The sequence below is a fragment of the Lissotriton helveticus genome, chromosome 7 (genome assembly GCF_964261635.1).
Source record: "Lissotriton helveticus chromosome 7, aLisHel1.1, whole genome shotgun sequence".
NCBI classification, from domain to species: Eukaryota; Metazoa; Chordata; class Amphibia; order Caudata; family Salamandridae; genus Lissotriton; species Lissotriton helveticus.
Window position 1 is genome coordinate 381740797 of NC_136068.1, and position 1030828 is coordinate 382771624.

At 45.5% G+C, this 1030828-nt stretch overlaps 2 protein-coding genes across 6 annotated transcripts; one reads left to right on the top strand and one right to left on the bottom strand.

Moving 5' to 3' along the window:
- The first annotated feature begins 2250 nt into the window (after positions 1–2250).
- LOC144768495 (protein MTSS 1-like) lies at positions 2251–566158 on the top strand. 4 transcript variants are annotated; one of them, XM_078652201.1, is made up of 14 exons: positions 2251–2666; positions 114028–114089; positions 165614–165687; positions 266155–266239; positions 308959–309050; positions 347579–347653; positions 418870–419027; positions 423395–423502; positions 424752–424849; positions 459908–460022; positions 499261–499386; positions 520109–520259; positions 533914–533940; positions 562654–566158. In XM_078652201.1, the coding sequence occupies exons 1-14, from the start codon at positions 2595–2597 to the stop codon at positions 563418–563420; spliced, it is 2010 nt and encodes a 669-aa protein (XP_078508327.1). In that variant the 5' UTR covers positions 2251–2594; the 3' UTR covers positions 563421–566158. The 4 variants fall into 4 exon arrangements, with proteins under 4 accessions (XP_078508327.1, XP_078508328.1, XP_078508329.1 ...); XM_078652202.1 differs by lacking the exon at positions 533914–533940 and having other exon boundaries at positions 2295–2666; XM_078652203.1 differs by lacking the exon at positions 499261–499386 and having other exon boundaries at positions 2295–2666.
- On the bottom strand, positions 467519–943903 carry ERGIC3 (ERGIC and golgi 3). 2 transcript variants are annotated; one of them, XM_078652206.1, is made up of 13 exons: positions 943753–943903; positions 885011–885081; positions 879954–880041; positions 867169–867288; positions 864040–864133; positions 850258–850423; positions 821568–821625; positions 738486–738517; positions 702673–702769; positions 702081–702145; positions 682906–683042; positions 662865–662920; positions 467519–467746 (listed from the first exon to the last, which is right to left on the bottom strand). In XM_078652206.1, exons 1-13 carry the CDS (start codon positions 943838–943840, stop codon positions 467712–467714), a joined length of 1107 nt encoding a protein of 368 aa, XP_078508332.1. In that variant the 5' UTR covers positions 943841–943903; the 3' UTR covers positions 467519–467711. The 2 variants fall into 2 exon arrangements, with proteins under 2 accessions (XP_078508332.1, XP_078508331.1); XM_078652205.1 differs by lacking the exon at positions 467519–467746 and adding an exon at positions 656543–657529 and having other exon boundaries at positions 943753–943902.
- Positions 943904–1030828: the final 86925 nt, after the last annotated feature.

Here is a 1030828-nt window from a genome sequence, read left to right on the forward strand (position 1 = left end):
TACAGGATGAACACTATGAAAGGACTAATGAAGTGGACTGTTTTGATTTTCCCTGTTGTCATGGGAAATGTAGATTTTTGTTTTAGTATTAATGGCTGCTGTTTGGAATTTGATCATTAAAACGAAGAAAGATAAAGTGTAATCCTCGCCTTCGGTCCTGACATAAAATTCAAGAGCACCCCTTATTTTGAAAACTACATGAATTATCTCGACCCTCCATTCACAAAAGCTCTTCATATAAGTTTCAGGTTAGGTTAATTACCACTTGCTTCCTTTACCGCTAAATTGAATAGTTAACCAGGTAAAAACAAAATATGTCCTGTCTGCAGAAGTGCTGAAGAAACTGATGATCACCTCCTCTTTTTCTGCCCAAGGTATTATAAGCAGTGTAGACGTTGGATTGCTCCTATGTGTCTCCTTTTAGGTGTCATCCAATGCAGGGTAGCGATTAGGATATGTAGAGCAGACAATTCCCCAGGCATTGTTTTCTCCATTGCTCAACTTTTGGATAGCATATGGCCAATTTGACAAAAGTTGCCCCTTTTACCCTTTCTTCGCATTCTGTCTAATGTATATCCCCCTCCTTCTTTTGTATCATGGTCTTACCGATTGTAGAATTTGTTTTAAATTACAATGCATGCTGAAGCACTTGCACTTTACCCAGATTTGATTGTTTGTGTGACCGGGAAGGGTACGTAATCCTAGTTGTATTCCGGTATCCATATCATCTTGTTCCACCATGGATAAATCCCTGTGCTCTATGTGTTAAATGAAGTATGCACACATCTAGCACTGATTTTTATCAGAGTACCCACTTTTTAAAGTGTATTATTGTGGTCCAAAATTTCCCAACACCCTTATAATAGCAAGATATGTATTAAACTTCTACGTTTTAAGAAATGGTTGTACCGTGGCACTCTAAAATTATGCGATTTGGAATTTGGTCATTAAATATTGACTAAATGGCCAGTACTAAGGATCCTGCAACAGTGATGTACTTCATCAAAACATGAACATTACAAATGTTTCTAAGGGAAGAGAACATCAAAAAATCAAATGTTTTTCTTATCAAATGTAATAGCAAGTAGAAATGACTTTTATACATGGTACTTAAGTACCTAAAAAAATCAGACATAAGTACATGTAATACATAAATTGCAAGTCAGTTGAGCACTTTTAGAGTGCCGAGGTACAACCATTTCTTAAAATGTGTAACAACAGGTATATTTTTTATCTGTTGACTTGGTATCCTTGGTAGTGGGATGCCTCTGTTACCTTGAATGGCACCGTAATCTATATATATATATATAGACACATTGGAAATAGATAACGCCAAGTTACATATAGAATTTGATGTGCAACTGTTTAAGCCATCACTACCGCCCTTTGATATTGTAATGTATTAAACTTACTTTTAGGCATGACGGACCATAATAGGTTTTGTGTATGCTGAAGTATTTGTCGTCTTGCTTTTGTGTTTTTAGGCCAATAGTGGATACTTTTATGAATATTCTATGCCTGGTAATTGTATAATTTCCAGTTGTATTGCATTGTGCTTCCTTGTACAATAATTTTAATTGATCGCTTTTACGGCCATTGGCCGAAAAAAAAAGATAAAAGATAGCTTTAGAGACTCTCACAGGTTTCAAGTTTTCCAGGTTGCATGTGCGGGTAGCTCTCTAATCCAGATTGTCTCTATTGCTTGTTGTGTTTATTACATTGTAATGTTAGGTCTACAAGTACATACATGTCAATAGACCCGATTCAGGTGGGTGACTCCTGACTTTTTTAAAGAATAAATGACTTTATTTTGGCTGTCTCCCACCTGAAATTGTCTTTTCTTCTATGGAAGACAAGAGGGTAGATACATTCTCCGAATGTTTTTTATTTGGATCTCCAACGTTCCTCTTCTAAAATATTGGCATGAATGCAAGTAGCAGAAGGCACACAAAAACACATGGATTGGGAGAGTTATTCACTCGAATCGAGGACAAGTCTGTCTGTTACTCCTTGATTTCACTCTCTAGACAGGGTTTACTGTTCACCCTTGCCCCCCGCAGGCTTTATTACTCCGTTCGGCTTTCCATTGTTCAGTGTGATCCCACTGGGTTTGTTATTAGCAGACTAACCGCCCACCTTCCTTCCCTGCCAAGGTGATGCAGAAGGTCCAGTGCCCCCCTCTCAGCCGCACTCGCTTCTCCCAAAGGATCACTGTTGACTCCTCTTCAATCCCCTCCGGGCTCGGCCCTCAGCCGAAACTCTTCGGCAGTTTCCGGCCGCAGAGGCTCCTCCCTCTGGAGAGAGCGAGGATTCGTCAACATCGGGAGCGGTGTCAGCCTGTGCAGCTGGAGAGGTGAAGCCTCGAGCCGGGAAACGGTGGCGCGCGAGCCCGGTGGGAGCGGAGTCCGGAGCAGGGGGAGGCGGGCCCGGCGGACAGGGGATACCTGGGGCGGGCGGGAGACTGAGGCAGAGCGGAGCAGAGAGCAGGAGTGGAGGTGAAGGGATCAGAGCAGCATGCTCAGGGCTGCGGGGAGCTGCATTGGAGTTTTGCACCGGCTCTGAGTCACTGTGTTGTGCACCGAGAGCGCCGAAATATGGATGCCGGCATGGAGAAGGAGTGCAGCGCCCTCGGGGGGCTCTTCCAGACCATCATCAGCGACATGAAGGTAGGAGAGGCTCCTGCGCGCATCGAGAGGGGCCGGTGGGGGGAAGGGCGCCTCTCCGGGGACGGGATGCAAGGAAGTTCTCTCTGGAAGTGGCCCGCTCCGTGTCAGGACGAACACCCCCTCTGCACTTCCCCACACACACTGCGGCATTTGCAAAGGTCCCTTCTTGATGCGGGGCCCGTGGGCGGTGTGGTTTAGAGAAAGTCTGTCTGTCCTCGGTGGGTGGTGTGTTTGATTAGTTTCTTGAGGTGTGTGAGGTCAGGCCGCCTCTCCGGGGTTCAGGGTCTCCTGTGAGTGTTTCTAGAGAATGGTGTCCTGGGCAGAGGGACCCTTGTGTGGTAGTTGTAGGCGGTAGATGGTTCCTGGAGGCTGATCTCTTGAGTTAGTGTAATTGGAGTATAGGGTGTGACTGAGTGGAGTCTCCTGGGGCAGTTTTTGGGAGTACTTATTTCTGGGCGAGTGTGTTGCTGGTAAGAGTCCATGGGGTGTCTGTAGGACGAGATCCCCGGATGAGATCACCTGGGGCATAGTTCCACGGGGGAGTATGTATGGTGGTAGATTATCTCCCACGGGGACAGTGTGGGGGGTTGGAGAAAGCTACCTGGGATTAGTGTTCCTGTGTTAACATGGTGCTTGTGTGACCCTGGGCTCATCAGCGGCGAGAGTGCTGCAGGTCAGGGAGACATGGTTCTCTGGGTGACAGTTTGTGTGGTGTAATGTTTCTAGAAGACTGCTTTAGACCGCTGACCCAGACGTCTCGGGTGGCAGAGTTTGCTACCAGAGAGGTGTGGTCTCTGGGGCATAGTCTACTGGAAGAAAGTATGTATGGGCAGAGGGCTCCAGAGGAAGGCTTGGCCTAGCATGGGTCTTTCAACTCTTGGGGGGGGGGGGGGGGGGGAGACTCCAGGAAGAGAGTATCTGTGGGGAGAGAGGGTTCCGGGATGAGGGTTTGGCGATGTGTGGGAACAGGAAATCCATATTGGTAGTTACCTGTAGGAAGGGGTAAGAGGGAGAGGCCTCCTTAGGGAGAGTTTAGGATGGAAGGTTCGTCTCCTGTGCATCTATAGAGGAGAGTTTGGGGTTTGAAGGCCCATGTGTTTCCAGTGAGAGTCCCTTACTTCCCAGCTCCCTGTTCATGTCAACCCTATCCCCGCGACACCAAATGACGTGCTCCCTCTGTCATCCGCGCTGCCCCCCCGTGCAGTTTTCATCTGTCATTCGCCCAGCTGTAAGGAGCCCCCTAGCTCCAACTCCTCTCCGGCCCCACTTGCTCGCATTTATATCCCTCTGGTGTGCAGCGCTTCCTTGCCTTGTAGCTAGGATACCACTTCATAAGCCCCGTGCGTACGAGAGTACGGGGGAGTACGGAGGAGCCTTGAAGGGGCGCACCTGGGCGGAGGGCGCTTGACGAGTGGATCTTTTTCGGGGAGACGTGGGTGGCAGGGGTTAGAATTTCTCTGGAGTTGTTGGGGGTCCTTTTGGAACTCTCTGGATATTGTGATCAGTTTATAATCTCGGGGCTGGGATAGGTTTGTGTGAGTGACAGGGCGGTCTGACGTGGTGGGAGGGGTACTGACAAGTGCTGGTTTAGAGTCGGTAGGTTAGAATTTCTCTGGAGTTGTTGGGGGTCCTTTTGGAACTCTGGATATTGTGATCAGTTTATAATCTCGGGGCTGGGATAGGTTTGTGTGAGTGACAGGGCGGTCTGACGTGGTGGGAGGGGTGCTGACAAGTACTGGTTTAGAGTCGGTAGGTTAGAATTTCTCTGGAGTTGTTGGGGGTCCTTTTGGAACTCTGGATATTGTGATCAGTTTATAATCTCGTGGCTGGGATAGGCTTGTGTGAGTGACAGGCCGGTCTGACATGGTGGGAGAGGTACTGAGACAAGTCCTGGTTTAGATTCGGAGGGTCATGTATCTCCTTGGGGCACGTCCGTCCTCGTGGGTAGAGAGGCCCTTGTTAGAATGGGCGGTTCAAAAGCCTTATCAGTGAAATCCACTATTTCTTTTGCATTTATATGTATGGACTGAGCCAGTTAGTGTTGTCTCCATAGATTTCGGAGGTTATGTAATTGTTTGTGCCAAATCACGTGCTAGTTTTCGTGCTGTGCACTTGTTGAACAGCGCTGCCCGCAGAGTGTACCCTCTCCAGCTGCGAGAAGGGGGTCCTTGCTGTTGTGGCTGCACTGAGAGCACAGGCAAGGACACTGCCACTCGGGCTGTCCTCGCCCCCTCCTCGCTGTGCCAGTTCTCTGTCGGAGCTTCCCCGGATTCCAGGGCGAGATTTCAGCCTGCCTCCCCCTCTCCAGGCTCAAGTTACACACATGCACACTAGCACAGCTGCTCGGGGCTGTGGCCGGGAGCGGCTGTGTGTGAACACAGAACCCGCCTGTTGCCCAACCCCTCCCGCGTGGGAGTGGCACCGAATAACCAGCCATCTTGGGGTGTCACTCGCTCTGTGCGGTTAGAGCGTCATGGTGTAATAAATCAGTCTGGGGGAAACCCTTTGCTAGCGTAAAAGTTTGCCTCATACTAGGTGGGCCTCCGGAGGGCCATTAAATCATGCAACCCTGTCTCAAAAATATAGCCCCAGTTCAATCACAGTAACTTACCCAGGTACACTGACTGGCACACTGTCGAAAACCCTCGTGTTTCAGTGGACATGGATTGAAGGATGAGTGTGTGCTTATCTTTACTGCAGCACTCTGGCGAGCAGTATTTTCCAGGAAAGGATGTCTGTAACAACTGCAGAGTTCAACGTCTCACTCTGAGGCATCGTGCAACTTTTTCAAAAAGCGCGTCCAGATTTACTCCATTTGCATTTCCGACAGACCGCTCAGCTGCAATAATCCACTTACCCATGTATTTATTTTAATGCTGGCGTTAAAACAAACTAAAGTCTGTACAGCATCAAATGTAAAATAGGTAAATATTCTTTCTCCTACTATAATGCCTTTACGTTGCCCTGCTAGATCCTGAGCAATAACACCTCAATCTATGATCTGCTTTACTCCCACTGTATGCACTTTGAAATTACTGTATGGAACTTACTAAGAGATTTCTGGTTGATCGAATATCATTACAGTCAATCAGTAAAATAGCTTGTCTGGTCCATAACGAACTTACATGCACATTGCCAACATATTATCATACCACGTTTCTTTCAAGGTATTTTTAAGAGTATTTATGGCCTCTTTTATGTGATTATCCCGTCAGATACTTTTTTGTGCTTTCAGACTTGTCTTGATTACGCTTGACAGCGAGTGAGGTGATTATGCTATATTATTGCGACCGCAGACCTCTGGTGCCAGTGCATTGGTAGACAGACCCTCTGAGATTCACCCACTTGAACTTGTAGGCTCGCTTTATAATTCCATACCCGCTGGCTGCACCAGCCTTAGTATCACTGTTAAAGATTTGATCAATATGAATTCTAACCCAGTGATAAATTCTCAGAAGTGCAATTATTGCCATCAAGCGTGTGCAGTAAAGACCTTTAACAACCATGTATATAGTGTGACAGTACATTCCGAGGTATAGGACTAGAGCCTTGGATGCTTAGTTATTCCATACCCTGTGGCCTTTGGAGAGGGTTCTTTTAGTAGAGTGACGTGTCCTGGTCCCCCCACTTACTAAAAAGTGATGCCACACTGAGTCAGTTTGCCAATACGGTTTTAAGTTTTGTGGCCGCAGACGTATCAGTGCTGCTCTTGAACCATACCGAGCACAAGCTATTGCAGCTGTCACCTATGGGGCGGAGTTATGGGATCACAAGAAGGCCATGGGCATGATCAGATCAGATAACTAGTTTCTACATCGTCTCCACCTTGGCCCAGGGACCCCTTTTGGATGCACTCAGGTTTGAGCCGGGTCTTAACTCTGTTGACCAGCACATAGCACTCCAGCCCCTTTTATATTTGATAACAATATGGACCAAGCCAGAGGTGAGTACCTGAAAATCGGGTGCAAACTATGGTCATATGCAGAGTCAGCCAAGTTACCTTGGTTCAACTGTCTAGCCTTTACGCTGAATTCTATAGGCTGCTCAAATCTCTGGTTCAACCCTGAGAGCCTGACTTCAGGGAGTAGGCATCTGCTATAAGAAGTTCTGCGACTACAGCAATACTCACCTTAATGGGAAATTGAAAACGCACCTTCAAGGTTTTAAAATGCTTTGTGGTTTTTAACCCTACCTAGACAGTCTATCCAGAAATAAAGAGAGCTCTATACGTTAGATTTGGAATAGGAACTTTGCCATTGAAATTATGTACTAGCTCTTGGACTGGAGAAGTGTGGCTCACCGATTAGAGCGGCAGACCCTGAGGCAGAGGTCTGGCCCGGGACCAGGGTTCAATTCCCAACGCGGCAGGGTCTTGGGCTCAATGTCCACGGACTCGATAATTCTCGCCTAGGTGCCTACTCTAATCATGAGTCCCACACTGCAACTCTGGGCAATAGCTTGCTTAATCTCCACAACGGCCCGAAAGCGCTAGGATGCCTGGCCTCAACTTGGGGGTGCCCAGTAAGGGGCATCTCACAGGGAAAGCCAGGAAGGGTTCCACAGCGGTATACAGCGCCAGGATGCCTGTAAGGTGATAGTGCGCTTTATAAGTATACATACATACATACTAATGGGGAAAGCAGACCATCCACATGCAGCTTCGAGTTGGAGGGGGTGACAAACCAATCACGCATTTTATGTTGCTTTGTTCATTTACTTTGCAGATCAGAAGCCATTATCTCTGCCTCCTCTTCATTACCCACAATACCGTATATTGTGAGAATGTGTTGGCCTTATGTCTGCATACTGACCTCCGAAATTAATCTTTAACTATGTATGTATGTATGTGTGTGTGTGTATTTATGTATGTGTGTGTGTATGTGTATTTATATTTGTGTGTGTGTGTGTATGTATATATATATATTACCTACTGGCGGTCGCCAGTAGGTATATATAGTTAGGATTTTTTCTCTATGGGTTTTTTGAAAATTCTATGTCTAATAACTTTGGCGTTTGTGGACGGAATCGGCTGAAATTTTCAGGAAAATGGCACATTTTGTTTCTGAGCAGCCCTTGAAAATTTGGGGGGGGTTCGTCCAGTGGGGGCCGAGAAAAAAGGGGGGTCCCAAAACGTGTTTTTAACATTGAGTTTTCCATAGGGCGGTTGGCCTCACTTTTAGCCCGAACGGCTGAATGGATTTGCACGAAACTTGGCAAAATTGTAGGGACTGGTAGCCCGATGTGCCTTTTGTAGGTCTCAATATATGTGCTCCAGTGGATTTTGAGAAATTAACGTTTAAAAAAAGATATATATCTGTAACAGCGGACCGGTTAGCGCTCTGGTTCGCGGACTTTTCGCGCAACGGAGCTTTGTGAAGCGAAGCTGATTGGTTCTCCGGCGTCTGTCAACATTCCAAACAGTCCGTAGCGGCCGCCATCTTGTCTCTCGGTAGGATCGAGAGACAAGAGGAGGCTTAAAACAAAGGGGGAAATAACTATAAGGGGGCATAGTAGATCCTCGCTGACCCCCTAGGTTTGATGTGGAGGTTTTAAAAGGGCCCCGCGGGGCAAAAAAAAAAAAATAATAATAATAATCGAACGGCTGAATGGATTTGCACGAAACTTGGCAAAATTGTAGGGACTGGTAGCCCGATGTGCCTTTGCTAGGTCTCAATATATGTGCTTCAGTGGATTTTGAGAAATTAACGTTCAAAAAAAGATATATATCTGTAACAGCGCACCGCTTCGCGTACTTTTCGCGTTACGGAGCTTTGCGAAGCGAAGCTGATTGGCTCTCCGGTGTCTGTAAACATTCCAAACAGTACGTAGCGGCCGCCATCTTGTCTCTCGGTAGGATCGAGAGACAAGAGGAGGCCAAAGCGAAGGGGCAAATGACCATAAGGGGGCATAGTAGATCCTCGCTGACCCCCTAGGTTTGATGTGGAGGTTTTAAAAGGGCCCCGCGGGGCAAAAAAAAAAAATAATAATAATAATCGAACGGCTGATGACCATAAGGGGGCATAGTAGATCCTCGCTGACCCCCTAGGTTTGATGTGGAGGTTTTAAAAGGGCCCCGCGGGGCAAAAAAAAATAATAATAATAATAATCGAACGGCTGAATGGATTTGCACGAAACTTGGTAAAATATTAGGGACTGGTAGCCCGATGTGCCTTTGCTATGTCTCAATATATGTGCTTCAGTGCATTTTGAGAAATTAACGTTCAAAAACAAGATATATATCTGTAACAGCGCTCCGCTTCGCGGAGATAAAATTATATGTGTATTACCTAGCTGTTGCTAACACCAGTTAGCGACGGCTAGTAGGAGATAGCGACCATCTTGGGCCCCACTTTGCATGTGAGTGATATTTATCACTAATGACATGCAAAGTGGGCATGCCAAGATGTTAGCGACTGGAAACAGTCGCTAACATCGCTATCTCCTATTATCAACTTTTGGAAATATTCGAGATAAGCGCGAATATCTCCAAAAAGTAACAGCTGCCCTGAGCAGTTCTTAGCCATGTTATCCAATGGGAGGTGGATAACATGGCTAAGAGCATTAGCTCGGTAATGCATGAATATCGCGGAGTTTTCAGCGATATTAATGCATTGCGCTCGTTTTTTATCGTATTTGCGATAAACCTTGATAATAGCAAGGTTTATCTGCGATAATTTCTGACGGTAAAAAAATCTTTGCAATGCATCGTTAGGGATAAATATCGCTTAACTTTGGTAATATGCCCCAACGTCTGTTAACGTTCGATTCGAAGGAAATCAGGAATTGTTGAAAAACATTGTGTGCGCCATCTTGTCTTTTTTCAAATGCCACACTTTTGTCGTGCACGGCAGCCATTTTAGATGCCTTGACCAGATCCACTCTGTGCACGCTGTCGATCCTTAGCATGGCTCCCCACCCTCGCAAGCATCTCCCCAGGCAGTGGTCACCCCCGCTCTCTGTTTTATGCATGGGTAATAAACCTCCCCCCATCTGCGCTGTTCTTCCCTGAGAATCACACCCTGTGCCCGCCCGACACCTCCCTTTCGCCCTATTCACTACCGCACCCTCTGACACTCCTTTTCCTCTGTGTCCGATTGTCCAGGCCGGTCCTAGGCTATCAGCTAGCCCTGCAGATGTAGTTTATGGCCACAGCTGTAAAGAATCACCCGTCTTCAAAGGAGTTATAGTAGATCAAGGCCCACACTTGATGAGATCCGTCACAGCAGAAGCGTTGCTATTATCTGAAAACCATCCTGTATTGTGATTGGGGAGGGGACCGAGCGTGAAGCGGAAGATTCCAGGGATGACTCTTTGTACATCAAAGTTTTTACAATTATGTGTCACATTAAAAATATATAGCACTCCGACAAAGTAGTAAGATTATAAAACTTTAATAATTTATAAATATATACAAGAAAACAAAAATAGTAATAACATATAAACATTTTTAGAGAAAAACAACGAAGTAGCGGTCGGCTGTGCGAATAGTCCCAACGCAGCACAACGTCCAGATTTCCGGCGGGGGGCGTCGCGGGGGGTGGGTGATCAGTAGCAAACTGTTGTGCGAATAGTTCCAAGGCAGCAGAACGCGCCGAAATCTAGATGACACGAAAGTGATGTCTAGTAAGTTGCCACCCAGCAAATAACGGCGTGGGGCGTCGCGGGGGGTGGGTCATCAGTAGCAAACTGTTGTGCGAATAGTTCCAAGGCAGCAGAACGATGGCACCAAGGTGATGTCCAGTAAGTTGCCGCACTGGTTTTGGTATCCTACAATGCTGCTCCGAATAACGGCGTGGAGCGCCCCGGGGGAGGCGGCGTGAACGGGCCTCTCCAGGTGGAGTCTCATCTGTTTTAGTGGGGCGCCCCTTTACCGTTTCAGTTGCCATTCCGTCCGCTTTTGGTCCACTGTGTCAAAAACCGCCATTCAGCTGAGTTGCGCCCACTCTTGCGGTGCAGCGATAGGCGGCTGTCACAGGACTCTCAAAATGGCGGCAGGCTGTTTCCTTTTTGGGCCTGGTCCACTGAAATGGCCCTGGGACACCTTGGAAATCGGACGCTTGTCTGCTAGGTCTTGGACCCCATTCTCGAAAGCGTCCCCTCCGCCTTGAGAATTCATCAAAAGTTTTGGGGGCTCCGACTCCTGCAGGCTTCTGGTGGGGAGCGGCTGCCATGATTGCTCGCGGAATGACCACGACTGAGCTACGAGATGGTGGTGCTTTCATGCTGACGCCAGCTTCAGTCTGAAACATCCAGAAACAAGGTGGGGCTTTCATCGTTTGGGGGAAAAAAAAAGTTTTCATCCAATGAAAAGTGTTGTTTTTAGGTCATATGATCAAGCCTTCCATCATTAGGAAACCAAAAGTAAAATGAACCAATGAAAAGTTTTATAAACAAGTCACATGACCTGTTATGCGGCATAGGGTATAAAATGCGGAGAAAATACGTTGGCACGTGAGGCGGCGTCAGTAGCGGACCGATGTGCGAATAGGCCGAAGGCAATACAACGCGCCAAGATCCGGATGGCACCGAGGTGGTGTCATAGTTGAGAGTTCTGAGCAGCGGTTGTAACACTGTCTGAAGCTTATTTGCAGCTGCTGCAGCTTCACTACGCGCCAAGATCCGGATGGCACCGAGGTGGTGTGTAGGAAGTTGCCGCACTGGTGTGGCCATCCTACAATGCTGAAAGTCGGCGTGGGGCGCCCCGTTGGCCTGTGAGTTTGCGTCAGTAGCGGACCGATGTGCGAATAGGCCGAAGGCAGCACAACGCGCCAAGATCCGGATGGCACCGAGGTGGTGTCTAGTAAGTTGTCGCACTTCTGTGGCCATCCTACAATGTTGAAAGTCGGCGTGGGGCGCCCCGTTGGCCTGTGAGATGGTGTCAGTAGCGGACTGATGTGTGAATGGGGCCAAAGGCAGCGCAACAATATTTTCTACTATATTTCCGGTGTAGAAGACACCACAAGGCGCTGAGATGCCAAGATCCGGATGGCACCGAGGTGGTGTGTAGCAAGTTGCCGCACTGGTGTGGCCATCCTACAATGCTGAAAGTCGGCGTGGGGCGCCCCGTTGGCCTGTGAGATGGCGTCAGTAGCGGACCGATGTGCGAATAGGCCGAAGGCAGCACAACAATATTTTCTGACTGACACCACAAGGCGCTGAGATGCCAAGATCCGGATGGCACCGAGGTGATGTCTAAGTTGCGGACTGATGTGCGAATGGGGCCAAAGGCAGCGTAACAATATTTTTTGTATGGAAGATACCACTAGGCGTTGAGATGCCAAGATTCGGATGGCACTGAGGTGATGTCTAGCAAGTTGGTGTGGTCATCCTACAATGCTGAAACTCGGCGTGGGTCACCCCATTAGCCTGTGAGATGGCGTCAGTAGCGGACCGATGTGCGAATAGGCCGAAGGCAGCACAACGCGCCAAGATCCGGATGTCACCGTGGTGGTTTCATAGTTGAGAGGCACTTCATCTGCAGTGGGGCGCCGAGATCCGGATGGCACCGAGGTGATGTCTAGCAAGTTGCTGTACTGGTGTGGTCATCCTACAATGCTGAAACTCGGCGTGGGTCGCCCCATTAGCCTGTGAGATGGCGTCAGTAGCGGACCGATGTGCGAATAGGCCGAAGGCAGCACAACGCGCCAAGATCCGGATGTCACCGTGGTGGTTTCATAGTTGAGAGGCACTTCATCTGCAGTGGGGCGCCGAGATCCGGATGGCACCGAGGTGATGTCTAGCAAGTTGCTGTACTGGTGTGGTCATCCTACAATGCTGAAACTCGGCGTGGGTCGCCCCATTAGCCTGTGAGATGGCGTCAGTAGCGGACCGATGTGCGAATAGGCCGAAGGCAGCACAACGCGCCAAGATCCGGATGTCACCGTGGTGGTTTCATAGTTGAGAGGCACTTCATCTGCAGTGGGGCGCCGAGATCCGGATGGCACCGAGGTGATGTCTAGCAAGTTGCTGTACTTGTGTGGTCATCCTACAATGCTGAAACTCGGCGTGGGTCGCCCCATTAGCCTGTGAGATAGCTGTTCTTTGGATTTGGGCCTGGCTCGTCTGCTGTAGTGGGGCGCCCCTTTACCGTTTCAGTTGCCATTCAGCTGAGTTTCGGCTGCTCTTGATGCTACAGCGACAGGCGGCTGCAACAGGACTCTCAAAATGGCGGCCTGTTCTTTGGATTTGGGCCTGGTCCACTAAAATGGCCCTGGGACACCTTAGAACTCGGACGCTCGATTTTTTTTCCCTTTCCTGTACATGCAAAAAAAGGTAAATGCCCGGTACGTTACACGCTTCATCTGCCACGATGAACTCTCCAGAGGAACCGAAAAAAAATATAGTTGTGGTAACTATACCATGCATCGTCATATGGAGAGGTGGCACCAATTAATTATAGTGCTGCATAAAAGAGAGATTTGGAGGAGAACCCGTGACCTGCTAGTACATTCATCAAAGAAGTGGCACTGAGAGCTTCAGAGGCAAGGGAAACGGTCCCAAATATTTAGAAGAACTTTGGAAAGATTAAAATGACATGTTTAGATTGTGGCAAATTAATTTCATGTGGACAGATGAGTGTTACTCTAATAAATACAGCATATGAAAATCATCATAGTCGATGGTTGGTAGAGACATTTTGACTATATCCTGGACCTGCCCGTCCTCGCCCAAAATGGCGCCAGAATAAATGGGACTCGTAACTCCTTGTTGTGTACTGGTTGCAGAACCTTGAAATCACGAGATACGTATGCAGTTTTGAAGCACATGGCGGGCGGGGACGAGAATTGATTGAATATTTCGACATCCCTATTGATATTAAGTTCTGATGTGTTATTGATTACTGTACTGTTGAAAGTTCGAATTAACGTCACCCATGGTACTTGCCCGCAAATGTATATCTAGATAATTTTATTGTAACTGGCCCTGTCGTATTTTAATTATAAAATGTACGTCCACCGATTCCGTAACTGTTAGACACCTTAGTTCTTGCAACCTAATGGCCCGCCCGTTACGTTCCTCTACAGTGTAAATGTCTATTCATCATATACGATTACAGTTTGCTCCGTGGCCGGCCCACGTGGTTATAGGCTCGTATTTGTATAATGAAATTTTCACAATAAAGGTTTTTAAAAGAAAACATGGTAGTAGTATATACATTGGTAAAGTTTTTAATAATAGTCACTGTTTTAGAATCATTAAAAGGCAAGTGAAATAAAGCAGACCAATTACATGAAGGGTAAAAGGTATAATACGAAGGAACGCAGTAAAGATAAATGGTCAAGGGCTGTTGTGTTTTCTATTCCTGCAACATAAAGTGATCGATAAGAATCTCATATTCAGGCGTATCGGCGACTAAGACAGCAGGTCGACCCTCTTTTGCTCAACGGCTCCGTCATGGGACGAAGAAACGCTCTTTTTCTCGAAAAAAGAATATATTTTACTTGCAGGACAGTTGTAAAATTTCCGGGAAAGTACATTAGCCTGGAACATTATAACATATATTTAAGAAAAAATAATGTTCGGAAGTAATGAAAAGCGTAATTTTTAGGTCATATGACCAAGCCTTTCATCATTACAATAAGAAAAGTAAAATGAACCAATGAAAAGTTTTATTAACAAGTCACATGACTTGTTATGCTTACGTTACGCGCTGCGCGCCCCGGATGACTTCCGGATGCGCTAACGCGGCGCGTCATATGACGCATTACGCGACAACGCAGGTACAGAATATAGTCAAAATGTCTCCACCAACCAGCAGTCGGAACACAACCCCTTTCAGCAGGCTAAATAGTTCTGTTAAATGACAACAGAAGGGACAGGCAACAAGAACCATCAGTCAAAGAGGGGAGGGCTAGTTCTTCTCTACCGGGTTACATTGGGGCGCTACCGGAACTGATCGAATTGGTAGTCTACAGTGTTTCTGGATGTTTCAGACTGAAGCTGGGGTTAGCATGAGAGCAGCACCATTTCGTAGCTCCGTCGTGGTCATTCCGCAACCAATCATGGCAGCCGTTCTTTATCGTTATTTTGGGCGGGGTGGGTGGCGGAGCCGAGCTGTTTTGCAGCCATCATTGTGTGGAGTTCAGTTCATCTCACTAGTTTTGTATTTGTCATGAGGGGTTGTTCCTAATGTTTCTATTTTAGCGAGGTCAAAAAGAGATCCTATTAGTGGCCTACTGATTTTGCTCGATTCCTTTTCTTTTTTTTTACACGATTTTTCGTTATCTGCAAAGACTAAACAGAGTATTGCGACTCTGTGTTTGTTTGTAAATAGAGAATGAACCAAAGAGAACTAATTCTATAACAGTAAATACTTGGATAACAATGAATCAAATGGAGAGAGAAGCAGGCACGACGGATTACAATGGGGGCAAAGACCTGCGTTAACTACCTTTCACTATCTGCAAAGAGAGAGTACTCCTAATAGAAATGAGGGGGGGGGGGCACCATTCAAAGCAGATCAGTGTGCATAAACACGAAAATGTTTTCACTTACCACGTACTTGACATTCGACAGCTTATGATATTTGCTATTAAAAAACCATTGAAATTCACTGAAAAAACCATAGGTTATAGACCATATATAGTTAGGAATTAGCATTTACAAAACCTTGAAAACTCACTGAAAAAACCATAGGTTATAGACCATATATAGTTAGGAATTAGCATTTAAAAAACCTTATTTTACTCACACAAAACCATTGAAATTCCATATATAGTTAGTTGCACTAACTATATATCGTGCACCTGCAATCCACTGCTGATGATGTCACATATTACATCATTCATGACATGGTCAGTGACATCACTGATGACATCACTGATGACATCTCAAATGACATCACTGATGACATCACTGATGACAACATCCAGTGACTGTATGTTTCTGTAAAGTTAAAATGTGTCTTACATATTGAAGAATGAGTGGAAGTATAAGTGTCTGGACAAAGGATTTAGTAGGTGCATGACTGAATGCATGAGTGAGTGATTAAATGTGTCTCACTGAGTGCATGGGTTAGTGACTAAAGTGTCTTAATTTGTGCATCATTATGTCTGTTGTTCTGTAAACTGCTGCATGTTTTGATCAGTAGCTATATAATTAACTATATGGGTTACTGATTGATTGTCCAAGTATTTGTATGGGAGACTGAGTGTGTGTGTGGCTGGCTGGGAGGTGTGTGACTCTGTGCAGATCAATGTGTACTTGTATCAATGATTGTATAACAAGGTAAGTATGTGTTAGTATATGTTTGAAAATGTAAGGTGCTCTATGTTTAACTGTATAGACAAGAAAATTGAAGTGTCATTGATTCTTTACAGGACTGACTAGGTGTGTGAGTAACTCCATGGATGAGTGGCAGACTGTGAGTGTCTGTATAGGTGTATGAGTGCATATGATAGTGTTGTAAAGATGAGTGATTGTATGTATGAATGATAGTATGGGTGAATGAGTGAAGGTGTGTGTAGACGTAGGAATCAGTGAGTGCGTATGTAGTAACTAGTATTGGTGTGTCAATGGTTTCAAAAATTATATTCTGTATTTAACACTGGGTGAAACAGAGGTTATATTAAAATGTGAGGAGATGCATTGTATTGTCACATGAATGATATCATCAGTGATGTGGTCATTGATGTCAAATGAGATGTCATCAGTGATGTCATCAGTGATGTCATTTGAGATGTCATCAGTGATGTCATCAGTGATGTCACTGACCATGTCATGAATGATGTAATATGTGACATCATCAGCAGTGGATTGCAGGTGCACGATATATAGTTAGTGCAACTAACTATATATGGAATTTCAATGGTTTTGTGTGAGTAAAATAAGGTTTTTTAAATGCTAATTCCTAACTATATATGGTCTATAACCTATGGTTTTTCAGTGAATTTTCAAGGTTTTGTAAATGCTAATTCCTAACTATATATGGTCTATAACCTATGGTTTTTTCAGTGAATATATATATATATATATATATATATATATATATATATATATATATATATATATATATATATATATATATATATATATATATATATATATATATATATATATATATATATATATATATATATATATATATATATATATATCCAAAAATCCTGTTCCGCCAATGGAAGACGGAATCACTCCAGATGCGGACCTCCAACCAACCTCATTTTTACAGCGCGTGAATCATCCAAAAGAAGGTACAACTCCTCAAATAGGTAGCAGAGAAAAGTTCTTTATTTATATATATATATATCCAACGCAAAAAGTTGCCTGCTAATAGAAGACGCACACACCACAGGTCAGAATTCGCCAACTTCGTTTAATGATGGGAACAGCAGCGTGAAAGCACCCTTTGTCCACAAATTCAAAGTCCTGTCCCGACGCGTTTCGTGTATCACTTCCTCAGGGGCATAGGACGTGAAGGCAACAGTAAAACACTTTTGGGCAGCTCCTTTTACTATTAACTTCACCCCACCCTGTGGGCGTGGCCTTCTCAGAGGCCTGCTGGTACTCGTAGTGCCTCCCGTATTGCCTCAAGTGAGTGGCATGCTGTTGTCTCACAAATTAAAGTCTGTAATATCCCAGTGGATCGTGGCATCAGATTACAATTCACCGCCACAGCTTTTTTTCCCTTCAAAAACGGCACCCGTGCCTTATGCAAATCTGCCGCTTGACAGATCTGCGGTAATGCTCAAACAGCATCAGGTCGTCTTCTGTGGCTCAGGCAAGCCGCTCAACATCCAACGCAAAAAGTGGCCTGCTAATAGAAGAAGCACACACCACAGGTCGGAATTCGCCAACTTCGTTCTATAAGCAGGCAACTTTTTGCGTTGGATAGATATATATATATATATATATATATATATATATATATATATATATATTCACTGAAAAAACCATAGGTTATAGACCATATATAGTTAGGAATTAGCATTTACAAAACCTTGAAAATTCACTGAAAAAACCATAGGTTATAGACCATATATAGTTAGGAATTAGCATTTAAAAAACCTTATTTTACTCACACAAAACCATTGAAATTCCATATATAGTTAGTTGCACTAACTATATATCGCGCACCCGCAATCCACTGCTGATCATGTCACATATTACATCATTCATGACATGGTCAGTGACATCACTGATGACATCACTGATGACATCTCAAATGACATCACTGATGACATCACTGATGACAACATCCAGTGACTGTATGTTTCTGTAAAGTTAAAATATGTCTTAGATATTGAAGAATGAGTGGATGTATAAGTGTCTGGATGAAGGATTTAGTAGGTGCGTGACTGACTGTATGAGTGAGTGATTAAATGTGTCTCACTGAATGCATGGGTTAGTGACTAAACTGTCTTAATTTGTGCATCATTATGTCTGTTGTGATGTAAACTGCTGCATGTGTTGATCATTAGCTATACGAGAGGCTATATGTGTTATTAATTGGTTGCCCAAGTATTTCTATGGGAGATTGAGTTTGTGTGGGGGTGGCTGGAAGGTGTGTGACTCTGTGCATAGATGTGTGAGCAGTTTATTCACTAGGTGTATGAGTTCAAGAGTGCATGTGGAAACAGCTACATGGGCAGTTGACTGTGTGCATGAGTGTATTGATGAGTGAATGGATATCTCAATGCTACATGTCATAGTAAGTACATATGTAAAACACAGTACATGTGAGAGTTGGCATATATAAATAACTGTGCATGAGAGCCACTGAATGAGTGAGTGGTTGTATCGATCATTGTGAACTTGTATCAGGGATTGTATAAGAGAGTAAATATGTGTTAGTATATGTTTCAATAAGTAAGGTGTGTTTAACTGTATAGTTGAAGAAATGGAGGTGAGATTGTTTCTTTGCATGACTGACTGGGTGTGTGAGTAACTCCATGGATGAGTGGCAGTGTGTGAGTGTCTGTATACACTGAGTGTATCTAAGGTTATATTAGAGTCTGAAGAGGTTTATCGTATTAGCACAAGAATGATGTCAAATGAGATGTCATCAGTGATGTCATCAGTGATGTCATTTGAGATGTCATCAGTGATGTCATCAGTGATGTCACTGACCATGTCATGAATGATGTAATATGTGACATGATCAGCAGTGGATTGCGGGTGCGCGATATATAGTTAGTGCAACTAACTATATATGGAATTTCAATGGTTTTGTGTGAGTAAAATAAGGTTTTTTAAATGCTAATTCCTAACTATATATGGTCTATAACCTATGGTTTTTTCAGTGAATATATATATGTGTACATGTGTGTATGTAAAATCTATCTCATTGAAGTCCACCAGACCGTTAATAGTAGGTATATAGGCAAACCACCATAACTTAACTTTCTTCCAGTCGCGATTTTGCACTTTATGAACTGTTGAATCTGGCGACTAGTACTTCTTGTTTATATCCTGCATTACTGCCCCTATGCCGTGGGACTCTTTCCCGAAACAGCATTTCCGCCTTATTATTACTCTATTTTATATAAGGAGTCATAGTAGTGTATGACAATCAACATTGTTTGATCTCCTATAGCAATAGCACTTGCACTTTACTATCACTGATTCTCAATGTCAGATGGCCCGGTGCTCCAATCTGGCAAAGTATTAACTAAGAGCTTTCTCTATTGGCAGTCAGCATGTTAGGGTGGTTGACATATGGGAAGGATATTCTTATGCACCTGGGTTTAATATTAGCACTTTATTATACATCTTTATATTAGGAATCCTATTTTTTTTTTATAATAATGAGCAGATTTATGGGTGTTTAGTATTCTTATGAAATTTCCTTTGTGTACAATGATGTAATTATTTTTATATGCTGCTTCTGTGTAATTTTAAACCTGAATTTCTGATGTCTGTTGTATGGCCCGCATTTGTTGGCTGAAACAATAATGATTGATAACAATTGATTGATTGTTTGACTTTTAATCTCTTGATTCCTTTAGGGTATGCTGTGCCATACCATTACTTTTTAGCTCTCTCCTAGGCAGCCCTTGCGCGCTCTCTGCGAGACATGCTGTATTCAGGATGTGGACTTTAAAAGCTCTGCCCATTTTAAAGGACTGCCCCTGTTACATGTGTTGTTACTCGGAGCTTGTGAGCACTATTTCTTTCTATAACCTGGAGCAGTGGAGGCCAGTGCTCGTGGTTTACAGAGGTCTCATGTAAACGGGTCTGTAAATCTTGCTGTTATCTTGCCACATTTTTGGGTATTTAAAGACCGAGATCTGTCTTGGCTGCATCTGCCGCCTCCTCACTCCTGCTTCTGAAACGTGTGGCCTGGCGTCACGTCCCTGCCTTCCTATGGCTGCTGCCACTTCAGTCTCAGACATCAACAAGCATTTGTAATGCAATAGGTTTCGCATTTGCGAGAGTTTCAGTTTTTGGCATTGTAAATGACAATGTCTTTTATTTATGTGTTATGAAAACCTGCAAACGGTGTATAAACACACACTTTGTACTTTTAGCCCTTGCTTACAAGAAGCACGGGTGGCAATAATTGCGCCTCTTTTACTGCCAGCTTTGCTTCTTGTAAGCAAGGACTAGAAGTACAAGTGCATGTTTAGGAACCACTTGCAGGTTTTCAAAACACATGAATAAAAGGCATTGTCATTTACAATGCCAATAGCTCAAAGTTTCGTAAATGCGGGACCTATTGTATTGTACATTCTTGTTTAGGTCTGGCATTAGCAATAAGCAATAACAATCTAAAATGACATGGTTTAAATACAGCTCCTTGATGCTGATAAATAGATCACTGTGCTATTATAGAAGAATTGCAACTTATGAACTGGAAGTAACAAAATGATCTCCGTGTCAAAAGCAGTTGCCCACTTACCTCTCTAAATAAATACCAACATGTGATCTGCATGTTCTGTGATGTGCAGGCACATCAGTCCTCCATACTACTTTGAGTCAAACTGTGACTGGGCAAAACACAGAACTCTCCCAGATCTGTGTTACCCACTAGAGTTATCTTACTGCTGTTATAACCCCTTCAAAACTACTAGGCACACAATGATCTCCGTCACAGGTGTCTTAAGCCTGTAAGATATTTTAAAATGCAGTGTCTTTGTGACAAGTAAGTAATCTAGAACAGATTTACTGTCACACATGTCCTTGTTGCAAATTTCTTTGCAGAAGATTAAAAACATGTCTAAATTGAATGTCAGACTCTTTTTCACTCTCTGCTCCTTGTGACTCCATCACCTTTCCTCTGACACACCTTGACCCCCCCCCCCCGTCTTATGGGTTCCTGGAGTAAATGTTTTTCAATTCCAGCAGTGCCTGCAACGCTACGTCACCCAAGCTGTGCTTTGTTTAGTTTAATTTCTATTGTGTAGATGAAATCCCGATTGCAGTGTGTTTTTGTACGCTGTACCCGCTGTGCAGTTATTGGATCTGCCGGGAATTGTTTGAACTCAATTCAACCCTCACACTGAATACAACCGGGCCAAACTGGCCTGCTTACCCAGTGCTGCTTTGATACTGATTTAGCTCCACGTTGTTGATTTGTCCTTCTCTGGTATTTTTTTTACTCTTTTCATTCTTGGTGGATGCAATTGCTTACTTTAAGAATCTGTCCATTTCTTATCAGGCACATCAGACTTACTTGTAGGGTGTGAAATGCCTCTTTAGTGACGACAGGACACTCACTGAATACATTAAACCTAGCATATCGCCTTAAAAATAAAAACCCAGCCTCACTAATACAACAGCCTACTCCTCACCCTTAAGCTTTCACATTACCCACTATTCCTGTAACTGACCAGACATAACAATTCCCCTTTCTTAACCATATGTCCTTTTTCTTTCCCGTGACCATCCTCCACCTAGCATTTTTCAGCACCTCTTGGCTCAGTGTTCCCCACTGCCCACACTCTGTTCCCCCAGGCTAGGCTAGTTTGCACATTCAGGAGCCTGGCCAACCCTCCTATCACCCTCCTACCTTTCCCTAAACACATCACCTGCGACCATATCAATTTTTGAGACCAGACCTGCCACCCTCCCCGCAGTCATAGCACCCCTCCCACCCTAATCAAAGCCAGCCATCACTGTATGGAAAACAATCATCCCCTTTAAACCAAGTCCTTAAAGGGCGGACATTGACACAGCAAGTCTCACATGTGTGAAATGGAAGGCACAAAAGAGGAAAGCCCACACCCTATCATTCCCCCCCCCAACCCAGTTGGCCACTTAGTAACGGCCCATGCCAAGCTGCCCGAGAGCCGGGGTAGGGGGTGTAGGTGGCATAGGAGTACGGGGTGAAGCCATCTCCCCAGGTGCTGCATGGAACGAACTTAAAGACAAGTTGAACATTTCAGAGGGTGAGACAGGTGGTGTAAGTTGAATGTACTTCTCAGGGCACAAGTTGGGGGTACACGTGGTAGATGACATCTGCTCACTAGTTTCGCAGGGTGGATGCTGTCCGCCCTGCCAAGAAGCTGGGCCCTATAAAATATGCTGAACTTGTCCCAGTGTAATTTTCAGACACTGGGACACGTTCATCACCAGACTGGGAACCCATAGCAGCCCTTGCAATTTTCTCAGACCAGTCGCTGTGGAAGAACTGCTTACCCTGGTGGGCTGGAAATGATTGCTTGCTGCTTTTGTTACTGGAGGCCGATATTGTAGTTCTTTTGCAAAACCGGCCCCCAGTAACAGAACTGGTCCGGACCCCTGCAAAACTGACCCTAGGACTTCCGGGGAAATGCCCGATGTCCAGTAGGGCGAGTCAGGCCCTGGACACATTCAGCAGCGCCTGCACGTTGCCTGCATTCCATTCCCAGCAGCAACTTGCAGGCAGGAAAGTTTTATTTTTTATTTTCTCCTGCTGGACCAGAGATAAAGGCTGAAGTTAGAGGGCCATCAGGTCTCCTTTTGTTCCAATATCTTCCTGACTGGGCACGGTCTGGAGCTTCACACTTAAATGAAACAGAGGGGAAAGGAAGGCACACAGCTTGTTATCAATTCACAGGTATTTGAGGGAGACATGTTTTTTACCTTATTTAGTCCCTGAATATAAGACATAAGCATGCACTGTAAGAATGTCCGATGTGTTGTTCTGTCCCGGTATTTACACAAATAACTATTTTAAATACCACTATTTTATCTCTTTTATAGCTCTTCTCATCTAAGTGAAGGGCGTCGGAGTGCTTTCCTTAACACACACATTAATATTATTATTCCCTGAGATATGCTGGGCACACAAAGATGCAGCAGGTTCCTTAACCCCATAATATATTTTAAAATGCATACTTTGCAACCAATTAAGCAGAACAGATCTACTGCCATGTTTCTCCTTGTTGCTAATTTATTTGTGGCAGTTATAAAAAAATATATATATATATATGTATTAGTTGAGACCTAGATTTTGTGTTGGGATTGTGCCATTTTTTTGGCATAACCTGATACAATTTCTCGATGTTAAATCTAGTAATGTGCCGGAATGTACTCATGATAGACCTCTAATCCCAAGGGACCATATTATGTATTAGGACACACTTTCCCTGTTTGTGCCTGGTGCACCTTAAAACAAGTGCGCTGGGGTAAATAGAGAAAGTGCACACTATTACATAGATTGTATTCCCCCCAGGGCAGCTGCAAACTCGTACTGCCCTGGGAGCAGCGCATTCAAGTGAAATATGGAACAGCTTTAAAGCAGCCACTCCTTGTTTCACTGTGCAGGCAGCAACCTGCCTGCACCTTGAAGGGGGATTAAAGATCCCCTTAGAGGTGGGTGCAGTCAGTGATTGCACCCGCCTGCAAGTGGATGCCTGGGGGGGGTCCATAGGACACCCTTTACCCCCGGCAAAGAGCTGTTGTCAGGGGGCGCACTGACAGTGCGCCCCCTGACAGCTTTGTTGCCTCTGCGTCTGTAATACGGTGCAGAGGCAAAGCTTTAGTCATCCCTAGAATAGACTACGGAATTGCGGCCCTCAGCGGTCTCCCACTAGCCACAACAGCACCCTTAAGAGCCTCCCTGAACGCTGCCGCGAGACTCATTACTGGCTCTAGAAAGCATTCGCACATATCCCCAGACTTAAAGACTCTAAAATGGCTGCCTTTTGAGGCCAGAATACATCTAAAAATTGCAGTTATGACACACGCGGCCGTGCACCACAAGGCACCCAACTACCTCGCTCAAAAGCTGTCTATATCAGGAGGTTCGAGATCCAATAGGAGTACAAAAAATCTACTCCTGAAACCTCGTAGATTCCGGAAAGTGAAAACCTACAAGCGCTCCTTCTCAGGAATGGCACCCAGGATCTGGAATGCGCTCCCTCCTGAAATCAGGCTGATCCCCTCCACTTCACTCTTCAAGAAAGAGGTGAAAACCATCCTTCTGGCCAAGATCTCCTGATCGTTATAGATGCTGGTTCAGAGACTCTTCATTGCTTGTATCACTGCGCAATATCCCCTGGCACTATACTCTACTTGCTGGGGGCACCACTACGCTACTCTCTTACTACCGACCAAGATGTGATACACGTTGGTTTACTGATTCACCTGTACACCTCTGTAGTGGGATCAATGACCTGTGCTGTCCTATATTACTTCCTTACCTGACTGTATATGGATTGGTTTTATGTATGTTTTTATTAACCTTGTTATTACCATGCTATTGACTATTATGCTGTTCCCATTATCTCTGTTGACTCCTACTGCCCCTACCCTGTCTTTGTAAAGCGCTCTGATATCTGTAAGGATCCTGTTCGCGCTATATAAAACTTTGAATAAATAAAATAAATAAATAAAGGCATTTCCTCTTTTTTTGTTGTTGCATACTTTATATAGCGCAAACTCGACCCAAAGGTATTGGAGCACTTTACATGAGCACCGTATTTACATTACACATTCAGGCACAGGGAGATTAAGTGATTTCCCAGAATCACAGGATGTGGACGCGACCTTGAGGCTCGAACCCTGGTTTCCAGCACCACCGTCGGGCGTTTATGCCGCCTGCAGATAGTGCTGGAAGTTTATGTATGCTATTGGTATTACAGAAGGGGCTGCACAAGCGCTTGCGGCATATTCTGTAATACAAAGTGCCCCAGGGGTAGGCAAAGCGAGCTCAACCCCCGAAGCACTCTCAGTAATAGGGACCCATAAGTTTTAATATGTGATGTCAAGCGCCATGATGCCACTTGCATACTGCCTAACTTGGTTAGTCCCCCCCCCCCCCCCCCCCCCCTCACACTTCTTTTTTTTATGACGTGTGCCCTGCCTGGTACTTCTGCTATATTACATGAATGCCATGCCTCTCGGGGCCTCCTTCACAGCGGATTCTTCAGACTTGGAGAAAGGAACCAGCCCTGTCTAATGAACCGCGGGAGCAATTCCTGGGTTTGTTCGTTTCAGGAAATGGGCGCTGCACGTTGTGTACAGCCAGGAAGGCCAAGCGAGGAGCACACTGCGAGCTGGTGGATGCGCTGGTCAGGTGACCACGGAGGACCCCCCACGTACAGACGAAGTCCAGGGAAGGGAGCAGCGGGCTGCTGGCAAGGGGAAGGCGACCTGGGCGCAGGGCTGATTTACGAAGAGATTAGCCGTCGAGGTCTAAAGTTCACATACCTGGGAGCCATCGAAGCATAACCATCGCAGGCAGCAGGCCCAACGCAGGCAAGCTTGCAAAAGATGCCAGAGTGGAGGATTATCTCTATGGGTTGTAGGAACATGTGTTCACGTTTAATTTGTGTGAGGTGGGTTATAACACGCTCTGCAAGAGTGTAGCCTCTGTGATCACGACTTTGTCAGCTTATATAAAATCCGTGGAAACTATGCATATTTCTTTTCTGTACGCCTGTGGTATCGGAGTGTTCCTTACATATTCATAATAATAATGCAATGCTTCTGCTGCAGCCTCATCACAGCATCCCTGTCGTTTCTAAGCGCTGTTTACAACAGGTACTAACCGTACCGATTTAATGGTGCATCGTTACCCACCTTGGAAGAGTGAAGGCTGAGTTATTCTTGGGTTTAAACCTCCGACCTCTAGATAGAATCTGATATCATTAACGAGCGTTTAACTCGCTGAGGTAACTTGACTGCTCAAAACTGACCTGTTCATAAAGGTTAAAATATTGCCAGCAATAATGATGACTATACATAAAAACCCTGCAGGCTAAGGAGGAGCGAATAGGTCTCGAGCCTGCTCCGACCTTTGAAAAAAAGCAGTGACAACAAGACCCTCCCCCCTATTACCCTATGGGGCCGGATGAATACATCGTGGTGCTCATAGCGCATTGAGTCTTGCAACCCATTGGTTCGTATGTGTGGCATGCTTGAATGAGTGAATGTCGTGCCTCTTTGAGCTCACACAATGGTGGCATGCGTCTCAGGATTTTAACCTATTCAGATCTGTTCGGGATCTTACTGACGAAAGCCAATTGTTGACCGTTGAAACATGTTGACGTCTGGGTGGAGCCAGAAATAATGCCACTTTTCAATTGAGTCGCCACCTGTTTTTTTTAAACCTAGTCTGGGGTCCCTGTAATTAAACTAATATTGGGGTGCCACTAGGCAACTTTTTTCCTCGATCCATTGAGAACAAGTAGAGCTCCCTTGACAATCGCGGTTGAGCCTGTTCCACTAGGTATCGAGACGAGGACTCCAGGATGAAGGGCGGCACTGGTAACCCTAGTGGGTGAGAGTCATTTAAAAACACCTAAACGATGCCGTTCTAGCTTAGGGTAAGGGAGGTTGGTCATTGTAGGATTCCTTCTCTGTTGATTAATTGATTTTTTTGTAATGGGGAGGTGGGAGTGACCCACTTTAAGTCTCCTTCTTCCTTCCATTGATTACGGTTGTTCATAAATACACCACAGGTTGAAATATCTACATGCATTTGACTAAGTTGTGTAATGAATATGTTACCGATTAATAGTCATTTCAGCTCTCACTGAAGGATGAATGACTGATTTGGCGATGTCTGCAGCCAAACATATGACCTGCAGGTCTTCATTTTGGGAAGAACCCATTGAGCTGTAGTCCATATGGTGAAGTACATGCAGTATTGTACACATGTCTACAGCACAGATCCGTTACTTGCCTCCAGTGGTGAAGCCCCATAGTGCTAGAAGGTAGAACCATCGACTATTGCTTTTTTTGCACTGGTTGAAAAGCTTGGTTTTCCATAATTAAGCAAGCCCGTCTCCTGAATAAAGACGTTTTTAAAACTCAGGAAAAAGCATTAATTTCCCAACCACGCCCACCTTTTGCGGTACCAGGATGGTCTCCACAATATTCTTGAACCTTTTTTTCATTTTAAATGGTAAAAATATGGAATACTTGTAAACCTACACCGTTTTTCTATCAGTACAAAATTATCTTGGGCTAATATTTGGAGGGGAAATCTTGCATCTTCTCGAGACGTGCTTGTAAACAATACTACATTTGACTTAATCAGCTTAAAAGGAACAACATAATGGTTCCACTGTTAGCCCATTCCTGTCTGCCATCTATGCTTCATTTTGTCAATTGTTTTGGTGCACTTACTCAGATGGTGGCACAGTGCGAATCTGGGTTGGAAGCCCTCAATAATTGGGGATTGATTGTTTAATCCCAATTATTGTGGGTTGGGTAGCCCTCTATTTAGCCGTTCCCCTATCATTGGGGAATTGTGGACATATGTGCTTGAGCAACAGTAGTGTGTTAGGTGTTAGGCTTTCTATTAGATAGCCGAACAGCACTGCAAACAAGTTGTAGCTGTTTTCTGTTCAATGTGTGTGCCTTTTTTTGTTTGATAAAAATACTTATAAAAATAGACTGTACAGAAGAGACTTTCAGCTAGCCCTCTTCATTCATTGGTCTGTTTAGTTGTCATTACATTTTAAGACCCACCACCACAGCTTACAAGATGCCAGTGGTTCAGTCCATTTGAATCCTTGGCTCGTTTCTCTTTGCCATAGTGCTTTAAAGGAGGGGAGGGGGTTAATGCAGGTACTCACCAAGTTGAGCTGTGACCCAAGGGGCGGGGCGAGGAGGCGGTTTAGAGGTATGGCCTGGGGCGGGCCTACTGGCAAACATTTACGGAAATCAGTGTGGTATGTAAGTGGTGGTGCGTAGTATGGTAGCATACTGTCATTCAGAGACAACACATTTTCTATTGTCATTATCACCAAATTTGCACAGACTTAGTTTTCCTGGCAAAAACTATGTAGCGCACCAAGTATAATGCGTGCACAAATTGAGTGCCAGCCAGTGGCATAGCCAGTGTGTCATGGGCCTGAGTGCAAGGAAGAAAATGGGCCACTTACCTTTGTTTGATCTGTGAAATACAGCAATAAGCTGGTTTCAATGGACCCCAGGCCTCTGTGCCACTGCACCTGCTGCGCCAATGGAAGCTAGAGCCCTGGCTCTAGAGAATATTAATCTTTTGCGCTTCATCCAATAAAGTATCCTATTAAATTCTTCCATGAAACTTCAGAATAGCAAAAGAGCTGCATCATTTATCCTTTCTTATTTTAAATCTTTGTACTGTTCATTCGCAAGTATTTATGTTTGCAAACTTTCAAAAGTGCTCTCATCTTGCAGTCAGGGAAAGAAAAGTAAACCTAAATCTCCATGTTAAAAGAATACGCAGCAATTTGTCGGATAGTATCACCTCACATCCTTTTTGGTAAGAGAAAAAAACTACATTTAAAGGCATCTTTTTGCTCTCTCATCTTCACTCCAGCGCGGGTATTTTTACAGCTAGAAACAAATGTAAAAAAAAAAAATCTACCCAACAATAATAAATTGTGCTCACTGAGCATCAGCAGTGGCATCGCTGAAAGTGGCGAGTCTAGTTTACCCTTTTTCTATCCCCCTTTGCAGCAGGCTGAGTCGTATTGGGATCAGAAGGACCCACAGCCTAGGAGCTCCTAGTAACAGAGAGAATGAGCACTGCCAGGTCCTGGGCATATCCAGCATCTCCACCAGGGTTGAGCCTTCCTCTAATCTCACCTGGGCTCCAAGGAGGCCGCTCAGGCCATCTCCCCCACCTCCTACCAGCACATTATGGGCTCAATGTCCGAGCTCGGCAGGGGGCAATTGAGTCAGGTGAAAGACCCCGTCAGACCCCAGTGGCAGGCAGGCTAAGAGGGGAAAATGACCCATCTCGTGTCCTGGGTCCTCAGCGTGGCTGCATTATTAATCCACATTTGTAAAGCGCGAACCATCACCTGTTAGGGTCTCTAGGTGCTGGGGGACTTAGTGAAGATTAAGCAAGCTATTGCCCAGAGTCACATGGTGCTGGGCTAATCTTCCGCCTGCTCCGGGGATCGAACCGTCATCCCCAGATTCCGGAGTCAGTCACCCTGGCCGCTGCGCCACACCTCTCCCGGCTGCATGGATGGGAGGCCCAACTGCAGGAATCTGATTCTGGCTTCCTGGGTCCCGGATGGCGCTGGATGCGGGAATCCAGTCCTGGGAGGGAGGGAAACCTGCTACTCAGGTGCTGCTCCTGGCTGGCTCCTTTTAGACGATCCTTGCTGTATGGCAAAGAAGGAAGGCCAATCCATTGTAAACTGTATATTTAAAGGGCTTCCATTCCTTCTTGCCACAGAGCTACGGGGTAGTGACTTTGCACGTTTTTCTGATGGCAAGACGATGTTCAGCGCGAGATGCTAATAAATAATGTGAGCATGCACTGCAGATAGAAACGCTGTCCGTGCTCTCATTATAACCATTTCGTTGGGAAATCCCAACATGCTGCAGTGAGTACCGGTACTCTCCCTGGGCACAGATAAGTCCCGGTACTCTGAGAGGGAGGGAAAGTGCTGGTACTCATTACCGGTGAGTACTGGCCCATTTAAAGCACTGCTTTGCCAGCATTCTGCTCGTGCACAATGTCATGACACGCCGAGAAATTATTCACGTTTAGAGCCAGGATCTTGTGGGCCAGTGTGGCTTTTTGTATTTTTTTCCTTTTAACTTATTTTGATCTTTCTGGTGGCCCAGCAGCACTCAAGCCACTGTTACCGGACCCTTGCTGCTGTTTTCAGTGTGTTGAATCTCTTGCACACTGTTTGCTGTTGTGTTTTAAAAGAGGTTTTTGACTCATTCCAACATGCCCACTCTTATGTTCTCATGCGTGTGCACACACACACACACACACGTGCGGTCTGCCAACTTTGCATGTTTTTGTTCAACTTTATTAATAGAAACATTCAAAGACATCAGCCTGCGTGTGTACATGGAGGCGCAGGCGGCTGTCTTATTACTGTTTTTGTACACTTTCAAACAAAGACTTTAAAACATAACCACAGTTTCACGCATGTGTATTTGCACACACATGCTTCTGATTTTTGTAGGTCGAGCCTATTAGACAGCACATGTTCTGTCTGTTGAGAGGCTTATTGTGTGTTAACATGAATATAGAGGGGCTTTGAGCCCACTTATTGATTGCCATTGGTTGGCTTTCCTTGTCATTCTCATTTGCCTGCTTCTCATTTGTGTCTCAGCTTGTCACTCTTGTGTTTGCAATGCCTCTTTAACATGTGTTTTTGCCTTGTGCCTGTGCACAATGTCGGAACTACTTTATTTTTGTGTAAGCACTCACAGAGAGTGCATGTATTTTTAAAACATCTCCCTCATGCATTTTCTCTCACATTCAACTCGATGGATATACAGTGAAAAATATTAGAAAAACGTGTGAACTATGAAAACATAAAACATAACGCAAAATTTATACACGAGCTAGGCTAAAATTGCATCTTCATCAATCCAAGATTTTACAAGGCCAGAACATTGCATTCATAGTAAGTGCTCTTAGTACTGGAACGTATAAAGGGTCCATAGGTATCAAATATGGGCTTCCAATAGTTTCCTTAGACAAATTAATTTATACGTCCATATTGATACTGGTTGACCTAGGATCCCCTATTGATCCCGGTCTACGCGTTTCGAACCCACACTTTCTTTAGGGGTTCTCTTCAGGACAAAGGTTTGGTGAAGCCTTAGGGGGCAGACAAAAGGTTTTGATTCCTACTAATCCGTTGTCAAGGTTATTTGGGATTTGTACTAGTGCTCCAAATCAAAGGAGCAGGACAGGCATTTCTGGATTGCTCATGTTCTGTGAGTCTCTGTAATGTTTGTGTTTAGAAGTGTATTCTGGAGCCCAGTGTGATTCCTTTACAAAAGCTTGTTAGGGCTCCTTCTGGATCACATCGTCCTCCTGACACATGAATAATGTAATGTGCCTGTCCTCCAGCACTTCTCCCCACCTCCCTCCTTGTTGTGCTCTATTTGCTTCTCTGTATTGCCTCCGCCCCTTCGCTTCCCCCATGTTGTTTTCATATCCTCCTACCCTGCCAGTGCTGTTTCCTTGTTTCCCTCCCCATTATTGCTTACATTCCCTCTGTCTTCCCATTGTTACTTCTGTGATACCCCCACCCTGTCCGTGCTGCTTTCATGACCCCCGCTATCCCTCTGTCTATTCAGCTGTACTGTAGGAGAAGCCAAGAAATGATAGGGGGATTCTAAAGGAGAACATTGAAAACGAAAGGACCCAGCGAACCAGCACGGACCCTGAGCCAAACTAATTTTCAGGTGAATGTACACGTGATCAGAAAATGTCATAATTCCCAGGACTTAAGTGTCAGTGACTGATGTGGACTGTCCCACTGCCCGCATGATTGAATGAACTTGGAATTTGTAAAGTGCAACAATCGCCTCGAGAGGCATCTCAACGCTAACAAAACTGAAACAAAAGAAAGAAACCTGTCCCTCCAGAAAGTAAACACTTAAGATTAAGTGAACAGCTATGTTTTCAGAAGCTTTCTGAAAGTAGCCTGGTTGGCAGCTTGCTTAGTTTGCCCCAAGAACAGATATAGATCTGCCCTCTCCCACACCCCCAAACCTCCCCCCCCCCCCCCCCACCTCCCATGTGTAACCTGAACTTTCGGGATGGCGAGAAGAATATTACAGGCAGATCTCAACATTCTTGCTGGCTGGTAGGGAACGAAACGTTCAGAGAGGAATTTGGGACCAGTTTGATAATTGGCCCTGTACACAACAGTTAAAACTTTTAAAATAATCCGTTTACCTGCTGGTAACCAATGGAGCTACTGCAAACCCTCGGTGATGGAGCTAGCTTTGGTGAGAGTGTTGAAGTGCTTGTCTCGCTGCAGCATTTTGTACCACCTGATGCTTCTGGATCAGATAATTAGGCAGATCTAAGGCGAGACTATTGCAAAAGTCAAGCCTTGAGGTGATCAGGGCATAAATGAAAACTTCCTTGCTGAAAAAAGTAGAAAGTCAACAAACCGTTTTGAGAGACTTAGTCACAGCAGAATGTACCCCAGAAACAGTATTTACCTGGGGATAAAAAGACAAATAATTATCGAACATGACTAGCAAGTGCAGTATGCTGTCATGGATGGTAGCCGAGTGTAAATGAATCTGCCTTTATCGTAATGCACCATAATAAACAGGACTGCATCCTTTATCATGCTGTGTTAGGTATACGCTTTCCCACAACACAACCATCAGGAATATAGCAATATGATATAGTAATAACATAACAATATGTACTAAATTACAATTTTAAAACAACATCAAATCTGTGCTAATAGAACCAAGAAGGATTACCAAATTGTATATCTTCGGTCCTAATGGCTTGTTCGGATTGGTCACCTGCACCAAAACTCTTGCCTACTAAGGTAATCAGTGAGATTCAATTTAACAAACTACATACCTACAGGCTTTAGCACAGTGTAAAAACAATCCATCCATAAAACCTATCACCTTCAACTTATGCTTTTCACAATAAGTAAGTATACAAAAGTGGGACGGGTATGTCCAGATGTGGGTCCCGTACACAACGTGTCACTGGAACCAACCTATATCCTGCTGATGAGCCCGTAACAAGGGCGAAACCGGTCCTAGGTTGCTTGTGTTCTGGTTTAGGGAGTGCCTGGCTTGGCAGTTCGGGCTGGACTGTTCTCATTGGAGCAGGTTCATGGCTGATTTGCATATAGCTGGGTCCAAGCTAAGGTAGCATGGTGTGCAAAGTAACGATAAACTGGGATGTGGCCCAGAGTAACTACCAAGAGTAATTACCAGTGGCTGAGATTTATTCAAGCATTCCATTCATCACTTATTGTATACTTTCACAACAAAAAGGCCAGGCCTACTTGCTTTTCCATAATGTTTCACAATATACAGACAAAATTAAGGAATAGTTCATGACTTTTCACAATGAGCTGACATGGCCTATATCATTTATCGTTGCCTTAACACCTTAACCAACCTAGGCCTACAACACCGCACATAAGCTGGCAACCATCATGCATAACGTTATAAAATTACAAATAATGTAGAAAAATACAGTTTGGCAAAGGATAGACAACCCATCCCAATAAAGCCTAACAAGAATCACAGTGAAAACCTCCATGGTTTCCAAAGTGGGTGGCCAACACCAATACTCTTGCCTACTATGGTTATCTGTGAGATTACATGTATCAAAGTACTTGTCTGTGCCCAATGTGATAGCAACCGACTGCTAAAGGCGTACTTGCTTTAACAAATGATATTCACAATAAATAAGCTAGACCAACTGCTTTGTCATTATGTTTCATAATAAGCAGACTAGATTTATGGTATCGGACATAGCATTTCCTAGTGCACCAATTGGTCCTATAGCTTCTCTCCCTAACCAACTCAGGCATACAAGTTTGAGCGTACGTTTTTGCACAAAGCTGCGATGAGGCACATAGTCATATTAGAAAGGTATTCAGAAGTACAGGTGGCTTAGCAAAATACTATCAGTCTAAAGAATGTACTTTTTTATGTTTCTGTTTTGTGTAACTTTCTGCTTCAGGCGAGAAATCTGTTAACAATGGCACATAACATGAATAATGCATAACTAAATAATTGCCATGGTTCTCACCAGATAGACCTAGTTTTAAGAAGATTTGACATACTTTTGTCAGCACAAATAGTCCTTTCGACTCCCCCCCCACCCGGCAACTTTCACAACATTCTCACCCACTTTCTATTCAGTTAATAACTCATAGGTTATGTGGTAGGTATGTGCCTCTACTTTATCAGTCTGTCAGTGTGATAAAGGATTTTATTGTGACTCCAGACGTCAATAGGAACTAGCCTTTGTCAGGTAGAGCACTTGCAAGTACCTGGGGCAGGTGAGTTCACTATATTTCTGGTATAGAACCTCAAACTCAATATAGGGTCCCCAGGCCACCTCAAGGTGTGTTTCTCGTTTCTCTAAGGTGGTAGCGAGTCTCTCCATTCCCAGCAAAGCGTTAAAGCCATTTCCTCTGATTGGGCATGTATGCAGTGTTCCACCGTGCTGTTAGTCTGTCTAGCAGTGTACAATGTCCTAGTCATGGCTTTGCCTTTACTTGATTGCGAGAGAAATTGTCAGCAGGGTGGGCAGGCCCAATAGGGTATATATGCGGGAAACTGTGGTAGTTGAACATCCCATTAATGCTGTTGAGTATCTTCTCCCAGTACTGGTGAAACCCAGGGAATCCCACAATAGATGGGACAAGGGACCCACACTGAAACAGTTCGTCAGGTCTATAATCCCAGTAGTGTGCCATTTTTGTGACGGTTTCTTTACCTGTGCTACATACTGCTGAAGTTTGTGGCCTTGTTTATATTTCTTCCCATTTCTTGCCAAATATGGGACTCCCCAGTTCAGCCTTCTACCTCTGCACATGTGAGGTAGTAGGGGTAGCCTGGGTCCTCGGTAGGATGTAGACATCAAATAGAATGTGTTTGTCGTCCTGTTTTGTGATTAACCATTTTTCAAATGGCAGCAGTCGGGGCCGGACTAGGAACCACTACCGGCCCTGGCAAAGTGCCCGGCCGGCCCCGCCCCTCCCCACTTAGGAGGGGTTTGGAGGTGCCGCCGAGCTCTTTGCCGGGGCCGGTTTTCGGCCGATTTTGGTACAGGGCTTATTTTGCAAAAATGGCCCCCACCCATGCGGCGCACCGGGGGATTGCCCGGTGCCCGCTATGGCCAGTCCAGCCCTGGCAGCAGTGTCCTGCTAGCAGCTTTTTAAATCATAGCTTGACTCGTAGGTTGAATGACACAGTGTCTCATTTGTATGTTGTGTAACCACTCTGTTCGGGACTATGCAAGTCCTGTTTAAATTGAAAGGAAGCTATACCAAGGGTTTACCTCTTTTTAAAGGTTTTTAATTTAATAGATCATTTCTGAAGGCCTTTTTAGAAGCCTGGTCAGTTCATCCTGAAGGGCGCTTCAGGCAGGAGGCTGGTTTTTCACATGGCAGTAGCTTCAGTGGCTTTAAAGACATTTGCTGTTGGTGTCCTCCCTCACATTTTCTTCTTTTTCAAGGGTTTAAGTAGACTAACAGTCTCCCAGTACAACTTGAATGTCTTTCCAGTGGGCCCTTAAACATTGGCTAGTTTTATCCCGAAGAGGTTTAAAAAGTTTATCTGGGATAGGATCTAATCTTCAGATATGGAATGGTATCCTGCTTAAAGAAATTGAACTTGTGAAATCATTGCTGTTCTATTGTTCCTGAGCCTTCGGAGGAGGCAAGAAAATTCCCTATTTACTTCTGGAGCATTTACGAAGTGTGGTTAAAAAACTGTCCATTGGAACATTTCTGCGAGTCAGATTAAGTAATAGTTGAGTAATAGACGGTGACTGTGTGCCATGTGGAAGTAGGGGATGATATCCACTGCGTGGAAGTACTTTAAATGTGGAATGCATGTGTACCTGTTCTGGCACCACTAGCATACCCAGAGAGCGAGAGAGTTTCATGAGCCTGTCGATAGAAAGGAAATTAAACTGTATTATCATAAAATTTAGGATGGGCATGTGTTCACTGTTTGACCTTGTATCTGCCTGCTAAGTACTACCTGTGTTAAAAAAAAAAAAGAAAATTTAAACTGTCTACGCAAAAGTCCTCTATATCTATTTTGATGGCTTGACATGTTATGCATGGCGAATTTTCATCATCCTAATACTAGAATCTAGCAAATTACCCTAACATGCAGAAATTTAAAAAAAATACAAACGATCGAATACACTATTAAATTAGTCTGCGACTTAAACACAATGGCGCAATTGTCTCTGCAAATAAGTAGCAAAAAAGAATATGTCTGGCTTGAGTTTGATTAGAGTAGGTTGTGATGTCAATTTCAACTTGTTTTGCTAGTGTTATCGTTTCTGGCTGCTGTATTTTCACCATAAAGGTTGATAAAAATTAAACAACTCATTCTTGCACTCATTATGGATATAGGTTTTAAACGAGACCCAATGAATGTTGAAATCATGTAGTCAGAGTGATCGGTCAAGACTTCCACCAATCACCCATTTGAATTACAATAAAAAACGTTTACCTAGTAATCCTGTTCTTTCTGGCTGTGCACTGTAACTACAGCAAAATATGTGATCCAAGCTATCATTTCAGCCAAATTAATACTAGCAACTTGATGTGCAGTTTTAAGTTTTTGCTTACTAACAGTTCATTGACAACACAAGGTGAGACAATATTATAATGCCTTAAAATCCACATTATGTTCTGTAACAATAAGTTATGCAATAAGCGCAATAGCAAGGACACAATGTACAGAGTTATTCTCATCCTACTTTTATAACTCGTGTTCTTCTCTGGTGTAGAGTGTAGTTTTAAATCGGAGCAGTGTTTGAAAAGATTTCTCTTCGCCTACAGCGCTTTGCCACTCAGTGGAATTAGGTATTATTAGTTCGACCAGTTTATCAATAGTTGACTTGTGGATCTGGTTGAGCTCGGCCTGTCAACTCTTCGAGATTTAAAAAACGCAATTTTTGCACTTATTATGCGCAAATAGAATATTAGTACTACAGGGTTCTAAAATGGTCCAGACTTTGATCCCTACAAACACATTCGAGACATAGGATTGAACGGATGGTTTATAGACATTAGATTGCGTTTAAAAATTGCTCAGAACAAGGTGAAATAACAAAAAAATCAAGGTTCACTGAAACACTGCAGTAAAGGTTTCCCCCAAGACAACCAGGTGAGTGGTGGCATACATATTGTGCTGACCTTTTCCATGCACAAGTCTCCCATAAGGTGGGTGGCAGAAAAACACCTCCGCTCAAGCCATGTGACCTCTTCCTTTACCCTGCTTTGGGCCAAAGACACACGAGAGCCGAGGCATGGTATGGACACACTGGACCCAGGGCCTAGCGCCGCCCTCCCCCCTCCCCCTCCTCTCCCCCCCACCCAACTGGGCTAGTGGTTTGTTCAGATGCAGTGGGGACTCATGAGCCTATTAGTCATCAGTGTGAACTGGGGTGATGTGTCTAATAGTCATCAGTGTGAGCTGGAGTGATGTGTCTACAGCAGAAACAGCAGATGTGCCTGAGGGTACCATGGAGAGGGATAAGGAGTGTTACTAGTCTGCAGGTGATCAGGATTCAGACCAGTCTGGTCCCGCAGAGGCAGATCAGAGGGTACATAAAAGGAAAATAATTATCATTCCTAATAAAAGTAGGAATTAAGTAATAATATTGAGGGACCATGGCGTTTCTAAAACACTGATATGACATGACGGTCTCAGAAAGGCTAAGGAGGCTTCTACACTTATGAGTGAGAATGGAAGATTGGGCATAGGAAGAAGGTGTTTTAAGGCTAACAAAAATGTTTTTTAAACTTTTTTGTTTTTTAAAAGTGTTTGTAGGGGAGTGTTAACACAGTCCTTGCCAGAATGCGCTTGCTGCATGCTACTAAAATGTCTATCTTTTGTATTCTTGCTGTTTTTAGGGCTCGGACTCCTCCCCCTGAAGGGGAGGAGTTAGAGAACTAATGTTAAAGGAGAAAAAAAAGAAGAAGAGGGCCTTGGAGAGAGAAATTCCAGACATTCCTTAGCGTTTTCTGTCATCTGGTCAGTGATTCGTCTTCCTTGTGTTTTCTTTTTAATAGGCTTGAAGTGATAGGGTAAATGTAGTTTTGTTCCGCCATTTTGAGGCATATTTCGTGCGTACTCGCGCAAAGAAGTACATTAATTATAATTAGGAGCTGTCAGGGTGCCTCCGTTAGTGAATACAGATGGCCGGGCGCGTTCACAATTCTGCAGCGCTCAGCGCGCAGCTTCCTTGTTTTGTTAGGCACGGTGAGATTAAGTGATTCACAGTCGTCTCTCCGGCTGCGGGTCCCACAGCCGACAGGAACGTCTTGCAGCACCTCCTCAGTCTGCAACGGGGTCTGCTCTCTCGGTGCAAGAGCCAGCGGGTCTCATAAATCGGAAGGCAAGCAGCGTACCAGCAATTCCCCGCACGTCTTCCAGCAACGAAGCTCAGCACAGCCCCGCCTCCATGTTTTGCTCCGAGAACTCAGGGGGGGGGCGAAGGCGATTTTCTCCGGCAATCCAGCATATAGCCGCGATGTAACTAGCTGATCCTAACCCCGCTGCGTCCTGACTTTCATGAAAGGTCAGTTTCAGTTTTTAGAATTGCTTGCCACTTGTTTTATTGTATATCGTACTTCAGTACTGAGCTGCTCTACAAGCCCTCTGGGTATAGGTTTTGATTTTTATAGAACAAAATACGTGCTGCAATAGTGATGTCGTCCAGGGGTGTCTTCTCCTACTACCCTCTAGCCCCAAGTTTCCAGGAGCGTGTATATGTTCCGAGTTTCGTCTCGATCTAATCGCTGGAGGTGAGGAGCTTCATAGTATCACTAGTCGCCTCTGGATTTGTAAACCGGCATGCGTGCAGTGGGTCCTACGCGGGTCCCACAGCCGACAGGAACGTCTTGCAGCACCTCCTCAGTCTGCAACGGGGTCTGCTCTCTCGGTGCAAGAGCCAGCGGGTCTCATAAATCGGAAGGCAAGCAGCGTACCAGCAATTCCCCGCACGTCTTCCAGCAACGAAGCTCAGCACAGCCCCGCCTCCATGTTTTGCTCCGAGAACTCAGGGGGGGGGGGGCGAAGGCGATTTTCTCCGGCAATCCAGCATATAGCCGCGATGTAACTAGCTGATCCTAACCCCGCTGCGTCCTGACTTTCATCAAAGGTCAGTTTCAGTTTTTAGAATTGCTTGCCACTTGTTTTATTGTATATCGTACTTCAGTACTGAGCTGCTCTACAAGCCCTCTGGGTATAGGTTTTGATTTTTATAGAACAAAATACGTGCTGCAATAGTGATGTCGTCCAGGGGTGTCTTCTCCTACTACCCTCTAGCCCCAAGTTTCCAGGAGCGTGTATATGTTCCGAGTTTCGTCTCGATCTAATCGCTGGAGGTGAGGAGCTTCATAGTATCACTAGTCGCCTCTGGATTTGTAAACCGGCATGCGTGCAGTGGGTCCTACGCGGGTCCCACAGCCGACAGGAACGTCTTGCAGCACCTCCTCAGTCTGCAACGGGGTCTGCTCTCTCGGTGCAAGAGCCAGCGGGTCTCATAAATCGGAAGGCAAGCAGCGTACCAGCAATTCCCCGCATGTCTTCCAGCAACGAAGCTCAGCACAGCCCCGCCTCCATGTTTTGCTCCGAGAACTCAGGGGGGGGGGGGCGAAGGCGATTTTCTCCGGCAATCCAGCATATAGCCGCGATGTAACTAGCTGATCCTAACCCCGCTGCGTCCTGACTTTCATCAAAGGTCAGTTTCAGTTTTTAGAATTGCTTGCCACTTGTTTTATTGTATATCGTACTTCAGTACTGAGCTGCTCTACAAGCCCTCTGGGTATAGGTTTTGATTTTTATAGAACAAAATACGTGCTGCAATAGTGATGTCGTCCAGGGGTGTCTTCTCCTACTACCCTCTAGCCCCAAGTTTCCAGGAGCGTGTATATGTTCCGAGTTTCGTCTCGATCTAATCGCTGGAGGTGAGGAGCTTCATAGTATCACTAGTCGCCTCTGGATTTGTAAACCGGCATGCGTGCAGTGGGTCCTAATATCTCTTGGCCTCGACCTGTGGGCAGTAGTTCTGCATATATCAATATCTGTTCTTGCCATAGGAGGAGATCTCCGATCCAAACTTCACATTTGGGCGCCCTCCCTCCGTCCCACCTGCATTCTGCACCCCACCCTCCGCTTAGCTAATAAAAGGCTCAGTGCCGTGAATCTTTGGCATGTTGAGGGTATATCTGCCGTGTAGCCCATGAGTGCAACTACAGGAGTTTGTGTGATATCTGTCATGATCATGTGCAGAGTGAGAGTGACAGCAGAGTGAGAGTGACAGCAGAGTGAGAGTGATAGCAGAGTAAGAGTGACAGCAGAGTGAGAGTGACTGCAGAGTGACAGCAGAGTGAGAGTGACAGCAGAGTGAGAGTGACAGCATGAGTGAGTGTGACTGCAGAGTGAGTGTGACTGCAGAGTGAGTGTGACTGCATGAGTGAGTGTGACTGCATGAGTGAGTGTGACTGCATGAGTGAGAGTGACTGCATGAGTGAGAGTGACTGCATGAGTGCGAGTGACTGCATGAGTGCGAGTGACTGCATGAGTGAGAGTGACTGCATGAGTGAGAGTGACTGCATGAGTGAGAGTGACTCAGCAGTGTGAGTGTTCCAGAGAGAGCAGTGTATGCTTGTGCGCTTACACTGTGTGTGTGAGCGTGCAGGTTGAACATTGTGTGAGTGTGTAGGGTGAGCAGTGTGTGAGTGTGCAGGGTGAACATTATGTGAGTTTGTAGGGTGAGCAGTGTGTGAGTGTGTAGGGTGAGCAGTGTGTGAGTGCGTAGGGTGAGCAGTATGAGAGTGTGTAGGGTGAGCAGTGTGTGTGTGTAGAGTGAGCAGTGTGTGAGTGTGCAGGGTGAACATTGTGTTAGTGTGCTGGGTGGACAGTGAGTGAGTGTGCTGGGTGGACAGTGAGTGAGTGTGCAGGGTGAGCAGTGTGTGAGTGTGCAGGGTGAACATTGTGTGAGTGTGTAGGGTGAGCAGTGTGTGAGTGTGTAGGGGCAGTGTGTGAGTGTGCAGGGTACGAAAACTCGAACTAAGTCCACCACACACACACACACACATAAGACCACACACATAAGATCACACACACCCACACACACACCACACACACACACACACACACTCACACCACACTCTCACCACCACACACTCACCACCACACACTCACCATTACACACTCACCACCACACACGCAATCACACACACAACCACACACACACACCACCAGCCGTCAGTGCACGCTTTCACCGGGCACAAACACCACCAGCTGTCAGTGCACGCTTTCACCAGGCGCAAACACCACCAGTTGTCAGTGCAGGCTTCCACCAGGCACACACCACCAGACGTCAGTGCACGCTTTCACCAAACACACACACACCACCAGCCATCAGTGCACACTTTCACCATGCACACACAACACCACCCGTCAGTGCACGCTTTCACCAGGCACACACACCACCAGCCAGCAGTGCACGCTTCCACCAGGCACACACACCACCAGCCATCAGTGCACAATTTCTACAGGCACACACACCACCAGCCATCAGTCCACACATCAATTGTAAACGCATCCACAATTAACTATTGTAGCAATCGCAGTATGGTGCAATTTACTTTTAAACTTATTCATCTAAAGTGCAGCATTCCACCATTGCTACAATTCCAACCCAACCCACATAATTCCACTACACACCACATGCATACACTCCATAACACATTGCTAAAAGACATTGCCATTTACAATGCCTTTAGCTCTAACTCAAATAAATCCGAGACCTATTGCATTTCCAATGACTGCCACTTCAAGTACTTGGATGGCAGTGCTTAATAATCACTGAAAGGCAGAGTGCTGTTGGGGGCAGAGTACTGTTGGGGGCAGAGTGCTGTTGGGGGCAGAGTGCTGTTGAGTGCTGTGTGCTGTTGAGTGCTGTGTGCTGTTGAGTGCTGTGTGCTGTTGAGTGCTGTGTGCTGTGAGTGCTGTGTGCTGTTGAGTGCTGTGTGCTGTTGAGTGCTGCAGAGTGCTGTTGGGGGCAGAGTGCTGTTGGGGGCAGAGTGCTGTTGGGGGCAGAGTGCTGTTGGGGGCAGAGTGCTGTTGGGGGCAGAGTGCTGTTGGGGGCAGAGTGCTGTTGGGGGCAGAGTGCTGTTGAGTGCTGTGTGCTGTTGAGTGCTGTGTGCTGTTGAGTGCTGTGTGCTGTTGAGTGCTGTGTGCTGTTGAGTGCTGTGTGCTGTTGAGTGCTGTGTGCTGTTGAGTGCTGTGTGCTGTTGAGTGCTGTGTGCTGTTGAGTGCTGTGTGCTGTGTGCTGTTGAGTGCTGTGTGCTGTTGAGTGCTGTGTGCTGTTGAGTGCTGTGTGCTGTTGAGTGCTGTGTGCTGTGAGTGCTGTGTGCTGTTGAGTGCTGTGTGCTGTTGAGTGCTGTGTGCTGTTGAGTGCTGTGTGCTGTTGAGTGCTGTGTGCTGTGAGTGCTGTGTGCTGTTGAGTGCTGTGTGCTGTTGAGTGCTGATGAGTGCTGTGTGCTGTTGAGGGCAGAGTGCTGTTGGGGGCAGAGTGCTGTTGGGGGCAGAGTGCTGTTGGGGGCAGAGTGCTGTTGGGGGCAGAGTGCTGTTGGGGGCAGAGTGCTGTTGGGGGCAGAGTGCTGTTGGGGGCAGAGTGCTGTTGGGGGCAGAGTGCTGTTGGGGGCAGAGTGCTGTTGGGGGCAGAGTGCTGTTGGGGGCAGAGTGCTGTTGAGTGCAGAGTGCTGTTGAGTGCAGAGTGCAGAGTGCTGTTGAGTGCAGAGTGCAGAGTGCTGTTGAGTGCAGAGTGCAGAGTGCTGTTGAGTGCAGAGTGCAGAGTGCTGTTGAGTGCAGAGTGCTGTTGAGTGCAGAGTGCTGTTGAGTGCAGAGTGCTGTTGAGTGCAGAGTGCTGTTGAGTGCAGAGTGCTGTTGAGTGCAGAGTGCTGTTGAGTGCAGAGTGCTGTTGAGTGCAGAGTGCTGTTGAGTGCAGAGTGCAGAATGCTGTTGAGTGCAGAATGCTGTTGAGTGCAGAATGCTGTTGAGTGCAGAATGCTGTTGAGTGCAGAATGCTGTTGAGTGCAGAATGCTGTTGAGTGCAGAGTGCTGTTGAGTGCAGAGTGCTGTTGGGAGCAGAGTGCAGTTGGGGGCAGAGCGCTGTTGAGTGCAGAGTGCAGTTGGGGGCAGAGTGCTGTTGAGTGCAGAGTGCAGAGTGCTGTTGAGTGCAGAGTGCTGTTGAGTGCAGAGTGCTGTTGAGTGCAGAGTGCTGTTGAGTGCAGAGTGCTGTTGAGTGCAGAGTGCTGTTGAGTGCAGAGTGCTGTTGAGTGCAGAGTGCTGTTGAGTGCAGAGTGCTGTTGAGTGCAGAGTGCTGTTGAGTGCAGAGTGCTGTTGAGTGCAGAGTGCTGTTGAGTGCAGAGTGCTGTTGAGTGCAGAGTGCTGTTGGGAGCAGAGTGTTTCTGGGGGCAGAGTGCTGTTGAGTGCAGAGTGCTGTTGGGAGCAGAGTGTTTTTGGGGGCAGAGTGTTTTTGGGGGCAGAGTGCTGTTGAGTGCAGAGTGCTGTTGAGTGCAGAGTGCTGTTGAGTGCAGAGTGCTGTTGAGTGCAGAGTGCTGTTGAGTGCAGAGTGCTGTTGAGTGCAGAGTGCTGTTGAGTGCAGAGTGCTGTTGAGTGCAGAATGCTGTTGAGTGCAGAGTGCTGTTGAGTGCAGAGTGCAGAATGCTGTTGAGGGCAGAGTGCTGTTGCGGACAGAGTGCTGTTGAGGGCAGAGTGCTGTTGAGTGCAGTGCTGTGTGTTGTTGAGTGCTGTGTGCTGTTGAGGGCAGAGTGATGTGTGCTGTTGAGGGCAGAGTGATGTGTGCTGTTGAGGGCAGAGTGCTGTGTGCTTTTGAGGGCAGAGTGATGTGTGCTGTTGAGGGCAGAGTGCTGTGTACTGTTGAGGGCAGAGTGCTGTTGAGTGCTGTTGAGGGCAGAGTGCTGTTGAGGGCAGAGTGCTGTTGAGGGCAGAGTGCTGTTGAGGGCAGAGTGCTGTTGAGGGCAGAGTGCTGTTGAGGGCAGAGTGCTGTTGAGTGCTGAGTGTGTGACTATGTGACAGTGTGTGACTATGCAGGGTGACATTGGGAGTGTGCGGGTGAGCAGTGTGTGAATGTTACGGGGCAGTGTGTGAGTGTGCAGAAAACACCACACACACATACACCACACACACATAATGCACACACAAACCACACACCTCAGTCTCTCAACACCACACACTTGTCACCACTCAACACAACACACTCACCACCACACTCACTCCCCAGGCTCACCCCCACAGACTCACCAGCACACACTCACCAGCACACAGAAAACAACACACACAACAACACACCCCCAGTCGTCAATGAATGCTTTCACCATGCACAAACACCAACAGCCATCATCCATCTGTGCACGCTTTTACCAAGCACACACCCACCAGCCGTCAGTGCACCCTTCCACCAGGCACACACACCTCCAGCCAGCAGTGCACTTTTCCACCAAGCAATCGCAGTATGGTACACTTTACTTTTAAACATATTCATATAAAGCACAGCATGCCACCATTGGTAAAATTACAATTCAACTAACATACTTCCACTACACACCACATGCACACACTCCATAACACATGGCAAAAAGACATTGGCATTTACAATGCCATTAGCTCAAACTCAAATAAATCCGAGCCCGATTGCATTTCTAATGCTTGTTTTTAACGGGCGATACCTTAAATTTCTACTCGACAACTACTTCAATACTCGCACAAGCTGTTCTGCGTTTAATACTGCATTGTTCAACGATGACTCTTCTGAATCCGTCATGCATTTTTTGTAAACGTCCTCACATAACATGTAAAGCTCTCCGATACTTTCGGGTCTAATTAGTGCTATATAAAACTCAAAATAATTATTCTATCTAATCCTTTAAAGTGGCCTAGTAACGTTTTCAATTCTCAGCCATCAATGGCTTTTGATTATAGCTGGGTGCTTGCGAGTGCATAAACAAGATTTACGGGGGTTTATTTTTTAACTACAATCACATTTCCAAGTAAGAACTCGACACACTTACCCTCGCAATGCTGATCTACATTTCAATTTTAAAAAATATAGGTTACAAGCAGACAAATATTGAGAAGTAAACTACATATTTTTTACCAATAGCTCAGCTTCTTTGTGTTTTTTTTTATTTAATTTTTATTTTTTTTGCAGATAGATTCTCTCTGAATAATGTTTTGTATGATCTCATCAAATGTTCTTTTCTTTGTTAATTAAAATGCCTAAAGCTCAGAGGTATTCTTGGTTCTAATTTCAGGTACTTTCTGTTTTTTTTTCTCGGTAGCTCAGCGTACATTGAATGTTCTATCTATCCCTAACTGCAAATATGGATTGTGTTTCTGTCTACGTGGTGCTTTTGGCATCTGCTTCCTAGAGGTAGAAGATGTAGCCTTGCCTGGGCATAGAAATGCGAGTGTTCTGGGCAGCACTTTGCTTTGAAATATTCTACCATCTTAGTTGATTTCACATTGTTTTGGTAGGTCTCAAAGCAAGTCTCCAGGTCTACAATCCGTGTAACTGCATGCTTGTTAAATTCATTCAACATCTGTTGTAGAACAACCTTTTCACTGTGCTTTTCATTTATTCTCGCAACGCTCAGTCCTTTTGTTCTTACAGTGGATAGTGTGTTGTGCTTGGCCATTTCGATCCTTGTTTTTTTTTACCAATGAAAAAAGGCAAGATTTACTGTTTTTGCCAATGGAATGTTCAGTGATTGTGTTGTGTGTGCACATAGGCGCACTCAATATGTGTTTTACAAATCTGCGTTCTGTTGTATGTTCTTACAAACCCTTATTTTTAGGTCTCGCGACCTATCAATGCGCGCATGCGCATCGAGCGGAGCGAGAATTCAAGCGGCGAAAACATCATGAAACCACCAGCTTTTTGCTGGCGTTTTCGTGAAGTTCATGTGAACCACGTGTTCAAACATGAACGCGCATCAGCCTCTCTCCATTTGCCGCACAGCACATCAAAGGGCTTCGCCCAGCGTGCGCTCTGCGGCTTCTCCTCCCCTAATTACGCCGCACACAGCCTTCCTTTCATTTCTCCTCCCCCTCCCCAGCCAGCTTCCCCCAGGCCGTGTTCCCTCATCCCTCGCACCCCCTCCTCCTTCAGGCCCCCACCATTTGCACCATACAGCAGACCCCTGAAGACTGCAGCTCTTCCACGCTCTATAGCCCTGCAGTTCCCCACTCTCAGTTTCCTTTTACGCTTCACTCACACCCCACCTTCTCTGCAACCTCGCCTTCAGCTACAGAACTTTCAATAACGCCTGCAACCTTCCTAACTAACCCAGGAACCTCTCTCGCCGAATGTCAACCCTGCTTCACACACCCACGCCATTACCATTCTTAACCCCTACATCCTTCGAGCTGTGCGCCCTGCACCCCCTAGTTTTGTAATCCCTTCTCTTGAACCGAGCCCTGCTGCGTTGTAGTTAGGTGTACCTGCGATATATAAAACGCACAATAGCACGTACAAGGATTCATTAAGGCGCATTAAACATTGGTGTGAATACGGTCTTGCTCTTGATTGGTCTTGCTTTGCCAGATATAATGCGCTTTGGCTGGACTGCAGTGCCCCCCACACACTCACACAGACGAGACAACTCAGAAGGCTCGGCACAACTACGCCACTACTACCCCCCAGGGTGGGATAGGTGACAAGAGTTTCAAGCCTGCATCATTTACACGTTTTCCAAGCGCTATGCGGTGAACTGGTACAATTTCTGCGGCGAGGAAGCTTCCAAGAGCGAGGCGCTGTGCAGAAAGCAAAGCACCGACTCGATAGTGCTGCAGGTCAGGATGCCATACATATGTAGGGTGGACCAATTCAGAGAAAACAAGTGCCTTACATTGCCAAAGCAGGCTTTAGATTTACAAAGCACTTTAAAGGAATCGGGCTTCAGATTAATTAAGCTCTTTAAAAGAATCGCTTTTCAAATTAATCAACCACAATACATGTGTCACATTTCAGGGTAAATCGCCCTAGATTCAGAAATCAAGTTTAACGCCAACTACGCACTTTAGAGGAATCAGGCTTCAGGTTAACGGAGCACTTTAAAGGAATCAGGCTTCAGAATAATTAAGCACTTCAAATGAATTGGACTTCAGATTAATAAAGTGCCGTGAACGTGTCACACTGCAGAGAAGCTAATTTAGTGGTGGTAAACACATTATATTCTGAAATTAGGTTTCAGATGAACTAAGCGCTATAAAAAATATTGGACTGCAGAGTTGGCAGCAGTCTTTCCCTGCACCCAGAGCCTCCCCAGTGCAAGGCTCTATTATCATCCCTGCTCGGTGCTATCGGCACTCGACTCATCAGCCTTGAATGGGTAGAAGTAACCAGTACAGAGGTCAGTGGCGGGAGGGGTCAGTCCCGGGCACTTGGGTACTGACTTTAGGGTCTTAGATACAGCTGACACCCCCAAACACTGGTCGTGTCCTTTCTGGGGTGCTGCGCCCCTGTTCTCAACTTCCGGTGCATCCCCAGAGCCCGAGCTCCCGGCAGTCCTACTCTGTCGCCTGCCGAGGGCCGATCTAAAGAGTTAATGCCCGCGCCTGTCAGGACACTGCTGGCAACAAATCAAAACCGTTTCTACCTCAAAACTTCTGGTGAAGGAATTGGGGTCTATTACGGTGCACATTAATGGCGGCAAAGACAGCAATACTAGGAACTCTGAAAGGACATTTTAACAGAAGTACGAATGTAATTGTCATTATTATTAAGATTATTACTGGCATTATTATAATAATCATCACAATAATAATTCGTAGATTGATTTGTACTATTTTAGTTTGTATCATTGTTATTTTTATTACTTCTGTAACCCTACTGTTTTTATTTAATTGTTCACGTGGGCAGTAAGAGGTCACGAGCTGCGCTTTGCCCACTTTGAAGTGACCCCTTGTACCCCCCAGGTAGATGGCGCTTTACGACCCCCTCGGGGTGTCACCAACACCGGGGTGCAGCGGGGCGAGGCGTCTGTGTCTCGCTACCCGTCAGAACACTTACTTCATAAAGGTATATTTTGGGTGGATTGGAACACCGGGATGTCAAATGTAGAAATACGAACTCGGAAAATGCTGTTTTTAAAAAAAAAAAAAAAAAAAAACGGGGGAGTTGAAGTTGGAAAACAAAAATGAGCATAATAAGGGGGTCTCCCAGCCTCCCGTTTGAGAGACATTTCATTTCAAGCGCTTAGAAGCGCCGCGACTATGAACTGACGATGTGCACAAGAAGAATGCAACAAGCATTGGCATTGCCAATAGGTCTCGCTTGTGGGACCTTATAAGTATTTAGTTTTGCAGCACAATATCCGATTATGCAACAAGGATATTGTGCTGCAAAACTAAATACTTATAAGGTCCCACAAGCGAGACCTATTGGCAATGCCAATGCTTGTTTATTCCTGTCTCGTCATATTTAATAATGATTGTACCAGTTTTAGCATTGGACTTTTCATGGATTTGCTGAGATTGGCCCCTTCGCCCCAGGGCCAAGGCCGGAGTGGCCATAGCGTGCACCAGGTGTTTTTGCCTGGTGGGCCGGAAGGGTTAGGGCCAGTTTTGGACCGGTGAAGGCAGCTCTGCTGCAATATCTTCCACCTGTCACAAAAGCGCAGTAGCAGTGCTTCAATGCTTTCCACCAGCATCCCACCTCCACCAACCCCCTCCCCTGGGGCCAGGCCGACGTATTGCCAGGGCTGGTTTGCGTTCCCAGTCCTGCCCTTTCCTGGCTGGACTGGGAACCCAAAGCAGCCCTGGCAAATGATGTCAGACCATCCCCCATGTGGTGCATAGTGCGTGAGCCTGACTACCACAAGGTGGGTGGGGCGGTTAGCCCCCAAGAAAATTTTGGGGAAAATGGTAAATTGTGCATTCTACAACACATTTTTTTTTACAATATATTCAAATGTATTAGCATTTAAAGCACGTAAGTAATGACCGTACAGTGCACCAGGATATGACCATCTTTATTGGGCCTCTTCAATTATTCCCTCACTATCACCGTCCAATAGTGCCTCTCCTCTCTCCATAGCTTCTGTCTCGCATGTAGTTCATTTTTTTATAGCGCCTCTCATGCCAGTGTAGGGTGCCAGAGCATTAAAAAAAACTTGCCTTCACCCCCCTACAAGATGTAGGCTTCACATGTGCATAGAAGTAGGCATTTGTTAACAGTACTTGATCTGGGGAAGCACAACGTCAGGATTCAGAACATAACACAGTGGTTAGGGTTGACTTTACTAATAATAATTAACTTCTACCCAAAACAAACCTTTTTAGCAAAATTAGGATAATGAAAGACTGGGGGAAAATGTAACTTTCTAACCTACATTACGATTGTATCTTATGTACAGCACAGTAACAAAATGATCTCTGTGATAAAAGCAGTAACCCACTGTTGAGTCCAAAAACTTTCTTTCGGACGCAAATGTGACCATAAAAGTATACGGGATAAACACCACGATCCAACCCTTTACAAAAAATTTTTTTTAAAGCGAATAAAAAATATAATACTTCAAAACCGAGATACAAATGGAACTCCATAAATACAGCAATGGATCACAAAACAAGCATTACATCACGCAGAAGCAATAGTCTAACATTGCAGAAAAGTACAAATAAAGTGCCTAAATCACATATGGAAGCATATAGCTTTCATTCAAGAGTTAGACAATCAATCTAAAACATTAATGATTTTCTTATGCTAACAGCAAACTTAAAAAACTTGCATTTTCAATGCAATCGGTCTCACCTTTGGGACCTTGTATGTATTTAGCTATGCAGCACATTATCCTGGGTGCTGAAACATCTACTGGTCTTTGACATGGAGGGACAGGAAGCCCCAAACTGCGTGACATGCCAGGTATGGGTACACATGGAGAGAAATATTGCCTTTCAGCGAGAAATGGTACAGTCCAAAGCTCTGTTTTAATATATAATCAGGGCCTTTGGTGGTCATATTCACTGAAAATACAAGATTTGAAAAAAATATTATTGTCTAAGGGTGCTCGTGAAAGACCATCTCTATGGACTGGAATCTAGTGAATGCTAAAGTGATTCTAGTATTTTACTGACCTTTGCTGGTCGTTTTTATCAAGAAAGTCAAATAGAGGCAGTTGCCACAAAAAGAAAAAAAAGTCCCTCAGCAGAAAGCAATTCTGGTATTTTACTGACTTCTACTATTCGTTTTCTGTCATGACAGTTAAATAGAGGCAGTTGAACAGGAAAAAAACTCCCTAAGCGGAAGAAGACAAGTCCTAGTGCAGATAACCAGAGCTTACAAAGTACATACACATATATGTATATGCTAAAGTACATACAAGAGGTCTCGAATGCTCAACCTAAAAAGAGCAGATATTTATGCAATAAGATGGGGAATCGTGTTGTAAGTATACATGGGTTAGTCCTGAGGTTATGATCCCCCTTCTTCATATTATCAGGATTAAAACTTTTTGTAAGATTGAAATTTTTTTTTGCAGAAGAGGATGAAATGTAAACGTCTTTGCAAGGAAGATTTTTCACATGGACTTGGCAAGACTTTTGTGGGATCAATTTGGCCAAGAGGGAAGCCAAGATACCACCTCACGATTCTTCGCCTGACCCTAGTAAGCAGACACCTATCCCATGAATTATCAATCCACTCAAGGTTTGGCTCCAGGGAGGGGGAAAGGAGGACTTCCGCATAGTCTCTCACAGAACATTTGTTAAATTTGTGGTGCTCCCTCAGTGTTCTTGACCTGGCTTTGAAAGAAGATTTGACCCACACAATAGCGGTCTTCCATATGGAGGAGGGGTAGCTAGGATGCGGGGGGAGACCGGGCTGCTTCCTGGCCCCTATATTGTTCCTTCTGTATATAAATGGTCTAGGTGCAGCCCTCTTTAGTGCAGTCTCTAGTGTTGCTTCAGACGCCCCTTTAAATGACAGGAAAAAGGTCCCATTTTTATTATACACAGATGATGCAGTTTTATTATCCAGACCTCCCTTAACATTTTATGTGAGGAATATGTATTTTTTATTGGGATATTCGGTTTGGTTAGCAGTCAAGCAAATACTTTTATCATGGTATGTAAGCCAAGAAACAATAGAATGCCTGGCTTGTTCTGAATAGTCAACCTGTCTCACAGATTACAAAGTTTTCATATTTAGGAGTAGTCATGGATGCTAGGTCTAATTGGGGACTGAGCATTGCTAAGGTGAGACATAAATGTGTTAGCTTGGTGGGCTGCATCTTCTGCCTGGCTTAAAGTATTAGTGAAAAGCCTGTAGCCCCTTTATTGGAACATTATAAGAGGAAATGCCTCCCGATCCTTACTTATGGTTCCGGAATCTGGGGTGATGCGAACACCAGCCCCCTCCAGGTGGAACATAATTGGGCGCTCAGGATACTCTTGAAAGTCCCACCCACATGTTCCACCTTAATAGTCCATCAGGAGCTTGGGATGGTGTATGCTGAGGATGCTGTCAAGGTCGCCCCCTTGCTCCTAGGGTGCTCCGTCTGGGTTGATCCCCCATGCTTCATTAAATAGAGACATTATTGACTGCCTCACGAATGAGAGAGGCTTGAAATTCCCCTGGTTTGATTATATCCAAACCGAATAAACAAAGTTGGATAGGCCGTTTTCAGCAACCCCTCTTCCATACAGGAGACCAATATTGTATGGGTCAGTAACCCACTGAACTATGCACATAAAATACTGTTCTGTGATCTGTATAGTACATGCTCCTTGCAGCAGGAATATCCCCCCCCCCCCCCCAACATCCTGGGCTACCTCAGAGGAGTCAAAGTTGCCACTAGACAAAACTCCGATCAGCAGGTACATTACGCACCAGAGTTATCTTGGCACTTTCATTGTTGCCTGAAAACTGTTGGACACACAAGGAACTCTGCAGTGCTTTTAAAAATGCTGCACCGCTACAAAAGCGCCCCCCAGTAACAAAAGCGCCCCCCCCACGCTTCCCGGCTCCCGGGGAAATACCGGATGCCCGGTCCGGCCAGTCCGGCCTTGCCTTTGCTGAGCTGTCTAATTCTCTCTAATGCCAAGAGTAGGCGGCTTGCCACAGCGCAGGTGCGTTTATCCCAGCTAAGGTTCACCGAGCAGGTAATCCCCTGGTGTTTATACATGCTATTACTTGATTGTCAGAAATACTGACAGTTGGTTGGAAGCCTGAATCTGTCATGTACATATTGTCATGCGTCACGGATGGAGACTTCTTTGCTGCTGAAAGTGATATACATGTAGGTTTATAGGTTGGGTCTTTAAATTGATTGTTTTCCCTAAGTTAACGACCCCAATATTTCATCTACGCAGACCTGCCTTTCATATGTTTGTCTATTGGGTGTTGAAGCATCATTCAGGGGAAGTTGGCACATTTTACTGGGAAATGAATCTTTGTGTTTATGCCATTTGGATGGTATTTTCTTTTCTTTTACCTGTTGTATTTTTGTAGCGTTTTTATTACATTCCTTTTGAACCTAGCATGCTTCCTTTTCTTCAAAGCCCATCGGCTCCTTTCATCATACTGATAACCACGCAGGTACATAGCCCCTGTAATTGTTCCATCTATTTGAGAGATGTTTGTCACTAGTCCTTTATTTGAGAAAAAAAAAGAAAAAAAGTAAATCCGGCCCTTAAAATTAAGTAGGCCTTCGGTTCCTCTCTTGATCTGGTGATCAGCAGCCTGGCTGGAGCTCTATTTCACTGTCAACCCCACCACCAGGGCGATGGCTTTGCAGTCCGCCTAGGCGTAGTGCTATGTATATGGCTGTGAGTGTCAAAAACAGCCATTCTTTTATCAACATTCTGGTTTGTGAAAAAAGATTGGTTGCAGATACAGTCCCTGGTGAATGTTTTTGCTGTTCTTCACCAGTTTGATGTCATAAGTGGAAATACAAGATCTGCTGTCTCCTGCTACTCTAAAGACTTCACTTTATGTTTCACGAGCACTATTGTGCACAAGTGTTCACAGGTTACATGGACATTGAATGTAACGGAGTGCTGTTATTTTGCTTTTTGCCTAATATATACTATAACACATGCATTAATTGATCCTAAGGATGTTTTTGTCTCCCGTTTTCCCCTCCCCTTATTCTTCTGTGTGCATACTTAATTAAAAGAGAAATTGTCCCCGAAATAATACCTGTTGGGACAGTGTTTGCTTCATACTCTGCAGACTGGGGCAGTGCAGAAGGTGGCAAGATGTGCTGATACTCTGAAATTGTTGCCAGTGGGGCTGAGGTCTGCAGTGCACCTATATCTAAGTCTCCTTCAAAGTTTTCTCCTGTTTGCTCGCTCCTGATTGATTGATTGATTGTTTCCTCTCGCTTCATAACTAAAGTTACAAATGGGGGTGGGGTCGCACACTACTCACACACCGGCGGTGTCGCCCCTAAGGACTCTGGTCAATGTAGTAAAGTGTTTGCGATGCATCATCTTTCGATCTTCTGCTATCTTCGCTGTCTTCGCCATCCCTGGACACGTGTTTCGGGGTATTACCCCTCATCAGCAGGGATAGGCCGTGTACTGGGGTTGCCGATGGCTGCCAATATCTGCCAGGTATAGTACCACTCAGGAGCTTAGGTGCGGGATCCCAGGCTCGTCAGCCCGCTGCTCAAGGGAGCTTTAAAGTTACAAATGGGGGTGGGGTCGCACGCTGCTCACACACCGGCGGTGTCGCCCCTAAGGACTCTGGTCAATGTAGTAAAGTGTTTGCGATGCATCATCTTTCGATCTTCTGCTATCTTCGCTGTCTTCGCCATCCCTGGACACGTGTTTCGGGGTATTACCCCTCATCAGCAGGGATAGGCCGTGTACTGGGGTTGCCGATGGCTGCCAATATCTGCCAGGTATAGTACCACTCAGGCCGTAGGTGCGGGATCCCAGGCTCGTCAGCCCGCTGCTCAAGGGAGCTTTAAAGTTACAAATGGGGGTGGGGTCGCACAACAACTCACACACCGGCGGTGTCGACCCTAAGGACTCTGGTCAATGTATATACCTGGCAGATATTGGCAGCCATCGGCAACCCCAGTACACGGCCTATCCTTGCTGATGAGGGGTAATAACCCGAAACACGTGTCCATGGATGGCGAAGACAGCGAAGATAGCAGAAGATCGAAAGATGATGCATCGCGAACACTTTACTACATTGACCAGAGTCCTTAGGGGCGACACCGCCGGTGTGTGAGTAGTGTGCGACCCCACCCCCATTTGTAACTTTAAAGCTCCCTTGAGCAGCGGGCTGACGAGCCTGGGATCCCGCACCTACGCGCCGGAGTGGTACTATACCTGGCAGATATTGGCAGCCATCGGCAACCCCAGAACACTGCCTATCCCTGCTGACGAGGGGTGAAACCCTGAAACACGTGTCCAGGGATGGCGAAGACAGCGAAGATAGCAGAAGATCGAAAGATGATGCATCGCGAACACTTTACTACATTGACCAGAGTCCTTAGGGGCGACACCGCCGGTGTGTGAGTAGTGTGCGACCCCACCCCCATTTGTAACTTTAAAGCTCCCTTGAGCAGCGGGCTGACGAGCCTGGGATCCCGCACCTACGCGCCTGAGTGGTACTATAGCTGGCAGATATTGGCAGCCATCGGCAACCCCAGTACACGGCCTATCCCTGCTGATGAGGGGTAATACCCCGAAACACGTGTCCAGGGATGGCGAAGACAGCGAAGATAGCAGAAGATCGAAAGATGATGCATCGCGAACACTTTACTACATTGACCAGAGTCCTTAGGGGCGGCACCGCCGGTGTGTGAGTAGTGTGCGACCCCACCCCCATTTGTAACTTTAAAGCTCCCTTGAGCAGCGGGCTGACGAGCCTGGGATCCCGCACCTACGCGCCTGAGTGGTACTATACCTGGCAGATATTGGCAGCCATCGGCAACCCCAGTACACGGCCTATCCCTGCTGATGAGGGGTAATACCCCGAAACACGTGTCCAGGGATGGCGAAGACAGCGATGATAGCAGAAGATCGAAAGATGATGCATCGCGAACACTTTACTACATTGACCAGAGTCCTTAGGGGCGACACCGCCGGTGTGTGAGTAGTGTGCGACCCCACCCCCATTCATAACTAAAGTTCTTTGTGGTTTTGATCGTTCAGTTTTGGTGGTAGACTTGTGGATCACTGTCTATGTTCAATGGAGCAGCAAACCTTAATCAGATGGCCACTCGGATCACAAGGCTTGTGCAGTTTTGTTTTGCTTTTTTCATGATTCTTTTGTTAGAATCATCACTTTGAGATTGTCCAGGAGCAGCCGTATCCATTTCAACCAGTTTGCTTGCTGGCGTTTTGTCTTTTTCTGTTACTCATTTATTATGTTGTTACCTGTTATCTTGTCATTAATATTTCTCTTGTTTATTACTTGAGCACCGATCAATAAGTCCACATATCTGCATGGTTGTGATACTGGGTGTCTGGAGAGTCTTTAATACTGACACAACCACTGCTTGGGGTTTCTTTAATGGCCCAAAGGGTACAGCAGGGTCTTCAGCTTTGGAAAAACCTCTGCCATATAAAAGATAACCATGATGCAGTGGGAGGTATAACCAGAGAGGGCCAATGCAAGGCTTCACTTTGGTTAGTCAGGTGAGGAACTTGTCTTGCAAGCGTCCTTTAGGCTGCTGCTGCTTTATACCAGGGACTAGCAGACATACAGCGGTGGAGAAATGATGTCTTCCCAAAACAGATAGTACTGGAGGGTCATTTCCTGCAATTCAGTTCAACAATGTGAGTTTACATTTGCATGAGATCTGGCCTGTTGTCAGAAATAGAAAAAATGATTGTACTTTCCTTTACATTCCAGGTGTTTTATTGTGGTTCTCATTTTCAAGCTTATACTACTTACCGTTTTAACTACCAATAATTTTAATAGTATTGTTGATCAAAGATCATATTATTCAGGATCTACTTTTTGGGTGGCTTGACATTGCATTGATGCAACTTTACTTCCAGTGATGCAGGAGGGAGCCTCCAGTGAAATGATCTGCTACGGAAAGCAGAAGCAAATTTTATTTGATGATCTAGTCAGCAAGGAGGCCCTGAGGCCGGTACTTATTAGTCCATATTTGTACCACTGCAAGAGCTCTTTGGCTACAGCTTCCAAAGTACCAACATGTTTTAATTCCTGTTGTGCGTCCTTTGTCTCTTTAGTGGACTGATTGAAGAGTAAAGCTGTGCAAACAAATGATGGATGGAATACTGAACAAATCAAACATTCCCCACCAGATAATAGATCTGGGTTAAATACATTGCTCTTTTACTCACCATGCCACCCCAGTTTTGACCCAGCAATATGCAAATCAGTCTTGACTCTTCTCCTCTTGGGAACAGTCCAGCCAGGTCCTACCTAGACTGGAAACAAGAATCCTGGGCCGGTTTTGGGATATCACCCCTCATCAGCCAAGCTAGCTTAAATCCAGAGGTGCAGCGAGCGAGAGCCCCACGTCTGGGCATACCCATCCCACTTAGGCCGAAAAAGCTGCGCAAACACATGATGGACTGAATGGTCCGTTTCCACATGTCACATCTTTATTTAAAAGAACCCAATGCATTTCGGGATACTTCCCTTCATCAGGGGTGTCGTGACATGTGTAGGTCTTCACTCATAAGCACCCGATTTCGCCAAATGATTACATCATTCACTAGAATTTATAGAATGTCAATCCACTTTTTAAACAATTTCATAATGTGCACATCTCTACTTTATCGGTGCTGATTTTCACGGCTAAAGGAGAGATGTTCGGGAAGGCATTATGAAAACGGACCTTGTTCCTGTGTTTTATGGAGAACTTTGCACAAGAATGGGAATTAGTAAAATAAATCTATTATATTGAAATGGAAAACAGGGGAAAAGTTTAAAGAGTAAGCAGTGAAATACGTGAATTAAGCATAAAAATTTAGATATATTGGATTTATTCAGCGATAAACTTGAATGTGCAGATTGAACAGGGATTAAATGTGGTTCCTTCGCATTTTCGTTCATACGTTTAGCGCTATTTGGGTGGAGCGCGGAGCAAGCATGCACGCTGTTACAATTTTGAAACAGTTGAGTATGATTATATATGGAGTACACCGGTGTGCATCACACCACCCTTTATATGTATTGAATTAAGGGAGTCCCATCCATGGGAAGAGGCTGGCTCTTATTTGCATAGTTTGGTTGAATAACTGCACAAATTCTCCTATCACGTGTTTTGTTAGATTTTCAAGTTTCGAGAAGTCGCTGGATTCCTATAACCAAATTTAACCCACAACAAACATTGTCTGGTTTACAAAAATGGAAATATCTTTACACCCCACACCCTCTCCTTCCTCCTATCCCTCTCTTACCAATACCTCAGTTTGATCAGTCATCCCTGTATACATGCCATCAGTGTTACAATGGCACATCATCTAACACCTCACAAGTGCTTTACTTTCTTGTAGTTGCTAAAATATAGGCCGTTTAGGATTCCTGGACAAACACTTGCCAGTTGAGCCAAGAACTTTTGAGTGAATGAAAGCAAATTACTCTTTCGGGCAACTTGTTATCAGGGGCATAGCTTAGTCAGTGAGATTCGGGTGGTGTGAATCTCAAATTTCCCAACTAAAAAGATAGTGGGCTGCAGGGTTGAGGGGTGAGATGACCGAGATGGACAGTTTCCATGAGGGACAGGGTCAGTACCGATTTGCATTAGGTGGGCCTCTGTCTAGAGTGGTACAGTGGGTGCAGCACTATGGGTTGCAATGCTACCCAGAGCAATTGCAGCTGGTTAGACTATTTGCAAGCATCCATTCCATCACCTTTTGGGTGTTTGGCATTAATATGCCGGGATACCTGAGACTGGTACAGCTTTCTAACTCTATTACTGCCAATGTTTGTGAATTCCAAAAAGTGTTGAATTTGACCCATCTGGACATTACTTCTAGTGGTGCTAATCTTTTTTTTTTTGGGGGGGTGCATACCAGTCACTATGTATGTCTAAGTTTCTGCTCTAGAAACATGAACAAGTTAAAAGTTCTTAGTGTAATGAGAAAGACAAGAGAAAAAAACTACACAGATATCGCAAACCTGGCTCAGGGCACCCAGACCCAACTACCAAGACAAGAATGCATTTGGGGAGTGTTGCCTCCTAAACACCCCCTGAGTGTATGCCCCTGTGCGTTCCATAGGGGCCTGGTAGTTCTTCCTGAGAACTCATGACTACGGTCATCTACAACATGATGGCCTGAAGTCCCTGCTTATTTTAAATTTATTTTCATTGAATGCACTCACTTTCTCTGCTACGAAAAACCTTGATAGAGTTGTCAAATTGGTGCATCTAGGCAGGATGCCACGTTTCCAATCCTAGCCTTTGACAGATAATTTTATCAAGTGACTGACAGCCTCTTTTACTAATCTCAACTTGCATGCAGAGGTGGGTGTGCCACAAATGTATAGATTAGCCAAGTCAGGGCTGAGTCAAGAGTCTGGCTTCGCTGTAAGAGTTCAAGTACTAGCCAAGCCATTAAAGATTTTGGCATGTAATTGTGTAACAGACATAATGTGACTCAGGGCCGTCAGACCCAACTACCAAGCCAATAATACATTTATTTGGGGTGTCACACCCCAACACCCCTTCCTAGAGGTACTGGCAGCTACAATTTTGAAAAACACTTGGGCCTGAGACTTCTAAAAACTCGCCCCTTCTCCTTGGAAAAGCATACAAACTGTACAGTGACCATAGAGCCAAGTTCCCTAGTGCAGCTCTTCACAGTCTAAATATATTTCCAACGAGTTCTGCTGGTCAGATAGGGGCTGCCATGTTCTCTTATTGTTCTGCAGAAAGGCAGATAGATGCTCTGCAAAATCTCAGCCACTTCCATACTTGGCCTAGGTGATAATCACGTATTCTGTCTATCCCATACTCTCAAGAAAACCCCTCGAGCTGAGAGAACCTCTCCCAAATCATGCCCTTGATGTCTAGTTTGGGTTTCTGATTGTGTATTTTCCCCGAAATACCTATTGCCCTATTATTATGTTACAACAAGCGAGATTACCTTGATGCCAAAAAAAAGAACGTGGGCCCCAAAGCAAAGTGCAAAAATACTGCTGCAGCACTACATTCGCTCTTCTTTCAGTGAAGGCTTATTTATGACCGATGTATTTCTCCTTTGAGCTTGCCTGCTGCCAAACAGTGAGATCCAACTGGCCTTTTGCAAACATGTTCTAAAGTATAGTGTGGCATTGGTACTGAAATATACTCTGTGCTTATTTCTAAATCATCTGCGAGATTAGACGCATACCGATCTCTTTATTTGTTTCCAGGCTGTGTTTATAAGAGGGGAAGAGTTTACAGTGCCCGCATTGTTTGCGCGCCATCTTTTCAGTAAGATTCACATTTTGTTCTCGGTCCGTAGCTCCTCCACTCTCACAAGCGGTGCTCAACGCGCTGGTTTTTCCTCACCCGCTCCAGCGCTTTCAGTAATCCAGTTACTTCGCTTCTTTACGCGCCTTACCGAGGGTTTGCCTTAAGAGCGCGGGCTGAGCCGCAGCTTCTCCTCTCTAAGCCGTCCTCGCCGAGGGATGAAAGAAGTGTGTGGGAAGCGGACCCTTCCCGCCGCGCTGCCCGGACCGGTTTCCCATCCCACGCCTGGAACAGCTGGGCTCCGCCAAACACGCTCGGGGAGCCTCGTGTCTGGACTCGTGAGGAATGAGGCTGGAATGGAAGCGAGGCTGTGTCCTGAAGACGTGGTGGAGTTCATTGTGTTTTTTACGAGCCTTTACTTTCAAAGGTAAGGATGAAACCGGACCTCTAAAGGGACGACAAAAAACGGCGTTTGCGGTCGACGGTTAAGGGGATCAAGAGAAATGCCTTCGCCCCGAGGTGAGGTCCCTCTGTGCGCTTTTGCACCTGCTTTGTTGAGTTCCCACCTGGCGAGCCACCACACTCTGTAACACCAGTCAACCAAAGCACAGATTGGTGACCGCTTCCTGCACTCCTCTGGAGCTGAACTGGAACACTGCAACTTACTTCCTACAAGACCATCAAATAAACAAACTGCGTAGCTCCAAAATGTCCACCTAGGCTTTCCATCAAATGTCTGGTGCCATAAAACCCTCTGCATATTAGAGGTCGACCATCCGATCCCCAATGTGGTTCATTCATTCATTCAATCACCCCAAAGGCTCTCTACACCCAATGCAGACCATTAAGACGTCCGCAAACCTCTGTCCTGCTGGATTTCAGTCCTCGAGGCCTCGAAAGCTCGTACCATTGAAGCACTAGGCTATTCAGTAGAGTTCTAGTGCTGTGTAACTGCACATATGGAAATAAACATCTGTTAATCAGCGCCAAGATGACCCTTTGGGGGTGAACGTGCGCTTTACAAATACACTTTATGTTATATCGACCCCTGGCGTGATGGCTCCTTTTTGAGACAGAAAATACAACGTTTATATTGGCGCCTGTGTCAGTGAGGCAGCCCGTCCAGACCCGAAGGTGTGTGTCACACAGTGTGAGCAAAGATCAGAAATGGAGGGAAAGACCAAAGGCAAAGAAATACATCTACCCAACTATCGCAAAAGGATTGCGACCAGACTGCTGGGGGAGGTTTATTTCAACTTTTCTTTAACACCACATGGTTAAATTGACAAAAAGCAGCAAGGTTAAAAGACCTACACAGAGCAAGGATAAAAACACGATTTTAATTACTTTTAGAAAGACAGAAGGTTAAAATTAAACAAAAAGGTGAAGTGGATATGGTTCTACAAAAAAGGGACCGGCACACAGAAGACTTTCCCCTCGTTATCCCATTGCTGCACTGGGCAACTGTTGCAAAACTGATTTTTCTCCACAATTGTCTCTCTGCAGCTGATAAGCCTTATTTCAGAGATTGACTACTAAAGCTTGCTCTGACTGCAAGCCTAGTGCAAGGTAGCAGGTTAGGAGGGATCATGGTTAAACTTGCGAGCACTCAAGATCAGCATTCCGAAAGTGCGTCCATATTAGAACGAGCAATAGTAGACTGTTAGACTTGGCATCTTTTGGCGTGTTTCCCCTGAGTTTGTGCTTTCTTACCTTCTGGTTTTGACTGTTTTTGCTGGCGTAGTGTTCTGTGCACTTTTCTCACTGCTGATTAGTGGTAAAGTGCAAGTGCTCCTGTGGTAAATTGTGTTATGGATTGGTGTTTCCATGATTGGATATTTGATTTCCTTGTTAGTCCTTAGTAAAGTGCGCTGAGTGTGCCAGGACCTGTGAATCAAATGCTACTAGTGGGCCTGCGGCACTGATTGTGCCACCCACGTGAGTAGCCCTGAAAAGGTAACTCAGACCCGCCACTGTGGAGTCTGCGCGCAGTTTGTAGCTGCCCTGTCGACATGGCCAGTGCACACACTTGCCAGTCTCTCATCTTCCCTTTTCTTACATGTCAGCCACCCCTAAGGTAGGCACAAGGTATCCCTGTGGGCGGGGTGCAGAGTATGTGAAAGGTAGGACATGTCATGATGTGTGTGTCCTGAAAGCGAATTACGGCAAATTTTGTTTTTCACTATTGCAAGGCTACCTGTTCCCCATAGGGCAGAATAGGGAATTTGTTTATAACATCTTATAAACATAACTGGCCCGGGGAATAAGGTAGGAACATAAAGTTTAGCATGCCTGAACTCAGAAGCTAAAGATGCATCATTTAGTGAAGGTGATTTTTACATTCTGTGTTTGAAAATTCAGCTTTTAGGACTTTTAGAACTTAGGTGTTTTTTTGCTTAGTCACCTGTGTGCCTCTGCTGGAATGTGGATTGCCTGTCTGGGTTTTGGATGACTGAAGGCTGGGGAGCAGGAGTGGCTCCCGATTGTCTAGTTGGATCGGGAAAGGCTGATTTTCCCTGGCCTGCAATTGGGGAGGGGGAGGAGATTTCCTTGCACCTCCAAGGGCCTAGTCTGCCTCTGACCATGCCGTCTCCAGCCCCTGCCAGGAAGTCGCACCAGAGAAGGGAGAACTGGCTCCGGCTGGGCACAGACACTCTGCCTAAGAGATCAAAAGATTTGGGGATATAAATATTGGGGCCCAGACCCCTGAACTTTAGAACTCTTTTGGACCAAGAAGACTGCCAAGAAAAAGAGCTGGAGAAGCTGTGAGGAGGAGCTACCATATTGATGTGTGCTTTGCGTTGTTGGCCTGCAGTGTCTTCTTCTGTCTTGGGCAGTGAAAGGACTGGACTGAACTTTCTGCAATCTACTTTTGTGAGTTTCTCCAAGGGCTTGAGGTAGAGCTTGCCCCCTATTCAAGAAGTCTCAGGAATAGCAAAGACTTCAAGCTCTTCTGCCCTTAGCACTGGGGACTGTGTGTTTTGTGCTGCAACAGAAGAAGAAGCAGCCCGTAGACGACACCGCTGCCGACTCCGTGGCCTGAAGGCACTGCAGAGGGCAACGCCGCAACGCGTCCCTGGTCTCACCGGTGACGCCAGTTGATGCCGCCACTTCGCTGCTCGCACCGCGACCTGTGGGCACTGCACTCTGCACCACTTCGCTTCACGACAACGCCTTGGTATCCCCGATGACTCCGCTCCACGCTGAAATCTATGCCGCTGCTTGCACCGTGGTTCGAGGGCAATGCTCGTGAAGTTACACGACACACTGCCCTCAACCCACACCGCCGGCGCCATCGACTCCCATTCGTCAGCCGACGACAGCGCTTTAGCAATGACGGCGCCACCGTTTGCACCGCGACCTGCCAGCACCGCGACAAGCACCACTTTCTCTTCGCACCGTGACCCTGGTCTCACCGACAACGCCATCTGACGCCGCCACCGAGCTGCTGCCCGCACCCCGACCTGAGGGCACCGCACCGCTACATTTCGCACCGCTACACTTCACATCGTATCACACGACACCTACCGATGCCAGCGCTCCTGACTTCAGCAGAGAGGAGTTCGATCTGCAACACGTGTGACTTCAAGGGCTCCGACGACTCCTGCCCTGACCTCCGAAACTGACGCCTGCGGACGCCGTGCTTTCGAAAACTCAATGAGAGGTCTCCGGCACCCTGCATTTCTAAGAGGTACTGTTTGCGGGTCTTCCCGACACTGTAGCTGGCCCGCGATGCCGCGGTCAGCCAGAACTGTTTGGATTTGTTTGTTCACGACGCCGTGAAAGCCCCGGACGGAGGTATCGACATCAAGGAACTGTTATTAAAGTATATTTTCCTAACTGAAGATTTTTAAGTACTGTATTGTGGATTTTTTATCTTTTTTGATCTTGTCTTAAGTATATTAAAATATTGGATATTTTTCTAAACTGCTGTAGTGTCCTTATGTAGTGCTTACACTGTATTACTGTTGGCTATGTGCAAATGCTTTACACACTGCCTCTAAGATAAGCCTGACTGCTCGTGCCAAGCTACCAAGGGGTGAGCAGGGTTTATTTTAGGATTGTAACGCCCTTATCCTGACTAGAGTGGTGGTTTCTGCCTGGCTCTGGCACATGCCCTAGCCTACCAAAAATCAAATTTCTAACATTGGTGGCAGCGGTGCGATAGGACTTGCGTTTGCACTTGACTTAGTGTGATTAGTGTGCACTACTACCATATCGCAGACCATGGCGTGCCACATACTGGTTCTTTTTGGCCTATTTTTGATCTTGCCAGTTTGAACTTGCTACTTCATCATGCCTGAATCAAGAGCATCATCTGTTGCATCCCTGGAAATTGCCTTTGAGGAGGATAGTTTGGAATCCTACTATGTTAGGGAATTGAAATCAATTTGCAAAAACCTAAAAGTCCAAGTCAGAGGCCTCACTATAAAGGAGGAGCTACAAAAGGCGCTGAAGGCCTGGGTAGTAGCCAGATATGCCAGCGAGCAGTCTGGTGATCGCAGTGGAGAGGCGGAGGAGCCTATTCCTAGGGTGGATGTGCTGTTGGGAGGGGGGGGAACCCTCCAGGCCAGGCAGTAGGGGCATGCCCCAGGAGACCTGGGAAGCAAGGAGAGTTGCAGTAGAACTAGAGAAGCTTAAGTTAGCCATGGAGGAGAAAAGGATGATGTTAGAGCATGAGTTTAGGATAAAGGAGCTGGATAAGAGGAGTAGAGCCAGCTCAGATGGTGGCAGCAACCCGTCCAGACAGGCAGACAGGATTGTGCACATCCCTAAGAATGTAGGCAAATAATTCAAGAAGGGGGATGACATACAAAGGTGGGTTCAGGGTTACGAGGCCATGAAACACATGAATGGGGTCCCTGAGGATAATTGGGGAGCAGGATTTGGCCCCTCTTCCCAGAAGAAGCAAGGGATACTTAAATAGCTTGGGTAAGGGGTATCACCTCACCTATCCAAATGTATATTTCCATTATTTTACTATTCTGTATTTCATGAACTAAATTCAATTTAGACCTGCATTTTCCTTACTTTGCTTGATTCTGTTCTCCTGGAAAGGCTTTGTAAACTCACAATGTGAAGTGACTCTATGTTTCACAGAGAAAGTTCCCAGGCGCATACTAGGACTGCTTGAAACAACTTTGGGAACATCTTCCGTTAGAATCTGTCTTCTTGAACTCACTCATGTGTCTTTGTTAAAAGTCTATTGTTTAGAAGTTGTGCATACTAAATGATTTGACAACTTACGTAATGTTCACCATCTTTTTGCTATAATGTGTGTATTCTTTATACTGCATGACAATCGCCCCATATGAGCTGACCAATGGACTGAGTGGTCTGACCAGATGAGGTGGCCCAGGAGGTGTCACCACTGAACTTGAGGATTATATTATATGCTGTGCGAAGGAGAGATGGGGGAGATCTAGCTCTTTTGTGGACTGAGAGACCCATCATTGATTTCCTAGCAGACTCTATTGGCTTTTCTTTGTCTGACACATACACCATGTGCACTTTTCCTGGATTTATTTTCCTCTTGGGAGACCACCTTTTAGCTGATATGGTTTACATCCTTTCCCGAGTTCTTCTAGAGCTGGGGTGATTGAGGGCCCACAAGAGATACATTTGATTATTCTGCACGCCTAAATTTAGATGCCTGATATTGATGTATTTACTTTTCTTAATTTACTAATAAAATCTAACTTTAACTAAATCCTGTTTCTCCATGACTTGTTTCCAATTGTTGATTATGCCCATCAATTGAATATTAATGATGGATAGAAATTATAATCAAGAGATCTCTGGACAGCAGATTCTAATGTTACTAATCTGCATAGCTCTAACTGAATTATTGATCGGAATGATTCTAGTGCGACTGAATTTCTTTAGGAGATTTGGTCTAGCTGTGATAATTCTGTACTTGTATACCTTAGTTCTGATTGATATATATATATATTTGTGTATATATGTATATATATATGTGTGTATATATGTATATATGATGTATGTTTGTAGGATAGTTACCCAATTCCTGTTCCTCATTGGATAACTGGATTGGATCCCCTATATCTGGCCCACCTGGCACCATTCAAGATCCATCGGAGAACCTAGTAAATGAATCTGAGGTGTAGTGTTACGAGATAAAGAGAGACAAAGTATATGGGCCCAGTGGGCCTACAACAGCAGGAATAAGATCTACTCTTCAAGAAGACAAAAAACACAAAAGTTGGTTGGCCACAAATGATGTAACAAACTACGCTGATGGGCTCAAACATAGCAAGCAGTCCCATTGTGGGGAAACTTAACACAGACACGTAAAGACAAAGCGAAGCTGGGACTAGAAGAGTGAAAGGGTTTGAGCAAGTGACCTAGGCTCCATGGAACAAAGGATAGTATTAAAAATCTACAGCCATCCTCTTGTATTGGGAAATTTTACGGCACGGTCACCATTCATCAAATCCTTGGTTGAAGTAAAAAAGCAGGTAATCAAGGCCATGGCCAACAAATGTTTGGAAAAAGTCGAGTTGGAAACCTAGAGCTTCAGTAAACATGACCTGGTTAACTGTGACCTGGACTAAATCAATGGTGGAGCTGCCAGTGTATTTGTGGCCCATTGCTCTGGCTGGGTTTAACAAGCCAGAGGGCTTCAAATTGTGGTGTACCATACCCCACCTATAAGATGGTTTGGCACCCTCACTTATAATTTACATTTAATTGCATATGCTGGTTGATTTGTAAGAGAAAAAGCAACACAGAATATAGATTTTGAAATTTCCTGTCAACGTGCCTCCTTTGTTCAAACTTGAAATGTTTTATTTTGCATACATTCACTAAGCTAAATAAAAAGGCCATAGCAGGGCAGTTTTCTACGTTTCACAAAATGCTCTCAAGCCTCACTGTAGTGTTGTAGTTTTCTTGCAACTGTTAATATTTCGATGATAAGTGTGAAAAATGATTATATAGATTAGTGTGCCCAACAAAAATATTTGGTTGAAGAGGAGGCTTGGCATGTAAAATGTTGAAGACTTCGGAATTGCGTGGAGTCATTTGCAACTTGTAGTTTTAACCAGCGCTTGAGCCAATCAAAGTGTGCTAAGTTCTAAGAGACCTCCCCCATGGTTTGACATGCTGTGCAAAGACTCGTTTCAGGGTTGGCATATCCTGATACATTTCAACCTAAATGTTGAGCTGGGAGGTCAAGGAGCAGACCAGAAGACCTAGGTTAACTTTTTTTAGTGATTCTCCGCAAATGACTTTGTGAGAAAGGTGAGGTGGATAATAGGACTCTAATCAGATATGCTGTCATATAATGGAATACAAAAAGTGATGGATGGAATGCTTGAATTAATCTCAGCCGCTGATTATTACTAGGACCCTCCTCCCAGTCCATCCTTATTTTGCACCTCTTGCCACCTTCGTTTGGACCAAGCCATGTGCAATTCTCTCTTAACACTGCAACGATGAAAAGCGTCCATTGTAAACTTTGGAACTGTTTACTACAAAATGCCAATTAAAAGAGTTGACAAAAAACAAAAAAACACTGCAACAATGAAAACAGTCCAGCCCGACCTGCCATATATTTTTGTACATTAGTATATTATATAAAGGTGGCCTGTGTTCAGGGAGAACGAGGGGATGCCAGTCTCTTGTGAGAGGTTACCTTCATACTTACCTGACAACAGGAAAGGAATCGATGTGTGACGGCTGGGACCTCTTCCCCTAATGTGACAATGTAACTTCAATGGGTATTTGTGTACAGAGAGGCATGTGGGATGGCACTTAGTTGTGGCCATGTGCTAAACAAACAACAGCAGGATATAAGGTTGCCTCTTTCAGAATAGATTTTTTTTTTATTCTAATGAAAAATAAATATGCAAGGCAGCAACATGTACACCAAACCGTAACTGATGTAAACAAGGTGAAATGAAGAAAAGGCAGAATTGTATCAATGAGAAGAGAGTTAAAGAAAAATACTTATTAGATAGTAAGATATTTGACTAAGTGTACCCTTTTGAAACTAAAAGCATAAGATAAGCATCCCTGTTGTATCGTCTATCTATCTATCTATCTATCTATCTATCTATCTATCTATCTAGCGATTCCTAGATTTAGGAGTAGCTAGTGTTTCCAGGGAATCCAAACAGGAGATGCACTGCTACTTTAATGCTACCTGTTAGTAAATGATGCATATTGATAAAAAACAGCTTGTGATATTTGTGGCGTCATTATTGTTGAAGAATTAGCTTTTTAATTAGTACAGTATTATGCAACACGCGTGGGAGTGTATATACCACCCTCCTCTCAAAGTGGAAGAGTACAAAATAATGTTAGTAGATTTCTTCTTACTTTTAAGGGGTCTAACCGCAAAGATATCTAAGTCTTAAATATGGGTAACAGCACTCAGTCATATTTATTGTACAGTTAATAAAAACCTTTACAAAAAAATCAGGTGTTTAAAAATATTAAGTACTGTTAAAAGAATAGCAGACCTTTCTCTGATTTGGTGAAATCTCGAGCACCTCCTCGCCCAATCACCACAGAAACCACATACAAAACCTTGGACGGTTAATGAAATTGCTTTGTGATCCAATGCTAAGGGAAAGGAGAAGGTAAGTAATAGAATGATCGCGAAGTTAATTGTTGCATTCAGCACAAATTGTATGCTGTCTGATTTTAACTGTATAGCCAGGCACAGAAACTGGGTTTAGAAACGCAGCTGCAAGGGCTGGAATTACATCATACGTTAGGTGGCCTCAGGCGTACCTTAAGAGACTTAAGAAAAGTTGGAGGGGAACTGGAACAGCTACTGATGAAAGATGTAGCTAGAAAACTCTTGCATATCAAACATGTTGAAACAATAATTAGACCCATGTACACAAGATGACTATCTTGCCGATGAGAATCCATTTACACACCAGAAACATTTTTAATCTCTTGAAGATTAAATTTCTTTAGAGGTCGGAGCGTCTATAAAAAGAATATATAGAGGGAAGGGACCGAGAGTAGACGGTTTTTCGGTATCCATCTTACATTGATATAATGGCTGACCTTCTCTCAAAGCTTTTCAATCACATCTTAAGCAGTGGCATAGTGACCAACACTAAGCTTGAATCTCACTTAAGTCTTGATATTGAAACCAGACCTAGACCAAATGTCCTGTAGTTTTTAAAGGCGCATTGTGATATTTTACTATGAAGTCAAACTTGCTGTTTGCCCTAAACGGATATAATTTCAATAATCGTGATTCATAAAAGGTAGCCACACAGGTGACTGCATGAGACTGGTGTCTGCACCAATAGAGACGGTAGAGAGGAGAAAATAAGACCATGGTCCCTCTCTCTCTTGCTCTCTCTCTCTCGATGCTGAGAATACCGTTGCGGCATTGACTGGCAATATTTAATTAAGGTTCTAATTAAAGCCCGACTAGGCCCATTGATGAAAACATTTATCCCGTCCAGCTATTCAATAAAGTAAGGCAAATGAGGATTATTCCACTAACGTTTCAATAACAAGAGGCCCAAGACAGGGCTGCCCTCTTTCACCCTTGGGATTCACACTATCTATGGTTCCCTGGTCCAAACCATACTGCACAACCCGACTATAAAATGCATACATATAGGCAATAACAAACGCAAGTTAGTATTATTTGCTAATCACATTCTTTGCTTATAAAAAAAAAAAATCAAGAAGAAACAAAAAATGCTTTACCAATTGAAAAAGGACCTTATTGTATCTTGTCCAAACACCCTAGTAGTATAATCCTACTCTGTTACCTAGAGTTATTGATGAATGCAAAATATGCTTGAAATGATGAAATCACTAAGATGTGGTATGACATGTATTACTGTAACCTTGTTTAAAAATATATATTAAAGTTATTAAAGAGTACAATGGGTTCCATCAATACCAGGGGTAGTAGGCTTATGAATAGTTTTACTTTTTTTAAGAAGCTTCTGCACTTTTTTAGGAGAAAAGCGAAAGCATATCTTCTGTAAAAACATTTTTTATGTTTTTGTTTTGGTGTTGTAAGAAGACTATGTGCTGCACTTCTAGAAGGCCCATAAAACTGCACAAGTAACATTGGAATTCTGCTGTTTTGCACTTGATGTCCGGTCTGGTGAAATAGTGATACCCCATGGTTTGTTCAGGTGTGCTTATTCTCAAAGCAGGAAATAATGGGATGTGGCTCTGTACATTTGGTAGAAGTATATGAATTAACACACAAGTGGATATGATGTGACCTCTGTGCTTTGATGTTTTGTTATTACTTTTGGATATGTGCATAGATCTCAAATCATTGCTGGCTCTCCCGAACAAGATGTACTTTCAATAATGCATAGACTTTAGAAGCCTAAGGTAGTGATGATCTGAGTCCTCCCACTGAGATGTCCACGTCTGCTACCTAAGGTGGGCCAATACAAGCCTCCAAACTTCAACTGAGGGGTTGATCTGAACATAATTCGAATGATTTGGCTTAACTATTTTCCAGCTACATGTGTAAGGCACAATCTGCGAGGCCTCAGTTTGAGAAACAGTTGAACTTGTTAATCGCAAGAAACATTTCTGACACCTGCAGTGATCATTTAAGTGTTGTTGCCTTTTAAACACCACAGAACACAAAAACTTCTAGAAGAGAGCCAGTCCTCTGCTGAATGAGCTATCGTAGACCACAAACCAATAAAATCACAAGTAAGTTTCATCACACATGTGCACTAGAAAAAGGTAGACCAGGAAGTCTTGTAAATAATCAGAATTTGAGTTGTTGGCAGTTGTGGAAGAAAAGGGAGGGTGATGAAACTCAAGACTACACAAGCTAGCTTTTAGAAGATATGTTCCCTGCGTTATCCACATGTGTCTTTGGCTGAACTGGATTTATTTTTAGGTCTCGCCTACGCAGTGCGCATGCACTGCATAGGAGACCTTTAGCCGTCATGCAGCTCTTTTTCCAAGCACATACTCATGCTTGTGGTGGCATACGCCTCTCACTTCACTCCTGTTTAAACTACTTTTAATCATCTGTTAGATACTGGGAGGCACTGTTTTAACACCACTTAAATACCGGTCATTTTCCTCCCATCTCCCTCTATCTTCATGCACCAACAATCCATTCTCCCCACCAATGAGTTGGCCCCAGCATGATAAAGCTGAACTGTGGGTGAGTTGGAGGAGGAGAGGAAATGTTTGGGTTTAGAGGCCAGTCTCTGCTGTCAGGTAATTAGCCTGGGACTAACCTGTGAACCAAAAAAGGAGCCTACTGTTTTTTTTAAAATATATTTTTTGAAGTTTTATTAAAGGCATGTTAAATACATAGCAAATTTGCGGTCAGGTCGGCACACAGTGGACATTGCAACTCAGCCCGAAAATACATGTGACAATAATCAGACAGCCCACTTGTTTAAACAACAACAAGATACTCTGTGACATTGTCTCTGGTCCGTGGTGGTGCACAGATCTCCCCTCTATAGGTGTTCCACAGACCCCAAACATGTGTCCGCTTGTTCGGGCATCCCCTGGCTTCGTAGATGGATTTATCAGTTACCATGCACCAGTCCATGTCATTGGACCAGTCCACGATTGTCGGCGGATTTGGAGTCCTCCAAAGCTGTACGATGTTCCGTTTTGCAATCATGAACCCAAGCGTCACCCAAATTCGCTCCCTAGAGTTCAGGTCGGTTGGGTCCCAGATGTTTAACAACGCCAGCTTGATGTTGAAGTGAATCCCCTGCCCCAAAAAGCGGCCTGTTGCCTTGTTTTCTCCACCAACAGAGGTTTTTTTTGTTTGGGACTTTTAACAATAGACCTGAATGGGGTGTTAAAAAGGGGTTCTGATGTAATAAAGATGTGTGAATAGTGCTTTGTAGATGTTGACATGTATAGGTTTTAGCAGTGGGGCTCTGGGTGGTAAAAAGCAGAGGAAATGAAGTAGATTGCAGAGGGTCTGGATGTGGCTTCGTAGAGGTTTCTAGGTGGGGGGGTTTTCACTTTGAATGTGGGTGGAAGTTGATTCTCAGTACAGGACTTTGTACAGAAGGGTGAGAACAGCACTTCGCAAATGCATTCTGGTTGACAAGGCGGCCTGTGTGGTGCTTCTCCCCTAGAGCATTTCCCAATGCTGATGATTTCCTAAACCTCCTAACCATCGGCTTCCTCCACCCCCTTAGAGTAGGAGGGGGCCCACCTCCTGAATATTTGGCTCAGGTGGGCATGGCATACCCGAGTTTGAAAGCAACTGAGTGGTGTAGAGAGAAGCTTTGCTTTGTCAAATATATGACTTTGATGCTCTGCTGTGAGAGTGTGATAAATACCAGAGTGTTCCCTCTTCCCTCAGAGCTGTTGCTGAGAGATGGTTGTAGTTGTAGTTGTATACTGTTGGATCTTTGATCTGTCAACTCTATATATAGCGTTCACAGCATGTTACCAATAGTAGACCAGCTTCTCGTAAAAATATTTAACAATCCAAAGAAATTCCGTCTCAAGTGATGGGGATTGTCCTGGAGATCGTTTCTTACTGTGTGCCCGGAAGGAAGATGGGAGCAAGAGAGGAAAGGCAGGATGGGAGAAATGAATGTGTGATAAGAGAGGTAAGGTGGTGGAAATGTATGTTGGTCTAAAGAATCCAGGTGTAAAAGAATTACAAATCATCCTACCATCTTCATGTCTATCCAGTCCATTATAAAGGTGCCCAATGCATTGTGGGAAACAAACATTCCCTCACCACAATGCTAGAGGGGGCTTCTTGCAGACGGAATATCACCTTATCACCCCCTTCCAACAACGTCGCAGTCAGCATCTCCTACAAGCCTTTACCTCTATTCACCGGTGGCTCACAGCGGAGTTGGGAGTTTGAGGCTTAGAGCTGGGGGGCTGCTTGTTCCCATATGTACTATGGCTTGTGAAGGGAAATGGGCATTGGCTTGTTGAGGAAATCTTATAGAGAACTGATGGTACAGCCCCATCACTCGCTAAGTGTGGTTTCACGTAGGATGGGATGTCAGTTCCCTAGCCCTCAATTTAGGCTGACAAGCGGACTGTCTGACTACTTCGAGGAGGCCAGTGTTGTTGTAGCCCTCTGTGTATTTTACGTCCAGGTGTTGCACAATCGTGTTTTCTTCAAACTCTTACTACAGTATATTGCTGTTAAGATTATACGTATCCGATTAATCGGTTATAATATAAGTGCAACCTTCATTGTGACCAAGCGCATGGGCTGGTGCACTCAGTGGCATAGGGTGCAATACCCTCTGCCACCTACCAGGTTAGACGATAACTAGCATCAGGGTGCCTCGAGACTCTGTGCAAGAGAAACAGATGGTGTTTTGTTGTTGCTTCATGTTTTACCCTGTATTAGTTCTGCTTCTGTGTATTCTCTTTCTCATTATTCCTGATTAGCACTGGTATATTACTAAATTACAGACCCAGCATAAACGCTACTTAAAAGAAAAACTGAGTGACATACACATCTCCTTTACCCAATTTTAGCGCATTCCTCCAAGAGGGAAGGAGAGGATAATTTTTCCGTCCGTATTTCATATCCCATCAGCTGTGACACAAGAGCCTCAAACTCTTTGCGGCTGGACTATTCCGAAAGGGGAAAATTGCTGAACAATATGGAAAACGTCAAATTATACAGCACATCTTAAGGGTATGAAGACAAACCTCAGTGGAAAAGTATTTTGTGCAGATTAGAATTCATGAGAAAAAAAGATTAGCAAATGGAAAAAGATGCGTCAGAAATGTAAGGCTTCCAGATGAGCTATTGACGGTGTAGTTGGGGAAATCCAAGAGCAAAATACTTTCTTTTCCCTATCCGGTGGGCTTGCGCTGTGGGTATTGACCTACATGCCTTAACCAGTTGTGGAAAGGCCATTTTCTGTACTTTCTTTTCTTGATTTCTGTGACAAAGTAATTGCAATACCCCCAATACAGCCTAAAATGTACATCACTGTATATAAATAGTAATGTAAGTAAGTAGTTACAGTGTCTGTCTTTAGTCATTTATTTTGTCAAGAAAGATGCAGAATGTACTCCTTGTCTTCAGGGTCTTGAGCAGGGTGTGGTGTAGAATTGGCCAACTCTTTTCATTTGGGTCATTGCAGTATGAGATAGTAGCCACTCCTGTCTAAATGGTGAGCAGACTACCACCCTCCCTAAACTATACTACTTTTTGTAGCTGCCGTTGCGAAACGAGGAATATGCACCCGAGTCTGGAGTTTATTTGGCCATTCTCGATAGACGGGGAGCAGACAGAGTGCTATGGTTTTAGAGTTCTTTCATAAAACTCTGTATGCTGTACTCCAGAACTCTGCTGTGGGTGACAATTCATATGAAATCCAGTGTAAGCCGGTTATTTTACCAGGGTGGGGGGCAACCCCCCACTTACACCTCACTCGCATCCATGCATTCACACACCCGCGCACACACCCATTAACAACACTCACCAACAAATACACATACATTCATTCATTCATACATGCATGCACCGAACATAAAAAACACATACAGCTTAACTGCATCTCTCCAAAATGAAAGCCTCGGAGGTCCAAGGAGGGTTTGGACTGCTGCCTTCCCTCATTGGCTGACCCAGTCCCAACCTCATCACAGAGTGAGATGGAGTCAAGTGAGAGTGCTGACTCCACCACACAACGATGTGTCACTGATTGACACTCGGCCCTGGGCACTTCAAGGCTTAAAATTGAAGTGCCAAGGTCCGAGGCAGTTGGCGACGCTCCCCCTCGTCGCGAGGTATCACGAGGGAGCGGGCCTTGAGGCACTTTTGTCAGGCTGAGGAGGTCACGCCCACAGGGCTGTGAAATCTCAGCATGGCAAAGTTCAGCTCAGGCATTCAGTGCACATCTAGCTCCTGGCTGTCTGGCCTGAACAAGAAGAGTGTCTGTCAGGCTGACCTTTGCTCAGCCTGACAGACAGACACTCTTCTTGCGTGGAAAAAGGTGGGGCGAATGGCCCCTCATCCCGTATAAACGGGCTGCTGCTGCAGGAATCTGCTCTCAAGCTTCTGAAGAGCTGACTTTCACCCACAGTTTAGCTCTGGAGATCTGCTCGCTGAGAGATTCCTTCAGTGTGCACATTGTTTACAATTGCACTTTCACATCTGGGTTTTGACAGCCCAGTTGTCAAACAGACCTATTCCTAACTACATAAATGAAGTTGACTTGGGGTCAATTTTTTACAACGATTGTCTTTCATCAACAAGCTCTTTTTTCAGCCATTGTCTTGGGACTTTGTCGGCCATCTCTCACCTCATGCTATTCATTGGCTCTATCCTTGCACCTCGACTCAGGTGCATGAATAGAACCCCATGAGGGACTGCTTAACACTATAGCGCCTTCTTTATGCTCCTACTGGCTCCCTCCTGTGCGCCTTGCTCTAATGAGCTAGTTCAGCCTGTGTTAGCTCTTTAAACACAGACTTACTGGCTTTGTCAGTTCTTGTTTCCAGTGTGTGCTGCTGTTTTACTGTACAGGACGAATACAAAACGATTGCATTAGTCGGGTTTTGCTGGATAAATAGAAGTTTCAGCCTGTTGCTTAACAGCACAGCCAAAATATCGGAGTATTCTTTTTTTATTAGAATGATGCATGTCTTTACATACCCGACTTCTTACATTTGTAAAACTATTTTATAGCTTATAGAATTCCACCATTGTAAAGGAGTCCCCAGGATGTTTTTAGTCATACCCTGCAACAAGGCCGAATTCACGTTTCTAGGAATCCACCTAACTCGCGCAGGTTGTTTATTGTGAAAGGTAAGTTTTTTCAATGCCCTTTGGGAGACCCAGTCAATAGTCAGAGTATTGTCCACCAACTTCCTGTGTTCAGTTTGAACAAGCATTTGCAATGCAGTAGGTCTCGCATTTACAAGAGTTTAAGGTATTGGCATTGTAAATGACAATGCCTTTTATTTATCTGTTTTAAAAATTAATACATAAATTTTATTTTAATTTTATTTATTTTACAGATTTGTAGAGCGCATGGCTGCCCATAGGCGTCCCAGCGCTGACAGACAAAAACCTAGTGAGAGATGTTTTATGGGAACAGCCATGTTTTGAGTGCTCTACGGAATGCAAGAAGGTTAGATTGGGCTCTGAGGCTAGAGGGGAGCGAGTTCCAAAGTTTGGCAGCGTTGAGGGAGAACAGTCGGCCGCCTGAGCGGGCCTTTCTGATCCTGGGGATTGAGGCTAGATAACAGTTGGAGGAGCGGAGAGGTCTAGAGGTGATGTGGGGTGAAATGAGATTTTGAAGTATGGGAGGGGCCTTGCCGTGCATAATCTTGTGGGTCGTACAGAGAGCCTTGAATTGAATTCTCTCTTGAATGGGGAGCCAATGGAGGGCCTTCAATGATGGTTTGGCAGAGCAGCGACGATGGGTGCCTGTGAGCATGCGGGCTGCCGCATTCTGGGCCGTTTGGAGTTTAGCTAGAACTTTTTTGGGGGCCCCTAGGTATAGGGCATTGCCATAGTCCAAACGAGATAGTACAAGGCCGTGGATGAGGAGTTTGCGGGATTGAGTCGGAAGCAAGGGTAGTATTTTTCTTGCCGATCTTAGTAGACCGTGACAGGTTCCAGCGATTTTCCGTGCTTGGGCTGAGAAGTTAAGTTCTTCATCTAACCAGATGCCCAGGCTTTTAATTTCTGGTTTAGACGCAAGGGGAGGGCCCATAGCTGACGGCCATATGGAGATGGAGCTGTATAAAGATTTGTTACCTAAAAACATGATCTCAGTTTTTTCGTTATTCAGCTTGAGGTGGGAGCTACTCATCCATTTTGTAATTTCGGTCAAGCAAGTGTGCAGGTTGGGAATGGAGAGATCTTGCTGGTTAAGAGAGACCACAAGTTGAGTGTCGTCGGCATATGTCAGGAGTTTGATGCCATATGGGGCGACGACCTTCTCGAGGGGGGACATATAAACATTAAAAAGGGTTGGGCTCAGAGACGAGCCCTGTGGTACCCCGCAGTTGATGGCTGTAGGTCTGGACGTGAAGGTGCCCTCTGTCACCTGGAAGAGTCGGTTTTTGAGGAAGGATTCTAACCAGGCCAAGGCCATTCCTGTGACTCCAAGGTGTTTGAGTCTTTGGATAAGGATAGAGTGATTAACGGTGTCGAAAGCGGCACTAAGATCCAGGAGGATCACTGCCACTGATCCTCCTGAGTCTATGATCTTCCTTGCCTCTTCGACTACCGCCAATATAGCTGTCTCGGTGCTCTGGCCTGGCCTGAATCCTGTTTGGGAGGGTTCCAATAGTTTGTTGGACTCGAGGTATTGGGAGAGATTTAGGTTAGCATGTTTCTCAGCTATTTTGCTGACACCTGGAAGTAAGGAAATTGGCCTGTAGTTGCCAAGTTCTAGTGGATCGAGGTGGGGTTTTTTGAGCAGTGCTCTCACCATGGCTCTTTTCCAGGTGGGGGGGACAATACCTAGGGAAAGTGAGTCGTTGATGAGTTTTGTCAGCTTTGGTAGAATAGTGGGTCCGACTAATTTCAGGATATTCAATGGAGCGGGGTCGGAGGGGCTACCACTTTTAATAGAGCTGAGTATGCGGAGAGTGATGTCAGTTGTGAGCGGAGTAAATGCTGACAGCTGGTAGCTGTGTGGGTTGACGTCAGAGGGAGGACTGAGGGCATTGAAGGAGGTAGGGGGGAGTGAATTGATGATTTTAGTAATTTTGGAGTTAAATAATTCTGCAAGTTCGTTGCAGCGGGTGACTGAAGGTTCCACCAGAGGGGGAGGGTCTGGTGTTTTGAGTAATTTCTTCGCTATTTGATAAGTTTCTCGGGCTGAGTTGTGAGACGCTTTAATTTTCTCCTCTAAGTAGTTGATTTGTGCAACTTTGATTGCTTTTTTGTAGATGAGAAGAGTAGTTTTATATTTAGTTTTAGTGGTATGGTCGAAATGTTTTCTCCAATCTCTTTCAGATCTTTTGCAGGCTTTTTTTAGCAGTCGCAATTCATCAGTGAACCAGGGGGAGGTGGGTTTATTCCGTGGATTACAGGAGATTTTTCGGGGGAGAGTTTTGTCTAGGGAGTTGGCAATCCATGCTGAGAATTCTGCATCAGCGCTGATGGGGTTATCGTTGGGTGCAGGTGGGGAGCTCTCTAGGTGATGTGTCCAGGTTTCTACGTTAAGTTTAGACCAAGATCTTGAAGGTTTACTGGGGGGGGCGGTAGTACGGGGGGCGCGGGTGATCTGCCAATATAGAGGAACGAGGTGATGGTCAGACCACGGGACTGGAATAGGATCACGTATAGTCAGGTCGTGAATGTTGGTGAATACTGGGTCTAGCAAATGTCCCAAGATGTGGGTGGGTAGATGGCCCAGTAGTTTCAATTGGAGGGTTTCAAGGTCTGTTGCCAAGTCGGCGGTCTGTTTAATTTCCTTTTTATCGAAGTGGATGTTTAGGTCACCCAGGATCAAGCATGAAGAGTTGGTTGCGGTCAGAGTGTACGAGTGTTCCGTTAGGGATTCGCAGAACTGACCTAATGGTCCTGGGGGGCGGTAAATAAGGAAGCCTGAAATGGATTGGCAGGGGGAGACCTGGATAGCATACATGACGTTTTCGCAGTCAGCAAGGGGGCTGCCTTGGAGACGGCATGACAGCTGTTCTTTGTGAATTATGGCAATGCCACCGCCTCTTCCTTTAGGTCGGTCTATGCGCTGTATGAGGAAACCCTGGGGAAGGGAGTTGACAATGTCGGGATCTGAGTCCGGTCCCAGCCATGTTTCCGTTAGGAAAAGCACTTCTAAGTTATGATTTTCCAATAGCAGATGGATTTCTGTCGAGTGTTTAGGGAGAGATCTGCAGTTGATAAGGGCCATACGTATCGGGATAGGGGGGGGCGATATGGATACAGAGGGATTACAGCTGTATGAACAGTGGGCGCATCGAGTAGGAGGGTGGTCAGCGGAAATGCCATGTAAGCATGAGCTATGTACCTTTTTGTTAAGGCGTAGCAGGTAGTCTTTATCGTATCTCCAAGTATGGGTACTGGATTTAGTAGTGTGGCTTGGCTCAGCGCTCTGCCTAGCGCGGACGAGCGCAGACGAGCTTGCCTTAAGCGCGCCTTCGGCGTGCCATCGTCGCGCCCGCTGCGCTCGTCCGCTGCGCTGCCTGGCCTGACACATATTTTATAGGTGGTGTTGGGAGGGTGGGCGTGGCCAACAGGAGTGGGCGTGTCCCGTGGCTCCTCGAGGCAAGTGATGGCGTCTAGCGATCGTTTTCTGCCCCTGAACAGCGTTTATGTCGTCGAGAGAGACTTCAAAATCAATAAGAGTCGTCAGTGCCTTCACTTTATGCTCAATGGCCTGATCTCAGTAGAAGTGCACGGTGAAGAACACCGGAGGAGCCACCGGATCTTTCAGAGTAAATGTAGACGATTGCCTCACGTCTTTTTTGCCTTTATGGTCAAACAGCTTTTTTCACATTAGCGCTGTATTCTTTGGTTTTTGATAAAACCAGTATCTTGTAAATCGGCCTCCCTGCTCCTCCGTGCTCCGCGTCATCCGGGTAAATAAGACATTGTCATTTACAATGCCAAAAGCTCAAACTTTTGTAAAGTCAAGACCTATTTCATTTCAAAGAAGCGTCCGCCATTGTCCCGGGCGGCTTGGAAAGCCAAAGCGTGCATGGCGCGCTCAATGTTGCTTTTATAAATATGAATACAGCTTGCATGCCAATAATTTGGCTGAGAAACTGCTGGATCGCAGTTATCCCAAGAAATTGGTTAAATCGGCGATGAAACGCGCTTGGTGGACACCGAGGGAGACACTTTTCGAGAAGTGTGAAAAGCCGCAAATGCGATGCCAAGTTTGTTTTAATTTGGGCAAAATGTCGTAACACAATCTCAAAAAAGTGATCAATCATAATTGGCATTTTATCAAAAATTTAGATCCGGATTTTTCAACTGCCCCACTGTTTGCCTTCAAAAAAGAAATCAGCATATCAAATCATATAGTTAGGGCAGCAGTCAAAAAAAAAAAAAAAACCTTTCCTAAGGGAACTAATGGGACTTGCACCAGTTACTGGACATCATAAGTGTGGCACTTGTGTCTGTTGTGATCAAACGGTGGAGGGAGCTCTATTTACACATAAGGGCGTACATTGGAAACACGAGGCATTCACAAACTGTAAAACGAAATGTCATTTATGGAATAACATGCCCTTGTGGGATGTTGTACATTGGGAAGACAAACCAAGAAGCACGCCAAAGGATTTCACAACACAAGTCTCGCATCAGGAAGAATGTGGAAACTGCACAGTTGGTGAACCACTGGAACAAAAAGTCACATACGGAAAGAGACTTAAGCTGGACAGTAATTTCCAAGGTTGAACAAGACCCCTGAGGGGGTGACACTGAACTAAAATTATCTCAAAGAGAGGCTATGTTGATTGTGAAATTCGACACGGCGGTGTCGGGTTTAAATGAGATCTCAGAATTGTACAAATTATGAACAAATTTCAACTTTGAACTGTTTATTTATCTGTATAAAGCACGGGTAAACCATTGCAGTCGGGAAGGTGCCTCCATAAAGAGAAGATAGGGTTCCTAGCTTTAGAACTACGCTTCCCATGACTTCTCTGTGGAACTTGAGAAAGTGTGAGCCATGCATTAGAATCCACACAAGATATGGAAACATGAATACCGCCGCCTTTTTGTGCCAGCATGCTTTTTACGGCTTGAGAATGAAACTTTTGCCCTTGCAAGCGTTCGACGGTTTGAGGATGCAACTGTAGTTGAAATAAGAACGACGCGTGTTGGAGTTATGCGTGCGTTGCAAATTCGGACTTCAAAGCCCAGAATGCCTGAAAAACGTGGTCGTATTAAGTGCAGTAGCATCGTACGCTACTCATACTCGAAAAATCAACTGTTAGAGCCATAAAGAGGAGGACGCCGCCAGCGAAATCGGTAAGCCCCGAGGCGTGTTCAAGCGGTGAATACACCTTACGATCTGCGAAAGCAGCCCGCTAATTGCAACATTATTTCTTCTTCAGCAGCACCGTTGAGCAGTGGTTCCAATCGGAGGACAAATTTTACGTTGCCTGATTCCACACAGCGTCTGTAGGTGCTAGAGGCATCCCGCTTGTCATACACACATGGAAAAGAGAGTGGCAGCTATTTTTAAATATGACCAGCCCGGTAAATCTTACTATCTTGTTCAAAGCCAGGAACGCCACAGGGTTCCCATGATATTTGGATGGATTAGACCAGCAGCGGCAGCTGCACATATATCACTACTTTTGGGACCACCAAGTAAGTACAAACTGGCTTCTTGATCGCAATTTTCTACTTAGTTTAACTTAAGGGAGTGACAAGACGAACTTTTGTTTCCTTTTTTTTTCTTCCCCGACCCCTGCTCCCCCACCCCCCACTGCCCTTAGAGTTGCATCAAAGAAATCTTGACCTTCCGACTATAGTTGAATAGGTAAGAGGAGGCTGTAGTTGGTTAATGACGTTGGAGTGCACGCTTATTGGATTTGGTAATGTTTTTAAAAAATTATTTCTTTCCTTTTACAGTGTTGTTCGGTCCTGATGAGAACCCCGGGAACAAGGCAAAGGGGACAAAGTTGCTAAATTGGGAGGGGCGGATTCTGCTAGCTTGGGAACCCGTGGCAGGTAACCACATGGAGTTTGTGGTAGAAGTCTGCCATGGGAATAGCATAGGTGGGCAGCAGGGTAACAACAGCATAGCAGTCTGTAAGTGTAGTGGCAGGTTGTTACATAGCCGGGCGGCAAAGTTCTCTTGTTTATAACAAAATGAAGAAAGCACCTCCCATTCGCTGACATAGTGAATCCCAGCGCTCTGCAACCTATGTAAGAAGGAAACTGTTTTCTGCACTTTTTATAGTGCGAACTCGACCTGAAGGTTGAGGTGCTTTACATGATATCAAAATTCCTGAGACAGAAGAAGTGGCATAAAAAACACTTTACTGCTGATGTCATTACAGGATTTATCCCTTTGTCTCACACTAAGCACCTTAGTAAACATCAGTTGGCTTTAAATGGTTAGTGGAAAGAAAAGGAAGTAGTGGACATTACTGAAAAGAACCAGGGACACTAAAGAGCGAGATGGGATAGCACCCTCCATCACTGCAATATTAACATTGGTCTGCATGAACAGAAGCCACAGCAGCGATTGCTACGTAAAACCGCACACTGGAAGCAATCGATATAGGGAGCGGAATGGAGTTTAAAAGTCGATTGAAATTCTATGTTTAACACTTGGGATGCACGGGGCGCTGGAGGAGGGCAGAGGTAGTTGTCTGTCATACTGTGTATTTAGCAGTGTGTGCATTATAATGCATTTGAGAAAGTCAATGCCTGATTCTAAGCAATTGCAAGATATCCCTGAAGCCAAACTGTCTCTCCCAGGGCCACAGCTCGTGCGGCATCTCCCAGCACGTGCCTCATCTGAGGGAAGGCATGAGGTGTCCTCGCATACGCACATGATGACTCCAGTCATGTGCTTGTTGTCCTGCCTCCGAGATGAGGAATTCATCATATCAAACGCGAGTCCGTGAATGAAAGTAATGGCCGCAAATTAAAGTAATGGCATTGGTTGCCAATTTGCCCTATGAGCAATACTGGCCTGATAAATGGAGCATGGATGCAAAGCGACTGACGACAGCATTCTGTCATTTAGTCTTCAAGCATCGCCCTGCAGTCAGTGTCCATTGCAGGTCACAGGAACTTCTCAGCATCATACTGGCTCCCGCCGGGCGCCTGCTCTCCCCTTCCTGACATCTGAGCTGCCGAGTAAATTAGTGCTGAGCGGATAATTAAGAGACTCTGTGCGCGACCAAAAGAGACGCTGTTCGCAAGCAAAAGATCCAGTCCGGGTGGGTGGGGCCAAAAGGAGACAGGGCGGGAACAAATAAGCCTCACTTTCAATCAGAGGTTAGCGTTCAGCATAAAGGATGATGGCAGCCAATGAGCATCATGGGTGGAGCTTGCACCCAATTCCGAAATCGCCTCGATGACAATAGATCTCGCAGAGTGCGCAGCGCATGCACTGCAACGCTAGGCGAGACCTAATAACCACTTTATCCCTTTTGGGACCTTTCTTTGTAACCGCTGCGACAATCCTTTGCCCAGTCTTTCGTCTTCTGTGTCCTTTCTCAGCATCACATTCCTGCCCATGAATTTAACTTTTAAAGCATCTCTCTGCTGGTATTGCTCAATGCGATTTCGTAGGGCAGCCAATAGTTTTGTGTGTTTGTTTGGTTGTATGTGATTTTGATGAAAATCAAACATGAATAAAATGGTGTTGACAATTTAATGTTGTCGAAGCACACAAATTTTATTGCAGAATGGCTTTCACCAGGTTAATCAAAAGCCATTTTTGAAGAACCTTTTCTTTCTTCGTATCTGATTTTCATTCTGTGTGTTTTGGGAGGGGGTGGAGGGGTCCCCCTTTAACCCTGATCCTTTTTTTTTATGTCCAAACCCCTCTTTCTTGTCTTCCATTCCCCTTGAGATCTTGCTCTCCCACTTAACAATTTTTTTCATAAATACCTTACTCCATTTTCCACCTTTAACTCCCTTTTACAAGCCCTTATTCCCATTTTCCTTCTTTTTCAACCCTCTTACCCCCCTTTGCTTTACCCCCTTTTTTACAACCCCTTACTCCTACTTTACTCTGTTCAAACCCACTGCTGCACCTCGAGCTTTACTCCAAGGTTTTTTTTTAACAAACTCCTTATTCCCTCTCCTACTTTACTCTTGTTTTTTTCAAACCACTTTCCGCCGCTTTACGCCATTTTTTATAATGAATTACTCCCCTTCCCACCGTACTCCCTTTTCTTTATAGCCCCCTATTCCCCCTCATGCCTTACTTCTTTTTTCAAAATCCCTTACTCCCTATCACACTTTACTCCTTTTTCACGAAACCATTACTCCTGCATTACTGTATTTTTAAACCCCTTTCTCTCCCACTTTACAGACCACTTACTATCTCTCCCACTTAACTCCTTATGTTTTTAGGGCTCACCTGCTGTGCGCACAGCTGGCGAAGCTCTATAGGGGCTTAAACAGCGTTTAAACAAGCACGATTCCACTGGCGATTTCTTGGAGTGCATGTGCTTTTTAGGTCATTGCGCAAGCCCTAAAAAGCGCGTGCACAATGCCACCAGCCGCCTGCCTGCCTGCCTCGCATTACCACATCAAAGGCAGCTTCTCAGCGTGCGCTCCTCCCCTAATTATTCACGGCCGGCCGTACTTTCAGTTTCACGGCCGCCGGCCGTGTCTCCTTTTATGCATCTACTTTAGATTGCATTTCTCTTCTCGTGACTTCTCGTGACTTGTTTTAGTATGCACGCGTTACTTTTTGTTTACTGTTGGTAGTGGATTTAATAGTCTCTGCAGGAGAGAGCTGGATCATCAACAGAAGCAACAGGTTTTACGTTTTTCAGTGCGACCCCCCCATGCACTCCCGTTAGCAGCAAAATCAAGCACAACTCGTATTTAAAACATGAATGACAAATGTGTCACACAACACAAGCCCTTTCATGCGCTCTTGACAGTCGGACTCCTACATTAACTGGGAGGGCACTGGCAAAGACTATGAAAAACTATCAGGTTAGTGAACAATCTGGCATATGTAGACCGTGATTAGCATAATTTCAACCTTGTAGGTGCATTCGAAAAGTAAACACACATTTTTCACCAAATCCATAATTAGCCTCTTACTTCTAAGTAAAAACAAAACCTCAAAAGTTGAACTCAAACAGGATCAGCTAAATCCAACCTATCGATTATGGTATGTCCTTCAAGAAATATAAAAATGAAACAAGGTGCACTGGGTTGTAAGCACTTGCACATCTCGTCAATTGCCATACAATCAGGAGAAATACTTTTTTTTTTTTTTTTTTTAATACGATCATTCTCTCGTGATGAAATAAGAGACCCGACCACCCTCGATGCCTTGCAATTATATTACATATGTGCTCAGGAGCCAATATAAACATTTCCATTTGTAAAGGAAGGTTATAATCTTCCTTCGAATCGGTCATATGTGTACTTGCAGGCATGGAAGCAATTTTTACATGATATAAAAATAAAATCAATGCCCCATCAGTCTATCAGCAAGGAATATGCAATTATTAAGAAATGCTGCATTTTGTTTATATTTTTAGCCCTAGGAGCGAGATACGTCAAAAAACAGAAAACATAAGCAGGTGCAGTTTCATGTAAAAAAAAAAAAAAATTCATAAAAAAAAAAAAGCTTCGACAAAGTCAATATTAGGTATGGCATTGGTTAGCATCCTTTTGGCTTGCCAATGTTGGATTTGCCACGTTTGTTTTGATAAAACGTTATTGTTGAGGAAGCTGCGAACCCTCGTTAACATAGAATAAAACAAATTGTTCACAAGCAAAAAAACATTTGTATCTCAAAAAGCACACATAGCTATAGCAGTCCCTTGCACGAGGAAACAAGTCATTGAACGTTTTTAGCTGCAACACTTATTACAAGGGTTGAATGTTTACTGACATCGGATTACTTTCAATCAAATTTATAGAAACTGGTAGATTAGATACATCCAAGTCACGTAAATACAAAACATGTTGCATTACAAATGCTATAGGTGTCACATTTGCGAAAGTTATCACTATTGGCATTGTAAATGACAAAGCTGTTAATTTAACAAATTGAAAAAATAACACATAAATAAAAAAAAAACATTTATAAGACCAATAGCTCAAACTTTCCTAATGCGAGCCCTATTGCATTTATAATGCTTGTTTTTTGTACAAACCTCTATTCCCTAATCTCCCACCCATGCCTCCCTCTCCATCCCGTACCGTACACACGTTTCCCTGCTTACCTCTTCATAAGGGTGTCCTTTAAAATAATATTTATCTTTTCTGTGGAAAAGGCATCTCGTCCTTTTAACTTTAGTCTAAAATGAGGTTTCGGTAGCCTGACTTATTATTAGAAATTTGTCAAAATTATAGATTACTGTCACTGCATGATGTTTCTCATCCTCTTTACTCCGTTTCCAGTTTTAGCAATGTTTTTTCCGAGTGATTCAAAATGCTGCTTTCTCTAGGCGCTACTGACTTGAATTGTGTTGATTTCCCAAGTGGTTGTTTTACTTCGTAACCTATAAGATTTATTTTAACAGGTTGAGTCTATGTTTAATCTTCCTGTGGCCTACCGTCACAGGTAAACACAAAGATGGGCAGGCCTGCGTGAGTACCGGTTATAGTCTGCTGTCTTCCAGGCATGATCACTCTCTTCTGGAAGACAATCCATTCTGGTGAGCTGATGTGCCCTTTAGAGGAGTATCCCTACTCCCTAGCTTTGGTGCATTTGAACTTGGAGGGTTTATAGTAGTGGAAGTTAATTGGTAAGCATTGGAAGGAGGTTGATCTTATTTAATGCATTGGACATTTGGAAGTCAAGTTCTACATGTGTGGAGGCCTGGTCGCAAGAGTACTAGTACTTGTTCGTTCTGCTTACTAGTTCAGGAATCCTGTCTTTTAGGGTTCTGTAGGGTGTCTGGCTCTTCTTGTGAGAGCCTGGCGAGCTGCCACCTGGCTCTCAAAGCTGCTGTGCAGGGACAGCCTGGTGATGTGCAGGCGTTGCTTTGAGTCTGTTGGCCATTAATACTCTGCCTGAATGTACTCTAGCCTGCACCCTCATTGAGTCACCCACCTTATTTTTCTGAATTCATTTTCCTTAATCTCACATGCATTCATCGGGTCTCGCTAGCGCTATATAAAACTCGAAATAATAATAATGTTGAACATGTGTTGAGCGATTCTTGGGTTGGAGTAGTCCTAGCTTCAGATCGCCATTTTGGTTAATGTTGGAATGCTTCCTCCGACCCAGTGACATAGAGGTTTTCGTCTTTTATTTTAATAATAGTGTTTACTCTCTTTAATGTGGCACTTTCATGGGCGGTTTTGAGCCTCTAAGTGCCATAATCGCCAGTGCTCCTTGTACCCCGCGCGGCGTTACTCACCTTAAACTTCAAAGACTGGTGTACAAATTATAGGCCAGCCTCCGGCCTTCACACCTGTCCTGTTTTTCAGGTAGTGTTTGTTTGGTCATCTGCAGGAGATGGGGCAGAGCATATTGACAGAATTTTTTTTAATTTGAAGTCCATACATTTGAAGTGTAATCTTCACTTTGCATTTTCTAAAAATAGTCTCCACTTCTAGAGTTCGTGCTGTGCTGACAATGCCTTACAGTATCCATGTTAGGAAAGCGTGGTCATTGCACTGCGGAGGTCAGGGCAGGGGGTTCATTTATGGTTTTCAATCGGTTTTGAACATTTCAGTTCAGGAAGTTGGAGAAAACTGTTTTCATCATAGATCTGTTTTCGAAACCACAAGTTTGCGAAGTTCTCGGCTTCGGTGTGCGGCTCCGATGGGCGCTCAACCACGCACTCGAATTGTGGTGTCTTGAATTGCGTTGTGCAGGAGGCCAGAGTGAAGGGCCAGCCTTTGGTTAAAAAACACGAACGTAGAATTGGTTCATGCAATCGAATGACAGCCTTGTGTGTTGTGGGTGTCGGGGGGGAAAGGCTTTCTATATCCAGTCTTGGGCTGTCCAGTGAAAGACCCCGACTGCCATTACTGAAATGAAGGTGGCTGGGACTTGCAGTTATCAGCCCTTTCTAATATAGCCTTATAGCCTACCGTAGAGGGCTATACCGGCTATTAAAGGCCCTCTCCAGCGTTAAAGGCCCCGAGCCGAAGGCGAGGGCCTTTAACAAGGGAGAGGGACTTTAATAGCCGGTATAGCCCATCTACAAAGGGCTATAAGGCTATTAGAACATTCTGTCACTAGAGGACAGAATGTTCTAACAAAACAAAGCCTTTTGGGAGCGTGAGGGGATTGGAATCCCCTCAGGTTCCCTGAAGCCTTTGTTCACAGCCAGAGCTGTGAACAATATAGAAATATTGGAATGTTGGAGCTCCATGCTTATACCAGCCATTATAAGCCCGGAGCACTCCATTGTTTTCAATGAAGCTCCCAGCATTCCAATGTTCTAATAGAAGGTATGAAATTGAACAGTTTCTTCCTTGTCACTGTTCACCAGAATATGCTGCATTTTTCAGTGGCATTAGACATACATGCACCTAAATGTTTTTGTGTCTCGGAAAATGCGGGTGTGTGCTCCAAGCAATGGTGGCCTTGTGAAATAAGCACACGGTTTTATGATTTTACTTTAAAGAATTAGGGATTCTGCGTGTTCATTCTGCAACACAGTTACATTGCCACAGAAAGAGGCAATTTAATCCTTTTGCACCCAACAGCAGAGCCATGCTCATGATTCATAAGTACAGGAGCAGTGTGGGTTTGGGAAGGATGTGTTGGATCCGAGAATACATCTGTGAAGGCAATCTGTAGAGAAAGGGAGAAAGTTTCTGTAATTCATTTTACACACGACTGAACTTTACGGCCCTTAAGTACTCTCATGGCGGACATTTTGAAAACAGACAAGGCAAAGAAGTAAGGCACTTGGCTGCAGGTTGTGGAGTGGGTTATAGACCTGAAGCAGGGTAGTGATATAGGAGTAGTGAAGGATGCCCATATTAATTAACAGGATTAGATGCCCACAAAGAAAAATCTAAATAAGGAATACTTCCTGACCCTAGCCAGTAGTAGATGTGTTTGAATCAGTCAAAAATGCAGTTGCCACCATGCTGGTAGTTCCATCAAACCAAATGCTTCTTCCTTCATTGCATTAAGGCTTGGATAACTGTGTCATTGGGACACAAACATTCTGCTACTCTGTCCAGCAGGGCTTGGTTCTTCCAGCCTCTGGGATTGTAGGCCCTTTTGGCATATATCTGCGGTGTCTTTGGCCACTCCTGCTGTGGCAGCGCATGCGTACTCACTCGTACTCACTCGTAATTCGGTGGTTTTCCTCACAGCTGCACCAGCCTCTCAGAGCCTATGCAAAGTCTGCTGTGGTCCTTCCTACAAGTGTAGCCGCTCACGTTAGAACCCTTCCAGGAATAATGTATGCACAGAAAGGAATTTCCTTGTTGCTTGGTTCTTGTATAGTGCTCGTAGTACTCCTGTTTGGTTTGTCGTCGTCTTCTCAATTGAGGCAGTTTATGATAGACTAAAGTCCGAATAACATTGTTGAATTTTACGAACAAACTTGTCATTTCCTGATCCCTCCCAAACATACAGAGTGGCTCTGCCTGTGACCTAAACATCAGTAGAGTTGAATGACATGCTGTATCGTTCAAAGAAGACCGTACAGCATTACTAAATATGAGACAGAGTTATTTTCTTTTGCTCTCTTGTCTCATTGGACCCCCACATGAAAATTCATATCTATAGTCGCTCTAAAAAGTCTTGCACCACAGTTGGTACTGAAAGCCCAATGAGGCTCATCTATGATCACTCGATGTGTCTATTTGTTAGGTGTGGGCTGTGGAGAGGTGGTGTGCAGCGGCCAGGGCAGCTGGCTTCGGAGCACAGGGCTCACGGTTCAATCCCCGGCTCCGGCGGCAGCGCAGCTCAGCACCATGTGACTCTGGGCAATAGCTCACTTAATTTCCACAACGGCCCCCAGCGCCTTGAGACCCGTAAGGGTGAGTTGTTTGCGCTATACAAATACGGATTTATTTATATTGACAAAGATGTCCTGCTTGTATCCCGTCCTGGCAGCCTTCCCCTTTGCCCAGGCCTTAAAAATCCTGCGAGTACAGTGTTCTACAAATGAATAAAAACTTTACGTTTGAATGTGAAATATTTTAGAGGTTCAACGATATTGATGCAAAACAATCCTTCCAACAAGTAAGTCGCTGTGGCCAAGTGGTCAAGAGCGATCAATAACAGACACACAACCTTTGATTTCGGCGACACTGTGAACATTTGACAATTTTAAAGTTGCAGTCTCCGAGGAATTGGACTTCATTGCACCTCTGCATAAGGTAAATAAAGTCTCTGCTAAAAACGAAATGCATGGTTCTCTGAACGTTTCCAAACAAGGAAGAATCTTTGGAACTTCGAGAGAATCAATGTTCAAAGAAGTCCCCTTACTCCTAACAAACCTCAAGAATAGCAAATAAAACAAGTATTGTTAATGCATTAGGTTTCGACTTTGTGATTAATTACATATTTTTTAAGTTTTAGTTTGTTGAGCAGTTGTGCAAGATAATTAAAAGGAGCTATCAGATTATATGATTGAGGAGGAAGATGGAAATGTAGGTTTGAGAGTAAAGAGATGCAGTCTATGTTACAGGTTCTAGGTACTAGGAAGAGGGTATTGCGTCATCATTCGCTACTAATGCACGCGAGTCACCGGTTGGGTAAAAATTAGTCCGAGTCGAGACGAAAGACCACTATTGGTGTTGTGTTTATTTAAATTTTAACACTGCTGAAAAGAGGAGGGAGAGAAAGTCAGACAAAAATGAGGAATAAAGGAGAAATAAAAATGTAGAAAGAATGAAATAGTCAGAAAAAGGGGACATTAGGGAGAGAAACAGCGGAAGCGAAAGAAGGACGTTGAGCACGAAAATGAGACACACAGGGAAGAGGAAAGCGCACGAGAAAGAGGACAAGAGTAAGAAATATGGAGAAAATTACAACAAAACTGACAGAATGAGAATGAAAGAAAAAATAGGAATTGGTAAAATTGGAGTGAAAGGTACAGTGGTGAAATTGAACGAGAGAAAACTAGTCTACGACTTCTGGTCAGAAATATAGATGGAGCACAATCGAGAATGTTTGACAGACAGAGTGATATAATGAGAAGAAGCTAGGAAAAGGGAGTGAATGAGAATGGGTGAGATTTGGCAAGGAGGAAAACAAAGCCCGCTCAGACGGGGAGGACAGCTGAGGGATAATCAGTTAAAAGAGCTTTCATTTGAATTCATTTTGTCTTCTTAGCATTACACAGGTAAGTAAGAAATATGGCCAGGCACATTTATTAAAAAACCATAATAAATCTGGGGATCATTTATTTAGAATCCTGCTGATTATTGCATTTTTGACAGTAGCATTTGAGCTCACGCTGTTTGAAAAGATATGCATAAAAATTGTTCTACTGAAGGCCAGTATGTTAAGGCAGTAAGAAGGTTGAAAAATACCCTCCAACTTGTATTTACATTTAGTTAATCTTTCCCTCAGTGGGTGTCTTTCCTGATTCTCAATAATGCAAGGTTACCCCACTCTTAAAAACAAATAGCATGCAAATCCAACGAGCCTAGTTAATTTCCAACCTATGAGACTAACCTTCCCTAGTTTGGATTGATTTTGAGAAATGTGCAGTTATCCAGCCTAATAAATATATTGAAGAAAATGCTCTTCTTGCTTCTTATCAGTCTGGTTGCAGGAACAAGTGCTGGACTAAGACTGCGATTGGGGAGAGGATGTTGCGTAAGGGCTGGGGCGGTTGGCCTCAAATCTGGGGAACCGGGTTTGAGTCTCGGCAACGACGCTCGACAACCTGTTGTTGTGGGCAAATCACTTAACCCCCCCCCCCGTGCCTACGTGTCCTTGTGTAACGCAACTGGTGCTCATGTAAAGCGCTCGGATACCTTCCGGGTCAAGTTTGAGCTATATAAAACTATGGAGAAAAAAAAAGACTGCCACTCTTTAAACAAAATCCTAGATGACATCCACTCTTTGCATTCTATACTTACCTTTTAAGGCCTATCAACAGCATTTGATACAATCAGTCAACCTAGGTTTTTGTAGATCCTAGAGACTTTCATGTGTATCTGAGTTGTGGTATTGAAACGGTTTGCTTTATTGTCGGGAAATCGAGGACAATTGTTTTGACTTGGTAGATACATAGAAAACTGCACTAGTGACCTGGGGAGACACTCCACACAAGATCCAAGCTCCTGCATTATTTAACCTTTACTTGAAGCCACCTACAATCCCAATAAGGGAGGCAGATGTGACCATTCACCAGTACACCGAGGATACCCTGATCTCTCTTAAGATCTTTTTTTATTCAAGATATGGCCCCCTGAAATCCTGTTGACAAAAGATAACAAAACTAGATGTCTGCTAATGTCTTGAAGGTAAGCCAGAGAAACAGAGTTACTCATAATCACAATTGCAGAATAAATATGGAGAGGGTCAATTACATTTTCCCTTGTTAGCACCACTGAGGTGAAATCCGTGGGACTCTGGATTGACTCTAATCTCTGCATGGCCTTTCCTGCAGTACAAACTGCTGCCATAGTCCAGACCACATTGTATCACATCAAAAATCGTCTTTTGTCAAATAGTTTTCAGAATCTATTATGGTAACACTATTGCCTGGTGTGCCTACCTCTCATTTAACCCCAATTAACAAAGTAACTCTCTGCTGCCAGACTCGCTTCTGGCAGTAAAACGTTTGATCATATCACCCCTGTGTTAAAAGAACTTCAGTGGCTCGAAGCCTAAAATATAACTTAGCTTGCATTACGTACGAGTGGTCTTGCATCTCAGCAGAACAGCAAATCAGCTCTTTCGCATCAAAAGATATGTAGGCATAAAAAAGTGACGAGTATGCATAATCTCACTCTAGAAACCAAGAGGCCATGGTATAGAACGTGTGTCCAAGTGGGCTTAGACTGTCTCAATCCTTACTGATCTGTGGGATAATCTGAAAACATTCCTATTTAACCTAATTCTTACTTGCCCTGCTTCTCTTCCCACTACTAGTGCCTCTTCTCTTGAAGTACTTTTCCTGTATCCATCCCTTAGTTGCCAGTTTTTCCGTGTTTCGGATCTCCCGCCTTTCATCAACTCCTTTGGGGCCCTGATCAGCACATATTTTTGTAATAACCCTAATTAGAATTGTGTATTTTATCCCGCTTAGTAGCAAATTTCTCTCCTCACATGAGTTTTCCAGCCGTTTTTCCCAGCGTGAATCTCGCATCTCAATCTGACGTGGTCATCGACATCAGGCCATGCTTTAGAAAACTTTAAATTCTCAAATTGAGGGAGCACGATGATTCACAACTACTTTCCCCTCACAATTAGTGTTCCCAGTAAAGTCTCTAAGCTCCACAGCTTGCTTCCTTTATCAGTTCAGCCCCACGGGGGTTCGGTTCTTTCAGTGTGCGACGAAGGTTACCTCCTTCCACACTGCACCCAGGATCAGCTTTGTCCCGTAACTAGTTGGCAGACACCCCTTAATTCAGGACCAGGCTCACCTCCAGTGCACGCCACAGGCAGGTCTCCAGGCCTCAGGTGCTGGCCCTCAGTGCACATTGCTCCCAGCCGGTACAACTTTCAGGCACTGCAGCCGGAAGGGGGTGCACGTGCCCTTCCGGGCACTGTATTGCTAGTGCCGTACTGAGTCAGGCCAAACTCTGTATATATCCTAGAAGGCGCAATGTTAAAGTCCCGCCGCCGCCCTCACAAACGCCTTACTTCGTCTGCCCCCTTTTTCTTGACGCCCTGCCTTACCATCTGTCACTCGCATATTAGGGGGCATCCATGCTCATCGAGGTGCCAGGATGCACGGGGATTATGAACAGAGAGCTCACAGCTGCAGCCATCTTCCTGCCCAGCAGGACACGCCCCTCTTCTGCTGGTACCTTCTCACTCAATCTCTAACAGCCATCTCTTGCCCTCCGAGTGTCTGCCCTCTAGTTGAGATAAAGAAGTTCTTTTTATAGCACTATCCCCACAACAAGCTTACAGGATTTGAGAGTAAAATAAGTGCCCCTACTTAACATTGCAATAGGGTGTTCAGCAAAAGACATGGTAGACACTATAAATCGCAGCATTGCGAACAAAGACCAATCATTATTCTTTGAGATAGGCTCCAGGTACAAACTTTATTTACCCCTTGTTTCAGTCTTTAAAGAAATGTCTCAAAACGTAGGAGACAGGGTCCGAGAGGGGGCACATTCTACACTTTTGAGCTATAAAATACTCTGGAAGGTGCATCAAGGAGTATATGCTGTTCCAGGACATCTTGACAGAGCAGGAAGAAGAGGGCTCAGATCAGGTTCTGCTCCTTATTTCAAAGTTAATAAGGCCACTGTTGAGACTTCAGGAATGGTTGAAAGTAATCAGTGTATGGGCACCCTAATATTATTCAGGCTATCCCCAAGAAATAGATATTGTGCCAACATTTCAACAAGCATTGGCATGGCCAATAGGTCTCGCTTTTGGGACCTTATAAGTATTTAGTTATCCAGCACAATATCCTTGGTGCAACAACATCAACTGTTGCATGGCTAAACACTTATAAGGTCCAAAAGCGAGACCGATTGGCTATGCCAATGCTTGTTAACCAGTGCGGCACGCCTGTGAAATTTGAGTGCAACTGACAAAACAATTCAGTTATTTCAGTAATTACTTGAATACACCACTTAGCCTCATGATTTATAAATTAAAATAATGGAGTTGGACTCTACTTCGATGTTTAGTAAAAAAAAAAAACACTGCAGCGATATGACCATCTATGTCGTTACGTAGAGAAGGGTTAACATGTAGGCCCTTTTCTACAGGCAAATCTTGCCACTCCAAAATGCAAAGACATGGAATAGCAGTTGCTGGGTTGAAGGTCTGTTTTCACTAAATTATTCATTAGATAGTAAAATTACAGCTTTCGGTACAGGTTGAAACACCGTTGCATATATGTAAACCTCTCATGTCATGCAGTAGCATTTCGTCCCACAGCGTAGTTTAACATGCTCGAGGAAATAGAGTTAGTGCTTATGTGGAAATGTGGGCAGTGCGGGATTTGGGCTGGCAAGCACCTTTTGGCATTTACCTCTCATTTACAGAAAGCATCTGTCTGGTGCCCTCCCCCCCTCTCTCTCCTTGTAGTGTAAATAATATGGTACATCACAGTTCCATTCCCTCTTAGTGACCTCTTCTTACATCACAAGTCTCCGGGTGGCCACCGCTGCCGCTCATTTACAGGAAACAAACTACAAAAAACTAAACCCAAATAAAAGAAAAAATGACAACGTCAAAAACTCACTTTCACAAATGCGAGACCGATTGTATTGTGTGTTGCGTGCAGTTTATTTGTTACGTGCTCACTGCACCCGGACCAAAACATGTTAATAAGAAATATAAGAATTTATATCGCCTAAAGCTTTGACTGTTACAAATGCGAGAGCTATTGCATTTCAATTGCTTGTTTCAGTTCTTTGCTGTAATGTACATTGACTTTTCTAATGTTCTGTGTAACGTTAAAGGGCTTTTTACTTCCGCACACTGGGATCCTCAGGTCGAGCACGCTTTACAAGAAAGCATAACTAAACTGCTTTTCATTTTCAAATGTCCTCATTAATGAGTTTTGTAGAGTCACAGCATTTGCTCTCAGAAACACTTCGAGGCTTCTTTGAAGTACAACCATTAAAGCCCAGTTATACCCTACGAGGCCCAAATCCATAATTTCAGAAATAGTATGAAGTCCACTCTGGAAGCCATCTGACTTTGATGCTATAGTAGTGTTGCTATTGTTGTCGATAATGCTCTGACGTCCCATTTAGTGTGACGAAGGAGGCTCCAACTAGTGCAGAATGCACTCGCCTCCTGCACTAAAAAGTTTGAACATATCTCCCGGGTGCCCGGCGATCTTGACTGAACCCGAGATCAGGGCACTAGAGCCCGCGGCCCTCCACTTCCGGCGAGTGGGGGGACGAGGACCAGCCCAACGGAGAAGGATCCCGGAGGTTGGCACCAAGAACATGGCTCTCCTTCAAGAACAAGTCTGTCCTTCGGCCACTAATGCACGCCGAGTCGCTTTTAAGTCCAGCGTTTTTTTAAAGTATTCTGTTTGAGAAGGAGCCGCTTCTTAATTATAAAAAACAAACACAATGACGTTATTCAAGTTGAAACCATGAAATGCAGCGAGCATCTTTCAAGTTAATTCTGTCTGCAGATGCTGGGACGACCACGCGCGCGTACACGCACGTCGAGAGCTCGTGCAGCCGTCCCCTGGCTCGCAGCTGTGTGTTGTAGTGGAAGCTCGCGCTGTTTCACAACTCTTGGAGAGCTGGCGTCGTACCACAGGCTGCGGGTGCTCGCGCCATCTGGTCTCCAAGAGGCAGCAGAAGAAGAGTCTTCGTGTCAGGGGCCGGGTTCTGCTGAGAAAGCGGAAAGCATGTTCAAGAAACATGTCTTGTTTTACGGATTATCCGAGTTCAGGCCTGAACTTGGCTCCAGCGGGCCTAACCCCGTCATGTGCCCGGCTCGCATGTGAGACGATGAGGGGATGGGACGAGAGGCGAGCCTCTTAATCATGTCTGACAACCATATGGTCATGTTTTTTTTTCTTCCAGCCTGGAGGCATAAACTCACCCTCTTTGTTTTATAAAGCCATAATTATCTGCTTGCCGTACTTGAAAATGACTCGGGTTGCTCTGACATCTAGGCACATCCCAGCAGCTAAATTAGGTATTCCATGCCAGCTGAGTCAGGCATCCTTCGGAAATGCTGGGGAATAGGTTTTTATTCTCGCTTGCTTGCCGTGGCTTATCTCGAGCTTGCAAACAGCCCGCCACACGCCCCTTAACGATTCACATTTGTTGCGCTGCTCGGGCTCTTTTGAGGTAACCGTCGGCTTCGCCGATGCTTGTTTTTGTTGGATTGTTTGCTGCAGGAAATCGCTGCGATTTGGCGCGATGCAGTCACTGTGCGTGGTGGAGCCAGCGGTCCTTGCCAAGCGTCGTTCTGCACAGCTACCTCCTCTTCGGCCTTCCGTTAGCAGGCACCCTCTCCGGCCTTCCGTTAGCAGGCACCCTCTGTGTTGTCTGTACATGACTAAACACCAGAGAAGCTATGAATGAACATACGCTGTTCGTTCGCAATGAGGTAGTTTTACCTTTTTCTTTGAAAATTACTTAGCGGGTTTACCTGCACTAACCCAGGACACCTTACCAGTTGAAGGGTCATGTGCTCACAGATGGGTGTGCCCACCTTTCAGCGGGTTGAAGTACTCTTCAGTACACACTCACCTTTGAATAGGCCGTCTCATTGTTTGAGGACCGAAATGGCAAGTTGTGGAAATGTAGGAGACTTTTTTTTATTTTATTTTTTTACTTTTTTCAATTCAGTTCATTGCGTTTACAAATTTATATTGTAATCCTCAAGAGAGTGACAAATATACATAAGTAAACCACCTCAACAATTAATTCGTAAGGATAAACCTAGAAAAGCTTTTAAAAAAAATGTAAATCTTTTAAACATCCGTTGCTACAGGAGGCTGTATATAAAAGACTTGATAAGCCATTCTTATATTGTAACATTGTAGCAGCTGCTGGAAATATAAATGGCTGGGCGCTAACAATATTGAACACGCTATATGAACAGGCTGTTTCTGTAATTGCACTTTGACATAAATCTATTGGCTGTGCGGATCTAGTAAGCATGGCATGAGGGTTCAAACCACTTTGTCTCCTTGGAGTTACCCTTGTAAATCGCAGTCTTGTTTCAATGTAAAAATATTCTTACTGCAAAGTTTGTTTTAAGAGTCGCTGTCATGCCTACCGCTGCATACACACAGAAATGAGAAAGATAGAAAGCGCAAGGTATTATATCACCATTCAGCTATTCGAGTAGTTCATTAGAGTTTGTTCCACAGGCACCATAACGAAGCAATGGAGTCAGCCGAGCAGGACAGTATTTGCACATGGCTACATAAAAGGAATAGTTTAGTGGAGGAAACCTAGCATAGATGGAAGTGTGGTAAGTTATGAGTAGGCCCAAAAGTTCTATGGATGTGCAACACTCGACCAGCCATGAACAGTGAGTGACTCCGAATAAGGAGTGGTAACAAAGATAATATGTAGAAATAAAGCTCCTTCATCGCTGTGTGAGGTTTACAGCTACTACCCAGTTCGTTCGCTGGATGGAACAGCCAGGGGAGATGATATACTCGGATCAGCAAAGCGAAAGAACAAGGCAAAATACTTGCAGGAGAAAACAAATTTCCCCTGAAAAGAGGCTACCACTCTAAAAGAGAATCACATGGAACTAGAAGTATACAGTGCCCATTGAGCACAAAAACAGCCAAACTGGTGGTGCCCTCTTGGCACGGGAAACTAGCAGTGAAGGCACAGAAACTCTGCCATTTCATAATTCTAGCTATAAAGGCATCTCATGATTGGTTCGCTGCAATGGGAATTGCTGGCTACTAAGGAGACGCAGGAGCAGGGGCTGGCTTTCTTATACGATGGGGAAACAGAGTGACAAGGGAACACCATGTTTCTTGACGGAAGAGCTTTGAGTGTAAAGATTTTTTTTTAATCTAATCAGAACATAGGTAGTGTTCAGAGTTCTTCCCTCAAGGTGTGGAGAATGGGCCACGCCTGTCCAAGATCTGAAAGTGAACGGACAAAACCTGGCCCATGGTGATTTCCGGTATTTGTATTTCTTCTCAGAACACGTTAGAAACGATTGGTTCTGACCTACTTACAATTTCAGTAGCAATTTTAGAAAAATCACACTGTATTCCAGTAAGACCACAGGTTGCGCTATCCTCAACCCGATTCTCGATGGTAGCCGGATTAATCATGGTGTCAAGTTGACCTAATCCATTGTCTGAGGTTGTTTCCTGCTCCCTCTGTCTGTGTTTACTCTCGCACCAGTCAGCTGTCTCTCCCTGATTAATACATTTTCCTGTTGGGCTCACAAGACGAAGATAGATGTGGTGGGAGTGAGATTTAAAGCTTGTAGTCTCACTCCCCTTTTTTCCCCTAGGTGCAATGACTTATAGGAGAGAAGTGTGCCGGAGTTCGATGAGGCGCGCTCCTCCAGAGCCTATAGGCCTGGCTTAGCAGCCACCTAGCTTATTGTGCTTTGGCCTGTGCTACCAAAGCATAGGTATCGCCTCTTTGTGGGTTATCTCGCTTACTGCTATGGTGGGGTCCTACTGCCCTTTGACTCCAGAAGGGAATTTGCAAGTGTTTCGTCACGTTACGGTCACATTGAAGAATTCAGGATGTAGACATTCAGGATCTTAAGCTGCTAAAGCAGACCAATCCGAGTGAAGTGCTATAGTACAGAGCTATTGTAGGCTGAGGAAAAGCAGGTAGGCATACCTACAGGCAAGAGTTCAGAAGAGCATTTCACAGTGCAAAGTACCACCCCTGCTGCATTGTTTCCAGACGCGCCAAAGCTGACCACAGTTCTGTACTTGCCTCTTTGAAGTTTGAGAAATTGGTTAGTTGGGAGATGAAAGCTGAGATGTGAAAAATATCCGGCATTATCTTTCAGTGTATGAGTTGGAGATTTTCACAGCCTCGCTCCCTTATGTTAAGCAAAAGCAAAAATGACTTGGATCGGACTAGAGCAGGGCCACTGGAAGAATGTGATTTTTAAGTCTGTGACGCTTTCAGCACAATTATGGACTAGCATATTCACCGCAAAATCCATCATCAACTGCATAATCTGCAGATTTTAATAAAAATGCTTTTCCAGCAAATGGATGATATGTTACAAAAATGTGATGATAAGCGTTGCCTTGCAGTGGAGGGGCCCTTGAAAAGACTGACTGGTCCCATTTGTGTTGCATATTGCTGTATTTGGATATTAACCTGGGACTAATAAGGCAAAACGTTTGCCCAGACAGTGTTAATTTACGTATACATTGCAAATTAAGGAACTAATACTATTACAAAATATGTCTCATTACTCTGCATAATTTGCCCTTTCTTGCTGCATAATTTAGTCAACTGCCGCAGCAATTGGCCATCCTCTGGCACATAATTCTGATGGCGCTGGCGTAGAGGCGGTGAACATCACTGGCTCTAGGAGGTTGTACATCTTGTCGTTTTTGGTAAGAACGGTTACTTGTTTCAAAGCTTGAGATGTAATATTAGTTGTTTCCTTTACTAATAGGATTCCCAGTTTTCCATCTTTACTGTTTTTACTGACAAATACGGACAGAAAACAAGGTGTTTCCTTTCTATATTTATTTTGAAAAGCAGAAAAATACAAAAAATGGGGCTTTTGAGTGACTTTACATGCTGTCTGTTAATGTCTGGCAAGCAGCTGAGCAGATTGCCAGGTTGGGGATTTAAAAGAAACTGGTTGAGGTTTCCTTAAATCACTGCAGCTCTCCATATATATTTGTTTCATACTGCAAAGATTTTCATAGAGCTGTGTTATTTAATTATATTTGGCTATTTAGGGTGTTAAAATGTGACAGGCATCAAAGTATAACTTATTTATTAGTTAAATAAATGTGGAAATATACACGTTCCGACTTCATTCACAAGAAACAAAATAAATATGGATAAATATCGATAAGATTGCCCCAAAAAACATATGGATAAATACAGACAAATGTTAAAAAAATAAATGACATAAAACTAGGAGCACTACCAATAAGTAACTTTCAATGTTGGGGTTAATACTCTAAGCTTCTGTCCACTCGCTTCTTAAAACTCCCTAAAAGGCTTTGGGTTCTGCTTACTCGCTCCTTAATGTATTTGAGATCACCAAACTGCTAGGTCTAGCAAAAGTGACATTACCCACCCTTTGTTTCCTGATGACATCACACAGTTAACACCTTGTCCCCTCCATAAACACTCAACGACACCTATTTGCTGAGAAGGGTCTGGACAAGAGCTAGAATCTACAGAAAGTAAACCGTGCTCTGAGATTCCTCTTTATATTCTGTTTCTGCTTCTGTCATCTCGACTCTCTGAAAGGTTAATGCCTGGAGTACCAAAGGGGGAGCCTTTGGTTGCAGCTACCACTCAAACTGAAGTTTGTGGTCTCTTTTCTCCTCTTCCTTAGATGTAAGATTTCTAATTTCTTCGTCATGAAGTAAAATAGGCCTATCAATAGGCAAAGAGTTCCATCCTGCTTTTGGCGGCGGGGCCCAAGTTGGAGCAGCCTCAGCAGCACAGTTAAGAGCTGTGCTTCCTTATACGTGCAGCTGGCAGTCTCAGAACCTCTCTCTGCAGAGCGCCTCAGGAAGAATGAACAAGACCAGGCTTGAGGATGAGGTAGCGTCTTCCAAGGGCGGATGCCACCTTGGACTGCAAAATAAATATTGCAGTGAACGTTTCCGTTGGCATATTCTCCGCCTTTTTTAATTCCAAACACCCTGGAGCGAGACTCCAACAAATCTCCAGTCCCAGCCTAGCCAAGGCACCGTTGGCTCTGGACGGCCGCCAGGGTGCGCCGCGGCCGAGACCCTGGTCGCCACATCCTGTGCCCTCGGTGTCTTCTGTCGGAGCTTCCGGGTCGTGGCTTCGGTCAGGTTTATGAAAATGCCAGCAATGTAGAGGTCTCAGTCTCTTCTGAACCAATCGGCTGTTCTTTAAAAACTAATAATCAGGGGAGGGAAAGCTGTGAAACACTCCAGAACACACATTATTATACATCTAAAAATATTAAACTGTTTATCGCACCTTCGAGTTACTTCATAAAGAAGATTCAGGAAGAACACAGGTTGTACCCATGCACCCTAAGCACATGCCAAGGGAACACATTATGGAGCTGTGGTGGTACTTGAACTGGTTTTATTTATTGTATATTTATTTTAATGTGCCGCTGTAAAATAAAAAGGGGTTTTAGTTGGAATAACTTGATTGTCTATCTGGTCACCATGCAGGGGCGTAGCTTAGTCAGTTAGATTCGGGGGTTATGTAACAGGGATTTCCCAACCTTCACTGACATTGAAATGGCAAAATTAATGAAAATAGTTTTACATTTTAAAGGCTTTTCTGCACCACGTAAGAGATATCCAGTCCTTTGTTTATTCTTTACCTGTTTTGTGTTTGGGGGAAGAGGAGGGGTTGCTGTTTTCAAGCTTTGCAAAGTTTCATAGAGGCCTGTGTCTGTGCTATGACGGATGCTAATGTGAGTAAAAACCAGACCACAGACCCTGCTAGCTCAACTGGAGCTCCCTAGACCCAACCTACCACAACAGATTCCATTTATTTTGGGGTGTGTCACACCTCCAATACCCCCTCAATCCCCAGGACGACCCAATCCTGGTATAGGCTAACTGCACTCCTCCTATGGTCTATGCGAACAAATCTAGTGACAATCCCCTCTAATGGCCCCACTAATAATTCAAAAGCTTTGCTGAAGCCTAAATAACGCATATCTCAAATCCCGTATGAACAACAAACTCCTGATTAGTCAGCCAGACACCTAAACTATCCACCTTCCATTACCTATCAAGCGACGTAAGGAGCATGCTGGATAGAAAGTTATTTAAGGCATCACCTACTCGTACATTAAGCAGTCATTCTTCGGTCTGCATGGCGGATCCACCCACAACTGATTGACTGTCCTCCTTTTCTTCGTTTACTGTTTCTCCACAAGGACCAAGGGGCTGATGGAAAGCAGCAAGTACCTCCTCACAAAAACTGAAAACAAAGAATACACGCCACTCTCGCTGTTAATAGAAATCAGTTGTTTATCACATTTGGCTTGTGCCTGGTCATCTTGTAGCCACGGAGGATGGTACACTGCATGTTTTCCTATACAAAAATGAGCTGATTCCTAAAGTCTTGTGGTGAAACTTCAACAGATCAGTCTATCTAATCTGCCTTTCCTCCCTACGCGGCATCCTGACCACATCAGAGAGAATAGTGATTGGCAACAGCATGTGTCTTTGATGTGGTAGTTAAGCTGGTAAAATTCCTGTTTGCCTTTGCTACCCTTTTTTTGATCCTGTTGATCCCTCAATTGTATTCTTGTTTCGTGAGCAATTTCCTATGGCCATCATTTTTGGCACTGGGATTTCCTGATCATGTGCAGGTCAGGACTCTGCCTTTGAAAACACAAGGAGATGATGGACGGAGCGCCAAAACTTTTCAGACACTCACCCCCAGTCACAGATCTGGGTTGAATCCATCATCGTTCTTTAGCTCACTTCGCCACCCCAGTTCAGACTCCGCTATATGCAAATCAGTCTTGACCCTGTGCCTCACGGGAACAGTCCAGCCCGAACTGCCAAGCCATGTCTTCCCAGGATCGGAAACAAGCATCCTGAGACCAGTTTCAGGCTAATAGCCCTCATCAGCCAGGCTAGTTTGAATCCAGTGGCAAAGTGAGCAAGGGACCCATGTCTGGGCATACCTTGCCAACTTAGGGCGAACAAAGCAAACACAAGAAGATGATGGATAGAGCGCTGAAACTTTTCAGACACTCACCCCCCAGTCACAGATCTGGGTTGAATCCATCATTGTTCTTTAGCTTACTTCGCCACCCCAGGTTAGACACAGCTATATGCAAATCAGTCTAGACCCTGTGCTTCATGGGAACAGTCCAGCCCGAACTGCCAAGCCATGTCTTCCCTGGACCAGAAACAAGCACCTTGGGACCGGGTTCGGGCTAACAGCCCTCATCAGCCAGGCATCTGCCTTTCTCAGCCATCTGCAGGAGGCTCTTTTTTGACATCTTCACTCTTCCAGTTCAGTGATGAACAGAATGTATTTTCATTAAAAACAAAAACGTTTACACCTTTCTGAAAACACCCTACTCCTGGCCTTTGATCAACTAGCTTTCTTGTCCTCTTGAGCCATATGGGTAGTACCGCTCTTAAGAGGTCTTCTGAAAACCACAATTTATATGTTGCATAGAAACGTAAAGTGCAATTTGGACAGTGCATCTATGTTACCTCGAAGTAGAGTATGGCAGGGGAATTCCAGTACTGCCGATTCCACGCAGTCTCGTAATCTGCATCCTTCTAAAAGCAGCTCATAGAGGAACAATACTTTTGCATGTCTGTGCATAGTACCCAACTAGACCGAAGACTAGCCAGTGAAGAATGTATCTTAAGGGTCTCTTTTGAGTCCCTCTGTGATGTAGATATTTGAATTAGAAGAAGTCTCCTACACTTCATTGAGATAGATTGGAGAACAATCCAGGTTGCAACAGGAAATTGCTATCCAATGCCTTGATCTCAGCTACACCCTTGAGTGCAGTGCTTCCGAGAGAGAACTACTGATTGCCTATAGGGAGCACGTTTCACTATGCAATCACAGCAGCATTGCGAAATCATGTAGCTTCTGGATTGGAACCCTCAAATATAAGCTGTTCTTCATTCATGATATGCATAGGAACCCAGGTGGAACAAATTGTTTAAACTAGAAGTCCATTGGAACGGGACTCTGAACACAAAACCATCAAACAGCTCGTCCACAGGTGGAAATATCTCACTTGACTACTAGTTCAGATTTGCTTTCACTTCAAGGCATTCTGCATCATCTCTCAGACCTAGCAATGTCCTACCTGACGGAGAAAAAAATCAATACCCTATCCCAAACTAGCAACAATGCATTTTTTTGTTGCTTTGACCCTGCCAATGAATTCCAGAATGCACCCAGCATCTAGGAATAGTCGCCTGTCATTCGTTTATAGCCCAAGAGAGTAGCTGCATTTGCCATTTTTATTAGGCCCTGTCTACATCCTTTGTTTTGGAAACTTTTAAAACGACCACCATTTTGGTAATATGGAAAGCAGTGTGCATTTAATATCCAAGTCATTTTATGAATTGAAAACCAAGTTATCGGTGAGGATGTACTTTCTAGCCCAGTGGCTCTTAACTTGTGGTCCGGGGATCCCTGGTTGTCCATGAAGCCTACTTAGGGGATCAGCGACTGCTTAGCCAATTAAATAATAGATTAATAAAGTGTTTATAAATAAAAAAGGAAAATGTGAAATTGAAGGCAAAAAATATCCTAAAATTGATATGTGGGCCTAAAATTGATTTGTGGGAACAGTAAAACTGCATCAAGCAAGATCTAGTATCGATGCTGAGTGGCCTCAACTAAATTTAAAAAAGCTCCAAGCTTCCCAATAAAATTAAAATGTTGGAATTTTTTTGTATTTGTGAATTAAATTGTTTGATGAATGCTTGTTTCTGTATTTTTGTGTTTATTATTTTGTGGTTTAAGTCTTCGGAAATGCTTAGGCTTCAGTCGCCAGCTTCCAGTAAGGACTCCATGGGCAGTTCCTGGATTCTAATAATCATTCAGTAGTGGTCTCGTTTTCCAGTAGTGATTAAGTGGGGGTCCACAGAAATCAAAAAGTTTACTTTTGTACCCTGTATCGTTTTTTTTGTTTCTTCAGATTAGTGAGCCAGTAGATACACCCTAGCCTTAGAAATATTCCCATAGAGCTATTCTGAGGCCAGTGGAGAAGGCTTATGTTTCAGATGTACAAAAAGTTCTGTTGCTGAAGTTGTGCAAGAGCTGCATGCAGAATGAGGCGCAGGGGCACTAGTCAAGATGTGCGAGCTGTCTGTAGAGCGATTTCTCTGTTAAGACATAATCTTATCATCCACTCACGTATTCAAGGAAGGGCCAACAGCCGCAACCAGTTTAGGGCAAGCGCTATTCAGTGTTGAAACAAATTAATCAGGTTATGTCCTGCTACTGTTCACTCTAAAATTGATGTAGGCAGACTTTTCATTTATAAAAATATATCATTAAAAGATTGTGTTAAATGATCAGGATGTTTCATTTGGCAATTTAAAATGCCTTGTGCCTGGTCCCTATCTTTTCTCCTCTTTGATGTTTCTTCTTGTTTGTATTGTAATGAACATGCTTTGTAAGGAATAAAGACACACAATTGATGGACGGAATGCAGAACAAATCAAAACAATCACCCCCAGTCAAGAGATCTGGGTTAAATCCTCATTCTTTTGCTTACCATGCCACCCCAGTTTAGACCTGGCCATATGCAAATCAGTCTTGACCCTGTGCCTCATGGGAACAGTCCAGCCCGAACTGCCAAGCCAGGTCCTATCCTGGCTGAAGAGGGGTGAAACCCCAAAACTGGTCCTAGGATGCTTGTTTCCAGTCCAGTGAGGACCTGGCTTGGCAGTTTGGGCTGGACTGTTCCCATGAGGCACAGGGTCAAGACTTATTTGCATATGGCTGGTTTCAAACTGGAATGGCATGGTGAGCAAACAAATTATGGATTTAGGCCCAGATCTCTGTACTGGGGTGAAAGTATGACATTGTTCTGAATTCTGTCCATCAACTGTTGTTTTTGCATTTTTAAGGGAGTTAAGCATTAATGACCTGCAAAGTAGTTCATATCAAGCTACAGTTTTACTGGAATTATATTTTATCATCAGATAGCACAGCAGTTTAATGCAAGGTTTGTGGAAAGGGGTGTTAAACCTGCAAGAAACTGTTGTGAGCTGAAGCGAGCCTTGGACAACTCTGAGTTTCATCCTTATACGCAGTGGTTGAACTGGGCGGGGTTTGTTTTTGAGGGTTGTGCATTACATTTTGTGCACAGTTACTTATACTACAAAAATATAGTAACAATGTTTTTTTCCTATTTAGTAACGATTCTGACCACACTCGTTGGCCCTGCCTCCATTGTATTTAGGATCACCTTTCCAATACCTATCTTATGCCCTTCGACTGCTGCTTTTAAGCCTAATGAAATGGTTACACTGGTGTGACATAATAGTAACACATATGGTAGACCTTTGAGGCTTAGATGTGTTGGCACAACATAACTCAAGCATCCAAGCCGGCGACTAGCCGGTTACCGATTGAAGGCTGCATCACTGGCGCAGTAGTTTGCCTTTATCAGGGAAAATCAGATTTAAAAACGCAGAGAAACTCCGTTCCGAGATTTTAGGCGACGGCCAAGCTGACTGCAGGAGCTTAAAAGCTTCACTTATCTTTTCAGCTGGAATCGATGAGGCTGTTTAAGATTATGTTCTAAATCCAAGCACATGTCATTTCTAAAAGGGGCACTTGGGTACTGAACGGATCTTATTTTTTTAATAGTGATAAGTTCCTTTTTCACGATGGTCACCAATTTTGTGTTTTGAGAATAACTTTGCTCACATTTTCCAATGTTTTCTGCTATTTGACACACACTTTGCATGTAAAGTCAGCCTTGGTGGGCTTAAAGTAAATCCAATGTCCTTGCATAAATCAGCAGATGACGATTCAGAGCACATTACGTTTACAGTGGGGCTTCGCTTCTAAGTGCATCTGCTCCTCCCGCTAGTAACATCTCACTGGCATTCCAACCAGTAGTGTACTTGCATGTACTGTCACCATATTTATTAACATATGCTCATTAATTGATAGGTACCAGGTACGCATTAAGCAAATAGGTATTTTAGGTCAATCCTACCAGACAGTGCACACGCTGTCCATTGCAAGACATATTGTGACTTACTATGAACACAGAGGGGCTTGGCACCCACCCATTGCTGACCATTGGTTGACTTTCATTGTCACTCTCATTTGCCTGCTTCTTATTTGTGTCCCAGCTTGTCAAACTTGTGTTTGTCCCTTCCATGGCTCAAGCAGTTCCTCTTTACCATGTGAGTTTTTGCCTTGTGTCTGTTCTTGATGTCAGGAGACTACTACTTCATCTTGTGAAAACACTCAAAGAGAGTGCATGCTTTTTAAAGCTATCTCCCTCATGTAATTCTCCCCCCTCTTGCTGATGCTTATCCCCTTGTGTTTCTCTCCACCCCCAACTCCCTGTGGTGCTTGTTTTGGCACTTCAGTGTTGCATATGCCCCCAACCCCTGTGTTTATTCCTGGTCTCTCTGCCCTCCCTGTGTTGCTTCTGTCTCCCCCTCCCTCCCTACCATAGTTTTTCAACTGTCCCCCACGCACCCCCGAAATACTCTGTGTTGCTTACGTGATTCCTGTGTTGCTTCTGACACCTTGCTGCTTCTGCTGCACCGCCTACTTAAAAAAAAACTCACTTTTTAATGGTTTGTTTTGTTTTTCGTTATTGATCCAACTTGAATCGGTAGCTAAAAACAAACAAAAAAAAGCGGTGTACCATTTTGTAGGTGTGCGCATACTCCTTCAAAATGGCACGAGTGGCTGCATAAAGATTTTTTCTACTTGTTTTACTTTAGCCATGTTCCACATCCTAGAGTGTGATGCGTAGCGTGGCTAACAACCATTGTCAAAGCCAACTGGTCACAAAAGCAAGACCTATTGGTTTTATCAACATATAGGAAAGCAGCGGGGTTATAGATAACTGCACCACCCAGGTTAGTCACGTGGTATATATGTATTGCCTGCCTCAAATGGTCAGCTGCCACATGACCACAAATAAAAACATAAGCTGTAGAAATATGAGAGGCAATAGACCCGAGTAGCAAGTAACACGATGAAAGGCGTACAGATTGATAAACAATCTGTAGTCGTTGGTTGATCTCTTGGTATCTCTTTCTTATTTCAAACACGCTTGGTATATATCTTTTTGTGTCAGCCAATGCGTTTCTCCCAAACCTGGGTTTCTTCAGGGCAAAAAGCTATAATGCAGAGTACGTGAGCCAAGGAAGTAAGGTCCGGTATATCGTAGTCCGCGTGGACCATCTGCAAATAGGGACATCTATGAATTGGAATGGCCTCAGGCCTGTGTCCTTATTAAAGAGATCTCAGGCTAGGTTGTAAGGTCAAAGGCCAAAGTGCCTCCAAAGTTCTTGAGGTGATTTTAGTATGCCGCAGTGTAGCGATTCCTGACCCGTGTCCGGCTGGTGTGTGCAACGAGGCGAGACGTCCAACGATCGTTTGGGATGGGGAGGGGTGGGGGAAGCAACGGATAAAGCTGTGCTGGGCATGTGAAGGAGAACCACCACACGTGGAGGGGAAAGCACAAAACTCATACACTCCCAAGGTGTACTGGAATCAACAGGAACATGTAGTTTCATTATGTGGAGACTTAGAAGCCTTCTAGTCATCTAGCCAAAAGGATGGTAAAGAATCTGTGCTCCAGGGGAGGGACAGACACAAGTAGAGGAAGGAAAACCATCCAGTAAGACTTAAGCCAATTAAATTGACAAGAAAGCCAACAACTGCTAAGCAATGGTCCAGCCCAAACCCCACATAATTATTGGTATTGCCCACAATATTTTTAAAATGTATTTATTGAGTTTTATATAGCTCAAACGTGACCCTATGGCATCAGAGCGCTTCACAGTTAGCAACATATACTTCAAATATATTTGGAGTAAATGCAGATACATAGTGACAGAGTGTTGAGGTATAAGAGGTATGAAATTGCATACGCCTTAATATGTAAGATACATTTGGGGTACAAATAGATACTTGGTGACATTATGTGACAAGGTGTACAAGGACATTTTGGGAAGATTGTTGATACAATTGTGAGGTAGGTACGGTATACAAAATACTTATTGATTTGCAGAGCACAGCTGCCATTGTACAAAATTACCGGTGCAGCAAAACCCATATTAGCAATAAATACGACAAAACAGGCTGAACAAAAGTAACGACCGGCATTGTAGGTCTGAGGTAGCTTGCAGGTGGGGGGAAACTATAGATACATATTTACCCGGGGTAGTGGTACTCAGATTTATTTTGAGAGAGCTGTGAGGGAGCCCGCAGGCTAGCAGGAGCTTTAAGGTGGGTTTAGGTATTTGTTGAAGAGGACAAGCAATGGGTCTTGGACAACAGATAGCAAAAGTCTGTTTGCAGGTGAGACCTAAAAAAATATTCAAAGGCTAACTGACTCTTTTGAGCAATGAATTATGTGTCTAACTTGAGCTTAGAACATAGGTGTTGCATGGACTGGCACACAAGAACCGATTAATTTATACCACCAAAGCATTGAAACAAACCTCTCTCCCAACTAGATGCAGTGGGCCACTGAGTACTCCTTTCAGTAATGGAACCGCCCGGAATCCTCTGCCCACATGATGCGTTATGAGTTGTATGCTAGAGTAGCAAGAATACTCCATGGAGATGTATCAGTCTTAAAGGAGAAACCCAGATAAGTCCAGGGACTGTTCATTGGTCAAAGATAAAACGTTTAAGTGACTTTCTAAATTGAACCCTAAAAAAATCCATGCAAAGTTAATTCGCAAATTAAGCCACCAACCAGTGGTTGGTTGGCCCCAGGTGCTGAGCTTTGTCTTCTGGGACCCGTTGAGGAAAACTTGCCCTGCCTGCCGCTTTGATTCCAGCTACTCCGTGGCTCCATGGCGTGGCGCTCGGCAATGCTGCTGGAAGGCAGGATATGGCAGGATGAGGGTGTGCAGGCGACAGGATATAACAGGATGAGGGTTTGCAAGTAGCAGGAGGAGTAGGCATGTAGCGTTGGGCTCAAAGCTGTCTTTCCCAGCCTCCCGCCCTCTCGGCGGTCTCTCCCAGACTCTTGATTGGGCCCTGCACACTGCACTGCTCAGCTCCTCAGTAGCTCCGCTCGGCATAGCGTTGCTCAGTTCTGCCTCCTGTGATGCCTCTCGGCTTGATTGGCATCAACTTGCACAAAAAAAAGGTATGTCGGTCACACCGCAAGCTGGTTCAGGTCTGGGTACTTTCTCACTCATGCTATCTACCAGCAGGATATTCAAGGTTTCAAGTTTAACAGGAAAAGGAGGGCATCACACTTGAAATCTGCAGAAAAACAAGACTTTTGCCGGTATGTGAAAAGACTTCAGGCACGTATACTAAAATCCCATTGGGTTTTATTCCAAAACCCCCAGAAATAGTGTTTTGTGGTATGCCTGCGTTATCTGTGCTTTGTTATGTCATGTTATGTTAATTCCACTTCATATAGCACACAAATCACCCAGGGGCATCTCAGTGCTGATGCAGATGCATGATCAGGGAATGGGCATGATGGTTCAAAATAGATAAGCTTTGAGTTGTTTCCTGAATGTACAATAGTTGGGGGAGGAACGCAAGTCCGGAGGAAGCTTGTTCCAGTACATAAGATCAAGATAGGAGAAGGTCTTACCACCGCTGCACATTAGACGGATGCCTGGAACACACAGTAAGGCTTTATCGCAGGATCTTAGATTGCGGCTAGGAGAGTATGCTTTTATTTTTTTCTGGAGATATTGGTGGCCTTTGCCTTTTAAGGCAATATACGTAAGGCAACAGATCTTAAAGTAGGAGCACTTCTTTACTGGCAACCAGTGTAGTTCCTTCAGCAGGGGAGCCGAGGAAGTGCCAGAAGGGCGATTCAGAATATGCTTGGCAGCAAACCGTGTTTTGAACCACCTGGAGCTTGGAGAACTATGATTTGCTAACCTCTGCCAAAAGGGCATTGCCATAGTCCAGTATGCTTCTCACCATGGCCTGGACCAATGTTCTATGGGCCGTGGTAGGGAGGAAGGGGAAAATCTGCGCAAAAGGCGTAGATTGTAGTAGCATGAGCTTTAATTTTGCTCCTGGATCCAGTCTGATCATAATTGAATTAGATGGCTTCACCCAATGCTGGGTCGCTTTAGTATCTTAAACAGTCTTCTTGGGAAAGCTTGAAGTAAAAAACATTGGTGCTGTAGCTGGTATGTTAATGCTGGCCAGGCTGCTTGGTATTGCCCAGAGCATCTCTCCACTAGAGGTTTGGGAACCCATATGTCCCAGTTCAGTATGTTTGTTATTCCAAATGAAGTGTTTTTTAAAAATGTATTTTATTTATATAAGTTTTATGTAGCGCGAACATGATCCCGAAGGATATCAGAGCGCTTTACAATTTATTCTCTAAAGGGGCTGCACATTATATATTTAACTTAGGATTCCCTCCACCACCACTTCCACTGCACAGGATCTACTGAAGGCTTCATGCAGTCCTGCACGGAAGTATTAATGTCCCCTGTACCAACCAGGTGTTTACAATCCTAACCGAAGCAGCGCAGGATTGCGGGGAAAGACTTCGGTTTGGAAGTTTGGCCCATGAAGCATTTGCCTTAGGTTGGGATGACCGATGTGAGGGCAGTAAAGGGTGGAGTTTTTCAGGGATCAGAGAAATCCTGGAAAGGCGTCTGTGTAGCTGTGGCAGTCTGTGGGCCTCTCATTGTATCTGGTAGCTGATACATGGAGGTTTAATTCTCATTCTATCTGAGTTTTAAAAATAGCATCTCAGATTATGCCAAGGGTCATATTATATTATGGTTTCTGTTCTAAAAGGCTTTGATTATGCTATATTTCAGATGATACCGGACAATGACCATACCAGGACTCTAGTTTATGTCAAATCTTTGAATATTCACAGCTTCTGTATATGAAGATGCAGTGTTTATGAAATAGCTCTGTTTATACAGACCACAAGGCATTACCACAAGCTAAAACAACAGGTGATGGACAGAATGCAGAACATTGTCATACATTCACCCCAGTACAGAGATCTGGGCCTAAATCCATCGTTTTTTTGCACTCCACACCACCCCAGGTCAGACATGGCCATATGCAAATCAGCCTTGACCCTGTGCCTCATGGGAACAGTCCAGCCCGAGCTGCCAAGCCATGTCTTTCCTGGACCGGAATCAAGCATCCAAGGACCGGTTTCTGGCTATCAGCCTGGATAGCTTGACTCCAGTGGTGTGGAGAGCATGGGACTCACGTCTGAGCATACGCATCCCACTCGGGGCGACAAAGGCAAAAACAACAGGTGCAAAAAAACTATGGATTTAGGCCCAGATCTCTGTACTGGGGTGAATGTATGACAATGTTCTGCATTCTGTCCATCACCTGTTGTTTTTGCCTTTGTCGCCCGAGTGGGATGGGTATGCTCAAACGTGAGTCCCATGCTCTCCATACCACTGGAGTCAAGCTATCCAGGCTGATGATGGCTGATAGCCAGAAACCGGTCCTTGGATGCTTGATTCCGGTCCAGGAAAGACATGGCTTGGCAGTTCGGCTGGACTGTTCCCATGAGGCACAGGGTCAAGGCTGATTTGCATATGGCCATGTCTGACCTGGGGTGGTGTGGAGTGCAAAAAAACGATGGATTTAGGCCCAGATCTCTGTACTGGGGTGAATGTATGACATTGTTCTGCATTCTGTCCAGCACCTGTTGTTTTTGCCTTTGTCGCCCCGAGTGGGATGGGTATGCTCAGACGTGAGTCCCATGCTCTCCACACCACTGGAGTCAAGCTATCCAGGCTGATGAAGGCTGATAGCCAGAAACCGGTCCTTGGATGCTTGATTCCGGTCCAGGAAAGACATGGCTTGGCAGTTCGGGCTGGACTGTTCCCATGAGGCACAGGGTCAAGGCTGATTTGCATATGGCCATGTCTGACCTGGGGTGGTGTGGAGTGCAAAAAAACGATGGATTTAGGCCCAGATCTCTGTACTGGGGTGAATGTATGACAATGTTCTGCATTCTGTCCATCACCTGTTGTTATTACCACAAGCTATACATATATCGCAGCACTTTTATTATGCTGGAGTTCTGATTACAGCAAAGTTGAGGTATATAATTACCATTACTCTCCTCCTTACTTTCATTTTCAGAGGAGGTGTCTTGTGAATTGCAAATTTTATTTTACGCATTCCGTTAATTTCGCTAAATGTTACGTAAATAAACCCAGATTGAACTTGCTCTTCGACTCATAGGTTTCCACCAGAGGATCACTGAATCTAACCTTCTCCACTTGAGCACATTGTGCTAATTATTGTGCAGATCACTTCACCCCCTGTTCTTTTGTTCCCCTGTTTGCCATAAGCATGAGCATATAACAATACTATATCCATAACTGTACATTTGCATTTCACAAGTAGAGAAGCTCTGCAAAGTCTTATGAGGATCAAGAAGTTAAGAGCCTGATTCTCAAAGCTATTAGGCATGTAAATTTGACTTTTATGTTCGAAAGTTGATTAAGTACTCATGAAAGGATTTACTTGCATGAAGATTTTCCTGTGAGCAAATGTAGTCATGGGCTGGAAGTAGGTGGTAGATGGTAGTTCTGTAGCTGAAATGCCCCGTGATTTTGTGCAATCTCCCCCATGCTTAATTCAGCATCTTCTCTACAGCTCCTTGCCGCCCTGGAAAAGTTCGAAAATGTACTCCTTTCAAGAAAAGGAGTAAAACTTTTTACACAGTGAAATGAAACCCCTTTCCACAAAAGCAATAGTGGTGTAGGAAAATCAGTGTTTCCGACACGGAAAATATTTTCGCTCTGTAGGAAAAAGAAATAAAAGTTATACTAAGTGAATTTACACTTGCTCAGCAGATTTTCACATGACCAAAGCTACACTTCTTGAAGTATATGTGGATTTGCAGCTGTCTATGGTTTCCAGGCCCTCTTCTGTAAACTTGTGTAAATTCCTCATACATCTGCATTCATGCATGCTCGTAGACTTGTGGGTGCACGTTTGTGATTTTCTTTAAATGTGGAGACCCGAATTTATTGTTTTCATATATATATCACGTATGGCTTTCAAACTTGTAAGATGGTTTATTAAATGAACCCTGGAAATGCCATTTCAACTTGTGCTTAAAAATTGCATGACACTTCGGAAAAAAGTCTGTAGAAACCGTGATCTTTTAAGTTTGCAGCTATATTTTGGGTACATTTTGAGAAGAAATTGCACAACAGTTTAACAAAACTGTCAACATATTTCGTTTTTTTAACTTTAAAATGTTTTATGTGTAAATTTTATTTTGAAAGTAATCAGTTGCTAAGAGTCTTCTGTTTGTATTTGCATACCAAGTGTGTTCTAGGAGTATTACGAATAGGCACAAATTGTTACATTTTATCCGAACACGTGTAGTTTGTAAATTGACACCACTGACATTAATTCAAGCTGAAGTTACAATTCTGTGAATCTGCTTAAAAGGGTTTCCCTAACTAATCTTTGCATTAGTTAATCAAATATATAATTTTGAACACTTTGGACACGTGGATGCAAATCTTGCTTTGCAGCAAACAATCTTCTTTCTCACAGCCATACTGCGGCATCTCAGCTGGTAACCAAAGAACCTGTACTGTAAGAGTTGAGTAGATTTGTAAAGTGAACAAAATAAATCTCAAGAATTGTTGCCCTTTCACCCCAAACAATACACCCCGGGCATTGTGCTACAGGAATTGCCCCCCTACCTTCGGACGAGGCTACATTCCATAGAATGTGTTAGAAATCCACTCTTGTGCAAATAGCTTAGAATAATCACAACACGGAGGTTTAAAAAATAGGATCCTGTGTAAGAAGAGCCATCTCGCTTCTATCATTCATGACAACCTGAATTTGCTTTAACTGTATATTACAGACTTTTACAAATTGTTTTGTTTCCACTAACAATTGAAGATAGTTGGTGTTTGCTTACTTGAGGTAAATTTTACATTTCTAAAACTTGTGTTTTTTCAAAGAATGTGAAAAATGTATGCCACCTGAATTATCACTGATTTAACAAAGTATTCTGTGTAAATCAGATATTTATAATCATAGTTGTTGCGTGTTGCTTCCAATGTTATACCTTGTTTCTTTCTCTTTTGTTTAGTCAAGCTACCCCACGTGGGAGGATTTCATCAGCAAGACGATAAAATTGCAATCACAGTTAAGGTAAGTCAGTAAAATAAAATCATAGTATATTAAGGAAAACATGTTTCCATGCGTTTTAAAAATTAAATCTAGTACTTAGTTTAAGAAACCCCAGCCACTCATGCTGAAAAATCGAATTGCATGTTTATACATATGCATTTACGTACAAACAAAAAGTCACACACACATTCACTCACTCACACTCTCTCTCCCACACACACACTCACATTCAATTGAAAAGTCCAACTGTGTGGAGTCCCATCTCAGGGGCCGGGGATTGTGCTGCCGATGCCCTAGTACTCCGCATATAAATCCCAATGCCCTTACCACACTCCATCTCTGGGACAGGAAGCGCACAAGCCACTCCAGAACCAGTTTTGCAGCAATTAGTTTATATCATACGGCAAAAAACACAACTCGTTTCAACCCTAATGGATTTCAATCACTTGTGAATTATCTTGTGTGTTCCCCGTTCCAGAGAAGGATTGAGGGAAGTGCGTTTGGATGTCTGCCTGTCAGTCTGTCTGTCTGTCTGTCTATCACATCTTTACTGAAAGAAAAGATTAAAGTAACATATTTGGGTATAGTAATAAGATCTTAACTTACAATAAAAACACTGGAAATTCACTGGAAGAAAGTTATGGTGACGTTATAGTTAGGTGTGAAATAGCACAGAAATTAATATTTAGAAACCAAAAAACACTGACATTCACGATTTTCTGAGCTAACTATAACTTGCACCCCTGTCATGCAGTGCTTATTATCTCGCATATTACTTCACTCACATAATTTTAAATGATATTATTGATGACATCTCTGATAAACACTAAAGTGTTATATACAGCATAAAGTTGCTGTGTGAACTCATGTGGGGGTATAGCATGGAAATAGCACAAGTCCTGGAGACCGGTGTGATTGTGCATGGTGAAAGTTATATGGTGCACCATTTACAGTCTGAGGTGCAAGTATTACTCTGTGTTAAACAAGGTGATGGCAGAGGACATGGGAAGAGGATTTCAGAGGCATGTTTTGAGGTATGTTGTTTTTAAAGCCAAAGCCTGTTCAAAAAAGGTTTGTTACAGCCAAAGTTTCTGTTAACAAAAGATTATCCACCAGTGGAAATCGAGGCATGTGGCCATTTACAAACTTGTAATACAGTGCTATAGACAATTCTCCTATGTAGCAATGACATTTATAAGGAGTGGATGTTTATTTACAGAACTTTAAAGAAGATTTTGTGGCATTGCAGGATTGTTGAATAATGTACAATGTAGTGATGTCCCACTTAGAGGTGACTTATCAAACACTGGTGTTGTGCGTATGGCTCTAATGTTGTATGCTATTGTGCCCATCTCGGGTATGTTTGTAGTACATTTTACCAAACTACAGAGTGTTGTCCATAGGGCCTGGTGGCAAAATGTGCATTTTCGGCTGCAAACGCATACTATCTGTCAACCTCTTGACTCAAAATTGCAAGTCATGTGAAATCTTTGAAGGTAGAAACGCACTTCCTATGGAAACTGTGACCTAACTAGAACTACACAGTGGTGATGGCCACTGTGTAATTAATATATCTATGCTACTTTTCAGCATCGATGGATAGGGTATTGTGAGTTGGCCGATAAGACCAAACGGTTTTGAACAGTAATCCTAAACAACATATTAGCAGTGGAAGCACGCCGCTGTGTCCAATTACTGTTTTGTCACATGAAAGGATGCCTATTGTATAATCTGAAACTGAACAGCACTTGAAGCATGTGGTTATAATTTTCCTAATGGCAGGACAGATAATTCTTTTCAGTCCACCAGAGCAGGCGTATTATTTTATTACATCAGAACAGCTATCACATGTTTAGTCACTTCATGGACTGTTTTCAAAGCATTAGTCAAGACTTTGGCTTCTTGAGTAAAGTGGTAAATAATTGTCCATTGAAGTGGTGTAGTAGGTAAGGTGATATGTTTTTTAATTTATTGTAGAATGATAATTATGTATGTCCTCTGTTTATATATTGGAGAATGGAGTTGTCATCCAGATTTATGCTAGTGAGAACAAGTGGACAACAAGTAGTAGAAAGTGTCACTCAACATAGATGGATTACTGTAAACAAAATAAAGTCTCCTGGTCTATGATACGTTTGGCGAGAGGTTGCTCATTAATCAAAACAAACAACAGTTTTTGTAGCAAGGTGTCTCAACGGTTAACTCTTCCCTTTATTCTTGAGACTTCATAGACTAAGTATTCTGACAAACATATACCACTTGTTGTGGATATGCAAATAACACGTTCTACACCATTACAAGTGTTCTAATAATCCGAAGTAAGACATGTTGACTGTCTTATGCTTATTGCAAAAAGCTTTTGAGCTGAATAATTGTTGGAAAGGAAGCCAAGGTAGGACCTTCCGGCCAGTGAAATGCAATTTGAGTGTCTCAGGCTCAAACTTAAGGCTCTCAACAGTGAACGTTTGGATACATACCGAGGGATGGCATTCCCAAATATTTCTCTGTGGTAGCAGCTGCCCATTAAAGAAAGGCAGTGGAGTTTCCCAGAGGAGTGGACCACTGGAAGTAAACCACCTGATGGAGTACTGTACAGTTTCCATGTACCCATGTTGGTCTTAATTGCTAGGGATATGCTCCGTGCAAATCAGTTGGGCTCCCTTCTGATGCAGTTTGTAGTATAATTCCGGCAGACACTAGGTAAAAGTGCAGAATTACAGCAACCTCTTGTCAGTCTTTATTTTTATTTTATTTTTTAGGTGGAAGCCTGCCCTGGTTTGCAAAGCCTTCTGGGTGGACATTTGGAAATCTTCAATGGGAATGCATTCCTTCTTTTGCTTACGAGTGGCTTTGTGTTGAATAACTCACAGTTGTTTGCTTTCTATTTGCTCGCTTTATTTGTTTTAGGCTCTCCAATATGTCTTTGTCCCTCCTGTGGAGCATAGCCTGTTTTTAGTATTCTTCTATGAGTGCTCGCTTTCTGTAAACGGGCCTCTAAATTTTGTTCTGATTTTGTCACATTTGCTGTGCATTCGATGACAGAAGACAAATGCTGGCCTCTGTTTTCCGAGGGAGCTTCGTGTTTACTTTTCTTTGTCGGACTTCTAAATTAGAGGGTTTATGTTGCAATCATGCTGGGTACTGGGGGTGTGCTGGAGGAAGGCTGTACGATATTATATATCATTTTCTAGCACACAACAACATTTAAATATCTGTAAATTTGCTGGGCAAGTATTTCAGTATATATCAGAATTAGGAAAGCACCAATGAAGCACATCTTTTTGTAATTCTGGAGTGTGAGGTAACGGGTTTTTAGGAACCCGCTGGTGCCAGGGGATAACACCCGAAGACCTCTGAGTTCTCCCTTGTTCCGGACCACAGAAACACGGAGTCTTCTAGTTACCGTCAGAGATCAAGTTTTATTGGCAGCTACCAAGTAACAGGTGTCCTAAAAACACGACCGCACGGGTTGTGTGTTATCAGGAGACTGTTCGTTTTTACAGAACCAGCCGTCTCCTTATATACAAAAATAATAGCTGCAAGCAAGAATTCCTGAGTTTATGATATGGCTATACACATATTTCTACAATAATACAAAAGAGCGAAGTCATGTAGGCAAGCCCCTATTTTAGACGTCCAATTCGTGATAGATTACCCGGCCAGGCCCGGAACTCCCATCAGATATCGACGAAACCCCAATAAAGAAAGGCACCTCCTAGTCATAAAACTGGCCATAAACAGGGTGCGTGGACAGGTGTGTGTGTGTGTAAAAACATGATCTGGATGTAGTGAATGGTTTGTGGTATGTTGTGCATCGATGCTATCGTATTCGGCCACTGGGCGAGGAGCTGCCCAAACAGGTTTGGCTAGAGGCAATGGAGTCAGTTGGGACAGGTCAGGGGGAAGTCAAGGAAAGGTGGACGTGTCCTTTTAGATCAGACTCTGCCTTACGTAATTGACTTATCATGAGGGCAAGACACAAGATGGATGCCGTTCACAAAATAGAGTCTAAGGGTTCGGAACGGAAACTATGATTTAAGGGTGTTGGCATCCCCCAATCATGACGCAAATGCATAGGGATGATGTCCTAATCATTATCGGTCTGTTAACACCAAGTTCGTCATGGGATATTGATATTTTGTGGCACGGGTATTGGATCTCGATATCGTGATAACAGTAGGGTCCAGAATTTCAGAACCACAAGTGTGGTGGGAACAAATATTTCAATACGATCAAAACAAAACATTACTCTACTACACTGCACGATGCTCCACTCGGACATACTGCTCCATTACACTCTACAGCACTCCACTCTGCACCTCTCTACTCCCCTCTGCGCCACTTCACTTTAGGCCACTCTACTCCACTCTACCTCACTCCATCCTACAACACTCCACTCTAGGCCACTCCTCTCTAAGACACTCTATGCCACTTTACGACACGCCTCTCTACGGCACTGCATTTCTCTCTAGGGCACTCCATTTCACTCTAGGGCACACAATTTCACTCTAGGGCACTCCATTCCTCTCTAGGGCACTCCATTTCACTCTACGGCACTCCATTCCACTCTACGGCACTCAATTTCACTCTACGGCACTCTGACCCTTTACTCCACTCTGACACTTTACTCCACTCCGACACTTTACTCCATTCTAGGCTGTGCCACTCCACTTGTCGTCACTCCACTATATGATACACTACGCTATATGCCATATATGCCACACCACTTCATGGCACATCACTCTGTGACACTCTACTTCACTCTGCTCTGCCCCCCCACTTGACGCCCCCCCCACTTGACGCCCCCCCCACTTGACGCCCCCCCCCACTTGACGCCCCCCCACTTGACGCCCCCCCCACTTGATGCCCCCCCACTTGATGCCCCCCCCACTTGATGCCCCCCCACTTGACGCCCCCCCACTTGACGCCCCCCCACTTGACGCCCCCCCACTTGACGCCCCCCCACTTGACGCCCCCACTCGATGCCCCCCCACCCGACCACCCCTCCACTCGACAGTCTCCCACTTGATTGAAGATTGGGAAGAAGCATTAGCAACGAAAAGTATTCCCTCTTCAGACCTGGCACTGAAATGCCCTTCTTGATAAGCAATTATCTGACCTGTCAAAGTGTAAGAAAGCCAGTGGCTGAAGTGCGCTAACCTGTCACCACGGGTTGTACGCTGTAGTAGTTGAAAGCTAATAAGAATGACAATTGAACATCCCAATGGATGAAGATGGCTGACCCAAAGCCCCCTTATGTATATTTTTTATTATAAATTGTTATTATTTACATTCCATTCATTTCATTATGAGGCTGCCCCAAGGCCAAACTTTAAAATGAAAATGTAATTTACAATTTCATGTGGAGCATCATGTATATAGGCACGGTATAAGCAATGCGCCTTTCCATTCCACAGGATGATGGACTACTGCGCCTTAAGGTTGCGCCCATGCTAGGCCCTCATTTGTGTGTCGCTCGTCCGTGGTCAGGGATTTCCCTTTAGGGGTGCATTTCGCAAACTCCTATAGAATCGTTTTCCTTGAACATTGTTGCTTCCAGTGCTCTAAGGTCTGTTTGCCCGCTCAGTGTGGCTCACTGCAGTGTTTTATATAGCAGAACACAAAACTCCATCAGTCCTATCTACAAGGTTGCGGTGAATGGGTTTTCTCTCCCCGAATCCCTCCCAGCGCCTATCTCAAGCAGTAATGTGGGCAGCAGAATTGGTCGTGTTACAGCGTATGCACTAACACAGTATAACGTGCTGATTTAGGTGTCGACGGTGTTTGTGTAACTAAGTTTCATTGACTGATGGGTCTTGTGAGACCATCTTTGAAATTAACCTTTACGGTGGTGTACCCGGCTTAAATAGACCTCTAAGAAGGGTCTACTCTTTGACCCTCATTCCGGGTGCCAAAGGAATACCAGGTGGTAACACAGTTCAGGGAAAAACAGTACTGTGACTTGAGTTTATTCCATGGGCGGTCTTACATCCTAATTCTGAGTTCCGCAGGCCAGAATCGAGGATATCTTGCTTATTTGGTTGCACCACAAGGTAAAAACACGTTTTCTCTTGTCTGTAGCGTCCAAACTCAGAATCGTTCCTTTTTTAGGTCTCGGCTAAGCGCGCGGAAGCGCGTTCTCACCGAGAACCTTTTGTCGCCGTGTCTGCTTTCCGGGAGACAACCCTGGCCGCCCGCATCTCTTTGGAGGCGATTTGAAACTTGCACGCGCACAAGTACGAGCGCTGTTGCAAGTTTCTTGCAATGCGCGCAGCTCCAATACAACACACGCATGCGCATACACAGAAACACACACACAAGGGCACACTCACGCACATACATACAGAGCCCCCCCCACACATACACACACGCGCACACACACACACACACACAAGTGCACCGAGGCGCCCCCCCACCACCGTCACCGTCGCACACATACATACACACACGAGAATACACACACACACACACACACGAGTGCACCAAGCCCCCCCAGCCCTTTTGAACTTACCGGGCCAATCTCGGGGGACTCCGCTCTCAGCACGCGGCGCGCAACCTCCTGCTGGCGGCCCCGGGGCTCTCCACCGCTCACAGGAGTCCCGGGCCGCGAGACGCATTGACTCCGCCTGCCTCCTCTTCCGGTCCGGACGTGGCCCCGCCCCCGTCACAGGCGACCCTGCCTGACTTCCGGTGCGGCCGCGGCGGGATTCCGGGGGCATTTTCTGCACAAACCTTGTTTAATGATTGCAATTGTACTTGCGATTGACGTAGCTTGGAGAATTCTCACTGATGTAGGGGCACAAACGGACACGCTGGTAAAGTAATTTGCCCGTCATTCAATGAAGCCTCCTGTAGCTACGAAGCCATCTCTCGATTAACCCTTTCTGAGCTATAGGAAATTGTGCCGCATCCGTTGGTGGCTACCTGCGCAGTGCTGAGCATTAGACATTGACCTCCCGTGATGACTCTCCTTGGGCGAGATTTCAACATGTTTTAAGTTGAAGTTTTTTTCATGAGACGGTCACTCCAAGGTTCCACTGCCGCTGTTAGACTAGAATTGATCTCGAATGCTACTTCATGCTAACCGGAAACCAGTCTTTATTGGGTAATTATGAAGAGCATTGTTCACCAATAATCTGTCCTGTGTTTTCGGAACACATGGATTTGATTGTGATATTTGCCAACTTACTAGCCATTGGGTGAATTGTTCCCAAAACCACATTTGGGTCTAGGCATCAACTGGTTTGTTTCCTTGTGGAAAAAAGTGGTTTGGGCTGGTGGTGTGACTTGTTTTTCTTGCCTCTGTGTGGCTCGTGGTGGCTCTGTGTGGCTCGTGGTGGCTCTGTGTGTGTGGCTCTGTGTGTGTGTGGCTCTGTGTGAGGGTGGCTCTGTGTGTGTGAGGGTGGCTCTGTGTGTGTGTGTGTGTGTGTGTGTGTGTGTGTGTGTGTGTGGGTGGCTCTATGTGAACGACTGTGGGTGGCTCTGTATGTGTGTGTGGGTGGCTTTGTGTGTGGCTCTGTGTGTGGGTGCAAATGCAATAGGTCTCACATTTGCGAGAGATTAAGCTATTGGCATTGTAAATGACAATGCCATTTATTTATATGTTTTTAAAAAGAAAAACAGAAATAAAAAATGTCATGAGCAATGCCAATAGCTCTAACTTTAACAATGCCGAGAACATTGCATTGTAAATGCTTGTTTTCCTTTGCACCTAGTGTAAGCTGGCAGAATTAGCTTGGGGAAGAATTGTGTATTTAATTGTTGTTTATGCAGGACTTGGAATATCAAATTCAGTGCAAACATACATTTGCATCAAGTTTGGTATTTACCTGCCAACTCAGAATAGGGAGCTTACTATTCTTTAAAAAAGTATAATGGGATATTCCACAACCTCACAATAATTAAATTAATGTGTCCAGATCCTTGTATAAGGATACTTGTCACCCATTTAACCACTTTTGGGTAACCCCTTAACATCACCAAAAGGGTTCACCTTGCCATGCCAACATTGTTTTTTCCACATATGAAACAGGCATCAAAAGTGTAAATGCCGTAACAATTCTAAATTATGTTGTTAAAAAGTGGTGTGCTATGTTTGCAAAAAATAGTTTAAAAAATGACTCCTCACAAAAAGACATACTTTTGAACTATTTTTAGGCAGGCGTGCCAAAGAAAATGCTGTCACTCACAAGAAAGAGAGCCAGTGAATTAAGTGGGGGGGGCCATTGCACCATTCTGCATGCTGTGGTAGGCAGAAAGACAATGAAAATAAAATTATTATTTGTATAATAAATTTTATTAGAAAACATGAGGCTTGCAAGGCAGCTAAACCTTGTCTCTAGGCCAGACCTTAAAAGTGGAATGGTAATCCATGAAAAGCGTGTTAGTGACTGCCTGATTGTCTTTGCGTCATGCTCTGACATGTTTGCCCTTGGAATCTGCTCATGTAAATACCCTACTATCGCACCTTTTAAGATGAGAACCTTGTGTGAGACGCAATAAACGTTTCCAGCTCGTTACCAATATGAAGTCCAAGTCCTTTGGACTTATGATGAAATCGCTGACACAGAGAATTACAGGTGTTTCTTGATGAACATTCCCTAGCTGAAGTTCATCCACAATCCTTGGGCAGCTAGGGAGTTTAGTTCATTGTCATTTCTGTTTCAAGCTGGACTGCTTCCTGTACTGCCCTTTATTCCTCATGACTTAAGTTGGGCTCTGGTAGGGTGGCACCTCTGTGGCAGTTTGCTCTGCAGAAGTGTTCTCTACACAAGAATTGCAGCATGAGGCTGCAAAGCTTTCACGTTTGTGTTGGTTACCTGGCTATCTGAGATAATACAAAGGGACATGGGGGATATGTTTTTCAGTGCTTACACATCACATCAGTCTGTACTAGAATTATTTATAGGGTGCTGCACATTATGTGTGAATGCCTGCTACCTCTATCAGAAGACATTGCTCCAGGTATTGTGGGAGTGTTCAGCTCCATTAGACTTCTTGTTTTGAAGATCCCGACGTAACAATTTGTCGAAATGGAAGATTGATATTTTGGGATTCACGGCACCATAAGTTGAACAACAGCGTCATTTGGCCATTTATTTGCGTCTCTTCATAGCCTTCACAATGAAGGCTTTGAAATCCTGCTTGTTTGCACAAGGGTTTAGATTATGTTTTAGATTGTGCCATGTTTCATTCTCGTGAACGCTTTGTATTATTGTGGTGCCTTCTAATCGCAATTGGGTTTAATGCCTGCACTTTACATCACATGTGAAATCACCTTGGAGCAGCATTTAACTTTGCTGCAAGTGTTAGCTTTTGTGAAGTAGTAAGAGTCCGGCATGATTTTTTTCAGACAAGATTGACTCTTTTCTGTCAAGATTTGACACCGTCTTAAGCTCTCTTAAGCTCAATTCTTTTGCAAAATGAACCACTTTTTGCTGGCGTCGTACCGGTATCGGTTGCTTCTGTCACTCTGTATCTCTAGTGAAAATTTGTGACTGGGCTCAGTTGTTTCTAATATTAGCTGCTTCCATTCTGGTAACATAAACTTGGATTTCATTTGCTGTGCTGGATGTTTGTGCATATATACGTCTTATCTAAGAGGGTGATAGAGTAAATGTTTAGACATGTAGCCTGCAATTGTTTGCTTACCATTTTGCAATTGCAGCTAATGGTTAATAGGATGCCAGTTCTACAACTGCTGCTTAACCATTGTAACCAAGGAGGACACATTTGTATGGGAGAGATCTTTGTGAAAGTAGTGACATCCTGGGGGCTAAGTGAATAAATAGTGTTAGAATCTCTAACATGGTGGCAGTTCAAACTGATAGTTCATTAAGAAAAATGAATATTTTAGTCTAGACCTTTCAGAGGCTTTTTGATCAAGATCCACAGTCGCTACTGAGAGGCCGTGGGCAGTAAAACTCAATAGTCCTGGCTCCATGAGAACCCACATTGACAGACGCAACATTTGAGACTTTATTAAACAGAACACATGTTCTTATTTGTCTTTTTTTGTTTTATCTTCTTCCTGTTAGTATTGCATTTTGAAGATGCATATTTGGAGGAATACGCAGGAGGCAGGTGGATACAGAAATAAGTACTTAAGAAACAAGTTACAAGTAAAGGAGCCCCATCAAGGATACAACACTCACACTAATGATATCACACGTCCCACGAGACTCGCAGCATTTCACACCAGGCTAGAACCGAAGGCAGGATACCACACATCTTCCCTCTCACAATGAACAGCAGCATAATAATGTGCAAAAATAAAAACATAAAAACTGAAAACATAAGGACCATACTAAAAGAGCAGATCTCATTTTTACTTGCATTGCATGAATAACGATGAAACATGAAAGTATAATAGACCCATGTGAGCCACACACAGTAGAAGAAATAAGCTCAAAACTAAGCTTCAGCCTACATAACTTCACAAAGAGCAAATGCCAACTCACACAAGCTCAAGTACCCCCGCCCACAGGGAACTCAACTGCATACCCATGGAGGGCACACACAACCAGAAATAAAAAGCGTAACAACGATCTGTATGGTTATCACTCCCAGCGGAGTATATATTCTCCACACAAACAGCACACAGCTGTACAACCCAGAGGAATACGCACACTCAACGCAACAAGCAAGTGGACCTTCAACCCAGGGGAGTACACAACCTCCATGCAAACAGCACATGGGATTAAAACCAAAAGTGGACGCACACAGCAGCACTCGGCCATCACCACCAGTGCAGTCCATACCCTCCACTCAAACAACACAAAGGGATTCTACCGAGTGGAGTAGTGGCATCGAATCCAGTGGAGTTTGCACCCTCCACGACGCAAGTTACAAGTAAGGGAGCTCCACAAGGGTGTAACCACCTCAGCCCCTAGCTGTAGAAAAAGAACTCCAAGTGGGTATGATAAAATATCCACCTAGAACAGAAGACCTGATTCCACAGTTAGGCTACCCTTATAAAATCCTTGGCTAAAGGCTGTCTATTTTGAAAGTCAGTTTTTAAAGAATTAATCTGCTGTAGCCTTTTGTTTAGGAAGCTTCCTGGGTGTTTGTCTGTGCCAACAAATCATACATTTTAAATGCCTTTCACACAGTTCTGATGCATATTTATCTGTTTGCCAAATCGAAACCAAATCTTTGTTTTTAAAAATGGAACCGGTGCCCAGTCACCACCTTCTTCATGACAAAGTTTTATATTATAAAAACGTTATAAAAAACGAAGAAATACATGCAATCACTCCACATTTTAATTTATACAAGGTCATTTCCTATTGTCCATTTTCTTTAAACACCAAGTGTCCCAAATTAATGTCTTTAACCAAACAAATTGATATGTTGTAATATCTTCCCATGTAGAGTGATGTATTTCCATTGTTAAGAGGGGAGGCCTAATGCTAGAAGGTTACTATGGGAATTTCACCACTGCTTACTTATGAGTTAATATAGTATGCATATATACCTGTGTGTGCTTTACTTCCACAGGAAATCCGTGATACAATTAGCGGATCAAAATAGATTGACCTTGCAGTTTCTTTCAAATGCCCAATCCTTTTGTGATCAAGGTATGCTGTTTAGGGCACACGAATGGAAGATAGAAAATTTCCAATTTCGTGAGCAAGACTTTCCTATTAGCTATGGTTACATTGTCCGAACCTGAAGGCTTTCTTTGTTGTCAAAAGCGGTTGGGTGTAATGATTCAGGTTATAATAAACCCTTCAGGAGCAAAATGAATTTGTATCCTGAAAATAATGATATAGGATGTATTTAGGATTTATTCGGAATTATTAAATATGGTTTTGGTAACAAGGGACTATCCCCTGAGGGCAAACGACAATCGCTCACCTCTTACTTTCATTAAAGAGCGCACCATCTAGGTTGCTGATATGAAAATATACCCTCCTCGTTATACTTGTGTTAGTAGGGGCTGCTTTTATTAAAAAGTGGTTCCTGGTACTTTTAATGTCCAGAAATCAATAATGAAAAAACATATTTTAAAAATATAACTAATACTGAAATGGTGACCTCTGCTCTGCTTGTCTTCTCGTATTTATTATGTAAATTTTTGGTGAGCGCATGAAAGAGCTCAGACTCTTATCTAAATGGCAACCTCGTACTACCACGGGTTGTGATGGTACGATTCATGGGCGGTAATATATATAGTTTTTTACCAGTCCCTTTTGTCCTTATATGGTATAATTAACCTATGTATCACATAGAGTCTAAAAGGTAGCAATCGAGCCGGTGTCATTGACTCGCGAAAGTATGGTTACTTTCCAAGAGACCTGTGTTATCCCCGAGCCATCCAAAACCACATCCATTTCTGCTCAAACCTTACAGACCGTGTCACAGCATGCTAAAAGACTTCTAAATCATTTGGGCATTAATTCCAAAGGACTAAAAATAAAACTTTTGTTTTTAAAGAAAGTGCCCATTTTTTATCGTTTGCAGACACACAAAAGGGAAAAAAACCTTTTTTTCTAGTCTTGAATTACCCTGTCCCTTTTGGCAAGTAAGGGTGACTCTTCTTTTGGGGGCCTGCCAGCCATAGGGAGGCCTGCCTCCCGGCTACTTAGGGGAAGTGGAGCAGGCAGATGACTGCTCGGGGTTTGGGTGGGGTTTGGGCTACTTAGTAGCGCATGGGATGTATATATGGCCATTTAAGTTACCAGCCACCATTTTGTATGGTGACTCGCTGACTGGTATCTGGTAGCTATATTTGGTGCCGTTGGTCAGGTAGATTTTGTAGGAGAGTAGGATCTGCTTACTATGGTTACCCCCACTTTTTGCTGGTGTTTCAGTGATTTATCGACTTTAGTCTGGCTGGTACCCAGCCTAGTTGCTTCCTCTCTACATTGATTGCATGTACTTTAGGTACACTCCAGATTGGTTACTGGGTTACCCTTATGAGTCGCTAGTATATGGTACCTTAGGTACTAAGGGCATAGGTACCCCAGAGGCCTACCAGGGGATGAAGCATGTATTATGCTACCCCTGGAAAGCCTTCCAAATGGCACCACAGGTCTGCTACTGCAGCCTGAGTAAGGTGGTGCTTCCACCCCTTACTAAGATTTAGGCTACCTATATCTACCTTTAAATACAGACACATATAAGCCTATAAGTCACTCCTATGGCAGGCCTTTACAATCCTGATGGCAGAGTGCTTGGTTTTGTGTGAGCACGAGCTGAGCCTCTCTGCAGCTTTCATAATCACTTCTCTGTAGCTGTTCTGTGACACAGCCATACCATATACTCTTTAAGTGCATTATAACCTTGCGGTAAATGCTAACTTTGGAATGGCTGCATCAAAATATGTCGTGTTTGGTGTCAAACACTTTGGAATCCTACCTGCCCCCCCGCCAGTCCTGGCGACGGGGGTAGAATTCCATCCTTCTAGAGGGAGAAGACATGTACACCTTTACTTAATCGGTAATAGTTTAAAAGAGCCCCAGCATCACAAAATGGATGCTGCTGCCACAGACACGAGTCTGACCTCCTGCTGCTGGACGAAACTCCGGCAGGGGAGGCCTGGACAATAGGTTTCCTGTCACAGAGAGGTGTAACCACAACCACCTCCCCAGACAGGTTTTAGTGTATTGGGGCAGGGTGGGTGCGTTCAGTGAATGCTTTTCAGACCGTGCCTGGGGCACACTTGGTGTCTCTGTGCATACCCCAGTTCAAACCGGTTGCATGGGCACTCAGCCCCTGCTCTGGCGAGAAACTGGACAAAGGGGAAGGGGTGTAACCACCCCCTCCCCAGGTCCTCCCAAAGGTGTGACCTTAGAGTTAGTCCAACCCCTAAACTTAGTATAATTATAGGAACTCAGTCCTTAGGACTTTAGATTAACCTGGACGAAACTCTGCAACATATATCCTGGAACTTAGACATTCTATTTCGACTAGAAGAGTTAAGGATCTCCCTTGGGGTCAAAGAGTGACTCCCCTTTTCAAACAGGCACCAAAGAAGCATCTTGCCGGTCTGCATTTCCAAGGCTCCCGCCGGATCCCGTAGGATTTGCGACACAGGACACGAACTTCCAGACATCTCCGAGGCCGACACGAGATCACAGCAAAGCTGAGACCTGTAGCCATCACGAGAGACATGGGACCGGAATTTCTGGACACCATGCACATTTGGTAGTGCATCTACTTCCAGAGCTTTCCCGAAGTTGTGCATTGGGCTACTCGTAGTCCAAGCCCTGGGCACCATCTGCACTGAAGAATGTGGGCCTACACTCCACAAGTTGTCCCTGGACCCGCTTCTAGCATTTCTGCTCGAGGCCCCTTTGCGATCCCTGGTCCAATGACTGGTGGGTCCCCACGAAGGTAACTCATTTGTTTTTTGGGCTTTTTTGGTTGCTCCAGACGTGCCCTGACACCCCTCCAAAGGGTGAGTCCCTCAGACCTTGCTGGTCTGCTCCGAAGCCAATCTTTGCAAACTGCGTGGGTTGCTGTTGCCAAGGCTTGTTGGGTCCAATCCGGATACCGACACCGCAGCACTCAACATCCGACGTGGGACAGCTCGAATCCAGCTCCTGGTTGTCGTCAACACCTCCTGGTCCTCGTGGCTGAAGAGTCAAGCTTCACCTCCTGCACCTTAAATCACCCAACATCAGTGGGCATGTTCTTCTTGCCTTCCTGGTCACTGGCAAGTGACTCAGACTCTGTCCCCTCTGCTTTCAGGTTCTTCAGATCTTCGATCTACCCTTGGATCCATCCGGACACTTTTCTGCTGGTCGCCTGCAGCACTTCTTTGCAGCTCTCCATAGGAAACGATGACGAAACCCGGCACGAAAAGACACCTATGTACCCGGCTTCCATGGGTGAAGTAACACGAGTACTTCAGTGCTCCCGTGGGTCTTGAGTCTCGAACTGTCCAGTTCTCAAGGGGTTTGCTCCTAGTCCACTCCTAAATGTCCCTATTCTTTAAATTTCTAATCGCAACTTTCTCCATAGAAGTCAATGGTGATTCGCGGCTGTGTTTAGACACTGCATGCATCCCCCGTGGGTCTCCTGCGTCCATACCTTGGGTGTTTCCATGTTGCCCCAGCGGTTCTACAGGCCCTAGGCCTTGTCTCTATGACTGAAGTGGTACTTATACCACTTTTATAGTATGTGGTTTGTGACACCCCTAGGGCTAAACGTATACTGTGCTAATTTACTGTGTGCTAAATAAGTTTCCTGTATGTACTTTTGCCTCTAGCCTCATAAAGGGACTAGAGGGATGTGTTTAGACTAAATACATATTATTCATCTTTCCTAAAGACTTCACGAGCCTCTCTTGCCAGCCCGCAATGACTTTGTGCTACCCAGTCATTTCCCTGCACAGTGGGTCCAAACATCATTCATGCTGCATTCTGGGACCTGCAGTTCCGAGCCACACTTGAAACTGCTCACAGGTGTGGGGACTTTCAGCAGAAGGGCGGAGCGGACATGCATCAATTAGCATATCCGAGAGGAATTCACACACAGCATGTTGCTTCATTCACGGGACGCTTTGGGCGCTGAGGAAGGCAGTTAAGCTGCCGAAATGCATTCGCAAAGTTAACAATAAAGAGGCGTCTCCTACCTGGTCCTCCTGGGAATCTGTTTCTTCTTTTCTTGTGGAAGGAGTTTTGTGCGCATCAATTCAGCGCCACCCAGGGGCGCTTTACAGAGACCCCCGTCGCGCTACAGGGAAACCAGCCTCACTGGGACTTTGGACTTTTCGAGTTCGTGTATTTGGCCAGCGTTGGCTGGACAGGCTGGTAACCCGCCATGGAAGCCAAGGAGGATTGCGAGCAGTTTTGGGATTATTAATCCCATGCTGGGTAGGGCTCACTGCAGCTCGTCCCCTGCTTCAAAGACTCTCAGGTCGACGTGGTTGCGGTGGTCAAAGGGGGACCGGAGGAGGCACCTACTAGTTGGAAAACTCCAAAGTAAGACGAACTTTCATCTTTCCTAAAGACTTCACGAGCCTCTCTTGCCAGCCCGCAATGACTTTGTGCTACCCAGTCATTTCCCTGCACAGTGGGTCCAAACATCATTCATGCTGCATTCTGGGACCTGCAGTTCCGAGCCACACTTGAAACTGCTCACAGGTGTGGGGACTTTCAGCAGAAGGGCGGAGCGGACATGCATCAATTAGCATATCCGAGAGGAATTCACACACAGCGTGTTGCTTCATTCACGGGACGCTTTGGGCGCTGAGGAAGGCAGTTAAGCTGCCGAAATGCATTCGCAAAGTTAACAATAAAGAGGCGTCTCCTACCTGGTCCTCCTGGGAATCTGTTTCTTCTTTTCTTGTGGAAGGAGTTTTGTGCGCATATATATATATATATATATATATATATATATATATATATATATATATATATATATATTATTTTTTTTTTGTGGTCATTACATGAGATTATAGACTGGTAAAACAAGCCGCTTTACATTCCTTCAAGACTTAGCCTGAAGGCTGCTCTCCACAGCTAACACTAGGATAGCTTTCTATATAGGTCGTCTTTAAACCTACCATCTATAAGGGTCATTTGGACTGGTGCAAGGTGCCCACTACAATAGTGGACAGCATATGCCAGGCCAACTTCTCACAGATTTAGTTTAGGGTAATGTGACGCGGACGGTGTAGCGTACTTCGCAACCCCCTTTACCTGGCTGTCTCCTTATTTAGGAATTATGGCGATGTCTGGCGGGTTCAGTGATGGCATATGGCCCCAGACGATGAGGCTGCAGGCTGTGCCTCAACTCGTTGGTAGAGGGGGCGCAGCAGCATGGCAGTCGCCCCATACGGAGAACATAAAAAGGGGTCACTGCTTGGGCAAGTTTTTCGCTGTGCTGGACCCCGGGAGCTAGAGCATGACAGGTAGGCAGTGCTGCTCTTGGAAGTGGCCCCTGGGGAGTCTGTGATGGAGTGAGGGGGCTTGGCTGCGTCTCAGGCCCCTTTTCGGCTTTAGTAATCCGGCAGGGCTTGCGCGGAGCTGCATGCTATTATCTGACACAGCCTGGTTGAGCGCAAGTCTGCTCAGCGAGCATAGAGGTATTGTAGCTCCAGAATGTGGGTAGGGCCGCAGGGTTGTCCTTGGCGTGCGCAAGGCCTTTTAAGTAATTGGTAGAGGTCTTGGAGATTTAGTTATATGTTTTATATAGTGTGTACACTAGCGTGACAATAGCCCACGCAGCCCCATGGTGCGGGGAGCCAAGCTCTAAGTGGCCCCCTCCAGTGTTGTTCATGGGCGTCCCTAACAGCTCATGACTGGTTTCAGAGTGTGTGGGGGGGGGGGCTCTGTGTAGTTTTCAAGTGTCCCCCCTCAAGTTTTGTTACGTCACTGGGTACATACAGTACCCAGAGGTGTTGGAGCACTTATAATAGAGCAAAGTTAAATTACATAAGGAATTTAGAGTAAATGGGGGTCGGTGACAATGCTTACCCTACTACTGTTACTCATGTGGACAGTTTTGGCAGCAATGGACCCCAAGATCACCAACTCAAGAAGGTCTGGTGTGGTCTCGGTGGTGCAACACATGGAAGGGTAAGTGGGCACTCTCCAGTGGAGGATCATATGGGATAGCTCGTCCGGCATCCGTGGAGCATGGGGGAGGCCCAGCGTAAGTTGGTTTCTGAGAAACTGCACAATCTGATACCCTTATGCAAAGTTGGGTGGACAGAGGTGCCCGGACGGGGATTGGAGTGAATGAGGGCCAGGCCAAAGATTAGATATGGTTTAAGGGTCAAATCCTGCCAATGCTGAGAAGCTCTGGTGGTGGCGGGGGTGAGGGAGGGACCCTCATCTAACCACTACGCTGCTAGTATTTTGCAGGATACAGATACCCAGGAATATCTCGGAGAATGAGGTGTAACCATACGGAAAAAAAAGGTGAATCAGCAGGCTACTATGCGGGCACCAGTCTTGGTGCCAGGTAAGAGGCGGCACGTATGTCACATGTTAATTTGTGGCTGTCAAGGCATAGGAGCCTCCAGTGAGTGGGCAGGCCTGTCTTCAGAAAGGTCCGTAGGTGGCGTTCCCTAACGTTGGTATGAAGGAGCTTAAGGAGAGTGGGGAGTGTTGTCTCCAACAAGGTCTATGGCAAAACAGGAGAGTGGGAGGCCCGTGTACGAAAACGTCTATGGCAAAACAGGAGAGCAGGGAGGCCGTCTCCAAAAATGTCTATGGCAAAACAGGAGAGCGGGGAGGCCCATCTCCAAAACGTATATGGCAAAACCAGAGCACGGGTAGGCCCGTCTCCAAAAAGGTTCATCGGAAGGACTCTGGTGTTGGTACAGATGAATGCATTCCGGGCAAAACCTTTTCACTCAGAGGGTCAAAACATCACTCAAAAGAGGATGTGGTGACAAAGTCCCAAAAGCAGGGACAATTAGAGTGAGGAAACGAAAATCAAAGAGATGCTTTACAAGGGGACATTGACACAGTTAAATAATCATTTCATGCTAGCTACCAAGGAGAGGGTTTTTAAAAGGAGGCATATGTACAATGCTGACACTGCTGCATAGGGGGCTTAAGTCCATAGAGGGTTCCAAGGACAGACCAGATGGTACAGGGGTAGCTATTAAGGGATACGAATATGGTGGCTATCATGGGATACAAGTGTTGTTGGATGCAAACCCCACCTGGGGAATTTGTTTCATGAAGGGGACAGTATAGTTACAGACTTAGGCAGCTATCTTTCTTATAGGTGGGGGTGTACTGTTGAAAGTAGACATATTTAGAAAAGCCCAGTTAAATTACAGAGGTTGCACCTCGGGCCCTATGATGAAAAATTCCGGGCCCAGATAGACCCCTACGCTCAATGGGGCACGCTTGACACTGGCTTATTGCCACACACTATGCCCCTTACTTAGTTATGCAATACAAAATTTGACTGCTGGCGGCTTTTCGAGGGTATACCGGACTTTGCAGGGGCGCCCCTCCCAGGAAAGAGCTATGGTCTCAAACAAAGGATGGGGGGGTCACTTGGGGGCTTGCTGGGACTACAGCAAGGGACTCTACACAAGGAAACATTGTAAGTTACTTTGTACATGTCCCAAGTGTACAACTGCTTTGAGGCGGATAGGTCATCAAGCTCAGCAGGGCACGGAAACCAACAGGGGGCCACAGTCACAGCAGGGGCAGCAACACAAGCTGTTGTGCAACAGTTACGAGTGGGAGCCTAGATGGGTGTATGAAGACCTGAAAGTATGCAGCAGGATGGCTAATTTGAATTTCAGTCAACAAATGCAGGTAGGTTGTAAGAGACCATTTGCTCAGATGGATTCAGGAGAGTAGAATAGAGGCCCGTTTGATGCTTGACCTAATAGTGTCTCTGAATGGATTAGCTCCCAAAAACGAGCAGGGAGAGTTCAGGGGAAGGCAGCATCTCTCCTGCCCAGAAGGGTGGTCAGGCAAGAATTTCATACCCGTAGAACAAGCCTCAGTGTATACTCATCAGTGGATGTGGCAGTAGCCTTAGTTGGAAGAGTGGGTCCGGGGGGGTTTATAGCCAAGTGTGACTAAATCAGCGGTTTGTTGCCAGTATACCCTGCCAACGTTTGTTGGCAGTATACCCTGCCAACGTTCGCTTGCTGGGCATACAGTTTGAGAACAGATGGTAGATAGACAAAGCGCTGCCAAGGGGCCAACCTTTTCTCTTGTACCTCTTTGAGTGATTGAGCATGTTCTGCAATGGAGTCTCACATGGCGCAATGGGCCTAGGCACATAACGCCTTACTTAGATTACTTTTTCTTTCTGAGAAACCCGGTTCCGTGGACTGCCAGCATACGCTGGTCAGTTCAAGGAGCTCATGGGTGCCTAGGCGGGACTTTGGTACCACAGAAGTCGGTGGGTCCCAGCACAGCTCGATTGGTTCTGGTATCATGATTGATTCAAGGGTTATTGAAATCCATTTGACTGAGGAGGAGGAGGAGAAATCTATGATGCAGTAGCTTATGGGTAATGTTTGGAAAAGTAAAGTCAGAACAAAGGAGTTACAGGTCCTGTTGGGTCATTGGGGCTTGGTATGCAGTGTGGGAGAGAGGGGAGGACATTTTTTCTGAGGTTGGGCTTTTCACTCTCAGGTTTGCCTTGTGTTACATCATCAGACCAGGTTATCTACAGGTGTCAAAAGAGGACTTGCAGATGTGGCGAGCCTTAGTTACAGTCTTTTTATAGGATTCCTATAGCAGTTATGATATAACAGATTGGGAGGCTCATTTGTTTTCAGACCCAGCAGGGGGTTCAAGTTTTGGGGGCTTTATTGACCAGGCCAGTGGTGGACCAAAGAACGGCTACCAGAGTGGAAGCACGAGTGACCGCAGCATTGTATTGCTAGGGTTCTTTCCCCAGTTGGTAACATTGATGCTGTGGGTTAGTGGTTGTCCCACAAGAGAGTGCTCCTCAGAGTTGTCAACTTGTCAGTTGGGTAAGTGGTTAGCAGGCAGTCAGCAGGGGAAGCTCAGCTGTGGAAGCTGTTGAGGTTGTAGTTATACAATGCTTGCATTTTAGTTTAGTTGCAGAGCCATGCATACAGGTGTGGATAATGACATTGATGATACCTGTCTTGTCACAGTGGGAAAGGTTAAATTGGTCGGCAATGGGGGCAGTTGGAGGTGGCTAGAGAGGGGTTTCTTCTGTTGGTAACAAATTATGTAGCAGTCTTGACAGAGACAACTTATTCGCAGGCCTGATTGAATTCTTATAGGGTGGCGTCAGGAGGTGGTCAGAGGTTTGGGTGAGGATGGAAGAGTTTGTTCAATTTGTGATGTCCCGCAGGGTAATAGGCCAGACAAGGATGACTATGCAAAATGGGCAGGTGTCATTCAGGGGTAAAATATTCTGAGACTACCTCCCTCAGCTGGGGATTTAAGAAGAAGGGTTTTAGAAGGCTAGGCCTAGGTAATAGGTAACCGTGGTCCAATAAGGAGACATTTGATTTTGGACATGTTAGTGACGTCTTGAGGGCAAGGGGGGGGGGGGGGTAGGGAAGTTATTTAGAAGTAGGTTAGTGAACAAGAGGGCAGACTGCAAATCTGGCTAAACAAGGTTAAAGTGGATCAGTGGTGTCAGGGCAGGGGCATTCGCCTTCGGGTATATCCCTTTGCCAGGTTCTGCACAGTCTACTGGGGGAGGGGGGCCTAGGGGGGCAGCCATTCGGCCTTGTTTAGTGTCCAGAGGGGAATGGGTCTTCCAGCATGACCAAAGTCAACCAGTTCTGTCTTTTCAATTGCTGGTTTTCATGCGCTGGATATATGTGTGCGGGTGCTTATGGTTAGGGTACTCAACTCTTTTCGAATAGGTATGGCTACAGGAGGAGCAGGTGGGGGATGGGAGTCTGGGGTCCTTAATGGAGGGTAGGTGGTTGTCCACTGATTCCTGGCGGTATACTAATGGGAGGGAAGGGCATTGATAACTAATCATGCATGTCACCAATTTTTGTTTCTGTTCAGGTTCTGTTCCCAGACCACTGGCTGAAGGTTGAAGATATGGATTGTGGGCCACTCCCTCGTTCAGTGGGCTGTGCGTTGCACGAGATCCAGCGGCCATGGGGGCAATTTATATTTAAATTTTACACTTACTCCACCAGTGGGTATGGTAACACTGAAATGGGTGGCGAGAACTTTTACCCTATTTGCACAAGCTTTTAGTAAGGGTTTCAGTGCTCTGATATACTACTGTTGCTCTTAAGGGGGAACAACTTTGTGGGACAGAAAGGCTTCGCATGGTTGGAATGCATATGCATAAAGGCAGAACCACAGACTGTGGGCTGGCAGCCTTGTGACAGGGACTGAGTTTATACCACAAAGGGTTGGGTGGGGGACCGCCATCACAGTTGCTATAGACCAAGATAGGAGTTAGCTAACAAGGTCTGTGTTTTGGTTGTAGGGACCTCGGTTTAGGTGTTGCACATTCGGTTCTTGCTTTCGGGGAGATCAGATGCATTCAGCATTCATGAGCATTGAACGTTACTGGTGCGCATAACACTAGTGTTGGCCAATGAGCTCTACATCAGTTAATCAAGAAGTTTATAACCCTAGCGGAACGGTAGGGACACTTCAGCCCGTGGCCTTTTTTTCTGGGTGGTGATTGGCAGAGAAGTTGCCTTGGTTTACTGAAGTTTATTGTTATCAGCGACAGTTGAACCTGAAAGGGAACTGGTAGGTAAGTTCATGCCTGGACGAGCCAGGTAGTTTAAGGTTCTGTAGAAAATGTAATGGGCTAAGAGATTAATACAGGTAACAAAGAGGAAAGGGACTTTCGATGTCTCAGTTGCAGTTGACCAGCCCTGGAGCATATGCAATATTGATGTATTGAGTTGTTATGAAGGGGCGAGATATCTATGGGGTGGGGGTATCTTAACATAGGTGAATCGTTTTGTATAGTGAGGTTGTAGTCTTGTAAGGCGAAGGCCAAGGTTGTTTTATGTGAAATGTGCACCTGTTTTAATAACTTTTTCATACAAACCTGGTGTCTGTGTTCTGTGCTGCTCCCCTCTTACCCCAATTTACATAATTACATTGCTGCCATCTATCTGTGGCAATTTAACTGAGTGCCTTAACACTATCTAATCAGTGACGCTGTTACCACTGGGTTCCACCATCAGTGGCTGCAGCAAAATGACATTATTCAGGTCACTCAGGTAACAAAGAATCACAGGTTATACAGTATGTTAATAGATTTTAAGACGTTCCTTAAGAAAAGTTGTACGAATTAAAAACGAAGTTCAAGAGAATGAATGAGGGCGCAGAGCTTCACTGTAAATAGAAAGCTTGCCAACCAAAGTCAATTAATACGACCAGGTGCAGAGCATGAAGTTTACAAAAAAAAAGTCAAAATACCTACATTCTCTTTTTGGCACACTGGGCCCACATCCGGGTAACGGCATGATCTGGGCATTGAAACTTCCTAACACTCTTAATTTGTTACAGGACAAAGGGGTTTGGTGGCCCCTGTGTTAGACCTCCTCTGTTTGGTCTTACATGTAAACATTGGAAAGAAAAGGTGGGAAATGAACAAAGATTACCACGCTTGTGGTCAAATCTAATGTTAAAGAGTACAATTTGCTTTCGAAAGGTAGGGAGGATGTCGTCACTGTCCCCATTCGGTTAAACGTCTCTCAATAAATGCAGGCGTTTAGGATTATTTGCCATATGCTTTCGAACTCTGTGCAGTGCATAATGCGGAACAAGGCAGCACCTCAGAGCCCAAGTCAGACTGGTCGGAAGACTGACTGGCAGGGGTAGCTAGCTCCATTGTGAACTTTGCACCAGAACCGTAGCCTGTGCGTAGAGCGGTGGGTGTGCACGACGCATTCCGAATGTCAGTTGTGGTCCCAGGCGCCACGCGCGCGTTAGTCAGCCTTGGGAGCAATGACGCAGGAAGCGCCGGTTTCTATGGAGCCCTGAATCTGCCCGGGCTGCGGTGATTCAACCTCTTACCGCGTGCTAGAAATCGAAAACTGAGCACGAGGCGGGCAGCACTGCTTACCTTTGCGCGCAGTGCTGCCCAAACCACGAAGCTTATCCTTCAGGGTCTCGCGCTCCGGCAGTCGTAATACAACACTCAGCCTCGCTTTGCTGTGGAGCTAGTTGTGGCTTTAGCAGCCCCAAGGATGTCTACAGCTACTGCTATCGCTGTCGTAAAGGCACGCACTTTACCCTTCAGTCCAACTGATTACGCGATTTGTATTGTTTTCAGTCTCCTTCTGACTTAGTTGTTTCATAACCCCGTCGCGAAGCAATCTTGTTGTTTAAAGACTTTTTTTATTTTTCAAATTATTATAGTCTTGTTTTTTTGATGGTACTTTATCAGGCCCTTTTAAATGCGATCACCAGCCTAAACATTAAAACAAAAAATTACATTATTTTTTGTTCCTCGTGCTGCAGCTTTGTAAAAACCTTGTCTTTTTAAAGCGTCATCCTATCTTGTGACATTCTTAGGGTTCGTTTGCGTGTTACAGTCGGCTTCTCCTTAGGTTTCACGTGATTCCTCGTCATTCCTCCTTGTTTTTCTGAAATGTGTGACAGCACATTCTTTGATCGTCCCGTCTGCTTTCTTTTTCTTGTACCCGCGCCTATCTTGCACTGCCCTGACTTGCTCTTTCTTGGCTTCAGAGATCTCCAGCCATTTAATCTAAAAACACTTTAAGATGAATCTGTCCCTTGCATTTTGGAATTGGTTGCCTTTTGATTATTAATAAACAACAAGAGATGCCAGTGCCGCTACTCAATTGGACAACAGAACCTTTTTCTCCACAAGCATTGGAATCAAACCATATGCTTTGTATTTTTATTTTCTTTCAATTGGTTTATTTTATTCAATGTTTCTTTTTGCACATATTTTTACTTTTAATTATTCAAACTTTACAATTTTTTAAGACCTTATGTACACAACGAAAACATTAATATTTACAAACATATTTCAACATATCAAAAAAAGATAATTCAGACTGTCAATCATACCTCACTCGTACCATTACAGACACCATAAATTAACTAAATAACAGCTGGAATTACAATGTTCACAGCAAAGCCATATGAATGTTTTTGTCTCAAAAAGGAATTCTAATCTGTTTGGTAATCCTTTGATTTTTTCAGTCTTTTTTTGGCTTTATACAGTGACTGTATAAAGCCAAAAAAAGACCAAAAAAAAAAGACTGAAAAAATCACACTATCCTTTTATGCGTCACCCAGCGCACCTTTGAGCAGATGCGCCAGGAGCAAAACAGGAACATTGCGCCCAATTACAATGAATGCGCTGCTCCTAGGGCAGCCACAAACTTGCGCTGCCTTGGGAGCAGTGCATTCAGTGAAATACAGAGCAGCTGCTTCAAAACCCCTCCATTTTACCCGCCTGCACTATAAGGAGGGTGTTGGAGATCCCTTGCAGACTTCACCCACCTGTAGGGGGATGTCTGGGGGCAGTCAAAGGGACCCATTTTCCCCTCAAAAGAGAGCAGCCCTTAGGCGCCTCACTGAAAGTGCAACATCTTTTTTGTGGTGCACTGTCAGATCTCCTAAAAGCATGTTTGCATCTCTGCCCATGTTGGTAATATGGAGCGGATGCAGATGCAAAGTGATGCCCTCTTTTTCATGGGGCCATGTCCCCATGTAAATGAGGGTACGCGTTTTTAGGATAGTGCTGGTGCTACAAGTGCACCAGCTCTATCAGTATTACAGAAGAGGCTGCACCAGCGTCTGCCGCCTCTTCTGTTATGGATACTGAGTGGCGAGTTGCACACCTTTGTAATCTTCAATTTAAACTTTATTTCGTGTACTCCTTTGATTAACCTTCTCGGCGTGCTAGCAGTCTTCGCGCTCTGTCCTCTTGCGCTGCAAATAAGATACGAACACACGGGAACCGCATTTCGGTTCCCAACTAGCTGCACAACCTATTTTGAAACAAATCCAATGAATTAAATCCATGTATTGCCTCTTCTGTTATGCCATAGTACACCTGAGGTGCAAAAAGCAGGTGCACACATCAGTTGCACCCCTGGGATACAGTCTAATATGACCCCAAGTACTCTCCTCTTTCAGTCTCTTTAGAAATGAGCTAGCACACCTCTGGTCACGGGAGAAGGTATTGAAGTGGACACCACCACTCTTAGCACTGATTTCTTCCTTGCTTCTGTGATGCCTCAGCTGGAAGCTTCTTCTGCTTAGTAGTTGAAAGCAAGCTACCTGGTGCTAGGAATGTTTGCTCCCTGTCGAGATATGTATATTCCAAGGCCTACCTTTGGCCCCTCCCTCACCATGCAAAAGTGTTGGTCCCAGAGCAGCTCTTTTAGTGGTTTCAACAGTCGCAGCACCAGATGTCAGCTGAAATAATAAGCTTTGTTCTATCAACACAGCTTGTTTGTGCATTGTCACCTGAAGATCTGACATTTTCATTTATGGCCCTTATGAACAACCCCAAGATATTTGATTTTACTTAACTAGCTATTAATGAAAGTAATACACGTATCCCCACCACGAGTAGAGCATTCTAGATCGTTGGTGCTACCATCTTATTTGTCAGCACTCATCTTAAGAAAGAAACTCAAGCCCCTATGACCTCCCGCCAGTTAAAAATGTCTTCCTCCAGCACTTCTAAAGCAAGTGATCACCAAAGTCTGGGGTGAAGATATTGATGCTCTGCAAATCAGCAGTCTTACAATTGGGCACAGAATTGTGATGGGCGGATTTCCGACTGTCCTGCGGTCAAGAAGACCTAACAACAAGTACCAAGTCACTCCGAGCTTCCATCCATAAATTTCCTCTCACTGGTTCACGTGTTCATTGGTACAGTAGCCCCCCAATGCAGACAAGAACCATTATCTTCATATTAATTCGTAGCAGCAATCAAGCTCTGCAATGTAGTGTTGTAGAATATTTACTAAAATATTCCACTTTCTATTCAGCAGAATGACACAATCCGCTGGATATGCAATCTTCAAAGGTCGAAGTAGATTGACTGTTCCCAGGAAGGGCTGCCTTTCAGTTTATGGGAAGAGGTATGAAGCTGACTAGCATTAAGGGGAAGATGCATGGCACAGACTGGCAAATGGTATTCTGTATCAAAGGCTGGACAGTTATCATTCTTAGATTGACCTGGCTGCTCTTCTCCTTTGACCCAAAATGCGCAAGAATATCCTTGGGCTTTGAAAGGCTTTCTTTTACCATTGTCCAAGAGTCCTTGAAACACACAAACCCATTTGGATGTCTTTATAAGACCATTTTTTGTGATGCTCACACTTGTGGGTTATTCAGCAAAAGCGAGAATGGGGTGGCTCTGCATCTGCTTCCATCTCCATGAGTGGGGTTAGATCACATTGGCTCTGTAGATCTTTTGTTGGCCAAGGAATTTGATCTCCCTGTTTCTCCCTTTCGCCTATCATTCCAATCCGTTCCCTATTCTGTTGAGCAGGTACTGCTCTTAAAGATAGTAAGACTCCTGGCCTTATGCGATACAAGTGCTGTTTGTACCCCTGGAGGAGGTGAATGAGGGCTTTGAGTTCAGATTCTGTGTTCTGAAAACTAGGTATGGTCTGCATACCGGTCTCCTATACCTTCAGAGGTTCTGTATCTAGTAATGGGTTTGAGATGGAACCCTTTCTGCAGATTGTTTCTCTACATATTGGAGACTCCTTTTGTGCAATCAATTTGAATGAGTCCTTTCCTCTCCTACTCATCTGAGAAACTTGTTGCAAGTGCCTGATTTGTATAGCCTGATGGATACACTAGCGGTATTAAGGGCTAACTCCCTTTTGGGGTACATCCATTGATGTGCAGAGCAGTCCTAGACTAGCTTCTACCCATCCGTTGATGGTTCAAGCTTCTTCACCACTGCTGCAGCACACTGTCTGCACCAAGTTACTGCCCTGTTGCATGTTCTGGGATTACATTCAAATCTCTTCTAGCCCTTTTTAGGTCTCGCGTGGCGTAGGCTGCACACATGCGCAGTCTCGCACGCAAGATTTAATGACTCTGAGTAGCTAGGGTTAACCCCGCCCCTCTTCTCCATTGGCTGGATTCCTAAACGGCGGCCAGCCATTGGAGAAGAGGTCTCAGTGTCGTCATACTCTCCATCTAAGCCCCGTCCTTTTCGGATTGGGGGGGCGTGTTTTTTAGTTTGTTCTACTAGTGACGTTCTCAGTGAAAAACACGCCCCCAATCGCAAAAGGACGGGGCTTAGATGGAGAGAAGAACCATTTGTCTCTAAGCCCCGTCCTTTTCAGACTGGGGGGTGCGTGTTTTTGACTGTTGTTTACATCCTAGGAAACACGCCCCCCAGTCTGAAAAGGACGGGGCTTAGACCATTGTTTTGAAATCCTAGCAGGTGCCCACCCCGCATCATGGCCGCCTCTAATTTACTTTATTATTGCTAGCGGGTGCCACCCCGCGTCATGGCCGCCATCCTGATCTATTTCTTTAGCGGGTGCCCACCTCGCATGCCAGCTTATTTGTAAACTCGAGGGAGCCTACCCCTCATTGTCCTGCATGGCACTGTCGCAGCCTGGGAGGAGCACCGGAATCCTAAGTACGGCCCGCCGCCTGACTGTGGGTGGGGCCGGCAACGCAAGCCGGAGCCTCACGGGCTGCTCTTCCGCTTCTCCCCGGTAGGGAGAAGCCGCGCCGAGCCTCGCGGGCTCCATTCTCTAAGTCCCGGTCCCGAGATGGGGGACCGGGTGAAGCAGGCGAGGCGGGGCTCCCAGGAGTAGGGAGAGCCCCGCGTCATGCTGGGCGAGGCCGCTCCAGAGCCTACCTTCCGCCACGGAGCCGCGACTGGTAGAAGCCCCGCCTAAGAGCCGGTGCATAAAAGCCGGCTGGGGGGAGTTGGGCCAAGGCACCCTGCTGGTGCCTCGCTCTAGAGCAGCCCGGCTGAGCAGAGGGCTGCTCCGACGCGGCCGCAATGTTTACTCGGGCCCCGAGGGGCATATGCTGTATTGTGTAGGGGGTAGTGCAGGGGCAAATTGTTGGTGCCCGCCCCCCAGGCCCACACCGCTGTTGGGGGCCCCCATCATTATTACTAGAGCCGGAGGGCTCCAACGAAGCCCCAACTATTTCCCGAGCCTAGATGGCTCCCAACATTTGGCGATCAGGCATTGCCCAGGCCCAGAGGCTTACTCCAGGTAGAAGGTTTGAAACTTACTTATTGAGTGACACAAGTGGTCACATCCAATAAATTGAATGAGAAGTTAGAGTAGGAGGCTGTAGAAATAATGTTTTTTAACGTACGCAATGGAACATGGCCGCAGTTCAATGAAGGAGCTCTTCAAAAAAGCAGAAGAAAGCACAAGGGAAAATATATGAATCCCATGGGCACTCTCAACCTGCGTTTTAGGGTTCATCTCTACCCATCATTCTTCAGGAACCCTTGAGCCACTAATCTGGGAATGGTGCCAGACAAAGCCCTACAATGTACCAGGTTAGATATGATGCCGAAGCCTTGGTTTCTCGGAGATCACAGATACAAGGGTACAAGGAGAGATAACTCAGTGGGTTAGAGCCCAGACCGATGAGAGTCCAAAATATCTCAAAGATTTGAAGGCTCGAAACCCACCACCTAAAACACACAGGGAACCTCATATATGGGTTCGATGTGTGAGGGTACTTCTCTCAGAAGCTCTGATGACTGTTTCAATGAGGCCTTCATGTCTCCAGTGGTCAGTGCGCAGTGGAATGAGTTACTCTCCGAAAAATCCCCGGGTGTTCTAAGTTTCATGACGTGTGTGTGTGTGTGTGTGTCTCTGTGTGTGTCTCTGTGTGTGTGTGTGGCTCTGTGTGTGTGTGGCTCTGTGTGTGTGTGGCTCTGTGTGTGTGGCTCTGTGTGTGTGTGGCTCTGTGTGTGTGGCTCTGTGTGTGTGGCTCTGTGTGTGTGGCTCTGTGTGTGTGGCTCTGTGTGTGTGGCTCTGTGTGTGGCTCTGTGTGTGTGGCTCTGTGTGTGTGGCTCTGTGTGTGTGGCTCTGTGTGTGTGGCTCTGTGTGTGGCTCTGTGTGTGTGTGTGGCGCTCTGTGTGTGTGTGTGTGTGGCGCTCTGTGTGTGTGTGTGGCGCTCTGTGTGTGGCTCTGTGTGTGTGTGTGTGTGTGGCTCTGTGTCTCTGTGTGTGTGTGGGTGCCAATGCAATAGGTCTCGCATTTGCGAGAGATTAAGCTATTGGCATTGTAAATAACAATGCCATTTATTTATATGTTTTCAAGACCAACACATAAATAAAAATGTTGTCAATTACAATGCCAATAGCTCTAACTTTTCCAAAGGCGAGACCGTTGCATTGTAAATCCTTGTTTCTCTGGTGCCATGTCAAACATTGCATTCATACAGCTACAACCCCGGATTCTTGAAAGGGCTCAATATTGGTACCCAGTTTCAAAAAAGGGGATTGACTCAAGCCAGCAAACTACAGGCTGATAGCTCTGCTTGACCTGGAAGCAAAGGCATATGCTCGCCTACTATTGAAGGATCTGGAGAAGTGGGCAGAAGAGAAAAGCATAATACCCTTCTACCAGACCGGTTTTAGATCACAGTCATCAACCTTGGACAAAGTACTGGCACAGACTTATTTATCATCTCAGGCAACCTTGAAGAATCATCCCCCACTTTTCTGCTGTTTTGTTGACTAAAGTACTACCTTCGATAAAGGGGTCCGCAAACGAATATGGTGAAAGTTAGAAAACTGGGGCATTCCACCAAACCTGTTGAAGGCAATCAGATCACTCTGTGAAGTCACTTGGGTGCGGGTTAAAACCAGTGGCCGCACAGTGTCCCCTAAAATACACACAGAGAATGGGTTGAAGCAAGGATGTGTGCTGGCCCCCATCCTTTCAAATCTATATACGGCAGACTTGGGGGAGGCCCTAAAAGGAGCAAGTTTAGTAGCTCCCAGACTAGGAAGCGTGAGGTTGCCAGTGCTACAATACGCCGACGATATAGCTCTACTGGATCACACAAGGGTGGGCCTACAAAGAGCACTAAATGCATTAAATTGTTTCAATAACACCAACAACTTGACAGTCAACCAAGGAAAGACCAAGGTGGTCCTTATTGGGACATATAATCGGAAGAACACACAATGGTTAAAGGGAAACTTGCAAATTAACACAGTGGATTCATATAATTATTTAGGAGTTTGGCTGACGGAGCGGGCCAAGGAGAAGGCCCACCTGAAACAGCTGAGCTCCAAGGCCAGCAAGGTCATACACTTATTAAAACAAGTAAGCCACCACCTGATCAGCCCGTCTGCTGGGCCAATATTAACTGTCCTGAAAGCAAAACTATTACCAGCTATTAGCTACGGCCACCAGGCTTTCCCCGGGCTACTGGATGCCTCCCTTAACTCAGCTCAAGTAAAGGCATACAAATCTGTGCTCCATATTCCAAGGTCAGCTAGGAACGCAAGGCTAAGACTGGAGCTAGACTTAGCAAGGCCTGATCTGACAAGCCAGGGGGAGATTATTAAGTTATATTTAAGGACACTTAGGGCCCCGGCCCACTCCCTTAAACATCATCGTAGAATAATCGTTGAGGGGTCAGGCACGGCCGGGCACATCAGCCTAGGAAAAGCGCTTAAAACATGGAAGATCAAGGAAGATAGCATACCACGGCCGGACATCCCTCTGAATGCTTGGAATAGATCATAAACCAGCAAGTTCGTGAAATCTCCTTTGATCTGGACAATAAATCTCTTCGTCCAAGTCCACCAAGACCCCCTGTGCAACTCCTACAAAGCAGGCAAAGCACAACCGTACCTAAGTGAGGCTCACTCCACTGGCCCGAAGCAAAATCCTTTACATGAGGCTAACCATATTAGGAATTGCCGACTTTAACCCTGCATGGGCCCGTAAGGGGAATCCACAAACTGCAGACTATGCCCCTATATGAGGGAATCCTGGCTGCATCTCCTATGCTGCTGCCCGCATATTAACAACGACCACTGGCGACTCTTGCGTCCAGTCTGCATTGCGAATGGATTAGATTCCTGCAGTGAAGCGTCAGCCTTGTGTCTATCCACCACCGACACAACACCACTAGCAAGTCTGGCAAAATTCATCCACCAAATCAGCAATGCCCTAAAAGCTGCTAATGAAAGCAATAAAACTCTGGTGAAGGGTACAGCACATCTGGCGGAAATAAGCTTAGCGGCCTCAAACATCCCTAACCCGCCAGCCTCCGGCAGCGCTATCAGCGAGGGCCAATAAGAATGCAAGAGGCATTGTCCACAATTCAGTCCAGCTGTTTACCTAGCGAGGCTCAAAGGAGACTTCATGAAAGCGCCATGCAAGGCCACACAGCACTCACTATAAACTCGGGGGAGGGACGTTTGTGTTGGCACAAGGGTGGGGTGCTCAATTTTATGTAAGCTAAATAGAAGTTTTTAGTATCATTGTTTTTGTTTTTTATTCGCTGATTGTTTTTACTGTAATGATTTTAATTAATTGAACAGTTAATAAATGCATACATACACACCTACATTGCATTCATATGTGCTGCTTTGTTAAACAGGACTCAGTCACTGCTCTTACATTTCAGTCTGGTGGGTCCAAAGCAGAATGACTTTCTGGCCTTCTTGCATCACAGAGCTTTGTACCCATCTTGGCACATGGTACACTTATTTCTGACATCCTATTTGGATGTTATGTTATATTGATTTATATAGTGTACAAATCACTCGAGAGGGTATCCAGGTGCTTGGGCAGGTATGTAGGTGTGAGGTGCCCAAGGTGCTTATATGAAGAGCCAGGTCTTTAGTTTCTTGCAAACTCAAGAAATGAGAATGAGGCTGGGATGTGTTGAGAGAGGTAACCAAAGGTTCTTCTTCATTACCCTGTACTCCTTCTCAGGAAGATTCCTCAGTACCTGGATTGTGGTCCATTGAGGCTTCCTCAGTCTTGTTCTTAGGTCGAGCCTAGCGTTGCAGCGCACATGCGCTGCTCGCTCTGCGAAGCATGTTGTAATAGGGTATGTTGTGGAAGCCTCGCCCACTCTCCCCCCATATTTGTAATTGGCTGGTGTCAATGTCCTTGGTAAATGCTGGCTTCCGATTCATTATGAGACTTGTTAGTCCCGCCTCGGTAACGCCCTTTCTCCCATTACTGCAGCCCATAAGGACTGGACCTTTTACTTCGCTCCTAACACAACATGCTTTATCTAGTGGGTGAGCACAATTTACTTTATTGCCATTGCGGCTGTCCTACTGCAGGCACGACTTGCTTTGGTGCCTCTTTACTCCCCCCTCACATTGTTCATACCTCCCCCCCCCTCCTGTTGTCCATGCCTTCAAATAAACCCTCCCCGCAGTCTCTCCTGTTGTCGTCATGCCTAGCGTGCCTTCGCACTCACGTTGTCTGTGCTGCAAACCCCCGTTGTCCAGGTCTGGTGGCTCTGTGGACTTATGCATCCACTGCAGGGGCTTGTGTTCGACCTCATGGTCACAGGTTCAAATCCCGGTGGGTCCACTCAGCCTTTCATCCATTTGAGGTCGATAAAATGAGTACCATTGAGTATGGGTAACAATAAACATCTGTTATTCAGCGCCAAGATACCTCGTTAGGGTGAACGTGCACTTTACAAATACACATGAAATGTCACTACAATTTGCAAAGCAATTTTTGCAAATGCTTGTTTTTTTCTTTTGATAAGATTCGAAGATGCCCATAAAATCTTTCACATCAAAAGTAAGGATGTCTGGGAGCAGCAGGAGCGCAAGCTGCTTTGTCTTTGGTTTCTCAAGGACTGCCCTCCATATGTGCATCCTTCAGCTGAATGCTCAGATACTATGCTTTCTTGTGAGCAAGTTGTACCCCGTTATATATGCTTCCAACACATGTCCATGTAAGTACATGAAAACCGACACCTGGTCCCTGTGTGCATACCAGGAATATTGGCTGTAGGTGTCAGATGAGGGTATTCATTTGTTGACCGCAGTCCAACCTAAACTAATGAACATGTTGAATAGATTGAGCTATCCTTATGAGAGGAACATCACCCGGACTCATGAACATTTGCTTTTTCTCTGGTCTTCACACTGAGACATCCTTAACACACTTGCAAATTTAGGGTGTATGGCCTTCATTTCAAGAATAAGGTTGGGCAATTCCACTTTTTGGGACACATTCTAGCTGCAGAGGTTAAATCCTATTGAGTTCCACTCTAGACGGGTACACTAGTTTTGTAGGATATGACATAACAGAAGGCTGATGGCTGCCAAAGGACCCCAACATATTTGGTTATCAAACCTTTTGGACGTTGTGAAAGGGGCCCTCCATTCTTAGTTCAAATGGTGTGGTATCCAAGAGAAATGTGAGCGCTCCCATTGGGTGCTTGGCTTTGTATTATGACCCCCAAAATATTCTCCTCAAGGTTGTGCACACTTTTACTAGGAGACCATTATTTACCACAAGGTGTGCCACAATTCCATTTGGTCTTTACATGCACAAACCAATAGTTCTGGTTTGGTCATTGGTCTCTTGACTCCTGTGTTTTCAGATGAGCAATGTTTTTTACTTCAAATAAAGTTACGTCATGTTTGTGTCATTAAGTTCGATGTCCTGGCATGGCTTGTTACATATTTTTTGTACTCCCAGTTCTCCAACAAGTGGAGTATTACCATCACAGCTCATAATAGGACTCTTTAGTGCACACCCTCCGCCTTCCAGGAGATGCTTCTATTGAATTGCATGATGGAATGTTTTACGACTGACAAATGTAGTCACTATTCACTCTGTCATAGTTCATTCTTTATCCCCTACATGCATTTTATACACAAAACAATCTTTTTGTTTATTTTTCACAGCATTGGATAGACAGTAGGGCAGTCTTTAACATGATAAACAGTACTTTTGCACGCAAAGCATATCGGTAGCATTTGTGAATGTCCGTGACTTAAAGCGTTGGCATATTACACCAAACCCTATTTGCTTTTCCAATGCTTATTTGTCTGTGCTATGCCAGCTGCTCTGCTTACTTTATTTCCGTTGCTTTCTGCCCATAATTTACTGTAATCCCTTAGTAATACTTAACAAATTTGACCATTTTGTTCTCCCATTTGGGTTAGAATCCTTAAATATTCTGCTTTTTACCGGCAAGATGCCTTCTTATAGCACTGAATGTGTTCTGTCTTGCATATTAATCTACTGTGAATAAGTTGGTCTTTTAGTTTTTAACATTTTACTAGTTGATGTGCTGCTCCATAGGGCAAGCACAGTATTTTGGTTAATTTACTATTATCATATGTTGTGCCATGAAGAGAGGTTTGTACTTGCTCACTTAAGGATACCCTTGTGGGATTTTATTGTATCCTATCAATAGCTATAGCAGATGGTGCTGTGTGGATGACGTTTACTGGCATTGCTTTATTCTAGAAGCCTGCTGTGGCATCCCTCTGACCGAGGGTTTCTGCTTTTTTTTCCTGTTATGGTGTTGCATTTCTTTCTTTGCGTGGGAAAGTTTGGCATTTGTAACATGTATTTAGACTGTAGCAGTGGCATTTGTGTTTGGGGATTTTGCCGTTATTTAAGAAGTGGTACATTTGAAGGATGAGATTGGGTTGTTACAACTAGTGTTTATTTTTTGTTTGATTGTGTGTTGTGCTCAATAGTGTGGGGTGTGGTGTTTGCTCCTCCGCCCATTCCCAACTCTTGTGGACATTGTCATAAACTGCTCAGTGTGGATTTGTGAAATGAGCTGGTAGTTAAACCCGTATGCATGTGTGGCTAAGCTGATGAAACACTTTCTCTAAGTGTACTGTTTATAATGTCACGAGGCTGTTTATAGGTTGGCATTGAAAGCTGCTTTTTATCATCACAGGTATTTCACTTCGTTGGTTTTTCCAATGTTTGTTGACAGTCGGTTTAATTTCAACAGCCATTATTTTCGTTATACACAAATGACAGCCCAGCTGAGTTTAATGACCTCACTGGAGGGACCTCATTAATATGCCATCTCCTATTTGCTGATGGTGGAATTAATGATGATTCCAAGTCATATTAATCCCAGAGCCCGAAGACCAAGCCTGGCCAATAACTGAAGTGCGTTGATGCACATAGCTAGCTGGATTTGACTGAATGGTTTTGCCTGTGGTGATCTGTGGCAGGTCGACTGGGCACAGAAAAAGTAAACGCTCTCCACTCAGATAATCTAGAAGTAGGGTAATTGTAGTGTACACTGGTTACTGCTGGGGCCTCTGCTCTGGGGGCTCGGGTAGATGAAGGCTAATGCCTGCACCAAAGTGTGCTGAGGTGTGCTCTGTGATATCTCAGGGGACGTTGACTGACTGCATGACATGACCACAGAGGCTGCATCTGCACCCGAGTCCACTGGCAAAGGGCCATGCCTAGTGGAACTGCCATAAGGTCAAACCCTGCTCCCGAGGCCATCTCCTGTGGGCAAAGATCATGCCCAGCATGATCTGTGACATGGACACAAGGCGCATGGTGCACTTCAAAGACAAACGTTATGTGAACACCCTGTGGCATGTAACTGCTCCCTCATCGCAGCAAGTTGTGCACTATAGGTTCTCTGAGCAGGCACTACAAAAATATTTAAAAAACCCAAGAAATTCACTCAAAATCTGCTCTGTGGAGAAAAGCAAGCCCGCTGAGTGATAAATTTTTTCTGAAGGATACTTCTCACTGCAGTTTTGTCACCTCCTCACGAGGAGTTCAGTTGTTTTTTTTTTATTTCTCCACAGCTTCCGAAGCGGATCCAGAGATCCCTCCCTCGAGATTTTGTCCGAACCAGACAGGTTAAGTTGTGTGACAGATGCATGAAGATGTACCCAAAAGCCTCCTGAGACCAAGAAGCCAATTTGTATGTTGCGGAACATCATCAGAAATGAAGAATACCTAACTGGTCCTGGTCGAAGTCAAGCTATTCCCAAGGCTGATCTTGTGATCACTCAGCTTTGTGGTGAAAATCTTCAAGTAAGTTTAAGAAGAAGAAACACTGGAAGGCGAAGCATGGCTATCCTTTGTCGCACCCTTCTCATCTCAAGGTATTGCGCAATGTTCCAGGTGCCTACAGGCTGTGAACTTGGTCTCCATCTTCAGAACCAATTCTGACTCTTCTCCCGACGCGCCCCGACTTTCCGGGTCAGTCAGCACCATCGCAACTATTCAGAGTAGGAAGAGGCCATGGATAGGATCTTTGAAATCCGACCGGATCCTTCTGAAGTGCCTACGGACCCTTAGGGTCTGAAGTGGACCTAAGGCGGTTTACCATCAGTGCATTTGTTCCTGATGCTGATTGTGCCACTTGACCTTACACTGAGGTCTGCGCCGACCTGGGGCGCAGCCCCAAGTCTGATGCCATTTATGGCATCACAACCGATGCTGCAACCCCAAATGTTGACACGGATGCTGCAGAGGGGGAGCCGATTCGTCTTTTTGGTATCGGAGATAAAACCAATGCAGTGTCTGTCTACATTGCACCTGCCTCAGCTATTCGTCCACTATGACTTTGAGGCAGTTTTCAACAGTGCAATATTCCTTTCCGTGTGGATGATAATGAAAGCCAACTATATGATGACGGCTACTGAGGAATCTGTCTCCTTTACCACAGCTATAACAAGGGCAGAAGAGGTTTAGTTCTTGTATTATCATCCATTAAGGTTAATACAAAATTCCTCACAAAGTCCTACATCTAGGGCAGATTTTGCAACAAGAGCCTCCGCTTCTGTTCAGCAAGGCCCTCACTGACATGCTGCCAGGCTCCTGACCCAAACCTGGAATTTGCCCTCAGATAATAGGCAGATCACAAGGTAACATAGGCCTGCGTCTGGGACATCGCTTTTCTTATGCAACATCCTATGCTAGAGAGCCTGGCACTACAGGCTCCAACAATCAGGCTCAAACCAAAAGCATCCCCGACCACACTGGCAGACAAAGTCAACCTATGGCTTCCTCAGCTAGCCTTGCCCCCAGATCCATAAACACCATTTACCTTATAGGGAAATACTGGAATGCGCTATGGGTTGGGGAGCTGAGGTATTTCCCAACTGTCCCAGAAGACACTATGGCACCCCCACGTACCTCATCCAGGATGGCCTGAGTGCAGTAAAATACTACATCCTCTCCGGTCTGGACAGTACCAACTGTCTGGGTAGGGCAGTATGGATCACTGTGGTGGTTTGGTGCCATGCTTAGATCCGTTCATTCGGATTCTCAAGTGACATCCAACAGTTCCTTATGAACATGCCGTTTGCTGGTACGTCTCATCAGATACAAGGTGGTCTTAGTCCTGGAGCACTTTCAGGAAAAAAAGCTCTCCCTTGGATTAGCACTGCCTGTACAGCCGTTTCCCCAACATATGTGCACCTTTTGGGGCTTAGGAAGGGGATTCCAGCAATGACAGCAGCAGACCTTGCCTCTACAGTAGCAGACCTCCCAAGATGTTTGAGGCAGAGTGCGGGGTTCTGGACATTAGTGTCCAGGCCCCCAGGCACAACAAAGTATCTAAATCCCTGCCTCTTCTTCACCTTTCTGCAGCTACCACAAAACCACTTAAACTTACCCTCAACCATGCACAATGGCCCAGTGGGAGGTCATATCACCTTTTCCCTCCCCAAGAGGAGGAGAAGTACTTCAGACTAGTGGGTGCTCAGAATCGTTCAGAATGATTACTCTCTCCCCTTTTTGTCCAAATCCCACACAGGCATGCATCCTACACCACAACGCCTCTGGGAGGACCACTTGCCCATACTTTGTGAGAGGTAAGGCTCTCTTGGCCAAAGGAGCCATAGAGATGGTGCCAGCATCAAAAGTCTGGACTGGTTGCTCTTCGCTTTACTTTTTAATGTCAAAGAAAAAAGTGGTGGCTTTTGCCCTTTCCTTAATCTTAACCCTGTTTCCTGTAGTCCCAAAGGTGCTAACTATGATTTCAGGTAAGCTGCAAGCACTTTGTTTTCAGTGCTCGCCTTTGGCCTTACCAGTTTATCTCCTGTGTTAATAAAAGTGATGATGGTGGTCACTGCCCACCTGTGGAGGTTGGGAATACCAGTTATCCCATACTTTGACAACGGTTTGCTGAATGCGGGCTTGCCTCAAAGAGTCATAACCACCGCCAGATAATGTGCTGGAGTTTTCAACAGCTCCCCTTCATTGGAGCCATCCTGGATACGGTGCTCTTCCAGGCCTTCCTTCTTCGTCAAAGAGTCCAGGATATTTGGGCTGTGATCCTGATGTTTCAACCGTTGGCCTGGATCTCTGTGAGAGCGGCTCTGAGGCCTCTTGGATCCTGCTTGTGGACCTCACCAGGTGGCACATGTAGACTCTGCAGTGGAATATGAAGTCTCTGTGGGCTCAGCACAAAGGGGAAACTTTTGCATTCCCTCCAGGTGTCGGAGGAGACTGTGAAAGACCTTTAGTGGTGGCTCCTAGACAGCAGTTGGACTGGTAGCAGACCCCTCTCCATACCCCACCCATAGTTAACAATTGTGATTGCTGCATCGGTGGAGATCATAGGACTCTGGTCGCCATCAGAAGCTTGTCTCCGCATCAGCCTGTTGCAATTGTGGGCGATTCGCTTGAAACTTAGTGTTTAGTGTTCATCCCATCAAATCAAGGGTGGCGAGTGCAGGTATTCCCACACAACTCTACTTCCATGTGGTACTGCATCAAACAGGGCGTAGTGGGGTCATGGGGCCTGTTCAAAGAGACTCTGTGCCTCTTAAAGTGCCTGAATTGTCAGGGCATCTCCGTCAGCGGGAAGCAGCTAGCATGATCTTTAAACGGCATGGCGGACGAACTCTGGCGACATTGCCTAGCAGATCTCGAATGGTGGCTGCACTCAGAGGTGGCACATGGCATCTTATATCAGTGGGGAGAATCCTAGCTAGATATTTTTTCCACCATAGAGAATTTGCAGTTCAAGCTTCTGCGCTTTTGAGTTCCTAAAGCAACTGCCTCTCTGAACCTGCTTTTCTCTCGGATTGGAGCTTGTTGCTCCTGTTCTCCTTTCCCTCCGCTACCTCTCCTGCCCAGAGTTCTGACGAAGATCAAGAATGACGATACTCGAGTAATCCTAGTGGCTCTGGACGGGGAAAGGGGAGTAAGGTACCAGTAACTCCAGGTCATAAGCATCTGACTCTGATCCGACAGTCCCTTCTAGAGGATCTCCTGCTGCGACAGCATTGCTGGATCCTGCACCAGATTCTTCACAACTTCCGTCTCCATGTGAGGAGTTAGAGCGGCGACCATTAATATGTTTCATTCTTCCTCCTGAAGTAGTTGGGGGTCATCTTGGCAGCCAAGCTCCCCTCCACCAAAATGTTTATGCTGGACGCTGGGAATAGTTTGTTTGCTGTTATTTTCGTAACATACCGACTCTACAAGTGCAGTTAGTTGACATAGTTATTCTGTCTTTCTTTAGCCTAGCATGGCCTTGATGTGGCACATTTAAAGATTCATTACGAGCCCTCACAGCCTTATTGCACCTACTTGATCAGCCATCTCTCTTAAATCATCTGCTGTGATGCGCTTCTTGAAAGGTCTGTTTCATTACCTTAATTTGGTTCTCATTTTCCTTATGTGTGCTCAGTTTGAACTTGTGCACAGCTGTTCCTTACGTCTACTGACATTGAAAGCTACATTCCTTATAGCGATCACGTCAGTATGAGCGAAATTCAAAACCTGTTTGTCTAGCAGCAGTGTGCAAACTTTTTTCCAGACATGCTGGTTCTGAAAACAAAAGCTGCATTCCTCACGACCGTCATCATGCCCTTCCATATAGGACAGATTATCCCTCTAACAGTTTTCTTCACCCTTTTTTATCCCTCCAAAGAGGAAGAGAGGCTCCATCAATGTGATCCCAGGGAGTCCTGAGCTTCTACATCGATTGCACCAGGGAACATCGGGTGGACGGCGAGCACTTAGTGTTTTCCCTGGGATGAAAAAGGGGAAAGAGATGCGGAAAATAACCATCTTCAGATAACTTGTCTTGTGCATCAAGATCTTTTATGCCCTCACCAAGAAAGAAACTCCAAAAGGCTTACCCTAACATTCCTTCAGAGGCAAGGCTGATACCTCAGTTGGCGCACAGTGTAACTCTTGGACATCTGCCAGACTACTTCTTGGGTGTCAGTACACACTTTCGTGAAGCACTATTACCTGGATAGCCAGGTCTGGTGGGAAGAGCCTCTTTGCTCAATCACATCTACTGGATTTCCTGGTCTGCGCCATTCCGCAGGACCATCACCTGCGGATGTACTGCCTTGATATATATCCACAACGTGGGGTTTCTGCAGTTAGAAATATCCATCAGAAGAACAAGTAACTTACCTTTGATTAAAAAATCTCTGTGGCAAATACTCTTATCTAACTGCAGAATTCCTCCGTGTTCTGTGGAATGGACTCATCTAGTCCATACTAATAAGATTTCATAACAAAGATTAGGAAGAAACTGACTTCATACCGCTGAGGTGACATCTATATAGGAGCCCCGACCTCGCATCTGCAGTGGGACGGACCCGACTAGGAACTAAGCAATGCGACTTTTCGATGCCTGAGGGCATTGCTGAGAAAATTCTCCAGATCTAGTCTTCCACCTGGGGATATTCATACGGTAAGGAATCTGTGGTTAGCTACAGTATCCACCAGAAAGATTATTACCAAAGGTAAGCAACTTGCTCTTCTAAATTCCTACAAGGGATGGTATGTTAACTTCTACTCATCCACCTACTCAAAACAGAAGAATTAACTCTATGGTCCCTGCTCTGGCCTTAAGAGCTTGAAATTGAAATGAAACACTAATGGTGACCATGATCTCCATGAGCATTTACAAAAACATAAATAAAAATGCTGGACTAAAGCATAACAGCAGTTGTTCTTGAGCTGCAGGTCTACTTATTCGTCATTGTGATAAACTTAAAATGGCAGCAGATCTCAAACCATTTCACAAAGCAGAACCGCTTGAAGTTTATCATGAATACCTTACTTAACATGACGAAAGCTACTGAATTGCATGTTGATACAAGAACTGCAATTGTCATTAATTAAGAAGCTTAAGAAAATGCTGCTTAAAATACATGTTTGGCTGTAGGGCAAAAAAATATTATTTAAAAAACAAACAATCAAAGACCTCAATCGGGTAGACTATGCTCTAGATTTATATCTATTCAATCAATTCAGATGGATTAAATCGTGGTTCAGTGAAAGTGATTTCTGTAACTGCGAGAAGAAAATAGCTCAATTTGACACATTATGCTAATATTAAATTACTCACATAAATATTCCATCTTTGCCACCTGTCTTTGACTACTATCACTAGTTGTTTGGTATTTTTGGTGGAGACATGAATATACACATACTTAAGTAGAGAATTGAAAGATATACTTCTGATTTTCATGGGAGCGTGCAGGGTTGTCCCTTTTACCCTGACTGAGTTGTGTTCATCAAATGCAAATTAACACCTGGTAGTCCGATATTAATATGCAAGATGTTTGAAAACGTAGCACGCAAAAATACCAGTTCTTGTGTCTTTCGGGATGTGCATGTTCATCTGAGAAAACGCAATACATTTACTGTTAACTTCGGTCTATTTTTCCCCAGGCATGGACGGCTTCCCCCTCGAGTATTACCAGACGTTTGTAGCTCACCTCGCCCCGCGCCTAACGACTATGTTCGATGACGCATTCAAGACGGGAATCCTCCCACGCTCCCTCAGAGAATCGTTAATAGTGTCGTTCCTAAAACCACACAGGAACCCCCAACTTCCATCGTCCTACAGGCCGATCACATTACTTAACTCAGACTGTAAAATCCTGGGGAAACTGTTAGCGACAAGATATGCCCAAGTCGTACCCCAACTGGTCCACCCCGACCAAAACTGATTCGTACCAAACCGCAACACATCTCAAAATCTACGTAGACTTTTCCACATCCAGGACATGACTCGAGCCCAGTTCCCGAATGCAGCTTGCCTCATACTAGACCTCGAGAAGGCATTTGACACCCTCCTATGGCCATATTTGTTCACAGTCATCACCAAGAACAACTTTGGCTCCCGCCTCATCGCATACACTAAGCTCCTGTACACAAAACTTAGATCCAGGGTCCGGATCGGCACCTATATCTCCCCGGAATTCACCGTAAACAGAGGAACTAGACAAGGGTGCCCGTTGTCGCCCCTCTTGTTTGCTCTGGCGGTTGAACCTTTGGCGATACGCCTGAGACGAGAGGGTGAAGGCTGGGGTTTCCCCCTAGCACATATGTGGCACTGCGTATCACTATACGCAGATGACCTCCTGATCTATGTTAGGGATGCCACGAGCGACCTGACGTGCATCTGGCGAACGTTAGAGGAGTTTGCGACAGTATCAGGCCTAAGGGTCAACTGGGGGAAATCATCTATATACCCGTTGAGTCCCCATATGGCCCCCTTCGAAATCCGAATGGGTACCCAATCACTCAACTGGAACGCCGACGCACCCCGATACCTGGGAATACGGTTGTACCACACCCCGGAGGACCTATACACAGGGAATCATCGTAGGACACTAGCTGGTCTTCGATCAGCGGTCAACTTCTGGAAGACACTCCCGCTGGCGCCCATAGGCCGAGTGGCACTGGCAAAAATGATCATGCTCCCCCGCCTACTATATAGCTTCGCGAATCTCCCAGTGATCCCACCCCGATCATTCTTCGGACAACTAAACACTCTTCTGATAGATTTGATATGGGAAGGGGGCCGAAAACGAGTGGCGCTCACCACACTCTACCTGCCTACCACGGAGGGGGGACTGGGAGCGCCGGCCTTTGAGGCATACTTCCTAGCGGCCCAACTCCAGTGGCTGTCCTACTGGACGGCGGGACGCCACACAGAAGAGACCAACACAACTACTGGTCCTCTCTCGCAGGCCGCGATCGTCAGACTCTTGTTACCGGGCACTAAACCCCTGCGGACTCGTCCCCTGCAGGTGTCCGTTGCCCGAACGTGCATGATGCGGATACACCGCATGTCCAAAACACAACCACCGTATTCGCCTTTGCTGCCACTGGTGGGTTTCTCTCGCAGAGAATCGTATTACTCCTCGAGCACGCTTCGAGTTTGGACAGCACGGGAGATCACGGAGATCGGGTCTCTGTTCGACGACGGGCAGTTGCTGACGTTTGAGCAGCTGATGGACCGTTATGACATTCCCCCTGGACAGTTTTTGCTACACAGGCAAATACTGGATAGCAGCGGTACGCACTGGAACCTAGGGGCCGGCGAACCAGCGACACATCCAGTGATTCATTCGATCCTACACATGGGGGTGGGGAGACACTTAGTAACATGGCTCTACAAGGCGGTGCGCTCGTTAATCCTCCCATCCCTCCAATCCCTACGCCAGAAGTGGGAGACGGAATTCGGCAGAGTGGTTCATGACGGGGAATTGGAAGTCAGCCCTGGAATATCCCAAAAAAGTCTCCAGGAACGCAAGGTTCCGCAACATACAATTTAACGTCCTCCACAGGGCCTATCTTACACCGGGCCGCCTCCAACGATTCTTCCCGGACACTCACTTTGAATGTCCCCGATGTCGAACCCCGGGTGCAGACTTCAAACACATGTTTTGGGATTGCCCCACTCTCCGCCAGTACTGGGACACGATCCACCGAACCTTAGAAGAGGCCACGACCATTGCCATCATGAACACATGGGAGGCATGCGCACTCGGAATTTTCCGCAAACGGAAAACTGAGAAAACACAATACCGATTCCTATCACTAGCAATTCTCTTGGCAAAACGCGGTATCGCCATGCACTGGAGAGCCCCTGCGGGACCACCGGAGGCAGCATGGGTAGGTGCGGTACTTAAATGGGGTAAGGCGGAGGAAGAGATACTACGGGAGGAGGAGGTACGGGGACATTGCAAACATCCCATATCCCAGGAGTGGGCCCAACTGCTATACACCTTCACACAGACGACACGCCCCCAGGAGCCCCCTACTGCCACACAATCCCAGACACGACCGACGACGCCGGCCCCCTTGCCTACATAAACATATTATGGAATCTACACACCAGCTGTGAGTGACCACGAGCGATGGCCCTCCGAAACCCAGACACAAACCACTGACGCTCACGATAGGCCTATACCTAACGACTTGACAATATACATACTGTGCTTGGACGCGGTGACCTAGAAACCCCCCCCTCCCGTCCTTCCCTCACTCCCACCCCACCCCCAAGTTCATCAGTTCACCCCCCATAGTTTCTGGGAAAGAAGGCAAGCTTGTGATAGACAGAATGTTACTCGTACATATTACTAGCAGATTGACTTCACACATAGAGACACCACGATGTCACAAGTTATCACGTATCACACCCACACTCCTGATGCCCATAGCGTCACCCTCACAATACATGACACGACATGAGCTCACCCCCCCACGGGTGCAGTCGATAGTCTAGCATGTTCAGGATGGTCCCGCTTATGGAGGATACGGACGTTATGGTGGGAAGCCACGTGATACGTGCCACCAAGGCACACAGATAAGGACGATAGTTTGACAATGACCCTGAACTGTGAAATGCCTAACAGGATCCGCAACCGTAATTGTATCTATATGACTTCAATTTTTGTAATGCTCGTTTAACCTTGAATGAACACTGTCGTATTATTCATGTAAGTGCAACCTAAAACCCAATAAACAAATTAAAAAAAAACCAAAAAAAACTTCGGTCTATTTTTATTTGTTTTTGTGTTCTATAATCTCCACGCTTTACATAAGTACTTGCAGGCACTTAATAGGGAACTCATATGCTGCCATTCTGTTGCAAAATCAAAGTATAGTTGCTGAATAACTAACAGTTGACCTCCTCATATCAGTTGATATAAAACATAGTCACAACTTTTGTTCCAGACACAAAACATTCTTTCAGTGTCTCCGATTAGAAGGCTTCTCTGATAAGACCTCCAGTAGTTCTGATTATCCTATGCTGAATCCCAGAAGTTGGTTTCAACATACACTGACTGGAGTTGGTTCACATGTTCAATACAGCCTTTCCTCTAAGTGTATCAAAGGGGAATTCTTTTCACTCTGCTAAACCCGTAATGCCACTAATCCGTGCTGCATCTTGTCGTCCTGTGGAGCCTTTAGATTTTTCCACCTCTATATTTTTACCCGCATAAGTTAAGCTCCACGCTACAGCAGAACCGTGCTGCTGCTAAGAAAGTGATTTATCCAGCAGGACTTTTTCCCGGAACCTCCGTTAATTTGAACGTTGTCTAATCAACCCTTCTTGGAAAAATACCTGCTGCCCGAGAGCAGAATGGACTTAGTTTAAAAATGTCACTTGTCCAGAGCCCACCGGTGCCAGGCTGAGCAGGTGTGGGGAGCAGTTGAGCACTGAAATGTGCGGACTCATGGCGCTGCCTGGAGACTCCTATAGATGTGCAAGGTCTGGGGTGAACTACTGTGGTGACATGATTGTCTGGAAATGGATATCACAGTGGCGTTTCCCCCACCTTTCTATTCATAGAATATTGCGATAATAGTGTGTTCCTTACACTGCATTAGTATTAAAGCACCCCCCTACATAGGCCTGGCCAGCTGTCATATGCACCCTGCTTGTGATTGTGGAAAATCTTTGAGGGATCTCTGCCTGTGGTTAACTTTTCTAAAGAAACTAGCTGTAGTCTAGGGCAGTGTTTTGAGACTTTACTTTCAGTCATGGAAGCCTGAGTGATTTCCTCCATAGCATGTTGCCACCAAGAATGTCTCTTCATGTGCCAACTCGAAGTGGCAAGATTGCTGGGTAAGAGGTCGCTCTGTGATTGAATTATCTCTTCTGCCCAGAACAGAACTAACTTTTGAAAGATTAAATACATGGTTAAGATAGGAATGCCATTGTAAAGTTGGTATTGTTGTCGTGGCAATCTCAACAGTCAAAACTATACAACCCATGGGCTACTGATTCAGGCATACACGTTGTGGACTTTTTTTTTTCTGTGCCTACTTGTGACATCAGCAGTAACCTGTCAGGAATGTATTGCCTTCCCGTTCTGATGCAAACATGCTCTCGATCGCAGTGGGTGCAAAGGCTTTTTATGGCTCTCCCCGAGAACTAAAATAATTGCCACTTGGATTTAATAAAGCAAGGTGGGAGTCTCTTTGGATCCCTTTCACGCGCAGCTTCTCTCTACCAGTTAATTCAGTAGCTCAGCAGGAAGCATTTATAGTCCGCTGCTCAATTAGGCAACACTGAACTGTATGACGGGAGAACTGGAATCTTCCATGCATTTATTTCGCGTTCCTCTGCGATGTTTTCTTTATTTCATATACCCCCAGATGCATCAAGCATCCATTTTGCGATTCCTTATTAGCGGAAAAAAAGGAATCGCTAATAAGGAATAGCAAAATGCTATGCAAGAAGAAATCCCTTTAAAAATATTGATTTCTTAAAATTCCTTAATTGCGACTCACAAATTGCGAGTCGCAATTAAGGAATACCTCCCCATTCATTCCTACGGGCCTAGAGGCCCATAGGAAGGAATGGGAAGACATTCTCAATTTGCGAATCGAAATTAGCGAATCGCAAAATGAGAATGCGATTTCAAGGGTGCAGGGGTGTCCAAAGGACACCCTGTGCACCCCTGAAATTGATCTGTACACATATGTTGCGCACACACATGCCCTTAGGGCATGTGTGTGCGCAACATGTAACTTTGAAAAATGCACTTTAGTGCGAACCCTATTGGCGAAATCGCTATTTTTGGGTTTCGCCTGCCGAAGGCTGCGCTCTGCGCAGCTCTTCAGCGCAGGTGAAATCCTATGTCGTCAATAAGGACTCCTGGAACGTCCCCCGGCTCTCATTGGTTAGCTCCATAAATGGAGGCTAGCCATTGAGTGCCGGATCTGTCCATCAAGGCTGGACCAGATTCGGGGGCGTTCCGGAGATTTTTTCCCAGGGCGGAGTTACGTTTTTTCCCGTTCCCTCCCCTTTCACTGAAAGTGAATTCAGATGCGCTGTCCATTCCCGCCCCCTCCGTGTGCCTTTCCGCCGCCCTTGCTGTCCTGTGCACGTTTCCCGCCGTCCGTGTCCTCTCCCGCCCCCTCCCGCCGTCCGTGTCCTCTCCCGCCCCCCTCCCGCCGTTCGTGTCCTCTCCCGCCCCCCTCCCGCCGTTCGTGTCCTCTCCCGCCCCCCTCCCGCCGTTCGTGTCCTCTCCCGCCCCCTCCCGCCGTCCGTGTCCTCTCACGCCACCAGCGAGTGCCCACCTCACGATTTCTGCCCGCCTGCCTGCCTAGCGAGGGCCGCCGCGCTGCCCGCGGCGACCCGGAAGTACCTGGCCGGCCGGCCAATCCCTTCGCGGCCGGCCGGAAGTCCCGCACCCGCAGCCCGGGGGAGGGAAAGGGAAGCCTTGCTGTTTGCCGCTTCCCCCTGCCTGGGGGAAGCCTTTGTCGGTGTTGCCGGTCTCCCATGCCTGGAGGGAGACCGGAGAGGAGCCTGACGACGGTGGAGCGGAGGGGGCGCGGGGCACATTGTGGTGCCCGCCCCCACCGCAAATCCGTACCGGTTTGAAAGGGCTGCCGGCGTCGGATGCCAAAGTCTACACCCCATCCATCAGCCGGCCGCTGGCGAAAGGAGCGGTCTCTGGTTTAACGGAGGTAGGCGACATTTGTTTTGCTTTAACGTGAAAGCCGTCCCGCAGCTGCCCCGGCCTAATGACTGCAGCCCGTGTTTGTGTTTTCATTTATAGTTCCCGCTTCGGCCATGTGGAAGGCGTTATCTTTCCAGCACGTTATAAAACCCTGAATTAAAACGCGGCCTGCGCTGATGTCTGCGGCTCTCTTGTTCGACTCCCCGAAAAGTGATGAATGTGTTCTTAATTGAAGCGGATTGTTTCAGCTCAGGCGAGGGGATGGGGGAGGGGGTGAAATAAATGCCAGGGCAACGGGTTACGGTCAGCCAGCCGTTAGAAAACGACGTTTGTGAATTTCCATCACCGTACATAAAACATATTCCTAATAAAAAAATGCTGAAATTAAAAAAAAAAACATATTCCTGTCTGCAGGTTTTCAAGGTTACAGTATACATTGACTGAGGCGGCCATATGTACAAAAGTAAATTTACTATCCAATACAGCTTATGGAGGCTCTAATAGCCAATGGCATGTTCCCCCTTAAATAGTCTTAGTGTTACTTGCATAAGCCACGGGCATGCTGCTTTTTTCATAGATACCTCTTTAAATGAAGTATTGTGGAGTGGGTGCTTTTGAGGCACGAAGTATATACTTGGATTGCTTGTTCTGGTGTTTGTGTGGCAGACTAGTCTTGCCTACATTTTCCATACGCTGTATATGATTTTGTTCACAAAAAACAATGATATGTAAGAATCCAAAATGACTGCACAGAGTAATTGAACAACTGCACTGCAGAATCAAGCACTTCTTCAAGTGGCTCTCACCTGTAGAGCCAGAGGCCGTGGATGCCCCAGACTTTTGACATGATAGGTGTTTAGCTCGACCACCCTGGTCATCATATAGTCTATATAGAAAGTGTGTTGTTGGCGGCCATTTCAGTTTTGTTTCTGCTCACCTTGAAAAGGGCAGAGCCTTTTTTCATCTGAGATGATCTAGGTGGTTGGGTTGCCGATCTCTTGGTCATGCACTCAATTGACTGCGGAGTCCTGAGTGCCTATCTTCCTTTTCCATTGGACGAGCCCTGATGTCAAAGTGGGAGTGGTCAGTATATATTGCAGGCAAAGAGAGATGTTAAATTGGTTATTACATTTTACGAGGCTTAGTAGTTGCCTGCAAGTCATCTTTGGACTATGTTAACGATGGCACATGGCTATGACAAATGACTTGCTCATAATCCTGCTTTCTGCTGAGGATCCTTAAGGAGTTGGGGCTGAGCATGTCATTGTGGTTGGCAGCTCCATGGAACAGTGTGCATTAAAATGCGTACATGGTACCTAGCATGGCATTAGAACAAAATGTCACCAAATGTTATGGTTCTGATGCTCACATCGCTGTGTTTGGCATGGAACAGACTTGGGTGTGCAACATGTTGCCCTGAGTTTCACGTCATGACATCATGTGGCGCATTATGGACTTTTAGGGAGCATTTTAACTAGGCAAGGAGGAAATGTGCCAGGTGTGTCACAGGTGTGAGCTACGTATTAAAGGTAATGTCGAGTCCTTCTCTGACGCTGGTACAAAGGTGGGATGACGAACTGAGTCAATCAGTCAAATAACTTTATTCGCATTTAGTAAATGCATAAAAGTACAAGTAGTTATCACAGTACGAATTGATCAAGGAATAATTCAAAACAGTTAAAAATTAATTGTATACATTTTTCCTTTTAAAAGATATCAACATTTATATGCATCCACATTACTGGAGCTAGCAGCTATACATTTATGAGAGGAATATTTGCAGTAATCAATTTATGATGGTAACACCCTCACGTGTGGTTTGTTCAGAATAGCCATGCACTGGAACATGGCTGTGCTTGCTTCCCTGCCCCCTGGCTGTGCTTTCTTCCCTGCCCCCTGGCTGTGCTTTCTTCCCTGCCCCCTGGCTGTGCTTTCTTCCCTGCCCCCTGGCTGTGCTTTCTTCCCTGCCCCCTGGCTGTGCTTTCTTCCCTGCCCCCTGGCTGTGCTTTCTTCCCTGCCCCCTGGCTGTGCTTTCTCCCCCGCCCCCTGGCTGTGCTTGCTGCCCCGCCCCCTGGCTGTGCTTGCTTCCCCGCCCCCTGGCTCTGCTTGCTCTCCTGAGTGTGTGTGTGTGACTCTGGGTGGGTGTGTGTGGCTCTCGGTGGGTGTGTGTGGCTCTCGGTGGGTTGCTCCCCCGCCCCCTGGTTCCCCTTACCCTGGTTCCCCTTCCCCTGGTTCCCCTTCCCCTGGTTGTGCTTGCTTCCCTGCCACCTGGTTGTGCTTGCTTCCCTGCCACCTGGCTGTGCTTGCTTCCCTGCCCCCTCGCTGTGCTTGCTTCCCTGCCCCCTCGCTGTGCTTGCTTCCCTGCCCCCTCGCTGTGCTTGCTCTCCTGAGTGTGGGTGAGTGTGGCTCTGGGTGGGTGTGTGTGTGTGTGGCTCTGGGTGGGTGTGTGTGTGTGTGTGTGGCTCTGGGTGTGTGTGTGGCTGGCTCTGGGTGTGTGTGTGTGTGTGGCTGGCCCTGGGTGTGTGTGTGTGGCTCTGGGTGTGTGTGTCTGGCTGTCTCTGGGTGTGTGTGGCTCTGGGTGTGTGTGTGTGGTAGTAATTGCTGTCTGCTGAGCTCGTCCGTAGGGTACAATAGGTCTCACATTTGCGAGAGATTAAGCTAATGGCAATGTAAATGACAATGCCATTTATTTATTTGTTTTCAAAACCAACACATAAATACAAATTTTGTCATTTACAATGCCAAAAGCTCTAACTTTTCCAAAGGCGAAACCATTGCATTGTAAATGCTTGTTTAAACTTTCATCCATTGCATTTAAGGAATCTCAATTTGAGATTCCTTAAATGCAAGTAATCGCAATTTAGCGAATTCTTAATTTGCGATTTTTGCATTTGGGATGATGCATCCCAAATGCAAAAATACGGTCGCAAAGGGGCAGATTCTGAGAATCTGCCCCTTTGCGAGCTGTTTTTAGCTTAATGCATCTGGGCCATAGTCCTTTTGCACCACCGTTATTACATTCCATAACGGTCTGCCGGCTTTGAAAGTTACCCACGAATTCTGGATCGTGGAGCATTTAAAGTGCCTTCCATTATATAAACCTGCTTGAGATATGTGCCTGTCGCACATTGTGAGTGGATGTTGAGTCGGTTTAGATTGGACATTTATAATACATTATTGTTGCTGGAGCACCCCTTTCACCAGAAAAATGGCGAATGGCAGAACCCTTTAAGAGGCAGGGCCAAGGATTGGAATGCGTAGGGAGGATAGTAAAGTAAAGTGCTACGGTACTCCCTGCAGCATGTATTAGTGGTCTTGCAAATTACTTTAGACTTCCCTGGACCAACCTTTGCCTTCCTTCTACATTGTTACGGAGTTACTTAGTGACTTGCAGTTGCTTTACAATGTATGACTGTTGTATCCAGTGAATATCATGCATATATACAAAATATTGTACATTAGTGGTTTTTGAATTACTGTATTTTCTCCTTTAGGACGACAACAATGGTGACCGGTTCCTTTTTGGATGCTTTCCAGAAAATTGCCGATATGGCCATCAACACCAGAGGTAAAATGCGCAAGAATTAATGGGTATATGAATTACAACTGCTTAATGAAAACTCGAACAGCAGAGAGTCATCCTTTCACTTTCTTTCTAATAATTTGGGCTATCAAGATTGTCTTGAAATTGGAATATAATTATTGAAGCGGGTGCAGAGTTTTCATTAATATTATGCAGCAGTTTGCATATGTCAAGTGTGGCTGCTCAAATGTTTGTTGGCAGTTTTAGATGTCACAAGTGATACCATAGCAAGTGCAATGCATATTTACAGATGTTATTTCCGAAATGACCACATTGAACCATGTACATCATGCACTCTTTTTAACATTTGTACAACTTTTTATTTGACATCTGTTATACTCTTGAAATTCGTAAGAATTTCTAAAATACTTAAAGATTAAAAATGTCCCTAGGAGCATAAATGTTTGTTTTGTTTATCCATGAGATGAAAAAAAACATGCCTTAAAAAGTTGCATAGTTAAACAGGTCATTAATTCAGTAATGTAACAGCAGCTATTTTTCCATCTTGTTAGTATACTATTTCTATACATTTCAACAATTCGACTAACAACTAGATTCAAGATTATCTAAAGCCATTAAATGTTAATGATAGCAGAGTGGATGTCCACAGACTGGGTATGATTGCAGGTATCCTTTCCAAATGTATTCCCTGAAAAAAACGGAATGTTACAGGGACGTTATAGTTAGGAAAGGGAATAAAACAAGCATTGAAAATGCAATAGGTCTCGCATTAGGAAAGTTTTTAAATTTTTTTATTTATGTGTTGGTTTTGAAAATAGCAAAATTAATACCTTTGTCAGGTGGATGTGGTGGTGGATGCGATGGTGGTGGATGCGATGGTGGTGGATGCGGTGGTGCAAGCGATGGTGGTGGATGTCATGGTGGATGTCATGGTGGATGTGATGGTGGATGCGGTGGATGTGGTGGTGGTGGATGCGGTGGTGGTGGATGCGGTGGTGGATGTAGTGGTGGTGGATGCGGTGGTGGTGGATGTGGTGGTGGTGGATGTAGTGGTGGTGGTGGTGGTGGTGGGTGTGGTGGATGTGGTGGTGGTGGTGGATGTGGTGGTGGTGGTGGATGTGGTGGTGGTGGTGGATGGTGGATGTGGTGGTACAAATAAAATGATAACAGTAGAACCTGTGATTGATAGAACTTAGAAACGGCAAAACTATGATAAGAAGTGTTATAAAGCAAAGCAAGCAGATATCGTTATTATCAACACCATCGACACCATGGCATGCATTAATATCTCTACACTAAATAATATTCCACGCACACACATTAATAGTCAAAGTCATTAATATGAACGCATCAAATATTTAATTGTCACATAAGATAGATAAACAGGGGCAGGTAAGCAGAAAAAAATACTGCATTATTAATATCGCATATCTGTCAGTTTAAAGTAATACATAAAGTATACATTGAATTGCATTATTTAATGGAGTGCAGCAATGGATGTCAGACGGTTAACACAATTTAGCAATCAATGGCAGTCACCGCAAACAGAGGAGATAAAACATTTGACAACATGCAGCGGATTAAAAAAAGAAAGAAAAGGAGACCTATTGGCTTTGCCAGTGCTGGTTTTCTCTTGCATATGTGCACATCTACCTAGAAAGCAGTCCACTCCAATGCCATTGCTGGTAGGCCAACCTTACTTTCATTGTTGTGTGCATTTTCTTTTTTCTGCAAACAAGGCATTTAAGCAGCTGCATGTTTCCTGGTCTGTTATCTTTACACGTTTCCGGGTTTTGAAAGATGTTTACCAAAAAAAAAAAAAAAAAAAAAACAACCTGCAGGCTTCCAAGGCCAGGCCCGTTGGATTTGCCAATGCTCGTTTTATATCTTTCCCAGGCAGTCCTTGCCACTGCTAATGCGGTCAGACAGCATAACGCAGGTCTGCTTTTGGGCCTTCTTTTGTCGATGTGGTGGTTCTTAAGGTCATGCCCCAGAGCAGGGCATACCCTCGAGGCCAGCGGAGGAGCAGTTCACCCACCAGGGAGTCCCAGTGGATGCAGATGAGGGGGGCAGTGATGGCTTCGTGAAATGGAACAGTGTGAAGACCTGGGGCGATTATTTGTTGAAGGTTAATTTCAAAGCAGGGTTTGCAAACAGGGGGTGGGTGTGGCTCATGGGCGATGGCTGCGGGGGAGAAATTCGTCGAGCGGAGGAAGCATTGTGGAAGGCTAATGAGGTTATTGTCAGCATCAGGTTGACTCGATGGGCTAACACTGGCTAAGGATTTGGCCTTGGAGATCCAGACCTTGCAAATGCTGCAGAGAGGTGGCGTTGGAGTGGATGAATGAGGCAGCCACATGCGACTACCAAAGCAGACCCAGGGGCGAAGGCTGCAGGTGAAAGGAAGAGGGCAGCCCACGGTGACGTCATCAAAGACTAGATAGCAGCAGTAAGGCTTTGCACGAATACAAGAAACGACATGGGTTCTGTTTGCAAAAAGGCGGCAGTAATCCCCAACGGGGTAACTGTGGCCTTGCAGGCAGGCAGGCGGAAGGGTGAAACTGCGAGGAAGCCTAGGAACTTAGGGGACACAGCAAAGTAGGAGGTCACCTGGTATACACTCAAAAAATAGTAGCCGATATTTAAAATAATAAAAAAAGAAAAGTGCGTGCAGAACATCGAGGCAGGGTTGGATGGAGTGAGTTGTGGTTTGTTTCTGTCGGCCACTTAGATGTATGGGAGGCTCGTGCTTGTGTTGTGTGATGAGAACAAGTACATGGAACAAGGCCGGCTTTTCTTGCTGCAACAAGTGATTTGACTGGGCCTTTATTCACGGACAGCTGCACGGTATGAGGCCAGGTAGGAGAAGTGCTTGAGGTTAACTGAAGCGTTGTTTAGGCAGGGTGACCAAAGTATACATTGAATTGCATTATTTAATGGAGTGCAGCAATGGATGTCGGACGGTTAACACAATTTAGCAATCAATGGCAGTCACCGCAAACAGAGAAGATAAAACATTTGACAACATGCAGCGGATTAAAAAAAGAAAGAAAAGGAGACACGGCCGGCCAGCCGTGAAACTGAAAGCACGGCCGGCCGGCCGTGAAAAAGCCTTTGATGCAGCAGGGGGTAATTAGGGGAGGAGAATGGCTGGGCTGAGGCAGAGCACCAAGCCTTTGATGCAGCAGGGGGCGGAGCGGGAAGAGCTGCTGGCGGCACTAAGCTGACGATTTGATGCTGTGCACGCGCATTTTAACTAATTGCGCTTGCGCATTGAGTTAAAAGTGCACATGCACTTCATCAAATCGCCAGTGAATCGCCAGTGTAGGTAAGCTCTGTTTAAGCCCCCATAGTCTCGCTCTGCTCAATGCGCATGCGCATTGACAGGCGAGACCTAAAAACGTTAGTTCACTGAAAAAACCAAAGGTTACAGGGATGTTCTAGTGAGGCTCAGGTTTCACTCGTTCAAAACCAGTGAAATTCAGCAGTTCTAGTTAGCTGAGCTAACTATAACTCACGCCCCCACAATGTACTGCTTATAACCTCACTAATTACTTTCAGTTTTTTCAGTTAATTTCCAAGGTTTTTTAAATGCTAATTCCCAACTATATCGTCCTTGTAACCTTTGTTTTTTTAAGTTAATTCCTATGGTTTTTTATATAGTAATGAGGTTTGCAGAGTGATGGAGAAAAGGGGCAGGGCCTATGAACAGCTCTCAGAAATCCCACTGTGTAGGACTTACACCAGGAGGGGGGCATGGGACCCCCCCTCCTGTGGCTGAATATTGCCCCGAGAACCACCACCTCCTAAGGGCTTCTTTAGCAATGAATGCAGGGTTTTGCGAATTTGAATTCGGGGGAGGAGTTGGCCTCCAACGACATCCTTGGAAGCCAACTACCCCTCCTACTACCTTGAGTAAGTCCCACACTGCGGCATTGCTTAGAGTTCTTCGTGGCCCCACCCCCTTTCTCCACCACTCTGTAGACACACCTCCTGAATTACTACTACTCGTTGGGGGATGAAGTCCCCTTGGCTGCTGACGGTTCCTGGGGCGAACAACCCCGCCTTCTATCTCCAGTAAGTCCCACACAGCGGGATTGCTAAGAGAGCTGGTCACAGGCCGCCCACTTTCTCCACCACTCTGCAAACATGCCTCCTGGTGCACTATTGTTGGTGAATGAAGTCCTCTTGGATACTGAGGGACCTTTGTGGCCAAGAAGTCCTCCTGGTACCTGCTGTAAGTCCTACACAGCAGAATTCATGAGAACTGTTCGGAAGCCCTGCCCCCTTTGTCCACTACTCTGGGAGTGGGTATTTGAGTGAGTGGGTCTATACGTGATTGCATGTGTCTGAATGGGTCTGTGAGTGGGTGCATGAATCTGAGTGGGTCTGCGAAGGGTGTATAATTGTCTGAATGGGTCAGTGAGTGGGTGCATGAGTCTCTGAGTATGTTTCTGGGTGGATATATGAATGGGTCTGTGCACGAGTGCGTGAGTGTCTGAGTGGGTCTGCCATCGGATGCATGTCTCTTTGAGTGGGTGCATGAGTGTCTGAGTTGATCTGTGAATGGATTTGTGAGTGTCTGAGTGGGTTTGAGTTGGTACATGAGTGACTGAATGGGTGTGTGAGTGGGTGCATGAGTCTGTGAATGGGTGCATGACTGAGTGGGTTAGTGATTGAGTGCATGAGTCTGAGTGGGTGCGTGAGTATCTGAGTGGGTGTAAGAGTATGAATGGGTCTGTGAGTGAGTGCATTACTGTTTGAGTGAGTGTGTGAATGTATTTTTTAAAATAATTTATCGGTGATATTCGTGAATTCGACGCAACGGTACATGGTGGGCGCCTTGAGTGTCACAATGAATTTGCAAATATCACTCAAGGTAGGGGACACTTTCTGACGTCTTGTACTGATTAAAGGGTCCCTCAAAAATCCCTGTCTTGCACTCATGGGGTCGCCATAACCTCTTCTGTAGCTTTCAGTATTTATTTTATCTCTGTTGTGGTTAAGGATCTAATGTTTGTAATCGTATTTCAAACTTCCACATAAACCAATGTAACCCTATTATTATAATAAACCCTTTGCTGCGATCAATAAAGACTGCATGAACTTGTAAAAAAACAATACTAAAACAAACAGGAATTACGGGCATTCACCCATGTGCCCTGGAGCTCTTTAAACATCGCCATCCACTTAAAAGTGTGAGGCCGGAGGAACGTAGGCTTGGTATAAAAAAATACAGCGATCTCATATAAAGCAGTCGCCCCAGAGTGGGGCTGTTTGTGTTTGTAGGGATACTTCAGGTCCCTAGCCTGATCCGCAGGTCTCGGTACGAAGTGCAGCCCTCCCGGACGATGAAAGAGCGAAAGATAAAACATTGCCAGCAAACCGAGTAAGGGGTTCCAACCCCCATCGTTGGGTGGACGCTGACAGTAAACTCTCAAGAAGGGGTAAACCCTCGCCCCCTGTTGGTGCAGGTCATTGCAGCCCTGTGAATTTTAAGAAGCTGCAGTGCCCAGGGCCGGACTGGCCATAGCGGCCACCGGGCATTTCCCCGGTTGGCTGCAGGGTGGGGGCCGGTTTTGGGCCCCTGGGGGCCATTTTTTTGTTACAGGGGGTCAGCAATATGCCCACTGTAACAAAATCGGCCGAAACCTTGTGACTTAAATGCACATATTTTGTAATGGAACATTTTGAACAACAAGTACCAGCTTAATTAACGCTGTTGGCTAATGAATCCGGACTGCCTGAGGTGGAGGCACTAGACAAACATACGCTCTCCACTCCGCCCCTTACCCTTCAAACTCGCCCAGTACCAGGAGTCTGCCATGTCATTCTGTCAATAGCAGGGCCGGACTGGCCGTAGTAGGCACCGGGCAATCCCCCTGGTGCGCCGCAAGGTTGGGGGGCTGGTTTGGGGCCCCTGGGGGACGTTTTTGTTACACACCAAGTAAACAAAACACGAACACTTAACAGGCGCAGAGGCTCTCAAAGTATCCTAAATAACCTGAAGAGTAAGAGCACATGTAACGGGTAGTCCTCATGGGAGGATACAAAAGTCCAAAAGGAGAGACTATTAAGCATATTCACGAAACAAAAGCCGGCATTTGTAAAGGGCAGTTAGAGGAACAAATTAAAAAGAACGGTAGCGCTTGAAGCCCATATTGTAGATACAGCTGCCTAGGGGAGACATAAAAAGGGCTCTTTCTATACTAAGAGCTACCTTTCTGCCAAATTTGGTGTAAATTTGTCCAGCGGCCCAGACTGTAGTCTTGTCTAAATTCTCTATGGTAAATTGCATGGCGATAACACATTTTGGGACCCTTCTTTTTCTCGGCCCCCACTTGAAGAATCGCCCCAAAACTTTCAAGGCAGCAGCAGCAGAGGCCAAAACAAATAACGCTTTTGCTCAACCTTAAACCGCACAAATTACTAATGTTGTAAACTATTTTACAGATTTTTACACCACCCATATAACTTTAACAGAGATGATGAATGTAGTGTAGTTAATTGGTATGATTGTGCTTCATTACATTTTGGTTTTACATGTCACTCATTGGTATAAATATTGTGAGGTTATAACCATTGCCTGTGGTGGCTGTGCTATAGTTTTCATGACGAATTATGGACTGGGTTTCAAATCATATCTTTGTTTTAATTTGTAACTATAACTGCACTTTAACTGTGGTAGGTTTTTAGTTGAATTTCCCATTTTTTTTCTAAAACACATGTTGAGGTGTCATAACCAACGTTAACCATAACTTTAATTTATCGTTCATTTTATTTCTTAGATTTTTTTTTTTACCATATACAACAGCCAAACATTCGTTGCACTCAACCCTCCGTGAGCTTTTAGCTGTGAGCAGCGGGCAGTTGGCTGCCAGGCCTTGCGCCCAACCTTCCACTGATGTCCGGTACCCAAAACGTGAAGACTGTGCTCATTGGGTGTAGGCCAGAATGCCTGGCACTCAACACTTCATGGACAGCCAGTCCCTGTTAGGAATTGCGCACAGTCTTCAGCAGTTGAGATTGCTGCAGGGCATGGAGTTTATCCAGTTTTTTTACTTTTCAGTATTTGCGAATCCCATGCTGGATTTACAAATCCTGAGGGGCAGATATGTGGGAGCCAGTGAAAGTCAGAACCGCAAATTCGGCATAGGATTTGCAAATCATATGATGATGATTTTTTTCAGTTTTATTTTAATTACCCGGGGGATCATTTTAGGGCACATCCATGTTGCACCGAGGGACAGGATAGGATCACCCGTCCCCCTCCCCATTATGCCCTCTTTCTATTTATTTATGTCTTCCCACCTTCAGTTTGACTGACCTTCACAAAAACTGCCACAAGGAATCCCCAAAGCGGTGGATGGACTTTTTTTTTGTAAAGTTTTGTGCCGATTCGTCAAACAGCACTAGAGTTATTAAGAACATAAAGTATACTACTTCTATGGAAACTATGACCTATTACCCTTGTTGACAATGAAGAGAGGCCCTGCCTCAAACGAGGTGAAGCTTTCAGTGGCGCATAATGCACTTCTATCTTAACAGTGGGATTGTAGAGTATTTTTACTCTTTGCAACTTTGCATATGTGTATTGTGCCTTGCTTTATTTCACGTGTTATGTATAGACGTATTTAACCAGAATTAAGAACCATTGGCTTTATTTAGATCGGCGAGATAAACTCATTCAATGTGCCTTAATAGCAGAGTTGTTTTACTCTTTTAAGTAATTAATACTAGCAATCTGTGATAACAATAAGCAGTGTTTACACACATTAGTTTGGCAGTACTAAGGTAAAACATGCCATTTGGCTTCGTATTGTAGTAATAAATGATCCCTGTACTATTAGAGCACTTGTTCTAAAAGTTGGGCTATATTTATTTTCAGTGGCATGGCTTATGTTTGAATATAACACAAAGGTGGCAGACTCACTGCTATTATCCAGTTCGCCAAAACATGTTCAGAAGAACAGTGTAAATATACCCACGTTGGTGCTGACTGAATAAAGGGAATCAGAGTCCTCAAAATATAATTTGGATGTTGGCAGTGACATTTTACATATGAAACTTTCTCTATGGAAAAACTAAAAACAAAAATGATGAACAGCCAACAAAATTAAAAGGATAGAGTTCAGGTCCTTTTTGACGAGATGTGCGAGTTGGGTGAATTTTGGTAATGTAGTTGTCCAATATGTATGTATTAGGATTATTGGAAACATCAGTAAACATTTTAAAACAATACGAAGACGCCCTCGTATTGTCTGTATTTTCTGAATGTACTTGCCATGAGTCTGATTGGGTGGAATGTCTCTGAATTTGTTTTCAGAGTGCTGTCTTTTTATCCTTTACAAACATTAAAGATGTTCACTAACAGAAGAAGGAAAAAAAGCAATGAGTAGCTTTCCATAATAAAACATGCAACACCTGCCAACAAAAGGTAAGTTGTGTGGCAGGCTCATTTAATGTGGGGAAATTGACTCAATAAAAAAGCCTTTCTGGTGTTCGCGAGCATCAGGAGAAATAAATAAGAGTGCAGAAGTAGAGTCGATGCGGCTTCATGCAAGTGGACGGGCCCCAGGCTCTCTGGCTTTTCTTAGGGGCCAGAAAGAGTTTACCTTGGCTCCACATGGTCCAAGGTGGTTTCAAAACTGATGTTGGTCTTGTGTGTCCTAGATCATCCTCTGCAGACTTGCCAGTTGTCCGGGGAGGAATGTAGCGCCAACTTTGCCCCTCTCCTCCATGGCTTTGCTGAAGGGCCATGTATTGCTCTGTCTGCCCGCACACCTTTTTTAAATCCCACCACCCTGGTCTTTCTAAGCATCTTTTGCATCAGCCCTGAAGTGCACGATGCACTTTTTTAAGTATAAAGATCCCTGCCTTTGAAGTGGTGGCCGCCATAAATAACGGGTGGTGGGGCAGGTGGGGGGAATGCAGGAGGGAGAGCGCTATGGAGGGGGAGGGGCGTGTTGGAAATAATAGATTTAAAAAACATACCTTTAACCTGGGGCCGCCTCTAGCGTTGTGTCTTCTCTTCCTGGGTCCCAGCAGCCCCTGGGACAGACTCCCATCCAATCCCTCTGCTGCAGAGTAGCGCAGGGAATGGCCTGAGCAGGCTAGAAAGACGCGCTGCTCAGGCCAGGGAGTCTGTGGGGGTTTCTCCAGCCAGGCTGCTCAATGCATCCGGGCTGGAGAAACCTATGTGTGCATGTGTGTTTTGTTCTTACAAAAAACAGGGGTCCCTAGTAGTTCAGGGATCTTTCGCAAAAATGATAGACATACGCTCAATAGTATGTATGACCTTTGTCCAGCCGGACAGGAATTTTAATTAAAGTGATAAGCAAGAATAAAGAGGATTTTTTACACAGTGGGTGCAGCCAGCAACCCACAGGGGACAAGACAAAACAAGGGGATGGGGTTAGAACGAACAAGGCGGTCTGTATACTAGTAGTTCAGTGAACAGACAAAAATACATTTTAGAAGCATCATTGTATACAATTTATACTTTTCATTTTACATATGACGCTAAAATGTCGACGACGTTTCGCTGCCTATTGTGAAATGAGTGGCATCATCTTCAGGACAGAGAATAAAAAAGCTTGTCTTGAAAATCTTTAGGCAATTTTTGGCCAGATTTAAGTCCAAACATTGTTTATTTCCAGGGGCGGTGCCCAATATCAAGGGACATATGGTGGGGTACTCAATTATCTGAGCATTTTCCAAACCAGGGCAAGAAAGCCTTTTCATAGGAGACCGGACCGATCGTGTCTCATTCCTGGTTGGGTTGCTCGATGGCAATTCTGGGCTCAGATGGGCGGTCCCCCCCCATCTGTCCTGAAGATGATGCCACTCATTTCACAACAGGCATCGAAACGTCGTCGACATTTTAGCGTCATATGTAAAATGAAAAGTATAAATTGTATACAATGATGCTTCTAAAATGTATTTTGTCTGTTCACTGAACTACTAGTATACAGACCGCCTTGTTCGTTCTAACCCCATCCCCTTGTTTTGTCTTGTCCCCTGTGGGTTGCTGGCTGCACCCACTGTGTAAAAAATCCTCTTTATTCTTGCTTATCACTTTAATTAAAATTCCTGTCCGGCTGGACAAAAGTCATACATACTATTGAGCGTATGTCTATCATTTTTGCGAAAGATCCCTGAACTACTAGGGACCCCTGTTTTTTGTAATACGTTACTGCCCAAGGTCCCTAGTGTTATACCTTTGGGTTCCCTTGTTTTGTGTAAAAAAAATTGTGTTTTGTTCGGCATGAGACGTCCGGCCAAACACACATGAGCACTTAGGGATTGCACATAGCACTCCTCCTCCCCCCTCCCATGCCTCGGCCCGTCCCACCCCTCCCTAAAGCGCTCGCTAAGAGACGACAAATGCAAAATAAAACGATGCAAGAATATTGTTTTATTTCACATTTGCTGGCTCTGAGCCAAGCAGTGGGGCAAGGCTCCTCCGCCATTGCAGAGGAGCCGCCGCTGTGCCTTTGCCTAATAGCCAGATATTTTTGTGGGGGCTCAAGTTTCCATACACCATTTGGCCCAAATCACCACCCACTGTTTAATCCTGCTGTCAACTTAGTGTAAGTGTTGGCAGGATACTTACAGACTCACGCCTCACATACAATCCTCGTAGCCTTTCCCCAGAGATGGTGTTGAATGTCCTCTCCCGCCTCCCTTCCTTGCATTTCCCCACCCGCAATGATTGATTCATTCTTTCCATATATATACCACTCACTATCTGCAGCTCCTTTGTCCCTTCCCCAAGGGCTCAGGAGGCAGCCCCCATGGCCTCTGACAGGCGACCGGGTGTCACTGCCACAGTTGCAGTGGTGGAACCGGGACTTCTGTCACGTGGCCCAGGCCTCCATTCCTTTGCAGGCGCGAGGGGATTGGGGTAGCCGGCAGTTGACCCTTTAGCAAATTAGGACTTGTGAACATCATGCAATAGCACCTGCCCATAGCTCAGATGATGGAATTGTATACGTAACACTGGGGCAGCTCTTAGATTCGCCGGAGATGGACAACTGGGTGACTAATGTCTTCCCCTGTGACCTTTTGCTCCTCTGCTGGAGCAGGAGCACTGGGTAGCTCGACAGGTGCTCCTGTGAGCAGCTCTCCCCTACAAGAGCAGGCAGAGGGAAGAGGCTGTGGAAGCGACAGGTGCCCTGGTGTTTTGTTAGCAATGAGGCAGCGATACCGGGGCGGTGTGCAGCTGTCCTGGAGGGGAGGGTGGAGTGGGGTGTTTATTTACACTACAATGAGGCGACCACGCACTGTTACTGACATAACGCATTTATTTTACATTTGATCATGACGTTATTACATCTGCACTTTGCTGTAACTCCTGCTCCTTTGCCATTAACAAAAGGCTGAAGATTAAAAAATACTCCAAAGTAATCAAAACACGTCTACTGCTTCGGAGTTAGCATCTCCTATTGCTTTCGTAAATTCCAAATCAAGAACTCATTGTGAAATTAATATATTGTCTTTGGGCAAATATAGTTTTAATCATTGGTAACTGCGGTCCACCAAGTTACGGGACTGGCAAACGCACTGGTCTTTATTTTTCACACCAGTGCTACAATGTTCTGTGCACAGAAGGGTAATTAAAAGGGCACACGCGTTGCACTAGAACTCCTAGTTATGTAAAACTCCCACAAATACCATAACCAAGTTGCTGTTTTCAGATTTATTCAAGTCTCGTAGGCCTTTAACCCCACGGTTATTGTTAATCCTTCTGTCTGCTGCTAAGATGAACCGTTGGGTTTGTTCTGTGCCGCTTACAATAGATATGGCCCTTCTGTAGCTTCCATAAGTCAGTAGTGATTGCCACATAAAGGGGAGGAATTACCAAACACTAGCACTTTAATGGAAGAAGCCAACGCCGTAGTCGATAAATGAAGCCCAGCCGCCTACTTGAGTACTGCCAACACACATTGAGACAGCCAACTGGCGAAGGCATCCCTGAGGGGTATAAGCCCTTGCCACTTCGAACAACCGGGGCAGCCATTATGGGGATTAACACCAAGTGTGGCTCTATTGTATCTGAGCCCTACAGGAGATTGCCAACCCCTTCATAAAATACCCAGTGCAATAATTCAGCAATCCCCAGGGAGTATCCGCTGCGGGAATATTTTATTTGTTTCTTTAAAATGACATTTCTGGCCCTTCCAGACCACACTACTAAAGTAAGTACTTCCTTTTGTTGGTATCTAGCGACCCACACCGATAGGTTGAGGGCTTTTCACCAAGGGATGCATTTTTGCACTTGCACTTTATCTGGATTTCTTTAAATTGACCACCCTGCAATAGGACTTATTTTCGATACCCTCAAGTACCAAGCTAGGTAGTTCTCTTTGTGCGGCAGACATTTTAAAAAATATTAAATTTTGCGGGCCATCCACACTTTTTAATGAGTTAACTGCACATTTTATTGTAACTATTGGGTTTTAACTTGCACTGCTATTGTTATGACCTGATATGGCTGAAGCAATAAAGATTTGATTTGATTTGTTACTTACATAACGCATTAATTTTACATTTGATATTGACATTATTACATCTGCACTTTGCTGTAAGTCCTGCTCCATTACCAGTAACAAAAGCCTGATGAAAAAAAGAACACCAGCCAAAGCAATACAAAAAAAACCTTGTTCTAGCAAGTTATTCTCCTTGTTTGGCCAGTATCAAAATGCAGTGGTATTGCCTTGGTCTGTAGTACTCTTTCTGAGGGCATGCATTGTCTGGAGAGTCGAATTTGTTGCGGGTGGACTAGTGTTCAGGCTGTATTAAAAATGGTGGCTGTGCACTTCAATGCTTTTGGAATTGCTCTCACATATTTTATTTATTTGTTTTGTGCTCCCAAGTTGAACTTGAGTGTGCAGAGGTATTAATTTCAGGTTTTTCTTTCTGTTGTGATATGAGAAATATTTTATTAGTCATAACTGAATTGGCTAGCCTCCAGAGTGATACGTTACCTTATTCAATGAAGGGATGTGATGGAGAAAACAGACTAGGTGGAAATGTAGTTATTTTGTATCTAGTAATATGTTACTAAACGCTGACGATGCTGAACAGATCAGCAAAAAGAAGAATAAAAATGGCCAAACACAGTGTAAGGATGTATACAGTTATACATCTTGCAATTGAACATTGATTTCAATATTTTCAATCTTTACAAATGGCATTGTTTATTTTTCACATATTTTAATGCAGGAAAATCTGGAAAGACTCCTAAAAAGCTATTAGGTGTGCTTGTAAACCTAAAAATAACTCAGAGGACGAGTTGCGGGTCCTTAAAAGTACATACAAGCTATCTCAGACTGTGAATAAGGAGGTATCAGAATTTGACATGGTCCAATGTAGTGATGGAATAAATGCTCTGGCTATTTGATGATCTTCGGCAGTCCAAGGACTAAGTACACCTCCTCCTCAAAAGCCTGCTGATTAAGTGCAGCAGCCTGTTTTCACACAATCCCATAAGTGCACCTTTGTGTTCCAAGGCCTGGACTTTCATGCAACATGTTGAAAGGAGGAGAAAAAAAAACTGACCTATTGAAATGTGCCCTTTAGCCAAACCTCTGCAAAAATATACCTGTTGCTGTGCTTTTACAGAGGTGCTAGAAGGGGCGAGGTGCACCGGTGAGAGTGTCGGCAGGGGGTGATGGGGAAGCATCTTGTGGGGCAGAGAATAAGAAAACGCATGCGCTCACATGGAGTGCTCGAAGAAAGAAGTCCTTCTGTGATGTGAGCTGTGGAAGGATACAAGTTATCTAATCAAAAGGATGGTAAAGAAACTATGCTCCAGCAGAAAGATAAACACAAAAAGAGGAAGGCAAGCCATCTAATAATAAGTAAAAAGAGGAAGGCAAGCCATCTAATAATAAGTAAAAAGAGGAAGGCAAGTCATCTAATAATAAGTAAATGAGATTGACAGGAAAGCTGACAATGATGAACAGTAGGCTGAATCAAACTTCACTGTGTAAGTATTGGTATGGTACACAATAGGTCTTTGACAACCGACAGCTAAAGGCTGTCTATCAGCAAGGAGCTACCTGAATGTAAGCATTTGAAAGATACAGATCATCCAGTCATAAGGATTGTAAATTGGCTTATGCTTCAGGGAAGGACCAAACACAGGAAGAGGAAGGGAAGGCAAGCCATTGAACAAGAAGCAAACAGAGGAGATTGATAGTTTTTTAAAAAGCCAGCAATTGGCTGACCCAAAACCACTAGATGTATTAGTACTGCATGCAATAGGTCTTAACAGCTGCTGCCCCTAGACTCACTGTACAGGACAAGAATGTGATCAGTAGAGGCAAAAAAAAGTACATTTTTCACATTCTAAAGTGTTGCTTATTTATAGACTGCATATGTGGTCATATTTCTTGGTAGCTATGCTTGTTAAAATCCCATCAGTGAGTCAGAGCACGGGGCGGCCAGAAACGTAGATGTGGACTGCAAGGGAAGCGCTGGAGAAAAAGCAGGATTTCAGTAAGATATTAATTCTCAGGGAGGCCCTCTCAAGAGACAGGCGAGTCAGTGTTTCCTTTGCCAGCTGCCGAGCCTAAAAATAGCCGCAGCAAAATCGCGATGCAGAACGACTGCTCATTCATCTCTATATGAGAGAAACGAATACGAACTGTACAAAGGCTCTCTTCCAGGAATAGACAAGAAGAGGTTTTCACTCTGCCACGTTAATCATCATTGCGCCGCAGAGCAAGGTTTTAGGATTGCCAGTCGGCCATCTCTTTCTCAGAATATCTGTCAAATCCTGTCAGGAGCATCTTACCCCATGCTCTGTAATTGCACACTGTGTGAGCACTCCAGGCTGGGGAAGGTCTCTGGATAGTAGTTTTGTTCTTAATATATGCCCACATAGAACGTTCACGCATATCTCTCTAAAATCATCATTAATGTTGCAATGTGGAAACTGCTGTGGCCCCCATATTTCTGATATTCTCAGAACTGTACTAGTAAGATGACAGATTAACTTTAACCCGGTTCTTGTAATAGGACTCATCCATCCTCCACACCCCCCTCCCCTCCCCACATCCCACGTCCCACCACCGTGAGCTGTATTCAGGGCTACTGGAATGATGCAACAGAAGAGGACCAAATAATGTGGTTGGGGTGACTACATTATACAGCAAGAAAATGAAAATTGTGGCATAATGTGACACGTTTTGTGATAGTAACATATCATTACTTTGGCATTTTTACATTGGGTAAAAGTTGCGCCTACTTAGTACCAGTTTAACACCCAAGTACAGAAATAAGCAAACGAAATGTTACCAAGCAAACTTTGCAAAGGGTCCTCCAGTGCATGCCAAAATCTGTCAACATGTTTTTTGTAACTTTTGATCCATTTGGTCTAGTAACCATTTTTTGTTAAAATCTTAAAATTACACAGCAGATGATGGATTGTGTGAGGACACATAATTCCAGTGGTCCTGGCTATATTCTGCCTAGAATGCAAATATTTTTCTTTTTTCAGTAGAAGACCTACAAAGATGAACCAATGGGTCTGTACTGTCTCGGGTGACCAAGGTCAGACTTTGTGATCGGGTGTGCTGTGAGTGCACGTTGTCTTGTTTATTCAAGAGGCAAACTCAGTCTTTGAGTCTACGTAAAAATGAAGTTCCCAACGTTCTCATATAACCACATCCTAACCCTGTATACCCTCTTGTCTTCTATTTTAGTGGAAATGTGTGGATGCCCTGTTTAAAGCAGGTGCCCATTTTATTTGATCGAACACTACACATGAATAACTAACATTTATTTTAGGATTTTTTCGCCCCACGTATTGGGGACGCTTCCAATGTGCACACTTAGGCTCCTCTGGCTAGGGGTACACAAGCAAGAACGCATCATCTCATCACAAGTGATTTTAAGAGAATAACGTAAAATACTTGAAAAAAGCATTTGTGTTTTTCGTTGGACAGCCATTTTAGCATTACTGTATAACATTTGCATATATTTAGGAAATATGGAAATTATACTGAAAGGCAATGCTTTAAACTAATTAATCTCTTAAAGTCTAATTGCCCAAAACACAATGAGATTTGCCATCCCTTCCATCGCACCCTTTGTGCATAACGGTAAATGCGTCTGTATCCGTATCCTTTTTATATGCATTGTTGCTGTCTGTTTCAGGTCGTTCAGTATGGTTTCCAATGAATACATGCACAGGTATACATAGTGCTATATGACCTAGAGTGTGTAGTAGACGTCTGGTGCTGATGGCTATTTCTGATTGCAAATTCTTCACATTTAGACTTTTCCACAGGCGGCAGGCTGGATCTGGACGTTTTCACATCAATGCTTGTGTGCCACTGGGTGGCATTGTGTGGCTCCGCATTGACCTTTGTCCGCCTCGGAAGTGACAGAGCAGCATATAGTCGCCACCCCTGCGCTCTGATGTCCGTTCCTCTGTTTCCATGCCTTAAAATCATTGATCCGGACTCCATTTCCTTATCATTGATGACATGTTTGTTATAAAATCTTTTGCAATGTGCAAGGTAACAATGTTCCCACTGGAGTCAGCCAGGTTCAAACAGTCCTATGACTGTCGGAAACAGATGTCTGTAACAGACCTGCACAAGATGTGCTTCTGGAGTTTGGGACATGAGTCAAAGTCATGTGTGCAAAGGCAATCCAGGACCACAAAGCAATGCTGTGCTTCACACAACACAGAAAGAAGTCACACACCCTGCGTAAGTCCAGCTCCTGTGCCAAGTCGAGTGTGCAAACTTGTTTCCACTATTGTGACAGGTCCTCTTTGCTGCTGAAGTAGTCTGTTAAGTCGAAGTCCAAATCGAAGTCCAAATCTAAAAAGAAGCATAAGAAGTCGAAGTGGGCCTTGACCGCATCCCATTAATCTGTCCAGAAAGAAGTTGGTAGGATGTCAAGGTACCAGTTGCTTCCCTTTGGCTCACCTTCGGGCACCAAGAATCCACAGGAGCCTTATGTCTGGTTACTGCTGGCAGATCCATCCTCTCCACAATCTGTGCACCTAGAACCTAAATTGGGATCCGCATGGACTCCAAAGCCAACTTTCATTCCAGCTACAAGATTTGTACCAGTCTCTTGTCCACTGACACCAGTCCTAACATTGCCTGAGATCGAGCCTCTGCTGACTCCAGTGTCCAGCCTTGAGCCGAATCCACTTGGAACCTGACTGACGTTGTGCCGTGACTCCACTCCAGCACCTGCTCCGAGTACTCTATGATTTAGACAAAACACTTCCTCTTCCACAAGGTCTTCCTCTGAGGCTTCATCATCTTTTTGATTGATTCTGATCAACCTTACAATGAGGATTATGGAGATGAATTACCCACACACCATGATAATGATATGGACTTTGAGGACGCTAGTGATGAGTGAGCTGGATACCTCCCCTGACACTGGGTAGGTGTTTCCCCTTCGACCCTCAATGGAGGAGAGTACATCATTTGCCTTTGTGATTAAATGTGAAGGTGAGTTCCTGGACCTGCAGCTGCTTTCAGTGGAAGTCTAGACAGATGTCCTTCCTGAGACTTTACACCCTGGATGAGTCTCATCTGATCTCCTACTTCTGTTTAATGAAGCCCTGACTGACACTCTTATGAGTACTTAGGCGAAGTCTTGCTCTAGCACACCAGTAAAAAGGCAGGTGGGCAGGCGCCACAGACCGGTATGAGCGACCTGGACTTTCTTATGCAGCAGCCGACTCCTGAGAGTTTGGTTGTTTAAGCGTCCACCAGCGAAGTCAAACCTAATGTGTTCCCCATGGTTACTCCAGCGAGGGAGTCAAAAACAATTGAGGGGTTCAGGAAGTGCATGTTCTCTGCTGCCAGCTTGGCTTTAAGGTTAGTCAATGCGGTCTGCCTATTGGGCTGTTTTACGCACACCCTCTGGGACATGGCCGGCCAGATCTTACTATCACATATTGGAATTTCAAGCTCTTTTGGCTCAACCCATTTAGGACGGACCGGATGCAGCAAAATATGTCATTAGGACTGGACTTGATACTACTGACTGCTTGGGGCATACAGTGGAGAATATTGTGATGCTCTGCTGCCATGTGTGGATGCGAACCAAACGCTTTTCTTAGGATGTGCTGGTGTCTCAAATGGATATATCTTTTGATGGGTCCTGCCTTTTGGGGTGAAAGGCTGATTCTGCTCCTAAATGCTTTAAAGAAAGAAGAGCCACGTTGTGTTCCTTGGGCTTTTCAGCCCCTGTTAAACAGTTTCCTTAGCAGTCCCCATCCGTTCAATTCCAAAGGGCTACCATATAGGCACTACCAGCTCCACCCAACCATCACCGCAGCAGTTACCTGTACTTTTGTGGCTAGGCATGGGGTTTGAGTAGACATTGTGCAGCTCTCTAGGGACACCGTTTCACTCAATCTCTACCCTTACTGCACCAGCCTCCAAGCTGCTTTAGTTTGCCTTGTGGGAGGCAGGATCGGACATTTTCCTTCCAGGGTGACAAACATTGCATCCTACAGTTGGACCCTCCAGATCCTGCAGCGGGGCTATACCCTTCAGTACCTTTTTAACCGATCTCTGCTTCCTCCCACAGTAGATTGGCTTTCAGAGGATCACCTATCCATCTTGCTGCAAGACGTGCAGGAACTACTGGCTAAGGGGGCCATGGGTGACCTTGGATGCAGGGAAGTGTTGTTACGCCTGTTACTGCCCCATGCTGTGGAAGGATGCAGATCTTTGTCCTATTTTAGATCTTTGCCATCTGAGTCCCTCACTACGGAAGTCCAAATTCAGAATGCTTACTCTGGCCCAAGTTTTGTCAGCCCTGGTTCCGTACAAGTGGATTGTTGTCTTGGGCCTGCACAACGTATTCTTTCCTGTGCTCATCCTGTCATCCATCCCACAAAGCCGCTGTTCAAGCGTGGTCAGGAGCAATTTCAGTCAAGATCAATTTCCATCCTCTCATCCGGCCTAAATAGCACACTGTGAGTGTTCACAAAAGTGATGGTGGTGGTCTCCGCACATCTTCAGAGGTTGCGAATACCATTTCTCCCCTACCTCGCCGACTGGCTGTTAAAGACGGGCTCACCACAGTCAATTGTAGACCACCTCGAGTGGACATCAAACCTTCAAACATCATTGGGGTTCCCGATCAAAGAACACCTGAATTCTGGACATTTGAGCTATGACCGGATTTTTCAGCCTTGTTCCTGAATCTTGATGAGAGCAGGCCTGGGGCTTCTTAGTTTGCTGGCCTCATGCATCCTGTTTGTTCACGTCACCAGGTGGCATATACAGGTCATGCATTGTGATCTGAAGTCTCAGTAGGTCCAGAACCAGGAAAACCTTTGGGATGTCATCCAGGTTTCAGAGGAGATTCCATAAGATATGCGGTGGTGGCTGCTAGACCACAACCTGACCAGCAGCAGACCCCTCTCCCTTACCCACCCAGATCTGATGTTGGTGATGGATGTGTCCCTTCTGGCCTTCGGGTGGAGTCCTATGGGAGAGGTGAAAGTCAGAGGACTTTGGTCTCTGGCGGACACCAGGCTCTACCTACATTTGTTGGAGCTGCAGGTTATCCACCCAATGTTGAAGAACTTCCTGCTGTTCAACTAGGAAGGTTGGTGCAGGTTCTCACACTGGCCACCACCACCCAGTGGACCTGCAATAAGCAGGACAGCGTGGAGTCCTTTGCCAAAAGGTGTTGCGTTCTGGAGTTGTCTGCGGCCTCTAGGCATCACCCTGATTGTAATCCACTTAGCAGGATCTTTTAGCACCAGGGCACATGAGGTGAGCCAGTGATGTGTGGTAAATCATGTATGGTGTGTACACGGCACATGCATGAACTGTACTGCATAACAAAGCTATCAAGAAACTTTGTAAATTTCTTTCCTATTGTGCCAGTGATAATAGTGAAGATTAATTAAATTATCAGATAGCTGAACCTTATCATTTACAATAAAAACACGAAATTTAAGTCGTTTCCAGGAGATCAAAAACAACAGTACTGTTATCCTCAGATGTTCGTTTAGAGGGCTTTTGTTTCCATATTAACATAACTTATTAATCTCCTTTTCTACAACCCTCTCGATTTGCACTCTTATTTCGACAAGAGGTATACAATATAATCCAAATTACTTACTGATAACAAACACTGTATGTGCCTCACTGTATCGGAGGATTCTGTTATCAATTTTTAATTACATTTACATTATCTGGTTAGTGAGGCCACTAGCAGTGACAGGAGAACCATTGTATTTGATCTTGTGATAGTAATTTGCCACTTACTCTTGACATATGAGCTTAATAGCCTTACAAATATTTTAGTAGTGTGCAAGAGTATATTGCCAAAAAAGTATTATGCGCCCTGTAAACAGCTGCTATTGGGCTGCCTACCTCTTTACAGTTAGTATGTGGATTAATAGAACCAATAAACTAAAGCTTAATAGATCATGTAAATTATCCATGGTGTACCAATAATCCTCAAGCTCATATATTTGCTGATGGGGAGAGTAGCTGAATCCCAGTTGCCTATTGTGTTCTACCAGATACTCTAATGTAAATACACTATGTACATCTCTAGTTAAAATTTAAAATCAAGTGGAGCACATGGTTAATCTTGCGTTTTCTAATTAAAAGTTATATATGTTAGACTCCCTTCCTTGATCAGACCACCATTTAATTCAATTCAGATGGCCCATTACCTAGCGGGATAGTTTAGAGCTCAGACAAGTTCCCTTTTCATTTAGACCTTATAATAAGGTAACTCAGAATGTGCTAGAAAGTTCCTTGAAAGCATCTGCTCCTTTACTCAACGTATCTGTCAAGGCAGATGCTAATGTGGTCGACACCTCGATTCACAGTAGAAAGGTTGGCATCCATTTTGGTCGCAGTTCTCGCAGAAATTGACCCTCTGGGCCTTGGTTCAAGGAAAGCTTAACAATTGAGAATAAATTCTGTTAAAACGCGGGAAGAAAATGGCGCAACGACTAAAAGGAGAATAAAGCTACCTACAAATCGGCTGTCAAAAAATATCTGGCCTCGTCAAAATGGCTTAAAAACACTACTCTGAAGGTAGGATAGAAGAAGCAGGCAATAAACCAAGAGGAATTTTCAAAATAGTGAAAAAATTTCATTTCAGCAAAGGCTTGTGAGAGAAGAAAGGATTCTTCGGTTGAAAGGTGCAAACAACTGGCCTCCTCCATCCAGAAAAAAATTCAGGAATTCAAGCTCGCCTGAATATTGCACCTCTACATGGTTCAAGCCTTACCATCCCCACTGGAGCAGCAAAAGTAGTAGAAGGTTCTCTACTTTCCTTCGACCCAATTTCTGTGTAAGACACGGTCAGCCATACTCAGCCTTAAATCCGAATCACCTTCAGATCCATGTCCCCCCCCCAACCTCCTAGCTATGGGGGCTGAAGCGATAAACTTGATGATTTACAAACTAACAAATAACTCTTTCCACTGTAGTTGTTCCAACAACCTGGAAGCAGGCAAAAATGTATTTTAAAGAAACGACTACTGATCCCAACTTGCCAGCGAATTATAGGCCCCTCTCTCTGCTGCCTGCGTTGTCCAAGCTGCTGAAGAAATTTGTTAACCAACAACTTTCACACTATATAGAGATTAACAAATTTCTACAACCCAGACAGTCGGGCTTCTGTCGCAGGTTTAGTACTGAGACTGCCCTGCTTGAAGTTTCAGAGCTTATTAGGGAAAACCTTGATGCAGGAGGCAATGCTGTGCTGATTTTATGAGATCTATCAGTATTCTTCTACACGGTTCCTCGCGTTAGGCTCCTTTCCCGCCTACAGAGCATTGGAACCGATGGCCTTGCACTGCAATGACTGAAGTCCTTTTTTGAGGACAGAAGTCAGGAAAATGGACTATCCCTTCTCTTCTGGCACCAAAGAACATACAACCGGGGTACCTCAGGGCTCAGCTTTGATTCCCAACATCTACTTGACCCGACTGGCTCCTTTGTTGCCAAAATAATCTTCTATGCAGATGATACACAGCTCCTCTTCCCCTTTAGTAAAGGAGAAGATGTAACATCAGAATCTATAAAACCTTGTCTAGCTGCTGTCTTCCAATGGATGTGCATTAACCAGTTGAAGTGTAATATATGGATAACGCTGATGTTGTCTGCTTCAGCTGCAATTGTTTGTTAGACCGGCAGACTTTCTGGGCGGGCAAAGCCCCCCGCTAGGCCCGCAATCAGAGGGGATCCAAAATAAATCTTGCAGTGAAGTTTGACAATCATTTGACTTTTCAGCAACAAGTTAATGCCATGGTTGGGGCCTGCCTTGGCCTGCTAAGTACTGCAGAAAAGTCCCTGAACTTCATTTCCCTACCATCCAGGAAAACAGGTATTCTAGCCCTCATCGTGTCCAGATTAGACTATGCAAATGCACTATATCTTGGCCTCCCCCAGTGCATAGTAAACAAGCTACAGGTAGTGCAAAACACAGCTGCTCGGCTGCTTCTTAAGCCTCTGCTGAAAGCACAGATTTCCTCTCATTCCCACTCCTTCCATTGGCTTCCAGAGAATAATCGCATCTTGTTTTAAACTCTAGTACTTACCTACTGAGCTCTACACCTCACCGGTCACAGTAACCTCTCGTCGAGGATACAGTCTTATCTCCCAAACAGGAAGTTGCTCTCATCTAACACTGCTCTGGCTCTAGTAGCTAGGATCCGCCGCTCTAGAGTGGGCAGTCGTTGTTCTTTTTATTTGGGTCATTCGACCTGGAACAAAATCCCCAGCTGAAAATGTGTTTTTTCTCTCTCAAAGCTAATCACTTTTTGCCTTGCTTCCGTGCCGGGACTCTCTTCAGAGTGGCTGGCTGTGCACTCTACAAATATCAGTTCATCATCAACATTCTGATCTTTCACATGAAATACAACCACACACACGGTAAATCCGTCGGTGCTAGGGACTACTTTAGAAGTGTGTAATTTTAGAGATTAAAAAATGCTAATGCGTTTTACCCAATGTTTTTTCATTTTTTAAGTTTATATTTTCATGGCCCAGCATCTCCCCGAACAATACGTGTTGCAGAAACCATGACAGAACAAAATAAGCATTTAGGACGCCCAAAGACCTGCAGCAAACGGCAGACCTGCTGGGTCTTTAAATACTTTAGTCAAGACTCACAATGGAAGACAGACCTATTGGCTATGCCAGTGCTTGTTTGGCCTTTGCGGTCTGTGTTTCACGTGTGACTCCTTCTTTCATAGTTTGCATTGACCACAAACTGGGGCTTGTGTTTGCAAAGACATGTAGCCATGGCTACCCCGATAAGAGCACGTCTGTGCTCGGTGCGCCCGGGGTGACGCAGCTGCCTCCCTTTGACAGCGGAGCCGTGAGTCAGGCGTTGCGTTTCCGGTCTCCCCTCGGCTGCAGGGTCCTCGTGCCCCGGAGCCTCGCGCCGAGGGGCGAGGTGTCGTTGCTCAACCGGATGTGGAGCTGGGGGAGTGCCCGGCCTTCTCGGTCAGTGACAGCTGGACGCATTCCCTTCCTCCTCTCCATCAACGAGACTGTGACGCCTTCTTCACCTGCTGTACTTCTGCTTAAAATCACTCCCTGACCTCTTCAGTGGGCGTTCCTGTGTGTAGCAGGACTTGGATAGCGCACAGGGAGTGGGGTGAAAAACTAGAAGAGGGGGGTGTAGAGAGCCATCCGGGCTCTCACATACATTGTATCCTTACACGCACGCACGCACACGCAACCTTGGGGCGGGCTCGCCCCTCGGTATAAATAAACAAGCGGAAGACCGCTCGGGGTCTTTCCGGCTGAGTGCAAGCAAGTGTTGGTGTAGTTATTCAGTGCATATACATACACGTGGTAGGCCCAGCCTCACCACTCTACATTGGCGACGAGGCCGGTGTACCTGGACCCGCGTGTGTCTGCCTCGCGCGGCGGTGCCTGCCGCTGTGCTGCTCTGGCCCCGTGCGCCTGAGACCCGCCCACGCGTCTCCCGTGAGGGTGCGCCTTCGGCTGGCGGGACTCGGGACCGGCGGAAGCTGACGTGCGGCTGGGTGAAGGTCCTGCGGGTGAGTGCTCATCTGCCCCGCTTGCGCGGCCCCTGCCTTCCGCACTCCGCCTGCCACCGCGGAGGAGGCGCGCCTGCTGACTGCAGGCCCGGCGAGCGCCACGTGACGACCCGCCCTGGGCCCGCCCTCGCTCTTCGGAGCTGCCGCGCATGAGGCGCCCTTGCAGAGGCGCGCGCTAGGCACGACGCCAGGCCCCTCCTGCTGTGCTCCTGCCCTCGTGGGGCGAAGGGACGTTCTCACGGACTGTGAGTCAATTAATGGGAACATTTGAAGGTGTCAACACGCTCAAAAAAAAAAAAAATCAAATAAGGAAAAAGGCAACAAGCATTGGCACATGCAACAAGGCATCTCCATTCACATTGGCTCCCACAAGGCCGTGCATCATTGTCCTTGCCGCCACAGCTGGTCCCTGGGGTCCTATCCATCGCCACTGCTGACTCTTCCCGCGTCACGCCCTAAGGCGCCTCGAAACGCTGCGTGGCCTGCGCCCCTGCCCTGCGCCTCACGCCGCCGCCATCCCGGAAAGCACCAGCAAGGCCAGAGTGACGCCTCGCCATGAACAACGGCGCTCCAGGAGCGGTCCAAGACGGGGCTGGCCAGCCCCCCCAGCAGCAGCCAGCTGCGCCCGCCGCTCAACCACAGGCTCAAGCACAGGCCGGAGCAGGCGCCCCTGCAGGTCCTCACGCACCCGCGCCCCATGCGCATCAGCACGCCGGCGTAGCACCCATACCGCCATTCAGCGAATCAGCAGACCCGGCAACGGCGGCCGTCCGCTGGAGAGCATGGGTCGGACGCCTCAATCTGTACTTCAGGGGCACAAGAGAAACCGACGGTACGGTGAAGAGGTCGCTCCTCATTCTCTATGGGGGTCAAGAGATCTATGACTTATTTGAATCGCTCCCGAACACTGGAGCCGAGGACAACTATGACGCCGCAGTCGCGGCCCTCAACGCGCACTTTGACCCTCAGTTGAACAATGATTTTGAAAAATTCAAATTCAAGCGCGCATGGCAGCTGGACTCCGAGTCAGTCGACATGTACTACACTCGACTCCGACGGCTCGCGAGCACGTGTCCCTTCATCAACCCTCGCGACGAAATCAGGGACCAGATCATCGTCGGCTGCAAATCTAAGTTGCTGAGAAAGCTGATCCTCCGACAGCCGGGGATCACCTTAGACGAGATCCTCATCCTGGCAAGGTCGCACGAGTTGTCGGATGCCCGGGCGGAGGAGATGGAGGTCGCGCTGCGCACCCCGGTGATCGCCCCGTCTGGGGCAAGGGCCCCGGCCATCAAGGAAGAGCGAGTGGAGGTGATCCGAAGAAGATTCCCGCCAGCAAGGCTGCGGGGTGGCCCGCCAAGGGACAGCCAGTGCGGGTACTGTGGTGTGGACCATCCTTCCACGGCCACGTGTGGTGCCAAAGGCAAGACGTGCCTCAAGTGTGGGCGCATGAATCACTTCGCTGCTGTCTGCCGGGGAGGGAAGTTCCGGGCAGCAGGCCCGCGCGCCAGAACAGTGACCCAACGAGTCCGACAGCTGTCTCTTGACCAGGAGAGACCCCCTCCCGACACGGAGGCTCAAGACCGCCGGCCCAGATATGAGGACGACGAAGACGATGAGGTGTATGTCATCTCCTACGTGAGCAGGGCATCCACGAAAAGGCGACCGCCTCCAATGTGTTCCGTCTCAGTGGACGGGACGAGTGTCAACGCGCTGATAGACACCGGGGCGTCCGTGAACGTCATGGACTCGGACCAGTATGAGCGCATGTCCCCAAAGCCGACGCTAGCACCGTCCGCGGCACGCATCTACACCTATGGCGGGACAGAGCCCATGCCTCTTCGTGGAGTGATTCAAACCACAGTAGTCAACGGAGAATATTCGACTGTGACCAGATTCCACATCACCGAGGGCAAGAAAGGCACCCTCCTGAGCTGCCACACAGCAGAGGATCTGGGACTGGTGTTTTTCGCCAACCAAGTACACCAGGCTCACGCTGACTTCATGTTAAAGGACTTCCCAGAACTGTTCAAAGGCCTCGGCAAGCTCAAGGGTAAAAAGTTTAAGCTACACATTGATGCGACGGTGAAACCTGTCGCTCTCAGACACCGGCGAGTACCGTTTAACCTCAGGCCCCAAGTTGAGGAAGAGCTTCGCAAGCTTGAGGAGTTGGGAGTGATCGAGAAAGTGTCGGGCCCGACACCCTGGGTCTCGCCCCTGGTGGTTGCCCCAAAACCGAAGCAGCCGGGAGCCATACGTCTGTGCGTGGACATGAGGCTCCCCAACACCGCTGTCAAGCGCGAACGACACATCACCCCCACTATGGACGATATTATAGCTGACCTCAACGGGGCGAAATGGTTTTCCAAATTAGACCTCAACTCCGGATATCACCAGCTGGAGCTAGAGCCGGCTAGCAGGTACATCACCACGTTTTCGACGCACGTGGGGCTGCGTCGCTACACTCGGCTCAGTTTTGGCGTCTCGTCGGCCGCCGAGGTCTTCCAGAACGCCATTCGCGAGGTGCTCTCCGGACTAAAAGGGGTGATCAACCTGAGTGATGACATCCTAGTTTACTCAACGACCCTAGAGGAGCATCACGCCAACTTGAGGGCGACTCTGCAGAGACTCGCCGATAGCGGCCTCACCCTCCACCGCGCTAAATGTGCCTTCTATCAGGAGTCAGTGGACTTCTTTGGATATATCTTTACGAGGGAAGGCCTTAAAGTCGACCCTAAGAAGGCCGAAGCCATCAAAGCGGCCAGCACGCCTAGAAGTCAAACAGAAGTCCGCAGTTTTCTGGGCATGGCCACGTACTGTGGCCGGTTTATCCCGAACCTGGCCGACTTAGCGGAGCCTCTCCGTGCCCTCACCCGTGCTGATCAGAAATGGGACTGGACTGCTGCTGCACACAAGGCGTTCCAGGCCGTCAAGGCCAGTCTGCTTGACAATACCGTCATGGCCTACTTCCAGCCACGGAGACGGACCGAGTTGATAGTCGATGCCAGCCCAGTGGGATTGGGAGCCGTGCTGCTGCAGGAGTATGGGCCGGAAGAGTGGAAGCCTGTCGCCTATGCCAGCAAGGCCCTGTCCGACACGGAGACCAGGTATGCCCAAATTGAAAGGGAGGCGCTGGCCATCAAGTGGGCATGCCAGCACTTTCACCTCTATCTCTGTGGACAGGACTTCACGGTGGTCACAGACCATAAACCCCTGTTGCCCCTCTTTGCGGGGACATCCCGGCTTGCTCCCCCACGCATCGAGAGGTGGGCTGTCCAGCTGCAGGGTTACCGGTTCAAGGTGGTGTTCAGGCCAGGAGCACACAACCCTGCCGACTACTTGTCGCGTCATCCGGATGTCACACCCCCACCGGCCCTCGATGCTGAAGGAGATGAAGTGGAGGAGATAGTGCACATGGTCACCCTAGCGGCGTGCCCCGAGAACATGTCGCTCCAGGAAATTAGCGACGCCACTGCGACGGACGAGACCCTGGCGAAGGTTAGGGAGGCACTCGAAGGAAATCGTTGGGCCCATTTCCTTGATGGCGCTTCGTGCCTCCGGCCGGAGGTGCGTCATGCCAGGCAGCAGCTGTGGCAGATACGGAGTGAACTTAGCGTCGGAGATGAGGGGGTGGTGCTGCGTGGGCACCTCATCGTCATGCCCGAAAGCCTCCAGCAACGAGCCCTGAGCCTGGCTCACGTGGGACACCAAGGGATGGCAAAGACCAAGGCCCGCCTGAGGAGCAAGGTGTGGTTTCCCGCGATGGACAGCCAGGTGGAAGCCATGATACAGGCCTGCCACGCATGCACGATCACGGGCGGAGACCCTGCCCCAGCGCCCGTGCTCACGGAAGAAGCGCCCCAGGCCCCGTGGGCTCAACTCAGCATAGACTTTGGCAGTTTTCCAGACGGGCGGCACATGCTAGTGCTGGTAGACTCTTTTTCCAAATTCCCAGTTGTGGAAGTCATCGCATCCACTGCGTTCCCGCAGGTCAAGAAAGTCCTAAACCGAGTGTTTGCTACGATGGGGCTTCCTGAAGAAATCAAGTCCGATAATGGGCCCCCCTTTCAAGGGAGAGAGTTTCAGGCTTACTTGGAGGCTCTCCGGATCAAACATCGGAAAATCACACCCCTGTGGCCTCAAGCCAACGGGGAAGTCGAGAGGTTGATGCGGACATTAAACAGAGCGCTGCGGATTGCGGTGGATAATGGCGAAGACCCGGAGGCCGCCCTGGACGACTTCCTTGGAGCCTATCGGCAGACACCCCACTCAACGACAAAGTGTGCTCCCTCTCATGTTCTGTTCAAGCGAGCTCCAAGGGATGGCATTCCCACTGTCAACACGTGGGTGCCGGGAGAAAGGGACGCTGAGGCCATACAGGCCCGGCGACAGGCCACCAACATCAAAGCAAGCGCACATCGGCATGCCAAAGAACCAGCCCTCCGGCAGGGGGACACTGTCGTTGTCAAGGATCGCCATCCTGGGTGGAAGTTTCGGACTCCTTTTGAGCCAGAAGTGTGGACAGTGGAGCGAGTGCAAGGGACTATGATTACAGCTAGGAGGAATGGCCAAACCGTGACGAGGAATGCCTCATGTTTCAAGAAGGTACTGGACAATGTCAATGTGCGTCAACGGACCGAGGGAATGGAACATGGAGACCAAGAAAACATGGACTTTGATAATTGTTCTGATCCAACTCCTACTCTGCCGCGAATGGCCACCCCACCAAGGCCAGTGTCACCAGGCCCTGCGGCCGGGAGGAGTCAGCCAAGGGTCGAGGATGCGAGCGAGGGTCCGAGGACAACCCCGGCTGGGGTTGTCGAACTACCTCGGACCCAGGATCGTCGCTACAACCTGCGGCCCAATCCTAGGCCGAGTCAACGGTTGTTGGACTTTGCTTGTTCGTCTCCATGAGTAAGAGACTATGAATGTGCCTGCAGAAAGAGACTAAAATAAAGGAGGGATGTAGAGAGCCATCCGGGCTCTCACATACATTGTATCCTTACACGCACGCACGCACACGCAACCTTGGGGCGGGCTCGCCCCTCGGTATAAATAAACAAGCGGAAGACCGCTCGGGGTCTTTCCGGCTGAGTGCAAGCAAGTGTTGGTGTAGTTATTCAGTGCATATACATACACGTGGTAGGCCCAGCCTCACCACTCTACAGGGGGGGTCTTCGAGGGGCGTGGCCTATGTAAATAGGGTGTGGCTTGAAAACGGAACCTACAAATCTGTGTTTAGCATAGCGTGCTGCACGATTGGTAATTTTCTGCTTCTGACATTGCAGCCGGATATATAATACAACTAGTGGCATTACACCTATAACGAGCCGGGACTGTTGGCGTTGCCAATGGTTGTTAGTTGCATAAAACAAATAAGCTATAACTATGGCTTCGTTGTATAGGATATTGAAAATGCTTCCGTTCTGAAATTATGAGGCTGAAAGAACTGTAGCGAGTCTTTGAAGTTGCATCAAATCAGTGATGTGCGGCACTGCCTGCAGGGTTAAGATTTTTTCCATTCTGCTGCTGAGGGCAAAAATGGCGAGTCTGATATGGGGCCCGTCTCAGCACCTGCTTTTTAGAATTGCCGGTGCTGAGCACCGTCCGGCCCCGGCCCAATTAAAGCCCTATAGCGCCGCACACCTATTTAGGAAGCTTTGGTTGTTGTCTTCCGAGTGAGCGCAGACGGGCCCCAACCCGCAATCCAATGGCTGGTGGCTCGTCGACAAACGACGACGCAAAGCTACACACAAGCAGTGTTGTGATCGGGGAGGCTTGAAAATCCCCCCTGCACGTGGGAATTCTTGTGCGCTTCTCGCAGTTTGCACTGGCAAATAGAGCCGCACTCCCAAACGTGCGTGCAGAAATAAACATTCGGACGGAGTTATTTAATGTTATAAAAGGTTCAAGCAAGCCAAGTCACTGGGTTGTGCCGCAGTGATTGACAACTTAGGGCTTGTTGTAGGCAGATGCCTTTGATATGCTCGACAAATGAAATGCACGGGAAATAACCTCCAGTACAAGTTACCACCGCCCACCGCCCCAGAAGCCCTTCGTGGGCAGCCACGGCGACGAACTCACTTTGTCACACATACTATAGTGCGTGTGAGGAGGCACACACAACGCTTGAGTGGCTGGACTTTCACTTTATACCTTCCAAAACCGCAGACTAGGAATCCGTGCCTCCCAGTGAGCGGGCTGTAGAGTCAGAGGCTCTGACTCAGAGCTGCACCTTCAAACCCCTCCAGAAATACACTTAAAGATGGGCTGCCGCCTGCTGGCAAGCCCTTCTTGAGTATATGTCAAGAAGGGCTTGACTCGGCTCTGACTAAACCTTGAGATGCTTACAGTAGGGGAAGTGACTCACCGTCATAGATGCAGTAGGTCCAGGTTGGATATCCCAGTAATGCAGAAACCTCCATGAAGACACAGACTCACCTCCAGAGAGCTCTGCCCTTCCTGAAGTGTAAAATGTCTCCATCAATTAGACACAGGCTCACCTTCAGAGAGCTCTACCCTTCCTGAAGTGTAAAATGTCTCCGTCAATTAGACACAGGCTCACCTTCAGAGAGCTCTACCCTTCCTGAAGTGTAAAATGTCTCCGTCAATTAGACACAGGCTCACCTTCAGAGAGCTCTACCCTTCCTGAAGTGTAAAATGTCTCCGTCAATTAGACACAGGCTCACCTTCAGAGAGCTCTACCCTTCCTGAAGTGTAAAATGTCTCCGTCAATTAGACACAGGCTCACCTTCAGAGAGCTCTACCCTTCCTGAAGTGTAAAATGTCTCCGTCAATTAGACACGGGCTCACCTTCAGAGAGCTCTACCCTTCCTGAAGTTTAAACTGTCTCCATCAGATGGACACAGGCTCGCCTCGTGAGCGCTCTACCCTTCCCGAAGTGTAAAATGTCTCCATCGGATGGACACTGGCTCGCCTTCAGAGAGTTCTACCCTTCCTGAAGTGTAAACTGTTTCCATTAGATGGACAGGGGCTGGATTCCAGAGAGCGCTCTACCCTTCCCGCAGTGTAAAATGTCTCCTTCAGATGGACACGGGCTCGCCTCCAGAGCGCTCTACCCTTCCCGAAGTGTAAAATGTCTCCTTCAGATGGACACGGGCTCGCCTCCAGAGCGCTCTACCCTTCCTGAAGTGTAAAATGTCTCCTTCAGATGGACACGGGCTCGCCTCCAGAGCGCTCTACCCTTCCCGAAGTGTAAAATGTCTCCTTCAGATGGACACGGGCTCGCCTCCAGAGCGCTCTACCCTTCCCGAAGTGTAAAATGTCTCCATCAGATGGACACGGGCTCACCTCCAGAGCGCTCTACCCTTCCTGAAGTGTAAAATGTCTCCGTCAATTAGACACGGGCTCACCTTCAGAGAGCTCTACCCTTCCTGAAGTTTAAACTGTCTCCATCAGATGGACACAGGCTCGCCTCGTGAGCGCTCTACCCTTCCCGAAGTGTAAAATGTCTCCATCGGATGGACACTGGCTCGCCTTCAGAGAGTTCTACCCTTCCTGAAGTGTAAACTGTCTCCATTAGATGGACAGGGGCTGGATTCCAGAGAGCGCTCTACCCTTCCCGAAGTGTAAAATGTCTCCATCAGATGGACACTGGCTCGCCTCCAGCGCGCTCTACCCTTCCCGAAGTGTAAAATGTCTCCATCAGATGGACACTGGCTCGCCTCCAGCGCGCTCTACCCTTCCCGAAGTGTAAAATGTCTCCATCAGATGGACACTGGCTCGCCTCCAGCGCGCTCTACCCTTCCCGAAGTGTAAAATGTCTCCATCAGATGGACACTGGCTCGCCTCCAGCGCGCTCTACCCTTCCCGAAGTGTAAAATGTCTCCATCAGAAGGACACTGGCTCGCCTCCAGCGCGCTCTACCCTTCCCGAAGTGTAAAATGTTTCCATCAGATGGACACAGGCTCGCCTGCAGCGCGCTCTACCCTTCCCGAAGTGTAAAATGCCTCCATCAGATGAACACGGGCTGGTTTCCAGAGAGCTCTACCCTTCCTTAAGTGTAAAATGTCTCTATCAGAGAGCTTTCCATGCCATCCTTTTAAGCCTGCTGAAAACTCAACTCTCAACTCTGCCCTGTTCTCTGCCTTAGAGCTGTTTCTCTCCCCTACTTTCGCTGTTGATTTAGAAATGGTTTGTGGGGGCAGGGAGTTCTCTTTACCTATCAGTTTCGCATGTGTCAAAAGTAGCCCTGGGGCAGCCTGCTCTGCCAGTGCAGTGCATGGAATGACAGTTCCGAAGAAAGATGCGGATTCTTTGTTTTTTATTTGAATCCTTCAGGTCGAAGGCTTATTTTGTGAATAACTATTTTTGGGAGTTTCTCTCCGGCTTAAGTTTACTATGAATGTGTGCTGTTTTTTCTCGATTCTGTTTTGGTTTTTTCTGTACAGCAGCTTGCAAAATCTCTTTAAATAATAAGTAAATACAATGGGCTTAGAACCCACCTTTTACTTACCATTACTCAACAATTGGTTGGCTTGGATGCCATTCTCTGTTTCCTTGCATCTTATTGGTCAGTGCTTCCTTCTTCCTCCTGAGGGCTTTAAGCGTTTGTCCTGCCGTGGAGCATGGACCAAGCACAGCTTCCTTTCTGTGGCCAATGGCCTTCCACCGTCCGCTGGTTTCTGTAGGTATCTTTTTATCCATTTACTTCATGCACTCTAAGGTGGATGCATTGGTCGATGTTCCCCAAGGCAGGACCGTAATAGATGCATCACTGTGTGTCTGGTACCTTACTATACCAACATTTGTGTTGTTTTTTTACAGTTTTAATATATCACGAACTCCGCATCAGCGCACTTACATGAGCTGTAGCACCAGATACCAATACACAAGGTCAGATTCATTGAAAAAACTTTTAGGCAAGGGGAGATTAAATGCTTGGCTCAGAATCACAGGATGTTGTGCCAACGTCAAGATCAAAGCTGGTTCCCCAGTTGTCGGCGGCTCTGGCATAGCACCACCTCCTCTTGCCCAGAAATGTCTAAACAAACAATGATAAAGCCAATAGCTTTGCCAATGCTTGTTGAACCTGTAAATGCTTAACTGTGTTAGAGGGGTGTTAAGAGCGCTTCTACTCGGAAGCCCAGACGTGCACGCATTTCTTCAACGGAGTCCCACCTGACCTGGAGAATGGTTGCTGTATACAGTGGTTCTGTAGTAGGGGATCTCTGTGTATAGTCATAATCTAGTGAATTGTCCCGCCCATGTGCGTGGACCCCGGAGCAATCAAATATAATCTCTTACAGTGTCAAACAAATGCAGAAATGCATAGACACTTAAGAGAGCATTTAAAGACAGATAATGCAGCCTAAACAGGCTACACTGTCCAGTACTTCAACTAGAAATTCCACCATAAAATCCACAAAACAGCAAAGCCTGTACAGATTTCCCTTGCTTTACCAGCAAAATCCCTCAGGAATGATAGAGAGAAGAACCTGGACAGACAAGCCCCATAGGCTGCCATTATGTGGCTCAGAACAGGATACTGTGCCTTTAAGAGAACTTTCCAGAACTTCACAGTATCCCAGAATGCCCTGCAGGTCCCAGTTACTTTCAGTTCTTTTTTCCGGCTCCTGCAAGCAGGACCCTGGAGCATTGAGCTCTCCCTTTTCAAGGGTTTTGTTGGTGTTTTTTCACTAAATTCGATTCTGTGTACTTTTAAAGTACTTTGGTAACTTTCTTCTTGGTTTTTGCACCCTTTTGTTGTCCATAATGCCTGCATTATTTGACAAATGCCCGGAGTGCTCCAGGAAGAAGGCCAAGTCAGATCCCCATGAGGTGTGCATCCTCTGCCTTCCCTCTTCCCACATCCCAGAGGAGTGTGAGATCTGTCAAGGCTTCTCTGGCAGGACCCTGAAGGACAGAATGAAGATCAGGCTTCAGGGCCTCAAAGAAAGGAGACTGAAGGCGCAAGGTGGGTCTGGAGGGGCTTCATCTGCCCATGCTGAGGCCTCTGGGGGGCTCCCCAGGGGCAGGAAGTCCAGCAAACGTCCCCATTCTCCGTCTGGGTCGGTGGCACCCACTACGACGTCGAGAGGAAGGTCCAAGGCCGTCTCCCCGTCTCCCCAGGGCTCTGGGTCGAGAAAACGTCGCCCGTCGAAGGGATTGCATAGGCCGCCGTCGAACCCCGTGACGGTTTCTTCGTCGTTGTCTTCGCCGTCGAGTGATCGGCGTCGACGGGTCCGGCGTCGGCGCTCGCCGTCGAGGCGACACCGTCGATCGCCGTCGAGGGACAGGACATCATCGTCGTTGAGGGGATCCTCGTCGTCGAGACCGTCGTCGAAGCAAAAGAGGTCGCCGGCGAGATGGAAGCGTTCGCCGTCGAGGCGTAAGAGGTCGCCGTCAAGGCGGAAGAGGTCGCCGTCGGGGCGGTCGAGGTCGACGTCGAGGCATACGAAGTCGACGTCGAGACATTCGAAGGCGACGTCGAGGCGGTCGCGGTCGCCGTCGAGGCGCAAGAGATCGCCGTCGAGACACAGAGGATCGTCGTCGAGATGGTCCGGGTCGACGTCGAGACATGGCAGGCGTTCGCCGCCGAAGCCGAGGAGACGGTCGACGCCGAAGGGGCGATCGCCGTCGAGGGACCTACGTTCGACGTCTGGTCACCGTTCGTCGGCGTCGAGGGATCGTGCTGCGCGGCCTAGGACTGTGGGGGGCTCCCCTCAGTCCGGGAAGGATGGTGACTCACCGGGATCGGGGTACTCGGAGGTGTATACTCCGAAGAAGTCTGTTACACCTCCTCCGTTGCCAAGAGGTCCGCATCCGAGGGCTCCAACCCCTCCTCCGTTGCCTCCGCTGCCTGCGCTTCCGACAGGACCACGGACCCCTGGGCCTGAGAAGCCTCCACCGGTTCCACCGAGGTCGGTCTCTTTACCCAGACTACCGACCCCTCCCAAGAAGACTCCTAAGTCTAAGGAGGAAACCGGATGAACGTCCGAGGCCCAGGAGATCTAGATCGCGCTCCAGATGGAGAGAAAGGTCGAGGAGCAGACACAGGTCCTCCACCTGTTCTAGACGTCGCCATAGGAGGCATAGATCCAGGTCCCGTACGACCTCGGGGACCCGCTCCTATTCACCGACTTTGTCCGATTCCCCGGAGACTAGGGTGTCTCCAATCGACGACATCGGTACATTCCAGGAGGTTCTCCTGAGGGGGGCTGCGAAAGTTGGGTAACACGGTGACGGCTCCTACACCTACGACGTCCGTGATATTCGAGACTTTGCACAAGAAGCACCTTTCTCGCCCTCTGTTGCCTTTCGTGCCAGGACTGGTTGAACCTGCACAAGAGCTGTTTCTTACGCCTGCGGTGGTGAAGGCTGCCCCGTCCAGACTTCTGAAGAAATACAGGGCGCCTGACTCGGACCCTGCCTTCTTGAGGGTGGACCCAGTGCCCGACTCAGTGATAGTGACGGCGGCCAGGAAACAACTTTCTACCTCCCCGTCCTCCACCGTGCCTCCGGATAAGGAGAGCCGCTGGATTGATTCGGCAGGTAGGAAGGCGTGTGGGACTTCTTCCACCACGATGAAGGCGTCCAGCGACTCGGCATTACTGGGACGGTATGACCGTGCGCTGTGGGATTCCATGGAACAGTTCGCGGACCTTGTGCCGCGTGACAGGAAGGAGGACTTCATGGAAATCGTCCAGGAGGGGATGCTGGTTTCGAACCAGGCCATAAGTGCCGCGGCGGATATCTCCTTGTTGGCTGCACATGGCTACTGCCACGGTATCAACCAACGACGCCATGCGTGGCTCAGGCTTACGTCTCTCAAGCCTGAGGCGCAACAACGAGTGGCCAATCTGCCGTTTTCCGGGGACACGCTCTTCGGGAAACACGCAGATGACGAAATGGCCCGGATGAATGCCGAGGCAGAAACCCTGACGGCTGTGGGCTTGGAGAAGCCCAAGGACAAGAAACCCTACCGCCAGTTCCAACGGCGGTTCGGCTCGCAGGGGAAAGGCAGAGGACAGTCTTCGGGACAACGGCAGCAGCAACAACAGCAGCAGTTCCGAAGACCCTTCCAGAAACGCCAGAGGGGTAGAGGTGGACCGCAATCCTCTACCGCGAACAAGGGCCCGGCCGGGTCTCGACCCTGAGCGGTTACTTCCCCTTCGTCTGTTACCCGCTCCGGTGGGAGGAAGGGTTCAATTTTTTCTGGCAGAGTGGAGAAAAATTACTCGGGACAAGTGGGTGCTGAATATTGTTTGCAATGGATACAGTCTTCGGTTCATCAGCCCTCCTCCATCGATTCCTCCGGTCAGCTCGCAGTACCAGCTGCGAGAGCTGCAGGCGGAGGCCGATATCCTGTTAAGGAAAAGGGCGATAGAGAACGTACCTCTGTCTCAAAGAGGAAGAGGTCTGTACTCCCGGTTCTTTCTGGTCCGCAAGAAGGACAAGAACGAGTTCAGGCCCATTCTGGACTTGCGACAGGCAAACAAGTGGATTCGCAGAGAAAAGTTTTGCATGCTGTCGTTGCATCAGATCTACTCTCAGTTGCAACGAGGAGATTGGATGTGTGCCATAGACCTTCAGGATGCATACTTCCATGTACCCATTGCATGCAAACACAGGAAGTTTCTGCGATTTCAAGTCGGCACCAATCACTATCAGTACACGGTACTTCCATTCGGGCTGAAGTCTGCGCCCAGGACATTCTCGAAGTGCATGGCAGTGGTTGCGGCACACCTGAGGAAGAACAAGGTGTTTGTCTACCCGTACCTGGACGATTGGTTGATCAAGGCCTCCTCCTTCTCGGAAGCTCAAGCACACTTCCAGAAGACGTGCGTTCTGTTGAACAAGCTGGGGTTGCACATCAACATGTCCAAGTCTGTCCCGACTCCGGTCCAGTGCATCCAGTACTTGGGAGCCTCCATCGATACGCTGTCAGCAAGCGTGTCTCCTTCGGAGGAGAGACGTTTATCACTCCTTCGGAAGGCTCAGGCTCTTATGGCCGCCCATCTACAATAGTGAGGACGGTGTCGTCTCTACTGGGATCGATGGCCTCTTGTATCTTCCTGACGCCGCATGCACGGCTGCACATGAGACCGCTGCAAGAGTGCTTAGAAGATCAATGGGACCAGAGGAGAGGGTCTTGGGACGACAAGATACGACTGTCTCTACATGCTCTTCAGTCTCTGAAGTGGTGGTGTTCAGCGGAGAATCTCCTCAGAGGGGTTCCCTTCCACAAGGACATTCCCACTCAGACTATCGTGACGGATGCTTCTCTCCAGGGCTGGGGAGCGCACTCCGGAGACCTACAGATTCAAGGGACGTGGTCCCCGACGGAGTCCACGTACCACATCAATTTCCTGGAACTCAGAGCTGTTCACTTGGCACTGAAGGCCTTTCATCCGTCCTTTCAGACCAACTCTCTGCTTGTTCAGACGGACAACACGACAACGATGTATTACCTCAACAAGCAGGGGGGTTCGAGATCACGCACTCTGTCACAGGAGGCGCAGGCGATCTGGCACTGGCTTCTGTCTCGAGGACTGTCGATAACGGCCACGCATCTGCCAGGTGTACAGAATGTTCAGGCAGACGAACTGAGCAGACTGATTCAGGAAAACCACGAATGGGTCATAAACGACAAAGTACTAGGAGAAGTCTTCGCAAGGTGGGGAACGCCAGACGTAGATCTGTTCGCCACCGCCAAAAACAGCAAATGCCGAGACTTCGCCTCCAGGTACTACCAGCCAGGGACGCTGGGGAACGCGTTATGGATCAACTGGTCGAGCAGCTTTCTGTACGCTTTTCCACCCATTCCCCTGATTCCGACGGTGCTCATCAAGCTGTCCCAGTCCGGGGCGCGGATGATACTGATTGCCCCGGAATGGCCCAGACAGTGGTGGTTCACGGACCTGCTTCAACGGTCTCTCCTTCCTCACATGAAGCTGCCGTACAGGCCGGACCTTCTCTCGAAGTTCGGGGGCGGATGGTGCACCCCAACCTCTCTTCTTTGAGTTTGGCGGCATGGCTCCTGAAATAGTGCAATATGGCCATCTGAATCTCCCTGAGGATTGTATGGACATACTGAAGGAGGCTAAGCGACCTTCCACTAGGACTTCTTATGCTTACAAGTGGAAGAGGTTTTGCATCTGGTGCAAGTCTAAGAACTATGACCCGACTACGTGCAAGGAGGATGTCACCCTTCCATACCTGCTGCACCTGGCGCAGTCTGGCCTTAATGTTCAATCCATTAAGGTTCATCTGGCTGCTTTGACTGCCTACAGGAAATGCCCTTCACAGACTTCCTTTTTCCAGATCCCTGTGATCAAAGATTTTTTGGAAGGCTTGAAGAAAGTGTTCCCTCCGGTCAGACTCCCTTCGCCTTCGTGGGACTTGAATGTGGTGCTGTCCAGATTGATGAAGGAGCCTTTTGAGCCTATTCATAAGGCTTCGTTGCAGCACCTGTCCTGGAAGGCGGCGTTCCTCGTGGCCATTACATCGGCCCGCAGGGTGAGTGAAATTCAGGCGTTGTGTTGCCAAGAACCTTATACTGTATTTCATGCTGCTAAGGTTGTTATGCGTACTCACCCTAAGTTTCTTCCCAAGGTTGTTTCTGATTTTCATATCAACCAGACTATAACTTTACCTACGTTCTTTCAGAATCCTTCATCTCCAGCGGAAAGGTCTTTGCATTCCCTGGATGTTAGGAGGGTGCTGAAATTTTATCTGGACAAAACCAAAGATATTCGTAGGTCAGACCAATTGTTAATCAATTATGGATCGGTCAGGACAGGTCTTGCTACCTCTAAACAGTCCATCTCTAGGTGGATTGTGTCCTGCATACAATTGTGTTACTACGAAGCTAATAAGACCTTAGGGGGCAAACCTAAGGCTCATTCCACCAGGGGCAAGGCTGCCACGACAGCATTGCTCCGTAATGTTCCCATTGCAGAGATCTGCAAGGCGGCCACTTGGAAGTCGGTCCATACCTTTGCTAAGCATTACTGCCTGGACTCTGATGCCAGGGCAGACGCTCAGGTTGGGCAGGCTTCGCTGCGGAATCTGTTCGCACAATAGTGGTGTGATTTTTTATTCTCCACCGCCGCTTGGTGTGGGGATGGGCTTGCCATTCTATTCACTAGATTATGACTATACACAGAGATCCCCTACTACAGAAGGAGTAGTTTCTGTCCTGTAACTCCAGTTCTGTAGTAGGGGTATCTCTGTTATAGTCATAAGCGCCCGCCCTCCTCCCCGGTGGAGAGAAATATTCATGTAAGGAATGCTACAGGTCTGGCGTGTTACGCCTTCAAAAAGAACTGAAAGTAACTGTGACCTGCAGGGCATTCTGGGATACTGTGAAGTTCTGGAAAGTTCTCTTAAAGGCACAGTATCCTGTTCTGAGCCACATAATGGCAGCCTATGGGGCTTGTCTGTCCAGGTTCTTCTCTCTATCATTCCTGAGGGATTTTGCTGGTAAAGCAAGGGAAATCTGTACAGGCTTTGCTGTTTTGTGGATTTTATGGTGGAATTTCTAGTTGAAGTACTGGACAGTGTAGCCTGTTTAGGCTGCATTATCTGTCTTTAAATGCTCTCTTAAGTGTCTATGCATTTCTGCATTTGTTTGACACTGTAAGAGATTATATTTGATTGCTCCGGGGTCCACGCACATGGGCGGGACTATTCACTAGATTATGACTATAACAGAGATACCCCTACTACAGAACTGGAGTTACAGGACAGAAACTACTCCTTTCCATGCTGTTTCCTGGCACTCTAAGGTTGCATTGAAGTTAACCTTCTGCAACACGAGCATGAATCCTGCTGCTGTCTCCATTGTGATTTCCATGGTCGTCTTTGTAGAATGGCGTGATTGCTCTTTGCTTGTGTTTAGCTCTTGTTCAAATGTGCGCCACAAAGCCGTAGCCACTGAATCGTGTCATTCGGTTCAACTTTGTAACAACCTACCACCATTTCCTTGGAATACGCAGAGGCTTTCGGTTGGGAATAAGAGGCCATGGTGTATTATATGCAAGTCATTAAGCCACACATCCCTCTGCGCTCGCAGGTGGGAAACTAATCTGTCGCTTAACATTCGACTGTACACTGGAGACGAAAGGTTCAATGGGTTGAGCCTTGACTTTTCCTTGGTAACACCGTCTGCTCTGGTTAGGCCGTTTAGACTGTGTCGGATTGCAAGGCCAGTGTCAACTTTGGGGGCGTCCCATCAACTCCTCTGATGTTCTCCATTATGTCCCTGGCGTTAGGCATCCCAAGACCCACTCCTATGGCAACCTTACCCTTCCTCCGGCCTTCCAGCTGACCTGTGGGGGTTCTGGTTGCAGCTTGTTGCTGCCGCCTCTGCCCCCCTGCCGAGGGTTTCACATCCGTTGTCAGGTCCCCCTACTCCCATTCCCTGGTGGGCAAAGAGTATTACAGACGAGGCAAGGCTTGTCCATGGGTAGCCTGAATGGGCGTCTCTCTAAGCAGCCAAGATTAGTCTTTACCGTGTCAGAGGGATCTATTTAAATTTCATTCCTATTCTGTTGCATGCAGTCAGCCTGCAGGATGTTTCAGTGAGCAGAACGCTTGTCGCTGTCTGTTGCTGACTGACGTTCATAAGTGCTAACTCGGTAAGGCATTCTCAGTCTTCCATCCTCTGGAGATTGGAGAAGCATGTAAAGTGGCGCTATATTAAAGACAAGTTACTATGCTATGATTGTCATGTTGTCCTGATATCTTCTCTCGCAGTTGTGTCTCCCTGGACTGGTGCTTATGCCGCTCAGGAGCAAAAAGTGGATAGCAGGAGAAATGAAAAGCACTGTGAATATAATAGAGGGAAAATCAAAATAATTTTGTCAATGAGGCAATATAAAGCACACTTCTAGTGAGTTGTGGTAAAGTGAAATTACAATTAAAAGAAATATAATGTTTGTGATAACTTTGTTAATCAAATCAAACTCTCTGGCACTTTTCTAGTTACTGAGAGCAGGATACTGATGTGATATTTTGACCCAATGCGTAATCAAGAGAGAGAGAGAGGACCAGGTAGCTAGTCCTTATCCCCGGGGTTATATATGATTTAATCAAAAAGAGACTAGCTCACGATTTACGAAAATTACAAGGAGTAAAAGATTCGAGTATGTTTCGTCATGGGGTGGGAACACCTGGTGAGTGTGTTCATAAAGCCCTCACCCACCAACCTAGTTGGTGGCATGCTTCATCATCGGGCCCACCCAGTGACACCTAGCGTGTCCCGGGTGTGCTTCGACGCCTGATTACAGCGGAGCAGGTATATTGCTGAGTGTGCAGTGAAGGGTGTTATGAGAGTGAGGTTAAAACGGCTTGGCGGGGGTCCCAGTACCCGAGGGTAAATTAGACTTTAATATCTGGGCCTCCGTCAGCGGTTAAAAATAAGGCGGTTGGATGTCAGAGGCGAGTTACGACCTCCCTCATCCGATGGGTCAACATGTTTCAGCCAGTGCCTTATGTATATGCTGGCTTTCTTCAGGACCTAGATAAAAAGGTGAGTGTAATTAAACTAGTGGGTGTGTAATTCAGACTTTGGGGCTCATTAGGATGGCGGACGGACTTGCGTCCGTCCGTCCGCCACCCTTGAGGAGGAGGGAACGTCCGCAGGGGCTGCGGCGTTCCCTCCGTGCTGATTAGGATGTGACCGCCAGGGTGGCGGTCACATCCTCTATTTTTAACATTGCGGCGGGTGCAGCTTCAAGCTGCACCCGCCGCAATGTTAAAAATGCATGTGTTGCATTTACATGCACAAAGCGGCAGGCACCGCACGGTGCCTGCTGCTTTGTGTACGCAAATGCAGGGGGGTACCATAGGTACCCCCCATGTGCACCCCCATTCACCCAGGGGGCCCGCAACGGGCCCCCAAAGTGAATGTCCGTATGCTTTTCCATGGCGGAAAAGCCGCCGTGGAAAAGCATATTTACACCAACATCATAATATGGCGGACGGTGTCTCATAGACACCGCCTGCCATGTTATAGCTTTTCCGCCGCGGTCGGAAGCCGACCGCGGCGGAAAAGCGGCGGACGGAATTCCAGACCCACCAGCCATCCTAATTTGGCGGTGGGTCTTTGGAGTCTCCGACGCGGTTTTTCCGCATCCTCCAGGCCGGCGGACACTTCCGCCGGCCCGGAGGATGCGGAAAAACCGCCATCCTAATGAGGCCCTATGTGTCTACACGCCCTAAAGTGTTTATCTATGTGTGAGAGGGGGATTCCCTTCTCAAAAACACCTGTACATGTAACATATATGGACAGAGACAAAACATACAGGGAAAAAGAGAGTCACTCGGATGTATGGCATTAAACACATCTGGTTGCCGTCACTAAAGCGGGTGGGGTGTTGGCTATAGGCGGCTATGGTGTAATGGTATTGGTGGTACCATTAAGTGAGAAATCGCACATATAGTTCGGGAGTGGGGTGGCTAAAACACGAATATCACATACAAAGCAGTGAGTTCCTCGCAGTTGGCTTGTAATAGGTTGTAGTGACCAGGGTGCCATCCTTAACTGTGATGTCCAGGTCTAGGAAGGGTAGTTGGCTATTGCTGGACGTGCTGGTAAATTTAAGGTATGGGTCCCTGAAACTCTCAGGCGTCGAAACACACCCGGGACACGCTAGGTGTCACTGGGTGGGCCCGATGATGAAGCATGCCACCAACTAGGTTGGTGGGTGAGGGCTTTATGAACACACTCACCAGGTGTTCCCACCCCATGACGAAACATACTCGAGTCTTTTACTCCTTGTAATTTTCGTAAATCGTGAGCTAGTCTCTTTTTGATTAAATCATATATTTTGACCCAAGCCATTGTTTAAATGCCCATGTTATGGGACGAACTACAGAGCAAGATAAGGGGGTACTACTGTTATATTCCATATAGGCACTATAATATAGGCCTCTAAACTAGTTACCCTTCACCTATATTCTCTCCCTACATTACACTTGTCACGGTTTACAGGGACTAGCCTTTTACCTAGATATTACACTGCATTCCGAACACGAGTTTTCCCTAGTCTGAATTCTCATACATTATGCATGAGGGTTCTTGGACGCACAGCAGGACTGCCATCTCCTGTATAAAATCTATGTACAAAGTTCATGCCCAACGTCATCCTTAGGCCGACACAGTAATATAGCAAGGTAGGACCCCTGGGGAGACCTATGGGTATATATACACCACATCTTGCTAAGACAGCTAGAGGAGATTGAGACTTCCCGGCCGACACACTGAACAGAGACGCTGAGGTTCTTGCATGCAGACACTCCAGCTCACAGTGGTCTGACATCCCTCGCAGGGTGTCCAGCTCGAGACCAGTACGGGGTCCCACAGTTTCACTTAAGGTAATGGGGCTGACTAGATCCTAGAGGACTTCTTGGCTTAACACCTACACCCATGCTAGGTACACTTGGGTACATCTAGATAGGGAGGCACCGTAGGAGTATGCATCTTTTATCATGTGTTTTATATACTTGAATGTATTCATGATTTTAGTAAGATGGTAGAACATACCATCCTTTTACCTTCATAGTACTTTAATCATTTATATCTTATACTGTCTAACGTTTGTTGCAGCACATCTATTCTACACCAGAATAACAACTGTTCAATAAATGATTATTGAAAACGCCCAGCTTGTTTTATTCGGTGTATCTCTCTGAGACAGACTAAGTAAACACGAGTGACTGAGCGAAAGGTAGTACATTGTTTCCACGGTCCAGAGAGATCAGGGTTGTCATGCTCGATGGTTGCCAAGAACTATTCCCTCCTTGGTAAGAGGAGAGTATAGTGGCACTGTGAGCTAGTTGGTACAAGAAGGCCAACATACCAGGTGGGGGTGATCAGAGTTCGTCTAACACCAATCCTACAGTGTATGTTGTCTAAACCCGCAGATCCTGTATACTTTTTATATGAACTACAGCTATGCCACACAGTACCACATAAAAAGTCTTTGGGTGCTGCCGCTGTCACTCTACCATGCAGTGCTGTCTCTATAAATGATCATTAGTTGGGGGGAAGGCATCCAAAAGGCCATAGTTATAACTGGTGGGGGTCGCTTGCAATGGGCAATCCAGAAGATTGTGTGTACCTGTGTAGTAAATGCATACATACATTTATATAAACGCACACACACACACACAAATATATAAATATATATATAATATGCATTTTAAGCAGACTGACTAAAATATTACTATGATCAGTGGAAGGGATAGTGGCCTTCAGAGTGTCTCAATCACCTCCATTCCCCTTCTCCCCAGTCGCTTCTGCAGTCCCTGGGTTAGGTACTTGTGCTCTTTTTCACCCCATATCTTTCTAAAACACTCCATCTGCATATCTCACTCCTCATCTCTTTCCTCTTCAGCATCCCTTTTTTTTCTCTCCCCTGTACCGCCGTCACCTCACCTCACCTCACCACTCCCCGCACCAAAACACACAATGTACCCACTCACCAATTAGAGCTGCATTTTCTTTAACTTTTACCCTGTCAATATTTTGACAGCTGTGTACCTCTTTCACATGCTTTTGCCTAGTATTACAATTGGCACACACAACCTTGGCTCTGTTCACTTTTCGGAGAGGCCAAAGATTGGATGAACATGTAGTCAGAATTCCTTTGTGACCTACCGACAAGAACTGTGAGAAATGTGCACTGCATTCAGCCTGAACTCCACACCTTTCAATCCCGGCCTGTTATAAACACCCACCCACAACCTGAACTCAGACAGGTTCATAGAGGCGACTCATTTCACAGTACGAGCTATGCATGAGTAATGTGCTGCATGAAAAGAACTACAGAAACACACAATCCCGGAAAAAGCAAATACCACTAGGAATGCAAGAGTACATAAAACATGAAATGTAATCCGCAACCAAATAACTGTTCCCAGGCCTGAGTGGGCAGTGTCTTCTTTCTTTGGCTGTAGCTGTCCCCAGTGGTGGGGCAGAAGGTGTGGCGAAGGTGGGCAGGTCAGTTACATATACCTCCCCATGATAGTGACACCACTGCTGCCATTTTTGTGCGCAACATCAGATTTGAGTTGGTGACTGAATGATGCCCAAGAGGTGCTGAAGTCCAGGAGGTGCAAAAGCTCCAGGTCTTGACTGCCTTGTAGGAGCAACATTCCCAGATTGTGTAACTCGGTGACTGCTCCAGTGTCCAGCCAGTGACCCGAATACCTCGGATGGAGTGACGTGCCATTGTGGCGAGATGGAGGGGGAGTTATGAGCGCAGGTGAATCTGCTGGAAATCCATGCTAGATGTGGACTCCGAGAGAGACACCTCAGTCCACACATGACCGTCATGTGTAGCCTTGTAGTTGTAGATGTCAAACTCATTGAACGAGTGAACTGAAGCGGTTAACTTCTGAACAATAGTGTTTTGGGGGTAATTTCTGTCCGCCATCTGAATGTTTTTTCCCTGAGGATTAATGGCAAAGAGTTCCAAGTCCTTGGGGTTTATGACTGAAACTCTTTTGTCTCTCTATTATTGGACTTTGGTTCTAGGATCCTGTAGGAAACCTTAATTGTTTGATCAAACTTTGTGAGTAGCCAAATAAGCAACAGTTTTACCTGTAATCAGACAAATGGTTTTGGGACCCATTCTGAAATCCCAAGAGTACTGTGGTTGTAAAAATCCAGTTCTTAAGTCCTTTCCTGAATTTCTGCTTTCTGGATTCTTTAAGCGGCTCGATAAACTGTTTGCTTCTAGTATAGACAGTATAGTTAGCTATTCAAAGCAGCTATGGGGCTTTGGGGGATCGGGTCCTTATGAAGTGGTTATGCTGCTGCATCCATCAGAAGTTTCCGGAGCAACAGTTGTGCATACCATTTCAATGTGAGAAGATTGGAATTTGAAACGTAACCTTTTTGTTCTCCGGTTACTCAATATTCTCTAATATCTGGCTTCGCAAAGTGTCTTAGTTTGGGCTCTCCAAATCTTTGGTTTGGGAAAATGTTGTACACTGGTCCAATGGGTCTCATAATTGCACTTTTTCCTCAAAGTAGAGTAGATATATGAAGCATGGCAGTATCTACCCCAATTTAGAAAATGTTTCCTAAGCTTCAAGTGTTGTGCATGAGGTATATTTTGTACTGCAAGAATTGTGGCTAACGCTAGTGGTGGCAGAGGACTAATGGTCCATAACGGAAAGGAAGGGATTGAGTCAGGCTGCGGCTTGGCACACTAGAAGGTTCTGTCATGGAGGCAGTCTAATAAGGCAGAGCAGGGAGCTCTGCAACTAGTGTGTGTACACATGAGCATGAGACCAGAGTTGGCCACATGATGGAGGCTTGATTGGCCTTTTGGCAACCTTGGAAGCTCTCAGTGGACTGCGTCATCCTGAGGTTGTGCAGCATCAAATGAGCAATAAGGCTGTAGGAATGGAAGGATGTTGAGTTCATGAACTTTATTTAGTGAAGGACTTTCTGGCCACATTGGCAGGTCCTCACTTTCAAAGGAAGGAGATGCTACCTTCATAAGGGAAGACAGACTTGTCTCTTTGTCGTAGAACTAGTTCAGAACCAGAACAGCGACTAGGCCACAGAAATAAACTGAGATATGATGCATGGTTCTTCTATTGCCCCAGTCTTCTATGGTCCCTTTTAGGTCTAGCCCGGGCAGCCCATGTGCTGCTCTACAAGGCATGCTGTATTAGAGTATGGACTTGAAGCTCCACCTACTCCCTGCCCATATTTGTCATTGGCCTGTGTCATTGTCCTTCCTAAATGCTGGCTTTGGATTCATTAATAGGCTTGTAAGTCCCTCCTCAGTACCGCCTTGTCTTCATTTGTAACCTCCCATGAGGACTGGTCCTTTTACCTCTGTTACACGGTTTGTCTTATTTAGACTGTAATCACTATTTTCTTTAATGAGTTTCTCCTACTGCAGGCACAACATGCTTTCCTGCAACATTCAGCCAGCCATGCACGCTTTCTCTTTCCAAGCAACCCAGGACAATGGTGCCCATTTCTTTGAAGTGAAATAGGTCTCACATTTGCAAGAGTTTGAGCTATTGGCATTGTAAATTATGTGTTAATTATCAAAACAGATAAATAAAAGGCATTGTCATTTACAGTGTCAATAGCTTAAACTCTCGATGCGAGACCTAATGCATTGCAGTGGCTTGTTAACTTTTCTGTAAAGGACCTTTTAGAACGTTGAAAACCTGATTCACAGAACACTGCGGCATCCAGCTGGCTTGACAAAATCTAGCGTGGACGGGCAGGTTGCCACAAGTAACATTTTAGAAGCAAATGACTCGCATTAAGTACGCCCACTTAGTGCGCCCAATGTTCAGCCACAAGAATCCTGTCTGAAGGACAACTGTAGCCGGTGGCTAAATCTTCCCTCGCATTCACATCAAACCCACAGTGACACAAGCCCCGCCCCAGGACACCGTATTTGCTACAAGGGGGGGAAACTATTGCAGGGGTTCCCTTGAGATAAACATTCCGTAGAGGAGGTCATGGTTTGCTGTCCTTTTGTGCAATATAAAGGGCTTGTTTCTCAACAGTCTTTTGCACTAGAAATGTGTGGAAACATTGTCTCCTCTTTAGATCCTCCTTGCACTTATAAAAATAATTTCTAATCATCTCATTTTAAGTGAAAATAAGACTCTTTATTAGCTAGGATTCAAGCAAATTTACAGAGGAGCAATGTCTTAATTTACCTTTTAGAAATGCTTTGACAAAGCCAGTTGTATGGTTAAGTATCTCTGCGATACTTTAGACATACACCAGAACTCAAGCTGCAGTTCAAGCTTCCTTCTCATACAGAACAGGTCCTGCAATGGAAGCAGCGCTGTGATCAGGCCCGGACTGGCCGTTGCGGGCACCGGGCAATCCCCCGGTGCGCCACAAGGGTGGGGGCCGGTTTTGGGCCCTGGGGGCCGTTTTTGTTACAGGACCGTTTTCGCAGCATTGCGGCAAAATCGCCCCTGTAACAAAATTATCCGAAAACCGACCCCGGCAAAGAGCTCGGTCGCACCCCCAGGGGGCCGGCCGAGCACTTTGCCAGGGCCGGTTTTGGTTCTCAGTCCGGCCCTGGCTGTGATCTTCCTTCAGCCAGATTATGCAGTGTAAGCTTCACTTGCACATGCAGAACAGGGTGACCAGGGACAGCAGCCGCGCAAGCTTTCTCCTCAAGCACACTCTGTACTGACAGCAGCCTTGCATGTTTCCCTCACTCAATGTTGTTGTTTAAACTATTATTGTATTCTGGGAGCTGCAGGCTTCATTCGCTCCAAGTGACCAAATTTGACTAAGACACCCAGGGCTTTAAGTGGGATGAAAAACTGGGGTGTCCCTCAAAGGGGCGTGGCCGATGAAATTAGAGCATGGCTTAAAAACACCTATGCTAAAATATCTGTGCTTAGCAAAGTGTGTCGCCTGACTTGTATTTTGCTGTTTCCGTCATTGCATCCAGACAAATAATACAACAAGCAATCATGATTCCACCTAGATGGAGCCAGGACTATTGGGGTTGTCAATGGTTGTTAGTTGCATGAGGTGAATAAGCAACAACTATGGCTTCGTGCTGTAGAATATTGAAAATGCATCAGTTCTGAAATGATGAGACTGTGAAAGAACTATAATGAGTGTCTTTGAAGTTACGTCAAAGGCAGTGAAGGGTGGCACTGCTGTTAGAGGTAAGATTTGTTTTTTTCACCCTGAGGGTGAGAGCCCGATAGGGACCCTTCTCAACACCTGCTTTTTGGAACTGCCGGTGCTGGGCACCCTCAAGACCCGGCCCATTTAAAGCCCTCAAGACACCTAATACTGACATATAAAAAGTGTAAAACGGCAAACCAGTGTAAATTATTGAATCTAAACAAGCATTGTCAAATCCAATAGTTTTCGCACACGACAAATGTTGACGTTGTCAATGTATTTTAGCCATGTTGTACAGCGCTTGCCGCATCATAGCACTTTAATTGCTGGCAGGGAGGGAGAGCAAGGCATGAGACAAGAGGGCAACACAGAGTGAAAAAAAAAGTGCTGCGACATTGCCAGCGCTGGCTGCTTTCCACTATTTTCTTTTTTTTAATTGCTGCCAATGAGGGAGGGCAGGGAATGAGGCAAGGCGGAGGGAGGGTGTGTGGGCAGGGGGATGAGGGGCCAAGTTAAAAAAAGCTCTGTTACACAATCAGCGCTGCCCTCGTCATAGCTTTTTTCCCTTTTTTTTGTTACTCGAATCTGTCCATTTTTTAAATTTTTTATATTTTTTGTTGTGGAGCATACACCGTATAAATGAATCGTATTGCATTCATTAAAATGCTGCCAGCAGCGACTAAGCAAACAATTTTGAAATTTTGGCAGCTGATCTTAATATAATACATTTCCCAATAAAGAGATAACTTTTTGAATACATCCCCTAAATTTGGCCATTAGTGCATTTTTCCTTCCGAACTCATACATTCCGATTTAGTCGATCTGGGCTTTATGGTTGCTAAAACAACTTATAAAGTGTTCTACCTTAAACATTGGATGACTTTCTAACCAATGTATTCAGGCCATACTACGAGATTCAGTCCCTGATTCCATATTTGCACTCTGCCCAGTCTGCTAATGGCAGCCAGATCAGGGCTCCGCGTCTCCTTGCTACCCGTACAACGAGGCGAGAGAGACACTGCTGAGCTGTAGGGGGCTCTGGAGTCAACTAAGCTACTGCTATAGTCAGTTGTGCTACTGCCATGGCTAAAAATATAAAGTGGAGCATACCCTTACTACCCTGGAAGCGTTGATTGATTCCAAATAACACGGGGCTAAAAATATAAAGTAGAGCATACCCTTACTACCCTGGAAGCGTTGATTGATTCCAAATAACACCGGGGGGGGGGGGGGGGTAAATTTCCAGTTTCTCGTTGAGTGCCTCTTCTGCAAAAAAAAGCCTCAATTCCAGCTCGTAGCAGCTGTAATCTTGCGCATGAGCAAAACGTGCGTCATGTCTGCTGGTGCCTCCTCACAGAGCGACACTTATCATCAGGCCTCTTACTCCAGCTGAACGTCATGGCCGGTGTAAAGTACAGATTCAACACTGTCATATAATGTTGACTCTTCAGAGCTGCGGTTAGCATCACTTCAGAGCTCCACGCCAATGTCTTCTGCGGATCTATATTTGTAACATCCCGTCTGCTCTCCCATCTTTCTTTATGGCCCTGCATATCACCTGGCACTGTATTGATCAGAACTTTATATATTTCCCTAATCCTGCCTACCTTAGTGCCCTTTATAAGTTGCAGGAGCAAGATCTTGGCCACCGATAGTTGGCCATTACCAGGCTTCATAATGAAATCTCTGATCTGCATATATAAAAATAAATATTGCAGTGACCAACCAAATTTCATTTGATGGTCAACGAATGAGTAGAGTTTGTCATGGTTAAAGAGGTCCCCCAGCTGTGCAACCCCAGCCAGCTGCTCCCATGCTCTACAGAATGCATTGCGAAATATAGATGGAAAAATGAATGGTTTCCATAGTGGGGCACATTTATCATACTTAGTAAAACCCAATTTTAACCCGGCATGATTTAGATTTTAACACTACTGTACTGTATTGTATTATACTTGTAAAATCTTCTTTTTCAATAAAATAATTTTGAAGAAAAAAAAAAGCTGCCATGATGGTTTTAAATGTAACTTCCTTACAGTAAGTCTACTCTGTTTCTGGCAAAACATCTGCTGGCCTCTCCCCTTAGGGTCGCCTGATATATCGACGGTAGTTATGGTAGAACTGCAGCAGGATCCCCTCTATCGGGAATAATGATCCCCATAAGCGGTAAGAGGGATGCCCAATATTATCTAAAATTAGGCATTGCCAGCCACCTCTGTTTCTGGGGAGCACCAGATACAGTGGCAATCACAGCACTTTTTTGTATCGCCAGATAAAAAATAAATAAAATTGTCTCCATTTTTTTAAGCCAGCGTGTTTCTACCTCAAGTGGTATTGCCCTGAATAGGTGCAAGATTTCGGGGAGTATGATCATTCTTTACTTCATTGCACCTGCCGACTAATGTTAAATGTTGGTTGTTTATTCTTCTTAGGTCTTGCCTGGGTTTTGTCAGTATTGGCCTGTGATTTTATCCTTTCCAGCCATGATCTTAACCTCTACATATGGGCCATTTTCCACTTGCCTTCCGTTCACTAAAGACAATGTCGTTCGTACAGACTATCTGAGTTTTCCCTTTCATGAGAAGTTAACCTGAAAAAGCGCCAAATAATGTGTCTTCCTTTCTAGTTCCATCAGGGTGTTTGCCGGCTCTGGGGTAAGCACCACGGTGTCATCGGCATATGCCAAGATTTTAGTATCTAGCCCCCTTATGCTATATGCAAGCAGTGAAAAGACACAAGTACGCTCCAGGGGAAGCAGGGGCAGGACCCCACTGTAACAAAATGTCTTGCAAGAGAAAACTCGTGCTGTCTCAGATGAGTCCTAAAAAATACATACTATGACTTCAAAAATCTCACTAATTAACAGATGAGAAAGGGACACAAGAATTTAGGAAACAAGCATTGGAAATGTGATAGGTCTTGCATTTCCTTGACTTAGAGCTATTGGCTCTGTAAGTGACAATGTTTTAACCATGTGTTTTGGGTTGTACTTATGTGGTGTGTAGTGGAATTATGTTGTTTGTATTTTAATTCTTAGTTGTGGAATTGTGTGGAGTGGATTTGTATAGTGGAATTACGTGGCATGGTGTGCAGTGGACTTATGTGGATAGTAATTATGTTGTATTGAGTGTACTGGAATTAGTGTGAGTGGGATTGTGTCTTTTGGAGTGTAATTATGTGGAATGGTAGGGATATGATGAATTGAAGATTGTCAGAGGCAGCTACTTCCTGATCGCGGACTGATCAACACCCCTTGAATGCACTGCTTTAGAAGCTCAGATAAGAACATACCTCAGCCTGGGGTGGACTCATTATATACCTCTGAACCAAGGATCTGTCTTGAGAAGAAAGAATTTGCTGTTTTTCTCACTGTGACCTTTAAAGAAAATGCATTTTGCAGAAGCCACTGGTGCATACACCTTTTTAAACAATTTTTTTTCCAGTTTAGATCTAGTTGTTTCCACCTGGCAACCAACCCCCTTGATGTGAAATTCCCTGTCTATATATAAACAAAGGAAGGAGTACCACCACAGGACCTGTCAAGGTCTCAATGGAATATAGGGAGAGGGAGTGTACAAAAGAAAGATGTTCTTTTGTTAGAAGACCCCTCACTCACCAACCTGGTTGGTGACATGCTTCATCATCGGGGTCCCACCCGGACAGCCGAATGCCATCCGGGTGTGCTGCGACACCTGATAACAGTGGAGCGGGTAGTTTTGTGTGAATGTGAGGTGAAACAAAGTGGGTTAAACATTGGCCAGGTATAACTTTATGGAAAAAACGTTATTCTAAAGCTACTGGACAATGTTAAAAACAATGATTCGATACTTGTGTTGGTTAGGTTGACCGACAGTATCTGTGTAGGTGTAAAAGGCTAAAAATGTCTACATGTTTCAACCTGTGTTGGAAAATACCAGGTTTTCGTCAGGACCAAGTGTTGGGTGACCTGGACGGTATACACACTAAGGTGTATCCAGGCCCTCGGCCACAGTGACCTAACAGCGTACTTACAGTTGGTGTCCTTTCGTCCAAATTAGTGAAAGGAAAAAGGAAAAACCCTGTGGAGACAAGAACACAATCACAAACATACATTTTACGTGCCTGCAAAGTGGTTTCTCAGTAGTTTGGTGCTCCATGCTCTCCCCGTCATGCGTGCTGAATGAGCAAATTGAATGCATACTATGGTGGTGGTGGCTACCTATGCTAGCGAGAGTCAGGGTCAAGCCGCTATTCCTGAAACTCTATCTGAATTAAAGGCGTTTTTGCCCACACGCAAATTCCCTGTCTAACCAGCTTGTTTCTCCCATTGGAGGAAAAAAATGCCAGGAGTGAATTGGTAGATATTTATTCGACTGTTGCACAGTATTACAGTATGACATACGCATGCCCTTAGTGAGTGAAATTGCAGCTTTAGTTGCTGAATGTGTTCTCCCAACGACATCCTCCTTCACTCCTGGCGTCCATGCTTTAAGAGTGAAAATCAAAGTGCTCCTCTGAACATTTTCAACATTCTGTTGGATAAAATGTTATAACTTTTCTGTAGGTCTTCTCATTATGACAGTTAATTTAAACTTGCTTAGTAAGGGAAATTGGACATGGCACAATACAGGAAATAGAGACAGAGTGAAGTGGAGACAGATGGGGTTAGATGCGCAAGGTGGGGAGAGCAGTACATTAAATTAATGTTATGGAATGGCAGGAAGATGTGGGAAGAGAAACCGGTATGATTTTAGACTGTTATTATTTAGTTAGAGTGAAAAGGAAATGTAGAGGTCGAGGAGCACAGTACTGCAAGCGATGAGGTAGGGCGCTACTGCAGAAACAGGCGATTTAAAGATGTACGAACAGTCTACTAAGTAAGTTTGGAAAACGGAATTGTACTGGGCTTGTTTTTCTTCTGAACAAATGATTTAGTCGCTACTCTATAGCGTTAGTATATATGATGCCTTCAGCGACATTGTTATGCGGGTAATATACATATGCCCGCTAGCGCTCTCCTCGATAGTGGCCATCTCTTAGCTGTATTTTGTGTTGAAGTGCTCCAAGATGTTTCCCAAAAAGCATTTTGCACCGTGGCAAAGGTATTGCTGTGCGCTACAGAATCGCCTTCATCACAGCTTACCAGAAAGAAGATGGAACTTGGAGCAGCCTGGTCCTTGGTGCAGTCCAGATCATAAGGTTGTGGAGATGAACCTTGAATCACTAGACCTTTGCCCATTTGTCCCATTTACCTCGAGTGGCAGTAGTCCAATCTGTGTCAAACTTCTTTAGTTGAAAGATCTTCAAAGCATAACTTGTTTTACCCCTATCTAGATTTGATATTCACTACCACGTCAAGGAAGTTTAACCCCTTCGCTGTTGCCGCCGGCCGTTGGACGTCGGCCGTTGGACGTCGCGCGAGCTACCTCCCTGGTGCTGCGCACGTCCAACGGCCGACGCGGCCGCACCCGTTTCTTCTAACATTCAGCACTGGCTCTGAACGTTCGAAGCAGCAAACGGGTTAATCAGCCCACCACCAAAGTCCTTTGCATATTCATTGGAACTGATTGGGGACTGAGATTCATGGAGCTATCCATTTGCTTCTAAAGTCCTTCAAACTGATGATCTAATGGAAAGTAGTTCTTGCCTACACTGATGTGGGGCCTTACTGGGGTGGTGCACTGTATTGTGACGGTCACATAGTTTGGATGCCTTTCTGCAACACTAGTGCATTTGCCCAGTGTTGGTTGCGGGTGTGGAATCTGGGGGATCAGCAAGGCATGGGGGCGGGGCGTCCCTGAAATCTTGACTTCTGTGGAAAGTTTAGGTTGGCAGGAGGTTAACTAAAATCCGGGACACTGAAATGTGCACTTCAAGGAAGAAGTGTTCAGAATGTCTCACCCCAAGGGGACACCTTCTGCAATCTCTACATGCCTCGGTGCACAGGGTTTTTTAGTGATATTCCTCCTAGGACAGCATGGCAACAGGCATAAACTGTGGTTGTTGCTTTTGGTCTTTGCATGCATTTGCTTAATGCACACACAACCTTGGCTGTGTGGGGCACCTTTCTTGTTTTGTTTTTGTGTCTTTTTTTGAATCCCTGTTTGAACACTTACTAGCGACTTCTTGGAACACACCTTTTCAGAAGCCAGTTTTTGTGGTCTGAAGCTGGTTCCTCTTCCAACCTCTGCCAGTTGCATGCTGCAATTTTTCGCATTCAGGTCTACTGCTCTTTTGGACAAGAGTATTGTTCCAGATAATGCTTCCCTGTTTTACTGCAGTATTGCCTCTGTTTTACAAGATCCTGTCTGTCCCTTGTTACAATCTCTGTGCCTCTGCACCATGGAGTCTGATATAACCTGTACCCAGTGACACAACCTTAAAATTAGAAACCTAGGCTAGCCGCAATCCTAGTCACTAATCTGCGATCACCTTCATGATTTGACCTTGGCTTGACACCAGAAAAGGGTCTGGACTCTTGTTTTTTTTTTCCACTGCTCTGGCTAACCGTGGACATCTTGAGCCTCGTTGTTCTCTTCTTGCAGTTCATCTTCCGTATGTAGGCAGATGTGCACGCAAAACAAGACCAAACTGGACCAGGCTGGGGGAGGTAGAGGAGAGGGACTGAACCTTACTGAAGTCTTCATCGGTAGATGGAGTGCCTGTTGTTGGGTCTGTGTCCTCTGCAGTAAAGCACTAATTTACAGTAGGCCGGCTTTTCAGGTTTACAATTGAAGAGTTTCATGAGTGACCCGAGTACTGTCCCAGAAGGGTTGAGGCATTATTAAGGCCCCACTATTTGCAAGAACCCAACAACCTGCTTTACTCCTCTCATAAGCAATTTTCGCCCTCCAAGATTGAGCAAGCCAAATTATTCCAACGCCTTCCAGATTTCTTGTGCTTCATTCACAGAGCAGGGTCCAGTAAGCATTCGGCCTCACCAATAGCTTCAAAAAGAGTAGGAGGGTGCTGGGGCCATGGGCGGCCGGAAGGGGTGCCCAACATTGCTGCCAATGGGGTGGGCTCGAATTTAAAAGCTAGAAAAATATGTGTGAAAAAACTAAGCGAGTGATCACCTCAGTTGGAGAGAGGGCAGGAGAAGTGCCCTGTTGTGGACTGTCGGTGGGTGGAGTCAGGCTTGGGGTTGGGCAGCTATCAGTTAGTGCTAGGCTGTGCTTTTGGCTGCGGTGAGGCTGAATGAGGGAGGAGGCGCAAGGGCCACTTGATGATGTGGTAAAGTGTATGTACCTAACACAATGTGACATTGAGGTCTGCTCCCTGCTTGTGTGATAGGCGCAGAAGCCCCTCTTCCTGCCTACAAAGGACAGTCATTGCAGGGGCGGCTCTAGGCTCATGGCGGCCCTGGGCAGGGAGAGTAGGTAGGGGGCCCCGGAAGAGGGGTTCCGGGCGGGGCGGAGCACGGAGGCCAGTGAATGGGGGGGGGGGGTCAGGGTGTTTGGAAGTGGAACAGAGCTGGAGGCCACCAAATCCCTGCCAGGGGCCGCCACACAAATATGTATCCATCCTCAGAGGATTATTATATTAAGGATATATATTGGCATGTTGGCCCCTGGGGTTTGGTGGCCCTGTGCAGGTGCACAGCTTGCACATCCCTGAGGCCGCCCCTGGTCATTGGGCCACTTGACTATGTGGTAAAGTGTATGTACCTAGCGGAATGTGACATTGAGGTCTGCTCCCTGCTTGTGTGATAGGCGCAGAAGCCCCTCTTCCTGCCTACAAAGGACAGTCATTTTTCGAGGGTAGGTGGAAAAGATGTGAAAGTGTCCACGTCTCGGCGCTCAGCATCATCTAGGCCATCATGAGGGTAGGGTAGGGTTAAGCAGTCAGCTGTCATCCCTGTGCTAGACCATTGCTACGTCCACCTTTCGGGCTCCTACACGCAGATCCCTCTGTCTGGCTTTATTTCTCTTAAGCCCTTTCTTTTCTGTTCCCCGAGCTCCGTGCCTCCATCTTTTATTGGTGCGCATACTAACCAGGCCCAGAACAAGTTGCACCGGCTCGACGAGCTCGGGACCGGCCCTGTTAGCTGAGATGACGCACCCTCGGCACACCACAGACGTCCCTTTCTCATGGTGGTTCACTTGTTTTCGATCATGTGAAACCACGCACATGCTAGGCAGCAGTTTGTTTTCAGACGCGACTCCTTTGTTCGAGCTCGGCATCTGTGTTTTTTTTTCTTTTCACTCCAGTTCCTGCAGTAGACTACAGACTTCGGCCTTAAATACTCCACTTTTAAAATGAAACCCTTCTGTTTTACAGAAGTTGCTTAGTTGGTGGTGAACTAATGCTGAAAGGGCTCGGTGCCTCTTGCGTGCTACTGGAAGCGTCTCAACCCTCTGCTCCAAATTCACTGGTCTTTTATTTGCCTTTAGCTTTTGATGAGGACTGCGAGACATCCTGCCTGCCCAGCGCTCCCTTCTTACTCTCGACGCCACAAGCAGTCCTTTGTCTCCAGTTAAAGAGTTGACCTCGCATTGCTATTGTCCCAGGCTTTTTTTGATCCATTACATTATTTTGAACTCTGAGTGCTTGCTACACTCCTTTACTTCCTCTCTTTTAAAGAATATTTTGCTAGGCTATTTCTTTATTTTTATTTTTTTTTAAATATCTTTTTATTGAGAAAATAACATAATAATAATAACGTTTATAGAGCGCCTGAATACACTAAAGCCAGTGTGTCCCCGCGCTATAGTGCGGCTAGAAACAGTTAGGCGGACAGGTCCCTCTCTCCAAATCCTCAGAAACGGTCCTCCTCCCCCTCAACCTGAGGGGGAAGAGATGGGTTTTCAATTGTTTCCGAAACATATGTTCAGAGGTCTCCAGTCGCATTCTTGGTGGGAGTCTGTTCCAATGTTGAGCTGCCTGGACCCGGAAAGAGCGTCCACCCATCCGGGCTCTTCTGATCTTGGGGACCTTAACCAGCCCCGTCCCCGTGGATCTCAGTTGGCGCGCAGGGGCATAAGGGGTCAGCAGGTCAAGAAGATAGGCGGGCCCTTTCCCCTGCATAATACGGTGACTGATCAGCACGGTTTTAAAGATCACCCGTTCTTTGATAGGGAGCCAATGTAGTGACTCAAGGGCCTTCTTAGATGGCGCTCTTTTGGGCAACATCAAGACCATACGGGCAGCCGCATTTTGTATGCGCTGAAGCTGAGTGATACACCTGACATTAGCTCCCAGGTATAGGGCATTCCCATAGTCCAGCCTAGATGTGATGAGGGCATGGACAAGGGTTTTATTGGGAGACCTCGGCAGGAAATCAAGTGTCTTTCGCATACTTCTCAGAATACCAAAGCACTGTCCTGCCACGCGCCTTGTGTGATACTCAAAGGAGATTTTGTTGTCTAGCCAGATACCCAGATTTCTAATTTGTTCACTGGGAGAAGGTTGAGGCTCCAGCATCTGTGTCCACACAGACGGTGCTTTCCCCACAACCAGCACCTCCGTCTTACTTCCGTTTAATTTCAAACAGTTGTTAGCCATCCAGGCCACTACTTCCTGTAGGCACGTTGAAAAATTACTGGCTGCTGTCTCATTAGATTGAGTGAGAGACACAACAAGTTGGGTGTCGTCCGCATAGGATACCACTTGCACCCCAAACCTTTCCGTAATCTCTGCCACTGGAGTTACGTAGAGATTGAAAAGGGTGATATTTCAGTAGAACAGTGCTTCTACCACATGATAAAATACCGATATTGAAATTAGGCGTATGTGAGTAAGGCAGGTCAATGGCTCGGACTCAAGGGGAAAGTGCCTCATCTTCTGCTGGTATCTCAGGTGCTACACAAATATCCCCCCTATATGTATTCCATGCTCCGAGCCCTTTCTGATCATCCATTATGGCAAGACTGCTGCAATCCCTTCTTTCTCATATTACCTCTTCGAGGGTGGATGCAGTCTTCCCCTCTCCACCCAGGATTTATATTCTATTAATTTCGATTCTTTTACTTCATGATTTATATTCTTTACATGTACTCCTTCCTAAGCATTACCTACAGCAACATTTGAGCTTGGAGTATTTTACTCCTATTTTTATTTTATAGCTTTGCATTAATGCAGGTTCAAAGGCTTTAAAAATGCCTAATGTTGAACGCTGTCAATGCTTAAAACTAATTCCACCATGTACAGTATTACGCATTATGCACTTTAAATCTGTTTAGTTATGCACTTTAAATCTGTTTAGCACTGTTAATAACGATTTTAAACTGGAACTGAATACTTGTGTACATACTTAAAATTGTAAGGAACGGTATAGTTACATAAATGACAGGCAAGTAAATTAAACCAATGCCCGTTTGAATGTGTAAAAAGTCCCACACTCCAATAATCTAGTTGGCTAGTTATCTAGTGATAACTGCAGCAATCGGCTGTTGAAGGCGACCCGTTAACGTGTGTAGAGTGTCTAGCGTGGCATTGCACCGCGGGTGTAGCAATTTTCATAACTTTCAATTTGTTTTAGCTAAAAACAAACAAACAAAAAAAATCTGCAATGTGTACAACAGATGATGTATTTTTGGACAAATTCATGTTCATGCAGAAAATACTGCAGCCACACAACTGTGTTTTCTCTTGTAGCCTGGGATTTTGCTTGCTGTCGTCCATAGATTTTTTGCTATCATCCCATACTTTCAACAGTATTTGCTTGTGCGCAGTCCGTGATATCTTTGCATCCCATCGTTTGACTCTTAGTTACTAGTGCCAGCCACTCTTCTTGCTTTAAGCCACTGCTCCTCATTTTCACTCTCTCAGGAGGCGTCCATTTCAAATCATGCAGCGACTCTATGCCAGATACACTTGCATTGACGGCACTCTTCATTGGTTTAAAGATCGATCCCTCTGCCCACCCTTGGTCCTTTGTTCGTGGGGACTCTCTATTCCTCAGCAGCCCTTTGCGGTCTGGCACCAAGCCGGTTCTGTGTATGCTAAACTATTTACGTTACCGTGTTTTTAGGTCGAGCCTGGGCAGCGCATGAGGTAATCTGCGTGCATGCTGTATTGGAGTAGGGACTTGAAGCCCCGCCCACTCTCCCCCATATTTGTCATTGGCTTGTGTCATTGTCCTTCTTAAATTCTGGCTTCTGATTAGTTAATATGCTTGTTAGTCCCTCCGTAGTACCACCTTGTCTTCATTTGTAACCTCCTAGAAGGATGGACCTTTTTCTTCAGTTGTTAGACGGTATGTCATATGTAGTCTGTAAGCACTATTTTCATTGATGAGTTTCTCCGACTGCAGGCACCACATGCTTTCCTGCAACATTCATAGACGCGGCTCGTCTAAAGAAAGGGTGTGGCCTCTATTAACGTGAAAGCACAGCATAGGGCGCTTGTAAACAAAAAGCATTTGCAATGCAATAGGTCTCTTATTTTTGAAACTTTGACCTATTGCTATTGTAAATGACAAGGCCTTTTATTATTGCAGGTTTTTTTTTTAAACGCATACATAAAAGGCATTGTCAGTTACAATGCCAATAGCTCAAAATTTCGGAATTGTAAGACCTATTGCGTTGCAAATCCTTGTTCCTTATGGAATCGTGTGTCTCATCAGCTTCCTAATCAAGTGCATTACTTTTCTTTCATTCAAAACGAAGTATCCGTGTGGCATAAAGTTTGCCCTTGCACTACCAGGCTACAGCAGATCCTTTGACCTACTGATTACACCATATTCAGCAATTCTGTTGTGTGCCAGCACGTTCATGGAGGTCAGATTGGAGAGGCCTGTATTTGCTTGCAAACATCAACCTGCTCCCTCCTTTTAGTAGTGTGACCAGGGCTGACTTTTGGCATGGGCGAGCTGGGCCCCTGCCCGGGGCGCCAGTCTTAGGAGGGGCGCACAGAGCTGTCTGCATTAAGATTCTGCATATAGCAGCGCCCCTCTTATTTGGCTCCAGTGGTTCTGTGTAAAGTAGATTTAATCATGTATAAACTTGCTGCATGCCCTGCTTTCAACACTTACTCCTTTGTTGCCCTCTCACCTCCTGCCAGCACACACCGCCAACTGCCCTCCCCCAATAAACAACTTGGCATCAGAATGACAAAACTAATCTGTGGATGATTCAGGTGAATGAAAGGGGGGTGAAGGTGTTCGTGTTCAGAGGCCAGTCACCTCTGTGTGTTACCAGGATCTGAATTGTGACCACAGCAGGGGTCCCTGCTGCCTCGTTTCACAGCAGTGACAGGGAGGGCACTGCCACGTATCCGTCCGCCGTGGGCACTAACCCAGCAAGGGCCGGCTCTGACAGTGACGTCTCACTTTCTCCAGTCAACCAAAACATCTACGTTTCTAGTGCCTTGTTATGGAACTTGACTGGAAGAGTTTCTGGTACATTCTGCCTGTCCAGAGGGTAATATGGACTGTGGTATAAGAAGTGCCTTTCCAAGCTTTGCGAATGGTCCAACTGCCAGTCTCATTCTTTGTGAATGTAGTTTAGCCTGTTCACTATATCGCGTCTGTATCATCTGATGTTTATATTTGTGTACCCTGGGCACAACATCCTGTCTTAACAGATATTGTTTGAGGCAGTGCATCTCCTGAGCGGGGTCCGGCGAGTCCAATCTTTCCGACAGGGCCTCAGGAACTGAGAAGAAAAACTCAGCAACACATATGTGATGGTAGGAACTCTACTCTTTAACGAGAGAATACCCAGAAAAGAACCACGGGCTTGCATGTAAACATACAATGTAGGCCTTTCAGTGGATGTAATTGGGCCCCAAGGGGGTGAATATGCGGTACCTGAAAGTGTATTCATAGGATCCAGTGTTCGAGGAGGGAATCTCTCAAGAACTTTCAGGAGGAAAGAGGCATGGTAAAAAGCTATCCAAACTCAAACCAGAAAATTGCCCTGTGTAATGGTTGGTGGCAATGATGCAGACAGCCTTACATGAACGCACAATTTACAATCTTCAGGGCCAAGCTGACCTCTTTCTTCAAACTTGGTCCCCCTTTTTGGAAACCACATTGGATGACGATTCTAACCCAACTCCCTCTTCTAATATGCATCCTTTACCTACTTAATTTTATTATCTCATATGCTTTTCCTGTACTATTTCATTCTCTTTATCCTTTATCTTTCCTTCCATCTCCCTCCTCCCCCCCGCCCCCCGTTACTCTGGCACCCTTTTTTTTTCTTTCTTCTATTTTTTTTTCTTCTTTCTTTTTAATCTTGATTATATTTATTTAGTCATTCCGTTACTTACATATAAGATACATTCATACCTTTTATATTGTTATTTTATAACAGATTGTAGAGTATGTACTGTTAACTTTTTCCTTATCTCTATTACTAGGAGTAAATTTCATAATTATTCTTTTCAAATATTTTGCAAATAAGGTTTTCTTATTTACCTTATTCACGTTGATATTTACTACGTATTTTATTGCATTCAATAAAAAAAATTCAACACAAAAAAAAATTGCCCTGTGTCTTCTAGGAGAGGCACATACATTTCGAAGAGGCTCTGATGCCGATAGGAACTGATTGCCCCCCTTTCCTTTCCACGCCTGCCTTCGCCAGCTGTCACTGTCCTGATCATACTCCACTCCAGCAAATTCAGCACATATCCTCACAATCATTGTGTGGCCAGGTCCAAACCTGCTAACTTTGTTTCATGCTTTGATTCAAAACTTTACAGTAACCATATTTCTAATCCTAAATGCCTTTTCTAGCTCAAAGTAATGTCCAGTGTTCCTCGTTTGGGAAGCTTAAAGTCTCTCCAGTGCTAAAAGATTGTATGTATTTCATCTGTTGTACAATTGGCGTCTCTGTTCCGCTTTTCACTATTTTTTGTACCTGAAAAGGCCAAGGGATTGACTGAAGCGTCTTGGACACCTTAGTATCTGGCTTTACGTAATGACATGAACAATGTGTACCCCTCCAAACCCCCCACCCACAACCTCCAATTGTCTGTAGCACTGGAACACCTTTTACACTTTGGTGAATCCTAGTTGTAGTAGTAAAATTACATTAGATCTCTTGCCAGCTTCTACTGTTGTTCATGAGTTTCAGACAGGAACAGGCTACGAGTACCCATTGAGTTTGATGATCTCTCGATTAAAACTGCTCCAGTCTGTCCCATACGTTACTCTGTCTCAGCCGATACCTTTTCCATATTTCCCTGCTTTATATATTTATTCGTCAGTGGAATCTATTTTTATGTCGATATGACTTTCTTGTCAAATTTATATTCTTGCTTAATTTTCTAGGGATTTTCTTGCACTTTGCACTTTTTGTGCTTGTCCCTCCCATGGACCATGGCTTCTTTGCCATCCTTTTGATTGGATGACTTTCATCTGTCCACTGCTTACTTTTGGGGAACTAATATTATTTTTCTTTTAGCACACCATGCAGGCACGTGTTTTTTTCTTCTCTCTACCTATATGCTGCTTACCTACTCATATCCCTGGCCACCCCCACGTACTCTCCCCCTCCTCGTACTCTTCCCCCTCCCTCGTACTCTTCCCCCTCCCTCGTACTCTTCCCCCTCGTACTCTCTCTCCCCCCCCCAACTCCCCTCATTCCAGTTTCCACTGACCGTCCCCCTTGTTTTTTGTATTTTTTTTTCTTTTCATTTTTCTCCCCCTCACCCAGCTGGGTAACGCTCGAGCTGTTGTGACCTTATGCTTATATGTGTGTATGTCTGATGACGCAATCATGCATTTGCATCATCGTGCATTTTTCAATATGTATTTTTCCCTTTAGATGTGGCTGTTCAACATCGATAGTAACCTTTTTATTTTTACTTTGCTGAAGCTTTACTGCGTCAGCACAAAAATTCAAGACGTTTGCTTTGCTAATCCTTTTCTTACGATCATTGATTGAGTAGCACGGATCTCAGTGCTGAAGCACAAAATTGCTTGTCTGTTTTTAGAGTAGAGCCTGTGAGAGCATGCGCTAGCGGGCTAGTGTTGTTAACAAAAAGGACTTGGATCCTGCCCGTTGCTTACAATGTGCCCCACTCCAATCTAAAACAATCTGCCCCACTCCAACAATCTGCCCCACTCCGACAATCTGTCCCACTCCAATCCAAAACAATCTCCCCCACTCAATACAAAACAATCTGCCTCACCCCAATCTGCCCCGCTCCAATCCACCCGGCTCCAAACCAAAACAGTCTTCCCACTCTAATCCGCCCACTCCAATGTGCCCCACTCATATCCAAAACAATCGCCCCCACTCCAATCCATCCCACTCCAGTCTTCCCCACTCAAATCCAAAACAATCTGCCCTACCCCAGTCCAAAACAGACCGACCACTCCAATCTGCTCCACTTCAATCCAGTCCACCCAAATCCTATCCGCCCCACTCCAGTCCACCCACTCAATTCCAATTCACACCAGTCCAGTCCACCCCACACCAGTCCAAATCACCCGAAGCCAATCTAACCCACTCCAATCCAATCCACCCCACTCCCTCCGCAATGCACACCACTCCAAAACAATCTGCCCCATTCCAAGCTGCATCCAGTCCACCCACTCCAATCCATTCCACATCACCTCAATTCACCCCACTCCATTCCAGTTCACCCCGCCCAATCCAATCCACCCCACACCAACCAAACTCACTCCAGTCCACCCCACTCCAACCCAATTCACCCCACTCCCTCCCCAATGCCCACCACTCCAGAACAATCTGCTGACTCTAAACTGCCCGCACTAAACTGCCCCTCCACAATCCAGAACAAGGTACCCCATTCCAATCCAAAACCATCTGCTCCAATCCAAACAATCTGCAACACTTCAGTCCAAATCAATTTGCTCCACTCCAGTCCATGCCACTCCACCCCAATCCAGCCAAATTCAATGTATCCCACCCTACTCCAATCCACCCCACCCCATCCCAATCCAGTCCACCTCCGTCCAATCCACGCCACCCCATTGCAATCCAATCTACTCCACTCCAATCCACACCTCACCAATCAAATTCACCCCACTCCATTCCACCCTACTCCAGTCCAATCTAATTCACCCCAATCCAATCTAATCCACTCCATCCAGTCCACTCCACTGTAGTCGAATCCACCCCACTGTACTCGAACCTACCCCACTCAACCCAATCCACTCCACCCCAGTTTATTTGGGCCCACTCAATCCAAGTAGCCCACCACACTCGAATCCACCTCACTCCACTCCAATCCACCCTACTCCAATCCAATCCACCCTACTCCAATCCAATCCACCCTACTCCAGTCCAATCCACCCCACTCCAGTCCAATCCACCCCACTCCAATTCAACCCCTCCAGTCCAGTTGAATCCAATCAGCCCACCACACTCGAATCCACCTCACTCCACTCCACCCCTCCCTACTCCAATCCAATCCACCCTACTCCAGTCCAATCCAATCCACCCTAATCCAATCCAACCTACCTGACTCCAATCTACCCCCACTCCAGGCCAATCCACCCCACTCCAATTCAACCCCACCAGTCCAGTTGAATCCAATCCACCCCCTCCACTCCGCCTTACTTCAAACCACCGTACTCTAATTCTATCCAATTCATCTCACCCTAAACAATCTAATCCACCCCAATCCAATCTAATTCATCCCACTCGAATCCAGTCCACACACTATAATTCACCCCACTCCTGCACCCAACCCACTGTACCTCAGCCCAATCCACCCCATCACCTCAATTGTTCGGAACCCACTCCACCCTATTCCACTCTGCCACTCCTCTCTACCCCACACCACTCCACTCTACCCCACACCACTCCTTTCTACGACGTCACTCTACCACTCTCTGCCACTGACCCACTGAACTCTACTCTACTCCACTATACTCCCCTCCTTTCCCATTCCATTCTTGGACACTCTACACCACTAAGTTTAATCCATTCCAATGCTTGTTTTTTTTTACGTTTGACCATCTGCCTGCTATCAAATAGATGGCATCTTGCCACCTTTCCTTGCTAGAGAAGCACTCTGGTATGGCCAGAATTTGTGCAGACATGTTTGTAAAAGCGACTTTGAGACTGCTGATTTGCAAGCAGGCCAGTCTAGCTTCACCTTCAGTTCCATAGTTGTCAGTTTCTCTGAGTTTTGCTGTGGCCATTGTCTCAGTCACAGGTGTGGGCAACTTCCGATCACACTTCATTGCCTGTTGTAAGAGTTGGCTTCCAATAATTCAACTGTTTATGAGAGCATTGCAGTTTGCGTTGAAAGGCATCTCATGCAATCAGTGAGACTCAGAGGTCTTGGCACCTGTACAGCAGTGCCACAAATATGTCAACGGATGTTAGATGTTTGCAGGGGCCTCATTGCAGAAATGTATCCATTGATACATTCCTCTGCTGTCTTGCTGAATTGTGAACCATTCGGGGGAAAGTTGGGTAACCACCAAAACGCACAGATGAAAGGTTTTGGCCAGAGTCCATCAACACCATCAACTTTTACAAAGTTTTCGATCTCAGTCGTGAGTTATTGCAAACGTATGGAAACCAGCAGACTTTTAATGAATGAGAAGAGGGAATCGAATCAGTCAACACTTTATAGCGCCGGTTATTATGTTACAGCTACTTGTCTAGCGCTTTATTGCCATTAGTATGTCTTGTCTTCACAGTGCTGCCTGAGTTCGGATACCTACTCTCCCTTTTTCGGAGGAGACTGTCTCAGATCAGAGTTGTTTTGCATTTTTTTAAGTCTGATATAATGTTCAAGATACAGTTGAAGAGAACAGTTCCACTGTATTGGAAGTATTGTATGCACTCTCAACCTGTGTATGTCATGAGCGTAATGATCGTGACTACACCTTTAAAGCAATCTCAGGGTAAGACGATGTGCTCTGTCGGTGTGTGTGTGTGTGTGTGTGTGTGTGTGTGTGTGTGTGTGTGTGTGTGTGCGTGTGTGTGTGTGTGTATATATATATATATATATATCAGTCCCGATTCCGTCAAGTGACGTCGGAATAAAGTAGATCTCTCACAGTGCAGCGAAATGTAGCCAGCAAAATAATCACTACTCGAGATGAGTTAGCAGGAAGACGGTTTATTCCATAGAAGATAAATATATATATACTTTTCATGTATTTTACTCACTAAAAATTGGTGGTTGGTAAGTGGTTGTACTCCATGTTGGCTGAGAGAGAGAGACACACATACACGTTCTCTCTTTTTCTCTCTTCCTCTCCTTTTCTCTCTTTCTCTCTTGTTCCATCTTCCTCTCTCTTCGTGTATTTTGCCCATTAGAAATTGGTGGTTGGTAAGTGGTTGTACTCCATGTTGGCTGAGAGAGAGAGACACTTTATTTTTCTCTTTTTCTCTCTTTCTCTCTCTCTCTTCGTGTATTTTGCTCATTAGAAGTTGGTGGTTGGTAAGTGGTTGTAGTCCATGTTGACTGAGAGAGAAATTTTCTTTTTCTCTTTCTCTCTCTCTCTCTTTTTCTCTCTCTCTTCGTGTATTTTGCTCATTAGAACTTGGTGGTTGGTAAGTGGTTGTAGTCCATGTTGGCTGAGAGAAAGAGACACACAAACACTTTCTCTCTTCCTCTTTTTTTCTCTCGACCTCTCTTTTTCTCTCTCTCTCTTCGTGTATTTTGCTCATTAGAAATTGGTGGTTGGTAAGTGGTTGTATTCCATGTTGGCTTAGAGAAAGAGACATACACTTTCTCTCTTTTTCTTTCTTCCTCCATTTCTTTCTTTTTCTCTCGCTTTCTCTCTTCGTGTATTTTGCTCATTAGAAGTTGCTGGTTGGTAAGTGGTTGTACTCCATGTTGACTGAGAGAGACACTTTCTTTTTCTGTTTCTCTTTTTCTCTCTCTCTCTTCGTGTATTTTGCTCATTAGAAGTTGCTGGTTGGTAAGTGGTTGTACTCCATGCTGGCTTCGGTCTGCTACTGCCCTGTTACTCATCAGCAGTATCTGCAGTGGAAAGCCCTGCTAATAAAACTAGCATGCCCCCGTGCCCGGCGGGGCCAGTGTTAGTCACAGGGCTTTCTCCAGTCAGCCTGCAGACAGAAGCCGGGTCACATGCCGTGTGTTGCCGGCGGTGCTGAACTGCTGACTGGGTGCCCGACCTTATCATGTTGTGAAATGCAAGGAAGAAAACCTGCACAAACACGAATACTGGATGCATAGCAACAGGGTGTCGGCTCGGGAGTCTTAACCAAGAACAAACATGAAATGACTTGAAATTTTGTTCAGTTTAGTGACTCAGAGCACAGTTATAATCGGGGAAAGCCCTGTAACATGAACAGATATTGTCATTTTGATATCCGAACAAAACTAAAAGCAATCTTTTTCATAAATGTGAAGGCAGAATGTAAGTGATGAGGTCTGCAGGTCATACAAGGTTTGTAGAAATCCACTTTGGTGAAGAGGGGGAGCACCACAGACCATTGACACTAGTTTTGTAAGAAAAAGGTGATTGAAACAGGTAAGTGCCCATCACAAATACACACTGGGCCTTCGCCTTACAAAATGAATGCATCACTATACAAATATGTTACCTATGTTAAACTAAGCCTCATCCCTAAATGTCCCTACCCCCCACAAAACTTAAACCTGCAAGTCTCTACATCCTCCCGGGCTGATCCTCGGCACTTGAGACTTTTGACCTCTCATACCGTTTTAATGCAACTATTAACCTCGAACGTTCTTAACTTCCTAACTTACTTTAAACCTTCTGCCTCGTCCAGTCATGAGCTTGTATACTTGTTCAGCCTGGATTACTGCTGTCCGCAAAAATAAACTTTGCTAACCCATGCCAACTTCTCGGCCCACCACTCCTGCTTCAAAGCGACAACCATACAGAATTATCTCCCCAGTTCCAATCTAAAGCCTGCCCAGACTAAGACCAACCTCAATATAAGCAAACCCGAAAGCACAACATTAGGAGTGGGCAGGTGGGAAAAACGCTACCGGGACCTAATACCAGTCACTGAGTTACCAAAATATATAATGGTGACTGGTATAGCAAAATGTCTCTTTTTATACCCTTTCCCCCATGACTACCTCCTAGCCCAAAATAACCCAACCCGCCGCTGTACTGCTCCAATACCAAGTCTCTCCCGGGAGGGCAGACCTCTCTGTAGTCAGCTGCACCCCTCCCCCTCTATACTTCATTTGGGAAGAGGGGAAGCAGCACAGACCACTGACACTGGTTTTGTGTGATAAAGGCTGCTTTTATTGAAACACTTGAAAATCACATATACACCATGGAATCCCCTCAGACATTTTCAAACACGACAAGGCCCAGTGGGTAAAATACGCGACCTTGTTGGGAAATGGTCTAGCGAAAGGGGCAAAAATCCCAAATATATGGAAGGGGGCAATAATAATACCGATCTTTAAGAAAGGCGATCGGTCACTCCCGGCAAATTATAGACCAATAAGTTTGTTGGCCACCATGCAAAAAGTGGTGGGGAAGATGTTGGTTGACAAACTTATGGCCTGGGTAGATGACAACAATGCTCTATCCCCCTTCCAGGCAGGATTCAGACGTGCAACTAGTACGGTCGACCAAATTTTCCGCTTCACCATGCTGCGGTGGGGGACTGTACTCCTGGGCAAAGGCAGGCTCTATGTAGCATTTGTAGATCTAAGGGCCGCCTTTGATCTGGTGCCCAGGCGCACGCTGTGGGAGGTTCTGTACAAAATAGGGGTCCCACCTGATTTGCTCACGCTGATAATGCGTCTGCATGAAAGCAACTATGCAAAGGTTCAGTGGGGGAGGAATGGGGAATCCACCACCAACTTCCCAGTCGAGCGGGGGGTCCGGCAGGGATGTGCTATGGCACCCCTGCTGTTCTCCCTGTTCATTAATGGCATTGTAGATAGGATATTGGACGCAATGGTTGACGCACCTTCGTTAGCGGGCATCAGAGTTCCAATTCTGATGTTCGCTGACGACACCTTGATTGTGTCTAAAACCCCGTCGGGTCTCCAGCGAGCCTTAAACATTTTTGACTCATTCTGTAAAGAACGGGGTCTTGAGGTTAATGTAAATAAAACCAAGTTGATGGCCTTTGGGCAAAAGCGTCAATCTCGACCCAATGTGTCTTTGAACAATATCAAACTAGAGTTGGTAAATGTTTTTACATACCTCGGGGTCGAGATATCAAGTAAACTTGGTTGGTCAAGACACATAGAGAAGGCGGTGTTGAAACACCAGCAGATTTCTGGAGCACTCAGGGTCGAGCAAGTAAAATCCAAAACCAGGCCTATAAAACCTGTTCTCATGGTTTATGACGCAAAAGCCCTGGGCGCAACCCTTTATGGGGCTGAAGTCTGGGGCTTTGAGAGTCTTACCACCCTTCAAAGATCTGAGAACAGGTTTGTGAGAGGGATAACTAGTCTCCCTCAAAGTACCCCACTGATACCGCTTGGTTTAGATTTAGGTAGAAGATCGCTTAGTGACCGTGCCCGACTGAGACCTATCCTTTATTGGAGACGGCTATGGACAACCGTGGAAATAAGACACTATGCTGAGGGGTTCTTAGCATTAGCCAAACTAGATGTTTTCCATAAAATCACTTGGCTAAAAACGTTAAGGGATGTCCTTGCAGAGCTTGGGCTCTCCAAATTGTGGGAAAACCCCCTCGGGGAAGTATTCCCTAGTAAATCCAGTATTAAAGAACTATATTGGAACCACATTGATCAAAAACTTTGGAGGAGCGTAACCTTGGAATCCATGGGGGGTAGATTCATGGAAATTAAACAAAAAACATCCTTAGAAAAGTATTGGGACAGTATAACTGTCCCAATAGATAGGAAATTATTTTTCCAGTTAAGGGCAGGCTCTCTCCCCTTGAGGTGTATGACGTCCAGGTGGAAAACTGGAGGTAGCGCGTGTTGTCCGTCATGTGGGGCCCCCAATGAAAGCATCGCACACTTTCTTTTTTTATGTGTGGCTTATGTAACTCCAAGAAAATCTTGGTTGGCTCCAGTTTGTAGGAACCTTGGTGTCCTAAGTGGTGTTGAGGGGCTGAGAATTATTTGTTCCTCCACTGAAATGTCCATCGTAGTCGGAACTGCCAAATATCTGGGGTGGGCATGGTCAATAAGGAGGAGGGCTCTATCCACTAAAGTGTTCTGAATTTTACATATTCCTATGTATGATTTATCTTTGCAGATAGCAACTGGGAGACATATATGAATTTTAACTTTAAAATGCGGCTAACACGTATGGTATGAGTTTTTATTGTATAAACTCGGGAATGGTCCGTAACGCGGAGGTTTCTATATTGTAACATGCATCTAGTTTCCGCATATTATGAAAAAGCTTATTTTAATTCCAATTGATAAATGATTTTTTTATTAGGTATTTTTAAACACAAATTAATTGTTATAGAATGTTTGATGTTTTTAAGAAATGTATGAATTTATATGTGTGTGCTTTTATGAGTGTATAACTCGAATAAAGCTTTTTCTACTACTACATATACACCATGGGCCTTACAAAACTAAAACCTCACTGTACAAACATGTTACCTATGTTAAACTACCCCACCCCTAAATGGCTTCCCCCCCCTCCAAAAAAAACTTCAACCTGCAAGTCTCTACGTCCTTCTGGGCTGATCCTCCGCAATTGACATCCTTAACCTCCCATACGGTTTTACTGTAGCTATTAACCTCTAACTAACTGCCTCATCCAGGTGTGAGCTTGTCTATCCGTTCTCTTTTAGCCTGGATTGCCGCTGTCAACAACAACAAACTTCACTAACCCTTGCTAACTTGTCCTCCAACTTCCATCTAGAAGAAGACCCTGACTCACCTTTTTCAGCCCCCCTTCCCACCTTCTTCATCGCTCTCTCATCAAAGTCACCCCTTTCTCCTCCAGCAGCTCATTCGCGCCTAAATACACTAACAACACATAAGAGCACATTCCTCCTTCCAATAACCTATTCGGACAGGTTAACATCTCCCTCCATCGCATGCCCCCTCTGCCTTGCCAGCACATTTGAACCATGTTGAGGTAGAGTCCCATATTTGTGCTGTGGCTGCTCTGCCTTACCTACCTTTCAGTCCACGTAAAAAGCAAGTGCCCTACAATCCATAGCAATAATCCAACGACCTCCAGGCCTGGAACCGAACCTGGAAAACAATAATTGAAAAACTGATAACGATTCAACAAACCCCCGAACAGAATGCTGGAAATATTCAGAGGATCATCCACCTAGTCCCATGATGTTCTTCTTACTCTTCTAGCCACCTCGGTCACCATCCCGATGCGGAACAAATGTGTTCCATAACCTCTTCCATCAACTTCTACGTGGGTCAGCCCATATCGCAATACAGCCGATAGCTGAGAGGCCGACACCGGCCTGTCATCTACATGATGGAAAAACCTACCTACCCCAATGGGAGACTGCGCCCGCAGACAGGTGCCCATTTTTATGGGCAAAACCTGTCCCCTGGGTAACTACTCAGCAGGATGGACCTACCCTGAACCCTCTGGGCTCAGACACCCGAAGTGCACCAGAAACATCCAGGTCATCAATGCTGTGAACAAAACCAGTTCATCCTCGCTTAGATAGAACCCAGGCAGACTCTTGATCACTTTTCAAAATAATCTCCAAGTCAGAGGCCTTCTCTATAGCCCTTCGCGACCAGCCTCCCTGGCCCACCCCTCCAACATACTTTTTCCCAGATCCCCTGCCGATGGGGTGTAGCCCCAGAGAAGTTTATCCCCTAAAGGCGATGCCCACTAACTTGGCTGTGATCATGACTGTGGTCTGCCCTTTCACAATCAATGTCAACATGAATTGAACTACATCTTCTGTCCGGGCCCAAGCATCCAGCCTCCTCTGTGCCCCACTATCTAACAACTCCACCCAAGCTTAACTTTAAGCCCATCTCGTCGACACAGCCATCAACTCTACCACCAACTGGAGCATCCTCTGTTGCCTACTGTCCAAAGCTTCTGTGGCATCCTGGTCCTGACTCTGCCTCCGTGGCCAGCCAATGGAATCTCTCCCGCTGCAAATGAGACAAAACATCCGCAATGTCATTGTCAACTCCTGGCACATGTCGCGCTCTAAACAAAATGTCAAACTTGAGCACAAAAGCCTAGCGCAGTTTCAACACTTGAACGTCTCTTGCTGATTTCTGGTTGACTAATTGAGTCACAGCCATATTGTCAATGCAAAAGTGAACCTTCCAGTGTGCTAACTGCTCTCCACTAAGGGACAACATTCTAGAAAACCGATACTCTGCCTACCTTTCTTCTATTCGTGTGGCCATTCCTCAGCATACCATTTGCCCTGCCAGTATAATCTGAAGCCAATCCCTTTCGCAGTGTCTGAGTGGGCCTGTGAAACCCTACTCAACCTCTATCCGTTCCACCAGCGGCACCCTATTGAAAGATTCTAAGAAGCGCCACATTGTCACATTCTCCTTAGTCCTGGCTGACATGGTGATGTAGCAACGGCGAGCTAAACAATTACATCCCAACCATCTACAGAATGTCCTCCCTGCTCTCGCCACCCTACAGGCAAAATTCAAATGTCAATTGTTTGTGCGTGCACCACCTAATGTTTAGACTTAGTTTTTCATTTTTGTGTGCTCCTGGGGTAACGTGCTCCGTATAAGGACATCTGATCAAAGAGTTATTGGTTGTGCTTCCATGTAATTGGAAGCGTCCCCCTAGGCACTACTTTGCCCACAATCGGGTTAATATTTTATTCAACACAAAGAATTCTTGCTGTTTTTAATCTGTATTCTTCTTCAAACGTGCATTTTCTTCGTGTCAAATTCAAATTAGAGTATATCCCAATGATAATCCATACATTTCACATTAGCGGTCCAGTGCATTTTGGGCCATTCTCCCTTCATCAGGGAACCACGTGAAAGATTTATCAATTCTCACGAATTTCCACAGACGCGGTAGTCAATAACTGGTGTTGTCCCAACAGCACCTGCACTTCTTTAACAGTGGCTTTATTTTTTGCCAACATGGCATCCACCAGCAATAGCATTGTTCATTTTTAGGTCTCGCCTGTCAATGCGCTTGCGCATTGAGCTTGCAAGAGATATTGGGGCTTAACCAGAGCTTAACCATCGGGCGATTTCATGCAGTTCACGTGAACACAAGGACGCGCATTCTCGCCACATGCACTTTTTTTAAGTTCTTTCATTGGTTCTTCACTTTAAGTCCTCCCACCCTCTCCCTGTCCAGCGCGCGCCTTCCCCAGCATGCGCTCGGCCTCAGGAAGGCATTTCTCCTCCCCTAATTATTCACTTCACTTCGCGTTTCTCCTCCCCCCTCCCAACTTTCACTTTCACGGCCGCCAGGCCGTGTCTCGCGTTTCTCCTTTTATTTTTTTTTAACTTTTTCCTATTAACCTGGCTGTTGACATGGGGGTGATCCGGTTTGCTTGTCGATTCGCTTGTGTGCTCATAGTGAAGCCCATCCACGAAACATGCAATTTGGCAGCGGACAAGGATCACAATTCTGTCCATTCCCTTAACCTTTCAAGACAAACATACTTCACTTGGGCTTGCTTTCTTACTTCTATTCCTCCCATTTGTATGTCCCGTGTGTATTTAATTCATATACTCTATTTGCTTTCATCAAAGTGGTTGGGTGCTTTTTCTCTACTTTTGTATCTCATTCGTGCCATATTGTGAGTTCTTGTCCCTGGAACCCTTTTGTGTTTCTGTGTGCTGTACTTATGAGTCCATATGCCACCTGGAAAGTCCTCATTGAATTTCCATGCCCTCTGTTAGACTCGTTTTTTGTGCCTTTCTGCCCCCTGTTAGACTCGTTTTTTGTGCCCTTCTGCCCTCTGTTACTCTTGTTTTTCCCTTGTTTTTCTGCCCTTCTGCCCTCTGTTAGACTCGTTTTTTGTGCCTTTCTGCCCTCTGCATCACCACATCATCACTCAGCGCAACCACAGCATCACTCAGCACAACCACAGCATCACTCAGCACAACCACAGCATCACTCAGCACCCACAGCATCACTCGGCGCCACCACAGCACCACTCAGCACCACCACAGCATCACTCAGCGCAACCCCAGCATCACTCAGCGCAACCCCAGCATCACTCAGCGCAACCCCAGCATCACTCAGCACCACCACAGCACCACTCAGCACCACCACATTATCACTCAGCACCACCACATTATCACTCCGCACCACCACATTATCACTCAGCACCACCACAGCATCACTCAGCACCACCACAGCATCACTCAGCACCACCACAGCACCACTCAGCACCACTCAGCACCACCACAGCACCACTCAGCAGCACCACTCGGCACCACCACAGCACCACCACAGCACCACTCAGCACCACCTCAGCACCACCACAGCATCACTCAGCACCACCACATTATCACTCAGCACCACTTGTTCAAATATGTTCTCTCAATGTTTCAAGCTTTATTACAAATGTCACAAAAAGATGTTAAATAATGCTATAGGTGTCACATTTGCAAATTCTATAAATATTGGCATTTACAATAACAAAATTAATACATTTGCTATTATAAAAACATAAACATAACTTAAACAAGCATTGGCATTGCCAATAGGTCTCGCTTGTGGGACCTTATAAGTATTTAGTTTTGCAGCACAATATCCGATTATGCAACAAGGATATTGTGCTGCAAAACTAAATACTTATAAGGTCCCACAAGCGAGACCTATTGGCAATTCCAATGCTTGTTTTTTTTTCTGGAACTACCGACAAACGCAGCTATATAGAGGATTGTTGGATATTTTACTACATTTTATTAAGAAGAACATTACTAATGTTCACATATTCAATTACCCGAAGGGATACGACTAATACCGAAGACAAAACCAACAGAAAATACGAAGAAATATTCAAATGTCTGAAATATAACACGAAAAGGATCAACTGCCAACTAAAGAGAAGCGTTTATGGAGTTAGCGTGGATTACATCTACCCGGTCGCATTTGATGCATTTAAAAGATGAAGCCTCTGTGCATTCTGTTGTAATTTGTCCAACAACGTCAGGGGAATTAATTAACCGAGTTCCGCGGATTTTGAGCATGTAGCAAAAACGTGCAATAAAATGTATTAATAAAGACAACGTGGGCGGACACTGAATTTTGCGAGCACTAGAAGAATGACAATCCTCCCTCCGAGTCTACCCCGAGAAGAGGGTTAGGTAACTGATGCTGGTCACGACCCAAAATTGCCTAGTGCGATTTTATTGTTGCAGTTCGAGTCTACAAACGGTTTGCGCGCCAATTAAACCTGCAGGTACCTTTCCACAGTTCCCACGCGTATAATTAAACCTGGTAATAGCCTCGTCTGCTATTTAAAGCCTTTAGCAAGGCAGCGCCAGCCATTGTCAACATTAAAATAATTTAGGTCGGTTGACGGGCGTATATACCGTTGTGCTCCGTGGAACTGAAGTCTTAAATGTATCCCACGGGTTTGGAACCCCGGAGGTGCACGGCCAGTGTACACCCCTCTGCACAGCCGGCGGGACTCGGGTAAATTGGATCAGTGTTTCAGCCTGAGATTGTTTCAGTTCTTATTATAGAGCCCACATTTTGATTAGACTCAGTGCGCGAGTTCATTCCTGGTCCTGAAGTGTACGAATACCTCAAGGGTTGTGCGTGTTCGATAGGACATTGCCCTCAATGCCGAAAATTCGTTTTGGGTATGATCCGTGCCACTGGAATTATGCGGCTTGGGGAAGCATCTAATTATGCGTCAGGGTGAACTAAATTAAGCGGCAAGAAAAGACAAATTATGCTCATTCTGTGACATTCTCAACCAGTATAACTTTATTTTACATGGTAGCAGTCTCTGCGTAAATGTTTCACCGCATTAACACCAATTTAACACCCAAATAAAACAAATGAGCAACTGAAAGCTGACCAGAGCCGAGAGCCTCCCCTTGCATTGCAACACGAGTCCTTGCAATTTAGCAACTTGTGATTAATTTGAGTCAGAAACATTTTGGGGGTGAATTCTGGAGGTTATGCTGAAAATAAAGGATTATGTGGCATATGGGCAACCCCACAATTATACCTAAAACGACGCGGCCGCAGAAGCGCACAATTGCTGTGACCCCGGATGATACAGGAAACTTTAAAGAGTTCTGTAAACTGGTGGTCTTGCGATGGCGTGGGGGGTCCTTGCAAACATGCACCATGCCATGTTTTGTTGTCACCACCACTACGAAGTGTATTAATGGTGTTTTTCTACCCACGCCAACCTGGTTATGTTGTATGGTCGTTTCGCTGTGTCCGAGCCAGGTATTATGTACTTAAAGGGGTGGCTGATTACAGACAGAGTGAGGGATTGATGGTGCCCTGCACTTCATGTGCGCCGTAACCCTACCCCCATGTCCTCATTACAGTGCATTCAAAAAGCACAAGTCTTAAATGAGAAGTGCACATACTAGTCGGAATGCTGCTGGTAGGCAATGCTAAGTTAAAAGTTGATATTACTGTGCGAGGCGACCTGTGAGCCAGCAGGTGTTACTAGCACAGAACACGATTGTTTTTTGCGAGTTGTAAAAGGTCCACAAAATCAACACAATCACAAAAATAGACTTCAAAAATGTGGATTATATGCAAGTCCCTCTGTCGAATGACACCCTGATGTTCAAAGTAAACCGTGGCACGTTCTGAAAATATCGGAGTATCACGCCCGCCGTGAATTTCACTCAGGTGCCAAAAATGGAATATGCGCCAAGTTTTGATTAAGACTACAGAGGTGTGTGGTGTCCCTCGTATACGACGCTGAAATAAGATGGCTGAAATCTGAAAACGAAGAGGGTGCAATTACACACTTTGAACAATGGCACATGCGAGGGGCCTGTCACACCTCTGCCTTTCAGTAGCGACGAATACATGCAACATGGAAATAAATTCCAACATCATGAGACCTCAGAGGAGAAAGAAGAGGGAGGAACTTGTGTGAAAGAGGAAGAGGCAGAGACGGGAAAGAATGTAAACGGCAAAAAAGGTCATGTTAATGCGTGCGCCGGGAAAGGAAGGCAGAGAAGGGGAGGGGGAGGAGAAATGAGAAAATGACTAATTAGGGGAGGAGAAGCCGAGAAGCCGCAGAGCGCACGCTGGGCGAAGCCCTTTGATGTGCTGTGTGGCAAATGGGAGGGAGGCTGATGCGCGTTCGTGTTTGATCACGTGGTTCACGTGAACTTCATGAAAACGCCAGCAAAAAGCTGGTGGTTTCATGATGTTTTCGCTACTTGAATTCTCGCTCCGCTCGATGCGCATGCGCGCATCGATAGGTCGCGAGACCTAAAAATTAATACATTTACAAGACCAATAGCTCCAACTTTTCTAATGCGAGACCTATTGCATTTCCAATGCTTGTTTCTCTTCTGGTTTGCCGGGTTTCATTGCCCCAGAGTTAATTTCAATGCCCAAGAAGGACAGTACTGTACTGGGTCCGACTGTCTTCTCTGTTCCAACGGCTCCCCCAAGATCTCCTAAAAACTTACCAGCAGCTGTTGGCTGTCCATGGAGCCGGACTTCCCACAAAAAGAAGAAGCCATTGAGATAATGTGTGATGTGCTCTTGTCCCGGTACACCATGAAAACACCCATTGAAGAAAGGCTTCCGTTACAAAAAGTCTTTATTTTGCAGCGTGAATCTTTCTGGATTCACTATGCTGTGCATTATTCCGCGGTCTTGTGGTTGGGTCCGGATTCGTAGTCTTTTCTTTGTTTTTTTTTCTCTGCCCAGGTGGGCGTCGGCGTCACACCCCCTTTGGGTGTATTTCCGGTGACGTCGGCATGCTTCCTGCGGAAGCTCCCACTCTTGGGCGCCATCTTCAGATTCTTTTTTTCCGCGGTCGGGTCTGGATCGTTCCCGTTTGGGCTCCAGACATTTTTGGAGAAAGAAGAAAGAAAATACAGAAAAGACGAGGAGAAGTCATCTGAAGACTCCAGGGGACTTCACCGACGAAAGACAAGCAAAGATAAGGCGTTTTCCATCCAGATCTTCGACGAACGTCGACGAACACGCGACCAGAGAGGCCCTGGACGCTCGAGGATGGACAACACGCCGTTCAAGTTCTGCCGGAACTGCCACCACAAGTACGCGCAGAAAGACCAGCACCCGGTATGCAACCTTTGCCTACCGGTGGACCACGAAAGCGGAGACTGCAACGCCTGTTCCGCCTTCACCCCGAAGACCCTTCGTGTGAGAGAGAGGCAGAGGGTAGCACACGCCACCCTGCAGGGGAAGGCCCCGACCCCGTCGCTCTACGAGCTGGGGATGTCCTCCGAGGAAGAAGACAACGCTGCCGCCGAAGACGACTGCTACACGGTCGTAGAGACCGATTACACGAAGACTTCTGACAAGGTAGGAGACTCTTCGGCCCCCAAGAACCCGAGAGACTCTGAGTCTCGAAAAATCGAGGGCAAGACCCCGAAAGCGCCGACGCCAAAAAAGGCGGCGTCCGCGACTACTCCCAGGCCCAGCGGATCCTCAGAGAAGGAGTCCCCGGCGCCGAGAGCTGCTGATCAGCAGAAGACGTCGAAAATCGTCCCCGAAAAGGATCGATCGACGAGGGAGAAAGACCCGAAACTGTCGACGACGACCAGAGACCCGATATCCGGTTCGACGTCGAAAACTTCGACTCCGAGAGGCACGGCGACGAGCCATCCGTCGAAGAGACCGGCGGAACCATCCGACGCGGAACACGCGGCCGAGATGGAAAAGAAAAGAAGGCGCCTCGAGGCAGAAATGGAGAACTTCATGCAGCGGAAAAAAGATTTCGACGCAAGGATGAAGGCCTTCACGATCCCTCAGAAGACCAAGCCACCAGTGCTGGAGGCGGTCGAGGAGGAAGAAGAGGAGGTCGCCGAAGTCACCGAGCAAGACCGGGACGTCGAGGTGTTCGACGACCAGGAGGAGTACGAGAATCCCCACGAGAGCTACAGCTATGGGGAGGAAGATGAGGGCAGGACAGACACAGAGTCGGCGCCCTATGACCTTCAGGATGTGGATTACATCGATGTCGAGACCGACAGCCCGGAGGAGGTGGTCGACACCTACCCCTCGAGGCCCTCGCCGCCGGACGACATCGGGGCCTACAACGCGGTGATACAATCTGCCGCAGCAGCTTTCAAGCTCAAGCTCGACGAAGAGAAGCAGAAAGCAGACTTTCTTCTGGAAACATTGCTCCCAACACAAACGAGGAGCCAGTTCCTCCCGATGCTCGAGAGCGTCTTGGCTCAGGGGAAGGAAGCTTTCAGGGAGCCCGCAACATGCAAGGCAGTGACTCCCAGAACTGAGAAGAAGTACAAGCATGCCGCAAAGGACCCGGCCTACATTCAGGGCACGGTCTCCGCAGACTCCATTATCACGGCCACAGCAAGGAGGAGGGCTAACGTACCCACTACCTCGGGCCCGCCACCGGATAAGGAGAGCAAAAGGATGGATCTGGTGGGCAGAAGGATCGAACGGAATGCCGCGACCCACTGGCGCATGGCTAATTCCAACGCCCTGGTGAACAGACACATGTACCAAATCATGGAGGGACTGGGACAGTTGGTGAAGGACTTGCCCCAGGATGCCAAGCAGAAAGCCGAAAAGCTAATTGAAGAGGGGAAGAATGCTGCAAATTCTTGCCTTAAGACGGCTCTGGATGGGGCAGACACGGCCAGCAGGCTCATGATGATGGGCGTCACGGAAAGGAGACACGCCTGGCTCAGGATATCCGGTTTCAAACCGGAGGTGCAACACAGCATCCTGAACACCCCGTTCAACGGCAGTACGCTTTTCGGACAAACAGTTGATGAGCAACTCAGCCAACTTAAGAAGGATAACGAAACAGCAAGATCCATGGGAGCATTGCAGTTCAGAGGGAACAAGAGGGGCACCCCGTCACGGAGGCCTGGCGGGAGAGGTGGAAACCAGCCAGGTACTTCACACCAGGCTTTCCAGCAAACGCACCAGGCAGACTCGCAGGGTCAGCAGGGCCATCAGAAACAGCCCTGGCAGTACCAACAAAGAGGCCAGTCCTTTCGAGGGAGAAATGGACGAGGACAAAATAGAAGAGGGGGCCAGCAGCCCACCTCCAAGTGACTTCGAAAAAACCCGTGTGCCCACCCACAAAAAAGATCCCAGGGGGCAGCACGTACAGATGGGTCAAGACAAACTAGACACCCACGACCACAGGACACCAGTGGGAGGGAGATTAAGATTCCACCTCCAGGAGTGGAGAGGAATCACATCAGACAAATGGATCCTCAACATTATCCAATTCGGATACTGCATAGAGTTGGAGGCGAGGCCAACAAGCAGAAAACCAAGAAGAAAGCCGCTAGCAAGCAAGCAGCTGCAGTGCCTTCAGGAAGAAGCAAAAGAACTCCTGCGGAAGCAGGCCATAGAAAGGGTACCCTTCAAAGAAAGAAACACAGGAGTATACTCAACATACTTCCTGGTACCAAAAGTAGACGAGACAATGAGGCCCATTCTCGATTTACGGTTCGTGAACCGATTCATAAGAACGCAAAAATTCAAAATGACCTCCCTGCAAGAGGTGCTCCCACAGTTGCAGACCGGGGACTTCATGGTCACTATAGACCTCAAAGACGCATACCTGCACATCCCAATGAACAGGAAGCACAAGCACATGCTCAGGTTCACCGTCGGAGAAAGCCACTACCAGTTCACGACACTGGCCTTCGGTCTAAAATCGGCACCAAGAGTTTTCACAAAGTGCCTCGCAGCAGTTGCGGCGCACCTAAGAAGGCAGGGGATACATGTATACCCTTACCTGGACGACTGGCTGGTGAAAGCAAACTCATACCAGAAATGCAAGCTGCACGCACATACAGTGACCAGCACGCTCATAAACCTGGGGTTCTCCATCCATTGGAAGAAATCATCAATGGAGCCGGAACAAGTGAAGATCTTCCTGGGAGCACAGATCAACACCTTACAGGGCAAGGTGTTCCCCAGCGAGAAGAGGGCGAGGGCGCTGGTGAAGGAAACTCGCCTCTACCGGAAGGGACAAGCTCGGACAGTGAGGACGGCGAGCAAGATCATGGGGATGATGGCATCATGCATCCACCTGGTACCGAATGTACGACTCCACATGAGACCCATTCAAGAATGGCTACAGGAGCAATGGTCACAAGCTACAGGCAGTTGGGAGGATCTAGTGGTTGTAACGCACGCAGTGCAGAAGGAGATGACATGGTGGACCATGGAGAACATAGCAAGGGGAAAGCCTCTAACGCCCCCAACGCCAACAGTGACCATCACCACAGACGCATCCCTGAAGGGATGGGGCGCTCACATGGAGGAGCTCAAGGTGAGGGGACTGTGGACACCGACGGATGCCACAAAGCGCCTCAATTACTTAGAATTGAAGACAATCTTCCTTGCACTGAAGGCCTTTCAAACAAGACTGTACAAGCACAAGGTATTGATACAAACAGACAACACCACTGCGATGTTCTACATCAACAAGCAGGGGGGCACACAGTCCGCACCGCTTTCAACGCTGGCGCAGGAGATATGGAGATGGGCCATCCCTCTCAAGATAGACCTGCTAGCCATACACCTACCAGGGAAGGACAACATACAAGCCGATTGGCTCAGCAGGCAGACATCGGCATCCCACGAGTGGGAGCTCAATGCTCAGGAGACAAGATACCTGTTCGACAGGTGGGGGACACCATCGGTGGACCTGTTTGCCACACGCCAGAATGCAAAATGCCAAAACTTCGCATCCAGGCAGCCCGAGGAGGGGACACTGGGGAATGCCCTATGGATAGATTGGTCAAGGACATTTGCCTACGCCTTTCCCCCGATACCACTGATGCACAGAGTACTGAGCAAATGCAGAGCGAGCAACATGACACTGATACTGGTCGCACCGCAGTGGGCGAGGCAGACCTGGTACTCGCAGATCATGGAGATGACACAGTGTGCACCCCACAGATTCAGCAGGAGGAAAGATCTACTGTCCATGCAGAAAGGAGAGGTACTGCATCCAGAGCCAGAGAGCATGAGCCTAGTAGCGTGGCTCCTGAGGACATAGAGTTCGCACATTTGAGACTACCAGAAAGCACCCTGAGGGTACTTCGGGAGGCACGAAGGCCCAGCACTCGAAAGTGCTACGTTGCGAAATGGAAAAGATTCACAATATGGTGCAGACAGGAAAGACTCCACAATAAGATGAAGAGGGACTCCACAGTGCTAAGGTACCTGACGCACTTACTGGAGAAGAACCTTAGCTCATCCTCGTTAAGAGTTCACTTGGCAGCGATAGTAGCCTACACAAGGGGAGAAACGTGCAGGAGCTTCTTCACATCACAGGTGGTGAAGAGATTCCTAGAAGGAGCGAAAAGGATCGCACCACCCAAGCGGGTGCCGCCACCTGCATGGAACTTGAACACAGTCCTAACGGAACTCATGAAAGAGCCCTTTGAACCACTTCACAAGGCCTCCCTAAAGATGCTAACTATGAAAACAGCCTTCCTGGTTGCGATAACGTCCTTACGCAGAGTAAGCGAGCTTCAAGCGCTGACGCTACAAGAACCATACATACAAATACACAACGATAGAGTTGTGATGAGGACTGACCCACACTTCATGCCGAAGGTGGTATCCAATTTTCACATGAACCAGTCGATACAGATACCGAGTTTTTTCCAAAAACCCACAACCAGCGCAGAGAGAGCTCTGCACACCCTGGACGCCAGAAGGGCAGTCATGCACTACATTGAAAGGACAAAGGGGCACAGGAAAACGAAACAGTTTTTTGTGTCCTTCGCAAACAGCTTCATGGGCAAAGCAGTAACCAAAAGGACCATTGCACGATGGATCGCACAAACAATCCAACTCTGCCACAAACGGGCAGGACAGGAACTGGCTGAGGGGACGCGTGCCCACTCCACCAGGAAGAAGGGCGCTACAATAGCCTTCCTGGCTAACACACCCATAGAGGACATATGCCTGGCGGCAACATGGGCTTCGGTGCACACGTTCACGAAGCACTACTGTGTGGACATACAAATGAACAAGGAAGCTCAAGTGGGACAGAAGGTGCTACGGCACATATTCAACACCCAACGCTCATCTTCCACCCAGCCGCCACAGAGATGAGAAACCGCTACAAAATCTATGCACAGCATAGTGAATCCAGAAAGATTCACGCTGCAAAACGAATAGTTTTCTTACCTGTCGGTGTAGTTTTGCAGCTTGAAGATCTTTCTGGATTCACTAGCGAACCCACCCACCTCCGCCAGAAAGATGAGGCTGGAGAGAGAAGAGGTGGTTAACTAAAGAATAGACTTTGAAAGTACAAAGCGGTAAATACAAACTAAGATGAACATTGCCATTACTTCGGAAACGAAAGAAACACGGAAAAAAAGAACCCGAAGATGGCGCCCAAGAGTGGGAGCTTCCGCAGGAAGCATGCCGACGTCACCGGAAATACACCCAAAGGGGGTGTGACGCCGACGCCCACCTGGGCAGAGAAAAAAAAAAAAAAAAAAACAAAGAAAAGACTACGAATCCGGACCCAACCACAAGACCGCGGAATAATGCACAGCATAGTGAATCCAGAAAGATCTTCAAGCTGCAAAACTACACCGACAGGTAAGAAAACTATTCGTTTCGGTATAGTTAACCATAAAAGACATCACAATATAAAAGATACATTTAAAAACACACAATAAAACAATAAGGCCATTATGATACATAATTTGCATAATTCATAATACTTCACAGACATATACTTAGAAATAATAACAATGAATTATCGGACTAACTAATACTGTGCAAAAATTTCCCTCTAATTACCCAGGACCATCCTAGAAATTTGGCTACAGATATGGCCACAGGGAGAGTTGTTACCGTCCCCACCAACCTCAGAGCTTCCCCAGCCCTTCTCGTTTTCAACAGCTGGCAAATCGGTTTAAGCCATTTTTTTCGTGGGCTAGCGTATATGGGGCAAACGAAGAAAAAGTGGCTCACAGTTTCCCTCTGTTCTTTGCACCGTGGGCATGAGTCCCCTGTGCCCCCCTCCATTTCTGAGTGAACGACCTTAGGGGTAGAGTTCCTACTCTAAATTGATTAAAGAGTTTCCTGTCGCTACTCTTTAATATGGCATCCCAATAGTTCTCTAGACTTGTATCCACTTTATGGCTCAAGAATATGCCTGAGAGGGTTGATGAGCTATATTCTATAATCAACCTATTTCTATAGGCAGCCCAGAACTGATCTTTAAATTCCTTTTTTCCGGGAAAAACACTGTTCCTGGGATCGGACCATAACTGGACAAGACCCATATCTACCAAAGTGGATCTGACTGCTCTGAACCAAGGGAGATTGCCACTGCCTACTAGACGTCTAAGGTCTTCAATACCCTCAACAAAAGAGGCCAATTCAGGGGTTACCCAAATTCTCCTCCATAGGAGGATTATTCTCAATTTAGCTATTTCCTTTATTGGATAGCAGCCCAAATCCAACATAAGTGGTAGCATAGGAGTTGATTGGGGAAGACCCACCAAGTTGCGTAGGAATTTATTTTGCAATTTCTCAAGTTGGGACAGATTAGCGTAACCCCATAGATCCGCTCCATATGTGATAGCCGATCTAATCTTGATGTTGTAAATTTTTAATGCTGGGCTTACCCTTTTTATTAGCGATGATCTTTGCTCCTTTATCAGTGTCCCGCTCAGCTGTGAAAATTTTAAGGACAAAACATCCAGCTGAGCAGACCATCTTAATTTGTGGTCCAAAACCACCCCCAGATAGGTCATCTCATGTACCTGTTCTAAATTTTCTCCATCAAGACTAACTTGTCCCAATCTTGGTCTGTCTTTTGTGAATACCATAAACTTGGTTTTGTTAGTATTTATTTGTAGGTCATTGGCAACACCGAATTCCAAAAATTTGTTTAGGGCCAATTGTAACCCCTTTTGAGTTTTTGAGATTAGAAGTGTATCATCCGCAAAAATCAATAGCGGGATCTTCATACCTCCCAAACTAGGTGCATCTGTAGGGGTATGTGAGAAATAGTCAACAACTCTGTTAATAAAGAGAAGGAAAAGGGTCGGGGTAAGGACACAACCTTGGCGGACTCCTCGGGTCACTGGAAACTTTTTGGTAACTTGGCCCTGCATACCCCAACGGACCTGAGCATAGTTCTTCTCGTGGAGTCTAACAATTAAAGCCAACAGGCCCAAGGGCATGCCCATTTGTGCCAAGGCCGCCCACAATTTGGTTCTAGGTACCAAATCGAAGGCGGACTTGAGATCAACAAAGGCCGCGTAGATCACTCCTTCATTTAGGACCACCACCTTCCAATAGATTAATAAAAATCTAAGGATCTGGTCTATTGTGCTTACGCAAGGCCTGAATCCAACCTGCAGTGGTGACAGTATAGACTTTTCGTCCATCCACGCTATGATCTTAAATAACACCATCCGAGAGATGATTTTTTGGATGGCGTCTATAAGGCTGATTGGACGATAATTTGTGGGCAGGGAGCGGTCCCCTCTTTTAAAGATTGGAATAATTTCCGCCCCCTGCCAAGAGTCTGGTATCGGTGCTCCGCCTGCCACTGCATTGGCAATCTTCAATATATATGGAGCCCAGACTGCATGATCCGATTTAAAGAGATCAGAGGGGATGCAATCTATGCCGGGTGCTTTCCCACCTTTGGTCTGATTTAAGGCCAGCTCCACATCTAAAAGGTCGAAGAGGGGAACATTACTCGAGGAATTTATATAGACCTCCCGTAAGCTTACAGCATGGTCCGCTAGAGGGCCTGAGTCGCCAAATTGCGCTCCAAAATGTGCGACCCATCCATCTTCGGCTACGTGGTTTGAAGGGAGCTGGGTTTCATATGAGTTCCCCCATTTAAGGACATACCAGAACCTTGATTGGTTGGAAGACAAACTTGCCTCATATAGATCCTGCCAGTGTTTCGCATTCCAGGCCGACTTGGCCTCTTTCAGACGACTTTTATAGTCCTGCCTTGATTTTTGTATGCCAGCACTGTCTCGTGATTTGAGTGCAGTAAGTAAATCGTTATGGGCTTTACGGCAGGATTGGTTATACCACTTGACCCTTTTCCCAGCTTGATGATTTTTTACAAAGTTAATATTTGTTTTAGTAAAAAAGGATTTCAAAGAGACAAAGAAGATATCATGTAGCCTGCAAATTTCGGCTATCTCTGCCGTTGGTGCCATGAAATTCAATACCTCCTCTATTTTCCGTGAGATCAAACTTAGGTTTTCAGGATCCTCGGCAACTCTACTCCACTGTACCCTTCTACTGTTATTCTCCAACATCACATCTGCTGTACTGCAGTTGTTGGGGGCTCTCAGGCGACAGTTACCATCTAGGGCTAGCCTAAGGACTAGGGGATTGTGGTCACTTTCTGGGCGGTCCTCCACCAACATATCTACCAGAGAGGACCAATACTCTACCTTGATAAAGAGGTAGTCAATTCGGCTTGTCCTGCGCCCATTGTCAAAGGTGTGCTTCCCTTGTTTGTCAGAGGTAGTTCGCCCATTTACGGCTCTCAAACCTCGTTCAAGGCAAAAACCCAACCAATGAAGGGCGGCCTCTGTCCCTTTTTTGATGGGAGCTAATTCTAGGGACGGGATCTTCCATCGCTTGTCCTCTTCTTCTTGGAAGTCCAGCTCTCTACCCAAGAAGGGCTCAAAAGTACAGTTAAGGTCGCCTGCCAAGATGACAAAATATTCCTTATCACATTGATTTAATATCAACTCCAGGTCATTAAAGGTGCCTATTGGACTACGACCTCCTGGAATGCCCCTCACGTAAACATTTATAATAACTATTGTCTGGGAGCCTGGGTTAGTAAGCCTAAGTACAAGGATATCAGGATTAGACGAGGGTAACTCTGTAGTATGATAGACCAGAGACTGCCTTATCCAAACACATAATCCCCCTGAGGGTCTACCCACTCCACCCCTACAGGCAGGTTTGTGAAAGTTGAGAAACCCGGGAAGTAAGATAGCTTCAACTGCCCAGGTCTCTTGAAATAGCAGTATATCCTGATTGTTCACCAGCTCTACCCACTCCTCAATATGAAGCCTGCCCCGTAAGCCAGCTATATTCCACGAAATAAGCCTCAAAGAGGATGGATGGTTAGCCAGGCCCGACCCAACAAGACCTTTAGAACCCGATGATAACGGATTTCCCCCCCTGGGGCTTAAGGGCACCTGCGACTGGGCATCATCTATCGTGAAGGGGGAACTGATCTTATTGATTATATCCATTCCACCCACTATTGGCACATCAACTTTCTTTGTACTAGCTTGGGTCCCTCTATGTGTACTATGCTCCTTCTGTTCATCTACTAATGCCAACACATCCTGGCTCTCAGCCACATCTAACACAGAACCCTCACCCCTTTCCCCTCCAGAGAAATCAAACATCTCACTCCCAGTATAGTAAAGTATTGCCTCCTGAGCTTCTACAAAGCATGGAACTTGATCTGGATCTGAGATGTCAATAATACCCGTACAATCTCGTATGGACTCTAATTCTATAGGTGGTAGGTCCAGTCATTCATTTAGGTCCAACCCTGAACATAGTTCATAAAGATTGTACAACGGGATATTCCAGTACTCATTATGGTTGGAGTATTTAGAGTGATGATTATTAGGTAAAGGGAAGCGTCTAGGAGGAAATTGGCCAACAGGAAAAAAGGAGGGAGTGATTGGATGATTGGAGGGACGTGAAAAGGGTGAAGGGCAATAGTCCAGAGTCTGGGAATTAGGGTGTCTATTAGTCCTGGCATAAGTAGGGGGTCTGAAAAGGGCCTCTGGGTAAAAGTAACTCAGGTTTCTTGTTGATATTCCACCCTCGTTTTTACCTGGATACCAGTCACTTAAGAAAGTAACAACTCTGTGATCTTTAAAATTAACAATCACGACATCACCTTCAATATCTTTTGGTCGGGGACCCACCCAGTTGCATCTTCTTACGGAGATAATATCTCCGTTAAGATGAGCTGGTAGGGGCCTGTTGGAACTCAACCAGAAAATGATTTTATTTTTCAGATTGTCGTTTTGTTTGAAGGTTCCATTAAGAATAGGGGGGACGCCTGTTAGAAGGATCACAAAGTTGGCTGACTCTGGTGGTAAGTCTACTATAGTCCTATGTTTTGTAGTGGGCCTTTTGGTGTTAGGTGCCCCCAAGGAAAAAGTAGTTTTAGTCGTCGTGGCTGGAGGTTTGTTTGGGACCAACAAATTCTTATCCTTTAGTGACTTATGTCCATCCGCCAGCTTGCTAGGAATAGTAGGGGCAATTTTTTTATTAGCTGTTGGAATTCCTTTTGATATAGTTAAGCTACTTGGTTTTGCTGTAGCAGAACCTGTCTGGCAATTTAATCGAAATTGATCACTGGGTTTCTTGGGGTCAGAAATTGTACTCAGGTGTGCAGCTGACAAAAGGCGATCCACTTTATCCCCCAGGATGTTCACCCTTTCCATTAGGGGAAGCATATAGGCTTTGAAGAGCTGTTCACATATTTCTATTGGCTCTTTCTTGGACGTGCTAGGCAATTCCCCAGTCGAAGATGTTGAAATGTGAGTGCCTGGTAGTACATCACTCACTAAGGGACTAGCTGATTTATTTGTGGAACCTAATGAAAGAGGTGTTGGGGGTGATGGATTTCCCCCTTTTCTTTTAACACCTCCTTTTTATCTCCTTTTCCTTGGCGGGGATTGGGGAAACCACTGTGGTTTCTTGTTATCAGTAGTGACCTTGCTAACAATAGGATGTGATGTGATCTCAGTGGGTTCAACAGATACAATTGTGAGATTAGATGGAGTGGAATTCAAATGTGTAACAAGAGTCGGAGGAACAGGGGAGTTTAAATCAATTAAACTATTAGAAATAATAGGGGGAAAGCCCGAATTATTTTGACTAGTATTAGCAAAGAGATCTAAGATTATGCTATGCTCCTGGAAGATGCTAGGTATAGGTATGGAGTCAGCGCTGAGCGACTCTACGTCTGCCTCCACCCCTCCAATAGTAACTGGGTCTTGTATAAGAGTTACATTTGGGAGAGTGTTCAATGGTTTCTTTTTTAGCGATTCTATGGAGCGACGACGCTCTGCGCGTTTCTCCTCTAACAGGAGTTCTTTGTCAATATCTTTGTTGGCCCTCACAAAAAATTTGTCCAAGGGTCCAAGAATAGAAACTCCAACACTAGAGGGCAGGGAACTAAGCAAATCAAGGGACATCTTTTACACTTGTGGAGACCCACCAATATCAAAGTCAAAGTACCTTTGGCGGTGATGAGCAAACTATAGATGATAGGGACCCGGCCCGGCCTCCCTCGGACCCTGACGGCCACAGACTGTCCCGCCCTTGTCCCGGGCTTCTCCCGGTCGCTCCCGCGCAGCGGGCCACAATAGAACTTTTAAAGGGTGGAGTTAATGGGAGGGCGTAGGCAGGGAGAGCGGCCCAGGTGCTGGCGATTTGGGCTGGCTCGCAGCCCTGCCTGCAGTTCTTCCTCCTCAAAGCAAGATTCCACCAGCTCCAGATACAGGGTCTTAAGTACGTCTGCTAGCACCCCTGCAAAGCGGGACCCGCGGAGCGGGTAGCGCGAGCAGTTGCAGGGAAATGAAAAGACCCACGAAAAAAAGCACACCCACAGCATCACTCAGCGCCACCACAGCACCACTCAGCACCACCACAGCATCACTCAGCGCAACCCCAGCATCACTCAGCACCACCACAGCACCACCACATTATCACTCAGCACCACCACATTATCACTCAGCACCACCTCAGCACCACCACAGCATCACTCAGCACCACCACAGCACCACTCAGCACCACCACAGCACCACTCAGCAGCACCACTCGGCACCACCACAGCACCACTCGGCACCACTCGGCACCACCACAGCACCACTCAGCACCACCACAGCATCACTCAGCACCACCACATTATCACTCAGTACCACCACAGCACCACTTGTTCAAATATGTTCTCTCAATGTTTCAAGCTTTATTACAAATGTCACAAAAAGATGTTAAATAATGCTATAGGTGTCACATTTGCAAATTCTATAAATATTGGCATTTACAATAACAAAATTAATACATTTGCTATTATAAAAACATAAACATAACTTAAAAAATTAATACATTTACAAGACCAATAGCTCCAACTTTTCTAATGCGAGACCTATTGCATTTCCAATGCTTGTTTCTCTTCTGGTTTGCCGGGTTTCATTGCCCCAGAGTTAATTTCAATGCCCAAGAAGGACAGTACTGTACTGGGTCCGACTGTCTTCTCTGTTCCAACGGCTCCCCCAAGATCTCCTAAAAACTTACCAGCAGCTGTTGGCTGTCCATGGAGCCGGACTTCCCACAAAAAGAAGAAGCCATTGAGATAATGTGTCATGTGCTCTTGTCCCGGTACACCATGAAAACACCCATTGAAGAAAGGCACTAAAACTATCAAATAGCGCACATGGGATTGATCACACCATTTGGTGACCCTTGTCAACATACCATTGGCCTTCAAACTGAAAGCCCAACAGTTGAAAGTCATCTGTCTGCAAGCGGAAAGCTAACTTGATGTCGCTCTTAGCCATTTGCGCCCCTCCACCTACTCTCTCTACTAATGATAGTGCCATGTCCACTGAGGAATATTTTGCTGAGACCTGATCCTCAGGGATGAAATTGTTAACAGAGGTGCCTTCTAGCCACAAAAGGTACTGAAATAGCCTTAGTTACCCTTTTTTCGGATTCACTCTGACATGTGACAAATCAGATTCACCATGGGCCAATCATCAAATGGGCTGGCGATTCTGCCCTCCTGTATTTCTATCCATAGTCTATCTTTCACGATTGTTCGCCCACCTGCGCATCCTCAGGCCTTCTTACCCCAGTTGGAGACCCCTCCCTCAACAATCTGGCATCCTCCGTCTGATCTAAGTGTGCTAGCCAGAAATCCAGTTGATCTAATTCAATTGGTGAACAAGCCCTTACCACCAGGTCCTTGTGCCCCTGCCCTCTTCTAAATCCTGATTCCTGACTGTGCTGATCCCAACGGGCGCCTGTTGCGGTTGCCATTTCCAGATGAAGTATTGGTGTGTCCGCCCGCCTGATAGCAATGTATAAGTGCTTGTGTGGCAGAACACTTTGAAGATGTGCTCCGGAACTTGCAATATTCCCTGTTGCATAAAACTTTATTAAAGTCCCAACAGGCGCCTGTCCGCCCACTCTTTCATTTGCCTGTCGCCCTCTTCCCTTCCCGGTTGGGTGCCCTTTAAAAGGCTGATATACTATAGGTAATCCGCTTGGTGTAAAGCTTGTCTTTCCAACCTTGGAGGGGCCCATTGTATGGTGCCAAAGGTCTGAGTCCACCTCCCCCATTGTGCATCAGGATCCAGTGCCATGAGAGCCCGAAGCTCATCAAATTGGGTCCAAGCATTGCACCTAGAATTTAACTGTGCCTTTTGTATCACATCTATATACTTGAAGAATGCCGAAAAACTCCCAGGATAGTTTTCGCAATAGATGCTTGCATAAATTAGAAAAGCCGCTGTCCAATTTTCTATTGTCAAGGGGTCTTTAGTGTGCTTGGCTAGCTCATATTCTTCCTTGGAGCCCTCCTTAGCCCTCAACTCCCTATGTATCAATTTCAACATTGCTATTACATGTGCACACTGTTGGTCCACAGGTTTCTTTTACTTGGGCATTGACCACAATCGGGCGCTCGCTCTCGCAGCCTAAACCAACTCACAAGATGTTTTTTTTATAGCCAGAGCAAAAAGCACATACTTGCCTCTTGCTTTCTTGGCCCATCCGGAGACCTGTAAGAAACATTATAATTTGGCTTTTACGCTGACCAGATCTGGTGTCATCTCTGGGTGCATCTCCGATTTATTATGTGTTGTGTACCACACCAAATGAACGTTCTGAGAAAACAGAGCTTAGCTTGACTTTGATGGTTGCCCTCTGTGTACAGATACATGTCGGATCCTCCACTGCTCGCTGCCACTGCTGAGTCCAGTCTTACTGGAGTTTCCGTCCGCCCTGAGGATTGTGTCCCTAGTACTTTTCGATCCACTCTCTAGACGCTGAGCGGCAGACTAAGGTTAGTTCTACGTCCGTTAAATGCTTACACTGGCCTGAGGGGACAATAGTCACTACTTCATCCCTTTCCATCAGATCCTTGTTATCACTCAAAACAGAAATTGAGAGGATTTCAGGGCCCTGCTGACCTGCATTAAAAGCTGTACCTGGTGATCTTTGACCCTGTCACAGCTAGATAAGGGATTTCCAAGATGAGCTCCTACAAAAACCAAAAGAAATGGAAGATGAAGATGGACCTCCTCGACTATGGGTGCATGATAGAAAATAAGAGCAACTCTGCATACATTTCCCTCTCCTGCATGGCTTTTGTGGTTTTTTTTAAGTTCTGTTTATAGCATTTGTTGTTAAGACATAACCAATTAGTCAAAAGCGCAAAACAGACTGGGAAGAAAATGGGGAAAACAAAATACAGCATAGTTAACCCCAGACCCACCCTCCCATTGGCTGACCCGATCAAGCAAATTATATTGACACTTCTTCCTGCCTGGTTTACTCCTTGTATGACTTTTGTGATGCATCCGGGCTCTATGACTGGGAGTTTTGAACCCCAAGTATACTTTATGCGTACTCTGCTCTTCTGAACCTTTGACTGAAGATGTTTTTTTGTACACTGTAGTTACACTGCTCACTCCCTGTGGTCGGTTCTGTCTTGGATGGGAAACACATTGGTCCTTACCTTTGCTTACCGATTAGTAAAAAAATAAAATTTTAAAAAAAGTGCTTCAGTTGTCCTTGAGAAGACTGATGTTATATCATTTAAAAATGGATGCTGTAATGCGTACTCATCCTTGAGGGGTAGGCTTTTTTCTTGTTCCCTACCTGTGTTCACAAGACCGGTTCTCATGGATCGCTTTCCTGCGGCATGAGTCAAAGGTGGAGCGTGGAGATCGGTCCTGGTGCAAATCGCTCACAACACTGTCCTCTTTGTCGTCTCATGTTTTCTGTTTATTTGTGGTTTGTTTACTTTTGTGCAGTTTGGAATTGTGCTCTTGACCACAACTCTCATGTGTGACAGGAGGCTGATTAACCGTGGGGAACCAGAAACAGTTGCTATGGTAATGCCATTGAGGGGTTGGTTTGGTACTCCAAAGTGTCACTGCTATGGAACGGCACCAACCAGTTTTGCTGTGCCATGTTGCAACAATTTCTTTGGGAGAAGGCTTGACAGAATGCCCCATTTTAAGTTTGTTTGTGACGGTAGATAGATGCCTTTTTGTTTAAACACTGAATATTGGCATCTCACTGCATGACGATGATCTTTCCTTTCTCCAGGCCTCTTGCATACTCTTTGTCTCCTGCATTTCACCGTCAGGGAATGGCTGACCACTTGCTATCTATTGTATGGTTACCTTTGCTGGCCATCGAGATCCTTCTGCATGGGGCATGATGTTAGTAGCTGTGTTACTATCATTGCAGCGGCAATATGTGGTGCATACTTAAGTGGGATCCTGACGAGAGACCTGGCACGTATTTTTTTTACAAATTAAGCATTGGTACAAAGTAGCAAACCGGTCTGGCTCTGAGGAAATGCTCACATGCTATTATTCTATCCTTCTGTAAGATACTCGTATAGAGTGACTTACATCAAGGGTGAGGAGGAGAAAATCAGGTTCCCACACAATGCCTTCAATCCTTTTGAGGAAGTGTTTTGTGTCTTCTATTTGGGAGGACAGCCACCAAAGGTAGTAGGAAATGGTCCATGTACCTGGAGGTATTCTCCAGGAGGCCTTTCCTGGATGACAATGTCGGTCATCCGGGAGTTTTGGTGGAGGATTTGTGTATTTTCGATGGAAAGTACAATGCAGGTAATCTGGGGAGTAAATTGTTAAGAAATTGATATTCCTCAGTCTCTATAAGGTCTTTTCCCTTCCACGTACTACATTTATTCCAAAATAGGACACTAGTGCTCTTATAGTCAGACTGACTGATAGTGATGTAACAGCTTTTGTCATGGAGTTGTCTGTTGGCCTCAGTGAGGTACGTCAGTAGGCAAGAGCACAATGTTCTTTCCTTTCTCGGCGGAATGCACTACGATGCAGGTGTCGTTGGCAAGGGACTCAATGGCTTTCCTCGCTCACAATGTGATGTTTTTACTGGCTCTATTGCCCTTCAACTTAAGTTTCCTAAGATCTTTCACTACCTTCTCGTGGAAGGCATCTATCATATTGAAACCCAAAATCGATGTCTATTTGGACTCAGGCTTGAAGTCAGTATGTACACTATATTAATATGCAACGCCCTGGTCACGTAGCATCTGTTCAGCATCACTAGTGTCCTCATTACAATCTTTCATCTCTATCAGTATGGTTAAAAAATCGACATCTCCCACATTCAGTTTATCAAGAGCAGGTGGGCCCAATCTAGGTGTACTATTAGTTGTGGGCGCAGTGTTGGTCTTGAAAAATGTCATTAATTTAAGGTGCCTAGTAAATTTGAAAAGGTCAGTCCTGGTCTGCACAAAGTCACCTCTGGGGTAAAAAGAAAGTCCAATACCCAAGACACTCTTTAATTTTCCAGCCATAATTACTTTTCCAGCCACATTACATATCCACTACGGGTTCTTGTGCAGTTACCTGTTGCGCTTACTCTTAACGCCCAGATATATGTGATGCATCTCTCTGAAGTCTAGTGGCACTATGCCACTATCCTCTGACCTTTGTCTTCACACGTGGTAAGTAATGACATTGGCATATGCAAATTCATCCATGACACCATAGTAAGGCCCCGCATAGCCTGAGTGCCATTAATACATGATTTGCAAGTGCAATTTTTGATGGCACATTATTTGAATCCCGTTTGGTCCTCGCTCCCACAGACACAACCCGGCAAAGCCAAAAGAAAACATTGTAAAGTCAGCCCTAGCCCTGGCCCTGACGATCCATTACGCAGGCCCCATCAAGTACGACCAGGCCGCCACGATTCTTCATGCGAGTCCCGACCATTCGAACCGCCATCACCATAAGAACAACCAAAGACAGAAACGGCTCAAAGTCGCCACAGAAGGAGTGATACCAGGATAAACGCTGACAAAGTCCGAAAGTCAAACCAGGTCTACTGCCCACCACCGATAAGTCAGCAAAGCGTTTTTGAGTATTCTCTGAAAGTGGCGAGGTAGGAATCCGATAGTCCGTGGAGAAGACACACTGAAGTACAGAAATAGTCACATCCATCTCGGGCGGTAGCGACAGAGGGCAGAGCACACAGCCAGTACTTTCGGGCTCGCTCGCCGCCATCTTAGGGTCGCAAGAAATTTCCAGGGCCAACGTCCGCACAGGGTTCTCGGTAGCAATCGGAGCGTGCACCACGGGTAAGGCATCTCGGCTTACGACGAACAAAGGGTCAGAATCCGGTCTCCGGCAGATGTGAACAACCGTTAAGTCCATCCTCTGGAAAGTGGCGGTGACTCGTTCGTGGAGCTCCCAAATGGCGGCCATTACAGCGCGCAGCGACGGTGTAGTTTCGGCCCGCTCCATCGCCCCTCAGTGAGCGACCGGGCGGGTATCTGAACCCCGGAGGTCGACTTCTCCGGGGCGCCAGGCAGAAACAAAGTAGATGACAGCTGTGGGCGTTACCGAAGCACGATCAAAGCGCCGTCGCCGCCAACAAGGAACCAAGCCCATCGACCCCGGGAGCTCAACGGGGCGTCCGGGCAGCGGATCCCCGGTCAAAGCAGTCGATATGAAAGCTGCCGTAGTTGCAAGAGAAAGCTGCCACCAAGTCACCCTCCAGAACGGAAAAGAAAGATGCCACTTCGGGAGACCGGAACCACCCACGTCCCGCGTCCGATGTGGTTCAACTCCAACCCGGCCGGGTTATAACTCGAGGCCCCGGCTGCAACTCGGAGTTAGGCCAAGAATGGCGCACGACGTATCTTCGTCATCCGAGCAGATAGAAATTCCGGGATTGCACCTTTAGAATCAGGCGCACTTCAGCTGCACGGGAGTCCGGTGGGAAATCAGGATGGGAGTCAGGATTCATGAGCCTCCGGCGGAGGTCGGCGGAGACGGGAGCTTATGCGGCCATCTTGGTTGCTAGCGTAGCTCCTCCTCGATTGCTCCATTTCTGACCGTATATTCGAATGGCTGATATTGTGTACATTTTTTTGCCAGTACTTATGAACATTGATGTGCCTCTCATGTTATGTTATCATCCCGTGTGATTCGTAAAACAAATTGTTAGTCTCAAATGCATACAAAACCATCATCTGTCTTACATGTTCTCAAATATAGACCAATGCAGGTGCATTTGTTTACACATTCAATTGGGGATGTATGTTGATTATGTATGATATCTCACTCATAGCGCACAGCATTTTGAGCATAGTAACTGTACAATACGCACAAGTGGATACTTATGTTGTTCTACGTTACTATTCGTGTACTCCACGATTGGCTAAAGTTTTCTGTGTATCTGAGCACAGTGCACTGCTAGTCCTTCGTTTATGTTTACTGTTTTGAAACTGAGCACCTGATGTACTTGTATATATGCGATCAGTATCGCCACAGCCCCCAGGCGTGATCAAGGCCTCAGGCCCAAACACATTGGAGAGGCTAGAGTATCTTTATTAAAACTCTTAAGGGTTGGCATTAACTGTTGAGGAACCGTTATATTTTACAAAAAGTATTGAAACTGTTTCTGTTAAATTAAAGACTTTGAACATTGTTCCCATTAGATCCCACCCACTCTAACCACTGAACAGTCGCTGTTGTTGCTTCATGCTCGGCGTGATATTTCTAGTCTCAAAGCTTCTAATACTCCTTCACAGAGGCTGGACCTATATCATTCTTTACCCTTTTCCAGTTTAGAAATGGAAATACTCGTTTCAGGTGAACATTTTTTTTACTTCCTTGACTCACTTCAAACCCTTTGTGTAGCTCGGGTTAGCGATCAGGAAGAACTTCACAAGACACAGGACCCTCTGGGTGAGGTTTTGTCAGGGGGTTCTGGACCATTGTGTGGATACATTCTTAGCAAGGCTACCAGGCAGTAATCTGAATAGGATATCCAGGAAAAGAAATGCAGTAATGATGTTGCCACTCTAGGGTTATTTATAAAAGACTTGATGATTGTCACCATGTACAATGTCACTTCCACTGTCCTTCCACTATATTGCCATTGCATAATTTGCACGCTTTTTTAATTCTGTTCCTTCCTTTATGGTCAATGTCTTTACATGAAATACTTGTAAAATTAGGTATATTTTATGACAGTTCACAAGTTGTCCATGTCAAAATGGGTGATATAAATGTAATGTTGTACATGTTTGGCAATGTACATGTGATAAGAATGCCCCTTTCCGTGTTCCTCCTTGGGGAAATCCTCAGCATAATGCTGTAACTTGTGCAGAACCCATTTTGCCTGCTTCCATCAGAGACTGGTTTCCTTGCATTTTGACAGGCAGGACAGGGGGAACTCTACCGCTTGCATGAATGCAGGATCACCTTTGTTTGTGACAAGCTGGTGATTATTACCAAGCTCCCCATTGACGTTCACACCTTTAACTTGATGCCTAATGGTGTGCCCAGCTTCAAGGAAGTGTCTGACTGTTGGATGGAGGAGTTGTTGAGTAATCTTGTCAATCATTGGGGTTAGTCAATTCCTGACTTCCATAGCATGTGCTTGTCCTTTGGTTGATAAGCTGATTGAAACAACATTTTTCTCATATCCAATACACAGATCTGCAGATTTACGTGATGTTTGCTATGCCACACGTGTCCTTCATTCATCTTTATACTGCAAAGTTTAGAGAAAGATCATCTGGGTGCACTGTGTATTGATTTAATGTCACAGTGCGTCTTTTCAATGACTTTGAGTTACTGTGTCATGGCTTAATTCTCCCTCTTTTAAACTTTAAGAACAATATTTATGGATTATCAGTTTGTGCCTGCAGATGATGAAATGAAAATGCTTTGCTATTTTGTTCTCGTGTTAAGTTAGAATTTGCGGCACTATTTTAGGTTTAGCCGCCATTTTTAGTCATGCCGTCAGCTATGTATTCCCTGACTCGAGAAAGCAGGCTGTGGAAATTTTCGTTTCTCCAAGGTTAGGCCTTGCTCACTATCTAGTACACTGTTCATATTAATGCATTCATTTCCCCATAGATAGAGGGTTTCTCACACTAGCCTAGCAGTAGACATGAACAGAATGACCTTGGTATGACGCTAATGTATGCCCAGGCCCAAAGTCGAAACTCATCTTACTGTACTTCTTTGTTTAAGCTGCACCTGCTAGTAGATTTCCATTAGGGGCGGGGCATTCTTTGTTCAGGAAACATACAAAATGTATCTCTGTTTGCTGAAGTCAGTCCCTCTGCAGCAATCCTAGGAGGCTGGTCAGACCGGACTCCGCTCGAGTGTACCTGAATGAAATATACTTGGTTTGTATTCTCTCCTGTCTGACCGACTCTTCATTTGTGTGGAAGGCTGAGAGGTGGTCACGAGTGACCCGGGTGGACCTAATCGGGTCACTTCCGTCACAGATGAAGAATGCATTTCTTTAGAAACACAGAAAAACGATTTGTCTCAAACCTATTCTGCGCACTTGAAACACTCTTAACCACCTTGATGCCTCTGGTCCACAGTCTTTCTGCCAGTGTGCCCAAGAAAATCATAATCTTCTTCAAGAAGTCCAGCATTAAGACTGTACTAAGAAATAAGTACAATTATTTTTTCTACTTTCTTTTTGACCAATGTTACCACTCCTCTGTACTTCAAAATAGTCAGATTGTCTTCCCATTTCAAAAACATGCGCCAGTTTACGCCTACAGCCACCTGAAATGTTTTAATAAACCCCGTGCGTTATTAAACAGCATTACTAAAACAGCATGATTCACAAATTACCTGTCATGTTTGTTTTTGGGGGGGGGGGTGGCCCATGTAAAGTTAATCAATGCTACTCTTCTAGTGCGCCTTAACATGCACCATATGTCACAGGTTTTCCTTAAAATGTCCCCAAAGGGTATTAAATGAAATGCTATAGTGTTAATCCTAATTCGCAAATGTGGACCACTTTTCATCATATATTTACTGAGACAGAGCTTTAAAGCTCAGGCGTCTTCCCAATGGTTAGAACTTACAGCAGACTCTCCATTTATCGGGAGAAGGGAGCTTCATTTGTACACAATAACTTCACCACTGTGAGTAGTTATTCAGATGTTGTTCGTCCATTTTTAGAAAACTCTCTGTTAAAACTAGAGAGGCTGGATGCTGGTTGTTTCATAACTTCTTTATTCCCCCACAGTAGTAGAGCTCACCGGTCCCCTCGGCTCCATCCTCCAGTAGAGTCGCAACCGCCACAGCTTCCGGCGGTGCCATAGTACCCCCCTCCCCCCAGTCACTGAGGTGAATGCTTCAGCCATGCATGTTCTTTTTATTGTATTGTTTATCTTTTGCTGACTGCGAGACTTACTCATGCGGGTGTGCAATGGTCAAAATGAGCTTGGGCCAAAATGTTCATTTTTTTATGTATCTTGTACTTTCATGATCTATGTTTCAAGTGGATCGAATACGTGATTGAATAATTGACTGATTAGAATGTACAGGTTCAGTGACTACTTAAAGGGAAGACTACAACACTCTTTTTCGACTAGCTTTTGTATCAGTATTGCGGTTTTTGTTTGGAGCGGTAAAACAACAATATGTGTAGTTGAGGATTGCTGTGGTTACATTTCAAAGTTATAAGTTACCGTACATCTTTCTCAGCCGTACTTGCTATCAAAGATTTACTGAAAAAACACTGATGCCTTTTTAATAGAATGTTAACTATTCCTTTCTAAGTGGCGTTATTTCATACATCTCTGAAACATGCTGTTTCTTCCAGGTGCTACAAAAGAAATTGGATCTGCACTGACCAGGATGTGCATGAGGCACAGAAACATCGAATCCAGGTTGAAACAGTTGACAGTGTAAGTTTTTTTTTAATTGTTTATTGTCCTTCATAATTTGAAAAAAAAATGAAAAAACGAAGTATATATATATATATATATATATATATATATATATATATATATATATATATATATATATATATATATATGTATGTATATGTGTATATATATATATATATATATATATTTATATATACACGCTCCTGCTTCAAAGAAGACACTGCACTCGTGGGGTCCATTCAGGTAACTTTATTTCAATACGCTAGGACGCGTTTCGGCGTAGGCCTTCTTCCTGCTTGCTTTGTATTAAAAACGGCACTGGCATGTCCATACTTAATTTTCTTGCATCCTGGGTCGTCATTGGTTGCCTTTTATGGTAGGTGGAAGGGGATTGGTTGCCTTGGGAGAAATGGCATTGCCCCATCAGTTCGATATTCAGAGTTTCTTCTGTATGAAAGCGCACCATACAAACATTACTTATTGTTCCATGTATAGGCTTTTGATGTAGTGCGCCAGCAAACAAAGGATCTTCTTCTCCTCCCCATTAATATGAAGTCGATGTCGCGCTGTTACCTCAATCGGACCCCTCGTCCAACCGCTGGAGGCGATGACACACAACACAGGGATCGGTCGAAGGGCCGGTTTCCCAACAGTCTGAATGGCTGTCGACTTGGTCGGTGGAGGTGTCACAGATATCCATGCGGTGGTGCAAGGCGCCTTGTACCTCGTACTTCGCTCCATATCCACCAAGGGCGCAACTGCACTCTTGTTGACGGGTGCCGCGGCATGGTGGTAGGTCCATGTTAAAAATGCACGCTCCTGCTTCAAAGAAGACACTGCACTCGTGGGGTCCGTTCAGGTAACTTTATTTCAATACGCAAGGACGCGTTTCGGCGTAGGCCTTCTTCCTGCTTGCTTTGTATTAAAAACCGCACTGGCATATCCATACTTAATTTTCTTTGGTCCGTTCAGGTAACTTTATTTCAATACGCAAGGACGCGTTTCGGCGTAGGCCTTCTTCCTGCTTGCTTTGTATTAAAAACGGCACTGGCATATCCATACTTAATTTTCTTGCATCCTGGGTCGTCATTGGTTGCCTTTTATGGTAGGTGGAAGGGGATTGGTTGCCTTGGGGCCAATGGCATTGCCCCATCAGTTCGATATTCAGAGTTTCTTCTGTATGAAAGCGCACCATACAAACATTACTTATTGTTCCATGTATAGGCTTTTGATGTAGTGCGCCAGCAAACAAAGGATCTTCTTCTCCTCCCCATTAATATGAAGTCGATGTCGCGCTGTTACCTCAATCGGACCCCTCGTCCAACCGCTGGAGGCGATGACACACAACACAGGGATCGGTCGAAGGGCCGGTTTCCCAACAGTCTGAATGGCTGTCGACTTGTTCGGTGGAGGTGTCACAGATATCCATGCGGTGGTGCAAGGCGCCTTGTACCTCGTATTTCGCTCCATATCCACCAAGGGCGCAACTGCACTCTTGTTGACGGGTGCCGCGGCATGGTGGTGGGTCCATGTTAAAAATGCACGCTCCTGCTTCAAAGAAGACACTGCACTCGTGGGGTCCGTTCAGGTAACTTTATTTCAATACGCAAGGACGCGTTTCGGCGTAGGCCTTCTTCCTGCTTGCTTTGTATTAAAAACGGCACTAGCATGTCCATACTTAATTTTCTTGCATCCTGGGTCGTATATATATTTCATTTGTATAATATAAATTCAATTGACTTGATTACCTGTGGCATATTGACCAGATCTGCAGAATGTGTATCCTTGTGCCACATGTAGAAGTACTTGAGCATGTACGGGGCGAATAGGAGTGAGAGGCAGAATTGACATAGCCTTGATAGCTATGGTTGGAAGGACATGGGTTCCAGAAGATTTGTGACATGCGTATAGTCAGAGGTTTGCTGTAAGCATGCCACTGCGATTGTGTAGCTGCATTTAAAGCATGAAGTGAAGAGGAGAGATAGCTATGTGTATGTTTGCTCTTAGCATGTTGTGCGATTGTGTAGGTGTATTTAAGTGTGTATTTATGCCACTCTACTCCAAGCTACCCTACTTTAAGCCTCTTCACTCTATGCTACATTACACTAAGCCACTCTACACTAATCCAGTCTAAAATAATCTTTTCTCTTTGCCACACAATGTTACTCTATGCCCTTTACTGCATTCCTCCCTACGCCACTCCATGCCACTCTAATCTACGCCACTCCACTGTATGCTCTTAGCATGTTGTGTGATTGTGTAGCTGTATTTAAGTGTATATTTATGCTACTCAACTCCAAACCACCCCATCCCGCTATGCCACTTCACTCTATATACTACTTTACTCTAAGCCACTCTATGCTACGCCACTCTAAAACAATCTTCTCTACGTCACTATGTGCTACTCAACTCCAGTCTACGCCACTCACACCACTCCACACAATGCTACTCTATGCCACTCTACTCCACTCTACCCTACGGCACTCCATGCCACTCTAATCTATGCCACAATGGCACTCCACTGTATGCCATTCCACTGTATGCCACTCCACTCTGCACCACTCCACTGAATACCACTCCACTACATTCTACCCCAGTCCACAAAATGCTAATCTACGACACTCTGTGCCACTCTACTCCACTCCATATAACTTCACTCTACACCACTCTATATAACTTCACTCTACACCACTCTACTCCACACCACTCTACTCTACACCACTTTACTCCACTGTGCTCTACTCCACCTCACTATGCCACTCTACTCTATGCCACTCTACTCTATACCACTCCAATCTATGCCACGCCGCTTGACACCACTGCACGCAACTCGACTCTACGCCACTCTTACTCAACACCACTTTACCCTGCTCCACTCTATGCCACTCTACTCCACTCTATGCCACTCCTCTCCACGCCACTCTACTCCAGGCCACCCCATTCTACTTGATGCTGCTCTCCTCTAAGCCACTCTATACAAATCTACTCTACGCCACTTTGTGCTATTCCACTCTAGTCTACGCCCCTCCACACAGTGCTACTCTAAAGCACTCTACTCTACCCTGTGCCACTCTATTCCATTCTGTGCCAATCTACATCACTATGCCAATCTACGCTACTCTATTCTGCGCCACTCTACTTCCTACCACTTCTCTCTATTCCACTCCGCTCTCTGCCAATTCTAACACTGCGATGAATGTACCTTCGAAACGCGTCAACGCTTATAGTACAGCCACACATTGAATTGTTCATCTATCACCTTAGATGCATGAAATGTGGTAGGCAACAAGGTGTATAGATCAGAATTTTGGTTGTGGCACCTAAAGACAGAGGATATTGTCTGCGTATACTCTCGTACAATAGATTTTTATGATTTTCATGTGTTTTTAACGGGAAAGGAGAAAATATGTTTTTATATATTGTATGTATTGCAATTAATTTAGTGTGATTTTGTTGATTAAGTGAATTTCTTTCATTGAATATCCTTTTGAAAAATTCAGTTTTAATAAATTTCCATTATTTTTCATACATAACATAGGTATTTTGTGCCAATACTTGGGGGACTCTAAGATTCAAATGAGATTGGTATGAATGAGTATGCAGAAGGATGACGGAAAGTGAGAGAGTGATTATAAACTGAGATCAATATTTAGAGATCTCCCAGAGGACGCCATTTTAAAATAATTTGAACACTGCTACTGTACGTCACTCCATGCTATGCCACCCCTGTCTATGCCGCTCTGCTGTATGCTATTCTACTGTACGTCACTACACTCTATGTAAATGTAAATGTACATGTATTTCGATTTATATAGCGCACGAATCACCCAGGGGTCTCAAGGCGCTTGCTTAGGAAACCCGTCCTGGTATTCCCCTGTGAGATATCCCGGCAGGGTATTCACAAGGTGAAAGCCAGGCATCCCGCCGCGAGGGGCCGTAGTGGAGATTAAGCAAGCTATTGCCCAGAGTCGCAGAGTGTGACCCCGTGAGTCGAGTAGGCACCGGAGCGAGAATTGTCGAGTCCGTGGAATTTTTGAGCCCGAGACCCGCCAAGGCGGGGAATCAAACCCTGGTCCACGGCTGATCTCAGCTTCCGGGTCTGCTGCCTCTAACCACTGAGCCACGCTTCTCCACACGCTTCTCTATGGGGCTCAACTCTATGCCGCTCTACCCTACACCACTCCACTCTCCTCTGTGCCACTTCCCTATGCCACTATCCTTTATGCAAATCCACTGCACTCTATGCCACTATACTCCACTTCAAGTTCTACAGTTTCATTTGTCAAATGACCGTGAGACTGACCTACCGACTTTCTGTGTACTCGCGTTCTTGATTTCTGAGAAAAAGTCCCATCTTTGCAGAATGCCCGAGGTTGTGCTGCTTCCCTTATCTCCTGTCGAGAGCAGACACGATGTGCTCTGGCTGTTTTGCCTAAACAAACTGAGCTCGTGTTCTGGACTGTGAAAGTTGGCTGCACGGCGTTTCTAAATAAACACGGACTCTATCACGCGGCTCCTTTGCATCAGAGGTTGCCAGGCTGCCTCTGAAACCCTGTTTGTGTGTACGCTCAGCCATTAGGAAAGGTAGTTTTCGGGCTGTTGATTATGAGTAAAGTATACTTTTTTGTTCACCATAAGAAGGTGGACTTGAGAGCGAAATACTACTGGGGCATTTCTGTGGCCAATGCAGGACTCTTGGACATCTCTACGGCCTCCAAACTTAGATCTCAGATTCCCCAGCTCTTCCACGGGTCTGCAGCTTTCTTGCTAAGGCCGTTGCCTTGCCGACCCATTGTACTATGTTTATATAGGCCAAGGGCGTCAGGCTACCTTTTTCTATTCTCCGATTTTAGCGGTGCATTTCGAACGTATTTAATTTTCAATTATAGGGCCATTCACTCATACTTGCAGACTTAATGTTAGATTTTTAGAACATTTGCGACTGCATAGGGCTAAAGAAATCCGAGAACAGCTGGGTAGAGAGTTACTGTACAGGCCTGGTAACCTATTGGTTGGTGGAACTTTAATACTGTGACCCTGTGACATTTCTAACAAATGAATCTGCATGGTTTTGAGCAAAGTCAGTTATTTCACCGTAGGTTTGAAGAATATTATTTATATTCCTGTCACCAGTCACACAAAAATATTTCTAAATTATGTTTAAACATTTATACATGCAACAGTCAAACATGTATAATCCATCCTTTCTTTAGTCCGTCAGTATCACACCAAAGTCAAAAGAATACCCCTAGTTATTTGCAGTCTATGTTTACATATGTTGGGTTGAGCACCCAGAAGAATTTACAATTGGCAGTAAGTATATTTTACATTTTGATTTCTCACATGTGAAGATTGTTTTCCTAGGGTACTGTTTTATCCATGCTAGACTTTTTCAGAAGTGAAAATTATATGGAATTGACTTGGAGCTTCTGGATATCTTCAGGGCTCGAGTCGGGGTACCACGCGGGTGGACGGCGTCCCCCCACTTATTTAACCGGGGGGGGGGACGCCATCCCCCCCCTGCCAAACAGCTGGACTTCACTCTTTGGCCTCTCTGGAACGAGGAGCTCGGCACCTTTCGTGACGTCACTTCCTGTCGTGACGTCACTTCCGGTGACAGCGTCCCCCCACTTCTTTTTTTTTACGACTTGTGCCCTGGATATCTTCTTTAGTGAGGTTTTACAAGCGAATCTCGTGATGTGAGATGGGATTTGAAGAGATGGCCATGTTTTCTGGATTTTGGTAACCTGCCTTTTGGAGTAGACTACCCGAAATTTGTTCCTGACATTAATGAGGCTCCGCGGTTTTGATTGCATTCTGTATTTGCATTTCTCCATACCTTTCTTTACAGTACTTTTCAAGTATAATACATTATCATCGGTTTAGTTGTAATTCCAGGGCAGACTAACAGACGCGATATAAGAAGTGGTTTATTGTGGACATTTACAGAAGCAGAGACAGTGATAGCCTATGAGGAATCAAAGGATCTAATTTGCATGCATCCTCTTTTGAAATATGTTCCCTGATGTCCTGACCCGAACCCTAATTCTAACCATCCAACGGACCATTCTGTGCCGAAACAGTTAAATTGTAGTAGATTTTACCAGCACCTTACGCAGAGCGCATAGTTTTGAAATTGGTTGAATGCTGATAGAGATATATGTTTTACTTCTGGAAATGCCAAATTCAGAAGTTCACATGCCTCAAACCCGTCCTTCCGTAGCGCAGCAAATATTTAGAACTCGATCGTGCATCACTAAGATCTCAAGCAAACCTCTTGAAACCTCTTGCCTTCGGTATGGTTTTGAAAACGAATCCATTCCCCCTCCATCTAAACTAGCTGCTCAAATGTTTTGTGTACCCAGCAGGAGTTCTGAAGGATTTCTTAAAGATTCCACAATGACTAGTTTTCAGAAAGAAGGGTTTACTTTGGTTCGGATCTAAAGGGTCTTAAATTCTATCAAGAGTTTTATATGAAAAGAGTACACATCTCCCAAGTCAAAGATTGTCTTTGTATTAGTAGGATACTTGTACTAATGCTTTCCGTGGTCAATGATTTGAGTAAAAAACTTTATTTAAGGAAATCTGTTTAGGTATGGTTTTTGTCTGGTAATAGATTAGTTCTCGCCTTGCAATTTGCCTTGAACATTTGGTGTTTTTTTATTGAAACCTTTTCTGCTAGTGATTAAAGACTCAGATTTTAGGTGGTGGTATTTGTTGCTTCATTAATATTTTGAAAATTGCTTCAATGAAAGCGACAGTGTTGGGATGGGAAAGCCCTCTGCATGGTAAATGGGCAGGTACCCCTGCACTGATTGCCTATCTGTGTCAAACTGGTATTGTTTGGCTCTGGCACCAAGCAAATCTGGCCTGCGTGCAGAGACATAGACCGACTGTCGCTGGTAGGGCGTGGTTCAGAACCTGTTTCAGGGCACAGAATATGTGTGCTCATGCCCCCTATGTAAGTACCGTGAATTGGTGGTGGTGGCAGCAGCATAACGAGTTTTCGTGCCCCATCAGTGTGAGCAGACCTTTTTCCGCTTTTTTGAGGAGACCGCAGTCTACTGATCGTCTGTGGTGTAAAGTTCTGCTGTTATGTGAGCCTGAGATACTTGCTCTAACATTTAGTTTGCGTGTTGAGTGCATACATGTGAAGTGAATGTTGGCACGTGTTTGCTAGTAGGACTTTTTGTGTGGTGAGAGTATACATACAGGTATCAGTGGGACCCATTTTGGATGTCGCCAGGTGTAGTAGAAAGGCACAAGATGGAGGCTGGATACAGCTTCCCCAGATAGTGCAAGTGTATTGACTGCGTCCCTGTAGCAAGAGGGTGGAGATCCAAACACTGAAATGAAGAATGATGGAGATGGGGCTAACATTAGAGATTCAGTGAGGACCTTGCCAGCAAAGGGCTGCTCTTTAGCTATTCTTGAGCACTGCCGTTTAGTAGACAGTCTGGGTGCTCGTGTGACTGAAGCTACTTTTGCACAAGGTGAGGCTTTTTTCTCTATCTGATTACTGCTTTAGGAAGGCTGATGACGGCCAGGTGCAGAGATCTCACACTTAGTTATACTCTTGTTTTGGATACTTTACTTGGAGCTGCAGCTCCATTGCTACCTGCTGTGAGAGCCATGACTTTGCACAAAGGCTGTGTCTGAGGCATAGCCAGACAATGACATTTAAATGAGGATCACCCCAAGCTGGTTCTTACACTTTGGTTAGTGGCTCCAAATCCCCCTTCTGGAAAATGTACATAAAAGGGCAATCCAACCCACCCCACTTTGGTCTAGTTCCAAAGAAGAAAGTGCTCTGCAGAGTATGTGAAGGACTGCTGTGTGACTAGGGGTGGTGTTTGCATAATAGCCAGTATTCCAGAGGTGAGTGATCATCTGAAGTCTGCACTTTCTGCTGGCGGATCTGATGACCTGCTAGAGCCTAGAAGACTGGCTGCTGAGAGAGGGAAGGAATGTGGCTGGCCTTGTAGGAAGAGACTGTCCAGAAGGAGATTACCACAGTGTTCATTGCATGAGGAACAACTAGAGGAAGTAAGAGACTAAAAGAGTGAGCAAAGCCAGGAGCGACCTGTGTGAAGGCGCTCCCTAGTCTCCCCAGACCTGTGCCAAGACGGGCTCGAAAAATCATAAACATTTCACTAGACCTGCAGGTCTAGTAACTTAAAACATCTACTCAACCTAACTGTAATGCACTTAACCTCTGTCTCTAAAAGCCAAGCAAATGTGACAGGTTAACAAGATTTCAAGGCATTTTTATTGCTCAATCACTTTGTGAGCAATAAAGATGCCTTTAAATCTTGCTATCTAGGCACATTTGCTCTGCTTTCAGAGGCAGAGGTCAAAAGTCAGTTTGCCTTCCTACTCACTAGAAAGGGTGAGTAGGACCTAAAAATAGCTAATCCTAATTAAATCTGGCTACCAAATGCGAGCGTGGGAGTGGATTTTTCGAGCCCTGGAAGATTTTGGATTGGAAAGCATCATTGTATCAACAGCATTCCTGGCGCTGATGGCATCGTAATTGGGTATCCCTTGTTGCTACCGATTCCAAAGCCCTGATTGGACTGGATGCCGCAACTGCAGATGACACCCATTTGCTGATAGCTGGCCCACAGGCTACACTTGCCATCCAGTGGCCTCTTCTGCACCCATTGAAATGGCAGAAGAACCATCAGATTAAGCGCAGGAGACCGACTAACAGCTGTCCTAGATCGGTTACACAAGCATAGTCCATTGATAGGACATTTGGAATCCTAATGAATTATGACTTCCAAATGACGTGGCCACAGGGTCACCCGGTCAAATATATGACCTTTTCTATTTTAACACCTCACAGCCCATGTAGGCCATTTCATGCAGACAATTAGAACCTTGGTCCTGATTAAACCCCACAGCACCTTGGAGTAGGACAATCTAGGGGCTGAAACATGTTGACTGTTTATTAGGGTTGGGTGGTTCCCCTTCATTATGATTCCATACTGGGGCGTGAATAAAGTGCTTTGGTCCACACTAAGGTATTTTTAACTGTATCGTATCTCTGTATTAGAGGTGGCAGTGACACCATGTATTTTACCCCCACTGCATCGACTCATCTTAAGACCTCTGCTGTTAAACACCATAAGAGCTCCCCTTTTATGTAGGGTTGTAGTCTACTCCAGGGACTGCTGTTACTGGCGTGAGAAGGTGCCGTATGATGTGCCAAACCACCAAATGGTGGGTGAGGGCTACTGCCCTGAAAGGAAGCGATTCCCTGTCAAAATGTCCTATGACAATAAAGCTGTGTCACTAGGTACTCATTGTTGATATATTATTTGATACTCTTCTGCACCCAGCCTCGGAAGACCATCCGCAGAAGATGTGTGCCGCTGTGTGAGACTGTGCACTGAGCCTGCCTAGCAGTCAGGTTCTGAGCGAGGTCACCAATGCGATGGCTGCAGTACAAGAGCTGCTGCCGTAGGAGTGGATCTCTGACTGCACATGTCCTGCACTGTAAAAGCTGCATCAACAGTAATGCAGGGAACTGCCGGGTCCAAACTGTTAGTGGAACAAGAGACTCTGGAAGCAGAATTATGCTGCTACACATACTTCAGACTTGTACCAGGTTTACCTGAAGCGGTGAACGCATACGGAACTGTGGAGCTCATCTAAACTTTCAGCTACTTTTGAAGTGAACTCATCTGTGTCTAATACTGCGTTACACAAAGAGGTTTTGTAGACTCTGGGAAACTCTTATTGTCAAGAATGGTACCAAGGAGGTGTAGCGCTTTGCTAAGGAATGAAAACAAAATCCTAATCCTGTAGCTGAGAACCCTACTTTGGCTGTATAGGATTTCACTTAATTGTGTGAGGAAAGTATTTTCTTTGAACTCTGAGAATAGCACTAGGCTGGACAATACTTCAATGTGTCTGCTGGTTGATTGTTGAGGTCTGAGCTCTTGCCCACTGCTCTACTTCCTTGAGAAGCCTTTGAGTGCTAAGCAAACAATGTACTTGGCCGAAGGTGCAGATCTATGGTCATATGAACTCCAGAAGACTACTGAAAAACGAACTCATCCTCCACATTTGGGGGCAGTAGCCTTGTCTGCCCTGTGGCCCCACAGACGAGGTTTGACCTGCATTGTTGGGATTTTTGCAGTGACATCATTTTTAGTTAGACCGTTGACTAGTGTGTTTATCTTTTGTGCGTTTATGATTTTGTCACTTAAATGCGTTTTAATTTATACACTGTAAAATCCCACACAGCATATATGTAGGTTGTTAAAGTCCCATTGCATACCACAGAGGAATACATAGAGTAGGCCAGCCCCCTGTTCATAATTAAATAGTTTGATTGCCTATGTCAGTTTGCTACGCCTGATTGGTTAGCTTTCTTCCCCATTCTTGATTTTTGTCCTGCTCCTGGAGCTTACCTTCTTAACTATTGTTTTGATTGTAGGAGTTGTATTATTTCATCGCTGACCTCAGAAAACAAATCTTTCTTTCTATTTGACTTTTAGCACTGCATGGGAGCTGCTACCGGGCTTCTCAGTTTTATTGTTTTGCATGACATCACACTTTATATTTTTTTTACTTTTTCAATTTTGCTTTTAAAATGATTATTAGCCATCTTAGAACAGTGCAATAAACTGTATTTGAAGGTATTTAAAAATGGCCACCAGTGCGCCATAATGCATGTGCACAAATTGATGGCCATCTTGGAATGCTTTTTGTCATAAAAGAAAGCATTTCCAAAACAGCTGTCAATAAGTCATGACACATGCGCATGCATTGGCTGCAATCTTGGAAAGCTTTTTTTTTTATTAAATCATAGTTTTTGTAATCCTCTGGCCAGCTCCACTGGGTTATGCTCATTGCAGATATGAAATGTGTAGGGATGGATATTGGATAGTTAGGGAATTTTATCCACAATGTGTTCAGTTAGATAGAGGGAAAGACAAAGATATTCTTATTTATTTTAATTCTCATAGTTTTTATATTGCGAACATGACCCTCACGGGTTTCAGAGCGCTTTACAAATTAACAGAGAGCAGAGTAGTAATAACAGTAATATGAAATTCAAATAAAGAGCAGGAGAAAGGTAGTACACAGAAAAGGGAGGGGTACGCTTTACCATGATCAGAGAGCAGGCGAGCTAAACTAATAAAAACAGAATATCATAGTTCAGACAACTGCCAATACCAGGCATTGTTGAGAAGCAGGAGGGTAATGTTGGTATTGATAAGACAAATGGATTAAGGTATCCAGTGATAAATAGTCATGCGTGTGACTGAGGAAAATAGAATCTTGGGATCTAGGGAAGAAATTTGTTCATAAGGAGTACTGTGCCTTCTTTCTTTAAGGATATGATTGAGGGATTCATTCTGGCTTCAGAAGGTAGTGTTTTCCAGATTCTTGGGGCAATCCCAAAGAAACATCGTTTGTAGGTAAAGGAGTTGAAGCTTCTGGGTGATCTGGAGCCACCATTGTGTTGGAGTTTCTGGACGAGATATCTAGGGGTATTGTAAGGGAGGGCTTTATGCGTCTTGCAGGTGATTTTTTGCTGGATTCTTGCTTCGTAAGGAACCCAGTTGAGGGATTTGAGATCAGGGGTGACGTGATTCATCTTTTTGAGCCAGTGATGAGCCTACCAGCAGAGTTGAGCGAGGCCCTTGGAGGTGACAGTTTTGATCTGGGCAGTCCAGAGAGGGTTGCACTACCATAGTCCAACCTGGGAATCACTAGAGCGTGTACTCTATGCTTAAACTTGTGGGGAGAGGAAAGGTTTTTATTTTATTGGAATATTCATTTGGTGATTTGCTGTTTTTGTTGCAGCACTGATGTGCTTCTGCATGTTGAGATTCTTGTCAAGAGTTATGCCCATTGAGTTTTCAGAGTCAATGACTTGCGGAATGCAGTCGAGGGCTGCTAGCTGTTTCAACCATTGTTCGATACCAGGAAGCATGTGAAGTAGGCTTACTCACTCCTGTTCGCACTGTTCAGTTAGCTTATGCAGTTACAGTGTCTGCTCTTAGCTGTCTGTAGGTAGCATAGTGAAGTAATACTAGGCTGGCTCTCTAAGGCTTGGCCTGAAGTTGGTGCAGACCAATCTTCAGGACTATCCTTCATCAGAAGTGTAGACAACACAGGGCTCATTGACAGGTTTATCTCCCAAAATGTCCTACATTCACTTTATTTAGATCACTATTCGTTCCATTCGAGAAATTAGAAGTAGCAGTAGCCTTGTTCCGGAAGAAATGCAGGCCAGCGTTTGTCTGAAAATGTCTAAGTCTCAAGAATTTCTTTATCTCTTGTTGTTCCTGTCTTTGATTTAGCTTGTTTTGGACCGTATGCCTTCATGATCTAGCTGTGGATTGTTTAATTTCGATTAGTGTGAAATGTATTTTTCCATTACAGATTTAGAACTTTCATAAATATTTATAGCTGTTGTTGTTCGCAAGGATCAAGTCCATCAAATTATCCAAACTAGTCTAAGAAAAATTATTTTACTTAAAGTGAGGGAGTGTGTATTATTTTGAGCTAGCATGGCTATCTGTAAGAAATATATATATGTAACTTATGTAAAAACTGCGATTTTGAGCCCACTTTTACGTCTCCATCTAATTTTCTGTTGGTTCACCGCCCTTCAGTATTTTAAATTGGAATATTTTACCTCTCAACTTTCAGCAACTTTTTCACCACAGTCCCAGGAAACAACTCATTGCTCACCCTCCAGGGTTTAACTTGTTCAGATAGTATGTAATTGCTTAAATGTGATGTTGTGTTGTGCATCTTCTAAATTAATGTGATTACTCGCATTCTTTCACATTGCCTGAAGTTGTCTGGAATGATTTCCTATAATACAATACCAATTTGTGTTCATTTGTTTTGTTTATCCATCTTTGATAAACCTACTGCATTAAGGACTATTATCTCATTCTTGCATCCAAGATTGTGTCGACCATATGGTTTTTGTCTCACTCTTCCTTTAATATTGCTCTTTAATACAACTAAGATGAACCTGCCAGTGAGATGTTATGATATTGGCAGGGCATGTAGAATCACGTTTCACCGCCCGGTTCTGTTCTACTTTAATTATTATGAAAGGCTGTCACCATGCCCAAGGCATTGCATCGTTTTAATTTCCTGAGGATGGATCTGGGCCTTGTCTTCCGGGCTTCTCTACCCGGCTCCCTCCTCATTTCTGAGGACTCCAACACCAGGTGTAAATATCTAGCTGCAGTTAACATTCTCTATACCCCCGTTAAAGAAAAAACTGCAGCAAGCGGCAAAGGGAGCAGGAGGAAGACTTGAAAAAATAGAGAGGTACATTGACTAAACACATTCCGTCACTGTTAACTCTGTTTCAAATGAGGGTCTGATTGCCAAACATTAATTAAGAAGCCATTTGCAAATCCATGAGGTCTGTCCTTAGCTGCCAGCATTTTGGCTTGGCAAGTGCTTGTATTTTTTGTGGGGTTTTTTCTTCTTCAAATCTCGATTGTTGGGGATGTTGCTGGCCTTTTGGGTTTATCAGTGCTTGTTTTGTCATGGTTTCTTCAAAATACCTTTGTTGGGGAAGCTGATGTGCCCTAATCAATCAAAAAAAATAAAAACAATGGCTAAAAGTAAACATTTTTGGGGGGCTTACAAAACACAACACTGCCATTGTAGTCCCTAGCACTGACACAAACTCTTCTGTTTATGGATTTGTTATTTGTGAAAGAGCAGAATGCCATCTCTCACAGTAAAGTTAGCCAATGGTTGAAGTGGACCGCCTACGGCCCCATGTAGTATGCTTAAGATGTACATTTTCAGTGTTTTGTGGGGATTTCAGCTGTGTTTTATCAGCATTTTCCAAACCCTGTGAAATCAATGTGTATTTGACCGCCTAACCCCCAAATATTTAATTTAAAGGCAGGGTATGTAGTGTTTTCCCATTTGTTCTGTGTATAATGGACTTATTTTTGAGTGTATTAAGCCCACAAAGCCTGTGTATTGCACTCTCACTGACACTCACAGCGAATTACCCTCTCTCACTACTCATCATCTCTCAAACTCACTGTCAGTGGTCTGTCTGGTTTACAGGACTATTAATGAATTAAAAAAGTAGGAATGCTATGTTCAAATCTTTTAATAAACAAATTCATGGACAAAGGTGGAGGTCATTTACTTATTTCTTACTGAATTTTATGACATTGAAGGGGTGGTCAACCAGAATGACAGCTTAGTACCTTGTAAAACCTTTAAAATTAACAATAAAATCCAGATTTGTTTGTATCCCTGCATTCTGAGGCACCAGAAACTTGATGCTTTAAGCATGCTCGCCACTGCTGTTCTGCAGTCTTTGCCTGATTACATTAAGGTGATGCTGCTATTGTGTAGGCATTCATAGCTGCCAAATGTACCCATGGCAAATGTCTCACTTTAAGGCAGTCCTGAGCCTTTAACTGACATAACATTGTATTCTGATTCTTTAGATTTTGCTGTTAACATTGTAACTAATGGCTCAAAAACACCAGCAGTAAAGTGCAGTTGAGCATAAAGTCAGGATTAGCAGGCTAAACGGGGATCCAAGACAGCCAAGGTCTAGCACCATGAGGATGTGCAGCCAACATCCTTCCCTCTCCACATTAATACGCTGGGACCAAGAGATCCCTTTCTGCCATGCAGAGTAAGTTACCGCCCTTGGGAAGCACAGCCACCCCCTGAGAATGTCCACACCACAGCACCATGGTGTTCCAGTACAGTAGGTGATAAGAGGTGTGATTGTTATTCAGGGGACACGTGTAGGGTAGGACCCAGCTCTACCAGGTACCACTGAGAAAGCTCACAAAAGAGAAGTTTCCTTGCAGAGGGCAACCTCCCTACAACTGAGCATGACAGCAAGTGTCTCTTAGTATGGCTTCATATTCAAGACTGTTTGCAATAAAAGGATGGCCTCTTTCATGACCAGTTGCGTAAACAGTAGTTGCAACCAGGACGACTGGCGAGTTAACTGAATCCCAACCTACCTGGAGCTAAGGCGAGAGACGCCACACCAACCCACCGCAGATGAGGAGAAGGAAGCCATCTCAAATCACCTGCCAGGAGGAGAAGAAACCGACCGGTTGGGAGTTAGTTCAGGCCATGCTCCTGGAGGAGCGTGGCTCTTGCAGGTGCGTGCCGGGGTACAAGCCTGGGGAGGGGAATCCGAGCGAGTTCTGAGAAGATTAAATATTCGAAGGACTAGATACCAGTAAACAGTTTGATTTTTGACGCCACCACACCAGAAACCCATTGTGGGTTGGAAATATCGCCACAGACAAAAACAGTTCACACACTGGCAATAACCTTGAGAAAGTTGCGGGATGACCTCCCGGTAGCGACGAAACACGTGTTGGCTGTTGGGAACAATTTGTGAAGATTTGCACGTATTAAACAGAACAACAAAGAAGAAAGAAGAAAATGTTGCCTATTATTTATGTCTGCACTTACTTTATACAATTTGTACTTGTAGTACTCCGACCATTGATACACGTGTGCTTAGGAGTGCTGTATGTTCTTGAGGGCTGAGGCCCGTCCTGGGGAGTTTGGTGGTTCTCCTCACCTTTTAGCGTTGTTAAATAATTTGTTCAGTTATGATATTGTGTGCGATTCTTCCACGTGGCGCCAACATACCTATACCTAATACCACTGTCAGGGTTTATTGGCCATATCAACATGAGCAGCTCCGCATTCCAAGCCATACTTATTAAAGACGTTGCATACTCCTTTTACTTTTATATAGTGAATATTTACAATAATAGTTTCACTGACTCCTTTCTCCACGTCTTCAAGGGACTGTTCCAATTTATAGCTGGACTTAAACCGATTGATTCTAGTTTTACCTTACAACCTAGATTCTTACTCTTTTGAGATTTCAATGCCAAACTGGGCTATCAGCAAGAGGATTTATCCCCATGAGTTCTAAAATTGACAATTCTCTTGACCATCAGGGAAGTAAGCTTTTCTTTGCCTCAATTGAACCTCTTGATTTAGTCAATTTTTCTTTGGATGCCGGTTGAAGTGTACCCACTTTTAGGGGGTGGGGACAGTTTTCCATTATTGACTATGTCTTTGCTCCAAGTAGCCCCCTTGAGTAGTTCTACAAGTGTACCATCCTACAATCACATTGGGAGTACCATAACCCACTATGTTTAGAAGGGGTCTTTCCCATGAGAAAGGATAAACCGTCTGCAACTAGTTTTGAAATAAATCATCATTCAAGGGATGGGCTTAGGTTGATTTGGTTAATTAATGACCCTAAGCAGGCGCTCTGTCTCCTCTAAAAAACACTTGCCTGTATTAATGGATTGTCTCACTGAGAACACAGGAGATGTTCCCTTTGGAGCCTTCAGCTCTTATGATCAAGTAGTAAACGTTAGTTAATGACACCCTTCCGTCCAGGCTCAGACTGCCCACATTGGTTCGATGGAGCTTGTTCCGCCGCTAACCCCTGTCTAAGGAAAGCTCTCTCTGAGCATCCAAGAGACGAGGAGAAGGTGTGGGAGGCTTGGTGAGTATACTATTGTACCTTCAAGAACAAGAAAAAGTATTTAAAAATAGGGACTGGGAGCTGCTGGGACTGGCTGCCTCATGTAATAAGAGTAAAACAAAAATTGGGAGATTGTAAATAGGTTCAGCCAGAGGGATGCATCGCCCAACCACCTTTTGATCTCTAACATATCCGGTGCGAAGTGAGTCGAGCACTTTTCAGCAATCTATCGGTCAGTTGAGGTTAAGACTCAGAACGACCTTTTGAGGGTTCGTTTGGGGAATCCACCCCCCCCCCCCTTCATGTCTCCCAGGATGACGTAGATTCAGCCTTCAGGCAGAGTTTGGCAGGTAAAGCCCCTGGGCCAGATAAGATGCCCATGGACCTCATTTAGTGTAGCACTGAGATATGGGGACCTTTGCTCACTGATCTGTTTAACAATTCTTTTTGTACTAAGTGACCAAGTTCATGGTCTCTTCTAACTATTGTTCCCATCTTCAAAAAAGGGGACCGTGGGTCACCGAAGTGTTATTGGCCAATTTTACTTATTGACAGTTCAGTAAAAGTTTTCGGGAGGGTAAATCCTAATCGTTTGCTGACCTGGATTAGTATTAACGATGTCCTGTCCCCATGTCAGTATGATTTTTGTTCAGGGCTTGGTATGGTGGACCAGTGTCGGAACCTGCAGTTGATGGTGGGGAAGTGCACCATCTCCAGGCGCTGCCCACTGTACCTGGACTATATGGACCTGTCCACTGCTTTCAACGGGGTCAACTGGGCAAAATTATGGCTGATTTTATTGGACCTGGGAATGGAGTGTCCCCTTGGGGAATTCCTTGAATACCCTGCATGAGAATTTGGGGGCCAGGGTACGATATGGCCGTGTAGAGGAAACAACAGAGGTTTGTTCTCTATCCAGCGTGGTTCGCCAGGGGTGTATTTTAGCCCCTTTACTCTTTATCATTTATATTGATGAGTTAAGCAGCTATTTGTCTGTAGCCCCCAGAGATGTCCCAAAAATAGCTAATGTTTTGCCCCATGTTGTTGTATTTGAACAATGCTGGTTTAGTGGCACGCATCCCAGGCGTACTACGATTTTTGTTGCATTGTTTGTTGCTTTCATAGGGAATTTAGATATGTCAACCAATTTTGGGAACTCCATATGGGAACTCCATGCGGCTCTATGAACAAGAACATCGGTTTCCTATGGATTGCAGATCAGTCTTTGAGCTCTCTGCAGAACTTTAGCTACCTGCTTTCAGTACATCAGGCTCCTGGCAGCCACAGGCAAACAGCGCCCATTTGAAACTGAGCAAGGCAGCAGGTTCTTAATTTAACCCTGTGTGGAAAAGCAGGCCTTGGCCATAACCTTTCCTATTTCAAGATCTATAATTTGCAGTGAATCCCCACAGCTACGTATGGAACAGGGGTGTCGGGGTTTCATAATACCTTCCCTATTCAAGTTGAGGAAAATCTGATATGCATACGGATACTGAATCTCCCACCTACTAGCTCCAATTTTATTCTGCACCACTTGTGTTGTGTGTTTGGGTATGGGTTGGGTATGTACAAACCCTATTTTGTGAGTTAGTAACCTATTACCCGACTTACAAATTTGGGTTTGGGGGTTGCTATTAGGAAGGGGCGAGCCAAGGGCGTCCCTCCCTAATAGCGAGTCACACTGGTGTGCACAATTGTTTTTCGACTGCAAACACAGTTGCAGAACAATCACAGTTACCACCTACTGCTGAACTCATAACTTTTGATCTGTTTATTGATTTACAGCTAACTCCCCAGGCGATCTTAGCCTGGAAAAACCTGATTCAATATTTTGATCTGTTCTTGAAAGTGGATCAATTGAAACTTTTTGTCTGTAATCCTTGATTTGACTGTAAATCAGAGTAGTTTCTTGAGTTTAATGTCTCTGTAAACACTAAAGTTAGGCAGGCGCACACCTCGTCTTCAAAATCTTTGTTTATATACAACCTCAATAAAATGAAAAAGATATCTCCTGCAATTATCCAGCAATCATCTCTCCAGGTCTTGCCAAGGCCGTTAAACACTGTTTGAACTGACCTGCATTATGGGAATGCCCGGGTCCAAAATGCTGCAGGTTGAATTATCAACTGAATTGGTGCCTGTGCTGTGGTTGCTCTTCCAATGTCCTGTGAACAGTGTGTAAGTGAGGAACTAACAGAAGACTGCTGTCCTCATTCCATAGAGTTGTAGTAAACATCTTTTGATGTTGAGGGGTTTGCCTTCGTGGAGAAGTGTGGCTCAATGATTAGAGCGGCAGACCCTGATGCAGAGGTCTGGCCCGGGACCAGGGTTCAATTCCCGCCTAGGCAGGTCTTGGGCTTAATTTCCTCGGACCTGATAATTCTCGCCTCGTTGCCTATTCTAATCATGGGTCCCACTCTGGGCAATAGTTTGCTTAATCTCCACAACGGCCCCAACAGCGCTGGGATGCCTGGCTTCACCTTGGGTGTGCCCAGGAGTGGACATTTCACAGGGAAGCCAGGAAGGGTTCCTAAGCGTTAAACGGACAGCGCCGGGACACCTCCGGCGGAGGTAGCTGTGCGCTTTACAAATGTCGGCATTTGCATTTTATTCATAGGCACTGTGTAAAAGATGTGAGCGGTTTGTTTAGCTTCTGCTTCACGTCTTTCTTCTTCACTGCCCTGACGTCTACATGCTGCGTGCTCTGCGATGTGCAGTAAGTTGCAGAGGGGTGGACAGTTAATTTTATCCTCCATCCTCTACATTGTTAGAATTGCAGATGGCTCTGGCTTGCCTGCATTCTCTGTTTTAAAAACTTGCTTGAACCCCTGTTTTATAATTACTGTAGTCATTGGTTCAGTCCCTGAAAGTTGTTTGTTGTGCACTGTTAGCTTCCACTCTCCTGTTGTTTGCTTCTAGTGCTTTTACTTGCATTGAAGTTACAAGTGTTTTTAGCTTAAGCAGCACGTGCGCTGTCTCTGCCAGACATGCTGTATTATGGGTATGGGCTTTAAAACCTACACCCATTTTCAAAGACTGCCCCTGTTACTTGTGTTGTTACTCAGAGCTTCTGAGCACAATTTCTTTCTTTAAGCTGGAGCACTTGAGACCAGTGCTCCTGGTTTACAGAGCTCTGTTGTAAACAGGGCTGTAAATCTTGCTCTTATCTTACCACATTTGCTGTGCATTTAATGTCCGAGGTCTGTTTTGGCTGCAGCTGCCTCTTCCTCCCTCCTGCGTTTGAAACGCATGGCCTGGCGTCACGGGTCCCTGCCTTCCTATGGCTGCTGCTGCCTCCGTCTCAGAGCTCAACAAGCATTTGCAATGCATTAGGTCTCGCATTTGCGAGAGTTTGAGTTATTGGCATTGTAAATTACAATGCCTTTTATTTATGTGTTTTGAAAACCTGCAAGCGGTGCATAAACACACACTTTGTACTTATAGTCATTGCTTACGAGAATAGAGGCTGGCAGTAACTGCACCTTTTTTACTGCCAGGCTTGCTTCTCTTAAGCAAGGTCTATAAGTACAAAGTGCTTGTTTACACACTGCTTGCAAGTTTTCAAAACATATTTTTTTTAAAGACATTGTCATTACCAATGCCAAAAGCTCAAACTCACAAATGCGAGACCTATTACATTGCAAATGCTTGTTCTGAAAGTTGTCTGTCTCAACTCTCTTTAGCTCTACTCTGTGGCCGTGCTGTATGCTGTGATCCTAACAATAACCGCTGGAAGGGTTAGACATTCATCAATGAAGCTTTAATTTTTAATTTCTTCTCAACTTTAAATGAACACCCCACTGGAATAAAGTAGCAGTTCTTTGCTGCCTTCCTTTTTTGAAGAGGGAAACTGCTCTTGATGTTGAACCCCTGGCTATAAAGCCTTAAATATTTAGCTCACCTGTGCAGAGGTGCATCATCCTTTGCCTTTTGAACAGCACATTTCTGTCTTAAATTACAGATTTTTACAAGGATGCTTAATCAACCCTGGACCAGGACATTGCGTCCTTCCCTTTCTAGTTGCAAAAGACTTACTGGGAACTTGCCCATAGCTTTCTTGGAAAGCAACCCTGCCTAGTGCTTTCCCTCTGCTTTTTGTCTTGTCTTGCTTTCTATTCTTTGATTTATTTTTTTGTAACCCGTCCATCTATTTATTCATTTTATGGATCACAGCCTGTTTGTAATTTCTCTGATTGGCTCTTTTTATCCTTCCATAAAAGTTTGCTTTTTGGGGTCTTTTTTTTCTTTTTCTAAAAGCACTCCATGAGAGTGCATGCATTTCCCTGTTCCCTGGGTTTTCCAACCTCTCCCAGCAAAGTTCTTTGTATAACAGTATGAATATATAATTTCCACAACGTTGTCTTTCGAGCCGCTCTTATGTACGCTTTCACTTTTATATAACTTTAGCTCTTCTGTGTGCTTTAACTCAATTTTGCGCGTTCTCTTGTTCGTTGACCCCCCATATTGCTCTCTATTTGCTTCTCTCAGACACCTTCCGTGTTCCTACCCCACCCCTGCCCTCCATGTTTCTTCTCCCTGGGCACCCCATTGTTGCGTCCGACTGCCCTCTGTTTTGCTTCCTCTGTATTGCTTCCTCCCTACTCAGTATTTCTTCTCCATCCTGTTTTTGTCCTCACCAGCTTTCTTTCTGCCCACACTCTTTTTAGGTCTCGCCTGTCGATGCGCATGCGCATCGAGCTTGAGAGACTATTGGGGCTTAAACAGTCTTTAACCAAGTTGCAAGGAATCGTGGCGATTCCTTGCAGTGCCCGTGAAATACAAGCTTAATGCGCATGTGCATTGAGCTTAAAAGCGCGTGCACATGCCCCCAGCCGCCTGCTTGCATGTATTTTCCCTCAGCCGCACTCCTCCCACACCCCCGCTCCGCCCCCTCCCCTGCCTGCCGTGTCGCGTTTCTTCAGTTATCTTAGCCGCACTCCAGGCCCCTGCTGCTTTCACACCCTCATGCCGCTCACCCCCTCCCCTGCCCGCCGTTTCGCATTCATCCCCCCTCCCCTTCTCTGCCTTCCCTCCATTCACCCCAGCGCGACTTCTCCTCCCCCCTAATTACATGCCTGCTGTTTACTTCTTTCACAAACAACAAGTGATGGACTGAATGTGGATCAATGTCACACACTCCCCCAGTCAAAAGATCTGGGCCCAAATCCATCGTTTTTTTGCACTCCACACCACCCTGGGTTAGACAATGGCGATATGCAAATCAGCTCTGACCCTGTTGCCCCATGGGAACAGTCCAGTCCGAACTACAAAAGCCATGTCCTTCCCAGAACGGAATCAAGCATCCGAGGACCGGACCGGTTTCGAGGTAACACCTCTCTTCAGCCCGGCTAGCTTGACTCCAAGTGGTGTGGAGTGCCTGGGACCCACGTCTGGGCATCCCCAGCGCACTTAGGGCGGCAATTGCAAAAACAACAAGTGATGGACTGAATGTGGATCAATGTCACACACTCCCCCAGTCAAAAGATCTGGGCCCAAATCCATCGTTTTTTTGCACTCCACACCACCCTGGGTTAGACAATGGCGATATGCAAATCAGCTCTGACCCTGTTGCCCCATGGGAACAGTCCAGTCCGAACTACAAAAGCCATGTCCTTCCCAGAACGGAATCAAGCATCCGAGGACCGGACCGGTTTCGAGGTAACACCTCTCTTCAGCCAGTGTGGAGTGGAAAAACGATGGATTTGGGCCCAGATCTTTGGACTGGGGTGAATGTGTGACATTGATCCACATTCTGTCCATCACTGTTGTGTTTGCGTTTACTTCTTTCACGGCAGCTCTCTCGCACATCAAAGGCTGCCCCCCACGCCTCGCAACAGACTTCGTTGGCCCCGAGGCAACCAGTTCTGACACACACCAACTTAGAGCTTGACTTGTACTGACCCTGCACCCCAGCAGACATGCAAGCATCAGACATCCACAAGCATCAGACATATATATTCACCCACTCTGCTTCAGTCACCCACTTACACAAATCGCGCCGATACCCCGAGCAGCAGTGCCCGCAATACCGAGCGTTCTGTTATGCCACATCTCTCAGCTTACAGATACCTTCGCTCTTTCTTTTCTTTTCCTCTCAACGTTTCTGCCTCTTTCACTCTCTCCTCCAACTCTCTCCCCCTCTCCATTTACTTAAACAAATCTCGCAGATACCCCAAGCAGCAGTGCCCGCACTACCAAGCGTTCTGTTATGCCACATCTCTCAGATTACAGATCCCTTCGCTCTTTCTTTTCCTCTCCACGTTTCTGCAAATCGTTCTGTTATGCCACATCTCTCAGCTTACAGATCCCTTCGCTCTTTCTTTTCCTCTCAACGTTTCTGCCTCTTTCACTCTCTCTTACAACTCTCTCCCCCCTCTCCATTTACTTACACAAATCTCGCAGATACCACAAGCAGCAGTGCCCGCACTACCAAGCCTTCTGTTATGCCACATCTCTCAGCTTACATATTCCTTCGCTCTTTCTTTTCCTCTCCACGTTTCTGCAAATCGTTCTGTTATGCCACATCTCTCAGCTTACAGATCCCTTCGCTCTTTCTTTTCCTCTCAACGTTTCTGCCTCTTTCACTCTCTCTTACAACTCTCTCCCCCCTCTCCATTTACTTACACAAATCTCGCAGATACCACAAGCAGCAGTGCCCGCACTACCAAGCCTTCTGTTATGCCACATCTCTCAGCTTACATATTCCTTCGCTCTTTCTTTTCCTCTCCACGTTTCTGCAAATCGTTCTGTTATGCCACATCTCTCAGCTTACAGATCCCTTCGCTCTTTCTTTTCCTCTCAACGTTTCTGCCTCTTTCACTCTCTCTTACAACTCTCTCCCCCTCTCCATTTACTTACACAAATCTCGCAGATACCACAAGCAGCAGTGCCCGCACTACCAAGCCTTCTGTTATGCCACATCTCTCAGCTTACATATTCCTTCGCTCTTTCTTTTCCTCTCCACGTTTCTGCAAATTGTTCTGTTATGCCACATCTCTCAGCTTACATATTCCTTCACTCTTTCTTTTCCTCTCCACGTTTCTGCAAATCGTTCTGTTATGCCACATCTCTCAGCTTACAGATCCCTTCGCTCTTTCTTTTCCTCTCAACGTTTCTGCCTCTTTCACTCTCTTACAACTCTCTCCCCCCTCTCCATTTACTTACACAAATCTCGCAGATACCACAAGCAGCAGTGCCCGCACTACCAAGCCTTCTGTTATGCCACATCTCTCAGCTTACATATTCCTTCGCTCTTTCTTTTCCTCTCCACGTTTCTGCAAATTGTTCTGTTATGCCACATCTCTCAGCTTACATATTCCTTCGCTCTTTCTTTTCCTCTCCACGTTTCTGCAAATCGTTCTGTTATGCCACATCTCTCAGCTTACAGATCCCTTTGCTCTTTCTTTTCCTCTCAACGTTTCTGCCTCTTTCACTCTCTCTTACAACTCTCTCCCCCCTCTCCATTTACTTACACAAATCTCGCAGATACCACAAGCAGCAGTGCCCGCACTACCAAGCCTTCTGTTATGCCACATCTCTCAGCTTACATATTCCTTCGCTCTTTCTTTTCCTCTCCACGTTTCTGCAAATCGTTCTGTTATGCCACATCTCTCAGCTTACAGATTCCTTCGCTCTTTCTTTTACTCTCCACGTTTCTGCCTCTTTCACTCTCTCTTCCAACTCTCTCCCTCCATCTCCATTTACTTACACAAATCTTGGTGAGGCACAGGCAGCAACAGTGCAAGCTTCCCTCACACACAGAGCAGGTACAGCACAGGCAGCAACAGTGCAAGCTTCCATCACACACGGAGCAGGTACAGCACAGGCAACAGCAATGCAAGCTTCCCTCAAACACGGAGCAGGTACAGCACAGGCAGCAACAGTGCAAGCTTCCCTCACACACAGAGCAGGTACAGCACAGGCAGCAACAGTGCAAGCTTCCCTCACACACAGAGCAGGTACAGCACAGGCAGCAACAGTGCAAGCTTCCATCACACACGGAGCAGGTACAGCACAGGCAACAGCAATGCAAGCTTCCATCAAACACGGAGCAGGTACAGCACAGGCAACTGCAGTGCAAGCTTCCCTTACACATGGAACAGGTACAGCACCGACAGCAGCAGTGCAAGCTTCCCTCACACACGGAGCAGGTACAGCACAGGCAGCAGCAGTGCAAGCTTCCCTCACACATAGATCAGTTACAGCACAGGCGGCAGCAGTGCAAGCTTCCCTCACACACCGTCACACACCCTCAGCTTCACACACCCTCACTTACCCTCACACACACACACACACACACACACACACACACACACACACACATACAACAACAAAAGGAAGAATAGAAATAAACTATCCTAATCCACACGGTAACTCCAAGATAGAAATCCTGAGTCCTAATTCACCCTAATAAACTAACAGCCTAATTCACCCTACAAATACACCCTCAAGATACGCAACAGAAAGACATCCTAGAAAATAAAAACGAAAGGAAAAATACGCCATCCTAATGCACCAGCCAAATAAACAATCAAATAAAACTAAACAAAACACAATATAAGTAAAGACTCAAATAATAGCCTCCTATTCCACCCTATTCAAAGAAATTATTGTGCATTTAACAGATAGATAAGTTTTATGCCATTTTCTGAGACAAAAACAAATTTTTGCACGCAATTAAAAACAAAGGGGGGCAACGGAGTCGTGCATCAGATACGTTACACACAAAATCTACTTCCCAAATGTGAGCTACAGCATTCAATGATGTTTATCAGGCTTCAGGTCACCAAACAAAAATTATTCGGACAAAATAACACCAACAAAAGAACGAAGAAATATCTGGCTGGAAGCGAGGACGAGGATGTACAAACACAAAAGTGAAACAGCCTATTTTTAACTGGCGTAATAAACAAGCACTATTCATCCGGGAAATGGGACGGATTAAACACAATTGTCACGAGTTACACAAAAAGCCGTACGCATATAACAATAGCAGTTCATCACACGGAATTACATCAAATATAAAAAACATATTACGCAACTTGGATTCAGCGCTAACATCATCAATAAACATTACATATGTCTCTTAGCTTCACAAAACAACGCGTAATACAATTAATACTTTTTAAGTGTACAATATTCATGGCGAAAAGAGTACTTAGAAACTCAAAGAACAGCTCTTGTACGTCAAATAACACAACTGGTAATAATACATTACATAACACTTTAAGAAAATAAATACATTACATATCGAAGAATAAAAACAAGACTTTAATTACATTACATTATATTCATTTCGAAATATTACAAACAAAAAAAAAAAATTTCAACATTATTAAAAATACTCTCCTATTCATTCGTTAACTTAAATATACTCTAGGTAGTAAATAAAAACACTTACTTACATATAAATTAAATAAATAACTAAAATAATTACAATCGCTAACAAAATATGTCACTATTTTATTAAATACACTCATAATTATTAACTAATTTATGCATACTATCAATACTACTTTAAATTAGATTAAAAAAACACTTAGAGGAAATCTCTTACCTATCATACGACGCACCCACAGCACACGAACAGGAACACGCCTTCTGCATCCCGCTATTCTCCATGTTCTGGAGAATTCCACCGATTACGTATGCAAATCGGAACGCGACGTCAAAAACGTAGCGCTCCGATTGGCTAAAAAATATGTCAATCAAAAAAAAGACGTTACGGTAGGAAAAATAAAAAAAAACTAGAACGCTAACCTGTAAAATGTAGGTAGCGTTAAGGTGGCGCTTTGCGTCCGACATTTAAATAAAAAAAAAAAAATTTCAACATCAACCCCTCACCCTCAACCCCTCACCCTCAATCACACTCAATCACCCTCAACACATCACCCTCACTCACCCTCACTCAACCTCAATCACCCTCACTCACCCTCACCCTCACTCACCCTCACCCTCACTCACCCTCACCCTCACCCTCACTCACCCTCAATCACCCTCACCCTCACTCACCCTCACCCTCACTCACCCTCATTCACCCTCACTCACCCTCACCCTCACTCACCCTCAACCCCTCACCCTCACTCACCCTCACCCTCACTCACCCTCACCCACCCTCACCCTCCCTCAACCCCTCACCCTCCCTCAACCCCTCACCCTCACTCACCCTCAACCCCTCAGCCTCCCCCTCACTCACCCTCAACCCCTCACCCTCAACACATCACTCACCCTCACTCTCACTCACCCTCAGTCACCCTCACTCACCCTCAACCCCTCACCCTCACCCTCACTCACCCTCAATCACCCTCACCCTCACTCACCCTCACCCTCACTCACCCTCAATCCCTCACCCTCAATCACCCTCACCCTCACTCACACTCAACCCCTCACCCTCACCCTCACTCACCCTCACCTTCACCCTCTCACCCTCAACCCCTCACCCTCACTCACCCTCAACCCCTCAACCACCCTCAACCCCTCACCCTCACTCACCCTCACTCACACTCACTCACCCTCACTCACCCCCCCACCCTCACTCACCCTCACTCACCCTCACTCACCCTCACCCTCACTCACCCTCACCCACACCCTCACTCACCCTCAACACCTCACCCTCACTCACCCTCAACCCCTCACCCTCACCCTCATCCTCACTCACCCTCAACCCCTTACCCTCAATCACCCTCACCCTCACTCAGCCTCAACACCTCACCCTCACTCACCCTCAACGCCTCACCCTCACTCACCCTCAACCCCTCACCCTCACTCACCCTCAACCCCTCACCCTCACTCACCTTCACCCTCACTCACCCTCACTCACTCACCCTCACTCACCCTCACCCACACTCACCCTCACCCTCACTCACCTTCAACGCCTCACCCTCACTCACTCTCAACCCCTCACCCTCACTCAACCTCAACACCTCACCCTCACCCTCACTCACCCTCAACCGTTCACCCTCAACCCCTCACTCACCCTCACTCTCACTCACCCTCACTCACCCTCACCCACACTCACCCTCACCCTCACTCACCTTCAACGCCTCACCCTCACTCACTCTCAACCCCTCACCCTCACTCAACCTCAACACCTCACCCTCACCCTCACTCACCCTCAACCGTTCACCCTCAACCCCTCACTCACCCTCACTCTCACTCACCCTCAACCCCTCAGCCTCACCCACCCTCACACTCACTCACCCTCAACCCCTCACCCTCACTCACCCTCACCCTCACTCACCCTCAAGCCCTCACACTCACTCACCCTCAACACCTCACCCTCAACACCTCACCCTCACCCTCACTCACCCTCAACCGTTCACCCTCAACCCCTCACTCACCCTCACTCTCACTCACCCTCACTCTCACTCACCCTCACTTACCCTCAACCCCTCACCCTCACTCACCCTCACTCACCCTCACTCACCCCCACTCACCCTCGCCCTCACTCACTCACCCTCACCCACCCTCACCCTCACTCACCCTCACCCTGACTCACCCTCAATCACCCTCACCCTCACTCACTCACCCTCACTCACCCTCACTCACCCTCACTCACCCTCACTCACCCTCACTCACCCTCAATCACCCTCACCCTCAATCACCCTCACACTCACTCACCCTCACTCACCCTCACCCTCACTCACCCTCACCCTCACTCACCCTCACTCACCCTCACCCTCACTCACCCTCACTCACCCTCACTCACCCTCAGCCTCACTCACCCTCAACCCCTCACCCTCACTCACCCTCACCCTCACTCACCCTCACCCTCCCTCAACCCCTCACCCTCACTCACCCTCATCCCCTCAGCCTCCCCCTCACTCACCCTTAACCCCTCACCCTCAACACCTCACTCACCCTCACTCTCACTCACCCTCAGTCACCCTCACTCACCCTCAACCCCTCACCCTCACCCGCCCTCAATCACCCTCACACACCCTCACCCTCACTCACCCTCAACTCCTCACCCTCAATCACCCTCACCCTCACTCACCCTCAACCCCTCACCCTCACCCACCCTCACCCACCCTCCCTCACTCACCCTCACTCACCCTCCCTCACCCTCACTCACCCTCAACCCCTCACCCTCCCTCAACCCCTCACCCTCACTCACCCTCACCCTCACTCACCCTCACCCTCCCTCAACTCCTCACCCTCACTCACCCTCATCCCCTCAGCCTCCCCCTCACTCACCCTCAACCCCTCACCCTCAACACCTCACTCACCCTCACTCTCACTAAATGACAAAGCCACCAATATAGCAATTTTAACATCGCAAAAATAAATAAATTATGTCATTTACAAGAACAATAACTACAACTTTTCTAATGCGATACGCCACTCACACACGCTACGCCACTCACATACGCAACGCCACTCACACACGCTACGCCACTCACACACGCTACGCCACTCACATACGCAACGCCACTCACACACGCAACGCCACTCACACACGCAACGCCACTCACACACGCCACTCATCCACGCAACGCCACTCATCCACGCAACGCCACTCATCCATGCAACACCACTCTTCCATTTGCAAAAAGAAAAATGTCTAACTATTCTATTGCGAGACCTATTGCATTTCCAATGCTTGTTACTTTTTTGTTCGTTTTCGTATACAAATCAGCTCTATCAACAAAAAAACCACTTGCGTCTTTTTGTAGACATGCATATGCTTGGTGCAGGTGCCTAAAAAAATACGCAGCTGGCCATGTAGGCTTTTTTTCCCCTCCTGCTTATTAGCCATCCTGCCCATCATAAGGGATACTGTGCAGCATGACTAAAAACCACTGGCAAAGCCAGTAGGGCCCAAAGGCTAGACCTAATGACTTTGCCAATGCTTGTCTTGTCAGGTTACTTCCTGGACCCCTCACTTGTAACAAAGCATTTCTTCAAGGCAGAAGAGTCTCTGTTAGGGGAATGGAATTGGTGGATTTTCTTTCCCTGGAATAATATGAAAATCCTATAGAATTCTGCGAAGGGGCAGAGTGGGCACCGCAATGTGCAGTGCATACACTTAGATTGCCCTTACGAAAGTATGTAAGGGCACTGACGGGTAGTCACTTGAGGCCATACACCTTGGTGCCCCTGCATACTATGAGCCTAGAGGTACAGCAGTTTTTTTTACCAGTAGAAAAAATTTCCTTTACTGTCTGCAATCACATTAAGGTAAGTTGTGGTGAGAATGCCTTCCTTTTTTGATCTCTGATACTTGTCAGGTTTTCATCTTAGGGGTCGATTCCGATGTAGTTTAGAAGGGCTCATAATCTGATTCGGGTTTGCTGAATCTGATCCTGAGCCCTTGTTTCTGACCGAATCTGACACACTTCCGAACGACCAAGTACAATGCCTGGAAACCGGAAAGGCTGTCCGAATCTGTTCCGAAAGGCATTTGGAGAGGTCGCGTCTAACGGAGCCAAATCGTAGATCTCTTTGGACTCGGTTTCCGAACGAGCGAGTACGATGACCGATTCGGACAGCCATTCCCAATCGGTTTCTATGGAACAAATCGGCTGCCGGAATCTGTCTTTGGGGGCCCGTAGTAGGCCCCGCTTCACCCGGGACCTTCCGTATCCATCCTGCCGGGGTACCCAAGGGACCCCCCCTTTCCAACGATGCACAGTGTGGCAGGCACCATGGGATTTTCCCCACCCACCCCTTTCTTCAATGGGAGCCTATAGTCTAGTTCGGAACACAGGCTCCCGTTGAAGTGAATGGGGACTCAACCGAATCAAATCTGGATGTATCGTACTCGCTCGGTCGGACTCCTCCGATCAGAGTCGTCCGGAAGGCATTCCGGAACCGATTCCATCGGAATGCTTTCCGAACAAGATCAAATTGGGCCCTGAGTGAGGAAAAGGTTATTTCTGTCTTCTTTCCCCACCCTCAGCCTTAGCCCTCATCTAAGACCGTCTCTGTGGTTGCTGAGGGTGGATTTGCAGTGTCTGGGTTTACTTTTTCCTACTCCCCATCTATTGTAACATATGGGAGGTCAGAGGCGAACAAGTTTTCTATCTAAGTTATCGGGCTAAGGCTGGTGGTGTCTTGTTTAGCATGCTCCTTTAAACCTTGTGGTTCATAACCTTCCTGGAAGGTAAGGCACATTCTACAGGAGCTAAAGTGCTATAAATGGTCTTTTCTCCACACACGCCCACTACAAACCTATGTATTGCAGCTACAATTGACATAATTTGTGCAAGTCTTTACAGTAAGTTGAATAAAGGTACTTTTAGTGGAGAAGTGTGGCTCACTGGTTAGAAGCGGAGGTCGGCCCGAGACCAGGGTTCAATTCCCGTCGCGGCAGGTTCTTGGGTCAATGTCCGCAGACTCGATAATTCTCGCCTAGGTGCCTAAGCTAACCATGGGTCCCACTCTGCAACTCTGGGCAATAGCTTGCTTAATCTCCACAACGGCCCTATCAGCGCCGGGGATGCCTGGCTTCACCTTGGGGGTGCCCAGGAGGGACCATCTCACAGGGAAAGCCAGGACGGGTTCCCCAGCGGTATACAGCGCCAGGACACTCTGAGATGGAGTAACAGTGCGCTTTACAAGTATACATTTACATACAACACCCAAGGCATCTTGAGCTGTGCTGGCTTTGACGCTACCTAGCGGTGGATTTGATGTGATTTTTATGAAATGTACTAGTTATGTTTCCTAAACATTGACCAAGATAGATGTGAATAAATGCCATCCTGGATTGGATTCGAACCTGAGGGGATGGGGCTGGTAGCATCCTGCTGATGCTTTCAACTCAGCTCGAACACATAGTAAAGGCCTCTTCAGTCATCCCATGTCAGTTCAGTAGAGCATAGTGCCAAGTTCCACTGTTTCAGAGATAGATGCGTATTGTCCAACCCATAAGCCACGTTTACAAAATGGAAATAAATAAGGATGATGTCTCCATTTCAACCAAGATTAGTTTTAAAACGCAGTACCTTTTGAACTGTAATGTTTGGCTGTAAAAACACCCGTGAAGAGGGTTTCGGCAGGGGCGGCTCTAGGCTCATGGCGGCCCTGGGCAGGGAGCGTAGGTAGGGGGCCCCGGAAGAGCGGGTCCTGGCGGGGCGGAGCGCGGAGGCCAGTGAAGATGGCGGGGGGGGGGTGGTCAGTGTGTTTGGAAGTGGAACAGAGCAGGAGGCCACCAAATCCCTTCCAGGGGCCGCCACACAAATATGTATCCATCCTCAGAGGATTATTATATTAAGATATATATTGGCGTGGTGGCCCTTGGGGTTTGGTGGCCCTGTGCAGGTGCACAGCTTGCACATTCCTAAGGCCGCCCCTGGTTTCGGTGTTTGGCCACTTTCGGCATCCGACCGTCTAAGCCGCAGTGTATGAGGAATAAAGCTAGCCAGGACCAGGGACTTTCAAGTAAAAATACTCATGCCCCAGACTAGACACGCTTTGTTTCCACCCGCTGCGAGCAACGGCATGCCTTCTTTAAAATTAATTTTCATTCTGTGATTCAAAGCTTCCCTTAACTCTGCCAACTTTCAGAGTATAAAACTTGCTGTGTTCTAGTAAAATCGGCTTCTATTTAAGGGAATGAAACTTTGAGTCCTTCAGCGTGTAATTATATTTGTATTATTGTTTCAAGTCATTAGGCCAACGCACACCATCTGGATTTTTCATAAATTCAGCGATATCTCGGAGTGCTAATTTAAGGAATAAGGTTGGGTGCAGTTTTTTAAAATTTATTTGCAGCCTTTCTGAAGTGCGGTACAATGTGCCCTATTTCCAGAAGACTGCAATTTTTTATTCCTACTTTTGCCTGGAAAATGCGACTCTTTCGACAGTTTGCCGCACACATACTTATTTAACATTATCAAAATGCTTCTGCAGAAGAAGTCTGTGTTTTTTTCGTGCTCGACGCCGTTGTTTATAGAAAACTCTGCAAAAGGTGAACTCGCATAGACGGGTTCTGCTAACATTTTCAATGTTGCATAGTAAAGTTTCGCATAAGGTAACGCTGAAGAGTGTTTTGCACACATTTTCTATCTTGGTTGGGGTCGATTAGCATGAAAATGTTTTACGATGCTGAAAAAAATGAGCTCGGGCGAAGGTAAACCAGGAAACCTCTAAGTACTACTCTTGCAACTTTCGTTGATGGCAAACTCTGGAACTTTGTTAAACTTTGCTTGCAACAAAATAAACGCTGCACATCCCTTCGAAGAACCCCACTACTGATCCAGCCAATCATGGAGTTTTATTTTTTAACATTCAGATGTTTACAATGTTTTTACTCTACAGTATGTGTCTCCCTTTTGATACTGTGCAGAAGAGATGGTGCTTGCTTCCTCTTAACACCTGCCAGCAGCGATCTGAGGTTATGCAAACCACATTTTGACTGTGTATTCCACTGTTAATATTTATAAGAAGAGCTGGCTTCCATGGGGGTGAAACCTTTTTTATTATTTACAAAAATGGGTAGCATTTCGAAATCCCTTCAGTCTAAGTTAGTAGGTTGGTGATCGGATGGTTGGTTTGTATGCTATTGGAGTAGTTTACGTATACATATTTAGAAGTTAAGGTAATGCTTTTGCTCCGATCCTCACCATCCTTTTCAACTTTTAAGTTATCCCAATACACATTCTCTTTATGATCTGAATGTCATCTTTAATCAAGACATTTCCCCTTTAAGGGAGCAGCAGCATTGACAAAGCAATGCAGCTGACAATAATGTGATAATCAGCCCTATAAGGAGCAGCCTCTACCCTACTGCTGACGTTCTCATTCTCAGACCCTTTCACAAAATGACAGCAGGAGAGCCACACAGAAAAGAATCCCTTCGGACCCACTGCAACTAATTAAGCACACAATAAAACAAAGCATTATAGGCCCGTTCTTATTCAGCTTCTTATTCGCCTTACTTTTGCATCTTCCACAAGCGTTTGCAGGGGTGGGAGCTAAGGTTGAGTCAGAATTTCTGACAAGGAGTCCCTTAAGTGTTGAGTTGGTTTAAAAAGAGTATAGCGCCTACAAAATAATTATTTAGGGGTGTTCCACTTCTGGCGCAATTTGGATTTCCTCTGAGTGCATTACTTTGAGTCAGGAGTGTACACTGTGATAGTCTATTCCTATTAAGGGTATATTTCTTTTGAATATATTATTTGATTTTTGTATGTATTTTTGTATATGTTGTGTATATGATGTATTATGTATTGTAATATAGATATGAATGTGATTTAAATGTGATTAAGAGTGTTCTGTCTTTCGTCAATATTTATGAAGTGTATATATATATATTTATGTTTATTTGTGCCCTACCCCGTCCTTTGACACATATATAAGTTTCTTTGACCTATGGATATACAGGATATGTAAATAAGATTGAGAACATCAGGGTAATTAGTTGTACCTTGTATGTAAACAAATGTTGAATTGATCCCTCTGTACTTCTTTGTTTTTTTATATACATCTTTGATGTCCCTTGCTCATGTATAGGAGGGTGATTTGGGCATAACCCCTTATTGAGTTGCTCAGGATTTCTGGGGTGGGCACTAAGGATAAGGTACCTTTAACTTATAAATGTCATTTCTTCTGATGATTTGTATTTTGGCCTTCCTTACACCAATATGGTCCTTAACTCTCTTCGAACAGTCTTTATAGGGGCAATATTTTTTCCAGATCCCAGAAAAGTGAACAGGTTAGGTGTTTGTAGATGTTTTTGGATTGTGAAAACATTGCTGCATAGTTCGAGTGCCCCCTGAGGATGCTTGTTGAATGGAAAAGCCTTTGCCGAAGACTAGAAATGGTGTCTGCAGTCCAAGTAGGTGTAGTACAGTGTCCGACTGCCTCAGGAGAGAGCAGCTATAATATACGTGTTTCTCATTTTTTTCCTACTCCCTAAGAGTTTGTCGGAAGCTTTGTGGAGTAAGGGACCTCGCAGTTGTATAGCGTCATCTTTCTTCTTCTGTTTTCCAGGGACAAGCCGGGGATTGTTTTTCCATAATATTTGAGAAACTCGCTCATAATATATATTTGCTTTTTCTGTTTTCCCCAGAGTGTTTGAGAAAATCACTTATATTATCTAATTTTCTTATTTTGGTGATACATGTGGCCCGGGTCCTAAGATCGCTTTGGCGTACAGCACAGAATTTTTCACCTACATGTTAGTTGAAACTGGCAGCCTGTCCAGGGTGGTGATGACGTAGCTGAATATCACTGTGTGATGTTACTTGGCAGTGAACATGGAGGCCCTGCTCAACCCCAGTTGCAGTTTCTTAAGCGTCCTTGGTGGGAGGTCAGCCTAAGAGCTGTATCCTTCACCTACTTGAATTAATATAGGCTGTTAAAGAGGCAGGGTTCACTTTTGCAGAGCGGTAGATGTGATGGTTCTGGTGCTTGTAGTTCCTTACTGATCGGTACTTAATAAAAAAACAATCCTTTTGGATAAAAAAACACAGAGAGCAAAAGGAAAGAGTTGGGGTGGGCGGATAGCTTTATGTAGTTGGCCTCAGTAAGCACATTCTTTTGCATTGAACAATTAGAGTGCTACCATTTTGGTGTCGCCCAACATTGAACGACTCTGGATGTCACTGAAGAGAATGCCACCGGCTTTTGATGGTGGTTCTAGATCTCATTGAGAGACACTCTAGAGAACCCATCTCATTAAAAGGCAGAACCTTGTCATTTAATAGCCATACCTCATCCCCGATTGCAGAAACCCAATGACCGGAATCCGCTTCTGTGCCCAAGGGCTTCGTTTCTCAGGGAGGATTGCTTGATGCATTGACATGTGTTAATGGCAACCCTGAAAGTGTTTTCCTTTGTTTCTGTTAATCCCATCTATACTTGCAGTAGTTAATGAGACTTTCCAGTTTTAGGGAAATAGGGGAAAATGTATAAGAAAGTCTGCCTAATATCCTCCAAATTGTCTGAAGCGAGCACTTGCTATTAAACATGCCCTATCGCTAGTAAATAATCTCATAGAAGTGAAGGGATGTTTGTGACTCTTGACCAGTTGTGCCTCGCCCAGGCAGAAAACCACTCGAATCAGATGCAGCGCAGTGCTATTGAACAGATGAGCAGCGCGGTGTTGTTGAATCAGATGAGGAGCGCGGTGTTGTTGAATCAGATGAGGAGCGCGGTGTTGTTGAATCAGATGAGGAGCGCGGTGTTGTTGAATCAGATGAGGAGCGCAGTGTTGTTGAATCAGATGAGGAGCGCGGTGTTGTTGAATCAGATGAGCAGCGCGGTGTTATCAAATCAGATAAACAGAGAAGTGTTATCCAATCCCATGAGCAGCACAGTGTTATTGAATCAGATGAACCGTGCGATGTTATCACTTGGTGTAGTACCTTAGCAGATAAGGCGCTCTCTCATGCAGGTCCGCCCGCCATCATTCATCACTCACAAATGTGTCGTTAAGTAAAGGACGCTGTTCTCAACAGTACACTGTACATGGCCTTCAGTGTAAATTGTATGAAGAAACGTTTGATAGTAGTGATCAAGTACCGTGGCTCAGCACGTTTAGCACTCGCTGCTGACATCGGATGGTAACCTGCAGGTCGAGGCTGAACCCCAGGCAGATGAGTCTCAGACCTTTTCACCATTCTGTGGCTGATTGCGCAACATAGGCTAGCGTAATGATAACACCAGTTCTTTGCAGTGCTACAGAATTGTAAAAGAAGCACTATATAAAAGTCCATATTGTATATAATGGTTTGAATGTTGCTAATAGGCTTCATACATAATTGCGCTTTAAATGGTACATACTTCATTCTGCCCTTATATAATATGCACATTAACCATAGCCTCCAGCAGTCCAGGGACTGACAGGAAGCTCAATTCTAAAGACACCAGCATTTTTTCAAACCCAGCAACGCTGTCCTTGTGATCTTGCTCAAACCAGCAGACTGTCACCGCCTCTGGTAACCAGTGCAAGGACTACAAGAGAAGGAGTGTAAACAGTGGCACACTGTCCTGAATGGCCAATGTCAGACATGTCATGCCTCATTATAACCGCACGTTGTGGTCTTCCTTGTGTAAACTCGCAAGACATACCTGCTCATCTGAAGGGCCATGGTGACAGGATTGCTCAGCAAGGCTTAGAGCTGTCACAATAATGTGTACAGCAAAGGTCATAGCTCTCTGAGCAGCAGGGAGGATGAAGGTGTGAGAAGAGAAGAAATCCTTGACTAGGTGTGATCTGGCTTAGACCTCGAGGCTTTGCATTGCCGCAAGATATCTGTGCCTTGTACATCTTAGAAGTGGCCGATGGTAATTTTGAGCTGTAACCCACCGGTGCTAAGTGCTCCAAAGGTGCTGCTTTAATCTGTCTGTATTTTGTAAGGCTTTTCTCAATATAAATTCATTTCACGTAATTTAACAATTTACTAGGATCCTTTCTGCTATTAAGATGCTGCAATCCAAGACTCAAGGAGATTTGAGAAATTGAAAATGCCACTTGATTGTGTCCCAGATTTTCCATCTTTTAGAGAATGGAGACTGGGAACGGGCTTTACACATGTGCCAGAGGCCTGCTTTTCGATTCTTGACAGAGCAGGTCAATTCAACTCAATTCAAAATCTTTATTCCGTTTAATTGGAAATAGACCATAAAAGTGCATATAATACAATGCAAATCCATGATCTCGCAAAGAATTTAAAAACAATTTTACATGAGGTTCAAAATGTTATAAGTTTATAAACATTAACGTGCTTTAAGGCTCCACATTTCAACAAATAACCACATTTGTAGGGAATCAAAGGCGCAAATCACGTTAAAAATTTGAGGCGTTAGTTCACTCAGTCGTATCACAATTGGCCAAAGCTAAAAAAAGAGAAAAGGAGGAGAACAAGAACCTCAAATAGCGTCGGCTATGTAGTCCTACTGGCACAAGAGTTAAAAGAAGTGGCTCAACCTAGTTCCACCTGTAAATGGCAGGCTCAACGATAGTCATGACTACCTAAATGCGAGTGCATGAACAGGGGATGAAAGCAGCTAACACGTAAAAAAAAAACCTCTCCTCCCATGAAGAACAAGTGCATGTTGGAGAAGCAGGTGCTTATTCAATGTACTAATTTGTATATCAATAGACCACCTAGATATTTCACCAAATGTTATACAAGAGTGGCTTTGATACGCTGGGAATCAGAATGCCTGCCATACCTCGGAGTCTACATTTATCACACCCACTCGCATATGAAGGGAATGTGGGCAGAGCCCTGAGGGGCATTAGAGGCAGTGTGGGGTTTTGGCGCACTCTCCCGTTGTCTGTGGCAGGGCGAATAGCGCTGCTGAAGATGGTGGCCCTTCCGCTCCTGCTTTATTTTTTTCGCACGCTGCCGGTGTGGATCCCGCTCTCTTTTTTCCGGAAGCTGCGGTCGATGGTGATAGGGTTTATCTGGGGCTCTGGCAGGAGGCGTGTAGCTTTGAACACCTTACTTAGATCCCGGGAGGAAGGCGGCCTAGCGGTACCGGATTTTGAGTGGTATTACCTGGCGGCGCAGCTACAGTGGCTCACGCAGGCTGTGGCGCGGGAGTTTAGAGGCCCAGACGGCCCGCAGGGTCGGATTATACAGCGACATGTCCTGTCCTTCATCCTGCTCCAGCAGGGGCTTCGGTTGGATCAGCTGACTTTGGAGGAGCGCACCCTTCGCCAATGCTGGCTTTGTAGCCAAAAGCGGGCGGGATGTCATATTCCTTATGCGCCGGAGATCCCCTTGGGCATGTGTACTGCCCTCCCACATGGTGGGGACTGGTCGGCACTGGCCACCTGGGAGGATCGCGGGGTCCACATGATAGGGGACTTGTATAGGGATGGTGCCCTGCTGTCGTTTCACGACCTGCAAGAGGCCTTCGATCTGCCGAGGGGTGACTTTTTGCTCCATGCGGCTCTAGTGACTGGGATTCAGAAACGCTGGAAGATGGGGCTGGTAGAACCTCCCACGTCGTTGGGCTGCCAGTACGTTGTGATGGCGGCTGGCCCTTATAAGGCTATCACCTGCCTATACCGGAGACTGGCACTAGATGGACCACCCCCCCTGGATAGGTTGCGGGAGCGCTGGGAGGGAGACATCGGTCGGCGGATACCGGAGACGACCTGGCCCCAGCTTGTACGTAGGGCCTGGAAGGGCTCGCGCAATGTTAGGTTCCAACTGGTTCAATACTTCACTTTACATAGGGCGTATTGGACACCGGCCACAATCCAATGGGTCTTTGGAGGCGCGCATTCGGTAGGTCCTCGCTGCGATACGGAGGGAGCTGATTTTGGGCACATGTTCTGGTCATGCGCGGGGCTTGGCACATACTGGGCTGAAGTTATGTTTTGCTTGAATGAGGTTACGGGACGCCAGATCGACACGGACATGGGGGCCTGCCTCTTACTCTGGTTTCCACATACTCCAGCCACGAAGATTACCAGTAAATTTTCCGACCTGGGGTTAATCCTGGCCAAGAGGGAGCTCACACTGCATTGGAAATCTAGGGGGGGTCCCAGCTTCCTGAGGTGGCGGGGGTGTTTCCAGCAATGGGCTACTAGTGAAGGGACTCTTCGATTACAATTAGCTAGGCGCGCCGCTAATGATAAAGCGCTAGATGCGGCCAGGGCATGGAGCGCGCCAGTGGCGGACCTACAGTCACTGTCAGAAGTTGCTGGGGATGGTGAGGTCGACGTGCTGGCGAGCCAGGAGGGGACCATAGGGGTGGAGAGCACGGGGGCACTGGTCGAGGATGTGATATGCGAGGCCGCATAGCCAGCAGCCGGCGAGGATTGAATGCATGTGCCAAATATGATGGAGGATGGAATGGGTACCATACACTGTTTCGGGCAGCGCCTGGACTCCCCCCTGGCTGGGGAGCCGAGACTGGAAAAGCTCAGGAGGAGCCGCCGCTCTTAGGGCTTCACTAGTTGGGGATGTTAAGACGCTACATTAATGAGCATCATGGTGATGGGAGATACATGTGAAGCGTGACTGTAAGATGTTTGCACAAAATCAATAAAAATTTGTTTAAAAAAAAAATACAAGAGTGGCTTTGAAACAGACTATATATTGTGTATGTGTGCTTCAGATGTGGTGCAGCTTTGCAGTTATGTCAAATCCCCGAAGTCTTGAAATACAGGCGTTTGCTAATCAGGAGCTGTCTGCCCTTTCCTCCATTCACCCTCTGTCTTGTCTTGGTCCTGTTCCAAACTCTTTCACTGCTCCCCTGTCCGCCACATCTTTCTCTTTTCACTCCCTGAATGTTTCCTCCCTCGGCACAACCTTTCTCAGCTCGCTCTGCGTATTGCTTTCCCTCGTTATTTTTCTTTGCCTCCTTTCCTCCTGCATGCATGTGGGAGACTGCAGGCACTATAGGCAAAGTGGGGGAAGCATTTCCAGTAGGTGGTCCACTTCATAACGTGGTGGGGCGAGGGGTGCTGGAGTTGTGGGGGCTAGGAGGTATATAATACATTTTTTAAAGAACACTTACCTGCTGCTGCACTGCTGGACACATTTTCATGGCTCTTCTGTTCCGGTCCTTTGTCTCTGTGTAGACTCCTAGCTGCCAATCAATATGCCCTGGTACTTGCCTAAAGTCCCCCTCCTCTTCACCCGCAACCCTTGGGGTGGGCAGTCACCTAGCTCCCCTAGGGCATCCCCACCCCCTTTTACCCACAAGGCAAACAATTCAAGCACCACACTTCTTTGGATACGGGGTAGTAAACCCCAGCCGTATTTTATTACATAATATAAACAAACATAACATTTTTTATTATTATTTCATTATACACAAAATACGCAGAAAGTCCAATACACTGATAGGCACAAGCTGTTATTTGGCTAACCTTAACATGTTTCTAATACATATTGGTTCCTATTGTAAGCTAAGCAATGAAGATATTCTCTTTCTGCGTATCCTAGTTAGAGCCTAAGGCAAGGCCAATGACTGGTGGCCCTAGGTCAAGTTCAACCTAGATCCCAACCTCCAACCACCAACCAGAGTGGCCTTGTACATGGGGTCCAGCTTACCGGATGGATACCTCCACCGGGCCCCCTGTACGCCCTTAATGATTCAACTCCATAAAAGGGGACCACTGCAGTTATGCGTCCTTGAGCACATGCAGCGCTGGGATGCCTCCGGGTAACCACGCGCTATAGAAATGAGTATTCATTCATTCATTCATTCACTCGTGCGGGGTGGCCAACCAGCCTACTGGAAGCGTGACCTCCCTACCCCTGCACCCTTCCAGCCTACGTGCTGTAACTGCTCCTGGAGTTCCATGAGAGACCCTCTATCTCCCTCTCGGGCGTCCCCATTTTGACCATGGTTATGCCGGTTAAGGACCGTAAACTATGCTCACCAATCATGACCTTACCGCCTGACCAAGGGAACATTCACAAAATACGACAAAATATAACACCTGAAATTTGAAAACAGATTAGATACAAAATACAACAAAACATAACACCTGAAATTTGAAAACAGATTAGATAAGAAAAAATACTTTAATTTTGATACTACAACCATTCCTTCGAATAGAAAGTACTCCTGAAAACTGACAAAGATTAATCAAGAAAAACACTTTCTTTCAACACTACGACAATTCTATACAATAGACAGTATTCCTCCTGAAATGGAAAAAACATATAAATCACCCCAAATGTCTGCCTTAGGGGATGGTGGGTGGGGAAAAAGTATAGTTAAGGGCCTCCGATGGAGGCCCGGACCCATTGAGGGTGGTTCCCAAGCTGGGAAGCGGCAAAAAAGAGAGGCCTTCCTCTCTGCTCCCCAGCCTTCTTATACCTAGTGTAGGGTAGAGCAACACCGGTCACGACCAGCTTGCCTGAGCAGGCGAACAGGAAGCACTAATACGTGCTTCCGGTTCCCGCGGGCCGCCAACGAATCAAGGGGAGGCCGAGGGCGCCGCGTCACTGTTGTGCGTGGCACACCTGCATCCCACCGATGCGGGGGATCGGCGCGACCGCCATAATGGTTGCTTGCACGAGTCCATGCCCTGCCTTCCAAGATGCTGCTCTGATGAGAGCAGCGCTGTGTTTGGACTAAACGGGCTTGTTTAACACTCACTTTCCCCGCTCCTTTCCTATGCCTCTTTCAGCGGTGGGTTTCCTATCCATATTTAGAGTATCCCAACCTGCACATCTTTGAGGGGCCCCCTCCCTTTTACATGTCACACTCCACTGTATGACGCTGGTCCTTGATTTTCCACAAACAAAACCTGTAGACGTGCACTTTGTTCAGATTTGCGAGTTTGACAAAAAAAGATCTTTCACACATCTCCTTAGCTGGCCACAACACGTAAGAAATGACCTGCAGAACAGGAGACGACTCGTTAGAGACAGCAGTCAGGAGTGGACACACAATGGCTGAGGATGCCTTTAATACTGGACACAGCACTGCCGACGAGGCCACGAGAGCTGGAACCTGGAGGACAATCCAGGCGAAGGCCAGAGGTGGCGGGCGCTCGGACCGGGTCTCCAGAGGAGGCCGTGCCTGTGATATGTGCACAGGCACACACAGTGTCTTTGCTAAAAATTGTGTTTGTCCCTCCGCACCGCACCATCCATCTTTCCTATAGCCTCCGTACATTGTTTATTCACTTTACATTCATTCATGAGAACCCCAAGATGCTTAAGGACAAGAGAGTGTTTCACTGATGCTGCTGCTGAGCTTGGGGAGAAGGAGGGGGTCCGCAGGTTTGTTTTTTCCTTTCCCGAGCTGACATCCTCTTTCTCTCTGTGACTTAAATTTGGTGCTGCCGTGGTCCTGCAGAAATCCTTCAGCCTCTCTGGCCTGCTTCCTTAGCAGGTACGTTTCCTTACTTTCTAGGGAAAGCTTCAGAGCTGGACACAACACTGCTGCGCCACCGTGAGAGCACAATACTCGGGGCGAGGCCTTCCCAGTAATGTTTACACAATCCCCATATCCTGATTATTATGTTTCTCCCTTTGAAGCCCTACACTCTTCTCCCCTCAGCCCTCGTCATAGTGTTACTCCTCATTAAAGACCTCGTGATGCTGGGCACGAGGGCTGCTGTCATGCTGCCTGCGCCGTTCACGGAGCTGGAGGACATGGGCGCCAAGAGGCAACATCAATATTGTTCATGCCCAGCTCAGTCACGGATGAAATTTACAAAAGTCCTCAAATTTCTGGGACAATGTTGCGTCTCTTAACTGTCCGATTGCTGTTCAAGTTCTACCTAATCTGCTTGCTTCTGTTTGTGGGTGATTATGTATGAACGTGCTTAAAGAAGTCTTATTTTTTTGTTTTTCAGTGCCTTAGCAGACAATTTAATAAATCCCTTGGAGATTAAAATTGAAGAATGGAAGAAAGTAGCAAACCAGCTGGACAAGGATCACGCTAAAGGTAACGTGCTACTTTTTACAACTCCCAAGTTCCTAAAAGGTGTCTTAATAAATATTTCCTGAGTTGGATTCTGCTTGGCTCGCCTGTTTTTTCAGATGCCTCAACTGGGCGTATGTTGCTGGTGCAATGTTCTAGTTTGGGGGAAGACATTTTCAGGAGAGCAAAATGGTGGATGCCACACTCTTTGTTTCAAATTAGCCTCGGAAAGACGACACATTTCACCAAAGATGCCCCTTTTATAAATGCACATGCCCCACTCAAACCTCCTTCACCACTTGGGTGTTTTTTAAAATGCAATGTTGATGATAATGGTATGGCAGTGTACGCGTTTGGGTTGACCCACTTGTCACAAATATCAAAATGGACAGTTTTTTCCTTTCTCCAAAACACAGTGAGCGTTCTTTACATGTCCAACATCCGTCTGTTCGGAGGTTAGGAATAGGGCAGTCTTCATATTTCCTGTTTGGGTGTTTTATCCCCCCAATCTCCCTCCTCATTGCGTCTTTTCCCCCTCCTTTGAATTCTTACTCATGATCTGCTTTTATGGAGAACTGGCTTGTAGTCAAGGCCAGATTGGGAACAGCAACCAGCGGTTGCAGATTGCTTCTCAACTGGCCCTCGGGGGAGGGGAGGGGGGTGCTAGCAAGATGCACCGCTCCGCTTTTGTCACAGGGGGCCGATATTGCACCTGTGCTGCAAAACCTGCCCCCACCCCTCTGGCCCACTCGGGAAATGCCCGGTGTTCACTACGGCCAGTCCGGCCCTGCTTGGAGTTGGATTGTGGGATTGTTTTTTCTTTACTTTGTTGATATGTCTGCCCTGTGTGGCGATTGGTTTGTGGATCTTTATTGTGCCACTCTTGTTAACGTAATGAGAAAAACTCAATATAGAATTGAAACACCAACATCAGTCTGTTTTAGGATTTCCAAAACCACTGTACCTAAATAAAAAATACTCAGGTTAGTTGCCATGTGTTGCAGGTATTGGTTTTCTTAATTTGGCTGTTTGTAAATGTCAGCCCTTACTTTATTGAAAACTGTGAATTATGGAAACCTCTACATCTGTCCATTTCCAAACACTATGTTAGTGTGTGCATTTCTTTTTCTTTTTTTTTGATTTCAAAGTATTTTATTGATATTTTTTAATTAACAGATACTATAGCATTTCTGTCACGGGGTTAGCCAAACGTAGTATGTGACCCGCAGTTTATGCCCCGAAAACAGAGCTAATTTGATAGGACGATAGTACTTTCAGATGATTAAATAAACATGGGTAGTAATGCAGTTATAAGTGCATATGTAATGTAACGTTTATAGTGTGAGTTTCTATATAGCATGTTTTTATTCAGCACTGATTCAGTCACGGAGTGCAGCAGACAAAATTACAAAAGACGGATATCGTGGACCTGTTTTTCCCAAAGTCTGCTTCACATGTCATGGGCTTGTTTAAACCCGATTATATAGATACAGTTTGCACATTTAGCATGTGTAACTTTAACTCGCCAGTTTATTTCTATATCAGTAATTCTTCTGTGCATTTCCTGACTCCTCTGCTAACCATGTGCAGCCACTCCAAAAAGCCCACAAAAACCCCACAGCCAAACTAGACCTTGGAATTGTTTTTCAAGGACACACGTTATTTGATATGTAAAATATTTCTGATACTTAAGAAAGCAATACTTCCCTGAAAATAATATGCAGTTGTGAGTTTAGGGCGTGATCACCTAAACGCAATGGTGGCTGTAAGGTCCATTTGCATGACTAAACTTTGGATGAATTAACAAAGCAAGCATTTTTAGAGTGCGCATGATTTCTTTTTGACGCCAGAAAAGGAGTACTTTTCGATTTGAATATGAAGCCCATGTTCGTATGTGCACTGCTGCCACCAGGGTGAGAGGTCTCGTGATTTAGATATATATGGTATGTGATCAAGGCCAGGACTGGCTGAAACATGTCATACCAGCATTTTTTAAATGCATTATGGTGAGCAGTAAAATTAGTTTCCGCACCTGATCTTTGGGTTGGGAGAATAGGAGGGAATTGTACATATGTATGTTTATATAAATATTTTCACAGAAAAAACAAAGATTACAGAGATGTTATAGTTCGGGCCAGGTTTCACTCGTATAAAACCTGAGAAATTGAGCAGTTCTAGTTAGCAGAGATAATTAGAACTCCTGCTACGGCAGTGCACTGCTTATGACCTCATATATTACATCACTCATGATATGGTCAGTGACATCACTGATTACATCATCCGGTGACCGAGCGTTTCCAAAAAGTTTGAGTGTTAAATATATATACACACCAAGGTGTATTGATGAATCAGGTGGTGTATGAGTTCCTGTATGGATGATTCAGTGGATGTGTGACTGACTGTATAAGTGAGTGATTATAGGTGTCTCAGTTAATGTATGGGTAAGTTACTAGGTTGTGTTAATGTCTGTATCAGTCTTTCAGTTGGTGTCTAAAAGGCTGTATGGGTACGTGAGTGGCTGTATGGGTGATGGATTGGTAGTCGTAAGTACCTGTATGGGTGCATGAGTGTCTGTGTGGGTGGGCGAGGGGTGTCAGACTGCCTGCATGGACGAGTCAGTGGCTGTATGGGTTTGTGAGAGCATCTATAAGAGGCTGTATGGGTGAGTGAATGTTCATAAGGCTGTGTCACTGAGTGAATGGATGTGTCAGGGGTATATGGGTGAGTAACAACATATGTGAAAGGCACTATAGGTGAGTGTTGGAGTATATGAGTGACTGTATGTGTGAGTGATTGTGAGTGGCTGTATGGGTAAGTGTGTGCTTGTGTTAGTGACTTTATATGTGAGTATGTGTTAGTATTTGTATGAATAATTGAGTGGGTGTGTGTATAACTTTGTAGGTGAGTAAGGGGCTGTGTGATTGACTATGGGTGAGTGAGTTGGTGTGTGAGTAGCTCTAAGGCCGACTGGCAATGTGTGAGTGGCTGTATGGGTGTATAAGTGGATATATCAGGGGCTGTATTAGTTAGTGAGTTGGTGTATGTGTGGCTGTATGGGTAACTGAGTGGATGTGTGTGAAGACCTATGAATCAGTGAGTGGTGTGTATGTACTGGTATGGGTGTGTCAATGGTTTTGAGAATGGTAGTGTGGAAGTTGGAGTAGGTGTATGAAAGGTTATATTGGGGTGTGAGTGGGTGCGTCAAATTCTGTGGATGATGTAATCAGGGATGTCATTTGAGATGTCATCAGTGATGTCACTGACCATGTCACGAGTGATTTAATATGTTAGGTCATACAACGTAATTAACAATGACCCCCTGCAGAAACTTGAAAGTCCTAGGGCAGGGCAAATATGCAAATAGAAGAAAAATCCCTTGGCATTTGAAGGTCTATAACGATCAACAGACCATATTAACTAACATGATATAATGCACTCAGTGTAAGCATAAATAGAGTTAAAAATTAATCTCTTTAATTCAATGTAATTAAAAAATTCGTCAAGGCATAATTCAAAAAGATAATTGGGAAACTTGTCCTCTATGCACACAGACATCGGCCAGGGGCTATCCCACCCTCTGTTAAATGAAAGGTTAATACCATGTTCTCATCATGAGACAAAACAAACATTGATTAATGAAATAGTTAAACAAAACACAATATACACATTTGTTCTACAGACATAAAATGCAGACAAGACATTTTATGATAAACACAGATATCAAAGGACAATCATGATCGTGATAAACAAACAGTGGCTGTGTGATGGATCTTCTACGCGAGTTTCGGTGCACTCTGCGCCTTCATCAGGAAAGCCACAACATTTCCTAAAAAGGAATTTAAAAGCCAAATAAAATACACTGAGATTCAGGATAAACAATTAGAGATGATCAACTACTTACCTTCACCAAAGGAGAAACATATATTTAAATGATACAGCACAAGAATCAGGATGAAAGATGGGAGTAAAAGAAAAGAAAAATACGTATTGCTAATACCATCACCCCAAGATCAGAGACCAAATATAAGAAGTGGTAATAGGATATTAAAAAAAACAGAGGAAGGGAGGGAGAGTATCACAGATGGATTCGTACTCCCTATACAAGTTACATAAACAAAGAGAATCCACCTAGTAATGTATGGAAGTGTTCCTCACAGTGGTGTGGAACACTTAGTGTTTCTTAAAATACCCCTCACACACCAAAAGGCCCCTTGGTGTCATGCTTCATTATACGGGATGCGGCGTGCTGCGACCTACGACTACGCGGGAGCACTTATAATGGACTATGTATGGTGCATGTGAGGGTATTATATGTGAGTGAGTGGTGGGATGAGTGAAAAGTTAAAAAGTACCTGGCTCGTAGGACTCTGACATTTTTTTTTATTAGGTCCACGGGCTGGTGCTGTTAAAAGAAGTGGAGTGCGAGGTGTTACTGTAGTGATTATGTACATCACCTCATGTGTGCGTCGACATGTTTCGGAGACAGAGCTCCTTCTTCAGGACGGGGTGCACAACTTCCCCACCTTACTCACGTCACTACACAAAAGAACAATGTGTCTTTAGAAAAAAGTGAAAAAATATATATAATGTGTATAATCTATAGGTTACAAAGTCCCTACAGTGGTAATGCTCAAGAAAATACAAATTGCAGTATTTGTCTTTATAATGTTGTTAGCATCATGAGCCTCGTGAACGTCTGGGGTGATAATTGCCAATCTGCAAGGAAATCAATGGGAGTTCTGATCCATGTTTCCCCATACGCGGCTCCGATCAGAACTCCCATTGAGTTCATTGCAGATTGGCAATTATCACCCCAGACGTTCACGAGGCTCATGATGCTCACAACATTATAAAGACAAATACTGCAATTCGCATTTTCTTGAGCATTACCGCTGTAGGTACATTGTAACCTATAGATTATACACATATATATATATATATATTTTCACTTTTTTGTAAAGACACATTGTTCTTTTGTGTAGTGAAACGTGAGTAAGGTGGGGAAGTTGTGCACCAAATCCTGAAGAAAAAGCTCTGTCTCCGAAACATGTTGACGCACACATGAGGTGATGTACATAATCACTACAGTAGCACCTCGCACTCCACTTCTTTTAACAGCACCAGCCTGGGGACCTAAAAAAAAAAAAAATTCAGAGTCCTACGAGCCAGGTACTTTTTAACTTTTCACTCATCCCACCACTCACTCACATATAATACCCTCACATGCACCATACATAGTCCATTATAAGTGCTCCCACGTAGTCGTAGGTCGCAGCACGCCACATCCGGTAGAGGGGTGCGAAGACCCCTATAATGAAGCATGACACCAAGGGGCCTTTTGGTGTGTGAGGGGTATTTTAAGAAACACTAAGTGCTCCACACCACTGTGAGGAACACTTCCATACATTACTAGGTGGATTCTCTTTGTTTATGTAATAGGATAATAGACATACTTGGTTTAGTTCTCCTATAGATGGAAAAAGGAGAGATGAGGTTCAGGAGTGCACCTACTAGTACCGTGCAGATAATGGTTTTAACTATACTCAAGTGCTATTTGAATAGCCATGCTAATATACATGCTTACTGCGCAATGGTCATGAGGCAATCTGAATGGAAAATGATAAATAAGGCAACCAAAACCGAAAGGATGCACACCAGAGTTAATGAATAAAACACAAGTTATTTAATAAATTGATAACATAAGGTAGGGCATATTCCTTGTCATATTTATTGATGGAAATAATTACCCTCTCCGAGGAATACGGATATGTGTGCCTCAAAGGATGTCCTGTCAACGTGAGCAGGCTTATACGTAAGTTGATCTGATCTAGGAAGACGAAAAAAGCTACAGAAATGAGAATAATACAAAATTGACTGAAATGGATATGGTTACCTTTGGTGAATAGGTGAAAAAAGTGTGCATACCTGATAACAATTGATTGTTGTCGAGTTCAGGTAATTCCTGACGAAAGGTGATTAATTTGAACTCCAAAAGGTGATTTCTCACGTCATGTTCTTCACATTGTGGGTGTGTCGTTAAACATGGCCCTGAAAGGTGCAAACATTATTGGGATGTTGTTAAAATATAGCCCAAAAGCAAAGTAGTTATTCCTTTAGAGGGGCGCTGCCGAGGCCTCTTTGGTGAGGATACAATAGTGGAAATCAAATGGAACCTGAACCTAAACGAGCCTTACCTGCTATCTGTTGCCAAGGCGGACTAAAGTCGGACTGCTCGCGTGTGCCAACGAACCGAATAAAAACGGAAAAAGCAAAGGTCCTGAATCTAAATGGGCATGACTTGTGACGTATATAAGTCACATGATGTAGTTTGCGATAGAACGTCAGAACAACCCGTGACTAATGAATCAGTCACGTAAGATGTGCATGACGTATTCGGTCATCTGCAAGCAGATGTCAGTTGGGCGTCAGTGCATCTAGACCGCGACTACCTGACAAGTCTTGTAAGATGTAACAATATTGATAACTGATGAAAACTGAAAGAGGACTTAAAAGCAAATGGAGGAACAGATCAGCAATCAAAGCGATGCTCTACAACATAAAAAACAAACTAATGAGGGGGAAAGATGAGAAAGGAAACTAGACCGTGACTACGGGGTCATACATGAACAGTGCAGTAAGAGGACTACCAATGCAAAGATAAATCTGAAAAATAAATAGTATCAGGCAAAACATAATGACTGATATGATAAATGTAAAAATACAGTAAAAGAGAGCAAAATGAGCAGAGGATCATCAATGGTAATTATTAAACTGTATTGCATTTTACCAAGGCAGTTCATTGTTTAAACCACATTTGTATGTGTTTAAAGTAAAAATCCAAAAAGACTTCTCTTTTTTTGCGTATTTCGTAACCTCCAATCTCATCTGCAATCTCAATTTTTTCCAAAATGAGCCACTTCGTGTCATCAGCTGTGTGGCCAAAGTTAAGATAATGTTTGACTAGAGGAGCGGTTAATTTGAAAGTTCGAATGGCGAAGCAGTGTTCTGTAAGTCGGGTGGTAACTGGGTGGGAAGTCTCTCCTACGTAGCCCAGGTTACAAGGGCAAAGGATCAAGTAAGTGAAATTTTTTGTCTTACAGTTCCATAATTTTTTGGCACGTATTGTCTATCTATTATGGACAAAAGTGTCTCCCTCAATCGCTGTGTCGCAAGATTTACAAGTAGAACATTTAAACGTTCCTCGTACTGGTGCAATCCCATCAAGGGATTTCTGAACGAAGATAGCACCTGTAGTGAATCGCGAATGGACAATAATGTCCTTGATATTTTTGTTGCGACGATGGGCAAACAGAGGTTTTGTGAGTTTAATGTCTTGTCCTGGGTCACTATTTAATGTGCCAATTCTAATGAATGATTTGTCTAATCCTCTCGCTCATGGTGGAATGTTTCGTGACGCACACAAATTGCGTCAATTTAGGACAGTTCCTAGATGGCAATAAGTGATCTCTGTCATAAAACCTAGCCCTTTTAAAAGATTCTCTGACTAGGCGATGAGGGTATCCTCTAGCTATGAATATAGCTTTCATAGCTTTTGCTTGCTTTATCAAATTCGGACACGTTGGTGCAATTGTGCCGCAATTGCAGAAATTGTCTGAAAGGGATACTCTGCTTTTGGGCTCGTGGGTGGTAGCTTTTAAAATGTAGGAGTGTTTTCCGAATCAGAATGTCAACTTGCTGCTGGCTAGTGTTTGCAGTTAATCTTAAATTTGTATCTGCCAAGTTTAGCCATTTAAAAAATTCCTGAATATGTTCTTCAATATCTGTCCATTTAAAGAAGAAATCATCTATGTATCTGGACCAATGTAAGACTGACTCTAAAAAAGGAGTGATCTCATTATGGATACATTTAGTTTAAAAAAGAGCCATATAGATCTTTGCTATAGGTGGTGCCACTGATGCTCCCATACTTGCACACTTAAACTGTTTGAAAACGTGTTACCGAATTCAATCATGTTTTCAGTCAAAACAATTTCGAGACAGTCAAGAAGAAAAGATTTAGGACGTGGAACATTAAATGTGTTGATGAACCAAGAGACTGCCTCAATTGCTTCCCTCTGCTGAATATTGCTGTATAGTGATTCGATATCCAGAGTCACTAAAATGTTGGTATGCTGATTAAAAGGGAGGTTCTCGACTTTGTTACTCATGCCTCTAATATCTTTAATGTAAGATGAATTTTAGAGATATGTGGTCAAATCAAGTTGTTAATGTATTTAGAGAGGGGTTCCGGAACAGATCCAATGGTTGATACCATAGGGCGAGATGGGGGTCCTACATATTTTTATGAAGCTTTGGGACACCATAAAGGCATGGCATTTTCCCTTTTGAACTATTGAGATATTCCTGTTCTTTTTTTTTAATATCCCCTGAATTGAATGCTAATGTAGCAAGAGATTTGATTTTGAAAGCTACTTTACGAGTAGGATTCATAGTTAATTTAGCATAAAAGGTTTGATAATTTAACAGGTTCAGTATATTTTGTTCATACATGCCTGTATCTATAACTACACTGCCTCCCCCTTTGTCACAATTCTTGATAGTGACAGTTTTATCGTGAGCTAAAGATTGGAGAGACAGGAATTTTCTTTAAGATTATAGATGGGTTTAGGGATGAAATGCAAGGCTTGGTCAAGACGATTAATGACAGTGTGTTCAAATACTGGCACTACAGGACCTACCTGATCAAGTGAGGGCGTAAATGTAGATTAAATAGATAGTTCTGTCCTATTAGGCAACACATTCGAAGATTGTTCCTCAGTCCCAAAGAACCCTATGCAACCTGATCTAATGAAAAAAAGACAACATCTCTTGATAAAGTTTGAATGTGTTGACATAAGTATGAGGTACATATGATAAACCCTTCAAAAGCAAAGTCATTCAAGAAGTATCTAAGGTGGTGGATGATAGATTAAAAATAGGGATGACATCCCTTACCTCCAATATTGTCTGTTTTGGGTTTCCAACATGTGCTGGTTGTCTGGTTGATAATATTGGTTCTGATAGTTTCCTCTGGTCTGTGTTTGAAACCACACTCTGTCTGCCTCTGCGAGTCCCTCGTTGGGCTATAAAAGGCTGTCGCATATTGTGGTTAGGGTTAAGAGTTGTGTGGTCCTTGTTGCTCATAATAGTGTGAGCTGCTTTCACCCTCAGAGTCTGAAGTATCAGAGAAGGTCCGAACTTTCTGATTTCTAGAGTTATATTCATTCGAATATTGATTTTGTTTATAAAAGTTCTCACTTAGGTAGGGATATGTTTTTCCCAGAGAGTTATAACATTTGTCCATATTAAGTTTCTCTGTTTTATGCTTGATCAAATATTCAGTAAAGGAAGCTACTTCTTTATCTGCTTCTTCTTATTTCGTCTTTGCTTCCTCCAAGGCATTGGATTTTCGATTTTTGTCTTTTAGCTCGGCTAAATCATTTTTCAATGTAGTAACCAATTCTTTCGCGGTTTCAATAATGAGTATCATAAGGGCTCTGGAGCATCTATTTGCTATCATGCTCCATTTCTCTAGGAATTGTCTAAATTGTACAAATAGTCCTGGAATATTATGGACACTAAGCCCCTGCGGTATGACTCCCGCTTTCAAGTACTCTAACATGAATTCGCCATGCACTAGAATTCTTTTTATTTTATTTTTGAGAGTAGCTACTTTAGTTGTGTCATCATTATCTGTAATGTTAGTTTTACAGATGTCACTAAATGAGTTACTGGTAGCTACAAAGATGGCACATTCTTTGTCAGAGAAGCCAAACGTTTTTAGCTGAACCATGATGATACTCACCAGGAGAAATAGACGTAGAAGACAAACCATGAACCGGAGAGCAAAATATAGGAAAAATAGGAGCGTCTGAAATCAGGTAAAAATAAAGGAAGTAAAACGCTGAAGGTAGTGTGATCAAAAAACAATTACATTCACAATATATGTACACAACACGAACAGTCCTGCACAGACAAGCTGTGGGTTTATCAATGTAATTAACAAGGACCCCCTGCAGAAACTTTAAATTCCTGTATAGGTGAGTATGAGTTAGTGTCTGTATGAATAAGTGAGCGGGTTTGTGTATAACTGTATAGGTGAGTAAGTGGCTGTGTGATTGACTATGGGTGAGTGAGTAGTTGTGTGAGTAGCTCCAAGGCTGACTGGCAATGTGTGAGGGGCTGTATGGGTGTATGAGTGGATATATCAGGGGCTGTATTAGTGAGTGAGTTATTGCATATGCGGCTGTCTGGGTGACTGAGTGGATGTGTCTGTAGACCTATGAATCAGTGAGTGGTGTTTATGTACTGGTATGGGTGTGTCAATGGTTTTGAGAATGGTAGTGTGGAAGTTGGAGTAGGGGTATGAAAGGTTATATTGGGGTGTGAGTGGGTGCGTCAGATTCTGTGGATGATGTAATTAGTGATGTGGTTTGAGATGTCATCAGTGATGTCACTGACCATGTCATGAGTGATATAATATGTGAGGTCATAAGCAGTGCATTGCGGGTCGCAACTTATAGTTAGGTAAGCTAGCTATAACTGTTAAATTTCTCTGGTTTTGTTTGAGTGAAACCTGAGCCTAACTATAACGTCTCTGTAACTTTTCTTTTTCACTGAATTTCTAGGTTTTTTAAAATACCATTTCCTAACTATAAAGTCCATGTAACCTTTGTTTCTTTTAGTGAATTTCTATGGATTTTAAAGTAGTAGTCACGTTTGCAGAGTGGTGAAGAAAGGGGGAGGGGCCTCCGACCAGCACTCAGGAGTTCCGCTGTGTAGGACTTACAGGAGATACCAGGAGGGTTTATTTGCCCCCAGAAGTGAAGTGGACTTAATCCCCGATCCAGTAGTGCGGCAAGAGCTACGTTTGGAAAGAGGATTTTTTTCTTTTTATTGTTGTTAATGATATTGCTCACTTTCTTGAGGGATTTTAGTCTTTTTTATACAATCACAAACAATTTGTGTATTTTTTTTAATATAAATATAAGTTTTTTACAGGGGCTTTCTGGTTTTTCCACCAGTTTTTAGGTCTGCATGAAGTAACAAGGGCTGCATACAGACAGTGTTGTTGCTTAAGTGATAACTCCCACTCATTTGGCAGTGTTTAGGTTTTAATTACTCCGATTTGGGAAACACCCATCGCATCGGGCTCAAAACATCGCGATGCGATAGCACCGCGACTTTGACATCGCATCGTCGTTCACATCGCATGCTTTTAGTACGCATGCTACGACGGCGCGATGTCATTAACATCTCATGCAATTACAACGCATGCGATGTAAATGGCATATTACAACACTGTGTTAATGGCAAACTTCGGCAAAGCTTCGCTGATTCTAATAAAAGAGGCTTGTGAAAATGATCGTAACCCCATTCAAAACGGGATTTTCAAAAATCGAAATGCAGACTGTCACTTTTTACAACGCTGTGTTAATGGAAAACTGACAGGGCTGATTCTAATAAAAGAGACTTGTGAAAATGATCGTAACACCATTCAAAACGGGATGGTGGGTGGATGGCTTTGACTAAAATAAGCATGCAAATCAAACGCTTTAATAAAACGGACGATCCTCTTGGTCACATATGTACAGGGCTTCGGCAAAGCTTCGCGGCTATGTAGTTATTATTTTATATAGATGGATGAATGGAATGATGCATGTATGAGTGCTGGGTGGGTGGGTGTGTGTCTGCTGGGTGGGTGGATGGATGGATGGATGAATGGATGGCAGATGCATGCATGGATGGATGGATGGGTGTATGGGTGGATGGATGCATGAGTGAATAATGGATGGATGCATGTATGGGGGCTGTGGGATGGATGGATGCATGTATGGGTGCTGGGGGGTGGATGAATGGATGGCGGATGGATGAATGGATGGATGGGTGATATGTGTGTGCTGGGTGGGTGGATGGATGGATGTATGGATGGCGGATGGATTACTGGATGGCTGTCTGGATGGATGGATGCATGTATGGGTGATCGGGTGGATGAATGGATGACGGATGGATTAATGGATGGCTATCTGGATGGATGGGTGTATGGGTGATATGTGTGTGCTGAGTGGGTGGATGGATGGATGAATGGATGACGGATGTATTAATGGATGGCTGTCTGGATGGATGGATGGATGGATGGATGGGTGTATGGGTGGATGGATGCATGTATGAGTGCTGGGTGGGGGTGGATGGATGGGTGCTGGGGGATGGGTGGATGAATGGGTCGGTGGATGGGTGGATGGATGCATGTATGCGTGCTGGGTGGACGGATGTGTGTGTGGTGAGTGGGTGGAGCTCTGCTGCAGCTCTCCTCCGTCGTGCTCTGCCGCTCGTCGTGCTCTGACTTTCTCGTAGTTTTGGAAAATAATTCGTGATTTGATATTCCGCGTTTATAGTGAGAAGCTGTCACTTCTAGTGATGTACTTTTAGGGGATAGTAACTGGGCGTATTTGTGACACCCTCCCATCAATATTTGGGGCATATCAGAGGACCTACGTATTTATTAGGCACATCACCATTAGCAACCACGAGTTGTCGTTTGGTGGCAGCGTCAGCTTTAGTATACAGTGGGTAATATTTTATAAATTGCGATTGTTCCTTACAGAAGAATCGTCTATCCAGGAGTGGCGCGTGAGCCTCTCTTATGCTGCGAGAGATTTGCCCTCCTCTGCCTCTCGCATAGTGGGTGGAGGACTTGGTCCTCCAGTTCTATAATAATGCCATTACTGACTGCAATGACGTAATCGGAAGGCATGCAGATATGCAGCAGGGTTGTGTAAGCCCTGCTACTGCTATAATGTTAAGTAGTCCAATTTCTCCAGGTACCCATACATCATCAATCTACATACCAGTGAGGAATGCCACACTTTGTGTCGCACGTTTCTTCTTGACATCCGTACCTCAATGCATAATATATAGCACATGGAAAATCCAGTAGAACAATGCATTGCAATTGTGAGAATTCCACTGTTTGATTCCCACCTTTTGATACCGAAGCTTAAGCACGGCCCATATGAATTAGCAACATCCATTAATACGTGTGCATGCGCCCCACAGTGGCGTTAATTTTATGAGCCTGAGAAGGATGAAAAGCTCTGTGCTGGCTTCACCATGAGTTGAAAGCAGTGACCTTCACATCGCCTAGATATATCGGCAGTAGGAACGCTAATCCCCGGAGGTGTCTTAATGGTTATATCTGAATGCCCAATACATCAGGTGGTAATATAGCTGAGAGGGTTAGGACACTTGCAGTAGAGTTGTTTATTCAGCAGGTGACAGCTTCCAATCATAGTAAAATAGCTGTGCTGCAGTGTGCTCTGTTCAATCTGCTGGGTACAGGTTTGAATCCTTGAAGGTTGCTCGGTGGGTTGTTGCAGAGATACGGGTGTAACCTACAGGTCACAAATTCGAATGCTGGGAAGTTTGCTGAGTTAAGTGTGCAGATGTTTCCAAGAGCTGAATGTAAAGCTGGTGGCATAAGCTTGACACCCTAGAAAACTACCTCTAGCTTTCAGTCATCTGAGCCATTGATTATGAGTTATGGGCAGTGGTAATTACTGCAGGTTAGGCCAGGGCAAATAGCGCATGATTTAAGCGACTTACCTGATCATAACATAACATGTGCATTTGTAAATTACACGTTCAGCCCCAAAGGGGCATCTTGATGCTGAATAACAGATGTTTATTGTTAGCCAACTATAAGAGGCTATTACATTGATTACCCAGACAGGCAGGCGTTTGACTGCACACTCTCCCAGATGCCTTTGTATGTGGGGGATTGTTTAGTGCGCAGGTTTAACGATTCCCCTCAAGGCTCATATGCTGCATTTACTCTCGGTGTGCCTGAAAGGTGACCGATTGGGAACACTGGAATCTGAAGTCTTGTGCAGCAACATAAGCTCTCTGACTGCGCACTTCAAATCGGCACACAAAAGTGAGCAGGGTCATGCTCCTACAATTATAGGCCGCTTAGTAAGGGCTGTTGCTAAACGATGACATGTTTTGTGCCATAGAGGTGCACCTCTCGGGAGGCATACAGGGACATGCGGTGAAAATTATTGCTCAGCACACTGGGCTGGTATTGTCATAACAGCATTTGGGCCTTTATCGTAGCTTCAGAGTGAAAGGCATATATTAAGCATTTAGATGAAAATCATCTTCTGGATGAATAAGAAACTAAAAGTGCTGCATTTAAGTGGCTTCTGCGTGCGTGAGCTCCTCACCCCACTCCCCCCCTCGTTGCTTGTGTGCGTGAGCTCCTCAACCCCTCCCCCCTCGTTGCTTGTGTGTGCGTGAGCTCCTCCCCCTCCCCCTCGTTGCTTTTGTGCATGAGCTCCTCACCCCCTCCCCTCCGCGTTGCTTGTGTGCGTGCGCTCCTCCCCCCCTCCCCCCCCCTCGTTGCTTGTGTGCGTGAGCTCCTCACCCCCTCGTGGCTTCTGCGTGCGTGAGCTCCTCAACCCCCTCTGCCCTCTCGTTGCTTATGTGCGTGAGCTCCTCACCCCCTTCCCCCTCGTTGCTTGTGTACGTAAGCTCCTCACCTCCCTCCCCCCTCGTGGCTTCTGCGTGCGTGAGCTCCTCACCCCCCTCGTGGCTTCTGCGTGCGTGAGCTCCTCCACCCCCCCCTCGTTGCTTGTGTGTGCGTGAACTCCTCACCCCCCCCCCGTTGCCTTTTCCTTTTGATAAGGTGGTGTAATGATAGTTAGTGCTTGTGCTGCGTTACAACGCCTGGCTGTGCTTGCTCCCCTGCCCCTGGCTGTGCTTGCTCCCCTGGCTGTGCTTGCTCCCCTGCCCCCTGGCTGTGCTTGCTCCCCTGCCCCCTGGCTGTGCTTGCTCCCCTGCCCCCTGGCTGTGCTTGCTCCAATGCCCCCTGGCTGTGCTTGCTCCCCTGCCGCCTGGCTGTGCTTGCTCCCCTGCCCCCTCGCTGTGCTTGCTTCCCTGCCCCCTCGCTGTGCTTCCTCTCCTGTATGAGTATGTGGCTCTGTGTGTGTATGTGGCTCTGTGTGTGTATGTGGCTCTGTGTGTGTGTGGGGCTCTGGGTGTGTGTGTGGGGCTCTGGGTGTGTGTGTGGGACTCTGGGTGTGTGTGTGGGGCTCTGGGTGTGTGTGTGGGGCTCTGGGTGTGTGTGTGGGGCTCTGGGTGTGTGTGTGTGTGTGGGGCTCTGGGCGTGTGTGTGTGGGGCTCTGGGTGTGTGTGTGGGGCTCTGGGTGTGTGTGTGGGGCTCTGGGTGTGTGTGTGGGGCTCTGGGTGTGTGTGTGGGGCTCTGGGTGTGTGTGTGGGGCTCTGGGTGTGTGTGTGGGGCTCTGGGTGTGTGTGTGGGGCTCTGGGTGTGTGTGTGGGGCTCTGGGTGTGTGTAGGGCTCTGTGTGTGGGGCTCTGTGTGTGGGGCTCTGTGTGTGTGTGTGTGGCTCTGTGTGGATAGCTTTTTCTGTAGGTGGCTCTATGTGTGGGTGGCTCTGTCTGTGTGAGGGTATCTCTGTGTAGGGGGCTCTATGTGAATGACTCTGTGTGAGTGGCTCTGTGTGGGTGGCTCTGTATGTGTGTGTGGGTGGCTTTGTGTGTGTGGCTCTGTGTGGGTGTAAATGCAATAGGTCATGCATTTGTGAGCGATTAAGCTATTGGCATTGTAAATGACAATGCCATTTATATAACGATTAAGCTATTGGCAATGTAAATGGCAATGCCAATAGCTCTACCTTTAATGATGCCGAGACCATTGCATTGTAAATGCTTGTTTGTGATGTAACCCTTGTTTGCAAGTTGCCCTTTTAATGTGCTTTTTAACCTCACCCCTGAACACAGCGCGCAGTGTTTTGAATCTAAATAACCTAAGGACGGCGTTTCTCAATCACACTGCAGCCTTGAATAGTTCATTGCGTGATCAGGTACAGCAGGGGCATCTCCTCTCGGTGTGATTCACCTGCTGTGGCTGCAGCCGAGCAATGGAGGCAGCTGTCATGGCAGAACAAGGGGAGACAGGTGTGCTCAGCACAAGGAGACACAGGTGTGCTCAGGAGAAGGATACACAGGTGTGCTCAGGACAAGGCCACACAGGTGTGCTCAGGACAAGGCGACACAGGTGTGCTCAGAACATGGCGACACAGGTGTGCTCAGGACAAGGCGACACAGGTGTGCTTAGGACAAGGAGACACAGGTGTGCTCAGGAGAAGGAGACACAGGTGTGCTCAGGGCAACGAGACACAGGTGTGCTCAGGACAAGGCAACACAGGTGTGCTCGGGACAAGGCAACACAGGTGTGCTCGGGACAAGGAGACGCAGGTGTGCTCGGGACAAGGAGACGCAGGTGTGCTCGGGGCAAGGAGACGCAGGTGTGCTCGGGACAAGGAGAGGCAGGTGTGCTCGGGACAAGGCGACGCAGGTGTGCTCTGGACAAGGAGACGCAGGTGTGCTCAGGACAAGGAGACGCCGGTGTGCTCAGGACAAGGAGACGCAGGTGTGCTCAGGACAAGGAGACGCAGGTGTGCTCAGGACAAGGAGACGCGGGTGCCCTCAGGGCAAGGAGACGCGGGTGCCCTCAGGGCAAGGAGACGCGGGTGCACTCAGGGCAAGGAGACGCGGGTGCCCTCAGGGCAAGGAGACGCGGGTGCCCTCAGGGCAAGGAGACGCGGGTGCCCTCAGGGCAAGGAGACGCGGGTGCCCTCAGGGCAAGGAGACGCGGGTGCGCTCAGGACAAGGAGACGCAGGTGCGCTCAGGACAAGGAGACGCAGGTGCGCTCAGGACAAGGAGACGCAGGTGCGCTCAGGACAAGGCGACGCAGGTGCGCTCAGGACAAGGCGACGCAGGTGCGCTCAGGACAAGGCGACGCAGGTGCGCTCAGGACAAGGCGACGCAGGTGCGCTCAGGACAAGGCGACGCAGGTGCGCTCAGGACAAGGCGACGCAGGTGCGCTCAGGACAAGGCGACGCAGGTGCGCTCAGGACAAGGCGCGCAGGTGCGCTCAGGACAAGGCGACGCAGGTGCGCTCAGGACAAGGCGACGCAGGTGCGCTCAGGACAAGGCGACGCAGGTGCGCTCAGGACAAGGCGACGCAGGTGCGCTCAGGACAAGGCGACACAGGTGCGCTCAGGACAAGGCGACACAGGTGCGCTCAGGACAAGGCGACACAGGTGCGCTCAGGACAAGGCGACACAGGTGTGCTCAGGACAAGGCGACACAGGTGTGCTCAGGACAAGGCGACACAGGTGTGCTCAGGACAAGGCGACACAGGTGTGCTCAGGACAAGGCGACACAGGTGTGCTCAGGAGAAGGCGACACAGGTGTGCTCAAGAGAAGGCGACACAGGTGTGCTCAGGGCAAGGAGACACAAGTGTGCTCAGGGCAAGGAGACACAAGTGTGCTCAGGGCAAGGAGACACAAGTGTGCTCAGGGCAAGGAGACACAAGTGTGCTCAGGGCAAGGAGACACAAGTGTGCTCAGGGCAAGGAGACACAAGTGTGCTCAGGGCAAGGAGACACAAGTGTGCTCAGGGCAAGGAGACACAGGTGTGCTCCGGGCAAGGAGACACAGGTGTGCTCCGGGCAAGGAGACACAAGTGTGCTCAGGGCAAGGAGAAACGGGTGTGCTCCGGGCCAGGAGACACGGGTGTGCTCCGGGCAAGGAGACACGGGTGTGCTTGGGGCAAGGAGACACGGGTGTGCTCGGGGCAAGGAGACACGGGTGCGCTCAGGGCAAGGAGACGCGGGTGCGCTCAGGGCAAGGAGACGCGGGTGCGCTCAGGGCAAGGAGACGCGGGTGCGCTCAGGGCAAGGAGACGCGGGTGCCCTCAGGGCAAGGAGACGCGGGTGCCCTCAGGGCAAGGAGACGCGGGTTCCCTCAGGGCAAGGAGACGCGGGTGCCCTCAGGGCAAGGAGATGCAGGTGCGCTCAGGACAAGGAGACGCAGGTGCGCTCAGGACAAGGAGACGCAGGTGCCCTCAGGGCAAGGAGACGCGGGTGCCCTCAGGGCAAGGAGACGCGGGTGTGCTCAGGACAAGGCGACGCATGTGTGCTCAGGGCAAGGCGACGCGGGTGTGCTCAGGACAAGGAGACGCGGGTGCGCTCAGGACAAGGAGACGCAGGTGCCCTCAGGGCAAGGAGATGCGGGTGCCCTCAGGGCAAGGAGACGCGGGTGTGCTCAGGACAAGGCGACGCATGTGTGCTCAGGACAAGGCGACGCGGGTGCCCTCAGGGCAAGGAGACACGGGTGCCCTCAGGGCAAGGAGACACGGGTGCCCTCAGGGCAAGGAGACACGGGTGCCCTCAGGGCAAGGAGACACGGGTGCCCTCAGGGCAAGGAGACGCAGGGGTGCTCAGGCCCAGGTCTAGAACAGCAGCTCCACACACCATGCTACTCGTTCTCCGATTTGCTCACGGATTAGTTTATGATTCAGTCATTCATTTCTGGGGATTGCTGTGAGTGGGGAGCAACCAGGATGCCTGTATATAGTAGCAGCCAAGAATATGAGCGATATAGTACTTTGGAATTTGGTGATCTCAAGTGTACATTGATGCACCATGATTCCAATGGAAGGAAAGCTTGCAGATCCCTCACGTGGAAACAGAATAGGGATTCGAGGCAGTGATGTCGGCGGACTGTGGCGGACATAAAGGCGCAGTAGTAGTAGTCTTTATTTGACCAAATAATGATCATTCACAAAAATATACACAACAATCTTCCTCATAAAATACATTACACATTAATAATAATAATAATAGACTTAACCAAATAGGATCACAATTTTAGAGGACCATCGTGGTAAAATAATTTACAAATATAGTCATCAGCGTTAAAGACTGTGCCAGTAAAATCAAGATGTCAGTTGGCGTATGGACCCTTATCCTCAACCAATGAAGGCACTGTATGAGTACTCGAAAGCGAATACCAGGCATGCCTCTGGGGTCATGTGCTAGAGATGAACTGATCCTTAAATATCGTGATGGCCCAAAGGGGGAGAAAACCAGGCGAAGAGCCCAAACCTTTCCAAGTCTGGAGGTGATATACCGAGCTCTAGTACAAAGAGAACAATGGTATTCATGGCATTAAGAAGAGACGCTTCATAGAGGGATATATTTTTTCACTTGGCTACGTATTGCAACGTTTTGTAAGTACTTGTTTGTAGTTACTGTTTTCTTTACTTTTATTTGTGTTTTTGAAGGTGTGCTTCACGCTCGTTTTGCATATTGAACCAGTTTATACATCCTTGCTTTATACATTTACTAATTAGTAGTGCTTTTTTCCTGTCTTCACTTAATAATATTACATGAGTAGTGTTGTAGAATCCACCAGTTCTCTGACCCACTGTTACCATGATAAAAACACAGCATTCTGGCAACAAAGTCGTTTGTCGAGTAGTCTACAATTTGTTGTGTTTGTGGAAACGTTTGATGCAAGTGGGTTAGGATGAATCACTGTAAGAAAAAAAAACGACCAGTATAACTGGTTCTTATGAAATGTTTACATCAATCCACTCACTCCTATTTTCTTACCACTGACATACCAAAATGTGAAATCCATCTTTGTGAATGTCCTTTACATGAAAAGAAACGTAGAGATCTGTTTTGCCTGGGTGGCACAGATCAGAACTGCCCCTCTCCTCTTACTCTCACTGTTTGCTTTCCTCTTGTGTTTTTCATCTCCTTGATCAGTTTGCCCATTCTCTGTGCACATCCACTGCACCTGTTAAGGCGAGACTCTCAACCTACCCTTTTGACTCGCTGCCTTCCGTCACCCTTCCTCGTCTTGCAACTTCTTCTTCCCCCTCGTTTTCATTTTGTGGGGTGTCTATTCAAGCAATGACCCCGAGTTGATGCTGGCACCCTGTAAAGAAAGAATCACCCCCTTAGTAATGATACGTATACAGACATTCCTTACCAGACGCCACAAATGAATTAAAAAAACAACAGAAAAAAAGATAAATGAAAGGCACTTACTGATCTCTGGAGATCAGATATTTGTCTAATCAACTGAGTTTTAGGTGCTGTCTACCAAATTCCGCAAGCTGTCTGGTTGCAAAAGTGCTTACAGGGTGAGCTTACAGTGCTTACCATTGGTTGGCTTCAGTGTCACTCATTTGTTGCTAGCTTATTTGATGGCTTCCTTCCCTTTCTTGTGTTATTCACTCCCTTAGAGCTTAGCCTCTTTACAGTCCTTTTGTTTGGCTGACCTGTGTCCTTCCCTGCTCACATTTAAGGTACTACTTTTTTCCGTCCCAGCCTGTAGGCAACTGCAAAGCAACAGGGCTATTTTTACTGGGATATGGCTGCTAAGAAGATTTCTGCAAAGCTCAAGCTTTGGTACACAAAGACTTTCATAGTGCTGGGGATGGGGGGGTCATCTGCTGCCCTCACTGTGATGGCGTATAAGGCAGAGGTTGTACTTTTCATTAAACGTATCCTGGAGGTCCACAAAACTACTCCCCGGGCCAGGACAGAGAGGCAAATGGCTTATCCTGTGGAAAATAAATTAGGCCTTTGAAAGCCCTTTACGTTCCAATACTTCCTTATAATTCTGTTTAGAGTTTCTTGAGGGAAAAGTATTTGAAAAATATACCATGGGATTTATAAAAATTGAAAACAGGAATTTGATGTACAGTTTTGAGATACTATAAGATTTGTTTGCTTTTCCTCCATCATTTGATATTTTTGTAAAACTTTTTTGTTGTTGTTGTCAAATCTTTTTTATTTCACCCCCAAAACAGGGAGGAGCAATGGGATGACTAGTACAAAGCGTTAAGCCTAGAACCCAACAGGGCCGGTCGCGTCATACTCAGTCAACAGGCTCTGCGTAGTCTCCGCCTAAAATGACCCGGTCCCAAGAACATCTGGAACCATTAAACCCAAAGGGTTAGAACTATAAGACCAAGAGGGTCAAAACTTCAGTAGAGTGACAGGAAAGAGGACAGCAGAGTAGAGAGGACTGTAGGAGTAAGCGAGAAGAGAGGACCAGGAAAGAGAGGGGTCGCAAAGGGCCAGGAGGGGGGGCAGTGGGGGAAGGTGAAAGGGCATCGCGTCCGCTATCTGAGCAGTTAGTGTCAGTGATAGTATTCAAGGCCTCACACACCAAGACCTCACGCCAGCAACCTGCCTGGGTCAGGGGGAACCACTGCATCCTCCACTAATCTTAGCGCCCGGAGCTTAGGGGGCATCGTAAAACTTTTTTTAAACCTTACAGTTCAACATTAGAAAATCCAAGAGCTTGGCACTCACATTATAAAGGCGAGACTTACTGGCTTTTCCAATGCTTGTTAAGAGGTATTGGGCCGATTTTTGATGTGGTCTCACCTGACCGAACTTTTGTCATGATTTTGACACAGTTCATACACTTGTACTACCTTTTGTGCAGCTAATTATGCCACTATCTTTGCTGTGTTGTTGCACCCCTGAGAAATGTATCTACAACATTGTTTAATGTGGTGTTGATAGTGTTCTCATCCTTGTTACAGGGTCATATATGTGTTACACAATTACTCTCTCCTGATGAATGGTGTGCACGTGTGTGACAAATGGACCGAAACATCAACAGTGTAATTAGAGCTGACTTTGAGATTGATCATTTGTTTGATGCATGGTTTGTATGCAGATTAAAGCCTGACATGACCTGTGCACTTAGCCAGTCAACCAGTCCGTATGTTCTTGTAAATTACCATTTTCTAAATGTGTTTAAATTGTAGTTTCATTAGTTTAAGATTCTGCATTTGCCACTGCTTCAGTGGAAGATTCCAGATAGATTGATGAAATAACATTATGCAGTAGCTAGATTAATGCAAAGAAGCTGGTTATGAAATGAATATTGAAATGTAAATACCTGTTGTGGATTGCATTGCCTTAAACTCAAGTAGTATTTTTAAATGATAATCCCTAAGAACCACTTGTAGTTTATCTGTATCCAATTTACTGACTGCCTTGTCGTCGGCCCCTGTGAAGAGTCTGTAGAATAGTTGCCTAGAGTGATTTAACTTCAGTGGATGTTGAATTTAGCATCTCCTTTGTGAGAGGGCAGGCATGCACTAACATAGCAGTGGTGTCTTGAATGCATAGACTTCTGCATGATATGAGCTCCAGGATGTTTTTTTATTCAGGCATTGATGTTCTCAGCATGTTTGTAGGATTTTAACTATCCTAATGACTCAGTCCCTAGGAACACTCTGTATGTGTTCCTGGCTGCATATGTATATATGTTGGAAGTGTTTCTATTACTAATTGGTTTTGCTTTTGTGCCTTTTTCGGTCGAGCCGGGGTAGCGCATGCGCTGCTCTGTGGCATGCTGTATTGGAGTATGGAATAGAAGCCCCGCTCACTCTCCAATCATGTTTGTCATTGGCTTGTGTCATTGTCCTTCGTAAATGCTGGCTTCTGATTCATTAATAGGCTTGTCAGTCCCTCCTTAGTACCGCCTTGTCTTCATTTGTAAACTCCCATGAGGACTTGCCCTTTTACTTCAGTTGTTACGCAGTGTGTCTTTTTTAGTCTGTAAGGACTATTTTCCTTAATGAGTTTCTCCTACTGCAGGCACAACATGCTTTCCTGCATCATTCAGTGTGCCATGCCTGCTTACCACTCAGTTGTAATTATCATGTTATGGGATGCAACCTGTAGCAATGTGTTAGATGATGAAGTGTAAGAGAGTGGCACCAGTTTTATGAGTTTCCATATGCTAGTAGCTTTGAACAGCTCTGTATGCCCCTTGTTGTATTTCATATGATATAATCTGCATAGTTTGTTACTGCACTGGGTTGTCCAATCTGAGATTTTGTGTATAATTGTGGGCCTGAGCTGGCATGGCAGTAGAGAGAGAAAAGCGGCAAGATCCGTGAGGATGGACATTATTTGACTGTCTATGTGAGCTGTAAAGAAGCGGTCAGATTGTATAGATATTTGGGACCTGCAGTGAAAGGACTATATGAAGGTCCTCCAAAATTGCCCAGCAATGTGTGACAAATTTCTTCAGTTATTCCATGCCTGTTAATTTGGTGGTGTTTGAGGCTTTGGCTGTACAGTGCTGGTGATGGACAGTCCTCATAGCAGACATGTATTATGTAAATTGAATACTAATAAGTTACAATTTGTTGCTGACCGCTGCATATTATGGTTTTAGTATTAATGTGGGCCATACCAGTTATATATGGAAGTACATAACTATATAATGCCACGCAAACCTCCGGTCAGCCCTTTTTGCTTTCTTGCATAATGAAAGGTTTTATAACAAATTTCGTGAAAACTTTGTACTCAAAGAATTGAGAACAGGACATATCTATGCACAAACAGACATATGGACACATAAGGTGAAGTGAAAAATAAATAAACCTATTTACAGATCACAACACAATATATACATAACAAATGAACATATATTCTAGACTAAACATTTAGACACTGTGAGAAAAATGAAAATCTGATTCAACAGCTTCCTGAGATTCATTTCCAGTCACACGAAGGGAGAGAGAACACTAAGGCATTAATTAGCCTGGAGTCCGTCATGAAAGCTTTGCCTGGAGGCGATCGGCCCCGGCAATCTTTGCTCATTTGAGAAGCATTGAATTATTACAGAAGACCCCGAGCGCCAGACGCCGGAGAGTTGCAGGCACGCTGTGCCACTGAACCTCAATACAACCATCTGATAAGGAGAGCTGCTTTTTGATTCAGGTCAATCATATACATCCTGTTCAAGCTGCGGTGCTGACAGTACCTATACTCTGATATCCAGGTGGAATCTTAATTCAAGGCCACAAACAGACTCTACATAAAGTCCTGAGGAAGATAGATGATCAAATTATCGCAATAATATCTGGGGTTGAAACGTCGACGCATACTTTCAAGTGTTATTGATCACCGATAACAATCGAGAATAACCAGATCGATTACAAGTACGGTTGAATCAGATTTTCATTTTTCTCACACTGTTTGTCTAGAATATATGTTCATTCGTTATGTATATATTGTGTTGTGATATGTAAATAGATTTCTTTATCTTCACTTCACGTTATGTGTCAATAAGTGTAAATGCACATCATATGTCTGTGTGTACATATATATGTCCTGTTCTCAATTTTTTTTAGTACAAAGTTTTCAGCAAATTTGTTATAAAATCACATAATAATTCAAAAGTAAATGAGTTTCTGTATCTTGGGCTTTATTTTTATTTCTTGCATTAAATGTTAGTCTCATCCGAGAAGAGGGACAAATTGAGTAAATACGTTGGACGCTTTCTATAAGCTGATTGGTGGCAGAACCACTGTTCGCTTAATGTACTAATCCCCAGCTTCTGCACATAACTGGGTCACCCCATTGTTTTATACTACCTGCATAATGAAAACAGTTTACTGGTTGAGTTGTTTGCAGTTCGTGGGTTAAAAGTGGAGTACTGGATTGCCCATGAGGGTGTGACTGTTTTCTGGGCTCTATTGCCTGGATGCAGGAGGTGCAGATATTTATTAAATAGCCAAGTTTGCATCTGTCTTCGAAAGTGTATATGCTCCTGAGTGTTTCTAATGCTGGCTGGTAGTGAGTTCCAGACGTGGCAGCTTGTGCTGAGAATGCAGTGCCTCTTAAGAATTTTTATGGTAAGGTGGTATGTAAGTTGTACAGTAAGGTGGTATGGTAAGTGATGCAGGCCTGGAGCGCAGTGTTCTGTTTGGTTTGTGTTGCTTGAATTTAACTTGTAGGTATAGTGTTGCTTTTCTTTGGGAAACTCTCTGGACAATGCAGAGCGCCTCGAACATTGCCCTTCTAGTTGTAGGTAGCCAGTGGAGTGATTGCTGGACTGTGGTCATGTGTTCTTGTGAGTGAAGGCGAAGGAGCCCCGCAGCAGTATTTTGGATTGCGATTTATTTTGCATATAATGAATGCAGTTGCGCCAAGGTATAGGCTGTTGGCATAGTCAAGCTTGGAGACCATGAGGATGGCTTGCAGTTTATTTGGTATGCAAGGTATGGATAGGTGTGATTGAGTGTTTTAATTGTCGAGAAGGCACCCTTTGTGATGTTGTTAGCATGAGGCATCACAAATAAGTCTGAATCCATGGTTTCTTCTAGGTTTCTAATTTCTCTCAATGTTGTTGGAGGGGCTTGAAGCTCCTTTGACCGTTTGGTGGTTGGCTGGTAGTTTTGTGATTGTTCGCATATCATAATCTATTTTGGCTGTATTGAGATTTAGATTCTCATTCATTATCTGTGTGTTCATGGCACAAAGGCAGTAGTTGAGTTTTAAACTGTAGAGGCCTTTGTGGCTATCTATTTTCAAAATGATTTGGGTGTCATCTGCATAGTTGTAATAGGTGACTTCATCTGATTTGGTAAGGAGTTTAGGTATATGATAATACAGATGATATGATGGACCCCTGAGTAATCCCACAGTGTTGTGTGTGAGGAGATTATCTGATAGGGGTAGGTAGGCTACATTTTGTCTATGAGATATAGAGCAATCAATTTGAAAGAATTGTCATGGATTCCGATATTGTGCCGTCTTTGCGGTAGCAAGTGGTGGTGGACAGGATAAATGCAGCCAATAAATCCAGAAGTAATAAGGCAGCTACTCCATTGTTGCCCCTGCGAGTTATATGGCGGCTGACTCTCTGACACCGAACTGTTGGTCTGGAAGTATTCCATAATGTCACTATGTAGTCGTCAACAATAATTCTTTAAGTGTTGTTGTCAGATTTGTCACTTTTAAATCAGTTGACCTGCGTGTAGGGGATGTTGTCATCAACGTGTGCTTCGTGGACTGTTCTCCAGAAGTTACTTTCTTTAATGAGGAAGAGTCCTCTATTAACTAAACTGCTCCTGTTGACTGAACGGTTGTCAAAAAGTGTTTAGACGGTGATAAAGCTATGTCCCTCAGAGACTGATTTCCAGTTGCCATTGTCGTTAAAAAAAAATTCAAACGGGTGACTTACCTTAACTTTGTCTACCTTCTCTTCTAAAATGCTACAGCCAACCTACTTTTCTGGCTTTAAGAAAGAAGGTAAGGGGGATGTGATATGTTTAGGATTATGACTGGGATGGAGGCAGTAAAGGCACTTAGACTGAGGCTCATCCATATAAATCTTTTTCTTTCCACATGCCTTACATGCTTCAATGAGGGATTTATTTTGTCCCTGCTCAGACATTTTGTAGAAAAATGTTGTTGTTGAAAAATCCTGAAGAAAAGTCTTCCAAATAGAAATTTTCTTATGGGGTTCCTCACTGTGACGTGGGGAATAAAAATTTGACAGTTGGAACCCCCTGGCAGGGGAATACCAGAGGGTGCTGGTCTCTGGCTGACTAATTTGAATCATGCATAATGATGTCTATTGTAAAATTCCAGTGTTATTGAATGTAGAGGCTTCACTGCTATGTTACCATAGTTTTACTGAGGGTTCTCAGTCTGGCAACGGGGAATTATGCAAGCATGTGAATCTATGCAAGATCTATTGCTGGAGAACTCGCTCACTCTTGACTCGCTGATATTTACAAATCTCATTCACACGTACCTATTCTCACACAATCTAATTTATTCTCATTCACTCTGACTCACTCATCCATCCATCCACACTCACTCACTCTTGGTCTTGGATCTTTCAGACTTTGAATCAGAAACTTCAAGGATTTAGATAACTTTCGGCTAGAGCAACTGCCAATGCCCCTAAAAGATCTCATATTAACCAATATTAGGGGTTGCCCTGGATTCCAGTAGCAACCAGAATAACATGTAAAGCTTTAATCCTGATTCATGAGGCATTACATTGTAATGTGCAGGTCTGCCTGAAGGTCAGGTTTAAATGATACACTCCATCTAGTGGCAGGCTTATTCTTGTGATCTCAAAGCAACGGTGGGCATGTGTTGTTAAATATTATTTTGCATTTTAATGAGTCTCATATTGAGCTGTCTTCTCGAGTCTGTAGACCGACAGAGAAATTGCTTTCTTATGAAAAAGGGCAAAGGATTACCAATTTTAATCTGATTATGTAATGGAGCTTTGCACATTGCTTATGCCCCAGTGGAAAGGAGTTCTTATAGAGTAACTATTCATATCTTTTGGCAATAATGATTTCAAGCTAGGACTAGGTTGAGAAAACCATAAACAAGGTTCATTTTATACTTCAACCTTAACACAAACAAGCATTTTCAATGCTGGTCGGTCTGGTTTACACGTGAAAGTGCCTATTCAGTCATTGCTAAGTTTTGGCACTAAATAAATGATCATACATGCACTTTGGCACTCATTCATGAACTCATGCATTCATTGACTCATTCTTACATTCATCCACCACACAATCCATAAATAAACAGACACACAAACATTTGTAAGTTAAAAGAAAAGAATAAAAGTACAAAAACGAAAACATACTGCCACCTAAATTTGGTGGGCAGATGCTTGCAATAAAATAATAAAATTAAACATCGTAACGGACATCATATTGCAATGGTATTGTTTATCGAATTCTATAGTTTCACTGTTGATATGGTTCAAGGCTATGCTTCAAAATATGATCACCATATTGGAGCAGTTAAACAATGAAATACTGCAAGGAATTGCTTATTTCTGCATGATCACCCCCAAACTTTTGGACTAATGCTGTTGGTTTTTCAACTCTGAGATCTGCTAATCAGACTTCCGTGCCGGCGTTCTAACCCCTTACAAAATGTAAGGTGAATTGGCTACCCCAATTGGCATAAGTTGACTTACTTATAAGTCCCTTGTATATGGTACCAAAGGTACCCAGAGCATGTAAGTTAGAGAATCCACCTATGGCTGTGGCACTGGCACTGGCTGTGCATTCCTGGTTGAGACAAGGTACAAAAACCTTTTTCAAATGAGACCTCAAAGCTCTACTACTTAATACTACCTCCTCAATTGGCATAGGTGGATCCACTTTCCCTCAGACCCTACCCTCTTTGACTAGACCTGCAGAGGCAGTTGTTTTACCATTCAGCCTCTATTCTGTCTCCAACACTAGAACACATAAATTATGTTTTGTTATATACTTTTTGTGACTATTTAAACACTACCTCAATTCTGTATTTTATGTACTTTCTTTACAATATTGTGTGAAAACTATTCTGTCCTATATGAATCCCCACATGTATTTCGAGTAAAGGGACTCCCATAATATGTAAAGCGCTCTGAAACCTTTGGGTCTTGCCAGAACTATAAAACACTCAAAAAGAAATAAAATGGCTCCCAGCCTACTACTGCAACCTGGAAGAGCGGTTTAAAACTGATAGTTTGACTTTGCCATTTACACCAAACGCAAAGCCCCGCTTCTCTTAACAATATGTATATACCTTCACTAATGAAAGCCTATCAAGCCTTAAGGCAAGGAAGCAGTATATTTTTAAGTGGGACTTGTACTTTAGAATGTCTTAACAGTAAAACTTACATAGTGTTGTTTTACAGTGGAAAAGCTAGTAGCCTCATTGACTACTATAGAGTTACAGGCTGACACCTCAGTCCTGCTAACTTCTGAAGGGGACTACTAAAATGAGTACTTCAAGGTATCAAATTAACCACGGCATTAAACACAACTTGATGCCCATGTAGAATTTAATGTCACTTTTAAGGAAAAGCAACTTTTAGAAAGTTGCCACTTTGTTTCCCACTTTATCCAGTGGCCTCTCGCAGTTGCTGCCACCAGACAGCCTTCTGCCCTCCTGGGGAGTGTTCTAAATGACTCCCAAACTTAGGATGATAAAGGCCTGTCACAGATGGAAGAGTTACCTCGCCCTTGCAGAAAGCAACACAGCTTGTTGGTCTAAAGGAGAGCTTCGAAATAGAAACTGCCTTTGGTGGACAAATGCCGATCACACTAGAGAATGTTGTCTCTTTGTTCAAGTAGATGTGCTGGTGGTGGGAACAGAGAGTGGAAACCAGATGCCAGACTGTTTTTTCCATGGATATGTAGCCCACAGGTACTCACGCCTCTAGGTTGGCCTGCCAAGCTCCTAACAACGACGAAGGAAGAGTTCAGGCATCTTGACAATGAACAGACAAATGCCCTCTGTGGTTGCTATATATCACACATAGCTGGAAGTTGTCACAAGATGCAGGGCTGTGGAATTCCTATAACCCGATGCCCAGGACACGTTGTTTGGGGTTAAGAGCAGCAAGTTTTCAAGTTTATTTTGTCTTTGGGACAAGTAGGCCCACCCCCCTGCAGCACAAACCCTTTGGCTGCCAGATTACACCACCTCATTATAATGGAGGGAAGGGCATTGTCTGCAGTTAAGGTAATATTTGTGCCTATATATTAATGCTCCTCAAACTTGTATTTATGGTTCATTATTACAAAGCATTATCATCATAAAACTTTATTTTGGTCTCAAGACCATAAAAGTGCGAATATAATATAGTTCACACAAAAGCTAAAAACACAAACAAGGTACAATAATAGCCAAATATAAAAGGTAGCAATTAATCCATCATCAAAAATTTATTAGATAATAAAGTAATGATTTTAAGCACAATGTAGACCAGAGCAACAAAAACCCATGCCTTCTCTAAGATGGACGTCATGGTCCGCTATGTTGACTTTGGTCATACAATGCATTACACTCAAAACCTTTATGGTACTCATTAAGTTTCAGGAACCTATTTAAAAATCAAGAACTTGAGAATTAAAATATGCATCAAACTTACTCTTTCATAAGATTCCTTCTGATTGTCCACATACAGCCCAAAAGCTTTGCAACTGAGTAGACAATCGCTGGGCTGGAATCCGATTTAAGGATGCAGAGAGCTTCACCACTACTGCGTGTACCCATTAGCTTACAGATCAGTTTAAGCCATTTAGCTCTTGGACATGAGTACCTCGGACAAACAAAGAATACATGGGCGATTGACTCTGTTGCAGAAGGGCAGTGGAGCACAATGGGGAAAATGTAGACGGCTTCTGCAAAGAAGAACACCTAAAAGAGTTCAGAAGAACTGAGCCAAACTGGAACTGCATAAAATGTTTCCTGTCCTGGGGTATCATAATAGTATCTAAATATTGTTTGTATGAACTGGTAAGTTTAAAATCCATGAACTCCATAGTTAAGCTCCCCCGGGATGAGTTGGAAAGTGTTGCCTGCATTACCCAATCCCAGTACTGCTTCTTAACTAAATCCTTGCTGGGGAGCAATGTAGGGTCCTTTATATCCAAATAGCCCTATTGCGGACAGCAGGGAATTAACTTTACTAATCCAACCCATCTTCTTAAAATGATCAAGTACGCTAACTTCCATAAGGGCAGCAGCACACGGAAGCAACACCTGGAGTGGACCTGATGCGTAACCAAAATAGTAAGGGGCGTAACTGAGCGTTCTCTACAATAGGAGACCTACCCAAGTCCAGCCTTAATTGGTGGAGTGGCGTACACTGGGGTAACAAAAGCAGGGACCTTTAAAAAATATTCTCAGAATTCACAAAGGCATCCATTCCTTTGAAGCCCCAAATTTCAACTCCATAAAGAGCTGAGCCTACTGCTTTAGAATCGTAAATCTGAAGTGGGGCTATCACAGGTTTGCTGAAGGAAGTGCCCTATTCTTTTATCAAGGCCACTGCTATTTACCTATGCTTTAGGGACAGCTTGGCTATGTGGGGCTTCCAAGACAAATCTTCAGAGAGGGTGATAACCAGATATTCAAAGGTACTCACCCTTTCAAGTGAAACCCCTCCTAGTGAAAGTTTACTTCTAAAAAATGTATGGGGGTTAAGCAATAGAAGTTTCTTCTTTGCAGTGGTAACCCCTAGTCCTCGAGAATTGCAGAAGACTTTGAAGCGATTTAATAGCAGCTGTAGTCCCCCAGGGGTTTTAGATACTAACAGTGTATCATCAGTGAATAATAATGTTACCACTGTTGGCCCCTTCCCCTCCCCTCAGAGTAGGGGTGTCTGCTGGGATTTCAGAAAGAAACTTGACAATGCCATTCACGAAGAGGGAGAAGAGTGCAGGTGCCAGTACACAACCCTAGCGAACCCCCCTATTAACTTTTATTGGGTTGGTTTGTTGGTCTGGGAGCCCCATCGGGCCCTCGCAAAGTTATCCTCAGTTAAGCGAATAATTAATTATAGAATCTCCATGGGAAGACTCGCATCTTTTTACGACCTTCCAGAGCTTATTTCCTGGGACAAGATCAAATGCGGTCTTTAGACCTATAAAGGCTACATAAAGGCTCCCCTGACCAATAGCCACAGTCTTCCACGGCAAAGGAAGAAAACGAAAGACCTGGTGCTTGTTTTTTGTCTAAAGCCTGCTTGATAGGGATTCAGAATGATGTGCTCGCTAATCAAGTCCTGTAGCTTTGCAAGGACTGCACGAGCAAACACCTTACGAACACAATCTATAAGACTGATGGGTCTATAGTTGCCAGGTAAAGGTCTATCACCTTTCTTGTACACAGGGATCACCACGACTGCCTTCCATGAATTTGGTATTGGAGCTCCCCCAGCTATCTTGTTGGATAAGGCCAATATGGAATTTGTCAAAAAAGAGGGGGGGGACCAGGAGCTAGTTAAAGGTACAGTGCCCTTGCGCCAAACTAACCATGAAGTCAACAAAAGGGGGACACTGTTCCAAGGTGAGTAGTGCAAGCAGTCATAATCTCACTCCAGAGAGAGAGAGGAAAAAAGAGGAAAAGGAAGTATCCTAGGTCTGGGACTCAGTGGGGAAGAACAAGTCTTGTCTCTTGTTGCCCTCACAAACCCCGACGGATGTCATGCTTCATCATCGGGCAGTTGCTCCTCGTCAGGCCGGCACTGCAATGCCCTATGAGTCCCCCAAAGGGTCACTTTTTCGGAGATCTTTTGAGAACTGCTGTTTGGTGCATGTTGGTGAATGAGTCCTATGTGGAGGATGACAGAGTGCGTGCAAAGCGTTAAAACTGTCTACGGGTTGTCAGAAGAGATACTGTAATGTGGTGGTACCCTTGAAAGAGTAAAAAACCCGTAGGTTTAGAGTTACCCCTGTAGGCGTAATGTGCCCAGGTAACTATGAGCTGTCCTCTACACCTGCTAGGTGTTGTAAGAAAGGCAAAGGAGACATGAATTAAATAATGAAATGGAGAAAGTTCTGGAGACAAGAAGGTTTTGCTGCCAATATGTGCACAAAAGCTCCCAGAGGCCTCTGCACACAGTACCATTTTTTGCAGTCTGAGGGCTGAGAGCAGTGAGTGTGTAAGTGATGGAGAGGCTGCGTGTTCGGTTTTTCCAACTACAATAGATTAAATGGTGATCAGCTGTTGGCATCGGCTATAACCATATTAGCATTGATATTAAAACGCATTGCTAAACATTTCAGTTTTTTTGTTTTATTTGCACATAGATCTGTAGGTGTTGGTGTGATGCAGGGGTCAGTAGTGCAGCTCCTACTAGGATTTCCACTCGCAAAGAGGTTAAGCACAAGGGAGGACTGGTCTGGACTGGCTCCACAGCTGAGTGTTTTGATGGCTCTTTGGTTCGTTTACTCTTCCCCAGTCTTTGGTAGGAAAATGCTTGTTTACTCCTCCTCTGGCGTTGGTGGAAAAATAGCGATTTGATGCAGACTCGCCACATTTTGCTTGATGGTTGTAGACCTCTGCAGACTGGGACCAATACCAGGGTCATCTTTTCCTCCATTCCCCATTCACCCGCAACAAAAAACACAGTGCCCCAGGTGCATGGGGGGGAATTGTGCTCCAGCTACTTCGTGGCATAATTGTTGGGGTTGTGTGCTAGGTATACATAGGTCTGGTTCTCATATCACTGGATGTCGAGCCTAGAACTTGAGAGATGTGTATTTCCTGACTGATTCCATATTCGAGCTCAGGAGAAGAGCATTCCCTACAGTCTCAAGAAAAAGTTGCATTATCGACTATAATGGCTCTGCCCCTTTGCGAGAACTTTTTCCTATTTTGCACTTGAATGATAAACAAACAGCTCACCTATTAGTGAAACCTTATGTGACAAGTATGACAGTTCCACATTTTGCTTCATTAGGCACGGTTGACTTGGAATTCTCTATTAAAGTTGGACATAATTGTAAATTGCTACCATTAGGTAGAGAATTCAAATTACAGTTTTACTCCTCTCAGTCCAGATGTCTAAAACGCTTTGGTGAGGCTTGCTCACACGTTGGACATTTTTTGAATGGAGTCCTTTCCATGGACTCCGGGCTGGACTACGTCGAGCTGGTCTTCTCGTAGTCGTCGTTCTTCGAAACGCGTCGAGATGGAATTGAAGTCGCGTTCGATAACAATACCGTCGAATTGGAAAGGGTTACGCGCCGAATATAACCTTCTTTATTGAAGTCGGTCCGGAGCGCTTCGATCCTCATCCGAACCCGATGGCGGAAAAAAACAATCTAAGGATGGAGCCGATGCCCATGCGCACTAACACCAAGAGGAGGAGTCATCTATGACGACAAAGACTTCTCCAGAAGGAAAAACAAGTGCAATCATCCGAGCCCAACACCAGATGGCGATCTATTCATAAATGTACCACTCTGCAGCCCTCTATGCCAAGAACAGATGCATACTGGTAAGTAGCATATTCCATACCGAATAACTGAGAGTCACAATTGAAGGGGCTGACACTAATTTGCTAGTTTCTGCATCCATTTTATTTGATTTTCCTGACTTGGAGATACAAGGTTGTTATTGAACATGTGTAGCACACTATTGTGTAGTGTAAACAATATTCATATGTGGGAATCATGTCATGATCCAAATTTTGCTCATTTTGTAAAGTATTTAAACTGTAGTAAGATCAACAATCAAAATGGAAAAATCACTGAAAAGTGAGAAGCGTAAGTCTGACCGTTGCATACAAAAAAAGTTGCACAGTCCAGCCAGTAAAAAAAAAAAAAAATACAGGTAGAAAACTTAGTTTAAAAGCATTGATGTTAAATTGGTTTACATGTGTATGTTACCTGATTTGGTAAGTGTGTAATTTACATGCACATTAATCTTAACTAATTTATGCATTGGTGAATAGGATAATAAAAACTTGTTTCTGATTCAAAGAGATTTTGACACTTATGCGGCGAGTTCCTGAAATGCCTAGTGTTAAGTCACCTAGTTTTAAATAAATAAAATGGCCTTTATATGTAATGCAGTTTATTTACTGGGGGTTTTAAATAAAGTATTTAGTTTTAGATTTCTCTTGTGGAAACTGTTGGCTAGTAAAGAATTGAAACAGGGAGAAATACTTGTAAATATAATTATGAACTCTAAATTGATTTTAATTCCAGTGATACAGCTAAACTCTAGACGGATACAGAGTCTATTTATTTGGAAAATCTCATTAAAAGAGGTCTCTTCAGACTCCCCACAAGTAGACCATTGTTTGAGTAATAGAATGATATGAAAACGAGTGAATAACAAAGTGGCAACGTTTCAGGAGGGATCGGGTGAGCCACATTGTTCTCCTCATAATAAATGTCACCGTAGTTTGAGATTAAAACCTCTACCTCTTAATATTTTTTCCAACAATGTGGCCAATTAGTGTAGAAATGCAATTGATTTAGACACTTAATTTATAGAACGTTGATACAAAGCCCTTTCTTGAAAATTGATATTCATCTTTGGATAATTTTTATTGTAAACTTGGGCAAGATTGGTAGAAATAGGTTGCTCCAAATTTTTTAGATAAGATTTTTTTGTTATGCTTACTGATCAGGAGCTTGTAGTTAGATTATTGTTTCTAATATTTTGAAATGCATAACTAGCTCCTGACTTAAAGAAATGTTTCTGCGTTGGAACCTAGAATAATTCAAATGTGTGCCATCCCTTTTGATACTGTTGTACTTACGGGGACTTTAACTCCCATATGGGCAGGGTGGTGAATTACAATGTAGATATAAAGCTGATTGTAATGTATTCAATTCCTCTTACTTCGTAGTTGATGCTTTGGAATTTCTGGGCTAAGTGAATGGTCGTCTGTCTTTAAGCAGACCAACCAAATTAGCTCATCATGTCTTTAACAACGTCTTTTCTATTAATTATATATTTTCAATGTAAGAACACTGACCATTGGTTAAAAGTTTAATGACCTTGTGTTGTGAAAATTGACATCCCATGAAGAAGGTAAACATAGACTTTACTTAGATGTCTAGCCTACAACTAACATGCTCAAAGCACAATTACTGTTCAGGTTGCCCAAGTATGATTTGGAATCCCTGTAAATGATGGTTCAGAAGGCAGTGTTGCTGCAGATCATGTCACTGGATAAAAAAAGTAAATACTGGTTCCTAATAAGGGTAGTTTTTAGGTCTCGGCTTGACTGCTCATGAGCTGTCTCGAAGAGACACGTTTAGAATTCAGTGGGCTTCAGCCCGCCCATAGGCTTACCATTTGTTCCCTCCAACGTCGGGCTTGTGTCTTTCTTTTGTCCATAGCATTAATGCGTCATGCCTCTTCCTGTGTTTGGCCCTCCTCAAGAGTATGGACCAAGTACTTGTGTCCATCCACTGCTTCCGTTTTTGGAGCGACTTTCTTCTTTGTCTTTTGAGCACGCCACATGAGTGCTCGTGTTTTCACTAGCTTCGTCTGCTGGCAGGACCGGCCCCTCCTAAAGACTTCTTCAAAGCATTTTGATTAATATGGTAATCCCTTCTGCTTTCTGTGTGGCGTTCCACTTCTGAGGTGCTAATGTCACAATACATATTGCTGGATGTACAATTCTCTGTGGCACATTGGTAGTCGCTTGCTTTATAAAATTCAAAAATATTTTTCTTTTCTGCTCTACTGGTATTAAGCTAATTGTATGTCAGTCTTACAACAGTAGAGAGGTTGTGGCGTAACAGCGAGAGCTGCAGACTTTAAAGCTGGGGAACCAAGTTCGAGTCTCGGCAGGTGGCTCGACATCCTGTGATTCTGGGCTAATCACTCAATCTCTCTGTGCCTAAAAACGAATGTGTCCGTCTATAATGCAACTGGTTCTCATGTAAAGCACTCTGATACTTTAAGGGTCGGGTTGGCGCTATCAAGCTGAGTTCCAGTGCGCTGCAGTAACTAGATAAGTCTACATTGTTGTGAACATGTTTTGACTGTAGCGGAAGCAGTTTGTCCCCATTTTCTTCCTTTATCTGGGTAAAGATGGTGGCGCAGGACAGTGATGCCGAAGAAGAGGACTTTGTTACTTAAGGGAAACCTGTTGAGCCTCTCGAAGAAGGTCATTTTCACTAACTCAAGATGATCATTTACTTCCCTCCCTAGCTGTGGACATTTGTTCTAGTGAACGCTGTGAGGCTGCGTAGCATTGACTGACTTTATATCTCTCAATTCAACCTCCTGATGGCGTTGACATCTTAACTTTTCCAATATACCAAACTTTCTCATTGACGTTAATGGGAGTCATTCTCTGTAATAAACATCTAAAGCAGTGTTCACCAAACTGTCTGTATTCACCCTACAGACACACTCTTTCACTCCCTTTCAAAACTCTGCAAGCCAGAGCAATATCTTTCTGCATACATTACTGTTTACACAAGTTTACACGGCTCAGCACAGTCACATTGCACAATTGCTGTGCACTGTGTGGTTTGACGCACTATGTACAGCTGGCTAAAATACATTGACATCAACAACGCTGATGGCTCTGATTGCTGAGACCTGTTGGCTTTGCCAATGCTCGTTTGATTAACTATGAATTTCAGTTGATTGACCCATCCAGAATCTGTTGGACTTTGTCCTCTGGTACTTGTTATGGCACACACTGCTTGAAGTGGATCTCTCATTTGAGTCATTTTAGGCAGGGGCTTGATTATCAACATTCAAGATGTTCTTTTGATGGTTAACAAAAGGGTTAACAGTCCATGAAATCGGAGGTCTGATGGCTAAGAATGGTCTCATTTCATCACTCTGGATAATTTATATTGCAGGAAAGTTTAGTAATTAACATTTCAAGTCTGTTTTTGGAAAAACATAAGTTATCCAATAAATCGTAGCCAAATAAAACTGCTTTTGTGAATAGAGATGGGGCAGGTATACTACTGCTTATTTTACACCATCTTCAGCTGCTGTTTATATTTGAGTCTTGAATTGATGTGTGAATGGTTGCTTTTCATAAGATTCCATTAAAGACACTGTTGTTGCAATCATGAAGGCATTTGCTAGTTGTCCAGGAAAGATTATTTCTGGGACATTTGCAGTTTGCCAAATTCCTGGGCGGAGAGCCTGGCAATTCTAATCTTATCAAATGTCCCACTGAGCACCTAGTGAAGAATGTACTTGGATGATCCTACCAGTGAATCTTTTACGATGATTTCTGCATTGTCTTTGAAGAGTGGTCAGTAGTAACTAAAATAATAACTAATTGCCTGGCTGCGTTTTACTGAAAATTGTTCCATTTCAAGCTTTCTGGTTGTATTAAACTCTTTAAGACACAGTGCACAAGGTATAGCCCCTTAAATATCTGGGATTGCACTTTGTCAGAAGTGAATCTTTAGAACAGCATTTAGACCCAGTGATAAACTGGGGTTTCGTAATAATTTAAAGCCCTTATGGACGTAAATTTAGCACAAGGAAGTTGGGTGTGAACCTAGTTCTGCCCATTCGTGGAGTAATTGCAAGTTTGGCAGAGGACTGGGTCCCACTTGTGTTGCCTATTAGCAGCTGGTGTGGAAATCCTCAGATGGTTCATGCAGGCACAATGCTTAGCGTGCAGGCGCTGATTGCTGTTTTTTCATGCATTCTAGGCCCATTGACAGGGACACGAAGCAGGCAGTGAGCCTGCTTTTTTGCCTGCTTATCTGCTGTTGATGGGCGAGATCTTCCTGATAGTTTTTTGCCCATATTTTGTCGCCCTTCTCTTTATTGTGATTCATTGACTCCGGCCCATAGATGCATGAAGATCAATGGTCAGTGATGTTTAAGTCCTTCACAAAAGGCAGTGATGCTGAATTCTAGGTTATTCTACTGAAATACCCTTGGGTGATACCAAGAAAGAAGTTCAAATTCCTCCCACTAATACTAGAAAGTTGAATAAGAAATTCATGGCAACATTTTGTAGGTAAATATTGGGATGATAAATTTACATTATAAACTTATCATTCTTAGTTGTAAACAAGCATAATTAGAGGAGTTAAAAATATTTCACATATGTCACAGAGAATATTTAAAGGTAAGTTTGGGAGTTCTATAAAGTTAGAATTGACAGGGATGGAAAAGCCTGACTCCGTAGGGGTAGATTGTGCCATGGTGGTATGAGCTGCGTGGAATTTGTGTCTCATGTCTTGCCACAATTCCCTCTGTATCCGTCCTTGAGGGAATGCATTTTATTGAATGATATTCACGATCCAATATTGCCTTCAATGAGTCCAGCTTGGAAATGGTGTGGTGAGAAAAACCGAACAGCCCTGTTTTAAACGTATGAAGTTGACCACAATGCAGTTTCATTTGAATTTAAATATAGAAATTAGCTGGTTTGCCTTCTTTTCTGTAGTTGCTATTTTAATCCATGTGCTGTTTTTTTGTGTGACTTCTATACTAATCAAATTGGAATTTGTATGAATACATCGAAGTAACCGTTTATTCCAGAGCTTTCATGCTTAAAAAATATATTAAATAGAATCCTTCTTATTTTGGCCATTTTGCTAATAAATGTAATTGCATTTTTATTTTCAGACTATAAAAAGGCCCGTGCAGAAATAAAGAAAAAGTCTTCTGATACAATTAAGCTTCAGAAGAAAGTGAGAAAAGGTAAGACTGCTTGCTTATTTCAAATTTGATGCTCTTTCTGTTGTTTACTTCTGCCAAGGTAATGGTTCTGTTCATTGTATGAAAATATATATTTGTTTTAAAAATCTATGTGGGTCTCTGCTAATATTTTTATGATTTAAAAAGAGAAGAAACGCTGGGTCCATCTAGTTACTCCATTTCAGCACCAGTTGCAGCAGTCAGAGACCCAACTATTTATTTTCGCTGTCCCAACTCTTATACCATTTGGTAAATTGTAGGTGCTTTAAAATGTGGTCCGTTTGCTGCCTGCCACCTGTATAGATACTACATTTTGTCTCTTGTCGTCCAAATTTCCACTCGAGTCCTAAATACAGATAATCTAACCCTAATGTAAAGTCTTGGTTGAACATGCTATCTCCAAGAGAATGGTACAAAAGGGGGTGGCGATGTGTGGTAAATAAATAATACCTCTATTTTTGACTGGATATAACAATAACAGATAGATCAATAAATAAGAGTCAAGATTCGAGGTAGTAGGAGTTTGCAGGTTTAATACAGCATAAAGGACAGGAACAGGACAACCTGCACGGGCAAGATCTGGGATGGCTAGCCAACAGGGGGGCCCCGACAGCTGTCGGGCAGGAGCTGGATTGAGCGCGCTGGCTTTTAATAACAGTACACAAGTATATATAGTTAAAACAATTGCATTACAATACATACAGTAGGCGTAACAGTGGGCAGGGCCTGTAGCAGTCGCGAAAGATAAGGCAGAAAGTAGGTGTAACAAGAGGCGTGAACATAGACATGTGATGTAAACGTAACAGAATATGTCTTAAATGGGGCGGAAACATGGAGGGGGCTACCTAAGGAGCCGGGACCTCTAACCTAGTGGTGCGCGCAAACTGACAATGACGTGTTACCAGGGAGAAGCTGGGGGCTATGACTTCTGCGCTAGAAGAAGAGACTGAAGTCTGGAGAGTCAGAGCGACATGTACCTAAACACTATCTAGTATCTGGTGTTTAGAGAACATATTGATAGAATCCAAAAGTTATCAGGGTAAAGGCTAACAGACACTAAGACTGATGCATGCATTATTCTACATGTAGTGTGTGTTGAGGAATATTAAATGACCATAAATACAGTATTTCTCTTACATGGAGACGTAAAGGCTAGACGATGACTGAAACTATTGATGCGATTCAGTAGCTTAGGAATGCAGAGAAGGAGGGCTGGACTGATAACTAGAATCATAACATACTCTTGGCAGACTGGAGGCAGAGCCAGGCCGAGCCGGGCACTGTGAGGCAGGAAGTAAGTGAAGGGTCAGGGATACAGGTGGGGGCTGTATCGCTCCTCAGCGAGGGTTCAGGAGACAGGAGCTGAATCTGAGTCCGGGCCCTTTTGAGGCCTAGAAACGGGGACTTTACAATGAAATAACGTGCACACTGAGAAACGTGGCAACGTAGCTTTACATAGGCCTAATATTCGTTGTATTCACGAGGGCTGGAAACTGGCATACTAGAGATGGACACAACTATAATTGCGTCTTTAATCGATCATAGGGAATACATGCATATCGATCATGCACATACAACATAGGATGGAGGATACGTAGGGACACAGAACATGGCAAAATTTACTTTTCCACATTCCCTCCTTGTCACTACGTTTCCATCAGGAAACATCAATATTCATGATACCATCTATCATTTCATACAGTATCATTTGCTCGTCTCGAATTTTCTTGGAACGGGATCTAGGACGGGACTTGGGACTAGGAATACAAGAGGTAGCACAAATGCCGCAAATCGCAGGGCCACATTGTATACAGAGGCAGCAACTGAATATGATTGCTACTGCAATACCTAGAAATGTCAATACTTTCCATCCCCAGGCAGAAATTATACTCCAAAACCAACCGGACCATGTCCAGGTGCCTGGATTCTGGTGTAACTGATTGGCAATTTTATGAAGTCTGGTTATAGCTGAATAAACAGACGGCGCGTTATTAGGAATGAAAATGCAGCAACTAGATCCGATGACTCTACATGCTCCTCCTCTATCGGCCAGTATGACGTCAAGAACGAGACGATTTTGGAGCACGACAAATCTCATAGCAGATTGCTCTTCGGTTAAGTTACCTAGAGCAGAGGTAGTCTCATTCACTACTGCTTCAAGGGTTCTGGTTAATCTACGAATTAACTTACTATTCTGGATAGGTCCTATAAAGAAAAAGAATCCTTTATTGAAATCTGTATACTGTTCTAGAGCAGTTTCAGTTTGATCGACAATCGGGGATTCAATCTCCCTTCTATGTCTAATGTGTACTAGATGTGTGTTTCTATGATAATCAGATGGGGCTAGAAAAACTGGTGGCAGTAGGAAGGCAATGTAACAGGTTCCATCCCAATCGAGGGGCAGACGAACATATGCGGTCTGACCACAAACAAAATAAGAATGACGTGAAGCTTTGAAAATAGATTTCCCACTGTCACTATACTCGACAATAGTAGTACAATCACTATGTCCTACATGTACGGAACCATTATTTCTGACACATAATTCGCCTTTGACTGGTAGTACTGAAATAGCAGGTAAGTCTGGAGTAGGATCAGACTGAACATTCAGGACCATGAATTTCGAAGAATAATTACCTAAATTATAAACTTCATTTTCTAGATCTAACCCTGTTCTGTGGGGAAGACCTTGCTTGTCTGGAAAACATGTACTATTCAGAAGGGACATATCATTTGAAGATGACGTTAACATGGACCAGGCTCCACATGAACCGTTATGTGAGAACGGATAAGGAAACAGTGGCAGAACTCCCTTCGGTGTCTGGAAAGGGGAGAGTCGACCACACACCCAACAATTAGTGGCATTGCTGGTCTGGTGTGAATAATGTAACATACGGATGAATGAATTGTTGCGCATAGCAAGACGATAGGATAGTTCGTGAGGAGGCAGATCACTAAACGTGTGCTCTACTGTAGCATTAGAATACTTATTTACATGAGAAATTGGAAAACATAAATGAAATGCATAGCTCGTGCAGGTAACCATCAAGCTGAGAAACAATATAAAACTTAGAAAAACGATACATCGGATTGAGTTTTGACTAACTCTCTCACTATGGGGGTCTATTTCATACATGTCAGATACCTGTCTAACCGTTTCACCTAGGGGAGGACTTAGACAATTAAACTGGCTGACTTATTTTACTAGACCGGAGCTTACTTTTATACTCCTGCTGTGGAGTTTTCTCTAACAGGGGGGGCTTGATATCAATGTCATTTGCGGGACAGTCCTTAAGAATAGTTTCTTGGCAGTCTTTAAAATCTTGACAATCCTTGGAAATGTTCTTGGAAACAGTTTTTAGTCCGTGAAATTTCTTGACGTGTGACAGGTGCACCCACCCCTTCCTGCCTTCCAACTTGACGGCAGTACGGGTGGTCAGGAGGACTAACTTCGGCTCCTTCCAGCGAGGCTCCAGCGGACTCGAACGATCAAAATTCCGGACGAGAACCAAGCTTCCTGGAACAATTTCATGCGGTTTCACCTCGGTATTGTCTGGAAATGCGGCGGCAACCTGTGAACGACAAGAGTGTAGGGCAGACATCAAGGAAGCTAGGTAATCTGTCAACATATTGCTGGAAACATCTGTAATACTGCGGGGTCTAGGTGTACCCCACATGTTTGGGGGGCGGCCGAATACGACCTCATAAGGGGACAGACCTGATCTGGAATGTGCGACCATTCTCATGTAGAATAAAGCAACTGGCAGGGCAACTAGCCAGTCTACACCTTTCTCTTTACATGTCTTAGCAATACGGATTTTCAGGGTTTGATTATGTCTCTCTACGAGACCGGCTGCTTCAGGATGGCGCACACAATGGAACTTCCACTGGTACCCTAACAGAAGGGAAACATGTTTCATTAACTCGGATGAGAATGGCTGGCCGTTATCAGAATACACGACCCTAGGGAGTCCATAACGGGGAAAAAATTCACGAACCAATTGCTTGGCAGTGGTCGCTGCTGTGTAATCTGGAACTGGATATGCTTCTGTCCACCTGGACAAAGCGCATACAACTACAAGGACATACTTGAAACCTCGACATCGCTCCATCTGAATATAATCCATCTGGAGGACTTCAAAAGGGTGGTCAGGAGGTTGGAATCCACCTTGTTCCACCGGGACACTTTTACCTGGATTGAATTGACAACATATCATACAGGTACGGACTTTCTGCTTGGCTGCAGCTCGTAAGTGCTTATTGAACCAGAGGTTCTGTATACTGTCTAACATGGCTTTTTCTCCTAGGTGTGCTGGACTATGTGCGGTATTGATAATAACTTGAACCATGGAGTCGGGGAGAAACCATGTGGCTCTACCCTTCGTCACCCATCCCTGATCTGTCTGGACCCCTCCTTGTTCGGACCATTTCTTGATTTCTGCGGGAGTAGCATGTAACTGGATATCTATGACATCTTGAGTAGGGTCCTTAACTGTCATACAAGTAGTCTGTTCTAGAGTGGATGTCGGTGTCTTGTTAACTGGTATGTCTGGTGTCTGTGCTGTAAGCTTGGCTGTTCGATCTGCTAGATCATTACCTTGAGAAATAATGTCAGTAACTTTCGTATGTGCTTTGCATTTCATGATAGCGATAGCTGTCGGTAAATGTATTGCATCTAACAGAGCTTGAATAAGGAGACCATGCTGAATCTTGGTTCCATGAGAAGTCATGAAACCTCTCTCCTGCCAGAGCACTCCGAAGTCGTGTACGACTCCGAATGCGTAGCGTGAATCTGTGTAAATATTAACTTTCAGGTTCTTGGCACGTATGCAGGCTTGTGTCAGAGCAACTAGCTCTGCTGCCTGAGCAGACAGGGTGTCAATACGGTGTGTTTCAATAACTTCAGTGTCAGTGGTCACTGCATACGCGGCTACTAGTTCTCCTGTACTCGTTCTCATACATGAACCATCCACATAAAGTGTCAGGTCGGGATCTGGTAATGGAATATCTGTCAGATCTTGTCTTGGCTTAGTCATAGTGTTAACAACTTCCACACAGTCATGTGTGGCAGGATTTGAAGTAACTGACGGTAACAGTGTAGCAGGATTCAGAACGTTGCAGCGTCTGATTTCTATGTGTGGCTGGAACAGTGTCAGTTCATAACCTGTCAAACGTGCAATTGTCAAGTGCTGAGTCTGTGTTCGGTTTAAAAGAACTTCCACGGAGTGTGGAACTTGTACTGTCAGGGAGTGTCCTAATACTATGGAATCACTTTGTCTGATAGCTAGTGCTGTGGCTGCAACTGACTTGAGGCACGCAGGCAGAGCCTGGGCTACTGGATCTAGTGTGCTCGAAAAATAAGCACAGGGCTTGTATTGTCCTGCTTGATCTTGTGTGAGAACAGATAATGCTGTACCATTACGTTCTGTGACAAAAAGTGTAAAAGGCTTACTGTAGTTCGGTGTAGCTAGAACGGGAGCTTGGCATAAAGCTTTCTTTAACTCATTAAAACTAAGTGTATGTTCAGATGTCCAAGGGAGAACAGTCGATACGGCTGCCTCCTGTGTCGTTAACTGTATCAGTGGTTTAGCTAGAAATGCATACTGAGGAATCCATTGTCGACAATAAGAAGTGAGGCCGATAAAAGCACGTACCTCCTTCTGGGTCTTGGGCTGAGGAAGACTCGCTATTAACTGGATACGATCGGGTGTCAACTGCCTACCCCACTTGGACAGTAAGTGGCCTAAGTAGATCACTTGCTGGACACAGAATTGAAGCTTCGAAGGGGACACCTTGTGCCCCATCTCGGCTAGAAAATACAGGACTGTAAGTGATGCTCGCTCGCAAGCACGTTCAGAACGGGCTGTGATCAGTAGATCCATCGACATACTGGAGCAGGGCAGTGTCAGTTGGCATGTGAATGTTGTCTAGTTGTCTCTTAAGTGCTTGACTGTAGATGCTAGGACTTTCTGTGAAACCTTGAGGAGCTCGTGTGAATTTATAGCTCCTTCCATTTAAACAAAATCCGAAAAGGTACTGGCTGTCTGGATGAATGGGGACACTGAAAAATGCGTTTTTGAGGTCTATGACTGTGAAAAATGTAGCCTCAGAATCAATGGCTGTCAATAGAGATGAGATATCTGGAACAACTGGGTACTGGGGAATGATACATTTATTGAGTTCTCGAAGGTCAATCACTAATCGATATACTGGGGGTGCATTTGGATCAGTACGTTTCATGACTGGAATGATAGGAGAATTACATACATTGGAGTCAGTTTCTACAACTACTCCTTGAACAATGAGTTCATCAATAATTTTGGATAAGGCTGCTACAGCCTCAGGTGGCAATCTGTACTGTCTGATTCGTGGCAAGACTACACCTTGCTTGAGAGTCACACGATGGGGTGTGATTTGCATACAACCAACATCAGTTGGACCTTGCGCCCATAGATGCTGCGGAACATTAGACAATCTCGGATCAAAATCTCGTAAAACATAGTGACCCTTGAAGTCACGTAAAAACAAACGTATCCCCTCTGGGGAACAGCAAATAACTGCACCTAATTCTTTCAGTGTCTTAATACCTAACAAATTTTCTGGACATGACTTCGTAAGCAATAGATCAGTAGTTCGGGACAATGGACCTACTTCCAGAGTAACTGGCTTTGATATCTCGTTTACAATAGGCTTTCCTGAAAATCCAAGGGAAACATTTCTAGAGCCTGAGAGCGGAGCCCCTGGAACCTCGTCGTGACTAATAGTCGTCCTACTTGCCCCTGTATCAATCAGAAACTTTCTGTCTTTCCCTAATACTTGACTATGAACATAGGGACCTTCTTGATCTACAGGAATCTCGATGAGAGGCAAGCCTACCTCCCTCTCTAGGCTGTTTCATGAATACGCTTGATACTCTGGATACTCTGTCTGTGCATACTGGTACATTTGCTGTGTAACATGCTGCGCTGCAGCGATAGGCTGCGGTGCTGGAACTGTCTGTTGTGCATTCTGTGGCTGAGAAGTCTGTGAAACTTGTTCTTGTCTAGGCGGACGTGGTCTTTCTTTAGTTTTACCAGTGGCTATATTGTGTTTCAGAACTGCACACTCGTTTATAAAATGACCTGGCTGTTTACAATAATTGCATTTCCCTTTAACGGGAGCTGCAGGATGACTGGCTTGATTCGGACCCCTCTTCTGACTGTCTTGTGGAACAGATTGTGCAACTAGTACTTTCATTTTCGTGTCTTTCATACGTCTTCTCTCGTGTTCTTGCTCTTCGCTGATTCTATTCTGGTGGTACTGGAGCATCTGGAGCATTTGGGACGGAGTATTAGCTTGCCAGGTACTCTCGACTTTCAAAACTCTATTCTTAACTTGTGGACTTGAATTCTCGACTAATTTAGTAACAAAAAGATGAGGGTATGACTCACTACTCGTCTTCAAACCACTGTTTATTATAAAACATTTCTCAAATCTAGAATAAAAATCACTAGTATCTTCGTCTTGTTTCTGTTTACAGGCTGAGATTGCATCCCAGTCTTCCTTTTTAGTGGCTAATAATCTAGGTAAAACTTGTATTAATAATTCTGGTAATTCTTTACATTTGCCTCCAAGACCGGTACCTGGTACTCGTATCTTATCTTCAGCTTCTAGAGCTGTCCAATCGATCTTTTTCTCTCCCACCTCCCAATCTTTTTCCTTGAGTTTTTCGTATATGCCCGCAGGCAACAGGACTTTTAACATTTTAATAATATCTGGATACGTGTATTCTCCCATACGGAGCATGTCTTTTAATTCTCGGTGGAACCCTGCTGGATCTTTGTCGTGACAGGGAATTAATTTCTTCATCTCTAAGAGTTCCATCTTTGTAATCGGGGTGTAAACAAATACTCGTTGCATTTCACCACCCGCTGTCCTAACTGGGTGTACTTCTCGTAACGGATGCTGTCTATCTATATAAAACGGTTTATTTTCTGGAGGTGAGACATGAACAAAATGCGGATTCAGAAACGTTCTATATTTGTGGCGCTGTTCTAGAATGACACTAATTAAATCGGTACCTAAACCTTTCCATCTATACTGGAGTAGCTCGTTCAGGATATCATGTAACGGACCTGGATCAGAATGTTGATCCTCATACAGTGTAATGAGGTGTTGGATCATATACATACCCACCAGTCGCTGCTCGGCTGGGGGCAGTTTCAGAAACATTTGTGCCACTATTTCGTCTGGAAAAGTGGTAGAATCAGTAATCCATCGGACTGCTGATCGGGCTAGTTCTTGTTCATGCATAGTACCTAATTCACTATAACCGATTCGTGATTTCAGAATTTGATCGGTAGCTTGAAATACTTGTTCTAGAGAACCTTGTTCCTGTGCTGGAAGATGAAAGACTTTCTTGTGTTCTAGGCGTAAATGTCGGTCTGGAATTCTAGATTTACCCACATACGCTATTCTGGCGGGATTCTCGTCGTCTACCTCTTCAGTAGAAGAGTCATTTTCTTTCTCGCTTCCTAGAGCTTCTTTGCGTTGTTCGTGTAACCTTATTATTTCTTTACGTATTTTCTTGTACATACTCTCTATACTATTGAGTGTCTTGTGCTTACCCTCGGCTATATTATCACTCCACTTTGTCAGAATTTTCATTTCGGTCGGATCTTTAGTCGGGGAATCTTGTTCCCTAATTAAACAATTGATCAGAAACTTTAATAACATGAACTGGATCTCAGCTTTCCTGAGAGACATGACTTCAGCAATACTTTCTGGATCTTGTCCTGTACGAATGAAACGATACATTCTGTCTAGATCTTCTTTCATATTTGGTAGGGTGACCAAATACTCGGACACCTGCCTTATACGTACGGAATATATAACCATACTATCCTCGCCTGGGACTGGATCATAACAGCATTCAGTAAGAAGTCGCCTGATTTCTGCAATGGACTTATATTTGGGCGTACGCTGTAACGCACGTTCATGTAACTCGACTGCTCCTAAACGTCTACTTGGCGGCGGGGTACCAGGAGGACCTCCTCCCGCGGCCCCTATACTGGAATCGTCGACTGATACTCTTCGTGCTGGCAGAGTGACTGATGTGGCGGGAATTTGTACTACGGGCTGGACCGGGGGTACCGTAACAGGTGTTGTAACAGGTGCCCCGGTGGCTGGAGGACCATGAATTACATTATTTACAGGAGCTGGTGGAACAGGATTTGCATATTCTGGGACTGTGTCGTCCAAATAGGACGAGAGAAAAATATCAGCTGCGGTCGGTTTGTGACGTAGCTTGGTCGGAACTAAGGGTGGCGGAAAATTACTGGATGCCTCCGGGGTTGCTTTTGGCAAGCCCTCGGCAAGAAGAGGATACATACCCTTAATGAGGGCATTCCTCTGTCTGTCTGACTGTTCGGTTTTAACTCGTTCACCTATTTCGATTAGTTCCCTTTCTTGGGCTCTTTCTGAGGTTTCTCTACTTAATTCTGACTTTCTGATTTCTTTTTCGGTTCTTTTATGAGATTCTTTGCGCCATAACTCGATGGCATCTTTCTGTGACTGTCTGGCTTTCTTTTTCCATAATACTTCTTCTACTCGCATGATGCACTCGGCATCCCATGTACCCGATACGGGCCATCTGTACTTTTCTTCTAACTGTTTGGTGTACTCCACCCATAAATCTAGATATAATATGGCACTTATGCCATGCTTTTGATACATAAAATGACCTGGACTGTCCCTAGGCGGGACAGGAACTGCTTCTTCTAACAGACCTTTTCTAGTTTTTAACTGACGTAACTTGGAAAACAAAGGCATGACTGGGCTGGAGTCTAGACACAATACAATACACAATGAACACAATAATTACACCACTTTCATACCACGACATTGAAATACATGAATGACATTTAAAATAACAGTTTTGACAAAATACTTGACAAAATACTACCTGGAATACTGAAAACAGAATACATGAATTTCTCGAGAACAGAACGGACTAGAACAGAAACTAGATGCACTGCTAAAACAGTACGAAACTTACCGGTCTCATAAAGAGACACGTCAGGACCCGCATCCACCTAAGTGGACACTTCGTGTTGGATCTGTGTACCCAAACCCACGGACCAGAGACAATGCAATTGACCCTGTCTAGATACTACCCCAGCAACGGTACTCACCGGGCAGCAAGAACGGAAGGCCTCGGACTGGACTGGACTGCTACGACGCCGGACGGACGAACTTCGGACTTCTGTTACGGGTGGGCCTCCGGATACCTCGGACCTTGGACTCTCGGCTTGGGCTCTGGTCGGGACTCGCCGCGTTCCTCCACCGCCTCGTCTGGATGCTGGACCGCAACCTCCGTCTCCTCCGTGGGCCTGAGGGATACTTGAAGCAGAAATATCTGCACGTGCACGGTATGGTTCCGTCACGGCTGCAGAGGATCAGGGGGCTTGCATGGCTTCACCGGCGCGTGGGGAAAGGGCAAGTCCCTGTTCGGGCGCCATTATGTGGTAAATAAATAAATAATACCTCTATTTTTGACTGGATATAACAATAACAGATAGCTCAATAAATAAGAGTCAAGATTCGAGGTAGTAGGAGTTTGCAGGTTTAATACAGCATAAAGGACAGGAACAGGACAACCTGCACGGGCAAGATCTGGGATGGCTAGCCAACAGGGGGCCCCCGACAGCTGTCGGGCAGGAGCTGGAATGAGCGCGCTGGCTTTTAATAACAGTACACAAGTATATATAGTTAAAACAATTGCATTACAATACATACAGTAGGCGTAACAGTGGGCAGGGCCTGTAGCAGTCGCGAAAGATAAGGCAGAAAGTAGGTGTAACAAGAGGCGTGAACATAGACATGTGATGTAAACGTAACAGAATATGTCTTAAATGGGGCGGAAACATGGAGGGGGCTACCTAAGGAGCCGGGACCTCTAACCTAGTGGTGCGCGCAAACTGACAATGACGTGTTACCAGGGAGAAGCTGGGGGCTATGACTTCTGCGCTAGAAGAAGAGACTGAAGTCTGGAGAGTCAGAGCGACATGTACCTAAACACTATCTAGTATCTGGTGTTTAGAGAACATATTGATAGAATCCAAAAGTTATCAGGGTAAAGGCTAACAGACACTAAGACTGATGCATGCATTATTCTACATGTAGTGTGTGTTGAGGAATATTAAATGATCATAAATACAGTATTTCTCTTACATGGAGACGTAAAGGCTAGACGATGACTGAAACTATTGATGCGATTCAGTAGCTTAGGAATGCAGAGAAGGAGGGCTGCACTGATAACTAGAATCATAACATACTCTTGGCAGACTGGAGGCAGAGCCAGGCCGAGCCGGGCACTGTGAGGCAGGAAGTAAGTGAAGGGTCAGGGATACAGGTGGGGGCTGTATCGCTCCTCAGCGAGGGTTCAGGAGACAGGAGCTGAATCTGAGTCCGGGCCCTTTTGAGGCCTAGAAACGGGGACTTTACAATGAAATAACGTGCACACTGAGAAACGTGGCAACGTAGCTTTACATAGGCCTAATATTCGTTGTATTCACGAGGGCTGGAAACTGGCATACTAGAGATGGACACAACTATAATTGCGTCTTTAATCGATCATAGGGAATACATGCATATCGATCATGCACATACAACATAGGATGGAGGATACGTAGGGACACAGAACATGGCAAAATTTACTTTTCCACAGATGGACGGAGCATCTGAACCAATCAAACACTCACACCCAGTCAACAGATCTGGGTTTAATCCATCACCGTTCTTTAGCCCACTCTTGCCATCCCTTGCTCACTTTGCCACTGGATTCAAGCAAGCCGGGCTGAAGACGGCTGAAATGCCAGAAACCGGTCCTCGGAAGCTTGTTTCCTGTCCAGGGAAGGCATGGCTTGGCAGTTCGGGCTGGACTGTTCCCATGAGGCACAGGGTCAGACTGATTTGCTTATGGCCATGTCTGAACTGGGGAGGCTGAGTGGGCTAAATAACGGTGATGGATTAAACCCAGATCTTTTGACTGGGTGTGAGTGTTTGATTGGTTCAGATGCTCCGTCCATCACCACCCCCTTTTGTATCTCCAAGAGAATAACATGGCCACTTGTGAGGCAATGGTTTACTATTCAAGTACTGAATAAAATTGCGTTTTCCCAGCTTTTTTGCCAAATCCCTGGGTTCCTGCTGTTCAGCTACCCGATGCTAAACCCATTCAGTGGTTGTTGTGGTGGATTTCTCAGAATTGGCTGCATCCTGTTCTAAATCGGAGATGCCCCCTGCTTTCCTGGCCTATGTGGCATATGGTTCCAGTATTCAACCCATTCATGAATAGACTTGCGCACCAGTGGGAGCCCTCGGACCTAGGGAAATAGCACAAATATGCGTCTGTTGCACAGTATGATTTGCATACTAATGTTCTTTTTTTATTGATAACCCACTAGTGGGTGCTCTCGGACCCTGAGAAATTACAAAAATATGCGCCTATTTCACGGTATGAATTCTATACTGATGTTGTACTTTTTTTAGGTTTCGACTGCAAAAAGCTGCGCAAGCAGCTTTTGCGCAGGAGAAATCTAATGAGAACTGTAGTGTGGCTTTGGGTCGGCCCTCGTCATTCATTGGCTGGCTCCATAAATGGAGCCTAGCCATTGGACGAGGGGCCTGTCCGTCAATGCCGGACCATATTCGGGGGCGTTCCCGAGATTCTTTGGCTTTTGCCGACGTCACGCGACGTCAGCCGAAAGCCGGGAACGCCCCCGAATCTGGTCCGGCATTGCCGGCACTTCTGCGTCTCTCAGTAGTGTCTGCCTAAGTTTCTTGATAAATGCCAACCTGCTGTTACTTTATTGAAAATAAGGTTGATATTATTGCCGTCAGTTTCTTGTAAAGTGTCTTAAATAAAACTATCAAAAATTACTCGCTAGGGATATAGTACCTTTTTAAGATGGCCGTCTTTGTGACCTAATCCTAGCTTCGAAGAAGCTCCTCTTCCATGACGGCAGCCACTATTGCCCGGTCCGTATATAGTACAGGTAAATACACATTTCAATGTGTGTATATAACATCTGCCATGGTTACGGTAACCCTTCTCGCCAAGCTTCTGCTTCAAGATAATTACTCCGATGCTGATCTACGAACTATGGCCAGACCTTCCCAATCCAAGATGGCCGCCTCCGGAGGGTGGTAGTACGGATGCCGAGAGGTCCACATCCCTTGTTGGCAGTTCCCTATTTGAGTGAAGCTTCTTCCGGGTTCTTTTTTTCTTTCAATAACTTTATTGAGCGTCGCCCCGTCACACTGCGGGTCGGAAAGGGTGTGTGTTGGTTGCAGTATGTAGACGGTGGAGCAGGGATAGCAGCGTTCTCGCCCCTCCGCCAGCGCCATGGGGCAGTAGCACAGCTCTGCGGCCAGCATGAAGTACAACGAGAAGGAGCTGCTGTCCTTGTCCAAGCAGCCGGCAGAAAAGGCTGATGAACTACTCATGAAGGGGCCCAAGAAGGGCAGCGGTAGGTCAGACGGCATAGCCCACTCTAGCAGCTTCTGCTTGCGTGACACACTTCAGGAGGGGTACTTTAAGATGTCATCAACACCTAATGAGTTATATGTGGTGGCTTATAGTGTTGGAACTATTTGGGCATAGCTGTCAAGTTTCCCCAGCTCCATAAGTGATGTGCTGCTTCAATCCAGCTTGTTTTCCTTTCAATGATGGGATTTGTAGTCCTATTTTATCATGGAATAAACAAGACAAGTCCCAATATGCAAAGAAAAAACCTGGACCTGGGAAACTTGGCTGAGCTTTTTGGGGTACTGATGAATAAGTGACCAAGTGTGCACCAGATGACAAGTACCACTGTGGGCCACAGGGGATAATGAGTTCCGTCGCTTATCCTGCTTTGAGGGAAAAATCAGGTGACAATTGATGCAGTGGCATTGAAGGGGAGGGTTTATGAAATGATTGTGTGGGGTGGAAGTGCCGGCACCACAAAAGAGACAGCAGTGTAAAAATGTCAAATGAGAAGCGGGCAGCGTGATGTACAAAGGGATGGCGAGCATGCTACTGTGGCGGTACCAGATGCCGAGGCTGCACTGTATGAGTCCGAAAGATGATAGCCACTGATGGAATATCACATTAAGAGGAGGGTGTCCTATGGTGAGGGGCTCTGACGAACAATTTTGTAGAAACACTGTTTAGGAGAAGGGAAGCATGTCTAGGGATTTCTGCGGAGGATTGTATAATTAAGGGTTTCACTGATTTGTTGATAATGGGCACAGCCAGCAAAAAATGTGATGGTACTGTGGGTTACTGGATTTTTGGATCGTTTTGGATTACCTAGTGACCAGTCAGCACTGTGGGTGTCTAACAATGAGAGATGGCACTGAGTGAACCAGATGAAGTAAAGAATTGACAGTAGTGTTCATTACAAAGTTATGAGAGGCATTGATTGCTTCGGTTCTTCATGAGTGGTTATCCATGCCCCTAAGTAAGGGTGACGCCACCGGGGCATGAAATGATTATTGAGCAGTATGAGTTGCCAGAGAATGAGAGGGGTTTGTGATTAAGGACAGTGGGGTATTTGTCGGGTGACATTGTGAAGGGGCACTCTTGAGTAAAAATAGGCAGGAGGTGGCTAAAATAGAGGCAGGACTGCAAATACAAATGGGTACAAAATGACGAAAGGGCACTCGAGGGTACCAAATAATTAGGGTGTTGAATATTTGCTAAATGTATTTTGTAGAAAATAATCTCCGGGTCAAGTAGGTCCCAAATGATGAATGTGCCAGAAGGCTGTTTTATGATGTGTGCACCAGTGAGGGTGAGCTGCCAGGTGCTGATGTGGCACTGTAAAATATTTAAAAATGCTGACGCCCTAGGATGCAAAATTAGGAGGTATTACTGCCAAGTGCCAAATATTGTCTATGGCTGGCACTGTGGAAATAATTGAAGGTGGTCTGCTGGTATGAATTATATTGTGATTTGATTTTTAATTTAGAATTGAGGGAAAATAAACTAATTGTTCCCCCTACACCACACTACAATGATGTGCTAGTAGCCCAATTACTAGGAGACACAGATTCCATGTTATTTTTATGTGTATGTTATAACTTGCGAAAATCTAGGCAGTTGTAGTGACATCTGCATTAATCCGTTCCTTGTGACATATCCCCGGAAATTCATTTTATGAACCACAAAAGGAACCCTGAACTCTGTTTCAGCACTTTGGTAAACATCACACACATTAACGACCTGTAACTGGCCTAGCGAAAGGGACCAGTACCTGTAAAACAAGTTGAACTGAAGACAAATTGGATGTGGTGTACTGTTTGATGAAGAGCACTGGTTATTAAATCTACAGGGGCACGGTCCCTCAGTCAGGTTGCTTGGTAGTATACGAAGTGATGTGGGTAGTACTATGTGACATGCGACTTTAACCGTGAGCTAAGCGAAAGGGTCTTATAGTGAACTAAATTAAAGGGCATTGTAATTTATTAAATCAGGAGTTGCTGTGTTCAACTAAAGTTACAAAGGCCAATTTTGTGTGCTAAATTATGGATGACACTGTATTGTATAAACTGATGGAGAGTGTAATACATGAAGGATGCAGAGTCCACTTGATAGGTTAAGATCCTTTATTGCAGGTTCCTTCCAGGTTAGACAGACAAGTTAAGATTATAGGTAGACTGTAGATAGACCCCACCAGGAGCTCGCTGTTGATAGCTCAACCTCAGATGACCAACTGCCTCAATAGGGAATAGAAAGGTACAGTCAGCTAGAGAGACTCCTTGGCATTCTATGATGTCATAAGTATAATAGTATTGTCTAGCCAGAGAGGAACAGTGAAGATAGTATTTACTACACATCCTCTCTCTTTATGGAGTAATAGCAGAACAAAGGAATAATCAGCAACAATCTCTCTGTGTGTGGGTCTGTGTGTGTGGGTCTGTGTGTTTGTGTGTGGCTCTGTGTGTGTGTGTGGGGGGGGCTCTGTTGGTGTGTGTGTGGGTCTGTGTGTGTCTGTATGTGTGTTTTTGTGTGGCATTTGCCAGAGATTAAACTATTGGCATTGTAAATGACAATGCCATTTATTTATCTGTTTTGAAGACCAACACATAAATACAAATTTTGTCATTTACAGTGCCAATAGCTCAAACTTTTCAAAAGGCGAAACCATTGCATTGTAAATGCTTGTTCTTTTATTGAAGCTAGATTCTCACGTTTCTCTTTAAGGGGCTCTTTGTGTAGGTTTTACAAAACAAAAGTGCTCATTCGACAGCCAGCGCCTCTGTTTAACTTGATCAAACACTTGGTTACGTCTGGCTCGACGTGTAAAACACAGTTTATATTTTGTCTTGGCTTTTCAGGTTTGTGGCATCGTGCTTCTGTTTGTTTGATAGGTGTGATCATTCTGGTGTGGCTGGGAGTGCCTGACGCGTTCTCTGTAACCCTTCTTTTGCAACAAAATACCGACTTGCAGTACCTTAGCCGAAGGCTTGTGTTTGATCACCAAATGCAGCCCTGGCTGTAAAAAGCAGCAAAGTGACTTGTTTTCATGCGAAGAACAATACTCTTTACCGGGAGATGAAAAATCATATGGCGAGGGGTGAGCCGCCTTGCTCTGGGGCCATCCATCAACCTGTGTGCAGCATCAATGAATCCAGCGTTTCATTCATAAATCTGCGAGTGGTTCTCATTCATAAACCCAGGAGTAGGCGGGCGCCTTCCTGCCAGGTATATTGTCAGCCGCTCTCTGCATCACCCTGTGTTGCGCTGCAATACCGTAACCATGGCAACAGATGCAGCAAACACGTAAAATCGTGACGGTTTTATGAATCGCATAATGAACACCCATGTCGCATTCCGTACAGTGGCCCTTAAGCTGGACATTTGTGATTTTGCTGAGAAGAATGGGAGATGTCATCTGGAGTTTACGATTCTGACTCGATCAGGCGGCATTCATTGTAAGATGCTGTGCGAGTGGTTTTTCCGTTTCCCTTGAACTCTGTGTAAAAAAAAAACTCTGTATTGATACATTTATAATTTTAAAGTGAGAATACATATTTGACCATCGTTAAAGGACCGCTTGAGCGTTTTTTTCAAAATTGAAAAATGTTGTTCAAAGCCAAACGTTCCCTACTGTGCCTGCCTTCAGCTTTATTTAGTGTGCTTGCTATTGTACACGTCGTGAACTTCCTGCCTTTCTGAGAGGTGAATACTTCCTTCGTTTCTTTCTCTTCGCTGAAGGAAGTCTAAGACCGGAAATGGTCACTCCGTTTCATCAACAGGAAGCTGGCTGTAAAAGCTTGCAAAGGGGCTCTTAGTTTACCACTCTTTCCAACGTACTGTCTGCAGAATCAATGTTCCGCCGTTTAAGCCCCCCCACCCTGTAATGTACATGGAGGAGCCCCCCTCTGGATTTTATCCGAGCGCTCTGACCTGAGTACTGTGCTGAGGGGGGCCCTGCAGCTGGGGTCCCCCTCCCGAACCGCGGGGGATTTGGGGGCCTGTGTTACGCCCTAGGCTCCCTGAAGCCCTTCTCTAAACGCTGCGCGAGGCCCTGTGCCTTGTACTTACCCAGCTATTAGTTTAAGAACTTGCGGTTTTTCTGCGGGCAGGTGTGAACATATCATATCAGCATATTATTGACTGTGAATCCACATACTGACGGGGATGGCTCGGTGAGTCAAACGCTGGCCTCAGAGGTGGTGATCTGCAGGTCAAGAGTTCGAATCCTGGCAGGGACCCACTCGCCCGCCATCCTTTCCAGGTTGGAAAATAGACTACCATTGAGTAATAATAACACACATGATAGTTACTGCACTTCAAAGCAATGGAAAGGTAGAATGAATCTCTATATATTTACCCCCTTGTGGGGAAATCACTTTCGGCCTGATTCATGCACCCTAAGTTTCAAAATTGGAAATGTACTCCTGTGAGTTTCTTCCTTTGTTTGGAGAATCACCAACAATATCAGGAGTAGCCTCGAACATTTTCAACAGTTGTAGATTTCTGGGGTACTCCCACTTCTCAAAATGTACCCCTGAGTAAGTCATGCCATGATGTGCATATGTGTTTAGATCACTTTTCCTACCTCCTCCACAAAGAAATTATCTTTCACTTTGATGAAACCTCTTCCCCCACACTATCATTTAATGTGGAGGTGTCCATTCCACTTTTCCACCACTGGAAAAGGAAGGACAACTAACTCCTAACATTCATAGGCGTCATGTTACATGCTATTCCATGTTGGAAAATGACCTGCAAAATTTTTGTGAAATCTGGCAAACATTTGTGACTCTTTACTGCACTTTTCTGGTTTATCACCCCAACATCACACACTTTCCTGCCTCTAGGCCTAAACTTATACTAGTGGAAAATAAACATACCATCAGATTGTCTGGTGTTTTTGCCGTGAATATTCATCTAAGCACTCTAAAAATGACCTGAAATTGACGTTAATAGGCATTTCACTCAAAACTAAAATCAAAATGGATACAAATCGACTTCCTTTTTCACACACATAGCAGAGACTCACAACTATTGATCTTGTTTGGCATTTGGACTTGTTTTACAGTTCGGTTTTCAGTGCTATCGAAGAGGCCACTTTCATGAGTGCTAAAACAAATCTCTTATTTTTGAACATCCACCTTTATTGTGTCTTAAAAACATGTGATTGTTGCTATCTTTTGGAAAAATGCAACTGACGCTTTGTTAGATATCACTTGAACATTCTGCCTCTCTCTTCTTTTCACAGCACCTATTCACCGTCAACATTTTATAATCATCATTGACTTCTAAGTATCGTCTACTCCCAAAGAAACTGTCCCTTGACCGGTATTTCTTCTCTAGGCTGTGAAGCATTCCTGTACCTCTTCCTGGGCATCAACTCCTGCCTCTTGTAAATAAAGCTGCAGAACTCTAGCCACGGTCGCCATATTTCCTTGCACTTCATGGGACATCCATGTCCTGCATAGCCCACTACTTCTGCTACTACACACCAAACAAAGTTCCTAATCCTCCTATGTACTGATAGCAATGTATGGCAACTCCACAGCTGAAATATGTCACCACCCACCACCAATATTGCAATGTCACAGAAGAATTTATGGCACTTTGGGAAGTCTGTGCGCCTCGATTTCAAAATATTTATTACATTTTTTACAGGCAAGTACAAACGCTTTACCGTTACAGGGTACCAGTATGGATTCCCGATCATTCTAGAAATGTGGTCCCTTGTCTTGTTGCAGAAAGTTGTGGACACTCCCACAGCGTATGAATGAAACAGCCACCCATTGTTGAGCTGGTTTATTCTGTAGACGAAACTGTTGTCTCTTTTGGAATGTCTGCATTTTCTTCTTATGTGTATGGGGATGAACTGTTTTGCTTTTTTGCAGAGGCACATAAACTGATGGTTGAGGGTTTTCAAGCACTTAATTGTGTTTTTTAAATAGCAGATAAGGTAGCTGGGCATATTGTTTGACCTTCACAATTACTACATGTACACCTCTGCCAATAATCTCAATCTTATGTCTTTGGTTTGAGTGACAGTGTGTAGTAGCAGATAATTTATCAGAACCTCAACAACCAAACTCATGAAGCAAAATTTTTAATAGTATTCTATAGTACATTGATTCAGGAGTGTTTATCGCGCACGTTGATGGAGTATCTTAACAATTTACAGAATGGATTAGAAACAAATTCAGACTACATAATACAACAATCAAGTTTTTGTGTGTTTGTTTTTTTCAGCACTTTTCTTTTATTGTGGCAGTTTGAGGTGTGTGAGTAACAGTAGTAATCACAGATGATGCCTACTGGTGAGCAGGGTAGAGATGTCATGTCCTGGTAAACATTGCTGTTGGGATGTGAGATTTAGTTTGAAAAGATGAATTTTTAGCTTCCAGAGTAATGCCTGGCCGCATTGGTGTGTTTCGATATATAGATAATTCGAGTAATGTGGCCTCCCGTTGTAAGAATGCGTGTCAGTATTTTATTTCTGGTGAGACAAATGCCTAGGCCTTGATGGATAATAAGCCTCTAGATATGCCAGCTTTGTTTGCTGAATGAGCATGTGGGAAAGCTAGCTAACTTTGTGCCAATAGAACACCATTTTGTAGCATGTATGCGGTGGGAGATCAGGAGGGGTGGGTCTTAAACCGATTTTTGCACTTGTAATGATATTTGCTACACATTTTCAGGTGGTCAATAGTAGACCCAAGAGTTAAGCAATTACAGCTTCATACCTTGCAAGATTTAGACCTTCAGGCAGTGAGTCAGTAGTCCTCCTCTCAGGTGAAAATCTTGGAATTCCTTAGAAGGTGGAACTGGTGTTGGGCAGACTTGTCAGTAATTTGAATTTAGGAAGCAGGAGTCAAATTTGAGAATTTGCTTGTGAGGCGAGTGTGGTGGTGACGCTGTTTCATGAGAGACTTGTGAACTAGGGTTATATGAGGAGAGTGCAGAGTTTTCAGAGTTTTATTTGGGTCTTGGGCAACAATCTGGGCTGGGTTTTATGGTGTAGCAAGTCTTAAAGATGTGATTTGTAGGTCTCACCTACGAGAACACACAAGCTATCTGGCTGCAAAAGACCTATTGCACATGTAGTCATTTTGGAGCCTGCCAGTTCCTTACCATCGGTTGACTTTGTCACTCTCATTGGCTTGCTTTTTAATTGTTTCCTTTTGTAGGCTTGCCTTCTCTTCTGTGTTGACCATCCTCTGGAGCATAGCTTTTTTGTCCTTCCACTGCTTACTTTTTGAGAACTAAATTTTTTTCTCTTTGGTTAAGGACTCCATGAAGTTGCAAGTGTTTTCCAGTTGTCTCCTTCATGTACTCTTTATATCCTCTTCCACACGCCGTGTTGCTCACTCTCATCTGTGTACTTATCCCCCAACTCCCTCCTTGTCATGCTCAGCCTTGTGTGCTTCTCCGCTGCTTCCCTCTCCCACTCTCCCGCTCCCTGTTTCTTCACCCTCATACCCCAGCCTCTGTTGCTGCCCCCACCCACCCGAGCAGTGCACAGACAGAATTTCGATGTTGGAATTTCGAAGTGGCAGAATATTGAGTTGTTAATATCGAAGTGGTACAATATCGACTGCAAGAATATCTTTGACCAGAATATGAACTTGAAGGTAGGAAATATTGTTTACTTTAATATCGAAGTCCGTAATATCGTTAGTAAAAATATCGCTGTTAATAATATCGATATTTATATTGGTGTTCTGTGTTTTAGTATGTGTTAAAAGTATGTGACATAATATTTTCTATCAGTATAGCTTTTATTGTGTATGTGTGAAAATGTTAGTAGTAATTAATTTTATGTTCATTTTTGCGTATTTTAATTCTGTAGTAGGTTGTGGGTTTAAAGGGTAATAGGGTGGGAAGTAATTTCATTATCTTGAAGTAATTATACATTTTTATTTGTTAGTATTTATAAAAAAATAATTATTGATTGGTTAATATGTTTATTAATTGATAATTATATTAATTGTAAAAAAAAATTAGGAGCAGGTTGTGGGTTTATAGGGGAATAGGGTGGGAAGTAATTTAATTATATTAAAGTAATTATATGTTTTCATTTATTAGTATTTATAATGTATTAATTATTAAGTGGTTGAAATTTTAATTAATTAATTTATAATTAATAATTATATTCATTGGTTTTTTTTTAGGAGCGGGTGTTGGGTTTATAGGGGAAGAGGGTGGGAAGTAATTTAATTATAATAATTATTAATTTGTATTTATTCGTAATTATAGTTCATGTATTATTAATTAATTATTAATTGGTTATTAATTGTTAATTACTTACTTGATCATTATATTTGTTTTTTAAGGGGGCGGTTGTGGGGTTATAGGGGAATAGGGTGGGAAGTAATTTAATTAGAAGAAAGTAATGTTTTTCATTAGTTTTTTATAACTAATTTGATATTAATTAATACACTGGTGATTCATTTTTAATAATTATTTAATTGATAATTATGTTAATAGTGTTATTTTTTTTAGCGGGTTGTAGGTTTATAGGGGAATAGGGTGGGAAGTAATTTAATTAGAATAAAGTAATATTTTTTATTTATTAGTATTTATTTTATATTTCCATTTTATAGTGTTTGTGGTAATTGATTTATAAAATAATTAATTGTTAATTGTTTGTAAATTATAAATAATTGGCAAATATGTTAATTGTGTCAAATCTGTAGGAGTTTGTGCGTTTGTAGGGGAATATGCTGTGAAGTATTTTTTTTTTTTTAAATTAATAAATATTTTTGGGATTATAATTTATTTATTTTAAAGATAGTGATTTGTTTGTAAATTGTTGTTTTTAAACTTTTATAAATTAATGTTTGTAGTTAATTTTTAGTATTTTTTAACATTAAATTGTTTCTATATTTTGTAATTTTTTATATGGTTTTTATTTTTGTGTTAAACATTTTTGTATTATAGTTGCTATTTTGTTTCTTTTTTATTTGTCTTTGAATTTTTGGGATCTATTAATTTTAACCCTCTGCTATCCAACACGTTCCCTACTGTTGCACTCACTGGAGTGGGAAAAGTAATTTTTACTCCTACGCTATCCAACACATTCCCTACTCTTGCACTCTCTTGAGTAGGATTAGTAATTTTTACCCCTTCGCTATCCAACACTTTCCCTACTGTTGCATTAGTTGGAGTGGGAATAGTAATTGTATTCCCTCCACTATCCAACATTTTCTCTACTGTTTCTGTTAATGTAGTGTAAAATGTATTTAAAAAAGATAAAAATTATTTTAATATTTTAATTTATGATATATATATTTTATTTTTATGTTATTGGTGTATGTCTATATATATATATGTATTTATAATTTTTAACCGACGCATTTTGCTAATTACGGCTTGGTTACGGTGACCGTGACCAAGCCGTAATTGGCGAAATGCGTTGGTAGGAGGCTTTCGAAAATGCATTAAAAAAGCATCAAGCATTTTGGAGTGTCCTACACTGTCTTTTCTACAATTGGAAAGTACGTTGTTTGCAATTATATTTTATGTATGTATGTTTAATTTATTTTTACATTATATGTATTACTTATAATTTTAAACATTTTTTAATAATTCTAACTATTTTTTAAACATTTTAAAAAAATGATATTTTTAAAAACGATATTTTTAAAATATATTTTTGTACTTACCATTTTGTAGATAGGACTTCGATATTCTGGACAACAATATTTTTGTACCTTGATATTTTCGTACCTTGATATTTTCGTAGTCGATATTTTGTCAGTGATCCCAGCTGCTGCCCCGCCCACCCAACCCCTGTTGCTGTGTACACCCATCCCACCCTCTGATGTTGCCCCCTCCTACTCCACCCCACTCCACTCCCTGATGCTGCCCCATCCCATCCCACCCTTAATGCTGCCCCCCTCCCATCCCTCCCCCTGATGCTGCCCCCCTCCCATCCCTCCCCCTGATGCTGCCCCCCTCCCATCCCTCCCCCTGATGCTGCCCCCCTCCCATCCCACCCCCTGATGCTGCCCCCCCTCCCATCCCACCCCCTGATGCTGCCCCCCCTACCATCCCACCCCCTGATGCTGCCCCCCTCCCATCCCACCCCCTGATGCTGCCCCCCTCCCATCCCACCCCCTGATGCTGCCCCCCTCCCATCCCACCCCCTGATGCTGCCCCCCTCCCATCCCACCCCCTGATGCTGCCCCCCTCCCATACCACCCCCTGATGCTGCCCCCTCCTATCCCAACCCCTGATGCTGCCCCCTCCTATCCCACCCCCTGATGCTGCCCCCTCCCATCCCACCCCCTGATGCTGCCCCCTCCCATCCCACCCCCTGATGCTGCCCCCTCCCATTCCACCCCCTGATGCTGCCCCCCTCACACCCCGCCCCCCGATGCTGCCCCCCTCCCACACCGCCCCTGATGCTGCCAAACCCCTCCCACCCCGCCCCTGATGCTGCCCCCTCCCATCCCGCCACCTGTTGCTGCCCCCACATACCCCCTTTTGCTGGGCCTCTCCTACCCCCCTGTTGCTCGCCCCTCCAACCCCTCTTTTTTTACGTATTTAAGGTCAGTTAGTTAAAAAAGGGCATCTGTAAATAATTTACATTTATTTTCTTAGATTTCCCCTTTCAAATTGCTTTTTAAGTTCTTATAATTAATTTTAACTTAAAATATTGAGCATATGGAGAGGGAGTCCAAGCAAGGGCAAAACTCGACAATGTACGTTACGTGTTTGGGCGCAAAACTTCTTAATGCATGCCACCAAACCCGACCCCTCCCACTGTTGTGAAGATCTGCGCGTAGATCTGCAGCAGGTGCTGGTGGGGCAGAAGCTTTCAAGGATGATCAAGTGCTTTTATTCTGGTAGTTACATTATTTATGGTGTAACTGACTTGATTGATAATGCCATTTGATACAACTGCTCAAGTGTTCAATCCTGGCAACCTTTTGTTTAGTCCGCTAGAGAGGCCAGTTCACACTTTGTTCAGCTGGGTCAGTTATTTTCCTCTTCAATTCTTGATTTTGTCACAGGACTGGAAGTTCCCAAGTGTTTTGTTCTCTGCTTCACCCCCTCTCGGCTCTGGGTATGAACTATTGGTGTCTTGTCTCTTGCATCAGTATTGTACCTCTGACGTGTTTTGAATTGTGGCCACCTAGTAGGTGGGGCTGGCCTGGTATTTGATTCTTTTTTTTCACAACATAATTTTATTGTTGACATCCGATATAACACCAGGGTCTCAGAGAGCACCCCGTATACATTTATAAAATGGAAAGCATATGGAGCAACATTTTCAGCGTCAATAGCTGATGTACTACATGAGAGAGGCTGCTAGAAAGAATAATATCCAAAGAAAGAAAAGACAGAAGAAGAGAGAGAAAAGATACAAGAGAAGAAAAGAAAATAAGAAATAACTAAAGGGATCTTTGGGCCACATTGCCCACTCTTTACGAACCCAATAACATCAGGTAAAGAGATACGTTTTGCCATCTACACTCAGGGTGAATACAATTTCTACGTATATGCCAATCGATGAGTATCATAGAAGTAGTTTTTAAGTATTGGATTGGGGGAAGGAGGCTCTAGATAGAGGCCTGTAAAGTCGGCCTATCTTTTCCATATTTTGTAATGTTTATGGGGGCAACCCCTTGCCTTAAAAACTGGAGCTCCAATCCCATGAAAAAATCTAGACCTTTCTTCCATATTCCAAGTTACAGTGGGGATTCATCTTTCCAGACTCTGGCGATATCCCATTTGGCAAGTGTAAGACCCAGAAATAAGAGATGACGCTTATATCTGTTCCCACCTATATCTTCTGTGATATGTAGTATGGTAAGCATCGGGGAGGAGGTGATGGTCCATCCCAGGACCTCCGATAAGCATGTAAACACCCCCTTCCAGAACTTAGATAATGTGGGGCAAGACCACACGATATGGAGGAATGTACCCTCTGAGGATTTGCATTTCAGGCAAGGTGGAGATGTGATGAGTCCAGCACGCCACGGCTGGTGTCTGGTATAATATGCTCTATGTAAGTATTTGAACTGGATAAGGTGCAGACGAGCCACAATTGCCGCGCTGCTTGGGGACTCCAGAGACTCTACCCAATCATCTTCCTCCAGGGGACCCAGATCTGCCTGCCATGTCTCCCTAGTTTTAGACAGTGTGGTGGGGGTGTTGTTAATAGGTGTGCGATATATTTGAGTAATCTTGTGATCACCGAGATCGCCCATAAAAACCTTTGCTTCAATGGGATTAAAGGTATTTGATTCTTTGATATGGAAAGATGTGCTGATAGGTACACGTCTTCCTTTGAAGGAATAGCTACACAGAACAAGTAATCGCTCCGGGACAACACACCTTGCTAACATTATAGGTTAAAACGGCCTGATAAGAATGGGGCCCGTATGAGGAAAGAACTTGTGGGTCTTCAGGAATTTCCGTTATTGATATTTTCTTAGTTGGACCTGAGGTGAGACTGCTCTCCATGTGTGGTGTTGCGAATGTGAAGGTACATGTGCCTCGGGCATTTATTTTGGAAAGTATGAATGTTTGTTTTGTGATGTATTCCTATAGGTTCTGTATCGATCCCCCTATTCCTGACCCTATTCTGGTTAACAAGTTAACTAGCAGCCATCCCATGATGCAGAAACCGTTATCTGATTACGCCAGACCACGGCACAGGAGCGCGTTATCTGATTAGGTCATAACGCTTGCCATCTAATTAGACAAGCAATATTCCTCCAGCCCCTGATAAGGCATACGGAGTTCTCAAAACAAATCAAACCTATGACAACCTGGGAAAATCCCTGCGGCCATTGTTTTGATTTCTCAAAGAACTTCAGCATAAGAATGTGCTAACGACCAGCTCGTATGACATCCTTATTGACGTATCTATGTCCATCCTTACGTCAATCTCGGCACCTTACAGGTATAAATATTACCGATATTGCCTTAAGCAAACACACGCGGTGGTGACGAGATCGGAGCAGCGAGACTTGCCGAAGCCCAGCAGAGAGCGAAGCCCACTAGCTGCCCCGCCTTCCTGACGCGCTGAGAACGAGACGCTGCCTTTCTCCTGCCGAGAAATCCAGCTCCGGCGCTTCCGAGCAGCCCTTGCAGGCAGCCTGGAATATCGAGACCTCAGACGAGAGATACCATCCCTCAACCATCCTAGATTCCAGGTACAGAACTGAATCACCCCTTGCAGAGAATTCTTGAGTCAGTCACTTGGCAAAACAAACTTAACTTAAACTGCTACTTTCTATCCCCGCCCACGTATTAGGCTTAGGTCAGGTACACTGGGGTAGGCGTAGTTAGAAGCACCAGTTGAGTACGATTAGTCAAATGTTTATATGTATGTATCTATTTTATCCATTTTAAACCACCATATGGCTTAGAAACCTTATAAATGTTTTTACAGTATTATTTTATACTTCTGCTTTTATTGTATGCACTTTACTTAACCATAAGTATTGCGATAATATCGATCCATTTCTCTTGTACGAGAAAAGAGACTGATCAATAAATACCATCTTTTATTGAACACGCCCGTCTCTTCCTTTTCTCTACAAACTGGTGAAACTAAGAATGCACGTACTGACTGAGTAAAATAAGTTGTCTTTTGTTTTCACACGACTCTAGAGATACACTCTTGATTAGGGGAGAGCAAAGTTGTCATGTTCTATGGTTGTCAGAAACTAAATCCCTTCTTGTCTATCCAGGGAGGTTCAACTCCTCCTTGCCTATTCGAGAAAGTTTCTAGTGAACTCTGAGCTAGCTGGCAAACCCAAAACTTTAAGTCTAATATCGACAGTAGACGACCTAGTTAACGTCTGGTCTAGGTCTATACTATTGGAGGTATTATTCCAATGCGCAGAGCCTATTGGGATAATAGGAACTACACTACAGTTTTTGCTCAGTGTTGTGGACGAGGGAGAGGTATTGGTAGCAGGAGAGTTGCCGGATGGGCTATGGAAACTTCTCATTCTCCCAGCTTCAGTGATCAGTCAAGTTTCCTACTTTTGTACTAATTGTGGGTTGTATGCACCTGCCTTTTGTTTAACTTCCCCCTACAGGAAATTGTTGTAGTCAAGTGTGGAAAAAATGAGGGCTTGAGTGGCTGGGAGGGTGAAGTTGATCTGCGTGAGGATGTGAGTTATAGCTGGTAGAGTAGCATAAGAATTCCAAAGCCTGTGTTTGTGCTTTTCCTTGTGTGCGACCTGAGAGAAAGGGAGCGGGAAAATAGAGCGTTACAGGATATGATGGTAGTGCTGAAGTATGGGATGAATTAAATGGACATGGCTTTAATTGTGGAGTAGGGTTTTTTTGTCGAGAGTAGTTGCGTTTTTTCTGATCTCTGTCATTGGTTTGGTGACTGTTGAAATCTCCAATACCTATGGAGTTTATTCATACAGGACACTCACTGCTGACTTCTGAAGGCTTTCAGTTAATTTCCTGTGCTTTCGGGTACAGCTGGTCTCTTACTGTGGTACTGGGAGGCTGCAGAACACTAGAAGGTGGTGAGAGCAGGGGACACAGGCATTGAAAGGTATTTACCAGAGGAGAAGAGATCCTTGCGTGAGTGCTGCACACTGGAGACTGTTTTTGTCACATTGCTCTTCAGTCAGGATCACTCTGTGTGAGTGGGGCCTATCAGGAACGATTAGACACACTTGGGGGTGCCTCGTCGAGCTGTGTTGGATCATCTTGCTGATGGGTGCTGAGATGGTAGGTGTCCTGGTAGGTTTTGAAAGCTTCTGCTGCTGCGCAGCCTTCTTCTCTGAGTTTTAATGCTGGAGCGGGCCTTTAATGACCTGTAGAGTCCGCTACAGCGGGCCCTAAGGCTATATTAAACCATTCATGGCGACACCAAACAGCAGCAAGAAGACTGTGATGAAGTCACATGGGCAGCGGGTGAGTATTTGCTATTATGAAGGTAAATTGTGGGTAAGGTTTGTACTGTTTTTGCCCTGGGGATTCCCCGGGAGTGGTAGGTGTGGAGTCCGTCTGTAGCTAGCCGAGTGTGTTGTCTTGTCCTGTATCAATTAATTCTTCTGTGGATCTCAAGAAGCATTCCACTAGTGAACACCGCAACATGTTTCTTAGACACCTTCAGGCTTTGGCATCGACTGTCACGGTTTCCCCATGTGTGATGTGCGCTCTCAACCTGCAGTCTTCGGTTGGCTCGGTTTGTACCTGTATTTGTGTGGCGGCAGGCCTGATCCACAACCCTTCAATCTCCAGCTAGATTAATGCGCCGCAAGCACCACAGCAAGGCTGCGTCATAAAATCCTGGCTAAGATAGCTGGACTGTTTTCCATTTCTATGAAGTAAATGTTCCTTGCCTCTTTCTCCATGGAAAGCCCAACAAACGGGATTCTTGTCTTCCTTCGTGTTGGCCGTTTGTTTCCGCGGCAGTTTGCAGCAGTGACCTCAGTATGTTGAAAGAACTTTTGTACCCCGAGTGGATTTTCTTTGGCCTTGCCGCATGAGCACATCTACCTGTACAAAGATGTCTTTTAGGCACATAATGCGGCCTGTGTTCCCCCTGTGGAAAGAGTTAGGCTGTCTCTGCTGTTAGTCTGGAGTCAGGGCACACCTCTTCTAAACCCACATTCTAGGGTTTACCGTTTCTTCATTCAGGTTTCCAGACCCATGAATGTGTGGACTGTTGAATTATATTTTTTTAATAGAGCCACAGAGTTCCGATGCATCGCTTTATCTAAAACGGGGCAGGGGCTCCGGGTGGGGAATGCTAAGATAAATATGAATGGAGTCGATAAAAAACATATTATCCCTGTACTGGGAGGTTTATAGAGGAGCGTGTGTTCACCTTCGTCCTAAGCGGGCGCACCTTTCCAGGGGCATCTTTTGTGTTCGTGTTCAGGCGGCAGAACGTTTCCAAAGCACAAGACGTTATCGTCGTGTAGAGCAGTGTTTATCAAATCCTTTGCTCTTTGACTGAGGTAATCTGTTTGCTGTGCTTATAGTAGGTGTGCCCCCCCTCCCCGTCCACTGTGTTTTTGATTCTCACGCTTTTTACCTATTGAGCAAGTACCATTGCCTTTTGACAAAAGCTTCAATGGTAAGTTCTGTCCTTGGCCTTTCAGTTTCCCCGTGGACCTCTGGCCCTGTACCATTGGAGCGTGACGTGCACGGTGGCACGCCATTTGCTGCATCCATTGACCATTGTCACGTTTTAGTCAGTCTGTTCCCTTATCCACCTGCTACTCCACCAGAGAAAAGTTAATCGGAGCAAGTCAATAATTAAGTAGCACTTTTCAAAGCAGCAATGGTATTTTAGTGCACGTTTAGCACGTTTAGCAAAACTGGTGCAATGAAAAACAACTGAAGCCTCATCAGCTGGACACTCAGTATGCACAAATCGGACAAACAAACCAGAGCAAGTCAGCTGGACAACCACAGGCCTAACGAAACTAAAGAAGCCAGTACCTTAAGGTGCCATATCAGGGAGGACAACGTTTGCAGAACAGCACAAGCTCTTGTCGAGCACAGACTTACTTATTTCACATTGGCCAGGTCGAGGCAGTATCCCGTAGGGCCGTGTTACCAAGGGAACGGATGCAGGCGGTTGGAGAAGCAGGGGGAGTGACACCTACTAAGCAGTAGCGCAGGACGTCTGCGCATGCGCACTACGGAACGCATGGCAGAGTGGCTTATGCTTACTTTGCAATTCTAAACTCCGAGGCCTAAAGGAGGTGCGCCATCGGCGGCATCTTCCAGAAATCCCCCCGACAGATGCAGCGTTCGCAGCCTTGACGGTTTCTGTGAGCCCGGGGCTTCCTAGCGATACAGTAATAATCCCAGAGTCCAGACCAGAGTGTGCTGCTCGCCTTTAGATCCTGGTACTGTGGTCACACAGTGACCATGTACCCAGCTGTGGTCTTCCCATGTTGTACTTTGGTCTTACAAGAACCACTGGTATCGGACTCTACAGTGGACACGTTTGGAAGGTCAGACCCTAGACTACCAAAAGGGTTTACAATGCAACAGTAAAGGTAAATTGTGCTCTATGGAAGTGCTAATTAATAATAATTTTGTGAGGGTTAATGCAATGAATGTATGGCATGTGTTTGTTACTGTTGTCTCCCAGAAAATATTTGCTTCACCTTACGGTGGAATGGTCTTCGCCTGTTCACTTTTGACAATCCCTATATACTATGATAATGTGTATTTTCAGGAACAGCACAGCTGTTTGTTCTCGTGTTGTGAGCTTCAAGGCACTTTGTGGCTTAATTGTAGCGTCCTGTTTTTTTTGTTTTGGGCTTCATGATATTTACGAAACACTGTCCTTTTTAGGTCGAGCAGCGTAGTCTGCTCGAGACCTTATGTTGCCCGTATATGGGAATGTGGACAGCAATGTGCCACGCGCTTTTCCTTTCCAGTTTTTACCGCGGGAGCGTGCCTCTCAGACGCGCTTGCGCAGACACGCACACACAGCCCCTGCTTTCACTTGGCTTGCATGCAAACACGGCGCACACACACACACACACACACACACACACAGCCAGCCCACACCCCCTGCACACACACACAGGCGCGCACATACACACGCTGCCGCCCCCCCTGCACACACACAGACACGCACGCATACACACGCACGCATACACCCGCCCCAGCCCCCCCCCGGCCGCCGCCATACAAGCGCACCCCCCCCAAGCCCCCAAGCCCCACTTACCGCCATTCTAAACTTCTGCAGCCTCCGCGGGGCTCTCCCTCGGGCATGGGAGCCCCGCGTCACCAGCACTGCTTCTCTCCGTGGGCGCGTGCGCGGGCTTCCGAAGACGGAAGTCCCGCCCCATGGAAGGTTTCGGTTTTGCGCACGTCGCCCTGCCGGACTAACCATGCTAGCACGGTCAGATTGCGCTGTAGCCTAATGCGACCCAGATCAGCCCCGAGGATTAAAGGGGTGCCTTTTGGATGCTGGCCGACGAGGCAGCGCCTTGTTTTCTTTGGTGCAAGGGACTGCGGGGTTTGGTTTTTAACTGTGTCGGAGCTGGTTTTGCTGGGAGGAGGGGGAAGGAGCCAGGTGCTGGTCCCGCGTTGGTACACTTGTTGCTGCTGCTGTTGTCGGGCAGGATGGCGGGCTGCTGCCTTTCGGCGGAGGAGAAGGAGCAGCACAGGATCAACACGGAGATCGAGCGGCGGATCAAGAAGGACAAGCAGAACGCTCGCCGCGAGCTCAAGCTGCTGCTGCTCGGCAAGTGGCCTCGGGCTTCGAGGCGCTGCTCTGTTACTTTTCGCGTGTCTCGCTGATCCAAGTAAACTCTCTGGAAACACCGAGGCTGCGCCTCCGGCCCTATTTAAATTGTTTATTTCTCTTCCTACTCCATGAGAGTTCTTGTATTCTATTTAACTTCCCCAAGGCAATTCGTTTTTTTTCTCCCTCTCCTCTTCTACATGGCACTCGTCCTTTTTTAATGTCCTCTTCCCCATGGCACTTCTGTTCTTTATGTATTTATTTGTTTGCCTCAGCCACTCTGTAATACACTCGGTAGCTCTGTCTTTTTATTCTGCTCCAAGGCGGCTTTCTCCTACCCCATTGCACTTTTGTTCTTTCTTTCTGCCCTCTAACTCCATGCTGAGAATGTGAGGCCGGACACAGACGGGGCAGTGGCTGCGGACTTTGCACAGAAAGGATCCGTTGTTCCAGTGGCTGGAACCGGTCGGGCAGGGCTGCCCTTGTCACTTCGTGGAGGGCAGCTCAGAGGTGCCTGTAATTGCCCCGGGGCGACAGTGGAACCCGATCCCCGCCTTCGCGGAGCCTCTCACTGGCTCGGCAGAGCTGCTGTGCTGCCTTCCAGGATATTGTAGACGTTGCTGTCGGGGGCTCTTTTACACGGAGTGTTTGTTTCTTTTGCTGCAGTCCAATGCTCTGATTTAATTTTAGTTATTAAATGGCTTTGCACGGTCCGACGAAGTCCAGAAGCTAGTGTACCCCAAACCTGCAGTCACACTGTCTGGGTGCGGTGGGGCAGGTGTCTTTCAGTCTGCACAAGTGTCTGTGTATATTGTTTATTCGATCTGCTCGCCTCTGCCATCTTTCCTTGCCTTTTTTATCTCCACTTTCGTTCTCTTGCTGTACTTCTTTCTATTGGCCAACTTACAACATTCTCTTGTTCATCTGTCACTAACTTTGTAGGTGCGTTTGACTAGCATGTACCTTTCAGTTCGTAATGATTCTTTATTTGTTTCCCAGCTTTGGATGACCTTTTCCTCTTTTTGTTTGGTGCTTGTCTATCTGTGTTTCATTCTGTGTGTTTATTTTGTTCCTTGTGTCGCTGTCTAATCATGTCTGTGTCACCTTTCACGCTGGTCCTGTGTGGCTCTCTCCTTTTCTTTCCTGGTGTTCTCCCTTTCCAGGGCATAGGCCCTGCACGTGCCAGGGCTGTTTATATGATCTGCTAATGAGCCATCCAGTATAACTTTCAAAGCTATCTATCTATCACCCTCACTCTATCTATCTATTGCCCTCACTCTATCTATCTATCTATCGCCCTCACTCTATATCTAACTATCTATCTAGCGCCAATCAAATACACTGAACATAATCTTCACAAAAGTTATTTGCATAAGTTTAAGCTATTGCCATTATAAATTACAATAACTTTTATTTAAGTATTAATTATTAAAAAAAAATAAGTCATTGTTATTTGTAATATCAATATATCTAAGTCACGTGAATACAACACATATTGCATTACAAATGCTATAGGCGTCACATTTGCGAAAGTTAGAACTATTGGCATTGTAAATGACAAAGCTATTAATTTCGCTATTTTCAAAACCAACACATAAATAAAAAATGTGTAATTTACAATAACAATAGCTCAAACTTTCCTAATGCGAGACCTATTGCATTGCAAATGCTTGTTTTTCCTTGGAGTTCCGTAGTCTTTCCAGGGCCACAGTTGTATTTGCCTTACATTTACCTTTCGGAACCATATTGTTCACTTTAATTGTTTTCAATATCCACTTAGCTCCGTAGTTGCATAGTTAAAAAAAAAAACTGAATCCCTTCCAGGTGTGTGCTACATAGTCGCATACTCCTGTCCATCTGCTTAATGGTATTCTAATTGCTATCTGGATGCTGACGTTGGTATTTTTATTATGTACTTTTCCTAACGTCGCTGTGCCCACAGTATTGCACTCTTTCAATAGCTACTTAACCTTTGTTTATTTTACTCTCGTCTTCAGTGAGTTGTCCTGCTTTTCGTATTCTACAGTTGTCTTCTACATATTGTGAGGAAAGTGGTTTATTATATGGTGTGGTTTTGTGCAACATCACCATGTAATAAAGACACAATGCTGCATCAGGTCCAGCCAGGGTCTTTTGGAAAGCCTTAGCTCAGTACTGGGTAGCTGTAGGTCAGAGCAGTCGGCCTGTATCAAAGGAACAAGTGTAAAGCATTAACAGGCAGACAAGGAAACCTTGGTCAGACCCAGAGCGTACCTTGCATGCGCATGTTTGGGCGCAAAAAAAATCCACTCCCATCTCTTCTGCCACCAAAAGCCAAACAGCAACGAAGAGGCCTCGGTGGTGAATGCCTTGCTGCAGCTGCAGCAGGTGTGTTGCATGATCCTCTTTCATGGGAAAAGTCCCCACAGGAGAGAGTTTCACGGCTGCTTTGGAAAATCCTCTTGCAAATAGTTAGTTTTGCTTAGAACAAGATGCTACCTCTGCTGACTCCTCTGCTTCTATCGCTTTACTTTTCTCTCCTTTTCGTTGTGAAACTAGATTTTTTTCCAGAAGATGTTGAACATTGTGAGTAAATAGATAAATATAATGATTTCAATGAGCCTTTTGCCTTCCACTCGGAGACCTTCGAGGGTTTCTTATTGACGTTACTTTTACTGTAGATATGTAAAGTTGAACTCCTAAAAAGGCCCATTTTCGGGGGTCAGTGAACCCACTGATTAAAGATTGTATTACAGAGTTAAAAAAATCTTCCCTTAAATCTTCCCTTACTAGAGGATTCACTCGACAGATGCGACTGGTTTGCATTGAATGTCTTCCATGCACAACGTTGTCTGGTTTTGGGAACCAAGATGCGTTCTGATAATAGGACTGAGCCAATGTATCCGTGGATGGAATGAGCTCTTGTTCGAGGATTTGCGTAAAAGTGAACGTGAATATTTGTCTTCTAAACTGCAGCAACACCACTTCACTCGCTTCTGCGTGAACCCAGTCATCACGAACCCCAGACCGAATGATACACCTTGAACTGAACGCCTGTATCCACCACGAGTCGCGGCAGTCCTTTCTGCAGGGGTTGCAGCGTGGAGTTGAGTAGGCCTCCTGGATGTCTGTATTGCCGAAGAATTTAACCTTGCAAGAAGAATTGCATTTAGGGAGCCACGACTTCACTTTGCTCTAAAACAGAGCGTAGCCCTCGACGAATGGGTCTAAAAATCCTCTTCAGATCCAGAAATTGCCTGCACCGGAAGCCTTGAGGCATTATGATTTCTGTCAAGCTTTCTTTGTGGCAGCCTTTGTGACCGGAAGATAATGTCTTTGTGTCCTCCCTCCAGTGTCTTCAATGGACAGGGGATGGCTTAAAGCATTGGTTTTAAGGGGGACACCCAGGTTGGTACCGGATACTGATGGGGCCTGTGCACCACTCTGTGATGCTGCTCTATTGCCGGTGATGTATTAACGTACACTGAGAGCACCCCACAGTTTGAGTAAAAGATGCCTTTTGCTCCTAGTTGGTGATAAAGTATTTTTCCAGTGTTTTGTGTGTGGGATACATATCTTTGCAGTCAGCGGTATATACCGAAGAAAAGTGATACCATTTTTTTCAGTTGTGCGGCTCTGTGTGAAATGGATTGTGTCAGCGAGGTCAGTTAAACGCTCGCCATCTGTACTGTATGACCTGCAGGTTGTGCGTTCACGTTCCAGAAAAGCCAACTCAGCCTCCCATCCTTCAAGGCGGCTAATTGATTATCATTAATTTTCGTCATTACATCTGTTATTTACAGGGCTTACAGAAGACGAACACTGAGGTATGAAGCGCTAAATCAAAAACAAGTTGATATTAATGGAAAGAACGTCCATTAGCCGGAGGGTTGTGGCTAGTCTGTAGGCTACTGCATCAGTTTTGATCTGGAGCAGATGGCAGCGCTCAGAGGGAATGCCTTGGCTGAGAGCAGCAGGCACTGGGAGGCAGATACCAGTTGTCAGGAGCTGCTACAATCCAGACACGACAACAGTCACCACCAGGGATTCCAGAGAGTGGAATTTTAAACAGGTCACTGGAACAATTTAAAAACTATGTGTATGTCCGTGTGTGCATTCGAAAGCACACTATTATTGAATGTGCTGTATTCACCACAGCGCGTTGGCACTCCGGATTTTTTGTTTTCGCCAGCAAACGGCGAATGTTCCTTGACATCTTGTCTATTGAGCTTTACATTTAAGATCTGAGAAATAAACTGCAACTATGTTTAAATATCTGAAAATACAAAAATTACAAACATTTTTCTGCAAGAGAAAGGACTTTTCAAGGTATAGGGACAATTTTCATGCATGGTCTGTAAATGTCTAATTTTCCAGCCATGCTATATTTCGTGTACGCTCAGGAGTCACTTTCAGAGCTGCTCTGTCGTCTATCTGATCGGCCGAGCCTGTGCTATTCACAGCCCCCACAGTCCTTCAGGACGTTTTCTGAGCCCAGGTCAGAAACAGCTCTCGGATCCTGGTCCCAAATTTCTTGCGGGGTCCAAGCTCCCCTTATCTACAAAGGAACAGGCTTCCTTGAATACTGTCACCGATGAAGGATTATCGCTTTTAACAAGTAGTATTTTGTTCATTTTGATCTGGCGATTGTCTCCTTTTTCTCCAAAATACTCTCACCCAGAAGAGAATTGGCAAATTTCAAAATGTACCGTTATTTGTTACTTAGTATTTAATTACATTAGTGTCTTAACAGAGGACTAGTTTTGAGAAGGGGTTCAAATTAGACTTCGCTATATGGAGACCTGACGTCAGTGCATGGACACCACATCCCATTTTGTAGCGCTTCGAAGCCTGCGCTTCACAGTGCTGAAGAGAGCCAATAGGAGGCCTCGCTTCTCCAAGAGCGTTCATTTGTGCTGCTGGTGCTAACAGCAGGTACAAAGCATCGGCGCGAGAAACAAGGCAACGATGGTGCTTGACTTCTGTCACAAGAACACACAAGGCCAGTTACAGACACGGAAACGGTAGGGGCGTGGCCATTTGTGTATGGCTCCCATAGACCGCCTCCAATCAATCAGTCAATCAGTTCATTTGTAGAGCGCACTACTCACCCGTAGGGTCTCAAGGCGCTGGGAGGGGGGGGGGGTGCCGCTACTGCTCGAACAGCCAGGTCTTGAGCTTCTTCCTGAAGGAGAGGTGGTCTTGGGTCAGGCGCAGATTGGTCGGAAGTGAGTTCCAGGTCTTGGCGGCCAGGTAGGAGAAGGATCTTCCTCCTGTTGTCGCTCTTCGGATGCGGGGGACGGCGGCGAGGGCGTGGTTGGTTGATCTGAGGAGGCGCTTGGGGGTGTAGAAGGTGATCCGGTTGTTGAGGTAGCTCGGGCCTTGGTCGTGTAGGGCTTTGTGCGCGTGGGTGAGGAGCCGGAAGGTGATTCTCTTGTTGACCGGGAGCCAGTGCAGATCTCTCAGGTGTCCGGAGATGTGGCTGCGTCGGGGGATGTCGAGGATGAGTCTCGCCGAGGCGTTCTGGATCCGCTGGAGTCTCTTCTGGAGTTTGGCAGTGGTTCCGGCGTAGAGGGCGTTGCCGTAGTCCAGTCGGCTGGTGACGAGGGCTTGGGTGACCGTCTTCCTCGTCTCGGTGGGGATCCACCGGAAGATCTTACGTAGCATGCGCAGGATGTTGAAGCATGACGAGGAGACGGCGTTGACTTGTCTGGTCATGGAGAGGGAGGAGTCCAGGATGAAGCCCAGGTTGCGTGCGTGGTCCGTCGGTTTGGGTGCGGTGCCCAGGGCGGGGGGCCACCAGGAGTCGTCCCAGGCGGAGGGCGTGGAGCCCAGGATGAGGACCTCCGTCTTGTCTGAGTTCAGTTTCAGGCGGCTGGTCGTCATCCATTCGGCTACGTCTCTCATCCCTTCGTGCAGGTTGGCTCTGGCGGTGGCGGGGTCGTTGGTCAGGGAGAGGATCAGCTGGGTGTCGTCAGCGTAGGAGATGATGTTGAGGTTGTGTTGGCGTGCGATGGTCGCGAGGGGGCTCATGTAGACGTTGAAGAGGGTGGGGCTCAGTGAGGATCCTTGAGGGACGCCGCAGATGACTTTGGTGGCCTCTGACTTGTACGGTGGTAGGCGGACTCTTTGTGTTCTTCCGTCGAGGAAGGAGGTGATCCATTCCAGTGCCTTCTCCTGGATTCCGATGTTGCTGAGGCGCTGTACTAGGGTGCGGTGGCAGACAGTGTCGAAAGCCGCGGAGAGGTCTAGGAGGATGAGGGCCGCTGTTTCTCCGTTGTCCATCAGAGTTCGAAGGTCGTCGGTGGCGGCGATGAGGGCGGTCTCGGTGCTGTGGTTCGCTCGGAAGCCGGACTGTGAGGGGTCGAGGGATCCATTCGTCTCGAGGAAGGCGGCCAGCTGTTTGTTGACGGTCTTCTCGATGACTTTGGCCGGGAACGGGAGGAGCGAGATGGGACGGTAGTTCTTGAGGTCGGTGGGGTCTGCTGTAGGTTTCTTGAGGAGAGCGCTGAGTTCGGCGTGTTTCCAGCTCTCAGGGAAGGTGGCGGAGTCGAAGGAGGTGTTGATGATGTCCCGCAGGTGGGGTGCGAGGACCGCGTCGGCTTTGTTGAAGACGTGGTGAGGGCAGGGGTCAGTCGGAGATCCGGAATGGATGGAGTTCATGGTGCGGATGGTGTCTTCCTTTATTTCGGTATCTAAAGCTCATAACTCACTGCTATGATGTAGCACTAGTAGCAGTTGATAATAAAACTCGTTACCCTCTGCTGCTGCGTCGTAAGGGCCTACCTGGCTAGGCTGACAGGACTCCCTGAGTGCCTGTCTGCAGTGCTGCTTGTTTGCTTTGATTTAAAGCAGAAAGCACAGCTGCAGGAGGCAGGGAAGAAAGCACGGAAGGTGGCGGGGCAGGTTAAGGATGGCAGGTAAGGTATTTACTTTTCAAATATGGGTCAGGGAGGAAAGGCGGCAGGTAAGGTATTTACTTTTCAAATATTTGTCAGGGAGGAAAGGCCAGGTCATGTATTGATCCCTCATTACTCGTCTGCCCTATTGAAAATAGGGGCAGATGACTTTGGGGGCCATACATAACATAACATTATGAATGGATAAAAATTGAATTACTGGAAACTTTTTCACCTCTGGTTTTGAGTGACATCATAGACACTTCGCTCTTGTCTATTTGATGTCACTCAAAACCCCTCCCAGTAATTCGCTGTTAACCATCTATTAATTGTTCACCACAGTCATGTCGGGTGGATGTCGGTACAGCTAGATTGCAATTTATGCCCCTCTGCAGGCCAGTAAGAGGGAGAGGGCAGCGACAGTCAAGGGGGCCTTCATTTTGATATCTGAGCTCAAAAACTGTAGGAGAACAATGCCCCCCCCCATTCTTTGGAGAATGGCCGCCCCAGCTGTAGAGCCCATTGCTTGTGGAAGACGTATATTCATGTGAGAGTCCTATGACCCTCCTCGAGATCTGCTATTCTAAATCTGGCGCCATTATTATATCTGCCCAGGTGCCATTCCCTTTTCCTCGCTTGTATTAGGATGCCTGCAACCCTCAGACAGCCAAGCTCCTGTGAGAGATGCAGCTGGCCCAGGCCAGATGTAAAGGAGCTATTCAGGTCCGCACGGAGCAGGTGGGTGCTCGAAAAAAATGAATGGAAGGAGCCAGACACCTGGGCTCTGGGGGAGAGCCAAGTTCTAAATATATATCAACTCATCCTGAATGAGGTAACTGGGGCACCTCAAATCCTCCGAGAGCGAAACATTCATCATGAGCAGACGGAACCAGCTCTACTGGGGATACGAACACACCGCCCTCTGTTCAATTTGATAGTATTGTACGTTCGCAAACAGTCCCCTGACATAGGAGGGGGCCATGTGAAAAACTGTGAGTGCTGACCAGTCTTTGCTTAGTTACTAGAATCACACCTTTTATGCTGCCTACTAGAGCTTGCATGCAACCTGGATGCAGAAGACCTGTTGTCAGCTTCACAAGAATCTACAGTGGGCTTAGTCTATCCACTGCTCACCACTGGTTGGGTTTATTTTCAGTCTCACTTGCTTCTTATTCAATGGCTTGCCTTCCTTTTCTTGTGTTTGTTCCTTCCCTGGAGCATAAGCCAATTTACAATCCTTTTAATTGTCTGAGTTGCATCCTCTACTGCTCACCTAAAAGGAACTACTTCTTTCTTTAGCATCTAGTGGGACTTCATGTGTTTTTTTTCTACATCTCTCTCTGCCTCTTGAGCTTCTCCACTCTAACCAAATGTTTGGCCTACCCCACACTTCATGGTGCTTTCTGCCTTGTGTGCCTTTTGCTCCCTCTTGAATGCTTCCTCCTGCGCAATTCCCCCACGCCCTGTGTTTCTCTCACTCTCGTCTGTTTCTCTCGTGCCCCTGTATTGCTCTCTTCTTCATGTGCTGCTTTTCCCCATATCACCCTAAGGCTTAGTTTATTATTTTATCCCTCCCCAATTCCCCTTCACTTTCCTCCCACTCACTCCATTGCCCCCCACCCCATGCACAACAGTCCTTTTTAGGTCTCGTCTGAGAAAGCACATGCCATGCGTGGCCGTATGCAAGACCCTGTTTACTTACAGGAGGCTTAGAGCCCGCCCATTGTCTTCAGCTTTACTATCATTTCCCTGCTTCCCTTTGGTCCGTGCATGCCATCTTTGCTTCCACTTGATGTGCTTGTCTCTCGCCTGGAGCATGGCCCAAGTACTGCTTCATTTCCCAGTGACCCCAGACTGCTCAAAGTTTCGGGGCTACTTTTCAATTTCTCTAACCCATCCCCCTCCCCAACCCCCCTTCGGCTCCTCCACGCACCTTGTCCCACTCTGTTTGATATTTTTTTATATATAGTACAAAGCAGCCCAAGGGCATTTGAGTGCTTTACACGAGCACCAAATTATGATCCAGGAATCTGAATGATGCCTGTGGTGAACTGAACCTCTGAAATGGGGCTTTTGCCACTCTGCCTCCTTCCATAGGACTGCCAGAGGCATAAGTGAACTGTCCTCATATGTTACTGTACGATGATACTTTCTCTTGCCTGCACACATTCCATGCATTCTGTCACTATGTTTGAGGGGTTTGTGGGGACCTGGAAGTTGGTGGGGAACAAAAACATTGATGTATAAATGAAAGCCATCAGTCAGTGAAATGTTTACATACATATACTGTCCTGCTCTCGCTGGTAGCTGCACCGCTAATGGCCTTACTCTACATGGTGGCAAATGTCTAGATGTTGTTTTAACTACAATCGGAGTTTATAATGGAAGCTGATCCCACAGCTCCCTGCATTTTCTTAGAGGCCAAATCCTAATACTCTAGGCTATGAGTTAAAAAATCATATGTACAAGTTTGAATAACTTGTAAATATGGGTGTAAATGTTGCATTTGTGGCAGAAAATCATCTTTCAAATACAGCGATTGTGGGATTGTAAACTGGAAGCTAAATGTTTTGTGCTGACGTGTCCAGTGGACAAAATAAACATAAAACCTCCTTGTACTTCACCCCAAACAATATGCCTTAGGCTTCAGGCAATAGGAATTCCACACCTTTTGAAAGGTAATTACTATGCAGCACTCGGAAGGCTTTCCTTTGATTTGTTTACTAGCTTGTTAACATATGACAGCTACCATATGTTTAGCAGCATCAATTCTAGCTTGTAGTAGCTTTTAATATAAGGACGAGCTATTGCTTATCAGCTAATATGGCCTAAATAGTTTGCTGCGGAGTTAAAAGCACAAGTATTCCTAGCAAGCTGTAGATCCATCCTTCGGCTGGCACTAATCAAGGAAATTTGCCCCACATTAAGTCTCTACCTTGAGATAACTTAGTCCTTGCCATCAGAATGGTACCATAATCCTGTTACTGTGGGTTTGTTTGCATATCATGTCACACTTGGAAGTTGGCAGCGGCTAGGTACTTTTAGCAACAACACTATAATGCGACCATCTTTGCCGGTGTATAGCATAAGCAGATTAGATTACATAAAGACATTAGCCACCCTCAGCAAAAGGTCGCTGATAAACACTCCATATATCAAATTACATTTACATGGAGAGATCTGGGAGTTTCTAATCCTGATGGGCCCTGAAATTGGAGATTACGAAGTGTAAACAGTTTCCCACCTGTTCTGCATTCATTATCATTTAATTGCTGGTGCTTTTACACGGTTTTGCAGCCAGATTTAAATTGGTGACACAAAAAGCTACCTGAAAACACAAGGGGGTATTATTATTTCCCATTTCATAATTTGCATAGTTTAAAGAATCTGCGTGAATACAGTTCTATGACCACATCTTTATCCAACAATAGAACATTTGCAGCGAGCCCAATGAAAAGCACCTCCCCTTTGTCCACTGGAAGTAGTTTACAAAGAAAAGTTGTGCACTCACTATAAACATCCACTGCTCAAGGGTGCGACCTGAGGCCGCAATATAGAAAAATACATATAGTGGTGCACCAACAAGTAAATAATAACGTGAAAGAGATTTGGAGACAGTCTTATTTACTGTTGGTTCACCACTATGTGTATTTTTCTACATTTGTATCCAATTTAATACTAAAATGTGCTCAGGATTCTAAAGGGCTTTCCCTTCAGGTACTGTTTGGTCTTCTGATACCTCCTCAGCATAGAATACTGTTTGGGCTAATCCGCACAATTTAAGGGGTCGATAGTGTAGCTTAATAAAGGAAGCATGAATTAATGAGCATAACTACCCAGTCTTCTTTCACAGCCTGGATTTATAGAATGTTCAATAGTGCATTCAATTTGTCGCTGTGTAAAATCAGCCAAAATTATAGTATTTTCTGCAGTCGTCGTTTCAGTAGAGTGATGGGAAAATGTGTGTTTCGCGAGAGAGTGGCCATTCAGAATACTGCTTATGCCCACAGTAGTATGCGCACCTCCCGCCATGTCATTCTGGACACTGCTTCCAGTCTGGGACTTTTTTGTGATTGTCTGAAGCATTCTGTGTGTTATAGATTTGTTTCGCTGCTATTGATCTAATTAAAGTAGTACACAATGAAATCAGTGATTTGGAGATGAGTAGTTGAGGATTGGAGAGTGTCCGTAGTGACCTAAAGTTAAGTGGTGACTGTAAACCGCAAAGTCATAACACTGTGTGATCAAAAACATAGCCGATTCGTTTTTCAACCCTATTTGCATTTGACTTTGGAGTAAGGATAGGTTGGGAACGTGCTCCAAGCGTCCCCATATTTTAGGGGACATGGGGAGGTCTGTCCCCTCCTGGTAAATGTTAACTGTTGGGAAAGAGCGGAAACCATACATTATTGTGTACTTCTGTGGCTTGTCATCACTGTGTAGAGAAGGCTTGCATTAGGCGTAAGTGCTAGAAGTTGGAGCGCACCGAGTGTGAGTCCGAAAATCTGTTTTCCATAGACTTCGTTCTGAGATGTACTTCCTGCATTGTGTGTCACGCCAAAAATGAAAGAAATCTAGCAGACCGTAGGCGATCATTTCTGATGCCTCTCTTTTTTTCTTGACCCCTGGATCACTTGCCCTGCGCTCCCGTCCCTTCTAGCCGATCGTCTGAAAAGCGCCAGTGATTGCACGCGCCTCTGCGCTGCCTATGTGGCACTCACGTCTGGGCCGCGCTTGGCGAGTTGCACGTCTCGGGCACGTGGCCAGGAGCGTGAGTCCCGGATTCTCATCTGTCAGTGGGTTCGACGCAACCCCTGCCGTGGTGGCTGTTTATACTCACTTTTTTGTGTAATTCAATATGTGTCCTTTCTGAGGCGAGTGTGCCGTACACGTGGAGCTTCAGCGTACGCGGTGTTTATAGTGGATATTTTCCATTGCTGTTGTCCTCGTTTTGCAGCTGAGACGGAAGAAAGACATTCCTGGGAGTCTGCAGCCTCCTGCGGGGGCCAGAGTGGCTAAAAATAGAATCTTTCTCACTTTTTGTTATGGTCCTAGCGGTGAACTGACGAGAGGACTTATAAACTACGCAGCGCACTTCTGGGACTCTTAATGCGCAGCAGACTTCTGTAATGGCCGCGGAGCAGGCGCGCGGCAGCTGTGCTTTGGAGCAGAGGCCTTCCAGAGAGGCCTTTTGCTGATAGGGATTCCTTTCCAAGCAGGGGCACGGTCGCGTGACGTCTTTTACTGAATAAGTGTGAAAGGCTCAGTTAGATTTAGTAACCTGGTCCTGAAGCGTTTCTTCTGGCAAACATACATTTTGAATATAGATACTCAAGGCATACCAGTGGCGTAACGCAGCCCCCCCCGCAGCCCCCGTCTCAATCCTTTGAATTTCAGTGGAGGGGAAAATTGAGTGGTTTTATAGGAAGGGCCCATTACGAATATATATATATGTATGTGTGCTATTTATATAGAGCCAACCTAGACCGAGGCAGAAAAAAATATAAACATAACACTTAATCTACGGAGGGTCAGCGGCTACTGCGTTAAGAGAAGGAAAGGGGACGGTCTAAGGCATGTGATGCAGTGTCTGTGAAGAAGTGTGTCTTCAGCTGTTTTCTACATTGAAAGAGGGTTGGGGTGGTTTGATGGAGACAGATTTTTAGGTCGAGCCTGGGCAGCGCATGCGCAGCTCTGCGAGGCACGCTGTATTCAGGTAGGGACTTGAAGCTCCGCCATTCTCCGCCCATATTTGTCATTGGCTTGTGTCACTGTCCACAGTAAGCTGTGGCTGTTCATTGGTCAAAAGGCTTCGTAGTCCCTCCTTAGAACCGCCTTGTCTCATTTTGTAACTTCCCATGGGAACACTCCTTGTTACTTGTGTTATTACTTGGCAGCCTTTAATTACAGCCTCCGAGCACTATTTTCTCAAATTGCTTTGTCCTGCCTTCTGTTGCAGGCAGTACTCGCTACAGAAGGCAGGACTCGCTCTCTCCTAAAGCTTGTTAAAGTTCTTTATAGCACAAACGCATTTGCAATGCAATAGGTCACTCATTTGCGAGAGTTTAAGCTATTGGCATTGTAAATGACAATGCCTTTTATTTATCTGTTTTAAAACACATACAGAAAAGGCATTGTCATTTACAGTGCCAATAGCTCAAACTCCCGTAATAGCGAGACCTATTGCATTGCAAATGCTTGTTTTTATTCTAGGTAAGTAGATGGAGATGGCCTGGTTCTGTTTTTTTTCATTTATGCTTTTCTTTGTCTCCAATCTGGTGGAGTACTGGCTGCCAAAAGCCACTGGAGATGGAGAGTTTGCCAGCCAGAAAATACATACTGGGATGCCTCTTAATATGGCTTTTAGTAAATGCAGCTGGTCTGCAATATTGTACCAACTGGTAGGGGACAGCCAGTGGAATTCAACGTGGTGGGGCATTAATCTGCTTACATGCCTTCAGACCCTGGATGAGAAGTGTTTTAGTGTGTAGCACGCCTTTCATGAGGGGCAATGCAGTATGTTGGAGGCAGCGGAGCGATGATTTCCACCATTCAAATCAATGGATATATTTTGAAGGCCTGGGAAGCTTTTTGAGGCAACTGATCCCAGTGACGTCTGTGGAGGATATTTTGGAGGTTTGGAATATGACTGTGCACCAAATAGGGTGACACCTTCTACATCTGCATAAGTAGAGGGCTATGCATAAAGCACCAGATTTTTGTCTGCCTTTAAAAACGAGACTAAGAGCATGCCTAGTATCCAGTTTGCAAGTTTTGTAGGTGTTTGAACGTGAAGCACCCCAATTTAAAACATGTAAAATGTAAGTTATTGAGAAAATGCAGAGAATGAGTTGGAACATCAAAATCACCTTGCGTTAAACGAAGTTCTAAGGACTCTCGCAGTGACCTCACTTGGGATAGAAAAGCAGCCTTTAAAAAAAAAAGTTAGATCCCGGCGGGGAATGAATGATCCAATGGCAACCAGCATTGGTACGAGGCCCATAACCTTTTTGACAGTAAAGTCATTAAAAGTTTTAGGAATGGTCAACAACTTGTCAGTGCGAATCCCAATACTGCACAAGGCGAACACTGCACATAAATATGCAGTGGACTGTGCAACAGAAGACCGCAGGCGCCTAGTGTTGCAGATCTTATGTCATGAGGCTGTTCACATGGTTTTGAGTTACAAGAGCTGCACATCTGACTCGGCTCTTGTAACAAGGATCGCATGCATGCCTGACTTCACCAAAAGGACTTAACCTCAGATAGGCATTCACTATTGGAAGTTCTCTTATGAGAGTTGAGATGGGGCTAAATCCCACTGTAAAATTGCTACAACCTTAGTTGATAGTCTGTGAACATCTAGATTCTAGTTTTAACCTAAACCAACATTTTTCTAACTTCAAAACTGCAGCTGCCAGTGCTGTTTACATATTTATGCATCTCGTATACACTTATAGGCAGTTGACTGTGGTAGTTACATATTATTCCTAGGCAATGGAACCACCCGAAAAGGCATTCCGTTAATTTCTTTGATTGAAATCTTGTCCCTGAATGGAATGCACACTTGTGGCTCTGCCGCATGCATGGGCACAAGTGCATCGTGACATCGGCTCGGCAGCTGCACAGATGGAAGTTCATGCCTGTGGGTCGTCTGTTCTGAGCAGAAGGGGAGAGGACGCCGCGCCAGCGCCCACAAGATGGAGAACCCTCATTCTAAGCACAGTGGAAGAGGAGGCCACGCCAGCGCCCACAAGATGGAGAACCCCTCATTCTAAGCACAGTGGAAGAGGAGGCCGTGCCAGTGCTCCCAAGATGGAGAACCTCTAATTCTAAGCACAGAGGAAGAGGGGGCCGCTCCAGCACCCACAAGATGGAGAACCCCTCATTCTGAGACCTCGCCAGCGCCCACAAGATGGAGAACCCCTCATTCTGAGCACAGTGGAAGAGGAGGCTGCATCAGCGCCCACAAAATGGAGAACCCCTCATGCTGGGCACAGTGGAAGAGGAGGCCGCGCCAGCGCTCCCAAGATGGAGAACCCCTCATTCTTAGCACAGTGGAAGAGGAGGCCGCGCCAGCGCCCACAAGATGGAGAACTCCTCATTCTGAGACCTCGACCAGCGCCCACAAGATGGAGAACCCCTCATTCTTAGCACAGTAGAAGAGGAGACAGCATCAGCGCCCATAAGATGGAGAACCCCTCATTCTGAGCACAGTGGAAGAGGAGGCCGCGCCAGCGCCCACAAGATGGAGAACCCCTCATTCTGAGCACAGTGGAAGAGGAGGCCACGCCAGCGCCCACAAGATGGAGAACCCCTCATTCTGAGACCTCACCAGCGCCCACAAGATGGAGAACCCCTCATTCTGAGCACAGTGGGAGAGGAGGCCACACCAGCACCCCCAAATGGAATGGAGAACCCCTCATTCTGAGCACAGTGGAAGAGGAGGCCGCACCAGCGCCCACAAGATGGAGAACCCCTCATTCTGAGACCTCGTCAGCGCCCACAAGATGGAGAACCCCTCATTCTGAGCACAGTGGAAGAGGAGGCCGCGCCAGCGCCCAAAAGATGGAAAGCCCCTAATTCTGAGCACAGTGGAAGAGGAGGCCACGCCAGCACTTCCAAGATGGAGAACCCCTAATTCTAAGCACAGAGGAAGAGGGGGCAGCTCCAGCACCCACAAGATGGAGAACACCTCATTCTGAGACCTCACCAGCGCCCACAAGATGGAGAACCCCTCATTCTGAGCACAGTGGAGGAGGCCGCATCAGCGCCCACAAAATGGAGAACCCTCATTCTAAGCACAGTGGAAGAGGAGGCCGCGCCAGCGCCCCCAAGATGGAGAACCCCTCATTCTAAGCACAGTAGAAGAGGAGGCCACGCCAGCGCCCACAAGATGGAGAATCCCTCATTCTAAGCACAGTGGAAGAGGAGGCCACGCCAGCGCCCACAAGATGGAGAACTCCTCATTCTGAGACCTCGACCAGCGCCCACAAGATGGAGAACCCCTCATTCTTAGCACAGTAGAAGAGGAGACAGCATCAGCGCCCATAAGATGGAGAACCCCTCATTCTGAGCACAGTGGAAGAGGAGGCCGCGCCAGCGCCCACAAGATGGAGAACCCCTCATTCTGAGCACAGTGGAAGAGGAGGCCACGCCAGCGCCCACAAGATGGAGAACCCCTCATTCTGAGACCTCACCAGCGCCCACAAGATGGAGAACCCCTCATTCTGAGCACAGTGGGAGAGGAGGCCACACCAGCACCCCCAAATGGAATGGAGAACCCCTCATTCTGAGCACAGTGGAAGAGGAGGCCGCACCAGCGCCCACAAGATGGAGAACCCCTCATTCTGAGACCTCGTCAGCGCCCACAAGATGGAGAACCCCTCATTCTGAGCACAGTGGAAGAGGAGGCCGCGCCAGCGCCCACAAGATGGAGAACCCCTCATTCTGAGACCTCGTCAGCGCCCACAAGATGGAGAACCCCTCATGCTGGGCACAGTGGAAGAGGAGGCCGCGTCAGCACTCCCAAGATGTAGAACCCCTCATTCTTCGCACAGTGGAAGAGGAGGCCGCACCAGCGCCCACAAGATGGAGAACCCCTCATTCTGAGCACAGTGGAAGAGGAGGCCGCGCCAGCACCCCAAGATGGAGAACCCCTCATTCTGAGCACAGTGGAAGAGGAGGCCGCGCCAGCGCCCACAAGATGGAGAATCCCTCATTCGAAGCACAGTGGAAGAGGAGGCCACGCCAGCGCCCACAAAATGGAGAACCCCTCATTCTGAGACCTCGCCAGCGCCCACAAGATGTAGAACCCCTCATGCTGGGCACAGTGGAAGAGGAGGTTGCGCCAGCGCCCACAAGATGGAGAACCCCTCATTCTGAGCTCAGTGGAAGAGGAGGCCACGCCAGCGCTCCCAAGATGGAGAACCCCTCATTCTTAGCACAGTGGAAGAGGAGGCAACGCCAGTGCCCACAAGATGGAGAACCCCTCATTCTGAGACCTAGACCAGCGCCCACAAGATGGAGAACCCCTCATTCTTAGCACAGTGGAAGAGGAGACCGCATCAGCGCCCATAAGATGGAGAACTCCTCATGCTGGGCACAGTGGAAGAGGAGGCCGCGCCAGCGCTCCCAAGATGGAGAACCCCTCATTCTTAGCACAGTGGAAGAGGAGGCCGCGCCAGCGCCCACAAGATGGAGAACCCCTCATTCTGAGACCTCGTCAGCGCCCACAAGATGGAGAACCCCTCATTCTGAGCACAGTGGAAGAGGAGGCCGCGCCAGCGCCCACAAGATGGAGAACCCCTCATTCTGAGACCTCGTCAGCGCCCACAAGATGGAGAACCCCTCATGCTGGGCACAGTGGAAGAGGAGGCCGCATCAGCACTCCCAAGATGTAGAACCCCTCAGTCTTCGCACAGTGGAAGAGGAGGCCGCACCAGCGCCCACAAGATGGAGAACCCCTCATTCTGAGCACAGTGGAAGAGGAGGCCGCGCCAGCACCCCAAGATGGAGAACCCCTCATTCTGAGCACAGTGGAAGAGGAGGCCGCGCCAGCGCCCACAAGATGGAGAATCCCTCATTCGAAGCACAGTGGAAGAGGAGGCCACGCCAGCGCCCACAAAATGGAGAACCCCTCATTCTGAGACCTCGCCAGCGCCCACAAGATGTAGAACCCCTCATGCTGGGCACAGTGGAAGAGGAGGTTGCGCCAGCGCCCACAAGATAGAGAACCCCTCATTCTGAGCTCAGTGGAAGAGGAGGCCACGCCAGCGCTCCCAAGATGGAGAACCCCTCATTCTTAGCACAGTGGAAGAGGAGGCCGTGCCAGCGCCCAAAAGATGGAAAACCCCTAATTCTGAGCACAGTGGAAGAGGAGGCCACGCCAGCACTTCCAAGATGGAGAACCCCTAATTCTAAGCACAGAGGAAGAGGGGGCAGCTCCAGCACCCACAAGATGGAGAACCCCTCATTCTGAGCACAGTGGAGGAGGCCGCATCAGCGCCCACAAAATGGAGAACCCTCATTCTAAGCACAGTGGAAGAGGAGGCCGCGCCAGCGCCCCCAAGATGGAGAACCCCTCATTCTAAGCACAGTAGAAGAGGAGGCCACGCCAGCGCCCACAAGATGGAGAATCCCTCATTCTAAGCACAGTGGAAGAGGAGGCCACGCCAGCGCCCACAAGAAGGAGAACCCCTCATTCTAAGCACAGTGGAAGAGGAGGCCGTGCTAGTGCTCCCAAGATGGAGAACCCTTAATTCTAAGCACAGAGGAAGAGGGGGCTGCTCCAGCACCCACAAGATGGAGAACCCCTCATTCTGAGACCTCGCCAGCGCCCACAAGATGGAGAACCCCTCATTCTGAGCACAGTGGAAGAGGAGGCCGCATCGGTGCCCAAAAAATGGAGAACCCCTCATGCTGGGCACAGTAGAAGAGGAGGCCGTGCCAGCGCTCCCAAGATGGAGAACCCCTCATTCTTAGCACAGTGGAAGAGGAGGCAACGCCAGTGCCCACAAGATGGAGAACCCCTCATTCTGAGACCTAGACCAGCGCCCACAAGATGGAGAACCCCTCATTCTTAGCACAGTGGAAGAGGAGACCGCATCAGCGCCCATAAGATGGAGAACCCCTCATGCTGGGCACAGTGGAAGAGGAGGCCGCGCCAGCGCTCCCAAGATGGAGAACCCCTCATTCTTAGCACAGTGGAAGAGGAGGCCGCGCCAGCGCTCCCAAGATAGAGAACCCCTCATTCTTAGCACAGTGGAAGAGGAGGCCGCGCCAGCGCCCACAAGATGGAGAACCCCTCATTCTGAGACCTCGTCAGCGCCCACAAGATGGAGAACCCCTCATGCTGGGCACAGTGGAAGAGGAGGCCGCGTCAGCACTCCCAAGATGTAGAACCCCTCATTCTTCGCACAGTGGAAGAGGAGGCCGCGCCAGCACCCCAAGATGGAGAACCCCTCATTCTGAGCACAGTGGAAGAGGAGGCCGCGCCAGCGCCCACAAGATGGAGAATCCCTCATTCTAAGCACAGTGGAAGAGGAGGCCACCCAGCGCCCACAAAATGGAGAACCCCTCATTCTGAGACCTCGCCAGCGCCCACAAGATGTAGAACCCCTCATGCTGGGCACAGTGGAAGAGGAGGTTGCGCCAGCGCCCACAAGATGGAGAACCCCTCATTCTGAGCTCAGTGGAAGAGGAGGCCACGCCAGCGCCCACAAGATGGAGAACCCCTCATTCTGAGCTCAGTGGAAGAGGAGGCCACGCCAGCGCCCACAAGATGGAGAACCCCTCATTCTGAGACCTCGCAGCGCCCACAAGATGTAGAACCCCTCATGCTGGGCACAGTGGAAGAGGAGGCCGCGCCAGCACTCCCAAGATGGAGAACCCCTCATTCTTAGCACAGTGGAAGAGGAGGCTGCGCCAGTGCCCAAAAGATGGAGAACCCCTCATTCTGAGCTCAGTGAAAGAGGAGGCCGCGCCAGCGCCCACAAGATGGAGAACCCCTTATGCTGGGCACAGTGGAAGAGGAGGCCGCGCCATGCCCACAAGATGGACAACCCCTCATTATGAGCACAGTGGAAGAGGAGGCGACGCCAGCGCGCCCAAGATGGAGAACCCCTCACAGTGACCAGCAGCAAAGGGGTCTCGAGTTACCGCTCCCCAGCACACTGGTGCACACTCAATTTTAGCTTTTGCTAATTTCTAAAACTTTTTTATCTTCTAGGTGGCGCAGACTTTGTGTCCCAGGTTTTATTTTTTGTTTTCTAAGATTTAATAGCAGACAGGCCAATATTACGTTGCAACTCATGTATGTGATGTAATTGCCCTCCAAGTCCGTTATTTATATAGTGTCTTATATCGGCACAAAGCCGGTGTCTGAGCGCTTAGTATTTTGAAAAGTGTAAGAACTGAATAAACCCGCCTAGCATCGCAGTCCTTCCTCATTGGGAAAACGGGGATTTGAAGCAATGTTTTATGGATGCACAGTTGATGCCTTAACCATATACTGTCCCTAAAAAGGTCAATAAGTGCACATTTTGGCCTCGAACTTTCCACTCCTTCAAAGGCAGTAAAGGGGTTCATCAAACGCCTAAAGCAATGTATTCTACAGTGCACGTAGCTCTTTCTAGAGGGTGTTCTATATCCTGTTCTTACAATTTACTCATGAACATTTGTTGTTTGGATTTCTATGTGTCTGCAACACATTTAACTGCGTAGAAACAGCAAACTGTCTCCTGAGTGTCTTGCTTCTCTTAAGTAATTAGTTTGGATTGTATCCCTTTATAAATGTGTGTTTCAAGGGGAAACCTTTCTGCTTGCCAACCTATCTGAAGTCTGGGTTGCCTTTTCTGACTCCGCTTACTGCCTGGGGTGTATTGCGACATCCGTGGACTCTCCACCGCTTGTCTCCCGCCGCCCTTCGCTCTCCTGTCATCAGAGCGGGGCCGCCGAGTGGAGACTAGCAAGGACCGAACCACAGCCCCCAGAAGCCCCAGCGCTCTGCTGCGTCACCTGCTAGCGCCAGGAGGCGCTCAAAAGCAGCATCACCGCGACCGAGTGGGGGAAACCTTTCTGCTTGCCAACCTATCTGAAGTCTGGGTTGCCTTTTCTGACTCCGCTTACTGCCTGGGGTGTATTGCGACATCCGTGGACTCTCCACCGCTTGTATCCCGCCGCCCTTCGCTCTCCTGTCATCAGAGCGGGGCCGCCGAGTGGAGACGAGCAAGGACCGAACCACAGCCCCCAGAAGCCCCAGCGCTCTGCTGCATCACCTGCTAGCGCCAGGAGGCGCTCAAAAGCAGCATCACCGCGACCGAGTGGGGGAAACCTTTCTGCTTGCCAACCTATCTGAAGTCTGGGTTGCCTTTTCTGACTCCGCTTACTGCCTGGGGTGTATTGCGACATCCGTGGACTCTCCACCGCTTGTCTCCCGCCGCCCTTCGCTCTCCTGTCATCAGAGCGGGGCCGCCGAGTGGAGACGAGCAAGGACCGAACCACAGCCCCCAGAAGCCCCAGCGCTCTGCTGCGTCACCTGCTAGCGCCAGGAGGCGCTCAAAAGCAGCATCACCGCTGCCTCGCGGGACGCCGGGCAAAGCCCGGGCCAAGGGCGGGCCCGTTCAAGACCGGGTAAGACTGGACTGGGCCACCCCATTGACATTTCATGTACTCTCGTTTCATGTGTTATATATTACTTGTTAATCGGACATTAGATCTTTGTTCAAATTTACTACAAGTATGTCACCTAGAACCACCAGAAGCAGCAAACCATCTCACGCTGCCCAAAAAATAGGCCCTATTGACCAGTTCATTGCAAAAGCAAACGACGCCATAAATCAAGGCGTCTTTTTGCTCGAAAGGAGGGTTTCCCAAGATCTAGCCACTGCTAAGCGCTCCTCTTTGGGACTTCTGGCAGCTGCTAAAACCCCCCTACGCAATTCAGAACCTGGCGTATCATTAGTTACCAACATGGCCCTGGGCACCGTGGATCTATCAGTATCCATTGATCTGTCAACTACGCAATTATCACATCCTTCCCCACTCCCTTCACCCCTATCAATTGAGAGAACTCCGTCTCTTTTTACAAATCCAACTCAGGAGGATTTTCTCTCTCCCAACACCAGGGGCCAGAGGGAAGGAGCTATACCAAAAAACAGAAATGAGTATAACGGTAAAGAGAAACCACCTGAAATTATTTCCCAGACCCAATTTAGTGTTCAGTCTTCAATCGCTGAACAAGGTACAAGTCAACCATCGTTAGCCCAGCAACCGGCCACTGCTATACCGACAGATATTATAAATCTGTCATTTGACGCCCTTAATCCCACCTCCAGTGGTATCGTGGCCAACGGGCAAGACCCTTGCACTCATGATACTCAAATATTGGTTTCCTTAGAGACATTAATTAAATTATACATGAAACCTATTGAGCTATCGTTGCTCAAAATAGAAAAAACATTAGCATCATTAGTATCTGATTTAAATAACAAGAAGAGTTTAATTCCAGCTTCTACTCTTCCAGTGGCCCAATCATTAAATACAAAAGCAAACAAAGTAGGGCCAATAACAACTCAACAAACTCTCCAAGCACACAAATCTGTAACTACCACAGTGGAAGTTCACCAAAAACCACCAAGCCCACCTGTGCAACAAACGTTACCTCCTACCATTGCAAAAGGGAGTCTTGCTATTCCATCTTCCTTAGCTCAGCCCTCGCCACTAGTGCCAACTAAAAAGCTGTCACATGCAACGAATCCAATAAAAACACCCGCAATCAAAAACGCTGCTTATAACACCAAAAATGCTGCTTACAACACCAAACGAAGCGGTCCTCGCTCTGCCCATCTCCCGCCAGAAGCAACCCCATTCGTCATTGTTATGACTGGGGTTCCTGAGCTACATCCAAACTCAGATGAACCAGGATGGTCCTTAAAAAACAAAGTGCTACACTGGCTTTCAATCAACAGGCCCCTTCCCCCATACGCCAATAACAGAGTCACATCAGTTCGCAGGGCTCCCTGGGTGGGGAAAGAGTTAAAATCTATTCCCGGGGATTGTGTAATAATAACTTTTGAAGATCCCCAAACGGTCGAATATATTTCCCCTCCTGAGGGTTCATTAATATCCTTAGAAGGAATAGGCACCAAAAGACTGTCCTTTTTTTTATACTCCAGCTAAACGCTACGTTCCAGGTCCTGAGTGGAATTGGACTCAGGTAGGAAATTGGAATAGGAAACCAGATTGGGCCGGCTGGACGGGTCAGGGAGATAGAGATACTAGGTCATCTTATGATTGGAGGGGTATTCCCACGTACAACAGATTTGACTGTTTAGAGATGGTGGATTGACCACGATCGGCCAACAATCAGGATAATAGGAATTCTCCTATTTTAGGTCTTTCACCACCACCACCTCCACCATCTACATCTTTACTATCTTTGAGTCCAGTGACCCGACTAGAGTTACCATCTCCCATCATAGAGTTAACGGCTTTAACAGATGTACACTTACAACAATGTGTTGAGATTCTGCCCTATTCCGTTAACACAGATAATACAGACAACCAGTCTTCCCTTCATACTGCATCTCAAACAGGAAGACTGGTACCGAATACTAAAACACCATCGACCCTGCAAATATCTGTACTATTCTGGAATGTAGCAGGTCTTCGACCAAAGATCTTACTTGAACCATGGCTGAAATTTGTATCTACTCATCAGATAATCTGTTTGCAAGAGACTTGGACAGTTAACCCGCTACACATACAAGGCTATAAAACATTTCATTGCCCAGCGAGCCCATCCACCCACGGTAGACCCAAGGGCGGCTTAGCAATATATGTTTCAAATAACCTGGCAGTAAGAAATATCTCCATTCTCCATATTACTTTGTACTACCAAATATTATTGGTTACTTTTAACAATGGTACGTCATATTGTTTTATTAATTTTTATAATAATTTATCACCAGTAGAATGTGTAAAAATTGTTTCTGCACTCTGTTTGTTTAAAAAAGAACAACGCCTCAAGAAAATATCATCTGCCTGTAATATAGTATGGGGAGGAGACTTCAATGTCCCATTGTGTTCAACCTATAAAAATGGTAATTGTGGGCTTTTAGATGAAGGGGACTGCCCAATGACCCATTTTACTCATTCCCCTATAGGTGATTCGTTGAACGATAGTATTATGTCATTAGAACTGATGTATGCTAATGAACTCGCAGACCCTCCCGTGGAATTTAAACCCACTTTCCACGGTAGAGATTGCTCTAGCACTATTGATTTTATACTATGTTCCTACTTCTTAAAGGGTATACTTCTCCAGTTTACCACAGGCTCAGAAATCTCAGGCGATCATTTCCCCAACAGCATTACCTTTAAGCTGACCCTTACCGACTCCTATCCTATTAGGACGAGCCAACTGACTCAGAAATCCTTGTCCATGGACAGAACTAATGGTTTTTCTGTCAAATGGTCAAAGATTAACCCTACAACAATTACCAACAAAGTTGTATTAAAGGCCTCCTCATGGATCAATAACTGTCTGGCGGAGGATTCTCCCCCTGAACTGATTATATCCAGCCTTAGGGAGATCCTAAAAGTAATTCAGGCCGAATTATTTTGTAATCGCAAACTAGGTAACCAGCCAGTACCCAGATGGTTTATTAGTACATGTCGAAAAGCGCTAAACGCTCTAAAAAAGGCTCTACTTAATCAACCCAGAGACAAAAACGAAGTAGCTAAACTTAGATCAGAGTACAAACAGGCCCAAATTAACTGTAAAAAGATCACAAGAAAAAATTGTGGGCCCAATTACACGAGAGCACCCGCACTAAGGATAGCTCTCAATTTTGGCAGGTAGTTAAATCCCCTTTTCTTGCCGAAGAGAACTCACATCAGCATTTGGATGTGGCTGTTACTGCAGACGAGTGGGTGATTCACTTTTCAAAGATCTTTAGTGATCCCCCCTCGGACTGCCCTGCTCAGGTTGAATCGATAGTTGACACCCCTAAAACAGAGATATATCCAATAGATCTCCATTTTACTCTCAGTGAGATCACGCATGCTCTATCCTCCTCAAAAACCGGAAAGGCTCCTGGCCCTGACGGAGTCCCTCTTGATATATTTCTCGCTAACATTGACTTATGGTCCCCAATAGTCACCCAGGCGATGGCGGCAGTTTTAAAAACTGGCCTTTTGGATTCCTGGTCTTCCTCCATACTCCTCCCAATTTTTAAAAAGGGCGATAGAAATAACCCAGCCTGCTACAGGCCCATTTCCCTCCTGGATTCACTGGGGAAGGTTGCGGGTCGCCTAATCCTGGAACGTCTCCAGGATTGGGCAACGGAGAAGAACATCATCACTGATCTCCAGTATGGTTTCCGGGAGGGATTGGGTACTGTCGAACAGGCTTTAAATTTAACCCTTTTAATTGGAAAGTACGTGAAAGTAAAACGGAGCAATTTATATCTGGTCTACGTCGATCTTAGCGCGGCGTTTGACTGTGTGATTCATGCCAGGTTGTGGTCCATTTTGGAAGGGATGGGTGTTGATCCTCCGCTCATCAAGTTCCTGCGCGAGCTTTATTCTGATGCTTCAGCTTGCGTGAGGTACGGGATGGGAGGAGAATTGTCATCCTCATTCCCTATCACACGAGGAGTCAGACAGGGTTGTGTCCTGGCCCCCTTCTTGTTTAATCTTTACACTAACGGGCTGGAAACAGCCATGTTAGAAGGGAGCCAGGACCTTCCTACCATCAACCACCGCCCTATCCCAGCACTACTATATGCTGATGACTCTGTTATACTTGCCAGAACCCTAGTACAGCTCCAAAGACAACTGGATAAATATTGTAAGTACATGCTTTCACTGGGCCTAAAAGTGAATAAAAGTAAGACCTTCGTCATGTACACGGGCCCCAAGGTAAAAAGTTCTAAACATCTTGTCATCGAACAAACCAAACTGGAACGAACCAGGGAATATCCCTATCTGAGTATTTTAATAGACGACCAGTTAACCTGGAAAAGGGCGATGGCGAGCAGGAAATTACTTTTTCAGAGAGCGACCTCGGCTCTCGTTTCCTTCTCCAGAAAACTGGGCAAACCTGATCCATCTGAACTGCTTAAAATCTATCAAGCAAAGTGCCACAGCATCGCAACTTATGGAGCGGGTGTCTGGGGTTATATAAATACTGAAGACCTGCAAAAAATACAAAATGGCTTCACAAAATATTTACTGGCACTCCCACAGAGCGCGCCAATATGCGGTTGCCATGTGGAGCTTGGTATTGACTATCTTTCGGATAACATCAAATGTCAACCAATTCTCCTATGGCACCGTATTTGGACTAAGCCACAATGTCACTTAACCCGTGCACTGATCTCTGATTGTCTAAAAATGCCATCTTGGAAGCAAATCCCATGGTTAATGTACGTTGTCAATTTCTTGAAGGATCTGAACCTCATCCATTACTTTACTGATCCACCTTCTCTTGTTGAAATAACTAGAAAAGAACTAAAAAATCAATGTCTTAACCATTTGCGAGAATTGCGTCTCTCCTGTGAAATACATAAGCCAGCAAACGTCCAAGTATTGATGGTCCAGGTGTCCTCAGGTATCCAGCCCTACCTTACTTTTTTATATCGAATCATGAAAAATACCTACTAACAAGGTTTCGTTTTAATTTGTTTTTTCCTCTTGTTACCTTTCCAACAGTATCAAATTGGTCTTATGATCTAATCAATTGCCCGTGCGATCATGTCTCCCCTCAAACGACTATTCACGTTGTTTTATTTTGTCGTTACTACGATCAAGCACGCAAACGTTGGATCATTCCACTGTTGCGACAAATGGGGTTGAGGACATGCCGTCCGGCTATGCTAGCACTTCAACAGCTTGACTCTCAATATGTGGCAAAGAATGTAGCGCTGTTTTTGAAATCATGTTTAATGGTTGGTAAAACTATGGTGATAATGTCTAACTGAATCCCTGTTTTTTCGATCCAATTTTGCACATACTCTTCTGCACATACTCTTTTAATCTTGTAATATAATAATGTGTTTTTATGCAAATGTATTTAATTTTCTATGATGTACTTTTTATGATTATCAAAATGATTAATCGAATAAAAGATTTTGAAAGTGTAAAAGTGTGTTTCATGGCACTGAATTTGTGTAGTTGTAGCCCCCCCCCCCGTTGTTTGAAGTACATTTATTCTCAGAAATGAGCGCCTGTATTAAAGCAATTTCATATGATACAATTAGAAAATATAACTGCACAAATCGGTACTTTTTTCACATTTGTCTTGGGGTTGCAGGCCCGTAAACTTGGGACCCTTTTAAGCTTTACATCATGTTTTTATTTGTCATGTCTAGTTTAGTAGCTGTATGTTGTAGCGACTTTCCACTGTGCCTAGATGGTTGTAAAGTAGTGGTGACTGGTGACCAGCTTTGGCCCTGGCGATCTGGAGCTTTGCCAGGTTTTCGTGATATCCACTTGGGAAATCTTCATACAGTTAAACTAACTGGGAATCACTGAGCACCGTTAAATTGATAGTTGTAACAGTTGCTTTTTATATTGCTTAGAAACGGTACAAATACAATATCTGAAAGAGACCGTAGTTATAGATTCCTTACCTTAGAATTACCCCCAGGCATCAGACTGGATCCAGATTATTTTTTTCTTAGCACTACCCCTGGGCATCGGTAAGTGGCATTGGTCGACTCCACGTTTGGCATTGTGGTCGCCGGGATGATGTTGCGGTGTCTACTTAGACGCCGTCCCTGCGCGCTGACGTCCGTTCTTTATTTTTCCGCGCCAGCCAGCGCAGATCCGGAGAGAGCTTGCCCTTTAGTCACTTTTTGACCAAAACTTTTTCGACTTTTGTTGTTTTTTTTTGTCCTTCGACTCCTCGTGCACGCAGGTATGTCCCATCGACGGGCCGGCTTCAAGCCTTGTGACTCCTGTCACAAGCTGATGTCTGTCACTGATCCGCACCTTGGGTGCCTCTGGTGCCTATAGCGCAACCACGACCCGAAGTCGTGCTCTGACTGTCGGGCCATGAACCAGAAGTCTTTGTGGAAGCTTCTGGAGGCCCGGCAGTTGGCTCTGCGCCACTCGAGGTCCCAGTCGAGAGGAAGGTCTCGGGACTGGTCGTGGAGCCATCACCACTCATCATCGAAGGCTTCGGACTCCACGGGTAAGTCGAAGCACAAGAAGAAGGCGAAGAAGCATCGTCGCTTTTCACCTTCTCCCCGTCTTTCGGCCTACGCGATGTGGGAACCAGAGCGTTGTCGCTCTCCGGGTCTGCCTTCGGAGCCTGCTTCTGGGACCACTACTCATTTCCCTCCCTTTCCAGGAGCCGGAGCGTCCCCTTCCCAGCTTTGAGCTCTCTACGAAGCGCTGCATAGCATCTTTGGGCAGCCCGACTCCGCTGGCGCACCATCGGGCCCCGCAGACTCGTCTCGGGCCCTGGGCCTTAAGGGCTGGCGACTTGGGCGCCGGAGGACCCCGAGGATCCAGGCCTGGATCCGGATCGGAGCCGGTTGACCTCATGGTACCTTCCCGGTGCCGATTCCATTGGCGACACCTCCGATGCCGGTTGCACCCCCAACCGGCGTCGACTCTATCCTTGCCCCCCGACTTGGACACTGAGCCAGACCGGCATCAACCGGCGCCGGTATAGGCACCAACCGGTAATTTTGTACCACTGTTCTTTCCTGGCGTTCCCTACCGCCATCACTGGCAGCCAGAGGAGGGTGAGGATGACTGGGAGGGGTCTGGTGACCCTCTAGCTGACAAGCTTGAGGAGCAGGACTGGCGAGAGGAGTTGGGTGAAGCCAGTGGTCTGGATACCTCACCAGACCTTGGTATGCTTTCTCCCCCTACCGTGGCTACGGAGGGGGGGGGCTCCTACGCTGTGGTGTTGCGTAGGGTGGCTGAGGCCTTGGGCCTTGAGCTTCCTACGGTGGCAGTCACGACTAACCTCCTGACTGAGGTGCTTCAGCCAGCAGCGGCCTCTTCGGAGCCCCTACTGCCTTTCAATGAGGCCCTCACTGACATGCTTCTGGGCACTTGGTCCAAGCCCAGCACAGGGGCTCCTGTGAATAGGATGATTGCCAGGCGCCACTGCTCGGCCCCGGGCAACCCACTTTTCCTCTCCCAACCCCATGCCCTCAAGAGCTTGGTGGTCCAAGCCTCAACATTTAGAGGCCCGTTCCCTACTGCTCCCCCAGACAGGGAATCCAAGAAGCTGGACCATCTTGGGAAGAAGACGTTTTCTTCTGCCAGCTTAGGACTGTGGTCGATGAAAACCACATGTCTCTTGGGCAGTTAACCACACTCTGTGCGGGACACAGTTGCTCAAGTGCTGCCACAGTGCCTAGAGGAGGTCCGGGCCATGCTCACCCGTGCAGTTGCAGAAGGTCGAGATGCAGCAAAGTTCGCCATCAGGTGTGAACTGGATATAGCCAACTCGCTGGGTAGAACGATTTATATGTCAGTAGCTCTGAGGCGCTACGCCTGACTGAGGTCCACTGGCTTCTCTGGGGATGTTCAATCAACCCTTTTGGGCATGCCCTTTGATGACTGTTGCCTGTTTGGCGACAAGACAGACAACGCATTCAAGCGTTTCAAGGACTCTAAGGCTACAGCCAGAGCCATGGGCCCCACTGCCACCTCTCGCCCCATGCAGTCTGCCTTTCACCCTTTTCGTGGCTACGGAAGGGGTGCCCCACCACGTTCCACCAGAGCCACAGGCCTGTGCTAGCTACCCAGCCTCTGCGCGGCTGAAGACGTGGGACCCAACGTCGTGGGGCCAGCGGGCTAGGGGGCACAACCACCCCTCCCAGCAGGATCACATCGATATAAACAGGTCTGATGAGTTAAGTATGGGGCTTTTGTAAATCAGTGAGTTCACCTTAACTTCTATAGGACTCATGAGGATTCAAGATTCTAAGGGGTTGTATTTCGAAACTGCATCAAGAGAGTCACAATGTTGCTCAAGGGCATGGCGCAGTTGTAGATATATAAAGAATTGGGATTTATGGAGTGTGTATTTAGCTTGAAGGGATAGGAATGGTTTTATAAGTGACCCCTGCCACATGTCTCCCACGGGTAGATCCCAAAATTATCCCAATCTCCAAACCCATCCAAGGACTACAAGGGATGCAGTCATTGTCCCTTCAATAGTGGGGTCTCCAGCATGATCAGTTTATCCCAGCAAGTTTGTCTTTGCCCCGATAACCAATTTATGAGAACCCCTCGAGTTGGCTCAGGAAGGTGTGAGGGAATGGGGCTTCCATAAAGCATACCTATGACGTCTAGACCCATGGTTGCCACCTCTAGACATCACGCTGGGTCTTCCCGTCTGCCGTTTAGCCATTTGTTGACCACTAACTCGTGGGCCATCCAGTAATGGAGACAGACATCTGCCTTGCCCATATCTCCATCATAGGGTGATTAGGCATGTTTACCGAATGCGATTCCGGAGGGATGATTCAGCCATTCAGAAGGCAGGTTATTTGGCCATTAGGGTGGAGAACCAGACATGCAATATCAGCAATGGGTAATTGTATAAGGTGTGCAGCATGGCGGTATCGCAATCATTTTTAACAAGGCTATATGGCCTAGGTCTTGCGAGGGCGTCGCACCCAACTGTTCATGTATGAATGGCGAACATCCTGGTGTGTGAAATAGCAACAACTTAAAAATTGTTTAACATGTGTGTGTCCCCCACCCCGCCGTCCAGAATCATCTGTTGCCCCACCCCTCCAAACATACTAAAGCAAACAGGTGTAAGTCTAGAGGACTTTTGTCCCTGTGTCTGTAATTTGTGATTTGGGGGGGGCTGCAGGGGAGGTTTTTGCTCGAAGGACCTATGAGCTGTCTTCACCACAAAGCAGTTAGATAGTTGATACATGGGCATTCAGGTGGCGATTCAGTCTTCCAGAAAGATTTATGGGGTTAGGATTTCGATAACTTGCATTAAACCCACAAAGTGAAGGTTACAGCGTCTGATCCTGTTTTCAGCATTCTCTACTCTCTCTTTCAGGAGCTTAGATGTTAACAATATAGAAACCGTACACTGAAGTTATCGAAGGGTATCTTCCAGCGCGGCCATTCAGGCGTCTACCTTGGTGACTGTCTGCCACACCATTGCAATTTGGGGGCGGGGTTACAGAGACCACAGATCTCTGGGCTCTAGACGAGGGGCATGCATTTGTTGATTTGGCGTTGTCGCAGTAGGTTTGTTGCAGCCCATGGTGTAGAGCTGGTGCAGTCTGACGTGAATTATGAGTTAAGAAGCCAAGGCAATGCTGGTAACACTACTAGTATGGTTCATAGGCATCCATCTATAGAAGTGGGGTGCATCAGCTTGTTCCACCAAGCTTAGGTGGTCAGCACGAGCAGCTGTAGCTGGGCCCTCACACCCCACTCCAGTTAGCACTACTATTAAGTCTAGACCTGCCCCAGATACGAGGCCAGTAAATGGTGAAAGTAGAGAGTGGCCACTGTGGTCCTGCAGTCTTCACCAGCACTCCCGGTCCAACCCCACTGTTGGCTGGTCGCCCCAGTCCAGACGATCAGCCAGGCAGAGTGTAGTATCGTGAGATGCAGCTGGTAGAAACAACAACAGTTGATTTGCCCCTGTTTCTGGCAAACAGCACCCCTCTGCAGCCCCATATGACCCTTACCCCCACGCACACCATGGGTCTACACTCTTCAAGGTTCCCCCCTCCATGTTAAAGAGCAATGCCCTCGCACACAACAAACAAGGTATGTCAACAGTGGTTATAAAATAAACAACATTCTATGTATAGAGCCAATCGTAGAGAATAATACTCCTGTCTGTCTCAGCTGGGCACGTGTGTTGAGGGAAAGGAGAAGAGCAAATGCTTGAAACTTCTAAGGAGGTTCCAGGTGTGGTGGCAACTTCCGTCAATCGGAGTAGTGATTGAAGAAGGGTTATTTGGATCTTCACGTGGTGGTATTCTCACGTATTTAGCAATCATCAGCACAGGGAATCAGAGTGCTGTATCGGCCGTGCTTAATACGTTTGCAGATTAAGCCCAAAACCGGGAGGGGATGCACTGGCAGGTTCCGCTTCGCGTGGGTGCACCTTGAATCAGGAAGTATCAAAACCGTGGCATCCCTCCTCCTTTAGTTCCCGGTCGCCGTTTTCCAACTACGGACTAACCCTTCTTCAATTGGCTGGTTGTGGAACTAATAAACTTATATCCATCTTCCAAGACGAAATTGCAACTGTCTCAACGATTGGCTCTATACATAGAATGTTGTTTATTTTATAACCACTGTTGACATACCTTGTTTGTTGTGTGTGAGGGCATTGCTGTTTTACATTGTTTCGTAGGTTTGGTGACAGACCGACTTGTGAACGGTTAAGGGGTCTTATCCGCTCGCCCTTCCGCACCACGCCATATACATAGCTATTTATACACACTAGACGTCCACACTAGGTAGAGCGCCCTTCCTTATCTGAAACACTAAAAACCCCGCCTGCTGTATTCCCCCCCTCCATGTTCTCCAGTTGGGGGGGCATGGCTAAATCATTAGGGAGTGGGTGCCAATTGCCCTGCCGCTCCACAGCGGGAGCCCCAGGCACAACAGCAAGAAGCTGGTGGCCTGCGCTGTCATCTTTTCGCGCCTGGAAGAGTCTCACCTGCCACTCCCACACCAGCAGTATGCCTACGAATCATTCGGCACCACGAAGATGCGGAGAAGTACTGTTTATAGGGCCGAGGGCCCAGTGCTTTCCAAGGTGTATTGTTTTTGGCACGCGGCTCCCGGAACCCCAGTGGGGGCTGTGCGACTGCCACATTTTTTAGCGCAGTCTTGGGGCCGAGGGCCTGGTATTTCCTCGTTCTTAGTGCATGTGGTTTCTAGTGCCTATGTGGAGCTGCGCAGCTTCACCCAGCGCCAGCCACAGGTGACGAAAGGGGGCTTTTAGGCTGCAGCGTGGCCCTCACTGCTTGCCACAGGTGTCCTGGAGGCTGGCGGGAGTCGTTTGTGGTGTCATCACCCTGTCAGCACCACCTTGTTAGAGCAGTGGCGGGCCCAGCCAGCCGGGAGCTCTAGCAAAGAGTAACCACCATCGTGACCCCTCAGGCCATGCCCCCGTTTTTAAATATTTTAAAGTAGGGCTCTTTCATGTCAAAGGTTACTTTGCTAATTTTTCCTGCAATTTTAAAACCTGAATTGGTTAGTCAACACAGACCAGCATGAAGCTATGGTTCTTTTCTCATCCTAGTGGAAGGCCCGGAATGTGCTGCAGTCCAAAGGTGACATTTAACTTCCCATGCCATTGGTGTATTTTCCTGACCCATATACAATAGCTTTAGTGGAAAGTTAAATGTTCCTGTTGGTGATTAGCCAATTTGACCATGTTTTAGGAGTCCGAGAATATACCTTTGACACTTGATAGGAGTACCCTGGTATGTAGAGTTTGATAATAGTAATGCTTGTCAGGATTAAAGGGGGTGATCATGCAAAACCAAGGATTTTCTCACAGCTTTTGAAAAGTCACTTAAGAAGGTTTATCTTCAATTAAATACATATTGTATAAGATCCTTGTTAAAGGCCATGACCACGTGGAGCACAGTGGAACCCCTGTAAACATTGTTCCACCAACACCTTCCATGCAGTCTAAAGATTTCTGAGCGGCAGTGCTCTGACTTCTCTGGTGCTTGTTGTTTCTGGACGCCAAAAATGTTTTTTTGGTGACTGAGGAAGGGATCTGTTCGAAAAAGTACATAGTGTTCACCAAGCTTTCCAACCTAGCTGAAGTGAGATGGAGGAGCCTGTTAAAAACACACTGATTTAACAGTCTCCATACTCATTACCTGGTACAACATACATGTAGCTTATAGATGTATGACCATTAGTTAGAAGGGCTGTAAGAATATCCGTGACTTGGGTGTCTTTGTTGTCACCCACCACCATTAAAGGTCCTACTGGCGCAGATTCTGTAGGCAGGGACCCAACCATTCTGCTGAGAACTGTTCTTATTACATGGTCATGTTAACTGTTCTATTCAATTCAAAGCAACCTTGCGTTCAGGGTTTTGTCGGTGATGCCTCCTACAGAAAGGCCTCAACTCTGCTAGGAGAGGAAGATGTGGGCCTCTATTGCAGTGTTGGACCCACTCTGCCATAACACTGGATAAACACTCCCAGGACATCATTGGCTCATAACTTCACAGGACTACCTATCTGGACTACAAGGACTTCACCTCTGAGCTACTGAGACTGCCAGTGTACAATACCATTCGGTTATGATGAATGGGTGGGTGAATGCCCTCAAGACTGACTGATGCCATCAAGTAGGGTATAACATGGTACCTCAAAGCCCATTGACAAGACCTGTCCAGTCAGATAGAAGACATTGCAGATCCAATGGGTAACCGAGTAGTGCAATGTGATTCTCTCCTTGATAATCTTGCTTCACTACGCAGGGACACACCCAGGCCTTTAAGAACTTGATATTCCAGGCTGCTCAGGCCATCGTCTTCTGCGAGGATCTGAAAAATTGTTCCTTGAGGGTGAGCATGCGCATCACAATAACCTACTTTCGTGTGTAGTGATATTTATATTGTGTTTTCGCTATAGCACTATACCTAAAACATTTTTATATGCAATTCCCCCAAACAAAATGTGTATTCACTTTATCTATCTTGGAAGAATGAAAGGTGAAGTCAAGTTTGCTGGGATACAGACCGGCGACTTTCAGGTCACACACACAATCCAGACCTAAGGAGTGAGTAAATACGTCACTATTTCTGGTCTGTATGAGCAAAACAGTGTAGTTTTTTTTTAAAACAAGACCACTGCAGTCCTTGCCGCAATTGTGGGATAACAAAACATCCCCGGGCTGATGCCTGTTATCTTCACAGCCTGCGGGAAGTGCCCCTACCATACAGTATGTATATCTAACCCCGGCACAGGACGAGGTAACCCCAGCAGGCAAATCATTTTATATTAGTTTGTTTTCTGAAAGTGCCCTTAGTCTGTCCAGAGCCTTCTGTTGTTTTATATCAGAGGTGCCAGGGTGCATATGTTCCTTGTATTGTCCGCTGCATTTTACCCAGACCATTGAAACAAGCTATGGAAAGAACCTAATATTTATGACACAACCTTTAGAAAGGACTTTTTTCAGTATTTACTCGCTTCTCAGAGCATGTGCGCTGTTATTACTAAGACCAAATATATTCAAAACCACAAAGGTGGGAGCGGCACACCCAGTGTTTTGTTTGTGCCTTATGCAGTCATGTCTACATGTCCTCACCAGTTCAAATAGAAGTAGGCTCCTCAGATATGCGAAGCCTCAGAGAAGGCGTCGCTTAGGTTTAAGTATATTTATACTAATACTGAGTAAGCAGTTCATCTTTGAATTATTCATGTCCTGCTGAAAGTACATTCCACATTCTGAAGGTAAACTATCTATGCACTCTGAGCCAGGCCCCCTGCTTCAGTGCTCGGTGATTTGTACATCGAATCCAAAGTTTTCTCTTGGGCTTAGACTTGTCATGTGTCTGGCCATCTTTAGAGATAATGTATTTTTCATATTTTATTTGTATTTATTATTTTTACTAAGCATGACCAATATTATTCACCAATAACATGCCTCATGAGCAGGAGTATTATCTGTGAAACAGTTTGCATGTAAAGAGGGATGCTTATTTACCCATTCCTATGAATTCAAGGCACAAGAGATTTCTCAGATTTGTGGTAGACAGGAAACGCTATCCAAAGACATTGGGGTAGATGCCTCACTCACTTATCGTGACATGCTTCATTATCGGTGCCTATCCACTCCCTGGTAAGATGATACTACCAGGGCGGTCTCAACCGTGGATGGAAATGGGAGTTCTTAGCTAAAGTAAACTGGATAAGCAGGGACCCAGAAAAGTTATATATTAAAAATATCTTCGATGTACCCAAAGGTTTTACTTTATCAGGAGGGTACCTGGGGTATGGGTAGAAACGTGAAAGTGGAGGGTTCTATTCAATTGTACCCTCGTCTTGATGCCAACATGTTTCAGCTCTAGAGTATTCAAATACCAAGTTTCTTTCAGAAGCCAAAAACAGAGACATCATTACACATTCTGGACCAAGACATGCAGTCATGTATTACATATGTAGGACAAAAGCAGACAGAAAAACAAAACAACTTTTTGTGCCCTTTGCAAATAGTTTTCTAGGAATACCAGCTACAAAGAACACAATTGCAAGATGGATAGCTCACACAATTCAGTTGTATCACAAGAATGCTGGAGACTCATTACAAAAGACTCCAGGAGCACATTCAGCAAGAAAGAAGTGATCAGCCATTGCTTTTTTCCAGTAAATACTCCATTACAAGACATCTGTATGGCAGCAACTTGGTCATCAGTACGCACGTTCACAAAACTTTGTGTAGATACATAGATGAACAAGGAAGCACAAGTAGGACAAAAGTTCTTACAACATCGGTTTTAAAGTTAGTGCTAATCTTCAACTGCTACAAAATCGATGAACAGCATCTGAATCCAGAAATGATTTACGCTGCAAAATATGTAGTTTACCTGTCGGTGTAGTTTTGTACCTTGAAGAACTTTCTGGATTTACAAGTGAACCCACTCACCTCCAGCAAGAAGATGATAGGAGGAAACCGCACACAAAAAATAAAAAATCTGAACATGGTGGCCAAAGGTGGCAGCTTCCGGATGAAGCATGCCGACGTCGCAAGGGAACACCAACAGAAAAACAAGCACTGGCGTTGCCAATAGGTTTCGCATTTGGAAAGTTGGAGCTATTGGTTTTGTAAATGACATTTTATATTTATATATTGTTATTGACAATGCCAATAACGATATATAAATATAAAATGTCATTTACAAAACCAATAGCTCCAACTTTCCTACTGCGAGACCTATTGGCAACGCCAGTGCTTGTTCTTTTTAAGCACTCTTCTAGAGTACATGTATTACCCAGTGCATTCTTGTCTACTTCTCCTCCTCTGTCATGCTGGCTTCTGTTGCTCTTTCACCACCCATGTGCGCCTCCTCCACCAGCGCCAAATGTTTATCTTTTGCTTCCCACTACCCACTCTCACATGTTGCTTCCTTCACACCCTCAGTGTTGCTTCCCTCCACACACATCCTGTGTTGCTTTCACCACCGCCCACCCCCATGATGTTGCTTCTGCACACCCATGTTTCTTCCACTCCCCACCAGCTCTCTGTGTTGCTTCCAACACTTTTTACCTCGTGTTGTTTCCGAAAATAATAAATAAAAATAGGATTTTCCGCATTTTTTCTTTTCACTAACCACGCCTACAAAATGATGTGGCTTTTAAAAAATTGTTTAAACATGCTGCATAGCATCAGGGATACTGTGCAACATGACAAAAAAATGGTAGCCAGTAAGTCTCAAAGGTGATACATATCGGCTTTACCAATGCTTATTTTTATTCTCAAGTTTCTCGTGTATAGCCAAAGCCTCATCATTTCACTTTAATGAGGGTATATGTAAAGGAAAAGCCTCAAAGATCAAGCTACAGATAATGGTGTCAAATAAACACTCACCAATCATCGGTAGCAAATAACAAAGATACATATTTGCATATTCGGCTTCTAGGCTAGGTTAAGTGCCCTTGCACCAGAGCACAGTTTCCTTAATAAGAGTATTAAAAATGTTAATAAAGCTCCAGAATATGTTGGTAGATGAATTTGTTTTTGAAAGAGTAACTATACTTCAGTAGTAGCACACCTGTCATGTTTGCAGTGTTACGAGAAATAAAGACATACAAACGTAAACAGAAACAAGCCCATAATAAAACTAAAAACATGACTAATTCCAGATTGGGTTTAAGTATATCATGGAGTCTCGTGTGTGTGGTTTTTTTTTTAAAACTTGCAGTATTTTCTAAAAGGAAATGCAAATATCCTAAGAATTAAAAGTTAAAACGCATGGAAAACTCAAAACTGGAAGTGCTGCTCATACGAAGGAGCAAGTTCATATCACTACATTATACACATAAAAATATCAAGCCACAAATACTAAAGAGTGGGATCTGACATGGGATAATCCCAGAGGTATTCGCTTGTCCCGTATCAGATGTGCTTAGTTTACCTAGCCATATGTTTTTGCTGCATTCTCTTATTGCAGCCTTGTTATTGTCATTATGGACAGAACACTACTTTATTCAAAGATTAACTGAGGTAGATACCCCAGTTTTCTTAGCGTTTTATTAAGTGTCACTAGTGGTGTCCTATGAGGGATCCAAATGTCACAGACATAGATATATTAATGTAAACGTGTACAGTAGCACATTGGAAATATAGCTCTCTTAAAAGGCGTGAAGGTCTAAACATGCTCTTAAAGTTCGAGCTCTGCTCTGCTGCTTCTCACGTACCAAACCTGGCAGGCGTGCACACCTCCACCTGGCTCTGGCTGTCGATGTGCTCAGAGAGGATGCTCATCCGTTTGGCCGACTCGTTGTACTTAACCTCGAGGTCCTTGATGTCCAGCCCCTGCGGCAGAGGCCGGGGCGCCCCGCTGACCGTGACGAATACCCTGTCCCCGTCTGGGTAGGTGACAGGGTCCAGAGCCCGCACCCGCACGTGGCAAGGCAGCTCCACCAGCAGGCGGCCGACGGGACTGACCACCAGTGTCCACTGTTTCAGGGGCAGGTTCTTGGGGGAGCTGGCATGCAGCCTGCAGGGCACAGCCCAGAGCGGGCGAGGGTAGGTGGGCGACGGCCGGTAGACCGTGGCACTGCCTAGCAGTATGTGCACGGAGCGCTGCAGGGGGCCATTCAGCGCCGGTATTAGGGGCGCCCTGGGGAAGGCAAGAGCCATACCTGCGACCTGAAACTATAACAGACGAGTCAGGGTTATATTTCTTCTAAGTGTGCAAAAATGTTGCCACTCTTGGGAAGAGCAGCATTCCTAGGAAACACTTCCGTAAATCGAAACTTCGGGTCGGAAGTACTAACCAATCCCGTGAGCCTGCCAAGTTTGTCATCCAATGACGAGCAGCTTCAGCGACTGTCCTATCAAAAACTGGTTAGTAAGCGACATATGCCCGTGTGCGCCTGGATATGGAAAGAAGCGCAACCAACCTTAAAACAAGGTTTAATTTGTCATGGGAGTGCGTTCTATTGAAGCAATTGCTCCCACTCTGATCTTGACAAGTGTTTATATGTACCTTTTTTTATCACTCCCAAGCGTGTCATGCTTGCCTCTAAAAACAATTTGAAAATGTTTATTAGTACACAAAGACGACTTCTTGTTTGAACCGGGTTTTGTACATTATTAATTAGTCTAATGACGCCGAGGGCCGCTACGAAAAACACGAGCATTTGATTTCTGCATGCTTTCAAAACAAGTCAGGCCCGGGCCGCGCTGTGATTGGCTGACGTCACGGGGGTTTCCCGGCCGGCAGCCAATCACAGCGCGGCCCGGGAATGACGTCACGGGGGTGTCCCGGGCCGGCAGCCAATCGCAGCGCGGCCCGGGACAAAGGGGCGGGGCTTAAAAAAAGCACCAGAAACGCCCCCGAATCGCGTTTTCGAGAGAAAACGCGATTGACAGCCTCTGCCTCCCAATGGCTAGCCTCCATTTATGGAGCTAGCCAATTGGAAACAGAGGCTGTCCTAACCTCACTATTAGAAACAACAGATTTCGATCTGGGAGTGGCTTCGCCCCTCGCCAGGTTACGAAACCTAAAAAGCGTAAAAGGACTAATGTTTAAAAAAAAAAATGTAAGCGAATTCCGGACCCAACCACTTGATGGTGGAATAATGCACAGCATGTGAATCCAGAAAATTCTTCAAGCTGCAGAACTACACTGGCCTGTAAACTATACATTCATGACCCTTATATATATTTAGTAACCTAAAGTAAATACATTATCTTACGTCGTTGGTATACCTTATGTATTACTGTAATGCTGAGAGAGTTTAAAAACTGTTCCTGTGTGCTAATTGTGTGGTGTCAAACATTCTTCATGTATAAGCTTAAGAAATGGCCTGTAGGTTTCAAATAGGTGTTTTATTGCGAGATCCATTTTATTGTTAATTTTATAATGTTTGTTTTGATATGCTTTTTTTTCCCCTTTTTTTAACTACAGGAAAGGATGATGCCCGTATGCAGCTCGACACTGTCCTCCAGGATGTTAATGATAAATATGTGGTGTTGGAGGAAACTGAAAAAAAGGCTGTCCATCGAGCACTGATTGAGGAGCGAGGGCGGTTCTGCAGCTTTGTTTTGCTCTTAAGACCTGTGTTGGTAGGTGTCATGCTTGACAAGGACATGTGAATCTGGTCTGGGATGTGGCATATCTTTTCACAACTCTCCTGTGTCTGCAATATTTTCAGTAGATCACTCCCTCTGAGATGACCTCTCTTTTTGTTACAAAGCCCAGGGTGAGCGGCTGTGCGTTAGGACCGACGAAGCACTACAGTGTGTTGTCAGCCTCCTGCATGTCAACATTTTACTACAGAAATAATCATACACTAGTAAAATATTCAAAAATGTAAACTGCTTGGAGAATACAAGTTGAATGTAAATGCCACAGTAAGTTTTCGATAGTTCTTTGTTAGATTCCAAAATGTCTGTCCCTTTTTTACCACTATAGAGTGCTAGTGGTTCATATACAATTCATAACCTAGATCTACAACCCTGTGCCCATAGTGTGTGGCTCAGAGACGAAAGAGGGGGCGGATAACAGAATGTGAAGCCTGAATTCTCTAGAAGGCCCCATGGCCTATATTGGCTAATTCATATGCTCCTGCTTTTCATCAAAATGTTGCAGCTCTTGATTCAGATTTTAATTTTGTTTGGAATTATAATAGTATTTACAAGACCTACAAATGTCCAATTTATGCATTTTACTTAACTTCTGTTTTTGTACTCCAGGGCATCTTGCAGTGCGGGTTCTCTTAGGTGTCAAGGCCCCAGGTTCTCCTCGGAATCAGGCCGAAGCTCAATGGGGTCCACCCCTCGACAGTCCCAAGTCCGGATAGAATAAATCCTCATTGACAGGAAGGAATATAGTTTATGGAATATATTCCAGATGTATGGGCCAACATGCAGGGTATAAAGTTCAGACGGAACCTTAGTAAGATAAATCTATGGCGTGGGTTTGGCACAGTGAGTAAATATGGGGCTATGCCTTCCTGGTCAATCTAGATAAGATTTTACAAAAAAATGTTGACAGCTTTTTTTAAATCTCTCAGTTGCACTTTGTTTAAAGAATCTGGTCTTAATTTCTTTTTTTTAGATGGTAGAGCAATTTGAAGGTGAAGTGAATAAGTGCTCTAGACTAAGGGAAGAGAGGCTATTTTTAATATATGTAATCCACTGGATCCTAAGACCATATTCAAGAGAGAGGCAGTCTTCTATTAGCTTCTGTGTAAGGTTAACAGAGTCTCTTCGCCAAATAGAATGCCATAGTATAATTTAAGCCAGGCTAACTATGTCATTAATATATGGAACATCCAATTCTGTGTAACAAATTAAGTTAAAGTAACTTGCAGGGAGGCCAACTAACTCAATGGTTTGGAGAGCTGAGGAAATAGAAACTCCCCAAATGCCTGCACCGTAGGTTACTACTGAGACAGCTTTTGCAGTATAAACTTTTTTAACCATATCAAGTGGTTTCGATCCCAGTTTTTTTGTAAAAGATTTCAGGGCAACAATACTTTTTTCCATCGATAAACCCCTTGTGGCAATCATGTTGGACCAATTTACTTGACTATCGAATTTTACCCCAAGATAAGAAAAGCTATCAATTTAGGCTAATTTCGGGCCGGCTATATAAAAATGTTGAACCTTCCTATCTTTACGGCCAGTGATTAAAAGAAAGGACTTCCACCAGTCATTTAAGGTGTGTGAATCATGGGCAGCTTCCGAAATCTCAAATATGGGGCGTAAGATGGTCAGCTCGTCACAGCTGATCTGGTGCCCAGCTTCATGGTTCAGTCAGCTAACCAAGCTTCTATATTGCTACCCACTATGTGTTTTCATTGTCTCAAGAACCACTGAACTAATTAACACCAAGCCCAAAAAGCAACTCCCGTGGACAAACTCTATCTTCGTGCCCAGTTTGGCGTCATTCAATCAAAGAATTTTTTAACAAATTTCCTAGATCAAATAAGAAGTCGAGATGTTGAGGCATCCACAGAGCTATTATCACTGTACTATTCCTTCTGCAAAAATACCGTCCACGTACTAACGGTTTCAAGCATAAACTTGCAGTGCTAATGCCCCGTGCTGCAGGCTGTTCCTTCAGGAACCCCTTTAGCTAGGGGACATGGATCTAAGCCCCATGTATCCTCACCATTCAGGTGAGAGTACAGAAGTGGTGAATAGGACCAGAGCATATGGGCGATCACCAGTCTGCTTGTATATGTTCTTTTGTGACTAATGGTTTTATCCCCCAGAAAAGGATCTCTGTGAGTCGGCGCTGGTAGTGTGTTGTGTAGGGCATTCTTTGTCCCTAAATATAGGGGAGGGGGTGTATTAAGCTCAAGCCTTTCCTCTTAGGAGACTGGGATGTCAGCACTTAATGGATAATATCTAAACCGTCGGCGGGTCGCGAGCAGCCATCTTTTGCAGCACCCGGACGAACATCCCCGCATTACCCGACTGGATCAATCGATTCCGATCGAAGCGGATTCCGCTTTTTTAACCACGAAGGGAACCTGGGAATCGGTCATTGAACCGTTAGAATACCGCAGCAGACAAAGTTAGCGATTAAAACGGAGAAACTAGCTCGCATCAGGAGCAGGCGGTATCTACCCAAGTGACTGTAGGACGTAAGCAGCTATCGTTTGCATCGCTTAGCCAAACCCAGACGCAGTACCATTTATTTTATCGAATAAGAATCTCTTTGAATGGATTATTAGCTGCAAAGGGTAGTTGGAACCCGGCCATTGAAGCACCGGAACGCAGTTATAACCAGCCTACAAATATCCATCGGACGGAAATTGTGGCTCCTGAAGAAGGCGTTTTCTGTAACGCCGAAACGCGCGTCGAACTATAATCACTGCCACCTAATTTTTATATTTTTTGTCAATTTATATGAATGTAGTACATTGTAATTGTTTTATCTGTCTTTTTTCATTAATTACTATTTTTATGCATATGTAAGCAGGACAGGTTATGGCTGCTTTTTAATACGATTTTTATTAAATGAATCAGATTTCTTCAAAATGTGTTGTTTTCTCCATGAATGTACTTTTCCCTTTCATTTATAGTTGTCAATATTGGGTTGCGATCTTCACACATGTCAGCACTTAATCCCATGCTGTAACACTAAAAAAGACACCCCCCACAAACAGGAAACTGTCTTCTGTTTGCACCGAAATTTGCACAACCCATGGTCGTGATGCAAACGATGCCCTCCATGTGGTGGGCTTTGTCGTACAGTGGGAACTAGCAAGTGGAATTGGTTCTTTTTAATCTCCAGGGACTAGCTGCAAGCCCTCCATCCCTCTTTTGGGACTTGGACATTTTTTTGTAAGTGCTTTTCTGAGACCATTGAGAGGGTTTACAATGCACTTGCACCCATTGAAGGATGTTGTAGGTTCTTAAAGTTGGGACACGTTTGGTGGTGGCACTTATGTAAAACGAGACCTAGATGTTTTGTTTTTCTGGGATTTGTAAAAGAGCTCTAGGAGTGACTTCCAGCTTGTGAAGATATGCCTCTCAGTATCCTGTGTGGGGTCATTCATCTTCTCTCTTGCATGCAGGCTCACACTTTAGTGTCAGGGCTTTAAGGCTGGCGGGCATGGGTTATTAGAGGGGCTGTGTATTGTTAGTCTGTGGGATCTAAATAGAGTATTGCGAAGGACTGAGTAGAATACAACAAATGGCTGGAGGGTAAAGTCCTCACTTATTGCCCATCCGTAAGATCTATACAAGCCTGCTGTTGCGCTTCTCACTGGGGTTGACCTCAGTGCCCAGTGATGCATGTTGAAGAGTCGATTGGATAGACCCTTGTCCCTTTAATTCAATATCCATATAAGTAAAGAGGTAATTTCCATTTGTAAGTAGAACAGAGGGAAATTTTATTGAAGAGGACAGTTTTGAAAGTTATATATTGAATATTCCTTTGAGTTTGATTGTTGATTTACTTGTATACCACATTATGGGTTTTGCCAACACGTGTTACTCCATTCTGCGATTTGCACATGGGCAAAGGGAGCTTATTACCTCGCGTCCTGACTTCGAGAAAGTGTTAAAAGGTAGATGAGTCTCAATGCTGTTCGAGTATAAGCAGTCCAGACTGATGTGAAGCCAGCCTCCTTCTGAAATGAATTGGTGTATTTCCTTATATGGATATTGAATTCAAGAAAATATGAAAGCTTCAAGTTCCATCCAGAAAACACACTGTTAACAATCTTTGGAGCGCAGAAGAAATGTCACTCTTCGCCTCTGGAACGTATTGAGTGCGATTTCATCAACAGATGTTTCCCTCTGCATCTGGAGCACTGTTACACAACTGTTCTGACGGTAGAAAGTGTACTATATGTGGACGTTCTGTTTTCCATCAGCTGTAGCAACTAAAATTGTAACTTACCAGACTTTCTTTGTTGAGTAAAATAACCAGCTGCATGAATTAACTGTTTTCCTCCTGTGTTTCCTTACAGGACGAAGAGATAGGAATGTTGGGAGAAATAACTCATTTACAAACTCTTCTCGAGGACCTCACAAATTTGACCTCTGAACCAAATAAGCTCCCTCCAATGAGTGAACAGGTTAGTTCAGAGTTGTGCTTGCCTGGGCTATTTTTTAAGCTTAAAAATGTAAGAAATTGTGAATTTATTGTAAACGAAAATTTAGGAATGTCTATATCGTGCAAGATTAATGTGCACTCGCGCTCATTAATTCAGCGCACTTGTGTGCTGTGCGGGGTACCCAGTCACTCAGGTTCTGAAGCACTGATCGGGTTGGAAGTCCCCTCCACTTGCACTAGTAAGCATTACAAGGGCCTCTTGCAACAAGTGTAAGGTGTGCAAATACCCCACATCAACCAAATCATGTTTGTGTAATCACCCACCCCAGAAACTGACAAAATACCCCCGAACAACTCCTATCAGTTTAGGCAATGCGCCAATGCGCAGAGCCACAGAAATGAGTGGGGTGTCATTGCCACAGTCTATACTGGAGAATCGACCCAACTGCATATTTATTTGTGACATGTGTAGTAAGTTAATACACCTGTAGGCTTAATTAAATAAACTGATTATTTATTATAAGATCGCAGAATAGAATAACGTGGCTGTCCCTCTGGCCAGTCAACAGCAACTGACTAGAAGTAGAACGGCCAGTGTACACAGGAATGTAGAATGCACAGTGTTCAATGCTCCACACTCTATAAGAAACATAGAAGATTACTACAAAATGCTTGGCTAAGATATGTTTGGAAGGACATGCAGTAATGGGTGTAGGGAATACCACCAGGTTCATCTTTGTCTCAACGTTCAGGCTGTGTGTGAAAAACACTTAATGAAAGCAGACGTTCTTGTGAATTTCACCACCTGTCTACCTTTGTGTTTGAGCAGCAGAGGTATATTGTGATGCCTTGGAGAAGTGAATGCTGAGCTGCACTGGAATGATTTTTTTTTAATTCTACAACTTGGTTGCGCCCGGTGAGGGGATTGCCCTTCTGCATTATTGGCTGCATCTCTAGTTAATTCAGGAACATGTCCGTCAGCTGCGTGTTATTGGGCCTCTGTCCCAGGCACAAAGGGTGCTTTATGGGAGAAACAGCCAGAGCAGTTTAGCACGATGGTTGACATTGTCATTAATGTGAAAGCAGAAATCTCTGGTGCCAGATTGTGCCCAGTGCTGCAGCATTCCCGGGGCTCGTGCTACGGGGCTTTGATGTGGCTCATCGCTGCTTTTTCCACTGCCCGCGCATGCTTTCCTGCCTAAGCCTTATTGTGAATTCTTATTGCATAACCCACCTATCTCTTTATGCGTTTCTTTCGCCCTCTCCTGCAGGTGATCAATGACCTGAAGAGCTCGGATTACAACTTCATTTATCAGACCCCCCCATCCTCGCCGAGCGGGACGCTCTCACGCAAAGCAAGCACCAGCAGGTAACTAGCAGGCACCAGAGCCCAGCGGATGAGCACGAACAGAGAGCGGCTGATAAAGCCCCGCACTGTCCCCTCCTCGTGTGCATAGTCCCGATCACATGCTGCGCCCATGGAATGTGCACGCGGCCAGCATGTGCTCCTGACGGCCTTTTTGTGTATTCATAGAACCGACCCAATCGGGGGAATACGTGATGTGGCTGTTTGATCTCGCTGGTTAGTTCTTCGAAGCACAACAAAGGCTGTTTCTGTGAGCAGTGCGCTCGCCATGCAAGTGACTGACAAGCTTGAGCCATATTCTTTTTTCCTGTTTTTCTCGCAGATGTTGGTGTTACACTTTGGACTCTTTGTTAGTGTTTTCTAAATGTATGGTAGTGGAGTGTGGGTTTGTGTTTGTTCGCTGAGGGGGTCTGGGTGCATGCTTGGGGTGATGATGGGGGATCACAGCTGTTTCCGTACTGTTGAATTGTGGTTGATTGAGGACTGTATCATAAAGAGCAGAGAGCCAAGTCTTGGTGGTTTGAGCATTGAATGTTGCCTGGTGCTGTGTCGGAGCACTGCAATGCTGGCGTAGATGGGATAAAAAGGGTGATGCCTTGAAGTAGGGTGACTAGGATTTGTAAACCAACAGTCCACAAACATAGAAGTAGAGCTATAATTTGGCATCAATTTAAGGGTACAGAAATACTTAATTTACAGTACATACAAACATACGAAAGACAGACAATAGGTACTATAAGGAATTAAAAGCAGCTATTACACACAGTATTATCTGGGCTAACTACATTGCTTTCTGATAAGGGCTAGTTCTTGGTACTGTGACCTCCTTATGGGTCTCCATCGGAGCTCTTCAGTTTCTAGAGACCTCTGGAGTTGTTCTGAGCCACAACCTGGCAGCTTTGGTGGTGTGCCACTTCAGGTATTGGACAACTCCAGTAAGCACAGCTCTTGTGCATCTTCCTGGGTCTCCTCGCCAGGTGCTGAGGTCGTAGAGCTCCACGTATGAAGGCTCCTGGAAGTGCAATAACAGTATGCTGCCTTGTTAATTTTTTCGTCAGCCAGCGCTTGATATATTTCATTCGTATTTGACTACTGCAGTCTTTAGCTCTTCTGTTATGTAGCTGTGCGTGTCTGCCTTTGACAATAACGCTCCATATAGCGTATGACTTTATCTTGTGTGGCAGTGCGTTACCTTTATGTCTGGCCTGACCAGCAGGTACACGGCTAGCGACGTGTAGATTCTCTGCAATGCTTTTCTTGTCTTCAACTGCTTCACAGTGGCAGAATCTGCCCTTTGACTCCACATGCATTAAGCGTTGATTCCGTACTTCAATGCTAGCACACGTGGTACGCACAAGCAGTTTGCTAGGACACAGCAAACTCTCTGGGAAAGCACTGTTGATCTTTGGGCTACTTATCCCCTAACTCATCTCCAATTGTAGCGTCTTCCCCAGCCTGCATTCCTGCCAATGACTACACCACACATAGAGCTTAGTATTACACGTCTTTATTCTTCTGCTTGTAACCGCACCCAACATTCTAAATCAGTCTTCATCGCATCCTGCTCTAATACTTGCGTCACACCGCTGTAGAGTCCATCAGGAGTTAAAAGGTTTCAGTTATTGCTAACTCGCAAGACACTCCACATCTCACTGAAGAAGCCGAACTAGGCCAAAACCAGTCTCACATTGCTTGTTTTCCTTTTCAGAGAGTACCTGGCTTTGGATGTTTGGGCTGGACTGTTCCTATTAGATCAGGATCAAGACTAATTTGCATAAGGCTGACTTGGCATAATGGGCAAAACAACTATGGGCTGGAATTCTACTCCAAGCTGTTGCCAGTGGTTAGAATATTCACAATAATTCCTCCAATCACCTTTTGTTTGTTTGCTGTACAAAGTGTGTACATAAAGCAAAAGGCTCTGAGGTCTCCGCTTGCACATAGTGCAGAACTGAAGAGAGCGGCTGACTGTCCCTGCCATTCTGCCTCTTTGAACCAACTGCTGGGGTTTGAAAGCACCATTGAGCCACCGGAATAAAGTTTAAAGGCTGAATGTGGCCAGTACGCCTTACTTTAAGGATCAGTGATTTACAAGGGAAAACCGCCTACAGAGGAATACATAAATGGCTGACTGGTATTTGAAAAACAGCTGTGTATTGGAGATGAGGCCCTGACTAGAATGCAGTCTCTTGGACGTTTGTCTGCTAGAACCGAGTGTGTGATGTGTGTGTGGAAATAGGTAAATATGTGTGGAAATAGGTAAATAGCACTGAATGGGGACTGAGGCTTCTTGTGTACAGATAGGTGAATACTGAATTTCAAAACGGCCAGGAAATGTTAGGTAGAATCGAAAAAAGAGTCTGAGAAATGTATATGTTACAGACAGGAAAAGGCTGATGTGTGGGGAAACTCAGTAATGGGTGTTGCATGAGGGTTTGAGAAACTGGCAGTGTACGGGTGTACCTCAGCCACTGCAAAATCTTTTGCTGACGTAGTAAATGGCACTTGACACACTCACGTCCAATCAGCCACTTGTTTGTGCTAGCGTTATACATTGTAGTGGAGGGAATGCAAGGAGAGTGGAGTCAGTGATTTTCCTCAAGAAAAGTTGTACAAGAGGATCGGCTTGTTGAGATGCTTCCCTTAGGCCCTGGGTGATTTTCTGATGGGTCAGGTTGGTCCTCATTAAGACTCGTTACTATAATTAATATAACAGATAGTGTATTAGGTTTGAGAAATTTCATTCGTATTAACGAGTAATGGTGGAATGTCAGCGCAGATTGTCCTTTTTGAGAAGAAACAAGCCAGCTGATATTGGAAGGACTCAGGATTGCAGATGTAAGACAGAAAGTAACACGTTTAAGGGATGTATTACACTATTAGATTGTTATATTGAAGTCTGTGACAAAATGTAACAATTAGTGTAGCTAAATAATTAACTTGAATTAGCGGCCTACACAAGCCCATGAAAAAACACAATTCTTGAACAGCTTCAAAACAAAGTGGATAGATCCTGAACATGGAAAATGAAACAGGGTGGGCAGGATTGATTCTTCTCAAATTCTACATATGAGACAGATGATAGGTTTTCTGTGCTCAACATGTTCTTTATTTTACAATAACGAAAAAAAGTCCGTTCACAGGTAGTAGCGCATGTAAAAATATGGCTAAACAGTTTGCTATTACACCAAGCCTTAAACTTTGCCACAGTTTCTGATCAACCATTTATAATCCGGCTCTTCCTCTGCTCCAACAGGCAAGCTGTCCCACAGTATAGGTTATTCCACAAATTCCTTACACTATTTTTCAAGTTTTCCCTGTATCTGAGGCATGACAATCACCTGCTGTATCCCTCTAAGCCCAAACATGATACTTCAGCCAAATAACCTGGCACCGCCTCGCTATTTAAAATCAGTACAGTGGCACATATCAATTCTGTTTTTCTCTCATGCAACTTGTATCGCTCTCCAACGTTTGAACAGTTTTTAAACAAGCATTTTCAATGCAATAGATCTCACATTTGCGAGCATTTAAGCTATTGGGATTGTAATCGACAATGCCTTTTATTTGTATTTAAAAGCAACACATATATATTGGCATTGTGATTTTTAATGCCAGTTGCTCAAACTTTGGCAAATGTGAGAGCATTTTTATGGTGGCAGCAGCCCCTTTCTGTAGATGCTGCTCGTGTATTCAGGATACAGTGAGCAGTGTCTAAAAAAAGGGGCGCGGCCAATATTAAAGTGAAAGCGCGTATGGGGTGCTTTCCCCCAAAGTCAAAAAAATTAATTCATTTAGAAAGGTTCTGTAGCATGGCCGCTAAAGTGAAAGCGACCTGCGCTATTAATGAAATAAATAAATAAGCTCAGCAACTAATGTGAAAGCGCACCGCACCTAAATTAAATAATTAAATAAGCACGCCCATTATAGTCAAAGTGAACCGCGCTGTAATTTAAATATATACATTAGTAAAAGTGCGCAGCGTGCTGCAGTGTCATAGGTGAAATAGGGGAAGATCATTAAAGAAAATAAGGCTCACCAACTTATAAAGCAGACTGTGGAACAACACAAGTAAAACGTCCAGTCGTTATGGAAAGGTTACAATTGCAGACAAGCCAGTACCAAGGAGGGACTATTAAGCCTATTCAGAAATGAAAAGCAACAATTTTGCAAGGACAGTAACAGGAGCCAATTGAAAAGATGAGTGGGACAAAGGCACAGCTTCTATGCCATACCTCAATACAGAATACCTCGTATAGCAGCGCATGCGCTGCCCAGGCTTGACCCAAAACCTTGGCTTTTTGCTCGGACTTAAGTTCCTATCTGTGAGGACTAGCGCCAGGACGCTCCTTGGAGCATCTGTGCGCTTTATAAATATCAGTTCATCATCATCATTGGTTCATACCTTCAGTGTAGGAAATAACTAATCTGAAATTAAAGGCTTGGTCCTAGAACTATCGTTAATCACAGGTTATAGAGACTGGAAATAGGTCATCCAAATAGAATATCTGTTTATGGAATCTACTTTGTATTTTCAGTAGCAGGTGCTCAGAAGAGTCCTGAACCAAAGCCATATATTTCTCACTTGCTCACCAACAATTTTTACATCTGCTCCTTTAGTTTGCATTTAAGACTTGTATTGCTGATACAAGAATATATACAAATGTACATCAATTGGAAGATAAAGAGAAAAAACGAACTGGGAAAAAACGATTATTGCACTCCCCAATTCACGTTGTCAGATTGGAGCTGACTGAAGTTTAGAATGTGGAGTCCTTGTAGGGAGCACACTATTCAACAGCCAAGCTCGCGTTTGTTTCACACATCTAGGAAAAGAGAGACCACGTCACTGCGAATGTGGTTGAAAGGAGACTAAGAAGTTCTATATCAAATAGAGGCTTAAGGTGCGAACAGTAACTGACGAATCTTGCTTTTTGTTCCTTAAGTTTTGTCAACCCTTCGCTGTCAAAAACTGCAGGAACATTGAAACTGCGCTGCATGGAAGGGCCCACGTGAGGTGGTGAAGGAGGTGTGCTGATGCAGAGTTTTCTCCTGGTCCTGTTTGGCCTTCACTATCAGCTCATGTGAATTATAGCAGTATGAGCTTTGCACCGGTGGCTCGGCAATACTGGCAGTCAAGGTGTGTGGCAGCTTGTGGCAGGTATGAGTGACTTAAGTGGGATTGGGTGCAATGCAGGCCCTTGCAGCCCCCGAGCACAGAGGTGCCTCCACGCTTCAGGAGTCCTACCATCATACGCCACTGGGGTAGATAACGGGCCTCCAAGATTTTGTGTAATTAGAGCTGATTATGCTTAGTGAAAATCACTGTGCACTACTATTAGTGTTGTGAAAGTGATTGTAGGAGAGTAGGGTCTGCAATCCTATGATCACCCAGATTTTTGCTTTTTGCTGCACTGGTTTACGACTTTCCCTGGCTGTGGGCCTGCTAATCAGACCCCCAGCCTAGCTGTTCTCTCTATCCAAATTGTACCCAGGTACTGAATTGGCACTGGGCCCTCTCCAAGTCCCTGTACCCAGGGCTGAGGTGCACCCAGAAGTCTCCCAGGGGCTGAAGCATGTATTGTGCCACCCCTGGATTGACTAACTAAAACTGACACAACTGGCTGCACGACAGCTGGGGCAAGGTGGTGTACTCACCCTTTGCTTTAGATATAGTATACCTATATCTAACCCTAAAAATGGACACACAGATCTCCTATCAGTCACTCCTGTAGCAGGCCTTAACCATCCTGAAGGCAGAGTGCTTGGAATCGTGTGAGATGGTGCTCTGGCATGAGCTGAGCCTGTCTGCGGCTTTCGGGATCCATCCCTTAGCCGTTTCCATGATATCGCATACCATATACTCTTAAGTGCATTATAATCCTCGCGGTTATGTGCCAACTCTGGTATCGCTTTATCAAAACATGTCGAGTAAGGTGTCATACGAATTGGAATACTAACCCCTCGCCAATTCTGGCGACGGGGTTAGCATTCCACCCTTCTAGAGGGACACGACATGCCTGTAACCTATAACCCGGTTAAAAGTCAGACAGAGCCTTAGCATCCACAAAATGGATGCTGCCACCGAGACACAAGTCTGCCCTCCTGCTGCTGGGAGTCCTCCCAGAGCAGGAGATAAGGACAAAGGGTTTCCTGCCAGGGGCGGTGCCAGCACCGTCCTAGACAGGGTTTTGTGTATTGTAGGTAGGCAGGGCTTTAGAGGAAGGTGACTGCACGTGGCACCCCGGTGCTCACTGTGCATAGGCTGGCTGGAACCAGTTCCAGGGTCACTCCAGACCCTGTGCTGGGGAAAAGCCCGCCAAGGAAGTGGGTGTAACCACCCCCCTCCTAGTCCCACCCATAGGGCAGGACTTAGTCGCGTGCCAGCCCCTTTTTACAGGATAAAGGTAGAGACTGGCCCCCTTCCAAATCAGATCATCTTTGGAATCAAGATACCACTTTCCACGAAAGGACTTCACGATTTCTTCCTCAAGATTCTCCCTTGTGGCTAAGGAGTAGTCACCCTGCATCCGCAGGCACCATCTAAGAACACTGCGGTCTGCTGCACGTCCTTCCTCCGGAATCCGACTGCCCAGCTCGACGAGACCCGGCTTCCCTGGCACCTCTGACCTCTACCCACCTCTACAGCACAGCTGAGAACCGTGGGTGCGACGAGACCTCGAGGGACCGGCCATCGCCAAGACTGCACGACTTCTGCACAGCAAGCCCACCGAGTAATTTCCTGGTGAGTGCTTTGGGGTCCGAGAAGCCCCCACCCTGAGCAGCTCCAGCACCGAAGAGCAGCCCCCCAGCATCTCCACGATCGGCGTGGGGCCCTTCTGCCTTCTGCTGCTCACCGCGTTGTTTGGCTACTAGCCCGTTGGCTTGTGGCCTTCCTGACGACGCCCGACGACATTTCTGCTGCTGGTCTGGTTGCTCCAGACTGGCCCTTGCTCCCTCCCAGAAGAGGAGCACCCTGGACCCTCCTGGTCCACTCAAGACGCCATTTTGAGTCCACCGCGTGGGCTTGAATTAGCCAAGGCTTGTTGCCCAATCCTGGGTAACTTCGACGCCAACGACTTCATCCTTCGTGGGACAGCTCGCACCTCCATCCTGGTCGCCGACAACGCCTCCTGGTCCGAGAGACTGCAGAGCCCAGCAGCGCCCACTCACCTGACTGCGGTGACTTCGCCCGGTGCCATCCTGGTGCCCACTTAATCACTGGCTAGTGATTCAAGAACTTGGTCCCCTCTGCTTTCAGGTTTTCTTCTTCCTTGATCCAGGCTTGGATCCATCGAACTTTCCTTCACTGGTCGCCTGCCAGCAACTTCTTCCTTCCAGGCTCCTGGTCCGGCAACGAGATCCCCGACGTCTTTTCAGACCTATGCAGCTGCAGCCCCTGGGCTAGGTAACTTCGGCACTTCGGTGTCCCAGCATAGCCTCACTATCCTAGGGTCAGGATCCACTGTCGTTTTCTTCCTACCAGGTCGGGTTCGCCCGTGAACACTAACTTTGCCTTTACTAGCCTCCATAGACTTTGTCCCGCATCCCGCGTGAGAGTGCACACTCTGCACCCGAGTCCCCTGGGCCTCCTAGTAGTAATCTAACGATTCCCTAGTCCAGTCCTAGCGATTCCAAAGCCTATTAGAACTGTTACTTACCTGCTAGTAATTCGCATTCCACTTTTAGTGTATATGGTTTTTCGTGCCCCTCGGGCATTGGCGTAACGTGCTAACTTAAAAGTATTTTCGTAAGAGTTTTGTTGTGTGCCTAGCACCCTGTCCTCATAAAGAGTACAGGGTTGTTGTGATTCTAATAAATACACTGTTTATTTTCATAACACTTGTGTGGTGTCCTTTCACTGGGTGTTCAAGGGGTAATGTGATGGTAAAACAGCTGGCTTAACACGCCCTCTAGAGTCTTAGCCTTAGACTGCTCGTATCCATGCTACTAGGATAGCTGGTCTATAAGGTTGACTTACAACCAATCATCAATAAGGGTTGTTTGGACTGATATATAGTGATCACTAGAATAGTGAACACTGCACATCAGGCCAACTTCTCACATTGGTGAGCAGCGGTTGGGATTTGAGCTTGCTGTTGTTTTACCACACATGCCCTAAGAATATCTTGTGAAAGATCACATAAGTACTAAAGGTACATATAACTTAGCTTAGAATACTCTGAGTTCTACTGAACCAGCTGTTGTAGCTCCTAGGGCCTAGCACACCCTAAACTACAACTCTAGCAAGGGATCAGTAGGCAAACATATAGTGTAGGTAAGTGCACCACTTACACCTCACTAGAAAAGCATGTCGACTCAGGGGGACTCTACTGAGACTCCCCTGGTCAGTGTTGACCCTCCACAGGTCACTTCAAGATATGCAGCTCTCAATTTTCAGGAGATGAGGCAACTCTGTGTCTCCAGGAAACTGAAGCAGGGGTCTAACCCCACCATTCCCTTTCTGATAGGTCTCTTAGAGACATATGATGCCAGAAAGCTCTCTCAGTTACATGAGAGCATGCCAGCCTTAGAGGGAACCTCTGGGGATCCAGACCTCCCCAACACTGATTCAGCAGTTGAGGAGGAGGATCAGGAGGTACTCTCTGGGGATGAGGTAGACAAAGGTCTTGAGGTAGTCAGAAGGCTAACTAGGACCAACTTAGACTTACTTGGGCTAGGATCTGGGGGCCCCCCAGTACTAACCCGAAGTGGGCCTAACCTTGGAGTTAGGAGAGATAGATCTCTTTCTAGGGACTCCAATAGATCTCTGCACTCTAATGCCTCTTCTCAGGGGAGAAGGAATCCTCCACAGAGGAGATTTACTTCCCCTCAGAGAAAGGAGCATGAAGCTAGGATGAGACAAGCTGAACTGAGGATTGAAAGGGAAGAAATTGCCCTGGCCAAAGAGAAGCTTGCCCTGGCAAGAGAGCAGCAGATGAGTGGGCTAGCTCCCACTGGTGGCAGCAATCTCCCAAGAGATAGAGAGAAGGGTTTAGATACTAAACACCTGACTAAAATAGTGCCCCCCTTTAAGCAAGGGGATGATATCCAGAAATGGATGGCTGCTCTGGAGAGGGCCTGCACTGTGCAGAACATTCCCCAGAGTCAGTGGGCAGCTATACTGTGGCTCTCCTTTGATGGTAAAGGTAGAGATAAGCTCCTCACTACAAGAGTGGAGGATGCTAACAATTACCAGGTCCTGAAGAATACACTGGTTGATGGGTTTGGTTTAACCACTGAGCAGTACAGGTTGCTGTTCAGAGACACCCAGAAAACTCAGTCTCAGGACTGGTCTGATTTTGTGGATTGTGCCACTAAGGCTTTGGAGGGCTGGTTGCTGGGTAGCAAGGTTACAGATTACACAGGATTGTATAATCTAATGATGAGAGAACAAATTTTGAACAATTGTCAGAACCAGTTGCTGCACCAGCACCTTGTTGATTCAGATCTGACCTCTCCCCAAGAATTGGGAAAGAAGGCAGACAAATGGGTCAGGACAAGGATCAAGCAGAACCAGAACCAGAACCAGGGTGGTCAGAAGAAAGCAGACCAGAAGGGTAATGTTAAGAATGAGCAAAATGACCAGAAGTCTTCACCAGGTCCCCAACAAACCAAAGAGGGTGGGGGTCAGGCTTCCCAGAAGAAGAAGACTCAAGAAGGCCAGTCAAAAAGGTGGTGCCAGTACTGCAAAAGTAAATCTCACTGGTTTAGTGAGTGCACCAAAAGAGGAGGAGGACAAACTCCTGCCACTACAGCTCCTAAAGCAACTGCACCCCCTAGTACAGTCAGTAGTGGTAGTGTCACTCCCAAGGCATTAGTTGGGTTAACCTTGGGTACTGAGGGGTCTGACAACTTAGTTGGCACACTCACTCAGGCTGTCCTTGTCTGTACAGGGGATATGGATATGTCCCCTGAAATAAGTCCCAATACTTTGGGCAAATACAGGCAGACACCTTTGATTAATGGCAAAATGGCTCAGGCCTATAGGGACACTTGTGCCAGTGTCACCATGGTGACACCTAACTTTGTGGACCCTGGACAGATCATGCCAGGTACTGATTTCCTGGTGACCAATGCCAGCAATGTCACTACTAGTCATAGTGTGGCAATTGTAGCCTTCTCCTGGGGTGGAGTGAAGGGACAAAAGAAAGTTGTAGTCAGTTCAGACCTCCCAGTTGATTGTTTGTTGGGCAATGATTTGGAGTCATCACAATGGTCAGAAGTGGAGCAGAGGACTCACATGGAGATGTTAGGCTTGCCAGCACATGTGCTTGCTGTGACTAGGTCACAGGCCAGAAAATGCCCCACTGAACAGGTGCTGGATCCTGAAATGATGGACCAGACACCTCCCAAGAAGAAGAGCAGTAAGGGTAAGGCTTTGCCTTCCCCCTTGCCCCAGGTTGAGGATCAAGTCTCTGAGGAGGCTGATCTAGAAGAGCTGAGGGAAACTGAGCCTAAAGAGCTTGAACTTGATCAAGTTGAGTTTCTGGGCTCAGGGGGACCCTCCAGAGCAGACCTGGGGAAGGAACAGTTGAGCTGCCCTTCCCTTGAACCCCTCAGACAGCAGGCTGCTGCTGAGGCTGCAGGGAATGCCACAGGTGCCCACAGGGTATACTGGGAAGATGGACTCCTGTACTCTGAGTCAAGAGACCCCAAGCCTGGTGCAACCAGGAGGCTGGTCATCCCCTTGTCTCTGAGAGGTTTCCTTCTCACCTTGGCCCATGAGATTCCCCTTGCAGGTCATTTAGGTCAGACAAAGACTTGGGACAGGCTTGTCTCACACTTTCACTGGCCCCATATGAATGAGAATACCAAGGAGTTTTGTCGCTCATGTGTCACTTGCCAAGCCAGTGGTAAGTCAGGTGGCACAACAAAGGCCCCCCTCATACCACTACCTGTGGTGGGGGTTCCCTTTGAAAGAGTGGGGATTGACATTGTTGGTCCAATGGAACCCCAGACAGCATCAGGACACAAGTTTATACTGGTGGTGGTGGACCATGCCACCAGGTATCCTGAGGCTATTCCCCTTAGGACCACTACAGCCCCTGTAGTGGCAAGAGCCCTAGTTGGAGTGTTCTCCAGAGTGGGTTTCCCTAAGGAGGTCGTTTCTGACAGAGGTACAAACTTCATGTCAGGATATCTGACTGCCATGTGGAAAGAGTGTGGTGTGAACTACAAGTTCACCACACCCTATCATCCACAATGCAATGGGCTTGTTGAGAGATTCAACAGGACCCTGAAAGGGATGATTCATGGACTACCTGAACCTCTTAGGAGAAGATGGGATGTCCTGATCCCCTGCCTCTTGTTTGCTTACAGAGAGGTCCCACAGAAGGGGGTTGGCTACAGCCCTTTTGAGCTTCTGTATGGGCATCCTGTAAGAGGACCCCTGTGTTTGGTGAAGGAAGGATGGGAGAGACCTCTCAAAAAGCCTGCAACCAACATAGTGGACTATGTACTTGGTCTCCGCTCCAGGATGGCTGAGTATATGGAAAAGGCATCCAAAAACCTTGAGGCCAGCCAGGAACTTCAAAAAGCTTGGCATGACCAAAAGGCTGTACTGACTGTGTACCAGCCAGGACAGAAGGTGTGGGTGCTGGAGCCAGTGGCCCCAGCAGCTCTGAAAGACAAATGGTCTGGGCCCCACACCATCATTGAGCAAAAGGGAGAGGTTACCTACTTGGTGGACCTTGGAACTCCCAGGAGCCCTCTCAGAGTGCTCCATGTTAACAGGCTCAAGGCATATGTTGACAGGAAGGACATGAGCTTGCTCATGGCCACAGATGAGGGACAGGAGGAAGAGAGTGACCCTCTCCCAGACCTGCTCACTCAGAATCCTGATGATGGGTCAGTTGATGGTGTTGTCTTTTGTGGCAGCCTCACTGAACATCAGCAACAGGATTGCAGGCAAGTTCTGCAATCCTTTCGACATATGTTCTCTCTGACACCCAGCCAAACTGATTGGTGTACCCATGATGTTGACACTGGAGACAGTCTGCCTGTCAAGAGTAAAATCTACAGGCAGCCTGATCATGTTAGAGACTGCATCAAAACTGAAGTGCAGAAAATGTTGGAACTGGGAGTCATTGAGCCCTCAGATAGCCCTTGGGCTAGCCCAGTAGTTCTAGTGCCAAAGCCTCACACCCAGGGTGGTAAGAGAGAGATGAGGTTTTGCGTAGACTACAGAGGCCTCAATGCAGTCACTAAGACTGATGCCCACCCAATACCAAGAGCAGATGAGCTTATAGATAGATTGGCTTCTGCCAACTTCTTAAGCACGTTTGATTTGACAGCTGGGTATTGGCAAATCAGGTTAGCTGAGGAAGCCAAACCTAAGACAGCATTTTCTACCCCTGGAGGGCATTATCAATTTGTGGTAATGCCCTTTGGACTGAAAAATGCACCTGCCACCTTCCAAAGGTTGGTGAATCAAGTCCTCACTGGGCTGGATGACTTCTGTGCAGCTTATCTTGACGATATTGCTGTCTTTAGCTCCACCTGGGAGGATCACCTGGTCCACCTGAGGAAAGTGTTAGAGGCCCTGCAAAAGGCAGGCCTCACTATCAAGGCCACAAAGTGCCAGATAGGGCAGTCACAGGTTGTATACCTGGGCCACCTTGTAGGTGGAGGCCAGGTTCAGCCACTGGAGAGTAAGATACAGGCCATCAAGGACTGGACTCCTCCAATCACCCAGACTCAGGTTCGAGCTTTCTTGGGCCTGACTGGGTACTATAGGAAGTTTGTCAGAAATTATGGGTCCATAGTGACCCCTCTTAATGACCTGACAAGCAAAAAGATGCCAAAGAAAGTTCAGTGGACAGCAAGCTGTCAGAAAGCATTCAATGACCTAAAGCAGGCCATGTGCACAGCACCTATCCTCAAGAGTCCAGATTACTCCAAGCCATTCATTGTCCAAACAGATGCTTCTGAGTTGGGTGTGGGAGCTGTTCTGTCTCAACTGAATTTTGATGGTAATGATCAGCCTATTGCTTTCATTAGTAGGAGGTTGACACCCAGAGAGAAAAATTGGTCAGCTATTGAGAGGGAGGCCTTTGCTGTGGTCTGGGCCCTGAAGAAGCTGAGGGCCTACTTGTTTGGCACTCACTTCACCATTCAGACAGACCATAAGCCCCTCTTGTGGCTAAATCAGATGAAGGGTGAAAACCCCAAACTGCTTAGGTGGTCCATTTCCCTACAGGGGATGGATTTTACAGTGGAGCATAGACCTGGGACTGATCACAGCAATGCTGATGGGCTCTCCAGGTATTTCCACTTAGAGCAAGAAGACTCACCTGGTCAAGGTTAGCTTATTGTCCCAAAGTTTGGGGGGGGGTCATGTAGGAGAGTAGGGTCTGCAATCCTATGATCACCCAGATTTTTGCTTTTTGCTGCACTGGTTTACGACTTTCCCTGGCTGTGGGCCTGCTAATCAGACCCCCAGCCTAGCTGTTCTCTCTATCCAAATTGTACCCAGGTACTGAATTGGCACTGGGCCCTCTCCAAGTCCCTGTACCCAGGGCTGAGGTGCACCCAGAAGTCTCCCAGGGGCTGAAGCATGTATTGTGCCACCCCTGGATTGACTAACTAAAACTGACACAACTGGCTGCACGACAGCTGGGGCAAGGTGGTGTACTCACCCTTTGCTTTAGATATAGTATACCTATATCTAACCCTAAAAATGGACACACAGATCTCCTATCAGTCACTCCTGTAGCAGGCCTTAACCATCCTGAAGGCAGAGTGCTTGGAATCGTGTGAGATGGTGCTCTGGCATGAGCTGAGCCTGTCTGCGGCTTTCGGGATCCATCCCTTAGCCGTTTCCATGATATCGCATACCATATACTCTTAAGTGCATTATAATCCTCGCGGTTATGTGCCAACTCTGGTATCGCTTTATCAAAACATGTCGAGTAAGGTGTCATACGAATTGGAATACTAACCCCTCGCCAATTCTGGCGACGGGGTTAGCATTCCACCCTTCTAGAGGGACACGACATGCCTGTAACCTATAACCCGGTTAAAAGTCAGACAGAGCCTTAGCATCCACAAAATGGATGCTGCCACCGAGACACAAGTCTGCCCTCCTGCTGCTGGGAGTCCTCCCAGAGCAGGAGATAAGGACAAAGGGTTTCCTGCCAGGGGCGGTGCCAGCACCGTCCCAGACAGGGTTTTGTGTATTGTAGGTAGGCAGGGCTTTAGAGGAAGGTGACTGCACGTGGCACCCCGGTGCTCACTGTGCATAGGCTGGCTGGAACCAGTTCCAGGGTCACTCCAGACCCTGTGCTGGGGAAAAGCCCGCCAAGGAAGTGGGTGTAACCACCCCCCTCCTAGTCCCACCCATAGGGCAGGACTTAGTCGCGTGCCAGCCCCTTTTTACAGGATAAAGGTAGAGACTGGCCCCCTTCCAAATCAGATCATCTTTGGAATCAAGATACCACTTTCCACGAAAGGACTTCACGATTTCTTCCTCAAGATTCTCCCTTGTGGCTAAGGAGTAGTCACCCTGCATCCGCAGGCACCATCTAAGAACACTGCGGTCTGCTGCACGTCCTTCCTCCGGAATCCGACTGCCCAGCTCGACGAGACCCGGCTTCCCTGGCACCTCTGACCTCTACCCACCTCTACAGCACAGCTGAGAACCGTGGGTGCGACGAGACCTCGAGGGACCGGCCATCGCCAAGACTGCACGACTTCTGCACAGCAAGCCCACCGAGTAATTTCCTGGTGAGTGCTTTGGGGTCCGAGAAGCCCCCACCCTGAGCAGCTCCAGCACCGAAGAGCAGCCCCCCAGCATCTCCACGATCGGCGTGGGGCCCTTCTGCCTTCTGCTGCTCACCGCGTTGTTTGGCTACTAGCCCGTTGGCTTGTGGCCTTCCTGACGACGCCCGACGACATTTCTGCTGCTGGTCTGGTTGCTCCAGACTGGCCCTTGCTCCCTCCCAGAAGAGGAGCACCCTGGACCCTCCTGGTCCACTCAAGACGCCATTTTGAGTCCACCGCGTGGGCTTGAATTAGCCAAGGCTTGTTGCCCAATCCTGGGTAACTTCGACGCCAACGACTTCATCCTTCGTGGGACAGCTCGCACCTCCATCCTGGTCGCCGACAACGCCTCCTGGTCCGAGAGACTGCAGAGCCCAGCAGCGCCCACTCACCTGACTGCGGTGACTTCGCCCGGTGCCATCCTGGTGCCCACTTAATCACTGGCTAGTGATTCAAGAACTTGGTCCCCTCTGCTTTCAGGTTTTCTTCTTCCTTGATCCAGGCTTGGATCCATCGAACTTTCCTTCACTGGTCGCCTGCCAGCAACTTCTTCCTTCCAGGCTCCTGGTCCGGCAACGAGATCCCCGACGTCTTTTCAGACCTATGCAGCTGCAGCCCCTGGGCTAGGTAACTTCGGCACTTCGGTGTCCCAGCATAGCCTCACTATCCTAGGGTCAGGATCCACTGTCGTTTTCTTCCTACCAGGTCGGGTTCGCCCGTGAACACTAACTTTGCCTTTACTAGCCTCCATAGACTTTGTCCCGCATCCCGCGTGAGAGTGCACACTCTGCACCCGAGTCCCCTGGGCCTCCTAGTAGTAATCTAACGATTCCCTAGTCCAGTCCTAGCGATTCCAAAGCCTATTAGAACTGTTACTTACCTGCTAGTAATTCGCATTCCACTTTTAGTGTATATGGTTTTTCGTGCCCCTCGGGCATTGGCGTAACGTGCTAACTTAAAAGTATTTTCGTAAGAGTTTTGTTGTGTGCCTAGCACCCTGTCCTCATAAAGAGTACAGGGTTGTTGTGATTCTAATAAATACACTGTTTATTTTCATAACACTTGTGTGGTGTCCTTTCACTGGGTGTTCAAGGGGTAATGTGATGGTAAAACAGCTGGCTTAACACGCCCTCTAGAGTCTTAGCCTTAGACTGCTCGTATCCATGCTACTAGGATAGCTGGTCTATAAGGTTGACTTACAACCAATCATCAATAAGGGTTGTTTGGACTGATATATAGTGATCACTAGAATAGTGAACACTGCACATCAGGCCAACTTCTCACAGTGATCACATCAGACAAGAGGTGCACGCTCAGCCTGTCGTGGAGATGCGCCAGGCCAGAGGAAACCCGCGCAGCAGCGAGGATGCCCAGGAGTGAGAGGTGAGCTTTCTCTGGCTGCGGGAAGCGCGCACCCTTGTAAGACGCTGTGCATAGGCGCACAAAAGTACATCAGGACAGGAGATGTGTACGCGTGACAGGAGAGGTGCATGCCTACACACGCTGTGCATAGGCGCGCGAAACCTACATCGGGAGAGGAGATGTGCACGTGTACACGTGACCCATACGCGTGCACATCTCCTGTCCTTACGCGTGCACCTCTCCTGTCTCCCTTTGCAAGAAAAACCGACGACAATAGGTCTCGCAAACGAAAACTCCCAAAATAGCTTTTAGCACAGACCCTATGGTAGCAGCTCAAAGAGCCATGTGATCATTCCTACAATTTGTGTTTCAAATGTACAGCTAATAAGCAATAATTGTACTGTGGTACTGGGTACAATCTGATTGTTTACTCAATCCTGCTTTTTTTTCTCCACTTCCTTGTGTTACTCTCTGGTTGATCCTGCATATAGAGTCTATGATAAGTGCATTTTGTTTGCCTTATTGACGTTTGCAGGCAAGTAACATTTAAAAAGACCTCTAATCCAACTGTGAGTGGCATTACCCATTTGTCCATCGTTCTCACTCACTCTCGCAGACACCCCTCGTATCTGCAAAAGGAGAACAGGAGGCCTAGCCTTCCCCTACCTCACACCCAAAATTTGGAACAACCTCCTTCTATACATAAAAGCCTCCTCCTTGCTTCCAGAAATCCGCAAGAAGCTGAAGACCTGACTCTTAAACTAACACCCAGCAGACGACCTACACACCTGCTCTAGCGCCTGGATCCCTTTTGGGTCATAAGCTGCGCTTTGCAAATCCAAAAAACTTCGCATTCTGGATAACCCTGCAAGTGGGCAAGTCCTGCTTTACAAATCCAAAGAACGTTCTAGATGGTCTATTGGAACAAACGGTAACCCCTGCCTGTAACGATTCCCCGCAATGTCTGAGTTCCTTGGCAGGGAGCTTCTTTGGCTTATTTTCCACCTCTTACTTTATTATTCACTTACTTTGTTTATCCTCTTTTAACGGCAGACCTAACATTCTCTTTCGAGGTGTACCATCAGCTTAAGGCAGTAGTGGTGCTATGATTTGCCTTCTGCAAAACTGCTAACCAATGGTTAGCAAACAGCTAACCATGTGAGACAACACCCAGGGATGCTGCAGTGATAACTCGTGCAAAGTATTCTATGCACACAGTAAGGACAGCGTGGGGAAAGAACTGGGGAGCTGATGGAAGGGTCAGGATATGGCGCTTGTGTCTTGGAATGGTTCAAGCACTTAGGAGGAAACCTGTGTAGGCGTTGATGGAAAAGAGCCCACTGTTAGAAGAAAGTGTCCGGCATATTAACTACCTCGATTTCAGATTGGCCTCTTGGTCTGGCAGCAGACAGTACCCGTGCTTCGATTGAAACTGGGAAGTTTGTTAAATCCTCCTTCGTGGCAGCTTCTCTCAGTGCTGAATGCTCGAAAGGTTTTTTCTTCTCGACAGCAATTAAGAAGCATCATTTGAAGAAGCTCATAGGTTGCAGATACTTAAAGGGTGAGGGGGAGAAGAGGACTCCGGATTCGAAAGACAGCTGTGAAGTGTCATGATTCTGTGAGAGGGAGGAAGTGAGAGAGAGAAAAATAGCATGTAATATGAGGGCAGTGTACCGCCCCCCACCAAAAAATGAAAACTCTGTATAAGGGAAGGACACGTTATTTTTCGGTAGTAAAAAATACATGTTTGTGTGTGTACATTCTTATGGAAATATCTTGTGATGCTCTTACCTCAGGATGTGTTAGTGATTGGCCCTCCTTATTGTATATTTATTGCATGAGTGCCTGCAGTATGACGCAAGCTTGATCTTGTTTTCCAATCTTTCGGTTCCAGAAGCCATTTCATGATCTGTTTATCTGTCAGAATCGTGACAATGATATTGCGTGTCTGGGTTTCCGCGTTTTGTTTCCCTTACATCTTTGTCTCATGGTTGTTTTTCATACTGTTCATCTCCGTAGTCATCAGTCGTGTATTTCCTGTAGTGCTTACCTTGCTCCAGGTTGCAGCACAGCATGTTACAGAGACAACTTTAGCGCTGGTGGCACCCAGTGCGACAATGTCCGTTGGCACCCTCTCCACCATGCATGGTGGAGGTGGTGACCACCTCCACCTTGGATTCCCTCACCACCAACTTTTAACAGTGCCCCTCAAGTCTCCGTAACCACTCTCTTTCAGATGCATTTAATTAGTTATATAGCACCACTCATACTAGTGTAGGGTGTCAGAACACTTTGCATCACACACACATTACACAGAGACAATCAATCATACGTGTGTAAATCAGCGTACAGGAAATGTTACATAAGCCAGAGGACTACAAGGTGTAGGAGAGACATGTCATCCATATCAGTAGGCAGTATAGAGTGTTTGGTCTGGAGATGCACAAACCCAGAATTGAAAACGGAACACCATAGTTGGGGGTTCTCTTTAATTATAAGAATCGATTTGTACCCAAACTAACCCTTTTTGGAACATTAATCTATGCTCTAATCTATACTTTGCAGTTTGCATGCAGTTCTTTGATGACAGCCAATAATTCACTGTTCTGTATTAGAATTTTTACTTATAAACTGCAAGTAACAAAAGGATGTTTCTTAGAAAAGCAGTAACACACTGCCCTATTTACATGATATGCACTTTGTGATCTGCATGGTACATTTTCTTTGCAGCCCTCTGTGCCATTTTATGATCAGTCAAAACCTCAACTAAACTAAACTCCAATCTCTTTCCAGCAGTAGAACATTCATCACTGGAGTTATTTTGATATTTTTATTGTTGCTTGAAAATTGCTGGAGGCAAGGAACGCAGCCACAGGTGCTTTTAAAACCAAAATTAACTTGCAAACTCTGCGCCCCCTGAAGTCTGCGCCCGGTGCAGTGGCACCGGTCGCACTGCCCTAGAACGTGCCCTGTACAGAGATGTATATTCCTACAGCAGCACCTCAAACTTAAAGTCCTGCACACACAACAACATAGTGTGTGGTATCAAGTTGAGGCAGGATTGTGAAACCACAATATGAAGGGAGAGGGGCATGTTGCTGTAGAAACATTGGAGTATATTGTACAAGACTTTTTCATACTTGGTTGTACATGCTTTTTAGCTTTACAAAGATGTACAGTTTGAGGAATAGTATTAAATAATTTGCCCAGAATTCCACCCTTTTCTGAGCGCCAAAGTCTCACGTCTCTGGTACCCAAGTCATTCATGTTTTTTCACTAGATTAGACCATATCTGCTGTGGACCAAAATCCCAATGGTCTTTGATATAGGGGAAATGGTATCTGATCCTATAGCATCCTCTCTCTCTCTCTCTCTCTCTCTCTCTCTCTCTCTCTCTCTCTCTCTCTCTCTCTCTCTCTCTCTCTCTCTCTCTCTCTCTCTCTCTCTCTCGCACTTTCTCTCTCTCGCACTCTCTCTCTCTCGCACTCTCTCTCTCTCGCACTCTCTCTCTCTCGCACTCTCTCTCTCTCGCACTCTCTCTCGCATTCTCTCCCTCGCGTGCTCGCTCTCCCTCGCACTCTCTCCCTCACTCTCCCTCGCTCGCTCTCTTCCTCGCTCTCTCTCTCTCTCTTCCTCGCGCTCTCTCTCTCTTCCTCGCGCTCTCTCTTCCTCGCTCTCTCTTCCTTGCTCTCTTCCCCCTCCCTCCCCCCCCTTTTGTGGGGGCTTTTAGACTACCACGTGCTTCTGCCCAGGTCCTTAACCCCTTAGCTGCGGCGGCTATTCCGCCGCAGCGCTAAGGGGGAGGCGGGGCCGCGCGGCGCTCCCGTAGTCATTACGGAACCGCTCCGTCACGGCCCTCGGGTGAGCTGTGCTTGTGACGGAACGGTTCCGTCACGGCCCCGCCCACTCATCAGAACGCTCAGCGCAGGCGCGGAATTTGCGCCGCGCAGGCACGGAGAGTGGGCCGTGACGGAACCGTTCCGTCACCAGCACAGCCCACCCGAGGCTCGTGACGGAACGGTTCCGTCACGAGCATACAACGGGTTAATCACCAGTGGTTGCATCCCCTGCACACTGCCTTCGGGTGTGCCTGTACGATTTGTGTACACTGTTGTGTCCTCCAGATATGGCCAGTTTAGGAGACAGAACCACTGGGAGATAACGTGATCTACCGAGCATAACCAATTTGAGGTCGAGGTGAAAACCGGGATGAGAACTGTGGTTCCATGTTCAGTGATGGGTCACTTCTACAGTAGCTAAGTGCAAGGCTATATGGCTCGGAGAGATGCTTGGGTGACAGGTGAAGCAGAAAATAGTTTAATGTACCTGTTTACTTTTCCTTTTATACCACCGTGACCGTAGGCCTATAAAAGCGTAGGCCAGCTGCTTTCTTTTTTTAATTGGAAGGCTTTTTTTTTAACGTTTCTGCTGCCAGTGTTTCCGTGAAAATGTCATCGCGTCGGCAGACTCACAATGAGAAGTTCTGAGTAACGGGGAACACAGTGGGAGTACCGCCACCGCAAAGGAGAGAAGAAAACCCACACACAGGATTACGCAAACCAGACTGATCAAGCAGCAGACGAGATGGTGCATGTTTGCACGATGGGCAGTTTGAAAGCCTGGGATTTTAATGTTCTAATTTTGAACTAAGTGGGTATCTGGAAAAGTTGGATTTCCCTGAATCATTCTTTTTGTATGTGCTCCTTTCCTACCTTTATACTCCTAATATATGCTACTAATGAACCTCGAAATAATGATAGATTGACAACTTTTGAATATTGACAACGTTTTGATAAATCTGCTCGAGGGTCAATAACACCAATGATACTTTACAGAAAGTTAAATCAACAATGTCTTTTATTTATACTTTAGACTAGTAGCAATATGCATTTCCCCTGGTGCCATTGTAGTTCAGCACAAACTGGGAATCGTTAATGACTTTGTTTCCTATTGTAGTTGCAGAATTTTCGATCAACTATAGCTGGGTCAGAAGACCATCAGGCTCCCCAATTGAAATGAGCACGGCTTCCAGAAATTAAGCTGTGGGATTCTGAGAGCAAGGCTTCCGAAATTAATCTTTGCTTTTAGTGATCAGACCTTTGAAAGTAGGTGGTCTTCGATGTAGCCTCAGTCCACATGAATCATGATGATTGTAAATGCAAAGTGATTGCAGAGCTCTTACAGAGGATGCGGCGAAGAGGAGGAACACATAAATTGGACAAATATGAATCAGTCAGGTGCTCCAGTGATCAGGATTTTAGTTTGTTTTATGTTATAAAATGATGTTCTGCCTCAGCTCCTTTTGGACAGGGAAAAACAGAGGCAAGAGGATTTAAACTGAGTGCATCGTAGAAATGGGATTGTGGTATCTAATTTCTGCCTTTTCGACAACTTAATGCCATCCAAACAGTCATTGTGGGCACTTGAGTGGGCAAACCACTTCAACCCTGCCCTGCTCCGTGAGTAGAACAGCCCCAACGACCCTCCCGCCCACAAAAGAAACATAACATGATAATAACTCGAAGTTTTTATGTTTCCTCTTCTCGCACTGCTTGAAAGTAGTGGGGTGACGCTCCTCCGCCATAGTGGAGGAGCTGCCACTGTGTGGGGTACTTGTTAAATGCACAATGACCATTGTCATGCTGTACTCCGGTTTCTGCAAAGCTCTTGCCTGGGTGTGGTTTCGCTAGCATGCCGCAGCCCATCCTCTGTTCCATGGACTGGCAGCTGCAGCCATTGACACTCGGGCTGAGCATGGAACCTGTCCCATTCCAGATGGTCCTGACAATAGGCTTTCCCTTGGGCCAGTCTCTAGAACTATAATGGAACCTGCAGTTGTGCGTAATAGACCGGTACATGGGAAGTATATGGAGCCCAGTCTCCATCTCTGCGTGCTGTTGGACTCACCTTGCAGCATTGTTTTTACAGTAGTGCAATTCCCAGCTTCCCATAGTGAATGTATGGAGTATACCGGGACACAAAAGTCGATCTCCATATGCTGGAACTAAACTTCTCCAAAGTAGATTAAAATAAGTAGTTTGATGGATGCAGCGTGGCACACATCTGTCCTAGTAGATCATCGGCAGGCAACTGACTCGCTGGGCAGAATGCAAACCGTGATCCACATTGGAATGTGGAATACAACATGAACATACACAGCGCATGCTGAAAGGATGCATCTATAATTAAAGTCACAGTGAACACAATACTAATGACGGAATAAATATGAGATGTAACCTACAGTTGTGCGTAATAGACTGGTAATGTGAAGTATATGGAGTCCAGTCTCCATCTCTGTGCGCTGTCGGACTCACCTTGCAGCATTGTTTTTACAGTAGTGCAATTCCCTGCTTCCAATGTGGAAATGCTTTCAAATGTGATATATATTTATGTGATAAATTACACAGAAAACAGACAAAGTGTGCATGGACAGCTCCATCTTCCTTAGGCTCAATAATGGGCAAAGTGGCATGTTACTTGTATGGGGTCGGAGTCTCCTTTTACCAGCGGTGGATTCTAAATATTAAATGTCCTTAGATTCTTTCAGTAATCAAACATGGTCTGTAACATCCTATTCAGTCCTGAAGCTGGTACTGAAAACATCATTTGAACGCCAGCTTTTTGCTCTGTCTATTGTGTTTCCTCTAACGTCGAGTAGTTACAAATGGCAAGAATGGCAGCAAATGAAGAAAGAAAGTCTTTATTCAGCATAAGGGAGAGCAACATCAAATGATCTTTAACCACAGCTGTGCCCGTGAGCTGCTGACATAGGCCAGCCTATTCATTCCAAACTTGAATTCTGTCTTCTTCATGACATAGCCAACAACCCCAATTAGAATGTAGAGGTGCATGCAGACCTGCCGCACAGTAGATACAACTGTGTTCTTCACCCTTAAAAGAATGGGTGTCTGTGCATCTACTACTATAAGCCAGCACATAGATTTGCATCATAAAACAGAATGCCAGTCATTTCTCAGAAATGAAGGGCTGCCTTTATTGGATGCAATACCATGAACGTTCAGTGCTATCACTCAAAATTAAAAAAACATTGCTATTCACAGCACCATTGCAAATTAAGCAGTTAAGCATCAACCATTTTGCTCAGTCAGAGATCCTGCTCGGAGCATCACTCCCATTTAGGACACTGGAATGCTAGCTTCCCTCTGTCTCTATCACTGTCTGCACATGATGTGTGTAAGTCCTCTTGGGTTCAGTCTCTGTACCTTTGTAATTTGACCTGCTGTATGCACTGTGACAAGTTAAGCGTTGTGCAAAAATCCTACGCAAAAATATATACAAAAGATGTTCTTCCACCCCTTAACTTGAACAGCGACTTATTGGGACTGGATTCTGACACTTGAATCCATCGATGTTCTTTTTGGAATTTTATGGTTAGAACTGACAACAGTTGCCGCTGTCGGTCATTCGTTTTCCTTGTACGTGCCTGGACCTGAATTAATGAATCGTACCTCGTTTTGTCTGCTATTTCTCTTTCCTTTAATGGTGACAATTGGGAGAAGCAGGACTGAACGAGGCACTGACTTAGGCACAGAGACCCAGTGGTGTTGGTACTTGTGTGGGGATTTCGGCCACCTGGGACCCTGGTGTGTTGACATGCATATTTGTGAATTCATCAGGTGATTATGAAGGTATTTTCTGTACTGCCCCTTACTTAGTAGCGAGTCACTGTGATTTGCACACCTTGTGAGCTGGTGAGACGTTAGAACATTTGCATCCACAGTTCACAGTGGGTTGCACACCTTAAAGTGGATATGCATATGTATAAAAAATGTACAGGTATAGTTTTGTGAGGCATTTATTGCATCAGTGGTGTTTCGAGCAGCAACAGAGCATAATTCCTCCTTCGGCCTTTTTGGCAACCCCAGGTTCTTCCAAAATTTTATAGATACAGTGGAAGGAGGGTTTTCAGGCCTATTCGGAGGCCATAGAAGGGGACTTTTTTACGCAATTGAAGAATTATGTTATTTTAACCCCTCCCATGCTGATGACTAGCTCAGCTCGTCACTAGCCACTGTGCTAGTGTGCTGATGACGAGCTGAGTTCGTCATGGCCGTTAGAACGCTCACACGCGGGGATAATTCCCCTGCTGTGCTGAGCGTTCCAAGGAAACGGGCGTGGCCGTGACGAGCTCAGCTCGTCATGAGCACATGAGCACTGTAGCTCATGACGAGCTGAGCTTGTCATCAGCACCGGGGCGCTGTGGGTGCCCCCGCCCCCCAGCACAGCGGGGGAATAACCCCCGCAGCCAAAGGGTTAAGACATTCTTTGGGCACTGGAGGCAGGAAAGTGTTAAAACCCCTTCCTAGTGTTAGAGTGTTAGGAGAGGGGGATGTTTTGGAGTATATGCTATGGCCGTCAAAACTTTGGATGCCCCGTTCAAGAAAAAGAAAAATATTATTATAGAAGGCACACATTTTCTGATGGACAGCAGTTGTTTGGTGAGTTCTTTGAATCTTATGTCGGCGCATTAACCTCATGCGTGCGGCGCATTTTCCCGCCGTGCGCTGAGTTTTTTAAAAAACCCGCGGTTCATGACAAGCTCAGCTCGTCATGAGCGTACGACAGGCGTACCTCATGACGAGCTGAGCTCGTCATGAGCGTCGAAGGGGTTAAGAATCTTAGCTGCTACCTGTAGTTATGGAACGTTTGAGGAAGAGATGATCAGTGGAAAAACTAAGAATAAAAAGATTCAAGAAAAATTCTTACCCATGGATGCCCTAACCTTGGATAAAGCTATTGAAATTGCTGGTAGTATTGAAGCTACTACGATTTACATGGAACAGATGTCTCATGGATCACATGTACATGCTATTCAGGGAGGAGACTCCGTGAATCTTAAGGAAAATAAATGGGACACTAAAAAAGTCACAAAATGTTAGAGATGTGAGAATAGGAATAATTTAGGGAATTCTCCGGTGTGTCTTGCTGTGGATAAAAAGTGTGTGAAATGCAAGAAAAAGGGGCATTTTTCTAAGGTAAGCAAATCTGGTAACGAGAAGGGTGTTGCCAAACAGATTGTGACTGAAAACATCCGCAAGGATGACATTTCTGAATCTGGCGATGAGAATGTTGTGTTTTGTGTACATGATGCGGGGAGATGTGAATAGTGGTCTGGACGAAGATGTGATGAAAATTGAATCTGAAAAGGTCAAGAGACCGTTTTGTCTCGTGAATGTAGCTGATGTTTCAGTCAATATCATGACTGATTCAGGATCTTCTTTTGCCTTTACTTGGTACTAAAGAGAGGGAAAGATTCAAAGATATTAGTTTAAGGAAGTCCAGTGTGTGACCCATTGCGTATAAAGGGAAATCCATAGATGTCTTGGGCGAATTTGATGCAGTGTTGGATTTTAAAGGGAGCAGAGGGTCCACTGTATATGGGGCTAAAGTTGGATCGTGTCTATTGTGGTAGCTGCAGCAAAGAAAGTTGGAGATAATCATCGATCTCAATAGCCAGGAGCAGGTGTTGTTGAAAGGAGAGTATGTTTCAACTGTTAGTGAATACCCATGGGTGAAAGCATTTCTGGAAAAGTTTAAAGAAAAATGGGAAAACATATCTGTGTATCTCATCAAATCATATAAAAGGCTGGGGCTGTTCCGGTGGTGCACAAAGTGAACCTTGTGCCATTAACCATAAGGAAGAAACTAAACAATTTATTTTATTTATTCATTTATTTAGTTTTATATAGCGCTGGATAGACCCAGAGGTGTGATCAAGGTATCATTGAGGCCATTGAGAGTTCTGAATGGTTGTTCCCCCCCCCATTGTGTTAGCAAGGAAGACCAATGGGACCATGAGGATGTGCATAGACCTAAGGAACCTCAACCCAATATAACTGAAATGTTGGTTTCTCTTAAAGGTGCCAAGGTGTTCACAACTTTAGATATGAAATGCGCTTATTACCAGATTGTGCTTAAACATGAGTCGCGGCATATAACATCGTTTATCATGCCAGAAGGTGCATTTCGTTTTTAACACATGCCTTTTGGGTTGGCTTCAGCTTCCTCTGTTTTTCAGAGAGTTGTGGAGGCACTGTGCAAGTGTATACCCAACGTACAATTTTTCAGGATGACATCCTGATTTTTGGACAAGACATGTCCTCCCATGGCAAGTCATTGGCAATGGTCTTACATGCTTTGACAGATCGAGGTATGACGTTGAGAGCAGATATGTGCAAGTTTGTTGTCAAGTGTGTGGACTATTTGGGCTACAGAATTTTGAGATGAGGGGTAGAGCCAAATGAGTTTAGTGAGGGCAATTGCAGAATTCTCAGCTCTCACTAACAAGGATCAGGTGTGATCGTTTTGCGGGCATGGTTGAATTTTATTCCCATTTTATACCCAAATGTGGAGAGAGAACCTGTAATTTGAGTAATTTGCTCAAGAGAGACGAAATATTTGTGTGGAGTAAGGAGGTAGATCCTGAATTTTTGATAATTAAGAAGGAAGTTGCAGAAGCTATTCCTATGAAGCCTTTTAACTCCAGATTCTTCTATCATTGTTACTGATGCCAGCCAGTATGGTTTAGGGGCGGTGTTGTTGCAAACATGTGAAGGGTGGTTGATTTTGCTTCTCATGCTTTGAAAGCGCTCACTCTTTTATTGAGCGCTAGTCCATGGCCTGTTGGTGGGGAGTTAACCACTTCCGGAATTACTTATGGGGTGTGGAATCACCTATTGGATGGACCATAAGCCCATAATCAGACTCTTTACTACCAAAGGTGCCTGTAATGCCCCGCCACCTAGAGATAATGACAGTTTAGGCTTTCAGACTTTGAGCATCAGTTGGAGTATATTCCAGGGGCGAGCAACATTTGTGCTGATTGTCTTCTTCGCCCTTGAGTGATGTGAATGAAGTTGTGGACATTGATGTTGATGATCTTGGCATGGTTAATGCCATAGCTAGCATTACCAACGGGTGCATTTCAGAAGCTGAGTGGAGATCTGCTTCAGAGTGTGACAGAGATTTGCTGGATATCAGTAATCGGGTTGGCAGAGATTGGCTTAAGGAAAAGTCTTTTGCACTTGTGGACGCTTAGCAATAAGTATTTGCTTAATTGAATAATGTGATTGGTTTGTCGAAAAGAGGAGATACTTAGGTTGTGCCTGATGGGTTATGTGGTAAAGTGCTGGAGTTCTTATGAGGGCTATGTAGGGATGAGGGCAATGAAAATGAGGATTAAAGATACATTTTGGTGGCCGGGTTTGGACAATGAAGTGAAACATTTTGCAAGGGATTGTAAAGCATGTGCCATTAGTGATAAGTCACAAGTTATCATGCCAAGTCTGGTGGAGAGTGTACCTTTTCCTGACGCTGTAGTCCAAATTTGGGATTGACATTATCGGACCCATTAATATGGTGGAGTAGAACTGTAGGTATGGAATTGTGCGGATTGGTTATTTTTCATGTTGGCTTGAAGTAGAATTTTTGAGATCAGCGGATTCTTCTACGTTGGTGGAATTTCTGCAAACTGTTCATTAGAGAAAGGCGTGCCTGATGAGGTTGTGACGTACAATTGTGTACAATTTATATCTTGCGAGTTTGAACCATTTTTATCGCATTGGGGCGTGTAACTCACCAAAACTTAAGTGTACCACCCTCACAGTAATGGCCTTGTTGAGAGGTGCAACGGGGACATCAAGGATAACATTCAATTGTCTATTGCTAGCAGTATGCCATATAAATGAAGGACTTGCTATGGGCAATTTGCGCCACTCCAAATGCTTCTACTGGCGTGCCTCTTTTCACTCTCCTTAAGGGGCGTGAACCTAGGACCAAGCTGGCTGGTCCTTGGACGGGTGTTTCTGTGAAGGAGAGGGATTTAGCTTTTGTAAAAGTGAGACGTGAAATGTCTCAGAGGAGGTTTGTTGATGGTGTGAATCAGGAATGGGTACATACTTCGCACATCAAACCTGGAGATTTAGTCTGAATCTGGCTTTCTGGAATAGGGATAAAAGGTCTATCCAATTTTTCCCAACCCAAGAGAGTCTTTAAGGTCAAGGAATGTGTGGTTATGCTGGAGAACACCAAATGTGGAACAAGGATAGGTGATTACCTCAGTGCAGTGGGAATGTAATTGTGAGTGGTGATGGGGGTGGGGTTGTGTGTGTGCCAGGAGTACGCGTGTCTCGAGGTAATCTGGTATGAGGAGACCTCCCACACAATTTCAGGACGAACTGTAACCTGTTACTATATAACTTTTCAAGTTTTCTGACTACTTACAGTTATTACTTAACAAATTAAATGTTAATTATTTGTGTGTTTTAATTTTATAGCTTTTTTTAATGATTCTTTTGTTTTTAGTCTCTTTTGTGAAATAAGTATAAGTGGAAGATGTGTTGAAACTAACCAATGGTAGAGTGAGTCATCTTGCTGTTTTATGTATATATCTTTTATGCATTTAATACTTAGCTGTGTAATAAGTATAAGAGAGAAGAAGTGTTGGGACTGGATTCTGACACTAGAATCCATCCCTGTTCTTCTTGGAATGTTATGGTTATAAGTGACGGCAGTTGTCGCTGTTTGCTCTACCCGATCGGTCATGTTACTTGTACTTGCCTGGACCCGAATTAAAGAAGCGGATTCATATCTCGTTTTTTGTGGAATTTCACTTTCCTTTTGGACTCATTTACTCAGATGCTGGCCTGTAGCCCAGACCCCTTTACCAGAATTCTAGTCTGCAACGCGCACCAGTGGTTTTCACTTATTTTGGTAGGTATAACAAGATGAACAGAATTTCAGAACAATATTCCCCATCTTGACCCACATTAATTCTGTTACCCCAAATAATAGTGTCTTTGGGGCCTTGGTCAACCAAATGAATTACTCAGAGTTGCAATTCTATATTTGAGTAGATGACTAAATCATTAGGGTCTGTCCTACTGCATCACTGGAAATAGATTGCACCTAATTGTGGATCCGTCAACTCACTGAAATGTGCAGTCAACCATTCAATGTATGGCATCATATGTAGCAGGTACCATCACAGCAATGATTCAGGGCAGTAAGCAGTAGCAAGCTCTACTCACAAATCAGTGGTACTTCAAGTTGGATCCAAAGAGCTCTAGGCATATGTGGACAGGGGCATTCTGCACTCCGATGGTGCGGTTGCCAAGATCTGTGATGCGTAAATAGTTGCAGCATATATTATCCCATTGGTTTATGAAAAGATGGTTGCGTCTTCTGGATAAGTGTCTTTGTATTTCTTTCCATCTTACAGAATGAGAGCGTTGAATTATTTACCCCTCCCCCTTTTCAAGTTTTGTCTGTGCAGCGCTTGCGCTGTGCTTTTGAAATCAGTTGTATATAGTATATTTCTTAAAAGGATTTACATCCCACCCTCACTTTCCATTGGTTGGTGTACTTGCCACCTACTTTTCCTCTATTTCTATTGGTTTTAGCATAAAAATTTTTTTCCTCTTGTGGGTTATCCGTTTCCCGTGGTCCAAGTACTATTTCCATCCACTTTGGTGGAACTTCTTTCTTATGAGCAAGCTTGTCAGCACCCAAGCTTGCTTCATTTTGCGTCCTACTTTAAATCATGTGAGCTTGGTCAATTGTTCAGTACAACGCTATTCTAGGTGACAGACATTCTGCCTCTGTTTCTCCCTTGTAATCAAAACGCAGCTTTGTAGAGTCTGTGCTTGAATGCCAACCCATAAATTATGTACAGTGTAATCCTTCAGCATAGCTCACATCGGCCCCTCTAAGCTTACATTGGGATCATGAGCACAAACCCTATTATCATTCTCATCATCACACACCGCAGCCTTGTAGAACCAACCATCTGCTTGCACCCTGAGGGGTTTTATTGCATTTCCTGACTTCTTGAGGTTTTATTAACTTGGCGAAGTTTGATCTCTCTTCAGGTGCTTCAGACACATAGGGAACAGTTGAGGACTAACTTCACATAGAGTAAAATAATAGAAGTCTATACATGTATTGCAGCCTTACATAAAACTTCCCCAATAGATAATATACAATTATCGATCAAATAGGGGTTAAAATACAATTTCACATTTAAAAATAAATGTGATTGCTAAACAAAAGATACAAATTTGGGTCCAAAGTTCAGGGACCCTAATTTGTTATGTTAAAGCCAGGGAATAGATACCGATTGGCCAACTGCAGTGACATCCTGGAGGGCTGTGGTGTAGTGCAGGAGTTCTGTGGTGGACCATAGCCTCCTCCAATACAACAGTGGGGGGAGTCTGGCTTTGTCCTGGAGGTTTCGTAAGCCCAGATCCCTAAAAATTGGGATCAAGGGCGTGCTCAGAGGAAGAGAAGCCAAATTCTGTAGAAACTTATTTTCGACAGTAGTTAGTATTGTAAGATTAGAATGACCCCCTAATTCAACCCCATATACGGCTAACCATAAAGCCCTAGCTTCAAATATTTGGAAAGCAGGCCGAATAAGTTTAGAATGAGAGGCTTTATATTCTTTGTAGATTGTGCCTGTTATTTGCTTAAGTTTCAAAACTGCTTTGGTAAGATGCAACATATTAACCCTCTAAGCATACTACTCGGTCTCCAGAGGCAAGTCTGACCAGCTCCAGCATTGTTTCTATTTTGATTTCCCTCCTCGTTGATGTAGGATTTTTAGGGTTCTTTGTGCTATAACTTCAGCTTTTTAACAATGTAAACATCTTGTTGGCTGTGCTCTGGCAGCTCAGACTCTTGCACCTTTAAATTACAATTTGCCAGCGTAGCCCACGTAAAATCAGATTACAAAAGCAAGACTTGCCGTTGCATGATGTATGTGTAACTAGAAAGAAGAAATGAGTTTCTGCCCATCATTGATAATTTGCACTGAAATTAAAATACCCATTTCTGCCGAATGTTTCAGTGTCTACCTTGGCACATCAGCTCTTTCATCTTGAAGGCTTCAGCAGATGATCCTATGGACTCCACCAGTGGCTGGTGCGGCATATTCGCCTAAAGGTCCTCTTCTGAACTGAATTGTAGTCCCATGTTATTGGGGCCAAAGTAGTTATTGCTTTTCAGACACCCAGATTTTTTTAGTATCTTAAAGCCGTCTGTACTACACCAAATGGCTTGTACTTTGCTTATTTGTAAGATATTTGTGGCGTGCATCTTAGCTGCCAGCCCGTTCACTTTTGTTATTCCATGAAAGGAAATTAACATTGTAGAGTGATTAATGTGTATAGGACATAAACAAGTGTTTTAACTCTGCGTTTAATGGTCTTCCCTCTCTTGCCAAACGTGGCAGTCTGATTGCTGTGATAAACTATATAGTTACCCTTTTCATATGGACTGTTGGCTCTGAAATTAATTCAGGTTCTACATTTCTTTTATTTATTTCTTATAAACCGATAGATTGCGTTTATTAAAACATAAGTCATAACACTTGAACAGACTTTCATTAACTTATATTGCACAACTATTCACCAAGCTACGATTTACAACAAAAAACACATTTTTATTAATCACGTAGGCAAAACCTAATGCATTTACCAGTGCTTCTTTTATAAGTTGCTCCCGTAAAGGTATTTAATTAGTAACGGAGTGTTGATTTGCCACTGAATGGAAATGTGTCCAAATGTGGGTTGCTTATGAAATTGGCATCTAACATCTGTGTGCGAGTTATGTATCTGTTATACTAGCCAATTCATGACGAGTTGAGAGCAGCTTTTTTGAAATTGCAGTGTGTTCAGGTTGCTAAAATTTGCACAGAAATTTTATGACCTCAAATTTGTAATTTCAGTCCTTTTGAAGAAAAGGAACCTCTCCACTGGAAATCAAGCACAGCTTCTTAGGTTGCAATGGTGATGCATTCTGTATTGACCTTTTATGTTTTTAAAACTATTTATTTGAAAAGCCCAAGCAGGTCCCAGTCATTAAAGGAGACCGCAAAAGACTTGTATGTGATTTCATAGAGTGAGAAACCATTTAATCTAAACGGTTTAAAGAAAATGTACTAGATTAATGAAATTTCTTAGAAACCAAATTATAGAATGTCTTTTCTTCAATATTAGCGTTGTATTCTTATTTTTAAATGTGTAAATGAAATGGTTGCATTCTTACTTACAGAAACCTTTTTGTTGGAGCAAATTATTTCAGTGCTTTACTTTAGGGGGAATTATTTCAGGTTATTTTTGTGTAGGAAACTGGGGTTCTGTTGCAATAACCCCCCCCATGCCCACCCCCCACCCACACACACTTTTGCCAGATTTCTGATGAACTTTGACTTGATAAGCCCCGGGTCCCTGCCAATCAGGTTGCTAGGGCCTGTGTTCTTTCCCGAAACTGTACAATGTTACTCACAATTGGCACCTCTTTGGCCACATGTAAGTCCCTTATAAAAGGTACCATGGGTACCAAGGGCACTGTGACTAGGGAAGGCCTCTGGTATAGGTAAGACACACCTCTACCTGGGTGCACTATGCCACTGGTGAGGGTAAGGTTGCATGAGCACTGTACCCCTACAGTGTCTAAGTTCATTCTTAGACATTGTTACTGAAATCTGGGAAGTTTGGTAGCAAACTTCTCAGCATCATAAACCCACAATGATGTCAGTGTGGGATTTATTATACAATGAACTCAGAGGGCATCTTAGAGATGCCTCCTGAGAAACGACCAGCCTCTGGTGGGTTACCTGACTGGTACACACCAGACTGCCACCACGAGACGTGTCTGGACCCCTAGGGTATGAGCCTTCGCTCCTTGGGCCCATAAACAAAGCCTTTCCTGGGCGGAGGGGTTCACACCACCCTCAGGTCAGCAAAAGCCATCTGTGCCAGGGGAGCTTCAAGGGCCTTGCTGCCTTTGTAAAACGACTCCAATCCTCTCCTGCTATCAGAAGCACGCCCCTTCCTGTCTCACCCCCTTTTAGGTGGGAAAAATGAGAGCAGCCCAGAAGGTGTGCCCACCTCTGCCAACCCCACCCTGCTGGTGGGGGAGGCGGGGTGAAACCCAGTCTTCAGTGCCCGCCATAACTCTCCAATCAGGATTAGGGATTGTGCCCACTCCCCCACATGGGGTGAGCAAACCAAGGGTGTGTAGTCACCCTAAGGTCAGTAGCCCATTGGCTACTGAACTCGAGACCTCTAAAATGCCTCCTAAATACAGTAGCGGTGTTTGAGTGCTGCGTGAGGGATGTCTAAGTGCAGTGTGAGTGTGTGGGATGATCGGTGTCTGAGTGAATGGTGAAAGTGTCTTGTAGGATAAGCCATCTGAGTGCGTAAGGTGAGCAGTGTATGATTGTGCATGATGAGCTGTGTGTGTGAGTTTGGAGGGTGACGGGTGTAGCTGTGGGCAGGGAGATGTGCGAATGGTGTGTAAATACATGATGAATGGTTTGTGAGTGCTGCGTGAATAATTGCAGGGTGAGAGGTGTGAGGGTGCAGAATGATCAGTGTTTTAGTGCAGGATGATAGAGCACTGCATTAGTGAATGGTTTGGTGTGTGAGTGCAGGGTGAGAGCTGTGTGAGTAGCATTTGAGTACAGGGCAAGTGGTATTTGAGTGCTGTGTGAGTGGTGTTCGAGTGCAGTGTGAGTGTTATGTGAGTGCATAATGAGCTGTGTCTGAGTGCGGGTTTAGCATGCAATGCATGTGTATGGTGGTGGAGTGGTGTCTTGAGTGCAGGGTGATCAGTGTGCAGGGTGAGAAGCGTCAGTGTGAAGGGTCAACGGTGGTTAGTAGAGGGTGAACTGTGTATAGTGAGCTTTGTGTGTGTTTGTATTTGTGAGCAGCATGTCTGTGCATGGACAGTGATGTATATGAGTGCAGGATGTGGCCTGTGTCTGTGAGTACAGAGTGAATAGTATGTCCTTGGTGAGTCTTTTTGTACAGGGTAAGCAGTAGATGAGTGTAGTGGGAGTGCGGCTGAATGCTGTGTGAGTGAAGGATGTGAGAGTTGTCTGACTGCAGCACAAGTGTTGTTTGAGTTGTGGCGACTGTAGAGTGTGTGTTGTGAAAGTGCAAGAAATGTGGTCTGTAACTACTGGCTAAGTTTGGGTGAGTAGTGGTCTGAGTCCTGCTTGGACAGTGTGTGTGCGTGTGTGTAGGGTGAGTGGTGTGTGTGCGCAGAGGGAGCAGTATGGGAGTAAAGGCTGAGAGGTGTGAGAGTTCAGGGTGAGAGGTATTTGATGAGTATGTGCAGGGTGAGAGGTTTCTTGATCGCTGGGTGAGCGATGTCTAAGAGAAGGTTGAGAAATGTCAAGGTTCATGGTTGGAATTTGTGTGAACAGACGGTGGGTGCCGAATGAGTGTTGTGTGAGTAGAGGTTGTGAAGTGTTTCACTGTAATATGAAACTTGTGTATGTGTAGATGGTGAGGAGTATGCAAGGGGAGCATTGCATGCATGAGGGCGGGGTGAGTGGTGCGTGAGGGCAGTGAGAGAGGTGTGTGTCGAAGGTGGATAAGTGAAGGGTGAGCTGTCACTAAGTGGTGTTTTGATGGTTTGTGTCTGCATGGTGTGGTAGGTCAATGTTGGTTGAGTGGTGGGTGTTTATAGAGTGTGCAGTGTAAGAGAGAGAATGATAGGTAGTTTATAAGTGCATGGTGAGTAGTATGTTTGTATAAGTGGCGGGATGAGAGGTGTGCCCATGTGAAAGCAGTGTGTTATGTGCTTTTATGAGCTCATGGTGTAGCACATTAAAACCAGACTTTTTAGCATCGCATATACTTGTTGTTTTAATGGTAACAAAACCTATTAATAGATGGCACCCATGTATGCATGGTAGCCATATTTTAAGGTGGTTTTTAAAGAGGAAATCTGTCTAAGAAACCGTGAGCACAGCCAATAGGTTTGCCTCCTGTGTCAAGAACCAGACCTGTAGGCTGTGCTAGTGCTTATTTAAGATTATTACATTGTTAGACATTTGAGGTGTGTATTCAGTCTTTTTCTTATGTACACCCTCTGTTTCTTATTTCCCTCTGTTTCTTTTGACAGCAATTACCAGCATACCTCAATGAGGCATGTTCCATCAATGGACTCCATCTCCAGCTCCCTTGAAGGACTTCATATGAAATCATCTTCCTCGTCAATAACAGATAGTATCTACCAGGTATGGAGGTGCCGAGTGCCATTACTTACTGTAGATAAATGTTTTTGATGCTTAAATATACAGACCAATACAATTAACTCATTATGGTTGTTTATTCTGCACTTGTAAAGAAAGGTAATAGCCATAATGAGAGAAAGAAATACAAGCACGATCATTCCGTTGCTAATATTTCTGCACTAGATACACAGAGATGTAGCCTGAAGGACATTTTGAGAAAACATCATACAGCCAAACGTAAAATAAGTGCATGGTGTGCATTAATTACACATATACAAATTTCACATAGATAGATACAATTTTTTGAAAGGAAGCAACATGAATCTCCTCGATACAGGGCTGCCATGCACAGGCATTTAAAGAGCCAGTCAAAAAGTCTCTCAACCAGCCATACCCTTTAAACGATATCAAATCTGTTTGCACAAACAACATACCATATTGCAAAATGTACAACCCCTGATATTTCATATATACTAATTAGATATGACTGAAAGTCAGTTTTGGGGCACAAAGCATGAAATGCCAACATACTGTGCACAAAGTACTATCAGACAGTGAGATGTAAAAACTGATGTACTAGAACACCTCATGAGCATAATAGCACAATAATAAAAAATGTATTTATTATTGAGCTCTTAAAAAAAAAGGATCTATATACTTCATAAATGAGGGTACAGAAAGCTTGCTGTTTTGATTAACCATTCCATAGCTTTAGACACAGGAGATTACCCCACAGTTCTGGAGCAGATGATACATTACAATGGTTTTGATTAAAAAAAAAAAAAAAAAGATTATGGTGGGTCAAAATGTGTTCTTAGATTTCTAATATTTGAAGACCTAATTTTGCAGCCCCACGTTGTTCCTCATTATCGCTCAGTGTTTAAATACGTACTTGTGCCCGCTTTGTGATCCCTAGAAAGATTTCCAGATGTCTGTTCTTTCCTGCATCTCGGCTACCAAAAATTATGAGGTTTTCTCTCAACCATCTGCCTGAAAGAGAGCTACAGCAGTTGGTTTTTCTGATATCCAAATAAGGGGACATTTTAGTTTTTTTCCAGTTGAACAACTCTAAAACTGAGGCCTTATTTTTGGGACTAATGGGAGGTCATCCCTTCAGAGTTTAAGAACTTAGTAGTAGTGTCTGTTGCTTGAATATCGTTGGGACCCATGTTAGTAGAGTGATTAAAACACGTTTTTTTTATAAACACATTTTTATTGATTTTAACAAGAATACCAGCCAGTCACCCAGGTTCTATGATAGCAAAGGAATGCGTACAATGGTCTGGTCAATCCAAAGGACAAGTGCATACATGTCAAAGGACAGCATGTGGAAAATCCCCTGCTAAACTAAACAAAGCCCCCAACCACTTCCCCCAAACCCTGCGGTACATCTTGGGGCAGCCACGAGGTGCATACATTGTTTTCTCTTGTGCGGCGCACCAGTCAACCCCCGCCCGCCTTTTCCCGGCAGTGGGAGGATCAGGACTTTTCCAAGCGGAGGCTATGTCCCTCTTCGCCACCACCATTGCTGTAGTGTAAAAAAAAATTTCATGTCTGGACCCATCCAGCCCTTCTGTGATGCCCAGGATCGCATGCTTCGGATCGTGCGGAATCTCCCACCCCAACACCTCGATGAGCTCCTCCTCTGTCTCCCCAAAAGCCCGCCAAGCGCGGGCACGACCACACCACATGGAAAAAATCGGCCGGCTCATGGCCACACCTCACACAAGTGGGAGACGACCAGAACCCCGCACGGTGCAGACGTGCCCGTGTCAAATAGGCAGCATGCAAGAAGTAGAGCTGTATCATGCGCAGTCTGGTTGAGGCCGTGACTGTCCTGGGCGCCATAAGGGCGTCACGCCAGTCTTCTTCTTCCAGGGAGCCCACCCATTCCTCCCACTAGTTCTGCAGCCGCTCAAGTGAGTTGGGGGTATTGTTAATGAGTGTCCGGTAGATGCGGGAGACGCCCCCCCTTCCCAGGTCCCCCAACATGATCTGAGCCTCGGGCGGGCTGTGGTCCGGGAGACGAGTGCCAGTCGTGAGGTGCACCTGAAGGGCGTGACGCAGCTGCAAATATCTGTAAAACTGTGAGTGGTGTAAGGAGTATCTTCCCTGGAGATCCTGAAAGGAGCGCATATGATCACCCACTCAAATGTCCCCCAGCTGTGAGATACCTATCTGGTCCCATGCCCGGAAGCCCTGTAGCCCGTTGACTTCCCTGAGCCAGTTCCTGTGCCACAAGGGTGTACATTGGGTCAGAGTGCGGGTCCATTTGGTGTGGCGGAACGCAGCCTGCAAAGCCAGGAACGCTGAGCGAGTCATGTCAGGCAGACGAGACGGGCGCCCCATACATCATTGATTGGAGGTTGGACATGCCCAATTCACTAAGTTAATGCAGCCACGCCACCATCTCAGGCCAGCACACCCGCCAGCAGGCCAGCAAGAGGCGATTCACCCGCAGGACGGAACTCCGCCGTCGGATCCCGGCTGCCAGGTAAGCAGCCGGGTGCCCGGCTCCCTAGGGGGCAACAAAATGTGGGTAAGTGGCTCTCTTCTTGGCCGGAGGACGAGCGAATGGTGGAGGGGTCCAGGAGTGCACTCAAGGTGCGACCGCCATCTTCGCTCGCAGACTCTGCCCGTGATTAAAACTCATTTATAGTGAAAGAAACTTGCACCGATTCTTACACACTATCAGAAAAATGCGTAATAATACCTATCAATAGTAATAGGTGTAGCACTAAACCCATGGTTGAACTCCTGCAATGCTCTTTACAGTGGCCTTTCTAACACCCTTTATGCCCTGTTCTAAAGCCTACAGAGTATGGCATAAAGACCATTACAGAACTAACCAAAAGAGTTCATATTTTGGTTGAATTTAAGTAAGCCCACTGGCAGCTTGTGCCCAGGGCTTACATTACACCTACATCACGTTAAATGTTTAAATCTACTATCTCTAAGTTACCTTGCAGCGAAGATCACTCTTTACAGGACTAGCCTGTACCATTACAGCAAAATTTAGACTTGTTGAAGACTCAAAAAGGTGAACGTTCTTTGGGGTGGATGCTCCTTTTTGTCACAATTCCTCTTGATTTGGAGTTTATTACCTCTACATCAGGGCCTCCACCTCACTTTCACATTTCGGGAAATAGCCAAGGACTTTCTTGTTTGTCTAGGCAGCTTTATTAAGACTGGCTCCATGAAACCTGAATATGTAGTGTACGCTTTATAAATGCAGTCAGCTAGTGAGCGCAAGTAGTCTTACCTACGCTTGTAACAGCAGAGCAGCAGGGCATTACAATACTCTGTTGCTTTATCTGGCAGTCAATTGAACTCTCATTGTAAGATACAGGCACCTTAGGTGGGTGTTCGTTCTATGCCCCGGAAGGCGAAATAAAGTCTAGGAGTAAAACAGCATTGGAGTGTAATGGCAACATATGAAAGAAAGTAGAACTGCATGGTGATTTGTTTAACTTGGGTGGTCTTTACCAATTTTTGATGGAGGGAGGACTGTTTTTAGGTCGAGCCTCGATAGCGCTTGCGCTGTCTCCAAGGTCTGTTGTATCTCTTCTATGGGCATTTGGCTCACCCACCAATTGCATTGGTTATCTGTGTCATTTAGAAATGCTGGCATGTTATTGGTGCATTTGTCTAAATGCCCCTCCTTCGTGTGCTTAGCTCCCTTCCTGGCGATTTCACGAAGAGAACCCTTTGTTTGGCCATCACACTGTACAGAGTGTGATGGCCCCACCTCCCTTCTGGGCATTGCAAGACATGCTGACGGAGGCAGTGCCTGTTTTTGTTTTATTTTTTATAGAGCAGAGACAGATTTATAAACACCAGCTTGTTGCAGATGACCAAAGCAATGTAAAGTGGTCTTACCCGTACACCTTTTTTTTTTATAGAGGCCATATAGTTTTCCAATACATTTGAGTGAATGGCGAAAGCGCTCAAGAACGGCTTACAAATGTTAGTTTGTACTGCAGATCAGGGAGAAAGTGCGCATGTTAACAAATGCTCTGTTAGAAGATGGGTCTGACGATTTGGGGTTTATTTATAGAACAGTTGATAGGGAAAAGGGAATACAACTGAGGATGTGTATGAGGAAGCTATGAAATGTCTGGATATACATTTTGAGAAAAGTATGAATGCACTTGGAGATGTGCAAGTTTTCTACTAGGCTTCAAAATTGTGTGAACGAATTTGCCTCTCTGTGTAACAGTTTAGAGGGAGTTGGCTGATTTAAGCCACATAGCAGTTATTCTTAATCAACTAATCATACAGTGCTTTGATAAGTGAATGCAAGAAACTGTAGTAGAGCAAAAGTACGAAATATACTATTAGTAAATTAACTGAAAATCCAATGCCTTATATGGTTATGATGGCAATAAGGGAAAAGAAAGTTGGGAGCGTTGTGTGTGTTAAAAAAATGAAGTAGTGATGAAAAGAGAATTGGTGTCAAGAATGGTGAAGCTTAAACATGACAAATGAAGGCTGGAAAAGGGGTGGCAGACTGTTATACATGAGGAAGTTGCACTTCGTTGTCTATAGAAACAGGTTTTGGCATGTGATCAAAAGTAAGGTAGAAGATGGCATCAATGCTAAGGCTATAGGGAGAAATCGGGGTTGTGTTTTGTGGTTGAAACAGAGGGTAGGCAACAATTCAGAAGATAGATGAATTTGTACTGAGTATTGGGAACGAGTGAGAGCTATGGCTGGTGTTTGTATAGAGAAACCGTATTGTGAGGTGGTACCATATAGGCAACTTGTGAGGCTCGCATTTGATCAAGTTCTGTGTTAGTACCGTCGTAATCACCGTTTAGTAAAATTGTTGAACAGAAACAAACTTAACAAAAGTAAATTTAAAACTAAATGGCAGCAATGGATGCAGAGTTATTTGAAGAATGATATTAATGTCCTGATTTAGAGGTGATCTTGCACATGGGTGCAAGCATTTAAGAGATATGGATACAATGTGATGTGTAAAGGCAAAGTAGGTTCGGAGATTAGCTGCATGAAATCATAATCTAGAATTCTACCATTTATGTTAAATATCATACGACGAAGATGCCGGCTTCAGTGGAGTACAACTGAAAGGGGTGTTTCTGAAGGTGGTGAAAAAAGTTTAGTAGAACATATTGGCTATCCACTGTGGTGATCACCTACCTTGCCAGTAATATGTTTTATATGTACTTCAGATGTCTGAGCAAGTGACTTTTTCTGGGTTCGTTTTTCCTACCCAACCTTTGAGATGCTATTAATGCTGGGAAGGTGTGCAGAAAGTACTTCATGAAAATAAATTTGAAATCTGCTTTACAAAAGATTCATTTTCAGATTCACCACAGACGGACATTTTTAATTTTGCAGAGTTGCCAGTTGGGCTAACTTCAGCAGACTCTTTCTTCTAGAGAAAAATGCTGTTTGTTTTAAGGGGCAGGATAACATTGTCTGTTTTCAAGAGGGCATTTCTCTTTTGGGTAAATGCAGGTGTAGCAAAACGAAGACGGCTAATGTTTGTTTTGCATATTACGCAGTGTGGGTCTAACACTTCAAAAGGCGGATTTCATATTGCAAGAAATTCATTGTTTATGTTTCAAGATTCTAAAAACGGCGCGAATCTGAAATCTGGCATGGTTGAAGCTTCTTGAGATTGACTTGCATTCAAAGATAACTAACAATTATGCTCTTCTGAGAGTCTTGCAGAATAATATTAAAAGCTTATGGAATCTTTTAGGATGTTGATTATACTGCTGCATAGGTTAGAAAACTGTAAACCTTCCATAATTAACTGGCCCTCACGAGTGGCAGCCACAACCTCTGAGGCCCTCACTTCTGGCCGGTTGGCCTCACCCCCCCCCCACCCCCTCCCCCCCGGCCATCCCTTCTCCCTCTGCAAAAAACCTTGGCGTCACATTAAGCAACAACCTATCTCCAAAATCCCATGTTGGCTCCGTGATCTCTACCTGTTTCTTCTAACTACGGAAGATCAGTGGGCTACTCACTTGCGAAGCTTTGATACAGTTAGTGTAAGCTATGATTATATCCCATCTAGACTTTGCCAACTCAGTCTATCTTGGTTTGCCACTATTTCTAACTAAACGTCTACAACTGGTGCAGAATCAGGCGGCCAAACTGATTCACCAGCAACCCAGGTGGCAACATGTCACCCCACTTCTGAGGAAGCTTCCCTGGCTCCCTATTCCTCAGCGCTGTGCCTTTAAAGTAGGATGTCTGGTCTTTAAAGCATTACATGGTCAGTGCCCCATATTCATTGAAAACCTTATTCAAAGGTATTTTCTCACACATATCCTACGCTCAACCCACCTTCATCTCCTGGCAACTCCTGCCTTCAAGTTGAACCGACAATGGGGCTGCAGGTTTGCAACTCTGGCACCCAGACTCTGGAACTACTTTCCCTTGGATATTAGATCATGCACTGACCTGCTGAGCTTCAGAAAATCCCGTAAGACATGGTTGCTCACCCAAGCATATAAATAAACTCCATCTGGGCCCGGTTAGTCCTAGATATAGTGCCAAGAAGCCGACTGGTGTACGTGCGCTTTAGAAGAATTTTATAACATAACATCATACAGTGCCTACTTGGTAGCTGGACATTAAAGAATTAATGTGAATTAGAATGTGTGTCTGGTTAGAAAAAATGTAATTATTTGTCTCAATTCTTGGAAAGAATGGTGCGTGTACTGGTGGATGTGGATTAATTTGTGTTAAAAGGGAAGTGGTTAGAATTTCGAAAACTGTTGTTGGTGAAGTTACAGATCTGGACATATTTGTTGAAGGTTTGGGCCTCAGAGAAGAAAGTGAAGGGTTGGTTATCAAAGCGAAAGATGATGACGTAGCTAAATTAGATCTTTACAAGTGCCATAAAAGTTTTGATTGACATTTTTAGAGCAAGGTCGTCAGGACAGGGTTTCCCAGTGAACATGAAATCAAATAATGGAATCCAGTTTATATCGGCGGAGATTACTTTTTTTGTCAAGGTTCACATGATTAGATAATGCAGAGTATACAAGCCTTGAGCTACAGACAAGTATTCACCATGGTTTCCATGCTGTTCCATGGTTTGTGTATCATCTTGCTTTAGCACTCTGATTAATAAAATGCTGAATGCATGAAAAGTGCACCGTAGGAGGATGCACATTTATGTGGAATGTTTGCCTACAGCGGCCTTGCTTAGCTACTAGGCTCTGTTATGTACCTATTGGCAAGACATAAAGCATTGCCTTTTTTGACATTGTTCGGCGTACAGTACTTTTCATTTTAAGCTCCGGAGCGAGTGTCCGCTGCATGGACACATTTTTATTCTGATAAAGACAGTGGTTACCTTTGTGTTCAACACCGTGGTATCGGTCTGTTCTTGTCATCCAAATGTCTTGAAGTATTTCCTGTTATTATGTTTTTCTTAAATTGTTCTTAATCCCTACATTTAGCAATCTCTCCATGCAGCTGCTAGACTCTTGCAATTTAGTTTACCCAGACGTGAATAATAATGAATACCTTTATTGTGAAGCTTCAGAGAGAAAAAAGGAAGACATTTTGGTGGAAACCACTTGCACTTAACTATAATGAAGCCTGCATTACTTTTACTGTTGTTTGAACGTCATTGCAGTGCTGGACTCTCACACTTGTTTCCAAGGATAACCTTCTCTGATATTTTCCCCTCTTCCCTTCCTTTCCTTAGTCCTCTGAAATAGTCATATGACTGGTCAGCCCTGTAGTGAAACAATACTCTCTTTTATTATACAGTTAATTAAAACCGTAACATGCAAACATCATATTGATACTTAATAACATTTAAAAACAAAAACTTGTATACACATTTATAACATCTGGCAATACAAAATAAATGTCAATTCCAAAAGTAGCATTTCAGGTTGATGGCAATATCTTGCAAGTAGCCATTTAGTCCAAAAGGGAAGTGTATAGTATGAAAGACAATGACAAAAGTGTCACAATGCGTATTACTAATAGTTAACTTTCATCAACGTTCATTTGTGCAATAAGAATAGAACTTGTCTGTTTCTTAGTGCTGGGCATTATGCAGTGCAGTTAAAATAATGTTTACAAACTTCCCAGTCCTTGCTAGAATTTGGTCTGAATTATTACTGAAGCACAAATCAAATGCTTCCCTGCAATGTCTCAGTAACTTCTCCCGATAGACTGGGACCAGTAGACGTCGGCAATCGTTGGCAAGATGAGGACAACAACATAGCAGATGTAACCAGGACTCATCTGGATAATTGCAGAGCCACATGTTGGCTGACCATTCCTCCGAGCCCACGGCGGGTTAAAATCATGAATAGGAAGGGCTAACAGCCTGATATAAATAATTTTATTACGAGTCTGTGTTCGGAGAGAGTAATTAAAATATGGTTGAGGTTTTCCCTTGATATACGAGCCATCCAGAGCTGTAATGAGTGTTATTTTGGGAAGCTGAGCAATGTCTCTCTCGAATGACACTAGAGTAATTTGGCTTTTTATAGTTTTTTTTCCATGTTGACAGGGGAATAATTGAATTAGATAAGTTTATGATTTCAATCTTCAGTGTGAAAATGGCCAAGTACAGCTGTCTGTGCCAAGGAGAGAGTTCGTCCGTGAACACTGATTGCAGTTGTTCTTTCATGGATTAAGCTGGTGCACGCAGAGTGTAGATGTAGAATTTAATGAAGTCTCCTAGACAGTGAAAATCTGCACTTGCCAGGCCCAGCTCAAGTCTCAGCCTCGCCCTTCTTGCATGCTGGGGAGATGAAAATGTTTTCTTATAGGCCATTATTTGATAGTTCACAAGAAATGAATCCATTTTACCAGGGAAAGCCAGATGTCCATGAGACACTGCTGGGAGCAGTTTGGCGCTTAGAATCCTTAAGATTAGCTTGGCTGTGCAAATTCTGATTCAAGCGCCTCAGACTATGTGTAACCCCTGCTCCCTTGGGCTGAAGATGTTTGAGATGGGCCTCTAGATTTGCTCTTTCGTTAAACCAAACTCCTAGATAATTATAGCTCATGCAGGTTACTATAGGTAAATCATCTGATCGCCAAGACAGGATTTTCTTTTTTTGATGCTTCCCAAAATCATGACTTTAGTTTTTGACGCATTCATCAGAAGATTGTTTTTTATATTGTATGTGTTAAGGGCAGTGAGCGCGCTTTGTAGACCTGTTTTTGTATGGTCCATAATAATGTCTTCAGCGAGTGGCATGCTCTGTAGTTGTGTCCCTCCAAATATAGGGGCGACCAAAGTTGCACCTGCCAATTCTTTAGGCAAATCGGCGGTATAAAGATTAAAAAGTAGTGGGGCTACTACGCAGCCTTGCTTTAGACAATTATTTGTTGCAATTTTTCCAGATACTGTTGCGGCACTTGTTTTAATCCTCACCCAGGTTTTCTGATGCAGTGACATCAGTGCAGAAAGAAGTGCGGATGGTATCCCCTAGGAATTTAGTTTGTTCCATAGCGTCCCTCGGTTGACTATCGAATGCTGCACTGAAGTCCACAAAACAGCAGAATAGAGGTAGATGATTGGCTAAAGTGGCTCTCCACGACAGGTAGGACAGCGCTATTATATTATCTGTCGGGCCTGTGGTCGCTCTCTACTCGATTGTCAATATCAAAGGCATTCAGATGTGAAGCTAGTGTTCTGCCAATGAATAGATAATTGATTGTAGAGTTATTCCTGTATGTTGGAAGTAGGGCCCATGTCTGATCTTTGCTTTCTTGAGATTATGAGCGGGTGATATAGAACAGGCGTCAAATAAGGCTTGTAGTAGAGCGACCTCTTTAGGTTGTTTATGGTCCTTTCCATTCTTGGCAAGCGATCTAGTATTAAAATCCCCAACTATAAGTGGATTATGATAAGGATCTTTGATGAGAAGTTCTCCAATGATGGCTGCCTGATCATCGAGTGATTGGTTTCTCTGATTCAAAGCTGGATTGACATAACAGTTGAATAATAGCAATCAAAACGGTTTGTAGTGATTTTCTATTCCATTGATAAGTAATACTTGAATTCCAGGTGAGGGAGGTGCAAGTGTGGTTACTTCCAACCTTCTGGAATGCTTGATGTAAACAGAGAGGCCCCCCATTGGCCGCCAAATATTGCGTCTTGAAGCCGGGACATGGATTTCAAAGTACCCGGAAAGAGCTGTAGTAGACGTTGCCCATGTCTCGTGGAGACAGATTATATCGCTGCTTTGAAGGTAATCTAGGGCCGAGTTGTTTTTAATCAATTTCTGAAGGCCAGCCACATTCCAAGAAATGATTAGTGAAACAATAAAGTAGGTATTTTCTATGGCTTCTAATACTATTAATTTCCCTACACCTCCTACTTCTAACTACAGAACGCCTTGTTCCCCACTCCACATATTTGCTTCAACTGCAGCTAATTGTACGGTCAGCATTTTATTTTTAAATTTTAAGTATTTTTCAACCTACAGAATTAAAGTGGATGTCAGTTCACCCCCACCCCGCCCTTGCCGTTTTACAAAATCGTTCCTCATAATTGGATCTTGGGCTGTAAATTGGCAGCTCGGAGTGATTGAATGCTGCTCTGCCATCAAATGTACGTATCAAGCCTCATAGTCAGTCTGATTCAGATACTTGGACCTCCCACCAGAGAAGGACTATGTTTTGCAGGATTATCATTGTAATGCACAGTTTACTGAACGTCATATTTTGTTAGCTTGTTAAGATAAAGGGGGCTAGAGGTCTGGGGTAAAGCTAACGCCAAGAGCTAATCATGGTCGCCTGGGGGAGGGGGGAGGGGGGAGGGAGAAAAAAATCTATTTTCTCAGGTCCCATCATATCAAAGGAGCCACAGGCGACTGTTCCACTGCACCGTAACTTGAAGGTGCCCCTCTGATACACTAAGAATTCTCTGGGAAATCGTGTCATCAACATTTGTCCTGCTACTGTTGCACATCAACAACTTGAAGGCTGTAAGACATGGTGGAAACTGTTTAGCATGCACGGCGTTGCAGTCGAGCTGGACTTCACCATTAACAGTTTTGATGTCTAGACACTCTTTCCAATTGGCCTTCAGCCACCACTTAACTCCTGGTAGCTTTGACTTTCCGACAGCAAAGTCCTCTTTCGCAGAGTTGAAGAAAGAAGATGGTGTCCAAGTGTTTTTTAGGTAGGGTGAACCGTCTGCAAAGTTACAAGCTATACTGCTTCAGGAAAAGGCCGGAGAGGCAGCTGAGCAGCATTTCAAGATACTACACAGGAATTGCAGCTCATGACAGTGTCTCCTCACAAGAGTGACATAGTGTTAACCCCTTCGCTGCAGCCGACGTTCAGCGGACGTCACGTGCACTACCTCGGTAGTGCTGCGCACGTCTGTTGAACGTCATGGCCCCGCACACGCAATAGAATGTTCCGCACTAGCGCTGAACGTTCGGCGCAGGCAAGGGGTCAAGAAAGAATAAACTTGTAAGGTCAGATCTCACTCCTAAAGCAGCTCTCACTGGTGTAAAGAATATACTAGGTCAAGAAGGTTCCGTAGGTATGCCACTTCCAATGAATCTACGGGTACCATAGTCAGTTTGAGAGTAATCTACCTTCTGTATTCCATTGAGAATTTCTTCAGTTACAGGGCAGCTGAAGGTCTCTGACACTAGGATACTGGTGCCTGGAGGCCACTTATCACAGAGTGTGAGGCCAATTGAGCGATGGAGTTATGGCCTGAGACTGTCAGTCACAGAGCTGAAAGAACTTCTGCGAGTCAGCTGATTGTTTATGATGTCCTGATGACAGGCTGCGAGTTAGGTGAGTGGTCTGGGATCTTCTGAGAGAGTCGTGCGAGCATCTGCGGAGGGGGTCCAACCACGGTTATTTTCTTTACATAAACAACTACTTTTTTATCCAGGAATAAGTTTCATTTGATTCGGTCCTTATTCTATTCTTCAAAAAGAAATACCTGACTCCACTCTGGATAGTGAAACAGTGGAGCCTCTGGATTACCTATAAGCAGTGCCTCCATTATTAAGTTTAAAGGTCTATGTCCAGTGCATGAGTTCCGGCTTTGAGTTTTCTTTTAACGGGCAGGATTATTGTGGGCTTGTCTCCCGTTGTATTTTGCGGTATTGCAATTTAATTTTCATTGGCTGTGTTTTTTAAAGATATGGCAGGATATTTGCAACCTATATGCTTTCTCTCTTTGGGAAAGAGTGTTCATAAATAACAGTTTAACTATTTCCATGAATTCCACGTTCCTAGCCTGAATAGATTAAAGAAATCAAAGAAAATCTAATTATTTAGAAACTTAATTTTATACACATCTTTGCAGATGATGAGTCAATTCACCCATCAAAACGACAGTTTTTTTAATGTGGGTGTTCATCTCCACTGAGTTCACAGAACCATCCTGTCAGTAGGCATGTTTCAGATAAGCTCAAATTCATGTTTTGCCTAGTTAATGATTATTCCTTGGCTAAACACAGCAATGTTTTATCTGACCTATTAAATCATAAGCTTAATTTCAAAACACCTTGACGAACCCATATCTTTCATATAACAACTGAGAAATAGAGAATTTCCAGATCAAAAAACAGAACATGCTAAATAAAAGAATATAATTGCATAGCCAAGTGAGTGAAGTTCAGAGTTGCAGGAGTCCTTAAATACGAAAGAATAGATATTTAAATCCTAACCGGAGACGAAGGACAAGTGAAGAAGCTGAGGATGCAGTGAAAGGGAATATTTGAATATAGAGGGAGCGTAATGTGGAAAGTTAAGGTGAAAAATGTCCTGAAAAACGGGTCATGTCACTGCCTTATGATTGATGACTAGTCACGGTTTGGTGGAAATAGTGTGTGTCTAGCCATGTCAAAAAAATTGAACATTAGTCTCCAAACATTTCTATAATGAAAGCTACTTCTGATCATTGAAAGTCAAGATGCTAACAAATATGACCACAGTTACAGTAGTGATCACATAAAAAAAATGGCACTAGCGAGCACCCCAAGCAGAATTGCCAGTATTGAATACCATAGTACATCAAGAAGAATTACCAAACGTATGTCATAAAATGCTCAGCCAGTGGAAAAACATCCAGAGGAGTAAAGAAATAGCCATAGCAGCAGGTACCATCTACATCAAGGAAATAATATTAACTACAGTATCCACTTTTTAAAACAAGCTCACAATCCTCCATATAAAAGCTGGTAATTTTTGCAAATCCGCTTTTAAGCTCTGTTTTATTTGTATATTTAAACTGCATTTTAATAAAGGGCACACATGGACAGACGGCCTCAAGTGGATTGCATGTTATTATTTTATATCCCATAATTACTCAGTTATTAATTTTAGGGGATTAATAACAGGGTAATTAATTTCGGAATGCCTATACTTATCCTTTGTTTTGCCAAAATATTAGCTTAAAATTGCATTTTAATGGGACATTCTCTTTTTTTTATTTTTACCAGTAGATGGCAGAGTTGCTTTAGCTACTTTGTTATTTTGGGGCGGGCGGTGTTCTCCCTCATATTTCTTAGCTGTGACCCTTTAACTGCTCAGACATTGCCACATCTCTAATACTGAGCCTTTTTTTTGTTAATGTATGGGGTTCTTCGTGCTTAAATCTTGATAGCTTTTTCCCACAAAAGGTATCTAGGCCTTATTTGCGCAATTTCCCCCTAAATGTCGGAGATTCGAAAGAGACCTAGGGGTTTGTGGATTCTCCTTGTGGGAGCCAAAAAAATACCAAAATGTAGCAATTCTTTTCAAATGGGTAAAAACACTGTACAAGACAGAGTATGTTTTATTCCCCCAAGAATGGCATTGTGAGCTGGTTACCGTCATCTGGGGAGCTACATATTTGAGAACTCTGATGAGGTCATTGTATGATCCAGGTATGATACTCAACTTCACCCTCCACAACATTGGTGCAAGTTTTAATATACCTGAAACTCATGAAGAGTTTGATCTCGTCATCTTCATTCCTGAAAGTTTTGGAAGACTGTGTTTCGTCTTTGGCAACTGCTTGTTTAACGAATAGGCTTTTTCATTCATTATTTTAGCATGCTTTGGTTTTGTTCATTTCGTCCTTGTTTATTGCTTACCCGTGGAAGAGACACACTGGTTGTGTCAATCTATGTAGCAGAACTCTCCTTTCTTCAAATTAACATTCAGAGGAATTAGCAGAGGCTCATTGCATCTTTGTCTTTGCCGGTAGTTCTGGAACATTTAATGAAAGATTAGCTCAGCAGCAGGCTGCAGTCTGGTAATCGGTGTGGAAATAATACTTTTATTTCATTTGCTTGTTTATTTCTGACGAACACTCCATGTAGTTTTTGTTTTTCTTTGTGGTGGGATTAGTCGCTTCACAGCCAATAATTGTCTTATCCATCTCTGATTCTAAAGAGAACTACCAGGCCCCATTATGGTGACCACAGGTCAGCCAGTGCTACTACGACCCAACCCTGGTGGTTGAGGTTGTTTGTCACAGTTGTCCTGGTGTCCGTCCTAAAATGGCTGGGCAAACGGAACCAAGTTCAACTCTTTTCGCACTTGACTCCCAGGGTAGCAAGGGCAAGCAGTCACAGACCTCTTAAGAAGTAGTGTGGAGGGCACACGCTCAGAACTCATCAATCAACCATCAGAGTAATTCATTAACCACCTAGGTTTCTATCATGGTACCTCCGTGAATCCATCACTGTTTCTTTCCTACTGCCCAGTTTCTCTGACTAGTCCTTACTAAAAACTGCAAGGATTTCTATCCCATTGTTTCTTGGAGCCCTCCAAAACACAGATCCCTTAACTGACATAATGATAGTGTGCCAAGGTCTACCCCCAACAACCTTGTGTCTGCCATTGTGCTGTGCTAACTTTGAACTTAGTTCTGTAGGTTAAATCAGGCTCTTGCCGGCCTCACACCACCGGCCGCCAAATGACAGACCCCCCTTGGTGGAAAGGAAACACTGGACCCACCGGGATTACTGACCCCAACCATGGTGGTTGAGGTTTTACAAACAAGGACTAGAGCACACGCAAGGAGTTCTTTATGGAGTAATCATAGGTGTTGCAAAAAATAAGATCGTTCACAAGAGTTGTTTTTTCTTTTTGCTTTATAGATGAACGTGGTTCTCCTTGCAGAGGAGATCCAAAGAACATAACACCAGCCTATGGTGGTTGAGGTTGTTTGGCAGTGGTGTTCTGAAGTCCGCCGTATTATAGCTTTGCAAACTGGACTAAGTACATCTTTTCTGCACTTGACTCCCACAGTACTGGTAGAAAGCAGTTACAGGCTTCTTAACCATGTAATCAACAATCAACAGGGCAAGTGCTTGTCTTTTTGATAAAGAAAGTACTTTCACTCACACAACTATAGTAAATGGCACACAGTTCAATTGAAGTATACTGACTAACATCCCTTGTCCAGATTCTCCTGTGGGCTCTACTCCCCATGTGCCTTTTCCCACATAGGTGGCATTGTTTCTGATAGTTACTCCCCGCCCTTTTAACTTTGGCACAGTGCACATTTTGTTACCCACAAGTTCAAATACGTAACCATTTCTGTGTTGTTCTTAACCCTGCTGTTTTAGCAGGTAATAAACCTTCTCAAGCCTTCTCACTCACCTCACCGTCTTTGCAGTGCTAACCGCAGATGGGGGCCTACATTATGCCCGTGCTGTTCTTGTGATGGTCACAAAGGAAGCTGGGTGCAGCCCAGGTGCTTGGTGTGTGTTCACAGCCTTTCGAGTGCAGACTGTTGCTGCTCAGCGAGCCTTGTTTGGTGATCTTCACTGTTCTCAGAAGTCCCATCCCACTTCCAGACTGACACCAACAAACACACAGCACAGACACTGGCCATTGCCAGAATTGTGTGGTATTGCAGGTTTAGCCCAACACGGATAAGTGCAGAAATTGCTCACACACTACAGCAGTGGCAGCCTGATACAGGCTTGTGCATGATGCACACAAGGCATTCACAGCCAGACATGGTGGTGCAGAAATCATGCAACAATGCAGTTGTAGCCCTGTATGTCCTGGTGCAGGATTCAAGTACCAAGGAAGTTGCAGCTCAACAAGGGTGGTGCATCCTCGATTGGGACTGTGGATTGAGACTGGGAGAGCCACTGCAGTACACAAAGTCCCCCTGACTGCATGCTCTTAGACAGTATGCTTACTCTGAGTGTCCCTCATCCAGGTCCTCATGAACTGTGTCCATGTGAACGTGAACTGTGAAACAGATGCCTTCCCCCTCTCAGCATGCAGGCAGGTTTATAGGCACAAGGCAGGCCCTCCGCTTTTCCACCAGAAGTGAAATGTGATAGCCACTCACCTCTGGGAGTCTGGCTGTTAGGCAGACACCAGGCCTGGTCACACAGCAGTATTTTGAGAACTTAGCAAAACACTACTGTCCTTGGTCACGAAGAACAAGACACTGTATCATTTATTAGTGGGGCTATCTCCAAGCTGAAGCAACCACAACAGAGGCATCAGGCATCTTGAGCAGAAGTCTGGGACCGACAGAAGAGCTGGCTGAGCCTAGAAACGTCCTCACATTAAAACACAAGAAACTGCAGTCCCACTTCTCACCCCTACCATCAGCCAGTCTTCAGAAAGAAAGCATCCACATTTCATTGCTAAAAGTCTTCATGAAATTTCTAAAGGTATCCCAGTCGCCCTCCTCCTCATTTCACTGTCTGGATTTCCACCCTCCAACCATAGGAATGCAAGCCATACACTTCCCCTCTTTGAGGAAAATGTTGGCATCTTTGTCATGCACATTGCCAAACCAGACCCATCCTGAATGAATGCCAGAGGCCTTAGCACATGCACAGAGTCCTGGTACCACCAATGTATTACATAGTCATGCACTCAGCATACAGAATACACCCAAGATCAGGGGCGGCTGGTGACATTTGAAAGTGGTGGGGCGTAAACTAATTAGCATATTGCACCGCAGCGAGCGAGCCCGAACCACCTTGCATCCATCCATCCATCATTCATGCATCCACCCATCCATCCATCCACCCACCCAGCATCCATACATCATTCATTCATTCATCCACCCATCAATTCTGCATCCATCATTCATTCATGCATCCACCCATCCATCCTGCATCCATTCACCCATCCATTCATCCATCCTGCATCCATCATTCATTCATGCATCCATCCACCCATCCATCCTGCATCCATCATTCATTCATCCACCCATCCACCATCCATCCTGCATCCATTCCTGCATCCATTCATCCATCCATCCTGCATCCATCATTCATTCATGCATCCACCCATCCACCCATCCTGCATCCATCCTGCATCCATCATTCATTCATCCACCCACCCACCCATCATCCATCCTGCATCCATTCATCCATTCACCCATCCATCCTGCATCCATCATTCATTCATGCATCCACCCATCCATCCACCCATCCATCATCCACCATTCATGCATCCACCCATCCTGTATCCATCATCCATCCACCCATCCATCCTGCATCCTTTCCTGCATCCATTCACCCATCCATTCATTCATCCATCCATCCTGCATCCATCATTCATTCATGCATCCACCCATCTGTATGCGTGTAGTTACACGCATACAGATGGGTGACGTAAATGCTACTATTTCCTCAGAAACCCACATTCTTTTTCTGTTTTATTTTAAGTTCCGTGATTTATTGAAGCGTAAATATTTGCTCAAACTGAGCCCTATTTGTCTTGGTAAATCGGGCAGACTCCTGCTTATAAAGTCCAATAAGAGTAACAAGGTGAATGAATAAAATGGCTTTGACAAGAGTGTGAACATCCTTCCGACTACAGCGTGACAGTGATAACCGGCCTCAATTCATACGTCTGATTTCCACCTGAACTTCTTTTCTTGCTTTGCTTTCTGAAGCGTCTGCTCTCTGAAGCAGTTCACTGCCGACCACACATTTTTAATCCCATTGAATGCTACTTTTCACGATGAAACAATAAGACTTCGAGTTTAAATATGTGCCAATTCTTCTGACACAAATCTATACATTCTCCTCCCATTTCACGATTATTTACAATAAGAGGCTCGAACCTGGTTTCCCAGCACCAAAGTCGGCCGCGCTAACCGTCAGTATTGGCTGGGGGGGCACCATGACTCCTCGCCCAGTCCCCCTGTGTAACCCCGGGGGCTGCGGCCCGCCCCCAGGTCCTCTCTCTAAGGGGAAATGCACAGGGAATCAATCTGCGCATGCGCGAACATGATTCTGCCCATAAATCAACTTGCGCAGATGCAGCAGGCCCATCCGCCCCCCCCCCCCCCCCCCCCCCCCCCGCACGGAAAAGTCGGGTGTCTCCCGGATTCCCGGGCGGCAGGTAGCGAGCAAGATTATTTCAGTATTTGTTGTATTTGTATTTTCGTGACGACGCGGTGGGTCCATGGGGCTTAGTGGGGCTACGCCCCTACGCCCCAATGGACGCACCACGCCTGCCCAAGATGTCTTGCGCAAGGTTCTGGATCTCACATAGCACTTTAACTTTACATAAGAGTGATCAGTAGGCCTCACTGTCACTCACACAGACAAAAAGGTTCTGTCAGGCTAAGGATTCACAAAACACTGTACACTGTCAACCCAGTCTAATATCCTAAATCCTGGACATTGACAGTAGTCCTCTCTCCACGCTTGGTGTGGCGCTTCAGGTCACAGAATAGGTCCTGGACCTCGCATTACTAGGAGTAGGCCTAGGGCTCTGACCACACCCTAGATTAGTGTGAAGCAAGGCCAAAAATAAAAGTCTGATGCCAGATTCATCAACCGTGGGATTGCTGTCACCTGTGTGGGGAATCATTGCATTGTTAAGTTAAGGTACGACCTGGGACGCCAAGAATTGTACTACTAAATATTGATGCTAAGTATTCAAATATTTTTATTTTTCCAAAACTTTCTTTATTGATTTTAGAAGGTACATACGTAGGGGGGGCGTGGCTTGGACGGCAGTGGGAATGGCCGCCTAACCGGGAGCTCCGTAGTCCAGGAGAGCGACTACAACCCCGATCACTGTGATCCCCCACATGAAAGGGCTTGAAAACCAAAGACTCCGACACCTGAAGTTATGAGGCACACTCCGGTGACTTGAGAGGCGATCGCTGCTGCCTGTTTGCGCTCATTTTCCAGGTCTGCTGATCGATCGTGCTCCGACATCCGAAGCGGGCAAAATGGCGGCGCCCAGTCGCGAAATCCGCGCCTGACGCCGAACACTGGAAAAGTCCTCCACTGCCAGCATCTACTCGCTGCATGCCCGACCAGAGATGCGGACCACCCAAAGCGGCATACAGGACCACTACGATGTGAGCAGCGCCTATGTACCCTCCGCAGCAGCCTGATAACCGCCCGACGTGCCTGTCTCTAAAATGGCGGCGGTTCCACCGAAACTCCGCGTTATGAACACGCTATGAGCTCCTAACAACCTGTAAAGTGCACAATTTCAACATCGTGCGGGGTATTCTCTCTATTAGAGCGATCCACCTTGATCTTCCAAACACAGGAGTAGCTGCCCTACACTCAGCGCTGCCAGGCACTCGGGCTCCAAGACCCGCCCACATCTTAGTGCTTATCCCCATGTAAGTGTTTATTTTAGCACGACTAGAAGTTACTGACCTACCTGCACCTCGTGCCTGCTGCCATAATAGCTGTGCCCCTGCTCCCCACGAGGCCTCCAAGGGAAGAAGATAGCCCTCGATCCTGAGTTCTATGTGAATAGAGCGCTGCTCTACTCTTCACTACTGGACATCACTCGCGAGCCGCTAGATACTGACAAAGAGGTAACACTCTCCTACAGTGTCCTCCTACCGGATTTCTTCAAAGCCGTCCTGCACCCCATAGCGAACAACTCCACAGCCGATCTGTGCACGACACAAGTTTGGGGTCTTGAGCAACGACTACAACCTTCTTCGACTCCGCCTGGGTAATATCTCCACCTGGGTAAAATAGACACCGCCTCTTCAGCACGCCGCGATGTCGAACAGAGAAGACAGGAACATTATCAAGAAAGTGAAGCCACACCCACTGATCTCGGACTCCCCCATTAAGAGCAAATCAGACATGGCAGCCACAATGGAAATGATCCTTAAAAAACTGGCAGACCTTCACGACATCTCAAAATCTACCAAGGCCAACACTGATTCTATGCAGCTAGAGCTCACAGCTATCAGAGCCGACATGAACACAATAAGCACAGGTTTGGGGGCGGCCGAACAACGTATTAGCGATGTGGAAGACCTATCTCGGCAATCAGCGACAAAGATCCAACGCCTAGAGACCACTACGGACACTCTCAGACGCCAAAACGCGGAGTTAGAGGATCGGAACAGACGGGGGAACATCAGAATCTTTGGCGCGCCAGAGAACTCCGAGAAAGACGCAGATTCCTGCGTGGCCTTCCTGGAGACATGGATACCCATGATCACCAAAATAGAATTTCCGCACGGCCTCGAGCTGGATAGGGCACATAGGATCCCCACCGTCACTACTAAAAGCACTTAAGGCCCCAGACCGTTGATATGCAAACCGCTCAGATTTCAACACGTCGAGATGATCCTCCAATTCGCAAGAAGAAACCACTCCATCATGTGGGAAGGCCAAAGGATCATCTTCACGCAGGACTTTTCCAAGGACACAATAGAAGTCCGTAAGGGTTTCCTGGACCTTCGAGACAAGCTCAGATCCAAAGGCATTGCCTTCTCCTTCGCAGGTCCGACAAAGTTCAGAATCACATTGAATGGCCACCCAAGATTCTTCACGGACCCCAGAGCCCTTGCGGACCTACTCGAAGATCGTCGTGAACAAGAAATGGATCAATCGACCGGCCTCTCCAACAAAAGGAAAACATGATCTCCAACTACTCATGCGACATCGTATGGATTGTCTGTACCCCACAATAACCAGCCTTGGACTGTCTCACCGGGCTTGAAAATAAGTCCCTCATCAAACTTTCTAGTTTGATGTCGTCCATTCAACTTCCAAGCCCATCACCCCACCTGTTCACTCTCCTATATCGTGAGTTTATAGACTTAAGTTGTGTCGTGAGTTTATCGCGAGTTTATAATTTCTATAGTCTACAAGACTATGCCATTTCTGACTCCGTAGGTCTCATGTTTCTCTATTGAGGCACATTAGTGTTCGACTGATAATAACTTAGCTTCAAATGTTGCATAAACCAGATTCTTAAAAGTGGAATTATTCACCACCAAATGTTCCCTATATTGGGTCTGTCCCCTGTTACTTGCCACTTTCCTGTTTAATATTTTGGGATTGCTACTTGCTTCCATCGTATTACTCCTGTTCTGCCTAGCACGGTACTGTCGTCGTACTCCCTATGTACGATTTTGGAGGGAGGGGAGGGAGGGGGGGGGACACTGGGTAGAATTGGGAAGGGAGGGGAAAACGGGAGTTAAAAGAATTCAGAGATTAAGAGTTTTTTCCTATATTTTGTATTGCTTTTTGCTCATGTTTATTTCTTACAGGTACAGAATCCGCCTCTCACTGCACCCTCAAATCTTACTTGACTACTGTACCTTACATTCTGTACTCAGAGTTGCATCTCCTCACACTGATCCATGCAAATTAATCACAAGGTCCCAAATCTTATGCCAACCGCCCTGCCGGCACGTGCGAGCCATGACAACACGCATCACTAGCGTCCTTCCGCCAGAACACTACCAAGCGACAAAGACCCGCACCGATGTCTAACACCAAATCACTAGCCGACGACCTTAACATAATCTCCCTCAATGTCAAGGGCCTCAACCATCCGATAAAAAGGCGGAAGGTTTTTGACTACCTTGCCAAATCAAAGGGGGACATTGTCTTGCTCCAGGAAACCAAACTGTCAGAAGAAGACTTGAAATTTCTAAACGTACATTGGTCGTCATATATTGAACTCACCAGCGAACCACAAAAAAGGAGGTGTAATCACCTTACTAGCGAAAAAATCCAACCTGACGCTAGTCTCACACTCTCACGACACGGAGGGTAGACTGTCAGTGACCCACTTACTAAGGGAAGACGATCCCATACATGTAATAAACATATACGGCTCTAACTCTGATGACCCGGAATTCTGGGACTCGGTCTCTCGCTCATTAGAACCCATCCCACAAGACGACCTATTGATAGTGGGGGGCGACTTCAACCTCCCCATGGACCCACTATTAGACAGATAATCCAATTGCTCATTCCACCCCTCCCGCTCGCATGAAGCCCTCCTTCGCCTTTGCGACCGATACTGCCTAAAAGACTCCTGGCGCCTCCAGAACCCAGATGGGAGGGACTAGACCTTCTATTCCGCCCCACACAAATCATACTCGCGCATTGACTTTATCCTAATCTCGAGCCCCTTCACGCACCTGATAGAGGAAACTGAAATAGCCCCTAAATTAGTATCTGATCACGCCTGTATACGTACCAAGCTTGCTGGTTCCAGGTAGTCCTTCACCCGAGAAGGTGGCGTTTCAACAATGAAACGCTGTCCGACCCCGCAAACAAATTGCTAATAGCAAACGCCATTGACGAATATCTAGTTTTAAATGACACCCAAGATACCACACCCAACACCCTATGGGACGCACTCAAAGCCACAATCAGGGGGGTCATTATCAATATCAGAGCGAAAACAAACAAAGCCTTAAATAAAGAACTAGTCATTGGAACACCAGATTGGAACCTTAGAATCCCAACACAAATCCAACCCACTCGATGCAAAATCGCTGGATATACTAACCAAAAAGAAATACGAATACAATACCATTACCAGTAGAAGAGCGGGGGTGTAGATTAACCGATTCAATGCCCTGAAACTTTGTGAGGGTAACAAAGCAGGTAAACTCCTTGCTTCCTACCTATAGGCATAAAAGAAATTATCTACCATATCCTCCATAAAAGACTCCGCAAATACCACCCACACCAAGCAATCTAATAACCTTGACACATTTAAGACTTTCTACGAAAACCTCTACAAAAACGACAAACCATTGGACTTGACAGCCTGCACCCATTACCTTGACTCATTACAACTCCCCAAACTACTAGAAATAGACCAGACTCAATTAGGTTCCACCATTACAAGCACAGAGATCACAGCAGCCATCAAAACCCTGAAGAACAATAAGGCCCCCGGACCAGACCGCTTCTCGGCGACATTCTATAAAGCCTTCACAGACCAACTCAACTCCCCGCTCCTAACCCTTTTCAACTCCACAGCGACCAGTGGAAGCATTTCCCCATCAATGAGCGAGGCTACGATCATAGTTATTCCCAAAGAAGGGAAAGACCCTCTCCACACTAAAAACTACCGTCCCATATCTCTAATAAACCTCGACTGCAAGATCTACGCTAAAATCTTGGCGAACAGACTGAATTCCGTTCTCCCTAAAATAATTAGCCCTGCACAGGTTGGTTTCCTGAAACATAGGATGTCAAACGACAACACAAGGTTACTGTGCCACCTTCTGGAGAAAGCAAAGGTCTCTTCCTCTCCAATGGTAGCGATAACCTTGGACGCGGAAAAGGCCTTCGATAAGGTCTTGTGGTCTTTTCTCCAGCAATGTATGCACGCCTTCAACCTGGGCAACTCCTTTGACAAAATGTTGATGCCCTATACTCCGCCCCATCTGCCAGAATAGCTATAAATGGTACCCTCTCACAACCGTTCCGACTCTACCAGGGAACCAGACAGGGTTGTCCACTTTCCCCAGCGCTTTTCCTCCTGGCCCTTGAACCCCTCCTGACGGACATCAAAAGCAACAAAGACATAGCGGGAGTTTCTTTCGGGGACACACGAGTAAAATTAGCAGCGTACGCTGATGACATTTTAATCGCTACAGAGGACCCTACAAATTCCATTGCTGGGCTCATGTCCTCAATTGACAAATACTCCTCCCTGTCTGGCTATAAGTTAAATAGGGATAAATCCGAGGTCAAACCCCTTAACATCCACACCACTAGGGAAGTCTTAGGAGACTCGGGATTAACTTGGCAAACCGATGCAATTAAGTATTTGGGGATAGAATTGCGATTCTCCTATTAACATGACCAGAGAATCTGGATTTCATTAAAGACTCGGAGGCTGACATTATGCATTATCCTTTAATAGCAACTCACACAGCCGCACTACATCATAAAGGATAACGTTCTAGAGTTAACAACAAAGGATGTAACCAGGAGATGATCTGCCTCTTTTAAAAGAATCTCAGCAGGAAGAACTTCAAAAACTGAGAGATCCGGGAAAGGAGCGAACTTCATAGGTTGAGAGAACAGGAAGCTTGAAGAACATCATGGAAGAAATTTCAGCATGTCCAAGGTCAGCCGGTCAAACGGAATTGCCTGAAAAAAAGAGATGAATAAGAACCAAGAGTCTAAGAGCTATCTTGTCACATAGGCATAATAATAGATAAAGAACAATTGCAGCAATCAATAAGATCATGAACAATATAACAAAGATGTAATAAGATCATAAAGGACATCCCAAAGGTTGTAAAAGGGAGGAGGGAGGGATATTGTCAGCCTCCGAGTCTTTAATGAAATCCAGATTCTCTGGTCATGTTAATAGGAGAATCGCAATTTCATTACAAGACCGGAGGCTACATTATGCATGTTCGTAGCCCCGAAGGACCACTTCAGACATATGCTCGATAGGCTTGCAGTAATGACGAGCAAAGGTATTGGCATTTGACCAGTCAGCAGCTCTCAGGATATCATCCAACTTACCACCTGACCAAAAGGACTTACTGGCCATAGCTCCTCTGATAGAATGTGCTTGGAACTTGGAGAGGTCTATACCAGCGAGTTACATGGTAGATTTAACCCATCTAGCAATGGAGGTGGAAGAAACAGGTTTGAAAGGTTTCACAAAAGAAACTAAAAGTTGATTTGCATCATGAGGACGTAGGAGAGACATCCTAGCGTCGTATTCTTTCATACAAGCAACCACACACAGTTTAGGAAAACTATCAAAACGAGGATAAAATATAAAATCTGACATGGTTTTAGTTCTTCTTAGTAATTCAAACTTGACCCCAAACATATCATAACATCTATTTGAGATGTCTAAACTTCTGATGTCGGATACTCTCCTACAAGAGATTAAACATAAGAGCGTGGCGAGCTTAAAGGAGAGGAACTTTCTATTAAGGGAAGAATTATCAGGCCAAGAGCAAAAGAGGTCTAAAATAGACTTGACGTCCCAAAGGGTCTGGTATTTCGGTCTAGGGGGTCTTCTTAGTCTTATACTCTTGAGGACCCTGCAAATAATAGGATTTTTACCTACCGACTTACCGTTGATAGGAGAATGACCGGCAGAAATTGCGGATCTGAAGCAATTAATAGAGCGATAGGAGAGGCCTCTGTCGAATTGTTCGACCAGGAAATTTACGATATTCACGACAGGAGTCTCCACGGGATCCAAACTCCTTTCCAGGCACCAATGAAACCATTTCTTCCAAATGTTGTTGTATCTAAGGTGTGTTTCAGGGGCCCAGGATTCTCCGAGGAGAGAGAGAGCTGTTGACGAAAGTCCACACAGCTTGTTAGATTGCCTGACACCTTCCAGGCAAGAAGGTTCAAATTCCCCTCGAGAATAAGGTGATGATCTTCGCCGTCTGCGTTTGAGACCAGACCTGGGGAGGCTGGGATCAGAAAGGGGATGTCGCACGCTAGTTCCAGGGCTGTCGGGAACCATGCCTGGGACGGCCAAAAGGGAGTTATTAGGATCAGAAGGCATTGTTCCAATCTGACCTTCTGAAGAACCCTCTGAATCATGGCGAAAGGAGGGAAGGCATAACCCAGGAAGTGGGACCAAGGTTGGAGAAACGCGTTCACGGCAAGAGCGCCCGGGTCCGGCATCCAACTGAAATAGTTGGGAAGTTGGAAGGTAAGCCTGCTGGCAAATAAGTCCACGTCCATGGGACCCCAAAAGTGGAAGAGGGAATTGAATACGTTCACATCGAGTTTCCAGTCCGAGAAGTCTATGAGGAATCTCGAATTCCAGTCTGCAGAAATATTCGATTTCCCGGGAAGGTACTCCGCCCTGAGGGAAATCTTGTGTTCCATACAGAACATCCAAAGTTTCCTGGCAAGGTCGGAGAGATCTGCGGACCTTGTCCCACCAAGGCGATTGATATAGGCCACGGCGGAAATGTTGTCCATTTTCAGAACAACGGATCTCCCTTGGATGGAATGTTTGAAGCTCATAAGGGCGTATAGACCGGCCGTCAATTCCAGAAAATGTATGTGTTGAGAGGATTCCGACAGGGTCCAAACCCCGCCGGTGTTCTGGTCTCCCAAGCGAGCACCCTAGCCATGAAGGCTGGCATCTGATTCTAGGACAAAATCCGGGGATGAGCCGAAGATAGCTTTGCCGTTCCAGGCGTCTAAGTTCTCCAGCCACCAAAAGAGCTCTGCCCTGGCATCTGGGTCTAGAGATACAAGGTCCCCATACCACAGACCCGAATTGAGGGCTTTCCTCTTTATTCTCTGAAGCGCGCGGTAGTTCAGGGGACCAGGAAAAATAGCCTGGATGGAAGAAGAAAGGAGCCCAAGAAGTCTGGCTAGTTCGCGGAGAGTTAAGGAGTCTTGTTTCAACACGGATCTGATCTCCTTCCGTATCTTGGCAATCTTCTTGGCAGGGAGAAGGAGAAGGCATTTCAGGGTGTCTAGGGTGAAACCGAGGAACTCTATAATTTTGCAGGGAGAGAGAATGGATTTCTCTCTGTTGATGATGAATCCCAGACTCTCTATTAAGTTCATGGAAGTTTCTAGATCTCTTAGGAGGTCTGAGTGGGATTGGGACATGATAAGAATATCGTCCAGGTAAATGATGAGGCGGATACCCCTCTCTCTTAGGATTGTAACGACACACTTCATGATCTTGGTAAAACACCAAGGGGCAGAAGAGAGGCCGAAGGGAAGAGCTTGGAACTGGTAAAGACGTTCTTTCCAAGCAAATTGAAGGAAAGGTTGATGATCCTTGTACATAGGGATGGTGAAGTAGGCGTCTTTCAGGTCTAATTTGACCAGCCAGTCTCCTTCGAGAAGGAGATCCCTCAGGAGGTGGATACCCTCCATTTTGAAGTGACGATAAACTAGGAATTTGTTGACTTCTCGGAGGTTTATAGCGGGTCTCCAACCCTTGTCCTTTTTCTGAACAAGAAATAGTGTGCTTATGAACCTTGCATCGGACCAAGGGACTTCCACAATTGCGTCTTTTTGAGCATGGAGATGATTTCTTCCTCCACGATCATTTGTTGATCTTCCGGAAGGGCAAAGGGTCTGGGTAAATGTGATTGGAAGGGAATCTGAAAGAAATCTATCCTGAAGCCCAAGACGGTTTCCAGAACCCATGGGTCTTGGGTAATTGAGTCCCAAACATGATAGAACTGTTTTAGTCTGCCCCCCACTATGGGAGGGAAAGAAGAAGGAGGAGTAGTACTTACTTGTAGAGTTGGAGGTGTTGGGAGTACCTCGACCTCTTGAACCACGGTTTCTCGGACCTCTTCCTCTCTGGGGGAAGAAGGGTTGTCTCGCGGGGTAGAAGCCCCTTGCTGTTCCTCTGAAGGATGAATAGGGTCGTTGGTTGCCTCGGCCGGAAGAGCGACCCCTTCTACCGGCCTGGCCAAAAAGGTTGTTGTTGAATACCCGTCTCAGGTTATTTTGGGCTCTATCAAGGGCAGTAAAGGTGGAAACGTATTTGCCAATTTCTTTGATTATGTCCTCTCCAAAGAGAAGGCCCTTGGGGTTCTGGGAGGGTTCTTTCTCCGCCATATCACCTAATTTAGGGTCGATCTTGTTTAAAATGGATCTCCTCCGTTCAATATTTAAGCTCGAATTAGCGTTGCCAAGGAGACCGATGGCCCTTTGGCTCCATCCTCGGACGAGATCAATATTCAAGGGTGTGGAGGAGAGATGGGATTGTTCGGCCATATCAAGGATCCTAACAAGGGGTCCCAAGACGTCCAAGAGGCGGTCTTGGCAGCCTTTAAGGGCTCTCTCCAAACCTTTTCTGGGGTCTCGCCCTAGTTTAAATAAGAATTTGATAAGACTAGGATCCAGGTTGGGGGTTTGACAGACCCTCTCATCGATGGTAGGTCTGGGGGATTCAGATCTCATAGTATTCCTGGTGTTTCTGTCTAAAAGGTTTCTCAACCAACGAGTAACAAATTTAGAAACATGATCCTGCGGGAACCATTTTGAACTGTTGGGGTGAGAGATGTTCAGGGGAGAGAACATCTCCTCTCCAACAGGATTTAGAATAATATTTTTTGAGGAGGGTTCCAGGTCAGGTTGCGAGTTAAAATCATGGTGGACCTCATCCAGGTCAAAGACGAATTCGTCTGAAAGGTCTTTTGAGGCATTATCATCAAAGGAGGATGAGGAGGAGTCAAGACCAACATTCTTCCTTTTTTCGTTAGCACTATCCCAAAGTGTGTCGCGAGAGACACCGTACACATTTGTGCCGCCATGGGCACCGATCAAGGTAGTGTCCCGAGAGACATCAGGTTCAAGTGGGGCGCGGTGGCCACCCATCCAAAGCGAGGTGCTAGGACCTCCTGTACCGTGAAAGGCGCTAGGGCCCGCAGTGCTTTCGCAATGTTTGGTCTTTTTGGGTCTCTTACCGTGTAGGGGAGGATCCTGGGGATCACACGGTCTTTTGGAGAGCATGACTTCTTTGAGAGAGGATATCATACATGACTTAATTTCCTGTTGAAGGAATTTTTTGAGAGAGTCATCCAAGGGGGCCGGTGAACTAGCAGTGGCGTCATCAGAATCCATGTCAGACATGGTGTAGAAAAGGGCAGAAGTAATAAGCTTCTCCTCTATCTCTCCTTTTTCTGTATCTCCTCCTTTTTTTTTTTTTTTTTTACTTAATTATTATTATTATTTTTTTTTTTTTAATATATCTGATTATAAAATATTATTATTTATATTTTGTGATTAAGGGTTCTGAAACCACTCCCGTTTTTTTTGTTGTTTTTTTTTGGGTAGGTAGTGGAACCTAGGGTACTATTCTAACTCTATTAGGAATCTATTCGTTTTTTTAAGAGTAATATGTGCCAAGGCGTCGTTTTGGTTGATAGGGGGCGAAGCGCGACTAACAGAAAGTTCCTCCGGCGGCTGGTGCAGAGCAACTGGCAAAATTGCCGAGGAGCGCTCGAGTTCAGCCGCCGGGGAAAGGAAAGTCGCTTGGGAGGAGAGGCACGCAACGCGGGCGCTGCTAAGGTGCCTTCCTCCAAGCGGCGTCTTCCCCGAAAGGCAAAAGGGTGAGGAAATCGTCGAGAAACCGAAGGGCTGAGGCGAAGGAGGATCGCCGAAGGCAGTGACGGTACAGGGCGGGCGAGTGACGGGCCGTGAGGGGATCGCTGCGGAATCACGCAGGCGGAGGGAACCTTAATGGAAACGAAGGACAACCAAAAATTGGAAGTCCATGGGGGGGGGGGCGGGAGTGGGGACTAGCGCCACCCCGGGGATAGCAGAACAAGACCCTGGAAGGGGAGAACAGGGCACAACAGAGATAGACTAATTCAGAAACGACATTTTGATATCGTATCGGCAACAAAGCATGAGAATAGCATCAGATGAGAGAAACAAACATAAATTAGCCTTAAAACACGAGATATTATCATAAAAAATAGAGCACAATGTGATGTTATTAGAGAGAAAGAAAGTAGTGACTTATCTGCTGGCGAGCCGCTTTTAAAAGAGGCAGATCATCTCCTGGTTACATCCTTTGTTGTTAACTCTAGAACGTTATCCTTTATGATGTAGTGCGGCTGTGTGAGTTGCTATTAAAGGATAATGCATAATGTAGCCTCCGGTCTTGTAATGAAATTTACTGACGAACTTCTGAGCACCCTCAGACACAATGAGACCACGACCCTTGCCAAAATCACTCGATGGTTGGTCCCCCCGTTTCATCACATGGTGGGGTCGAATAGAAACCATAAAAATGATGATATCTCCTTTGGTTAACTACCTCAGCACAATGCTTCCCCTTATCCTTTCCAAAGATTTCCATAGTAAATTAGATAAAATGATTTCGTCCATCCTATGGCAGGGCAAGAAAGCCAGAATCAGTTTGAAAAAACTACGGTTAGATAAAAGCCTGGGGGGAGTAAATGTGGCGGACTTCAGACTATATCAAACCGCCTTTCTAGCAAAACAGGGCTTGTACTGGATAACGCCACAGACGGACTACACCCCAGTGTGGCTATCCGTGGAAACCTCCATGGCCTCGACCCCTCCGCCCTGCTTACCATCAAACTTCGGCCCACCTTAGGCTCGGGCCCCATCTTTAAGAACACCAAAACAGCTCTACTTCAAGTAAGCAAGCACTTAACACACCAATTTCGGAACCCAAACTGGGAGTTACTCTGGCACAATAACACTTTAACATACAAAGGGAAACCACTTCACTACATCCCTTGGGTGGAAAAAGGTATACATTTCCCCCACCAACTCTCTGAGGGGTCGTCACCGCTCTCCTTCAGTGAGTTGCAGAACAGATATCACCTCCATCACATAGAATTCTACAATTTTTTGCACATCAAGGTGGCACTTGCGAAATCGAATCTAAAAGACGCCACCCACTCCCTCCCTGGCTTCCTCACTTCACTAAACAAACTTGGCCATCAAGTCTCGAGAATTTAAAAACTAATTCGGCCTCAATCAACCACCTTAACCAAGGCCCTCCAACTCTATTGGGAATCTTTCTCTTCCACACCAACCTCAGAAACAGAGTGGGCCAGAACATGGGAATCCACCACATGACACAAAATAAGCCCCACTCTCTCCCAAACTAAATTCTGGCTACTCCACAAAGCCTTCTGGACACCTAGGAGACTATTCCTACACAATATCAGGGACAACGACGCCTGCTGGAATTGCAAAGCAGAGGGTGGAGACCTTGAACACTTGATATTCAAATGCCCATGTGTCACATCCTATTGGGACCGAATCTTTGATCTCATTTCCAAAGCCTTACACTTCTCGCTCCCGAGAGAATTCTCGACGCTCGTACTGGGATTTACCAAAGCCGTCACACTCAATGAGAACGATAAAGCCCTACTTGACCTAATGTTGACGGCGGCGGTTAAAATCATACTGAATAATTGGAAAGACACGAGCAAGGCATCTTTCCCCCATTGGCTTAACTGGGTCACCAACCTCAGAGGAGACGACAATATAGCCCTCGCCTCTACCCCTTGGCGTCCCCCATATAGAAAACTCTGGTCCTCACTAGATGTCTACTTCGACTTATACAAACCACCATGATCACCCGAGGGAGCAGCGTGCCTCTTGTATACCCACCCATCCAACCCCATTCAGGGGTGTCCTTGATACGTTAAAGCTAGTTGTTGTGTGTTTTGTTGATGGTGTTAAGTCACGCTTCCGCACACTTGGTCTCATGTCAGTGACCTGATGCAACTCTCCTATGTATATGTATATTTCGTATGTATATTTCGCATGCATATTCCATGTGTAATCTTATTTCTCTGATGTACATTTATTTGCATATGTTTACTCTTTTGATAAAGAAAGTACTTTCACTCACACAACTATAGTAAATGGCACACAGTTCAATTGAAGTATACTGACTAACATCCCTTGTCCAGATTCTCCTGTGGACTCTACTCCCCATGTGCCTTTTCCCACATAGGTGGCATTGTTTCTGATAGTTACTCCCCGCCCTTTTAACTTTGGCACAGTGCACATTTTGTTACCCACAAGTTCAAATACGTAACCATTTCTGTTTTGTGCTTAACCCTGCCGTTTTAGCAGGTAAAAACTGTCTCAAGCCTTCTCACTCACCTCACCGTCTTTGCAGTGCCAACCGCAGATGGAGGCCTACATTATGCCTGTGCTGTTATTGTGATGTTCACAAAGGAAGCTGGGTGCAGCCCAGGTGCTTGGTGTGTGTTCACAGCCTTTCAAGTGCAGACTGTTGCTGCTCAGCGAGCCTTGTTTGGTGATCTTCACTGTTCTCAGAAGTCCCATCCCACTTCCAGACTGACACCAACAAACACAGCACAGACACTGGCCATTGCCAGAATTGTGTGGTATTGCAGGTTTAGCCCAACACGGATAAGTGCAGAAATTGCTCACACACTACAGCAGTGGCAGCCTGATACAGGCTTGTGCATGATTCACACAAGGCATTCACAGCCAGACATGGTGGTGCAGAAATCATGCAACAAAGCAGTTGTAGCCCTGTATGTCCTGGTGCAGGATTCAAGTACCAAGGAAGTTGCAGCTCAACAAGGGTGGTGCATCCTCGATTGGGACTGTGGATTGAGACTGGGAGAGCCACTGCAGTACACAAAGTCCTCCTGACTGCATGCTCTAAAACAGTATGCTTACTCTGAGTGTCCCTCATCCAGGTCCTCATGAACTGTGGCCATGTGAACGTGAACTGTGAAACAGATGCCTTCCCCCTCTCAGCATGCAGGCAGGTTTATAGGCACAAGGCAGGCCCTCCGCTTTTCCACCAGAAGTGAAATGTGATAGCCACTCACCTCTGGGAGACTGGCTGTTAGGCAGACACCAGCCCTGGTCACACAGCAGTATTTTGAGAACTTAGCAGAACACTACTGTCCTTGGTCACGAAGAACAAGACACTGTAACAGAGTGGGGTGGCTTGGATCCTACATTTTATACACACTTTCTATATTTGATGTAGATTCACTGTCTCAAACTTCGGAACTGGTTTGAGGTCATTTCCTTTCAGATGTCCTTCTCAGGCTACTGTACAGGCATAGCCTTTGTGTAAAGTGACTCTTTTCAATCATTTATTAGTGGGGCTATCTCCAAGCTGAAGCAACCACAACAGAGGCATCAGACATCTTGAGCAGCAGTCGGAGACCAACAGAAGAGCTGGCTGAGCCTAGAAACGTCCTCACATTGAAACACAAGAAACTGCAGTCCCACTTTTCACCCCTACCATCAGCCAGTCTTCAGAAAGAAAGCATCAACATTTCAATGTTAAAAGTCTTCATGAAATTTCTAAAGGTATCCCAGTCGCCCTCCTCCTCATTTCACTGTCTGGATTTCCACCCTCCGACCATAGGAATGCAAGTCATACACTTCCATTCTCTGAGGAAAATGTTGGCATCTTTGTCATGCACGTTGCCAAACCAGACCCATCCTGAATGAATGCCAGAGGCCTTAGCACATGCACAGAGGAGTCCTGGTACCACCAATGTATTACATAGTCATGCACTCAGCATACACCCAAGATGTCTGCGCAAGGTTCTGGATCTCACATATCACTTTAACTTTACATAAGAGTGATCAGTAGGCCTCACTGTCACTCACACAGACAAAAAGGTTCTGTCACATTAAGGATTCACAAAACACTGTACACTGTCAACCCAGTCTAATATCCTAAATCCTGGACATTGACAGTAGTCCTCTGTCCACGCTTGGTGTGGCGCTTCAGGTCACAGAATAGGCCCTGGACCTCGCATTACTAGGAGTAGGCCTAGGGCTCTGACCACACCCTAGATTAGTGTGAAGCCAGGGCAAAAATAAAAGTCTGATGCCAGATTCATCAACCGTGTGATTGCTCTCACCTGTGTGGGGAATCATTGCATTGTTAAGTTAAGTAACGGTACGACCTGGGACGCCAAGAATTGTACTACTAAATATTGATGCTAAGTATTCAAATATTTTTATTTTTTCAAAACCTTCTTTGATTTTAGAAGGTACATATATAGTAATGACATAGAGGGTGTATTACCAGCCCATCACAGTTCAAAGCTAGTGACCATTCCTGTGTAATACAGTCACTGGCTGACAAACTGCAAAGTATACGTGTGAACCCAAGGCAAACTAACATGCATCCTGTGTTAACGTCTTCACAAATAGAGGTACCTTTGCTATAATAAGAATACATTCAGGTTAACTGCACCTGTAAACAAGTTTAACAAAAAATAAAAATGTCAACCAACATAAGCATGAAGGTTATAGTGAAAGTGCAAAATCCCAAGAGTGAGTGTTGCATTATGGGTAGGAATTATTTGTATGCATCAGTGTAAAGCTATTATCTCGTGAAGGTATGAGTGAGGATTGCTATGTCTGGAAGAGCTAATGCAGCAGTGTTCTGATGGGTCATGAAAAAAGTGGAAGTCTTGTGAGAGAAAGCGAACCAGGATCCTCTTATGTTTTAAAACCCTCTCCTAGCGTCTGTCAGAAAATCGGTCATACGATCCATTTTAAGGGATGCCAGAGCCGATCGTGCCATTGGGACATAAATGGGGATTCGGGTTGTTTCCACGCAGCAGTTAGAGCCATTTTAGCTGCCCTAAACATAGCCATAAAATAGTGCAGGCTCCTATAGTTTGGTGCTGAAGGGACTGGTCTCGGAGGCTCAAGAGTACAAATTCAGCCACCTTCGGAATTCGGTAGCCCAAAATCTCTTTAATCTACAATAAGATTTCGTTCCAATAGGGTTGGATAGATGGACAGTCCCACCATCTATACCGGAGGTCTCCCACAGCCTCTCCAACACCTATTCATCGTATTCTGAAAAATCTTCAGAAGCTTCTTTAGGTACAAGTACCAATCATAGAGAAGTTTGCAATGAGCCTCCCCTAACCCCATGGATCGGTTATATTTATGGATATCCCGATAAAGGGAGCGCCGGTGCTTGGACTCTGAAGTGACCCCCTAGTATCTGTTCCCAGAGGAGTACATGGCATGGAATAGAATTACGTGTGGTGGACAGTAAAAGGGCATAGAGGAAGGAAATACATCCCCTGGTTGTCCCTGCCAACAGGACGAACCGCTCGATGGAAAGCAGGTGTCTAGTAACGGTGAGCCATACCTGTGGTTGCATAACCAATGTTTCAATTGAGTGTAATGAAAAATCTCAGAGGGAGGTAGATTAAAATTGTGACAACAATGTTTAAATGTCAAGATGTCCCCACTGTGAAATAAGTCAGAATTCATTAAACAACCTCCCTCACACCAATTATTGAAGAGGCATGGAATCAGTGCTGGGGAGAATGCCTCTTTATAATGAATAGGTGTGTAGGGGGAGGGGAAAGTTGTCAATTTGTGTGATTGAACTACGATGTCCCAGACTTTGAGAGTGGCTGTTGTGGGGGTGCTCAGATAAGCATTGCATGGATGCTCTTGTTTAGGTTTCCATAGTACATCCCAAATTCCCTGCCCTCTACAGCCCTATCCTTATGTAGCCAGTGTTGATCTGACTCTCTAAGTGACCATTCCGTTATAACTCTGAGTTGGGCTGCACTATAGTAAGATAGTAAATCTGGTAATGCCATACCACCAGCTTCTTTGGGAAGTCAGAAGTTTATGGGAGAGTGCAGCACGTCGTCCCTACCATATGAATTTAGTAATTATCGATCGCGCAGTAGAAAATAATTCCCTACTCATTTCAACAGGAAGCCCTTGAAAAAGGTATAATACGCGTGTGAGGACTGTCATTTTTATTGCATTTATGCTGTCATTCAAAGTGAGGTATAGTGAGGCCCATCATTTAAAATCTAAATTCAGGCGTCTTAACAAGGGAGCGTAGTTTGTTTTATACATGTCTTCCACTGGGGTGTAAGCTTTAGATCACATATTCAATACATATAAGCAAGCTAAAAAAAAACTTCCAACAAGCAATATTCCTAGAGAAAAATAAGCGCTCCAAGCAGTTCTGGTTAAGACTAATACATGCAAGTAAAAACCACAACTCAAAATCTTTCTGGTCGCTTGTTAATTCAAAAACACATAAACTAGGAGGACAAAGTAGCGCTAACATCTCTGAAGCCGAATCATAATAAAACTGAAATCCTGCTACTCAAAGCACGTAGTCCAATTCTTCCTAGGTTTTTGCAATGGCAAGCCCAATCCCTAGACCCTATCCGATATTTAGGGATCTACGTTAGTTATGAGGAACTTTTTTAAACTGAACTACCTAGCGATGGTTACTAAGATTAGACATCTATTAGACAGATGGACTCTTCTTCCACTCACATTAATCGGCAGGGAAGCCCTCATAAAAATGTCAATTTTACCATTATTATTTGTATTCTCAAATGTACCAATAAAAATTAATATGTCATTTTAAGCAGTTGGAAGTTATGATTCGGCAAATTGTTTGGAAAGAGAAGGCATCACAAGGGAGACTTCCAGTGCTGCAACTCAACATTAGTGAAGGGGGTTTGGCACTTCCCCAGGTGCAAACTTATTATGAAACTACTTTTGTGAATATAATGGCTCGAATGTTAGATGGCAAGGAATCGTTGGATAGCTTTTTTGTGGATAAGATGGTGTAGAAAGCGGAATCTCAGTCTCCAGATTTTATTAACATGGCTAAACTTTCTAAAAAGACTTACTATAAGATATTACAGGGATTCGGGGACAGAATACGGTCATTTTATCTTATGAAGGCAAACACAGCGAGATATGAGTTCTTGCAAAAACCCGGAATGCACAATACTGGGCCTACATATGCAAAATAGCCAGATACGATTCCGGGAAAGCTATGGCTTTAGGGAATTAGGCCACTTTATAGTAGGGGGGGGATGTTTAAAATGGCAGGAGATCCAGGATAGGTGTGAAACTAGGTGCAGGTGTTTTTTAGGCTTCTCTTAGATTACTCAATATGTGAAGAAATGTGCTTTCCATTAAGCTCTGCCACAGTGCCCCTATTAACAGCCCTTTATAGAGCTAAGCTAAAAGGGGGGGTGGTTGGAAACTGGTACAGACTTCTTCAGAATCAAAGGGAAAGCTCTTAAGTAATAAGATTTTTAGACAAAATCTCCCAAGAAATATGTGCACTTTTTCAGAACTAGAGAGGCAGGAGATTTCGTTGCATGGCAATAAAGCACTAATTTTAAAAGAATGGTATTTTTATTCCCTTGGATGTCTTACTATACACCAAGAGTCTTACATAAGATGTATTCAGAAGTAGAGGAAAAGTGCTTTTGCTGTCAGAAAATGGGTCAGGGGGTGTTGGATGCATATTAATTTACTTGCCCGCTTTTAAACAAGTTCAACGAGGGCTTACAGAGAAAATTAAAACCAGAACTAGAGATTGCATTGTTTGGGTTTGTAAGGCAGAGCTTGAATACTCCAATCTCCAAAGGAGAGAAAGGATTTATAGCAATTTCCGCTTAGTGGCTCGCTCCCTGATTCTTCAGAATTGGAGGACAACTAAAGTTCCAAACCACTTAAATTGGCAATAAAAAATGTTATGTACTAAAACCTTAGAGGAAACTTATGCAAAAAGGGTAGGTGCTATTAAGACATTTTTAGCTGTTTAGAAATGTATTAATAAAACAGAAAGCAAACTGTATAGCACTTTAGACTGAGGCGAGATGGTTAACTTTTATAGCATTGTAGACAGAGGCAGGATGGCCAACTTTTGCTTTTTGCTCATAAGATGCACTGCCTTGGAATAGGAGGAAAAGATTTATGGTTTATTAAAGAAGAGAGGACTCAAAATGTCATTTAATGAATTTTATCTGCAATGATGAAATTAATGGTCTAATTATGTAAAGGCTGCTATGAACCGCACTTTAATGTTTGTATTTAGGACAGGCGGGAGACTTGTCCTTTAGTAAGCTGAACCTAATAACCTGATTATGTCAAAGCTGCTCTGCACTGCACTTTATTATCTGCACTTTGCACTTGAGATTGGTGCGGGATGTGCGTTTGTTTGTGATGAAGATTGGGGGAAATGATCGATTCCAGCCATAAGTTAAGAAGATGCATTTCATTTTAATTGTATAAGGTATTAACAACTATGTGTATTGTGACTGAGGACTTAATGAGATGTAGCACCGGTCACCCTTGAGGCCTCAGAATGGGAAGGGGGGAGCAGATCTTCAAAACGTGGTAAAAACAGTGGGTGGGCAGGGCGACTGTCACTGTCCGCTGAAATAAAAGTGGCAGCTAGCAGCACACTAATAAGGCAAAGTGACTCTTGTGAAATTTCAGCAGGTATTTTATAAATCGATTTGTGAAACTTTGGCATTCTACACTATGCCAAGCATCTTTTGGAGGATGGTTAGTAATGGGAAACGGCCACTACAACGTGGCCGTTTCCACAGAAACATTAACCACGCATGCATTACAACGCATGCGTGGTTACCACGAAAGCCTTTACCACGCATGCCATTACTACGTGGTACGTAGTAAAGGCATGTGTGGTAAAGGGTAACAAAAAAAAGGGGGGCTTGGGGGGGTCTCCCCCCCATAAAATGAAACTCACCTCAAAAAACGTCGAGATGTGCAGGCAAACGGCGCCCTTTAAGAGGAAACGGAAAGAAACTTCCGCTTCCTCTTAACGACGTCACCACGGAAGTATTAGAGGAAAAGCCTATGCGAAGAAAAACCATTCCGTTGTAACGCAAGCGTGGTAAAGGCATGCGTTGCAACGGAATTCGTTGTAAGAACACATATTCGCTAGCATTTGAATGCCAAATCCTTGTTCACAATAAGGTATTTTAGATGTTAATCCACTCTCCCATCTGCTTTTGCAGTCTGCTTTGATACAGAAACAGACATTTATTTAAGTTTATTTCGTTATTTAAGTGAAAACCGTTTTTCTGAAAATGACATGGTTTGACTAGATCTGGTTGTACTGATATTCCGTGAGTAGTACATTGCTATGTTTAGGGAGCCAGGCCAGACCGTGATCATGAATAACCTTTATTTTTATTACTAACTTAACTCCTTTACTTATTCGCCTTACAAAACGTAAAGCCGTAAATGTGTTTAGTTGTTTTAATTGACCTACTTTGTTCATATCCCTTCGAAAAAGGTTTAACAGATTTAGTGCCAGGCTGTAAAAACAAGCTCTTCTTGAAAATCCAAAAGAAAAATCCCTTATTTATTTTCTTAAAGCGCTATAATGCTGGTTCTTTAGGATTTCTGTGATTCTCTGATTATGCCTTTGCTCTCACTGTTACTGGTCATGATGGCGCCCAATATGGTTTAGTCTGTTTGTGTGCAGATAAACACATTTGTATCACTACAAGTTGTGCTTTGGAACTCCAGTTTGTTTTTTAGATTTCCCCTTGTGAACATGCACTTCAAAATAGAGCATCGTTTTTTGTAACTTGTTAACACATAAATAGCACAACTAATATTCTGTAATAACTAAAGATGTTTACAGAGTACTACCTGCACACTGGACATACAACATGATAGAATAGAACTCAAAATTAATATGGCTTGGTTTGCTACAAATAGTTGTGTGTTTCATGCTATACTATTGATGGCATATTTTGCAGGAAATGCAGATGAACCATCCCCAGCAGATGACAGACTCTGGTGATCCAGGGGGAGAAAATGGCACTGCAACCTCAAGCCAGTCTACAGCAGGACCTCAGGCTATGAATTCTCATCAGTTAACCAAGGTCTGTTCTTGAAGCTAAGAATTCAAATTCCATGAAAATATGAATGCAAATACCGTGCTGATTTACAAGGTTACCCAGGGTTATCCTATACACATGCTGCGTGCATTAGGACATTTCTACCCTCCACACTGCCTACACCTTTTTAAAAGTAAACTCGGCTTCTTTTAAGAATCAGAGTATGCTTTCTGTTGAAAAAAAAAGTTTGAACCCTGCCTCTTTTATGAACCTGCATCTCGCCAGACATGCTCATCATAATGATGTGAGCGACCAGGCCAGACAAGTATTCCTTGAATAGTGTTATAAAAGCATGTTTAGAAACACTCTGGTGTGTAGTTTTCAAACCAGGGATATTTAAGGGTTGCATGTGACCACAGCACTATTTTTAAGGATTAGACTTAAATCCCATGATTGAGTAAAACATGCGCAGGAGCAGACATCAGGCTCGGTCTTAACCCTTTGTGTGCTTCTGTCGGCCGTTGGCCGACGGGAGCACTACCTCGCTAGTGCTGCCGTCGGCCAACGGCCCGCCCATTTTGCGGAAGGGCCGCACTGCCGCAAAATCGCGGCCGCAGGAAAGGGGTTAAATTGGTGAAGATTGGTTTAGAAACAGCCTATAAAAGATGGGCCGGCTGAGGACTTGGCCTTTTTTCCTTTAAAAAAATGGCAAATAGAAAATAGGTTTGAATCACTTGCTGTTAGCTGAATGATGGTGACCTGATTGCCACTTCTCCTACATATGCTATTTTATGCATTAGGGAACATTCTCCCTCTCCATTGAAATTCTCATTAGATGATGTAGCAAGATGAGAATAAATAACTGTGGCTAGAAAATAATGGCGAAGCCAAGTAGTCGCCATTAAAAGCTAAATACTGACCAATGACTTTGCAATGTAATTTTTTCATTTTTTGCGCTGATGCTCCCATTCATATATATTTATTTTACTATTCTGAAATGGGTGTTGGCTATATTGGACCAGTACAATAAGAATAGCAAACTGAACACTGGTGTATCAGGTTGTATGGCAGCACATGAATGACGGACATCTTGGAAAGGTGGAAAAATATTTTTTCACCATTTCAAGATAGCTACTGCACTTGAGCATGCTTCTTCAGACGTGATGCAGCAGGGGCCTGTCATTTTTGGTCTCACTGGCGACAGTGCCTGCACTCTTGCACAGCCCACGGAGATCATCAAACATGACACAGCAGATAAATCATCTGGCCGGGCTCCTCCCAGTGGATTTAACTCAAGGTGCCATTCAGGCTGTAGTGGAAATCACCACAAAACCTGCGAAGCTCTTACGGCAATAAAGGCGTGCAAGGATGAAAGTGTAATAGTGAAGAAGGTTGACTTGGGTGATGTAACGGGGACTGAACTGTAGCCAAACACAGGAAAAAGCACCCTGGACAGCAGCTGGCACTGTCTGTCACAAGATGTCTAATAAGACCCTGTTTGCCTCTTTTTTTCTCTATCTCGCCAGTCGCAGCAACAGTGATACAAATAAATCAACAGATCAAACTATATACATGCAGGAAGAGGATAGAATTTTTATATACCTGGTTTCTTTTAAAGGGATATCATATTGTGGTCCATAATAGAGGTGTAGACAGTTGCAAATGTTTTCCACACCAAACTTCGTGATGTTTTCTCAAATTTTTGCAAACTTTCCGTAGGTAGCAAAGTTGGGGAAAACATTTTGATTTACAGTTTTTCAAAACTTCATTTAATTGTCTCAGAAAATACATTTTGCAGAAACAGAATTTCTGCAAATACTTTTCTTGATAGGTTGATAAACTTTGCATGAGAGACATTTCTAAACACTATGCAAAATCTAAATTTCAAACACCCTAGTTTGGAGCTCATGCATGAGAGTACTTAAAAGATGGTGAATATTAAAAATCCAAAAATGTAAAGGGTGAATGTGATTCTGGGCAAATCACTTAATATTCCCAAGCCTAAATAAAATGTGTTGTGTGTAAAGTGCTCTAAAGCTATAGGGCCAAGATTGCACGATATTAAACAGCAATCAGAATTCGCGACCCTTGTAGGATACTCGTTTCTGAGTTATAACTCTGGAACGAGTATCCTACAAGGGTTGAGAAGTCTGATTCTGCAGAGTATGAGATAGAATGGTAATTGAAGTGGCCCATGAAGGACATGTTGGAATCATAGCCAGAAAACTAGCTCTCTGAGACTGTGTCTGGTTTCCTTATATTGGCTACAGGGCTGGAAAGGAATTAAAGGCCTTTCATCTATGCAAGTGCCTTTCTGCAAAAACTACTCCCTATACCTTGAGAATATCAAAACTCCCAAAGCATGTATGGGAGAGAATAGCCATTGGCTTTTTCGGTCGACAATGATCACCTGCTGCGGATTATCGATGGGTATGCACGATTTCCATTAATTGAAGATCTTTCATCTACTACATAAGATTGCGTCCTTGAACGACTAGATGGCATCTTTTTGACATGGGTGTTCCATCCATGGTGAAGTCTGACAATGGTCTGCCTTTCAATAGTCGAGAGTTTAAAGCTTTCTTGGAGCTTTTGGTTATAAAGCATCAGAAGAGCACTCCTTTTTGGCCGCAGGCCAACCGACTTGTTGAGCAGTTCATGAGTACACTAAAGAAAGTAGTGCAGTGTGCTAATCTTAAGAAACTTGACTTTAAATCTGTGTTGAATTCTACCTTGAGAGCTTCTCGTTAGACACCCCACTCGACCACAGGTGAAAGTCCTGCGCATTGATCAAGAGAGCAGTCAACACCAAGTTGCCTCAATGGATCAATCAAAGAAAGAGAGATGAGAAAGCAACTCATGAGAAAGACTTGATGAACAAGCAAAATATGAAAACTTATGCTGACAAAAGACGGCGTGCGTAGAACATTATCTTTAGGAAGGGAGATACAGTGCTCGCATGACCGATGTGTAGTAGACAATCTCATTCTCCATTTGATGCAGAACCTTTTCAAGTGGTGTCTAGCAAGGGACACATGGTGAATGCCTTCAACCTAGGGAAGTCTATTACCAGAGACTCTTCTCACTTTAGCCCTTTAACTAATCATTAATTAGATCTAACTGTTGAAGGAGAGACTGGGTCTGAACCATCGGTGAATGCTGTTACCTCTACACCGCTGATGTCGATCCTGGACAATTAGGGATAACAGTTTGCAGTTGCAGATAACAAGATCAGGCTGAACAATTAAGGCACCAAAATGATTGCTTGAAGAGATTTAATTGTGTATATGTCTATCTATATATTTTGTAAAACATGTAGTTTTTTTATTTAACAGAGTGGGAGATGTAGTCTCTTGGGAGTTAAATATGATTATGGAACCCTTTGGCTCCTAAGGGACTCCATAGAACTGTGACGCAAGTGTTATAGCTGAATGCATTGCTCCATGTGTGGCATAGTCATGGGCGGGTACCCTGGCTGGGGAAGATGCTACAATCAGTACCATGGCATTCAGTATAAAAGCTGCACATCCCCAGCTGTAAGTGGTCAGAGACGGCTCAAACAACCAAACCTACCAAAATCATTAATCCCTCTTACAGTACTAAAATATTATGGCCATTAGAAGTTCAGAATGAGCGCTGATTACCTACCTGGTACTCTTCACATACATACCCCCTTATACTGATCTCGTTGAAATATCTCCACCCCCCGGTCTCTCTTTTACATTAATCATCCCCTTTATGTTTTCCTCGCAACAGTCATTAACTGCCATTGCTTCACAAAAGCACTGTATTACTGTTACAGTTGTGTGTTAGTCAGGTACAGTTTAATCAGGGGGAGGGAAGGAGAAGCTATGGTCCATTTGGAATGGAATGGAATGGAATGGAATGGAATGGAATTGGATTTATAGAGCGCATGGCTGCCCTTGAGCGTCCCAGCGCTAAAACAGTTAATAACAGAGCGAATGAGGAAGAAAGTTTAGGGAGCTTTGGGGAAAAGGAAAGTTTTAAGTAATTTTCTGAACTTAAGGTATGAAGGTTCCTTCCGTAGGACCCTGGGCAGGGCATTCCACTTTTTTGCTGCATTCAGCGAAAAGCGACGACCTCCATTGCGGGCCTTCCTAACTCTAGGAGTAACGGCCAGGTTTTCTCCATCAGATCGAAGGGCACGAGTGGCTTTGTAAGGACAGATCAATCCCCTGAGGGCTGGAGGGCCATTACCTTGGAGGGATTTGTAGGCAATACATAATGACTTGAAGGAAATTCGCTCCTGGATTGGGAGCCAGTGCAAGGCTCTAAGCAAGGGTTTAGCTGAAACCCATCTAGGGACTCCCATAAGGAGCCTCGCTGCGGCATTCTGGACCCGCTGTAAGGTGTTAATCGTGGCCAGGGGTGCCGCCAGGAGGAGGGCATTGCCATAATCCAGTCTGGCCAAGATTAGGCCCTGAATCAGAAGTTTTCTTGATTCGAAAGGAAGCAGGGGGAGGACCTTCCTTACGGCCCGCAATGATCCAAAGCATCCTCCAGCCACCTTCTGCGCATGGGTCATGAAGGTGAGTTGGGGTTCAAACCAAACCCCAAGACTCTTGACTTTCTCCTTTGGGGGTGGTAGGTCCCCCATACAGGGAGGCCAATGGTCGGAGGACAGAGATGGGAGTGGGTGACCCATGACCATAATCTCGGTCTTCGCTCCATTGAGTCTAAGTTTGGAGGCAGTCATCCAAGAGAAGATAGCTGACAGGCAACTTGACAAATCAGATGGGTGTCCCCTTTGTTGTGACAGCGAGACGATGAGTTGAGTATCGTCTGCATAACTAATAGATTTGATCCCGAAGGGGGCTACTGCCTCCTCTAACGGGGCCATATAGACATTGAACAGTGTGGGGCTCAGGGAGGAGCCCTGCGGCACCCCACACTGCAAGGGGACGGGTTTGGACATTGAGCCATTCTCCCAAATCCTAAACGATCTTTTATCAAGGAAGGACTCGAGCCATCTAAGAGCCGACCCTGTGATGCCCACCTTGGCAAGACGCTGGACCAAGGTTGGGTGGTCGACGGTATCGAATGCAGCGCTTAGATCCAGGAGGATCAGGGCTGCAGATCCCCCTGAATCTAAGATGCATCTTGCTTCTTCAGTAGCGACTAGAAGGGCAGTGTCTGTACTCTGACCCGGGCGAAAACCAGTTTGGGAGTCGCTCAGAAGACCATTCTTTTCCAAATAGTCTGAGAGCTGCCTATTCACCAGCTTCTCAGCCACCTTGCCCATTCCTGGAAGCAAGGAAATTGGGCGGTAGTTGGCCATGTCCGAGGGATCTAATCCTGGTTTCTTAAGGAGTGTTTTAATTTTAGCTTGCTTCCAGCTAGGGGGGACAATGCCTGTGGCGAATGAGGTGTTTAGGAGCTCTGTGGCCATAGGTGAGATCGTACCCAAAATTTGTTTGAGGATGTGCATAGGGGCTGGGTCGGATGGGGAGCCACTTTTTATGATTGTTAACGTGTTACTGAAGTCTTCCCTGGTGATAGCACTGAAGGCCTCGAGCTGGGGACTGGGAGAAACGGGGGTAGGGGCTTCTCTCGAAAGTAGGGTGGGCATTTGGGGAAGGCTATCTAGGATTTTTTGAATTTTGCTGTCAAAAAACTCTGCTAACTGATCGCATCTTAGTTCGGGGTCCCTGTGTATGGTTATAGGGGCAGGGATTTTGAGCAATTGATTAACAATTTTAAAGGTTTCCCTGGAGGAGTTAGCTGATGTTTTAATTTTCTCCTTAAAGAATTCTGCTTTAGATTTCTGCCGTGCAGCTTTGTAGAGTCTCAGAGCGGCCTGGTAGGAGGTTTTACTAAGAGTTGACCAATCTTTCCTCCACTTCCTTTCTAATTTCTTACAGGTTTTTCTGAGGTCTCTCAGTTCAGTTGTGAACCAGGGGGATTTAAAGGTACTGCTCTTTTTTGTTTTCAATTTAAGAGGAAGGACCGTGTCCAGGGAGCTAGTGAGCCAGTTATTAAAGTTTTCATCCGCCAGAAGTGGATCAGGTTCTGTGTCCGGTGTCGATTGTTCAAGGGCCCGAGTGAGATCTCCCACCGATAACCTCGGCCAGTCTCTCTGAAGTATACGAGGGCACGTGGCCCGGTCTATTTCAGGGTGGATTTCCCAAGAGACAGGGACCAAAAAATGGTCGGACCACGGTAGGGGCAGAGGAGATTGAGCTCTCAGCTTGGGAAGATTAGAAAAAATGGGGGTTAACAAATGACCTTTATTGTGGGTAGATTCCCTATTTATGAGATCCAATTCAAAAGCTTTTAGATTTGAAATAACATCAACTGCTATTTTATCATTAGGATCGTCAAAATGCAGGTTCAGATCTCCCAAAACCAAGAAATTGGAGGACCGAGCTGCAGCCGCTAAGGTGGATTCTAAAAGGGAATCTAAAAATTGTTTTAGGTTACCCGGCAGGCGGTAAATGAGGAATCCCGAGAGGGAGGATGTAGGTGTCAATTGAATGTTGAAACCCGTGCTCTCTGTGTCTAAGATTCCACTATCCTCCAATCTACAGGTCAGGGATTCCTTGTGAATTATAGCAAGACCCCCCCCTTTCCCCTCATCACGGTTACGAGTCTGAATCCTAAAACCGCAAGGTAGGGCAGAGATGGTATCAAAATCAGTGAAAGGGGTTAACCAGGTTTCCGTGAGGAAAAGCAGATCCAGGTTGCTATCCTCGATCAGCAAGTTGATTTCTACCGCATGTTTTGGCAAAGATCTACAATTAAGTAATGCCATCCTCAGGACTCGGCTGGATTTCTTGCCGTTGATCCCCACGGATCCAGGCTCGGGGCAGGACCGACAGCGGCAGAACGGAGCCATCATCCAGTCCCGTTGAGAACAACCTGGATCCCCGTGGTTTTGTAATGCCAGCAATTGATCCCTGGTGAGAGCGGCTGGATCCTGCCGAAAAATGGGCATAGAGGCTGGCCCTAGGCCCGATCTGGCCCGGACGGGCCCAGACGGGCTTGCCTCTGGCGCGCCACCGGCGCGCCCGCTGCGCGGACGGGAAATGGGCTTAATTTTAAGGCGCCCGGGCCGTGATTCGCCCGAACGCTAGAGCGCTAACCGGGCTTTCCCTCCAAGATGGCGGCCAAAGTCGTCGCCCTCGGGGAAGCCCGTCTGAGTCCGAGTGTGGCCCTGAATCGGCCCTCGGTGAGCCTAAAACGAGTACAGTAGCGCGCCCCAACTGTCCCTAGGCAAATTAGTGCTCGTGTGCAATTTTACGCAAGTAATAACAATTTTTAAAAACAGTATAAAAACAGATATATGTGCAAAATGTGGTAATTAAAATCAGAGTCAGTGGCCTAACTCCCGGCTTTCCGCCTCAGGAGTGCTCCGTTATCAGGTTGAAATTACCAATGCCTCGTCTGTCTGTGCTTTTTAAGGCGCCCGGGCCGTGATTCGCCCGAACGCTAGAGCGCTAACCGGGCTTTCCCTCCAAGATGGCGGCCAAAGTCGTCGCCCTTGGCTTCCATACGTCAGTACAAAAAAATCAACAGAGGAATAAACCACTTGTCCTGTGTACCAGGGTCAAATTCGTTATTGATCCGTCTAAAAAACCCGCTTTACATCATGCCTTTGCACTAAAGAATGGTTGGCTGCAACTGCATCCTATTTAATGCAGATCAATGGTGCCCTTTTGAGGCAAAAATAAGGAGGAGGGCTTAGCTGCAGGAAAGCCTGTTTGTGACTTTCCAGTGATTGGTTAGCTAAGGGTGCTTGAACTGGTAATTCGCCCATGATGACTCAGGGTGGTAACTGAACCTGTCGCCTTTGATTGAATTTGACACCTTTGGTCCTATTTGCACTATGTGCCACCCTCCTGTCTTGTTGCCCAGACCAGGCATCCAATGAAAAAGCCAACTGGCTTTTTGATTCCAGAGGACTCTTTGGCCTCTGTAGCATCACAGCACATATTTATTTTTGCTGTTTTAGATGGTGCGATATTGGCCCTAGGGCTTTGTAGTGCTTTACATGAACCCCAGATTACATTACACTTTTTTTTTTAGGCTTGGGAAGATTACATTATTTGCCCAGGCTCAAAAGCTGTTGAACCAAGGCTGGGACTCAAACCTAGTTCCCCAGGTCCAAAGTCAGCAGCTCTAGCTGTTAGGCCGCATCTCATGCCGTAATTAATATGCGCTTATGCATGATGACGCATGCACCCGTGTGCTTCATTACACTTTTAAAAAATAATTTTTGCCAGTGCATTTTAGATTTGGTCATACAGCAAAATAATTTTGGGCGATGTTCAGCATCTGGAAAAAGCCCAAAAGGCGAGACCTATTTACATGATCATTCCAAGCTGGCCAACAGCAAATTTTAATCGATACATAAGAAAAAAATGCATGTGAACACTAAAATAAGGAAGCAAGTTGCAGAGTGGCATTGTGCAGCTGCCAGGCCCTCAGAGGATAAACCAAATTAAAAAACAAAAGACGGGAAGGGAGGGAAGCAGCAGACAGGTAGTAAAGTAACCTGGCAGCAGTATCCAGCTGTCTGGTCCAAGGGACACTGTGGGGGAGATAAAATAAATATAGATAAATAGATAGATATTACCCAGTTGTGGTTGCCACTGGGTAGTTCTAGTTGGGTCTGCATTTCCCTAGGAAAATCATTTTGTGGTCTGCTAATAACTTGACAAATCTTTAGAAAAAAGGCTCATCCACTTCAGCTCCTTCCTGGAAGGTGCAAAGATGATCCATGAAGCGGGGCCCGAGAATAAATGGGTTCCCAAAACCAAATTTCCATAGCCTTTCCTGGAACGCACTACTGCAAAAACTGCTGAAAGTAATTACACAAAATTTGGCTGAACGCTAGATCTAGGTCCAGAAAGCATGCCTTTTGTAATTTGGTTGCAAAAAACAACAAGTGATGGACTGAATGTGGATCAATGTCACACACTCCCCCAGTCAAAAGATCTGGGCCCAAATCCATCGTTTTTTTGCACTCCACACCACCCTGGGTCAGATAATGGCTTTATGCAAATCAGCTCTGACCCTGTTGACCCTGTTGTCCCAGGCACTCCACACCACTTGGAGTCAAGCTAGCCGGGCTGAAGAGAGGTGTTACCTCGAAACCGGTCCGGTCCTCGGATGCTTGATTCCGGTCTGGGAAAGATATGGCTGTTGTAGTTCGGACTGGACTGTTCCCATGGGGCAACAGGGTCAGAGCTGATTTGCATAAAGCCATTATCTGACCCAGGGTGGTGTGGAGTGCAAAAAAACGATGGATTTGGGCCCAGATCTTTTGACTGGGGGAGTGTGTGACATTGATCCACATTCAGTCCATCACTTGTTGTTTTTTGCAATTGCCGCCCTAAGTGCGCTGGGGATGCCCAGACGTGGGTCCCAGGCACTCCACACCACTTGGAGTCAAGCTAGCCGGGCTGAAGAGAGGTGTTACCTCGAAACCGGTCCGGTCCTCGGATGCTTGATTCCGGTCTGGGAAAGATATGGCTGTTGTAGTTCGGACTGGACTGTTCCCATGGGGCAACAGGGTCAGAACTGATTTGCATAAAGCCATTATCTGACCCAGGGTGGTGTGGAGTGCAAAAAAACGATGGATTTGGGCCCAGATCTTTTGACTGGGGGAGTGTGTGACATTGATCCACATTCAGTCCATCACTTGTTGTTTTTTGCAATTGCCGCCCTAAGTGCGCTGGGGATGCCCAGACGTGGGTCCCAGGCACTCCACACCACTTGGAGTCAAGCTAGCCGGGCTGAAGAGAGGTGTTACCTCGAAACCGGTCCGGTCCTCGGATGCTTGATTCCGGTCTGGGAAAGATATGGCTGTTGTAGTTCGGACTGGACTGTTCCCATGGGGCAACAGGGTCAGAGCTGATTTGCATAAAGCCATTATCTGACCCAGGGTGGTGTGGAGTGCAAAAAAACGATGGATTTGGGCCCAGATCTTTTGACTGGGGGAGTGTGTGACATTAATCCACATTCAGTCCATCACTTGTTGTTTTTTGCAATTGCCGCCCTAAGTGCGCTGGGGATGCCCAGACGTGGGTCCCAGGCACTCCACACCACTTGGAGTCAAGCTAGCCGGGCTGAAGAGAGGTGTTACCTCGAAACCGGTCCGGTACTCGGATGCTTGATTCCGGTCTGGGAAAGATATGGCTGTTGTAGTTCGGACTGGACTGTTCCCATGGGGCAACAGGGTCAGAGCTGATTTGCATAAAGCCATTATCTGACCCAGGGTGGTGTGGAGTGCAAAAAAACGATGGATTTGGGCCCAGATCTTTTGACTGGGGGAGTGTGTGACATTGATCCACATTCAGTCCATCACTTGTTGTTTTTTGCAATTGCCGCCCTAAGTGCGCTGGGGATGCCCAGACGTGGGTCCCAGGCACTCCACACCACTTGGAGTCAAGCTAGCCGGGCTGAAGAGAGGTGTTACCTCGAAACCGGTCCGGTCCTCGGATGCTTGATTCCGGTCTGGGAAAGATATGGCTGTTGTAGTTCGGACTGGACTGTTCCCATGGGGCAACAGGGTCAGAGCTGATTTGCATAAAGCCATTATCTGACCCAGGGTGGTGTGGAGTGCAAAAAAACGATGGATTTGGGCCCAGATCTTTTGACTGGGGGAGTGTGTGACATTGATCCACATTCAGTCCATCACTTGTTGTTTTTTGTAATTTGGTGTCAATCTCTTCGGTAGTTTTGGGAAATTAAAGTTTTTTCAATAACTGGTCAGTTGGGTTTGCAGGACTCTTGTGAGACCCCCCGCCCCCCATGCTCACCTTCCAAAAATGGAGCTTTCTGATTGGCTCGTTTTGCCTTTGGACAATCTCTTGAGGACCAATGAGAACCGTTACGATGCTAGCGAGTGTGGTATCTATGAACCGTAAATGACGAGATTAATAGGTGTACGCATTTTCGCTACGCTACTTAGAAGGGTTCGTCTTATTTACAGGTTTCTTCATTTGAACCCTCGGGTTCCATTTTAGATACGGCATCCATTTTGTTTCTTGACTTCACGTAGTCCGCGAACAGGCAAATGTCCGCCTCATGACCCTGTGATTCCCAAGACTGGGGGATGACACGGCAGAGACAGATGGCTCCGCAGCTGGGTAATCTTCCCACGTTGGCCTATTGTTTCAGCCTTGCATGCGCTCGGCTCAAATCCTTTGATCCTGGGATTGCGCTTCCGATATTACCTCCACACTCCTTTTTCTTCTGTTGTCTGACTTCCTTGCACCTGTTCCTGTCTCTTACTCTCGTCCTTTTACAACTAGAGTGGAATGTGCATAGCAGCAGGATAATGTGCTTTTACAGTTGGGAACCGACAAATGTTACTGTGATTATGTTCCGGGTTTCCGACACCATGAATGAAGCCCTTTTAAGTTTATTGTGGGAACTGAGTTGTAACCTTTTGTTCGTTACGTTATTGAATGCTGAAAATGTGTATAAAAGGAGCGATCCACATTCGCAATTCGAAGCAGACTCTTGGAACCTACACTCTGTTGTACTTCCCATGACTTTTGCATCCCTGCAGTAATAAACGCTGATCTTTGACGCCGAAGGAAGTGTCCCGTGTCTCTGTCACTTGTGCGCCGAACAGGTATCCTACGAAGGTTTCAGGTGTTGTTCCCTGGCACCGCTGGTTCTTAAAAGTCCAGTCCTTCAGTTGGCGCCCAACGTGGGGCGACATCAGCGGTACCGGTCCAAAACCTGACGATTGCGAGGAACTTCGTGTGAAATCTCCGAGGAAAAGGTGCACCCCGCTTCATCGATCCTGTTGTCGAAATAAGTGGTCCAAAGATTTTTCCCGCGAAGATTCCCGCCTCCTGACGGCTGCAACGGATCGATGCCCTGACTGTCGACCTGTTTTGGTGCCTGGCGTAGTCCTTTGTATGGCGAGACGATAGACGGGCCTTCCTGGTGACGCCATCGAGCTCTCAGTTAAGTATTTGTGGGTCGCTCCCAGTCCTTAGTTGTTGGTGCTTAGTTGTTTGCATGGTTCCATTGCATTTGTGGTGCTTAGTTGTTGGTCCTTAGTTGTTATTTGACAGTTGCAATTGCCAAAAACTGAGGGTTTTGTCTTTCACGAAGATTTAGTACTTTGGTAACCCTTGAAGTTTGATACTTGGTTAGTGTGCATGATGCCTAGCCGTAGTGGTTTCATTGGTTTCTTCAAATGTTGCAACAAGGATTCCCGGTTGGAGGACTCGTGTCCGATACCTCCAGTTGGAACTCCGATATATGAGCTCTATAGTCGACATGGTGTGGGCCCTATTAAATATAATGACTGTTGGTTCCGTTATACGAGAAAGTACGGTGTCCTTAGTTGGCCACCACACAGAAGTTTTGAAATGGAGATTTTAGATAATCTAGAAGCTAAATTATTTAAGAAGAAAGCTAGGCCAGCTAGGTTTGATTCCCTTCGGTTATGGCGTAAAGAGGCCAAGCAGAAAGAAATCAAACAGCTTAAGAAGAATCGAAAAGAGGGTATCATTCCGATAATGCAAGTCGTGCAGCAATGTCAGCGGGATAAAGTAGAAAAAGAGATAGAAATTTCCACCAGACTGCATCATATGAAGGTGGATAAATGTTATCCGGTTTTATCGTCTAGTTCTGATAAAAAGAACGAAGACGCGAAAGAAGCGAAAGAGGATCCTTTGCTAGCATTTATTGAAATCACCACCTCCTTATGCACAGGATACTACGGCTCCTATAGTTCCTCCTGTTGTCCCTCCCGTTATTCAAGCGGCTGCTGCTCAACCCGTTGTTGGTCCTGTGTTTGTCCCTCCAACTACTCCTATTCTAACTGCTCCTTTGCCTGTACCTCCTCAGCCTCTAGTTTCTGCTACTCCAACTACCTTGACTACCCCCGCTGTTCCTACTTTCACTTCTAATGTTGTTGCTCCTGTTCTTCTTTCTTCTTCTCCTTCTGTTCGTAACCGTATCCCTAATACTGTTGCTACCCTCTATTCACCACTCCTTGGGAAGTTATTTCCATCCGATATTTCTGAAACTCCCCAGAGACGAAGTCAAATCCCTGGTGGAAGGGAGAGTGCAACGTTAGCGAATATGGCGCGTAGGTGGATAAGACACCCTGCTAACTACCCTCCACGCATGGTTTTCGACACGTTTTCTCAGTTTAATGAGCCTACGCAGAGATTCGTGTTCGAAGAAATGTGTAACTTTTTGAGAGAACAATGGTATAGTGATGATGTAGATGATGTACCGCCCGATATGATTGAACTTCAGAGTCAATTTTCGAACGGTACGATAGTAGGTGGAGAGGTACGACGTGCCTTAGAGCGATTGTTAGCCTATAGATCCACAGTGCCTCCTCGAGTGTCGTTTGATGACGACTCCGACAATTGGAAAGCGACTCCTGGTCAGTATCCTATGAGAGAGGTTCCGCCAGTATGGATGCCAGGTAATCCTGGTGGAAATCCTGCGGTTCTGCCACATTTCCAAAGAGTTTGGATACACCTCCCATGGAAGCGATCAGAAGTCTTACAGGTGAAGCAGTCCTTGCCTGATCCACGCAAGAATCCGGCGGGTTATTATAAGGAGTTGTCTCAACTGGTAGACGCTACTATTATGAATCTTGCGGACATCGACATGCTGTTTGGCAATGTCGTACCACACCCGATTTGGGCGAAAATTCGCCAAGAAAACCATGCGAATGAGTTAGGCGGTGATTGGGCTGCAATAATAGCGGCCGATGGCCGACAAGTGGGTGGGGCTAAGCCTGAGCAGTTAATTACGGATCTGCCCCAAAGAATCATTACGTTCATGAAAACGATTATGCCAGCGATGAGGGTGAACTGGGATAAATTAGCAGCTTGTAAGCAAAAGAAGGACGAGAGTGTCTCCGATTTCTTTACCAGATTCGAAGAGGCATTTGTCGATCATAGTGGTCAGGATATGGGCACCGAGGGAGGCCAACGGTTATTTGTTGATAAATTTGTATTGAATTTGTTGCCTGAGCTATGCAACAAATTGAAAAATTCAGAAAGTGCTTGGCCGGTTTCAACTACTGCTCAAATATTAGCGACAGCTCAATATTATGAGAATAGGGAAAAGGAAGAAAGTGATCGTTCAGACAAGAAAACGAAGGAGCTTAAAACTAAGGTTTTGTTACAGCAAGCGTATCCTCCACGTTCAAATCAAAATGATTCGCAACAGCAATATCGACCACAATTCCAATCTTCCAGGATGCAATCCCGATCTGACTTCTCCGACTTTAGATCTGCGCTTGGGTATAATCAGTGTGCATATTGTAGAAGAGAGGGCCATATAAAATATGATTGTCCAGCTTTGCGTGACCGGCTTAACGGTGTGTCGGCACGAGGGGGTCGTGGTGGTCCTCAACAAGCACCCCGAGGTAGAGGCCGCGGTGCCCCTCAAAACCAAAATCATGAGCGCCCTCATACCCCATCAGACGCGAATAATTATTTTGACCAACGAAATGTGAGGATTATTACGTCGAACATGAGATTGATGCAGGTAACCACTACTAGGACAGCCACCGACAGAGAGAGGGAGTAGTATCAGTTCCGGTTGATCAGAGTGGGCCTTACGTCGCAGTTGCTACATCTGGCATAGTTGAGCCTTTTCTGTTAGACACTGGTGCGACGAAAAGTTCCATCATGCATTCGAAACTCCCTGGCGCACCTTTGTCCGGCTTAACAAATGTTTCCATTGGATTCTCTGGCGCCCCTGTTAGCAATCCTGTCTCTAGCCCTCTGTCCCTTACGATTGGTCCTCATGAGCTAGAGGCCCCATTGATTTTATCTACTGGTTGTGGTGAGAATCTTTTGGGCTTGGATTTGTTAAAACGGTTATATGCGACTTTGTACTGCTCTCCTGCGGGAGTGGAGCTTACATTAGGTCAGAGAGCGATCTCTCCTATGTACTTATCAATTGATAAGTTCCCACCGGAATTGAGTTCCCTTCCTGCGTCGTTATGGGCTACGGGTCCCAATGATGTAGGCTTATTGAACATCCCACCTTATGTGGTTCAGTTGAAATCGAATGTGCGTTTCCCACGTATACCACAGTATCGTATCTCTTTTGATGGTGAGCGAGCACTATTAGCGATCATTTATGACCTGATCGAAAAGGATGTCATTGAAGAAACTCGAGGCAATGTGTGTAATAGTCCTGTGTTACCGATTTTGAAACGCACAGATCCAACTAAACCTCCTGTGTACCGCTTTGTAATTGATTTACGAGAAGTAAATAAAATCGTGATTCCCCAGTTTCCTGTGGTGCCTGACATCACGGCTTTGTTGACCCTGATTCCGGCTTCTGCCTCCTGGTTCACGGTAATCGATCTAAAGAATGCTTTCTTTAGTATTCCGATCGCTGAGGAAAGCAGAGACCTATTCGGATTTTCACTGGGTGGTCGCAGTTTTAGATTTAAACGCGCACCACAGGGCTACTGTGAGAGTCCATCGATCTATAGCCAAGCACTTAAAAGTCAGCTTGATGCATTTGTGTTGCCGACAGGCGCAGCCTTAGTTCAATACGTTGACGACCTATTAGTGGCAGCTGATACAGAGGCTATTTGCAAAACCGCTACAGTATCATTGTTGCAGCACCTATGTGACTTACATCACAAGGTGTCACCTTCTAAGCTACAATATTGTTGTCAAGAAGTAACCTACTTAGGTCACTTACTGTCAAAGGATGGGAAAAGGTTGACCCCAGAGAGAATTGCAGCGATTGCTCGAATGACTGTGCCAAAGACTCAGAGAGATGTACGTGCCTTTCTAGGTATTACGTCATACTGCAGACAATGGATTCCAAATTTTTCATTGTCGGCGAAACCATTGATAGCCCTTACGTGCAAGGATGTTTCATCTCCTTTGCCATGGACTGAAGAGTGTCAGAAAAGTTTTTCTGAATTGCGTGATGCGTTGTGTTCGGCTCCTGTGTTGGGTACTCCTGATTACAATAAGCCGTTCACACTTTATGTTCACGAGAGGGACGGTTGTGCGTTGAGTGTTCTGACACAACAATTTGGCGACAAACAGCGTCCATGCGCATATTTTTCTTCAACCTTAGACCCAGTAGCTAGAGCCTTGCCGAGTTGTTTGAGAGCAACAGCGGCAGCTGCGGCGTCCATTCGACAGTCCGCAGGTCTGGTCATGGATAATATGCTCACAGTGATGGTCCCGCATGCAGTCGACACTCTCTTGAACCGAACGAAAACTCAACATTTGACGAGCGCAAGGTTGTCTGGATATGAGTTGACGTTATTGGCAAGTCACATACGGATAAAACGGTGTAATGTGTTGAATCCAGCAACGTTGTTGCCGATCGACATGGAATTAAGTGATGTAACACCACATGATTGCTATTTGAGAACTGAAGAGGAGACGAAGGGTCGTATTGACCTGAAAAACACTCCATTGGTAGATCCCGATGGTACCTTGTATGTGGATGGTTCATGTTTTAAGTTACTAAATGGTGATGTGACGACTGCGTATGCTGTAGTCACATTGAGTACGGTTGTGGAATCTGCGAGATTGAGTCAGAATTCGGCCCAAGCGGCTGAGTTGATCGCCTTGACGAGAGCGTGTGTGTTGTCCAGAGGGAAGCGGGTGAATGTGTTTACAGACAGCCAGTATGCTTTTGGTGTGGCGCATAGTTTTGGTCGATTGTGGAGAGAAAGAGGATTTTTGACGTCGCATGGTACGAAGATTCAGCACGGACAGCTTGTGAATGACCTTTTGGACGCACTTACATTGCCTAAAGAGGTGGCAATAATCAAATGTAGTGCGCATCGGAAGGTGACGGATGATGTTGGTCGCGGTAATGCGTTTGCGGATGAGATTGCGAAGGAGACGGCTAGAGATATGACAAATCGAATGTATGTTGCGAGTTCAGTAAGATGGCCAGCGGAGACTAGTATGTGTGAGGACACAGTTGAGAGTGTGAAGAAGATACAGAATGAAGCTACTGAGATGGAAAAGACTCAGTGGAAAGAAAGTACGGGAAAGTTAGACGAGAATGGATGTTGGGTTGATTTGTCGGAAAAGCAGAGATGGATGTTACCAGATGCATACGTGCTTGCTGTTGTTACTATGGCTCATGGTACATCACACATTAATACGAAAGGCATATGTAAGTTGCTGTCGCCCGTATGGAAGAATGATGGAATTACTAAATGTGCGGAGAGAGTGGTTAAAAATTGCATGGTATGTTTGATGTATAATCCTGGCAAGGGCACCCCCACTCCACGTGGTCATTTTGCTCCTCCCACATGTCCCTTTGAAATTATTCAGTTAGACTTTATCCACATTGAGAGATGCAATAATTTGAAGTTCGTCTTGGTTGTAGTTTGTGCGTTCTCCAGATGGATTGAGGCTTACCCCCTAAAGGATAATACTGCCCTGTCCACAGCAAAGGTTCTACTCAAAGAATATTTCCCCAGGTATGGAATGCCGCGGATTGTATGGTCAGATAACGGAAGTGAGTTTGTGGGAAGTGTAATGAAGAGTGTATGTCGTGGTCTTGGCATAAATCAGAAGTTTCATAGTGCTAATCATCCTCAGTCTGCGGGTTTAGTGGAAAGATATAATGGCACTCTGAAACTGAAACTTGCCAAAATCCAGGCAACGACTGGTCTATCATGGCCCGACGCTTTGCCTTTAGCTCTTTTATCGACCAGGGCGACTGTGCACTCTCGAGTAGGGCTCAGCCCATATGAGATTGTGTTCGGCCGTCCTGCGAACATTTGGGGAGTCCCGAGGCCTAAAGAATTTGATAGACTTGAATATCCAATGTTAATTGACTATCTCTATGATCTGACTGCTAAATCAGATCCACATCTCTCAATCAATTAGTGGTTCAGCGAAGTCGTACGGTGTCCTGGGGCGACCGCTGCTTTTCTATCGCGGCCCCTAGACTTTGGAACACCCTACCTAATCATATAAAAACAAGCCCCACACTTCTTCAGTTTAGAAAAAACCTGAAAACATGGTTATTCAATCAGTGATTCTTTTCCGTACTTCTGTTCATGGTGAGACATTGATGCACTTTTAGCGCCGAGACGCCCAAGGGTAATTGTATGCGCTCTATAAATGCCATTAAAAAAAAAAAAGAAAAAAAAAAAAACAGGTCTTTGAGGCTCTACCGGCACAAACAGAGGGTCCTGGTCATCGGCTCCAACCAGGTGATTGGGTTCTTACCCGCAACTTTGGACGAAAACGAAATCTTGAGCCAAGGTTCGTGGGACCTTACCAGGTGTTGCTGGCAACGAGGACTGCGGTTCGGCTGGAAGGGAGAAAACATTGGGTGCATGCCACCCACACCAAGAGAGTTCCGCTCCCATTGCCAGCGGATAGTTGGATCAGAAAAGGATTCGGCTCGTCTGAAACTTATGTCCCCCTAAGTTACGTGCCGTTTAGTGACGCGCAGCTTGTAGGAGATAACACAGTAAGACCCGACACCCCTGTTGAACCATCCGAAGTTAACCCTCTTTCAGCAGCATTGGAGAATTCAAGTTCTGAACAATTGCGTGGACAATCGAACACTCTTTTGCCGTCTGATCCACTGTTTGAAGAGCAGACTCGCCCCGGAAGAAGTCGATATTTTCTTCGACCGCGCTAACAGACTATGAGTGGGAGTGGTTACTCTGTCTGGGGAAGAGTAGTGCAGGTGTTTACGGACAACACCACCGCCATGTGGTACTGCAACAAACAAGGCGGGATGGGGTCATGGACCCTATGTCAAGAGGCCCTCTGCCTCTGGACGTGGCTGAAACATCCGGGTGTATCCAAGGTGGTTCAACACCTGACAGGTTCGCTGAACGCCAGGGTGGACGAACTCAGCCGCAGGTGCATTATGGATCACGAATGGTGAGTTCACTCGGAGATGGTGCAAGGTCTCTTTAAACAGTGGGGAGAGCCTTGGTTAGATTTATTCGCCACCGAAGAGAATGTGCAATGTCAGCAATGCTGTGCTTTAGAATTACCAAGGCGGCACTCGCTCGGTGGCGCATTTCGCCGTGAGTGGAGTTGCAGTCTGTTGTACGCCTTTCCGCCTATACCACTTCTGCCCAGAGTGCTGAAGATCAAGCACGACCGGATTGAGCGCGAAGAGTCTGGTATTTCGAGCTACTGCATCTAGCCATCGATCCTCTGATCCATCTGCCTCTTCGGGAGGATCTTTTGCCGCAGCAGCAGGGGACTGTCCTCCACCTGAACCTGTCCAGCCTCCACCTTCTTGCGTGGGGATTGAGCAGCGGCCGTTGACGTCATTCGACTTGCCTCCCGAACACTGTGATGGAATCATGGCAGCCCGGTGTCCCTCCAGTAAGACAATATACGCCTGCCAGTGGAACAAATTTGTGGTATGGTGCGCAGCAAATGCTGTGGCTCCCCTTTCTCTCTTTCTAAGGTTCTCTTGTTCCATCTTTCTTTGGCCCAGCAGGGCTCTGCTCTGGGCACTATCAAGGGCTATCTCTCGGCCATTTCTGCCTTTCTTAGGCTTCCTGATCAGCCTTCTCTCTTCAAGTCCCCGGTTGTAAATAGATTCTTAAAAGGCATTACTCATCTCTTTCCCTTCATAATGCCTCAGTGGGACTTGCCTACGTGGGCGGCAAGAAGGGTCGGGCCGTACACAAGCGAACCATCTCCAGATGGGTCGTTTTGTGTATTAAAGCCTGCTATTCTCTAGCAAGAAAGGAGCCTCTAGTGGGGGTGCACGCCCATTCCACCAGGGGACGGGAAGTCCCTCTGAATTACATTTGTCAGGCAGCTACTTGGGCATCGTTGCACACGTTTATTAAGCACTACTGACTGAACATCCAAGTCCGGAGAGATGGCTTCTTTCGCCGTTCTGTTCTCCAGGACTTTCTGGTGTGAATCTAGTTAGCCGTGCCACCGCCGGGGTTGTAATTGCTGGGGTATCTATTCTAAGGTAAGGAATCTGTAAGTAACTGTTTCTTTCAGATGAACAAGTTACTTACCTTGGGTAACGATATATCTGTAAAAAACATAGGTTAGTTATAGATTCCTTACCGCCCCACCCATCCTCCCTGTTCGGCAAACTGATTTCTAGGTTCAAGTACTTCCTTTCAGGGCCCTAGTTTTGTGCACCAGTGGTCAGTGTCTTGCATGGCTCTGCGTTTCTGCCGTGGAAAGTTGTGTACAGAATTGAGGTCTGCTCGCGAGGGCGGCGTCCAAGTAGCTACTGCAATGCCATTCCACCGACCACGATCCCAACAATGGATGCGGAGCCGACCGACGCCACTTTCTGACACGCAGAGGTACTGCTGACTTTCAGGGACCAGTCTGATGCCTGGGGGTAATTCTAAGGTCAGGAATCTATAAGTAACCTTTGTTTCTTACAGATATATTGTTACGGAAGGTAAGTAAATTGTCCGATTAAGCAAGTCCAGAATCCTGGGCCCTCACTAGGTGCATGTTAGCACTAAGTCACTTATTTTCCAAAATGTTGTCATGGTTTTAACAGTCCTTGGTCTTCATGTGATGAGGTTGTGGTCTGGTGGCGGCTCTGATATTAAGGAGCCTAAAAAAACAATGTCTTTCGAGAGACATGAGACATGATTACAGGAGCACATAGAGTTATAATGCAGGTTTTTTTTAAATTGTGAACTTAAGTTATCACTCCTACATAGTCTGTTGCTGCATAAACTTGACACATAAATTGATGATTTTTTAGTGGGCTAAACTGTAAGAGCTATGTATTAGGATGTCTACCCTGCTGTTGCGGTAATTATCGTTCTGTTTTGCAGACAAAATTTGCTCGGGACCACTTGGCCTTGGTCCTAAATCAAGGATTAAGCACAGAAATTCAGCACAGTAGAGATTCCCTCCATTGCTCCAGCGGATATAGTACACAGACCACCACCCCATCTTGCTCTGAAGACACCATTCCATCACATGGTAAGTATTTGAGCACAATCAATGATAAAGATCTTCAGAATTCCTCTGCACATTCCTATGGTGAACATCGGCAATGGCTCCAACAATGACGTGTTCCTTGTATGTGAATAATACTGAACTGTATTGTAAATGCATTTATGTATCGCTTACTACCCTTAAAGGTGCACTGAAACTCTTTGCAGCCAATAGCATGCTACCCCAGGACCTGGGGTTAATAATTAGTCAAGTGTAATTGCTGGTCACTGGGATTAGTCTGGTGCTTTCAAGGAAACCATTCCATTCATTCTTTTTTTTATAGCTGATTAAATTAGTAGGAGTTGAAAATGATGATTAGAGGGAGTTTATAGACATGACTGGTGGGACAGGTAGGCTAGAGGAGATTGGGTATTGGTAGGTTGCAGGGATAAGGTTTTATGGAAGGAGAGGGTGTAATCTGTGAAATGAGTTGTGGTAATTTGCAGAAATGCAATTATAGAAATTAAAGTTGAGAGACACTCCTCCTAGAATATAGAAAAAAATCATTTGTACTTTGTAGATTTAATTTGCTTTTGCCACTTGTATGCTCTGCTTACTTCTTGTATATGATACGCTACTAAGAGTATCCTTGAAGTTCATTTTAAAGTGCTCTTACAATTTTGTGAGTATGTATTAATTTGTTCAGTAATCTTTATGATAGCTTCAGAAAATAAAGTTAAAAGGTATAGGGAGGTGATACCAAGTGCAAGATGGTGGCAGACATTTTGCGCCTGGTCTCTGTTACCACTGCTGATTGAAAGCCGAGGCACTGCCAGGAAGAACACAACCTCTGGCAAATGAGTGGGTGGAGGTGGCGAAGCAGCAGAGCAGCATGGGGACAGAGCAGCCTTATCTAAAACCCAAGATGGCAGTGCCCTCAGGGCTTGCCAGAGGGGATCGTGAACCCCAGTGCTGACACCAGCTTAGAGTGAACCAGAAGCTGACAATAGTCCAGGACAGTGAGAGACGGCGAGAGGAAGAGCAATACCCAAAGTCATCTGCTGAGTTGAGAAAGGCAGGAAGAAACAGACGACAGATCGCTGGCTGGCGGCACTGATGTGGACTACAAAATGAATGTACCTGCGGAGGCCACTTCACATATTAGGGACCCTATATGTATGTAATCTAGAACTTGGTCCATTAAGGGGAGGCAACTGGAGAACTAGTGATGTGGTAGGCATCATGAAATTTCAATAGTGTAGGATCAAGGTTTGAACTGCGTGAGAGGTGCCAGAAGTGACGGCTAGCCTACAAGTGACCAAGAAACAGGAACTGTACTTCGGCGTAAGTGGCTTTAATGGAAAAAGTAGTCCCTGCATGACCACTGAAGAATAGGGCTTCTGGAAGCATACAAATGTGGCGCTGGGACTCTTTCACTTGACACAGATTTACCTCTTGTGTTTTATAGAGTGGTAGCCAGATAGATGCCCTTGTATTTTACTGTACTGGTAACCCTTTTAACAGAGTCAATTCAGCAATTGATTGTTTTGTCCTTAGGCTCCATATAAGCTTGAAACACTTCATTTTTCAAATAAATTTTAAAGCCTCAGATCCAAGGTCGATCTGTAATTCCTCTAGTAAGATTACAACGTAGGATATAATCCGAGAACCTGGTAAACTTAAACACATCTACTCCAATATGTGTGTATGTACTAATGCTTCAGGCCAATGATTAAAGCGTAAGGGCAAACAATTGCGGGGACCACGCAGCCATGTCTGGCCCCCTCCCCTTCTTAGAATCCATCCAGAGAAACCACCATTCAGGCACACCCATATCTTTGGTGTTTGCTATCCTGCTGTGGTACAATAGAGAAAGCTCTGGTTGGATCCTGTTGCATTCAACACTTCAGTGAAGACGCCCCAGGAAACGCAATTGAACACCTTCTCAGCATCGAGCGTCAAAAGCACTGAATTACTCCCTCCCCTCTGACGTATATCAAAAATATGCAATGCCTTTTTTTGTCTCAATCTACCTGTCTTGGATAAAGTGCCCTTGGCAACTAAGGACTGTATCACTCCATGCACTCTTGGTGGTAGAATCGAGATCAATGATTTGGTGGCAATATATAGCAATGCAATGTGTTTATAGGACGTGCAGTCTGTGGGCGTTTTTTTGAATTAAGAATAAATTATAATGTGGTTTTGGTCATAATCTAGTCACCACCACTCTCGGAGTCTTTCTTAAATACCTTTAAGAATATCTGTAGTAATTCCGGCACAAACATTTTATAAACGCCATTAGAATAGCTGTCCGAGCCATGTGCCTTGGACGATATGAGGCATTTGATGGGCATCTAAATGTCCTCTTTGGTTATTGTTGCCTCAAGGAGTTCCTCGTCCGATGCACTCATTTACGTGAGGGGTTCCCTTTTTTAGGTCTCACCTACATTGCAAAACATACAGGGGGGTTACAGAACACATTGCTTACCCTTGGATGCTTTATTGCCCCCCATTTGTTTGCTTATTCAATTAAATAGCTTGCTTTCCTTTTCTTGTGTTAGTCGCAAACTTGGAGCAGAGCCTCATTACCATCCTTGTGGTGAGCTGACTTGTATCAATCCACTGCTCACTTTAAAGAAACGTCTGTTTTCTTTTTGGTTAAGCATTCCATGGGTGAGCATGTGTTCTCTAGCTCTCTTCCTTGTGCGCCACACTCCCTGGCAAATGCCACCCCCCCTATGTGCCATGTTACTCTCTTGTGTGGTCCCTGACTCCTTATTGCTCTCTCCCTCAAATGCTGCTCTTCCTCCTCCTCTGACCATTTTCTGTTGCTCCCCTCGCTCTTTCTTTGCTGTCCCACCTCTTCCAGTAATTCAAATGATGTATTTCTGTACTTTAGTGGCCAGCAGCTATCATTTGCTGCTGGGCCACTCCACACTGCCCTTTGTATTAAAAAAAAATGCATTTAAGTGCAGCTGATTTTTTTTAGGTCGAGCTAGAGTGCCCATGCGAAGCATGCGTCTAGCTCGACAACTATTGTTTTCAGTCTCCTGGGAATCTGAGACCGCGTTCGGCCACACGCTTCTGCTGTCTCAGATTTGTCCTCGTGAGCGCGCTTTTGCTGCTGGCTGCTGGCTGCTTGCTGTATGTGCGCTGTTTCGCTAGAAAGTGGCGTTATGCTATGCTAGGCAGACAGACACTCGCGTACACACCCCCTCTCCCCCCCCCCCCACCAACCAGTCATCGGGCTCTTTTAACACACACACACACACACACACACACACACACGCATACACACACGCGCGCACACACAGACACGCGCGCGCACATCCCCCTCACACCCCACTCACCAGGTTTTTCTTGCGTGTCCCTCGGCAGCCAGCGGGTCATTCTGGTTAACAGGCGGGGGCCACGGGGCTCTCCACAAGCATGGGAGCGCCGCTAGCTGAGACGGAAATCTTCCGGCGGGCACAGGAGCGCGGGGTAGGCTCCCGTCTGCTTCCTGTATTTGTCCAGCAACGCCCCCGTCCCAACATAGGTTGCCTGGCTTCCTGTTGAAGCCGGGCTGCGGTGGTGAGTTTGCTTGTTTATTTTAGCAAATAGTGCATTTTGCTGCACAATATGTACTGAAATACCATGAATTCAGGTTGAGGAATTAACACAATATTCCACTATTTGTATGGCGTAGTAAGAAAACCCGATCTTCTAGATATGTTTTCGCTTCCCTAAAAAATAAAAGAAAATTATGCACTTAACAAAAATTGTTCCCTCCCCCCCAAAAATTAATCCAATCTAAAATACGTAGTTGATGTAAGGAGCATATAAAATGTATTTTCATAAACCCGTCATTCCTCATACCATCTTTCTACACTATTATATTACATTGTTTTTATGCTGCCGCTTCCAAGCAAACCTCACAATCTGTCCTCAGCGCCCAAACTTGCATGGGTTTTCCAGGTGCTATTATGGAACTGTTCTAGAAGTTACTTCGATGTTACAAGTTCGGAGAGCGGACCAGTTACAGAATAAGGCTTCAGACCCTACAGTGAGAGCTAAAATATCTGCTGTAAATATACATTTGGAAATGCAATGATACTGTCCCCGGACATCAGCTTTTCAGTTTGTGAAAATACACAATTTATTATCAAATACCATCTTTTTATTTAGCAAAAGTAAACAAAATTTTACAAACAAAAAACAACGCTTAGTTTCCATTATAAAAACACTGTTTGTTCTGACTACGCACATCTTTGCATTCCTGTGTGAAAACACAGATAAGAAGCTTGAGAAGGGCTCCTGGTTTATTGTATCAGGCCAGTGGCAGGAGAACCTACGGCTGTAAATCCTTCGCAGTTTTATTGTCTCCAAGCAGCAGGTCATGAATCAACAGCCTTGATGTGCATTTGCTGTAAAGCACTGACCTTACGAGGCAGGGTTGGTTTCCGCGATTCTTAGTCACCGGGCAATCAGCGCGTGCTCTTTGGGGACAGGGGGTTTCTAACATGTTAATCAAGCCTTGAACATGCCATGCCCACTTCTCATAAGGTAGTCACTCTCACATGCACTGGGTTCACTTTATCTGCAGGAACGGATACAGTGGCTTGTGAAAGTTATGCTTAGGATTTACTGGTGAACAGTTTTTTATATGTAAAATAATGCAGCTCACAAAGTGATAAACACTATTGGTTAGAATCGATGGGACAGCTAGGTTTGCTCTGCCAAACCACTGCAATTTCCCTTACTGAAAACATCAACAGCTGCTATTGTTTTCAAAGGTGCTCAAAATGTCTGAAATCGCCCTCGCTCTGTCTGTCGCCCTTGCTCTGTCTGTCGCCCTTGCTCTGTCTGTCGCCCTTGCTCTGTCTGTCGCCCTCGCTCTGTCTGTCGCCCTCGCTCTGTCTGTCGCCCTCGCTCTGTCTGTCGCCCTCGCTCTGTCTGTCGCCCTCGCTCTGTCTGTCGCCCTCGCTCTGTCTGTCGCCCTCGCTCTGTCTGTCGCCCTCGCTCTGTCTGTCGCCCTCGCTCTGTCTGTCGCCCTCGCTCTGTCTGTCGCCCTCGCTCTGTCTGTCGCCCTCGCTCTGTCTGTCGCCCTCGCTCTGTGTCTGTCGCCCTCGCTCTGTGTCTGTCGCCCTCGCTCTGTGTCTGTCGCCCTCGCTCTGTGTCTGTCGCCCTCGCTCTGTGTCTGTCGCCCTCGCTCTGTGTCTGTCGCCCTCGCTCTGTGTCTGTCGCCCTCGCTCTGTGTCTGTCGCCCTCGCTCTGTGTCTGTCGCCCTCACTCTGTGTCTGTCGCCCTCGCTCTGTGTCTGTCGCCCTCGCTCTGTGTCTGTCGCCCTCGCTCTGTGTCTGTCGCCCTCGCTCTGTGTCTGTCGCCCTCGCTCTGTCTGTCGCCCTGTCTGTCGTCCTCTCTATCGCCCTCTCTATCGCATTCACTCTTATCTATCTATCGCATTCACTCTTATCTATCTATCGCATCACCACAGCATCACTCGGGGGCACCACAACATCACTATGCGCTTCCACAGCATCACTGAACGCCACAGCATCACTGAACGCCGCCACAGCATCAATCTGTGCAACCATTCAACAACAGCTGGTTCAAATATGTTCTCTCAATGTTTCAAGCTTTATTACAAATGGCACAAAAAGGTGTTAATATTTCATTGCTGTTCTAGGATTTTCGTCACAATAAAATACACTGAACATAATCTTCACAAACGTTATTTACAAAAGTTTAAGCTATTGCCATTATAAATTACAATCACTTTTATTTAAGAATTAATTATTTAAAAAAATTAAAAGCCATTGTTATTTGTAATATCAATACATCTAAGTCACGTAAATACAAAACATGTTGCATTACAAATGCTATAGGTGTCACATTTGCGAAAGTTATAACTATTGGCATTGTAAATGACAAAGCTATAAATTGAGCTATTTTCAAAAATAACACATAAATAAAAAAGTTGTCATTTACAAGACCAATAGCTCAAAATGTCCTAATGCAAGACCTATTGCATTGCAAATGCTTGTTTTTTTATTTACTGATTAAAGTGGCTTGTGCCATCTTGGATAAGTAAATAAAATGACCACTGCATCTTTCAGTGGGCACACATGCTGCATAGTGGCACATACATACCCAGAAAATCAGAAGGTTTCTTCAGAATGCCTTTTTTTCTTATTTGTTTTTTAAGCATTTTGGTTTTCCCAATGTTGTACAGCATCTGCAAAGCCAATCGGTTAATAAGGCAAAACCTATTGGCTTTGCCAATGCTTGTGTCAATTTATGAACCGGTATGTTACTTCTGTTGTGTGTGATTTTTTTTTTTTTAGATGATTGCAATGATTCCCAGTTCTGAATATAACAGTGCAGTAATACTCCTTTGTGGGGGAGCCCTAGCACCATCATTCTCACACCATGGTCAGTGTTAAATTCTATAGCTATTGTGATGTAAAGTTTCAACTCTATTAAGGACACAGAGGAAGAGATTATACTTTTCCTCTTCATTTATATTAGCTAACCAGCCATGAACATTATTTAACAATCAAGCGAAGGAATACAACTCCCATGAGTCGAAGTAAAAGTCAAATTCCACCAATCATATTGCTCTGTCCCCACGTAAGAACATCCCCAAGGATGCTCTTTTCTCAAGTGAACTTTCCATCACTGGTAAGCTTGTTTCTGTTCAGCACCTATTAAATAAAGAGACCTCATGACAAATACTTCCTGGAGATCATCTAAATGTCTGTACAATGCCATTAACCTCACAAAACCATCTTAAATGTGCACTTAATCCCATTTCATAAAATTACCATTGATTAACACCTTCACTGCGGCGGCTATTCCGCCGCAGTGCTAACGGTTTTCGGCGGCCGCGCGGCGGCCGCATGCTCGTGACGGAGCCGCTCCGTCACGAGCGTCGGTTGAGCTGTGCTCGTGACGGAGCGGTTCCGTCACGGCCCGCCCCGCTCAATAGAACCTTCAGCGCAGGCGCGGAATTCGCGCCGCGCATGATCGTTCTATCGAGCTGGGCGGGCCGTGACGGAACCGCTCCGTCATCAGCACAGCTCAACCGACGCTGATGACGGAGCGGTTCCGTCATCAGCGCCGAAGGGGTTAAAGTTCTACTTAGGTCAAACGTAGTCCAATGAACTATCTCTCAAGGGTAGGGAGAACAAGTGTGTCTTCATCTGGGTAGGATAATTCTCTCCTCCGCATCCTTAAAAAGTTGATACTTTGTCAGAATTTCTTGGAAATGTTAATTTCTATGTTAGGACTGGAGGCTTAGCTTATGCTTGTTTACATCTTACTTACCACCAATGAAGCCATGCCCATCACTGGCTTAAAATAGAATATTTTAAATGTGGAGTCCGATGACCACTCAGCCGCTTGCAGAATGTCCTCCAAACCCCTATAGTAACAGAGCTTTTGGCTGGTAATGCAAACATATTTGTTTTACCAGTGGCAAGACTGTATTCCCTGGCATGCGCTGAACAACTGATGGACCCAAGGCGCCCCATCCCTGCGCTCTTGATTATACACAAGTGAACCCCCCCAAAAAACTGCAGTGACTTGACCTTTGACACTTAGCCCACTGAGTGTACCCAGTTCAGTGAACCTCTTCTCACATCTGACCACTGCCCACGCATTGACATGGGAATCAGTTCGCGGTGACGCAGGCTAAAGGGGCTCGAGTCTCCTATCACATGTGTACTCACAGAGCAGTTGTAATTGTTGTTCCTATTACACATCACATTTAAACAAGGAGACACAGAGGTCCCCGGATTATGCGTCCTAATTAAGAGCCATTAGACAGTAATATCTAAGTATAGACTCCCACAAGTGAGTCTTTCTACTCTTTTTGCATTTTGCACCACCATAACCACTCCCACTCATTGTCACAGCGCACTGTGACACACGTTTTAGCAATTACGACTGACACCAGGCGGGAACTCGTATACATAAATACCGGCTTCCTGAGCACAGCCATACCTTAAGAATCCCATTCAGCAGGCCGCAGTAAGTACGAGAAGCGGGCAGATGACTTTGACGAAGTAAGTGAACATTGGAGTCCGGATACCTTATCTCACGGATACTGCAGGTACCGAACGTCCCTGTTGCCACAGGTGACAGTCACCCTTGAATATCTCTTTCTCTTTCTTCTTTTTTCCCCCGTCACACATACGGAGTGTGACTATAGGTCCTGCCCCACCCCCGCGGGATTCGTGTTGCCCTTGATGGAAACTTCATCGTAAGCATTTAACCTTCATTGACTTACGGAAAACCATCATAGTACCGGGCATATTTTCACTATACCCCATATTACTCAGTACCATAGATAGAGCGGTCACGCACAAGCGCCACATTTCTCTTCACGCTAATTTTTCCGCATATTGACCGGTTTAAGACGTTAAGACAAGTCACAAACCACCATGTGCGCTAATGAGAAGCTTCTTTAATAAATGTTCATGTGGTTGTATGTACTGTTTTGTCTTTTTCCTTTTCAGATGTTAAGCAACGACTGGAGGAAATCTTCTTTCTCCGCACCTTAGCAAGTGCAACACCACTTATGGTCACCATAATCATTTCTGACCATCATGCCCTTCACTAAAATACCTACACATAGGTCCTGACAAATGCCAGCATACGTCGCAGTCTGGCTGAATCATGTAGAATTTACCTCATATTACTGGATAGTAGAGACATAATTCACCTCTACACATATCCACCTCTTTTTTAAAGACTGCCAGAGGGTCCACCATTAAAACACTGATCTTTATTTAAAGGGACCCTTTGGACATCAGTTTTCAACCCACTTTAGTAGCTTCACTGCATACTCACCCCACTTAAAACCAGCTCCGCTGTAGATCAAGTGTCGTAGCACACTCGTGGTGCACTCTGCACCTAGGTTGGAACTCGATGATGAAGCATGCCACCAACTAGGTTGGTGGGTGGGGGTTTTCATAAAAAACGAATGTTTTTTTCCAAGTATGAACATTCAGCTTCCTGAGTGTGAGCTAGTTCTTCTGGATATTTACTGTACTCATCAGGGGAAGTGAACTAGCCCCCAAAGATACTTAGTCCTCTCTCTCTCTCATTTAATAATATACTAAATATACTAAATCTTTCTTATCCACCACTGATCAGGCAGGTAGCCAGTTGCCATGAACTGGTCCCCAGCAACCCAGATTGTCTTACGCAGTGTTCTACTCCTGAGAGTTTGGTGGTTCAGACTTCCAGCATCAAAGTAAATCCAAATAAATGCCCCACAACTCCTCCTGACAAGGAGTGAAAAAAGATTAAGTCTTTGTGGAAGTGAATGTTCTCTTCTGCCAACTTGGCATTGATGTCTGTTTATACGGTCTGCCTTTTAGTCTGTTATAGCCTTTGGGATATGGTAAGCGAGACCTTTCCAGTAGTTCCGGAGGAATTTCTGGCATCTGTGGCTCAAACCATTCTGGGTGGCACAGGTGCAGCCACATATATGTTCAGGTCTGGATGTTACTGATTGCTTGGAGCAAATGGTGGGGATTAGTATGGTGCTGCAGTGCCCTGGGTGGATGCAATCCACTGTCTTCTCCGGAGACCTGCAGGCATCTATCATGAATATGCCTTTTGATGGTCCCACCTATTGGGCAAAAAGGCCAATTCTGTACTCAAACACTTTAAAGAAAACAGAGCCACAGAATGTTCCTTGTGCCATTCTACCTCTGCCCAACAATAGCCTCATCAGTTTCAACCCTTCTAAGGTTACTCCCAGAGATTGGCAGACAGACTAATCGTGCCCCACCACCACTGCAACAGCCACATTAATCCTTTCATGGCTGATATTGCACATAGCAGATATTGCACATTTCAGCAGGAACAATGTTTTTCTCAGTTCCCCTCCACTGCGGTGTCTGCCGCCAAGCCATTTTTGGTGTAACTTAGTGGTACACAACTACCCTGTGGATAGCAAAATTAGACATTTTCTCCCTGGTTGGCAGCCCTTAACATTTGACAAATTGGGCCTCCAGGTCATCCAGCAGGTTTATGCCCTCTGGTTTCTTTTCAACCATCACAGCTTCCCCCCACATCAGAGTGGCTTTCAGAGGAGCACCTATCCATCTTGCTGGGAGAGGTGCGGGCTCCAATGAAAAAAGGGCCATCCAGGGGGGGTGCTAGTCTTCGGAAGTTGGGATGAGTTGTTTCTTCTGTTATTTCCTAATGCTGAAGATGAACTGAGAACTTTGGACTATTTTAGATATTTGCTCTCTCAGTACCTTCCTAGGGAAGAACAAGTTCAAAATGCTCAACAGGCCCAAGTTCTGTCTATCTAGAGCTGAACGGCTGAATGGTTGCCAAGGAATACCAGGACGCATACTTTCATATGCCTATCCTGCAGTCCCACACATGTTACCTGTGGCTCCAGGTCAGCCAGGAGCATTTTCAGTTTGCTGTACTACCCTTCGGCCTTAGCAGTACCTTTCGGGTGTTCACAAAAGTGATGTGATTGTCGCTGGCCATCTTTAAATGTGGGGGACATCAGGTTTCCTCCACCTCAGTGACTATTGAAGGCAAGCTTTCCACAGTCAGCCATATACTACCTCCAGATGATGGCGAACCTCCTGTCATCGTTGGGGTTCTTGATTAATAAACCATAGTCACACTAGACTCCTTTGCAGAGGATTCCTTTCATAGGAACTATTCTGCACATGGCGCTGTTCATTAAAGGTTGTCAGCCCTTTTGGCCTTCTTGCATTTTCCGGATCACCTGTCTGTTTTTAAATCACCCACTGGGATGGGGTTTATTAAAGGTCTGATATGTGTTCCTTCCCAAAGTGTTTCTGATGATACAGTGGAATTTAATTTTGTTCTAAGGTTCCTCTTGTGCATTCCCTTTGTTCCAGTGCACAGCTTCTGGTTGCATCTTCTGATGTAAAAACTATCTTACTCATTGTGATCGCTTCAGCTCGTTACATGAGTGAGATGCAGGACCACTCGGAGCAGCAACTGTACACCACCTTTTTCAAAGACAAACTGGTGTTGTGGAGTAAAGCAGCTGTTTTTGCCAAACATCATGACTCTTTTTCACATTGGGCAATCCATCACCCTTCCGAAAGTCTTTCTCCACCCTACCCTTTAAAAAAGAAAGAGACACTCCCCCTGTTGGACTCCAAAAGAGCCTTGAGCTTCTACCCCCTACCGCAGCAAGGACCAGGAGGTGGACGGTCAACTTTTCGTGGGATACATGGTGGCAAAAAAGAGTAAAGCGGTGCAGAAAATAACTTTGACTTGATAGATAGTCCTCTGCATTGAGATCTGCTGTGCTTTGGGCCAGAAGCAGCCTTTGCAATGACTGAGACCTCATTACACTAGGGCCAAGGCTGCTACCACTGCTTCGGCATGCGTAGTGCCTGTTCTTCACATGTGTCAGGCCGTGACGTGGATGTCAGACCACAAGGTCATGAAGCACTATTGCCTTGACTGGCAGGTCTGCCGCGAAGGGCATTTCACCTGTTCGACCCTGCTGAACGTTTTGTCCTGCAGTATTGGATAGGTACTGCTTTTGTATCAGTTCTACAGGTGAGTAATCTGCCATTAGAAGTATTCATCATAACACATTACTTACTTTCGGTAACACACTTTCGGGTAGAAATTCTGTCTAATTCCAGCCTCCTCGTTTTGTGGAGATGCTTTCATTCGTCCATGTAAAAAGATCCCCACCTAGAGATTTGCACACTAGTACCACCAATTGTTCATGCGCTGAGTCTGAGGGTGCAATGAAAGTCAAGTAAGAAACTGACATATACTCTCAGGGGAGGTGCATATACGTGGCTCCATTCCATCACTGCCAGGGCAGAGCAAAGCTATTGTAGAGCTACACAACACCACCTAGTGCAGGAGCACTGTTGTGAAAACCTCCTAATCCAGTCTGGCACCTGGGGAGTATTCTACAGGTGAGCTATCTGCAGAGAGATCGAGTATTGAACAGAAAATGTGTTACTTAAAGCAAGTGTAGAATCCATTTTGGGACACGTAATCGGAGCTTACAGAAAATCAGAAGGCATACTGGCCTGTCGCTAAACTTGCTCTAACTTTGCTTTTACTGCAAGGTCTTGAGAAAAGACAAGAGTCAGAAATGTACATGATACATGTTATGCTTCATTAGCTGATTTCCTTAGTCAATTCCTATATATAGCTAAATGTTAATGTTGATTAATGATTGGATAGCGTTTAGGAAACCTTTCGTCTGGAAAATGTCCATCATTGGCTGTGTATCTTTATGCAACATGTACTGTAATTAACAAAACCCTCATTCAAGCTTCTGTATTTCGAGCAGGTCTGGAATGGCACTATGCTCCTCAAGGCTGTGATTCTATTCAGTTACACTCTAAAGCTTACTGCCCTTATGTTTATTAACTCTTGGGTTTCCACATGCGTAGCTTGTTATTCCGTTTTAATGTCTCCCTCCTTCTGTCTAACTTTCTCCCTTACTGTCCACTGTGATGCACTTGTAGGTAACTGCTAAGGCACTTGAACTTGCTTTTATCTCAACTGAGATCCCTAATAATGTCTAATGCTATCATAACTCTATGTAATATTTTAAGACATGAAATATTTTGAAACATTTATTTATCAAGTATTTTTTTTTTTTTTGTGCTGTAGCACAACATGTTCTGTAGAATCAAAACTACAAAATGTACTTCTAAACTTCCTCAACCAGTGATGTGGACTTATTTTGATGTGTTTCAGTATATTATGGGTCCCATCAGAGTAATTTTCTGTTCATCAAAATGTGCGTAAATTAACAAGTGTAAAAGTGTTCTTTATACTTTTGTACCCTTTTTGGGCTAACTCACCTTACTCTTGGGAGTCCACATTAACTACTTGTGCTGTGATAGACTCAGCATTTTGTACAAATTCATCCACCACCCTGAAAAGGTATGAGGACACTGAACATTTTTTTAAAAGTGTAGAACCATTAGAGTGCGAGTATTAGCCTGGTCCTTCGTTGCACCTGTATGTTATTTGTGGAAAACAAAGTCCATGCTCCTTTTCATGGAACTCTTTGTAGCTTCATAGTCTGAGTTGAGGGAGTTGGGACCAGAAATCTAGCCGACGAATTAGCCATCCCATTGGTCTTGTATGATCTAGCACACAGCCAGGTGAGCATTATTAACATTTTGTGATTTCCTTTAATGCCCTAGGACTTGTGAGAGTTGAGAGAGTGACCTTCAAAAGCACATGCTCTGAGGTTTCTGTCCTGATGTAAATAGACTAAGCAGACAAGCGTGACTATCAGGAATATATACAATTTAGAAGTACTAGCATCACCAATGCCAGTCAGTCTTGCAATTGAGAATGACATGAAAGCCATCCAATCTTGAGCAGGGATTGGATGTGTCGAGTAAGGTATGCAATGAAGCTCTTGTACAATTGCGGAAGCTGACAGTAGAAAGACTGCAAAAAAAAACCTTTGTATAGTCTTGGCTTGTAAAGATGGCAATCCCCACTGTACATCAACAATATGATCAAACAATGAATGTGTACTTAAATTGTTTTATTATGAATTCCAGTAATTAAGATATTGTTCCTTCTTGATGTCGTTCTGTTCAAGAAAACTTAAAAAACAGCTACCTGTATTAACTAACAATCTGAAACTTGATTGATTAGTTGCTTTCTTTTCTTACATGCAACCAACATTTTTGCATTCTTTCCACAGCCTTACAGAATGACCCATCTCTTTTTGGTAAGAAACTAGATTTTAATTTGGTCTCTGACTCAGCTTAGGACATTCGTTGCAAGTGACTTGTAATCATTTTTTGAAGGCTCATAATCCTATTTTGTGTTTAGAAAACGATTTCTAAATGAAGGAAGAGTACTTGAATATGGTTAGTAGCAGTCATGCAGAGCTCATATGTGTTTCTGAGCAAGCAAAGAAGGTTGAACATAAAATCAGGACACTTTTAAAAAATATATATTTTAAGTATAAGCTTGACTAACTTATACAGCTTGCTTGCAATTATTGTTGAGTGCTGCTCCTAATAGCTCTGAAAGTCCAATAGTGTCATATTTCCATGATAATAACCTGGCATATTTAATATTAGTGTCAAGAGTAATCAAGTTGCCTTATTGTGATTGGTTTGTTTTATTAGCAAGATATAGTGGAGGATTCATATTTTGTATGATATTCTGACCCATTGTCCTAGACACCCTTTGATGGGTAGGATGAGTACAATTTACATGGTAACACGGAGTGACCAACATTCCGCCGTTTTCGCTGGTGGAACAGAATATTTTGCCCACTTTTAGAAAGGACATCCCTTATCACCATGGTCGTGTCTCCAAGTTACTCATTCCATGTTGGCCGTAGGCAGGCTTGCTTTAAGTGTTTGTAGTCTTCCCAGCAAAACAAGGTTTTTCTTTTTTTGCTAGTTGCGGATTGAGAGGTTATTGACCAGAGTAGCGATTGTACACGGATTCAGGTGTCTCGGTTGGGGAATATTCTGACCCTAGCCTATGTAAAGGACTACTGTGCTGCAATACACTGAAATATTAATCGGTTAAAACAACCCTTTTTTTGAAGGCATGAACCAAGAAACATAAATGAAAGTAAGCCCTGCATGGTCTGAACGAAACGTTTTGGATCTAATCTTTGGCTGTTTATATAAAAAAGAACCAAAGAATCTTGGAATAAAGGAGAAAAGTCATTTATACAAAGGATTGTGGACTTTTCTTTGGGTGCACCTTCTAGTGGTTTATTCAAAAGACTTACCTATCATGAGTAAAGTCCTATTTTCTACTTAAAGATGGTAGCCACATACTGAACACAAAACTAAGACAGTCGCTCCAAAATCCCCATTTGTTATTTTGTCATTGCCAACACAAATGTTTCTCAGTCCACAACAGACATCACATGACTTTCATGACATTACAAATCACCTTCTAGGCCAGCCAGAATGTCCATTCTGCACTCATGAGGATGAACTTAAAAAAGTTCTTTCAAATAAGGGGTTACCACCTAATCCTCAGTCCAAAAGACCAGAAGCTAGAATTGGTTATAGGCCCAGTTACTGATCATGTACCAATTCATCTCGATAAAGCGACTGAGAGGTTAATTGTGCATGATCTTTTAGGTACTGTCACATCCCTCATGTAGAAGGCAGGTGACTGTAGCCTACATGTTTTCCAATGTTTTTATTGAATTGTCTTTGAGCTATTGACTTGAAAAATCTGTATTTATTAAATACTGATTTCGGGATGGCATTGGTGGTACCTCGGAGTTACCTCTGCAGGAACGCACTGCTCATACCAAGCTCTGCTCTTTGGATTGAGATCTGCTATACAGGTTCTTATCAAAGTTATGCGTGTGGTGGCAGCGTATTTCAGATGAAGGGACCATGCCTGTGCCTGTATTTGCACAGCTAGTTGATCCCGCACTATAGACTTCTCAAGACTATTTACCATTAGGTAATCACCTTACACATTTGCTTTGGCCTTTCAGTTAATCTGCCAACAACATAATTGACATTTTCTTAGAAATATTAGCTCTTAGTGTGATTCTGTACAGAGCTATGGGCAAGTCTTTTTTTCTCATCTAAGAAATCAAAACCATGCCATTGACTGCGAGATTAGGTTCTTAGTGGCATGGTATTGATAGAAGGCACTGAGACCTATGGGTTCTGCCCTCAGGTGACTCCTTATGCTAACATGCGGGTGCGCTACATACAGCTTTACCTTGGCTTCACTTAAATAAGAAGAGGAGTTGTCACTGCAACCAGGCTCCTTTCAGGATATCCTGTGGTGTGTGAAGTACTTTTTAGAAACAGTGATATACATGTATTTGTATTCTTCCACTTATGAGCCTCTGTACAAGGATTTCTTGACATACATTCCTATAAATCAAGGCAGAATAGACATATAATATATAAAGTTATTACAGCCCTGGGTTTTAGGGGCATGTGTGTTGTATTTACACTGACCATGCCAAATAAACAAGTTGTGGGAGCTCATTCCTCTTCTTGAGCGATTTGATGAGATGTTTCTAAATGCATCTCTCTGTACTCAATACTTGCTGGTAGTTCAGAACACCTAGAAGCACTCTCTAGGAAGTCTAATATACAGCTGCAAGTTAGTGGAAATTGGATCGCCCTCTCTTTCAGCAACCACTTTCTTCCGTTTAGTTTAAAATGTCTTGCTTTTACTTTATGGGTAGATAATGACCCTGTCTCCATTCTATATGCCTTCTTGATTGGTTGGGAGAGAGATTGTGTGCTTATCTTCTGCCACCTTAAAAATGTATATGTTTCATAAAAGTGTAATCTTCTGCTTGCTTCTGATGGCCTCCATGAGTCCTAAAACATATTTTCATTGCTCCTTGAACTAACCGTGCAGTTTCGTTTTACATTGACGATCGAGTAAAGCCAATTCTATGTCCCCTTCTGAATTGTAAGCTTGGCTTTTCAGTCCTTGAAAGCATGACCTCTGGTTAGTTGAGCTTTTCTCCGCATTACCTTGGAGTCAAGTCGGTGACCAGTTGAACTTTTACAGGACATAAATTGTCAAGTGATTCATTTTGGCCACTGCACTCGGGGAAGTGAGATTATCCTAGTACCGTCTATTTCGTACAGTGTATTTTCGTTAGTTTCCTTCCTGTTCTTGTTGGGCACTCCAGTTGAATAATCCTAATCATTTATGGGTGTTTGGCACTGAGAGGTATTTTGAATTTTTTAAAACAATTTTTATTTGTTACTGTGGTAACAGTTCACTTTTCTCTCTTGGAGACCCAGATCAGATTTGGTACCAGATGCTGTTTTGCAACAGGAGTCACATGCTGTGCATTATTCCGCCATCTAGTGGTTGAGTCTGGAGTTGGTACTTCTAGTCCTTTCACACTTTTCTTGTGGGCATCATCGACCATTTGATAAATGTAAAATCCGTAATTGTAAAGCGCGAACTACTAACCCTTACGGGTCTTAAGGCGCTGGGGGCCATCGTGGAAATTAAGTGAGCTATTGCCCAGAGTCACATGGTGCTGAGCTGAGCTGCCACCGGAGCCAGCTGCCCTGGCCGCTGCACCACACCTCTCCATATTTGATCTGTTGTCTCTTCTTGAATGACATCAGATGTGTTCCCTAGAAATCCCTTGATGTAGTTGCCATCTTCAGATTCTTTTTTGTGCCGTTGGATCTGGAAGCACAACCAAGAAGGAAGATTTTTATTTGAAAGTATTGAAAAAGCACTAAAGGTCAGAGAGTTTTCTAACTGACTTGTCGATGGACATCAAGGAAACCGCATAAAAGCACAGAGAAAAAATTAGGATCGCAGAGGTTTTTTCTAAAGGGGATCGACCACGTGGATCAGAGATTGAGAAAGGGTTATGGAGTACACACCATTTAGATCTGGGTTCAACTGCCACTACACTACAAATTTGCACAGAAGGACAGCCACAGCATGGGTAATCTCTGTTCCCTAACAGAACACACGTCAGAGGTGTGTGACTAGTTTAACCCAAAGCAAGATAGAGGCAGAGTTAGGCACATTACACAGTGGTGCAGTCCTAGCGCAAACATCGCTGAGGTGATTACGATGAAACTGACAAAGATACCCTTTTGGCACGGTTAAGCCTTTCACGTCAAACACATTTTTGAAGCTGGAGGGAAACACTGAAAACTACATAACAGGAAGAAATGCCTGTTAGCACACCAAGCAAGGTGCACCAAACGGAGTTGAAATCTTCAGCTCGAAGTATGGAAAACCATCCTCGACGACTAAAGCGTCGCCGATCAAGGATAGGCAGAAGCCACAAGAGCCCGACAGCTCGAAACCTAAAGAAATGAGCCTCGAAACTATACAGATCAAAGGCAATTTGATCTAAAGATAAAAGGAGTTTCTTCTAGGCATTCTACCACTAATTCTGAAGAGAGCTTTGAGGATTTGGGAGGATATGCCGCAAGTTCCTATAAATCTCTATAGGATATGCGCGTTTAGGCAGCATAAACTAAAGGATTGGTGTCCAGACTGATTCCAGACACACCCAGAGGATATGTTAGCCTGTAGACCAGCTAGCTCAGAGTGCCACTGTAAGACCCCTAACCTCACCAAGGAGCGAATAGTTTCTTGCAACTATGGAACATTACAACCCTGACTCCTCAGGGATCGTGGTTACAGTGCACTACATTTCGCTCAGTCACTCATGCTTACTTGGTCTCAGAGAGATACACAGAAAAAAAGGTGGCAATAGGTCTCGCATTAGGAAAGTTTGAGCTATTGGTCTTATAAATGATTTTTTTTTATTTATGTGTTGTTTTTTAAAATAGCTAAGTTAATAGCTTTGTCATTTACAATGCCAATAGTTATAACTTTCGCAAATGTGACACCTATAGCATTTGTAATGCAACATGTTTTGTATTTACGTGACTTAGATGTATTGATAATACAATTAACAATGGCTTTGAATTTTTTAAAATAATTAATATTTAAATAATTTATTTAATTTGTAATGTCAATAGCTTAAACTTTAGTAAATAACTTTCGTGAAGATTATGTTCAGTGTTTTTTATTGTGATGAAAATCCAAGAACAGAAGTGAAATATTAACATATTTTTGTGATTTGTAAATGTAGCACAGCACTATGACATTTTTATTATATACAGAGGGGTACTTATTTTGTACCAATCACTGACCGATGTTAATGTAAGGGTTGTAGATGGTGGGTTGCGCATGCCTTGTTTTCATTTCCATTATAATGACAATAATCCTTTCTTTGACCCTGTGCTCAATCAACGTGGACTGTATTATAGTGAATACGAGGGGCTTAGATAAAGAAATAGGAGAGGCGAGGAGGAAGGGAAACTGGGGTAAGGAACAGCCGACGGAGGAGAACAAGACGGAGGGCATTGCTGTGGGGAGGGGGGAGGAGAAATGCGACACGGCGGGCGGGGGAGGGGGCGGAGCGGGGAGAGCGGCGATGAGGGTGTGAAGGTCTCACATGAGGGGGCGTGGTATCTTAAGTCGTGTTGCTTTGGGAGGCAAGATTTTAAAAAAGCGCCATACTGAAAGAAAGGCGTGCGCCGCCTTGTTGAAAGTGAAAGGTGCTGAAAATAAACATATGCAGCGGCACTACTGCTGAAGCGCAAGTGCGGAGCTGGTTAAAAAACCATGAGTAATTGAAATTTAAGGGAGCCTGCTGTGAGGGAAAAAAAGCCTCGCCCGCCATTGTTTGTATGCGCTGTGCTTTGCTCAAACATGAAGCACGACGCCCAGGCTATGAGGAGTGCACGACCCCAGAGCCTAACCCTGCTTGGTGTACATTTAAGAACTCCGTTTGGTCTCACATGAAGGGGCGTGGGATCTTAAGTTGCGTCGCTGCGGGAGGCAAGATAAAAAAACAAGTTTTTTAAGAGGAGACGCGGCCGTGAAACAGAAAGTACGGCCGACCGGCCGTGAATAATTAGGGGGTGAGAAATGCGCTGGGAGGGCTGCCTTTGATGTGGTAATGCGAGGCAGGCAGGCAGGCGGCTGGTGGCATTGTGCACGCGCTTTTTAGGGCTTGCGCTTGCGCAATGACCTAAAAAGCACATGCACTGCATGGAATCGCCAGTTCGGTAAACTCTCGATAAGCCCCTATATATCTCGCTCCCGCTCAATGCGCATGCACATTGAGATAGGTCGCTCGACCTAAAAAGGTGGGGACATTTTTAATAAGCATTTATTGAACCAGCGTCATTCTATTATAAAATACGTGTGCTGCAACAACCGTTAGACAGAAACAGATATGTACGGTTATAAGCACCAGCAGAGTAAACAAAAGGTAGAATGCTACCATAGTGCTAAAACAATGCATATATGCAAGCATATAAATACATGACAATTATAATGCGTAGTTCTACAATGCAAACCCTAACTAGATGTACCTAAGTGTACCTAGCATGTATGTAGGTGTATAGCCAAGAATCCCCCTAGGAAAGATCCAACCCCATTACCTAATGTGAGAGAGGGCGGGACCCCGTCTTAGTCTCGAGTTGGACATCCCACAAGGCATGTCAGACCCCTGCGTGCTGCAGTATCTGTGTGCAGGGATCTCAGTGTCTCATGTCGGCATGGCAATCTTTTTTCCTCTGGTTTGCCCAGCCAAGATGTGGTGCTTATATACCCAAAGGGTTCCCTCAGGGGTTCTACCTAGATGTATCATGGTACTGTGGGTATGTCAGCCATGTCACGATAGTGATGACCTTATAAAGAGTTATTTTTATTAACATTTTTCTTTTGCACATCATTAGGAAAGCATACAGTCAGATCAGCGCTCATATAGCGGGTATGAAAGGAGAGAAAAAAGATTGCCAGTAGCATGATGTACAGTAACCAACAGTGTCAGGAAATACAGGGATGGCAGGCATGATGAGCACACCAAACCAGGAGGCAATATCCCAGCAAGGGCAGAGCAATGCTGACAAAGTCCACAGCATCGGGTAGCATGTGAGTAGTGCAGATATGGTGCAGTTCAAACTTAACCAGGGATATAGGGTACAATAAAGTGAGGACAACATAAGTGAAGGAAGGGTAAGGGAGAGTCGATTCAAGATCTGCTGTCGTGCCAGTGTAGTTGGGGGGCCAAGGGCCACTAAGAGCCAGTGACGGTGGGGCACCGAGACAGAGGGGCTAAATCAGTGCAGGTGCCAGTTTCAGTCTGCAGTCACGTCAGTTGGGGACATACCCTGAGTAATAACCCTCTGTGATGTAGTCGGGTTCCCTGTGTCAGTGTCCATCCCTTGGGGTGTGGAGACCATTGCATCCCATTGAGGTGCCAGGGGGAACATACGAATGCCAAGCAGGTCCTCCCTACGTAGTGCTGCACCCTCCGCTCTTGCCCAGTTAATCAGGGATCGGCACCAAGCAAGTAGGTGGGGCGATTGGGGGGATTTCCAGCGCTTGGTGATCAGGCGTTTGGCTGTTATGAGACCCGGGTGCAGGAATCGCGTGGCAGCTCTATATTTCTTGTTTCTGCTGAAGAGGTGTAATATATGAGCTACCCAAGTCTGGGGGAATGGTGCGGGAGGTGCAGGAGGTGAGAGTGACCGTCACAGCGCTCCAGTAGTCAGTCCGAACCGAACAACCCCACAGCATATAAAGTATGTCGGCATCTAATTGCCGGCAGCGGGGACAGGCTGCGTCTATGCAGAGGAAGTACCTGTTGATTCAGGCAGGGGTAAGGTAGGCCTGATGTAGTATAAAAAAATTGTATCTGCTTAAAACGCTGGTTACGGGGGATGAGGGTTGGGCTGCCTCGGGTGGTCGCCCACTCCTTATCTGTGAATGCACTCCCCAAGGCTCCTTCCCAATGAAGTCGAAGTTGGGTGAGTTCTTCCTCTGTGTGTTGTCGAAGTGAAGATGCGAACCAGCACGTGAGATGCCCTCCGTCTCCATCACGTGAAGTTATTGTAAAGTGTGGTGCATGGGAGGTTCTTGATCAAGTGTACCCCTTACGGACGACAATGAAGCTATGAGTGTTCGGTGTAAAAGAAACTGCCCAGGGTGTAAGTTCTCCTCCGCTACGAGTTCCCGGAACGGGATAAGAGTACCCTCCTGAAAAAGGTCCCCCACGTCCTGTATCCCCTACGAGGTCCAGTGATGGAACTCAGCCGCCGTCGTGTAGGCGTCCCCCGTGGAGTTCCCGGCAGTGGGATAGCGGGCGCGTATGTGATGGTGGTTCTAGTGAGGAAAATGCACCTACTGATGCATTTGTACACTACACTAAGGAGAAGATTATCGGGAGGTCTGAGTTTGGAGCAAGGTTGATACATTTGTAAAAGGGTTTTCAGCTGCAGTGGAGGCTGCACAGAGGCCGTGCCTGGTAAGTAACGGGAGGACAGCCTCCTGGCGATCCATTGCAGTTGGGAGGCCAGGTGATAATGCTCGAAGTTGGGTACTGCAAGGTTACCCAGCTCGGTTGGCAGATAAAGTTTTCCCATGGATACTTTATGGCGTGACGCCCCCCCTACGAAGTCCCGCACCACCTTTTCCCATTGCTTGAAGAAGGGGGAGAGATGACAAGAGGCAAAGTGGCAAAATAATAGCGGGGACGGGTAAGTACCACCATTTTGACCAGGGCGATCCTACCAGAGATCGCCAATGGGAGAGTCTTCCAGAAACCCATCTGAGACCGAATCGTCGTGGCAGCCCGGAGCACGTTCCCATCGAAGAGATCAGCTTTAGTGTGATAAACTCGGACCCTTAAGTAGCAAAAGGGGTTGATGTGCCAGGTCACCGGTAGCCCCCTAGTATGTAGCCCAGATCAAAAATGAACCTTATACAGAGTTATTATGAGAAGATGGTAATCCTGCTGTGATACTAAGAATCCTCATGCATAATAAAAGAAACTAGTTTTCTAAGAAAACCACTCAATATTTATTCGGCTCCTAACTAGGCAAATGGTCAGCGCCAAAGCCGTTATGTAGAACAAGGTAGGACAAATGTATGTAAAGGGTCGTGCAGCTCCTAGGCCTATATTGGGGTATATTGGGGTTCATAACAGATCCATTAAATGAGATAATAGAATTATTCTATCCATGGGTCTGATGCCCTACGCTAGATGAGGCATCTTTTTTTAATCTTTACAACATGGATCACAGTGCTGGTATTGTTATTGTATTGTTTCCTACTCAACCTAGAACCTGTCATTTTAGTATTAAATATCTTTTATTGAGCATGTCAGAATGATCATCAAACAAATGTGAGCGGTTTCCAAGCAGTTCGTTAAAAACTAGGGTTCGATTACAGCGGAGGGAGTCCAGGACAATACTGCATTTCCAAAAGCAAAATTATACACAGCAAGCTGCCTACAACCCATCATGGGCCGGCCGCGTTTCAAACATTGCAGTACTACGCGAAGACCGCCACAGTTCCTTCTGTAGACCTTCACCTCCGTTCGCCTTCGCGGCTCGGAGCCCGCCCCAAATGCCGTACAACGCTGGTGGTCGACACACTCTTCAAACAACAAACCCCAAGAACCTGTCATTTTAGAGCTGTATCTAATTGCTGCGTGTTTCAGCACTGTCTCTTACACGTCAATATGTCTGCCGAATACAGATGCCCAAAGTATCCTCTAAGGCCTTGGCACACAGAAAGTTAAAAAGATTATATTTATTTTAGCAAACCTTTGTCAGGCCAGTTCTCTGCGGTTTTCAACTCAGTAGCACCTAGATATTCAGACAGACACCAGCCCTGGTTAAAGAGCAATCCTTTAAGTATTCTGTTGAGCACTCCCCTTCCTTGCTAATAAAAACCTTGGAACTGGGATCATTGTGGGGTGGCTTGGATCCCACTTTTGTACGCATTTTTCTGACAGGATGTTAGTCCACTATCACATTCTTGAATGGGTTTGGGTTGATTCTCTTTAAAATGTCCTTCTCAGCCGCAAAGTTTATATAAATTGATGATTCTGACAGTTGGGGCGGTCTCCAAAAAAAGCATCACTACATGGGCACATTGAAGTGTATGGTCTGATCGATCCTTCTAACTGCAGGTTCTTCACCTTGTGAATACATACAGGCGCTAGACTGGATCAAGAGATTTTTTTCAGCATTGCTCCTGCTTGCCGGGAGGTGGTCATGCTGTTCTGCGTCTGCTTCGTCCAGTCCTAGATTTGATGCTGGAACTACATAAAAATGGCCCATTTGTCCTGATGTAAGTCCCTTTCTTGCTGTTCCGTGGATCCAGAGCTTGCTCCTTCAACTTTTTCTAGTTATTTTAATGAGTTTTGTACAAAATGTTTCTATAGAGTCTGCAAGGGACCATGTTTCCTCCATAGACTAGAGGGTTTATACCTTGCAAGGACTGTCTCAAACAGATGTGTGTGACTCCCTCCCCGCCCCCACCGGGTATATCACTGATGCTTGGGGTCTTTGCACGACTCCACAGCCTGTGAGGACTGTACCAGGATGAATCCAAGGTGATTCGGCAATGCAAAGCCAAGCTGTGTGTTGAGGAACGCTGTTCAAAGGCGTGTGAGGGCAGATCTCGGTTGAAGCTGGGGATGCAGACCCATTCCCGTTCTAGAGGCCTTTACCGCAACAGGTCCTTTTCCCATTCCAAGTCATCCGGTAAGTCCAAATTGAAAACCAAACCTAAAAGAAGCGTAACTCTCTCACTTCCCGCCACTCTCCTCAGAAGTCATAGGGCCCTCAAGATTCCTCTCGGTCCCAGTCTCCTACCGTGGAACTGATCTCACAGCTTGTGCCAATAATATCCAAATCCCTGGCTCCATCGGTGATGGCGTAACAAGTTAACGCCTTCTTCGGCACCTTCCTGCCTTCGGGCCCGATGATTAAAGTAGGCCTCTTGTCAGATTACAATTGGTGGAGGCATTGGATGCCTCTTTAACCCGCTGCGGGTTCTGCCTCTACTCCTTGGCTGACGTTCAACCTCACTTCAGATCGGCACCACAGTTCTGCAAATCTCCACCAACAGCGATGCCGAAGGAAGAATCGATTGATTTATCTGACTCTGAAGCGAATTAGACTTAACCGCAACAGAAGTTGCACCCTCCACAAACTCTGTCGCAAACGGTTCAACCTCTATCTGACTCAGATGGAACTCTGTCTTTAGCCAGAATACCCTGTTGCTCCTGATTCGGAGCACAGCCACTATAAGGTGGTGATGACGGGGGATGAAGCATCGCACTATTATGACAAGAGAAATCTGTTTATGGGCTTTCAAAAGGCCAGTGTGTTGGACACCTACCCAGACAGTGGGTTGAACCCTTCCTCCACAGAGGAAACAGCTTTGTTTACTTTGGTAATATGAAAGGCTGCTGAAGTTTTACATCTCTAACTGCCATATGTTGAAGTCAAGACTAGTGTCCTGGCGGAAATCCAGCAGCCTGAACAGACTTACACAGAACCACTTTGTCCTTTTTTTGTTTAAAATACATTTTATTGAGGTTTTAAATACACCAGGGCTTAGAAACCCCTCGTATGAATATTTCACCAATGATAATGATAATGACATTTATAAAGCGCACAAATACCAAAAATGGTGTCTCGGCGCTAAAAACGAAACCAAGAGTAGAACCTCAAACGACTCATCTCACTGAAACAACCAAGTTTTTAAAGATTTCCTGAAACTCATAAGAGAGCTAGCCTTCCTAATATCAGGTGGCAACAAGTTCCACAACTTAGAAGTGCCATAGTGGAAACTCCGACCACCCCAGTGCGACGTCCGGATCTTCGGCACAATTAAAAGGTTAGCACCTGTGGACCGGAGTGATCTACCTGGCTCGTACCACCTAAAGAGTTCTTGAAAAAACAATGGACCCTTATGTGTTAAGGCTTTAAAGGCCAAACACAGCGCCTTAAATTTAATTCGCTGCACCACTGGCAGCCAATGCAACTTTAGAATTTCTCCCGAGATGGACTTATGCCGTGGTAGCCTCAGCAAAAGGCGCGCCGCCGAGTTTTGAACTGCCTGAAGTTTCCTCAGACACTGCTTCTGAACATTCAGATAAAGTCCATTGCAGTAATCCAATTTCAATTGTATAAGGGAGGTGATTACCACTTTCTTGGTTTCTTCAGGGATGTAAGGAAGAACCTTCTTAATTTTTTTTTATCAGGAAGTAGGAAGCCGAGACAATAGCATTTGTTTGTTGAAAAAATGTTAATCTTTTATCAAACAGGATGCCCAAATTTCTGGTCTTATCCGATGGAATAGGAGGCGATCCCATATCTACCGGCCACCAAAGATTGCTCCAAGCCGGTTGTAGGTTGCCAAAGATCAAAACTTCAGTTTTATCGGAGTTTAACTTGAGGCAACGTCTACCCATCCAGATGTTAATGGCGGTCATGCAGTCGTGGAATTGCACAGCAGGGGAGCTCTGTTTCCTGTGAGCTGTGACCACAATCTGGGAGTCATCAGCGTAAGATGTTAATGAGAAGCCATAGCCTCTAATTAATAACGCTAATTCGGTGACATACACATTAAACAGTGGGCTCAGCGAGCTGCCCTGTGGCACCCAACAAGGCAGCACATAGGCCTCTGAGTTGAACCCTTCATGTGACGCTGTTGATCTCCTCTCCTGGAAAAAGGAGGCCAGAAGGGCCAAAGCCATACCTTCTACACCTACTGCTTTTAGTCGGTGAATCAGGAGAGTATGATCAACAGTGTCGAATGCGGCAGAAAGATCAAGCAAAATCAATGCCGCAGACCCTCCACTGTCCATCGCCGCTCTAATTTCTTCGGCCGCTTTGATGAGTGCCGTCTCAGTACTGTGCTCTTTACGGAACCCAAACTGAGAATGGTCCAACAGCCCATTTTCTTCGATAAACTGCGTCAATTGGACATTCATAATCTTGTCCACAATTTTCGCCGGGAGAGGAAGGCGTGCAATCGGGCGATAATTCGATGTCCGAGAGGCGTCTAAATTGGCTTTCTTGAGAAGCGGAAGAATAGATGTCTCCTTCCAAGAAGAAGGAAATCTACCTGAGGAGAACATCTTATTAAAAATGTCTGTCAACACAGGACTCACCAGATCCGCTAGTTCTATCAAAAAGGCTGGAAAGCAAGGGTCCAGTGGGGAGCCTGATTTGGAGGTCAAAATATACTGGTGCACTGTGTCGGCTGACACCGGGAGGAATTCAGTAAACCTGCACATATCGACCGGCGGGGTCTGTGGATTAGAAGTTGGCTGAACATTTAAACAATCTTTAAAGTTGTCAACAATATCCAGCACTTTGCTTTTAAAATTGGACGCCATGTCGTCCCCAAACTGTTGACTGCCTAATTTATTTAAGACCTTGGGGACCGTAAGTTTATTTATAATTAAAAATAGCTCTTTAGAAGAGTATTTCGCGGAGTCAATTTGAGTTTTGAAATATTTACTTTTCTCGGTAATCACAAGTGCCTTATAAGATCTGAGGGCTGTCCTGTAAATCTGCTTGTCCGTATCAAGATAATCCATGCACCATCGACGTTCCAAACTACGGCATTTCTGTTTTCCAGTTCGAAGAAGATCAGAAAACCATGGTGCGGACGGTACCGCTCGGTTAGCTGAAATGTTCTTGATAGGAACCGCTGCGCTTATGGCCTGTCGTAGCCAATTGCTGTAGTTGTCCACTGCTTTATCAACATTGTCACAGCCAGGGGGAATGGAGCCTAATAAACTATTTTGAAGAACAGCTTTATCCACTTTATTCCAGGCTCTACGAGGGGCTCCCTTATGTGTGGTTATATTAATCTGCCGATAAATACTCTTAGGGAAGGTAAAGCTAATGAGTGAATGATCTGACCAGGGGAGAGGAATCCCTTCTTTAACTTTGAGCCCATGAAAGGAAGAGAAAATCCCATCCAGGGTATGCCCCGCCTCGTGAGTAGGAGCATCCACCAGTTGGGTTAGCCCTGCTGCACCTAGAGTATCCAGGAGCACAGCGGTCTCTTTGTTTGTGGGGTCCTCCAGGTAAAAATTAAAATCCCCCAAAATGGTGAATTCCTCATTAGCTAATATAGTTTCAAGCATCTCATCAAGATTATTTAAAAAGGTGGTTTTAGATCCTGGTGGCCAATACACCAAAATGCCCTTAAATGAGATGTTAGCACTGGGTTTAACAGTGAAATGCAATGCTTCACAGCCGGTAAGTTGGATAGGATGGATTGAAACAGTACAGCAGTCTCTTGATATGATCGCAACTCCTCCCCCTCTCCTGCCCAGGGGCCTATCCATCCTGACAAAACTATATCCGACCGGGGTGGCCGTAATGAAATCGGGGTCCGAGGCTGCATCGGCCCATGTTTCTGTAATGAACAATATATCTATGCTCAAATTATCAATCATTTGGGCTATTTCATACCTATGTTTCCCCAGAGACCGGGCATTGATGAGCCCACCCTGTAGTATAGCTTCAGCTCGCCTGCTGCCGTCTACAGCGGACAGATTTGCTACCTGAGATGTACCGGCAGTCAAGAAAGAGAAGCCTCAACGGTTCTAATGTTACAGCACCCCATGAAGCCTGCACAGAGAAAACACCACCCTCCTGAACCCCACACCTTCCAGACACCCATGATGATGTACATCTAGCAGCTAGAAATTCCCTATTATTCCTCAATACCATACGCCTGTACCTCTATCTCAAAAAGGGCTTCAGCAGACTGTACTGGGCAGCACAATTCCTCTGTAGTTTGCCCAACGCGTCCAGATTTAATCATGCTTCTGGGGCACCCTCTTGCCTGGAAGACTGCAGTCTCCATCCCCATGCCACCCTCCCACTAATGGTGGGGATGTTGCCTTTCAGTCCTGAGCAATGTCTTGCTTAGCTAGTGTTAGCCCCAAGAACGAAAGATGTTGTTTGAACCGGTTCCCCCCAACCCCCATCTAGGCTGTGAAGAACCACCAGTTTAGGCTGCAGGGAGATCTCCCATGACAACCCTGAGCCAAGCAAGGGGTCACTCGCGCCAGAATTATTGTAATGCAATACAACTCCAGATCGTATGTATAAAGGTACCTTCCTCCACATCGCAGCAGAAGCACACAGAGGAGGGTATGACTCCCATTGGTGGTGTCTAGTATAAAAGGCCCTGTGTAAATATTTGGATTGGATCATGCGGTTGTTTGACGATATCGCGGCACCGCGTGGGCCACAAGGGCCTCAGCCCAGTCATCATCATTTAGGTCTATGTCGCCCTTCCAGGCTGCCCTTAGTGTTGACAGGGTCATATGGCTATGTGTTACCAAAGTCTAGTATATTTGTTGAATCTTGTGGGAACCCAGATCCCCCATCAGCAACCTACCCTCTAATGGGCTGAGCTCCAGCATATTCTCCAGGCCCCGAATATATTGGGAGAGGACATGTCAGTACTGCATATACTTGTAGAATTGGCTGCGGTGGAGATGATATTTATTTTGTAGTTGTTGAAAGGACTTTAGCACTGATCCTTTCATGACGGCCCTAATGTAGACAGGCCTATCCGTTTACTCTCCCGGAACCCAGGTAGTGCAGCTACTTGACTCAGAACAGTCCCATGCCAGAACGGAGTTTCCCTGGTCAATACCCCACCAGCCTGACCGTCGAACGATCTGCCGCCATATTTGGATAACCACCCGGGCATCTGGGGGCAACGCTACGTCCCCACCTGACTATAAAGAAAATGGAGTACAGTCTTGGTGCCCACACCCATCTCGGCATAGCATAGGCAGGGTCAGTTTGCTCACTATACCAGCACTCGTTAATATTAACGAGGTGGGAAGCTGCATAATAGGAATATTTAGGTGCCGCCACAATCCCCCACAGAAGGTGGATTGAACGCAGGAGTTGATAGCTACGCGGATCGCGCCACCCTCCCACAGGAAGTGATTAAGGACTTCATTCATTTTCCAGCACCACAAGTAAGGGACATTGTATGGGTAATTCCGAAGCCGATACGGTAATCACGGCAAGGATACCATTTTGAAGATGGCGTATCGACCTTACAGCGACAAGGGCACCTCTTCTCTGACTCGTGATACTAAAGGGCCTATATTATGCTGCCAGGAGATAGCGGGCTGCCAGGAGATAGCCGGGTCGGTGGAAGCATAGACTCCCATGTGTTGAAAACCCTCAGTGGCCTGGGTCAGCTGTGACGCCATGTCGTACTCTCTTGAGCACATCAGACTGGAAAGAGCGTCAACTTCATCACGTTCTTGTAGAGCTTGGATGTCCCCCCGAAGATCCGTAAAGTCTGCAGTATCCATGGACCAGATAATGCCCGTAAGATCTGCAGTATCCATCGACCAGAGAATGCTGCGTCAGTAAGGAAAAACAGGACATCACTTGCGTATAGTGCGATCCTGTAGGATATCTCAGCAAATCAACCCATGCCACGCACCGGAGGATTGCGATGCACCCATGCAGCCTATGGCTCCACGACAAGCGCAAATAACTGGGGACGGCGGCACTCCTGTCCGGTGCCTCTGTGTATGAGGAATGGATCAGACCGATGCCTGCCACTCGAACTTACGCAGACAGGTTCGTATATAACAGGCGGATATATGCAAGGAACCGGGGGACCAGATTTAGGACTTCGAACTGAATAAATGAGTACTCCCAGCTAATTGAATCAAAGGCTTTGTCGGTGTCGGCTAATAGGAGGGCTGACGGCTTTCCCAAGTTCGGGTGCCTTCGCCAATGTATTTGTGAACATGTCTAATATTGTTGGGGGTTGACCGCCACGGCATAAAGCCTGCTTGGTCTGGATGGACCAGCTCTGCTATATGCGGAAGAAGACTATCAGCCAGTACTTTACCCAGCAATTTAACTTCAATAATCAAAATGAAATCGTCCGATACGAGGACGGTTCCTCCCGGGGACGACCAGGCTTGTGGAAAACTATTTCAGCATGCCGCCAGTTGGGCGGAAGGAGCAGCATGTCAGAAGCCTCCTGCAGCGTCTTAGCGAAGAATTGCCAGTGCCCCCTTCAGGTCCTCTACAGTAATTGGTTCCTCTAGTTGTTTGCCCCCCGTGTCTGATACTGGTCGGGGAGGCATGGTGCACACAAAGTCTACAACTTGCTCAGGAGTTAGGACCTTCCATTGTGCATATAGCGTCGCATAATATTCTGCGAAGGCTTGGGCTACATCCCGGGGGCTAGAACGCAGCCGACCCTCTACTGTCCAGAGCACCGGGACCAACGTGGTGTCTATAATGCTGTAATGGGTCAAAATGCTGCATCGCTTATGCCAAGTGATGCAACATTTTGCTAGATTTGTCACTCCATTGATCTAACCGATTTTGTCCTGCCTGTCCAGTGCTCATCTGAAAGCAGCTGCTACAATTATTGCTGTAAAAAGCCCAGCCTATGTCAGGCCGCCTTCCCTTACCTCCCCCTCCAAGGCTTGCTGTTGAGTTTCTAGTTCTACCCCTTTTTCACTTTACAGTGCAAAAACTAATATCCACCACTTGACCCCCCCCCTCAATAGTGTGGGCTTCAGGGCCTCCCAGAGTACCACCACGGAGGGAGCCATTGCAGCATTAAAGGAGAGGTATTTGGCATCTGATCGGTGAAGTGTGGACTTGCATGCTGGCTTGTGTAGGAGCCAGGGCGACATACAACATCGAAATGGGAGTTTGTGGGGACCGATAAGCATTGTGAGGCCCACAGGAGAATGGTCTGACAATCATTGTGCTAAGATCACAACCTTCGGGACCATGGAGATATAAGGGATAGGAAGAAAAAGGTAATCTAGCCTGAAGAAGGATCCATGGACCGCAGAGATAAAGGCATGGCCTGACACCGTGGGGTTTGTAGACCCACCACACTTCCGTTCATTCCAGGGAGGATGTAGTCTAGAGTCGCCGGAACTCTGGGTGGGTCTGGGCGCACGCCATCTGTCCTCCCTGGGTGCCATCCCATCATTCCAGTTCCCCCACTACCGAGAGTTCCGCTGATAGTTCCCCCCAAAGTTGTATGAGCCTGTCAACAAATGTCTGGCCTAGGGGAAGGGGGCGTAAACACTGCCCAACGTCAAATCTGATCAAACCCAAATATGCCAGGCATGGCACCTTTGTACCAACATAGGGGTTTTAGCAGTAGCATGTTGGTCTCAAGCCTCTTGGCTTGCCGTAGGATCGCCCCCGTTTGATTTTGTCAAAGATGCCCCTTATATTCCATGTCATGACTCAGACTCCACACCCCCAAACCCCCCTGACCCCAGGTCCGATCGCCAAATGCATGTGCAGCCATGCATGGTCAAGAAGGGAACCATGCGAAACCAGGTTGTCTGTGAGTCGTTGTGTATCTGTGACTATGTCAGGTGAAAACACAACAACAAAGCCTAGTGGATAACAAGCCCCTCCCCTACACCTCTGCAAAGAAGAAGTGTCTGTTGCGGTGGGTGTGCCCACGGGCCCCCAATGGGAGCCCAGAGACAAGCCACGCCATTGGAGTGGAGCCCTGGACTAACAACTTCTCTAAACAGTCTCTGGAAGCTTCAGGAACACACTTCCAGTGAGGCAGTCTGGCCTGGGAGTTCCACGTCTGCGAGCCAAAGTTGATTGATGGCCCGGGCACAGGGCCAGAGGCCAAAGATCAATGCACTGACCCATCAGGGTCTGCGCCGCAATCCGTGCCTGAATACACACTATTGGCCTTCCCCCTGGTGTGCGATTCATGAGTCAGCTTGCATTGACCCTGGGCAAATTTGAGAATAGCATCCCTGTCCAGATAATTCTGCAACTTAGTAATCACTGGTCGAGGTCTGGCACCTGGGGGTGGCTTCTTCACAAAGGCTTGGTGGGCCCGATCAACTACGCAGCAAGGAGACAAAGAATCTTCTTCCGGCATGATAGTCTTCATCCATTAAGACTGGAGCACCTCCACTTCCCTCCGGGAACAAAACAAAGCACAGGTTATTGCGACGAATGCAGCCTTCAGCGTCCTCCACGCAGGCAGCTAATTTCTGGATGACCACAGTCAATCTATTAACTTTCTGTTGAGCACTGTCATAGAGTCTTCCACCATCAACATCCTGGCCTCTACCTCCATTATACAGTTCACCACTTTCCTGAGGTCCTGCCGAAGCAGGGAGACCTCAGACCCCTCTGCACCAATCTTGACATAGAGCGCGTCGCAGGATTGTGTGATGTCTGCCAGTAATGCAGCATTATCAGGCGTCTGCCCAGCCCGTTCACCTCGACCGGTTGCACCAGCTCCCCCTGTCGCATACTGGTCTATGGTACTCTGCTTCGTCTACTGAGCAACAGGCTTGCCCTTCGACATGGCGATTCCTGGAAGTATCCCCGGGTCTGTACAACTACGGTTCTACGCCCCCGGTCCTCTCAGTGCAGGCTGATCAGTTGTGTCTCCCCGGCTCCACAGGGATACCCCCTCGCTCTGCGCACTGCCGGGCCTCTTTGCCAGAGGATAACAGGCTTTCACTGTCCCTGGGGTTCCACCAACCCACATGAGTGGGGCACTCCGGTCTTGGGCTCTGCCGGATCCACTGCATGTAGGTCAGGATGTGCACCGGTAGGATGATGGCGGTTTATTAGACCAGACTGCATAGAGCGCACCCAACAAGCCTTCACCATGGTGGCTCGTCAGGCCACACCCCCCACCTCTTTTTCCTTTTAATAAAGCCCTAACATGCAAACTAATGGGCACTTTGGCTAAGCCTGGCTCTTCCCACCAGTTAACAGACAGGTTGCTAGACAACACAGATTTGTGACGTGCCCTTCCTTCTGCAACACTCTACAATAACAGCTTTGTGGTGTAGGCTTCGACAACCATATTCAAACCTAGCTCATTCCCTACTATGCCTAGTTATAAAGAATACAAATGTATGGATTTGCTTGGAAAGAGAATGTTCTCTGCAGCTAGCTTCACTCTCTGCTCAGGGATCTTGTCAACTGTCCCAGAAGAATTACATGATAGTCTTGTGCTGATTATTCAAGATGGACAGGACACAGCAAAATAAGTCATCCTCCCTGGGCTAGACACCACCAACTACTTGGGAAGGGCAGTTTGTACCAGTGTAGTGCATCAGTGTCATGTGTGGATGAGATCCCCAGGCTTTTCAAATGATGTTCAAGTGTGACTAATGGACATGCCATTTGGTGGCACCCATCCCTTTGGAGATAAGACAGACTCTGCCTTGAAATGCTTCAATGAACGCAGGGCCACATCACTCTACCTTGGACTTTCCTCACCTGTGCAGCAGTATCCTCAGCAGTTTCTTTCCTTTTGAAGCTTTGGAAGAGGCATGTCTCATATACACCAGGGTCGTCCTCAACAACACCCCCCCCCCTTCCTCAGTCATTTCGAGGCCGAAGATCCTGCTGACAACATCTAGGCCCTCATTGGCAGTGCCTGATCAATGCCTCTCACCCTTAGCCCCGCTATGACTACCAAACCACTTCGGCTAGTCCTTGGTGGGATATTACCATCTCGTTTGAGGCTGGATAAGGTATTACCTCCGCGGGTGACAGTTCATTACATCCAACAGATTGGTGCAAGGATATGCTGCTCCATTCTTTTTCACCTTGTTACATATTCCACCTACACCAGAGTGGCTATTGAAGGACCACTTATCCATCTTACAACAGAAAGTCCAGGTCTTTTGGGAAAAAGGCCATTGAGAGGATCCAGGCTTCGGAAATAATGACTGGATTTTACTCCTGTTTATTTCCTGTCCCAAAGATGGGCGTTGTCCTTCATTCTATTTCAGACCTTCGCCCCTCTCAATTTCTTCCTGAAAAAGGACATTTACAAATAGTCATGTTCACTCAAGTTTTAATTTCCCTGAATCCAGGAGATTGAATGGTTGCACTGTACCAGCAGGACTCCAGATTTCATGCTTCCTTACTGCAGCCCCATAGCTGTGATCTGCGGTTCAAGACCAGGAGCATTTTTAGTTTTCTGTGCTCTCTTTCGGTCTTACCAGTGCCCCTTGAGTTTTCATGAATGTGATGGCGGTAGTTGCAGGACATTTGTTTTGAGATACCAGTCCTCCTCTTCCTTGAAGAATGGCTGTTGAAGGCAGACCACAGTCAATTGTTGACCACCCGTGGACGACGGCGAACCTCTTCACATCTTTGGGGTTTTCAGTCCCTGCCGAAATCTCATACTTGATTCTTTCACTTTGGCTTTCGATTATTGGAGCCATTCTGGATACAGTGCAATTGCAGCCTTCCCTCTGGATCAGCTAGTCCAGTACATTCAGGCTTTGATCACAAGTTTTTAGCCTCGGTTCTGGGTCTCAGAAACTTATTTGCCTCCTGCTGGTGGATTACTTCACTTGGCGATAAAGCCCTTCCTACTACCCATCAAAGGGAGGCTGATCCAAGTGCTCATGGACAACACCGCCATGTACTGCAACAAGCAGGGCGGAGTATGGCCCTGTGCCAAGACGCAATGCGCCTCTGGAACTGATTGAGTCAGTAGGCCTTTTCCTAGTCATGAACCACATGATTGGATCTTTAAATACCAGAACAGACTAACTCAGTTGGCGGTACCTCCTGGATCACAAACTGTAATTATACCCAGAGGTAACTGTGGTTGTGTGCTAGCAATGACGAGAGCCCTAGTTAGATCTCTTCCCGCCACCAAGAACATGTAGTGTCAACACTTTTGCGCTTTGGAGTTACCAAGAAGGCTCTCTTCTCTCGGAGGTGCATTCTGGTTAAATTGGAGCACAGGACTCCTGTATGCCTTCCTGCCTCTGCCTCTCCCCCAGTTCTGAAGAAGATCGGAGCATCAGAGCCCAAGTCATACTATTAGCTCCTGTTTGGGCCAGGCAAACATGGTACCTGGAACTTCTGGGCATGAGCATCTGTCCTCTGAACAGGCTGCCACTTTGGGAGGATCTGTCACAGCAGAGTCTCAATCTCCATGCATGGAGATTGAGCAGCATCAGTTGAATGCTTTTGATTTCCATCCTGGAGTAGTGGATGTCATTCTGACAGCCAGATGTCCAGCTACAAAGTCTGTTTTTACGGGACGTTGGGGAAAGTTTGTAGCCTGGTGCAATGCTTGCCACACAGACTCATTACAAACAATGTTGTCAGATGTTCTTCTCTTTGTGTGGTGTTTAGCTCAGCAAAGACTTGCAGTGGGCACAGTTAAAGGATGTCAGTGCTTTCAGTCTTTTCATTTACCAGACCAGCCAGACCAGCCACCTTCTCTAAATATCCTGTTGTTATGTGTTGCCTTAAAGGTCTGGGCCATACGTTTTCCTCAAAACATTTGTAATGCTTCAGTGGTCCTCACCTTCTTGATATTAACTCTTTTCAGCCGATGCACAGCTGTTCTTTGTATCTCCTGAATCTTTAAAAGTCTTCCTCATAGTGATAACCTCAGCTTTTCACCTGTGAGAGAGTTGCAGGCTCTGTCTAGTCCCCATCATACACCACCACCTTTCCGGACGGGTGTTGTGGACTGCAGTGACCTTTTTTCCCCAAAAGTTGTGACACCCTTTCGTGTCTGACCAGCTATCACACTTCTGGCATTCTTTGCTCTGCTCACCCCTAGAAAGAGGGGGAGAGATTGCACCGATTGGATCCCAAACAAGGTTTCAGCTTTTTCATCGATCGCACCAAAAACCACCAAAAGGAAAATCTGCTGTTTGTTGGGTTCACTGGAGCGAAAAAGTGGAAGGCAGTAAAAAAGGACCACATCAAGGTAAATAGACTTCTGTATAAAGATCTGCTATGCTTTGGCTAAGAAGCTCAATCAACCAGAGCCAAGACTGCTGCTGTTGCACTGGCATGTGGCGACGTTGGCATCATTTCATACGTTGACAAAGCGCTACTGCCTCAATAGCTAGAACTGGCAGAAGGGGCACTTTGTTCGCTCAGTCCTTTAGGATTTGCTGGTTTGAGCCATTCCTCAGACCCACCACCTGGGGAGGTACTGCTTTGGTACCTTTTCAAAAGGTGAAGACTTTGCAGTTATAGATATCCATCAGAACAAGTTACTTACCTTCGATAACGCTCTTTCTGGTCGATAATCTATCTAACTGCAGATTCTCCACTATCTGCCCCACCTCCCCTTTCTGCAGAATAGACTCTTTTTAACCATCCATATAAAGATCACTGTCTTGAGATCAGCATACTTTCATATCTAAGCAGTTAATACAGCACAAACAGAATGAAGAAGAAAACTGACATCTGACCGCAAGGGTGGCTCCCACATGTAAATCTCGTTTCACTTCCAGGGCAGGAGGAAGTGAACGTGGAGCTGTTTCCTGCCACCTACCGGCATGCAGAAGCATTACCAAGAAGCGCCTCTGGTTCCATTCTCGCACTTGGAAGTATTCACAAGGTGAGGAAGCTGCGTTTAAATAGAGAATTCACAATATGGTAATTGGGGTCGTGGCTGAGCAGCAAGATGGCTGCTCACTGAGGGTGCTCCGCCAGCCAAAAAGAAAATCCTGTGAATATACGTCTATACCGGTGACTTCCTATAAAATCGGCGTGGCTATTGAGGCAATGCAAGGCTGGTGCGGTGTCCTGTCCCTTCGACACTGAGCTGACACGAAAGCAGATGCTCTGGCTGAACATCACCCTGCCTCGTGCCTGAGAAGGCTGGGCAGCAGCGTGATACAGAAAAGATGTGCTGCACGACCCCGCCAGAGAGAATAGCAGGCAAAGCTGCGGGCCCGTTTATGATCAAGATACGATATGGCGGGGGCGCAGAGGAATCCCCGAGCCCTAAGAATTGCAGCTCGGCGAGGCAGCTGAGACACGAGAGGTGAGGCCTGGCTCTCGATCCCTGCCGCCACTTTGCTGATCGCTTGCCAGCTATCAGAAGGGGGACTGGGGGCTTGAGAGACTCGCTGATCCTGGGGTGCGCTGGGCACAACCGGGCAGACTGAAATACAAGCGCCAGTCAGCAAAAGAAATAGACACAGTGGGGAAATCTGAAGATGTGCTTAGCAGACATCCAGCCATAGAGACAGGGCTGCTAAACAGACATGACTGGGAGGCCGCCTTTCCAAAATGGTGCCCAATGCAAATAAAGATCTCCATGAGAAGCAAACTCTGGATGCGTTCGTGTAAAGAGCAGCCCCTACCACTGCACACTAGCATGCCCATGGGGGGGGCCCGGAATCGGGCCCAGAACGGATGACCTACTACATCTCAGAGGAGGGGTGGCAATAGGGGCTGGAGTAACCTGCAGAACATAACCATAACCTAATACATTGCTCTAAGGGACGCACAAGATCGGATCTCCTGTATGTAGAGAAGGGCAGACGAGGCCTGAAGCTACCCGGCCTGTTGGCAGTGCGCAGCCTACTATACACCAGGCATCACTACATCATCGTTGCAGCATCCCTACTTGCACATTCAGCACAATGGGGAAAACAGACACTAAACAACAAACGGCAGACAAGGCAAATGGACGCAGAGGTCCTACAAGAAACAGAGGCACTCCATCGAAAGGAACCTGGACAGTCCAAATTAAATTTTTGTACCATCCCTACTGGAAGTGAGATCAAGCCGTAAGACCATTAAGAAGTTGGATACCCTATCTGCCCGGCTGGAACGTGTCAAAGGGAAGGTGGACATCCATTAAGTCAGGCTAGGTACCCTAGAAAACAAAGCAGAAGACGCGCACACATTTCAAGTGGACACTTAAGAGCAAATGCTGCAAATGGAAAAGATCCTTTCAATTATAAGAGCCAAGAAAGAAGATTTAGAAGCCCGTTTGAGGTGCAGCAATATACGCATTACAGGATTACCTGAAACAATAGCAATGTCCAAAATGGAACATTACGTTGAATCCCTGATTCGCGACTTATTTGGATCGGACTTGTCCAAGATGTTCATAGTGGATAGAGCCCATCGCTCACTCGCAGCTTAACCACAGGTGGGTTCCAATTATTGCTGCATATCAAATTATAGAGAGCGGGATACTGTCCTATGACTGGCATGGGAAAGAGGCGCTATCCAACACCAATGGAACACGCTCCCTTTTTTTATTCTGACTTCACCCCTGAGTACATGCTGCACACAGAGAATTTCTACCCGTAAATCGGATTCTTCAAACAGCAGGTACCTCATATGCCCTCCTATACCTGGCAAAGCTGCACATTTTATATGAGGGGAAGTCACATTACTTCACAGATGCCAAGTCAGCACTGAAATACGCCAAGCATATACGGGGCTAGAAAAATATATCCCAAGACCGCTCCAGTTGTAACGAATGCTGACCTGAGGGACAATGACTGAGCTACACCTAAAGACATGTCTGTTGCTACACCACCCACAGAAACTGGTAAGACCGTTAAGATTGGTATGGGAAGCAGAAGCTGGTGACATTAAAGCGGCTGCAGATGCAGGCCCCATTTGCTCACTAAAACACTAGATCAGAGTTAAATAGGTAACTGGAGGTTTCTGGACAATAGCTATATTTGGCCACCTCCCTGACGGCAGTGAGGTAGTTCGCCGGTGACGCCATGTACCCCACAGGAGATCTCCCAAGTACATGTTTGTATGAATAAAGTTTTGATGGGGGGGGATGTAAATTCACAACCTGGTTGGGGGGTTGCTGTGGGGGGAAGAGGAGGAAGTTTGTTCCTATAGTTAGATTTAGTAGTAGACTAGAGATGAAGATGAATTCTTCTAACATTGCCATTGTGAGCAACCAACTTTATACAGTGCATTCTATGAGCATAAGTATAAGCTATCATGTCTTAAAAAGGATAGGGGCGACTCAGACCATAGTTGTGGTTAGGACACATGAGCCAGGTGACCTCATCTACACAGTATCCATTCAAAGATTACACCAATCGCGTTCCTCACCTGGAATATTCGAGGTCTTAACGACCACAGAAAGGCACGACTGGTACAAGGTTACCTACTTCGGCATGACATACACATTTATCTCTTACAAGCAACACACATAACACAATGCCATAACCGACCAGGCTATGCTCAAAACGTTTGGGTTATATATACTCAGCGAGGTACTCTTAACTACTCAGGGGTAGTGTCAATACTCATCCACAAAGGCTTGGGTTGAAATACAACAAGCACATAAGCACATCAATAGATCTGGAAGGTGGATACACAAAAGTGAATGGTCACATTAAAGGAAGGCATGTCACACTAGTGGCAGTCTATGGTCCCCACCCAGATGACCCTGACTTTTATTGTAGTGTATGGGCCGAAATAGCACAATTAGGCGACAGCACGATGATGGGGGGGGGGTTCAGCATAGTCCTTGAGGACAAAAAAGGATAGATTTGGTGCTGCCTGATCACTACATCCAAAAGCCACGGCCCAACGATGGATTAAACCCAGATCTGTGACTGGGGGTGAATGTTTTGCCATTGTGCAACATTCCGTCCATCATCTTGTGTGTTTTGCTGTTCACCCTATGTGGGAAGGGTATGCCCAGGCGTGGGTCCCGTGCTCGCTAAGCCACTGGAGTCCAGCTATCCTGGCTGAAGACAGCTGATAGCCAGAAACCGGTCCTAGGATGCTTGATTCCGGCCAGGGAAGACATGGCTTGGCAGTTTGGGCTGGACTGTTCCCATGAGGCACAGGGTCAAGACTGATTTGCATATGGCCATGTCTGGACTGGGGTGGCTTGGTGAGCAAAATAACGATGGATTAAACCCAGATCTGTGAGTGGGGGTGAATGTTTTGCCATTCTGCAACATTCCGTCCATCATCTTGTGTGTTTTGCTATACACAAAGCCCACGGCATGGGTCAGATTTAACAATACTATGACTGAGCCTTTTGAGATCTTGTGAGGGACACAACAGGAGTGCCCATTGTCGCCCTGCTGTTTGCCATAGCGATGGACTCGCTGGCCGTGAGGCTGAGGCAGCATCATGCATGTAGGGGAGTGTGTTTCAGGACTAGAGCTTTGGTGGTGTCCCTATACGGATGATATTACGCTATGTAACCAACCCATCTGAAAACCTAAACCCCATGGTATGAGAATTGTTGAAGTTTGGCCAGCTCTCTGGTGTCCAAATAAACTTGTCCAAGTCCATAATATTTCCTTCTCACAGACTCAACACTGCCATTTCCACTGGACTTCCCGCTACAGTGGGCAGAGGGACCTGTTGGATATTTGGGAGTGTGGATAAGTAGAGATATGAAGCAAGTAAGGGAGGCTAACTGCGGCCGTGCAATGATGTGGCTCGAAGAGAGAATACCTGTCTGGGCAAACATGCCCATCTCAATGGCGTGGAGAATTGTCATTGCAAAGAAGATGTTGCTGCCCAAAATATTATATTTGTTCTTAACCTCTTGCGTGCTGATGACTAGCTCAGTAAGCAAAGGGCAGAATGAATTCCTTTGACATGTGTCCAAGATGTCTTTGGAACCAAACAGCTCTTCAGCCTAATATAGAGGAGCTATTGAAGGCCTTGAAAAAAGGCAAATGACAGGACAGACCTATTCACGGTAAAGAGATGGACATGTGGCGAACCGGGCTTTGAAAGCAGAACCTGGGGTGAAAATAGCACATACTTTACACTATCAAACTCTCTTCCGCATAGTGTTGCACATCATCCTGTAATGGGACCAGTTCTTTAAACACATAGGCCTCACCTTTATCTTGAGCTCTTTATTTAAAAAAGACCTCCCAATGCCACCGTCACAGACAAATCTGTTTTCCTACTTGTACCCGCAGTCCTTTAACTCAGTCAGTACCATACTATAGAAAAACATTTATTGGAAGGTCCCCAGCTTCCAGTTGTCAATGATAAATTGTTCTCCTACTCAGCATTTTGTGAAGTATTCAGCATTCCAGTATTGTACTTCTTTATATGTCTACCATCCATGTATTATATGAAGGAGAAATACCTAGCCTCCTTCATAGAAGGGACTAACTCCCCACTGTAGTCTCTTCTTTAGAGCCCACTTCAAATTATCCCAGAATAAATACTTCAATCAAAGCAGGGGTTGGGCTTACATATATTGTTTTCCGAGTGATGAGAAGGCAGAATACATTCTGAAAGCCCCATGTAAACTAGCTGACTCCCTCATGTTGGAATGTACAGTTTATTTCGGTACATGTTGACCTATGTGGAATTTGCTGAAAATCATTGACCTCCCTTCAGCAGAATGTTAGGAAGGAATGCTCTGCTCTGGGGATGCCAGTAGAAGATCACAGTTTATGGAGCAGTCTAGAAATATAGTCACTATAAAGTCAAATTGTCAAAAAATGTGCTTTCGAGACAAAATGTATATCATTGGCCATAGCCCTTTGTTGCCTAGAAGTATAATTATTGGAAGCCTCAAACGTAGGTATGTGATTGCCTCACACATACTGTTTGCAGCATCCATAAAAGGGGATATGGTGCTACCTCCCTTCCCTATCCCATTCCAGCTGATCCCTTGGATGAATGTGTCTGATACACTGCATACCACCTTCCATAGGGGAGTTCAGTCATCTTTCCCAGAAGCAGTGCAGCTCACTTCCAGGCACTTCTACTGGCCATAACAGAAATGTATTACCAGCTTACTTGGATTTGGCACCACCCTTTGCTTATTTTAGTTTTATCTGCTCAGTTAGTTATAACTTGTTTATCTATATATTGCATGGATGAGTTACATGGAACAACTGGTTAGGACGCACCTCAATTTAAGCCTTAAATGTTGTGTATTTGTGTTACAGTCTTGTGGTGTTGCGATCTTTTTAACTATGCGGGATGAATTTTCTGTTCTTGTTGAATACTGGGGGACATTTTTCTGGATCGCATATTTTTCCTGTTTTTGTTTGACAGCAATTTAATTTTTAATAATCCTTTTTCCTGTTGCATACATAATTGTTGCATTCACAAAGAATCTGACATTTCGGTTTATGTAAATCAGTTACAAACTGTTTGCACTCACATCACACAAATACAGCGCCCTCATTGCTTTGGTTCATCACCCTAAAACAAAATTAATGTTATCAACAATTATCATGGATTTTGTTCAGACATTTAATGTGCCAGGCATTGCTTTTATATATACTCAATTGCTTCATTGTTTTCCCCAGTTTCAGAATATGATTACATCTCGTTACATGGGGAACAAGAAGACCCAGACCAATTGGACTTTGACAAATCGTCCACAATTCCACGAAACAGCGACATCAGTCAGAATTACAGGAGAATGTTCCAGACCAAGAGACCTGCTTCTACAGTCAGCCTTCTTGCAGATCCAGAACCAATTGTGCGGTCTCCATATGTGGCCACGATTAGGAGAAAACCCTCTGGCAAACCTGTTTTCAGACGTGGTACAATAAGTGGCATGCCCATCCCAATTAGAACGCCAGTGGTACCTGTAGGTGGACCAAACTATGCAGAACTTACTGCAGGGCTCTTTGGTGGGCGGACTAACAGTGAGGAATTTGTAAATGCCCAGGATGTGAGAGCTGACCTCCCTCACGTGAAGCATGGCATCTATACATCAGCCCAAAGCCTCAATGCCATTCAATCACCATACTGTGCTTTTGTACCAAACCCCTCATACAATTATCCCATGCACACAAATCCATCGCCCACAAGTCCACAGAAAATATCATTAAACCCCAGCGTAAAAATGGCAGCGGTAAACAGCATCATAGAAAGTAGGCCATTACCTCAAACTGCTACAGCTGTTCATTTTCAGAGAATGCCTAGTACAGATGGCAGCTTGGAATCAGAAGGCCTCCAATCGGATTTCCTAACCCCGAACGAGACTAATATGTTAACAATGATTCGACGGGGAGTAAAACTAAGAAAAACAATAAGTAATGATAGATCAGCTCCTCAGATTAAATAAATTAGAATGTGTAGTCACTGATGAGCACTGTATGTGCTACTGTACCAGCTATTTTAAAGAATAATATTCTAAATATGTAAGGTTATACAACTCTAGAAAAAGGTCTTTTCATAGCTGCAGACTTTATAAGATGGATCTGTTGCCTTTGCTTACAAATAGATTCAGCGCTCCAAAAGTAGTTGTCATCAAAAGTGATCAGTGCCAGCTTAATGATACATTTCACTTTCTAAATAGTTTGAATGCTCAACTGTCTTGCTGCACAGTAGTTATGAAACACAAGCAAACTCTTGTTTTCAGCTGTAAATTTTAGGTTTTTGAAAACAAAGTAACGTTTATTATTGTGTTATTTTAAAAGAAAGACTTTTCATTCTTAGGAAAGAATTGCTACGTTGTTTCCTGCATTTTTCCTTTTCATAATTTTCAATCTTAAAATAAGTAGTATGTACATTTTAGAATTTGCTTTTAAATCATATACAATAGCTTTAAAAAAAAGTAACAGGTTATTAACAACAAAACAAATTATTTAGCTCTGAAAACAGAGTATTCCCTTTCATAACATAGTTTTATTTTTTACACTGATAATGCTGTAGATTTGTATTCTGCAGGAAGAATATATAATTAAGAAGTTCAGGGAAGAAGTATTCTTAAGAGTGCTGTTGCTTCTGTTACATGCTAAAGATTAGCTGGCTTGCTGATATTTTTAATAAAACCAATATTTTGGATTAAATCCTACTTTCAATTTCTGGGCAGTTTGTTCTATGGCAGAGCCAGATCTTCATAGCACCATGGGGTTTCTTTTGAACTTGGAGAATGGAGATTGATCCTTTGCAAGAAGAAAATAAATGACAGATCTAATAAAAAGTCAATATCTGAGAGAAGCACATGAGAAGACGCTTCAGTCCATGCTCATTACTGTATAGTTCCCTTTGTTTGGTTAAGAATGTCCACGTTATGCTTTTGCAAGAAAGGTTTGGAGTTCTGTGGAAAGTGAACTTTATAGAAGGGCATCTTATTATTACTTGTCTGACAAACATCTGCTAGACCATGTTTGTTCAAAGATGTCATACATATCCGTACACTGTTGTAAACTAAGGCTATTCGTAAATATACTTGGTGTATACTCTGAACGCTATATGTTTACAAAAATGTAACAAAGAACTGCCAATAACAAAATGTGTGCCAAAGATTTCTCTTAAAAGCCACGATATGCAGAAGATCTGCACCTGAAAAGCTTTTCAACGCAGTTGACTTGCTAGGGAGCAACTCACCCGCCATGCAGCTAGCTGTGATAAAAGAAATGTAGAATGCGAAGCATTTAAGTACTCTTGTTTGCAGAAGTTGAAATGAACCTTTTCTTCTAAATCGCAAACTTCAGTGCTCACTTGCACAGGGTAAGCATGCGCACATTTTAATATTATTTGAATGCTAATGTATGCGAATGAAGGGTTTCTATAACGATTTCACTTATTTACACTTGCAGACATTTTGGGTGTGCACAGAGAATTTCAAAACTCAATACTTGGTCTGTTCAGCATTGAATGTAGGGTATGATAGTTGGGGTAGTCGAAGGGAATTTCAGATTCAATAACTAGCTTATTGGATGTGTTTCACTCTGAATGTATCTCCAAATGTATCCCGTTTATACATAGGTAGTTGTGGAGCTGGGATGCAAAAAAGACACGCTAGGGTTTAAATTATGATTTACTTTCAAAGGTACCAGTGCAGCAAAAAAAACATTCTTAACACTAATATCTTTGGCATGTTGCAGTTTTTTTAATTGTACTCAGGTAGAACACATCCCTTTGGCTATGAGAAATAAGCCTTCATTCCAGTTCTTATGCAGAAGTTTGGGGACACTATTTTTATTGTTCACTACTTTACAAATAGACCTTGTAGTCATCTGTTGGTACACAGCAATGGGGCAATGTTTTGAAATCTACAATATATTGCCTTTTTGGGGTTTTCCTCAGGTGATTGACAAGTGAACATCTGCAAGCTACATCCACTAACAATGTTAAATTTGGTAAGAATGCTTTTGACATTTAAAGTATATTTTGACTCCGTAGTGAAACGGTGTATTTGGCCTATTTCAGTTGTGCGCATTGCTTTTTAGTTTGTATACTGACTAATCAGTCTTAATAGCAAGAAGCCAAAAACATAACAGGGGTAAGAGTATTTTTAAATGTAAAGGTGTTAGTTTATTGCACATGGCAGTGCTGCGTTTGAAGAAATAGAATGGTCTAAGCAAAGCTTAGACAAGCAATTCCTGTGTTTTTTTCTTGGCAACAATTTTAAACTTCACAATTTCAGGTGGGGGTAGAGCTAAGTGAATTGCAACATACTGTACAGACACAAGGCCCTTTTGAATAATGTCTTTTATAGTTTTGCTAATCTAAGGTAAAATAATCTATTTTTGTGTATGTGCCCGATTTTAGCATTTTGTGAGAACTATATATTAAGAGAGAGTACTGTAATATGCAGTTTTCAAGTTTTGTTGAAGTGTAATGCTGGTGGGCTCAGCAGGACTGAGTTCAACATTTAAATATCCATCTATATTTTAGGAGTGCTCTTCATACTGTATTGATCAACCATTTAAAAAAAAATGATCACCTGGGTGTGCTTTTGACCCATTAGCTGAAAAGACTTTCTTTATTGAAAAACAGTTTATAGCATAAGTGTTGAAATATTTTCCTGTTGACATGTAATGCAATCAAAGTAAAATGGTAATACAGATGGTGGCGGAGTGTGAATTTTGTGATTAATCAAAGTTAGTGGCACCTTTTGAACCACATAATCTAGGAAACATATTTACCAGTTGCCATTTGTGTTTCTGATCTGTATTCATAGACATGCTAGTTTTGATTTTGAGGAATTTTATCCGTTTCCTGTTTCACGGACCCTGGATGTTGCTTAATGCTGCAGTGAATGACACTATGCCAAAATAAAAAAAATGGATTGTCAATATTTTGAAATTATTTATTCAAAAGGAATAAACATGTTTTAAAGAAGACCAGGCAAGGCACAGAAACTTTGCAATACACATATATTTCTCTCTCTCTATGTATATATGTATATATATATATATATATATATATATATATGTGTGTGTGTGTGTATATATATATATATATATATATATATATATATATATATATATATATATATATATATATATAGTGTGTGTGTGTTTTAACTTTTCAAATGGGGTTCCTAAATTTTGAAATTGCAGGAATTTTGTATGTTTTAGTCATGAAAGATACTGTAAGTAAAATACTTTCAAAGATTTTATGCAACACTGAAACACCTGGGTTATGTAGTATAGCTAAATCATTTTAAAATGTAATTTTACGCAGTTGTAGACTATTGATGTGGCACTATTGCGTTCAGGATCAGTACTATTAATTTGGCAATGTATAATTAATTTGTTAAAGTGAGTAACTGTATATGTTTGTTTTATTATTTTGTATGAATATTTTTTGTTTCTAAATGGTGACGCTACAGCCTTAAATTAAAGAAATATTGTAAATTTATGCCGAAGTGATTTTTCTCGGTTTGCACAGCTTCTGATAACTGTTTAAAGAATTTTTTATGTGGTGATACTGGGACGGGAGAAGGGCTTTAATGAGCTGGGTCGAGTGCCTACTTTTGATGTTGTAGGATTGTGCTTATGTGATCTTGAGAGAATGTATCCAGAGGGTGAGTGTTCTGTAAACATGTTGTTGGAGTTTTGAGCTCAGAAATGAGGCGACTGAGTCTGGTATATAAGAGCCTGCACAACAGTGATGTTGCTAAAAGTCGAGTCAGATGGTCTCCCAGTGCCATACGATAGAGGAGCCAAGCACCACGTTACATCAATGGGTTGATTGTGTAACTAGTGCTTAAGAAAATATACAGATGATAGCTCACCTTAGAGTTGGCTGTCCCAGTTTGTTGACCGATTGTCTTGTATTTTGTTAGATCTCTATTTCTTAATGAACTACTATTATGATAAAAGATGCAATAGCATTTGTAGGCCACATTTACACAATAAAAATATGTTGTCATTTTAACTTTTTTTAATGCAATCCTGGTGGTATAAAAAATCTTTTTTTTTTAATTGTATGAATTGTATTTTGGTCACTATCCATGGTGAGCTGACTATAATAAAAGAACTGAACTGCACGTAATTGAATTGTTAATCCAAAAGGTTTTGATGCATAAATCTGCTACATCACCTGAGGGCCCTTAAAATGAGAGAGGCCTGGATGCTCCTCATACTGCATGTATGTTGTAAAGGAAATGATTATATTTTACTTCTTAGTAGATGTAGGACCAAAATAAGAGATTGCAGAGAAGATTTCTCCTACTGAGGGAGCGGTATCAAGTATCCATGTCACTCGATACAACTGAGCCATAAAAGGCTGAAAGGCACGACTACAGCTATGGATCTGCAGATTCAACTACAGGAGACTGTAGCAGCAGCAGAGTTCGTTAGAGACTGTGACTAAGGTTAAACCCAAGGTGGAAGGCTGGCAAACACTATATGGTCATCCAGACTGACAGTGATGGGTTCTCTCCAACCCTAGAGAAAGAGGACATTAAATGGCTTTTGTTGAAGTTTTCCTGCACTCTGATCTTAATGGGTTTCTCACAGAGCAATCAGGGTAGACAGAGGTGCTTCGGATGCTCCATTTGAAAGGGCACTATCCTTGCAGACTTGGGCTCCATCAGAGAGACAAGCTGACCAAATTGGCTGCAAGAAAAAGGGTTATTGAGGAGAAACTATGGGATTCACATGTTATTTGATCTGTCACAGTTGATAGCACCAAATGAAGGAACCTCAGAATGTAAAGGAGAGGAACTTACAATCTATCAATGCATGTGTTTTCTCACCCAGATGCCACCCGTTAGCTCCTGGAGTTTGTAAAATCCAAAAACACTGGCGATCAGAACTTCTGTTCCTTGAGACTTCGAAGTTGGTTGACTTTCTGGCAACTGTTGTATGGTTGTTGGAACTTTTGTCTTTGTGATTCAGTTTTTGTAGTTTGGCTGGGGGTGTCTTATGGAGGTTCCGCTTTGTAGTGTATTATGCCTAGTTCCTTTCTGTATTGTATTTGATGTTAGGTGACAATATATGATCGAGTTTACCAATGTGCTTCTTCTTTTCTTTTTCTGATGATCTCGGGGAGAAAATGGTAATTTAACCACTTATGATCCTTTGTAAATCTTAAGGACTAAAATCAATGGGTAATAACTTAACACTGCTGAAGCACCTGTGTATTTTGTTCTACTTAATATGCACTGTGCTTTTATGATGATTACTTCTCTAGAATGATGTAAGGCTAAAATATGTTGCTTTGGTAACTAAGAGCTGCCTTAGAGTTCAGTGCTGTAGCAAGTTAACCATGGATGGGCAATGTCTTACATTGCAATGTACAATTTGGCATCGGCGTCTGCAACAGAGGCCTAGATTTCCTAAAATTGTGCAACACTGTGTGAATATCAACAGAGCTTCTTTGCACAAGGGTAAAAATATGTGAAAGGCGCATGTCATCTGTGGCATTCAGGCAAAAACTAATTTTTCATGACGGTGAGCATTCCACCTTAGAGCAAAGGAGAGAGAGTGGTGTCTTCCTTGATAATTGGAGTAAATGGACACCCTCTAGTACAAATTTCTATAGGCAAAAACAGGCCATGTGCAAAACACGTAATATGTGTCACTTTGCAAAATCTGTTTTATTGCCTGTAGAAAAATCATGCGAGTTTCCTTTTTCCATTATCTGCATACACTTTTGTTTGGCTTATGACTTCACACAAAATTAGGCTTCCCTACTTGGAACTTCCTGGAACCCCACAAGTGTTTGTACAGTCTCCAATCAGTTACACCTCATTTACATATATTTACAGGGGTTTGGTGCTAGGTAGATCTAATTTTCAGTCTGCTCGCAGCGGGATTTTAGTGAAAAAACGTTTGAATGAGAAATTTGACATCGCCCTTTGCACCGCTTAGCTTCGCATGAGCGTCAGAACAAAAGAACAGTAAATCTGTGCGTTAGAATCATGAGACTGTAAGAGTTCTGTATATATTTTTTACATTTGTAAAATACTATCCGAAGTGAAGAAGACTGCTTTACCTCTAAATAAAAATTATTTCAACACATAACCATAGTTTTCAATGAGAGTTATCCATTGGCAATAGCCCCCATCTACATAGTTCCTCTGAAAAAGCAAAAATCTTCCCCTGCAGTACCTTCACCTCTTTAGAGAATGGCAATGGGTATCGGGATACTAGCCCCCTTCTGAAGTGTCTGGTCAAGAGATCAAAGGAAATAGCAAGGAACAGCCCACTTTCTGTCAGTCGAGCAAAATCATGCGGCATCTGGTAAATCATTGCAACCTGGAGACTCCCTGCTCACTGGGATGACCGAGATATCAAGGAATTGGCACCTCCCATATTTTCAGTATTTAAGGGAATCCTGATTGCATCAAAGACACCCCATCTCAGAGTCTAATGACACGATAGTGTGGTTTTTCAAATCATGTGGCTATTTTTCCTCTTGATACTTTTTACGTCATCAGTGTTAGATATACGATAGTTTGTGTCTTACCATAGTGCCCTGCTATTACCCCTTCTAATGACCTCTTTAGAATATAAGCCTATAGAGCCTTACAATATTTGGCTGTGAGCATAACAGTGTGATAGTGCTAACACCGAATGACCTTATGGAAAGTTATACAAATTGCCATTCTCATAGTCTTTATGAACTGCGATACGTTGCCAGCCCACCTTGCTCACCAACAGTTCACTTGCAGAGCCCAGAAATAGATTACTAAGTGCCTTCGCCCAGCAGCAAATCACCAACCACTTGCACTCAACAACGGTTGGAAATCCTATCCTCTCAAGACAACTAATGTATTCAGGTAAATTGACTCATTAACCCTATTTCTCCTTATACGGGGTAAATGGTCATCTACATGCCTGAGGGCTGTGCCGTACCAAGGATCTTCGGACTGATAAGTGAACGGTCCAGTCGCTTGAATCTTAACTAGGTATGTAAGGAGCATTTATATAGCTCGGCTGATCCGAGAACAAATCTAGGCAAGGATTCCCACTAAAAGTGTAATGTTTAGCATTTTTATTCTCTTTAATTTGTTTGCCTTTAATAGTGTTTGCATTATGATCCTGAATATTCTCATCTGCTTGTGTAGCATAAGGCTAGGGTATAATAAATCCCATTATTTTGACACCTATTTTGAATGTACTGGTTTAGGGCTTTTGAAATGGGGTAATCCCTTAGCAGGTCTGTTTTCTTCAAAACTAATTTCTTGCAATGTGTGTTTCCCTTGGAGAGCGGTGTGAGAGGAATATCATTTTACCCTTCTTCCACAGAGGAAGAGCTCTCTCATTTCCCTGGGCCCTAGGGATATCTATCTTGGTGTACCCCGAAACATGGTAGAAGAGTTGCAACAATGGTGCCCAACATGGGAACATGCTCTTGCAAGCACAAATTTCAGTTACACAGGCATACGGTATCAACGACATCCGTATGTTCTAGAATCTAAAAAAAGAGTTCCCTTGTCCCACCAAGATTTTATAAGCATAACAGATACAAAGGAAACTCCAAATACTGATTAGTACCAGAGTCTTTGGAATACGTGGGTGAAGTACTAGACAACGTGCACCCTTTGCTTACACCTGTTCAACAGGAGGAGGTACCCACTGACAGGAGGAAGACATATGTTTCTTATAGGTGCAGATCCCAAGCTCACTTTTGAAATGGATTACTCTTGGGTAGCTGTAACCGCAGCCAATGGTAACAGAAGATTCTTTATGAAGTACAAACCTGCTAATCCACCTTACCAATGTGAGCCGTACCAATACATCGAGGTTTTCTTGTCATATTCAGAGCATGTGGAATTATTTCATGGTACGTTACTACATGTTCTGGAACCAGTGGGGATGGTTATGTTAATGTTGCCATGCAGATATGGCTGGCATTAGCTTGATGCACCCCTCATATGGCAAAAGACAGACAATATCAGTTACCTGAAAATTCAGCGAGAGGCTATCAACTTCTACAGTGAGACCTTATCAGTTCAGTTCAGGTAGTCTTTATTTGATACTTCACAATCATAAAAGACACAATACATACATAAGTATCATAAAAACTGTAAAACCCTATAAACATACATTTAATACAATATTAAACCCAGATATCGAAATCCTAACTTGACGACAATAATTTAAATAAGATTTATCAGAAATAATATTTCCTACATTCAATCTCTAAAAGGGAGCAAATTTAAATTAGGGCTAACTGGCGGTGAAATTGGTTCCTCACCAGCCGCCATTTTTTTCCTCCTCAAAGCCCAGGACCAACTCCAGAATTTCGCTACAGCAATAACAATATCTGCATGTGTATTCGTTGTCAAGCTACGCATAGCCGTAATACAAGATCTAGTGCCAAGATTGGAACATAAAGGCTTCAGCCACCTGAAGCGTGGGCCTTTGTAAGCAGGGGATACAAAGAGAACATGAATTACTGTCTCTTCCTGAATGTGGCAAAAAGGGCAATTAGCATTCATGGACTTTTTCCATTTGGCAACGAAGGATCTTAGAGGCAGAGAACCTACTCGGAATTGATGGAATAATTTCCTATCATTTTTCTTTGTAATCAAATTCCAGTATGGTTCTGCTTCCGATATGATCTTATGATCTAAGAAGATACCTGTGAGCGAGGTACTATCCACCGCTGACAGGGTCTTTCTAGAGACCATATCCCAGTAAAGGGTTTTAAAATCATTTTTTATTGGGGAAAACATTACCAATTGGATCATCCCACAGTTGCCCAAGCCCCATTTCCCTTAGATTGTACTTGATCTTCTCCAACCTTTTGATTTTAGAACTTAGATCAGCCCTCTTAATGTGCATTAATGCACTAGCATACAATGCCAATTCAGGGGTTGTCCAAAGCCTCATCCAGTAGGCTAAGGGTCTAAAACCTGCAACCTCATCTAGAGAAGTACAGCCCAAATCCATTACTAAAGGCTTCATAGGTGTTGACTGGGGGAGAGCCGTCGGGATCTCATTAACTTATTTTGTGATTGTACTAGGGGTAAAAGGTTTTCGAACCCCCAGAGTTCAGGACCATAAATAATGGAAGCTTTAATTTTCCCGTTGTAAATGTCGACTGCTGGCCCTATGGGTTTTGAATGGGACAATCGGTGTTAATTTAATAGGGCGCCAGCCAGCTGGTTATGCCTTAAAACTATGACATCTAAATGGGAGGCCCAGTTCATCTTCCTACCCATGGTTACCCCTAAATAGGTAAATGTATCTGTTGTCTGCTCTAATGATACATTATCCATTACTACCCTACTCTTGACACATTTGTGCCTATGCAATACCATGAACTTTGTTTTGTCAGCGTTTACTACGAGCTCATGATCATTGCAAAAAACAAAAAAACGGTCAAGGGCACGTTGCAGACCTGCCTGAGTTTTAGATAAAATTAGCGTATCGTCTGCAAACATTAGTAAAGGTACCCTTGAACCGGCAAGAAATGGGGCATCGGTAGGAAAGTCAGAATAATGTGTAATCACCTTATTTATAAATAGGGTAGGGGAACGGACATACCCTTGCCGCACTCCCTTATTAACTGGGAAAGAATCAGTCAATTCACCCTGCTGCCCCCACCTAACTTTAGCGTAATTTGCCTCGTGCAATTTAATGATAAACCGAAGAATTTCCTTGGGGATCCCGGCCTCCTTTAACGAATCCCACAGCTTATGGCAGGGTACTGAATCAAATGATGATTTTAGGTTTAAAGCATTTTATTGAGTTATTCACAGAAACAAGAAACAGTAGTCGCATTAGATTTGAAACACAAGATCGCCATTCGAGAGCGTATAGCATGTAAAGTCATTGCGAAAGAGGCGACCAGCTGGTATCCTTGTTGAGGCACATACAGCGACTATAACACACTAATAAACAAATCCCTTACCAACACCCCCTAACCCTCCCACCTCTTCCATTCCCACCCCTCCCTCCCCCGCCCAGTGCCTGATCGTATCCCTGTTCCACTCCTCGATCCCCGCCCTACTCCCCCCGGCTCACCCCCCCCTCAAATCATCAGGCAAATGAACCCTTAGGTGACGTCAGCCTCAAGAGTCTAAGGTACCGTGGACATGTGAGCTCCTTAAATTCGGTAACCAGGAGCGAGTGGAACGGTTGCCATAGGTCATCAAATTGTTCCACGTCACCCGCTACTGTAAGCGACAACTTCTCCATGCCTAAGACATGCCATAACCTATGCAGCCAGCCCGTGATAGAGGGGAGTGTAGTGGTGCGCCAGTGTATGAGAATGTTTTGAACGGCTGAGCCCAGCGCAATTGCAATCTGTCGGCCTCTTCGGGACTTTAGAGGGTACATTAACCGGTTAGGCAAGCCTAGCAGTACAGAGGCAGGGAAGCGTGGCAGCTCAATATCAAAGTGTGTGTCTATTTCATCTAGGACCTCCCTCCAGTAGGGGCGTAGCAAGGGGCAGTCCCATAACACATGCGTAAGAGTGCCCACAAGCCCTCCAACATGTGTCCTCAATGTTACGGTTCATTTCGTGCAGCCTCGCTGGGGTGTAATACCAATAGGTAGTCACTTTAGTGAATGTTTCGGTGAGGCCGGTGTGGTATGCGGAGTGTCGTGCCCGGTATGAAATCTGGTCCCATTCTGTATGAGTCAGTGTCCTCCCCAGTTCCCGTTCCCACCGCTCCCTACCCGGGTTATGAATATGATAGGAGGGGGGCTGCAGAAATTGATAAAGATCTGAGATCAGCTTTGTGTCTGAGGTAAGTGTTATCAGCCACTTCTCGTAGGGCGAGAGCCTCCTATCCGCTGATTCACGCACCTGTGTTTGCAGCGCCCAGTGTCGTACCTGCAGATACCGCATCCTTTCCGTTTCAGGTATATGATATTCGTGCTTAAACTCCTCAAATGAGATAATATCCTCAGAAGTGTACATGTGGTATAGTGCTGTACACCTCTCCTCTCGCCATCGCCGGAAGGCACCCAGGTCCATCCCGGGGGGTGAAATCTGGGTTGTCAATCAGTGGCGTAAACGGGGAGGGGAACGTGGTGAGACCATGGGCAACACTAGTGGCGTCCCATACCTGCAGTGGGAGTCGCGTGATGAAAGATGCATATAAATTGGGTGGACGGTGTGTTCTACGCAAGAAGGGTACTTCCTGTAAAGGCCTGCCCGCTACTGCCTTGTCTTGAAAAAGCCAGTGTTTATCTGACTCCCGTCTGCTCCATTCAACGAGATAGCGCAACTGCGCCGCTTGAAAATATTTGCGTAAATCCGGCATACCCAGACCTCCTGCCTCCGGGGCTAGTGTGGTGAGGGCTCTCTTTAGCCGGGGTTTGCGTCCCTGCCAAATGAACCGCGCAAGGTCCGCTTCCGTCTGTTGAATCCACCCTTTAGGGGGCTGGAGCGGCAGGGCTCGGAACAGATATAGGACTTGTGGCAAGATTGTCATCTTAACTGCCGCTACTCTGCCCAGCCAGGACAAAGTGCCTTTGTCCCAGCGCCTCAATTCTTCTTTAATTTTCTTTCCCAAGGCCGCGTAGTTGGCGGCAACCATGGTAGGCAAGGTGGGTGCCAAGAGGATGCCTAGGTAGGGTACAATATCCGAAGACCAGTGCATGGGGAACAGACTCTGGAGTTCAGATCGTGTGGCCGCGGTCAGTGAGATATCAAGGGCCGCGGACTTCCCCATGTTCATTTTGAATCCCGCCACCAAGGAGAAGGCGTCTAACTCCGCTATGCATGCCGGAAGGGCCCCTTTCGGATTAGCCAACGTCAGCATAACATAATTTGCATAGAGGCTGATCGTGTGGACAAATCCCCCCCATCTTCACTCCCGTCGCGGTCGGGTTCAGGCGTATCCTCTGAGCTAGAGGCTCCATATAGAGGGCGAAGAGCAATGGTGACAGTGGGCACCCTTGCCTGGTGCCCCTCTCTATGTCGAACCTCTGGGAGCTGAGACCATTCACCCGCACTACCGCCGATGGGAGTCTATAGCAGTTGAACACTAAAGTGCGGAACTTCTCTCCAATTCCCATTTTTGCCAGGACACGCTCTAAATAAGGCCAATGTACCCGGTCAAACGCCTTCTCCACGGCCAGCAGCATAGTTTCCCCAGGGACCCGGGAGGCCTTCTCTAGGAGGTGAACCACCCTCTTGGTGTTGTCTACTGTCTGTCTCCCAGGGACCAATCCCGCCTGGTCCGGGTCAATCAGCCCAGGCAGATGGAGCGCCAGCCGGGTCGCAAGGATCCCGGTGTACAGGTTGAGATCAATGTTCAGGAGGGAGATTGGTCGATATGAGCTGCAGTGAGCTCGGTCCTTTCCTGGTTTGGGGATGACCGATACGGTCACTCGGAGCAGATCAGGCGGGATAGCTCCCGGAGCGGAGAATGAGTTGAATAGTCGGGTGAGAACTGGGGCTAGCACGGAGCAGAACGTTTTATAGAAAAGTGAAGTGTAGCCGTCTGGGCCCGGGGCTTTCCCGTGCTTGAGCTTAGAGATGGCTGTAATCACTTCTTCGACCCGAAAGTCTCTTTCCAGGTGTTCTGCCTGCTCCGGAGGTAAGGAAGGGAGGACGACCGAGTCCAGGTAACTCGCCTCCGTCCGTGGGGATGGGGGTTCACCGGCATAGAGCTCCGCATAGTATTTACGGAAAGTCTCTGCTATCTGGGCGTCGTCCGCGACCGTCTCATCGTTGGAGACTCGTAGCTCCTTCACCCGATGCTGCTGGTGCGCCACTCGGAGCTTGTTCGCTAAGAGCCGGCCGCATTTGTCCCCTCCTGTATAGTATGCATGCTTCAAGCGCAGCGCTGCATATTCCGCTCTGTCTGTGTCTAGAGCCGATAAGAGTTTCCATGCCGCCTTGAGCTGCCTCCATACTCTAGGGGCCCCCGTGCGCTGATGCACCTGTTCCAGCTCACGAACTGCACGTGTGAGTTTGTCTCGTTTGAGCTGTTGTTCCTTGTTCTCCGCAGAGGATATTGCTATGAACTCTCCCCTGAGCACCGTCTTCAGTGCTGCCCACTGCGTCGCTAAGGAGGTGTCGGTATTATCGTTATGGGTCTGATACTCACGGATAGAGTCTATGATATGTTTCACCACAGGTTTTTTATGCAGAAGCGTGTCCCTGAGGCGCCAAACCCCTCGAGACGAAGACACCGGCGGGAGGCAAAAGGTGCCCGTTACGGGCGCATGATCAGACAGGGAGAAAACCCCTATTTCTGACGCCGTGGCTAGGGCACAAACCGCCCCCGTGACCAAGAGGTGGTCCAGTCTCGCATATGTCTTATGTGCGTGTGAGTAAAAGGAGTAGTCCCTGTCGGTGTGGTGAAAGCGGCGCCAGAGGTCATGTAGATCTAGGTCCTTCAAGCGGGACTTGCCCTCATGGGAAATCTCCCCTGTTTGTGGGTATCGCTGCGCTGATCTATCCAAGGACGAGTCAAACACCATGTTCAGGTCCCCCTCTATGATAACGTGCTTGTCTGCGGTGGCTGTGACATCTACTATGGCGGAGTGAAAAAAACGCTCCTGCTGCTCGTTGGGGCTATACAGTGACCCTATGGTGAATACTAGGCCTCCTAGCCGAACCCTGTATACTAGAAGTCTCCCTTTTTGTTCAGCAAATTTATGTAAAACCTCCCCCTTGAACGACCGGGCAATCAAGATTGCCACCCCCGCTGTCTTGGTAGTGTTAGAAGAAAAGAATTGTGTAGGAAATTTACGGGACCGCATCCTATGGCAATCACGGGCTAGCAAGTGGGTCTCCTGTAGGAGACCGATATCCGCCCGGGTGTTTTCAAGTAGGGATAGAACCGCCCTCCTCTTGACTGGGTTGTTCAGTCCCCTCACGTTAAGGGACACCACTTTAAGAGTTGCCATGGTCGTGGGCCAGTATTAGCGTAAGCTGTGAATTAGAGCCCAGGCAGGGCGATACCGTGTTGAGCAGTGTACAGGGGCGTTGTCTAGCCAGAGTGTGTGGTGTTAGGGCACTGGACGGTCCTACCCCCTCCCCCCTCAGCTCCCTCTGAACAATCCTTCCCCAACTCTTCCCCCCCCAACCAAACTACCCCTCCCCTCAAAACAATCCCCAGTCCTCCCCCTCTCCACCCCTCTTCCCCTCAACAGATTCAAGAACTGCATAGTCCCAGGCCGGTCCACAAAGGACGAGTCTGTGGTAAGTCACTGACGTGGACGTCCAGCCACTACACTCCCGCTCGCTCCCCCCAGAATCCCCAAACCTGCATCGTGGAAAAGGCTGTGTCGATCTCCCCCCGGAGTCGTCTTAGGCTGTCAGCGCGACATCACTCGAGGCAGTGTGTCCGGCCGTCTCTTGGAGTGCACTGTCCATTCCGGCCCGGATGGCTGGCGAATTCGGTCGAGCAGAGGAAGCAGAGGACCGGCGATCCGATACTCTCTGCCAGCCGTCTCTGGTGATGCGTCTACGGCGTGGTGTGTGCGATTCTTCGTCCGTCGCGGTGATTCCTAGCACTTCACAGGTGTCCTGGAGGGACCGAAGTTGGTGAAGGACGCCATTCCACCGGAAGATGAGGCGGAAAGGGTGCCCCCAGGAGTACTGCGTCTCATTGGCTCTTAGAAAGTCTGTCGCTATCTTAAACGATATGCGTTTCTGAAGCGTGATCGCCGATAAGTCTTGGAAAAGGGCAACTCGATGTCCTCTAAATTGCAGCGTTAGTTGTTTTCTCGCCTCTCGCAGGATTCGTTCCTTAAGGGGGAAGTCCGGCAGAAAGGCTAGGAGGTCAGGCGGGAGTGCCGAGGCCCGGCGCGCCACGCCCACGCGGTGCGCCCTTTCGATCCTGATAGAAAAGTCCTCCGGCTCTCTCAATATCTCCCTGAACATGCTTTGCAGATACCCAGCAGGGTCCTCTCCTTCTTCTTTGGAAGGCACTCCCCGAACCCGAATGTTGTTCCGGCGGGACCGGTTCTCTAAATCTTCATTGTGTGCTTGCAAGTCCAGCTGTTGCTCTCTCAGGCGTAGCACTTCCTGTTGCAAGTGGCCAATCTCCTCGTCACTCTAGTGTCCGGTTTCCTCCATGGCTGCCACTCTTTCACCTAGGCTATCAACCTCTCTTCGTACCTCTCGGACTTCCCCGGCCACCTCCTGCTTCAATGTCTGAAAATCATACCGCAGGGAACTGAAGAGTGATTCTAGAAAGGACCTAGTGACCGGCGGTTCCCCTCCTCCCGCTTCCAGCAAGGTCCTCGAGGGGCCCGGGGAGTGCTGCCCTTTATCTTGTTTCGTTGTTCCTCCGTTCATCATCTCCGGTAGTGTCCGTTCGCCCTTCTTGCCGCCTCTGTTGCCGGCCATCGCAACCGTGGGCGCCGTTGAGGTGAGGCCTATCGGGCCTCCGGTCCCCGGGGATCGACAGCAGTGCGTTGAGGTCGCCGCTAGCTGAGGTCGTCACTAGCTCGCCCTCCACAGACGATCGAACCCACCACCAAGTGGGCGCAGCGGTCGATACCGCCCCTGGATCAGTCCCCGGGCCGACCGTCTCGTTCACGTCTGACCCCCTCTGTCTCTGCAAGGGACCACGTGGGCCCAAGGTCCGTCTCAGCTCCTCAGGACTAGGCCCGCACCTCCACTCCAGGACCCCGCGCAGTTCAGAGTGCAGTCCAGCAGGCCGCCATTGCTCCCACCTCTGCGAGCCCCATCGGGAGTCGTGTCAGCCTCTCGCTCCCGGGAGCTGCATTCGCCGATCCGGTGTGCACTGTACGTCTCAGTCTGATCGCTGCAGGATCCTTGCTCAGCGCTCCGAGTCCGGGGCCGCCCCCGGCAGCACCACTTCTCCGTACTCCGGCTCCAACTTGGAGGTCCCGCTACGGCGGCCGGCGGTCGGAGCGCTGTGCTCCACGGGTCTCGTTTTAGGCGAGTCCCACCTCCGTTGCGACTTCGAGGCCGGTCCGGCCCGGGAGAGCCCGTTGGGCGCTGGTGGGCATCCGCTGAGGAACCGGCCGCTCGCCGTACTCTGAGGGGGCCGCACTCCCACGGCGAGATCCGTACGAGGCCTATTCCCACGTGGCCGTCACGGAGGTATGCTCTCCCTTGATCCCTCCGTCACCACCGGCTCCTCACCTCACCTCCGCTGGGGGTAGGGGCCGCGGCCGCTCGGACTGGCGCCGGAAGTCAAGCCGCTCCGCCCCCAGGCCGCATCCCCGGCCTTGCGCCGAAGCTCCTCGCCGGCGTAAGAGTGCCGCCTGCACCGCCAGTCGACCCGTAGTCTCTGGGCCGGGGAAGCCTCCCGTGCTCCGTCGGGCAGCCTGCTGCAGCTAAAACCGCTGTGAAGGCGAACACAGCGTCAGCCAGTGCTCCGCTAGGCGACAGGCCGCGGTCTTCCCCGCTCACGTGTCTGTACCGGCCCGCGCCTCTCCGGCGCCGTCCTCGGGCAAAAGCGAACCTTCGGCGGATCACCAGGAGCACCACTGCCCCCACTGCAAGTTTTCGGCTGATCGGGGGGAGATCGGCGGCTAAACAGGGCTTAGGGGTCTAGGGTCCGGGGAGCTCGCGGAAAGTGCGACCACTCACCTCGCCATCTTGGCCACGCCCCCCAAATGCTGATTTTAAATCAACAAATGCATAGAGCGGAACCCTGCTAAAATCCCTGTGGTCCAATAGATCATCGTAAATCTGAAGACTTGGTCAATGGTGCTGACATGGGGTCTGAAACCCGCTTGATAGGTAGTTAAGACATCCTGATCTATAATCCATTCATTAACTCTACCTAGCACAAGTCTTGCAGCTATTTTTTGTAAAGTATCTATTAGGCTTATCGGCCTATAATTGCTGGGACTGGCACAGTCTCCCTTTTTATATATGGGGATAATTTCCACCCCACACCACTTTTCTGGTACTGGTGCACCACTATTACAGGAATGGGCAAATGAGTTCACAATAATTTGTTATCTCTGCACCCCATTTTACACACTCGACAGACCATAAACACTTTAATGTGGCATTGACTGACTAGAGCAAGATAGAACTCCCTTCTCGGGGGCTCATAAAAATACTCTTGTCTTCACCGATTCCAGGAGTTACAGTATGCTAAGGTAAATACCCTTCGTTTTCAGAGAAACAACCCTCCTGACTTCCAAAAAATTGAGCTGTCTTTCCAAGAGAAAGAACTGAACAGTAACCAAGCATAACACAAGGAATAAGAGTGTTCAGAGAAATGCGAGAACCGATATTCAGGACAGAAATCTATAAAGCGACAGTAGTTGCTAACCGAAACAGAATTCCTTGGAGAAATGAAATTCTCCTGATGTGTGGGAAGCGGGCAATAAACCTAGACAATGTAGCAAAAATCATCCTAACCTACAAGACTCTCCAACTTCTTCGGAACAACCACTTTCAGATGGAGCCTCTGAATGGGTGCCTGGATAAACCAAATTTAATTTATAGAACTGCACTTCCAAATTGAAAGAACCATGCAAATGATTTTTTAACTCATTTGACATAAGCGTCTGCCATTACATTAACAGAAGATTTCTGATGGATACTTCTAACTGCAAATTCCTCACTTTGTGAATCTCGTCCAGCCTCCAGACGTTCTTCAAAGAGTCAAGCAATAGCTTCTGCATACCGGTAGGTTGTGTCATCTGCCTCCGTCACAGCTCCATCTCGTCTTCTAACATGATTACATGGAGCTGCATAAATATGCCACCCATGCGCGCTCTATATATGTGCAACAATTCCTGGGCAATTATAGTAATAACAGAGGGAGCTAGCGAAAATAGGAGGACATAAAAAATAAGCATAATAATAAAATCATGTACTATTTAATAAACAGTAAATTATACAAACAATATTAATATTCAACATATAAAATACATAATGAAAATACAAGAAATAAGATAAAACCAATATTATACAAATTGACAAAAATTACAATCGATTAAAATAAAGAAGTGGTACACAGTTAAAAAGGTGGCAAATTAATATAGTCTATTCAGGGGGTCCTTGTTTTTCACATACCCATGCGCGCTCTGGGCATAGAGTTCCACTCCTACTGATTTCAACCTTTTCAAAATTTCTTGCCAATATGTTGAAATAGCTCTCCAAAGATGAAAGATGTATTTGTTGAAGCAGATATAGGTTGCAGAATCGAACTAAAAGCAATCCTGTCACCCCCTGATGCCCCACAAAGCCATCAGGGAGTAGGAAGCCAAACTCTTTGTCAAACAGTTCCAGAAATAAGGTAAATTCCCTCTCCAGATTGCAGGGCGATCCCTATCCAGCTCGCTCTAGTCAGGTAAGTCTAAGGTGAAGGCGCGAGACAATCCAAAAAAAGAAGCATAGGGAAAGTAAACGAGTCTCTTTGACCTCCTTGCGCTTCTCCGTCTTCTAACTTGTTCCCGCATCTGAAGCTGAGGTGCTAGAGTTCCTTGGCCAGTGTTCACTCTGCTACAAGATGAGTGGAGGATGAATCCAGCCTCCTCTGTTGCACCTTTGGCCTCATGAACCTAATGAGGGCTCATATAATTGCACAACACACTGTACCTGGACAAAGTCAGCCCTCTCCACTTCTAGGCCACATGTCCACTCCTATGACGCAAGCCGGACCAGTCATTGCTCCATTAGCTCTGACCGCAGCTCAGGGTTGCTGGTTTGAGTTTCAACTCAGGCTCTCTATTGGATACTTCCTCACTACGGTTCACCCTTTGTCACACTGTGCAACCACAAAAGCACAGCCAGCTATGGAGGAAGGTTTCCCTCCAGTCTAATTTTGAGTTTTAACTGTGATACAATGCATGGTCTTCAACCTGCCCAACATGATGACAAAGATGATGAGGAGGCTAATGACTTACTAGCCACTCATTATATTGCTTCTAGCTGACATCTCGATTGCCAGTGGCCTTGACAACCCTCCTGAATGTGTCCTTGATTCCTCTTTGGGGCCCTTAACTGAAGAAAGTGTTTCTTTTGCTGATGTGGTTAGGAGGGCAGCGGAAGTGCTGGAACTACCCCTCTCCACTGAAAAGACCAAGGCAAATCTTGATGAAAGTTTACAACCAGGACCTTTGAGATCCTCTGTTACCATTTAATGAAGCTGCATACCCTCTTGAACATTGCATGAGAGGATCTCCTGCCTGAAGAGCTTCATACTTCCGTCACACACACATTTTGAGGAATGGACAAGACCTAGGTAAACACATTTTACGCTGTGGCTTAAACACTACAGACTTAGGTACTTGTGGGCATCAGTGTCATTATCAGGAGATACACCTGTATGCACCACACACGATTTTCAGAAGACATCCAGACATCATTGATGGAGATGCCCTTTGATGGGGCTCAACTTTTAGGGAAGAGCTACTTCGGCTCTGGAGCGTTTCAAAAACAGCTTGGCTACGGCCCAATCTTTCATATACAGTAAAGAAAGTTCTGAGGTTGCTTTAGAGGCCTCTTGAGGACAAGGATGGTGCACCAAAGATAAAAGTCCAGAGAGCTTCCAATGTTGCCAAAATTAAATCCTTTATTTTTTCAATCTCTAAAAAGCCTCAGCCAACGCGTTTCGTTCCTTTGGGAACTTCCTCAGGGCTGAAAAAAGTACAGATAAAAAACACAAACATACAACATGAATATATAATACATACTACATATATATTTACAAAAAACATCATTAAACAACATTAAAAATGTCACAAAAAGGTACAACAACTCGACAAACTATTTAAAAGAGCACAATTGGGAAAGGCGGGATATCCCAAAACAAGGGGACAATATATGTATACATACATATATACAAAAGTAATCCAATTCCACCCTATAGGACAATATTTACCAGATCTGATGGGACTAGGGAGAAAATGGACACACAATTTGTTGGTCGTACATAACCAAAAGAAAAAAGGGGGTAACACCTCATACACATATACATAATCACATTAGAAAATCTTTTATACCATACTGTACCTATTTACAAGGAGTAGTGTCAAGGCACATCTTTAAATATACATATTCACACCCTATCAAATGTTTACACGTGTCTGGGGAGAAGAGTGTAAGTATATTTATTATTCAATATCTTTGAACAGAGAGAAAGGTGGCTAAAGAGGATGAAAAGAGAAATTGGAAAAGGGAAATGAAGAAAAAAGACCCGGTCATACGTAGCCTGGTTGTTTAAAAAAAGAGCTGCTAAGCGTCTACAAATAGGTTTGGAAATCTCGAGCGTGGTTGCTAGAGTGGAATAATTCTGTGTAAAATAATACAGACAATAACAAAACAAAACAAAAACAGAAGATCCTGCGCCCAAAAATCATAAAAGGGGACCAAGATATAAGGAGAATTTCACCTCGGTAATCTCTTGAGGTTTCAACACAGCGGTGAAAAGGTTAGAATAATCCAAGTGTTTTTTTTTTTTTTAAACACGTTCTAAATAGAACAACGTCATAGGTTTCATCAGTATGGGAAATTCAAACTTACAATACAGATAGATTATCATGGTAATAAGTATATCCAATCACAAAGTCAGGTTGTCAAAAACAAAACCGGTGTAGTATATCACCGGTGTCGGTTATCATGATCAGAAAGTAGAACAATGTAGCAAATCATGCTTAGTGTCTGTAAATCTAATATAAGGTAAATTCCCTTGGTAGAATCAATCACAAGACTCCCTAACCTGGACTGCCAAAACAAGATGTTCATAGTATAAAGATAACCCTAATATTAAGGCATACTTCACATAAACCTTTCCCCTTGAGACCCCCCCGTTTATATACGGGACAATCTCGCCTTATATATATTTCTTATTCTTAATTCATGCTGAATTCGTGCAGAATTGTATATAAGCAACCTTCTTTCTCCAGAGTCAGAGAGGGTTCCAATAAAGCATAGACTAGTTATATGCACCTCGACAAAGGTTTTCAAAAGAAGGGGGGAGAAAGAATAAAACACCAAAGTAAGCTGATCTACCCATCACTGTAATATTTGGTAAAAATACACCCGTATTGGATGTTAATACACGTATCCTACCTCTATATTTTAGTACACACTTGGAAATGTTAAAAAGTTCTCCTTAGAAATCGGACAATTCTAGTGTTGGTAACGTAGTAGGCCCAATATTCTAATACAAAGGAAAAGGACACACAGAAGCAAGACCTTTCAGTAATCGTGACGTTAAAGACCAATGTATAGAGAGAATCCAACACTGGTAGCACTGCAGCAAATGCACTCACCTTATCGTTCAAAAAAAGGGGGCATAAGTCACCCACTGTCACATGAAGGATACATCACAACCGGAATGACAGTTGTTCAACTATCGAAATAAAAAACAAAAGCATAAAACTAACATAAGGAAAGCGCCAGAAAATTCATGAGACCAAAGACTCGTCCTCGACAATCATCGTATCTATGCGCTTACCTCAATAATGAACGGGGCATATATAACCCCCAAATTACAGTCGTCATTAAACGACCCGCCCGTCTACATCCGTCCTCCCTAAGGAGAAAACGAGAAAAGTTAGGCGATAATAGGGTGAATTTCCCTCGGTAAACCTAAATTATGCATACAAGATGCTACGACGAGAAAGCAGGGCATATATGAGCCTCCTTACGTCAAGCCCCCATACTGTCAAAAGACGCACAAGGCAGAGCGCAAAATACCAACAGCTCTTAGCCCCCATGGCATAATTGTAAGTGTGGCAGGCAGAACGGTAAGCAGTTAGACTATATTGACCCGCTTAGTGCTATTACATTCAGGGTCGCATTGTGTGTAAGTGTGGCATCTGCAGTAATAATTTCCAAGTTGTAAGCGGTCCGGTAAACGGATCGATATCCACCCGACTTATCCCCATACGGTCAAGAGATGCACAAGGCAGTTAGAGTACAAAATACCAACAGCTCTTAGCCCCCATTGGCATAATTGTAGTTGAGGCAGGCAGAACAATAAACAGTTACCCACAATGCGACCCTAAAAGCAATAGCACTAAGTGGGTCAATATCGTCTAAGTGTGGCATCTGCAATAATAATTTCCAAGTTGTAAACGGTCCGGTAAACGGATTGAAATCCACCCTACTTGTCTGGCAACTGAACAAAACCCGAAGCGCCCCACCGTCACACAGACCAAAGCATACAGTCCTTGCCAAAACAGCTTGATTACCTTGTTTGTCGGGAACAGCACCAAAACACCGGCGAGCTCGAAACGCCCGCCGTGTCTGTTTCGTGGCTCAAATATTCAGCGTCATCCCTCGCCATGTCAGGTGTACACGTTGGAGTGAGACCGAGAGAGCCGTATCTAAACATCGCGCCATATTGGAATGAAGTGCGCTTTTGTGTATGCTTACTGTCACAAGTTACACATGCCGCGGAGTTGTGTTCACTACTACTTTTATTAAAAGAATCAAGGGAAAGACGACTGCGAGACATAGGAAAGGCGAAAAAGTCAGAAAACGAGCACACAACAACAAAAAATATATTAATAAAGAATCATACCCCAAGACGGTAAAAGTAAACAGGGCGTACGCGATGGAAAAAAGACAAGTGTCAAAAGGATAACTCGTCTCTGAAAAGATATATATAAGGAAATGAGTTAAAAGACTCCCACCTAAGATTGAAAGTCCCCACTGGGGTAGCGCCATGTTAGAATTATACATGGCCATAGTGATCCCACATTGGTAGGTCACTATCATACATTGATTGAGTACACATGGATCTCGTACAGAGCTCAGTCCAAATAACTGAAATATTAACTTAAAAGGTAGAAACAAAAGAGAATAAAGACATAAGAAACAAAGAAAAACAGTGAGGACAACCTGTGAGGTAGGACAAATAGGGAAGAAATCAAAACAAACAATATTTATATATTTACATATTTACACACAAATATTGATTCAGATACACAGCTATTTTGATTAATACTGGGGTTCTTCGTAGACACTTAATCAGTAATGCTGAGCCCAGCACACAAAGTATATTACCACCAGATTGATCAGTGGTTTTAAAGAAAATAATGCATTTCCCCATCCGTGTTATGTCCTAGGCTTGTCGCCCTCAAGTTACATATCCATTGTGACTCTTTTTGTCGTAATAGTAACTCACTATTACCACCCCTCACTGGCATTGGGACAATGTCAATAGCATGAAACCAAATAGAGGAGTCATCTGGATTCTCCCTCACGTAGTGGTTGGTGATTGGATATCTTGTGTCTTTAGTTCTAATGGCACCTCGATGTTCCTGAATTCTTGTTTTAAGACTTCGAATAGTACTGCCTACGTAAATAATTCCACATTTGCAGCTTAGAATATAAGCCACATGCGCGATATTGCAGTTTATAAAATAGCTAATCATATATTTCTTGCTGGTGTTATAATTTCTTGCCCAAAGGACAGATGTTGCACATTCCGCAAATGAAAAAGCCTTTCGGTTTAGCGGGTAACCATGTTTGTGCAGTCCTTGGTGTGGTCACATAACTTGGGCAGAGGATGTTTTTCAGAGCCTTATTTCAATTGACTCTTTTAGGCCTGGTATCTCAGTCAGAAGATGCCAATGTTTACGAAAAATGTTGAAGATGTCACCACTATGTGAAGTGTATTGGGCTATAAACCTCGCTTTGGAATTAGTACCATCCCTGGTGGCGTTTTCACGTAAAGTGTTGTCTCTTGTTAGGTTGTTAATCCTATGTTCTGCTCTTTTTAGTACCCGTTGTTCATATCCCCGTTTAGCGAATCTCTCGACGGTGTCCATGATGTGAGTGCTAAACGTCTCCCTCTCACTACAATTGCGTCTAATTCTTATAATTTCGCCAAAGGGGATGTTGTTTTTCACAGAGCGGGATGTGCACTTGTTGCGTGTAAAACTGTGTTGCACGCAGTTTCTTTTCTAAAGAGAGTGCTATGTATCTGGCCCATTTTTGTAAAGAGCTGAATGTCTAGGAAGTTGATACGTTCCTTGTGATGCATCATGGTAAATTTGACAATATAGGTGTTCGCATTGAGAAAGGTAACATATCGGTCCAATTGATTGACCGTCCGAGCCCACAAACAGATCACATCATCGATGTACCTCCCCCTGTACACAATGTTATTGGTCCAGGGGGAGGCACCTCTGCCCCAAGCATGCTCCCTCTCGAACCACCCCATGAAGAGGCAGGCGTATGAGGGAGCAAACTTGGAGCCCATCACGGTTCCACGTATTTGGTGGAACCAGCGACTATCAAAAAGAAATAAATTGTTGGTCAGGATGATCTCAATCATAGAGACTATCATCTCATTGTAGTCATAACGCCCTGCATCATCTTTATCCAGAAAACACCGTACTGCCCTGATGCCATAGTCCATATCGATGCAGGTATAAAGACTCTCTACGTCAAGGGTAACGAACATTAAGTCATCAGACCAGTCGAAATCTCTAAACTTTGTCAAAATGTCCTTACTGTCACTAACATAAGATGGCAAATTAGGGACGTATTTTTGGAGTTTTAAGTCTACAAACCGGGACAGTTTTTAGTGGGTGACCCCACCCCCGAGATTATAGGCCTACCAGGAGGAAATTGTCCTCCTTTGTGCACCTTGGGTAGCACGTAAATACAAGGAAAGGACGAACATTCAACCCACAGAAATTTACATTCATCTTCAGTGAGTAGTCCTATCTCTCTCTATTCACTCAATTTGGCATTTATCATTAGGGTACTGTTTGGAATAGGATTATTAGGAATTTCCCTATAATAGGCTTTGTTGTCAAGTTGTCGGGCTATTTCTTGCATGTAATCTCCATGGTTCATAACAACGATGTTCCCGCCCTTATCGGCCTCTCTTATTACGATATTATGGTCGTTATTAAGTCTCTTGAGTGCCAATCTCTCTGCCGCAGTGATGTTATGAGTGACTTTAGATGTGAACCTATTAGGGATTTCCAGGTCATATAGGTCCTTAGTGACCTAATCATAAAAAATATCAATATTATGATGATAAGAATGGGTAGGTATAAACTTAGATTGAGGGTGAAGACCAGTATCCATATTTACATCTTGGGCAATATCCAGATCTTTAAGTAATGTGGGGATATCCAAGTCCTCATCCTCACTAAGGGTCAGGAGGCAGTGTACACCGCGTGCCTCACCTATGGTGTGTGCCCTTATGTTCTGATTATCAGTGGTCCCTCCTGGATCATGTGGCCTGTTTGAAAAATAATCCTTCAACTTCAACACCCTGATAAATTTGAAAAGATCTACGTGTGTATTAGCAAAAACCCCCTCCTGTGTAGGGCAAAAATTGAAACCTTTACTCAGAATCTTCACTTCATGAACATCCAAGGTTTTATTTGAGAGATTAACAATCTTTAAATCGGTATTGGCTTTTTGACATAACATAGTATCCACAGTATCACAAGTACTCAAAATAGTATGTTCAAGGCATATGAGCTGCAGATTGCACACTGTGCATAGATCGCCACCTAGTGTTGGGCCTGGATGTTTGCAGTTTGTTGTTGTCCTGAAAAGTTCTTTGGAAGTCACGAGATAGGTGACTCCTCCTCAGGACCACATTGCACATGGGCATCGGCTCCATCCCCAGATTGTTTTTTTCCGCCATCGGGCTCGGATGCATTTCCTGCGCTCCAGTTTGGAATCGTTTTCCTTCGGCGCGCAATCCTCACCCAGTTCGACGGTATTGTTTCGATCGCGCTACATCAACGTGATTCTCTACCACTTCGAAGTCTTCGATTCCGGTCGTCGATGAAGGCCTTCGGGCCTACCTAGGCCTTGCTTTCTGGCTCATGGAAAGAACGCCATTCAAGAAGTGTCCTCAATGTGGGTCGAAGTTTCCCCACACTGACCTACATGAGGTGTGCAACCTTTGCCTCTCACCGGAGCACGAGGCCAAAGACTGTTCGACATGTGCCTCATTCCTCTCCAAGAAAACCATTCGGGACCGACGAGCTCGGAGAACTATGGCTCGCTCGTCAGTTTCGATCCCCACGACATCTTCGAAGAGGGCGTCGAAGTGCCAGAACACCAGCACGCCGAAGAGAGTATCGGATCCTCAGATGCCGAAGACTCCGACGTCGAGGACATCACTCCAGCTCAATGGGTCGTAAGTAAGACACCCTCGAAAAAGGCTGTGGTCGCACCCTCACCTTTGGGCCCGGGTGCACGCCGAGACACTGCTTCCCACGCCCCGCCTTCGGGCCCGGCAAAGAAGCCCACTAAGCCTTCAGGTGGCTCGGGCTCGAGCCAGCCTATTCCCGGTGCCAGAAACATAAGCGACACCGAAAAAGAAGCCATCTTCCTCTACCACGCCGACTGTTGCTCCGACACCTAAGCACACGGTGCCGAAGACTGGCAGCGGCTCATCGATGTCGAAACCGCACACGGAGCCGAGTAAAAAACCGCCCAAAATGCCAGACTCACACACGTCGGAGCCGAAAAAACACCCAGAACCAAAAAAACAGGTTCCGGTGAAAGACATTGCAAAAGGGCACACTCCTAAGCCAAAAGACTCGACACCAGCTACCGACTCTGTGCCGAAAAAACCTATGGAGCCGAACACTTCTACGCCGAAGGATTTGCCCCACGCAGAAGAACTTTTTACACCAGATCCCAATCAGAAAACTCTTGTAAAGGATCCTAAAACCGGACAGTTGACTCTCAGCTCCAAGAAGAGACCACTTGAGGCGCCAGCACCTCCTCCCCCTCCAAAGAAGGACATTGCAACCACTCCATTAAGGGTCCCTTCTCCACCACCTCCCCATATTGTTCCTCCTCCTACACCTCCTCCACCACATCATTCACCTACACCATATACTAATCCAGATGATGATGCAGACACAGATTCTGACGATATAGGTGGGGGTGCACATGACCCAACAGGCACCAATAGTCCCCCTCAGTCACCTAATCCATGGGAAGATTACAACACCCCTGATGTGCTGTTCGTCCCACAAGATGATGTATACCCTTCCAGACCTTCCCCACCAGAGGACACTATAGGGTTTAACCTACTAGTCCAAAAAGCTGCACAATATCATGGGGTGGACTTACACACCGATGCATGGAGGAAGATTTCCTATTAGACACTTTTGACAACACACAAAGGTCTACTGCCATTTTACCAATGCTTAAAGGTGTCATCAAGAACTCAACAGAGGTTTTTAAGGATCCTGTCAGGGCTAGGGTCCTCAATCTTTGCATCGAGAAAAAATATAAAGCTGCCCCTACAGATACAGTTCATATTAAAGGTCCAGCACAATTAGATTCTCTAGTAGTGTCTAATGCACGTAAATGTGCTAATTCCCAGACATCAGGTGAGGCCTCACAACCTGACAAAGAATCTAAGCTCCTTGACGCCTCCGGCAAGCGAACAGCGGCACAAGCAGCTAATATCTGGCACATTGCCAACACCCAGGCGTTGCTGGCAAGATACGACAGGGCACATTACGACGAACTAGAGTCCATAATGCAGCACCTACCAGACAAATACAAAAACAAGGCTAATGAACTTATACAGGAAGGTAAAGATATCACTAATACTTCTATCTGTTGTGCCCTAGACGCTGCAGATACCGCCTCAAGGGCAATCAATACCAGCACCCTACTACGTAGACATGCCTGGCTACGTATTTCAGGTTTTAAACCTGAGGTACAAAACGTAAATGTGCTAATTCCCAGACATCAGGTGAGGCCTCACCACCTGACAAAGAATCTAAGCTCCTTGACGCCTCCGGCAAGCGAACAGCGGCTCAAGCAGCTAACATCTGGCGCATTGCCAACACCCAAGCGTTGCTGGCAAGATACGACAGGGCACATTACGATGAACTAGAGTCCATAATGCAGCACCTACCAGACAAATACAAAAACCAGGCTAATGAACTTATACAGGAAGGTAAAGATATCACTAATACTTCCATCTGTTGTGCCCTAGACGCTGCAGATACCGCTTCAAGGGCAATTAATACCAGCACCCTACTACGTAGACATGCCTGGTTACGTATTTCAGGTTTTAAACCTGAGGTACAAAACTCCATCCTTAATCAACCATTTGATGAGACACATTTATTTGGCCCAAATGTTGACGTGTCTTTAGAGAAAATGAAAAAAGACACTAATACAGCTAAATCTGTGGGAGCCTTGCAGCAGCAAGCTCCCAGACGTTCCTGTCGTCGCTCATCATACAGAGGCAACACAAGAGGCTACTCCTCAGAAAGTCCCTCCACTTCCAACAAAACCCCTGGTCAATCCACATTCACTAAGGGCTACCAGAGAGGGGGTTACAGGGGTAACAACAACAAAGGCAGAGGCAAAAACAACAACTCGCGCTCTGCCTCTACCCCTACCCAATGACATTCCTCCCCCCCCCCCCCCATCATTCCACTCCTGTGGGGGGAAGACTTCAACAATTCCTGCCTGCCTGTATCAACATCACATCAGACAGGTGGGTGCGACAAATTATCCAGTCAGGTTACTGTCTAGAACTAACATCTACCCCCCCCAAATATACCACTCAAACAGCGCCCAATGTCACATGAACATCTATCACTGTTAAAGCAAGAAGTAGTATCCCTGCTAGAAAAAAGTGCAATAGAACCAGTACCTCCGCACCAACAAAACAAGGGGGTTTTCTCTCTATATTTTCTGATTCCAAAGAAGGACGGCTCTCTATGGCCTATTTTAGACCTCAGACCGCTAAATATATACATACAGTCAGACCATTTTCACATGGTCACACTCCAACAAGTCCATCCGCTCCTGCTGCAAAACGACTTCCTGGCTACTCTAGATCTCAAGGACGCATACTTCCACATTCCCCATTCACAAGGCTCACCGGAAGTATCTCAGATTTGTAATAGACGGGCAGCACTATCAATTCAAAGTACTCCCATTCGGAGTTACAACAGCACCAAGAGTATTCACCAAGTGCTTAGCAGTAGTGGCAGCGCATTTACGAAGACAGCACATCCATGTCTTCCCGTACCTCGACGACTGGCTCATAAAAGCCAGCTCATACAATCAATGCGTGGAACACACTCATACCACCATCCAACTGCTCCACAACTTGGGGTTCACAATAAACCTCACCAAGTCTCATCTACAGCCATCCAAAGTACAACAGTACCTTGGTGCCACAATAAACACCTCAACGGCGCTAGCTTATCCCACTCCAGCAAGGATAGCCAGCATGCAAACTCTTCTAACAAAGTTTCAGCCACAACACTCCCTCCCAGCAAGAGTGTTCATGCAACTAATAGGGATGATGGCCTCTTGCATCTTCATAGTACCCCATGCAAGACTTCAAATGCGTCCTCTCCAAGAATGCTTATCACGTCAATGGAAGCAGGCTCAAGGTCACTTAACAGACCTAGTGTTGGTAGACTGTCGGACTCATCGCTCTCTGCAGTGGTGGAACACTAAAAACCTTTCCAAGGGACGACCGTTCCTAGAGCCAGTTCCTCAGATAATCTTGACTGCGGACGCATCGCTCTCCAGCTGGGGAGCCCACCCACTGCAACACACCATGCAAGGCAGGTGGACACCGCAACAAAAATTACTCCACATCAAACATCTGGAGTTACTAGCCATATTCCTAGCACTAAAAGCTTTCCAGAAGCAGGTAGCAAACAAAGCTGTGTTAGTCCGCACAGACAACATGACAGCAATGTACTACATACAGAAGCAGGGAGGCACACACTCCCTGCTACTCTCAACTAGCACAGGACATATGGAGGTGGGCTATACCTCAAAACTTATTCCTCCTAGCCCAGCATGTTCTGGGAGTACAAAATACTATAGCGGATCTGTTAAGTCGTCAAACGCAACAGACCCACGAGTGGGAACTTCATATGCAAGTTCTTCAACCATTCTTTCAGATCTGGGGACAACCTCAAATAGACTTATTTGCCACCCACGAAAACGCAAAATGCCCAAGCTTCGCCGCCAGATATCCACACCCTCTGTCAAAAGGCAATGCAATATGGATGAATTGGTCAAACAGATTTGCGTACGCTTTTCCACCTCTACCACTCATGCCACTAGTAGTATGCAAACTACAGCAGCATTCTCTGACCCTCATCCTAGTTGCTCCAACGTGGGCCAGACAACCGTGGTACACCACACTGCTACAACTGTCTGTGGTACCGCACCAAAAACTGCACCTGTCTCCACACCTCTTAACACAGAACCGTGGAGAGATCAGACACCCGGACCCAGCTCAGCTCAACCTTGCGATCTGGCTCCTGAAGTCCTCGAATTTGGATATCTGAACCTTCCTCCAGACTGCATGAAGGTCATTAAAGAAGCTAGACGTCCAACCACTAGGGCATGTTACGCAGCCAAGTGTAAACGATTCGTGATATATTGTCACAGCAACAATATTGATCCCCTAAATGTGTCTATTCAACACATCATAGGATACTTACTGCATCTCCAAAGATGTAACTTAGCCTATACGTCTATTAGACTACATGTTGCTGCAATAGCAGCATATCTGCAAAACAGACAACATCTATCTCTGTTCAGCGTGCCTGCCATTAAAGCCTTTATGGAAGGCCTTAAAAGAATAATCCCTCCCAGAGTACCACCTTCGCCTGTGTAGAATTTAAACATTGTTCTCACGCGGTTAATGGGACCTCCCTTTGAACCTTTACACAGATGTGAATTACAATTTTTAACATGGAAAGTTGCTTTCCTAGTAGCTATTACTTCTCTGCGAAGAGTTAGTGAACTACAAGCACTAACCATCCAAGAACCCTTCTTGCAAATGCATCAAAATAAGGTCGTTCTACGTACTAATCCAAAATTCCTGCCCGAAGTCATTTCTCCATTCCATCTCAATCAATCTGTGGAACTGCCCGTTTTCTTCTCGCAACCACAGTCAGTAGCAGAAAGAGCTCTTCACACATTAGATGTCAAAAGAGCATTGCTATATTACATAGAAAGAACTCAACCTTTTCGTAAGACAAAACAACGTTTTGTGTCTTTCTCACCACCACACAAAGGTAATCCCATTTCAAAATCTGGGATAGCTAGATGGATTGTCAAATGCATACAGATTTGTTACCACAAAGCTAAACGTACGTTATCTGTGCCTCCTAAAGCCCACTCTACAAGAAAAATAGGGGCTTCAATGGCATTTTTAGGGAACATTCCCCTAGAAGACATCTGCAGAGCAGCTACATGGGCTACACCGCACACATTCACAAAACACTATTGTGTAGATGTGCAAACAAAACAACAAGCTAATGTGGGCCAGGCTGTTCTCAGAACATTATTCCAAACTACTGCAACAGATAGGGGTGATCGCCGCTAAGAGTAGGTACTGCTATACAATCTATGCACAGTGTGCAATCTGCAGCTCAGATGCCTCGAACAGAAAATGCTACTTACCAGTATGCATCTGTTCTTGGCATGTAGAGATGCAGAGTTGCACACGTCCACCCGCCTCCCCGGCTACCTTTGTCTGTTCCAGTATTATCTTAATTAGATACAAATTACATGAGCATCCTTCCTTTTCTTGCAAAGCTCCATCATTTCCTTAATGGCGAAAAACAATCTGGGGATGGAGCCGATGCCATGCACAATGTGGTCCTGAGGAGGAGTCACCTATCTTGTGACTTCCAAAGAACTTTTCAGGACAACAACAAACTGCAATCATCCGGGCCCAAAACTAGGTGGCGATCTATGCACAGTGTGCAACTTTGCAGCTCTACATGCCAAGAACAGATGCATACTGGTAAGTAGCATTTTCCTTTTTTCGATTTTGTCCCCACATTCTGATTGTTCATGGCTGCTCCTTTTGTATCTGCCTTTTGACCTCCTCCCCCCGCCTTGCTTTTTTAGGTCTCTTTTTTGATGTAGGCGGTTGCTGATTCTGAGTTTGGCCAGTTCCTTTTGAAAGGAAGAGGCCCCTTCTTCTAAAGGGACATCTGGTACAGTGCTATTTGAAGCAATACTGCTCTGTGATGATAGAGATATTACTGGTAGAACCTGTTTCCTCACTCTCCTCTCTACTCTCTCTTGCCCTTTGTTTGTTTACAACTTCTGTCCCCTGTACACCATCATATTTTTTAGCAAAGGTGTAAACCCTGCCATCTTTATTGTCCTTGTCGTCTCTCTTGATTTTACTTAGTTTTTTGTTTTTAAGGTATATTTGATGGCTTTCCATCACTTCTTTTAAGATAACATAATTTTTCTCAATCAATTCTTTCTGTGGCATATCAGAAATTCCAAAGCAAGGTTTATAACCCAATACACTTCACATAGTGGTGACATCTTCAACATTTTTCATAAACATTGGCATCTTCTGACTGAGATTCCAGGCCTAAAAGAGTCAATTGAAAACATACCCTCGATTACTTACAGAAAAGGTAAGGCTCTGAAAAACATCCGCTGCCCAAGTTATGTGACCACGCCAAGGACTGCACACACATGGTTACCCGCTAAACCGAAAGGCTTTTTCATTTGCGGAATATGCAACAACTGTCCTTTGGGCAAGAATAAGACCTTAGGTTTCAGTTATAACACCAGCAAGAAATATATGATTAGCTATTTTATAAACTGCAATACCACGCATGTGGTTTATATTCTAGGCTGCAAATGTGGAATTATTTACGTAGGCAGTACTATTCGAAGTCTTAAAACAAGAATTCAGGAACATCGACATGCCATTAGAACTAAAAACACGAGATATCTAATCACCAACCACTACGTGAGGGAGCATCCAGATGACTCCTCTTTTTGGTTCCATGCTATTGACCATGTCCCAATGCCAGTGAGGGGTGGTAATAGGGAGTTACTATTACGACAAAAAGAGTCACGATGGATATGTAACTTGAGGGCGACTAGCCTGGGACATAACACGGATGGGGAAATGCATTATTTTCTCTAAAACCACTGATCAATCTGGTAGTAATAATCAGTAATGCTGAGCCCAGCACACGAAGTATAAGTGTCTATGAAGAACCCCAAAATTAATCAAAATAACTGTGTATCTGAATCAATATGTGTGTGTAAATATATAAATATTGTTTGTTTTGATTTCTTTCTTATTTGTCCTACCTCAAGGGTTGTCCGCACTGTTTTTCTTCATTTCTCTTTGTTTCTTATGTCTTTATTCTCTTTGGTTCTACCTTTTAAGATAATATATCAGTTATTTGGACTGAGCTCTGTACGAGATCCATGTGTACTCAATCAATGCTATGATGGTGACCTACCAATGTGGGATCACTATGGCCGTGTATAATTCTAACATGGTGCTACCCCAGTGGGGACTTTTCATTAATATTTCATTTATTTAAACTTTATTCGGCTTCAGAAATGAAAACCATAAAAGTTACATTTACACAAGTGAACAAACAAGTTTAAAAATGGGTATCACGGGGAGGAGCCTAGCACGGGACCAAGATGGCCGCGTGATAGCGTAGCTCCGTGAGCCCCATTCCTCCGTTCGTCTATCCTGTCATCTATCCTGAGTCCCGAGGATGGAATTCGATGTGTGAATAGCATCGCTGCACGTTCGTCCAATCGCGGATCGTGAAGTGTCTTCCTACCCTCCCGTATCGTCGTCGGAAGTTCTGGGCCTTCCTGCCCTCCGGACGGCGGACTCTGGTGTTGGGAGTGGCTGAGACCTGATGCGACAACAGCGGCAGTGCCCACCGTAAGTGGTCCCTCTTCCCGGACTCATCGCTTGACCTTTTTTCCAGTTTGCCCAGTTGGTCGTAGCTTGTTGTCCGGAGTATTGGGGACGTGTGCTTTCTGGCTGGAGGTGCCACCTGGCCCCTTGATCGCTTATCCTGTCGGATTTGTCTACCCGTCATGGCCGGGAGAGGAGACCCTGAGAAGCCTCCTTTTAAGGGTGCCAGGGCCCAGAGGTTGGTCTAATCCAATAAGTTGGACAGATACACTCTTCCTAAGGGCTCCCCCAGCGAACAGAAGCAGCCGCCTTTGGCTGGGGCCGCGTCCCCGACCTCCGGCTCAGAACCGACTTTGCAAGACATCATGGAGGTGGTCACTAGGATTGAGTCGTCTATGGTGGCCAGAATGGATGCTCTTGATTCTAAATTGGACTCGGTTAAGAGTGACGTTAATCTATTGCGCACTGATCATTCAAAGACCAGTGAGAAAGTGAAGTCTCTTGACCTTAAGACGTCGAGCCTAGTTGATGATACCGCTGAGCTCCAGAGAGAGGTCCGGACTCTACAGCTGGCACAAGCGGAGACTAAACGGCTGCTCGACGACTATGAAGGCCGTAATCGTCGCAACAACGTTCGCATTTTGGGTGTTCCTGAAAATGCGGAGGCTCGTGCGCCGGATCTCTTTGTCGAAGATCTGATCCTTAACCATCTGAAACCTAAGGGACTGAGCAACCTTTTCACTGTGGAGAGGGCACATAGGGTGCCGGGCGGACCGCCGAAAGTGGGTGCCTCACCAAGGCCATTGATTGCGAGGGTTTTGAACTTTCGTGACCGTGACGCCATCTTGCAGGCTTCGCGGGTGAACGGCCCGCTTCGATACGATAATGTCACCGTGTCCTTCTTCCCGGACTTTACGCAACATGTGCAGAAACTGCGTCAGACTTTCCTCCATGTTAAACGACGGCTGCGCGACAAAGGGATTAAGTACTCTATGTTGTATCCGGCCAAGCTACGGGTTGAGGTGAATGAGCGGACTTGGTTTTTTGATAAAGCGGAAATGGCGTCGCATTGGTTGCACACTGTGAGACCCGAGGACACCGAAGAACAACAGCAGGCCGCTGAAGGGGGTCTACAGGACTCGGGATGAGACGTTTTTGTTTGACTGTGACTATTCTTTTGTGCCTTATGGGGGGGTGGGTATGTCCTCCTTAATATTTCACTGTATTGTATTCGATCATTATTTTATTCCTTGGGACGTTTTCAATGGGACTGGGTTAAGGGGCTGCGTGGCAGGCGCCTCCTCTTCCTACTTTTAGTAACCATTGTTGGGTGGGGCGACAGGCACACTGCTAGTTGGGGATGGGGCGTAGTCCTGATGCAGGGGTGCAGGGTGGGGGGCGTTCCTGGGGATTGGGGGTGGGGGGCTGTTTCTGTTTCCTGTTTCCTGTTTTTAGTTTCGTTTCTCTTTGCATTGGGTGATAACCGTTGTGAGTGTGCGCGAAGGGGTGGAGTGAATGGCTAGCCGCGGACTGGGATCGGGGATTCGAGTGAGGAGTTGGAATGTTAATGGGCTGGGAGACAAAATCAAGAGGGGTATGGTCAATCAGTTTATTAGGCGTCACTCACCAGATGTGGTCCTCTTGCAGGAGACCCATCTCGTGGGTAATCGCTGCATGGCCCTGCACAGAGGGGGCTACAAATTAATTGCGCATTCTGGGTTCACATCAGGGTCTCGGGGTGTCGGGATTTTGGTGAGGAGGGCCCTTCCGTTTGAGGTCCGGGCTGTCTGGTCTGACCAACGGGGCAGATATGTTGGGGTTTCGGGCACCATCGGGGGTAAAACTGTCACTTTTCTTTCTGTCTATGTTCCCCCAGCCCTCCAATCTGAAACCTTTAAAGACCTTGCTAAAGTTTTTCTCCTATTCCCTCTCGGTCACCTGTGTCTGGGGGGGTGATTTTAATACTGTATTGGAAGGGAGCATGGACCGTGTTCCGCCAAGAGTGCTTCCCCCCGGCCGCCAGTGGCTCTCTGACTTTATGGATTCCTTGGGTTTGGTTGATGCCTGGCGCCTCTTGAACCCTACACTTAAGAGTTATACCCATCTATCGGCGGCGCACGGGTCCATGTCTCGCCTCGACTATATCCTACTCCCCGCTGCTATGGTTGCTACTCTGAGAGAGGCTCGTCACTTGGGCAGGGGTGTTTCCGATCATTCACCGGTTTGGGTTCGTGTGGAGTTGGGGCAGCCTTTGGTTGGTAGAGTTGCACCCATTAATGCTTGGCGTCTCCGGGACCCGGCCTTTAAGAAGGAGCTGTGTGGGGCTTCGGAGCGCTATTTCCAGCTTAATCAGGGATCGGTGGACTCGGCTCAGACTTTGTGGGAGGCGTATAAGACGGTCTTGCGTGGTGAAGCATTGTCTCTTATTGCGGGTAAGAAGAAGAAGCGATTGGCTGAGATCACCTCGGTTGAGGCTGATCTTGTTTGTTTGGAACGGCGAGCCGCTGGGGATGCCACTGATGAGAATCCGCATCGGCTGCGTCTCAAGCGGGATGAATACCATGGGTTGTCTAGGGAGTCGGCGGTGACGCAACATAATGACGTTCAAAGTAGGATCTATGAACATGGAGATAAGGCCGGCAAACTTATTGCATGGTTGGAACGTGGGGATTGTGCATCCCGGCTGGTCCCTGAGCTGGCCGGTGCTGATTCTGTCACCCTGACTGACCCTCAGTTGATTGCGGATGCCTTTGGCGCGTATTTTGGTGCTGTATATGCTTCTTCTAACATTCACGACAGCTCTGAACATGCCAAAATGATCAAAGATATTATCATGCCTCGGTTGTCTGAGAGTGATCAGAAGTATATGGATTCTGCTATCACTGATGACGAAATTGGAAAGGCCATTAGGAGTATTAATTCCGGGAAGGCGACCGGCCCCAACGGCATTCCCATTGAGCTTTATAAAATGAATGCCCACAAAGTGACACCGCACTTACGAAGTATGTTTGTTCACAGTAAGCAGGTTGGCTCACTTCCCTATGATCAGCGTGTTGCCAATGTTGTTGTAAAACATAAATCTGGTAAGCCCCGCACCTCCCCCTCCTCCTATAGACCCATTTCCTTGCTCAACGCCGAGCCGAAAATACTGGCTAAGTTGTTGGCGACCAGGCTGGTAAAGGTAATCTCCACTTTGGTGCATCCCGATCAGTCTGGCTTTATGCCGCGCCGTAACACCGCACTTAATCTTCGACGTCTACATGGTGTTTTGGGTAAGGCCCATACATTGTCACAACCTGCAGTACTGGTGTCGCTTGACGCGACTATGGCCTTTGATCGGATTGAATGGTCCTATCTCTTTGCGGTCCTGGAGAAGCTGGGCTTCGGCCCTGAGTTCATCGGGTGGGTGCGTTTACTTTATACGGCCCCCTTGGCCCGAGTGGTTGTGAACAATTGCCAGTCTGCTGATTTTGAATTGGAGAGGGGTACGAGACAGGGTTGCCCGTTGTCTGCCCTTCTGTTCGCTCTGGCCTTGGAGCCCTTGGCGGCTTGGATACGATGGGAAAGAATGATACGGGGCTTGAGATGGTCCCCTGATTGGGAGGATAAAATTTCTCTTTATGCCGATGACATCCTGCTTTATCTCTCCATGCCCAGGTCCTCTCTGGATGTCTTTTTGGACATACTCAGAGTGTTTGGTGAATTCTCCGGTTTTTCAATCAACTGGTCTAAATCCGTGCTGTTGGTGTTGTCCGGGGCTCCGCCAGTGGTCCCGCAGAACTGTCCTCTTCAGGTGGCCGCTAAGGGTTTTGTTTACATGGGGATATATGTCGCCTTGGATTCTAGGACTAGATACACTGAGAACTTGCTGCCGCCATTGATTAGATTGCGCGCTGATGTTGAACGTTGGAGGGCATTGCCCCTGTCGCTTCTGGGTCGAGCGGTTCTTTTTAAAATGTTGGCTCTACCGCGCTTCTTATACGCTCTCCAGAATGCTATGGACCCAGTGCCGGTTAAATATTTCAAGGAGATCGAGACGCTCCAGAGACTCCTTCTCTGGGGTGGCAGGTCCCGTATCGCATACTCTAAGCTTACACTGGCCTGGTACGATGGTGGTATTGGGCTTCCGAATTTGCGAAAATACTACTGGACCTCCCAGCTGGCGGCTATCAACCAGATAGTTCATGGACTGCCGGGGGACCCCGGGTATGCAATGGATCGTAGTCAGTCTCCAAGGGGAGATTTCCTTCGAACCCTGTATAACCGACCAGGGCGGTTTTCTCTCACGGGCCCCACCTTGCATGCGGTGAAAGTTTGGCATGTGGCTAACAGATGTCTGGGATGGGACGGTAGGCTGACGCTCGCAACCCCCCTCTTTAGCTCTGCCAAGTTGGGTAATTTGTGTACCTCCAAGGGCTTCGATAAGTGGCAACTGATTGGACTCAGTTGAATAAAAGATGTCTGGGGGAGGGAGGAGATGTTGACCTTTGAAGCTCTCCAGCAGAGTCACAACCTGCATTTCCGCTATCTCCAGGTCAGACATGCCCTTCTGTCCCATGTTTTGCCAGGGGATTCCCTCCCCGAGGCCTCCCCCCTGGAAGATCGAGTTTTGGATGGGCACGTACCAGAAAAAACCATCTCCTTAATGTACCGCAAATTGATTAACCACATGGGTAACCCCCTCGGGCCTCTCCGGGAGGCTTGGGTGGCTGACGCCATAGAATTGGATGATGAAGATTGGGTAGATGCTGTCTACTCCCCCAAGGTGGTGGCCGTACAGATGAGGTTGCGCTTGGTACAATTGAAGATCCTCCATAGGTCCTACGTTACAGGTCCCGGGTTGGTGAAGATGGGGTGGAGTGCGACTGGCGAGTGTAAGAGGGGCTGTGGGGAGGTTGCAACGTTCTTTCACATACTGTGGCACTGTGATAGAGTGCAGGCCTATTGGTGCGACATACATGATACTATGAGGGATGTCCTGAGTTGTGAGGTACGGCTGGAGGCGCGTAGATGCCTTTTGAATGTTTGGGAACCTACGGATCTCAATCAATATCTTAAACAGTGGGTCACCCTTGCTTGTATGATTGCCAAGCGTAATATAGCTCAATTGTGGGGGGCTGCTCTTCCGCCCCAGCGTTCTATATGGGCCCGGGACCTGGACTGGTGTATGTTTCGAGAGCGAGATGTGTATGTTTCGAGGGGCTGCCCTGAGAAATGGGTAAAGGTATGGGGGCCTTGGAACGTTTACCGGGGTGATCTTTGTGTTCCCCCTGCCAGACGACCTGCCTTGGACGCTCTAGATTCCCCTGATCACTAACGTTTGTACATTCTCTGTCATCCTCTTGGCTGGTCTTTCTTTGCTCCGAGCACTGTTGTATTGATGTCAATATTCCCAATGCACTGTTTGTTTGTATTTTCTTATTTGTTTTCAATAAAAAGAAATATTTAAAAAAAATGGGTATCACGGATCAGGTTACATGAGTTCAGTAGGGTCGGTACACATTAAATAAGAGTATAAAGGCAATATATAAAGTTAAAAACAATTCATAGTAATACATTTTATCCTAGTCCGTTAAAATCCAGGCTTTTTCTGTATCTTAAAGAGCATTTTAAAAACCCTACAATCAACGGTATACAGTCGGGTTTTAACAATTGCAGGTAAAACAAAGCTGGGCGTGCCTGTGAGAAATTTAGCTTTTTTTAAAAGAGATTTTAAAAACAATCTACGGGGGGCCAGTGGGGACTTTTCATTAATACTAAAAGGACTTAAATCTTTTTAAATCTTAGGTGGGAGTCTTTTAACTTGTTTCCTTATATATGTCTTTTCAGAGATACGTTATCCTTTTGACACTTCTCTTTTCCCCATTGTGTACGCCCTGTTTACTTTTACCGTTTTGGTGTATGATTCTTTATTATTATATTTTTTTTGTTGTGGGCTCGTTTTCTAACATTCGCCTTTCCTATGTCTCGCAATCGTCTTTCCCTTGATTCTTTTAGTAAAAGTAGTAGTGAACACAACTCCGCTGCATGTGTAACTTGTGACAGTAAGCATACACAAACGCGCATTTCATTCCAATATGGCGCGATGCTTAGATACGGCTCTCTCGGTCTCACTTCAACGTGTACACCTGACACGACGGGGCATGACGGGATGGCGATGACTATTTGAGCCACGAAACAGACATGGCGGGTGTTTCGCGCTCGCCTGTGTTTGGGTGCTGTTCCCGACAAACAAGGTAATCAAGCTGTTTTCGCAAGGACTGTATGCTTTGGTCTGTGTGACGTGGGGCGCTTCGGGTTTTGTTCAGTTGCCAGACAATTCGGGTGGATTTCGATCCGTTTACCGGACCGTTTACAACTTGGAAATTATTATTGCAGATGCCACACTTAGACGATATTGACCCGCTTAGTGCTATTACTTTTAGGGTCACATTGTGTGTAACTGTTTATTGTTCTGCCTGCCTTAACTACAATTATGCCAAGGGGGGCTGAGAGCTGTTGGTATTTTGTGCTCTAACTGCCTTGTGCGTCTCTTGACCGTATGGGGATAAGTCGGGTGGATATCGATCCGTTTACCGGACCGCTTACAACTTGGAAATTATTACTGCAGATGCCACACTTAGACTATATTGACCCGCTTAGTGCTATTACATTCAGGGTCGCATTGTGTGTAACTGCTTACCGTTCTGCCTGCCACATTTACAATTATGCAATGGGGGGCTAAGAGCTGTTGGTATTTTGCGCTCTAACTGCCTTGTGCGTCTTTTGACTGTATGGGGGATTGGCGTAAGGAGGCTCATATATGCCCTGCTTTCTCGTCGTAGCATCTTGTATGCATAATTTATGTTTACCGAGGGCAATTCACCATATTATCGCCTATCTTTTCTCGTTTTCTCCTTAGGGAGGACGAATGTAGACGGGCGGGCCGTTTAATGACTGTAGTTTGGGGGTTATATATGCCCCGTTGATTATTGAGGTAAGCGCATGGATACGATGATTGTTGAGGACGGGTCTGTGGTCTCATAAATTTTCTGGCGCTTTCCTTATGTTAGTTTTATGCTTTTGTTTTTTATTTCGATAGCTGAACAACCGTCATTCCAGTTGTGATGTATCCTTCATGTGACAGTGGGTTACTTATGCCCCCTTTTTTTGAACGATAAGGTGAGTGCATTTGCTGCAGTGCTACCAGTGTTGAATTGTCTCTATACATTGGTCTTTAATGTCACGATTACTGAAAGGTCTTGCTTTTGTGTGTCCTTTTCCTTTTTCTTTGTATTAGAATATTGGGCCCACTACGTTACCAACACTAGAATTGTCCGATTTCTAAGGAGAACTTTTTAACATTTCCAAGTGTGTACTAAAATACAGAGGTAGGATACGTGTATTAACATCCAAGACGGGTGTATTTTTACCAAATATTACAGTGATGGGTAGATCAGCTTACTTTGGTGTTTTATCCTTACTCCCCCCTTCTTTTGAAAAGCTTTGTCCAGGTACATATAACTAGTCTATGCTTTATTGGAACCCTCTCTGACTCTGGAGAAAGAAGGTTGCTTATATACAATTCTGCACGAATTCAGCATGAATGAAGAATAAGAAATATATATAAGGTGAGATTGTCCCATATATAAACGGGGGGGTCTCAAAGGGAAAGGTTTATGTGAAGTATGCCTTAATATTAGGGTTATCTTTATACTATGAACATCTTGTTTTGGCAGTCCAGGTTATGGAGTCTTGTGATTCGACCAAGGGAATTTACCTTATATTAGATTTACTGACACTAAGAATGATTTGCTACATTGTTCTACTTTCTGATCATGATAACCGACACCGGTGATATACTACACCGGTTTTGTTTTTGACAACCTGACTTTGTGATTGCATATACTTATTACCATGATAATCTTTCTGTATTGTAAGTTTGAATTTCCCATACTGATGAAACCTATGACATTGTTGTTCTATTTAGAACGTGTTGGATTATTCTAACCTTTTGACTGCTGTGTTGGAACCTCAAGAGATTACCGAGGTGAGATTCTCCTTATATCTTGGTACCCTTTTATGATTTTTGGGCGCAGGATCTTCTGTTTTTGTTTAGTTATTGTCGATATTATTTTACACAGAATTATTCCACTCTGCAATCACGCTCGAGATTTCCAAACCTATTTGTAGACGCTTAGCAGCTCTTTTTTTATACAACCAGGCTACGTATGACCGGGTCTTTTTTCTTCATTCCCCTTTTCCAATTTCTCTTTTCTTCTCTCTTTTAATCCTCTTTACCCACCTTTCTCTCTGTTCAAAGATATCTAATAATAAATATACTTACACTTTTCTACCCAGACACACATGTAAACATTTTATAGGGTGTGACTATGTATATTTAAAGATTTGCCTTGACACTGCTCCTTATAAATAGGTACAGTATGGTTTAAAAGATTTTCTAATGTGAATATGTGTATGAGGTCTTTCCCCCTTTTTTCTTTTCTTTTTTGTTTTGGTTATGTACGACAAACAAATTGTGTGTCCATTTTCTTCCTAGTCCTATCAGATCTTTTAAATATTGTCCTATAGGGAGGAATTGGATTACTTTTGTATATATGTATGTATACATATATTGTCCCCTTGTTATGGGATATCCCGCCTTTCCCAATTGTGCTTTTTAAATAGTTTGTTGATTTGTTGTACCTTTTTTGCACCATTTTTAATGTTGTTTAATGATCTTTTTTGTAAATATATATGTAGTATGTATTATATATTCATGTTGTATGTTTGTGTACTTAGTGTGTCTTTTATCTGTACTTTTTTCAGCCCTGAGGAAGTTCCAAAAGGACCGAAATGCGTTGGCTGAGGCTTTTCAGAGATTGAAAAATAAAGGACTTAATTTTGGCAAAATTGGAAGCTCTCTGAACTTTTATCTTTGGTGCACCATCCTTGTCCTCAAAAGTTTGTATCTGTTTCTACAGTGGAGCATATGTGTGTCAAGCTCCGGATGCATTGTGCACAAACTACGTATTGACAGGTGTACTTTGAAACTGAGGTGCCTAACCGCGGTCAGCCACACAGTTTGTTTTTAAGAATTGCTTTAGAGGCCTCACCTGCCAGCGACAGCAGTCTTAGCGCATTCAGCAACCTACACACACATTTCGTGCCATTAGTCAAAGGCAGTCTAGAGAACAGCATCCTCGTCATTTCTGGGCAGTGCTTCAAAACCACTTGGAACGATCATCTGTCTCTGACCTACAGATTTTCTATGCCTTTTCCTTACCTGAAGTGTTACCCTCATTCCTCCTGTTCTTACTCAGATGTTGGCGGACCACCCAAGTAACCTTTCCTAAGAGCTGTTGATTATTTATGGGCTACCAAGCTTGTGCCTGAGGCAGAACAGGGATATGATTGCTGCGTACATTACTTTCTGACCCCCAAAAAGGAGTGGGCAAGGTGGGGGACGGGGGCTTGATTCCTCTTTTAGGACCTCGAAGTTCTGAAATCATTAATCGAAAAGGTGTTGAACATGATGATCCTATTGCACACTGGCCTGTTTGGTGTCCCTGGGCCTGCAGGACGTGTACTTTGTGGTAGGATCAGCCAACTTCCAGTCCATTGTCCTGCCTTTCAGTCTTACATCAGCCCCTCAAATCTTTACGAAAGTCATGGCAGAGGTCACAATTCATCTAAGCAGCTCAGAAAAAATGTATTCCTGTACATAGACGATTGGTTGTTAAAGACTGGCTTACCTTTGCTTCTCTTGTACCACCTGCAAAAAACAATGTTGTCCATCCTGGGATCTTCCATGAAGTACAAGTTTCATCTTTATCCTTCAGAGGCTGCCATTTATCAGAGCCATCTTGGACTTTCACCTTGGAAGATTTTCTACCTCTGCAGCGAGTCTGGGACATTCAAGCTATGATCCTAATGTTTCGAGATAGCCCTCTGTTCCAGGATGATTCTGAGGCTTTTGAGCTTATTATGGGCTTCTATTGGCTATGTGGCACATGTTGGCCTTTCAGTGGAACCTACAGTTATGGTGGACCCAATATTGGAAAAGTTGCTTATCTCCAGTGAGGTGGCTCAGGGCCTCCAGTGGAGATGACAAACACCAATCTGGCATGTGGCAGACAGTTTTCTCAACCACCTCTGTAAGTCATGGCAGTAACAGATGCATCATTTGTCATTGGGGAGGTAACCTGGACAGTGTGGAAATCAAATGCCTCTGGTGAACAAGTGTCACCAGATAAACATTTTGGAGGAATATGACGTTCATTTTTTTGCGGTTAGGTACCGATTTTTAGGGTTTTAATTTAAATGTATTTTGTTTTTTTTTCTTCCACATACAAAGTTTCGTAATTTGTTAGACTTTAATGGATATTTTAAGTTTTCCCATATACGGCAGACAAATGACGCACTTTTCAGAGATTGCAGGTTTTTATAAAGTTCCATTTAATGCATGTTTATTATAATAAGCAGTTAGTGTATTTCATAGGTATCCTTTGTGAATAATTTACATGGTCATATTCTAGTCTTTTATTTTTGTAAGACTTGTACGTGTTTGGTGGTTTGTCCCATATTGTTAGATTTGTGAATATAGCTCTCTGTGGCTTATTACTACTGTTATCAGTACATTTCAGTGTGCATCTCTAATTCCCCGATGTGTAGTCTCTATTCTTTTATGCTGGTCTATTTCCAACAGCTGTTACTTGAGGGATCACATTGATTAGGTCCAAATGCACACAGACTCCCTTTATTGAAACCCTATTGTAGAGGAGGAAGAAAGGTTAATTTGTAGAGCAAAACGCAAGATGGCTCTTTGTAGCATAGATGTAGGAAATACTACCCAGAAGCAGGGGCATATAACTTATTTCCTTTACCACAAAGTTCAAATGTAATGTTATAGCGCTTGAGGTTGGGGTAAACCAAGCTGCTAGTCCAGCCATTTCCCCAACAAAGCTTAACACTGTTTCCGTGCGGGAAATAGATCTTCGCCAGCTCTGAAATCCAATTTGTTTCTCACATTACCTAGTTTTACTATCCTTTACTCTCGTAGGCATTGGCCAGACTAGATGCAGGGGGCCTTTCAAGCCCAGCAGCTAATGCAGTGATAAGAGCAACCCCTTTAGTGTGCTACCTCCTTTCCCGCTCCCAACCCGCAAATACTTCATTTGGCTGGGAAGGGCTATGTCAAACACACCAACGATGACAAGAGAAATGCTGTCAATTTGACTAACCCCTGGCAATCACTTGAGGGAGCATTCCGTTGTTCTTTTGCCCACCTTGTCACCTCAGAAAAGACGTAGCCTTATGTAAATCAATCTTGCTCCCTTTGAAGGGCTATGCCCTGGGCTCAGTCTTGATCGGGCAGGGCCTGCAACATAGTCAGTACCTTGTGCTTGCAATCCCATGTTAATTTGGAATTTATCAAGCTCTGTGCAGTTAACTACCCTCTACTTGCATTTGTAACCACTGACATGCGAAAGGACCAGTGTATTAAGCAGGACAGGGCCAGGCACATTAATGCACCAGAGAGGACGAGAGAATAGTACTTGCTGTTTGGTGTGTGTTGGGAATGACCGTCTTTTGCGTGATATCTCCCAGATTTTATCTTCTTTTGCTGAAGCGGTTTTGTTGGCCAAAGGACTCTGCACGCTTTACCCCTGCTAACCAGCGGTAACATGCTTATGCTCTCCTTTGTCAACATGATAAAAATGGCATCCACGCAATTGCTGCATTTAATTTACTTATAAATCTCTAGTATATGTTACTACCTGCCCCCAGGGCCTGCAAATTAAATGCTACTAATGGGCTGCAGCTCTCGTGGTGCTACCTACTAATGTTGCACTGTAAAACATGTCTCCAGGTTGACAACTGCAGCCTGGGTGTGCAGTTTTAAACTACTATTCCGACCTAGCAAAGTACACCTTTGGCCAGGCCTAAACTTTCCTTTTTAATGTTTATAAATCACCTCTAGGGTATACCTTAGAAGCCCAATGGGTGGGTGCATGGTATTTCATAGTAAGACATGTATATTTAATGGTTTACATGTCCTGGTAGTGAAAACCTACAAAATCATTTTTTACTGTGGCAAGGCTGGTTCTCTCACTGGTTTACACTATTACATTTAATAAGTGCTACATTCAGTTTAGGAATAGCTAGAAAAATATTTAATGGTCTCAGTTTAATTCTAATTTAAAATCCAACTTGAAGGTCAAATTGGATGTTATACTACTATTTTGGAAATTATACTTTTAGAAAGTTGACATTTTCCTGCCTAAAAACAAAAAGTGTTGAGCTGTCATTTGACCCCTGATGGCCACCCTGTGATGAGATGTGTGTTGCTTCCAGATAATGCTTGGGGCGTGGGTAGAGGGTCTACTCCCTTAACAGGATGGCTTGGGAGCTGTGCCAAGATCCTTCATGATCCTTCATCCTTCAAAGGATGCCCACCCTAAAACTGTCAAATGATGCCTATCTGCCTTTTGTCTTTTTAGTCAGGATGGCTTAAACCCCATTGGAAGAGGAGGAACTGACCAGAGCAGGTTTACGGGGTTGACAAGGAATGACCCTTCCCCCCACAAGCTGGCACTGGGCATACATGTGTAAACTACAGACCACTTCTCAGAGTACTCGTGGCCCTGTGAAGAATTAGGAGGTCTCTACTGCTGTCTGAATAACCTGAAGGAAGACTGGTACTACCTACGTTGAACCCAGAAGTGACTCATAGGGTCAGTGGTCTGACCTCCTACTAGAGCTACAGGGCAATAAGAAGCTTCCAGAGGCCTCACTCCCTTCAACTGCACAGCTGACCAGTTCCACTGGACTGCACTGGACCCAGCTGCAAGCCTCTGTTGGAGTGAGCCCCAACATCCAAGTGGTGCCACCAAGGTCTTGGACCCTTGGCTGATATTAGAATGTGCTGTGCCTGTCCCCAAACTGCAAGACGTGGAAGTTACAAACTTTTTGCCAACTTTCTGCCTGGCAAACGGACCGAGACTGAGGTAGCCACAGACGTTGAATTACCAGTCTGCATCAGAAGATCTGACTTGCAGAAACGTTTCGGAGTCCAATAGCAAAGGACTTCCCCTGAGGGCTCTTTTAGACCGGTTTTTGCTTCACAACTAGCGGAACCCGCTTCGCGGGTCCCGCTGCGCACCTGTGACACCCAGGAAGCTTGACTCTGCTGCGTGTGCTGGACCAGGGCTGCGAGCGAGCGGGGCAAGACTTCCAAGACCAGAAGCCTCTGCCAACCGCGCCTCACGACACCTGGCCGCTCTCCCTGTCCACCACGCACCTCCTACAACCCAACGGCCCACCTACTTAAGACAAGGTCATCACCCGCGGCGCGGGAGCGTCCCGGGAGAAGCCCGGGACAAGGGCGGGACCGTCTGTGGCCGTCAGGGGCCGTGGGTGGCCGGGCTGGGCCGCCCCTCTGATGAGTCTACTTTTTCAGATTGATCACAGTTGATTTGATTGCTACCCTTATTGGTTATTTTCGCGTTGAATTACAGATTTATCTAAAATGTCTTCCTTAACTCCTAACCCCCTCCCTGACCGTGTGAATATTTCTATACTCGGTCCTCTTGATAAATTCTTTTCAAAAACAACGAAGGATATTGATCGTGAGTTATCACTAGCAGAAAGAAGGGCGGAACGGCGCCTCTCTGTTGAGGCACTTAAGAGACAGGCTCCTTCCTCCAGTAAAGCGATTCCTTCTGTGGCCACAACAGAACAGACGGAGATGGATGCTGAGCTTTTCAATACAGATAGCATTCCTTTAATTTTTCAGGAAAGCCAGTCATCCCTGGGAGATCGAGATATGGCGGTGGATAGTTTGAGCGACTTATCCCCGGTAATATCAAACAACCTTATAGATCTTAATACTCCGTTGCCCCCGGAAATTGATACCCACTGTCATAGTAATGTTATACCTCCCCCCTTGAAGATACAAACAGAGGTTATTACGTTGCTTCCTTCTCCGCCCACCACTATTACGACTACTGCACATTACGACCAAAAGCGTAAAAGTGGTGTATCCTCTCCAGCTAGGAAAAGAAGGAAGAAGGGAGGGAAAAACAAAACCATGCATACCAATCCGTGGAAACCTTTAGAAATGGTAGCCCCTAAACTAACCTTGCCAGTAGATATAGGGGACATAGCAACAGAGGGGATAGAAGCAATACAAAGGAGTGTAGATATGGAGCACAAAAATATTTCTAACGATGGATTCCTGGAGGCGGTTGAAAAACTGTTAAAGGCTCTTATTCTTCCTCTTGTGGAAAGACTAAAAAGGTTGGATAAAAAACTAGATTGCCTCCTTCCTGAGACTATGGCCCCAGAGAATGTAACACCAATTATCCCAGTCACTGTTTCTAAGGATAAAAACACCAATAAGCCAACTAGACAACATAACCCCCCTGATAAACCAAAAAGATTTCCAACTAATAAAAACCCCGCTCCTACATCAGATATACCAGTAAATACAGCTTCTAAAACCATGGTTAAAGAAAAACCTCCCGCCGTGGTCTTGAAGCCTACCCAAACTAATAATACATCCATCCCACAAACAACTTACACTAATAAAGCTAAATTACACTACAAAAATACGGTACAATTACCGCCAGAGTCCTTTGGCTTTGTTATTGTCTTAACAGGAGTTCCAGTTGTTCCGGAGGGAAATATGGAATCGAACATAAGCTTAAAAAATAAAGTGATTCATTGGTTGCGTTTGAACAGGCCATTACCTGCACACTGGAATGGTGATATTGTATCAGTTAGAAGGTGCCAATGGGTAGGCATACGTCCTAAGGATATAGTGGGTGACCTGATTGTAGTGAATTTTAAGGACCATAGGGTGGTATCTTATATAGGTGATTGGTTTGTGAGTGGTAATGATGGTGGAGTGTCAACACGACATCTGACATATTTCTATCCTGAAAATATGATGCTTCCTACAAACAAACCTCGGCAGAGATATGGTTTGGATTTCATCCATCATCAAAAACCACTCATAAATAACCCAACTTTCACCTACTCCAATAGAAATGCTAGATTTTACCCTATGGTAAACCATTCAAATTCGTACCCTAGTTCAAAAAATCACTACCCCACTAATCCTAGGGAATTTTGGAATATTCCATTGTCAAACATGTTCTATCCTTTGACTCCAATGAATTTAAATGACTGACTGCATTTACCTAAACAACAAAATATATTAGCTGGGGATAATAGATTAACCTTTCCCCCTTTTATGGAGGATTATATGCCTATGCACGCTCCGTCCAATCACCATCTTATTCTAGGTAGGGATAGGAAAATAACAACTAATGATGATACAAATTGTGTAGAGACTTGTGTAAATTCTCCTCCGGACCAAAGATGGGGGGATAGCATAGTTACTCATAGAGTTATAAACACGGGCGATGATGTGGAAGTGGGAAATGATGATAGGGATACATATATATATGAGGCTGTTGATTTGAGAACTAATGACATAGGAAATAGGGTAGATGGGTGTGGGGTAGATGGGTGTGAGCAAGCCCACTTGCCAGATAGATTGCATGCGGAAAATGAGGGTAACTGTGAGAAGGTTGGCAATTTCCGTGTACTTTCTTGGAATATAGCGGGCTTTCGCCAAAGGCTGGAAGATCCGGCCTGGGTAGAATTTGTAGATTCTTTTGACTTAGCCTGCTTACAGGAGACTTGGAGTACTGTGGATTTGCGTTTGGAAGGTTTCCAAGCGTTTAACGTCCCAGCAATACCATCGCAATCAGGGCGAGCTAAGGGCGGGCTTATGACAGCAATCTCTGTAAAACATAACTTAAGATATGTCAATAGAGTGGTGGAAACACCCTGGTATCAATTACTCATCATTAAGGATCTTTTTACTGAAACTGTTCTTCTTATCAATTGGTATTATAACATATTTGATCCTAATGAAACTGCAATTATTGATAATTTACAGGAAGAGATTGCTAAGGTGAGAAATAGAGTCTTCCCACTCCTCATTATATGGTTAGGTGATTTTAATTGTGAATTATGTAAGTTTAGTGGGACCAGGGTCTGTGGTCTGATGGATTTAAATGATCATCCTATGGCTCATTTCTCTCATACAAAACAAGGGGAGGCCATAAATAGTATTGTAATAAACAATAATTTATGTATTCTCGATACGATTAGTTTTTCGGGTATTGCGAATATACCCACCTTCCAGGGCACGGGGGGCAGAACAACCACAATTGATTTTGTAATGGTATCTATGGGATTTTTCAGCTACTTGAAAGATTTTAAAATTGAGGCAAACGCTGCTAGCGATCACAATCCCCTAATTCTGAGTTTTAATATTACTTCTGAGCTAAAACTGTGCCCGGAACAACCTATAGTGTATACTCAGAACCAGGGTGTCACTGTAAGGTGGAATAAAGTACCCATCAGGCAATTGGAGATGGACATTTTTAAGGAAAATGTGGCCCAGATAGAAACCTGCCTAGCATCTAATCCTGACCCAGACCATATAATTACGAGTTTTGGGATACTAATGGAAAATGTAGCGACCCATCTACTCGTAAAGTTAGGGGGGAAGAGTAAACACCAGGGGCCTAAATGGTTCAATGCTGAATGCTCTTCTGCTCAAACAACTTTAACTAAAGCATTGCGCCAAAATCCAAGAGATAGAAATATGGTCATACTGGCTAGGAAACAATACAGGCAGGCAATCAGAAAAAGAAAAAATGAACTGAGAACGAAAGCATGGGAAGACCTGGATAAAGCAGTCGATTTAAGGGACAACAGACTTTTTTGGGAAGTAATAAATAGACCCTTTTTAAAATCAGGGGAAGAAAATACCATTCGAGTTCATTTACCAGAGGAAACCTGGGTAACTCATTATAATAAAATCTTTAACCCTAAAGAGATATTACAGACTGCCACCTTGGAGGAGGATGATTCCTGTAATATTAATATGGAATCAGCCAAGAAGCTTAGCGAATCACTAATGCTCTCAGAAGTAGAGCTAGCTTTGACTAAGGGGGCGTCCTTAAAGGCCCCTGGCCCTGATTCAGTACCCTTAGATCTTTTTTAATATAATCGGGAGGTTTGGTCTCCACTACTTTTGAATGTTTTTAAGGCATTAATACTCGGGCCTATTCCGACCTCCTGGAAAGAGGCCGTCTTGGTCTCAATTTTTAAAAAAGGTGATAAACATGATCCACGCTGTTATAGGCCAATATCACTAATAGACTTGTCATGTAAACTAATGGGTAGGGTGATATTGGCACGGCTGGAAACATGGGCAGAGTCGTCGGGGGTTATTGTAGAATCCCAATATGGTTTTAGGAAGGGGAAAGGAACTAGTGAGCAGTGCCTGAATCTGGCATTGATTATGGGCAAGTACATGGGTGCCAAGAATGGTTCTATACACTTGGCATTCATGGACTTGTCCAGTGCCTTCGACACAGTATGCAGGGACAAATTATGGTGTATGATGGATTCTATGGGTTTTGAGGAGCCTCTGGTCACCCTGCTTCGCAGGTTACATACCGCTACAAGGGTTAGAATTAGATATGGCCGTGGAGGTGAGAAAACAAGACCTATATTATCCACCGAAGGTGTCCGACAAGGATGTATTTTAGCACCTTTTTAATTTTTGGTCTATACGAATGGCTTAGAGGGCTTCTTATTAGAAACGACTGCTGACTTTCCAAAGATAAATGGTAAAAGAATCCCAATGTTGTCTTATGCAGATGACACTGTTTTAATGGCACTTACCCCTAACAGCATGCAGATTTGTCTGAATGCTTTTGACATGTTTATGGGTAAACTAGACCTAGGTGTCAATTTTACTAAATCTTTTGCCATGACTTGTGGTCAAAACAATGTTAAAATACGGAAATATATTGTTAGGAATGCTACTATTGAGAAAGTGGTTAATTTCTGTTATCTGGGTAACCTTTTTAACAAAAAACTGAATTGGGAACCTTTGTTGACAGCCCGGGTTCAGAAGGTTACACAGTCAACTGAAGCTCTCTTTCGTTTCGCCAGCAAATTAGGCCAGCGACGTGTAGCTGAAATTACATCGTTATATAAAGCTAAGTGTGTTTCTGCCTTGACTTATGGTGCAGGGGTTTGGGGATCACAAAGCTGTGAAAAAATACAAATTATGGAAAATAAGTTTCTAAAACGTTTATTATCCGTACCATTGGGCACATCTAACACATTTTGCCACGGAGAAGTTGGAATTGAGTTTATAAGTGATATCATTCACGTTGCACCTCTGACATTATGGTCTAAAGTTTGGCGATCTGAAGAATTGAAATTAACAAAAAATATCATTCAAGATTGCCTCAAACTTGACCACTATACCCAAATCCCGTGGCTACGATATGTTAGAGAGACTTTTTATAAAATAGGTTTGGGTAATATGTTTACGAATCCTGAAATGCTAGGTAAGGATGCTAAGGAAATTATCAAAAATGCCTATAGTGCTAATCTAGGTTCTTTGAAGACAAATGATCGGGTACTACGTGTACGAGGAAGATTAGTTCGCCCATTCTATTTGTCATATATTATGAACACGCAATGGCGTTTTTATCTCACAAGATTTCGCCTTGGCACTTTACACTTTTTGTTTGCATTTCCAAAGCAGGGGGGTTGGTGGGAGAAATTACCCTGTTGTCCTTGTAATAATAGGGTTTCGCAAAATACTCTCCACCTTCTTCTTTTCTGTACTTTATATAAGGTTCCAAGAAACATCTTCATCAAACCATTATTGGTATCATTTGGAACGTGTTACTATAAAGAAGCTTATGACCTTTTATTATCTCTGTCAACTGCAAATATATGTAATGCTGTTTTAAATTTTATTAGATCAGCTCTGGTGATTAGAAACAGATACTGAGTCTTGACGGAAATTAGCTTTAAAAACCTGTATTGTGATTTTCTGTAAACATTTATTGTGTTTTTATGGTGTATTAATTGCTATGTCTTTTTAGAAAATGTTTTAAATGTATACTTTTATGATTTCTATGTGGAATCGAAATAAAGTTATTTGACTTGACTTGACAAACTCTTAGACACATACAAAGGATTACAACCTTGCTATAACTGCAGTAACTGTAACAACACCATCAAAGGAAACATCTTGCATCACCCCATGAAGGGCAATCCAATTAAATTGAGGGTCAATGCCACATGCAATACCAACAATGTTATCTATTTACTTAAGTGTCCTTGTGGCCTTTGTTATGTCGGCCACACAGAACGCAAAATCAGGACAAGAATTCTTGAGCACAAAAGCAACATTCGGACCAGCAACATGAAATCCGCTATAGCTGCACATTTTGCAGAAAACAGACACAATGTTGCACAATTGAAATTTTCCGTACTTGAAAATGTACAACCCAAAGAAACCATGAACATGAAAGACAAGCTACTCCATAGAGAGAACTTCTGGATCGGATACTTATGCACGATGCAACCCACAGGGTTAAATAACAGAATGGAATTTCTTTGCTACTTGTAATCTGTATCTTTAACATCATTTTTGCTCATAAATAATTAATTACCGGTTCTATTTTTGACTATAATCAATAAACGGGTAGCTCAATAAATAAGAGTCAAGATACGAGGTAGCTAGAGTTGACAGGCTTTAATTAAGCATAAAGGACAAGAACAGGACAGCCTGCATGGGAATGGGATGGCAGCTGCCGGGGGCAGGATCTGGGAGCATAAGGGTAACTTTTAATAACAGTGCACAATATTTATAGTTAAACAAATACATTGCATTCAATACAGTAGGCGTAGCAGTAGGCGGAGTTTGTAGCAGTCGCGAAAGATAAGGCATAAAGTGGGTGTAACAAGAGGTGTGTACAGGGCGTATACATAGGCATGTGATGTAAACGTAACAGAATATGTCATAAAAAGGGGCGGAAACATGGAGGGGGCTACCTGAGCAGCTGGGACCTCTAACCTAGTGGTGCGCGCAAACTGACAATGACGTGTTACTAGGGAGAACTGGGGGGCTATGACTTCTGCGCTAGAAGAGGAGACTAAAGTCTGGAGAGTCAGAGCGACATGTACCTAAAGCCTATCTAGTATCTAGTGTTTAGAGAACATGTTGATAGAATCCAAAAGTTAGCAGAGTAAAGGCTAACAGACATTAAGACTGGTGCATACATAATCCTATATGTAGTGCGTGTGCGGGGAATATTCTATGAATATTAATACAGTATTTCTCTTACATGGAGACATAAAGGCTAGACCATGACGGAAACTATTGATGCGATTCAGTAGCTTAGGAATGCAAAGAAGGAGGGCTGGACTGATAACTAGAAACATAACATACTCTTGGCAGACTCGGAGGCAGAGCCAGGCCGAGCCGGGCACTGTGAGGCATGAAAGTAAGCTAAGGGTCAGGGATACAGGTGGGGGCTGTATCGCTCCTCGGAGAGGGTTCAGGAAACAGGAGCTGAATCTGAGTCCGGGCCCTTTTGAGGACTAGAAACGGGGATAATTCAATGAATTAACGTGCACACTGTAAAACGTGGCAACGTAGGTTTACATAGGCCTAATATTCGTTGTTTTCACGAGGACTGGAAACTGGCATACTAGAGATGGACACAACTGTAATTGCGTCTTTAATCGATCAGAAAGGGGATACATGCATATCGATCATGCACATATGACATAACATGGGGAACACGTAGGCACATATGACATGGTAAAATTTACTTTTCCACATTCCCTCCTTGTGCCCTACGTTTCCATCAGGAAACATCTATATTCATGATACCATCTATCATTTCATATAGCATCATTTGCTCGTCTCGAATTGTCTTGGAACGGGACTTAGGACTAGGAATACAAGAGGTAGCACAAATGCCGCAAATCGCAGGGCCACATTGTATACAGAGGCAGCAACTGAATATGATCATTACTGCAATACCTAGGAATGACAATACTTTCCATCCCCAAGCAGATATGATACTCCAGAGCCAACCGGACCATGTCCAGGTGCCTGGATTCTGGTGTAACTGATGGCCAATTTTATGAAGTCTGGTTATAGCTGAATAAACAGACGGCGCGTTATTAGGAATGAAAATGCAGCAACTAGATCCGATGACTCTACATGCTCCTCCTCTATCGGCCAGTATGACGTCAAGAACGAGACGATTTTGGAGCACGACAAATCTCATAGCAGATTGCTCTTCAGTTAAGTTACCTAGAGCAGAAGTAGTCTCATTCACTACTGCTTCGAGGGTTCTGGTTAACCTACGTATTAACTTACTATTCTGGATAGGTCCTATAAAGAAGAAGAAACCTCTATTGAAATCTGTATACTGTTCTAGAGCAGTTTCAGTTTGATCGACAATTGGGGACTCGATCTCCCTTCTATGTCTGTCGTGTACTAGATATGTGTTTCTATGATAATCAGATGGGGCTAGAAAAACTGGTGGCAGTAGGAAGGCAATGTAACATGTTCCATCCCAATCGAGGGGCAGACGAACATATGCGGTCTGACCACAAACAAAATAAGAATGACGTGATGCTTTGAAAATAGATTTCCCACTGTCACTATACTCGACAGTAGTAGTACAATCACTATGTCCTACATATGCGGAACCATTCTTTCTGACACATAATTCGCCTTTGACTGGTAGTACTGAAATAGCAGGCAAATCTGGAGTAGTATCAGTGAACATTCAGGACCATAAAATTCGAAGAATAATTACCTAAATTATAAACTTCATTTTCTAGATCTAACCCTGTTCTATGGGGGAGACCTTGCTTGTCTGGAAAACATGTTCTATTCAGAAGGGACATATCATTGGAGGATGACGTTAACGTGGACCATGCTCCACACGAACCATTATGTGAAAACGGATAGGGAAAGAGTGGCAGAACTCCCTTCGGTGTCTGGAAAGGGGGAAGTCGACCACACACCCAACAATTAGTGGCATTGCTGGTCTGGTGTGAATAGTGTAACATTCGGATGAATGTATTATTACGCATAGCAAGACGATAGGATAGCTCGTGAGGAGGCAGATCACTAAATGTGTGCTCTACTGTAGCATTAGAAAACTTATTTACATGAGAAATTGGAAAACATAAATGCAATGCATAACTTGTGCAGGTAACCATCAAACTTAGAAACAATAAGAAACTTAAAATGACGATACATCGTATAGAGTTTTGACTAACTCTCTCACTATGGGGGTCTATCTCATACATGTCAGATACCTGTCTAACCGTTTCACCCGAGGGGGACTTAGACAATTAAACTGGCTGACTTATTTTACTAGACCGTAGTTTTAACTTATACTCCTGTTGCGGAGTTTTCTCTAACAGAGGAACTTTCAAATCGGGATTGAGATTAATGTCTGATTTAGAGTCTGGTTTCAGGCAGTCCTTAGAAAAGGAACAGTCCTTGGAAATGTTCTTGGCAAAAGTTTTAACACGGAGTCCATGGAATTTCTTGATATGCGACAGATGGACCCATCCCTTGCGGCCTTCCAACTTCACGGCCGTACGGGTGGTCAGAAGGACTAGTTTCGGCTCCTTCCAGCGAGGCTCCAGCGGACTTGAACGATCAAAGTTCCTCACTAATACTAGATCGCCTGGAATGACGACCTCGTGCGGTTTCACTTCAGTATTGTCTGGAAATGCAGCGGCAACCTGTGAACGACAAGAGTGAAGGGCAGACATCAAGGAAGCTAGGTAATCTGTCAACATATTACTGGAAACATCTGTAATACTGCGGGGTCTAGGTGTACCCCACATATTTGGGGGGCGGCCGAATACGACCTCATAAGGGGACAGACCTGATCTGGAGTGTGCGACCATGCGCATAAAGAATAAAGCAACTGGCAGGGCAACTAGCCAGTCTACACCTTTCTCTTTACAAACTTTCGCAATACGGACTTTCAGGGTCTGATTATGTCTCTCTACGAGACCGGCTGCTTCAGGATGGCGCACACAATGGAACTTCCACTGGTACCCTAACAGAAGGGAAACATGTTTCATTAACTCGGATGAGAATGGCTGGCCGTTATCTGAATACACGACCCTAGGGAGTCCATAACGGGGAAAGAATTCACGAACCAACTGCCTGGCAGTGGTCGCAGCGGTGTAATCTGGAACTGGATATGCTTCTGTCCACCTGGACAAAGCGCATACAACTACGAGGACATACTTGAAACCTCGACATCGCTCCATCTGAATATAATCCATCTGGAGGACTTCAAAAGGGTGGTCAGGGGGCTGGAATCCACCTTGTTCCACCGGGACACTTTTACCTGGATTGAATTGACAACATATCATACAAGTACGGACTTTCTGCTTGGCTGCAGCTCGTAAATGCTTGTTAAACCAAAGGTTCTGAATACTGTCTAACATGGCCTTTTCTCCTAGGTGTGCTGGACTATGTGCGGTATTGATAATGACTTGAACCATAGAGTCGGGGAGAAACCATGTGGCTTTTCCCTTCGTCAACCATCCCTGATCTGTCTGGACCCCTCCTTGTTTGGACCATTTCTTGATTTCATCAGGAGTAGCATGTAACTGTATGTCTAAGACATCTTGTGTAGGGTCCTTAACTGTCATACATGTAGTCGGATCTGGAGTGGATGTCTGTGTCTTGTTAACTGGAATGTCTGGTGTCTGAGCTGTAAGCTTGGCTGTTCGATCTGCTAGATCATTACCTTGGGAAATGATGTCAGTAACTTTCGTATGTGCTTTGCACTTCATGATAGCGATAGCTGTCGGTAAATGTATTGCATCTAACAGAGCTTGAATGAGGAGACCATGCTGAATCTTTGTTCCATGAGAAGTCATGAAACCTCTCTCCTGCCAGAGCACTCCGAAGTCGTGTACGACTCCAAATGCGTAACGTGAATCTGTATATATGTTTACTTTCTGATCCTTGGCACGTATGCAGGCTTGGGTCAGGGCAACTAGCTCTGCTGCTTGAGCAGACAGGGTGTCAATACGGTGTGTTTCAATAACCTCGGTGTCAGTAGTCACTGCATACGCGGCTACTAGTTCTCCTGTACCAGTTCTCATACATGAACCATCCACATAAAGTGTCAGGTCGGGATCAGGTAATGCAATGTCTGTCAGGTCTTGTCTTGGCTTATTCATAGTGTTAATGACTTCCACACAGTCATGTGTGGCAGGATTAGAAGTAACTGACGGTAACAGAGTAGCAGGATTTAAAACGTTGCAGCGTCTGATTTCTATGTGTGGCTGGAACAATATCAGTTCATAACCTGTTAAACGTGCAATGGTCAAGTGCTGAGTCTGTGTTCGGTTTAAAAGAACTTCCACGGAGTGTGGAACCTGTACTGTCAGGGAGTGTCCTAATACTATAGAATCACTTTGTCTGATTGCTAGAGCTGTGGCTGCAACTGACTTGAGGCACGCAGGCAAAGCCTGGGCTACTGGATCTAGTGTGCTCGAAAAATAAGCACAGGGCTTGTACTGTCCGGCTTGATCTTGTGTGAGAACAGATAATGCAGTACCATCACGTTCTGTGACAAAAAGTGTAAAAGGCTTACTGTAGTTCGGTGTAGCTAGAACAGGTGCTTGGCATAAGGCTTTCTTTAATTCATTAAAAACAAGTGTATGTTCAGATGTCCAAGGGAGGACAGTCGATACGGCTGCCTCCTGTGTCGTTAACTGTATCAGTGGCTTAGCTAGAAATGCATACTGAGGAATCCATTGTCTGCAGTAAGAAGTGAGGCCAATAAAAGCACGTACCTCCTTCTGTGTCTTGGGCTGTGGAAGACTCGCTATCAACTGGATACGGTCTGGTGTCAACTGCCTACCCCACTTGGACAGCAAGTGGCCTAAGTAGATCACTTGCTGGACACAGAATTGTAATTTGGAAGGGGACACCTTGTGCCCCTGCTCGGCCAGAAAATACAGGACTGTAAGTGACGCATGCTCGCAGTCACGTTCAGAACGGGCTGTGATCAATAGATCATCGACATACTGGAGCAGGGCAGTGTCAGTTGGCATGTGAATATTGTCTAGCTGTCTTTTAAGTGCTTGACTGTAAATGCTAGGGCTTTCTGTGAAACCTTGAGGAGCTCGTGTGAATTTATAGCTCCTTCCATTTAAACAAAAACCAAAAAGGTACTGGCTATCTGGATGAATCGGAACACTAAAAAATGCATTCTTGAGGTCTATTACTGTAAAAAATACAGCTTCAGAATCAATAGCTGTCAATAGAGATGAAATATCTGGGACTACTGGATACTGGGGTATGATACATTTATTAAGTTCTCGAAGGTCAATCACTAATCGATATACTGGGGGTGCATTGGGATCAGTACGTTTCATAACTGGAATGATAGGTGAATTACATACATTGGAGTCAGTTTCTACAACCACTCCTTGAGCGATGAGCTCGTCAATAATTTTGGATAAGGCTGCTACAACCTCAGGTGGCAATCTGTACTGTCTGATTCGTGGCAAGACTACACCTTGCTTGAGGGTCACACGATGGGGTGTGATTCGCATAAAACCTACATCAGTTGGACCTTGCGCCCATAAGTGCTGTGGTACATTAGACAATCTTGGATCAAAATCTCGTAATACATAATGACCTTTAAAATCCCTTAAAAACAAGCGTATTCCTTCTGGAGAACAGCATATCACTGCACCTAATTCTTTCAATGTTTTAATGCCTAATAAATTTTCTGGACATGATTTCGTAAGTAATAAATCAGTAGTTCGGGACAATGGACCAACTTCTAGAGTAACTGGCTTTGATATCTCGTTTACAATAGGCTTTCCTGAAAATCCAAGGGAAACATTTCTAGAGCCTGAGAGCGGAGCCCCTGGAACCTCGTCATGACTGATAGTAGTCCTACTTGCCCCTGTATCAATCAAAAACTTTCTGTCTTTCCCTAATACTTGACTGTGCACATAGGGACCCTCTTGATCTACAGGTATCTCGACGAGAGGCAAGCCTACCTCCCTCTCTAGGCTGTTTCATGAATACTGTTGATACTCTGGATACTCTGTCTGGGCATACTGGTACATCTGCTGTGTAACATGCTGTGTTGCAGCAATAGGCTGCGGTGCTGGAACTGTCTGTTGTGCATTCTGTGGCTGAGAAGTCTGTGAAACTTGCTCTTGTCTAGGCGGACGTGGTCTTTCTTTAGTCTTACCAGTAGCTATGTTGTGTTTCAGAACTGCACACTCGTTTATAAAATGACCTGGCTGTTTACAATAATTGCATGTCCCTTTAACGGGAGCTGCAGGATGACTGGCTTGATTCGGACCCCTCTTCTGACTGTCTTGTGGAACAGATTGTGCAACTAATACTTTCATTTTCGTGTCTTTCATACGTCTCCTTTCGTGTTCTTGCTCTTCCCTGATTCTATTCTGGTGATACTGGAGCATCTGTAACATCTGGGACGGGGTACTAGCTTGCCAAGTACTTTCGACTTTCAAAACTCGATTCTTGACTTGTGGGCTTGAATTCTCGACTAGTTTAGTAACAAAAAGATGAGGGTATGACTCGCTACCTGTCTTTAAACCACTGTTGATAATAAAACATTTCTCGAATCTAGAATAAAAATCACTAGTATCTTCATCCTGTTTCTGTTTGCATGCTGAAATTGCATCCCAATCTTCCTTTTTCGTGGCTAATAACCTTGGCAAAACCTGAATCAATAACTCTGGTAATTCTTTACATTTCTCTCCAAGACCGGTACCTGGTACTCGTATCTTATCTTCAGCTTCTAGAACTGCCCAATCGATCTTTTTCTCTCCCACCTCCCATTATTTTTCCTTGAGTTTCTCATATACCCCTGCGGGCAACAGGACCTTTAACATTTTAATAATATCTGGATACGTATATTCTCCCATACAGAGCATGTCTTTTAATTCTCGATGGAACCCTGCTGGATCTTTGTCGTGACAGGGAATTAATTTCTTCATCTCTAAGAGTTCCATCTTTGTGACAGGGGTGTAAACAAATACTCGTTGCATTTCACCATCCGGTGTCCTAACTGGATGTACTTCTCGTAACGGATGCTGTCTATCTATGTAAAATGGTTTACTTTCTGGAGGTGAGACGTGAACAAAATGCGGATTCAGAAACGTTCTATATTTGTGGCGCTGTTCTAAAATGACACTAATTAAATCGGTACCTAAGCCTTTCCATTTATACTGGAGTAACTCGTTCAGAACATCATGTAACGGACCTGGATCAGAATGTTGTCCCTCATACAGTGTAATGAGGTGCTGGATCATATACATACCCACCAGTCGCTGCTCGGCTGGGGGCAGTTTCAGAAACATTTGTGCCACTATTTCGTCTGGAAAAGTGGTAGAATCCGTAATCCATCGGACTGCTGATCGGGCTAGTTCTTGTTCATGCATAGTACTAAGTTCACTATAACCGATTCGTGATTTCAGAATGTGATCGGTAACTTGAAATACTTGCTCAAGAGAACCTTGTTCTGGTGCTGGAGGAGGAAAAACTTTCTTGTGTTCTAGGCGTGAATGTCGGTCGGGAAGTCTAGATTTACCTACATACGCTATTCTGGTAGGATTCTCGTCGTCTACCTCTTCAGTATCAGTGTTATCTTCTTTCTCGCTTACTTGTGCTGCTTTGCGTTTCTCGTGTAACCTTATTATTTCCTTACGAATTTTCTTGTACATACTCTCTATACAACTTAATGTCCTGTGTCTTCCCTCGGCTATATTATCACTCCACTTTGTCAGGACTCTCATTTCGGTCGGATCTTTAGTCGGATAATCTTGTTCCCTTATTAAACAATTAATTAGAAACTTTAATAGCATGAGCTGAGTCTCAGCTTTCCTTAGAGACATGATTTCGCCAATACTTTCTGGATCGTCTCCTGTACGGATGAAACGATATATTCTGTCTAGATCTTCTTTCATATTTGGTAGGGTGTCCAAATACTCGGTCACCCGTCTTACGCGCAATGAATATATAACCATATTATCATCGCCTGGGACTGGATCATAACGGCATTCGGTAAGAGCTCGCTTGATATCTGCAACGGACTGATGTTTGGGCGTACGCTGTAACGCACGTTCATGTAACTCGACTAACGTTACACGTTTGTGTGGCGGCGGGGTACCAGGAGGACCTCCCCCCGCGGCTCCTAAACTAGAATTGTCGACTGGTACTATTCGTGCTGGGAGAGTGACTGATGTAGCGGGTACTTGTACTGTAGGCTGGACCGGGGGTACCGTAACAGGTGCTGTAACAGGTGCCCCGGTGGCTGGAGGAACAGGAATTACATTATTTACAGGAGCGGGCGGAACAGGATTTGCATATTCTGGGACCGTGTCGTCCAAATAGGACGAGAGAAAAATATCAGCTGCGGTCGGTTTGTGACATAGCTTAATCGGAACTAATGGCGGCGGGAAATTACATGGTGCTTCCGGGGTTGCTTTCGGCAAGCCCTTGGCAAGAAGAGGATACATACCCTTAATAAGGGCATTTCTCTGTCTGTCTGACTGTTCGGCTTTAACTCGTTCACCTATTTCGATCAATTCCCTTTCTTGGGCTCTTTCTGAGGATTCTCTACTTAATTCTAACTTTCTGATTTCTTTTTCGGTTCTTTTATGAGATTCTTTGCGCCATAACTCGATGGCATCTTTCTGGGACTGTCTGGCTTTCTTTTTCCATAATGCTTCTTCTACTCGCATGATGCACTCGGCATCCCAAGTACCTGATACGGGCCATCTATACTTTTCCTCTAATTGCTTGGTGTACTCCACCCATAAATCTAGATACAATATGGCACTTATGCCATGCTTTTGATACATGAAATGACCTGGACTGTCCCTAGGCGGGACAGGAACTGCTTCTTCGAGCAGACCTTTTCTAGTTTTTAACTGACGTAACTTGGAGAACAGAGGCATGACTAGACTGGAGTCTAGACACAATACAAGACGCAATTACAGTACACAATGAACACAATAATTACTGAAAAACAAATCATTCATACCACGACATTGAAAACACATGGAATAACATTAAAAATAACAATTCGGACAGAATACTACCTGAAATACTGAAAACAGAACAGAACACATGAATTTCTCGAGAACAGAACTTTACTAGAGCAGAAACTTTACTAGAATGACTGGATGCACTGCTAAAACAGCACGAAACTTACCGGTCCCATAAAGAGACACGTCAGGACCCGCATCCACCTAGGTGGACACTTCGTGTTGGATCTGTGTACCCAAACCCACGGACCAGAGACAAATTAATTGACCCTGTCTAGATACTACCCCAGCAACGGTACTCACCGGGCAGCAAGAACGGAAGGCCTCGGACTGGACTGGACTGCTACGACGACGGACGGACGAACTTCGGACTTCAGTTACAGGTGGGCCTCCGGATACCTCGGACCTTGGACTCTCGGCTTGGGCTCTGGTCGGGACTCGCCGCGTTCCTCCACCGCCTCGTCTGGACGCTGGACCACAACCTCCGTCTCCTCCGTGGGCCTGAGGGATACTTGAAGCAGAAATATCTGCACGTGGCCGGTATGGTTCCGTCACGGCTGCAGAGGATCAGGGGGCCTGCGTGGCTTCTCCGGCGCGTGGGGAAAGGGCAAGTCCCTGTTCGGGCGCCATTATGTGGTAAATAAATAATTAATTACCGGTTCTATTTTTGACTATAATCAATAAACGGGTAGCTCAATAAATAAGAGTCAAGATACGAGGTAGCTAGAGTTGACAGGCTTTAATTAAGCATAAAGGACAAGAACAGGACAGCCTGCATGGGAATGGGATGGCAGCTGCCGGGGGCAGGATCTGGGAGCATAAGGGTAACTTTTAATAACAGTGCACAATATTTATAGTTAAACAAATACATTGCATTCAATACAGTAGGCGTAGCAGTAGGCGGAGTTTGTAGCAGTCGCGAAAGATAAGGCATAAAGTGGGTGTAACAAGAGGTGTGTACAGGGCGTATACATAGGCATGTGATGTAAACGTAACAGAATATGTCATAAAAAGGGGCGGAAACATGGAGGGGGCTACCTGAGCAGCTGGGACCTCTAACCTAGTGGTGCGCGCAAACTGACAATGACGTGTTACTAGGGAGAACTGGGGGGCTATGACTTCTGCGCTAGAAGAGGAGACTAAAGTCTGGAGAGTCAGAGCGACATGTACCTAAAGCCTATCTAGTATCTAGTGTTTAGAGAACATGTTGATAGAATCCAAAAGTTAGCAGAGTAAAGGCTAACAGACATTAAGACTGGTGCATACATAATCCTATATGTAGTGCGTGTGCGGGGAATATTCTATGAATATTAATACAGTATTTCTCTTACATGGAGACATAAAGGCTAGACCATGACGGAAACTATTGATGCGATTCAGTAGCTTAGGAATGCAAAGAAGGAGGGCTGGACTGATAACTAGAAACATAACATACTCTTGGCAGACTCGGAGGCAGAGCCAGGCCGAGCCGGGCACTGTGAGGCATGAAAGTAAGCTAAGGGTCAGGGATACAGGTGGGGGCTGTATCGCTCCTCGGAGAGGGTTCAGGAAACAGGAGCTGAATCTGAGTCCGGGCCCTTTTGAGGACTAGAAACGGGGATAATTCAATGAATTAACGTGCACACTGTAAAACGTGGCAACGTAGGTTTACATAGGCCTAATATTCGTTGTTTTCACGAGGACTGGAAACTGGCATACTAGAGATGGACACAACTGTAATTGCGTCTTTAATCGATCAGAAAGGGGATACATGCATATCGATCATGCACATATGACATAACATGGGGAACACGTAGGCACATATGACATGGTAAAATTTGCTTTTCCACAATTTGGAACGTGTTACTATAAAGAAGCTTATGACCTTTTATTATCTCTGTCAACTGCAAATATATGTAATGCTGTTTTAAATTTTATTAGATCAGCTCTGGTGATTAGAAACAGATACTGAGTCTTGACGGAAATTAGCTTTAAAAACCTGTATTGTGATTTTCTGTAAACATTTATTGTGTTTTTATGGTGTATTAATTGCTATGTCTTTTTAGAAAATGTTTTAAATGTATACTTTTATGATTTCTATATGGAATCGAAATAAAGTTATTTGACTTGACTTGACAAACTCTTAGACACATACAAAGGATTACAACCTTGCTATAACTGCAGTAACTGTAACAACACCATCAAAGGAAACATCTTGCATCACCCCATGAAGGGCAATCCAATTAAATTGAGGGTCAATGCCACATGCAATACCAACAATGTTATCTATTTACTTAAGTGTCCTTGTGGCCTTTGTTATGTCGGCCACACAGAACGCAAAATCAGGACAAGAATTCTTGAGCACAAAAGCAACATTCGGACCAGCAACATGAAATCCGCTATAGCTGCACATTTTGCAGAAAACAGATACAATGTTGCACAATTGAAATTTTCCGTACTTGAAAATGTACAACCCAAAGAAAACATGAAAGACAAGCTACTCCATAGAGAGAACTTCTGGATCAGATACTTATGCACGATGCAACCCACAGGGTTAAATGACAGAATGGAATTTCTTTGCTACTTGTAATCTGTATCTTTAACATCATTTTTGCTCATTTACCATCATGTTTTCCTTTATTTCTTTGTCCACTTCATCTTCTTACATATGTTTATCACCATTGGCTTGTCATCAACAATTGTACCATGTTGTTTTATTTTTTCTGTTACCATCATTTTACCCTTGTTCAATCATCATGCTTGTACACATTTGATCTTTCCATACATAGCTTTTTTGTTCATCTTCACCACTGTAAGATGGCCGCCATCCTTTTTTTTTTTTTTCACAACAAATTTTATTTGTATGATCAGGCAAGGAATACGTGTGGCTCCCCACATTCAGGAGAACACCACAAAGCATTATGGTACAGTTACAGCAGAGGACCAAGTGTCCAACTAAGTAGCCAAGAGAAAGCAATTATAAAGGAATACAACTATACCCTCCCCCACCCCTATTAACCCCAACAACCCAACCCTCCCACCTCCACCCCTGTGTCCCACCCTACCCCCGTGCACGTGTGTACAGATAGCTTCGGTGTGTAATCATGATATGATACTCGTGGCGTGATGCAAGGACTTGCAAATAACTTGAGACTAAAGATCTTCCTCCAGTTCTGCCGGAGGGTCTAGTGTCAACCCCCTATACTCAGCCCACCTCTTCCATACCTTGAAGTGTTTGCGGGGGCATCCTCGCGCTTCAAAAATCGGTCGTTCCAGGCCCATGCAAAAGTCCATTCCGACTCTCCAAGCACACAGGGGGGGGCCCTCACATCCTTCCAAGCCCGGGCTAGGTCTCTTTTGGCCACCACCAGTCCCAGGAGCAGCAGGTGACGTTTGTATATGTTTCCACCAACCCCCTCCAAGATGTGGAGTAGGCCCAGACGATGAGTGCGAGGAAGAGTCCAATGCAGTACTTCAGACAGGCAGCCCCACACACCCCTCCAGAAGCCCACCAGCCTAGGGCACGACCACATCGTGTGGAGCAAAGTGCCCACCGCATTTCCGCAGCGCAAACATTCCGGGGATCCAATCAAGCCTGCCTTCCACAGTCGCTCACGGGTGAAGTAGGCCCTATGGAGAATTTTGAATTGGATCAGTCTAAACCGTATAGCAATGGCTGCCCCCTTAGGGGACTCTAGAGCTTCCCTCCAGTCATCCTCATCGAGGGGGCCAACATCAGCCTCCCAAGTCGTCTTTAACGGAAGAAGGGTGGAGGAGCAATGAGTGACCAATGTCTGATAGATGCGAGAGATTTTCTTATCCCCCAGATCACCCATAAAGACTTTTGCCTCAATGGGACTAAAATCGGGAAGCGAATCTATGTTGGCAATACTGGGCAGTAGTGCGTGTCGGAGTTGCAAGTACCGAAAAAATTGGGACTGGGGCATATTAAATTCGATGCTGAGTGCCTGAAAGGACTTGAGCGTCGTCCCGGACATCACATGTCCTAGCTGCGAAATCCCGATCGCATCCCAGCCGTCAAATCCTGATAAGGCCGACAACTCTGGTAACAGGCCATTATGCCATAGCGGTGTCTCAGCGGTCAGTCGACACCACCAGCCCATGCGGCGCAAGGCCTGTCGCCAAACAGCAAAAACGAGACTCGTGACCCTCGGCAGTCTCCGGCGCAAGCGGGCCGAGTAGAGGACTGTGTGGAGCGTATTGTCGCCCATCAGTGTGCGTTCCAGGGCATAGGCTGGATCCCTGCTGTCGCCATACCACCATTCGTTCAGGATAAGCAGATGAGCGGCCTGGTAATAGGACAGTAGATCCGAGGTGGCCAGGCCTCCGCAGTAAGTGGACAAGAAGCACGTACGTAGTGCTACTCTGGCCGTCCCCCCAGCCCATAGAAAGCGGCCCAAGATCGAATTGACCTGTCGGAACCACTGGGGCGCAATTGGATAGGGATGATTCTGCAATTGGTAGAGGAGACGCGGGAGCGCAACCATTTTAAAAATTGCGGATCTGCCAAATATAGATAGGGGCATTCGAGACCAAGCCTTGACATCTGTCTGAACTCGGTCCCAAACGGGCACTATGTTGCGTTCCCAGGCAACGTTTGCTGACCTCGACAGGAACACCCCCAGATATTTCAGGCCATGCGTAGCCACCTGTAGCCCCAACGTCCAGGGATCCGTTACGGTGTCCCCATTCAGCACCCAGAGGGTAGATTTACGCAGGTTCAAATATAGGCCCGAGACTTCCCCAAAGATTCGCATAATTTCCAGTACGCGCGGTCCCGAGCGCTGTAGGTCGGTAAGAAAGAAAAGGACATCGTCATCGTAAAGTGCGATCCTATCCGACAAGCTGTCATTCCATACAAAACGCCCCATATTTGCGCATCTATACGCACCCAGGCAGCCAACGGCTCCATAAGTAGAGCGAATAGATAGGGGGAGAGCGGGCATCCCTGCCGGGTCCCTCGTCCAATTTGAAATGTCTCCGACACCGCCCCTGCAACCCGCACCGAGGCCGTATTATCCATGTATAGTAGCCTGATATAGGACAGGAAAACCCGGCCTAGATTTAGACGGGGCAAAAGTGCAAAAAGGTAAGTCCAGCTGACGGAGTCAAAGGCTTTGTTAATGTCAGCTAGCAACAGAGCTGCCCGCTCTCCTGTGGCTCCCATGGCGTCAATCGCCGCCTGTGCGCGTCGGATGTTATGCCGCGTCGCTCTATGAGGCATGAACCCGGCCTGGTCCGGATGCACCAGGTCTGTTATATGCGGGGACAGACGATTCGCTAGAGCCCTAGCCAGAACTTTAGCCTCAATATTGATTAATGAAATGGGGCGATATGAGTCGTGCCTCTCTGGGGGTCTACCTGGTTTCTGAAAGACCACGATTTCGGCATGTCGCCAGTCTCGGGGCAGTGTGCCCTGTTCACGCGCCGTCTCAAGCGCCCGGTGATAGTGGGACCCCAGCTGTACATGAAACTTCTTATAAAACTCACTCGGGCGCCATCCTTTTTTTACGTTTAGTCCTCTGTTTATTTTCACCGTTTGGTAACGTCACGCGTTTATTTGAGTCTAGCACTCACACAGATGCACGCTTCCCGGCACGCGAACTGCGGCTCGTGACTATCTTTTTGAAAATGCTTCATGTAAGTACGAATTCTGTTAACCCGTCGACACCCTCCATGATCACATTTGGTTTTTGGATATGGTTTGTCGGCACGCTTAAGGATTATTTTAGTGCACTGTTTTATTTTTACATGCCGTATGTCACTATTTCTTCACTTTGCCGATACGAGCCACGCAATTCGTTTTTTTAAATACACGCTGCCATCACGTTCTCACCCTTTAACCCAGCACTTGCATGTTACCTATGTCTTTTTGTAACGCGAAATCTGCTTATCAACCACATCTTAGATATATCACCCCGAATTTCCATAATCGTTAATAACGCCCGATGCACAGGGTACTAATGAGCACTATCGACATGATGTAGTCTGTGGAGACCCACTCCCCATTCTCAGTCCGTTTATTTTTTTTCTTTTTAGAGTCTTCCCCTGAAGAAGGGCTTATGGATAGCCCGAAATGCATAGGGATACATAAATAAGCATTTTGGATATACCTTTTGCATCGAATTTGGAACATAAAAATGAACTTTTGACATTTGCAACCATTAATGAAATAAAATTAATGATGGACTCAAATTTCCTGTTCCTATTAACTTTCTATACCCTGTTTGGGTATTCACAACGCTGTGCGTAGGGGGACAATTCCTATCAGGATTTGCTTTTGTGATTCTGTGTGACGTAGTCACACTCAGAGTTTAAATAAAGATGTTCTTTTATATTTCAGTTTCTGTGCCAACTTCTTTTTGTTAGTTTAAAAGGACCAAGTATTAGTGAGACCCCTGAGAAGGAGTTTTGATTTCACCAATTGGCGCGTCAACGTGGACCTCATCAGAGAAGTGGCTATCTGAGGGAGTGATCTTGTCAGGAGACTGAAATCTACTGAGGAGGACAGGACAGGACTCTACTAAGGAGGTACTCTGTGCACGGAGATTCTGGGGATTCTTTATCTCTGCAGCCCAGTATATTTCTGATCTTCCTGATTTTGATCCTCCACATGCTGTCACTCCTGACTGAGAACCTTTTTGGCGTGAGTATTCTAAAAAAGACCGTTAGGTCATTCAGAACTTGGCAGTTAGAATTTGGACAACCTTTTGATTGGTAAGAGTCGTTCTGCTGCGCTTGCTGTGGGTTTTGATACCTGTGATTGGTAAGGTAGTTTAGTAACGCTTACTAAGGCTTTGGAAATATATGAATTTGTGTTGGCCAACTTTGGATTTGTATGGGATAAATATGCGAATTGCAATTTGTGTAGGCAGGTAATGAGGAGACTTTTCTCTAATTTGTATAAAATTTGAACGGTGCAACGTACGGAGAGTACCTTAAGCACTACTTTGATTATAATATTTGCATATTCTGCAATATTTTTGGCAACCCTGTTTTCAAGCTCACCTCGAAGAATGTGTTGCTTTTTTGAAAGGTACCATAGTGAGATATGAATTGAATTAGCCAGCTCCCCTGAGGAAATATCTAAATAGGTTTAGGTATAAAAACATATTTCTTCCTTGGTGATTTTGTATCCCCAGGGATTTAAAATATGACAAAATACAAACAAGGATCCTTTGTTCTGTGCAATTTTATGAATGGAGATATGCAGAGCGATTTTTGGTGTTCTGCCAGCCAAAGCTAGTGAATTGAGTGTATTTTGGCTTCTTGGACATACAGCAGTCTGTTGGGCTGTTTTTCCAGTCCTTTGGAACACTATTGAGAAGCGCTTTTTGTAAATATGACTTACAACTAGTATTTACAAATGGTTTGGCTTAAGTACAGTCTGTGGGCTGTCCTTTGTTTCTGTCCTGAGTATTGATCTGTGGGTTAAATGTGTGTTTAAATGTCTATGTGGTTTTCCCATTAGTGCAACTTCTGTGAGTAAATAGCGATGGCGCTATTTACGAAATAAATGGCTAAAGCGCGCTGTATTGTGTGTCCTGAGTGTTTGACCCCTTTCTGTTTATGTCTGAAATGAGCTCAATGTGTGTTTGTGGTTTTTCTTGATGTTTTTAGTCTATTAAGCAAAATGTCAGTTAATTAATATTAAGTAGAAATTAAATAAACATCCAGAAATGAACCATGTGATATGCTAAAATAGCTATATGTTGCTATATAATTTATAGAGTAAGCACTTATGCACATGTACAAACTGTTAAATGCTTAAAAAATAAAATTAAAATTCACATTCACTAGGAATAAAAAAGGCCTCAAAAACGAAATTGTGTGTTTTGTAGAAAAATAAACTTATAGTATTTTTTACTTATATACACTGTATTAGATAATAACAGGCAAACACTTCAGCTGAAGAAAAATGTTGCTGAACTCAAACGCATATTATAGAACACGCATTGATATGTCTTAGTTTGAAAAAGACTGCCACCGTGCTCATGTTACAACACTGAGAGACAAGCTTTTACTGCCATGTTTACTCAGCCAGGACTTCGCCCTCAGTTAAACACAGGTGAAACTTTGCATTTCAGAATGTTGTTTTAAAAAGGTTCCGAAACGAAGGTTCATTATTTTGTATTACAGGAAGACATTTCAATTAAAGGTTTCCTCTCTTTAAGCAGTTTTATAAGCATATTCTTGGTTCTAATGTTAAAATAATTGTTCTTTTTTTTTTTAAACTAGTGGCGCAAAAATTTGTCCTGTTTCAAGTTAGGCTTCTGTGCTTAGGCTTATAAATGAATGCGTCTAAAGTGATAGGCAAGGGATGCAGCTTGCTTTTATATGTGGAATTATCAAAAATGATTGGGTTTATTTCTGTGCCTTGAGGAAGGAGAACCCTTGTGTGCTGCTTTTCCCCCGCCGGACTGCCTTTCTTTGTTGGGAGACTTCGCCTGTGTGTCAGGGCGCTTCCCTGAGGAATTTAGCATCGGACACTGTGGGCAGGAGGAGGAAGCACAGGGCTGCGAGCGCCAGGCGAGGGACAGGGACTCCATTGCCCAGGAGTCCCTGCGCTGTAATCACCTCCACCTGGTCGCTCTCCCTGTTTGCCCCGCCCTTGAGCACCGAGTGAAAGGTGCCTGCGAGCTGCTGCTTTGGTGGAGACGCTTTCTGTGCCTTGAGGAAGGAGAACCCTTGTGTGCTGCTTTTCCCCCGCCGGACTGCCTTTCTTTGTTGGGAGACTTCGCCTGTGTGTCAGGGCTCTTCCCTGAGGAATTTACCATCGGACACTGTGGGCAGGAGGAGGAAGCACAGGGCTGCGAGGGACAGGGACTCCATTGCCCAGGAGTCCCTGCGCTGTAATCACCTCCACCTGGTCACTCTCCCTGTTTGCCCCGCCCTTGAGCACCGAGTGAAAGGTGCCTGCGAGCTGCTGCTTTGGTGGAGACGCTTTCTGTGCCTTGAGGAAGGAGAACCCTTGTGTGCTGCTTTCCCCCCGCCGGACTGCCTTTCTTTGTTGGGAGACTTCGCCTGTGTGTCAGGGCGCTTCCCTGAGGAATTTACCATCGGACACTGTGGGCAGGAGGAGGAAGCACAGGGCTGCGAGCGCCAGGCGAGGGACAGGGACTCCATTGCCCAGGAGTCCCTGCGCTGTAATCACCTCCACCTGGTCGCTCTCCCTGTTTGCCCCGCCCTTGAACACCTCCCTTGCATATAAGGAATAGCCCCTGCTGCTGCGCGGGAGCGTCCCGGGAGAAGGGCGGGACCGTCTGTGGCCGTCCGGGGCCGGAGGAGGCCGGGCTGGGCCACCCCCCTGTCTTTGATTCTAAACGGTTTTCATAATCCTTAGTACATTGCTGTGCCATAAAAGTGCTCTCCACTAAGTTTTGTAAAAGGGCTGGTAACTTTAAGGACTGCCGGAAATCCCAAGTAGTACCGCCTTGATGACTCCACCGGGCGATGCTGGGACAGCAGTTATTGGTCCTTTAGATAAATTTTTTAACCGCCCGAACCAGTCTATTGACAAAGAAATAACGCTTGCAGAGAGGCGTGCTGAGCGGAGATTATCCATTGAACTTCTTAAAATTCCTATAGATAAGCGCTCTGCACAAATCTATCCTGCATTGGTAACACCTCTGTCATCACTAAACTTGCCTGTTGTATCCGAATTGGTTCATGATGCTATTACTAATGAGGAGAACCTGGGTACTGTGGGCGAATCGAATCCATCTTGTGTAAGTCATACAGATTCTATAACTTGTACAGCTGAATTATGTGCTCAGGTTTCCTTGGCCCACCCTAAATTAGGATCAAAAAGAAAAAGGAACACTGCATCTAGAAAATGTTTCCCAGCTAAACCCCCTTACAAACTTAGAAAAGTAAACAAAAGTACGTGTCCCAGCAAGGCTGTCACCGAATTAACCCGTAGTAGGGAAATTATCCAAGAGGGGGGTGTTGTGTCATTAGACAGCCCAGATCTTAGTACTATTAATCTTCCAGTCACTGGATTGGCAACGGCTGATAAACCGCCACCCCTAAGCAACCTGTTTCCTGACCTAGAAAGGTTGTTACGGTCAATTTTGCTCCCATTAGAGGAACGAATTAGTAAGCTCTCTGACCGCTTAGACCATTTCGAGCAGGTAACACTAGATAACTTCTTTTCAACAAAGGCATTGATAAAAGCTCAGGCAAGGCTGGACGAAAGTAGTAAGTGCCAGAATACTACCCAAGGTGTACCACAAGTTAAGGGACAAAGGCAACAAACTAACTCACCACTACCACCAAAGAATGTTAGTGCGGTTGTGAAGAGACCACTTAAGCCTCCCGACTTAGCACCACCGGGACTTGCCAAAAATCCCTCCAATATTGTAGCCCCAGCTCAGACTGCGGCGCAACAACCGCCGCTTAGTTCAAACTCTTTGGTCACTGTAGAAGCAGGGGGTGACGCGTGTATCAGAATGGGTACTGCTTTATCATCTGCCCCACCTATTAGTAATCACCCTTTAGCAAATAAATCTACACCCCGCTCTGCTCCTATTGTTCCCAGACCGTCCGTACCACCCCCGATAAAGCCACCTCATAAGAAACCCCCCATGAACCTCACCCCAGATTCCTTCCCCTTCGTAGTAGTCCTTATAAATGTCCCACCACTTCTACCGGGACAGAGAGAAACCTTCCAGATGCTTAAAAATAAAGCTATGCACTGGCTAAGGGTGAATCGGCCTCTACCAGGGGAAGTTGATGGTCTCATATTGGGGGTAAGGAGAATAGATTGGATAGGCTCTACCACCAAAAGCCTGGGGGGGGACTGTATTGTGGTCAACTTTCAAGACCCAAGGGTGGCAGGATGGCTAACAAGACAGGGTTGGGGCACAAGTAATGGAGGAATTGGTATTGTTGACCTTACTTTTTTTTACCCACGTCCTACCAGTGTTTCGACTAGTCTATTTAATGAGCAAAATTACCCCTCAAGTTGTTCGTGGCCAGGGACCATTACATCAGCTCCACTGCCACAGTACTATAACCATATCACTGGCCCGATCTGCAATCCTCCGGGTGGTTGGCATAACCTAGGGTGGGGATGTTGACAAACCCTTGATCACCTGAATACTAGTAGGGGAAGAATTAACAGAGTGGACAGAACATCTAATATTAAGAACTCCAGATCTGTAGTACGAAACGACCCACTGCCTAATCCAGGGGAGCAGGCCGCCCCAGGCGGAACATGGGAAGCAGGGGTGGCGAGGGTCCAAATTGAGCCTGCCATTGTCTGTTCTCCCTCGGGAGACACAGTCATGGAGGGCCCTGTCGAGCCCAGTAGCATTGCGGCTGTGGCGGACCCACTTGTTAGGGTTCTCAGTTGGAATGTGGCTGGTCTGGACAGGAAACTGGCCCTGCCCGACTGGAACGCACTTGTGTAGGAGTACTCCATATGTCTGTTCCAGGAAACCTGGAGTAGGGAGCCCCCTCATAAGGCAGGATATTCATCCCATCATATACCAGCTGTACACTCAAAGACTGGTAGGGGTCGTCCCTTGGGAGGCCTCCTTGTTTGGGTAGCCTCCTCACTTAATTGTAGGGTGGAGGAGCACGACACAAAGTGTCCGGTTCTCCTTAATATCATCCTCAAATCCCCCAAGGGCCGTGTTATTCTAAACATCTATAACATCTATGCACAAGGCATCAAGGGGGGTATAGCATCCCCTACTATAACCCGCCTTGAGGGCCTGCTTCGATCCTCTCCCTACAAGTCCTGTACCCAGGTAGCGGGCGACCTCAATTGCACATTTGAGCCTCTCGGCTCAGATGTTACACAAGATCAAGAGGATGTCGACTACAGGAGGGGGATACCGGCTTTAGAGGTCAGCCCTATTAAAAGATGGACGGAAGTGGCGCTCCAGGTAAATTCCCTATTAATGGAGTTTGACCTGAGGGCCCTTAATGGTAGGACTAATTCGGACAAAAAGGGAGCACATACATATAATAGGCCCAGCCATACGTCAAGAATCGATTATATTTTGCTTGACGTCAACCTATGGAGTTCGGTCAAAGACATGGAGATTATACCCTCCGTCGAGAGCGATCACAACCTGCTCTCTCTTGCCATGACTCCTTGGTGGTTAGATGTATAAGGAATGGAACCCCATGTGCCGCCGTCTTGGACCTGTCATCTGTCTCTAACTGTGGACGACGGCTAAAGTGGGCAAGGCTGTCGCTCTCAGTCGAGATAACATCCTCCATAACGCGGCTCCTAGCGGCAGCCCTAGATAACTCTGACTCTCTTGAGGGTGGGGTGGTGGGGGTGTCCAACAGGTTTTGTAACCTAACTCAGGCGCTAACCAATCTGTTCACTGTCCCAGCCAGACCCAATGGGAAGAAACTATGGCCCCGGGCTAGACAGGGTTGGTTTAATCGCAACTGCAGGGAAGCAAAGACACTGCTTGTTGAAGCGATTAAATCCAAATCACAAACCAGGACTAGGGAGGCCAGAAGGCTTTACTCACACTGTTTAAAAAATGCCAAAAAGGAATGGGAGGATAGCTTTTGGCAGGACCTCCTGGTCGCCAGTCGAGGGAGAGACGCCAAAGGGTTCTGGGACCTGGTGGGTAGCAGAAACCGTCCAGATGACACCTTGAGGACTTGCACTATCAGTGCCCAGGCGTGGTATAACCATTTTAAGGCTCTCTATTCTGCCGTAGAAGGCACACTTAACAACCCTTTTTTCCTCCCCCCCTCACCCGTGGATAGAGGCACTGACCTCTTCTCCGCACGGGAGGTCACAAATTTGATTAAATCTCTAACACCACTAAAAGCAGCTGGTCCTGATGGGCTGCCAGGGGATCTTCTCCGAGCCTACCCGGGCGAATGGGGGGTGTTGATCTCTGGCCTCCTTAATGCTATCCTCGAGGGAGGTTCTGTGCCTGAGTCTTGGAAAGGGGCAGAGGTGGTCCCAATTTTTAAAAAGGGTTGTCGGGACTCACCGGGAAATTATAGGCCAATAAGCCTCATTGACTCAACCCAGAAGTTAGCGGGTAAAGCCATTCTAGGGAGGATTCTCCAGTGGGTGGATGACAACCACATATTGTCCGATATGCAAGCTGGCTTTCGTTCAGGTACAGGAACTATCGAGCAAGTCTTTAGACTCCTGTTACTTTATTGGAAGGTGGTGGAGCTGGGCAAAGGCAGTCTTTACTTGGCCTTTATAGACCTAAAGACTGCCTTTGACCTGGTTCCTAGGGAGGAACTCTGGAGGGTGTTGTATGGTCTTGGGATGCCCCCTTACATCTTAATGCTCCTCATCAAACTGCATAATGACAACTATGGTCAGGTGCGATGGGGATTAAATGAGGAAAAGACCAATAGGATCCCGGTCGTTAGGGGCGTCCGGCAGGGCTGTGTACTAGCTCCCACCCTATTTTCCCTGTATGTGAATGGGGTGGTAGAGCACCTGCTTGGCGAACCAGCAGACGCTCCCTCCTTGGGGGGCATTAGGATTCCAACCCTGTTGTTTGCCGACGACACCCTCCTCATTTCCAAAACCCCCCAGGGGCTCCAGAAGCTTTTGAACCGCTTCCAGGACTTCTGTACAAAAAGAGGACCTGTCATCAATGTGGATAAGACCAAATATCTAATTATGCACCCACCCCGTAAGCTTGGCCGCCCTCCTATTCTGAACTCTATCCCTCTTGAAAGAGTGTCAGAATGTGACTACTTGGGAATTCGAATGAGTGATGTCATGAGCTGGACTCCCCATATAAACAAAATGACCATCAGTCACAAAAGGGTGGGGGGAGCTCTGTTGAAGGAGTACAATAATTCATCTAAACAATGTGTAGCTCCAATAATAGATATTTACAAAGCCCGAGCTGTAACCGCATCACTTTATGGGGCTGAGCTGTGGGGCTTAGGTAACGTGGAGGCTTTGACCAAGTCAGAGAATACATTTTTAAAGGACCTTTTGGCCATCCCGATGAGCACCCCGACAGTTCCTGTGCTTTTGGATACGGGTTGTAAAGCAATTAAGGACCAGGCCCGTTTACGGCCTCCCTCCTTTGGGCTCGTCTGTGGAGGGTTCCGGAACTAAAATCATACACAGACGGGCTGTCAGAGGTGATGGGCTTGGACGGCTGCAACAAGATCAAATGGCTTAGGGATATTAAAAATCTTTTAGGGGACCTAGGCTTGGGGTCGTGCTGGTCCACCCACTGTGCCCCCCCGAAAGCGACCCTAAAAAAACTTTATTGGGAATGGGTCTCTGCTAAGCTCATCAGCAATCAGCGTCACTGCAATTCCACCGCAGCTTATTTGCAAATAAAAGACGTTGTTACCCTTGAGCCTTATCTGGACATAATTACGGCACCTATGGACCGGGGTCTTTTCATCAAATTTAGACTAGGTACATTACCTCTAAATGACCGCCTCTCTAGATGGAACATGCCTGCGCAGGCTTCACGCTACTGCGCCCTATGTACTAATAGGCCCGAAACTGTGATTCACTTCCTTTTTGAATGTCCAGATTACACCCGTCCAAGATCCCACTGGCTGAAACCACTTTGTAGACAATTGGGTACTCGCCAGCATCTGGTGGCTTTACGGATTTTACTATCTGATACATCCTCTCGGGTCATTTGTGCTGTATCCAAATTTTTTAAATGGGCTTGGTTGATCCGTTTAAAAAGACTGTCCTTATCTATTTAATATACTTTTAAATAATTTATTGCTGATCCTATTGCTACCTTGTATTTCTCTTGTTTTTAAATGTACAGTCTTTTGACGATGTGCTGTTTTTATATATTTTGTAATGCTTTTATGATACCTGCATATCGAAATAAAGCTATCAACCAACCATTAAAAATAATTATTAATTATGAAAAATAAAATAATTATTAAAAATAAGTGCTTCCAAATTCGTTTTTTACTATTTATAAAGCTTAATACTCATACTGTGACCTCCTAGCATTATAATTTAATTTAAGTTGTGTTGTACTACATAATAAGGACATTTGCATATGGAATTTCACTTGGCGCAGGCGTAAAAAACTCATTTTTCTAAATGATTTACATGATATGTCTAATGTCCAATCTCTGCAAAGTACATTCTGAGGATGATTAATATGTAACACAATTATAGGATATTTATTTTTAAGTGCCCCAAATATCAAAGTCGAAATTGGGTAAAATAGACTTTTCAAACAGCATTCTTCATTTACAATAGCTTTAAAGTGCCCTAGGCTTCAGTAAATGCATACATTTAGGTATAATACAAATTTGCAGGTTGTTCCCATTTGGGGTTGCTTTTAATGGCTCAGTGAGCCAATGTGCCCGGTGCAGAGGTTTGAGTTTAATATCAGGGTTGAAGGTTCCAATTCTAGCTGGACCTACTGAGACGTTCATTCATTTAAGGTTGATGAACTGAGTACCGTTGCATAGGGTAGTAACACACGTTTGTTCTAAAGCTAGTATGTTATGTTATTATGTTCTGCGAATTATTCACAGTAACTGTTTTAATAATCTAAGAATAGAAATAAATTGTAGCCCCTAATAGAAGTAATATATATAACGTGTTTTTAAATAGGGTTAATTATTGCAGGTTAGAAAGAGTTAAGAAGGCTTTTTGTCTTTGACAGCTTCAGGGTGAGGAGAGAGAGAGGGCTGAGGAGCGCAGAGCGCGAGGCAGATTTTGACCTTGAGGTCAGTAAGGTGGGAGTTAGGAGTGAGTGTAAACAGATGGAGAAATCATTGTTTGGAAAAGCTTCTCTGACAAGAAGACATTAATGCTTGCACACTATAGGAACCTTGAAAAGTGGCGGGGACCAGGAATGCTGGCAGAGGCTGGATAGCAGCCCAGAAAGTTCTGCTGAGGTGTTATTCTTAGATCTTGGAGGACTGTGCAAGGCCGAGAAGTGCATTCCTGAACGGCCTTGCTAAAAGCAGGGCCTCAAAGGGGGTGATACATTCGTAATTCTGCTTTTGAAAAATAATGTCCATGTAGTTGCCTTAATTTAAGATGGTTGGTTACATTTGATATTTTGTGTGTTATGTGAAGTATCAGCAGTATGTTGAAACAAGATGAGTTTTTTGTATGACTCCTTTGTAAAAAAAAAGATGTTTGTGTTTTTCATGTTTTTGCATTTTGTCCTTCTATGAATTGTTCCTGCTGGTCCTGTGTGTCAGAAGCAACACAGTAAGTTGTATTTGACAGCCGGTCACCACTAACTGGTGACCAGCTGTCAGAAGGAGGGTGAGGAAAGTAAAAAAAAAAAGTGTCATTTTGATTTTAAGCCTGACATATTAAGCAGGCCCGAATATTGGGTTTTGGGCTGCAGGTTCATAGTGCATAAAGTACATGACATGGTGTTGTGAGGAACTGGAACATTAGCTGAGATTACCGTATATGGTGTAGGTAGAGTTAAAATTTGTGTACTATTTTGACTTTTGTGTATCACCCATACTCTTGGTATTGTGTCACAAACTTGACTATCACCCGAGTAATTTCTTGTTCTTCCTATAAATTGTGCCTAGATATTGGGGATTTCAGCTGTGTCCTAGTCCCATTTCTCTTTTCCGTATTCCTTTCACCAGTCAGCCCTTTTATTATTGTTGGTGTATTGTTCAGGTTCACACTTCCAGATTGCAGTAATGTACCAAGGACCCCTATATTATGTATAATTCCCTTTTGTATGACCAGACTGGATTTTAAGAATTTTCTTTAGGCCTACTTCGATGTTTTCCAGTCTGACTGTCAGGGTAGTGATGGACTGGGTAACTGACTCAATACTATAGTAAGACAAGTTTTCCACCTCAATAGGAGATACCTTACATTTATTTTTTGAACATGACAAATTTTCAATGACTATTTTAATTTGGATTTTTACCCTTTTGTTCCTGCTTCTTTAATTTTCGGTGGGATCAGATGTGTTCTAAATCATGGAAATACCAGGACTCTCTAGTTCTTGTCTTTTGTTTCCACATTTTGATCATTAGCCTTTGTATTGCATAGTGCACTTGATGCACAATTATTAAAGGAAGGTATCTACATGTCCTTGATAATCTGTATCATGTGATTTCTCTTTTGAGGTGTTCTAGATAAGGAATTTAGGAACACCTAGACGTAATCATTGAGAAAAGAAAAAATAAATGTTTACCCCATTAGGCAATGCCACCATATGTGAGGACATCTATTCAGATAGAATTCCCATGTAACTATCTATCTTTAGATGGCAGAGGATAATGAAGGGTACCCAATTGAAGAGACTAGAAGTACTGCCTTTGAGAACGACAGTGTATTCTAGACCAGAGTTGTCTCATGGCGTATGGTCACTCCCTTGCAGATTGCAGGCCACCTGCTTGCAGTCCCATTGTTAAATACAATGAACTGTTTTGGTACTAAATTGAAGGAAACTAACAACTGTGTCACATTTCCTACGTCACTAGATTCTGCGGGAATTAAGTCATAATAACCTGCAGAACACTGATTTAAGCCTAATTCCCATCAGTGACAGCTACAGATGAAAGGCAGACGTCTTGGCCCTACAGTCCCAACACCCAGAAAGTAGCAAGGCTGGACAGCGATCGCCAGCGCGCCATCAATGGTATCTCCAAAGCATCGTACTTGCTCCATCAGACGGCGTTGGACATCACAAAACCAGAGTTTCAGTGCAACAGAGCGAAAGAGAAGGATCCCTGTTGTTGAAGGCAGGGCTGGTTTTAGGCTTCAGTTTTCTACCTGTCCTGTGCTGGTAACCTTTGACAGTGTGCAGTCCCTTGAGCTCCTTGGCCTGAGTTTTGGTCACCCCCTCCCCCCTTTTCTTTGCTCCAACGGAAGGGCAGTGCACCGGAGGATCTACGGCACTACATGATGAAAGGAAAAATTAAATAAAAGAGCAGCCCAAGCATCCTCTGACACTGAATAGCGAGTGTTGAAGCCTGAAAGTGTTGCTGAGCGTGAAAGTGTTGCTCTTTCCCGATTAATAGTACTTGGGTCTGCCTGAGATGATCTGTGCCCATGACCAACGAAGAGCACAATATCTGTAGTGCCTGCCGCAGAGGAAATATATTGGTGCACTGCATTGAGACATTGAGACTTTCGAGTGAGCTCTGTGTGTTTGCCAGGAGGGCACTCCAACTGATATTGAGAAGCACTATTTTCATGGAAGGCCTGAATCAAGAGGCCCAATGCGGAAGAAAACAACAGAAGCAGATTTGATGGACGATAGAAGCCTACTAGAGAGGCTTAGAACGGACTTTGGCATAGTTGCACAAGTGTTTCCAGTGCCACTGTATGAAGTGGGTGTTGGATCTGATCACCTGAGAGCATTGATAAGGATCGCCACTGTCTCATCTGAGTATATAATAGTCATTGAAATGCATAATAGCCCTGAAAATGTGTGCTAAATAATTTTAGGATTTGATTTTGCCTAGGGTTGTGAAAAAATTATAATCCTGTTTGTAATAGTGGTCAATACTTCCTTCTGCTATCTGAATGTTAATTATGACCCGATGCTTTGTTCTCTTTGTATTGCTGCTGATAGCTTACATATACCTGCTTAAATGAAATGAGTAGAATGGAAAATGCTCACCTAGCAATGAATTAGGATGTGCCTGCGTAATGGCAAAAGGAGGGTCTGAGGTAATTCAGTTTCAACTCCATTTTGTATTCCGTCACCATTTTGTGTTGCCCTCACTCAGGCAGCTTGGTAAACTGTGTGTTTTTGCCCTTTGTACTCCCACGTGTCAAATAACCTCCCTTTCCTTGTTGTGAAGCCAATTCCAGGAACTAGCCAAACTGACTAATCCTTGTCTAGACTGACTAATCCTTGTCCCAACTATTTGTTGGCCTTCAGTATTCTTTCCATGTCTTATCTTATCTGTTGGCCTTTGGTATTCCTTCCCCGCCTTACCCTATTTTGCAAGTTGTCCTTTGAAGCACACAAACATGTCCTGCCATTACTGATTGACATATAGGTGCCGTCATTGATTGACTTATCGGGTTGGTCAAAAACACAACTCAAGGGGGACGTTCTGGTTACATGATGCCTTGTTTTGAATGTTTTCCTATTGGCTAATATTTGGCAGATCTTGCATGTCCATATTAGGCATTTTGCATGCTTGCATTAGCTAGTACTGCCCCTTGCTTTTATGTTGAGTATGTAACCCTCACATATATAAGGCCCCAGTTTTCTGTACTCTTTGGACTGCCTCATTCAGTTGCTACGGCTTCTGTGTGACGTAATCACACTCATTTGAGTTTAAATAAAGATGTTCTTTTATATTTCAGTTTCTGTGCCAACTTTTTTGTTAGTTTAAAAGGACCAAGTATTAGTGAGACCCCTGAGAAGGAGTTTTGATTTCACCACTTAGATCTGAATTCCATTGGGATAACATGGAGAGCCGCAGTCTGAAACATCTATTGACACATCCCACTTCTGCCATGGTTCAAGCTGTTAGGCTAAAACTGCGTTTAACTGAATGGTGTGATACTGCACCATTACACTCACTGAAATATTTGTAGAAACTTTCACTTCCTAATGAAAAAAAATCTAAATAATGTTGCAAAGAATTACTTTGAAGGCCAGTGGTCTCACTCAATAAGAAAACAGATACGTTTAATGAGGAGTCTTTATTTCCAATATACCGAGAAACGAAATATGTGAAAATTGGAATTGGAATTGAAATCCCTGGCCCATCATTTCAATTGAGTGTCATTTTTTGAATGTAAACAATCTGTTTCCTTGGTAAGACCATCTTGAGATAAGAAATTTCCATACTTAATTGCATTAGCAGATTACAAATTGAGAGATTAATTTTTTTGTTTAAATAGGTCTTGATCCCTTCTACTCAATCCCATTTACAGCCCACAAATGTAATCTAAATGAGGAATAATGTTAGTGAGTTATTGGTGGAAATTGTACAGATATTTTATTAGGCCTGTGATGTTGAGAGGGTATTTTTAAAGACCCATGTTTATAAAATGCTTAGACCACCTCTCCCACCCTCTTAACCACAATAATCACATAGCTCCATAATCATAGATACGCCCTCGCATCCACTTTGCATATTATCTCCAACATACAGGATTCATCAGTAACTCAAATACCATCTACAAAACACAACTTGTGGTGTATGCACTACATGGGTGTTTGAGCTCTGTCTATTTTTTGGGGTAGGGGACACAGTTACACCGCTGTCACCGCTGTCATGTCTCACTGTGTCCATCAGACCAATGGGAGAAGGCAGGCATTTGTCAATCCATTGAGTCGTTATGAATTATCAGACTCCACAATACTCAGTGTTGCATTGCCACTGTTAACTGCCACTTGACCAGGTGGAAAGTTTGTTTCATTAACAGTAGTGTCGCCATTAGAAGGGTGATCTGCTGAGATTATTTTGAGGTTGTTCCATCTGGCAGCTCAGTAAAAATATGTACATATTACAAGGCTTTTCCCAGCCATCGGTTAAGTCCCAATCTCCCTCAGGAGATGTGAAAAAGTGAATATAGCTGTGTCTCAACTCCTTTAACCTCTTAACTGCTGAGGAGTTTCCACCCCCCCCCGTGCTGAGCATTTTTCTTTTTTAATATATGGGGTACTTCAGGCTTACACCTTCAAAACCTATTGCCACATAAGGCATCCATGCAAAGTTTGCATCCTTTTTTTCAATATCCTGGGGATTCTAAAGATAGCCATGGTTTGAGCATTTCCCTCGAGGGCACAGAGAAATAGCTAAAATATAGTAATGTTTTGTTTTTTTGGGGGTCAAAAATGGGTGAATAAGTGTTGTACAAGAAACTGCATGGTCTCGTCCCAAACAAATAGCATGAATTCAAGGTTTGCTGTGCTAGGATCACCATCCTCTCAGCTTTCAGTAACCAGCAGAGTTGTGTCAAAAATAACTTACGCCCTCACCACCGTCCCCCGCTTCCGAAGAGCCACCAGAGGGGGAAGGTCCTTCTCCTACCTGGCCGCCAAGACTTGGAACTCCCTCCCGACCCACCTCCGCCTGACCCAGGACCACCTCGCCTTCAGGAAGCAGCTCAAGACCTGGCTGTTCGAGCAGTAGCGGACCCCCCCTCCCCTAGCGCCTTGAGACCCTCCGGGTGCGTAGTGCGCTATATAAATGCTTTGATTGATTGACTTTTCCCTAATCTTTGTGCTTTCAACCTACTTGCAGTATGGGGTGGAAAGGGGTGAGAAACCCCTTGGTGATCCTGGAAGGCTATACATTTCTTAAATGTAGACATAATTCTGAATTCAGCAAAGGGTCATTTGTGTAGAGGTCAGGTTTTTTCTGAAGAAACAAGTAATTGAAGAAAAAATATATTAATATAAGAAATAAATTAGAATTGATGATGCCATTATTTGTAATTTTTAGTAACGATGGCCAGTATACAAAAGCCGATAAATAAGGTAGCAGCAGGAAAGGCTGCTTCAGGATTATTATGCTTGAGGTTTGTTCTTTAGGGATATCACTAAAATACTTTTTCTTCTTTATTTTGTTTCCTGCAGTTGTGTGTGCTTGGATTAAAGGTGAAGGAATTAGAAGCATGTTTAGGTTTAATATAATTATTTGAAACACTGTGGAGAAGCTGGGAATATTAAACTCCTATTTGATATTTTGACAGATTTTAATTCCTCCACTGAATTCTGAAATTGCTGGCACATAAGAATCTTGGCTAATATGCACTATTACATTTACCCACAGAATAGGTAAAAACCCTTTGATACATTAGTACCTTTTTCTGACAAGTCAGTAAATATAGGTGATCTGCAAAGCACCCTAGGCTTTACACATTCAATGCAACGTACAGTGATAGACACTTGTGAAAGGATTGCTGTCAACATGCACATAGGAGCTGCCGAGGAAATGAATGTAGGGTTTTAAAAGTTTGACATTAGTCGTGTGGACACAACATTTAAATTCCATGAAGAAGATGGAGGTGTATGTGGCAGGATCACCCTCTTTATATGACTGGTAATCGAAAACATTACTGATGTTTGCAATTTTGCAGATAGGCTGCAATTGCTGCTAGATGCAGTTTTATGGAAGTGTAAACTAAAAGTGACTTTAGTAGGTGTAGCAAGTAGCACACTTGTTGTTGTACTGTAGGTGTGCAAGGGTCTATGTTGTGAGCCATGCAATGGTGGACAAAATGTTCCATTTGGCTGCATAACCTACTCTTGTAGTTGGACGGCTTGCCAGCTTCGGAATGTCCATGCATCCTGGAGGCAAATTGTAAGTATCCAAACTCTATGATTTAAGGAGCCCAATTGCTAGGTTGAGTTGGTGGGTGTTTGGATGCCTGACTATGCCCTTGCTGTGAGTGAGAAGATCTGGGGCCCTATTACGCATTTTCATTGTTTGCGGCGGGCGCAAACAACGAAAATGCGCCCTATTATGACAAACGCGCTGCCCCCGGGCCCTTGTGAACTCACGCTGCCCTGAGGCAGCACATTCATGTGAAAGCATGGCCGTCTGCACTTTTGAAGGGGATTAGAAATCCCTTTACAGTTGGGTGCAGTGAGTGACTGTATCTGCCTGCAAGGGATTGTCTGGGGGGGGTCCATAGATCCCCTTTACCCCCTCACGAGGGCTGCTCTTAGGCAGTGCACTCCCAGTGACCCCCCTGAGAGCTTCTTTTCCTCTGCACCCATGTAGGAAAGTAGGATCTGCTTCTTATGGTTACCCCCACTTTTTGCTTCATGTGATACTGTTTTTGACTGGTCTGATTGGGATCCTGCTAATCAAGACAACAGTCTATCTGCTTTCTCCTTAAACTGTTATGTCATGTACTTAGGTACACTCCATGTTGGATACATTGCTATCCTTGTCAGTCCCTAGAATATGGTACCCATGTACCCAGGGCATAGGTACCCCAGAGGCCTCCCATGGGCTGAAGCATGTATTATGCCACCCATGAGAGGCCATGCAGAATGGAACTATAGGCCTGCCATTGTAGACTGTGTAAGATAGGTTTAATATGTCTAGGGGGTCACTAAACTTAAAACCTTTAAGCCACCCCTAAACAATCCTGAAGGCAGGGTGCTCGGTTCTAAGTGAGAGGGTGCCACTGCATGAGCAGGACACCACTGCAGCCTACAGAGTCCATTCTCCCGGGTTGTTAGTGCTGCAGCCATTTACGACATATAGAGTGCCATTATGCGATCGTGTGACGAACAACTGAATGAAATGAAATTAAAATTGATATTTGTAAAGCGCGTATCTGCCACTCCGAAAGGGTATCCTGGCGCTGATATGAAGGTGAGCAGATTAAAGAGAGACATAGTCCGTCCGGGGTCCCAAAAATCCAGGTCTTTAGTTCTTTCCTATACTGGGTTTCGGATTTATGTATTCTAAAATGAGGAGGCAATAGATTCCAGGCCCTGGTGCCTAATGCAATCAGAGTTTTTCCTCCCCTAGTTTTACATCTGAAACTGGGAGGTTTAAGTAGGTTAGCTGTTGAAGACCTGCGGGTTCTGGTTGTAATATAAGGGGCAAATCTTGACGAGAGGTAATGGGGACCCAGTTTTAGTGAGGCTCTGATGGTAATAAGGAGAATCTTGAAAAGTATTCTCTTGTGCAAAGGGAGCCAATACAGAGTCTTTAGGGAGCGGAGGCAGAGGATCTTCGTGAAAGTTTTAGCACCAACCGAGCTGCTGCGTGTTGGACAACCTGGAGTCTTTTTAATACTTGCTTGTTGGCTCCTGCCAAGAGACCATTACAGTAGTCTAACCGTGCCAATAGTAAGGTCACCACTACTGATTTTCTTGCCGCGAGGGGGAGTAAGTCAAAGAATTTTGTTAATGATTTTATAAGACTAAAACAGGTCCCTGAGACTTTTAGTGCATGTGGCTTAAAACTGAGGGCGGAGTCAAACTGTACTCCTAGGTTTCTTGCTACCATAACCATTTCCGGAGGGGGTGCAGTGTCCTCTGGCCACCATTCCTCTGGTGAGAAGGAAACTTCTTTGCCTATAGGTAGTATTTCATTTTTTTCCGTGTTGCACTTAAGGTGGTTGTCTTTCATCTACTGGAGGACCTTGTTAAACTTTTTTTTTTATTTAGTTCTGCCTCCTTAGAGTTGTGATCTAGAGATACAATCATCTGGGTGTCGTCAGCATAGGATGTAACTTTGATCCCATATGAAGTTATTAAAGAGATAAGTGGGGGCATTTAAACATTAAATAACAGGGGGCTAAGGGCTTATTGTAATGTTACGTTCCATTGATAAGAAGGTTCCCAGGAATACAGCTTGCCTGCGTCCTGAAAGAAAGGATTTAAGCCACTCTAGGGCAATGTCTGAGATACCACATGATTTGAGCCTAGAGAGGAGGATGCTGTGTGATATGGTATCAAATGCGGGCGATAGGTCAAGTAAAATCAACACAGCCTTCCTACCCCTGTCAGCAATCATTTTAGGTGAGTCTGTAATCTCTAGGAGTGCAGACTCAGTGGAATGTTTAGGTCGGAAACCAGATTGTTGGGGGTGGAGGATGTTAGCAGCCTCTATAAATCTTGTTAATTCTTTATGGACGAATTTTTCAGTGATTTTTCCTAGTAAGGGAAGAAGTGATATGGGTCTTAGGTTAGAAATAACCGATGGATCAATGTTAGGCTTTTTTTAGAGGTTTTACTATTGCTAATTTCCAATCTTCTGGCACAGTCCCTGCACTTAGAGAGGAGTTAACAATCTGATTGACAATTGGATTGACTATAATCAATAATCTGGTGAAGAATTGAGGGGGGACAGGCATCTAAAGGGGAACCCGATTTGCGTGTCATGATAGCTTTGCGCGTTTGGTCCAATGACACCGCTTCAAATGAACAGCTAGAATATTTGGTGGTATCATTTCGGTTGTCGTGCTCTAAAATGGCGTGCATCAAGGGGGCAGTGTCTGCAACAAATTGTATTTAAATGGTCATGATCTTTTCTTCAAAGAAGCATGAAATGTGGTTACAGAGCTTTTGTGATGGGGGAATATCTTTCTGTAGTGCTTTTAGCTTTGTGAAGGACTTAACGACCGAAAAAATTGTTTTGGGTCTAGATTAGCTTCTTGTATTTTCCTTGAAAAGTATTCTTGTTTTGCTAATTTGATCTGTTTGTGATAAAGCATTCTGCTTTTTTTTAGTGCTTGCTTTTCTATATCGTTGTAACATTTCCTCGCCTGTTGTTTACATTGGGTATGCATTGTTCTAAGTATGGGCGTGAACCAGGGATCTCTTTTGGATTCTGTCTTTCCATTTATGTTAGGTTTATCTTGTGGGATGAGTTTATTACTTATTGCATTCATCCAATTGTGGAAGAGGCATGAATCTGCAGCAGTATTGTTCGTGAGAATAGGTACCTGCGCTTGAGCCGTGCTGGCCAGTTTAGGATGGTGGGCTAGTTGTGCCCAATTCCTTCTAGTGTAATGCACCTTGGCTTGTTTGTCACGGTGGTTAGTTCTAGGAATACTAAGCTTAAAAGGGACTAAGTTGTGATCGTCCAGATTTGCGGGGTGGGTAGGTCTACTGCGAGAAGATTAAAATTCTAACAAACCCCGTCTAGTGTGTGACCCGCTCGGTGTGTGGGAGAGTCCACGATTTGAGTTAGCCCTAGTAGTTCTATTATTTGGAGGAAGTTATGTACTCCTGGCTCTTTTTTGTCCTCTAGGTGCAAATTAAAATCTCCCAGTAGGGTAAAATTGGCACATCTCAGAAGATGACAAAGGGTATCTCCCAATGTTTCATTAAAAATAGAACTGTAGACCGGTGGACGATAAATTAGGGCTCCTGAGGCGTTAAGTGAGATACAGAAGCCTAAGCTTTCTGCTCCCTTGAGTGTATCTAAGTCAAAGGTTAAGCAATGTATGGAATCCCGAATGATAATGGCCAGCCCTCCACCGTCTTCTCGATCTTTCCTATGGATCGAATAAAGAGGAGGCAGAGCTATGGTAATATCTGGATTACACCATTCTTTCAACCATGCCTACGTGATAAATAAGAAATCAAGTTGTTGCTTCATTATAAGTTCTCTAATATCTTGGCTGTGCTTGCATAATGAACACACATTGATTATTCCCCCATTGCTAGTGGCTATATTTGATTTCGGGATAATGCCTATACTGGGGATTTCCATTTTACAGTGGAGGCATAAGCATTTCCCTTGTAGCTTCTCAGAGGTTATCAAGCTCTTACACCGCCCACCAAGGTTAAACATTTGTAATGCTGCAGAGGAGTATTCAATTTTTTTGCTATTTTTTGCAGCATTTCCTGCCCTTGTCGTGGACTTGGCGCAGACGGGCTTGCCTTTGGCGTGCCCGCTGCGCGCATCCAGGCTAGCATCAGCTCAAGTAGCTGATTTCGAAGGTTATCTTTGACCTCTTAAATCACCATAAGCATTGTTTGGACTGGTACAGGGCGCCCACTTCAATAAGTGGACACCATATACCATGCCAACTTGTCACAGCCCGCGACTGTAATATGGAGTAGGCACAGACTCAAAGGAATTCTCTCATTAGCATTAGGCGTGCCCCAATGCAAATGAGGGAACGCCCCCAGACGGTAGCGCCAGCACTTTAATTGCACAAGCTGTATCCGTATTACTGAAGGGACGCACAAGTGTCTGCGCCTCATTCTGTAATACGAAAGTGCATCCAGGGCGTGCAAAGCAGTCACAGAGGCCTGTTGTGCCCCCGAGGCACTTACTGTAATACAGCCCCTGGTATGTTGGGAATCTTCTTGAGATGTACTAGAGATAGCTCTAATAACGTCCTGAACCAAGGCTGCCGAGCCCAAGTTGGAGCTATGAGAATCATCTTGAGTGATGTTTGCCTGAGGTTCCTAACCATATATGGAATGAGGAAAAGTGTATGCAAATATTCCTGACCAGTTTATCTATAGAGCATTGCTCATGGACTGTGGATGCGAGTGCCTAGAGGCGAAGTATTGGCATTTTGTGTTTTCTTTGTTGGCGAATAAGTCAATTTCTGGTGCTGCCCAACACTGGAAGTATTCGTGGAGGACTTGAGGTTGGAGTTCCCACTCGTGGACTTGTTGCTGCATCCTGTAAGTCCTCTATTGAACTGTCCACTCCCGAAAGATATTCCGCCTGGAGTTGAATGTGGTGTTGAATAGCCCAGTGCCAAATGGTCTGTGTTAATTGTGACAATTATTTTGAGTGTGTCCCGTCTTGTTTTTAAATGTTATACATTGCAGTCATATTGTCTGTGTGGAGAAGAACATTCTTCCCTGGTATATTGGGGTGGAAAGCTTTGAGACCCATCTGCATGGCTATGAGTTCTAGAACATTGATGTGGAATATTTGTTGGTGAGCAGTCCATAAGCCCTGTACCGGGATGTCCTCCTTGTGTGCACCCCATCCTATGAGTGATGCATCTGTGGTAACAGTCACTTGCTGGATTGAGTCCAGGAAAGATCTGCCCTTCAGGATGTGTGTGAGTTCCATCACTTTAAAGATTAATGGACCCCAAGCGAAACCAACACTAGATCCTCCAAGTTGACCCCGCTGGTGACCACTGAGGTGCTAGACACTCCTGTAACGAGTGCATGTGTACCCTGGCATGTGCAAGAGCAAATCATGCATAGAAGGCGCTGCCCTGATTGGTAGGTGATGATGTGGCTGAAAAAGAGCCAGTTGGTTCTGGAGATTGAGAACTCTCTGTGAATTGGGGTAAAGATCGAATTAAGTATTGGTATTATATATGGCTGAACCTCTGAAGAGGTAAGTGGGATTGTGTTGCTTTTATTGTGAATTCTAGTTTGTGTAACAAATTGATGGATGCTTGTATGTCTTTCAAGTACTTGTTTGCTGGAACTTTTGATCAGGCAACCATCTAGGTACGGGAAGACATGAACGTTCTGTCTTCTTTAATGTGGCTACCACCACTAGGCTTATGGTAAAAACTCTTGAGGCTGTTATACCAAATGGTAGTACTTTGAACTGTGGTAAGTAGTTGTCATTACCAAACTGGAGGTGCCGGCGATGTGTGCGGTGGATAGGTATATGAAAATATGCGTCCTTCAGCTTTAACACTGTCATATTTTTTTGTAGTAGTAGTGGCCTTCCTGTAGTGTCATCATATGGAAGTGTTCTCTGACAGTAGGTGTAGGTTGAGTGGTTGTATATTCAGTACATAGTGTCCCATTTGGGGGGGGGGATTAAAAAGCATGGGGAGTACACCTCTTTGACTTAGTGTCTGTGTGGTACAGGCTCTATGGCCCCCTTATGCAGCAGAGCTGTTACTTCTTATTCAAGAAGGTGTACATGCTGTGAGGTTGTTTGGTGGGTGGCATTTTAGTTCTAGGCAACACACCTTGCGGATAATGTCCAGCACCCACTGGTCTGAAGTTACTTCTCACCACTAGTGAATTTGTTGTAGCCTTCTCCCTACAGGTGTTGTATGACCGGAGGGAATGGACGGTAAGTCACTGTTTAGAGGTAGAGGCTCCTATTGCAAGCATTCCTCTAACTTTTCCTCTTAGTTTAAACCCTTCCCTGTAATAGCTCTCGCAAGTTTTCTGCTGTTTTTGGTACGTTTGGGTGATGGGAGCGGTGTTTAGGCAGCTCCTGTTCCCTAATACCTCAGAAAGGTCTTGGCTTAGCAAAGTGCAAGGTTCCCATAGACTTAGCAGTATCTGCGTCTTCATCTTCTCTCATTGGGAGTCTACCTCCGGTCGAAATAGGTGTTACACGTCAAATGGGATATTAAGTAGATGTTGTTGCAGCTCTGGCTTAAACCCTTGAGATGCACAACCATGCAGGTCTGCGTAGTAGTATAGAGGAATGTATTCCTCTTGCAGCTGTGTCAGCACTGTTTAGGGCCAACTTATGCTAGCATTAGACACTTCTGTAGCCTCTGCAACCAGGTCTTCTCCCCTTTTTCCTGTACTGTTCAAGAACATGTTGAATAAGATCTTTCATCTCATCCCATGTTGCACTGTTGTATTAGGGCAAAAGTCCTTCTAAATTAGCTATACACCAGTGGTTGGTGTGTCCAGTTGCCACCCTCTTCCCTGCCCCATTAATGTGCTTGCTTTCCTTATCTGGAGATGGCATGTCTCCAGTACTTTGGGAAGCTGGTCTCTTCCATGCTGTTGTCACTACCAGGGAACCACCTGCTAGATGTGTACAAAACCTTTGGGCCAGTCAAGTTTTATAAAAAATGCCCCGCAAAATTAATCTGACATTGTATAATGTAACTAGCGCTCATGTAAAGCACTCCAACACCTTCGGGTCACTGAGGTTCACATGATATAAACAGGCGTCAGAGAAAATGTGATGGGAGTTGCCCAAACCTTCCCCTTAACTGTGCTCCAAGGTTGGGCTGCTGAAGATCTGGTGTCCGAGGCTCGCTAATGCAGCAAGCAGTGAACTCAGAGGTTTGAGTAAAATCCTCACACTTTGAAGTCAGAGAAAATGAAAGAGGCAATTTCAAAAACATCATCTGACATTTCAGCTCAGTATTTGAACGGGGTTGGGAGATTAAGTGAAGGGCGCCAAAACGGAACTATCATAGACAACAGTGACACAAGCAGGAATTATAGAAAAAAAATAGTCCCACAAATGAACACAAACACAGAAGTATAATGTGAACAGTAATTGTGCTGTACTCTGTGGGAGGAAACCAAACACAAAAAAGAGGGACAAAGAAAATGCATTTTTGAATGACAATCGAAGGGACGAATTAATAAAAAGGCAACGAGGGGGCTGTAATCCCACAGAGTGAAAACAGCATGTCTCGAAGCGACAGCGCATGCCTGCATAGGCTCGACCTAAAAATGGTAAATAAATGCTTGCGTGGCTGTGTCTCTCCTTACGGTCTCAGCAACATGAATACTTACCTGCTACACCAATTTTGCCCAGGCTTATACACAGTACACAATTGTTTCCATATTGGCCAAGCTACTACCATCACCCTTTCAACCATATACTTGAGAAGTTCCCTAGATTTCGATGCTAATCGGAACGCTATGTGTCCTCGTTTGGACTAAAGAGCTGAAACATACAGAGGAGCTAAACAAAGTTAGTATGCAGTTCCTGCCAAAACAAGCAGGGTTTAGTGTGTTTTATGCAAGTGCTCCATTATTGGTATGGAGAAGAGATCTCTCCTTTCGGAAAAAGAGCCTCACACACCCAGCCAGCTAGGTGTCATGCTTCATCATCGAGTCTGCTCCTTATCGGGTCGGCGGTGCAATACCCGATCGGCACCCGTGGTGGGGCCTTCTTGTTTCCATATTGGCCAAGCTACTACCATCACCCTTTCAACCATATACTTGAGAAGTTCCCTAGATTTCGATTCTAATCGGAATGCTATGTGTCCTCGTTTGGACTAAAGAGCTGAAACTTACAGAGGAGCTACACATCGACCAAATGAAAAACGCTTTAGGGGTTCCAAGATTTATGACAAATACTATATAAATATCAATACAATGACAAAAGAGCAGTAGCAACAGCAGACCATGAGAAACATGACTTATTTTTCCCATCCCAGAGAATATCTGCAGCAAGAATGTATGTAAATCTTTATTAAAGTGATCAGTGGTTTTGAATGTTTCAAATGGCTGCAGGATATGTGCTCACAATGACTAAGAGGCAGGTGGAAATTGCACCAATGCTGGCATGACGTGTGTAGTCTAAAAGTAAAATGTACTCAAGAACAAGCTTTCTCCCCCTGCTAATACTCTCAAATATAGCCTGAAAGTCCTTTCATCAGTTTAGCTGCGTTTTAGGCACTCTTCTACTGGGGGTTCAAATGCAAAAACGTTGCCAGAGTACAGTAGATAGTTAATTCAAGGCAGACGTGTCCTGAAAATACTTCACAACCTATAGACATTTCACAAGACACATTGACAAACACATTTAAAAATTTAGGTTTCACTTGGGTACATCTAGGCACTGTAAGGAACCAAGATTTCCCATAACATGATACACCGCTGCACATTCGTTCCCACCAATATGGTACAAACATGTATGTGCTTTTCTTCCTTTGCTGGTGCGTGAAAAAAATGTATTTAAGTGATCGCCGTTTCACCAGTTTTAGATCTGCTATCTAGACAGCGTGGGATCACTTGAGAGAAGTTAGCATTTTTCAAGTCATGTCAATGCCTCGTACCTTGGAAAATGAAAACAACTTGATGAAATGATTCGATCAGGTGACGTCAGCAAATGTAATCTTCCAAAAGAAATCAAGTGTTGGAGAAAAAAAGGCTCCAAGCGCTGAGCAAAGTGAAATACTGTGTGCACATTTTCTTTCACGTAGTTTTGGTGCCAGGGATTTCCCCGGCTGAAATTCCTCACGTTGAGCAGTTGGCAAGAGTCGCTCTGACTAACACAAAGAGGACGTGTTCATTAAAATGTAGGAACACGGTTCATCGTTTGTCATCGCGGTGAATCGTGATGGATGGTGCCAATTCCCTTTTAAGTCGTCTTTCCAAGTTCAATTTTCTTCTGGATGACACGGGCAGAATGGTAGATCAGGGAGTCGATGAGTCCGGCCACTGGAAGAGAACAGAGAGAGAGGGGGGTGGGGGGGGGAAGCAGACAACATGAATCATCATCAGCAGATAAAAGACATGAAACAAACTGTGACACAACAAACAATGGGCCGACAGCAAGGAATACAATCGGCGTCCTGTTCCTGCTACGTCCGCCCTTAAAGCGCGCTTTATGCACGCAATACACAGAGACACAAATAGAATGTTTCCGTATCTGGAACATGTCGATGAGAAAAAAAATCTCTCGTAATTCTATGGATTTTTGTTGTACTCTACCAAGAAAGAATAAGGGGCATTCAAATATAAAAATGTGCCAGAAAACGCCTGAGCCTTATCAGCTCGGAGCATTGAACTGGTGCTGCCGTCTGTGGAGCTGAGGCATGACGTGGGTGGAAACCGGATTTCCGCTAGGAAGGAGCGCCGCGCAGTTCTAAACAAACGGCTGGAAATGCTCCAGATATCTAATCAACCACTTAGCAGAATAATTAGAATAAATTGGTGATGTCAATCCAGAGCTCGAGACAAAACAAGGGTCCTCGCTTTCAAAGAGCTAACACGGTCATGAGATAAACTGGATAGAAAATCGACGCTCAAGTGTCCCAGGGCCGTGTGTCAGCAGGTCACCGTGCAGTGCTTAATTTGTAAACTATTAAGTGCCAGGGCTCTGACCAGGAGGCCACTGAGGCTTGCACCACTAATCGCCCTTGTCATCGCAGCCAAAACACCTATTAACCATCTCTCTGGTGCGACAATTCAGATTATTCCAGGCCCCCAATGCTAAAGGAATGTCTGGGGAGCCAGGTATTAGCAATTTTAATGTATATTGTATTCCTAAACAACTGTTGTTCTGCTCATCTCTAAATTAGATGAGCAGCGCTACCATGTGGTAGACTGCTCCAAGTATCGTGTTGACAAATCGGTGTCCGAGCCGAGCACCGGAAACCAATTAAGTGCTGGTGCTGTGCACCGACTCAAATTAAGCACTGTCACCGTGTCCAGGGTTTTCTGTGCATTCTGGAAAGGGTAGGCTTGGTTTTATAAAGAGAATAAAAAGGACAAAAAATTCATTAAGCCACAAAAAAAAAAAACCCTGAACAGGCCGAGCTAGTCACATAAGGAACTGGCAAACGTGTTCACTCTGCAAAAAGGACATTGCAATGAAAGCAACTGGGAGTAAACCAGCATGGAAATGACAAGGGTGGATATATATAAACTATATATTATTTATATATATTAGATACATATTATATAAATATATATACACACACTGTAAAAAATCATGCTTAACGACAAAAAACGTTCCAGATGTCAAATACGTCTTTTGCATGGCAATCTACCAGCTTCTGATAAAATCACATCTCTGAATTAATAACAATAATAATCTTTATTCAGCATATAAAAATATGACCATAAAAGAAACATCTTAAAAAATACAAACATACTGTCATTATCCCCCACATGTTGCTTAATATCAAAGTGCATCCAACAATTTTAAGTGCAGGTTTAGAAAATATAAACAGAACTATAAAATATTCAGCTCGTACTTTTATAGCAGCAAAACTTAGTGCAAAATAGCAAAAAATTCTTCTGGACTACAAGCACCCCTCGTAGTTCTTAACTTTAAAGCTGTGCTTAGAAAGTTGAAAACACAGAAGAGTGTAAAAACATCTGATGACCGTTTTAAAAACAAGGCAACACATGCCTGTCTAAATCTAAACCTTCTTAAAAGGCCCTTCAGGAACATTTTTCTTGGATATGCATAGTGTGGACAGAGTAGGACGAAATGTAGGGTATCCTGTGGAGACATATTGTCACAGTCACAGGGTCCTCTATGTTCTATATTCAATGTAAAACCATCAGGTATAGCCAATAGGAAGAACATTTTATTTTAATCTAAAACAGGTAATTAAAAATCTGTCATGTGCACTAGTTATGAGAGATAAGTATGGTTCTATGCCCTGGATTAATTTGACTAAAATATGCTCTCTCACCGTGGACTTATAAAGTTCGCTGTCCTCACGTTGCAACGTAACATACTTAAAGAACAGATCTTTGATAAGTGCCTTTTCCTGGAATCTCTGAATTAAAAACCTTCACATTTCTGAACTTGCCTTTTATGAAAGACGTTCGTTACGAGGTTTCAGGGATGCAAAGCACTTATAACAATGGGATATCCTGTACCATTCTAGGATATGGTCAGCAGGGCTACAACAAATATGCCGCATCGGAGGACAACATGATAACACAGGGGGGCTTATTTACAAGCCCCTTGGGCCACCGGTGCGTCAATTTGCGTGATGCACCGGCGTAGCATACATCTGCGTGATATTTACAAGCACACGTAAAGCCACCCTACGTGGCTTTAGGTGCGCTTGTAAATATTTCCCATTTTCACGCAATATTTTACGTGTTAGGGGTGTGACATGGGTTTTACTGTGGGTGTTCCCACACAACACCCATGCCCACTGATACATTTCCAGATTTACGAGCAGTCGTTAACCTGGAAATGCGTCAGAACGCTACGCCACCCCTAATGCAATGCCACCACAGGGGTGGCATAGCGAGGCGACACATGTTTTCATTTCTCCTTGTTTTTTTCCACTTTCAATCTGTTCTGCATTCTACAGCACACATTGGAAGAGGAAATCACCTCAATTGATTGCACAAAAACAATTCCCCACGACGCAGGCATCCTTGCATCATGGTTCAAGGGTGCTGGCGCATGGCAGCAGTTTGTGCGCCAGCGCAGGGAAGAGCACAGAGATGCGACATATTGGTGTAAATGTTTTGCATACATGTGCTTCGAAACTAACACAGTGCAGCAAAATAACTTGCGGCACCACGCTGCTTTAGTTTTTTCATAAATAGGACCCAGGGTACATTAAATTATTCGTCGAGGAAAGAAGAAAATTACGTGATATCATGGAACACATCTCAGCGTGTATTATCACGGGATTTATTCATTTTAACACACAATGATAAAACAAGGACGCCAAAGCTATGCAAAGTGCAAAACAATTTTTGAGAAGGAAACGTATACAAATTCATCTAATCCTACTGAAAAGGCAAATCAACAAAAAACAATGATATTGTCTAGCATGCAAGCACAAGGACAGCAACATGTTATCATTGTTCCTTCTAAATATCAGAATAAAATTGTTCATTTAATAAATAGTACGCCTCTTTTATTAAGCACATCTTAGGTAAATCTTAGAACTGCTCTTCAGTATTGGTTTTACTGTGCTGTTGCTCAAAGCGCTTCTAGAAGCAGAAGCACCACTTTCTATTAAGACAGCATTGAATAACAGTATTTTGATAAAAACACATAATTTAACTGTCTTAGTAAATGGCACTGTAAGATTCAAGACATTAAAAAGGGAAGTGAAATGTCTGGGACTTTCTGTACTCAGACATCTTGAAGTAACTACTGTTTTGAGAACAATGCCTGTGGTTTACATGGATTTGTGTGAATAACGAAGGAAACATTATCCTGGCAAAGGAATCATTATTCCCAACTCGTTGAATTAGTTTGAAAATGACCCAATTTTTTTCCTTGTTGCGGGCAAAATCCTGTCTCCAGAGCATCCAATTGGGTCATTGATAAAGGCTGAAAAAGCTTCACATAATTAGTATCAATTTTATTATCTTAATACAGAGACCCACTAAAAGGTGACCAATTGCCATTTGGTAAGTGTGGCAGGATTTCTTTAGTAACTTTTGATCTAGAGATTTTTGTTGATTCTGCAAATCATGCAGCAGAACGTGGTATATATGACCCACACAGTAAAATCATAATAATGCGAAAACATTGGAGCTGAACAGTTTTTCTTGTGCCCCTGGCCATTGTGAATGTTTTTACTGGACGAAAATTGATGGTAATTCCCATGCGCAAAGCCAGACTTGGCATCGGCACCCCTGGCTCACTGAATCCCAGATCACACCGGAACTGGAAAGAGGACCCAAGAAGGACTGCCATGCTGACCCCTGGACTTGGCAAAAGTACCCTCTGCTGGACTGCAGCTGATGCATCTTGTGCTAATGAAGAGAGAATTGTGCCTCTGGCTCCTGGGTTAGGAAACATTTCTCCCCACACCAAATAAGTGACTCTATGGGTCAGTTGGCTAACTTCTTGGAACCAGCACCAGAGCCAACAAAGCTGAAGTAGCCCAGTAAGTAGCAAGTCAGTAGCCACTTCAGAAGAATCACCACTGACTGCTGATTGGCACCCCAAGAGACCTATCCTCTGCATCCAGAAATTGCACCCAACTCAGCCAGACCCGGGGGAGTGTTGCCTGAGATCAGATTGGATGCCCAAGAGGTACACGTGTCCACCAAAGGATATTGCTGGGAACACTGTGGATGAAGACTGGTAGCCTAGCCGCATCTCGTCTTCTACGGTTTCAAAGAGAACTTCGAGGGAGACCCCCAACCTCTGTTGCCAAAGTCACCCCACATGACCCATGGTCCTAGCAATAACTGCAAAGGCAGCCCTGTTAACTGCACAGCACCCAGAGCACCCTTGAATATCTTCCATCTCCTGAATCTGCAGCATCAGGACCACTCCATTGAAGTCTGTGGCAGTCGTGCTGTAAAGTTTGGAACTGGACTGGAAAACGCTGTTGTGGCCACTTAAGTGTCCAAATACTCCATATTGCCTACCCCCCCAGACTGTCTCCCTGTCAGACTTTGTTGCCCAAGCCGGTACATGGTAGTCAAACTCATCTCTTACAAACTTTTCAAAAGTTTACAAACTTCATGTTCACCAATATTTGTCTGAGATTTAAGTTTTCTTTAACCCCTTCCCTGCGGGGCACATTCCCCCGCTGTGCTGGTGGGCGCGCACAGCGCCCCGGTGCTCATGACGAGCTCAGCTCGTCATGACCACACCCGTTTCTTTAGAATGCTCGCACAGCAGGGGAATTAGCCCAGCGAACGAGCGTTCTAACGGCACACGAGCACCGTGGCTCATGACGAGCTGAGCTCATCATGAGCATCGAAGGAGTTAAAAGTCAGTATCCATGGAAGCCTATGGCGGATTGTGCTCATCTTAGATTCTAAAAGTTCATAAAAATATAATCTAGTTTTATAAAATTCTGTTGGATTTCTTATTTCTTTGTGTGGTACATGCTTTACACTAGTACCGTTGTTTAAGTCTTGCTCGTAGCCACAGATACCCAGAGTTGAGCTTAAGGTTTTACAAACGAGCCTGAGCGGACCCACAACAGTTTTTACAAGCATATTACACAATAAGGCCACAAAGCCATACCATATAATACACCCAAATCCTCACATTTACTACTTATCTTAGTTTGGACTAACAATCAGATAATTATCTTACCTGTAAACACTCCTCCAATAATAGCACATACTCCAGTTAGAAAATGTGTAAATGACCTGTAGAAAATAAAACAAATTGCAATAATTACAATGAAGCTTCCATTGTCTTAACCGGTCAGTTACTAACATATAATGGCCATATTTGGAGCCATTAGGCTAGTCGTCATATCATGCATTCAAGGGATACAAACCTGTGTTTGGGGGTATGCTAAATATAAACTTAATTATCTTCACTTAATTCATACTTATACACTTAGAATGAAAGCTGTCAAAATAAGCATTTGTACCAAACTGGGTTAGCTTGGTACTGCAGAGATGTATTATTATAGACTGGGAAAACATAGAGGAGCTTTTGTAGTGAAATGTGACAAGATCAGACTAAGGCGGCAAAAGTATGCATTATGTTTAATTGGCACATTTCGCAAAGAAACCCCTGAAAAATAAATTCAGCTTTGTATCTGGACTAAAGCCTTGTAGTTGCTATAAATTAAATATCATTTATATGGTGTCCCTTTACACACTTTGAAGTGTACAGAAAATATGTGGAAAAGTATTGCACATATCAACACAGGAGTACAGTTTTTTTTTGCCAGCGAGTTTCCAGACCAAGATGCTGATTTTAATGTCATTTCCTGCATCAGTGTTCAGATTTGTGAGATTAGGAATATTGGACATTGAGGATTAGCACTGCCATTTTTAGAATTCACCTCCTGGGAAAACATCAAGTTTGGTGGATGCAACAAGAAGATCGAAATACTTGAGCAACAATCCTTTCAGGTCGGCACTAAATCCTCCAGAAATTACTCCTACTTCATATTGTGAGGAGTTTCAACATACAGAGTGAAAATGTATGATGTACCTTTGGTGGGTGACACAGGTTGTGGGAATAGGCCCAGAGCTGGTTGTGCTCATCTGGGCCGTTTGTGACCTTTATCGCATCCTTAGCGTGCAAGGGCTAAAAGACAATATTCAGAACTACACTGCAACAGAAACATGAAGGACTGATTTTATAACAGTACCCACCTCAGACATGTTTTATCTCAACATACTGAGGGCTGTCTGTGCATGACTGCCGTGGGATCCATGGTGGTCTTGTACATGGGCCACTTTCAGAAATGGTGGTCGACGGACCAAACTAAATTAAGCAGCTGGTCCTATATAATTTCCAGGCCTGTCGGATCTTCCTGTCTAATCTATCCCAGAATGCAGGAACTGCAGGTTCCCTAACATGAAAAAGCATTTGCAATGCAATAGGTCTCGCATTTAGGGGAGTTTAAGCTATTGGCAATGTAAATTACACTGCGTTTTATTTATGTTTTAAACCCCCCCCCCCCCCAAAAAAAAGGCATTGTCATTTACAATATTAAAACAAAAGTGTTCCCTTGGTGATTTCTTGTTTGTCTATTCTCACAGTATGTTATTCAACCTAATCATTTACACTCCACACACCAGTCTCTTCTACTCGGAGCTCAACCCCACCGTACTGTAATTTTCACTCACCCCACAGATATAAGTAGAACCACAAAGGCGCTGAATTCAATACAGATCTACAAATCCAAATGTACATTTCATTTCATTTTATTAAAACAATTAGAACATTTATATTTTGAGTTTATCAGTTAGAGATTTTGCTCTTGATTTTATAACAACTCATCAACTGTCAATTAGTTAGCACATTTATTGATATATTATATAGAACAATACATATACCAATATTCAACATGACATTAAAGTTCAAGTTCATAAATTTGTATAGCGCACTACTCACCCAGAGGGTCTCAAGGCGCTTGAGGGAATGGTCGGTGCATTACATATCGAAGTGTCAGGTTTTTAGCTGTTTTCTGAAGGAGAGGTGGTTCTGTGTAAGGCGGAGGTGAGTGGGGAGAGAATTCCAGGTCTTGGCCGCTAAGTAGGAGAAGGATCTTCCACCCATGGTGGATCTATGGATGCGTGGGATTGCGGCGAGGGCTTGATTGGATGAACGTAGCTGGCGGGTTGGTGTGTAGAAGGATAGTCGTGTGTTGAGGCAATCTGGTCCTAGGTCGTGGAGGGCTTTGTGTGCGTGGGTGAGTAGACGGAATGTGATTCTCTTGTTAACGGGGAGCCAGTGGAGGTCTTTCAGGTGACCGGAAATGTGAGCTTGGCGGGGGACGTCTAGGATGAGTCTGGCTGAGGCGTTTTGGATGCGTTGGAGTTTTATGTAGTTTGGCTGTTGTTCCGGCGTAAAGGGTATTTCCATAGTCCAATCGACTAGTGACCAGTGCGTGGGTGACTGTCTTTCTTGTTTCGGTGGGGATCCAACTGAATATTTTCTTGAGCATGCGTAGGATTTTGAAGCATGAAGATGAGACGGCGTTGACTTGTCTGGTCATCGAAAGGGAGGAGTCTAGGATGAAGCCCAGGTTACGTGCGTGATCAGTGGGTATGGGTGCTGTACCCAGGACCGGTGGCCACCATGAGTCGTCCCAGGAAGAGGGGGATGATCCTAAGATGAGGACTTCCGTTTTGTCCGAGTTGAGTTTTAAGCGGCTGGTCTTCATCCAATCGGCTACTTCTTTCATACCTTCGTGTAGATTGGTTTTGGCGGTGTTTGGGTCTTTGGTGAGGGAGAGGATCAGCTGGGTGTCATCTGCGTAGGAGATGATGTTGAGGTTGTGTTGTCGCGCGATGGATGCGAGGGGACTCATGTAAACGTTGAACAGGGTGGGACTGAGCGATGATCCTTGGGGTACGCCGCAGATGACTTGGGTGGCTTCTGATTTGAATGGGGGGAGGCGTACTCTCTGAGTTCTTCCGGCGAGGAACGAGATGATCCAGTCCAGCGCTTTTCCTTGTATTCCGACGTTGCTGAGGCGTTGTATGAGGGTGCTATGACAGACTGTGTCGAAGGCTGCGGAGAGGTCCAGTAAGATGAGGGCAACTGTTTCTCCGTTGTCCAGTAGTGTTCGGATGTCGTCTGTAGCTGCGATGAGGGCAGTTTCGGTGCTGTGTTTGGCTCGGAAGCCGGATTGTGAAGGGTCGAGCGATTTGTTGGATTCTAGGAAGGCGGCAAGTTGACTGTTGACGGCTTTCTCAATGACTTTGGCCGGGAAAGGGAGGAGTGAGATGGGGCGGTAGTTCTTAAGTTCCGAGGGGTCTGCTGTGGGTTTCTTCAGGAGGGCGCTGAGTTCGGCATGTTTCCAGCTATCCGGGAAGGTTGCGGAGTTGAGGGAGCAGTTAATGACATTGCAGAGATGGGGAGCGATGATGGAGTCTGCTTTGTTGAAAATGTGGTGGGGACATGGGTCGGTTGGTGAACCTGAGTGGATGGAGTTCATCAGTCGGGTGGTGTCTTCAGTGTTGATTGGGTTCCAGGCGCAAAGATTGTGAGTGTGCTGTTTTGGTTCGGAGGTGGGTGGAGTGGTCTGTTGTTCGTTCTGGTTTTCAAAGCTTTTGTGTATGTCTGCGATTTTGTTGTGGAAGAAGGAGGATAAAGAGTCGCAAAGGTCTTGGGAGGGAGTGATGTCGTTGGTGCCGGCGATGGGGTTGGTAAATTCTTTGACGATGTTGAATAGTTCCTTGCTGTTGTGTGTGTTGTTGTCGAGTCTATCCTTGAATGCAGATTTCTTGGTGGATTGGATTAATTGGTGGTGTTTGCGGGTGGCGTCCTTGAAGGTGGTCAGGTTGTCAGTGGTTGGGTTTTTTCTCCAGGTTTTTTCAAAGGTACGACATATCTTTTTGGATTTCTTAAGGTCATCGTTGAAACAGGGGGCATTTTTGCTACCATGTTTGACCTGGTGGTTTTTCAAGGGTGCTAATTCGTCAGCGCTGTGGGTGATCCATTGTGTGAGTTTGGTGGCCGCTTGGTTTGGGTCCGATGATATGGTAGGAGGGTTTTGGTTAAGCGATGTGAGGAGTTGGTCGATGGTGATTTTGTTCCAGTTTCTCCTAGGAATAGGTTGTGGGGGATTGTGAGTCAAGGTCTTTTTGTAGCTGAAGTGGACGCAGCTGTGGTCCGTCCAATGGAGAGCTGTGGTGTGATCGAAGGAGATGTGTTTGCTGGAGGTGAAGATGGGGTCGAGCGTGTGTCCGGCTAGGTGGGTGGGGGTGTCAACAAGTTGTTTGAGTCCGAGATTGGCCAGGTTGTCCAGAAGGGTGGTGGTGTTGTTGTCGTTTTTCTTTTCCATGTGGAAGTTGAGGTCTCCCAGTAGGATGTAGTTCTCGGATGTGAGGGCATGTGGGCTGATGAAGTCAGCGATGTCTTCGCTGAATTGTGTGCGGGTTCCTGGTGGTCTGTAGATGAGGGTGCCTCTGAGTGTGGTCCGGGGGTCGGTGTGGATCTGGAAATGAAGGTGTTCGGCAGCCGCAAGGTTGCCGTCGGAGCTGGTCTGTGAGCTGATGGTGTTCTTATGGACGATGGCGATACCTCCTCCTGTTTGGATGGGACGGTCTTTTCGTATGATCTTGTAATTGTCCGGGATGGCTATGGCGATGTCGGGTGCTGATGAGCCGTTCAACCATGTTTCAGTAAGGAAGGCGACGTCCGGTGATGTAGTGTAGAGTGGATCCCAGAGTTCAGTGGCGTGTCTGTGGACCGAGCGGGTGTTCAGCAGGATGCACTTCAGGTGGATAGAGTCAGAGGTGTGTTTGGAGGGAGTGGATTTGGAGTGTGTCCTGATGCAGTCGAACTTGCAGGAGTGACAGGCGAATGGTCCATGGGTGTGTCCTGGGATAGCTTCACAGCATTGTGGTGTACGTCCGGGGTTGAGGGCGAGGAGGGAATCTGCGTCGTATGTTATGCGGGTGGAGAGGGTTTTGCGGGGACCAGGGGGTCTGGCGCTGGGCGCGGTCCAGGCGCGGACGGGCGTAGACGGGCTTACCTTTGGCGCACCTTCGGCGCGCATGGGGCGCGACCGCTGCGCGTGCAGGCATCTGTCATATATGGATGGTGGAGGGGGCGGGGGCGAGGGAGGTCAGCTGGGAGGCGGGAGCGGGGTGGAGCTACGGGCTAGGAAACACAACAAAACAACAAACAACAAAATGGCTGCACAGGTAGAAATCGAAACTGGGCGAGACTGGGGCACAATCAGAGGCGCTATAGAGTATTTTACAGTAAAACAATGCGAACAGACAATGCGCTGATTGAAATATGCAGCACTACAGATGTCAATTACCCAATGCAGGCAGCGGCAGCAATGCGGGGGTGTAATATCGCTAATGAGAGGCGGCAGAGCGAGCGGAGCGCAGACGCGGTGGTTTGAGTCAGCTACGATACCGCAGATGTGCTTCAAGGCGCTCTGGAGTCACCAAATCACCAAGCCTTGGGAGCGTGGGGGAGCGACCTCTTCTGATCGAGTCAGGAGAGTCACCAAAAACATGTATAGAAACAGAAATCATAAAACCACAGAGGTTTATTGTCGACGAGTTTCGCTGGATTCAGCTATTCGCACCACCTTCCTCAGGACAGTTAAAAACAACACAATGATCTTTTAAAACCTCGTACAAATTTCCTGATGTGCCATCTAAGGAAACTGCAGTTTACTTCACCAAGTATTAATTTTGGCAACCTTATGGATGATATCAGGTTTATTCTAATAGAGCTCTCCTATTATTATTTCCTTCCGCCTTGATTCTCTTTTATTTCAGGTCGTCAAGTATGTTCTTTACCTACATTAGTCGTGTTGTGTTCTCTCACTTCTCTCTTTATAGTGTGTAGCCGCACAAGGTTAGAGTACCCTTCAATAATAGGATTCATTCAATTATCCCCAGGTTCTGCTCTATGTTTTTTTGTAGCGGCAGAGTCTATCCTTCTATCATCACGGAGTAAAAAGCGATACTTGGTGAAGTAAACTGCAGTTTCCTTAAATGGCACATCAGGGAATTTGTACGAGGTTTTAAAAGATCATTGTGTTGTTTTTAACTGTCCTGAGGAAGGTGCTGCGAATAGCTGAATCCACCGAAACGCGTCAACAATAAACTTCTGTGGTTTTATGATTTGTGTTTGTATACATGTTTTTAATGTCATGTTGAATATTGGTACTATGTATTGTACTATATAATATATCAATATATGTGCTAACTAATTGACAGTTGATGAGTTGTTATAAAATCAAGAGCAAAATCTCTAACTGATAAACTCAAAAGATAAATGTTTTAATTGTTTTAATAAAATGAAATGGAATGTACATTTGGATTTGTAGATCTGTATTGAATTCAGCGCTTTTGTGGTTCTACTTATATCTGTGGGGTGAGTGAAAATTACAGTACGGTGAGGTTGAGCTCCAACTAGAAGAGACTGGTGTGTGGAGTGTAAATGTTTAGGTTGAATAACATACTGTGAGAATAGACAAACAAGAAATCACCAAGGGAACACTTTTGTTTTAATATTGTGACTTACCCAGTTCCATTTTGGTTCAAGGGTTACTCTCTATTTCTTATACATTGTCATTTACAATGCCAATAGCTCAAACTCGCGTAATTGCGGGACCTATTGCATTGCAAATGGTAGGCATCACGGATAACAGGAAGGCGAGTGGGGCACGTGGAGGGAGAAGTCACTGACAATGGGAGGGAGGGTGGTGGGGGGTAAAGAAGGCACAACAACGCGAGGGGGGTAGGTAAAGAAAGCACCAAAGCAGGTAGTGCCTGCAGTAAGAGAAACTGAATAAAGAAAATAGTGCTCACAGTCTAAATAACAAGTACCGTGTAACAACCGGGAGATGAAAAATGAAGAGGAGGTGGTACTAAGGAGGGACTAACAAGCCTATTTACGAATCAGAAGCCAGCATTTAGGACAGACAATGACACAAGCCAAAGGCAAATATGGGTGGAGAGTGGGTGGGGCTTCCATTCGCTAATCAACCACAAGAAGTCTTGCAGAGCAGCGCATGCGTGCTGGCTCTAGGCTCGACCTAAAAGGAGGCGAGGGAAAGCACGGGTGTGCAGAAGGGCCATGTGCCATTTTTAATAGATGTCCGTAGCACCTACCACTAACTCAGGCCCTTAGAGCCTATAAATCATGCCATGGAATGGAAATATTTTCACTAAAATGCCCAGCAGTATTTCTTCAGCTACTGATGACAGTGAATAATGAATCTTTGAGAAATAACATAGTGGTAGAATTACAATGAGCACTATAGGATACACTTTCGTCAATGTCTAATTGTACCAGAGAGGTTATGGTTCATTTCATAGGGTACATATTAATTCAGCACAACGGCTCAAGAGCGAACAGTCATATTGACTGGGTAAACTAGACTCAAATTATGTTCTGCTATTCCTTTAAAATAAGACTGAGAAAGAGGTTTCATTGATGGGCGAATGGCTATGACTTGAAGAAAAATGCAAACATCTTAGCGTGCATCCCAATAATAGTTTTTGCATTAAATCATTTTAAAGAAAAAAGATATATCAAATGGATGGTAAAATTATACAACCATTCACACAAGTGGAGAATCTAAGTAAACGTGTTCCTACTGGCGACTAAAAAAACAGTAAAATCTAAAGACAGAACATGAAAGTACATAAAGGAGAAAAGGAGCAGACGTTCCTTATTTTAACATGGTGTCATCTAACATTCAGGTTATTGGTTATATGGGATGTAAATATAGTAGTTCCAAATGGATTCAATCGGGTAAACCCTTTATTTGTCAACGTATCCAAATGTCAGTGTTATGGCTAGTAGTACCATATGGCACAGTGTGGGCTATTTTAAGCTTCCCATTATGAAATAATGTGGCATTTAGTACTCATTAACCCAAAACACATAAGCAAATGGATAAACTCAGTAATATTTCTTTTTTTTTGTTCAAATATTTTTTATTGATTTTGCAAAAGGATAAACAAACATAAGGACAGTTTGTAAAAGCAAATAGATGAGACAGAATGTGCCCTTCACTACAATCCATATTACAGTTGTATCACCGAACTTATCGAGCACAATCGGATAAGGATGATGAACATAAGAAAAGGGAAGGGGGTTAAGACTGTGCAGTAAATACATTATTTAATACAGTCTTTGAATGCACAGTAGAAAGTACAGTCAACACTTGAATTGACACAATGGCCAAATGAGTGTGCGCAAGCTGATTTTGAATTCATTAAAGGTTACATTACTGAGAGTTATGATTAAAAAAGAAACCAGAATCGAGTGTACACTGAATCATGGCTTTAGGCCCTAGTGGAAGGTTCATAAGCCTATGGTGGTTTGAATGACAAGGTAGCGGCGTCACGTGAGACCCACAAAGGTTTATTGGTCGGACACCAAGGGTAAGTTGCAGCAAGTTATTATTGGTTCCTCTAAGAAACAATATGAAATGAAAAAATACTGGAGTTCTTACAGTTAGTGAGAACCAATTTGCAGGCTAGAGCCATTATTATGTCTAGAAGAAATTCATCTGTTTCATTTTTTATTTGTAGATCAAGTTGTCCTAGCAGAATATAGGGAAATTCACGAGGAAGATCAATACATAGGGTGGGTACTTTTAATGAACTTTAAAATGTTATCCCAATTTTTTTATAGTATGGGGATATAAAAGAGCATGTGTGCGAGGTCACCTGTGTGATTGCCACAGTTCCAGCAGGTAGATACTTATCTGAGGTTGTTTATGCAATTTCCGGGGGACAAGAAGGATCTGAGAATGAGCATGTATTTAGTTTGGGATATTATCGATATCTTATTAGTGAAAGGGGATTATTAGATAAGTATCTAATCAAATGTATTTTTTTTCTTTTTTTACAGTTTATAGAGCATGAACTTGACCCAAATCGGGTATCAGATCGCTTTACATAGCACCAGTTGCATTACATGAGGACACATTAATTTTTGTTAGGCACGGGGAGATTAAGTGATTTGCCCAGAATCACAGGATGTTCAGCGTCATTGTCGAGACTCGAACCCAGTTTCCCAGATTCGAGGACGACCGCCCTAACCATTAGGCCAACTCCTCTTGCTGTTGGATGGTTCTGCTTCCCATTTTTGCTCATTCTGAAAGTGAGCTTTGGTAGATTTTGGTAAGAGTAGTTTGTACACTTTGGATACCATAAAGCCAGCTTCGCACGACTTATTAATGAAGGTAGGTAACGAAGGGTAATTTTTAGTGCTGAATTTTTAAGATAGCTGAACCTTGATCCATAGGAATTTGTAGAAGTTGAGGTTATCCAACCTGAAGCGTGATTGCAGATTTGAGAAAGGGAATGGGAAAGTACCATCACAAAAGGTTAATTCATTTCCCAGACCAGTTGGGCTGCATTACAGAATGTCCATCAATTTTAATTTTGGGGTTGAGCTAGATGGATGACAAGTTGGAGTTGCGGATCTTCATTTTACAGTGGCAGTCCATTCTTAGCATAACCTTTTTAGTATTATTCACGATGTAATTTTTTCAAATGATGTATTTTAGAATGGGGGAGGAAGTAGCTGTCGATCGCCAGGTATGCACAAATAAATCTGACACCTAGTAGGGATTTTTCTACATCCACCCAGACTGGTAGGTAGTCCGACTCATCAAGGAACCAGATAGTTCCTTGTTTAAATAGATATGCTGTTTGGTAGTTTTTAAAAGTTGTAATATTTCTGACATCCTTAAAAGGGCTTGACACGTTCCACTTTCCTTTTGTTGCAATGACAGTGATGAGGAAGAATCAAGATTCAATGCGAATTAGAGGGGGGACATCCTGCAGAAAGAAAAAATATCTGCTTTGTCCATTAAATTGTAAATTACTTTTTCATAGTGCGCAGTCTTGTACATTTCCATGAGCCATTCCTCATGTGACAGCAATTGTGGAGAACACCAATGTCGCAGAATACAGATCTTCGCAGCTGTAAGAGCAGTGGCGACCAAGCAACCGGCATGGCGGGTCCGCTCCGAAAGAAGCAATAAGTCATGGAGGAGAATTAGGGGTTCTGAAATGGGAGAGGGCAGATTCATAGATTCCCGGAGCGTGAATCCAACAGTTGTCCAGGTGGGTGAATGGTAGGACAATCCAGTAAGATATGAACAATATCACGGGGTGCATGATCGCATCGCCAGCAGGCAGAGTGAGGTAGCAACCCTGCAGCCTGAAGCTGTGCCGGGGTCCAGTGCCAGCCGTAATGGATCTTAAAAAGACTGGGCTTCATCCGTGCCTCCCTGACTCTCCATTGCAGGGCTTCCAAAAGTTCTGCTTATTCTTCCCCATCATATTCCACCTGCAGGTGAGCCTGCCAGGTCATTCTGAGGCTAGCAAACTGTGACTGGGTGCAAAGGTGTCGAATTAGGAGATTGTACAATCTGGACATCACACCTTTAAACTGACCCCAAGTATTAAGGTAAGAGAGCACCGGGGAACAGGGGATGGTACAGGGTTGAGGACCCTGTTTGCTCAGCAGGCAATGACATACTTGTTTATAGCGCCACTATTGAGAATGCAACAGGCCAAATTAATTCCATAGCATCTCAAAGAACTGGAGTTCACCGCTGGAGATCAGGTGCGTAAGAGTCAGCATGCAAGGTCTGCGCCAGGGGCCCCAATCAAGCATGCCTCCCAACCATTGCGGAGACCAGTATTGTTCCGAAGGGGAGCTTTGTCATGGAGGTATCCGTCTACCGAAAAAAGCTTTCAAGCCGCATCCAGGCGGTTTATATGGCTTCCAGCATGGAGTTGAGGGACCTGCCGGTGGTGGAGGTCAGGAAGATAGAGGGCCTGTGGTTCCAACAAGGCCTCCTGGAATCTGTGTTTGATCGGGACCCATAATTGGGGGTCTAGGACCCAGGGGTGCATACAGGCTATTAGTGCCAAATGTAGGGCTAGACAGTAATGCTATAAAGAAGGCAGGTCCAGTCCCCCTTCTGATCTATGGGTGATAGGCTTCCGAATTGTAAGGTGAGATCGCCCTGAACCCCAGATGAAAGCCTTAATGGTCCTATCTATCTGACTGAGGGTCGAGAGGGGTAATAATTGGGGAAGCATGCACATGAATCAGGAAGGGTAACCATTTTCACAGCTTGAGTTCGTCCCCAAAGTGAGAAAAATTCCGATGGGACTACTTTGCGAAGTCCATTCACATTCGCTTCATAAGTGGGACCAGGTTATCTGCCATCATGCGCTCCAGGCCCTTGTTAACCAGGATGCCCCGATACCGGAGGCGGGATATTGCAGCAAGTACATCAATGGTCTCCAGCACTGCGGGGATGGAAGAGGGTATGGCTGATAAGGTAAGTAAGATGTCATCTGCATAGAGATAGTGTCTAGAGTCCTCCGGTCATAGGAATACCTATAATCGTCTGATTGGTACAGAACACTGCTAAAGGCTCCATAGCAAGGAGAAACAAGCATTTACAATGCAACGGTCTCGGCATTGCAAAAGTTAGAGCTATTAGCATTGTACATGACATGATTAATTTAACACGTGAATGTCGAAACATTTTTAGGCAATGAGCTGTCCTTAGCCCCAGGTGTATGGTATGTGGGAGAATGCACTGAACTGCCCGCAACACATATCATTCGTTTGTTTTTGTATTTTGTTCCTCGTGTATCACTATTGGTCCTTTTGTGAAGCGCTCTGACACCTTCGGGTAAAGTCCGCGCTATATAAAATTGCATAAATAAATTCACGTGGTCTTTGGGAGGCACGGCGGCCTCATTAAGTGATTACTTGGGGGGGGGGGGGGGGGTGTAATGAGGAGGTAATGTCCTGCATCCTATTAAAGGTCGCTAGGTTTATGGCATGACATATAGCGGTCGCAGATGCTTCGGGCACTTGCACAAAGCAACGCAGCAAACTGAAAGCAGGAAAACTCGGTGTATCTTATCTTGACACCTTCGGGTAAAGTTTGCGCTATATAAAATCGCACAAATAAATTCACGCGGTCTTTGTACCCTGCCCCCCCCCCCCCCTATCCCCTGAAGCACGGTGCTGTGGCTGTAGGGCCCCGGGGCTGTGGCTAGTCCTGCACCGCTCCTCAGTGAGTCCAGCGCTTCAGCCCTAGCTGCCCCACATAAGGGCAGTTTTGTGGCTGGCCTGCCCCGCTCCTCAGTGAGTCTGGCACGTGACCTCTAGCTGCCCCCCCGCCCCTTCCGAAGCGCGGTGCTGTGGCTGTAGGGCCCTGGGGCTGTGGCTCGCCCTGCCCCCTCTCTCATGGTCAGGCTCGCCTGTGCTCTGTGTTTTCTTGTTGATGCTGCATCTCCCGTCGCAGTCACTGCGGAGCTGCGCCGGCCTCAGGTGACAGACCGGTGCGACCGATAAGTGCCACCCGCGGTGCTCGGCTCTCTTCCTCGCCGCCTGCCTCCCCCAGTCTCCGCTCTCGCTGCCCGGAGTGCGGCGCCATCTGCCCGGCTCTGCGCACTCACAGGGCAGAGCCCGTGACCCTCGGCAGCTGCTGTTGCTCTTCACTGGTAAAGCGCCAAGAGGCACGGTAGGTGTGAGAGGCACAGCGTGTGATATCAAGGAGAGGCAGGGCAGCAAAGTGGGACTGAGGGATGTGAAAAGTGAGAGAGCAGAACCGAGTGAGTGAGAGCGGGGCTTTAAGTTGGGCCAGGTCCTGCCAGAGCTCAGAACCAGTAGTCATTAAAAAGTGACTTTATCACGGTCCTAAACTTTACGGATAAAACCACCGATCGACTTCTCAAGAAAGACTGTAAAACTCTTCAAACCGTGTCAGCGACGCGGCACTGGATTTCATATCACGTTGATAATGTATTCCATCAGAGAATTTTTGTTTTTCGTACAGGGTGTGTTTTTGTAGCTGTGTCAGTAGCACATGGAGACAGCGCCTGGCCGCAGCGCTCGTTCGCGTGCGCGTGTCACTTTGGAATCGCCTCTAAGGCGATGCGCGCGGCCAGGATTGTCTCCTGGGAAGGAGACACGGCCACAATAAGTTCTCGGCGGAGACGCGCTTCCGCGCGTTCAGCCGAGCCCTAAAAAGGGGAGAGTAAGCAACCCTGACGGTTACCCCTGCGGACCACGTAGGGGTCAGAAAGAAAGCCCCCTGCAATTGACATAAGCTGAGGGGGAGTCATAAAGCCATCTCTCCCTGGGGATGAAGTCGTCACCAAGGCCATATTTCCTCAGTGCGGCAAACAGGTATGTTTATGTTTATGTATTTCTTTTTGTATAACGCATATGTCACCGTTCGGTCTCAGAGCGCTTGCTGAAACTAAAGATAGAGAGACAGGGGGCAACTAACGGATTTAAAAGAGCCAGGTTTTAAGATTCTTGCGGAAAGTTTTGGATTAGGGTCAGTTCTAATAGATAGTGGCAGAGAATTCCAAGTGGTGGGGCCTATTTTGGAAAAACTTCTGTCCCCGTTTCTGACAGTCCTGACCTTTGGGACTTTTAAAAAATGTTTATTTGATGAACGTAGAGTCCTTTCAGGGCAGTAGCCCTGGAGCTTTCTCTGGAGGTACTGTGGTCCCTGTCCATTGATGGACTTATGCACCAGGCAACAGATCTTAAATTTGATGCGTTTTCTTATTGGGAGCCAGTGGATAGTCTTGAGGCACGGAGCTGAAGGGGTGCGGGGAGGGAGGTCAAGAATTAACCTTGCGGCAGAGTTTTGCAAGGTCTGGAGTTTGGTTAGGAGACATTCGTTCACATCAGCCAAAAGTGCGTTTCCATAATCAAGGCGACGGATTATGAGGCCCTGAATAAGTGGTTTCTGAGAAGTGAGTGGAATCCACTTGAAGATTTTTCTAAGGCTTCTCATTAGCCCAATGCTGGCGTGAACCACTTTGTTCAGGTGTTGAGACAGGGTAAGTTTGTCATCAATAATGACGCCCAGATTCCTTGCTGAGTTTTTTGGAGCTGGGCAAGGGCCTAGAGATGATGGCCACCATTCTTCCGTCCAGATTTTATGGCCTTGCCGAATAACAGAATTTCTGTTTTTGCGGCATTTAGCATTAGGTAGTTGGTCGTCATCCATTCTTGAATGGAGATCATGCACTGTTGGAATCTTACTTTGGCATCTAGGTGGTTTGGTCCTAGGGTTATCAGGATCTGGGTATCGTCGGCGTAAGATACCGTCTCAAAGCCATGTGCTTTGATTACTTTAGCTAGAGGCGATAGATATATATTAAATAAGGTAGGGCTTAGAATCGAACCCTGCGGGACACCTTTGTCATTGTCCACGTAAGATGACGAGAACGGGCCTAATTTGACCTTAGACCGCCTCCCTGTCAGATAGCTCTGAATCCATCTGAGTGCTTGACCCTCGACACCAATCTCAGCTAGCCGCCGACAGGTCAAGTAAAATCAGAATGGCCGATTGCTTGGCGTCCAGGGACAGCCGGATGTTATCGACAACCTCCAAGAGAGCGGTCTCGGTGCTGTGGCAAGCTCTAAAGCCCGATTGGGTGGTGTCCAGTAGCATGTTGTCCTCTAGATGTTTGGTTAATTGGGTTTTGATTAATGATTCCATTATTTTGCCAGAGTGGCAGAAGGGAGATAGGCCGGTAATTTACTGGTTGCTCTGGGTCAGCATTGTTCTTTTTTAAGATGGGTCTTACTGTTGCTTCTTTCCAGGACATAGGAAAGATGGCTTGGGCTATTGATAAATTAAAGATTGCCGTTATTTCAGTCATCATGGCAGGGGCTACTTTTGTCAGGATCTGGGCAGATGCGGGATCACTAGGGGAACCAGATTTTATTTTCTTTAATTTATCTGTGACTTCTCCCACCGTTACTGTGTGGAATTCAAGAAGGGGATTAGGCAAGGATATAGCTTCCTGGGTAGGCAGATTAGGTGGGCATGTGTAATTGTCCTTGCTGTTAAGAGGTTCAGTCTCTTTAGGAAAGGCCTTATGAATTATGTCAATTTTATCTTTAAAATAAGTGGAGAGCCTATCGACCCATTCTTGAGACTCGATGGTAGGTGGTTGGCAGGAAGAGTGATTAGAAAATTCCTTTACTATAGAATAGAGTTCTTTATGTGAGTTCCCAGCTAGTTCTATTCTGGTGCCTAGGTAAGCTTTCTTTGCTGTAGCTATATGGCTCATGTATTCTTTATGTGCCGACTTGTAGAGCTGTTTATCCAGAGGCTCTTTCGTTTTCCTCCATTTCCGCTCAGTGCATCTCATGGCCTTTTTCATTAATTTAAGGGCTGGTGTAAACCAAGGAGATCTTGTAGTTGGGCATTTTATTTGCTGCATAGGGGCAATGTGATCCAGTGCCATATTGATTGCTTTGTCTAGATCCTTTACCACCTTATCTGGGTCAGGGTTAGGGGTTATGGAGGGAGGCGTAAAGACGTTAGCAAAGGAGTCTGAGTTAATTTTATTCCAGGGCCTGCTCATTTTTACCTTCTTAGAGTGGATAGGTTTAGACACAGTGACTTGAATGTCAAATTTTATTATCATATGGTCAGACCATAAGATTGGGTAGAGTTCGATAATTTGAACTGCCTGAGAGTTGGTGCATAGGAAGTCTAAAGTGTGGCCGGCCTTGTGGGTCGGACCGGTTTCTAATAATGTTAGGCCCATTGCCTTGATGTTATCCATTAATTCAGAGGTATGAGGATCTTGCTGCCGTTCTATGTGATAGTTAAAGTCACTTATTAAGAGGAAGTTTTTACATGCTAAGACGTGAGGGGCCAGAATTTCCACTAGATGGGTCGCAAAATGGGTTTTATTTTCTGGCGGTCTGTAAATGAGCGCTCATTTCCAGGAATCTCTGTCGTTTAGGCCTAGGGAAAAGATGAGAAATTCACCCCATTCAGTGATCTGTGTGTCAATAGCCAGAAGTTTTATAAATGATTTGTAGATTATTGCAGTACCTCCTCCTCTTTTTGTCATCCTATCTAATCTTAAAATACTATATCCCATAGGTATAGCAGTGGCTAAATCTGGGCAAGAGGATTCTTGGAGCCAGGTCTCTGTGATGAAAAAGAGATCTGGTGATTCTTGATCCAGTAGGGCCCATATTTCAAGGGCATGCTTAGGGAGAGAACGCACATTTCCATATAAACACTTAAGGTGACTGGGAGAGGGCAGCGGAACGCATGGAGGGAGGACTTCTCTGTTAATAGAGTTAATGGGGATGTTCAGGGAAAGTAGCTGTGAACGAGAATATCTAATAATGGCCATTTAAGGTTATTTATTGCATGGAGGGGGCCAGGCAACAGTCTGGCGGCGGTCTGGCGCGGACGGGCGCGGACGGGCGCAGACGGGCTTGTCTTAGGCGGGTCTTCGGCGTGCTGAGGGCGTGCCCGCGGCGCTCGTCCGCTGCGCTCCCGCCCCGCCGGCCTCTTTAACTACTGAGGGCCCGTCTAATTGGTACTGGGTGCACGGAGAAAGTCGCAGTCACTTCCGGTGTGCTCTACTAATAATCTTCCCTCCACAACAAGCTGACAGAGTCAGTGGTGGACCGGGGAAGCGAGGGAATCAATTGGGGACAAAGTGCGGCGAACGAACAATTTAAAAGTAAGCTCCAATATAGAAAATGTAAACATGTATTTTAAAAAAAGCAGAATAAAGCGCAGCACGCCTCTCTTACTCGTTTGTCAGCTAGAGAGTGCGATCGTGGCTGCAGTCTTTTGTAGTGCCGGCCCCTAATTGGTACTGGGTGCACGGAGGAAGTCGCAGTCACTTCCGGTGTGCTCTACTAATAATCTTCCCTCCACAACAAGCTGACAGAGTCAGTGGTGGACCGGGGAAGCGCGGGAATCAATTGGGGACAAAGTGCAGCGAACAAACAATTTAAAAGTAAGCTCCAATATAGAAAATGTAAACATGTATTTTAAAAAAAGCAGAATAAAGCGCAGCACGCCTCTCTTACTCGTTTGTCAGCTCTAGTCTCACTCTATCCGGTCAAAGGCTTTCTCGGCATTCAACAACAGTGTCAAGGCCTCACCCGGAATGCCCAATGCTAGCCAGACAGCATGAGCTAATGTGCAAAGATGGTTGCGTGACGAGTGGCCTTGGACAAACCCCACTTGCTAATGGTTAACAAGTGAGGGGAGGACTCGCTAGCGGCAGGCAGCTAAAATGCTGGCCAGTATCTTGACATACCCATTGAGCAGGGATAGGGGGCGACACGGCCACGAAGGAGAAGGTCCTTTCCTGCTTAGGGGAAGACGCAAATTAGCGCCCTGTTGGAGAGTAAACCCAAGTAGGCCGAGCGATCAGTCTCAGCGAGAAGATCCACCACTTTGGATTTGGTCAACTTGTAGAACTCTGTCTGGAAGCCGTCCTCACCTGGGGCTTTGTGATATAGTAGATCCCTGATGACCTGCTCTATCTCTTTGGTGATCATGCCCTCAAGCAGATGTCTGCCATTTGCTGAAAGGTACGGTAAGCAAATATCATCCACGTCCCTGGACAATTTCCGGAGTAGAGGACTCTATAGTAATTTTGCTCCCAATAGTTATGCATGTGGGTTTTAAACTGGTTCTTGCCCACTGTGTGATTGTAGCAGGACAAGTTGAGATGCCAGGGCTTGTGAATTGGCAGTTCATGACCCGGTTTAGCTTGTAAGGCTATAGGGGAGTGGTCCGAAAGTACGCCCTTTATTACTGAAGTCTCACAGAGAACAGGAAGCAACGGGTGGGCTACCAGGAAAAAAAATCCAACTGTGACTGCGTGACATGAACCAGGGACAAGTACATGCATTACCGGTCCATCAGATACAAAAGACGCTATACGTCGCGAAGGACATGATCCTGCTGTGGTGTCTGAAAAATGTGGGGTCTCCCACGGAGAGAAATCTGAAGGCGCTGGAGCTTCTGCATGACTAACAGGAATTTGCACCGTGCCTCCTGAAGCACTATAGTGAAATCCGGGATATTGAGTTATCCTGAAAGTTCAGGGGGGCTGTCTCTCAGGCCAGTCTGAGGGAAGTGTTGGGATTTCTATAGTTCAAGAGGCATGAGATAAAGCTGGCACATAAAGCTGACACACAGGCACTTCACCTGCAGGCTTGGTGGTGAGCGATCTATGTGCCCTTTCTATTACCAGCATATTTGAAAAGGTGTCCGTACGAAAGAGGGATATGAGCTACTTCTCGACATAATCCTCTTGTCTACCAGTATTGGTGGTTTTGGGATGAACTGATCAGTATGCTTTTGAAGTGACAGGAAGCCTGTTTTCGTAAGTTTTATCATGACCATCCGGACCGCCATGAGAGGTAATTCCATTGATAGAAGGGACCATTTAGAGATTAATAGATACTGAACATCCACCAAATATAGGTAGATTTACAAAACATACAAGAGGAAAAATTGATTTAAACAGGGCAGACTGGACATATGCTGATTTTTGGCGAATGTCCCATATTCGACAAACTCCCCCCCAATAAAACAGTCTTCTGAATCATAGAAGGCTTTGGAGGCAAGGAAGACCGAGAAGACTGCCAGTAAAACTGCATTAGAAAAGGGCTGCACTGCAGCCTGGATACATTCTCCAGACCCATGTCAACCAAGGCATGACTAGGGAGCATACAATGTCCCCGCCTGCCAGTCAAAATTTTCCACTGCTCTCCATCACCCTACCCTGTGTACTCTCTCCCAGTGCAGAACAGCAGTTCTTGTAGACATTTACTGCGGGGTGGGGGGAAATGGCCGTGTTAACCCTCTTTCTCCCCATAATTGTGAATATCGCATGGAATTCCACCCATTAAATCTAGGTCTGCAGTTATTCCTCATTCCAACTGGTCTACTTTGTAATTGAGGGAATTGTATATGGAGACTCCAGTTGGTACCAGCAATTCTAACTATCTGGAATGACTGCAGAGAACTCTTCATAGCTTGAAACTGGCCACTAAAAACGTATAACTGAAGTCAGCTAAATAAATGAAACAAGGCTTTCACTATATGATTCATATAGAATTAAAAAATTACTATACTGTTTGTCTGTTTCTTTTTAATGTCAACATTGCGGACATGCACACTCTGCAAACATGCTTGTTGGCTCACACGCTCTTTTGACTCACTGATAGTCCAGCTCTTCATTTCAGGGACAAGTTGGGGTTGGGGAAGAGTAGATGGGGGGCAGAACTTGGGCTCCCGCTCCATGTAAGAGTTTGCTTCAGCAAGCACCTTACATCATGTACTATCCACCACAGAAGAGGATCAACTTTTCTCTGTATCTGCTCTTGACCTCAGCACATTTATAACCAGCATTTGCAATTGTTTAAGGTATTTGCATTGTAAATGACAATGTCTTTTATTTATCTATCTGTTTTGATAATTAACACATGAATAAAAGGCACTGTCATTTACAATGCCAATAGCTCAAACTCTTGCAAATGCGAGACCCATTTCATTTCAAAGAAGCAGTCGCCATTGTCCTGGGCTGCTTGGAAAGTGAAAGCACGCATGGCGCACTGAATGTTGCAGGAACAGCATGTCGTGCCTGCAGTAGGAGAACCCCATTAAAGAAAATAGTGCTCTCAGACTAAATAAGACATACCGTGTAACAACAGAAGTAAAAGGCCCAGTCCTCATTGGAGGTTACAAATGAAGACAATGCAGTACTAAGGAGGGACTAACAAGCCTATAAATGAACCAGAAGCCAGCATTTACAAAGGACAACAACACAAGCCAATGAAAAATATGGGCGGAGCTTCAAGGCCATTCTTGAATACAGCACGCCTCGCAGAGCAGAGCATGCGCTGCTCAGGCTCCACCTAAAAAGGAAACTTTGCTAAAAGTGTCAAAGCCAAAAGCAGAGACTTTGGAAGGGGAGATGGGAGGGAATGGTAATAAAGGAGAACATAAGCATAGGTGATTTCAGGATGCATTCAACTTTGAGTTTGATTTAGTCATTTAGCTCCATGCGCCTCTCAAAGTAGGAGGCTTCTGATAACGTTGAAAACATTTACTTTTGGGAGGTAGGGAGAGAGAGGATTATTTATGAAGTATGTGAAGTACCCCTAAAATCTTAGCCAGACCTCTCTAGCTCCTTTTAATGTATTTCACATGTGCTATGGACTTTAAGATGGAGGAAGTTTCATGAACTAGAGGGTATTTATGTGGTTTTGTATCGGGCTATCTGGGCTGTACACTAGGGCAGCAACAACTGAAATGTTGTTTTAATTCCATCATTACTAACACTAATATTGAAAGAAAAACTTAAGTGTACTGCACATTTACCTTTGTTTTTCTGTAAGTTTGACCATCATTGGGGACAGTTCATAAAGCACAAATACACCTGGCAACCCTTGATCTCCAATGATGCCATTGGCAATTTTCTCATGTCGTGTCACTGAAAACTGATTTGTTCTCACAACCTAGGAATAAAAAAAACACATCAAATATGGTTATCACAAAGATCAGATTTGATTATGTCCATCTATCCTTTCCAAACATTTTAGGGCAATTTTGACAATGTATCTCCTTTGTAAACAGAGGTAGTGATTTAACCACAGTTAAGGGGAAAGTAGAGATATTATGTTCAGTTGAAAAAAAACACTGAAATACGTTATGTTTAGCTACATGATCATACCCCAATGCACTAATCATGCCCTCACATAGGATGTCATGGATGGCATCACAAACGGCATCATAGGTAACATTGCATATCACCTCATCAATGAGTATATGTACGGCCTAAGCAGTGTAATCCTGCACCAACCAAAAATGTGGATATAAAATACAACATTTCTAGGCACAGTAATTTTAATTTCACTGAGTTCTACTCTAAAGGTGTAATGGTTATAAAACTCATATTTGGTGTAATGAATGGACTCAAAATGAAAGTGGGCCTTTCTACCTGCTGAGGAAGTAGTGGGAAAGTAAAAAAGATGTAAGAGCCTTTTTGGGTCACTGAGGATAAGGCATGAGGGCTGGGCTTGGACAAAGGACGGGCCCTACACTTAACGCCTGATATTCATGGCCAAAGGCCTTGTACAGTAGATATGTACACAACACTGATAAGCTTGGCCGAATGTGAGGTGACGTGATAAAAATGAACCAGCAATTACGAAAATGATCAGTAAATAACAAAACACACACAAACAGTTACAGATCAATTAATGTCAAATGTGCGAAGACGATTGAGTGCTTGTATTGTCATCGCTCCGTCCATCATTTCCTTTGGTTTTTCTTTGTTCGCCATAAGTTGGCAGGGTATGGTCAGACGTGAGTCCCTTGCTCACTTTGCCACTGGATTCAAGCAAGCCGGGCTGAAGACGGCTGAAATGCCAGAAACCGGTCCTCGGTAGCTTGTTTCCGGTCCAGGGAAGGCATGGCTTGGCAGTTCGGGCTGGACTGTTCCCATGAGGCACAGGGTCAGACTGATTTGCATATGGCCATGTCTGAACTGGGGTGGCAGAGTGGGCTAAAGAATGGTGATGGATTAAACCCAGATCAGTTGACTGGGGGTGAGTGCTTGTATTGTCAATGCTCCGTCCATCATTTCCTTTGGTTTTTCTTTGTTCGCCATACGTTGGCAGGGTATGCTCAGACGTGAGTCCCTTGCTCACTTTGCCACTGGATTCAAGCAAGCCGGGCTGAAGACGGCTGAAATGCCAGGAACCGGTCCTCGGTAGCTTGTTTCCGGTCCAGGGAAGGCATGGCTTGGCAGTTCAGGCTGGACTGTTCCCATGAGGCACCGGGTCAGACTGATTTGCATATGGCCATGTCTGAACTGGGGTAGCAGAGTGGGCTAAAGAATGGTGATGGATTAAACCCAGATCAGTTGACTGGGGGTGAGTGCTTGTATTGTCAACGCTCCGTCCATCATTTCCTTTGGTTTTTCTTTGGTCGCCATAAGTTGGCAGGGTATGCTCAGACGTGAGTCCCTTGCTCACTTTGCCACTGGATTCAAGCAAGCCGGGCTGAAGATGGCTGAAATGCCAGGAACCGGTCCTCTGTAGCTTGTTTCCGGTCCAGGGAAGGCATGGCTTGGCAGTTCAGGCTGGACTGTTCCCATGAGGCACAGGGTCAGACTGATTTGCATATGGCCATGTCTGAACTGGGGTAGCAGAGTGGGCTAAAGAATGGTGATGGATTAAACCCAGATCAGTTGACTGGGGGTGAATGCTTGTATTGTCAACGCTCCGTCCATCATTTCCTTTGGTTTTTCTTTGTTCGCCATAAGTTGGCAGGGTATGCTCAGACGTGAGTCCCTTGCTCACTTTGCCACTGGATTCAAGCAAGCCAGGCTGAAGACGGCTCAAATGCCAGGAACCGGTCCTCTGTAGCTTGTTTCCGGTCCAGGGAAGGCATGGCTTGGCAGTTCAGGCTGGACTGTTCCCATGAGGCACAGGGTCAGACTGATTTGCATATGGCCATATCTGAACTGGGGTAGCAGAGTGGGCTAAAGAACGGTGATGGATTAAACCCAGATCAGTTGACTGGGGGTGAGTGCTTGTATTGTCAACGCTCTGTCCATAATTTCCTTTGGTTTTTCGAAGACGGGTGATGTCACGAGTGATGTGTGAGGTTGATGGCTGTATGTGATGATTGTGCAGCTAACCATAACTTGAATTTCACTGGTGAAGGAAAATATGACTTCACTTGACCTGTATTTTTCCAGTAAAATGTATAGATGTTACATGTGTGGGAGCTTTTAATGCACAATTAGGTTGTTCTAATATCAATAATTTCACAGAAAGATTATTTTATTTCACAGACAAGACAGCATTCTGGTAAAATACATAGATATACCAATTAGAGACCTATTCTGACTTTTTTTCTCCGCCCAGGCCTACTCCAAAGTTGCCCGGCAATTTTCATAAAAAATTCACACTTTTATCTCCAACTTCATATGAAGAGATAAAAGCATGGATATCTTTAAGCAAGATTAAGGTTAATAAGGTTACATGAGGTGTAGGGACACCCAACTTTAATAACTATCAAACAGGTTTCCTTGCAGACAAGCTATCAATTGGTTAAAACCAGAAGTTCCCCTCCCCTCTGCCCCATGGGCTGACACCGAGGCTAGGAGTCAGGCACCTCCCCACACTCTATGTGCATACAAGGAAATTAAAAGTGTTCCGGTGGACTGACCCAAGATGGCCACCACCGAGATGGGCGCCAGGCACCTCCCTGTGCCTAGTGCGCATACAAGGAAATCAGCAGGAATAAAGCACGAAGCTTGGCCACCGGAATGGGAGCCAGGCACCTTCCTGCGCCTAGGGCACATACAAGGAAATCAGCAGGAGTGAGGAACAAAGTAAGCACAAAGCTTGGCCACCCAGGGAGAGCAATCCCTCTAGGCAGTCGAAATCCAGAGGCTCGGACATCCGGCAAGCTGAAGAACGCGTCCGGTGACCCTGGCTGGGCATATGGTGAGGTCTTCAGCGGCTGCTCCGACCGGGAATCCAGACCCGGAGAGGCCTGCCGGGAGGTGCCGGATCACGGAGATGGGAACCACAGTTGGCATGTGGAGCTGCCCCCTATAAGTACCGCAGGACTGCACGTATGAGCAAACAACTGGCGGCCCGCGCAGTGGTATCGCACAGCTTGTTGAAGTCAGCCAGGCTGAAAGCCGAAGCACGGAGAGTGGACTCAACGTACAACAGCAGAGTGGGGTGGAGTAAAGGAGCTCTGAAGGGGGCTGGTGACTTAGTTGTGAGCCCGCTGGACTCACCCAGGCCCGTCTGGGCAGCAAAGCTGCCAAGGTTTCAGATTGCCTAGGTGTGACATTTTCATTTTCAGTGTCATTTTGAGTGACATTCAACGACTATGAGTGACACTTTCTCACAAGCAAAAATTCAAGCACTGAAGACGCAGGAAACAAAGAAATATATGAAATGACAAACATTTGAGCAACAAGAAACTCTAAGCAAAGTCCTCTGGCCTCCCTCTCACATATTCCCAGTTGAGTTATCATAATTCTAGAGACAAATCAGAAGTAATAACGCATTTGCGCATTTTGATTGGCTGTTTCACAGTTTAAAGCAAAACGTCAAATTTAACAAAAAAATGTATATACAAAAATAAATGCGACGAGTTGATACACATGGCATGCATGAGCCCACTGCCAAGGTATATAAGTTACCAAAATGGAAAAATGAAACTATATTCTGAGTCCAGATACAGTTTCAGAGTCCAGATTTCCAACACCAGACACCTTGTACCAATCACACTGGGGATTTTCTAAAACATGTTTGCCACCTCCCTGTCCACAACCTAATCATCTCCTGCATCACTACTTGCAGGCTCAGGCTGCTAAACGTAAATTACAGCTTTACTAGTGTTCTCGATATAATTTATCATCATGTCAGTGATCACACAGACCTGAGTGGCAGACGAGTTTTGCAGCACAGCATCGTAAGCTAGGCAGTCAGATCTTTTGAAAACATGATCCCTGCCTCTGCAGCATGACTGTGTGCGTCCTCTCGGGTCTCCTAATGACTGTATATGATGAGGCCCGGCACGTGACTGGTGCAGCATAGAAACATAACTGCCCTCGTGGCCAAAGAACTTAGAAGCTAACTTCAGTCTCATCACTTCCTGCTGGCAAACGAACACACTGTGTTAATTGTTATTACATGACCCTATGTCACATGATGCTGCCAGGCCGGGCTGAGAGAGTCTAGCAGCTGTACAGATAATGCCGAAACATCCCCCTTGAAGCTACGCACCTGCCTGCAGGATCAAGGCAATGCAATAACTTATTTTTTTCATCTCTTGTATTAATTCTTCCTCCTCAAGGGTGGAAATATTAGTTACACAAATATACCCTCCATTCTTCCCAACTCATATTAGGGTCTCCTTGAAAAGGTAGGTAGGGTTGGAGGAATAAGAATTCAGAGTGTTCATAGTGCAGATACTGTTGTGAATACGCTAATGTAGATGAAGAGAACAATTAACCGTTTTGCAGTTCACGGATTGTAGAGAAAATTACATCCAAACACAAAGAAAGAATCAAATTCTTAAAGTCCTACTTCAAACGTGGTATAGTGAGGTCATTCAAAATAAACAACTTCTGTTACTATAACAGAGGTGAAACACTGAAATAGGACTGTTGACTCAAAGGCGGCTGTTTAGGCTCCAGCCCACGTGAACACAGCCATCACAGCTGAGATACCAGACCCGCTACCCACTGCCATGAGTGAGCTCAATCGACAGCTGTAGCAGGCGGCATTACAAAATTTGCCATCCGTGAAGTGCACTTTGCCACAGCAGTGCACAGTCAGCGCTACAAGTGCTTTTAAAGGGCGGCACTTCCGTCTAGCGCTTTAGCGCTGGTAGTGTCAGGAGGTGCTATCTCGAGCGTGTGCATGCAAGCACAGTTGAAACCTAAGCAGCCGGCAGCTGAATGATTGTATGCCTCTATTTTCAAAAAGTAATATAGACCTGAGTGAACTTAGGCCATGACGAGTCTCCGGCATTCTGTTTGTAATGAAGATTGTCTGTGCAGTCTCTCTGTGATGAAGACTGAGCGGCCACTCTTCGGTCCAGTTGCTGCAGCATGATGAAGCACCAATTAACGGACGGCACAGGCAGCAATGTGAGCAGTGAACAGCACGCACCCAAACTAAAGAAGCATAACTGCCGCTCTTTTGCGCCGTGGGCCCAGCCTCACAAGTGACTACTTCCTGTGTCCACTCTCAGCAGATATTGACACTATGTATATTGTCGCAGTCACATGACACCATCTCATGTGAATGCAGCCACAGATGTAAATGCTGCAACTAGCAAAAGCAGCCCAGCAGTACCCTGAAGCAAGCCGTCCTTTGTGTGCGCACATGGCCTGCGGAGGGACTGAGAGATGGACACGTCTGCAGTGCCAAGCTAAAAGTTATAGTGTGACCCCTATAAAGCGGGCGCGCATTTAATGAGACACACATATAAACAGCCGCATTGCCCTGCTGTGCTCTAAAAGTGAAAGTGGGTATGCACGCTCAATGGCCAATCATGAGCCGGCGTATGCCATAAACCGAACCCTCCCACCACACGCCAAACCAAGATGGCATCGGCATGTCCAGATGGGCCGTCCTAAAAGTGGACAAGGCAGTAACCCAAAAGCCCGCTTTCCAATCACGCGCCATTGTTTAACATAAACAATGACCCGAGCCAATGGAAAAGAGGGGCGGGGCTTCAAGTACACTTCTGGAATCGTATTGATTCCAAAAGGTCCTCGCATGGCGAGAGCAGCGCCTGCACGCTGCTAATGCCAGGCGAGAACTAAAAAGGGCCTGAGGGCAAGGCGGGCCGGTTGAAAAGCATTGCAAGATTCCTGTGTCTGTGTTCAACTGGTGCGTTGCAGTGTACATCACACCATCCACCAGCACAGATTAAGCACAAGGCAGAATTATATTTTAAGCACAAGGCAGAATTATATTTCTATTATAATGTGGGCCTCAGACACTTTTGTGCATACCTTCTTCTCAGACTTATGATGCAACTGTGATGTTCAGATGCTCAGAGCTTTATTGTTAAGATGTTAAGACCACAGAAACTCCTACCCCTGTACCAACTAATTCTCCTTCTTGCTCATACCAGTGCAGGAAAGACCAATGATGATCTCATATAAAGGTGGCAGTACACATACAAGATCACCAGCCCTATAGATGATTCATAATTATCTCTCCACCACTTGCTTTCAGGGCACAGGATAAATCTGGACTTGGAACTGTATAGCATAGGGACCAGTTGTGACCACATCCAGGCATACCAAGGGCTGTCTGAGTAAAAAGGAGAGGAGTATAAATTGTAAAAATTGCGTCAATTGTTATGCCCAACACAGGACATAATCACAGAATAGCCTACTTCCTAACCTGAATCCACTGACTTTTTAAGCATAGGAACTTCCAAGGGACACCTACGTTGTCTGCCATTTTCGTACAAGTTGTGTTGCATCACAGAAGAGATCGTCCACCCATGTTTAATTTGCAAGTGATGATGCAGTAGTCCTTTGACAAACATCAATATTACCATCATGCTTCAGTCAACGAGACACACATGGGAAAGTTTAAAGCACTCTATAGGCAGCCTTGCTCGGGGCAGGATCTTGAAGAGGAGAATAAGTAGCTGTGCTGCAACCTGAATATGTTATGAACTATCTGAGATGCAGGTGCACTGTTTAAAGGCAATTCTGACTCGGTGGTCTATGCTAGATAGAGATGTGGCCAGACTGAGGTAAGGCTTGTCCAGATGGAAAGAGTGGGAAGGACTAGAGTTGCTTTTGTTCATCCAAGCTGGTCTTCAGAATTTGACTCTAACCATAGGTTCCTGGTGCTTCTATGAGATGCGGCAGAAAATACTATGCAGAAGGCACAAGTGTTCCTTTCTAAATGCCTGCATCAAGGAGACTCTAGCTTTGATAATTCACCATATATTTATTTGTTCATTAAATCCAAGCAACAGCTCCTAATGCATACCCGAGCTAGGTTTTGGAAGAATTCTTCACTTAACATTTGTTTCAGAGTTTCTGATCAGTGTTTCTTACTGTGATTGCCACCATAAATGGATGTTATTTAATAATAGTCAAAATATTTGTCTTAACGTATTGCAATTTTATACCCATAGCCTTCTGTATAAATGTTCAGTAAGAGTGGAAGGTTAATTACAGACATTTCTCCAACTCTATGCAGAGGTTACGTGACAAAGTGATGACTTGATAGGCATATACAGGATTTTTTTATAATCAACCGTGGGGATGTTTGCCCAGAGAGTTCTGTTATTTTAATTTAGTATGGTGCATGCCACTCTGTCAAAGTCTACAAGCAATAAACTGACATCTCAAAGTTTTAGTAAAGGGCCTGACTTTATTAGGTGAAACGGTCTATAAAATGAAGACATGTACATGATATATACTGCTTCTGCATGGTGCAATGCACCACTTCAATCACAAATAAATTATCTCAGTCAAAGGGCAATTGGGCTTCCAATAGGGAAAGTAATTATCAATATTCAAACATCTCTAGCAGCCCAGAAGCTCTTGCTTTGGGCAGATGCAAAAACCCACTGTAAGGCTCTAATTCCAATGCCGGTCGGACGAGTGGCCAACCGACATCGTTCTGGTAATGGGACCGTCTGACAAGGAGTTGGAGGTCTCATATGCCGCATTAGGATTCGACCGGCAGTTGGAAACATGCCCTGTATTATTATGGCATGTGCTAGAGGTCAGAAAAGGGCAGTAGCAGAAGCTGCAATGATAAAGGCCATGTAAACAAACATCCATACATCTTGTGTCAGGCACCACATGGTGACTGGCACAAGGTGCATGGATGTTTGGGGGCACTGGAGGCTGCAGAGGGATGGGGGCCCTGCTAGGGTCCCCCCAAAGTCTATTTGTGACAGCCTTTCAATGGCAGTCAGACCGCCATTGAAAGGCTGTCATAAAGGGAAATTTTAATCCCTACAACAGTGTCTGAGCAGGCACCACTAATATTGCGGGGAATTACATTCAATCAATCAATCAATCAATCAACAGAATTTGTATAGCGCGCTACTCACCCGTAAGGGTCTCAAGGCGCTGAGGGGGCGGGGGGGGTCGCTACTGCTCGAACAGCCAGGTCTTGAGTTGTTTCCTGAAGGAGAGATGGTCCAGGGTCAGCCGTAAGTGAGTGGGGAGGGAGTTACATGTCTTGGCTGCCAGGTGGGAGAACGAATATGCTACTTACCAGTATGCATCTGTTCTTGGCATGTAGGGCTGCTGACATTCATATCTATTGCATAGATTGCCACCTAGTGTTGGGTCCGGATGATTGCACATTGTTGTCCTGGAAGAGTCTTCGAAGTATCACGAGATAGGTGGCTCCTCCCCTGGACTACAGTGCGCATGGGCATCGACTCCATCCCCAGATTGTTTTTAGCCATTGTGGCAAAGATGGAGTGTAACACCGTGAGTGATGACCATGCTAAGAGTAAGTGTAAGTGCTGCAGCCGCTATAGGCGCCGGGGAGGAGGGCGGGCGATATGAATGTCAGCAGCCCTACATGCCAAGAACAGATGCATACTGGTAAGTAGCATATTCAGTTCGAGGCATGTGGGCTGCTGAATTCATATCTATTGCATAGAATACATAGCAGTCCCTCCATTAGCGGGGGCCGCCTGTGCCAGCTGCAGCAGTTTGAAAAAGTGTTTTTAGAACAGCCTGCCCTACAGCTGCCTGCTGTTTGGAGTGCACATCTACACAGTAGTGTTTTGTAAATGTGTGTGGTGTAGACCATGTGGCTGCCCTACAAATGTCTTCTAAGGGAATATTTCCAAGGAAAGCCATGGAGGCCCCCAACTTGCGGGTGGAGTGTGCCCTTGGGGGGATTGTTAAGGTGCGCTTTGCTTTTTGATAGCAAATTTGAATACATTTAACGATCCACCTGGCTATACCTGCCTTGGAAATGGGGTTGCCTTTGTGTTGTGCTGAAAAGGCAACAAAGAGTTGTTTTGTCTTCCTAAAATCTTTGGTCCTATCAATGTAATACATCAAAGCTCTTTTGACGTCAAGAGTGTGGAGCATTCTCTCCGCCACTGTCTCAGGATTTTGGAAGAACACAGGCAGTTCAATAGTCTGATTGATATGGAACTGTGAAACCACCTTTGGAAGAAATTTAGGGTTAGTGCACAGCACCACCCGGTTGGAATGAATTTGTATGAATGGCTCTTGGATAGTTGGTGCCTGGAGTTCACTAACACGTCGCAGCGATGTAATCGCTATCAGGAAAGCCACTTTCCATGTTAAGAACTGAATCTCGCATGAATGGAGAGGCTCAAAAGGTGGCCCCATCAGTCGGGTGAGGACCACAGTAAGGTTCCATTCAGGAGCTGGTGGGGTCCTGGGAGGAATGACTAGTTTGAGTCCTTCCAGAAAGGCTTTAATGGCAGGCACTCTGAAAAGTGAGAGATGCTGCCTGTTTTGGAGATAAGCCGCTATGGCGGATAAATGTATCCGAATGGAAGCATATGCTAGATTGCACTTGTAAAGATGTAACAGATAACAAATGATGTTGTGCGTAGACGCGTCAAGCGGGTCTATGTTGTGGTCTACGCAATAAATGACAAACCGCTTCCATTTTGCCGCATAGCATGCTCTGGTGGTGGGCTTTCTTGCCTCTCGTATGATATCCATGCAGTCTGGAGGCAAGTTGAGGTAGCTAAACTCTAAGACCTCAGGAGCCAGATCGCCAGAGTGAGCTGTTGCGGATCTGGGTGCTGAATGTCGTCATGGCTCTGCGTCAAAAGTCTGGGTGTGAGGTGCAGCCTTTGATGCGGTACCACGGAAAGTTCTAGAAACGTGGTGTACCATGGTTGGCGTGCCCACGTTGGAGCAACCAGGATGAGCGTCATTGAGTGTTGCTTCAGCTTGCGTGCCACCAGCGGTATTAGAGGTGCTGGGGGAAAAGCGTACGCAAATTTGCCTGACCAGTTCATCCATATCGCATTGCCCTGCGACTGTGGGTGCGGGAACCTGGCGGCAAAGCTTTGGCATTTGGCGTTTTCCCTTGTGGCGAACAGGTCTATCTCTGGATGACCCCACTGCTGGAAGTACGGGTGGAGTACGGATGGATGTAGCTCCCACTCGTGCATTTGGTGGCTGTGCCTGCTGAGCAGATCCGCCATCTGATTGTCCTTGCCTGGGAGGTGTTCCACCATGAGGAAGATGTTCCTTTGAATGGCCCACTTCCACATGCTCTGAGCCAGATGAGACAACTGTGGAGAGTGTGTACCTCCCTGCTTCTGAATGTAGTACATTGCCGTCATGTTGTCCGTCCGGATCAACACAACCTTGTTGCACAGATGTACCTTGAATGCCTTCATTGCCAGGAAGATTGCCATCAGCTCTAGGAGGTTGATGTGCATTTTCTTTTGCTGCGTTGTCCATAGTCCCTGCACCGTGTAGTGGAGTACATGAGCTCCCCATCCCTGGAGAGATGCGTCCATTGTTAGGATGATTTGTGGCACAGGCTCTTGTAACGGTCGTCCCTTGCAAAGGTTGTGTGGATTCCACCAATGCAGAGAGTTGTATGCACGACCGGTTACCAACACTAGGTCTCTCAACTGTCCGTGAGCCTGAGTCCACTGATGTGCTAAGCACTCCTGAAGCGGAAGCATATGTAGTCTCGCATGCGGGACTATGAAGATGCAGGAGGCCATCATGCCTATCAACTGCATGAACACTCGTGCTGGAAGCGAGTGTTGTGGTCTGAATTTCTGTATCAGCAATTGAATGCTGTTGATCCTTACTGAATTTGGCTGTGCTGTGGCTGCCAGAGTGTTTATTGTTGCGCCCAGATACTGCCGTACATGGGCGGGCTGAAGGTGTGATTTTGGGTAATTTAGTGAGAATCCCAGATCGTGAAGAAGGTGAATGGTGTGGGACATGTTGGCGGCGCACTGCTGGGCCGACTTTGCTTGGACAAGCCAGTCGTCCAGATAAGGGTAGACGTGAACATTTTGTTTCCTGAGGTGCGCAGCCACTGTCGCCAGGCACTTTGTGAACACCCTGGGCGCTGTAGTCACTCCGAAAGGGAGGACTTTGAATTGGTAATGCTGATTCTGAATGGTGAATCTGAGGTATTTTCTGTGTGACGGATGTAGCGGAATGTGAAAATATGCATCCTTTAGATCTAAAGTGGCGAGGAAGTCTCCCTGATTGAGCACCGGAAGAACCTGCTGCAGTGTTAGCATGTAAAAGTGTTCTGATAGAATGTACTGGTTTAGGGGTCTGAGGTCCAGTATGGGTCTGAGGGAACCGTCCTTTTTTGGGATTAAGAAGTACAGGGAGTACACTCCTGTGCCTCTTTCTTCCACCGGCATGAGCTCGATTGCCCCTTTTTGCAGCATGACGAGTACTTCCTGCTGCAATAAGTGCAAATGCTCTGTGGACATAGGACGGTGTTTTGGGGGTATGTTGGGTGGAGTGGATGTTAACTCCAGACAATAACCGTACTGGATAAGCTGTCTGACCCACCTGTCTGTGGTGATGGATTTCCAGACTGGCAGGAACTGCTGGAGTCTCCCCCCGACCGGTGTTGTATGGTCGGGGGGCAGTGACAAGGCGTCACTGTTTGTTGGTGGCGGAGGATCGGGAGCTGTTGTTTCCACGACCTCTGCCTTTGGCGCTGTTTCCGCGATAGCCACCTCTACTTTTGTTTGTTGTACGTGGTTTGCACGCCACCCTTATTGTACTGTGTTTGCTGGGACAGCTGGCCTCTGGAAACACCTCTATTGCCTGAGCGACGAAAAGAACCACCCCTGAACTGCTGCGACTGGAGAGCCCCCATAGACTTTGCAGTCTCAGTGTCCTTTTTGATTTTTTCCAGGGTGGTGTCCACCTCAGGTCCAAATAAGTGATCAGGGTTTACAGGTTGATTTAGGATGGTGGTTTGTATCTCCAGCTTGAACCCGGAGATTCTGAGCCAGGCCTGTCGCCGTAACATTACACTGGTGTTAATGGCCCTGGCCGCGGTGTCTGCTGCGTCCAGTGCACACTTAATAGAAGCATTTGAGATGAGATTCCCTTCTTGTATGAGCATCTCTGCTGCCTCTTTATATTCATCTGGCAAGTGTTGTAACAGGGTCTCAAGTGTATCGTAATGTGCCCTGTCATATCTGGCCAAGAGTGCCTGAGTGTTTGAAATGCGCCAGATATTGCCCACTTGAGCCGCCACCCTTTTCCCTGATGCTTCTAGCACTTTAGATTCCTTGTCAGGGGGAGGAGCATCACCAGTAGTTTGTGAGTTTGCCCTCTTCTGGGCATTGGAAACAACTAGAGAGTCCAACGGCAACTGGCCCTTGATGTAGGTAGGGTCCCCAGGCGCCGGCTTGTACTTCTTCTCAATTCTGGGGTTTATAACCCTGGCCCTTGTGGGTTCTTTAAAAATGTCTCCAGCATGTTTTAAGACACCCTTCAGCATTGGCAGAGTCTTAACGGTCTTCTCAGAGGTGGAAAAGGTGTCAAACAAAAAATCCACCGCAATAGGGTCAGCATGGAACTGGACATCATGATTTTGGCTGCCCTTTCAATAAGCGCATTAAATGCCGCTGAGTCCTCAGTAGGCGACGTTTTCACGTCATACACTTGAGTGTCTGGGGCAGTTTGTGGATCCCCTGGGTCAGCAGCATCTGCCCATGTGTCATGTTGATCCTCAGGATCAGTGTCGGCAGGGTAGTTGTACTCATCATAGTCACCTTCCCCAGCCTCCACCTCTGAGTAAGTGGGTGAGATTGGAGCAGTGTCCTGTCCACGTGGAGCTATCAGTTCTACAAGAACGGGTGAACCCGTGGAATCCTTCTTCTTCTTCAATGGAATTGTGTAGGACTCCATAGGCTGTGCCGGGGCGATGTTTCGTTTGTAAAGAGAAAGTCTACCCGTGTCGGCGTCGATGAATTGTTCCGACTGCTCCTCAAGCAGGGGTTGTCGATGCTTCGTGCCCCAACCGCAGGTGTAGGCTTTGGCCCCATGGACACCTTCATGGACGCCTCGACTACCTTCTTAGGCGCGAATGCCTTCGGCGCCACTTTTGGTGGTAGCGTAAACTGAATGGGCGCTGGCGACTTTTGCGGTTTGGTGGCATGCTTCGGCGTGGAAGTATCCTTCGGATCGACAGTGGAAGCTTTGTCCTTAATGCGTTTCAACGATTCTGACACCTGCTTCGAGAAGGAGGCGGATGGCTGAGACGACTCGACAGGCTCCTTTGAGCCACCACCAGGTGCGGACTCGAGGGTTGTAGCGCCCTTGGCCTTGTCCGGCCGACGCGCAGGATCGACAACCTTTGTAGTTCCGAGTCCTTTGCCTGTGTCGACGGCCCTCGGCGCCGAGTTTTTCGGGTCGACGACCTTGACAAGTGCTTTCGGTGTCCCAGTCTTCGGCTCGACACCCTTGAGCGACTTCACCGGGTCGATAACCTTTTTAGGCTGTGGCGGCGCCGATAGGTCAGAAGACTTCGAGCGGACCAAGGCAACCCGCACTTTTGGTTTCGACGGCGGTTCCAGCCCTTTCGGTTGTGTAGACACCGAAGCTTTCTCTTTCGCTTTCGTTTTCACCAGTTGTGGCTCTTTAGAAGTGTCCGTAGCCGGGCCCGGAGGCGAGGCTGTAGAACCTAGTGTACGATCTTGGGTAAGGCCTTGTGGCGATCCCTCGACCTGAGCCGTATGTATCGTTTCAACGGGGCATAGCTCCTCGCTTGAGCTATCTTCCATGGCCCCATAGGCCTCATTGTCGTCTCCTACCTCGTCGACGACTTCTTCAGCATCGAGCATTTCTACATCAGCGTCGTAGTTGGAGTCGATCTCCGCTGCTGGATTGGACATCGGCTCTAGATCTTCCTGCTCGTCTGCCTCTTCTTCCTCGGTATCGAAAATGTTCACCGGGTCAGGTGCCGTCTGCCGGGCCTCCTGGCGCGCCGAAGTCAAATTGTCTTCTTGGAGCGGAAACGAGAACAAGCCATACAGTTGGCTTCATCGTGATCCGGCGACAGGCACTTGTTGCACACCGGGTTGACGTCGATGTGAGGATACTTCGAGCTGCACACGGGGCACCTTTTGAATGGGCCTTGAGCACCGAAGAGCCCGCGACTCCTCTAGATGTCCGACTCGGGAACTGAGCCGGAACAGAACTGGCACCGATCGCAAGACAATACCGACGATATAGGAAAGGCCTTTGGGCCAAAAAGAAAAGTTTCTATTGATTCCGAACTTGAGTGATCAAATATGCATCCAAACCCAATGGCGGAAAAAAACAATCTGGGGATGGAGTCGATGCCCATGCGCATTGTAGTCCAGGGGAGGAGCCACCTATCTCGTGATACTTCGAAGACTCTTCCAGGACAACAATGTGCAATCATCCGGACCCAACACTAGGCGGCAATCTATGCAATAGATATGAATTCAGCAGCCCACATGCCTCGAACGGATCTTCCTCCGACGGTGGATTTGCGGATTCGTGGGATGGAGGCGAGGGCGAGGCTGGCGGATTGGAGCTGGAGGGTGGGTGTGTAGAATGTGAGGCGGCTGTTGAGGTACTTCGGGCCAGTGTCGTGGAGAGCCTTGTGTGCGTGGGTGAGGAGTCTGAACGTGATCCTCTTGTTGACGGGGAGCAAGTGCAGGTCTTTCAGGTGGGCAGAGATGTGGCTGTGGCGGGGGATGTCCAGGATGAGTCGTGCTGAGGCGTTCTGAATGCGCTAGAGTCTTTTCTGGAGTTTGGCTGTGGTTCCATCGTAGAGGGTGTTCCCGTAGTCCAGACGGCTGGTGACGAGGGCCCGGGTGACCGTCTTCCTGGTTTCGGTGGAGATCCATCTGAAGATCTTTCGGAGCATGCGCAGGGTGTTGAAGCAGGATGACGAGACGGCGTTGACTTGCTTGGTCATCGTGAGGGAGGAGTCCAGGATGAAGCCCAGGTTGCGTGCGTGGTCCGTTGGCTTGGGTGCGGTGCCCAGGGCAGGGGGCCACCAGGATCGTCCCAGGCAGAGGGAGATGGTCCGAGGATGAGGACTGTCGTCTTGTCTGAGTTCAGTTTCAGACGGCTGATCTTCATCCATTCCGCGACGTCTTTCATTCCTTCCTGGAGGTCGGCTTTGGCGGTGGCGGGGTCGTTGGTGAGGGAGAGGAACAGCTGGGTGTCGTCAGCGTAGGAGATGATGTTGAGGTTGTGTTGGCGTGCGATGGCTGCGAGAGGGCTCATGTAGACGTTGAAGAGGGTGGGGCTGAGTGAGGATCCTTGCGGAATGCCGCAGATGACTTCGGTGGCCGCGGATCGGAACGGGGGGAGGCGGACTCTCTGGGTTCTTCCGTCGAGGAACATTCCTCGACAGATGGTCTCCTTGAGCCCGTCGAAATCATTGGTCGGTCCCTCCGCAGCTACCTCACACGGCATTGCATCATAATGTGGTGGTTGGACTGCGGCAGCAGATGTTGGACGGATCGCAACTGATAAGCTATTGGTTGCGATCCAACTGACATCGTAATTAGCCCCTAATTGTTGAATATACACATTTCCCAACCAACAATTTATCTGGATGAGCCTACTGACTGCGAACTGCCCGAGCGAAGCAGCCTACACCAATTACCTTCATAATGCAGACCCACCTTATTTAGATTTACGAATCAACCATGTTCATCAACAACGTTGATGCGTACAACCAGATCTTGAAGCTCTTCTTGGTTATCAATGCATGACTCCTAACACAAAGAGGTTAACTCTGGTATCTTTCAAACCCTGCACAGCCTTTTTGCCCAGTATAGCCAGATGCTTCTTTGAACTGTGCTCCAATTCGTTCAGCTTGCACAAACCATTGCACCTACACTAGAAACTGCTCTGCTTCTTTGGTCATCATGCAATCAGAAAAGCTGCAATTGAAGATGTTGTGTCCGACATACAATTCAAGTTACAGATCTCTGCAGGATCAAGGGGGTGGTAGAGTTACAGTTATTGGGAGGAACAGACTATTCTTTTTTAAAGTGTGCCATTATGATTTGGAGCAAGATATATATTGAGCCAAAAATATTTCAAACTCTTGCTTTTTCCCCAAAAATATATTCTTTATTTTGATTTTTGAGATGAAGATACTGGAAAAGTGCTTCTGTTCTAGATTTTTAAAAGTCAATGTTGCAAACATATCTGCAAACTGTTAAAGTTTTTCAAAAAACAAATATAAATTAAACGAGGTGTAGTCAGACCCCCCAGGATATAGCGGCATGGATTCGCAAATTTAGCGGCACAAATATGGAAATTTAGCTGTACAAATATGGAAATTTAGCGGCATTTAGCGGCCTTTTATTTTACTCATAAGCATTTATTTTCAGCCTTAAATCAATGGAAACTGTTTTAGCAGAGTATTCCACTTTGATTATGTTATGTTATGTTATTTATTTTCTTCTATAGCGCACGGCTACTCGAAGGAGCATCCCGGCGCTTTGGCGAAGAGAACTTATGCAGAGTAACAAACATAACAACTAAAAGCTGAAAGAAAAAAAAAGAAGCCAGAAGAAACCCTAAACAGAAAAGAGCCAGGTCTTTAATTCCTTCCTGAAAACAAGAAGATTACTTGCCCTTCGTAAAGTCAAAGGGAGCTCATTCCAGCCTCGCGAAGCCAGGTAGCGAAAAGCCCGGCCTCCAGTTCTGGAACGCTTAATGATAGGTACAGCCACTTTGGCCAATGAAGCAGGCAATCTGGAATATGGAATAGAGGAAGCAGCCCACAGGTGAAGGCTGTTATCCCTTGGAATTGCAATTCTTCATCTGCCAGTTGGGCCAGAAGTGTGAGGTCTAAAATTTTGTGTCACATTTTGTGATGTCAATTCCTGTGAGGTCCTGGGTCTTGATGCAACTTCCTGTGATGCGACGTGCCATGTCGTGCTCAATGATGTCACTCAATGTGATGTCACGCGCTATGCTGCCTAACTTGGTTAGACCCCCCCCACTTCTGTTTTTTAGGACCTGTGCCCTCCTAAGAAGTGAAATAAAGACAAAACAAGACAACAGGCCTCCTCCATCCGTGTACCCAGAATCGGGGAGAACATTCCTGTCTCCATCAGGGCCGCCCCAGCGCGGATGCAATGCAGGGATTGACTGACAGGCACTCACCCACACCTAACCCCCCCCTGCATGTCTGGTTTCTGCCCCAAAAGCTCTCCTGCCTCTGAAGTCATGGCTCCTGCCTGGGATCCGAGGGGCAGGCGCAGAGTACAAATGATGCAGAAATGAGTCCTGTTCCTAGGGAGGGCCGTGGGCTAAAGAACATGATGGATTCAACCAAGATCTGTGGCTGGGAGTGAGTGTCTGAAAAATCTACGAGTTGTGGAAATTCCTTAGGAGCCGACATAAGAGACTTTGTAGTTACCTTTGCATCAGAGATGCCATGCTTCTGGGTTGTGATTGCGGCATCAGTGCCATGCAACTCTTACTAAATCAGACGCTGGGCATTTTTTTTGCTATAGGTGAAAGTTAGTAAATCTGGGCCTTAGGGTCTCTTGGTGACCTGCACCAAGGGGCAGATGGGAAAGAAAGGAGGGTTCCACTTGTAGTCTTGCGGAGAGAAAGGAAGAACAATTTCTCGCTTTATGTAACACCCTTTTTTTCTGCTAGATCAGTTTAATTACTCTGGAGTGCATGTATGAAGCATGTTCCATAGGATGTGGTAAATAGCAACTTTACACTTTATTCACTACATTTGAGGCGATAGATCCTGCACTTCCTTCATGCGGTGGCAAGAGCGCATTAAGTAATTAAAAACCGCCGCCATTCAATTAATAATGCATTTGTTTAAGGGAGGGCCGTGCCAGGGCTTAGAAGCCCCGCTGCGAGTCTAGACTGCGGACGGGACCCCCCTCCACTGCATCCTCGACAAAGTATGAGTGGAAGCCTTAGTAGAGCTCCGTTCTCCAAGAAATCATACCAGTGCATCACAGGTGGAAACGGTCACTGGATGTCAGTCAGCATTGAACACCGCTGCACACATGGCAATAATGAAAAAATTACTAGGAAATCTCAAGAACCACTGAAGGAACAGTCCAGAAAGGATGGAACATCATCGTCACACGGCGGTCCATCAAAAGACATATATTCTATGACTATGTTACCAAGGTTTAAATGATTACACCAGTGTTGGATATATGCCGACAGCCCGTGAGGCATGCAGTCTGCGTTCCTGTGGCCCCATCCCGGTCTCAGGAACCTTATCTTGCCGTCATCATATTGTAATTTTAAATATCAGTCAACAAGACCGTATGTAATATAAAAAACATCCCTACATTGTACGTATCATGTTACTGTGGTCAGGCGTCTGTTCTTGTTTTGCTATGTACATTGAAAAGTCTGAAGCACACAAATGCACTAGTGTTGATATATTTAAAAAGCAGCGCGAAAAACCCTCCTCGGTTATATCAAAAGTTCAGCTGCAGACTAGAGCTGAAAAGTCAGCTGAGCCCCTGTTTACAGAACCCTCGGCCCAAGCGCGCAGCCCATTTCCTGAGAAGTCTGCTGCAAGAATGCCCCGTGAGCCGGGGTAATCCAATGGAGGCCAAGTGAAAGGTCTTTTAAATTAATGACTTGTGAAGTACTCGGGTGCGGCTGCTGACTGTCTGTGTGTGTCCTGGGAAGCTGCTGACACACGAGTGGGGGGGAGGGGGGGGGCGGCGGCGCACAGCCAATAAAAGGCATTGTTTGTTTTGCTGTCTCCCGATAGAGACACTTTTTTGTAAATATCGCGGCCAATATGGTTATTATCGCGGCCATCGCGGTAATCTGCCGATTTTGCGATTTTTTCGTGACTCGCGAAATCGCGATAAACTGGAGGGTCTGTGTAGAGTTATGAAATATCTTAAATTCCCCATGAAGTGCTCTTACTGCCACACAAAGCTTAATTCCTTGGATTAAAGCTGTAGGAATTGTGTAACAAATTGGAAAGTTATATTCATAATTAAAAAATCCTTACCTCGCCATCTAAAGTCACATAAACTGTGGGAACAATTTTCACAAAGTACTGAAACATCATGGATGCTATAAAGGGAGAAAAAGACGGACAACTTTTAAGGACAACTAAGTACAAAACAAAATAGAATCACTTGACTATTTAAGCACTCACAAGATCCCAATGCAATATGTTTTATAACATCTTGGCGATATAGTACGCAACATGAATTGATAAAAAAGACACACGTCATAATGGTGAGCTATTCCAAACGATGACCATGCAGTCATTACATATATAAGATCATGTTTCTAAGTGCAGGCAAGCCTATAAAAACTTTATGGAACACTATAGGATTAATAAGATCCGGCAGACAAAGTCTTGTTTTTGCAGTTGGGGTTTCTTAAACTTGTAACCAAAAACACAGAGACATTTTTTAGAATTAACTGAGTGGAACAAGTATGCTCCATAGGCAAGTTAAATGAATGTATGGATGGTTTAAGGCTGAATAATGAAGCACAGAATTTTCCTGCAATAGAGTATAAGGGGAGCAGTATTGCAAAAACATCCAGAAAAATGGATTTATACTTTTTTCTTCTCTCTTTAGTTCACATACCTTGTTCGGCAGTAACACCTGTCCCATCGAGAGGATTCACAATCCCTGGATAATCCCTTCCGAACGAGAGATGCTGGATGACATGGGTCATGTTTATCTGAAAGAAAATCATATGTTTAACGCTTTTTCAAAAGAGAATAAAGCATGCGGGCACTGCAACAAATGTGCGGTTACTGTACAAAACACAAATTTACCATGTGTAGACAAAGAAAATCCCTTCATTTAGTTTATATCGTCCCTCCTGTACCACTACATCGAAGTTACTAGAATTCCTATTCACAAACAAGTTTTTCCACATCCTACTCAAACCTGGATATACCTGAATGGAATTCAACTATGTTGACACCACATACACTTACTAGTGCTAAATGCCTGGTACAAAGAATGTTATATTATGTTAAATTAACTTATAATGTGCACGAATCACCCCCAAAGGGATATCTCAGTGCAGCAGAGACCAACACGCAGGCAGCTATATTATTAGAATAGTTTGGTTTTGAGAAGTTTTCTGAAAATACAGTGATCAGTGCACTCTCATGTGTGAGTAGGTAGTTTGTTCCAGTAGCGAGGTGCCACATACGAGAAGGCTCTGCCCCCAGAACGAATTTTCTTTATCGATGGTACTGTAAGTAGTAACTGGTTCATTGGTCTTAGAGGCCTGCCTGGCAGGTAAGGAATGAATATCTCAACTAGGTATGTGGGTTCCTTGCTGTTAAACACCTTATGCACTATGCAGTAAATTTTAAAAGTTATTCTTTTACGCACGGGAAGCAAATGGAGTGAGCGCAACAGGGGAATAGAGGCAGATCTGGCCGGCAAATTTTGGATAAGGCGGACAGCTGTATTTTGGACCACTTGGAGTTTATCCAATAGAGAGTTAGTGGCGGCAAGAAGAGCATTGCAATAGACCAGGCAACTGATCACCAAAGCCTGTACTAAGGTCTTGCGCACTGAAAGTGGGAGTAAGGGAAAGACTCTTCGCAACAGACTCATTGCATGAAAGCAGGTGCAAGTGGTAGCCATCTTTCATAACAAGAGTCTGATCCAAGTGAACACCCAGGTATTGTACTGAGGATTTGAAGACTGGGTCAGATCCCAGTTCCGAAGTCCACCAACCAGGGGACCCGAGCTGCTGTGCAGTACCGAAGAGCATAGTAAAGAATAATGTACGATATCAAACCACAATGCCACTTGTTTCCAATAATATGCTTTTTTGAACAATGAAACCTGTGGAGAAACATTACAATGACATACAACAGGAAGACCCAGGACAGAAATTGACAAACTTGTTGTTGGGACAGAAAAGTCTCCTGCATGGTGACGTACATGCAGCCCTACCCTGAGTGCCACAGCTGCATAGATATCTGGTTCCCTGGAAGTGGCTTTAGTTCTTGGGCGAGCACAGATCATGTGTTTAAGCCAATGCCTAGGCCTGTCCCACGGGAACGAAGCCTGGCTAGACAGAGAGGGGTACACCAACTGATATCCTCGTAAAGTTAAGTAAAACAAGTACGGTGGTGGCATCATAGCATAATCAGGAATAGGAACAGCCTTTTTTACCTGTGTCATTGGAGTAGCATCTACTGACCTACTCATGTAAAGTTCTGTGCCTGTTAACCTAACTCACCTTGGCCGGCATGGAGTGCATGTAGCACCGGATAGTATCTGATATTTGCATGTTCGTGCGTGGTTGTTTGTGTTTGGCTGTGAATGATACATAACATGGTGGCCTGTGGGTTCTATTTCGGATGTTCAGGGCCTGGAGTGGCTGAAGAGGTGAGGACTGCAACCCCAAAACAGGCGATGTGTATTACTGACATTCCTGAGGACTGGGACACACACACATTGAAGGGAGAAGAGCAGAGCATCATGTATGCATATCAAAGGGCTCTTTTTTCCAGGAAGAGCTACTGGTCAGTGGGGACTTGGCAAAGGGTTTCATGATAGAGAGAAACTTAGTCACTTGATCATTTGAGGGGCATATATCAGTGAAGGCTAATAGCCTGATGTGATTTCTGCTTACTCCCTTGGCCCATGTTGTTGGTCACTCAGAATTGGAGCAAACTGTCCCTTTGAAAAAGGGCAGTGCAGAGAAGAGAGCTCTTCAAATAAGCAGACACAGGCAACATGAATTTTTAAGGGAAGAAACTAAATCATACGAGTACCTGGAATTGAACTATAAAGGTGGGGGCATGCCCCCATCCTTTATTGAACAGCACTGTCTTATCATGAAAGGTAAGATCACCAAGACCTTTTATTGCTGGAACCAGGACCAAGGGTTGCCAGTCTACCAGCTGGGTGAGGAGCTATCACCCAGGAAGTCAAGGCCACTTGCCCTCAGTCTGCCAAGATCAGAGCCTCCAGTGAAGAGAAGAAACATTTAGAGTTTGCCAAGATCAGAGTAAACTGTGCGGAGGAGAGTGCCTAGAGGTTGCCTGCTTGCCAAAAACAGAGAGCCTTGGGAGGAGAGGGAAGAGTGCCTTGAAGGAGTCAGGCGCAATGAGCATCCTGTTGAGTGGATTCCGGTGAGCGAAGTGTGAGATGCTCGGTCCGGTCGTGCCCATTGCAAGACTGCAGGCCATCCACCGATCCTGTAAAAATGGGTACTGTTGCCTGTGTGAGTGCTGTAGTCGGTGACCCAGTGTGCCAGGAGGGGCCCACCGTGAAGTGTGGGCTGCAGCCTATGAGATTGCTGTAGGTGGTGATGCCATGTGCCAAGATGTGACCACTATGAAAAGCAGCCTGTCGCCCTTGGGAGTGCTGTGACAGTGACCCAGCGTGCCTTGTGGGGTCTACCATAAAGTGAGGGCCATTACTCATGGGAATGCAATGGCTAGTGACCCTATGTAGCAGGACAGGAAAACTACAAAGTGTGGGCTGTCGCCCGTGGGAGCGCTGTGGTCTGTGACCCCATTTGCTAGGAGTGGGCCACAGTGACAACACCGCTGTCACCTCTGAGGCAAACAGAGTTGCTCACCCCTTGCCTCTGCGGGGCCACCTTGGAGACAGGGCTGTTGCCCTTGTCCATCATGCCAAGGATGCTGTAGAGAACACTTTACTCATTCCAAGAGGACACCCGACACATACGCTGGCCGTGCCGGGACTGAGTTGGCCCTTAGTGATGTTGGGGAAAGTCCCTTTACAGAGAGAAGACTGGAGCTTGCAAAAGGAGCGCCCTGGTCCTCTTGAGATCACTGGCTACCACTAAATCAAGTATGAATCTTCCAGGCCACTGGGGCCATTGCATACTTGCACAAAGTTAGCCCAGAGTCGCTGGGGAACTCTTAACTCAAAGGATCGACTTTGGGCTGCACAGGACTCAAGTGTGCGCATCTGGGTGTCACCACCATTATTCGCATGAGGAAACCCCACCCCTACTTCAAGGAACAGAGGGACTTGGCGATCCCACCCCAGATAGCGCTAGTACATTCCCCTTAAGAGGGCTGTGTGAATTATTCCATAAAAGTTAGCATTTGCACAATTATCTTATTGCTGCTACTATTCATGCTTTGAGTTATGAACCTGTGTATGCCTCCCACCTATCTTATAGTAAGTCAGGCCTGACACATCAGCTATAAAAGTGCCCCCATTCACCTCCAGAAGAAAACAAGATTTCATTCTCTGTACAAGAAGCAAAATTATATGATGCCCTCTTGGCGAAGACAAGAAATATCCAAGTTCAGTTTTATATCAGGAAGAAAGTAAAGAACCACATTCCCCCTCATGATGCGAGATCACGCCTAGCAATAAACAGATCTAATTGCTCACAGAAGGAAGGTATGGATATCAGATGAATTAAGAGGGCGGACGGCGCTTGCCACCATGCTGTAGGCAGCACAGAGGAAGAGCTCCCAGGCTGCCCAGCAATTCCTAAGCCTCATTCAGCCCATGCATGCGCCTGACACGGAGCACAGTGGGGGCCCAGACACCCGTGGAATTTGGTGCACGCAACAGTTACCTACTGCCAGGCTGGACTGCCCCCAGAGAGAGGCTGGACCCTTGAGCATCGGAGTCGCTGGCTGATCTAAAATGTCAGTTACGCAATGAATAGCTGCCACGCTTGAGGGGGACTGTGAATTGCTGCTCCCCTCACAGACCTTTAAGTCAACAGTGCCCGGGCTGCAACTGGTGAGGAGGGGGGCCAGTCTCCCTCCATTTTTAGGTCTCCCCTAGCGACACAGCGCACGCGCTGCTCGTCTTGGCGAGATCTATTGTCGATTTTTCGGCGGAAGGAGGACAGGAGATGTGCACGCGCCCAGACAGGCGATGTGCATGTGTACGGTTTGCGTCAGCACGCGCCGTTTGAACACAACGTGCGCATGGCGCGCTTTATACCTTCTTTTCGCCACTGCAATCTTTTAATTAATCTAATCACATTTGCTAGGTTTCCTTGCCGCTTTAATTAGAAGGCGCGCCACAGGAAAGCCTTTGTCCAGACATCCGCCCGCCTTTCAGTGCCTTCTTTTTTTAAATGGTTACTTTGCAAGAGTAGATGTGCTTGAAACGTAGCTGTTTGAGCCTATAGCTAGCAGGGTGCTCACATGCTTCTGCAACAGGCCCATTAACCCAGGAACACACCACACTAGCTTGTTTTTTTAAATGTACCGACACCTTAGAGCCTCACGACACTGCTTCGCTGAGCCACCTGGAGTACCTTCTCTCCTGCCAGAAACTGAACATTAAAACAGCAAACAGCACAGCGGCGCCATTCGAAGGAGTAGCTCCGTGGCAGGAAAGGCCGCTGCCGTGAGTAGCACTCGGCCGGTGACCTCCTGTCCTGAGGAAAGCTGCGAAAATGCGTACAAATTCCTTATGTATGGCCATGTTTGGGGGAGACAGCTGACTCAGCACGTCTGCTGTCAGCCCCCAGCCCAGTGTGGGGTGACTTCAGCCTCTTCAGAAGGAGACGAGGTCACGTTGACCTGTCTCGACTCCTGCCTGAGATGAGTAGCTTTTAAACACATCTCTATCTCCGACACACACACCTAGAACAAAGTGTCCCCCCACACACACACACTTACCCGCCTGCTCTGCACTGCCTGAGGGGCACAGAGCTTTCTTTTCTCTGGGTTAAGGCACCAACGTTTTCAAGGAAGGCCCCTACACTGAGGAGAGCCAGCAGGCACCAGGGCGGACTGGTGCAGCTCGGGGGCTGGGGCTTCGAGGCACCTAACATGTGACTGACACCAGTGGACTGCCCGGAAGTCTCCTCAAGCCACAGCGATTCTTAGTCCCAGTCTCACACAGTGCGGTGATCAGCACAACGCACTGTAAATCCAGCCCGACACCCCTCTGACACTTACCCTGCTTCTGCACCATTTGCTCTGCGCGAACCAGCGGGTCAGACTCTCAATGTGGACTCTGAGGGGTTTAATGAAGAAATCATAACTCGTTCCCTAGTCAGGTACCGTCACTGATGAGGGTTCCAGGTTGTGGTCCCGGTTGGGGCTTGTGAATCTCACACTATTTTCCCATCACCACTCTCTCCCCAGGAGCAGCGCATAGAAAGCTCCCACAGACTAACATATCCATGGCCAATTTAGGGGAATATGGCTATGTCTTAAAGCGCCTTAAGGCACATTCATTTTCCAGTGATACGCTACCTAAACCTAACAAGCATTTGCAATGCAATAGGTCTTGCATTTACGCGAGTTTGAGCTATTGGCATTGTAAATGACATAGGCTTTTATTTATGTTTTAAAAAGCAAAACATAAATAAAAGGCATTGTTATTTACAATGCCAATAGCTCAAACTCGCGTAAATGCGAGCCCTATTGCATTGCAAATGTGGGCTGACCGACTGTCCCCGCAGGGGACCCTCATAAGAGGGCGGCCCCCTTAGTGCCACAAAATGGCACGCGAGACAGCCCAGGGTCTAGGTCGCCCCTTCCGTGAAGGCGCGTCACTTCCGGCCGGGTGGGGGGTGGGGCGGAAGTATTTAAGGCTCCCCCCCCTTACTGGCGGCCTCTTTGGCCTCTTCACCCTCTTCGATGTTTGATGTGCCCAGGAGTGCTGCTCAACTCGGTGAGTCTGTGTTTCGCACCCCCCTCGTGCCCGCCGCTGAGGCTGGGCCATGCCTACGGGCAAGCTTGCAGGGGCTATCGGTAGCCCGTGAATTGACCGCCTCATGCCCGCTCCCCTCCTTCTGGGGGTCGCAGCTGGGCCGGGCGGCCTACATAGCGGGCCGCTGAGGCTGGGGCATGCCTGCGGACAAGATTACAGGGGCTACCGGTGATCCGTGAATTTTCCCCCCCTCGCGCCCGTTCCCCCCCCCCCCCCTTCTGGGGGTCGCAGCTGGGTCCGGCGGCCTGCATTGCGGGCCGCTGAGGCTGGGGCAGGCCTGCGGGCAAGCTTGCAGGGGCTCCCGGTGATCCGTGAATTTTACCCCCCTCGTGCCCACTCCCCCGCTTCTGGGGGCCGCAGCTGGGCCGGGCGGCCTGCTGCTGCGGGCCACTGAGGCTGGGGCATACCTGTTGGCAAGCTGCCCGGGGTGTAGGGGTATCTCATGTGGTCTTTCGCATGGTCCGCTTCGAGTAGCGGGGGGGGGGGGCTACCTCCTTCATGCCGGGTAACCTTTTATGGAGGGCCTGGGGGGGGGGGGGGCAGCTTTGTTGGTCGGAGCGCTGATCTCCCCCTCACAAGATCAGGTGTTCCCCCGCGTCGCTGGCCTTCCTCTCGGCCCGCTGCCTCGTTCGGGTGTTTCCTAGGCACGCCTGCCTTGGGGGTCACTGGCTGTTGACCTCCCGCTCCCTGCTGGCCCTCTTTGCCTGGTGGCATGCCGCCTCGGGCTGGGAGGTAGCGGACGTGCTGCTCCCCTCCCCCCCCCGCTTCTGCTGTCCTTGGCCAGGCGGGCACCCTTAGTCTGTTTCGCTCGGTGCGGTGCCACGCACCGGGGGGGGGGGGATTGGGGCCACGCACGGGTCTACTTCCTCCACTGCTGGACCTTTCATTGCTCTGGTCCTTGCCTACGGTGCCATGCCCGATGGGTGTCCGGTGGGCCGGAGCGGACGGCGCCTGGTTGGCTCGGCTCGTGTGCGGGCTTGGCCTGGGGGAAATGGCGCCCACGCCCAGCGGCCATTTTCCCGGGATTCGGTGTGGGGGAAATGGCGCCCACGCCCAGCGGCCATCTCCCCCCCCCCCCCCCGATAGTCATGTTGAGCCATGGGGCCTGGTACTCCTGCGTCTCCACCCGGGTCGGGCGCTATGGGCATTTGACGTACTTAGAGGGTCCCGCGCACGGGTGCCCGACTCGGGGGACTTCCGTCATCCTGGCGTTCGCGCGCAGTTTGTAGGGGGGGGGGGGAGAGCATCGCTAGGGTGCACCTCGTGTCCGCCGGGCCTACCGGAAGTTACCTGTCTCGGAAGTGTCTGGGGTTCAGAATGCCTGTTGCCTCGCGTCGCTGAAAGTTTGGTGTGTGTTTTCCCATGCATGTCTTTTACTGAACTCAGTAGTTCCCTTGGTGTCATTTTTCCTTTGTAATGCCTGTAACAACACGAAAGACAAACTACAATCACTGTGAATAGACATGCATAGATTATGTCACCACGTGCGAGGCTTAATGTAAGTTGTATTGAAAAGATGCTGGGCTAACATGTGTGTAATTACAGGAGGTGTTCCGTGCATGGTTACAATGGAGGACGGGCCATAGCGAAGCCGGACAGGGGACCTACGACACAATAAATGAAGTAACATGGCGCGGAGACACAGGGCCAAGCCGAAGGGAAGAAATATGTTGTTAAAAATGTTCCTTTTTATTGCAGGTGTCAGAAACACCACCACGGGTGGAAAACGAACGGCCGACATTCCCAGTTGAACAGAGAAATAGAATATTGTAAGCAGGTATAAGGCAGCAGACGGTGACACGGGGGGGGGGGGGAACAGGGTGTGCGCTGGCCCGCCCGGGGTCTTTGAACCGGCAGAGGTTATACTAGGAGGAGCGTTCACATGCCAAGTTTACCACTAATGTTGTCATTTTCCTCCTAGCCCCCTCTCATCCTCGCTCGCAGAGGATCGCCCGCATCGTGCGCATTTCTCTATTCACGTCACATAATACGCCTTTCGATATGTAAGTATGTAGGGGATTGAGGGCCGCATCCTCATGGGAGCGGGGGACGGTTGACAGGTTGCTATTTTGCACTTTGAAGCCTGTGGCTGATCCAGCTTTTTAGAAAAAGGGGGTGGTGATGGACAGAGTTTCTGAATGATGCAGAATACTCTTACCAAGTCAAGAGATCATGGTTTTAATCCATCACCGTTTTTTTTAGCTCAATGCACCATCCCAGCTCAGAACCTGGCTATATGCAAATTAGTCTGTTCCTGTCCCAGTGCATGATGGGAACAGGGCAAACCAAACTACCAAGCCAATTCTTATACTGGGAAGGAAACAAGCTCCCGGGGACCGGTTTCTGGCATCACAGCCTTCGTCGGCCCGGCTTGCTTGAATCCTGATGGTGCAATGAGCAAGGGACTCACGTCTGAGCATACCCTCCCACACATAGTGTGGATAAAAGCGATTTTGGAAAAAGGGGGTGGTGATGGACAGAGTTTCTGAATGATGCAGAATACTCTTACCAAGTCAAGAGATCATGGTTTTAATCCATCACCGTTTTTTAGCTCAATGCACCATCCCAGCTCAGAACCTGGCTATATGCAAATTAGTCTGTTCCTGTCCCAGTGCATGATGGGAACAGGGCAAACCAAACTACCAAGCCAATTCTTATACTGGGAAGGAAACAAGCTCCCGGGAACCGGTTTCTGGCATCACAGCATTCGTCGGCCCGGCTTGCTTGAATCCTGATGGTGCAATGAGCAAGGGACTCACGTCTGAGCATACCCTCCCACACATAGTGTGGATAAAAGCGATTTTGGAAAAAGGGGGTGGTGATGGACAGAGTTTCTGAATGATCCAGCTTTTTATCCTCAGATTAACGTGCTGTGTGCCAACAGAAGTGAGCACGGACAGCCAGGGCTCCCCCCCCTTTCCCGGAGATTTCTCAGGTGGAGGACTCGTTGCCGGGTACCTCCCAAGATGCACAGTGGGCAGACTTTATCGAGATGGCCAAGCTTAAAGGCCTAAATAATTTCAAAAAGGGGGTGATGATGGACAGAGTATCTGAGTTAATCAGAACACTCCTACCCAGTCAACAGATCAGGGCTTGATCCATCACCGTTTTTTAGCTCACTGCACCATCCCAGTTCAGAACCTGGTTATATGCAAATTAGTCTGTCCCTGGCCCAGTGCATCATGGGAACAGGGCAGGCAGACCAAACTACCAAGCCAATTCTTCACTGGAAAGGAAACAAGCTTCCGGGGACCGGTTTCTGGCATTACAGCCGTCTTCGGCCCGGCTTGCTTGAATCCTGATGGTGCAGTGAGCAAGGGACTCATGTCTGATCATACCCTTCCACACTCATGGTGGCCAAAATAATTTCAAAAAGGGGGTGGTGATGGACAGAGTATCTGAGTTAATCAGAACACTCCTACCCAGTCAACAGATCAGGGCTTGATCCATCACCGTTTTTTAGCTCACTGCACCATCCCAGTTCAGAACCTGGCTATATGCAAATTAGTCTGTCCCTGGCCCAGTGCATCATGGGAACAGGGCAGACCAAACTACCAAGCCAATTCTTCACTGGAAAGGAAACAAGCTTCCGGGGACCGGTTTCTGGCATTACAGCCGTCTTCGGCCCGGCTTGCTTGAATCCTGATGGTGCAGTGAGCAAGGGACTCATGTCTGAGCATACCCTTCCACACTCATGGTGGCCAAAATAATTTCAAAAAGGGGGTGGTGATGGACAGAGTATCTGAGTTAATCAGAACACTCCTACCCAGTCAACAGATCAGGGCTTGATCCATCACCGTTTTTTAGCTCACTGCACCATCCCAAAATAATTTCAAAAAGGGGCAGACTTTATCGAGATGGCCAAGCTTAAAGGCCTGGCATGGGCAAACAGCGTCCTGCATGCCCCTGAGCCAGAAGACTCTGGAATTGCGGGTGATTCGCCCCCGTCGGAACTTCAGCCCAGCGCTGATGCGGCCCCATCCAGACCCAAGCGGGTTCGTAAGCCCACCGTCAGGGATTTCCCTCAGGACCCTCTGCCGCCACCCAGAAGCAGAACTGTGACCACCCCCCGGGAGGTCATATCCCAGGTGGCTGCTCCCCTGCCACCAGTACCTGTTAACACGAAGGATAGCCTCGCTGCCCAAGGTAATTTCGCAACTAGGGATGACCTGGCCAAAATGATGGACACATTGAACTCTTTCATGGTACGTTTTCAAGCAGGGTCAGTAGTTGCAAGCCAGACACAGGTGGGCTCCATTGTCAATGATAAAGTGAGTGCTGCACCTGTAGCGTCTAATGTGAGGTCCACAGGTCAGCCAGCTAGTCTGGGCGGGGCCGTACCAGCGGTGAGCATTCCGGTTGTCAACAGTGAGGGGGTGTCAAGTGCGGTGCCTCCTCCGGACGCTCCTCCTCTGGTGTCCAGCCCGGTCCCCCCCGTAGCACACAATAACAGAGGGGTCCCTCCTGCAGTTATCCTGGCGCCCATTCCCCCCACCTCCATGGTACCATCTGTCACCACCGCCCCGCTCTTGTTCAGACGTTGCTCTTTGGCCTGGCAAGTGCCGCAGGCCGCCAAGGAGGGGATCTGGAGGCGGGATTTCATAGATATCTTCACGCTGCTCATGCTGGGCCAGGAGGGCATAGACGCCAGAAAGATAGGGGCCAAGGAGGACGAGAAAAAGGTTAAGTACCAACTCTGGCCGGAAAACAACATTGCAAACTGGCTTGAAGCCTTCTCCATTCTAGCCTCCGTCACGATGGAGAAATTCCCAGAGCAGGGCCCGGAGTTGGTTCAGTACTCCAGGATCATTCCCAACGAGGCCATGAAATGGGGAGGTAATGGGTGGGTCAACTACGACAGAGAATTTAGGAGAAAGATGTAGCAGTGCCCAGAGATGAGCTGGGATCAGAAAGAGGTGTAGCTCTGGATAGAGCACATGGGTGCCCGCAATCACCAGGTCAGTGGCTCCCAAGGTAATCCCCCCCAGGGGGCAGCCTTCTCAAGTTGGGTCCTTTCAGTCAGGGCCAAAGGGCAAACATAATTTTCGAGGAGCCCGCAGAGGGGGTGGACACAGAGGGGGCTTCAAGAGATCGCCCCCAGGGACATGCCGCCTGTTTAACAATGAGTCACGCTCCTGGGGTAAGACGTGCAAATTCCCATACGCATGTCAAACCTGTGGGGGACCTCACTCTGCAGCATCTTGCCAACCCAAACAAAGCTCGCAACCAACAGGAAGAGGGGGGCAGCACAGTTGATTCAGTTATCACGCCCCCAGCTCAGGTCCCCCCCCGCCACCTTTTCCCATCCTTGCTCAGCACCAGGTCGGGGGTGGTTTCTCTAATTTTCCTGCTGTCCTGCCACCAGTTGTTCCTGCTCCTTCTCCAGGGCATGCTGCTTTAGGTTTTTCTCCTATTATCCTGGACAGCATTACCCCTTTGCTTAGGCGTTATCCCCTGGGGACGGACAGCCGTCTATTGTTGTTTGGGTTCCATGAAGGTTTCAGGATCCCCTACGTAGGTGCCCTCGGAAGCAGAGAAGCAGACAACCTCAGATCTGCGAAAGACCAACCAGAGGTAGTTCGGGCAAAAGTGGAGAAGGAGAGAGCGTTGGGCCGGGTGGGGGACCCTTCCCGCTTTCCCCGATGGAAAACTTTGTTGTCTCGTCCCTGGGGGTGGTACCCAAGAAAGAACCTGGTGCCTTCATATTAATTCATCACCTTTCATACCCCGAGGGGGCTTCTGTTAACCATGGTTTGGAGGAGGGCGCATGCTCTGTGTCATATTGTACGCTGGACGTAGCTCTGGACCTAGCCAGGCGGGCAGGCAGAGGGGCCTGGTTAGCCAAGGCAGACATTGAATCTGCTTTTCGCCTACTACCAGTCCACCCGAGCAGCTTTCACCTACTGGGCTTCAAGCTAGACGGACAGTACTATTATGAAAAATGCATGCCCATGGGTTGTGCTGTGTCCTGTGCCTATTTCGAAGCGTTCAGTTGTTTCTTGCAATGGGCCCTCCAAGACACCTACGGGGTGGAAGGGGTGACTCATTACCTTGACGACTTCCTGTTCATCGGGAGCGATGGGACACAGCATTGCTTGCAGGCCCTGGCAGATTTTGTACAACTAACTGGGCATTTGGGGGTCCCTCTCGCCCCTGGAAAGACAGTAGGGCCAGCGCAGGTGTTAACGTTCCTGGGAATTGAGATGGATACCATTGTGGGGGAGTCCAGATTACCGGCAGACAAAGTACGGGACCTGGTGAGTCAAATCCAATCTTTAGCTGGGCTAGACAGGGCCTCCCTGGAGTGCATTCAAGGCATTTTAGGTAAACTCAACTTCGCGGCTAGAATCATCCCAGCGGGTAGGGTGTTTGCCAGGAGACTCGCTAGGGCCACCGCCAATGTCACCAAGAAGCCCCACATGGTGAAGTTGAGTAAAGGCATGCAACATGACCTGGCCATGTGGGCAGAGTTCCTGGCAAATTTCAACGGGGCTGTGATCTGGAGGACACCCTGGGCTGGCAGCCCCGACCTTGCGCTTTACACTGATGCTTCTGGTAGGCAAGGTTTTGGTGCCATTTCGGACAGGGACTGGTTTGCAGAGAAATGGCCCAACACTTGGCATAAGAAAAAGGTTACAGCTAAGATTACAGTGCTTGAGTTATTCCCCATTGTTGTGGCTTTTCACTTGTGGCATGCAGTGTTGTCAGCCAAAAGGGCCCTGTTATGGTCGGATAACCTGGCGGTAGTGCAAGCCATAAACTCCCATTCCGCGAGTTGCCCACTGGTTTTGTGCCTCCTACGTGAGCTAGTGCGAGTGTGTCTTTTCAACAATGTAGAATGCAGGGCGCGTCACATTCAAGGTACCCAAAACATTGCGGCTGACGCTCTCTCTCGTTTTCAGTGGTGCCGGTTCCAGGAAGCATGGCCGAGAGCGAGAGAGGAAGCGACTCCCTTCCCGGCACATCTCTGGTACCTGTTGAAGTGGAAAAGCGAATGAGGGGACTGGGGGAGATGTCATTAGCACCTAAGACCGTCAGTAGATACAGGACATGCATTCAAAAGTTTTGTGCCACAGTGGGGGCTTGGGAGGACTGCGGGGCATCCTTAGAAGTGAAAGTGCAGTCATTTATCCTGTGGGCCAAGGACAACAAGAAGAGCCATTCCTGGATATCTGGCCACCTAGCGGCCATCAGCCACCACACCAAGCTCAGGGGGCAAGCTGACCCTACCAAGGCCTTCGTGATTAGGGCAGCGTTAAAAGGTTGGGCTAGGAGTGTGCCTAAGGCACCAGACAGTAGATCACCCATAGATGTCCAGACTCTACAAGGAATGATTGATTGGCTGCCCCAGGCCACCAGCTCTGATTTTGAGGCGGCGCTGTTTGCAGCTACTTTTAGCATGGCGTTCTTTGGTGCGTTCAGGATTTGCAAATTGGTTGCTAGATCTAAGAACGACACGTCAGGGGTGGCACTGAAGTTGCAGGATGTGTTGCTCTCTGGCGAGGCGCTCAATCTCACGCTGCGACTATCTAAGACTGATCAGCGGGGGGGAGGAAAAGTGTTTTGGTTGCACGGCCTAGGTATGAGCAAATATTGCCCAGTCAGTTTAGTGGTCGCTTACCTGGCAGCACGCCCAGCAGGGGACGGCTATCTCCTCATCCATGCAGACAGCACCCCCTCACCAAATATCAGGTGGAACACGTCATGCACGCATGTCTGGCGCTGTCTGGGGGGGGGGGGACGCCCCAGGGCAAGCGCTTTTGCACCCATTCCTTTCGCATAGGCGCAGCCACCACAGCATTTACAGAAGGCTTGACAGCGGAGGGCATTGAGCAGGTGCGGCGGTGGCAATCGAACTGTTTCAAAAGATACATTAGGCCATGAGAGCATTATTATATGGTCAGGTCCGACAACAGACACCGCGGGGGGCATTTCATAAGGGTGTTAGGGGCATGTATTTCTAATCAAAGATGGCCTGTGGCCACAAAGTTGTTGAGCTGCCAGTACAAGGCCCCCGGTCTGGCAGTAGAGTGTTGTGTTATGTATTCATTTGCAGTGTGGTTTGATTTGTGTTTAATAAAGCAAGTTTGATACATCACATCTCTTTATTTACCAGGAACAAAAGTCTGGGTGATGGGACACGCGGGTGTCTCCAGAATGGCACAGTGGGCTGAAAGCAGGAAGTGGAAACATGGGTTTTGCAACACTGAAATCATTTGGCTGGGATTCCCCGGCATGCTTTGGAATGGGTTGTTGGGCACTTTGCAGCGAGAACTGGATAGGATCTACCCTCCTCCTGACGTGCTAGTCATACACCTTGGGGGGGGGGGGGGGACGACCTACCGGCACTGGGCAAAAGGTTTCTGCTGAGGGACATGAAGGCGAACCTGTGCAAGATAAGCAGCATGTTAGGGACATGTGAACTGTGGTGGTCAGAGATCACGCCACGTCTGGTGTGGCATGGGGCTCGATCGGGGCAAGCTTTGGAGGTGTTGCGCATGAGAGTTAACTGCGCAATGCGTAAATTCACGGACCAGATGGGTTTCGGCTTTATTAGACATGGCGAACTGCACGCCAAATCCACTGGATGCTTTGAGGAAGAAGGAGTTCACCTTTCCAATGTGGGCATGGACTTGTTCCTCTTAGACCCTCGTAGGGGGGGGTGTGAGCAAGAGGGTGGACCAATAGTTCACCGGATATGGGAGGGGCTAGCCTCTCACCACAACCGCTAAGCACCGTTTGGCCAAGGCCGCTATGCTACTTAGCCCATCAGGTGGTAAGCTGCGAGGGGCGGCTTGCCTTTGGATCATCTGTAAGATAACCCACCATGTTTTTTTTTTTTTTTGCAGAGTTTTATATAGCGCGAACTAGAACCGAACCGAATCAGTAATCAGAGCGCTTTACATAGCATCAGTTACGTTACATGAGGACACTTTCTTTTTTTTTAGGCACGGGGAGATTAAGTGATTTGCCCAGAATCACAGGGGGTTTTTGGCGTCGTTACCGAGACTCGAACCGAGTTCCCCAGGTCCGAGGTCGAGCGCCTTAGCCGTTAGGCCAACCCCTCTCTGGCATTGTTTATGCTAATAAACCTGCAGCAACGTTTTCCCATCAACAATTTGTCTGGTCTGATTATTTATGGGATATGCAGATTGCTGGGAGGCTGGTGTGCAGGCCGATATGGGCACTATGCTTGTTACGTTTGTCGGGTTGTGGACTGCCTCCCCTTTCCTCTGCTTTCTCCAACACGACGCGGGTGCTGGTGCCCAGGAGGCCCTGAGGAGGCGCTAATATGTTGGGAGCTTCTGGAGGAAACAGGAGAAGTTATTTGCGCTGGTGGAACGCTTAAAGCAGCACGTCTATAGGGTATACATCACGAGGGTCCATGCGGAGAGAGATAAGTCGGGGAGCATGCTAGCATGGCTCCTCCGGGAGGAAAACAAGGGGCCCTCTATACTCCAGATTTGGATACCTCTGGCCGGGATGTGTACTCATGGGTAGAGATGAATGAGGTTTTTGCTCAGTATTACTCCGAACTATATTCGCCCGGGGAGAGGGTTGCAGAGGAGGACATTTTGCAGTATATAGTGCTTGCATCACACAGAGTTCTGAACCCTGCGATTTCGGAGCAGATAGGAGCAGCTGTTACTATCTAGGAGGTTAGGGAGGTGAACAAGGAGATAGCTCGGGTTGAGTTTTATGCCTCTTACACAGCGGCCTTGGCCCCCAGCACAGCCTGTGCTCTCTGCAAAGAGGCAAGGATTGGATCCCTGCTCAAGTTCCTAATTAGTTATCTCTTAATAAAAATTAGAATAAAACTTTTACCTCATTTCTTCTGCTTCTGAGGCGCTATTGAGGTGGTGGAAAGAGTCCTGTCACTGTGCAAGCGATTGAATACATGAGTTAAATGTACCTGTGTGTGGGTGTCTGCTCCTCTATGTGCCTATCTGGATGTGTGCATTCTCACTTATGTGTGTGTGATTGTGTGCATGCTGACTGTGTGTTTTGTGTGCTACGAGTCTGTGCGCGAGTGTGAACGTGGTGGTCTTTCTGAACACACGTCTTTGAATATGCAATTGTGCCAGTGCATGCATGTCTCTGCTTCTATGTGCCTGAGAGACTATTAGAGTGTGTGTGAGAATGTATGTGCATGCATAGGCGCTCGTCTGCTTGAGTGTATGTAGATATGTGTGCATGTATCATGTTCTGTGTGTGCTGTGAGAATGTATGTGCATGCATGGGCGCTCGTCTGCTTGAGTGTATGTATATATGTGTTCGTGTATCATTTTCTGTGTGTGCGCATGGCAGACATCTAGACATGCAAGTTCTTCCCATTCCATGTTTAGTATGTATTCGGCATCCTTTTATATCCTTTGAACTGGGTTATAAAATACAGTACAAGCAAATGGAGCAGGCCAGCAGCAGTACCAACAGACAACAGGAAATATGGTAAATATTGACATATATACTAATTTCAAATCCATGTTTCTAATCCCAAGACATTACCAAAGGATGATTTTAAACAATATATATAAAAATACGGAATAATTGAGGGGCGGATAATACATTTTAAAATAATTTGGGAGAACCAGGTCACTCAAAGCGCGCACACACATTTCGGAGCACTGGTCATTTGCACAGCACTACGGAGCCATATGACACTTGTGATGTTTATTAAATCCCTGTGAAGGGACAATATGCTCAATTGATCCACAGCTGCAGAGTTATTTTAATTAAATAGTATACCTGATAAAGCGAACAATTCTACGTTAACAAGCACATTTGAAAGAAGTTCTGGATTATGTCCAAAGAAATGAAGCGCGAGTGCCACATCAATAATGGTTCCAGAGAGGATAACAGAGCAGCTCTCAAGTGAAAGTATTTTAATAATCATGTTATGCAGGGTAAAGCTTGTCTACATGATAGAGGAATTAATACAGAGATAGAAGACACTAGGCTACAATATGGTCATATCCCTACCCTTTGTTTGAAAAAAAATAAAAATAAAAATAAAAAAGGATTCAATATTCCCCTTCCCCTGATGCTTCACTTTCGTCTCCTTTGTTGCTTTAGTGATTAAAAGCCCTTCAACTTCCTCTAGCAGAACATCTATTTCGCCTAACATACAGTATTCAGCTGCATGTCATAAGCAGTATTTTCGCCTTCCCTATTTCTGGGGATTTACCATTTGCTTTACGCGTTCCCATGATTAAAGTAAATACAATAATCACTACCTTTAACCTCCTTTAGCAACAGATGAACACCCACCCACCTTCTATTAGGACATGCACCTTTATTGTCTCCTACAACCACAGAAATGTACTGGTTCAATACAAAATACAGAATACTAAACTATAAAAGGTAACAAGCATTTCCAATGCAATAGGTCCCGCATTTACAAGAGTTTGAGCTACTGGGATTGTAAATGACAATGCCTTTTATTTATATATTGTTTTTAAAACAGATAAATAAAAGGCATTGTAATTTACAATGCCAATAGCTAAAACGTTTGCCAATGCGAGACTTATTGCTATTTAAAAAAATAGTGCTACTAGGCTGTAATTAAAGCCTATCGTGAAACAACAAGGGGTGTCGTCATGGGAGGTTACAAAACGATACAAGGCGGTACTAAGGGGGACTACTTAGCGTATTGACTAATGAACAGCTACAATTTACAGTTGACATTGACACAAGCCAATGAAAAATAAGGGCGGAGATTGGCGGAGCTCTACGTCCCGCACTGAGCATCAATTAATGTGCACGAGGCATCCTCCAGGCAGGTGAAAAGGGTGATGAGGCCAGGGTAACATTTGTAGTGAAAATAATCATTATAACAGTGCAAAAATAAAACACATTGCGTTTATTGCCATTCTTGTGCCGTTTCTAAGAACAGTAAACAACAAATACTTCTATTGCCCAGTTGAAAGGTGCCCATGATGAGTGTGACATGTCCATCTCACGTAAAATACACTGCTTGTCATTTATTCTGCGAGACACCTCGCAGAATAAATAGCACGTAGAGTGTTGCACTTGATGGTCTGTTAAGTCAGTGTGAGAAGTTGGCCTGGCATATGCTGTCCACTAGTCTAGTGGGCACCTTACACCAGTCCAAACGACCCTTATTGATGGTAGGTTTAAGACAATGTTTACAGAAAGCTATCCTAGTGGTAGCTGTGGAGAGCAGCCTTCAGGCTAAGTCTTGAAGGAATGTAAAGCAGCCTGGTTTACCAGTCTATAATCTCATGAATGACCAAATGAAAGGAGAACCACACCAGGTATATATAAAATATACATGTATTTATTCTAAACACATCCCTCTAGTCTCTTTATGAGGCTAGAGGCAAAAGTACAACACAGTAACTTAATTAGCACAGTATACATTTTGCCCTAGGGGCCTCACAAACCATATACTAAGAAAGTGGTATAAGAACCACGAGTGACATAGAGACAAGGCCTAGGGCCTGTAGAACCGCTGGGGCAACCAGGAACCACCCAAGGTAGGGACGCATGGGACCCATGGGGGACGCGTGCAGTGTCTAAACACAGCCGCGAATCACCATTAACTTATATAGAGAAAGTTGCTGTTAACATTTTAAAGATTAGGGACACTTAGGAGTGGACTAGGAACAAACCCCTTCAGTACTGGACAGTTCGAGAGTCAAGACCCACGGGAGAACCAAAGTACTCGTGTTACCTCACCCAGGGAAGCCGGGTGCATAGGTGTCTATTCGTGTCAGGTTTCGTCGTGCAAAGAAGTGCTGCAGGCGACCAAATGAAAAGTGTCCGGATGGATCCAAGGGTGGATCGAAGATCTGAAGAATCTTGTCGAAGACGACAGCCAGGAGCAGGATTTGAGCTGGCCCACGTCGGATGTCGAGTGTGCGGTGTCGGTATCCGGGTTGGACCCAACAAGCCTTGGCAACAGCAACCCACGCAGAATGGAAAGATTGGCTTTGGTGCAGACCAGCAAGGTCTGAGGAACTCACCCTTTGGAGGGGAGTCAGGGCACGTGTGGAGCAACCAGGGAAGCCCAAGAAACAAAAGAGTTACCTTTGTGGAGACCCACCAGTCGACGGACCAGGGATCACAAAGGAGCCTCAAACAGGAATGCTAAAAGCGGGCCCACAGAACACTCGTGGAGTGTAGGCCCTCAAGCTTCGGGGCAAATGGTGCTCAGGGCTTGGACTACAAATAGCCCAATGCACAACTTCGGGAAAGCTCTGGAAATAGGTGCACTTGCAATATGCACGGTGTCCAGGAGTTCCGGTCCCACGTCTCTTGTGACGGCTGCGGATCTCAGCTTTGCTGGGATCTCGTGTCGGCCGCAGAGATGTCTGGAAGTCCGTGTCCTGTGTCGCAGATTCTTTGGGATCTGGCGGGAGCCTCGAAAATGCAGACCGGCAAGATGCTTCTTTGGTGGGGCCATGCGTTTAAACACATGGCCCCATAAAGATAAGAAAGTGCTTCACGACCGCCGTGAAGCAGGTGACCCGGTCCGGATCGCAGGCCAAAGGGCGGCAACCAAAACCCCTCATTTCCAATGGCAGGCCACCGTTTAGCATAAACGGTGACACCAGCCAATGGAAATGAGGGCCAAGGCTTCAAGCCCTCTACTGAAACTTCTCATTAGCAATAAAGTTCGCCGAGCGAGCTATGCATGTGCGCTGCAACGCTAGGCAAGTCCTAAAGAGGTAAAAGGTCTGTTTAAGACCGCTTTATAGTTGAACCAGCCCCTGGTTGTGTAGGGCACCTCATGGCGTGCGAAGTTCAGGGACCTAGAGTCCCCCACTACAACAAAGACCCTGTAATCAGGGCCCCCTAACCATAGGGGTCTTTCTAGTGTTACAGTCCAAGGATAGGGCCCCCGCCACCAACAGTGTTCACCTAGTGTCCCGAGCAGCGCACTGGGCTGGTGAGAGATTGTCCTTGCCAGACCATAATCTGTCTCAGAGTGACAAGGCCGCCAGCATCTGACGATGAGTCAGCGGTGGTACGGTCCTTTACTTCGTACTCACCTGGTAGTCTGAAGTGAATGGGCCGGCACCAGTGACGAGCTTTGCCAGGTTTCTAGTTGGGAGGGGGGAACCCTGTTGCCGGCTAGCTCGCTCCTGTCTTCCGTTTGCAGACACCAGAGTCAATTTGATCAGGTTGCAATCGGCGTAGGGGAGTCAAGCCCTGTTGTTCCTCCCCTGATCGGGATGCAGCCAGGACAGGTTCCATCGTCGGGGTCATCCACCCCTCCAACACATCGCTTAGGCAAACTCCTGTGAGGTTATCCTCGCTCCACTATTCAGCTCACTCCTTCGTTTCATGGGGCAGCGGGTGGGGAATCACAGCCACAATTCCCGGAGGGCGCAAGGGCCGCCATCTCCCCACCACACACAGGGGGGACATACAATCTGCTTTCCAGCAGCCCGCTAAGCGGAGGTCCTCTTCACGTTGCCTCTCACCTCCGAGCGCGGGGAACCGATCCACTCCTCAAATGTGGGGTTGTCTCCCAGAGGCACAGCCCAACAGGACCCTGGCCCACCGCTCCAATCAGTGTAAATCTGTCTGTTCCTCTCAGTCACACCTCAAAGACAAGTCAGTGTCTGCACCCTAGAGAATCAGGCACAGGCCCACATTCCGTGGGTCTCTGGCAGAAGCAGCGCTGTGACTCGGCCTGGATGGACGGAGGTCTCGCTTCAGCTGTGTCAGGCCGGGTTCTCTCCCGTCTGACCAAATGTCAAGTAAGGCAGTCCTCTGTGGGCTTCCTTGGGCACCGCCTCTCAGTGCTCCCATTGTCAGTTGCTCATTCGCTAGGCCCTCTTTAGGGCAGTGCGACTGGTGCGGCCGCACTGGGCGCTGACATGTGGAGGGGTGCTGACCTGGCCGGGGGGGGGCGCTATATTTAACAATATCTTATGATTGGAGATATGAGGGGGACTTTTGCACAGTGGTAGTGAGAGAGTCCGAGGAGGTAGTCATGGGCATAGGAGTGCCAAAAGTGATTGTCGCACCGGGCGCCACCAGCATTCCAGCCAATCCTGCTCCCGGGAGTCCCACCATCACTCCTGGTGCTCGCAGGCTGCTGATGCACTTCCTAAGGCCACGTCACTTCTTCGCTACGCCATGCAGGATTGGACTCCAACCCGGGCGACAAGGCCAGTCAGTCCCGGCAGCCCTCACAGCATCCTGCCTCTGCGGCGCTGCCCCACTGTCCTCCGCCGCACCAGGGGGGAGAAGGCTGCCTCCAGAGCTCTTCTCGTTGCCAGCTGCACAGCTCTCACAATCCTCCGAAGCCTTTTGTTCTGTCACCTCGTCCTCCGTAGGAGTAGACTACACCCTGAGCCGCCGGTCCAAGAATCCATTGCCAGTCTCCTTTCTTTTGAAGTTTTATTTTGTTGGACACTTCCTTATGCATGCCAAAAAAGGTGCGTTTTCCCTTTGTACTGTAGTCTTAGTCTAACTGAGGAACAGCATTGTATAGCCAATGCTACATGTGTAAAAACACTGCTTCACCTTGACTAAAGCCAGCTGCAGCTTGTTTCCCTGCAGCTGTGAAGTCAGGGAAAGACAGGCAAGATTCCTGCTGTTCCGGATAGACTTTTTCCCTAGCCAGATGGTCCAGTGTTACAGTCAGAGTAATTCAGCAAAGGGGCAATAATGTGTCTTGGAACGGTGGCAAGAGGTGGTCTTGGTGTAAACAGGGGTTGAGCACTTTCTATCACAATCAAATTTGAGATCGGTCCCTGCCAAAGAGATCCACCAGTACGTTTTCTGCGAGTTGTCCAGGTTTGTGCACTTGAGTCTTTGGCAGTCCAAGGATTCTAATATCACCAGAGGTTTGGGGCACCACAAGCCCTCCTGACAAACAGCAGAGTTTCCAACTGGTCCTAGGGGTGCATTACAGTGCATGTGGCAACTGCAACGCACCTCTCGCCAGACCATGCAATCCCTACCTCTGATCATCGCTCTCACCTCACGGAGTCGTGCAGCTGTGTAGCAGCAGTGTAGCGGCCCCAGGATCAACACTGCAGTGTTGCAATCCCCTAAAAGCAGTTCCAATAGCTGCTTTAAAGAACTCTCCATGCCACCTTCCCCGCAGACAGCATGGCATTCAGCGCGCAGATATCAGGCAGTGTAGGATGTCTGCAGAAACAGCAGGATATTTTTGTATTAGCCATGGGGAAACAGCTCCACTGTTACATGGGCTTCTTGGCTTACAGCCGGCCACGCCCCATCAATCCACTATATCTAAGGTGAATACTTCTTTTTCCATCGCTATCCCATTAGCTTACAGGGACTCTTCCATTCCCCTCTGGACAAGAGAGTCAAAGAGGCAATAAGTGGACGGGCCAGTTATTGCTTCTCCCAAACTTATAGCTCTCCCATACCTACACTCTACAGGGAATGGCATCAGGCCCACAGAGTAGTCAGTATGAGTACTGATGCTTTCTTTAGCAATCAGTGTTATGAATTTCAGTCTTTGGAGGATGTGGTGGTTCTGATTGATTACATTGCTCAGGTTCATAAGTAGACCCTATTCCACACTTTATTTCAGTTCCGCTTGCAACACATCAGTGCCTAAGTATTTGGAGTAAAAGCTTTATTTTAAATTGTAATATTTTGAACTTTAACTCATTCACTTATATTTACAGTCCCACACGCACATTTCCTTCATTCATTATATCACTTTATTTAGAAACACGTTGCCAGTTTCTCTCAAACAACATCTGAGTTGAGGTATTCGCACCAGGATTACCCCAGTCTGTGGGATATTTCAACTTCAGTATGGGAATGTTAAATGGTGTGCTCTTGCATCCCTATTACACCCACTAGACAGTAGGAGCATCCTTTTGCCTGCTTTCATTTGGCAAACAGACTGATCACTAATCTTCTCTATTAAATTCATAATTACTAGTAACACAGTATCATGCAAGTGTTTTTATCACTTTCAAAATAAATTATACTATTTGCAATGTATTCTTCTCCTCTCATATTTCAGCTACAATCTCATTGATTATTTAATCTCCCATTTCAAACCAATCAGGAACTCCCCATCTCAACCAATTCCACATGGCCCATCTAGCCTTCCAGATTATTACTATATAGTACAGAAAAGTAACTAGCCATTAACATGGCAGGTCTCTAAATCACAGAAACTTACTTCCCCTCTATTGTCCATGCTTATTTACTTTCAAAAAGCTGCCTGAATCTTTACTGGCGCGAGAACTGGGTTTTGAACAGTAAGACCGCAATTGATTGAATTTAAAAATTGTTTTAATAATGGTGCTAATAGAATTTTTAAAAACGTTACCTGCTAGCATAAAACCGCATTGCTTCACGAATTGCTCATTGTATTAATGGGAGTTTGAGGGGGGAACTCCTGATACACAACTTGCCTGCCATCTTGCAAGTCAGCGCTCTAGTCGCTTAGATTAACAGGGCTATATTAAGCCCGATGATGCGACCGAGCATCGTGAAAGAAGCTGCCTGAATCTTTACTGGCGCGAGAACCGCGTTTTGAACAGAAACAATGCAATTGATTGAATTTAAAAATTGTTTTAATAATGTTGCGAATAGAATTTTAAAAAACGTTACCTGCTAGCATAAAAATCGCATTGATACACGAATTGCTCATTGTATTAGTGGGAATTTGAGGGGGAACTCTTGATACACAACTTGCCCGCCATCTTGCAAGTCAGCGCTCTAGTCGCTGAGATCACCAGGGCTATATTAAGCCCGATGACGCGATCGCACAGCGGACGCACCGCTGGCGGGCCAAAGGCAAGCCCATCTGCACCTTTCCGGGACCAGGGGCCAGTACCCCTGCTTGTTCCACATCAGGAAAATTATGGTATAGCCCAAATCAACTTAAATTGCTAACACCATCCCCAGACCCTGCTTGCCTTCACTCCATTGCTCCTGACCGGTGGAACCATAGATGTAAACATTGTTCCCATAATTTTCAGGACCTTGGTCCTATCAATTTATACGCAGCTAAACCGCACCAAGTTTTTAAGGTATTTTTACTGAATTGTCGTTCCCTACCAAAACACTTGGTGGAAGTATCCCTGCTCCTTATGTAGGAAAGTCCGGATGTTCTGTATCCCGACAAAGTACAAGCCCTCCCTCCCGGTTACACAATACAGAGTCTAGATCGAACCAATGGCAAATGGGGTGGAATTGCTATCATTTTAAAGAATCATCTCATTTGTAGAATCCTGGGGAGCCCTCTTTTAAATTGTGAAAACTTTCATTTCTCAATAGGATTCACATCTACGTTAACTTTTTCAGGGATCCTGATTTATCGCCCCCCCCCCCAGGCCCATAGGCCAATTTTGCGACTCACTTATAGACACAGTCTCCAAATTAGCAAATTCCACCGCCAATTTTACCATTCTTGGAGATTTTAACATTCATTTCGATGATATAAATTCCAAACTTGCAACCGAACTGATCTCTGATCTAGCGGCCCTGCAGCTAACTCAAAAAGTACTGTTAGCAACTCATTCAAAAGGACACCTCCTAGACCCTATTTTCTCAGGTCTGAAGGAGCTATCTTGTCAAGTACCATCATCCCTTTTTTATGGTCCCCTGCCTATGCCACTCCCCCAACTCGACTAGTGCAAACTAAGTCCCGATGTTGGTCAAAACTCCCACTGGACTCCTGGACAGCAATTCTGGAGAGATCCAAGCCTGTTTTTAACCCAGATCCAATAGTGGCCAATGAGAAATTTGACAACTGGATTAACAACTCCTTGGCTTCAGTTCTTCCTAAAACAATTATCAAGCTGCATAAAGGTCCTAATAAATCTGTCTGGTATACTCCAAAGCTCCGAGAACTGAAACAATTGTGCAAGAAGGCGGAGAGAGGATGGAGAAGGAATTTCTCCCTAGACAAGAAGCAGGAATATAAAAATGCCATCAAAATGTATAAAACGGAAATTGGAAATACCCAAGCTCTCTACTATGAGAAGGTTATAGTTCCCTCTGCTAACTCCTCTCGGGAAACCTTCCAAATTGTCAAGAAATTAATGAATGTCCCCTCCTCCCTGACGCTTCCGCCACATCAGATCTACGCTGCAACGAAATAGCGGAATTTTTCCATAATAAAATTAAGAATATCTATGGATGCTTCTCTACCACTGAAGACCCCAATTGTATCTATCACGATAAGCCCTACACAGAAGGCAAGGAAACACATCTAGCAGCTTTTCCTATAATGGACTACAACTGTCTGCTAGCGACGGTTGGCCGAGTAAAAAGCGGATCACTTAATGACCCTGCCCTACTTAGTATTCTTAAGCACGTAGCAGAGACAGTTGGCCAGGTCCTTTCAGATGTGGTTAATTCTTCTATTGTATCCGGAGTAGTTCCCCCTCCCTGGAAAAAAGCTATGGTCAGAGCTCTTTTGAAGAAACCTACTTTAGACCCTGTCTGTTTGGCCAACTACCGTCTGATTTCCCTTCTCCCGGGAATCAGCAAAATCTTAGAGAAATATGTAAATATTATACTGTCTGCTTACTTGGAATAAACCATCTTCTTCGCCCAACCCAAACAGGATTTCGTCCCGGTCACGGCACAGAGACAGCACTCTTAGCTGTCCTGGAAGAATCGAGAAAAATTCTTGATTCTGGAGGATCATCTGCCGTGATCCTATTGGATCTTAGCGCGGCCTTCGATACGGTGAATCACCATATCTTGATTGACCGTCTCGGAAGTCTGGGGGTGACCGGAACAGCGTTAACCTGGTGGAGGTCATTCCTGGAAGGGCGATCCTTCCAAGTATTTGAGGGTGAAACCACTTCTAAGCCCTGGCCCCTTTCATGTGGAGTTCCACAGGGCTCTTCTTTAAGCCCAAAACTTTTCAATGCCTATATGGCTCCACTGGCAGAGATCATACAGGCCTATGGAGTAAACATTGTAACATATGCTGATGACACTCAGCTAGTGGTTTCGCTTAACCACTCGGATTCATACACATCCCGCCTTTGTACCTGTCTCGAAGAAGTGGCGACATGGATGCACTAGTCCCATCTGAAGCTGAACGGGAACAAGACGGAGCTTATGCTCCTTGGTAATTCGTCATTATTTAGACCAACAGAGATGAGGCCGACGGTAATGGGATCAGTACCTGTTCCCAAAGCAAACATAAAGAGTCTGGGGTTCTGGCTGGCTTAGAATGCTACGTAAAGTACTGCCTCTACTCCCCTTTCAAGCCAGGAATCTTCCAGTCCAAGTTCTTATTCTATCACACTTGCACTCTATCTGGGTGCTCCAGAGGCAGTACTTTCAAAACTTCAAATGATTCAGAACTGTGCAGCAAGAACCCTCACGGGAACTCCCTATCGACAGTCAGCCAAACCTGCAATGAAAGCCTTACACTGACTGCCCATCCGGGAGAGAGTACATTTTAAAGCTCTTTGTATCACTCACAAATTGCTTGGAGGGAACGGACCTAAGATCATCTCCCCGTTAGCCAAACATTATCAAGCTAATAGGCCTCTAAGATCGGATGAATTGCACTTGGCCTTTGTACCAAGGATTAGAAGAGCTAGAAGCGGAGGTCGGCTTTTTTCTTATAACGCCGCCAAGCTTTGGAACTCTCTTCCTCTCCAGCTGCGGAAAGAAACAAATCATCTGATCTTTCGTAAGCTGTTAAAAACCTTCCCCAGATATTCTTCAAAGGCCTCTTATTTCCAGCGCTGGGATGCCCATGGGTAGCCATGCGCTTTATACATGCCACTTCTATTCAATTCTATTATATTTTTAACCAAAGATGATGTTGGCAGAAGCATAGACTCTTTCTTCTCAAGCTAACTCCTCTTTCAAGTTAGATTAGTCGGTAATTTGGGACTGGTCTCTTCAGGACTACATGAAGCCTTTAAGTAGTCTCATTGCTGCAGCTTGATCAAAGAGTGATTCAGAAGAAATAAAGAGGATTTACTTGCAGACATCACAGTGCCAACCAATTATATGGTAAACCAAGTCTCAAAATAGGCTTTCACTCTGGTACGCGGTCACCTGTAAAGTGGTTCAGCAACAACTGATAAATGTGCTAAGAGTTTCCTACCTTCTGATTTCAATCAATGTGGGCACCGTAAATAAAAAGACCAAGAGTGCAGGGGCCATGTCCTGCATCCTCCATGCTTGATCAGATGCAGATAGACTTGCACTTGGTATTGCCTCACCCAGACAGTGCACCCAGTTTTCACATTCAAAACAAAAGGTGGCCCCTTTTTCATCATGGGTAACATCAGAGGATCAAGGTAGTGGAGGTCGATAGCAAAATTCCTTGGACATCTATTCCTAGTACCTTCCCTGCACTCCACGTGGCCCTGGCAACATTTAAAACGAAACCAAAAGGCTCACCTATTTAAAGCCAACACAAGGAGATGATGGCCGGTGCGCTGACACTTTTCAGACACTCACCCCCAGTCACAGATCTGGGTTGAATCCATCATTGTTCTTTAGCTCACTTTGCCACCCCAGTTCAGACACAGCTATATGCAAATCAGTCTTGACCCTGTGCCTCATGGGAACAGTCCAGCCCGAACTGCCAAGCCATGTCTTCCCTGGACCGGAAACAAGCATCCTGGGACCGGTTTCGGGCTAACAGCCCTCATCAGCCAGGCTAGCTTGAATCCAGTGGCAAAGTGAGTAAGGGACCCACGTCTGGGCATACCCTGCCAACATAGGGCGAACAAAGCAAACACAAGGAGATGATGGATGGAGCGCTGACACTTTTCAGACACTCACCCCCAGTCACAGATCTGGGTTGAATCCATCATCGCTCTTTAGCTCACTTTGCCACCCCAGTTCAGACACAGCGATATGCAAATCAGTCTTGACCCTGTGCCTCATGGGAACAGTTCAGCCCGAACTGCCAAGCCATGTCTTCCCTGGACCGGAAACAAGCACCCTGGGACCGGTTTCGGGCTAAAAGCCCTCATCAGCCAGGCTAGCTTGAATCCAGTAGCAAAGTGAGCAAGGGACTCCCGTCTGGGCATACCCTGCCAACTTAGGGCGAACAAAGCAAACACTATGATGTGAACCTAACTGATATTTGTAGACACATATCAGTCTTCAGTTCACTTGATTTTAACCAGAATGCATCTTCCGTTGGAGAATTACTAGATCAAATGTCCCTTTCGCAATAGCACTTAACCCAAAGGTTTCTTGATATTTGTTTATTTCCTTTTTGGCAGGTTTTCGGTAAAACAACACTCCTCTATAAAGAATAAACTGGTCTTATAATTATACAAATAAACTTACTTCGAAATTATTAAACTCTATGTTTTGGATAAAGGTACCTTACAAGGACAGCTTTTACCTTAACTTTTATGATCAACATAAGTACCAATACCTGACCCTTGAGTTTTAATGCACCTTTACGACCTTGCTGTATCTGGTTTACCCACTCTATATTATACGGTTCTTTCAAACTCGCAGTAGCTCCACGCTGGAAATGAACTTACCCTAAAAAATGTAACAGCTGCTTATAGTGACCATCAGAATAGTATGAGGTTGGAAGGGACCTTTACTCTTCAAAACAGCATGACACCAGTAATTCCAAGTCACAGTACAGTTTAGACTTCTTTGAATCCCAATATGGCTGCTGGCAGTATGAATTTGTAGTTCAAAGAATGTATCGGCAGCTCCAAAGCAGATGTTTTTAATCATACAACTAACAAAAGGCTTCCTATGTATTCAGTTGCATGGTTTTTATCAGACTACTAAGAAATGTATGTGGACAGCGCATTCTGGAACAATGAGATTTACAAAAGCACAAAGCAAATCAGAGCCACAGAGGTTGTAAAGGCAAGAGACATCTATGAAAGTTTCAGTCGCTCTTCCCCTGTGTTATGGGCCAGAAACTGCCAAGGATTCAAAAGAAACAGCTCACAAAAGAGCACTTGATAATGCAATGATGGTCTCTGATGGCTTCCGATTGCACTCATCAGGCTCTTAACCCTACCAATCTATCAGAAACTAGAATCTGACAAAATTGCTTCTAATAACCAGAATTAGACCAACCTCCAGTCTATCTGATCTGTGGATAGCTCCCAGGTAGGTAAACTGCGGCTGGGCAATGTTTTTCATACTTTGCTATTTTACACAGAATTCGGTTCATGCCAGATTTTGAGTCATCAAGCTTCTTGGTTGAAGAAGTTATGATGTTCTTTCAGGAATGACACCACAAGACTCACATACGGAGTTCATAATTATGGAAAAATGACATTCAGAAAAACTCTGGACGTTTAAAAAAATACCAAAACAAACTTATTTATGAAAATGGAGCAACCAAGAACATGTCAAATAAGGCCAGGGAAGAGTAGACAAAACAGCAGAAACTGACACAGGATTCGACACTGGAGTTCCCTTTTTCCACTTGTATGTAGGTGATAGTATGAGTCCCCTATACAGCTGTTCAGATACCCTTGAAAAGGATCTTTCAATTTCCGGAGATCAACTGCAATCCCCCAATGGAGAAAACGCCTCTTCCTCCCAAATTGAAACGACTCAAACCCCCACTATTGGAGCAAATGCAACTTTCCTCAATCCAAAAACATTTTGAAAAAACAAACACAGTTAGATTAAGGCAGATGACACTACTACATTCCAAAAGATAAGCCATCTAAGACATGTAGACATCTACGGCACCTTTTGGCGCCCAGGGCATATTTTGAAAGGTGCGCCATGTGGCAAACAGGGAAAGTGCGCCAGATGCATAATATGGGCCCTAGTGGAGCAACACATGTTCTAGAAAGGCTGCAATTGTGGTGACCCCTAAAATCCATGTACGGCACACCTTTATTGAATATCGATGTGATAGGCGTTCGGTTTTGAAACATTGGTAATAAGCTTTCAAAAACGGTAGAATTCGAGGAAATCTTTTAAGTTTCCAAAACATTGAGGAGTTGGTCAGGCCACAATAGCGGAGACTTTTGACAGGTCCAGGAATTCTCCCATAAGTGAGACAATGCCGTATAAACACCATCTTGTAAATATGGAAATTACATTTTTCCAGCCTTGTGACTATCTCAAGTCAACACAGATGGCAGACTACGCATAACAGAGACTGCACTTTCTTGCCATTCAGAGGAGCAACGTTGACGTGATATTTCAATGTGCATGTTTCCACCCTGAGATTGTGATGCTTGTAATGATCCACACAACAGTGGCTTTCATATTCATAGGGTTGAGAAATCTTTTTCAGCTTTGCAGACTAATCATCAAACACTTACAAACTTGCCATAATTCCTCCCTAATGTTTCTGTTCAGAGAAATCAGGTTTAATTTCCTTTTCCAACCAGATTCTGTTAGGAAGCTTAAACAATTCAGGGTGCAGAGAATTGCCAAACTTCATTGAAAACAAAAAAAAGTGACCAGGTTACTCTTGTACCTAGAGTAGTACTCCATTTGGGATAGCTATATGCTTGTGCTTTATAAACAGTTAACATAGAAGTCAGCTGAGAAAAGTATGCCCACTCTGAAGCTTCAGAAATTAATACCAATGAGAAGATGAAAACACAAGGCTCCTAATGGAAAATTACTTACCTTTGTAAACGAGGTATCTGGTAGAGACAGTCTGGCCGCAGATTACTTAACTTGTAAATTCTCCCCAGGTGTAAGACTGGATCTGGAAATTTTACAGCAGTACCTCTGTGCACAGGGGGACAGCGGTGTACAGCTCCGTGATGACGTTGACTCCCATTGTGATGTCAGTGGAGCCGTACAAGTCCCCTCCGGCACATACGTTTCTTCTGTGAAACGTTCCGTGCCAGAACTCGAGCCACCATAGAAGCTGGCTGTGGAAACAGTGTGCCAAAAAGATCAAAAACCCTCTGAAACAATGATAAAGTAGCAATAAATGGAATTGCAACACCAGCCAAGGACTTAAAGTCAAAAAACAAATTAATTACTAAAGCAAAAGCTATGTGAAATCCTGTGCACTGATGTATAAACCAGCCTTGCAAAAGAGAACACCTTTCACTCCCTAATGGAAACAAATGGTATGGTAATACCAGAACAAGACCAATGAGGCAAGTCTACGTGGTTTGGTAAGTCATACCACTACACGAAACAGTGTTAACTGGAGATTAAAACCAGTACTAAAAAAAGGGGAATAACCCCTACATCATATGATGTTTGCAGAGCAGGGAGGATGGGCATGGCATTAATGAATCCGCAGCTAGACTATGTCTCTACCAGAAACATTGTTACTGAAGGTAAGTGACTTTTCCATCTGATAGAGACACCTAGCCGCAGATTCCTTAACTTGAATTAAATACCATAGCAATACCCACTTGGAAGAGGGTCTGCAAACTAATTCTACGAAAGTTCTCAAGAGAACCTACTGGTCGAAATTAACTAAGACCAGACCAGACAGAAGTAGGAATTAGATGGAAAAAAACGTGGCAATGATCACAGACAATGTAAATAGAAATGCAGGCACAGAAACGCCAAAGCCTCAAGGGAAACAGGAAAAACTCTGTCAGAAGACATCTGACAACAGTCAGACAATAGTATTTCATCTCAAACGGGTAAAAGAACCCTAAGAGCAGAAGAACCAGCCGGTCTAACCTAAAAAGAGACCAGCACTGGTAAGTAAAGAGAGATCTCCTGTAGGCACAGCAAAATGTGACTACAGAAAAGGAGAACAAGCTTCATCCATACACAACCATCAGCCATACCAGCAAGTACATGATCCAAAAGTAGAAGTGAGAAGTCATGAATTAAGAAGTCTGAAGGTGAAACAAACAGCAATTCAATGTAAGGTTTTCAATAGGAAAACCGTGAGAACTAGGGACTCACAATGGACCGCTGATCTAGAGAGAAATCAGCAGGAACAGGATGACCATAGTGAAAGATGCTATAGTCATTGTTTTTTTTTATAGCAATGGTGTCCAACAAACAAGCACAGTCATAATCATAGCTGAAGATGGATATTCATATTTTGTCATACGTAAAAAAACACTGACAGAATATAAGGGCCATGAGTCTGCAAGACCCCCAGACAAGGGATTACTAAACAAGGTAATGACGGAATATGAATAAAGAAGTCTCCATTGAACGGTCTTGACAGACAAAAAAATAAGCAGAAGGACTGCTAAAATCAAGATCTATCCTCGAATAAAAAGAATGACTGCCAGAGCGAACCAAGAGGCTCATTTACCATGTAACCCCATAGAGGTAGAATGGAAGAACAACAGTATATATAAATAAGCTGCAAGCTAAACAGATGTATCTAAAATCCAATAACAACTGTATCCCAAAAGAAAAGTAACGAATATATAGATATACATCTGACAGAAATATGTGTATTCACATATATACAAAACACCTAATCAAATCAGCACACGCATAGCCCAATGAATATGTATGCCAATATACGGACCCCATACATATAAGGCATACACTCACTGTCTCCTAACCAAAGAGAAACATATTTCTACATACTCTGAACACTCACAAAGAGCAGAATTATATCCAAAATGTACAATCAGAAAACGCAGTCTAAAAAAAGAATTATGCAGTCTAAAAAAAGAAAGGAGTTGGCGCTCCAAAACAGGACATAATAACATAACACTGAAGAAAGAGACCGAAAAGAGTCCTTCCTTCAAACGACTAAATAGCATTAGCACATCAGGAAATCAGATGAGGATCACTCAAAGAAGGAAGGGAAAAACTTCCACCCAATAAATGGTAATTGGCAGCACCTCCAAACCTAGTATTTTAAACTTAAGAGTGATAACGGTAACGTGTTCTCAACAGAAGAACACTAGAAAATATGTTTCTTTTAAAAAACAAAATCAACCAAAATAAAACACACAGGTGTAAGAGACACTCAAAATCATCATTGATGGATACACCTTAATCCTACAGGAGGAGCATGGCAACCCTGCAGGAATAAGAATTCCTTGATGCCATACCAATGAAAGGCATCAAGAATAAATACGTCGCAACCTGCAACGTTTGAAGAAAATCAACCTCCACATAAGCAGAGGAAAACACACTTCAAAAATAGAGAACTCAATGCTGTGTACCGTCACATTTAAGGGATACCATTTGCTGAATTAAGACAAGAAGTTAACAACAGAAACCATGAACCAAGAAACTAGTTCCAATTAAATAAAAGGTCCAGTCCTGCACCAACAGGGACCCACCCACACTTAGAGAAAGGAAAAAGTATTAAGCCTATTGCAAATACCTCTACAAGCAGGTAACACAGGTAATCAATCTCACATGAGAAAGAAACCATAGGATAAAATCTCTTGAGTGAGGATCTCCTCGGTAGAGATAAACGAAAAATCTATCTACGGGTAGGGAAAAAAAACACGTAGGTTTTCAAAGAAACACAACCTGTCATCGACAGCAAGACTACTCCAATAAAACAAGACCTGCAAAGGCAGGAACACCATATCCTGTGACGTTACACTGCCAAAAGCATGCCATAATGCAGTTTTGCCCCAAACTACAAACCAAGAGAAGCTTTCTACACAAGAAAGTTTCCCTTAAAATACAGGAAAAAGTTGAAAGAAGGGCAAAGGGCTAAATGTGTGAGCCACCTCGAATGTCCCTAAACCTACACAAAGCGACATCTGCATGGGCATTTAACAAATGAATGCCATCAAACTGCATGTCAATTAAAGCGGACTGGACTGCCTCTGAAAATCCAGCAGAATAAAGCCAAGCTCCTCGGTGTAAAGCCACAGAAGACGCCATGGCACAACCAATCCAATCAGTGGTGTGCATTCCACACCTAATGATTAACCTTGCCGTTTGTTACCCATCCAAAATCAAATGACTCAGTTCATTCCTATTAGCCTCTGGAAACTATGGCAAATATTGCCGCATCTAATTCCAAAAGGCATGACAAAAAAGTCCAAGAACGCTACTTGTGTTACTGGAACGTAAAGCTGCACTGGTAGAAAAGAACATACATTTTCCACAAGAGTCTTGCTTTCGGGAATCAATAGGAATATGAGGAATACTATACACATCTTGGGAAGCTGTAGCGACCTGAATCACGAAACTGTGTAGTGTCGGTTGACAAAGGCAGCAAGCAGTATCATTGGGGGCAGGGTGGTGCTTGTGGGCGATAGTACGGTCCACAGGTGCACCAGTATCAGGTCTAGCCCGTGCCCCCAGTAAAATATCACATAATGCCTCACAAAAGGGAGGCACTGGCCCAGTCCCTGACTGACCCAGATGAAGAACCTCAATGAGGAGGTCTGTAGATTTATCCACCAAAGGCAAATGTAGAACAGTAGCCACCCATTTTAACATAGGCTTCCAAGGCAAGGCCGGGGAGGAGGGGGGCGGGGGGATTGAAGGCTTGAATCCGGGGATGACTCTAACCCGCTTGCTTTGCCTAACTCAGCAATCCAGCTATCTATCGTAGGAGGATCTGTATGCACTGGATACACAAAAGGAACCCCTTCCTCATATCTTTCCACAAACTGTTCACCCACAGAACCATGAATTATCGGCTCCATAAACGATGTTGATCGACGCTGACATGACGCCGTATCGACCTCGGGATGAGAAGTGGAAAGGTATCAACAAAATGAGCTGAGGGGATGTTGATGCCTCAAAACTCTCAGCAGCTTTGTGCACCGACTTCAGTTCAGAGCCTTCCGGCGCCATCTAAACATATTCCGGAGGAACAACCAGAGTTGTCCCAGATTCAGTCGGCACCACAGATGTGAACTCTGAAGGGCTGTGCACCAGCATCACAGTGTCCAAAGGCCTATCTGCCGTCGACGATGGACCAGTAGGCGAAGAAGTAGTCATTGCACCCATCACATCTTTGGGGCCCGACGGTGCTCCAGTGGAAGGTGAGGGCCCGAATATGACAAAGTGCTTCGTAATACTCTTCCATCTAGGTCCGAGTCGCTCCGGCTCCAGGAAAAGTGCAGAAGCACAGGAGAGACTCTTGCATGAGTCCTCAGCATGAGGTCGTGAGGAGCCGCTTCACCCCACGTTGTGGGGCTAAGAAGCTCCGGAGGGCTGCAACTTCGATTGCTAACGACGACCATTACCGTGGGATGCAGATGGGGACTTGGACCTCTTCCGCCGTTCACTGGATGGAGAGCGACGGCCACAAGAACGACCTCTGGAATTGCTCAGTTGATGAACCGCAGTCACCCGACGTTTAGGAGAACTGGAAGTCCTCGATAACAGCGCCGCTGGGAGCTTCATTTGCCACTTCCGCAATGTCTTTGGTTTCAGCTGTTGGCAGGCGCTGCATTCTTCGGTGCCATGGTGCTCGCTCATGCACCACATGCATATGAAATGAGGATCCGTACTCAACATCTGTCGAGCACAAGACCCACAGGTTTTAAACCCAGAAGGAATAGGGAGCTGGCACACTGTTTCAGACAAAGAAACTGTAAAAACTGTTACAGCAGACTGAAAAACGGCCAGAGATACGCTTCCCCGGATCCGCATTACAGCTTAGAAAAGAAGAAACTAACGTCCCGCACCGAAGGGGACTTATATCGCTCCAATGACGTCACAACCAGAGTCAACGTCATCACGGAGCCTTACGACACAGTACCCGGCGTGCAGTGCTACTGCTAAAAAATGTCCGATCCAGTCTGATGCCTGGAGAAAATTCACAAGTTAAGGAATCTGCGGCTAGATGTCTCTACTAGATAAAGGAGGTAAAGCAAACAGTTCGATTTCAGTTGCAAATTCAAAACAAAAACACATTTATATTTAAATAAGGGTACATATGGTACTAGCAGCATACTTACATTATCAAGTCCAAAGCTCTGCAGGTCATGAACTGTAAAAGAAAAGAGAAAAAAAGTTTAAAAAATGAAGCAATACCTTCAGTATCTAATAACCACACTATTTAATTTATGAATAGGAACAATTGTGTATAATACACCTTGCCACATAAATTTTCCCAAAAAATGGAAAATGTAAAGCAAATGGTGTGCATGGTATTAGAACATACAATACTTCGCGTTCAAACTGGTCTATACACGAAGAAGTTTTCTCTCATCATGCAATAGAATTATTTGTAGGTGAAACCTCTCAGTACTACATAGTTATTACTGACCACAATCATCGAGGAATTCTTGGTCCCTATAGTATGGTTAAACACCCATTCTGAAACATTTCTGAGATTGATTTTACAGCATCTGGTTATCATATTACAGCCTGACATAACTAACTTACTGCATCATGATTTCCAGTGGGTACGTTTTTATGCTAGAAATGCGACTGATTCTGAAGGCCCTTAGTCGGCAGCCATCCTGGATGCCGACAGGATCTGGCTTTGATCCTTTTCTCCCTCCCTGGGGAGTAGTTCTATCTGTGCTCCCACCAGGAAGGAGGAAAGTTGTGTTCCCTGACTGAGCGAGTCACCGGGAATCTGCATGGTTCAGGATCCGGCAGATAGTGTCCCGAGGCCACTCGGAGGCTTGGTAAGGGGGGGACTGCACGTCTCCCCTTCCCAAAATAAAAAAATGGGACCGGGGTATGGAGTCCCCAGGGCCTTTCAATGTCCCATGAAGGGGTACCGGCACAGCGCCCATTAATTTAAAAAAACACTTCAGCCCCAAACCCTAAACAGACTCAGAGATGGGGCCGCACTCACCCCTCCACACCCACAAAATAAATCAGCCTAGAGGATGGGCTCCCATAGGCCTAAAAATGGCTCGGGGAGGGGAGCTGCACCGTCCCCTACCCATAAACAAATTACAGGCTTCGGGAAGGACAAGACAAAGTGAAGATATCTCATGAGTGCGATGGAGACTGACAATTGTAGTCTTTAAAGCGGAATGCGATCATTTGGCGCAGGTTCCTTTACAGAAGGTGGTTGCAGGTACGGTGGACACAAGCAGCCACTCGATTTGGTATGAAAAAGGACTGAGGTGAAGATTGGCCCTGATGAAGTTGCCTAGATTTTATTTTATTTATTTTGAAAGTTTTATATAGCGCGAACAAGATCTTTGCAGATATCAGAGCGCTTTACAAAAACAAGGGGTAAGAAAAACAAGAGAGTGTTTAACAGACTTTTTGAGCACAGAATAGCTGTAGGTAATAAATGGGTAGCAAAATAGGGTAGGTACATCAAGGAGCATAGTCGATCAGACAAAACAAATAGTACAAGTAGGTGCAGAGTCTCAAATAAATCCAAAGTAAATGTTCAGGTGAATTTAGCCATGAGGATAGCTTTTACTTCCTTCTTGAAAAATGCAGTGGAGGAGATAAGTCTGGTTTCTGGAGGGAGTGCATTCCAGATCCTGGGTGCCATTCCTGAAAAGGAGCGTTTATAAGTTTTTTCCTTCCGGAATCTTCGAGGTTTCAGAAGAAGATTTTTTGTCCTTCTAGTGGCTCTTGAGCCACCTGAGATTGTCAGCTTCTGAGTGAGGTAGCTGGGCGAGTTGTGGTGTACAGCCATGTGTGTCATGCAGGCGATTTTCAGATGGATTCTGGCTTCAAAAGGCAGCCAGTTCAGGAATTTTAAGTCAGGGGAAATATGCGAGCGTTTTTTGATCCAGTGATAAGTCTCGCTGCAGCGTTCAAAGAGGCTCTTAGGGGTGCGGTTGTTGATAGGGGGAGTCCGCAGAGGGCGACGCCTCCGTAGTCTATCCGAGGAATGACTAGGGCTTGTACTGCAGTTTGGAAGTCCTTAGCTGGGAGGAAGGGTTTAAGTTTCCTCAAAGTATTGATTTGGAAATTAGCTCCCTTAGTTGCCTTGCTGATATGATGTTGCATATTGAGATTGGCGTCAAGGGTTATGCCTAAGGATTTCGCGGAGTCCACGATGGTAGGTTGGACATTGAGTGCAGTTAGGTGCTTAAGCCATGTTTGAGTGGTGGAGATTTTCGCGGGAGGTGAGATCAGAAGGAACTCAGTTTTCAGAGCATTGAGTTTGAGGTGATTTTCGGCCAGCCATGATTGGGTGTTTCTGAGCGTTGAGTTCAGAAGTTTGATGTCTTCGGGGGATTGTAATTTGAGATAGAGTTGGGTGTCGTCAGCGTACATGTGAAAGTGTACATTAGATGCTTGTAACAAAGTGGTGAGTGGCTCCATGACTAGGTTGAACAATGTTGGGGATAGGGAAGATCCTTGTGGGACGCCTAATGTTACAGGCACAGGTGGGGACATCAAGTTGTTGCTCTTGAATTTCTGAGACCGGTTATGCAGAAAGGAAGTAAACCACATGAGTACAGTGCCTGATAGACCCATTCTGATATTTAAAAGCTCGAGTAAGTTCTCGTGTTTGACGGTGTCAAATGCTGAAGAGAGATCAAGTAGGATGAGGAGGCAGGTATCGTTCTGATCTAGGATTTGGAGTGCGTCATCAATTGTGTGTGTCATAGCTGTTTCCGTACTGTGTCCTGCTCGGAAGTCTGATTGATGAGGGTTGAGGAGGTCAAACTGATCAATGTGTTTTGTCAATTGGAGTTGTACGCATTTTTCCAACAGTTTGGCCAGTGTGGGGATATTGGAAATAGGACGGTAATTGTTTAGGTCAGTAGGGTCAGCTGTTGGTTTCTTGAGTATAGGCGTGACTTGTCCCACTTTGAGGGAGTCGGGGATGAGTCCTTGTTGCAGTGAACTGTTAATAATTTTGGTCCAAAGTGGGAGGAGCAATGGGATGAAGTCCTTTACAGCGTTAGCAGGAAGGGGGTCTGTGAGGTGATTAGAAGGTTTCAATGTACTGAGCAGTTTGCCAATTGTTTCTTCTGAGTAGGTGTCAAAGGATGACCATGCGGCATTGTTTTTTGGTTCAGTGGGTGTTATGCTGTGGGGGCTAGAGTAAAGGCTTACGTCATTGAGGAGATCGCTCCTGATGTTATCAGTCTTTAGATTAAAGAAAGCAGAGAAGTCTTCACAGGATGGTATATCGCCCATTGTGCTATGTGATTGTTGGGGTTGTTCCTTGGATTGTGTTTTGATTAGCTCAAACAGTTTTCTTGGCTGGTTTTTTGTTTGGTCGAGCTGGAGGCTAAAGAAATCTGATTTTGAGCGTTTGATTTTCCTAAAGTAGGCGTTTCTCTTTTTCTTAAGAGCTTTAAGGTGCAATGCCGAAGGGGCTGATCTTCAGGTGCGCTCTGCCAGTCGCATGGCACGTCTATCTTCGTTGAGTCTACCATCGTACCATGGGTTAGAGTTCTTAGTGGAGACTCTCTTCAGTTGCAAGGTGGCGGCCTCATTGATTATTGAGGTCATAGAGTTGAGGTAGTGGTCGGTCAGAGCTTGAACGTCTTAGGCGCCGGTAGGGGGAAGGAGGAGATTGCAGCTGGGGGAAGGTAAAGAGTTGGGGTTGAGTTTCTTCAGGTCCCTTTTCCAGACCTTGGATTTGGTGTATTGAACCGGGTTAAATTTAACTTTTTCATTGATGAAGAATGTGATAATGTGGTGGTCTGACCAGTCACAGGGTTGGATTAACCCAAGTTGGGTAGAGTCCTCTTTGGAGATGATAAGGTCGAGGATAGAGTCTTTGTCATGGGTGGGGCTATTGCAGATTTGGGTGAGGTCAAGAGCGTTGATGAATTTTTGAGACTATTTACCAACGCGTCATTGTGATAGTTCCAATGGAGATTGAAATCACCAAAGAAAATGTGAGTGTTTTGCCGTCCGGAATTGGTTGTGATCGTGTCCATGAGTTGTTGGGTGAAGATGAGGTTGTCCCCAGGTGGATGGTAAATGATGTGTAGAGAGCATACAGGTTTGCCCTCGCTGATGACATCGAGGCAGATGTATTCACAGGAGGTAAGAGAGGGGGAATTGACTCTAGTAACTGAGAGGTTGCTCCTATAAATGCATGCGATTCCACCGCCTGTCTTGCCGGTCCTGTCAAGTCTAATGATGTGATAGTTGGGGGGAACTAGAATGTCAATGATTGGTGTAGAAGATTCTGTTAACCAGGTTTCAGTGAGAATGGTCAGGTCAAAGTCCAGTGTTTTGATGAGATCAGCGATGTCGGAGGAGTGTCTAGGGGCCGATCTGCAGTTGAGTAGTGTGCACTTGAGCCGAGGGGTGATAAGGGAGGTAGAGGGTTCTAGAGTGAGGGGGACTTTTTTAAGGTTATTAGGGACGGAGCCTCTGTTGTTGTGTGTGGAGTGCCTAAGGGGGTTTGAGTGAATCGTGGGGATGGAAAGGTGTGTGGTGGCTATGTGGTTTTGGGGAACTGGGTCATATGAGCGGAGGAGGGTGCGTATGTCGTATTCCGAAAGTGGATTGATGGTACGTCGAGAGCGGTTGGTGGGATTGCGAGCGGGGATTGAGGTTCAGTGTGGGGAGTTTTGTGTGAGAGGGTGAGTAGGATGGGTGGGGGACCTGTTAGGAGAGGAAGTAGTGGTGGGTAGGGGGTGTCTGGGTTGTATAAAGAGTAACTCTTTGAAGGTGTGAAGATCCTCTTTGATTTGGAGGAGGGTGGACATAATCTTGTCCAGCGTGGGATTAGGAAAGGTGTTGGGGATGGGCACTGAGGGTGAGTAAGTGTCAAGGGTACTGGAGTGGGGGGGGAGTGGTGTGGTGGTGTTAGTGCAGGGGTTGGTAGTATTTGTGAGGGGGTTGGTGGTCTTAGGGGGAGTGAAGTTGGTGGGGAGGGGTGTGGTTGGATTAGGGTGGAGGTTGGTGGTATAAGTGAGGGGGTTGGTGGTAGGAGGGGTAGGAAAGTTGGGGGGGAGGGGTGTAGTTGGATTAGTGAGGGGGTTGGTGTTATTGGGGCGGGGGTTAGTGGTAGGAGGGGGAGGGAAGTTGGGGGATGAGTGTAGGCAAGGGGTGGCGGGGGTGCAGGTGTGGTAGTGGGGTCTGAGAATGGGGGGGGGAGATGGGATGGGAAATGGTCCTGTTGTGTGGAGGGGGAGTGGAGTTAAAGGAGGTGGGGTGTTCTGAGAGTCCAGTTGGTAGTGGGAGGGGAGGGTTATGGTGGAGAGCGGGGGGAGTGAGGGTGGGGTTTGTGTTTAGCAACGAAACATGTTGGCCTTTTGGCAAGTGAAAATGGCCAGATACATGCCTGCTTATTAAATTGAGGGAGCTCACAACATTGAATAAAGGATGTGCTGTATGTGAGTGATACCTCATTTTTAAATTTTGAGAACTTGGTTCTCTTTGCACGGTCAGAGACGAGTGAACACGGAGTGAGCCACAGAGTATCAGTGTTGTCTGTCACACACTTTTTTGTGTGACTTTCCACCTCTGTGGAATTCTAATACACACCTCTTTTTCTTTATTCTTTGTTAAGGCTACGAAAGCAACCGATGATGATAGCGTGGGAATACTGGCGAGTACCATTCAGCAGCCCTATGGGTTTGCGCACTTGAGGTGCTTGCTAGCCTTTCTCAAACTATTTTCTTTTTTTATATTTTTCTCACTTTCTCATATGTTGAGTTTGGCATATACATTGATGTGAAGGTTTTGTACCACGGTAGTATGTGTATTTGATGTGGTTATTGACAAATCTTTTTAAATTAGAGCAGCATGGGCTAATCAGTTTGTGGATTGTTGAACAGAACTGGGAATGTTTTTCCAACGATTGTCTCCCAGGAGTCTCAAAAGTTTGTGACGGACTGCTCTTGGAGGTCAGACCTAGCAGTGTTTATAATGGATAAAAACCACCCTTGCAGTGATTTTTATGATAATAATGGACCACTGGCTGTCCCTGTGGACTCAACTGACAGGGCAGCATAGCAGAGGACTGACAGAGCAGCATAGCAGAGTAGTTCCACCTAGTAATGTCCTGCAGGAGTTCTAAGACTGGTTTGTGTAGAGGGGTTTAGTTGGGCAGCATATACTTCTAGGGTGGAAGTGAGGGGAGGGAGAATGTTGGAGGGTGGGATGTTAACCCATGAATTAATTTAACGTTTCAGTTCAATACCCTATGTATCCATGTCTGAAACCCATCTGCAGATAAAGCCCAGCAAGCGTTGCTGGTTCAAAAACTGGCTAGCGAGAAAATACAGACACGATCAAACCCCCAAATTCGATCTCTCATGTCTGCTTTCATAACTATGTACTGGAACATCAGGGGGGACATCACTAGCGCACACCGGCTCCAGGAGGGGTCATAGCGCTACACTGCATGCTGCACGCTGCACCAACCTGCCAGACTCAACCACGCAGCGCCGCTGGGTTCCTGACGCTGTGACTGGACTACAGCTCCCAGCTTGCTCTGCATCATCACCGCTTCCTCTTCCTGTGGAAAGCGCCAGGAGGCGCACAAAAGGGAACAGCTCCCACAGAGGAGCGGGGGACATCACTAGCGCACACCGGCTCCAGGAGGGGTCATAGCGCTACACTGCATGCTGCACGCTGCACCAACCTGCCAGACTCAACCACGCAGCGCCGCTGGGTTCCTGACGCTGTGACTGGACTACAGCTCCCAGCTTGCTCTGCATCATCACCGCTTCCTCTTCCTGTGGAAAGCGCCAGGAGGCGCACAAAAGGGAACAGCTTCCTCCGCGTCGCGGACGCGCGCGGACGGCGCCGGGCGGAGCCCTGGCAGAGGGCGGGCCGTCTGTGGCCGTCTAGGGACGAGGAGGGACGGGACGGGCCACCCCCCTTATGCCCAGGACCGTGGACTTAGATTCAAAATGGGTAAGAGAAAACTACCCTCCCCTACTGTAGGTGGTACACCTAAGGATAAAGCCCCCAGGAAATCTAACAGCATTCTCTCCTTTTTGACCTCGGAGGTGGGGAAGTTGACTACTGAAATCGCAAGAACTGAACGCAAACTGGGGCTAGAATCATCGCTGAATAGCAAAGAGAGTACAAGCCATCTACAATCTGGTATTACATCTGTTCCCCTTGAACCAAAAATTGTTATTGCCCCGCCTAAGGAGGCTGCGTTTCCTCCCCACTCCACTACTGCTGATTCTAATGGGGCTACTCCCAAACTCTCTAGCTCAGCTCGAGTATGCAGACCATTAAATATAAAGCAGACAAAAAGACAGTATAAAAAAAGGAACACGCAGAATCACAAGGGAGGAAAGGGCACGGTGGGCTCACTGGAAAAGGCTATCAGAGACATGGTGGAAAAAGTCATTACTGACAAGATAGAGCCCACACTCACAAAAATAGCCTCAGATATCATAGACGTCTTACACCAGTGCGTCGACGGCATCTTAAGGAAATGTGAACGCCTGAATGTATGCCATACAACTGCCGAACCAGCTACTTTTGTTTTTAAAGGTAATATACCGGCGGATCTAGGCACTAAATGTCCTCAACCAAATTTTGGTAGTAAAAGACCAAGGGAAGATTCCCCAGCTGCCAGGAGTGCTGCATCCAACTTGCCCTCTGGACCAGCAACTACCACGATAGTCATTCCCAGTTTAACAGGAGTAACAAATAAGCCTGCTACTCCTGTTACTATAGGTCAACAGAACCTACCTAGCCCACCCAAGCCTGTTCGTCAACCTTTTATTAACTTACCTCCTGAGGCTGCTCCTTTTGTAGCTATTTTGGTAAATGTTCCCCCACTTAAGTCAGGTGAACAAGAACATCCGCCCCAATTGTTAGCAAGGACTAAGTCTTGGGCAAATTCGACCTGCTCAGGAGACAATGAAGTTTCCAATGCCATTGTCTCTGTTCGGCGGGTGGGCTGGATTGGGCGAACTAACAAAACTACTGATGGAGATTGCTTGATAATCAATTTCAATAATCCGGGAGAGGCCCGCAGATTACTTTGGGATGCTTCACCCCTAGAGGGTTTAATTGCTGGGCCCCGTGCAGTACCCTTGGGCTTTTTCTATCCTATACCTAAACCTCACCCTTACTTGAACTTAGGTTATGACCAAGGCAGGGGATTTGATAGGACACCTAGTTTGCCCTCACATCCTGTTAACACTCGACCAGAACCAGACTATAGCTGGTCCACGATTAATAGGTTGAATAATCATAAGGTGGTCACATACACTCCAATGTCCCTTAATAGCCCTTTAACCCTGCATAATAGATTCACGCCCTTGGCTCAGGCGGTTGAACATAATTGACGCCCAGCCATTAACACCCCTATGCTCAGACAATCTATAGGGAACTGTCCCCCTCAAGGAGTTCCCAGCAGAAAGCCTAAACTCATAAGCTGGAATATAGCCGGCCTTCGCTCAAAAAGGGAGGACAGTGTTTGGCTGAACCTTCTGAACCAACATGACATCATAGCCCTGCAAGAAACTTGGGACCGCAACAACAATTTCTGGGTTCCGGGGTTCACATCCTACTTTGTCCCAGCGACCAGATCTGCCAGTGGAAGGGACAAAGGGGGCCTTATGATCCTGACTACTGTCCAACTGGCGGGAACTGTTAAACAAATAACCACTAACTCCCCCAACTTCTTGTGTCTAGAGATCAGCTCAGCCAATGGTAATAAATATATCCTTATTAATTTTTATAATTCTGTAGTAGATGGACACTCCACTGAGCATCTCTGTTCCCTACAGTCCTTTTTGATTAATTTTAAAGAACGTCAAACCTCTTTGTTGCACATTATAATTATGGGGGATTTTAACACGCATCTCTGTAGGCTTTCCTGCCACATTGAAGACACTGACTGCCCTACCTCAGGCGATTACCAACATTTTGAACACAACCCCAAAGGATTGGCATTAGAAAACCTCCTTGCAAACGTTGACCTCTATGAACCAGGGTTCAATGCCTACAGTGAAAGGGTTATGACATACAGTGCTAGAAACTCCGAATCCATCATTGACTACATTTTTGTTTCCCCTGGATTATTAAGTTGGGTCGTCTTTTACAACGCAGTTGTGGCTGCGTTTAGTGACCACAACCCAGTCATCCTTGAGCTTGCCTGCTCTGCGGGCCTACTCAAGGAGGGAACAACAAAAATGCCCGCGCAGGTTGTGCGGCCCACGGACCAAGGAAGAAGGCTGAAGTGGTCCAAAGTAGTTCCAACTGAGTTTTTTAACACTCTAAACAGCAAAGCCCGCAATGAATTAGATATCTGCCAAGACAACTCTAAACAGGGGGAGGATGTAATCACTGCCTTTGATACCTTGTGTGCTTTAGTTTCTGATGAACTCACAGTTAAACCCAGGAAAAAGACTCGATCGACCAAGGGCTGGTTCAACAAAGCCTGCTCGAAAGCACACACTTGCCTCCTGAACAAACTAAAAAAATCACCTAGGGACAGAAGGGAAGTTGCCAGACTAAGAAAAGAATACTATAATATTATTCATGAACGTAAAGAAGCTCTTAAAAAGGATGCATGGGCCTCACTAATGGAAAAGGCCACCTTAAGAGACAGCACTAGCTTCTGGGCTATTATAAACAATCCCCTGTTTTCTGGAGAAGCGAATGATATCCTAGAGGCCAACATCAGTGAGGAGGATTGGTTAGCTCATTTTAAAATTATCTATGGGAGTGACCAAATATGTGAAACACCTACTATCCTCAAATCTAATCCCCTCAAGCCAGCACTCTCCTTTAATATGGTAGAAGTTGAAAAAGCCATAACCAACACAGTAGGGAAGAAAGCGCCAGGCCCAGATGGCGTCCCAGCCGACATGTTCAAGGCCAACGTCTCCTTTTGGGCAAACATCCTGACCAATGTCTTCAACGCCGCCATGAAACATAGCCTGCCTGTCTCCTGGTCACACGCCACCATCATTCCAATCTTCAAGAAAGGCCAGAGGGGAGACCCGAGGTGCTACCGCCCCATCTCACTTATCGACTCGTCTTTCAAAATCTTGGGGAAAGTGATACTGGCAAGGATCGACGAATGGGCTGCCAGTAATAACATCTTATCAAATGCCCAATACGGGTTTCGTAAGGGAAGAGGGACGGAGGATCAGTGCCTCAACCTACATCTGATCCTAGGCAAATATACAGTGGCATCCAGAGGATCAATCTACCTAGGGTTCATGGACCTGTCCACAGCCTTCGACCTAGTGAATAGGTCCAGGCTGTGGGACATCCTTTTGGAATTGGGGATGGACCCTACCTTGGTTCATTTTCTGGCTGAGGCTCATCGGGACCTAGAAGCGTCCATCAGGATGACACAGGAAGGAGCCTGTACAGCTGGATTCAAGTCTACCAGAGGGGTGCGACAGGGGTGTATCCTCGCCCCAATGTTATTTACACTTTATATTAACCACCTTGAATCCACATTGGAGCTGGCAACACTCGACGTCCCACGTTTTGGTGGACTGACCACTCCGGTCCTCCTTTACGCGGACGACGCGGTGCTCGTGGCACGTACTCCTCTTGGGCTACAAAGACTATTGACATCCTTCGATGCCTTTATGACCTCCCTTGATTTAAAAATCAATACAGACAAGTCCCATGTTATGGCTGTAGGTGGCAGAAAAAATAAGGACATGAAGACCTTCTACTGTGCTAATACTCCTATTTCCAATGTGAGAACTTTTACCTACTTGGGGGTAGTATACGACGATAAGGGCACGTGGGCACCTCAAATATCTGTCAAAACCAATGCCATGAAAAGAACAGCAGCCGCCATTGTCGGCTTCTCAAAACGTCTGGGAGGTAAGCCCACGGAAGCAATGCTGGCACTCTACAGAGCGAAATCAATCTCAGTAGTAAGATACGGGGCTTCCATCTGGGGTTATTCCAAAAATATAGAATCAATACAGATGGAAGAAAACAGATTCTTACGTATGCTACTAGGATTACCTCAATCTACAGCCACTTTTTCTGTCCATATGGAACTAGGCCAGGGGTATATCAGTGACATCATCAAACAATCCCCTATCTTGATGTGGTTAAAAACATGGCTGAACTCCAACTTAACTCTGAACCACACAATTATGAGAGACTGCCTACTTCTGGACAATATGAAAAATATCCCGTGGCTAGCATATATTAAAAAAACACTAACTTCCCTGGGCCGCCCAGATCTTTTCCATAAACCAGACTGCATCGTTAAGAATGACCTGGAATGGTTCAAAGTGACTTTTTCTAAAGTGAGAGAAATGGAGCGGGAGAGCTGTGAGCTTGCGAAACCCACTGTGAGGGAGCACTATATTTCCAAAACTACACCGGCAATTGAAACTTATTTAACAGTAGTGTCTATTCCATTACATCGCTGGTTATTAACCAAACTAAGATTTAACCAGATTCACTTGCTGTTAAATGACTCGAAGGCATGGGCCAAGCCAGAGGACTTAGCGGCCTGCAAATGTGATGGTTTTTCTCTGCAGGACACTGCTCATTTTATGTTCTTCTGTGGTATATATGATTTGCCCAGGAAAAAGTATATTGTTCCATTGCTTAAGAACAAGGGGTTCGTCCAAATCAAGCCTGCCCTATTTTACTTAAAAAAGTTAGATTCACCACTATTTATGTTTAGTGTCGCTAACTTCTTGGTAGCTGCTTTTCGTCTTAAAAAACGTTTTGGAAATAGATAACTTATCAGTTTTTGACAATACCCGATGGAATTATTGAAAAATGTCTGCATTTTTTTAAATTTTGTAAATATTTTAATTGTTCTATTTTAACAGTGACTGCAATCCCTTGTAATTGTACCCCTTAATTATGTATTTCATGTCTACGTGCTTTTTATGATTCGTTATGAATCGAAATAAAGTCGTTTTGAAGTTGAGTTGAAGTACTGGAACATCAATGGTTTGAATTACCATATCAAAGGGGCTGCTATGAAAAAAGAACTGCTCCCATTGTCCCTATGCTACAAGAGACCCATCTGATTGGCTAAAGGTGTTCCTTTTGGGGACGATTTTGGTATGATAGCCTTCCATGCTGGGTGTGCTAAAAGCTCCAGGGGGGTGGACATCCTATCGTAAAAGGACTTTCGAGTTTGTGGTCTATACAATAACCCCTGACCCACAAGGTAGATACCAAAACAGATTCCTTTGTGTATATATGACTCCTGTTTTCATAAGTCCACAAGTGAGGCCGTTGAAGATGTAGCACTGAACTTCCCACCAGGAATCACTGTGATTGGCAGAGATTTTAATGCTTCACCAAGCCCAAAGTCGGACTCCACTATAGTTTATATGACTGAAAAGACAGGGAGCTGCCGGACTGGACATCCTTTCTGGGACTGTGGGACACCTGTAGAATATGGCATCCCCAAGATAAGCAGTGGCTCAGTGGCACCTCAGTGGCACAAAACTCTGTTCCGGATAGGCATATTCATCCCCTCGGAAGACATTCTCCATAAGATGGAGGCTAACATCCTTCCGAGAGACATCTAAGATTACTCCCTGATTACTATCAGGTTAGGATTACACACTACCGAACCTCAGCCTATTTGGAGTCTCAATGCCTGGGGCCTTCTTGACAACATCTGCTTGGAGTTCTTCTTAACAGAGCTTCTATCCTACTTTGATTTAAATCAGGGATCCGTGAGTACGGCAGGCACGCTGTGGGCTTATGAGAAAGCTACCATCATAGGCCTTGCCAAGGCCTAGATTCGGTGTAAGAAACAAGATAAACAGGGACAATTGGTTGAACTTGAGAATTGAATTTTGATGTTATTTCACCACTGTTTAAGGAAGGCATCACAGACCACCCATCGCAAACTTGAGCAAGACAGATCCTCACTGTCTTAAATGTCCCTAGACGAGCCCCAGCATTACTGGAGGGCAACGACTAGGAAAGTTTGTGAATGGGAGTAAAAATCTGAGAAATCACTCAACTGGCTAGCCACTAGAGTAATGGCATCCAGAGTCTCCTCTGGAACAATGACTCTGTTAATCGAGTGAGAATGCTGCAACATTTGCCGGTTATTATCAAACACTTTACGCCCCCCCCCCCAACAATGATAACTCCGCAAAGAGACTAACTCCATTCTGAGAGTTCCCAATTTCCTCCCTGATGCCTTCTCTCAGAATGGAGTCAGACTAACACCTTTTATTAGAGGAGACAGGGGACACACTACAAGACATGAAATCAGGAAAAACTAGGTTGGATGCATCCCCCATGAAATGTATCGCAAATTACGAGAAACGTTGTTGCCCCACATGCTTGACCTTTATATTGAGGGCAAAACAACTGGAACTTCCCACTACAATAAGATTTGGTCAGTATTGTGGTTATATGCAAGATAACCACCCTCCAAACCAGCGCAACTCGTGCAGGCACATTTCTCTTATAAATACGAGGTTAATATCTTTGCCAAGGCTCTGGAAAACAGGTTGCTACGGGTTCTTATGTTGCTAGTTCATCCAGACCAGTGTGGCCTTTTACCAAACCATATCACCCGCCACTGTATTTGCAGAGCACATTTCACATTGGCCCATCTCCATCAAATCGAGGCCTCTTGCGCAATTTTGCTTATTGATTTTGGGAGTTGGATTTTGTTGACTGGACATTTTGTATACCAAGATCATCCCTATCTGAGATTTTGACCCAGATTTCAAATATATATATATACCTTACCCAGTTTAATTGGCTACAATGCTCAAGGCTGGGGACAGAGATGAGCTTATGGTATGCCAATGATGTGTTTCATTTCCTTACAAACCCACTGTATATCTGGGGCCGCATTATCCAAATACTGAGTTTATTTTACAAGAAGGCATCTGGGTATCCGGCCTGAAGGTTAAATTATTTAAATCTATTTTCTTTCACACAAAGGAGACAGCAAGAACATAAACTGGCAAAGTTCTCTCATAATTCAATGTCTGAGTTTTAAAATACCAAGGCACAGAAGTTACTTACCTTCGGTAACATCTTGTTCGGTACAAGCTCTATCTAACCACAGATTCCTCACCTTGGCATAATCCCCAGGTGTCAGACTGAATCTGGAAAATCTTGAGCAGTACCTCGGCACCAGTAGGTGATGTTGATCAGCTCCATGTCATCCACGCCCGAAGTGACATTGTGGTGCCCATATAAGCGCTACCTTGGCACACTGATATCGGTTTCTTTTGTGACTGTTTTAGCACCAAAAACGCAGAGCCACGTTAAAAACCCAATGTACATGTGTTAACCAGCGTGCACAATCTAGTGGTATCGTTTTAGGGAACGACCACGGCTATTAAACAGGGAGGATGGGAGGGTCAGTAAAGAATTTGCGGTTAGACTGAGTGTCTAACAGATAAGGCTTTACCTAAGGTAAGTAACTTGTCTATCTATTAGAGACTTCAACTGCGGATTTCTCACTTTAGAGTCCCCAGCAATAGCTCCCCCGAGGTGGATCAGAGAACTGGTTGGATCAAAACGTACTGGAGGACCGAACTATCAAAATGCCTGTCATGCTAGCCCTGGCTATTACAGCAGGAGTTTTGGGTAAACATTTGCAGAGATGCACAAGTAGCTGCCTGCTAAATGTCCAGGACTTGGAACCTGTATTGGCAGCTTTGGCCCTGGTGAAATGGGCGCTAAGTCTGTTCAGCAGTTGTTTTTTTTCGCCAGTGCATAGCCGATTTTGATACAAAGCACAATCCATCAGAAGGTGGTGCGCCTTAGGACAGCCTTACCCTTCTTTGCTCTGGCAAACCCAATAAAGAGCGGACAGTCAACCTGGTGAACTTTGGTGCGATCTATGTGAAAAGAGAGCTCTTTTTAGGGTCTAGTTGATGGAACCTGTCCTCTTCCTTGGCAGCATGAGACGGAGCATAGAAAGTAGGCAGAGTGATACTTTGGCTGACATGGCCTTCCATGGCCTTCCTTGAGCCCTTTTGGAGGGAAAAAGGCACACGTTCGTAGTACCAGTTTGGAAAAAAGGTGATATATGAAGGTTTCACATAAAGAGTTTGAAGCTTGCTGACCCTTCTGGCTGATGGAATGGCCACCAGAAAAGCAGTCTTGATCATTATGAGCAGTAAAGTACAAGAATAGAGCAGATGGAAAGAGTAGACGCACAAGTTACTACTTGTGTAACGATATATCTGTAAGAGACATTAGTTAGTGATAGATTCCTTACCTTAGAATATCCCCAGGCGTCAGACTGGATCAGGAAAATTTTGCGTAGCAATACCCCTGCGCGCCGGCAGGCGTCGTCCACGGCTCCGCGTCCGTCGTCGGCGTCGTTAGCACCAGAATGACGTCGTCGGAGTACTTAGACGCCGCCCATGCGCGCTGACGTCAGTTCTGATACACAGCTTTTCCGCGCCAGATACGCAGAGCCATGATAGAACCAACACTGGTGCCATGAAACTAGGGCCCTGAAAGGGGATGACCTTAACCCTAGATATCGGTTCGCAGAATGGGGAGGATGGGTGGGCTAATGACTAATGTCTCTTACAGATATATCGTTACACAAGTAGTAACTTGTGCATCTGAAAGAGACACGTTAGTGATAGATTCCTTACCTTAGAATAGATACCCCAGCAATACCAACCCCGGTGGTGGGTCTGCGAACCAATAATCACACCAGCAAGTCCTGGAGGACGGAACGGCCAAAGAAGCCATCCCTCCGGACTTGACTGTCCAGACAGTAATGTCTTGCAAACGTGTGCAGCGAGGCCCACGTAGCTGCCTGGCAAATGTCCTGCAAGGGCACCCCGGCCCAGGGCAGTTGTAGTAGCCGTGGCCCAGGTGGAATGAGCCCGCAATCCAACAGGGGGCTCCTTTTTAGCCAAGGAGTAAGATGCCTGGATACACAAGATGATCCACCGCGAGATGGTCCGCGTGTGTACCGCTTTCCCCTTCTTAGCGCCCACGTAACCAACAAAGAGTTGGTCATCCACCCGGAACTGGCGTGTGCGATCCAAGTAGAATGAAAGCGCACGTTTTGGGTCCAGACGGTGGAGCCGCTCTTCCTCTTTAGAGGGATGCGGTGGCGGAAAGAAGGTGGGCAAGGTGATAGACTGCCCGATATGGAAGGCCGTGACAACCTTGGGCAGGAAAGATGGCTTTGTACGTAACACAACCTTGTCCGGATGGACAGAAAGGAAAGGAGGAGTACAAGAAAGAGCCTGGAGCTCACTCACTCTCCTGGCAGAGATGATGGCAACCAGGAAGGCAGTCTTCAAGGTAAGAAGACTAAGAGGACAGTTGTGAAGCGGCTCAAAGGGAGCGCACATCAAAAACGTAAGAACAAGGTTCAAGTCCCACTGAGGCATCACAAACGGAACAGGAGGGAAAGTGTGTGTGATGCCCTTCAGGAAGCGACTTACAATAGGGGACTTGAACAAAGAAGGTTTATCAGGCAGCCTTAGAAAGGCTGAAAGGGCAGAAAGGTAGCCCTTGATAGTGCCCAGAGCAGAGCCCTGCTGGGCAAGAGAAAGAAGGAAGAGAAGAACCTCCGAAAGAGGGGCAGCAAGAGGATCCACAGCCTTCTCTGTGCACCATGCCACAAATCTGTTCCACCTGCAGGCGTATACCGACTTAGTGGAGGGACACCTGGCTGCCAGAATGACATTACAGACTTCAGGAGGCAAGTCAAATGGCCTCAACTGTCGCCGCTCAACCTCCAAGCATGGAGGTGGAGACTGGACAGGTTCGGGTGGAGGACCGTCCCCTGCTGCTGCGACAGAAGGTCCTCCTGAAGAGGCAGACGAACCGGGGGATCGACTGACATACTGAGTAGCTCTGGATACCAGTACCTTCGTGCCCAGTCCGGAGCCACAAGGATGACTTGGGCCCGGTCGCGCTTGATCTTCTTCAGCACTCTGGGCAAAAGTGGTATAGGCGGAATGGCGTACAACAGACCGCAGCTCCACTCGCGAGGAAAAGCGTCTCCGAGCGAGTGCCGCCTTGGAAATTCCAACGCGCAGAACTGATGAAATTGCGCGTTCTCTTCGGTGGCGATTAGATCTAACCAAGGCTCTCCCCATTGCTGAACGAGGCCTTGCGCCACGTCCGAATTCAGATGCCATTCGTGATCCATCATGCACCGACGGCTGAGTTCGTCCGCCCTGGCGTTCAGAGAACCTGCCAGGTGTTGAACCACCAGGGTCACGCCCTGCTGTTCCAGCCACTGCCAGAGGCGCAGAGCCTCCTGGCAAAGGGTCCACGACCCCACCCCGCCCTGTTTGCTGCAGTACCACATGGCGGTGGTGTTGTCCGTGAACACCTGCACTACACTCCCCAGGACAGAGGGGATGAATGCCTTCAGTGCTAGACGAATCGCCCGCAGCTCCAAGAGGTTGATATGGAGCCGGGACTCCGCCGGAGACCAGAGGCCTCTGATCTCCGCCTCTCCCATATGGCCTCCCCAGCCCTGGAGGGACGCGTCCGTCACAACTACGTGCTCCGGCTGGGGAAGGGAGAGGGATCTGCCACTGACCCAATCGCGGTCCGTGAGCCACCACTGCAGCTGTCTCGCAGTGCCCTCCGAGATCAGGACATGGTCGGAAAGGTTGCCCTGATGCTGGGCCCACTGAAACTTCAGGTCCCACTGCAGAGCCCGCATCCGCCACCGAGCGTGATGCACCAGAAGGATGCAGGAGGCCATCAGCCCCAGAAGCCTCAGCGTCAACCTGACCGATACCCGGGATGAAGGCTGAAAGAGTGGAATCATAGCCTGAATATCCCGGACCCGCTGTTCGGGAGGATAAACCCGAAACTGCGCCGAGTCGAGAACCGCTCCGATGAAGAGGAGCTTCTGAGAGGGGCACAGGTGTGACTTTGGCACATTGATGGAGAACCCCAGCTGATGCAGGAGGTCTGCCGTCGTCTGGAGGTGGCTGACGACTGTCTGGGGCGAGCCCGCCTTCAACAACCAGTCGTCGAGGTAGGGGAAGACTGAAATCCCTAACCTGCGCAGATGAGCTGCGACCACCGCCATCACCTTCGTGAACACCCGTGGGGCGCTGGTAAGGCCGAAGGGGAGCACGGTAAATTGAAAGTGCTCGTGGCCAACCGTGAACCGCAGGTAGCGCCGGCAGGACGGGGATGTGGAAATAAGCGTCCTGCAAGTCCAACGCTACCATCCAGTCTACTGGGTCCAGGGCAGCTAGGACCTGAGCTAGTGTCAGCATTTTGAACTTCTCCTTCCGGAGGAAGCCGTTGACGTTCCGTAGGTCCAAGATAGGGCGGAGGCCCCCTTTGCCCTTCTTGGGTACCAGAAAGTAGTGGGAGTAGCAACCACACCCTACTTCTGGCCCAGGAACGCGCTCGATGGCCCCCTTGGCCAAGAGGGCCGTAACGTCCTCCTGCAGAAGTCGCAAATGATCCCCCGATACTCGGTGGCACTGCGGTGGCATGGCTGGAGGGGTTGCCTCGAAGTGGAGGGAGTAGCCCCTTCGGACAATTTGCAGCACCCACCCGTCCGACGGGACATTGCGCCAGTGGAAGAGGTGATGGCGAACCCTGCCACCAACTGGCGTCACATGGGCCTGGAAACACGGACTAGGAAGGTTTTGCGGCAGGTGCTGCGGAGGGAGGTGTGGACTGGCCTCGCCGCTGTCCCCGACCGCCGCCACGGCGGTTTCCACGGCCACCACCGCGCTGCTGAACATTCTGCGGTGCGTGGCTGGCAGCTCGTGTGGGGACGCCCCTTCCGTGGCCACGAAAGGAGCGAAAGGCACCCGATTGCTGGCGTGTGGCCGAGAGGCCCAAGGACTTGGCCGTAGCCCTGGAGTCCTTGAAACGCTCAAGCGCATTGTCTGCCTTGTCGCCAAAGAGGCGACGGCCATCGAACGGCATGTCCAGAAGAGTGGACTGGACATCGGCCGAAAAGTTGGCGGTCCTCAACCAGGCGTGGCGTCGAACCGCCACCGTCGTTGCCATCGCCCTGCCCAGTGAGTCCGTGATATCCAGCCCACACCGGATGGAATATCGCGCTGCATCTCGACCCTCCGCAAGGGCTTGGGCGAGTTTAGCCCGGACCTCCTCCGGGCATTGTGGCAGCACGTCCGCGACCGTATCCCACAGGGTGTGGGTGTAGCGGCCCAAGAGGCATGCGAAATTGACAGACCGCAGTCCCAAACTCAGGGACGAGAACACCTTCTTCCCGAACTGTTCATACCTCTTGGATTCCCGATCGGGCGGGGCCGTCGGGAATGCGGTCTGGGAAGTAGAGGCTTGGATGACCAGGCTCTCGGGGGTGGGATGGGTGGACAAAAAGCATGGGTCGCCCGGAGCCGGGTGGTAGCGTCTGGCCACGTTCCTATCCACAGGCGGACCTGAGGCGGGCTTGGACCAAGTGCCCACAAGAACGTCACACAAGGCCTCATTAAACGGCAGCAGTGGCTCACTGGAGCTTGCCTGCGGTTTAAGGACCTCAGTGAGGAGGTTAGTCCTCACGGCCGCGACGGGGAGCTCAAGGCCCAAGGCCTTGGCCGCCCATGTCAATACTACACTGTAAGCAGCCCCCTCCTCCGTAGCCACGGTGGGAGGGGAGACAAATCCAGTGTCTGGCGAAGTGTCAATACCACTGGCCTCCCCAAGCTCATATGTCCAGTCCTCGTGAGACTGGCATTCCTCTGCCAGAGGGTCAGCAGACCCCTCCCAATCTCCCTCGTCACCCATCTCCTGTAGGACAGGATCAATAGACGGGGCCTCCTCATAGAAATAAAAATCTCCAAAGGCAGTCGGAAGCGGCACCCAACGGCGCCGTTCCGGCACCAGAGTCGGACCGAAGGGAACATTGGGGACGGCGTCCACAAGGGGCGCCGGGGGTGACACCCACGGGGCCGGCGCCGGTGAGGTCGTGAGGTCGACCGGCGGCGACCCGGATCCGGAAGGTCCTGCGGCGCCGGGACCGAAGTCACCGGCGGTGCCGGGCCCGAAGCACCCGACGGCGTCGAGGCCGAAGCACTCGACCCGCTAGGGCCTCCAGCCGGGGCCGCTGGGCCCGAAGGCGTCACGGGACCCGGCTGAGGAGGGAGGGACCTCATGGCCATGAGGTACCGCTCGACCTCCTCCGGCGTCGCGCCATGCCCAGGGACCCGAAGGTGTGGGGCAGGTGGCGACGCCTGCGACTCAAGCGGAGCCGCGTGGGTGGTGTCACCCGAACCCCCGGCCGCATCGCTCGAGCGTCGGGGTGGGTCGGAGGAACGATGACGCCTCTCCGACCTCTCATGCCTCTTACCTGAGGACTTGGATCCCGATGACCCATGTCCACTCCCGGAGCTGCGAGGACTCCGACCTCGCGACCGGTCCCTCGACCTCCCGTGGGACCGGGACCTGGAGCGGCGCGGGGCCGACTGCCGTAGTTCGAGCCGCTTGCGGGACTGCTCCCGCCTAGCTTTCGACGTCAGGGCTCGGCAGTCGGGGCAGGCACGGTCGTCGTGGTCAGGGCCTAAACACTTCAGGCACCGGCGATGGGGGTCGGTAACCGACATCAGACGGTCGCACTTGGAACAGGGTTTGAACCCGGGCATCCCTACCGGCACCGTTGAAGTCGAAGACTCGTACTAGAAAGGCGATCAAAAAGATCGAAAAGTTTAGTCAAAAAAGACTAAGGGGTAGAGCTTCTCCGAATCTGCGCTAGCTGGCGCGGAAAAAAGAAGAACGGACATCAGCGCGCATGGGCGGCGTCTAAGTGCTCCGACGACGTCATTCCGGTGCTAACGACGCCGACGACGGACGTGGAGCCGCCTGCCGGCGCGCAGGGGTATTGCTACGCAAAAATTTCCGGATCCAGTCTGACGCCTGGGGATATTCTAAGGTAAGGAATCTATCACTAACGTGTCTCTTTCAGATATGAGGAACGTAAGAACAAGATTAAGATCCCATAGAGGCATTACAAATGGGGCAGGAGGAAACATATGCTGTAAGCCCTTAAGGAAATGAGTTCCAACTGATGACTTAAAAACAGAGGGTTTATCTGGCAGCCTCGGGAAGGCTGACTGAGGTGCAGAAAGGGGGCCAACCTTGCATGTGGAACACCAATGTGAGATCACTGCCCAAGCATGCTGTTGAAATATGGGATAGGCTGACCTCTGAAACTCCTGATCTGGGATTCCTTACCAAGACATGGCTTAAACCCGCCTCCACTCCCTCCATTACTTTGTCTCTCCCTGAAAATGATCACATTTTAAGGATTGACAGGGAGGATAGAATGGGCGGAGGCATTGCCATTATGTATAAAGAGTCTTTGAAAGTATCTATAATTGAGAATTGCTCTGAGGATAATATAGAGATCTGTATCTTTAAAATAGAACTCTCGCCCCATGACTGTTGGAAAGGCCCTCTAGTGTATCCTCCCCCTGGACCTCTTTGGGACTTTACTCTCAAATTGATGGAATGGATTGCTGTACACTCCATTTCCTCGAAACATTTTGTTTTATGAGGTGATTTTAACATACCTAGTGAAAATAGCTCTAATAAGGAAGCTGCTCAGTTCCTTTCTGATCTGGCTTCATTGGGCCTGAAAAAGAAAATGGTTGGTCCCACCCATTCTGCTGGCCACCAGTTGGACCTCATGTTAAAAAAATCTCCCTATACACACACACAAAGGCCCCTAATCAGGTAGTATGGTCGGACCACTTCCGGATTGATTTTTAGATAACTGGCACTCATGTGGACAGTCCTTCCAACAAGACCACTCACAGTCTTAGGAGCCAGTGGCACAGAATTACTCCAGAATAGTATACGGCTCTCCTATGATAAAGGAGTCAGGTGATATTAACTTAATTTTAGACGACTACCAAGATGCTCTAAAATCAGCTATTGACATAATTGCTCCTTTAAAACAACACAAAGACACTCCGAGACGACTTGCATCCTGGGACTCGCCTGAATTGCGCAAGGAGAAGTCAGGTTGCAAATAGCTGGAGAGACCATGGCGATTATCTCACAACCTGAACGAGAAGAAAACCTACAAGATTTCTATAGCACTTAATCACAAGAATATAAAAAAAGTTTGGCAAGAACACATTGCCTCTCAACTTAGTCGAGCAAGGAACTATTCCAAAGTTCTTAAATCTCTTACTAACCCCATTGCTGGCACTGATGTTACCCTCCCTTCTCAAGAATTATGTGACGCTATCGCTAACCACTTGGAAGAAAATATACATTTGATTTATGATAAATTTCCTGGAGCCAGTGACATCTCAAATGAACTAACCATCCTCATTCCACTGAACATGGATAATGCCCCTCTTTTAGAAAACTTCACTCCACTTCGGGTGAACACTGTGGAGGGAATGCTGAAATCGTCTAAATCTGGACCACCTCTTGATATTGTGCCAGCCAAGATATCCATGCTGCTTTCCACTCAGCTTGCCCCATACATCTGCCAAATATTAAATCAATCTGCGAGTGAAGACCAACTTCCACTAGAGTAGAAAGCTGCTCAGGTAATCCCTATCCGTAAGAAGGCGAATCTCCCGGCATCTGATCTGTCTAACTATTGCACCATCTCCCTTCTTCCTTTGATGAGCAAATAATTAGAAGGGTATATTGACAAAAAATTCACAGAATACATAGAGTCTATTAGTTGCCTGGACCCTTCACAGTCCGGTTTTAGACCTATGTGCAGCACAATCAGCACGGATAGCTGTAACAGATCACATCAGATATTCTCTTGCTAAAACCAGGCTGTGCTGCTGGCTTTGTTGGACTTATCTGCAGCTTTCAACACAGTGTCATATCGTACACAGCTTCAAAGATTGGAGGAGATAGGAATTTGTGGACAAGCTCTACAATGGTTCTCTAGCTTCTAAGCACATCACACGCAGACCAGTAACTTTGGACCTTACCGATCTCGTACCATTGAGCTCACCAAAGGAGTGCCACAGGGCTCCTGTTTCAGCCCTACATTGTTTAAAATATATGTGCCCCCCCCCCCTTACTAAGATTATCAGAGAATTTAATTTCAGCCCCATCTCATACGCGGATAATACCCAACTTCTCTCATCTTATAATAATAGTACTTTGTCCACTTAATCCGGTTTCTTGGATGGCACGAAAGCAATTTTGGCAATGCCCATACACTCTGGTCCGCAGAGTGTTGCCTGTAGACTTAGGTATAGTTTCTACCCCAAAGACAGTGGTTAAAATTCTGGGTGTTCATTTGGATCAGGTTCTTTCCATGAAAGCCCAGGTAGCAGCTACCGCTGGCACCTCCTTTCATGTGATGAATCTCTTGTATAAAGTATTTCCCCTCCTTCCACTGTCTGTGCGTAAAACCCTGGTTCAGGCACTGTTTATCAGCTGCCTAGATTATTATAACGCTCTTCTAGCTGCGGCTAATCCAGAATATGCCAGCCAGAACAGCATCTCAACTTCACTGGCTTCCCATATGCCAGAGAATTAAGTTTCAAATCTGATGCACAGTATACGAAGCCTTAATGGTAAAGGACCCAGTCATTTAACTGAAAAACATATCCCCTTCCAGCCGAACAGGTCCTTACGTTCTGGAGAAAAATCCCTCCTTATTACTCCCCGTTTTAGAAAATCCCGCACAGAGGGTAAAGCCTTCTCTTATCTGACCCCCTGTTCTGGAATCACCTACCCACTCACCTTCGGAAATGTGCTGATCTGTCTCTTTTCATGCAACTCCTTAAAACTGAAGTATTTGGCAACTAAGGTCCGCTAGTCTGCTGTTCTGCCTCCAACAGCGTGGAGATACCCCTTCGGGGGTGATTCAGGCCCTTTATAAATTATATAATTAAATTAAACGTCTCCCAACGGCAAGCGTGGCTGGATTTGATAGATGGACGCCTGGCTGCCAGAATAACATCATAAGCTTCAGGAGGAAGTACGTACACTCACTGACACTGCTTAGTCTCCATGCACGAAGTTGAAGAGTGTGCAGGTTCGGGTGTAGCATCTTACCCTGTTGTTGCAACAGGAGGACCTCCCAAAGGGGCAGCCTGACCGGAGGAGCGATGCTCATGCTCAAGAGATCTGGATGCCACACTCCCCGAGACCCAATCCGGGCCAACTAGGATGACATGGGCCTGGTCGGTTTGAATCTTCTTGAAAACTCAGGCAGTAATGATATCGACAGAAAGACATCCAAGAGTCCTGAACTCCACTAGAGACTAAATGCATTCCAGAGTAAAAGCTGCTTTGGAAACTCCAATCCGCAGAAGAAATGACTGAGCTTTCTCAGCTGTGACAAACAAATCGAGGCAATGCTCGCCCCTCTCTATAAAAAGAGTGTATGCCACCTCCGTGTGCTCATGCCATTTGAGGTCAACCAGGCGCAGCCAGGTGAGCTTGTCCACCCTGGCATTCAGAGAGGGTCAACTAAGTGCTAAACAACCCAGAAAAAGTCCTGGCACTCCAGCCAAGTAGAGAGGCACAGAGCCTCTTGGCACAGAGTTCATGACACCACCCTGCCCTGTTTTTTGCAATACCAAAGGGCGGTGGTGTTGTCAGTAAAAATCTTAACCAGCCTCCCCTTGATAGATGGTAGGAAGACTTTCAGTGCCAAGTGGATCGCTCTCAGCTCTAAAAAACTGATATGGAGCCGAGACTTCATCGGAAACCAGAGTTCTCAGTTCTCCACCTCTCCCAGATGGCCGCCCCAACCTAGCAGTGATGTACCTCTCACCACTATGAAATCTGGGTGGGGAAGGGAAAGGGGTCTGCCACTGACTATATCGCGGTCCGTCAGCCACCGCTGCAGATCTTTTCAAGTTCCTCCCAATATTTGGACCAGGTCAGAGAGATTCCCCTGGTGCTGCGCCCAATGGGACTTCAGGTCCCACTGCAGAGCATGCATATGCCAGCACGCATGCTTTACCAGCAAGATGCAGGAGGCCATGAGGCCTAGCAACCTCTAAGTCAGTCTCACCGAAACCTAGGATAGAGGCTGAAACATAGCTATCACAGCCTGAATATCCTGGACTCGCAATAGCCAACCATCAAGTTAGGGTAAGACTGGAACAACTGACCCCAGAAGATGTACTGCAACCACCGCCATACCTTGGTGAATATCCATGGGGCACTGGTGAGGCCAAAAGTGCTTGTGGCCCACAGTGAACCAAATGTACCATCTGTGGGCAGGCAGGACGAGAATATGAAAATAGGTATCCTACAAGTCCAACGCAGCCAACCAATCTCTGGGGTCCAGGGCAGACAGAACCCGAGCCAAAATGAGCATTTTCAACTCTTCTCCTCTGGAAGTATTTTAGAGGGTGCAGGTCTAAGCTAGGGTGGAGGCCTCTGTCCTTCTTTAGTACCAGAAAGTAGTTGGAATAGCAATCAAGCCCTCTCTCTGGCACGGGCACCCTCTTGATGGCTCCCTTGGTCAAGCGAGCCTGCACTTCTTGTCGGAGCCGTTCTCGGATTGGTGGCAAGAGTTGGGGGGTGTCCACGAATGGAAGGGCGTACCCCTTCTGCACAATCTGGAGCACCCACTGACATGATGTAATGGTGGCCCTTTGGGACAAGTAATGTCTGATCCTGCCTCCCACAGGATGTGTCTGCTGGTTGGAGGGCACACTAAAGGGGCTTGGGGGCTACTGCGGCCTGGGAAGCAGGGGGCTGGGCAGCTCACTGGGTATGGACCATGCATCCATTTTGGGCAATGGAATCCCTTCCGCTGAAGGACTGGGCTGTCAGCTGTACCAGGTAGGGCTGGTAGTGGAGATGTCCAAAATTGCCATTATGTCTGACGTGACAGGAAGGAAAGGACTGTTGGTGCGGACAAGTTGAAATAGAGAGGACTAAAGATCGAGTGGTGACCCTGATCTTGCGAAATCACTTTATCACACGTTAGCTTTCTCGCCGAGCAGGCAGGACCCATCAAAGGGCATGTCAATCGGTGATGACTGAACCGCCCGAAGAACCAAGCTTGGTGGCGAAGTGCTACTGTAAAAGCCATGGCCCTAACAAGGGAGTCGCAGTGACTAGTCCACACCATTTGACCACATCCCAGCCATCCTGCAAAGCCTGTTGACAATGGCACAGCCCTTTTTAGGTAGAATGGGAAGCAGTTGCATGGCCAAATCCCACAATGCATGGGAGTAGCGGCCCTACAGGCAAGACTGGAGGAAGAACCGCTGCTCTTACAGAAGGTAAGAAGAAAGACCTTTGGGTATCTCATCCGGCTGAGGAGCACGGAATGAGCTTGGGTTGATTTTGCCTATGAAGGCTTGGACCACTAGACTGGGTTCCCTCGTGTGGGACGATGCCATTGAGCAATCATGCGGTGCACAGGAGCCCCTGTGCAGGGTTTAGCCCAGGCCCCCAGGAGAGCATGAAGGGCAAAAATGGTTCTGAGGCGCCTGACCCGCTTGAAGCACCCCAGTCAAGACACAGGACTTTAATTCGAAAGCAGGAAGCTGAAGGTCAAGGACCTCTACAGCCCTGCGTATCACTGTGGCAAATGATATGCCTTCCTCCAAAGTCTGGCCCGGAGGGGAAAGCATGCCATTGTCGGGTGAAGTGTCCAGGCCACTGGCAACTCCCAGCTCCTCATACTAGTTTCCCCCATCAGCAGGCTCCTTCTCCAAAGGACCATACACATCATCCTCTTTGCCCCTTCAGGGACACAGGGTGGCTTCAATGGAGGAAAGTTCAGGGGTTGGTAAGGCCTGGACAGAACAGAGCTTGGCTTCGAGCGGCCCCATGAATGACAATGGGATCATGGACGCCATGGACGGCGTTTGGAGAATAGAGCCGTGGTAGGTGGTGAAACCCAAGGCGGCATTGTCCCGTATCCACGTATGGATCCTGAGGGCTCACTAGGCGAACTCACTGGTGGTAACCCAGCCGCGGCACCTCTCTGCTCTGTGGGGCCCAATGCTGTGCCAGAAGAAGGGAGCTCCGAAACAGAAACTTCGACAAAAAGTAAAAAAGGTTGGCCAAAAACGTGGCTGAGGTAGCTCTCTGGATCTGCACTGCTGATACGGAAAGAAATGATCTGATGTTAGAGCACCGGGGTGGCACCGCAACATCCCTTCCAACACGGACAACACCAATATGGAGCCAATCACCACCGCCTACTGGCACTGCTCAAGATTTTCCAGATCCAGTCTGACGTCTGGGTTATATTCTAAGGTGAGGAATCTATGGTTAGAATTCTCTATCAGATTTATCCCTACTTGAATTAGACACCATGGCTATATTATATGGCTCCCTGACCCCTCAGCACCTCTTGGAAGCTACCACGGTATGGTTCCTGAATTGGCGCTCAGCACTACACCTGACTGGTGCAGTGCCAAAAACGAACACAGCAGCAGTCCATGGCACGGACGGTGGCTGAGGCACACTGCCCAACGAGTCGGCTTTAGGAAATGGGACACGATTGTCCTTACAAATCTGGGGGATGTCTGGCACAGGTCGCACATGAAGTCTTTAGAGTAACTACAAACCCAATTTGGCTTATCCCCAAAACCCAATTCCATAAATACTTGCAGCTTTGGTATGTGATACTGTGTTACCACACAGTACTTTCACGCCTTCCAGAATGCAATCCGCACGCATTGGGATGGCAACTCACAGATGTACTGCTCCTTAGACAAAGCCTCAGATGACTATGCACCTCTTAGGGAGAAATGGGAGGGTTAGGTAGGTCCCACTGACAACACAGACTAGAGGGAAGCAAGGATGGCCCCATGAAAAATTGCTATCTCCACTCACCTCAGGCTGATACAGTTAATATAGTTACGTATTTACTCCTAGACAACTATGACACGCTGGATCCCTTTCTGGCCATTCCTGGTTTCGCTGAACAGACCCAGATATGGACTTCTTCCAGAAGGGTTGGAAGTGCCCCAAAATTATGATTTATTGGTTAACGATTGGAAACATCAACCTGCAAACAAAAGATCTATATCTCAGACTGGCTTTATTGGAGATCCTGACAACCTGGGAACAGCCATTGGTAGGCATTGCCACGATTATTGATAAGAGAGACTTTGTATATAGATGGAAGTCACCCAATCCTCCGCAGTGTTGGAATGACAAGTAGTAATGGACTGGTGTAAAAATCTGGAGAAACCTATCTACAGGGCTAGAGGTCGCCCTCAAACGCTATAAAATTGGTGGGTGATGGTGGAAATACTACAATAGGGCAAATGATGTAGCACAACATCTGAACGGGATATTGTATATTGGTAACTACTGGATGTCTTAGTTTTCTTTCTTTTGTTATGCTTTATGAAAAAGTAATAAAGTTGTTTTTAGAAAACTATATATATAAGACCTAGACATGAACTAGATATGCAGGCAATCCATGCCTGTTTAAGCTGCTTCCGAGGTGCTGTTGCAACTTATTCATGGTCATCAGCAGTCATCCATAAACATAGGATGTGCCCTAAACCTGTGATGAACATGCAAAACTTGTGAGAACCAATTTACTTAGACTTATTATTGAGCCTGCAGATTGGAGGCACAAGGAAAGTGTTTATATAACTTACAACAACTGTGCAGACTTTTTCCCCTATCTGTCTTACTAGGAGTCGGCATTGTGGCATCACAACTCAGGCTGACATTAGCGTTTACTCACAGCTTATAAGGTCTGACCTGGCGCCCAAACAGTCAAAGGGTTAGTAGGCGAAAACATTCATCACTATAGCCTTATGAACACTGAAGTGAAAGGGGAATCCACACGAAGGGCACCTTGATCGCCATAACTTTGTATGGGATTATAAAGCACATGGGCATCATAAGGGTTTATTGGCGTTATATAGTAGATAGTTTCCCATGAATTCTTGCGCCACACTAAGTGCCTCACTAACTTCAAGACAGAGAGACCATGATTCCATATGACTAGACTGTGCATTAGAAAAGTAAATAATGTAAGTTGAAAACCGAACATCAAGCTCCAATTGAAGAAGAATACTACTTCAACCCAGACTTCAAAAACAAAAATATTCTAATGAAGAACCTGTGTTTGTGTCCTAAAAGAAAGAAAAGTGGAAATTTGCCTGTGTGCTACAATACTGTATGTCCAACTTTAACAGTAACGGACCATACTTTATAATGTCAAAAAGACAGGCTACCATAACACTGCCAAACCAGGGAGCACCAGGAACATTTTCATGGGCAGTTACCAAAACTGACCTTGACCTCTGCACTAATTTAGTACAACAGTGTTTACTAATGGAATATTCAATGAATCAAGTGTTCTTTGATAATGTCCACTTCTACACCAAGAGATCTTAGTAACTACCGCCTTTAGAATGCCTCTGAATTTTTCTTCTAGCTCTGAGTATGGGTTGTTGGATTTATGATCCTCCATTTCCTTTGCTTCATATAAGCCAAAACATGCATGATCAGTTGTCTTTGGTAGTTTTAAGACTGGGACCTGAGACATGATTAACTATGTTCAACAGGGCAACGGGGCTGAACAGTAGATGGTTTAATAGTCGTGCCTTAGCAAGGCTCCCCATATCCTTCAATATCCTAGGTCAAACACTAACATAATGCTGATCCGGGGGGGGAGGGAGGGGGGGGCAGGGGGTCAAGGGGTCAAACAGGGGCGGGGGGGGGTTGTGTGGCTAAGCCGCCACCAACATGGCTCCGCAAATCTGAGGCTCCGGAGCAGCTGCACACATCCTGAAGGCTACGCAGCCTTGACTCTGCTCCCTTCCTCACGAGGGGGCACAGAACAACCCCCACCCCCATCCTTTCGGGATTTGCAGCGACCTCCTGAGCCCGATCACAGCAGCCTGCCTGGCAGATATGAACCCTCAATGTTGAAGGAGGTGTTTGAGGTCGAGCCTGGCTAAGAGACACCACAGTGACAGGGCTACAGGTGAGCCTGAGGCCAGGGTAGCGGAGTCCCCGCTGGCCCTGCTCTCCCTCTCATCACCACAGAAGGCTTGGGGGCTGCCTGATTCCTGCCTGGCAGCTGGTCTGCATCCCCCTGTTGTGGCCTGGGTGGGCCCGACTGTGCTTCCGTGGACTCCCAGGTGCATCTGCATGATGTCAGGAGGTACAACCGAAGTGAACTGGCTGCCATTTTCTGGAGGCACAGGGATGGCGGCTACACACTCCCCTTCACCGTCTGAGCACTGGGGTGCGGGACTGGACAGTTGGGCTGCAGATTAGGGCCGTGAGGTCCCCTCCTCTTGATGCGGATAGTGGCATCTCCGGCCCAACTTGAATGAAGGGCCTATGCAACCAGGTACCCTGGAGGGGCTGGAAACCTTTGACCTCACGCTCCCTCTTCCTGGATGACAGTCTGGACTCTTCATCTAGCTCCTCCCTGCCTTGCATGGAGGCTGGCCTTCCACCCTCCCCCCTGGATTAGTCCATGCGAGGCGGAGCGGCCCAGATGTGGACATTGGCACCCCTTATCACCCACTGCTTAGCTGAAGCCTTGTTCTACATCACCTGCTCCTGGGCTGATGGCTGTTGCACAGACCTGTGGCGGACTACGAGACAGGCCTCCCTATCTTCGATTACGGAGCCGAGTTTGAGGTGGTGCTGCCTCGTGACAACCTCACAATCGGCCTACTTACTCGCAGCGCACAGCCCTTGGCATTTCCAATCCCGCATGACCACCTGCATTTAGCTCCTTGCGGAGTCGGCTTATCCTTCATCTACTGGGCGATTTACACCTTCCAGGCCTTTCCACTTGGCGATCAGCGGCTCCTGTATCCATTGCCACCTCAAATTCTTCGGTAACTTGTGTGTGCTGCTGTGTTCCCGCTGTGGGCTGTGGGGGCCCCAAACAGCTGAGACTAACATTCAAATCCTCCATGACCATGGACCGATCCAGGACATCATCTGACACAGAGGCAACCTGCAATCCCGTTTGGGCCCCAGACTCACTGGATGGCGCTGTGGCGATCGTGGCTGGCTGGCTTTGGTGCCATGGATATCCGCCATGATGCCCTGGTCTCTCATCTTGATGGGATGGGGGAGTGCCTGGAGAGGCATGGGCATCGCCTGGATGCGGTGGAGAAACGTGTGTCTGGAGTAGAGGACAATGTGAGCGCTGTGACACGTCGCATGGATAAAACTGAGCACCTCTTAAAAGCAGTTGCTATCAAGAATGAGGATTTGGGAGTCTGATGGCATCAAAATAATATATACGAATAATGGGTAATGCGGAGATGATGATTATGAATCCCACGGAGCTGCTTATTGAATCTCTGCTCACCAAACTCTTTGGTCCTTGGGCCCCAAGCTTCCTGCTGGATCCCTAGCCCCATAATCGCATGCCTCCTCAACTATAGGGACTGGGACACAGCACTACCACTGGTCGGTGAAAAAGCACATCTGCAATATCAAAATACCACGGTCTCCATCTACCCCGACTTTACGATCGGTGTCCAGGAAGCTAGGCAAAAGTTCAACAATGTCAAGGCATTAAGGCACTGCTCCGCAAAAATGGCTTTAAGTACGGTATGCTATATGCTCCCAGGCTCCGTTTTTGGTGGACAACAAAGCCAGATTCTTTGACACTCCGGTGAGGGCATAGCCTTTTGTAAACAGGAGAGTTTTGTGGTAAATAAATAATTAAATACCGGTTCTATTTTTCGGAATAATCAATAAACAGGTAGCTCAATAAATAAGAGTCAGGATTCGAGGTATCTTGAGTTTTGCAGGTTTAATAAAGCATAAGGGACAGGAACAGGACCACCTGCACGGGAATAGGATGGCAGCTGCCGGGGACAGGGTCTGGAAAAGGGAAGGATAACTTTTAATAACAGTGCACAATATTTATAGTTAAACAAATACTTTGTATTCAGTACAGTAGGCGTAGCAGTAGGCGGAGTTTGTAACAGTCGCGAAAGATAAGGCATAAAGTGGGTGTAACAAGAGGTGTGTACAGGGCGTATACATAGACATGTGATGCAAACGTAACAGAATATGTCATAAACGGGGCGGAAACATGGAGGGGGCTACCTGAGCAGCTGGGACCTCTAACCTAGTGGTGCGCGTAAGCTGGCAATGACGTGTTACCAGAGAGAACTGGGGGGCTATGACTTCTGCGCTAGAAGAGGAGACTAAAGTCTGGAGAGCAGAGCGACATGTACCTAAAGCCTATCTAGTATCTAGTGTTTAGAGAACATGTTGATAGAATCCAAGAGTTATCAGAGTAAAGGCTAACAGACACTAAGACTGGTGCATGCATTATTCTAAATGTATTGCATGTGCGAGGAATATTCTATGAATATGAATACAGTATTTCTCTTACATGGAGACATAAAGGCTAGACCATGACGGAAACTATTGATGCGATTCAGTAGCTTAGGAATGCAGAGAAGGAGGGCTGAACTGATAACTAGAAACATAACATACTCTTGGCAGACTGGGAGGCAGAGCCAGGCCGAGCCGGGCACTGTGAGGCATGAAAGTAAGCTAAGGGTCAGGGATACAGGTGGGGGCTGTATCGCTCCTCGGAGAGGGTTCAGGAAACAGGAGCTGAATTTGAGTCCGGGCCCTTTTGAGGCCTAGAAACGGGGACAATTCAATGAATTAACGTGCACACTGTAAAATGTGGCAACGTAGGATTACATAGGCCTGATATTCGTTGTATTCACGAGAACTGGAAACTGACATACTAGAGATGGACACAACTGTAATTGCGTCTTTAATCGATCAGAGGGGAATACATGCATATCGATCATGCACATATAACATAAGATGGGGAACACGTAGGCACATATGACATGGCAAAATTTACTTTTCCACAGTTTCAGTGGACCATCACAGACCCGCATCGCTCACGAGCGCTCCTCGACTGAATTGAACATACCTTCAAGCGCTGACCTGTTTAACCCAGGTTGAGATTCAGTAACTCCATGATGGCCTTTCCTGGACGACACTCTTTTTTTTTCTTTACTGATTCGATGTCCCCGTAAGACACTTTTTTTGTCTGCATAGCCTCCCCATATCTGGAGTTATGTCACATGTTTCAAAAGGGGTACTGACCCCTATGGCGTTCCTTACCTTCCCAGGAGTACACCATGTGCCACGCTGGGTTCTATATTTATACCGTTGTTCTACTTGTTATTCGCTGATGCCCTATGGCTCAGTATGGGTGGGGGGTATTGGGTTTATTTGAATGGTGCTTTTTGTCTTTTCTCCTTTTTTCCCTTATATCACTCTCCTTAGGCCTTACATCACACAGCCGGGTACCTCTCACCGACTCTGCACTCTCATTAATGCTCAGCTGCAATAAGCGGCAATTTGACCTTACGCTTCTCACCTGGAACATACGAGGTCTTAATAACCTTAGTAAGGGTCAGGTTGTATCACGTTTAAAATGGCCACTCCGTAAAAGTGCCTTTTTTTTACAGGAAATGCACATCCCCCCCCAAATCTTACCTGACTTTTAAACCACCTGGGGGAACCAAATATACTTTTTGAATTACAGGTCCTGCTGCCGCTGCGTCTGCATACAGATTCTTAAAACCCTCTCTTTTCACAGACACATTACTGTCACTGACAAACAAGGTCGCTGTGTCTTAGTCACGGGCTTTCTACTAGGGAAGAGGGTCCTGCTCCTCGACATATACGCTTCCAATGTCAACAACTCCGCATTCTTCCAAGACCTATCTACCCTAACCTCCTTTGACATTGACGTGTAAATATTGGGAGTGGACCTACATCTTGCAGTCAATGCCACAAGCAATTGCTCAAGTGGCAAGCCCTGTACATTGCGAGCCATTCCCAATATACAGGATGAATATTCTCTCATGGACACCAGGTGCACCCCTTATCCTGCCAATCCAGGTCATACTTTTTATTCAGCCGCTCATGCGATATGAACTCGACTGGATTACTGGTTCCTCTCCAAACATGCTATCCCATGGATGTGAGATATGAAGGTACTCTCATGCACATTGTCGGATCAAGCCCCAATCCGGATGACTCATGATACCTTATGGCAGTGGTTGGGAACTCAGATGGTCCTTCTCTTCAACCGCTTTACTCAACACGCTGTTCCAATCAGAGCTGCGAGAGAAAATTGAGTACTTTAGGCTGAACGCAGGCACGGTGAACACCTACGCTATGTTATGGGATGCCTTCATGGCTTATATACGAGGAGTTTGCATATCAAAGCATACAGGTATTCTTCAAACCCTGCACAGGGATTTGGCCCGAGTGGGGTCTGAACTTATGGCCCTATACCATCTGAACTCCCCACATCCCAACCCTGACTATCTACCCAAAGAACCCAGTTGCTAACAGATTTTCAAGACCTTGTGGAAAGAGTCTGCATACCGCTGTAAATATGAGAAGGCCTGCCGCTATGGTGAGGGCGAACCCCCACTGGCCCGCCTCCTTCATACGGCCGTTCCCCCGAGGCGAGAATGCATCACCAAACTGCATTTCCCAGACGGCTCTCAGATTACGGCAAATGAGGATATCCTACGTTAGCTTATCGCCCATTACAAATCACTATACACTACATGCCTCAGCCCAGACGATTCACCATGCTTAGTCGACTTTGAAGCAGTGACTAAGTGCGATCCATTACGTGCCTGAGTCACCACCAAGCCACCAAGTGACATCCCTTGGTGGTCCAGCCACTACTAGAGGCACAAGACCTTCTGGCACAAGGTCCAAGATCCCACTGCACCCTGCACCAACTTTCCTGGTGAAAAGAATGCCTTAAAAGTTGATGTGGACAAGGAGCTACTCCCTGTTGTAGGACCAGACTTTTTGTCAAAATGTCCAGAGACTGTTGCAAACAAATCGCAGTGACATATCCACACCAAGTCATTTTGTGGTGTTTGGAGTTGCCTCCGAGGCCATTGGCAATTGCGGCAAGATGAACCTGAAAGCCATACAGGAACATGAAGCCAAACGTTGCGTTGCCACTTACAAGAAGACTCTTTGCCATGACCAGTCGAAGTCAAAAGGAATGTTCCTGCGGCAGGCCATCATTGCCATTGAAATCTCTGGCTAAGTTGAAGAGACCTAAGAAATCCAAGAGGGAAATGGCTCCTTCCCTTTACTCTTGAACTCTAGAGAGGGTGCAAGGATGGCAACATGCCAACCTGTCTCGCTCCCGATCTCAGTCAGAGCTGATTTTGAGTCTAGTCTGTATGCACTCTTAGCTCCCAGGCCGTTGGCCATTTTGCAGACAGTAGAAACCTTCAAGAAGCCCCTGCTGCTGATTTTAGCCACTTTACCAGCTCCCCCAGGCAAGTCTTATGGCCCTAAAAAACTGCAGGGGCCGTCAGTCAGACTTCCATCAGCATGTTCACCTTCGCCACTGATGGCCTTAGGACCCATATTTGGTTCAGCCTCGACTCTGCTGCCCACTTTCTCTGCTGCCATCCCCCATATTGGTCCCGCGTGTACCGACGCCGGATGAGGATTTACAGCTTATAACGCTATCTGAAATTGAATCTGCCACAAGTTCAACCATGCCACAACCGTCCCAAAAACTGGTTGACAGCCCATCTGAGTCTGATGCCTTACTCTCATCACATGGTAGGGTACAGAATTCACAATCTTTTTGGCAGAGACTCTGAGAATGCTAACTATAATGAGGGGCACAATTATGTTCCTCTCTGCGAGGAGGCCAGCTGGTATAATTTACATGGATATGTCACTGCGATTTGTTTGCAACAGTCTCTGGACATTTTGACAAAAACTCTGGTCCTACACCAGGGAATAGCTCTTTGTCCATGCCAGAAGGCAAAGAAATAAAGGAATTGACGTCAGCACACACGTGTGGTGCTTTCGGAGAAGACCAATGCATGTGTGGAGCTGCATGGCACAATCTAATGGCAAGCAGGAGAAATGCTCTGAAAGTTTCCCAATCAAGTCTGACACCTGGGGATTAGTCACAGGGTGAGGAATCTGAGGTTAGAAGTATTCGTCAGAAATCCCAAGTACACTAGCAACAAAATTGTATTGAAGGTCAGTAAAGCACCAGTGAAGTGTCAAAGTAAAGCTCCAGACCACTCCTTGATTTGTGAAGAAGGTGGGAACTGCCATCAGTGTACAGGAGGTGCAGCCATATACAGCTCAGTACAAATGTAGAATTTTAGTGATTACAATTTTAAAATCTAAAAATTGGATCTGTGTTGTTCTGGCTTCGTGTGAATAGGCTTGTAATAACATACTCATTACAAAAAGACTTATGGATCACGTCACAATGTATTTACCCCAAAATAAATGTGATTTATATGATTTTAGTGATGGAGAGCATGTTAAAAGAAAGTCTAAACATCTGATCACTGTGTCAGTCTAGATCACCTGAGAAGGGAACTATTGCATGTACCAACTTTTTTTTTTTTACGGAGTTTTATATAGCGTGAACTTGACCCGAAGGTATTGGGTATCAGAGCGCTCCACATAGCACCAGTTGCGTTACATGAGGACACATTCATTTTTGTTAGGCATGGGGAGATTAAGTGATTTGCCCAGAATCAAAGGATGTTCAGTGTCATTGCAGAGACTCGAACCCAGTTCCCCAGATTCGAGGTCGACCGTCCTAGCCGTTAGGCCAACTTCTCCCCCCTTGGGTCACATGGGTCTTGGCACTTGGGTCACATACAGAATTTGGAAACCAAACTTATTCACACCTTGCACTAAAACTCATTCCTGGTGGTATAATCCAATAACACAAGGGCTTGATAAAGTTGGGCTTTTGGTATGGACCACCCAATATTGCTTGGCAGTAAAGAGGCTATACTTCATGGTCACCTGGTAATGGACTTAGGATGTATGGAAAAGGGATGAGGGATGAGGGATTCTTAACTAAAATCCATGACTGGCCATGGTAGTGCATCCACATCTCAGACAATCTGGTTTATTTTACCAGACCCTTGCAAAGATCAATGAGACACGCTATAAAAACCAGCACAGAGTATTTTGCATCCTCAATTGTTTGGAGGTCAGTGTGGCAGAGGGTTTTGTTGACATGTACGGTATGTAAGAGAGACTTAACTAACAGAAGGGAACACTTAAGAAACCGCATCAGCAGCTGACAAAGTTGAAGACCATGAATAGGTTTTGCAGATCTACTGTGACTAAGACTATCCTGATGGCATAAGAAGAAATTCAAATGTTCTTATGGCAGAACTAGCAATAAATAAATCTGCAAACTTCTGACACATAGATAGCCTTTCAAAAGTCTTTGAGAGTGAGAAATTCCAAAGAATGTATGTATTAGCTTAATTCTGGTGCATCTAACTGGAACGCTGAGTAATAAACACTTCTAAAAGCTGGTCGACTGTTGAACAAGCGTGCATGACAAAAACCGGATATTAGGATGAGGGAACAGTAAGTTTTGTTTTCCAGAGAATTCTTAAAGCGCTGGTGAATGGAGAGGACCCAATTGTCTATTGAAAGCTGCATACAAAGCTAGGAGACTGTAAAAACCAAACGTTGAAGCTTTCAAACCATGAGTTTTGAAGGAGTAGAATCAATAGGACATTGTTAGTGAATATGAGGAATGGACAAGGCAAGTAGCAATGGTGTCGGTTGCATAGATACAGGGTGGTTACAGCGCTGAGCACTTATTTAGTAAAGGTTGTTCCAAGTAGCATCAAAGCCTTTTACAGAGAACAACTTTACCTGGAGCATTTTTCACGACTGGCTGTATACAGAACACAGGTTGCATGGGGCGCATTGTGGAGAAGTGTGGCTCAATGGTTGGAGCGGCAGACCCTGATGCAGAGGTCTAGCCCGGGACCAGGGTTCAATTCCCCGCCTCGGCGGGTCTTGGGCTCAAAATTCCACGGACCTGATTATTCTCACCTCAGTGCCTATTCCAATCATGGAGTCCCACTCTGCAACTCTGGGCAATAGCTTGCTTAATCTCCACAACGGCCCCCACAACGCTAAGGATGCCTGGCCTCCACCTTGGGGGTGCCCAGGAGTGGACACCTCGCAGGGAAAGCCAGGATGGGTTCCACAGCGGTATTCGTACAAGCGGCTTGAGACCCTTGCGGGTGAGTAGTGCGCTATACAAGTATCAATTTACATTTACATTTACATTTTACATTTACACAGGAGTATAGAAGTCGCCATGAGACGTGAAGATTTACTAGTGATATTATTTGACAGCTGATTGGACTGGTTGTTTTCACATTCCAACTATTTACAATTTTGTTTATATTACTTGGAACATATTTATAACTCCAGACACAGAGTGGTGGGGTATTGCTTTCAGACACATGCAATTATTCTGGTCTAATATAAAAGGCACTTCAGAATTTGACTTGAAAAAGATGACTCCACTAAATCTCCCGGTATTTGGCAGAATTGTGTCTTGGCTTTCATAGAACAAATTAAATGTAGACAATGTGGAAATGTATTCCTTTACCTTTGGTTTTATCAATGTGATAAATGCATTTTGAACGGAGATGAATAAATAATATAATTTAAGCAGTAATACTAAACTACCATGGCTTATCTGAAGTGGATTTCCCAAACTCGGACTATGAAAGTTCCACAAATCGCATTATGTTTCAATCCAAATTATACAATAATGACCATCGATATGTTATTGGAGCCTTGGTAAGTCTGTAATTTTTACTTGCATATATTATTGTTAAATCTGGTATGTCTCCTTGTGGATCGTATTTAAAACTTTATATTTTATCTTGTGCTTTTACGGTTTCAATACATGAAATCAAATAAAGATTTAATTGATGATCATGGACTATAGATATCTTACATTGTCAGTTTTAAGTTTATTCTAACACAACTAGGATATGCAGCCTTTCCTGTCTGAGAAAACAGTGTAGAGATGCTCATTAATTTGGCGGATAAAGGTGCATGTAAAGGAAAACATTAACATACCAGGACAGCATGTGAACACAGATATGTCTAAGAACATGATTTAAATATACAACACAATTTCAGGAGCGTAGATAATTTTCCACTGAAACTAATCGCAAATGTAAACAATAACAGAGCAGCCTTTCACATTAGCAATCAATGAGTAATCAATATAAGCTTGCGGTAATCAATGAAGAAGATGCCTCAAATGAGGAGTTACTTCAATGTATATTATGTGGACATGTCCCGGTTCTAAAAGTTTGGAGTTCTATATGCACTTATAAAAAAAAAAAAGGGAGTTTACGGGGAGACAAAAATGCATATATGGCAAAAAATTACTGCTGAAAACTTTATTTTCTTTGGCTCATTAATTGCTCCATATTCATTTTGCAAAAATCTAGATCAGAGGAACCTCCCCTGTCTGGAGAATTGGGACAGAAGATGGGAAAACAATTATCATGCATAACAATTCAATAAATGATAGGGGCTTTCAGACAAATAGAAAAAGATCCGGGGACAAATCGGAATCTGGTTAATGGACATTATCTTGGTAGTCTAATCGAAATAAAATAATTAAATACGAATTAAATTCATTTATTAAATTGCAATAAGGATTATGGTCAATGAGGACTAACTAATATCTAAAATGATTTGATGTGCCGGTGTTTATATTCTGTGGCTCTCACCCTCTTTTGACAACTCCCCTGAAAAATTGAGCCGACTCGTACATCTACATCGCACCTCAATACAGTATTTATTAATATCACCGGAGCCACTTGACGGATATTTGTAAACCATGTAAATCATCATCGCCCCAAATGAAATGGGATAGTCATAATATCAAAGTCAGGCTGGGAACATGCATTAAGAAAATATTGTACCCTCCACGATCAAACTTGTGAGTTCCTACAAAACGCATCAACAAATATAGCAGTGACATCAGGCAAGCTTCAACCAACATCTCATACCAGTTTTCTTCTCCGCTACAGGGAAGTTAAGGAACATTAATAAAAGGTGCCATTTAGCAAAAACTGAGAGAACAGTCAGACATTTTGCTTGAGATCACCATCACTGCATAAGACTATAACAGCAATTTTTTACGTGAAAAAAAAAATTAGGCAACACTTACTCTCGACAGCATGAACTGCATGAAGAAAAGGGAATAGCAAGCGGGAAAAAAAGAGAAAAATGTAGACTTTTACGATCACACAAATATGAAACACACAACACTTGGTCATACACAAAGCGGAGCCCTGACTGACATAAGGTGACATACTTACTCAAAGTTTAGAATACTCTACCATTTTTAAGAGGTAAAATTGGCAAACTGCAAACCGTTAACACCTTTACAGGAATGAAAGTCTGAATGCATTGCAATACCTCAAAAGAGAATATTCCCTTTATGGTGTTTCTAGCACTCGAAGTCTGAGGCTCTCCTATTATCACAAGGCGATCATTCCACCGTCAAGTAGTGGAACCATAAACAGCTTCTTGAGGCTGTAACTAGGCTGATGTTCTGCAAAGTCAACACTGCATATGCATTACCCTATTCACAGATGTAGCTAGTTGCCTCTCTGCACAGTTATGTGTCTACCTCTTTTCCATTCCATAAGATATGCATCATTCAAACGTGGTCAATAACAGGATTTGGAGGATGGGTGTTGGAAAGAAGGAAAAGGAGTGAGCTAGGAAATAAGGCTAACCTTAAAAGTACAAATACGTATGCCTACTGTCTGGCGCTCTTCAGTTTTTCAGTATCAGAAAAAGTTCTAAGCAAGAAAACAAAAATAGGTGGGAGATAACAGATTGGGTCGACAGGCTACAAGTAGAAATGTATTGAGAATGTCCATACCAAAGAAAACATTGCTATAAGAAGCATCCAAAAGCAGCTCTGTCTCGTCAGTGCTGAGCTTGACTTTAGAGCCTTCTGAACATCTAATGGTCAGCAGATCTGAGTTAAGGACAGTTGGGTAGTGCAAAGATTGTTGACCGAGTTGAGCAAGACTGCGTTCAATGTGGTGTAGCCTTCATGGCCAGAAACACATTAGACCACTCAAAGGAACTAATGTAAAGTCTGCAGACTTCATGAAGCTAAAGGCTGTTAATTGGAAGACTGCCACATTGATCTGCACAATCCTTACACTTCAATTGGCGTTTCCTATGTTTTATACTAGGGGAATAGAAGGGGAGAACTTAAATGTGCATTTTTACAGGAAGTTGAAAGACCGGTTCCTTCCTATCCCAATAGAGGAACCTCCTCCCAAATGGAATGGCATGCTCTTTGGGTTTTTAAAATTACTACGCTCATCCAAAGTTAATTCGTAATATTTTCCTTAAAATCAATGAGAGCAGACCTACCCATATCAATCTACTAACACAGAACAAGATGACACCCAATTGTGCCAGTTACAAATAGACTGAAAAAAATACTTCGAGAAGGCCCTTGTAGCCTCTGGATCTTGGGTGATCTTATTGAAGATATGTAACATCTCAAATCAATTAGCAAGAAGACTGGCAATTGGAGGCACCAAATCAGTTCTAAAAATCTTGAAAACTGGTTTTCCCAACCTTAGCTTCAGTATGGCTCAAAAACATATATATTTAGTTTTTATATGCATTGATCCATGTTGTGACTATCCTCTCCATGACCAAATGTAAGAATCTAGAGTTCTCTTGGAGAGCACTCTTAAGGTAAAGTGAGTTTTCTACAGGTGATTACAAAATCAGTTCCAACAATTCTGCCAACCTGAAGAAAACTGTGAATAGGACTTATTCTGTTCTGGATAATCATGTTGTCGACAAGAAAAACAAAAAGTCTGCTACAGTGTTTTACTCTGAAGAAAGAAATAAAACATGTCTCTCTGTGGAACAACACCCATCCAATGAATCCTTCTCATGGTTCTTATAAGGACATTGCAAGATTACTGGCGAATTCAAATAGAAAAGTGTACCACACTTATTTGGGAAAAAGTCATCATCATACAGTCATTTAGTCTGGGTATAATTTTTCTACACAGGAAAATAACTAGCAGGAGTTACATCCATGAGAATTAACCATTGAGGGAATGCGGTCATAAGAGTGGGCATCTGCTATTACGATGTAATATGGGCGGGATCTCGGAAGGGAACAGAAATGTATGCTTAAGAAGAAAGATGCTGCACCATCCAGACGACCTAGATAACAGGGAGGATTTGTATTTTGTTTTGTTTAATGACTTTGTTGTAGAATCTGGGTAGGACAGGAGGTTGTTTGTCTTCCTCACACAATACTGCAGTTGTGTGATGGCTTTTGTAAAAGTGGTCAGCAGATGGACCAGGAATATGTAAATCAATAGAGAAAACTCTGGGATGGGGCGCGATATGGCCACCAACAGTGATGGCTGCCTTGTAGTAGATCTCTATGGGCCAGCGGGACAGAGGGGCTGTTTACACTGTCCCAGCAGTGCCTGGAATGTATCCCAATCAAGACGTTGTGGGGGGAATTGGTGGTCATGATAATTGAGAAACTCTTTACCAGTGCAGCACCAATTGACACAGTGCTCGCTCTTGCGCCCTGCAGTACCTGCTGCATCCACCCCACTGGATGGGTGAGCTGCTGGCTGAGATTGTGGCTGAGACACAACCACAGCACAGCTGCAGGACTGTATGAGCGGAAGGCCCGTACAAAGGCTCATAGCAGGTGCCATGGGGCAGCCTGAGTTGTCTCCCAGGTTCATTCCACAGAGGGCCCCTACAACAGGACCCAGCTCGGACCTCTGCACCCATCGCACACTTGATGGCGTCAGTATAGACAGCTGGTTTGCAGGCCTACAGAAAGAAAACACCGTAACTATGCAGATGATATTGTGCTCACCCTAACAGACTTGACCACCTCACCTTCCACCCTAATGTCAATCATAAGACTTTTCTGAGATTTCTGGATTCAGGATCTATTGGGACAAAAGCTAGGTACTGCAGCTTTCCCGAATAATGACACAGAATACAAGTTCCAATGGTGGCCAGAACTTCTAAAGTACTACTTGGGGACTATAGCAACAGAGGCTGGGAAAAGATGGTAGCGGATAACATTGGGCCACTCATAGAAAAAAACAAAGCGGAACTTGCTAAATGGTCACTGCTTAATCTGTCACTACGGGGTAGGGTGCAGGCAATTAAGTTCCCAAATGTATATTTGTACTAGAAATGCTCTACATAACTGTCAAAACCTAAACCCTAAGAGAAATAGACAAGGGAATAAAGTCTTTCATATGGGGGACCATGAAATCCAGGCTGAGAATATGTAAAATGATTGCCCACAGACGCTGCGTAGGGGTGAGTCAGCCAAGTATGGAACATTACTCGATGGACAACAGTTAATCTCTTTTTGGCAAAACACGATGATGCCTCCTATGGGTAGTCAGAGAGGAAAGGCCATGCACATGGACCAGGGCTTCAGATACATTATGACCGGAAACAACCGTCCCTGCAGACCACGAGTCCGCTCATACATACAACTCAAACTTGCGTCCACTCACATAAATTATTCGAAAGTGACACCCATATTCATGTTAACGCACTAATTTGGCACAACAGAAGGATATAAGTAGGGAGTAAACCCATATCCTGGGAAATTTAGGAAAGTCAGGAATGCAGATGGAAGGCACCCTTTGCCACACACCAGAAAGCATTTAACATTCCCTGGAGCCAGGAATGGGGATACATACAATTGAAACACTCTTTACTCCATGCACTCTGCAAGTCAAAATGGCACATACAAAACTCTCCTATACGGCATTATCTGAAATACTGGGGATTCTTGAAAGGGGTGAGATCAGGAAGGAATAATGTCTTACCTGTAACTCCAGTTCTCTTGTAGGGGTATTTCCGTGATAAATCATAAGCACTTTAATAGTCCCGCCCACATGCCGGGACCCCGGAGCACTTCCTTAGATATATCTTCTTAAGTGGATATTTTTTGCCTTTCTTCAGGAAGGCCTGCAAAGACACAGAAGCGATAGAAAAGACTGGGACCGGTCTACCGGACTAATAAACTTAAATGGTACCTTCCTGCACGTCAGAGCAGATCCAGTAATCGTAAGCTGCTGTGCTGCCAGAGAATTAGGAAGGCAAAAACGGGAGGTCGGGCCTTTTCATATCTGGCCCCTAAACTCTGGAACGACCTCCCTGAACACATCCGGGAATGCCCGAACTTGTCCCAATTTAAAAAAATGGCTTAAGACCTGGCTTTTCTAATCTGTACTTTATTTGACTGCTTGTCCTTCTCAGGCGCCGAGAGATCCCCTTGGGGATGATTCGTGCGCACTACAAATGACACATAATAATAATAATAATAATGCAGCCTCACTAACTAGGCTACACTGGCCACGACTTCATCTTGAAGTGAAAAAAGATAGCCAGTAAACTTATATTTTGCAGTTTTTATGGAGTTTAACACACAGAGAAAACGCCCCTTCACAAAACTCCTTTTTTCATGATAGAGATGAAAGGGTTGGACAGAGTAGCCCCATAGGATGCCATTATATGTCTCAAAATAGAAGCTGTGCCTTTCAGAATCTCCAGAGACCACCAGTATCCCATGATGCACAGCCAGTGGCAGTTACTTCAGTTCATTTTAAGGTGTAGAGAAGTGAATGCCTATTCTATGTTATGAATATGTCTGTCTATTCCAACGGGGAGTAGGAAGGGTTGCTTATGACTGATCACAGAAATACCAGTACAAGAGAACTGGAGTTACAGGTAAGAAACTACTATTCCTTCTCTTGTAGGAGATTCCCCTGTATAATCATAAGCACTTGAATAGACTAGCAAGCCCATCCCTATAAGAAAATACACAGCGGAAGAGACAGAGAATTGACATGCCAGTTTAAGCAAACAGGTTCCGAAGGGAAGCCTGTCCGACTTGAGCATCTGCCTTGGCATCAGAGTCCAGGCAGTAGTGTTTTGTGAATGTATGGACTGACTTCCAGGTAGCAGCCAGACAAATCTCAGAAATGGGTATATTACGAAGCAAGGCCGCAGTAGCTGCCTTTCCTCTGGTAGAGTGAGCCCTAGGCTTACTAACAAGAGTTAAGTAAGCTTTCTGGTAACAGAGTAAAATACAGGAAACAATCCATCTGGAGATGGATTGCTTGGAGGTTGCTAGACCTGTACGGAGAGAGCCATAGTTTACAAATAACTGATCTGATCTCCTTAGATCTTTAGTTTTGACCAAATAGAACTTCAAAACCCTTCTAACATCCAGGGAATGAAACTATCTCCCTGCTGGAGAGGAAGGATGCTGGAAAATGTAGGCAAGGAAATAGTTTGATTCACATGGAAGTCCGAAATTACCTCATGACCACTTTAGATGTATGGAAAACTGTGTATGGTTCTTGACCGCAAAGTGCCTGGATTTTGCTTACCCTGCGGGCGGAAGTGATAGCCACAAGGAAAGCGGTCTTCCAAGACAGATGCTGAAGAGTAGCCTTATGAATGGGTTCAAAGGGCTCTTGATCAGCCGAGAAAGAACCACATTAAGCTCCCAAGGAGGAGAAGGACTTCTAATGGGAGGAAAAACTTTCTTCAAACCTTCCAAGAAATCTCTAATGACAGGAATTCTAACAAGCATTTACAATGCAACGGTCTCGGCATTGCAAAAGTTAGAGCTATTAGCATTGTAAATGGACGCGAGTTTAAGGTCTTGACATAGTAAATGACAAGGTCTTTTATTTATGTTTTAAAAACCAAAACATAAATAAAAGTCATTGTCATTTACAATGGCAATAGCTCAAAGTCACGTAATGTGTATGGCTAACTACGGTAGCCTCCTGACGAGTGCCCTTTCACTTAATTTTTTACAAATGAAAGCCCTGGCACTTTTTTTTTTTACAAATTAAGCACGGGTGGTGTCCGTGTCTGTGCATGGGAGTGGTGGTATCCCTGTGTGTATGGCAGTGATGGTGTCCGTGTGTGCATGGCAGTGGTGGTGTCCGTGTGTGCATGGCAGTGGTGGTGTCCGTGTGTGCATGGGAGTGGTGGTATCTGTGTGTGCATGGCAGTGGTGGTGTCCGTGTGTGTATGGCAGTGGTGGTGTCCGTGTGTGCATGGCAGTGGTGGTGTCTGTGTGTGCATGGCAGTGGTGGTATCCGTGTGTGTATGCCAGTGGTGGTGTCCGTGTGTGCATGGCAGTGGTGGTGTCCGTGTGTGCATGGCAGTGGTGGTGTCCGTGTGTGCATGGCAGTGGTGGTGTCCGTGTGTGCATGGCAGTGGTGGTGTCCGTGTGTGTATGGCAGTGGTGGTGTCTGTGTGTGCATGGCAGTGGTGGTGTCCGTGTGCGCATGGCAGTGGTGGTGTCCGTGTGTGCATGGCAGTGGTGGTGTCCGTGTGTGTATGGCAGTGTTGGTGTCCGTGTGTGCATGGCAGTGGTGGTGTCCGTGTGTGCATGGGAGTGGTGGTATCTGTGTGTGCATGGCAGTGGTGGTGTCCGTGTGTGTATGGCAGTGGTGGTGTCTGTGTGGTGTCCGTGTGTGTATGGCAGTGGTGGTGTCCGTGTGTGCATTGGAGTGGTGGTGTCCGTGTGTGTATGCCAGTGGTGGTATCCGTGTGTGTATGGCAGTGTTGGTGTCCGTGTGTGCATGGCAGTGGTGGTGTCCGTGTGCGTATGGCAGTGGTGGTGTCTGTGTGTGCATGGCAGTGGTGGTGTCCGTGTGGGCATGGCAGTGGTGGTGTCCGTGTGTGCATGGCAGTGGTGGTGTCCGTGTGTGTATGGCAGTGTTGGTGTCCGTGTGTGCATGGCAGTGGTGGTGTCCGTGTGTGCATGGGAGTGGTGGTATCTGTGTGTGCATGGCAGTGGTGGTGTCCGTGTGTGTATGGCAGTGGTGGTGTCTGTGTGGTGTCTGTGGCAAGAGGTGTGGCGCCGCGGCCAGGGCGACTGACGCTGGAATCTGGGGACCACGGTTCGATCCCCGGCTCCGGCGCAGGTTAGCCCAGCACCATGTGACTCTGGGCAATAGCTCGCTTAATCTTCCCGACGGCCCCCAGCGCCTAGAGACCCTTACGGGTGATTGTGCGCTTTACAAATATGGACTTTACTGAGGCATATTGGAGGGCGTATCCTGTCCAAACTCAAACTTGTCACTATCCAAGGGTACTGCAGCTGATTGCGTGGAGTGTTACAGGAGATGCTGGGAGGTCCCCGGATTAGATTTCCAGGCTGCATGATTCTTAGTAGAAATCAGGTTCAACAATATACAGTCCAAAGATTTTTTTTTTTTTAAATCTCCGTCTATCATCTCTGCACATGGCGTACATAAATCACACACACATGCCGCCTCCTGTACACTTCCAAGCCGGAACAATCCCTTTAATAGTCAGTAAAATACTAAATAAGCACCGTTTTATTATGATTCAATCTTATTTTAAGTGGTTTGGCTAAATGCGCATGTACTGAAAGTTTGAGACCGTTTATGCTTTCTAACGCTTTTAAGTAATCACACAATAATGTTGTCATTGTCAGTTACATTTAGGCTTACAGTTCCATGAATGCATTTAGATCTGCAAGCTCCGTGGACTACGTACCCCAAGTTGTGTACATTTTGGCACCGCCGCGCGCCTCTCTGCAGACTCCCCCTGCATTCCAGAGAGGCGCGCGACGCGATCCGATCAGCCCTGGAATGCCGTGGAGACAAGACCTGGCCACGCGCACAACGTTATCCTATGGAAAAACGCTGCGCGTGGCCAGGGCTTGTCTCCCTTCAGCGTCTCAGACTGCTGAGACGCCGACAATAGTTCTCGGCGAGAACGCGCTTTCAGCACGTTATAGCCGAGCCCTAAAAAAGGAAGGTTGTGAAGGGCATTTCCTGTAAGCAGTCGGAGCTGCCCGGTGAACCTTAATGGAAGAAAATTGAAGGCCTGATTGTGCTAGATGAAGCAAGTATGGAAGGATGATATCTTCCTGGCAAGAAGTAGGATCCTCATTCTTCGATGAACACCAGATGCAGAATCGCTTTCATTTATATGCATAAGCGGAGCGTGTGGATGGCCGCTTAGCTTCCTTAAGGATGTCCATGAGGTCCAGAGGTAAGTTCAAGTGTCCTAACTACACTAACTTAGGAGCCATGCTGCCAAATTCAAGGATTAGAGGTTGGGGTGCACCATCTGTCCTCCGAATTTCATTAGTAGGCCTGATTTGCATGGAAGCCTGAGATGTGGATGGATAGATCGGTGAAGAAGGTCTGTGAACCACCACTGACGTGGCCACTCTGGGGCTATGAGAATCGTCTTGGCCCATGACTGTGAGAGTTTGATGAGGGGGATTGGAGGAAAGGCTTAGAGAAATCTGCCTGACCAGTTTATCCATAGGAAAACAAAGAAAAACCAAAGGTGATGATGGACGGAGCGTTGACAATACAAACACTCACCCCAGTCAACTGATCTTTGTTATTTTTTGTTATTTTTTTTGTTAACTTAGTCTTTTATAGCGCCAACTCACCTACAGGTCTCTAGGCGCTCAACCAGACAGCAAACTACTGTGCCTGAGGACAGAAGAGAAGCATGAGCACATAATACAATTTATTTAACTGGATCAAGTACCTCCCTGAATAAAAAGGTTTTTAATAACTTCCTAAAACGCAAGAGATTCGCTTCTTTCCGAAGTGACTCTGGTAGATTGTTCCAGATCTGAGGAACCAGAACCGAGAAAGATCTACCTCCTTTGGATTTTAACTTATACCGAGGGCAGACCAAAAGCTGGGATTCTGCAGACCGCAGGGCTCGCTTGTGGATGTACAACTCCAAGCGCTCTTTGATGTACGCAGGTGCTTGCCCATAGATGGCCTTATGGGCCGTACAGAGGCTCTTAAACTCCACTCTCTGTTCAATGGGAAGCCAATGTAGCTTGAGTAGTAGAGGAGAGGCATGGGATCTTCTAGGTAACTTGAAGATCAAACGCGCCGCGTCATTCAAGACCACCTGCAGTCTGTTGATCAAGAATTTGGGTAGGCCTAAATAAAGGGCGTTTCCGTAATCTAGCCTCGAAATGATGGTAGCAGAGACTACCTTACGGAGTGCAGAAAAGGAGAGGAGGGGAGCCAACTTTCGTAACTGTCTAATCAAGCCAGTATACATCCCTACTACTGAGGAGATCTGACTGGCCATTGACAGCTCTTTATCAATCTTGATTCCGAGACTTTTTACTTTATCGCTCGGTATCGGTGAAGGCCCTAGTTCCAGGGGCCAATAGAGATCACTCCAGGGCGAAGCTGCGGTGGAAACCACCAGTACCTCCGTTTTTTTTAAATTTATTTTTAACAAGTTGGCCGTCATCCAGCTAACCGTGTGTCTGAGAATGTTCTGGGCGCTAGTTTGTGCCGAAGTCGTGTTATCAATACTCAGCAACAACTGGGTGTCATCAGCGTAGTTGAATACACGGCAACCCATGTTAGCTAGAGAGTCTATCAACGGCTGGAGGTACAGGTTGAAGAGCAGTGGGGACAGTGCGGAACCCTGAGGGACTCCGCAATCCAGAACACCCACTTTGGAAATGGCATCCCCAAGTTGGATCCTCTGGGTCCTACCCGTCAAGAAAGATCGGAGCCGTTGATGGACCTGACCCCTTATCCCAAATGCAGCCAATCTGTCCAGTAGCATGGAATGACTGACAGTATCGAACGCCGCCGATAAATCTAAAAGTATCAGGGCGCTCGGATTCTTACTGTCAGCCATACCTCTCAGCTCGTCCAGCACCGAGAACATCACCAACTCGGTGCTGTGGTGTGCACGAAATCCTGCCTGATGCTCCTGGAAAAGATGGTGTAATTCCAGGAATGAGGAAAGGGATCTCAACACGTGTTGCTCTAGGATCTTGGACAGAAAGGGCAGTTGGGATATCGGCCCATAGTTTTTTAAATGGCCGGGTCGGCTCCAGGCTTTTTTAACAGGGGCCTAACACGTGCCTCCTTGAGGCTTGAGGGTAGGTAACCAGTCTCCATTGAGCTGTTAAGAAGGGAGATAATATGATCTTCCAGGATAGGGCGTGCCAAACGAAAAATCCTAGGGGGACACGGGTCCACTGGGGAGCCGGACTTGGTATTCTTCATAATCTGATCAAGACTTAGAGAGTCTAATTTCGGAAGTTTAGAAATGTATGCTTCAGGGGACAACTGAGCTTCCTGTAACGGACAAGGGCCCATCAGGGCACTATTCTTAATCTCAGAAAGGATAACCTCCACCTTCTCAAGAAAGAAGCTTTGAAAGTTATCTGTAGTAATTGTTGTTTCCAACGTGTCAGGTTTTTTGGTTAACTCAGTCAAGATTTTAAATGTTTCCTTCTGAATATTGTCAGCTTGACTTATACGAGTTTCATAAAAATCTGCTTTTGTTGCCGCAATCAATTTCTTATATGACTTAAGTGAGGTTCTGTATTGTTCCCTGTCAGTCCCGACTTTAGTTCTCCTCCAGGTCCTCTCTAAACATCGAAGTTTCTTTTTGTGGTCCCTCAAAAGTGGGGTGAACCATGGGGCACCTTTTACTATTCCTTTTATTTTTTGTAGTCTCTCAGGTGCTATCTGGTCGATTGCCTGACTCAGATTCCACATTAAATCCTTGTAGTCCTGTTCTAGGTCTCCCTTTGAGATTAATGTTTGGACACGGTCGGGAAGACTACAGGCCAAGGATTGCAAATCCACTTTTGTCCATTGCCGGACTTTTTTCATTATAGAAGGATTTTGGGCCGGATAGCTTACGAACGGGATCTCGCAATTTACCAGATAATGGTCCGACCAGATACAGGGTACAATGTCTACGAGGTTTACCCTTGGGTCTGATGTCCAGATAAGATCTAAGATGTGTCCCTTAACATGAGTGGGGGCATCCACAAGCTGTCTGATACCCAATGAGGACATAATAGTCTCCAGTTGTCTAGATGGCAGATCCTTCTGCGCTTTATCCCAGTGCATATTAAAATCCCCTGTCACCATAATCTTATGATAGCTAGTACATAAATCAGACATGATCGGAGCGAACAGGTCATTAAATACTGAAGTGGAGTTTGGAGGACGGTATACGGTGAGGATCACTAAGCATGAATCTTTCAGCAAAATCTTCACTCCGAGTATATCAGCTAGTTCTATGGTTTCGGCAATTATTTTGACAGCTTTTAAGTTTTTCTTAAACAAAATTGCTACCCCCCCACCCCGGACATTTTCCGTGCGGTTGTGCTATATCGCATCATAGTTGCTGGGAAGGGCGGCTATAATATCTGGCAGGGAATTTTCGCCCAAACATGTCTCCGTGAGAGTTAGAATATCAATAGCATCATCCTGAAGAAGAGTGAATACCTTGATATGGTGTTTTTGAAGAGACCTAGTATTTAAGCAAGTTACCTTCAAGGAAGGAGGGGCTGATCCCGAACAATCCCTGCGAGGTTGGAAAATACATAAGTCATTTAATCTAGTCACAGTGATAGGGTCTAAACTCTGCCTGCCTCTATCCAGGTCTAGCAAGTCTTTTGATGTAAATACCCGACGCCGACCAGAGGTCCTGGCCCCTGACCCCGACCGAGCGCGGACGGGCGCAGACGGGCAGGACTCTGGCACGACTCCGGCGCAGGTCCGGCGCGTCCGCTGTACACGTCCGCTGTACGCGTCCGCTGCGCGGAGTCATAGCCTACCTTTTTAAGCGCTGCTAGAGCGTGTGACCCGCCTGGCCCACACCCAATATGGCCACCAAAAACCGGGAACCAGCCCTCGGCGTCGATACTCGGCCGAGAGCCGTCCGGGGGCAAAGGGAGGGGGGGGGGGAAAGGGGCCCAAAGTGCAATGGAGCACAAAGGAAGTCTCAAGAGCTTATTAATCAAGCGTTTAAAACACACGAAGTTAAAAATGCATACAAAGTGCTAAATACCTCAAAGTAAAGAAACAAGACCTCCCGGCTTCCGCCTCAGGAGGGGAAAGTTGCTATGGTTGATAATCACCCAAGCAGGCTCACTGTTTCCTTTTTAAGCGCTGCTAGAGCGCGTGACCCGCCTGGCCCACACCCAATATGGCTGCCAAAAACCGGGAACCAGCCCTCGGCGTCGATACTCGGCCGAGAGCTGTCCGGGGGCAAAGGGAGGGGGGGAAAGGGGCCCAAAGTGCAATGGAGCACAAAGGAAGTCTCAAGAGCTTATTAATCAAGCGTTTAAAACACACAAAGTTAAAAATGCATACAAAGTGCTAAATGCCTCAAAGTAAAGAAACGAGACCTCCCGGCTTCCGCCTCAGAAGGGGAAAGTTGCTATGGTTGATAATCACCCGAGCAGGCTCACTGTTTCCTTTTTAAGCGCTGCTAGAGCGCGTGACCCGCCTGGCCCACACCCAATATGGCCGCCAAAAACCGGGAACCAGCCCTCGGCATCGATACTCGGCCGAGAGCTGTCCGGGGGCAAAGGGAGGGGGGAAAGGGGCCCAAAGTGCAATGGAGCACAAAGGAAGTCTCAAGAGCTTATTAATCAAGCGTTTAAAACACACGAAGTTAAAAATGCATACCAAGTGCTAAATACCTCAAAGTAAAGAAACGAGACCTCCCGGCTTCCGCCTCAGGAGGGGAAAGTTGCTATGGTTGATAATCTGGGATCTGGGTTTAATCCATCACCGTTCTTTAGCTCACTCCGCCTCCCCAGTTCAGACATGGCCATATGCAAATCAGTCTGACCCTGTGCCTCATGGGAACAGTCCAGTCCGAACTGCCAAGCCATGTCTTCCCTGGACCGGAATCAAGCTTCCCAGGACCGGTTTCTGGCATTACAGCCGTCTTCAGCCGGGCTTGCTTGACTCCAGTGGCAAAGTGAGCAAGGGACTCACGTCTGAGCATACCCTGCCAACTTAGTTTATCCATAGGGCATTCCCCAGGGTTCCCGGTTGATAGAACATTGAGGCAAAGCTTTGGCATTTCTTGTTTTCTGCGGTGGCGAACAAATCGACCTCTGGAGTACCCCATTTTTGAATATATCTCACACCACGTCGTCGTTTAAGACCCACTCGTGATTTTCCTGAAGGAGTCTGCTTAGAGAGTCAGCCTGAGCATTTTGAACACCTGGGTGGTGAGGTGCTGTTATGGAAAGATTTCTGGCTAAGAGCCACTTCCAGATGGTCAAAGATTCCCGAGATAATCGTCTGTATCTCGAGCCTCCCTGCTTGTTGAGGTAGAACATTGTTGTCGTATTGTCCATCTGGACAAGCAGGGAGCTGGCACGGAATGATGGCTGAAAGGCTTTCAGAGTCAATTGAACTGCTCGTAGCTCTAGCAGATTGATGTGGTAAGTGGATTCCTTTTGGTGACCATTTGCCATGAATTTGAAGGTGATCTGTATGTGCTCCACATCCTAGGAGAGAGGCATCCGTTACCATGGTTTGCATAGGTATCTACTTGTGGAAGGGAATCCCTCATAGGAGATCGGTGGGCGAACATCACCATTTGATGGACCGGAGGACATGTTGTGACAGTTGAATCCAGTCCTCCCAATCTCCTATTCGCTGGTCCCATTGGTCCTCCAGACATTCTTGCAGGGGTCTCATGTGGAGACATGCATTTGGTTTGAGGAATATACAAGACGCCATGGAGCCCAGAAGAGAAGAGACCTTCCTAACATTTGGGAGAGACAATGTCATGAGAGCCTGAGACTTCCGAAGGATCAATAAGCATCTCTCCTCCGAAGGGTACACGTTTGCCCTGCGAGTATCGATGGATGCTCCCAGATATTGAAGGCACTGTACAGGATTCGAGACAGACTTCGTTTGATTGATGTGAAGACTCAAACAAAGGAGAAGGTCGGAGGTCCAATTGAAGTGTAGCTGAGCCTCCTGACATGTGGATGCCTTGATCAGCCAATCGTCTAGGTAGGGGTAGACAAACACTTTGTGCTTCCTCGGATGGGCAGCAATCACCGCCATGCACTTGGAGAAGGTCCTGTGCGCTGACTTCAGGCCGAATGGGAGCACACAGTATTGATAGTGGTTGTTTTCCATTGTGAACCTAAGGAACTTGAGGTGCTTCCTTATGATGGGAATGTGGAAGTATGCATCTCGCAGGTCTATTGCGCATAACCAATCCCCTTAATGTAGTTGAGGGTAGATCTGGTATAATGCGAACATTCGGAATCTCTCTCTCCAAATCCACTTGTTTGCCTTTCTTAAAACGAGAATAAGTCTGAATTCATTCTTGTCCTTCTTTATGACAAGAAAGAATATTGAATACAGGCTTTTGCCTGGTTGTAAAGGAGGAACAGGTTCTACTGCCTCTTTTCGTAAGAGAATGTTGGCTTCCATTTGTAATTGACACAGTTGGAATCTTGACTGTGTTGGAGTTATTGATGGTGGAGGGCTGATAACGTATAAAGTATCCATTGCGAACAATATTCAGAACCCATTTGTCTTGTGTTATTTTTTGCCACTCTGCCAAGAAATGTTAAATGCTTCCCCCTACCGGAGTGGGAAACGGAAGGGGGGGGAGACAGGATTCAGGGTTTGGAACCTGTAAGCGCTTTGCCTGCTTGCGCAGGTTGCTGTCCTGACCTTCCTCTTGGTTGTCACTGTTGGAAAGGTTGGTAAGATCGTTGGTATGATTGTTGTGAACTGGTTTGTCGGCCCGATACCAGCAAGAGGTGTGAGACCTCTGTGTCAAGTATCTGCCTGAAAAAGGGTGGGAAGATTTACGTTGGTCTTTGGGTTTTTCGAGACCAACAGCCTTTAGTGTCTCCATCTCATTTGGGCCATCTCCTCATCTGCAGTAGAGCCGAAAAGGTTGTTCCCGAAAAAGGCAGATTCAGGATACGTTGTTGTGCTTCAGGCTTAAGTGAGGTTAAGCGAAGCCATGAATGCCTTCTGAGTTCCACCCCGTGGCAATATTCATGTGCAGACAGAAGGGATGTGTTCCTGCTGCACTAATGAGTTGGTTAGACACCATAAGGCTTTCCATTAGGATCTCATTATAAACCTCCCTTTTGTCCCTGGGTAGGTGATCTGCAAACTGCTGGAGAGACTCCCACAGTGCCCGGTCATATCTGCCCAGCAGGGCTGTGGCACTAGCAGCTTTCATGGAGGTCACTGCTGTGTTGCATACCTTCCTCCCCACTGAGTCTATCTTACAGCTCTCTTTGTCAGGTGGAATCCGACGATGTTGGAGCTGTAGAATGCTGCATTTTAAATGCCACCACAATGACAGAATCTGGAGTTGGGTCCGTCCGTAGGAACGTGGGATCCTGCTCTGGAGGACGATACTTCTTCCGTCTGGAAGGAGCTGGTTTAATGTAAGAAGGAGTTAGAAAAAGTTCCATTGTGGCTCTAATAAGCCCGGAACCAGACGAGATGGGACGAGATGCTTGTCTCTGTTGCAGAGTCTCAAAAATCACAGAGGTTGATGGAATCGGAGTAGACATTGGGATGTTCAGTTTGGAAGCCCCTTGCACCAAAACTTCTTGAAAAGTAGTAATGTCATCAGTAGGTGACACCCTTTGAGGAGGAGAATCTGCTAATGTAGGGGAATATCTTCCAGTACTTGTAGAGGACGTGTCCCTGGTTTGTCTGGAGCGAGATCTCCCACTATGATGTCGGCAATGAGAACGAGTTGAGGAACGTCTAAGGCTGCGAGCACGGTCCATCGTATGAGACCTTGGTCTCCCAGGTGCAGGAGGAGGAGGCGTAGTAGGCCGAGGAGGAGGAGGCAGAGGAGAAGGAGATGGAGGAGGCAGAGGTGGCGTAGATTGATCATCTGGTCGATGAGAAGAAGACTGAGCTGGTGACCTAAATGGAGAATATGTCAGTGAATACTCCAAATCCGAAGAATAAATTAATCTCCTCTTTTTCCGAGCCGCCTGGAGTGAGGAAGGAGCCACAGATTATGCAGAAGATCCAGCTTTCTCCCTCAATGTCGATCTACTTGTCGTCGGCGACGTTCAACATCATCTCGAACGAGAACTTCCTCTCGACGTCGACTGTAGAGTCAATGTCGATCGAGTCAGAGATCGATGGTGTCTTCTCAACGTTGACCGCCTGTGACTTCTTGACGGCGATTGTCGGTGGCTTCTCAACGTCGATCGGCGACAACAGACGATGGTGAGTCGACGTCGAATGATGAGACAATGTCCTCGACGGCGACCTCCAAGGTGTAGGGTCTCTCGATGGCGAACGAGGAGGTCTCACCGTTGATTCTGCCACAGCTTTCGAAGATCTTCTCCTCGACGTGTAACGTCGATTCGACCCAGAGCCCCGAGTCGACGGCGAACAGGTCAGTGTTATACCTGCTCTCGAACATCGTAGTCTTCGGCATCGACCGGGTCTGTGCGCAGTTTTTTAGCCCTTCTTCATCTGGGGAACCCCCAGAGGTTGAAGACAGAGCCCTGGTAGAGGACTAATCTTCTCCTCACCCTGAAGTCCCACCTGTTGACTGGGCATGCTGTTTTCTTCTTTCTTCTGCTCCTTGAAGCCGAATCTTTCCCTGTCACGCAGGGTGCACCTGGAAAAGGTTTTACAAATGGAACAGGTATCAGGAACGTGAGAAGCAGGCAGGCAAATAATACATACTCTATGAGAGTCCGATTTGGCCTTCTTCCTTCCACAGTCTGGACACTTACCAAAAAGGGATAACTTTTTGACTGAATAATGTGGAATTCCTGATAGAAAAAGACCACAAAGGGAAAAGAAAGACCAAAGACGTCGTGTGAAACTGTTATTAGTCAAATCCTGAAGAGATTTTTGATGAAAAAAAACAAATTTGGTGGAGCGAGATGCTCCAGGGTCCTGTTAACAGAAGCCGGAAAAAAGAACTGAAGTAACTGCCACTGGCTGTGCATCATGGGATACTGGTGGTCACTGGAGATTCTTAAAGGCAAAGCTTATTTTCTTAGACATATAATGGCATCCTATGGGGCTACTCTGTCCAACCCTTTCATCTCTATCATGAAAAAGGGAGTTTTGAGAAGGGGAGTTTTCTCTGTGTGTTAAACACCATAAAAATTGCAAAATATAAGTTTACTGGCTATCTTTTTTCACTTCAAGATGAAGTTGTGGCCAGTGTAGCCTAGTTAGTTAGGCTGCATTATTGTCTTTTCTATCTCTTAAGTGCCTTTGCAGGCCTTCCTGAAGAAAGGTGAAAAATATCCATTACGAAGATATATCTAAGGAAGTGCTCCGCGGTCCCGACACGTGGGCGGGACTATTCAAGTGCTTATGAATATACACGGAAATCCCCTACAAGAGAATCTACAATTTGATTGTGCATCACTTACACTTCCAACCCCTCTTGACACAATTAACTGTCAAAAGGCAAAGACTGCTACAAGTTGAATATACAGATGATAAGAGACCCAGACAAATATGTAAGTGAATCTAGAATTAACTTCACTCTCTTTAAGACAATACAGGCTGGTACTGGACACCCCATAAACTAAGAGAGGTGGGTCTAATAAATCATGCAGACTGTTGGAGATGCGTTCAGGCAGAGTGAGACACGCTTTACATACTGTACTTTTGTCCAGACCTAGCAAAATATTGGACCTCAAAATAAAATACCTTAGGCAATGCACTAGATACAACAGTCCCTTTGTCTGGAAGCTAATCCTATTACATTACATGAATGACCTACCAATGCTGACTAGCCATGCAAGATTATTACTGTTAACAGCTCTTAGTACTGCTAAAATCTGAATTCTACTACATTGGTAGTCCCTTAGAAAAGTAACCGCTAATGAGTGGCAGATAGAAAAGTATAAAACCGCAACATACAAAATACTCAACTCAAAAGACACTTTATTTTGGTCACTACGACCATAAAAGCAATATACACAAGGGCATCATTATAAGTCATCAGTATGCTCTAAAATTACAGAGTTAAAACAAACCGTGATATAAAAGTACAAAAACCGCAGCATGACCCTCCCCGATAACAAGCACCTAACATGCCCATCCAGACAGTAAAAATGCTTACCCATCAACCGAATTAGACAAAGTGCAAGTGCTACAAAAACATCTCTACATCAAAAACAATTATAAGTAGAGAAAAAGACCCTCTGTTGACCAGGCATATCCAGTATACTCATAATCCGAGTTGTCTATGAATTTATATAGAGGGCTCAAAGGATGTGAATGAGACCATGGAAAATATAATCAAAAGAGCTTGCAACGGTTCGAGAGATATACAGGCATCCTAGGAAAACAATCATCATGGCTACATCCAGATCTTACAACACTGAGTGATAAAGGCTGCAGGTTCATTTAATGCCCCAATTCCAGAGTGCATATCAACTAGAGTGGGAGGCCCAGATGTTTCCTAGTCGCTCACACTGCTAGATGGAATCTCCTCAGATGGAAAACCATTAACATGTTTGTGTCAGAGATGAGTATACGGAGAGCGGGGAAAGTAATGCTGGAACCCTAAATTCTGGCAGTAATGTTTCAACCACTTTTTTTCTGGCATGTTTGTACAGCGGGCAGCTAAACCAAACATGTGCAATGGCTTCCACCCGATCCAAGCATTCAGTACAACATTTTTTGCCAGGGCTCGCCCTATTACATTCACATGTAAAACTGTTCAATGCCAGGGAACCAAACCCTAAACTTAATGAAGTGATTGTTGTGGTCCAATATGGACTAATCTCATATTGGTATACTTTGAACTTCGTGGAAAGTTTCTTGATCAAAAACCTACCAGTAAGGCTATCACTGTCCGAGTCCAGAAGATAATTGGCTTTTATAAACCCCAGAACGATTTCTTTAGGAGAGCTTTCAATGAGACGTTTTTAGAAGAAGGATTAATCCACATGGCTTCCAAGCCCAGGATATGGAGCCATTTTTTACATGCAACAGCTAGGGGACAGTCAAATTCCTACCCTGCTGCACCAGTTCCCTGAGGCTCTGTCTATAGGGTTCCAATTTCGGCGCAGACTAGATCCTGACCCAATAAACCAAGGGTCTCAGCACTGCCAAATCACCAATCCGGTTTAAAGCATGATCAAAGTATACAGGGATAAGTGGGGTAGGCTGAGGTAAAGAAAATAATGAACTTATGAAGTGATTTTATCTGGCAATAGGAGTATCCAAAGATGCTATGACCCAAACTTCGGCCTTGAACACTTCTACAGCAGGAGACACTGCCTCCTGGGAAGTGGCTCTGTACATCCTTTCAACAGCAGCTGTTTTGTGGAAAATAGTGGCCTTGCTCTTATCAGTGTGGGCGGACCACGTCAGGGAACTACTGATTCTGACTCCCATGTAATCAATGTGGTTACCCATCTCAAGTAACATGTTTCAGAGTGAATTTGGTTTTCTGGACATTAATCTCGAACCCCCTTAAGGTTACAAAAGTCTTGGAATTTATTTAGTAAATTCTTGGTTCTGGGAGGGGTTCTGGAGATAAGCAGGGTATCACCTGCAATCCGCAACCGGGGGTTGGAACACCACCGAGTTTAGGTGAATCATAAATATAGTCATTTACATAGTTAAATACATTATTTATGTACAGAGAAAAGAACTTCAGCACTAGGACGCATCTCTGCCGAACCACTCGTGTATCGCTAATCCTCTGTTAGCGCCTCATTCTTACCCCACCATACTATAGCATAGTTGTTCTAGTAGAGCCTCTCTATAATCCCTGCCAAGGTGGGAGGTGCCCTCATCGATCTAAGGGAGTCTCAGAGATATGATCTGGGAACCAGATCAAATGCAGCTCTAAGGTCGATGAAGCCAACATAGAGGTGGTCCTTCTCACTTTTTATGTAGTTCCATAAAATCAAAATAAACCAAAGGACTTGGTCAACTATTCTGACCTTAAATCCAAACCTGATCTGAAAGGGAGAGAGAATGTTACCATCAAGAATCCACTCCCGGAGTATAGTATAAACCTGCCGGCAAAAGACATTTTGGAGGATGTCGATTAAGCTAATGGGTCTATAATTGCTAGAGTCAGCTCTAGCTCCCTTCTTAAAAATTGGTATAATTACAGTGACCAACCAAGAATGAGGAAGGGGATCTCCTGCCATAGTGGCATTGGACAGAATATTTATGTAAGGGGCCCAATCTCAAACTCTGATTGATATAAGTCACCAGGAACAAGGTCCAGGCCGGAAGCTTTTCCTGGATTCAAAGACACTATTGTTTCATTAGTATCCGCCAGGGAAAATAAGTCTAAGGTAGATGGCAAAAGATTAGTATCAACTGGCATGACCAAAACTTCGGCCTTGTACACTTCTACAGCAGGAGACGCTGCCTCCTGGGAAGTGGCTCTGTACATCCTTTCAACAGCAGCTGTTTTGTGGAAAATAGTGGCCTTGCTCTTATCAGTGTGGGCGGACCACGTCAGGGAACTACTGATTCTGACTCCCAGGTAATCAATGTGGTTACCCATCTCAAGTAACATGTTTCAGAGTGAATTTGGTTTTCTGGACATTAATCTCGAACCCCCTTAAGGTTACAAAAGTCTTGGAATTTATTTAGTAAATTCTTGGTTCTGGGAGGGGTTCTGGAGATAAGCAGGGTATCACCTGCAATCCGCAGCCGGGGGTTGGAACACCACCGAGTTTAGGTGAATCATAAATATAGTCATTTACATAGTTAAATACATTATTTATGTACAGAGAAAAGAACTTCAGCACTAGGACGCATCTCTGCCGAACTACTCGTGTATCGCTAATCCTCTGTTAGCGCCTCATTCTTACCCCACCATACTATAGCATAGTTGTTCTAGTAGAGCCTCTCTATAATCCCTGCCAAGGGGGGAGGCGCCCTCATCGATCTAAGGGAGTCTCGAGATAGGATCTGGGAACCAGATCAAATGCAGCTCTAAGGTCGATGAAGCCAACATAGAGGTGGTCCTTCTCACTTTTTATGTAGTTCCATAAAATCAAAATAAACCAAAAGACTTGGTCAACTATTCTGACCTTAAATCCAAACCCGATCTGAAAGGGAGAGAGAATGTTTCCATCAAGTATCCACTCCCGGAGTATAGTATAAACCTGCCGGCAAAACACATTTTGGAGGATGTCGATTAAGCTAATGGGTCTATAATTGCTAGAGTCAGCTCTAACTCCCTTCTTAAAAATTGGTATAATTACAGTGACCATCCAAGAATGAGTAAGGGGATCTCCTGCCATAGTGGCATTGGACAGAATATTTATGTAAGGGGCCCCATTCTCAAACTCTGATTGATATAAGTCACCAGGAACAAGGTCCAGGCCGGAAGCTTTTCCTGGATTCAAAGACACTATTGTTTCATTAGTATCGGCCAGGGAAAATAAGTTAATGGCAGATGGCGAAAGGTTAGTATCAACTGGCAGATGCAGAACAGTACTGCTGGATAAATGATCTAAAGGGGGTGGAGAACATAGGTTAACAAAATATTGGACCCATGCCTGCTGTTGGATGTGATGTACAGTCACAGTGCAAGCATTCAAGCGCCTAAAGGAGGAAGTACCTTTCCTTCTGGAGGCCTCTAACAGGTCTGCAGGTTGTGATCCTCCAAGCTCTTTTTGCTAGCTGCAAGCAACTCCGTGCAATGCAGTCTGACCCCTCAGATCAATAGAGGGTTTAAGGATCTTGTGGCTGTTATTAGTCTAGCCTTAGCCTGTCTACAGTCCTTCGTGAACCGAGAGGCGGATTCAGTGGCAGATACTTTCAATTTACCAGTACCCCCTATACTTTAAATAAACAACTCCAGGAGTGGAACAATTGTACATGAATTGAAGAAATGGGGACAGCATGCATATCAGCATCCCCATATGGAAATAAAGTAGAGGCAAAGAGATCATAAATTAAGGCGAGTCGTGTAGGGCAAGAGCACATTTTTGAACACTCTAAGACCCTCCTGGAGTTCCCAACTGTTACATTTGCATAGGCTCTGTGCTGGGTAGTAGAACTGTACAACCCTGCCTTACGCATTAGATGCAAATGTATATGATCACTCTCTACTCTTTGAGTTAAGCGAAAGTCCTACAGCCAATCCCATAGGTTGAGACATAGCATTACATAATCGATTCTGCTCTTCAGTAAACCTCTATGAAACTTGAAGGCCCTGCTCATATCAGAGACTGTCTTGCCATTACACGCCCCCACTCTATGAGTAATAGTAAACAGAGCTAATTGAGTAGCCAGAGCGGAGCAAGATTTTAAGGGTGGGGCAATAATTTCCAGGATAGCCAAGGTTTCATCTTCAGGTTCGGTGACTAGCATAGTATAGTCCAATGGTTCTTTTAGGTTTATAAGGCAGGGGCTCCAAGTGAATATTCAGGGTAGTTAGTGTTCAAGAGACACTATTAAAGGCCACAATACAATTATAGATGTAGTAGACATTGAGAATGGACCCACTGCAAATCTTGATGGACAGCCCCAAAACATCAGGCGATCCAATGGTCAGCTACTCGATTGCCCAATTCAACGAGATTTTAACCCATATTAAAAGGCTCCCAGAGGGGAGACCAGACAATAAAGAGAGTGTGTTCACCAAATTGGTAGCGAAACCCTACCTGTACAATGGCTCTTAGACCCAAGTTTCCTTGAAGAGGCAGAGATTAAAAGAACTGATGTAATCGCCCCAATGTGGACCAGCCAACTTACTCTGCAACCCAGCAGGATACCAAGAGAGGATCTGCAACAATTCAATCGTTTCGAGTTGCTCAGTGACAATGCCCATCATTACTTCTAGGAACTGCATATGCCTTGGTCACTAACTGGGGTACTCGGGCTACGACTTCGCTTAGGACAGACACAGGGAAACAAGGAGCAGTCATCAGCCACAGTCAATCAACACCACTCAAAGGCGGATCACTCCTGTGATTGCTCTAACCCGCTCTTGAGTGATCACCCCACACTATGCTTTTACAAAAGGTGAGTTGAAACCCTATACTAGTGGTGCGGATGTCCTGTGATTCAATTGCCAACAGGCCATCAAGAATCACCCATGAGGCCATCAAGCATCATCCATGAGGCTACCACAACCTCAATAGTATCATATGATCTCAGCTCACGGCAGCCCCTGTGAACACTCAAAATGTCTTGCATTACAATCGACATGCATTTATAACTACCTCTTAACCACTAAATAAAACTTTGTTGCATAAAGATTCCATGTCCTCTAAACAATTTCCCCAACTTAGGAACGTTAATCAGTTTAAACATGAGGGGGCGCTAGAGGGCGCACGGCAAGATGCCCGCACTGATGTGAGGCTCTGCCTGACCGAGCCACAATCCGCCAAATATCTGCTGCATCGTGACATCTTTGCGCCTGCTGTGACCCTGGGTGGCTTCCCACTTACTTGCTGCGTCCATCGGTGGTGCTGGGGATCGAGTCAGATCCGGATCAGTGGGAGAGAGAGACCGAATTGCCCCGACGCTGTGCTGCGGCAAATGGCGGCCGCGATAGTGTGGTAGGCCTCCCCTGTGCTGTGTGGTCTGGGAGCCTGGTTCAACATCCTGCGCTGCCCCCTTTGCTTTTCGAGGGGCTGCGCTGTGCGGCGGATGCAGTGTGCCCTGCCGTAATCTGCGAGACAGCTGTCAGAGGTTTTTGAAGAACGGAGACGGTAGACCGGTGAGCCGCCCCGTGTGAGGCCGAGCCTGTGCGGAGTTCAGAGAGGGGCACTGGCGGCTGCGAATACGGTCCCGGACGGCGCCTCACTGGAGGAACTGCCTGGAAAGCTGGCGCCCGTCGGCGCTGGCTGCGGTGAGTGGGGCTGTGATCTGACTGCGGCTCGGGCTGCGGAGGCGGGAACAGGGGGTGGGCTGTGGCCGCGTCCTGCTTGCTGCGGCTGGCGAGGGGCCTTGGCGAAGTGCGTGGGCCGGAGGGGAAGCGCCGGGCCTGCTGTTGACATCCGGCAATTGTGGAGAGTGCATAGGGCTCCCCATACTGTTGCTGCCAGCCGTGAAGTGGGTAATGGCTTTCTAAGGGAGAGAGCTGCTCCTGCGAGGCCCTCATGGACAGTGGCTGTGATTTCAACAGGAGAAGGGCATAGTGAGGCCTACTGCTGGCTGTATAAGTGGAGCCCTGCACAGCAATTGAAGAGAAAGAGCGTTGAGGTCACCGATACCGTCTGTGGCATTGTTTCCCTAGGGTCCTATGGCCTGTGGTGTGCAGGCCAATAAGGGGGGCCCTGGAGTCAATATTTTTTTGAACATTCTGGAAACATCTATAGGCCTTACCCCAAACTCATGCTGCAGGCCTTCTGCTGTTGGTATATGGCCATTGCGGTTGACTGAATTAGGTGTTAACCTATCGCCTCTAGATGTGGTACACTGTTGTGCTCTTGAGCTGTCCCGGGGTCTGTGGGGCACGCTGGCTGGTTGACCTGTGAGGTGCCTCTATGGTGGGGAGTTTTACTGGAGGAGCGCCCTTTGGCATGGAACAGGGCCCTAAGCCTGTAACGTCTGGAACTTTTGGGTGACCCCCCATCACGTTTTTGCCAGACTGTGGGGCTGTGGGTATAGCTCCTCCTGTGGCACATAATGCTCCAGTTATATTGAGTCGCCGTTGGAGCCATGGGAAGGGCGGATAAATCTCAACCACGTCCTACATTTGAGTCGAGGAGGGTCCCCAAGACGCCGCAGAAAACTGCCTCTGACTCTGAAGCAGAGGCGCACACTGACAATCCTCCCACGCTGGAATCTACATTAGTGGCTATGCAGCGCACTTTAAAGTCTATTGAGGGAGCGATGGCCGCAGAAAATCATCGGCTCGATCACATGTCATCTCAATTAGAGAAACAGAATGCTCGTATGGGGGAGGTGGAACAAAGGGTCTCTGCGACTGAAGATGGATTGACAACGGTTTTAGACAGAACCTTAAGCATGGAGAAGGTCCTCTCAATAATCCAGGCTAAAAACGAAGACTTAGAAGCGTGGTCCCGGCGCAATAATATACGAATTACCGGGCTGCCGGGGTTGACAAATGTGGATGGAAACTTTTATTGAGCGCCTGATCACAGAAATTTTTGGCGCAGAACACTTGTCCCGTGTGTTCATCGTGGAGCGTGTCCATCGCTCCCTGGCTGCGCGGCCGGTTCCAGGGGCTCCCCCACGGCCCATCATTGCCAAAATTTTGAATTATAGGGACCGAGATACTATCTTGCGCCTGGCTAGGGAGAAGGGCAACATCACACATCAGGCCAATGCCTAGACCTTTTTTCCTGATTTTACAGTCGCTGTCCAGCCTGCTAGAAGGGAATTTGGTGCTGTGAAACAGTTCTTGAGGGCAGAGGGGGTTCCCTATGCTATGCTATACCCTGCCAGGCTTCGAGTGGGTGCGATGGGTGATGGCAAGGTTTTCAGCTCTCCGAAGGCCGCAATGGACCATGCTAAAGCATTGAACCGCAGGAAACAGGACTCCATGGCAGGGTCCGAAGATGTTGAGTAGTGGGGACTCAGTACTGTTATACTGTTTTTTGACATTTTTATCCTCTCTTTTTCTACTTCTTGCTCATGAAGTGATACCTGTAGGGTCACACTCTCATCACGCTCCCTTACTGTTAGCATTTAAGATGCCCATTCTGAGGAATTCAACTGTTTACCTGAACAGTTGTCGGCCAATCAGTTATGTAGCCTCTCAACAATTTTGATCGACCGGATGTTTTCTATGAGGCTGTAAATCCAGTTAACTTCAATGTGCAGGGCTCTGTTCTTATTCTGGATTTGTGCTGCACCTTTCTATTACTAGACTCAGTGCTGTTGACTATTCTTACGGCACGATAGGCACCATATTATTGATGTAAATGTGATAATGGTTTTGCGATGCATTGTTGTAATATTAGTGCTCGGTCAACTTCTACTACGTGGGAGTGTCTTGGCTCTGCGTCCCCCGCATATGGGTGTACCCCAAATATGTTTTGCTATGCTAGGGTGGGGGGGTGTTTGGTTGAGTGTTGGGATGGCTTTGGCAAGGTTGGGGTGCTGAAGTGGGAGGGGGGATGGGGGTGTTTGAGGAGGGGTTGGGGGACTGTTCTTGGGATTTTTCGAGGCACACAATTGGACTGTTTGGCAGCAAAAGATGCCTGGCCTTAGTCAGTTCACAACCTTTTGCGAGGTATTTTAGAGTGTTCGGGAGAGGGGGGGTGGCGGGGAGGTTAGGGAGGCCTTGGTAAGGTTGCGGGGCTGGGGTGAGAGGGGGTGACTGTTGCGGCGCCAAGCAATTCCAGGGTCCAATGGGATGAATGTTTATCACAGCCGCTAACAGACGAGGAGTGGGAAGAAAGCTGTCGAATGACTGGGAGTTTCGCGGTCAATGGCAACTTTAAACTTATTCATTATAAGTACATTCACCAAATGTACTATACCCCTGCCCAATTACATAAATATGGTCTGAGGGACTCGCATTGTTGTAAGAGGTGCAGCGTGGACAACGCTGATTTTCTACATCTGGCCTGGGCCTGTCCAAAATGGGCACCATCTGAGAAGCATTTAAAGTGACTATTGGAGGGGCTTGTATCGGCCTGCAGGCAGGGGTGCTTAAATCTTTGCGCAACTCCATGGGGACAATAGAGCGTGAATAGGTGAGGCTGGAACGGCAGTATGAGGAAGTACACGATGCGGTTACCCTAGCTACTATACGATCACAGGTGACGGAGTACAATGAGCTGGCAGATCAGGAAGTACGGCATCTGGCGCGGAGATGCAGAGCCTGATGCTATGGCGAGGGTGGAAGGCCGGGGCGTGCGTTAGCTGAGAGAATTGCAGAACCGTGGGCCAAGTATTGTAATGTGCAGGGAATTACAGAGGGGGGCGAGTCCATTTCAGACACTGCTGGTATCCTGGAGGAATTTGTCAAACACTCCAAGGAGATGTATGGGAGTCGGCGGAGGCTAGTAAGGAGGAAATAGCACAGTATTTAGATGATGTGGCTTTGGTTTGGTTGTCTAAGGGACAACACGATTTTTTGATGCACTCGCTAAACGCTGAGGAAATCAAGGATGCCATTTCTGCATTGCCTAATGAGAAAGCAGCAGGTACTGACGGGCTTCCGCCTGAATTCTATAAAGAGTATGCTGATACGTTGCTGCCCCATTTAACGGCCATGTATGCGGAGGCGTTCGAGCAGCAGCGGCTGCCTGACTCACTTAGAGAAGCATTGATCGTCGCACTGTTGAAACCGGGCAAGCTGCCGGATCGGTGAGAATCGTATAGGTCGTTGTCACTTATGAACACCGATTTCAAAATACTGGCGAAAGTCATAGTGACGCGGCTGCGCCTGCTGTTAAATGTTATGGTACTTGCGGATCAGTCGGGATTTATCCCTACTTGTTCCACAGCGCACAATCTGAGGGCACTGTTTGCGGTCCTGCATCTGTTAAAACCTGAACTGCAAGCGGCTGCGGTTCTTTTAGACCCGCAAACGCGTTCGATTCGATTGCATGGACCAATATGTTTACTGTGCTCCATCGAATGGGGGTGACGTTCTTTTTCACAAATTGGATAAAATTATACTGATCTGGTGGCTCGGGTGTGTGTGAATGGACACGTCTCAGAGCTGTTTCCAATTAAGCGGGGTACCAGACAAGGCTGTCCGCTATCGCCCTTGATTTTCGCGATCGTGCTGGAGCCCCTTGCGTGTGTGCTGCAACAGAGGCATGCTGGCTCAGCATTGAGATGTTATCAAAGACCTTTAGTAGCGTCCATGTATACTGATGACATGGTCCTGTACATGAGGGAACCAGTACAGTATCTAGAGCAGGTTATTCGGGAATACATCCGTTTCGAATGGTATTCGGGATTAGCTATTAATTGGAGCAAATCTATAATATTCTCACTCACGCAGTGTACTGTGCCATTTGAGTTAAATTACCCTTTGGAGTGGGCTACGGATCCTATAAAACATCTTGGTATATGAATACACAGGGATCCGCAGGAAGTCATCAGGGCTAATTACGGCATGGCCTTCTCGAAGCTTGAGGATCAGGTGGCTCGGTGGATTCGGCTACCACTTACATTTGCAGACAGGGTTGCTTTCATTAAAATGGTGGTGCTTCCAAAATGTTTGTATTTGTTTGGCAATGTGACTAGCACTTTAACACAGCATTTTTTTTAGTACGCTACGCTCATTATTAATCACTCTTGCGTGGGGGGGAAAGAAATCCCGAGTTGTTTGGGAGACTCTAACAAAGACCTATGCGATGGGTGGATTTTCGGTGCCCGACATGCACTTATATTATCTCCGAGTTCAGGCACAGTTTGCTTATTATTGGCAGAATGCGCCGCAGTGCACGCCACATGTGGCAGTGGAGGCTGGCGCGGTTCACCCCATGCCCCTGAAGGCAATGATTGTCAATCCATATTCGGTCTTTGAACGAGGAGAGCTGGGCTCGGTCAAATGTACGGCTCGAGCTTGGGGGGAGCTGGGGAAGAGGGCGCAGTGTTTACCACTGTATGCTCCGGCTATGCCTTTGTTACATCATGCTGCGATATCTGTGACGAGGGAAACTGGGGCTCTTAAGGTTCTACAGGCCGCTGGGATACACACAATGGGTGATGCCTTTGTGGGTGGGACATTTATCTCAGTACAGGAGTTTGTGAAGGAAGGGGCGAGTGTGGCTATGTCCACATTCGTATACACTAGACTTCGGTCTGCCATGCGTAGTTTTTACTGAGGCTTCCCTGAGGAACCTCCCACATTGGGGGCTTTGCAGCTGCTCTATACTGCACAGAATAAGATTAAATTAGTCTTGCGGCTCTATTACGCCGCACAACTGGATGAAGGTGCGGCGCCGAGCAATTCCAGGGTCCAATGGGATGAATGTTTATCACAGCCGCTAACAGACGAGGAGTGGGAAGAAAGCTGTCGAATGACTGGGAGTTTCGCGGTCAATGGCAACTTTAAACGTATTCATTATAAGTACATTCACCAAATGTACTATACCCCTGCCCAATTACATAAATATGGTCTGAGGGACTCGCATTGTTGTAAGAGGTGCGGCGTGGACAATGCTGATTTTCTACATCTGGCCTGGGCCTGCCAAAAGTATTTGCCTTCTGGGTTGAAGTAACAACAGCATTGACTGAAATGGCAGGTATGCAAATCACAAGAGATGTGAAGATATGCTTATTGGGTATTGTTTCTAAAATCCCGGCTGGTGTTCGTAAATTGGTGGTACTATCTCTGCAATTGGCTAAGCGCAGAGTCGCTTTATGTTGGGATGGTAGGCCGGCACCCTTGTTGAAGCAATGGCTACATGATCTTGCTTATTGCCGGGATCAACTCACTTGTTATGCAGAGGAGTTACCAAGGGCATCTAGACCCCGAGATGTGTGGGGCCTGTACACCGCATATATGTTGACACACGCTGTGGATGAATACGCAAATATTGAATGGCTGTCTTGATAAGAAGGTACTGCCTTGGCCTCCTGACTATCTCCCCCTTTTCTTTTCTCTTTTGAACTGCTCTATGTATTGTGGCATTTTAACAACTGATGTTTTATGTGGGATGTTGATTGTATACACATGTGACAGCTCTACTATGTTTCTGTTTACAAAATGATAAATAAAAAAAACAAAAACAAAAAAAAACATGAGATGGCCCGCAGTGGGACTAACCCGACAAGGGCGCCCTCCATGGTTAACTCCACCCGCATTCAAAGTCGATGAGCCACCCCGTACCCCCCTCTGTACGACAGTCCACGAGTTCCAGGGACTTGAATTCCATAGAAACACATCACACTGTAGGGATCAAGGGTATTGAAATCACTTTTAAAATCCAGCTCAGCACCTCTCCCCCTTTTCCCCCTTTGTCTGCCTCAATGCCCAATAGGTTGATAAGAAGGGTCTGAGAGAGCAAGTGATGACCCACATATATCCAAGGATTCCCCAATATATTTAACCAAAATACTAGGATCTGGTGGGTAAAGGCACAAAGGGGAAACAGAACTAACCCTACTACCCTGTGATTCAATAGCCTGTCTTAACAGCCGAGTTACTGAATTCAATTTAGATTCTAGAGATTCAACCACCCTTACCCTTTTAGACCGGCTACTTCATTACGCAGGGCTAGAACAGTCTCATACAGATTAGTTGTTCAATCATGAGACCGGATAATAATGCTAGCCTCTTCTCTCCTATAAACTGGTGGGAGTGGTTCTATCTCTGCAGCTTCTAGCAATGGAGGGAACCTGCTAGATCAAACCACTTCAGATCGGGGAGGGGGGTGCCAAGGAGCACTGGATAAGTTTGTTGAGAGTGGGGGCAGCATCAGCAGCCTTCCATTAGCCCACAATGGAAGGCCCTACTTTGCAAACAGACCCACCAGCACCCTAGGTAAACCTTAACAGATACAGCTATCTCCAATTTCCCGTACTACACACTAAACAATAAAAACTCAAATCAGAGGTATAAATCGAGCAAGTGCCCCTAAATATAGAAATGTGGATCCATTCAGCTTCCAGGCTATATAATCAACAATCAAATGGAGAATGGATCACTTGAAACTACAGCACCAAGATTTTTAGGTTATTGGTGACCTTCTTAAAAAACCCTCATACACGCACGTAAACGATGTGGTGGTATATCTTGATTCTCCACCAATTTACGTAGCGTGGGTGCATCATCATAGGGTTTTTCTAGTTGTATGCAACCTCCACCCGGAGGTAACCACTGGATATGTAGCAGTGTCCAGAAATAGTGCTCCCAAAAAGTATTTGTGAGTTTAAAAATCCTTGGATCATCACAAGCAAACATTTTTATTAAAAATTGTGATTAAAAAATTATTAAAAAAAGATTTTTGTGTAGATTTGGATTGTGTTACTAGATCCACTATACATAATGGAGGTCACCAATAACCTAAAAACCCTTGTGCTGTAGTTCCATTCTCCATTTGATTGTTGGGCATGAAAATATCAGCTCGCGAATAGCCAAGTGGCTTAAAAAAATTTAAGGTGTAGCAAACCTCAGTTAAGCAAAAATAGAAATAGAGGTTTCAGTCGAGCCCTCCTCATATCACAGGCAAATAGGGTACAAAGTTCCAATCCAGAGTGCCTCACGAAACCAACAGCAAGTACAAAGTATGCAGTGAATGACTGCACTTTCCCTTCCATGGGGGAGCAACAGGGGTCTCAATACATCAATACAGCACAAGTGATTGGGCCCTCAACCTTGGGGGGGCAAGCCCATCCTCTTCTGGTCGATGATGGGTGAAGAAGGGCCCTATATTCCCCCGGGCATGTACAGCGCTGCAGGAGAACTGCACCGACTTTGAGGCCTGTCTTCCGCAACTACAGTCAGGAGCAGAGTCCCTCTCAAGAGGAATACTAGTTGTAGCAGTCCAGTCCCCCAGTAGACACGATTGGCGTCCCGCGCCGCAGGAGAACTGCACTGATTTTGAGCGCCTGCCTGCCGCAACTACAGACAGGTGCGGAGTCCCTCTGACAGGAAATACTTGTTGCAGAAGTCCAGGCCCCCAGTTATAGTTTCTCTACATTTCTGTTTATTTTCTTAACCAATCAGTCTTGATAAGGTGTTTGTGGGTTCTCTTCATTTTGAGGCTAGGGCGTGTAAGAACGAATTGTACAGGGTTTATGCTGGGTTCAGGACACCTTTTCTTTTGACAATAGGAAATATAAGGAATATGAGGATTGAAGAGTATATGTGTGTGGAGAGGGGGGAGAGAGGAGGTCCAAGGAACTGTAGTTATAGTTGACTACTATGGAAGGCCACTGGAACACGTCTTCAAAACTGTTTAATGCTTAACCTAATGTCTAAGCATTTTAACTATTACAATTGTCTTCTACTTTTGGAAAAGTCTCACTGTGCTGAGATACGAGGTCTTCCAAAACTATGTTCCTAAGTTACACCTAAAGCAAATTGCCTCCCCACTTGAAGTCCAACGGGAAATCTATTTGTCACTGGGATAAGGGCCACATCAAAGGCAGTGATGTGCAGGTCATGATATTAAATCTAAGCAAGGCACACTAAGCAGTCAATTCTTCCAAGATCAGTTACTTGATTACTATAAAGTCAGTAATAGTAACAGGTGTTATTTATTTTGCTTAGAAATTACACAATTGTCGTATGATGGGCCGCATGAAAAACAAGCCCTTACTATTATTAACAACTGCTTGGGCTGTAGTACACACTCGGAATGTCACTCCCGAGTGTCTCATCATTAACGGGCCCTAATTAGTTTCTCTGTTCCTCAAGAATTTCTACTAAATATTTTGTGCTGCAGTAATCACCAAGTGCTCTAAAGGTTACTTAGATCAGTCACTAGAAATCTTCAAAAAGATCCCAAGGAATGGGGACAATTGGTCGCTATGTTACTAAATGCAATCATGAAGGGCGCACTAGTACCTGATTCCTGGAAGGGGGCGGAGGTTGTCCCGATATTCAAAAAGGGGTGTCGGGACAACCCCGCTAACTACAGGCCCATCAGCCTAATTGACTCTTCCCAAAAGGTGGCAGGGAAGGTGATTTTGGGGAGGGTCCTCCAATGGGCAGATGAGCACAAAATACTGTCGGACATCCAGGCGGGTTTCCGCTCAGGTACGGGGACGATAGAACAAGCATTCAGGTTGTTGCTCCTGTATTGGAAGGTGGTGGTGCTGGGCAAGGGCAGTCTTTATCTGGCCTTTATTGACCTGAAGACTGCCTTTGACCTAGTACCGAGGGAGGAGCTATGGAGGGTTCTGCAGGGGCTGGGACTGCCCGCCTATATCCTGTCGCTTCTGATTAAACTTCATTCAGACAACTATGCACAGGTGCGGTGGGGCAAGAATGGGGAGAAAAACAACAAAATTCCAGTGCGTAGGGGTGTCCGCCAGGGTTGTGTGATGGCTCCCACACTATTCTCATTGTATGTGAATGGTGTGGTTGAGCACCTGCTTAAGGAACCTGCAGATGCTCCGTCCCTGGCGGGCACCCGGATCCCCACCCTGCTCTTTGCCGACGATACCCTGCTTATTGCAAAGACACCTCAGGGTCTCCAAAAGCTCCTCACCCGCTTCCAGGAGTTATGCTCCCTTAGGGGCCTGATAATTAACATAGATAAGACCAAATTCCTGACTATGAACCCTCCCAAAAAGCTAGGGCCCCCTCCGGTTCTAAATACCGTTCCCCTGGAGAGGGTCCGTGAGTTTGATTATCTGGGGATTCGCCCCAGTAACTCCATGAGCTGGACCCCACATATCCAAAAGATGTTGCTCAACCACAAAAGGGTGACTGGTGCCCTACTCAGGGAACATCGTTCATCCCCCAAACATTGTATCTCCCCAGCTATAGATATTTTTAAAGCTAGAGGGGTTGCTGCGGCTTTGTATGGGGCGGAGCTGTGGGGCTCCACAAATCTGGAGGTATTAGCCAAGGCAGAAAGTAAATTCCTGAAAGAACTCTTGGTACTCCCATCGAGCACACCTACAGTCCCAGTGCTTCTTGACTTGGGCTGCAAATCAATCGCGGACCAGGCGCGATTACGGCCTCTGCTTTTGTGGGCCCGCCTGTGGAGGGTCCCGGAGCTAGCCTCCTATGCAGCAGGTCTGTCCGAGGTAATTGCAATGGAGGGATGGCATCGAATCAAATGGCTAAGGGACATCAAGAGCCTACTGGTGGAGCTGGGTTTGGAAGACTCCTGGGTTACTCGCTCTGCCCCTCCGAAAGCCACCCTGAAGAAGCTATATTGGGACTGGATAGCCACCAAACTCATTCGCAATCCTCGTCACTGCAATTCGACCGCAGCATTCCTGAGAATCAAAGACGTGGTTGCCTATGAGCCTTATTTGGACCTAATCTCCATTCCCCTGGACAGGGCTCTCTATTTCAAACTCAGAGTGGGCACCTTGCCTTTGGCCAACTTGGTGTCCAGGTGGAGATCTTCATCTTCCCAGTCCTCACCCTTCTGTGCCATGTGCTCGACACGGGTGGAGACGGTGGGACATTTTTCTTCGAATGTCCTGACTATTGTGCCGCAAGGAGGCGTTGGCTAATACCATTGTGCAGGCTCTTAGGTACACGACAGCATCTGGTGGCCCTTCGCATTTTATTGACTGATACATCATTGTTTGTGGTGTTTCAAAGTTTTTAAAATGGGCTTGGGTGATCCGAGCCAAAAGGCTTTCTATTTCAATTTAATTCTCTTTTTAATTATTTATTGCATTTTACTCGATTATTTTAGTAATCATAACTGTATGTTATCATAAGCCTTGAAAATGTATTTTTGTATGTACCGCTTTTAAGATATTTACGTATCGAATTAAAGCTTTTACAACAACAACAACAACAACAAGTAACAGGTGTTATTTATTTTGCTTAGAAATTACACAATTGTCGTATGATGGGCCGCATGAAAAACAAGCCCTTACTATTAACAACAACTGCTTGGGCTGTAGTACACACTCGGAATGTCACTCCCGAGTGTCTCATCATTAACGGGCCCTAATTAGTTTCTCTGTTCCTCAAGAATTTCTACTAAATATTTTGTGCTGCAGTAATCACCAAGTGCTCTAAAGGTTACTTAGATCAGTCACTAGAAATCTTCAAAAAGATTTGCAGGGATATCTGTACTAAAGATAAGCAAGCAAAAGTCCTACATAAAAACCCTTAAAACTCCACTGCATGGGGGCCAGGAGCACTGCCATCACTCAGATTGGAAACGGACCCATTGAAATACTTGCATATAAAGCTATACCATGAAGCTGCAGACTGTATCGAGGATAACATACCAAAAACCCTGCGAACAATCAGCAATGTAAGTTTATTGTTATTAGTTAATAAATACTGTCACAATATTTTACAATTAATACAAATTAAGTGTGCATATTTAAAACTGAAATCCTTTTTTTAATTTTTTTATAAATGATCAGTTTTCTTAAAAGCATTGGTTAACATTTCCACAAAACAGGAAAATATATTGGCCTTCTTTGTAGCGTGTTATTATAAAATGCTTTCACTTCATAAACATTAATACTCTTCAGTTATTATAAAGTGACATGTGCATCAGTTTGAAATTAGCTACTAATTTTGTTCATAAAAATATCCGCTAGTTCAAATGTCAATACCCCACAGCTGTGTCAATATCATATCATTGTCTTTTGCTCACAATATAGGCCAAGTTCCTTTTACTGCTGTAAGCTGCTTGGAATTATGTTTAACTGCTTTATTGTGTAATTGTAGAAACTTTAAAAGTTTGCAGTTTACTGAGGGTCTGTGGGGTCCAGCCTTCTCATGATGGCTGTTCTACATGTGCAAATCCCTCTCTCATTTAATTGGCACTTTAAAAGTATACAGCGTACATTATTTAGTATGGGACATATGCTGACCAAATGCAAGAAATCCTTTTTTTAGGGCACCACATAATCTGCAAGTTTTTGGGCCTTTAGATCTCCATGGCGGTTTATCTGCTAAGGATGGCAGTTCTCCTAACCGTATAGCCAATATTTTTTTCTTGAGATAAGCCAGATAGGTTTGATGTAAATATGTTGCAGGTTGCAATGTGACATATGTTTGAATTGTCATCCAGGCATGGGATCGCCACATGAATATGTTTTTATCAAAACTAGCGAATTAATTTTTGCTGCTTTATTCATCGCTTGGCAAAAAGTGGAATGCGTTAGATTCAAGTCCCATAAGTCACCCGTATTAGTGCGTCAGATTCAAGTCCCATAAGTCACCCGTATTCGATATTTTTAATGATGATCGCAAATATTTATTGTAACTTGAATTCACATAGTTAATCAGGGATTCCCACAAAGCGCTGATTAAAGAGATGGACTAATTGTTTCGAATTTTGTGCATAGATTTAATAAAATGGTATCTTCTTGCTATATTTTGCTGGGTCAACCCAAATTCCAAACGAATTTGAGCAGGAGAAGCATTACAGGGGAGACCAAAGACCTGTTTGTATGTTTTAATTTGTAGTCTATCCAACATTTTGGAATCCTTACCATGCATCACCATATTTGCCTAAGTTAGCGATGGAAGCAATTTTGCTTTGACAACAGAAAGCAGTGGTTGATAGGAGGGGCCATCTAGTTTTGTTTTACAAGTAAACAGAATGAATGTATTAGAGTATTGTTTTTTCTAACCATGTACTGCTGGTGTGTATGAAAGTTAAACTTGTTATCAAAATTGCAGCCTAATTATTTAGAAGTGCTGAATTCTTCTATGATTGCATTACCCAGCTTGATCTTTAGTGAGGGATAGTGATTGTTACCTATAGACATGATTTTAGTCTTAGCAATATTCATTTCCAATTTATTGAGTTTTGTAACATTTTGGAATAAACTGCCTCTCTGGAAGAGTGGCATCGCCAAAAAGGTACTCATACCAAGGTTCCTTTTACTTCTTCACAAACGCTTCTGTGTAGAAACAGATATGGTGTCGAGTTGGGCAACAATAAACATCTGTTATTCAGCGCCAAGATGCCTACAGGTGAACGTGCACTTTACAAATACACATGTTATGTTGAAAGAACTAATATGGGAAGGAAAAAAAAAAACACATAACAAACAGCAAGTCCCTTCCCTTAGCAGAGGGCTAGGTTCACCCACCATAGAACATTACCACTAGTCTGTACAGTTGCAGTAGGTAGTGAGGTGGGTTGGAGAACCTCGTAATGCTGATCTACTATGTCTGAGGGCAGATTTGGTTTAGAAATGTACATTAAACCGGTTATTATCACAATAGTAGGCAAAACATCATGGATCCATACTGCTGCAGACTGCTAGATACTCATGGCACAAAATGATGGAAAGACTGGTGGGGATGGCATACACACAGGGGCCTGCCATTGTGGAGCTTCCCACAATTAGTAAAGTTGTGTGAGGTGATAGACCAACAAAAAGAACCAGCACAGATTTTGAAATGGTGGGAGACCTTTACGATGGTGACATGCTTCACGCAATGCTTTCTCTGCAAGAGAAGTAAGCTATCCCTTTAGGATAATTCCTGACACACAAATCTCAGGATGGTATAGTCTGGGCAAGCGGAAGAGAGGCCCACAGACACACCCTATACTAGAGACAATGATCAAATTAGGTATGGACAGAAGGTTTGTAGCATGAATATTCCCAGCATTAATGGAAACAATTGGCCAGACTGTCCAACAAGGGGATTAAATGTTGCGAGAAACATGGACGCTGCCTTAATGGACTCAGACTGGAGGAAAATGCTGGCATACCTGAAGACAGTATCATGAAACGCCATGTTTAAATCGATTCAGTTCAGTATACTACGCCACACCTATAGAACAACAAACCAATTACACAGGATGTACCCATTGATCCAAGATATATGTTCAAGGTGTCATTCCAAACATGTGGACTGGTACAGATGAACAGGGGCTGCAGAGAACTATCTGGATACTGACAAAAAGTCAAAAGTCACTCATTCTGTAGAGCAGCTGACATTAAACACACATAGCCACTGCCCAATGGTGTGCTCTCCCGAGTTAAAAAAATAAATAAAAAATAAAAATAACAAGTGCAGATTTGCTGACATCACCCTGTCGCTGAACAAAATAAAACTGCCAAGGGTGTGAAAATCGACCCGGACACCACAGATTACGAACTGGAAGGGCAAATTGCTCAAGTAGGCAGAAGCAAAAAGCATGGCATTACTGACAACAGGCCAGGGGAGAGGCATCAACCACCCTCATTGATAGTTTGGGATGCTACACTCACAAAGCTCATGGATAAAGTTTACAATATGCAACCTAAGCTAGGTAGATATAAATTAAATGAGAAATAGGGGAGAGGAGTTGGCCTAACGGCTAGGGCGCTCGACCTCGGACCTGGGGATCTGGGTTCGAGTCTCGCTAACATCGCCAAAACCTCCTGTGATTCTGGGCAAATCACTTAATCTCCCCGTGCCTAAAATGAAAGTGTGTCCTCATGTAACGTAACTGGAAAATATGTAAAGCGCTCTGATACCTGATTCGGTTCGGGTCTAGTTCGCGCTATATAAAACTCTGCAAAAAAAAAAAAATAATAAGAATAGGCTTACCACACACAACCCATCCGAAATTGGGACATTAGACAATTATAATCAATTGTGGGTAGACGCACTGGTGTTAGAGGTCCATGAAACAGAAGAATAACTAGGAGCCATATATGTTCAATGTCTCGCAAGTTACATTTTTGTATATACTGTTATATTCTGTATCAATGTACGAAGCATGTCTTTCCTACCAACAAAATGTTAAAAAGAAATTATAAATAAATTCAAAAAATGTTTTTCAGAGGTCCTTTCTGTTCGGAGAAATTCACAGCACTGAAATTCTTGAACTAAAAGAACAATCTTTTGTTTCTAGGTTAGCTCAGTATACTATATCGGTAGCCTCTACATCAATGGGCTTGAAACATTTTAATGTCACCCCAACCATGTTAAAGAAAACAAGCATTTGCAATGCAATAGGTCTCGCATTTACGAAGTTTAAGCTATTGGCACTGTAATTAACAATGCCTTTTAAAAACAAAAATGAAAGGCACGGTCATTTACAATGCCAATAGCTTAAACTGCTTTAATGCGAGACCTATTGCATTGCAAATGCTTGTTTTTTACACTGCTGGCAGAGGGAGACACTCATCTGTCATAGCAGAGGGGCCGCCCCCGGGGCAGACCTCCCTGTGACAGCTGCTCCACCCCCCCCCCGCGCAGAAAAAAAAATACCCCTTGAACACACTTGGATTTGTAAATTGCACTGTAACATAGATTTACACATTTTACTGCAAGAAACACAGACTTGTCAATTTTACAGAAGCAGTTCAGACTTGCAAGAAAGTGTTCCAGAAGCAACCAGACTTCCCGGGCTCCTGGAGACAAGAGTTTGAAAGTTTCAGTGGCTGGTGGGTGGTGGGAAGGGCAGGCTGGCCACTCCTGCCGCCACTGCCAGGAAGGAACGCATCAGAGCGCAGACACCTCCGCAGCCGACTCAGACATGGGACCCATCAGGAGATGGCTGGCACCCAACGGCACCCCCTGCCCAGGGTCATGAGCGCCCTGTCCCGTTCCCTGAAATTGAGGCAGCAGAGACCGCGCTGCTATGTCACCCGGGATTGCCCTGTCTCTGTACACCTGGCTGCAGCTGGACCTGGGACAGAGCATACCTGAAGCAGGTGAGACACCCCACCCTCTTCACTGTCCTTTGTTTGCAGCGGAGTGTTTTAAATATATTAGCGGGGTTTGACAAGGCAAATATTGCTCAGAATGCGGTTCCTATCGGTGTTTGGTTTTCACATGTGTGCCACCGCCTCGGGGCTGCTGAAAGGGCCGCCTGGCACGTGATTAGATGGTTCACGAGAGGGGCTGGGTCCGGAGCAAACACAGGGACCTTGGCGAACATGCCTGCTGTAGGTCCAAGGAAGGTGGCGGCTCGATCATAGTCTCCTGATAAGGGAACCCCCAGGTCAGCAGTGCTGGACGTCGCACGGAGGCTGCTGCGTAGAAGAATGCACGTGCGTTCACTACAATGCAGCGCATTGATTAAACTTCAGAAACTTCACCTGCTGGAGTTTGAAAGTTCACAGAGGCGGGTGCCGCCTTTGTCATGGAAACCAAGTGGATCAACGGGGAGAGGGGTGTTATATGCAAATAACTATTCTTTGATCCTAAAAGCCTACGAGGGATGGTCTTCCCTTCCTTGTGAGCAAATAGTAGTTTTAGGAGGGGCTTGCAGATAGATGGCTGTACGTGCCTCGCCAAAGAATTACTGCCCAGAGAGGGGTGTTGGTCCTTCCTAAGGTGCGATGCGTAGGTTGTTTGACGGAGGTCACACGTTGAGTATGACACTGGTGGAATCAATAGAGTAGACCAGTTCCAGTGATGTTTTGTGCGAGGCAGCAGCAGCGCGAGCTCTCCCTTGAAGTGACAAAAAACAACAAGTGATGGACTGAATGTGGATCAATGTCACACACTCCCCCAGTCAAAAGATCTGGGCCCATCTCTTTCCCAGACCGGAATCAAGCATCCGAGGTCCGTTCTGGGAAGGACATGGCTTTTGTAGTTCGGACTGGACTGTTCCCATGGGGCAACAGGGTCAGAGCTGATTTGCATATCGCCATTGTCTAACCCAGGGTGGTGTGGAGTGCAAAAAAACGATGGATTTGGGCCCAGATCTTTTGACTGGGGGAGTGTGTGACATTGATCCACATTCAGTCCATCACTTGTTGTTTTTGCAATTGCCGCCCTAAGTGCGCTGGGGATGCCCAGACGTGGGTCCCAGGCACTCCACACCACTTGGAGTCAAGCTAGCCGGGCTGAAGAGAGGTGTTACCTCGAAACCGGTCCGGTCCTCGGATGCTTGATTCCGTTCTGGGAAGGACATGGCTTTTGTAGTTCGGACTGGACTGTTCCCATGGGGCAACAGGGTCAGAGCTGATTTGCATATCGCCATTGTCTAACCCAGGGTGGTGTGGAGTGCAAAAAAACGATGGATTTGGGCCCAGATCTTTTGACTGGGGGAGTGTGTGACATTGATCCACATTCAGTCCATCACTTGTTGTTTTTGCAATTGCCTCCCTTGAAGTGAGGCTCAGCAGCTCCCTCCCACACTGATGAGCAGAGGAGAGTTTCCTCTGAGAGCGGGGGTGTCTTGTGGAGGGGTGGGGCTGCAAGTAGTATGTTTTGGAGACACCTTCTGAACCGAATCCTTGCACACTGCCTCACCCTACTGCTTTCAGTGTGACCGCATTTCAGAACCACAGTTTGGAACAAGGGCGTATTGCAGGCCCTTGTGGCGCAAAGCGAGCCAAACTCTTCGGGGGGGGGGTAACACCTGTAAGCATGGTAAGATAACATGGCAGTCCATGTAAGGTCTTCAGTTCTGTCTTTGCCCTGCGCTGACGACATCTCGAACTGAGCATGTGTGCCAGTTGCCAGGGACATGGGCGGGGCATGGAGCGCACGGCAAGAAGTGACCGGGGCTTCCGTGAGCTGAGGGAGCCCCATGTGTTTCAGCCAGAGTGAAGACAGAAGTCCGACAGGAGACATGAAAAGCCAGCTGCAGAGCAGCGCAGACACCTGGTGAGCGGGGTTGAAAGGGAGGCATGCAGCACATTGCATGGCTTACTAGGACGGAAGGAGGACAGGAGATGGGAACATCGCGGGACTGTTCGTGCGTGTTCACGCGCGCGACCACATATCCAGTCCAGCCTGCAGCCTGCGCGTGCCCATCTCCTGTCTCCCTTGAGAGCCCTTGAAAGATAGTCGACGACAATAGGTCTCGCTGGCGACAGCTCTTTACGCTGCGTCGCCAGGTGCGAGACCTAAAAAACCATTGCCCCTGTAGAACAACAAACATTGGGCCAAAAGTTCCAAGTGATTTAGAGGTAGCGGTGAATCGCTAAATTACAGGTTTAGCGACCACTAAATCACTTTTTCTTCTGAACCAATTTTGTGCTTGAGAAAACCTTTTCTGAATGGCAGAATAGGTTTAGAAATGATTACCGGTTCATACTTTGGAAGGGCATGTTTAGGGTGTTCCTTCCAAATTGCAAAGCTGTAATATATTTATTGATGACTGTGGCTGTGATTTCAGCTGTAAACCACTGATCAATTACAAAATCTGAAGCTGCCAGGTCTGTGGTTTGGTAGCGAGCGCAGAAAATTCAATCCATCATTAAGCGAAGATGAGAGTTGAAAGTACTCTCATTGTGAGCAAGCACAAACAACGGGATGTGTGGTCCCCTAAAGGAAAAAATAAACCACCGCTGACTGCCCTTAGAGACAATTAAGCAAATAGGAAATGTGAACACCCCCCCACACACACACACACACATCTGTTCCTGTAAGGTCAAGTGGCAACAACTCCCAAACTCTTCATAAGAACAAGCTGTGGCAACTGGAGGCCTCTGGCAAAGGCTGTAATTTATAATGCAGTCATCTTACCAACAGCCGGATAAACGCCATCAGGGTCACACTGAGGCAGCAACATTTGCATTAAGGTTTCCATTTACTTTGCATTTTAGAGTCACGTCAGTACTGGGACTTGTTTGCATGTACGCACAAACCGAAGACAAAAGCAGCACTTCCAGTTCGTTGTAAAAGGAAAATGTTCACAAATAAAAGGAACAACGCGGTCTACCAGACGATCGCGGCTTGTAACGGTACTTCTTTATTTAGAAATGCATTTATCCATAGTTCTCTTTGCCCAACTAAGGGGAATCCGAGTCATTTACATGACAACAAACGAGGGCAAACATTTCACCGGCGACAATGGACTGGAGATGGACAAAATAGTTGCCGGTAGAGGCCTGGTAGTATCACACACACACCTACCTCGCCCCATTCTAGGACAGATCAGTAATACTGATGAGACTTCTCCAAGCTTTGCGACGAGCACCCTCTAGTGGCCAGTTTCAAAAACACACAAATTTTTTTAAATGAATCTTGCAAATAATTTCGACGATTTTGAACTAACAGTTTATACAAGGAATTGTTGCTACTGCTTAGATCTGATAAAGGATTATTGTGGGCAAACGTGAGTGTACTGTACACCTGTGTCATAGAGGTGGCACGGTACCCTAAGCCATAACATGTCGGAGAAAAGGTACAGAAAAAGAAGTGGAATGAAAAAACGAATGCTAGCAGAAGTTTAGAAAATAAAGAGAAAAGGGTGAGATGTAGAAAGATCAAGTTTGGAAAAGTCTCTAAGAAGGGGGCTCCCTCGGAGTCTTAGTCCTTGCCCGCTCACAATCAGTATTCAGAAAATTGAGCGGTATTCTTATTCTAAAAGTGGCCCACATATGCAGTCCCCCCTTATGCCCAGACCCAGTTTTCTACAAAGAGACCCAGGAAGCAAACTCCCAAAGGATAGTCTCTTTAGGACCACATACCCTTGATCAAGTTCATGTGCGAGATCACCAGCGCTGTACAGACATATGTTCTGCAGTTATTGCTACACAGTCTGCTCCAAAACAGCATTCTGGATTATAAAACAATCTGCCTGGTTCTGCGACTTTGTCACATTTCTTCAGGATAAGGTGGCTGAGGTGGTTGCCAAGAACACCGCAGTTACGTAACCTGGAAATACAAAGTGTGTTTTGATTTTGAAAGTTCTGAAAGCCTAGCATGCGCCTCTAAGGAATCAAATAAAGAGACTTAAGTCCTGCCTGATGTCAACCTATTCAAACCAAATAAGTGTTACGTTGTGTGGTTGCAAAGTTAAGCAAAGAGGGTAAGAAAGAGAAACACAGCAGAAGATAACCACCCAATCAACCCTTTACAACTGGCCCTTCAAGAGACAACTGCAGTTTCAGTACGTCCTAGTACAAGGAAATTTTCAAGGAAGGTAGAGGCACACAAGGATGCATAGAAAGATAGCTTGGTTGGGTGGGGGTGGACAATGAGGCCAAACATTTGCCTTTAAATGGACTACATGACAATCTGTGCCTATACTTTCCATTGCAACGTATGAATTAGCAGTTATGGAATTAAGGGGGGGCAGAAAAAAATAAGCTTTCTTCAGGGTTGAGTGAATATAGCGGACGCAGCATGCCATGCAGACAAAAGTAACTTTAGGAACAGAATTAATACTTTACCATGCACATGGGCCTGCTGAAAGCTTTTCCCGGGTGCAAAGTGGAAATTTCCTGCTACCTGTAGAACACATAAATTTGAGCACATTACTTTACCTACGCACATTATGAAACAGAAATCGGTTCTCCCTTTTATTCCAGAATGGAATATCAGTATTATACTCGTAGTTTATAATATTGAGTCAAAATAAAGCATCTGTTCAGCATAAAAGCAAATTAAGAAGCAAATAGTTCATCCTAATGTGTAAGACAATACAGCCCGTGCAAGAGATAGGACTGACGTGCATTCGACCATTTAATACAACTACAAAAAAAGAGGAGTGCAATATCCATCCAAATTAATGGAAAACGAAAAGTAATTATAATCTTAAGACCTCAGAGATCTTTGTTTTGTCGACCACACAACTAACAAAAGGATACAAAACATTTGCCTATCCAGAGATTCTTAGGGGTGCCTCACAAACCAGGGCATTCCAAATACATTTTAGTCACATGATTTGTTTAACAAAACATTTTTGCAGAGTTCAGGAAAATATGGACGTCAAAACGAGTGATGTTGAAAACTTAAGTCTTTTTGTCAAATCCCCCTATTTAGTGAGAGAAGAACAGAAAAAAATAAGTGGTTTACTCACCTCCATTCCATCTGTTTTTTTTTTTTAAATAGGACAGCCACCTCATCCGGTTGCCCTATTTTTTTGTGCCTTCTTTCAGTGAGACCTGTCATTTCCATTCTTACCTACCCTCATAACTCCATTTTCTTTTACAAGGACAGTCCTCTAGCTATTGTCTTAGAATGGTACATGAGAATCCCACATAACACATACACAGAACCTATACATTTAACATATTAGTTCACAACTTATCTAAGTAATTATGTGGGACAGCACTGAAATCAATGAGATGCAGAGTTCTAAGCCTCCACTCTCCTGAGAGGCCACCATATCTCTCAAGTTCACAGCAGAAGTGTAAAAGGAGCGTAAACACAACGTTTTATAGAGGAGACATGGTCACTTGATAATCTATGAAAAAACCAAGCTAGAGAATAGTGGTTAGGAGTAAACACATTTTGTTCTCCACCAAACTTTCAAAGATTGGTGGAGAACAAAATGTGATTGGCGGAGCTTTGAATTTACTCTAGCAAGTGGTACATGAATTAAACAGGCAAATGAGGAATTACCTTACTGAATTAGGCCCCAGAGATTTGCTTTGTCTACTCTGAATTTCTCTATGGACTAGATATCTAAACAATAGGTAACTGCATGGGTGGAAATTTCTGGAATTCTGGTGCTACAAGTGTTAATGCCCAAATTTAACAGTGGCACATTCCTCGTAAATGGCTACACGCAAGAGCCATTGCGAAGTTAGATATAGAGAAAGATGGAGGATTGTGCCCTCATACGTGAAATGAGAAACAGGCCAGTGAAAGATAGCAGACACATGTTTCGCCCTAGTGGTCCATTGACCGTGGGCTTTTTCAAGGCAAAGCTTTGTTGTGTATAGAAGTAATCTTCATGTTTCTCGGAGAGGACGGTGTATAATCTCTGCGGTCCCGGAACAAAAAAGTTTCTCATTTCACGTATGAAAATCCAAATAAAAATAAAGCACGGAAAAACACCAGAAAGTGGATTGACTATTATTCCGGACTAACATTGATAAATCAAGAGGGCACAATTCTCCATCTTTCTCTAGATCTCTAAACAATACTGCTCCCGTAAAGTGTGCCATGTCCTCCATGTTGCATCTTTGCAGATGTCCGCAAGCGATACTACTGAAGAATTTTCCCGACATAGCCCCAGTCAATCTAGGAATATAAAGACTTTGAAGGAGCAGCCTGCTTGACGGAAGGTTATATAGGCTGGAATAAGTATTGCCAATGGCACATTGTCCCCTTATTGCATTATGTTCACCACATACGGCCCAAGACTCCAAGTTAGAATGGAAATCTTCTTGCCTAAAATACTTAAGAAGTGAATTTAAAAAAGACTTAGCAGAAACAATCTCACATAATATTATTCAAAATACTAAATATTTTGGAAGCATGGTTCCCTAAATTTAATACTTGTTGGGGTTGCATTGAAACTGTTAAAAGGATGGTTGCCACCCAAATAAATTGTATTCTCAGAAAACTATCTCTTTAGTTGCGCGGCAATTTTCATAAAAACATTCATACTTTTATCTCCAACATCATTAGAAAGGATAAAGGCACGGATATCTTTAAGCAAGCTTAAGGTTAATAAGTTTACACGAGGTGTAGGGATACCCAACCTTAATAACTATCAAACAGCTTTCCTTGCAAACAAGCTATCAATTGGTTAAAACCAGAACTTCCCCTCCCCCTGCCCCCATGGGTTGACATGGAAACAGACTTGGTTAATCCATTACGTTTGCCAAACTTACTATGAAGCAACTGAATGTTCATGCCTCGTACTAGATCCTTAAGGACACCATCTCAGCAATATATTTCCTTGATAGATGCTTCCAATATAGGTTTTACAAAAATATAATCGGATCACTCTCCAATTTGGTTTAATCCTCATATCTCAATGATACTTGAGCCCATGTTTTGGGAGCTATGGGCAAAATCGAGCATTCTCCTCAAAGGCCGGGGTATCCCCGATTCCACACTTTCTTTCGACACGAGTTCTGAGAAATACAATCCCCCCAATTCAGAACTCTAATATTTCTTAAAAGTTAATGCTGCTATTCGAAAACTGGGAAATTACATCCTTCTGATTGTACACAATTCCCTATCTTCATTTATAGGAAAGGACATATTACATCCACAATAAACAAACTCCTAAAGAAATGAACTCATCCGAGTAGCTCTCATATTCAAATCAAGAGGCAAGACGCTTGTGTATCTAACAACATTTCTCCACCAACACAGGCAACGTGGATCAAATATGGGATAATAACACTAGATATTAAATATCCCCCTTAAGATCCCAGTCAAAATTTTGGATGATAGGTGGGACTTTTTGGACAGCCACGAGATTACACAAATTAGATTTGATAGATTCAAACCTTTGTTGGCACTGTAAAGACTCTGTAAGAGACTTTAAACGCCTTATTTTCCACTGTAAATACATTAGTTCCTACTAGGACCACTGTGAGCGCACCCTAAATCGATCTTCCATACCACCCTGAATCTTAATTTTGTGACGGTCACTTTGGGTCCCTCAACAAGTGTTCCACATTACCCTCCTCAGCAAATAAGACTTTCATTTATTGGACTTGTGTAAAAACCATACTCGCAGGTTGGAAGTATCACAAAGATATTTCGCATCACGAATGGTGGGCCTGGGTCTGTTCCATGAGAAATTTGGACAATATAATGCATAATGACAAATGTACTGTTTCTTCCTCTAGGTACCAATGGAACAGTTTGGAAGCATATCTACAAACAGTAAAACCACTATGACCTATCCTTCTCATTTCATTCTCATAAGAACTCCGTATGCATCTCTCTTGTGTCTTACCCACATTTCTGATAAATTTAGATCACAAATGCATTATGAGCATCCTTTCCCGTTTTCTCTACATCTTTCTCTGTCTCCTCATGTTATGCCCCTCTTAGTTATCTCTATTCTCTCAAATTTTTCATCGAGGATATATAATTGACATGCAACTTACGCCTATCAGTATGTTACACTACTCAGATGTACGAATCCTGCCATGCATCATGTTTTCTTGTTTAGTTTGCTTTTTGATATACTTCAGCAGAAATTTATTGAAATAAAAATAAATAAATAGTCTGTCCCATGCTGAGGTGGACAAACGTGCAAACAGCTATACAAATGACCTAAAACACCCAGTTCTGCTGATGCAGAACGTAAGGCATCTTCCTGTATCCCTCATCTCTGGTGGCAAACATCTTCCATTAGTCGGACGTGGCAAGAATTGTGGAGGACTGTCAAATGATTAATCTAGAAATTGTCAGAACTTTGGAAACAGACATTGGCTTTGTAGTAAGGATTCCTTTGTTGACCTCCTCTTGCTTATAGCAAACAACAGCCACCTGCAAATCTGCTAGTGTCTGGCTAAAGTTCCACTTAAAAAAAAAAACAATGTGGCTTTCCTTCTAAACTTGATTAGATTATTCATAAACTTTAAGAAAATCACAGACTTTCTTCCTTCGACACAACTTTCACTGAAATGCTTAAAACAATGTTACTTATTTTGTACGCATACCAATTTTTGCATAGTTGTTATTAATGAATGTTATAAATGTCTGTCCCTGATCTTTTCTGCACAATATCTTTTACCAATTTATTGGGATTTAGGATTTCAAAATCCTGCGGCGTACCCAGATCTACCTTTCATCATTTGGTATGGGAGTGTCCTCAAATGGTAGCGTACTTCGAGCAAGTTCTATACAGGTCACACACAAAAGCTGCTGGTAGGATAGATTAATCCCCTCTCAAGAGCAAGTTGACGATTTGCAGGAAGGCATTAGTGCAGTCTAGGATCATCACAAGGGGGTGGTGCAGCTGGGCCTCCTCTAGATAGGGCCACACACTTCAATTGACAACATATGGGGAAAAACATAGTAGAAAGGCGAGATCTAGGTCTAATCATTACCCTGTGATTCCAATTTCAGCTCTAGAGGTTCTTTACAACCACTGAGGTCCATGTTTGTCCTGTGGGGAGAAGTAGAAGGATGGCCCTTTCTATGAAATGCTATTCTGCAGTATATGCACCCGGTCATACGGATGGTGCTATACTCTGTGCCTTCCTCCTCCTGTTCAAACATTTACAAAGCCAATCATTCAATAGCAAAACAATTTCAGTGTTCACAGGCAGGTATGCAGGCACAAAGGTAGATTGGATGATTTGGGGAGAACAGGGCAGAGAGGAGGAAGTGTTGGTTTTGGGAGGACATGGGTGATGTCACTTCAGTGTACATTGTATATTAATGTGACAATTATCACTGGGCTACTTTCCAGGTGCCACAAATTAAAACATGCAAATAATATACATAGTGCTTCATGCTAGTGTCCAATTGTGTCTAAGCACACCTTTATTTGTGTGTGCAATTGTTATAGGTACTGAGTTAAAGTGCTAGGTAGAGATATCTATGTCATGGATTTGAATCAAGAAAGAGCCAGTCAACTTTTCATCCTTCCCAGGTCAAAAGGGATTTTTGGGTTAGAGAGCCCCACCAAAATATTTTGCCCCGGGACCCAAAAAAGGTTGCGACTGCACTGCTACTGCCACTGACCCTAGTGATGCATAAAATAAAGTTTGGAACCACCCCCTCCATTCGAGATTGGATCAGGGGCCCTGATGAATAGTCAAAAGCTGCAGAAAGTATATTGTTCCATGTCAGGAGTGTTGCTAAGTTTCTGTAAGTTTTGAGAGATTGAAAGGAATTCATGCAGGCCCCAATGTTTCTACAGAATGACAAGAATCCCTGAAAAATCTATTCACCTTTCGTGAGAGGGTATGTATTCACGAAAAAAAGTTAATTCTGTGTCCAGTCATTACTGATGGGCCCACTAACCGTTGTTCTATACCAGATGCAATATGTATAATGATAAATCATGTTAAGTAATTGCCTACAATTGGTTGCATAGTCTTATTTCTGGTGACACACTGCACTGGACATATGTTGGTGGCAATCGCCCATGATGTTATGTTAATTGATTATGTGCATGTTTGTATTTGAAAAAAAGTATGAGAACTGTGTACCAAAATATTATTTACAGCCCCTGCTTCTACCCCTCTAGCATATTTAAGGTTTTGAATTCCATTGGTAAGGAGCACTGTAATTTAGAAGCCCTTTTAACCTACCTCCATTTGAGTTCAGCTCCCAGGTCACCTATACAATGCAGCACTACAAACTAAATCTACCCATGGCACATATTGCAAATGAAGATGGATATCGAAAAAGGGTTCCTGGGCTAAAAAAGCTTAAGATGTCTGTTAGGCAGAGAGAGGCCTAACAGTCTAAAGATCCATGTACCAAAATACTGTTTCATCTAATATTTTACCGTCATATGGGGACGAGAAGAATGAGAAAAGAAAACAGACATTTTCCTGCTCATGTCATTGAAATCACAACTCCTGGATACCAGTGCCTGCTGCCCAAGTATTGCTATTTCTTGTTTACATATAATCAACAAAAAGAACCGGGGGTCTAAAGGCCAATATTGTGGCGAGCTAACCTTAACTTCACAATGGTAAGTTAGTACCCAAGTTACCGGGAAAGCCCAAGAAAAAGAACTCATACATGGGAAAGAACACTAAAGTGATAAGTGGTAAGATCCAAACTCCTAGCTCTGGATTGCCATCAACTAAACCTTGTGATCAGTATTATCATTTGGTCATCCAGTTGTAGAAATGGTAAGTCCCTTGATCATCGAGACATATTACCATTCAAACACTCGTGGGCTGGATCATGCCCACAATCACTTTAGGACCACAATTGAACAGCTGGATCGTTGATAGCTAAAGAGATGGTAAAGTGCAGTGCGGAAAAAATATATGTGGTGAGTTAAAATAGAATAATGTGTCCAAAGTGAATGCAAGTTTAATGGAGATATGGGCACATCCCCAGATTAAAAACAGAACAGTGCAAACGGCAGTTTAAATAAATGACTGCCAAAAAAGGGCCAACATGTTTCAGCCAAACGGACAAATGATCCCTCGGCTTTCGTCAGGGCCTCTGCTCTCAAAACCTTGCTACTGCATCCAAACGTGTTGATTCAAAAAATATGTAAACGTGAAAACAATCAATTAAAGGTTGGAATAAATACAACCTGTAGTGTACTAATCCTCCGTATCAGTGAATGCAGATGGCATCTGCAACAGATTTAAACAGAACAAAATTAACAATATACACTATAAACGTGTTCTTCCTATGTATGGTTCATACAAGAAAATAATAATGTAATAAATGCTTAGAAGTTCTGACCCAGCTTGACCGGGGACTGGACCTCACCTCACCTGAACCGTGCTCAGGTTATCGAGGCCCAGCTCTGTGAAGAGAGAAGGCAGATAAAGGGAAGACATATAGAGCTACTAATAAGCACTCCCTCTATTTCCTCAAATATATTTATCCCTTAGTCAAAAGCTCATCCTCATCCACTTGGGGTAAAATTAAGGGTAACTGACTGGTGCCTCGTCCAACACAACAGGTACCACAACACAGCTTCAGTCAAACTACTAAGTAAAATAAACACTTATTCTGTAATATTTTGCTGAAATGGCAAGTGCCCTGATAATATGTAACATGAGGGCTCTGTCTACATCTTCCAAAATAGTTGTAAAACTCGTTTGCCAAACAACCCATCACCTATGTGCCTTACTAGAATGCTAGTGTAATAATCACATATTATCAATGTTTGTTGTTGAATGTAAGTCCGATATCTAGGTCTGCTCTTATGGTCCCCCAAAAAGCTTACAATCCAACTAACCAGAAGATCGATATAGCTGCCAAGCAGTCTGGCCCTCCTACCTGACCGTCGATGCCTCAAGACTGACCTGAGTCTTGGGGAAGGCAAAAGACCGCGTCCGTGACACGTTCCGTGACATGTTTAAAAAGAAGAGCTTAAGGGACTATTTTCTCCACCGCACCCCTTCTATAACACAGCTTGGTTATGTTCAGTGCCCACTGTAAATGTCTAAAGATCAATGTTGTGGGAAATCGGGGCAAGAGTTGAATAAAAACGCCTTACTCTGTAAGCAAGTCCAATGATTGCACTCAGGACTCCTGCCTTGTTCGATAAAACCCGCTGCGACAACGCGGAAGTGTTCGGACTACAAAGTGATGTCATTACTGTGACGTTTGTAGTTCCGACATACGATCTTTAATGGTCAAGTCAAGTCAGAGAATTTATATAGCGCACTACATACCCAGAGGGTCTCAAGGCGCTTAGGGAGGGGTGGGGGATTACTTGTCAAATATCCACGTTTTAAGTTGCTTTCTGAATGCTAGGTGGTTCTGGGTAAGGCGAAGGTAAGTGGGAAGTGAGTTCCAGGTTTTAGCTGCCAGGTAGGAGAAGGATCTACCTCCCATGGTGGTTTTGTTGATGCGAGGTACAGTGGCAAGGGCTTGGTTGGAAGATCGTAGTTGGCGGGAGGGGGTGTAGAAGGACAGTCGTGTGTTGAGGCATTCTGGTCCGATTTCGTAGAGTGCTTTGTGTGTGTGGGTTAGGAGCCGGAAAGTGATCCTCTTATTGACGGGAAGCCAGTGGAGGTTTTTCAGGTGACCAGATGTGTTCATTACGCGGGATGTCTAATATGATCCTGGCTGAGGCGTTTTGGATTCGTTGGAGTTTTTTCTGGAGTTAAGCGGTAGTACCGGCATAGAGGGTGTTTCCGTAGTCCAGTCGGCTCGTGACAAGAGCGTGGGTGACCGTTTTCCTAGTTTCGGTGGGGATCCAACGAAATGTTTTTTTGAGCATGCGAAGAATGTTGAAGCAGGATGAGGAGACGGCGTTGACTTGTCTGTTCATTGAAAGTGAGGAATCCAGGATGACGCCTAGGTTCCGTGCGTGGTCTGTCGGGATGGGTGCTTTTCCAAGGGCTTCTGGCCACCAAGAGTCGTCCCATGCGGAGGGGGAGGTACCTAAGATGAGGACTTCTGTTTTATCTGAGTTCAGTTTCAGACGGCTGTGTTTCATCCATTCGGCAACTTCTTTCATTCCTTCGTGTAGGTTAGTTTTGGCGGTGCTAGGGTCATTGGTGAGTGATAGGATCAGTTGAGTGTCATTCCGCGTAGGAGATGATGTTGAGGTTGTGTTGGCGGGCGATGGCCGCGAGGGGGCTCATGTATACGTTGAAAAGGGTGGGGCTGAGTGAAGATCCTTGTGGTACGCCGCAGATGACTTCAGTGGCCTCTGACTTGAATGGTGGAAGGCGGACTCTCTGGGTTCTTCCGGTGAGGAACGAGGTGATCCATTCTAGTGCTTTTCCTTGGATTCCGATGTTTCTGAGGCGCTGTAGAAGGGTGCTATGGCAGACTGTGTCGAAGGCTGCAGAGAGGTCGAGGAGGATGAGGGCGACTGTGTCTCCATTGTCCAGTAGAGTTCGAATGTCGTCTGTTGCTGCGATGAGGGCTGTCTCAGTGCTGTGTTTTGCTCGGAAGCCGGACTGTGAGGAGTCGAGGGATTTGTTGGCTTCGAGGAAGGCGGCGAGCTGGTTGTTGACAGCTTTCTCGATGACTTTGGCCGGGAATGGAAGGAGCGAGATGGGGCGGTAATTTTTGAGTTCGGTGGGGTCCGCTGTGGGTTTTTTCAGAAGGGCGCTGAGTTCAGCGTGTTTCCAGCTTTCCGGGAAGGTGGCGGAGTTGAAGGAGCAGTTGATGACGTCACGGAGGTGCGGTGCTATGATGGAGTCTGCTTTGTTGAAGATGTGGTGAGGGCATGGGTCTGTGGGGGATCCTGAGTGGATGGAGTTCATCAGGCGGATGGTGTCCTCAGTGGAGATTGGGTTCCAGTCATTAAGGATGTTCGAGGGGGGTGAAGGTTCAGCAGATGGTTGGGTGGGTTGGTCTCCGGGTTGGTTGTCGAAGCTGTTGTGGATGTCTGCAATTTTGTTGTGGAAGAATGAAGCTAGGGAGTCGCAGAGGGCTTGAGAGGGGGTGATGTCGTTGGAGTTGGCTGAGGGATTGGTAAATTCCTTGACGATGTTGAAAAGTTCCTTGCTGTTGTGGGCGTTGTTATCTAGTCGATCCTTGAAGGCGGTTTTCTTGGCCTTTCGGATCAGTTGGTGGTGTCTGCGGGTGGCGTTTTTGAAGGCGTCCTTGGTGCTGGTGGTTGGGTCTTTTTTCCAGGCCTTCTCAAGGGAGCGGCAGAGTTTCTTGGACTTCTTAAGATCATCGTTGAACCATGAGGCCTTCTTGCTGCCAAGTTTGCTTTGTCGTTTTTTCAGTGGTGCTAGGATGTCGGCGCTGTTGGATAACCATAGGGTGAGGTTGGTGGCGGCTTGGTCGGGGTTTAAGGAGTGGGCTGGGGGGTTTAGAAGAAGCGATGAGGAGATCTGGTCGATGGTGATTTTGTTCCAGTTTCTTTGCAGAGTTAGTTGGGGGTGGTTGTTGGGTTTGGGCTTGTTGTAGGTAAAGTGAACGCAGCTGTGGTCAGTCCAGAGGAGAGCCGTAGTGTGGCTGAAGGAGACATGATTGCTGGAGGTGAAGATAGGGTCGAGAGTGTGACCTGCGATGTGGGTGGGGGAAGTGACCAGTTGTTTAAGTCCGAGGTTGGCGAGGTTGTCCAAAAGGGTGGTGGAGTTGCGGTCGTTGTTCTTTTCAAGGTGAAAATTGAGGTCTCCCAGAAGGATGTAATCTTTGGAGGGGAGCGCGTGTGGAGTGATGAAGTCCGTGATGTCCTCACTAAATTGTGCGCGGGGTCCTGGTGGCCTGTAAAGGAGGGTGCCTCTGAGTGTGGTCTTGGGGTCGATGTGGATCTGGAAGTGAAGGTGTTCGGAGTTGGCGAGATTGACGTCAGAGCTGGTTGAGATGTGGATGGATTTTTTATGGACGATAGCGATTCCTCCTCCTGTGTGGCCGGTACGGTCCTTGCGTATGATCTTATAATCTTCTGGGATGGCAATGGTGATGTCTGGGGCGGAGGAGGCGTTCATCCATGTTTCTGTTAGGAAGGCGACGTCCGGAGAGATGGTGTCTAGTAGGTTCCATAGGTCAATGGCGTGCCTGTGGACCGATCGGGTGTTGAGCAAGATGCATTGTAGGTGGTTGGGGTCGGGAATCTGAGGTGTGATCGTAGCGGAGTTGGTGACGGTGCCGATGAATTTGCAGGAGTAGCATGAGAAAGGTCCATGGGTGTGTCCAGGAGCGGCTTGGACGCAGTTGGGGGAGCGGCCGGGGTTAAGGGCTAGGAGGGTGGTGGCATCGTAAGTGATGCGAGTGGGCTGGGCATTACGGGGGCCAGGGGGTCTGGCACTGGGCGCGGTCCAGGCGCAGACGGGCGTAGACGGGCTTACCTTTGGCGCACCTTCGGCGAGACCGCTGTGCGAGACCGCTGCGCTAGAGTTCATCTATCATATGCGGAAAGTGGAGGGGAGGGGCGAGGGAGGGTCAGCAGGGAGGCGGGGTGGAGATCAGGGGAAGGAGGCAGGGCAACAATAAACAAAATGGCAGCAGCAAAACAGGCAAACTTGCAACAACACTGGGGCACAATGGAGGCGAGCGCGATGTCAGAGGCGGCGGCGCTAATACACAGTGCAATAGCAGGCAATCTTATCTATTCAGGCAGCACGGTGCAGGAGCTGCTGTCACACAAGCGCACTTTGGGGGCTTCAATATGTTAATGGCCTCGGCGGAATTCTAAACAAATGCTGGGAGGTCGGGGCAGTCTAGCGCTACACACAAGCTAGGCGCTTCTAAAACTTCAAAAGCTGTGCAGGCTTAATCAGGTGAGAACTCTGCTAGCGCTACACACAAGCTAGGCGCTTCTAACACTTCAAGAGCTGTGCAGGCTTAATCAGGTTTAATGGTGACTCACCGTGAAACTCTGAATGCCCTTTATGCAATTCCTCAATAGCTGCACACTTCGAGATGTGGTCTTAACTGTTGTAAAACCGCCAGGAAAAGCTAAAAAACCTTTGTGCACAATCAATGTAAAGTCGGTACAGATAAACTACAAAATTACGTCATCACGCTGACGTCTGTAGTTCGGTACTGAAAAAACTTTATTCCACAGACAATGTAGGCTATGCCTTCCGTTGTTTCTTCAGACCTATAAAGGACCTGATAAAGTTGGTGTAAGGCCCCTGCCTATTACACTTGTGAGCCTTTAACCTTACAAACAAAATACACAACCACGTTTATATGATGAACACTAACCCAATACACTATCTAACGTTCTCCAAATGGGCAGTTCCAGTGTAAAGACCCTGTGTTGGTGTCATTAATTATCACCAAAAAAGAAATCCATCCACAGTTGGACAAAAAATAGTCCATTCGTAATATTGGTGGATGATGTCATGCATCTATACTAGCACCAAACTTGTAGCGGCCTACTCATCATTAGTGACGGTAACCGTAATGTCTCCTCCTGTCTTGCGTTACAATAGTGGTATCAGCCCATAGGTGTCTAACATGATGTCATAAGTGGCAAAAAAACTACCTAAAGTCTCGGGCTAGCCTCATTGTCGCAATAGAAGTCCTAAATGTCTTAAAACTCACGCCAAAATACTGGGGACCTTCTAGAGTTACCACAATGTCCCTTAATATTACCACAGTGTACCTTGATATCCCAGTGTTGATAAGATAATGTGCTTAAGATATTGTACCCCGAATATATCGAATGTCTCTCTTGGGATGTCAACCTCATCTCTGTGTAAATGCCCCCTAAGCAACAGATAGATGAAAGTGGGCCTCAGACTTATAGGTTAGACCAGGGTATATCATCATTAAGCCCCAATGTATTAGTACGGAGCTTGAATATCCATTTCTGATCTTTAACGAACAGATATCTTGAGACATACTGATGTGTGATGGTATCAGAGGTTTCTCCAGTACGGCTCACTGGAATTTTTCTTCTCCATGATGGTTATCTGTGAAGTGTTTGGTGAGACTCGTCAGTTATCTCCATTAAACTTGCATTCACCTTTGGACACATTACTCTATTTTAACTCACCACATATATTTTTTCCTCACTGCACTTTACCATCTCTTTAGCTATCAACCATCCAGCTGTTCATTTGTGGTCCTAAAGTGACTGTGGGCATGATCCAGCCCACGAGTGTTTGAATGGTAATATGTCTCGATGATCAAGGGACTTACCATTTCTACAACTGGATGACCAAATGATAATACTGATCACAAGGTTTAGTTGATGGCAATCCAGAGGATTTTGGATCTTACCACTTATCCCTTTAGTGTTCTTTCCCATGTATGAGTTCTTTTTCTTGGGCTTTCCCGGTAACTTGGGTACTAATTTACCATTGTGAAGTTAAGGTTAGCTCGCCACAATATTGGCCTTTAGACCCCCGGTTCTTTTTGTTGATTATGTGTATTATTTGGGGATGCGAACCAGGGCTGGTCTTTAAAATTTCCCTATGACCCTTCCTCTCCTGTATTGTTGTAGTAGTTATTTCTTGTTTACATGCATTGCAAACAGGTTAAGTTGTGAAATACTCTAGATTATGAACAACTATTGTAAAATGTCCAATCAACATTACTAAGTGAGCCAATCCACCCGAGTGCAGTGAAAGTCTAGCAAGTGTACCATTAAGATTAAAACATCATCTAGAATTGACCACCACATTTATACTTCTGTGAAAAGCAAATTGGATTTTGGCCCTTGTTTTCGACCATATTGTCCATCTTATTCCTCAGAATTCCTATGAAATAGTACATACAGGGCAAAAGGGTTTGAGAGCAAATGATTAAGAAAACCTTTCAGTCTAGCAGCAAAAACCTAAGGTAGGTTTGCAGTACAATTTTGTTTTTATTTTGGTTCACTCTCCGAGTTGGTTCTCTTAAATTAACATGGCTGGCTCTGCCTTCGGACCGCATTATCAAAGATCACTGCGTTTCCATTTAAAATGCTATGAAAGGGGGCGTGGCCAAGCAGCATTGCCGACAGGACGTGAGCTCCGCAAGCTCCCGGCCTGAGAACCCGTAAATCCTGCATATTTATCCTGTTGGAGCTCGAAACCGGTTGCGGCGGTGGTCGGAGGACCCCCTCCCACTAGTGACCCCCCTTGTGAGTGGCGGCGGTGAGTCCCTGGACGGAGAGCCGTGCTGGAAGCCGATGTGGGTGTGCCCCGGACCTCTGGCTACGCGAGGTCGGGGACTGAGGCCTAGGCAGCGGTGACAACGGCGTGGCGGACCTGCTCCCCCGTGGCTCCCAGGGGGCTCGGCGCTTCTATATCCGCACCGGAGCCTGCTGCCGTCTGCGGCTAGTGTGGCGGAGCCTGGAGACTACTGGTTGCTGCCGCGGGAAGGCTGTATCGGCTGGCGCCTGCGGAGGTGACCGCACTGGTAGGCCTTTCCCGCTGACGCCGCACTGTCTAGGTGGTGGAGGCCTTGGGAGATACCTGCAGTGGCTTGGGTGAAACCCGCTCGGCCCTAGCGATCCTGATCTTCTGACGCCCGGCGGACGGCCCGGAGCTCTGCTCGACGGAGGTGACCTGAACCGTGGTCTGATGGCCTGTCCTGCTGTGGCGACGTGCCTCCTGTGGCGGTGGGCAGCCATTGAGCGGCCCGGATTTTTTCTTACCGATCCGGCCCCTGAGAGAGGAGCAGCCCCGTGACATTCAAGGAGTCGCTGGTAGCGGATTGAGGGCCAGGAGGACGCTGCGGTGAGTGGTGTTGCCTATCCTGGCCCCCCCGCGCTGAATCGCTTGATCCTGGGGGACACTCACGGAAGGGGATCGGTGTCTGGCGTGAGTCCGTTCAGCCGACCTGCGGTTGCAGAGGCCTTGTTATTCACCCACTACACGCGGTGTCGCCGCTTTGCTGCCTGCTTGAACTCATTGGCTGAGAGGCACTTGGGACTTGCGGTCTGAGGGGGTCTAGTGCTCCTACACCTGAGGGGGCACCCGGAGCGATTTTGACCGTGGCCATGCGTAAAGACAGAATGTCGCGTACCACGCAGCCAAACACCATCACCCAATACACTACACCGCGGCTGCCCTCCCAGCGGATTACGCGCCAATCGGGCCAAGACGAGGGGGCGGGCGAACCCGGAGAGCCCTCTCGAGCGGAGTTGTTGAAAGCCATACAGGGCTCGCATACCGCGCTAGAGCGGCAGATCGAGACGGTCTCCATAGACGTCAACTTGCTGCGAACTGACCTTCGAAAGGTTGCAGACAAAGTCACTGATGCCGAGGGAAATATTGCAGAGCTGCAGGGTGAGGTGGCCACTCTCAAAACGACAGTCACGCACCTCACGGCCGCGACGCAGGCCTTGGAGCGGAGGGCCGAGGATGCGGAGGGAAGGGCACGACGAAGCAACATAAGGGTCCTTGGGGTGCCGGTGCGGCTGGAGGCGGGGAACGCTGAACGCTTTTTGGAGACCTGGATTCGAACATCGCTGTGCCCGGAGGGCCTCTCGGATGTTTTTGTCATCGAGCGAGCACATCGAGCCTTGATCACCAAAATCCTAAACTATAAAGATCGCGATTGTATCCTAAGGGCGGCGAGGGAGACGGCGGATCTTACCATCGAGAATAGCCGAGTGTCCATCTATCCCGACTATACCCAACAAGTCCAGGAGCAGAGGAAGTCCTATTTGGGGGTAAGAAGAAAACTGCGCGAGATGAAGCTGCAATATATGCTTTTGTATCCTGCAAAACTCAAGGTTCTCTCGCAAGGGAAGGCGCACTTTTTTGAATCCCCGGCGGAGGTTTGGGAGTGGCTGGAGATCAGGGGCGATGACCTCCCGCCCGGGGAGCGGGGGGGGACCCCGGGTGACATGGGGAACACGGCCGTCACGGAGACGCCGTAGCAGACGGAGACGCCGGTCTGGTTCGGCTGACCCGGAGGAACCTAGGATTACGGTGGGCGAAGACGGTGTTATGCTCCTGGGTCCTTTGCCGGATGAGTCGGAGTTGGGGGCTCCAAGCCTGACTGGGCCTGAAGAGGTCCTGGTCCCCGACACTTTGCAGGACACGATACAGGACACTCTCTTCTCTGCTCCTGGGATCCCGGAAACTGGCGGGGACTAAGTCGCTGGAAGTACCGGTTTCATCCTGAGGTGATATGACTCTTGGCCATGCTGTATGTTGGGCCTACCGGCCCGTACCTGGTTTGTTTTTCTGATTGATAACTGCTGTCGGCAGCGCTTGACGCTTCGTGACTATATGGCTCAGAGTACCTTCGTTACTTTTGCCATATGAGGGATGTGTTGGGGGTCGGGGCGGGGGAGCTGTGTGGTGGAACGGGGCCCGAATTGCACTGTTTCGCACCGGGGAGAGTACAACTAGCCTTTGCTGGGTTCGGTGGGGGCTTGGAGGAGGGGGGGGAGGTTGTTTGTTGTTGAGCGTGTGAGTGGTGTGGGGTGAATGGGGTGGCTGTGTACGTCCTGGCACTGGAAGAGGGAGGGCGGAGTAGCATGTTTTGTTGTTGCTGTCATCCTGCTCGTGGGTGGGGGAGGGGGGGTTTCTTCAGAGTTTGAGTGGTTGGGGGGGTTGGGAGACTGGAGGAAGTTGTGGGAAGAAACTGTTTTTGGCATCGAGTGTACTGTTGTTCGAGCCCCTGGGAGGCTGCTTGCAGATGCTAGATTTGGCTGCCCGGATGGGCGAGGCCTGTGCTTATGGGATACAAATGTTTAACTTGGAACGTGCGTGGGCTGGGCACCTGCACTAAGAGACACAGGGTACTGTCCTTTCTCCGGCGCCATGGAGTTTCTGTAGCATGTTTGCAGGAAACTCATCTAAATGAGGAGGGAGCTCTTAAGCTGGCGAAGAAGTGGAGGGGTCAGATGTTTCATTCCTCCTTCTCCACCTATGCTAGGGGGGTCCTGATCTGGGTGGCACCCGGGGTTCCCCTTTCGGTTCAGTTCGCTGAGGCGGATATTGAGGGCAGGTATTTACTTCTGAGGGTGAAGTTGGATGGGAGGGATTTCCTGTTGCTAAATTCCTATGCACCCAATGTGAATGACCCAAGCTTCTTCTCCAATCTCCAGGAGCTTATTGTTTCAGATTTAGACGCCCCCCTCCTCTGGTTTGGTGACTTTAATTGTGTGATGGATCTGCTGCTGGACAGGCACCCTCCCCGTGCGGGCACAAAACCGCGGATGACGGTAGGTCTCCGGGAGGTGATGCATAACCTGGGTGCTGTTGATGTGTGGCGCCTCGGTAACCCGGGGCTGAAATTATACACTTGTTACACTCCGACACACAACACACATGGTAGGCTCGATAGAGTCCTTGCTGCTAATCTTGATGCATCCCTTGTTTTATCTGTCACCCATCAGGCTCGGTTTTTGTCTGATCATTCGCCCGTGACGTGCGTAGCACAGTGGGCGGACCAGTCCTCCCGCCCGCGGACTTGGAGGATGCCGAGGGACGTCCTGCAGGATCAGGTGGGTAGGGAACATGTGGAGACGGCCCTACAGAACTACTTAGACTTAAACTGGGGAGGCGGCGACTTACCTTATGCGACTAAATGGGACGCTCTCAAGGCGGTTGTACGGGGCGCGTGTATGGGCCTGACTTATGGGGTCCGGAGACAGCTGCTCCGAGATCTGGGGTGCGCTGAGGATCGCCTCCGCCACTACCAATCCCTGTCGGAACCAGATGGGTCGGACCTGGAATCGGAGCGGACGGCCCGTGAGGGCGTTCATGATATCCTTGCCCGGCTGGATAAGTTTACCCTCGGCCAATATCGCCAGCGTCTTCACCGGGAAGGGGACAAGTCAGGCCGCCTGATGGCCTGGATTCTTCGGAGGGAGTCCGCCCCAGCACGGATAGTGGCATTGAAAAACCCCGCTGGGGACATGGTGCACTCTGAGTCGGACCTCCTCGCGGTTCTCCGCACTCACCTGCAGGCAGTGTATACAGCGGACCCCTTGGTGACGGAAGCATCCTATCAGCCATACCTTCGGGGGCTGACCCTCCAGACCCTCTCAAGGGAGGATGCGGAGGAATTGCACGCTGTCCTGTCGCTTCAGGAGGTCAGGGTAGCACTGGCCGCCCTGCCAATGGCCAAGGCTCCGGGTGGAGACGGTTTTCCACCGGAATTTTATCAGGCGTTTGCGGATACTCTTGCCCCCCTTCTCCTACAGGTTTACCATGAGGCGCTGGAATGGGGCACACTCCCGCCAACCATGCACCAGGGAGAGGTTTGCATGCTTCTGAAACCGGGAGGGGATAGCTGTGATCCCGCGGCATACCGACCTATCGCCCTAATCAACACTGATGTGAAAATCCTTACTAGGATCTTAGCCACCCGGCTGGCACCGCATATGGCGCACTTAGTCCATCAAGACCAATGTGGGTTCATCCCTGGCCGCAACACCGCATGAACCTTCGACGCCTAAACCATGTCCTCCAGGAGGTGCGTGATAGGGAGGATCCCCAGGTCCTGGTGTCGATAGACCTGGCTAAAGCTTTCGACACTGTCAGCTGGGGGTACCTCTTGGAGGTGCTTCAGCTGGCTGGGGTGGGGCCCCTCTTCTGCGCCTGGATTCGGATCCTCTACAGCGCGCCTAAGGCCAGGGTCAGACTCGGGGCGGCTCGATCGGAAGAGTGGCAATTGGGGAGGGGCACCCGTCAGGGGTGTCCCCTGTCGCCGCTCCTATTCGCTCTGGCGATTGAGCCCCTGGCGGTGTCACTCCGAACAGAGATGGTCCCATGGGGGATACAAGTGGGGGATACAAGTGGGGGATACTGTGCACTTGATCTCCCTGTACGCCGATGACGCGTTGTTCTACCTGACCTCCCCCCGGGAATCACTGCCGCTCCTGCTGCAGCACTTGGATCGTTTTGGCGCAGCTTCTGGGCTGCGCCTTAATCCTGGGAAGTCCTTGATCTTTCCCCTGGCGGGCTGTGGCGAGGACCCCAGAGTGGGTGGGAACTGGAGGCCTTCCGATACCTGGGAATCCAAGTGGCCGCGTCTGATGAGCAGCTGCTGGACCGTAACGCCGAACGAGTGCTTAGTTCCCTGCAGCAGTCCGTGTCCTTTAGGAATACGGTCCCACTCTCCCTAATGGGAAGACTAGCCGTTTCAAAAATGGTAATGTTGCCGAGAGTGTTATACGTTCTACAGAATATCCTGTGCCCGCTCCCCCCTCGTATATTTAGCAAGCTTAATACGCTGCTCACCTCCTTGCTCTGGGCGGGCAGGCGCAGCAGGGTTGCACTACACACAGTGGTCCGACGCTGGGAAGAGGGGGGTCTGGAGGTCCCGAGGTTTGATTTATATTATTATGCGGCCCAACTTCTACCAGCCACACGGTGGTTCGTGGGCACAGATAACTGGGAGTTGCGACTCCTAGCGGGCAGGGCGGATGAGAGGACGCTCCAGGTGGCTCTGATGCAGGGCAGGGGAGCGGACGAATCCCTGCCGTATGTAGTTCGACACACTGCGGGAATCTGGCATCGACTTGTGGAGAAGGTGTTGAGGCGGGCCCCCTTTCATAGGGAGCTACCGGTGTGGATTTTGGCGCCGGTGACGATGATGGAGGAACACATGTCGTTCCGGGAATGGCGTGAGGGCGGTTGTGAGACTCTGGCAGACCTATACCCGGACGACACTTTCGTGACCCTGGAGAGGGCTACGGAGGCCTTTGGGCTCACTGGGGGACAGTATCTTCATTATAGAGGCCTTCATGACATGGCGAGGGAGACCAGGCCACAGAATCCGGAGGCGCCCCAGGTGTCCCACACTCTGAATATCCTTCTGTCTTGTGGCAGGGGGCGACGACTGATTACGCTGTTATATACGGCTATGAGGTGTGACTCGGCCCCGCCGATATCCCCGTCTTGGGCGGCATGGGATTCGGATCTGGGGGTAGCCCTAGACCCGGGACAACGTAAACGAATAGGGACCCTTACCCGGAAAGTGTCGTGTAATGCGCGATTCAAACGGATTCATTTTAATTTTATGCACCGCACTTACATGACTCCAGTTGCCTTACACCACATCGCCGCAGAGAAAACGGATGCCTGTCCTAGATGCGGTACGGTTAGAGCCGGATTTCGCCATCTGGCCTGGGAGTGCCCGCTGGTCGGGGACTTCTGGAAGGCAGTGGTGGACCACATCCGAAAGGTCACGAGCCTTCATATTGCCCTGACCCCGCTTCATTGCTTACTGGCCCTGATCCCCAATACCCAAAAAGAGGAACTTATCGTACAAAATGTTGCAGCTACTCTTGGTGTTGGCAAGGCGGCGAGTGGCTATCACTTGGATGGGACAGAGGGCCCCTGCTATGTCACTATGGCTTCGGGATGTTGGGGAATGGACATTGGCAGAGGAGACACACATGCAGCGTACACGCAGAGATGAGCGGCTGCAGGAGGACTTGCTTACCTGGCGTATGATGTGCGCTGTGGGGTCAGTCTGCAGCGATTCGGATGCACCTAGTGCTGAATTGTTCTCCCCTGGGGAGTCGGGGTGTGAGGGTGAGGATGCTGGGGGCGGGGAGGGAGGAATGTTATCGGGGTAATGCCCTCCTGACCACGCACAATGTTCCATACTGTCAGTTTTATGATTTACTTTGCATCCCGAAGTTTTGACTCTTATATTTGCTATGATATCTGCACCTGCTGGGGCCGTATTGGGGCAATGAACTATGTACACATGTGTTTTCGTTCTACCGATACCAATTGTAGGGGGAACTATGTTGCTAATCTTTGCTGAAAAATAAAGTTAAAAAAAAAAAAAATGCTATGAAAGAGTTGTGGGACCAAGATTGAAAGTGTCTATAGCTCTATACATTGTGACCACTTGATATGGAACGGAGCTGAACAGTGGTATATGGACAAGTGGATAGGTGCACCCCTCTCCACCATCCCCTTCGCGACCCTGAGACATTAGCACAGGCAGTCTGGTATTTTGAGTTAGTTGCTGCTTGGTGTAACCAATACTCCAGCATAGGCCATTCCTGCTGATTTAATGGTTCAGATGTAGCCTAGAAGGTTACACAGAATGTATAGATCAACAAATGTTACCAGATCTTTATCTTGGTTTGGGTTGTATCCCCCATTATTATGGTTCAGGATGACAAACTGTATGTATGCATGTGGAATCTGTACAGCACAAACCTAGTCAAAAGGCACTGCACTGTTACTGTATAGTAATGTACAAAATATGTTCTGGGCAGCATAATTCTACTTGCAAGATTCGCCTGAAGAAATTCTTTGAAATGTACAAAACTCAATATCTCTGGTTTGTGTGCTGTATGTTTTATTCTCCTTTAGACCCAGTTGGCCATGAAACTGTGCGAAGGAAGCGCACTATAGAACAACAGAGTGCATGTAAAACTGAAGGCAGTGACACTACTAGTACTATAAAACTCCCTGTCAAGGGAATGGAGCAGGCACTGTTAGATACTTTTTTTTATAAGAACAAAGGTTTATGAATTTACTTAAAATACACAGATTGAACTTTTCCTGAAGCCTGTAAAGAAATTGATTAAATAAATTGCTGGGGCTAAAATAGGGGGCTGACAATGTAAAAAGGAGAGAGCATTTTCGGAAAAAAAAAAACGGTTTAAGTGCTTGCAATTCCTGCAATCAACGGATTACACAAAATCCATAAGTATTGTGATACAGAATATCTGGCAATGGTTCTGTTACTTTCTCACTTCCACACTACTGCCATTATCCTGCAGAGGAAATAAAATCCTATATGAAAAAAACACGAATGAAGAGTTGCTTTTAACGCAGCCTTTCAACTACATGTAGCATTAGATATACAAGAGCAATACCCAAAACACAAACATACCCAGTTGAATTTAGAAACATGCCTAGAAAAATATAAATATTTTTATTGCTGCTGAAATCATTAAGGAATGCGCATAGATCAGGGTACTGAAAAAATATATATTTTCAGAACTAATTGCTTTGTTTTAGACAGGTAAAGGGACGAGCATGGGGCCATATTTCCCCCTAGTATTGCCAACTTTGAAGTAGAGCATTTGCAGTCACAGTCAATTCGGTCTACATCAATCATAGGAGAAGATATGTAAACAGATTTACCATCTGGCAATGAATATGCTACTTACCAGTATGCATCTGTTCTGGGCATGTAGGGCTGCTGACATTCATATCTATAGCATAGATCGCCGCCTAGTGTTGGGTCCGGATGATTGCACATTGTTGTCCTGGAAGAGTCTTCGAAGTATCACGAGATAGGTGGCTCCTCCCCTGGACTACAGTGCGCATGGGCATCGACTCTATCCCCAGATTGTTTTTAGCCATTGTGGCGAAGATGGAGTGTAACAGTGAGAGCGATGACCATGCTAAGAGTAAGTGTAAAATTCTGCAGCCGCTACAGGCGCCGGGGAGGAGGGCGGGCGATATGAATGTCAGCAGCCCTACATGCCAAGAACAGATGCATACTGGTAAGTAGCATATTCAGTTCGAGGCATGTGGGCTGCTGAATTCATATCTATAGCATAGAATAAATAGCAGTCCCTCCATTGACGGCGGCCGCCTGTGCCAGCTGCAGACGTCTGAAAAAGTGTCTTAAGAACAGCCTGCCCTACAGCTGCTTGCTGCTTGGAGTGCACATCTACACAGTAGTGTTTAGTAAATGTGTGTGGTGTAGACCATGTGGCTGCTCTACAAATATCTTCCAAAGGGATATTACCAAGGAAAGCCATGGAGGCCCCCAACTTGCGGGTGGAGTGGGCTCTGGGGGGGACCGTTAAAGTGCGCTTAGCCTTGTGATAGCAAATTTGAATACACTTAACGATCCACCTGGCTATACCTGCTTTGGAAATGGGGTTGCCTTTGTGCTGGGCTGAAAAGGCAACAAAGAGTTGTTGTGTCTTCCTAAATTCTTTGGTCCTATCGATGTAGTACATCAAAGCTCGTTTGACATCAAGAATGTGGAGCATTCTTTCGGCAACTGTCTGTGGGTTTTGAAAGAACGCGGGCAGTTCAATGGTCTGATTGACATTAAACTGCGAAACCACTTTAGGAAGAAATTTAGGGTTAGTGAGCAGCACCACCCTGTTGGAGTGAATTTGAATGAATGGCTCTTGTACAGTGAGCGCCTGTAGCTCACCAACACGTCGTAGAGACGTAATGGCAATGAGAAAAGCCACTTTCCACGTTAAGAACTGAATCTCACATGAATGTAGAGGCTCAAAAGGTGGGCCCATCAACCTGGTGAGGACCACATTGAGGTTCCATACAGGAGCTGGCGGGGTCCTGGGAGGGATGACCCGCTTTAGCCCTTCTAGGAAGGCTTTAATGGCAGGCACTTTGAAAACGGAGAGATGCTGCCTGTTTTGGAGATAAGCCGCTATGGCGGATAAGTGTATCCGAATGGAAGCATATGCTAGATTGCATTTGTAAAGATGTAACAAATAACAGATGATGTTGGGAGTGGATGCATCTAGCGGGTTGATGTTGTGTTCAGCACAGTAAATGACAAACCGCTTCCATTTCGCTGCATAGCAAGCTCTGGTGGTGGGCTTCCTTGCCTCCCGTATGATATCCATGCATTCAGGAGGCAAGTCAAGGTAGCCAAACTCTAAGACTTCAGGAGCCAAATCGCCAGATTGAGCTGTTGCGGATCCGGATGCTGAATGTCGCCACGGTTCTGCGTCAAAAGCCTGGGTGTGAGGTGCAGCCTTTGATGCGGTACCACGGATAGTTCTAGAAACGTGGTGTACCATGGTTGGCGTGCCCACGTTGGAGCAACTAGGATGAGTGTCATCGAGTGTTGCTTTAGCTTTCGTGCCACCAGCGGTATGAGAGGTGCTGGGGGAAAAGCGTACGCAAATCTGCCTGACCAGTTCATCCATATCGCATTGCCCTGCGACTGTGGATGAGGGAACCTGGCGGTAAAGCTTTGGCACTTTGCGTTTTCCCTTGTGGCAAACAGGTCTATCTCCGGATGACCCCATTGCTGGAAGTACGGGCGGAGTACTGATGGGTGTATCTCCCACTCGTGCATTTGATGGCTGTGTCTGCTGAGCAGATCCGCCATCTGATTGTCCTTGCCCGGGAGGTGTTCCGCCATGAGGAAGATGTTCCTCTGAATGGCCCACTTCCACATGCTCTGAGCCAGATGAGACAACTGTGGAGAGTGCGTCCCTCCCTGCTTCTGAATGTAGTACATGGCTGTCATGTTGTCCGTCCGGATCAACACGACTTTGTTGCACAGATGTACTTTGAATGACTTCAACGCCATGAAGATTGCCATCAGTTCTAGGTAGTTGATGTGCATCCTCTTTTGCTGCGTAGTCCATAGTCCCTGCACCGTGTAGTGGAGTACATGAGCTCCCCATCCCAGAAGAGATGCGTCCGTTGTCAGGATAATCTGCGGCACAGGCTCTTGGAACGGTCGGCCCTTGCAAAGGTTGTGTGGATTCCACCAATGCAGAGCGTTGTATGCCCGACCGGTCACCAACACTAGGTCGTTCAACTGTCCTTGAGCCTGAGTCCACTGATGAGCCAAGCATTCTTGGAGCGGACGCATATGTAGCCTCGCGTGCGGGACTATGAAGATGCAGGAGGCCATCATGCCTATCAACTGCATGAACACTCTTGCTGGAAGCGAGTGTTGCGGCCTGAACCTTTGGATCAGGGACTGAATGCTGTCGATCGTCACAGGATTTGGCTGAGCTGTGGCCGCCAAAGTATTGATAGTCGCACCCAGGTACTGCCGTACATGGGCTGGCTGAAGGTGCGACTTCGGGTAATTTAGTGAGAATACCAGATCGTGAAGAAGGTGAATGGTGTGGGACATGTTTGCGGCGCATTGCTGGGCCGACTTTGCTTGGACAAGCCAGTCGTCCAGATAAGGGTAAACGTGAACGTTCTGCCTCCTGAGATGCGCCGCCACTGTCGCCAGGCACTTTGTGAACACCCTGGGCGCTGTGGTCACCCCGAAAGGGAGGACCTTGAACTGATAATGCCGACCCTGAATGGTGAACCTTAGGTATTTTCTGTGTGATGGATGCAGTGGAATGTGGAAATAGGCATCCTTGAGATCCAAGGTTGCGAGGAAGTCTCCCTGATTGAGCAACGGGAGAACCTGCTGCAGTGTGAGCATATGAAAGTGTTCCGATAGAATGTACTGATTCAGGGGTCTGAGGTCCAGAATGGGTCTGAGGGACCCGTCCTTCTTTGGGATTAAGAAGTACAGGGAGTACACTCCTGTGCCTTCCTCCTCCACCGGCACGAGCTCGATTGCCCCTTTTTGCAGCATGACGAGTACCTCCTGCTGCAATAAGTGCAAATGCTCTGTGGACATAGGACGGTGTTTTGGTGGCATGTTGGGCGGAGTGGATGTTAACTCCAGACAATAACCGTATTGGATAAGCTTTCTGACCCACCTGTCTGTGGTGATGGATTTCCAGACTGGCAGGAACTGCTGGAGTCTCCCCCAGACAGGTGTAGTATGGTCGGGGGGCAGTGACAGGGCGTCACTGTTTGTTGGTGGCGGAGGAGCGGGAGTTGTTGTTTCCGCGACCTCTGCCCTTGGTGCTGTTGCCCCGATAGCCGCCTCTACTCTGCTTGGTGTAAGAGGACTGCGCCCCACCTTTATTGTATTGCGTTTGCTGGGACATCTGGCCTTTGGAAACACCTCTATTGCCTGAGCGACGAAAATTACTGCTTCGAAACTGCTGGGACTGTAGAGCCCCCATGGATTTCGCAGTCTCTGTATCCTTCTTGATCTTTTCTAAGGTGGTATCCACCTCTGGACCAAATAACCTATCCGGGTTGCCTGGCTGATTGAGGATGGTGGTTTGTATCTCCGGCTTGAAACCGGAGATCCTGAGCCAGGCCTGACGTCTCAACATGACACTGGTGTTAAGGGCTCTGGCCGCGGTGTCTGCCACGTCCAGGGCACATTTAATAGAAGCGTTGGCGATAAGCTTCCCTTCCTGAATAAGCATCTCAGCTGCCTCCTTATACTGGTCTGGAAGATGTTGTAACAGGGTCTCTAGCGTGTCATAGTGTGCCCTGTCATATCTGGCTAGAAGTGCTTGGGTATTAGAAATACGCCAGATATTGGCTGCTTGAGCCGCCACCCTCTTCCCTGATGCCTCCAGCACTTTAGATTCCTTGTCGGGAGGAGGAGCATCACCAGTGGTCTGGGAGTTCGCCCTCTTCCGGGCATTAGACACTACCAGAGAGTCCAATGGCAACTGGCCCTTGATGTAGGTAGGGTCGCCAGGTGCCGGCTTATATTTTTTCTCAATCCTAGGGTTGATCACCCTGGCCCGAGTGGGTTCCTTAAAAATGTCTGCGGCATGTTTCAGAACCCCCTTTAGCATGGGGAGAGTCTAGACAGTCTTCTCTGCTGCTGAAAAAGTATCAAATAGGAAGTCCACTTCGACAGGGTCAGCGTGGAGCTCCACGTCGTGGTTTTTAGCCGCCCTCTCAATTAGAGCATTAAATGCAGTTGAATCCTCAGTAGGAGAGGGCTTGATATTTTAAATCTGAGGGTCCTGTGCAGTATGCTGATCCACTGGGTCACTTGCATCTGCCCATGAGTCTTGGTGATCCTCAGGATCAGTGTTGGCAGGAAAGTTATACTCCTCGTCCTCACCACCTCCACCCTCTACATCTGAGTAGGTGGGTGAGGGTGTAGCCACTCTTGGAGTTTGTGGAGCAAGAGGCTCCACTAGAACAGGGGAGTCCACAGCAGGCCTTTTGCGCTTTAAAGGAATGGTGTAGGACTCCAAAGGTTGGGTTGCCGTGATCTTCCTCTTGTAGAGGGTAAGTTTCCCGGTGTCGGCGTCGATGAAGTGCTCCGACTGCTCCTCTACTGAGGGTTGTCGAGGTTTCAAGCTTCCAAGCGGCTGTGAAGGCTTCGACGCTGTGGACACTGGGACGGGCGCTTCGGTGACCGACCGTGGTGCGAAGGCCTTTGGTGCCACCTTCGGCGGCAACGTAAACAGGATTGGTGTTGAAGATTTTGGCGTTGCAGCAGCCGGCTTCGGCGTGGAAGCATCCTTCGGTACGGCCGCGGAAGCCTTGTTCCTGATGCGCTGTAAAAAGTCCGACACCTGCTTCGTAAAGGAAGCGGACGGTTTCGTCGACCCGACAGACGTCTTCGGTCCACCAGCGAGTGAAGACTCGAGCGTCGATGCCTTGTTCTTATCCGGCCGAGGCACAGGATCAGGCCCCTTCGGCACACCATGCCCTTTTTCCGCGCCGACGGCTTTCGGCGCCGACGTGGACTTGTCGGTGGACTTGAGAACCAGGCGCTGGACCCCAGCCTTCGGATCGACGCCCTTGGCCGATTTTGGCTCGGCGCTCTTGACCGACTTCCCCGGGTCGACGGCCTTCTTTGGTTTCGGCTGCCCCGACGTGTCCGAAGACGAGGAGGCGGCCGGAGGGACAGACGTCTTTTGTTTCGACGGCGTCTCCATAGGTTTTGTTTTCGTCGACATCGTAGGTTTCGGTTTCGTTTTCGTTTTCACCAAGGTAGGCTCCGCAGAAGTGTCCGTAGCCGGGCCCGTAGGCGAGGCCGTGGATTGGGGTGGAAGGTCTTGGGTAAGGCCGTGTGGCGATCCCTCGACCTGAGCCTTAGTAATTGTTCGCTCGGGGCTTAGCTCTTCACATGAGCTATCTCCGGTGGCCCCGTAGGCCTCATTGTCGTCTCCTACCTCGTCGACGACTTCGTCCTCGACCACTTCGACGTCCGCAACGTATTCGTAGTCGATCTCCTCCGCCGGAGGGGAAATCTGCAAATGAACGTCCTTTTTGTCTGCTTCGTCTCTGTCGAAGATGTCCACCGGTGCCGGGGCCGATTGCCGGGCCTCCTGGCGCGCCACGCGCCGAAGCCGAATCGTCTTCTTCGATCGAAACCTGGAACAAGCCATACAGCTAGCTTCATCGTGGTCCGGCGACAGGCACTTGTTGCACACGGGGTGGACGTCGATGTGCGGGTACTTAGATCCGCACACGGGACATTTCTTGAACGGACTCCGTTCCATGATGTGTCGTCGAAAGTCTTGCTGCGTCGACTGGGCCTCGAGCACCGAAGAGCCACGCGACTCCTCTGGACGTCCGTCTCGGGAACTGAGTCGGAACAGAGCTGGGCACCGACCGCAAAACAATACCGACGGTATAGGAAAAGGCCTTCAGGCCTTAAGAATAGTTTATTTCGATTCCGAACTGGAGATGTCGAATATACATCCGAACCCAATGGCGGAAAAAAACAATCTGGGGATGGAGTCGATGCCCATGCGCACTGTAGTCCAGGGGAGGAGCCACCTATCTCGTGATACTTCGAAGACTCTTCCAGGACAACAATGTGCAATCATCCGGACCCAACACTAGGCGGCGATCTATGCTATTCAGCAGCCCACATGCCTCGAACGGTGATGAGATTCACCTTTGTGTCATGAACTAATGGCAGTGATTTAAATGTAAAGTTCACCGTTTCATTTTGCTAAATTCATGTGAACATCACAATCAATGCTGAAAACGGAGCCCTGGCTGTGGGCTTGTTTCCCAAGACAACTGACAAGAAAATTATTATTTATTCCTTTACAGTTCTCCCAAAAAGTTTAAATGAGAGCTTGCCCTTTGAATAAGGTTGTTCCAGAAAGAAGTGTTGCGGGTTAAGAATAGAAGTTTTTGTTGTTGTCCTTGTTGTACACAGTAGTAGTGGTCCACAATTTGATTTCCTGAGATTGCTGAATTCTAAATTGCTAGCAGCTTTAATAGATGGAATTTGAGGGTTGATGATTTTGAAGTGGCAAGGTCACTCTTTCAATAGGTAGCGAGAAGCACTTGATTTTAGCACACTGGACAATATAGTGGTATTTTGCATTTTGCAGACAGTATCTTCAGATGACTCCATGTGAGACTCAAGCTACAGGATTACTACCTATTTGTAATCTTACAACAGGGTCCTAACCATCATGAACATTTCAGTTACGTCTGAAGGAGAATAATACTAACTTTAATGACAATACAGGAGCAACATGTATTCTTATCTGGTGTGTCAAACAATATGCCATATCCATCCCTCATTAATGAATTTGTCTTCAACTCCTCTGTATAACATAACATTACACATATGCCAATTTCGGTTCACTACAGAGACTAAGTTGGTTCTTATTGGGAACAGATTATTTACCTTGTTAACTTCAAGAAATCCATATACTTTGCAGCCTTCATTTTTCTGTTCTTGCATTTTCTGGCTGAAGCCTTCTCTTCTACATTGCTCTATTGTGTCTGGGTTTTTAAAAGCCCATCCTTTTCGCCTGTAGGCCTCACGAACATCATCACAAACATTACAGCAGCTGGGAAAAAAGAGGGTTTAAATGTATATTTTAGAATTAAGGGGTTTAAAATTATGAATCAAACAATGCAATGGACTAGCAAGATGGAAGGCACATGATTTAGAGGTTTCCTCATTAAACATTTTGACAGCTCTTTCGAGCACACTACAGGTTATCACTGAGAATCTTTGCCGGCATAAACTTTGTAAAGGTAAGAGCTGTGAAACATAAGGGTTGCACAAATCCACTAAGCAAGGTCATAAAGGCTGTATAACTTAGCCTGGTCTCCTCTTGAATTTTCATTTAAACATTTCCAGCATCCACCTTTCTCACAGAACTCCAAAATTCAGTAAAACACGAGAGAAGCAGGAGAGTCTCCGGTAGATGATTTACACATAGATTTACACATATTAAAACCAAGAAGAGGGGAAAATACCTTGTTTGTTTCCCCCTACCTTTTCTCAAAACTGGGAAAAAAAGGCAAACAGCATAAACGATGCTACTGTAGATGGAAATAAGAAGCTATGTGGTTGAATGTGAGAGGTAGAGAAATGGATTGTGGAGTACAATGAGAAAAAAATGGGGCAAATGATGAGGTGGAATCGGCGGAGGATTGGGGAGGAGGGAGGGAGGGAGGGAAAGAGACTTGGTGATGAATAATTTGAGCTTACACCTGCAAATCATGGACAACACATGAAAAGTCCAGTGAAAGGCACTTTATTTTTCTCAGTGAGAAGCCCCAATTGCAACTAGGGTGACCAACTGGCATGGGTGCAAAGTCAGGACAATGAGTGTAAAAATTCAGGACAAAGGGTCAAAATTCAGGACAAAAATTCAGAACAAAACTTTGGGACAAAAGGTACGTTTTACAGACACATCAGAGGAGGCTGCACAATAATATATAAGTAAATAGACAAGCTACATAAGTACAAGTTAAAATACGTTTATATAAGGTTGAGACAATTGTGCACTTCACAGTTTTTCGCGCAACTTTGAGCAAATGTGCACGTTTTTTTAGGTATTTTATATGCTCATGATCTATTTACATGGTTACTGCACTGGGTTGCCTATATGTAGCAATAGTGAATTTGTCAAGGGTATCCGTTGTATTTCCCGTACATATCTTCAACAAATCTAGCATTTAACAGAGGCATTGTGGATGCTGCTTCTCTTAACTGCAATTTGTTTCTGTTTCTTCAGTCCCAGATATTGTTTGTTACTATCAGCTAGATTCATCAAAGTAAATTCGGCTCGCAAAGGGCCAGATTCTGAGAATCTGGCCCTTTGCGAGCGCAATTTTTGCATTTGGGATTCATCACTCCAAATGCAAAAATCGCAAATTGCGAAATCGCTAAATTGCGAGGAATTGCATTTAAGGAATCTCTATTTGAGATTCCTGAAATGTAATTCATGAACCATTTTAGAATTGCGAAATCGCTATATTTGGCCGCTATTTACCGCGAAGTCTGACTTCGTGGTAAATAGCGAAAACTTAGAAAAATGCACTTTAGTGCATTTTTCTAAGTTGTATGTTACACACACAAATGTCCTTTGGATATGTGTGTGCGCAACATCAGTGTACATTTACATTTCAGGGGTGCTACACGGTGTCCTTTGGACACCCCTGGTACCCTTGAAATCGCATCCTTATTTGCGATTAGCAAATTGCTAATCGCAAATAAGGAATGACTTTGCCTTTAGGCCCATAGGATTGAATGGGGAGTCATTCCTTATTTGCGATTAGCAATTTGCTAATCGCAAATAAGGAAGCTGTAGAAATCGCAAATAATATTGCGATTTCTACATGAATGCCGTTTTGCGAGTCTTTAATAGCGAATCCTTAATAATCACTATTAAGGACTCGCAAAACATTACAATGATGAATCTGGGGGTATACGTTTTGGCCATGCACTCTCCTCAGATCATCTCTTTGAATATCTCCTATATATTTGCCCTGTATTATTCAGCATTCTCTTTCAACCATACCAATAGGGCCCCATCAGAAAGCGCTTCCACAGTGAATCTCCATGTTGGGATCTTAGTTCTGCCTTGTGCCCAATTTTACCATACCTCTGGTGTGGAATGGAACAGCAGGAATTTGGCCTAATATGCAAACTCCTCATATTTAAATTAGAGGTCCTTCGTAATAATGATGAATTCCGGGTAATTCGGAGTGCCATCTATTCACAAATATTAACAGGTTGTTGTACCCTCAAGAAGTGTATCATATTTATTTTATCCATATTCTGCTACGAAGAACTAACCACGCCCGGCTTAGCGCAGTCTCTTGATGGAGTTCAGCCCCATGTCTGTCCAGAACAAAACTTCTATTTCCCACCCACACCAGTTTATTTTCTATATAAAACAGTGTAATCTTGAATAGATTCCAAAAATGTCTAGCATCTACATTCGACACATACAACTTAATGAGACACATTTCCAGACCGCCTAGCGTCCCAGTAGATATCTACCCTTTAGGTCTACATTACATTCTCTCATCTACAGCTAAACATCGGCAGCCACATGCAAGTACACCATATGCTTGACTAGAGAATATGAAGGAGCAACATTTTCGGAGATGGCTGCAATGGACTATGGTTTCAAGTGGACATTTATAGCACTGATTCGTATTTCGTTACACACTTGTCTTATTTTGCAATCTTGGTAATTTGTTGATGATCTAAGTGGCGACTCATACTGTTTATTTTTATGTTTATTTTTAAGTTTATAAATGAACATGGGGAGTGGGGTGACTGACAGCATTGGATACCTGAAGCGTTTAGAGAGATTGATGGGGAAGGTGCACTTTAAGAAACACAAGGCACATGCACCACGTGATGTAGATTTGAACTCAGGTGGGTGGATAAGGTTATAAACAGCCACGCAGAGAGGAGAATAATTTAGCACGCAGTCGAAGGGTGATGAGGAAAGAAAGGCGGTTGAACATTCAGAACGTGTTTCAGCAGGTATGCGTAGGGATTGACAGCTAGTTTAGAAAGGTAGACGTGGGTTGTACTTCTGTTGATTGTTTACTTTTGTTTTCTTAAATTGGTTTCGAGCGCGAGGTTCACCGGGAGGGCACATCAAGATTATGTGTAATATGAACTGGGGCAGTTCCTACGGGCTGTTTAAAGACTGCAGGACGGGGTAGTGTACAGCACGCGTATTAGTCGACATATATAATTTAGTTATATCACTGATGAATTAGGAGGGACACTTGGGCTAAATGTTAGTTGCAACATTGTCGTATAAATGTAGCGTTTACTAAAATATGCTTTTAACATTATAGATACCCCCGAAGGTCGTGTGGACCGAAATGCATTGGGTAGAATGGAATGTTCTGGAACAATGAAGCTTTAAGTTATTGCCTGCGAGTAAGCCCGGATAGGCACTCTCAGAGTATTAAGATGCATAAAAACATGAAAACTTTATGTCTTTGACGTGATGGTGAAAGAACGAGTAAACTTTGGAACAAAACTTGGAATAAAATTTGGATGAATTCGGTGAAAATATGGAATACGTGTGGATATCATTTACATTTGTGTATACGGCTGTGCAATTCCTTCCTGGCACGGACATCCCGTGCCACTTACAGAGCTAACTAGAGAAAGCCCCAACATGCACTTAATTTTCCCATTTTTTGTGCAGTTTATCTATTTTCTCTAGAGGTAGGTTCTTCTCTAGTAACATTGCGATTAAGATTCCATATGTTTTCAGGTAATAGAGCACCCTGTGCCTTTTTGCGTAGCTTTTCGTACCTTGACATTATGTGTAACAGTCTTACATGTATTCCCTATTGCCATTGACCTGATCCCACCTTTCCATCTCCCTTGGCCAAACATGATGCCCCTGTATTATATCCACACCTGTTATGATCACCTAGGACCGTTCTTTGCTGCAAATATTGGCATCCTCTAAACCGAACTCTACAATCAATCGCCTCCCTTTACACACATACAGGCAACCAACCACGGCCTGTTCTACTCAGGTGCAACTTGTAACAGCATGTCAACAATAGTGCAAAGAAAGTAGTCCCACTGTGAGCATTCCCCTAATAAAGACCTCACGAACTTTATGTTTGTATGCACCCTACTCATTCCAGCACTAGAACGTAGGCTAGAGACGTTCGTTCAAACATTTTAAGATTGTTTGTCACATAATTGCATTGGGTCTACAGCGTGCATACCATCTTTTTGCACCATGATTCTGCTTTTCTGCTGATTCTCCTCCTGAATGTTCAAATAGGTAGACATTTGGAATACTTGCTCGGTTCACTGTGACCTTTCCAAATTTCATCACCACCATTCCCAATATCCTTGTCAGCACATTTGATAGAGCACAATTCCACAGCTTTTTCTGTCTCAATTTGTACCAGACTATTAATAATATGATCGTATTTTCCCTGGCTTCAAGAACGTAGGGAAACTCCCTACTTTTCTGGAGTGCCTGTCAACTATTCCCCCTTGTAATTAAACCACCCAGGGCACTACTGCTAGGCTAGTTGTCTGCCTAACAAGGAGCAATCCCACTTATCAGTGGCGATCTACCATTCATGTGATAGCTACAGAGTGATCTGTTTCACTAGCATGCGCCACTCCTTGTCTTGCAGGCCATCTCTCTGCCCACACAGATTTGCAGTCAGGGATGCCACTTCCTGCCACCGGTGCACTCCCCAATTTCAGTTCCACCCACTGTTCCATTCATTAAGAATGTTTCTTATCAGCTACTGACCCTGTAGTGTAAACAGGTAATGAACGACCAAAAGCGTGCTCTGAGGTCTTGGGCACCCTAAAGCGGTTCTCATGGTCCTGAATCATCAGGGCCAATGAGAACAGTCGTGCTGTGGAGCAGCGAACACTAGGATTGTCATATAGCGTTAAAGTCAATCCTAGGTATCTCCAGAGAGTGAAAGGCACAACTTTATAGGCTGTAAGGCACAACTTTATTGGCTGTCACCTAAAATAGTCAAAATTACGGACAAATGGCGTCCGTTAAAGATATTATCACGGACAACGGACTGGAGGTGAAAACTACGGACTGTCCGTGAAATTTACGGACGGTTGGTCACCTTAATTGCAACAAGTATGGCCAAACATAGGTTTCTTAGCTCACTGATTTAGTTTGAAAAGGCAGACACCTGGCTGTGGTTGCTTGTGCCTCAGTTTGTAGGAAATGTGGCCTAACAGTGCAAGATGGACTGTTCCAAATCCTATAGGTGCAGGACCAAGACTGATTTGCCAATGGTTGGTCCCTGTCTATAGTGGCACAGTGAGCAAAGAGCAAAAAAGATGGACTAGAATGTGACCCAGTGGCTGAGATTAATTAAGGCATTGCACTGACTAAATTTTTGTTTTTATATACTGATATTCATAAAGTAAGCAGGAAACCTCAGATAAACTCTGCTCACACCACCAAGCCTGCAGATGTCTTACACAATAGTTATCTGCATCTTTTCTGGCTCTTCAAGATACGAAAACAAGAGTGAGCATGAGGGTACACTAGGACCACTGGGTACTACAGAACTATTGCTGGAGTTGGAAAGGATGTTAAAACGTGGCGGGGAATGCATGCAGAAAGCTGAATGAAGAATTACCAAGAAACAAGAATTTCCATTTCACCGATTCGTTTTTTAAGAAATTAAGGCAATCTAGTTCAATATAGACATTAAGCAACATCCACATGGGTGTGAAAAACAACTTAAGCTCTAACTTTATTGTTAAGTCATCAGAGTAGTTTATAAAAACAAATCCAAAGTATTTAATTGGGGCAGGAAGAGGGTGCACAAACATTTTATAAAATACATAAGGCCGACTGCTGGGAAATTGACAGTGCATTTAATTTGCTGTTGACTGACGTGGGGAGATGGATGGTGAGGGTGAAAAAAGTTGCCTCTTGTTGACAAGAAAAGATAATGAGGCAGATGACTGTGCCCCCAACCCTATATCACACAGCAAGAAGTCTGAGAGGGCAGTTTATATGGCTGCTGAAAGATTTAGAATGAACGAAGTACTAATATCTGTTGTATCCACAAAGAGTAATAAATCATGTAGGTTGGGTAACAGGATAGATCAGTACCTTCTCTCTGGTCTGGACCAGGCAAGATGAGGGTGCAAAAATAAGAGTGAATCTGGTTTAGTATAGACCTTGCCAACATCTCAAAGGGGCTTGGGACAGTTTAAGATGGGGAGATAGTGCATTCACAAGGCTAAGAATCTAAGTTTTTTCCTTTTCTTTAAGGACGGTCATTAAGAAAGACATTTTTAATATAGGAGCTATCCCTAGACCTATGGAGTTATGGATCAGGTGCTGCTTTGCCGCGCTCAAACGATTATTTATTAACATGGATTCCTATGCAGAAAGCTTGGAACACATTTTCAGTATAAATATATATATTATTAGGCCGAGAAGAAGACTGGATTATGGGAGCAAACAAAATATGTGAGATGCCATGACCTTTCATGGCAGAAATGGGTCTGCAGCTTGCTGTATTTGTTTGTAGATAATTGGAGAAAGAACGTTTAGATATTTACATCTTTCTACATAAAGAATTAACTGAGCTCCTCATATCGTAACAATCCGGTGAGGACTTAATAGTGTTGCCTAGCACATCACTGTTACAGAGTTCTTTTTGCAGACGTGAGATTTTACTCAGCGTGCGTATTCATTTTTGCATATCTAATCATGTGATTTTAGTGGGATATTAATGATGAGAATTACTCACCGTACAGGTAATACGCTTATTATTTATGTTTTAATTTACTAGCGGCTATAATACACAGCGGGAACCAGAGGAGTGTGTTTAAGCTGGATTTTTCACTTCTGTCACTGACAGAATCACATTTCTTACAAGTATCACTCCGTTATATTCATCCAATTAAATTGCCAAGTAACAGATTTATCTCTTACATCAGCCGTGACAGAGATTAGAAACATAACGAGACCTGAATCATTTGAAACTTATTCGGACTTGTCACGATAAATAATCTTCTATTATTATTCCTATGGATATGTCCACTACTTTTGACACAGTGGACCACTCTATTCTTATATTCTCTTTCCAATCTTTATTTCTGTGTCGGGGCTGAACTAGTTTTCTCCCCCCCCCACCCTCCATTTATCTAATTGTTACCGTTAAGTTTCTTAGAAAGGTGACCTTTCCGCTTCCTTTACTATTCTTTACAGGGTTTTGTTCTTGGCCCTCTATTTTTTTCACTGTACCCTATTCTGCTGGTTTTTCTTCTTTCATCATTTAGATTTAGCTCCTTTCGCAAATCTGCAAATGTATTTTTTCTTTCCCAATATTTCTGGTTATCTTCTGATTATCTTCGGGCCCATCTTTCTGCTTGCTTATCTGTATCGGATCAACAGTTGGCAGTGCACTTCTTAAAACTAAATTTAAAAAGTGTTTTCTTCCCCTGCTTTTTTCACTATTATTACTCGGACTCCTTTGTGATTCTTCTCCGCAGCTATTCCTTTCTCTACATATGCTCGAAACCCTTGGATTTGTGTTTTCACTCTGCTACAGTAAAGTGTTGTCACTTTCAGCTTCATGGTTCATATCAAATCGTTCTTGCCATTTGTGTCTTTAAAACTTATTTTGCTGACCACAGGCCTTTCTTACATTTAGCATTTCTCTTCACTATACGGAGATCTCACCAAAAACCCATTTTTTTCTCTTAAAAAACATGAAATGAAATACAATTTCCCTTTCTCGCACACCTATCTCATTACTAACAGTGGAGAAGTGTGGCTCACTGGTTAGAAGAGGCAGACCCTGAAGCAGAGGTCAGACCCGGGACCAGGGTTCAATTCCCGACCCGGCAGGGTCTTGAGCCCAAATATCCACGGACTCGATAGTTCTCGTTTCGGTGCCTACTCGAATCACGGGTTCACACTCTGCAGCTCTGGGCATTAGCTGCTTAATCTCCACTACGGCCCCCCCGCGGCGGGATGCCTGGCTTTCACCTTGGGGATGCCCAGTATGGGTATCTCACAGGGAAAAAGCCAGGACGGGTTCCCAAGGCAAGCGCCGAGATGCCTACGGGTAATCGAGCGCTACATAAGAACGCATAATAATAATAATAATAACTGGTGTTACTCACTATTTATCCATAACTGGTCAGGGGTAATCTCCCTTGTACAAACTCACTGTTTCTACTATTCAACATGTCATTGTATTCCTTATATTCCTTAACGAGTGAAATAGGGAAAGGTGTAGTAAATAGTTATGAAATAAGTAAGTAATCTTCCAGACTTTTAATACTTCAGTTCTGACTAAATTTGGGAACAGGAAGCAGGGGACTGGTAAGTTAAAGTATCGTTGCATGGTGTGTACCGCAAAAATTCAAGTCACTCAACAACGGTGTCACTTTAGCGGGTTGACATCTTTTTTGAGGAGGCGACGTGGTTTCAGTTAATTTCTTTGTGCACAAATACCGATGAACCGGGTACTAATAAAATAGCAAGTTTCGCTGAACTTTTATAGTCACATCTGCAAAACTGTACCCACCCTCTGTCACTGGGCCGAAACATACACGATGAATGGAAAGTGGAAGGAAAAGAATGAACAAAATGTATCAAAAGTGATGTGCACGAAGGACAGGATTATTCTCTCTATCTTCCTTCATTTGAACTTTCTGGCTTGTCTATTTGTTCGTTCTTTATATAAAAAAACATTTTTGAAACTGGGAAAAAGAAGTGTGTTTCATTTCCCAAACAAATGACAGCTCCACTCCGTGTCCTGAGTTGCGACTAGTGGATTTATATTGAATCAGTAACATGTTTAATAGGGACTACTACTTCATCGACCATCTAAGATTCCCGAATCAGTAACAAATCTAATGACTTGATATTTCTGTTGTTAAGTTTGAAATTAATGATTAATATGATTTTATACAGAATAGATTTAAGGGTGAGTTGAGAGGTTTCAGTGTTGGTAATAATAAAACAAGTGAAAGGGCAAGCAGAACAGTCAAAGCCAGAAACAAGTTCTTGTTGACTATTTTTTTTTATAATTTCGGGAAAATAGTGAATTTGATCCTCCATGAGCATTGGAGCATGCCCACTGGGGACATAAGCCAAAAGCCTCAACAAGTAGGCTCCAAAATATGCTTCAGTAAAGACACGTAACTGGTGACTACAGTAAAGTCTGCACAAAGTAGTAGATCATTAAAGATCTATCCCTGATGTGGATGAGCAACTGGTGATGTGATATATAAATAGCACTGAAGAAGGGCAGTTGTACCCTATTTGAACTCCCGGCAAGCTCAACTTCTTGAGGCTCGCAGGAACTCCCCTGTATGTAGGGCATGCCTGAACAAAAGCTAAATGATCAAGAGAGATAAGAGTCCATGTGTACACCCCAGAAAACTCTTTAATGCTGCCTTTTAATACAAACAACTAAAGTGATGCTCTCTCATTCAGATCAGCATTTTCTGGAAATGGCAGTGGCTTTCCTGTAGCACAACCAGCCCTGGTCCCAGTTGGAGAGCGTACTGTTGCCAAAAACAGAATTAAAATGAAGGTGCGGACAGTGGACCTGCAGATATATTGAAAGGAGCAACCGCAGCAGAGCCGGAAGCAAGCGACCTGCACCCAGTAAGGCCTGTAAAAACTGTGGAGAGACCAGGACAAGAGCTCCGTGGAGGTTCTCATTCAAAAGCTTTGGTTGCAGGGGAGGTCTCTGTTAAATTAAGATAAGTGATCACTGACCGACTCCTCTTGTGCAGAAAAGAGAAAGACAAATTTGAGATACTGCACATGATAGGTAAAAGAGGAGTTAAGAATCAAAGTACCTTAACAGCAAGTAAGAAGTGAAATTACACAAGTGGGACATATTGGTGCTAACCTTTGGCAACAAGCCATGTTTCAATCCCCGCTATGCCTAAAGACTAAATTTAAGGGCATGTTGCGGGCGATGCACAGGGAGGATGAGGGCAATTGGGAGGGTACAAATAACCAAACTCAAGAGGTGCATCAGTCAGATACCCAAACACACAGCGCAACTTTACACACAGAAGTACAGCAGGGCAAGAAGGACTCCCGATTTAATGTCTGAGAATCAATGTATACAGACAAGATAGCGGCACCGAAAAAGATATTTGCAGATGTGCACCCTATAATAAGAGGAATGACCCATTTGCAGAGGGAAATGTAACAGCACAAAAATGGGGTATTCAAAAAGTATGGGCTCTAAAGGCATTATTGGTGGTAGGATCGACTCAATTTCAGACATCAGAAGGCAGTCAAAGGAGAGACCTGGTGGCAGCATTTTGGAATACCCTGCTGAGTTCAGATGTAGTATGCACTAGAAGACGGTCAAGACTTATATGTGATCTAGGGCCATAGTTTGGAGGTTCGGTTTAGTGTAATGTGTTTGAGGGATGGTTCAGAAATATATATATTGAGATTTTCTTCTGGTCTTAAACCCTGATGCCGAGGTGGAACGGCCTTCTGTCCCTACCTCGGAAATGTTCTGCATCCAATTTTCTTTTCTAATGGTTCTACATAGGCCTGGGAAAACGGATTTGCAAAGTGGACATGAATCTTTTCCTTCTACTGACAGAACCGAATTATGAATGGCTAGAAAAGTATCCAGCCATTCCTCTGACCTTATAGTATCCTATCATTTACTACGTTTGTCAACTGCAAAATACAGACTACAAAAATTACAAACTTCTATAGTATGCTTGTGAGCAAATGTAACTGGTACTTATTCACTATTAAATACATTGATTGAAAGGCAAATAATTCAATTGTTCAAATACAAATTACAACAGTGGAGCTCCGAGCAGCATAGAGTCAGTAACAGTGCATGGTATGCAGTTCAAGAGAACCTCCAGAGGTCTAACTACCAGTGGAGGTCGTCCCAGCACCTGCACAAGAGCAGCGCATGAAGCCTGCAGGAATTTGCATTATCAGGTCTCATTACAGGCTCTATGGGAAAAGGAGATTGCACCAGTGAAGTGACATTCATGCACAAGTGGAAGTAAAAAACAATTGTACCAAAGTTTATTTCGCATACAGTTATGGGTCTAAATGTTTTTACTCCAGTCCTATTTGTGAAACAGGACAATCTCTTGCACACAAGCGAACATCAATTAATGGTTTTTGAGTATCACAATCAAGACCACTGTGCATCCTATATAGGTTGGGAATAAACATGTTCATATTGTCTCAGAATTTATTTTCATTTATTTTAATCACCACCACATACAGAGTGCAGCACACTTCAATAAAGCAGAGTCTACATATTTTGCCGTCTATGAGACAGAGCTAGTACTTAGGCCCAGAACATACAGTTTTTCCAGCTATGCGGTCTACACCAGTTGGTAGCAGTGACATAATACAGAAAAACAAAGCCATAAATTCTCTTAGTATCTCATTTTCTATAGTACAACTTATTCTAAAGCCTATTTTGTGCACCTGGCTGTACATATCCCAGTGTTAGCAACACATTCAAGTGACTCAGTTTTTAAGATAAAATAGGATTAGATCCAATAACAAATGATAAAAGCAAAAAATCCAATGCCCTTGTGCCTCAATCGGTCCATGTTTTATGAATTCCTAGCTCAGTGTTTGTAGAGAATCCTGACCTGGACTATGGTCAACGGCCAACTACTGCACGCCAACTTTGGGGATGATGAAAAGGCTCATTATTTACGACTATTGTTGGGTTATAATGGCAGTTAGTTACACAAGCCAAGTCTTCCTCCTCCTTTCACAATGAGGCTTCTAAAGAGAGGCTTTCCATGAAAGTACATGCATGATACCAAAAGCTTGGATTTTGTGCATGGTGGCCATGAGCCGGTTAAGCACAAAAGAGTTCCAAATCAGTGTTTTTTAAACTCCATAACTTCTGAATCAAGCATTGTCCTTTGTGTATTATTAGAGTTGAACATCCTGTGTTGCACAATAGGTAAGATTTTCATATGCTGGAAGGTAAAAATATATCTGTAATAAAAAGTTTCAGTTTTCTTGGTAGTAAGGCATTACTTTTGAAATGTATTAACTGAAAGGATGGGCAAAGAAGGACACTGCAGTATTTTTACCACAAGTTGATCTAATCCTCTTTCTCTAGAAAGACCATGAAAAATTAAATAAACATACGTGATTCTCCTACAATTGTGGTTTGTATATTTTTGTAGACGTTGGCCGTCAGGAATCGAAAAGAAATATTTTAGCATTAACTTTATTCTTAAAAATAAATACAAATAAATAAGACAGCCTCAATAAAATAACCCAAAAGATTTGCATCCACGAAAAATAAACAGGAATGGACACCACCTTAATATATTCAAGGAAACAGTACACAAGGTCAAAAGGCCGCCCCTTCCCTTTATCAGAGGGAGATGGAGAAGCCGGCCAAGCAAAGCTAGAAAATCCGTCTAAAGTGGTCATGTTCTTGGCGCACGTCTCCTGCAAAAAAATATAATTCATAATAAAATCTAGCCATCTCCGAGCGTGGAGACTATCCCTGAAATATTCCAAATAATAATATTTAACATCTTACACTGGACATGCATCGAGGTCAGCACATCATTTTCATATATAAGATGCTTCTGCCAAGTTCTAGGCCAATTTATTCTTACCCATCAGACACAGCTTATCATCCAATATATATTTTTAAATGATGGAAGCAGAAACATTTGAGTGTATGATTTTAATACAGCTTAAACCCAATATGAGAGAATTTTCGCTGAATTCTAACCTGGATTGTCCCAAGAAGAAAGATCTTCTCTGTAAACATTTAAAGACACTGCATGAGGAATAATAATGTCCAAGTGACAAATCTGGCCTTACGTCTGTGATTATAAGCCATCTCTCGCTCACAGTCACAATATCTGAAAGGTCATCATCATGACCACAGTAGACATATGGAGATTAAAGCTCACATAAGTGCCACAGGTTACTCAGGGATTCAAAATAAGCAAACACACCAAAGGACTACTTGTGAAACTGGTAATGACCATTAATTTGTTGAGCACTAACTGCAAAACTGCAAAAAAAAAAAAAAAGAATCAGTGCAGCAGTATGGAAATAGCTGCTTATGTTTTCTTGGTAGACACAAGCTAGGAACACAAAGTTGCAAGAAGGTTCCACCAAAAAACAAGTGCAAACATGCAGTCACTTTTAACAATCCTGTGTGCCATTCATCTTTAGCATGAAGGTAAAAAATGTAATATAGTTGGGCTGGGTTAGACGTTAAGCAACTTTGTTACACCTCTAATATAACCACAAAGGCTGGAAAACGAATACTTGTGACACTGAAAGGTACATATGGTTTAACCCTTAAGAGTGTCCTTGAAGCATTACTGATGCTGTTGAGAAACCTGGTATAACATAGTTCTATAGGGCATTTAGCGCTGATGAAATTAAAATAGCAGAAAATGGCAATGAAGAATGGAAGGAAAATTTGGATCAACATTTATTCTTTAGATGCTTATGAAGGGTCGTAATGCCTCCATCTGTCAAAAAGGTTCAAGTGAAGATGCACGCACCGAAAGGCTTAAGCCTTTTCATCTCAATCTTTTTCCAGTAAATGGAAATGAAGAAATGTTGAGCAACTTTGCCCACATTTAGCTTTGCTTGGGAACCCACTTTTAATTTAAAGCACAACGGATCCAAAATATTGATACCTTATATCCTCGGATTCTGCTCCATAACAACTTTCACAGCGGTTTGGATCCAGCTCACTTGGGTCAAACACTTTCTCTTCTACCTTCCCAAGATCTATAATCAACAAAAACCACAAAAGATGAGAAAACAAAAATGCAGACCACTACCTTTAAAATAATTTTCCGACAGGTATTGCATTAATGCATTTATGTAAACTGCTGCCATGTACGGTTAACCCATGCTGTTTGAACACCTCTGTGCCAGAACTTTAAAAACATCTTTTATAAGTGTTCGTATATTCAAACAAATGTACCTCTTTGTTCTCTGTATGCATCCATACAACTAAATAATGCTTTCCCCCCCATCTTAGTAAGGTTAATAATGTATTGGTGCAATCCCCCAACAATGTCTCACTGCAGCCTAAACATAACAGAAATGTGAGATATTTCATTTTTTAACACATTTGTTCATTATTTTGTTGCCTTCTCAAATGAACAAACATAAGTCCTGGAACACTAACCAAGGAAATGCTTCCCTGAATATCTGGAGTCTTGCAACACGAAATAATGTGGATTTTAGGAGGTAATATAGTCTGCCCATTCAATTATGTAATACAAATGTATATCACTAAATAGTGGCCATGCTTATGATGCATTGTTTGCTTGCTGACATATGAAATGAATGACTATATATAAAGTATATTTTCTAATTCTGTACAACAAGATGAATCTAGTGGTGCAAGACTGGTTGGCTGGCTAGCAGAATACATAGAACATGACATTTGTCCAATGTTGTGAAATAGTTTTTTCCAAACCATTATAATGGCCTCCAGTCTACCTCTGGCAGAACATATAACTGCAAAGCCTTCATCCCCACATCTGTGTTCTCCTGGGTTTCCCAAGTATGAAGGTACCAGACAAATAGGAGTATTCTACAGGTTGGGGGGCGGGGCACCACAGACAAACTGAGTACAGCTGGTTTCTGAGATTTTGATTGCAGCTGAAAGGGAAAAGCCATTTTAGGGTAACTGTCTTTTAGTCGTAGTTATCATATCTACGCTCAATGAAAATCTACCACAACTATTTTCAACATCTACACATTTTATAGTTTCAAAGCTGCCTGGCAGTCTTGTCTTGCTCCACTTGACTGGCCAAGAGAACACACTGAACATGGCATTTTGACCACAATAAGTACCAATTTCCATCATTCTTCCTCACAAATAAAGTGTTCCCTGAGAAACCTCTATGTTCTCCTGGTCTTTTGAGTGTTTTGACATAGGGGAGGAGTCATTTTTCTTGGAACTGAGCAGCAATCAAAACAATAGACGCCAGGGAATGTTTATGATTGGGGCCGAAGGGGAGCTTCCATGGTGCAGGTCTGCAGTATTGGGCCCTGGGTCGGACAGTACCATAAAAAGCCTACCAAACCCAGACATTTCTGTAAACTAGAGGCCAGGGGGAATTCAAGTGATGTTGCTTGTGTGAATACGATCCATAAACCTCAGCAGATTCCAAGCATGGGTTACAATTTTCTTTTTTTAAATTACAATTTCTTCATGTTTGTGACAGAATACTCTGGAACATTGGTCACATGTCAAAGGCCTGCCATGCAATGTTTTCATACTTCTGATAAAGTCAGTACCGTAGGCGTATAAGTGGGTCTATTGCACAAGACAGCGACAGACCAGACCATGTGAAGACCACACTGACGTCACACTTCCTATCATTTGGTTGCTTGCTGTCTATGATAGCCCAACCAACATTAGGTAATGTTTTTATTGGTAGGGGTAATACAGAGTGGCAAGTTTTTTTTGTTCCCCAGAAAATCTGGAACTTTCTGTCACAGAAATGTGAAGACATGATGTTTTTTTCCCCCCAGTGTCAGATGTTTGCATGGCATTTTTGTTTAAGACAATGAGGTGACATCCATGCAAGTCACACCACAAAGGATACCCCAGGTGGCTATTTTCCATACCATATATAACAAAAGGGGAGTGTAGAGAGAACGTGTCCACATGGACACACAAGTGGATTCGATCTCCCCGACTATAGTTAACAAACAAAAGGAATCCACCCGAGTAGGATACAGGGTATTATGTATGTTCCCTACAGTGGTAGGGAGCACACGGTGTTCTTTAAATGCCCCTCACACACCAAAAAGGCCCTTGGTGTCATGCTTCATCATAAGGGTTTTCGCATCCCTCTACGGAATGCGGCGTGCTACTGACCAACGGCTACGCGGGAGCACTGATGTAATCGCTATGTGTGGTGCATGAGGGTTTGAAATGGTAAAGTGAGTGGTAGGGTCAGGTGTGAATTGGTACGTGAATGTTAAAAAATACCTGGAACGTGAGGGCTAGAAATAATTTTAATATATCTGAGTGCTGGTATTGCTAAAAGGGGGTAGTGGAGGTCTTTTGTATTCAATGTGCACAACCTCCTGTGTGCGTCAACATGTTTCGAAGCATAAAGCTTCTTCTTCAGGACGGGGTGCACAGATCCCCACCTTACTCACATCAAAAATTGTATAATGCCGTTAGATTATAGGCAAATTATGTGATAGAATGTGGAAATAGACTAAATATGCCTATTATTGGTAACTGGTTTACGAAGCGTTAGTTCCTGCAATGAGGACTGCAACACGGCCAATGGCATCATGAGCCTGTGTGACAGAGGGACCCAGTGCTTAATAGCACTCACTGTGGCAGTACTACCTTCGACGGCTGTCCCGTCCGCAGCTTCGTGGTCGGGACAGTCGCTTCGAAACATGTCGACGCACACAGGAGGTGTAAAAGAAGTAACCTGTAAAGTGGTCCACCACTGTTTTAAGATGGGTCTACACAATGTGTAATACCTTACATAAATGAATATGCAGGCAATGGCACATTCATTACTTGTTCGGACACTAAAAAAAGGCACAGTAGCACCACTTTATTTCGTTTGTAGATATTTATCAGTGAATGGAAACTTACTTTGCATTTACAAATCAGTTACGATATTTAACACCATGGGCTAGTAACCAAGTAAGTACAGGTAAAGTTACCATTCAGCTACACAGACTTGAGAACTTTACTATCCACAACTAATTCTCAAATACAGCCTAAAGTGGTTTAGAGCCAATCAAGCAAGGGGGGAAGAGGTGAACTGTACCATGTTTCTCGACCTCTGGTGACACTGGATTTCCATCTGTATCCAGTCGCTGCTTGTAGAGGTTGTGCTCAACATCCAGTTGTTGTTCTCCAGCCACATCCATTGCATCTATACTTAAGTCTGAGTAAAGCAAAACAGACAGATTAGATTGGTTCGGGCTCAAAGGAATCCTGGCATTACTCAAACCCATGACAGGTTCACAGAGTAGGATTTAACATCTTGTTTCTAATATTCACACATTGTCCTTGGTGCAAAACAGAAATAAAATGCTTTTTGTGAGAAGTTGGCCTGATATGAACAATAGTTACTTACCTGTAATCTGTGGTTCTCCAGTATTGGTGTCTTTCATAGATTCACATGCCTGAATCATTCCCCGTCGTCGGAGTGGGAGTCCCACGGTACATAAAAAAGCAATAAAATGCCATAAATATGTAGTAATACCAATAGAAATGAACCAGGAAGTAAAACAGCCAATGGTACAGTAGGCAAAAAACTTCCACATCTATGACTCTCATAGTCATTATGTATAGTCCAAACTACAGCCAATCAGGCGCCAGCACCCACCAGAATGTTCTCCCCAGAGGCTCAGGCTCTCAGATTTTCTCGCAAGGAGTGAAGGTAAACCATAATAGCCTAAAAAGCCTCTGAGGGGAGGTGGGCGGGTTGCATGTGAATCTATGAAAGACACCAATACTGGAGAACCACAGATTACAGGTAAGTAACTATTGTTCTTCTCCAGTATTAGGGGTGTCTTTCATAGATTCACATGCCTGAATCAGAGTAGCTAGCAGTACATATCTTTGCTGAACAGACGCTCATAACACCCAGCTTGTCAGTTAGTAATGCAAATAACAATGCAAAGTGAATATACACATATCGTATAAAGCATAACATAATGCAATCATGGAAATATGTGAAAACATAACATAAGAAGCGTCTGACAGCAGAAAACAAGGAGGTGGGAAACAGAGGCTCACCTTAATGAAACAGATTCCGTAGAACAGCTCGACCCACAGAAGTATCAGCCTCGCTGATGGATTCTAGACAGTAATGTCTGGTAAAGGTATGGCGACTCGCCCAAGTAGCCGCTTTGCAGATCTGCTGAAGAGGGACTCCAGCAAATAAGGCCGTAGATGAGGAGACTGCTCTTGTAGAGTGCGCTCTGGGCGCAGATGGTAAAGGTCTCCCAGCCTGTGCATGGCAAAAGGCAATGGCAGCAGATATCCATCTTGCAATAGTCTGTTTTGATACTGCCTGCCCCTTACGAATCGCACCGTAGGTAATGAACAACTGGTCAGAGGTGCGTACAGTAGACATTCTTTGTAGATAGAATTTAAGACATCTTCTAATATCAAGCGAGTGTAAAGCCAGTCAAGTCAAGTCAAGTCAAAAAGCTTTATTTCGATAAAATTTCATTATCATAAAAGCAAATTTAAAAGAATTAATGGTAATAAAATTAATAAAACATATCCAGTTAATAACAACAAGTATAACATTTGCTAAAATTAGTGGAATTTAAGAGAGAATTAAACAAGGTTTTTAAGCTTTCTGGCTCGAATGGCCCAAGCCCAGAATAAAAATTTGGCTAGGGCACAGACATAGGGTACATAACTGTCCGAAACAAGGATCCTGATTGCCACATCGTGGCTCCTGGTTCCCAGTTGCCTACACAGATTCTTCAGCCAGACCCTTCTTGGATTAGCATATTCGCTACAAACGAATAAGAAGTGGGCCAATGTCTCTGGATGGGCTAAACATGAAGGACACAGGTCGGTTTTGTAAAGACAGGAGTTCCATGTTTTGGTAAAAGTGTTCAATGGCAAGGTACCCGTTCTGAATTTAAAATACAAAGACCGGGCAAACGGTTTCCCGATTATATCTAGATAGGGTTCTCGCATAGGAATGTCTTTAAATTTCAGGAAATCCACAGAAAGCCTGCCAATGGAAGTGCTGGAGTGCCTTTGGGAGCAGATCCAATCCCGATAAAGATTTTTGAGTACTTGTTTAGGTGGAGAAGATCTACTTAACCAAGAGTCCAGAAGGCCCAAGTCCAACAGTAAAGATTTCATGTCTGTTAGCCATTTGACTCTAGCCCAATGTGGTGACGCCATTATTTCTTCCAGGCCTCTAGCATAGGCACTAAGTTCCTCTACCCGCCAAATGCGGGCCCATAACAAAAGAGGGCGAAATTTCGCAATTTCGCCAATCTGGGAACAGCCAAAGTCCATAAATAGAGGTAAAAGTGGGGTACTTCGAGGAAGGGACATTATTTGTCTACAGAAGTTATTCTCAGATTTTTGGAGAGCTACTGAAGATGCAAAGCCCCAGAGTTCAGCTCCATAGAGTGCAGAGCTGACACCCTTGGCGGCATAGATCTCTAGGACTGTTCCTATTGGTTTCAACGAACTGGAACGTTGCTCCCTCAATAGGGCACCTGTGATCCTTTTATGATTTAGCAGCATCTTGTCTAAATGAGGAGTCCAATCCATTTTGTCTGTGATGCGTATCCCTAAGTAGTCAAATACTTTCACCCTTTCCAGGGGCTCAGTGTTTAAGATAGGGGGACGCACTTGCTGTTTCGGGGGGTTAAGAACAAGGTATTTTGTTTTGTTGGTGTTTATAACCAATCCCCGGTCAGTACAAAATGATTGGAAGTTATCCAAGAGTTTCTGTAGTCCCATAGGTGATTTGGAGATTAGGAGCGTGTCGTCCGCGAAGAGGAGGGTCGGTACTCGAACCCCCGCCAGGGATGGTTCATCAGATGGAAATTTCAGTAGATGCTCAACCACCCCATTGATATACAAGGAGAAAAGGGTGGGAGCCAGAACACATCCCTGGCGGACACCTCTCTCCACCGGAATACAGCCCGTTTTCTCCCCTCCAGAACCCCACCTGATTTGGGCAAAGCTGTCCTGATGGAGCCTAACTAGTAGGGATAGTAGATACTGTGGAAGCCCCATATTAGCCAGGACCCTCCATAATAAGTCCCGGGGGACAAGGTCAAAGGCAGTCTTTAGGTCGATAAAGGCGAGATAAAGACTGCCCTTGCCTATCACTACCACCTTCCAGTAAATCATCATAAGCCTGAAGGCCTGCTCTATCGTACCAGTGCCTACTCTAAAACCAGCCTGGAAGTCACTAAGTATTTTGTTTTCGTCTACCCAGTTAAGTATCCTAAGTAGAATAACTTTACCAACGACTTTTTGGCTTACATCAAGCAAGCTGATCGGCCTATAATTGGAAGGATCGTCCCTTGGACCTTTCTTATAGATGGGAACTACCTCTGCCCCCTTCCATGACGCGGGAATGGGGGCGCGAGTGTAAAGCTCTTTCCGCGGGAGTTTGCGGGTCTGGAAAAAACGATTTAAGAACAACAGGTTCGTTCAGATGGAAATCCGAAGGTACTTTAGGAATGTACTTGGGATTTGTGCGAAGTATGACAGAATCGCTTGTGAATTGAAGGAAAGGATGATGTACAGTGAAAGCTTGGATATCACTAACTCTCTTGGCGGATGTTAAGGCTAAAAGCAGTGAAACCTTCCACGAAAGATACTTCAAGTCAGCTCTATGGATGGGCTCAAAAGGGTGACGCATGAGTTGACCCAGGACCACATTCAGATGCCACAAAGGAGGTGGACGACGTACAGGAGGGAACATTCTAAAGAGGCCTTTAAAGAACTGTTGGATAATTCTTGCTGAGTACAGAGAATTGGACCCATCCTGTCGATATCTGGATATTGCAGCCAGAAATACCTTTAAAGTAGCATGGGACAGACCTGTTCGTGCCAACTGCAAGAAAAAAGGAAGAATTTCCTCAGGTTTTGCTAAAAAAGGGTGAACACCTGCTGAACGGCACCAGATACAGAAGCGTTTCCATTTAAGACTGTATGTCTTGATGGTAGCGGGTGCTCTAGCTTTGGCCAACACCTCTTTACAGTCTGCCGGGATGTTCAGGTGTGCAAACTCATGGTGTTCAGGAGCCAAGCCGCTAATCTCAGCGATGCTGGGTCCGGATGGAAGACTTGACCTTCCTGAACACTGAGCAAGTTCGGGATTGGATGTAACTGAATTGGCTTGCTCTCTGACAGTAGGAGGAGCTCTGTAAACCAATACTGGCGCGGCCATCGGGGCGCAATCAGGATCAGTCGGCAAGGTTCCTTCTTCATCTTCCGCAGAACCTTGGGGACTAACGGAATCGGTGGGAAAGCGTACGCAAACGTCAGGGACCAATCGATGGAGAACGCATTCCCCAGAGAATTCTTGTGGGGGTGCCAGCTGGCGAAGCTCAGGCATTTGCTGTTGGTACTTGTCGCAAATAGATCCAGGTCTGGCCAACCCCACTGATGAAAGATGTGGTCCACTGTTTCCTGGTGAAGCTCCCATTCGTGGGTGGTGATCGTTGTCCTGCTGAGTGCGTCCGCAAGGACGTTTTCCGTTCCCGGAACATGCACCGCATGCAACTGTACATTGTGGTGAAGAGCCCATGTCCATAATTCCTGCGCCTCTTGAGACAGGAGAAGAGATCGAGTTCCCCCCTGTTTGTTGACGTAGTGCATACTTGTTGTGTTGTCTGTTCTTATCAACACATTGGTGTTCTGAATGATGGCACAAAACGCCTTGAGGGCAAGAAAGATGGCTCTCAGTTCCAAACGATTGATGTGCCACAGTTTCTGTTGCGCAGTCCATTTGCCGCTGATCGTGAGGCCTTGTAGATGAGCCCCCCAGCCCTCGAGGGATGCATCTGTAGTGATGGTGAGACTTGGTGTTTCTTGAAGGAACGCATGACCCTGACTCAGATGACACCTCTGTGTCCACCACAGAAGAGACTCCTTCATGAGTGGTGTGATTTTAATGAGGTCCTCGAAAGTGCCTGAAACCTGTTGCCACTGCAAGGTTAGTTCCTCCTGAAGCGGCCTCATTTGAAGTCGGCAATTTGGAAGTAATGGAATACAAGCCGATGCCATCCCTAGAAAGGATTTGTATAGTCGGACAGAAACTGACTTTCTTTGCATGAGATCTTGTGCTAGCCGACTTATTTTCATTTGTCTCTCCTTGGAGACGAAAGCTTTGCATTTGTGAGTGTCCAACATCACTCATAAGAATGCTATTCTTTGAGACGATTGCATTTGGGATTTGGTGAAATTTATTGTCAGGCCTAGAGATTGAAACAGGTGCAGACACTGTTGAAGGTGACGTTGAACGGTTCCATGAGAATTGGCCTTTATAAGGCAATCGTCCAGATATGGGAAAATTTGTATTCCCTCCAGCCGGAGGTGCGCAGCTACTGGAGCTAAAACTTTTGTAAAAACTCTTGGAGCTGACCGTAGTCCAAAAGGAAGGACTTTGAACTGGTAGTCCCTGCCAGCCACCCTGAAGCGAAGGAATTTCCTGTGGCGAGGTAGGATGGGGATGTGGAAATATGCATCCTGGAGGTCTAGGGTGACCATGCAATCTCCTGCTGTTAGAAGATGCAAAATTTCTTGAAGAGATAGCATCCGGAATGTCAATTTCCTTAGATATTTGTTTAAGGCGCGAAGATCGAGGATCGGGCGCCACTCCCCGTTCTTCTTTCTGATCAGGAAGAACCTGGAGTAAAATCCTAGTCCTCTCATCCTCTGAGGAACGCTCTCGATCGCACCTTTTTGTATCATCATTTTGATTTGGGTAAGCAGCTCCTTCAGGTGAGCTGGAGGCGGGCCTTTTGGCGGTACATTTGGGGGGAATTTTTCGAATTCTAGGGCATGGCCCCTGGCCACAATATCCAGGACCCATTTGTCCGTTGTTATCGACTGCCAATTGGAGTAAAATTTGGATATTCTTCCGCCAAGTCTTTTGTGAGGGTGGAAAGACGGTGGTGGCAGGTGAAAAGTTTCATTGTCGCTTGTCCTTGCCGCGGTAGGTAGCCTTACCCCTGTTTGGGGTGTATTGAGATCTTTTCTGCCCATAAGACTGGTAGCGCTGTGTGTGGTAGCGCTGATTACTCTGACGGTATGAGGATTGTTGATGTTGTTGCTGGTATCCACCTCTATTGAAGGACGTTCCTCGTCCTCTCGCTCCTCGAAAGGGCGGCTTGTGGAATTGTAGAGTGCCTAAGGATCTGGCTGTTTCGGTATCCTTTTTGATAGTCTGTAAAGCCTCCTCTACCTTGGGGCCGAATAAATATTCGCCATCAAATGGCATGTCTAGAACTCGGTTTTGGACTTCTTGTCTGAAAGCAGTGGAACGTAACCACCCCTGTCTACGCAGAACCGCAGCTCCTGCTAATTGACGAAATCCTGTAGATGCAACATCAACAGCTGAATCGATTATCTCTTCAGAGGTCCTTTGACCTTCTTGGAGAATTCGAAGTGCCTCAGCCTTGGATGGCTCAGGGAGGAGATCGATAAATGGTGAGATGTCAGACCACATTTGACGGTCGTACCGACCTAAGATGGCTAATGCGTTGGCAGCACGGACAGTCGTTGCAGCCATGGTGGAAACTCGTTTTCCGATTGAGTCTAGGCGTCTGCCATCTCTATCCGGCGGCGCCGTAACTGCAGAGGACGGATTTCTGGCTCTTTTCTGAGCCGCCTGGACAATTACAGAGTCAAGTTTTGCCTGTCCAAGAAGACATGCAGGCGTTTTGTCGGGAGCTTTATATTTCTTATCAATTCTTGGCAAGACTGGAGGAATGGAAGCCGGCGTTGACATCACCTTAACACCTTCCTTCCAGATGAATTCCACGATGGGTATTGTCCTAATTTGTCGTCTGGGCTGATCCTTAAAATCGTAAAGGAAACATTCTTGTTGCGTATGCTCCATCTTCATATGAAAACGTGCGGTTGCACGCTCCATCAACAAGTGAAAGTTCGCTACATCCACCGGAGGGGAGGCCGACGCAGTCTGAGGAGATGTTGAAGGAGATTGTACCTGATAGTCCTCCCACTCCGATAAATCATCCACTTCTCCTTCTTCCCGCTGGTCGTCATCTTCCGAGGATTGCGGGTCTTCTTCGTGAGCAGGTTGTGGGTGTGAAGGTGGACACACCGGTGGAAGCACGGGTGGAGGCGTTTCCGAAGTTGGAGTTGCCTGTCCAGAACCTGCCGATTCCGATGGTGGGAACCTCCGATAGTAATCGTCCAGCATAAATTGTAAATTTGATATTAAATCCACAGGCACCTGAGCAACAGGGGTACTCACAGGCATCGATACCTCAACAGGAGAGTGAGAATCATCATATTCTTCATCTTGAAGTTTAATATGTAACTCCGATGGACTAGTGGCTTGCCCAAAAGTATTCTGGACCATCTCATTGTCACTGTCAGAATCCAGAAGTTGGTCTGGCACTTCAGAGGACACCTTGTGAGGTGAAGTACAAAGGAGTGAAAGCCTCATTGCAGTGTTGCGCAGTTGTTCTGCTGCTTGCCGTGGTGTTAAAAACACCGTCGACGGAGACCACACTTGTAGTGCCGTGCATGAAGACAACTGCGGCGTCGTCGGAGGGTTAACTCCCGATGGATTTGTCGTCGACGGATCACCTCTCGTCGACGGGACACTTTTCGCCAACGGAATACTCGCCGTCGACGGGACACCTTTCGTCGACGGGACACTCGTCGTCGACGGGACAGTCTTCGTCGACGGGACACTCTTCGTCGACGGGACACCCTTCGTCGACGGGACACCCTTCGTCGACGGGACACCCTTCGTCGACGGGACACCCTTCGTCGACGGGACACCCTTCGTCGACGGGACACTCTTCGTCGACGGGACACCCTTCGTCGACGGGACACCCTTCGTCGACGGGACACTCTTCGTCGACGGGACCGTCTTCGTCGACGAGTCACTCTTCGTCGACGGTGTTATTTTTGTCGACGGCGTAGAGCCTGACGACGAGCTCGTCGACGGAGCCTTTTTCGTCGGCGGTAAAGCCTTTAGAGGCGTCGACGACGAGGCGTCGACGACGGACGTCGACGAAACAGGCCTCACAGAAACAAAAACCATCGTTGGAGACGCCGTAGACGATGACATAACCATACCAGGTTTAGGAGATGAAAATGTTACCGTAGATGGCACTGAAGTCGTCGTTCTCGTCGACGAGGAAGCTGAAGAGGACATCACAGGAGGCGGAGATGAAGTCCGTGGTAAAATCCTCTCAGAAGATAGGGGAAACTTGAGGTTTTTCCCCTTTTTGGAAGCAGAAGCGCCTTCCATGCCCTTGGAGGTGGGGACAGCCTGAGAAGTAGAAGGCTGATCCAGTCCTTTAGCAGGTGGTTGTTTTTTAGGCAGTTTAGCCTTGGGAGATGACATTCCCTCAGGCGCAGGCCTCTTCCTGGAGGCTGAAGTAGAACCAGAGGTGACACTTCCTACCTCAGAAACAGGATTAGAAGAATCCTTTATCCTCTTCAACCACAGAAGTAAACGACCCTCTCTATCCCTGAGAGTCTTTTGAGGCATGGTTCTGCAGATCTTACAGTCAGAGGCCTGGTGATCTGGGTAGAGACAATAGATACACTTTTTATGTGGATCCTTTTCAAAAAGCCGAAGCTTACCACAGCAGTCACAGGCTCTAAAGAGAGATTTCTTTGAAGACATCCTGAAGTGAAGACACAAATGAAGTAGAAGTAAGAAACTGAGCAGAGCTCAGGGAGACTCCCTTCACACGACGTGCGGTAGAAAATCTGAGAGCCTGAGCCTCTGGGGAGAACATTCTGGTGGGTGCTGGCGCCTGATTGGCTGTAGTTTGGACTATACATAATGACTATGAGAGTCATAGATGTGGAAGTTTTTTGCCTACTGTACCATTGGCTGTTTTACTTCCTGGTTCATTTCTATTGGTATTACTACATATTTATGGCATTTTATTGCTTTTTTATGTACCGTAGGACTCCCACTCCGACGACGGGGAATGATTCAGGCATGTGAATCTATGAAAGACACCCCTAATACTGGAGAAGCAGTGCTCACTATTCTAGTGATCACTATGTATCAGTCCAAACAACCCTTATTGATGATTGGTTGTAAGTCAACCTTATAGACCAGCTATCCTAATAGCATGGATACGAGCAGTCTAAGGCTAAGACTCTAGAGGGCGTGTTAAGCCAGCTGTTTTACCATCACATTACCCCTTGAACACCCAGTGAAAGGACACCACACAAGTTGTTATGAAAATAAACAGTGTATTTATTTATAACAAGACTACCCTGGCTCTTTATGAGACAGGGAGCTAAGCACACAACAAAACTCTTATAAAAATACTTCAAGTCGCACAATTTACACAAATGCCCGAGGGGCACGAAAAACCATATACTCTAAAAGTGGAATGCGAATTACTAGCAGGTAAGTAACGATTCTCAGAGGCTTTAGGAACGCTAGGCCTACAATACTGAACACTCAGGTTAGGAGCAGGAGGCCTAGGGACACCACGTGCAGAGTGGGAACTCTCACGCGTAAGGCGGGAAAAAGCCCATGGAAGCTAGTGTTCACAAAGTTAGTGTTCTCGGGCGAACCCGACTAGGTAGGTCAAAAACGAAAGTGGATCTGGACCCTTGGATAGTGAGGCTATGCTGGGGCACCGAAATGCCGAAGTTACCTAGCCCAGGGGCTGCAGCTGCATAGGTCTGAAAAGACGTCGGGATTCTTCGTTGACGAACCAGGAGCCTGAAGGAAAGGAGTTGCTGGCAGGCGACCAGTGAAGATTGTTCGAGTGATCCAAGCCTGGATCGAAGATGGATGACACCTGAAAGCAGAGGGGACCAAGTTCGTGACTACTAGCCAGTAGTCAGGTGGCACCAGGAGGGCACCGGATGGTAGTCACCTCGACTAGGTGAGTGGGCGACGCTGTGCTCTGCAGTCTCACGGACCAGGAGGCGTTGTCGGCGACCAGGATGGAGGTACGAGCTGTCCCACGATGGATGATGCTGTCGACGTCGCTGGACCCAGGATTGGGGCAACAAGTCTTGGCAAATTCAAGCCCAAGCGGTGGACCTAAAATGGCATCTGGAGTGGACCAGGAGGGTCCGGGGTGCTCCTCTTCTGGAAGGGAGCAAGGGCCAGTCTGGAGCAACCAGACCAGCAGCTGTGATGTCGTCGGGCGTCGTTAAGAAGGCCACAAGCCAGCGGGCTAGTAGCCAAACAACGCGGTGAGCAGTCGCAAGCAGAAGGGCCCCACGCAGATCGTGGAGATGCTGGGAGGCTGAACTTCGGTGCTGGGGCTGCTCAGGGTCGGGGCTTCTCGGACCCCAAAGCACTCACCAGAGGATCCCTCGGCGGTCGTGCTGGAAAGAAGTCGTGCAGTCTTGAAGATGGCCGGTCCCTCGAGGTCTCGTCGCACCCACGGTTCTCAGCTTGGCTGTAGAGGTGGGTAGAGGTCAGAGGTGCCAGGGAAGCCGGTTCTCGTCGAGCTGGGCAGTCGGATTCCGGAGGAAGGACTTGCAGCAGACCGCAGTGTTCTTAAGATGGTGCCTGCGGATGCAGGGTGACTACTCCTTAGTCACAAGGGAGAATCTTGAAGAAGAAATCTTGATGTCCTTTCGTAGAAAGTCGGGTCTTGATTCCAAAGATGATCTAATTTGGAAGGGGGCCTGCTCCTACCTTTATCTTGAAAAAGGGGGCTGGCACGCGACTAAGTCCTGCCCTATGGGTGGGACCAGGAGGGGGGTGGTTACACCCCTCTCCTTTGGCGGGCTTTCCCCAGGCCAGGGGCTGGAGTGCCCCTGGAACTGGTTTCAGCCGGCCTATGCACAGTGAGCACCGGGGTGCCACTTGCAGTCACCTTCCTCTGTAGCCCTGCCTACCTGGAATACACAAAATCCTGTCTGGGAAGGTGCTAGCACCGCCCCTGGCAGGAAACCCTTTGTCCTTGCCTCCTGCTCTGGGAGGACTCCCAGCAGCAGGTGGGCAGACTTGTGTCTCGGTGGCAGCATCCATTTTGTGGAGCTAAGGCTCTGTTGGACTTTAACCGGGGTTACAGGTTACATACATGTCGTGTCCCTCTAGAAGGGTGGAATGCTAACCCCGTCGCCAGAATTGGCGAGGGGTTAGTATTCCAATTCGTATGACACCTTACTCGACATGTTTTGATAAAGCGATACCAGAGTTGGCATATAACCGCGAGGATTATAATGCACTTAAGAGTATATGGTATGCGATATCATGGAAACGGCTAAGGGACGGATCCCGAAAGCCGCAGACAGGCTCAGCTCATGCCAGAGCACCATCTCACACGATTCCAAGCACTCTGCCTCCAGGATTGTTAAGGCCTGCCATAGGAGTGACTGATAGGAGATCTGTGTGTCCATTTTAGGGTAGGATATAGGTATACTATATCTAAAGCAAAGGGTGATTACACCACCTTGCCCCAGCTGTCAAGCAGCCAGTTGTGTCAGATTTGGATGGCCAGCCAGGGGTGGCATAATACATGCTGCAGCCCCTGGTAGGCCCTGGGTACACCTATGCCCTGGGTACCTAAGGTACACTGTACAGGGACTGATAAGGTGACTCAGTATCCAATTGGATATGTACCTAGGGTACATGGAATCCATTTTACAGAGAGAGCAGTAGGCCTGGGGTCCTGAATAGCAGGGCCCCAGGTCAACTAAGTCAGAAAACTAGCAAAACACCAGGCAAAAAGTTGGGGGCAACCATAGTCAGGGATCTACCTTCCTACACTTTTGCACAAATAAGACTTGATAATGCACTAAGTTGGAATAAGCTACAAATAGATCACTCAGAACATGGATTAAATCGCAAGAGGCAGGCATTCTTTAAGTTCCAATGGTCTTCAGCATGACTAGCGCATGTTTATTGTTCATTCATCGTGACCTAAAGTATAAAAGTCTACGGAGATTGTATATAGGCAGAGAAGGCCTTTGTACAAAGAGAGATAGCTTGGACATGGTACATTCAGTATGCACCTTACTGGGTATTCCATCTTTCACATCTAGTGCCCCCCTTCATTTCTTTCCTACTGGTTTATATTAACTCCAACAACTTATTCTGACATAAAGTGATATAAAATGAATGCTACCTTTTTTATTGCATTTACATTGAAACGGACTTCAAGCAAGCTACCTTATGTGATTTGCCATTCACTGATGTACAAGCGTGAGGTAAGCAGAAATGCCTTATGGTCCATTTCGGCATTATCTCTGCAACTGGAAATGCCCCCAATGTGTATTCTTCCCAAGTCATTGACCACAACATTCACAATCCCCCAGTCAACAACTGGTTTTGTGTCTGCAGTAAGAGGGTAAAACCGACACAAACCCTTAAATTTGGCACCCAGCATGCCAAATAAGTTGCCAACTACAAGACCCACTAAACATCAGAGCAGGACAAAAAAATAAAATCCCTTGTTTGTTGGCGAGAACCACAAGTGAGTTTCTGGGCTGGCAGGTCACTGCAAAGACGCCTAGATGGCTGTGCAATTTTACTGGCAGAATGAGCACTGCCCTGTATGACCCAAATATTGGTAAGGGATCAATAACTCAATGACTCTACCCATCCACCAAGAAGCCATTCGATAAAATATGAACCGACTCTCCCCTCATCCACACCAGGCATTTACTGAGCATGTATGCCTATTCCTGTACTGGATCAATGTTTGGCTATGAATGGAATAGTGGCCAATGGCTGCACGTGGGCACTACCTGTGACCCCTCCTGCTGCTACCAGTCACTGGTAAATTCCACTGACTGGCATCATCAAAATAACCAATTCAACTTTAACAAGAGATGGAAAAAACAAACAAAAATGATTCGATGTTAATGTGCTTATTACAACATTTAAAGTACTGGCAGTTTACTCACATGCACAAGGCATATGCGGGAAGAAAACGTCAACATTTATTCGTAATTTCTCTCCTCTTGACTTATCAACAAACAATTCTGGATACACCTAGGAAGAGACAAAAAAGTATTTCAGAAACAGGTGGAGACTCTTCCACTCCCAAAAAAAATTGGAAAAATAATTAGCACTACACAATCACGTCATCAAGTCACCCAATAATGCAAATTAGGAATCGATTGAAAAAATTGGAGATGAAAAATCGTAAATGACCTGATAGTGTAAGAACGATTGACTGAGGAATGTTTAGTTGTCTAAACCTGAAAGGATAATTAGGGCTCACGAAAATAGCAATAGAGCCCTTTAGCATCATTTTCAAGTCACAATCGCGTTTCAGCTCTTCACAAGTTTAGATTGTTGACTAAAACATAGCTGAGATTAGCTTCAAAAGCACTACAAAAATGTTTAGGCACAATGACATGTAAAACAGTAATTCTAATAACATAGCAGTGTTGTTCTAACCTACATATGGTTACAACCCATGCATTTAATTAACTTTGTTCTGAAGAGGAGCTTGGCCATTAGAAGAATACAACATTGATAAGAAAACTATTTCTATAAAAAGAAACTTTGAGATACATAATAAGCAATAAGAATTATTCACCACTATCAGCGAATTGTGCAACTGCACTCCCTTGGTCAATCTAGCACATTTTTGGGAACAATTAGTCAGTTTCTTTCACTTCAAAATACAAAACAATTTAGAGATTATATGACTGCATTGTCAGTTACAGGTGACTCAGCATCTACTATGGGCTCAACTCTTCAATCAGCCAAGACCAAGAGGGTGGAATTTGATTCTATAGAATCTCTGAATTTAGGTTTTCACTAATCCAGCACAATCACAGACTCAATGACCATCAAATATTTCTCAAAATGCGTTGCTATTGTTCCACTGGTACTGCTAGATATTGTTAGCACTTCTTTAAATACAGGTATAGTCTGGGCCCCCATGAAAAAAGTTATTGTAGTTCTACTAGGTAAAAAGTCTAATCTTGATCTTCTGTTATTTTCTAACAACCACACCATTATTTTTCTTCCAGCAGTTGCTAAAACCTTGGGAGACTTGTGTGACAAAAACAATGATACCCCTTCCTTTAATCGCAAAACATCCAAGATAATTCCCCCAAAATGTTCATACTAGCAGAAGCACAGAATTATCTCTTTTGGCAGGGGTGGTTGATATTGTCTAACAGGAGATGATAATCTTAATTTAGACTTAATTTTGTGAGAAAGCTCTGCTGTATTCAAAACCATTGATCACGCTATCCTTATAAAACTCCACATTATTTGCATCATAGCTTAGTGTCTTAGAAAACTGTTTTTCAGACAGAAGTCAACAGGTGATCTTTTCCTAGAATGGGTCTTTCCAACAGTTATTGTGCTGTTCCTCAGGATTCCTCGCCTCTGCCTCACCTGTAACATTTATATGTTGCTGGTGGGTGTCACAGTTGACTCATGTGGCCTTAACTTATATACTTGTGCTGAAGACACTCAACTATTATGTAAACTCACAGCGAATTCCTTGGATTCCTTATATACGCAGAAATGTGTGGCTACTTCCCAGACATGGATGAGCAAAACCTAGATCATGTGTAATATGGAGGAAACTCAACTCTGAATCTAACAAACATGTGAAAATCCACTTCTGGCCTGCAGCTTGTGGCCCTTGCCCTATGCAACGGTGAAGAGCTTAGGATGCAAGATTGACACTTCCTTGCAGAGTTCGGCAGTGGCCTCCTTTTGTACTTTCCACCTTTGTCATCTTCATCCATCCCTGCCATACCCTGCAGTGGAAGGTATAGTCATGGCTATTTCTGCTGCCATCAAGTAAAAATAAACTATTATATAAATTCAGAGTTTAACGTGAAAACATCTCTTCTTTATTGCTTGCAATCCATCCAGACCAAAGCAGCTAGACTGACAGTTGAAAAACCTAGGTTCAACTCTTCAACTGGCATTCGCAAGACACTCCATGGCTTCCAATATAACAAGATAGAACCTTTATCGAGCGGTGTATTGTTTTCTGCAACTTATGTGGTGTAACACTAGCATTCACTCCTTGAAGAATCATAAGATACACCCCTACAAAATGGCTCAATCTGGGACAAGTGTTTATTACGTACATACCAGATACGACCCCAGCCCTGCCCATTTCACAGATGATATAATTCCTGTGCACCTCCAGAATATATGTAAACAACTTTTTGGAACGATCTACGCAGGGCAGGCCCAGTTGTGAACTGGTGCCACTTGAAATCATAGCTGGTTCACTTGTGATACTAAAGTGAAAATTGACTTTTTTTGGGGAATTCTATCCTGACTGGATTCCCTTCTTTCTGTTCTATTCACGAGCACAATTCTCTTTTTCACACTCCCTTTGGAGCAACCTCCCTGTTAAAACAATGATGATGGTGAACTGTTATGAAATAATTGAGATACAATAAACAGTCACTATTGGTGATATATTTGGTGCCGTTATTTTATTTGAGGATGTACATATTTGCATTTTTTTGTTGTGCATCAATAACCAGATGCTGAATACATACATATCTGATGTGGTTCTTGAAAAATTAATGTTCTTTTAGTTTAAACTGTTTGCACAACTAGACTGTAGTTGGAAAATAGATCTAGGACCGTTGTTTTCTATATCTATTATTTACATATGACAAACTTTTTAGGGAAAAGTTAAAATCTCTACTCTTTCAATATGGCCTCTTAATCTCTGGTCTAAAGATGGTTCATCGGTATAGTTTTCTCAACAGTAGTCTGCAAAAAGGAACAACTTGTCACACATGTAAAAATACTATGCTCTTACATGGTTCCAAAATAATATAAGGGAGCAAAGCCATCGAAAGGGAGGAAAGCAGACACTGATACACAAAGCAATCCAATCATGAACAAGGAGATTACCCAAAGCCCTCTGTAAGAATATGTGTATGAGGTTGGAAACAGTATGTATAGCTAACAGACGGCTAAGACGGCTTACAGCTGAGACCTAAAATATTTGGAACACCAGAAAGGGACCCCAGTTGAAGTGCAGGAACTAGTCATTACATGCAAATTAAATCCAGAACTGAACAAGTTTGACATGTTCATCCTCCAGTACCTTCATTGTATTATTTATTTCTGATATGTGAGAACAGTACTGAGCATCGTTTTATGTTTGTAGTAGCTCACTTATTCAAAACTATCATATTTGAATAGTTGCAACTAGATTTCATCCCGTGTGAAGTGAAACTAATGGCAGTTAAATAAATTACTGGAAAGCCCAGGGTGTGTTAAAACAGGTAACGTTTGGTTGATACAACATCCCCTAGAGGATAAGATCCTTTGTCTATATATGGAAAGCCTTTGTCAGTGAGCTTCCATATGTCTGACTCTTGTGTATCAAGTGTGGGATTATAGGATGCCGAAGGCCGACTAACCAGCAGACCACCATCTTTTCATGCTTAGGGCAAGCAGGGTTAGCCTATAAGTTTCCTTAACAATCTAAAGCCAAGGACAGGCAAACTTTGTGCAGAGCTACCAGAGACCTTGCCCTGTACGTACCCAGAAAAATATTCTTCATTAGTGGGACCAAGGAGTAGCAGAACTCTGAAGAAAGGGCTCGGAATGCAGGCCAACCCACATGTCATACAAAGCTAGAAGCACAGTTTCATATGCTATAAGAATCACTGGGGGAAAAGCCTACTTATTTTTGTTTTAATTTAAAAAAATTGCTTACATTATCAACTCACATTTGAACCCAGGCCAACAGGTGCAACTTGTTGGCGGTGACCCATGTTACCAAGGGAACTTATTTTAATATGTCTTCACCTTCTGCTGGGATGAAGCTTTCAAACGACTTTGCTGGGATGAAGGTTTTAAACCACTTTTGCTGGGATAAAGCTTTCAAATCACTTGGAAGTGCAGGTAGAAGTACAGGTGTTTTCTGGGGGGGCGGGGGGTCTAAAGAATACTCTCCAAGAGGACGATGTTATCTGGTGGCAATTGATGGCATTTTCTTCCTTGGGCTAAAGGTCTCCAAAGCACAATGTTATTCCATCAAGATATACACCCTCTGAACTTTGCTGTGGATAGTGTGTACATTGCTAGAGCAACCACGAAAGGTATTCCATTTAAAAGTGCATAAGGACAGCGGAGTAGAATGCTCTGCTCCTGTTTAATACAGACACCCGTACAATGTCTTGGCATAGGGATTCCATTGACTTCTTTAGATTTCCTCAATGACGAAACTAAACCCACAGAGTGGAGTTGCCCTTTATTACAGAAGGCTTTTGTGAAAGGATGAAGATTGTTCCAGGAAACACTGGATCCTTCTACTTCTACTTGCGCTTTCTAGAGGAATGCAATGGCTCAATTTCTCTAATAATCAACCTGGGTTTGGTTTCTAGTTTGCTTTTCTTTTTTTTTTTCTTTTGCTTCACACTTTTCCCAGTCTCCACATTGGGTACTGAAATTCGGTGTCTTATCCACATCTACCATTTCTTTATGCATCTTTGCATGTTGACGCCAGTTGGGAAGACCTGCCTTTCTTCTTCAAGTCATTGGAGAAGCTTTTGCTTCAGGATGGCGGCTGATTGCTCCACCTTACACTAGCCTAGTTTCTGGCACCATTCATCAATTCTGTAGTTCCGCTCAAAGACAGCTGTGTGTTGAGAAAACTCCTGGAGCCTAACAATGTTTAGTTCTGTTTAAAAAGCTTCACATGCATCCAATCAATACAATGGCTGATTATAATTTAAATGAGTTTGCATTATAAGCTCCGTACAATGCACTTAAAAGAAGTAACTTAGGTCAGTGAGCTGTAGATAGCCGAGGGCTGTAAATTCCCATATGGTCTGTAAAGACGCCTCTGGTTCTTCTCAGCAAAGAGCCGCAAATATTTTTTAGGCCTAGGCTCAGACCCAACTTTCAATTCCCAAAATAAACCAAAAAAAATTCAAACAAACTGCATCTTTCTTGAGGAACAAATACAAATAGAAAGATTGTAATAAACATACTAAGAATAACTTACTTCTTTTGTAAGATAATACTGGAGCTCTGAGAAAAAAAGTAGTAGCATTATAAGGCCACTGATCACCGTCACTGCAAATAAAAACAGACATGTCAAAAATATAGAGGGGTCAACCAAATATTTTACTTCTCACAATGCTTTTATAGTTTAATGAATTGATAGCCTACTGGTAATCTCTGCTATTCCGAGGCTGAATATTTCTTATGACAGTTTTATGCAGTACAATGCTTATTCGCACTGGAGACATGCAGTCTGCCTGCTTACGCTAGTACTAAAAAAAGACTATATCTCCAGGGTGCCGATAAATAGAAGAAAGACATACTCCCAACCTGAGGTCAAAACTAGACCAACAGAGGGGGGGGCAGAAATCGAAAATGTCAGAAAGTTATCGCTCCATCGTCACACTAAGCAATGTCCCCACAATGGTAATTTCTCAACATAGACATAATCATATAGTCAAGTGGAATTGTGATAGGAGATAAAGCAAAAAAAAAAATCAAAGTAAGAAAACAGTCAAAACAAACAAAAACACATAGGAATAATTTACACGTAGAATCCAGCCTCTGGCAATGGGCTAATGATGCACACAATATGTTGCTTGAGCTAAACTCTGAAATAATTAAATAAACTAAACTAATCATGCGACCTGTCTTAATTCAGAGAACTAAGGTAAAGGAGCTAGAACTACACCGTTCTCAGAGAAGAGATTATGGTAAAAAAGACTGAAGCAAAACGGATACAAACAACAAAACATTTGAAAGGGGCACTACAGAACCTCTCGAACGGAAACCAAGCAAAAAGACTGTTACAGGCGTACACTGTGACCACACATCAGGCAAAAGAAAAAACAAAGACATTTTGACTAAAATCCTGGCCCTGGAATTAAAAGGAAACCAAAGCAGAAGAAAGTGTAATCCAACAGCACAGGTCCCTCAAGCTCCAAAGACAGAAGAAAGGTCAAAAACAGGTGTGTGCTCATGCACCTGAAAAGCGTGCATGAGCAACCCCAAATCAGACAAAACTGAACCTGCGAGGTCAAGGTCACATTTGTGTCTCGCAGTGAACACCTTGTATACAGAGTCATGCACCTCATCAGTATACAATTTGAAGGGGATGAGAATCTTCTTGGGGTGGCAAAAGGGAAAAGGCAATGGCTATATTCAAAGGATAATCCACTTTACCCCAGAAAGGTGCGAACTGCTTTAAGGCAAGTGCCAAAGAAGATCCACCACACCAGGAACCAAACAGGATGCTCCTAATGAAGGTGGAAAATAAATCTGACCGGGTGAAAGTCCTTCTTAGTGAACCTGTTCCCTGTAGACCACCGTGGGAAGGAGAGAGACACTAGTTCTCTCAGACTGTGAGTAGTCCATTGTAAGGAAATCACAAAGAGATCTAAAGCAAAACTTGGATAACGTTTACTGTGATATAGTTGCCTTTTTCATTCCAACATGACCAATGTACAGAACAAGGGACAAAAAAGTTCCAACTGGAAAAAATACTTCAGTCTGAAGAAAAATCAAGCAGCAAAAGAGATAAATGCCCAGATACAGACTTGCCTGGTCAACTGGAAACATTATCAAGCAGGATGGAGGGACAGAGGCTGGAGAGCAACCTGACAAAAGAGGACAGACTGAAGGGACTGGGGGAAGCAAGCTGAAAACAGGTTACAGGGGTGAGTGGCGTTAGAGGTTGGGGCAGACAAGCGAACAACGGAGAGCAGGTGGGAGGGGCTGGGGCAGCAAGATGACAACAGAGAGCAGGTGAAAGGGGCTAGGGTGGCAAGCTGACAGAGTGGGAGGGACTGATGCAGAAAGCGGACAATGCAGGGTAGGAGAGAAAGGCTGAAGGGTGGGCAGAAGTTGATGGGGCAGCTAACTGACAATAGAGGATGGGAAGAGGAGTTGGCTTAACGGCTAGGGTGCTCAACCTCGGAGAACTGGGTTCGAGTCTCGGTAACGACGCCAAAACCTCCTGTGATTCTAGGCAAATCACTTAATCTCCCCGTGCCTAAAAATGAATGTGTGTCCTCATGTAACGTAACCTAACTGGTGCTATGTAAAGCGCTCTGATACCCGATTCGGTTTGGGTCTAGTTCGCGCTATATAAAACTCTGCAAAAAAAAAAAAAAGAGGATGGGCACAGGGGGCTGGGGCTGGGACAGGAAGCCAACAATGGAGGGCGGGCAGAAGAGCATGGGGAAACACTGACAATGGGCGGTGGCCGAGCAGGGCAGAGGGAGTAAATGGACAATTGGATAGTGGGGAAGCAAGAAAGTGAGGTGGGTGAGTGAAAGAACGCCAACTGAGGGAGGGCGAGAAATAGGATCACGGAGGGGGAAGGAGTATATGATGTAGACAACTGGAAAATCCATGCACTCTCAGAGTGCTGATACAAGGAAAAAGTAGCGCCTGACAAATGAGCAGTGGAAGTACATAAGTGGCAGGACAAACAAGAGGAAAGAAACCCTATGAAAGCTGATAAATAAGACACAAGAAAATGAGAGTGTGACAATAAAGCCAACCAATTGTAAGCAACTGAAAGGCTCTAAGCCCACTGTAAGTTAACAAAATGCCTCACTACAGACAGCACATGCGCTGTTTTTAGGAGAGACCTAAAAACACATCCTTGTCCCAAACACTTCCATTAGTTGATAGTTGGTTACCAGAGGTCCATTCATAGATCCCTGGGTCTAAACTCACATCTCTATGGGCCCCTTCAAGATAACTAAGAAACGCATAGTTCAATTGAACGGGTAAAATCATCAGGTGAGAGGAGGGGTAGTTCTTTGACTGGCGAATTGGGCTGTAATCTTGGTTTCCCCCAATGATCAGACTGCGTGACCCAGTACAAATGACTACATGTCAATGTGCCTAGGTTTGCAGAATTTAGAAAACGGTTACATTCGAGTAGTGAGTACTATATACAGTTTAGTGGAAGTAACATCACTTGCCCACTATAGGAGTGGTCCATCTGAATACCACCTTTAATTGAACACTCAGATTGAAAAATAAACCAACAGAACTCCTAAGCAGCTAGGATTTCACACATCATAAGCATTTAGTAAATGCATACCCGGCCATTATCCACCAAATCTCTTCAGATTTAGCATGATTCAGTGTTTGGAAGTCGCTACTGTTATGTACTGAACTAGTTCATCCATTTAACTCAGAACAGATTAGAGCAAGATATGAACATAAAAATCATCTCCAATTGTCAACTTACAAAGATCCATACGAACAATGGCAAGGGTTATTTAATGATTATTCTCGATGACTGAGATACAAGAATCCCCGCTCGGGAACAGGTCTCTTGTAACAATTTTGCCATTTTATCATGAGAAGATTTTTACCAGAAGCAGAGAATGGCAGCTGCTGTATTGCCAATTACTCCCTATTTGGTGATAGGTGTCCATCAGCAAGTGAAAGCACAAACCCTGCTAAAACAAATACTGGCAATGTCAGCAGGTCTGGCCTTGGCAGCTGGTGAAATGTACATTTATTGTTTTGCGAGCATATGCCATAAAGTTAAAATGAAGCAAAGACACATTATGACAGGCTACTGCCCAGAAATAGCGGCCATGCACTTGCAATGAAATTGCTACATTTTAAAATCTAAAAATAATAACCATCACATATAATTTTAATAGAACAGTTTATATGCTACCTAACTGGAATTCGTACTCCTAACAAGTACAAAAATCCTTTTTAATTTTAACGCCCATCACACGAAAATAGCGTTCTTATTAGAGTAAAAAAATTAACTATTTGCTTTGAAAAATTGTAAAAAAAGACAGTTTTAGATAAATTAACAAGCTTTGTCAAACTCAATATATTTTGCTTTGGGACTTATTGGCTTTTAAAATATTCCTAGCAATGCTGTAGAAATTTCAAAAGCTATTGAACATAACTTTAAAAAAATAAAATAAAAAGCGTATGCATCATTCTGTAAGCACATGCATCAAGCATGCAGTGTGTACAAAATGGAGCAGGTGCTTTTTTTTCTTTTGTTTGTCGATTCAAGTTGGATTGGTGAACAAAAAAAAGAAAGAAAAAAAAAAGAAGTTGTGCAGGTGGCGGAGAAGAAACACGAGTGGAGGGGGTTGGGCAGAATCACAGAGGGCTGGGGAAGCAACAGGAGAGAAGTAGCAAAGAACCAGAGGGCACGGGTGGGGAGGAAGCAACATAGGAGTCGCAGGTGAACAGAAAGCAACACAGAGGGCCCTAGGGGGGAAGCAAACAGAAAGGAATGCGGTGGGGGGAGGGGGCAAACGAAAGAAGGAACGCAACGGGAGGCGGGACAAGAAGCCCAAGGGCAAAAGAGTGAAACTGGGATAAGCCAAGAGGGCACAATGAGGAGGGCTGGAGGGAGGCACAAATGTGTAGTGAAAGTGCATCAAGTATGTGAGGAAGACAGGTAGAAAACATGCAATCTGTGAGTACCTAAACAAAAAATACAAACATAGCACCTGAAAAAGGAGCAGTGGAAGAACACAAGTAATGTGTCCACTGGGCTGCCTTTGCTGTAACCTTGGAGTTATTATGCAAGTTAAAATAAAAAGAAGAACTGGAACACTTGGAAGATTTGGATGGGAGTCTTCACTAATGAAAATATGAATTGTGGTGCACCTGTATCTGTGTTGTTAGTGATGTGCCAATGTTCCAGGGAAGGGACAAACACAAGACCAGGAAGGAAAGCTGTTAAAGAAGAGAAGACACTGGTAAATGTAAGCAAGGTCTTTATTAATGTAGATACACCACCACAGGTTCCAGTCAGCTGTGGAACCTTCAGGTCACCAATGCTATTGCACATTTCAACAAGGTATGGACAGGAGGAGAGGACGAATAAACCATTTAGGTCAATTAAAACACCCCCCTTATCAGGGTGAAAATTAGTAAAAACAATAACAAGTCTAGAACAAAAGAAAATAAGACTGAACCAAATGACAGTACTATATAATAATTCCTCATACCATATATACATACAATACATATAAAATAAAAGAAGTAGAGTAGGTAAGGTAACGCTAGATAAGGATATAGATGTTTAGTATGATAAGACAGATACTATAATTTGATGCTGTAATCTCTGTGACAAACGAGAGAATTGTATTCTCTGAGATCTGGATGTATGGATTGGTATCCATTTGCACACTTTTTCTACCCACCCTGGCTATTCTAAATGGTTTAGAATACCTGGAGTCATTCTTCCTACGTGGTTTAGGAAGGTCCACACTGACCCAGTCTCCCTCTTAAAATTCAGGGGTTTTTACATGTTTATTAAAATCGTATCTGTTTTTGTACTTATCCTAGTGTTGGGAAATTTTCCTAGATATGTCACTTCTGTCCACCATACACATGCCCTTCTTTCTTAGCCATGTAGCAGATAATTTAGTTTAAAGAACTCTACCTTTCAAGGATGCAAAAAGAGTCATTCCCGAGCTACAGTTAGGTGTGGTGCGATAAGCCCACAGGGTGTCTGGTAGGGCAGTTTTAGCAGTTTTAGCAGATGTGCCAATCACTTCTGCTCACTGCAAACCTTCTTTAATCATGTGATTCATTCTTTCGACTAAACCATTTGAATAGGAGCAATATAAAGCAGTTTTGTGATGTTGTATTTGGAGATTGGCCAGAAATTCTTTCATGAGATCAGATGTGAACTCTACCTTGTTTTCAGTTACTGAGATGCTCGGAATGCCTTCTTCAAAGAGCACATCTTCAAGAAACCAGATAAGGGAGTTAGTTTTAATCTGATGTACGCATTTCGTGACAACCCAAAGTGTGTGATAATCAAGTAATAGAAGGGTAAAATGTTCACAGATTAAGGGAGCCAATTAAGTTGAGTGCTAGTTTGGTCCAAGGAGTATCTGGGACATTCATAGGAGAAAGTGGAGTATTTCTGGCTTGGTGTGTTTTGCCACTCTTCATGCACTCCATGCAGTCTCTCACTTTGGTCAAAACCATGGTATCCATGCCTGGCCACCAGTAATCCAGACGTATTTTACTCTTAGTGAGGGTACGCCCTAAATGTCCCACATATGGCAGGTTAAAAATCTTCTCTCTCAACTTCTCTGGGGGGAACAATTTTCTCCCCCCCCTGTACGCCATTCGGTCCAGTGTACTTAATTCATACCCAACTTCCAAGTATTTGGACAATAAGGCAGGCACTTAATTTTTGTTTTCTGGCCAACCATTTTGTATGCAGTCTTTCAGGGAACTCATTTCATTGTCCATTCTCAAACACTCCTCCCACTCTTCTTTATTCATACTAGACAATTTAAGCACTATTTCCTTGTCTTCTTCAACATTGGTATCGTCCTCTTCTTCTGCAGGGATGCGAGACAGTAAATCCGCAACCACATTTTGTACCCCAGGGAGATATTGTACCTTAAAATTGTAAGTTTCCAAACCTCAAAAATCCACCTGGATATCCTAGGCGTGGTTCTGATAGACCTTTTGTCGTAAAAGCATACATTAATGGCTTATGGTCAGTTTTGATGGTAAATGGTATGCCCCATAAGAAGAATCTAAAATATCTGACTACCTAAAAGCACGCAGGAGCCTCCTTTTCCACAGCAAATTAGTTCTGATCTGTCCCTTTTAGTGCCCTGGAGGCAAAAGCAACCATGTGTTCATTACAATCCACTCATTGTGTCAAACCAGCACCTAAACCCCTATTGCTGGCATCCATGGTCAGAAAAGTGGGTTTGGTCTGCCGAGCCAAGGCAATAATACTAGCCTTTACAGATGAGAGCACACTTTGACATTCTTTGCTCCATACGAAAAGAACTTTCGCCTCAAGTAATCTAGGCAAAGATTGCACAGCACTGGCACAGTTCTGTACAAATGTGCATTAGGATTCTCAAAGTCCCAAAAAGGATTTGAGCTAGGTGATATTGGTGGGAGCTGCAGTATTCTGAATGGCTTCCACAAAATTCAACTTGGGCTTTATTCCATTTTGTGAAATTGTGTGTCCTAAATATTCCACAGAAACCACACCAATACAGTATTTCTCCTTCCTTAGGTAGAACCCAGCACTCCGTAAGGATGTTAATACTTTTCTAAGCATTTCATTATGCTCTCTCATATCTCTGCTGTGGATAAGAATGTCCTCCTGGAAACATAACGTACTAGGGGCCAGATGTACAACCCTTTTTTAAGGCTGCAAACGGGAGATCCTCCCTTTTGCGACTGCAAACAAGGGTAATGGGATGTACAAATGCTCTTTTGCGAGTCACTGAGTCGCAAAATAGCATTTGCGACTCTCGCCGTTAGCGCCTCCCTTCCTAATACCGAGTCACCATGCCAAGTACTATTGCAGTTTACCCGCAGTTTACCACCTACTTCAAGTAGGTGGTAAACCACTCGCAAATGGGAAGGAGTCTCCGGGGACCCCTTCCCCTTTGTGAGTATGTGAGAAAATAAAAGGGAATGTAGATCCATAATAAGAGAGGACATACTGGTCAAAAGGTTTGTTTGTGATAATCCAGTGAGGGGTTACATAGGAGTAGCCTTCAGGGATACAGCTCTAGGTTTGAATGCATTAGAATTATGATTCAGATCTGACAATAACATCCAAATTAGACTGAAACTACAACCCCCAGGTCTAACCTTAGATCTGAGAGTTTTAAGGGACAAAAGAGATCAAACCTCCCCGCTTGGGCTGGACAAGATAACCCCCAAGGAGAGCATGTAGCATCTCCAATACCTCAGATATAGATTGACTTAAACATGTCAAGACAGACTTTTATTAAGAAGGACATCAGTTTTCTGCTAGCGAAGGGCCCCATTCCATGCTATCCCACACCCTGTCTAGTATTGTAAGTCCTGAGGTAACAGAGCCCTGCACTACTATCGAGGACCACATGTCAGCATTGGGAAGTTGTATACAGCCTAAATTTTCTGGCCAAGTCCGGATTGAGCATCATGTTTAAGATTCCTTTCATGGAATGTTGCAGGCATTAAATCCAAATTGCCAAATCCAGAGTGGGGTACACTTGTCGATGCATACCACATTATATTCCTACAAGAAACGTGGGCCATTAGTCCAGTACTTCGCCCTGGTTTCCTGACATTTACTGAAAATGCAGTCCCTTCACCGGCTGGCGATTCTTCTGGAGGTCTCTTGAACTGGCTTAACCTGGACTTATTTCCAGAGATAAAACCCATTCCCACAAATTCCAGAGACCTACTGGCCCTACAAGTTAAATTTACCACCCAAACAGGCACCAGATATATAACCCTGGTGGACATATACATTAGATCAGTCCCTTCCAATGTACCATCCTCAACCGTAAATAGACGTGACTAATTATTGGGTCAGTTTCATACTAATGCACTCAAAATCATAGCTGGAGTCTAATACCAATATCCCGATAAATGCTGGGTGTATTATTTCAGAAATGTCACCTCAACAACAGTATATGAGGGCAATCAAAACATCTAAAGTTTGTGCCCAACTATTGGATTTTATTACTTCTCACGGGATGAGAATTGTTAACGGCAATACGGAATCTGATTATCCACTCCGCCCCACGTTTAAAAGAGGCCATAGTACTTCTAGGATCGTTCTTATATTATTAGACAATGAGCTATGGCCCGTTTTTATTGATATGCAGGTAGTCCCTCGACCAGACAGTGACAATCTTGTCACTCAGGGAAAACCCATTTATTAAAAGCTGTCAAAAAGGGTTTAAGAGCAGATATTGTCATGGCTAGGCACAGTTATAAAATTATGTTAGCCAAAGCAAAAAGGGAATGTGAGGAAAACCAATGGTCGACTATTACTTAAACGCTAGAAAAAGGAGATCTTAAAAGCTTTTGAAAATTGCGATCAGTCAACCAGGCCACTGGTAACAACCTAGATCTTGTAATTAAACCTGCATCTTGGGTCAACCATTTTAGCAGTTTGCATAGTGGAGTACATCCCCAAAGTTATAAAACGAGACCTTCCCTAGATTGGGCCTATGACCACGCTCCAACACATTTTGAGAAGGAACATTCTGCTCTCTCCGAAGCTCCCCTCACTTTTAGTTTATCTGAAACATACCAAGCAGTTAACTTAACGAAAAAGACAATGCCCGACCCATAGCGTTAAACCCCCCCCCCCCCATGGTATCACCCTTTGAGGCCCCTGACGCAGGGACTACGGTGCTTCCCTCACCGGAGCGGCTGAGATTGCGGCGGGGCTCAGGAGCGGAGATCCGGCCACAGCGGTGCGGCCGCGGATCGCGAGGCGGGTGCCCCCGGGCTGAGGCGGGCCAGGGCTGGAGGTGGCAAGCTGGGCCGCTGGGCGTAAGCGGTGGGAGGCGGTCCGGTAATCAGAGGCCCCGCAGCAGTGGCAGTTACGGTGGAGACCGAGGTGAGAGGCACCCTGGGGCTGTGAGCGCGCGAGCCCAGGGAGCGCAAAAATCAAGGTCCGGGCTCAGAGGCCTACTCCCGGAGGGGTGGAGAGCGGGAGGAACAGCCTACATACCGGGGACGGCGGAGGAGGGTACCGTGGGACCCCCCAGAGAGCAGCGGACAGCGGAGGACGGCGAGGCACACTGGAGTGGCGGCGAGGGCTGGCGCAGATAACCTGAGGCCCGGCAGGGGCGGCGAAAATTGAGGCCCAGGCTCGGAGGCCTACGTCTGGAAGTGTGGTTGGAGGTGCCGGGAGCGTGTGGAGGTCTAGCTTCAGGCGGGACCGGGACTCAGAGGCCTGAGGGCAGTACCAGGAGTGGGGCCCCTGCTGTCGTGGAGCCTGCCATCGCACAACGTGGGGACTCTGTGGTGGCCACGAGGCTGAGTGGCGGCTTAGGAGGGCCCGGGAGCACCCCTGGAGTGAGAGTGGGGGCCCATCGAGGAAGTGCAGCCTGCCCGTGGCGTGGGACTCGGCCCTGGAGCCTCGTCGGGAGGGGGCCCCTCTTTGAAGCCTTGGCCGGTTGGCGGGAAGCAGCCTACGCGAGGGGACCCCGGAACACGTGGGCGCCTGGAGTGTTGCAGGCGTGCTCCCCAGGGGTCCAGCGGTGAGCGGACCGGGGACAGGACTGTGGGGGCCCTTCTTGGGACCTGGAGCTTTGTGGACACCGCCAGCTAGGTTAACTGGCCTCTCAGCTGGGAGAGCCGCTGGACGGGTGGCCCTGGTGGAGCTGGTGGGCCCGAGAGTCGGTGGCGGAGACGGAGGGAGTGCGGCCTCGAGCCACGGCGGGGAGCTCCTAGAAGCACTTACGCGGCGGGACCCGCCATGTCCGGGGGGTCACGCAAAGGAGGACGCACCATCACGGACATGCTAACGAAGGGAGCGGCTAAGGGGACGAAAAGCCCGGCGGCCAAAGACTCTGCGGGGCGAGAAGAAGATGGGGCCCCGATCACCAAAGCGTTCCTGGAGTCCCTGTTCAATTCATTGCGGGAGGACTTCCGGACCCTAAAGCAGGATGTGGCAGGAGAGTACCGGGAGCTCCGCCGCTGTCGAAGATGCTGATCAAACGCGGAGTGAAGAAGTGGAGCAACTACAGCAGGAGGTGCTGCGCCTGCAGGAACAGCAATTGGACTTAAAGGCCCATGCAGAAGATTTAGAAAATCGTTCCCGGAGGAACAATATACGCGTCCGAGGTGTACCATCCAAGGCGGAGGGGGGTGATGTCACCCTGTTCCTGCAAGGCCTTTTTCGGGACATCCTGGGGGAAGGGGAAGACTTTGTGATACGCATTGACAGGGCACACAGAGTGGGCTTGGCACGCAGAGCACCCGCTCCTCCGCCGGACATTTTGGCATTTCTGCCGGATTTTCCATTGAAGGAAAGGATAATGCAGGAGGCGCGCCAAAATCAGCCTCTACGCTATCAAGGTCAGCAGGTCGCACTCTATCAGGACCTTTCCGCTATTACCTTACAGAAAAGGAGGGCCTACAAGGTTGTCACCACGTTCCTCCACGAGAAGGGGGTCCCTTACTCTTAGGGTCACCCCTTTCGCCTGGTTTTCAAGTGGAACGGTGCACTGCAACAGCTCCGATCTCTGAAGGACGCGTGCGCCCTGTTGGGTATAGAAATGGAGGAGGCCTCGACGGCCAGAGATGACGCAGGCGACCTCTCGCAAGGGAGGCTTCCCCGCTCCACGGGGAGGGCTGGCAGAGCATGCGGCGTCGGCGAGCGCCCAGGACGGCCCGTAGGCCAGACCCGGTGACGGTGGCGCAGGAGCAGGCGGCGGCCATCGAGGAGGTGTCCAAGGATACAGCAACACAGGACTGAGCCTCTTCCTCATGTGCAGAGGGGGGGGGGGGGGGGGGGAGGGTTCTCCTCTTAGCACTGCTATCATGTGGGCTTGATCGGGGCGGGGGGCCGCTGGGGTTGCCAGTGCCACGTTTCCCGCTACTGCTTCACTCCAGGGGCCTGAACAAGGACATGACTGACCCAAGACTCTTGACTGATCGGGGGGTTGTGGTTGGGGTTAGGGAGGGCTCCGGGGGTGTGTGTGGGGGGGGTGTTGAGGATCGGGGGGTGCTCAGCACTAGTGCGGGGTTCAACGTTGGGACTGGGGAGGGAGTTGGGAAGGGAGAAGGGAGTTGGGAGGGGGAGGGGGAGAGGGAGGGAGGCGGAACAGCAGTTGCCCGGCAGCTTTGGGGGGTAGGGGCAGTTTGGGGGGGTTTGGGATTGCGGGAGGGAACCAGTGTGCCGGGGGGTTCTGTGGGGCCGGGATGCTCATTGCGTCTTCATCGGATCCGACAGTGGGATTGCATTCATATAGCGCACGGATCACCTGACCTCCTATGTTGGACTCCAGTTTGAAGGTATTAACCCTTAATGTGAAGGGCTTGAACAACCCTGTTAAACAGAGGGCTGTGATCTCGTACCTGGAGAATTCCGGGGCCGACATTTGTTTATTACAGGAAACCCATCTCCTGCCTAAAGACTGGCACAGAATGCGCTCACGTGCCTTCCCCCAGCAGTTCTTTTCATCTCGCCCAGCGAAAAAGGCAGGGGTGGCTATTCTGGTGTCCAGGCGCTTCCAGGGCGGTGTGGAAGATAAGATGGGGGAGATCAGGGGCAGGCTGTTAGCATACACCTTTTTAGTGGGGGGCCAGCGCTTCATGATCGTCTCCCTCTACGCCCCAAATTCGGGACAGGAAGCCTTTTTAAAAGGCGCCATCTCCGAATCGCTTCAATCCTCCACTTCCCTCTTGCTCATTGGGTGGGACCTCAATCTAGTGATGGACACAAATATGGACAGGTCGGGGCACCGCTATGGGGACACCGGCGCCATTACGGCCGCCGGTAGGGAATGGCTACATGAGAGGGGCCTGGTAGATCTATGGAGGGCTACACATCCCAACACATCGCACTTCACGTTTTACTCCCACGTACACCGCACATATGCCAGGCTAGATCACTACTTAGGTTCCTCTGAACTACTTGCCACCCTCAATGACGTGTGCATTGTACCAGCGGCCCTGTCTGATCACGACACGGTTGAGTTGACGCTCCAGGTCCCAAAATCCACCCGCCCCTCTGGATCGTGGCGATTGCGCGAAACCCTCTTACAACGACCGGCCGTCGCCAAGCAGCTTCACGCGTGCCGCACTGAGTATCTGGCTATTAATGACACCCCCGAGACATCGGTGTCGGCCCTTTGGGGGGCCCTGAAAGCGGTGGGCCGCAGCGAACTTATTGCGATTGCAGCGGCAGAGGCCAAGGTCCGCAAAGCAAAAAGGGATGAACTCACTGCTCAGGTCTCTGAACTGGAGAGGGTTCATAGCCGCACCAGTGCTCCGCGGGTCTGGAGACAGCTGAAGGCCGCCAGAGCCCAGTTAGCTAGCCTAGATACAGATAGGGCGGAATTCGCCGTTCTTCGACTCCGTCATACCTATTACTTTGGGGGGAACAAAACTGTCCGCTTACTTGCTAGCACCCTGAAGGCGAAAACCCAACGTTCCAAGAACTCCAGCCTCACGGATGACTCTGGTTTAGACATCACTGGGGAGACCCAGGTTGCGGAGGTGTTCCGGACCTTCTACGCCTCTTTATATAAAGCCGACTCTGTATCGCCGGAGGACGTTGACGCCTATTTGGAATCGGCGGAGATCACGGAGCTGTCTCAAGCTAACGTTGACGCCCTAGATGCTCCTATCCGCCTGGATGAGGTGCTCGCTGCTATCTCCCACCTTCGCCCTCTCAAATCCCCGGGGCCTGACGGCTTCTCGCCGGATTTTACAAAACCTTCAGCCAGCTATTGGCTCCTGTTCTCACCCGGCTCTTCAATTCCTTCGAGGGCCCGAGTTCCATCCCCCCAGATATGCTTGCAGCCGAGATAGTGGTGCTGCCTAAGCCGGGTAAGAAGCCCACACTGCTCTGCGTTCATCCCTATATCTTTACTTAACCTAGACCTAAAAGTCTTTACGGGTGTCCTAGCGGCGCGTCTTGGTCCATGTTTGCCCGGGATCTTGGAACCCGACCAATCGGGCTTAGTTCCGAATTGCCAATGTAGCGATAACACTAAGCGGATACTCCATTTGATTGACAAGGCTCACTTCCAAAACTCTGACTCTGCACTGCTGGCTGTTGACGCTGAGAAAGCGTTTGACCGGGTCGACTGGACCTACCTACAACAAGTCCTACGGCGCTTTCGGTTAGGGGACCGCTTTCAGTCCTGGATCGCGAGCTGCTACCACCGTCCTCAGGCTCGGGTCCGCCTAGGCGGCCTACGTTCGGACCCTTTTGAGATCCAGCGTGGTACGAGGCACTCCTGTTCGCCCTATACGTAGAGCACCTTGTGCAAAAGATTCATGACAACCCCGCTATCCATGGCATTACCTTTGGCCGGGAGCCTCATGTGATCGGCCTTTACGCCGACGACATCATAGCCGCTCTGGATCATCCGGACCGCTATGTTCCCGCCTTCCTGGAAGAGTTAGAGTCTTTTGGAGCTGTCTCCGGCATCAAAATCAACAGGGGGAAATCCCTCATATTGCCACTGGGCAAAAATGCTCAACCACGGGCAGACACACCCGTTTACGGGGGAGGTTTATTGTCGACCGCACAACTCCCGTACGTGGGCGTTACTCTTACCTCGTCTACAGAGTTGATGGTAGCTTTCAACTACGCAGCCCTCACCTCCCAAATTCGAACCGACCTCGCGCGTTGGTCCAAACAACCCCTTTCCCTGTTGGGACGTGCCGCGGCAGTGAAGATGTCGGCTCTGCCCAAAATTCTGTACATTTTTCAGACCCTGCCGGTGCTCCCTCCGGCTGGCACCATCGCACGTCTACAAGCCGCCTTCCACCATTTTATCTGGGAAGGTAAGCGAGCACGCTTACATAAACGACTAGCATACCGGAACGCGGACGAAGGGGGCCTTGGGATCCCCAACCTTTTGCAGTACTTCCAGGCCTCCCAACTCCGGTACCTGGTGGAGTGGCACAGGCCGGAATCCGAGAAGCGATGGTTATTTCAGGACAGGGCGATGGCCCAGACATCCCTCTGGGAAATTCCGTTCCTCCCCCGGCAGCATCGGCCGCGCTACCTCTTGCGATCCCCCATCACTCGTACCGTCATGCAGGTTTGGAATGCGGTCGCTGTCAAGAAGGGGTTGACAACCTTCCCCTCCCCACTTACCCCTCTCTTGGACAACCCGGAGTTTCTACCAGGCACTGGCCCTCATGCATTTTCGCAATGGCGTGGTATCAGCTGCCTCTCCGCCGGCCACCTTTTTGACCTGCAGGGCTTTCTCCCCCTCTCGGACATAATTCAGGGCTACAACGTTGTCTCCCCCCACCAATTTCAGTATTTCCAACTTTGGCATTGGCTCGCGCACCCAGACATCGCCCCCTTAGTTGGTAGACCTATGACGGACTTTGAGAAGTGGCTGGTGACTAAAGACTCAGATAGGCATCTTATTTCAGACCTCTACAAAATGCTCACGCCCCCAGCCATCTCGGGCAAGACAGCGGGCCAGAAACGCTGGGAGGCGGAACTGGGGAGGGCTCTATCACCCAAGGAATGGAGTTATGTATATTATAGAGCCTCTCACACCACCCGCAACACCGCAGGTAGGGAAGCAGCGACGAAGTTGGCCATGTACTGGCATCTCACTCCGGTCCGGCTCAACAAAGGTAACCCGACACGTAGCGCGCTGTGCAGTCCAGGACTATTGGAAGACGGTCCTGGATGACATTGATTCTACCTTTGATACTGAAATCCCGAGATTCCCAGCTTACACCATCTTAGGCCTACCTAACGCACTCACCTTTCCCCTGAAGTCCCCCAGAGGTCGTCAAATGGAGATCGCCATGCAGGCTGCAACACAACATGTTCTGTCCCTCTGGGGCTCGACTACCAGGCCCACTCACACGGGATGGCTGCACAAAATCTGGTTCACCTTGGGGATGGAACGTATCCAAGCCACGCTCACACACTCCACGACTGCATACCGGAAGGTCTGGCTCCCGCTGTTTTCCCTCCTGTCCAAAGAATTTAACGAGATCACCTGCCCCAGATACCTTCGCTTACTGCGACTCACAGAGCCTACACATGACCCTTCATGATCCCATGGATAACGGTGATACTCATTCTGTGAATGCATCCGTGATTGTTTCACGAGTCCGGCACACTGGGTGGGATGGGAAGGGTGGGGGGAAAGCTAGGAACGGGGTTGGACTTCTGGTTTTTATTCCCGCAGTTTTGTCACCTCACTACGCTTGACATTTGCAGCCTTGGCACTATACCTCTGTTGTGGAAAATGAACCTAGCCTGCTATTTGCTCTGTAGAGAAGACGTACCTGTCTGTATCGATTGCCTTCTATGCCTGATGCATTTCTATCATACTGTGATGCCTACTGTTGCTCTTAAAATCAATATAACACATTTGAAATTAAAAAAGACAAAAATCCTTTAGACTATGCTTTTTAGGGAAGTTTTTTTTTAGAAAGCAAACTGAAGCCACAGGAATCAGCACACTTTACAGGAGCACGAGTTACATTACACACAAAAACATTTATTTTTACGCACGGGGAGATTAAGTAATTTGCCCAAAAGCACAACATATGGAGCCTCCTGTCACGATTTAAAGATGGGTTCCCAGGTTAAAATTCAGCTACTCTGTTCGTAATATCCCCATACAATTATTTCCAAAAGTTAAGAATTTCCATGTTACTGCATTAGATATACTGTAAGGGCTACAACAGTGTCAATAGCGCAGCAAGTTCGGTTTCTAGGCAGTCAAGTGGCCCTTACATTTTTTAGGGTAACAATTGTTTAAAAACGTAAATTTCCAGATAAAACGTGTTTGCCTGCACACGTGAAATGAATGCTCCTGAACTGTGTGAATTAAAACAGTTAAAATAGGTAAACAAGTTAGGCTTAAGGATGTCTGGCCTAAGCAACTACAAGTACCTTCAAGTGCTGTCAAAACTATGCTAAAGTGAATGTACATAGCTGTCTTGTCTCGCACCCGCAGTGTATTACTTATGTAATGCCCCCCAAAAAAAAAAACCACAGTCTGGCGTGTGTTAAAATAGTTGGCAGCAATAGAGGTAGAACTATTGTATGGTCTTAAACCCGACTTAAAAAGCAGTCACTATTACAATCTGGCAATGTTGAGAAATTGCTCGGGTTAGGGCAAATCACATTAATAGATTATACAAATATTAATTAAAAGAAAATTGGTGATCAGTCACAGCTTGCTGAGCTCTGAAACGTTGCATAACAATTGTAAATACATTTAAAGTTGCTTAAACCAAATTAAATGCTGTTCGAAAACGGGAACAGAGCGACTGAAAATATGTGCGCTGGTGTTAAGGTAGATACATGCTGATCCTAAACAAAGCACAAAATGCCAACATGAAACCGATTTAAAAAAGAAAAAAAGGTTCTCAGAAGCATAGTGCATAACAATTGTAAACCTATTTAAACAATGCTTAAACCAAATTAAATGCCGAACGAACGTCAAAGCATGAAAAAGCTGCTGTTATGTCTAGCAACTAACGCAAACAAGCGCACGCTCGTGCTGCAAATTAAAACAAGCCCAGAGTTGTGTGGGTGCGCGCACTAAAAGAAAAATTTTTAAAAAGCACGCGAGTGGTGCGAGTAGTTCACGCACGCGCGCTACGGTTAAAGTAAAATCAGGCTGGCAAGTCCAGATGGCGCCTGATCGGGAGCTGAAATCTGGCGGCTGCGCGCGTAACCGCAAGCTTGAGGCCAGCAAAAGCCTCTGGTGGCACTTTTAAAAGCCACTTACTAAATGTCTCGCAGAGTAGTGCATGCATGTGCTGGCTCTGCGAGACCTAAAAAAGGTGACAGAACCAACCCCTCCAACTACACACCCATAAGTCTGCTAGACAACACGCAGAAAATATTCAGCAGATAGGTCCTCTATAAATTAAGAGATTGGGCTGAACAAAACAACATCCTTAATGAGGTACAAGCAGGATTCAGAACGAAGGTCAGAACACTGGACAAGGTCCTTCGCTTCAAGGTAATAACTTGAAGCGTGACCATCTATCTACATGTCGCTTTCATTGATTTGAGAGGCATCTGACCTGGTCCCAAGAAAAACCCGGTGGGAAGTATTGGTAGGTTATGGCATCCCCCCAGAACTACTAAGAATATTGATAGAGCTCCACGCCACCACATATGCAAGGGTCAGATGGAATGATATAGGCGATTAGACAGAAAGGATAACGATTAACCAAGGAGTCAAATAAGGGTGCGTCCTCGCTCCAACACTTTTTAGTTTATATATTAACGGCGTAGCGAGGAAGCTGAAGGAATGTACGAATGATGCCCCCAAATTAGCCGGTGTGCCCACCCCCTTTCTGATACGACACCCTGCTGATTTCTCGCACGCCTATGGGTTTGCAAACAGAATTGAATGCCTTTGCTAGTTTTTGCATGGAAAGAGAACTCAAACTAAACACTTCCAAATCCAAGTATTGGCCATAAACCAACACAAAAAAATATAAAGGGAATATGCTTATTGGGAGACTTCCTCTAGAAAAGGTGTACTATTTCGATTATCTTGGGGTGAGGCTAAGCAATAGTCAATCATGGGGTCCGCAGTTGGAAAAAAGCAAAACCATACCCTAACAGAAAGCCTCTGCAATAGCGAGTAAACATAGGGCCGCATCGGGAGGCGCAATATCGCCAGTTCTTACGGTATTTAGAGCAGCAGTAGTTCCTTCAGCGATATATGGAGCAGAGATATGGGGTCATTGTATCTCGGTGTCCCTAACCAAGATTTAAAATAAGTACATAAAGGGTTTATTTAAACTTCCCCCAAGCTCGCCTACCACCCCATTACGACTCGATTTAGCGCTTAGCCCTATACATTATTAGTCAAAATAAAACCACTGTTATATTGGATTAGATTGTGGTCCACGCCAGAATTAGGAACCTACAGAGACAGTGTAAAAGATCTAGTTGGTCTCGATAGGGCAGTGCGCAGCCCATGGCTGAAGACTATTAAAGAAACTTCTCATAGTATAGGTATGGACGAATTATGGTCATCCACCGAGTTGACTGCTAGGGGTGACGCATAAAAAGCAAAACATCTATATTGGGAGGCAGCCCTGATCCAGACATTACCCAGACAGGTCAGTTCCTAAACCAGAAGTGTCTCCCAAGCGTTGAACCTCATATGGATAGAATGCATCCTTTTCAGGCCAAAAGTTTATATGTTCAGTTTAGCTGTGGGCTTTTACCCTTGAGAATCCACACCTCAATATGGTCCAATGTCCCGTCCCCTATAAAATCTTGTCCCAACTGTTCTGACGCTGACAAAACTGAGGCCCATTATATAGGGTTGCGTGGAAGAAGTATGTAAACTTGTGAGTTTCAGACACTATTGGGAGGCTTTGAGACTCTTCAAGAGCGATACCAGTGAATAACTAGCCTTTGGGTATCTCGGTATCTGCATTGCGCGTGGAAATTAAGAAAGAAGGCTATAGAGAAAACCTAACCACAATAGCTATTTTGCAGACAATAATTCATTAGGACTTCTAGTGTCTACCTTTTCCTTTATACCCAGGATATTGCCTGATGCTTATTTTTATTTTTTACTTTTATGATCTGCTTTTTAGATTTTTATATGCATGTTTTTTTTTATATCTAGATTAATGCTATTATATCCTTTTAGATTGTGTGTCTTACAAGAGGTTATACCTTTTCTTTTACTTGATTGATATGGCCAAGATCAATTGCATTTATAACAATGATTCGCTAGCTGGTATCACTTCTTTTTTAAGCTGATTTTATGTGAATTTCTTTGTGTAATAACTTTGTATGCATGATGACCGCTGGAATTTGTTTATTTATGCAACTTTTTATGGCCCAGTGCCAAAATAAAAGATATCTATCTATGTGAGAAAATATTTTTTAAGAGCAGGCAGTGGTCCCAGGGACCACGGCCTGCCCTTAAAAAAATGAAACTGAAGCCTTTCATTTTTCTTTTTATATGCATCCTGTTTTCCTTTAAGGAAAACAGGCTGCATTTAAAAAAAAACTGCTTTATTCAAAAATAAGTCACAGACATGGTGGTCTGCTGACGCCAGCAGGCCACCATCCCTGTGAGCGCTAGCTATTCCTACTGGGGTAGCAAATTGCACCTGCCTCTTTAATAATAATGTGGCATGCGATTTGCGACCCCCATTAGGAATCGCAAACAGTGTCTGAGACACTGTTGTGCATCCCAATTTGAGAGTCGCAAATTGGTGGGTTGTCCATCTGACCCTAGATATATCCTTTAACACATGCTGCATGATCCTTTGAAAAGCGGCCGCAGCGGACGGTAAGCCGAAAGGCATGTGTAAATATTGAAATGCTCTGTTAGTCTCGGATTCTCCCACGGATACATGACGGATGCATTCTTGAGTACCAAGTCCAAATTATGAGACATTCTTCATTTTGAGCCTCTCTGCATCCAATAATATCTATAGAACTGTCTAAAGTACCGTGGGGTTTCTCTGATTTGACCCATACTGTGTCTTTCTGTAATTGTGTTCCACTGTTAGGTTACTGTATAATGATTGTATATTTATGTGCTGTTTTATTTTGCATTCATATTGTAGTATGAATTTTTAATCTTTTGTCTATTGTCGCCTCAATAGCTTTTTAATACATTCCTTTTGTATCTCATATTGTAATTAGCTGCCAGTGATTTGGTTTTCTGGTTCACTCTTATGTGAGAATAGACCTGAGAGTTTGTTTTAGACACCCCTTTGGGGTCTAAGTGTGAGTGGTAATGTGATATTATATATTGGTGTGCTTGACTGGTTTTCCCAAGGGAATCTGCTTCAGACAAGTAAATATTGGAATGCACCCAGGGGAGTTACGAAAGGGGTGAGGTGGCGTGAATCAGGATGTAGCTTCAACTGGTGATATGCAGAGAATAAGCCCAAAACACTAAAATAGCTTGCACCCTTAAGGATGGGGGGACTTCATTAATGGGCTGCAGGGTGTCTGTCCACCCATGTTAGCATTCAGATCCCTATCTATGCAAAATCTTATGTATATGTTGGAGGTTTTAGTTGCTAGTACTATAGGAGCCAACCATTGTGAACTCTATATAGGCTCAATTACTCCCAACTCTACAAGTCCGTCTAGAACTTTCCTCAAGGGGGCATGCACCATGTGAGGATTAGATCTTACTTATACTCTATAGGCTTACCCTTGGATTTTAGTTTAATGCAATGTTCATATTCTTTTAACAAACCCAACTTCTCAGTGAATACCTCAGGGAAATCGCTGAAGACATCACTCCCACACAATGAAGGGTCTACTAGGAATACTTGGGTCTGGACTGCTGTGGTCGAGTTTGATTCTCAGTTCTTTTTTGGTGTCTCCAGCCTAACAAATTGGAACCCTTTTCTGTGACATAGATTTTCCCCCAGTTTTACTTCCTTTAAAACCAATGTCCATAGTGGTCATCCTCAGTAACAGTATTGGATCACCATTGTATCCGCCTCTGTTTAATGTCAGGTACTTCTAAATCCTTCTGCATGTCAAGGAACAGATGTGAAAACAATTCCTTGTCAACCAAAGTATAAGGTGAAAATGAGTCTGCGAACACCATAACAGGAGTGATTCTGCAAGACAGGAAACGTGTTACATCAGGGCAATTCTCTAATTGGAATATCAATTTAGTCTCAAGTGGTTTATCTTGTTCCACAAACACCAGTTTGTAATAGTAATTTATATTCATAAAGCGCATTATCACCAACGGTCTCTAAGCGCTTGCTTTGGGAACCCGTCCTGGTTTTTCCCTGTGAGATAAGCCGTACTGCGCACCCCCAAGGTGAAACCCAGGCATCCCGCCGCAGGGGGCCATAGTGGAGATTAAGCAAGCTATTGCCTGGAGTTGCAGAGTGTGAAACCGTGATTCGAGCAGGCACCGAAGCGAGAATTATCGAGTCCGTGGACATTTTGGGCTCAAGACCCTGCCACGTCGGGAATTGAACCCTGGTCCCGGGTCTGACCTCTGCTTCATGGTCTGCCTCTTCTAACCATTGAGCCACACTTCTCCTTGGAACACAGATCTTTACATACTCTAGCTAAATGGCCCTTCTCCCCACACCTGTGGCAGACTACCATTCTGGTCTGACAAGACATATTAGCAAGTTGATTTGGGCTCCTACATCTATAATACTTTAGTTTGCTTCCATTGGGTGCCTCATTTTGGTTTTTGAGTTTAAATTGTCTATTGGCGTCTTGCTTATTTATCACATTTACCTCTGCTGTGGTGTCACTACCTTCTTTCATTTCTTTGATGCAATCAGCCGTAAGGTTTTATACTCACTGCAATGTCAATTGCTTTTTTAAGATCAGGATTCACAACTAACAGCTTTTCTTGGATTTTGGAATTATTAGTGCATTAGACTAGTTGATCCCTGTTAAGAGAATCTGTTAAGCGTTCAAACTCACAAGTATTGGATTATCCCTTCAAGACAGCAATGTACGATTTCACGTATTCACCTTTTCCTTGCATTCTAGAAAAAAACGCATGCCTTTCTTACACCACATTAATCTTTTTTCCTAAATGTTTCTATAATTTGTTTAACACGACTTGATATGCATTCTCATCATCATCACTCTCTCCATCATCCTGGGGAGACTCTGTGATGTTATCATAACTTTTGTGGCCCTCTACCCTTAAATTGTAAAGTAAAACGTGTTGTTGCGCTGAGAGGTGAATTCCCTCCCCAACACAAGATAAGATTCAAACAAACCTTTCCATTGTTTCCATGGTAGATTAGGTTCTCCCACCTCATTTGGCAATATTGCAAATGCAGTAGGTCTCACAATTGTTGGAGTTTGAGTTAGTGCCATTAAAAATGCCAATAGGTTTTACTTAGACATGTTGCAGTACCATATGTGGCCAAAGGAGGTCCCATGGGACCTCTTTAGCCACTTATGGTACTGCACCTTGCAACATGGCTAGTTAAAGAACATTAGCATTTAAAATGCCAATAACTCCAACTCTAACAAATGCAGAGATCTATTGCATTTGCAATACGTGATTGAAAGTGCTCTCTAGTGCCTCATGATACTCCAGGAACAGAACAGCACTGACTCAGGCCCCAGGGAAGTGGTTAATTGGTAAGCATTTTACACATGTTTTGGACTTGATACTTTAGGGGACGAGTACGCTCCTTCCATTGTTGTTCAGCTTTTTGCTAACTTTTACACTGTTACCAACTTTCTTTATCCCCGCGCCCTTCGGACCAGTGTGTGTAGCAGTTCATACTACTGCTGCCTGTTTCAATGTGCAGTCTGCCAAAGAGAACACAATGTATTTAAGTTTGAGATGCTGGGCTTTATCCCTCTTCTGTGGATTGCCCACTTTTTGCTGTGTATTGTGTTCTCGAGCTTTCACATTGTTATCAGGGGGAAGACAGAGGGTCTGAAATTGAGCCCGCACCCCAACAGCAAGGGTCTTGCATGGGGCATTTCACCTTGAACTCTGCATCTTAACACGAAAGAGAGCACACCCCGACGTGGAGCACTTGGAGGGCAACTCTAACAAGCCAGCCATCCTTCCAGTGTGGGCCGTCTAATCTCCACGTGGACGTGCTCCCTTCTGTTAAATGTAGTGCAAGAAGACGCACTCCCAACAGGGGGCTGGTACACATGAACAGAAAGGAAAGCCTTTGCAGGGGGCTCCACATAAACATGCAAATACACACAAGCCCATTATCTGAAAACAGCACTTAAAATAGAAGGGTGCGTGGCATACACGACTCGCAGCAGTGGTCACATGAAGGGTACAAAGCACTTTAAAACGGATGCAAAAATATATACTCAATGCGGGGGCTCGTTGGGAAGCACTTTAATATGGAGGCTGAAGTAATACACGCATGAAAACACAGAGGGGCAACCCTCCAGGGGGCCCCACTCACCCCAAGATCACTGAATATCTGTGAGACTCGGGCGCCTGAGAATGCACACATTCGTTCAAGAAAGCGAACACTACTGAGGACCAGCACAAATAAGCATTTTAATGTGGAGGCTAAGGCTACATACACAAGAATACACATGCAGCAGAAGAGTGACATGTGGACGGAAGAGGAAAACAGCACTTAAACATGGGGGCTGCATGCATGCCTTAAAAGCAGCACTTTCACATGGATAGTGCAAAGCATCAAAACTTATCAGGAAAAAAAATGTGGATCCTGTAGTGAAAAGAAAAAAATTACCAAAGCGTTTTTAAAAGCGCTGGGGCGGGCAAACGGGAGGTAGCAGAAGGAACACAGGTGGCGTGAGTGGGAGGAAACAACACGGAGGGCACAGGTGGGGGCAGGGGCACAGAGGGCATGTGGAAGTAAACAATAGAGAGAGCAACGTGGAGGGCGGGGGGAGAAAGGCAAATGAGCGAAAGCAGCGTGAAGCTGGGGGTGAAAGCACACAAGCACACCCTTTACAGGTAATCGGTTGTATGCATCATGTATCAGTGACTCACTTCTGCTGCACAGCTTTGAGATAAGTTTGCTTGCCCAACCTGCCTCCAGAGGGGAGGAGTGGAAGTTTGGATCAGCATCACGTTGGTGCCCTTTCACGTCGGGCTGTAAAGCTTAATGTTGCTCTGAACGGCAAAGCATTTCAACGCACAGAGGACAGCAACGCCCCTGCCAGGGAAATGAGCATCCAGCACTCACTAGGCCACCCTCTGAAAAGTCATACTATTACAGCACATCAATGCCTTGCGTCCGAGCAGTTAGGAGAGGGAGGAAAGAAAAAGGAGTGCACCAAAACATCCGGCCTAATAGTGAAAGGATTCGAGTAGCAGGGGCAGTCACAAAATGGGACAAACGTTTAGTATTCACCATTGAAAACAATGGAATTTATAAAGGCAGACCAAGCAACCAATAGAAAATCAGTGGGCGTGTTCAAAGTCCACAGAGGGATTACATCATGCCTCGCAGTGCAGCGCTTGCGCGCTGACTCTAGGCTCGACCTAAAAACTAAAGTTGGTTGTGACATTTGTTGCAGCCATTGTGTACTGACAAATTGCTCCAAGAGATTGACAAAGCAGGTAAAATTTACTGTATTTGCACTACCCCAATGAAATAGTATGTAGAGATGGAAATTTGAATTATAAGCTTATGGCAATATAACATTTACAACATGCATTACTAATCCAAGAAAAAAAAGAGATTCGTCGATTCAACACCATGACCTTAAACAAAAATGTTCTATAACGTATGGTCCATGAGAGAACGAGGTTGCGGAAAAACTCTCCACCATGAGCTGCACCAACCAGAATATTAGTGGAAAAACTATACACTTAATTCAATTAACAGAAGTGCTTGCAGAAACGATAAGCATGGAAGAAATGAGTACTCATATCAGAGTTATGGCTTCACCCACTAGAAAATGTGTCTAACGAAATAACTTTTTACAACTGGAATCCATAAAATAAAAATATCCCTACAACTTGCTGTGCCCATCAGCAGAATGATAAGATGACAGGCTGAACAAAATGAATAACTATGCCTGTTAGCGTGAGTTACCGTTCTCAAAAACTCATGTAAGAAGAAATTCTGAAAAAAGAAATGCCTCCATTGCTGAGGATAGATTGCAAGAAATTCCTCTCACTAGTGTCTGTAGATGAAACAGACAGGTGTTGCTATAAAGAACACGCACCTTGGCTCGACAAGTGCAGGAAGGCTGAATCAAAAAAGCGAAGACGAAATCCCATCCACTGACGTCACGCCCATGGAAACCTCCAGACAGGTCAGAGGCATGGAACGCCCTCTGCAGGCACTGTTTGGCTCCAAGAACCGGAAAGGCAGTTCGGAGGCAGGAACCACCGCCCACAGCAACACATAGGCTCTGGTAAAGGAATCCTCAGAATCGGAACACAAGCCGGCGAACAGCCGGAAAACACTCGAGGTCTGCACAACCGCTGCAATATTCGGTACTTGAAGTAAGACAGTCAGCTGTAGAACCTTCAGGTCAACAATGCTATTGCACATTCCAACAAGGTCTGGAGGGGAAGAGGAGTGAACCATTTCGGTCAATTATAACAAGAGCCCACACACGGCAACAAATAAAGAAACAAACAATTGAAAGTGACAATGATAACAACCGATGGTAAGTAATGGGTGGATCAAAGCCCATTGTAAGTCAACAACTACCTCGCTAAAAGCCAGCACCTACACAGTCTTTTAGGCAAAGCATAAGAATGCAAGGATTAAGGGTGAGAATGATCCGGATACTATATGTACAGGCCTCCAAAAATCTACTCGACCACTTGCTATGGGGAAACAGCCTTTACACCCCAACCGTTACTATGCATGCATTTACCCGGCATGCCGTTGCAATAAAAAAAGGTGTGTAGCAGTGGGTAGAAGGTGTTGAATTTAACTCCAACACCTTCCCTACTGTTGCACATTCTGGAGTTGGAATAGAAAATGAATCTATTCCAACTTCCAAAGCTCCCCCGACAGCAAGTCGGGGTAAAGTTTGGCGTTGCAACGGGATGCGGGGTAATGGCATGAGTTTTAACGTCGCATAACCCTTGCTATGACAAGTATGATTTTATCAGGGAAAGCTAATTATGAGGCCTACTCGCCCGTTCTGGTGAGAGCTTGATCTAGCAAAGAACAGGTGTACAGTTCATTCATAGTGAACGAGCAATACAAATGCCTTTAAATCTTATTTTTACTTGTCACATTTGCTGTGAGTTCAAAGACAGAGGTCAAATGTCAGCTTATGTCTTCTTACAAATTGATACATATTTTATCCTGTAGATTGCGGTTAACTTTTCTTGCTTGGACTGCAAAGTTAGAGGATTTTGTAAAGCTAACTGCCTGATAATCGTGCTGAGTAAGATCATGTGAAATCAAAGGCTATAAGATGTCAGAGTTTTTTCTAAAACACAACATTTAAATTCATTGTGAATGAACTGTACACAGATTTCAAAATGTCAGCAGTGAGGACAGCACTTTTTGTAATTCTGAAGTGTGATGGAAACAAAGGTTTTAATAGGATCAAAACAAATCGGAACATCTTACTTGGGAATGTGTGAATGATAAATATTTGCTGAAACCCAATATTCACACATTATCGTTTGTACACTATATATTTTTATCAGTAAGTGGGAAAGTGTGTGGCCATTTCAATGGAAAATGTGCGGTCTGTAAATGACAGTGCACTACCTCATCATGCTTTAGTAATATATTTATTAGAAGTGAGAGTTTTTAAACATGAACTGAGAAACATTCCTATCCCACCCTGATGACAATGCTATTGGTGATCTAAGAGACAAGTCAGGGGTCACGTGTGATGGGATATAAATACAATGGATACATGTTATTGGCCTAGTATATACAATATAACCTTCTAACCTTACGTTAGCATAGTATGATTCACGTTGTATTATTCTGGTTAGGAACGATTCACTATCTGCTCGCTCAGGCCTATTGGTGTGACCGGAGCCATGTTCTTTCGTTTCTCTGTGTTTAGTACTGTTTCCCTGAAATCACGTGATTAGGCTTCCTGCACGAAACCATGATGGCAAACTTAGCTGTCTGCTCCACTTGTTAGTTTGTAGCTCAGGGAAACCTGCCCTTTCTGTAGGATGCGCACATTCTAGTAGAGCCCGTTCTTGTCTTCTTCGAGCTTCAGATAGAAAGGGAGGCACCCTACTGACCTGCCCCCGGAATAGCTTAGGCCGAGCTACTAGCAATCAATTGTGCCTTATATGGGTCTTCCTGTTGGCTCTTTGACAAACTGTATCTTTCCTTCTATGGTGACATTGTGTTATGTGTGAAACGTATATATGCTTGTATTACTTGTGTGAAGTTAGTCTCCTCTGTGCACCTCTGAGGGTCGTGCAGACTGAGGCTCCCCTGTCAGGGTTTGTATTTTGGAATAAACGATTGAACCTTCTCCATTGCTGACTGACTTATTATTTATGGATAAGATATATGGGCTATTGGTGAGTATAGTCCATTAGTATAATTTTGGTTCCTTCAGTTGGTGACTCCGCCGGGATTCCGCGATAGGGTCGTCCCCTCCTGTAAACAGGAGTTAGAGGGACAGGGAGGAGTTCTGGCCGACTGGGTGGACAGAAATAGGATCCTGATTTGAGACACCCGTTTGTGGTACGAAAACAAGTATCTCCTCTCTCGAGCCAAGTATCCCTCCCAGTTGCTGAAAACCCTACGCCGGAGTCCAACGGGCTTAACCCGAGAGAAAAGAACAGACTATCGGTCTGTTTAAGGAGTCGGCAGTGGAGAACTTGAAATCGACCTGAGTGCACCAGGTGAGTGAATTTTGATTGTATTGGATATGAAATACTTGGAAGAAGTGTTTCTTTGGTAGCGGTTAACTGCTTTTGAAGGTGGCCGGGGAAGCCGGACCACGAGGGAATCTGGGCATCTGCCGTTGCGGCGAAGGGGCTGGGCGGGTGGATACCCCACGGACTTGTATGGTGAAAACTTGAGACTACACCTGGTGCCTTAGCGGAGTACGGCGATACTCGCTCGGCCGAATCCTCTTCGGGAAAGCCCTGGGAGCAACTGGGTAAGCTAGGGTTCTGGAGCTACGTGACCAGATGCCCGGCCCAACCAGAACAGGACCATGGGATGGCCTGTAAGAGGGTTCGTGGTTCGTCTATCAGGTGATCTCAGAACAGTCTGGTGGCTGCTCCTGTTTTGTTGAATTTTGTTGGTCCGGAATTCTTTTGAATCGATTCCCCGAACAGGAGTCGACGGGCTCTGTTCGCATTTTGAAGACGTCATTTGCATGAGAACTAGTAACGGCCTTGCGAAACTTTACAGCACTTTATGGTGGCGGAAATATGAGAGTGTGAATGGTGAGAAGGACGCGTCCGATAGTGAATGGTTCTTGGAGTATGTGAGTAGAATTGAGTCCATATTATTGAAATGCCTTGATTTAGTAAAATATGTTTTGGCTGCTGCTGTCGGCGAGGTGCAAGGTTGGAAGAAAGACAGCCCGCCCCTCCTGAAGGCAGCCCCAGTTTCGATATGTATGTGAAACACGGTCTCCAACCAATTTTATTTAATACGCTCTGGCACAAATACACAAAGGATAATTCGGGTCTGCAATGGCCTCTAACAGGGTCATTTGATGAGAAAAAGATTAATTACATCCAGAATAAGCTTCTTATGAAGAAAAGCCGCCAGTCGATGTTTGACTCTTTGAACCTATGGTTGAAGGAGGCAAAATGACGACGGATAAGGGACGAGAAATTAGGAAAACTTAAATCAGGACAGACGGTTACGCAGAAAGCTGTGGCTTATGACAAAGCAAAGGTGGAGGAAAATATTGTACAATGGATAGACAGTTCCGTTTAGAAACAAACAAAAGTTATGTAGCCCGACCTGATACTGGAGACGAATTAGAGGATTTATTAGAAGCCAGACCACCTCCCCCTTACGCCCCTCAGGGCTTATTTCCCGCCGTACCGTTGGTACGGGCGGATCAACTTGGAGCAGCGTCGGCTGTTAGAGCGCCGGTGGGAACGGTTGCCACAGCCCCTGCTGACGGGTCAGTGCGGAGTGCGTTACTTCCCCCTCCCACTCTCCGACAGACTACCTCACCCTTAATATCCTTACAGCCGGACACGGCTGTTCCTTCCCCTTCGCACCCTGTATTTCTCACCCCTCCGATTCAGACCACTATAGATCCCCGCTATACGGCTTGCCTGGATACCACACCCAAGCGCCTCAGGTCTGACCCCAGCAATCAGCGAGTATATACACGAGGTCGCTGATGGGGGTGGAGGAAGGAAAAGCTATAGTAATTCAGGCATCCCAGTGGATGCGAAATGCTATTTACACTTTGGAAGACATTTGGAGTACCATGAAAGATTTTGAACCAGTGGCACAGCAACTGGCTTTGGAAAATAGGGCGATTCGATTGATTACACTATGAGAACAGTGTTTTGAGGAAGGATTTCCTCCTCAGATACTGCGTGATATAAGAGATCGAGCCCATAAATTCCAATTACAGGCTGACGAGGTATATCAGAATGTGGAAACTCTGGTACATTATCGTGAACGCATGCACCGAAAGTGTGCTGATTGGGGAGGACAGCACCCCATGAGAGAGGTGCACCCCCTCTTTTACCCCGAAATACCAGAAATGAAAGATGCCAATAACGTGGTAACTAGGGCCTGTGTGGATGCTCGGCTTCAGGAACAATGGGTTTATACCCCTTGGAAACTAAGCGAGGTTCTCACTCTAAAAGCTCAGCTCCCCGACACCCGTAAGAACCCCACTGCCTACTATAAAGAATTAGCCGAGGCCGCCAATTCTGCTATTATGACAATACCAGATATTGAATTATTTTTTGGTCTTTTGATCCCGGTAGACATTTGGAGACAAATACATGACACAGACCATGTTCCCGAATTAGGAGGGACATGGGACCAATTAAAAGCTTGGGACAAGGAACGAAAGCCTGGAGAGAAACCTAGAGACGAGGTACTAGCAGTACCAGATAAAATCATTACGTATATGAAAACTCTCCTCCCTCCTAGAAAAGTTGATTGGGATAAATTGACGGCCTGTAAACAAAACAAGCATTTACAATGCAACGGTTTCGCCTTTGTTCGAGTATCCTCCTTGCTGAGAGCTATCTGAAGCCTAACATCAAGATGCCAAAACAAAGGAGGAAAACAAAGGCCCACAGCCTTGTTCATCCCATGTATGAGAGAGTTAAGAACACACTGTAAAAACGTAAGATGTATCTATCTGCATGAGTAATTGCACTAAAGACGATTTAAATGGCACTTTTTTCTACTCAATTTCTTTTACAGTGCTAATCATCTTAAATTTAGGTTGTTACAGCACTTTACATCGAACACAATATGCAGAGGCAATAACTCACAAAAGTGAGCAAATCAATGCACTGAAAATGTTCCATGAGACAATGAGGGTTATAAGATGCAGTAGTCGCAAATTGTCCATGCAGGTGGGCATGACAGGTTAAGAACAAATAGCCTGGAGAAACACAAACTCGGGATTTTAAAAGTAACTCTGTGGTTTGGGTTTACATTTACTAATAAGACTTTATTAGAACCCAAAGGAATTATTTTTAGCAAAGCATAGACTAATAAAAAATATGGGGCAGGATCTCACAGGGAAGATAGGAACGGGTTTTCGCCAGAGACCATTTACGTGTTGTATGATGGCAGAAACACTAGGTGTACATGGCTCAACATGAGAATATTGCAACAGCTATGCACTCATGTATTTGAAACAAATGCATTTAGATGTCTCTGGACCAATGTAACGGTCAGGTCGCATTTACAGGTACACTGTCACTATGTCAGATGGCTCGCACACATATACAGCTGAGTAGCTCTCGGAGATACATTTGGGTTTTCTGGTCACACTCAGGCACACAAGATCACACACATTATTAAGACAGATGGCTTACATACATACACTTGGCACAGTTAGGTCACAAATCCTGGGGCTGCAGGATCAAACACGTTCATTGAGCAGCTTGGTCAAAAACAAGAGGGCCAGCAGGGTGACAAACTCGCATTTGCAGAGCTATGATCAATACATTGTAAGAACACAAACTCACTGACAGGGGATGCAGGTTAACACAGAATCACATACAATGCACATACAGCGTCTACAGAGTGAAAGGCACGCCGTCACCCAATTACAAATGTGCACAGAAGGTACCAGGGCAAAAGATCCCGCGCGCACACACTTTTTGTACGTGTACACCCTGCAAGCTGAGCTCTAAAGGACACACTGTGTGCAAGCTGAGCTCTGGTGCTTGCAATATTTAAGACATTCTCTCAGTTCGATCGGAAGCTGAGCTTGCACGGTCTATGTAGATGGAGTTTTTTCTTACCTGTCTACTGCTCAAAAAACACCTCCTTGCTGCTAAGTTATGGGCAACTTTTACTGCCTGACCTGCCATGGAAGTCGCCATCTTCAACCGGAAGTGAGCTATGCCAAATGTCAGAACAGACAGCTCGAGCAGCGAGAACGTGGCGTGCGAGACGTGCCTGGGGACTGGAGGCGGAGCGCTGGAGGGCTGGACTGGTGCTTCGAGGATCGATTCACTCGTTGCAATTGAGGTCCTGCGGCGCTAGAATTGGCTTTTGCAGAAGCAGCTCGAGTAAGGCTGTGTTAACTGCATTTCGTTTTAAACTATTGTTTTTAGTTTTGGCACGAGGGCATTTTAATTCGCATAAAGGGCTACAGTTAATAAAGTTAATTAAACGGGCAGTTAATAAAGTTCATTAAACGGCCGAAAGTACTAAAGTTCCAAATCTGCCTATGTAGGACGGAGACTGCGCTGCAGCCTCGTACCGTGCACCTAATTGACAACAAATATTAACTTAGGCTTCAAAAATAAAGTCAGTTTCACGAGGAACTACAGTTTCTATTTAGGTTCCATAGTAGAACCGGACCCATGACAAGAGTGAACAGATTTTCATGTCAAATAATAGGGACGGTCATTCATAGACAGAAAAATAGGACTAGTTGTATTCACTGCCCATACCCGTGATTTTTGAAGGACTACAGTGAAAACATTGAGGATATATATTAATATTTGAGGTAGGCGAGTTTTTGAAAGCACGAGCAGGCTCAAACCTGTCTTAGCTCGAGGTCCCGTTGGAACTTCGTTCAAGAGGGGGGACGGGAAAGGCACGGACAGCGGGAGGGGGGGCAGGAAAGGCACGGACAGCGGGAGGGGGGCGGGAAGGGCACGGACAGCGGGAGGGGGGGCGGGAAAGGCACGGACAGCGGGAGGGGGGGCGGGAAAGGCACGGACAGCGGGAGGGGGGACGGGAAAGGCACGGACAGCGGGAGGGGGCGGGAAAGGCACGGACAGCGGGAGGGGGGGCGGGAACGGCAAACGGCAAGAAAAAGCACTCACCTGGACTTCTTCCGGCGGCAGTCAGCCTGCAATGACCAAAACAAACCTTCCCCCCCCAAAAAAATAGGAACCGCCCACCACCGCAATGACGTTACCAAAGGGGCCGAATGCCTATAAATCGCCGGAACGCCCACGAATCTGCTCCGGCTTTGACGGACAGATCTCTGTTCCAATGGCTAGCCTTCATTTATGGAGCTAGCCAATGGAACAGAGGGCGGATTCCCAAGCCACATACTGTAGACATAAGATTTCGCCTGCGCCGAAAAGCTGTGCGGCGCAGCTTTCGACGAGGCGAAACCTAAAAAGGATGAAAGTGTGTCAGATTTGTTTACCAGATTTGAGAAAGTGTTTATTAACTTTAGTGGGCAGGACTTGTCCACGGAAGGTGGGATACGATTGTTTGTGAATAGGTTTGTTACAAACTTGCTCCCTGAAGTTATGTCCCGTCTCCAGGCAGCCGAGAGCACGTGGACAACGGCTGCCCCGTCAGTAATTCTCAGTATGGCTCAATGGAGGTGCAGGGGTTGCGGTCTAGTCTTTCAAACCCTCCGGCCCTCTCATGTATTTAAACGGTGCTGGTCCTGACGTGCATTGATTGACATTTGCACTTTACTTCCCTGAGGCGGAAAGCCGGGGAAGCGTGGCAGCATTTTCTATCTGAAATTTTAAAAACTGCTTTTAACCTTTATTTGTTTCTTGTTTACCTGCTATTTGTACACGGCCACCTCTCTGCACATACTTCAGACCGCGCAGCCGATTAGGCGCTATCGCGGCCTGATCCGGGGGTGAGTCGCCATCTTCGAGGGAGGTGCAGGGGTCGCGGTCTAGTCTTTCAGACCCTCCCACCCTCTTCCTGTATAAATGTGCATCATCTCCCGTCCGCGCAGCGGGTGCACCGATGGCGCGCCAAAGGCGTGCCCGTCTGCGCCCGTCTGCGCCCATACGGGTCCAGGGGCCATACCCCTGGACAAAATGTGCGCCCTAGACTTTGCTATGATGCCGACCAGATCCTTGCCCTTAGGCCTACGATGGATCACACAACGGCTACGTTTAATTTGTTGGACCAGTTCCCACAATGCTGCCCTCATTGTTCTTTTCATTTGGATATTCCACAATTGTGTCGTAGCTTAGCGCCTCGAGTAGCGGCCCATTCCCCTCCCAATTACATCTTTCTTAGCCTGAACTGTCGTTCCTTGCCAAAACAAACGTGAAATCTTCGACCTCCTTACGGATAATTCCCCTGATGCACTTTTTATTACGGAAACGTGGCTTCACGACAGTTCTGGACCTAACATTGCAGAAGCCCTTCCTATTGAATATGCGATTGTTAGACATGACCAACCCAGGAAAATAGGGGGCGGTGTGGCAATTATATTTTAAAATATTTACGAATGCCAATTTGACCCAGCTCCTTTAGGTGGCTGCGAGGCAGCACATTTTAAGCTGGCTCTCCAGCCTAAAACCACCCTCTCGGGACTATTAGTGTATCGCCCCCCAGGTCTTGCTAACTCCTGGCAGTCACAACTCTCTGAACTCATAGCATCGGTTCTCTCATCGTCCAGCAACTTTTTTGTTGTCGGCGACTTGAATGTACATTTGGATGATCCTAAAGACAGTCTGGCCTGTAATCTTATTGCGGACCTTGCCTCCATGAATCTCATCCTTCAAAACATGGGTCCTACCCATAGGGGTGTACATCTTTTGGATCCAATCTTTTCTAATAGTGTCCATGTAAAGTGTTCTCCGGCGGTGCCGGTTATCTGGTCCGATCATCTACTAATTAAGTTCACTGTTACAAACAATGAGGTTATACCTAAACATAAACCTGCCATGAACATACGTAAAAGGGACTGGAAAAAATTCGATACTGTTGCTTTCAATAAAGTTTTAACTGATCTTGAGCCTACTATTATACCTGTCTCCGATGATATGGAAGTGGTGGCTAGCTCTGTGAATGCGTGGCTCCTTGAAGCCATCAATACTTGTCTTCCTACTATCCAGAAGAAAGGGATCATTCACAAAACTCCTGCTCCATGGTATAACGAGACACTTCGCACCCACAAATCTAAATGTAAGAAATTAGAACGTGCCTGGAGAAAAGATTATTCTCTTGCAGCCGGCATCATTTATAAAACAGAATTGAAATGTTACCACAAGGCGTGTGCCCTAACAAGGGCCAACCATGTCAATAGAACAATCAATGAAGCCATGAATAAATCCAAAACACTATTTAATGTGCTTGCTGGTTCACAGACCACGGCGGCACTTCCTCCTCTATCTAGCACTAAATGCGACGAGCTCGCCCAGTATTTTATCTCCAAAATCGTAAATATACATCAGGACATTTCTGCCCAAGGTGATAAAGTTAATCCAACGACTGCTCCACAGGTTAGGGAGAAGGATACCAATTCTTTGGGGTCATCCTCGGCCCAAGTTTTGTCCTGGCTGGATCTTTGCCCCGTAACTCTCCTGGAGACTATGAGTAAAGTTAAGTCAGGCTCACCGCTCGACCCCCTGCCCGCCCCGACACTATGCTCCTTGGATTCCCCTCACCTTTCTACAATCTGTAAGAGGTTAAACCATTCATTGGATACGGCCATTGTCCCCAGTTGTTGGAAGCACGCAATGGTTACCCCGCTATTGAAGAAGCCCTCGGCGGATCCCAAGGTGGCCGCCAATTACCGTCCCATTTCTTTGTTACCAGCATTTTCGAAAATTCTGGAAAGGCATATCCATGTACACTTTTCAAAATTTGTGACAGAAAACAGCCTTCTACATCCGTCCCAGTCTGGCTTTCGCCCGGGTTTCTCCACGGAGACGACCCTCCTGGGCGTTACAGACAATCTTCGCTTGCTCTTGGATCGAGGAGAAACGGTTGCGTTGATTTTACTCGATCTCAGCGCAGCCTTTGATACTGTATTGCACAGTATCCTTCTCTAATCCCTGGCTTCTATCGGCATTAGCGGCAAAGCCTTGGACTGGTTCGAATCCTCTCTGTCTGATCGCACTTTTCAAATCTTTTCTAAGTCATCCTCTTCTAAAAGCTATCCCTCCCCGCACGGTGTGCCCCAGGGATCTATCCTTAGTCCCCTCCTTTTTAATTTGTACGTCACACCCTTGGCTCATGTTGCACAACGTTCTGGATTAAATCTTTTCACCTACGCAGATGATTCACAAATAGTTTTTTCACTATCGCAAACAGATTCCACTGCTCCTTCCCCTCTGCAAGCAGGCCTTAGCGAAATATCCGGCTGGATGAATTGCAACCTGCTTAAATTAAATGGTGGAAAGACTGAGGTTTTGGTCCTTGGAAATAAACCTGACCTCTGGAACCTACGACATTGGCCTACTGTTATGGGTCCCCTACCAACTCTGTCTGAACAAGTGGGAAATCTGGGAGTAATTATAGATAGGGGATTATCTATGAAAGATCAGGCTAATAAAGTCGCAGCCACCTGTTTTTCCATCCTACCGTGGCTGCGTAAAATCTTTTGGATACTTCCCGACAACACCCAGAGATCTGTTGTGAATGACTTGGTAACCTCGAGGTTAGACTACGGCAACGTGCTCTACCTGGGGTCTGCCAAGGCCGTCACACGGTGCCTTCAACTAGTACAAAACGCTGTAGCTCGGCTTCTCTGTGGTTGTCGGAAACGTGACCACATTACAGAATGCCTCAGGGAGCTGCACTGTCTCCGTGTTGAAAATCTGATAAAGTTTAAAGCTTTGAGCTTTATGCACAAGATTAAAATTGGAGTAGCTCCCCTTTACCTTCAGGCCCTAGTCAGTCCTTACATCCCTGTTCGTTCACTTCGCTCCTCATCTCACCATCTTTTTAATGTACCTAAGTTTAGACTCACCAGAATGGGTGGAGGCTCCTTTGCGAACTTAGGACCCAGACTGTGGAACACACTTCCTTTGGACATTCGGATGGAAAACTGCCACATGCGATTTCGCAGAGCGGTGAAAACTTGGCTTTTCGACCTATAACATTCTTGCCTGATGTCCTGTTGTATCTGTCTCTCAGCGCCGGGAAACCCTTATGGGTAGCTGTCGCGCTTAACAAATCCAATAAATAAATAAATATAAATAAATATTATGAACATCGAGAAAATGAAAGCAAAGAGAAGTCAGAAAAGAAGACTAAGGATTTGAAGACTAGAGTTTTGTTGCAACAAGTTAGTAGAGGACAAAATACTGGACGGGGAGTACGAGGCTCATTCCAGAGAGGTGCAACGACAGGGAGGGGTAGAGGAGGTCCCCCGAACATTGGCATAAATCAATGTTCATATTGTAAATAGGAAGGACATTGGAGGGCAGATTGCCCTCTGCTGCTAGCCCGGAATCGTCCTGTTAGAGGACGAGGAAGAGGTCGAGGAAATATAGACCGAAATAGTATGCGAAGGGAAGAAATGCAACATGAAGATTCTCGGAAGAATTATTTTGACAATCCCCAGAATCGACAGTATTACAATGAGACCTACGGGGATGGTGGGTATGACGGACAAGATTATGCATGAGATAGCCAAGGACAGAGTGAGGGCCATATTACAGTACCAGTAGACCAAGAGGGACCTTATGTTAAAGGAGAACTATTGGGAGCATCAGGAAACATTTTATTGGATACTGGGGCAATGAATAGTTCGGTTGCCCATACATTGGTCCCAGGGGCTGCTCTGTCTGGCCAAAATAATGTTTCAGTAGGATTCTCTGGAATACCTGTGATAAGCCCCGTATCTAAGCCTCTGCCTTTTACGGTGGGTCCCATTTCTATACAATCACCTTTCCTTTTGACCTCCAATTGTGGAGAAAATCTTTTAGGACTAGATATCTTGAAAAAATTGCATGCGCGTATTTATTGTTCCCCTGATGGCGTCTATCTCACGATGCAAAAACCCCCTTTAAATGCAACCCAGTATTTTGCCAAAAATGAGAATCTCGCTCCTGAATTTTCTACAGTCCCTTCTACACTATGGGCCACAGGAGACACTGATGTTGGTTTGTTAAGAATAGCTCCCGTGTCAATAATCTTGAAACCGAATGCCCAGCTGCCCCGCATTCCGCAGTATAAAATTTCACCAGAAGGTGAACAGGCCTTGTTGCTCATCATTCGTGACCTCGTAAAACGGGGGGTGGTGGAAGAAACAGCTGCCAATGTCTGTAATAGTCCGATTTTGCCGATTCTAAAAAAAAACAACCATTGATGGTGCCCCGGATTATAAAGATACTTATCGTTTTGTAATTGACCTTAGCGAGGTAAACAAAATTGTAGTCCCGCAATATCCGGTGGTACCTGACATTACTGCCATTTTGACAATGATTCCCCCTGCTGCTCAATATTTCTCAGTAATAGATTTAAAAAATGCGTTCTTTAGTATTCCGATCCATCCCGATAGCAGACATGTATTCGGATTCTCATTAGCTGGCCGAAGTTTTAGATTTACGCGCGCACCCCAAGGCTAGACAGAGAGTCCTAGCATTTATAGCCAGGCTTTAAAGACTGTACTTGATGAATTAAGTTTGCCCCCAGGAAATTCTATCATCCAGTATGTGGATGATATCCTAGTGGCCTCCGATACGGAGGAAGGTTGTAAGGAGGCCACAGTTAAGTTGCTGCATCATTTGGCTCACAAAGGGAATAAAGTATCCCTTTCTAAATGTCAGTATTGTCGACAGGAAGTGACCTACCTCGGCCACTTACTGTCGAAAGCGGGGAGGCGATTGACCCCCGAGCGAATATCTGTAATTACTAACATGTCTGTTCCTCGTACTCAACGTGATGTTCGTGCTTTTCTTGTCATAACCTCTTACTGTCGCCAGTGGATTCCTAACTATTCACTCCTCTCTAAACCCTTGTTGTATTTGACCACCAAAGATGTGCATGAACCCTTACCCTGGACGGATGAATGCCAAGAAGCCTTTGATTCTTTAAAATCTGCTCATTGTTCAGCACCTGTCTTAGGTACTCCAGATTACCGGAAGCCTTTTTCACTTTATGTGCACGAGGTGGACGGTTGCTCACTTTCAGTGTTAACACAGTGTTTTGGCGGAAAGCAGAGACCCTGTGCTTTCTTTTCATCCGTCTTGGATATTGTTGCTCGAGCCCTCCCGAGTTGCCTGAGGGCCACCGCTGCAGTAGCGATGGCCATCCGGCAGTCAGAGTGAATAGTCTTGAATACAGATCTCACAGTCATGGTACCACATGCTGTGGATATTCTTTTGAATAGAACTAAGACCCAGCACCTTACGAGTGCTAGACTAACAGGATATGAGTTAACTTTGTTTGCACCCCATATTACGATCAAAAGGTGTGCCACTTTGAACCCAGCCACATTACTACCCCTTCCTTCAAATGATGTAAAGGACGATGTCCATGACTGCATATTTAGAACTGAGGAGGAAACGAAGGGGCGCGTAGATCTCTCTGATACCCCTTTAACTGAACCCCAAGGAGAGTTGTATGTGGATGGCTCTTCTTTTAAGTTACCAGATGGCACTGCGACAGCTGCCTATGCAATCACGACACTAATGACTGTGGTAGAAACAGCAAGGATCGCTCATCACTCGGCTCAAGCAGCTGAACTAATAGCCTTGTTAAGAGCATGGGAGTTGAGTGAAGGATTGAGGGTGAACATTTTTACGGACAGCCAGTACGCCTTTGGCGTGGCCCATAGCTTTGGGAGGCTGTGGAGGGAGAGGGGTTTCTTTACCACACATGGTCAGAAAATTCAGCATGGTCCTTTGATTGATTGATTGTTATTTGCCTTAACGCTTCCAGAGAAAGTGGCCATAATTAAGTGTAGCGCCCCCAAGAAAGTTGTTGATTCTACTGGAAAGGGAAATGCTTTAGCTGAGTCAGTAGCGAAAGAAACAGCCCAGACTAAAATGAACCCCATGTTCCCTAGTACATCGGCCCGATGGGTAGCAGAGACATCCTTGTTTGACAATACTATTGAAAGTGTGAGAGAACTACAGAAAGAAGCCACACTAGATGAAGTTCAGAGATGGGAACAGGAAGTGGGAAAACTAGATAAAAATGATTGTTGGATAGATCTTTCTGAGAAACAGCGATGGTTACTACCCAATGCATTGGTCTATGCTGTAGTGACAATGGCCCATGGTCCGGCGCACATAGGCGCGAAAGGTATTTGTGCTGTGCTAGACCCAGTGTGGAACAACCTAAATATTTCCAAAACTGCAGCACACATAGTGAAATATTGCCCGGTGTGTTTGCGCTATAATCCAGGAGGAAGAGAATCCGTTTTGAGTGGAAGTTTTGCCCCGCCATCCCTGCCCTTTGAGGTAATACAGATTGATTATATACAAATGGAAAGAGTGAACAATCTAAAGTATGTATTGGTGGTGGTATGCGCTTTTAGTAAATGGGTTGAAGCCTACCCCACCAAGGAAGCCACTGCAGTTGTCACTGCAAAAGCCTTGATTAAAGAATATCTGCCCCGGTACTGTTTGCCCCGCATTATCTGGTCCGACAATGGGAGTATAAGACGTTTGTCCAGAATAGTGGAAAATGTGGTGCAGACCACAACTGGGATCCTGACCAACATTACTGTTGAGCTTCAGGCAACGAGGCTTGTTTCGCTTCAGAACCGAATGGTTCTTGACGTAATCCTCGCAGATAGGGGCGGAGCTTGCCGCGTGATCGGCAGCTCTTGCTGTGTATTCATTCCTGATTCGGCCCCTACCATTCATCTTGCAATACAAAAACTACATCGCTTAGCTAGCGAAGCACATGTGGAGAATGGTACCTGGTCCCTTAGTAGCTGGTTTTGGGGTCTCTTAGCTACTTGGGGTTGGAAGATATTCATGATTCTGGCTGGAGCCTTTGGAGTAATATTTAGCTGTTGCTTATGTCTCCATTGCGGCCCGGCTTGTTGTTCTTTTTGCGCAACTAAAATAACGTCTGCCTTGAATGTCTCACGACAAGCAAAAATCGATAAACAAATGATTCAGAAGGAGATGTCAGATCCGATGCAGATTGATGAAGGAGTGTTTGTAGAATGAACTTAGTTATATTGGCTATAGTAGGCCAAAAGGGCCGTCTGATGGGATATAAATACAATGGATACATGTTATTGGCCTAGTATATACAATATAACCTTATAACCTTACAATAGCATAGTATGATTCACGTTGTATTATTCTGGTTAGGAACGATTCACTATCTGCTCGCTCAGGCCTATTGGTGTGACCGGAGCCATGTTCTTTAGTTTCTCTGTGTTTAATACTGTTTCCCTGAAATCACGTGATTAGGCTTCCTGCACGAAACCATGACGGCAAACTTAGCTGTCTGCTCCACTCTTTGGTTTGTAGCTCAGGGAAACTCAAGGTCACACCTGCCCTTTCTGTGGGACGCGCACATTCTAGTAGAGCCCGTTCTGGTCTTCTTCGAGCTTCAGATAGAAAGGGAGGCACCCTACTGACCTGCCCCCGGAATAGCTTAGGCCGAGCTACTAGCAATCAATTGTGCCTTACATGGGTCTTCCTGTTGGCTCTTTGACAAACTGTATCTTTCCTTCTAAGGTGACATCGTGTTATGTGTGAAACGTATATATGCTTGTATTACTTGTGTGAAGTTAGTCTCCTCTGTGCACCTCTGAGGGTCGTGCAGACTGAGGCTCCCCGGTCAGGGTTTGTATTTTGGAATAAACGATTGAACCTTCTCCATTGCCGACTGACTTATGAGACTAGAAAATGACCTCCGAGATCTGGAAAACAAATACCATATGAATCACAAAAGCACATGGTTGGAGGAGAAACAAGTCAAGTTAACAGATTTCCATGATGAAGCCCAGCAAGAGGATATATTTCTCAACAAATATGCCATGGCTAGAAGATAAGGGAAGGGTGAGGGATTTGGCAGAATTCTGACCAAGCAGATCGAGACCTACTTGGCCAATGAGAAGGTGGAGGAGCTAGAGGAAAGATAAGTGCAGACTTGCAGAGATGCTCCTGCCATTCCTGTGGCCTTCGTGGAATACTATTAGTAACATTTACCCTTCTAAGGTAGTCTACTTGTCTAATATTCTTGCCTTCCTAGGCAAGGTAGCATTGGTCTGGCAGAAATAGTGAGAAAAGGAAGCAGAGGCTCATCCAACATTGCAGGAAGCATTTGATACTATGAAGTCCATGCCTAATGGCAAGGCATATGGAAGCAATGGACTGAAAACAAACTTCTACAAGGCATATTGTGGAGCATGCTGAAAGAAACATGGGCGATCAAAATATAACCTCTGACATTGAAGTGGCAATTTTCAATGGTTTCATCGAGCACAGGTAAACTGGTGTCACAATGCCTATCTTATGAACCACTTCCCTTAGCAAACATGCATACTATAACATTGGCAAAGATTGTTGCAATGAGATTCCTCCAATAAATGATGATCCTAGTTCTGCTGGAGAATCCCTGGTCACTCAATCGTCCATAACCTTCACACAATTTTAGCCTTGATTTACCCAATGAACCTGAGCCTGTGATGGCCTTCCTGGACGCAAAAAAGCAATTGGACTCTCTCAAGTGAAGATTATGTTCCTGGTGCTCCAGAAGGTAGGCCTAGGTGAACAGCTCCCTTGGATGATCCCAATGCATTTCGAGTCAAGATCCAAGGGTTAACACATGCAATGTGTTGAAATCTGAGATGCGTGGTTAAACTGAAAAGAACATTCATATATGAGAAGTATCATTATGATTAGTTACACTGATCAATAAACAAGATTATTCTTGGAATCCAAAACAGTACGAATTTATTAGTGGAATTTCTTTAATTTCTAGAAGGTCTTCTCGACCATTTACGGAGTGCAACAGAGGGACACTAAGTACCCTTACTCAGTGCTATGTACATTTTGGATTTACTCCCTGCAGGTCAGAGGGAGATACCTTGTGTGCACACAAGAAGTTTAATTTTTTGTATACAAATTAAAAACTGATTTACCAGTATGCCTCACTACCGTTATTTTTGATTTTCATCCTATACTGCCCACCAGTGAGAACACCTACCCCTGTCAATCATTTCGTATGAAGAAATTACGAACATTACGGATAACCGCGCAGAAACTTTCAGCTTCTCTGCTGAGGAGACCAACCGCATCTATGCTTTAATTCAAGACACGGACCCTTCTGGAACTAGTCCAGCTTCAACCCAGAGCATGATAAAGCAATTATTATACATAACAAAAAGAGAAGTAAATCAACGTTTGCACGCTAGTACCCTGTTGAGATACCATAGAGCGCAAAGAATATCACGTGGACTTAGAATTTCATTAAAGTCAACCCTTTGTAAGAACAATCCTAAATTCACATAAAGACGGTACGCCATCCTCAATAAATGTTCATTGGACTTGATCCTACCAATTGTCGATGAACTAGCCAAAGTCCTTGAGGAATTAGACAAAGAAATTCAACAACTAAAAACGGACCGCAGCTCAAAAATGACGACTGACGAGCTTGACACCATGTTGAATGACATAAACGACCGGATAACTACGCAAAATAAATCAATGAGAGAAGATCAGGAAGTATAAACAGGACACAATAGATTACAAGCTTGGGGAGGTGTATAACTGGGCAGAGATATACGCCCAACGAAAACAACAGTGCCCTTTTTTAAACAGATCAACCGACGGGGATAGTCCCACATCTAACGAATCTATTGACAGAACAAGGATAAACACAAACTACCCAAACAAAGATGCTAATAAACAAAAGGAAACAGAGGTAATCCCAACAACAAGCTCACCCGCAAGCCAGCCTTTTTTAGAGGTAGGCCTATATCCCAACGTAGAACCAGGAGGGGCAAACGCAAAGTCAAAGAAATTACCAGTAGCGACATCAATCAGGAGTCATCGTTGATCATTAATATCTCAAATACAGCATTATCAAAACATCAAATGAATACGTTTCAAAAGGGGACATCATTTATACCCACGTCTCACTCGAACGAGCTGGAAACCAAAATCGCAGTGTTTACGTTATGAGAAATTTACGCCTCAAACACTTCTTTAACAATACTGTCTGCTATCAACCTTCATCCTTTAAATATACCACCATGTGTTTGAAGCAATCCAGTACATTTATGTCTCCCATAAGCCACAAAATTCTCGATTCTTATGAAACCATTGTTCTTAAGGAACTTAAAAGCATACATCAAAAGCCAAATCAAAGAACTTCTAATTTAACATCTAAAAAAAGACAAATCATAACCAATCTAGCAATCAATCGAGACATAACTTTTTGTAAAGCAGACAAAGGGGGAGCCCTTGTTGTCATGGATACTTCTTTCTACTACCAGAAAATTACCGAACATGTATCAGATTAATCCACATACATGAAATTAAAATACGATCCCACTCACGCTTTTCAAGAAGTTCTTACCACTATTATTGGAAAAGCATGAGATCAAGGAAAATTTACCGACAAAGACAAGAAATACCTTCTGTTACAACATCCGAGTAGCCCTACGCTATATATGCTACCCAAAGTACATAAGCATCTGCAAAATCCACTTTTTAGGCCAATCGTGTCTACCATAAACACGATCCATGAACCAACTGGAAAATACATCGACAAGTACTTACAACCACTTGTCCAAAGCAGGACTACCTACTTACGTCATACCACCGATTTCCTCAACAAAATCAGTACCATTGAACTGGAGGACGTAGATGTAATTACATATGTACCATCGATGTGTGTGCACTTTATACTACTATCTCACATTTGGAAGGAATAGAGGCTATTGAATCTTTTCTGATTAACCATCCCATTGAAGAAAATTTGAAGGTGTTTTTACTGGAACTACTACAATTTACCCTACAACACAGTTATTTCCGATTAGATAATGAATTCTTCCAACAACTATCTGGCACTTCAATGGGCATCTGCGCAGCTTCTTGCTATGAAAATCTTTATATGCACAGACTTGAGTGCAACCACATTTATCTAACCCCGATTGGAGTGAGAATATTATACAATACTGGAGATACATAGATGATATGTTTAGGATATGGAGGGGAGAAACTTCTGACCTTCTACAATTCCTCAAGTTTTTGAACACTATCGATGACAGAATCAAGTTTACACACAGTATCAACTCTAATCAGATATCATTCTTTGATGTACTAATTACTAAACAAGGCAAAAGGTTGATAACGGACCTCTACCAAAAAAATGCAGACAGAAACAACACCCTACATTGCAACAGTTGTCACCAGACGTCTTTGAAAATACATTTGCCATATTCACAAATCTTAAGGATTAAACGGATCTCATTCAATAACTCATGATTGCTAAATTTAAAGAAAGAAAATACCCCATTCCAGTCATAGAAAATGCTATTGAGAGAGCTTAACACATTGATCGTATACAGTTGTTGAAAAGTCGTCCAAGAACAGACACTGCAACAGGCCGGTGTTTGTGTCTAAATATTCAACGAAAAGCATACAGATCAAAAAAGTGATGCTGAAATACTGGTCCATGATTCAAAACAAACGTGATTTCAATGGCACCTTTAAATCACAACCACTATTTGCCTACCAACGTACCAGAAATTTGAAGGAACTTCTATCGAAACCCCAAACCACTGAAAAATCTATCCATGGAGGAACACTTCCTTGCTTAAACTGCGGCCATTGTAATAATATAATCAAAAGGTACAAGTGTCCCACACCCCACTAAAGGAACGCCTATTCGATTACACACCACTGCTACTTGTGATGCAAAAAATCTTGTATACCTACTGAAATGTCCTTGTGGACTTTCATGTGTGGGAAAAACTAAACGTAAAATCAAGGTAAGACTGACAGAACACAAGAGCAGCATCAGAACCAAAAATGACAAGTCTCCCATTGCGGTACATTTGAACAAAGAAAGGCATTACATCAGCCAACTGCGATTTCTGGTACTAGAAGTCATTAACATGATGGAAGGAGTGGCCAAAAAAAAAAAGACTTCTACAAAGAGAACTAATCTGGATTAAAAAACTGGACTCTTGCCAGCCAAAAAGTATTTGTATAATTATTCCCTGATGAAGAGTCTCTTGACTCCAAATGCATTGGGATCATCCATGGGATAACACATGCAATGTGTTGAAATCTGAGATGCATGGTTAAACTGAAAAGAACATTCATATAAGAGAAGTATCATTATGATGAGTTACACTGATCAATAAACAAGATTATTCTTGGAATCCAAAACAGTAAGAATTTCTTTGTGGAATTTCTTTAATTTCTAGAAGGTCTTCTCGACCATTTGCGGAGTGCAACAGAGGGACACTAAGTACCCTTACTCAGTGCTATATACAATATGTTAATGATCACATAACTTCAGAATTAACTGATGGGATTGTCAATAAGACACAAGAGGCCTTGCAGTGTAAAGCATTCTACAAGCTGCTTCAATAGGTTATTTAGCCTCAGTACAAATGTTTTCCAGCCCACTATCCCTGTAAATTGTTAACTTCATATTTAGGATAGTATAGGTCCAAAAGAGAACAAGACCAGTGATCTTACAAGGCTGATTTGCTTTGAGTTGCTAGTGAATGGCGTATTTGATTGACACTAAAATCCCCTTACTTATTTAGACGGTGATGAGCCATGTACGTTCACCTTTACATTCCAGTTTTAGCACCAGGATTTTTCAGTTTCATCCATTTTACATAACGTAAGATCCTGTGTTAACTGTAAGGTAAGATTTTATAATGAATACTTTAGAGAAACGCTCCTAGACCACTAGTTCATCCTGTGAGGATGTTCCTGATGTAGGTTTGCTCACAAAATGTACTTTTGAACTGAGAAAATCTTGTCATAGCCAAATAGTGGTTACTTATGCTTCAATGGCCAAACAACTTTAGTCTTGTGTTTTCAGTCATCAGATCAGGGAGGCGCTAAAATCTAAACAGCATAAGCCTGCTATTTTTATAAAAAAGGATTCCTTGACATATTTCTGCAGAGAGATTAAAACTAGTGTTAGCACAATATACATTTCAGCTACACTTGGTTTGGATAGAACTCGTGTTACTGTTGAGTCTAATAACTGTGTTTTTATCAAAAGCTGCTTGAAGGCTTACATGAAGGTTTGAAGGCTTACTTTGAACATTTGAAAAAATATAGATTAGAGCATTTCAGTTGCTTTTATACATCATTATTACAAAGAAAACATTCTTCTGGTCAGAGACCCTATAGACTTCACCTGTCGTCTGATCTAACAAGGAACGAACATTCATGTAACTGTTATCTCACTGCAAAGCACTATAATATAATGAATTAATTGGGATGTCCCCCACATAATAACAAATAATCAAGCGACGTTCTTGTACCACGGTTTGATAGCCAAAAAATATTTACCAGCTAAACATTCCGGCGACAGAAGACCAACTAGACACTGATTCATGTCAAGAATGCTTGTAGTGATAATGCAAGAAAATCTTAACCTGAGGGAGGAGAATACATCAAAGTAGGACTTCTGTATTAGATATCATATTGATGATAACTGTATCAAAATGCTTGTGTTAAGTTAGCCACATTTTATAACGTAATTATGAGGTAGATTTAATAAATTTAGATCTATCAAACTCAAAACAAATGGACCAACGGTGCAGAAGATACTCTGAGAACTAACATACAAAATAATATTTTCCTAGTTGTACATCTGTCAAAATAATAAGAGCACAATCTAACTTGGAGGTTTGAGCTGTCATTCTTGGATAACCTGCATACATGTAAAGAGGCAAAAATAATAATCTACTTTCATGGAGTAGTCATTGCTTCAAGCCTCTCTGCAATTTACAAGTTAAACAAGTGATGTGCAAGAACAGAACCGGTTTTACCCTGCAGTGGTTTAATATAAACCTTACCTAACACCATTTAATGCCAAAGCATACCTCAGTCTATGTATCGGTGTACAGTAACGTGATTATTGCAAGTAGTTAGAGTTTAAAGCACCGGGATCATATCAAAGAAGCTTCTAATTTGTGGGGTTACATTCAAGTAGCCTGTAATTCATGGGATCTGCTCAGTAGCCCTGTTTATGTGTCGGAGTAAATTTCAGCTCCATCCCAACAAAGCATTGTCCTGGACATTTGAGAAGATCAAGTTAGGGGAAGAAAAGATAGGCCGCATTTAGCATTACAGTGGTCTTCCCCCACCATTTCCCGTCACGTGGAAAGTAGCTTTGCAATCACATTGTTATTGATGTTTATCAAAATGGCAATAGTGGTAAGCTAAACACAGTGGTTCCAATCATACAAATCAACGCACCCAAATGGTAACGCGCAAGAGGACTTCTACCCCTAGGCTACATAGTCATTGTTTTACACCCTGGTGCCCACCTTATCTGTGAACACTGCTCTTACTCTACTCATGATCATAGTGGTCTCCCTGCAACAACTGTTGAAGTCCCCCATTGCCTCCTGACTGCTCGACGGCCTAATGTGACCCTATCACTTTTCCACCTCCAGCCCTTTTCCACGGCTACATCTGTGTTTGTAATGATTCAATAAAATAAAGAGTACATATATTCAGGGATTATCTGAAAATACATTTAGGGTGATCACTAATGCAAATTATATATTTAATTTAAAGAGTGCAACAAGATGAGCTTACTAAACGGTTGTCCTCCTTTAGTTCATTGTGGCAGTCTTTGGGTTACAAAATCCTGTGTCTTTTTCTCAGGCCACAGATGCTCAAAAGGCTTGGCACACATCTTCTGCCTGGTTTTCCATCTTCAAGAAGAAAAGCAGCACACAGTAAACTGCAAATCAGACATTCAAAGAGGGTTTCTTTGATTTTTTTTAGGTTCAGCTTGCCAGTTCTTTGAAGGCCATGATTTTCTTTGTATTATTTCTTGTGGCATCAGAAGTTTCCTACCTATTTTTCACATCAGAACAAAAGATAAAGTGGAACCTGTTCAATCCTATCCTAAAAGGAAAGTTTGTGAGCATGATTAAGTCTGCAGTCAAGATGGGTGCAAAGCTCGCAGCCCTGTCCATGCAGTCAGAATGCGTGCTGCTGCCATTCTAGAGTGGTACGATGGAGAACAGGGTGCCAGCGACTTGGGGGGTGGCGCACACAAGAGCCGTTTAAAGCTTAGTAACAACACAGCCCAATTGTTGCCTGCACATGTGGGAGAATTCCCGGAGGCCTGACCATGACAGGGAAGATCAATGAGCCTGAGGCTTCCAGCTGCCTGCCCACTATTGAGAGGAGGGGGTCCCAGTGTAGTGGAACGTTAATTAAGAATTCTAATCAATTCATAAAACAGATGAATGCATCCACAGTGTTTTATTCACAATGGGATGGGGTATACTTCATATACAAACAATTTTTATCAAAACTTTCAGGACGGTTGTGCAGTGCCCCAAGGGGAAGGAGGAAGGAAGGTGGTCAAGTGAGGATAAAGTGATAGGAGGGAATAGGTGACAGTAAAATCAGCAAATTCACTACAGAATATTGGTTAGATGTACTCAAAACCAAACAAAGACCAATGGTTCAAAATCAGAATTAACGAAATGTTATACTTCACAAAACACAATAAATGTAAATATAATGGCGTGAAGTTAACAATCAAGCAAAGTGTTGTCGACGTTTTGACCCTCTAGGTTTAGCAGGAATTAATTGTGCCCTTGCTGTGGGGTCTTCATCAGGACATAGTGCGGGGCCAGCAACCTAGTTTATAAAAATATACATAATGGAAACATTGTAATTCATAATCGTGGAATATATCTCATATTGCATTGTCATAGCACATGAATCTAAAAAAGCACACAGACGACATTTGAGAGTTTAGGACTCTTATTAATAGTACCTTGATGGGGTAACTGACATTACTGGTAACATTGATGTTATGGTGACCGTTGAGATCTATATATTGGCAAAATACTTGTGTTGCGTTGGGAATACCAACTTACATCGAGCCATGACGTAATACTTTTGGAGGGAGAAATACGAATTGGAGAAGGTATGACTAGTAGTGAGAACTATATTGCCGGTTGGGGCGTGGTCTAAACCAAGATAGGGGAATAAAACATGTACCTTGGTTGTATATTTGATAAGTACTGATGGTTGGGAACGGTGGACGCCGAAGGATTCTTGCCATCCAGTGTATCTGCAATGGTATACAAAAACTAAAACTAAAACTGAAGCTAGAATAAAACTAAATACACACTGGGGCTCATTGCTGGGGGACCGAATAACTTAACTATTAACGGTGGCTGACCTACCCGGAGTCACATGCGGGATATCTTTATAGCCATGGGTAGGATAATTCACGATCTGCAAGTAAATGAATAAATAAATCATTAAGATGTTCGCACCCCCACAGCCACATAGGGTTAGCTGGAGAGCGAGAAGGCTTACCCACTGGGGAACAAATCGTGGCACCGTGGAAAAACAGATGTGGGTAATCCGCAGTCAAGGGAGCCGGATGAGTCTCGATGGAGACGCCGTGCGATTGCTTTGCAGCGACCAGCGTGCACAGAGTCTGTAATATAAATGGAACAGAGGGGACATCGTTGGATGTGCCCACCCTGATAGATTGCATTTGTTCAGGGGGGACGGGGAAGAAGTAGCGGCACGACCGGAAAGAGCACTTACTTGTAGTCGGTTGACTCGGGCTGGGAACGGAGACGCCGTGCAATAACTTGTCAGCGACCCGTGTGCACTGAATCTGCAATATGAATAGAGTGAAGGGGACAATTAGAAATGCCCCACCTGATGGATTACGTTTGTTCAGGGGTAGAGAGGTGGCGAAATGACCATCTAGAGCACTTACTGGGAGCCGAATGAATCAGGCTGAGAACGCCGCTCCGACCAGCTAGGGCGAGCCCTGTTTCCTGCTTGTAAAGTAACTATGGAAACCAGACCACGTGGTTTCGAATTGGGGCATGAAAGTAAAAAACGGACCAAGCTAGTGTTTGGCGGTATCACATAGTTATAGTTGAAGAAAAATACGGACACTTAGTTAATGGTTTGATAATCTGACCCAAAATTTTTTTTTGTCAAATGTCAGCACATTTAACCGGAGTGGACCCCTATTTAAAAAGTCGTGCCGGCTTAGATGGCATTCCCTTGCATCATAAATTGGTGGACAGCTCTAGTCGAAACTAGGTACAGCAACGAAGAGGGTGGCCCTGACATAGGTACAATTACAAGAATTCCACCTGATTTGTCGAAATGTTAGGATGCCATACATACATCTACGGGGTAAACGCTGACGTAGTTGTTGAAATTAAAAATATTGTCAATTAATCATAGGTGGCATGCCAATTACAATAAAATAAGAACAGATCAAAAGGCGTACCTCCAACATCGGGGTAAAGGCCACTTCAACAATTAGTAATGGTAATGTGAAACATGGCGTACCTCTCACATGAGGGTAAAGGCCAAATAATATCACAGTGTGTATTAGAGACATATTTACAGTATGTTGGCTAATTGTGAAAATGAGCTGTCATGTTCATTTAGGCCTGTGTCAATGGAATCAAAAAAGAACATCCACTTTAATTCACGTATATTTAGGATACTAGTGATGTCACCACCACGGGGGCCCAGTGTAGCTTTTTCAATTATCACCCACCGAAGACTCTCCGGGGGTGTCCTACTGTTTTGAAATGGTCAACTAAGGGAGCCCCCTGCACCTCGCATCGAATTCTACTCATGTGCTGGAGTATTCTTGCTTTTGCTTTTTGTTGTGTTTGCCCAATGTAGATCAGTTGACATGGGCAAATTATGGCATAGATGATGTTCATGGAATTGCAGTTGCTGTGAGATTTCAACACAATTTTACGTTGATGGTGCTGGAATTCCTTTACTTGGAGCGTCGTTTCACAAGCCCTACAATTGCCGCACCTGAAGTGGCCCAGTACGGGGGGCAGGTCCCACAAGGATGTGATAGTAGGTTCCTCCGGGGAGGTCAAGAATGACCGTACCACATAGTTCCTGATACATTTGGCTTTTCGAAAGGCATGTAGCGGTGTTGTGAGTTGATTAACATCATCCGATATTAATTGCCAATGCCGGTTGATAATGCTTTTGATTTTATTGCTTTTGGTGTTAAACGTTGTGACGCAGACAATTCGATCTTCCTGTCGATCACCTTTTTGTTTCGGCGACAGTAATTCTTCTCTGGGATAGAACCATGCTCGTTTACGTGCCTGCTTTACCAACCGTCTGGGATATCCTCGTTGTTGTAATCGGGTGGCCAGGTCATCCGATTCCAGAAAATTTTTTTCCTTATTAGAGCAATTTCTGCGGATCCTTAGAAATTGCCCGAAGGGCAGATTGTCCCGAAGTGCTCGTGGGTGATGGCTTTGGTATTGCAAAAGCGAGTTTCTTTCGGCTGGCTTCCGGTATAACGTAGTCAGTAATTTTCCTGATGGTTCGTAGATGGTGACATCTAAGAAGTTAATAGATTGATGGTCAGATTGAATCGTGAATTTCAAGTGTGGAGATTGATCATTCAGCCATGTAAAGAAAGAGGATAGTTCATCAGAGTTACCATTCCAAATAAGAAGAATATCGTCAATATAGCGCACCCAGAGATTTAGCTGGTCTCTGAATGGATTGACCTGATTCAGGACGGTATCTTGCTCAAAGGCCGCCATATAAAGTATTGCCACGTCCGGTGCAAAGGGAGCCCCCATTGCTACTCCGGATGTCTGGAGATAGAACTTCGTTTTAAAGAAAAAGAAATTCTTAGTCATAGCTATTTTGAGTAGAGCCACAATAAATTCAGATGGAACCTGTACCGGGGCTGGACGTCGTTGTAAACATCGTGATATCACCGCTAGAGCTTCTTGTTGCGGGATACTAGTATATAGTGATACCACATCGCATGTGGCCAATCTCTAGTGTTGGGAGTCAAAGGATAAGTTTTCAACGATATTAATCGTGTGCATGGTATCACGTAAGTAGGACGGACAGTTCTCAGCGAGAGGCTTTAGAAAGAAATCAATATATTTGCCCAGTGGCTCCAGAATAGATCCACACCTGGATACGATAGGGCGTCCTGGTGGATTGACCATGTCTTTATGAATTTTCGGAATGGTGTAGATGGTAGCCAAGCGAGGATGTTTGGCATTCAAGAAATGAAACTCATTCTCAGTCAGAAATCCTTGGTCAAGTCCAGCCTGTGTGAGCTCCAAAATTTCAAGGGCAATTGCTTTGGACGGATCAGCCCGCAGCATTCTGTAGCTGGTGCCATCATTGAGTTGGCGGAAAATCTCGGCTTCATAGGTGGACAGATCTTGAACAACAATTGCCCCACCCTTGTCCGCAGGTTTAATCACAACTTGGGTGTTCTTCGTACGGTGTAGTGTGGAGGGACGCACAAGAACTATTGCGAGATAAAGCCTATATTAGATACAACACAAGTAAATTGGAGATGTCGGCTTTGCATACACTAGCCAAGAACACCCAAGTTGTGATTAAACCTGCGGACAAGGGTGGGGCAATTGTTGTTCAAGATCTGTCCACCTATGAAGCCGAGATTTTCCGCCAACTCAATGATGGCACCAGCTACAAAATGCTGCGGGCTGATCCATCCAAAGCAATTGCCCTTGAAATTTTGGAGCTCACACAGGCTGGACTTGACCAAGGATTTCTGACTGAGAATGAGTTTCATTTCATGAATGCCAAACTTCCTCGCTTGGCTACCATCTACACCATTCCGAAAATTCATAAAGACATGGTCAATCCACCAGGACGCCCTATCGTATCCGGGTGTGGATCTATTCTGGAGCCACTGGGCAAATATATTGATTTCTTTCTAAAGCCTCTGGCTGAGAACTGTCCGTCCTACTTACGTGATACCATGCACACGATTAATATCGTTGAAAACTTATCCTTTGACTCCCAACACCAGAGATTGGCCACATGCGATGTGGTATCACTATATACTAGTATCCCGCAACAAGAAGCTCTAGCGGTGATATCACGATGTTTACAACGACGTCCAGCCCCGGTACAGGTTCCATCTGAATTTATTGTGGCTCTACTCAAAATAGCTATGATTAAGAATTTCTTTTTCTTTAAAACGAAGTTCTATCTCCAGACATCCGGAGTAGCAATGGGGGCTCCCTTTGCACCGGACGTGGCAATACTTTATATGGCGGCCTTTGAGGAAGATACCGTCCTGAATCAGGTCAATCCATTCAGAGACCAGCTAAATCTCTGGGTGCGCTATATTGACGATATTCTTCTTATTTGGAATGGTAACTCTGATGAACTATCCTCTTTCTTTACATGGCTGAATGATCAATCTCCACACTTGAAATTCACGATTCAATCTGACCATCAATCTATTAACTTCTTAGATGTCACCATCTACGAACAATCAGGAAAATTACTGACTACGTTATACCGGAAGCCAGCCGAAAGAAACTCGCTTTTGCAATACCAAAGCCATCACCCACGAGCACTTCGGGACAATCTGCCCTTCGGGCAATTTCTAAGGATCCGCAGAAATTGCTCTAATAAGGAAATTTTTTTTCTGGAATCGGATGACCTGGTCACCCGATTACAACAACAAGGATATCCCAGACGGTTGGTAAAGCAGGCACGTAAACGAGCATGGTTCTATCCCAGAGAAGAATTACTGTCGCCGAAACAAAAAGGTGATCGACAGGAAGATCGAATTGTCTGCGTCACAACGTTTAACACCAAAAGCAATAAAATCAAAAGCATTATCAACCGGCATTGGCAATTAATATCGGATGATGTTAATCAACTCACAACACCGCTACATGCCTTTCGAAAAGCCAAATGTATCAGGAACTATGTGGTACGGTCATTCTTGACCTCCCAGGAGGAACCTACTAGCCCATCCTTGTGGGACCTGCCCCCCGTACTGGGCCACTTCAGGTGCGGCAATTGTAGGGCTTGTGAAACGACGCTCCAAGTAAAGGAATTCCAGCACCATCAACGTAAAATTGTGTTGAAATCTCACAGCAACTGCAATTCCATGAACATCATCTATGCCATAATTTGCCCATGTCAACTGATCTACATTGGGCAAACACAACAAAAAGCAAAAGCAAGAATACTCCAGCACATGAGTAGAATTCGATGCGAGGTGCAGGGGGCTCCCTTAGTTGACCATTTCAAAACAGTAGGACACCCCCCGGAGAGTCTTCGGTGGGTGATAATTGAAAAAGCTACACTGGGCCCCGTGGTGGTGACATCACTAGTATCCTAAATATACGTGAATTAAAGTGGATGTTCTTTTTTGATTCCATTGACACAGGCCTAAATGAACATGACAGCTCATTTTCACAATTAGCCAACATACTGTAAATATGTCTCTAATACACACTGTGATATTATTTGGCCTTTACCCTCATGTGAGAGGTACGCCATGTTTCACATTACCATTACTAATTGTTGAAGTGGCCTTTACCCCGATGTTGGAGGTACGCCTTTTGATCTGTTCTTATTTTATTGTAATTGGCATGCCACCTATGATTAATTGACAATATTTTTAATTTCAACAACTACGTCAGCGTTTACCCCGTAGATGTATGTATGGCATCCTAACATTTCGACAAATCAGGTGGAATTCTTGTAATTGTACCTATGTCAGGGCCACCCTCTTCGTTGCTGTACCTAGTTTCGACTAGAGCTGTCCACCAATTTATGATGCAAGGGAATGCCATCTAAGCCGGCACGACTTTTTAAATAGGGGTCCACTCCGGTTAAATGTGCTGACATTTGACAAAAAAATTTTTGGGGTCAGATTATCAAACCATTAACTAAGTGTCCGTATTTTTCTTCAACTATAACTATGTGATACCGCCAAACACTAGCTTGGTCCGTTTTTTACTTTCATGCCCCAATTCGAAACCACGTGGTCTGGTTTCCATAGTTACTTTACAAGCAGGAAACACGGCTCGCCATAGCTGGTCGGAGCGGCGTTCTCAGCCTGATTCATTCGGCTCCCAGTAAGTGCTCTAGATGGTCATTTCGCCACCTCTCTCCCCCTGAACAAACGTAATCCATCAGGTGGGGCATTTCTAATTGTCCCCTTCACTCTATTCATATTGCAGATTCAGTGCACACGGGTCGCTGACAAGTTATTGCACGGCGTCTCCGGCGTCTTCGTTCCCAGCCCGAGTCAACCGACTACAAGTAAGTGCTCTTTCCGGTCGTGCCGCCACTTCTTCCCCGTCCCCCCTGAACAAATGCAATCTATCAGGGTGGGCACATCCAACGATGTCCCCTCTGTTCCATTTATATTACAGACTCTGTGCACGCTGGTCGCTGCAAAGCAATCGCACGGCGTCTCCATCGGACTCATCCGGCTCCCTTGACTGCGGATTACCCACATCTGTTTTTCCACGGTGCCACGATTTGTTCCCCAGTGGGAAAGCCTTCTCGCTCTCCAGCTAACCCTATGTGGCTGTGGGGGTGCGAACATCTTAATGATTTATTTATTCATTTACTTGCAGATCGTGAATTATCCTACCCATGGCTATAAAGATATCCCGCATGTGACTCCGGGTAGGTCAGCCACCGTTAATAGTTAAGTTATTCGGTCCCCCAGCAATGAGCCCCAGTGTGTATTTAGTTTTATTCTAGCTTCAGTTTTAGTTTTAGTTTTTGTATACCATTGCAGATACACTGGATGGCAAGAATCCTTCGGCGTCCACCGTTCCCAACCATCAGTACTTATCAAATATACAACCAAGGTACATGTTTTATTCCCCTATCTTGGTTTAGACCACGCCCCAACCGGCAATATAGTTCTCACTACTAGTCATACCTTCTCCAATTCGTATTTCTCCCTCCAAAAGTATTACGTCATGGCTCGATGTAAGTTGGTATTCCCAACGCAACACAAGTATTTTGCCAATATATAGATCTCAACGGTCACCATAACATCAATGTTACCAGTAATGTCAGTTACCCCATCAAGGTACTATTAATAAGAGTCCTAAACTCTCAAATGTCGTCTGTGTGCTTTTTTAGATTCATGTGCTATGACAATGCAATATGAGATATATTCCACGATTATGAATTACAATGTTTCCATTATGTATATTTTTATAAACTAGGTTGCTGGCCCCGCACTATGTCCTGATGAAGACCCCACAGCAAGGGCACAATTAATTCCTGCTAAACCTAGAGGGTCGAAACGTCGACAACACTTTGCTTGATTGTTAACTTCACGCCATTATATTTACATTTATTGTGTTTTGTGAAGTATAACATTTCGTTAATTCTGATTTTGAACCATTGGTCTTTGTTTGGTTTTGAGTACATCTAACCAATATTCTGTAGTGAATTTGTTGATTTTACTGTCTCCTATTCCCTCCTATCACTTTATCCTCACTTGACCACCTTCCTTCCTCCTTCCCCTTGGGGCACTGCACAACCGTCCTGAAAGTTTTGATAAAAATTGTTTGTATATGAAGTATACCCCATCCCATTGTGAATAAAACACTGTGGATGCATTCATCTGTTTTATGAATTGATTAGAATTCTTAATTAACGTTCCACTACACTGGGACCCCCTCCTCTCAATACTTATATAACCCAGGTCCCAGTGACTATGTTTGGGTAAACCCCCTCTTTCTTAAAGCCTGCCCACTATGGCAGGGCACACACTACCCCCCTCTGGAGCAGTTCTCTCCCCTCCTTGATCACACTTGACCCTGATTTCTAAAGATCTGCCTACAACACACTGCTGAACGTCATGATGCGAGCTGAAACCAAGTGACATTGATGTAGCTCTCACCGTGGGATCTTGTTCGGAGGGTGATACCCCAAGAACTTAGTTTCATAAGCCCTATAACAATGTATTGGGTGCATCCTGCGGGTGTATATAACACCCATCGCCCAAAGAGCCGGGGTTATGGATTCAATGACCCAGGAGACTTACTGTTTTTTTCATAATGTTGCTGGGGGCAGCAGAACTCCCTGCAGCCCTCAACAACATTAAAAAATGTTTGGTAATGCCACGCCTCTTCAAGGGGCATCACCAAAAAGAAACAAGGATTTGCAATGCAATCGGTCTCGCCTTTGGGACCTTATATGTATTTAGCACATGTATGCAGCACATTAGCCTGGGTGCTGGAACATCTACTGTTCTTTAACATGGAGGAAAACTAGGCACCAAACTGCGTGACACGCCAGGTATGGGAACACATGGAGGGAAATATTGCCTTTTAGCAGGAAATGATATAGTCCAAAGCTCTGTTTTTAATATAAAATCAGGGCTTTCGGTGGTCATATCACTGAAAATACAAGATTTGAAAAAAATAAATGGCCAGACATAGCTGGAATCATATTCAGTGGAACTGACAGTTGCTGAGCTTATGGGGTGTCATGAATAATGGTACTCCATAACAAGCATAAGGATTCACTATTAAGGAACTGCAGTAAGAAATGTGTACCATAGCATTCAAGGTAAAATATGTGAATTATTAGTACCTCTTCGTTGTTCCTTACATGACCGAAAAGCACAAGCACCCACAAGACCACTAAGCCTCACCATAAACTATTTCAGTGGAACAGCAGGAGGAATATCCGAGCGCTTATTCTAAAACAGATATAATGCATGATGTTCTCATGACATGTTATAACAACCTTACTACTCAAAGAACAAGAAAGACATGTACCTTGAATTTCTTATGCATGTCTCTAAGGCAGTCAGCATATCACAGAGCTGCATGCTGCCACTGCAGAATGTAATCCCGTACAAACGTTGGAGTAGTAAACGCTGTATAAAAAGCACACAGTACTAAACTTTGCACAATAGCGAGATATTCTCCACCGATTTGTGTTACGTACTTTTATAATTGAATCTCAAACTATGTAAAAGTTTTGAGTCCTTGGTTACATGTTTATTCATAATTTCAGTTCTCTTATATCAAATAAAAATGAACTCTAACCACTTGATCGGCTGTTCGTCTGAAATTGCTGACTTACACACCCCTAACCACACAAACATGCACAGTATTCGGTGTTTCCTTCCTATACATCCAATTACCAGCTGGAAAGGAATTCTGCAACTAGACCTTGTCGAGACAAAGTTTTATATGCATTGAAATGAATGTAAAAACATCCGTGGAGAAGAAAATATATTTACTATGGAACCAACACACACCGCCAAATATTCATAAAAGAGCAAATGTGCATCTGAGATGTTTACGTTCATGATCCATATGCAATCAACTGGATGTATTAACAGTCAAATTAAACTGTCACCTAAAATGTAGACCAGGAATCTTTCCCATGCGCACAACGAAAGGTTTGTCTCTCCCCTTTTAAACCATGAACTTGCTGCCACTCTCCGTATTTTCACAAAAAATGATCTGTAACTCTCCTAATTCATAAGCTCTTGCTGTATGAAACAAAGCACTCCCAGTATCTTGGTAATAAGACTGCTTCTTACCTACAGCCCCTCCGCAGGTCTTAATCCTGAAATCCTCCAAAGTCTTTGGATATGCATCGAACTGCTTTAGCCGGTGCAGTTTGTCCATGACCAGTATCAGCCTCAGAAATGCACTCACTTCCTGTTTCTGGACTGAACAGCCAACCACGCTACCCTCAAGCGCACGCGCAAAGGTTGCAGCCAATCATCGTTCACCTTACAGACCTCAGACACTATACCCCTCGTGGGCTTTGCTAATTGGGGATTCACGGCCTGGACGTAAGCCGTGCAAGTTGAAAAAAGCTAACCACCCTACTTGCTCCTCGGCACCGCTAGACGAAGGCTACATCCACACCCAACATGGCCTCTGTGTGACTTGAGCGATTCACGCATGAGCGGTACTGTCATCAAGTGAATATAAACTATACGCTTAATCGATGCGACGGAGGCTGTGTTAATATTAAACAGCCAAGCACGGTAACAACAAGAATGTCACGTTCGTCCCCAAAATACCGTCTCCGCATGCCTCACGATTTCAATCGGAATTACAATCTGATAAACAAAATAAAAAGGTTGGTTTGAAGACGGTTGCTATGATGCAGCTGTAGCCCTGCTTTGTTTGAACACCAAGCTTCTCCCCACCTCTTCCTGAGGCAGTCAGTCCTCGGAGTACTGAGGAAGAGCTAGAGTGATAACTTTCTGTCTGTGAAGTGGTTAAAGCCAGTAGGCTTTTTTCACGTTATAGACCCCCCCCACCCTCCGAGCATGTACTGTAGCAACATTAACGAAGCATTCAGAAAAGGTATCACGTGCCAAATTATTTTCTTAAATTCTCCAAGATTTCATTTCACCCCTGTGGAGATATTAATCCGACCAGTGTGCTCTGGTTTTGCATTTCCCATTTTATTGTGAAGCCCGACTTCTGGAAGACTCTGGAAGATCCCTCGAGGATCGGCAGCATGTTGTAGTGGCTAGAATGACCAACTGTCTGTCATGGGTGCAAATTCAGGACGGCGAGTGTATAAATTCAAAGGGTCAAAATTCAGGACAAAAATTCAGGACAGGAAGACAAAATTCAGGACAAAAGGTAAGTTTTACAGACACATAAGAGGAGGTCGCAGAATAGTATATAAATAAGCCCATCCATATCCAAACATATTCAACCATTTGCAAACCTATGCATCATGTATCCTTCCATCCATCATTTCACTCATCCATCCCTCCATCCACCCTTTCACCCTATCCATCCGTATGCTCATCCATCCACCCTTTCAGTCATCAGTCCATCCTCCCTTTCTCTGTCCATCGACCCTTTCACTTAGCAATCCTTCCATCCATCCACCCACCCATCCATCTACTCATCCATTCATGAATCCATCCTTTGACCCTATCACTCATCCATCCTTTCTCTCATTCATCTAACCTTTCACTCCTTCACTCATCTATCCAACCTTTTGTCAATCTACCCTCGCTTTCACTCACTCATCATTCTTACATCCACCCTTTCACTCATCCGTCCATCTTTTCACTTATCAATTCATCAATCCATCCATTATTCCACTCATCCATTCACTCGCCCATCATTCACCATTTCACTCATCCATCCTTTCACTTATCCATTCATCCTTTTACCCATCCATATACCCTTCCACCCATACAGCCATCTATTTACCTTTTTTCTCATCAATCCTTCCACACATCCATTTATCCTGTCTCTCATTATCCATCCATTCACCCTTTCATTCATCCATTCACCCTTTCACTAATCCATCCACCCATCCATCTATCCCTTCACTTACTCACTCGCCCACCTTTTCATATTAACCTTTTCACCGCAGCGGACATTCCGCCGGGGTGCGGCCGAATCCGATGCTTGCGCAGATCGGACGGCCCCTGGCCGTCCAACGCACACGCCCACCGTAACGTCAGAGGGCGCATCAAAAAGGTTCATTATGAGATGAGCCTTTGTCTGCAGAGTTGCAGACAGAAGAGGCCCATCAAGAATTTCAACCTTGCTGTAGTTCCTAAAGCAACGGGTGGGGGTAGGGTTCACTATGCCCCTGCACATAGGCAATCTGAAAAAGTGGAAGTCATGAGTCCTGCATGATGCACAGTGCCAGGCTATGAGGTGACTGTGACATGGTGTTGTTTCCAGTGAAATAAAAAAATTGGGGCTCTCTCTAAAGGGGGTGTTCGATGTAATTAAGGTTGTGGCTTAAAACACCTAAGCTAAAGATTTGTGCTTAGTATAGTGTTCCGCCCGACTGGTATTTTGCCTGACCTGTCATTGTATCCAGATATATAACACAACATGTAACGTTACACCTACAAGTGAGAACGATTGGCGTTGTCAATGGTTGTTAGTTGCATAAAATAAAAAAGCAGCAACCATGGTGTGAGAAGTTGGCCTGGTATATGATGTTCACTATTCTAGTGAGCACCCTGCACCAGTCCAAACAACCCTTATGGTGATGGTTTTAAAGTCAACCTTATAGACCAGCTATCCTAGTGGTAGCATGCACAAAGCAGTCTTAGGCTAAAACTTCAGAGAGCATGTGAAGCAAGCTGTTTTACCAATATAACCCGTTGAATACCAGATGAAAGGACACCACACAAGGTATATATATAAAATATATATGTATTTATTACTAACACAACCCCTCTGCACCCTTTATGAGGTCAGAGTTCGAGATACAGCACAAGTTACTCAATGAGCATACTATAAGTTGCACAAATATAATTCTGCCCTAGGGGCCTCACGAACCATATACTAAGTAAGTGGTATAAGAATCACTTCAGAAAAGGTGAGTAGGCCTAGGGCCTAGGAAATCGCTGGGGCTACACTGAACAACCAAGGGATTGGAAGTAGGAGACACACAGGATGCGTGTGAAGTGTCTAAACACACACGCGAGTTACCATAGAGATTCAATGGGAACGTAAAAGTTCCAAAGTAGTTGATTTCGGACACTTCCGGATGGACTACGGGAAAACCCTGTTAAACTAGGACACTAGGATAGTTGTTACCCACGGGAGCACCGGAGTACTCGAGTTACTTCACCCAGGGAAGCCGGGTGCATAGGTGTGAAGTCGTGTCGGGTTTCGTCGCTGTTTCCTATGGAGAGCTGTAAGAAAGTGCTGCAGGCGACCAGGAGAAAAGTGTCCGGGTAGATCCAAGGGTGGATCGGAGTCGTGAAGAACCTGAAAGCAGAGGGGACAGAGTCTGGGTCACTAGCCAGTGACCAGGAAGGAACCAGGAAGGAACCAGGTGATGTCGAGATGCACTCAGGTGATGAAGTGAAGCTTGTCTCTGCAGCCACGTGGACCAGGAGGCATCGACGATGACCAGGAGCTGGATACGGACTGTCCCACGAAGGATCTAGCTGTTGGCGGAGTCGGTATCCGGATTGGACCCAACAAGCCTTGGCAAAGGCAACCCACGCAGGAAGTGGAGATGGGCTTCTGTTCAGACCAGCAAGGTCTGGGGCGCTTCTCTTTCACAGGGAAGCTGGAGCAAGACTGGAACAACCAGGCAAGCATTGTAGTTTCAAAAGGATGTCTTCAGAGGGGCCACTACCCAACGGGTTAGCAACCGCGAAAGCGCGTCGAGTAGAAATTCAGGCGCAGGCCCCACGCGGAACTCGTGGAGTGCTGAGCTTCGGTGCAAATGCTGCTCGGGTCTGGGGCTTCTCAAACCCCAATGCACAACTTCGAGGGAACCTCAGAAGTTGCACGGTTAACAAAAAGCAGGTAGTTCAGGATGTCCGGTCCCACGTCGCTCGTGTCCGCCACGAGTCTCAGCATTGCTGGAGTTGTGGGTCGGAGTCAGAGACGTCTGAGAATCCAGTTCCTGGGTCGCTAAGTCTTTGGGATCTGGCTGGAGCATCGACAAAGCAAACTGGCAAGTTACTGGTGGTGCCTGTTTGCACAGGGTGGTCACTCCTTGACCACAAGGGAGATGTCTTCAATCTTCCAGTCGATATGGAACATCGAAGGTCCAAGAGTTTGTGTCAAAGTTTCTTCCAGGATCAATCTAAAGTCTCTAGACTCAGCTCCTATCTTTATAATAAACTAAGGGGCTGGATTACCTGCTAGGTCCCTCCTATGGGTGGAACCTGGGAAGGGGGTGGTTACACCCCTTTGCCCGTGTCCAGTTTCACACCAGAGCTGGGGCTAGAGTGCCCCAGCAACTGGTTTGAACCGGGCTATGCGTGGAGCACCTTGTGTGCCCCAGGCACTGTCTCATTTCATTCAACCCACCCTGCCCCAATACACTAAAGCCTGTCTGGGGAGGTGCTCGCACCTCCCAAGGCAGGAAACCTATTGTCCAGGCCTCCCCTGCCGGAGTTTCGTCCAGCAGCAGGAGGTCAGACTCGTGTCTGAGGCAGCAGTTTCCATTTTGTGATGCTGAGGCTCTTTTTAACTTTAACCGGGTAAAGCAGTAACTACATGTCTTCTCCCTCTAGAAGGGTGGAATGCTACCCCCGCGGCTACAACTGGCGGGGGGGGGGGGTATTCCAAAGTGTATGACACCTTACACGACATGTTTTGATAAAGCCAAACCAAAGTTAGCATTAACCGGGAGGATTATAATGCACTTAAGAGTATATGGTATGGCTATATCATAGAACAGCTATAAGGACATGGTTCCAAAAGCTGCAGACAGGCTCAGCTCATGCTAGAGCACAATCTCACATAAAACCAAGCACTCTGCCTTCAGGATTGCCAAGGCCTGCCATAGGAGTGACTTACAGGTATATATGTGTCTATATATAAGGGTAGATATAGGTATACTATATCTAAGCAAGGGGTGATTACACAACCTTGCCCAAGCTGAGTGATCAGCCTGTGGTGTCAGTTTGGATGGCCAGCCAGGGGTGGCATAATACATGCTGCAGCCCCTGGTAGGCTTTGGATGCACCTATGCCCTGGGTACCTATGGTACACTATACAGGTGCTCACAAGGTGACCCAATACCCAATTGGATAGGTACCTAAAGTACATGGAGTCCATTTTACAGTGAGAGCAGATAGCCTGGGGCCCTGATTAGCAGGATCCCAGGCCAACTAAGTCGAAAACCAGCTAAACACTAGGCAAAAAGTTGGGGGTAACCATAGTCAGATATCCACCTTCCTACACATGGCTTCATTGAATTTAATATTGAAAATGCGTCAGTTCTAAAATGTTGAGACTGTGAAAGAACTTTAGCACCTTCTTTTTAACTCGTTTCACCATCTTCCATATGACTAAATGTTCTGCCCTAGACCATGGCAGGAAGAGGCCACCACATGCAGTAAGAGCACAAACTGGCCCATTGTCATTCTGTATGTGGCAATCAGCCGCGGATAGAATGTCAATGGGCGGGTGGTGCTGCTCTTGTGCTCCTAGGAGGAGTGCGTGGTGGCCCCAACAGGGAGCTGAGGCTTCATGCAGGGGAACACTGCTGTTCCCCATTGCCTAAAATTACAGACAAAAGACATCTGTAAAAGTGATCATCACGGCCAACGGATGTGAGATACAAATTACGGACGGCCCATGAAATTTACGGACGGTTGGTCACCCTAGTAGTGGCTGCATCCTATTTCCTGTACACATACAGAATTCATGCAGTCGGATGACGGAGGAATGCCAAAGAACTGGGGATAAAGTTCAAAAAGTTTTATTTGCATAATTAATTAAAATTGTTACAAAATTCTCTTAAAAATAACAGTGCAAAATGTATTAAAAATACTAAAACATTGTCTCTTAGCCGCTGTTTTGTTGGGGACAGATGCGTAAAGATCTAAAAGTTAGGATGTCCCTAATAATCCACCAACAGGTGGGCCTCCTGTTCAGTTAATTCTAATCGTTTTCTTGCTTCTGCCATAAATTTAACTCCGCGGCAAGCCAGAATTATGGAGGGCCTCCGAGCCAGCTTGTGACTGCATGTCTGCAAGAACGGATGTTTAATGCGTTAAGAATAGGTTTCAATATGAGTCGTCTCTGAATTATCAGGGCCGGACATATACAGAAAAGGTGGACGAGGGTTTGGTTTTTGTACCCGCAGAGGCGACATTCTTTCGTCTGATGGGACTGTTTCCAGGATGGTAAGAGGTCCTTTGAGACGTGCCTCCCCATCCGATAGGCTATAAAGGATTTTTTAAGATGGTCACTAAAGTGAGCTGCTAGATATACTAGTGGTTTTGGAGTTGTAAACGAGTTAATAACAGTCCAGCCATGCCGACGTTTTGCCAATGACTCTTTATCCTCCAAAAAGGATTTACCTTTTGCTGCTAAGTTGGCTAGTTTGCTTAGACTTGCTTTGTCTGTCCCAGTTTTCCAGACTGATTCCAGCTCCAACTTTTCTACACAGAGTTTAAGATACTTTCCCCAGATGTTCGGGGTGTCAGATTCCCCCCGTTTTTTAATTTCCTCCCAGCATAGCCAGTCCAATGTATCGGGGTCTGCAGAGCGAAGTTTATTACAGAGTTTCAGGAAGCCGCTCATGCTCCGGAACTTCTGATTTTGCAGACCAAATTCCAGCCTGACTTGTGAGGCAGAGGCGGATTTTGGCAGGTTGAGGACCGCTTTGTAGATTCTAATTTGTAGCTCGTTTAAGAGGTCGGCCTCCTTCCCACACCATGTAGCTAGGCCATAAGATAAGGTGATTCATAAAGGGGGGTGGTGATGGACAGAGTATCTGAATTAAGCAGAACACTCCTACCCAGTCGAAAGATCAGGGCTTTTCAGAGACTCTGTCCCTCACCACCCCTTCTTGTAAATATAAGATAAGGTGGGCATAATCTGCGCTGCCATTACTTTTAATAGGTGGTTGTGGTTAGGGCAGTAAATTTTTTCTTTTAACGATCGGTGCGCAAAAATTAAAGTTTGTGCTTTTGCTTTTAATGCTGTTTTATGGTCCTTGTTGTTTGCACCTTTCAATATTGTTATTCCCAAGTACTTGTAGTACTCTTGTTCTTTCACTGTTGTCCCTTGGGCCATCCATTTGTACTTTAACTTTTGCGGGTCTACTAGACGGACCACTTTAGTTTTTTCTTTGTTTAATTCCAGGCTTTCCCTTTCTAAGTACGATGTTAATTTGTTGATGGCTCTTTGTAGTCCGATTGGTGTTTTACTCAACAGTACAATATCGTCGGCGTATTGTAAATAAGGTATTGGATTATTTGCCAAAGATGGAGGGTGGCTATCTGCGGATTCGATCGCGCTTGTGAGGTCAGAGAGGAAAAGATTAAAGAGGGTGGGGGCTAATACACAGCCTTGTTTTAGGCCTTGGTGCGTTTCGATGTTCCTGGTTGTGTTGCCTCCGTTTCCCAGTTTCACTCTTGCCCAGGTGTGGTGGTGCAGGGCTTTGATAGCTGTTAGGAGTTGGTGTGGCAACCCCCAGCTCTCTAGTTTCCTCCACAAACGCTCTCTATTCACCCGATCGAAGGCAGACTTGATATCTATAAAACAGGCATATAAACGGGTGCCCTTTGCTACCGCTGTGTCCGTTAGGATGGACAGGCAAGTGAGGTTTGTTATTGTTCCCATTCCTTGCCGGAATCCATTTTGAAATTTTGGCATGATCTTTGTTTCTGATGTCAGGCTTGTAGTTCCCTTAAAATGCAGGAGGCGTAGAGTTTGGCCTCTACGTCGATTAAGGATATCAGTCTGAAATTTGTGGGGTTGCGGTGATCGCCATGCTTAAATATGGGATGGATAATGCTGCCTTTCCAGGAGGCAGGTAACTCTGCTTGTTTGTATATTCGGTTAAACATGGGCGGTAGGGTCTCTGACCACAAGTCCGGGTCATGCTTAAAAAATGCGTTTGGCAGCCCATTTGGTCCTGCTGCGCCCTCTAACTTTAATCTTAAAATTATCATCATAAGTTCCTTTTTGGTGGTTAGGTCATCTGGCTCTGTTGGCCCCTTCTGGAGTTTTTCCCACTCGGATTCCTCGTATTCCTTGCACTTCACACCTTTTAGTTCCTCAGTGTTATCCTTGACTGCCCCTGAGCCGTTGACGTGGCCTGGCACTGTGCTGCTGTATAGGGTTTGCACATGTCTGGTCCAGGTTTCTGCATCAACTCCGGCTTCTTGTTCGAGTTTTGCCCCTTGGTTAAGCTCATTTATGATGCCCCAGAAGTCCCGGCTGTTAGGATGTTTGCCTGTAGTTAGAAGTTTGTTCCAGATGGTTTCTTTGTATAGATGCTTTGCAGCCCTCAATGCCTTCCTATAGATGCACCTGGCTTGTCTCAGATTGGATTTGTTTGCCACTGACCGCAATGTTTTTTGTCTTGCGACGGCGCGGGCCTCCTTTGCGACCTTTCTTTTTTTTGCTCTTAGGTCCATGTTGAACCAAGGCTCCTTCTTGTTATTGAGATTTCTGTAAATCCCTAGCCTTGCTTGAAACTTTTGCTGCAGGACCTGAATCATTTGCTCCCAGTTGGATACTTGGTCTTCCTCCTTTTGTATTCTTAAGTTGTCCATATGGGCTTTAACTGTGTCCGTTTATCCCCGTGAACTGGGGATAAACTTTCGCTTACGTTAAGAGTGATGGATCCAAAAGCTGACAGGAAGTATGCAAGACGAACATCTGAAATGCAACATAGGAAAGCCAAACATATGTAGGTGAATCTGGTCAAATTAGACATTGTAAAGGCCCCCTTGACAAAATGCAGAAAAGCTGCAGAATGCGATACATCATGTTTGGAAAAATAATACTTCAATCCTCATGCGGGGCAATAATGCTTCAGCGTGCAAAGGAAACAAAGGTTTCAAGCATTATTGACATTTTCAACATTGTAACGCTGCACTACCGATGTCGTTTTACTGATTAACTGTGCATTTTTTACGGACTCCCTCCAACATTTTGAGCAGGTTTACTTGCAATCTCCGCCTTCTGAGCAACACATTTACAAAGCTAATGCATTAAAGAGAGAGAGCAGTTTTATAAATGTTCTTCCATGAATCATATTGTCTTGCAAAGCTTCTGGCTTGTAATTGTGGTGAGTGCTTGCTGTTTAATTCTGGGCACACAGTCACCAGGATGGTGCTGGGCAAGCATCAATGGAAAGCGTGCTTGTATCCCACCTGGCTTCCTTAGAGAAGCACTACAGCAAAATCTATGTCAGGACCGGAGGCTCCGATTATGCTTCCTTATTTCTTTACTACTAAAACAGTAGCCAATGAAAGAATAGTTCACATAAACACTACATTACCCATGAGTACCCATGAGTCACCATATCAACCATAAAGTATGTCCATATATAAACACATGTAACAGTAGTAGAGTCCTCTTTTTTTGCTGCTCTGCAGCTAGTTAAGTGTTTTTCCATTATCTCTCTGATTTGCATGGTGTCGATTGTGATTTATGCTAATGTGTTTGATTTTTGCCTTTTTGTGAGCTGGTTCACACAGCGGCGAACTGCCCGACCGGAGCTGGGCTCTTCAGCCTGGTTGGGCGGACGCTGTCTTTCCCTGGTATTTATTCAGTGATTTGTGCCTGCAGGAATCTACCCCTCTGCTTGCGAGGCCTGGGGTTCGATACCTGAGTACCTGCTTGTATTTTATTGGTTTAGCTGGGCATGGTGCTCACGCGATCAGGGAGAGCTCTGCCTCCCGACAGGGCGCTACACGCCCGTATCTTTCCTGGTGGAGAGGGAGAAGGGAGCGAGGACTCGCGTCTAGTCAGACGCGCAGTCCTCTGTCGAGTGGCCCCACGCTGCGCATACGCGGCAGACATTTTAGAGCCTGTCAGTGCTTGTCAGTTTCAAATGGACGCGGGAGCAGCATTTTAAGCTCCATTGCACATCAACTCGTGTCTGCTCCCTCGGACGCCCTGTATGTGCTTGATTTCAGGGCTGTATAATCCTCTGCATAGGCTTTGCCTAGAGTGGTCTGTGTTACAAAAAAAGGGGGAACCCAATCAGAGTCACTGGGACCTGGGTATGATACTGTACATTAAGAAGGGTTCCCAGTACAAGTTTCAATTTAAAAGAAAGGAAAAGGTAACAGCCTAATAATGCAAACTGCAATATAACACTATTGGCAATGAATAGCAACACAAAACAAATCAGTGAATTATGCAGGTACACTGTTATTTAATCACAATGGACCTTGCATCCAATACAATACATTGTATGTTTTACAAAAACACAAAGTTGTTGTAAATGAAAGCTGCGTAGTCCATATACTTTCTTGATCCTCCTGTATTCAGGTATGATGTTAGGTAAGATATATAAAGGGGAAACCCCACCAGGAGTGGCCTCCTGCCACTCAGCCCACATTCAACTGCCAGACATCCACACTGAACATTCTAGCAGGCTCTTGCATCACACATTCTAAGCTGGGCAGCAGGGACAAGTATAACACATCTCCCTTCTTTGATTTGATGAACGAGAGAGATGAATAGAAATTGCGGAGAGTAAATGAGATAGCAAGTCACATCACGCAATTTCCACATAAATGTAAAACAAGATAAGATTAGCAATTTTAACATCTTCACAAACCAATCATGCAAACTAATAAATAACATTCACACCACCTTCTCTCTTCCTTAAACAAACATTACTGACACAACGAAATAACCAACACACTATCACGCCCACACATCACATACTCAACCCAAAAACCAAACAAACCGACTGGCCAGGTCAGTAAGAGGCAAAAAAGGTTCCAACTTACGGCGTAATAGTATAGTGGAACTCCAAGCTCCCTCAAAACTCCATGAGAGTATTAAAAAGTGGAACTCCAAGCTCCATCAAACTCCATGAAAATATCTAAAAGTGGAACTTCAAGTTCCCTCAAACTCCAATAAAAATATTAAAAAGTGGAACTCTAAATTCCCTCAAACTCCATAAAAATATTTAAAGGTGGAACTCTAAGCTCCCTGAAACTCCATGTAAATATTTAAAAATTGAAACTCCAAGCTCCATTAAACTTCAAGTAAGTATTTAAACTTATCACTCCACAACCCAAAAATAACAGAGCACATAATGCCCTGTGACATTTCAAACACATAACTCCCATAACCTTAAAGAATGAGACCATCCTATGAACAAAATACAGGGCGCTTAGCTCCTACACACTCATCTCAACCCCCTCCATCACCTTCACAGAACCATTTTGTCAGAATAAATTAAGCACATAGGCAATATACAGTGACAAGAAAATTAAGCAAACAGGAATTATTTAGCTCCGGTGAGCGATTTCTCACCCGAGGTCCTCACCACACTGAGTTAACTGCCGACGATTTTACCGCAGCAAGATACAGCAACTGTAAAGAAACAGTACCTTCGAGTCGACTGTCCTTCTAGTAATAAGCAGTGGTTCCATATTGCCAAGAATGAGTCATCACTGCCCTTAACATAGAAAGCGCTGGCAGTAAACATCATCATAACTCCCATTCCACAATCTGCTAACTCTGCTGACTGAGAGTGCTATCGCCTGCTTGCTGTCTCCCTGAAATGTACTGCAAAACTTTATTGAGGGAATAACGTGATTGGGAAATGACGGAAAAAACTGCACTGAAAAACAAAGCGCAAGATGGCAGCACGTTCTAATGACGCTATGCCGGGTGGCTACCAGCTTCAGCGTGTTCTCAAACGTCGAAGAAGTCAGGGAAGACGTCACAAAAGATTCCCCAGCTTTCGCCGATGAAGAGGTGAGTAGCGCGTGAGAGCGCAAACTGTACACATTTAAATATTTGAATGTTGCACGAAGTAAAGGAAACGGCCACAAAATAGTTGCTTAATGTCCCCCAAAAATTAAAGGAGACAGTCACCAATGCTCCGTGTCAAAGTAAATCCAACTGCACTCTCCTTAAAATGTGATGAAAACCGGCATGCCTCGAAATAAAATTAGTCCTTTAATCATTCTTGGCTCCGTGTTGTCTGCTGCCCAAACCAACAAACATGTAGTGAATGGCCCAAACTGCGCTCTGTTTCCTTTTCATGGGGTCAAATAACTCAGCAAGCAGCGATGTCGCCACAGGGAGAGCACAAGTTGTTTTCCTCACAAGCAGCAGAGCGTGTATAACTGTTGAAAGAAATGTCTTTATGCACACCATGACTCTCGTTCGTGTACACTGCTCTGAAATGTGAATTTCATCAGGAATACCGATATTTCCATACCAACTGAAAAGTTGACAACTGAACTGAAATAGAAAAGTTGACAACTGTAGAAATAATTCTCGTGTGCCGAAAGGTACCCAATTCAGACTTCTGGATTCAAGTGTCAACAAACACAGGATTCACACTGGGTTCACAGTTCACAGGGATAACCCATAAGTTCACGTAACTGATAAGGAACACTACTTTAAAAGTCAAAAATCTCTCATCACATAACGCGAGTACTGTTACAGTGAATTTTGACCTTGTGCTTGATCTGGCACTCTTAGTTCTTAGGGCGACCGATTACGTGGTCACTGGTGGGGTTTAGTAGTGCCAAATAGAGTAAAATCTGTAGTGTTTTACCTTGTCTTGTTAGTCCTCTGTTTCTGTTCTGTTACCTTGATTTTTCTTTAAATTAGGTTGAAATTCTTTTCTTCTTGTAGGTTCCTTAGTTCTCTTGTAGATATGCTCTTTTCTGCACGCTGTAGATTCTCCAAAATGTCGCCAAAATGTTGTAAATGAAAGCTGCGTAGTCCATATACTTTCTTGATCCTCCTTTATTCAGGTATGATGTTAGGTAAGATATATAAAGGGGAAACCCCACCAGGAGTGGCCTCCTGCCACTCAGCCCACATTCAACTGCCAGACATCCACACTGAACATTCTAGCAGGCTCTTGCATCACACATTCTAAGCTGGGCAGCAGGGACAAGTATAACAAAAGTGGTGCCCCTTTGAGTGAGGAAAGGGGGGGAAAGGAGGTTTGTGTAATGACATGCAGGAATGGAAAGATAGTTCAGATCAAAGTGTCAAATCATAATGGCCTTATTGGTCACAATTCAAATGTCCATGGTTTGCTTCCATATGGAGCTCCAGGAGGACCCAAATGAATGTCAAACAATGTTTATAATGGCATGCAAAAGAGTGCCTGCGTCAATGTATTAAGACTGAGACACGTGCTGGCATAGTTGTAGGTTGTCGACGTTTCGACCCCACAGCGTTGAAGGATTACTGGAAATCTTACATGGGGTCTTCTTCAGGACGGGAGGTGGGAGGTAGGGTGGAGGGGCCTAGTGTGAAGTCCGCTCTTTTCTTGAGTCCCCTGAACCTGTGACAATACAATCACTGTGGAACCTTCCTCCAGTTATCGGACACCATCGATGTGGCCATTGTAAGGCATGCGCAACCACCATCCAGACAAAGGATTTTGAATACCGACAAAGGAAGATAACACTGAAAAACCATATCAACTGCAACACTAATAATGTTATCTACGGGATCCTGTGCCCGTATGGTCTGATGCACGATCCCCTGCCGACTAGGAAGTGGTGCGCGTTACATATGCTTGCAACATACAACTAGGAAGATCGATTCGAAGAAACTGACAAACCGGATTTGCTTCCCGACACTGCGGGCGCCAGAACAAGGCAGCTTGCAAACACCTATCAACCTTTACACGGCGCTAGTCTTCAAAAATAAAGGCCAGTCACATTCATGAAAAGTGTGTGGTTGCTGACTTCAAAAAACGAATTGTCCAGCGTCGTGGTACATATTGAAAAAACATAAGCTTTCTTCAATAGAGCTTTGATTCTGATGAGAACTCTCTAACACATTACGAGTTCGAAACGCGTAATCCTCCTTTGTGGAGCCATAAGAGTATCACAATTCTGTATGGAAAAAGTGTTCCAACTTCTGCAAAATTCGACAAACTAATGGTCTATGGCACTTTGTGAATATTGTAATTGGTGTAAATAGTATGTGGTGGCTGTGTATGTGTGAGACAGAATGAATGAGGACTGTGAGTATTGAATGAATATGAATGTGTAGAGGGTAATGTTTTATAAAAAAAAGGTGTTTTTGAAATGTAAAATTGGTGAAAATTTAACCAAATCAATGAATCTAAAATAAATGAAAAAATAAAAGGATTCATTCTGACAAAAAACTGTGAACATACATATTGTTTAATTCATATGTGTTGTGGAATCAAAAGAAGAGTACGGAAAACAGTATTGGCATTATTTTTGTTTGGCAGTGGCCACTGTAAGGCATGCGCAACCATCATCCAGACAAAGACAAAGGATTTTGAATACCGACAAAGGAAGATAACACTGAAAAACCATACCAACTGCAACACTAATAATGTTAACTACGGGATCCTGTGCCCATGCGGTCTGATATACATCAGTCAGACACAACAAAAAGTCAAAGCGAGAATTCTTCTACATTCAAGCCGCATCCGTTGTGAAGTACCAGGAGCCCCTTGGTAGAGCACTTCAAAAGGATGGGTCACACCCCGTATAGCCTTTGATCCAGCGCCACTATAGAAATTCTGTCTCATTAAAACTACCCATCACCACAATACACACTAATTATCAAAAACTCTCACAAGGCCCATAAAAAACAGAGACAGAAATTGGGCAACTGAATCATGTGGCCTAATTAATCAAAACCTATTTAAAGCTATTTACACATTATATACAACTGCAGTTTATCATCATCATAACCATGGTATTATAACAGAAACATTTAATTAAGCCACTTAGGCTAATGAATCAACTGATGGTAATAGACACAAATAACAAGTCCAGCTTGTCATTTCAAAATCTATTTTATTAAATGAATTTAATCAAAGTAAATGTATCTTTATTAGAATTTCTTTTATTAGCCAACAAAAGCATTATTTTAAAGAATGGCACATTAGACTGGCACTTTAAAGCTGTTCAAAATGCATGAATTAAAGCAAAAACAGTTTCATTTCCTAATTCCCTATTTTAAGCTCTCTACCCTGAAAGGAAAAAATCATTTATAGCAAATGACTGACGTGCGCCAAGAAATCGGACAGCACTTCGCCCTCAGGAACAAGTCAGCACAGTTCCACTCAAGAGGCCAAGTTTTTTATACCTTTCTAACTCACTAATCTAAACTAAATGTAATTTTTCAGAGTCTTTCAGCAATCCCATTGGCTAACAGCCGTCAGTCCACATTAGGTCACTTTTTAATAAGCCAAGAGTCATGCCATTGTCCTTTCACGAGAGGCGACATTAGCTTCCGAGGATTGCAACAACTTATGAAATTACAGTTCACTGTTTCCTCCTCGGCTCGGCTGATCCGCCGCTTGCCACTTCCTGGCCTTGGAAAGATAACCTTTCAGAGCACAACACGCACAGCAGTTCCATTTGTTTTCTTTTTATTCAAAAGAAATGTCTTTGTGGAAAAACTTTCCATCATGGCTGTGCTCAGCTCATCATGACAGGATTTCAGACACCCTCCAAAAGCACTAGGCCTCAGGCCTTTTTCACTGGCTATTATTTAAACAAACACAAAACAATAATTAATTCAAGTAATGAAAATCATTCTGTTACCCACCCACCATTGCTAATGTTAACCCATTAGTTTATATTACCTAGCATAAAGCACAAATAAAGCAGCGTTTGTATCTACCATTCTTCATTTAGTCCAGCAGGATTCTCCACATACCTGTATAAAATAAAAGACACAACATAGACAAAAGCACATATAAAATAGACACATGCCAATAATTAAACATCCGCAATTAATATTGACAAGACAATAGACAAACAAAACAATGTTAGTTAATTATTTTTAAAACCTACTTGCTGCAACATAGAGCACATAATGTTAAACCCACATGTTTGTGAATGCAATTTTATTCTAAGTTGGTTTAATACAAATCATGCAAAACTTATTAGTTCAATTAATCATTATGGAAGATTAACTTCACGAGTCAGAATAAATATATTTCTGAAACTCGCTCCATCAACTCCCTCATCTGGTGATTTCAAAATCACCAAACCAACACCCAAAAATTTCACCAAATTTTTAATTTATGACGCCAACATGTTTTGAACACTCTTGAGTTAGTTTCACTAAACTCCAGACTCAGCAGTTTGTCTAGAACTTTCATATTGAGCTCTCCGAAATTCTTCCATTTCTATTTCCTTCTCCTGTTCCTTTCTGAGTTTGTAAATCCTTCGCTTTTCCCTCACATACTTCTTTCTCTTGTGAATCATGCAACTAATTTTTAACAAAAGTGTCACTATAACAATGATTACTACAGGATAAAGTATTTTGCCAATGATTGAACTGCCAATTTCTTGAAACCAGGTTTTGATTGCTGAAAATCTTTTGCTCAGCTTTTCTGAAAAATTGTCATCTTCTAAAGGTTGTATTTCAGAGTGAAATTCTGTAATATTTCTAATCATCATTTCTATATTCTGACTCTTATCTGGAATGTAAGTACAGCAATGCTGGGCATGTAAAATCCCACAAACTCCTCCTTCTTTTGCTAAAAGGATGTCAAGTGCAAGACGGTTTTGCATAACCATCGAGCGTATAGCAATCATTTCAGTATCAACTAATTGAAAACCAGTTGCAGTATCTGTGGACAATCTATCTACAATTGTGGAAACTTTTCTGATTTTAATTGCATTCAGGGTTATTCCTACCATGGGAATGATTGCACCAAATATGTCACCAATGATTTCTGAGAAACTCTTCTGTATCTATTCAAGTGTTTGCCAATTTCAAATTATCCTTCTGAGTTTCTATCAACATGAAAAATCTTTGGAAAAACTAAACCAATGTAGCAGGTCCCATACCAATGGTTTGGGAGACTGAAGTATGCCTTGTTCCCACAAACAAAATAAATTCCAGGAAATATTGGATCTTTACCACCTTTAAATCCACATCCCCCTGTGATAAGATATGTATCCTCACACTGACTAGCACCCACAAAGAAATTATCATACAATGTATTATCTCGTCTAATGCAGAATTTGCCACTAACAGGATCATCTATATGAATAGCAGCATTTGTATTTTCACCATTAAGCTTTTCATCCTCCAGTTGCCAAAACTTAGATTTAGTTTGTTTCAGCATCTCATTTCTTTTGTAAATAGCTCTTCTCTCCTCAACCATGTTTAAGAATGATTTTTCTTCTGCTCTCATTTTGCATGTTAAATTGTTTTTATATGCATACTCATAGGTAAGCTCATTAATCACTATAAAGAATTCCCTCATCTGTTTAGCAGGCCTAACTTTGTTCAAGCTATTTACAATCTTTAGATTAGCAAACATTTCGTCATGATCAGAGTAAAAGTAATCCAGACGACCTGTTTGGTAAAACAATCTAGCTATAACACTGCAGGTAATGCCATAAGTAAAAGGTAGCATGTTATAAGTAACCCCCTCAGAAACAGAAGCAGGGAGCTTCACACAAACATAACAATCCTTGACATCCATGACTTTCACATATTCTGTCAGGAGTCTTGAAAAGGAATTGCTAGAAAAATCACCAACAGATCTATCCTGGTGAAACTCCGGTTTGTGCTCAATAACTCTGTTAGTCTTGTCATCATGATTAACTTGTTTAGTCTCAGCCTTGCTTGTCAAGTTAGCTTTAAATTTCTCTTTATCGATCCCAAAAGGAAAGATAACTGCCAAAATTAACCAAACTAAAATAATTAGAACCACACAAATGGAAGACATTTTACAACATCTTCTTAAAATTGAGCATCTTGAATTGTCAGTATTAGGCATCTCTACTTTGCAACAAGAATCTTTCACAAAAAATCAAAAATCAAAAATATTCAAGTATTCCCAAAAATAATATACCCCCCTTTTTTGATTTTTTTTTTTTTTTTAGAAATTAGTAACCCTCTAACCGCTTTTCTTCGACCTTACGTCACAATGTGCTTTTCAGCTAACACAATTTCTTCGACTTTGTGTCACCTAACACAATTTCTTCAGCCTTTTGCCAAAACTAACCTCAACCTGAAAAGATAACAACACTAATCAATGTCACTGTTTTCTTCAAAGTCTTCCTGACCACTACTGCTAATTTCTACAACTGGTGGGATAATAATATAAGTCCATTCAGGAGACTTATACTTTTGATTTGGTCTCACTGTTCTTTTTGCTTTGCTGCTAATTACTTCAATTTTCTTCCCTATCTGATTTTTCTTATCAGAAGAGTCACCTTTCTGACTTGATATCTCATTGATCTGCTCTTATGACTTGTTAATTAATTTAAATTTTAAGTTTTCCTTTGGCCAAATGTCTCCTTGTTTCAACAGTTTCTTTTGAGGCTCACTTTTATTGCACTCAGTCTTCCAAGTTCGTTTTCTTAATTCTCTTACTTGAGACTCTTCGTCACTTTCATCAGTCTCACTTTCAGAGATCTGTATTTTAGATCTAGGAACTTCTTTACTCGGCAGCTTTTTCACTCCGTTAGGAACATCATCCTTATAGCTGGTACTCGGTAATTCATCTTCTTCTTCTGGAATTAATTCTAACTTCCCAGTTTCAGAATTCTTGTTCCTGCTTCCAGAGTTTTCAGTCTGCTTTTCAATACTCTCCTGATCTTGCTTCTCCTTTGGCTCAGTTTCTTTCTCTGCTTCTTTTTCTAGCAGATTTTCATCATTGTCTGAATCTAGAATCACAATCTCTAGATCTTTTTCATTCAATGCTTCATCCACATTAGAATTTTCCAGATGTCGACTTTCTTGTCGATCTTCAGAATCTGGACTTTCTTCAGGTTCTTCTTCAGAGTCTGAATCAGCTGTGGTATCACTATCCTCATCAGGATTATCAGGAGGTGGTACACGAATAACGTGACTTGGATGCACCCACCTTTTTAGGCCTTTGCATTTAACAGCATTTGTTGTGATTAGAATCACCTGTCTTGCCTTTTGCCACCTGGGTACTAGACAATTTCTTCTCCGGTGAATTTTTGTTCTCACCCAGTCTCCTGGCAACAGATCATGAGCTTGCTCTTTTTCTTTTGAAATCACATCTGTTCCCACCTGATGGAATACAGAAGTCACTATATCAGATAGATTCTTACAATAATCAATGATTGCACTATCATTTATACTTAGAAGCTTATCCACTGGTACAAATGCTTGTCTCATGACTCTGCCCATCAGTATCTCATGTGGACTTAGGCCTGTCTTTTTATCTGGTGTGCTTCTTAAAGACATTAGAACAAGTGGAAGAGCATCAGTCCACTTAACTCCTGTAGCTAGGCACATTTTAGCAATCCTATTTTTTATTGTGCCATTAATCTGCTCGACAACTCCTGATGCTTCTGGTCTGTATGCACAGTGCAACTTTTGTTCTATGTTCAGGGCTTCACAAATCAATTGGAACAATCTGTTTTCAAAATGCGTACCGCGATCACTCTCAATTGTAACCGGAAAACCATATCTAGGTATGATCTCTCGCAAAAGCAATTTTGCCACAGTGATTGAATCATTGTGACGTGTTGGGAAAGCTTCCACCCATCTCGAAAACAGACAGACAATCACTAGAACATATCTTAATCCATCGTGTTTCGGCATGTCAATGAAATCCATTTGTAACCTAGTAAAAGGACCACCCTCCCGTCCTATGGTTCCCATGCTCACAACTGTTTTTCTGTGTGGATTCATTTGTTGGCCGGTCAAGCATCTTTGGCAAAGTGATTCCGCAATAATCCTAAATTTGGGGTTAAACCATGTCTGTCTAAATAGCCTAATCATGGAATCTCTTCCTATATGTCCTGCACCATGGTACATCCGTGCCATGTCAGCAATCATGGAATTTGGCATCACTGGTCTGTCATCACTGTAAACCCAAACTCCATCTTCCTCTCGCTGCCTGCAACCTGCTTTTAGCCATGTGTTTTTCTCTTCATCATCTGCTTCATCTTGTAGATCTTTTACTCCTTGCCATGTCTCAACTACAGATATTAGCATAAGAGAGTTCAAAACATGTAAATTGTCTTTTTCCCGATTTAGTGAAAAATTGTTTTTCGCACAGTATCTCGCAATCTCATCAGCAAAGGAATTACCTTTAGTAATATAGTCCTCACCCTTTTTATGAGCTGCACATTTCACAACAGCAATTTTCTCTGGTAACTGAATGCCATCGATCAGTCTTTTGATCAATTTTGCATTTCTGATTGGAGTTCCCGCAGAAGTCAAATAACCTCTTTGAGACCAAAGTTGGCCATAGTCATGAACTACGCCATAACCATACTGACTATCAGTCACTATGGTAACCTTTTTTCCAGTAGCTCTTTCACATGCACGAATTAAAGCTACTAATTCTGCCACTTGAGCTGAACGAATTCCTTCAAGAGGAGAACCTTCAACTACTTCAGCAACTGTACAGACTGCATAAGCTGCTCTCAGAATGCCCTCATCTGTTCTTAGACAGGAACCATCAACAAAATAGACAACATCTGATTCTGATAAGGGAACATCTTTTATGTCTTTTCTAGGTTTAGTGCAGTACTCTAAAACATTCAAGCACTCATGATCAATGTCAGCTTCATTTTTGACTTCAGTAACAATTCCATCTGGCAATAATGTGGAACGATTTAGGTTCACACACCTTGCTATCGAGACATTATCTGATCCCAGAATTGTCTTTTCATATTTGGTCAACCTGTTACTTGTTAAGTGTTGAGTTTTGCTTCTGGTAAGAAGGATTTCAACTGAATGAGGTACATATACTTTTACAGGAAACCCCATTATGATTCCTTCACTCTGCTCAAGGCTTACACTTGTTGCAGCCACTGCTTTTAAGCAACTTAGCAAAGCTTTTGCAACAGGATCAAGAACAGCTGAGAAGTAAGCAATTGGCTTTCTCAGTTTTCCGTGTCTCTGTATCAGAACTGATAATGCACAACCTTCCCTTTCACTGCAGTACAACTCAAATTCTTTCTCATAATCTGGCATTCCCAATGCTGGAGCTTCACATAAACTCCTTTTTAGCTGCTCAAAAGCCTCTAACTCAGTTTTTGTCAGTGTAATCGGGTCTCTTATGTCTGCTTTTGTCAGTCTCTGTAGTGGTTTCGCAATTACTGAAAACCCACTAATCCATTGACGACAATAACCTACCATTCCTAGAAACATTCTGACCTGTCTCTGTGTTGTTGGAGGTTGTATTGCTCGAATCATTTTAATTCTCTCAATTGTCACTTGTCTGATTCCTTTTGCAATTCTGTGACCAAGATATTTTACCTCTTGTTTGCAAAACTGTAATTTTGCAGGAGACACTTTATGTCCCTCATCAGCCAATCGATTCAAAAGGGTAATGGTGTCTGTCACACAGTTCTCTCGGGTTTTTGCAGCCACGAGAAGGTCATCAATGTATTGAACCAATGTTGACTTACCAGGTAACTCTAGATCTTCCAAAGATTTCTTTAACAACTGATTAAAGATAGATGGACTCGCAGTATACCCCTGTGGGATACGACACCATGCTAGGATACGATCCTGGAACCGGAACGCAAAAATGTGTTGACTCTCTGGATGCAGTGGAACCGTAAAGAAGGCATTACACAGGTCAATGACCGTGTACCATTCTGCATCGTGCGGAATCGGATAAAGAATTACCGCAGGGTTTTGTACAACTGGGCAACATGGAACAACTATCTGGTTAATTTTTCTCAGCTCCTGAACAATCCTATATGTTCCATTTGGCTTTTTAATACCCATAATCGGTGAATTACATGGGCTGCTCTCAATTTCTTTCAAAACACCTTGCTGAATGAATTTGTCAATTACAGGTATAACACCCTCAATTGTTTCTGCCTTCATTTTGTACTGAGGAATATTTGGAAAATCTACTCCTTGTTTCACTGTGATTTTCACTGGATCAACGTTCTTCATCAAACTCATTTCACTTCCTGTTAAATCCCAAATTTATGGATTAACTGATTCTTTTAGTTCTTCAGGCAAATTGTTTTTGTCAAAAACAGGAAATAATTTACTTTTTTCTGCTTCGACCATTAACATTGTCAATTTGTAAAGGCCATCCTCCTCAAAAGTTTGGAGCTCAATACCCTCCGGTGAGCAATATATTTTGCAATTCATCTTGCACAATATATCTCTCCCCAACAAATTTACAGGACTGCTGTTACAGACTACAAATCTGTGTTTGTCTTTAAAATTGCCAATTTCAACCTTCACTGGCTCTGTCAAGTCTGTTTTAATTTGCTGATTTGCTACGCCAACTACTTGGATGGTGTCCCCAGAGAGAGGTAGGTTTTCTATTTCCACTGATCTAACAGTAGAACGGGTAGCACCAGTGTCCACAAGAAAAGTGATTTCTACATCATTCACTTTACCATTTACAAATTGACCAGACTGATCTACCTCAAGAGTGGCTCCAAGCACACACTCTTCCTCCTCTCTCAGGCACCGTCATGAGTAATCTTCGGTGTCACTCCCTTCATTTTCTTTTAACCAAAATTGTTGAGAAACATTTGACGCATTCACTCTTGACGATCTGTTTACCTGCTCTGCTCCACAGAATCCCGTTTCAGGACTGAATCTCTGCCCATTCATACAGTTTGGTAGTGGTGGCTGTGGTATCTGGGTCTGCTGATTCACTACCTGTCGCTGTAGCTGTCGCTGCTGACTTATTTCGTTTAACTGTTGCTGTAGCTGTTGCTGTTGATTTATCTCACTCTGCATCTGTGGATTCAATGATGTATTTTTAAAATTTCTGGGTGGATTTTTACACTCTCGCTTCCAGTGTCCAATTTGGCCACAATTAAAACAAGGTAGCTTTTGTTTAAGCTCCTCGATATTCACATTAAATTTTGGTTTGGAAACAAAGTTTCCCCTAAATTTGCCTTGATTCTGATTTTTATTTTCTAAGGTTGCTATCTGTTGTTTAGCTACCTTCACTTGTGCCCACATTGCCTTTTCCTTAAGCTTCCTCTGCTTGGCATCTATCTCATCACTGCAGTATTTTGCTTTCCTCAGGATATCATCAACTTTGAGTGATTGCCATCCGACAATCCCATTTCTGATCATCTCACCAATTTCAGGTCTTATGCCATAAACAAACCTGTAAATAAAGTGGCTCATGTCTCCTTCACTTAATTTTTCATAGCCACTGTACTGTTTAAATGCCAACAGTAACCTTTCATAAAATGAAAGCACTGATTCTTTTGGTTCCTGATTTGTTCTGTCAATTTTAACCCAATCCACTTCTTTTGGGGCAATTTTGTTTTTCAACCAGACAATTACTTTGTTATATAAATCCATAACATCTGGTGAAGGAGCACCAGTTATTTTATCTCGCTCAGGTTCTTCTTTGGGCCAACTTACAGAAATTTTATATTCTGTCCAAAGATCTGACGGAACAACAATGTCAAAGAATCCATCAAGATCAATCCACAGAACTTTTGAAACTTTGATAAATCTGTCTACCTAACGATACCATTCTACTGGCTTTTCTCTGAGCCGAGGAAAGTCATTTGTGAACAGTAGAATGTCCTGCCTTGTCCAAGGAACATGCACATACCCTCCACCAGCTATTTCCTTCATTGGAAACTCAGTAGCTACTTCTCCTTTGTCTCTTTTGTCTTGCTCTCTGTTCTTTGCCCATTTTATTCTCAATTTGCCTAATTCACCTAATCTTTTTAGGAACACAATTAACTCTTTAACATGAGTAATCCTACCTGAAGTATTCAGGCTTTCTATGTCCTTCTCAGAAAAAATCACTCTGTAATGTTTCTGCAAATGTTTTTGTCTATTCAAATCAATTTCTAGTTCAGCAGCCATTTCTTCCAATTGATCATATTTGTTTTTTGTTTTTCATTGTATGCTCTTGCAGATAAACAGCAATTCATCATCCTGATACAACTTCAAATTGTCAGTTCCAATTGTGCCAATATTAATTCCTCCAAATCAGCCTTTAATTTTGCCACATCAAGTAATTTAATCTCAGGGGCTTGTTGGGACTGTGAAGTCTGAGTTAAATCAATTCTATTTAAACTCCTTTCTGAAGAGCCAGAATCAGAATCTGCAACAAATGGTATTTGATCATTTAACAAATTTCGATTTAAAGTTAACCTTGGCATTGTTTTTTCTCGGTGCATTTCTGTTAATTCTGAGTACAATTTTTCAGCCACTTTCTGAATTTCCGCATTTAATGGAACAGTCAGAGCTGAGTGTCTAATTTTTTTTTTATCAAAAACTGGTACAACAGGACCAATCGTTACTGGTACTGTCACTGCTTCCATGCTTTTTGTTAATTGCTGTATTAATTCCTCTTTTGTTTAAAAATATTTTGAAACATCAGGCACATCGCCAAATGGAATGTCAGGATAATTTCTGTTTTCACGAGGTGTACTGGAATTATTAATTCTTTCAGGCAATCTTAAAAATCTGGGTGAATTTTCATCATTTTCTCTGGGAGGTGCACTCGGAGAAATTCTTGAAGAAATTCTCGGGGCAGACTGTGAATCTGGCTGATAGGGTGGCGGGTCACGTTTGGTTATATAAATTTCTTCTAAAACTGCATCATCTAACTCTTCATCAAGATTATTTTCCTTTTGGGCATTCTTTTGACCTGGAGTTTAAGTAATCATCACTCTTACTGGGTACAGACCATCATATATGTCTGCTTTTCTCCAACGTCTCACTTTATCTTCATGTGTTTCCCTATTTATGTTTAATTTTGGGCCTCTTGCTATTCCTCTGGTTTCTCGTTCAAGCTCCATCATTTCAACCTCCCATTCAACTAAAGCCTCAAATTGTGTAGGTCTAGGCTTTGGCATATGAGCTGTCATTTTTTCTCTCAGGTTTCTCAAAACTTTATTATTAAATGACCCATCTTCCAGCCATGCTAATACACCATCATTTTTAGTATATTGCATCCAATTTTCAAACCAAATGACAGTATGATAACCATATTTACCTTCCATATATGCTGCGGGTGTTTTGTACTTATGAAGTAATTTTCCACCACGCGTTTCAATTTTCTTGTCCGGGCTAATATATTTTTCAATTTCTGAAACCATGTAGGCTTCTTTTCCTCTTTATCAGGCCAATAACTCATAATTTTAAAACAATTCCACTTAATTTAGGAAAAATCGCAAGTATTTCTTGTGGTTCCGCTACTCTAGCCAATCAGTGTGCGAAACTCACTAACAAGCCAATCAGATTAAGCCACGTCACCACCTTGCTCAACCAATAGAAGTACTGTTTTCAGAACGGACCAATCAGCTTCCAGCTCATCACTGTCACGTGAACCAATTAATACACTCGCTGTGACGTATGCCAGCCAATCACTGTGCGAACTGTCTGACGTACACTGCCGCTGCGTAACTCACCCCTCCCTTACAAAATATTTTCACAGCGCCATTTTAACAATTCTTTTTCAATGAAATTCAATTAGTAACTACAGAAAAACAAACCATTTGTCTTTCGCTAAATAAAGCAATAGTTTTTACAGACACTCAAGTATCCTTACGCACGGAATAGACGACGCTATTCTCTCAAAAATCATTTACACGCATTTAAACAAGGAAAACCTAACCATGTATTCATGAAATCTCGGCAGGACTTTAACCAACCATAGAGATTCTCAGAAGCCAGTAAGAATAGATGACGCTTCCTTACCCTTCACACAAGCTTGGATAAATTTACTACTCTTTTCACAGTGAGTTTTAAAACGGGCATCAAGTCCCTATGCTCGAAGCTACGATTTCATAGACAATCCTTACTATACATTTATCCTGACACACCTAAAATCCCTAAACTTGTGCTGTACGCCGACAACACTAGCGATATATTCAATACCGCCGTTTTGAAACAGAACAAATGCACTGTGTAACTTCACCTGTTACACTACTCTGCACTGGCCAGTATAACTAGGAATTTTCACACTGCTGGAAAAAACCTTTCGACTACATGTAACAAGTGAACAAACTTAACAACATGTTTTAGACATGTATCCTATGTAACTACCATGTAGCATGTCCGTTACCATAGCAACCATCCTCTGCTACCAGATAAATTGACCCAGCGCCACTATAGAAATTCTGTCTCATTAAAACTACCCCTCACCACAATACACACCAATTATCAAAAACTCTCACAAGGCCCATAAAAAACCGAGACAGAAATTGGGCAACTGAATCATGTGGCCTAATTAATCAAAACCTATTTAAAGCTATTTACACATTCTATACAACTGCAGTTTATCATCATCATAACCATGGTATTATAACAGAAACATTTAATTAAGCCACTTAGGCCAATGAATCAACTGATGGTAATAGACACAAATAACAAGTCCAGCTTGTCATTTCAAAATCTATTTTATTAAATGAATTTAATCAAAGTAAATGCATCTTTATTAGAATTTCTTTTATTAGCAAACAAAAGCATTATTTTAAAGAATGGCACATTAGACTGTTCATAAAGCTGTTCAAAATGCATGAATTAAAGCAAAAACAGTTTCATTCCCTAATTCCCTATTTTAAGCTCTCTACCCTGAAAGGAAAAAATCATTTATAGCAAATGACTTAGGTGCGCCAAGAAATCGGACAGCACTTCGCCCTCAGGAACAAGTCAGCACAGTTCCACTCAAGAGGCCAAGTTTTTATACCTTTCTAACTCACTAATCTAAACTAAATGTAATTTTTCAGAGTCTTTCAGCAATCCCATTGGCTAACAGCCATCAGTCCACATTAGGTCACTTTTTAATAAGCCAAGAGTCATGCCATTGTCCTTTCACGAGAGGCGACATTAGCTTCCGAGGATTGCAACAACTTATGAAATTACAGTTCACTGTTTCCTCCTCGGCTCGGCTGATCCGCCGCTTGCCACTTCCTGGCCTTGGAAAGATAACCTTTCAGAGCACAACACGCACAGCAGTTCCATTTGTTTTCTTTTTATTCAAAAGAAATGTCTTCGTGGAAAAACTTTCCATCATGGATTTCAGACACCCTCCAAAAGCACTAGGCCTCAGGCCTTTTCCACGGGCTATTATTTAAACAAACACAAAACAATAATTAATTCAAGTAATGAAAATCATTCTGTTACCCACCCACCATTGCTAATGTTAACCCATTAGTTTATATTACCTAGCATAAAGCACAAATAAAGCAGCGTTTGTATCTACCATTCTTCATTTAGTCCAGCAGGATTCTCCACATACCTGTATAAAATAAAAGACACAACATAGACAAAAGCACATATAAAATAGACACATGCCAATAATTAAACAGCCGCAATTAATATTGACAAGACAATAGACAAACAAAACAAGGTTAGTTAATTATTTTTAAAACGTACTTGCTGCAACATAGAGCACATAATGTTAAACCCACATGTTTGTGAATGCAATTTTATTCTAAGTTGGTTTAATACAAACCATGCAAAACTTATTAGTTCAATTAATCATTATGGAAGATTAACTTCACGAGTCAGAATAAATATATTTCTGAAACTCGCTCCATCACCTGCAATGGCTGGTACTCGAGAAAGCTTTTTTGGGACCAAGAGGAGGTGATATTTGACTGATCTTAAACACCAGGGAGCTGAAATGGATGTCCTTGTTTGACTCTATAAATAATGGCCTCAATGAACTAGATAGCAGCAGTCACAGATGGCTACTATTTGCCCCTAGAACACTGTCCACACTCTGTACCTGGACTTTGTTGGTCCCTATCTTCATACCACAATGATTAGTTCACAGAACTACACCCTACACTCATTAGGCTTTCCAAATTCTGTGACGCTGACACCCACCTGTGTGTGAGGTGTGCATCCACTCTACACCAGCATTTGTCAGCATTGTTGACATTAATGTTTTTGTGACTCTTTCACCCTCTTGTAGGAGAGGTGCGCGTTTTTGAGAATGTTGTTGACAGGATACATACCAGCGCTTATGAATACTGTGGACATTCGGTGCTTTCACCCTCATTTATGAGAGGTCCACCCCGCCTACTATGTTAATAACTGTGTATACATTAGGTATGCTAGACTACTTGGATCAAGCATAAACTGCGATGGTATTTTAGGGCGCTTTCACCCACCTGCGCGTGAGGTGCGTGCGATATCATGGCAATCACTTTAATTGTGTCTCCCCTAGTTTATCTGGTGCCTTCACCCTCCTGCGCTGAGAGGTGCGTGCCGAGTTTTCAAAATTATGTCACCACAGTGTACCTCTCCAAAACATCGAACGGTCTTGTATTGTTGACAACATCATCAACAGTTGTCATGGTTACCTGTTAGGGCTCCTGAGTCTTTTTTCAGTTGTTACCCCTGACTGACCTACGGATAACGTGTATGCCAGCGTGCACGTGCTGCTTCCCTGACGGCTTTAAACAGGACAGCGTTCTCCGCCGCCACTCTGCACTAACGCGGTGACGGCGAGCGGACTGCTGTTTTTCTCAAACTTCACTTTCAGGTATTGGCACGCACTTGTAAAGGTTATTGTTAGATGTGACGCATTACCTCGGTTCTCCAGAACCTTTTTAATCACAGGTTTTGAGCTTGTGTTTTAATCTCCCCCAGCCTCAGAACTATGTTTGACAGGATATACTACTTCGGTGGCTTTCTCTGATCGTTTGCATTGTTTTTCCTATTCACGAGGAACTGACACAGTTGATCCCTAGTAAGTGTTCCTTAGTAAGTGAGACATCTCCTGTATATTTAATTGTGCATGATGCAGGATTTCTCGCTGCATTATCTTTAGTTTTGTCTTGTTTCACCTTATAGGTAACGAACAAGCCCTCTGCGTTCTCTCTTGCACACGCTGAGCGCGTCACGCCTGCGTCACCATGAAATTTTCACGTGACTCACACCATCACCATCATGGTGACATACTTGAAAAAGTACTCTAAGGACCCCCAAAAGGGCATAGATAGGGCATGGAGAACATGCCAGGACAAGCTCCTAGACATGAGGGGACCCCTCACAAAGATCCTGGAGTTAGGCTTTAGAGCTAAGGAGTCAATCATGGCTATTGATCCAGAGAAACTGATTGGCTGAGCTCAATGAGCGATATGACAGCTCGGCAATGGGAACTGCACCTTGTCAAGCGAAAGGCGCTACTTCATTCTTTTAAAATTGGACCCAAAATTGGCGAAGCTCTCCACTTCGGAGTCCGGCCCCTTGGCTCTGGGCCTTCTTTATGGACACCCTTTGGGGTGTTTTTTAAACAATTCACAATGATGTTTTCAGCCTGTAACTCAGTGTTATTTTCACACTAGGCCCCTCCACCTTACCCCCCACCTCCAGTCCTGAAGAAGACACCCTGTAAGGTTTCCAGTGATCCTTCAACACTGTGGGGTCGAAACGTCGACAACCTACAACTATGCCATCACGTGTCTCAGTTTTAATACATTGACGCAGGCACTCTTTTGCATGGCATTATAAACATTGTTTGACATTCATTTGGGTCCTCCTGGAGCTCCATATGGAAGCAAACCATGGACATTTGAATTGTGACCAATAAGGCCATTATGATTTGACACTTTGATCTGAGCTATCTTTCAATTCCTGCATGTCATTGCACGAACCTCCTTTCCTCCCCTTTCCTCACTCAATGGGGCACCAATTTGTGTTTTTGTAAAACATACAATGTATTGTATTGGATGCAAGGTCCATTGTGATTAAATAACAGTGAACCTGCATAATTCACTGATTTGTGTTACTATTCATTGTCAATAGTGTTATATTGCAGTTTGCATTATTAGGCTGTTACCTTTTTCCTTTCTTTTAAACTGAAACTTGTACTGGGACCCCGTCTCAATGTATAGAGTGGTCTGTGGCAAGCCCTCCCTCCACCTTATAACCTAATTCTAGCTACTTGGCTTGCCTGGGGTGGTACCACTCCCCCTGAATAATTGCTCCTGAACTGCCCCTCCCTTGTTTGAGTGTGTGACATTCCTATGGTAAATAAACATTCACACAGCGCAGCATCAACATGGCTGATTACTTCTATGATGAGGAGTACTTTGATGAAGAACCCTCACGGTCCCTGGAACAGGAGTTGGTCAATGTGCTTGATGCAGGGGTGCAACACTCCGTGAATAAGGCCCTGGTACGGGCTATAGAGCCTTTGAAATCCCACCTCTGTGGCTACGCCCGACAGCAGGGCTGGCTCCTGGCCCCTAGTGTGCAACCCAAGGCTAGTGGCCCTGGTCCCAAAAAACCCTCACATGGCAAATTGCGCCAAATTAGCCAAGACCATGTCTAAGGAACATGATTACACCATCCCTCTTCCTGAAGTGGGACCGATGGAATCACTGTTTGAGGACGAGGATGATCTATCCTCAGGCCATGCTTCGGACCAAGAAGAAGCCAAGAGACAGAGCAAGCGCTCAAAAAAGGAGAAGCATTTGGGACAGCCATCGCAACCTAAAGTACTCACCTTCAACCTGGCGGAGATAGTGCACCCAAACTTTACTGCCTGGCTACCCCCTCAAGAGGTAACAGACTATGTTCAGTTGCACCTCAAACAGGCTTTTGACAAAGACGTAAGAGCGCAGCAGTGCTCAGAGTGCCCAAGACCGGATTTACCGGGCAAGGTAGCAAGACACCTGATGTGGATCGCACAACGGTGACATACTTGAAAAAGTACTCTAAGGACCCCCAAAAGGGCATAGATAGGGCATGGAGAACATGCCAGGACAAGCTCCTAGACATGGGGGGACCCCTCACAAAGATCCTGGAGTTAGGCTTTAGAGCTAAGGAGTCAGTCATGGCTATTGATCCAGAGAAACTGATTGGCTGAGCTCAATGAGCGATATGCCAGCTCGGCAATGGGAACTGCACCTTGTCAAGCAAAAGGCGCCACTTCATTCTTTTAAAATTGGACCCAAAATTGGCGAAGCTCTCCACTTCGGAGTCCGGCCCCTTGGCTCTGGGCCTTTTTTATGGATACCCGTTTCTTAAAGAACTTACCAAGTTCATGGCTACTTATAGCAGGCTTGACAAGAGGCAGGGGTCCATAAGGCGTGCCTTCCGTCCGGTTTTTGGCAGGGCTGGACGATATTGGGTACGATTGTTCGGCCGTGGCTACAATCAGGGTGCCCGCTTGGCCAATACCACCAACAACTCGGGGGCAACCAAGACCCTAACAACGGCCCCTCCTTCTACCCGACAAGACGGTCCAGAAACCGCTTTAAGAAAGCCACATATGGAGGAATTCAGGGTGGAAACCAAGACACCGGAGCCTCATGTGAGACAGATATTGTGTTCAGAGGTGAGGTTGGGGGTAGGATCCAGTTCTTTCTGCAATAATTGCAGGCAATCTCTCAGGATGCTTGGATCCTGAAGGGTGTGCAGGGATACAAGTTAGAACTCTACGGTTCCCCCTCCCAGACATCCTATCACCCTCTCATGTATTTTTCCCAACAAGATCAAGACTTCATTTCCGCCGAAATTCAATCTCTTGTAGAGAAGGAAGACATAGGCACCACAGATCCTCACCCCAGGGAGTTCATCAGCAGCATCTTCTTAGTAGAGTAGAAAGGGGGTGGATCAAGACTAGTTTTGAATCTCAAGGAGTTCAATGGTTGGGTGGTTCAAGAAGGAGACTGGATGGTCTGTTTGGACCTGAAGGACGCATATCTATCTGTCCCCATCTTTGCGCCACATTGGCGTTTTCTACAGTTCCTCTGGCAAGGAGTTTGGTAAGAATACAAAGTTCTTCCTTTCGGTCTATTGTCGGCGCGCCTTGGTGCTTCGCGAAACTCCTTCATCCGGTGGTAAAATTCTTGAGAGCCCAAGGAGTAAGGCTCATCATCTATTTGGACAATGTAATAATCTTGGCATACTGCCCACAGCTGGTGGTAACACATTTAGGTTTGGCGATCAAGCTCCTGCAAAGCTTAGGATTCCTTGTGAACTCTCAGAAATCGATCCTGACACCGACTCAGTGCATAGAATTCCTGGGGTTCCAGATCATTTCCCGTGTATGCCAACTATTCCTCCCGGTACAAAAGGTCAGGTCAATCAAGAGAGAATTGAGGTTGATTCTGAACAAGCAGATTGTATAGTTGAGGTCAGTATCCCGGATGGTGGGCCTGCTGGTCTCTTCGATACAAGCAATCTGCCCAGGTCCCCTCCATTACTGAGCGCTCCAGAGACTAAAGATTCAGCATCTCCGGCAAGACCTTGGATACGCAGACCAGATTCCCCTCTCAGAGGAGGCGAGGTTGGAGTTGTTGTGGCGGCTGGACCACATTGAGGCTTGGAACGGAAGTGGTGTTAGAGGTGCTGCTTCTCAATAGCCCTAAAATGTGGGACTTCAAAAAAGTTTCACCGAAGGTACCAGAAGAACTGACAGAAGACAAGAAGCTACCTGACAGTCGATCTGCCTGAGATGCATTGCCAGTTGGTCTGACTTTGCAGTAGCTCCTGCTACGTTATTCTACGCAGCAGCAAATCCTGTTTATGAGGACCTCTCAGTGACAGTGCCTTGCCCAGAGGTATTCAAACTTTTGGATGCAGAGACCCCCTGTCAACATTTACAGGTGTAAGGACCCCCTCCTGACAAAAATTTCTAAACCTCTAGGCAGGGCTATTGGAATTATGAGGCAGGTGAGGACCAAATTATGCGACAGGCTTGACTAAATAATGTGAGTAGAAAATTTAAATAATGTTCTGTGATGCTGCATATTTTGGGATAGCATTGCTTTATTATTTTGAAATTTTTTAAAACACAGTAACACTGAGGAAAGATTTCACCCCATCAGTACCAGTTTATAACCAAAATACAGCAATTAACATCAGAAAGATGTCTAGTCAACCTTTGCGAAGGGCCAGGCGCGGGCCGTGGAGGGAGTTACGGTGGGGCAGGGAGGCGGGGAGGGGGCGGGGCAGGGTGGAGAGGGCTAAAAACCGGCACCTGGATAATTACAGGTAAGTAAACAATTTGATTAATAAAACGAATTTCGTAGTGCGCACTGCATCGCATTTTGCAATGCAGTGCGCGCTACGAAATTCGTTTTATTAATCAAATTGTTTACTTACCTGTAATTATCCAGGTGCCGGTTTTAGCCCTCTCCACCCTGCCCCGCCCCCTCCCCGCCTCCCTGCCCCACCGTAACTCCCTTCACGGCCCGCGCCTGCGAAGGGCTTCCCACTCCGCAGGAATACGAGCTGCCACATTAGAAGCTGAGGGAGCAGCAAGGGTCCCTTCAAACCCTGGCGGTCTTGTGCAGAGTTAAGCAGTTTACCCATGCCCCTTTCCTCTCACCCCTTCCTTCCATCCCTCTCTTCTCTCCCAACCCCGGATCCCTCTCTCACATTGCAGGCAGATGGTTATTAGCCCCAGGACACCTTTTGGTAACAGTAGCGCACTACAATTGTAAATAATAATAGGCAGAAGCAGGGGATCCACTAGACCCGAACTTCGGGGGGGTTTAACACTCCCAGCCAGGGCTAGCCCTAGCACTGGTCGCACACGGTGCAACAGTCTTTCCACCTTCTCCATGAATTCCCTCACTACCACTCACCAACAATACACCTCATCTCTCTATAGCACCTGTCTGACAAAATACTCATAGTTTACTCACACTCAGTTCTGTGATGTGAATGGTACATCTTCTGTGTACCAGGTACTTTAACCTTCTGCACTGTGTGGGTGACAAGAGTGCCCATGTGACTGCACGGAGAGCAATGCAACAGTGTGAGAGTAGAGTAAAAGGAGTGACTACAGGTTGAGTGAGGTGACCATATGAATTTGGGTTCGGCTGTAAGTGCAGAGTGGGAAAAATTAGTGCATAGTTAGTGATGGCCTTGTTTGAGTGAGCTACAGATTGAGCAGTGAGGGGGGGACAGGTGAGTGAAGTGTCACATGAGTGCAGGATAAGAAGTGTGCTCGTGTGACTGGAGGGTGAGGTACAGAATGAACAATGCAAGCACATTTTTAGTGCAGAGTGATCACTGTGAGAGCAGGGTGAGCGGGTGAATGTTGTGAGTGCATGGTGATCAGTGTGAGTGCATTGTGATCAATGTGAGTGCATTATGATCACTGTGAGTGCAGGGTGAGCGGGTGAATGTTGTGAGTGCATGGTGATCAGTGTGAGTGCACTGTGATCAGTGTGAGTGCATTGTGATCACTGTGAGTGCAGGGTGAGCGGGTGAATGTTGTGAGTGCATGGTGATCAGTGTGAGTGCATTGTGATCAGTGTGAGTGCATTGTGATCACTGTGAGTGGCGGGTGAATGGTGTGAGTGCATTGTGATCAGTGTGAGTGCATTGTGATCGCTGTGAGTGCAGGATGAGCGGGTGAATGTTGTGAGGGCATTGTGATCAGTGTGAGTGCATTGTGATCACTGTGAGTGCAGGGTGAGCGGGTGAATGGTGTGAGTGCATGTTGATTAGTGTGAGTGCATGGTGATTGGTGTGAGTGCATGACGATTGGTGTGAGTGCATGACGATTGGTGTGAGTGCATGGTGATCAGTGTGAGGGCACGGTGATCAGGGTGAGTGCAGGGTGAGCGGGTGAATAGTGTGAGTGCATGGTGATCAATGTGAGCGCATTGTGATCAGTGTGAGTGCATTGTGATCGCGGTGAGTGCATGGCGATCGCTGTGAGTGCATGGCAATCGGTGTGAGTGCATTGTGATCGCTATGAGTGCATGGAGATCAGTGTGAGTGCATTGTGATCGCTGCGAGTGCAGGGTGAGCGTGAAAGTGAAGGCGAGAATGAGAAGTGAGTTGTCTGAAAGCAGGGTGCATTCCCAGAAACTTGAAGTGTAGGGTTTCAGATATAAGTTAAACTATTGCTATAATGGCATTAATCAGGGATTGAGGGTGGGGGAAATAAATAATGTGCTGGTCCTGCAACAAACTTCCAGTCTTATGATTAGGGTTACCAGCTCATTATTTTGATGGCCCAGAAATAAGCAGTCACCTAAAGCTGTATTTTTAGCACTTATCTGTGAATACTTAGAACAGCAAATCTAAATAGAAAGCACTTTTAATTGTGTCACTTTTAATTGGGTTCTAGGGCTGCCTCAATGATCCATGACTGAAAATTGAAGAGAACAAAGACAGAAAACTCACATAACTAATTAATACATTTTTTTTAATTTATAACTCTATTTAGTGTCAAGAGCAGGCATTTTTCTTTTGGCAACCCAACTTTATATTCCTTTTCATTAAATGCATTCTCACACTACAGCAGTAAGTGTAAAAATACAAATGTAAGGAATAGGCAGAGTGGGGGCCCAGGGGGTACTGGAACCATAAAAAACATTAAGCCTCTGTAACCAGTTTACAAAGGCATGTACATATGCTAATGGTCTTTAAAGACCTGTGAAAAACTCGGGCGTGCCAGATATGACTCCAGACACTGCCCAGCCGAGCCCCCAGCAGCTCGAGTTTCACTGCAGCAGCCCGGGCTGAGACACAGGACGGGGGAAGAGGGGGGCTGAAGCCCTGGAGGCCAGGGCAGAAGTGTGACTGTTAATGCGCGACCCCCTTCACACCACTCCACAGCCCCCATGGGGGTCGCGCCCCACAGTTTGAAGACCCCTGGCCTAGCCTCATGGAGCCTCTTCTGCTTTTAGCTGTGTCCTGCTTGAGGTTTTTGGCTTCCAAAAAGTTGTCTAAGTCCAAAGGTAAACATTTTCACCTGGATCTATGATAAGAGCTCCCCATCAATGACAACAAACTCCTCAGACTGGAAATCTTGCTTCTTCTGCTCAGAGCTTTTTCCTGCCATTGTCAATGGCTTCACCAAGACTTCGTCCAGCGCTCCCCGGCGATGACAACACCTCTTTGGATGCAGCCTGCTGGCTTGTCCCGCTGAACCCTACCTTCTACTGGACTTTTCTTCAAAATTTCATCTCAGTTTGAAGGTCAGCCGAGACCAGGCCCAATCCACCTTGTGTATCTGACTTGTGCTCCATCATGGTCAACCTTAATTTTTGACTTTGTCCCAGTCTCTCACAACCAGATATGGACGGTTTGCATTTTGGTCTTTCAGGTGTTAGATTTCAATGAAAACGTACAAAAAATCTGGTTGTAATGATAAAATGTTATTTGTTTTAGTGTTATTTTATTTATTATAATATATCTTATTTTTCAAAATTGGGTTGGGATTCTTTTTGTGTTGTGTTTTCACTTTATTACTGTTTGCTGCATAAATATTTTACACAGTGGCTCTAAGTAAAGCCTGAAAGCTTTTGTGTCAAGCTACCAGAAGGCTAAGCAAAGGTTAATTCAGTGACTTTTGCGATTCACGCTGACAAGGATTGTGGTTGTTGCTTGAGTAACGTTTCACTCCCCTCAACCAATAACCTTAATTCTTACAGTATTATAACATCAGCATTTTAAAAAGACATTCTCCTGCTGCTTCTGAAGAAGCAGGGCTATGACCTATCCATATTCTTACACTAAAATATGTTGTTCTTTACAGCTTGAATCCAACATGCTTCTTCCTCACTGTTAGAAATGGGGTTTCTGGTTGGCAGAGGTATGCACCCTGTCCAAGCAGGAACCACAGTCCCAGTCAGGGTAAGTGTAGTACACACTAAAGGATTACCTGTGCTCACCCTCTGGTAGCTTGGCACAGAGCAGTCAGGCTAAACTAAAGAGGCAACGTGTAAAGTATTTTTTTACACACACACACAAATTTAGACAAATAGCCAATATTTATCTGAGTAAAACAAGACCTAAACAACAAAATCTAACATTCAAAAGTCAAGATATGCATTTTTCAAGATGAATTCAAAATGCAGTGCTTAGAAGTCAACTACTCGAACTGGGCGTATCTGGTCACTCTTGACTGGGGCAAATCCAAAAGTTCAGTCCGACCGCGATGGAGCGCGGGCCGGAGGCAGTAGTTATGCAGACCCGATGACAGTACCTTGGATGTGTCGATGCTTGGGGGACAATGCACTGCACAACGGAGAGGATGCAACGCAGATGCAGGTGATGTGTCAGTTCCTGGAGGCAGTGCAAGGTCGTTGAGGCGTTGGCACTTGGGGACAATGCTTTACGCAAAGGTGGTGATGCGTCAGTCACAGGTGTGAGGGTTTGGTTTCCGAATGCGGTGCAGCGTCGGTGATGTGTCAATGTCAAGAGGGCAGTGAGTCGATTTCGTAGTGTTGTAGTCGGACCGCTGGGCTGAAGGCGATGCGTTGGTCAAAAGCCATGCAGGGCTGGGAATGCGCCAGAGTCAGGATGGCGCACCACGGATGTCAGTGATGCAGTGACTCATGCAAAAGCGATTCTTCTGAGGTGCTGCGTCAAAATCAGGGCTTCGTTGGAAGTTGTGGTTGTTGCATCATGCACTCGGTGAGAGGTGTCCACGGCTTCGGGGCAGGCAGTGGTGATGCGTCCGTTTTACATGGATGCGGAGGTTCCAATAGGATGCTTTGGAGTCAATGCGTTGGTTTTTGGTTGCAACACAGAAGCTCACTCAAAAGGGCCCAGAACTGGATTTGGCACCACTTGGCAGAGCAGGGACCACAGCAGAGGGGCCCAGGCAGGGCAGTAGGCATGGAGAGTGGATGAATGGGGCCTAGCCAGGCCATAATTTGCCCTGGCCACCTCAAACCTTCAGTTTTGCTATTTAATAAAAATATGGCTAATCTTGACATTTGACAGAGTGCACATGATCTGCGGCCTTAACGCTACCTGCATTCCCAATACTGAAACTGAAAGAAACATAGCTGTCTCCAGAGAAAGAGAGTGAGGCAAGGAGACAGACATAAGTAAAGGGGGGAGGCTAGGCTGAGACTGTTGTGCTAAACTTCTGAGGCACAGCCGGGAGATTCTGTTTTTAAAACTGTATTTTGCACAAAAATAATTTCTGCTGCTATTTTAAAATTTAGTGTTACCTGAGAATTGAGGGGGTTGTTATTCTGATCGGCGGATTGACCGGTGACGGTAGTGCAGAGGAGATACTGCCAGTCACAATCTCTTCATTATAGGCACTACGGGACCGCCATCTTGGGGATCTCGGGAGGCAGCGCTCTAGTTGCTGGCCCGGAAACCCATGAAAGAGTGACGGGGCAAGCGCGCAGTTACTGCTAAACTCCTGAGGCACAGCCGGGAGATTCTGTTTTTAAAACTGTATTTTGCACATAAATTATTTCTGCTGCTATTTTAAAATTTAGTGTTACCTGAGAATTAAGGGGGTTGTTTTTCTGATCGGCGGATTGACCGGTGACGGTAGTGCAGAGGAGATACTGCCGGTCACGGTCTCTTCATTGTAGGCACTACGGGACCGCCATCTTGGGGATCTTCGGAGGCAGTGCTCTAGTTGCTGGCCCGGAAACCCACAAAAGATCGACGGGGCAAGCGCGCAGTTACTGCTAAACTTCTGAGGCACAGCCGGGAGATTCTGTTTTTAAAACTGTATTTTGCACCTAAATTATTTCTGCTGCTATTTTAAAATTTAGTGTTACCTGAGAATTGAGGGGGTTGTTATTCTGATCGGCGGATTAACCGATGACGGTAGTGCAGAGGAGATACTGCCGGTCACGGTCTCTTCATTGTAGGCACTATGGGACCGCCATCTTGGGGATCTCGGGAGGCAGCGCTCTAGTTGCTGGCCCGGAAACCCATAAAAAGAGCTATGGCGCAAGCGTGCAGCAGGGGCGCGCAGCGGGTGCGCCAACGGCAAGCCCGTCTGCGCCCGTCCGCGCACGACCCGCGCCGAGCGCCAGGACCCCTGTCTGTTAACCTTCAGGTAACTCAACAATATTAACATACCCCAGAAGTAGGTTAGTTCAGTTAAATACGCTGGGCAGGATTTCAGACTGGCAATGCCTCTCCTTAGATGAAGGAGCACCGGAAAACCCAACTATCTGTCCTCAATATAATATTAGTCTCCCCGCGCCATTATTTGGTAAAATAAACGGAGGGCGGTCGGAGCGGGCATGTTCTCTGAGTGACAGTATATAGGGATTAAAAGGGCTCTTGCTTAACGCTCGGTCACTAATTAAGCACAGTACCGAATGTGCCACTCTGATAGAGGACCTGGGAGTAAACGTGGCATTTATCACTGAAGCCTGGACAGATGCAGCCTCAGGACCAGACATGGTAAAAGCCTCGCCCCCGGGTTTTCTCTGTCACACAGTGAATAGGCAGGCTAAGAAAGGAGGGGGCTGGCAGTCATATATCACAACTCTATTAATGGCACATTTAAAACGATTACAAGTGGGGGGGTGAAGCTCTGGCCTTCTCCCTCTCTCTTTCACATCAGGGGAATTTTATAGGGATCTTGGTATATAGACCCCCGGGCCCTAGGAAGCTGTTTATCGATTTAGTTAGTAATCTTATGGAGGAAGGCATAAGTGACAGATCTTTCACTATAATGGGTGATTTTAATTTTCATTTGGAGGCTACTGCAGACCCGGATACTTTGGAGCTGTTAGAACTTATGAATGGGTTGGACCTAATGCAGCTAGTTATAGGGGCTACCCATACGGCTGGGCATACGCTGGACGGAATTTTCTCAAACTATACACACATGTCGGTCTTAGAGGTGCGACCAATAGCATGGTCAGACCACGCAGCTATACTATTCAAGATCACCTACCAGGATAGTCAGATGCATGATAAGCTCTTAACAAAGCCTAGATACATGCGGGCGTGGAACAGTATTGAAGGTAAAGATTTGTCAGATCTTTTGGAGCCTAATCTGCCTTCCTTAGTTGGGGATGTGGAAGATGCCACAACTAGATTTAACACCTGGGTTACTGCTGCTTGCGATAAACTTGCTCCAAACAAATCTATCTGACCCAGAAGAAGCCACCACTCTGCCCCTTGGTATACTCCCAATTTAAAAACTCAGAAATGTATCTGTAAACATTTTGAGCGGGAGTGGAGGAAGGAGTATAAGGTGGAGGACAAAATTAAATACAAAGAAAGCATTCGGGTTTATAAGCAACTACTGTTCATGACTAAACAAGAATACTTTGCTGACCAAATCAAACTAGCTGAAAACTCAGCTAAAGAATTATTTAAAATTGTATGTAAATTGGCAAATCCACAAGTACCACGAGTGGTGGAGAGCCAGGAACTATGCGATAAGATCGCCAGTTTCTTTCTGGATAAAGTCGAGGACATTTTCTCAACTTTCAATAGAGCTAATAGTAGCTCTCCACTTGAATCTTGCATCGACAAGAAGACTGCTTCTCAAACTCAGAACTCCTTGATAGAATTCCCGCTGCTAACCAATTTGGATTCTGTCAAACTTTTGCAAAATATGAAATCAGGATCCCCTTACGACCCCTGTCCGATTAAAATAGCCAAACTGGCCCCATTAATCTTTGCTGAAGCCCTTACCCCTCTTTTTAATTTAATAATTGAAGCAGGTAGGATCCCTATTAGTTGGAAAACTGCCTCTTTGATTCCTCTTCTAAAAAAATCTAACCTAGATCCTAAAGATGTTCACAATTTTAGACCGATTTCCCGCCTTCCATTTCCAGCCAAAATGCTGGAAAATGGATTAACAGTCACCTGAGTAGGTACCTTCAAGATGCTGAGGTACTGGACTGTACCCAATATGGCTTTCGGGAGGGCCACAGCACTGAAACTGCCCTCTTGAAGTCCACTGATGAGATCAGGAAAACTTTGTATCAGGGTGGCAGAGCAGCGATGATTATGTTGGACCTCTCCGCAGCGTTTGACACGGTCCACCATGATCTCTTGATGGACCGTTTGTCAGCCTGCGGAGTACAGAAGGCCGCCTGGAGGGTTTTAAAATCTTTTCTATCCGATCGTCAGCAGATAGTGGCCCTAGGTGATTTTTGCTCCCCTCCTTTCCAACTGCCATGTGGGGTACCACAAGGGTACAGCAAAAAAGAATTTGGGGTATAGGGTAATAATGACAGCACTTATCTATATTATCATCTATGTATTAGGGTGGTGTGGATGCCAAGGACCTGAAGCTAAATAACCCTAAGCTTCCGAGGGAATAGAGCCCACAAAATACAAAAATCAATATGGTCCGGCACTATCCAACAAGAGTCAACAAATAAACTTAACAAGTGTAATAAAGTTCTCATAGAGTCCGTTCAGCAAGGCTTAAAAAGTTATTTATTCTTTTTCTTGCACAAACAAAGGTAGCCAACGTGTTTCGTCCAGAGGACTTCTTCAGGGCTACAAACAAGTATACAAAAAAATACATATCATGTACAATCCTATTTACATGAGATTAAAAAAACACAAGCTTTGTTACAAAACAATTTCAAGTATAATAGTATATGCTATGCATGGTCATTCCGATTTCATCAATTTTCCAGATATTTCAAATTCAAAATTCATACAAAATGCCTACTGACGGAAGTTAAAATCACCAAGCAGTAAGTTGACACAACTTTGAAAAATGAGGGAAAATGAAAAAACGATCAGATAGAGTTTCATTTCCAGAGAGAAACGATTTCTGGGGAAATTGTCTAAATTTGATAATCTATTCGGACTTATATATGTACAGGGCCTTGTCCTTTAAGGGAGGAGTCACCTGTATTCAAGGATGTAAATTTGACGAAGGGATAAATCGAGGAACATGAATGATCTTAGAGCCTGTTAGATCTGCTCTTACCAATACAAAATGATGATTATAGCTGCTCTGGTAAGCTTCACACCTTATTAGCGGGAACAAATATTCATAAAAGGCAGCACCCGATAATAAATGTAGATAAGTATCAATCAACAAAAATTCTCTTGTTTATACATAGATGATGATGTCATAACAAATGTTTTATGTACCTTAGGAGGATGCGTATTTGTACTTTCTTGTAACAACTAGTCCAATCGTGTTAAAAGGTCTGTAGAGTACTGCAATATATTATTCAGCCTATTCGTTTCTCATACCGGGAAAAGAGCCACCTAATGTAGAATAAATATATTCCCCTTGTTAAACCATAATTTTGCCCTATTTATGGCACAGAAGATGTTCCTTTTTAAACAGTCAAGAACATACCTCGATATCTGCGAAGGTAGCGTACAAGTCCTTCATGTATTAGATAGAGTAATGTTGTGCTTTCATACACCCGGCAGCCAAATTCTGTGGTATCTCAGAAACCCCCTTCAAAAAGGAGAACAACAAAAACAACAATAGATGAGAAAAAGGGCGAAATCTGCAACGAGCAATTGCATGATGATAATATGCCCTCTGGTGTTGACAGATCGTCTAGAAAAATTATTTGTTTATATATCAGGGGGCAATAGCCAATACATGAAGCGCATATAATATATGAGGAAGTCTTCTTTCCTATATAAGCAGTATGGCAGGCAGATATATATAGAGTAAAAAAGCATTTTTCTAGACGATCTGTCAACACCAGAGGGCATATTATCATCATGCAATTGCTCGTTGCAGATTTCGCCCTTTTTCTCATCTATTGTTGTTTTTGTTGTTCTCCTTTTTGAAGTGGGTTTCTGAGATACCACAGAATTTGGATGCCGGGTGTATGAAAGCACAACATTACTCTATCTAATACATGAAGGACTTGTACGCTACCTTCGCAGATATCGAGGTACGTTCTTGACTGTTTAAAAAGGAACATCTTCTGTGCCATAAATAGGGCAAAATTATGGTTTAACAAGGGGAATATATTTATTCTACATTAGGTGGCTCTTTTCCCGGTATGGGAAACGAATAGGCTGAATAATATATTGCAGCACTCTACAGACCTTTTAACACGATTGGACTAGTCGTTACAAGAAAGTACAAATACGCATCCTCCTAAGGTACATAAAACATTTGTTATGACATCATCATCTATGTATAAACAAGAGAATTTTTGTTGATTGATACTTATCTACATTTATTATAGATTGCTGCCTTTTATGAATATTTGTTCCCGCTAATAAGGTGTGAAGCTTACCAGAGCAGCTATAATCATCATTTTTTATTGGTAAGAGCAGATCTAACAGGCTCTAAGATCATTCATGTTCCTCGATTTATCCCTTCGTCAAATTTACATCCTTGAATACAGGTGACTCCTCCCTTAAAGGACAAGGCTCTGTACATATATAAGTCCGAATAGATTATCAAATTTAGACAATTTCCCCAGAAATCGTTCCTCTCTAGAAATGAAACTCTATCTGATCGTTTTTTCATTTTCCCTCATATTTCAAAGTTGTGTCAACTTACTGCTTGGTGATTTTAACTTCCGTCAGTAGGCATTTTGTATGAATTTTTAATTTGAAATATCTGGAAAATTGTTGAAATCGGAATGACCATGCATAGCATATACTATTATACTTGAAATTGTTTTGTAACAAAGTTTGTGTTTTTTTAATCTCATGTAAATAGGATTGTACATAATATGTATTTTTTTGTATACTTGTTTGTAGCCCTGAAGAAGTCCTCTGGACGAAACGTGTTGGCTACATTTGTTTGTGCAAGAAAAATAATAAAGAACTTTTTAAGCCTTGCTGAACGGACTCTATGAGAACTTTATTACACTTGTTAAGTTTATTTGTTGACTCTTGTTGGATGGTGCCGGATCATATTGTTTTTTTGGGTACCACAAGGGTCATCATTGAGTCCTACCTTATTAAATGTCTATGTATCGTCGCTGGCTCCATTGATTAGATCCTTTGGTTTCCATCTTACCTCCTATGCAGACGATACGCAGATAGTGGTATCACTTCTCCCAGGATCTGAAAGGAATATAAGCCACAAGCTACACGCCTGTATGGAGGCTGTCGGTACCTGGATGACCAGCAATTACCTCAAATTAAATTCAGGCAAGACTGAAGTCATCTTATTTGGGAATGATCTTAACTTGTGGACCCCTGAATGCTGGCCTGACTCTTTGGGGCCCCTCCCACCACCTTCCACGCAAGGGAAAAACCTGGGAGTGTACTTAGATGATAAACTGGATATGAAAAGGCAAGTTAACGGTATTGTATCATCTACTATGTTTACTCTCAGGACCACTAAGAAAATTCTTCATTTGTTGCCTAAGGAGAGTCGGCAGACAGTGGTTACAACATTGATAATGTCACGCCTGGACTATTGCAACAGCCTCTGTTTTAAGTTCAGAAAAAATGTATTAGGACAAAAGAATTACAACAACGTGCAGAAAATAAAAACAATGAAGGCAGTAGAGGTTCATATACAATGTAACAAGTGGGTTTAGAAAATAAACAGCGTATAAACATAACAAATAAAAAATGCAAATACAGTCAAAAATAATGATAACATAAGCAATATTGTACAAAAGATGGTATAAATAGAAATATAAATTAACACAAAGGAAGTCATGGAGGTTTAGTAACTTCTTGTTGCAGAGGTCCAGGGGTAGTAGAGCATTTAGCATGAGCGTCAATGAATAAAATGACCGGAGCCCATAAATCAGAGCGCTTGGATGCCAAATGTGATGAATATATACAAATGTAGTGTCTAGCCGGTGATTATAACAGATCACATACCACCATGCTTGATATGAGAGCTTAGTGAAATCTTTCCAGTTTCTCGATATTTGCTGGAAGGCTACTGCTATTAGGAGATCAATTATTTTGACATTAAATTTAAAATGTTCCCAGATGGAGGATAAGCTACCTAAAAAAATATGTAACGTAGAAAAGGGATGAGTGGACTGAAAAATCAAGTTTAGTTGATTCCACACCTTTTCCCAAAAAGGGCGAACACATTTACAATTAAAGAGTAAATGGAATAAATCTGCATGTTGGGCCGAACTGGACCAACATTCATGTGAGACATCAGCGTGGAATGAGTGGAGAGTAAGAGGGGAGAATAGAAGTCTGTTATAGATAAAGAAGAGCGTTTGCGTCGTGTTTGCAGCCCTGGAAGATTTCCTACGTTTAAGCCAAATTTGATCCCAGACGTCAACATTCCAGGAGGTGTCAAAGTCCTTTTCCCACAATAATTGTGTCTGAGTTTTGGCTCTTGGTGTGGATGATGTATGTAAAAAACTGTAAATTGTAGAAGCTTTAGAATGAGCAAGCAACAGAGAATGCAGTTTAACAGTATGAGTAGAATCGATAGAGCTGTTTAAAGGAGGTGGTCTAAAAGTCAGGGAGGCAGATTGGATAGCTTGTGTTAGGAGGGAATATTTAGAGCAAAAAGATGAGGGAAAATCAAAAACAATGCTAGCCTGTGCAAAGGGTAGAAATAAATCCCGATTATATAATTGATTGACCCAAATCAGCCCACGTTGTCGCCAGGTTTTCCAATAGAAAGGTTTATTGTTAATTAAGATGTGTAAATTATGCCATATGGGAGAATTAAAAAAAGATAACGAAGGTGTAGATCATGGGTACTCACAAACTTTCTCTCGGGGGCCAAATTTACAGTGTGGTTTGTGGCCGAGGGCCGCACTGGTGGGGGCGGGGTCAGAGGGGGAGGGGGCAGGGCTAAAGCAAAACGAAAACTTGTGACCATGAGGTTGCACACTGGTCCCTGCAGCAGATGCCTTCATCCACTGAGCTACCAGACCCAGCATACATACATCTCTCTCCCTCCTGCCCTCCCTCTCCATCTCTCTCTCCCTCCTGCCCTCCCTCTCCATCTCTCTCTCCCTCCTGCCATCCCTCTCTATCCTGCCCTCCCTCTCCCTCTCCCTCCTGCCCTCCCTCTCCCTCCTGCCCTCCCTCTTCCTCCTGCCCTCCCTCTCCCTCCTGCCCTCCCTCTTCCTCCCTCCCTCTCCCTCCTGCCCTCCCTCTCCCTCCTGCCCTCCCTCTCCCTTCTAACCTCCCTCTCCCTTCTGGCCTCCCTCTCCATCTCTCTCTCCCTCCTTGCCTCCCTCTCCACCTCTCTCTGCCTCCTGCCCTCCTCCCTCCTGCCCTCTCTCCCTCCTGCCCTCTCTCTCCCTCCTGCCCTCCCTCTCCCTCCTGCCCTCCCTCTCCCTCCTGCCCTCTCTCTCCCTCCTGCCCTCCCTCTCCATCTCTCTCCCTCCTGCCCTCCCTCTCCCCCTGCCCTCCCTCTCCCTCCTGCCCTCCCTCTCCCTCCTGCCCTCCCTCTCCATCCTGCCCTCCCTCCTGCCCTCCCTCTCCCTCATGCCCTCCCTCTCCCTCCTGCCCTCTCTCTCCCGCCATCTCTCTCCCTCCTGCCCGCCCTCTCCCTCCTGCCCTCTCTCCCTCCTGCCATCTCTCTCCCTCTCCATCTCTATCTCCCTCTCCATCTCTCTCTGCCTCCTTCTCCCTCCTGCCCTCTCTCCCTCCTGCCCTCCCTCTCCCTCTCCATCTCTCTCTCCCTCCTGCCCTCCCTCTCCATCTCTCTCTCCCTCCTGTCCTCTCTCTCCCTCCTGCCCCCCTCTCCCTACTGCCCTCCGTCTCCCTCCTGCCCTCCCTCTCCATCTCTCTCTCCCTCCTGCCCTCCCTCTCCCTCCTGTCCTCCCTCTCCCTCCTGCCCTCCCTCTCCCTCCTGCCCTCCCTCTCCATCCTGCCCTCCATCTCCCTCCCTCCTGCCCTCCCTCTCCCCCCTGCCCTCCCTCTCCCTCCTGGCCTCCCTCTCCCTCCTGCCCTCTCTCCCTCGTGCCATCTCTCTCCCTCTCCATCTCTCTCTCCCTCCTGCCCTCCCTCTGCATCTCTCTCTCCCTCCTGCCCTCTCTCTCCCTCCTTTCTCTCCCTCCTCCCCTCCCTCGTTCCTCCTGCCCTCCCTCTCCCTCCTGCCCTCCCTCTCCCTCCTGCCCTCCCTCTCCATCTCTCTCTCCCTCCTGCCCTCCCTCTCCATCTCTCTCCCTCCTGCCCTCTCTCTCCCTCCTGCCCTCTCTCGCCCTCCTGCCCTCTCTCTCCCTCCTGCCCTCTCTCTCCCTCCAGCCCTCCCTCTCCATCCTGCCCTCTCTCTCCCTCCTGCCCTCCCTCTCCCTCTACCTCCTGCCCTCCCTCTCCCTCCTGCCCTCCCTCTCCCTCCTGCCCTCCCTCTCCATCTTCCCTCTCCCTCCTGCCCTCCCTCTTCCTCCCTCTTCATCTCTCTCTCTCTCCCTCCTGCCCTCCCTCTCCCTCTTCCCTCTCCCTCCTGCCCTCCCTCCTCTTCCTCCCTCTTCATCTCTCACTTCCTCCTGCCCTCCCTCTCCCTCCTGCCCTCCCTCTCCCTCCTGCCCTCCCTCTCCATCTCTCTCTCCCTCCTGCCCTTCTTCTCCCTCCTGCCCTCCCTCTCCCTCCCCCTCTGTCATCTCACTGTGTGTGTGTCTGTCTGTCTGTGTCAGCCTTCAGCCCGGGCTGAGACAGCTTCCTCAGCGCGCACACACAGACAGCCGCACTAAAGTACTTTGCAGGTCTTTAAAAGACCATTTACATGTTTTTGAGGCTTTGTTGTAGCGCCCCTGCATCTCCACTCTGACAATCACCGCTCGCCCGGCCCCACAGAGCAGAGGCTTTGTCGTATTTCACCTCTTAGCGCCCCTGCATCTCCACTCTGTGGGGGCCGGGGGAGAAGTGATTGTCAGAGTGGAGATGCAGGGGCGCTAAGAAGTGAAATACAACAAAGCCTCTGCTCTGTGGGGGCCGGGGGAGCAGTGATGATCAGTCTCTGAGTCAAGTGCTGCTGTGGCGGTGTTTGCTAACACTAATAAATTATTTTGTTAAGCACAGGTACGATAGTCCGCAAGGTCCGCGGGCCGCCAAGGAAGGCTTGCCGGGCCGCTGGCGGCCCGCGGGCTGTACTATGAGTACCCCTGGTGTAGGTGGAATGAGTTTAGAAGTAAGTTTAAGTATAGGAGTGGAAACGAACTGTGGTTTGCGTGTAAAAGATAGGTATTCCTGAAAGGAGAAGGGAGAAATGAAAGATCATTCTAATGTAGTCCAGAGAGGACAAGGTGCAGAAGGGTCAGAGAGCCATCGTGACGATTGAGTCAGCATGAAAGATTTATGATAAAGAGAGAAATCCAGGAAGTTCGTCCCACCTTCCGATTTGGGACGAGTTAATTTACGAATAGGTATGCGGGACTTCTTATGTCCCCATAAAAAAAGAGGATGAAATAGAGTTAATTTTCCTAAAATGTTTGAGAGGGATAGACAATGGGATATTTGAAATTGTATATAAGACCATGGGAGAGAGCATCATTTTTATGGTGTCCAAACGACCCCACCAAGATAAGTATAGTGGATGCCACTTTGACGTTAAAGAAGATAATCTATGTATACAGTTATCCATGCAACGCGATACTGTCCCCGCCACGGTTGAGGTAAAGTGTAGACCTAAATATTTGATAAATTGAGGATTCCATGAAAAACCTGAAATAGCAAAATCAGCACTAAAAGTATAATTTGTAAAGGGCAGAATTTCACATTTGTCTTTATTCAGTTTGTAGCCAGAAACAGACGCAAAGGATTGCACCTTTTCTAAAAAGGCAGGAAGAGAGGATTGGGGCTGCGACAAAAATAAAAGCACATCGTCAGCATAAGCCGCCATTTTAATATTGGAATCATTAAAAGTGAAACCATGAATGTTATCATTTTGACGAATACAGAGTAGGAAAGGCTCCAGGGCAATATTAAAAAGAAAAGGAGACAGGGACATCCCTGTCTAACACCTCTAGCAAGATCGAAGTAAGAGGAGACACTACCATTCGCTGTGACAGCTGCTCTAGGAGTGGAATATAGGATAGAAATGAGAGCAACAGCCTCTATTTAAACATGCAAGAGAGTCTGCTGAATAGACTCCAAATGCCGCAGAACACCGCTGCTAGGCTGATATCTGGCATACCAAAATTTGCCCCGATTTCTAATGAAATCCGCAGACTTCATTGGCTGCCAGTAAGGCAACGAGTGTATTTTAAACTCTATGTCTGGTTTTTAAATCACTTCATAATCAAGGACCACACTACTTGCAGGAACCATTCCAATGGTACATACCTTCTAGGCCACTACGTTCATCGGCTCAAAAATTGGTTAAAGTCCCACCTGTAAAAAAAAGTTTGTTGGGGTGGGAAAAGCTTTGTGGTATGTGCTGCAAAGATGTGGAATCAGCTTCCCTTTTTCCTGAGGAACAGCACTGATTTGCTGCTGTTCAGGAGAATGCTTAAAACTTGGTTGTTCTAGTCTCCTCCCCAGCCTTTCCTCGCCTCAGGACAGCAGTTAGCGCCAGGACACCCAAGGGTAACAGACGCGCTTAATAAAATAATTAACATAACATAACACACTCAGGTGCACTGAATGATGCTAATATGACTTATGAATCATCAGAACTGCCTCTCCTGGAGCCTCACCACCATCAGTGAGGGCACTGCGGACAGGCAGCAGGATAACATGCAGCGTGAACACACTGCTTCTTGGCCTCTCTCATCTGTCCAGCAAAGACAGAGATGGTAGGTGAGTCAATGATGTTTTAGGACATTGTCAAAATGGCCAATTGCCGAGAGCCCACAAAGGGGGGCACGTGATATGTGGTCAGGACAGTCCCATGGCATCAGTTTTCAATGTAATAACTGTGTTTTTTAAAAATAAAATAGCATATCTAAAACAAAACAAATAAAAGAAAATACTGTCACTGATCCTCTGTTGTAAATCCATTGTAGGGGTTGACATGCTTAAGTTGGGCTGCGTATGTGCACTATGCATCTATTAACAGACCCTTCTGGATATCGCGATTTGAAAAAAAAAATCCGCGAAATCAGCATTTTTCTAAAAATGACGCGATTTTTACAAAACTGCCTGTGAAATTTGAAAAATGTGATCTATGCTGCAATATCCTGGGGGATCTGTATATTGTCATTAGAGTTGGTTCATTTCTGCGTTACTGATCTCTATGGCACAGATATTTTAATTGTGGGAAAATAATTTGGTAATCCGTAGTTTTTCTTTCCATAATAGATACTGTTTCCTTAGTAAAAATCGATGCAAAGGTTAATTGGGGTGGAGGGTAACAATTTTCGTTCTTATAAATATATGTGCATTGCTATCAATCTTCTATACAGGCAATGTTAAATGAGGCCAATCTTTTTTCCAGCGAGCCCTCGAACAAGCTAAAATTCATTACACAGTAGTATATCGCCATCAAGTGGGTATTTAAAGAAGGAACTCGATCGAGTCTGTTAAACCATGTTTGAAATAACATTTACAGGTATGGACCTTCGAATGAAACCAGGGCCACAGACTACATGAGCAAAGGAGTAGACGTATACCCACATTTTAAAAAGGCATGGCAGTAAAATCATATTAAGTAGACTGAGCTATGGAGACATTACTAGATAACAGGGCCTTCATTTGTAAGGATAATAAGTTAAATTAGTAAGCACAAAGGTATTTAGCAGTTTATACAGTACCCGTATCATGAGCCATTACCAATGCAATCTCGCTGTAATTATCAAAGTAAATATTAGGTTTTGCTATTGCACACGTAACTGGCACTCATTTTGAAAACATGAGAGGGATGAAAAGCTGGGTTATCCTCAATGAGATTTGAATCTTTGACCTTGACACTGCCTACAGATTTCTAGGGTCGGATTGGGACTAAAAATTGGCACAGGTGTGCAAAAATGTGGCCCTGGCTTTGCACATGCCAAGGGTAGCCCCATTCTTCTCTGGACACGTTCCTGGCTCCATATTCTACATAATGTGAACTTTATTTAAAGACCATTTCAAATACAGTAGGTAATGTCATGAGCAGGAGCAGCTACACACTTGTTCACAACACATATTGAGCAGTTTTCAGTAACATGCATACCCCACAAAACACTTCAGACATAGGCCATAATCTACTCACACTTCTGTCTATTTATATATTAAAATCTAGGGCCTCATTTACAATAAAATGACGCAGCGCAGCAAACCATTTTGCTGCGCCGAGCTGCGTGTTATTAAAAACACAGGGATGTGTCATATTTGCAACAATTTGATGCATCCCTGTGCTTTCCCCTGCTCTGGCGCACAATTTGCTGCCAAAGCAGGCACCCTTGCACCATTGTGCAAGGATTCCAGCATTGCGGAGATAATTTCATCCTAAAGCTACAAGCCTTTTTGTGGAAAGGGATGAGGCTGGAGCATACCTCTATCTTAGAAATCCCAGTCTCAGCCTGTGAAAGTTACCATTCCTGCTCTGCATCTCCCCCTACCCCTACCCCCAACATCTGTAACAACTCAAGTAAAAGGGCCAGTCGCCATGGGAGGTTACAAATCAAGACAATGTTGTATAGAGGGGGGCTAACAAGCCTATTTATGAATCAGAAGCCATCATTTACGAGAGACAATGACACAAGCCAATGACAAATATTGGCAGAGTGGGCGGGGCTTCTAATACATACTCCAGTACAGAAAGTCTCGCAGAGCAGCGCTTGTGTGCTGACTTTAGGCTCGACCTAAAAAGGCAGTTGATTCTGCAATAGCTGAACCCAGAGCAAAGGTGCTCTGAAGATCAAGATGATGATTTTGAAAAGGATCAAAAGGGAAAATATATGTTACGCTCTCAATTGTGAGAATTATTGTTTCACATAAGAGAAACCCTGGCTTTTAAAAACAAAGACCGTCAGGAAGCGAGGTTTTATTCACCATATATAAGTCATGATGCGGGTGACCTGATTCTCCACAATGTCAAAGGAAATTTTATATAAACAGTGGAAAGATCCAGATAAATCTGCCATTCTGCAATTTTTGAACAAGAGATATTAGGTCAAAGATTTAAAAAAAGATTTTCCTCAAACTCCTAAGGTTAACACTATTCTGGCTTCAATTGAATCAACATCTAAACTTTTACCAGGGAATTCCAGCCTGCCAGATATTGTGGAGGCTTCGCTTAATAGGTCTGATGCTGCTGAAAATTTTTCAGTGAAGCATATGCCACACCCAAGTGTTACTTAACACCATGCGTGCGGCGCATTTTTCCGCTGTGCGCTGACTTTTTTAAAAACCCGCGGTTCATGACGAGCTCAGCTCGTCATGAGCGTACGAGAGGTGTACCTCATGACGAGCTGAGCTCGTCATGAGCGTCGAAGGGGTTAAACACTTTCAATACCTATATAACATGAAACTGGTATTTAAATTGATCACGGATGTCACATTTGATAGCTTGTGGGCATCCGCAGTATCTGTTGGGGCTTCAATAGCTGCCCCTAGACTGCTTTGGATGAACTCATTGAAACTAGACTCTACTCAGAGAGGTCTACTTAAAAAATTACATTTAGAAATACAGCTCCCTCCTACGAGTTTAGGACTGGAGCTGTGATTCCATAGCGCTCCAGACACTTTAAACATGCATATTTTAATGTGGAATACCTAGCTAAAACAGTTTCCATTGATTTCAGGCTGAAAATGCATTATTATGAGTGAAACAAAGTGCGGCAAAATGCGGCAAAAATTCCATATTTGTGCCGTTAAATTTCCTAATCCATGCTACAATATCCTGGGGGGTATGATTAAAGGTGCAAAATATGTGCAAATTGCATTTCCGTCTGTAGACAAGCTCACTAGAGAGCCAGAACCACAGGACAATGATGGAAGAACAGTGTACATATGCCTAATGAAACCCTCACTCACTCCGCTGACCTCACATAAAAATAGTATACTTTAACCATCTCTGCCATAAAACAGTCAGTCAGGGCGTGGCTTAGCAGCCGATGGCGGTGGCTGCCTAGGAGCCGAGCTCAGCCATCGAAACCCGGACTTATCCTGTTGTCCTGAGGCTCATCACCCCCGAACCCCACCACTTGTGAGGGGAATGAGGCGCAACTAACTGGGCGCTATCGAGGGAAAGGAGCGGCGCTGGGATCGGGGCTCGGCCGGTGTTTTCGCGGCTGGTGCCGGGAGTGAAACGGCATAGGCAAGATGGTGGCTGAGCCTGATCGCTAATCAGAGGAGCGGCTCCCCGACGATCGCAGCCACACGAGGAGGGCAGCGAGAAGGACGAGACCGGCGTTGCGAGCAACTACGCGCCCTGCATGCTGCCGAGCTGGGGAGCGGAGCAGAGCAGTAAAGACCCTGGCTGGCACTGCAGCGGCCCATTGCTGACGGGGCTGCCGGGAGGCGGAGGGCGAGGCACGGTCAGGGCCACTTCGAGGCCCAAGTGATGAAAATCAGGAAGTGGCGGAGTGGGGCGCACCCGTCTGTGGCCAGTTGGAGAGTGGAGTGGTGGGAACTGCAGGACTCCCCCGCGGCCTTCCTGATGACTGGGGACCAGCATGGAGCGATGTCAAGATGGTGGCTGGGCAATGGCGATGGAGCTGCCGGCTAGAGTGGTTGAGATAGCCGCTGATTGGGCGGAGTGGCTGCAGAGAAGCAGTCGAGGCGCACGGCGGCGGAGAGCTCTGGATTGGAGCAGGGACGCGGAGACAGGGTGTTGATTGCCCTGACACAGCGCTGGTGTGGTGTGACCCCCGGTGGACCAGCGAAAGTGTCCAGAAGACTGCGGTGGGAGGTCGGGACTGCTGCGGAGGCTGGGCGGCGAGAGCCCGACAGTGCACTGGTGAGTGGGGTGCGGGGGACCTGGACCCACGGGCTGCGTAGGTGGGCGCGGGTTCCCTGGGCCGCTGCGCTCTGCGAACCGGGGCGCGGTAGGAGCCTACGGAGATCGGCAGAGACCGTTGCCTGAGAAAGCAATAACGAAGGCCAAAAGCCGACGCCTGCAGGGAGGTGGACCACAGTGGACTGCGGGCTGCACTCGAGAGCGGGGAGGTCACAGACGCCTCTGGGTTGGCTGTGACTGTGTTTGTGTTGCTACCCAGGGAAAGGAGAGCTGCTCCGCGCTGGAGAGTTGGACATCTGGCAAGCACCTGCCCACGCCTGAGAACGAGACTAGTCGGCGACTCAACGCTGACGGGAGGAGAAGTAGGACTCGAAGCGGCCGAAGTGGAGAGTGGTGTTAGGGGCTTCAAAGCAAGTTGTGTTGGCAGGAGCGGCTGATGGGATGGGATGATCCTAGGGGCATATTCTTTGGGTGTTTCTGATACCCTAGTTGGTGGACGAGAACTGCCGATCATAGCAGACTATAGAGGAATTCAAGCCGACTGAGGCGGGGTACATCCACGGACAGCTGTCCCTGAGGCGGGGTGGCGGCAACGCGCTGTTTCCGACTCGGCTTGTAGGGCTGTTGCTGGACCGTGCAGAGTTGGGCAGATAGCTGCCGAAGACTGCTCTCATGGGGAAACTGAAGGGGGAAAAAGGAGGGAGCTCAGCAGCAACCGGACACTGAGGTCACTAATCAGACGGAGCAGACCGTGCCCAAAATGGCGCAGGAACTTACTTTGCAGCAGCAGTTTGATAAAATTTTGACAGCGATAGCAGACTCTCGCACTGCTCTCCAGCAGGACATAGCGCAGGTGGTCACAGGGTTGGGGCGCCTGCGGGCGGACCACTCTAAACTGGTGGACAGGGTAAAGGCTGTGGAGGGAACGATCCAGGTGGTGGCACCGGCACAGACCGCACTGAAGGCCACGATGGCGGAAGCATTGGATCGTATCACGGCACTAGAAAAGCGTGCGGAGGATGCTGAAAGCAGAAATAGGAGGAATAATATACGCATAGTTGGGCTGCCGGAAAAAGCAGAGGGGACAGACATCGTGCGGTACCTCAAGAACTGGTTGAGAGCTGAAGTGGCCCCGGAGGGACTGTCTTCCTTCTATACCCTCGAACGGGCCCACCGAGTGCCTGCAAAACCCCCACAACCGGGGAGACCCCCAAGACCGGTGGTGGCCCGATTTCTGCACTTTACTCTGCCCTATCTGGCACTTTGTTGCCTTGTTAGTCAGGCCTGCCTTTTGCAGGGCCTCCAAAACTTTCTTCAGGTGGACCAGGTGATCCTCCCAGGTGGAGCTGAAGACAGCAATATCATCTAGATAAGCTGCACAAAAGTCATCCAACCCAGCAAGGACTTGATTCACCAACCTTTGGTAAGTGGCAGGTGCATTCTTCAAACCAAAGGGCATTACCACAAACTGATAATGTCCACTGGGGGTTGAGAATGCTGTTTTGGCCTTAGACTCCTCAGCTAACCTGATTTGCCAATAGCCAGCTGTCAAGTCAAATGTGCTCAGAAATTTGGCAGAAGCCAATTTATCTATGAGCTCATCTGCCCTTGGACTAGGATGAGCATCTGTCCTAGTGACAGCTTTGAGACCTCTATAGTCCACACAGAACCTTATTTCCCTCTTTCCATCTTTGGTATGAGGTTTTGGCACAAGGACTACTGGGCTGGCCCAGGGGCTCTCTGATGGCTCAATTACTCCAAGTTCAAGCATTTTCTGCACCTTTAGCCTTTATACAATCCCTGACATGGTCAGGTTGCCTGTAGATTTTATTCTTCACAGGCAGACTGTCACCAGTGTCCACCTCATGGGTGCACCAGTTAGTTTGACTGGGTGTAAGAGATAACATATGTCTATGATCCTGCAACACTTGTCTGCAGTCCCATTGCTGCTGGTCAGAGAGGCTGCCTGCCAAGGCTACTCCATCAACTGAACCATCATCAGGGTTTTGGGATAACAGGTCTGGGAGAGGGTCACTCTCTTCCTCCTGGTCCCCATCTGTAGCCATGAGTAAACCCATGTCTGCCCTGTCCACATATGCCTTCAATCTGTTTACATGGAGCACCCTGTGGGGGCTCCTAAGGGTGCCAAGGTCCACCAAGTAGGTGACCTCTCCCTTTTTCTCCAGTATGGTGTGGGGTCCAGACCATTTGTCTTGGAGGGCTGCTGGGGCCACTGGCTCCAACACCCACACCTTCTGCCCTGGCTGGTACTCAGTCAGAACAGCCTTTTGGGGATGTATGCTGTTACAACGCATGCTATTACAACGCATGCCTTTACGATGCAAGTTTTACAACGCAAGTCGTTACGACTTGCGTTGGGGGGCGCTGGATAGTGAATAGTTTAATTTACTATTCCAACTCCAGAACCCGTGGATAGTAGGGAAGGTGTTGGATAGAAAATTAGAACTATTCGCTATCCTAGAGCGCCCCCCAGCGCAAGTCATTGTAAAAGTTGCGTCGTAATGGTTGCGTCGTAAAGGCACTTCATTGTAAAAGTTGCGTTGTAAACGCTGTTCCCCGCCTTTTGGTCATGCCAAGATTTCTGTAATTCTTGGCTGGCCTCCAGGTTTTTGGTTGCCTTCTCCATGTACTCAGCGATCCTGGAGCGGAGACCAAGTACATAGTCCACAATATCAAGCTTAGGCTTTTTGAGCGGTAACTCCCATCCTTCCTTCACAAGACACAATGGACCCCTCACAGGGTGGCCAAACAAAAGTTCAAAAGGGCTGTAGCCAACCCCCTTCTGTGGGACCTCTCTGTAAGCAAAGAGTAGGCAGGGTAAAAGGATGTCCCATCTTCGGGTAAGCTTTTCAGGTAAGCCTTTTATCATTCCCTTTAGGGTCTTGTTGAACCTTTCAACAAGCCCATTGCACTGTGGATGGTAGGGTGTGGTGAACTTATAGTTCACTCCACATTCTTTCCACATTGCCTTCAAATATCCAGACATGAAGGTGGTACCTCTGTCTGAAAGTACCTCCTTTGGAAAGCCCACTCTGGAGAAAACTCCAATTAGGCCCCATGCCACAACAGGAGCTGTTGTGGTCCTCAGGGGAATTGCCTCTGGATACCCGGTGGCATGATCCACTACCACCAGTATGAATCTGTGCCCAGATGCTGTTTGGGGATCCATTGGTCCAACAATGTCTATCCCAACTCTCTCAAAGGGGACCCCCACCACAGGTAGTGGTATTAGGGGGGCATTTGTGGTGCCACCTGATTTGCCACTGGCTTGGCAGGTGTCACAGGAGCGACAAAACTCCTTGGTATTCTCTGACATGTGAGGCCAGTGAAAGTGTGGGACAAGTCTGTCCCAAGTCTTAGTCTGGCCTAAGTGTCCTGCTAGAGGAATTTCATGGGCCAAGGTGAGAAGGAAGCCCCTAAATTGCAGAGGTATTTCCAACCTCCTGGTTGCACCAGGCTTGGGGTCTCTAGCCTCTGAATAAAGGAGCCCATCACCCCAATACACTCTATGGGTACCTTGAGCATTCCCAGCAGCCTCAGCAGCAGCCTGCTGTCTGAGGGGTTCAAGAGAAGGGCAAGTTAACTGAGCCTGCCCCAGATCTGCCCTTGAGGGTCCCCCTGTCCCCAGAAACTCAACCTGATCAGGTTCAAGTTCTTCTAGGACAGTCTCCTCTTGGATCACAGAATCATCCTCCTGAGAGGGCTGATCCTCAACCTGGGGCAAGGTGGAAGGCACTGCCTTAACCCTCTTGCTCTTTCTCTTGGGTTGTGGTTGGTCTATAGTTTCAAGATCCACCACAGGTTCAGGTAGGCACTTCTTGGCCTGGGACCTGGTTACAGCAAGGACATGTGCTGAAATACCTAGCATCTCTGCATGAGTCCTATACTCCACTTCTGACTATAAGGAATTATCTAGATCATTGCCCAAAAGACAGTCAACTGGGAGGTCTGCACTCACAACAACTTTTTTGAGGCCATTTGCCCCTACCCAGGAGAAGTTAACAACAGCCACACTATGTGTAGTAGTGGCATTGCTAGCATTGGTCACTAGGTAATTATCACCTAGTACAATTTGTCCAGGGTCCACAAAGTTAGGTGTCACCGTAGTGACACTGGCACATGTGTCCCTGTAGGCCTGAGCCATTTTCTCATTGATCAAAGGCGCCTGCCTATACTTGCCCAAAGTATTGGGACTCACAGTAGTGGACATAGCCATGTCCACATCATAGAGCAGAACTGCCTGAGTAGGGATTCTGACTAGGCCAGACTCCATCTCAGTACCCAGGGGTAACCCCACTAAAGCCTTGGGTTGTGTACCACCACTGCTGACTGTACTAGGGGGTGCAGGTGCCTAAGGGGCTGCAGTGGTAGGTACTGGACTTTTCTTAGTGCATTCACTACCCCAGTGTGAAACTGATTTACAGGTATTGCACCAAGGTTTCTTTGGGCCATCATTCTTCTTCTTTTTGTTTCCATTTTGGGACCCCCCTCATTAGAAGTATTTTGGGGGCCTGAAGAAGACTTCTGGTCTTTTTGTTTCTGATCTCCACCCTTCTGGTCTGCCTTCTTTTGATCACCTCCTTGGTTCTGGTTTTTCTGCTTCACCCTGGTTCTGACCCATTTGTCTGCCTTCTTTCCCAATTCTTGTGGAGAGGTCAGATCTGAGTCAATCAGGTGTTGATGCAACAACTGGTTCTGGCAATTATTAATGATCTGTCTCTCATTATTAGATTGTACAATCCTGTATAGTCTGAAACTTTACTTCCCAGCAACCAACCCTCCAGAGCCTTAGTGGCACAATCAACAAAGCCAGTCCAGTCCTGAGTCTGAACTTTTTGGGTATCTCTGAACAACAACCTGTATTGCTCAGTGGTTAGGCCAAACCCATCAATAAGAGCACTCTTCAGGACAGTGTAGTTTTTAGCATCCTCAGGTCTAACAGTGAGGAGCTTATCTCTCCCTTTCTCAGAAAAGGAGTACCATAAGATTGCTGCCCACTGGTCTTGAGGAACCTGCTGTACCATGCAGGCTCTCTCCAGAGCAGTCATCCATTTGTGGATCAATAATCAAAAAAAGAGTGTCTATGGAGGCAAAGCCGTCCTCAGGAGCACAACAAACAACCTCACTGGGATGTTAAAGAAGGCCCTCACTCACCACCTAGTGATGACATGCTTCATCATCGGGCCCCACCAAAGAGACCGAGTGTCTCTTTGGTGTGCTGCAACGCCAGATTTACTGCGGAGCGGGATGGTGAGTATAGGGCGTGTTGAGTGCAAATGTGACTTAGTGAGTGGTGGGTGTATTAAAATGGTCTGTAGTGTATCTGAGGTAATTAGTTTATTAAATGATCACTAAAGACACAAAGTATTAAAATATGTGAGGAAACAGTCCACTTTAATTGAGTGGTAGATTCCTAAAGGGTGGTCGACATGTTTCTTGCCATCGAAACGGTGTTAATTTACCCGGCAATTCATCAGGACTGTGTGTGATAAACCCTGGCGGTATGGGCACTCTAAGGCCCACCCTTACCTAGGGACGTGAATGTGAAAATTAAATAAAAGTGAAAAGTGCAAAAAAATTAGGAATGATTGAACTATTCCTAATTACTCCTGGTTTAGGAGGCTTCTACTTATCGTTTCTGCACCTGAAAGATCAAAGGACAGAGACAAACATGTAGGACAGAACAAACACTTAGAATTTCTCCTGGTTGTTACTGGTTGTTGTTGTGAATATCGTGCTCCAAAGGTGAATAACGTTCTAGCTGTGGTAGAATAGCGCTATGGTTAACACCACCTATTAGCCCTGGGTTCAGAAAAGCTATGAGAGGTGCGGTGTCCTATTCGTGGTACAGACTAGTAGTGACTAAGGAATTAAAAGGGTGAAAATCTTCCAAAGAAGATCATCAAACCAGCGATCAATGCAAAAATGATAAAAGGATCGCAATCAAGTTAAAATGTCTCACTTTGTCGGTGTTAGGATTGAACACCATAGGTCTCAGGAGGGGGGTGGGAGTGTATTCGGCACACCCTGTCAGATGGCAAATCAAAGGAAAGAAGAGAATAACAAAGAAAAAGCTTTTAGACAATGCAAAACCCCTTGGTGGGGCAGAATGAGATCGGTACTTAGCTTTGTACTGCAAACCGGCTCCAACTTACGCCCTTGACGCTCAGCACCCGCAGTCTACCTACGTCGCCCTCGAACCGGACCCCGACGATAATGCAACGGGCTCGGTTCACCGTTTAAAAGCAGAGTTGCGAGGCGGTGGTTACTTCCGGGTGGGTGTGGGCTCGTGACCGTCAGGCTCGCGCTACCAATCGGATTAAGACGTAATTGCTCTAATCTTCAAGATTTCAAGATCCAGTCTGCTGACCTAACGGATAAACTCAAATCTCGAGGCTACCCTAACCAGATATTGAATAAAGGTTGCAAGAGGGCTCGCAACCAACCACGAGACTCTCTCCTTGAAGATAGGGTTGCCGATAATAAGACCATACCACTGACCTGCGTAACCACGTACAGCACAATGTCTAACCACATGAAAAAATCAATCAATAAAAATTGGCGCATTGTGTCTAGTATTAAAACAGACTGGGAAAAACCTCTTTTCTCCTTTAAGAAAGGACGCAGCTTGAGAGACTCCCTCGTACATACCCGACCCAAGATTGAGGCATCGACCTTTGAAAGATCGATCACAGAAATTTGGGGTCTTCCGAAAATCAGTGGACATTTCCCCTGCGCCAACTGCAGTGTTTGTCATCTCACGACACACACCAAAACTCTTGAGCTCGAGCCAGGTAAAATATGGACACAGAAAGGTCATACAAACTGCAACACCCAAAATGTTGTTTACCTGATCACCTGTCCCTGCGACCTGCGTTACGTGGGAATGACGACCCGTAAAGTTAAGCAGAGGATAGGGGAACACCGCTCTAACATCAGGTGCAAGAAACTGACCACAAAACTGAGCCGGCACTATTTGGAACAAAACCATACCCCCAATGACATGCGATGGACCGTCATTGAGCAAGTGATTTGTGGCACCAACATTTCTAACCTTCTATTTGAAAAAGAACAAAGGTGGGTGTACAGGCTGTCTACCCACCTTCTAGGCATGAACGATGATATTCCTTGGAATGCTGTGACAAAGTGAATCAGACTGGAGTCTAACTATCTGAAACAGTAGTAATAATTTTGAATAATGTTTTGAACCTATAGGCTCTATATAATGTAAACCCCCAACAACAGACTGGCGGTGGCTGGGTCTTTTTACCCTTGGCTAGATTACCTTTTACCACCACAGCCGGGTGGCAACCTCTCCACCTTTGTCATCATCTGTCTACCACCCACCAGTAAAAGATTCACTACAAACAGTAAAAATTGTGGATCCATAGTCCTCTTTTAGCCACTGTTTATCTATTGATACGCAGAATTAGCACCAACAGCTGAGATGCGGCTTTTTAACACGACCTTGCTAACAACATACACCTTACTGAATATGCTCCAGTTTGTGATGCATCTGTACCACACTAGTTTTATCAAAACACTTCCCCGCTAAGTACGCTGAATGTTTTACCCTGGTTACCAAGCAACCACCACCCCACGTGACAGACCGTCAGTGTTTCCAGAGCGCTTTGACTGGTAGCGCGAATCTGACCATTAGCACTTCCGCGTACAGCGCGCAGAATGTTCTCGCAGGTTACCAAGCAACCACCATCCCTCGTGACTGGTTGTCATTCCTTCCAGAGCGCTCCGATTGGTAGCGCGAGCCTGACGGTCACGAGCCCACGCCCACCCGGAAGTAACCACCGCCTCGCAACTCTGCTTTTAAACGGTGAACCGAGCCCGTTGCATTATCGTCAGGGTCCGGTTCGAGGGCGACGTAGGTAGACTGCGGGTGCTGAGCGTCAAGGGCGTAAGTTGGAGCCGGTTTGCAGTACAAAGCTAAGTACCGATCTCATTCTGCCCCACCAAGGGGTTTTGCATTGTCTAAAAGCTTTTTCTTCGTTATTCTCTTCTTTCCTTTGATTTGCCATCTGACAGGGTGTGCCGAATACGCTCCCACCCCCCTCCTGAGACCTATGGTGTTCAATCCTAACACCGACAAAGTGAGACATTTTAACTTGATTGCGATCCTTTTATCATTTTTGCATTGATCGCTGGTTTGATGATCTTCTTCGGAAGATTTTCACCCTTTTAATTCCTTAGTCACTACTAGTCTGTACCACGAATAGGACACCGCACCTCTCATAGCTTTTCTGAACCCAGGGCTAATAGGTGGTGTTAACCATAGCGCTATTCTACCACAGCTAGAACGTTATTCACCTTTGGAGCACGATATTCACAACAACAACCAGTAACAACCAGGAGAAATTCTAAGTGTTTGTTCTGTCCTACATGTTTGTCTCTGTCCTTTGATCTTTCAGGTGCAGAAACGATAAGTAGAAGCCTCCTAAACCAGGAGTAATTAGGAATAGTTCAATCATTCCTAATTTTTTTGCACTTTTCACTTTTATTCAATTTTCACATTCACGTCCCTAGGTAAGGGTGGGCCTTAGAATGCCCATACCGCCAGGGTTTATCACACACAGTCCTGATGAATTGCCGGGTAAATTAACACCGTTTCGATGGCAAGAAACATGTCGACCACCCTTTAGGAATCTACCACTCAATTAAAGTGGACTGTTTCCTCACATATTTTAATACTTTGTGTCTTTAGTGATCATTTAATAAACTAATTACCTCAGATACACTACAGACCATTTTAATACACCCACCACTCACTAAGTCACATTTGCACTCAACACGCCCTATACTCACCATCCCGCTCCGCAGTAAATCTGGCGTTGCAGCACACCAAAGAGACACTCGGTCTCTTTGGTGGGGCCCGATGATGAAGCATGTCATCACTAGGTGGTGAGTGAGGGCCTTCTTTAACATCCCAGTGAGGTTGTTTGTTGTGCTCCTGAGGACGGCTTGGCCTCCATAGACACTCTTTTTTTGATTATTGATTATTGACCGGGGAACAAGAGTGTCATTGTACTCTCCCTACCTCTCTCCTTGATATTCATCCATTTGTTGATGTCATCCCCTTCCTTGTAGGGGGGCACAATCTTTGTCAGGTTTCTATTGTCATAGGACCTGCCTTTCTCTTTAGGAATAATGCTGCCATCAGTGGAGTTTTCTCCACTCAATTTCTGTTCCCTTGCTAAATCAAGTTTAGCTTGGGCCAGGGCTATCTCTTCCCTCTCTATCTGTAGTTTGACAGCTCTCATCCTGGCCTTATGCTCTTTTCTCGGGGGGGGGGGGAGTAATTCCCCTTTGAGAACCCCTTGAGGCATTAGAAAGGTTAGATTCCCTGGAAAGGGATCTCTCTCTTCTATTGCCAGTGCATATTCTGCTATTGGGTCTGGGGAGGTGGCTCACCTCTCCGTCCCCATGTAGGTTCAAGTTAGCTTGGCTAAGCCTCCTAACTTGTACCTGGTCATCCCCTTGATCATCTGAATCTTCATCCTCCCCTACCTCATCATCTAGTACTATGGGGGTGATGGCATCATCATCATCTAGGGGTGTTATTCCATCTCCTGGAGTACCTGAGGGGCCTGCACTAGACTTCTCAAGGTCATCTTTTTCTAAGACTTGTATCAGGATAGGAATGGTAGGGTTGTGACCCTTTTTCAGCCCCCTTGTAGAGCACAAGGCACTCAAGTCTCTGAAGCTGAGTTTTCCATAGCTGGAAGGTGCCTTGGGCAGGTCACCTGTCACAGGTACAGAACTCGTTTGTTCCCCTGTGCCAGACATGGCTTGTGAGGTGTAAGTGGTGCACTTACCTACACTATGTGTTTTCCTACTAGAACCTTGCTAGTGAGTTGTAGTCAGGGTGTGCTAAGCCATTTGGTCTACAACTACTAAGTTCAGTAGAACTTAAGTATGTAAGCTTTGTTTATATGTACCTATGGTACTTAATGTGATCTTTCAAATGATATAAAGATTGCAATGGTAAAACAACAGCAAGCTCAAATCCCAACCGCTGCACACCATTGTGAGAAGTTGGCCTGATGTATGATGTTCACTATTCTAGTGAGCACTTTGTATCAGTCCAAACAGTCCCTTATGGTGGTGGTTGTAAAGCCAACCTTATAGACTAGCTATCCTAAGGGTAGCATGGACTAAGCAGTCTTAGGCTTAACTCAAGAGGGCATGTGAAGCCAGCTGTGTTACCATATGCAATCCTGTAATATCAAATGAAAGGACACCACACAAGTTATATATTATAAAAATATATGTATTTATTACTAGAATAATCCTCTGTACTCTTTATGAGTGCAGAGGCACAAGCGTTTAAACAAAAGCACAGTTAAACATACACAAGTTGCACAATTTTGGATAGGCCCGGTGGCCACTCTAACCATATACTAAAATAGTGGTATAAGTACCACCTCTCGAACAATGGTAGGGCCTAGGGCCTTGTGAATCACTGGGACTACTCGGGACTAGCAGTGATGAAGTCAGGAGAGGCAGTGCCTAAAGCACACGCATGCACCAATGCAAAGTCAATGGCGCGTAAAAGTTAGAAAGTTACTGTTTTGGAAGTCTTCCGACTGGAATAGAATTAAACCACTTTAAACTAGGACCCTAGAGGTGTAAACCACTACAGGAGCACCGGTGTTAGATCGTAACTCACCCACAGGAAGCGGGTGCATAGGTGCCAAAGTGTGTCGGGTTTCGTCGTGGAGATCTATGGAGCCTGGAGATGAAGATGCTGCAGGCGGCCAGGAGAGAAGAGTCCGGTGGATCGAAGATGTAGAGTATCTGAAAGCAGAGGGGACAGAGTCTGGGTCACTAGCCAGTGACCAGGATGGAACCAGGAAGGAACCAGGCGATGTCGGGCGCAATCAGGTGGTTGTCGTGAAGCTTGTCTCCGCTGCCACGTGGACTCTGGGGCATCGAGGATGTCCAGGAGTGGATCACGAGCTGTCCCACGAAGGCTCTCGCTGTCGGCGGTGTCGGCTTCCGGATCGGAGTTAACAGGCCTTGGCAAATGCAACCCACGCAGGATTTGAAGATCGCTTCTTACTCGGACCAGCAAGGTCAGAGAGGTTGCTCCTTTTCAGGGGAGCGAGGGCCATTCTGGAGCAACCAGACTAGCAGAGTAGATTCAAAGGTTCTTCGGTATATGGGCCACTAGCCAGCGGGCAAGTGACCGGACCAACGCGTCGAGCAGGAAAATGCAAAAGGGCCCCACGCAGCACTCGATGAGTGTGGAGGGGAGATCTTCGGTGCAAGAGCTGTTCGGGGCTGGGGCTTCTCAAACCCAAATGCAAAACTTCGAGGATGCCTCAGGAGCTGCACGGTCAGCACTTCGCAGTCTTTTCAAGAATACCGCCCCACGCTTCACGTCGCCTCCACGGGTCTCAGATTCGCTGGGACTGTGGATCGGGCTGTTAGAAGTCAGGGAAGCTGGGTCTTGTCGATCTCTGTTGCTCGAGTTCCGGCGGGAACTGCAACAAAGCAAACCGTTGGGCGCTGGATGGTGCCTGTTTGCACAGGGTGGTCACTCCTTGACCACAAGGGAGATTCTTCAGTCTTCCACGTCGAGTGGGATGTCGAAGGGTCCAGAGTTCTGTATCAAAGTTTCAGTCAGGATAATCTAATGCTCCTGGGCACAGCTCCTACCTTTATTCCAAATCAAGGGGCTGGATTACGTGCTAGGTTCCTCCTATGGGTGGGACCCAGGAAGGGGGTGGTTACACCCCTTTCCCTTTGTCCAGTTTCGCACTAGAGCTGGGACTGGAGTGTCCCAGCACCGGTTTCAACTGGGCTATGCATGGGGAGCCTTGTGCGCCCCAGGCAGTGTCTAGTTTCTCTCGCCCTGCCTGCCTCAATCCACTATCTCCTGTCTGGGGTGGTGTAACACCTCCCTGTGACAGGAAACCTTTTGTCCAGGCCTCCGCTGCCAGAGTTTCGGTCAGCAGCAGGAGGCCAGATTTGTGTCTGTGGCAGCAGCATCCATTTTGTGATGCTGAGGCTCTGGTTAGATTTAACCGCGTTTAAGTAAAGTAACATGTCTTCTCCCTCTAGGAGGGTGGAATGCTACCCCAGTCGCCAGAATTGGTGATGGGGTAGTATTCCAAAGTGTATGACACCTTACACGACATGTTTTGATAAAGCCAAACCAAAGTTAGCAATAACCGCGAGGATTATAATGCACTTAAGAGTATATGGTATGGCAATACCCTGGAACAGCTATAAGGAAATGGCTCAGAAAGCTGCAGACAGGCTCAGCTCATGCTAGAGCACCATCTCACATAAAACCAAGCACTCTGCCTCCAGGATTGTTAAGACCTGCCATAGGAGTGACTTAAAGGCATATATGTGTCCAGATATAGGTTTAGATATAGGTATACTATATCTAAGCAAGGGGTGATCACACAACCTTGCCCCAGCTGAGTGATCAGCCAGTTGTGTCAGTTTGGATAGCCAGCCAGGGGTGGCAAAAGATATGCTGCAGCCCCTGGTAGGCCTGTGATACAACGATGCTCTGGGTACCTATAGTACACTGTACATGGGCTGATAAGGTGACCCAATTGGTGATGTACCTAAAGTACATGTCTGTGAATTTAGAGAGAGAACAGCAGGCTGTGGGTCTGATTAGCAGGCCCACAGCCACATTAAGTCGAAAACCAGTGAAGCAAAAAGCAAAAATTGGGGTGACCATAGGAAAGCAGAACCTACTCTCCTACATTGAGATATAAGTATCCCTGCTCCATCCTATCAGAAAACCCTGATAGACCTTTCTTTTGTAGAAGAGCTTCCTTAATCCCAACTCTAACCTAAATCAATCTCAACCCCAAGCCCTAGAACCTTCATTTTAAAACCAATCTCTCCTTCAGACTTCAACCTCTAATCCGACATTTAGCCAAAAACCACTTCTCAGCCAAGGAACAATTAAAACTTCAGGTCTACAGTTATCACTCAATTGGGGTGTAGTTCCAAACCAGCAGTTTTTCCCACATTAGATCTAAAGAAGGATTACCCATGGAGATATGAGGTGTTTCTTTTCCATGAGCCCAAAGCATGGCAAGGTTGTAATGGTTTGCATTGTAAAAGTTGCGATGTAAAAGCATTGCGTGGTAAAAGTTGCGTTGTAAAGGATGTTTCCCATTTATATAATTAGGTGTATAGTGTAGTGTTTCTGACATGCTCTCTAGAGTGCCAATGTTACCATTACAGCCAAGGGCATTCCTGTTTTAGGTTCGCCTACCGAAAGCTTTAGCCCCATTGGCTCCAGGATAAATATACAGTGGGCTTTGGATCTGCTACTTGATTATAATTCGATTGATTTCCTATTTGTCTCGATTCCCTGCCTCATATTCAAAGGCTTTCTTGGCCACTCGTGTTTTTCCAACCAAGGAGCATTTTTTGTCTCGCTTTTGTGATCGGATTAGGTACTGCAGTCATCACGGCCTTGCATTGCAGCGCATGAGAGACTATTTTTCCCTCACCCTTTGCCCTTGTTCTCTCTGCTATCTTCTACTTTCTTGTCCTTCTGCTGTCTTCCCCAAGCACAGACTTGCCCCAACTGTGTAGTCTCCCTTTGTTGCTAATACAGCGGAGGGCAGGCATCTTAAATGTTTTTAACCATATCAAGGTGACTCCAGTGTGCACATGTATGAGCATGCATCATCGACTATCTTGGAATGCATTTTCTTCAGGTTTATGAAAAAGAATTCCAAGATGGCTGTTGGGCGGGCGTGCACAGAGGTCTTCCGTGGAAAAAAAATGGCAAAGCCAAACGATTTGCACCTCAGTTTCACAAGCCAGACACATTGGTGTTGCCAGCGCTTGTAAAATGGCACTGTTATCAAAGTAATTCATTTCCAAGTAATTTAAATAATTGTAATTATCCCTTTCATTAAGCGATATTTTATCTGCTGTTGAAAGAAGAAAAGCTGACTGGGTCCCAATGAGGTTTAAAGCCGAGACCTTCAAGTAGGCCATATATTTCATCCAAGTAACAAAAGTGACCCATTGGCCTACGGTCCCACCTCTATTGCTTGCCAAGGCTTCTGCTGATAACATGGCTTAGTGGATTAAGGCACAGAAGGTCTCATGTCACAATGTTTATAAAATTGCTTTGTTGGGAAGTTTGATGATTGCGGAGTAAGGTGGTTGTTGGGTGGGTGCTGGTTTGAGTTGTAGGGATTGTATGTGGATTTGTGTAACTCACCTGTACGTTACAGGTTGAGTTGCTGCAAAACGAATACAAAAATTTATTATTCTGAAATTTAAAAAAAATCAGTGCCATTTAGTTAGGACATAATTACTCTCTTTGACTAAATGGCACGGGCTCTTGAGGATGCAGTGCTATTTTGTCCGAGCCCTGGCAGCAGCAGTTTTTCTTCTGAGAAGACGAAGTCCCAGCGCAAAGATGGACTGATCAAGGATAGTGGGCATGGGCATTGGCATTTGCTGTCGATCAATGTGGCCACTGGAACCTGGCAGAAAAAGGGTACACAACTGGTCAGCCATGTCTGTGCCTCCTGAGAGCAACCGTACTTCGATGGTTCACCTCCAAATCATAAGAGACGCATAAAAGAATTGTCCAGCTATTCAAGGACAGGAAAATATACTGTTCCAATTTCAGTCTGCATATTTGGGGAACGTGCACTTTTCAGAGCCCTTGCCATAGTGCTGGCAAGCAGGGAGACTGAAGGTACAAGGACACTGGCTACCGGGCATTTTGGCATTCTGCAGAGCTGGGGGCTGATGTCACTGCGGTGGGGGCTAATTTCATAGCTGGAGACCTGCGTGTGCTTCGAAATTAACAATGCAAAACGAATTTCGTTTTGCACACGCAGATCCCCATCAACGAAAACAGCCCCAAAATTCCCGGTAGCCAGTCCGGCCCTGCAAGGACATCAAGTGTGCTTCTTGCAGCACCACTGCTTGAACAGTTGATATTGTAGAGCATTGAAAGACAGCCAACCTGGATGGAGCACAGGCGACTGGTGAGTCCCACAGAACAAGCTTGCTGCAATGCCAGAAAGGCGAGCTCCAGCAGGATTGCCTCTCTGGGTAAATACAATCTTTCCTTGATTTGAAGTGAGGATGAGACGAATACGACGGGGACACATTTACCTTCCCCTGTAGACATTGTTTCAGAGTTACTGAGTCTACAACCCTGAGCAGCTCCAGCAGATTTATCTGCTCCAGACTTGCCAAACTTGAACAGATTCACACCTCATGTGAGATGTGGTGGTGTTTTTGGCGGTGGAGGATGTGGTGGTGGTGTTTTATTTAGGCCATCAGTGACAGGATGGGTGCAGATGGAGAATGATGGGGACTGGTAAAAGTGAGGGGAAGGGCAGCGCTTGGTGTCCATCACTGATGAATTTATTTTATTTAAATTTTATTTAATGCGATTTTATACAGCGCGAACTTTACCCGAAGGTGTCAGAGCGCTTTACATAAGAACCAGTTGCGATAATTAAGGAGTTAGGATTACGTGCTTTACATAAAAGATACAAACAGAAAAAAATTGCAAATGTACAAGTAGTAAAGTCACTCAAGGAAGCGGTTACAAATGGATAAACTCTAAGCGTCACATAGGAATGGTAGAGAGTACAATGGTCTACTGCATATACTTGTGATTAGAGTTATCTCTATATACATATATATACAAATAGTAGATTTGGGTGTGAGTAGGGAGGGTGGGAGGGATACAAGGGTATGGAGAAAAGGCAAATATGAAACATTTGAGGTTTGTCAAGGGTATAACAAGGGAGAAGGGTAAGGGCTGAGGGAACGGACAAGATGGCGGGCCAGGGTCAGAAGAAAAAAGTGCCCGAGTGCAGCAGCAAAATGGCGGCCAGGACAAAAGAAAAATGTAAAGAAGTCCATGAGAGTAACCCAGTGAGTATGACCCTAAGTCAGGAAGGGAGAGGAGGCGTGTGGGCTCAGGTCCACTAGATCAACGCCGAAGACCATCAGCCGGTCGTGGCTCCCGTGCCCCCATACCTGGGAGAAGTTCACTGGGGTCGATGAAGAGGCGAGGCAAAATCCAGGAAGATAGCCTGCATGGGGAGGCAGCGGGGCGGCAGGCAGCCAGTGGGGGTACATCAGCAAAGATGTTTCGCTGTCCTGGGAGGAGGGGAGAACACGCCTCAAAGCCGTCCCACAACATCTGGAGCCATATGGAGGAGCCGGAGAAATGCCGAAGCTGGATGGGCACAGGAGGAGGGCAAGCTCTTTCGGCGATGCTTTGGCAGCAGCCGATCGCGGGCTTGTAAATCCGTCTGGGGAGTTGTTGGCGCCGAGGTCCCTAAGGCGCCGCCATTTTGGGGACAGGCAACCACTGCTACCCTCCCCTATCCTGTGGAGGTTTTGAAACCTGCAGTAGAGCTTAACTCTGCAGAGCTTTCACGCATGACCCAGACACTCACTCTATGTAGGGGTTTCTAGGTCACCCTGTGTTCACTGTGTGACATCGGCACTTCACCTGCTGACCGTTTAAAGAAAGTGCCGACACTGTGTGGAAGCAAGCCTGCTGCGCTATCATTTTGAAAGTTATTTAACACACCTGTCACCCTTTAATGCCACTACATTCATAAACCTTCTTCTGAGCTCCAAGGTGTATTCCTTATGCACTTTTGGTCTTGCTGTGTACAGAAAGTGCTATCTGCCAGGGAACAGTCTCTGTGGACACCTCTCTGTGAAATACAAGGACAGATGAGATTGGGCCCAATTCTTAAGGATTCTCCACTGCAGGAGTTAAGGCATTCATCGTTTTCCAGTTTAGTTCCTGTCTGACATCACACCTTTACTAAGTAATAAACAAGATCTACACCAACAGACCTACTTGTAGGTGGTGTGCCACATAAGCAATGTGATTAGGAGGGTAAGAGTGTGCTGCAAGTGAAGCAGCAAATGCCAAAGGCAGGAAGGGTCGACATATTTATAGTATAGCGATAGCAGAGCCACGGTTTGGGGGTGCCCTTTCATATCCTCCTTCTGCGCAATGGTTTCCAGGTCTTGTGCCCTACTTCCATCACCAAGACAAGACCACTTGTGTGAGTAGCATCAGCGTGTTTTCACTTGCTCTTGCAGCAATGTGCCAACCATTAGCTTGTCTTATGTTATGCATTTGAGAGAAGTTATTGTGGTTCCTTAATTATGCAGCTGTGCTAATCTTTTTCTCTGGATGGCAAGAACTAAGGACAACAGCTCCTGGAAGGAGCTTGCATTCAGGACCGTGTGACTGGTTGTATCGTTTACGAAACATTAAAAGCTTTTCCAGAGTAATCCAGAAAACCTGCTACAGCTATAAACAAAGAGATGTGAAGAACCAGGTTAGTGTCCTTAAGAAATCCTCCACGTATCTCCACTTTACCTAGAAAGTCATGATACATTTTCATTGAAGAATCCTGAACTTGGCAACAAACATTCTATTGTGAATGAGTTGAGCAACTTTTCCAGCATGCCCTACATCTGTACTTGGCTCCTTTAACCGCATCGATGCGGCGGCTTTTCCCGCCGTATGCGGCAATTTTAAAATTACCGCATTACATGACGAGCTCAGCTCGTCATGAGCGCACGGCAGGTTACGCTCATGACGAACTGAGCTCGTCATCAGCCTGGAAGGGGTTAAGGAAGGGATATCGGTAAGGCGCTGTGAAACATACTCTGGCCAATGGCAGAACTCAGTTTGTTGCTCCCCGCGGATCCCGCTTGAACTCTGCTCGGTTTATTCTAAATACCATACCACTCTGCCACCCGAGTCCAACAAAATTCCCTTGTCTTGAGTTTCACATTGTTCCCTTTTCAACATCAGTTTGGATCTTTTTCCAAATGAGATTATGGGGCCCATTACAAGATGGTCATACATTGACCGGGTATTTCTCTTTCATCCTCAAGAGTTACATTGATAATCCCATGTTCAGCTGGAAACCATGGGATCACAAACTGATCCTTGAGGGTCCCCTGAAAAAAGAAAAATCATTTGGCAAATCGGGAATACTGCACTCTATTTTCCTAGTAATTCTTAATTTTCCCCAGTAGTCTTGGACATTTCAGCTGCATATAGCAGCGGAGCTTGTTCAGGTGAAACATAACAATCTCAATAAATCAGCAAATCTCATACTACTGATAGGGCCAGCATCCTCTTCAGAATTACTGGGACACTCAGAAATACTATTGTCACCACAATTACCATTCTGAGCAGCCTGTGTATAGTCACATGAATCCAGGAAATTGTTTGGATAACTTTTGGTAATTTGAATTACTCCTGGTCTTCCCGTCTTTGCTCCATTTCTTTCTCAGTGACGTGTTCTGCCTCACCTATAGGTCCCAGAAGCCTTTGGATTCCGATGCAGATGTTCTCCTTCTCTTTCCATACCGCCTGTCTTCTAGGATGACCCTGCCTCCTCTTAATCCCGTATCCTCAAACAAGAGGAAGTGGTTGAGTAGTCATCTCACTCATGACATGCCAAGTCATACAGGGCGAGTCAGAAGGACTAGTAATTGAGCAAGAACAGGAAGACTAACAGTGACTACGAAAAGTAATTCAAATATTAACTCCACACCCCTCAATCTGTGCTCCATTACTTACTCAGTGAGGTTATGCGGACTAATCGGGAAATGAGCTTCTCACAAAAAATAACAATAAACAGTACAACCCCCCCATTGGTAAGTAATGCAATAAGCAAAACCAATGTTATTGATTTATCAGGAATTCTAAGAACCTGAAATGAATACATTTCTGCTTACAGCCATAGCTGCACTATCTGAGATCTGAAAACAATAGTGCGGAACAAACTAGAATGTTCAGCTGACAGCCCATGACACATACCAGCCAAAGGTATAACTGCTGCCGAAGCCCAAGTAGCAGCAACTCCCTTAGTTGAACACTCTGGAACCACAGGAGGAAATGCTACCCCAGCGACCTCCTATGCTTTAGTTAATGAGTGAGTGAATCCACTGAATGTTGCTGCAGCAGGTTTTAGCCCTTTTCTTGCAGAACCAAATACAACAAACAAAGCTTCATGTTTGAAAGTGTGGTATACATATCAAATAAATCATTACTGCTCGTCCAACATCTACCCCTAAACAATCAGGAGATGTATCATTCCCAGATAGTGCAGGCACATATATTTCTTGATCCAAGTGAAACTGGGATACAATCTTTTATCAACAACAATACCAATCCATCAGCAGGCAGAAATAAAGAAAGTTCTGTACATACTAATGAACGGAGATCTCAAAAAACATTCAAGAGAGCCAATTGTCACCAGGAATAGTATTTCATAAGAAGTAAATCCAGCGGAATTTATTCTAGTGGCTCAAAGGGGGAATCTTGCAACACTGAGTGTCATTAGTAAATATATACTCTTTCGACTCCCTTACAACTTTCAGAAAGGCCACTAAAACTCTACGATTCTGCTACTGCTTTATTCAGTTTTTACATTTAATTGTTTTTCTTCCTATCCTAAAACCGGATTAGAACAATGAAGTTATAATAACCTTCTCTGATATTTTCAGCACAAAGCAATTTTTGCTGAAGAGTTGTATTAAATTTCACTGCAGAGTCGCGAATTGACAAATCAAATAAAAACATTGATAATGAATTGGCAAGTAACAATTTTTGGACAGCATCCCACTTCTTTGCTCCAAAGCACCATGTAAAGAGTTGGTCCTCCACCCGGAACTCTTTAGTGTGATCAAGGTAGAACGATAATGCTCTTTTTGGGTCCAGACGGTGGAGAAGCTCCTCTTCTTTGGAAAGGAGATGAGGTGCATAGAATTTGGCAGAGTAACAGACTATCCCAGATGGAAGGGAGTTACAACCTTTAGCAAAAAAGAAGCCCTAGTTTTTAGCATCACTTTGTCCGGAAAGACAGGTAAGTAGGCTGTGATGACATTGCCTGCAGTTCGCTCACTCTCCTGGCAGAGGTAATTGCCACCAAAAAGGCTGTTTTGATAGTGAGCAACTGTAGAGGGCAGTTGTGCAGTGCCTCAAATGGTGCGTACATCAAGAAAGTAAGGACCGAATTACGGTCCCATTGTGGCATAAGAAAAGGAGAAGGGGGACACAAGTGGGTTAACCCCTTCAAAAACCTCTGCATCATAGGGGACTTAAAAAGCGAAGGCTGATCTGACAACCGAAGAAAAGCAGAGAGGGCCAAAAGGTAGCCCTTCAATGTGCCCAAAGCAGAGCCCTGCTGGGCAGAGGAAAAGATAAAAAGGAGAATATCTGCCAGAGAAGCAGTCAATTAAAGGGTCAATAGACCATTCTGTACAATATGTGTTCCATCAGCTGGTGTATACCGATTTCATGGAGGGACTTCTGGCTGGCAGAATAACTTTGCAGACTTCGGGAGGAAGGTTAAAAGCTGTCAACTGTCGCTGCTCAATCGCCACGCAAGGAGGCGGAGAGTTTACAGGTTTAGGTTGAGGACCCTGCCCTTATGCTACAACAGAAGATCCTCCCGAAGAGGCAGCCTGATCGGAGGATCAATGCTCATAGCCAGAAGCTCGGGATACCAAACTCTCCATGCCCAATCCGGAACCACAAAAATTACTTCTGCCCGGTCGCTCCTGATTTTCTTGAGCACTCTGGGCAGGAGTGATAAGACGCAAAGGCGTACAGGAGGCCTGAGCTCCATTCGCGACGAAAAGCGTAGCCGAGCGAGAGAAGCCTTGGAAACTCCAACGTACAAAACTGCTAACATTGTGCGTTCTCTTTGGAGGTGAACAGACCTAACCAAGGCTCTCCCCACTGCTCAAAGAGACCTTGTACCACCTCAGGATGGAGACGCTACACGTGATCCGCAAGGCACCCTCAGCTGAGTTTGTCTGCTTTGGCGTTCAGAGACCTGGTCAGATGTTGAACCACCAGGGAAATGCCCTGTTGTTCCAGCCAAGTTCAGAGGCGCAGGGCCTCTTGGCAAAGTCCACAACCCCACTCCGCCCTGTTTGTTACAGTACCACGTGGCGGTAGTGTTATCCGTGAACACCTGAACTAGCCTTTCATTGATGGATGGTAAAAAGGCACTTAGTGCCAATCGGATCGCACAAAGCTCCAATAGGTTGATATTGAACTTGGCTTCTGCCGAAGACCAGAGTTCTCTGATCTCCACCTTCCCCAGATTGCCACCCCATCCCAGAAGAGTCGCATCCTTCACTATGATGAGATCTGGGTGGGGAAGTGAGAGGGTTCTGCCTCTGACCCAATCATGGTTTGTCAGCCACTACTGCAGGTCTTTCGCAGTGCCCTCTGATATCTGAACCAGGTCAGTGAGATTTTCTCGCTACTGTGCACAATGGAACTTAAAAGACACACAATTGATGGACGGAATGCAGAACAAATCAAAACATTCACCCCCAGTCAAGAGATCTGGGTTAAATCCATCATTCTTTTGCTCACCTTGCCACCCCAGTCCTAGGATGCTTGTTTCCGGTCCAGGGAGGACCTGGCTTGGCAGTTCTGGCTGGACAGTTCCCATGAGGCACAGGGTCAAGACTGATTTGCATATGGCCAGGTCTAAACTGGGGTGGTATGGTGAGCAAAAGAATGATGGATTTAACCCAGATCTCTTGATTGGGGTGAATGGTTTGATTTGTTCTGCATTCCGTCCATGAATTGTGTGTCATTTGCTTTCTCGCCCAATGGAACTTCAGGTCCCACTTCAGAGCCTGCATGCGCCACCTTGCATGGTCCGCCAGCAGGATGCAGGAGGCCGTGAGGCCCAAACGCATCAGAGTAATTTTCACTGAAATCCAAGCTAGAGGCTGAAACATTGGTTTCATGGACTGAATATCCTCAACTCGCCATTCAGGAGGATAGGCTTGAAACTGCACCGTGTCCAGAACCGCCCCATTAAAAGGAGCATCTGAGAGGGAGTCAGGTGTGACTTCAGCACGTTGATAGTGAACCCCAGCGAACGCAGGAGGTTCGCCTTAGTCTGGAGGTGGGAGATGAATGCTTGGGATGAGCCTGCCTTCAACAACCAGTCGTCGCGATAGAGGAAGACTGGAACCCCTGATCTCGGCAGATGGGCTGCGACCACCGCCATCACCTTTGTGAACACCCGAGGGCTTGTGGCCTACCAAAAACCACAGGTATAGACGTTGGGAAGGCAGGACAGGGATATGAATAAAGGCATCCTGCAAGTCCAGCGCTACCTTCCTGTGTCCCAGGCCCAGGCAAAACTGGACTTGAGCTAGGGTGAGCATCTTGAACTTCTCCTTTTGAGGCAGTAATTGAGGGCTTTGAGGACAAGGATGGGACTAAGGCCTCCCTCCTTCTTTGGGACCAGAAAATAGGGAACCCTCTCATTAGCTCCTTTGGCCAAGAGAGTTTTGACTTCCTTGCGGAGTACAGCAAGGTGATCCTCATCAGTCGATCGTACACTGGAGGCATGGATGTAGGGGTAGTCAAAGTCAAAATACTTTATTCGGTTATAGAGATATATAACCATAAAAGCACAAAGAATTTAATCATACAATACAAATATACCATTAAAATGCGTTAAAAAAGAGAAACATCATAGAGCTATATCACATTATAATTGATTTTCTCAATCTAAAAACATTTTTTAAAAAGACCGAAATTGAAAATACCACAAAAATTGTCTCCAATTGCTGGAGTACCAAAAGAGAAGGGCGACAGCCCCTCATTCCTGATTCTTTTAGAACAGGGACAATCCATTTTTACCTTGGGAAGGAGTAAAATTTACAAAAGAATAGCACGTGTATCGTAGACTGATCGGAGGTGTCATCACAGGGGCATTTGCAAAGCTGTTTTGTCCAATCATTAACTGCAAGGAAACTAATTAATCTGTGTATAGAACCCAGGCGAAACCGCATTAGCAAGAATCAGTCATAATCATTGATCAGTAGGCATAGGTATGGCTGAAGACAGAAGGTAGTTAAGGTAAGGTTGTGTGCCTGAACCGAGATTTTATTTAGCTCGGCACACTGTCTTTGTCCTGCCAAAAAATTAAGACAAATAGACTTAAGATTTTTTCTGCTCATTTCAGCCATAGTAAGTGGTTTGTCGTAAAATTCATGTAGACCTAAGTTGTTTAACAACGTTTTTACATAGGACAACCATCCAATCCTTGTTGCCCCATCCAGACCCCTACTATCTACTAAAACTCCCCTATTAAAATGTGTCTCCTCAGTGATCCATATCCTGTGCCTTAAGAGGACTGGTTGAATCTTTACAAAATCTTCGATATAAGTCAGTCCTAATTCCGTATGGCACACAAAAGAAGAGGTACTATTGGGGACCATCAATAGGAATTTTAAAAACATATTTTCAGCTACCTGGATTGAGCCAAAATCCGCATATCCCCATATGCCTGCTCCATATGTAGCTACGCTAACGCATTTTGCCTTATAAATTTCCATTAGTTCCACAACGGGACGTCTACCAAGTCTCCTACTGAAGTTCGAAAGAGCGGATAATGTCTTAATATAGAGTAACCTCCTTGCTCTTACAGCCTGCACCCAGGACCCTGTACGATCAAACAGTATCCCCTGATAAGAAAAAGTCATTGTAGTATCTATCCGCTTATGATCGATAAAAATAGATTTTTTCTTTAAACATCCTGGCCCACAGTTCATTACATATGTCTTTGAAGTATTTATAGTGAGACCTCTATCTAACATGTTGTTTGCAAAGCTGGAAACCACCTTTTGCAATCCCAGCGGAGTACGCACCATTAAGACTGCGTCATCCGCGTATAGTAATGCGGGAATGGACTGCTTTCCCGCCTGAGGTAGATCTTTGCAGTCTTGAACTAATACTTTTTCGACATTGTTTATGTACAGGGTAAAAAGGAAGGGTGCAAGAACGCACTCTTGCCGGACACCTGGTTTAACTTCAAAGTGACTTGTGCATTCACCTCCTATCCCATACCGAACCCGTGCCCTTGCCCCTAAAAAAACCTCTCTAATAAAAGAAATTAAAAAAGAATCAATGCCCTTTTCTTCTAGAGTAAGCCACAATTTACTGTGATTTACACATTCAAAGGCCGACGATAAATCGACAAAGGCCAAATATAATGGCCCCTTTTTAGCCTTGGTATATTTATTCAATACAATTTTTTAATTTAGACCCTGCTCTATGGTGCCTAGCTATTTGCGAAAACCAAATTGTAGGTCGCTTATCACTGACCAATCTTTCGCACAATTTTGTAACCTGTTCAATATAACTCTACCTATAATTTTTACAGTCGAATCTAATAATGATATAGGTCGGCAACAGGCCGGATCGTTTCTGTCCCCTTTTTAGGTCTCGGTCTAGCGTACACTGCGCAGCAGTGTCACGCAACCAGAGTCCTTTTCTCGGGGGTTTTGAAAATGGACCTGGAAATTCCACGCACTCATGTGCGTGTTATTTCCTAGGTCCATTTTCATTGGCCTTTGTGTGAGTGTATTTTTAAAACAGAACACGCAATAGGCCATGGGCGGTCGCGTAGCTCCTATTGGTGTCTGTTATGCGCACCAAAGGCCATATGCCTTCAATTATCGCGCCGACACGGGGGCGATAATTGAAGACATATGCCTGCAGTGGCACGCACGCACCACTGGCGGGCGTTTTTTTGTTTTTACAATGGCGATCGCTTTCGCGATAACTTTCAGTGTGCTTCCCGGTTGTAAACAGACGTCCCTGCTGGCCATACTCTGCTGTGACTTCACCATCGAACAATCTTACTGCTGGTGCAGTCTTCAAGCTACAACTGATACAGCTTCTCACTTGTTTTTTTTTGCTCTGGTGTTCTTGTGGACGTGCTTGCCCGCTGCTGGCTTGTTTTTTGCTCAGGTGTTCTTGTGGACGTGCTTGCCCGCTGCTGGCTTGGGGCGTGTCCTGGTGTGCAGGGATGCTGTGTCTCCTTCGCTGCTGCCTTAAGTTGTGAACGGGTGCGCCTGTGGGGTCGGAGGCTGCGTGGGTCTCTTCCGGCGTTCTGGTTTCCTGTGGCCCGCGGTGCATCTGCGTTGGGTCAGTGTTTCCTGTAGTATGCCTACCACGTCTAAGGGTGTTTGGGCTCCGTGGCGTTCTGCCACGGGTGGTCATGCTGTTTTCCTCTGGCGCCATGTTCCCTGTAGTCCGGCACGCCTGATTGCAGTGGGGCAGTGTGTGGGGGTAGGTTTGGCATCCCACGGGTTGCTGTGCACCTGGGTGGACGCAGTGGGGGGGTTTGGTGCATGCCCCATGTTGCCGTGTGATGACATTACTGGCGTGCATTATGAAATAGCAAGCGTGCCTTATGGGCAGTGATGAAATTACGTGCATGCACCATGATGACATTATGTGCGTGCATCATGGTGTCTGTAGTAATTACATGTGCGCATTATATGATGTAGTTACGAGTGTGCAATAAGCCACTGATGAGATTGCGGTGTACATACTGTACAGTGATGACATTACAGGATCTTCGCCTGTGGTCACGGACGGCCCCGCCGTCACTTTACAGCAACCAGTAATGATTCATGTGCCTGTGTGTCACTCACGTTACCCCTTCATCCCTCTTGCGGTTATGTTTATGATGCTGCATTGTTTGTGCCAGGTTGGAAGTTACCGGCTTCCGGGTGTGTGGCACGACGTTCCAGAGAAGTCACATTCAGGTAAGGTACTTGCACACAGACATCTCGTTTATACATCTATTTCTGGGAGACCCGGAAGATTCGGTTATTTGTAAAACACGATAGTAGCATGGTTATACTTCTATAATACAAAAAGGCAATTGTTCGCAGCTTCGAAGAACTAAGCTTAAAATATATTTGAGAGAAACAATTATTGACTACACCATTGTAGCAAGTTTTCTGGTGCTTATAGTGCTGTTCATTGAGATTTTTGGTATTTTTAGTATAGATGAAATCAAGCAGCGGCCAGTATTTCCATTGTATTCGTTGGCAGATCCATTTTGGTGATTACATTTTATCATCACAAATCGCGAGAAGTGCATATCATCTGGACTTTCAATTGATTCTCCCATCTTCTCTTTAATTTTGGTCAAGAAAGTCGCTTGGTAGCTTCCTGAAACCGAAATCTCAGTCTGTCCAATATAGTGTAAGATGTGTGTACCTTCGTGGCTTCTAGAATACAGGCAGCCTGGTGGTACGTATATACATTATTCTTGTTTTGAATGCAGGACAAAGTGTCGTAAAATAAGAATTTAGCAGCCCACCATATCGCAGCTGGTGTCAACGTTTTAAATATATGTGTTATATTCACTGCTTTGAGTAGGATGACAATGGTGAGTGGTCTCTAAGGGGGAGCTGCCAAGAGTTAAGGCCCCTTTATAAAAGGTGGGCCAAATACCTGTGAAATAGAATACTATGCCTCACAAATTCATACACGGGGATTTTGATCATAACAATAACTGGGATCAGTAAGCACCACACTATGTAGCAGTTTGAATGGCAACTTTACCCTGGGCCACAAGCAATAATGCTCGTGGATGTAGCCTGATATTTCTGGCTGCTATTCTTCCACTGCTTGCTTTTCAACCATTACTTTTTTCTTTACTGTTAACCATGCCACAAGAGTGTTTTTCCCCACTCTGTGTTGCTCTTGTGCTTTTTCCTACCCCATTCTGGTTGCCCTCCTGTACTTCCCTCTGTTGCTTTCTCGCCTGTGTGCTTCTCCCCCCCCCCCCCACGCCATGTTGCTGTCTTGCTCCTCCATCCCAACTTTGCCCTCCGTGTTGCTTCCCCTTGTCCTCCCCTGTTGCCCTTTAAATTTCCTCCTCACCCCTGTACTCCCCCGTTGGCTTCTTCACGGTATGCTTCTCTCCCGCCCGCTCTACATTGGTCTCTAGCCCATTTCTTCTCCTTCACTCACGTGTACCCCAGTATTGCTCCAGGCCTCCCATGTTGCTTCCGCTCTCCTGTGTTGCTTCCCCCAACTACTACTTAAAAACAAGCATTTGCAATCCATTCCGTCTTGCATTTGTGAAAGTTCTGGCTATTTGTGTTGTAAATTATATTGTTTTGGACTTATGCTTTTTGCTTGTATTGGAGTGGATGTATGTTGTTTGCTATTTGTAGAAGTACTGTATCCTGATGCATGGAGTAACGAGTTTGAGCTATTGGCATTGTAAATGACAAGGCCTTTTATTCATTTTTTTTAAAACCTGCAACCGGTGCAGGTTTTAAAGTCCTTGCTTACGATGAGCAAGGCTGGCAGTAAAAGAGACTGCCAGCCTTGCTTCTCATAAGCATGGACTATAAGTACAAAGTGCTTGTTTACACACCGAAGCAAATGAATAAAAGGCATTGTGTTTCTGTCTCTCGGTGCACATCTCTGTCTCGTTGTGTGTGCCTCTATCTGCGTCTATTTTTCTGAGTGTGCGTCTCTATCTCTGTGTGTGCATCTCTATATGTGCATTTCTCAATGTAAGTATGTCTCTTCTCTGTGTGTACATCTTTGTTTCTATGTGTGTCTCTGTCTGTGTGTGCGTCTCTATACGCGTGTCAGTCTCTACATGTGCATGACTGTCTGTGCGTCTCTGTGTGTATGTTTCCATGTGTGTGTCTCTCATGCCACATCATTTTACTACACTCCACACCACACAATTTCACGCCACACAATTCCACAACTAACTATTCCAATCCAACCCACATAATTCCACTACACACCACATGCATACACTCTATTAACACATGGCTAAAAGACATTGCCATTTACAATGCCATAAGCTCTGACTCAAATAAATCCGAGACCTATTGTATTTCCAATGCTTGTTTGTATATTGGTACGAGAATAGACTCATACCATGTTGTAATGAAGCCAGTTGAAATTGAGGCATTAAATACTTGAGTGAGTAAGGGGCCCCATAAAGCGATGTTGGTTTTAAAAACATCAACTGGGACGCCATCTGGCCCCGCTGCCTTCCCTCCCGAGCTTGAGGCAATCGCTAAATTAACCTCACTGAGCTTAAATAATGTAACATTCCCTTTGTCACTAAGCCTCAAACCTCGATCCTCCCTGGTGTCCAGATTTAATATATCCAGGATACCCTCGGTATTCACAGTCTCAGGTAGTTGTGGAGTTGTTACATCATATAAAAGTGAAAAGTGCTCAATCCATCTGTTCTCGGGGATAGCGACCTCAATTGTTGATGCCACCTTATCATTAAGGAATGGTGCGTTGACTGCCCTCCAGAATGCACAGGGATCTTTAGCAATTGATGCATCATGGAGTTCTATCCAAGCTTCTGCTTTCAGTTTATCCTTTCTATCTATTAAGGCCCGTTTATATTCTTTCCGTGCCCTTCTAATTTTATCTCTATCTTTAAGTTCACTATGCAGAGCATGTTTTAAATTTCTGTGGGTCCTAGTACAGTTTGAATCAAACCAACCCTTTATCCCTTTACGGTTATACTTCTGCTTCATACTGATGGTACGAGCCTTTTTTATATAATCTGCAATTACGATGAAGTTATCAATAACATCTTTAGGTGGGGCATTTTCCTCCAGACATAACAGGATTGCAACATTACAGTTAGTTACCACCCCAACCATAAAGTCTGAAGGTATCACCTTCTCCCAGCTCAGACTATAACCATTCTGTCTAGTTAAGGCAATATTTTCAAGAGTAATATTTGGGCTATTAGCTTTACCTATGGTTTGTTCAAATAATGTTATTCCTACACTCTGCGGGAAGTGGTCGCTCAACCCAATTTGATGTTGAGTAAAGTCTTCAACAATGGACCCATAGCGATTAAAGACAAAAATAAAGTCTATTATGGAGCCAGATCCATGCCCATTAAATGTAGGGCCCAGGGGTACCGGAGGACTACTTAGGGTATTAGCAAAACCCAGATCGAGCTCAAATACTAATTCGTTTAAACATTCTCCATATGATGTATGTGGGAGAAAAATCTCCATATCGTACGTTAGACCACAGTTCCCATTATTCGAATGTTGGCAAAGGGCCGTGTTAAAATCTCCACCCCATAGCTTAATCACATCTTTATTCCCAAAATCTTGCAGCTTATACAGGTGTCCATGTATAGCCTTCAGGATACCTTCTCGTAAGTCATGGGGAATGTTATTGTAGTAATTCACAAGTAATACTTAACAGTTGGTATCAACCTTCAAGCTGATAATTTGATAAAAACTGTCCTCATGTACCAGGTCTACTTCTCCAAATTTAGCTAAATTAGAAATGTACGTACACAGCCCCCCCCCCTTGCTCTAAAGTAATCAGAGGCTGTCACATTGGTGTGAAGAGTTCTATAGCCATTAATGTGTATTGGTTCTGTCATCCATGTTTCCTGAAGACTAAAAACCTTGAATTGCTGGATAAATTGGTACCATATTACATTATTAACATAAAATTGCATCTACCCTTCCCTATAGGGGCTCTCACAGATACCATACTTTCTGCAATGCTGGGCCCAGAAGTAGTATCCCTAGATGGCAGATGTACGACATCCGCTATAACAGATTTCCCTAATATGACCCTAAATAGTTGGTCATCTTCCAGCGTATTCGCTGGCACTTCATTTTCATATATTTCCATAGATCCATTAGCCCCTTTATCAACATCAACCATAAGATTTAATGGTATTTGATCTATACAAAATGCACTGGATTTTTTGGGAACTACCCTCAGACTGGCATTCTCTAATGTTTTGGGAACTTCCCTCAGGCTGGCATACTCAGACCCAATTTGTCAATCTACTTCTTCCAGATTCTGCAACATATGAAAAGGGTTAGAAGTGGTTATTCCATAACCTATACTGGGTAATGTCCACGGAGCAACTTTTCTTTGTGTCCCAAAGCCAAAATGACTAGGTTTATAAAAATAACCTAGTGGGACAATATTAATATGTTCTCCACTAATAGGAATATTGTACACCCTGTCTAAGATTGCCTTGATCAGATGCGGGGTTTTAAAGTTTAAGATTACACAATCTCCCTCACGATCCTTAGGTCCCCTTCCTATCCATCCCACCCTTCTAGCCATTTTAAACTCATTGAACAGCCAGTTCTGAATCCCAACCAGGATAGCGACATATTTCTTAGGCTTTCCCATGTCTCATCAGTCCCTTTATGGAGCCTCGGAACATTGGTTAGGACCACAACATACGGAGTTACAGCCGGGGGAAGATCTATATATGGCACTACTTTCTCAAACTCCAGACCTCTCGGAGCATCTAACATTCTAGACACGCTGTGCCCCTCATGTTGATTAATATCACGACCATTAAGCGCAGTTAGTCTAGAACTGATCACCATATCACCAGTCCTATTTCCAGTTTTACATAGTGGATTTTAGGTGTGAGTTTGTAAGTTTATACCTGGACCTGGAATAATATCATCTGTTACATGATGTATAACCTGGGATTGTAGTAAAGATTCACTTTTGCTATGAGATTTAATCAACACTTCTTCTATAGCTCCCAATCTTCCACTTAATTTCCCAAGAAAATCCCTAAGATAAATATCTAGGGCTTCCAATTTATTATTTACTTTTAAAACTTCATTCTGCAACCGCGCATCTGGCCTAACTAAAACTTTCTCCTTCCCACTTGGTTTATTTTGTGCCAATGTCCTACCCTTTTTTGTCGCTTTTGTTTGTGGTAAGTTTATGACAACCACATCCTTTGTTGTATGTTCCATGTCCTGCTTTTGGAAATTATCAGGATTTCGTGATCGCTTTGGGAGCGGCTGAGGGTCACTCCCTGAGTCGGTACAATCAATATGATCGGAGATGTTAACCACACAGCCATTTCTAGCATCAGATCCAACTGTACTACTTGATTTTTCTAATTGGGGATCAATTAATATTTTTGTATTATTGCTAATACTAATGGGTACAGTAGGGTCATCTATACTATTAGATTTATCTGAGGTCATAGCCTCTTCCACATTTGATATTTTTTTTTCAATAGCACCCATTGCACCAGTAAGATAATTCATTAGCGAAAGACAGGGCTCTTCCCCTGTTTTTCCCTGCTTCTTTTTAGGCAGAGCACTTGCTGTTTTTCATTTCCCCATATTGGATATGGTATACACAATCAGGATCTTTTACAACAAATACCGCCCACAAGGAGGTGCCACTCAAACCCACACAAGTCCAAAGTCCCTTGCAGATAACAGAGACTTTCAGTGGGGTCCCCCTTCAATCCTAATACACAGTACCTTCAAGTGTTTTTCAGATGGGAGCAACCAAGAGCCGTGGCCCAGCCCAGCCTCTTTCAGCCACTGACGTGCGCGGACGGGCCCACCGCGCGTCCCACGCTGCGGGAGCCCTCGTCCGTTTTTAAAGCGCCTCCTGGCGCCTTGCACTGATGCCGACCGTAGGCGCCACCAGGGACGCTGGGAATTGTAGTCCCCCGTCACCAGAGGAACAACGTGAGGGCTGGTGTTACAGCGGGTGCAGCGTGGCGATGCAGTCTCCCCGGGACTGGTCACAAGGACGGTAGGTGGGCAGCCAGAAATAGCAGCAGAGCAGTTATGAGGGATCTGCGCTGCGGAAGCCCTCATCCGATTTTTAAAGCGCCTCCTGGCGCCTTGCACTGACGCAGACCGCAGGCGCCACCAGGGACGCTGGGAATTGTAGTCCCCCGTCACCAGAGGAACAACGTGACGGCTGGTGTTACAGCGGGTGCAGCGTGGCGATGGAGTCTCCCTGGGACTGGTCACAAGGACGGTAGGTTGGCAGCCAGAAATTGCAGCAGAGCAGCTATGAGGGTAATCTCAAAGCAGGAGGAAGCCCTTCGGACTATTTGCAACACCCACTTGCATGAGGTGATGTCTCACCAGTGGTGGAGATGATGGCGTATTCTGCCACCAACTGGTTGCAAATGATTCTGGGGGTCGGGGTGAGCCGCGTCCACGGCCCCGCAGAAGTTCCAGAACTTGCGGGGCCCTCTGTCCGGAATAGTGTTGGCGCGGTTGTTAGCCCCTTCCATAGCTATGAAAGGAGCGAAAAGCACACACAGGCCAGGAGGTAGTGGCAAGTCCCAATGACTTGGCCGTCGCCCGCGATTCCTTGAAATGCTCAAGTGGGGCATCTGCTTTGTCTCCAAAAAGACTGAAGAAATCAAAGGGCATCTCCATAAGATTAGCTTGAACATCTCCCCAAAAAACAGATGTTCTGAGCCACGCATGGCGACATATGGTCACCATTGTGGAAATCGGTCTGCCCAGCGAGTCTGTCGTGTCCAATCCACATTGGATGGCGAACTTTGCTGCATTTCTCCCATCTGAAATGGCTTGGGAGAGAAGAATTCGGTCCTCCTCCGAGACTCTGGCCAGCACCTGCGCAACCGTGTCCCATATCAAATGGGAATAATGGCCCTATTCAAAGGAGCCCCTGTGCTGGGCTTGGACCAGGTACCCAGAAGAATGTCCATCAAGGCCTCATTGATAAGCAGCAAGGGTTTTGAGCTGGAGAAACCAGGCTGCAGGACCTCTGTCAAGACATTAGTCTTGACTGCCACCGTAGGGAGCTGCAGGTCCAAGACCTCCGCAGCCCAATGCACTACCATAGAGAATGATGCCCCTCCTCCATAGCCAGGATAGGGGGAGACAGCATGCCAGAATCTTGGGGGTATCCAGGCCACTGGCATCATCCAGTTCCTCACACCAGTCCATGTCTTGAGGTTGCAGGATTTCTAAGCGATCCGGCTCCCCCTTCCAATCCTCCTCATCCATTCCTAACCCTTCAGAATAGGGAAGGTTGAACTGCATGGAGTTGTAAAGCTTTGTCGGCGCTGGTCTTGGTGTTGTGGATGCCTGCCCGACTGGCTCTGTGTTGTTGGGAATGAGGATTAAGGAGGTGCAGACGATGCAGAGGACCTCAGAGGAGGACGCGGTGCCGGGGAAGGTTGTTGTGGAGGTGCAACCGGTGATGGTGCGAACCCAGGTCCAGTAGGAGGCCGTAGCGCTGTGGCTGGAGCCGAAAGCATGGAACCCATGGGGACTCTGTCATCTGAGCCTGTGGGGCCCAAGGGCGCCCCTGCAGGGTCAGGCCACCCAAATATGGTGCACATGGTGTTCTAAAACTCCAAGTTGGGTGGGGTTGCTTCTGGCCCCAGAAAGGGTGAGAAACGCAGTGCCAACCCAGGGGCCCGCTCTGCCGAGCAGGGCCTCGAATGCCGAGGTTCCTTCGTCTTGTCGCCCAACGGACGGGGTCAAGTCGAAGCACGCTTTGACTTCTTTTGCTTTTTGCGGTGCCTCTTACCTGACTTCAATGAAGAGGACTTCGATCAATAGAAAAGATGCTTGGACCTTCCTCTCTACCGGGAGCGAGATCAGGGAGGTGACCTCTGTGGTGCCGGACGTGATCAGCTTTAGGGACCGCTATTTAAAGGACTGCCATTTATGTAACTGCCTTCCTACAAAAAACTATTCACCACACCTTGAACATGTCCGAACTCTGAAAATATGCATGGGAGAGAATAGCCATTGACTTTTGATCCACTTGATAATGGACATCATCTGTTGATAATTGTGGATGAAGAGTCACGATTTCCACTAATTCATCTACTACTCAAGAAAGAGTCACTGAAAAACTATATTGCATCTTGTGGTAATCCAGCCATAGTGAAGTCTGACAATAGCACTCCTTTCAATAGTCAAGAATTCAGAAATTTCTTGGAGCATTTGAAAATAATGCATCAAAATGGCAAACCTCTGTGGCCGCAAGCCAATTGGCCGATTGAGCATTTTAGGAGTACGCTAACAAAAAAAGTGCAGTGTGCTACTCTTGAAAAGCTCAGTTTGAAAAATCTGTTGAATTCTACCTCGAGAGCTTATCGTTCAACACCCCACTCATCCACAGGTGAAAGTCCTGCAAAGTTTATGTTCGGGAGGGCAATGAACAGCAAGTTACCTCAATGGGCCAATAAGAGAAAGATGAA

Coding starts and splice junctions, on each gene's coding strand:
- LOC144768495 (XM_078652201.1), top strand. CDS start 2,595: ATGGATGCCGGCATGGAGAAGGAGTGCAGCGCCCTCGGGGGGCTCTTC. Junction 347,654..418,869: donor TCAGAAGAAAGTGAGAAAAG/GTAAGACTGCTT, acceptor TTTTAACTACAG/GAAAGGATGATGCCCGTATG. Junction 424,850..459,907: donor CGCAAAGCAAGCACCAGCAG/GTAACTAGCAGG, acceptor TTCTTTTGACAG/CAATTACCAGCATACCTCAA.
- ERGIC3 (XM_078652205.1), bottom strand. CDS start 943,840: ATGGACAAACTGCACCGGCTAAAGCAGTTCGATGCATATCCAAAGACT. Junction 864,134..867,168: donor ACCAGAGGTCGAGAAACATG/GTACAGTTCACC, acceptor TGTTGATTATAG/ATCTTGGGAAGGTAGAAGAG. Junction 702,770..738,485: donor AGAGCTTTGGACTTGATAAT/GTAAGTATGCTG, acceptor ATTTTCTTTCAG/ATAAACATGACCCATGTCAT.